Source organism: Fusarium flagelliforme, assembly GCF_020744385.1.
Source record: "Fusarium flagelliforme strain FIESC 12 MPI-CAGE-AA-0113 chromosome Unknown B0J16scaffold_2, whole genome shotgun sequence".
Classification (NCBI taxonomy): domain Eukaryota; kingdom Fungi; phylum Ascomycota; class Sordariomycetes; order Hypocreales; family Nectriaceae; genus Fusarium; species Fusarium flagelliforme.
In genome coordinates, this window is record NW_025763504.1 from 3,819,294 (window position 1) to 4,840,613 (window position 1,021,320).

The following is a 1,021,320-nucleotide window of genomic DNA, read 5'->3' on the forward strand; positions in this document are numbered from 1 at the left end:
GGGAACACGAAAAGAGTGAGTATATAACTATATCTCATAGGTATGCATTGATATAGCATGGCATGAACTATAAAACCAACACCCCCTTGCTCTCTGTGCAACGGTAGCACAGCAAGGTCAGCGAGAACAAGATAAAGGCGCTCCTGTGCCGCGTGTCTGCAAGTGCTTGGCTGGTTTCTCCCCAGCTGGGTTACATGGCATTACATGTACGGAGTCTATATGTATGTATCCATTAATGTGGCTTGGTCTCTATAAGGGGGGTCCAGAGTCAGGCTGGCCCTGTAGACTACAGTATAGGTATTGTCTGTCTTGTTTGTGGTTCGAGGCTGTGAGGCTCTGGGAGGCGGCATGCGAACCATGTGTATTGTATCGACTAAGAATACGCTGAACTGCTTTGTGATGTGATGTGATATACTGATGACCAAGCCATGGCTTGGTACTGATAACCGGATGTTTCGATATGGATGGCCTCAAATACAGAAACCGAACCAAAGTTCAAGGTCGGCTGAGACTGAGTCATAAAGTTAGAAGGGAACATGGGGTCTAGATTCTCAGTCCTTGACTTGGATGCTAGATGGCGTCGTAGTTGTGCAACTAGAAAGCAGCAGCCAATACGCCGTGTTTGTCATTGTTGGTGATAGAATAGACTTGGACTGCCCAGGACGGAATTAAGCCATATCCTACTCAGTCGTCACCCTTGTTTCATTCTTCAAACTCTTCAACAGCCCGTCATTCCAGCCAAAACTAAACAAAGATACCGCTCCAACCTAGATAGGGATCGGGTCCCTTCACAGCCACGTGGTATCTCACCACACGAGGAGAAAGGGTCTGGGTCTAGTCTTCGCCCCCGCCAGCCTCTTTTTTCCCACCCGGGGCGTTGGGTAGTTTGAAAGGGGCAGAGTGCGTATATTTGGCTCGAAGCATGTCACCAAGCATGGGCAGCACGAGGTGCTGAACCATTGCTAGCATTGTTATGGGGAAAAGGGCAGTGGACGTATGCAAGGGAGGAATAGCAGAGGCCTGATTAGGTAGGCCAAGTTGAAAAGACTGGACTGGAGACTAAGCTAAGGATAGTTGGAGACAGGGATCACTCGTCGAGGAATGTGACGGGCTGACGCGGTTAGATGTATTCAAGTGCCTTTTGCTTCTTTCCCTCGTGGTCTTTTTTAACAAGAGACCCTTTCAAGGGCAGCTTTTTTGGCAACTCGGTTACAGATTTCCATTATTTTTAGTCGAAGTTGGTTGAGTTAGAGGTTGTCCCCTTGCATTCTGACGTTGCATGACAGCGGATCTACTCTATTCAAGGGTTCAATACGATCGAAAGAAGAAATTAAGAGCCCATCAACTTTGCTTTTGTTTTGTTTCAAGCATTGACTTTAGAATGATGTGCATTTTTAGACTACAATACAGCCTCTAGTCTGATGATATACCAACAACCAAGGTAGGTAATGTAAAGTAAAGAAACTGCCGAGATGCTTCCACTTGAGACGTCACTGGTAGTTCCAAAAACCCGTTTTGTTCAAAGTAAAAGCCAACAAACCTTTCAAGTCAAGACAACTACAGTAACTAAGCTGAAGCCGTCGCAACGGCGGGGCCACGAATGTGTCGTGTTTACTCAAACCAAACATGACTCTTGGACTAACGTATCACGTAACTTGCTGGAGCATATGTCTGTGCCTGAATCGAGATTGACATTGATGAGTCTACTGTACAGTAGCTAGAATGGCAGTTGCCAACTAAAACATAGACTAGGGCTTATTGGTCCACAACACCAAAGAGATCTCCGGACGACCCATCACCGACGAAAACTGCACATGCAGCACAGCACTTTGCTCCATCGGGTATAAGCCTATGTTTCTTACGGTGGACGACGTTTCTTTTTTTCCATGTAACCCACGAGTCTCGCTTGAGTTTAGTTTTGGTCCTCTTAAGTTCCTCGATCATGCCACCACAAGATCTGTCGAGAGATCGAACCTCCATGTCTGAGTTGACGCCCACTTTGGAATGGGCGGCGTGTGCCTTGCCTCGGCAATTGCACAACAGTTAGATCGAGGGCGTGGATTAGCCTACCTGAGCCTGAGCCAAGAGAAGTAAGTGGGCTTACGGTGTCTTGGTTGTGAGACAGAAGATATTGCTGCGATTGGACAGTATATTCTCCTCGACAGTTCCTAGGGAGGGATTGAGTTATCCGAAGGATGCAGAATATATGTCATTTTACTATAGAGGCGATGCTACATCACATAGCTGGGCGGTTACATCCACATGATCTACCAAGGACATGCAAGTATATCGCCGATTTCTGACGTCTCTCTCTATGTTCAGCCAGCCAACCTCGGGTCTAGAAATGGGCCCATAACGGTAAAACCAATATCATTCCGGCCACCAAAGGTTGTTGGTTACCGTTGATGCTAAATCTACTAGTCACATTGTTAGTTTCGAGACAGGGGGCAGACATTTTCTTGCAGTGAAGATCATCATAATCCCTACAGAGTATCTAATCAATCATTTACATACAGTACAGTACTTTGGGTAGCGTATCGTATATGAAATAAGATGAGATGAGATGTGAAAAGCCCCTTTGGTGGGTGAATGAGTCAGTCAGTACTGGTAACAGGATGCATCCATGTCAGGGTTCATATCTCAGGCTGCCCGCCGTCTCCATCCCGTGCTGTCCATGCCCAGTACCTCCCGGGCTCCGGACCCGGATCCGGTGGTTGAATCTACAGTACATCCTAGCCGCCCTCCCGTCTCGGCCCCGAGATTAGATCAGATCGGCATCGGCGTGGCATAAGCATCGGAGGACCAAGACCAAATGACCGGGGGTTATTCTATGTCTCTCGGCCCTTCTCATCATGTCTGTCTCTGATTTCCTTGCCAAATGTCTCAGTCCCCTTCTAGCGCTTTCACTCACATGATCACATCGCCGTTTTCCACAGGTTCATTTCATTCCCTTTTCTGGTTTCCCTGCTTTTGAAGATCCCTACCGCCTGTAGATGACCCCCTTCAACATGACACAATCTTGCATGCCAAAATAAACGAAAAGGTAACAATGCGTGCGGTACTACTGTATACCATGTTACAGATCATCGTGGGGTCTCGCTTACTCGGGAAAAAGCAAGGTCGCCTACATACAGCCTCAAAAAAACGACTTTTCAATAATGACAAGTCTCTTTTTCTGATAGCCTGTTCCAAGATGTAGGGCGCGCATCTAATCTCACCGGTCTGCACTAAACTCATTTACAATGACCGGTCAGGGGAGACCCTGTTTTTGTATCATATCACGAGGAACTCTTCTCTTCTCTCCTCAGAATCGGTGATGATACTGTACAGTATTCTTATGTATAGGACATGTCAGAATAGTCATGATCTGATTAAAGTTCCCAAGCCCTTTTTTAATCTTTATCAGAATTCCAGCTGAACAAGGAGGGGGAGGGCAGCTACAAAAGCAAAGAAAGCCCTCCCCCCCTTGAGTTAGTACACAAGCCACAACTCAAAGACATGCCATTTTGTAGACCCGATACTAACAAAGAAATGAAACGAACAGAACCTAGAACCATGTATTTCTTTCTAGAAGCGGCTTGAGGATTAGAAGGCGTTATACCTCATGTTCAGGGCGCGGCACGGCTGGGAGTCCTAAGAGTTGACGTACGTTGACAGGGACTCTTTTCTTACATGCAGCAAATAACTGACTACGCTCGGACTGATATTGACTTTGCTTGACTCCTGCATAGAGATCCAGAATTCCTTGCATGGCGATACTATGCCTCAAAATGAGAAAAAGCTCCGAACGCACAGATGTTGACTGACTCTATCGAGATAACTCCTATGCCATCGTGTTGTGCAGACGGGCTTGGTTAGGGCCCTGATGATCACACGGCTGACCATCATGCTTTCTCATAGTGAGATGCTGGTTCAGATTCGACAGTTGTCTAGGGGTTATCGCCATCTCGTCCGAGCTTAACTTTGCCATCAGGTATGTTAGACGAGTCAGACTATCACCATCATGATTGAGACACCATCCTAACGACCAAGGTCTAGAACCATTTATATGTATTCTTTTGGTGTGCTGTAGGCTCGGAAGGAAGATATCCGATGGCCTTTAGCAACAGCAACAGCCGTGCCGTGTCTCAACTGAGTCGGCCAGAACAAAGCCAAGATAGTACAGTACATTATTGGTATATCCTGAAACCACTTGTTTGAACTGCACATAACCTCTGTCTAAGTGCATTCATTACGAGCTAAGAAAGGGCAAAAGAAGGAAAGACAAACAGGACCAAGAACTCCGACCCAAGTACAGTGCTGTGCCGTTTTTGTTTCACGATGCTGTCACCTCCTGGCCATCAATCCACTCGCTCTTCCGCTTAAGGGAGCCGTTGACTTCTTCCGTCTCTGCCGTGTGTGAGTTTCCGTTGGGGGTTTTGCTCGAGTTGCCGTTACCGTTACCGTTGCTGCTGCCACCGCAACCTCCACGGAAACCGTTGAGCAATCGTTCCAGACCGTGGATGCCGAGACCTGCAAAGTCACGACCGGCTGTCTCTCGCTCACCAATGGCAATCACGGCTCCGATAAGGTCGTGGTTGATCTCGTCGCTGACCACGCTGTCGTGCTTGTAGTTGGGGTGTACATCAATAAAGTTGCGGATCCATCGGGCTGTGGTGTCGAGTTCTCCGCTTGCTCGCTTGGAAATCAGGTCGAGATATGTGGACAGGTGGCATCTGGTCGATACGTCGACGTTGACACTATCAAGGTAGCTCTCGACAATGGGAATGAGTCCAGGGAATTCGCCTGATTCTGAGCCGTTGATGATATCGTTGACGGTCATCTCCTCGAACTCGTGCTCTACGGGGCCGCCAGGGGACGCTGGTCGACTAGGGTGAGCTGATCCGGGTCGGCTATCATCACCGAATGTGGTGTTTGCTCTGGAGGGACGGCTAGGGAAAGGGTTGCGTCGGAAGTAAAACTTCTCCTTTAAGACGGCATCCACCTCGTGCGCGCGCTCCATATTCTCATCTACCTTCTTGATAGGGATATAGAAGTTTAGATCAAAGGATAGGATAGCACGGGTGACCAGGACCATGAAAACAGAGAAGGCGGCGTTCTCGAAATCTGTAATCTGAATCTCCATCGAACGAAACTCGACTCGCCAGCCGATGCTGTTGTCAGCAGGTGGGGGCTTAAAACGCATGTGCTGCCAGTTAGTTGACTGGATGTTCTCGAAGTGATCGGTCTTGGTGAGATCCAACTCCTGGAGATCCTCCTCGAAGACGACAATAGGGTCACGGATAAAGAGATGAGCGAAGTGGGTGGCCAAGCGGTCGTCCATGCCGCCCTCGAGGAGTTGCCGCTTGATGTCAGAGTCGTATACCAGATCAGGGTCGAGATACTCGTTTCTCAACCGCGGGTCAATGGCGATATATGTCGAGTTAGATGCATACCGCGACTTTGGTATTCTCCTGACACCTTCTGTAAGAGGCTGTTACGGTGTAAGCAACGTATCTCGATTCGCAAGTGTGAGATCAACACATACCTCTTCTCCCAGCTCTTGTGGTGTTCTACAGTCAACAGCGCGGCTAATCTGATTCCACCGCACATCGGTATTGGCAAGGAACCCCTTATACACAGGTGTCGCAGCGGTCAAAGCCAGCATAATGGGACCAAGTGGGCTCAGCTGGTCGTAAAGCATTCGTCCTTCGGTGATATTCTTGGCCTGGAAAGTGATCTGGAGACAACAGCTGCCCATTCCAAAAGCCATAGCGTCCATGTGGATGAAGTCATCAGGGGCTGCCCCGTTTCGCACATCGTCGTCCTCGGGCCAGTCGTGCTTGTCGAAATTTACAGTGGGATCCTTCCAGGGTTTCGGTGTGTTCTTGTCGTGAAAGATAGGAACATTGACCTGGACCTTGCGGCCTCGTCGTGAGCGAATGTTGGCTGCTAGAGTGGGAAATCTGATGTGAGGGTTGGCGATTTCATCCGGGACAAACTGAGAGCGAAGACGGGATCCTGACGGTGGGAAGTAAGGGTCGGTAAACTGTCCGGGAACACCGATCTGAGGGTAAGTTGTGAGCGTGATGGGATACTCTGTTGAGAGCATGTGCTCCTTGGCAATCTTCCTTCGCAGCTTCATGTCCGGTTCAACATCGAGAAGCTCCTTGAAGCCGATACCCCAGGGCTTACCCGGAGTAGCTTCCAGCATAAAACGCCCGAACTCGGGGTGGAAAACAGGAATAGTCCGTTCCCTGGATGACGGTTAACAAGAGTACAACAAGCGTGGTGTGGTTGACGAACGTCTTCTTTGTGTCGGTTGTGGCGCTCGCCTCTTCAAGTTCTGGAACACAACCGCCTTGCTTCTTGAGGTCTTTATCGGCGGCTAGGGCCTCCAGGATCTGGGCTTGACGGAGAGACAGCAGCACTCGCTGGTTGTCCTCGGAGTACACCACAACAAGATACTCGACCTATCCAAGTTGTCAGTTGAGTGATATTGAGTTCTTGATGGCCAGAACTAACCTCGTCACCCCATAGAAGAGCGTCCCGCTCCTTGCCCTTGGCTTTGTTCCATATCTCCAATAGTTGCTATACACACATAAGGATGTCAGCGATCTATTGGCGCATAGTGTATAAGAGCTGGAAGAGTGAGGGCATTGTGAGTGACTTACCTTGATACCCCATTCTCTTACTTGAGGGGCACGCTTTTTGGCATCGGGCCAGTCGAGGGCCGTTCCCAGAGCTCTAAAGTCTTATCAGCGCATGTATTCTCAGGAACATGGATGTGATGGTAACTTACAAGAGACCCATGGTGAGATAAAAGATGAGCTCTGCAGCGCAGAAAAAGCAATGTGATGCGGGTTGAAGATGGAATTTTCGGGCCTAGAGCCTGGTTGGTCGCTTAAACGCGCCGGCCTTGATTTATCGGTATTCGGAGAGATTTGTTCAAAATGACGAAACCGGGGTAAAAAGGTGAGACGAGAGAGAGAGATTCGGATAGAATGATCAAATCTGAGGTATGAGTTGAGTGCCTTGACTGGACTGGACTATGATGTATGACAATTCAGTCCCGAGGTACGGATAGAATCTCTCTTAAAGCGAAATCGGCAGGTGGACGCTAAAGTAGGTAGGCGTTAATAATAAAGTCCTTTTCTCATCCAAGATGGCTTGGATGTCGGAGTGTCGGCTTTGTCGTTAAGAAGCAACAACTTTTTAGTCTCAAGATAACATGAAGGATATCCTCTTATCAGTTTGTCGCATTCCGAGGATCCTCTTCTTTTGGTCAATGGTTGGTTCCTTGACAAATATCGATGAGCGACGACCCGAAAGGCGTTGACAGAAAAAGAAGAAGGAAAAAAAGAAGAGTAACGGCCCGTGTCGATCAGTTGACAGGTACAGAAAGAGGAAATGGTTGAGGAGTAAGAAAGAAAAGCTTAATACTCTCTCTCTATACTGGACTGGACTATTCCTCTTGTCGCATTTGGCAGCCGAGACTCAAGTCCAATTCCGCGGGGTTGTCCGTTGAGCAGTAAAAAGAAGCGCCGAAAAAAGCAGTTCCAGGCCTATCTTGAACTGATGATTGGGGGTTTTGCCAGTGGAACCTTTTTTTTTCTTTCAGTAGGAACAATTCTTTAGTCTATTACTCCATACTATCTACAGCACATCCAATGCTCTTATCGTTACTCTTCCTCTTCCTGTCGGCTTGTGATGGCTGTTGCATCGCATCATCTCGTTGCCATGCGGAGCGGATTTTCTGCTTAGAAATCGACTGAAAATATCAAATCGGACAAGGGCCAGATGATGCCATCGCACGCTAGCTGTAATAGGGACAACCGACCAGGGGAGTGGAGGGGCAGAGCCGGCAATTTGCGCGGTATAATAGTACAGGGTATGCAACTTCCACAGAGAGAGGACGACATATCTTATTGGGTATTCTATCATGTTGCCATTGTGGCATTGGATGTATCATGTTAAATCAGCTCACTTCAAATATATCTTCAGACTGTGTTATGTTCCTTACATCAATATAAGTCACGAGCCCTACCAATTGTTGCCGACGTCAAACAACTCCGTGTAACCGAGAGCCGTTATGCTTACAATATCATCTCCGAATTGCTAAGCAAACACTTCCTATATGCAGCAGATCGTACGTAAACCCACAGACCGTCAAACAAAGCCGGCGGCAATTCTGCAGCTGCGGAGAGCCAAGACGTTGTACACGCAGCAAAACACGGCAACTGCCCGCAGGAGACGTTGGAGCTACAAGAAGTTTGTTCTTACCGCCGACACTATGCATGCATGGGCATAGACTTGGCCCTTCCATCCGACTTCGATTGTTGTTCCATCACGAATTCCAGAACAGAACAAGAAACACATGAAACAGTCATCTCGTTCCCCAGAGCCGCGGTACTATCTATACCTTACCGCCACAATCCACTCACTCAGCTGATTGGACTCCGGTTTCATGCTGTCATTCATTTTAGAGTAAACATATCCGAGTTATGTCCGTCGTGTTGGATTACCGTACTGCACCGGATCCAATTGGATTCGATTATTCCGAACCCGAAGTGAGCTTGTTTTAATTGACCTAAGATCAACAGTGCAAACAAAGTCGGCTAGACCAGACACGGGAAATCCATGTCCCTCGTGACTATGTAACCGTTCCCCTACTGTACATAGCAAGTCGAGAACTGACTTACCAATGTGGCAGTCATAGGAGCCAACCGGCTGGAGTTGTTTCTCGAGTCACGCGGCAGTGACTAGCTGTGACCAACAAGGTGCAACTGAGCTGGCATGCCCAAGACACCCTGCATCGAGGATGGAGGACATGTTCATGATTGGTACTTTACAGTACGATGATGCAACGTCTGGATAAGCATGCTGGAACGTTGATCTGAATCAAAATGTCGAGTCTCGCGCGAAGCCCTTTTGCTCTACCTCATTTTCATCTGAAGTGGCTTGCTAGTTGGACCCTTGTTGTCGTGATTGTGCGGATTTGACAATGGGAATTCTCAAATCAGGATTTGTTGTACGAATACCCATTTTAAGGAATGGAACACAGTCCTCGAGTATTGCCGGTATCAGTTAGCTCCCATGGTGAAGAGTTAGTCTTCTAAGTCTACCCTTAAACGAGGCGCGAGACTTTCCTATCAGCATTCAGGGTCAAACAGAGATGACCGATCTCTTTCAGTACAAGCATTGCAAAAGGAGCAGGCATGCAGTGATCCAAAGCCGACTGTATCAACTGCCGACGGCCAAAACAGCATATCTTCACCGTCCGAAACTGGGCATTGCCAGTAGCCAAGCCATTCTCTTAACTTTCTCATAACCGAGAAACTTTAACAAGCCACCGCGAGTTTGCTACACTCCAACAGGACTGTACCGCACTTCTGCATTGGCAGCCGCTTCGGCTTGCGGGGTGCATCAAACCCCCGGCTGAGCAACACTGGACTTTGTTGCATACGGCGATCATTAGCAGCACCCCTTCAGGCTCTAGGCTGTAGAGTCCGGGAATCAAGAATGGCGCCGCGTGCCTCATTGATTACTTCTATGATCGAGAGATCGACACCACGGTACTGTCTTGTGGCTAAGCACTTGCCAGGCCAGGGCGACAAAACCCTCTAAAATATATGTCAAGGAAGAGGCGCAGGCAGCGTTGACGATGCCGAACAAAGCATGACGGCATGACCTGATAATCTGGAACCTCGTCTAGGAACGAGAAGTAGAGACGGTGCAGTATCGTAGAGTTGAAGCATGACCGGAGATGGAATGCCGGCGATGGTGTTACAGTGTCGTAGTGTGTGTTGGCTTCCGTTCCTAGCTCAATGGACGGCTGATGGCACTGAGAGGATGCCATGTGAGCGATGTACCCAGCTTAAGCCGCATTTCATGTCCTTATCGAGGTGAACCAAGCCAGCCAACCAACCACACAATCTGCTACAGTAATCTCTCAGCCGCCGTTTCAATGCTAATGGGCAGAATAGAGATAAGCAAAGAGCAAAGAAATGAGATGAGAAGTGTAAAGCTGTGACACTGACAAACGTCAGAATCTCATCAAGCTCACCCAGTTAAGACACACTCTTACCTCAAGCATTGGTGAACTCCGCCATTGCCCTTTGATGTCACCCAAGCTTGTTCGCATTGACATGCTCTGTTTCCATGTAGAGACAGTTCCCTAGGCACAACAACCGCAATTTTGGGTCCAGATGCCCAATTGTGGCTCTCCGAGGTACCCTGGCATTAGAGGACCATGCACTGGGTATCAATGGATGTCAACTTCAATGCAGACCATCCGGGGACAAGCCAGGTAGGCCCCGACGATCCCCGTGAACACTGTATGGAATAGTTTGGCAAAGCACGTAAACAGGGGCCTCTAGTTAGGCCATCTTGGATCTCCAAATACCCTGGGTTGATAGTTCTGCAGTATCTGACAGAAACGTACATTACACATCGGCACATCACCGAGACATGGCATAAACCCATGCGACGAATATGCCTGAATCACAGCAGCAGCTCTCTCGATAAGATATGATGCTTGGCATAGCATAGCATAGTTCAGCGATGGAGCACTGTACCGTGGCAGCATGTCATGCGTCGATACTGGGTGTTGCAACGAGTGACGTTGTGTTTCGGTGCTCCGTAAGACCAGCTCATAATATGCAATGTGCATGTGAAAGCTAGAAGACGAAGTTATCAGTTACAGACCCAGTACAGCATGCTGCCACTTCGAGAACCAAGGTAGATTCGCTGTCATTCAGGAGATATCAACCGAGTTATGGAGATAGATAAACTACCAGCCTGGTCAACACGCCATCCCTGGGATTATCCATGTTTCAGCCCATGCACTTATGACGTGTATTCACCAAAGCGGCTACCCCCGCTATCTTCATAGACTATCCGTACAGCGCACACTCTGAGACTGGACTGCTGGCAGCCGGCAGCTAGCAGCCAGCCATTGTCTGTCAACCAACCAAGCTGGATACTGCAATCCATGTAACCCCACTAGTAGCAGACCTCTCAGGCTCTCAGCTACATCATACCCAACTGCTCCTCAGCCCCCCAATCAGGCACAATCCCGTACCACGACCTGCGACCCTGTGGCTCCTCCAACAAATTCCCCCGCCAGTCTCAGACTTGATCCCTTCAAAACGACGCTTGACCGTACCGCACAGGCACTGCACCCATATTAACAAAGAGAGCTGCACTGCATTTCTTTGTCCTTCAACTCACACGTCACTTGTGATCTCGACCTGAGCGTTTCAGTCCAAACTATCTTCGCCATGAACCCTCACCAGAAGAACAAGGTCGACGTCAAGGTAAGCTGCCCTTAGGAAAGCAACCTCAGACGACTCAAGCTCCCCTCTATTCATGACTCGGTGCCCACGACAGCAAACACTCCAACCCGACAACACCGTTCACTTACCACAACCTTAATACCGATAATGATCCATAAACACTATTTGACCTGTTGCTAACGACATGCCCTCCGTGTTATAGTCACTCACTCCCGAGGAGCAGCGTCTTTTCCGCCTCTACGGCAAGCTGCCCTCCCGATCCGACCACTTCGCCAAGCATCTCAAGGATCGCAAGTACTTCGACTCTGGCGACTATGCCATGTCCAAGGCCGGCAAGGGCGACGGTGTCGACGCTGGTGCCGTCGGATCTCAACACCCCGTCCCCGAGAACATTCCCCACCTCTCCTCCCCGGTGAACGGCTCCGGAGCCAGCGTCCCCAAGCACCACGGCTCCGTCCCTGGCATCCAAGCCGGCAGCCCTATCAAGGAGAGCAGCTTTCTGAAGAGCGAGACTAGCGCCGAGGAGACACAGGGAGATAATGCCGACAAGCCCCAGGATACAGACGCTGTTGCACCCGAGCCTGTTGCCGCCGGCGGCGAGGGCATTCCAATCCGAAGATAGAGTATATCCGTGAGAATAAGCGAAAATATGCGGCTGCAATAGGAACAACGGAATAGTCTTTTTTTCTTTCATTTTCTTTTATCATGTACAGCACGAAATGGTGGTTTGCTTGTACGAAGTCTTGTGCGTGGGCTTGTAGTGGATTGCGCAATCGGTTTTGACGACTTACGAGGATCGCACAGTTGGCGTTTGGGAATTGGCAGACAATCTGGTTCGCACGCACGAAAGGGACATATCTCAATCTGAAAACATCAGATAGGTTGTTTGATAGCGGGAGATGAGAGAAACATCGCCCTCTCCGCGCACAGAGTCATCATGTTCATTGGTATTTTAGCTTCATGCTTCGGTTTCCGAAGCAGCCTTTCTATTTCCCTTTTTATGTTCACATGTAGTATTTCCCCAAAACTCCCTTGTTTATCCATGGCCTTGTAGAAATAATCCATCATCTAAATTGCACTTCGACTGCGAAGCTCGTAGCTTAAGCATCCAGGGTCTGCTGCCGTCATGGCATGGCAAATTTGAGAAACGTACAGCTAATACATACAATCCCAGTTCAAACTTGAAATTAGTCCAAGTTCCTAATTTTCAGTATATTTCTCTTTCTGAGACTCAACTATCTGCTGTTCACCATCTGGATTCTTCCTTCTACTTTCCCCTCTCCAGATGGAGGGGCAAGCTTTCACTTATCTTACCCGGGTATAATATAGTAAATGCTTAACACTTCAAGAACGAGATACATACAGGTTAATCAAGTTTAGCTACAGCTTCTGTTACCGCTGGGCTCAATTATCCTTCTATCTATATCTGCTATTAAGGAATTAATCACTGAAGAAATGTAGACCTTGAAATACTGATTCAAGGCGAACCAACCATTGGGTGTGGATTACAGTCCAGATCCGCCTCTAGATACAGGTGTTTGGTGTAGATAGGTAGATATTCGAGCTGCTATTACTGTAAATATTCTAGCATCAGGACCATTACCAGAACCTAAAGCTAGATATAAAGACTGCTATTTTGCGATCGATTAAGACACACTGCGATTTAAGAACCCCTGGCCCTGTTGAGAAACAGTGATGACCATTCACTCGATGGCTAAGAAATCGATCTGGTATCAACCATTGATACAACTGGCATTATTGGCACATATACTTTAACTGTTATCGTTGACTAATATTTGCGAAATTACTTGACAAGACTCAATAACGCCCTCCGCTATAACGAGCAACCATATGAATGGATAGTCTATAGTCCTGGGATGACACTGACGACCAAAGGCTCTGTAGATCATAGCTTGGCAACAGATCTCAACTCAGCTTGCACTTCTGCATCGGCATTGCTTGTTCAACGATATACTGTATTAATACTCTTCAGCTCAATAAAGTGAGCAATCAACACGATCCATGGTCTCGACTACATGGCCATCCCACCTCATAAGCGAGCGAACGAATCCACTGTCCATCGTCCTGTTTCTCGTACATACCATACAAACATGGCCCGAGCAGCCATGTGGCCGCCAGGCTGAAGCCGTTGTCAAAGCGTTGTTTCTTCAGCGGAAGCGAAGCGAAGCATGGATTATTTGTGCCACTCTGGCCGTCGATAATGTACAGTCATTGTGCCACAATGGTACGGTTGGATCCCGAATGTCCTATTACGGATGCTTCTCTATATACTTACTATACGTAACCAATCCCTCATTGTTTTATATCGTGTCTCATCATGAGCACTAAAAAGGAAAAACCGAAGCCTAGCCACCATTGCCTTTTTTAGCAAGCAATGGAAAACAGCCGAAAAGAAGAAAACAACACCCTGGCGCCTGAGGTATCATGCAATGCAATGCATTAAAAAGATAATTCAACCAGCCGCTCGGCCCTCGTTCCACTTCTGACCCAATGCGCCCTGTGACTTCAGCGAGCATGACTCGTCACCAACTTTTGTACACTGGTACCCGGGGAGATTTGCCGGAGAGCCCAGCTCGATCTACAGGCGACAGCCCAGCCTTACGTTGACAGGGTATTCAAGGGCCTGGAACACATGAATGGTTTGTAGAAAGGTGTACAGAGCGTATAAACATGTCGCCTGCAAGAGGGCCCGAGCCCATAAAAGTCGAAGCAGGTGTATCGCTCGAGAACCGAGGATAAAAAGTTCTGCGCCGACTATGCCGGCCAATCTTCGCCATGATGCACCTGGTATCATGAAGTTGTGTTGAAGTGATCGCTGATATCACCCCGAGATGTCCAAACGCCATACGCCCATTTATATTTTGAGATGTCGAAGAACTTGCACAGATCAACTCGCAATTAGAAAGTTTGAGTTCATTATAAGATAAGTTGCTTGAGGTTTCGCTGGATGATCATGTCCTGAACGGAGGCCATGGTGATTTTGAGCAAGTTAGTATCGGTAGCGTTGGTGAAGTGGCCGTAGATTTCCTTCTCGGTGTTTCTGTTTAGGGCCTTGAATTTGTCCAAGAAGTATTTGCTGGCCGCCTTGTAATCGTCCTTGGGGCCGTGGTAATCTGTAAAGCCGTGATTCGTAATAGGGCTCTTGGGGAGCTTCTCCTTGAACAGATCCATCTTGTTGAGGAAGAGGATCAGTGCAGACCTGGCAAACCAATGAGAATTGGCAATCGACTCCCAGAGCATGAGCGCCTCGTTCATTTGGTTCTGTACAGTTGTTAGATCTGATCCGCAAGTTCGTAAATCGGGAAAATACTGACTCCATCCTTGTCCTCTACCAAACACTGGTCGTAGCCACTAATTGCAACCAGGAACAGCAGACAATTGACATTCTCGAAGCAGTGAATCCACTTCTTTCGCTCTGATCGCTGACCACCAACATCAAACATTCGGTAGGTCAACTGGCCCAGATCGAAAATGGTCTCTGTGATACCGGTCGTACGCAATCGAGATCGGAGAAGATCTTGATCATCTGGAACATAACCCTCTGTCCAAAGTCTATCAATATCCTCAATAAAGCTTCCGAGTACGTTAGCGCATTGTTACGCAAGTTTCAGTTCAGTTGTGGTACAATACATACTAGGTAAGGTTGTCGTGCAGCGCATATTCGTTACCCATTCCAATGGCCGCTCGAACACCGCTGTCGACCCATAGCGCCTTTATGGGCTCGAGGAAATCAGCGGGCATCGGGTCGTGTGGGCTAATCTCGTGGTCGACAAGGATATGGGCCATGTGCTTCTGCAGCGATTGTTAGTCACTGTGGATGTCTCGCGCAACCGACTCATTTCAACTCGTTGGAAGTGATGATATTCCGGTGGTCAAAATCGAATGTTAAGAGAAATTGACCTACCTCATTGTCAGGGCTATCGAATTGGAGATCGTGCTCTCCCATCGCTTCAGCAATAACCTTGAAGGATTGAATGATGTTGTTAAAGATGACAGGCTTCCATTCCAGCTTCTCGTTTTTAGTAAAGCCTTGGGAGTAGATGAGCTTCATCTGCTTGAGAACAGTAGACTTTCCGGATTCTCCAGCACCTGTTGGGCGCGCACAGCGTGTCAGTCTCGATACGTATCAGGGCGCGACGTGACCGTTCCTACCTAGAAGAAGGAGCTTGACCTCCTTCGATAATCTCTTCTCATCCTGGCGGAGTTGTTTCTCGATCTCACGGGACCGCGCGAGGCCGCGATCACCTTTGTCTCGACTTCCAAAGCACATTGTGGGTTGTTGGAGTAAATCCAGGATGACTAGCAAGGCTAGAACAAATGCAGGACAGAAAGATGGCGTCGACAAGACCGACTCAAATCGGCTTCGCAGTCGTGCAAGGTTACGGTGGCCGTATTGAAGATGTTGTGTAAAGATTGACGGTTGATCAGGGCCAATGTTGAAGTTAAGTGTCGAAGGAGTAGAGGACGAGTCGCAAGTTCAAGTCGCGAAAACAACGGGATACTCGGAGTCGAGTCACGTATTCCGATGGAAGGTTCGATTGAGATGGCGTCAGAGACAATATGGTTTCACGGTATCGGCAAAGGCGGTAGGCTGAGTTAGTTAGGTCACGCAAAAGCAGGCCAACGAGCTTCCCATTCCTGTAGAAGAACAAACAATATCAAAAGAAGACGAAGAAGAAGAAGAAGCCCTCCTTGTTGGTTCAAGCAAAATAATAATAAGATGGTGTGGAGGGTGGGAGGAAACCACAAGACAGGGACAGCAACGAACGGGATAGGTTGGGATAGGACAAACCGAGCAAGCGAAGCGAGTTTGAGACAGGGAAGAAGAGACGGGGTCATTTATTAATTATGTATTAACGTTCATCCATCCAACCCTGGATCACATCCTAAACTAGCCCGTTCGAAAATAGGTAGGTAGGTAGAGAGGCACCGTACCCATGGCAAGGCTCATCCCGTCATAAATCTAAGGTAGGTACGACAGGCATGGCAACGGCACAGCAGAAAAGGCAAGTACCTACGGATACCTGTCCAGCTACCGTGCCAGCTTCCCGCCGAGCCTAGGTAGGTGTTAGCGTAACAGCTGCAGCGTTGTTGTCCTAAAACTTTCTGCTCTGCGTTTAGGCAGTACTGTCCATCCTTTCTTTTTTCTTCACTTACAGCGCAGCACGGCCAGCACGGCCAGGGCCCTGTAACCTAAGGTTTATGTTAGTGGAGTTGCCCCCGGAGCGTACAACCCTCCTAGCCTTCAGCACCTTTCATCCAGTCTCCACTGGCGTCCATAAAAGTGGACACCGACAGGCGGAAGGAAGCTACTGCACCAATTGAAGTACCGCGTAGTGTAGCGCTCTTTCCTCAATCCATCATGCCGTTCCCGTCGATGGAAAACCTCTCTATCTTGAGCTTCTCCCATGCCGTATTCAACAGCAGTTTTTCAAACCATAAAACACTGCGCATCTTTAGCCCGCCGCTTCTTATCTTCTTTCCAGGGTTATCCCCGTTGCTAGGAGCCGACTAAGTTGCCCAAAAGCCCCTTAAAACAAAAACCTTCCGGCGGGTCAATTGCGGGCACGTACCTGCTCTTCGGGATTTTGGTCGTTTCTTTTCTTTCCAGGTTCTTTTTGCCTCCATCGTTAGCTGCAATGCGACTCTGGAAGGTCATCCGCGCCTAACAACCTCCACCTAACTACTGCAGAGAAACAATCCCGGCGAACCAGCAGACAATGCTTTGCTTCTCACGTCCCCATCTACCACGAGGTGTGAGTGGATGCTACTCAATGCTATGCTGCGCTGCGCTGCGGATGCCGATGCTGGTAATTGTAGCGTAGCAGTGTACCTAGCTGAAATGCCCGGGTGGTACAGTAAGTACCGTGCATGAGGCATGAGGCATGAGGCGGATGAGGCTCGTCATAAAAAATCATAGCTAATGTCCTCCAAATGCATCCGAGTTGTGTTGGCAGCTATTCCGTCCATTCAATTGTAAATAGACTTTCAAACATCAACAGTCCGTGCTTGAATTGCCATGTGGTTCAAGATCGGGCTTTTGTTCTAGACACTCAGGGCTAGACATTGATAAGCAACTTGGCTGGGCTGAAATTGGCCGCATGGCGCCCGCCTGAGTCAAATCCGTCAACAAGTCAGTCATGGAGCCATTGATCGACATGAGCCCGTCCTGATCATTAATTACAGAGCCAGCTCTTCTTCCACGGCCAAGATCGCAATGTAAGAGGCACGCAGATTTTGGTGACCCCTAATTCCTTCTCCGCTCAAACACACGGACTCTGTAGAAGCTGAGGATGAAGCAGAAACCACAGAAGTTGATGAGTTACCTCCGCAATTCCCGAAGAAATTCTGATAAAACATCCACACTAACTCGACTCGATTAGTTCTCTGGTGGTTACGGCAAACGGTGGGTCCCGTTTATTGAACTGAACAATCAACAAAGACCATTGATTGATTCTACGGCTAGGCCGTATCCGTCGTCTTCTGCTAAAGAAATTTGATTCTTTTAGGTCCCCGATGCGCTACTGCAGAAAGGAGAAAGTCCCCGATGCCCTTAGGGACCTTACGACTGGTATCTGCCCATTTTTACCTGACTCTCAAACAACAAACCGGCAGATAATTTATCTCCATGTAACAAAAAATGTCCGGCCGTACTCTTATTTTCATCTCTCAGTCGCCTAATACGTAGCCATGTTGATCACGACATCCTTCTCTCATTGGCTTTCCCGCTTCCTACAACGTGGAAACCTGGTCAACCCTTGTTCATACTGCAGGAGTTCCTCTCTTCTATCCCAGAGATCCATGCCTCCACTCATTTCCGTTGTCGATTGCAGGGACCTTTCGCCTATGTCACTCAACATCACATCACATAATAATAGGGGAACCGTCTTGTAATAATTCACCTATTCCACGTTGATTGTTCCCACAGCCTCAAACTCAACTGGCAGAATGGTCACTTTGAGCTACATATAATAAGCAATGTTTGCATTATTAGCTTGTGACTTGTCAAGATCACCTGAAAGTGTCCTCAACATTAAGCCTAACTACAGCCACCAAGACACATCATCTCAACCACTACCACCATCACCAACAGCACAATAACCTACACTAGCACCCAGTGCTTTTGCAGAGCACAATCAGATGTTCGAACTAAGTCTTAACGGATGATTCAACGTCGAGCTTTAACGCGCTAAAACAAGGGAATTCGGAAACTGGTGACCAAAGAGGGTTAGAGCATATCTCTGAGTCCGCTACACCTGAGAACAGCTTGGCCGTCCCGTCGGCACACATGTTTTCTTTGGAAAGCGAAAAAGAGACAACCAGAAGAATCAACTCGGTGGTAAAACAGTCGGTTTTTGGTGAAGAGCGGGTCTCAAGATTTCTTGACCCTCAGACCTTCAAGGGGACAGAAGGTCTCACCGTTCCAAAAGCTCTGGCCATGTTGCTTAGGGTCACATAGAAGCTCTCAACTCACACCAAGATCAGCATCTCGTCTGATTACGTTTCATTGATCGATGAAAACGGGTGGATGGCACGAGAGCAGGGGCATGCACAGTTGGCAGATACCCTGTCCTGTAATTAATTAACCAAGTCCTCGTTTGAGTCCCGATAGGAGACAACGTAACGAGTTTTGAGCGCAGCATGACAAGCAAGGATTGCTCTCGGATCCAGTACATCCCGAAAAAGCATAATTTATATGAATCAACCAACCGTTGGACCTGTTCTGATTATGCATGGTGATGTTCCTGTAACAGGAAAAGACGATACGTAGAGGATATCATATAAGATATACGAGTATAGGAAAGGTTGTATTGGTTCTCTTTCTAGATCTGCGTTATTCGATGATACTATGGAAGGACAGCACAGATCTCCCGCTCTTGACGGTACGTAATGCTTAACATGTCTAGCTAAGCTTGATTGACACGGTTATCTATATCGATCGTTGAATCTCAATAACACGGAGGCACCAGACAAGCCTCCTGAAGGCCGGACCTCTCAGCCTGCAAGAACTTGCATTAGTGGGACACTGCCGTGCCACGTCCTGAATTACAGATACTAGATAGGGTTTAAGTGACAGTTGCCATCTTGCCAAAAAGAGGAACACTTGCATATGCGCCGTTGCAAATCGATACAGCTGAGGATTTCGTCGCGCCGTTTCATTGGGCGTTTGAAAAAGATGAAACATAGTTTTTCTTTTTATACCTCAGCTCGAATGTAAAAGGTTCCTCGTGTATGTGATCCGAGTCCAGTGATGGTCGAATATGACTTGCTTTTTCTTCCTTTGCGAGAATTGCTACATAGCCCAAAAAGGGCTATTGAATGCGATTGATCTGGTGTGATGGGTCTTTGTTACCGTGTGACACATCGATTGAGTCGTATATCATATTTCTAAAAGTTAGGATAGTAAATATAACTCTTGGGGAAATTCATTACTGGATTCGCGTCCTGGTGCCATCTCTGCCGTCTCTTCAGGCGGCTAAGATGCATGACTTGGGCGCTTTGGCCAAAATGCAGAAGCGCTTCGTCAAACCATAGCTGCCTCAGTTAGGATCACTGTATCCTCAAACTCGTGACTATGTCCATAAAGAAGCATTTTCTACAATAGCAGTGGTGTAGCTACGTATGCGCGGCACTATTCATGAGACAAGTTGAAACAGAGCTTGTCTTGTTAGCATTATGGCTTAATGACAGGGTCATGATCTTCCGGAACATTGGACCGAGAGTCGTGCATTGACGTTGGTTGGCGGCAACTTCGCGAATTTGGTGGTATGTGCATAGAAACAACCGGATCAATGCTGATAACTGTCTCATTTGTAACAAGCCATGCTCCGAAGCTACGACTGGAGTTTTGTCTAGCTGTGTGAGCATCGGCCATTGCAGTCCTTGTGCGTCGCACTTACCCATGGTTCATGATTATACAAATCGCAAGCACAGTGCCCACGCTATTAGTAACCATCCGGCAGCCTGGGAATTGCAAACGTGAATTCATTGCTCAGAAATCTATACTTCGTGATCATAATAATGAGTCAGGACATGTCCAAGTTGAGGTATACACACGTGGTATCCGGGTATCAAAGCCCATGACGAAACTCTCCAACCAATCTCGTCCTCTAGTCCACCAGCTTGAGTCTTTACACCAAGGCGAAGCAGAAGTCTAACCAAAATGAACACCCAAAAGAATAAACGCCGCAATACCATCCCGATCTATCCTGAGAGTCCCTCTCGCTCGTGAGGGTATAGTTTTTGGACCCATGACAGGGTCCGCCGTTGCGACACATTCGCCGAAATCAATGATATCATCAAGACTTCGAATGAAGCCCTACATCAACGCTAATGAAGCAACGCAAAATCGAGATTGCAGCATCTCATCTAATACCATGTGTTTGTGGGATCAAGGTTGTAAAGAATTCTGCACTTCTGTTTCTGGCACATCTTGGTGCGGTCGAGGGTCTTGAAGACGGGTCCCTCGGGGCCAGTGACGTAGTGGTACTGACCAAAGAAGCGCCACTGACGAGGATCAGCGAGAGAATATACTTCATCACCCCAGTGTCCTTGGTAATGAAACCAAGATGTCGGTGCGTGCGGGTTCGAGGCTGCCGGAACAAGGCTCAAAGGTTCTTCCATATCTTTCGGGTTGTGGTTGTCGTCTTTCGTGTAATCGTAATGGTATGCGTAGTTGTTCAGAGATGGATCCCATAGAGGCCCCTTGTCCGTAACATCTTTAAGAAGTTTGAAAGGCAGGATGTAAGCATGCTTGCCGGGTAGAGCGTACATGGCATGCGATCCAACGGCCGAGTAGATGACGGGTCGTTCCCCGCGCTTCTCGACAGCTTCGAAAGCATATGCTTGCCCGCCCTCGTGTTCTGAGAAGAACACACCTCGTGGAATACCGTGCTCGAACCGCACCATACAATGCTCCCAGTCCCCCACATGGTTACCAAATCGAATTCCCAGGACAGTTTGACCGAGATTGTAAGAGTAAAAGAAGAACCAGAAGGCGTCGACGATGCCAGACCCTTTATCAACAACTACCAGTACAGCTGGAGCGGCTGAATAGCCATTTTCATCTGGCTTGTGACCATAGGATTCTGATCGACGGTGGTTTTGAAATTTACGATTTCGAGGATCCGAAATCTTGTGCACAGGGCGGTTCTTGTCGACATCGTACCAAGTGCTAGGTTCTCGAGACTCTGGTTGTCCTCCAGGGTTTCCTACCGGTGTTTTGGAGTCCTCGCCATTGTGATCGTCCGGGAATGGCTTTGGAATATTGTAGTGACTATGTAGCCAATTGGGTCGTGATTCCACATCGTCGTTGCTTCGAAGAGTAATCTTGCCGTGATGTCTGTTCAACTTGTGCAGATTGTGAAGAGTCCATTCCTCGGTTGAGTTTATGAGCTCTTCGCCGGCATACGCAGTCATATGTTCGACGTGCTGACGAATATCTGAAGGCCAAAACTCTTCCCCAGAATACAAATGAACCAAAGGCGCATGCTTAGTAACGTAATCGGGGATATCGCGAAGGATACGGCGACGCTGGCTGGTGTTTCGCTTGGGATCTTGACGGGGAATCGCCTCGGGTTCCCAAGCGAGAGAACGATGCTTCAAGTCTCCCCACTCAGGCTCACCATCATCATTGTTCCCACGGGTAGCAGGGTCCTTGCGCAAGTGGTGTAGTCCACACAAACTGATCCAGCGACAGGCCTGACGATCCAGAAAGTATGGACTGCTGTTGACCCAACGTCGGTCTCTTGCTCGCCTTTCGGGGCCTTTGTCTGTTGGATCTAATACTCTTGGAAGTAGCCATGCGCCAAACGAGATAAGCAGCATAAAAGCTAGCAATATGGAGAAGCGGCGCAACCATATCATGGCTGCTGTAATGATGAATAGAACAATCCCATATACTGTAGGATGCGTAGCGATTGAACGCAACAGAGGACCGAAGGTTGGGAAGCGAAACGGAAGCGGTCGAAGGGAGGATATACGACAGGATAGACCGGCTATACAAGCATCACGAACGAAGGATACAGAGCAATAAGTTCACACCGCTCGCGGCATGTCGTTGGGGAGGGAGATCAGAACGAGAGGGTCGGGGAGAAGGGAAAGAAGAGAAAAAGAAAAGAATAAAAGTAGACAAAGGCTTCGGCTTAAACTAAATCGATAAGAGACGAAGCGTGCGCCATCGTTTGGTCGTTGATCAGCGGGCAAGGGTATGGATTGGCGGAGTGTGCGGTGACTGGTGAGACCAAGTCGACCAGTGGAGGGGTGGCAATGCAGGTACTTTCCTTTTACCTCCATTTTAGGCAATGGAACTTGTTGCAGCCTGCGGAGTCATTAGGATTGGGGTTCCTGTTCTTTGCTCGGTACTAATTGGCAGTGGCTTACGCAAATGTCGAGTACGAATACGTTGTAGTTGTAATGGATGCCTTTCCATGAATCTGGGGTAAGGACATCCATGGGATGGATGTTCATGCGGCGTTTCCTTGCCCAATTAAAGCATCTTCCAAAAGATGAATGACCAAGACATCGGCCCGTCACAGCTTAACTTCTTCATCAATGTTTCATATGCGTTGCATTCCTACCTTCTCAATTGCAGCCAAAGACAGCAAGCTCCATAGGTACCCATGTGCTTTCTTCCCGTGGAAATGTTCTAGCGTAAAGACCCCTCTTAAAAAGTGGCAGGCTTCCCCTCTCGTCCCTCTCGGAGCCTCTTCCAAAAGCCCCAGCACAACTGTCACCCTGGAATGCGCCGACTGGCTAGAACATCGCGTCAGAAGTACACGCAGGTCCGCCTTGATTCTTATTCACAGGGAGGTACTGGGCACTTGTGGATAGAAATAACGGGACTTTCAGAGGCGCAGCGGGTTGTGTAGAGTCTCGAGTACGAAACTTTTGTCACATTGAAAGATGTAACTATTTCAAGCTAGTTCACCGTCACTTCAGATATTTCCTTCTCAACGTCTGCCCGTTTGGATAAATAGGATGAATGAAAAGGTGGGGGAGCGGCGCTCAGTGACATGATCATTCTGTCTTTGCGAGTCACGGCACATTGTAATGTACTGTAAATGGATGTTACTGGTACCGAGTTGGTTGCAGTTTTATAGAAGACCTAGTGAAAGACACTGGATACATGGATAGGTAGTCACTCACGGGATCCCGCCACGAGCTTATATCACTGGCTACGGCCGTCTGATATTCGGCTAAGTCATGTTGGAATTCTGATGCAACACAAGCTACAAGTAGAGAAAGGCAGACGGCAGACATGGAGACCTTGGTGTTACAAGTACATAATCTTATTTTGGTACACTCCAAAGGTTTATTCAAATCCAAACTAGAACATCATACCGCCGGTGCAATCAGACAGAGTGATTCTAGACCCAGCTAATTCTATCACCGCCTCAACATGGTGCTTATGAGCATGTAGAACATGCCCCGTGTCGATAAAACTCGGATCATTGTGAACCTCGACTATTGATATCGGATGTTGACTGCATAGCATTCGAACAATGGCGGGTTCATCAAGCCTCAACCGTAACTTTACCAAGTGCTCAGAATCCTTGCAGCATTGGTATAAACCACATCATCGCTCATTTCCAAGTCAAAGCCAGGTTGTGTGATGGGGTGTACATATTGATGTTTATTCAGTGTGGACAATATTGCACCACGGGTATCATTATCTCATTCCTTAGGGCATCCTTCATCTTCCACTTCCTGGCTTTGTCAAATCCGACTGCGCCATACGAGGGCGACTCGACATCCCGTAGCATGTATAGCCGTAACTTCCTTCCGATCACTTAGTCTGCCATCGACATGTCTTCATCCTCATCATCCGTTTCGCTTTCGTAATCATCGTGGTCCATTTCATCATACTCCCTTCCATACAACTCATTCCACCGACTTGGGGTTGGGGTCGATAGATTTCCTTCAACGTAGGAACCCTCCAGATCTCTTGTTGTATATTGTCCCAAGTTGGCTGGCCCTGCCTCTGAACCACGACCACGGCCCTGGCCAGCTCTAAGCCTTGGTCGCCCACCCCTTCGTCCACTTGGACGTCGCCTTTCTCGTTTAGGGATAACCTCCTCCCCATCTTCGTTCAGCAATCTTCTCCTCCGCCTGGGTTTATAATCGGGGTCTCTGTTGTCCTTGAAGTTTTGTCCCTCGCCGTCTTTTGCCCATACGGTGACCTGATCTGTCTCGCCCTTCCTCTTCTTGAGCGCCATCAAGTTCTCCAAGAACCGTGTCTGCTGAGCTCGCTCTCCCGATCTATCCTTTCCGACAGGAATTCGAATATTCCATTCCTCTCTGATGGCAGCCAGTGGGTCTTCGCGGATGATGTTGGGCTTGCCAATAGTCTCTTTGGTCGCAATCCTCGATGCACAAGCACCCAGAAAGTCAACGTTCCCTTCCAGATGGCGTAGAGCTGGTAAGGGGTTCTCGCTATCGCGTGATGTGAAGATGGCTTCTGTGCCGACAACCTCTGCCCATGAGCCCTCGAAAGTTCGACCTTTATACGATATTATCGGATGTGCCGAATGTAGTTCCAATATCTGGATATCCTCGGTTTCGTCACGGGCCTTGTTTCCATTCTCTTTTGAATCATCCACTACATCACCCCGATCAACTCCTTTGCCTTTATCATTAGTCAGGGCTGGATCGATCTCGGGTTCGTCGTCGTCGGCCTCTGGCTCTGGTAAAGGCTCGTTGTCGTTGTCATCTTCCATGTCCTCTGCAGCGCGAAGTCCTCTCCAACTGGGGTTATGATCAAGCCATGTTTTGTAATATCCGCCTCTGCTGTGATGCGGTGTCCGTGGTTGTCTGTCCTTGAACTCGGGGTATGATAAATCAAGTGTTATATAATAAGTCTGGCAACAGTTAGATAATTGTGCACAGCAAGGACGTCCCATAGGTCCAATTGTACCTCGGTCTCGGTTGTGGAATATTCGTATTCCCACTCTTCTTGTTCATCTCGTTCTAGCGATTGCTCAACCTCGACAATGCCGGCCACTTCGGCCAACGCTGCCTCGTCTGGCATAGTTATGCTGTATGCGCCAGGTCGTGCCAAAGCGGTGACAGAACGGCGAACAGTATACGCGATAGTTTACCCAATACTGGATCGGTTCAACAAATAGAAATGGCTTCGCGACAGTGATTCCGGGACTTGATAGTGACAGAGTTGGAAAAGTTAACAATCGGTTCGTTGACAAACGACAGAGGTTTGGTCGCGAAACTTTAAGCTTGGCCAAGGTACTTACCAATTGGGGGTTGTCCCTAGGCCTCGAAGTCGGTCAGAGGCGGCACTTTCTAGGAAAAGCCCAGAGCTGCAGGGATCAGGCGGGGCAGCTTCTGTGGCTCACAACTGCCCCGCTATCGCTATCAGGTCGGATTGCAACATTTGATGAGTCTTATTGGATTTTGGACTCTGGTCATATCTTGACATTCACAAATCACCACTTTCTTGAGTTATTCGACGCTTCTGCGTGCTCTTTTCATATCATATTTAACCGCAATCGTTACCCACCTCGGAGACAAGAACGTAAAGCCTCTATTCTTCCATCTTCTTTACATCTGTGCCATCTATTCTAGGACAAAATGCCTACTGTGCACTTGTTAGACTATGTTGCCGGCAACATCAGGAGCCTGGTGAACGCCATTGAAAAGTGTGGATATGAGGTCGAATGGGTTCGATCGCCTGAGGACGTTCCCAAGGCAGAGGTTCGGCGAGACTATCTTCTGTCGTATGTCCATCATGACTGATGCATTCTAGAAACTTATCCTCCCCGGTGTCGGTCACTTCGGCCATTGTATTTCCCAGCTTTCTCAAGCTGGTTACTCGGAGCCTATCAAGAAGCACATTGCTGAAGGAAAGCCCTTTTTCGGTGTTTGCGTCGGCTTGCAAGCTCTCTTCCAAGGTTCCGTCGAGGATCCTGACATCCCCGGTCTCGGAGTTGTACCAGCTACTTTGGATCGCTTTGACGACTCAAGTAAATCAGTACCTCACATCGGCTGGAACAATGCTTTCACAGGCGGCAAGGCCATGTACGACCTCCAACCGGACTCAAAGTATTACTATGTTCACTCTTACAAGTGTCCCTACAAGCAAGGGGAGCTTGAGTCACAAGGTTGGAGTGTTGCGACTGGCACATACGGTACCGAGACTTTTGTCGGTGCCATCGCCAAGGGCAACATCTATGCAACTCAATTCCACCCAGAGAAGTCCGGTGCCGCCGGTCTAAGGACTCTTCGTGCCTTCTTGACAGGGGAGGGTCTGAAGACACTCGGTGATGTAGTTGACGAGGCTGTCGCCAGTGCACCAGTCAAGTTCGAGGACAGCCTCACACGACGAGTCATTGCATGCTTAGACGTACGCACAAATGACCAAGGTGATTTGGTTGTCACAAAGGGTGACCAGTACGATGTCCGCGAGAAGGGTGACGATCGCAACGTGCGTAACCTGGGCAAACCCGTCGAGATGGCTAAGCGATATTACGAGTCTGGTGCGGACGAGGTCACTTTCCTTAATATCACATCCTTCCGGGACTGCCCAGTCGCTGATCTTCCCATGCTCGAGATTGTCCGTCAGACATCCCGTACCGTCTTTGTGCCTCTGACCATTGGTGGTGGTATTCGTGATACCGTGGACACCGATGGCACAAAGGTTTCAGCACTTGAGATCGCTACCATGTACTTCAAGTCCGGCGCTGACAAGGTCTCAATCGGATCTGACGCTGTCCTTGCTGCCGAAGAGTACTACTCTCTTGGTCGAAAGCTCTTTGGCAACACTGCCATTGAGCAGATCTCACGCGCATATGGTAACCAGGCCGTCGTTGTGAGCGTTGATCCCAAGCGCGTCTACGTTCCCAAGCCAGATGCTACCCGACACAACATCGTCAAGACACAGTTCCCCGGTCCCAAGGGTGAGGAGTACTGTTGGTATGCCTGTACGATCAAGGGTGGCCGTGAAACTCGCGACATGGATGTGGTCGAGCTTGTGCAGGCTGTCGAGGCAATGGGCACTGGAGAGATTCTCCTGAACTGCATTGACAAGGACGGCACCAACAGTGGATTTGACTTTGAGCTCATCAACCAGGTCAAGGGAGCCGTTAAGATTCCCGTCATTGCCTCTAGTGGTGCTGGTAACCCTGCTCACTTCGAAGATGTGTTCCAAAAGACTACAACCGATGCTGCTTTGGGTGCTGGCATGTTCCATCGAGGCGAGTACACAGTCAAACAGGTAAAGGACTACCTACAAGAAAAGGGTCTCAAGGTGAGACAGTTTGAAGAAGGATTTTAGGACAAGTTGAAATAGAACAAAGAATAAGCATAGACAACTTCTTGAATTTGATAAATATCGCTTTGGTATAATTTCGACTAACAGGCATGTGCTGATTCATGCAGCCATGACCTTAAGAGTTTCAGTATAACAGAGACACCTATTCACTCCAACACCTTAAAAATCCATCAACAGAAAAGGAGATGCGCCAAAAGCCTTGGGTGTGTTGAATTTTTCTGCGACTCAACGCCCAGTGCTACCAGACCTTCGAGAATAGCAAAGCGAAACGCCGAGCGAGCCTCCAGACTAAATTTTGGAAAAACACCAACGAACGTAAAATGACATAAGAGAGACAAAGGACGTATCCACTCCCAAACTCCATAGAGAAAGAAGCAACTTGGTACCTATAGCTCCATACCCATCATCATCCACTTCTTGCTCGTAATATCAAGATCATGAGCCCAGTGATCGAGGGTAACCATGTCGAAGCCAACCCACTGAAGGCTCTTTGACAGAGAGTGAACGTCGTCCGCGGGGATACGCCTGTCAATGCATGTAACAATGTGGGCACAGTCCAGAGGACCGTCGGCCAGTTCGATAAGTGCCATAAGACTGGAAGATCGTGTTAGCGGCTTGTAACAAGTTCGGAACAGACATAGGAGACGTACGCCTTTTTCAGGTCTCGGCCGAGAACGCCTTCAATATCGAAGAAGACAAAGAGAGATTTCTCCTCTCCGTCGTCAGCAACAAAGGCACGGAAGCTCGCACCGCCGGCATAGTCCCACATCTCCAGCCAAGCGGTTATGTCGTAGGCAGATAGCTTGTCATCAGAAACAGGCTTGAAGTGTTCGGGAAGCCGGTCATCGGACGGCGGCGTTGGTAAATAAGCACCCGACAGGCCGGAGCCATTCATCGACGAATTCCTCTCACCGTGGAAAGTCGCCTTCATGGACTCGCAAAAGAATCTCTCACATTCTTCCCTGATCGAAAGTGCTGCCCCCCCTCGTCGGCCCAGGCGCCGGCCTGGGATCTCGCGCTTCTTGTTCTTAGGCAAGAGGGCGAGCTCGTTGGACGAGGTTAATGCGGCGAGGGGGGGACTTGTCGGAGGGGAGGGTAATCCTGAGGAAGGGACCTCAGGAATACCACTCGGCCCCTGGAGTAGAGTTAGCATCACAACACAGATGTAGTGATTATTAGAGATAACGTACCTGCAACCCCGGTAGTGCAGTAGTGGAGGCCCTTGAGGTTGGCGGCAGAGTCGACGAGGTAGCAAGAGGCAAGGACATTGACCTTCTGGGCAGCGGCCTCGCCGTAATTACTACTGTAATTCAAATTCTGATTATTCATTGGCGCCATTGCTGATGATGTTTCCTGGGTATCGACTAAAGTGGTGATGGTTTGGAAGAGGCGGAGGTTGTTGATCGTCGGGGATTGAGTGATAACGTTGGTTTGTGATGACTCGAGGTAAGAGCAAGTTGAAGTCCCTTTAAAGAATTTGTTTTGTTTGTTTGGAGGCGAAAGTGTTGGAGAACAAGTTGTGGATACGTGCGGCGACGTGTAGCTGATTGTTTTTGGTAACTCGTGGAGAATGTGAAGGTGCAAAGGTTTGGGCAGCGGTGAGGGCGAGGATAAATAAGAATTGACAGGAGTGTGTCAGGCCTTAAGGAGGGAAAGACAGAAGCCCAGAAATCTGACGCTCGGGGCAGTCGGGGCAGGAGCAACAGCGCGTTCTGTGTGGACCCCTCACCTGAGGCTCTGGAATTTTGTGCACCACAGTGGAGGCAGCGCTTGCCACACGCACCTAGACTGGCCGCTGGCAGCCGGGGTAACTGTCCAGTGGATGGATAGACGCACCTAGTACAGTGTGACTTTCTTATCTTGGCAAACGCTGATGTGAGTTCAGCCGAGCAAACAAGAGAAATACTTGGTCGTTTTTAGTTGATCACAGCCAAGAGATATCGTCATCTAGCCACCAACTTGCTGAGCATCTTGTAATTCGTGCTCTATACTGTTGCATCACTATCGTTCGGCGGAATTTCAACTCATCTCTGATCAGGATGAATCATTGCTTAGCTTATTTTACCTGGATAGTCAAGCAGTCTTGTAAACCTAGTGCACGTTTTCGCACTAAAGCGAACGCCTCCGCAGCACATGGTGAGAACTACTGGTTAAGGACTGGCTAATAAATGGATGTTAATCGCCAGCCGGCAATAGAGTAACGATAACCGACTGCCTGCATAATCACGCAAAGACCAAACTGTATTTCATGAATAGCTGGCCACAAACTTATCAGGGTTACATATTTCGTCAGTTCAGTTACCGTATGTACGTCCAGGGTTTTCTGGTTGCATGTCACCGTTGCACACAACGTTTCCAAGATTGTCTCACGCAAATGGGTTAGCCACCTACCCAGTCTAGCCAGTCCGAAGAATCTAGAATTCTCTGCGCACGTCTTTGTCTTTGTAAGACGATGCTTCCCAACGTTTACATGGAAGGATAGCACAAGAAACACCTCGATGGGTGGATGTCACTGTACAGCAATTACTGTATCCAGCTTTTCCTGCCGCTACGCTGTGCCACAGTGCCCCAAATGCATTTTCTGGTGGATGGGGATTTCAAGGGTTCCTCCGGATTTGCATGATACAGAAGTTTCTACAGTGTCAGTGTTAGAGCTCTACAATTATCTGGGGCGACCTCCACAGTGATCAATCACATGATCGATATTTTCATGATCGATAACTGGACCCAATTGTTATTTTCTATGCAATCTTCATGATCCTTCTCCCTCGGAGCATCAGGTAATGCAATACGTATAATAAAGGCGGCATTCTCGGCCAAGTCAACACAATCCATCACAGCCTAAACCAACTCATGTGTTTGTCTATCTCTGGGCTAATAACCCCCGTCATGTAAGTTGATTGGTGGATACGCTACGTTCCCGACATGGTGGTGCCATGCCCAACCCCGCGTTTTGGTTCTGGTTTTGGTTTTGGTTCTATTCGGGAATGCATCCGGACCGAGCCATCGTCAAAATACCCATCCTGGCTGCAGCAGAAATGCAGCCAGCGATAGATGATCAACAACCTAAATACTCATTTCGAACTTGGTCTTTGCACCGTCGCATTCTGTATCTACTAGCCTCACAAGATCAGTCATGTGAGCATCATAATGCCCCGTTACTCAGAACAAGGCACAACAGCCAGAACTGATAACGCCCAAGAGAAAGGATACCTAGCTTTATCGCTAAGGAACCGTGTAACTTATTTAGAATGGCTAACCTCTGTGCATACCGTGCTAAAGTGAACCATCTAGTACCCTAATTGTATTTGATCGGAAGAGTATCTCCGCAACTTCACTCCGTCGCGGAGCTTCTCTATCATTCATTATCTACTACATAATCTAGGCCATGTTCGGCTGTATCATTATTGTCAAACCTATAGCCCTCTATACTCAGTCAAGTCGGGTAGGCCAATACATACAAAGTTCTCGTGTCCAATTACACAAGAATCTGATAGTCTGGTGCAACTTGTACTAAGTTCGTCAAAGCAACTGACAAAAGGCGGCATTAAAATACTATCATACAGTGTTCCCACATCTTCCATGTCACATATGTATTATCCTAGACATCTTTCTACTCCAATTCAGCTTGTACTTCAATACAACCTATTAACCGTGTCGTGCGCTGAGGCTCGCAAATGCATCTGGGCTGTGCCGGCCATTTGTCCATGCAAGATCCATGCCGAGATTCATACTCTCCCTGCTACGTGCAGCAAATGGATCCGAAGCAGTTGTGGCATTAGGGCTCGCAATGGTATTGACAGCGGATGCGTTGTTCATAAATGGATTCGTGCCAGATGACATAGGAGCGACATTATTATGGTTCTGCTGCACAGGAGCCATGGGTGTTTGCATAGCTTGGTTCTCAGGTATGGTTGGCTGTTGCGGTTGGGTGGCATGCGCTGTCTGATACGAAGGCTGTGTCGACTCCACAGCTGGCTGCTGGGCAGTCGTCTGGGGATAGTTGTTAAAGAGAGCCATGATCGAGGCTTTGTCTGGTCTCTGAGGCTGGTAAAACTGCTGCTGCTGCTGCTGTTGCTGTTGCTGTTGCTGTTGTGGCATGTATGGCATCTGCTGCTGTCCGTAGAACTGCTGTCCAGCCTGTTGTTGAGAAAATGGGTTATGGCTCGCTTGAGGCTGGCTCTGCATCTGCTGCATGGGAGGCTGCTGGCCGAATACCTGCTGGCCTGTTTGTGCTACAGACTGGCCAGCATTTGTAAAAAACGGGTTGGTCGTGGTTTCTGGAGGGTTCAAGGGCGCTGGACTCTGGTATACTACAGAGCTCTGGTACACAGATGGGTTCTGGAAAGAGCTCTGGGTTTGCTCTGGGATTTGACCAAGACTAGGAGATGCTATCCGAGTTGGAGATCGGGTGAACGGGTTGTATCCTGCAGGTGCTTGGTTTGTATTGACTTGAGGGAATGGGTTGGTCGACTGTTGCGGTTGAGGTTGCTGCTGAACTGCAGTATTCTGGTTCACGAAGAAAGGATTGTAGCCCGTTGACTGTGCCTGAATTGGCTGGGGATATGTCATGTTGTTACTGAACCCCAAACTCGAGAAACCGCCAGGAGTTGTGGGTGCTGAAGGAGCTACTTGTTGGTATCCTGTCGGCTGCTGCTGTTGCAGCGGCGCCGGTCCTCCAGTATGATGAGGAAACAGAGGTTGTTGTGGAGCGAGTGACATGTTTTGAAATGCCTGGCTGAAGGCATCGGTCGGCTGTTGCTCCTGAGGTGCGGGCATTCCAAATGGGTTTGTCTGGCCATATGGGTTCCTGTTTTGAAGTGTTCCTGTTGATTGAGCTGTCTGCGGTGGGGCTGGGCCTAGGTTATCAAATGGGTTTGTCGAGGCACTCGATGGAGTGGTCGGACGATCCGTAGCTGAACGAGAGGGAACACTGAGGCCTGCGCCGAGTCCCAGCCCGCCAGAACTCGGTGTAAGAGGTGTCAGAGACCTTGATGTACGCAGAGTTTGTTCCCGGGATGAAGGTGTAGGCAGAGGAGAGAGACGGCCGTTTCCCTCGCCCAGTCGCACAAGAGTCTCGATCGCCCTTTCAATATTGCCATTGACGCCTTTCAACACCAATGCATTCCTCTTGGCGTCCTGAAAACCCATGTCTTGTAGCCGAGCCATCTTCTGGTCCAATTCATCTGGCTGATCGAGATCCAGTGTTGCGCCAAAAACTTTGGACGGCTTGTTTGGCGGCCTTGGAGACTCGTTACGGCTAACTTGAGCAGCTGCTATTGTTTTGGCATCCTTCTTTGACTTGGAGGACAAGGGAAAGATGGACGAGGCGGATCGGAATCCGAACTTGGTAGAGTTCTTGGGCGGCAACGGCGGAGGCGTTCCTTCGCCAATATGCGGAGACTTGGACTTCCCGGTTCCATTAACTGTATTATTCATATACTTCTGTCGAATAAATCGTTCCATCGCGGAATCGGCTTCGTCAACGTCAACGGGAACGGGCGGCTTGCTATGTTCGGGATTGTATATGTTATTCGATGTGACATTTCCAACCTTCCTCATGTTCTGTAGATTTTGTAAGCTGAGTACTACTCTCGGGAACGATTCCCGGTTTGTTCTTGTTGCTCACATCGACTTGCTCGTTGGTCCAGCTGTCCATACTAAGAGACTTGACTTTGGAGATATGAGTGCCTAGCTTTCGGTGAATTGCAGCACATCTCATGCATAGGAAAACGCCGAGCTAATCAAAATGTCAGTCGGAATTGGATATGCACGCGGTCTGGTTGCTTACACTCCATGATGCCCATGCTAAATAACAGACAGGGTTAGCAAATCCTATCCATTCTACATGATAGCCTCATGATGAGGCAAATTCCATGTCTGGGGCGTACCTGGGTTACGCGCATGGCAGTCTGCACATATGTTGTTGCCCGGAACATTCTGCACAAGATCCTGAAGGGCCTTTTCATTCCGCGCCTGTTGGCGCTTGCTCATGATGCTCGACATTGGCGAGTGCGCGAACAGACAGAGGTTATTAAAAACCTCTACAATTAACGCAGTATTAAAGCGGCCTGTCTTTCAGTGTAACCGTCTCGAGTCGTTCGTAACAGGGTTGGCGATCGGAAACTGGAATACGTCTGTACGGAGACTGGTGACCGGAACGGAGGTGATCGTCAAACGGGAAGAAGCAAGTCGTCGAGATTGATGTAATGAACGGGAAAAGCAATTATTGGTGATAATGCATGTGAAAGAGAGACAAAGAAGATATAGTGAAACGGAACGGAATGCAAAGCAATGCGATACTATACGATGCGCTATGATGCGATTCAAGATCGTGCAATGCGGATGGGTCTGAAAAGAAGGAGGAAATGGAGGACAGAAGTTGACGAAGGAGGTGCACTCGTTGCGCCGTGCGATTCAGGTCAGAGCGGGTGCGGGTGCGGGAAGCAGCACGGGTTTCTTTAGGCCCTGACACTGCGTTTTTGGCATGGAGATTGGGAGCAGACACCAATCCAATACCAGTCAATCACCGTCCGAACAGAAAAAAAGTGAGATGAGAATGTCCTCCGTCGGTCGCTTTTGCAAGTTTACACATTTAAAAATCAAAAAAGGGTTTTTAAAAAAGAAAAAGGCTTTTACTAAAAATCAGTCAAAATTACTTTTCGTACCAACTCCCAAGGGAAAAAAAGCCCCTGGCCTGGACCTTTAGTACTAAGTTGGAAGGGGATTCTTCGTCCCCTAAAGCCACAGTGGAGTTTTATCTCGCTGGGCCGTCCGCTTACAGTAGATCCACTGGTCACTTAAGGTAAAGTCAAGTTCCGTCTGGCTATCCCAACTTGTTCTAGACAAGGACTCGCCCAGTACATCCACCAGTTGAAAGCATATGGGCGGCCTTGGCTGCTTGAATTTTGACGACGGCGTCAGGGGCAGGTCGCGTGGGCGAGACAGGGTTTAGGTGAAGACCGACGCTCGTTATCACAATCTCATGGAAGCAAGGCTCAAGTGTAACAGCGAGAGTCGCAGATCCATATGGTGCATAGTGCGCGATTGCTTTCTTTCTTAGCAATGGCTCTTGGTCGTCAATAGATAAGATAAAGACTGTGAAGAAGTGCCTAATGTTCACTTTTCGAGGCAGATCGAAATACTGCTTGTGTTGCAAAACTATCGTTAGTGTATCCTCGAGTATGAACTGGATGTTGAACAGCTGCAGACCCAGCCTGGGTGCAGTTTGTGTAATAAGTAATAATAGTTTATACAGGTTTTACGAGTATCGACATTTGCATAGCTGGTAGCAGCACAACATGGATGAGAGACAGCCTGCGAACATTTGGTAGAATCCAATATCAACCACAGGGTAGGTCAATCAAGCCACATACTCATGTTTCCTGCTGCATTTGAAGCCCACATCAAACTCGACGAAACCGGGTTCGTCGGCAACGTACCTATGGATGGAATGAGGACTGCTCTATTTATATTCGTCGGACGATTTGTTGTCGTGGTGAATACAGGTCCCGAGACAATGGATAATAACGTAAGATCAGCCCAGCAACATCTGCTTACCCGCATCTTTGGTGCTATGCTGTGTATACCGTAAAGGAAACTCGTGAAACGAAACCCATTGGAATCGCTCTAGGCAAGTACGGAGTATAGCTCTCTGCGGGAGTGCAAATGATGATAGGTAGGTATCTTCTCAACCCGTTGACGGTTACATCACTTTAAGTGGGAAACAACGTCATATCATACCGCAGTAACCTTGTGCACTCGCATAAAGCTTCAAAGATTGTCAATAATTCGAGAATAGCCTTTAATGATTTTCGTATCAACGTTAGTTGAATTCCACCTCGTACAACATTCCTCCCACCGATATTTGATCGTCCTCCACTACAAAGAAGCTCGTGAATTATTCCGACCTCCAGCCACCTCCATCACCCTTTTGCCAGGGTCTTTATTACCCAGCCTCCGCCCATCCTGGTGGTTCTCCCAACCACTCAACCCTCAAATCGACCACTTGAAACCGATAACATCCTCGCAACAGTTTCGCGTACATCGCCGAATCAGCTCAAAAAGGACTGGTCTTGTGGCTACAAGTGGCGGTGGTGGCTGTAAACCACACGCGTTTCTAACGTCAGCAATAAGGCAGACTTCGCTTTACCGTCAACTACCCCTCCACCAGGGACTAGGACCCCTGTCAGGCCCAATACAGAACCCAGCACCACGACTACACAAACACTAGCTTGGTCGTTAGGTAGCTGCCTCGTGCTCGAGCTGTCCACGTATAGCGCACATATACGGACGGATACTCCTGAGCTCCTCTTGGATTCGAGGCGGAACTCTTGGCTTCTACACCTGCGAGTAGAGTCAGACGTCCATCAAGGAGGAGCTGTCAGCCACCCCCTGCACACACAAAATCCCACATCAACTCTCGAAACTTGTCTTTATCAACAGTACGAGCCGTCTTGCATACTGCCGCAGTTTCCGAAGCTCCGAAAAACCCAAACCCAGTAACAAGAGACACGGTTATGGTCAATTGCTAAAGAACGAAAACCCGTCGCCGAATTGATTCACGGTATCTCCGATCGCTCTCCCGAGTGATTAGTTTAACAACTCTCCCACGCGAAACCCTCCAGAGACACGGTGTTCGATATCATACACAATGGCGGGCATTGAGCAGCTTGAGGTTCACAGCAAGGCATGTCAACAGCCCTTCGTACAACGGACGCCACAACAGGCAGCGGATATAAAAATTGGTCTGGACGTTCAACTAATGCTTACCAGTCATACATCGTTCGCTGGGTGAAAGTCGACGAAGACAACACGCTATCGTGGAGCGTGCAGCCTCATAAAAAGTCCATGTACGCATTCGCTCTCAATACCTCCCCCTTGAGGCTCCATACAGGCACAGCGGTAAAGCTCAGTACTAACGTGGAAATAGCAATTTCGGCCTTGTGAAACATCCCGGCAGCGGTGCCACTACTCTTGCCTCTTCAACAACTGAGGATTTAAACAATGGATCCGAAGAACCCGGCGGCACCTCGGATGGCAAAGCAAGCCGTTTTTCAAAGAGAGATACAAACGCACAAGAACTTCTGAAGAGCAAAGGTTTCATCCCGATAAAATGGATAGGCAAATGCGAAGCGGACAAGGTGTCAATCGGTACATATGATGTCAAACAAGATCAGAGTGGGATGTATGGCCTTGTGTTCGACAACACCTTCTCGAAGCAAACCTCTAAGACGGCGACCTTTGTGGTTATGACTTATCCCACCGGAGCACCACCTCAGACTTCATCACACTTGCCAAATCTCCAGGCACCGAAGGCCGGAGTGAGCCAAACAAGCCTTGGACGCCATGGCAGCCCTAAAGGTGATGGGGTTACATCTGCCTCCTTGGACAGCCTTCACAGTCATGATGCAGCAGGAAACGCTGCGCCTTCAGTATCTGGTCGGAGTGAGGGTAGTTCGAGCAATTACCACACAGGCGTTTTGCACAAGAGACGGCGCAAGAAGGGCCAAGGTTATGCGCGTCGATTCTTTTCTCTCGATTACTCTACCTGCACTTTGTCGTACTATTACAACCCCAAGTCATCTGCTCTTCGGGGCGCTATCCCTCTGAGCTTAGCTGCTGTTGCTGCAGACGAACGCAGACGGGAAATCAGCATTGACTCGGGCGCCGAGGTGTGGCATCTGAGAGCTCCAAATGACAAGGAATTTCAGGACTGGGCGCATGCGCTGGAAAAGGCCAGTCGCATTGCGAGAGGATTGGAAACACAGGATCTCCCCAAGAAGAATGAACTTAAACTTAACACACGTCAATTGCAGCCCATTCACCAATCTTCCCCACAAGAAGACAGAGAATGGGAGCAGGTGGAATCTCTGGTCAGTCGCGTAGTAGGAACTCGCGACGCCCTTCGACGTCTGACTCGCGAGGTCACGGTTCAGTCAAAACCACCGCCAGCGACCACCCCTCAGTATCTTTCACCTGGAGGCAATACCAGTGCTGTCGATGATAACGATACCTACTTTACACCCCCTCCAGACCAAAGACGCTCATTCTGGAGACGAAAGTCGAACACTCCTGCGATATCTCCTGCGACATTGGGGGCGCCAACAGCTATGGCAGTGCCCGCACCTGGCGGTGTCACTACGACTATCTCAGCTACCACGCCAAACCACTCGCGGAGACAATCGAAGAGCACTTTGCGAGAGGAGAACACGCTCCAAGATCACTGCCACTCATTGTTGACAGATTTGGACTCAGTTGTGTCTGAGTTCACAACCCTTATCAATAACAGTAAGCGTCGTCGGCTGCCAGTGCCTTTGTCCGCGGGCGGCGTGTCAAGAAAGAGTATAGACACGGTATCAACTGCCGATGAGTTCTTTGACGCGGAGGATGCCAACTCAGCTGTTCTCAAGATCGACGACAGTGAAGACGAGGCCTCACGCTCAGAACAGGGAGAAGATGAAGAAGCAGAGGAAGATTCTTTCCGAGACAACTCTTCTGTGTCATCCATAGGAGAGAATGACGCTGCTAATCTTGACGATGCGTCTCATTTGTTCCCAGCAAAACCCAAGACCCTCTCACCTCTACCCATTGAGCAAGCTGTGGCGAGAAGAGCGACTATACCGCCTGCAGCGGCAGCGGCGCCAAGTCTGATCGCGTTCTTCCGGAAAAATGTTGGCAAAGATTTTAGTACAATCAGTATGCCTGTCACTTCGAACGAACCCTCGTCAATGTGTCAGAAGGTGGCCGAACAGCTGGAGTATGCGCAGCTGCTAAACCAAGCGGCAAAGCAATCTTCGCCCACTGACAGACTTCTCTTCGTGGCTGCATTCGCTGTGTCACAGTTTAGTAGTGGACGAGCCAAGGAGCGCGCCATTCGCAAGCCGTTTACTCCTCTACTTGGCGAGACTTTTGAGCTTGTACGAAGCGAGAAAGAGGTCCCGGGAGGCTTCAGACTCTTGGTCGAGAAGGTCCAGCATCGGCCTCTTCTTTTGGCAATGCAAGCCGACTCGGCCAACTGGTCGTTCTCGCAATCACCTGCGCCCGGTCAGAAGTTCTGGGGCAAAAGTGCCGAGATCACTACGGATGGCCGTGTGAGAATTGTCCTGCGACTGTCCAATGGCTCCGAGGAGCGATACTCGTGGAACATTGCTACTATGTTCCTGCGTAATGTAGTAATGGGTGAAAAGTATGTGGAACCTGTGGGCACAATGCATGTTGTCAACGATAGCACTGGCCACAAGGCTGCGGTTGAGTTTAAGAGTAAGGGTATGTGGGGTGGACGCACCGAAGATGTCGGTGTAGAGATCTTCAACCCTGAAGGAGCCAATACAGGAAGCGGCCTGGTAGGCACATGGACAAACAGCTTGAAGACAACCGGAAAAGGGGGCGGCCAGGAGATTTGGCGAGTTGGACCCCTGGTGGACAACGCTGCTAACACTTTCGGGTTTACCACTTTTGCTGCGACCTTGAATGAGGTTACCGAGATCGAGAAAGGCAAGCTACCTCCTACAGACTGCCGCCTGCGACCTGATCAGCGCGCATACGAGCAAGGTGCAATCGACGACGCCGAGGACTTGAAGCAAAAGCTTGAAGAAGCGCAGCGTGTCCGACGTCGAGAACTGGAAGAACGTGGTGAAACATACAAGCCACGATGGTTCGTCAAGGCCGAGAACGCCCCAGAGGGCGAGGAGGTGTGGAAACTTAAGACAGGAAAAGACAGTTACTGGGAGGAACGTGCAAAGGGAAGCTGGCAAGGGGTTGAGGAGCTCTTTAAGATTTCTTAACGATTTACGACATACAAATAGAAAGTGCAATTGGATTTGATTTTAACATCATTGCTCAACGAAATGGATGTTTGAAAACGCGAATTAGGGGTGCTTTGTATGTAAGTTAACACAGCGTAGCGTGGGAGATTGGATACAGGAGAAGAGACAGAAGTACAGACACCTGTCTATGCAACAGAAGATTGGTCGAAGTCTCCCTTGTGTTCTAGAAGTGAGCAACGGACAGATTATGACGAAATTCCAACAGCGATCAGGTCGTTCTGCCCACAAGACTTAGATTAACTTACCGGAGGCTCCTAATCAAATTGTCACTTGAAACCTCCTATTGCTCCTCGAACAGGTTTAGAAAGCCAAGAAAAAGCTTGGCTTTGAGATAGAGTACCGACCCGTCAAGTGGTGCATTAGACGGACAGGGGACGTGATGGAACCCCAGTCACTTTCTTGAGATGAAAAGAGGGCCACTACACTGGGCGTTTTGGGAAGCATGAGATGAGAGACGGCAGTGTTTCACAAGGGACTTCATTCTTGTTTAACGCCCAGATCTTGGAGTGAAATTATACATCTGGTCAGGTGAGCAACATTGGCGTTTTTGGTGAGAATGTGAAGGCTGAACTGAGGATTGAGGGCAAGATGATGGATGATGGATGATATGGCGATCGACGTGACGATTGAAATTTGACCGGCAGTCCCAGTTGGGTTTGGAGTCTTGGAGTATCCATTTATTCAGTATCAAATCATCAAGCGAAATCCATGCCAAGCGCTTGTCCATCGTCATCAGGCTTGATCCTCCACTGTCCAAGCTCATGCAATGCGAGAAAGGCCGACTGCTTCACTAAGAAGAAGGAAATACAGTAGCCGGTGCAACGGAAGACTTCCATTCTCTAATAAGGAATTCAATTCTTGACAGGCTCGATGAGGAAGTGAGCTCTCATCACATCAGGTTAGATAACAAATTTCTTGTTGAGCTATTCCAGTTCAAGGCATCATATCGACTTGCGTCAAATGTTGGAAGAAGCATCGAAGGCGAGATCCACTGAGGTGAAGTCTAGCGGCTCGGGAGTGGCAAACCGGTCATCCAACCAAACTTGCAGGCCCCTGAAGATCGAAGCACCGAAATAGATGAAGCGTTGTTTTCGAATGCGAGCAGATATTATTTCAGTTGTGTCCTTGGTGTTCATAACTGGCAACAATAGCCGGGTACCTTTACTTGATCAGACTGAAATCTCCACCATTCAAGCAATTAAAGACATTCAATGCCAAAACCCCAGCCAGTCATGGATATCATGATCAAAGCCGTTTGTGTAATACGTAACTTATGAGGAGACCCAGCGGCCACAGACGAGTTTCAGCGAGACGCCAATCGCTGATCAGATGGCGCTTGACAGCCGAAAAAAGGGGTGCGAAGCTAAGCTGTGGCATGGGCAAGGGGCGTGTACAGTACTCTCCAGTCGGGTACGTACTTGCTTGGCCTGCAGTAATATGCCGCGAAAAAGCATTACGACGACTCTCGAATTTAGTGGGCCACTTCACTTTTAGCATTGAGTGAATTCGAGTCGAGGTTGGGGAACCAAACAGCCAGTTGGAGAAGCATGTTTTGATGCATCATTGGCGTTGAACCTGTCATGGAAACAGAATGATTAAGTTTGTTTGTGGCTGGGTAGTCTTGGACTCTTGGAGATATCTTGTCACGGCACCATGGGCAACACTAGCGAGAACAGGACAAACATAGTTTAGGTATCTGGATGAGGCGGCACGATGGTTGCTGTTTTCGAGGGGCTGAGCTCGTTATAGTAACATTTTCTTGATAGCCCGTCTAGACTGCTCAATGCCTACAGTACTGCACTAACAATCGCCTTGTTTATCTACAACAAGAGGTTGGGTTGTTCTGGTTCATCGACAACCAACAAGGAAGAAGGGACGCATCAGCAAACCACACCATCAATCTACTTGCCATCTGTGATAGGCCGAGTCTATCACAGCATTAAGTGAGTCGTGTGTGTGCCTGTGCCTGGCTCCCGCTTCAAGTACGACACGACATGAGGATCAGCATTGTACAATGGTCTGTTTATATGGCAGATCGTTTTCCAAAAGTCAACTCGACTATAGTTGCTCGTTTCATCTGACAAGATAGTATCACTAGATGCGGGATAATAAGTGCAACAATACACTTTGTGCTCTGCGTCTGTCTGGTCTGGTCGTCAACCGATCATCATGCCTCTTGCTTGGCGTTGAGATTGAGTGTGCTAGACTGATTATGTGGAGACTAAAATTAATGGATCAGATGTGCCCCACCATTAATCCCCAATCCATGGCTCCCTCTGGGATTGCATGGAAGTCAATCCAAGGAAGAAAAACTCAGTGAGTCCACTGTCCACGTACTGTTAGTGCACCTTGGATGCGCTTGCACTAGACGGGCATCTTTCTCTCTTTCTTACTTGCTGCTCGTAAATGTTCCGGGGAAAATGGAGATCAGCCAATGCTTGGAATAGGACGTATCGTATCCGTCCCGTAAAGAGACACAGACAAGATACTGTACCTAAAATTATCGCGACACCCCCTCCCTCCTACTTGACAGAGCAAGATAATGCCGAGTTTTGGAACAAGAAACCCAGCCCAAGTCCAGCTTTTCAGTCTAGGGATCCAATAATCTTCATCCATCCCTTGATACTACCGCCCACGTTGTGCTTCTCCAGTGTCTTTCCAGGTGAAGTGGTTGTTCGGATCCAGATTGTATCTTCGTACCCCCCCATCCGATGGCCCTTTTTTAAAACCCCATTCCAGCCTCTACTTCAAACTCGCCTTCCCTTCCCTCTCTCTCTCTCTTTCCTCCCTCCATTGATTTACTTAATTCTTTCTCCTCCAATTCAACCGGTTGACGCCTTCTGTCGTTATTGTTCCGGTCCTTCTTCTTTCGTTCTCCCCAAACCCAACTCTCTCGCTGTTGGTTTTCTCTAGTTTGACTGTAATTCGACCACTCACCAGATACTCTCATTTACAACACTTCTGATCTTCGATTTTCGACTCTATCCTCTTTACTACGACAATTCTTGAAATCAATTAATCTCGACAACTGCACCAACCAATCAATTCACAATGAAGTCTGTTGCTCTCCTCTCCGCCTTGGCGGCTGTCGCCTCTGCTACTCCCACTCTCAAGGAGCCTCCTAGCAAGCGAGCAGCTCTTCCTACCGTCACTGCTTCCGGCAATGGTCAGTGTTTCTGATTTCCCATGTACGAAAGACTTTCAATATTAATCTGCAGTAGCTTTCTGGACTGGTGATGAGCGCTTTTACCTCCGTGGTATCGACTACCAGCCTGGTGGTGCTTCCGCTAATGAGGATCCTCTGGCCGATCCCAAGGTCTGCAAGCGTGATATCAAGTACTTCAAGGAGCTCGGCGTCAACGTTATTCGCGTTTACGCCGTCGACAACCAGGCCGATCACGATGAGTGCATGAAGGCGCTCGACGACGCTGGCATCTACCTTGTTCTCGATGTCAACAACCCCAAGTACTCCATCAACCGTGCCACCCCCGGCCCTTCGTACAACGCCGCCTACATCCAGAGTGTCTTCGCCACCGTCGAGATGTTCGCCAAGTACGACAACACCCTCGCTTTCTTCTCCGGTAACGAGGTCATGAACGACGAGAAGGACACTGATAAGTCAGCTCCCTACGTCAAGGCCATTACCCGTGACATGCGAAACTACCTCAAGGCCCGCAAGCTTCGCCAGATTCCCGTCGGTTATTCCGCTGCCGATGTTGCCTCCAACCGCATGCAGACTGCTCACTACATGAACTGCGGTTCTGAAGAGGTTCGATCCGACTTCTTCGCTTTCAACGATTACTCTTGGTGCAACAGCAACTTCCAGACTTCTGGCTGGGACGTCAAGGTCAAGAACTTCACCGACTACGGTATCCCTATCTTGTAAGTTGAACCCTTACACTTGTTTTTTCTTTCTATTTCTAACTCCTGCCAGCCTGTCCGAGTATGGTTGCATCGAGAACCGTCCCCGCAAGTTCGACGAGATTAAGCCTATGATGGACTCTGACATGTCCTCTGTCTACTCCGGTGGTCTTATGTACGAGTACTCCCTCGAGGACAACGACTACGGTATCGTCAAGATTAAGGACGGCAAGGTCGATACTATGAAGGAGTTCGATCTGTTCAAGGAGGCCCTGTCCAAGTACCCCATGCCCACTGGTACTGGCGGTGCTCTTAAGGCTTCTCACGGCGTTGCATGCCCCAAGTCTGAGTCTGTCTGGCAGGTCGACCCCAGCTACCTCCCTGAGATGCCTTCTCAGGCTGAGAAGTACATGAAGGACGGTGCTGGTAAGGGTCCTGGTATTGACGGCAAGGGCTCTCACTTCGATACCGACAGCGGCACTGCCACCGCCAGTGTTGCTGTTGGCTCTTCCACATCTAAGTCTGACGGCTCCTCCGCCTCAAACGACGAAGACGATGACAGCGGTGCTGCCAGCATGGGCTACGGTGCTCTGTATGTCACCGGTGCCGCCACTCTCTTCACCCTCTTCGGAACCCTTCTTCTCTAAATGGCATATTCGCCGTTTCTTTATTTGCTTTATTAGTGTGGGGATTGCCGCCAAAGCTATGATATAGGCCTCCCTGTTGGGTTCATGATAAACACAATAAGATGTTGGTGATGAGCGCTTGATTAGCTGCGCCGGGCATGTCGGTTCGTATTTTTTCAACAGGAGCATTGGCGTCAAGCCTTGGAAGGGCAGACGACCCGGAAATGATTATAATGCTATCTGGGCGATTATCGCCTTTGTCATTTCAGTTAAAAGAGTTCGGTGCGAAAACACATATTCAATAGACTTTCATTAAACTTGATCATGAACTGGCGCCACAGCAGATATGGAGTTGAATCGCCACTGAACTCCATAACTTGTGTTCGGGAAGGTTGTTGATTAATAGCACACGTGAGCTGATGTTAGCCGTGGTTAGAGTTGGCATGAGCCTCGGCATCTCCATCTCTAGCCTACCAATTGACATGGTTACGTTGCAGCCAAGCTTCAGTTCCCGTATAGCTGTCTCAATGCTTAGATTCCCTTGAGACTCTTATAACTGTACTTTCACAACAGTATTCATCTTTCTCAAGTCAATTCCATTTCACCAATCCAAAATGTCTACCGCTACGCCTCTTCCCGCTTACGCTTCATACAAGCACATGCTTGTCAGCTCGCCAGGACCCTTCGTCGCCCATGTTGAGATCAACCGTCCCAAGAAGCTCAACGCTTTTTCGCAAGAAGTCTGGCTCGAATTTGGGCATGTGTTTGAGCAACTCAGCGAAGATTCAGACGTACGCGCTATTGTAGTCAGCGGCGCGGGCGATCGCGCATTTACAGCAGGCCTTGACGTACAAGCTGCGTCTGGAGATGGGATCCTCTCTGACGCTGCGGGCGATGTGGCTAAGAAGGCTAAGGTGTTGAGAAATCACATTGAAGAGTTCCAGAACTCCATTAGTGCTATGGAGAAGTGTGAGAAACGTAAGTGTCACTCTTGCGGTTCATCAAAGAATAGTTGCTTATATGGGATTTGAACATCTACAGCTGTCATTTGTGTTCTTCATGGTATTTCTATTGGTCTTGCTATCGATATTGCCTGCTGCGCTGATATCCGCATCTGCGCTTCCACCGTGCGATTTGCTGTGAAGGAAGTTGATATCGGTATGGCCGCCGACATCGGCACGCTCTCTCGACTACCCAAAATCGTTGGCTCGACATCATGGGTCAAGGATATTTGTCTCACAGCGCGAGATTTTACTGCGCAGGAGGCGTTGTCGATGGGCTTTGTGAGCCAAGTCCACCAGGACAAGCAGGCGGCTGTACAGGCCGCATTGGCGCTGGCGGCAACGCTTGCTGACAAGAGTCCCGTGGCAGTCCAAGGAACGAAGGAGCTGCTCAACTATAGCAGAGATCACAGTGTCGACGAGGGTTTGCGGTATACGAAGGTGTGGAACGCGGCGGCTGTGCAGGGCAGGGACTTTGCGGTGGGATTGACGAGCGGGTTGAAGAAGACCAAGCCTCGATTCGAGAAGTTGTAGTTTATTCGAGCATTATACGTGGAGTGTTATTAGATACAGTATGGCAGTATGTATTAAAATGAGAACCGAGTCGATCGAGTGGATTGGGATCTTATTCGGAGCCGGATTCCTCCTCGGGAGGCAGGTTCTCTTTGAGTCGCTATGTTTTGTTAGTTCAACAAGCTATATATATGCAGGCGCAGTATACGCACGTCTTCGAGCTTCGCTTTGAGCATGGAGACCATGTTCTCTTTGACAACTACGCGCTCGTCGTCGAGGTCCTCGATAATGTAGTCATGATTGGCGCTATCGATGCTCACGATGATGGACTTGATGGATGGATCGCATTCGATGAGAACACCTGTGGTGGATGAGTTAGTGGACAATAACGATTAGAAGTGCTTGTTGTAGGGCATACCTCTAATTGCGCGAGGCATTTTGGCTGTGTAAGGCCCCGTGGGATATGCTCAGTTATGATGAAGTTTAAGTCAAGTTATGGATCAAGCTCCCCAGAAAATCTAGTGGAGTTTAGTGGAAGGGAGCCTTGCATGACGCACGGTCCACTTTTGCGGTTAGAGTGACATGCGCTCAGAAGATCCATTCCAAATAATGGTTTATTCATCTTGCGCCTCACCAAAGCCACGGTTTAATGAAGAATTGATTACAATACAGTCAGCGGGAACGTTTCTGGTTGTCAATAGGGAATACATGTGTTGACCAATCTAGAATCCGCTAACCCGAGTGATCTAATTGCTGCGTATTCAAGCGTATTCTCTGTGAATTTCGCTGCATAGCCTCCATCTAGTCCATGGAAAACCCCGAGGCATCTGTGAAGGCTCGATTTACAATTGATAATCACCCCAGCTGAATCTCTTGGCAAGATTAATCCGCTTAACAATAACTGGGCTGTGTCTGATTGATAGACCGTTGGCAAAGCAGGCGACGGGCATTTTATCCCGTCTCCACAGAAGAAACCGTAGTATCCAACCTACCAAATGTCTAGATCTAAGTTAACCAAGCCACCATGATGAAGTCACCTTCCACGGAATGATCGGCTACGCGGCCTGCTTCTGGGGTGAGGCACGCGTACCGAAGGCAAAAAAAGCTAGAACGATAGCGAGGTCAAGGGAGCACAAATACAAAGGGTTACCCTCCCCTTCTTTGCTGGTGGTTGCTTGATGACGCCACCCTATCAAAGTCTCTGACCTCACAACTCTGCAAGTCATTGCTATAATAGTTCTTGATCCCCGACGTTTCACAAGCTGATTCAGTCATCATATCTGGATTGCTAGGAAGTCACTTTTACACATCGGCATCCCTCAGTCTCATACAAGCATCGAGGTCCACGATAACCTCAAAGGTTTATCGCCACTTACATCGACTATCAACTCATAGCTAAAATCTACTTGATCATCACTCTGCAATAGTCGTGATGGCAACAGGAGATACCAACGATGACAACAACAACAATAACGGCGGGTTCACTTTTGGCTCGGAGCCCTTTGCCTGGGCTCTCATCCCCTTATTCGTCATTCTAGTCCTCGGTTTGACCGCGACCGTCATCCAAGTCAGACGTCGACGTCGCCGCCGTGGAAACCAATGGCCTGGCTCGGGTCCTCAAGCACCAGCATTGGGAGGACTTCGTGGTGGTAGAACATCAAATCGACGAACGCCATGGCATAGTTCCAGGTCCGAAGAAGGACTGAACGAACTGGGACAGGCACCACCACCGTATGATGGCAAGAAGGAAACGCAGGACCCATTGGAATTGAGGGACCTTGAAGCCGGTAATAGTCCGCCTGGGTATCCCGATGAGCCACCGCCGGCTGTTGTGTCGGATGGTCGCCGGTCTTGATCGAAGTCTCTTTCCAGTCTCTATAATACGTTTGATATACCTTTACTTGGAGTTCGATGGATTGGCTGGAGTTTACTGGGGCATGGGAAGCGACTGGATGCGCGGAGAGGAAGTTCGGAGTTAGTTCATATTATACCTAAACGTTCATATTCTCTCAACAACTCTTCGATACTGATCTCGAACTCGACATGTAGATACCCGTGACTCTGATTCAGCATGGACGATTGGCGAACTGGGCAAGTGATGTGTAACACAGGGATCATATGTCTCAGACAACACAAATGCCTTGTATCGGTCGGGCATTGCTTTTCACTACGTATACAGTTGAACCACCTTCATCGTCACCAAGCAGCGGCCTTCTATATTTAGCCACAAGTCAAGCTTGCCAGTTACAATCCCTTCCTTTGGAAACCAAAGACTTGCAAAACGTAAGGAATTGTGAAACGGCCGGCCTGAGTGTAAGGGGATATGCATGTTACAAGCCACCGGGAGTCAAGTCCTATACGAGGTCGTTTATAGGTGACACCAAGGGGCCTCAGAATGCTCGGTTGGCTGCATTGATCGAGGACATTGTCACTAGACATGCTGTGACTGTCTTTTACAAGAAACCGTCAAGACTATCGTGATTGATGTGACTTTGTGTAAAGAGCAGTGTGATGGCAACTCAACTTGTTATCCATCAGGCTTGTAGTAAGAACATAGCTAGCCAGGAACCAGATTTAGGCATTCCATATACGATGGCACTTGGTACTTAATTGTGCGTCGAACCAATCGAGATAGATCCAGTCGTTGGCATGTCGTTCTTGGCTTGCTGCAAACATCAAGAGCGACCACGGATATGGGTGCATTTCATCTCTGAGCAAAACAGCCTAACTTAGCCTGAGAGCTGAGAGAACAAGTAAAAATTAAGACATAGACCGATCCAAGTAGTTTAGTTGATTGCCGTCTTGGTAACGAAAATCCAAGGATATCCCATGCATTGTAAGTGTCTTGCATATCAAAAGGGTCTTTACTGACCCACAGATGCAGTTTGTACGCGGACCAACGTCTATACCCAGTTCGCCTTGTCTTGGCTACACATTTGTTTGCGGTAAAATATATCGCACGGGGACAAGCTCGTACCATAATGGAGGTTAAAAAGTGGTTAGGAGCCTGCATATATGGGTCGTTAGTAAGGATGGAATCAGAAGTTTGCTCGGAGGATACGAGAACGGAAGAGGCTGGATTCTAAAAGTCTGAACAGTTGGGACCCTTTTGAAAGAGGTTAGAATGGCTTGTTCAACAGTTCACTAAGAGCTAATTATCGATGCGATTTTCAGGAACATGAAACTTGATTAGGTAGGTTGGTGGTGTTAAGACACTCTAAAAACACCACGTTTATATCCGTAGGTGACGATCATTTGTTCTATGAATTCGTGCCATCCTCTGCTTCTTCAATCTCATGGTCTTCTATTAGGAATGCGATGTTTTACAGTGAGTACAGGGACTGCCAGCTCAATATCTCCAAGACTTCAGCCCTACAACCCACTCATGGGGACCGGATATGAGTGGAGTGGAGAGTAATGAACTCCAGTCCATCTCAAATTTCTTTAAGAAACAATCGAAGGAGTCATCAACAGCGCTTAAGAGTAACCGACACAGCCTCGTCACAAGAGTCTATGCATGATCTTGTCGAATAATGAGGCTCACTCGAATGATTCTTTTGCGCCTCTTGGGTCAGGACAGCAGGACACGGACGCCCCAGCCGCCAGCTCTCGGCCGTGGCGTTGAGCCGAAAATTAATTGGCGGACAGGGGTTTGGGCTTTTAAGTGATGGATTGATTGATTGACGGACATAGTGGATCGGATCAAGCGAGGAAGGGGAAGGATAGAGGCGAGAGGTTGGGGGAGATGGAGCACGATGATGGGTTGATTACTGGGGCCTGATTCGAAAGAGAAACCGAAGATGAATCGAATCGTCTTACCGAACAGGCCAGGACAGGGCTTACCTTGTAGCAGATTATCGTGGCAGCCCAACGGTTCGCATTGTTACCAGCGATTTGATACCGGAGAAGAAGAGAAAGCACATACTGAAAGTGGCTGGTGCTGGTTCGATATGAGGGTCGTGGCAACGCAACATCGAGACCGCTACTTGTGAATCCTGTTTTGATAGTCACGGAAGATGCTTATTCGATACTAATGAAGAGGCCATGGGTGACGAGTGAGTGAGTGAGAGTTATCACACATCACATCACAGGCAGGTCAGGATCTCGACGAACTGGTCGGGCCTCGCTTTTCTCTACCCTTGGACTGAGCCTGCAGTTTTCCTGCATATCCCATTCTCGCTCGTGTCCAGACGAGATCGTCCATTGGCAGAGAAACCACAGGCATAGCGTGTTGAGCTAGGTGTGATCCCGGCGGGCCGGCGCTATTGGACAACCCCCCTCGGCAGAGACAACTCATCACCCCCAAGACACTAGCTTGAAAATCTCAAGGGCCCAGCCGCCGAACTAGGACAGGATAGGGCAGCAGCATGTTTTTGAATGTATCCGTAGGGATGGACATGAACGATTTGGACAGATGTGATTAAATGACAGGCAGAGAGATTCAAGAGGAGGCAAATGGAGTTGATTATGGAGGTCGAGATAGTATCCAAATGTCTAATAGGCCATCTAGATAGACTGCTGTATCCGTCCTTCTGTTCACGAATGTAAACTTCCCCAATACACTACAAATTCATGCATCGTCGAACAATTAAACCTCGAATGCTCAAGATTTAATCTTCTAGTGCATGCAGCGATTGAGTTTGTTCTTTGTCGGTGCTGCTAAAACGGCCAGCCAGCAAGCAAGCCTTCCTTACCTGACCTTACTGTCAACAACCCGTTTTTTCTTCTTTTTCCCAGCCTCCAAATCGCATCCCAGCCTCCTCTGTTCTTCTGCTGCCCCTTGTATCCCCTCGAATACGGTGCACCTAAATTGATTGCCCTGTTCCCCTTTTCCCAATCAGACCTAGATTTCAGTTGAGATTCCTTCCTCTCTCTTTTCTATCCGGTTTTCTGGGATATTCACTCTTTTGTCATTCTGACTCTTGATAGACTATTCCCTGCTCTTACTTCCATTTTGGATCCCTGGTTTTGGCGTTGCTGCGGGCAACTTTGCTAGCCCCGTCTTTTTTCTAGCCCCCCCGCCAGAACCTGACCGGGCTCTCTACCTTACCGGATCCACATCCCCATGAGCCTTGGGAGTTGAGTTGGGAGAGACACCTTCACACCATTACCATTACCATCGACCACGCCGCACGTCGCATCCCAAACCCTTCCCCCAAATCTCTCTCTTCTCGAATTTTCCCCGCGGAAACTAAAGGGCTTCGGAGGCGAGGTCACTTGGAGTCAGCGATAGTGGCTTCAGTTAGTACAGCTTCGTTGTCGAAACTGTTCATCCGTTTGGATAGGGATAGGCTCAGTTGTGTCGGTCAACGTTCCCAACTTTATTTCCTTATTTTTAATCGGGTCGCTTGTGTGTAAGTCTCTCAACTCCATCCTTCTCCGCTCCATGAGTCGATACGACGCTGGTGGCGATTCATAGCCCCATGCCATTGGCCTACACCGTTATTTCTCGCTCCGTCAGAACCTTGGAATAGCTGACACTGACCTCGGTGCCCAGACACTCTTTGCTGCTGCGTCTTGATTTCCGCATGTCTTGCTTGATATCAATACGTTAATCAACCAACCCCCTCCTCTTCCACCGGTGTTTCTCTGCATCCGATCCGGATCGCAGCAGGTAGTCCTGGGAGAAAGGGCCCAAACACCTCCACTTAAGAGCCTCACCAGATTTACGATGGGTGTATCTGACAGAAAATCTCTTCCACTTCCCGCTCCTACCGAAACCGAGACTAATACCACGCCCACCGACCTCACATCAACGGCGGATGGTGTGAATCCAGGCGACGAAAAGTCCTCATACTCCATCCCCGAAGACGGTACTCCCGTCACCATTGCTACCCGTGGTCACAAGGCTAGCAAGTCTCAGACCTCACTGCTCATCGAGTACTTCGAAGGGGGCAAGTCTACCGTCGGCTCAACAGGAGAGCGCCGACCCAGCGTTCGTGTCCGACTGACACCTTCCAAAAGAGGTCGCTCTGATCATCACATTCAAGTCACCGAGAGCGCTCGTAACACCTCTGTGACTCGAAGGATACCACTGGGCGATTCTGAATTCGACGCAGACGACGGCCAAAGCATGGACTCTTACGCCTCCGCCACCGAAGAGTCTAACGTCTCGAGAAATCCAATTGATATTGAGATTGATCGCAGCCACAGACGTAGACGGCCAGCCAGCCCACTGATTCCCTCAGAGACGTACAACGTCAACGCTTCCGATATCTCTGCCATCCCATCCGACAGCTTCCTTGACGGCACTGGCAACAACACCGACGCCAAGGCAGAGAGCCCAACAGGAACAAGGGATATGGCTACAGCTGCTGGTGCTGGTGCACTGGCAACCGCCGCAGCAGAAGAAGTCAGAAATCGCAAGAGCAGAACCAGAGATAGGTCAAAGGTTTCCACAACACACTCGTCGCGAGATAAGTCAACATCGGATAGAAAACGTCGACCAAAGAGCAGGACCAGCAGCGTTTCTGAGAGGACGGAGGAGCCTATTAAAGCCCATCGCCGTCGCTCCAGCAGAAGCCAACAACCGGAATCCAATGTGTCAGGTCTTGACTCGAATGTCTCATCTCACTTGGCTCCTAGCCACCGCCCACACCCAGCACATTCCTCACGATCAGATGTCTCCAAATCATCAATTAACAATCCAAAGCTGCTTGAGACTGTCGAAGACGCTATCCGCCGACTAATATTACCCGAGCTTAATGCTCTGAAGCGAGAAACCAGTAAGAGGGAAGGTCGCCGTGACTCTTTCACTTCATCTGGCACATCAATTTCCAAGGACGAGTTGACACCCGACCGCCGGCGGTCGTCGGGTCAACGACATGAATCTAAGGATAGGCGCAACAGAGAGGCTCGTCATGTCCTCGAGGCCAACTCTGATTTGAGCCAAGATTCTGTTGAAGACGATTACCGCCAATATGAGAACGACTCTGTCGCTCCCAAGCGTGATATGCTCAAGGGTGCGGCAGCTGGTGCCGCTGCTGCTGGTATTGGCTCGTCTATCTTGTCTGATAGCACAACAGGCGACCGAAAGCCAAGAGAGCGACGGCGCCGAAGGGCTGAATCTACCCACAGTCGTGCTATGAGCCGTGATCCTTATGCGGACCAATACGATGATCACGTGGTTCCTCAACCACCGATGCCTCTCATGAGTGAAATCAACCCCTCAGAAATGACCAGGACTTCTATTCGTTCTGCCGATACCGACAGACCTCACTCAGCTAGCGAGGAAATCACTCCTATCAAGAACATCCCTGGTGGATATGTTTCTGGTAACTCAACCCCTACACCTTCAGCAACTCCCTCAAATGTCGACAACAGATTATCTACCTCTCACGCCAACGTATCACAAGGTGACCTGCGAGCTCTACCCCCGTGGTCAGAAAGATTACGTGGAGGAGTATGAGCCAGATGAGTATGGCCAAAAGCACCCTCTCGAACGCCAGGGTCAGTACGAAGAGGATGATATTTCCGACAATGATTATCCTGAAGGTGGATATGACAACTCCTATTTCGCTACTCAGGATGTTCCTCCTCCTCTGAAATACGTACCCTATCAGGCCGGTGCCCGGGGTCTAAGCCCTATTCCCAGCGTTTCTGGTTATACCGAGGGGGGCAGCGAGTATCATCCTCGCAACTCAAGGAGCATGCACTCTACGAGCGATGCTTATCATGAGCAGGCTGGTGATCGCCGCGATAGCCGATCAACTCCCTCTCTGAATTCATTACAACAGCGGGAGCTCGACCAGATGTCGCCTCAAAGCTCTGGCATGGATTATCGCCACAGTAACTACGGTGAAGACAGCGAGTTGGAAAAGGTTGCGTCTGGACAAGCTGTGCGGGGCATTGCTGCCAACCCCAACTTTGTCCACCAACCCATGGGTCCCGAATCAGCAGTCGCTTCTCTAGTAGACGGTTCAATGCTTGACCCCTCTATGCTGAGTGCTGCCTATAGCGATTATCCTGGCCATCGTGACTCGGCACTATCTTACGATGACCAGTCAAGGACTTATAGCAGCCGTGGTGCCAGCCCTGAGAAGCAATACCGGGATGGCAGTGAGCTGGAGCCCGAGAGGCACGCCACACCTGGGGCCAGGTCGAACAAGTCTCAAGATTTCACTGAATACGACATCGATGAACACGGCCGCAAGGTACCTCGAACAAGATCTCCCACTGCCTCAGAAGTGGCTATTGCAACTGGCGCTGTTGCGGCTCTAAAAGCCGCTCAGGGCAAGAAGCAATCGTCCACTGAGGAGCCCGAGGAATACCAAGGCGCTGGCGTCTTCCGAAACAAATCCTTCAAGGAGCGTACTTTGGAGGGTCATGAACCTCGCAACACACCTGCACACAGCATCGACCGTCTTTCCTACGATGATTCACCTAAGATGGCCGCCAGTGGTATGCCTGACTTCAACAACCCTATGCCCGAGTTTGGATACATGGACGATGATGCTCAGACCAACCCTTCAATCGTACAAGATCGTCTTGATGGCGAGCACCGCGATGATGCCTCAGAGGGCCGAGTTACACCTACGCCTCGAAACATCGCTGCACAACGTGCTGAGAGCGCTGCTAGCCAAGATGAAGACGAGTGGCAGCGCACCTCTGATGATCGCAAGCGAGATACCCTCATCACTAACCCGTATGAGGATACCAGCCCTGTTGCTAACCCAGCACTGAACGACAACATTATGGCAGCACGTGGTTTCGGAGCTCCCTATCACACCGGAAGCCCTGGCTACAACCCCAAGTACGACGAAGGCTACATGTCCAACGGCAACAACCGAACTCCCGATCTGCAGCCCAACACCAAGGCTCTGCACATGTCTTTACCTGGATCCCCCAACGCTGCTGGCCAGGACCCCTTCTACGCCCCCAAGGACGCTCGCCATATGAGTGGCATGTCTCAAGGTATGGGCTCGCCCTTCTTCGATGCGGCCACTGGTCAAGGAATCGACCGCATTGAGAACAAGGACATTGTGTCCTTGATGCAGCACCTCATGGTCCGCGACGCTCAACGCTCTGCTCGGGACACTGAGATCGTGGCACTGCTCATGAACTCCGCTCTCGAGATGCGCACTTCAATGAACGAACTTAAGAACCTCGTTCAGGACACCAGTGACGATGTTATCTTTGCTGGCACTGAGAACACTGAGAAGCTCCAGAAGGCCATTAATGGTCCTCGCCCATACCCTGGTGCCCGATCAGTTCAGAGCATTTCCCAAATCGACACTTTCAACGAGGCTGCTGCCAAGAAGAACCTGTTCAAGCGAGCATTCCAAGGTCTCAGCAACAAGGGTACCAGCGACTTCAAGCGCATCGAGGAGATTCTTATGCAAATTCTCGGCGAGGTTGATGATCTGAAGGTACAGGGCACTAACCAAGCCCCCTCTACTAGTGGAGGACGTGGCCCTTCTTTCGACAACTTGCAGCCTGAGGGCCACTTCGAGCAAGACCGAGGCTATGAGCCTGAAGGCAACTCAACAATCACACCCAGCCAATCGGGACACTTCTCTCTCTCTAACTCTCGATCTCGCCTCGCCAACGAGCGCAAGTTCTCTGATAACCGTATCAGCACTGTGGCCGAGCATGAGGACGAATATGAGCATGATCACCCCAGCCCATCCGCTGAGCGCAGCAACCCCAACATGCTGACCCCTGATCGATCGGGTTTCCAGCGCGGCAGCTCTGTTCCTCTTGATACTCCCCCTCAGCCCTCTGGCGTTGCTCAACCAATGAGTAATGAGAACACTCCTCGCACAACAGAGAAGAAGAAGAAGCACAAGTCTGGTCTTTCAGGCTGGTTCCCCAAGATCTCTAGATGGTCTGGAACGACAGCTTCCAGCCAAGGCAAGGGCAAGGAGGAACCCAAGTACGACGACTACCCTCCTTCGCGCTCCGCTTCCAGCTTGGGGTCATACAACGATGGTGATTATAACCATGGCCCTTACGCAGACGACCATCTTGACAGTGCATACCCATCTGAGCTTGCATCAGCACCCAGTGCTGCTGGCGCAATGCCTGCACCCGTTCGTCGTGAAATCTCGCGCACTCCGGGCGATGCTCCCAAGTACAAGGTTCACCGAAACTCATTGAACCTTCAGCATCCCCAGCCCAGACAGGGTCAGACAGAGCGCTTCCGCAACGCTCTGGAGTTCTCCGCTCAAGAGTACAATGTTCCGATGACACCGAGATCCGCGGACTGGGGTGGTTCAGTGTCCAGCTTCAACCAGATGGGCCAGAACACCAACAGATATAGCCAGGCATCGTCTACTGGTGCTCCTCAGGACCCATCTTACTGGACCACCTCCCCAACTGGCCCTCCCCGTCCTCCCAAGGAGCCTATTGAGCCCACGGGTAGCCCTTCGGCTATGTCTCCTATGTCACCACCAAGAGGCAGTCGCATCTCCAAGTTGGCAAAGGGCAGCCCTGCGCCACACCCCAGTGACGAGAGCGGCTATGCCACTATGAGTGGCACCCATTTCAGCAACTACACCAGCAGTCCCAAGCCTGAGAACCGCAACTTGAACGCTGCTTTAGGCGTTCCTACTCGACGACCCAGTGGACCTCGGGCTATGACTCCCAAAAGCGCCGAGGAAGAGTCTCGCCGACGCAAGCGAGGTAAGTTTCAATCTGAACAATGCAACCAGACAATTGACTAACCTGAAAAGCAGATACTTTCGGCAGTGTTGCCTCTCACAACACGGATGATACGGAGACCTTTTAGAAGGGGGCTCGTCGTAGCATCCGTTCGTTACCAGGATACTGATGTTCTTTCAAAGAATGACACGGCGCTTTTGTTTTCGGACATGACTTTGCATCCTACACCTGTAGGCGTTCAATGTGTGTCAACTGTATGAAATTTTATGGACATGAAACGGCCTTCGAACAGATGACTTTTCAAGCGGAAGAAGAAGTTATAGAGTGCAGGCAGGGATGGCTAGCACAACAGCAGCTGGGCAACCCGTCGAAGGGTTTAATGACACAAAGGGAAGAAGTAAGGATCTCGGGTGTTGGAAAATACCAAAAAAAGCAAAGGGAAAAAGGAACACATTTGCATCAAGAGGCTATTGCTTCGATTCTTGACGACGATACGACATGGCTTTCTAATTGCAGAGCGATACGTCAAATGGTTTGATTTGCGGGCAACATTGGTTTATGTTTTGTTTTGGACTGGATATTATGAGCGTAAAGGGGAAGGATAGCCATATGATAACTCGCAAGCACAAGTTGATATGGATGTGCGTGGACATATTTCAAGTTAGATAGGTTTAGTTTATTAGTTTTGCGAGATAGATACCACGATATTGGTTGTACTTGGGGATGAGAAGAATCAACTGATATGAATCCGAGATGGATATCAACTCCAACTACTCTAGTCTTTTATTCTATATCAAGTGAAGTCGGTGACTGGAACCAATTGACTTGCTGCAGATGTCTAGCTCGACACGCATAGGATCGGCCTCCAAGATGGATACTGGTAAGTTGTTCCTGCCGGGGAGGCTAGAGGACTCCGGGCACTGTAATGCACAAGATCTTCAGAGGCGGTTAGAGCCTCCAGGTCCCTGCCTCCGACAACCGGTGTCAAGACCCATATCGTTATAATTTAGTGAGGGACCTTCCCCGGACTCGGCGAATAACGAGCAGTCGATATCCAAAATATTGTAACCGTCAGCACTCAACTTCTGGATCGAGCAGCTTTGAGATCCAATTTCCATTCATTCTTATTCCATCCTGCTGGTCTTGACGGGAAATCTCTCATCATATTATCAATCTAGCCATTGTCGATATTGTGGCAAGGATATTAGACTGATACTCCCTTCCTCTTATTATCGCCAGTGCGATTGTGCGCTGCTGCAAAAGTTAAGTGGTGACGAATAGACTCAAAAGAGTCGCTCAGATACACAATGGCCGCAGATGTGCAAGGGAAGCACAATCTGAAAGAGTCAGAGTCCTTAAAATTACAAGGGAACCAAACAAAGAAAAAGTCGAATGATTACAAAGGCTTCATTGCAGGCGTCTTCAGTGGCATAGCCAAGCTGTCTGGTAAGCATTCTTCCTCATCATGACGTTACTCTGAAAAGAAACTAATCTTTTATAGTCGGCCATCCTTTCGACACCATCAAAGTCCGTCTGCAAACAACAGATCCAAGTCGTTTTAAAGGCCCTCTTCAATGTGTCTCGCAGACTATTCGCAATGAGGGCTTTCGCGGGCTGTACAAGGGTGCTACGCCGCCTTTGGTTGGGTGGATGTTTATGGACTCGGTCATGTTGGGCTCACTAACTGTGTATCGTCGGCTTCTGTCAGAACATGTTTTTAATGTTGAGCCGGTGGGCACTGATGTCACGGCTTCTTCGCCGGGCACAGCACCGAAAGGACATACGGCGCTTCCAAGTTTCGGCCATGGTATCGCGGGTGTAATGGCTGGATCGACAGTGAGCTTCATCGCTGCACCAGTTGAACACATCAAAGCTCGACTTCAGATTCAGTATGCTGCGCAAAAGTCGGACAGGTTATACGCTGGCCCAATTGATTGTCTAAAAAAGATCTACCGACACCATGGCATTCAGGGTGTCTATCATGGCCTCTCGGCGACACTTCTCTTCCGAGCATTCTTTTTCTGCTGGTGGGGCAGTTACGATGTTATTTCACGGCAACTGCGCGAGAAGACGAGCCTCAGCACACCGGCTGTGAATTTCTGGGCAGGCGGTCTCAGTGCGCAAGTCTTCTGGTTGACGAGTTACCCGAGCGATGTGGTCAAGCAACGTATCATGACTGATCCTCTGGGAGGAGGGCTTAATGACGGAGTTCAGAGATTTCCTCGATGGAAGGATGCCGCTATTGCTGTGTATAAGGAGAGAGGTTGGAAGGGCTACTGGAGAGGTTTTGTGCCCTGTTTCTTGAGAGCGTTCCCAGCGAATGCTATGGCTTTGGTTGCCTTCGAAGGCGTTATGAGATCCTTGCCATGAGTGAAGACAGGGACAAGAATGAATATGCATCATACCCAACGGAGGAGTGGCATGTAAAGGCATTGGCCTATCTGGAGAGAAGCGACAGCATGACATATACATATTTCACAATTCTACAATGCACAACAGTCACAAAGATTTTCAGGAGGCAGTAATATGAACACCACAAAGAGTGCCACACAAATGGCTGGGTCTATTGGCCAAGTCCTTAAACTTTTTTTCGATCCCGTATCCCAATTCACCAATCCATTCCTGCGCCGTTGCAATGCATTGCAATTTGTTTCGTTTACTCGTCGTCCTCGTCAGCCTCGTCGTTGACGACGTTGAAGAACTTGAGCTCGTAGACACCGCGAGAGGTAGAGACAATGCGGAGCCAGTCACGGAGCTGCTGCTTCTTGAGGAACTTCTTGGTCCTGTACAGTGTTAGTTTTTCATCTTTGCAAATCTTCAAACTTCGGCGGGCGAAGCGAGGGCCGAAAACGTACAGGTACTTAAGGTAACGACCAGAGAGCTCGTTGTGGGCGGTGATCTCGATCTTGCCCTCACCCTGCTGCTTGACAACAACGTTGTCGCCGAGGTTGTTGGTGCGGCCCTCAACCTTGATGCGGTCCTGGAGGAACTTCTCGAAGGCGGAGACATCGAAGATCTTGTCGCTGGCAGGCTGAGAAGCATCAATGATGTACTGCACGATATTAGTTAGCGAATGCGTTCTTTCGTCGTATCGTTTCGGTATCGGGGATCGCTTCGAATAAACCGTCTCGTATTGTTTTCGTCGGTTTGATTGCGATTTTTCATATCGGAGAGCGTACCTTCTTGGTCTGCTTCTGGGCCTTGCCCGACTTCTTCTGTTGAAATGACTTAGCCTACTGCATTTTTGTCGCGGCCACCTCCTCTACTGAGGAGGCGCCTAACAGCAAAGCGATGTCATGTACGTACTGCCTGAGGAGCCATTGCGAATGGATTGGGATTTGTGGTGTCTGAGGGGGACTTGTGGTGTTTTCGGTCGCAAAGAAGTCTAATCCTGCGCTTGAATCGAGGGAAAGGAATCAAAAAGTTCGAAGATTTCGGAAAAGTGCGGTGATTAGGGCCTGTGGGTGGGGCGTTGATGGTCATGTGACGGGCAGCCAGCCTCCGCGTCAAGCCAGTTGATATAAGGGATTTCTTCGGTATTTATCAAAATTGATCATAGTAAATGAGCCTATGTTCATATGACCAATTAATTCCAGCTCTGTCTGAAACGTGTACTTGGCACAGTGAGCTCGAAGGGTGGATAAAGAGGTTAAGCTGTAAATGGACTTTGTAAGGCTTCTCTTCTTGTAAGTGAATAGCTCCTCAGGCAAGTTATCCATGGATGTTTTCAACATAAATTCTACATAATACAAGGTAGAATACCACAAAGTTAATCTTTAACCACTTCGTATCTTCAAGTGTGAATGCAAGCCTTTATGGGTTGCATGCTACCTTGCTGGCGTGTACTATGTCCCTTGGTATCCTTCGTCTCAAGGTGAATTCACCCATGACAGCAAACTTTCGATTGAGCCTTTTTATATTCGATCAAGATTGCTACTTTCATACTATCGGAGAGAAAAAAAGCGCAATGTCTCAGATTTGATTTATGGATATTTCCCTGGTCCTAAATGCGTAGATATTGTGCTTCACTATCCGTCTTAGACACCTAAGGGGAGCAGCATTTTACAGTTTCCCATACAGGCTCTCAGCCTCCAGAATGATTAGAAAATAAGGTTTATCTCGTCTAGGAATGACAATGGCCTGTAGTCTCTTTCGTAACGAAATCATCAGCACTCATGATGATGTTCAAACTTACAGTTCACCAGTCTCGGGTTACTGATCCTGGGTTTTGGTTGAGACGCCATAAAAGGTGGGATCAGTAAGAGATCTCATGTCACTCTAGACTGGTTCTTGGGCCGTTCCGACTTGAAGTTTAGGAAGCAAGTTTTCAGATCCCATCATAAGGCCCAGCTACCACCACGGCCAGACGTTTCTTTTTTCCAAACTTCGACCTTGAACGATAAACAGATTACCAATACAGCCTGCCAGCTGGAATATAACTTATTTCTTGGTTCGAGTTCTTCTTGAGTGCGTGAGGGCAGTTGAAGATGATCATCGCGTTGATTTATCTACTGGTAACTGAAGATGAGAAGCAGCGTAACAAACGATAGCACCGAGTTACCTTATCCAGCCTCAACGAAGGAGAACGACATTCAGAAGTCCATATTCCTGACCTTTACTATATAGTAATATGCGATAGCTTTGATGTCTTTCAAGTTCAAACAGCAAGGTGTACTGTATTATAGTAAACTACGTTCCTTAACTACAATCCGCATAACCACCTGCCTTGTCGCCAGCATTGCCATAGACCTTGATCACACATTGATGATGTTGGTAGAATAATTTCAAGTTATTGGTTGAAGACAGTAAATGGAAAGAGGCTGATACTGATACTAAGGATATTTGGAGCCAAGTTTTGTTTCTTGTAGTCTCGGGACCCTGGCTCTTGGATAGAAGTAGAGTACGCCTTTAGCAATACGAGCGAACCTTTCATATTCTCTCGCCTATGTTAATGACTAACAAGGTAAAATGATTAACAAACATTTCAGACGCTTGACTAAGAACCTAGCCAAGAAAAGTGGTATTTCGCTTTGATGTCTTGCACAGGCCCGCCGAAGGAAGCCAACCGAGTCCAATCAGTACCTTGACTTCTGCCAATCAATATTTCAACAGAACTAACAGGCGTTCGGTTAACAGAGTCAACAGATAAATCATGCGGCAATCTTCGGATGAAAGCTTCAAGAACGTGAAAAGTGAAGCGTTGACATGGGGTCGTGTCTATCAGCCGTGATTCAATTCGTCTAAAATCCCACTGTCGGGAGACAAGCATCATACGAGATCATCGAAACAACTTTCTTATCCTGGCAGTACGAAAACGATTGAATTGGATACTACGGATATCGCAGAACCATGCTGCGTTCCATGGCCATGTATATCATATCACCCACTTAGCAAGTCTTAGAGAAGCTATCGACCTTGCAGTAAGTACCATCAGGGCCACTGGAGAGCTTGGTAGGCTCGCTGCCATCAGAATTGCCCTCATATAGATCACAATTCTTGCCCTTGTCTTGGCAAGCGTTGGAGATGGTGCGGGTATCGCCGTAGTTAGTGTTGACTGGTAAACATGTCAGTCACAAGTAAAAGAACCACAAGGGATGGGCTTACTGCCGCAAAGTACACCACCGTTGACGGCAGCGATGTTTTCGATGACAACGTTCTGAGGGCCTCCGTTGTCCTTGCAGTTACCGCAAGATCGGACAAGCTTGCCATAGTCCTCGACGTAGAAGTTAGAGATCTCAACAGTGCCGCGGCCGTTGAACTGGACAACCTTGTCGGCAGCGTGAAAAGCACCGCCTCCGCGGATAATAGAGGTACCTGACTTTTGTTTCAGTGTGATGGCATCCTCGCAGACATCCTCAAACCAGACATTCTCAAGAGTACATGAGCCCTTGCAGTGAACACCCTCAGCCTGGCCTGGTCCAATGATGACGTTACGGAGAGTAACTCCGTCCTCGAGGATGAACATGGCATCAGCCTCACCAGTCTCTTCCTGTTCTTTACAGACGGCAGCTGGTTCACGTTAGTTAGGGAGGTGTGACAGTTCTATATCGGTAGACTTACGGGATCGATCGTAATAGGTCATTCCGCCATCGAGCTCACTATAGACAGGAATAGCAGTGGCAACTGCGGTGGCACCACTGGAAGAAGGGATGGTTCGTGTGATACCTCCCAAGCCAGAGCCAGAGCCAGAGGCGCTATCGGCAGGCTCACTAGTAGGAGCTACAGTCAAGCTAGCGGTAACAGTATTGACAGGAACGTCAGAGGGAACATCTGCAGACTCCTCAAGAGCAGGGATAGTGGGTTTATCGACAGGCTCCTCGGGAGCAGGAGAAAAAGTAGGAGGTGGTTGAGTGATGCCGTTATCACCGCCCTTGGCAGGAGCTTGAGGAGGGGCTTGATATCCCAGAAATGCAAAGTCAGGGAGCTCGAAGTCAGTTCTCTAAACTGACGAAGCCTTCTTCGAGGAAGCATCAGGGATACATTGACTGTACCACTTGCTGGCCTTAACACAGGCTGATCCAGAAGGGCATTCCTTATCTCCAGAGTAAGCACTATCACCACACTGGCCGTACATTTGCACGACAGCAAAAGCTGTGCCAAAGTTGGCAATCGTCAGAAAAGCAGAAGTCCGCATGTTGAAGTATATTGGCTAAATGAGAGTCCAGTATGTGATAAACGAATGTTACATAGGGTCCTGCCCGTAACTAGTAGAGGATGGTATGAAAGGAAGTACAAAGCTTGTCGTGAGAAGCCAAAAACAAGATGGTCCTGGATTTCACTCGCCTTATATACAGGCGCCTATTATGCCAATATTCTGTTTCTTCTCAAGACTCAAGCATATTGACCCTGGGCAAGAAGCTGATAGCAGGGACCGAAGAGGCGCTCAACGAAACGGCAACCAGTCTATTACTGAAACCTTTACTGGGGTGATGCCATTCAGCTTTGAATGCTTCTGGCCGCATAAAAAGAAGCCTTGGCTCAAGTCTATTCGAAGGGTCTGATAACCGAGTTGCTCGGATTGGCGGGCGTTGGAAAGGGTAAGAATAATAAATCAGAGGGGTTAGATATCCTAGTTCGCTTCAAGACCAACAGCATAACCGGGTAAGTGCCCACCTGGTCGCTTACCATATGGATGAAGGAGTGGAAGCCAAGCAAAGGAGTTGGTGGTGTCATCGAAAATGGGGAAACGGAAATGAGGACCGATTAATTTCCCTGTTGCACAGTTGGGACCTTTGATATGCAGCCGAGTCAACTTTCTGGTTTCCAAGGTCAGCAGGAGGGTATTATTGATTGGCAGTCTGCGTTAAGAATAATTCCTCTGATTTCCTAATGTTAATCAATACACTATCCATATTTTACCTTACCATGATCGACTAGGATACTCAGAAGCCAACCAATCAACGCTTAAGCATCGTATTGGGAACTCATCATGCTTTTAGGCTAGTTTGATGTAGAGACCAGATCCTAGCTGAACAGGCCCAGGGACTTATAGCCTGAGACGCGAAATGTTTTGAATCCTGGAAATAAGGAAATCGTCAGAAATGTTCTCTGATGTTGAGCATAAGTCAATTGGTAAACCCCGTTCGTTCTCCAGTTTGCCGAGTCGCAGTTGCATCAACAATCGAGTCTGAACTCGTATTCCTGGCTGCGATCCCAAGGGTGCAAGCTACTGGTCCGGGGAAGACTTGGGTCTAAGCTTCGAGATGATGTTCTAGTGCAACGGTGAAGGCGTCCGTCTATAATCAATGCGTGAGCTTTCAAAAAGCTTACTTAGAATAGTCGTTGAGCTTTTATCATTGATATACAGACGTAGTGAACTTGTATCATCTCCATCTTGTGTCCTGAGTGCATCACGTGTTTTGTCATGTGATGTGTAGATCTCTTCCACGGGCTTCTCCTTCCCCTTTTCACAGAAGTCGAACCAGACTGATTAGGGGGCCGCAATGATGACGCCACGGGCTTCAAAAACTGGAGAATATTGACATTTGGAGCAGCAATAGTCTTTGACTTGCGGGTCAGAAAACTAACATTAAGATGCCCAAAATTCATGTTGAGCACAATTAGAGCAGACAAGCATAGGCTGTCACGAGAGCAATTGCCTGTCTCATCTAACTTAACACCTAGTTAATGGGTTACAGTACTAGTATCTCTATACGGTGGCTGCGCTATTAACTTTTTTGAGATTGCTCTCCTTTTTGGACACGAGAGTATTGGACCACTTTTTTAATTTAGATCAAGTCTGTCATTTCAAGGAAGGTTCTTTTGTGGCAGGCACATAATAGGGGGTACAGTATAGAGACAATACAGCTAACCTGCAGCTGTCAAGATGGATGGCTTCAAGACAATTCTTATCTTGCTGATCGAGTGCATTTCGCCGCATTCCTTGTTCCTTGTTTCTGTCCCCTTATCAATCATCATAAGTTGCCTCCGATGACGGTGTCTCCTTCAAGTTGGAGGTCTCCCGTCTAAAACGCTACTGTAAGGCGAGCCAAGTTTTGGGCCCCCCCAGATTTTTGCAAGGATCAAAACATCCCAAACCCAATCAGCTCTGGCAGAAGGTCCAGACCCGAATCCCAGACCCGGTTTTTTTCGCGTCAACGTGGAACTAGGTGCTTCGGTATCCGTAACCGTTTCTCCAGGTTCATAAGTTACAGCAGCGAACTCGACTGATGCTGGTATCTTCCACTTCCCCGTCTTGTTTCCTAGCACCTTACGCACATAACTAAGGACACAATCCAGTCCCGGGCATCCATCAGACACTGGGGCATTGCTTGCTAAAAAGAACCTCTCTCTCCTCCCTCCTCTTTCTCTCCCACAACCCGAACCTACCCCAACCTCAACCTAAGCCGCGTCATTTCCATTTTATCTAGCAGCCATGTCCTCACCATCCGGATCATCTCAAGGCGGGAAGCGCAAGAGAAATTCCCTTCGCGTCGAATCCACCACAGACCTTGACAATGGCATCCAAACGTCTTCGCGCGATGCTTCAGGCGAGGAGGGTGATACTACTGCCGCCGAGTCGGGACGCCTTCACGCTCGCGGTTCAGCACCAATTCCTAAGAGACAACGCTCCAGCTCGAACCGTGATCATGCCGTCGACCCCGGTGAGCCAAGCGACACCACTGAGGCCAGCGTCGACATTGCTGAGCGTGTCGGTCGCAAAGGTCGCCAGCCTTCTCTGAAGGACCTCGACGAGGAGGAGCAACGCCGAATCGAGGCCATGCCCCCTCCTCCCATTGGCAAACTACAAGACCCTGCTGGTGGCTACAAGACGAACCCTCCTCCTGTCGGACGACCTGTCCGTGTCTACGCCGATGGTGTCTTCGATCTCTTCCATCTTGGGTATGTTTTCCGCTTGTTTGTATCCGGCTTCTCTGGCAGTACAGAGTGGGATGGATTGCAATTGCGACCGAATTGTGCTAACAGCTTTCTAGCCACATGCGACAACTCGAGCAGGCCAAAAAGGCTTTCCCCGATACAACACTGGTCGTCGGTGTCACTGGCGACCACGAAACACACAAGCGCAAGGGTTTGACTGTCATGTCTGCCGCTGAGCGTGCCGAGACCCTCCGCCACTGCAAATGGGTTGATGAGGTTATCGAGGACTGCCCATGGGTTGTGACTCCTGAGTTCCTTGACGAGAACAAGCTCGACTACGTTGCTCACGATGATCTTCCCTACGGCGCCGATGAGGGTGACGACATTTACGAGCCCATCAAGGCTGCTGGCAAGTTCCTTGTTACCCAGCGCACAGAGGGTGTCAGCACAACTGGCCTCATTACAAGGTAAGGCGGTATTTCACCTTCGTTTCTACGATTATTCTAACGCCTGTAGAATCGTTCGCGACTACGAGAAGTACATTGCCAGACAGTTCAAGCGTGGTACATCCCGCCAGGAACTCAACGTCAGCTGGCTCAAGAAGAACGAGCTGGACCTCAAGCGCCACGTCCAGGATCTGCGAGAGAACATCACAAACAACTGGTCCACCACTGGCCAAGAACTTGGTCGCGAGCTGAAGCAGTTCTGGCCCGTCAGCCGTCCCCAGAGCCCTGCCCGATTTAACAGTGCAGGCACCGCTGAGGGATTGCGTTCCGAGGGACTTCGCTCGCCTACTACCCCTGGTACTTCTGGTACACCCAAGGAGTTCATCACTGGTTACGCCCTCGGCCTCGTTGGTGGCGTTCGCGGATGGGTGAGTAGAGATCAACAGTGAATCTTTGGCCTGACTAACAACTATATAGATGACCAAGAGCCGAGGAAATGTTACCGATAGCAGCCGACCTCCCAGCGATGACGAGTCCGAAGAGAGCGATGCACACGCTAAGTCGCCAAAGGACTCGTCAAAGGACTCGTCAAACACCCCCACAGCGGCCGCTTCATCTAAGCTATGAACCGAGCCGTGCATCTTTACAAATATGGGAGATTGAATAAAAACATGTCCGAAGGGTAAAGAGGGTAGGACTACCGCAAAAGAGACGGCAGGTGTTTTGTGCAATTGGCTTTGGATTATTATTTTAATCAGTATTCGGCTATACGCTTTAATAAAGGGCCGGCATACAAGGCGTTCCGGCTTTTGTTTATGTATTGAATGCTCTTGCGGCTATGGAAGGATCTTAGTACGCTGCTGGGCCAGATTCCTCTGTTTCGTACCTCTTGTACTGCAGTTGGACGAGATAATTTGAAGAGATTACGTCTTGTTTGAACTCCAGGGTTTCACACGTCATCTACTGTATTTGCCGGTTTCCTCTACTAGTGAACAACTGCACGATAACTCGGATTCGCATAATTCGATCTCGAATTAGATTTAGGTTTCATTGCCCAGCTTACCAAGTTGGCATGCATGAGCCCCTTGTTAAGGCTTGAATATCGGAGCAAGTCAGCCCGAGTCAGATGTCTCCAGGGTATTCAAGCCTCTAAAGGGCGCAGACGCGACTTGCCACGATATGGGGGCGGTTGCGCTTGTTTGGCGTTTAAACCGAGCGGCTATTTCATACGCAGATCATATAGAATCGTCCATATTCAAATGAATGCTTATTTGAGGTAACGTTCCATTATAACGACACCCTCAGACGTTGCGGCATAGTGGTGCGGGATATCAGTATGGACAGGCTGAACTTGCTGATCAAATAGTCAGCATGAGCATGTGACGGTGCGCTGGCAGCAAAATACAGAAATCGCCGAGACGGATGAAAGAGATAGCAGATCCAGATAGTAGATAGTAGAGTATTCCCAGACCTATGTACCTATGTATGGTTAGGTTATGATGTTACTGCTGGCTTGACCATTGCGTAGCATAAAAAACACCTATCATCCAAGGCTTAGGGCGCCAAAATACAACAGTCTTGTTGCTAGTCTAAAATGGCATTGGATATCTGAATTATTTCGTTCCTTTGGTTCTTAGCAACCAGTTCTAATACCCTGATGACTGTAGAACCCAACTGTCGGGGCAGGCATGGAGCAAAAGGCACTACATCATATCCGCATATTCGTCCGAAAAGGAACGGCAAGCTACAGCCGATCTTCTTGAAAAAGGAGAACCGGACAAATTTTGTGCTGTATGATTAGCAGGTCGAGCAGAGTTGCGGTGTATGGAGGAATTGGAATAACAAATGATGAGTGGTACGCAAAGGTAACCAAATTGTAAGCACTTCCCCACGCGCAGATCTGCTTCCTTTCCCAGAAGAACACATGCGAATCAGACCAGACGTGCATCGGCGCTGAAAGTTTAGTCGCAAAAATGGCCATGTTAGTGAAGGGATGCGTTCATGGGACGGGATCTAGGTACGTTAGCGAAGAGCTTGGCAACTCAAAACCAACATGTTGGCTCGACTCGAACAAGATCTACATTGGGCAAAGCCGCTTCTTGTTGATATGGCATTGGTCAACAAGAGCCTTCAACTATAAAAATAGTCGGATCTCAAGCGCCGGGGATCGTCCGCTCTGGCACGCACATGTGGTTACAGTGCTTTCGCAGGTCGCGTGGAGGGCATGAAAGAAGAATATTCTCCGTGCGGGCCGAATCCTACAGCATGTTTGGGCCTCATGAAGTGCAAAAGAAGGATATGACTAGACCCGATGCGATGGGAAACACGCAGCGAAATATGTTGACCTAATTTAGGAAGAGCGCACGCATCTTGCTTGTGTCGTGCGTCTGTTGGCGTTGGTGTTGATGTTGGCATTTCCATTTCCAGCCAAAAGGCGGGGGAGTCGGTGGAACAAGGGAACGGACCGGGCCCCGCTTCTCTCTGGGATCTAAGTCAACAGAGATGGACTTGATAGAAGCACTGCCCGCCGTTTGATAACAGTATCAATCAAAACGAAACGCAAGGCATTGTTTGAGTCGCCTGGTTGATCCGTGAGTAGAAGAATGCCTTGTCTCAAATTAATTAATTCCCGTAAGCTATCGATCATGTAACAAGCATTCATCATGACGCTCATAACTCTCTCATAGCTCATTGCACATGCAAGCGAAAAATAGGTGGCTACTGACAAGGGTTTGACAGGCGCAGCTGCTGTGTCGAGTGTAAAAATAGATCACGTCAGGTCATCATGAAACATCAGCCAATGAACCTTCGCGTGGCTGAGTCTCAGTGTGTCCTCGAAGGAATTTCTACTTGGTCGCCCTAGCGCCCGACAAGGCTGGACTAATAACACCCTTGTACAAACAAGGATTCAAATTGGCGCTACCAGGGGAACGGATCCAGCATGGATTTAATTGACTTTACATCATCCATGATTGACGAGGGGAAAACAAGTGATGTTTGGCTGGCAAGCTAGCTAATCATGCAGCAGATACCATGATTTTTTGCATCACATTTAAGAAACTTCGGGCCAAGAAATCAACACAGACCATTTTAACAGCGGTCTAACGGCGCTCTGGCCCCATCAGGCTATGGGTGGGTTCAATGGATAAGCACTTGTGAGGATTCGACATGGGACCTAGGCTGGGAATAACGTGGTTCAGCAAGCGAGAGAATTTCAAATAATCATGGACAATAAAAAAGATGATACTCCAACTTCAACATTAATAATGTCAAGATCAGTACTGATTACGCTGCAGATTTGTGTTAATAATAGGTTGGCTGTCTGCTTACCAAGTCGGCAAGTTCAGTTTCCTGTCAGCTTGGGAAGGCACAATGGAGAGTACCTACTGCAAGCCGGTACCTGTCAGCGATGCAAGTGCAAGTGCAAGTGGAAGCAGGCAAGGGGAAGCATCCCAGTCGGCCGCCGTTCCTGCACTCTAAAGGAATTTAGTAGTAGTCTACGGGCAGTTACAACTTGATTCGGCTCAGCCTCTTCTTGTATTGGATCCTTTTCCCTTCCACTATCATCGACCCCTGTTAGGTGTGATGTGATTGATGGTCGTTGTCATGATCGCTTCTAAAACAGCCACCAACAGGCGCCTTGACGCCCTACCCGCACACGCTCATGCCCACACTGTCTCAGTGCTTTACTCAAACTCGCTCAAGCTCTTGAACCCCAGTACAGTATCCCTTCAGCACATCCTAGCTCCAAAGTCAAAATGTTTCGACAGCTACGCCTCGCAATTGCTTCTCTGCTTACAAGGCTTGAGCCTTGGTTGCACCTGTGCTATCAATACAAATCATTCTTACTGATCGTCGCCGCCATCGCGTCTCTCCCCACGAGGCATTGGACAGCTGTATAAGCGCGACTTATTCATACGCAGGACATCGGATGGGTCGGGAATGATTAAGCTAACGTTGATTTAGTTCTCAATTCTCATGCGGTAAGTTACTGCGCTGCACCGCACCGCACTACGTCTGAGCGCTAGTCGCTTGATCAGGTACCGTTCCTTGAAGGCTTAGATGGCGCTTGCGGCCCCGTCCCGCCACTTGTTGCATCGAATCTCGACGAACAGGGAGCGGCAAGCATCTGACAAGGGTCAATGTGAAGGGGTGGCACATGGGCAGACGAGACAAGCCAAACCAAACCAAACTGAATGAAACCAAACAACGATGGTACTGGACGACATAACCTTTCTCATGGTCTTGAGGACATTTCATCCATGCCCCCTACAGCATGCCCAGGTCCCCAAAGTGCCTTGCATCATCCACCCCTAACTACCCTACCTACATACTCGGTGACTTCACAGAACATCTAATCTTGTCCATCCATGCATCAAGGCCCTGCGCCCCGTGCTCAGCTCGCAGGGTTGTCCTCAACCTTGGGTCAGTCACCTCGACTCTCCCCTGCAGCTCCATCTTTAACCCTTTCTCGACTATCCAAAACCTTGCCCAGATTCAACTAGCAATGCCTCTCTTGGTCCCTATCTTAGTACCAGAGTAAATATCTCACTTACACTGAGCCCCGTCCGAACATCCACATACATCCCTGTTTATCACCCGAGACTAGCATCGCCTACGCTGTGTCCCCAGCCTTAGCCGTCCATCCCTTTCACACATCTTGATCTTAATGAATCTCTACGTCAACTCCCCCACTATTACTCTCACTTGCTGCTCTATACCCTCATTGCCCACCTTCGTTACATGAGCCTAAAATCTTCCATCTGCCGGGACTTGTTCATCCGTCTCTACTGGGGGGCTGTGTCTTACTCAGTTTGGCCTGACCTTCAACAATTCTCCGGACTCGTTGCCTTTTTTAAATTCGTGTTTCTGTTATCAACTCTGGGCCATGGCTAGTCTCAAGAATATCATGAATACCGAGGACGAGCCAGTCGATCCTCGATCTGAGAGCCGTTCCACCGACCTAACTTCAAGGTCCTCCTCTGTTCAAAGCTATGTTACATCATTAAACCATCAAGCACCCTCTTCTTCTCATAACAACCCGCCTGATCCATCAGAACCATCCAAGTCATCTTCTGTTCTTGATCACTCGTCACCGACCACCACCGAGCTCAACATGAACACTCGACGTCGTAGCAACATGAGTATTGACTCTAATGATATGTCCTATGGCTCTTCGCAGCACGACTCATCTTCAAACACTTCCATGAGACCTTTCACAGCTTCAGGAAGCAGCGAGACGCACGTCAGATGGACTCCAATTACTGGAAAGATTAGCAAAGCCAAGAAAGGCGTCCCAGTCCACAAGTGCCATCAATGCCATAAGGTAATGCTCCTCTTCCTAGCATGCAACTCCCACTTGCTAACACAACCAGACTTTTACTAGGGCAGAACACTTGAGGTTTGTTTCTTCTATCTAATCAATATATGTTGCTAATGTGTTGTGGTCTAGACGACATCAGCTCAGCCACTCACCTCCAGATCTCTGTTGTCCTGTACCCAGTTGTAACAAGACTTTCTATCGCAAGGACCTTCTCGACCGACATGTTCAAAAACAGTATGTTAACGCCCGGTGCTACAATCGCTTCAAAGCTAACAAAGTATAGTAGCCAAGACGGTTCGGGTGCCAAAGAACCAAGACAATCTCCTGGTCCAGAGAGTTCGAGGCCAAATCCTCTACCCCAAGCAGTGACACCACACAAACCGATGCTTAAACCGAACAAAGACTTTGTCGCTTCTCAACCAATAGTTTACCGTAATGTGCCTGGAACTTGGTCTCCAATGGCTCCTACCCCCAGCCCAAAGCGCAATTACAACCAGGGGCCTGAGGCGGACGGACCAGGCACCTGTATATCACGAATAAACTATGGTTTGGGCCCTACGATACCAGTGTCAAGTGGTAGTTTCTCAACAAACCATCACATGTTGCCTGGCAATGTAACGCCAGAATTACAATGGCAAGACAACTCTGCAACCACAAGCGAGTTCTCAACTCCTCCCGAGAATGCAAGACGTCCGCAGTTTTCTGTGATGGAGACCTGGCCGACCCCAGTATCGGCTTATCCGACCACTAACGATATGCTGAACACTATGAATCATGCTACCTATTCTGTTTCTTATCCGTACAGCAACAGCACCCCGCCACAGGTCTACCCATCTGTCTTCCCAGACGTGGAAGTTCCACTACCTGTCTATAACGAAGACCCTTCTTTCGGTACTGTCAATCAGATCCCAACTTCTACAGTTCGTAGTGTGTCCCCTTCATTGGCTGTTGCTCAATCTGAGACTTTAGTAGCTGTTCCATCGCTACCAACTCCAGGCGGGACTTTCAATTTGGCCGGCTGCGGCTCTGGGACTTCAGGAGGAGAAGGCTTGCTGAATACCGAGGATTTGATGCCACTATCTCTTTCCCCTGCTATCAAGGAAGCAATTCCTAGGTATCTGGAGGTCTATTGGGATAAAGTCCACCCGAGGAAGCCTATTGTCCACAAGCATACGTACCAAGATGTCCCTCAAGAAGAAACAGAGCACGTACAAGCACTGCAATGTGCCATGGCCGCGTTGGCAACCCAGTTTATTCCCATCGCAGACGATCGTATGAAGGGAGCACAACTTCATGCTTACGCCTGGCAACAGTCCAAAGTGGTGAGTTGAATAACCACTCGCGTATGAAGCAATCGACCGGTGCTGATACGCTTAGTTTACACATGTTGGAAAGTGGTCAATGCCAGTCCAACAAACAATTGCATTATGCGAGTACTACGCACGCTTCCGTGGCAGAAAGTCACATTCACATCAACCTTCTACCGAATTCACTTCTCTCTACCCTAGGGTTAGTTATTCTTAAGTTTCTTCTTCTTCCCCTTCTCTTATATATCTATTTATATTCCCATTTGATACCACTTTTTCTACTTTTCTTCTTTCATTTATTGAATTGGTCAACTTCATGTTTTCTTTCTCTTTTTTTCCTTTCTTTTTCTTTAAGAACCTCCACTCGAACACTTTGCTCAACTTCCGACAGGTTGTCCGTGATCAACAAACCTTTACTTTTCGGTCTTCCGCCAGAGATGAAGGTCAGGCTTGGAAAGATTGGATTGCCGCAGAATCACTACGACGGTTGTTGGCAGCCTGTTTCCTACTTGACGTGCATAGTTCATGGTATCATGAACGGCAATACATTTCCATGATTGGCTTAGACTACTCTTCCCCCAGTACTCTGCCAATCCCACTCACGGCTACGACGACAAAGGCTTGGGAAGCAGAGGACTATCAATCATGGTCGAAGCTAAGGGCAAGAAAGGACCCCAAAACCATTTCGAACACAAACCTGGGGACGCTGTCCGCTTCAGATATAGCATCAGCCCCGGCTTTTGATGCAGCAGTTCTCCTTGCTGTATATTCACTGTTTCTTCCACGGCGTCAAACCCTAATGCAAGTTGACATCGTGGGAGATGCAACAAATTTTCGACCGAACACATGCCCTATCTTGGGATTGTTCCCTAACTCAGCCATCGCCAACACGTATTTGGCATTACACCACACACCTCTGTATTATTTATTATCTGTGTCTGGCAAGAGTTGGGTTTTCAACAAGAAGTTGACTGACTTGGGTTTATTCACGGAATACCGGAAGCTACTAGATGCATGGCGAAGCTCAGACACAGCTTCAACAGCGACAGTGTTTGCTGCGCGAGCTTTGAAAGCCTTCTTTGGTCTGAAGTCCTCGCCCGATGAGACGGATTGCAATAAAGTGGAAATTTGTCCAAAAGAAACCATGCCCTGGTCCGACATCTCGGACTATTGGGGTATATATGTTTGCACCTTGATCTGTTGGGCCTACGGTCTTGAGGAGAAACAAGAGACATACGATATCGTATTAACGCAAGAAGAAGCCACAAAGAGATGGATCTCGAGGGTGGCATGTCAAGAGCCTTTCGAGGCACAAATGCAGAGTCAACGGAAGGGAGCCCAAGGGGTCGCCAGTCTCGCAAGGGAGATGTTGGCAAATGATTGTTTAGGAGGAGGAAACATTCTTTTTGTGGATGCTGTAAACGCCCTCAAACGACTAGAGGACGACGTCACCAGGAGATGTTAAGCTGCCATACGAGGAACGGTCATTTCTTTGCGGGTGGACTTGGCTATGGTAGGCGCATTAGATTAGAGCATTGACGTGATGCGACGACGGCATAGCGACTGGAGTTTGGGGGTCAAAACAAGAGGGAAACAAGGCATATATACATATTACGGAGTCAAGGCGTTAGTTTAGAGAGCTATTTGTTGCTTCGGGCTAGGACATCAAAGTATACCTAAGGTAGCATAGGATTGCAAGCACGAATACAGTCGTTGGTGTTTATGTTTTCTAAATTTCACATGCTGCACCCACAATTTGATAAGAGCGTATGTGGTGGTAAAATTGTTGAGTGTCTCAGCTCAAGTCGAAATGAGACATCGATATGATGTTGTTGATATCAACTCGCATGATTAATTCAGCGTCAATCCCTTGTCGGGGGCTCGGAAGTCTCGGAGAGTCAGAATGGATCCAACTGGAGATGAATCTCGAGCGAGAGCTATTCTTGTTCGGTTTGGTTACGAAGCGGAGCATAGATCAAGTCCTCCCGAGGGAAAAGAGCTCGGATGGGGAATCAGGGGATGGTGAAAGAGCTAACGTTAAGTGGCTTTTAGGGCGTTGTCTCAGCTTGAGGCAAAGGAAGAGAAGCAGAAAACCAAAATAAGGGTCCAGATGGTTTCAAATGAGGAAAGGGTTTTTGATGCATTCCAGTGACGTTGGGAGCAGTTGTTATGCTTGTATTGGTTAAAGAGTGGAAAGCAGAATACCGGTTGAAAGATTAATTTGACATGGAGAATGGATATACATTATCCATGGCTACTGGGAATGAACAGGTAGAGTCGAAGGAATCACATGCAAGTAGAGATGATATAGCCAGAAGAAGAAGAAGCGGTGACAGAACCACAGCAGAAAATTAGCAACTGGTCTACCATACATAGGATCATACGTATCCTTGTTGCCATTTCCGTGTCTGAGCGGTGATGGAAGATCATGTTTCCATTGTGAGGTTAGTCTCACTTGGAGTCAGAAGTAGTGTACCCGTACAGTACAGTACATGAGCTTTGTATTCACTCTGATTGTTTCGAACCTCAATTTGGATCGACGATTTCAGCGTTGAATACCTCTCGTCAGATAGTCCTATATAGATAAATGATGTATACCAAGAGTTCCGATCTGGCAGGTTCCCGGACAATCGGCACCATGGGAGCCATAAGGCCAAGGCCAAGAGTACAAAGCCAAGGAGGAGTTGCCTGTTATGGAGGGGAAGATCCAATCGAGGGGAACGGATATGATGGCTTTTTGGTTTGTGCCCAATGCGATACGATGGAATTCAACATGAGGCACATGTAGCTCTAGGGCGAGGTACTGGACTAGCCACGAAACCAACAACGACTAGATAATCTAACGTATTGTGAGGCTAAACGAGAACGGACCAAGTAAGTTTGAGCTGTTTGTTTGGTTAGGCTAAAAGTAAAAAGACACGAGAGGCATTTTCCTTCTCAATAGGAACCTACCGAGGAGAAACAAACATGTACCTTTTGTTACTGTGGACGATCGTATAGTCTAGAATATGTGTCCAGTGACAGTCCCCTAGTCAGTCACGGCCAAATCGGCACGGGAAGACGCCCCCAACAAGCTATTCACGGGTTCTAAGTTAGTCTGGCCTGGCCTGGTCTGGCCTGGAGGCTGGAGGCTGTAGCCGAGCTGAATGGAGGCAGATAGGATGAGATTGGGAGTAAGATTATTGTTTGTCCAGGTACAGGTTCCTTGCCTAGAAGAACAGAGTCTACCTCGTAGTACGGATACTGCCACCTGGTCTATACCTAAGCCAAGTCCTATAATAAATAAAGCAAGGGTATTTTCCTTTTTGCTCTTGTCTTACCGTTCTGTCTTGTTTCTCTTTCTGCTAGGTTTTGTCTCTGCCTGTCCGTTATTATGCGAGACATAAGACGAGATTAATAGCCCAATTATTATCTACTGATACTCAAATTAGTATCATGGTTACTCCTGAGTCTGAATCTTGATCCTCCGTTTTTTTTTGTTTAATTCAACGACCCGTCTCGTCTCGTCTCGTCTATATAACCGAGTTGGGTTTTAATTTGAATCGCAATTCTTCTTATATTCTGCCTACTCGTCCAATCCTACTGGGTATACCTCTGATGGTTGATACCTCATACTCGACTTAAACCATCGACGGATATCTTTTTTATACTTTGGTCGACGACTTGTCCGATTTTACCTAGGAACTTTACGCGTTCCTCATCCCACCCTCGGCGCTGACATCGATAACAAGGCTTGGCTGTGGCTTGGCCTTTCGTCACTCGTGAGAAAGTAACCCGGCACCGACGTTACGACGACGCTACGATACGATCCTTTACGGGCAGTGCAATCACAATCATCGAGAAGGAAACAAAATAGACAGACAAGAGTGCGAGCGCGCGTCGCATATTGACCAAGGTGACTTACGACACGGCCACTTATACAGCCGCATTGAAAAGGGGCCGAAAAAAAAAAAAGGAGTTTCATCCATGCAAACAATTTAGAGCTGATGAGCTGAACTGAGCGCATTCCCGAAACGAATAAAACGACGCGAAAGCTAAGCTAAGCTCTGCTACCTACTACCTAAGGTAATCAACGAGAAAGAATACTCGAGTTTGGGTTGAGGGAATATCCTCTCTCTACATCCATAACCTCTGTACCTCAATTAGGTACGATTTGATCTCTGGTTCCTGGCTGTTGGTAGCCCGTCTTGGATTAATTGCTACGTCACTTTTCTGGACCAACCCCTTGACCTTTGGATCTCCGCCCTACCAAGGATCCCCACCAATCCAGTCACTCGACTCCCACCATTATCTTGGCCCTTTCCCCTGGGTTTAGTGGAGGGACGACATTTCTGTAACAGGTTACAGGGCACTTTGGGTGGACGTCATCACCTGGAATTCAGCCTGAGCTGAGGCCGAGCCTGAGACACCACACCCACTACGGGGGTTGCTTTTCAGGACCACCAGTGCAGTAACCCCGCTGTCGATCGATCTATCACCCACCATCCATTAGGTACTGTCCTCACTGGGAGCTCTAGCTGTCCACTGCAGGCCTAGCCAAGGCCTTTTCTTCCGTCATGGTGCGCATTATCCCAACACGACTCAAACCCTCCTCTCGATCTTCCTCCTCCTCCTCCGCAACAATCTCCGTCAGCAACGGCAACGGAACCGTCAAAAAGAATCGCAGCAACAGTCCCCCCATGAGGTCAAAGCATGATAGCGCGAGCCCCTCCAGGGACGCTGGAAACGGTCTGGCTTTGAGAGTTTGGATTATAAGAGTATGTACTTGCTTGTGCTTATCCTCGCGGCCACCTGCGAAACCCAAAACCACGTTCGCTGGTTCTGCTGCATCACCGCTTGTCAGCCAGTCGACTACATCACGGCGACTGGGACAGGGCAACGATACTGCGAATTAAGTTAAACTATAAACAATTGCTAACGGTGCAACAGGGCAAAGACCTCGCAGCCAAAGATCGCAGCGGCACATCCGATCCTGTGAGCTTCCCTCAAACAACATCCTCACAAAATTCTTCTCAAATGCTGACAATCGTTTTCTCAGTACATCATTGTTTCCTCCGGCGAATCTCGAATCGTAACCAACGATGTTCCCAAGACACTGAACCCAGAATGGAATGTTTCCGAAGAAATCCCTCTTACTTCCACCCAAAACCTTGTTCTAGATGTTATTTGCTGGGACAAGGATCGATTCGGAAAAGACTACATGGGTGAATTTGATCTTGCTCTTGAAGAGATCTTCAGCAACGGAAAGGTGGAACAAGAACCGACCTGGTATCGTCTCAAGAGCAAGCGTCCCGGAAAGAAGACGAGCGTTGTCTCCGGAGAGGTTCAGCTGCAGTTCTCCCTCTTCGACTCAACAAACCCGTCAGCTACACCACAGGAAATCTTCGACAAGTTTCAAGCTCTAGTTGGCGCTGCCCCCACCGGCTCTCGCAACGTCACGCCGTCCATGACACCTAATCTGGTTCCCACCACCAACAATCAAGACAGTCCCAGCGACGATGATGATGACGAATTTGATGAAGACGACTCTGACTCGAGCGATTCTGATTCAGGAGATGACCAAGAACAAGACCCGGTCAAGCGTAAGCGCCGACTGCGAATCCGCGGATTGAAGAAGAGGAGACGCAACAAGCCTTACGCATTTGCCAGCGATGGCTTCGATGTCGTCGGCGTTATCTACCTCGAGGTGGTCAAGATCACAGACCTGCCACCCGAGTCTAATTTGACACGCACAAGCTTCGATATGGATCCATTTGTCGTTGCATCTCTCGGCAAGAAGACGTATCGCACCCGTCGCATTCGTCATAACCTTAACCCTGTTTTCAACGAGAAGATGCTGTTCCAAGTTCAAAGTCATGAGCAGAAATACTCATTCTCTTTCACTGTCATCGACCATGACAAGTACTCCGGAAACGACTTCATTGCTTCCTGCAACCTCCCAATCCATCAGATGATCGAGCGTGCCCCCAAGGCCAACCCTGAAAATAGACTGTACGACCTCAGTGTGCCCGCACAAGCCGAGGCGCTTCCTTCCAGGTCGCGCTTTAAGAAGCTCGCTATGTCGCGCTCCAACTCTTCTTCAAGCATCAGCAAGATGATGCGACCCCCATTAAGCAAGCACGCATCAAGCAATAGCACAACAACGGCCACTCAAACAGCAGCTCCTACTTCAGCACCCACTCCAAACATGCTTTCGCCAGCCGACGCCCTTGCCAACACCGGTTCTGATCCTGATGCAGTCGCTCAGGATGCTGGTGATGCCGACTTTCACGACTACACAGTGCCACTCAAATTAAAGGATCTTGAAAAGTGGGAGAAGAAGCATAACCCCGTCTTGTACCTTCGCGCCAAGTACATGCCATACGATGCTCTCCGACAACAGTTCTGGCGGGCCATGCTTCGACAATATGATGCCGATGAGAGTGGCCGAATCAGCAGAATCGAACTTACAACAATGCTTGAGGCTTTGGGTTCGACACTTACCGAGACTACTATTGATACCTTCTTTTCACGATTCCCTCACCGAGATGCTGACGATGAGGAGAACTGGGAGCTTACTATGGATGAGGCTGTCATTTGCTTGGAAGACCAGCTGGAAGGTCGAAGACGATCATCAGCCACTACTGGGGACAAACTAAAGCATCTCGTTCCCGAAATGAAGAACCTCCTTCACCCATCTCGTCATGGCAACAATCATCATGACGGCTCAGAGAACCCCAGCGATCTGGACCTGAATGCATCGGGAACCCAGACTCCGTCTTCCAACGTCCCCACACTGAAGACACCTGCAGACGAAGAGAGTGATCCGCTTGACAAATCTGACAGTGGTGATGATCGCGGTGAAGAGCATGTGGTCGAGATTCGGGAATGTCCCATCTGCCATCAACCACGACTCAACAAGCGCAAGGATGCTGACATCGTCACCCATATCGCGACTTGCGCCAGTCAAGATTGGAGGCAAGTCAACAGCGTCCTGGTTGGTGGATTCGTCACTGCCAGCCAGGCTCAGCGCAAGTGGTACTCAAAGGTCATAACCAAGATCTCATACGGTGGATATAAGCTGGGTGCAAACTCGGCCAATATTCTTGTCCAAGACCGCCTAACAGGACAGATCAACGAGGAAAAGATGAGTGTCTACGTCAGATTGGGAATTCGTCTTCTGTACAAGGGTCTCAAGTCTCGGGATATGGAGAACAAGCGAAGTAAGTATAACGCTGGACGTCACAAGACTACTTCAGAACGATTGCTAATATCCAACCAGTCCGAAAGCTGCTTAAGAACCTCAGTATTAAGCAGGGTAAGAAGTTTGACGATCCCGCGTCCAAGGACGAGATTGAAAAGTTCATCGCTTTCCACGGTCTCGACATGTCTGAGGTTCTGCTGCCACTCGAGGAGTTCAACAACTTCAATGAGTTCTTCTACCGTGCTCTTAAGCCTGATGCTCGTCCTTGCTCAGCACCTCATAATCCTCACATTATTGTGTCACCAGCCGACTGCCGCAGTGTTGTCTTCAACTCCCTCACCACTGCCACCAAGATTTGGGTCAAGGGTCGCGAATTCAATATGAAGAGACTCCTGGGAGACGCCTATCCTGAGGATGTATCGCGATTTGAAGGTGGAGCACTGGGTATCTTCAGACTGGCTCCCCAGGACTACCACCGCTTCCATATTCCCGTCGACGGTGTCATGGGCAAGCCCAAGACGATCGAGGGTGAGTATTATACCGTCAACCCCATGGCCATTCGATCAGCACTGGATGTGTACGGAGAGAACGTGAGAGTTCTTGTGCCTATCGATAGCGAATGTCACGGCCGTGTCATGGTCATCTGTGTGGGTGCTATGATGGTGGGAAGTACTGTCATCACTCGCAATGAAGGCGACAAGGTTCAGCGTGCTGAGGAGCTTGGATACTTCAAATTTGGTGGCAGCACAATCTTGTTGCTATTTGAACCTGGAAGAATGGTGTTTGATGATGATCTTGTGGACAATGGAAATGATGCCCTTGAAACTCTGGTAAGTTGATCACATAGCATGAAGAGAAGTTGCCAGTTGCTAACACACCAAACAGGTCCGAGTAGGAATGTCTGTTGGACACACGCCTAGTGAGCCACAGTGGACTCCCGACATGCGAAAGAACGCAGAGAACATCACAGAGGCAGAGAAGAAGACCGCCAAGCGACGTATCCAGGGCAATGTGGCCCTGCAAGATTCGCCAGATGGCAGTGGAGAGGAAGAACAGGCGTCACGAAAGGCCAAGCCAACCATCGACACTATGGCTGCGTCGGCGATGTAGAGACGCCGGCCTGGCAGACGAGAGCGATGCAAGCTAAATAGCCGGCGTTGGAGGCGGAGGCGGCGGAGAGTATATTCAACATTACGGAGGGCATGTAGAAGGTGGATAAACAGCCTTCAGAGACGAGCGGATATGACCATTGAGTTGGTTCTGGAAGGATTTGCATAAGGACAGAGAACATAGTCGTCGTCATTGGACATAGACAAGGCCAGACCAGGGCCAGGAACGGCATTGGGACTGGGAGGAACATGGGATTTATTTTAACTTGGACTGATGAGAAACGAATCGACGGAAATTAAAAAGCGACAGCGGAAGCGACTGAAGAGTAACATAACAGTGGTTTTGTTTATCTAGCAAATCTGTAGTGAGCAATTCATCACAATACTGACCATAATATCCGATCTTGTGGTTCAACTTGACTTGAGACTGGAGTCAGATGGAGCGCAGATGCGTCGGTGCTATTAATAGATACAGGGCTGAACAGGGAAGCGGATGACATGGCTGAGCTGCACATAAGCTTCAATAGTTCGGTTCGGAAGAGGCTGTGATACGAGTTTGGAAAGCCGATCCGATCCGAGGAGAAGAAACTTTCGCGTCTGAGTTACAACTCAGAGCTGAAATCCGGGGTAAACTGTGTGGATGTGTCGTCTGGGGTAAAACGCCAGCTTTTGTGTCGATTGGTATTGAGTACAATGTCCTCTAAGGCTTAGGCTATCATAATAAAGTAGCCTAGGTACTAGTCTAAGCTATCATAAAGTGACCAAATTATTCCATCTCTTGTGCTTTTGGAGGCTAATTCTTCTGATACCCGAGGGCAGGTTAAGAAGGTTTAGAAACCTTGGAGTGATCACCATAGCAACTTGGAGGGATCTTTGAAGCTTATACTAGCTTGTGTATCGTCTCGAATTTTCGAGAACAGGAAGACCATACGTGTAATAATATCAAATTCACCAGCCACAGTCTCTCTTTGTGGTAAGACTATAAGTCAGTACACCCCGCAAAGCATGGCAGCTAGCGGGGGGTCCCGATTGCAGGGGCATGTGGTGTGGGCAGATGGTCATGCCACTGTTATCCAAGTTGAGTCATGAGTGGTCAGGGGGTTGAAGAATGAGATTGGGAATCTGACTTGTGAGAATACGGATAGATTTGCCTGTTGGTTCAGAATATAGTGTTTCATTTTGGGTATCTATGTAGAGAGAAAGTAGTCGTTGTTTCCAACCACTGCACAATTAAACAAATAAAGAAAAAGAGGAAAGAAACCTTTGCTTCTGAACAAAGACTCGCTCCCCTGTCTGCAGCTGTATGTCTCTTCTGGTGCCTGAAAATCCAAAGAAAGTGACAAACCCGCATATCAAGTTGGGTTTCCTTCTTTCGTTAACCGGATACAAGTCATGTACAGAAGTACTTTGTACTCTTTACAAGTGCCTGGATTATGCCATTATGGCACGAGATGCCGTGATTGACACCTTGTGGTCCCAGAAGGTCGCGAGGAGCCCCACCCTTTCTGGGCTGTTTTTGCTGCATCTCGCCTGAGATGGCCCATTGATGTTATTCTTGTTGGGGGTTTGCCAATTTTCCCCTCCGATTGGAAAGGGTCGTCAGGAAGAGAGTTGCCAGTGTCTCCAAGAAAATTGCAGGATGTGAATGCTGATAAAGGAAAACTCCGTAAACAAATCATGTGCGCCAGATTCCGTGCTCGTGTTCCCAATGCAATAAGTCGACTCGTTTCATAAAACGTAAGTGAGGAAAACAATCAATCTTGAGTCTTCCTTAATGGCGTCTGTTTGGGGCCCAGTCTGAGTCTGAAGCGTTTGATGGGCGTCGCTCAGAGCGTTGAGCGGGAGGTGAAAGGGATCGAGAGGCAGGGCGCATCAGAGACGAGGGAGTCTGGTTTGGCAGAGCCAGTTCGGGAGAAGGTTGTCGGGCTTGGCGCCATGAAGCGTAGATTTGCTTGCAGAGGTGGGCAGTCATGGTGTAAGTCATTTTGACGGTATTGCAAGTCTGAATGCGAAAGACTTGGTTGTGTGTAAGTGGTAGTCGAGGTGATTATAATGATCGAGCAGTTGACAAGAGATCAGCGTGGTTTGTAGGTAGTTGAGTGAGCCAAGTGGTGAGTGCGGAAGGATGGAACGTTATTTGTGTAAAGTCAAGGTCAAAGAAGAGAAAAGAAAGGGTCGAGCGAGAGAGTTTAAGTAGGTACTACCAAGGTCGGTCACTTCAAAAGGAGGTCCTCCTTCTTTGTCTATTGGTACCTGGACTGAACCTGCCTTGTCTACAATGCTCCAACACTGCCGCAAGTACCCTTGCGGGTCTCTCCAGCAAAGGGAGGTACCTCCTAAACCTGGGAGGAAGGCGCCTGCCACGCAAGGTAACCACCGCCAAGTCAAAGTGCTGTCCGAACCGAAGCGAACCAAAAGTAGGCAGGGCAGGCAGGAGATCCCGAAAGGGAAGGAAAATGTGATGTCTGACCAATCATGAGCCTCTTAATTGTAAGAAACGACCGACCTTTGGGCTGATGTGGCACTGAATCGTATGACCAACGCATGGGGACGCATTTTAGTTGGGGCAAGTGTGGCTTATCCTTATAAGATTTACCCCTGTCTAACCGAACCAGCGAACCTACTAGGCAGGCAGCTTCTAGACCTTATCCAACAAGGTCGAGAACAAAAAGTTTCTGTTCTGTGTCAAAAGTCGAGATGAATCTGGAGCGTCTCTATGTTGACGCGCATTGCTTGGCTAAGGGATGAGTAATCTGCTACGCCAGTCAATCCTTACCAATAATTCATAATCAACAAAGCTGCCCAATGCTTACATGATTGATGGTCGATGCAGCGAATGTGGGGGTTTGGTTCAAATCATCTGTTGCCGGCACCATCCTTTTGGACTGGCCTCTGAGTGATTCGTTTCGTTTTCGCTCTTGATCTTTGATGAGCCCATGACCCATTTTTGATTATCTAGGTTGGCGATTATCGTTCCCCAGTCTGGCGATCAGTCACATCTTGTCAGGAGATTCACAGATGTCAATATTTTTGTTGGGTATTTAATCTCGACTTGTCCATGAACATCTTAGGTACGTTACCAGTTACCAACACAGTGAATACATATTCAGTCTCAAATTAATAAAGAACAACAGACAGGAATTCGAATGCTTGACTACCCAAACTTTTCCTCATTATAGCTTAACCAGTAGACGCCAGGTATATCATCCATATAGACATTAATAACCGTACTCAAAGGCTTCCGTATCAAATAAATTTCATGCGTACGCTCTTCCAACCATAATATCTCCCACAGGCCTTCCAGAGAAGGTCGCATGGCCTGCGTTCATCCCCACACCCTCTCTCACAACACCCCATCGAACCTCAAGCGTCTCAACACCACCTTCTCTCGGTACGCGGTGGCATCGTGCGCTCAAGACTGCCGAACATGTTCCGCCTACCAAGGTCAATGGGTTGCCGGCCGGTGCTCCACCCTCCACGGCACCCCGAGGATCCACCTTTCGGAGCGATAGGACAGCAACTCCGGATGCCAGCACCACGAGAAGCACAAGGAGCAGAAGTAAAGGCAGGGGACTGAAGCCGATGCCTGTAGTTGATCCTTGGCTACTGTCCACGGAAACGAGCAGAATACCCTGGCTAAGGAGGTAAGCCATGGCAGTGATCAGGAAAAAGAGCATCCAGGATACAGGTCGAGGCAGGGTAAGGTACAGAGAAGTCGTCTGTGCACCTAGCGGCTGACCAGAAGATACTCGGAAAGGAAGCAACTGGGATGAGAACTGCGAGAATTCATGGGATAGGAAAAATAGTGTCAGCAGCGCATTGCTTGAGAGATACAGAAGGCCCAAAAGAAGCTGAGGCAATGCTGCAACAATGGCCAGGCCGGACCGCGACATTCCTGAAGGTAGCTCATATACCACTGCCGCCTTGCCAAATGTCGAGAATGCCTGCTTTGGGTTCTCCATAGCCCCCAGGGCCAGGGCAGCCGCTGCCAAGCCCACAGGCATAATCCATGTCAAGACCCAAATAGTCCATCGGCCGGGAGAAGGGATGTTGTACCAGCAGCTCGACTGGGAATACCAGTACTTGCCCTCTCGCTCACCCCACTGGCCCTTCTTAACCTCTCCCTTAGTCATCAGGCACGAATCCTGGGTGCTGTAGTCGGGATCCGCGAGGAATGAAGTAAGTGCATCGCCAAGCGTGACCAGCGGATTGAAAGATTGTCGAGTGAGAGCCAGAGCGATAACGATCGTATAGGTGAATATGAGAACAAGGTTGACGAGTGTGATTGCGGCAAGCAGAGGTCCATTAACGTTAAGTGATGCGTTAGACTTGTCAGACTGTTCGATTGAAATAATTACGGCATTATATCTGGAAGCTGTTAGCCATGACTATTGTCGTCAACCAGTACACTGTATCTTGCTTACATCACTTGAGAGACAAGGGCAAACGCCATCATGATTCCAGATAGCGTGGCCCTAGTCGAAGAGATGAGTGACAGGTTTCGCAGCGAAGGAATACCGATATCGAGCCACTCAAAGTTCTGGTGGGCATTGTCCACTTCGGCGCGGGTCGGGCTGTTGAGAATTTGAACTACATAGTTGGCTCCGGCGATAAGAGCGATAGCGAAAATGTTGACGGCAGCCACAATTCCCCGAGAGATACCCTCAACTGTGGTCGTATTGCTCTGCATCAACGTCGACTCCCAGGTTGTCATGTGCCCCTTCGCAGAGGCGAGGGCAAGACAGGTCACAGAAGCTGCGAGAATGAGAAAGGCCACAAACATGTTGAGCCCAACTCCACCTCTCCATCCTGTCATGAGGGACCTGGTTCGTAGTGGTCGTTCCTCAACTAACATCTTTTCATGTTCGGCTCTTGGGGTGCCTGGCCTCGAGTTGTCCGGTGAGATATCGAGATGACCTGTTGGAGTGCGATGAAACTGTCCTGGCTCAGGGCTGTCCGGAATACGGTGCCTTTGGGCGAGAGACTCGGGCGTCTCGCCCCGCATGAAATTGACTACATAATCGGGAATGATGTCGCTACCAAGGATGCTAGAGACAGAACGGCTGATGCTGCCGGCAGCACGACGAGGCAAAGAACCTGAGCTTTGCGGAATGGACCGTGAGTTGGAAGGGCGACGAACGTAACTGATGGAGGATCTCGAGTTGCTGAAACTGTGAAAGGGCCATTTGACGGTTTGTCGTCCTGAAGAAGAAGTGAAGCCTCGAGTGCGGCCAGTCGGGGGTCGTGTAGTCGTCGATGAGCCAGGCTCTTCTGAAATACTAAGCTGAGTTAGTTCACTATCGTGAATAGACATGACTTTTCTTCTGTTGCCTAGTCTACCTTTCAAAGTTCATAACTGAGCCCGGCTTATCCCAAGCCCATGGTCGGCCGGACCGAGTAGAAGGAGGCCCTTCTATCGGACTCATGGCTTATAAGATGACGGAATATGAGGTATGATTTGTTCAAAGGGTTGTCACACAAAGTGGCAAAGTTGATTCAAGACGCAAGCCAAGGATGGAGATGAGTTGCAACACTCGTTCGTTGGTCAATAGTCAGAGGGTATAAGATGCGTTGATCACTAGGAGCATTCGAGTTGAAGATTGGTCAAAAAGAGTGAAAAAGGGCTACGGTGATGAGCGCAGCTCGCCTCGAGAATGTATGTAAAAGATGAGAAGGAAACGACAGACTAAACATAAAGAGTAAATGAATGTAAGAAACGAATCGTCAAAGCCAGTCAACAGACTGCATAAGCTGAAAAGAAGGACAGGACCACAGAGAACGAGAAGAAGAGGGGAGAAATGCAAGCATGGAAGTAAGTCGTGGACCAAAGAGATAAGAGACGACACCCGGATTCTCGTCACCAGATGTCGAGGGATCCTGGCTCGTGAACAAGGGTGCCCCGTCTCCCTAGGGATCCCTGCAGAGACATTGCAAGCATTTGCATGAATGAGATGGACAGGCTGAGGCCAATCAATCCTGCGGGAGGTTAACGGGAAATCCGCTTGCGAGGGACGTGCTTCTGTTTCGACATCAGCTATAATTGCAAAAAAGACCATGCCCGGATAGACTAGGCTGCCCAGGCTGCTAAATAAAATCAGGAGCGTGAGAAATGGAGTGAGCATCAACCCACTCTTTAACTTGTACATGCTCTAGGTCGTTTCGTTGCTTCGACACAGACCATGTGGAAGAAATGCACCAAAATTGATCATCGCAAGGTCTTGGACGGTTCGGGTTCAGAGATTCGGGTACCTAGTCAAAGACCAGAAGGACAGGAATCGATCGAGTTGAGTTCAACTGTTTGCTGTCCTCGCATTGCCAGCTCAGCAACCCTCTTCGCATCAAGGATGGATGGGATATAACTCCTGCATTAAGACGCAGATCAAACAATCCAATGACGATGACAGTTCTGGGCACAATCCAGCCCAACCCAACGGCGAGGTAAGGAGCTAGTTAGTTAGCACCAGATCTTTCAACGCGGCTCATCTCTTCGGCCTGAGCTGAGAGCGCATCATCATGATGATCCCATTCCAATCCTTCTTGTCACTTTCGACCCTGAAAAAGAAGCATCGACTTCAGACGGTGCGTCCGAGACGGTGATAAAAGCGGGCTCTAAGCCTTTTCTGGCGAATGAAATATCGTCATAGACCAACCATGAAACACTTAAAAAGAAAGAAACGCGCACAGAGGTTGAAGATTAATTAATGAAGGTGAGGCCGTAGACGTTGGAAGGTGCCTTGGCTAAAGAAAGAGGTCGTTGACCCCCCTGGTTGCCCAAAGTGGCATAGATCGTGTTTCAGATCACCAAGTATGGGATCGCGCGCGTTGCAGGTCAGATTAAGGGCCGGAAACCACGGACCAACCAAACTTCATGATTTTCGGACCAAATAGGACGACGAACTTCTTTCCATCTTGTCAACTTTCTTCTTTCGTATAATTAAGGATGGAGAAACAAAGTATGAGATAACATCTCGGCTTGGAAGTCGATGGATCAGCTGAAAACTCTCATGCAAGAGATCGTTTCTTTTCCTTCCCCATATCTAACCCATACTCTTCAGTACTCATCCCGGCCATGCCGTATAATCCACCTCAACTAGCCCTGCCCAGCAGCTAGCACAGTCATGATTACCACCTATCCACTCATTAGGTTACATAGGTCGAAAATAAAGAGATTCGAAGGTCTACAAACAATCATTCAATAAACATCGACCCAGATATACGAGATTAAGGCGTCGTCGAGAAACCTCACTGGACAGTTATCGAGCTGCCCAAGCAACGCCCCTTATCCAAAAAGCAACGTCTATTGTCACAGGACACAGAGATGATTGCTTATTTCTTGAAAACATTGCACCTGTTCGAAATCCCATCCACGCATTGGTAATCGGTATAGCCAGTTCTCTCTTGAAAGAGGTGATATTCATAACTCCCCGCTCAAAGCAAAAAAAAGGGACAAAGCAGGAAATGGTACCTAACCAACGCATTGGCTTCGTCCGTCCATCCCCAACACACCATCTAATCTCAGTGACACACCAGCTATGGCCACATATAATTATAATAAGACAAGCTTCATGACTTCCATCCACAATCCACTACTTTAATCAGCAACTGCACTCTCATCCGCCGCCTCTCCCTGCTTTGCCGCAGGAGGGATGCTAATGTTGGCACGGGACTTGTATTGAGCATCGACAAACCGATCCCAGTGTTCTGGGTCGCTTGCCGCCATGCACTTAAGCGCAACATCTCTGTCTTCCTTGAACGCTCTCACAGCACCCTTCTTCTTGACGAGTTCCAAAAGCTCCCCGCCAATATCCTCGGCCATCTCGGTAAGCATCCCCACGTGTTTAGGATCAGAACCGATATCGTCAATTGTGCTGAGCAGGTCGATCTGCTCCTGCTTAATAAACCCGGCACGGAAGCGATGACCAGCACGAAGAATTCGTCCTTCCTCCTCGACCAATATTTTGGCCATAGAGTTAGACCTGGAAAGCGGTTTGCCTGCATGGATCTCGCCCTCGTCTTCGTTGTCTGATAGAGCCATTGCAGAGTCCTCCAGAGGCAGGGTTGTAGGAAATTCCTCGGTTCCCTTGGTTCCAGCACGTGGTCGTCTTGGGGGTGTCGTATCCTCGCGCGTGTCCGGATACTCGTCCTCAAAGCGCTTGATGATGCCTTGCAGGGTGTCATCCAAGAATGTCAACCTGCGCAGGTTATGCTCATCATCAGAATTAGCCCTCGCCTTGATAAGTGCCGGCTGAAGGCGAACCCGAATCTTACGAGCTCCCATCAACAAGTGTTTCGACATGTCCTTGGCCTTTCCTCCTGTTGACAGGTTCGCCGATGGTGTAGCTGTTGGGCTTGTTGCTCCATTCTCAATATCACGGATGAATTCGCCAGATTGTCTCCTTGACTCATCGCCTCGGTTCTTCAAACAGCAAGCAAGTGCCTTGACCACACCAGTACCTCCAATGACATAATCTTCGTCGGGTGCGGAACTGTTGTCGTCGTCGCTTTCATCTTGATTCAGCACGTCATGTCCGACAAGATGTGCGAGGACATCGGGGTATGGTGGCAGCTTCATATCGCCAGCCTCCAGATTGTTTTCGGCAAGTGTCGACGCCATGACCGCGCCAGTGTCGGTATCGGGGAGTCGCTCCATGTTACGCAAGCAGTAGGCAACAACTTGCTTGGCCATGGCTTTGACAATCTCGCCTGAATGTTCACTGGGTACCTCAATATCCACGCAGATGAGGCTCTTAGAGACACGAGCTGCAGCAAGCAGAGAGGCGTAGAGGGCGCAAGCTTCTTCTTGTGCTTCTTCTGTTCTTGCGTCTGCAAGCTTAACAATCTCGGCATTGTTGGTGATGTTAATATGGGCCAACGTTTGCACTTCGGGGAGTACTTCGACGATTGCAATGGCTTGTTCTGGTGTCATGGCAGCATCTTCCAGGTGCATACGTTTTAATACCTTCATCTTGGGCAAATACCTAAGTGCAGTTAGTAAACACGTGTGGTCACATTTGTGGGCGAACCATTTGCGTACCTTCTGAGGAGACCAACAGCACTGGGGGTTGACTGGAACAAAGCTGGGTTCTGTGACAAGTCAAAGAACCGCAGGTTGGGCAACTTGACCATCACAGGCAAGATCTTGCAAAGCGCTGAAGGGGTCAAGTTACAGCCAGCCATGCCCAGACCCCACAAAGTTGTATCGTTCTCGATTGCCGTAGCCAGAGCCTCGGTATGTTGACCGAGATCATTTCCACCCAAGTCCAGACCTTCACAGTGGCCTTCGGTGAGGAACCTGACAACGTGTTTCATGCCATCTGCATCGATCTGATTGTGCGACAAGCCGAGTCGTTTAACACCACACTGTATTAGACCGTCCACGACCGAACCGAGTTGTTCCATGGTCAGGCCTGCCTGACCGAGGTTGACTAACTCGAGTGTAGATCCTCCTAGGCGTTCACCCAAGGCCTTGGAGAATATATTTGATATGCTTCGAGGTACTTGCACTCCATTATTGGGCGATCCATTTTGTGGAGTTTGAGGCTGGCGTGGGAACTGAATCTGCGAGATATCAAGGAATTTGAGCGACCGGCATAGATAGATGAAAAGTGAAAGATACTTCCATCCATCGGGACCAATCTTATTGTTCTTCAAAACAAGTCGCTCCACCACGCCTCCTTGTTCTTCTTCATCGTCGTTTTTGTGTTTCCGTCGTTTTATGGCAGGTCGCTTGGCAGCAAGCAAGCCAGCCAGAATAACTCGTAAACCCTCATCGCCCAGACCACTGTTTTCTAACAATATCTCCCTGACTGGAACAATTGCTAAATAGTCGCCCAGAGTTACAAGATCTGGTAGTTGTAACCAATAATCAGTAAGGTCGAGCTTGTTGACAGTGCCAGTCGAAGCAGTATAGTTGGCCGTATCAGTGAGCTGTTCGGTGATCTTCTTAAGAATCGGTGTTTCGCGTAGCTGGCAACATCTTCGGTATACTCGAACCGGATTCGTCGTCGGTGCTGTCTGGGGCTTGGTAGGCTGGGGAGCACTTGGAGCACTTGGAGCACTAGGAGCACTAGGGGGCGTTTTTGTCTTGTCCGAATCATCGCTGCTATCATAGTAAATTTCCATAGGAATGGATCCGTTGGCCTCTGCAAGTTTTCGTTTCTTTTCCTTCCTGGCTTTGCGTTCTTCCTCGCTCTTCTTCTTTTTCTCTTTCTTCTTAGTACTTTCTTCCTTTTTGTCGGAGAGGGGAGTTGGGCTGCCGTTGACCGTGTCCAAAGTCTGCTGAGGAGCCTCAGACCCCTCCTTTTCGGGTTCCTTTGGCAGTGATTCTCCTGTTTTCTTTACTTCTCCGTTGGTTTCTTTCTGTTCTTCCACAGCCTTTGGGTTCTTAAGAGCCTCCCCCTCGCCTTTTTCCGTCAACTTCTTTTTTTGTGCCTTGTCGGTTGTCTTGGGCAATTGCGAATCACCATCGACGTATCTGGGCTGAGGCGCAATTTCGACGTCTACGCAAAACGCAACTCTTCTTAATTTGGCACAAGAGAGCTCTTGTATAGGACATCTCTCTCTGTGCTGGTCCACATTCAAAACTACCCTGTCGACAAGACCGTGACCGAGTTTTCCGCTTTGTGTAAGAGCGCCACTGTTGGAAGATGAGAGGCGACGGAACATGCCCAAGAATCCGGGCTGGCCACTCTTGGGTGGCGCTGGTATGTAAGGTCCATCACCTTCAGGTTTCGCGGCATGCGGTAGAACGGCGTTCTTCGTATGGGGTAGCTTTGGCGGGACGGGATCTTGCGATGGTGCCGGCGACGATTCTGGTATAGGAGCTGGCGAAGGAGGACCGGGGGCTGGCGGTGTGCTGGAGGAAGAGAATTTGGCCGATATATTGGAGAACCATGAATTGCGACGGTGAGGCGAAGTACCAGGAGGGGTTTGCTTGTCTATAGAATTCGAGCGCGACGGCCTTTTAGAGGCAGTAGAGCCGTTTGGCGTTGTGGCTTGGCCATTGTTTGAGGTGTTGGAGTCTACGGAAGCATTCTCTGTAGGGGCCGAAGCCGGTGACTTCGGTCTCGAGTTTGCGCCGGGGATCTGTCGTGGGAGAGCTGCTGAGGGAGTTTTGGTTGGTGGTGAATTCCTAGTAGTTTTATCTGTTCAACGTGTTAGCTCCAGATCTTGATTGAACCCATCACGACAAACAAGACGACGCGCATCTCGTGGTGAGGCGATTGAGCGCGAGTGGCGATTCAAGAACCTGCCTTTAGAAGCGCCATGGGTCATCCAGCTGACATCAACGCCATGAACCTGCTCCATAGTTGGAGGGGAGCCGCAACGGCAGGTGAAGACTCGAGTAAAATAATGGTGATTCCGATGATATTGTTTTATACAGATTAAGCAATGTTGTAGTCGGTCAAAGGAGAGCGAGGCGAGCGAGGAGAGAGGAGAGAGGTAGAGGCAGAGAGATAATGATTAGTGAGGTGGTGATGGGATGTGGATGGCTAGCGAATCCTGGAGACGAGCTTGGTGGGCTGGATGAGGTATAGTCGGCAGTAAGGTAAAGAGCTAGACAAGGTTAAGGTACCTGGTGGTCGAACAAGTCCAATACCGAGAACGGGTTACGAAGTACAGGTACTTGAAGTGGGCTTGGTCTGGACTATGCGCGAGCGGTCTCGGCCTGGTGGAACAATGACGATGGAAGATGAAAGAGGAGGAGATATGAAATGGAATTGGGAGAGTAGAATCATCTAGGTACTGTACTGAAGGCGATGATTATGACATATCCAATAGCGGGGTAGAGGTTTGTCACGAGCTGTTGATTTAAGGCACAGGCAAGTCCAGGACATTTACGATGCAGAAATCCCAATCGGTAATAAGGCATTAAGCATTTCAATGATTTACACTAATGTACCTCCATATTTGGATGAACAAGAGAAGTCGGGAGGCAAAAGACTAACAGGCTCCTAATTACTGTGCTATACTGCTGACCAAGAAACTAAAAGGACAAACCTTGCCTGCTGATCAAGGATGACAGCCCTGACAAATAAGTCACTGCGAATTCAGGGTCCGACAAGATCTCGAGTGTTACAGTACAGTACTGGAGGTCCTATGATATGCTCCAAACAATGTCTGATTATTCGAGGCGAAACTTAAGTTTAGTTTGTGATGCAATAAAGACGAAACGAGTATTTGTCTTTGAACGGGACGGGTAAAAGAGGCTTTTGAGATGGATCTGAGGGGAAGCAACAGCCGCCCGTCGCGTAGCCGGTCGGATATGTGCCCTGTAGGTACCTGTACTTCAACTTCAACCCGCATGTACCGAACCGACTGGACCTAACCTGACCCCGGTTTTATCGGGGCCCTGGGACCCGGGCACGGAATTTTAGCATCGAAATGAACGTCAGTGCAGAGACGAGATGGCGGATTGTATTAGTGAGTAGGATACCAGAACTACGAGGCGATAACGAAGTGAACATGGTTTAGGTAATCCAGTTAACAAATAAGTTCCCCTATTCTCTTTCTCTGTATGACTTCATGCAACAGTGGTGAACAGGTTCGATATGCATCGCACAAGGTAGAGATTAACCATGGTCGGTGCAACCTCCGATGATGCAAATCCCCTCGGCTCAGCCCATGATGAGCGAAGCACAAACAAACGACGTCACAGCCCTTTTACAAACACACTATATCTTGTGACAGGTACGTTACTCAAGGGGAAGATGACACGCTTTGTTCTCGAGACCTGAGTCCGAAAACTTGCCCTAGGTATCATTACTCAGGCTACCTACTCCATCGTTTTGTGCTGTATTGCAAATCTTAAGAGGGCCCTGAGATGACATAATTCTTGGCAGTAGATGTCATCGCACAATAAATAAATATTCTTAGTACAGTGAGTCTCCATCAATGCCGAGGTTGGCCCTTGTATGCGCCGAGACATTATGCACTGAATCAATGAACCCTTAACCAACGTGGGCCTTTTTTATTTCAGTCTCTCAAAGCAGGGTCCATCTCGTAGGATGCATCCGATCTTCATTTCACTCGATTGCATCATTCGCTCATGGTCAAGAACCCATCGGGTCCATCCGCTTCGGAGCCAACAGTGACGGCCGGTTCGAAAACATTACGTCCGGTCCCCTTTCGCTCTTCGCTTTGCACGCGCCACCGAAATCATCACCGGCCGCGGGATCTAGATACTGTCCGGGGAGGCGAGGCGAGATCACCAATTTTGCTGTCCCCGGAAATGAGCAGGGCATGAGTCGCTCGAAATACTCACCAACCCGCTGTTTAGATGAACTTTCAGCTTTCAGGCTCAACTCAACCCTCTCAGGGTCTTTCTCCATTATACAGTACCCACAGCATTACCAGTCTCCGATAGAAAGGAACATCTCTTCAGTTCCGGATCTTATTGTCCGATTACCATGAAGAGCCAAAACTGTTTCTGCGATCGAGACCCAGTACCTCAAACGCACGTATCTGAAGTGATTCTGTCAGAGGGGATAATATTACGACGAACTCGCAAATATTTGCACCAAAATCCAGTGCATTTTCCCCCCTTCTTCCTGGTCAGTAGTCTGTGAATATGTAATCCGAATCACCCGGAAGAAACCTAACTGCTACTACATGTATACTTCCCGTCACAACTAACACAAACAAATATTGACTTTTGACCGTTTGCAAGATGACGATATCAGCCTCCAATCAATGCCTTCTCGATTCAAACTAGTAACACAATACTAACATGAAACTCAAAAACCTCGATTGATGTGATGAATATACGGGATCTCACTGCTGCTGGATTTCATCCAAGTCATTTTTTTATTGATCCTAAGCCAATGCTACAGAACTTACCCTGTAGCACACAATGAGCCAAGAGTTCAGGCTTTAAAGATTAGATTTTACTTGGTGGTATCCGTACAGTTGCCACACTATACTATAAACAGCATAGTGGGGGTTTTCACACACAAAAATATTTGGCAAGAAACATTAGATGAGATGCCGTTTCACCAAAACTATGGAATTTGGCTGGAAGGTATATTTTTGTTAATTCATTCGTATGATCCTTTTTGTGGATCTTCCCTTTCCTCGAAACTCCAAACCCAATGCAAAGGTTAACAATCCTCAAATGCCCGTGACCCAATGAGATAAAGCAACTTTTTAATCCTGCTGCATGATCTCCTGGATGCGCTCCTGGATGCGCTGCTCCTTCTCCTCCTTTGTGAGCTTCTTGCTCTTGTACTTCTTGGAGATCTCCTTCCACTCCTCCTTGGTCTTCTTGGGGGCGTCGGACTCAGCCTTCTTGAAGGGGTCCTCACGGATGGCGGCGTGGGCCTCAGTGTAGAGGTCCTCAAGACCCTCAGCCTCAACGTCGTCATCGACGTACTTCTGGAACTGAGATCGGAAACGCTCCTCATCGTCATCGGCGAGGGTCTCCATGTACTCAGCGACGTGACCACCGAAGATGTAGTTTCGGAGGGTGTCGGCATCGAGCTCCTTGGTCTCCATGTCGTAACCGGGGAATCGCTTCTCGGAGTGGGGGACGAGGATACCACCGTCGGAGGCACCCTTCATGGCACCGAAGACACGGGCACCGGTGGAGGTTCGCTTCAGACCAACATCGAGGAAGACCTTGAAGGGGCGGCGCTCGCCATCGTCGGTCTCGGCGGCCTCAGTGAGCTTGTACTCACCGTCAGCCTCCTCGACACCAGTGAAGTCCTCGTCGAGGCCGAGCTTCTTGAGAGCACGGCGGGCGATGAGAAGACCGGTAGCGTAGGCAGCGGCCCAGTTGGTGAGACCGTGCTCGATACCGTAGGCCTTGAGCTCGTGGGCGTAGGCAGAGACGAAGACCTTGTCGCCAGAGATCTCAGAGGTCACGATCTGGCAGATGATATCCTTGTTGGTGAAGCGGACGACCAGGCGGTACTTGGGAGCATTGTACTTGTTCTTGGCCTGGGTGATGAGGCGCTTTCGGGCGTAGTAATCGGTCTTGCCCTGCTGGCGGCGCTTGTACTTAGTCTGGTAGCGGCTGGAAAGTTGTCAGCAAATTTCTCAGAAGCAAAAAATTGGAAATAACAAAAACTCACCTGTAGTACGCGCTGTTCTTCACCAACTTGTGGAAAGGCTGTTAAAATCCCCGAGTCAGCAATTTGCGCTTCAGATTTGCTCTTCTTCCGAAGCAACTTGCGGTGACTCTTCCAAGAGCAATTGGCATTTCTGCCGTAAATAGAAAACATCAAGGGGTTTCCTTTGCAAGGGAACTCCCCTGCGATAGGCCTCAACTTACCATCTTGACGGTATTGGCTCAACGACGACTTGAGTGTAGAAGCTTGGTGAGTTGCGAGGAACAAAGAATAAAATTATGGAAGGTGCAACTGGTGAATGTGCTTTAACCCTAACTACCCAAAAACGGACTAGCGCACTCTTTTTCATACTGGGACCTGGGTTGGGGACGAGCTCGAGAAAAAGGTCACGTGAATGCCACGTTATCTTATCTTCCCCAGATGCAAGGTAATGGGGATCTGCCGAGGCTCTTCGGATGCCCCAGGCCTCGGTGGAGTCTTGGGGTGTATATCTCGAGGACATCTTGAATTCATTTGGACAGCTTGATTTATACAATATTTGATCAAAGTCTATCGTTCATCTTCATTATTTCAGTCAACTTTGGTTTCAATCTGTTAAAACGATCATAATGTCAGACAGCAAGCCAAAGGTCCTCTTGTTTGATATTGGTGGTGTTTGTGTAAGTGATTAAGGAGCCTTTGTCTGCTACTCCGTCATTGCCCTTTCAACTTTGTAATCTTTCATTTGTTGAGAATGGATTTGTTGAGAATAGATTTGTTGAGAATAGATTTGCCTTGAATCTCATTTTGTTTGCACCTGCTGACCTCTTCAGGTTGTATCGCCTTTCCAAGCCATCCTCGATTATGAGTTAAGCCTGGGCATTCCTCCAGGATGGGTCAACTACTCGATATCCCGAACCGCCCCTAACGGCTTTTGGCACCGATTGGAGAAAGGTGAAATACCTATGGATAAGTCTTTCTTCGAGGGATTCGGCCGAGACCTTCATGACCCAGTAAGATGGGAAGCTTTTTATAAGAGAGAGCAAAGCAAAACCCCTAGCCTTCCAAAAGAAACACCACCGGTACCAACTATCGACGCAGAATGGCTATTCAATGAAATGATGACCGTATCGACCAGCCCCGACCCCTGGATGTTTCCGGCACTGAAGAAGCTCAGAGAAAACGGACAGTTCATCCTAGCAGCTTTAAGTAACACTGTCATCTTCCCACCTGGCCACAAGCTTCACCTCAATCACTTTTTCGACGAACCTGTTCGACAAATATTCGACGTATTTGTATCGTCAGCTCACGTCGGAATTCGAAAGCCCGATTCAGCTATGTATAAGCTTGCCGTTGCCAAAGTAGACGAATTTGCCAAAGCCAATGCGCAGTCACCTCGCGGAAAAGGTCGAAACTGGGACGCTGGAGTTAAGCCAGAGGAAATTGCCTTTCTTGATGATATTGGGGAGAATCTCAAGGAAGCGCGGAAACAGGGGCTGCGGACGATTAAGGTGAACCTTGGCAGGGCATTTGAAGCTGTTGATGAGCTTGAGCGGGTTACTGGAATGAAGCTAGCTGGCGATCACCCAAGGATACCTGTTGAACCCAAGTATGGGAAGGTTAAGGCCAAGATGTGAGCTAAAATAGCTGTGTTGAGCCTACTTGACATTTGGCAGCATATTGTATTAAGCCTTTCTGGCGACATAGACGTAGACGGTATCAGAAACCTCGACCTTTCCATCTACTGCAGCATTATTCCATTCTTCTTTGAAATAATCTCTTCCCTTGTATCTCAACTCATCCGTAACGATGGAGGCAGTAAGAGGTCCATTGACGACAAACTCAAACTGCTCATCCGCTTGATCCAGACTGAGAAACGTCGAGCCCAGACCAGGAACCTTCTCCAAGCCCTCGGCTTTCTCGACAATGAATCCCTGACTCTTAAGTATATCACTAAATGAATCTTTCGACTTGATCCAGCTTCGATTCGATGGAAACGACAAGCCCAGTCGCCGAGCGACTTTCTCGAGTAAAATTCCCGCACGGAGGTTATACTCGTGGGTAATATCAATAGCTACCTTTCCCCCAGGTTTCAGATATTCACGCCAATGGGAAACAACCTTATCCGGGTCCTCAAAGAGAACAAATACACTCGAGCATAAGATAAGATCGAAGCTGCCCTTGGCTACATGAGGACAGCCAGACAGGTCGGTGACGTTGTGCTGAACAAGCTTGATGCGACGAGCCAAAATCTCATTTTGATCCAGTTTCTTGCGTGCCTCTGCAAGCATTGCTTCGGTGATATCAACGCCAATAACAATTCCCTCATCGCCAACTTGGTTTGCTGCAATGACAGCTTCTAGGCCAGTCCCGCATGCAAGATCGAGAACATGATCGCCGGGATGAACGGGAACAAGTTCCATGAAACGCCTGCTGTAGTCAGGGTGCCATGAGTCTTCATAGTTGTGGGCTCGCTCAGTGTACATGCGCTGAGCGCTGCCGACTTGACTTTCAGCTGAGGACATGGTGGGAAGGCAGTTATAATAGTACTATCACAATGCTATTGAGGGAAGGATATAGGTGACTAGCTATGTAGTGAGGGAGATGAGATAATTATTAACAACGATAATTGACGCTAGTTGATCCCTGCTTTTGATGGATTGAGGTATTTGGCGGTTTGTTCAACCGATCACAGCTGTAGCTGTATTGTTTGATTGGCTGGCTCCTCTCATACTGTACGAAAGTAGTCCAAGCCAAGGCCATTGACTCTTGGTCAATGAAGCTCACCAGGACTCAAGAAAAGTAATGCTCCGATTAAGAGGATTTAAAAACCCCCCATACTGACTCGTTCAGTAACCCTGAAAAAGTGGTGTCATTCAATTACATCCACTGCTCGCGACGGGCCGCGAATGTGGCTGTGATGCTGTGATACCTTTCTAGCGAACTTGCCAAAGACCAACCAATGATGGGAAGTACCTAATGTAGGCTGACTCGAGAGAAAATGTGCCTGGAAGCGCTCTCAGATGCCTCATGATTCGGATGCTGCGACCAAGAGGGGCGCAGAAGTTTCGAGACCAGGGGGTACCAACAACACAGACGGCCAACACGTCTTGGGATACCACACTAACAGCAGTCAAAAGCCCCAACTCAAGATAACGACTCATTCAGTCGAAATAATCAAACTCTTGTTATAAAATTGTATCAAGAAGTCTATCAGAGATACTCTTACTATCTAGATCAAGAGCATTTAGGAACTGGAAGGAAATATTCAGCCATGGACTCATCAGACTATCAGTGATGGAAGGGACTATATAGTCTTGCAATTCCACCGTCGTCTATCTGCTGCAAGAGACCACATCATACCACCTCCTGCTGCGCATACCCACTCCACCAAGCTGAAGTCCTACGACCGTATTCATGACCATAGCCTCCAAGACGGACATGCAGGAGGCCTTCCAGGACGACACTGCCTCTTCCAAGGCGCTTAGCCATGATAACATCTGGCTATATATCGTTTGAGACTACGACTTGAGCAATTTGTTGGCATAGAAACCATTGGCAGTTTCTGTTCCCTACGACCTATCGCAATCTCAGTCCAGACTCTCAAGATGATCCCAACCACTGCCACTGCCACCCCCATGACAACTTGGCCAACTACTGTATGCGATCTCAGGAAGCTGCTTGAGGTTGACGGCGGAGATCAGCTAGTCTGTCATGGTCAGTCTCTAAGTAAGAAGAGACGCTGCGGACAAATCATCAGCAAAAGCAACATTCAGCTTATCACTTCTCTGTTGAATGGTGTCCTTGAGCATGAGAGCTTCTCTTCTTCTGAGTCTATACTTGACCGGTTGGCTCATTTAATCATGTGTCAAAGAAATCACCAAGACCAAGCACCTCGACGGCTATTATCTTGGGAGAAAATCCTCAAGCCTCTTGAAACAGTGGTTGTCAAGAAGGAAGAAGAAGACGACATACCCACCATTGACGAAGAGGACATTAAAGAACCCTCCAAAACCGAGATCGTGGCAGTCAAGCATGAATTTAACCTCAAGACTGAGAAACCTGCCACGAAAACGACACATCGACGCATATCTCAATCGATACCATCCACTCCAACCAAGACATCCATTCCTTCCACTACTCCCACTCCACACAAGAACTCAACAGCCAAAACGTCCCATTTCAAACATGAATTCGAAGACTTTGGAGATCCTTGGACCATCACCGAGATAAACAAGTACATAAAAAAGGCTATCCGTCGTCCCCTCCTAGACAGTGAAAAGAGGTCCGACGGCTACATCTACGCTTACACTTTCCCCGAGACATACCGTGATCCTGATCCTTATATCAAGATTGGCTTCGCTCAGAATGTCGACCAACGCATGAGGGACTGGAAAGCAAAGTGTGGATATGAACCCAAGGTCATTGTCCAGTTCACAGCTGAGCACTACGTCAAGGTCGAGAAGCTTGTGCACTGTCAACTACGGAACCAGAGAAAGCGAGAAAAAGGCTGTCCAACTTGCCATGTTTCGCACCACGAGTGGTTCAAGGTCCATTCTATGACAGCGTCTAGTAACATCATGATGTGGACAAGCTGGATGAGACAGATGCCATACGATGATGAAGGAGAGCTTCAAGAGAAATGGCGCACAAGGGTCGAGAGTCTCGATATGACTGACCCAGATTGCTGGAAGTTGTTCGCTACAGGGGTCTTCGACGAAGATACGGAAGACTCAGAGCTTTTTGAAGAAGGAGACAGTTTCTCCTGGTCGAGTGACGATCAGTCCGAGTTTTCTGGGGATGACAGTTTTGAAGATCCAGACGTTTACGAGTCTGAACCTTGCCTCATTAACGATAAGAAGGCTTCAGGCGGGAATGAGGAACCGTGATGTGACAATGGACGAGATGAAGTTTTTTGGTACGATTGCGCGGCTTATATGACGATGTTTGGCGTTTTCTGGCGTTATCTTGCGGTTCTGTCATTTGTTTCTGATAGTTTATGATACCCTGATTGTATTTGATCGGTTTGCACTACATTGTCCCTTTGAAGTTTTATATCGATGGCATGAAATCTCTAAGGTGAGACAATGTTCCAGGGCATTTCCTCTAAGAGACCGACTGACCACTTCGGTGTAATCTGGTCCTCAGATGCATCTCCTCCTAGTTCAACCAGTGATATAGCCTCCACATGCCGCCCATGAGTCTTGGCTTCAAACCAAGCTTTCAACCACTGGATCTCTTTAGCGATTCTGGCAATGTTGCTAATGCCACCTTGGCGGTCTTCTTCATGTGTGAAAGCAGCAAAAATCCTCATCTCGCTCCTGCGCAGTTCTTCTGCTTCCTCAAAATGTGCTAACATCCGATTCAATATAGCACTGAAATCCAGCGTCTGCCGAGCGGACTGAACATCCCAATCAGGAACGTCAACGAGAAGCAGACGTGACGCTTGCAACATGACAAACAATACTTGGTCAACAGTAACTATCGAACAACGCAAGATCATGTCAACAGGTAAGCCCAGAAAGATATCGAAAAAAGACTGCATAGCCTCAAGGCAATTACGGAGACATATCAGTAAATAAACGAATTGGGACACACCATCTTCTGGATGACATGATACGACAATCGCAGGCTCATATAACCTCACAAGAAGATACAAGCGGTGCATCTCGAATGTCTGACTGTGGTTTGAGAGATTGGGATACGCGATTGATTCCGATAAGCGGCTCAGATCGGAGTGGAAACGTCTTCCAGTGCCTTCGAGGAGGAAAGCATATGGCCTGGATAGTGTACGTTCATGTGGCTCGCCAAAACCTTCTGAAAGTCTCTCGCTCATCTGAATGAGACGGACAATGTGCTCTGCTACAGAATCCGAAGGCGAGGGTTGGGCTTGGGCGATTGTTTTGAGACAATTGTCGATGTATGGTGTCTGTAACGGATTTGCCCGCGATTGTCTTGCGGATTGGCTGTGATGTGTTAAATAGGTATGCATTCTACGAGTGATCGACTCGGATACTTACATCGATAGTACACAGTAGAGACCAAGAAGAGTGCGCTTCTTTTCTGTTGAATACGGATCTTCTTTACGGTTCACCCTTTCAGTGTCAGGGAGTTTGGGGTCACTCTGCTGAGTGGAAGATAGTGAAGTATCTTGAGTAATTCCCAAGTTATGCGCGTATCCCAGTGCAAGGTATGCCAAGTTAACAACCTGACTATTATCAACGTGACACTTATGTGCCCTATATCTTGTCAGCATTGACTCAGTCACATTAAGCTGGTACTCACCAAGCAATAATCACCAGTATACCCTGAAGGATATCCAGAGTCATGTCCTCTTCGACTAACGTTCTGTAACCCAGGTATGCAAGCACATTGCGCTTCATTTTGCAGATTCTAATTTCAGATACTGGTGCCACGACTAGCATGACTGCCCGGAATAAGAACGGGTTGTCTTTATATAGCGATTGGGCTGTTTGATGACTGCTGATGAGCACAAAGGGAAATCGAGGGATGTACTCTTTGCGGAAGAGATCCAGTATCTGGGATACTTGCGGCCATGAAAATCCGAATAAAGGTTGAGAAACAGTTGGCAGATTTGAATTTGTGTTTTGAATATCTTCTGGAATCTTCTCGGGATCCTTTATTTGTTGGATATTACTCAGACCTGGTTTCAACGTTAGTCAAGGCTCATCCTAAAGCATAGGTACATAAGCCATTTACCATCGACATTCTTATTCAAAGCAGATAAAAGTCCTTGAGATTGGGCAGTATCCCTAAGAAAATTCAAAGTCAGTCAAAGATCCTATATGGACGGGTCTGGTCTTACTCTCTACTCTGATCAATTCTACGTGGCTTCCTCAAATTACTTGTTGTCTGCGGTAGACATTCCTTTTCCAAAGCCTCGCACCTTGATCAGGTTACTCTCATACCCATCAAAGAAGGAACTAATTATTTAGTTGAGGTCGAAATACCTATCGCAAATGTGTGTCGTTTGATTCTCCTCTCGGAAATGGCATCTGGCCTTGACTCTTGCGCATGAAGCGCAAGCTCGTAAGCGACGCGGTGGACTGTTAACTCTCCCCGTCATGATGGCGAATCAAATCTTATGTTAATACGACAAACATTTAAAGGTTGTTGTTTGGCAGAGAGGTCCTGGGGTATTTACTCCTTTGTCGCGTGTTGAATGATAATGATGCTACTGACCTACTAGAATAAATTAGCCTGGCATTGCCCCCTGGTGATTTTTGCAGCTCTGCTGACTATGAGGTACTCTCGAACAACAGCCCCCCCCTTACAACGCTTTCCAACCCAACCTGGAAATATAAGAAACCGGGAGTGTATTGTTTTTTTTTTTTTTTTTTAATGAAAATGGAGACCAATTGGCATCTAGAATCAACATAATTTTGTTCTAGATTGAGTTTACAGACGTGATGAGGTCCAAGATATATACAAGTCTGTGGCCTAGGCTTTTCAACGTCTATCTCATCCCCTCCCAAGCCTTTCATTTTTCTTAACCTTTTCCCTCACCACACAAAACAGCAGAACAGTATCTCCTGTGTTCTGCAAATCGTGCCACTCAAGGCACTTCCCCTGAAGCCTTGAAACGCCGGGTGCTGTGTCAAATCAGTGGTATCTAATTGCAAAATGCATTCTTGTCAAGCTCAAGTTAGCACTTCCGTCTCCAAAACGCCTTGCCTAACTATAAAACACCATAAAATCTCCCCCTTCCACGAAAAAATTAAGTAAAGGCTACGCCAGAAATCTGTTAATCGTCGTCCAGGATCTCAATCACTGTTGATGCTGCCGCTATGGATGACGTTCTTGACTGCCTCCCAGCATTACCGTTGACCACATTCCTGTGTTGTAATACAGGCGTGGATTCATCATCTGAGTCATCCACATCCAGAACCGGAGCCCATTTGCCATCAGCAGCCACTGTGATACTCTTTGTTCGCATATCACCACCGCTGAGCAAGGACCGGCGAACCCCTGCGAGATAATCATCCACCCAGAGACTCGTAGGACGTGCATCTAACGAGCATATAGGGCATTTCCAGACATCCACCATTGAAGGTTCACTGCCCTGCTGCTGCGGACCACCTCCGTTCTGTGGCGGTTTCGGAGGTCGAGTCTGGAACCACGTCTCTAAATCGAAACATTCAAGATGTTCGCACTGGCTGCCTCTGACAGGCTCTGCAAATCTTGTCGCGCTGAATGGGTCGGCCAAAGAGATTGTTAAAGTCTCATCCTCAATGATGATATCATCAGAGTCTGATGGTCGCAAGCGGCGCTGTATTTTGGCCTCTGTCTCGTCCTTAGACATGTGCCGCAATGACTGGACCAAATTAAGAACAGCACCATGACTAATCGTTTGTACTATTTCGATAGCCATGAAATACTTATAGCCTCGTATCGTATTCTGATCGACGGCAGGAAAACTGATCTTGAGAACATTCTCGCCCTCGTGCAAATGATCGGTCAGTTCCACCGGTTGGTCTTTGTTGAAGTGCTGTTTACGGCGCAGTTCCAAATGTTGCATGTTCAGGTCAATAAAAATATGACTTGGCCAAGATGTTGCAGCAACCACCCAGTCAGACTCGGTGGGTATCGCTTGCGTCTCGAGCTGTGAGCATATGCGCAAACGATAACGATAAGACCCTTCAGAATAATAGCAGAACGGAAGGCCATTTCCCTCGATTTTCTTGGAGAGGCCTTGAATGTGGCGCTCTGGCACTGTAAAAGACAGGGTCCGTAGACCTGTCTGGGGCTCTAAGGCGGTAGGCTCATATACAAGCGATCGGACAAATTGGTAAAATCGGCCTTTCCCGGGATGTGATGGAACGCGTCGTGGGCTACGTACTTCAACCTGGTGAAGACCAACTTGGAGCGAGTCATGCCCGTAGGGGCCCCGGGGATAATCCGATAGGGGTATTTGCTGTACTGGTAGCCTTTGCCGAATCTGATTACTTGTCACTGCTCCTTGGAATGTCGGAGTTCGAGGGACCGTTGGTTGCGCCGCATAGTTGTGGCTTTGCAGTGCAGATGCGTGGCCTGGCGGATTTGGTTGCGCGTAGACTGGCGGATACTGTGGAGACTGCATTGCCTGGGCATAATGGGGATACATCATCTGCGCCGGACTTCTAACTTGCGGTATTCCCGCCGAATAAACATGTACTGGCGAATTGCTGGCGTTTGCTTCGGCAAGCCCCTGAGATGGAAGAGTAAAGGAGCTGGCACGTCCTTGTGATAGCACGTTATTCGAAGGCAGCACGGGAGTCCGAATTTGGCCATTCGATGGCAATGCACGATTTTGCGACGCTAATGGTGATCCAGCGCCTGATGGCCTCGGCAAGAACTGCTGTTCAAAAGGAGACCGGTTGACCGGAGCTGAGAGAGGCCGAGCTTCTGGATTTGCCGTCTGGATATGGAGCTGGTTCTGTCGTCGCACGTTTTGAAACCCTCGGCTACTATGTTGATAGGCCTCGTTGACAGAAGTCGGACTTGCTGCACCGGAGCCACCAGTAGGGACACTGGCAGCGAGGGCATCAAAATGGGGCAAAGAGAGAGGCGGGGTTGTTGTGTTAGTAGCCGAAGACGAAACGGATGCTGCAAGAGGTGGCCGAACGACTTGTTGTGCATTTTGCCCAACCATAGATGGGGTTTGCCCGACAACAGGAGATGATATTGTATCTATCGAGAGGGTTAGCGGGTCACTTAGATCGGGCAGGCTTTGGTATCATACTGGCTGGGGCTTGCTGTTGTGACAAAACCAACTGTCTATAGTTCACTGCCACCGCCTCTCGGGCACTCTTCACAACCTCAGGGGCCTCGCCGCGCGCCTCATATGCGCGTTCGTTATGCCGGTCCTGTTGAAAAATTCTGTTGATTGCTTTTGCTACAGACCCCTCATCTGGGCAAATGGTTCTGCGGCTCTTCGTAAATAGCATAGACTGCAACTTCCTGGACCGACAACGTAGAATGTGTGACAATTCGTGTACTAGCAATGGGTACTTCCGGGTCTGGACATTCTGCAAGAGCATACCCCAATGTGTCGTCATCAAAACAAGAAATGTAGAAATCTCTCTAGACACATTTGTGCGTGGAAATACCCGGGAGAAAGCTGCCATGCCATAGGGAAAGTTGGCGAACCACTGAAGATGAAACTTTGACATGGACTCATTTTTCCTCAAAATGGTTTGCATTATCTCGAAAGCAACATCAATGACTGTAGGCTCCACTAAGCCTCTGTATAGACGGTGAACGGGTTCTTTGTTCAAAGACCAAGCGCATAGAGTCTGGTGGAGAGCAATGTAGAAGTAATCATCATCCCGACATGCCTCGCTCAAGATAGAATATCTGGGGGATTCGACCTCATTGAGTTGCCCAGCCTGTTCAAACTCCGCTTTGCGACTTTCGATCTTGTCGAGCCATTCCTGACAATCTGGACCTGATTCTTCCTGTACACGAGGGCGCTTGGCCCGGTGTTCGCTAGTACTGGATGGTCTTGAGTGAACTATTGTGCTTCCCATTGAAGATTCATGCGAATTGTGCTGTGTGCTGTTAACCCTGGAAGGCAAGTCTCCTGTTTGACGAGCTTGCCCAGTTGCAGCCGGGTTGGCCACCGTAGCCAGAGTTGCCGCTTCTGCGATACGGGCATGCTGAGGAATAGAATTCCGGACTTGTGTCGAGCTGGCGGCTATTGGGTTCGGTTGGTGGGTGTTGGTCGCGACGTGTATCGAGTCGCCTTGGTTCATGTTACTATTAGAAACTGGCCGTCCGGGCCCTACACTCTTTGCATGAACGCTTGAATCGAGATTGGTGCAATCAACTTGATTCGAGCCATTCGGGCTCGGCACATCGGTCAGCGCCGGCGAGGGTAGGACAGTCGAGGCTCTATATTGCCATTAGCGACGTTGGTAAATGATGAGGAAGACTTGTGGCAATGTTGCTCCAAGCCTGCAACCGAAGGCTACAGCGCGCGCAACCAAGGTTCTGTTACTTGGCCTAAAAGAAAGCGCGTGCTTGTCAAGGAAAGGAGGTTTGAAAAGGATTACCACGTACCTCGCGGTTTCTCTAGCACCTGTTAGTTGTTCTGATGATTGATCAGTAGGGATGTTGTCGCGTTCTATGTCATTATCGTTCTGGGTTGGGGGAGCCGTGTCAGACGCCTTTCTCTTTTTGTTCCGCTTCCGGGAATTACTGGGCGCTACTGGAGCAGGCCTAGGGTTGGTGACTGCGGATGAACCCCCGGTCATCCATGAACGAGTGCGACCACCAAGAAAGGTATTGAGAGTCTCGTTAGAGGAAGCGATCTGGTGAGCATCTGGTGGAAGGACAGTCTGTGACTGATTCGGGTTTTCCCTTTGCGGCATTTCACTGGTCGGTAACGTATTTTGGTAGAGAGTTGGTGATCACGATAATACAAAGTCGCAGTCGAAAGCTCGTTAAGCGCAGACCATTTGTGTCGTATGCTACTTGGAAACCATGCTTAACGTCGCCGTTTTCTGAAGTCAAGAACCGCCAGGTCGGGCATGATTCACTGAAGTAGATACGCAGTGTCAAGGGGCAGAGCGACGTAGGTGACAGCTCAGCTCAAGCAAGTGATGGGGTAAGTGACGCGCTGTTGCGGCGATTCGAAGTATCAGGAAAAGAAAGAACCAATCACACGAGCCAGAGTGAGCAACAATATGTTGGTAAAATGGCAGTTTGACCGAGTGCGAGATCCGAATCGAGACGGGGATTTGAGTGAATCAATATATTATGAGTAAAGGCGAAGAACCCTTTGTTGTTGTTGAAGCCGGGCGGAGAAACTCTGGAACATTCACTTAAATAACGTTTCCCTGATCGGCAGCTATAGCCTACCTACCTAACCCACAGAAGTTGCAATTGTGACCTCGGGCAGTCGAGGCAAGAGGGACACAGTAAACAAAGAAAGAGATAGGAAGAAATAAAAAAGGAAAACACGGCTTCGCGCATCAGCTGGCTACTAGGTACGGAGTAGGTAGCATCAATAAGCTCCCGTTTGCTTTCTCTGCAGTCAGCCGATAGATTAGCGACTGGCCAAGCGGCTGATGTTGGGCCCGTATTGCATTTGAATGTCTCAGATTAGTACCGGTCCTGGTTAGATAGTTGGTACGTATTTTTATTATACCCGAAACCTGACGCCCTATGAAGGATGGGGGAAGCAGGTAAATATTCAACCTCGTTTGTACAAGCTGGTATCCTACCTACTACCTAACCTACCTACCTAGGTAGGTATGGACATAGACATATATCAGATCGTCCCCAGACATCCATGACTATGTGGTTGGATGTCATATATACTACTCTCGAGACGTATGTACCTATATTCTAGTCAGGTAGCCGTTGGGATCGTAAGCGTGATGTGTGGTCTATCTTGTTTGTGGCTTTAGTATTTGGTGATATCGAAGGGCTAAAAGCAGAGTGATCACAGTACCAAAACTAATCCGCCAGAGGAGGATCTTGGTATTGCTCCAATAAACTCATACGTACCAGGTACCTACTAGGCAGTAGATGCTGTAGCATTGGATGTGTGTGAATCACCCTTGTGGCCCAGTTGAGCACTGTTGCGCTGTACTTGGGTATGGATGGATGTTGGGAATTATAAATAGGTATATTTGGATGCAGAGATCCATGATTAAGCAACATCCAGCAGCATTGATACGCATCGGTTTGGTCAAACATTGATAGATTTTAAGTCTTCCACCTTGGTATGCAACAACATTAATACATTCGGAACCCTAACTAATTCAGTTCTACTGATATCGTAAGATACCTACCTATGAAGATGTCTGCCCAAGGTACTTGCGACAGGCTGCCAGACATGTATTCATGGATATTGACAAAATACGACAGTAACCAGGGCCTACTACCCGCTTCCCAGCCTATCCTGATCCATTCCCGTCTGCCGGTCGGGTCTCGCGATCTTTGCACATCATGTCATCCTATCCACGATATTTGCAGATTGCTCAAATCCTTATCCGTACATCAGAATCACCAACCTGACATCGAGCTAGGATTGCTTGTCTTGTACGACATAACCTAGTTAGCCCTGACCTTCGCCCTACCTCAGCACCGGCTTGCTACATCACAACTACGTGGACTGCTTCTCTTGTGGATAAGATCTCACTCGATGAGCCTAGCAATGTCTCGTCTCGTCTCATATTCCATAACCCAAGGAGAAAAGAAACGATTTTTCAAGGTATTCGAAGTTGTGAGTTTTTTTCTTCCTCTTTGTTCCTGTTCTTTTTTTTCTTTTTTTTTTCTTTCTCTCTCTCTCTCAATCCGCCAAACCTGCTGCGTTGGCATAACATCCATCCTAAAATAGCATCTGCAAAGGTTTGGCTGCACTGTCCAATCCCGGAGACCCCTGGACTGGAGGGGCCGATGCACCACTTTGAGAGGAGCATGGTATATCCGTATCTCCATAGGTAGACCTGTACAGTACACACATACAAAGATTTACCCATCAGCAAGCCTTACAATTGCTGATCGTCCTTCATGCTGTTTCACAACTAGCAGCGACAAAACATTCACCTATTGGACTGCGTACCTAGCCCGAGTAGAGCGCCTTTATTATCCAAGCCCCGCCTGGCTTCGAATCAGCCGGCACTGGTACAACCTTGCCAACCCTCGATTAAAGCCATAAATGCCCCCAAGTCACACCAATCACCAATCGCTGTCCTCCACGCTAGGCCTTTCCCTCTGTGCTGTTCAGGAACCACGCACTTCTCCCGCCTCCCCAACCGCAACCGCCGCTCCACCCCAGCAAAGCATTCGTACCTTAGCGCACCACTCGAGCCTACTATCATAGCGCACCACCATAGCCACGGGTCCAGTCTCTTCAAGCTCAGACTGCAGTGCACATTGTACCCAACCTTATACATCATCTCCGGCCCTCTCGCTGCAGAGTGTTGAACCAACCGAGCCCAGCTCTGGCAATACCGCTACAGAGTATTGGTTCGGTGGACGGCAGCTGGATCTGGATCTGAACCTGAATCGAATCACTTTCTGGCTTTCCTCAAGTCTACTGACTGGATTTCTCGCTACCCGCTCGGTCCCGCGCCACCGTTAGGTTCCGCAGACTTTCAACCGCCCTTAAACTGCCACTCCATTCCTCCCTCCACGACCTCAACCATCTGCTATCAACGCAATCGCTCCAACCATCACCAGCGCATCGCTTCATCACGCCATGGCCTCACGAGGCCCCAGTGAAGGGGCACCGAAGCCTGAAGTTGGCGATACCTTGATCGTGATACGTGAGTATGCCCTTGCTTTCGTTGCTCTTTGTCTGTAACATTAGTTGACGCCCAGGCTCTTTTGCCCATCACAGATGATTTCCAAGCCCGAAGCTCCGACGAACTCAGCCTTGCAAAAGGAGACCGAGTTGAACTAATAGAGCGAGACGACGAGTTTGGCGACGGATGGTTTCTCGGTCGTCATTTGGTCAATAATAACAACGGGCTCTTTCCTGAAGGTCTGCTCCCTCAAATCATATGCTCCCTTGTTTGAACCACAGTTGACTTTTTGCAGTTTATACTAGACCGGCCCCAAGGAATGTCCCCACGAGCACTTTCAACAGCTCTAAACCCCAGACTCCTCATCAAGAACAAACTCAAGATTTGAGCGCCGACACAGGCACAAAGGAAGAACCCGAGCCTCAGCCTCAGGCCCGGAGTCCTGTGACGCTACCTCTTAACAGCGTCAAATCAGAGCCCGCCTTAGTAGCGAGCGAGCCTCCTGTTCTTTCTGGACTAAGCCAACTAACTACTCAGAACCAAGACAGTCATGTCTTGCACGAAACGCTTACTGTTATCGACGAGCACATAACCGATTTAAGATCTCCAGCGAGCAATGGCGGGCTTCGAGCGGTAGCGAACGATTCCGGAAGCGAGTACAGCAGCACCCATCCTGGTCAACGAGCATCCTACATTCAGGGCGAAGAAACCGACGAGGAAGAAGGAGAGTTCCATACACGAGAAGAGGTCGAAGCATGGTCCCCTGATGATGTTGCTGAGTACCTCTTTACTGAAGGAGTTGAGAAGCACCATTGTGAAGTTTTCAGAGACCAGGAAATTTCGGGTGAGGTTATTCTCGGCATGGATCAAAGCTCGTTGTTCATCAAAGCGTTCGACCTTGGTTCAGTTGGCCGACGACTGAAAACTTGGCACAAGATCAAAGCCCTTCAGGATGAGGTCAATAACCAGGGTCTGGAAACGCGCCGAACAACGCAAACGTATGGAAACGATGGCTCGGAAGACCTCCGCAGGCCGAGGAGTCGAGCTAACACTCTTACAAACCGGCCTACTTCTATTCAAACGAGGCGGATGTCTTTATCACAAAACACCCCCAAAGCCTCCCCGACATTTGCTGGATCCCATACACAAGACAGCTCCAACCGTGCTAGCCACATCAAGAGGCCTTCCGCGGCATCGATTAGGGAGTTGAACCATTCGCGCCGGCATTCCTCATCGACAGACTTTCGCCAAGCTGGCCCAGCGGCGGCATCTGGACCTGCCCCTGTTCCCAAGATCGCAACACCGGGTACCCTCCCCGTAACCGAGGGAGCTCATAAAAAGCAACCCTCATTTGACCGAAACTGGACCCTTGGCAACGCTTATTCGCAACCCCCGCAAAGACCCCTTTCTTCCACTGGCCTCCAGGACTTACTTAGCCCACCAGGGGCTGAAACTCAAGATCCTACTATTGATGCCGATCGGGGCTATTTCTCCGGAACAGAAGTCGACGGAAGGAAGAGGAACTTGTTACGAAAGCGCGACAGCAATGCCGAATCGAGAAAGTCGAGTTATACAGAAGAGCAAAGGGTCCGAAGCGCTACAGCTATGGCACGACAGTCAAGATTCGGAAGCGTGGGGTCCATTGCAGAAGGAGGCATTTCTTCGGCAGCTCAGAAGTACTATGGTATTCAAGCTGGCGCGCATAGGAGAACTGCGTCAGCTGCTTCAGAGTCAACAATGAACGTGCCGCCATCTAACGATGTTCCTTCACCCACTGTTACCAAACTAGATACCACAGTCGGATCAGGTCGCTCGACAGCATCGCCCGTCTCGACTCGGCACCAAGGCTTTAACTCGGACTGGCTATCGTCAATGGTTAATAAGCCGATTGCATTGGCTGGAGGTAAGGGCATGCGGGCCATTTCTGACAACCTGAGCTTTGACCGATCCAAAGTCTCGACTCCTACGGATCCATCGAGCAAGGATTTCTTAGTAGACTCGCCCGCGCGGACTGGTTCGACGACGCCATCAGGTGGAGCTAGTTTTGACCTAGAATCTCCCGATGCCGCGAAGAGTCCTGGTACCCCTGTGAACCAAGTTAGCAAGAAAGCTGGAAAGAAAGGGAAAAAGGAAACAAGCGCCTACACTCGTGGACTACTCAAGATTTCTCCCAAGGAGGCAAGCAAAGATGCCGATTATAGTGGCTGGATGAGGAAGAAGAGTTCCAATCTTATGACAACATGGAAGCCTCGTTTCTTTGTCCTTAAAGGTCGACGGTTGGCATATTACTATTCTGAAGACGACGAGCAAGAAAAAGGACTCATCGATATTTCATTCCACCGAGTTCTGCCTGCCGACAACGAAAAACTCACAGGTCTTCACGCCACAATTACAAGTCTGGGGGGTCAGTCAATGCCAGGAAACACTGAGGATCTGGAGAAAGGTGACGATTCCATCTTCATTTTCAAGCTGGTTCCTCCCCGAGCTGGTCTCTCAAGGGCCGTGAACTTTACAAAGCCAACTGTTCACTATTTTGCTGTTCCGAATTTGAAGCAAGGACGACTGTGGATGGCTGCTCTCATGAAAGCGACTATTGATCGAGACGATACGAAGCCCATCACCACTACCTACCAGCAAAAGACAATATCTCTCTCCAAGGCCAAGCAGATGCGTTCTCGCCCGCCAGCTTTGATGAACCTTGAGGAAGGGGCTGAAGAGGAAGCCGGCGCAGGCCGAAAAGAAGCCAACGGCTTGGGGATCTCGTATGACGAAGCCGACAGTGGTGTTTCTGGCGTCGACAAGCTAGCTGGCCAAAAAGCTGAAGAAGCCAAGTCAAGTCTCGACTCTGACAAGGAGGCTCCACATGCGTCGTGAAAGGATCCCGTTCACAGCTGCGCCTACAACTCTTCCTTTATTTCAACTGGCGTGAGGCGTTTCTGGCCATTCTCTGACATTAATTTCCTTATTCATCTTTCTACCTTCTTCTCATATAGAAGCTTAATCCTTTTTATTTTGATACCTAGGCGCAGGAAAAAACTGGAAATCTTGAGGACATGGTGATGAAACGGGACTGGGGCAGGCAGTGGAGGATAACATATTAGTCGTTGCCAAGACGCATGGGCTATAATCCTCGAAAAGACGAACAAGAATGTCATGTTACAAGAGACAATGATGATGAAGATGGGTTTCGTTGGGTCTTTCCTCAGTAGGGGCTCTCGAGGTGATTTGCTGGATTTGAGGAAAAAGGGGGGTTCTTCTGAAAGGGTACATAGTAGCGGCTCGAATCTTTCTTTCTTGTGATCATAATACCAAGAAGGTTTTGTTGTCTTGGCGACACAAACCAACTCAAATTGCTGCCAGCTAGTGTTGCTGATAATTCCTGTTGGCCAGAGAACACTTTACTAGATGAAGAGATCGAACAACATGTGGAAGGATCCGAGTTCTGGCAGGCAAAACACAACTTTACGTGGAATGAATATAAAGAAGGATTCATGACAAATATTGAATTGGATAAGACGATCGCTTGCTCTAGAGGTATAGACAAGTTGAAGTGGAAAAGGGATGATGATCCCTACAAGAAACTCCATATCCCTCCCTTTTGATCAAGCTTCTTGGCTTGATGTGTAACCCCCTATCATGATAGATAAAAAACAAAGCCACAAAGACACTGGCTATACCTTCCAACTCGGAACGGTATAACTCTGATATAACAACATGCCCAGCGCCCCCTTGGTCGTGTCCGTCATTAGACCACCCAGAACGCCTTGAAAAGTATCGTACCCTTATTCTACTCGTCCTCTGCCTTTTGAACCTGCTGTTGAACTCGACTGTCACTCATCAAGCGGTCGACAAAGCAAACTGGTAAGCTACTGCGACCAAGCCGCAAAACGCGTGGAACCAAAAACCTGCTCTACACCTGTTGGTTCATTCCCGTCAGAAGTTGTCGTATAGACTTCATCAAATGCTGCTCGATGCCTTCAAAGTTTCCTACTGCTTCGCCTTCTCCGGGAGGTGGGACGATGCTGGCATCTGCTATACCTAGTACTCGGTCGATAGCAGATAATGTGACAGCTTCCGCTTTGGCTTCACCAAGCTTAGGACTGAGGGCTTTAACTGAGACTTCCTTAAAACCATTGAGAGATGATAAAATTTTGGAGTCGAGGAACAGGGATGTCTCAGCAGTCGACGAAGAAGCAGCAGAAGAAGCTGGACCAGGTGTGGGACTTTTGGATTTGGAAAGGAAACCATCGATAACTTGACGAATACCCTTTATACAAATCGCTTCCATCTTGTCGTTCTCCGTTGCCTCTTTTTTAAGACCAATACACCGATTGAGGGCTGACATAACGATTCCTGCGGCCTTTGGGTTTTTGGCTTTCTTGAGGTTTTCAATCAAGCCAGTCTTGAGGTTGACGACTGCATTGAGCAGCTTAGGTTCAATAGCAGGTCGCGCGGGAGCAGGAGCAGCAGGCACTGAGGGAGTACGGTTCACAGGAGTAGCAGGTTGCTGCTGTACTGACGCAGCTCCAGTTCCGGGGACCGTCTTAGCGCCCACCGTTGACGGAGGTGGTGGGGGAAGATGCTGTTGCTGCTGAGCAACGTGTGCATTGGCAGGCGTGGGAGCATTAGCGTGCCCCTCTTCGCTCTTGATCGGAGTATTTGTTGGCGGTGGTGGTCGCGGCGCATATGGTGAACTGTATGTACCTTGTTGAGGTACTCCGAGCTGTGGGCGAGCAGGAGCTGGTGGTGGTCCATAACCTGGGGGCAGTTGTGCTGGCGCGGGCGGCTGAGATGCACTTGTTGCAGGGGCTGGCTGGCCTGGTTGAGCTGGTGCTGGTGGTGACGCAGACGTTCCATACTGCGGCAGAGGTCGGCCTGGCTGGTTTTGTTGTGCTGGGTATGCTGGTAATTGATAACCAGGAGGCGCTTGTCCAGGGGTGTAGCCAGGCGCACCAGCTGTCAAATGTTGTGAATTGTAAGCGTACGGGTATTGGCCATAGGCTTGAGCTGCAGCACGGTCTGGGGATGACGCCTTCCTCTTCTTTCCGGCGTCAAGCTCAACCCCTGGAACGCGAGACCAAAGATTGGTCGTGTCATCCTTTCTGAACGCCTCGTTCCCAATGAGGTTATGGCGTACACTGCTTTCCCATCCTTTGGTCTCTGTGTGGAAATGGAACCACGGATATCTTAAGCAGATCCGCTTGTAAATCTGCTTGAGAGTGAGCCCGTCGGGTCCAGCCGCTGTAAGTGTCTCGTCGATGAGTACTCCGTAATTCTTGTTAGGCTTCTGGAGTTGTTCTTCGGTATAATCTTCGATTTTCAGTTCCAAAGGAGGAGATTTCGGCCGGGCCTTCTTCTCTTTCTTTTCTTTTGCACGCCTCTCTGCATCTGAGCCTTCAGCGCCGTCTTCTCTGGGCTTGCGAGGTTTGTACTTGCGTTTCTCTGGCCGCTCCGACGACCCTTCGGGAAGAGGATGTTTTCTCGGTCGTCCAACCTTGCGTTTGATGGGGGGTTCCACGGGTGGTGCTAGGGGCACAGTTTTCTTGGCTGCCTCTTGTTGTTTCCTCTTCAGAATCCGCTGTTCACGTTTCGACATGAAGCCGTTTTTGGGCGGCCTACCGGGTCCTCGTTTTCTGGGCATCTGAAGCATCAGATGTTCCTGGTTCGGGTCGAGCATGCCTTCCTGTTTGAACTCAGACTCTCCACCTGGCATTGGCATTGCCATATCCACGTCCATATCCATGTCCATATCCATGTCTATGTCCGCTTCGGCTTCAGCGTCGGCATCAGCATCAGCATCAGCGTCGGCATCGGCATCGGCATCTGCGTCCATATCAACCTCTGCTTCAGCTTCAGCCTCAGCCTCTGCCCCTGTCTCTGCCTTGGCCCCTATCTCTGCCCCTGCTCCGTCTGCCTCTGCTTCCACCGTCTCGATGGCTGCCGATTCCTCGGCTTTGATGTCCTCATCGTCACTGAAATCAGGCGACTCAGCAGGACTTGCCACGTCTGATAACTCATCACTTGTGTCTTGTATCTGAGCGTTACCATGGGCAGATTCGAAATCGAAGCTCATTTCCTTTCCACCCTGCGCATGTCGTTTTCTAAGGGCTGCTGTGGGCTCTTCTTCTACATATTCCTCGGCTCCTGTTCGTCCCCGCTCAACGCCATTTATGTGAAATCGAAAATCGATGTCTTTGATCTGCAACCGATCGCCACTTCGCAACACGACCTTGTCGCTCTTGTAATGGACGTCTTCACAAAAGAAACCGTTCTTATGCAGAGGTATAGCTTCGAATACACCCGAGTTTTGATTGTAAGCAATTTTGAGGTGCTCCCTGGATATCGCTTTGGTCTTGGATGCGATATTGGGACCTGGTGAATGAATGCCGATGAAAGGAACGTGATATGGTGATGGACGCAGGGAAGTCAGATCAACCGCTGCAGCACCAGGCGTATGAGAAACATACTGTCGATTAGAAATCATGTTCTCCTGCGCTTGTGCTGCCGCATCGTCGTGATCATGTTGCGAAGACCCTTGAGTGCTGGTCTTTCGTCGCTTTGTCGGGCGAGGGTTTTCTCCAGTATCTGATTCTGGGCCAAGCATTCCTCCCTCTTCACTGACATAAGACTTGCTGAACTTGTTCTGATCTGGCTGGATGGGAGATGGTGGCGGGATGCCCATCTGGGCGTTCTCCTCAGCACGGCGGCGGTACTCTTCAGCGCGCCTCTCATCACGACGGGCTTGTTCCAATGCGCGCTGATCTCGTCCAATAACGACAGCATACGTAGTCATCTGGAAAACACTGTCGGCAAACTCTACACGAGCGAAGGATTCAAGAGCCTTGTGGGTATCGGGTTGGCGCATGGAATCAGGTTGTGCGAGGGCTTGAAACGAATCATCTAGCGGGTTGGGTAAAGTAACCTGGGCTGGTGTGACTGTTGGAGGCGGTGACATGGCTGTGGGAGCCCCCGACATTCTAGCTAGAGCCAAGATCATATAGGCATGCTGGTCCATGGAAGGCATCGTGGCCGTGGTGTATGGGGTGGAAGGCGCGAAAGATTCTCCCATGTTGTCGGTCGGCATCTGCAACTGCAAAGGGGTGGATTTTTGGACCTGATCAGCGCTTAGTGGTGCAGCTGTGTCGCTTGCGGCAGAGACATCAGGCATCGGGTGATCACCAGCTTCAGCATTTGCGGAAGTCGAGGCCTGGTTGCTTAACGGCGCCTCAGATTGCTGTTGCTGTACCGATGCCTTAGTATCAGTGCCTGGCGAACCACCACTTGAGATGGTGTGAGACGGCGGCGGCGTTGATGGCGGAGGTTGAGGGCCCGATACCTTTGTCGGAGAAACTGAAGAGGTTAAATCTGGATGAGAGTTTGCAGATTCTGGCATGGGGGCAGTCGAGGTTGCCTCCTGCGACGGATTGGAAGGTATCGTTGGAGTGGTTGTTGTTGCCTTTTCTAGTGCCGCAGTAACAGGAACTGTAGCTGATGTTGGTATTGACTCTGCCGAATCTGCAGGTGCAGTCGATGAAGTAACATCAACGGTAGCTAGGTTTGAATTTGAATTTGAATTTGAATCTGGCTTTGGAACTGAATCTGAGATCGAATCCGTAGCTGAAGAGGGCGCTGGGGCCGGGGCCGAAACCGAGACCGGGGCAGGGTCAGTAACTTTTTGGTCGCGCTTATCATCGTTGTTCACTGGCGATTTTGGAATCGCGTTTGGTGTTTGAGTCGCCGTCGCAGTCGCAGTTGACGCCGCTGTCGATATCGATGTCGCAGTCGCACTCGATGGTGTCGCAGCTGGGGGAGATGCTGTTGCTTTTGCTGTGGCTGTGGCAGTCGCGGTTCTGTTTGCGACGACCTGGGGCTCCCGGTCGGTTCCCAGGCCATCGGGCAGGCCATTGCGGCCAGCAATTGACGAAGTCATCGCTGTTCGTGCGACCAGCTCCTTCGTCACTCGCCCTCACCTGACGAGGGGTTAGCACAAACGACGAGGGGTCTCGGCGGAAGGCGCGCCGGGGCCAGTTGTGTATTTGAAGGGATCGCCGTTGGCAGTAAAGACGGGGAAAATAAAAGGTTCAAGACGGACGAGGCTTTCGCCTGGGTCCTCAAACAAAGCCGCGATGTCCAAGAGGGTCAGAGGGGGGAAGGCTGCGCGCTTTGATTGGTCAAAGGCGCCGTGTCTCCTCTCACTTGCGTGCTAAATTGGCCGTCGATGGTTCGCGCCGCTAGTACTCTTTGGGCGATAGGGAAGGATCGATCAACCGAAACAGAGATGGATGATCTTTTTTTTTCTTCAATAGAATCACTTACCCGGTAACAGAAAATCGTTGTTAAGTTGGATTGAATCGTGGATGTAAGTTACATAGATCAGGCTACAGTTAACTTTGAGAGAAAAGTTACAGGTAAGCAGAAAGCCGTGGGACCGACTTAGAGGTGGTACTATGAACTCCAGGTCGCGCTTTCCCCGCGCGCTGTCAGCCGTTTGTCTTTGTTTATTCCTTGTTGTTCAGGAATCAATCTTCCACTGCTGAGACATGCATTGCAGTGTCGCAAACAAATCATTGGAGACATAGAATATACTTTGGGTCCTATGACATATAGAGTCAATCACCATTGTTATAGAATAAACTCAACACTGAATATAGTTATGTCCCTACCAATCCGAAGATACTCACAAAATCACTCATTCTTGTTGGTCAATTATGGATATTCCAAGACCGAAAAATGAGTTCTAACTCTAGCCCCGCTAAATATGTAAGTGAGTCACAACTTCGGTGAGGAACATGTGAAGCTCATGAATATGTTCTACGGTCCATACTGCAGCCCTATAACTGATCATCTGAGCATATCGGGCATTGTAGTAATTTTGCGCACTCCCTTTGGCTGTCGTTTGCCCAGAGACCCGCAGAGGATTGTGCCTTGGAGTGGAATACAAAAATCACTAAAACCAACGTTGTGGAACAGGCTTCAAAAAAAGTTATATGCGCGCAATGCATTCCTGCATGCGATTCTGCGTGCATGCAAGATGCGCCCCAGGTTGCTAACCGTTGCAAGCAAATACAAGACGTCGCCAACAATGCATATAAACATAACTCATCAAGAACGCTGACAATGGTGGAAGCTCATCGAAGCAGAGCCTCACGTTCGGCTGAGGAGACGCCATGTGAATACCTCCTCGACAGTCGGTCTGAGAGACGGTATGCTCCGTGGCAAAGCATACCTGCAAAGAAACCTACAGCATCGTTCCTGAAGGCGAGAATACCGGCAGTTGTCATGAGCATAACCGTCCACCTCTCCATGCGCTCATCTTCTGAAAGATCGCGTTGGCGACGGGGTCCTTGTCCAGAAGCTGTATGCCACAAGTCGGAAGCGCCCTGATTGAGACTCTTGCCCACCTTGGCAAGCTCAAGACCAGCTGCTATGACCATGATACCAAGTATACTCTTCGGGTAGTGCATCAGGAGATCCATGAGAGTTTCGCCCAAGACAAGACCTAAGAATAGCTTGAACAGGCCCAATACGATGACGCTGGAGCCGCTACGGGCCCCGAAGCGATACTGTGCAGCCAAGCCGCCAGCGCCGTGGCATACAGGCATACCTCCAAACCAAGTGCCCGTCAGGTTCATCAAAGCTACACTGATCCCAACAGACGTTACCGAGGGAGTAGGCAGCTCAGGCAGGAGATCATGCGATAGTGCAGTGACAGCTATGATAGAGTTGAGTGTTGTAAGAGGCAACTGCCCGATAGCCATCCATAGAGCAGGCGAGTCACTGTGCCCAATCCAGCGAGGCATGGTGAAACGAGGACGCCAAACATAGAACCACGGAAGGCTCTCATGAGAATTGGTGACTTTTACAAAAGCCAGCACCAGAGCGAGAACAAAGAAGTGCAAGGCATATGGAAACCGTGGTAGTTTTTGTGTGCCGATGAGGACTAAGAAAGCCAACAATGCCCATATGCGGTTGTCAAGAACTGGATGGGCCCAGTATAGAGGTTGAAGCAGTGACGAGCCTGCCCCAAGAATCAACGATAGACCAGCTCCCAGTTGAATGCCCTTTACTACTGGAAGAGGCACAATTCGAACGACCCATCTTAAGAGGCCTGTGACACTCATGACGAGTACAGCAGCGCCAACCCACTGGCCAGCAGCTGTGACAACGGCCATGGAAGAGTTGTTCTGAATGGCTGCTGATGCAATAGCCTATAATGAGTGTTCATGTCAGTTTCAATAGTACAATACCGATAGAGAAACTCGTCGGTCAGGGAAACATGAGTACTGCCGTGAACTCTCACTGACCTTCATTGGCTGAACAGGCAGAGGAATACCATAGAATGCACCGGTCAAGATATTGAATATGCCAGTAAAGACAAGTGTGCTTCCTAGATCGATAGATCCCTGTGCTGCGAGAGCAATCATGAGCGGCAGCAAAGTGCCTAAATCACCCAGTGACCCAGAAATTTCAGCCCATGGTGCTGCACGGAGAGTTGCGAAGTTGTTTCGATTGATGCGACGAATATCACTCAACCATGAGGGCGCCATGGCTTGTGTGTCTATGAAGTCTGATTTGACCTCGTTAGTTCGATCAATGAATGATATCTGGTCGTATCTCCAGGCCTCAGCCGTAAGTGAGCGGCAGGAAAGCACAAAAGTGGATGGATTAGACTGTCGTGAAAGCTGTCCGACAATGACGTTTGGGAAAGCGCATCCGGGCTCTGGAGCTTAGAAAGAGTCAGATGAAGCTCTTGACAGAAATTCGATTCGATATAGACCAGAAAATGGGGTCTTATTTCGTCAATGTTGTTTGATCCAGAGATGCCCAGTTTGCATCATGCCCTCATCAAGCCAAGTAATCGATATCTTGTACGTTCTGAGATCCATTGTGGTCAGCTGCTTAGTTGTCGCAGCCATTATTATCCGCAGCTGGACCCATAAGAATAACCGACTCTCGCTACAGTGACTCAATGATCAAAATGTTGAAGGACAGGCTTGGTTTCATTTACTTATTTATTTACCCCGGAAAACAGTCAAGTACTACCAATACAACGATAACGCCAAGCTGGAACCGAGAAAGTGCAATATGATTCAGATCTTGAGGACCGAGGACGCCAACGGTTTGGCGAGGAACCGTGCATTGGTGCTCGGGTATTTGATCGTGGGGCACTAATCGACAGGCTGTTTGTAGAACCTCAGTAGGGAATGGGCTTATTCCCCAGAGCTCTGGTCAGTATCATGAAGTGATTTTTGACGGCCATCTGCATTGCTGGGTAGGGTATTCGATGTCATTGATTGAAGACAAAAATATGTGAGTGATGTAGAATATACCCATGACTTTCATGGCACTGCTCATATCTGGATAAGCGACCCAAGTAAGCTTCATAGTCATATTAAAAGCTACTTCAAGTTATCAAATGTGATGTGTGTGTTGACTATAAATTCCCCCACCGCATGTTTCGAAGAACATCACTTACAGAAGAGTCTATATTGGCGGGAACACTTGGGATTCATGATCCAAGCTGTCAAGCAGACCAACACGGGCACAACACGGTGGTCCTCATGCACGTTCGGTAACAGCTGCCGACCCTACACCAAAAGTAGACCGCCTCCGGGAGATGGTCTGTCACAGAGACCCTTCGTCGTGGAGCCTTCTTTGAGGGTCTTGAATGAAGTCGCATCCTGAGGTTCATCAGCGATAGCTTGTGCCACTAATTACGTACCCCATATTCTGTGATATTTTTCAGAGTTAATCATGGTTTGTATTCTCAGCCTACTGTAGCCTGAGTAGCTTCTGCAAGGCTCTCATAGATCATGGTCACGTCGCTGTGGCTTCCCAGAGAACATCTTCTCAGACCATAGAGGTGTACTTCTCCGGCAGCCGGGAGCCAAGGTCGAACCAGACCGCTAAAAGGAATGCATGATCTGCGTAAAGATTACATGTTGATAAGCAGACAACTTGAAGGTTAGTACAACTCACGGGTTTTCGCTTTCAGATAACCTCTGAGAGGCTGTCGTTGCTAGGCAGAACGAATTGCACCACAAGCGCCATTCTTTCTGGACAAGGCTTGACCTAGAGCCTAGGAGGCTAGCCGCGGGAGCCTCACTAGAGTCTGTACAGTAATTGTCAATGACCTCATAGCGGGCGGTCGCCGTGTTGGGATAGCTACCTATTAACTAACCCCCGGCGATAGCGAGGCGATCCGGCGAGAAGTCGGCAACTGTCCTTAAACTGTCGCCGTTTTATCCCTCGTCTTCCGGTCCTTCCAGGTAGAATTTTCAGGATGGACGGCATCAGGCTTCCGCTCCTAAGTGATTGCCCGTTTAGCAGGGCGGCTACCCTGCGAGATATAGGATCAGGAAACATGGGATAAGAAGCTGATGCTCATGGGGAAGAAGACTTCAAGCCTTGCAGATGCGTCAATGCATAGAATATGGCTTCTCATAGGATACTATTGCCTCTCCACTCCCCGTACCAAGCCGGGAAGTTCGTCCTCGTGCATTCATGGTCCTTAGCCCTGACCTCCATGACTTTCTCATGTTAGGTACTGAGATTTATGTCAGGCGATGAGTAGTTGTGATCGTTATTGTATGAGGAGATAGTACAAAGACCACCTATTTTACCGTAGTAATCTATCATGACAATAGAAGTTAATTGTGGCTTCTAGCATTGGTTTTCTTGTAAATCCTTCGGGACTTGGAGGTAATAACATCGGAAACAAGGGATGCAGGCTTCTTCCTAGCATCGACCTGGGTCGTGAAGGCTTGATTCTGTCTGATCCTTGCAATGTCAGGTCAAGCCTGCACAGTGTCGTATGTAACTGTGGAGATCGGGGAAAACATGTGGAGACCGGCTGCTGAGATCTTCTCTTCGGATGGAACCTAACAACGAATTGGAATAAGAGGTTGAAAGTTGTACATTATTGTACAGCACGGGATCTTCTTCCCCGAAGTGACTATCCGTTCATCAGATTTGATATTGTATCAATAGAACCATTGCTCAGAGAATCACCAGAAGTTGATTCTTATCAAGTTTGGTGATATTGAAGTTGATGGCAATATACGCATGCAGATAATGGTCATGCACCTGCACCTAAGCTTTTGCGGCAGCTATCTGATTGGCGTTTCGAGGGCTGCCGAGACACCAAGGCTGATCCAGGTCAGGTTGATCCAAATCCAAGGACTCATCTCATCTCCCATCACGAATGTAATTAAAGAAAGGTTGAGAATGAAGCCACGGCATAAACAATAGTAGAAGTTAACGAAAGAGAGTAGACGACCGGCTGGATAACAACAGAATTGTAAGACGATGGAGACGTCTTCATTTCGGACCCGTTGGATAATCTCTCTCTTGCATTGTGATTTGTGTCCGTTATCCTACCAAACAAGAGGATACCCGCCGTATCAACTCCGTTGTAGCCGGACCTAATAAGGGTACGGACAAGGGAAATTCGCGCAGCTCATCTTGTCGCGAGGGCGAGCAAACCTGATGAGACGTGAAGCCGCATGTACCGTGCGTGAATGCACTGTAATTCTCTACATCATCATGAGCTTTGTCCTGCTGCATGCTGCCGGCGGGACCATGGATGGAAGTGGCATAGAGCTTTGAAGCTCCCTCCACATGGACAATCTCACCGCACCGCTCTCCAGTTGCCGTGTTCCGAGTTATAGAACGCATGGATCAAGCAAGACCCAGCATGTAGGAGCCTTCTAAGTTTTCGTACAACTTTTTTCCACAGCATGATACTGGCTCTTGTACAGAGACGTAGGTATTTTTCGTGTATCTCCGCTGGTACCTTGCACTGAAGCTAAGGTGATGCTCATGTATAAGCGGCCCGTTCGTAAAGAGTGGAATCGGCCAAGACGTAACAAAAGTAGGTGGTATGGACCTCGAGTTTTTGTAATTTAGTGACATCTAAGCTACTTTGAATTTGAGTATCGTGATGTCTGTGGCATACTGAGTACCTAGGTTCTCAAGATGAATGCATTTTTGGTGAGCGATTATTCCGTTCAATATCTCTCATACAGCACAAAGTGAGATTCATGAATCAGCCTAGAATATCCCTCGTTCTACATTATCAAGTCGAATATGGATATAAGTTGCTGATCTAGACTCTCGTTACCTTCCACGGTAAGGTACAGTACCTGCCTGCACTCGTCATAATGCCGTCCAGTACTTTCTTAGGTACCTCTTTCCCAATGTAAACGAAGCTTTCCTCACGCACTCAATTGGGTTGTCTCAACTGTTTTATTAAAGATACTTGCCCAGGCCTATCTCCCCTCTTCACCACCTTCATCACTCATCAATTTTAGCCTACTTACAGTTTTCCTCGTTCCTAAGCTCCCTTCCTACGACCTCTCAGTCTCAGACAAAGTACATAACCTCCAAATTCCAATCAAACAACAACCCCTGTCAGCAGTGACAATTGCTGTGTCTTTGTTTTGTTCTCGTGAGTTCCACTTTGCATCCCAGGCCTGTCCAGTCTTTTTCTCCCTCGGCCCACGAACTGGGACATCATCATCACTCTAGAAATCCACATCCCCCGGGGCATTCGGGAGTCATGTTTTTTTTTTTCTTGGATGTACAGTGCCCAGAAAAACACCGCAAGATAGGCCTTACCTAGCGTTTGGCCCAGCCTCTATATCGCACCACCCTCGCTTCTCAGTCTCTCGCTTTCCATGATGCCCGGATATGCCCAGCCCATACCCATGCCTGCCCATGCTCACCCCTCCAAAGACCCAAGCAACCACTAAAAGAGACCCTGGCTTGCTCGCCCTGGCCTCTTCTTAGTGACTGTTGCTGGGCTTAAGGACCCATTTTACACTGAGAATCCCAGACCTCGTTTGGCCTAGGACTGTTTGTCATCGGGTTGTGACGATACTTTCCCCACTTTTCGCGCTCTTGGGTGATTCTTGGGGTCGGATGGCTGATCAACAAAACCACAGCAAAGCCCGCCTTCGCGACCAGTTTCACTCGTTGTTTCTTCATCACCCTTCAAGCTCGTAAAGGTAAGCCGTCCTCATACTGTTCCGCTGCTCTTGCCGCTCGTCTCGTCCGCCTCAGAGCCCATTGTGTGTTGCGACAATCACAACGATTCTTCATCAATCACTGTCGTCTCTCAAATCGGCTCCTGTCGCGCACATCGTCGCAATCCTAGCACAACTGCCGGCACCAGCGCCCGGCAGACCCTCAATGGAGTTCGCCAAGGCTACCGCCAAACCAGGCCTTCTCGGGACAAATCCGTTTCATCGATTCGCTTCCAAACGGCTCAATTGAACGACATGATCGTGTTCATGAGTTTTATTGCGACATCAGCACTCAATGGGCGCGGCGGACGAGATAACTGAATGAGCGCGATTTTTCAATCTTATCATAGCGCGAAAGATGCTCAACTGTTTGCTAACACATTGTTTTTTTTTTTTTTTTTAGCAAACTCTCCGCTCTCAACACAATGGCCGCTATCAAGTCTCTCATGACCCGCGACTCTGTCGCTCACCTCGCCAAGCGCCAGAACTGGGCTGCTCGTGAGCCTGGTGTTATTGTTGTCTTCTGTATTGTTGGTGTTGGTATGTCAACCCCTGCCTTTAGTTTCTGCGACGACTTATGCTAATATTGTCAATAGTTGCCTTTGGTCTTCTTGGCCTCTTCCTCTACAAGAAGGCTATTGCTCGCAAGGCCAACAAGGCTTCCGCCGTCTAAGCCGAATACTCGGAGAAGACTGAGGTCAAGGAGAGTGGAGGGTGACCTGAGGCATAGTCATGAGCGTCTTTGGACTATTTGCCTCAGGTAGACGTGGTGTTACTCTAAGGTGCCTTCTGCGACACTTCGGGTGACCGACAGTGACCCCGTGTTCCAGTTCAACTTCGGTTACGTCCCTCATCAATTCCTCGCTTGTCGGATCCTGTCGAATCTTTCACGGTTAGCAGTCTCGGCTCGCATTTCATTGTACATACCTACATACCACCGGATCTCGTGGGACAAATGTGCTGGAGGACGGGTTCTCGTCGAGTGTTCGCAGCCAGGTGGCTGTGTTCTATATTCTAATGCTACTGATACCTACCTGTTTGATGCAAACAATAATGAATCTTTTTACATGACCCTGGATCGTCTAAACCGCGTGTGACCGAAGCAACTGTGTATAACCATTTGACTTATTTGACCCTTCATACATATATCTTACATATCTAGTAGTCTAATGCTAGTGATACAAAAGGTCAGGCAGATAGTTGGAACGCGCCTATCAAAATCCCTCTTTGGCTAACATATCTGCTATGTCAAGGTAAAAGGCAATCGCATTGAAATTCTTTTTGATGCCCATCCACTCTCTTACCGTCCACCCGACTCGATTGGACCAATTGATAAGATCCAAGTGACTTACCCCGACCAATGTGCCTTTATATGTACCCCAGTGACTGCTCTCCACACTCACAAGTCCGTCATTGGGTCCCTCTGCCTGGGTCATAACGGCGTGTGGGTGCCGGAATGGGCTCAACAGCGCCGGCCGCTCCACAGCCGCGCCGTACGAAAAATACCGTACGTCTGCCCGGTCCGGTGTGCTCGGATTGAATTCTTCGGCCATGTACCGTCTGGTCAGCTGCGAGAAAGCCGCTGTGCCAAGACCAGCCCTCTCAAAGGTCTGATACAAGCGGGGCAAGTATCGGTGCAGCGGCGAGACCTCTTCGTCAAGAAGATAGTCTGCAAAGGCGCTCCCTCGGTGTGGAGTAGCAACTGTGACGAGTGCCGCAACACGGACGGGAAGCGGTTCCAGGTGGGAAAGCATATACCGAGCGTCAAGACCGCCCATGCTGTGTGCCACGATGGTGAAAGCCTCAGGGGCTGGAGCGTGTGCTTCAAGAGCAGAGCGAAGAGCAGCGGCGCGATCGGCAATGGAAGAAGATGGAGGAACAGTGGGAGTTATGACGGATGCGCCTTGCGCGGTGAGGGCATCGCGAATTCCATGCCAGTATTCTACTGCTGGGAAGTAGGGAGAGAGGCGTAGTTCAGCGAAGCCAAATAGGCCATGAGCTAAGACAATAGGGTATTTTGGAGTCTCTGGCTGGCTGTTAGGGAAGTTCCAGAACGAGTCGATATAAAACTTACCATATTTCTCGCGTATTATAGCATAATCGTCAGATATCTCCCTTCCCAGGGCTTTTATTCTCGGGTCATGTTCACGGCCAAAACAGTGACTATGAGTGAAGCCTCGACATTGGAGTAAAAAGGGTTGTTTGCGGTATGGGTATTTGATCAGACTCAAAGCAGGCGCTTTGCGCCATATTGTCGATCTGTTCATGGATCTCTGTTTTGCATGAGTGAAAAATGCGATGGAGTTGCGTGAGTATGTATATGGACTTCAAGGGTCGCAACGTGGGACACATGAGCGATTAGTGGGTGACGTCACCGTTTGTCTTCATGCGATTTCGATAGTGGATTTGATAGTGTCGCGTGAGAAGGGACGAAGGAATGTTACCGGCAGAAGCCTCTCAGGATATAGGGATAATTGACAAATAGTCGTAACCTTGGACGAATAAGGTAACTGGTCTATACAAAAGTGACATGTTGCATTAAAAGCTCCCCCTACCCTAGTACCTATGATGAGTACATGTATCATGTAGCCATCTTCAAATCCGAGCAACGGATGATCGCAGGAATTACGTTTGCAGAATTATAAGCGCTCCAGAGCCCATACATATATCATTAGGCAAATGTGCTCTTATGTACAGTGGCGTCAGTTCACGAGTCAAGATTAAATCCATTGACTGTGTATGAACGAACCTATGCATCTAATTGAAGCTGAGCACTCTATCCCAATATACCTACTAACCTAACCTAGGTAATTTTAAAGGCTCATTCCGTCGGAGTCTGGTTCTGCGATGAGATTTGCGTGTTGCGAATATTTCGCAGAACGTTATTGTAATTAGTCTATTAAGCCAGGCCCCATCACAAGTATGTCCCAGCTAGAAATAACACGCGTATCGGTTTGGGTATAAACGAACAAGGTATCTAACTGCAGACTTCCCGCCAATCCCATTCATATCAACGCCAATCAAGACCCTGTGTCGTTATCATCGTCGGCACATTAAACGTTCGTCTGGAGCAAGCCGGACTTTTCACTAGTTCAGCTCTTCTCAGGAGGTAACTGGCTAGGCGCATTCTCGTTGGTTACACCACTGTAAGCCGGTCGGGACTGCATCCCATCGAAGGGACCGGCCAGGTTCTCAGCAACGGCCTCGTCATAGCTAGGAGGAGCATCATCGTACGGAGGTGCTTCTTGCCCTGGGGCCAATTGCGGGGGGTACAGAGGATCATGAGCGGGTTGAGGAGGAGCTTGGCTGACAGTCTGAGAAGGCCGTCGTTGCGGTTGCTGTTGTTGCGGTGACACATTGACTGAATTCTGCCTGGGTGGCAACCGTGGAGGGGTGTTGTTTGTGAAGGTTGCACGTCCAGGTCGCGTCGACCTTGCGGCTTCAACAAGTTCAGCTGGAGGTGTAATACCGGAATAGACCTCTATTTGTGCAAAGTGCAAAGGTAGAAGAATGACTGGTGGGCTTTTAGAAGTAAGCCCCTTCTTGGGCTGACCCCATGCCACTCCCAGCTTGATTTCAAGCTCATACTTCCTCGAAAGATTGCATGTGGCGAATGATGGCGCCACAGTATTGGGCAGGGGCATGCTTTTCCATACATGATCTGGGATTACCAATTCCTTGCCAACCTCATCGTCGGGACCTGTGGTCAACGGGATGTTGATAGTGGGGTTCGAAACAACAACCCATCGGTTGATCTTTTGGTTGTGGAGCTCAAGTGCTCGAACATCAGTGCGCCCAATAAGCTCCATCTGGAATGAGACCAAGTAAACTTGTTCTGGATTGTTGTTGAGCTTCTTAGCGATAAGTCGTAGGGGAATCGGCTTATTGCAAGTCAAGATGCTGGGGTGGGGTAGGCGAGCTGATATCTCGATAGCAGGAGCAGGAGCGGTATCTGCAGAGCGTTCTGAATTAGATGCAGTCTTGGACTCAGAACTGCTTCCAAAGTTGAATAGAGAAGAGCGTTTCTTCTCTGGCTGGGGAGATTGCGGTCGAAATGTAAATGGGCGACGAGCAAAGGCCTCTTGAGACATTGGTTGTGGCCGAGGGGGCTCAATAGGTAAGAATTTCAAACCCATATTATACCTCCAGTTTTCCTTGAGTAGTCCCGGTCGTTGTATGGTCACTTTGATGTAGTAGCGGATCTCTGCTTCTCCAGGATAACCTGTCAATGAGGGAGGTAACGTGCGGGTTACATGGCGAAGATATAGTTGCTTGCTGCCGTCCATGACCCTTACACCACCAATACCAAATATCCCTCCGCCTCCAAAACCTCCCACGTTAGACATACCACCGATTTTGGACATGGCCATTGGGTCGCTGCAGGCATTGTTGATGGGAAGCTTAAAGTTGAAGGGAAACTCGTGCTCGCCTGCCTGGAGTGGGTATGCGCCGTATGGATTCGAAGAGCTGGCATAGTAATCGTCAGGGAAGACCTGTTGCAGCTTGTATAGAATCTTGTGGTTCTCTATTGCCATGCTGCCAGGAGGTCGTTGGGGGCCAGCTTGGAGTCTGTTCATGGACTGTGGGTCAAAAGCGTTGGGAGCTTGCAAGGCGGTCCCGGACTCTCCCTCGAGCTTGACGACAATGCTGCCGATCTGCTCATTGCGATTAATGCCAAGAATGACTCGACCTGAGATGAAATCGAGGTTGGTGTAGAACTCCGGTTGGTTGTTGAGAGCTATTCGGATAGACATGATGGGCGAAGAGGAAGTGTCGACGAACGATGAGATATCCGCTGTGCGACACGACCGTTGGATAGAACTGAGACTTGTCTAGGCCTAACAATCCAATGGTGTTGTGGTGTGAGTTGGTCGTAGATGGCTTTGTATCTGCCAGACAGGATCAAGAAGAGGCTCTTTCGTTCAATTAGCAGCTTGTGAGTTAATGTGTCCTCTCAAAGGGCTCCAAAGAGCTGTCAATATTGCATTGTATGTATTAAAGACGCTCAAACCTTCGATAAGTTAAAGTTGACGGATGCGCGGGATCCAGGACAGTCGTACGTCACCAGAGCTACTCAGCCTGAGCCAAGCCCCGCGATGGACTAGGCCTCACCGCACCTGGAGGGGTGATTGTGGCTGTTGCTTCTGACTGTGGCGTCGAGCTTATGTGGCTAGTATGGACATCGGTGCTCTAAGCGCCGGGTGGCCGATCTAGGCGTTTGACAGATCTTGGAATTTACTGATCACCGATGTGGTGGTTCTTGAACCCGGTTCCTACAGCAGAGGCCTGTTCTATCTGGCAGTCTGTCAAAAGTCCCTCAAGCAGGGGTAGAGACTGTCGACAAATCTTCACGCGACCATGTATCTCGCTGTGCCGCGTTGCAATGAGACTGGTTTGGTGGAGACGACTCGAAGATTCCCAGCACCAGACGGCAGAGAGGAAACAAATCATCTAAGCTCAAGGTGCTTCACGATGCGGAAGTTGCATGAATTTTGTTGGTGATGAGAAATTCCACGAGCATCACCTGCTTGTTCAAGCCCTGGAGCCTGTTGCATTCCCCACTGCACCAGTAGAGAAGATCACCAACACAATTATTTCAGCAAAAATGCATCACAAATCAGTGGCTTCGTTCGACGTGGATGTGAGCTTCATTACCCCAATGCGTGCCGAAAATGACACTGCCAGGGCAGTAGGACCCGCGATCGACGCTCCCAAAACATTCCCCGAGGTGTTTCGATACCCACAATTTGGCATGAAATGTGCTGCATCTCGAACCAACTGCATATTCAGGGTCCTTCTGTTCAGTGCGATTTCACTGAGCTGGCCAAAGTTGCATCAGGATATGGCCGGGGATTCGAAACCAGGGCATGCATTGTTCACAGAGCCCGCGCTTCGCACACAATTTAACAAGCCCTGAAATCCGGAATCTCTCCGCGGTTTTGCAGACTACCAACTCGAAATCTCAGATCATGCCATTCGCGATCCAGAATGTTCATTTCATGGATGTCAGTCAGTCACATATGTATATGTATCTCATCTCGAGATGGATGCCTGTGGTATTGTCAGTGCACAGGCCAATTCCCCGATCACCGCTCGCGTCAGAACAGCTCGCGGAATGATACGATGCGGGCCGTTTGCCGCCCAAAACCATGACATGGCCCATCTCGCGCCCGTCAACCAACCACAGTCCAGGCCGGCCGCTCTTATGGCCTTGCACCGGTCGCCCGCTGCGTCTGTGCCGTGCGGGCTGCCGCCGTTTCCCCGCCTAGTCTCTTGATGATTGGTAGGCTTAGCCCCCATCTCGGCCAGCGCAACGACAAGAGATTGTCTCTTGCAGGCAGAGATTGCCATGATCCTGGATATGCAACCTTGCCAGGCTCCGGATAAGTTACACTTTTACTTCGCCCTTGTCATGTTTTGATTCATCTAGGCAATTGTCTGCAGCTGTCCTAGTCATGTCAACCCATCACACATGCTGAAAAACCACTTTACATACGAACATCATCCTGGCCCAAGACCACGTACCAGGATGCATTGCCCAGTGATCACACGGTCTGGCTACTTTGCAGAACTACTTTGCAAATATCATGATCCCTGGTCTAGGACTACTAGGATGTAACGCCCAACAGCCACATGTGCTTTCTCTGGTGCTTCATGGCCTTCCTTTTGAGTCCTGCACTTTAACGTACAGGTTGGGTGCTATGCAAGTTTGTACCCTTGACTGCCGATCATAACTAAGTTGATTGGTTTCGTTCGCTCACCGGATTGCTATGGTTCGAGCTTACGGCAGTTGTTCGTCCTTGCTATTGGACTGACCAAGAGATATCGGATAAAGGCTGAATACCCGTCTTACCCGTCAAGACCTTGTCTAGCCTGTCTCTCATGTTGCACCGCATTCATGATCCTCCCAACAGCTATCCCCTCTCTGCAGCGCCCCATGGGTACAGAGCCTCACCTGCAGGGCTCCGCCCAGGCCAACAGGCAGACGGTAGAAGTCTGGTTTTTCTATATGTAGGGGGCCAAGCCATCCCGTCTTATTCTCCGAGTCTTTTGCTTCTGACTCGGACGTCAGCCTGTCATGAATAACTAGCCATATTTGTTGGTCGACACTCGACGATGGCAGGCGATTGTGGCTCGACCTGTCCAGCCTCTGATGGCTTCTATACTTATAGCCCGAGTGTAGGCGGCAACGCCGTGCTACTTACCGTATTTGCCCTGCTCGCTCTCGTTGCACTATACTTTGGAGTTCGATCCAAGACCTACCTCTTCTCTCTCGCACTCACAGCCGGGCTCTTCCTCGAAGTGTTGGGATTCATTGGCCGAATCCTGCTGCATTCGAAGCAGGACGATCAGGGACACTTCTTTCTCGCTTTGTTTGGCACGGTTCTGGGCCCGTCCCTGATGAGTGTTGCCATCTTCATCGTCCTTCCGCACATCCTCGGCATCTATGGAAAACCAATCTGTCCATTCAGACCGCTAGTAGCTGGCCTGATTTTCTGGGGACTCGCAGCAGTCACCATCATATTCGAGCTTGTTGGTATCATCTTTACAGCCTACGAGACGAACGGTTTCAGTGTATGTTATTCCAATTATGATCGTCAATGGTGTTCATGTGCTAAGGTTCAACCAGCGAAAGCAAGGAGCAGCGATCACTGCCACAGGCTTAGCGATACAGGCTTTATCATTGATAGCATGCACCGGCCTGCACTTTTGGTTCACACTCAGCTTGAGTACCCGGCGAGGCACTCTCGATGCCCGACATTCGCAGATTTACTCGTCCTCGCAGTTCAAGAAATTCCTTATGGGTAAGGAGACCTAGTCACCGTTGATGTGCCTGACTAACACGCACCTAGCAATGGAGATGGCATCTGCTCTCTTGATCGTTTATTCCTTCTACCGGCTTGTCGAGTTCGCAGATGGCGTTTCAGGAGACGTATTTCAAAACCAAGCTGCGTTTATGGTCATTGGAGGAGTGTTACCCTTCTTGGCCGCGGCTCTTTTGACCATCATCCATCCCGGAAACGCATTTGCTGAGGCGTGGGGTCCAACGTCCCCAAAAGGTCTCAAACGCCAGAACCGACCTGATCCTGTGCAATCTCCTACTCCCAGTGGCCATCCCGTTCACCACTTATATGATCCTGATATTCGCAAGCAAGTCTCGCCGACTACCCCAAAACACCAACGAAACTCGGGACCGCCTGAGCTGCCTGAGGGCTCTATGGGTCTTCCTGCGCGTCCCAAGCCTGCACCGAAACCACCAAGCCCTCGAGAGCCTCGAGAGCCAGGGGCTCCTCGTAAGGGACCACCCTTACCATTGAACCTTTCAGCTGTTCGAGCATCGAGAAATAGTTACCGGGCAGAACAGAGGGGTCAAGCACCCAAGGATATGGTACCTGATGGAGAACTGTGGTAATGAGATATAGTTGATTCAAAGCATCGGTGCGGAGGTCTGCATTTTCTTTATCTGAAGGGAGAGAGTGTGTAGTCGCAGGGAGTGCTGCTGGCTGGCTTACTCGCTGTTATATATTATACCTGGGAAGCTATTCGTTCCTTTACTACGAGGGGGGGGTACAGCACGTGGTGTCTCGGATGCTGTGTATCGGTATGCCATGCGTATCTGCTGGGGCCTCTCAACGGGAACCCCATGTCGGTTATAGAGCTTTTGGACTTGGGTCAATACTAATTGGGGCGGCATTGTCAAATTCTTTACGCATGGCACGTCCTAACCGACAGCTACCCCAGTTCTAGATTAATATGAATCTATCAACTAAGCCATGTCTTGCTCGATCTGTGTCTAAGGCTACATCCTAGGCACCGTACTAGTGATGGGCTCTCAGAAGGTACGCTGAAGGCCTGGGGCACAATCGAACGAGTTTATACAAATTCCGAATAAGTTCGTGCTTTTACTACGAGCCCTTATGTTTCCGGTCTGCCCAACCTATTTCTAATGCTATCATGTGATAACATCCTCCAGACAATGTCGATGGATCTGCCACCAAACCTTAACACACAAGACTACAGCGAATCACAGTCAGGATACCGCTGCTAGAATCCAATTTGTCACGCCAAGATAGTTCTTCAACGGGCGGTTCTCATTGAATGGAATGTGAGGGGCCAAGCTTCGAGACCTGTCATCCAATGCAAGGCACGACAGCATTTCTCCGCCGCTAGCTTAGCGCCTCAACCAGGAACGGGAAGGAAATGCATAACAAAGACTACTGTAGATCGCCCGGATCTGGTCTTGTTAGTCTTGGACCATTCACGAGAGGGTGTCGGATGGCAATGTGAAAGATCATTGCTATTCTCAAAGCCGACTTGAGCCTTCATGAGGCGAATTTCTGCTTTGTCTCGACGTACGAAACTGATGAGCAAACGAGAGCAGAGGCAAGATCCAATCTCACTTTGATTCTTTTCCATCTGGTTAGACTTTTGGAGGAAGAGAGAGAGAGAGTCCTGACTCTTTCCTGTCTAGCCTCATCAAGTTCTTTGTTCCTACGTTGGGGTCTAAGCATGCTGCATTATACCGGAGAAGGCATTCATTTGACAAGGCAACCAACATGTCCAATCAGTAAACACTAAGCCTGCCATCTATTCAGCCAGAGTATTAGTATAGATCAACCACGCTTAGCCAGGTCCGGCCAGATGAGGCTTTCAGTGCTTCCACCAACACGCCTGGCTATAAACTTAGATCTGTTCTTGGCAAATATCTCGATCAAATACAAAGCGGCATTGTATACTGTAATTTTTGCCGCTACAAGAATGACCAGATTCGTCTAGAAGTCTACGCCATGGCTTACCATCTCCCCTAAAGAACGAGTCAAGCCCCCTACTACGACATCCTCGCTTCTTATCTCTGTCGAGTCGCTTTTGCGAATACCCTAATAATCTCCTATGTCAGAAACACCTTAACTATTAGACCCATCACCAATGTCTTGCGCGTTTGCACGGATATCGGATATCATCAACCGTAAGCTCGGGAGAGGTCGTTCTTCCGAGTACGACGACGAGAAGCCCCGACTTATATCCATCACTACTACTATTACCATCACGACGACTGCGACTGAATCGATAGAGTAGAGAAAGAGAGTCGAGAGACGACACTCGAAGACAGAGGATGGTGTCGTGGACGCTTCCTCTGCAGGTCACTTTTGCGAAGAGAGATAATGGCATGAACTACGACCCTGAAAACTTTACCGGCCAAGTTATTTTGAACCTCAACGTTGCACTCGTAGTCATCACGAGTGTGTTTATGCTGGTGCGGTTGTATGTACGAGCTATCATGACCAGAGGCCTTGGGCGAGATGATGTACTTGCTACTATTGCTTGGGTGAGTTGGCAATGCTCCAGTCTACACCTTAAACTGCAGAACCTTGACTAACTAAACTGGCCTCAAGTGTCTAATCACTGCATTATCTTGCATAGAGGTTGTTCTCGTGACGAAGGGCGTAGGAACTCACATGGACAGCTTATCCAGAGAATCGCTGGCTGAGCTCTTCTCAGTAGGTGCTCTAGTATGGCAGTCGTTCACGTCAAATCGCTGACTTTTTGTGTCTAGTTGATGCCTGTCGACAAGATGCTATTCATATCATCGGGTTGTTTTGTTAGGCTTTCCATTCTGTTTTGCCTTCCTCGCATCTACAGAGACAGTAAGGAAGCTCACCACCCAATATTATTACTTAGGTACTGACGAGTATCATCGACAGGGTCTTTTATGACTTGTATCTATGGGGTCTCTTTGGCAACTGTGATTGTCGCTGCGACTTCACTTTTGTTCCTGGTGTTCTCATGCAGTCCCCCATCGTAAGTCTCCTGTGTCTGTACGATGAATGATAGTATTAATACTAATACTTGAATAGTGATGTCTTCAACGCTGCGAATCCAGACAGACAATGTGTCTCCAATTATACTTTGGGTCGCATGAGACAGGCGCATTCCATCTCGGCCTCTATCGTCAATGTTATCATATTGTTCCTCGCAATATGGGCATCATCAACAACAGCGAGAACTCGCGCAAAGACTATCAAGCGGACACTTATTCTTATCGTTGGCGTATTTGCCATCGTTTCGACTTTCGTTCGCATAGGGATTCTACTGACCACTGACTTGAGCGTCGATACGTCAGTTCTTTCATCCATGCGGACTCCAAGAGCGATGCTAACACGTCTACAGAACCTACAGAATGGTCCGTACAGCGCCTTGGTTCCCTATTGAAGTCCACACCGGACTCTGGTGCGGCTGTCTCCTTGCTTTTGAGCCTTTAACCCAGCCGAGCAATGACCCAAGAAACTACAACAATTACAATATGAGAAAACTTTCCCGAAGTAGCGCTTGGGAGCCACAAGACGACCTGTGGCATAGGAACTTGGTGACATCGAATCCTCGTATCTCAATACACGGCATGCCCAGAGATGCTAAAGGAAAGAGGAAAGCATCGAACGCTGAGTCAGAGGCTGATATTGAGATGCTGGAAAACGAGAGAGGCATCAAGTTGACTACTGAATTTTCTGTTCATGTAGAAAATAGTGCTCATGCTGGAGAACGATTGGAAGAAAGGGTCTCAAGAACACCGGCGTGGAATGCTTTTTGATAAGAGAATAGAGTAACTATCTAGTAATTATTAATTTGAAGCTTCAACTGTATTGTATCCCCGGATTTCAGAAACAAGACAAAATGCACCCACACTATCCGATTAAGCTGGCAATATCTGCTATTCAAAGATATGGGTCTTCATGCCAGAGCAAGGTGACTCAAATACGGTAGTCTTTGTCTGAGCAAACAAACAATTTCTTACCAAACTAACGTATGGCTACATATCTTGCTTTTACTATGTATCATTTCTTTGTCCATTTGCTCGAAAGCCAGTGAATGAATAACACAGATACATTACCCTTTGCTTGATTTCTCTATCGAACAAAGAAACCGGTCTTAATTGACTTAGACTGACAAGGATATGGCCAGGGGGGTCATTGCCTACTAACAAAGAAACTTGCAGGAGGCTTTTCAACAATTTGTTGACAAAGAAAAACGAGGTCCAAGCAAACATTAAGAAGTATGGATGACACTTCCTCAGAGCCAACGTATCTTTGTTCGCCAGAATTAATCTTCCAGCATATTGATATAACACCAACACCCCAAGAAGTACACCTTCACATGCCAGAAGTTCGTTGATGGAACATTAAAAAGTTCTTTAACTTTCTACTCTTATCCGTACTTGTCGTCGACACCCAATATTAAGCACGGAGACTTACCTTCACTTCTGACTCTCAACATGGGCCAAGTCAGTGGCGAACAAGCTGGATCTGATCCCCAGCAACAGAACCCACAAGAAATCTCGTCTCAGGACGATGGAACTCGACCCGATGATCAAGCAGCCGAAGTATTCCAGCAAGAAACGAACTCGTCAACTACAGGAAACTATGAGGCTAATCGAGAGGATCGTGTTCAGAAACCCCCTGGATGGTTCAAGGAACAGCACCCTGTACCTCCAGCGGGAGATTCAAACCGCCAACACTTGTATGCTCATAACCCTCCAATCTCTGATGATGAGTTCACCGAAACGTTAGATGCGTTCAATAACTCGATCACAAACGCCGAGACAGGAGAGCGTGATTCCCTAGCAACCCACCAGCGGCCTTGCACTCCTCCCATAGAGAGAGCCCGAAAACAGGTGCAAAGCCTAGAAGAGCAGGGAGTACAATTCACAGAAGATTTGGAGAAGGATATTATCGACAACATGATACACAACATGGGACTTGTCCCTGCTTTGACAGAGTGGTGCGGGAATGAAGCAGACATCCCTGTTGAATACGCCAATGAACTGCTGCAGGAGATAGATCGACTGAAGCTCGAAATGGCCAAGCAGCAGCGCGACTTACACGGGAAACTTTCTTCACAAATGAAGTCTATCGAGGATTACCAGTCACAGAAGAAGGAACTCGTTGAGAAAGCAGATGTCAACAACAAACTGGAGGGTCTCGATGATAGCTCTATCCCATCTTCAGAACCCTCTTTTGAAATTCCAAGAACTCCTCCAGGAACCGAGGGATTAACACCAGCGAGTTCACGTTCAACACTGGCCGAAATGAGAGGGAGCAAGAATCTGCAACAGCAAGTGTCAGATCTCCAACAGAAACTTGATGAAGCAAGAAAAGACAACGAGCGGCTTCAAGAATCCAACGGGTCGGTTTCAGACAAGGACTCCACCAAATCCCGGCCGGAGAAGGATGATAAAATCAATACATTGGAAAAGGAGAATGAGGGTCTGAAGGCCAAGCTCGAGGGTCGGATGAAAGAAATGAACGAACTACGCCAGAAGATTGCGAAGCTTCAGCAGATTGAAGGCCATCAAGACCAATCCGATGAGATGGAAGCTTCAGACACAGATTCTGAAAGCTCTTCATCAGAGGAGATCAACGATCTCAAGGAGAAGCTTGAGGAGAAGATTCAAGATCAGAAGAGAGAAGTCGGCAAGAATGAGGCATTAACCCGCCGAATTGCATATCTCCAGATTAATGCAAGACACTTCGATCGACAGGCTCAACTCCAACGAAACAAACTGGAAGAGTTGGAAGCTTCAAAAACAGAATCTGTAAAGTCTTCTGCAGAGAAGATCAAGGATCTCGAGGAAAAGATCGAAGATCTCAAGAAGAAGAATAAGGATCTTGAGGAGAAGAACGAGGATCTCGAAGAGAAGAGTGAGGATCTCGAGGAGAAGCTTAAGGAAAAGATTCAAGATCAGAAGAGAGGAACCGACAAGAATGAGGCATTGACCCGCCGGATTGCAGAGCTCCAGATCAATGCAAGACACTTCGATCGACAGGCTCAAGCCCAACGAAACCGACTGGAGGAGTTGGAAAGGGTCAATTTCACGACCGCTGACAGGTTGATCGAGGCGCTCAGTAGCGAGAAAGAAGAGTTCAATGGCAAGAATGGTATGAGCCTCGTGGACAGAATCAACTACTTGAACATGGCTACCTTCATCCGCACCTGCAACTACATGCAACTGGCTATCCGAGAAAAATCCCTCCCTATGGCCAATGTTCTCCTGAACGACGCTGAAAAATGGTTCTCCTTCTGCAAGGAGGACTTGACAAAGATGGAACCAAGCGTCAGAATCCAGATGCAAGCCTCGATGCATATCCTCAATGGCGCCAGGAGGGCTATGATTCCCAGGAACCCAGAGATCACTAGAGCTGGTCGAGAGAGCGCTCAACATGGATTGGAGTACCTCAAAAGGTATCCTGAGGGCCCTGCCTTTGGACAACTTAGACGACTTGCCAAAACTGTCATTGAACGCACCAGTGATGAAAAACCCTTCTATAAGAGAGGTCTATTTGACAAAAAAAGAGCTCAGGATAAGATCCGGGATGATCCAAGCATGAAAGCGTCTGAGCTACGTCGTGCTGGCTTGCACTCTCCTTTGTCTCCTAGTAAGTGGGACACCAGCGATCTTGACAAGGACATTTCGATTGGGGAGATTGATCAGGTAAACTGATCTTTGTCTTGGGAAGATGAACAGGTATTACTGAGTCTTGCTTTCCAGTGTTTGATTGAAGTGTCAAGTTTTGATTTACACTCTCTTTTGGTCATTTCTCATGTGATATCTATGTAGAGGTCTAATTGAAAATCTGGTACTATCCTGGAACCAAATAACATTTATCTAATTAAGGAGCACTGTATCCTCCATCAATGACAAAATTAGCACCCGTGGCATATGTAGAAGCGTCAGAGGCCAAAAACAGATATGCTCCTTGAAGTTCATGAGGCTCACCCTCGCGACTGGTTCATTGTTAGTGCTAGTGATTATACAATAGGGACCATAAACTTACCCCATGGGGATCTTGTCCTTCCAGATATCTTTGGTTTCTTGATCCACAAAGTTGGAGATCTCAGTGATGATATAACCAGGAGAGATGGCGTTGGCACGAGCAAATCGAGCCCATTCAACGGCCAAACTCTTGATGAGGTGGATAACTCCCGCCTTGGCGGCATTGTAAGCAGCCTGGAGCTGTGGAATGTTCACGATACCTCCGCTCATGGAAGCAGTGGCGATGAAACTGCCTGACGTGTAGTTGGTCAAGGGCTGACCATTGAGATCAGTACCTTCGACCTTCTGACGACGCCAGTGCTTTGCTGCGGCTTTGGCACAGTAGTAGGTGCCATCGAGGTTTGTTTGAACAACATCACGGTAGTGTTCAATGGGACCATCGACCATAGGGCCCTTGGTCCAAGGAATGCCGGCGTTGGCAACGAAGATATCTAGCCGGCCGTTGAGGTCTTGGACCGATTGGTCTACAGCCTTCTCAACGGCCTCGGCATCTCGCATATCAACTTGATACGCCTTGACTACAAGCTCTGTGGTTAGCAATTGAGCACCGCGTCAGTGTTTCTGGGTATAGCTACCAGTAACATTGTATTTCTTGGAAAGCTCTTCCGCACGTTCCTGGGCCTTGTTACTTGTACGGTACCAAAGAGCGACGTTGGCACCAGTTTCAGCGTATGCCTCAGCAATAGAGAAACCAATACCCGCAGCAGCGCCAGTAATGATAGCAGTCTTGCCTTGGAGAGAGAAACGCTTGAGGATAGAACCACCGTCAACTACGCGGTTGTTATCGTGGACGAAGTTGCCTCCGTTGAGAGGGTGAAGATCAGACATTGCGAAAAGTTGGATGGATTAAGAGAGATAGATGTATGTATAATGGAGAAGAAGTCGCTCTCAAATCAACACGATCTCTAAATGGCTCAGTTCATGACTTTTATACCCAGCATCCACCATAACGTACGTCTCTGGCCAGCTTCTCTCCACTAGCTCCGCCATCAGGACCCTTCCCTCTTAACTGCGTATATATTGATGTTAGTGGAAAGCCCCTGGATGCTACAGTTTATTAACACGGGATCCGTCTTCCACGGTAGGAGACTCCGCTAGCAATGACACGACAATCATGACCGCTTGTTCCGCAAGATGATCTGGCACATCTCCATCGTGAAGTAGTCGGAATTGCCTAAACGGGACAGCGGAAAGCACAGCAGATAAGCGGTCGAAGCTTTGATGGAGATTCAGGGTAACTAAACATGTAAGTCGTATGGAATGAGAAAGGTTTGGTGGAGAACTGGTTCAGCTACCTGGCGAAGAACCTGTTGGACCCATCATATTGAGTCTCTGATTGGTTTAGATCCCTGTCATGGAGTTATAGAAAGCAGGACCCTAGAGCCACTTCATAAGGTTCAACTGGGTACATAGACAGCGACTCCTCAGTTTTTGATACTACCCCGCATCGATTCCCCGAGGGGTAGAGCTTCCCATGGTTTTCTTGTTAATAGAAAGGCTTGTCTGGTGAAACCCTCTATGAAAGCCGGTAGGAACTGTTGGAGCTTGCTTGTCCTTTCTAGGTAGGTAGGTAGGTAACTGCCTCTCAAAGGACGTTGGACCTGGTTCAAAACACCAAGGGGATTTGTCTACCTAACTCAGAGTAGGAGCGTCCCTGGACCTGCATTCGCTGTCATCCAACTTACCTCGTTAGTACCTTCCGGTATCATTGAGCGGTCGACGTCACCTGCCCCCACAATCATGATACGGCTCCAGAGGTAGGCAGTGGGGTGCTTTCCCCTCCAAAGTACTACGTACCTTCCTTCATGGAATCATTATGTCAAGAACTCTTTCGTCGTGATCAATTGAAATCCTTTTGTATCAGTATACTCGTTCGTTCTTAAGAGATCTAATCACCAGCTTAACAAAGTAACTGTGTTGAACTTATACGCCTCAAATTTACCATCATGGCTACTCATCGACCCTACGACTCAAAGCTTGGAATAGTCACCGGAGGCTCAAGGGGTTCGTATCTGTGACCTGCCAAACCCTTCTTATCAGAGTCAACTGACTTAATTCAAGGTATTGGTGCGGCGGTTGCTGAAAGACTGGCTGCTAAGGGCTGCAATCTCCTCCTGGTCTACACTTCCGACTCATCTACAGAACCGACAAAAAAGCTGTGCAGCGAGCTCTCAACCTCACACAAAATTCAATGCTCGTCAGTACAGGCCGACTTGGGCAGCCCTTCCGATGCTGCGCCTAAGATTATCGATGCTGCACGATCATTCCACGCCTCGTATAGCTCAAACAAGCCTTTCCAGATTGACATCCTCATCAACAATGCTGGTGTCTCCTCCAACCAGCACATGAACGATACTAAGCAAGGGGCAATCCAAGAACTCGAGTTCCACCGCGTTTACAACGTCAATGTTTTGGCACCCCTCCTCCTAACTCAAGCAGTTGCCCCGCATCTTCCCGCCAACCGCGGAGGACGTATCGTGAATGTTTCCAGCGTTTCTTCGTCTATCGGATACCAAGGCCAATCGGTCTATGCCGGAAGTAAAGCAGCTCTGGAAGCCATGACGCGGACCTGGAGCCGTGAGTTGGCTACTCGTGCTACCGTCAACGCTGTCAACCCTGGGCCGGCTTGGGGAGATATGTACGCAGCCGCCGGACAAACTTTCTGGGACATCAACCAGCCTTATGTTGATGTAGCCCCGTTGGCTGAGTATAATGGCGAGCCAGAAGTTCTGGCCATGGCAGGGTCAGATGCCGAGCGTTTCGATCGCACAGTACGTGAGTCCATGGGTAATCGAAGACCAGGTTTTACAACTGAAATCGCTGGCACCATCGACATGTTATGTTCAGAGGAGAGTGGCTGGACGACTGGGTCTGTCGTTTGTGCGAATGGTGGGATGAAGATGTCAATCGCTTAGAATTCTGGTCGCATTGTATTCATCAAAGGCATAAATTTGCCGGTTCCTGCAGCATGGCGGCCATGATGATTCGTGGTCGCAAATTATAACCTGGGTATGTCTATGTACGACAGTCTGCATCCTGTACAATGCCGAGTACCTTGAAACCAGAAGCCTCCACGATACCTACTATCTTGACATCGTCAGTGTTCCACACCCAATGCAGTGTTACGCCGTCTACAAATGCGACATATCTGTCAGCTTGACAAAACACGTTTGTGCTACGTGGTGTTATCACATCTGGGGTAGAAGCCGATGGTACACAGCAATCATGTACAAGATCGAATAAGATATTCGATGTCTTTGGTTGGCCCGTAAAGCGACGGGACGAGCGGCAGCATTGGATACATAAACATCAGTCGAGGGACGAGACGGCACGCTTTATCCTCGAGTACCTCGATGTCAGTTTGTGGGACACTGGACTAAGGACGAGCTTAACACCAACTGTTGCCAGTTTCTTGTGATTTCCAATGCCTTACTGAAGTTTGTATGTGTAGTGAAATTGCCTATACCTCAGTGATTGGCTTACTGTTGCTTACGCTCGGTTCTCACTTCGCTTGGGTAACACAGCTTATTGAGCTAGGTCCTTTTTGGTTCGGTCTCACAAACATATGATGACAATCTTGTTGAAGAAATGAACGTCTTAGACTGAGGTTGCTACGTCCAGTTGAGAAAGCATATCAAGATTCCGTGACCTCCCGGGTCCTAGCAGAAATGTTGTCGGGATAACAGGAACAGAAAAGCAGTAACAAATAAGGTTGAAACCTTCGAGTCGTACAGCCCTCACGCGGCTTGTTGGTGCGTATATTCATGCACATATGACCACAGTACCTGCAGCTTTCCTCATGTCTTTGTGACAGTCTGGAACTTTTATTCTGTTCGAGTAGGGAAACACTTCGCTGATATGATCACAAACCTGAAAAATAGCTGCTCGAGAATCAGTTTGGTTCACGGCTATTCTTTCCACTCGAGATACACGGCATCCGACAACTTCTAGTGCAATCATTCATGGTGACCAGAATGATCAACTCCTTCACCTCCAATAGAGCTTTGGACTTGGATTATATCGCACATGTGGCTGCATCATGCCATGAATCAGGCTTTCCTATTTGGTCACTGTCAGGTAAATTTCGTACTCACATATGGGTGGAAGCACGGTGGAAGCACAGTTTCAGCCTCAAACATTTGAACATCTGATATGCTGACAGAGGGAGGGCTGGGCTGTGAATATCTTGACATCGAGAAAGAAGTTGCTTCTCGTCTGGCTTGTCTGCATCGATTCACTTTCGGAAATGCTGTGTTTCTATTCAGACGCCGCCAGCCGGTTTCAAGCCGTTCGCTAAATTACGATTCATGTCAGTCCCCGAATTCCTTGGGCACATGACCTTTCACATCACTCCTCGGCGGTGCTTCCTAGTCCGTGATTCTCGGACCGCAGCGAGTGGATGAAGCATGAAATTATTCCAGTCATATATGCACATATATGCTCCTTCCCTCTTTGTTGTTACCCACCCAATGAGAAGACTCTGTGCTCTTTGCCAACTCCTTCCAGAACTCTTGGAGCCTATTCAAATGTTCTTTCTTCGCAGCAGCTATGGGTTTGGGCCTTATAAATGTTGCGACCCAAAACCGTCGGCCACAAGCAGTGTCAGAGCAGTGTCGGAGCAGTGTTAAATCAACCAAGTGGATAAATAAGAGACCAGATTCCACCTCAATATCTACCACTTTGCACCTGCTTGTTACCGTACCACTTCGGAGGTTGTTTCTCTGATACTCCGATACACACTCATTAACACCCTTCTCTTCACACTCATTTTTATCTTGTCCCACTTTCCACAGGCGACCAAGTCAACGGCAATTCTCTCAACCCAAGCAACTCCCCACCTTCTTTCTTCCCATCGCCAGTCTCTCTTTCAAAGTTCTCCCGCATCGCAATTCCATCATGGCAGGCAACTCATCCCATTCGGATCCGGCATTCTTTGTCAAGCTTGCCCGTCGTCAGCAAATGAACTACGATGCTATGACTTTGTTTGCCGCGGCTATGGCTGGTCTTTACCTTGCAATTTGTATCCTCTCTCTTCTGAGGCGGCTTTGTGTTGAGGTGGGTGCCTCACGCAAACCAAGCATCACCACAGCGATCTTGAGGTAAGAGATTACTCGCTTCTCATGGTGAGATCCAGAGTTTAACAATGTTGCAGGCATGTGAGAGCTTCTACTCTAGGGAATATTCCGGGACTGCCATCAGGAGGGTACACCTTTGTGATTCTCGGTTACCTGATCATCAACATTGTTGTCACTTTCACACACTTGGACAACCAAAACATGCCGCTTCTTTCTAATGTGGCCTCTCGAACTGGATGGTAGGCAATTCAGTTGCATCCTCTCATCAAACACTGACATGCAGAGACAGGATGGCCATTGGCAATCTGCTTATCGTCGTTCTACTTTCTCTCAAGAACACCCCAGTCGTCATTTTATTGAACTCGTCCTATGAGCGCCTGAACATACTCCACCGTCTAGCTGGATATACCACCCTTATCTTTTCGATCGTTCACGCGTGCACTTACGCTGCCGTATTTGGGGCCCAAGACTTTCTAGAGCGCTTGCTTGTGAAGGAAGAAGTCTTCGGCATGGTTGCTCTGGGCTCATTCATCATACTTGCATTTGCGGGCGCTGTCCTTCGAGCATGGTGGTATGAGCTATTCTACTACCTCCATGTAACTTTCTGGATTATCGCTGTCATCATGACTGGTCTTCATCAACCAGAGCCCAGCAAGAAAATTCTGTACGTTGTTTGCGTTTCCGCCGGGATTTGGGCACTCGAGCGCATCGTTCGCCTCGCCCGCTTGATCGCCAACGGCGTCAACAATACTGTCACACTCACACCACTCCCCAACGGCGGAACCCGTGTGACGCTCGCAAAAGCTCCCTTTGGATCTACATCCGGAAAACATGGCTTTCTTTGGATCCCTGCAGTGCGTGCCGCCGAAACTCATCCGTTTACCATGGTTGCCATCAATCCCCTGGAATTCGTCGTGGCAGCATATGATGGGTTTACTCAAACATTGCACAACTGTGCACTCCAAAACCCTGGCATCAAGTTGAAAGCATCAGTCGAGGGTCCTTATGGTACCCTGCCTGATATCAGAGGGTACGACAAAGTTATACTCATAGCAGGAGGCAGCGGCGCTAGCTTTACAGTTGGTGCAGTTCTCGACATGATCAAGAAACTGGGCACGAATGCAGACGTTGCTATCGAATTTATCTGGATGATAAGAAATCAAGGTATTTGCCCCAATCAATGAGTGAGACTTTAGGTGATTCTAACAAATTTGCAGCATTCCTTTGTTGGTTCGTACAGCATCTCGAGACCCTGCACCAGTATCGCCGTGTCTCGATAAAAATCTACGTAACACGAGCTTCAACAGCCGAGACCGTCCCTCAAAGGCAACCTTCCACATCTTCACACACATCTTCTAGCAGTGGGTCCGTGGATCTTGACCCAGAGAAAGAGGTGATGACTCAGGACAACTCCAATACTAGACCATCGCCCGACCTCGGGAGGGATGGCGATCCATTATCTGCAGCACATCTATCCACAGGCAACACCACTATTTATTCCGGAAGGCCGGATATCGCTTCTCTCGTCAAAGAAAGTGTAGAAAGCATGCCGTCTGACAAACGCATGCTAGTTATGGGTTGTGGGCCAAAGACGCTTATGTCGGCCGTCCAGAATGCTACATCTGATGCTATCATGGATAACGGGGCAGGCGTGGAGTTGCATCTCGAGAAATTTGGGTGGTGATGCTTTTGGCGATTGTTCTTATTTACATGGTTACGACGCTTGATGATTGATTTTCACGAATATGATGACAAAACTGCAGTTCTTTTGACCACCAATCCATGGGGGAATACAGCAAGCAGTCTACTGAGTAGCAGAAATGTCATCCCTAGCTCAAGGGCGACAGAAACATACGGTAGATTCTAGTCTATACTGACATAAAGTGGTTAAATCTTTTCGTCTCTCTAGTCTAGTGAGTCAGATTGCTTAATGCCGTGACGGCAGCTCAGTAAAGAGTTCAAAATTTTGCGATAGCAGGCACGTTTCTGCGAAACCTTTGTTGTCATAACAAGAATTGATATACAGTATATCGGTGAGAAACTAAAACTATGTAAAGGTATGTACCAATGTCCCTCCGTACGTAATAAGGACATAATGGGTATATAGCATCCGAAAAACAATTCATTCGTCATTGATCCAACCCGACGCCTCCCTTTTTTCGCTGTTCGAAACCAAGAGTCCCAAAACCTATCAAGTATAAAAACAAACAGGGATGAATATATAAAAGTCATCAACATTAATTAAAGTGGTGCGTTGTCGCGGCTGTCCTCGCATTGCTGTATCGACGGCTGCGAAGAGCGACGACGAGAGCTGAGAAACTTGGCACCTATAACTCTAGTGCCTTGAGACACCTTCCCCAAGAATCCTTGGTTTTTGGCTTTGGCTGTACTGTGCCGACGGGCCCGATCTGCGACCACGGTCTCCATGGGCGAAGGCATCTCTTCGTCCGGCTGGCCGAGAGCATCTCGCACAGCAGGGCAAGGGTCTACCATTCGCTTCACATCGCGAACGGACTGGAGGAAGATCGAGTAGGACATAGCGACGGCTTGAAGGACGATGACGACAATGAAAGCCGTCTTGACAGTTCCTCCGTGCTTGATGATGCCGTACATGACAAATGGGAAGAATCCAGGGCCGGAGCTACCCATGGTGATAAAGGCGGCAGCACGCTTGGTGCGTCGGCCCTGACCGCGAAGGCCAATGGCGAAAACGAGGGGATATATGGGACCCTCGAAGAAGTAGAAGAGGACAATCGGGATAACAAGAAGGTTGGGGTTGGGTGGACGGACAACCACAGGAAGAAGGGCGAAGAGGAAACACCCAGCGATGCAGGCGGTGAGAATGGTGCGAGGCCGGGGGAAGCGGGAGCGGTATACGGAGAGGTATGTGAGGCCTGCTGCCATGAAGCGAGAAACCGCAAAGGCGGTATGCGCAATAAGAAGGTAATCGGGTATCGAGAGACTGATGCCGGACGGTTTGTCGGGATCGGGATTGTCGCTGGCACCTTGCGCGGCATCCTCGCCGCTGGCGGGGTGGTTTGGGAGTATAGAGATCATGAGGCTTCGGAAATAGATGCTGAAACACTCCTGGGCAGCAACGTAGGTGTATTGAGCAAGGACAGCCAGAATCAAGCTCCAGGTACGGAGCTGTAGACCGTTCCTTTTCTTTTGGGGATCCATGGGAAGATGCGTGGCGGATTGTTCTAGCTCACGATCGCTCACTTCTGGAAGAGGCATGTAGTAAAAGAAGAGACCGAGAGCAACGCAAAGAAGCGTAATTCCCAGATACGTCCATTGGACGTTGATAAGTGTCATACTGGTGGCGTTGTTTTGCTCAACGATGCCTTTGAAAAAGACCTTTTGGGCCAAGAGACCGCTGAGGACACTGCCGGTGCCTTGGATGCCCTGGGCCAAGAGCACGCGAGTTTCGCCATATTCAGGAGGCCCGCAGAGTATCAAGAAGGCATTTGCGCCAACCTCAAGAATTGAAAGACCAAATCCAACGACGAAGTTGCTCAGCATGAATCCAGCGTATGATTGGGTGACAGCCGAGGGCCAGAAGATAACAGTTCCAATACCGTAAAAACAAAGACCCACGATAAAAGTAACTTTGAAGCCACCAACGCTGTCGTGACCGTTACCCTTGTGCCGTTTTGATCGGTTGTGTTCGTCGCGCCTCAGAATCCATTCGCCCACTAGCAGGGGTCCAAAAAAGTAACCACCACCAAAGTAAATGGACGTCATGCCAAGTGTTTCAGCAGTAGTCATGTTGTCAACGGTCGCAATGACGTTGTTCAATGTATTCAGCAAACCATATGATATACCCCATAATAGAAACAAGATGGAGACAATCGTGCAATACTTGAAAGACTCCTTCTTGTTGCATTTGAGCATACTCTTAGGTTTCGACATGTTGACAAAACCAAAGTAGACACCCTCAACGGTTCCAGTAGAAGATGTCATGGTCGTCGATGTTTGATACGTCCCATTGCTCTGAGCGGCACGTTGTCCAGGACGAGTTGGGCCTGGTTCATCAAACGGCGTAGTTAGAAATTCCATAGCGCTCATGGGCGCATTGGCATTGAGCGGGGATTGCGCATTAGTTTGCGCATTGGGTTGCGCAACCGGCGGTGGCTGCTGGATGCTGGCACGATGGCCTGTTGACGGTGAATCCGAATCGTTGGGTCCCTTAGGTGTACTGGCTCGAGTTCCGTCGGGATCGTAGAGCATAGCAGGAAGCAGCTTGAGGACCAGAGGCTTCAGCGTCGGTACACAAGCGCACATCATTCCAACGTTGACCTCAACAGCACTCCACATGAGTGATCTCGACGCATTCCACGCAAAATCAGTTTGTCCACCGAAACGCGATTGAGGGTCGGAAGTCGTGCTGGTAGGTGCCGTAATAGCTTGCTGCAGATAGTAGATTCTTACTACATCGACAACCGTAACGAAGATACCGACGGTAAAGGTCAAAACCAGGATTGTCTTTTGTCGAGAGGGTAGGCGCATTCCAGTAAGGACAGGAATAGGCAGAGCGAGAATAGCCAGGTCCGTAACGATATTAACAGGAGAGGAGCAGATAAACTCGGTGAGCAGCGGAATACATTTTGCACTTGGGCGTTCATCGTATTTTACGTCCCAGGCAGCCTGTGTCGGGCGGCATTGAAACACGTTCATAAAAGTGAGAATAATGCCAGCAATGTTGACAACGGCAAGGGTCAACCAAGAAGCAAATCGAAGTACTCTTTGAGTATGCTTGGCCAATCGGAGATAAAATATAAGTATGGATGTCTTGGTGGCCATCAACGCGGGATTGTACAAGATGGAGAAGACGTATTCGCAGCGACGGAGGGCGGGTAATCGTTGAGGATCGATGTTTTCGTCGTGTCGTCCGAGGCCGTTGTGAACGCCAAAGCAAATGGTGAAGGAGAGGAAGAAAGCGAAGAGCCATGCGAGGATCATAACGCGGTCATCCCAGGTGACATTTCGAACGATGAAGGCCCGCGAGACTATTCGTGCGGCGACAAAGACGGTAGCGAGGACAAGAGTGGCCGTCGTGACCGCAAAGACGGCCGGACCACGATCGGGAATGCCTCCATCGTCGGTGGAGGCCGAGTCGGACATGTCGAGGTAGGAGTTTGAAAAGACATGGACCCGTCACTCGTCAGATGGAGAGTGAGGTTTGTTGCTGTTGGTTGGCTTGATAAAGTTGGAGCCGTTGCTACCTGAAGGAGCGTGCCATGTCTTCCGGGAGTTTCGAATGTCGAATTTGGTTGTTGAACGGTTACTCAACGTCGGAAGAAGCAATGCGAACGGAAGATGGGAGGTCGAATCTGGATGGTTAGACTAAGTCTGTCTTGTCTCTCGTCAGATGGTGGATGGTTGTCGGCGTATTGCGGTGGCGTAGTCCTGTCTCTATACGAGAATTGTCTTGTCGATAAGATAGAGGGCGGGTATCCGTAAGAAAAATGGATGCAAGAAAGGGTGAGATTTTGCGAAGTTTGATGTGATGGCAGGATCAGCAGAGCGAAAAAAGCAAAATCGAAGACAAGCAAAAGCCAAGCAAAAGCCAAAAGCCTCCCGACCCGTCAGTGTCAGATTTGTCTTGCAAGAGCAAGATTCGATCCCAACCGTCAACCGTCCGGGTGATTGTGGGAAACCTAGGGAACCTAGGAATGCGGCGCAAAAAACGGGGAGAGGTTTTTTCTTAGCGGATTTAGCGGCAGTTTTTCAGCCACCGACAGTGAGCCCAGCGCAGCCAGCAGCCAGTGCCCCTCCAGGATTGGGGCGGGAGGCTAATTAAGAACGCCTAATCATCCACTAGCGATGTGGATACAATTTGTTACCTTTAAACGGCATTCCTCGATGGCAATTTCAACGGTGAGAGCTGAAGCTGAGCTGAGGTAGAGCTTGTGTAGAGTTTAGACTATTTGCAGCCTGGCTGATGGGAAGTTGATAGAGAGGCAATGGCACTTTTGCTCAACTGTCCTTTGGGTGGTACTGCATGAAAATAAATGATGTGTAGTTACCAGCTCATCGGTTGAGGGTCAGGTGACTCGAATTGAGTCAAGCAGGAATCCTGGGGTTGGAGACTAGGTACCTAGTACTGTAGCTATTGATTCATGGCCCTAAGCTGGACTAGGAATATGGCCAACAAGTCTGTTGCGACAGACTCAGACTGAGAAAACTCTTCAAGCAGACAAGGTACAGTAAGTAGATCTACAGAGCAGGGTCTAGCTGCTTCAAAGATATCAACTCAGCTCCTTGGCTGAGAATTGGGTTCGGTGGCCCAAAGAGGGGAATGATTAGCCAGGTCAATGGATGCAATGTTAAAATGCCGCGCACTGAAATTGAGGGGAAGATGACACTGGCGCGTGATGAATGGTTGATCGTCGACCTCGAGTACGTAGCTTCTATCCATTGATACACCATTAAATCGTCATCGTCATCATCGTCTCCTTCCTTCAAGGACAATTGCTCCTGTTCATCCCCTCAATTGGATGCCATGACATTCTTATTTCTTCTTAACATCATGTCTTGATCTTCATTTCGGGCCTTTGATACCCTCAAGTTTAAACTATTAGTTGTGTACTGACTGTATTGTATGTATGCCCATTCTAGACTAGACCATGCAGTACCACGCAGTAGCAACTGACAACACCATCAATCCTCAGGAATCTCGGTGCCTATTCAATTTCCCCATGTCAATTGCCGCGGCTCCGCTGTCTTCCGATCTCGAATCACCTCATGCAAACAGTACAGTACAGTCATCCCTCTAAATGCCTCCAACCCTTTCACGAGATATTGTTTGATGATTGATGGCTGACAAGTCATCAGAACCAAGCCACTTGATTGATATACCAATCCCCCGCTCCGTCGTGCCGTCGCTCCTTGGTTAGGTATGTATTTCCCCCGCCTTCGGTTCTCTCAATTTATCCTCATTTGAGCATCGTCAATGCTCAAAGAGTTGGACATCATACGTCATGTTTCTTGTCTTGACAGGGATCAATAAGCTTCCACCAAGCTCTAAGTGTCCGCCAGCTCTTGATGAATGTCGCGTGTACGGTGAATTGTGAATTGATCAAATGCAAGTCAACTTTGCTTTTTCTTGGTCCCGATACGGTTCAAGCAAATTTGCATCCCTACTCCATAGCTTTTCACCGCAAAAAAAGACAGCGAATAATTTAGATCACTCAGCATCTGCAGCTAATATGCACGACTGTCACGGGCCTAACCGATAATTCCCGTGTGGCACCGGCCTCGACTGGTCTTTTTTCATCCTCTGGTCTTTATTTTGCTCCGTTGCATGAGTTTTGGCCCTCACTTCGACTGGCGGTATGGTAAAGCTCTGTATAGCCACAGCGGATCCTGTCCATATCTGAGAACCATGCATTAAAAACATCTGGTGCCATGTCAGCAGTCAGAACGCAAATTTCAGCTGCCACGTCAAGTATAGGCAGTCCGTCTATATTATCAACTCTCTGACTATTGTCTCCATCTCCTGCAGTGGCCCGAGGCGCTTGTAACCGAGACAGATGCAGGGTCTTTCCACTAGCATTAAACTACTTTGCCGAGCGAAGGCAGACATAATAAGAAAGAGAAAAAGAGAAAAAGAAAACACTCGCTTAGGATCAGATTCAGCAATCCGCCATACTGCAGGAAAGTCTCATGCGGTGAGCTGCATTTGAGTTTCGTGCACCACAGTACAGCCGCGTTGCTGTGCAAACTGACGATAACTGTATAATAAAATCTGTACTAAACATGCATCTCATCGTTGTGATTCACCGCACTTTCAGGGCATGATAATAATGGAAACAAACATTGGACATATTGGTCACACCGGTAGACAATATCTTGTTCGGAGAGAGTTGTGGCATTAAGCTTTCAATCTCGGCGATGAAGCCACCGAGATCAAACGGGTCCCGATCCAGTTGTCGGCGCGTGTTGCAGTTGAGCCTCCGGAACTTCGGACCTCCGACCTCCGGGGTGTCCTTATCGCGATAACCATCAGTAACGTCATCACAACAACATGGACTCACCCACGTCATTCCCACGACTATAGGCATTCCACAAGCCTCTAGACTGTTGTCATTTGGCAATGACACGAGGTTGACTTTTCAGCCTGCTCACACTCGTTTCCCCTTTGATTGAGCCATGACTTCTCCGGCACATATCTCCACCTCCGGCCCCGGCTCCGGCAGTGCCACGCCCGGTCCATCGTCCAACGTTCGTGATGAAGCGCCGGCCACTACCGAAGAGACTCCGTTGCTCGGCAGGTCCAGCTCCGGCTCATCCCTCGGGTCGATCACACAGAAAGATAGTAATTCGCGTCATGTTGAGGATGCTCAAACCAATGTCCGCATCTCACTCGCTAGAGGAATCGCCATAGGCTTAAGCTTATGGCTTCTCATCTTTCTGACAGGTACAACGCCGTTCACCCCATACTCCAACTAATAGTGCCGACTAAACTAACGCATCTCAGCATGTAATATGTCCGGCATGACCTTGATTCAAGGCGCAATCGCCGCTCAACTCGGCTCGCAAGATTCACCCGCCATGTGGTTCACTAGCGCCTACCTCATCCCGATGTCTTCTCTAGCACCCGTAGCAGGTCGTCTGGCCACTATCTTCCCCCCCAGAACACTCATTCTTCCCATTGCGGCTCTAATCGCAACTGGTAGCTTGGTCTGTGCTGTCTCAACTTCATACGGAGTGTTTGTTGCTGGGAGAGTTATCGCTGGCACGGGTGCTGCTGGTGTTTTGTCACTTGCTATAATTATAGCAATTGAGCTGGCCAGTGAGAAATCTAGGGGTCTTGTTCTTGGTTTGATAAATGCGGGCTTCACTGCTGGTGTTTCTTTTGGAGCGATTGTGTTTGGTGGTTTAATGCCAGTCATTGGATGGGTAAGAAAACGCCCGAAGGTTTCACGAAACGACGAGAACTTCATTGACTGACTTGTCCTACAGCGGCCATTGTTCTGGGGCCAGATACCTTTCGCCTTTGCCACAGGTTTGGGAGTCTTCGTCAGCATACCTGCTGCAGCGGAACCACACGACACCAAGACTCCTCTCAAACAGAAGCTCGCGCGGATAGACTATCTAGGGGCTGGGCTGTTGGTAAGTGCTCGACCCCATCACTTATACAACGTATTGTCGGTTACTAACTCGTACGACAAGACTACATCGATCGTACTCTTCCTGTACGCAATTGCAGACGAGATTCAGCTCATACCTCTTTGTCTTGCACCCCCCATCCTGCTGCTCTTCCTTGCAGTGGAGATCTACGTAGTCACAGACCCCATCATTCCTATCAAGGTTCTTTCCTCGCGAGGTATACTGTTTTCGTGCTTCGCTCAGCTGGGTCTCATGATCGCCCGCTGGAGTGTGCTCTTCTACGCACCCATCTTCATGCTGGCAGTCCGTGGCTCGTCTCCTGCAGCCGCAGGTTCGATCTTGATACCGACAAATATCGGGTTTGGTCTAGGCGGGATCCTCGTTGGGTGGCTCCATGTTCGCCGTAACGGTGCATTTTGGTTACCGTCTATCTCCGCCTTGACCATCTTCACGATCAGCACATATACGCTCTCACTCATCAGCACTACCAGTCTTCCCCTTACTCTGTTTCTCATCGTCGTGCTGATCAACGGCCTCGCAACTGGTGGGGGTGTGAACTACACCCTTGCACATATTCTGCATCTGAGCCATGACGATACTCGCTACATTGCTACCAGTCTGCTGGGCACGTTCCGAGGTTCCGGTTCGAGCTTTGGTACGGCGGTTGCCGGTGGGATATTCTACCGTTTGCTACGGGGAAGCCTACTAGCTGGGTTCCTTCAGCTCGACGGCGGTGAACGGTTGAGCCATGATCGGCAACAGTTGGTTTCCCGACTGGTCAATACTCCAGGGCTAGTGCACGGCGGTGATTTAAGTCGCGCTGAGCAAGAAGTAGCGATTGAAGGTTACGCTGGGGCTACCAGAGGCGTCTGGCAAGCAATGGCGGCGCTGGGTATCGTTGTCGTTGTGTTTCAAGCTTTGACAGGAAAGAAAGCGCCGGCTGACAAGCGGGAGGCTGAGCAGGTCGACGAAGTAGCGGCGACGGCAGTTGTGACAGAAAATGAGGGCGTTGGGGAAGCGTGATGGCTAAGGCGTTGAGTTATCAGTTTAGAGTTTGACGTTTGTGTTTCTAGCGGTTTAAGAATGATCTATTCTTGGTTTTAGGCCTTCCTTTGGACGCCATGACCACGGACATGACTCGGACGTAGACAAGGTGATTGGAATGGCGCAATTGCTTTGATTTTGGCTTGCTTTGCGTTGCAGGTGTGGCTGATGATGATTCAAACATTGTTTGCTGCACAGCACTGGCCATACGATGAAAGAATCTATGTTTATCAAGAAACATGTCTCGAGTGTAGGTAGTAAAACAATTTGTGCCGGAGCTACGGCCAGCACGGGACGATCACCACCGTGCGCGGATTGTACCTACATGTAAGTTGACCGATGAAATATGAACGTATTATGAATATCAGGATCGGCTTATGCTGAGGATTGCCTTGCATACATATATTGATGAATACCTTATGAGAATCACCTCAGGCACTACACCTATTTACCTATGCAAAGTTGCATAGTATTTGCATAGTTATCGTAGATTAAGGTACATAAGCCATTGAAGGGTGGACCTAGGCGAACCAATTGTAGAGCCTCGTTCAGCGATCAATTGGCCGATGTTACTATATCCCTGTCAAATCTCGCTTTCGTTTCTTTTTTCGGGCAAACGCCTGGTTTGCAACGCGGCGGGCCGCCCAGCCCTTATGTGAGCCAATGCCTAAGCTTAACTACCCTCACACATACTAATCTCCATATCTACACCTACCTGAGCTGCCGAATCAAGAATACTACGGTACATATGTACATAATCGTCTTGAGTCTTTGCCCCACATGCAAATCAATCCCGAATCCTGGTAATGCAACGCCGTTAGATAGATCTTGCCGGTCGACACTAGTGAGCAAGCTTCTTTCACATTCGTCACCCTCAACCGCACTAAGGTACTGTACGTGACTCGACTAGGCTAGAGCAGGGCAGGGCGATCTATGTTGTATTGTCTGCTACCACTTGAGATGCTAGCACTACCATACTGTCCAACTTGGGTCATGATCTCCCAAGAGAAGCGCTCCAATCCCCAACCCTGAGCATTTTGCTTAGAGTTTACCATCCATACCAAATCATTATCTGCAACATTGACCGTTTGATTGAGGGATATACACCTTGATTGTCATATGCGACTTGACGAGATGGCATCATCTTCTGTTTCACTTTCTTTTTTATTCGTATCCAGTTGTTTCGAATCTAATATACAATGGCTATGCTTTTCCCAGATGTTTCATCAAATGCTCGTTGTTTTTTGGGGGATCCTGCCCTCGTAACACAATCCTGACTCGGCCGTGAGTATGCGCCTGTAAATGCTGCAAGTGTCCGTTGCGCCCCAATTCCCAAAAAAGTATGCATGGCTCCCAAGCCGTGCTGAATTCAAAACATGACCCCCTAGAATCCTCCCCATCAAGTCTAAGTGATGAAGAAAAAGAAGAGAAGAGAATATCAAGAAGAAGAGGTAGAAGAAGAAGAAGAGAAAGATGAAGAAGTAGAAGTAGAAGAAGTGACTGAGATAGCTTTCATGATAGAGACAAAACATATTCTCTATCGCTCAAACTCGAAGTCAGGCATTCGAACCAGAATTGCCAAGAAAGAAATCGATATCACCCGCATGGCCGTTTTGGGCACGGTTCTCGTTCTCGGCCAGTTGCTCCAGAAGAGCCAGGAATGGATCCTTTTCCTCCCCTTGGCCCGTTCCAGTGCTGCCGTTGTTGCTTCGAGCCCCGGGGCTTCCTGCTGCGGCTCTAGTTTGAGTGAGATGCATCTTGTTGTGACTATCGTCGGTTTGCCAAGCAGCAGGACTACCAAAGGCATTAGTCGGCACTGTCCCAAACATGGCATCGTAGCCCCCATTGGCCTCGTTGATCATGCCCGGGCCCGAGTTAGTTATACTCGATCCAGAACCATAGCTATATGGGGGGCTAAAAGGCGAACCACCCATCGGGTGCATGTTGTGGGATGAAACGGCATGAGACGTAGGTGACATGGTGAAGCCTGCTGCGGCGGCGGCGGCAACTGCGGCGTTGTTTGAGGATGCATCGCTCATGTGCTCATGCATGGTGTACATATCGTGGTTCTCGTGGTGACCTGGTAGTGATGTGGGCGTTGCAAGGAGACCAGGTGATGAATGAGGCATCCCTCCAGATGTGTAGGAAAATGATCGACGAGCGGTACCTGGCGTGGGGAGGCCTGTGGCAGATAGCGCAAGGCCTGAGATAACCTTGACATCAGGCCGTCTGCGGTTAATAGGTCCTGGTGGTGCTGTGTTCTTTCGTTTGAGGTTAGGACGCTGGGGTCCATCGGCACTTCGTACTGTCCCCTCGGCAGCAGGCCCGATACCAATATCGATCATAACGTCTGAGAGACGGAGATTGGCAGCGTCGAAACTGAAAGATGGGCCACCAGGCCCACCAATGTTTGAGTATCGATCAAAGAAATCTTCGCTGTGGAACCCTGGTGTGTAGCGCATTGAGCTGCGCGCTAGCGCCTTCACCAATTCACCATGAGCATGGCTGATGTCCTGCAGAGTTTCGCGTTGGTGCTGTACTGTGGCCCAGGCGTATCGTAGCTCGTTAAGGAACTGCATCTCACTGGAGAGGAACTCTGCTGCGGAGCCGAAGACATTGACCTCGCCTTGACTTCCTTGCTGGCTGTAGTGGGCGCCATGAACGTGAACTGTGCCTGCTGTGCAAATACAGTATCCCACGAATGAAGGCCAGTCAACGATGCCTGACTGTTTTCCAAGTTGAACCAATTCCATGATTGCATTGGCATGAAGAAAACACATGTTGGTAGCTTCAATCTGCCACGATTGATGCTGCCCTGTTTCAGCCAGCTCTGCTAGGTCGATGGGAAGAAATGGCCTGTAGAGCAAGCAGTGAATGAGATGGTAGACGAGCTTGCTGAGCAACAGAATGGTCGAATCAGCTTGCCTGAACAGCGTGCCAAGGTTTGAGAATACGTCTTCGGTTCCAGAAGCCCAAACATCAAGATCTTGACGAATCTTAGATATGGTGGAGAGTGTGTGCCATGGGAAGTGGGAGTCCGCCTTGACACCACCAGCAGCCAAGTATCGATTCGTGTTTCCTAGGACGCGCGTGATGTCGATGAGCATACCCATGCTTCCTTGAGGCTTCTTCTCGCTGCCCTGGAAATACTGCAGATTCGATCCAGTTTGAAAGAACTCTCCTTCCACCGGGAGGGAGACCGAGTTAGGGGACCAGGAGGGAAGGCGAAGCAGTATGGTGTTGTCGCCAATCAGGCTTGGTCGCTTGGAACCAGTCGCTTGGAATCGGTCAAGTAGGTAGCAAGTCCAAAAGAGTCGACGTCTCATTTCTCGTTCGATTGGAGTCATGCGTGCTTGAACATCGGTTTCCTTGTGTATTTCGAGCGCCATTGCCATGCCGATGGCAGTCGCTTAGAATGGTTAGCACGTATGTCACAGCACTAGACTCCGATATTGATGCTTACTCATGAGCATGTACGCCTTTTTGCCTTTGCCGGTTGCTGTGAAGGCACTGACCAACAACAAAAGTGCTTGTAAGCCATCTATTGACGGTTCGTCGGTATTAATCTCCCGTCTAGCCCGCGCTGCGAGGTCTTCACTGAGATTGGCAGCTGCTTGATATCCACTGGCGTCGGCAGTATGTCTAATAATGGTCAGTTGAGGGGTCCGTGCTATTGAGGGGAAACGCACCTCGCCGCCACTGCTGAAATAGCAAAAGACAGGAATCTCGGGAGTTGGTTGAGTTGATGTCTCTGTCGAACTGATGATTCATCGACGATATAATACGGCTTGCCATGGAATCTTGCGAAATAAGTGTCGAGGAGACCCTCGGTCTGGGAGGGAGGGGGTGATGGATCCCTAAAGAATTAGCTATGCGATCAAAGGATAATGCGAATGGGAAACAAACCGAGCTACCGGAGAGAGCGAGTTCCTGTTGACAGGAGAGGTGCGCAGATCGATTGCGGCACGTTTCGCAACCGCTTTTCCAGTCTCGGTAGTTTGAGAGCCAGATTCTGATGTTTCCGCATCACCAACTCCCGGCAGATTTGAGGTCGCAAGCGACACATCGTCCTCGCCCTTTTCTCTCAACTTTGCCTCAAGTCCATCTACCCTTTTCAGAAGGGCTTCCAAGACATCTGTCTTAGGCCCGCGCTTCTTAGGCACAGCATCTGCAACCGAATTAGCATACATTGATTGCCTTCCAACTTGGATGACCTTACCGTAAATGCAGGGACATTGGAAAACCTGGCAGGCCTCGCAGGAAGGTCGAAGTCGATTGCACTTGATCTATTGCAATACCGGTTAGAATCAGAACCATTATAACTTGGTAGTGTGTCTTGCCTTGCGCTTCCGGCACGACTTGCAGTTCATGGATTCTCGTGGTTCATTGCTCATGCGTCGAGTAGGAAGACGTTCGATCCCAACTTGAGGCCGGGAGATGGCCACAGTGTGGACTCCAGGTATATGAGGAACGTTCATTGCGTCGTACATAGAAGTGGTCATGTCTAGGCTGACGAAAAGGAGTGTGGTAGTTGGTGTGCGTTAGGCCTTTGGGCAACTTCGTATTGTGTTAATGAAATTCGTTGTCGTAAATGAAAAGATTCGAACAAAGAGAGAAAGATATGCTAAGATGATGTGTGAAGCAAAACGTCGTCGGTCATTCCAAGCACCGTCAAATACAAGCACTCTCCAGAGGGTGTGTATCAGCAGTGCTAGTTCGTTGATGTAGTTGGCAAGCTGTCAACTATGTGTTGGAGATGGTGTAAACAGAGCGGTAGTGTCCTACCAAAATGTCCAGTAGAATGAACGTAGATGAAGACGGAAATGGAAAGAGGAAATCGAGCCTTGAAGTAAGGTGAGGCGCTGTAGAACATGGGCGCCAGCACGGTAGTATATTGACTTTGGAGACCCAGAATTGAACGACTGACCCGACCAGAACCCCAGTCGCCGGTCTCATTCTGGTTGTTGCCAATGTGGAGGTGGCTAGTGGCAGGACTGGGGTGTGGGCATGAATGATGAGATGGTGGTGTCGATGTTGGGATGGAACAAGGTGGGGAAACGGAGGTCGAGATTAGAATCCCTTTGTGGACGCCGTTCTTGAATGCTAGTTTTAGCCCGACAGGCATGGTTCCGTTCAACTGTAACCAGCACAGCGTTCTTTAAGGAAGAACGCACATACATACCTCCATTATCGATGTCAGCCGTGCCATTGCTGCGTCCCCGACGGAAAGCCGACGATGGATGTAATATAGTCACCCCCAACCGGTACAGCAGGCTAAACCCCCAAAGAATGGTAACCTGTTGTAAAATCCTCCCCCCCAAAGCACCAAACCGGGGAACTGCATGCCCTGAAGCCGTCCATCTCTGATACTCTCATAAATGTAGCATTAGCCCGAGGTATGTGTTGATCATGTCTGTTTTCTCCTGCGCCTATTGTTTGACGCTGAATAGGTCTGGGATACGCCGACCTGATCGAGCCATGGCCTGGAGCAATGACCGAGAAGCCCCGTACTCGGTCCCATTGCTAACGCCCTCTAGTTGTCGCTCCTTTTTACAATACGTAAATGACCCTAGGTTGTGGGCTCCCTGTATGGGTACTGTATTAGACAGCTGCCACCAGGTTGACAGGGACCAGTACAAGACGTACCTAGCTATGTATTCATCTGTGCAAGGGACACGATGGGAGTTCCATGACCAGAAACTCGGGCCTCATTAGCGAAAGTAGCAGGGGTAAGGTTGACAACGATTAGAAGCGATTCATCTTACGGTTTCTAGTAGCAGTAGTACAGTCTGTAGCTTACCTGAATGTCGGATTCTGTAACAGCCAGAGCGGCAAGGTGCCGCTACCTGCATCTGGGACTACGTCAAACTTGATGTAGTGGAGGGCATCTACAGTTCTTGTTTTCTGAGTTGTGACGAACAAGACACCGTATGCAAGGAAGGCATGAGTAATTAATGCTCTGTCGGTCGTGAACAGGATGGTTTGAACGACAGGACAAAGCTGAGGCTAAACGGGGCGGCTCTCTTTTGGTCAAAAGGTTAAGATCAATGCCGGACCCAAGCCCACGGGTCCTCCGTTGAAGGCACGATGCATCGGTAGAGCAGGTACTAGGGGACCGAGTTGAACCATGAAGGTAAGGCCAGACGTGAGAAAGCTTCGCTTCGGTGTTCCAATATGAGCGGGGTCCCAGCGTGGATAATCCTGGATGTCAAGCGTCAGGATGGAAAATGAATGGGCAAGTAGGAGCGATCTAAGCTTCTTGGTTCCTGCTTGTCATTTCGTGGCTTCCGTCCAAGCTTTGCTTCTATCTACACAGCGTGGCTTCCAATGGCACATGGCTGGCTGCTGATCCAAGGAAAGAAGGGCCTGACAGCCGGTAGTCCGGCCCAGCCCAGCAGTCTATAGTGCCTTAAGGTAGTATAGTCTAGGTACTTAGGTAGTGGCGTAAGTGGAAGTGGGTGCCTGAGGGGGGGTTCTGTTCCTGTTCCTGAGTTAGCAGACACCTCGCTTAAGCATAGCGGGAACCGCGTTGTTTGGGGCTTAAATGGGGCGGCAGGGGCATCTCTAACAGCTAGGAAGGAACGGGGCCGAACGGTCGACAAGCTGGAAAGATGCGATAGGTTAGGATGTGTTTGTGCCTTTTCGGTGAGCCTGAAACCTCTCAAGGCAGGATCTAAAGAGAATCTGTCGCAACCCAAACTTGATATCATACGTAGCCGTTCCAACATGTTGAGCCTCGTACCGCGTCACACAGCATTCATCGCATTGAGTCGGGAAGCTTGTACCTGCATACAGCGTTTCAAACATGCACGAGGTGTCAAAATCTCCGCCCAGCTGCGATAAAACAAAACAAAACAAAGAAAAGGCATCATGGCTTGCTTCACCATGGAGAATAAGAATTATCCAGTACTGACTGTACAATGCGGCGTCTTTTCTCGCCTCCGCTTACATACAACAACAGACCGCCCATCGAGATCCTAGCTACGTCTCATCCTGACTTTCGACATCTGACGCTCGGGTCTGTCAGTTGGATGCATCATCCTGGGATCCCTATCAATATCATGGTCTCCTAAGTTGCAGTGCGTTCGTTCCCGTACGGGCTGCTACCTTAACGCTATCAATCCTGGCTTAGGTCACCCATCATTCTAAGCCCTTTCCGCCGACAGTCTGGATTTTTTATCAAGTCCTTACTCAGATATGCAAATCTCAACTACAGTACGTATCCTGGACTCTATCGATGGAGACCAGATCTTCGTTAGCCCCTGACCTTGGATTACCAACAACCCTCTCTTCCACCCCTTGAGGCTGCTCATCTGGCGGGTCTTCATTCACCACACGGGAACTGCCTAGTGTACAGTACAGTATTTCCGGAATTACGGGTAGATGATCCAAGCTTCTATGGAAAATTCCGTTGAACGACTAGCAGGTCGATAAGAATTAGCATTGCCCATCCTAAGCGCCACAGGTTATTCGAAGGCGTAGAAGCTGACCGTTGTAACGGCTGTATGTCAAAATCGCCTCCTATGACATCCATCAGGCTATCGCTTCAGGTTTCGGAGGACCCTTCAACGTTGTTAGCATGGCATGGCTCTAGGCGTGACGTGATAGCTCCAGTATCGCTCCACTAGGGCCGAGATGTCCGTCCGCAGGATTGTTCGCCGGAGCCGAGAGGGGCTACCGGCAGTTTGAACACAATTGAGCCTCTTCCAAAAATGATATATCGAATGGCGCCCGACTTCTTCATACGCATCAGCGGTTTTTTTTTTTTTTTTAGGACGGGACAGTTGAACTTTATATCAACTCACAATCAGCTTCCATTGGTGATATCCTACGAGACTTGTGAGCTGGAGGAAGCAAGATAACTATCTGTACCTGAACTTAGAGAGCAATCGGACCTGCATATGGATGTGGGGATCTCCCGGCAACACCTGCAGAGATCAAGCATCTGGCTTAAAACAGGAACAGGCCGACGATTCTAAGCTTAGACTAGGTCGTCCCATCGACTTTACTACTATCTATCTACAGTATCCGTACCTAGGTATGCTGGTCCTTTTCAGGGACAAGTTGAAAGTCATTATGAGGCTAACACCGTGGTTAGTATCGGCGCTTGGTGCGTGCTTTTTTACAGTCCTCAGTATCGGACTTATTCCCCTTATTCGGCCTCGAGTCCGTTTCGAACCCCTGGAGTTTACCATGAATCTGCTAGGGTCCTTGTCAACCCACGTTCAGTGGCTTTAGCTGTTACACTAGGCCTCGCCTCGATGCCAGGCCATGTCCCTCGTCAAGGTACAGCACATCTGACATTACGACGCTGTGCAAAACAATCTTCAGAATTAAGGCTGGACAATGCATCACAGTGTCGCATCTTCAATGCTGAGCCGACGCTTTACGCATTAAAGATGGAAGAATAGGCTAAACCCAACAAGTTCCCGGCTTGCGAAGTACTCACGGACGGCTGTCAGTTTGGCCAAAGACCAAGCTATCGTCTTCCAGAAGGTCTACCAATGCCGGTTTCGTTACCCTTCTTCGACTCTCCTAGGCGTGGTCCTCCACTTTACCCCAGGTGCCTGGTTTGTACACGGTGCGTATTGTCTCTGTTATCGAGCCATTTTCACTCTGCGACTACCAGAACTGTCTGAATCCGCACTTGTCCAGCCAGCAACTCACGCACTCAAAGGACAAGTCGAGTGATTCACCTAAACATGAAACCAGTCGCCTCTGGCTCATCGGCTGAGATCTAAAGTCATGGCCTATCAGCTACACACAAATTGATGACTACAAGCTGACTATTCATCGTACGATGCATTCTTACTAGGCTATACTCAAGTCTTGATGTTGGATTGCTGGTCGACCCTTATCTGACTCGGCGAGTTAACTCTAATGCTGGTCTGGATATCTGATGATGAAATTCTCTGTTCGTGAAGCAGCGTATCTTGAAGCACCAGATGCAAGATATGGAAGTGCACCACAAGCGCTGACCAGGTAGCCAAAAGCGCTTTCGTCACATGGTACTCCTCTACGTAATTTGTATCAACCATTTCTCGGCGCCAACACTCGTTCAGTTCACATCTTTCTTCACATTTCAACTGTGATTTTATCAAACGCCTAGCTCTCCTGGTCAATATATCCCTGTGTGCCAAGACAAACAAGATGGGATGAAAATTTCGTGGCACATTAGACTTGGGATATTCCACGTCAACAACCGCCCGACGCTTCCAGTTCATATTTGCTTTCCAGTATGGCTGGAGAAACAAATTTCAAAGCTCAAGCTATTATGCTTAGCATCGGTTTGAGTGCATTTTCCAAATTCACGTCAAGCTCATTGCCACTTTCTCTAGCACCTCTTATGCTAGCTACCGACATAGAAGTAGAAGTAGGTATCAACCCCAGGACATATACGGGTCATAAACTCACACTGAGTGGTCTCATTCTCCACCAGCTTGTGGAGGTTCTCCAGCTTACTTCAGACAAAACCCAGGTACCTACCGCTGTCAGGATCTCTTAGCACGGCAGTTAGAGTTACAGTCGCTTGATTCTGGTGAGTGTTGGATTCTGGAGAAGACGTTGGAAACTGACCCAGAAGGCGATTCCACAACCTACCTACTCTCTCAGGACACTCTAGCTTTGCTGGACCAAAGAGAATCGTAGAAACTTTTCGCCATCGCTATTCGGCCGTATCTGACTGAATATATGCGGTACTATGCAACTCGCCAGGATCGAGGCAGATCGATAATGGACCTCTCCGTAGCCTATAGGGCTAGTAAGTGTATTTCTTGGCCCTGACTATGTTTCTGATCCGGATAACCATGTGGATGCGTACATATGTGGCTCATGACCAGTTCGACCCAAAGGACCAAGAGGAGCCGCTGAGAGATCAACAGTTGCGGTTGCATGCATCTCCCATGCTTCCGATGTTTTTTACAAAGGCGCTTACGCTTGTTTTCGTGCCGGAGTACGGTACGGTATGCACCATATCGCTAACATCACATCTCCACTCACCCCTTGAATCACTTAATTTGATCTCAATCTTGACGTATCGATCCGGATACTGGTTTCCGCTACTATACCTTTCTAGCAAAACGGACGGGTCTTTTGCCTTTGAACTTGTCGTGACACACTTCGACATTGGTCCTGTTCTCAGGCGTATCGCCTATGAGCCTAGTTCCATAACGGAGTTGTTTGCTTTTACGAGCCCACATGTGTCCGGCTTTCTTGCCGTGCTGCGTTAGCACGTTCCTTTGTTCGAATAAAGCTGCAGAGTGGCTCATATTGAGAACGCATGCCTTTGCCCACAATCATCGGTGGCAAACAAACCGGTACAGCGACAGTACAGTACTGGCGACGTATGAGGTGTTACGACTTGACTGGCGCCCCTGTCGAGACACCTGCGAGGATCCTCTCGTAATCATCCGAGCTTGCTAAACCCGGGGGAGCATGGTGTTGTTTCGTTCATCCCATCTCTGATCCCCTCTCATCCCTTCGACATACATACATACCTACGTAATACTATTGTACAGACACTCACACAGGGGCATCCACCGAACTTCTTGCACACTATTCTCCTACCTTATTAGGGCCGAATCGTGCTTGAGCTCTTCCGTAGATACCATAACTAACGTTAGGTCTTCTACTCGATGATGCACTATGGGCTTCCAAAATACGTGCAATTTGGTTGTTCTCTTTACACCATGAAGCAGCAAATCTCTCTTTGCAATGCGTCATTTGAGAATTAGAAATCAGCTGGTACATGAAAAAGCGAATTCTTGGCTTAGGTTTTGAGTTCTCCTCAATATCTATAGTTTGCAGGGTCGTTCGAAACGAGCAAAAGTAATTATGCTAACCCTAGCCACCAGGAAACATCCTTTTATCTCTCTAACGTAAGACATCTTGTATGAGCCGCCTAGAGAATCCAACCCTTTATCTCGTCATATTGTCTCATGTGGAAACGTTCAAACTCGGTTACCCTATCCCTAATACCACGATCGATATCCGAGTTTTACCGCCAAAAGTAAAAAGATGATGCAGCTCTAAGACAATCTGGGGAGTCAGAGACAATACAGACAGTTAGTAATGCCGACAACGTTGAAAGCGGTCAAAGTCATGGATCAGGGTACAAAACACCCTGAACAAGCGCCCTGGTCCCTCGCACAGCGTCTAAGCCTATCTCATATGGGGTCTGGACAGTTCTTTGCAGAGGGGTGTGGACAAGGGTTCACGGGAATCTGGCGTAGCTGCAGCTTGGCCTTTTGCTGTGGTTTGGCGGGCGACCTGACAATGGTTATGGCCAGTATGCAACAGTTGGGCGAGCTTGCATTGAACTCCAGTGAGGGGATCACGATGACGGTGGCCCTGTTCTCTGAGGGGATCACCAGAAGTATAATAAAGATCACCAAGTGTCCCAAGAATAGATCATACGAATTACCAGATATCGACTTCGAGATGAAGTCACAGGGAAAAGAGAAAGAGCTTAGGTATTATCATCAATTCAAGCTTCGGTTCTAGTTGCCAGAAGCGTTCAAGTAATATTCAACTGACATATAGGGGACTTCCAACCCACTGGTTCTCGTATACACCCGTCATGATCATAACAATGTAAATCTTACAAGGGCTTGTCTATACTTAGATGCTTATAGCCCACAGTGAAATGGGGACCACAGATCTGGCAGGTCGTTGACGGAAGAAATCAACCTACAAGCTTCTGCCTGTGGAGGCCAACAGGCCTAGGTTGGTGGTGACGAAGCGTCACGCCGTAACCGTTGCAACAAGCCCACTCTGTATCGGCCCTGTGCCTGTTCACCAGGGTCTTCCGCGCACCAGATCGACATACATCTGGATGTCACTGTTGCCTTCGCTCAGAATAATCGCCTAAGCTGGTTGGTCTCAATTTTGCGTCTCCTGTCGCCAGGGCGCAGGCCGCGATAAGTTTAACATCGCCAAGGATTTCGGTGTTGGCAACTGCCACAAGGGCTTTTCGAAGCAGTCTCGATGATAGTCGGCGCTTGGCGCCAGGGACGTTTGCCGCGGGCTTGCCGGGAATTGTTCCCTGTTTCTCTCTACCCGGCTGATTCTGGCGGTTTCTTGGGCATCGTTACCCCCCTTAAACTGGGGGGGCGTGCCGGGTGTCTAGCCTGTTCTCGTAGATGCTCCTATCTTGGATGACATTAACGGCATATGGGCAAGACTTGAGTTTACGACTCTTCCCTGTGGTAGAGAAGGGGTCTAATGCCTTGTCACTGGTCGTTGGGAATGGCTAGGCTGACTCAAGCGCCATATCGATGACTTCCACTTGCCAGTCTAACAAAACTGTAAGGCACGTTTTGCCCAACGAGTAGCCGTAGACTTTCAACCGTTGTGAATGCGGCAACATCGTCCGCGCCATAAGCGGCAAACCCGTTCTTCTCAGCAACTAGGCCCGGATCAGAGCTCCTCCTTCCAGCTCCATCAGCTAGATCAAGAAAGACCTTTTTCGTATTTGTCGTCCCCTTTGGCCCAACACTTCCAAATGCACGCAGCAACATGCCAACCAGATGGCTCTTCTCCGAACCGAGAGCTGACACTATGACGAAAGGCGCACTGTCGTCTCCCACCGATCGAGCACGCTGCAGACTCTCGAGGCTGATAAAGGGTTCGATCGGAGGTGCGTTTCGAGCGAGTGTCGTTGGTGTGCGAAAGCCGACTGTATAGATCTTGGATACCTTCAGTGCTCTCATTGCGAAGAAAACGGGGGCTGCGTCATCCGAAGACGAAGCCATAACGACAGCCGAGCGACCGAAATACGCAGATGGAGCTACATCACGGGTGAGTGTACTGAGGATCCCTTTCCACCCAGCATTGTCGAATACAAGAGAAGTGGTTAATCCAAGGCCAGACTGGCTGCTGAAGTCAACTGAGTCGTTCTGTCGGTGGCGCGGACTTGACGGCATTGAACCTGGTGAAGATGATCTGGACGGCGATCCAGACTGGACCACGATGGTGTCTACAACTCCAGTTACACGAGCAGCCTCTGTCAGGATTGGGCCGTTTCCCCCATTCAAACCAGCGAAAAAGGAGCTGGTCTTGGTTAAAGTATGATGTGGTAGGCCGGGGTTAAGATAGGCGCCTCCGAAGTGTTTCTGGTTGCACCACGCTTCTATACTTCTTGGGTTGTTTGGGTGCCTTTCGACGACCGCGAATTGGTGGGGGAGACCCAGTTCGTTGATGCACTTCTCGTAGAAAGGGGCTTGCGGCGTGGCGCTTCGGGAAGATGTACTGGTGATGCCATATATACGCTTTCGTGGGAGCTGACCTAGAAGAGATAAAGCTGCGTTGATCTCAGCCGCGCTGAGCTGGCCAGGGGCAGCTATGAGAGGAAGAAGTGGATGAGTGATGGGCGTGAAGACAGGGTTGAGAGTTCTCGAGAACTGGCCAACCTCGCCCATATTTACGGCGGAGAAGGGTGGTGCGTTGGGGTGCTCGGCGCGCATTTTGGAGCGGAAATACTCAAGTTCGAAGTTTTCGTTGTGTTCGTTGATGATAGCAATCATCTTGATGATATCGGCGTAGGGTAGAGACCTCTCAAACACCTCCTGAGCGTACGCCGATGGCCATCGAAAGGATCCTGAAAAGTCGTGGAATGCCGACATAATGCGAGAGTTGCCTCGCTGCTCATAAAGCTTCTTTCGTATCTCTTCGGGGAGCCACAGTTCTACGTCGATGTATTCTACCCCCCACTGAATAGCGCGGTAGAGGTACTCGTAGTACAATTCGGGTTTGTCCATGGGAAACCTTCCGTTCTCTTTGGTACATCGGGTTGTGAAAATGATAGGGAGTTCGGTTCGCTGGCGAAGTAGCATAAGCTGCTCACCGACATAGCTTAGGCTGGGGATTTCTGAGTAGCTTCCATCGCTGAGTGGTTCTCTCAGCAAGTCAACTCGGATCTCAACCGCGTCTGCGCCCACCGTCAAGATATCGATATTAGGCAGAGCAGCGCGAACGTCTGGGAATGTGGTGGAGATGAAGTATGTTCTGGGCTTTGCCATGAGAGCTTCATGATAGTCGATTTGGCCCAAGGTAAAAGAGATGAACCTGGCTAGGTCGCGACGCAGGTAGGGTGAATCGGTATAGAGGAATTCGTAGTCGCAATTGGTAGAGAGGTGAATGTTGGGGGGCATCCCTAGATTCACACAGTGAGTATTTATGGCAACGACGAGGTCTTGATTTCTTGCAGCAATGTCTCCTGTTGCCTCGCCTGCTGCGACTCCCACGACGAAACCAGAATCCTCAACCGAGACCTTCTCGAACGCATTCCGTATCCGACATTGTGTTCCAAGAACCTCTGCGAAGACCGATACGATGTTTTCCTGTCCTGGTCCAAACACAATCACCACAATCCTACTGTCTCCTCTTGTTGGTGTGCTTCCAATGTTGCTCTCACTAATCATCGCTGGGCTCGAGCTCGCTTCGTCGATTTGCATGGCGGTAGGATCGGTAGAGCCATTCAAGGCAATTGTGGGTGTTGGTGCGGGAAGCGATTCCGCTAACATCGATTGGACGGCGGCCATCTTGTGTGATTTTCTGTCGGTGCGACACCTGCTTCCACCTCTTAAGCTCTTTCCCTCTTGTCGCAGTTCAAGGCGGGTGCGCTGAATCTATTCCCAGTGCTGATCACCAACTCAATTGCGCTACCATCTAGAGCGGGCGCCTTCGATGCGCTAGCGGATTCGATCTCGATCGTAATGACGGTATCGTCTTGCAGTATATACCAGCTGAGCTGGTCGTTTTCGTTGTCGTTCGGTAGCGCAAGGTTGTATCCCGGCGCAAGTAGTTCCAGCCCGTCGTTGCCGCCAAAAAAGATGTGAGAATCAATTGCGGGTACCGAAGCGAAATGGTTTCCAGATGTATTTCCAGATCCAGAGAATAAGAGCAGGTAATCTTGAGACTGATGTTAGGATTGAAAGTATAACAAAAGATGAGATCCGTAGTCGTTGTTGTAGTCAGTGGCAATGAAGCATGAATTGCGCGCGTGTTGAATGCGGACCCTTGTGGGGATGACTCCAAAGTATGGGGTAAATTTGAAGACGGATAAAGGAAGAGGAAGTGAAAGAGAACAAGGCAAAATCTTGGTTGGGGTTTGTTGGAGAGAGATAAAGTAGTACTGTACTTGCCTATTACAAAAAGAATGCGACAGGTAGGTAGGTAGATGTAACTAGACAAGTACTGTGCCTCGTCTACTAGGGCGCAGCTTTGCAGGAGGAAGGATTCGTAAGGAGAAAAAGACGAATGCAAAGCAAAGCAAAGCAAAACAGAAAAAAGATCAGACCAGTCAGTCAGTCAGTCAGTCAGTCAAATGGCTTTGGCTTAAAAGTGCCAAACGATGAATATTTGACCGGATGGAATATTGTCTGAGCAGATTCAGATTAGGTGCGGCCGGAGCGAAACAAGGGACGAGATCCCTGACGATACTTGATGGGGCTGATGGAGCTGACGAACTGGGAAGGACTGGGATTCCAGGAGGATCAACGAGACTGGCTGCGACCAGGATGTGTATTGGAAGACGATCTTGTCGTTGGTGGAAGGGGGAGAATCAAGGCGGACGGCCCAAGTTGAAGAATAATTCCACCACCAAACGAGCGAGTCTGATAATCCTCTAGGTACTACCTAAGTTAAATACCTACCTAGGTTTACTGTAATGTAGTCTGGGGCATGTGAGCTACTAACACACTGAAGTGTGGTATCTTATCTAGATGTACTATGATATGTTGACCAGATATATCACCATCGCAGTAATTGATAAACAAAAAGAGATTGCACTCAAGAAACTTTTTATTGTGTTATAGCATTTTCTATAATATTGGCTGCAGCTAATGCCAGGATGATGGGCTATCTTTGGGCTACCAGATGTTTATCGTGGGGGTTGTTTGGGGTCAACGTCAACCTTTCAACGGTCAACGACGAGCCGGTAACATCGTTGTTTCGGCTGAGGTAACATCCATACCTCAGTCTAGACTACGGATCAACCTCGACTAAACTGTTTTATCCAGATTCTCATCTCAAGTTACCGTATCATTTCATGCTGTAACAGGTCGTCTTCCGTCATCATCCTCTTCAGCCCCTAAGAAAGCGGCCGCTTCATGGCCCACGCATACTACCATGGATGCCATCCAATACCTACTAGTACCCAAAAAGACACTACTGTCGCAATTAGACCACAGTGGGCGGATAATTTGGGGGTCAAAAACTCCATCAACGAACGATATCCCATCTTTGCTTCCAGGTGATGCTCTAACACGCAAAAATGTTCAACTGCAGTCTGCACTGACAGTCAATATCCAAAGGCTGACTGGGCTGGTGGTTGAATGGGGGTGGGGGGGAAAGATCCTCAAGGGTCGAAGCTCTGGACTTATTATTCTCCACGGCCTCTTATAGACGGAAATATTATAGTCTCGATAATCCGCCAATCATATATTGGCATGATGGTCCCCGTAGCTTGTGTCCTGCATGCATGCTTTAACTTTCTTTGAATTCGGCTGGCGGTTGTTTCGAGTCCTAATTACTCCCCTGTTCTCTTCAGTGCTGTTATGTTTCAAGGCCATGCCCCAAGAAATTCCAGTATGATGCATGCAGCTTACTGTATGTAGTTGTTTGAATCCTGAAGAAAACAGTCTTGGTGGTTACAGTTGCAGTTACAGTTGCAGTCGCATTCAAAGCGTCTAGTCGTATTCAAACTCAACCTTCAGGACCCAATCTTTATCGTACATGAGCGAAATGCAGGGCGAGTTTTGCTTATTAGCCTCGCGTGATATTGCCGTACCTGGTTGAGTGAGGTTCCAGTATCGTGGGATCTCCATCACTTTTCTGATGCGGAGGTATTTCTTGACAGCAAGCAGTCAATGGACGGACAAGATATCCCGTCGGTTCCGGCCATGGATGCTTGCTTCGTTCTCGCTCTCCTCTTGGTGGATAACCTCGTAGCCTCCATCTCAAATCGGTAGATGTCTTGCGAGGTCCCTTCAAAGCCCAACGGGAGATGCCGACGATACAGAACGAACTCGCAGATACTACCTTAAACGCTACTGCACTGATGTATCGTTTTGCTCTGCCGCATGTATTTTTTCCAGAATTCAAATGTCGCTTGGCAACCTGCTCCAAGCGGAAAATCCCCAATGTGGCCTAAGTTCCGTCGTATTGGGACAACCATACGTGTATCACCAAGCGACCAACCACTCAAACAATTGCCGATTCTATCATCCGTGGTCAGCATCTTAATCATGTTAATGCCGTCATCTTTTCAGTAATGAGCGAGATTTGACTTGATATTGCAGTGTATTCTGTTTCTCTCCAGGTTAAGTACTGAATCTAGAGACAAACATTTATGTATCAGGTATCAACATCAACAGTACATTGGAGTATGTATCGGAAGTCAAAGTATCCGGGGCATTCGTTACAGATAAATTACGTGACATGATTTTCCATGCTCCATCGTGTTTCGTCATTCGGCAAGCTTTGCCAACCCCATATCTTTACCTAAGTTAAAGCATGGGTTGTTGAATTGCCTGTCATCCAACTAACCAACTAGTTAGTCCACGAATGAGCTATCGCCAGATTCCTACACGTCTTGGCCCAGTGCCGCAAACCTCGGCGTCTGGTGGATGTGTCGCAAACTTTACATTTATTTGCTAATTAGCCTCTTATACGAGCTTCCTGTCAATCCTTTTTCGACCAATGACTGACGTGGGAGTGACAGACCACGTCTCAAGGCATGGCTTAGGTTGCTTGGCTTTTTCGCTATGTAACACGCTATTGGTCAGCGACAACAGTTTCACCGAAGAAGCAGTTGACATTGTTTTTTTCTGTGGTTATTCCACCGTTCGGACATCTTAAGTAATGTTCCATGTAGCTGTAGCTGTAGCTGTAGCTGTCGCAAAAAAAATGACTCTGAAAGCGTAATTTGACGACCCATAAAGACAATGAATGGCATCATGCCTCGTATCCTCATCACCGTGCGCTGCCTTGAGAGGTTCCAACTCGATCTGATAACAATCATTTGTTGGACCAGAGACCAATCATATTTCCCTCGGGATCGATAACTCGGGCAAAGAAACCCATATCGCCCCCGATTTCCGTCTTGGGACTTGGCACGCCATCAGATCTTGCTCACAATTCTTCTGGGCATTTCTTCTTATCGTGGGACAAGAATGGAGATACTTACATGGCAGTCTTGCCACCAATCACATTGGCCCTATCCAGAGTCTCTTGGCAGTCCAGGACGCAAAGGGTTGGGAGAAGTGGCATGGCACCTGGCCGGGCAGGATCATGGTTGATGACATGATATGCTTCATCGTGCTCGAGAAAGGCTCCATGCAGAGTTTTACCTTTATTAAAAAAGTGCATGCTCTTGACGCAGTTTCCTACAGGCATCTGGGGTTCCGAATTGAATTCCCATTCAAAAAGCTCAGTGTAGAAGTTCTTTGCCCGAGATACATTGTGAACTGGGATTTCGAGCCAGCATATCTGGCCAAGAGCTTCCTTGTAACAGGTCAGCTGAAGCATGCATACAGAGATCAACGGTTCGAAAGTACCTGGACGAGTTCTTCGCACATTGCGTAGGTTGGTCTTGAGTGGATATAGGGTTCTTGTCCTCTTCAGTCTCACAGCTGCCAACCTGTTCCATTTATACTTGATGCTGTCCGTGACCGACATATCGAATGCTCTCTTTTCTTCGTCTCATGTGCCATTTCTTTGAACGATATTTCGTCAGAGGCTGTTGTTGCCTGGACATGGCTTGCTAAGGAACCAATAACAATGCTCAAGATAAGTCAAGGGCACATGACCTCGCGCTCAGCTCGTGCCAGGAAGCCACGATGCAACGCGCCAAGTCAATTAACGTAGACGCGGGGTCAGGTTCCTCAACCTATGATCCAGATCCGAGCTACCTCGCTGTAAGACGGCTCAATTGGTTTCCATAGATCTTGATTCGCTAGTGCTAAGGCGTCTTATAGATTGTGTATCAACATAGCTTCTTCATCTTATCCCGTTTCATTTATGTAAGTAACCACTGATAATAGCAAAGACCGTTGTCATAGCTAAACTAAAGTCGCAAGCAATGGATCAATTGTTGAACTTTTCATCGACACCGAAAGGGGAAAAAAAACGGTAGGTAAAAACAGCTAAGAGAAATTACATTTGTTAGTTTCTGTAAAAACATTGCTCAGGCAGCTTTTATCAATCCGAGATAACAAGTTCCATGTCTGCACAGCTTTTCATATGGTTGTCTACAGGGTAAATCGAGCTGTATCACAAGTGTATTCAGGCTCCGAGCTTGTCTCGCCCCTGCATGAGGTGCCCTGAGCTTGGAGCTTGGAGTTCACTAGGAAGATTCCGCCCACTGAACCGAACTGTCTGACGCCACCAACAACCAATCAAACGCGTCAGCATAACCCCGTCCATCAGCAGCTTGGCGCGTCATACCTCCATAACCCATCCCTAACTATCACCAGGTTGCCGTTGCTGGGTCGCCCGTCTCATCTTTTGACTGTCGCAAACTCTACACCCTGGATCGCATCTTTTTTCCTTACGAAAACCATCAACTTCATCATACATCCAACAATTCCTCAAACTTTCCATCAAAATTCGTCCCCGAATTCTCCCACTTACTCACACTCGTAATTCACTTCAACTGAGTCGCAATGTCCGACGTTACAGAGCAGACTGCGCCTGTTGTGGATGAGGCGGCCAAGGCGCCTGAGCAGCCTGATGCCACCTCCAATGATTCCGTCGTAACTCCTGCTGACGAAGTTGCGAATGTCACGGAGCAAGTAGAGTCTGCTACTATCACACCTGCTGTCGGCACTCCCAACGTTGATACTCCCAACACTGATTTCCTCATTGCGAACGATGAAGACCCCAACAGTAAGAAGGTCACACTTGCCGATCTGTCTGCAAAGGGTGCTGCCTTGTATGCCCACAAGAACTACGAAGAGGCCGCCGAGGTCTTCTCCAGAGCCAGCATCCTTCAAGCTGAGCTCAATGGGGAAACATCACCCGACAATGCCGAAATCCTTTTCCACTATGGCCGCAGCTTGTTCAAGGTTGGCCAGAGCAAGAGCGATGTTCTAGGAGGCACCGCCGCTCCTGAGAAGAAGAAGAAGAACACCGAGACCAAGGTCAAGAAGTCCGCGCAAACAGAGGCCGAGAAGGTGACCCAAGAGGGTGTTGGCATTGTCGCCGAGCAAAAGGAAGGAGAGAAGAAGTCAGAAGACATCAAGGGAGATAAGAAACCCCTGTTCCAGTTCACTGGCGACGAGAACTTCGACGAATCAGATGACGAAGAGGTATGAATTGATGATTAAACGTTGATCTCTACCGGGTATGCTGACTTTTCTTTTAGAACGCTGAGGACGAAGAGGAGGAGGAGGAAGACGACGATTTGGCTACCGCTTTCGAGATTCTTGATCTTGCCCGAGTGTGTTACATGAAGCGACTGGAAACTCTCGAAAAGGAGGAGCAGGAAGAGAGTGGAAAGGGCAAAGAAGCTGCAGAGGGCGACTCTCCTACTCTCCGACATGTGAAGGAGCGCCTTGCTGATACTCACGATGCTCTCTCTGAGATCTCTCTGGAGAATGAACGGTACGAGCAAACCCGATTTGGAAATTGTCCCACCCCTGATTCTAACACGGTATCAGCTATCCTAATGCCATCGAAGATGGTCGAACATCGCTCAAGTACAAGCTCGAGCTATACCCTGAAGAATCTGAGATTATTGCCGAGGCTCATTACAAGCTGTCCCTAGCTCTGGAATTTGCTTCTGTCACCACAGCTGACGACGATGGCGCAAACGCCAAGCGAGAGGAGATGGACCAAAGTCTGCGCGACGAAGCTGTCAAAGAGATGGAACTGGCCATCAAGAGCTTCAAGCTGAAGCTACAGAACAAGGAGGTGGAGCTAGCTACTATGGCATCTCCCGAGGACAACGAGTTGGCACGAAAGTCTATCCAGGAGATGAAGGAAGTCATTAGCGACATGGAGCAACGCGTGAGTACAACTTAACTATCCTGGATTACCAAGAGTCTACCTGCTAACAGAGTAGCTTGTCGACCTGCGTAACGATCCTATCGATGCCAAGGATATCCTGGGCGGCGACGCACCCATCGGTGGTATTCTTGGTGCTGCCATTGGCGAATCCGCTGCCGAGACCAAGGCTAGGGTTGAGGAGGCCACCAAGACCGCCACAGATCTCAGCAATCTGGTCCGCAAGAAGGGCAAGGATGAGACTACTACAGAATCTGCCCCCGCACCTGGGCCAGAAGCTGATGCTAACGGCAAGCGAAAGGCCGAGGAACCGGCTGAAGACGCCGAGGCGAAGAAGGCCAAGGTGGAAGCCTAGACGCAGCCGCGAACTGTACTACCAAGGTGTCTAGTACAAAACAAAAAGAAAATCATGATTGGAGTTTGGGTCAACGTCCCTCTCAGTGGATGAGGGACAGGAAGAATAAGCATGTACGATTAATCAAGAGGGTTGCACTGGGATAATGGTATTACGAAAGATAGGCATTCGCAAGCTGAGCAGAGTGGGATACTCTTTGGGCCACCTGGTCATTAGTTTTGTTTGCATACAAAAAGAGGCAATAATGCTAAACTTTAGTTACGATGCCGTAACGAACCTGTGATCGTGTCTGCATTGAGTGCCAACAAGCCCGACGTCAAGAAGTCTCACGAGAGGAGGCACGGAGCAAAACATCACAGGGTTGTTCATGATGAAAAAGTTGTACATGTGATCTGCTCTCTTGTATAAATATATGGGAGGGTTGTCAGAGTAAGCTCAAGAGTGACGGTTAGACAGCTACGTGATATCATGACTTGATTTGAAGAGTATTGAAGGCCTGAAACTTGTCTCGATTATCACCAAGGAAAATAGCTAAGATATATCGACATGCGTCAAATATGAAAGTGCGTTTCTATTATGAATCGCTCGCAAACCATGCAAACACCCCTTCGTTACTTTTGACACCCTATCCCTTACCCAAACAGAAAAAAAGAACCACTTCTCTCTCTTACAGCTTGTAGTTTCCACTTGAAACAACCTTGGCGTTCTTCGCCTTCTTGCCATCCACGTCGGTAATCTCTCCCTTGCGGTTGATAACCTTGACACCACCCTTCTTGAGGTCGGCGACAGCATCGCGTTGCATCTTGGCACGCTTGCTGACGACCTTGTCGCCATCGACACCACCAGCCTTGCGCACGCGCTCCTTCTCGCGACGGCGGCGGCGGGCCTTGTCTTCTCGTGACATCTCCTGGCGCGCAACAGGCAGACCTGCCTTGGTAACAACTTCGCCGTTGGCGGCATTGTCTGTGGAGCCAGCCTTGTATACTTCCTGGGGAGCCATGCGGCTGCTCTCGCCGGTAACGCCCTGTGCCGTTGTGGGTTGGGCATCCTCCATAGCGATGGTCGCAACGTCGGCAACGACCGATAGTGAGGGAGCCGCGGGCTTGGGCTTGTAGTGCCATGAGCTGAGCGCGTCAAGACGGGCGCAGACATCCTTCCACATTGCCTCAACCTCCTTCTCCTCCTTCTGTAGCTTCTCGTCAGACTGGCTGACATAGCTATCTGGGTTGTTGTTCTTGACATGCTCCTCTTCATAAATTTCGGCCAGACCCTTGGTGGCCTTGCTATCATCAAGCTCGATAAGACCACGGCGTGTGCCTGAAGCCGCGCCCTCTGTATCAGGACGGCGCTTGATGACCTCGTCAAACTCCTGCGCTAGAATGCGGCGCTTGATGAGGTCCTCGATGCTCTCGCTGACCTCAGGGGTGATGACGGGTACAGGCTTGCCGACATGCTCAAAGTCAAGGTCCTCCTCGAGCAGCGAGTTCATGGGACGATCAACGGCAGCGGCTTCACCAGAGAGTGCCCACTCCCGCTTGGCGACAGAGGCAGCCTCAAGCTTGCGAATCTCCTCTGCAAGCTTGGCCTGTCTCCTCTCATGAGCTGACTTTCGTGACTTGGGATCTCCAGCAGAGGCGTCAGAGAGTGCATCTTCAGAGTCCTCTTCTTCTGAATCGTCGTCGAAGAGATCCCTTCGGACATCGGCCATAGCTCTCTCAACGTCGGCATCGTCGGGCTTCTCAGCCTGGAACTTCACCGACTTTCTAGGCTTGCCACCCTTAAACTTCTTGGCTGGTGGTGCAAAGAAATCCTTGTAGTAGACCTCGTTGGCATTGAGATCATTTTCCTCATCGTCCACATCGTCCATGTCCATACCCTCGTCGTCGCTTGCACCTTCTGGCGCATAGAGATCCATATCACCGAACGTGGGCCCACCCTCGTTATCGCTATCTTCGTCATCCTCAACGGGTTTGGCCTTTTTGGACTTTGAGCCAGCCTTGGAGGGGGGAGCCAAAGGATCGGCGTCCCAGTTGATTTCCTCGTCGTCGCTTGCTTGGTCCGTGTATGGATCTCCCTTTGCATCCTGCTCCTCAAAGTATTGTGATTGTCGGTTGAAGTCGTCTAGAGAGAAAAAACCATCGTTGAGGCCATCAGGATCCTCCTCATACTCTTCCACAGGTCCGTCTTCTTGATCCTCCTCCTCATCGTCCTCTTGGTAGTCATCCCTTCCTTCCTCGAACGCCTCTTCCTCATCGTCTTCCCCATCGTTTTCTTGTCCGTCCTCAAGTGCTTCGTCTCCTGATATTTGTTCTTCGTCCTCTTCCCCAGACAAATCTTGGTCGCTCTCGTCCTCGTCCTCGTCATCGGAGCCCACCTCAAAACCGTCCTCTCCAAACTCAAGTGTCTTGGAGTCTGGTGCGTCAGCGCCATTGACGGAAACTTCTTTGCGCTCCTCCAGATCAGCAAGGGCCTCCTCAGAGTACTTCAGGACGCCACCAATGATCCTCTTGGCCTGTTGCCAAACCTGTCCCGTTTCGAATCCATCGATGTAAACCTTGCGCATCTTGAGAACATCTTCGCTTGAAGCAGCGCCTCTCTTGCGCTTGCGATTCTCCTTTAACCTTTCCTGCTGCTCATCGCCGACTTGCGAAGCAAAGCCTTCGAGGGTGTGCTTGACGAGGTTGAGGGAATCGGTCGGGATAGAAGCAGTTGGCTGGAGGAAGTTATGTCGCTTGCCATCGGCGAGGGTTTCGAGAAGCGCCAAAACATGGCTGTTTGTGAGAGAATCGTGAGCAGCCATTGCGGGCGGCGCGGCAGTCAAGGTATGCGAGGTGGAAGTAAGCGATGGCGACGTCTGAGCGGCCATGCTCTAGTGTAAATGGGTTAAGCAGAGCTGACTTGCACTGCTTTAATGTCTGAGCAGTCTATGTCAAAATAGCGCCGTCGTGCGATTATTTTGTGATGACTTCGGTTGAGTCGAAGCTGAGGACGAGACAAGATAATTGATAGCAGGAAAAAATTTGGGAGAGTTGAGCAGGCCCCGCGACCAGTAAAGATCAAGGGCTGTGATTGGCCAATCATTCTGCGCCAAGATTACTGATAAGAGATAAGAAATGAACCCTTTTACGCTTGAGCCATCCATTGTCTGAAACCCTTAAAACTACAACCTGGATAAGAGAATGAATAATCTAGTCAAGTTGACTTCCATAATGCAGGTTCATATATTAATATACCGTCCACTAGGAATGAATTGAGGACTGGAAATGGGTGTTCTTGGGTTACTGATATCCATGTGCTTACTAGGTACCTATGGAATAAGCATCGAGGTAGTCAAACTTCCATCTCTGCATTCACTTTTGAGCCCAAACTACACATTCCATGGCTGGCAATCTCATATAGTTCTTCGTCTGCGGCTAACAGGCCCTGTAGAGAGTCGAGGCCTTGGCTATGAGAGCCCAGAACTGACAGACCCATCTTCAGATTGCGACTATTGATATGTAGCAGCACGTTATGTCATTTTCAGCATAGAATTACATTAACAGCTACCAGCTTGAGATCTTTCAATCTCCCATTACGCTAGACATGCAAAAGAATCATCAAATTGTTATTCTATCGCAAACGATCCCTTGCTAGACCCGTTAGCTGAAGGCTTTAGATGCAAAAGAATAACGCCAGAAGAGACCCATATACTGCTTTGCAGGAGATGGCCTTGGTGCTAGAATTAAAAAGGGACTTGATGCCCCCATAACGATAATGAAGGAACTGAACCTTTTGTGAATATATGCCAGTATGATATCCTCGAAATTGTTTGCCGTTGTGGTGACGGTGTCAACCTTGTGGGTTGTGGATGCTGGGAAGTGCAAGCCGCATCCCAATCCTACGTCGTTCTTAACATTGACATCAGGGGACTCACCTGCTACTTCGTCCTCAGTCAGCGACTTCACATCTTCCGGAGACGATGCTCATATCTTCTCCTCAACTGATCCTCTAAGCTCTAGTCGGCTTACCGAGACTGCGTCCTCTGGTATCAGTGAATCTTCAGCGACGCCTTCGTATCAGATACCGACCTCCAGTCCAACTGCTTCAGACTCTACAACCGGGAGCGTCTCAACAGGTTCTTCCGGTAATTTTATTATTGAGGCCTCAACCTTCTCAAGTAGTTTCACTACTGTTCTTCCAGTTGATATCACAACACTTGGCGATTCAAGCACGACAACTGACACTATCACCACCTCCATTGACGACCTTTCTCCAACCGACGTCTCTTCTTCGACTGAAGTCTCTTCTTCGACTGAGGTCTCTACGTCAACTGAGGTCTCTACGTCAACTGAGGTCTCTACGTCAACTGAGGTCTCTACGTCAACTGAGGTCTCTACGTCAACTGAGGTCTCTACGTCAACTGAGGTCTCTACGTCAACTGAGGTCTCTACGTCAACTGAGGTCTCTACGTCAACTGAGGTCTCTACGTCAACTGAGGTCTCTACGTCAACTGATGCACCTATATCAACCCATAGCACTACTTCTTTCGAAACCACGATATCTACTGATCTTGCCACATCTGCCGAGCAGACTACAACAATCGACACAACAATCGATACAACCATACCAACCCAATCCACTTCCACAAAACTTTCTGATACTACCGAAACAATCGTGACAACTTACATCACAGCCTCGACAGACGTCACTACGACGGCGTCTACAACAGTGTTTACATCTGAAATCACGACTACAACAGAAATTATCTGGACTTCAACAACTGAACCATCGTGCCCTGTCTATTCAATCTCTCTCAATGACCCAAGTTTCGAAGGGGATAATACTGGCCCCGATAGATGGGACTACATGGGGCAATTTGCTGGTGTGGCCGTACCCTTTCAAAAGGAGAGCAGCATGTCTGAGAAAGTACCAAGAGCTCACAGTGGCAATCAATTTGCGTGAGTGAGCCACGTGAACGTCGAACCCAGATCTAGTTCTTAGCTAACGCCTCGTAAGACTCCTCAGTAAGGGACCAGGATCTACACTTGGAAGTGATATGTGGAGGCCCATGTCTCTTGATCCGACCAAGATGTACCAAGTGTGGTTCACATTTGCGGCAGTTTCTGATCCCGACGAAGATTGGAACTTTAACTTCATAATCGCCACACGAATGTACGGCCACGCCTCAAGAGAAAACATCATCGTGCCCAAGGGCTCTCCGTTTGTGTACAGACAACAAAGCGCAATAATTAGAGGTGCACAAGGCGACAACCTGTATGCTTTCATGAGAATAAATGCCGGTTCCAACCCACGTCTGGTTGCTGTTGATGACATCTATGTCGCCGAGTATGCACCATCGTGTTCTGTGCCAACAACGAAATCCGACCTGTCTGGCGGCATTCAAGCGTTATCCACCAACACCCAAGCATATCGAACAGTATTTCTGGATCAAGGAAGTGTCGAGATATGTGCTCAGTTGTGTATAAAGGATGAGAGCTGTGAGACATTCGGCTGGCGGGTTGAACAATTTGGCAGATCCTGTTATCTTTACAAAGCTTCAATGGAGTCATTGGGAATCAAGCCAAGTGATAGAGGAGCACTCTTCTACGACCGGTCTTGTGGGCAATGTACCGGACTTGACTGCTACCCATCTCGATACCACGAAACTAACAGACTGGTCACATATAGACCAAGGTGTGGCGACGTTAAGCAAAACAGAAACTAAATATCAGAGCAATTATCTCAGTCGAACAGGCTCCAAGTTCGTCAGTGCTGATTACACTCCGTGCAGATCTGTTAAAGTCCCCCCTGATATTGGACCCCGACCTCATAACTATCTGATGACAGTGGTATCACGTTGATAATCCAGCCTCACCTGGATGTAGCCATATGTCTTGAAAGTATTATTTTGGCAGCTACCTAGGGCCAAGAATCATCGGGACGCAGGAAACTGAAATCATAAATTTGCATTATCGTGTCAAAGCAAAGACCAGCCTGACTAGCCCATGAAACCCTCTACCAGTCATGTATATCGTCACCGTAAGAGTCGTCCCATCCACATTTGCCATGGTTCAAGTGCCGACCAGACTCTCAACCTTACCAACCGAGATCCTAATCCCAAGAGCCTCATGATACACCGGGGCATAGCCATATTAGGCGGTAGTCCAAACAAAGTAAAGCAGCATGACCAACCCGGCGGAAGAAATATTGATAAACAGGATACGAGAAACGAAACGCCCAATAAAGCAATAATGACGCGTGCCTTCATCACCAGGAAAAAAGCAGGTTGAAATGCGATCCCCGGAAACGCCTCATGTCGCGGATCTTAGCCGCTCTCACCGACCAGAAGCCTACCCGGGCCCCACGCTTTCATACTCGTAAGTGACGTGCTAAAAGAAAATAACTTAATGCCAGAAATCATAAACAGAGAAGTGAAGCAATAGTTGTTTGTTGGGTGCCTCTGTCGTCTCGATTCGCTGTGATCGAGTGCTTGAGTTCGGGGCAGTGTTGAATGTTGAAAAAGTGCACAGAAAGCAGTGTTGAGTGAAAATAATGATGGTTAGCTTTGACGAGAGGGAACGCTTGAGCCAGCCATTTCGCGCTTTAGATCTCCATACGGCCTGCAACATCTTCGCTCATGAATCTATCAGGACTTCTGTCAAGCATGTCCATGTCGTCGATATCATCTTCGAACTCGTCATCCGAGTAGGCAACAAGATCTCCGTTTTCTCCACGGTTCCAGAAGAGGCCATCGTCGTTGAGCTCCTCACCATCTTCATGGAATGGTACCAACTCCGCATTTTGGTCACCAAGCCAGTAGTTGGCGCGTTTTTGTGCACCAGCTGACTCAAGCTGTTGGTTGCTGTGGTTCCTTGCAAGATTTGTGGGCCGGAGAGTTGGGCTGTGAGATGAAATGACTGGTACAACGCGAACATAGAGATAGGCGACTCGCTTCAGTGTACGGTTGAAGAAAAAGTAATGCGATGCCCAGATCGCACTCTCATCTTCCTCAAAAGGGTCGCTGTCAGGGTGATAACTAAAGATAGTACACTCATTAAGGTGCATCTCTTTGTCGATCAACGACCAGCACTGGGGGCCCCAAATTGAAGTTGTCTCGCTACCTAATGATGACCCCAAGGATTTAGGCTCAAAATTCGGCCTCACGTTCTGGAGAATGGAATCGAGGTTGATCATGACGCGACGTAGGTTTCGCTCACGTTTGAAATCGTTGGGTCGGAGTACGTGGGAAAAGTCGTAGTGCGGGTGGCTTGCGTTTAACGTCGCAATGAGGTATGCAAACGTCTTGCGACTTGAGAGTTCGGACAGCGGGCCAAAAGCGCTCGAGTGCGAGAACATTTGCATGCTTGGTGATGTGGCCAGCATGTGAGCGCGTTCAGGTGGTGAGAGGCTGGCGCCTAGTTTTAGGAGAGCTTCATGTTGGGAGTTGAGGTCGTTATCGATGTTTTTGTAAAGTTTCTTGTCGGAACCTGATGCTTTCGTCGTGTAGAGATCGCAACCACCTGTCACATTGCAGTCGGGGGTGTTGAAGTTGAGCGTGCTCGTCACCGCCTCGAAGTCTTGTACTGGTAGATACTGTAATGCGCAGGTGAGTATATGAAGAAAGCATATAGGTATGGCGGGCTCGGAAGTTGCTTACCTTCATCTTGAAGGCTCGAAAGGAACAGGTCTCTAAGTTCGCGATAAAAGGCCGTGGTGTTGATGCGCTGAGACGCAAATGCGTGATGCGACTGACTGATTGAGTCGTCGAGGGAACAGATTGCGTCAGCGTGGAGTCTTGGTGGGCCGTGGTCGAAAGGTGACAGTTGTCGCGACACGGAGAGTAATGCGACAGACGGGCAGCGGTCCGGATAGTGATATACGATATTGAAGTTGGTCGCGACAGCCGGAAAGATAATAATACCAGGAAGCTGATGATTGAGGGAAAGGGGGGATTGAATGAAGGTGGGCGATTGGGTTTGGACGGAAGGAAGTCGGTGATTGATGATCGCCGGAGCCTGGTGCCGTTCCGGAAGGGGCGCGATCAGTAGGTTAAAATGCTTCAGTAATGGCAGTATTGGTTGATATGATGCAGACGTCGGCAAGACCCTGTGAGTTCCGGGAGGCCGAAGACAAAAAGAGATTGGATGGTGATGACGAAAGATATAGGGCAAGGTATTATAGATACGCAGGGACCGATCAAGATTGGGCGGGGGATAGCCGGGTGTACCTGGTCAGTTGGTTTAAGTATTGATGATAGGGGGAAGTTAACGGCTGTTGAGATAAGCAAGTGACCCGACAGTGAAGATGATGATTTCACTTGGATAAGCCATAAACAGAACCAAAGCCAAGGAAACAGAATAGTAATAAAAAGGAACAAAAGGATGACTGATAAGCTGAAGGGGGGTCGAGATCGAATGAATTGATTGACTGATGGATGGATGGAATTGACCGGCTTCGGGATGGAGGGGGATGGAGGGATGGCTGATGGTCAGCGGATAAGCTGCGACTTTCCATACCTATGTCTTGGGCTTGCGTGGCATTGCGCTGTTCTGTATCGCTGCTTGTCCAACAAAACAAACGCTATAACGTGGGAACCCACCCAAACCTGATGTGATTTATGCTGCGGTAGGCCACGGGATCCTGCACTGCAAGCTCATGATCCGAGTTGAGCTGAGCTGAGCTTAACCCGGTCTCGGCCACTGTTGGGACTTGGGAATTCCGGGGGGATTGATTCAATGGATCCAGATCGCGCCAGGTGCGTTTCGGTTTCGGTACTTTCAGGGTCAGGGTCAAGGTCAAGTCGGGCTAGACCAAGCCAAGCCGAGCCAAGGGCCCCTCCCGGGCTGTCATGGATGCTCATGCTTCATCTTTTGGCTCTCATGAGACAAACTGGGCCGTCCCTAATTGTTAGACAGTTTACTTGATGTCAACTTACAATCCAATCGATTTGCCCATGCTCTCCAAGGCAATTTCGTAGCTCTGACGAAGATCCGAAAACCTACTGAGGTAAGTTTGCGGCAGTGCAATAGGGGGCCCCTCTGTAACGCCAACTCCCCACGAGTGACCAATGCTGGCGAATGGGACTCAATCCCGAAACCACGCGCTTCTGTCAAGCATTGTCATCGCATGGTGCATCGTCTTTCAAGCAATGAAACGGACCCATTACTCTCAAGTCATGATCTAGTGTCAGTTCAAAGAATGGCAACGGAAAAACAGGCAAATAATGTCAATCGCTTTCTCTTGATTCTGGGTCTGGGTGGAGGTGTTGCGATGGAACAATACGGCTGAGTTCGGGCTCGTTGCGTGCATGGAAGAAACGAACGTGCCAGTATCGAGCATTCTCAGTGGCATAAAGCATCTGATGACGTCCGCTCAAGCAATTCTTTCGATTTGGCGTTTGAAGACTCAGTCTCCTTCCAATGCCTCATCAGTGCTTGACACGAATGGCCCGAAACCCAAAGGTTGCGCATCCGCGCTGACCGCCGCAAGCTTTCGCAACACCTCCCCCCAGAGGCCTCATCTCTTGATATGAAAGAAGGTGGTTTACCACCGTCAAAGATCTACAAAACAAGGCCTTCTTGGCCTGAGACTCCTAAACACCACCTGCGCCGGTTCCCACGATGTAAACATGCGTGTCCTCTCTTCACATCGAAGAGATGCTCAGCCGCCCGAGCTTTCACATTACAGAACTCCCGTCTCCTTGAGCGCCCCTATTATTTGTTCGTCGACCTGTTGATTTAAAGTCAATCCTCAGCCAGTGATAATGCCGTAGCCCGTATAGAGCTTTTGATATAGAATTGGACGGATCGATGTGGCGTTTCGTAGGCGCGAGGTCGAGCTAGTGCCGGGCAGCAATTACAAGCACCGAGGAGTGTTTACATGATCTTTGTAACTTCGTCCTCGACCTTGTGAAAAGGTTGGCGTCAGCTGGCTTGCGGTGATGTTGGGTGGATGGGTGTAGGTTGCTGGGCTTTCACCAAACTTCACAGTTTATCAAGCTGGTCATTACTCACCTCCATATCTTCAAGAGAATCTTGCTGACCGATGCAGCGAAGAACATTCTTTTTGCTCGTTTCCTGCAGCTCGCCAGCGAGAAGGATTTCGTCGAGAATATAATACGCCTTGGTAAAGGAGAAGATGATATCAAGCTCGCACACGTTGCCGTAGTATTTATCCATCTGTTCGACGTATCGGTGAATGATCTCGAGGGTGATCAGCTCGTTATCTTCGGAAGAACAGCCGGCGATGAAGAAGAGCGAGGCATATCGGCGGTAGACGATCTTAGTATCTGTCCAAAAGTCAGCGCGAGCTCGGCTAAACAAACAACAAAAGGGGGCGGAGAGCTGACCCTTATATTCGAGGAAATTGCACATGCGCGTTCTACGAGCGAGCACAAGCTGAGAGACATCCTTCACAATCTTGGCCTTATCCTTAGGAGAGAGTGTTGAGAACCATTTGGCAAGGCGCTGTCATGACTAGTCAGTGGTGAGGTTAAGCTGTGCATGTGAGCAACTGTACGCACCACTTTGCCTTGGCGGGATAGGAGAATAAGGTAGCTGTCAAGTAACCCTTTGTTAGCGGGCGAGAGAGATGAATCAGCTTTGGAAAAGCATACTGGATTGCCATAGTGAGTAATGAAGCCTGCTTTGAGGCGTGCAGGTCAAAGTCAGGGATAGGTTTCGAGAGATGACGGAGGATACAATTCTGGCTTTGAGGTGGACACGGAAGCAATTCAGGCGGGTTGGTGACGAGCTGGGCAAAGGCCCAATGATGAGGTGGCCCAGGCCCCAGCCAATCCACTACCTAGGTAGGTGTCGAAGGCCTAGACCCTCTAGCACTGCTTGCCTGAGAAGACAACTCAGGCAGCGAAACTATCATCTCAGTGGCTACAGCGACAGAAACCAACTGACTGCTGTAGTACAAACATTCAATCCTTTTTATATGTTGGTATGGATATATCCAATGCATTCTCAATTCAAAATCTTGAACTCATTCTTTGGTTTGGCATAATTCAGGCGAGTGCTATATACTACGTATTCCAGATCCTGTGGCCTAAGAGCGACCTTGACCCGACCTGAAAGAAATGGTATAGTAACAATGCTTCATCATTAATTGGACTGTCAGTCAAGCACGCGACTATGCGCTATTGCTGATGTCAGGTTCGATATTCATGTTGGTGTGCTTGGCATAGCACAGTACATAGGTGTACAATAGGCAGAAGGGAAGCCATTCATTCGCTCAAACAGTCACTTAGGTTCTCATCTTTCATTGTAAGGTACCCGTGGTTCGATACACTGCAGCCATGACAAACATACCTAAATAATAAATACCATATCACCAACGTCAAATATCCCTCGTGATTTCAAATCCTTAATATCTCCAATAAACAGACATTACTAAGCTATCCGCTTTACCCCACGTATTCGATAACTAGCACTGGCACGCCTTGGGATTGACCATTTGGGTCTGCAGCTTGCTGGCGTCTCCGAGTTTACGCCTCGAAGATCCCGACAGCAAAAATTTCCCTCTCACTCGACTAAAACTCTCGACTTGAACTATTCCCACTTCACACTTCTAATTCGAGACATTCAGAGAGTTTGCCATTGCTGTATCCCACGACTTCCATTATGACGAGACTTATCCTATCCACGGCGTAAGTACTAATGTCCGACTTCTGTGCGGTTTTATGCTTACAAAACCCCTCTCGGTAGCAATGTCATGTTGGCAGGCCCCTCCATCATTCGCAAGCCCGGCAACAACAGATCCAATCTTGAACTTGTCAACTCTCTGCGCGATAACATTGCTGAGGCTCAGCGCGACTATGCGATCGATACACCAGGAACCAACGGCTTCACGAACGGCGATGCGACTAACGGCAACCACACAGCTGTCGAGCTCTGGACTGAAAAAGAGGGCGATGCGCTATATGTTCCTCGCATTAATTGGAACGCTGCAGGCCTGCAAGAAGAGCCCAGCCAGTATGAGATCACTGTCAAATTCTTTGTTCTCCCAGGCATGTCCAACAATGCTCGGGAGCAACATGTGAAGGAAGCTTTGGATCTGGTCCGGAGAGAACTCGGCATCACCACAATTGATTTACTGATTGTATCTTTCCCCGGAATTTCATTCGAAGGAAGCTGTGAGTGGGAGGCAGACAAGACAAACGCTCACCAAGGAAACCTGGAGGAGGAGCTCGCAACTTGGAAGGTGTTCGAGAGCCTACACAAGCAGGGCCTCGTGAAGCGCCTTGCAGTGGCCGAGTTCGGCAGCGAGAAGCTCGAGGCTTTTATCAAGCGCACGACTGTCCGACCAGTTATTGACCAGATCAACCTGCGTAACTGCTGCGATGTCCCACCCCCGCTGAAAAAGCTTGCGGAAGAGGAGGGTGTTGAATTGCACGTCCACAACGACTGTACTGATATTCTTCCACATGGTACCCTGCGGGAGCTTCTCAGCCACGGACCGAAGGGTGCAGGGCTGCTTGCCGATTCAAGTCACAACGGTGCTGGCTTGACAGGAGAACTTGTCCCTGAATGGGTCGTGCGATACACAGCCTTCGTTCAAGACCGAGGCGTCATAGAAAACAAGGGTTATTTTGCAGGCGCGGAGCTGATGGGATCATAGTGTGATCTCTGCAACAGTTAAACGCAAAGAAGATTCAACAGCGGTGTTTCTTGGTATGTTTGGATCCGGAACCACATGAGGGAATGTGTTGGCATCATTCGTCCATTTGTTTTTTGCAAAACAGCGAGCATCAGATATACGGAGTTTAGACACTATGGTAGGGAAATTGGCTGCAAGACGGCTTTTCTGTTTTTTTGTTTCATCCGAGCATGCTTCGTTTGCGGCCTCTCATCCGCACGTCTTCCAACTTCTTGAGTACAATCTTTGCTTGCTTAAAAGTTTGACTGTATGCATCAAGCACCTCTGAAAAGACACATTCCGCTCGGGGGTGTGTACTTCCGAAGGCTCTCTCCAAAACATAGAGATCTACTGCACGATCCTCATCTGATATACTTCCACTCGCAAGACCCAGATCAATAATAACCAGCTCCCCATGCAGAGGATTATCATCTTGTGGGTTGGCCAGAGGTTCCAGCATCATATTGCTTGTAGTCAAGTCGCCGTGGACAATGCCAACTTTGTGCATGTTGCCAATAGCGGTACCGATCCTGCGCATAAGGTCTTTCAACTCAGCATCGTTTTCGATACCATCTGTCCTGTTTCCAAGTCTCTCGTTGATGCTCTTGCGGACAGGTCCTCCAGAGATCCATTCCAGCATCAACCACCCAGCAACTTCATCCACGGCGTAGACGGCTGGCACGCGGACACCATCGCGACGGCATTTGGCGAGGATGCGAGCCTCTGAAAGAATGCGGTGTTTCGTGAGTCGCTGGTCAAGGACAGGGTGTCGCCAGGGCTTAGGAGGACGATACTTTAGAGCGCAGGGAATATCCGGTAGGAGATAAGTGCTTTTGTAGAGACGACCTTCGGCACCTTGTGTGATGAGGATTGGCGGGGTCGACGCGGGGTACTCGAGGATCTTTGGGAGGGGAAATTGGTGCACTTGCGCTTGCTCTTGCGCCGCGGGGTCGGCGGTCGCCGTAGCTGTGGCTGTCGTCATGAGTATTGACTAGGTAGGTATTGTTGAGCAAAGATGAGAGGGTTGATACTAGCAAGGGGGGAAATGCGAAGACGATAGCAGTGGAGCTTGTGAGTCTGATGATTCTGACAAGCTGCAAGACTGGCGCAGGTACAGGGAGGTCATCGATGAAGTCAGTGGAATGGATGTGAATGCAAGGAGGGGGGAAAACATGGATGGATAATTGGCACCACCGTCAGGGTGTCAGAAAAATTGCCTGCAGGGAGCTGAAGAAGAAAAAACTTAGACACTCTATGCCAATTTAGACCTGCATTTAGACTACCTTGATTTTGGCTCCCTACCTACCTACCCAAACTTCAGAGTATAATTCTTCTGCAGACCACCTCAGGCGGCTTTCCCTCAACGGCCCGCGAAGTTTTGACTGGGTGCCAACTGACAGCGGCGTTTTTAACCTCCATATTAAGCCTACCTATTTGACGAATCAAGTTTATTCCGACAAATCCTTGGCTTTTTCGACGCCAAAAGCCAGCCAACATCTTTTCTCTTTCCCCCTCCTCTCGATTCTGAGTAAAGTGCTACAAGGTTTATAGGCTCATTTCAGAGGTTTCAAACCTGTCCCTCAACAAAATCAATGTCTAAGACTTCCTTCCTTTCGAGCCCTAGGCTTGCCCTGATCCACTGGCCTTTCTTTCTGATAACCCTAATTCCAGACCTTGAACCCATGCCTCGACGGGTTTTGCAGCCCTGGCACTACTGAAATAAGCCTAGTAATAGCGTGCTGCAAGAGTTGGTCACACCCAACCGATGGCGATACTCAACCTGCAGAAAACCCACCCGGAATGCATGAAGTAACCCGCTGTATGGTTCGGCAGCACAACATTACATTAGTTCTTGGAGACTGCCAATCTTGAGCAGGCTTGCGGTGCATCCTCTTAAACTATGACAGTGACGACTCATGATGGTTACATACGTCAGATCAGAATAGAGACATACTGTGTTCTGTGTAAGTCATTGGTTTGACCACGGGTGAGGCGTTTTTATGTACAAACCACCATCACTCAACATCACCAGATGAATAACTGACCATCCTCCCGGTCTCCTCAACCCGGCACTTCCGCGCTTATAGTCTCTATTACGGCGAATCCGCCGCTTACCCGGTCTAAGGGACCATGCACAGTATGTAGGTACGTACAGTAAGTAACATCAGTCAGTCAACTGGCCATGTGATGACTCCTCTGCCCTGTCTTGTTGTCTTTGATCCGTCATTAGCTACATCTGCACCTGCAGGGGGTCTTTTATCCCCAGCCATCTGCACCAAGTGGCCCAGCACCATCACTCTTCGAGCACGAATCTGGAAGCTCGGCCTGTATGAGCCTAGAAACTAGGTGCTCAATTAGAGCGCACACAAACGCGGGTTGGGGTTGCGTTGGGGTTGTCTTTGTGTCTCTCTGTAAAGGCAAACTGGTTGCGCTTGCGCTTGTAGTTCGTCATCGCTCCTGTCTCCTGTCACTTACCTTGCCTGCATCTTGTGCGCCTCTCTCCCCCATCTCTCCCTTTTCCCTCCCACAAACACTTAGCCTCAAGGACGATGCGTGATAGCTTCACTCACCACCTCGATTTGCCTTCCAGACGCTCTCCACAACCATGGTCGAGTTCAATCTACTCCAGTGGACTATCATCCTCATTTTGATCGCTGTTGTCCTGTCCCTCATCGTCCTTGTCCAGATCGTCTCCTCTTACACAGCCGCGTACCAAGCGGCGCCGCTCGAGATCGCAACCTTTGTTGATACTGCCGACTTCTCTGTCCAGGAGAATGAGAGCTATGATCGCGATGTTGCAAAGGTCCAACGCCTCGATGATAAGATCCGCTTGACACGGCTCCTGAGGGAGATTCAAAAGACGGGTGACGATTTGCGCGAAGACATCAATGGCGTTGTGCTTGAGGAAGATACCACCAAGTTGAAGACTGCCGCCAGGCTATTATGGGCGTCGAAGCGAGCGAGGTTGGAGGATCGGGTCCGTAGGCTTGACATGCTACGCATGCGCTTCCTTGTTGTCTACATGGGCGTTGTCGCATCACACACGAATACCACAAACACCAATATCTATGAGAAACCTTCTCAAAGGCCACCACCGCCGCCGCCCTTACCCACATCACCAGATCTAGAAAAGTCGCCTGTTTTTAAAACTCCCACACGCCTTGCTCATCCTAAAGGCTTGATGGAGGGCATCACCAATCGTCCTCCTTTGCGCAGTCTGACCACCCAAGCTCTCATTAACCATTCCGAGCCTCTTCCTAAACCTAATCGCAAGGGCTGGGCGGGAGTCGTCCAGGAGCTGCAGACGTCGCCAAAGATGCATCAGCGTCATGCCTCGATTGAGCGTGCGATGTCGAAATCTTACTCCAGATCACCATGATTTCAAGCGTGGATATGGTTATAGAATCTGATTTCCTTTACACTTTGGGTCCTGTTACAGCGAAAAGTATAACTACTACAGCTTACTCAGAACGATAACATTGGCATTACACATTACACGGCGTTCGTAGTGTGGCCAGGGAGCCACCAACCGATTTACAATATAGCATAGTCCGGTATGACAACGGATATCTCACCAGCTGCAGGGGCACGGCTGAACGAATGACGATTAACGATGATTGATTTGACGGAAAAAGAGGCTTGGGGGAGTTTGGTTTATTGAGTTTACTTCACTTCTAGATGGGACGATACCCTTTTCTCGTGGTCTTGAGACATGGTGTTTCTTTTGTTCTTTTCTGGTTATTGTACCATTTTGTATGTTCATTTTACAGAGCAGCATCCAATACTACAACCGACTAGCCATGCTGGACTCCAGCGTTGCTCTCGGTAGATACCGAAGTTGCAGTCCCAGATCAATGGCCAGATACAGGCTCGGGACCGGTGCCATTTCTCTCACCAACTGTAGTCGTTAGTTCAGGTAGGGCGAATATGAATGGTGTTGATCAACTTACCATCTAGTGCCACCAGGAAACGGCTTACACAGTTGTAACATGCGACCTATTGCTGGAGTTAGACCGGGTTTGACAACCAATGCTAGGATTTGACTCACTGTCGCCGTAACTTCTACGATCTCCTGCTCGCTGAAGAATTCTCGCAGACGGTCAAACGTCTCATCCTTGACATGGACATTCCTCGTCATCTCATCCGTGTACAGCAGTACAGCCCATTGCTTCTCCGACAGCTCAGCAGGTCGATCGCCGAGGGTGTCCTGCTTAATAGCCTCAAGCCCAGCCTCAGAAACACCTCCCTTCACAGCCAGTGGTGCATGGTGCTTCCACTCATACCACGCCTTGTTGCACACAGCAACTCGGGAAATGGCAAGCTCGCGAATGTCGTCAGTGAGCGTTGTCTTGGTGCGAACAGCGCCGAGGAATGAGTTCCAACCATCAGCGACATGAGGTGAGTGAAGAAGAGCCAAGTCCAAGGACTGAAGAGGTCGAGGAGCACGGCGCTCTTCTATGCGCTTTACAATAGCGGCATGTTCCTCAGTCTTGGTCTCGGGAGGGTTAGAGACGTAAGGGACTCTCATGATGATAGGTGGTTAGCTTGGTGTAAGTGGTATACTCTGAAAGTTGGCTCAGACACTAGCGAGGTAAAGGGAGATCAAGTATAAGGAGTAGAGTAAGTAATGTATAGTATATGTTAAGATCAAATATATACATCAGTATGAGGCATTCGCATTTGGTTATATGTTCACCCGGAATAGCGCGGGGTCGGCTTTCAATCGCAACTCCCGACTCCACTTCCCGAGCATCGGCGCCGAGAGACGGAAGCCAATTCCGGCAATAAGATAAGTACTATATACAGAACGACAGTGAAATAGCTATGATGGGGTGTCTATCTAAGGTTCTGTATACAATTTATATTGGTGAATTGACAAATCGCATTGGCTGTCATAGTTAATGACAGAATCTCCAAATGTATCGACTCGAGAAAGGGGGATAGGCTGCCTGGTGAAGGTTACTATGCCCATGGGAGAGTGAAAGCCCTGAAGCAATTGAGCATGCATGTGTACTAATAAGACCTCTCATGTTTGAACTCGTCCAGAGGCTGCCTGCGCAATGCACAGCTATAAGTGCATGTCGGTTGGTGCTTTCGAAAACTTCTACAGCAAGTCATGACTTGGTTGCTCCACCAACTCCAGTCACTGCTCTGTTCACATACTTTTTCGCCTCCTGAGATAATAATTCTGGCATATGCGCCGAGTCTGCAAACAAGAAAAGAATACGAAAATATTGAACAAGTTTGCACAGAAAGAGACAACAACTAAAAAGGGTGATTCAAGCTTACTGTTCTACATATTATGCTCTCTCATACAACAACTTGATTTGAGCTTGGATCATCACCCAAGAAACGCGCTGCGCAGGATCACGTGACAGGGAGCTTGCACTTGGATCATTAACGCGACCTCACTTTTTCTCGCGTCGTCGCAACCTCCTGTCATCCGCTCTTCGTCACTTTCCTTTCTCCCGTCACTCTAGATCGCGCATCCATCAACCACGATGGCTGAGATCAAGATTGACAGCAAGCTCTTCCAGGAGCGCATTTCGCACTTTGCCACGGCCTGGAAGAATGACCTACGTTCCAAAGATGGACTATTTAACGGCGCCCAGTCTCTGGTGGTGATGATGGGCAAGGTTGAGGAGGTCCCTGAATTTCACAAGAACAATGCGATTCACGTATGCGACCTCGAAAAACGCCCAAAATTGAATACGATCAAAGCTAACATGATAATATAGTTCTGGCTTCTTGGTTACGAGTTCCCAACAACCCTGATGTTGTTTACACTTGATACTCTCTACATCCTTACAACAGCAAAGAAAGGTTTGCCACCCGATATTTCCGACTGCAGTGACTCATACTAACTGCGACTTAGCGAAACATCTCGAACAACTTAAAGGCGGCCGATTCCCGATCGAAGTGCTCGTGCGAGGCAAGGACGCTGCGGAGAACGAGAAGCTTTTCGTCAAGCTCACAGACAAGATCAAGGAGGCAGGAGTAAGTGGTAGCCATTTGCGTGTCTGGGCATATCTAACGATTGCGTTTGTAGAACAAGGTTGGCACAATTGCCAAAGACACCTCCCGAGGGCCCTTCGTCGACGAGTGGAAGAAGGTATTCGCCGAGCATTGTAAGGACGTCTCTCAGGTCGATATCTCTGCAGCTCTTTCCACCTACGCCTTCGCCGTCAAGGATGAGAGTGAACTCCGAGCGATGCGAACTGCCGCCAAGGCCTGCGTGGCCTTGATGACCCCCTACTTCCTCGACGAAATGTCCAACATTCTTGACGCTGAGAAGAAAGTCAAGCATTCCACATTAGCCGATAAGGTCGATAAGAAGTTGGATGACACCCAATTCTGGAAGACCGTACAGCTGCCTAGCAAGGGCAAGCTACCTTCTGATCTCGATCCCGCTCAGCTGGACTGGATTTTGGGACCATCGATCCAGAGTGGTGGAAAATATGATCTACGATTCGCAGGCGAGTCCAACGACGACAACCTTCATGCAGGCATCATCATTGCCGCTATGGGTCTTCGATACAAGTCTTATTGTTCGACCATTGCACGAACTTACCTGGTCGATCCCAACAAGGCTCAAGAGAACAGCTACAAACTCCTCACCCTGATTCACAACACCATCATCAAGGAGATCCGTGATGGCATGGCAGCGAAGGAGGTGTACGGAAGGGCTGTTAGCATTATCAAGAGCAAGAAGCCGGAAATGGAGAAGCATTTCCTCAAGAATGTCGGCTGGGGTGTTGGACTAGAGAACAAGGACCCCACTCTCGTTCTCAACGCCAAAAACCAGAGAGTTCTGAAGGACGGCATGACTCTTATCATCAACACGGGTTTCCAGGATATCGAAAACCCCCAGCCTCAAGACAAGAACAGCAAAGTGTATGCTCTGGTTCTGACTGATACCATAAGAGTTACTTCGGCGGAGCCTGTGGTTTTCACACAAGAGGCGCCCACAAGTGCTGACGCTAATTCTTTCTTCTTCAAAGATGACGAAGAAGCTGAACCTGCCCCCAAAAAGGAGAAGAAGGACTCCCGCGTTGGTGCTGTTGCTACTAAGAACATCACAACCACGAGACTTCGCTCAGAGCGCACTACTCAGGTCGCTAATGACGATATCGAGAAGAAGCGACGTGAGCATCAGAAAGAACTTGCCGCCAAGAAGCAAAGGGAAGGTCTCGCGAGGTTCTCGGAATCAACAAGTGACCAGAACGGAGGTGAGGTCAAGAAGTTCAAGCGCTTCGAGTCCTACAAGAGAGACAACCAGTTTCCCAACAAGATCAAGAACCTCGAGGTTGTTGTTGACAGCAAAAACAGTACAGTTGTGCTGCCTATCATGGGACGTCCCGTCCCTTTCCACATCAACACCATCAAGAACGCCAGTAAGAGTGACGAGGGCGAATGGTCTTTCCTACGTATCAACTTCCTGTCCCCTGGTCAGGGTGTAGGTAGGAAGGATGACCAGCCCTTCGAGGATGCCTCGGCGCACTTTGTCCGCAGTTTAACTTTCCGATCGTCAGATGGTGAGAGATACAATGAAATAGCGACTCAAATCTCTAACATGAAGCGCGATGTGGTAAAGAAGGAGCAGGAAAAGAAGGACATGGAAGATGTCGTTGAGCAGGATAAGCTTGTCGAGATAAGAAGTAAGTCAACTTCGAAATCCTACGGATGACACGATACTAACTAATACCTAGACCGACGTCCGGCTGTGTTGGACAACGTCTACATTCGTCCTGCTATGGAGGGCAAGCGAGTACCAGGAAAGGTCGAGATTCACCAGAACGGTATCCGATATATCTCCCCCCTTAACGCCCAGCACAGAGTAGATGTGCTATTTTCCAACGTCAAGCACATTTTCTTCCAGCCTTGCCAGCATGAGTTGATTGTTATCATTCATATCCACCTCAAGGACCCCATTATCGTCGGTAACAAAAAGAAGACGAAGGATGTGCAATTCTACCGAGAGGCGACAGATATCCAATTCGACGAAACGGGTAACCGCAAGCGCAAGTACCGATACGGTGATGAAGACGAGTTCGAGGCGGAGCAAGAAGAACGACGTCGGAGAGCCGACTTGGACCGACTGTTCCAGGGCTTCGCACAGAAGATTGCTGAGGCCGGTCGAAACGAAGGCATCGAGGTCGACATGCCTATCCGTGAACTTGGATTCCACGGTGTGCCATTCCGAAGCAACGTCTTTGTTCAGCCTACCACCGACTGTCTCATCCAGGTTGTTGAGCCGCCTTTCATGGTTATCACAATTGAGGAGGTTGAAATCGCTCATCTTGAACGTGTCCAGTTCGGTCTGAAGAACTTTGATATGGTCTTTGTCTTCAAGGACTTCACGCGAGCCCCTTACCATGTTAATACTATCCCTGTCGAGTTTCTTGACCAAGTCAAGGAATACCTTGACTCTTCTGATATTGCCTACACTGAAGGTCCCCTTAACCTCAACTGGCCAACCATCATGAAGACTGTCACAGCAGACACCCACCAGTTCTTTGCCGATGGTGGTTGGTCCTTCTTGCAAGCTGATTCAGACGACGATGGTGGCGAGAACCCGTCTGACGAAGAGTCTGCTTTCGAGATGGATGAGGACGAGTTCGACGAGGAGTCCGAATCTAGTGACGAAGGCTCTGATTTCGGCAGCAATGCCAGCGACGATGATGACGAGGATGCCGAACTAGATAGCGAGGATGAGGGTGAAGACTGGGATGAGCTAGAGCGCAAGGCCAAGAAGCGAGACCGCGAGAGCGCTATGGAAGACGAAGACCGTAGTGGTGGTAATAAGAAGAAGCAGCGCAAGCGCTAGATAGCACCGCGGTGTGAACTTGCAACCAAGGGGTACTGGTTGGTTGATTCCTCATTGTACTAAAACATTCAGCTATTTCTTTTTGGTTTTTATTTTTATCAGTGGGCTCCAATGCTTCTTTGATGGGACAATAGGGATAGCAAAACAGCACACCTGAAATAGCTATTTTGGCCAGAGGATGGTGCTCTTCCCAGTATGTTTCGGGATGATCAGGATTGGGCAAGGGCAGATGTATCAGTCGGATTAAGATAAGATAATTTATGATTTTGAGCAACCTTAGACAATATTCTATCGTAAGCTACTTTGCTGGTTGATTGTTACTTGCCATCTGCGTGTATCTGGTTGTGTTCCAGGTTCAAGGGTTGTGGTGATTGTTACGCTGTCAAGAGACCATTTGTAAACAGTTCAATTCATTCTATCCATGATTCCGAGTCGCAGCGCGCCCAAACTCCCTACCCATATAAAGATACGTACGAAGCACACAATCCACGCTCTTTCTCCATCCCATTTTCCCAAACTCTTGAAAGTATAGGAAGGTAAGACACCACTATCTCATGAGTTGAGGGGCTATTGATGGAAATAGGCCTTTGATACTCTTCCAATGCCAAAAACAGAACTGCTGGAGACTGCAATAATGAGTAGTCGCACAGAACAAAAAACAACGCGCCACGTGAGCGACGAAAGCAAATATCGATATCCAAAAACCCAAATGTGATTCAAAGCACTTTCTCTCGACTTCCAACAGCCGAAGCAAATTGCTCAATTCATGCACCCCCCTTCGACGAGGATGCAAGAGGCAGAAACGCATCGCCCGTTGCATCAGGCAGGGATCCGTGAGATGCAGAACCTGGTCTTGAAGGATGCTCGAGAAGAGCGCGAGAGTCGTCGCGAGCTGACTAGGCCTCGCCAGGACGGAGTTCGCGACCCGAAGCCACGGCTGTACTTGGGCCACCGGACTTAGCGCCAGGGGCATTGTTCCACGAAAGATAAGTGTGATCACCCAGTTTTCTGTTGCCAAGTTAGTACAAAGAATGGTTGGCGTAAGATAGGGGACAAACCTGGGTCGGATAAGGTGAGTGACTGTGAAGACAGTACCGAGAAGAATACAAACACCACCAACAACAACGTAAGCGATACCGAGGAAGGGGTTGCGTCCTCCGACAACGGTTCGGGTAGAGATAATGATGGACTTGGTACCCTTGTACTCCCGAGTCGGGAAATCTGATTTGGGGTTAGATAATACACAAAGAACGATATAATGGCTGACTTACGGTCATCGATGACAAGGTCATAAGTTCCTGCCCACATAGCTTGAGTGTTGTTGCGCTGATACAACTTGCTGAAGGTGGGAAGACCAGCAGTTCGCATCCAGACCTGGAAAGCCTCCCAATTCTTCAGGTCTGGAGGGGGAGTGTCCTTGGTGTATCCATCGGGGAAGCGTTTCTGCCAGTTGGGAGGCGGGACGATGTCGTCGTAGCTATACTTAGTCTTTCCATAAAGGTCCTTGTCACTATCCCATGAAATGCCCGAGTTGTTGCTCATAAGGTACTCCCATGTCTCGTTGCCAGTACCGCCCGCGGGGTTTGTGAGCACAGGGCTGGAGAAGGTGTCGTTGAACATGGAGTTGGCGATGAGGCCACAAGGGTAGTAGGGCTTGTTTCCTTCTCCATAAAGAGGAGTGCAGTCGGAATTGCGGATGTCGCTGATAGATCGCTTTTCGCCCTTGAGCTGGTCCGAATCGAAAGAGAGAACGTATCGGCGATGGTTCTGGTAGAAGTTGGTGAGGTGGTAGTAGAAGAGGACTGGGGGGCCCATCTCCTCGGGGATGGTAAACTTCAGATGGCATCGAGGGTTGTAAGTTTTGACGCCGTTGTCGAGCGTGGTGCTGACGTTCGCCTCCCGCGCCCATTGAGCATTCACGGAACTGTTAGAACTCTTGAATGCAGTGCTAACGGCGCTGCTGGGCATTCCTGTAAAGTTACTTCCACCGCGGCTCATATCTGGAGCATCGACAACACAGTTGGTGTAATCAAGTCGAATCTCTTGAACCTGGGTTTGCGCATTAGAATGGAATTGGCAGTGCTGGGTTGGTGTTTCAAGGAAATTGTACCTGAGAGCTCGCGTACAACAACAGGCCGCCGATGGGAGCGAATATGATTCCGATGGCGAAGAAAAGAGGAAGGACGGTCTTTGGTGTGAGAATAGGCCTGTCGCAATTGTATCAGTATCGAGGGGGCGATTGAGCGGATGGAATAAGGGTAGCAATGACATACTGCCAGGCCTTTAAACGCTGTTGTCTAAAGGCAGTATCTAGAAAGCATCAATTAATATGCGTTCTCGTCCCGCGTATTTGCGCATAATCGATGTGTAAAGAGCGCATTCTTTCGAGACAAACTCACTCGCAGGGCGGCGACTCTTCTTCTTGTCCGGCTGCTTCGGGCCATCATTGGAGTCGAGGGAATCAGTGTGGTCGATGCCACGGGGTTGTTCGTCGGCCATTGTATTTTGGTCAAAGTCGATTCGTCTCGTCTCGTCTCGTGCACGGGATGTATGGGTAACGTTGTTGATGAAAAGGGACTCGAGTTTGCGAGGAGGAAAAATATGCGACCCTTTGGTGAAGCTGACGGGGATGAATGGAACGGTCGCGCTGTGGCTCGTGAAGCCTTACGTGTGTATTGAAAGAGTACGTACCATTCTCTCCTTACGGGCTGTATGCACTTCAAAGGCAGGTGGAGAAGGCTGTACAGGCCCATGGAGGAGTGGTTGGCGGGGAGTGACCTGAATTAACCAGCCGCCCCAGTGAAAGGTCCCCTGAAACATGCCCTGCCGTTGAAAGTCCGACTTACATTCCTTAAGCTTTACGAACGGAAACCGATGCAGCACGGTTAGTTTAAGTACATGCTGAGTTTCACCTTGAATTACACATGTTTGATTGAGTTTTTTCACTAGTTGTGAAGCGATGTTGTATCCATTTCTCGCAGCTCAGTCGCATCAACCGATCAGCAAAAAGATACCGAGTTGGACACACCAAAAAAGAAACACCGACGCAGGCCTGATTCGAACAGACGCCTCCGAAGAGAATAGATTTCTAGTCTATCGCATTAGACCACTCTGCCACTGCGCCTTTTTGGATGAAAGCTGCTGTTGTCATGGAATCTATGAAGTTGGAGCGTATGATTCACTTGGCCAGTGATTATTCAAATCGAGAGAAGCTATCGTCCTTCATAGTGTCTACATCTGATCTTGATTATTACTCTTTTTACTTGTGTTTTAACTGACATTCTCATAAGCCTCTTTAGAAAGTCACATGTATGGGGCCAGCCGTGTATTGTCAAGTGACAAGTTTCTGTTCTTCCTTCATCACAGTATTATGCGCATATATATAATTACATGAGTATATAAATACGCCTCTTCTCCTTCTTCCCGTCTTTGGTCTTCTTCTGATTCACCTTCTTTCTACCTCCTCTTTGACTGCTGTAGTCAGGCCGCCCCCCTTCCATGCGGCCAATCTCCAGCAACTCGAAATGCATCATTGATTGGGGGGATAGAAACTAAAAAGATAGGTCAAAACGTGTACGCCTATGTGTATGTACGGGCTCAATGACTGTATGCAGTGGCCAATAAAAATAAAAAATAAAACATCCAAACTAGAGTGGAAAAAGATCACAATAGTTCTAGAAGCACATGATAACAACATCCTGACCTAGAAATATCAGGCGGTTGTTTTCTTCCTGATATGCATCAAATAAACAAAGAAAATGCCAAACTCCGAAAAAGAGATTTCCTCCCGCTAAACTTTTCCGACATGAAACAAATAAAGGGCTATATGTGAGATAAAATGATCTCGAAGGGATATGCGTCCCTCCAGTAAGAGCGTGTTGATAGGTGTGTGTGATAGTTTTGCCGACGTCCCTCATAGGATGCAGCAAGATGTTGTATATCTCGAATAAGGGCATCATCCGTGTTTCTCCTTCGGTGCGCCGTTCTCTGCCTCATGTGGATGAACGGCATGCCCGTTTACTCTCATCTTTGGCTTAAGCGAAGAAGAACGCTTCTCGTTCTCCGGCTCCTCGGGGATCGTGGCAAACTTCTTGAGAACTTGCTTAAGAGCCGGCCGTCGAATGGGTTTAGCAAGAAACTCATCCATACCAGAGTCGATGCATTCCTTGACGTTACTCTCCTCGGAGAAAGCTGTCAATGCGACAATAGGAGAAGTGTATCCCATCTCACGGATAAGTCGGGTACTTTGTAGTCCATCAACATTGGGCATTTGTACGTCCATAAAGATTACGTCGAAAGACTGATTCTTCTCCATCGTCGCTTTGACTAGGTCGTATGCTTCCTGACCATCTTTTGCAATGGTCACATCGTAAACGTCCTCAAGTTTCAGCATGCGGCTGACAACCTCGATATTGGTCGAGTTGTCATCTGCAACCAAAACACGCACTCTCTGGCCGCTCTTGTTCGCCACGGCACGGTCGATTTCAGCTATCTTTTGCTGAGTACTTTTGACGGATGGCGGATCGGCAGCGAAGTACGGCTGGCTTAAACCAACTAATCGAGGCTGGGGGTTGAGAGCTCCAGCCGACTTGGTTTCGGCGGCGGGCTTGGGGGTATTGGGTGCGGTGCGCGGTGGTTCCAAATCACTAGCATCTACGCTTGTTGGCCGGGATTTGACACTGCTTGAAGCAGTGCTGGAAGTCCTGGATCTGACTATTAATAAGGAAATTCACATTGTTGATGAAGAAAACTTACCGGTCTTTCACGTATTTCAGCGGAATCTGCATAGTGAAAGTTGTGCCCACGCCCACAGAACTTCGTAACTTGATATGTCCCCCCATGAGGCCGGCCAACTGGTGACAGATACTCAAACCAAGACCAGTACCACCAAACTTCTTGCTCAGGCCCAGATCTCCTTGTACAAAGGGTTCAAAAACCTTTTGTTGCATGTGGTCAGGGATGCCCGGCCCAGTATCTTGAACCTCAAACTCGAAAAGATACGACTTGGCACCTGGAGGAGGCGGCGTGGGGGATCTTTCGCGAACTTGCACATGAGGTGTCGCTTTCGGGTCCATGGGATTGATCGAGAGTGCCGTTCCTGTACCACTGAATTTCTGTGTCGAGTTCCGTCCTGAATTACCCGAATGTGCTGAGCTGGCGCTTCCACGTTGCCGAGGGCGTCCAGTCCGGGAGTTGTTTCTTGAGTTCTTCGAAATTGACGATGCCCGGCTGTCGTTCTCAATAGCCGTTTCTGCTTCTCCAAGGCACTTGATGCGCACTGAAACACTGCCGTTATGAGGCGTGAATTTCAGGCTGTTACTCACCAAGTTGATAATAACTTGAAGTATTCGGTGCTGGTCACCCCATAAGCACATATCCTTGAGCCTTCCAGTTCCGTAGGGTCCCAACGCTGGTAACCTCGTCTCGCCATTCATTCGGTCTGGACTTCTGCTGGTGGCGACATTCTCAGAGCCGATGAAATCTACTGAGAAATTAATCTTTCCTTCTCGTACTTGTTTGTCGAAAATGGTCAAGATTTGTGATCGGATATCGGCCAAACGGAACTCTCTCAGCTCGAGGTTGAGCTGCTGGCCAATCTGGTTCTTGGAAAAACTCAACAAATCCTCCAAGAGATGCAGTAGCAGGTCGCCTGATTTGTAGAGCGTCTTCAACGACTGCTTAATCCTCACAATGTCGTTCTCCTCCATGCATACAGCGCACATGCCAAGAATACCATTCAGAGGCGTCTTGAGTTCGTGAGAAATATTAGCAATGAACAGAGTCTTGCTTTCGTTGGCTGCCTCGGCCGCCTTCTTGCTTTCCTCCAATTCTCTAGTACGCTCAGCAACCTTGACCTCGAGAGATAGGTACTGCTTCACTAGCTCGTCACTCATGTCGTTGAAAGTTCGTGTCAGTTCAGTAAGTTCGTCTGTGACAAAATGTCTTCGATCGTCGACCTTGGCTGGGATCTTGAACATGCGTCGGGCCACATCTCGGTTCGAGCTGGGTCCGTTCGATTTGCCCTGGAGCCGTCGGATGAATTTGGCTATGGGCCCTTTCTTTCTCGACGTCGCGATATGCCCCCTGAGCTTGGAATATCTTCTCCAAAATCGGAATCCGAATCAATAAATGAGTCTTCATAGCCCGGTGGGTTGATCGACTTCTCCGTGGCAGCCTTGAGTTTTCGAATCGGTAGAACACTGACGTGCGCACAAGGAATGATAATTAAGGCTATCAAACCAACTGTGCCAAAGACAGTTCCTAGAAGAATATTCCGCAAAGTGTTGATCGGTTTATAAGCCTCCCATTTGGCTTTCTCGACGATGACGGTCCAGTTTGCCAGGGGAGTCTGAGTTCGTGCAAAGCCAACAGCAACACGGGCGTCTTGCTCGTTGTGAGTGTTCAATAGGGCACTCGCGTTGTTGACCGTATCGTAATGTTTAGTAAATGAATCAAGCGCGGCTGGGTAGTTCTTCACTGGGAATGCCCTATTACCGTATTCGCTGATAAACTGGTGGACGTCGTGGAGATCCTTTTGTCCTTCTGGGCTCTTCGGTGGGAGAACGAATTTAACCATGACATTGCCAAATTTATCACGGTCGGGAGTGTATGTCGCGTTGCTGGCTGGCTGGGTCTTGTTGAAGCGATTGGATCGATCAGTTGGACCGATAAGCAGAACCGAACCTGTTTCCCCGAGTCCTTCACGAGATTCCTGAACCGCAGTGAGTGATTGAGCAAGAGTAACCACGCTCATGTAACCCAGAATGAAAGTATCGTTGTTGTCTCGAACAGGAATGGTCACAGACAAAAGTGATGCAGACTCGTTGAGGACTAGAGGGCCAAGCAACAAACCGCCATCGCGAGCGATCCTGACGTCGTCAAAGGCTTCAGCAGCATAGGCAGTAGTGTTGTTCCGTAGACTATTGGGTCGCTTAAGATCGACAAATGTAAGATTAGGGAAAAGGCTCGGGGGATAGCCTAGCTCAGAGTTGCCGAGAACAACATCGGTTCCGGAGGAATCCTTATAGGGGAGTGTAATCGTTGGTACGGAAAGAGATGTCACATTGAGCAAAACACCGCCTGGCGCTCCTGTGCCATTTCTCGAATATAGCCTTATCTGCAGTAAGCCCGAGGTTGTGCTGGAAGAAAGTGCGCTTGCGAGATCCTCACGGGCATCTGCCCAGTCAGCAGCGTCAGTACTGTCGTAGTGGTTGGTGAGTGCAGTTTGGACGAGGATTCGAGACGAAATGGTCATGGCAATGGTCTCAACAAGGTCGAGCTCTGCCGAAATTCGGGACGCCTTGAGGGAAGCTGTGAGCTGCAAGCCCTCGCGCTCAATATCGACGACAAAACGGTTGACGTAGATCCATGTTGGAATGGAGACGATGGCGAGAGAAATGAGAACGGCGAGAAGGACGAGGGCCGCAAGCTGCTCACGAATGGCGATGCGCATGATAGGCAGGCTAGAAGAAAGAATGCGATGGTCGAGCGCGACGACGCGGCATCGTCAATTCCGTTGGAAGTGGTCAGTTCAAGACGCAGACGATGAAATCGAAGTAAATCGAGCTCGAAAGGTGGATGCAATTCAGACGGCACTTGATTACGGCCAAGATGAGGCTCGTCTCAGCACCTAGACCTTGAACGAAACTGGATGGATGCTAAGTTCCGATGTCGTCCCCTCTTGTCGTCGCTATCGCCGCTGCCCAGTCGCCAGTATATCTCGAGGTACCCGTCGCGGAGAGACGTTGTGGTTGTGGACCGATGATCGACAGCACAGCCAAAGGAGGCGAAAGTGTTCTGACCGTGGTGTGCTGACTCGGCCTTTCCGGGGATGGCAACCGCCTCAGCAACAACCAACAATGGAAAAGAAACTGAAGGATATTCTGAAAAATGCACCGATGGTTCGCGTATCCTTTATCTCGCTGTGGTTGTGAGTAATCGATCTTGTACGGAGTGAGTCTGAAGGAGCGAGCGAGTCGTGCGAAGTCGCAGCTGCAGCTGACGGGAACACAAAAGAGTGTCCGGGATTTGGGATGTAAGAGCTGGGGAGATGTATGGAGATTGAGAGGAGAGTTGTTTGAAAGGGCAGCGATCAGCGGAGGCTTCTGGGGGTCTGCGTGGGACTGGAGCTGGGCTGTGAGTTGGAGGGTACTGGAACAGTGATAAAGCTTGGCCCTTGAGAGAACCCGACACGGGGAGGGAGAGGTTAGCCCAGGGTGTTGAAGAACGAGGGTAGTGCTTGTAGGTAGGGGAGTTAGTTTCAGTAGTATTGTTCAGTGATTGTTTTTCTTAGTATAGATAACCCTCTCTATTACTTGACAATCTGATGAGTAAAATGGGCAATCGTTTTCAAAATGGAACTGGAGATGGGACAAGTCAGAAATACCGTCCCCGTCGTTACCGGTCCGAGCGGATTGCGCGGAAATGGATATAGCCAATTGAGTCTGGCGCCATGGGGCGGGGAGTTAATGGAAGAGTACAGTAAGCTGCAGGCGGATAGCCTAAGACTACAGTGAGCTGGTAGCCCGATTAGTGGATTGTGGCTTGCATTTCAACGAGAGCCAGTAACCCAGAAGTCCCAGTTGCTCCTAGAGAAGGAGACTGAAGGGAAACACAGATTCATATCATGGATAAGTAATAGGTGTGTTGAGGTCAGTTCATCTGATTCTCAACACCAAGACTGACTCGATACTATCAATGGGTAGGTATGAATGAAAGCAGCAACTATTGACAATCAATAGTGCTTATTCTCATTCGACTTATAACAAAAACAAACTCGAAACTAAATTGAGTTCGGCTACGGGTGATGAACATCGATACAAGGACACAAAAGGCAACGATCGTCAACAGTATGGCCGATCGCGTGCATCGATCAACGGACAGAAAAGAAAAAAAGAACAGAAAAGCACAGACAAGGCACTGGACAGGGACGGTTGAATACGGGTTGAATTATAAGCGAATTCAGTATTATGGACTTTTCTACTTTTATTTATTATTGCGGGATTTTGATGAATGCGACACGATACGCGACGGTTGTTTTCGTTCCATGGAGTAGGTAAGTAGTACAAAGCCAGCTGAAGAACAGATTAGAGCTAATGTCAGGAATAAAGTTTACCTGATCTACTTTAATGCTATCGCCATCAGGAGAAAGTTTATGTTGCGGAGAACACATCTGGGGAATACAGTAGTCTACACTTGGTAGAATGGATTAATGGACGTCTCTCTCTAAAATACAATAATTATTTACTAGGCATGAAGTCATCAAGAGTAATATATTTAAGGATATTAGTTGCGCCTCGTGCTGTAGTCTAAAAACTCTTTGAAACGTCCGTCTGATCCACCCCGTTGCCCAGTGGCAAAGTCGTTGAACTGTCAAATGTCCCTGGACTGATGGTTTACCTTAGTGGTCGAGGACCCTTGTGCCTTAGACTCGTCTTTAGTCAGGGCACTTTTCCATAGACGGTAATAGTTGTTTTACAGGTGAACTCTGATTGAATGAACTGATGAGAATTAGAATTGTCTTGTCGTCTGAACTCTGAACGTTGAAGCATACTGTTGGCCTCGGTATACCAGACCTTTATTATATGACTGCGGACATTACTCCCCGGTAGGTGTCGTGCTCCGTTTATTTAATTTCCAGACCTTCAGAAAGCGTCAAGAACCCCGGGTAAAAACGACAATTAGCGGGGCTTCATCCACGCCAAGCTTTCTCTACTTCTCGATCTGATTTCCATCAACGGATCGACAACAACGAACAGAACTCGCGTCTAGGTACGTACTTTGACTCCACTTGGAAGGCAACCTTTAAATAACATGATACGACCTTGGAGTTCTAGACTCTCGAGCAAAAGGAAGAAGAAAAAGTATCACGACCTATCAGAGCTCAAGTCTCTATTAATCTATTAGACACAATGAATTATTGCAACATTTCTTACTCGGAGAGGCTGACTCTAAAACACATTCCAGCGACACCCAGGGATGGAATGAGGCAACGTGAATTCCTCTCTATTGTCACCAGCTTAAACATCCGATTCCGTCTCTCCATGTTCCATGTTCCATTCCAGCCAAGAAACCCCCTCTCATAAGACAACCACCAACTAAGCAACCAGCTGTCCCATTAGTTCATTAACCAAACATCGACTTCTCATCATGCATCATCCCTGTCATTCTACCGTTATGCCCAGTCTTGCGGATCTCGCGAACACCCTGTCCTTGTAAAGAAAAAAAGAGGTGCTCGTCTCCAGTCACGAGTCACGGTCCTTATGCTGTGTAACTGCAGGCAGCGTTGTTTCAGCCCACAGGGGAGATGTGATTCGCAAATTTTTGATCGAGACGGCAAGTTGTCGTTTCGATTCGGTTCTTGACACTAAATCATCAATCGATTACCGGGTGCTTGGAGAGTAGATAGTTAGATCAATGTCTCCGCTTAGATAGACGAGATCACTCAGTATCGCTCCATAATCCACTGTGCCCGCTCTTCATTGCCCAACTTCTCCAAGATAGCTGTCTCGGCCTGCTTGATCTCGGTATATCTTTTGACCACCTCTGAGCCAATCAGACCAGTCAACTCTTCATCTTGGTGCAGGGCTTCAAATGCCTCTTGTATGCTCCGAGGCAATCTCACGCTCATGTTGAGGTCTTCTCTCTCAGAAGCCGACAGTAATGCGGGATCCTTTGTGCAGTCTCCCAAGGTCAACGTCTCGTTGTCAGCGACTCCTTGGACTCCTGCCAAAATGATGGCCGCGAGTGACAGATAAGAGTTGGCGATTCCGTCAATGCACTTGATCTCCCAATGGCTGCCGTCAACTTTACGTAGTGGTACTTCACGGTTTTGTGTGCCCCATGCAACCCAAGTGCCACCCGCCCAGCATCCATCAACAACTCTGTCGTAACTAACCATGCTGCTGTATGTAAAAGCGGCGATAGCTCGGAGATGTTTCAGGATACCAGCGTAGAATGGTTCATAAACTTCCTTTAATGAACCAATGGGTGATGAGATGGACATGTGCATGTGCGCCGCTGTTCCACACGATGTTGCGTATGGCTTGGGATGGAGCGTCATGCGGAATCCCTTTGCTGTAGCGCAGCTACTGATAACGTCTCTTGTAAAAAGTAAATTGTCCACGGCCTCAAGCGCTGGTGCTTTAGGCATCACAAACTCATACTGTCCCTGAGCACTCTCTGGATGCATCATCTCGATGTATATGCCAGCAGCGTCAAGCTGCTCGATGGCATCTTCAAGGACCTCAATCGCTACTTCATGGTCCAGAGCACGGGTCACTGACCACGCGTGTCCATCGGAATTGAGAGGCTCGTACTTTTTGTCTTGTCCATGGCGGAAGAGGACAAGCTCGATCTCGAACCCAAGCGTAAACTCAAGGCCTTGCTGAGCTGCTTGGTCAAGTGTCCTTTTCAAGAGAGTCCGTGTACAGAAAGATGCAGGAGAACCGTCTTTCTCCTTAAAGTCACCCATCACGGTGATATGCCCCTTTCGAGGACCAAGTCTAAGAGTGCTTAGATCTGGATGCAGTCTATACTCTCCCGTTGGAGTAACACTCGGTACGGGGTGGTCCTTCTGATCAATGCCAAGACCACCTTTGGTAACGCCAAAACTAAAGTCCTCTCCATTTCTTAGTAAAGACCATACTTGACGCATAGGGACCGCTCTCGCCCTCGTCATGGCCGTGAAGTCGGTCCAAGTCACCCTCAAGAACCTGGGCTCTTCCTTGTTTTTCAGGAACCGGGACAGGGTTGCGATGTTATTTTGCTCCGACGATTCAAGCCCATGACCAGAGTTGACGAGCAATGGCTTGAATTCCAACCCAAGGTCGTATAGCTTGTTTGCGTTGTTGAAGAGTATATCCCGAACTAACCGGGCTGCTTGTGTCCAAGAAAAGTCTCCCTTGTTGACATAATCGATGAGGACAGTCTGCAGCACTTCTCGAAGCTGATCCACAGCTATGATGTATGTTTCTGGAAAGAAATGCCCGTCAGTGCTCCAGAGGATCTTTGATGTTGGGCAGAGTTCCAGGATTTGCCGAACGACCCCTTCTTGTCCTTCGCGACTGAGGAAGGGGAACACTTCTCCGATATCAGCATATACGTTTGCATAGACGGTTGCTAGATATCCCAGTTCGCGAGTGAATGGATAACTGGCGTGTAGCAAGACAATAGGGACATCCGGGTACGTCTTGATGAACTCCTGTAGATGGGCAGGTGACGACTTGGATAAAGTAATGTCATTATCTCCGAGGCCAGTATGGAACTGGATAGGCTTCTTGTGTTCGTCCTCACTGTTTTGAATCAAGCCTGCCAGGATGTGAAGAAAGTAGTCATTAAGAGGTTCATGATCAAGTCTCTCGAACATCTGGGCTCCATCCTCCTTTCTGGTATCAAAGATGAGCTGGAACTTTTGCATAATGATGTCAAGATCAGTAACCTGAGTAACGGCAAGGCCCGTTCGATAGCAGATAACTGATTTGAAACCAACAATCTCTGGATCATCGAGAGCATCATAAATGGCGTTCATGAAGTTCTCAACAGCTCCCGAGAACGCCTCAGAAGGGTGCGAGAATTGTCCACAGGCCTTTTCGATACACTCTGCTGCGACCTCTTCAATTCGAAGAATGCGCTTGTTGGGGCTTCTCGTGTAGGCATCAAGCGTATGATAAGGCTCGACATCAGCTGGATCGCCCAGAAGATCATCAACCAATATGTTCTCAATTCCAGTGAGGCATGTCTTTATCCATTCGTCGTAGTTGCCCTTTTGCTTCCTCGTGATGGCAGCCTCGACAGCATCCCAGGTTGGCTCAGTGCCGAGATGGTTTGCAAGGAGTTTCACAGCACGGAGATGTGCCAGGCTGGTCTTTGAGTCCTCGATAGCATCTCCATTGGCCTCTGTGGCTATTGAGAGAAGAGGATGCTTTCTTATGGCGCTGAGTTTGAGAAGGGGATGGGCGTGATGGTCAATTATGGGTGTAGTTTTAATGACCCGACGAAGGGCCTCCTCCGTGTTGATTGTTGGATTTGCCATGTTTTATAACCTCATATAAGATCTTTCAGATCTTCTCGAAAGTTGATTTGTTCGTGAGGTATTATCAATCTCTAAATTGCTGAAAATAGAGAGTGGACTGATTGTGAGAGATTCGGGTATGACGTGATATAAATATTGCTTTTTAAGGCTGAAATTCTCAAACCGGAGAGAGATTGAGACGAACAAGGCAGTCAAACACGTAGAGGAGTTTACCGTACGATGGGGATAGATGCCACGGTAGACAAAGTTGCATCGTGCAGCAAACCCGGGCCAAGATATTTTATACCCTGGCCTCTCCTCGTTTCACTCATCTTTCGATTCGATAAGGGCATCTCAACTGAGACAAACGTGACGAGACCGAATCAATTAGACTTTGAACAACAAATTCACCGCAATGGGTCTTGCATGTACCTCGACAAAAAGATCCCGAGACTTGCGGTTGTTGGAGCCAATTGGCTGCTTTGTTGGTGGTCCATCTTGCAGACGATCACGGCATACTAATGCAGCATGTACTTGGTCTTTACTCTTTGTTGCTGGCAAGGTCTCACAGTAAGCACTCATCTGAATCTAGCCTTTATGAAATACGATGATCTGCAGTTGTTGTTATCCACAAGAGGGTCCAAGGTCAACTACGATCTGATCACGCTTCGAATATCCACAGATCAACATCACCGTGAACCGGCAGAACTAACGCTCTGTGATGGATCCGACGACGTGTACCAACCATCATTTCTTTAAGAAAATGATGTTTCAGGAAAACAAATTCACAAGCAGCTGTCCTAAATCTAGATGTACACGACAAAGTGCGTGTCAGATTTGGAGTGTGAGATGCTCCAGGGTAATCACATGTCTAGTTTGTCCTTCTATCATTACTCTTGAATTGACTTTTATAGATTCATGTAAGCACACGCTACTCGTGTTAGCGACGTATAGTTCACACCGTGCATGCTTGTGCATCATCAGCGGTAAGCAACCTCGTCGGAACCAGCCAGGTCGTGAGGTTTATCAAAAACGCTGCCACTGTTGCCAAACAAAAGGGCATTCCCATCCACGTTCTCAGTCCAACCCCAAACAATGCCCCCATACTTGTCTCACAAGCTAAGAACCCCAGGATCTCTCCCACTGCCAGCATTCCGAATAGAGTCCCGGCACGACCTTCATCAACCATTCCGACTAGCATTGCACGGCATAGCGTTGGTAAACCTGAACCTAAAGCTGCGATGGTCAGACCAGCGAGGACAAAAGCTTTGTCTGTGACCATCATCATGCAAAGACAGCCGGCGAAGAAGAGAAGCGAACTTGAGCGAGCTAGCACGGAATATTGAAAGTGAGCTGACAAGCGGGTAAACTTTGTCCAGGTGTAGGTGATGACAGGTAGTAAGATGCATAAAGTGAGCAGCGTGACAAGGCTTCGTAGCGACACGATAAGGATAGAACGGTCGAGACGCCAGCCGAATTGTATGGGCATCAGCCGGATGATGATATCGGTTTGTATGGTCGCCAGTGGTATCGTCAAGACAGCACCGGGCAGAAGCCAGATCAAAGGTCTGGAAAACATTGTCTTGACCGTCTTGAGTGCTGACGTTTTCCTGGGTAACTCAAAGTTGAAGCCGTCCGACTCGAGACCGTAGGTATACGGGTCAATCCTTGTGACACCATGATCTTGAGGTTGTACTTGCTTCAGCGTTTCCGGTGTCAATGCGATGAGAAGTAGACCACCAGCAAATACCAAGCACAGGGACAAGAAGAGCGGCGTCCATATTGATGACTGAACGAGCTTGCCAGATAGCACAGGTCCTACAAGTTGCGCACCGAGAACAGATGCGACAACCCATTGAAACCACGTTGATCTGATCAAAGCAGTCAGCAAATAGTGTCATTCATTGCGAGAACAAGACTTGCCGCTTGCTTTCGGGTACAATATCCGCGATGATGGCAAACACCATAGCTTCAGCAACACTTCTGCCTCCGCCAAAGAGCAACGGAACACAGATGCCCCATATCGCCTCAAGCGGTATCTCGTCTGATTGCCAGCATATGACCATGGCGTAACCTTGAGAGAGGAGCATGCTGAAGATGCTTGCACCGAGTACAGGAAGACGGCCGATTCGATCTGCGAGAAGCCCTAGAGGAAAGGCGACAAGAGCAGCTGCACAAAGGTCAGCACCAAGCACCGAGGTGAGTCGAAAGTATGTAGTCATACCAGAGGCTGTACCAGCAACTTGCATTCCTATAATGATAAAATTGAGCCTATGCTGTACCAGTCCACCTCGACATGGTTCTTCGGGTAGAAGCGCTGGAGTTTCGATCTGATGAACTTGTTTGCATACGATATCTTGCATGAGCTTGATAGATGGAAGGTCGCTTATCGATAGGCCGAGCTGTATGACAAAGAGACATAATGACAGGAAGGGGAGAAGGTATCTCCGTGGTATAGTGAATGGACGGGACCACATCGTGAAATCAGCAGTGGTCCAACGAAGATATTTGCTTGTATGACGATGGAAAGAGGATCAAAGCAACAAAGGAGATTCGCCGATGGTAAAGTTCTGTGAGAATTGCCCCCTACATTGTTTTATTCAAAGTTTTTGTTTTCAATAGAGACAATTGAGCTGTCTGACAAGCGCAAATAGAGTATCCATTATCTTGCTTGGCACTGGCAGGCAGCTGAGTGATGGAAACTTGACCTGGCGAGTCGTAACATAGAGTATTGCTAAGAAAGAAAACTTAGAGCTCTGTATGAATTCCACCGCCTGGTATGTTTCATCGGCTCACTGAATTGGACGAGCTATCCAGGTAGAATCTTAATGAAGTTAAGACAACCTTACAACTCAGCGATATTTCGATAGTCAATGTAAATGACCACCAAGAAACCCTGAAACCACGTTTTGAGGCTGCTTTGTTTCTAAATTGAGTGTTCGAAGTAGACTAGACAAAACGTGGTGGTTCTCCCGAACAAAGAACTTGACCGGGGATGAATAAAGCAACTCACCAACAGAACAAATACAACTAGTGACTGAAACAGGATCAAAATAGTAACTTGGAACGTTGCAGGCAGAACAAGAAGTACTTCTAAGAGTATAGTAACCTCTGTTCTGCTACACTTGAGTGAAGAACAGACAACTTGTTTTCCTGCTTCAATTCTTCACCGAGCCGGCCTCAGTATAAACATTACTTAGAACACTGGCTGTTCAACAAGTTTATTCCAAGGAACAGTGAACTCATTATACTTCAAGTCACCTCTGGCAGGGGCATTTGTTCAGTTATTCTTTACTCTATTTAATCGCGTTGATCGCATTTCATCTCTTGCCTGGTTGCAAGATCATCTTCTTTTCCCCCAGTAACCACAAATCTTCCACGAATCCAGTTAGTAAACCATCCCTCATGCCTCAATTATATATTGATCAGGCGCTAACTTCATTAACAGATATGTGTCGAGGTGATAACGTTCAATGCAAGGAGTGCTCACGAGTAAGAAAGCGACTCGTCGAGGTCTGCATCCGCGGCGAGCAAGGGGCCTGTTCCGAAGTTATTTTCGAAGGTGTCAGCCTGGAAAGGGAAGAATGCCTTCTGTGTAGATACGGTAATGCCCATGGTAGGGTCATCATGCCTTCGTCGATATTCGTGAATGCTGATAATTATGATAGGGTAGCTTGGAGAGCTTCCAAGGAACAACCCATGCCCAAGCCAGCCCATTGTCGGTCTCCGGGCTTGAGGTATCGAGTCAGTTCTGATTGCTTCCTCAGTAGTAAGAGTGAAGCATCGTATCGGCCAACATCTCCCGAAGAATCTCAGCTGTCTGAGGACTTGTTGACTTCACGGCAGTCAGATCAATGCCAAGAGATGGACCCGGAGAGTGTAATGGATGCCTATGGCTCAATGATTCAACAGAAACAACATGGAAAACAGGTTATAGAAAAGACTCTGGTTTTAGCAGTAAGCTTGTTGAAGGGATGCATCCGTTTCCGACGCAGGCGCGATAGATCAGCCTATTAGCACCACTTGTGAAATAGACATTGGGGTATCATCAGTCACATGGGCACTTGTTAACACTCTGGAGAACTAGAATGTATCTATGAGGGGACTCTCCACTTCTGGACCTCTATCTATCTATCTATACATGCTTCTTGTCAGTGTATAAGCCACGACTGGACGTAGATATCGTGCCCAGCACAATATTAACTGTGTTCTCAACAGATGATACGCATCCTCACTGAAGATGCCAATTATTTATAGTCTTTATTGTGCAGGCCGAGGCAACTTGCATATGAGGCGTCATGCCTTATTACTGTTAATATCATCCAATAATGGGCTGGATGTTGGCAGCAAACATCGACGCCATTGCCTGTCCCGAGCGTAAGGATAGGTTATTAATCAAGACTCCATGAGGAATGACCAATTCAGGATGAGCTAGGTTTACAATGCGATAGTGAGTAAACATGCAAGATGGGGATATCCTTAGGTTATGGGAGCGTTACTGGCAGAATGTGATGTATCAATCCTCATCCCCAGCCTGTACTGTATTTTACCTGCATATGCACGCAATATTCAAGGCACACCAATGAGCAGTCCGAACGGCCATCTCCACCAGCTTGACACTTGAACTACGTCCGCGTTAGACCAGAAATGGTTGGCTGAAGGAGTTGAACTGAGCTGAAGCTGACAAGCTGCAGGGAAGGAGACTAGGCTCTGAGGTAGTGGAGACTGCAGAGTCGAGAGATCCCTTATAGATTTGGTGACCACGATGCAAATATTTGCTAGTAGCTCAAGAAGTGAGACTTCGGGATGATGTCTCAGACAGAGACGGAGACAGTTCCAAGACACGATAGCCACTAAGCTTCTTTGTGGCCTGATCCATGGAACCGGGAATCATCAGGTCAGGTCAGGCCTTGTTCAGCCTCTGATCCGTTCGGCAATTGAAGAAAATGCCCGACTAATGTAAATGCAATTGTCACGCAGGGTTCTCTTTGTCTTTATCACTTAGTGATTTAAGAATCGAAGATGAAGCAGAGTCAAAGAGGAGACTGCTGAGGAGCACAAAGAAAGTAGGTAGTCAACCAACAGATTAGAACATGAGTCGAGTCTAGATGATCCCCAGTTGAGTAGTCCAATTTTTTTTTTTATTTTTTTTTTTTACTTTTTCCTCAACTGCAGCCACTTCTCCTTCCATTGTCTAGGTAGGTATAGACTACGTATTTTGTTTCTGATAATAGGACGGACGTAAGCTCGAGAACTGCAAGTTGCCGCTCGACAGAAGGTGGTGGTGTAACATCATGACGGGTAGCGACCATGATAATCTCCTTCTCAATAGCCATTCGGTTACTCAACGAGATTGGAACCTGGCTGAGTTTACAGTGTAAATCGATATCGATAGAATACACATACATATGTTAGTTACAGTTGGTGGTGGTATATCGTAATTGGGCAGTTAAACGATTTCTTCTCTCCCTTATTTGATGAACCTTGTTGATAACAGACAAACGGGAGTAAAGGCCCGAACAGTAGCTAATGCAGACTGAGATGATTACCGTGCTGTAACTAACGAGTGTTGATCGCTACTCAGCACGTGGAAAGCTCAGACTGCCGATCATGGCACCCCTAAGGTTGGGAAGTGTCTACGTACATAGTTACACGTAGACGGGAGAATTGCCGCAATGGATACCGCTACGTTTTATGTTTTGGGTTCTTTTCTGCTGTCCGCAGTCCTGTACTTAAACTATGTAAAATGGGGATTGGGATTGTCGTTATTTCGCCTCGCTCCAGAAACCTCCTGAGCATGAGTGTCCCCATGTTCCATCGTATCGTGATACTACATAGAACTAGGACTAGGAGCAGCCAGCATTCCAGCGACCCTCGTGGCTTGTGGAGCAGGGCCTAGGCTAAGCATAGCATGGACCAGCTGCAAGTTTGCGGTGGCTTCCAGCTAAAGTGGTCTTGTCTTGTCTAACTTGCAGCTCTAGTAGGAGACAGAGCGTCGATATCTTGGACGATGGAGACCGGAACTCGAGAGCTAATAAGCTCGAGCAGCATTATGAGCTCGGTCTTGTCCGTGCGAGAATTTGTATGGAACGAGAAAAATGGAGGTTAATAACATCAAGTACGGATACTCTGTAGTATTTGATAGCTCGGGCCTCTCTGTAAGGGGAATTCTGGACGACGAATTCTAGAAGATATTTGAAACGAGAAAAAAACTTTAAAGAAAAAAAAGAAACCCCAGTACGTTTCAACAGGCAACTTGGAAAAGGAAACATAATCCGAGATATGATACGATGATCTGACTTGTCTACCCAGGCAAGGTTAGCAGTTAATGCCTAGTGATGGACAAGGAAAATCATCAGAGCTGATCCAAGTGAGCACGATCAGAAACATGCATAGTTGGGTGATCCTCTACGCACAGTTCACTCTTTGTCTCTTGGATATCAAAAACATTAACCAACCACTCCACGGAATTGTAGACCTACGTAAGTTGGCCGGCCAGGCTAGACTCGAGATCAATAAGTGCCATTTGGTGCCGTATAAGACGGACGGTCTTGCCGAGAAACCACAACGAGGCTAGAAAGGTTAGTCAGGAATATCGCGGAGAAGCTATCTGACTTGGGTAATGGAGGCTAGTCCATTAATTTGCATTGATTGCATTGCATTCACTGCAGAATCGAGGCGAGGCTCTAGCCACGCATAGACGGAGGCAAAAGCCATTACCTAGAATAGTATTTACGGCCCTTGCTCCGAACAAGGTACGCCTCCAATGTATACTGTATGTGATATTTCTTACAGAAACTTTTCATCCTTTGACGCAACGTTAATCAATTCAATGCACAACAGTGACACCATAAAAACTCTTGAGTCCCTGAATCCCACCAAAAATCCCCCCCTTATCCCAATTAAAAGCCTAACTCGGCTCCGTTGACCCTCTAAGAGTCCCTGACTCAAACCCTGCGATACAGCCCGGCCCTTGTCCAGGAACGGTGGGCGCCGTGGAGTTGCTTCAGCATCTTATCCAATCGCAGCTCGGGACTTCATCGCATCTCACCCCCAGCTGCCCTTTGGAAACAACCCACCCTCATCATCCCTGTCACAGTCAAGCCAGACTAGACCTCTTTCAGGCCTCGTCGCAAATCCCATTACCTTTGACGCACTGATAGTGCCCGTACAATACCACCTTATGGGCATCTGCTGTCGATTCTGTCCCTTATTAGACCATGTAATTGTACTGGACCGCACTGTACCGCAGGCAGGGACCCCTCCAGAGTCAGAACAAGAAGGCTTCTACTTCTTAGTCTTAGGTCTACTTAGTTTCTCTCTGGCTGGGTCCAGGGGCTTGCATAGGTACTACTTACATACGATCCGCCGGCTGAACGAGACGAGACCCTTAGCACCAGCACCAGCACCAGCCGAACCCGCGACTTGGTCAAACAAGGAGTCCTGATCGACAACACGCTCACGCCTCTTTCTACTCTACTGTACTATTCTTCTTCCACCTCTATCTCAACCTCTTTCTTTTTTTCCCACCTCAAACTCGTCCTTGTCACAGGTCGACTGCTTCTTTTTGGCTATTGATTTTGCTTTTGCGACGCTGCAACAATCTATCTGGCGTCCTCGATCGCCTTTGTTGCTGCAAGGTACGTCTACCATTACATCTCCTTCATTTCCTTTCCCACCAAGCAAACACGGTCAATGTAGGTAAGCAAACTGCTTCTGCTTCTGACCTGCAATCGCATTGGTGGCATCGGCTTGCGACGTTTGGCGCTCCCGTGTCCGTCAGCTATTGTCTTGTCCAATGGCTGAGTCGTCGTACATCTGCGACTTGTGGTTACGCAAAAGCAACTCTCCGTCCCTCCACTCCGTTCAACTTCCGCGCCTCAGTACGTCTTATGCGACTCTGAATTAACAAGAATCAGTATCATCCCGCCGACCCATATCGTTGCCGTTCAGCCATTGCGAATTCTATCCACCCACTCCCCCAAGCATTTCGCAAGCCCGCAGGGTAGGAGCTGGGACCCCAATCCCAATTCTGCGCCTATCCGATCGATCGATTGCGGCTCGCCTCGTACAAAGCAAACGAAGGCATACCCTCAACGACTGGGCCCTGTCCCGACTCTTTCTTTGTTTTTCTTGAGGGTGACCTCTGCAGGTCTGCCCGCCAACAGATATAGATCGCAACCATGGCGAACCCCAATGGCGATTCGGCTGTGTCGCGGCCAACCTCTGGCATCATCTCTCCTCGCGACGTGAGATCTAGGACACAAAGTTTCTCCAGCGACCGACCTTCCACCATTGCTCACAGTCTCATGTCGCCACCACTCTCTGTCTCACCTTCGGCGGCTTTCATTGCTGCTTCGGCCGCTTCCCAGATTATTACAAACGATCATGATAGCCATGCCGACACCTGGTATGATCAGCATGGCATTGAACCTGCCAGTGACCCCGCGCTTGTCACGATAGAGGCTCTTCAGCTTGTCAATAACTTTCTGGATCAATTGCTTTTCAACTTCCTATCCAGATCACACGCTACCACACTTGCCAGCCTACGACCCGCCGTTTCTGATGTATTGAAACCGAAACTCGCAAAAGATGCCGTCAACAATGCCGACGAAGAACTACGTGAATACCTGGGCGAAGGCGATGAGGAGGATTTCGTCCCACCCCAAGGCGATAAGGCGCGCGATTGGGACCTGGAATTGGTCTGGAAGCGCACCCGTCTTCGATGTATGGTGTATTCTTCTCTAGGCGATATGGAGGAAGAAGATGAGGACCTGTACATGGAACAGGAAAACCTTGAGTTTGGCGCCAACGAACAGGCCAGCGAAGTTATCTCACCCGCTGTCGCAATCTTCCTCACCTCTGTTATAGAGTATATGGGCGAGCTCACACTTACTGTTGCGGGTCAGGCCGCATACCACAGATTGCGGGCAAAATTCCAGAAGGAGATCAGTGAAGGAACCCGAAACCCTACCGATGCCGCCGATCGCATTGTTGTGGAAGAGCAAGACATGGAGAGAGTGGCACTCGACCGAACACTGGGGCGATTGTGGAGGGGTTGGAAGAAGCGGATACGATCGCCTGTCATTGACCTGAACGGCCGCCCCTTTTCAAGGGCGTCCGACGGACACCCGAGACAAGACAGTGCGCTCGGTGACTCGCCTGCTCTCAGCAGAGTTGCTACCCGTGATGATGAAGCCGAAACCCAGATTGAAGTCCCTGAGCCTTCCCAGATTGCGCTCCCAATGGGAGACAAGGATGTCGATGAAATCGAAGTTCCTGGTCTGGCATATTATAGTGATGAAAACGACGAAGAGGAGGAGGAGCCAGCAGAAGAAGCTAGTAGACGCCGACCAAAGAGCCTGTTAATTACGCCACTGGGAATTATCCAAGGCCTCCCTACGCCCACTCTGTCGCAGCCCAATACCCCTGACTTCACTGGTCGCAAGCGTTCGAACTCACTTCCAACGCCTGGCGCCTCTCCATATCGCGCTGTTGTGAAACGCTCAAAGGAAGGTGTTTCCATCGGTACGAGCGTTGATGAAAATAAGGACAACCTGTCTGAAGATTCGAAGGTTGAGCAAGACAGTGCCGGTCAGCTAGAGACTGGCGAGGAGAAGCCAAAGAACGAGCTTGTCCCAGAGCCCGCGGCAACCAAAACTCAGCGGTTGTCAAAGCTTATCACAAGTCGTATCCAGTCACGGCAGGAGATGGCAGAGGAGGATTCAACGTACGAGAAGGCAGAGATCTTGACTTCAGCTCGAGTGTCCGTGGCCGGAAGCTCCTCGCCAGCACTTTCTGATACTGGCGGCCCCTTCCCGCTTAAAAGGTCCTCGAGTGTGCACTCGGCTCGTATCATTGACGTCGCAGGCCCTAAGAGCCCCAGTGGATCTCGATCACCTTCGGCCGATGCGGCAGATCGTATCCGCCGTGCGAGCCTGACAATTCATTCTAGCAGTAGTCTTCCTAACAGCGCCAGTGCAACTGATTTGCAGGCTCAGAATGCCTCCACGGCTCCATCCCGTCCCACTGTCACAGTTCCCAAGAGCCGCTCTCCCGTCGATGCTATGCGAGGGTCAATGTCCAGCGCCGCAGCGGTCACCGGCTCAGATGAAGAGGTTGACCGAAATCGAAGTCGGGAACAGAGGCCTCATAAATATTTGGCTTATCACCCGTCTACCCCAACTGTCCCTGAGGCTGCTTCACCAACTGAGAGCAAACGACCTCAAGGTATTATTGGAGCTCAGTCACCGGTCCTTCAGCAATCATCTTCTACTCAGTCAAATCGACATGCTTCACGAAATGAAAAGGTTCCTACATCTCCTACTCACAGCATTGGCATGGTTTCGATAGAACGATCAAAGACAAGGGATTCGGATGAAGAGAGTGGAAGTGCGCAGACCCCACGACCAACTCATACTTCAGGCTCATCAGCCTCTTCCGGCATGAGTCGTCTCAAGGCTGTGAGAACCTCTGAAGATAACGGTAGCCGCTCTAACGTGGCCCGCAATTTTGAGGAACTGATTCAGAGCAATCAAACCATCACTTACACGTTGACACCTGAGAATATGCGTAATATGGATGTAAGTAGACTATTATTGTTCGAGCTGGCAGTAGGCTAACAAGGAACAGCACAATCAACCTCTCGACACCTCGACTTTCAAGGGGCCAAGGAAGAGTGAGGACAGTCGGGCGCACCACCGATCCAGATCTTCGTCAGCGACAGCCGATATCAAGCGATCATCCCCCAACAACCGGCTTGCCGATGACAGGTCAAAGGCTTTCCCGGCGCCCAACACAGGAAGACCTCGTATGTCGGCTGCGCCCAGAGACGCCCGTGTTCCTAGCGAATCTACCGCAGATTTTGCAGAATTTATCAAATCTACTGGTCCTGCGGGAGACAGCCGTCCAACGCAACTTCGAAATGTGAGCAGCCCAAATACCCCTGGCAAATCCAGCCTCGATGGACGCCGAGTTTCGTCGGCAAGCAATCGAAATCGCTATAAGCCTCGTGATGCTGCGTTGGAGTCTCGTAGTGGTAGCTCGGATCTAATCGACTTTATCCGACAGGGACCCCCAGCCGCAAACAGCAACCGAATTCCTCATAACATCGCACCTTGGGATACGACCGGCGCCACAGAACCATCAGGTGGTAAGGCCGTTGACGCTAGCATACCCGATATTCGATACAGTCAAGCATCGACCCACGGCACCGAATCATCAATGCCATCCATTCATTCGTCCATCAACTCTAACACAGCCCTTCTAAAGAACAAAGGTCCATCTGCGCCGGCTAACAAGATGTTTGATGACGATGACATGATGCCCAAACGAAAGACCAGACGTGTCAAGGATCCCTACGCCATCGACTTCAGCGATGAGGAGGACGAGGATGATGAGGTCTTGCTCGCAACACCCAAACCTCCCGTTAAGAAAGAAGAGAGTTTGGCAGAGTTTCTTATGAACTGCGAGCCTCCACCTGAGCCTGTCTCAGTTCCCATTTCGCAGAAGATGCCAAAGAAGAAGGCCAGTGCACCAAGTCTCATCGGAAGGTTCACCCGCAAGGAAAGCCAGTCTAGCAACTCCCCTACATCTCCTCAAGGCAACGACTCCCGATCTCTTAGCAGCCGCGCTGGTCTCAGGAATTATATTCCTATCCAGGTCAATGTCCCGTCAGGCTACGATAAATATGGACAGCCCACGGGCGAGAACCAGAACCAATCTCGACCGCCACCTGTCTCCTCGGCTTCCTCTGGACGTCGTGTGCCCATGAAGAAGTTTGAGCCTCGAGATGCAACCTCCAATGTTTCCCGTACTTCAGATTTGGCAGCATTCCTCCGCACATCCGAGCCACCGCCTGAGCCCGTGATTGCCCCCTCTCCTCCCGTTAAGGAAGAGAGTGGCAGTAGCCTGGCAAAGATGTTCGGCCGCCGAAAAAAGTAATCAGCGGCTCAAACAAAGTTTAGGATCTGATTTGTTTTGTGCACTTTGTCGTTGGAGAAAACCCGTTATAGACGATCATCTTATACGCTCACGAGCTCATGTACTTTTTAATTTCTATTACTGGATGTCAACCCGCGTTTCAGGAGGCTCGGGGCCTGGATTCAAATACATATTGGGTTGTTGATGCCGCATCGAGCGGATTTCTATCATTTGGCTTCTCTGCCCGACAGGATACTGGCAACCATTCTGGATGCCTTTTGGGGTAGGTTCTATCATATGTTGCAAGATGCAACTCTACATAGCGTAGATCATAGGAGCTAAAAATGGCGCCAATTTGAAGAGAATTTGTAAAGACAAGCACACCCAAAATATTGCACTTGTGAATAAATGGTGACTGGCTGGCCGCTCTTTGAACCATGTCAGATGATGTATCATTTTCCCCATCTCGGAAGTTACGGTATTTGAATATCTCGAATGACTGGGCATAGGCAGTCCTTCGAAAGCCCGCCTTATGCTGTGTTACCACTTGTCTCTTGCCTGCTGAGACCACACCAGAACTTGCACTTTTCTGCACTTCCTGTTTTGCATTCAAGTCAGACATGCATGATGTGCTGTTAAATCCGATCCGTAGCTTTAAGCGGGCGTTTCTATATTTGCAGATGGACCATCAAACCTTGTACAGTTAATTGTAATTTGAAGTTACAATGCTCTATTCCTCGGAAAGATAGGGCTGCGTTTCTTGACCTAGTATTTGGAGGCCTCCTAAGTCCTTTGTGTCACTGTAGCTGACATCTTTTGGTCCTCGCCTGCATCTGATCTTCAATGCTGTGCGCAAGGCCGCTCGTCTTGATATCAAATGGATAGTTCTACTGTCATGACCGAAAGGATTCCTTGCATTTATGTAAGGTGATCTACATGTGCCGTAATACAAGACAAGGCTAGATAGAAAACTAATAAACTCTCATCGGTTCTAGTATGAGTATGATGAATTGGTTTATAGTCTCTTGATATATCAGTATGCTAACCCCTTATGGTCATGAGTGAAGCTACAGAAGGCCTCAGTATTATTCAAAATCCGAGCCCAATCACACCACAGATTCCAACGCCGAGGGGACTCCAGATGACATATCAAAGCCATGTGTGTCCCCATTGCCCATACTCATCTGCTGATATAGCGCAGGCTGCACTTTGATGAAGCTAGAAATGGTCTTCTTAACCTCTTCTCCTGCCAATGCACATTCATCAAGTTCCTGGTTTGGCAGCGACAACATTTCTTTTGGCAGGCCGATGATAGCCCCTTCCTGGGGAGGGGGGCTACTGGGCTTGTAGCCTGCCTCCACACTACTACATCGATAGTTTGGAAAGCCTCCAAGAACAAGTCCTGGATCAAATGATATGAGCACAAGAGGCCTCAAGTGCCCAGTGGCCATGTGGGTTGGTGAATAAACAAGTATTCGCTCATCCATACTCCATTGAATTCCTTTGATCGGTTGAACGGGGTTGAGGACGCCGTAAAGTTGTGCCAGTACACCATCATTACGATACGGGTGCTCATCCCGTGGCCAAATATTAGCGGGTGATCCATCTGTCTTGGGTCGTACTCTGAGTTGCAGTGCCGAGTCTGGGCCACAAGCCTCAGTAACAAGATCGACGAATGAGTCGCAAGATGGGTTGTATGAACGGACAAAACACTCTTGAAGGGTGTACATTTTAGTATCTCCCGAGCCATCACCAACGTGAATGTCCTTGCGTAGACGTTCTTCGACATGATCTCCGCTGTTCCAATCCTCTTCAGCAGGGCTTTCTGCCATGGATTCGGGTGGTGTTGGAAGAAGAGGTTCTGATGATTGATTGGCCTGTTGCCGGCCAAACTGAAGCTCCTTTCTATAGCACGTCCTCTGACTGCCCGCGTTTCCAGAACACCACTCTTTTCGTATCTCGACAATGGATAGCTTTCCTGTTGTCTCGCTTTTGCTGAGCTGTAAAGAAGTCCAGCGCTCATCTACCAGGCCCTCCGAATCGTGACGGCGCCATAGGTCACGCATGAGAGGCTTCTCGCTTCTTTCATGTACTGCATCATCTACAGGGAATCGCAGAACCTGGTAGAAGCTGTTGCGTGCGCCAATGCCTGTCTGTGTTTTCAATGTATTCGAAACGCAATAAAGCTGGCCATCAAAGATTTCAAAACAGGCGTCTGAACCTATGTTTGCTCCTTCAAAGTCCCACAAAATGAGTTGCGAATCTGACCATTTGCGTGTATGGATATTGAGGCACTGGAGGCCCCATCTATAGGAGCCGTCGAGTGTTGTGTGTGATCTTGAGCCCCAAAACAGATAGTTCTTGTCGTTACGTACAAAGATTGGATATCTTGAACATGGCCTTTGTACTACAACCCAACTGGGTCTTTCTTTCAGCTCAAATATGATGAGCCAGCTGCATGTGGTCAGATCTTCCAGGACTTGGGTGACGAGACATGACAAGACTCCCTCGGCGTAGTAAAGAGGCTCAACTGTGTGCGGTCTAAGATGATCATAATCTCGAACTGCGAGTTTAAGGAGCAGTGGCACGTCAACCGTTAATTCTGTCGTGGGCGTCTGTTGAAGCGTGTTGAGAATACGCAGATGCTTGTTGCCAATGGTGTAGCACAAGTGGCCATTGGTATAGATGAAGTGATCTGTCATTGCCACTATAGCAGCCATCCACGGCTCAGCAGCACGACCAGACATTCGACGCTTAGCCAGCTTACGAAATGCCCTTGGGAAATCACCATTTGACTGCGCCTGCTGAGCTTCTGCAGAGTATGGGGCTTTCTTATGCTCTCGTCAGCGGACTAGCTCACATAGTAAGATGGGACATGGTGAAAGACATGACAAACCTCGAGTGCAAGTCGACACATTCGTCTATCGTATAGAATGCAGCTGAGGAAGCGGCAGCTTAATGCCATATTGAAGACATCTTCAATGTCAAGTAACTCAACGAGGAGAGAGACAATCTCGACAGGCAATTTTAGAAGACTCATGACGAAGCTGTAGACAAGGAAGGGAGACGTGGTTTGGCAGAGTATCGCGCAATCATATTCACCAAAGAATTAGAGGCTGATCTTTGTCGAGCATGATGCTATTCCGAAAGGCCAAGGGCACTATTAAACCTTCTCCGGGGAGGGAGGGCGAGCAGAGCCTCAAAGCCAAACCGGAGCCTTGTCTCGTAGCGGGACCCCGCGGGAACACGCAATCAAACAAGACCGCCCCATGTCTCTGTTTGGTTTGAACTAGCCAGAAGAGCAATCAGGTTGTTTTGAAAATTGGGCGGCACCAGGTTTTTATGAGGCTCTTCCGTCGATGCATGGAGCTAAGCAGCGTGTGGCCGCGTGAGAATCTGACAGCTGGAGGTATAGAGAGCAATCACCATTCCTACAAAGTCTGTGTTTGGTAGGTACGCAGCATCTTCAAATCATGGGATTATCGAGTTGGTGTAAGAATCAAGAACAGGCTGAGGTTACACATGTTACACCTGCCCATTCCATTGTTCCATATTGAAGCAGCTGTGGGGAGGGTTGGTAGCTTGATAGCTCCTTCCCAGGATTTCGTCCAAGATCCTGTGCTACTGGATGCATTGCTGTTGCCTTGTATGAGATATAGCTCCTTCAGTTGGCTCACATTTCGACCAGGCTGCGGTGCCCTGGTATTCTCTTTGCAGACTTAAGCAAATTGGCCAATTGAATGATGCAGGCTGGGAAATTTCTATGTTACAGTACAGTATTGGAAAATAGTGGTGTGCATGTAAGCTACGCCGTGGGGTTTGTTGAGATCCCCTGATAGATCCCCGCATTTTGAGCCGCATCAAAGTCTGGTTTACACACCTTTCAATGAAATCAGGCTCCGAGCCTGCCCGACCACTCTACTGTACTGGCTTGGTGCTTGGTGGATATTAAGCAAGCATGTTGGGTTGCTCGCATTGGATCGTTTCTCTAAATAGAAATGAAATGGGCACTCATGCCTACTTATGCAGACTGATCAGCTGTTATTGACAAATAAGGCCATCTAGGACTTCACCAAGATAACGTCGGTTAAAATAATAGTACTAATTGTATAATCTGCTTCCGGCAAGCAAAAACCTTATCCATAACGCCAGAAATGCCCCATCTCTTTAGCCACACAGGCTTCTTGTATCTCCAGAACTGAAGGGATCTAGGTTCACCTTTCAGGACCTCGAGCGAACGGGGTGATTTGTCGCCCCGTCTATCCTCCTTGGGCTCCTATGCTTCGCTACACATCATGCGCCATACCCCCCGTCGGGTCCATCCATGCGATGCAGCCCCTTCGAAATTATGAGCGTCTATCGTGAGCGGGTTGTGATGAGATGGTTTGCTTCATGCCATGGTATCGAGGTGGTAAAAATGGTATCGCAGTTTCAGCTGTCGCCATGTTCATTGCAACGAGAGTCCTTTCAACTGTTGAGTTGAACGTAATTGCCTTTCATCCGTTAGTTCAGGGGCCAAAATTGTCGGATATTTAAACACCTACCTGGGAACTGGCCCTCTTTGCCTTGCAGACGTCCAACCCACCACTCGTTGTCGTTCTGAGTTCTTGTAACGATCTCAATAACGTCACCGGTTCGGAAACTTAGATCACCCTCGGCTTGCGCAGCATAATCGTAGAGAGCCGTGACAGTCTCCACTCCCGGGGCCGTCAAGCGCATAGGCTTGGGCTTGGGCTTGGGTGGCGGGGGCTTCTTCTTGCCAGCAGCAATGGCTGCCAAACCTGCATTGGCTCCTGTTGGGGGAGTATAAGGAGGAGGAGCCGCTGAGCCGTTCGCGGTCGAGGCTGGGCGTTGCCAGCCGCCGATTTTGGGACTAGTAACAGTGCTGCTTGAAGGCTTGGAGTCTTCGCCGCCCTGTGTGAGGAGGGCGGGCTGCTTGGGGCCTTCGAGGGCGGGCTTTGCTCCGTACCGTACAGGTCGTGGGCGACCAGTCGTCTTGAAGCGGCAGATGGACAGAGCTTCAGTTTGCTCCTGAATATCACCACGCTTCTCATGGAAAGCGTCCTCGATATCGAGTGTCAGATCAAAGTAACCAATATCGCAGTTTTGCATCTTCTCGTGTAGAGTGTAGAAGATGTTGAGCTGCATGTAGTAAAACGACTGGAACAGAGGCTGGATGAATTCGCGCTCGAGTTGGAAAAGCTTCGGCAGCTCATCCTTAAGGAGATCGTTAAAGTAGTTAAACTCCTGGGTGGCTTGCTCGACATCTCCCTCGGCCTTCCACATTGCCTTTTCGTCCTTGGCAGTGCGTTCTTTCTTGTCCTGTAGCTTCTTGAGGACAGTGCGATGTCGGTCGTAATCCAGTCGCTTATGTTCACGCTTGAGGGCAGTCTTGCGTATAACCTTGATGACGTCGAGCAATTCGTTGGCGGGACGGATAATCCTAGACTCTATCATCTCCAACTCAGGGGCCAACGTTTCTTGCAAGTCCTTGACGACGGCTTCATATTCTTCGCAAGCACGGATACCTTCGGGGTTTCCTTCGAACTTTATTGAGTCGGGATCAGACATGCGACCCGAGATTGGCTTGTAGACTTCAGTCATGGCCTGACTAAACTCAATCTGATGTGTGAGCATGCCATTGATGGACTCGAAGTACTTTTTGGACTCGTCGTGGAGCTTTTTGGTCTCAGTCTCGAGTTCCTGGAAGCGTCGTTCGGCATCGATATAGACAGCATCTTTGGTATGTTCGCCGATGTTGAACTTTTGTTTGAATTGTTGCGGCGCCTGGAAGAGCAAGAGGTGTCAGTACTTTGTTCGGCGTATTTGATGATCCTGACGTGTCTCGGCTATTCAGTCGCGCGCGAGAATGTCGTTTCGTGCGCGCCAGACAAGTTGCAAACCCGACGACAAACAAGTGAGGGGCACGGCTTACCCGGGTGAGGCTCTTTTGAAAGCCTTTGAAGCTCATGGTGAGAGCACGGCAATAGTTATTGTGCTATAGATGTAGTACCAAGAGCGGAGTCGATATGCTGGTGGAAGAGGAGTCGTGATCGCGAAAACCCTCAGTTCGCGAGGCCGCCAAAGTTGGACGAGAAGGTAACTTATCCAGGTCAATTAAAGACAATGACTTGAGTCGTGCAACGGTGACGTCCACTTGTGTGGCTGTGTTTTAGCTCCTAGGTAGGTCGTCTTGTCCGTTTTTTGCTGCCCAGCCTGCTATGCCTTGTTGCCAAGACTGCCGGATACCGATGGAACTGTGGCTATCAGGTGGTTGAACAAATAAACGAGACACCTAATAAGGGAAAGTGGTTTGAGATGTAACAGTAAATATGATTAGATTAGCGTTTCTACTTTTTGAAACTCGTGTCACTAAGTGTGTCTTCTCTCCGAATGCTGATCTATTGGGTTTCAAGATGATTGTGCAAAAGATGGAAGCTTTTGACTGATGCTGCCCATAGGCGACTCTGTGCAGTACTGTGAAGTAATAAGTGCGGTAGCTGCGTCATGATAGTTGCGTCACTGAATAGGTAGCTTCCAGGGATCAATCTCACTCAGGTCGCTCACTGCCACCACAGACATCTTCTCTGGAGCATGACCTTACATATTGTGAGCATAAAGGAACGGGATAGAGAGCAAAGAGGACGATGCACAAAATATCCACGGCCTACGACCGCTGCTTTTATTATACCTAAAGCATAAAGGTTTGAAGCCCCAGAAAGGGCTTTCGAAGGAGGAAACCTAAAGTTAAGAGTACCTAGATCCATGCAGACAAACATTTTTATTATACTTGCAAACTCAACCCCAGGACAACAAAATTCCATCCTTCAAATTGAGCATTTTATAGCTCCTCGCCACGACAAATTGATGACATTTCCATCTCCTTCTCTTCTCCTCACCCAACGGCTCGGTTTGCCGTCCGCCGCAACCTAAGGCCTAAAGAGGGTACCCCCGGCTTTTTAGGCGAATCACCGTATAGAATTCACCGGAGGCTTATCACCGAGTGCCGAGCCGACCATGCTAATGACAAATTCTGGATATGGAGCTCAAAAGTCTCCACCAGATTTCACTTCTTCTTCTTCTCTGCTCCCACTGGCTTCGCTCGACGTTCTTTCATCGTCCTTGCAACTGCCAGGAATTCAGGAATTGATTTCCGTCCATCATGTCTTCTAAAATCGCATCCTGCGCCCTGCGCTCGGCAGGCCGAGTCAGCTTGAGCTCAGGCTCTCGCGTAACTGTAGCCCCTCTGCGAGGCATGGCTCGCGCAGCTGCTGTGGCGAGGCGAACATCACGACGAGGATACGTTTCCGAGACCAAGAGGGATAATGCTCAGGTTGAGACGGCCATTAAGCTTGATAAGAAGGCTTTTGCCGATATTCCCCCTCCTGATACTCCCTCCAATGCCAAGGTTAGCCCAATGGCTGGTAAGTGCATATTTTCAGCTTTCGCGGCATAGCGACATTTTTTTATACAGACACTAACTTCTCCATCTAGAGGTCTTGAAGCAAGCAGCAGTTATGGAAGAGGGCCAGCGCCCTATTTACCTCGATATGCAGGCTACCACACCTGTCGATCCTCGAGTCCTCGATGCTATGATGCCTTTCTATGTCGGCGTCTACGGCAACCCTCATTCGCGGACACATGCCTATGGCTGGGAGAGTGAGAAGGCTGTGGAGGATGCGCGTGAGCACATCGCTAACCTTATCGGCGCTGACTCGAAAGAGATCATCTTCACCAGCGGTGCAACCGAAAGTAACAACATGAGCATCAAGGGAGTCGCTCGTTTCTTTGGCCGTTCTGGCAAGAAGAAGCACATTATCACAACACAGACTGAGCACAAGTGTGTACTCGATAGCTGCCGCCACCTTCAGGACGAGGGTTTCGATGTAACATATCTGCCTGTTCAGAACAATGGTCTTATCAAGATGGAAGACCTCGAGGCTGCCATCCGACCCGATACTGCTCTTGTCAGTGTCATGACTGTCAATAACGAGATTGGTGTTATCCAGCCCATCGAGCAGATCGGCAAGCTGTGTCGATCAAAGAAGATCTTCTTCCACACTGATGCTGCCCAGGCTGTTGGCAAGATCCCCCTCGACGTCAATGCCATGAACATTGACTTGATGTCGATTTCATCGCATAAGATCTACGGTCCCAAGGGTATTGGCGCCTGTTATGTTCGAAGACGTCCCAGAGTTAGACTGGATCCTCTTATTACCGGCGGTGGTCAGGAAAGAGGTCTTCGAAGTGGAACTCTTGCTCCGTCACTCGTTGCTGGCTTTGGCGAAGCTTGTCGCATCGCCAAGGAGGAGATGTCTGTGAGTACTACCTTTTTTCTTTTCTACGTTTCCCTGTTTTATATGATGAGTTGCTCTACACATGCATGGCTTTCTGAATGGCCCGTGACAAGGCCGGCCGTGTTGATCGAAGCTTCTGTCTGATTTATTACATCACTCAAACATTGTCTCTTCTCATGTTTTTAATAAACAAGACGCTGACCAATCTACAGTATGATACAAACCGTATCAAATACCTTTCAGACCGTCTGCTCAACGGCCTCCTGACCATGGAGCATACAACACAGAATGGAGCCCCCGATTCGTTCTATCCTGGTTGCGTTAACGTCTCTTTTGCTTACGTCGAGGGAGAATCGCTCCTGATGGCTCTTAAGGATATCGCTTTGTCCTCGGGCAGTGCTTGTACCTCTGCTTCGTTAGAGCCTAGTTACGTCTTGCGTGCTCTTGGCAACAGTGACGAGAGCGCTCACAGCAGTATCCGATTCGGTATCGGTCGCTTCACAACCGAGGCGGAGATTGATTACGTCCTCAAGGCGGTACAAGAGCGGGTCACCTTCTTGCGAGAGCTGAGCCCTCTATGGGAGCTCGTACAGGAGGGTATTGACCTCGATACCATTCAGTGGAGCCAACATTAGGCCACCCTGTAATGAAGATGATGACTATTACGCTTACCCCACCTTGTTCTGGCCAGTGTCAGACATAGGATGTATATCAAGGACGTTAATGACGATGGCCGGCTGCGACGAGGCTCAGCCGTGTCTGTATAGCATACTGTAATATCAGAGATACCTCTTTCTTTTAAATTTTGAGGATGAACATAAGGAGTCATTGGTCAGAGGAACTTGCAATTTTTGGGTTTCTGGTTCAAAAGGCGGACAAACAGGCGCCTATTTCACATGTCCCAAGCATTGGGAACGTGCTTTGCCTATTGGAAACAAATGATCCGAGTTGAGATCAAAGACTAGTAGCACAAAATAAGACATAACCATTCGATGTGGCACAGATTTGATAATATACATTCCAGGGCAATACGTGACATTTCTGTCTGTCGTGTAACCATCCATCTTTGTTCATCTTTAACACGCGCAGGCAGCGAGCATCACATGCCGCCGAGAACCTCTTTTATAATGGCGATGTGCTTCAGCCCCCATCTCGATCCCGCCGTCAAAGGCCCCATGGTGACGATCCGATACCTATCATTGCGTTGTCTTATCATTCGTTTCTAGATCACAAAGGTGTTGCCCCAACATCCATGGAGTAAACATAGAATCACAAGTGGCCGGCATCACCGCAAATAGCTATTATTTCTAGAAGCTGAAGTGGAATGCAAGCAGACGCCTGTGCTGCCACGATAAGTCCTTACACATTGCGAACAGCAAAACTAGCAACTTCGAAAATCAACGAATAGTTTTCGATACTCGAACGTCGGCAGAGCCGTCAAGGTGTCAGAAGAATTGGCCGTTGAGAGTATAAGAGACGAAATAATTTGGTTACTTTATGCAAGCTTAGACTGGCTTTTAGGCTACTTAATTTTGGTGGTCTAACTTTAAAGACATTTCTTTTGTTACACACCTGAGAGCCAGCACAAATTAGAATCAAATGTAAAGATGTATAGTGTTTTATTAGGACTATCAATCAGTGGGATCTCCTGGGTCCGTCCAGGTCAACCGTGGGGTATCATGTTTCGTCATCTCTCATGTTCCACCTAAACTGCTTTAATCGCGACGCTCAGCCTCGGCCTGCTTCTGAACATCGTGCTCAACACCACGCTGGCGGGTCTTGCCCTCGGCACGGAGCTCGTCGTAGTGTGCCTCCTTCTCCTTGTCGCCAGTGAGGTTGGAGACGGCGCCTCCGACAGTGCCTTGAACACGCTCGCCAATGCCGGATCCCAAGTCGCTGAGCTGACCCTTGGCCTCCTGGTTGCGTCCCTCGAGGTTCTGCTCACGGCCTTGCTGCTTCAGGCTCTATGGTTATGAAACGTTAAAAATGATCAGGATCGATATAGACTTCGTTGACTTACCTCGTTGCCGATAAGACCTCCAATGGTCTCCTTAGCGGATCCAGCAGTCTGGTTCCAAGAACCCTCACTACGCTTGGGGTCATCCTTGGCGGCGGCGCCAGAGCCAGAGATAGTGGCACCAGGAAGCTTAGCGGTAGCGTGAGAAGCATCGTGTTCGGCCTCGGCCTTCTCCTTCTTGAGGTCGCCAGCAGCCTGGTCGCTTGTGTTGCCGGTGAGACTGCCAATAGCGTTCTGGACAGCACCGGTGGTGGAGTCGACGAAGGACTTGAGAGTGGAAGGCTGGGGTTGGTCAGACATGTTGAAAGGTGTTTTTGAGGTTGGTTTATTTGTAGATTGAAAGTGTTGATGGTGTTTTGGTTTGATTCAGGGTGATGTTGATAGATGGAAGACGGAAGTTGGGCAGAAGAGAGGGGAGAGGGAGGCTTTATAATGACTGTAAGGAAGTCCATCGTGACAGGAAGGAAGCATTCACTGACAAGGCAGCCGCAAGCGCAAGGCAATCGCGATGCAAGTGATGTCATAATCTTCAGCGCTCTTCTCTCAGTGACACTGACGCGCGAGTGCGGGCAGCTGCCAGCTGCCAGCTTCGTATGACGTCAACGTCACTCAATAGGTAAGAAGCACCCCTCCACCAACGCCACGAAACAAGCGCCGGAAGCCGCATTCGTCCCAAAGGGGTATCAGTGTATCAGACTGTAACTGGACGATCAAGAACATAAGTCGATAGGTAGACCATTCGTCTTTATTGTTCTGAAGCTCATACGATGGGAAATCAAGTTACGTTTGTGCTATAAAATGGAAGTAACACGATTACGAATATACGTCGAGGCATAATGTTGTCTTTCTATGAGTGTGTAAGTACTAAGTTACGGGTTCGTAGATTGGATGTTATGGATTGCATGCTCTCGTGTAAAGAAAGTATGGCTCCCTACCTGTCGAGAATCTTTAGCCTATGTACATAATGGCAAAAATGTCACCCTTAGGCTTACGAGACGTGGGTATCTAAACAAGTTTATCTTTCATGCTCTTTAGCTAATCTTCCTAATACCCTGACGCCCTCCGGGCACTTCTCGATCTGATCTTGAACCAGGTGTTGGGCAGCTTACTCTCAGCAAATGATGGTAGCGTCTTCTACATAAGCCAGATGTCGAAAGACTGGCTGTATCGTCCAGTGGGTATTGACGATCAGCTTCTCCCGATGATAAAGTCAAGGCATCCTCTTGGCATGAGGGATCGACGTGGTTATCTATCTACCTTCAACTTCATCTTCCGCGTATTGAATGACAGTGCATATTGCAGCTCATGGTCTCTAGTCTATCGGCCTTTGTGATTGGTATCTAGTTCATAAATCTCAGTGGCTGAGGGGTTCCATTCTTACCCAGAGTTGGTAGCTGCGATATCATCACTGGTGTCAGTTGGCGATAAACCTAAGCTTTGTGTACCGCCCCTCCAGTTTCACGGCATCTCACCGCGGCCGTACTCTTACTCTCAGACTGAGCGGCGAGCTGTCACAGCGGTAATGGTCGAATGCCATGTGATCACGTTGATTCACTGTAGTTCCGAGACTGGCACTAAGCCTCTTTGCCGTTGTTATCTGGCAGGGGACGGTGCATCGACTTCGAGGCAGCTTCTTAGACAAGTTCTCCTACCATGGCAATTCTGTCCCCAAGCGGCACATTGGATGAAAGATGTCAGTATTGTGAATAGCCACCGGACCGACGAAGCTCAAACGAAACTCGACCACCCTGGCCGAAACAGCAAAAACACTCTCTTTAGAAGTTGTCCTACTCGTAGACATGTAGCGACGGACCTGGTGGACAGGCTAGCTGTTTCTGCAAATCATCAACACCTCCTAGCATGCGCCAATACGCTCATTGACATCATCTGCGTTGCGTTTATAGGCTTTCGGCCCGAGTAGGTATGTTGAATGAGTTTCCCTAAGCCTCCTTGCGGAGGACAGCTTGCGAATTTGCTCAATATCCTAAATATGAAGATAAACATTGGTCCTGACCCAGCAGCCAGGTAGACGCAAGGTCACTTGAAGCATGAAATCCCAGGGTAGAGATGGTAACCCTATCAACTGCGTTGGTAAGCGAACTCCAAGACCTCTGAGCGGAGTAGCCATCAGCATATTCTTCTCGCAATATCCGTCCTTGAAGGAACTCCACGTTAATGGTGTGGGGGCTCGCAATATGCCAGAGTGGGTCAGATTAGTAGTGAGACTTGTACGTATATATCTAGTAACATTATTGAAACTAAACTTGCTAGGAAAGTGAACGGGTTGTGTACCTGGTAGAATCAAGGTTGCCTTAGCTTTACTTTTGTCACTCGACTAAAGCTAGAGTTGCAAAACAAAACATTGTAAGCTTTTGGTACAATTGGCAGCTAGATATGTAGCTAGATATGTATGAGACAATCACATGTAAAAGCAAAATCATTTGGTCACGCAAGCCAGTGCAATTTTTAATAGAAAATACTTCATTAATATTCATTAAAGAAATGTTGCTATACATATCCGTTAACAGTCATTAATCCCGTTTCCCCCCATTTACAGACCACGGTGATGCTCCTGGTTGACGCTGCTGTGTCGTCGGCTGTGGTCAGACTCAGGGTTGTCGTGAGCAATCTCAGTAGGAACATGCTTCTGCATAATAGAAGGAGGAACCTGAGTGGCGTCGGTAGGATCTCGGCCAGAAAAGTCGCTGTGATGTCGATGGTGAGAAATAGGTTTCATTCGAGGTTGTCGAGGGAGACTTACGAAGTCTCGAAGGTCTTCTCCTTTCCGACAGTCTTGCTGCCGTCAAGGTTAGAGTCGACACGAGGGTCGGCCTTGTTGAGCATGTCAGACTTGTGAGGACCGGCAGTCTTGGGAGCAGGTCCGGGGTTGTTGGTGCCGTAGGCAGTGTTGTCTCCAATGTGGGCACCAGAGTTGGTACCGCTCAGGCCAGAGGAGTGAGTGCCAGTAGGGCCGTGAGCACCGGCGCCGTGGCTGGACAGGCCAGATGTTCCAGTAGTGGTCTGGTTGTAGGTGCTGCCACCAAGACCACCAGCGCGGCGAGAGCTGTCGAGGTCAGAGTCGACACGGGGGTCAGCAGCGTTAGCAACGCGGCTGCTGTGGGGGCCGGCAGTTCCCTCAGGGAGGCCGGAAGAGTGAGTGCCGGTAGAGCCAATGCCACCAGCGGTGGTGTGGCCAGTTGAGCCAAGTCCGGTAGAGTGTCCGGGCATGTTCTCGGAGTGAGTGCCGTGAATGCCGGAAGAGTGAGTACCGGTCATACCAGCAGTGCGTCCGGGCATGTTCTCAGAGTGAGTGCCGGTCATTCCACCGGTGGTGTGGCCGGTTGAGCCAAGACCACCAGTGGTTCCAGTAGCACCAGTGCGTCGGGAGCTGTCGAGGTCAGAGTCGACACGGGGGTCGGCAGCGTTGGCAACGCGGCTGCTGTGAGGTCCGGCAGTTCCCTCAGGAAGGCCAGAAGAGTGAGTGCCGGTAGAGCCAATGCCACCAGCGGTGGTGTGGCCAGTTGAGCCAAGACCTCCAGTGGTTCCGGTAGCACCAGTGCGTCGAGAGCTGTCGAGGTCAGAGTCAACTCGGGGGTCGGCAGCGTTGGCAGCACGGCTGCTGTGGGGGCCGGCGGTACCCTCAGGGACACCGGAAGTGCGAGAGTCGTGGGTGCCAGCGGTGTGAGTGCCAGTGGTGTGAGTGCCAGTGGTGTGAGAGTCGTTGTGCTTATCCTTGTCGGAGTGGATAGCTTCCTTGACCTTGTTGATGAGACCAGACATGATGATAGTTGTTTATGGTGTAGTTATTGTAAGAGTGTTTGGGTATCTTGTAGATGGATGAAGATAGTTGAGCTGAAAGTTCAGATGCTTGTGGGTATCTTGGAAGTAGTTGTTGTTGTTTATGATGAGGAGGAAAAGATTATTTCGAGGTGGGATGTCGTGTATCTTATATAGTTGAGGAGAGGCATCCCGGCAGCTTGCATCTCGATGTCTTCATCAGCAACAAACTGGGCAGAAGGCTTGATTCGCAAACCCCCAAGGCCAAACACAAGCTCTTGCCGTACTCACCTCACCTCTCGTCTCCCAAGGCCAAGAGACACCTCATTTTGCGTCATAGCATATTACCCCGATCGTTGGAGAAGTCTAGGCTCTGGCTTCAAGCTTCTGAGCGTGGACGGCGATTGGTTGTTGGAGATGGCATATCAGCCAGGGACATAGCGTCATGCCACGCGAGAAATGACGTTGACGATTTGTAGGGCAGAAGGTATCAAGTATCCATGCGAAGAGGAACAAGCACTGAGTCCTGCTCTTCCAGCAGCGCCAAGGTTGCTGTTGTGGAGCAGGAGACGGGATTGTAAGAGAGATGACGAGGAGGCTCCGTGGCTGGAAGAGAGATCTACAGAGGGGAGTGATGTGTGGCGAGTGGCCCGTTGCGTATTGTGGCCCAGGTGGCGTCAGCTACCTGGAAGATGACAAAAAATGCAAGATTCAGAGGTTCTCTAGCGCCGATTATAGTGAGAGCTAGGTCCATGTTTTCTGTCACTACAGGGCTGTCCCCCGCTAATTTCCAGTTCCGAAACCAAAGCTACCCCGCGCTTGTAGAGTTCAAAGTTGGCAACCTACTTCCGTACCTCGTCTTTCAGCCATCAATCCATTCTTCCAAGCTCCACCAGCCACTTTTGGACCCGATCCAAACCAAGGCAGGACAGTGTAGTTAAAATGACGCCAAGATAGTGGCCGTTTTTTCCGACCCAGCATCCATGTCCATGCTCTGCCAGGCCAGGCCAGGCCATGCCCGGATAGGAGACAAAGAAGGGAAAGGACATGATAGCGGCTTATGACAGCATTTTCATTACAGCCGGCGGGCCAAGACATGCTGAGGTTGTTCTAGACCTGTGTAGTACAGGCGAGAAAGCAGGGTCACAAGGTCTCACAGAGGCGGAAAATATTGCACTCCCCTGTAAGAGATGCGCAAAGCTACTGTGAGTTACTGTACCTTGGCTACTGTCGATGCGATGCGATGCGATGCGATGTTTGCCGTCGACGCGTAAGACTGCCCCTGCCCCTGCGCCAGCAAACGGGAAGCGGCTTGTTCTGGTCTCAATCGTAGCCGTAGATCTCGATGATCATGGGAACAAGACGGATTTTTTGTATGATAGTCAGGTCAGAAGCTGATCAGACCAAGTTGGGCCAGGTTTGAGAAGCGTGATCAAGTCTCACATGGCAGGCAGGCAGAGTACAGTACAGTACAGACCGCTCAAGTATACCTTAGTAGTTTAGCTACATATCTGTACAGTACTGCACAGTAATTCACTTCATCGTCAGCACAGCATGAATGGGAATCTTGGTTTTTCTGGTTCTAATGAATAGCGTGAATTGATGGACATTTGATAAACCGAATTCGATTCTGGTTCCGTTGTACTTTGCAGATCATGACATTGAGCCCCGTTGTTTCATGTTGGAGATGTGCTTTATTCGTAGGCATGACGTCGTCCTAGACAAGTCAAGAGAGGTTTCAGCATTACATACAAGTTTCCAATCTCATACGTGCCGTGGTTCTGGAGTTGAAAGAAAGGAAATACCCACGGTTGATCGATTGGCGAGATAAATATAGTAAACATTCAAGACACGCATAGCAACAAGTGTACAGTATCCGTAATTATGTAGTTTACTCAACATGTATCCATTAATTTAGGCAAAGACTAAACTAAAACGAGTACAGTATTCATGACAATTATTCGTATCAAACCCTTGGTATCCTTATCCTAACCCTACTCCAGTCCAATCCAATCCGCGTTGCTCAACGCCGAGTTCCGGCTCAAACAGAAATACCTAAGACTAACAAAAGAGAGAGAAAAACAAGGAAATCGTCCATCATATTGTGCATTAGTTCCCACTCAGGCACGGCATTTCGGAATGTTTCACGCAATCCAATCATGTTGCCGAGACCAACAAGTAGCCAACCTAACTCAGATCACTACTAACTTAGTGTTTTAGAAAGTTCTTCAGCGGGCACGAAAAGCTTCAGTCAGACAGACCAGACTACTGCACTGTAGTCAGACTTGGGTGTGTCTTGTCTGGTCAGCTGTCGTGTTTAGTCCAACACTTGAGTAAGACTTAATTTGGTTAGACTTAAACTCTGCTGCGGAACCAAGGACCTCGGCGGCGGTTGTGGTGGGCTTCCTCAGCTCTTCGTGCGGTGCGCTCTCGCTTTCTAACCCAGAAGAAGCCGACAATGGCAGACACGAGCCACAGGAGAGCTGAAAGAAAGCTGAAGGCGATGACAGCCTTAGTCTTTCCACACTGGTCTCCATGCACAGGGTGGACGTTGTCCCAGTCAAAGACACGGCCACAGGATGTTCCAACAAGCTATTGAATGCCGTTAGTGCATGCTCAACTGCCGAAACCGCATAGCACATTATATGCAGAAATCAAGATTGTAACTTACATCGACGAGAAGGCCAAAGACAATCCACCAGTTGATGGACATGAAGATGTCCAGAGGCCAGTGGACAAATGTGCTCGAGAAGGGGATCAGGAGCAGTAAGGAGAACAATATGCCCAGCGCGGCAACGACCTCGGTGTAGATGAAGCGGCCGAGTTGCCATGAGCTTGCGCCACGGGCATTGTGAAGATATTCGCCGTTGACACCAGCGACGATGGCTGCAAAGACCAGCTCTGCTACGCGCAGGATTAAGCTGACAACACGGTCGAGAGCCATGGCTAGCGATGCAGCTTTATTGGTTGTTGATTATTGTGAAGTGATGTGTGGTTCTTGGTCTGATATTATTGAGGATGCTGTCTTTCCATATTCAAACTGCCCAGGAACCATGCTGGTTATTTATCACCAACTCTCAATACAACTTGTGAGCCTCTACGCCACATGACAATGACGACCTTCTTTCAACAGAACCCCCAGATGAAGCCTGTTTGAGACGGTTGTCTTGGCTTTGAAGCTCTTTGACACGTCTACCGTGGCTCATGACAGGTCATCAGTGCAATAAATTGCCAGATGAGGTCATACGGACCAGGTCTCAGTGTAAGGTGTGGTGAGTAGAAACAACTGCCATTCGGCAGATTCACATTGCATTGCCGTCCAAGACAAAGGACCCTTCACTGCGGTCTGAAACATACAAAATCATGTCGCAAGCCAAGGAGTATGATCTAAATGACTGGACAATTAAGTGTCTTTGGTTTGTCTTGGGAGAATCATAGCGGCAGATGCCGAGATGCCGACTTCGATGGCAGTCCTTCATGCCACGCACCTTTGCCAAGTAGACTACCCTTGAGCCTCTTACATCGTCCAAGGCTTTTGACTTACAGCACTGGACATTTCTTGAGCAAAACCAGAATTTTGGCAACTTGACAAAACTTTGATGTTTTCATTTACCTAGTTTCATGGTGATTCTCTAGGCTGACGACGAAGAAACTATCATGGCTATCAGAGAGTTTGCAGTAAATCGGTCAAAGGCAGCAGCGCTCAGGCATACAACGATCAGTAAACTGCGAATGATGCAACAATGTACAAACTTAACGGAAAGCTTGCTTTTTCTTACAAACCTGGATGATTTGTTGTTCATGACGAGGTGACACTGAAGGTAAACTTTCATGCATGTTGTTGTACCATCGAGTGTCAAAGCAACTGTTGGGTGCAGTACCAAATGGAGGGGGAAATGTCTTCTGAGCGTATCGCCTCATGTTGGGTAGGTAGTATTGAAGAGCCTAACCCATTATCTTATTTTCCTAGAAACATCAGCATTTTAATAGTACAAATCATACCTACACTAAACGATCGTCTACCTGTCCTACAAAGCGTTTTTGCTCAGCGTTTGCCTACACTTCGCAAGCTAGGTCCATAACAGAAACTCAACATTTGGCCATGCAACTAAATTTCGAGATATTAAGTCTTGTTAATGAAGCAAATTATCATATTACAGTGTATCATTAACATCATATCGTGAAGAAAAAGTTTATACTATGCATACATCTAAGCATATGCCATACAATGATTATTACCTAATCACATCAACTGATCCTACCCTAAACTTTGGTACCTCAAGATTGCAGCCTTACCAGGTATCACGACATGCCTCACTCAGCCGTCATCTGACAAAACTCATCGGTCAACTCTTAACCTCCATCATGCCCTCGTTGTGATGTCTTCTCCCATTCCACAAGCTCTTTGGAGCGCCCAGATTCCACTGCACATCACTCACCCCGCTTCACCGACCACGCCTTTCATCACCAGCATTCCACGCTTCAGCTACTTGGCTCTATTGATACCCAGGCTATCGACTTTTTTCAACTCGCCCTGTTCAAGCTTCCATTTTGAAGATGTCCAGCTGAGGAACTTGGCCGTGGGGTTGTTGGTTGATCTGTATCAGCCTAGTTTACCATGGAGGTTGACTGTAAATGATGGATTGGGTTGGGACATTGCAGACACATTCCTAAACTGCGTAAAGGAGGTAAGCAGAAACAAATCTTTAAATATCCAAGCAATGGGTTTCCTAGACCCATATCAGCGCGTGGATGTTTTATTCACCACAAGCTGACTCTCTCAGGCGGACTTCATCCGAAATGGCAACGCAAATCAAATTATGAAGATGTCGAAGGAAAACACCACTCAACTGTGGAACGCGGTCATAGATAATGACCACGCTTCTTACAACCGCATCAACAGTCGTCTTCTCAACGCACCAACAGCACTCAAGCATGTCCCTGTCCGCATATATGTCCCTACCAGCGGACCAGAATCATCAGCAACGCATCCAGAGCATGCCACCTTTAAAGTCATCCAATCTCTCGTCACAGCGACTGGCTCAGACCGTCGCCCTAAGCTCCTAGGCCAAGCACTGAAAGAGGTGCTGCCGGGGCTGTTCCCTAGCAGCCGTGATCCTATTCTCGCAAAGGTAGTGATGCATGGAGCTGGTGTGCCGTTTGACGCACCTCTTGAGGAGTTGATGCGCGAAGCTGCCTACCCTGACGGGTGGCTATGTCTAGTCGTTATTGTTTTGTGATGGGAACAGGCTCGTTATCATAGCAGGGCGTACGGATGGCGTTTAGCAGGAGGCTTTGTCCAATTATCAGCAGCATAAAGATCCTAGTCTACGAATTTCTCCTTGTTCTTTATTATATCCTAACTTCGAGGTCACATGGCAATCGATAGTTGACGTTGACATGTCTGACTGTCCAAGAATAAGATTCTATGTTCTGTTCTAAGTAAATGTGATCTTCTTGCCCATGAGACTCTTATACGCGTCGTCGACGGCCTTTCTCTTTCTTTGCTTCACTTCCTCATCTTCTTGTACTTCGTCCTCTTCGGCAACATCCTCAGGACCGGGCACTTGAGGCGCCCAAGCCCGGATCTGCCCGTCCATGTGAGAACTATAGACAGCGCCGATCGAGTTACCACCACCCATGACAGGTCCAACAGGAAATCCAGTCCCGCCAGATGAACGCCAGGCCATACTCGTGATTCTATTTCTCCCCATCTCACTACCTCGTGGCCCTACAGGGTTGGTCACACCCGGACTTCGGAGCCGCGTCACGATATTGCCATCGTGGAGATCAAGGATAAGAATCTCTTGGTCGTTTGGCCAAAACAGAAAGTTGTTTCCTGCCGAGAGATGAGTTGGGGTTACCAGAATGCTTGCCGTCTTTGCGTGCTGGTTCTGGATCAAAGAGCCAAAGCTTGCAAGAGTATTGGCCCCCGTAGCTGCGTCCCAGACGCGAATGCGACGGTCAAGGCCCGCTGATATTATATACTTCCCATCATCTGTCCATTGTAGACCGTTTACGGCGTCATCATGTGCCTGTGCAGAAGCACGAAAGTGTGGGATCTGATTAGAGTCCATGCCTGCTGCACTGAGATGCTTCATTTTGTGAACAATCCCCAGCGAATCTTCTTGGTCCAATAGTGCGACAACGCCTCCAGCCCGTCGTATATCCCAGATACGAGCTTTTCCATCTGCATGTCCACTCACAAGAATGTGCTCATGACGTGGGCTCCATGCCGTTGATAATACAGGACCCCCATGAGCTACAAGAGCTTGTACCGCGGACCCGGACTTCAAATCCACGAGTCGAACTGCTGAGTTCTGCGTGGCGCATGCGACAATTAGATGGTCTGCTACAGGACTTGTGGAATGCGAGTATATCGTTGCGTTGAGATCGAATGTGGCTGAAAGAGCACAGCGCTGTGTAGCCCAAAGCTTCAACTTCTTATCGTAGGAACTCGAGAGGAAAGCGTCAGGGTCAAAAGGGTAGAAGGCAACATGCGTAATACCATGACTATGTCCTTGAGAGTTCTCGTCCCTTGTAGACCTCGCGATGCTGCTCACGGGGCGAAAAGTGTGTAGCTTGTGAGGGTTCCCGCCAGCTTCAAGATTCCATACTTTGATGCCTCCTTCTGCACCACCTGACAGAAGGATACGGCCGTCGAATCTCTCTAAAGCGATGCTATTGACGCCTGCTCCATGAGCTCTGATGTTATGCGCACGCTCATCTACGCCTGCGGGATCGTGTTTTATTGTTCTCTCGCCATTGAAGCGATGTTGAGGCGCTGGCGCAAATGAACGAAGGAGTTCAGAGGTTATAGAGCGACTGAAGTCTCGAGGGGCAAAGTCGCCCAATTCACGAGCAAGAAGATTGGACTGCATTCATTTGGGTTGTACAGCTGCTAGAGATTAAAGGAACAAAAGTCTAGGCACCAACGAGATAGGTACTAAGGTAATGGATGTACTGTAGTTGACACTGGAAGCTGATGATGTCAGCTGGAAGGCACGTTTCTCAAGGGACCACCTGCGCTACCTATAGAACTTTTAGCACTGACCAGACCCCACAGTTGAAAGTCTAAACTTTGCTTCTTCAAAAGCCTTAACTCAACATCATCAGAAAATCGAAGCGATAATTGGCCATACTTACTTATTCGTCAAGTCGACTTTGCTTTCGATTTTACACTAAATTTACTCTTAACAAAGACAATCTGCAAATAACGCTCATCCGTGCACTTAATGAGTGCATAAAAACAGTGACCTCCGAACTCCAGCCTCTATCTTGTCACGATACTATCTTCAATATGGATATTTCCAAGAAAAGCATGGGCATAACACCCACGTATGAAGGAGATTTATCCTCTGAAGCGGACAGTCCAGCCCCTGGACAGGATTCAAACAAGGGAACTAAACGAAGAATTGCAACCGTCTATGATGCCGTAGCAGGTAAAACCTCTATTCATAATAATCCAGCATTGCGCTCACATAAAGCAGGGAAGGTTTCATACGGCTTGGGACCCGGCCCAGAACCAGAGGAAGCTCAGTACACACCTCGTCATCCCAAGTCCATCAGGTACTCCACAAAGGACGTCCCTCTAGCCCCCGATGAGGTTCTCTTCAGACGAAAGAACGCACCCGAGCGTTACCTGGAGCATGATATCTACTACTCCCATGAACGAGACCTTCCCCATGGGGGGCAGGGCGTTTTGCCAGAGAGTGACCTCTTGAAAGCTATCCACGCCTATACCAGCGCATTTTACAGCGCGAGAAATCGCCATAATCAGACCACAGACGCAAAACCTGTCACCGACCGAAGCATGGATGAAACGGCCCTTTTGGCCTTCGGCATCTTGCTTGAGGAGGCTGGGAAGGAGGTCCTTGGACGGCGAGGCGACCTTGTCTTCACCGAGGGTGCAGAAGATGTTCCTGACGATGGACTCAAGCCAACTGGTGATGCTCGGTTCATCGGAAACCATGACATTGCCTTACGGGGACGCTCGAAGCGTAGAAAGCTTGCCGATAGTGATATCGAATGACAGGAAAGCGCTTCAGTCAACGGCTAGAGCACGGCTCTATCGACTTCCGTCATCACAACCACAAACATTCGAACCTCTCACAACGGAAGGTGGTCAGATTTCAACACATGCAGACACCTTGCTTGGTCCGTAAGACAACCTATTACGACGGTGACTTCGCGTATATCGAGGGCTCTATAAGTCGGTGCTTGAAGCTGGGTCTATTCCGAAACTCTGCGGTGTGCAAATGAATTCTTGGAAAAGCACTGACTTGAATTGACCACGCTTAGTGGTGGGATTAAGATGGCGCATTCCTCTATCAGCATAAACACGCCAGCTGTCAGCCCAGGCAGGGTACGAAACATATTGGTTAGATCTGAGATATGGCCTCTTTGGGTTGTTTCTCTGGGTATACGTGCCCTGTGCAGCTTATCAAAACCCCTAAACCTATATCAAGATGGCAAACCAGCGTTGCAGTCAGCTTGGTTACACAAGAATATTGATGGTCTCGCTCAGGTGGGTGAAGGGCCTGGGGTCCCGGGCAACAGGAGCATCAACATCAAATCGCTTGGACGCGCCGGATTGCCGTCTTGTAGCTCGCTTACACAGGCTTTGGCAACGATTCGAGAAAGTACAGAACATCGGAGTTTACACCAGCATGTTGACTCAGTGAAACAAGGTACATTGGGTTTATCTAGTGTTCGAGCATATTCAGAGAAGGGATTGGCTAGGAAACGAAAACTTGGGTGTGTTAACTTCACAACTTCCAATGGTATACGAAAACCCGAGTGATGATCCTGCCTAATCCAGCTTTTGTCAGCGACCAAGAAGGATCATGGACATGGCATCCCCGCCTGGCTGGGCGTGCCAGATTAAACCCGACATTTGGGTAACGCAAGCATGGTCTCCAGGGTTTCTTACCTGTTGCCTATTCTCTGAAGCTACCTCTTTTATCAAAGATCTTCAAGATGCTGGATTCTATCGGCCCATCCTCAGAACACCCAGTTCAGCCTGAAGCCGGCAGAAACCGCTCAGCATCCATCATACTGAGGAAACCCGGCCACTGGAGTTCTGTTTCACAAATGGAAGTCGGTCAATCTCCATTAGAGCATTTTGTCGATCGGTCTGTAAAAATTCAAATCAACTTCAACCGAATATCCCTGTCGTTGAAGTGGGTGATGTCTGTATGGTTACGCACCACATATTGTAACTACCCAAAATTTTTCCATCTCATCTTATCATTCTCCGCCATTTCCTCGCGTCCGGGAACGTCGACACGGATGAGGCGAATGATCAAAGTTTCGACAGTGATTTGTGACGTACCTTGCATCCAACGGCCGCAACGTTCGGCTTAGCACAGGTACACAGCGTTGGTTGAACCAAGAAACATGCCACTCTGACTGATTCTGAGTTTTGAACTGTGTCTCATCTGCTCCAGAGACAATACCTGATTCAGCCAGCAAGGTACAAGGAACCGGTGCCAGCCAACTCTATTTCGATGGCCCACCAAACACATAGTATCAAAGTTGCGCCCCGACAGACTCTGTGTTATTTGCAAACCTTGGGTCCCGGCAGGCTCAGCTCTTGACTCTCACGGCACGGACCTTTCTCCAACAACAATGGCGTAGGATCGACCTCAAGTATCTTGTAGTATCGTAAGGCTGTCGAGTTTGCAGACACATTTCCGCAGTCTTCTGTGAGGCTGCAACGAAACCAGCCCTTGTTGTTTTGTGTTGACCATGTCATCAAGAGCTAACGTTGACTCGTGCACAGAAACTCACGTATCGATTGGCTAGGATGTTCAAGAGCCGTTGCAGAACTTTTGCATCTTTACAGTACATACACACACACACACGTTCCGACCCCTCCAGCTCTTGATTGACAAGTGATTTGCCCTTTTTAGGCATCGAATGCTGCGCTTAACTGCCTTGTCAGCCTCGATCCTACGGTAGGAGCAAGGGAAACACCAATTCTTGACATATGAGCAGTGTAGCGCTCCCTGCACTATACCTTCAGGAAGGACATAGAGTATCTCTTGTCAGATCATTACGGTTGTATTAGTGCCTCACCATGACCAATTTCGGCTTATACTAAAAAGATCAGCAAACTGGAGCCCGTGTATTCAGATGGGGAAAACATCCGCGCTGTGGGTTCTAACCTAGGCGCGTCGCGCGACTTGAACCCCGAGATCCTGGACCTTGCTTGCTATGAATGAAAAGGCTCAGAGCCATGACGCTGTTCGCAATCACAATTGAGGTGTCCGAGGGTCATCGTCATGTTGGTGATGAGATGAATGCAGCAAACAAGATCGTTAAACAAGATCGTGCACTATCTCTCTAGGTCTGGTTTTATGCTGTCGCGTGGCTACTCCGCATTGCATTACATTACATTGCATTGCATTATACCTGGTCTAGGTAGCTGCCGATTAAGTTGGAGAAGCGCAGATTTGTCGAAGACCTGTCGATTAGCATCAAAAATCGAGCCTAGGGGGTTCCATGCGTACGCTCAGGCCTGGAGAGATGGTATGATAACAGCAAGCCATACCATGCCCATGGCGTCTCTAACGCGATAGGATTGCACGTGTTGGACATAGTTTCAAGGTCATGTGGTTGTGCTGATCAATGAGGTATGAAGTTTGTATCGCAAACCCCGCTCATATTGTGATGTTTGGCGACTGGTGCCAACAACATCTCATCTTCCCCGCATCGGTGTGCAAACTGTCTCTCGTGACTCGGTGACGATGCTGATGCTTGTCGGTTTACTGTGGGGTTTTGGAGATTGATATGATCAAGATTTCAAGATTCAAGTTATTTGAGCATCAATAAATTACATAGGTAGATAGACAGATAGGAAACACACTTCCTACTCAGTGGCTTCGGGTACCTGGTGTACTGTACTGTACTAACGGCAAGGTTTGTCTTATTAATGGGAACTGAGACAGGCTGTCGCGTTAGATTTCAGGTTACGAACCAAAGTCCGCCAAGCAGATCAACCAGCGGCACGGAAATTCAGCATGTGCCTTCCCATTATATCCACGATTTGGCGTTTTAGTAGCAGGTAATGTACGGTAGGGATACGGATAGTCACCCCTTGATTTCAACATGAGGTGAGGGGCTATCATATGTCAACAATTCAATTCAACCATAACGGTAGGTGCAATGCAATGCCTGCTATGTTGTCTTGGCCAGGGCATATCTGGTAACTCTATCCATATTATCGAATTCAATAGTAAAGCCCACAACTTGAGAGATTTGGGGTCCCAGCAGGGTTATGTCAGTTGTGGATGAGTTTCAGGAGCCGGGGAGTGTTATAGATATCGTGTCTATACTCGGAATTCTTGGACTTTTGTCCTCCGATATGCGGCGATAAGCCAAAGAGTGAGTACAATTGAGATTTGACCAGATTGGTCAGTTGTAGCATACGGGACTCGAATAAATTGGTTCAGTTCAGATTTCGCATAGCCAGAGCCAACCTTAGTGTAAGGTATGGTAAAGCAATGCAATGCAATGCAATAGTTAGGACGCTTCCTTCTAGAAAGACGCCGCGAACGTGTGGGTGCAAGGCACGAAACAACGTGTGCAACGGTTGGATGAAATTAATGAAATACCAGAGAGTTCATGGGCGACCTGTTAATATCGCATGGGTTGTAATAATAGACCACCCCCAATACGACCCCCAATATGAATGTGTTTGTTTACTTGCTTATTAGAAGAAAGAAAGAGAAGAAGAAAAAAGAGACAGATGTAATTAAAATTCGGACCGCCACGGTCTATAATGCCCATCTTGGGCCTGGCGGCCGAGCAAGGGAAGGCTATGACATGCTGAAGCGACGGCTTGTTGTCACCGACAACATGGAACGGCACCTAGAATGTCTCAGCCTTTAACGGGTCTGGATTGTGAATAGCAAAATATCAACAGACTTCAAGACAAGTTATTCAAGACCAATTCAGTTGTTTTCAGGAATACCGTCTTGGGTGAATGTGTGTAATCAGTACAGTACAGTACATTCGAATTGGTACATATGAACATGTACATGAACATACAAAGAACCTGGATGGTGAGTGTTTTCAGCCGCTCTTCTCCGAGACATTTGCAAAGCCACACAACGTCCGTGGTGACCGTCTCTGACCGTTTCTGCCCCTCACATTGGCCACTTTATCAGCCGGATGCCTAACACGAGACAGTCAGTTTTGTCGTTGAAAGAAAGTTCATTTTCTCTGTCATGATTCTAAACGTGCCTGACATGCGTTCAACATAGAATTCAGTAGGCCGTCTCTAGCGGGGTTCCGTTATGCCGATTAGTCAGGATACGCATAATATTCGCAATTCAATTAGGGACCTTCACCGGTCATTCAGCAACTTCTAACCTCCAGCTTGGAAGATCGTACATACAGTAGCGTACATACGGAACTCGAAGAAGCCGATTCCGGGTTCGCACCGGCCCGCAGACGGCTCCCTTCTGCTGGGTCTCTGGAGGATCCTGAGGGTCTCTCATTCTGACTAACCTCCTAACCTAACCTAACATCATATTAGACTCTCCTCTCCTCTCCTCTCGAGTCTCACATCTCTGGGGGCGCCGACGACCCAGAACTGACTCGTTGCTGTGGTTTTCCTTTTCCCTGCAGTCGTTTCTTCCCCCCTGCTTTTGCTGCGACGCCTGCAAGTCAAGCTCGACTCTGAGAGGTCACTTTGACCCGGTTCCACGTCGTCGGTGCCCCTCGTGTTTCTGTCGGTGTGTGGTGGCTTGCTTTAACAGCTATTGTGTACAACAGTACAGTACTGTAAGGATTCAAACCCCCAACTGAACTCGGCTGGGCATTATCTTTGCTCAGCACTCATTTCTGACATGGGATGTCCCCCCTCCCCTGTCTCGCCTACACATGACGTTGTATTCAACGACGCCAACCTCTCGGACGCCTTCATTAGCGGCGTCCCAGCGATCTGGAAAGCTCAAAAGACAGGTCCTCACCGTTCTTAACCAGGATTCAATACCGGACCTCGTCAGCGAGAACTCGGGTAAAGTAAATTAATAGCAATATTATGACATGTATCCGTATCGCACTGCCGTTCTCGACATTTGTACGCCTCTGACGTGACGAAGCGCTGGCTCGCTCATGGACTGTGATCCTAGTCCATACACGCTAGAAGGAAGACCGAGCCTACAGTAGAAAGAAATATGTCGACCAATGATTTGGGCAGGACTACTAGTGTTTTTATCTGAAAATCTGGCTGTTGTCTGTTTCCAGATGGTAGTAAGTGTGCATCAGCGGACGACAATGCCAAAACAGTACAGTGCAGTACAATATGGCTCCCTTCTCTGCTGGTACTGTAACATACTATGGATTGTAGTCCATACCCTGAAGAGGCAAAAGTTGGGCATAAATGCTAGCTCGTACACAAAACCTTCCATGCAAGGGATTGACCTGCTGTGATAATGCCAGCAGGCGATGAGGCCCTGCGAGTAGGGGACCGATCAAGTGAAAATCTTTCATACCAGGTACAGGTACAAGCTCAGATTCAGGTACAGATACTTGGCTGGGTATGGTTTTCTTCAAGTGGGCGGTGCGTGCACGATCCTCTCGGCCGGTTCGACAACCAAGCTACCAAACTGAGGCTATTAAGTGGCCTGGGAATGCTCGGCGAGTCAGATTGAGCGCGTCTTTGAGCCCCGCGCGACTTTCTGTCCATCAGTATCCGTAGGACCTGACTTTTTCAACGTCTTGAACCAGTTTGCCGAGTATAGTCACGAGAAGTAGTCTATTCCAAAAGAGAGTCCGAATAGATACCCAAACAACAGTTTTATGCACTCCCCATGCAAGAAATACCAGCTGTGACGACGTACTGTACTGACAGTCCCAGTAAACTCAAACGAATGGCATAGTGTCTAACATGACCTTGATCCATAAACCCAAGACAATGACCGGGTCTAGTGGAAGTATATGAGGCCATGCCATGTTCCAGAAGCCTTTCTAAGCAAGGGCACCGTTGTTAGCGACTTGGCAAAGTGATATGAATATTATTACCAGGAACCCCGCCTTCCAGACGCTTGAAAGGAATGTCAAGATCGTTGGAAGATACATATGATACCACCCTAGCATGCAGATGACTCCAAAAAAGACCTGCAAATGGTGCATCCGTATCCTCATTCATGCGGTGAATCGATGAGGTCCACCGACTGAAGACGGGGTTGGATATTCACCGTATCTGCTTGTATCAAGAGTTCAAGGAGCGGTGACGGCCATTGCCTCATCGTGACCAGTTAGTTAGCAGCACTGCGTCCTGAGCAGTCAACTCTTGTTAGTTGCGCATTAGCCACCAACCTAGGTGACTCCGAGTCGGTTATCTCATTTTGTCGGTCAGAGTGAGAACATCGGAGCTAGGAAGTGATATGCCTTCCATTCATGGTTTGGCTTTCTCGATAGCTTTTGTGTACTGTAGGGTGGAAGTTGCCAATTGAGTATGTCATAGTAACTAACGCACACCGGGATAGCTCAAAGTATTGGCATGAATATGATTTCTAAGATAATGCACGTGCCATGTTCCTCTTTAGTTGAACGCTGTTCAATTTTCTCGGGTGAATAAAAAAGCCTTTTACGGTGGTCATCTGGTTCAGTGTTGGAAAAAAGCTATGCAAGACCTTGATGAAAGGCCCAGATCATTGATCAAATGAGAGTGGATCCCCTGCTCTATGGCGTTTTTCTGTTCTTCTCAGTCAATGCGCCGAATATTGGAAGGATGCATGGAAGCATGAAAATGTGAAGCTTAGCCCACCTAACCTAAGCCAGCTCAGCTCATCCAAATTGTATTGTGCTATCCCTACTATCTGCAAATGTGACAGATCGCGAGACAGAAGGTGGGTATTGATGTTATGCCTCTCTGACTCATACCAAGTCGTTAATGTCTGTGTCTGATGATTGTTAACCAATGTACGGCATAATGTGTATGTAGCTACCACGGAATGGCTGATGGTAGGCTGAAATCATAGGTGCAATACCCAATATTCCAGTGATTTTAAAGAACAACATAGCAGAAAGCTCGGAAAGAACTGTACCAAAAGTCACCAGTGCAAACGGCAGAGCCAAGACTTCCAGAGTCCTCTTCATGCGCCATGCTGCCGAGTTAGCAGAGGCCTTGTCCATTGAGCTTTGACCCGAACTTTACTCAAAGCTCAAGCAAGTCAAAGTGTTGGTGCGTAGTAATATCCACTGACCCGTGGGAGCGAGGAGATCGACCAGGTCTTTCCAGGGGTACGTAGTTGCTGGACGGTTGCTGTTGGCCCAGAAGTCCCGTCTGTACGGATACTATGTACCCCAGGGTCCTGTCTGTCCCCGTGCATCGTCCACAGAGACCCAGCAAGTAATTTCTGCATGGCACAGAGTGCCGCAAAATTTTAGATACCTATGGTAGGCTCGTCATTGTCGCAAACATCCCAAGATGATACGGGCTGTTTCTGGAGGGCACCTGGACGCGAGCAGACTCGGAAGATGAATTAGTTATTTGTTCATTACCAAGAGCTTCTCGTGACGTTGAACTGAGCTCGAGAATCATGATGACATGGCTGCCATGACGTCTCTGATCTGCGGGTACCTGAACAACGAAATGAATGCTAAAGTTGAGGTTGGGAAAGCACAGCTCAAGTAATGGCCCTTGCTTGAAACGCATACAATTCATTCGACCTCGAGCTTATTGTCGTTGATAATGATGATGATAATTTCCGGCTGGATATCTGTTACGCACTGAACTTGGTCTATGGTCAAGCAAGGCAGGCGATAGACATCCAATGTAAAGATGAACAGTAGCCGAGTAGGTACAGTACCGTACCTTCCCTAGACACCGATTGCCAAGAGAATTTGCGAAATATCTGAGGTAGGTACGGTCCGCATAGATTAACGTCAAGTGCGGAAGCTGGCCGCATGGAAAGAGCAAGCTACGGCGAGTTTACACCGACGAAGTGATCAAGAAAAAGCAAACACCCAATAATTAGTAGATTGCTTGGCTGGCATCCATGTCGATGCTTACAGTACCTTAGTACCTACAGTACTTCCGTCTCAAGAGTCACCTGCACCTTTGCACGTGAGACCGGAGAAACCGCACCGAAGAGCGCCGCATTGTACCGCACAGGTGCTGCGACTGGACAAGGAATGGCCGAGCCCCGGAGGGGACCTTTTGATGAGAGCGATAATGAATGACTGGATTGTGCACCTATTCTGGTGATCAGTGTCCGTGCTGTGTTTGCCATTGACACATAACAACTTCAGAGCAAATTGAGGCAGTGGGGTAGCTCTACGGACGGATATGCCTGCGGGCACTGAGTCTGAACTGAACGAACTCGAGGGGACCGATCCATGGCTTCGATGGAAGCGATTCTACGAAAAAAAGGTGAGACTTGTCGGATCTAAATGTACCGAGAATATGGATGCACCATGCTCAAGGGTCTTTTTTGGAGCGGTAGATTAGGGGCTCGGACCCCTCATTGTAATACATACAGTATTCTTCTATGTATGGTACATTGAATTGAAGAGGTTTAGGTACAGGGCGTAAGAGTTATTGTGTGCAATACAATGCAGCAGGTAGCTTATGCATTCACTTACACGGCAGCGCCGGTCAACGTTGGGTATCAAGATTCCCGTTATCTTTCACCTCTTTTTCAACGGCCCGTGATGGCTGAGCATGGCCCGGTGAACCTTCTTCTCCATGATCTGCAACTCCAGTATCCGTAGTGGAAATACGAAACTTTAGCCAGGAGAAGAGAGTACAGTACGGATACCGTCAGGACTATCCGTCTCTTTCTCGCGCTCTGGGTTTTACAACTTTCACTAAAGGTTACCCTAGTAGTACAATGTATTCGACATCTTAAACATCAACTGAATTTCAAGCGCATCCGCAAATAGATGGAACTCTGAAATCGCATATGACCTCTGACCTTTGACGTACTGTAACATCAGACATGCTTCTACTGGCTATTGATGCACACTACGTTCAGTGTGGTCTTGTGTACAGTGCAGTCAGCATTGAAAACAGATTCCACTTGAGATTCATGGATGGACAACTGAAGAACAGAAAAATTGTCCTCCAGAGTAGCCCATGTGCTGGTCTAAGCTAGATCAAGGTGACCAAATTATTTCGTCTTTAATGCTCTCCTCTGATCCCCTCTGATCCCCTGACGATGGGTTCGAGTTACGTACAGCATGATTTTGCGCTCAATGCCTCATATAGCGCGCCATGAGCTAAGTCGGTAGTAATGGATAACTCTTCCAAGCTAAAGTGCCTGCGCTACCCACTACAGTTTCAGGAATAAGAAAACTCAGAGGGAAAAAACCAGGCTAGTGGACCTGAGAGACATATCGGCCGCGCGCTACACGACGCCTTCCAGGAGTCGGGCTCCACGCCACGGCCACGAGGCCTCCACTGTAACTCAGCGCACCACCACAATCTCCCTCGTTTACCACTTTACCTTTGCGTACCTCCACCCAGCCATCATCTCCCGTCTGGAGCTTGTACCTTTTGGTTTGGACGGTCCGTCGCATGGCCAGCTCGTGAGCATCCATCCATCCATCCATTTCGAAGTTGCGGTGTTGACCAGTTCCATCGCCTGTCGCGCTTGTTTGCTTTTACATACGTACTATGTAGATACGGTCGAGTGCAGCGGTATCAGATATCCTCGTGAGCTTCTGCTTGCTTACATGCTTATCTGCTTACCTTACTAACTCTAATACTGTACAGTTCTTTGAACTCTTTCCTACCTCGTTTATCCTGTGACCGCGACGTTTCTGCCCGCTTCGTTGACCGTATGCGGCAATCATCGACCGACCTAAACCCCAATTATTCACTCAGCTACAGTACAGTACTGTACAGTACTTGACCAAAGCAAAGAGTCTAGTTTACGCAAGGGCAGCAGAAGAAAACACAGACCACACCAGCGGGTAGCGACGTCAGGTTCGCTTCTCTGGGCTCTACGATCTACCTACCTACCTGCTACCCTACCACAGCAACCAGAAAAGCTGCAGACCACCACTGTGCTGTACCTACGGATACAGCTCGCGGATCCAGGTACAGTGACTTTCATCTCGCTGCTGGAAGCTCTCCCTCCACTTGGTTCGCGGTGCATGGGGTGGCAGAAAAAAAACGGGCAGCAGGGGTCCACCAAAGAAAAAAAAAAAAGAGTCTTCGCCGACATCATCCCCCAGTCACAGCCAAGCATCTAGGTTCCTCGACCCCCTGGTCTTGTTTAGCCTCCTCCGACTGTCAACTCGGCAGGGTCGGTTCATCAACTGGCTCCAAATCTACCTGCACCTGGCCCGCACAAGCCCGCCCACCCCCGGCAGACCGTCTTTTGTGCCTTGAGGTTTGAGGCTGTCGGTCCCAGATTTGCGCTCGACTTGGAGTCGACATCATACTCGCCCAAGAATCGATCCGTCCGCTCGCCAAATTTGCGCCTTTCTTCCCTCAATCCCCAGCTCTTCTACAGTCTTGAGCGCGTACCTTTCTAACGCTCACGCTGACCTCGCCTCTCAGCACAGTACAATTCGTTTCGCTACCAGCGTCGCGTCTGTGCTCCCCCACCGCTGTCCATCTCCCAGGTACCGAGAGAGCTTGTCGAATCTCCATCTCGTCTCTGCCCAACTGCTGATCCTACCGCGTCACCGGGGCCCGGGCTTGCTGGAAGAGTCTACTCGACATCTCGTTTCTCTCTGCCTGTCTCTCTACCTCTCACAAACTTCACTCACTTCTCATTGACGGTACGGTACTTCGTACACATACATGTCATCATACCCAGTCGTTTCAGACACGCCCACCCCCATGCTTTCCAGGTCTCTCAACCTCTCTTGCTGAAGGGCCCAATTATCACCCGCCCCTCCGGCTTCCAAAGCAATTGGAAGCTTCACTTCACTCCCCGGGGCTTTCTTTTTGTTTCGCCTCTGCCATTATCCTCTTGTACCTATCCATGGCCACCGCCTCTACGTGGTCCCTGCTTCCCTCTTCGCCTTGTTCCTGATTATGTGTGCAAGTACTACAATACATATATAGTACTCAAGCATGGATCCATCACCTCCCGATAGTAAACGTCCGCGCCTCTCTTCGTGGCCCGTCGGCACACCTCAACAAGGAGTATCATTACCACATCCTCACGCTCATCAACTTCCACCGCCGCCGCCTCCGCCTCCGCCCGGCGCTTTACATCACCCTCCTCATCCTCCCCCGAGCCCGTATCAGCATTACCCTCCTCGACCTATAGAACACTCTTCAGCTCCACCGACGCCTTCTCACGCTGCGCCCGCGCAACCGCATCACGAACCCGATCGTCGCCATCATGAGCCAGAGCCCTATCCTCCTGTTCAAGAGTACCACCGGCCGCAACACCCACACCAACATCCGCAGCAACACCCGCAACAGCACCCGCAACAGCACCCGCAACAGCACCCGCAACAACACCCACATCAACATTCGCAGCAGCATTCGCAGCAGCATTCGCAGCAGCATCCGCAACAGCACCCGCCTCTGCCTCCGTCGCCGGCGCATCCAGCGCATCACCCATACCCGCCCTACGGTCCAAGAGATCCTCCGATAAAACGAGACCCTGCCGAGGATCAACGCCGACCTAACTCGACGGGCCATGCGCCCGAAGGCATGTCGTCAACACCACATATCCCGCCGACTTCGCTTCCACCACCTCCGCCGCCTCCTGGCGCATACTCGGATAACTCGCGACACATGAATTACGACAGTGCGCCGTCCATGCCCCCGACCCCGGGTGGCTACCGCGCACCTAGCTACCCCCCACCGACTCCTGTACCGCATCAGGCACCGTACGAGCAACATGGAGGCTACCCCTCAGGCCATGAGCCATTCTACAGTGTGTACTCTTCGTCAGTCCCTGCCAAGAAGAAGAACACGCGAGCTTCCCAGGTACGATTGCTTCTGAGCGCCAGTTTGCGACAATACTAAATAGTAAACCAGGCATGTGACAGCTGCCGGCAGCTAAAGGCTAAGTGCGATGAGACCAAGCCATGCAAAACTTGCAAAGAAAAGGGCGTTGAATGCAAATACCGCGACCCTGTTCCCAAGGCGTAGGTTTTGCTCACTATTTCCACGAATCTACTAACTAAAACGTTGAACAGTACGGACAAGGCCCAAGCCGATATTCTAGATAGTCTCAGCAATGTTCAGAGCTCACTTCATAACATCCTCTCGCATATGGGACGGTTTGATCAGAGGATGGTCAAGTTGGAAACGATCTTGCCAAAGCATATTGCGGCGTCGACACTGAAGACCGAACCCTCGATCGAGGAGGAGTATAAGCGAGCGCCGGCATCACCCTATGTAGCCAACGGCGCCTCTACGGACCCTTACTACACCGACCCTCACCGCGATCATCCGTCATCGGAACCTATGCCACTACGCATGATGGCCGAAGACGAGATGGAGGTCGAGCCTGGCCCACCCGTACCCCCTGGAGAGCCAGCCATTCCTATCAATCATACCACTTTGGCGGGTCTGCTTTTGGAATGGCCCTCAGTTCGCGAATTGACAAAACATCACATTGAGCGAGAAGGAATTCGATACATCAGCGAGTATCCTATTAGCCAGGAGCAGAACCGAGGAGTCTTGATTGTTTATGGACGAGGCGAAGATTCTCACCCTTCACGACACGTTCGAGAACCTACCGACCATGGCAACTTGGATATGGCTGATGATTCATCGGACATGGCATCTCCTTCGCCAGCGGCTGATTGGGGACAGCTAGGTGGACTTAGCCCTCCTGATCAAGTAGAATACAAGGGTGGTGTTCTCGCCTTCGATGGGAACCCCGACTTTTCAGAGTCGAAAGTATGGGCTTATGTCGAGAGTTTCAAGGAAAATATCCTTAACATGCACCCGATCATTCAGCCCAAGCTTCTGGATTATTGGGTCAGACACTTTTTGGATAATCTCCCGGCCTCTCATCCGCGCTCCGCAAAACCTCAGACATCCAAGCCTACATTTGCTGTAGGAGGAGGTTCGCAGACGCCAGAAGCTGCAGGTTCAAAAAGGAAGCGATCGCCAGGGCCGGATGGTTCCGAGCCACCCACACCCGCGCCACAACGTGCTGGCCGACCTGATCGGTCTATCCACAGCGCTTTAGTTCTCACCGTTCTAGCTCTGGGAAAGGTCTGCCTGCATCGTGATAACGTACCCGATGTCGTTCATTCTACCGAGCCACTTCCACATGGTAGCCCAGCCATCCGCAATGGAGCCATTCCACCCTCACCCAACCAAGGCTCCCCTCCTGGATACTCATCCCACTCGCACTCCTCAGGCCTACCGTCGCCTAAGGAACAGGAACGAAATATTCATAGTCGCCGGTCTTCAATTCATGGCGTGGGTGGCTTTCGCTCCGGCTACAGCCTAAAGAAGAATTACGAGGTGATCCCTGGCTTGGAGTATTTCGCATATGCCACAGATATTCTTGGAAATCACCTTGGCGCATATAACAACATGAAGAATGTCTATGCCAACATCTTTGCTGGGCTGTATCATGGTCAGCTAGGCAGACCGATGGAAAGTTTTGCTTTTATTCACAAAGCCAGTCATAAACTGCAGGTCATCATGAGACCGTAAGTTCTCAGAAATCTTACGAATGATATCAGTAACTGACATGATTCCAGGAGCTTGGATAAGATGAGAAGAATCAAGCGCAACAGCGAATTTATTCAGGAGACCAAGTACAACCAGCTTGCCCTGACTTTCTGGACCTGCCTGCAGCTTGAGAGTGATCTCATTGCTGAGATGCAGCTTCCACCGTCGGGATTGCTGTCTTATGAGGATGACATGCCCCATCCCAATATGAGCCTTTTGGAGGGCTTCAACCAACGCATTCTGGACAGTTATCCAGGCCAATTGTATCTGCGAACTCACTTGAACAGCATCCATCGAATGTTTTATGCGCCTGAAGACCCCGCCAAGGCAGGCAAGGACAAGTTCAGAAATGTTGGAGTCGTATCTGACGCTGTCTCTGGCATGCACTGGGTTGCACCAAGCTTCGCATTCCGTGAGGACGATCCACCAGCCGACGATATCTTGGCTGCAAGATTGCGGGCCAAGTACTGGGGCGCTCAGGTTATTACCTATCGCCCGTTCATTCAACAGATTCTTCAGTTCTCCCACTCAATCAAGAACCACGCTTCGAGCCCCAACTTCCCCAGCGTCAGCTCGGAATTCCGGCAGGACGTGACTGCGCCGGTCATTCACCCCAAAGCCAGGACAATTGGAGATATCGATCCCCAAGTAGTTGAGTTGGCTAAGAAGGGCATCAAGGCACTTATCGAGAGTACTCGCGCCTTCCATGGTTTAGGAGATAAGAGGCCGATCATCACAAACATTTTTGGTACTGCCCATGCGTAAGTTCCCTTATTTTCACACTACTTACTGAAAACATACTAACCAGCTTCAGTCAATGGGGTAACCTTTTGGTCCTTTCGGCTGCTTTCCGCGACCCTGTGCTCCACAGCTATGTGGATGAGGAACTGCTGCGAACTTTGTTCCATAAGACAATCCAGTTCTTGCGACAGTCAGCAACAGCAACAAGTGCGCTTCGAACGGATATGCACATTCTTGAAGGACTCCAGAGAGACCTCTTCAGCTATGATCCCAGGACTAACTCAAGCTTCTCGAGCGGCACAAGCGCACCTGGTTACCACACCCCAAGACCCGTTGCGATGGCTGCACCGCCACAGATGCCTCATTCACTGAGCGATCAAGGACACCCACGTTCTATGCCTCATCATCTTCAGATGACGTCGCATGGACAGTAATAGGATCAACGGAATACCACATTTAGTCCTGTACTCATGACTTTCATTATCAACTTATCATCATGAAAATGGCGTTTTGGGGACTGATTCAAACGCGCCGCAAGAGACCAAGGAAGCGCGCCATAGCATGGCAGTGCGTTTCAAGACGCCTCGCCAACAAGATATACTTGACGGATTACGCAACAATACCCATTTGCGCATGGATCGCGTACTCTTGGACGTGATCAGGAAGAAAGGTGCTCCGGACTGCACCATTATATCGAGCACCGGTTTTCTGGATTGGTTCTAGCCTGCCCCAGAGCCTTACGACTCATTACATTGTACCATCAGCAGCGACGTACAACAAAAGAATACCCCTTTGGGGTGCGAACTCCAACTCGAACACATATGGTTGTATATACATTGATGGGTGTATAATCTTTTTTTATGGCTTTGCCTGTCATTTAGTTGATTCCGCTTATAGAGAGGCTCATCTGTCGTTTGTGTTTTGATTATTATAAGAATTGCATTGCATGGTTATCTGGTAGGGGAAATGATATTTTTTGAACATCATGGATCTCGATTTTCCAATTTTACATGGAGGGACTCGGAGGAGATACCATTTATGGTTGTTGAGCATTACATATAGTACATACCTACATATTGGATAAGGGAGAGGAGGAAAATTCTTGCAAGCTTACCCATCATTCTGTTTTCTGGATATTTAGAGGCAACTCACCAAAAAGGAGGCCAAAAATATACATAGCCTACAAAGCAATTATTTCAATTAGTTCAACTGAGTGAAAGTCGGGAAATAGACATGCGATACATTTGTTGTTTAAATGACGTCATGGACAACCCCTGGCATCTTTCCTGCATCACATTCATTGCTTGCAGTACAGTATCTCGCTCATGGCCAGCAAACACCAAACAACCTAGACCAGGGAAGGTAGACATGTCCCCTGCCCCTGAAGATGCAGTATGCATACCTACCTAGGCAAGTACCTAGTATCGTACAGTACATGAAATGGCGTGGGGGCAGGCACCATTTGTTGCAGTTGCAGGGTACGTATTACCTGCTGGGCTTGATCTGAGCTTTCCCCCACTAAAAGCAATGGTTTCTAGAAGACCTTGCATACTTCGTCGGCGTTTCCGTTTGTGCTTCTAGAACGTTATGATAGCAAGGTTTAAGAAAAGGGGCTATACACACTGTTGCGCAACTTGACTCAGTCGAAGTGATGAATCGAATTTATCTCTACACACCGACCCTCAAATCCACTCCATTCCATTCCATCTTACTGTATAATCTCGAGTCATTCTGATGACTAGCCCTGAACCTGGAGATCACAGGGATTCGAATTTCGCGCCGACAAGGAAAAAGCAATTATTCTTACCTGTCACAAAGATTTACAGCAGGGGTAGCGAAACACGAGAACCACATGAGCAGGCATTGGCTACGAGTATGATGAGAACCACTCTGTACGTAAGATATCAATTCGTGTATCCTCTATGTCATGTTGATAGGAAGGCGGTCAATGAGCCAGATACCAGGAGTATACAGTAAGTACGAGGGCGACCTTTATCATCAAAGTTGCCTTTCCCCCGAGACGTTTGCGAAATCTGTACAATACCGGTGCAAGATCAGCGGTCGAGACATGATGACCTGTATGTCTAAGGCAATTTCATCAGTCATGAATCAATGGCATGTGTCCCGCCCTGTGATACAGTGTCTATGCACCGATCTTGTAGAACATCTCTCCGAACTCTTCTTCCAACAACTTGAATGCCTTCAGGACGAACATTAACCCACCCTTTCGGTCTGCCTTTGATGGATTTCCTGAAGTGTTGGCAGCAGTTGACCCAATGCTTTCGGTTTCTGACTCTTCACTTTCATCGTCATCCCAACTATCCGCAACTTTGATCTTTGGCTTGCCCTTTGCAGAGAGCTTGGGAGTCTTGTCAACGACCTCAGATGCATTTTGTATCTCGAATTCATCCAGAACCACGCTCGATTCATCCATCTGATTGTCATCCTCGTGGAGAACATCCCAGTCGTAGTCTCCTTCAGCACTCATGACGCCCTTGAGGCTGGTCACAATGGTCTTGAGTGTAAGTAAAAAGTCTTTGAGGTGAAACCAAACATCTCCCTGTTTGATACGGTTGTCGCGCACTAGTACCTGCAAACTGCCATGTTTGAAAAAGTCATAGAGATAAGCGTTGAATTCAGTATGAGTGTCGTGCGGGTAGATGGGAATAAACGGTATAGCGGACTCTTCTAAGAAGACACCGCTTCTCACGTCTGAGCACAACTCCTTGATGGACGTGAAGTTATCACCAAATCCAGACAGAGCTGCAAATGGTGACCGAACGATGGTCCGGTTTCCACCCATGAATGAGGGCTTGCATGCATCCTTAGGCACAAAGGATACCTTAGTCAAAGGTAATTCTCGGTCTGGTTTATCTCTGAGGTGCTGGTTGATGTACGACTCGACGTAGTCTTTAAAGATGGATAATGTATCCTGATTGTGGCGTACGAGGAGCTTCTCTGCAACATCCGGCAGAGGTCTGAGAAAGATCTCCGACGACGACAGGTCTGCTACAGCGACAATCTTTGAAGTTCGCTCTATGGGAATGCGGTTGAAAAGATGACTGAGCACCAGCATCAGCTCCCGAAGGACTCGTTCACGAGCATTTTCGATGTCTTTGCACAATGCATGAAAATACCCACCCCGAAGTAAGGAGTGGAATGCAAAAACAGCATTCTCTGTAAAATACAAGTGACCGACTAGTCCTGCAAAGTTCACAGGTGCTCCTTTGGCCGATATAAGGTTTTGCCGTCGCAAGTACTCGATCGAAAACCGTAGGTGGTGTTTTACAGACATCTCAGCCTCTGGTCCTCCTAGGTACAGCCGAGTTTGCGACAAAAGCGATTGTACTGCATTGACTGCAAAGTCGCAGTTCTTCGTGCCATCGAGAAGACCAAGGAGGCGGAGAATGAGGGTTGTTGAGATGGGAAATTGGCCTTTGAGGGCCGGGAGGCGCGAGGACATAATTTCGTGAACTCGTTCTGGACTAATGCCATTGAAAACAACATTGCCCAGGAGATCAAAGCCTCGCCGTCCGGCACGGCCAGAAGCCTGTCGATAGTTCTGAGGGGATAAGAAAACGGAATCGCCACTGAACACAACGGTTTTGCAGGGCATATTGATACCAAGAGCCAACGTTCCAGTGGCAACAACGACTCTGAGATAACCCTGGCGGAACAACATCTCCACTCTGAACTCTGTTAGCTAGATCCAGGTGATATGGCGGAATATTGGAAAGGGTAGTATGTTCTCAAAGGAGACCACTTACACTTGACGATATCGCCGGTTCATACCAGCATGGTGGACACCCAACCCACGACGAAGAGCATCTACCAACCACGAAGCAACTTTGTCCTTACTCAAACTGCGCACCATGTTGTTGAGCTGGCTTTGCTGTGCCTTTTTTGTGTCTGCAAAGCTGAATTGATCCAACGGCGCCTTTGGATCGAAGCTTTCCCACACGCTGATCTCAATGCTGGCCTCTTCACGAGCCAAGTCCAGTTTGGAAAGGTTTCCTTCTATTGTTTTGGATCGATCAAGAGAAGGACCACTCTCCTTTTGCTTTTTCCATTGCTCAAATCTCTGGACCTTTTGCCGCCATGTCTGGTCTTTTTCTTTGAAGTCATCTTCTGCGGTTGTGAGTTGAGAGAGCATGTGCTGGACGCATTCTTCGCATTCATGGCGGTCATAGTTGAAGACGAGAGCCGGTAGAGCCCCTAGGGTGTCAAGTTCATAAATCAAAGGGAAAAGTTTCTTGAAGTGTCGCTCGGGAGCAACGACGGGCCCATTGGAAGACCTTAGGTTCCCAAGACTCACTTGAAGGGTTGGAAATAACGAGTTCCCCCCCTCCATAGCGCCCTTGAGCATAGATTTAAGACCCTTTTCCCATTCGATAACATGATGCTTTGAAATCAACTCGGGTAAGACTTTCGTAGGGTCTAGTTGATCTAGTTCGGGCAAAAGGTCTGGCGGAAATATCTTGCACATGTGCTTCCATAGCGTGAGACAATCTCGAGCTTCGAAGTTCACGTCGTCCAACGCAAATCTGTTCCTACATAACATTAGTAATTCCCATAAAGGACAGCAAAAAAGGGACATACCTCTCCTTCAGAGCAACCACTGGATGCACAAACTTGAAGTTCAAACTGGTGCTATCGCCCTCATCCAGACCAGGAACAGGAAGCTGCACGGAGCTTTTGGTGCCCTTGAATGCAAAGTTCTTGGGCGGTTCATAGGTGAACTTACGGAGATCCGAATATCTTGCTCCGTGAACAATCATCTTCATCTCATAACCCTTCTCGGCTTGCGAGATTGCTAGCCAATCCTTGAGTTCACCAGGATTGCCTACTGTGGCCGAAAGGGCAATGATAGGACAGGGCGCCAGTAGCAGCAGTTGTTCCCATATAACACCATCGTCCGATTGTCCTATGCAATGAACTTCATCAAAGATTATCCTCTTCACTCGACGAGACCATGCATTAGTACCAACAGCATTTGTGGGAGCCAGTAACATGATTTGCAACATGTGAGGTACCGTGACCAGAATCTGGCACTGGGCAGGGTTGTTGATGCGGTAGTCTCGTGTATGAACTGCCCATATCGATTTGCCGTTTTGCTTTCGGTACGACTTGGAAAATCGTGCTTCTATTTCTGCAGCAACTTGATTGACCAAGGCTTTAGTCGGCGCCACGTAGACCAAAACACCGTCATCACTCTCTTCGAGTATCTTCTTCATTGCGTAGAAAGAGATGAATGTTTTCCCTGCAGATGTAGGCGCTATCACCAAAACGCTTTCATTAGCATCGATTGAATCTAGAACATCCCGTTGCCAAGCATCTGGTTCAAATTGAACTCGAGCATCAGGCTGAGAATTGAACTGCCTGTCCATGTACGGTCCGCCATGCTCTAGTTGCAGAAGTCGAACGTTATTCACAAGTTTGGGAGCATCTTTCAAGAGTACTGGTTTTATGGAGAAAGGGAGTGGTCGCGAAGTCTCGAGAGTGTTGATGGGTAGTGGAGTAGCCGCCAGTACTCTGAGAATCTCCTGAACAGCATCGGCAATGTTCGGTGTGCAGCAAGCTGACTTGTGTATTTCCACAAGCCAGCTCCAAATCATTGAAATCAAATACAATCCTGACAACTTTAGCTAGAATCGATGTTAGGAAGTGACTTCCACTAACCTTTAGGTGAATCTCCGCGAGCCTGCTTCCGTGCTTCGGACCATATTCTCGTCAAAACGTGACACAGATATAGCTGGACCTCTGGCTTCACTGCTTCGTGCCTGGCACTAGATGTCGTAGATTGGAAGTCTAGTGTCTTGAGGTAGCGATCGATTAGGCTGTTGACGTTCTCAAGCTCGATGCATTTATCGCGCCAATGGTTCAAAGTGTCATTCAACTTTTCCCGCGCCTTTTGATCGATGAGTCGTTGAGCTTCTAACCGGGCACTCTGCTTGCCCCCCTTTCCAGGTTTTTGCTTGTTTTGTTTGGGTTGGACAGTCTTATCGGTTCTGCCAAGTTTCTGTTTATCTTGGGAACCGACAACGATGACTTCGCGGTTGAAAGTTTTGCCAGTCGAACCAGTAAGACTTGCCGCGTAGTCAGTAACTTCGGCCATCCTCCACTGCATTCTCTTCTGTCGACGAATTGCCTCCCAAGCTGAAATCTGTTCACGGTCCCTGGTTTGGGTGATGGGTTTGTAGGTGTGCCAGTGCCTAAGATCTTCAAACACGAGCTCTTCAGCAATATCTTTGGTCTCTTCAGTCTCCCCAATCTCGACATCTTTCAAGAAGTTGTCTAGTATCGGGTGACTGAAAGGTAATGCTACCAACTTTCTTGCTGCTTTTTGTGGCGAGGGTAGACCCTCGAGCGATTTCAGAGTAGCAAAAGGGTGTTCCACTTCAAGGTCCCGTCCTTGAACGGTTTCATTGTAGAGGACATGGGCGTGCTCAAGAATCTCAGAGGGGATCCCTCCAGTGTTTCTGATCGCTTGGAGGAGATAGTGAAACACTCGTCCATCGACAATGTCACAAAGATCCCACCCTTCCGGTCCATCTAGTTCAGGTGACATCTCTAGCAAACCCTGAGTTGCTGAGCAAAACAGATGAAGAAATTCTCGGTCTTGGCAGCCCACAAGTTTGTCCTCCTCTGGAGACTCCGCGCAAGTCCTCTCCTGGAGGGAGCAACTTTGGAGGGTTGCGATCTGGAGCAGGAAAGCCCCAACACGCTGCAAGTCAGCCTTGGTGGCTACATTTGCAGGACGATGTTCGATGTAGGCACGGCAAAAGGACACGGCGTGTTTCTCTCTTGCTGAAAGGTTCAGATTTCTGGTCGAATGCTTATCCGTGTTTGGAACCATAGCTTCTGAGAGCGAAGAGGGATTCTTCGCCTCCAATTCAGGCAAGCTGATGGACAATCCAAGCGGTGCATCTTTCGTGCCACTCAACAATGACATGAATACCTAGAGAGTCAATAACACTGTCATCACATTACTGCCAAGGGACTAACCTTTGAGCTTCGCCAAGTAATAGAGTTAATGATTGCTATGTGTATTCCACTGGTTACGACTTTCCTAATCAGATGCTGTAGGTGAATAGCCTGGCCGGCACTGCTGTCTCTGCCGTCGTCGCACAGCACAAAGTGCACCGCGTTGCTGGACAAGTAATTTCTGCATTCATCACTTTCAAACGATTTGAACTCGAGTACCTTGAAATCAAGGTTCGACTTTGTGAAGTGTTGAATTAGAATTCGACGAGTCAACCGGTGCTTGGTACCTCTGGTCGAACCAACTGCCTCCTTGGCAACACAGAGATTTTCGTGGTCTTCGAAGAAGAGCACGTCGAAGTTACAGTCCCTTCGCTTTAGCTCGCTGAGGAACTTCTCCACGGAGTGCACAGCATGCAAGAGTTGAAAACCTTCTGTAAATAGAGGATCAGACACGGGGTTATCTTGAGAGATGACCGGGCGAGAGACTTACCATCAAAATCAACTTTGGCCTCTACCAAACAGTAACGAATCAACGACTCGCCATGAATTGCGAACAACTCGCGGCCAGCGAAGTCCCCTACAATGTCCACTGTGAGTGGTCTCAGCTTTTGATACCATTCGTGAAGTTCCTTAGAACCCATGATAGAAAATGAATTCGCCTCAGTTGTTTTGAAAGAATAGTCTGAGATGCAGCAAGAAATCTTGATGAGTGGGAAATTCTGAGATCAGGCAGAGCTGAGAAGGAGAAAGGGGAGGAGTAAAGCTGCTTTTATTAAGGAAGGTGCATTTGCTTGCCAGTGTTTATCAGTGCTTGCCGGCTGCCACATCACTAAAGTGCCACAGGCAGCAACCCTTTCGCAAATCTGCATGCTACCCTGGTCATCAGGTAGGACGAGATGGCCGGCCACCTTGACGACAGAAAATACAAGTAAAGTGCCTGCTCAAAGCCGAGGCAAATAACAAACATGTCTTTCAAAGAAATCATGGGCACACTCACAGTCATGAGCTGTTGGACCCGATCTAGGATCATGGGTAGTTGAGAGTGATCATCTGGAAAGACATCTTTGCTGTCCACGGGTACTCACAGGCTCTGCATGGGGTTTTCAGCAACCACTGTGTAGAATAACCATATAAGAGACAGAGAATGTAAACAGGACGTCAAATAGCTAAGTAGGCAATCCACCACTATGGCAGCAGCACGGGTATCCGCCTCTGTCTTCCATCCCTCCGACTTTTAGGTGTGTACAAGCTTTATATAAAGTCCATGTTTCAATCAATACTCCCATTTTAGTCCACCTTAACGCCACGCGCAATGCAAATTGAGCTCAAGAACCTCGGGATATATAACCGCGTTTATCGTGCCAGTCTATTAGATGGTCCCAAGCATTATGCTCTCCAGCATACCCTCCATTTGACATGCGTTTTGGGCTCTCTCCGTCTCGGCCTTAACACGACGGTGTAGCCTCCTGAACCCATCATGCAATTCTCCTGAGCCGCTGACAAACTCCGAGTAGAGATCGAAAAGGTGAAGACCAACCTCGACACAGACGCTCAAGTAACGGGGGTCGCAGATATGGCGACAGACCCATCTCAGAATGGGCTGAACTGTATGCTCATCCCGGGACTCCAGAGCATCTCGAAGGGCGCTTCGGTGGCGGAGAGCCAGGAGAAGATTGAGAACGTTAAGTGGAGAATGGTCGGGACTTTGGTCGTCAAGGACCAGGTCTAGAGCACGCGCATAACGAGCATGTCGTAGATCGCTCTGCCAGGGGCGCTCCTTTTTCTTGGCCGTCCGAGGCTCGTTTGCGATAACAACGTCAGCCCCTTCACCAGCCATATCCAGGTTCTTAGCGGAAGTGACCCGACGCTTGCGCTTCTTTCGCTTCGCATCGTGGGCTTCTATTGTGCCAGATACAAGGGCGGCCATTTCCTTTTCGCGCTCGGCTTCTTTCTTCGCCTCAGTACCATTAAGGCGGGTTCGTACACTGAGAACACCAGACTGCATACCAACAGCCAGATGGCGGTCGCTTGCATCGGCATCGTCGCTAGAGGGGATGACCTTGACGGATAGAACAGGAGATTGGTACTTGGTGCTTGAGACGACATTCCATCCCGTCGTCTCAAAGACCTTAACGTGACCCTCGAGACCACCACTAACCAATCGTCGGCCATTGGATGCCAGGCTCAGAGATGTGACAGTCTTTTGGTGGTTGGTGATCATGTGTAAGGGGCGCGCAGCGACCAGGTCAAGAACGCTGATCGATTCACCGGCAGCGGCAAGGACGGTGGTTCCGGTTGGCATCGAGAGGACGTCCTCAATAGGCGCCGCATGCTTGAAAGTCATGACAGCGCTGTTGCTTCCTGTTCGTGGATCCCAAAGCTTGACGGTCGAATCGTAACTTCCAGAGACGACCATGTTGGACATTGTACCTGGCATAAAGTTGGCGCATCGAACATAATCGGAGTGGCCAACAAAGGTAGTAGTGGGATCATTGCTAGGGAGATCCCAAAGTCGCACGGTCTTGTCGTCACTTGTACTCAAAAGAGTAGTCAACTCAGTTGGCGAGAACTTGGTGGTCCATACAGGCTGCTTGTGGTGCGTCCATGTCTTGAGGATGGCTCTGGAGCTAACATCAAAGACCTGGATCTTTCCGGTATCGTCACCTGCCGTCAACACCCTTCCATCTCTTCTGATTTCACCACTGCGCGCAACATCTCCGAAGCGCGTGACTGTCTTGATAAGCTTGCGCGTTCGGTTCGAGAAGATCTGCACGCGTGTGCCTGTCGTAACTGCAAAAGAATCGTTGTTGGACGAGATGTGAACGACTGGAAAGTTCGTAGGCGACGGAATCAGGATCTGGTTCTTGAAGTTTTGCCAGTATCGCTGCTCTGCGGTATGGGGCGTAGGGCCAGAAGGCAGCTTAAGCTGTGGTAGGGGTCCCACCTGAGCTGCCATTGTGTCGTTTCGCGATGACGGACTGTTGTGATGGTGCTAGGAGTTGAGCTGTTGTCTGCGTCTGCTTGCTTCAAAGTCGCCGTGATTTTTTTTCTGCGATAAGGATAAGATATGAAATTTAGATGGCTGAGAAAATACAGTGGGGTGCGTACATATGCTAGCCAATTGAGGTTAGCGCATCTTCTGACTCAAATCTATAAAGCATCAAGTCGACAACACAACTATGAGTGATCTTGGGAATACATTCATGGGATAATAGCTTAAAAAATTGTGATCAGACCCAAGCCATTCATGTTCTAGCATCAATGTAAGTAAGTCTGCTTGATGATAGCTTAAATTCTTTCTCTTAGATCGTGACGGTACACAGCAGTTGCAACTTCTGTCGCACTGCCCAGAAGACTCTAGCGTTGTTGTTCATGTTGTTCATAATATCAATTGCATTTTCTAAAGCCAAGTTGGAGCAATGACGAGTGAAGTATGTTAAATACTACCACAGCTGGGTGTTTATGGTATATGCATATATATGGATATGAATCAAATTCTAATTTTGTCCGTCTCCACCAGCTGGACATCTAAAAGAGAACTCCAACGTTGCCTGCCTTAACTATCCTCCCATCTTGCTTAACTCAAACGCCAAAATCATTACTAGTGACTTATGATTATAATAGTGTACATCTCTTCTAGGTCTCGTTACTTCTGTTGAGCTAATAGCCTCCCCTTCTTCTGGACCTGCCTGTCCCAATATCAATACGCTGCATCTCTTGCATTAGTGCCAGTTCCTGGCCAGTGCCATTTGCACCGCTCATCACCGGCATAGGGATCTTGGCCGGAATTGGTGGGCCTCCGTAAACCCCACGATTCTCGTCTTCAAAATCCCATGTGCCCGCACGAGGCAATCCTCGAAGCGAAGCGTTGCCATATGGTGCCCTCTCCTGGTAATTGTCCTTAGAAATTGGAGCCAGTGGGCTTGAGGCTGCTGGAGAGTTGTCCGCCGATACTCGGTTGGTTCGCTTTTGGAGGCGAGTACGACCAGCTTGGGGAGGCGCACGAGACTCCTCACCGAAGGAATAAGACGTGTTCACGGCAGACATCGAATGACGTCCGCTACGTGGGGCTCGTCGGTTGCTGGGAGGCATTGGCTTGACCCCTGAAAGTTGAGGTCTTGAACGAGTTTCGGTGCCAGGCTCTGGCTTCTTCTTCTCTGGTTCAGGTGCCCATGTCTCCATCGGAAGATGGTCAGATGGGTCGATCTCGCGCCCGTCATATGTGATGATCTTCTTTGGCTCTTCGTCCATAAAGTCAGGTGAGGGGCTTGTTCCGTTTTTAGACGAAACAAGACTGGGGTTGAGGGCATCGTATGAATCAGGTCCAAATGGAATATCCGACTTCCTCCTTTGGTCTTCGATAGGAGGGGCGGGACTCACTGACTTGCGCTTGATTCTGTGATGAGGGTTCGGGCTAGTACGCGGGTCAGGAGAGACGCCGCGATGCCTTACGACTTGTTGTTCAGGTGGGTTGTAAGTAATAGCCCGTCGGTTATAAGGCTGAACCGCGTACGCATGCTCTGGTGGTGGCTGGCCGTACCCTTGATCAGGTGGTGGCTGATTGTATCCTTGGAAGGATTCGTTCCTAGGGCGTCCTCGAGTAGATGTAGGCATGCTGGACATGCTCTGCGAATGTTGTCTTCGGTCTTGCCGGCGATCTTCATAGATAAGGTTTGTCAATTCCTGAGATTGGTTTGCATCCAGTCCTGGTACAAGGGTCGCTGGTAAAGCTGGGGGCGCTTGGTTGTGTGGGGATTGCATGTGAGAGAGACTCATATCAGCCGGGTGGCCTGTATAATTGCCTTGACCATTGTGATGGTAATACGCGTTGTCTGTGGGACTTCTGGAATAGCTCCGACCATGAGACGGTGACAAGGCGACTTGCCAGTCCTCGGGATTTTTGTAGCCCCGAGGAGAATGTGATGGCGAGTAGTCTTCTCTGAATGGAGCTGGGGCAGGAGATCGCCGAAGAACCAGAGGCGCAGGGCTTGGGTTGTCATCAAAACAAAGTTCGTCAGAACGCTGGAACTGTGAGCCATTCTGTGGGTTGTTTTGTGCCGGTGCGCCAGACATTTCAGGCACATCCTCAACCGTGGGCTGCATAGATCGATAATGAGGATCATAACTCGCGTCGTATGAGCTGTGTCTCGGCATGCCATCATAAGCATTTGAGTTGGGAGAAGGGGCTTGATTAGTAGCGGGGGCTGAATCATAATTCCGGAAAGCCGGTCGACCTGGGTAGGGCACCATCGACTGTCTCTGGGCCTCATGTCTCAAAACATCATGTCTCATCTGCGGGAGCTTGTTTGGCGACGTCTCCATGCTTCTTCTCGGCACAAGCTCTTGACCAGAACTGTTACCTCTGCTACGGTGTGCAGGCGGAGGTGGGGGATGCTCATTCTCCACTGGTGAGTACTGTCTGGGGTCATCTAAAAGTGCTTGTGGTCGCTCATAAAAGTCTTGCTGAGGGGAGTAATGACCACGAGGGTCCATCTGTTCGTGTTGAGGGGCATATCTGGGGCTGTACTCGCGATCGTCGTATTGTCGAGGCTCATCATAAGCGATCATTGACCTTCGAGATGGGCGAGACGCGTCTCCGCGGGTCGGAGTTGTATATTCCTGGGGTACATGCCCATGTGGGGATGTAGAATATTGTTCCGTCTGACGGCGGGATGAGTGTGAAGGTGGCGTGTTGTACTCGACAACTTGCAAAGGAGACTGAGTTGGCACAAAGTTGCCTGAGTGTGAAATCTGTTTGGCATGTGCTCGTGGAGGTGTGCGATGATCAGGACCAGCAGGCGGTTCAGAAGGTGCCGGGGCTGGGGCCGCTGCTGGGACTGGCGCGGGAGCCGGTGCTATTGTCGGAGCTGAAGCTGGTGGTGACACAGCTGGAGCTTCGCCAGTGACAGGGTCCGATGGCAAAGGCCGTCTTTTTACGGGTGTTCTCTGCTTGACAGATCCCTGGTCTGGTTCAGCTGGAGCAATCTGCTTTGGCTTCGCTGCCGGCTTGTCGGGCTTTGGTCGAGTGTCGTAGAATGTGATTTCAACTCTGATTTCACCGGCGTATTTGCCTTTGCAGGTCAACGTTTGCCAAAAGTCGTTTTGTCCGCCACCAGGAACAATGATAGCTCGCAAGTCAATCCATGACTCTCCGATCAGGTCTGTTCGCTTATCGTCTGTAAAGATGGAGAGCTTGAGTTGGTAATAATCTGGGCAATCATGAACTGTAAATCGTAGCTCTTGATCCCTAATTTTTGAGTCAGTATGAATTGATCCTCGATAGAACTCGACATTTAGAATCTTACCATTTCGGTGTTTGCCCGCCACGGACATCAGTCGTTGTCTTCCTGGCTTCCTTTCCCAATCTGGCCGCACAGTAGGGATCTTGCTTTCCGATTGTCTTGCGGTTCGGCAGGTTTTTGGCTCGATCGACGATAGCGACCAGGGTTCCGATTTCTGGGCCGTCTACCGCAATATCGGCAAAGATGCCTGCAGTGTGCGCCGCACTCATGAGGTTCTTGACCTTGGCTGCCATTGCAGCTATGCGCACAAAGGCGGGAGTGGCAGTGGAGTGAAGAAGGTCGAATTGAATGAAGGGATCTCGATAATCAGCGCGGTGGGTTTGTTTACATAGACAGTGGTTGCTGTTGACTAGAAATAGCTCGGTTTTGGTAGTTCCAAAGTTGGACTGGTGTCAGGAACGATAAATTGACTAGCGCAGAAGCAAGACGACGCCTGAGAGAAAGAAGTCGAAGCCAGAGCAATGGAAATAGCCGAGTAGAGATAGACCAGAAAGCGAAGAGTTGACAAGGTAAAGTTTGAAACGAACCAGGTGGGCGTTGATTGACAGTACCGGACTAGGAGGAATTTGGGTATCAAGTGGAATTAAGCTTTGGTAGAGCCAGCGTTCCGGAGTGCTTGTGTTGAAGAACAGGAAATAACCGATCGAATTGGGGCGCGAAAGAGAAGAGAATATAGAGAGAGAGAACAGGCTGAGTGAGTTGGATAGAGCGATGACGGAATGACTGGCGCTGCTTGCAAAACCTAGGCGAAGCGAAGCGGATGTGATGGACAAGATAGTGATATAGAGCTGAGGAGCTATCGAGTTAGTAGACCAGCCGCGAAGGATAAACGCTTTGAAGATGTTGAATAAAAGAGGGTAGAGTTTCTCAGATGGAAGAGAGCATTCGTTCGCTCTCTGTTAGAAATGAAGACCATGGAGCAGGATATCGAAGCGTTGTATACGGCTGGCTTGCGTGTGGTTGGGGGCCGAAAGCGGTAATCGAGCGGGTCACAGTGGAACAGTAGCAGTGGAGCCTCTGACGGGAGGCTGGGCTTTGGGCTGGAAACAAGGAGGCTGGTGCACCTACTGCAGGGGCTGAAGCAGCCCCTAGAGCCGCCTATTCGTCAAAGAGTTCTGGGGGATTTACAGGGAATCTATACCCAGATTTAACAGGGGAGTTCTAAAGTTTGTGCGTCCAGGGGATTGGAACCTTGGCAGCATTGAATGGGCAGTTGAAAAGTCGCGTCACCAATGGACAGATTAGATTCCATCAATATGGACATGAAAACCAAGGCCTTGTTTCTTCCGACCTCCCGCTCTCATCCGAATCGAATCGAATCAGGGGACCATTTCAGGGACTGAGTCGTTAGGTAGGTTCAATGGAATCCACCTCAGCCTGGTCCGGCATTTCAGGGACGAAGACAGACCCATTCAATGGTTTCATCCGGATCATCGCTTTAATGCTGTGAGGCATGAGAAGGCGATTATTCCAGCTGAACAGGTACTAAGCTACCTACTGTATTGTATAAGCTATCCCACCAGTCAGGGCTCTTCTTTACCCGCACTGCCATACACCACACCATGTTCGGGAATAGAAGACATACAGTAGTTTCTGATGTACGCGCGTGTTTGGCGAAGTCATGTTCACAGCCACACAGATATTGCGTATATGTTTGAAAGCACCTCGGACTCGCTCGCTATTGCCAAGCTCCTGGCTGACGTTGACAGTTCCACTTGCCATTCATCATTCTCACACATTAACTCGAAATTCTGTATCCGTATTCTGTCTTGAATCGTATCAGCTCATTCATTCACAGTTCACGAGATCAGTTGTGGTCAGTGCTGTCCATACCATGTCCAAAGTCTCTTTACCGCCTTGGATGGCTGGAATTATATTCAAGTTGGGCTAATGGCGGGAAGCGGACAAACACCAGCTTTCAAGCCTAACTATGGGCATCTATTGATCGTGCACCCAGGCAGGGCCCATCTTGACTGTGGGACTCACTCCAACAAAGGTAAATCAAATCGCTGAGGCGCGCCACAAACCCAAAAGCAGAGCCAGGATAACGGGCCCTGGACGTTGAAAAGACCCCTGCTTTTGCATGTCACTTGTACTGTCGGTAGGTCTGTGAAATAAACGGCCCTGAACCTTTCCGAGTCTAATTGGGAGATGCCATGTCCTTTGGCAAGATCCCCGATTCCATGACCCACCGATTGGATCGTTCTCGCCAGAAACAACCTCACCAGAACATTCATCGTCATCATCATCGTGATACTGAATCCGGTTTGATGTCACAGTATCCAATGTTTTCGGCGGTTAAGGGCACTCGGTTGCCATGGGAGACGACAGAATTCTTAGTGTCAAGCCCCTCATTGTAGACTTTAGAGCATGAATTCTCGAGCTATTGACTACTCCTCTCGGCTTACGTTGAATCCATTACCCACCAGTTTCACAAGACGACATATGCTAGCAGGTGCGGGTTTCACCACCAAAAAGTCCGTTTCTGATATAAGTGGGTGGAGGTGAGGCGAGGGAGAGAATCCTGAGAACCAAAGTCAACAAGGGACGTGCGATATTGTTCGATGTCAACAAGATCCAATATTTTCCCACATCTCGAATGCATCGAGACCATGACGGCATAGTCATGATGGATGTCAACACAGACTGTTTAATTTCACATGCATTGAGAGAACATGCAAGAAAAGGTTTGCTCAAAGGAATGCCGGCGATCGTTGTTGGTCATATTGTGTCATTGCATATGTTTTGCAACTAGTTACCAATCACAACTCGTGGCGAGCAGAGCCGCAAGCTGCTCAAGATGCTTCTTGTCGACCTCATCAAAGCCATTGAGCTCAGCACAGTCGATGTCAATGATAGCCACTAGCTTCTTAGAACCGTCGTCCTGAGCAACGAGGATAGGCACAACGATCTCGCTCTTGCTGTCTCCATCACAAGCAATGTGTCCAGGGAATTCCTCCACATCTCGGACCAGCTGTGTCTCTTGGGTTGCGGCCGCTGTACCACAAACTCCCTTGCCGAACTTGATGGTCTGGCAAGCGACCTTACCCTGAAATGGGCCGAGGATGAGTTGGGAGTCTTTGGAGGACTTGTCGAGGACGTAAAATCCTGTAATTGAGGGCATGTCATTATTGGGTGCCATTAGAGCTCAGAAGGGTTATGACCTACCGGCCCAGTTGACGTCTTTGCTTGGTGAGTCCAAAGACTTGTATGCATGCCATAGCAAAGAGGCGGCGTTGGAAAGATTGCTACAGAATTGTCAGCCATATAAATGAAAGGAGCCCTGATTTACTCACCAAACCTATTAGTGGTAATGAGTTAGAAGGTGAGTCAAGCACATCCAATACTCAAGGCAATTTGACGAACCCAGTTGCGCTGGTCAGTAACTAGACCTTCGGCTTGCCAGAGGACTTGCTCGTAGGCATCGTCTTTGGTGACGCCCTCAGCAAAGTTTGACGCATCAGCATGAACCTGAAATGAGTCAAGTCAAGTCAGTCAGTTAAATCTTATAAATTTATGGATACAGCATGTGTATAACAGAAGCAAACTGGGCATACCATCTTGATTATATCGGTAGTCTATAAATCTTTCGGGGGATGACCAAAGTAGCAGTGACAAAATTAGCGATATGCTTTAATCTGTTCTAGAAGAAATTTCGAAGTCGGTAACAAGAAACCTGGTGGAGTTGACGGGACTTGATCGTCGGTATGAATTTGTTACTCCCCGCAAAAATGTGCGCCTGTTATGTCATTTTAGCGGCAGTGAGAACTTACAATGACTGGCTGTACAAAGAAACACAATACTTGACGATGTCTTGACTGCAGCCTCTTACGTACATGCCGATGTATTCCATAGGACTTTGTCTACATAGGTAGGTACTCATAGCTAGGTATCGTCTTCCTATTCTGTAAGTATTCCAACACGAGCTGCATATCAGCAATGGCCCACCCTAGGGTTTGATGTCGCAGATAACTGAGATGAGATCCATTGGAAAGACGATTGACGACCCCATAGTCTATCCGGAGAGTTGACCGCTACTGTAACTACCTAGGTAACTAACACGTAGATCTCGGCTGATGGACGTCTCCATTCAGAGCCTAACTCTCTGATGTTTGGAGGCTGGTCAAGAGCGAGGCTGTATTTGGCGATCCAATGGCAAGTGAAGAAGTTCCCGAGATACCTTAATGCAAGGCACTCGCCGATCTTTTCTTTCACCGTGAATTGACCCCCTGAAGCCATGCCTGACTTGTACCGGGGCCATGCTCGCCAAGTGCAGATACTCTGCATATGGTTTTGATAACCTTGTCATCCGCTCTTTTGCGGTCCTTGTTGATTTCGGTCTACTTAGGGTAGGTCAAACATACAGCAATGAGAGATATATCTTAAGTTAAATCATTAATATTGTGCTGTAGTAAAAAAAAAATGCTAATGTATCGATTTATGTGGTTATCTATCGCGGTATCAAGCTCTGGTATCGTGTAACACGTGTCTCGATAAAGGCACGCATAAGAAAAGTACAGTAATGAATATTCAGAGTTTTTATGGTAATAGCCATTTCTAGATTTGTGTCCAATAGCATATCATGGCTGGAAAAAATACATAGATAACTTGACGTTTTTGTGACGGTTCCTGAAGATCTGCGCCTTTCAGAATTCGCCGACGTCAACGAACAATCTGGCCAATGACGCATCACGTTTCTGGATTTTGAACTCTTGGCCTCCAAAATCCACCTCCAAAACTTACACATATCCTCTTCTATAGCTCACCTAATAGCCATGAGCTCTCGAATGCCATGGCGACTCTGCCAGAGTAGTCGACCTTTACGCCAATGGCCACTTGTTACAGTCAGTCCATTGCCACAGTCATCAATTGCGCTGCGGATAGCATCCCGTTCCATCCATAATGATGGTCCAAAGAACTTGAACCCGCTCATCAACCCTCCCGACGTCACGCGACCACCGCCGCTCACTCTTCCTCGACGCAGAGACTTTGACTCGGCACCCAAATATTATTTTGAGCTGGGAAAAGGATACCTCAAGTTCTACAAACAGGGTCTCAAGAATGTATGGACGAGCCGACGTCTCCTTCGCGAAAAGCTTCAGCGAACGCCCGCCGACGATCGACCATCGATTTTCCGACCTCATTATGTTCCCAAGACATTCTCCAGAGCGGACTGGGTCCTTCTCTGGCGAGTGCGACACGATATGATACGGCTGCCTCTGTTTGGACTAATGTTGATTGTCATTGGGGAATTCACGGTTCTGGTCGTTGCCTACGTTGACAGCGTCGTACCATACCCATGCAGAATACCTACCCAAATATTCTCAGCTCTGGAGAAGGGAGAGCAGCGTCGAAAGGCCTCCTTTGATGAGCTGGAAGCAAAGTACCCTCACGGCGTCCTTAGCCCACGTGTTACACAAGCCGTCGCCCGCGCGCATGTCCTCAAGAGTCTACACCTCAGTGGTACCATCTGGGATCGTCTAGGCTTTATGCCGCCTGGCATGTGGCGAGCCAAAGGACGGTATCGCATGGCTTATCTGGAGGGCGATGACAAGAACATTCTGGAGGATGGTGGACCTATGGGACTGCACTACGAAGAGCTACGGATTGCGTGCGCAGAACGAGGTATCGATACGCTTGGTAAGAGTGAGACGGAGTTGAGAGGATGGCTCGGTGACTGGCTACGCTTGACGGCCTCTGAGGATATCGATGAGAGGAGACGACGCATGGCCGTCTTGTTTCTAACCAGGTATGTGCTTCAAATATGTGCTTTGGTTGATAATGCTAACTCTAAGTGAACCAGACCAGAATACTGGCCTCAACATCGGGATTTCGCTGTGCCTGAATGGCAGTTGTAAGGTGTTCTGTACGGCGCATGAGAGGCCAGATACCCATGCAAAATAGAAAAGATAATGATCAGCAAGGTCGGCACTCTCACGTGTAAATCATGATCTACAAACCAAGGAATTGATGTGATGGAGATGAAACACTATTTGGTCGTGGAGAAATTAAGAGAACTGAATGAACTGTAAGCTGACCAGAACTTTGAAGCGATAAAGGGAATGAAAAGCCGGTTCTAGACTATATTCACCAAATAAGAGACAAAGAATAATATTGACTCTACCTTTATGGCTTGAAGATGGCAAAAAGCACGTGGCCACCATACCTACAATACTAACCGTGTCCGAGTCATGGCGTCTTTATAGAATCTTCCCCCGCGTGGTCTTGGTCTTTACCCGGTTGAGAGTGATAGTGATCATTTTGTGGGGGAGGAAACATGTGGATGATCTCATCCCCAGATCCGCCGAGGTTCGCATCACATGTAATCATTAAAAAAGACCCCCGGATTCTTTTGAAACTTCAACTCAACGACCTTCTGTCACATTTATAAACCTCGGCCGATCCCCCACGTTTTCTTCAACTTTTTCTGTAACTACATACATATCCTTCTCATTAATCTCACCTCCTATACCTCTTAGTAGCCATGTCTCTCAAGAACGGTACGTTGCTGATCCCATGATATACCGTCTCTGCCGCTCCAAGACCAATCTGAGACTGATTCTTTTAATAGAAAAGTTCCCTTCCTCGGCCGCCTTCGACGCCATCCAAGCAGCCATCAACGCAAGCGACGCCGATCGCAAGGACGCTATCAAGCAAGGTAACGGCATCTACGCCTTTACTCTCAAGAATGCGAGCGGCGATGAGGCCAGCTGGCATATCGACCTCAAGGAGTCTGGCAAGGTAGCAACCGGCACCGGTGAAAAGCCCGACGGTAAGTTGCGACCCCGACGCGCGCGCGTCTCTTTGCTTGGCGCAGTCCTCACTAACATCCACGTTTTATAGTCACACTAGTTCTTTCAGAAGAGAACTTTGGCAAGCTCGTCGCTGGCAAGGCTAATGCTCAGCGCCTTTTCATGGGCGGCAAACTCAAGATCAAGGGCAACGTTATGAAGGCGACCAAGCTTGACCCCGTGCTGAAGAAGGCCCAGACCAACTCCAAGCTGTAGATTAAGCGTGTCTTTTGTGCCTTTGGGTTAGCATTGTGCATTGTTATTTGTTTACATTTGTATGATATCAACTTGCTGTATGTCAATCGCTCCATACTACCTGGATGCGGATGTATATAGGAGTGCGAGTACACACGTCAATACCAATTTTGATACCTTTTCAAACGCAATAAATGAGAAAGAGCAAATGTGTCCATTGATCATGACAGGGTTTACTGTGTCTCGATCAAAGCCTGTCTCGAGCCTCTGCGTCCCTGTGTTGTGTAACTACAAGTGTACTGCTTGCGAACCTCCTGAATCCAGCGAACAATTCCGGGTATAGGACTGAAGCTTTCTCTTTGAAACAGGCTTCATGTTTATAGCATCCAACGTGACAGGCATTAATTTTCTTATTCTATTTCCTGTCTTAGACCCAGCTAGCTGCCCTTTGTAGCTCACGCTTCGCCTCTTCGCGAACCTCACGAACAATTTCCCCCGTCGGCTGCACCTTGTTGATAAGTCCAACACCAGTTCCACTATCCATATCGTTAGAGTTATAGACACGGGAAAGGATAAATGCACTTACGCCCAGGTATTAACAATATAGCGAGCATGTTCTTCGGGATAGTCTTCTTTCAAACTTCGCTGACACTCCTCCAGACTCGTTCCAGCCATAAACTTCTCATGGATAGGACCGACAATGGCACGTCCGTCGTAGAGAGGCCCCCATAGAGGGCTGTTTGTTATCCTGTCGTTAAAGGTAGATCTGTGTCGTGTGAGCATTGAGCGCTCAGGATGAAGGGTATATGACATACTTGAGCGTAGACACGCCGCCATCTACAGCCTCAAGAACTTTCTGCTTTCGGATATCCGGATATTTAGACTCGGGCGTGATAGTAAACTAGAATTCATATGTCAGTGAGTTTTCATAAATTTGATGCTGTAGATCACTTGCCTTTGTGCCCATTACGACTCCATCAGCGCCTATGCATTGTTAGCCTCCCATGTAACAACCACCTCTATTTTATATACTTACCTAGAGCCAAGGCCCCGGCGACGCCTCGTCCATCTGCAATTCCTCCTGCAGCCACGATACTTATACCTCTATCCGAAAACTCCCTATCAAGCATATCTCTCACTTCTGGGACCAAGCTTACGATACCCGAGCCTTGGCGAAACTGATGGCCGCCAGCGTCAACACCCTGTGTCACCAGCACATCTGCACCATCTTGCACTGCCTCTCGGGCTGCAGCCACATTTCCTACCTGTACAAATACAACAGGAGGGTGTTCCAAGCTCTTAAGGCTGGGGATGATCTTGCTGTGCGGCTTGAGATCACCGTCCGGGGCAAAGAGCCATATCGCTGCGGGGCGGTTCTTGGCAATAAGCGGCAGTGCCGTCTCTTGAAAGTAGCTCATGGAGCTGTGACTGGTGATGAAGCTTGCTCCAACTGGAAGTGTGCCATCAGATGTTTGATCAGCCCCAAGAAGTGACCGGACCTCATCAAAGTGAGCTGCAAGCCTGTTGACGTGCTCTGAGTCGGGTTCGATATAAGCCGAACAGGGGAGGAAACCTATTCTTGAATGTCAGATAACCCAGAAATGCCCTGCAACGGCTTTCAAGTAGGTCTTACCGAGACCGCCGGCCTTGGTGACTTCAGCAGTCATAAGAGGCGTAGCTATTCCGAGCATCGGTGCATTGCTAACGAGGGGGCTTGTCGCCCAAGGAAACCGACCGACCAACTTGGAGGGACTCATTATAGTAGAAAGATGCTCTTATGTCACAAAGAATGCTAAAGTATTAATGTCTCAAGGTTGCGTTTATTCGATATATAGTATTTACTGGACACGGTGAAAGTGGATATAAAGTGTAAGCTGACCTCGTCGAGATTTGTCATGTCCTCGGAATTGATGCAGTAGCGGGATATATATTGCACCGTGATCATGGACTCTCCTCCGTGCTTGTATCAGCAGTCCCACTCTCAAATTTATGGACAACTACTACTAGCAACCTTTGACATTGATGTGTTGGTAGCCACAGCATTGTCAGCTGGGTTTGAACGTCGAATATTGTGTTTTGTGACTTGACGTGCTTGTAACAAGACCTAAAGACTTATAAGAAGAGTACAGCGACTTGTGATAGAGTACACAAGACAAACAGAGAATCAAATAGTAGGTCTGTATTTTGAATGATATACTTTTCTAAACCTGTATCGGTTCTTGCTTGTTCCTGTGCGTAACTATTTGACAAGATCTAGGGCAGCACGTCCGAACTTTGAATGTGACTACCCTACATGCCCAGCAGTATGGTTGATACTTATTAACTTTAGCGATCCGATGAGTCTCTGATTCGTTTCTCGTCTAAACACGACAGGGAAAGTCCAAGTCGCTCATCAAATCTTATTGTCGAAGCGAAATACTTTATGTTAGTATTTCCATGGACTCTCGTTCGGATATCCGATATTCTAAATGTGATTTATTACTGAACCTGTGCGAAACCAGGGGATCTGCCATGCTAGTCGCCTGCAAGCCTCATGACATGAAACCCTGCTCATACACAACGACATAAGTGTTCGAGACCATAACCGTTGTATCCCCCGCGAATATCAAACAGCAGGAAACGGAAGACAGTTAGCATAGATTAGGAGTTTGCATCATATTTCACCCCGTGCCATAGGTTAAGCCGGCAAAGGTTTGTACCGAGTCTGACCCTGTCAGGATGCCATAGCAATGGTAAACAATCAACAGAGGGTCCAAGTTCAGATGAAAAAGCTTTGGATGACGAGGAAGCACGTAATTGTTTAGACGACCAATATATTAGATACTGGGCTGTATAATTTTCCAACGTCTCAACGTCGATTATAAGCGATCGATCGTAATTGCAATTGGTCGATCCCAAGTTGTAGTAACTTCCTAGACTAAAATGAGCTTTGACAAGTGAAATTTAATTGGCCTACGTATTACGATTTCATGCAATGACTGTCTGTTTGTCTGGCTGAGGACGAGGACGAGGACGAGCGAGCGCTAGATTAGATTAACTTAACTTAGCTTTTTCGGAAATTTCAACAGGGAAAAAGAAAGCCAAATCTCCGAAGGTGACGTGCAGCCAACAGCCTTCACTTCGTATGTAAATGGAAACAGGGAAATTGGAAAAATAAGGAATCGAACATGACGAGGTTTTTCAATTGAGTGCAATGAACAGGACTGGGATCTTGCTAGATGGCTGTGGGTACTTGGTGCAATGTAACCCTGGCAGGGCAACGGCTGAGGACTGGCATTCAATTTCGAGCAAGTAACACAATGTATGAGCCTGTTTATGCGAATGGAGAGCGTCGTCAATATGTCTGTGGGAATAGCAAAGTCAAGAGGCTTGGATGAATGAGATGTAGGATCCTACACGGTCATAGCATGGGAGTAAGATGAAACATGACGAAAAAGAGGCTCGGCGAGAGTGAGGCTCATCATGACAAGTTCTAAAAACAGTGAGTACAGTACTTTGCGTAAGCTTGAGCCGCAAAACCGCCGTTGATGAACAGGATTGACCGATGGATGTGGCGAGTATGTGCGTGTACAGTACAGAGGCTGTGTTGACAACTCAACTGTGGCGAGTGACTGACATGACAGAACAGACAAGAAAGCAATTGTTTGCTGGACGAGTGACCTGAACCTGCATTGGCTGCAGGGTCCAGGCATCTTATTATTAGGTACAGCACAGCACAGCACAGACTGGATCACTGGTAGGAAGGTTAATTAGGAGACACGCGATACAAAAAAAGGGAGGTGGAAGTCGATGTGATGAGTGAGAGTGAGAATCGACAAGAGCCAGCCGAGACTGAGAGCCGCCTCAGGCGGGGGACCCCTGGTCGAGATATCTCTTCTAGGCTTGTTGCTGTTGTTGAGACCGGGGTAGCTTCAGCAAAAAGGTCAGAGGCGCATTGTTCTGTGATGAACTATTGGATAATTTCACGATCAAGACCCTGTTCGATGGAGAGGAGAGACATGACAGATGATGAGAAGCGGAGACACGAATCGCAGTCATCGAGAAGAGTTTTTCCCCTTAAGCTGTTACATAGAGGAGATCGATTCCGTGATCTTGATCCTCATACGATGAACGAGGGAGAGTAGATACAGTAGGAATTTGAATCGGAGTAATGGGCAACGGAAAGGTTCCATGCCTATCGTGGATCAACTCCAACTCAATTCGACAGCGGATTGGACGTCTAAAGCCAAGACCCCCAAGTGTGATAGACGGGCGCTAGTAACGTCTTGACTCTTTTGGTGTGGTGCTGTACAGTTATTTTAGCTTTTGTGGTTGCATGCTTTTCATCAATATGCAAACTAAAGAGTCTGCTTTCGTAGAATAACCATTGACGTTCCAGGAAATGCTTGAATGAATCGCTAGACCCAACGGTAATAGTAGGAGAAAAGAACCTCGAAACAAACGTTCAAAATAGTGCCTGCTCATCCATTCGTTAATGCATGTTGCGGTCAAGACAGGATCACGACCAGAAGCGCGGCATTTTAGTGAAGCGAGGTAGATCGTCTGCTTCCCCATCTGTTCCAGTTCAGTTCAGGTCAGGTCAGGTCAGTCCGGTCTAGCCTAGGTACAAGTGAATGTTGTACAGTACGGAGTACATACACGAGAGATATGCACAAGCTCAAGCTCGGAGCTCCCCATGCACGCACAACACGAGACAACATGAGTAGATCCATTCTCCTCAGATCAACTCAACTCAATTCAATGGGATGGGATGGGGTCATTCTCGAAATTGCTCCATGAACGTTCTGACCGGCTGCAGGTCCAGGCAGGGTCCTTTTCTTCCGTGCAGAATGAGTGAACCAGAAGCAGATTCTCGCCGACAAGAACCTTGAATCTCAACCATTTGACCCATGTCGATAGCATCACAGACCAGATGATAGACGGTGAATGTTAAGGGACGGACGGGCCCAGTACCGGTACCTGACGAGAGGCTGGGAAATTGCGCGTTGGTCCAGGTAGAGTTTTGTACCCCGGCTCTGCCGTTGGGGTACGGTACGGTACGGATCCATCCAGAGATACCTCCATACCTGGATAGGACATGCATGTACCTACCTTAGGGCGCTCCACAGCTTTAGCGGACAGCGCCGAGTCAAGTCGTTCATTCAATTCATTGGGGAAATCCTGCGAGGGCACAGACGGAGTTTGTCGAATGTCTGCACTGCAGTATCCGTAGGATGGGCAGTCTAGAGGGGATAACATCGTCAAAGCGGATCAGTAAGCGACCACCAGACGAGAAGCAAAACACTGTCAAGACAAATACATATCTCTCATGCGAGTTTCTGTCAGAGAAGCCGCAAGACTTGGCTCACCGATAAATCTACGTCAATGGCTAGGTATGTGTCAAGTGTTGGCCGCATTGTGCAGGTGATAGCACCGAGGCGACAAGCTTTCTTATACAATCATGTCTTTTGACCTGCGACCCGAGGTAGGATTGTCGTTGCTTTTTCATAAAAAGAGAGAGAATGCATACATAGAATATCTGACACTCAAAGGGGCTCAAGGGGGGATTGACTCAAGGTAGGGGAGCTGGAGTAGGTTACGAGAAAGATTCATGGGATGAATGATACTCGTCGCTCAAGTAGACATGAACTACCTAAAGTCTAACTCGGCACAGTGTATCGAGAGACTTGGCATGTGTTGTCACTGTTGATAAATGACAGAACCTCCCATATCATACAGTATGTAGCTCGGAAAGTGGCTGCTCATGCTCTGAGAATCCTCAACTCTGAGCCTTGTAGACGAATACTCCTTTTCGAGGTACCCTGTTAGCCTCAAAATGCGTGTACCCAATCCAGGTCCGGCTGGTGCTGAGCTGGTCATCTCCTTAGGCGGCCTGGCCTGGACCCTCTGAAAGCCCATGTTGGACGTCGGTTGCTGGTTGGCGTACGGGCGCTGTTAGTGCTAGGCCCTGACCCCTTGAGCACCTAGGGTAGGCTCGCTTGTTCCATTCTGTAGCGCTCTTATCCATGTCCGCTCCCATTAGGTTGCCCGCCCTGTGGCCGGGGACCGGGGGTGTTCCCTAGCAGTCCCAGTGGAGTTGTACCGCTGATTTGATTTCTGAGGTGCCTGGCCTGGGCTTTTTTTTCCTGCTCCATGAGGTTGCTGTGCTGAGAACTGAGGTAAGACGCAGGCGCAGGTGCAGACCAGGCAGGTACCTAGCCTGGTAGCCCAGGCGGACAAGTAATAGTAAGGTGAGGTGGGCTCCTCTCCCGTGCCGGTTCGGGTCCAGTCTCGTCTGTCTCTTCCACTGCTTCTCTTTCCCCTTTCCCAAACTTGATCTCCCCATCAACGTTACCGACCATCCTCTTGCTCGCTCTCGCTCTCTCTTGGGGCGTTCCCCTTCGATCGACTCTCCCTCCGAATCGACTCGACTTTAATCGATAGCCTTATGAGCTGCCTTTTCTCTATTGTTTTTTGGCATCTCTTCTGTTAATTCTGGTGAGTTGATTTGACTTTTCTGCGTTTATACTGGGCCTGGCAGCCCGTCTCGTCTCGTCTCGTCTGCCTAGTCTAGATGGTGGTGGTCTGTTCAGCTGTGTTGTGGTTCGGTCGTCTCTCCCCGACAAAAGGGAGCTCCCGAGCCGTGGATATCCAACCGTCTTGCTCTTGTCTGCTTTGGATTACCGCACTCGATCATTCTCTTCAGGCCTCCCCAACCCGACGAATCCTACCGGCGAAAATACAGCATTTGGACCTTTACAAGACGCGTCAAAACGACCATTTCGGCTTCGCCATCAGGGGGCTTTCACATTGAAGCTGCGGCTGGCGGCTGCGTCCCCGGGCTAGAAGTGTCTTTTTTGCCGCGCCTCCAATCAACACCCCAGCACCTGGCAAAGCAACCCAACTTGGCCAATCTAACCGTCGCCTCATCTTCTTGAGTTGTCCAACCGCGACCAGCGCCACTACTTTTTGTTTCTCATCCGCTTGCTTTCCTGCGTTTGGTGCACACTGCACCCAGCATTTCATCAGATTTTGTCAATACTGACCATCATTTGTGCTTTTTGATTGCAGGCATCGATTTGCTGAGCCCGTTTCGATCCCAAGAACGATTTACGCCTCATCGCGACGACCGAATTTCCCGTATCTGTTCAAAAACAGCATAACGGTGGTCTCTAGACCGCCTCCGCCGCCGAAATGGCTTCGTCATCATCCAACGTCGTCGGTGTTCACTACCGAGTAGGCAAGAAGATCGGAGAGGGTTCTTTTGGTGTCATTTTCGAGGGTACCAACCTCCTAAACAACCAGCAAGTTGCTATCAAATTTGTAAGTCTCCGAATTGCCGAGTGCTTCCTTCTCGCTGTTGAGCTAGCAGTACTGACATGACCATAGGAACCTCGCAAGAGTGATGCCCCTCAGTTGCGCGACGAGTACCGAACGTACAAGATCCTTGTTGGCTGCCGTGAGGAAACCCAATTTAGATTGAATATGCCCTTGTGTGCTAACACGAAACTTAGCTGGTATTCCCAACGTTTACTATTTTGGCCAGGAAGGACTTCACAACATTCTGGTGATTGATCTGCTTGGCCCTTCGCTCGAGGATCTTTTCGATCACTGTGGCAGAAGGTTTTCTATCAAGACGGTCGTCATGGTCGCTAAGCAGATGCTCTCAAGGGTGCAGACTATCCACGAGAAGAATCTGATCTACCGCGATATCAAGCCCGATAACTTTTTGATTGGCCGTCCCGGCACCAAGGCGTCTAGTGTAATTCATGTTGTCGATTTCGGCATGGCCAAGCAATACCGTGACCCAAAGACGAAGCAACATATTCCTTACCGCGAGCGAAAATCTCTTTCTGGAACTGCCCGATACATGAGTATCAACACTCACCTGGGCCGCGAGCAGTCCCGCCGAGACGATCTTGAAGCTCTTGGTCACGTTTTCCTGTACTTCCTCCGCGGTGGCCTTCCCTGGCAAGGCCTGAAGGCTGCTACGAACAAGCAGAAGTACGAGAAGATTGGCGAGAAGAAGCAGACTACTGCGATTAAGGATCTTTGCGAGGGCTTTCCCGAGGAGTTCTCCAAATATTTGACTTACGTCCGCAACCTTGGATTCGAGGACACCCCCGACTACGACTACCTTCGCGAACTTTTCACACAGGCGCTCAAGAACACCGGCGAGGTTGAGGATGGCGAGTACGACTGGATGAAGATCTCTAAGGATTCGGGAAAGGGATGGGACTCCAAGAACCACAGCAATGCCTACCTCCACAACCCCAATGTTCGCCCTGGGCCTTCCCAGATGGAGCTGCACAGCGGCCATCGTCCCGGGAATACCACCTCTCACCAACAAGCACAAAACCTTACTGTCGGCCGTTTAAACGCCGCGCAACCCCCTCCTCCCTCTCCGATCAAGCAGATGGGCAAGCAGAGAGATCGGCCAAGCGCCCCCGGCGCATTATCAGCACAGAGGGGGAGCGGGGTTTCGGGTCTTCGGGACATGGCCACGCCCACTGGCTCGACTCAGGCCCAGTTCCAGAACAGTGCCCAGAACCTGCCCCAGCAGCCGAGGACCTCCCAGCAAGGCCCGGCGACCCAGCCCACCCAAGCTAGCGGTCAACAGGCTAACCCTCAGCCTAGTGGCTTCCAGAAGCTTATGAAGACCCTATGCTGTGGTTAATGCCTCTCGAATAATAGCTAAGACTTTTCTTTGTTTCTTCATTGCTGCGGCGTTGTGCTTCAGGATCTGTATACGACGACAGACCGAGTTTGAAGAGGATCGCCACTATTTGTTCCAACACGGGAGATGACCATTGACTGAAACACTCGGCAAAGCTTGAGCTACCTTGCAGATAAAGGTGTCTGTAGACGCTGGATGCAGTATCCTTGACGGGACTGGTTTGGGCATGTACCTCTTCCTGAGCCAATCGTTCAAGTGTTATTACTCGCCCAGAGAAGTCACCGTATTTGAACTCGATCCCTATCATCCCGGTACCTTAGAACCCTTCCGTCATCTGTTGGTTCCTACTATCAGTCAAAAATTCTCTTCAAATCGTCCTAGAGGGAAGCAGACGTGGCTAGGAATCGCGGCAAAGGGCTCTCCTTTCTCATGTCTGACAACCATTACGAAATTATACTAAAGCCTCGTTTAATCTTCAGCGCAGCGCAGCACGGCGCAGGGAGACGGTGTAGGGCAGCATTTTTGGGTCTGGTTGGGTGTTTCTCTTATTTCTTATGACGCTGTCCATAATATCTGTGTAATCACCGCGCGAGACGAGAGGGACCATGGGGTGGCCTGACGGTGCCCAGTCTTGCCTGGTGTAGATGGAGCGAGCAGTTAGCGTGGGGATGAAGTTTGCAAGTTTGGTGATTTGTTGTGAATGAAGATAGAGCACTATAGGGAGTTCTCGTTTTGGCAATTTTTAATGGGAAAAGAAAAAGGCGTCGCCATCTTTATCACGGTTCCCCTGTTCCAACTCTGCACGTATACGAGTAATCGATATGTAATAAACATCATCATGTATTTGTAACATTACACGGCTGTTAATCAACGGCAGAATAACTGCCAGTCGTAAATCTACTGCCTATCAAATCCCTTTTTACCCTTTTCTGACACGCAATCCCATCAACAACTCGGCTCAATGGACAACTTCATGGCTGTACTTGAATCGTCAAAGCTAAACATCCAATTCGCAAACAAACGATTTATTTGTGGACAATTTAGGTAAGCTTCTGCTTGATGAAGAAAGATCGGAGATGCGAGAGCTGCCAGGTGCAAGTAATGCCAAGGACAATAAGCTGAATAACAATCCATCGGATAACGCGAGCATTTGTAGACTCGGACTGGTCTCGGAACTCAGCCTCTCGCTCCTATATATCTGGTCAGTTCAAAATCACTATAGCAATGCCGAAAAGCAGATAACACTTACACGCTGGAAAACCTGTTCTCTTCGAATATCAGCAAGACGAGCGTTAAGGTCCTTAACACGCGATGTGATGTCCTGGATCTTGCCCTTGTCGCTGCTCTCAATCTGGTTGGTCTCGCCAATTACAAGGTCGAGGTTAAGCTTGATACCGCCGTTGGGGTTCTTGGCAGAGAGCCATGAGGTGCGGCCAGAGCTGGATGACGGGGTGAAGCAGATCTTGTGGTCGCCAGCATCGGCAGCAGAGAAGGTGAAGCGACCGGAAGACAGGCCACGTTGGGAGACAACACGGTGATCATTGTCGAAGATTTCCTGCTATTTGTTAGCGAAGGGTTTATATGAACAGCTGTTCAAGATGAACATACGTCGACATTGATGTAGATGCTGATTCCGTCATGCTTAACCCAGGCCGATACTCGCTCGTCCCATTCCTCGGCGGTGTAGTGTCCGACAACAAGTGTGTCCTTTGGAAGCTCCTCGTAGAAACACTTGGGGGTTGTGCCATCGATGAAGAAGTGTAGCGCATTGACAGCGGCGCTGAGCGACAGAACGGGAAGCAGGAACTTCATGATGGCGACTTTTGCACAAATGGATTCGGCGCAATCGAAAAGCTCGGTTTATATTCGGGGGCGAGACTTTTGTTGATGTGCAATAACGAAGTCGTATCGTTGAAGGTCAATGGTTGGAAAGTATTGTAGCTGTCCCCCTTTGGCTCTGGCTTTAGCACTGGCGCCCGCGAAGCTGCCACGTTCAAAGATCGGCTTTGAGTCAGGGGTGTTAAGCAGTGTCACGTGGAGATAACGATTCCCGATCCTGGAGAGAATGGAAGCGGCGCATCTTTAGTTACTTCACTCAACCCATCCCCAAATTTCAACGCGTCCAACGAAAAGACCGGTTCGAACCCGACGAGAAAGTTGAGAAAAAAACTTAATAATATCGAGTACGACTATATAAACGGGTAGCCAGTTTTGATAATTTTGGTGATGAAAAGTCGAATCTAGAGGTTCTTGGACCAAGCAACTTTATATTTGTTTACCCGCCTCGCCGACGATATACGTCAACCATGACTTCTTCCGACGTACGCGATGTTCTCAACTTGGGGGATGGAGCTGCTGGTTCCCGACCGAGTAAGAAGCAAAAGATTGCTGCGCCCAGACCAAACTTGAAGGGTTTGGCGCGTGAAGTACACAATCTCGGCGGCGACAATCCTATCGCCATCGTCCCCGAAGTCACACATTTTAAAAAGCGACGCTTTGCCAACCGGAAACCTGCTGCTAGATGGGAAATGCGTCCATTCAAAAACTCGGCGCGTGGCGATTCCGATTTCATTTTGCGACATTGGAGGCGGAAGGATGAGAAGCAAGAGGAGAACGATGCATCGCAAGAACAGACCAGCCAAGGAGAGCAGTCGCAACCGCCCAAAGAAGGGCTCGAGGATTCTGCTTTTGCAAAATACAATGTGCAGGTCTCGGTACCACAGTACAGCGAGGGGCAGTATCAACAGTCACTACAACATGTTGATTGGACCAAGGAGGAAACGGATTATTTGTTGGAGCTAGCACAAGACTTTGACCTTCGATGGCCCTTGATTTGGGATCGATACGAATGGAATCCTCCAGCTACTAACGGAGAGGCCGATGCTGACGGTGACGAGAGCAAAGCTATTGTGCCGGCAACAAGGTCCCGGACACTGGAAGACCTCAAAGCGCGGTATTACGAGGTTGCTTCGAAGATGATGGCAGCGCAGAAGCCCGTGCAGTACATGACGCAACCCGAATTTTCCCTCCATGAACTTATGGCACACTTCAACCCTCAGCAGGAAAGGTTGAGAAAGGAGTTTGCGCTGAACGCCTTGACACGGTCACGCGAGGAAGCCCGCGAAGAAGAGTCTCTCTTGCTGGAGATTAAGCGTATACTGGCCCGCAGTGAACGATTCAACGACGAGCGGCGTGAGCTGTACAACCGTCTCGACTATCCCAGATCGGACACAGATATCAATGCCTTCAAGTCGTCTGCTGGTTTACAAAATCTTTTGCAAAATCTGATGACCGCCGACAAGACCAAGAAGCGCAAGTCGCTCATGCCAGGCGACGGCACCAGTCCTTCTGGTACCGCACCCCCACAAACAGCTGCTGCTGCCTCTGCTGCTGCCACGGCTGCCGCGGCAGCACAAGAGGCAGGGCGACGCGAAAGCACAGTTGCATCTACAGGACCTCGTGAATCAACCGGCCCAGCTGCCACGCCGACAGCTGCAAACAATAAGAAAGGTCAGCAACAGCAACAAGAGCGACGTAAACTTACAACTCAAGAAGAGCTATTATATGGTGTCACTCATCACGACCGACTGGGATCTGGGCCAACTTTCCGTACCGAAAAGATCAACAAGTTATTCTCGCACAAGTCCAATCAGCAGCAAATGCGCATCACAAACGTGCTCAACGAACTGGACGTGCCTAGCAAGCTTATTATGCCTACCGCAGCGACTACTCACCAGTATGAACAGCTGCTTGCTGCAGTCAACAGCCTGCTTGATGCTCGCAAGGTCTCGGATAAGCTTGACCATGAGATCAAGACTGAGCAGGCAAAGAAGGCGGAGCGCGAGAAAGCTATGGCACCCGAGTCCACCACAGGTAACGACGCTACCGAACAGGAGAAGAAGGATGGTGAGGATTCAGAAGCCCCTGCCGCTACCTCCGCAACGGAAACAAGTAAAGGAGAAACGAATGGTAACGCCACATCTGCACCCGAAGATGAGAACAAGGATGCCTCAGAAATAGCAGCCCTTACTGCCGAGACCCCGGTCGCTTCAAACAAGGGAACGGAACAGAATACTGAAACCGACAAGAACGAACGCCCTGGCAGTAGTGGTGGAAGACAGAAACGAAGTGCTAGTGTTCTTAGCAGCGTCAGTGACAAGAGCAACAAGCGGCAGAAGAAGTAAGATACTGGAATGTACCGTCTAAGTACCACAGTACATCGTTCTACGCGCCAGTGACTTGCTGCACGTAACCAACTCCAGCAACGTTCCTGCAGGGACACAGGGATCTCTGAGCCGGCATGGCGGCGAGATCTACCAGGTTCGGCAGTCGTTGGTTTGGGATCTGTTATACGCATGAACCGGGCTTTGGCGAGACAGGGGATCACATGAGCTTGATGTGTGGGCAAGATACATATATGGCTGTTGAGACTAGAAGTCATACAGGGCTTGTCTTCTGAAACATATCATACCGTGTTGAAGCGCCCTGAGTGGGGACTCCTGTGTGACTGTTCAAAGTCTTGCATTAGCAGTAGCTTACGCCCCTCAGGGGCGAAGTTGAGTGAGGGTGTTGATGTCAACACATGGGCGTCCTGACCGCGTGGGGCAGACAGAAGATGCCATCCTCACCTTTGAGCTTGCATCAGAGTGCTCGTTCAGCGAGTGCAGTTGGTACAGTCAGAGATCTTGGCGAATGAAGGACACCGTGAGGGATGCAATGGGCGCTAGGAAGCGTGCTGGATACCAGGGATGACGTTGCGTTAAAGAATCTGCAGTTCATCAGCGGCTGCAGTGAGGCTATCTCTTAATATAGCAACATGTTTCTAAAATAATCAACGCATCGCCCCTGAAGGTCATCTATCCCCCTGGTTCAGTAAGACCCCTGGAGAAGAACGTGGCTAGGAGTGAGCGTAGGGAGGGCATCCGGCATTTTGAGCCTGTTCGACTTACATCCAACGTCCTTGCTGTCATTCCTCTACTTGCCTAAACAGGCCTCGAAGCGCCAATCGAGTGGTTCAGATCGACTTGGATAGCGCTGCCGTTCCTTCGGAACCTGCATCTTTGGCGCCTTGGAGACTCAGGATGGGGCGTGGCTCCTATAATAGAGAGAGTGTGCATGGTGTATAGATCACAGGAGCCAGCAAGGGCCATCACTTGGGCGGATGAAGTCATCTTGAAATCTATTTTGAGCGAGACGCCCAATGCCTTTACTGCACGATGACAAGCGAACGCCATGGGTCGGCGTCTATAGCCTAACAATAGAACAGATTGATTCACTGCTTCTCAGCATGCAAGAACGATGATGTGCATCAGGATATCTGATCTAAGATAAGATTCACCCTTGCTAAGCGCCAAGATCATGATCATTCCTAAGAACTGCGCGACGAAAATAAACTATGCAGATGCAGGGCCGGCGCTTAGCTGGCGGTTAGCTGTAAACTCGTGAAGCATCATTGGATATAGGACCTGTAAGGCTAGGGTCAACGCCGTTGATGTATTTTTAGACGAAACGACGGCGATATATTTAGAAACCCATCTCTGAAATATATTATATCGTAGTCCTGAACGATAAATATCCTTGTGGTGTTGAGGCTCTTTGATGTGACGTCTATTGCATCTAGTAAAACGCCTTGTGATTGGCTGACAGCTTTGTCAACCCACGACTTCGCGAATCGATCAAACCGATACTCATGAGCCGACATGTTTTAATAATGGCATCTCCATTGAATATCAAGAGTCCTCCGACTACGGACTAATAGCTGGCGTTTATTATAGGGTTGATATCGTATGGTCGCTCACACTGGTGATCATACCCATGCATGCTCGGATATGAAGTCAAGATCCGACATATACACCGGAAAGACATCTTCAATCTGATATTATTCAGCTGACGAGTACGAAGTGGCGAGGCTAGATTCGGCATTATCTTAACAGGTGTCTCTTCTCTCTGCTCGAGTTCCAGCAAGGGATAAATCGCTGCCGTTCGGAAATGAGGTGACAACAAAAGTGTGCACCCTCGATACGCAAGCAACCAACACAATGCATATTATTTCACATGCGCCACCGCGGCGTACGGTAGAAGAACGGTACTGGCGATGGTATCTGATGCACGATTCGAAGGGGGTGGGGGGAGCAAGAGCAGCAAGCAAGGAGTTAATACGAAGAAGCATAACCTGACCAACACCAAATAGCCACCAACAACCTATTTGAGGCTGTTTACAACCATGTCATTGATTGCAATGCTACTTGCCGGACCCAAACTCGAACGTGAGAGTATGGCTCAAGCTGCCAGCGACCGTCATGCCACACTTGGCATTTGGCCTGTCTCTCAATGTCTTTGTTTTCGCAGATAATGGCGGCATCTTGGGCTTCTTCGTCCCAAAGTAACGAATTGAATCCAAATTCTTGACCTCACGGATTTATCGAGGAAAGGCGGCTTGCTGCAGCCAACAGGGTCAAGATGTGTGAAAGTTGAGCCGGAAGAACCTTTGGACACGCTAGATCTTGGCAAACCAGGATGCAACTCGGCAGTCTCGTGCCTCCAGTAGGTATTCTAACTGTCATAACAAGCACAAACTTACAGTCCGTCATGTTCCCTGCCTGGCAGCGTCAAGAACGTGACTACATACCGTACGTGCAATGATCGCCAGTGATGTTATCTTTGTAGTCACAGGTTGAGTGTTTTACCCACAGCGGTAGTATCCAGACCCACAGCACGGAATAATTCTTCCAATCCAAAATTCGTCTCGACTTTATCGTGCTGATCAATCATTGGATCGCTCAACAGGAGTGACTCGACCGTTTACAGTACGACCAGGTTTGGATTCTGCAGGCTCGCGGGCTCGTTCTCTCGTTGGCGTCACTCATGAAGAATATTCGCACAATACGACATAGAATGGACACCCTTGTAATTGTCTGAAGTTTGACCAATGCCCCTGGTCAGTGGAATGAGGTGAGGATATCCACCGTTCGAATTGACTCTCCGCTTCCCCGCGCTCTCGCGTGCATCAGGAGCTGCAGAGTCATTATCGCGAGGTCGTAGCCAACACAGCGGTGTGCATTTGGAAACAAGAAGTGCAGTAATATAGACCTGACTATTACCTGCGCGGCCATGGATTCGCAATCAGAGGCGCTAAAACCACAGCAGCATTGTCTTTAGACCCTCAACTATCTGATGTGACAGCTTTGGATCACGGAGAACAAAGCCCCCTGTTCAACAAATAGCCAATCACAGCTGCTAAATGGGCTGTGTTCATCACAACATGATGAAGACAGACGGCGGCGTCCTTCGAGGTCTCGGAAAAGCTGACTATTCGCATCATAGACAAAATACCTTGATCAGTTCAAGCCTGATCAGGCTGTCTTCCAAGCTATACCATTCTGGCACCCTAAGCTTTTGTCTAGTTGTCTTTCTGCCGTCCCCTCCCGCAGATAGCAGTCCCTTTGAAGGGTGGTGGTACTGCAGTTTACCCACCAAGGTACTTGAGACCCTCGACGGCCTGACGAATGTGAAAGAAGAAGAGAAGGATTTGACTTGAAAGCGATGAGCTTATAGCAGAGAGAGGCAGGGGAGAGGAATATTTTGCATAGGATGGTTGGCCATGAGCTCAGTGATGATCTGCTAGCATAGGTAGTGGACGAAAATAGGAACATCGGCATTCGTCGAGCCAATCATTCCTGTTGATACATAGTACTTCAACGTTATGCCGTTTGCCGTTTGCCGTCCATTAAGTAGTCGAAGCTTGTTAGGTGGACTAACAGCACGGCGACGTGACAACAAGATGAGTTTGGGGTTTCCCATTTCATCAGACCGATTAGGGACCTTGCCAGGAGTAGTTTATCTCAACAAATCTGTAGATGTTTCATGCTTGGATGCATATTATAGCCTTGAAATCGGTCCTCTGCGCTGAATATGTTTTTCTTCTCTCTCTTTTTTTTCTTTTTTTCTTTTCTTTTTGGCAAGTTGCAAGCAAGGCGTGGTAGACCAAACCGAGCAACTCCAAGTGACCCTCATGTTGATCAAGCCCCTGTATTGAGCAAGGCGACAGTGGTCTCAGGGTTTGGTGAGGCCGCCAATTCATGGTTATTTCGGGCCTCCGCATACATCCGCCACAGAGAGGATTCGAGCGAGACGCGCGCCAGCCTCAACTCTTATGCCAGTATTCGTAATGAGCAGGGGTATATCAAGTTCACTAAGTCCCGTCGTACATGTGTATGCTCAACAGATGCTATCGCATGTCTCGCTAAGTAAGTTCTGTAAGTCCTGGTATTTGCTCAAGCGCTATGATGTTCCAAACGCTCTAAGCGGACCGAAGGTATCTGAGCTCGGGCCAATAGTCCAATATTGGGTTCTGAGCTATGGCACAGCCGCGGACGGCGGGCGAGTGACACGAGACAATGGTCTTAGCGTGTTAGACGCGGCGTCAATGGATTCTGTCTCGTCTAAGGTGTCTGAACAACCACACCCTGGTAAGAGCCCTGATCCGGCTCCTGAGTACCGTTTCTGATTGGTTGCTGGGGCGAGAAGGCGCATGTACAGTCCCGACACCCATCCGCCGATATGCGGTGGACGGTAGGTTAACGGCCTGGTTGGGCAACGTTCGCTTTTTGGAGCCGGTGTCGCTCAGAAGTACCGTAGCTTTAGGGTATTCCAGACATTTGACATACAATACACCTGAACAAACGAGCTTTGAACAATCCAATGTGAGACTCAGAAGTTAAATAGTGTTGATGGAGCGTTGTGGAAAAATTGGATCGATGCAACAGGCTCTTGATTTGTGCCTTCCTCCATCTCCGTTAGGGAAAGGTAGGTGCACTACACTACTGGTCCAGTGCCGCGGCAAGAGCGAGTGGGACGCTGATGGCTCTCCACCCAACCGTACCGCAGGGAAGGGGCCGGCGAAGGCTCGAAGCTAACTGCAAATACACTAGTGCAGCTTCCAATTTAGGTTGGCAGTTCGTCGTTATTTAAGACAGCACCAGGACTAAGGAAAGCAGGTGCGAACACTCTCAACCTATTGTCGCTTGTTGAAGAGCCGGAAAGGATGAGAGTTTGAGATAAATGCATCAACTGATTAGAAACAAGCCTTGAGCTGTTGGTCTCGGCGAGGAACCAACATAGCTACCTACCTACCTAGGTAGGTAGAGAAGACCTATTACGGATATCACAGCACTTGTACCTTGGGCAGGTACTTCTTCTACCTAACATTTCTAGGTACTAGGTATGCATGGTGCGGTTGCGAAAGTGACAATGATATTAATAGTTCACTTTGCCACCTCCAATTGGAGAAGGTAGTAATCGACTTGGAGACGTCTCTTGTTGACCTAAAGACATTGTTTCAGAACAGCAATGGTGGTCGATTCCAGTAAATTTTGACAGCTGGCCAGGTACTAATGTATTCGTAAGTTGTCGCCAATACCTAGCGAGATTGCACCCCTCAAGAAGAAATGAGAAGCGCTAGACTGGCTGGCTGGTAGGTATTGATTGTGTCATATGAAGGATTCTTCGGCTAAAAAGGTTTAGAGTCGCGCGACTACGTCTCGGCAGGCGTCAGTTACAGGCGTCCGACAGGGAGACGGAGGTTTGCATGTCGCCGCTCTCTCTATTCTGACAGTGACACTGATCCCTCTGAGGACAGGCAAGGATCGCTTATTGGATCCGGTATCATTACCCCAATGGCGATCGTGGTACGGGTACTGTACACGTTGGAGGTCGCGGGTTATTACCGCTCCAGGTTGAGGACAAGACTTTGTCTGCTCATGTCTCATGAATCGTATGTGCAGTCAAGTGAAGTGGTATCAGCGACCGACCGGCTGCGCCTGGAGTTTCTTGATTAGAACACAACGTGAAAGAGTTGGCAAAGACGCCGACAGTGGCGGTTGGTGGATGGTAGGTAGGCATGTAGGTAGGTAGTGTTGATGACGATGAAGCTAGCATAAAGCAATGAGAAAAGCTTGTGAAAGGCGCATCTCTAACCCCGGGTGGAGAGTTTTTGCCAAGATCAGTAGATTCACATATCGTCAGTGATTGATATGCAGCGGATGGATGTTCGCGGCACAGTTTTCCGAGGGTCACTGTCGCGCGTGAGATAGACGAGATGACTCAGATAATTGAAACGACCAACAACTACCTGACTATTCAAGGCCGACAGGGTATCTAAATTAGTTTTCCTCAGATCAGAACATTGCTGTCAATTGATGAAACCTTGAATTCGAGCTTTCTCTCTTTGCCATCTGACCGCGCTTGGGTATCGTCGCCTAAGACGACCTCAACAATCGACATTGATTGTTCTCATATTAACACTTACATCGTATACACATGCCATGCCATGCTGTGCTATTCTATGCCATACTCTTGCTTAACTTCTAGCCTGAAGACCGCGGTAGAGCAGTGTAGCACGGTCCGTGATCCGCACTTGAGGCGGGCTGGCTAAAGAGACGCCCCGTGTTCTCAGCAAAGCTCCCCCTGTCAGTTCTCGACTCGAGAGACTCTCGCATTCTGGGCGGTCGAGGGAGCCCCGTCGTCAAACTACCACTACCTACCTAGGGACCGCTGAGCCATGGGCCGCGCGACTGGCCACAGGTAGAGGCGCCCAGTGAGGGTTGGCCGCGCCAGAGCGACCAAGAATGTGGGAGAGCGCAAGGTAGCGCCAGAGCAGAGTCTTTCAATGAGGGGGAGACTCACAAGCGACACGCCAGCGTCAGCACCAGAACCAGTTACAGTAAGGAGCGAGAGGGAGCATACATGGAGCACGTATGTATCCGTAGAAATACCTAGTGACGGACAGATTCCGCCCTTTTCAATAGGTACCAATGCTTAACTGGGCCTTCTCCAGCACTGGAAACACTCTGATATCCATCGATGGGATCCGTTATAGAAACTCCATCTTGACCGCTAATGACCGACTGTCTATGCGATTTATTCCCTTGAACGTGCGTCGGAAAATGACGTGATATAACCGATCACAGCTGGTGATAGTCATCTAGTGCTACGGATGTGGCAAAGCCTTCAGTCAGGCATTGCGGTGCAGTAGGTACGGATACAGACAGTTCAGTAAGTATTGGGCTGAGGTTGTGGTTGATAACTTGATGAGATGCTGCTCAGACCCTTGAGGGGAGCAGGGCGAGGCAGGGTCATGCTTTGCAGCCTTGGGTACGCACTTTACTTTAGACTGCAATTCAAGCAGGTACCCTGGGGTTGCGTGAAGGTACATGTCGACTCGGAGGTACCGCACCTCGTAGCCGAGTGACGCCGTGTGAAGCGCCACGCCGCCGCGACTTCGGAGGCTTGAATTGACGTGAGTTGCGACCTCGAAGGCATTGCTTTTAGGTAGAAAATTCTCGGAGCTGTTGTTGCAAGGCATCTATTGTTCGTTCATCCGTTCGTTGTCTGATGCTGTCACAATAATACTACAACAACTAATCTTTAGCTCAACCGCCCGCTCTTTGCTAACTGCGTTGTAGCTCTTATAGGACATACCTATGGTTTGGAGCACGACACTAGCTCGCCCCGTCAACTCACGCGCATAGCAATGAAGAGCTAGCTTAGCTTCAATTCAAGGGCACTGTTGGCACTTGAAGTATGGCTATGACCGACCACCACGTCTATCATTACAAGTTGCCTTGCAAGGACCAGAAACAGAAACGGAACCAACAACACCAACCGCGCGCCCCGTCCGCTTGCCTGCAGCACCCTGCCCACCTTTCTTTGTGTCCATTTCCAAATTCAAGGGTCCCCTGGCCCCCAAGCTCTTGATCTATAGACTCACCCCTCCCTTGTTGACCAAGCCGAGGGTGAGAATTACAAGTCAGTACGACGCTATTCTATTTCGAAGTCTCTCAAACTCACATCGAAATCCGTACCTCACATCAGTTCACTGATGACTGGATGCTCTGCTTCGTCGTTGAACTGACTTGGATGGTCGTCAAGCTGAAACAACTTGAGCGCTTCTGGTGTTACTCGAACATATTGTCCGTCTACCTAATCGGTAGACTAGATAGTAAGTAGAGCAATGCTTGTTAATCTGTATTCGTAGTACCGTTCTCTGCTTGTCTCCAGCTGTGATGTCGTTCATTCACTGCCGCTGTGTCTCTCTCTCTCTCGCTCTCTTAGCTTTGCCTTAGCTTGTTGACCCGATCTCACTCGGGTCTTGAGTCTTCCTTCCTCGTACCTGCTTGCCCTCGGGACCCTTGCTGGGGCTCTCTCATATCCATTCTCTCCTTCTTCGGGCTCTTCTGTCCCGTCCCTCTCCTGCCTTGCGTTTGTTCGTCTGTTCGTTCGCTGGTCCCTTCCTTCCCAACACGCCCTCATCATCTTGCATCTCACTCTAAATCTCGATCCTTCGTCTTCTTTCTTCTTCCCCTTCATCATCTTCCTTCCTCCTACCCTCCACCAGAAAGGACCCCCCCCCCCCCCCCCCCCCCCCCCCCTCCCTCTCCCCGTCCCGCCAGCCCAGAGTTGATCTGAGCTCCCCGCCGCGAACACCCCCAGCCAATTTTTTTTCGCCGATTATTACAGACGCAGTTTGACTTAATCGCGCGTCAAAACCTTTCGACGCCCCAAGCGCGGCGACTCTCGTCATTTCCAAACTACAACCACCCGTTTTTTCGTTACTCAACGGGCAATTGTGCTCTCAACCCGACTACCTCACCTTGGCCTTTTGTATGCGAGCGCGCATCTTTGCCAGGCTTTCAGGCTATTTGTTCAGTTGACTTACATTCGTTCTTTACCTCGGCCTTAAGTGCCAAGTGAAATCCCTATCTCAGTCTAGTTCTACGGAACAAATCGCGAGACATCAGTCTGGTTACTGTCTTGTATCCTGAGATCGAGCATCACAACGCCTCTTCTCATCTCCTCTCTTATATCATATCATCTTATTGGCAAAGGGTATTTGACTCTGCCTCTTTGTCATCACTCATTGTTTAAACAGAATCTCGGCCAATAACGCTCTGGATTTAAACCTTTGATTGTATTATAAGACGACGGGACCGACTTTCGTTAAATCTATCATCATCGACTGCAGTTCAGCTGGGCTCAACTCATCTCACAGTGCCGCCACCTCCTCTTGGCTTGGATAAGGCTTGATATTTTTTGCGAACCAATTTGGCCGAGAGCATCTTCGAGTCAGTCGTACGCCTTTACCCAGTCGTAGATCTATAGCCACGCATCACAGCTACCATCGGATCTACCGGAGTGAGTTTGCCAGCCTCAGGGCCTAATCGCGTTTCCCTGACGCCTCTCGCCTCACTCAGTCTCTCATATACACGCACGCCACTGTTCGTCATACTCAGCGGCTCACCATGGCATCTTTTACAGCCCTCAATGGGGGCTCGCCACGGACTTCAGATCCGCCTGCTGTGACCATCGAAAAGACCTCGTCTATAGAGGAACGCGCACACAACGCAACCGCGTCTCAGCCTCCACCCACACCGGAATTGTCATCAACCCAGGCCCCAGTCCAAAGTGCGGAAAGGCCATCTTTCCAATCACCTGGCTATCCCGACGTAGAAGGCTCTCATAAGAGAAAGCGGTCTGATTCTGTCGAAATACGGCGAGAACAGGTTGTGCATGCAAATACGCCGGATTCCGCCCACCCGCATCACGAATCCCGTGAGGTTTACGAGACACCGTCAAGGGATTACCGTCCATATGGCGACGAGCATCGAGACAGAGATTCTTGGTATTCGCATCAAGCACGCGATGAGCGTAGCTATGATTCTCAACAAAATTCTGCCACCACCCCGCATGGTCAAACAGAAGAGCAAATTGGTGATGCACTTCGCAGAGCTACTGGGCAGTTCGACCATGGCGACTACTCCAATGCCAGCCCAGATGCCGACGATCATTCCATTATATATGGAGGCCAGTACACATCTGATCAGAGACGTGATGGACTTCTGCAGCACGACCCTAAGAAACGAAAGAGGAATTTCAGCAACCGCACCAAGACAGGGTGCCTTACTTGCCGCAAGCGCAAGAAGAAATGCGATGAGCAGAAGCCTGAGTGTAAGCTGCCTTGAGTTATGTCTGTTGTCAATTCGTTTTACTAACACTTGCCTAGGTGGAAATTGTCTTCGTGGTAGTTTTGTCTGTGCGGGCTATCCTCCTCAACGTGGACCAGGATGGCAGAAGCCCGATAACAAATCCGCAGCAGTTCCTCTCGAATCCAAGGACCCGACATATGTTCCACCAGGAGCATACGGAATGCCTCAGCAAAGTCCGTATGGAAACCAGCCCGTGAAGCGTGAATCCCTGCCACCCTACCGAGGCCAGGCCCTTCGAATAGACCCCCCACAAGGCCGCCCTCTGGTGACCGATGACGATCGGCCAACAGCATCAACATTGCCCAGCGCGTCTGTTGCGAGCCCAGAAAATAAACTCTCTGCCTTGCCTTATACTCCCGCCAACGTATTCCCAACTCCCGTCAGCGCAAATCCTCAACCACCACCACCACCATTTGGAGAAAGAATGGCTAAAGAATATCAACGCGTGCCTCCGTTGCATGACCTTAGCAGAACAGAACCTGACTCTACTCATCTCGGGAATCAGCTTCCACAGATAAACATTCTACACCCAACACGGACCAACAGCCCTGCTCCCCCTCCACCTGCGCCGACATCCAACGCCCAAGTAGCTGCTCAATTGGCACTGTCCCATTCGCAGTTTCCGAGAAGGACCCAAAAGGAGGAGATGCTGTCAGGGCGCCATTTCTACCCTTTCGACAAGGAGCTCTGTCTGGAACGTGAGCGTTGCTCCGCCGCTTGCTGGAGATTTAACAACCTCAACGGTATATCCCCCGAGGAGCGTGCCCGTTTGTTTCTTGAGATTTTGCAGCCCCGCGACCCTGTTCGAGTTTCCCCTACTGAAGCCTCTCCAATCACCAACGTGGGCCGTGTGGGAAGAAATGTCGCAGTTGAGACACCTTTTGTTTGCGATTATGGCTACAATATCACCATTGGTCATCATGTTGCCATTGGGCGCAACTGTACAATCAACGACGTGTGTGAAGTAAAGGTCGGCGATAACTGTGTGATTGGACCAAACGTCAGCATCTTCACGGCAGGACTACCTGTCGATCCTAAGAAACGCCAGGGAAGTCAAGGTCCCCAGGTAGGCAAACCGATCACCATTGAACAGGATTGCTGGATTGGTGGAGGTGCCATAATCCTTCCCGGAAGGACAATTGGCAAGGGTAGCACTGTCGGTGCTGGATCAATTGTCACCAAGGTATGGCTTGCAAAACTCTGTCCGGACATTATACTAACATATGGTCTAGGATGTCCCCCCTTTTACGATTGTAGCTGGAAACCCCGCAAGAGTCCTACGTGGCATTGCCTCTTAATGTTGATATATTGCGTTGTCGTTTTCCTTCTCATCTTCGTAACACAATACCTTGTTGTGTTTATGTTGACTTTTCTCGGCCCGAGGAGTTCACATAAGTTCACATAAATGCTTGACAACAATGGTCAGATTCAAGCGTTGGGAACCCACAGCGACGGGTCTTTTTGCTGGGTCTCTATTTTGTCTGGTTTTGTTTATTTTGGCTTTGTGGTTTTTGTTAATTTCAGCGAACTTCCGCTGACTGGCATGGGTTATGAAGGTGGCGAAAAGCAATTCTTAATGGAGGCGGTACGAGATTTACTGTGTTGGATTATTGGAGGTAGAATGCCTCATGTGATGAGATAAAGGGATGGATGAATGTGATGAATCAGGATGGTGGCATATTTGTTTGCTGTATTGTGTTACATGTGCTACGACTTATGAGCGATAAACAAAGCGGGGCGGAAACCTGCAGGAAGATATCCATTAACGTTATTAATTATTAGCCTGGCTGACACGTTTTATTCAACTTGTGTACTTTTCTGATACTTGTTTACTTGATATGGAACCTGACATGCGGTAAACAACCACATTTCAAGGGGCTTTAGCTGATTGTGGCTATGGGCGATGCGGCCTGTTTTTGACCACTCGCGATGACAACAAATACACCGCCTGGGAGTCTCTTCACTTAGACTCGTTGCTAGAGTAATGGAATTGCATGGAAGGATGAAAGTCTGCATCTGCGGCCTTGTATGCAGCCCTAGAGTTGGCTGATTGACGCCTTACTGCGTGTTAGTGGGTGGCTCAAGGAAAGGTCTGCACCGATAAACTGACCCAGTCGAAGCCCTCGGTAGGCCCGAAGATGGTATTCAGAGGAAGGAACTGTTCGTAATCACCAGAAAAGTTCATATCTGGCATAGTAAAGTCTGGAATCTCACTGCATACAGTCGATTCGGTGTAGGGATATGTTATGTTGACCAGACCCTGAGCTCCTAAACCGGACATCGTGCCTAGCGGCATGGCAACTCGATCCAAAGTCGAGCGAATAACCTTGGATCCATATAGCGCATCCCTGGAGTGCACGCCGCGCTGCTGCCAGGCCGTGTGAGCACGCTCCAGTATCTGTACATGTTGCAACTTGACTTGTTGGCTGCCTGTTTGTTAGCAATGCTCACAGACAAATACAATAATGGCCCTACGCTATATCGGTCGACTCCAGAAGATCTAGACAAAGGATCATGGCCGCAACCAAAAAGTCATGCAATGTGAGGCTTGAGAGCAAAAATCGATCCTTGTACATGCGTCCCCCATCTTGAATCTCATGCTCAAACTCGAGGTGAAGCTCAGCGACTCGAACAGCCGCGGCGCGGCAGAGTTCGCGGGACCTTCGATAACGTTCCTGGTTCCTATTGGCGCAAAGATATGGGCGATGAAGTATGCAAATGGTTTTGAGGTATGATACTTCTATGATGAGTCGGTGCATGATGGTGTAGCCGGGCACATCCCACGGAGTGGAGGCAATAGGGCGTATACAGAAGCATTCAGGCACGGTATTGTGATATGCTTCCAGCTCAGCCTGAAGTGCCACGGTCTCCTCATACGGCGGTGACTCAACACGGAGGACATGCCGGAGGACACGTCTTAAGAGGCGGCAGAGGTGGGATTTGATCTGCCATGCGAGCATTGGAGTAGGTTCAGTCGGAGGTCGAGATTCAGGCACGTCAGTGTCTTCATCAAAGTCGTTGTCTGATAGATTCCTAGGATGCCCAGCATCGCATACTTCCTGATATACCATAGGAGGCATTCCGAGCTGAAACGAGAAGAGTAAATCAGAAGTCTGGACCATGAACCATGTCCGTCGACGCATTTCAGCCTCGAAGGGGGTGATAGTAGTTGACACTCTGGCGGCGTCAAGATGATAGCCCCTACGTTGCGCCAAGCGAACCGCAAGTGAGTAGAGAGACCATATAGTAGCATCTGAGTCCTCCTTGGTCACATTGCGCGAATGAGCATACATCATGAGCGCCTCGACAGAATATGCCTTGGCTTTGAGGTATTCTCCTGTGACGAGACATTGAGCCGAGCGTTGTATATAGAACTTAGGACCCTGTACAGATTCGAGATGACGGTTTTGGACCCTCGAAATCATGGCACCGAGACCGAGCACCGAGAACATTATACCCAACCATAGTAAGTTAGGCTCATGAGAGGCACTCCATAGAAGCTCATAGCGCCTCCAAAAATGCCGCTCGTGGATGAACGGAATGGCGAGGAACTTTGAGTTGAAGTAAGTCCTGACAAGGATATCTGCATCTTGACGAGAGGGCAAGCTACTGCGAATATCGATGATTGTGATAGGACATATTCCTCCGATTGCAATGTCCGGTGGAATAGGTTGAAACTCAGACTCGTCATAGTGGTCAGGCTCATACGGAGTATGAAGAACACTTTGAATATCATTGATGCTCTTGAATACAGCCTCCCACGATGTCTCTCCATGGTACGCAGCATCAGAGTCTTCTTCCATTCCCAGAGGGGAGTGTTCACTTAGACTCGTTCTTGTACTTATACTGGTAGGCACACTTGAGGTTTTTGATGCCGCTGCGAGACGCATCACGATTTCTTCAAGCTTGGCCACTTTGAGCTGCATATCTTGCTTTCCTCCCGGAAAACCCGCATCTCCGTAGATACAAACATTCGGATCGCCTCGCTTGTGGCAAGCGCCGCACGAGGGCTTTGCTCGGTCGCACTTGGATTTGCGCTTCTGACATGCGGTGCAGGAGACAGGCTTTCGATTGCGTGTAACTTTGTGAGTGTCAGTGGCTCTGAAAACGCCAGTAAGACAATTCATGTTGGACTCGGTCATGATTCATTCATTGATTGGCCCGGTGATTATCTCAAGAATCACGAGCCTGAACGAATTTTTTGGAATCGTCAATAATCGATGGCAGTGGCAACGTGAACTCGGCTGTTCAGTCATAACAAAGTTTGCTCGCAGTGGTGTATAACTTTTGTTCAATATGAGAGAACAAGATTGGAAGATATGCGTGTATTGGACCTTTATGGGCTTTATCCGGTGATGATCGAGTGAGCGTTCTTTGTGAGGTTTCTTAGTTGAGCGGAGATAACCTAAAGCGACCACACAACTCCACTCAATGAAAGCTGGCATGGAATCCAGGCGAGCTTCATCGGATACGGGCAGTTCAGGGCCGAGAGAAGCTGGGCAATAAGGGAGAAGGTCATGAGCCTTATGATTAGTAGAAAACATCCCAAAAGCCCGTCGTCGAGGAGAAATCGGGTCATTAAATCCTTTAAAGTCGGTCTATTCGATGACTCGGCCATGGAAACTCCTTAGACCACCTGCATATAGACACATATTTGTGATGTGAATTAGTCAAATGATATATAACAGATATGCAATCCAAACTCCTCATTCGCTGTCGTGCGTGGTCTCCTCATGTTTATATCCGAAATTCCAGACATCATATGTCAACTCTATGATACATCATTGATGATATATCGCAGCGATCGCCGTTCTGCTGCTTAATCCCATGCCCGTAACCATAACTATCTCATCCATTCCTGTCATGTTATACATTTATTGTAACTGGTGCTCTTCCAGCCTCTTCCTGTTCTCATCAATAATCTTTTCCATCATTTCCAGTGCCCGAGTTTGATCTTTTAACTTGGCAAAGGCTTTAAATGTATGCATATCTGGTTTGTATCCAGCAGCCTCAAGGTCTTGTAGTGCGTCAACCGTTCGGGACAGGTCCTGCATCGCAGCGTAGCCCTTGACAATCGTGTTCCAAGTAATGGCATTGGGTTCCAAATTGTTCTCACGCAACGCCTGTCGGACTTGCTCTGCCAGCATTACCTCTCTTCGCATGAGAAGCCCATGAAGGAGAATACTGAAAGTGAACAAATTTGGTGCCGGGTGAACAGGAAAGTTTTCACCCAGAATTCCTTGCTTGCCCTCCTCTGGAGGCTGAGCGATTAATGAGTCGCGAAGCATATCGCCAAATACTTGTAGTGCTGGCCGAAGGAGAACTTTTCGCTCCAGCATGACCAGAATCAGTGTGTCATGGATGATGCTTCCCTGTTCCTTGACTAGCTGTTGGGCTAAGTTCAGCTCAGTACCACGCTCTTCTAGACGGGATTTGAACCAGGTATAGAAAGACATTAAGTCGTAAGGCCGGTGGAGTGTCTTGATGTATCCTCGCATCATAATTGCCAGCGTCTGGGTATTTGGTTTCCGTAAGGGGCCATCGTTGCTATCAAAGAACTCATTCACGACAGGAACGATGGTGCTCCTGAAATTCCAATGTCTTTGCGGACCCCACCTGAACTTTTCAGTGCCGTCCATGTTGTCTTGACTGAGAAGCAAGGGCAAAGTGTCGGGCAAAAGCCATTGTAAAGGTTCCAGATCAAATCTTTTGGCGTAGACACGAAGCATAGGCCCAAACATGGGTACCACATATGGTGCTGGATATCTCTTATCGCGGCTTTCCATCTCCGCAAAGTAAAAGATGGAATGGAGCGTATTGTTGAGTACATCGACATGTGGTACCTTTGCTGCTCGAGCAACATCAATGGCACGCTGTATGTTGGACGCTTTGAGGCTGTTTTTGGCACCCCTGAATACAGTGGTGTAGCACCGGCGGTCAAGCTTAGCGCCGTTCTCCGCCAGCAATAGCGGAAGCCGAACAGCTTCATCGATGTCACCTTGCAAACATAGAGACTCGATCAAAGCCGTGAAGCTGACCAGGTTCGGAGAAAAGCCGCGTTCAAGAAAATACTCCATGGCACGCTGAGGTGAAAACGAGTCCTCCGACTCGGACCATGTGTGGTGTGGTCTTGGTTGAGTATGTAATAGCGTAGTGATAACACTCGCAATGGATGGCGAGTTCAGGTCGTGATTTTCATCCGCAATACTGCGCAGGATCTGGAAAGCCTGTTCTTTGTGCGTATGGCTACGTCCAAGTTTACTGGCGAACTTGAGGAGTGTATTTCGATGCAGCTTGATTTCTGACCGTTGCAGAATCTGGAAAACCTCTGCTGTTTGCTCGACTGGCAACTTTGTAGCAACAAGACCTAACGTGCTCTGACGTAGTGGCACATGGCCAGAGGGTACGTCCTCTATCATCTTGGCGAAGAGTTCGAGCACCTCATCGGCCTTCGTGACACGGTCACGCATGACTTTGGTGTCCTTGAGATTCAAGGTCGAGATACAAAACTCAGCTACACCGGCCATCGCGTAACCGGGCGGAAGAGGATCTAAGGTAGCCTCGAGGACTTGGATAGCCTTTTCCGGACGTGCATAGAGAGTTGACAGCATAGCACCTGGCCATTTTTCCTTTCGCACTTCAACGTCCAGTCGATTCCAGGTCTTCTCCATCTCGGAGACATTTTCCAGTTCGAACAGGAACTTTCCATCGTCTCGCCAGGAAAATGAGTTTGATTTAGTCTGAGCCGTAATTGCATCCAAGTTTGCATGCCAGGAGTTGAATTGCTTTTTCACAGTGGCCAACTCATCGCCTGAGTATTGGTGACGCAGATAGCCCCATTGATCGTACTTTTCCCTTCGCTTCTTTTCTCTTTCTTTTGCCTTTTGACGATATTCGGCAGCTTTTCGAATAGATTCCGGGTCCCGAGCCTGTCTTTGCTGATAAAAATGTGCGTCCGGCGAAGTCTTTGAGGGGCCTTTGCTTCTCGTCTTTGATATTCGTTTATCTCTATGTTCCCGAAAGCTGCGCTGATCCTGGTTACTCCTCCATTGTGAACCAGAACTCATCCGAGAGCCCTGCGTATCTTCGGTTGTACTGGTATCGGGCAGATTCGCAGCTGTTTTACGAAGCCGTAGTTGTGATAATATTTGAGTACCCTCTTCCGGAAATGTTGAACGTGCTTCGGTATGGTATGGTCGATTCAGTATTGAGCGGTTCCTCGTTGTGTTCTGTCGTAAAGCGAGAGTTGCAGCTCTTCGTGTCCATGTCTGCGCTTTCACAGAGGACTCGAGCCTTGTGCAGGCACGGAGCATGAGAGCCGCTGGCATATCCTCCGGGTCGGCGTTAATTTCAGGTCAGACGCCTGCATAATGATCGCTAAGTGAATAGCGGTCTCGTCGCCGTCTCTCGTTGGGGCTGGAAGTTGAGGTGGGTTAATGCTCTTGGTTGTAGAAAATCCAAATCTCTGCCCGCCCATATGAACTACCTCTATAATTTTAGCTCAATTCTCAGGTGCGCTTAAGATGGACCCGACACTACCTAGGTAGAGTACAGTACCTACGTACCTCTAAAGCATGACCCCTGCCGACTGTTTTTTAGTGGCGCTTGCCTGTCCGCGCCCAGGTTAGTACCTTCTCAGCTCCAACTACGTTCATTGACGCGCTAGCTTCAGGAAGGAAATGCATAGATCTTGAATTTCCATTTTACACCCCTCCAACCTCGAAGCTTCACCACATCGCGGTCAATTCAGCCCTGTACTGACCTCACGCTCTTTACGCGCTTGTGTAATTATCTCGAATAATCTCTCACCATGTCCTCATCACACGCCAGCCTTAGCGCTGCCTCAGACGACCGAAAAGCCAGACTCGCAAAGCTCAAGAACCTCAAACGTAAACAACCAGCGGACGAAATTGTTGCGCCCGAATCAGAGCGAGCTGTTTCTCCTCCCACAGAACCAGATGTATCACGGCTACATGTGTCTGGTCGCAATTACGATCCCGAAACAAGAGGCCCTAAGCTTGGCTTCGAGCAAGATCCAACCCTCAGCCTTGAAAAACCGACCCTTGAAGAGCAAGCCGCTGAAGTCGAAGCCGAGATAAAGCAAAAAGCAGCAGAGGAGGCTCAGGATGAGAAGGGCGTCGACCTATTCAAACTACAACCGAAGAAGCCAAATTGGGATCTGAAGAGGGAACTTGACAAGAAGATGGAAGTTCTCAACGTCCGGACAGACAACGCAATCGCGCGCCTGGTACGCGATCGCATTACCGGCGCACAAAAGGCCGCCAAAAAGGACAAGGCGGTCGATGATGCTGAGGGCACCGGTGAAGCGACTGGTATGGATGGTGTGGCGCTGGTTGAAGGCCTAAGACTCAGGGAACAAGAGGAAGAGGAAGAGGAGCGTCGCGAAAAGGAGGAGGAAGCTGCACTGGGCGCATAGAGGTTCGGCCTTTTCGTTGTACGTTAAAATGTTGTTTCGTTGTATTGTGTATTACATCTTGGGGGGTCCGGCGCCTTGTGCTGTCATGATAACACTATGTTTACAATTATACCCATAATCATCTTCCACCCTGCTTCATGGCCTTCGTCATGGCTAATCGTTGACTAAAAGGGCTCAGACTTCGCTCTCGTGCATTCTCTTGATGGCGACCACCGCGACCATTCCTCCTTCCATCAAATCCTCCACGAGGTGCAGGTCTCTCACGCTCATGTCGAGTACCAGACCGATCGGGTCGCTCATCACGTCCCCCCCTAGACTGGGGCGACCTTGAACCCTCATCACGTCGACCTCGGTCGCCAACTGGACTTCGAGACCCCGATGAGCCCCTCCTCAATTGTTTCATATGTGCGCCTCCCCTATCAGAAGGTAGTGGATCGCGAGATCGATACTGATTATGGCGTTCATGAGTTCCTAGAGAACGATCATCGCCAGACATAGATCGCTTGCGTTGGGGCTCAACACGAGGGCTCCGGCTGCGGTTCGAGCTGAAACTGCGACTTCGACTTCGAGTGCCTTCTCGATCGCGGCCTCGTGAGCTGTCAGAGTAAGGACTTCGTCCTCGAACTTTAGGTGACGCAGCTGTATCTTTGCCAGGGGAAGGAGATCTCGAAGCACCGGTAGAGATAGTAGATACTGAATGAGAGGATACAGATCTGTGACGCTTCGTAGATGATTCAATAAACTCATCGTCTCTCTCCTCGCGCTCGCGCTTGCGTGCGCGTTCAGCATCTGCTTTAGCTAACTCTGCATCAGCAACACCTTCCCTGAAAGAATATTAGTAAATGAGAAGAATTAGCTAGCCAGATCAACATACTTCTTTTCCAGAGGATTTAATGTTTCATTTGTCAACTTGGGCACAAGCTTAGGGTTTCGCAACTGCTGAGATCGTGATGGACGCGACACATACGGACGCTCCTGGGTAGTTGCTTTACATTCGTAAGAGTAGTGACGTTCTAAGAAAGTCAGTACGGGCACAAGTATGAGAGCACAAGAAACATATCTCTCTTCAGGCATTTCTGGCACTGAACATTGGCAGGTGTTGATCGCGATGGGCCGCCGCGACCTCTGTAACTAAACATTATGGGGTTGTAAGAGCCTCTTTGGTCAAGTGTAACTCTGTATCTTGTTAAAAAACCAAGTCAACTATTCGGTATGCCCTGATAGTTGCGGGATGCCTGGACAAGTTTATTGTGAAGATCACTCAATGGATACTTTAGAGGCACCCTCGACTTGATGACCGCAAGGATGATTCTTGAGTGATGGCGTCTGTCCACGTGACCAAGTTTTTGATACCTACCTACCCAGTGAAGCACGTACCACATCATCAAGTTCGTGTTGATTGATCTATCTAGCGGGTATCAGAAAAGTTGATGGAGTTGAAGGGTCTAAATCCTGGTCTCAGCTGGCATAAAGTGAACGAAATATTTGGCTCTTAAGTTCTTGGTGTTCGGGGTTTCTATTGCCATGACGGGCCATACACATTAAGTAGCTGAAACCTTACAGTGAGTGTACTGAAGGCAATGATCTAGGTTTGTCTAATCGCAATGATGGGGGTGACTGTACTTTGACTCTTATGACAGGCCTCTAAATATGCTAAAGCTTTATGGTGAGCCTTATCACACCCAGTGCTGGGCATGAAGTATATCTCAGCGTGAATTTACTGCAAGATGAAGAAAGGCACACAACTGACAACTGTCGTGTGACAGCAATTCTGCTTGACAGATATGAATCGTTTGGCCTAGGTACGCAACTGAGGAGCAAGGGTAGCGAAGACCAAATCTCGCCTACGCTTTAATAGTGAAATAAAGCCTAAAGGAAAGGGGGACGCAAATACCAGATTCCATCTAGGTACAGCAGTTGAGGTTGAAATTGAGGTACGTATTGCATTTACACGAGATATCTATGAGATTGGCTCTATAATGTCTTCTCTTGTTTCAACCTGGTCCCTGGCAAGAAACGGGGCGCCACACAGTATGTATCCAATACCTTAGTACCAGACAGCAAGACCAGGAAGTGGCTGTGATTCGAATCACAAACCAAGATCCATACATGTAGGTACCTCTTTAGTACTCATAGGTAGATCACCAGAAGAGATTCTTCAACCGATTCTTCAACCACACTTGCGTTTTAGTGACACTTTCATCTTGCACCTTTGACATTCAGCTGTTCGCCCGCGTATTCAGCAATCCATGCTGACTCGCTACCTAATATCAAGAAGTACAAATTTTGTAAACCTGACGGATACTGGGGAAGGGTTGAGGTCTGATTCGATTTCCCCTTCACTGGCCCGTGTCTCTTCATCTCCTGGGGCTTGATCTTGACAGCTTGGTCGCCAGCCGCCTACCTACAATTTTAGTGGCTCAGGCAACTCCTTCCACTGTGCCCTGCCGTGCCGCTCGCTCCACAGGTCCTGAGCAGCAAACTAAAATACCGGACAGTTATGTGAGCAGGCGGGTAACAGAAGGACTGGCCGCTACCTAAAAGCATAAGAGACAAAATAATTTAGTCGCTTTATGCTTGCTTAGACTAGTAATTAGTCTGCTTTATTATGATAACTTAAGCCTTGGAGGACAATTCTGATATCCTGAAGGTAGCCCAGCCCAGCCCAAGTAAAGTGACATGGAACCCAGTATGAAAGCCAGGGCAGGCGGGTAGGCAAAGTGACAGTGCACGTCCTTGTGACAACCTCCTCCTGGTTCCCCCTCCAAATCCTCGACTAACCAACTACATCCAATTGATCCCGCCCATCAGCAACATCACATCGCATCGCCTCGTTCTTTGCTGTACTGTGCGCTTTGGGCTGCCTTTTTGTCAGGAATCGGCCACTATCGATTCTTTTCCCCTACTCTCCTCAAATAAGCCCAACTTCAGACTTGGGTTTCTTGAGGTTCACTCTCGACTACCACCCCGATTTCGACTCGTCTCACTTCGAAAAAGAGGCCGTATCTCAGTGTTGGAGATTGGGTAGCAACAAAACCTTGGACAATTCGATCAAAATCAACTGGCGAACAATGCATCTTACGACACGACGATGAGCACCGAGACTCCGTTTTCCTTCTGCTGGTCCGCTCCCATCGAATTCGCTTCTTGATTTTTCTCGATACTGTCCTTTCTGTTCCCGTCATCACAGCTGCAGTCTCAGCCGCAGCCTCAACTCTAGCTTGGAGCCGCAGCCTCATATTGTGTGGACAACCGTCGCTTTTACTATTCTGTCTCGAGCACCATAAAAATACCCATAGCCTGCGGTAGTGTACTGGCTCTATAGCCTTTGTCAAAATCCATCATGGCTCCCACTCAAGTGTCTCCTGATATTCCCAAACCCTCTTTTGCCAAGGTAAAGTTTACCCCGTGTTGATCCCCTCTTTAAGTGGTTCTCCCTCGAAGGAACCTTATCCGTTTTTTGACTGACTAACTCATATTGCTCGACAGGTCGCTGCCTCCGTTTCGAAGGATTCTGCATCGCCCACGAGTCGACGGATAGCCACACCGTCCAAAGAAGCTACCATGAGCTCGACGACACCACCTATATCCACTACGCCTGTAATTGTGAATGGGCGATCTACTAAGGCACCAGCCGTGAAAACACACTCGCCGCAACATGGGACTACCGTCATCAGTTCAGCCGAACGCAGAAGCGGTGTGGACGATTTTGTCGGATCCCTGAATGATTTAAGCCTCAGAGAGAAGGCACCTAGCCTCGTCGTCAATGGCAGCGGACCCCTGGCGCCTGAACGACCTGCGGTTATTGTTGGTAGAGATAGCGGGTCCGACGATTCTCAGCGAGCCGATTCAAGCTCCGAACTCGGCACAAAGCCTCCCAGTTTGGATGGAAAGAGTATTACTTCAGGCACAACATTTGCCTTGGACGAGAAGGAATCACTAAGGCCTGACGACAGCGCGAGCGTTAAAGCCGCTGCAGAAGATGATGATGCGTTCTCAATTCGCGGCTCACTTGTTGCTGGCTCTCGTATGGGGTCTGAGGTAGCCGCTCGTGCCCGAGGCATTCCTCTGGGCGATATTCCCGAGCGCAGATTACCACAGCAAGCTCCCGGTGTTACGCCTCAGGGAGTTCTCACTCCGCAAAGTTCTTCATCGGAGCAACCTCCCGGCGCCCCTCTGGGTGCGGCTGGCTCCTCGGATGCGCTTGGTGTCATCTATCGCCAAGCGCCGGATGAAAAGCTTCTCGAAGCTATGGGCTCTTCCAAGGACAGGCTGTTCCTTCTCAGATTGGAGAAACAAGTCATTGATTTTGTGCAGGACTCCAAGTATGTTTACCTGCTTCGTTAGTTACCAGTCGTGCTAATCATTGTTCAGGGAGCCATATATGGACCTTCCACCGTCCAATTCATTCTGCAGGATGCTCACGCACAAATTGGCCGATTACTATCATATGACACACTCGTTCGAGCCTCATGTGGGATCTGTACGCATCTTCAGAACACCTTTCTGTCGGGTTCCTACTTCACTGGCACTCATCAACCCAAGCCCAAGCGTCCCGAGCAGCAGCACACCTCCCCCGGTCGTTCTACCCAAGAAGATCATGCGACGTGGCCAAGATAGTGAGGGTGGCCCAAGTGCAAGCCCTTCTAAACCAGCTTCTGAGACTGGGAGTGATGCCAAAGACAAGCCCGCAGCCAACCAGAAGTATGTGTAGTCCCACAAGCTGTTGACAATATGATGTACTGACGATTATAAGGTTAACCAGGGAAGAGCGAGAAGAGCTTTACAAGCTCGCTCGTGAGCGCATTTTCGGCAGCTCAGAGGAAAACGTCGCAGGTATGTGATGACAATATTCCAGTATTCGAAGCTAGCTGACAGGGATGACAGAAGATGGTGATAACGGAATTTCGAGAGCTAGTTCAGTATCCGCTAAGGATAAGTCGAATGTTGGAAAGAGAGGCAAAACTGGCAAGCAGCGACGTGACGATTCCGATAGCTTCGATTCACGACACCATTACACCCCATACTGGGGACCTCAGCAGCAGACGTGGGTATCTCAGCCACAGTATATGCCACCTCAGAACCCCCAGTATGGCGCTCAAGCGCCATCAGGCGCAGCGTATCAAAGCCAGTTGGGCCCAGTCTATGCCCAGCAAGGCCCTGGATATCCCGCGATGCCTGGCATGCCGCCGAACCAACCGTACCCTCAGTACTCCGTGCCTCCGGTAGGTTTCCCTTGAGCGGTAGATCGTTGACCATTACTGATTCGTAACCCCAGTTCGCAGCTCCTCCTCAAGCCAATCAACAGAGATACCCGCCTGGAGGAAGTCCTATGACAAATTATGGTGCCCCCGTGCCTCCAGCCGGGTCGCAACAAGCGGGATGGCAACCAGGCTTTGCCCCTCCCACCCAGTTCCCGCCGAGAGGGGGTACACCAACCGGCCCTCAGGGGCACATGGGTATCCCTTACGCTTTTGGTCAACTGCCAGCTAATCTCAATCCCCACGACCCTAAGAGCCAACATCCAATTCCCGGGAGCTATAACCGAAACCATGCCTTCAACCCTAAGACGCAGTCGTTTGTGCCTGGTGGTGGTATGGCTCCTGTGCCGCCGCCCCAGCCGCCATTCACCGCCCCTGGATCTCATCACGGCAGCCCTCAGGTTGGATCACCGCATCTAGCTTACCCTGGCGCGTACCAACAGCCGATGCCTCAGCCTTATGGGGGCGGATACGGCATGGTAAGGCAAGCATCTAGCAGTTCTATGCCTGCCTACCATTCTCCTCGCGTGGCTCATGTCGCGCCACCGCCCCCTTCGATGCCACCAAACCCCCAACACATGGCTCCTCAAGCTCACCCTCATAATCCCCAAGCTTACAATATTCCCAATCGACCCAACATACCACAAGGGCCTAGCCAACCCTTCTCGCATCTGCCAACATACGGCAACCCGGCATCTCTACCCCAGAAGCCGTCTACTGGAATTTAACATTAAACAAAAGGGGGAAGCATGGTATGGTGTTCACAGATTGGGAGACCCATTAAGGCGTACACGGTATATTTAGCATCTTGGCGTTATCGGTGGATCAGGATGGACGGCATGAATTTGTAGGCCACGGCCCAATTTACTAGACGAGTTCAATACCACTTTGATATACTTCTTGGTAGGTGCACATCAAGCCCAGGTTTGATAAAAAAAAAAGGAGGATAGATTTTTATGACGATTGAATTCAATTCTATGGCCAGGAGTGCCGGAATTTTCATGCCTACCACAACGCCATGATTTTTATTGAAACAATAACCCATGCTTCATCTCACATGCATGCCAGGGGGAATATCCTAGACTTTCTTGTCGGGACGTGACCTTCTTGTAACCTGGACTCCAATATCTAGTTCTCAGTTCTTCTTTTCACCAATTTCCTTTACTCAGCAGGCTCGCGAGGTTCCCGGGGTTCCCGGGGCTCACGCTGTTGACCACCGCCTCGGCCGCCACCTCGGCCACCTCGCTTGCCTCCCTGTCGGCCACCCTTCTCCTCTGACTTGCCCTCGCCTTCCTTCTCGTTGCCGGCCAGGTTGGCTGTCGCCAATCGCTGGGACAGATCGATCTGGGTACGGATAGTGTTGGCCAAGTAGCTGACCATAAGAACGTCCTGAATGTGGTTGTTGAAGTCGTGCTCAATCTGCGAGGGGTCGACCTTGGGAGCCAGAGACAGAGCATTGAGGAGGTATTGGCCGACAACGTTGTTGGGCTCCTCATCCTCATCCAGGACACCGTTGATCCACTCGCTTGCTCGGTCAAGAAGGCTGATAGTCTGCTCGATCGATCGTCCGAGACCCTCGATATCAGAAACGAGAGGGGCCGTTCGGGATTCGGCATCCTTTGCGCTGGCGATGGCCTCGAGAGCACTTCGGTCGGCGTCACCGTAGAGAATCTTGTGAGGAACTTGGATGAAGAGACAGCTGTCGGCAGCACGCTCAGCGTTGACGGCAACAGGGGCGCTGATATAGCATCGAGACTGGATATCCTCGCCAGGCTCGGTAGAGATGGTCATGTGGATGGCAGGGTGGGGGAATGTGCCGGTATCCTGGTTGCCGAAGAAGTTCTGGATGAGAGCGCTGAAGCTGTTGAGTTCGTGGGAGGTGGTGTACCAGCCAAGGAGGGACTCGCCGCGGTTGGCCTTGAGAGTCAAAGCAAGCATGTTCTTCTGGTACTCGACATCGACCTCGACCTGGTCCTCCTCCTCGGTGTGGGGAATAGCAAAGCATGAGCGAACCTCGACTTCGGTGCCATCTTCAGATCGGGTGCCAACGAGGGCGCCGATGACTCGGGTGGACTGGGTATCTCGGATGTCTCGTCGGACAGCGTGGTCGAGGATGGAGAGGACAGCCTACAGATGAGAAAGAACGAATGTTAGTCGGGAGAGTTTCTTTGACAGAAGCCTCGAATATCGAAACACCATGATAGTCGAGGCGAGAGGGGTCATCGCAATCGAACCGTACCTGAGGCTGGATATTGACAGTGAGCGGGGCAAGGTTAGTCTGGAGGCCGACAGTATTGGGCGCCAAAGGCCTCGCCAGGTGGATGAAGCTCTCAGAAGCAGCAGCAGCCATACTGGGCAACTTGGAGCTGGATATATTAGAAGATGTAGATGTATGCGGAGAAATGGGTGAGGCCGGGCCGGGTCTTCTCTGATCTCTCTCGCGAAGCCGTCCTAAATTTCGCCGATTTTGAAGAATTGCAGGTTTGGCGGGAAAGGCTGGGGTTGTGCGCGCTAAGATTAGGGAGATAAGACAGCGTTTAGTGGCGCAGATGGAAGAACCCCCACCATCATGTGGCTTGACCGCGCAAGGCTGAAGGTAGCCTTATAACTTTTTTTTACACCTTTGTTTAACATCAAGAATTTTTCAAAACAACGTTACCACATACCCATTGTGAACAAATTCTACGATATTCCTCTCCTTTACACCCAACATAATGCCACCACGCGGAAGAGGAGGAAATTTCAGAGGCCGCGGCGGTCGTGGTAGAGGAAGAGGTGGTCGAGGAGGTAAAGCGACAAGCCGATTTGGACCTAATCGTCGATTTGACGGAACTCGACTGGCAGACAACGATGGGTAAGTAAAAATCCTAAAGCCTTCGAAATCGATTGGGACATTCACTGAAGTTTTCTATTAGCTCAGAAAGCTCCGGATCGGAATCGGAATCTGCGCCTGAAGATACAGTAATGGATGACATTGAATCCGAGGACGATGATGAAGAACAAACCACATCTTCGAAACCTTACATGGCCCTCCTACAAAGCTTCAACAACGAGAGCAGCGCCCCAAATGCTAAGCGACGGAAGCTAGACCATCAGGAATCTACCCAGTCTCGACAGGACGAAGACTCCTCCGATGAGGAAGGAGATGAAGACGAAGAAGACGCTGAGAAAGACATCGACCGTGCCGAAGATGAGCCCGAAGATCAAGTTGAGGAACAAATAGACGAAGAAGATGAGGATTCAGAAGATGAGGAAAACCCCAGCGATCCCTTCGATGTTCACTTTGCGCATCCCGATGATGATGCTGTCGCAAAAAGAGTCAACTCAGTACAGAAGGGCGATTGGGCAACAAAACGAGCGCTATTACAAAAGTCAAGGGCGACAATCATGTACCCATCATCTGATGCAGGGGCGGAAGTACCTAAGCCCGTTGACGGACTCGATGGCCTGCAACTCAAGCAGAAGCTCAAGGAAACTTCATCTCGCAAAATTGGCGAGTTCGACGCTGTTCAGCGCAATCTGAGCCCATTGCTCTTCAACTACAACGATGTCTTGTTTTGCGATCGCACAGTACGAAACTCGGACTCGCTGCGAGAGTTGACATGCCTTCATGCACTCAACCATGTCTTCAAGTGAGTTCACATGGCTTTCTTCTATCATTTGAATACCGCTAACGGCAAAAGAACGCGAGATCGAGTCATCAAGAACAACTACAAGCTGGCTAAAGAGGGCCAAGATACCGATTTGGAACTTCGAGATCAAGGCTTCACTCGGCCCAAGGTCCTCTTCCTTCTACCCACACGCAACTCTTGTCTTCGTATGGTAAATATGATTCGTGATCTTTGTCAGCCGGACCAGCAAGAAAACCGAAAGCGATTTGACGACGGCTACGTGGATAAGGAGACCAAGTTTGGTGCAGACAGACCAGCTGATTTCAAGGATCTCTTCGAGGGAAGCGACGACGATATGTTCCGCTTGGGCATGAAGTTTACTCGCAAGACTATCAAATATTTTGCGCAATTCTATAACTCGGATATTCTTTTCGCCAGTCCATTGGGCCTGCGAATGGCTATTGGCTCCGAGGAGGATAAGAAACTTGACTTCGATTTCCTGAGCTCGGTCGAGATGGTCGTTGTTGACCAAGCTGATGCCCTTCTCATGCAAAACTGGGAGCACGTCGAGTTCATCTTTGAGCACTTGAACCTTCAACCCAAGGATGCCCATGGCTGTGACTTTAGTCGTGTACGAAACTGGTACTTGGAGGATTGGGCGAAGTATTTCAGACAGACAGTTATTTTGTCTGCTTTCAACACGCCCGAGTTGTCCGAATTGCTTCGCTTGCATTGCCACAATTGGGCTGGAAAGGTTCGGCTGCAGCCTGAATATCCCGGCATGCTATCACAGCTTGGTATCAAGGCAAAGCAGACCTTCTCAAGGTTTCAGTCTAGCTCGGTCGACAAAGACCCTGATGCTAGGTTTGAGTACTTTACTTCTGCCATTGTTCCCTCACTCGCCAAGCGGGCAAAGGATGCTACTGGTACCCTCATCTTCATCCCCTCCTATCTTGACTTTGTTCGCGTGCGCAACTACTTTGCTACATCAAGCGCCGTAGAGAATATCACATTTGGCGCGATCTCCGAGTACGCGGACGTCCCAGAAGCATCCCGAGCGCGCTCGCACTTCCTCAACGGTCGTCACCGCGTGTTGCTATACACCGAACGAGCGCATCACTTTCGACGATACCAATTCCGCGGTGTGCAGCGAGTTATCTTTTACGGTTTACCTGACAACCCCATCTTCTATAGTGAGATTGCGGGTGGATATCTTAGCAAGAGTGAGCAGGATCTACGGCTTGAGCCTGGCCAGGGAACCGTCAAGGTCGTGTTCTCCAAGTACGATGTGATGAAGTTGGAGCGAATTGTGGGATCCAAGAGAGTTGGTAAGATGATTCAGGACCGCGGCGATACCTTTGAATTTATTTAGATGTGTCTTACTTCAGGAGTATATTGGAAAAGTTGGTATATAATTTGGGCAGAGGTTCAACATTTAATTCAAAATTCAAATTAGATGAAAACCGTCATGTCATGATACAATAATTGATACAGTTCTTTTGCGCAGAGCCTCGCCCTCCTCATGATATGGTACACCTCGCTTCGATGGCGATTTCTTTTATTGTGATGTCTTCTTCACTGACTCAGGCACGATTCCTGCGGCCATCTCTTTTGCCCGCTCAGCATTCTTGTCAGCCATCTTTGCAGACTCAACCTCAGCCAAGCTGCTCTCGTCTCTTTGTGGTACAGTCTCGTCATTGGCCTTGAGAACCATAAACCTTCGCACCATCTCCTCGAAAGGCTCCTCGCCGCGAAACTGTGTGACCTTCTTCATGTTCGTCCTTGTAACTGGTGTGTGCTTCATCCCAAGCATACGGTCGCGGGCGACTGTCTTGGCCGTCATCATAAAACGCGAGTCCTTGGGACCGTCGACAAATTCGAGGATGGCGCTCTCGCCCTGATCGTAGGTGTTCTTAGACTCAGTGCGGACCACACGAGTGTAGCCGCCCTCTCGATCCAAATATCGTGTTCTTAGCTCGCCTAGTAGTTTGGGTAGAAGTGTGTGCGGTGTCTGCGAGAATCTTTTAGCATAGTGGCCCCATGAAATGATTGATTCGACATACGTATAGGATACCCTGGGCTGATCTTCGTGCGGGCTCGTTGTCCCTCTTTGCCAATGTGATAAGCTTCTCTGCCATGCGCTGGGCCTCCTTTGCCTTGGCGTATGTTGTGTGGATTTGTTCATGTTGGACGAGTTGAGATACAAGACCGCGCAGCAGCGCCATACGAGCTGCTGAGTTGCGGCTCAGATGCCGATATTTGACGGTACCACCAGCCATTGTAGCGAAATTCTAGGGTGTCTGATCAATTGGGAGGGCGATATTCGGTTCGGAGAAAACGAATTCGATTGCGTTTTCTTATTGTCGTTGTCCTGTACGTGGGCACCACCTCTCCGATCCGCAAATCTGCCTCTTGATCGGACAGTTTTTGGTGGAGGGAAATTTTTGGCTGGGACTTTTCGGAGCCGGCTTGTCTTGTCTGCCGAGAGCCTCTGCGCTACGTCAACCCACCACCAACAGAACCTCTTCAACAGCTTCCTAAAGGGAGAATTGCACGCGATACGGGGGCAATTGAGCTCGCGCACGCTATGATACGTTGATTTTGAGCTTTTATCGACCGTCGTCTTCAATTTGGTCATCTATCGATACGTCAAGAACCCGACAAATTACCGCATCCATATCAGCCTACTGGGCAAAGCTCTAACAACATAAATCATGGGCTTCACCACCGGCTTTGTGCGTGACTTTATGAGCAAAAATGCTCTACTTTGCATGGATTAAAGTACTGACTTAATTGTTAGACCGGCGGTGTTACACTGACCCTCTCCCTCGCCTACCTTTCAGTGCTCGCTCACCAACGTACTCGTGAGCAACAAGGCTCAGCACTTCGCGCCCAAGCTCTTGCTCTTCAGGGCTTGATCGATCCTTTGCCACCGCTGCCACCACCCACGCGGTCCGAAGTTGCCGCTGCTCAGAGGGCCAAGACTGTCGAGATTGCAAAGGACCGATGGAACACTGAAGTCGAAAACGCAGCGCGATGGGTACAGCACACCGATTGGGTTCAAGTGCGCGAAGGCCTTGAGGAGACTGCATCACGACTTTGGGCTCGAGCTGTCGGCGCTAGCCCTTCAGAAGTTGTCGAGGAGGCTGGACAAAAAGCAAAGGCGGCCGAACAACGGGCCAAGCCCTTTGTGAAAGAGGAGGCTGCTAAGCTCGGCGACGCCAGTGGAAAGGTTGCTGCGGCAGCCAAGAGCGCTTATAAGAAGGCAAAGGCTGAAAGCAAGGAGTTTGCTAGCGTTGCTCTGGATCACAGCAAGGATAAGGAAAACGTCGACATTGCTCAAGAGGATGGAGCTCTTTCCGTGCTGACTCCTGTGGAGCGAGCCCTCCAGCAGCGATTTAACAAGCCCGAGGACAAGGTGAACAAAACGGTGGAGGATGCACTGAACGAGCGATACAAGCCTATGGACTCCAGGGACAACACACAACTGAGGGGAGTCTAAGGCGTTGAACAAAAAGATCGGATGATTGGCGATGCATGAATGGGGAATGTGATTTATTCGTTGTACACTGCTACTGTACCACTAGTTCTTTGAGTCACTCAAATAGAAACCGAGCTTGGGAATGCTTGGTATGATCAACAGAACTGCTGCAATAAGTGAGTTCATATGATAATGGATGCTGATAATCACTCTTCAGTATGAGTATATATATACGGCGGTTGAACTCTACCAAAGAATTGCCCCTTCCTCGTTATACTCTTTTTCCGGTCCAGAATACCTTCAATCATTTACCAAGCGACTATATTAGAGAACCCCCGTCCATCATGTCTGGTGAAGGGTCTAAGTCGAGGAGCAACACGCATCACAAAAGTGAGCATAGCAAAAGTCACCACGGCGGAAGCCATGGTAGCAGAAGCCATGGTAGCAGAAGCAGGAGGAGCGGCCACAGTATTAGCAGACACCATGGCAGGCCGCCGTTTATGGCTATGTTGCTTTGCTGCACCGACTCTTGGGGTCCCTACAACGCCCCCCCTATGAGGAGGTCTACTGGGAAGTCAAGATCACACGGACATAAGCACAATCATAAACATAAACATCCAAAGAAGAGTTCTTATATAGCAACTGAGTCTCGTGTGGGACATTGGGTTGACGAGGTATCAAGTGAAGCACCACCGGCTGAAGCATCGCCAGCAGAAGAACCAGCTGAGAAACCACCGGCTGAGGAGCCGCCAGCTGAAGAACCACCGGCTGAAGCATCGCCAGCAGAAGAACCAGCTGAGAAACCACCGGCTGAGGAGCCCCCAACTGAAGAAGCTTCGGCTAAGAAGCCGTCAATTGAGAAGCCGCCAGCTCAATCTACAGCAAAAGCATCACCATCCACTGCTGGATCGGCTTCAACTAAATCCCACATAAGTGATTGAAGCTCCTGCACTCCAAACATAGTATATATAGACAAGAATAATAGTTTATGACTGAAGCTCAAAGCCATTGGAAGTATATATGGTGATGTCTGTGGATAGCGTCGGTAAAGCAACAATTCCAGCATGATTTCACGTGAAATAAAAGTCAGCTTCGAAATTTCCGTTAGGTCATTAACAATCAACCGATCAACTACAACAGTTCAAAATGAATGACACCTAAAGCTCGTAGTTTACTTCGTTTTATTGGCTGTGATGATAGAGTTCCACGAGTGTCTTTACAGGTGACCACGTATGCTCAAAAACTGCAACTTCACGAGCTGCTTTGTTTTCCTTTCCTCAACTACACCGAATTCCCCCTCACATATCAACTATCTCATTATGTTTTCCATTAAGCAGCAAACAGGACTCGACTCTCTACTTGATCGCCGTCGTCAACGCCCATCGAGATGGGAAAGGTTTTGGTCTACGCCGTGCGCTTTTCTAGCACAATGCATCTACACGCATCGGCGCATCACTCAGAAATCCCCAACAAGCCCTGTGAGAATAGTATGCATTTCAGACACGCATAACTCCCTGCCAGACTTGCCTTCCGGGGATGTCCTCATTCATGCGGGGGATCTTACGCAGTCAGGCTCGTTGAAAGAACTCAAGGCCGTCATCACTTGGCTCAACTCCCAGCCGCATCCACACAAAATAAGTTCCCTCCCGTTGCCGAGGTAGTTCTTGCATTGATATATGACTGACCATTACCAAATTGTCGTAGCAGGTAACCATGACATTTCACTTCAGAGAACCCGCGATTGCACCAAGATATCCGAGGCCGCAAAAGAAGTGCCTGACTGGGGAGACTGCATCTATCTCGAGAACGGGGCCAAAACCATCACCTGCGCCAACGGTCGACAGTTGAAAATATACGGAAGTCCGCTCTCACCTCGTAATGGAAATTGGCCTTTCCAGTACCCTCGGACCGAAGATGTATGGTCAGAAACGGTTCCAGACGACACAGATATTGTCATTACTCACGGCCCACCATTTGGCCATCTCGACTTGAACTTCGGTTGCCATCATCTTCTACAAGAAATTTGGCGTGTCCGCCCCCTGTTGCATGTTTTTGGGCATGTACATGAAGGATATGGGCACGAATGGATTGTCTTTGATGGACTACAAAAGGCATATGAACGGGTATTAGCGAAAGGTGGGGTCTTGAATTTATTGGTGGTTCTGAAAGAGATGCTAGTCTCGTTCTGTAGGGCTGAGAGAGTGGCGGCTTGTCAACTTGTCAATTCTGCATTCATGGGAGGGCTACGGGACGATGAGAGAAGGCAGCCTGTAACCGTGATTATCTAATATCGTTCACCACGTTCACGCATCTTTTTTGAGTCTCTGATGGTTGGGAAACGTGCACCAAAGTAGCACAAAACTTTGACGCTAGCACTGTGGAAGATAGAAGATGTAGGTATCAATCGGGCAGGTCTTCTGCCGTCCGTCCCAAGCGGAGTGTTTCACCAGTGAAATGTTCAAGGCTGAGACTTGTTGGGCTGAGAGATGATTTGGATCAGCTTATCTGCATAGCTCCGATGTTTTGTATCCGAATACGGTGGGAGAGGAAGCCCCGACTGAATATCCGAATCTGACTCCTTATTTTGATTGAGGGGATAGATCATCCCGAGGAGATGTTAAGTGTCAAGAACAGTCACGCGATATTTTTACCGTTGCTCTGGTTCTCCGGAGACTATTGCCCCCACTCGGTCCGTCCTCCGGGGACAGGGACCGGTAGCGGCCGGAAGGGCAGAAGTATGGAAGGCCTAACATGGAGACGGAGGTGAAGAAGTAATTAGCAAAGCTGGGGTCATCATTGGCTTGCGGGGGCCGGCAGTTTTCAGCGGCTTCTGCATTGCACAGCCAGTTTCTATGATGACAATTGTGAAGAGAATAAGATCAGATAGGAAAGGCTCAATGACATTTTCTCAATTTATTGATGTAGGTGTTCAGTCCCTGAATAATATTTTTGTTCCGAGGTTCTTTCTTCAGGGTCGCCTAGATCTGGTTCGATGCGATTGCGAGACCGGTAGTCGCCGGCGCAGGGCAAGTACGACTAAGACTATTGAGGAAATTTTCCAGTGGCAAGTGAAAGCGATTGGCAGTTTCGATGGAGTCGGTGGGCGATTGGTTCTTCTGATTGGCCAAGCCACGGACTTTCCGAACATGACCGATTATGCCGTTTTGCACATGAGCGAAAAGGAAGTCGCTGACGGGCTGAAGTGAAATATAGCGGCACTCTCATTGGCAATTGCCATTACTATTGATCCAACACCAAATCCCTTTTATCATCCTTCGCCCTCCCCCATCTTCTTGACTTACAATTTCACTCTTCCTTCTTCATCCTCCAAGTCTTCCGATACCCCCTTCATTGTTTGTGTTTTTGTGTTGTGTTGTTTCATCTTCTCATCTCGAAACACTCGTCATCCTCTCCCCGACCTATTCCGCCTATCGCAAGGACCCCCAGTTGAGTTTTTGGCCACCTAGATGCCCGCCGTCTCCGTCGCGCTCTGAAACTTTCGCTTTCCGACTTGAACAAAACACACATCTCAATTCACGAAACAATCTCAATCACCTCATCCACCATGTCTTTCTCCAGCCTCGTTCAAGACTTGAGCCTCCGCGATGCCAATGGCGCTCGCCGTCCTCAAATTCCTGGCCCCCGCTCATCCGCTTCCACCATCGACGATAGAGCCTCGCACGTCTCGAGGGCCATGTCCTACGCCAGCACCGCTGCCACCAGCGTCAGCATCTCGGGCGATATTTCAAGCCAGCTCCATGGCGGATACTTCCACCCTCTCGCCCGCTCATGGCAGGCTGAGCGTCAGCTCACCAAGGTATGCAATGCAAAATGCGCACAAAAACCATGTCTGACAACAGAAATAGTCCATGCTTATTTACCCCATTTTCGTCACCGACGGCGAGGGCGATATGATTCTCGTTCCTTCTCTCCCTGGTCAGCACCAGCTTAGCTGTGACAAGCTGATCCCTTTCCTCGAGCCTCTAGTGCACAAGGGTCTTCGCTCTGTTATGCTATTTGGTGTTCCCATGCAACCCGGTACCAAGGATGCTCTTGGCACGGCCGCAGACGATCCCGAAGGTCCCGTTATCCGAGCCATTCAAATCATCCGCCGTCGTTTCCCTCAACTTTTTATCTGCTGTGACGTCTGTCTTTGCGAGTATACCTCTCACGGCCACTGTGGTATTCTTCGTGATGATGGCAGCCTCAACAACCAGCTATCAGTCGACCGTATCTCGGATGTTGCCATTGCTTACGCCAAGGCCGGTGCTCAATGTGTTGCTCCTTCCGATATGAACGATGGTCGTATTCGCGCTATCAAGCTAAAGCTGATCGAGGAAGGAATCGCCCACAAGACGGTTCTCATGTCTTACTCTGCTAAGTTCTCTGGCTGTTTGTACGGCCCTTTCCGAGATGCTGCTGGCTCAGCGCCTTCATTTGGTGATCGAAAGTGCTACCAGCTTCCTCCTGGTGGTCGCGGTCTTGCTCGACGTGCTATTGTTCGGGACATCAATGAGGGAGCCGATATCATTATGGTCAAGCCAGCTAGTCAGTATCTCGACATTATCAGTGACGCTAAGGACTTGGGCAAGGATCTTCCCGTGGCCGCATACCAGGTCAGCGGTGAATACGCCATGATCCACGCTGGAGCCAAGGCCGGTGTCTTTGACCTCAAGGCCATGGCCTTCGAGTCGACGGAGGGCATTCTTCGAGCTGGTGCCACCATCGTGGTTAGCTACTTCACCCCCGACTTCCTCGACTGGCTCGAGAACTAGCGACGACTATACACGATAAAAGGGTTGTTTTTAGGGAGTTAAAGGTGTTCGAGTCAAAAATGGGGCGTTTCTATTTAGCCATGAGCCAGGCTTTTATTGCATTTATATTGATTTATCAAACAGCCATCCTACGAATAGTATGTGATGTTGCTCGCTTACTATGGAGATTATGTAAAATATACGATACGATAAATTTTCTTCTAGTCCCTGATATTTGGAAGATGAATGTTTGTGCTAGGTGCGAGTAATTTTACTTATCTGTTACTGGTGGAAACCCAAGAACCAAAAGCAATGCCAGCCATAATATGATGCTAAAAATGCCGTAGGTACCTATGCTTGAAGAAATCTCATGGCAGATACGAATCATAAGACTGGCATATTTTCCAGAGCGATGTGCACCCATAATAGTAAGAGTTACGCATACCAAGGCGGTTAGACGGAAACGAGTCCGTTTCCCGACTTGCTTTGTTATAGAGCAGATGGTGCAAGGTACAGTCAGTAAAAGTCATGGTGGTGGCGATGGCCATGCTGATCAAGGAACAAATTGCACCCATCCATACTGAAAGCGGTGAAGACGCAAGTGTCATGATACGAGATGAGGCCAGGGCAATTTATATATGTATCAAGGTACGGTAGTTTTAGACATTCCTTGGACTGTATTGAGACGGTATAGTAACACTGTATATCGGTCAGCCCCATGATTCTGTTGTCGTCAGCCATGAACTCAAGACGCGCCGTGTTGTTGACACCCTGCGCCCATGTGGAGAGGGACGTGCTTGCGAAGAATACATATGAACATGTGGTTGGGGCATGCGGATGACAGCAGAAAGCTTTGCTAGTTGTTTCGCGTTGATGAAGAGACAGATGCATCTAGATAGACGGGCAGATCGGGCCTAGAGATCGGGCTTTGGATGACGAACCAACAGATGCCAAGCCTTGATTAACTACTGTGCTGTATGTATATTATTTGCTGGATTACACAATGTGCGCTCAGGATTTGGATTGAGTTTCAATCTACCATATCGCAATATAGGTAGTTATGGCTGATAGGAATGGGAGTGATTTACGGCATCTTGTTTGCTGCGTTACGCTTCACCGGGATTTTTGTCGAGTTTGTAACGTCGGGACTACTACCTTAATCGTCCTGCCGAGTAGCCGTGTGCTACAATGGACTTTGCTTTGTTTTTGTTGTGATGGACGCTTGAGTTGCGATCATCAGGGCGGGTTTCCCGTCCTGTGCCACCGAGGCTGTTTCTCAATGGCGCCGTCGTAAAGATAATAGCCGCTTAGCAGATCCAAACAGATCCAGTGGCTGTCAAACGTAAAGCTTGACTGACTGTCCTGACGCTTCTGTTTTGTGCTTGACGGGTAAAGGTGAAACCCAGTGAAATATCTACTACAGTATGCACGGTGGAAAGACTGAGTACGCGCGTTTCCAAGCTATCATCCTAGCATTGGACACCCCATGGTTTGGAATAATCGGGTCTGGTGGGTGGGTCAATGTGAATGTTCGACGTCAGGAGTCAGGACGAAACGATGAGCATGAGTGTCATTGATTTAGGTGAGGGGAACATCTATTTCACATGCGCTTTAAATTGTCAAGCCTGGAGATGGAAGGATTTGATAAAGACAATACCGTTGTTGGTAGGTAGTCTATTTAAAGTGTGTACTGTTAGTAGATAGTCAGATGGAAATAACAAATACGTGAACCAACAACCTATGGAAGTTACCCAATCTGTTCAGATGGACAGGGGTAGGCACCTTAGTTTTTCTTGGCCAAGGCTTGTTCTTGCTCAACCCCTGGTACCTGAGACCCCCCAGTTTTAGGTTAGTTAGAGGTCTTGCTTGGTCTTAGTGTGCACGAACAAAGTATGTCATGGATTGTTTATTAAGACGCCGACTATATATAGCCAAGCACTTATAGTATGTTGTGCAAGTGCCGCTTTACCGGCTCTATCTCTTCATGCTTCATGCTTGGCGTTTTGAATTTCGTATTCTAAACATCTTCATTGATTGGGTACCTAGGTTATTGATTGAATCGACAGCTGCATCTGTGATCATCATCTCAAGCTTCGCCAAGTGACGATTACGTTCTGTTCTTTGACGAGAAAATCTGCAGATCTCTATCCACTATCCTAGACTAGCTAATTCAACTACGACTGAAATGACAGAAGATCAGTACAATAGTTAGGTGGGTAACCTGAGGTGGTGTTCGTATCTGCTGAAACGGGGCGTCTTGAAGCAAACCAAATCAAGCCATCGGCTGCATTGAAACGCAACATGTCCCCAGTGATTGTCGTTTTGGTTTACGAGGCGGTGCGAACTGGTAGGTCGCTTACGACCACTCATTTATGCCATTGGATCCCAGGAGGTATCTTTGTTGTAGGTACCTATGTAATCGGAAGCCCGTCGGGAAGCTTGCTGTCACTCCCATAGCAGCGAGTGACACTGTGAGATAGGCACATACTGTATAACCTTGAGTGTCGTCAATCCTATGTATACTAAAGTTTCCCTCCTTGTTTCCTGCTTCCCATTTCTTTCGTCCCGTCAGGATCGACGTTTGTGTTTCCCAACTGTTAAAAGCAGCAGAGATTCCCTGGTGGTTATCTCTCTTGGCATCTCGGCGTTTCTCTTCCTCCTCCACAAACCATCTCCCCATCTTTCCGTCCATCTCTCTCCGCAACGATCTTCTAGATCTCTGACCAGAATTTTCTCTGTTAAACTCTTGATTATTGTCTTTTTTTTTCTTCTTCTCTTTCTTCGTTGATGCATTGGATACCCTAACATACCTATTAACGATTGCTGCCTTCCAGTTGTTTCCTTAACAAGGCCATTTTTGGTTTGCTCCTTCCACAGTCGTCCTCGTCGGGCTCTTTCCTATCTTACAAAACCTACCACCACAACCACTCTTTCCTATTCGGCCTCCCAACTCTCTTACTCATCCTATTTCCACCACGCCTTCTCTGGCCTCGCTCGCCCAAGAATGGCCCGTCACTCTCCTAGTATACACTCTCTCTCGGACGAAGAGAAGATGGGCTTGCTTGACAACAGGTCCGTCTCTGACGTTGACAGCGACAGCGGTCGGGACGACCACGATCACCGACCTCACTACGAGAAATGGGCCGGCCCCATTCTCGCTCCCGTTGACTACGTCCGCTCGACTCCTTGGAGGGTCTACCTCGTTCGTTTCGCCTGGTTCTTCGTTCCTAGCTATCTTCAAGGACGACATGCCCGGGACCAGATCCGACCAGCTAGGCTCTCGCCCACTGCCTATCTTGACGGCATGCGAGGTGTTGCCGCCTTGGTTGTCTTGTTCTGCCATTTCTTTTACCAGGCTTTTATCATTGCCAAAGGTTGGGGATGCGATGATGCTCACTACAATATTCTGAAACTACCAATCCTTCGACTATGGTACCAGGGTCCTCCTGCTGTCTGTCTTTTCTTTGTTATTTCCGGATATGCCCTCTCCTATCGACCCCTTAAACTCATCCGAAGCCGAAATTCTCAGGACTTCTCTACCACTATGAGTTCTCTTGTATTTCGACGAGGCATTCGTCTCTACCTTCCTACTGCCATCTCGACCCTGATGATCGTTACCTTCATCCGCCTCGGGGTCTACGAAAAGACTCGAGAGTTTGCTATGGACCGCACTTACATGAGGAATGTCAGGGAGCCTCACCCACCACGCCTCGCAACAAACTATGCTCAATTTGCAGACTGGGCTAGGGACATGTTCAAGTTTTTTCATGTCTTCGGCTGGAAGACTCATGGCGGAAGTACTAGTAAGTCAGCCCGGCCATACAGGTGAACTTGACTAACGGCATATCAAGACTATGACCAACACCTATGGACTATCCCCGTTGAGTTTCGATGTTCGCTGTACCTGTTCCTTACCCTGATCGCAACTGCTCGACTTCGAACCCAGTACAGGTTGATTACTGTCTTCAGTATCATGGTTTTCACCTACAGAAACTCGCGTTGGGAGTTCCTTATGTTCCTGTGTGGTATGGTTCTTGCCGAGGTCGATCTTATTCGCGGCGCTCATGTTTCACCCCCTGCCCTCCCAATGGAAGAGAAGACCTCATCCGCTCGTCCCAGATGGCACCAGCGCATCTTCTGGGCTATGGTTAGCATCGTGGGTCTCTATCTTATGAGCCAACCTGATCAGGGTGGCGAAAGAACACCTGGGTGGATTTATCTCACCTCGTTAATACCTAAGTGGTGGGACGCCGAGAAATACAGATACTGGCAATGTGCTGGAGCTGTTGTTTTCACCCTCGCAGTAAGTCGCTCGGCTAACTGGCAACGTGTCTTCAACTCGGCTTCCGTGCAATACCTAGGCAAAATCTCATATGCCCTTTATCTTATGCATGGACCCGCCATCCACGCGGTCGGATACCACTTTGAGAAATGGGCGTACAGCGTGACGGGTACTGAAGGACACCGTTTCACTGCTGGATTCATTTTGAGCTCATTCTTCGTGATTCCAACTATCTTCTGGTGGGCCGATATCTTCTGGCGAGCTGTAGATATCCCCACGGTTAAGTTCGCCAAGTGGTGGGAGAACAAGCTCACGGCCAAGGTGGACTAGAGTTCACAGAGCAAGGGAGGGGAAGAAAAAAGAAAAAGAAAAAAGAAAACGGGTTCATGATATTCGGCGTTCTTCGATTCGAGTCTTACAGGGTTGGGCCTATGGAGGCTGGTCTTCACAATCAAGACCCATTGCGTGGCGTTCAGGCGGTTGATTTTTGTCATACAGGACGCGATAAAGTAGACGAAGTAGCGACTTCATCTTGTTCCTGAGAGTCCCATGAGGTTTCGAATCTGCATTGTCAGTTCCGACTCTGATGCTGAATTATCGAACAGTTACTATCAAAAGAAATGTTATATCGTCTAGGAGCTCAATCTGTAGTTGCAACTAGTTAGCTTGTCAACCGGGCTTAGATTCCCATGTCCTGGTCGATAGTACCATCATGGGCACGTAAATTGATCAATCATATCTCTTTTGTCTAGAAATCGCTTGTATACATGTCTAGATGGTACTCTTCAGTCGTTATTGTTGGCCAGTCTGCTGTATATACCAAAAGTTACAACGTTAGGTCTTGTGGTACCACTGCTCAACTGTTGTAGGGTATAGACTACCTCGCTTCTTCATCGCGAGGCCGTGTGTACACCCTTTTCCCCGCCACCCAAGTCTCTTTCACTTTCAATGTCCGGAACTCTTCGACGTTATAAGACTCGATAGGTTTATCAAGGACAACCCAATCAGCCAGTGCACCCTCGCGAATGACACCGGCACGGCCATCAAGAAAGGCGCCATAAGCAGGAGCGCCAGTGAAACCCCACATCGCCTCATCCAGACTCAACGCTTCATCCGTATGCCAACCATCAGGGCTTTCTTCAGTTCCGCGACCAGTGTGAGGACTGCGGCGGGCCACAGCGGCATAGATGCCTTGGAACGGGTTGGGGGGTTCGACCGGGAAATCACTACCAAGAATAGGACTGGCCGGAAGAAGGGAACGCATGCGGTAGGCAGAAGATGAAGTACGATCTTTGCCCAGACGAGATTGAGCATACTTCATATCCGATGTTGCGTGCGTGGGCTGGATAGAGGGGATGATTCCAAGTGAGAGGATACGCTTTTGGTCGTCTGGGTGAATGATTTGTGCGTGCTCGATGCGGAAGCGATGGCGGGATTGGCAGGCTGCACGAGCTTCAATTGAACTCTGGGATTCTTGTGAGGGTTGGCCGGGTGTTGACGGGGAAGCACCCTGGGCAGTGGCCTCATTGAGGCACTCTTGCACAAGAGCCGCCTCGAGCGCGTCAATGGCATTGCGGTTTGCAAGGTCGCCAATGGCGTGGATGTTGACCTGGTAGCCATCGGCAGCCCAGCGTTGTGTTACATCAGTGAGAGCAGAGGCGTTGATAAGGAGTGAACCTGATGTCCAGGGGTGATCTGAGTATGGTTCGAGAAGAGCGCTTCCCCAGCTTCCAAGAGCCCCGTCTTCTATAGTTAGTCATTGTATAGACCTTGTCGTGAGCGTTACATACCTGCGAATAATTTGATGCTTTGAACAGTAAAACGATCATCGTCCCGGGCGAACTTGACGGCTTCCTCTGGACAGTAGGAGTTACGCTGAGGGCACTCCATCATGGCATAGACACGAAGAGTCCAGTCATCACTCGAAGATAGCTCGTTGTACATAGTCAGAGTTTCGGGAGTTGATCCAGCATCGTGCATACCGACAAGACCAAATTCGTTGAGCTTCTTCATGGCAGTTTTGACTGTACGAGCCTTGAAATCGCGGCCCGGCTGGGGCCAGATGGAAATCACCAAGTCCATAGCATTGTCGCAGAAGACACCAAGGCTAGGGTCTCGGATGATTTCACCTCCTGGGATTACCTCGGGGAGGTCTGCCGGAAGGAGGTCGAGTACGGGCTGCGAAACCCAAGTGCAGTGGACGTCGATACGGTCAAGCATGATATAGATATTGCTAAGCTCTGGGTCCTGGGCGATATCGGCCTGTATGGACCAGTCAGTAAGAATGTATCAAGCCCCATGTATCACTTACAGCAGTGGGCATGCGGCCAAAGAATTCCTGATCCCATCCAACACCACGAACCCAACTATCCTTGGAACCAGCTCCTGGGTTCTCAGAAATATAGTTCTTGATCCTAGTCCGCACTTCCTCCAACGACTGAGCACCAAACAAGTCAACAGAGTGCAAGAACTCTCCATACTGAAGTAAGTGGCCATGTCCATCCCAAAGTCCTGGAATAACATAACCGTCTATCGTTGTCTGATCAGCGCTACTTGAGCCAACAGCGGTGAAGACTCCATCGACAACAGTGAAGCATTGAGCCTCACCCTGGTCAGGATCATGAGTTCGAATGGAATTGTAGCAGTATGTAACCGAATTCCCGTTTTCTGAAGCTGTAAGTGGCCGCTGAAGGCGATATGCGACTGCAAAGGCGACAACTAGGAGGGGCAGGATGAGACCCCATTTTGTGAAGGGGCCCGCCGCAGTCATTGTTGATAGCTCTACCCTTCAATTGGCGTCAAGACTTGGGATTGGCTCTGAGCCAGATGCGTTTAGTGTTTCGAATCACGGAGAAATTGAAAGAGAGATACAGTAATGAAGTTGAAAAGTGTCGAGTGACGACCATTGATGCAGTGGTGATGATGTGCATGTTATCGATAAGAATTTGACATTGGTGGGGAAGTCACATAACAGCCGCCATCAACTTACACCTACCTACTGCCTTGGTACTCTAGGTAGGTATGAACGAAAAGAAATTAATAAAAAGTCTCATAGTTCCCTATAACACAGACTGATGGTCCTAGGGGCATAATTGACGGAAATTGTATTTCTTCCGCATGTACAAGTGTTGCCCAGACAAAACTTATTCACGACAGACTTTGATTAGAGCATTTCCTTTACATAGAAAGTAAGATACTGTTAGCTATCTCAGCTTACCATTTCTGTGCAAAGAAGAGCCAATAACTATCAATTAACTGTTGACTACTAAGCTCCATCATAAATTGCTTCCAAAACATAGGAGATTCCACAATACCTTACAGCTAACAAGACTAATTTGCCTAATCAGAGTAACTGTAGTACCTATTTTTCTGTAATTCAGGCGTTAGTTTAAGTTTATAATGTAGAAATGTCCCGTGCCTGTCTGGCACTGCCGCCACAACTGGCAGTGTCAATGTCAATGCCAATGTTAATCTCAGTGTCAGTGTCAGTGTCAGTGTCAGTGTCAGCTTAGTCTGAACATTTATATTCCCATCCATCCCAGTCAACAACTAGCATATCAAACTCAGACAACACAATACCCAGAAGACAAAGACAAGAACAATGTCACTTTCTCGTGCTGAGCTCGAGGCCGTTGCGGCCATTCACGCCCGAGAGCCTATCCACCTTATGTCTCTCAACTCGGCTCTCAGCAGCAAACCCTTCGTTCCCACTCGTTCTCTGATCAACATTCGCGATCTCGGCGCCGTTCCTGGAAGTGCTATTCGTCCTGGACTCATCTTCCGCTCTGGCATGCTCGATGCGGCAGCTGTTGACCCAGAAGCCATCTCTTGGCTCGCCTCCAACGTCAAGACCGTCTTTGACCTCCGCAGCGAGGAGGAACGTGCGGCGTATCCTAGCCCAAAGGTCCCCGGTGTCGAGTCCATCTTCTTTGAGCGTGTCACTACCTATCCTCAACCCATTCCCGCTGACTTCACTGCGGACGATGGCAGGGCTGCTTGGAGAGTACAGTTGATGGCTGTTGTAGCGGCATACAAGCCTACTATCCGAGCAATCCTCGCCCACATTCGAGACAACCCTAACGATCCCTTCCTATTTCACTGCACTGGTAAGGATACCTGTCAAGCTACGCTGTTTTAGGATTTATGCTAAATGCTCGTTTCATTCATAGCTGGCCGTGACCGCACAGGCGTCGTGGCGGGTCTTCTTCAAACCCTTGCGGGCACAAAGCAGAAGGACGTCATTCTCGACTACATGCTATCACGTATCGGAATCGAACCAGCACGTGAGAAGCTGATCCAGTTTGTCAAGGAGACCGTTGGCGTGGATGACACTGAGGTGCCTGGCTTTTGGAACATGGTCAGCCTGCGCCCTACCTTTTGGAAGGCCTTTGTCGAGGGTGTTGATGCGCAGTACCGAGGATTTGATGGCTACGTAAACAGTCTTGGATTTTCGGCCAAGGATCTGGAGACCATCAAGAAGAATCTTCGAGGGTAATTTTGGACATTCGGAACGGCTAATGTGTTGGAGACAGCATTTGGCTATCTCACTTTGTATGGATGTCATCACAATCAATGTCCTCTTTTGGGGCCCTAGGATATTCAATCCTTGAGTAAGAGAACCTTGTCAACTTTGAAGGATTCTTCAAGAGTCAACGCTCTATGTTACGTAGTGTCTGGTTCTGATCCCGGTTCGTTCTTCCATCTCGATCCATCGCTTCGTCATTTCATCTCTGCATCTGTGAAAGCTATTCTTGGTAACAAAGATCACCATAAGAATGTCCACTCTGAAAGGAAGGAACAATCCATCTTGAAGTTTCAGACCGTTGTCATGACTCCAGCCCTATTAAACTATGACATCACCCAAAGATCCCCTGTTTTTAGACCCTGCATCTCGACAAGGATCCACCACCAATCAAGCCTCTTTCCATACCACCTAGTGACGTTTAAGTGCACCTCCAAAATCCCCATTCATCTACATTTTCCAAGTTTTTCTTGTCTTCATTTTCTTTCAGGGTCCTGCAGTAGAGTCCTGTGATGCTTAATTTCTCAAGGGTCCAGTTCCAACAGGGGTTCTCTTGATCGGATCTGCACGACATTCAAACTGCTGATCAGGTTTCCCTGTGGTCTTATTTCATCAGCAATCGTAATAGGTGATGCAATAATGTCCTTAGCTAATAATCTGTTTATGATCAGGATCTCCAAGTTTACAATTATGGAAACGTGTATATAATGTGCTGTTGAGGCCGCTCCAAGTTGCAATATCCGAATCAGTATCAATATACACCAAGACACAAACACAATACATCCTTGCAGATAAACACAACAACTTTTTACTCTTAAACGAACACTTAGTTACTACTACCTACCACACAAACAAAACCACCCAACATGCCTCTTACACGAACTCACCATCAATCTGCCCCCCGTCGCTCCATGTTCAGCTCTCGCCGACGTACCCCAGCCCGTACTCACAATCACACCACAACCAGAACCACCACCACTACCACTACCAGAAAGCCTCGCCGAGGCATGTTTGGCGGCGGTTCTGCTGGACGACGTACCCATGGTGCCGGTGCTGCCCCTGTTCACCATCACCAGCGCCGACCTTCTATGAAGGACAAGGTCAGCGGTGCTCTTCTCAAGCTCAAGGGCAGCTTGACTCGCCGTCCTGGCGTCAAGGTAACACTCGCTTTTCATCTTTCTCAATGAAATACAGTCGCTAATTTCACTACAGGCTGCTGGAACCCGACGTATGCACGGTACCGATGGCCGCGGTGCTCGTCACCACCGCTACTAGACATCTTCAACAACTTGATAATGCAGGACATTCTGGACTTACAACATGTACAACATACACATACACATGTACGATTATGATAGCGATGATACCCTCTATTGAGAGTTGAAAGAAGAATTGTATAATTTGCTCTATCACTGCAACTATCTTGCCCCGTGCCTTGTCAATCGCCAGCGACTTATCTAGTACAATCTCGTGATCGTGGCTGAACACATAGCCCGTGATCCTGTGGATGTTCGTCTCGCTTCAGTACAAAAAAAGAGAAAGAAAGAAAGAAATTTCCCTTGACCATTATTGCAGTTGACCACGCATGGAATTCCTGTATCTCCCCGGGAAAGAACTTGATATCGAATCGGCGCATCCGATCTGCCAATGGTTTCCAGACGTCACTTAACAATGCAACTCGTCCACGTCATGTGGAGAAGACCCTGCCGGACGGTAAGCTGCTGCTAGCCGTATGTCCTTGTGTAGCCTGACTTTCCCCTGAGATGTAAACTTGAGCATCGACGCTGAAGAACCTCGCCGGTGGCGCGCTCCATCGTAAACTGGATGCACTAGCTCGTCGAGATTGGTAAGCGTAAGATGAGTCAAACTCAACCTCTTCCTCTCTTGCGGCCTTAAAGGGCTCTCGTCAAGATAGCCTACATTTAACTCGTTAAGCTCGTGTCTACCAGCTCCGGAGGCTTGTTCATGAGCGTATTGTCGCAATTCCCTTTCTAAGTCTTCCAGGACCTCCTTGCTAGGTGATGGATGCTTCTTGGTCCTCTTAGTACCGAAAGAAGCGAAACCCCCGGTTGATCGCTCCCAAGCCCGCCGAGCCTGGCTAACAGAGTCGATCAAAGCTGCTTCGCCTGGGTCAACGATAGGGCGTCTGTCAAGGTTGTTTAGGGATGAATTTCCTCTGTCAGACTGTAACGGAGTTTGGCTCAACTTTACGTCAAGCCGCCTCTGGGAAGGACTCATGCTATCAATCGTAGAGCTGTACCCGTCACTGGATGCAGAAGCCCGCTTGACGATGATGCGAGGCGTCGAAGATCCAACTGGTGTACTGTTCAAGAATCTATCTTCAATGTTGCTGTCGAATTCCTTCTCAGAGTCGAATGGGCTGCGGGGAAGGGCGAGACGTTGTGTTTCCTCCTCGTCTGGACCTGCCTTCAACCTGTGCTCGAAACTCGTTGGGGTATGCCAACCATCCTGCTCAGAGAACGGATCCTCAGTAGGTTTGCCAATCCTGAGAGACTTTCCATCATCAGCCAAGGGCTTTCTGTTCACCCGACCCCCTACAATTCGCTGAACTTTGCGTTTGTTGAGGTTATCTCCTTCATTCAGACGAATTTCGATGTTACTAATCGGGGACATATTATCAGGCGATTCAGGGGCAGGATAAGCTTTATGTTTATCCATTCCTGTGCCTTCTCCATCGTCGCCGACGAGCTTGTATAGCGGCCCTTTTTCTTGAGACGAAGTCTTCGGGTGGAACCGATCCCAAGCATTCGAAACTTTGGCGAGCACTTTGGATGGCACCATACGGGTAAGCCTCGAGCTTGAAGAGTTGGTCCGTTGTGGAATTGGCTTCAGGGCATCAGTCGCGGCTAGCATGGCAATGAGCTTTCCACTGATAGCTTCGCCACTGGCACAGTCTTCTCCTGTAGGCGTAGTGTTTGATCCTTCTGTAGCACAGCTTCTGACTTTTCTATCCACAGCAGCTAGCGGTACAGATGTTGGGACCTTGAAATTGTTTGTCGGATGGAACTTCAATGGGTCAAGAGACAGTTGCCGCTTCAGGTTTGTGCTTGCACGTCTTTGGGATCGATCCTTCCGGACTCGAGTAGTGGCAGCCCGCTTGGGGACCTTTCCTGGGCTCTTGGATGAGAGTCTAGCCACTCGCGACTGCTGGGGGTATTTCAAAGGTCGGTTAGACGGCGTTTCCAACGGCGAAGGTAGATTTAGGGGTGAGATTGCTGGCCCATCCTCGCGAACACTCGAGATATCGGGTGTATTGGCTCGGCGCTTCTTGGAGGGGGAATCTTCATCGCCATTGTCTAGGCACTCGGGGGTGGAGTCGTCCAATAACCAGCTTGCCATTTCTTCTACTGTTTGCGGACCGGGCATAGCTCTTTTTCGTGGAGTTCGTTTTGTACTATCATCAAGGCTTAGATTTAATGCTATGGAATGGTTAGAGAAAATAGTGGCTACCGTGGAATTGGTGTTAGAAGTACGCACATAGGTGTTTGGACAGTGATGTGCTCGCTGTGTTCTTCTGTGGCCGTGAACCTAGCGTCCTCGAGATATACCTGTTTCTCCTTTTTCCATAAGTGATAGTTATAGGCATCCTCGGCGCCTGTGGGTAATGAATGAAAGTGTTTAAGATGAAGTGATCGTGTGGACCGACTCGAAGGCGGGTTTTAAATGAGTGACTGTGTTCGATTCAGTGCACCCTCTAAGGGTGACGCAAAATTGAGAAACTCGTCCGTAGACGGCCAAGAAAGAAATTGATCGGAATACTGGTGACAAATCGAGGTTCATAGTCAGTATTCGGTCACCAGTGTACCTTCATTTTCCAGCCAAAAGAGACCGTTGGGTCTAAGTATAGGAAAACGTGATGCGAGATTGCGACGGTTGATTGTTAAAGAGTTAGAGACCAAGCTGAGAAGGGGAAATAGAACCAGATGATTTGCACTTGGTTATTGTTGGGCTTATTGAGCGGGAAGGAAGAGCAGTGAATGGCGGTGATTGTTTGAGGAAGGAACCTCGAATGTGTTTGAGATACAATGCGATATCGGACAACGTCCAGTTGGATCAGTGCCTACCACTGCTAGGTACCTAGCAACAATGCCATTGACAGAACTCACCAGCAGTCTTCATAGGTCCATGGTGAATTGGAATTAATCCAGAAAAGTAGATCAAGTGACAAGCATCACCTGTCAAGACAAAAAGAAACTGGAAAGTGTCTCTTGTTAACAGCAAACTCCTTGGTTTTGTTAACAGACATAAGCAACACAATCACACAATTGCCGTCCTCCACAGATTTATAACACAAAGACGCCATTTCGCTCTTCTGTGAATCTTATTCCAATATGGAGTTCACCCAAAGGTTTCACTGCAGGATATGTTCCAAATGCGATTCGTTATTACAGTCACTCCAGTGGCCACTATTTTCTTGATTTATGCTGAAGCGACTGGGCTGGAACTTCAACGGTTAGTAGCAGTGAGCTCTACTTCAAGTAAATTGTTTATCGCAAATTCTTTTGTGGTATATTGTATTTGGGCATTTCGGTTTGTCTGTCTGCCACCATGAAACGTAATCAACCTTAGGAGATACAAGGACTGGCAGTTGCCATCACGGCATTTCAAAGGCAAAATTTACCCAGCCTGAACCCTGCACTATCACATCCAACTGGGACTCTCAATCCATGATATTGATCTTCTATGAAAGCTGTATCAGGATAACCTCAATTGCCTGAAGGCCATCCTTACCCTAGGGCCAGTAGTTCCTTGCCGCAGGCAACGAATTAACCTACCTGCGGCCTCAAACATGCCAATACCCAACAATGAATCCAGCTTCGGAATTAGGAAATTGTAGCTTGAGACAATTCGCATCTCGATGCTCGTACTACCCGGTAACCTTGGCTTTTAACACTCGACCTCAGACTAACAAGGAGAACTCTTAGACAGCAAGGTCTTCCCGACACAGCTTTTCAAACTTCGCCAAATTGTAACAGCGATCCGAAACAATGTCTCGAATTGTACTACTTGCACTGAGATTGATTGTTTTTAGAATGATCCCAATTGCTTTGCGTAGTTGGTAGTCAACTGTTAAAGACGTCTGATACACACGTGATAGATAGCACAGCCACACATCATAGGTGCGTCATAACATCCTACATTGTGGCGCTGTTTTACATCATGGGCTTGCCGACCATCCAAAAATTTCCCCGTTCAAACGAAACCACAAATTCTTCCTGCCGAACGGGACCGAGGAACTACGAGGGGACACAATTACAGTGTGCAAAGTCAAGAAAAAGAGACACGATGCTTTGATTATGAATCTGAACGGTTTCTTGCATTCTGACCATCACTCGAACCCGATATATTAAGTCCGAAAGCTCCGATTAGTTGCGAGTTATTATCGCCTCTTACCCGCTTCAAACCGATCACGAGGTTTTCCAACAACGTCCTCCTTGATCGCAACACGAGGCATTGGCACTTTGCGTGAGGAAGAAAAAAAAAACGAAACTTTCTCTAGTTGAAGCCATGTTAAGACAATCAGTCCGCGGCGTTAACGCGCCACTACGAGCTTTTGGCCAGCCAGCTCAACAAGCAGCCTGGAATGGCGCATGGAGAAGGCTCTTCACGTCACAATCGGGGAACAAAACTGGCCGTCAGCTTTTAAGATGGAGGATTGGCTCTGTCCCGTGGGAGGGCATGATGGGCCGGCTCAGGAACGCCCGCTTCGCATCAAGAACCACAACACCAAACATGCTCCAGGGTGTGTTGAGGCGTGGATTTCGCTTCAGTACGAAGCGCAAGACGAACAAGGGTCCAGCCGTTGGTAAAACCGATGAAGCCACTGGCCTCACCGCCAGGCTCAAGAAACTCACCAGGGAGTATGGCTGGGTGACGGTTGGCGTTTACCTTGGGCTGTCTGTTCTGGACTTTCCTTTCTGCTTCCTATTCGTTCGAATGGTAGGGGCTGAGAAGATCGGTAAGATACCGCCGCGGCTTCATCCATATCCGTCGATGAGGCTTTGCGGGCCTATGCTGTCAAACCGATTGCTAACGTGTGCTGCTCGTGGGGTTAGGTGAGGTCGAGCATCGTGTGATGTCGGCAATCAAGCAGATGATTCCCGATTCTCTTCGGGAGACCTGGCAGACTTACTGGCAGTCTTTCCGGAAGGCTGAGGCCAGGGCACTTGGCGATGATGACATCAGTGACAAGATGGAGATGGCCACCTGGGGTGTTGAGAAGGCCCAAGAGCGGAATCGCGTCGATGCTAGTGAGTACCATCCAACTGGTTTGCCCCTGGGCGCATGGAGAAGATGCTCCTGTTGATTCATGATGTGGGAAGGAGGAGGGGCCGCTTGTTCAGTTGGAGAGAAAGGCTAACGACTCAATCTTCTGTGACAGGCTTAGCAACCCAGCTGGCGCTCGCGTACGCCATCCACAAGAGCTTCATCTTTATTCGAGTACCATTAACGGCCGCCGTAACGCCCAAGGCTGTCAAGGTGCTCCGATCATGGGGCTGGAATATCGGAAAGAAGAAGGCGTAGTTGCTGTGAAATAGCATCATGACGGTTCCAGACTGAGAACCGATCAAGCCTCAAAAGACAGAAACGTTCCATTTATGAGACGTCTCGATTCTAGTCCAAGCCACTCACTCACTCATCCATCTGTATAATAGAATCACGCATAGTAGTTGGTACTGGAGTTGGCTTCATGATAGACTTTGCTGTATAGTATAGTGGTTACAATCTACCTACCTGACATATGCAGTCATTCATTTCCCCGTGACTGGATCGCAGTATTTGAAATCTTGGGCGTTCGGATAGATCGAGTGAGTTCGGGTGTTCCGAGCCAGAGATCAGCCAGCAGAATTGCCATTGCTGGATGGGCGTTCAGGTACTGGCAAGCCATCAAACTCAAAAACAATGGCGGCAAATGGGAGTGCACCAAGTCGTGCAAGACAGTACAGTACAGTACAATGGGAAAAGAAACAGGAAAATTAGGCGTAGTCAAGCCGCAATTCAGTAATGGTCATGGCGAAAAGCTTGGCAGATTCATCTTTCATCCGTAGAGGGATAGTGCGCCGAGAGATCTACGGCTGCAACGCTGCAAGCCCGCAACGTTCTGAGGGACGCCATATTCTCGCGTAGAGTTCACGACCCCTTGAGGCTTGTTTGAAGTTCTCTTGGAGGTCGTATGGCTTGATCTGGCGGCTGAGACTCCAGAACGACCTAGCCTCGAAACGCCAAGAGGTCCTAGAACAGGGGAAACGGACGAGCGATAGTACAGTATAGTCTAATTTAGTAGTTAGATTAGGTTGGGTTAGTAAGCAAAGCGGAAGAGAAAGAGAAAGAGGCTAGAACTTCTAGAAGAGGCGGTTGTGGATTGTTGCGAGTCGTCTCACCCATGTTTGACCCACGATATCATATCTAAGGCAGGCAAAATACGATTCAGTCCAGGAATAGCAATAGCCGGAGGGGAGTGAAGTAAAGTTTCGTCTTTGAAGCCGTGCCTCGTCATGGCCGGCCGTTGAATAAGGGATAAGCTGGCGCAGGAACAAAGAGCGAAGAGGCGAGACAGATGATTTCGGAGCTCTAGAAAAGACTGGAAAGAAATCCGCTCGAAGGAAGTGGAGATGTTGATGGCGCCGAAGTAAAAAGATCCTAGCTGAAGCCTAGCTTCGGAGCTCATGTTTCCGTTGATCACTGAGCGGTCCATGCAAATCCGTACTCCCGTACATACAGTCGAGATAACGTGAGAACCCCTTGCAGTAGGCCCGAGTAAAGTGGCAGCGCGGGCATTAGCTAGCGGGAATAAGAGTAGGAATCATCATTTGTTTCGAGTTTTGGCACTTCCAGTGGAGAAGAGCCCCTAGATTCGTACTTTGGATACATATACGGGTCACATTGATTTCCTACAACACACCCACTTGTTGATGCCGCTTGGCGGATTCGAGGGCAGTTTATTAAGTGTATGTAGTAGTCATGTGGATATCCATATTGGAGGCACACGAGTCGTTACTTCACCGTTCAGGATCTAAACTCTAATATTTACATTCTGATGGGTTTCTTTTCTTTATTTTCTTTTCTTTTCTGTCTGTAACCTTGAGGTCAAACATCAGATGATATGAGATGAGATGAGATTGACGGTGCGGAACCAAGAGTGGTAATCAGTTCGCCAACAAACGGCAGAGAAATAGGTACATAAAGTCAAAGCAAGAAGCTACAATAGGAAAGATAAAAGGCAAATAATGACATTTATGGATACGTGACAATGGGTTGTGATTGCCCGCGCAGGGGATCCTTGAAATGATCGGCTTACGGTTCATAATCGCTTAGCAAGAAAACATGGGTTCAACAAGTATCAACAACAAGGCAGGGAGAATAATTGGTGCTCAAAGATTAGAGTTTGGTGATGAAGCAACGGTGGATACGCCTAAGACAGTAGCCGACGGGTTATGAGATTACATCCAATGTCATGGACATCAGGAACTGAACTGAACTGAAAAGAGCGTCAGGACAAGAACCTAGCAGTTAATCCAGTGGTCCAGGCTCAATACAAACCTCGACCACCAACAACTACGTTACAATATCCGTACGTACAACGCATAAGGCGGTTGACCATGTGGGAAAAAGTGGTCCCCCTCCAGCGGTTCCTGAGCCAAGACTAAGCCACGTCCAAGGGCGCCATTCTAACATCGATTCCATTGTGATGCAAACGAAGCTGGGGAACTGAGACCTCAGAGTTTTGCCATATCATATCATCTGGTATTAGCCCACCATGAATCTAACACATGGCATAGATCTAGATCTAGTACTGACCGTTAAGCCTCATAAATCAACATTCAACTTCTGCACCGTTTATAGCGCCTCACAAACAGTACTGCACTTGGCATCGAGCACAGGTACAAAGGTGGAGCAGACTCAAGATTCAGGTCAGGGTTGGCATCGACAATAAAACATGGGTCATGCATGATCCCCCACACATTCTGTCTCTGTCTCCGGAACAAAGATCTAAAGGATGTACAGTACATACATGCATGGCCATATTGTGGACCTCAGCGGAACACTACCGGGCAAACATTCGCATCCATCCAAGACTGGACATGTTGACAATACGACTTGTAACAAAGCATTGATGCTGTGACCAGACCGGTGAGAACTTTCAAGGCCAAACAACGCTAGATAATACCTACTGCTGTCGATCAGCCTAGGTGTCACAGGACACACGACACACGCTTATGACGACTGGTGCAACATCGGGGAGCCATGGATGGAAATGAGACTGGAAATAATCTGTCGCTTGTCACTTTTTACTGCCCTTTCTCGGCTTGGCATTGATACCGTATTGGGCGTCCTGCCGCGGACCATTTTTCTCTGTGTAACGTAACCAAACCAAAGTGCAGAGATACAGGACAGTAAAGGGGAAATGTGGGAAACTTGAATTCTGGTTAGACTTTCACTTTGGTAAATTTATTCTGGTAAACGGTTCAAACTTTGACATCGACGTGAATCTTTATTGGTGTCTCACTCAAATGGAGTCATGTGTGATCAAAGTCAAAAATGTGCCCAATCAACAAGTCCAAACAGCCTCGGCGTTGAGTTTATCGAGCAAACGGATGAACAAACAAACAGGCGGTAAATTTCTCAGAGTCATAGAAGAGAAAAAACTTAATTAAACTTGTATAGGAGACCGTTGACGAAACGCTCAACTCTCTAGTCTATTAACTAGGGTACCTAGGTAACGGTATGCACTGTAATGAGTCGTCCGAAACACCTCGGCTGAACGGATACCGCGTCTAATATTTGGACAGGTAGATATGACGATGTGAGGCTGACTCAATAGATAGGCAGTAAGATCCATTATCCAAATTGCGACCACAAAATATAGTTCAGGACAGTACCAGACTAGACGAACAAGCGCCCATACCATAGACCTACTGTGCATCAGGTGACAGGCAGAGGCGCGAGGTAAAGGGTACTGCCGTGAATGACAGAACAGTCGGTGAACCAGATCACAATGGAAACGCTTGTTGAGTACGGCAGGCAACTGAAATCCTAAGGAGATACGGATACATAGGTCACTGCCGAGATACAGTAGCCCGATGTAAGGTAGGCCACACAATTAGACTTTTAGGCGAAGCTTGGGCATCACCATGTACGTATGATTGAGAAATAAACCACAATCATGAAATCACAGGATGGAGCAAAATGCTGTTCGATGCACGGTCAGGATCAGACATGTCACAGAGTCAGAGCCGGTGACTGGAACAAAAGAAACGAGTTAAGTTTGCCCAATACGAAGGGGTCTAACAAAGCAAGTGAAAGAAAGCGTAGAGTTTATGCCGTGCTTGCTTTGCTAGGTAGGTATCAGTCACTGCAACCCACCCGCTGGCCTCAACGCTAATTGCTGCTGTCCATCGTGTTTGATGAGTTGTACGAACCCTATTCAAGACGGGTACTTTGTTGGTTGTCTTCTGCCTGCAGCATGTATGTAATCAGATATGCTGCCTTGGGTTTGCAGCCGATGGCGTAACAAGTGTTGCATTGCATTTCCGGTGCATGACCGTCAATCGTCCATCCAGTAATACAGTGGTGTGTACTGTACCGTCTACCGTCTGATCTGATCTGATCTGATTTGATATAATTAAATTTGCCTGACTTGACATGTGATGTCATGACCTCTTCGTGAGAACCCTGAAATATTTGGCAGCGCACAAACGCTAAACGAGGTCGACCAAAGTCAATATACCGCTTTTTACATTGCAGTAGAACAGGTAAACTCTTTACCTTCGTGCTACCTACCTCTCATTGGCCTCGCAGTCCACTTGAACTTTCGAGGTCCTGAGGAATGGAATCGACAGGGACAAAAGCTTAAAGAACAGACCATAGCTCGATTTAGGAGCATGAGGAAGGCCGATGCCGGTACTAGAAAGAATCCAGAAGCCTTGTGGGTATCAGGGTCGTCCTCAGTGACGCCAGCTCGATTAGATAGCGTCGTTTGACCAATATCATACGCCAAGGGCTTGAAAGAACTCTAATGTAACACATAGGGCTGCCTGACCTGACCTGACCTGAGCCAAGCTGAGAGACAGCAGATGGACAATCAATAGATAGATCTAGATAGAACTCATTCATAAATAGGCTGTTGCTAGTACTGATTCCACCAGCACGGGCTGTCCTGGAGTCATGAGGGCATCATGAGATCAATCTGCTTATTGTGTGCAAAGACAAAACCCTAACGACTGCCTTTCTTGACCGCAATTTCAATGAATGACACCAACGACGTAGTTAATTCCTCCTGCACAAAGAACTTTAATAAATAAAAAAAAATAAAAAACATTATGGGGAGGGATGAAGGTGAGTGATCCAACACCCCCATTTCAAGTCACAACTAAGGATCTGGTTAACCTTATAGGGAGCCCTGTACTAAACTCAATCGCGCTTACCAGCGCAACTGCAGGTGCTATGGTTTTGCTTCTTTGGGCCATGAGCTGTCGCCATGTACTTGCAGATTCCGCGGTCCTTGGTGCTGAAAGTATGTATCCCCTGCCATGTTCGCGCCTGCCGATTCGGTAAGCGCCATTGACCTTACTGGGGCCGGGGCAGCTACCTCCTGGGGGGAGAGCAGTCCATCACCCCCCACAGGACCTACCTACCCAGTACAGTACACTAACCTTTCTCTTTTGGGCATCCTCAAAACGTCGTAGACTACTAACATCAAGGAGCAACCAAAAGAAGCAAAGTAGAGCGAACCGGCACCGGGCGACGCAGCGAAACGGAAACCCAAACGAGCGACAGACACCAAAATCAGCTTCTACAACACGGACCCAACAATACAGTACAGTACGGTAGATGGACGTCTCGGCGACATCTTCACCATGACATAGAACTGACTAAGATTCCAGGGCCCACGGATGATGCTTCACAGCATTCAAATGGTCTCCACCGTCATGCCGCATGGTCGTCTCCAGAACAAGATGCCGAGTTAACATCAACAAGGCTGCACCGTTCTTGAAACATTATTTCCGAGACAGGACAGGACGGCACGGGCAATGGACAATTAGGGCAACATCCATCAAGTCGAAACTCCGCCCCGCCACAACTGACAACTGTCACTCACGTCAACGTCAGGTCAGGTCAGGCCAGGCCAGGTCGGCCTCGGTCCATCAATTCTGGTGATCCTCTGCCAACTCTGCATTGGTGTCGCCTAAAGAGGGAACCGCGTTATCGAGATTATCCAAGACGGTCCGGCCCAAGACGCACAGCGTATTGCTTCACGCCACCGTTCATCCATCGATCTGAAGATCTGCAACGGCGGTAGCAGCACTGAACGGTCAGTACTCAATTATTCCTTCCCATCAGTCAGGGACTCAACTCCTACTCAGGTGGCTCCAGTTGTACTTGCAATGCCGAGTCACGCCGGACCAGGTCTTATGAGGGTCTGAATCCTGAAGTCTGAAGTCAAAAGTTCATCCTGTTGACCTACCCTACCCTGTCCTGCTGGTGTAAATAGACTTTGGGTCCGGCGCACTTCACTACGCTTCTCATTATGGCGTAGCCGCCTTTTTGCCTTTCCTCACATACCCCTTCCTTGGTTGGTCAATACCCTTCCTTTATTGTACCTTACCGATCCAGGACCCACGGCTTATCGTGACACTCCCTTGTCTACGCCCGAAGGGAAGCAAAACTTTAAAAAGAAACCAAAAATTGTCCACCATACACCCAGTCAGTTCCCTTGGCCAAGTACTGAGTACTGCAGATGTGCAAGTTTAACTTTTCTCGCACCCCTGCTTTGATTTGTGGTCCCTTTTTTCCCTCTCTCAATTCCTTTCTTGCTCTTTCCCTCGCATAATGTAATGTCCATTTGAATAGATATCGGCGCTCCAACACACACCCCTGTGGTGAACCTGGCGCCCCGGGGCGATCATGGCTACATCTTATGGCGGCGCCTGGGCCTGGGCATACAACAAAAAGAAAAGTGGGAAGGTAAAGGGATACGCCCACGAAGCCAACCTACGTAACGCGTGGTCAATGGCAAAAACCACATTCTGAGAATGAACATAGTCGTTATTGTATCGGCACTCCAAGCGGCGGTTGTGAGCTTGTCGTTGATGGAGCCGAGACCCCGTTCCGTCACGCTGGTTCTCAGGTTAGTCTTTGGCATATCTTTCTTGAGTATAAAGGAAAGCCGTTTGCTCCGAACTCCTGGGTCAGGACTTCTTTTTTGCCTGTACTATCATCCTTCCAACATCATCAATCTTCTTATATCATCAATTTTGTTGTTGCTCAGCGTTGATCGACGTTTTTAGAGTTGCATTGCCAATTAGCATTCAGTCTTACTACCCACTCGTATCAATTACCTGTCATCGAGAAACATACTGTACAAAGCACCCTTGTTACTTTCGGTCACCAGTCACACAGACAAAACGAGAAAGGGAAAAAGAAAAGGACCAGGACAGGCCTCTGCCGGGGTTAAACTGACAAGGACCATCACCACCAAGACCAGGTCAAGGACCCTTTTCCTTTCCACGCCCCGACACTTCTCGGATTCTGTTTGGACATAGCAGCAACCATCTCTGTCCGTGTAAGACATAGGCCAACTCAAAATCCCCGAGACGGACGGATTGAGCCCGTGCCATACCTACCACCTGTCTACATTAATACGTACAACAGTATTGTACTGTACTACCATCTACAGTTTGGCTGGAGCAAACCTACCTTCTCACCCCTGTCGTACTCCGATCCACTTGAGACGTTGTTCCAGATCTTGGACAGGCATTAACATCATCACCACCAGCCTGTCAACCCACACAAGCCACTCGCCCCCCTCCCTACCCCATCCTGTCTCTCCACTTGTCTAAGTTACCTACTTTCCACAAGGGCAGCTCTATTTCCAGCTACTAGCCTGGAAATCTCTCTCTGATACATGCGCGACTCGCCTGCGTCAAGCCCATCCACTTCACCGGCTTATATTACACATACAAGTACTACCATGATGTCCATCGCTCCCCAAGAATTTCAGTCCCAGTCCTACTACTATCTTCCCTACCGTTCTTCTGTCTCTTCCCATCGACAACCACAACATCAAGAGATCTCCTACTTCAACTTTACCAACCTCAACCATTCGCCAACTCTCGATTCCGCAACTACTGCCGCAATGGCCGCTGCCGCCGCCGCCAACGCACGATCTCAACAAGATGCGAGTGTCGCACAGGCTCTCGAGATCGCTCGTGAAAGTCCTGATGGTTCATCGGATCCTACCATCAGCAAAATCCTAGAAGCGGCCCTGGCACGAATCTGGAGCAAAGTCACAGAAAATCCTGACTCATATGTCATGACAAAAGACGAGTTTGCCGTCTTCAACTTCTTCCAGCACCGGTTCACCGGCAACAAAATGGCCATTGGCGCTCGCAAGCGATACTGGGACAACACCCACGCTTGATCGTTCCCTGAGATCACACTCATACAAGGCGGCGTCCTGATGGATACATCAAACGCTCCGCATGAGCAGTCAGATGAACATATATTGTCCATCGCTCATGAATCAACTAATTTTTTCCTCTTTCCTCATCCTCATCAGCAACAATAGGATACTCGGCCACAAGTACCCATACATGCTCATACCCATATCCATATCAATATCCACAAAGGCGAATCAGGCTTTGCCCAAACCCGATCCCATTATCCGAGTTTCCGACAGCTTGTCGTTATCCACCGCCCAGCTCGGCGAATATCAGGAAGCGAGAGCTGAAACCTGAGGGCTCGTGCAAGAGATAGGCAAGAAATGGGAGCAGACACCCCTGTGCTTCGACATCGACTGGAGCAAGTCGCCCGCCGGGATGCATGACTTGGTACATGACGCTATCGTGGCAGGGCTTTACAAGTCATGGCAGTCCGGGAGATGTACATACATCAGGTTATACCCACTATAGCGCGGAAGCCGAGGAGAAGAACATAAGAAGGAAAAGAGAAACATCAAAATCAATTTCGAATCCACTCAGTGGGGAGAAACCCCGGTGATCCGCCACAAAGCCCCGGTTCCTGAGTCCGAGCCTGTTAGCTCGGTGGGTCATTGAGCCTGCCATCCAGCATTGTTTGCATGGCGCCCCGCTATTTGGTACTGAAGGCACCAATCTCCGACAATACCGGTCTGCACGTACAGAGCCATCCATTCTGCAGACATGGATGAAGATTCGTGTGGTATCCTATGCAACCTATCCCGTCATCTTTCGCAGGGCTGCAGAACACAATGGCGTGGCGTTTTCACAGGGATGGCGTAGCTTTCATCTACGGCTTCCAGCCTCAAGTCTCTTGATTGTCTTTGTTTGCATCTTCCCTTCATCATCTTCTCGACTAAGTCTTGACTCATGCGAGCAGACCAACGTCGTATCGTCTCAAACCTTTGACGACGAGGCGGGTCACCAAGGCCCTCGGACTGTGTCTACCCAATTGCCTGTTGGGTCCTTCGAAGTTTGTTCTTGACTCACTACCATCACATAGTGGACATCGGTGGTACGCTTGCTCTTCTCATTTTTTCCACTTTTCCACTTTTGCAATGACTCTTGCTACTTCTGCTTCAACGGATTTTCTCCGGCTGCTGGCAGTCGCCTGCTTCAAGCCGCTTCTTGTAATTCCTTTTATTTTCGAGTCCATACTTCATGGACAACTTTGGGGTTTAGTTCAGCCCCGCGCTGTCTCCTCTGCACATTTTCTTTTTCTTTTTTCTAACTTTACTCTTTCACTTACTTCGCTACTATGTCTTATCAAAGAAATTTTGTACTATAGAAATACCACAGAGCGTATTACTGCAGTTTGTGTTTTTGAAGCATTAGGCATATAGACTCCCTTATGAAATCATGTTCAATCAAGCAAACAATATCTCAAGCTTAGCCGTTTGACATTCGTGAATACTCAGCTAGAACCGTTGGCCTTCTTACACTTGGTCGCATACATATGTTTGGCTTATCGCACCAGTTAGTGACCATGTTAGACTGAGGATTATATGTATCATGATTTATCTTTGGCCTCTTTGACTTCGATTCCTGCGTCAGTCAAGCCGAGTGTCCCATTTTAGTAAGACACTGCCACATCAACAAGACATATTGGTACTTAAGCGTGAATAACATCATCCTGCATCGAGTCAGCGGGACCCTTCATCAACGGATTACCATGATTTCATGACCTGTTACTGTTGAGTGCTGGACCTTTAAGTTTACCCTAACACCGCTGGCCATGTATGCACAGTTATGCACTTGTGGATATGATGTTGTTCGCCAAGAAATGATGATCCTTTTCCTGGGCAGCAGGAGGTCTGGCCTCTAGGTTAAGATGCCAAAATAGAGTGGACCAAATGCCTGCCTAAAGCAGCATCAAGTGTCTAAACTATTTCGTCTTGTACGTTTTTGGCCGTCAAGTTTTCTTGTACCCTAATACCCTTCCAGCAAAGGCTATCCAACGCTCCAGTGCAGATCTTTGATCTACAGTCATTTGATGGTAAATCTCCCAGCGTATACTGTACCATACCCGGCCGAGCACGGAGCTTCGGTAGCTGCAGCCCTGCCGTTGTACCGCCCCGAGATCCCGATCCCGAGGCCGGTGCTTACCCCCACATCGACCGGCGTCTAGAACATCCACAATCTTGAGTAGGCAACACCTCGCGAAGCAGTGGTCAGCTCTAACGCCAAATACCAATACTTCCCGCCGCACGTACGATCTAGCGGTCGAGATTTTGTAGATCTGCATCGTTACCAGTCCAGTGGTTGGGACATGTGTATGAGCGTAGCGTAACGACTTGAGCTTCAAAGTGCACGGGTATTTCTGCCTCACCGGCCGCGGGATCTTTAAAGATCGACATTGTTTGAAGGAATGCAACGCCTTTAGAACCGTGGAACCGGGTACTGTTGAGGCGTTCTGCTTTACCGGTACCTCAAACCAGTATAGCGGCGTTCAGCCATCACCTGAGCATGGCATCTTGATGTCGCAAAAGGCACTCTAACTCTAAATTTTGCAAGGTGACCGTTGGTAAGCTCACTGTCAAGACTAGCCTCGATGATGCAGTGAAGCATCACATCTTGGTCCGTAAGACGCATTGGCTCGTCGTACTATGTATGTAGTCGATGATTGAACACACCGCCATTTTCAATAACGTTGCGCCACAATATTGCCTTTCCCAGAACCTGAGTGACACAAAAGAGTTACAGCCTATGGAAAATAAGTCTTTGAGGTAGCTCTTTGAGGCAACGCCGTCAAGGAACGGACCCAGATCAGGGAATTGTGCTTCCGTCAGCACCCATCTTGGTATCCCAACTGGGTTGAGGGGAACAAATAGAGTTTAGATATGAGCCACTGATGCTCCTTGATGCATAACATCGCTCAATAAATGGAGAGCGGCCGCTTGAGTACCGTAGCTATCTCAGGGCCGGAGAAGAACGTTGCAGGCGCCCGAGGGGAAAGTTTATCCTTGACTACCATCATACCGACACGAAGCCAGGCTTTAGTCCGACAACTTTCATCATCGTGATGTTCAATTTGGCGAAGTATTTGTAGGAAACTGATGATGGATTTCTTTGGCTCTTGGCCTCAGACGTTGTGCATTGATGCTCCTGGAAACCCACGGCAAGTGGATGCCCCAACTTTACAGGTGCTTGATGGCGATGATCTCGAGGCTCATCTGTTGAATTGTACTTGCTAATAAGCATGTCAGTACGAGGTGATTGAAGATGATCTGATCTGTAGACTCGGAACGTAATTGTTCCATTATCTACTTAACAAGCCCTCCTTGCTTCTTTACAGCACAATCTGGAACAAAACTGTTGTAGGCTGACATCCTGGCTTGAAAGCTACCAGTATTGAGGCTTGCAGAGGACCCTTGACGTGAACGTTGGGTTTTAAACGTCATTAATGAAAGTCTGGACCCAATAGCTACATTTGGCCAGATATCGTGAGCGTGACGCCCAATGTGTCTTGTAGGGTGCGTAATATTGCCTCGGCTTCAAGCCCCTGTGCCAGTTTCGTTGGCAATGGCCCTTTTGGGTAATCCAGAAAGTCGGTAAGTTGAGTTTTTGAAACTCTAATACGTGGGGAGGTGTGTAAAAGCATAAGATGTTGGTCAGTTGTATAGAAGCCTGACGAAATTCCAGAAGACTGCCGGAAGGGGTAACGTGTGAAGCTTCATGAGGAAAGGCTGGAACAGGTCTATTGCCAAAAAAGGTGCAGAAGATAGGTTGGTGGAAGCGAGTAGGTCGATAGTCTCGCACCAGGTAAACGTTATTTGTCTCACACCCAGCACAAAGGGCGTTTCTCGCAAGAATGCAGGTATGTATTGGGTACATCACGACGAGAAAGACGCCAGAAGCCCAAGAGGTTTAGAGAAAGGGGTAACTCCAAATTTGTGTCGTTGCTCTCATATCATAGAGTTAAGCCAAACCTGGTAGTGATGGACATGAGATATACCGAGGCTCTGGAAGCAAGGACCCGGAGGACGGGAATCACCTACTATGTTAATATGGGCGGCAGCTATTAACTTTCTGGTAAAGGCATTTCCAACAGAGTTTGTGGACGAGCCGGTGGCTCGGTACGTGGAACAGTAGGAGCATTGCCGCCCAGTGATTACAAGCGGTGAAGAGTGACGTATCGCCTGACGCAGCATATTGTCGAGACATGAAAAATGATAGAGCATTCCCTACAATGTTGGCTGTTGAAGTTGATGAGGCTCTGAACTGCAGTCACTGACAGCGGATCTACCCAACGATCCCGGGGCCGAGATGAGATTGACAGCTGCTACAAGGGCTGGTGCCGTCCAATAGTCAGTCGGCAGCGGTGAGAGTGATACAAGGGCTGCAGTCTGTTCGTGAGCAGGACTTGAGGGTATACGAGGCTCTCCGGGTGGGTTAGGTGATATGTGCTAATTTTGCCAAGTCGACCAGTTACTGTTAGTTGCCCACCAGTGAGTGATGAGAGATGCATATTGGAGTCCCGTAAAATGTCGGTACCAGAATTAGGTGGATATGGCGACTCTCGTAGATCTGTGAGCCGCGTTCCGGCCGAAGCGTACAGATACTTGATTGCCGTGATGTAGATCTTGCGGCATCTCTTTCCGAGCTAAGCGCAAGTCTTTAGGGCGTGATCAGGAACAGAATGTCGGGTTAGCATAATGAGGATCTAACAATAAATGATTACTCAACAAATATGACTGCTGAGTATTGATAGAGTGGCAAAAAGGATGAACCACTTTGCCGAGAAGCAGACTCTGACTAAACAACTTGCAGTGTGTTGCGAAATCGAGTCTCTTCACGCCTGACTTCTGGAATGAGTTTAAGAGAGGGTCAAGCGTGCGGCAATACCAGGAGAGTTTTGGTAATGCCGGTGCTGTGTAGAACTGCACACCGCTATATCCATTTCATCTCGTTCCACTCCATTCCAAAGGTATTCTCGAAGCGGCTGGAGGAAGAAGTAAAGGCGCCACCGACACCCTGATAACGAAGCATCTCACGAAAAAGGATAAATGGTTGGCCGATGGCGTACGGCAGTTGAACATGACAGGTGCCTCTTCCGCGAAGATGCAAAATTAATTCGAGGCGTCAAGATGGCTGGCTGAAGGCGGATGAACAATTGGCTGAAAGCTTGTTTAAGCTCTTGTTAGGAGCTTAAGTTGATGGTAGAACGGCGACTTGTTGGAGAAGTGTTGAGTTGAGCTGAGTTGAGTAGTGCGCCCAATAAAAGGCTAGATCAGTGGCCGGGAGGGGCGGAAGGACCCTTACTTGCAGCTGTCGCCCGAGTGGCTGCATGGGATATCTAGCAACGAATTGGAGCGGAGGGATCTGTAGGTGCTGTGGCCACTGAAGCCGCTGTCATTTCCGGGCAGGGAACACCTGCCTACCTAGGTCTCTACCACCAACAAGTCGTTCAACTCAATTCAAGTCCGATCTCATGACTTGCAGGTCAGAAAGAAAGCCCCTAGGTTAAGTCACATAAGTCTGTAGTAAAACTAGCGATACCTACTATATCACTACGTAGTAGATACTTTTTCCTTTTCGTTTTTGATATGTACCTAGGTATGCTTAGGTAGGTGCTAGGTAAGTCAAGTCATCCAAATGGCCAATCAAAATTCATCTCTGTCCAAGCCAATTAAAAACCCGGCTGGCATTAAGTGCCTACCAGTAATGGCCGGTCCACCTGCCAACCGCTAGAATGGCACAACAGTTAAACAAATCGTTCTTGATTGCCGCTGAGCACGCGGTTAATGAAACGAATGCCAAAAAGCAAACGTCAAGATATTCTGTATCGAACATTCTTAGCCTATTGCCTTGCATTAACCTGCACACTCTTTATTCTGTAGCAGTAATGGAATGTAAATATCTTGATAGCAGCTCTGAGAGACTGTGGTTGGCCATCAACTCTTGGTCACTCCTGGTGATGTTGAAGCCAGTTTCAGGCCAAGAGTTCATTATGAAGCATGATGAGAGATTGGCGGGACGGATTAGGAACATGTTTCCTTTCCCGGCGTATTCGTATGTTACATCAGTCCAATATTAGGGAAGGAAGCCGCGCAGGTGTTGCAGAAATGGTCAAGAGCAGGCAGGCAGGGATCGACCTTCCCTGATTAAAGTAAAGTCGTTGGCCGTTGCTTGGGCAATGCGCAAAGAGAGTTAACCAACCACGACCCCATCATCAACGTCTCATTTAGATCCCATCCCATCACGTCAATTTACTGCTCAGCTTAACTCAACTCAACTCCACATGCATCCTCCATCAAAATTCGCAGCCTTACTGAGGTAGCTGAACATCATCATCCCCGCATTGATCCAGCTTAGCTGTCGATCAACAACAGCTCTATCACCACTCACGATACGAATCAATTTATTGAGCCGCTCTCTACTCGCACAGTCCGGCCTATACCATACGCTCACGGTGTAGCGACTTGATCCTACCGCCGACAGTACCACAACTATTGTACCGTGTAACCGCCACGGCACTTTTTATCTACACCATTCTAGACCGCATATTCAGCATCAGTTGCCCATCATGCGTTACAACCTAATTCAGATGATATTGCGAGGCACCGGGCTGCTGATGACCCTCCTTCTTACGGCTCTTACCGGCAGCGTTATCTCGTCAAACATCGATGCTGCAGGCTCCGCAACTGCTGCTGTCAACTTTATCATGTTTGTTGCAATCGTTTGTTGGATCGTCTGTATCATCGGTCTCCTCGGTTTCTTCGTCTCCGCTCTCGACAAACCGCTTATGCAGCTTCCACTTGATGGCATCGCTGTTCTCTTCACTTTCATCGGAGCTATCGTTCTTGCCGCCAAACTGCGCGTCGTCAACTGTGGGGAGATCAATCCTAAAGCTCTGCCATCAGACTGGATTGCATGGGGCTCAGCAAGTGACGAGGGTCGTTGTCGTCGACTGCAAGCAAGCACAACATTCATATGGTTCCTGTTTGCTTGTGTGTCTGGAAGTCTATTCTTGACTATCCGAACTGCTCGCAACACGTTTGGTTCTCTCCGAAGTGCCGCTTCAAGGCCATCCATGTCTCAGATCTCGTCCAGTGTCTGATAAAACATGATGCAGCTAAAGGCTATATCACGACGCAATATTGATGGCATGAGAAGCCTTACTCACAGCCATAGTGTCTAGTGGTAGAACCGATGAAACTACATCAAGGTTGCGAAACACTGTCACTTATTCGTGGCACTATATCGCACGAAGAACTGGAGGGGCATTGTCGGCTCTGCGTGACAGGAAGCAAGTCACAGTAGCTTCCAAAGGGAGGGTCTTGTGTTTGAGGTTTTTTGATACCAGGAATGTTTGAATATGTTGATTTATTTGTATGGGAAAAGAGACAGGAGCATGACCAGCACAGGAGTTGGACGACGGGTAATGATTATGTAGTAATTAGTTTGAATGCAAACATGATTTGTTTCATGAATCCACCCACCCTTCTGAGTTGGTAGCCATCAGCGAGTGATTGTTTTCGAGAACATTCCCGGTAGTGGACATCGTTGAAGCGTGATTGTGGTCGTAGTATGGATAGGTATAGTCATCTATTTAAAATATGCGATCACGAACACCCCAACACCGTATTAAAGCCATGCATGCCTCCAAAGGCCCAGTATTCGTATTTATCTTTAGAATGGTCCACGTCCTGAAGAATGCATGCCATCTATAATGTTGCCGCAGTCTCGACAACACCTGCTGCCTTGAATTTTTTCTTATCTGTTAATCGAATGTCGACGTTATGTGCCCACTCCATATACCGTGACCAACCTAGATCGAATCCTGTCAGCGAATCTGTCGAGATTTAGACCGTTGCTCTGTAAAACTTACTCCAATAAGCAAACTTTCGACCAAAGTATTTACCCATCCAGGGGACGATCATCATTGTCAGTATCAATTGCAGCTGCTCGAGACTGCGCTCCCACTCGGCCTGTGCGTCTGAGTCTGATACATCGGAGTAAATGTCGTCCGTGGATATGGACGGGAGAGAGTCAAGATCGTCCTTGTCAATGTCGGACGCATCATGGAGGTCGACGAGAGAAGAGTCGGCGGCCATGTTTGTGTTCGAGTAAAGGGAATCCGAGTATCGAGAGAGTATCGAGTCAGCACTAGAGTTAGGCCAGACTGTGGTGTTATTTAATCGAGTGGTAGAAGGACTAAGTCGATATGGAAGGTTGGGGGGTGGACGATGGATGATGGTTCGCTTCGGTCAAGGTAGTTCAACTACAGCAACTGACAGTTCCTCTTCTAAAGATATCGATCGCGATGAACGTGAGAACGAAACAAGATTAGGAGTATCCAACGAATTTGAGTGTGGAAATCAAGCTCCTCTAAACCACGATGATCGAAACCAAGCGATGGCCGAGGTGATGTTCGTCACAGTTGTCAGGCCTGTAGTCACTGCGGCGCCCGGAGCGGGATTCCGAGTAGAGCTGGGGAAGCTACAGCCTACGCCTTCCCTGATTGGTTGGAACGTGATATCCGCAGCGTGCACGTGATCCAACGCGTGACTCGCTATCGTGAAGCTGAGGGTCCGCTTGCGCTGTGGTTGACTCAAGGTATCGCATCCGCCCATGACGTTGGATTTACTTCCCTCTCTACTTTGTTAACCCGCAACAGAATCCGTCAGAAGGAACAGATCAACGGAGCGCGACAAGAACTCTGCGACTCGAAAACACCTGCCATCGTTGCGCGAGAAACGTGAAAGGGAAAAGAAGCTTTACCTTATACGAAAGTCGACACCCACATCCCAAAAAAACTTCCAGTACAACTGCGCGCGGTAGCAGCAGCCCGATTAAAAAAGAAGCCTTCAAGCACACACAACTACAAACGCAATCATGGAGGGCGAGGTGAGTCAATGCACATATGTTCACTGTCGACTTTTTTTCTTCAGTCAAACTGCGACCCACTCGACACCTACATTACATTACAACCACAATATGTAAATCCTGGGCTGGCTTGTGAATCACGGACAGATACTTAGGTATCCCAGGCCGGGCTCTCTGTCTCTCATGCCGCTGGCGCACAGGCCCAATCTTTTACCCCTCCAAAACCCTCCAACGCCCTATCAATGAGCCTATCACTGCTTCTCCTTGTCGGTTTTTTACCCCACCATCATCCTCAGATGTCCAAGTACCTATGTACTGTCCTACACCACTTTTGGGGGGGGACAACAGCCGATTTGACATCAATTTATTTTAACACCTGGGTCTTTGACTCACATTTTCCCAACCGCCACCTTTACCATCATCATTCATTATCGACAACCACCGACAGCGCCGTCCCCTCAATCGAATTCTTTACTAACGCATTCATCTTTTTTGCTCAATTTACAGGCACCGACCGAACGCAAATCCCGCAAATCCGTTGCTTTTGACGACGAACAAGTCGTAGTCGACGCTGACGGTTCCGTCACCATGGTTAACGCTACCGAAGAACCCAAGGATTCGGCTCAGTCCCACACGCCTCGTACGCCGCCGCTCTCTGCCGCCCTTGAGTCCTTTACTGATTCGCAAACGACAGCCGCTGAGGATGCTCCTCCAGCTGAGGATGGTGGTCTTGATCTTTCCCTCATGAAGAAGAAGAAGAAGAAGTCCAAGAAGGTTGACGACGATGCCGAAGCCGCCCCCGCTGACGATGCTGCCCCCGCCGAGGATGGAGGTCTCGATCTCACCCTCAAGAAGAAGAAGAAGAAGCCCAAGGCTCCCAAGGACGACGACTTCACCAAGCAGCTCGAGAAGCTTGAGTTGCAGGAGGGCGCTGAGGAGACCGAAGAGGCTCCCCAAGAGCAGGAGGGTGACATGAACGAAGGAACTGGTATCTGGGCCCACGATGAGACTAAGACCATCGGCTACACCATGCTCCTTTCTCGATTCTTCAGCGAGCTCACCCAGAGGAACCCCGACCACGTTATGACTGGAACAAAGAGCTACAAGATTCCCCCTCCTCAGTGTATGCGAGAAGGCAACCGAAAAACTGTTTTCGCCAACATTGCCGATATCTGCAAGCGCATGAAGAGAACCGAGGAGCACGTCACCGCCTATCTGTTTGCTGAGTTGGGTACCAGCGGTTCCGTTGATGGTAGCCGAAGACTGGTTATCAAGGGTCGTTTCCAACAGAAGCAGATTGAGAACGTCGTGCGAAAATACATCAGTAAGTGTTTGCAAATGTATTACACGACAACCATGATTACTGACCATATCCCCTCTAGTCGAGTATGTCACCTGCAAGACCTGCAAATCTCCCGATACCGAGCTTAACAAGGGTGAGAACCGTCTATACTTCATCACTTGCAACAACTGTGGTTCTCGACGAAGTGTTACTGCTATCAAGACCGGTTTCTCCGCCCAAGTCGGCAAGCGAAGAAAGATGCAGGGTTAAGCAACCACACGTCGTTCCTTCTCTCTTGATCCTGCCCCTGATCAATGCCAACAAGGCCGTTGGCTTTTGGTTCCTGGGTGGTTACGTTTATCTTGGAAGTGTTCTATCTAAGGTTACGCAGCTGACTCTTCTGAAAACGAACAAATGGTTTTCTCTTCGAGCAGCGTAGCCTGGATATGGATGCGGATCTCGCACTTTTGGATGAGGCACTGCTGACAGTTGCCTTCTCCCCACGATCTGGTCTTTAGGGTCAAAAGGAGTGATGTCGGTCTCGATGAATTTTGAAATCGAGTGCCGGGGTTATGATGTTGGCGTATGGATTATGTACATGATGCCGGAATGAAATAAGACTCCAGCCAAGAAGCTTTATGCCAGTGACAATGTCCGCCTATTAACTTTTGGATGAAGATGATGTTTGAAGCCGATGATCAAAGGCCATAAACGTGTAAAATTGAACGGTATGCAAATGTTTTGCATCCTTGAAAATCTTTATTACTACACGACGACAATTTGATCCAGTCGTGCCCTCAGGTAGTCGTCAACCCAGAACTGACCCTAACTCCCATCTCTGATGAATGGCTCCCATTTACAAGACTCAAACATGAGAGACCAAAAAGAAAAGTTAAAAATAAGAGCACACGAACCAAAACGACATGTCTACCCCTAAACGCAGAAGGCCGTAGCCAAATAACTCTCCCGAACCAGCCCGATATAGCCTCCCGTTTTCTTTTTGCCGTGCATGCATGCGTGTTTCCTTTGTTCCATGTACGTTTAAGTATGCCCTGACTATGGCATTGGCAGTAACTCCCATTTCATGTAGAACATTGTATTATACAAATTGATCAATGTTGCGGACGAATCAATGATCCAGCCACCACATGTGGACAATTCAGCTAAAATTGTACACCGGGACTCATGTCCACTGACATGTCCGTGTCGAAAATCGAGCCAGCCATAACATTGTCTGTGTCAACAACGGTGGCATTCTTGGTCGCAGTGTCTAGGTTGCTATCCAGCTCTGTCCGTGCGGCATCAAAGGTACTGCGGACCCATGAGCCAAGACGGTTCTTCTCGAGAAACTGATGAAGGATCTTGTCCTCGTGCTTCATGATATCAAGCAATTTGGTGCGGAATGATGTCTCGAAGTCGCGGAACCGGCGGTCAAGGTTCTCGGTAAAGGCACCCAGCGTCTCCTTGGGGGACAAAGGCCGGAAAGGCTCTCGTGGGTTTTCTGTATCAAAGTTAGCAAAGATCTAAGTATCTAGGTAAAAAGTCAACTTACGAAAGCTAATACAGTCTGTCATCATAGAGTAGAGTTCTGTTTCTGCCAACCTTTCAACTACCTCGCGGTCGTCTTTGAGCTGGGTATCGTTAATGCGTGACCAATCATCGCGAATAAACAGCCTCCTCCAAATCATCCTCTTGGCTTCCTTAACTTCGTCGCTATGGCAGCTGCTCTCAGCAACGAGAAGAGCCAGCCAAAACGGATTGGGAATCTCGGCCCGAGATTCGGGCTTTAGATAAATCAAGGTAAGAAGGTCGATGAGCGTCATAGCATCCAAAGCCTCATGTTGCAAGAGACGTTTCATGCCATCTTCAAAGATCTGGTGCTGGGCCTTTTGGCGGCGAGGGATGTTCATGCTGTGGACCTCCATGGCAAAGTTGAGCGCGGCCGCATCATCCACCGCATCGTATGTGCTGGGGAGGACTTGGTGGTACAGTTGATCTTGGATCCTGATCGCGACCAACTCTCTGTCAACCTTCTTCAACTGTTCCTCTGTACGAACTTCATCGGCGTTGACCTTGAGACCGCTAGGTTTGGTTTCCTTGCCCTTCTCTTCAAGCTCGGCCAAGAGAGCCAGTTTGCCGAGACTCAACTCGATCTTCTTGTTCCAGACTTGCTGTTCCTTGGTGAGTGCCAAATTGATAAGCGTATCGGCACTGTGGCCCACATCATTCTCCTGCTGCACGTCGTTGATCCACGAGATGCGCGCTAGCTCAGGTTTACTACGCAGGAACTGCGTTTTATACCCTTGGTTATCGAGGTCGAATTCCAGTACGTCCTCAACTCCATGTTTTTGAAGGAGGAACTCGTAGGCAGGGAACGCGAAGGCCTGGCCATAAGTAGAGAAGCTGTTCTGCAGCTTGTTCTTCTTACTGTCTCTAAGCCGCTTAAGATTTTGTGTTTCCACTAAGGACAGTCCGGGCTCGCCAAGGCGATCTTCGAGAATTTGAATGTGATCAAGCAGGATGACAGAAAGGGCACGGAGACATTCATGCTTCTCAGCAATCGAAGCACCTTCTTCCCATTTACCAGAGCGCGCCAGGGCAAGAGGCTTCTCGAAACGATCGGTTGCGTAAACCTTTGCAAATTGCTGAGAAATGACCTTTTGATCAGGCTGTACTTGCGACCAGCGAGCGCACTCCAGAACCGAAGTAAGCATACCATCAATGAGACTGGGGAGCTCCTCAAAAATCTTGGAGACGATCTTGGGATCTGGGTGATTTGCTCCCTTGGTCGACTCTCCAGCGTCATGGTTCTTGAGTACCCACTGGTCTGAGAGGTCGACAAGACGTTTGGCGTTGTTGGCGACATACTGAGAGCCAGTCCAGGGCTCGGGGAGATCTTCATATCCATCACGTAGAATACCCAAACGCAGTTCCTCGAACCCGAGGCCGTAAGTACTGAGGCTGTTCTTTCGGAAATCATGAGCTGCTGTAAAGGTGCAATTGTAGACCTGAATGGCTTCGTATATCATGACATTGACCTTGGCGTCATCAAGGAGATGGTCTTTATACAAGGTTTTGATGACCTCGTAGGCCCAGGCAACAAAAAGCTCCAGGCGGAAGACATCGTTGATAAACCAATGACGAACTCGATCAACCTCGCCAATCTTAGCGACGGGGTTGTGCTTCTGATCTTGATGAATGAACTCGACAATCGTGCCGATAAGACTCTTTTTATCATTTGCTGGCCGCGCAGCAGTGAAAGCTTCGTGTCTTTTCCAGAGCAGAGTAGCCACATGCATTTTCTCAGCGTTGTAAAGCAGATTCCAGCGTGTCTTGCGATCGAGGTCTGCTCCCATAATTCTGAGCTGTGTGATCAATCTCTCTAATGCGTTTGATCGAGCTCGCAAGTTATCTTCCAGCGAGGCCGGGAGTGTCGAAATAAAGGGTGTACTAGAGCTCAAAATTTCGTGACTGACTTCGAGCGCAGCTTCGGCGATTTCGTCGTTGGCAAACTTGATGTCTTGTCGACCATCGAAGATCAAAGGGTTGTCTTGCTTCACACCGAAGAAGACAGCCTGCTCAATTTTGCTCTTCGCTGAAACCTTCGGTGGTTGTTCACTAGCAAACTTATCCACATCGGTTGTCACGATTCGCACTGCGCCGGCTCCTCGAACCATGAGGACGACAGCAGGGTTCTTTGTCTTGGGTCGATGAAGTCGATGTTCTTCGTGGCTAGAAACTGATGCCATTTCTTCAAATCCAGAACCAATAATCTCGTGCAGGTCATCTTCTCGGAAGTCGACTACATCTTCAAAGGCGGCAGGGAGGATGTGACTGTCGGTTTGAAGTTGCGACTCAGGAGACTGGGGTGGGAGGGCGATAGAAGCAATGACAGTTGCACGGTCAAAGACCACGAAGGCAACCAGAGCGGGTCGAGGAAGATATAGACGTGGTCGTGAGGTTTCGGATATTTGTGATGAGAATGGGGTACTATATGATGTTATGGGACGGATCATGCCAATCTGGCAATCTCTGGGGGTCAGGATAGCCTCGACCAGGGCGTAGCGAGAAGTGCTTCGTTGGGTCAAGCTGACGAGAACGAGGAGGTGCTGCACTGACGAATCGTCGGTAGCCATAGCATCACTCAGCCTGCTCAGCTCCAGGTATTTGGACTCCAAGCCCTTAGGAACGTAGGTAAAGTCGATTGCTTCAAAGGAATCTTCGGGGTAGTCTTGAGACACAGGGTCGGCCTCCTGTAGCGCAGCAACAATTTCCTCTCGTACGTCTGCATCGCCGATGATTTCGTTATGACCTCCGCGATGAACCCTCCAGGCATTAAGTCGTCCCTTGCTGGTAAGAGCCACGATGTTCCTCTCGCCTGTCCGTGCAGACCGATCTGCTCGGACAGCTGCAACATCCCCTTTGAGAGACAGATGTTGGAAGGCGTGTCGAATGCTGCCAAATATACCACCGGTGGCAGGCGACAGGTTGTTGCGCAAGAACTGAACGGAGATGGCAGGACGGCCTTGGCTGTCGCGCACGTTCATGTACGCAAGGCGTCCGGAGTTGAAGGTCAAGATAAAGCCAGCAGATTCAGCGTTGGTGATAGCCACAACTTTCTCGCCTGAGTGCATTCCTGGGATCGTATACTCCACACCTGTGCGGTCCTTCTTCATAAAGACAAACGTGGCAGCACTCGCAATCGATTCCCAGTACACAACTTTCCCACTACCTCCCATTACAACAACCAAGCCGGGCTCTGCCGATGACGCGGATGGTGAGACGAGGCATCCTACGGGAAGGGGTTCGTTCGGTCTGGTAGTCGATGGAAGGCTAAAAGAAAAGGTTTCGGGGGATTGCGATGTGGATGTGTAGGGCCAGACAAGGGCGTGTGTTTGAGTTAGGGAGAGGGCATAGCCTGTAGAGAAGATGTCGGCGGTTTGGTAGGCTGAGAAGAAAGTGAGCAAGGCATCGAAAAGTCAAAAGGGATTATGCGCATCAACTTACCTGACCAATCGGCGCGAATTCTGTCGGGCAAAGCTGGTAGCTTGCTAACTGTGTAGGCGTTCGTGCTTGTCTGTAAAGGACAATCAGTATACGAAATCGACGTGGAAGAAACAAATTCCGTCTTCTTACCAACACAAGGCTTCCGTCGCCTTTATTAGCGGCACGGTCGCCATGCTTTGCCTTTTTTGTACGAACGTTCAATTCCTTGCGCAAAACTGGGCTAACAGGCTCTGGGGGCTCGATGTTGATGGTTTTGTTTTTGGCGGGTAGAGTCGCGACCTTGGTATCAGCCTTGACCTCGATCATCTCCTGTCCAGCTTCAGGATTCACAAAAGTTTGCTCCGTCAGAGGCAGTCTCTGTCTCTTTGCCTTCGGCTGCTGAGTTGTACGTTCAGAGCTCACAGGACGCTGGCGACGGCGTGAACGAGTCGCGGTCGCAGGGCCGCCTTGAGCGGAGGACGGGGAAAACATTTTGGGTGGATCGCAAAGTTAATGTCGATGGATAGATAGTTGTATCAAGAAAAGATGTCGCGAAATAGGGCGTGTCGTGTTAAAATGGCGATAGAATCAGCCGCGGGATCATAGAGGCATTTTGCGGCGTAAACGTGACGATGATCGTGATGGATCGTTGACGTGAATGTGAGAATGTGAGCGGTGACTTTTTGTAATGATGGATGGGAGAGAAAACTGGGCTTTGGAAGTCTGCTGCACCTGTAGTGTACTAATGGAGGTATCCTGTAGAGCGAGCAGTGACGAAGCGTGCATCAGGAGCCAATCGAACAACAAAGTTGGTTGTCCGTCTCCCAGCTACGGCCCTGTCTGGCGCGTTGTGATTGGTTGGTGACTTTTTTTTTTCTTGAGGTCCAGCGTGCTAGAGCTGCTGTGCTGAGCTGGCATTGCCTTGAAGCCCCTTGAGAGCTTCCGTCAATTGTGTTCGTGGGCCAACCAAAGCTCTGCATCTGCTCCACATCAGATCGCATGCAGACAGTTCGTGGCAGAGCCTCTGTCTGAGGTATCTTGGGGCTCGTGGTACCTTGCCTTAGTCTGAGCTGAGGTTGAGACAGCTCCTTGTGCTCAGGTACCGTCGGCCATTCAATACCTTCTTTGACATTGGATGAATTCGAGTCCAAGACAACATCCAATTAATGCCCATATCATTACATCATTGTAGAAAAGGATCAAAAAGGATTGGACAAACTGACTTGTGCCTTTTATTGATATTATAAATATTTTATTAACTCTTTTTAATGCATTTATTTGACCAACATGATATAAAATTATGATTCCTATTTGTTCATAAGTCGATGATGCGTATGCCACCCACGATCTGATAACGGTCGGGTCAAATAGCGGATCGCGAAGTTGACCAATCGCCACCGAAATGCAACACGGGTTTCCAGACTAATAACTCACCTACATTATGAAATATATCTCCAATCTCTATGTCTTTGGCGTCTTTGCCCAACCTGACTTTCCAATTGTACAGTGTCCTAGATCGAGTCTGCAGCCAAAACAATTGGTCGGGCAAGACCCCAATCAACGGCTACCCTATCCCTAGCACTAACTTCACATATGTCGATATTAACTCAAACCTGCACACCGTGACGATCCAACAGCGGACTCATCATCATGAGACGATTCTCAACAGCGGTCATTATCACGGATCCTCTGGTCAAGTATCAAACTCATGTAGCTGCTGGTCTGTATGCGCCAGATCCATCCCAACACCGACTTGCCAGGCACTTACAAAAGATATATCTCCGCATCAAGGACTATTCCCCCCAAACAGAATATCGTCAACGCCTGAAACAAGTTGCTCGTTTGACAGAGGCAAAGCCAAAAGAGAATCTGGAAGAAGAAGAAGGGAATATTCTTGCGTTACGCAATCACTCAATATGGCGGAACCCGCTCTTCAAGCATCTCCTCGCAACACCCGAAGGGAAAGAGAGTCTCGCCATGACACGAGTACTTGCGAATCACGAGTCTGCAATCGAGATAGACTCACCCAAGGGGCTGTTTCTTTCAGGTGAAGTGGGCACTGGAAAGTCGATGTTGCTTGATCTCCTTGCAAATGGTTTACCAACTGAGCGGAAGCGAAGGTGGCATTTCAATACCTTTATGCTATACACCATCTCTCAGCTCGAGCATCATCGAAAAACCAACCCTGGAGTCGAGGAGGGAGAAACAGACTATTCTATCTTATGGATGGCCAAAAAGTTGGTCGATGAATCTCCGATCTTGTTTCTCGACGAGTTCCAGTTACCCGATAAAGCGGCCAGCAAGATCCTCAGCCACCTATTCATTGCATTTTTTCAACTTGGCGGTGTTCTCATTGCATCTTCCAACCGTATGCCTGAAGAGCTTCAGAATGCAATTGGTGTCGATTATACACCCGCGCCAACAAGGGGCTTGATTCGCAAGTTCTTTGGCGGCGCAGTACGTGCTCGAGGCGAGCTGTACGGGTCAACCAGCGATTTTGCAAACTTTCTCGAAGTGTTGAAGGCTAGGTGCGACTTTTGGCAGATGGAAGGAGCTAAAGATTGGAGGAGAAAAGAAGAGACCGACGGCCCTCTTGTTGTGGCTGGGAGTGCTGCTGAAGGTGAACCTGCCGTGGAGGAGTCCGTCACTCAAGACAAACCAGAAAGAACTACTAAGAAGCCAGTCAACTATTACCTGTCAACGGATGAGCAGGATGCATGGCGAGAGCGAGTAATGACTGCTATTACATGGGCGGACTCTGAATCACTACCATGGAAACCCTCAACGGTCGTGGTATACGGACGAAAAGTTCACACACCTCGACACTACAACGGCTATGTGTTCTGGGACTTTGGAGATCTGGTTGAGACCTTTGGACCAGCTGATTACATTACAATGGCCTCTACTTACCACACATTTATCATTGATAACATTCCAATCCTAACACACGCAACAAAGAACGAGGCGAGACGATTTATTACCCTATTAGATGCTCTATATGAAGCTCGTTGTAAACTCATTATTCGGGCGCAGAACCCTCCGGATACACTGTTCTTCCCCAAAAAGAAAGGCCTTGCAACTGGAAAGCCAAAAAACACAAACGAGCCGGATGATCTCATCTCTGAAACCATTGCCGAGGTATATCAAGATCAGATGTCTCCATTTCGACCCAATGTGGCATACTACGATACAAAGTCAAACACCGCATCGTACGATCCAGACCAGGACTCGGACTTTGGCATACAGACCAAGCCCATCGACTTTGCGAACAGAAGCGCCTTCACCGGAGAAGATGAGCGGTTCGCCTACAAGAGAGCTATCTCTCGATTATGGGAACTATGTAGCGCACAGTGGCATGCTAGGACAGGAGATTGGTGGCAACCGCTGCCCCTCGAGGCACGGCACTGGGAAGGAGGCGCAGTCACGCAGCGAGTCGAACATCAGATCGGTGCAAGCCGACTGAGTACAGAAGAAGGGATGGGTCAGAGTTTGGAGGTTGATGAGATGGCTGGATTGTCAAAGTGGAGAGTTGAAGATCTGAAGAATAACTCGGAAAAGAGTGTCTGATCCAAATACTCTGATGTAATTGGGTAAAAAGCAAGCATGTGTGCATACATATCAGCATCGAGTATTTAGAAACGAATAGATTTAAGTTATTCGTGAATCAACCAGTTGCCCGTGTGAGGGCAGGATCTAGATAGTCTATGACCGGATATCCCGTTATGCCATGCTCCAAAACGCCATGCACCTGTGTCTTGCTTTACTACTTATACATTGCCCCAGCCCAGCTCAAAGGCTCGTCACACCTGGCGTCCAGCCTTCGCCTATTCTCTTCATATCTTCAGTGAATTTACGACTTGTAATCTTTTTGCCCCCTCTTCCCCCTAACGGCGCATGCTCATCCGGGTCATAAAATGGGTTCTGTAACAACTTGACATATGCATGTTGCATAGCGCGGAAGACGGGTTTGAGCTCAGCATCGCGCAGGCCCGTAGCAGAACCCCTACTCGAAGCTACAGGAGCGTTGCCATCAACGCGACGGCCGCGCATATCAACGACGCAAACCATGCGAACGCCCGTATTGGTCTCGAAGCCGTAGGCGGCGAGGCGGTCGTCGACGGCGTGTAGCAGACCAAAGTCGCCCGAGAGACCTACGCCCGAGACCGCATTGTTTCTTGCGCGAAGGTCGAAGACATCGATGGTGGAAGAGAGAAGGAGCGAAAATTGGAGAGGCGTGCGGATCGGGGCGAATGTGTTTGTCGCTGGATCGAGCGAGGGGAAGATGGAGATGTGGAGGGGGTTGTTCTATTAGGACGATGAATTAGTAACTTATCACATGAAACGACGGAGTAGAAATGGATATACTCACGTTTCTACCGATAACGCCTAGACAGGCGATTGAGGGTATCGCGGTGGACATGGTTATAACAGCTTGTTGGCGAAGATGGAGGTTGAAAGAGGAAGCTCGGCTTAGTGGGAGCCTCCATGCTCGCTTTGTGCCAGTGGGCAACCTTAACTTGTAATCCCCACCTCCTACATCTAAATCCAAGGACATCATGATGGGCAACTTGCAGCGAAAAAAAAGTGACCTCGTTAAATGGGAATAAATTAAGAAAGGACGACGAATCTCAAGACTGGGAATATTGAATTCATTTATCATTTCAGATTCGGAATATGATGCTAGCGGCTGGAGGCTGGAATGTCTCTCTTTAGCTTGTCTGTCTGAAACCGGCCATTAACTCAGAAACCATTACAAGTCCATCATCACCTCTCATCACGAATTCAACCATTACCAAGTAGGTACGTATACTTAGTCTTTTGATGATCGATGCTATAAAGTTGTTCAATTCGTAAAACCCACAATTCGCTTGCCTTGTAGCGTACCCCCTATTAAAGTGCACGCCGAATAACATGATGTATATATGCAGTGACTGAGTGGGCAGTTCTCACTCTGAGTATTCGTCGTCTTCCATGAGACCTGCGGTATCTTCAAGTCCTCTCAGAACCTCCTCAACCTCTGATGGATCTGTAATGGCCCACACCCCTCCACCCTTTACTAGATCTTTGCCGCGCATACCGACTTCTTTGCCTACAAGGTTGCGACCGACCTTGCCCGGTCCAACACCCACCCATCGCCGTATACGGGCCTCTTGGTCCAAGTACCTGATGCTGTCCCACCAGCGTACTGTGTCGAGGCAGCCGCGGGCCAGTAAATCCTTGAGTTCTTTCTTGCAGCAAACTGGTCGCGCAGACACATTGCTGATGATCGGCAACTGCCCGGGAAATTTTACAATGTCCTCGTTTTCGCGGCCCTTCACCTTACTGGGTTCTTCGAGGAGCTGGCGCATCACGGCGACAGCGGGTTTCATGATGGGGCTGTGGAAAGGACTATCGGCCTTGAGACGCACAGCGCGAGGGTCGTAGCCGAGGAACTGACGAACGTGAGCCACGAGCATCTTTATCCGCTCGATATTTCCACTCAGCACGATCTGGTTCTTGCTGTTTATGTTGGCTATCAACACCTGCTCGATAGGCGGTAGATCTGCCAGGTCTTCAGCGGAAATGCCGACAAACTCCCGGATGGCTTCGACCAGTTTGTCCATGTGCTCTGGGTGGGAGATGACCGCTACCATGCCATATTCTCCGCCGTACTTTTCGATCGCATGTTTCGTAGCTTCCGACATGGCCTCTGCTCGTTTGCGCACCAGGTTTAAACTGTCCTGGAAGGAGATGTACCCGCCAGCTACGACAGCAGCGAACTCGCCGAGTGAGTGGCCTAGTGTAACATCGAAATGATCGGTGATTTTGAAGTTGAATTCACGTTCGAGAATGCGCAAGATGAAAATGGATGTTGCCATGATGGCGGGCTGCGCATTGGGTGTCTCAGTAAGCAGCTTCGAAGGCCCATTCTGGATGATGTCGGAGAGCTTGTAGCCCATATACTCGTCAATCTCGTCTCGTAGTTGTGATGCCGTGGAAGGGAAGGCCTCGAGCCATGGAGTCAACATGCCCACTCGCTGGACGCCTTGGCCTGGGAAGAAGAGTGCCGTTCTTGTACCTCCTCGATGTGTAGATCGCCATCTTTGTTGTAGTTGTAATAATGGTCGATTGTGGGTGGTAGCTGGCGTCAAAGAGGAAGAAGCAGGGGAATGAATGTGAGTAGTAGCTAGAGTATAAGTGCGACGGCACCGCATCGTGAACGTTGCCATTGCCGTCTGAGCGGCGGGGCAGAGAATAGACGTCAATATGACCGAAGTGAACGGTTCATTCTGTGGCGATCCTGCTTAAGAAGACAAGAGAAGGAAGAGGTACAAACAATCCACTTTCCTGCTGAACTTGAGAAAACAAAATGTTCAATGTCCAAGCCCAAACCCACGAGATTGATCACCCTTGGGGGTCTGGGTCTGGGTCTAGGTACCTAGTAAGTTATGGAGGTAGGTCTGGGGTTCGGGAGTTTGCGTGACGTCGGGGTCATGTTAGTGCTAAGGTACGTACCGAATTCCTCGGAATTGGGGGGAGTTCTCTCCAATTCTCATGAAAATCATCGGAATCGCTGCAGACAGAGTCATGTGTCGTCCAATCATATTACGATCGCATGCCGAACCGTCGCTATTCCAGGCGCCCTTGGACCTTAAACTTGGGGCTCCGGGTCTGCCCCCACACTTAGAGCCGATGCCCCGACCTGAAGCGGCTTCGGAGCTCCGTTGCTATTTGGGCGCATCCTCCGAGGCTCTCTCGAATTACGGAGTACATGTTGTCGGATTGGCTCTCTGAGCAGCTCTTCCTAATTGTTCCTTTACCTCCCGCGGGAACACACTCCGAGCATGCACCGGCTGTGCGTTACATTAAATAGGCTCATTCATTACGTTTGTGCGTCGCTTCTAAGAGGCATTGGATATCTGTTGGATTTGACCATTCTGCATTTGCTTTTGTTTCTGTTTCTGTCATGACCTCTAGCTTCCCTTGATTGGCTCGCAAATACGGCATGTACTACTGTTAACGCTTCACTCACCACAACATCATGACCCCATCCCATCGTATGCCGTTCCATGTCTCCGGTTGTTGTAGCGTCTAATTTATTTAATTAACATCGTATCTCCACACCTCCCTTGCTGACTGTCAGGTACTTGACTCCTTTGTAAGGCTTGACACTCTCTCCCAGACCCCTACTCTTGCGCGTGTCGAGCTGTATGCTCTCTACTTTCAATCCACTTGCCAACCAACCCTTGACCGAGAAACTCACTGATGCCGATGTTGGCATCAAGATCTTGTTCTGTGCGATTTTCTTGGTGTCCTTGTCATCACCTGTGCTTTCGGTATTCTGTGCCGCCTTGGCCACAGGCACACTTTGATAAGGCCCATCAAATGTGTAGTCGGTTCCGAATCCAAACCCGTTAGGATCGAATCCCTCATCGTCCTCACCTGCCAGTGGTCCCACAACGGTACACCTAAGACCGAAGTAGCTTGTACCGCCTGACAACTCCTTTGCGGGGATATACCACTCCAGAAACTTCTCGCCGGGGTTGAAGCTGGCATCGCCTTTGCTCGGTCGAATCTCAGATAGGTTTCTAACATCGGTTGGCAGCGGAATCGTCACGGTCAAGTCATCCATCAAAGGAGCTCCCGGAGATCCAGGATGAGGTCCGCCGAGTCGGCCTCCACTACCGCCTCTCCCTATACCCGATGATGCTGGCGAAGGTGCCCCGAGAATCTTGTTAACCTGCAGCCGAACCTCAAAGTCTGATCCCGTTGCCCCTAAACCTGTCTTGACCTCCATGTTAATGGGGAGCTTCAGATTGTTAGAGCTGAGGCTCCCGCTCTTTCCACTCGTAAAGGGCAGCAGGTCTACTTCGTATCCAGCCAGAATGAATCTCCCGTCAGGTGGAATAAAGCTCAGCTCGCCTGGTCTCTCCTTCCACCGGTTCAGTCGCACACATGGGTGAAAGACCGGCAGTTCCATGATACTACCAAGATTGTGTTTTCCGGATGGACTTGTGATGTTCAAAGTAATGTCCGGAACGCCTGATACTTTACAAGTGAATGCGATAGTGCCATTGGCGAAAGCTGCCAGTGGCCTTCCTGAAGGGGCGAGTGTAACAGATAAGGTCTCCACGATATCCGCGTACATTTCGTTGGACGTGTGCCTCACGTTGGCTCTCCTCCATGGTAAAGCAGTCGAGTTCGATGGCAAAATGGAAGACGTGTTCGAATTTGAAAAGTTGGCGCTCAAAGGTGCTTTCCTGATCATGCATTAGCTCAAAAGTCTTTTGCAGGAGAAGCTCAATGGTCCACAAACCCAGGCAGATTGATGCTTCCCAACAATTTCCCAACCCAGCCTTCCTGTTCCACCACCTCGCGCAGAGCATTGGGTTCCGTCGTACTTATTATGCCGGCGTCGCACATCTCTGTCAGTAGTTGCGCAACAATATCATAGTTATTCTCGATCTTGACGGCCAGGAGCGGCGCACCAAGGAAGTCTTCGAAAGCATCTATTATGCGGTGTAGAAACTCAAAGACAAGCAGCGGTTCGATCTCGGTTGAGGACGTAGCAAGGAATAAGAGGTTCGCGTGTGTTAAGCTGAAGACAAGCGTCGGAGGACTCGTATTGGGGAGGTAGATGAGGTTCGGTCGCGGTGCGGGATGTTCTAGGTAGAGGGGTAGAAGATGGGTTGCCGACAAGGGCCGCCCTGCATAGGTATGCGAGAGAATAGGATTTCTAGACGTAGATGCATGGTTAGAAGAAGTCTATTCGAGTGATCCAATGGGCCATACCGGTTATCATCGTAAATGTGAAGCGCCTCAATAACGCCGTTCATTGTAAAGACCAACACCTCCCTCTAGTGTTGACAGGCGAGAGCTCAGGTAGGTACTCTAATGGCGCTCTAAACTAAACGGTGGGACAGCAGCATAAGCAATGACGATTGCAGGTGCAGACCCCTGGAATGTATGACTCAGCGATCAGCAGCTGGTTTGTCCAATCAACATCAGCCTTACTGCGATTCTATGGTTGAAGCTCGTGATACTTGAATGGATAGTTCGAATTCTTTTTATTCGAGATACCAATTTTCCCACCTAAGCAGCAAATTCACAATGGCAGGAGACAAGATTCCGACAGTCCAATCTCTGGAGAAGCCAGAAAAGCTCGAGGACATTTTGCGCCAGGATCGAGGCGAAGACTGTCTGCCTTGCAAAGTCGTCGGTCAGTTCCAACACATGGTCCTCATACTCACTTAATCTTGGGGTGGACTAACAATGTGATTAGGTAGCGGGGCATTCTTTGGCCTAGGAGCCTACAGTTACTTCTCTGGCATGTCACAGCTTGAGAAACAGAAGGCTTTGATCATCAAGAGCAAATCTCCCTTTGGAATGCGAAGTCGCAAGTTCGGCATTACCTCTATATCGTTGGCTCTTGCATGGATGGGACTCTGGAGGGCATTTAAATAGTCAAACGACGTTTCACCAGCCGTTCAACTACTTCCTCTCACTATCAGATCACTGTATAACACCACTTCATGCGACATCTTGCAGCTTTATCTCTCGCAAGTACGCCTACATTTTGAGATGTCAGAATACCCGGGGTGTCTCTAAAGATCCAAGTGGAATCCTCTCATGTATCTATAGCAATTCCCTTATAAAATAACGGAAGGTGTTGGGAGTTTGTCTATGGCTCATGTAGAACTACCGTACTGTAATGTAAAAACAATGAATGTCTGATAAGATTAGTATTTGATGGCCTAAGTGTTTTAAGATATCGGGACTTTCCTGTCTGATATATGACTTTGATAAAAATATAATGATCTTCTTTTTCTTCTTCTTTTTTATTTATTTAAAAGTACAAATTATATTGAATCGCCACCTAGTTTATAAAATGGCTGATACTGGGATTCTATATCGGTTCCAGGTACTCACTCTCTCATTAAGCCACCCTCCTTGCTACCATACACTAAAATCTCAACCTCAGGGACCCACATTGAATCTTTAACCAAACTCATCCATCAACCAGAAAAAACGACAACAAGTTAGTCCAGCTCAACTTCTTATCCTGCAAACACCCTCTCATTGTATTTAATTTAATACTACCAAAGTCATACTTGGAACAGTTCAACGTTTATCTGGCCTCAACAACTGGCTGCTTTCTCGCATCGCCATCGTCCTCTCATCTCATCATGCCCATCACAATTCTTAGTCCTCAACCTCCCACGCCCAGGAGACCACAAGCAGTCCCTGTCGCAAATAACGACTCCGACTCCGACTCTGAAGGCGGTGCTGAGGTAGAGGGTGACGACATCTTCACACCAGGAACCGTGATAACGTCGAACCCTCAATGGATGCGGTAAGTCTGAGCAGCTTAGACGTCACGACTTTTCAATTTTGATACTGATATTTTTACTAGTGGACACGGCACATATGTTCCCGCAGGATCATCTAACATCACATCATCTCTTGCTGGTACTCTCACAAAGACAAACAAGCTCCTCTCTGTGCGCCCTCTTCGCGCTCGATACACCCCAGAGATTGGTGACCTTGTCGTCGGTCGCATTGTCGAAGTACAGGCAAAGCGATGGCGCGTCGACGTAGCTGCCTCGCAACTTGCTATTCTCCAGATTTCAGCCATTAACTTGCCTGGTGGTATCCTCCGTAAGCGTACCGAGACCGATGAGCTGCAGATTCGCAGCTTCTTCGCTGAAGGTGACCTTGTTGTGGCAGAGGTTCAGCAGCTGCACCAGGACGGAGCCGCGAGTCTTCACACCCGTAGTTTGAAGTACGGAAAGTTGCGAAATGGTGTCTTTGTTGCCGTTACTGGCACCGGCGGTGGTGGTGGCGTTGTCCGCTCCAAGCGACAAGTCTGGACAATGGACGTGGCCAACGCTGGTGGCAAGGTCGATGTCATTCTGGGAGTGAATGGGTATATCTGGATCAGTAAGCACATCGAGAGTGAGACCGCCGCCGAGGCTGCGGGCATCAACCGCATGGAGGAGACCGTCAGCAACAAGGTTTACTCGAGCCAAAACGACCCCATGGAGGTGACAACTATGCGCGAGATTGCGAGAATTCGCAGTGTCATTCTGGCTCTTGTTGAAAACGGGCTGAAGGTTGATGAAGGTACAGTGAATAGAGGGTACAGCGAGGCTGTTGATATCGCCAGAGATTCGACTGATGATGATCTGTATCTGGGAGGGGAGAAGGGACGTCGCCTGGCAGCCGCCTTGACTGGTTACTGATATATCTTGGATTTCAAAAGTCATGTTCAGACAGCTATAGTCATGATGCAAGATACCACTACTTTATGAATCGGAATTATTGGCCTTGTGATTTTATTTCAATTATTAACATTGGCTAACTTAATTGACACTCGGATTTTAAAGGTCGAAATATGACTATTATACAGCACAAAGATGGAGGGAAATGCTAGGGAAGACAGTCGCCTTCTTGTATGGCAATCCACAGATGGTGTCCGTGTATCGCCATCTTGACTGTTGTTTCCATCGCGTGAAATGAGAGTATTAGCTATATTAAATCATCATTGTGTGAGCAACTGGCTTATAACACCTTTCTTCGCTTCAAGAATAGCAGCAGCGACCACAAGGAATGCCCACCTGAGAAGAGCACCCTTAGACTTCTTAGATCCGAGGCCGAAGATCAGAGCCAGGAAGTACCCGAAACCCTTGGTCTTATTGCCGTTACGGTCAAAATTGGGCTTTGGTTGGGCAATGGATTTGAGACGATTCATGTTTGGCCACTGGTACGGCATGTAGCGTACGCGGAACAGGGCATCAGCCCAGTAGGGGACTTCAGCGATGGTGCGCTGGTGACTGAAGGTCCTGATAGAGTAGATGCCGTGATAGTTACCCATTCCAGATTGGCCTACACCTCCGAGTGGAGATTGGGGAATTTGAGAGTGGAAGAAGGCGTCGTTGCATGTGGCACCACCTGAGGTAACATTATCCAGAACTATACTCTGTTAGAAATTTTGCCAATAAACAGATGAAATTGCACTTACCCTTCTGGTTTTCAGCCTTGCTTCCAAAGGTGCTGAGTGAAAGCGGTGTAGGGTCAACCGAGTTGGCAATGTCGATAGCCTGGTCAAGAGAATCGATAGCCATAATTGCAAAGATGGGACCGAATGCTTCGTCGACCATCATGCTGTCCTCAACATCATCAACAAGGACCGCTGTTGGCTCCATGAACAAGGTAGACTCATCCATGGATCCTCCAAGAACGATCTTTCCCTTACTCCCGTCCAGCATCTTCTTGAGACGGTTAAATTGGCTCACGTTGACGATATGGGCGAGATCGGTACTATTCTTGGCGCCCTTGGGGAAGAAGGTACGCAACTGATTGTTGAGCTCCCCAAGAAATGGAGAGAGGACGCTCCGCTCAACAAGGATGTAGTTGTGTGACATGCAAACCTGGCCTGCGTTCAATGTCTTTTGCCAGAGCAGTCGTCGAGCGGCCAGCTTGAGGTTGGCATTCTTGGTGACAAAGGCCGGGTTCTGGCCACCAAGTTCAAGAAGCACAGGAGTCAAGGTCTCAGCCGCCTTCTTGGCAATGATCTTACCAACAACCTTGCCACCAGTGAAACAAATCTTATCAAACTTTTGTTCGAGTAAACGCTGTGTCTCGGACAGAGCACCGTTGACGTAGGTGAAGCACTCGGGGTCAAGAGACTCATCGAAGATCTTCTTGAGCACCATGGCGCAGTTTGGAGACGACTCAGATGGCTTGAGGACAACACAGTTACCGCAAGCGATGGCACCAACAACAACAGGAAGAGTTAGCTGGAAGGGAAAGTTGAAGGCTCCGATGTTGAGAATGACACCGAGGGGCTCGAAGCGGGTGCGATGCTTCATAAGACGGAACTGAAGCGGAACATTGGGAACAGGCTCGTCGCGCAGCCACTTCTCCATGTTGTTGGTCATGTCGATACATTCTTGCTTACACCAATCGATCTCGGCCAGAACAGCCTCGTATTTGCACTTGCCAAGATCCTTGAGGAGAGCATCTTGCATGAGCTCAGTGTTGTCGACGATGGCCCAGTAGAGCTTGCGAATCTGACGGAGACGGAACTCGATATCTTTGGTGCGTCCAGATCTGAAAGTCTTCCTCGCGAGATCAACTTTGGCATCGATCTCATCAAGGGGCGTGTGCTCCAGGGGCCCGATAGTATAAGATGGAGTGCCGTCAGCCATTTTGATAAGCGATGCGAAACGTGGTTGGCTAGCGAAATGATTGAGTGCTGACGAGTCCGATCTGGATGAATGCGCAAAGCCTTTGATTGGAAGGAAACGCGATCGCAAGAGTAACGACCCTTGAGATTAGGGAAAGTTGAATGAGGTGAGTCGAGATGAGATGGAAGGCAATATTCTCAGCGGAGGTATTGCCTGTGCCTGGACCTGGACCTGTCTGCACCTGCCTTAGGTACGGGGCTTTCTCCTGATTAATTGGGTATTTTTAGTTAAGTAGGCCGGTTGCCCCAGAGGAAGGAAGGTGGTGGACTATGGATGTCGGAATAGGTGGGTTCAGAAAGCAGGTTCGACCAATACTTTGTCGTGCTCCTTCACGATATAACAGTCATAGACTGGTAACAAAACACAAGCAGTTGCTGAAATGTCCAATGTTCTAAATAATTGACAATTAAATTCTGTAGAGGATAAAAATGTCTGGATTGGATCTGGACATTCCTTAAAGGGATACAAATGAGGGGCTACAGTATCATCCCCCGGATCAATTCTATCTCCCCGGTGTCCTCGGCACCCTTGAAATCCACGTGTATTCGAATCCTGCCGAGGCACTGTCTCTTTGTGGGCATGAGGTCTGCTTCAAATGGAATAAGAGGCGATGTATATTTCCATGGATATCACATCGATTGTTGAATGAGGACATTACTATTTCCCACATAAGTGATTCGTTGCCAGCATAAAGCAAGCTTACCTACGGATATGGATATGCCTTATTAGCCTACCTAGTTCGCGTGAAACAGAAGCCCAGATTGTTCACAACGTCAGACATTCATATGATACATACTCTACTGAGCCAGTAGTTGCGCCAATCAAAGCAATATACATTGTCGAAGCAAAAAACATCATGATTTATACTCGAGTAGGTCTCTGGCTTTTTGCGAACGCTTAGACCGTGTTGAAAGGATCTGACAGTTAACATTTTTGGCTGCTGTATTACTTGAAGTGTAGGTACCTAGTCAATTGGTGTCTTGTGTAACGTTGGGGTTACCTGCATATTCCATATCCTGTAGCTTCTTCTCTAAGGCCCAGTCGATGCATAGTATAGTTGTCTTGCTAATTCCCTTCCTCCAAGACCCGGCTCTTGAGTGCAGCTATCTGGAGCACCTTTTATACTAGAATACTCTAACTTGGACCCAATATCACGACCCTGCACCCATTAAAGTTTCCTTATCAACACCCTGCTTCTCTAATACCCTTGCAGCCAACTCTTCGACCACATCCTTAACCCCATCCCCCCAAAGAGCCGATACAACCCCAAACTTTGCCCCCAGCTGCACTGCGATTTCACTGCCCTCTTCTATTCCCTGCTCCCACGCTTGTCCCGCGGCCCCCGCGCAGTCCGCCTTGCCCGCAACCACGGCCATGGGAGGTGCTGCTCCTTCAAGATGCGAACCCAGCACTTGGAGCCTCATGCGCTGAGCCTCCTCCAGGCTCTCTACTGATGAGCCTTCATATATCAGGATGAGCGCATCTGCTTCGGCTGCTAAGCGACAAGACTCAGGGTCAGAACTGATGAATGTTGATGGAATGCGCTTCAGATTGATGAGGGTGGGAATGCCCGAGATATTGGCTAGGCGAGAGTCCCCCGATGTTTCGGTGATGGGTTCGTATTCATCTGTAAAAACTTCCTCGCAATACTAAAATTGGACCATGAATGTCAACGATATGCTTTATCGGTGTGTTTGAATAGGTCTTCCATTCAAACCCATTATAGTTTCCTCGTACTAACTCACCCTTCGTATAAAACTCTTCTTCCCAGAAACCGGAGCTCCCAGGACGACGATATTAACCACGTATTCGCTCTTCATTTTTCACCGGCTTTTTGGCTTCAGCTGCGCTCGTGTGAGATACCAGTATGATCAATGTTTAAACACAAGTTGGAAACAATCGTGAAGTGATCATATGTCTGCTCACGGTTGCTCTTGGCAGTCATGATGCTCTTAGTCAGCAGATCCAACATCATGAGAACATGGACTGAACCCGCCAATGTAAGGTTTGATGGACGTGTCTGTTATTTATTGGTTGAGGATTGGTAGAGGCCAACGTTGATCCATTAACCAAGCCAGGACCCATCAATCGGCCAATTGATATATATGAAGGCACTCAAGTTGTGGCAGAATTGAAGGCAAGTCATGAGAACTCGCTTCATCTTCAACAGCGACCTCCCCAAGCCCATACCCAAGCAATCGCGAGTGTAGTTAGCATAGACATTCGAGTAGCCTACAGCGGCCCATTTTACATGTTCTTGTAAATACCATCTTAAACATACATCGTACAATTGTACATGCCCCGCCAAATCTAGCGTATAATACATATCATCCCACATCACACGTTTCAGGGGAATTTCTTTTTATGTCATTTTACCTCCTCGCGCGGTTACCGCCTGAACTCTTTGCGGGCGCAACAGTAACGAGCTCCTCAACCTTGGCCTTCTTATTGTCCTCTGTAGACTTTTTCGTCAAATATTGGTCAATGGCCTGGGTACCATCGATCAATTGGCCGCTCTCGGCCATCTTCACATCCTCAATAGCCAGTCGCGAACGGTGCTCATCGAGCTGCTGTCTACGCTCTGCGGTCATGCGCCACTCCTTGGGAAATTGCGGCTTGGGCTTAGTCACATGATGTCGGGTGTCGAGAGGGATGTCCTCAAAGGTATCCTTGGGGTCCTTGGCCGCGGCGATGAGTTCGTCGATTAGGTTGGAAAGGTAACGCTTGTTTTGTGCTTGGTGTTCGAAGCTGTCGCTGCCCATCTTGATGATCTCTGTCTCAGGGTTGTAGCGAGGGCCGGCGAGCTTCTTGAGCTTCTCGGTTTGAACAGGAGTAAGCTTCAGATCGTCGGGAGCGAACTGCACCACCACCTTCTTTTCTGCGGGGTGGAATTCACCCATGTAGGATGTGTATCGCCATCGGAGGACCTGTTGGTCGGATGGAGGCTCGAACGGCTTTGCGTACTCTGTTTAGGCTATTAGTATGTATTCGTATGTTTAAATCCTTTGCTGAGCTCACTTGAAAGAAGAGGTAGCTCCCAAACAGCCATTCGAGCGTACTTTCGCATCTCTCGGATTTCGTCAAGTTTGCCGTGTGCCATTGATGTGATATCGTCCTCGTCAAATTCCTCAAGTTCCTCGGTGTTGGTCTCGGGATCCTCCTCGTCGAACCAAAACGACTGCTTGTTGGGCTTTTCTCCCTTATCATCCTTCATAATATCTTCCAACGTTGATCGGTCCTCGGACGCCCAGCCGGGATGGTAGTCTAACTGATTTTGCAGGTATTGGTCGATGGAGTTGAAGCCGTTCGCCTTGGCCAGCTGATCCAATTGCTTTAGTCCCTCCGGAGTGGACGCCTCAGCCAGCGCAGCCTCGAGTTTCTTCAATTCCACAGGGCCAAAATCTTCCTCCTCTACATCGTCCTGTCGCTGATCCTCCTCTCGAGCCCATCTTATCGTCGATGTGGTAAATGCCCGCTGAGCAAGAGGCTTTTGTCGGATCATCTGCCGAGACCGGGGAATTTGCTGGATTCGAGGCGCCCTGCGGCAGGCAACAGCGCATAGCCTTGCGGCTGCCGATACTGAAGCCATTGCGAATCGGTCAAGGGGGCAATGGCTGCGTCGAACTGTCGTTCGTTTAGAAAATGCTTTGGCGGCGTTCAAAAATTTGGTTGTAGCACCAAGCACATCTGCGTTGCCGGAGCTCCGATATTTAACCGGTGTGACCTCTTACACGAATATCCTACCCTATTGGTAGTACATGTTTAACTTCAACATTGACAACAAAACCTTTTTACCCTTTTTATTCATTATTTATTTTTGTCCTGTGAATTATTTCACCGAGGATGGTCGCTTCCAGCCTTAACCGCGTTTGTCTGGTCACAGTTGGTGCTACAGCTGGGTTCAAGGCACTTATCGACTCAGTACTTTCGCCTGAGTTCTGGCAACATATCGCTTCCGAAGGGTTCACTGAGTTGCATGTCCAGTGCGGACCAGATGTCGTTTCGGCAAGGAAACAGCTCGCTCTATCTAAAGATCAAGTTCCATCGGGCCTCACTATTGATGTTTTTGACGTGAAGAAAAATCTCATGAAAGAGGAGATGATTCTGTGCAAGAGGTTGGAAGGGAAACGAGAGCTAGGACTTGTGATATCTCATGCTGGTATGTAAGACGAACGTTTTTCTGGAATATTCATTCACAAATTCCAGGTACTGGAACAATATTGGATGCTTGGAAAATGGGGTTGCCCATAGTTGTAGTACCGAACACGCAACTGCTGGATGATCACCAAACAGAGATGGCGAAGCATCTCTCTAAGGAGGGGTACGCTATCATGAGCTCTGGGAGGTATGCCAACCCAGGACATGTTGATCAGTACATATTCTTACACGAAATAGCACCGACGACCTCAAAGGAGCCATGCATAAGGTGGAGCTCCTATGGGAAGAGAACAAAACTCGATGGCCCGCCAACAAAATCCTCTCGCAAGAGTCTGACAAACTCCGCCTGTGGGATCTTGCCCCTGTAGAGGTGTCCAAAGAAGAGAATGCCACAATGGTTCACGATTAGTAATCTGAAGCCCGTTAAGCGCGCTGTCTGCGATCTGAGAACGTACGATGTACGGCTGAAGGGGATATGCTTTCACTCTCGATCTGGACGGTATATGCTTTGGAGTCTTGGCGTTGGAATGCGCATCTATGTTGTGTATCTGTTTTCGGTCATCCCTTCGCGATGATCAATTGAGTCTACTTTAGGAAGTCATATAGTTCAGGGCAGGTTCTGAACGCTCCAGATTTTTACGTTAGCATCGCCTCCCGCACTGGCGACCTTGCCGCCTTCAATCCAGGCCACGCCATTAACACCATCTTTGTGAGCATTGGCAGCCTTGATACGCTTGCCTTGATTCTTCTTCTCCAAGCACCAGACGAAAACGTTGGTGTCGAGACTGCCACTGGCAGCATAAGCGCCCGTGTCGTCCCAGGCAATCGAGGTAACTCGGGCAGTGTGAGCCGACCAGCGGTCTGCCACCAGTTCCCAGTTCCCAACGCTATAGACATAAATCTTTCCGACACTGTTTCCAGCAGCCAAGTGGGAGCCGTCCTTGGAGAACGCAAGCGCTGAGATAGTACCGGTTGGGTTGCTAAGTGCCTTCGTCTCCTGGAGCTTGCCATCAGAGCCAGCATTGTAAATGCGTACCGAGTTCTCATCAGCCCCAACAGCAACGAAAGAACCGGATGCAGCAATGGCCCCGGGAGCGTAGTTCAAGGACTGCTCGCTAACCAGTTTCTCACCAGAGTAAACGGACACACCCGAGTAGGTTGCGACATAAACAAGTCCATTGGCCGCGCTCACACCCTTGGGCTGAGCTTGTAGCTTAATGGAAGAACCTAGGAAGGTCTTGGCTGACTCGTCAACGATTCGGAGATTATCGTCCCAGCCCGCACTGAAAGCCTTGCCATCGGCAGTGGTGAACTGAGCCACCTGATTTGTGTGTGCCTGACCGTCGACAACCGAAGCAATGCCTGTCTTGACATCCCAGTGGCACACTCGGCCATCAAAGCTGCCAGACCAGAGGTCAGCGCCCTTACCGTTCGATGCAGTTGATAGGGCGGTAATGCCTCTGTTGTGGCCGTAGACAACGCGGATAGGCTCCTCCTTGTCCTCGGTCAAGTATGTGAGACGACCATCCAGGCTAAGACTAATGATGAGGCCGTCGCTACGACCAGGAACGAAAACGACACCGACTTGCTGATCACCAACGCTAGCATCTGATCCGAACTTCCAGGTCTGGATAACGCTGCCGGCATCGACATCCCAGAGCTTGACGGTTTGGTCAGCACTGGCTGTGACGAACTTCTTACCATCTTGCGACCACGATACAGCAAAGATACTTCCGGTGTGCTCGCCTTGCCCAATATCCTTGGTAGGTTCACCAGTCTTTCCATCGTAAAGCTGTATTCTCTTGTCGGCGCCAACAGTAACTAGAGTGTTTCCATCAGGGGAGTAAGCAGCACCAAGAACAAAGCCAGTGTGCTGAGCGCTTTTGTTGTTAAACTTATAGGGAGCTCCATGGTAAAAGACCATGTTGCCATCATCACCAACGGTAGCAGCCCGGAAAGGACGCTGAGGCTTCATGGCAACGGCGTTGACTGATTTGGAGTGGCCAATGATCTCGCCAACAGAGTTTCCGCTGTCAGCCGTAATGCAGCGGCCGAACTGCTCGCGACCATCGCCTACAGCAATAACACGCTGCGACTCGCCGTCCCAGGCGATGTCGTTTAGACGGCCAGAAATGATACCATACTCTCCTCTTGTGCTCTCGATAGATTCGGGCTCCCATACCTTGAGCATACCGCTCGAGTCACCACTGGCGACCTTGAAGCCATTAGGAGCGAAGCGCGCAACAGTCGTAGGAGCGGTGTGGCCGGTGTATTCCTTTGCGTCGGAGGGATTATCGATGGAACGAACAAAGATGGATTTTCCACACTGCGTGGGTCAGCGATCCCGTTTGTATTAGATACTGTGCTCACAGAAGCTGCGTCGTACAGGATAAGCTATTCGTTGACCCTTGGAGTCGACTGAGATTTGAGTTGGTTGACCACGGTTTGTAACTGGGACTGCCGCTAGGACACGATCGAGAGAGATGGAGGGAGAAGCCATGGTGGCGATAGGGGGATATGTTTGCTGGAGAAAGATATGCAGATTCAAGGAGATCAGTTCAAGAGCCTGGGACTTGGGCTTGAACTTGGAAGTTGAGATGTCGTCAGCTTCTGGTAGGAGGTGTTGTTGTGAAACGTGGGGGATACGATTCTTGGATGGAGGGGCATAGAGGGGTACTGCGCTTGTTACCTACGAAGGTATTAAGCTGGTGTGGGGCAATGGCGTAGGTAGACATAGAGCTAAAGCTGCCCGTTGCATAGGTTGTAAGCGGTTTCATACTATAGCTTCCATCCATATGAATGAAACGCATCTTGGTATTGGATAGAATAGATGGCTTGTATCTGTCGGATATTTCTGCCCGATTTAAATGCCACTGCCTGTCTAGTGGCTGGCTGATGTTTATCGCAACAACACCATAGAAGTCATCTATAGCTGAACCACTTTTCCAAAGTCCAGAAAGGATGAGGCTAGGAAATCGACAAACATCATATGTAGGAGATGTTCTTCCTCAATACAATACGACTTTCTGAGTCAGGGTTGTACAAAGAGGGCAAAGTCAAGGGCTGAGCCAATACAGATGTAAGTAAGAGTTGAGAAGATAACGTACGTGTATTGCTAGATGGAGTACCTACTGTACTTTATTTGGATACGATTGTGTGCGTGTGATCCGTCACGTTGTTGTTATGATGACCTGTTCTTAGGCCTCCATCTTTTCCCCAACATGAGGAATAACATATGGATCACAGGGAATACGAGACTGCTGAGGCATCCCACGTAGGTAGCAATCGATGCACGACATGTTTGTTCCAACACTGATTGCATCAAGTATTGCTGGTCATTCTTCAAGGTCGTCCAGTGGGTCAGGCCACTAAAATCAATAGATGCCGGAGCAAAAACCCGACCTCAAGTTTACGTCTATCCACTATCCGTACGAAAGGCTCCATCATGATACACATACACATACCAGTTTGGGTATCTAGGCGAGGTGAGTTGTTGAGTTGAACGGAGTTGGTTAGGGACTTTTGGCGGCGTCTCCAGGTAGGTACTAGGTATGTATCTGTCCACACACCGATGGATCTGGCTGGGCAACCGAGCGCACGGTACAGCACGAGAAGGGACAAGAAAGACGATGATCAGGACATGGCGTATCAATACGATCAATCTTACAATTACATACACCTTCAAGCATGAAGCACTCTGAGCACTGATGACTCACTGCATAATATTTATAGCACGACAAAGCAAGACAGCTGAGTTACAATGTCACATATCACAGGAACTGCGCATTGCTATCGCGGTTCAGCCTCCTCGTTCCCCCTAATGGAGCACCAGAGGACCAGACCACCTAGAGCGCACTAGCCGGCCACCAACTTCTCCATGCAGGGACGTTTGTCAAGGATTAACAACTGCTAGAGCTTCCCGTTGGAGGACCACAAGAGAACGACACAGGGACATGGGTCACTTAATCTCCACTTGCTGACGGACCATCGTCAACAGTATGCACGTCGTGTCTTTGCAGGCTGGTCTCATCTTTCCAACTGGCGGTCGATAGAATCTTGTCTTATCTGTATTGCAGATAGAGATGCAATGGAACGCCATGGATGCATATGCCAAGCAAGTAGGTAAGTAGTAAGAGTACCTAGATATGGGAGAATGTTTTCTCTCAGCAAAGCTAAGTAGGAGTAAATAATAAACAGACCAAAACAAAACAAACAAACATGATCGACACAGCACAAAAGGCGCCAGAGCTCAAGCCACAAACCACTAAACCAACGGCAACTCGCATGTCCTCCTTTTACCCCCAGGACTCAAAAGACTCAACTTTTCAAGACAAGAACGGTCAGTCAATCCCTGTAATTATTGTACATGTCTAGTCCTGTACTTGTCATGGGCCCTAGTCTCAATGGCTGGTCTGGTAATGGTTGGGGGTGGGACGGCAGACCAGACCAGACCAGACCTGACCTGGAGCAAAAAAAGGCACGATGCTAACTAAAACTAGGCCCTGTTGCTAATATCCCCCGTACTCTCGCCTGTATGATTAAAAAACGCCTCCTACTCCTCAATCTATATATCAACTTGATTCCTCCCTTCCTCTTTTACAGTGTGTCTACTTCAGTCTCCATTTCTTCCATCCTTCCACTACTATCCTCCTAACCTAATCCTCAATCCTCCCAATCCACTTCCACAACCGCCATCATGAAGTTCCTCTGGTCTCTCGCCCTCTTTGCCGCTGCTTCTGCTTCTGCTCAGTCCACTACCGACTCAGGTGCTGCTGCCCCCTCCGCCTCTGGCGAGTGTGACGCCGACTACATCGTCAAGCGATGTCTCGAGACCGAGAACGCCAAGGTTGAGGACTGCAAGGCCAATGACTGGGACTGCCTTTGCCCTGCCTACGAGGCTGTTGCTACGTAAGTTTAATTCAAGTCAGCAAATAATACACAACTCTTGTCTAACATCGTTATAGCTGCTTCAACAACTGCCCCGATGACCCTCGTGCCAGCTCCGCCAAGACCCAGGTCCAAATCAACTGCCAGAACCAGTCTCTCTACGGAACTGCCACAAAGGCCACAAAGACCAACTCTGCCACAGCTACTGCCTCGGACGCCTCTGCTACCGAGTCCGATGATGCTGAAGAGACCGGCACAGCGACTGAGTCTGCCGCCGCCGCCGAGAACACCAACAATGCTGCTGACAAGGCGCGCAACACTGCTGGTGTCCTCCTCGCCGTCGCTGGTGTTGTTGCTGCTATTCTATAAGTCGAGTTGCAAAAAAAGGGGTCACGATAAACATTTGGACGGATTATGTATGGAATTGATATGAATATTATGGTAAAAGTTATGCATTGACGGAATATTAAACGATTAATCTTTTAATTCATTAATTAATAAACTATGGACCGAACTTCGGTCCAGTTTACATTTATCAAGCATCGCGCCCATTCATGCAAATCGTGTTCACGTAGTTTACCTAGTCTATCCGTAGATGTACAGTGATTTGCTGCTTCAAGTTCTGGACTACCTAAATGAGCGATTGTGCTTCGACCCTACAACTTTAATTAAGACTACTAATCTAATGGAAGCTAACAATATGTATGTACCCCAAACCGGGCGGCGCCACTGGCGATCTTCCTAACTGTACTTGTTTGCGGATAGGTAGACAAATCACATGCAAATTTCAATACTCGGCCAGTCGGGAGCAGATGCAGATAAATCAACATATTCACGAACCAACGAGGGATGTAAAATACAGGGGTGGGTTGTCAACTTTTCTTCTTTGCTTATTCTATACCAACAGTAACAGATGGGCGAGCAGCTCCAAGTCTCCCCGATATAATGGCAATGGTGTAGGATGCCCCTTCTCCAGGACTTATCGCCCAACAAAGCAATAGCGAAACAAGAAGGTTTAACAACACCGAACCAGGCATGTTCCCGGTTTGAATACGCTGTCCTAAAGCGCCCTAAAAAAGATATACATGCTTGTCTATGTAACACAAAACAGCATAAAAACAATGTTTCCCAAACTTTGTAATCCACCAAGACGCCCCCAATACCCCGGGTTTTCATATGTAAGAGGCTGTGACCATGCAGCCGTCGTTTCTCAATCGTAGCCTGTTCCCAGGCAGTATTCATAAAAGGTTGACTAAAAGTGATAATGGTGAAAAGTGAGGTTTCAAGAAGAAAGAGAAATCCAACAGTTTATGGCTATGAGAACCCATCCTGATCGAGTGACTGGCACATGTAAGAAGGAAAGCCTCAAACGTTTTAGACCTTGCGTGGTCGTCGTTCTCTGGCGCTATTCTTGACGGGTGTCATCAAGGTAATATGCTTGGGATCATCCTTACGGAGCCTCACAGCACCCGATACACCGCTTGATTCTCGACGGAGGGAACGTGGATCTTGATCGTCGTCTAGTGTTATCTCTGCCACGTCTGATACTGACTCGGTGTCGAGGGCATCACTGGCGCCAGATACCGAGGAGCCATCATCCGTGTCGTCGTACTCTCCGTCGTCACTAACCAGAGAGGGTGCATTATTGCTGACCATTGTGTTGGGACTCATGTCAGCATCCTCCATGTCCAGGTCTTCATCCGAAAGCACGGCAGTGGTGCCATGCGGTCTGGAGCTTGAAGGAGTCTTGAAAGCAACAGCAGGAGGAGCACGCCCCTTGCTACTGGCTGAGCGGGTTGTGTCCATGACGGAAGTAGAATTAGTGGCCTTTGCAGGCACGCGCATAACAACAGGCGTTCGCACAACGGAAGAGCCCTTTGTGTCGTTGACGTCGGAGGGTGTTTCAACAAGTTCGGACTCTTCTCCAGAAGTCATGTCTTCCATAGGCGTCTTCGTCGTAGCATCCGCAACGAGTTCATGCAGATTTCCGTCGAACTTCCGACTTTGCAGCAGACGTGATAGATGAGGCACGCCCAGGGTTTCGTCCGCCGAGGCAGCCTTCCCAGCTTCACGCTGTTGGGATTTGTCGGGTAGTGAAGGGATGTGTGTTACACCAGGCAGCTTGCCTTCGTGATATAGCTTCAAAGAATCAGAGATTCTTGATCTTAGAGCAACATACGCCTGTTGCTCCGTGATATCAGGACGGGCAAACGGATGCACGAATGCAGCAGAAGGGATTGGTGCGGAGGGCGCAGCAACCTTCTCTTCACCAACGGCCCCCCCTGCATCAGCAACCTCGATAGGGTGACCGCTATGCACTGCTGCTTCTTCATGACTCTTGAAGTCACGCTTATGAGCAATCCGGCAATGGTTGATGAATCCCTGGGTACTTGAGAAGTTCTCACGATGGCAATCAATACAAACCAGCTTGACTGTCTGCCCATCAGCACGCTTCAATATACATGGACCAGCCTTGTCTTTCGGTTGAGGGTAGCCGCTCGACAAAGAATGTAGCTTCTGGCTGCCAGCTCCACGAGCCGAACGACCTTTGAGTGCGGTGACAGGTTCAGCAAAGCTGTTTCTAGTCGTTCGTCCCTCGTTTTGAGAAGTCCTTGCGCGCGAAGCCTCTGGAGTAATTTGCCACTCAGGCTGTTGTCCATCGAACGAAGGGTCAGGGATGAGCCACTTGGCATAATGTCTTGCATAGGGGCCGTCAACAACACCGAACGGAGGCGCCCATCTAGGTATAGACTCTCCTGGACGTGATTGCACAGCCGGACCCTTGCCAGCACTGACATTCATCATTTGTTCAGGAGTTGGACAATTCACGGGGTAAGGAATGAGGTGACACCGTCGTAACTGCTCTAGGGCAACCTGGCATTTAGCGAGTTCCTGGTTAATAAGCCGGAGCTCATCATGCTTTAGCAATATCTCGAGACCAAACTGATGGCGAATCTCATCACGAGCACTGTCCATGCCAGGGATCGTAGAGCTTTCTGGCATCATTACGTCGGATACTTCAAGAGTGTCGGCGACAGAATGCTGGTCAGGTTTTATGCGCTTGACCGGCGCATTTACATTCGAAGACTCATCAGAGTCGTCGATGCTCAGTCGCCTCCGCTTGGGAGGCTGTGTGCTAGGCGATGCTATTGTCGTGTTTGGCGACGGGCGTGGCTGCAATGGCTTTATTAATTCTGAGATCGGTTGTGGCGTCTGCGGCGTCTTGTCGCTTCCCCTTGATTCAGATGTGAAGAATCGAAACATGAGGAGTCCTTGACTGGATGTCAAGAAACACAACGATTTACGACAAAGAGCCGTGGTCAGCGTTTGAAGCAATGCGACAGGCAGAAATGCACCGTTGCAGATGCAGGTAGGTGCGAAGTTTGGTGTGAATTTGTTGAGCTGATTGATCTCCAAGGCGTAGCTCGAATGTGGCGCAGGTGTGGCTGACGTAATCGAAAGTCGGACAATCGGAATTTGGCGCAAAGGGGTGATGATGTGGCCCCTCAAAAACAGGCCAGAACCGGAGAGGAGATCGGGTCAGCCAGCGACGGCAGCGACCAGGGGCTCAAAGCGACAAAAAACGAGCCTGAGAAGAGAAGAAAGTAATCGAGCACTAGCGAAAGCCTCGACTTGCTCTGAGAAAAGGGTAACAAAGAGATGTCTCTTTGAGTGTCAGAATATGTATGAGGGAGGGAGATTGGGATGAGATGGACGGAGAGAGCGTGTAAGAGGCAAGATTAGGTTGTGGTGGTGAGGCAGCAATAGAAAAGGCAGGAACACGGGGGTACAGGCAAAGGAAGGTGCGAAAGGGAAATCAATAACGGGGGAAGAGGGAAAGTGGAATGGAAGGGAAGTGGAATTGTTGTTGCGGGAGTCTGACGCCGCGTCCAGGGAAAATGGGGATAAAGTCAAAACCTCAGGACAGGACAGGACAGGAAAGAAGGGGGAAGCAGGTGGCACTTGCGTGATGAGATGAGACCTCAGGATTTGGGCTGGTTGATTCGGTCGACTTTCAGTCAGTGCAGCAGAACAGCGCAAAGCAAAGCAACCTACGCAGTAACAGCGAGGGTGACGACTGGACGCTTGGGTCTCGTCTTGTTTTGGTGATGCTTGTGTGCTGGGTTTCCTCCCTGATTGACTGAGAGATCGACGAAGGACGTCTTCTGATTGAATGAAAGGTAAGCTGTTTACCCACAAAACGCAGACTTGAGGCGAAGCCTGTTGGGAGCCGTCGAGTAGACTAAACAAGCCCGAACCTAGGGGGACCTGGGGACCAGCGGTCCATTGGCAGGTTGTTGGCGGGCGCCCCGGGGCGATATTGGTTTTTGGGTGAGTGGAACAGTGGACAGCCAAGCAGCAGGGGCAGAGAACGAGGACGACGCTAGGCAATAGGAGCTACCCACTAAACGAGCCACACCACCACTCCGTCTCTCTGAAGCAGGGCAACAGTCGTAAACACCATCATTCCCGAGGCATTGTACAGTAATGGATGCGAGTATTGAATATCTATGTCCCACCGAAGCTTGCAGATGTACGTAGATGCCTAGGAAAAAAAATACACAGGGCATGTTCAGGTGCTATATATTCAAGGTTTACTTGAAATCTCCACAGCGCGATCAGTGTTTGTTTACTGCTTCAGACGTGTTTCGCAGGCAGGCAGGCTGTCAACTTACAGCTATCTACTAGGTTACCTCCACTTAGACCAAGATTAATGCCCCGGTCTCGCTTCCCTGCTTGGTTACGAGACGATAACAAACGAGTCCTAGATCGAATAAGCTCCACGATAGGACAGGAAGAGATCCGTAGAGTTGATGGATCCATGTTATCGGTGACTCTCTAAGCTTCTTTATTTTGCTTATTACAGAACTGTCATGTATCAAGATCGACGCTGAACAAGAATACAGTTGGACGAGAGTCAGTGCATGCCGGGGACGCTATCGCCGCTATCCCTTTTGGTAAATGATATTCACTCATCAACACTTTTGGATGACAGTCCCAGATTCAGCAATTCAAAACAAAGCATCTTTGACTTTAGACAGTGACTCGAAAGTATAATGGAATAGTTTGTGCGGGTCCCCAATGCAGTACAGTGCAGCCCATTCCATCACTTCTGCTTGGCATTTAAGCTATCTCGTTGTATTGCCTGCTCTGAAAAGCCTTACCAAGAGCATCTACCTGTTCTCGTGGCTCTGTTGTTTTACAGTACCTACCTATACAGATCTCGCTTGGATGTCTCGCACTTTTGTCTTCCTGTCACATGTTGTTGCTTCCCAGCAGGCAATCATTCCTGCACTCGGCTTCGGGACGAGACTTGGGTGTCTGACAGTGCAACCATATACGAGACACGTTTGGTTAGAGCAAGACACATTGGTGTGTAGGACATTACTAGCCTTAGGTAGTAGCTTGGGGCTCCCTTTCTAAGTTCCTGCAGCCACTTCCATCCAGCTCGCTTATTCTCCACTTGGCTTGGGAGCCAGACTGAATTTGTTAATGCGATGCCGGAACCTTAACCTGCGACAGCATGCGACTCAATCCAAGGTCTTTTTAACGTTGTTATTTGCGGTAGTGCAAGGAGCCCTGGGCCCAAGCTCCTTGGTTTTCAACTGTGAGGGTTGATGAAGCTGAGGGAGAGGCAACGTAGTTTGGGAAGAGCGCGCCGAGAAATTTTAGTAAGCGGAATGGTGATTCTCTTCGAGTTTCTACATGCTACGGAACCATTCCCCGCCCCACTGACAATCATCACAATCGTCATCCATGACATCGCCAGATGGCACCGCTCATGGAGTCCCAATTTAGATTTTACATAGGCCTCAGAAGAAACCAATAAGGCGACAAGAAGAGGCGAGGGGAGCCAGAAATATGTCAGCTTCAAGCTAAAGAGGGTATGTAAAGAGTTGATGATTCGGTAACCTTCAACCAGGTATTTCAGACCTTGAGGCATTACTTTATTCTATGGCGTGAATCTCTCAGCCACACTTACCAGGTACCAATTTCTAGAACTTTCACGTGAATATCAACCACGTGCGTTAGAGATGAGGCTTAAGTTGTAGTGCAGAGATCTATTGGCAACTTCAATCAAAAGCCGGCGGACTGGTATTGGATACCTATCTCCTGCAAGAATCTAATAGGCACTCTTAAGTCCAAGGCCCCTTCAAAGTTAACTACATTCACATGATGTTATGTAAGATTGAGAAGCATGCGGGTTTATACTAGCCCTGTCTGCTCATACTTAATTTATTTCTAAATAATGTAACAAACTCGTCGGCAGTGTCTTGATACCTCAAGAATGGATTTGGACATTCAGAAAGCTCTCTCGTTTATTAGAATCTACATTGGTACCTACCTGCCTCTAGAAATCTCAGACAGGTAGCGCCGCCTAGGCGCCTAAACGAAATACTACTTGCATGCTCAGACCCCGCCAAACTCGACCAGCCCCAGAACCACACTTTTCTGCCTGTCACATCAACATCAACCTCATCTTCTCAACATTGGCGCGCAATGATGCCCGCGACAAATCTGGAACAGGGCTCTGGAAAGAGAAAACCTCACACGAGCCTATTGAGCGATGCGCAACCGATAAAACGATCCCGAGGCCACGAAGTCCCGACTCAGACATTTACACTTGCAGCTCCTCACGAATCCATCATTGCCGAGCTCAAACCCAGATACGATGTCCTTCCTGCTTCGGTTATATCATCAACACCAATCAAGAAGCGTATTACATATGTCGTCAATCACTTACTAACCCAGGGCGACCGTCCACGGGTAGCTTTGCTATATGCACGCACAGATGATGTTTGCAAACTTATCACGGTGGTGGAAAAATGCAAACGTGTTTTGAGCGAGGAGGGAAAACCGTATTATCAGTATAACCAGCTTTTCGACCAACCAGAAAGGCCAAGGCGGAAGGACATTGTTGAGGAGACAATACTCGAGGACGGCGCAATGGACAATGGCGACGATTCCGACAGCGACGAATTTGAAGTCATGCACAGCCGATTCGAAGACGCCGTGTTGCCTCGCCCTTCTCCTCGGACCATCAAGTCAATGAGGGTTTTCCTCTCGATCACACCCATACCGGAACTGAAGTTGAAGAAGGGTGTCACTGTTCAGTCAGGGTCAACAAACTAAATTTGGTTGAACCCACGAGTATGCTTTTAGTCCCATACTCGATACTCGTGGATGGACCATTCGGCGTCTTGGAACAGCAATCATCATGGTTATGAAAAACTCATCTAGCACATCATTCAAGATACCCGGCGCAAGGAATAAAAACCACTCTGCTTTCGCTTGTGCCTATTTAAACTAAAATACTGCATGGAGAAAACATACAGAAAAAAAAAACCCGGCTCGAACGCCAACAGCCCAATGCACCTTGATACCCATCCACCCACTTATTTTGATCTCATCTCTTCGTTCACCCCATTCGCACGCTGCTTCACGTACCGCCCAGTTGCTGCATCTGCGACTTTTGTGATTGCCAAGCTAGTTGACTAGTTGGAGTGGTTCTTGGACTTGTCGGTAATTCGGAGGACGAAGTTGACAATGACGGCCAAAAGAAGGATGATGGCCAGAACAGTAGGGCCGAAACGGTCATCGAAACCGGCCTGTCCCTTCATTCGTATAGACTTGGCTCGCCAGTGGTAGGTTATGAGTGCGTACACCATGGTACACATAGCGACGCCGGTGAAGAGAAACGCCGAGATAAAGGCGACTCTGTCACCGAAGTTGAGCATACCAATGGCAAGGGCGCCCAGGATGACGGTGAAGTTGAGCCATGACAGGAAAGTTCGTTCGTTGGCGAAGAAGACCTTGGGCTCAACACGAGTTGGCAGGGCGATGCGCTTACCTAGATTTTCCGTTAGAATACACAGTTTTTTGACAAATTAACGGCATAGATTGATGGTGCCTTGTGGTGACGTACCAGGGGTGGTCTGGAGAAGTGGTTGAGAAGACATTATGAAGTCGGTTGTTGTTGGTAGTACTTGATAGCTGGAGTAGCAAGTGATGTTGAAGAAACAAATGAGATTCTGCCGATTGTACGGTTATACTGCTACTGGAAGTTGAATTGACCGATCAATCGATAACAAAAAACGGAAGCAATTGGCGAATGAGCGCTTCACTTGGCAAGAAAATGTTGGAAGAAAAAGGTTGACGTGAAGTCGTCTGTTATGTAGGTACGATAATAGTGACGGGAGGAGCAGATGCGACAGCCCCACTTCTCGGTCTGTTTCTGCAAGCTTGATCCTGCTTGGACAGGCACGTGGTTCATTGGTTGGATAAAACGGCAGCACGCAACTGCCCTGTCCAGGTTGCGAGAATAGCTGCAGGTACAGGTCTACTTTTATTTCTTCTCACGACCCAATGTAATAAAAATGTGAATGTTGGTTTCTTCCTCTTTTTTATATTTGCTGAATATACATCTCGCACTAGAACTTATGGCAAGCAGCAATTAGACTGTGATCTTGATCTAAGACACTAGAGGTGCTGTTGAGACATCAGTGCGCGTCTCCATGGTGTCCAATAGGAAGTTGAAGGAGCCAAGCCATTTATACCTAACCTGAAACTGCCAACGTATCTAATTATTTAAAAAGTTAAGAAGAGAGAGGTGCTTTATGCAGCTTCATCTTCATCATGGCAAAAGCTTCAAAACAGCTCCAAAGAAGACTTGAATTTCAACGAACTGGATCCGACCAATGGAAGCTCAACGCCCGAGGGATCACGTGCGTAGCTCTATCTCAAGTTACCTACGCCGAAAGAGGAAGGAGTTTCTGGTATTGGTAAATCAAAACAAAGACCAGCAAGACAATATTATTTGTTTATCATGTGAGACTATATGCATTTAAGTGCGTTGCCAAACGCATGATGTTGAAGAAATTAGAATTGACGCTGAAGAAATACAACATGGGTTGTGCAAGAAGATTTTGCCTATCAATCTAAGGCAAAGCAAGCATGTAGATAACAAAGTGACCGCTGGGCTCTGACGCTTGTTTGTTTACTGACCGACCATTTTCTTCTACTTGTACCTGGACTATCCATCTGATCCTCCACCACGCCATCCACCAACCCCGGTTTCTAAACTCTGATCACTCAACTACATACTCACGTCTACCTTCAAAATGGCCACTCCTGTGCGTGCAGCAACTGTTGAACCGCCATATAGAAGCTAACCTTTTCCCAGCCGATTCCCGCCAACCGTCTCAAGCAGATCGCCACCGATGTATGCTACCCCCCCCGTCGTTGCTTACCGCCGACGTCAAAAACAACCGTATTTTCCAACGCGCCCGTACTGATATCAATAACTGTAGGCCTGCAACAGTGCCATCGGCAGTGCTGAGTTTTACGACCACGCTAAGACCGAGCAATGGAACTCAACAATCATTGTAGGCTGAAAAGAAACCACTGCGACAAGCTCTTATCTCGGATACTAACCGTGCATGTAGAGCTCCGTACTGAAGGCTGTCATCTCCGAGTCGACCCCTGATGGTGCTTCTGCTCCTTCGTTCAAGTTCGCCTGCAACAGCACCATCGTGCAGCACCTCGTCCCTACTTCCGCCCTGAACAAGCCCCGTGGCGGCACCGAGACCCAAGCTCAGGAGCCTCACATCTCCACCAGCTCCGAAGCTACTGCCACCGACGGCAAGCCTCACGTTGGCCGACGAGGAATGCACAGCGCTACCGGTGCCTACTGGGACGAGAAGAAGGACGGCATGTGGACCTTCAAGTACGATGGCGGCGAGGGAAAGGGTCTTGACGTTGTCGTCATGCTCATCTGGGTTGCCATTTGAGCCGCAAGCAACAAGATAGGCAGTGAGGGGTATTCTCCCTGCTCTGGACCGACTTTGCTTGCTGCCAACGTGCGTGACACCCTGTTTCAGCTATGGCGTTGAGGAACTTGGGAAGCGTGACATTAGGACTACGAAGGGTACGATCGAGCTTCCGGTTAAGCTATCTGCCGACGACTTTGGTGTTCTTGCAGACCTCGGATGTACAAAATGCACTGGAATTGATAATATCCAAATGATAGGCGGCTGAGGCTAGCCACAATTATTCTGTTCATGGTATCTTTCAGCTTTCATTTCAATGTCTAGGCCGAAGTAACATACGTATCCCTAGAAGAACATGGAGCTTATGTTAAAACTCTCTGAGTTCATCCTCTACACGGGCTTTGGAGCAGAACGAATGAACGACGAGATGCTTCCCATTAACCTGTGGTAAGGCTGCTGGAGACGTATAATATGTGTCAAAAGAAGTCTTTGTCTACTTTAAACACTGAGCACTGGGTCTCTGCATTGTTGAGTAAGAGAAAGTGAGTTCTATCAGTCACATGCGGCCCTGTTTGTAGTTCAGCTGTACACCTGAAGTGGTAAGCGTGAGTTGACCAGATGCACGTCGTCCGTATGTACCTCTATCGATCGACCAGATAAACTGTGACTGCCGATGTACCTTGCCTGGGCCATCGCGGATACCGTATTAGTTGCACTGAATATTCGGTTACAGCCGGTTCTCGGGAACCATGTGTTTTGCAAAGCGCCTCTGTATAAGATGAACGACAGTTATCCGTACCTACAGTAAACTTGATACCAAGATAACGAACCATGCCAAAACATGTCGCAACACCTGCGCAGGCATCATCTGTCATGATCTGATGTAAGAGTTGGGGTCATAGTCGATTGATATTGGCCATTGCTGCAGCCTGGCATCCATTACTATCTACATCATCTTAAGGTACCTAGACGAGGGACAGGATCTGATAGTTGGTGAACGTTCCCGTTCATCATTCTACATGCAGGCATCAGGAACTGATAAATCGCATGATACTCTTGATACGTACCTAAGTAGATACCTAGGTAGTAGATTAGCAGCTAAAGTCAAATCCTACGCGTTCCATTCGAAACAAGATGCAGATCATGTTTATAGTAAGCTACTGAAGAATAACAGTGTAGATATGCCATTCTTTTAACATTCAAAACCACTTTCGATTGCGCAAATCAAGTATGATTATGGTTTGGGGAAGTACAGCACAGCTTTATGGGTTTATCGTGTCCTTCTGAAGTACTACTATGTAGCTACAAGTCCTGGTATCATCAAGCAGGTACTTGCCTGTCATTCTACGAGGGGCACTTGCCTAGGTACCTACCTACTATGTACCTGCCTCGAACAAGAATCAGAAGATCTTGTACACGTGATAGCTTTTATCATGGCATGAATAATTCAACACGGATCCCTCAGCAATATCATGACGCCAGCGAGTACCCGTCAGATCATACCCGTCTGGTGTGTGGCATTCGATTTTATCCGTGCATTGCCGCAACACCACTTAGACTGTCAACGATCCACGCATGCATACTGACTAGGTACACAGAGGCAACCTACATACAGTACATTAGCCAGCAAAGTTTGATGAATCGACAAGAGATTTGTCAAGCTTTCTAGAATCCTTCTATGGCAGACACGTTCATAAGAAGCATCACAGACACCTTCTCTCCTTGGATTTTGTTCGACACGGTAATGACAATGTTGCAACTGATAGTTCGGATTGGAAGCAAAGATCACATATACAGAAATATATCGACAACTAATTACCTTCCTCAGTACACCACCTCGCTGCACGTACACGTGGGTGGGGGTTCTGTTACATCAGAACCGGATTACAACCTCAGCAACGCACGATCACGACTTGACTCATTTTAACCAGTTGCGCCGCATTGGACGACAGACGAAGAGAAACCACTCTGCTGTATTTATGGAGGAAAATGAACATGCAGCCACCATCAATCCACTGCCATGAGGTCGGAGGACCCGAAGACTGAACCAACTAGCGGCAGTGTTTTCATTAAAGGTAATACATAAGATTGGTTGGTTGGTTGAACGACATTTACTCATTGGGATTTTTCTAATCTTTACTGTACTCTTAATTCAAGCCGAGACTCCAGATTCCGAGGACGCTTGCTGTCATACAGAACAGTCTCGACACGCTGGTCCAGACATTGAACGACCCTGAATGACGATCGGTTCCGCTCCGCAATCAGCGGGTCTCTTTATGCGCTTGAATTGAGGGGACTGACGGGGACTTTCTGCTAGACTAGTTAGTACCCATAATGACGTCGAGACTGGGGTCAACAACGCTTTCTTGAACGGCTTCGACATGGACGTTCCGAAGGGAAGACGCAGATGTAACACTTGTGAGAACGTTGCACAGTTTACTGCAAGATTAGTTGTCAGCCAGTCTATCACACCAATACAATAAAGCCTCTTCGTTTTCTTCGCGAAGCTTGGAACATCTGAAGAAAGGTGCCTGTCAGGCTGGATTTGGATATGATTTTCCCCCACATGACACACTCTGCGACATCACAATCGTCTGGGGAAAGACTTTTCTCGCTTCTTCCCGTCGTACGATGACAAGCTGAGGACTGATACTGTGCTGGACTGTACTGTACTGTACACTTCCATGTGTTCAGACGGGTCAGGCCTGCATGCAATTGGCGTTTGATCACCAGGCCCAATTGCTGAACATGGATACGCCCCAGATTGGTTTTTTTCTTTTTTTTACTGTATGTACCGCCTTGCCACAAGCCTCGAATCAGAGTCCCCGGTATCGCGGGCTTCGGCATCACCATCGACTATCATGTCAGATGGCCAGTAAAAAAGGCTGATATAAAAGAAAGAGAGGAAAAGAAGTGGGAGACACACAGCTCGTCTGTGCCTCGCCCTCAGACAAACTAGTCATGGTAGCATTAGCTTATCATGGCTTTTTTCGGAATTCCCAAGTCCTCTGGGGGGCCCAGACAGTCAGTCCCTGGGCCTGGTAGGACAAATAGAGATGTCGAATTGGCTCATTATGGCCCCGGGACCCATCACACCACCCACCAAAGAGTAAACGGCGTCGACCGACAATCGGTTTCCGACCGGCTCTTAGACAACTGCCCGGTGTCTCTCCGTCGTCAGTTGTCTTTATAACCGAATTGGGTCGCCACTCATCAAATCCTGCCCTGCTTTGTCTTGGATTTTCAACTAACAACCTTCAATTTATACCTCTTCACCTGCTCATGAACTTGCTATTGAGGCTCCAACCTCATCAACATTCATACAGCCGACATAAGTATAATATCGTCAACGCAACATAACACGAACCCAACAAGTGGATCACCACTCCCCTCTCAACTCACCGCGTTCTCAAATCACATTACATCACATCACATCACATCGCAGCAGCTGTGAATACCTTCACACACGTCAATCAAAATATCTACATACACACATTGAACCAAACAAGACAAGCAATCATGGTTCAAGTATTGGCTGATCCCACATTCTCTCCCGCCGGGACACCAACTCACGAGGCCACTGATGGCCCTCTCATGATGCGTCCTGGCTTTGGCAGGACCGACTCGTCAACATCAATGACCCGAGAGGAACACGCGAGGCGTATGCAGGAACTTAACAAGAAGAGAGGTCTGATGAGGGCACCCCGACGAGGCTGGTCAATGACCGACTATCAAGGCGACCATGTTGCTGCATCGCACTCTGGTGCAGCTCACGTCAACCGACAAGCGCCGATTCCTGAGAATGACTCGCCTTCTCCAACCGAGCGTCAAGAGCCTGTGATGCCCGAGGCTCCAGCTGAGGACAAAACAACTCAGCTTCCTCGCCGACCCAAGCTGCCCCCTCCCCGCCGTTCATACTCGGTTATGGACTATGAGCCTATCCCACAAACTCAACCCCAGCCCCCCAAGGACCACACCTTGCTTGATCTTCCTTCTGAGCTTCATTACACTATTTTCGACCACCTCGACCCCATCGACAGCGTTTGCTTTGGCCTTACCAACTCCAACTTTTACGAAATTCACCGAAGATTGCACGGTACAGTGCCCCTTTCCAGCCGTTACTCAGGGCCAAACGACATGGAGTGGGCTTGGCGAGGAGCCGGCCCTCTTGTTCACCGACAAGAGCGAGCACATGAGAGGGAGGGCCCCATGGACCAGATGCGCGTCAAGGGACAGGTTTACTGTAGGAAGTGTGGAATCTCTCGGTGCGAGCTGCACCGTCACCTCAAGGATTGGATGCCCGAGGGCTACGAGTACTGCTCTATCAAGGAGGTATTCGGCAAACCCGCCGGAGAGGACGCAAAGCCATACTGCTACATGAAATCACCTAAGAACCCACACAGATGCGGGCGCCACGGAGGAAAGCAAGGCACATCTCATCAAACATCCTAGACAAATATAAACTAAGACGGCAGCGACAAGCGCAACGATAGAACGAAACGAACCCAGAAAGGGTATGACGACATGAAAGCAAAGAAGTCGGTCAGACAACCGACATTTATTGAGTTATTATTTTTGTACGGTTTTATGGTTTTATATAAAGACTTTTCCGTTGTTAGCCTGTATAAGCAATTCATTTCTATTTCTTCAAGACGAGGGCTTGTAATGAGATATGTTCATTGTGAGAAGCACATAGTATCTAGATCAAAAAAGTATTGTAAGTTGAACCTGTTCGTGTTATAACATGACGCCTTTGGAACATCCTCTGGAGCCATAAATAGGTTTATCGTTGCCTAAAGGCGCGGCAAAGGCGATGCTTCTAAATAGGATACCGTACTCGAATTGGTTCATGATGGAAAACAATAGAGCTAGCTCTATGATGCAATTCCGGCCATGGAGATGGATCGACAAACATGGGTCAAATTCCACACGCGCTAAGAAACAGAATAGGTAGACGTCATAACTCTTATCAGGACGGCATCGTCATTGAAATATCAAAGCTTATCAGAAGTTCCCGATACTGTCTAGACGCTAATGGTGGAATTGATTTCGCGAACCATCTGTGATATTTCTTACGATCCCAAGTTACATGTAGTCAATATCCGAGGTCCCTCGTGTCGAATAGGAAAACCAACCATAATATTGACAGATCTTATGCAGAACTAATCATAGAAACACTCATCAGTCAGGTGCAGTCACATAACGAACAGATTCTTATCTAGACTTTCTGTTGCGCCTGTAATCCTTCATATAAAAGTCTACCCATGCTGTTGTGTATAACGCGCATAAACTCATAGACCACCCGCCCGATTCTATGTCTAACCGTAGAAAAAGAGTGGTACTGCTCTCCGATCCGCTCTACTCTAACTAACAGATCATGCAAATGTGCGCCGAAATAAAGCCTAGCCAAAGAAGAGAAGAAAATGCTCATCTGTAATCCCACGATGTGTCCCTTTAACATGGTGAAGATTACCCAAATCCTTAAACGCCTTTCCCAATGAGGAAATAACGACAAACACCACTCATAACCATATTTTGCCCTGTTCGGTAATGACAAGAAATAAAAATGAAAAACACACGCCGCGGTGCCATGGTGTTTTACCTAGGATCCTTCCAATTCGGTGTGCAGTCTCCCTTGGCATCGATCCAATCATTAATGCCTTGAACAAACCAGCCGCTTGTCCATTTCTCCTCTGGCTTTTGTTCCTTGCGAGGCTTTCCTCTCTTGAAGCTTTTAGCAACACAGCAAACGTTGTTGTGGTAGCGCCACTGGAAACAACGACGACTAGCATTCCAGTTTTTGTCGCCCCTCTTCTGGTTATAACGCCTCTTTATCATCTCGTTCCGCTGGTTGTCATCCTTGAGGCCGTAATAATCATTTTCCGAGATGTTGAGACCTTCGCTCTCGCAAACTTTAGCACAATGCTCCTTGGAACGGTGCGCATGTTGCTCTACAGCATTCTTCTCATTCTCTTTCCTCTGACGACTCTTTTGGTGGTCGGAGGCCTTGGCTTGGGCTTCAGGGCCAAACCCGATATAACACACGTCGTCAGATAGGTTATCCCATTCGTCGTGCTGGGACTCCAGCTTAGGAGCCCAGAACTCATGGTACATCTCCCTAATCTGAACAGGTCCCTATTGCTTGCGTCAATTGCCGATCTCCTTATCACAAATGTTCATAAGACATACCTTTTTCCCTCGGGTCTGCTCAAAGTGCCAAGCATCACTGACCTCCTCGGGGTTCATGTGGTGCATAGTCAAGAGGGGTTCGCACCAGTGGTTGTTGCCGAAAGGCAACGTAACAGGCTTCTCGCCGTTGAACATTGGGTGCGCCTGCTTAACCTTCTTGCCTGTCTCCATAACGGCCAGGGACATGAGGTAATCACCACAGCACTCATGAGTTGCCATCATATCATACTTGTGCGCCAAGTCCGGGATGGCGACCATCTTCTTCATGGTATCACCATGAATAACATAGCCACTACCACCATGGGCAAAAGGCTTGCCCTTGAGCATTGCAACACTCCCGACATAAGGAGTCTCTGTCCCATTGACCCTGTTGCGAAGGTACCATACCAAGTTCGACCAGAAAACATAAGTATCGGCCTCGGCAAACACATACCACTCCTTGTCGGGGCGCATTTCCCAAGCCTTCTCTACCATGTGGAGGAATTTGTACTTATCAAGGTTCCAGCCATCCTTGCCGTTCATATCGGCGGTACAATACTGCTGGGGGATTGGACAATCATTCTGCGCTTTGTATAGATCAAACTCTTTCCGGCCTTTTCTGACGTCCTCCTTGACGTCTTTGAGGACATCGTATATTTGGTACTTGTCAATTTGCTGGTCCTATCCGGCTTGGTTAGCTGCATCACTCCTGGAATTGTGGCTTGATATGGAGTTCCGTAAGTGGCGCAAAGGGTCCCCCCCTGCGTCCTTACCCCTTAAACCAAAAGGTTGTTTACTTACCAAGTCGGAAAATAGGAGATAGTCATCCAGACACTGTAGACTTGTCAAGAGATGGGCCGGGAGTTTGGTGAAGGCTTCAGTGGCACCAGTCTTCATGACAAGCATGATACCATCTGTGTTGGGAAACCCGTCGCAGACACCCGTCCAATTCGATAGAGGCCCTGAGGGAACATCGAGTTCTGCCGTCTGTGATGGAGTAAATACGCCTGCGATGCTGGTCGTCGTGCTCACTTCAGGAGTTTTAGTTTCGGTTCCACCAATGCCATTTTCGTCTTTTTGGCCGTTTTGATTCTGCGACAGGTCTGGAATCTTGATTCCATCGGGTCGATTATCATTGCCATTAGGAGATATGTTCTCGACTTGTGGTTTATCCTCTTGGCTTTGGGGCTTTTGCGGATCGCCATGGGACTGAGGTTGGCCTGCGCCTTGTTGCGACTTGTTCTCGCCGACTTGGTCGCCCTGAGGTTTGATGTCGATACCCTCGGGCTTGCTGGCTTCCGTGGGTGCCTCGCTGTGAATTTTCTCGTTATGGGCAACTTCGTTCTCGATACTATGATCGACTTCAAGGACTATTCGATCGTCCTGGACACTCGGCTTCTGTTCGCCTTCCGGCTGCTGGGCTCCCTCTGGCATCTCGGGGTTTTTGGGAGCTTCATTCTCCTCCTCGCCAGTGTATTGGGGTGTATCCGTATCATAAGAGATCCTCTCGACGGTTGTCTGGCGGTCCGACTCCTCATCTTTTAATATTTGCTCGTTGGTGGTTTCGTTGAGGTTGGCGATAAAGCCTTCTTCGACATCGTAGGCGGCGCCCTCATGACTTAGATATTTTGTCAGATGACCGTAAACGCCCGGGGAATCGTCGCTGAGTCGATGGAGGGGTATAACAAGCAGCAAGGTCAGCGCGATGAGTGTGACAGTGATCAACCTCCAGCCCCTAGGAGTGCTCCAGGCGGAGCTTAAGTGAAGACCCATTGCCAAAAGCTGATGGATGATGCGAACAAGACTGAACCTAACGAATTACATGTAGGTAAAAAAGGATGGAGTGTAGAGGAGAAACAGAAATGAGAGTGGTGCTGAGAGAGGCTGGCTATAAGCTGCAGGCAGGCTGTAAGAAAGAATGAAGAGCGGGACGGGGGACAGGGAACAAGATAAAGTGACGACAGCCTACAAAACTGGAATCACGTTTTGTGCAGCTCCTGTAGTTATCCGTTCGTGGAAGGGACGGGAGGGGAGACGTGTCGATAGATACTGTAGAGTACAGTACTATCGTCTCCACATCAGCTTATTCAGACCTTGGCTTTTGGTCTCGTATCTCTGTTTGTCTGCCCTGCCTGACCTGCGAACTTCAACAAGTCACTTCATTGAGCGAAGCAAAACCAAACTCCAGTTGAACCAGGGCTCTCCCTAGTCTCTGATCGCTAGTCAGGCCCAGGCTTGACGCGGCGTCCCGCAAGCTGCTCACCCTACCACGATTCTGATAGGACAATCATCCACATGCGATTCAGGGGTGTCCACTGCCACCCGCAGCCACCGTGACAGGTCTTAGCCGCCTTGGAATGGTATTTTATTTGGCGAGGGATGTTCTTCATACGAGACCAAACCAAACGCCCGTAAGTTCATAGAGTTTGACTTTGATGTAATGCCGCAATCCATGATCCATTCCTAGAACGTTGTATCTGGAACGCAATCTGCAACGTACTGGCTTGCTGTCCAAACTCTGCTTCCAGCGAGCGATCAGATGTGCAATTTTCGCAGATTGCTCATGGCGCTGGGCGTCACCCCAATACCAATAGTCGAATATGTGGCTGGAAATCACAGTTTCCGAGTATCCCGAAACGAACATTTCAACGTCGGCCCCTTTTTGACAGAAGAATGCTTCGGTGGATATACTATTGAATGGCTTTCAAAAAAGAAAGCAGGAGATGAAAAATTGAACCCTGGATTCAACCCAGCATCGATAGTTCCTCCTAAGATTGTTTCGTTTGTCACTAATATCCGTCAATAGCGTCAGGTAGTGCTTCTCTAGGTGAGCTTTAGAACACGCCAGGCACGCCAAACCATGCCGAAGTGGGGTTCTTTTCCTATTTTGCCTTTACAGCTTTTGACGGTTTCCAGCAAAAGGCCATATAATTTTCCTGCCCCTGAGGCTTGCAGCGTGCCTGGACCGGCGCAAGTCGAGCTGAAAACCGCAATGCTGGACTAGTTCGAGGAGCCGCTGAAGGGACGTGAGGGCTGGTCGTAATCATTATCAAACTTCCCTTGTCACCATCCCTTGCGCCAAGATAGCGATGTGCGCCATAGTTTTCCTGATGGAGTACTGCGCAGCGAACCCACGTTTCAGAACCATCTGAAACTCAAATCTGAATCCGTCGCAGACTCCCGACTCCGTCCGCGCACGAATAACGGTTTCCATTGTTGTAGAAGAAACGCGGGCACACTGTCTGTCATCCATGATCTAGAGCTTTCTGTGTAATGATATTGTGCTTAAAAATACACGCTATGCAATCCGATCGACTTGCCGAGATCGCCCTAGTTGTAGTGGAATTTTGAGATGTAATAATCATTCCTTGTTTATCGATTTCATGTCAGAGCTGGTCAGGGTACAGCGCGCCGATTCCTGATCACATCCAACGTGTCGTGTATATGACTTGATCCTAAGATTGTGAGATCAGTATCGAAAGATAATCATCAACTGTGATGTAGTTATCCTTCTGCCGATAACCTGTCCTTGTTTCACGTGCACCAAGGTGCGATATGGTTGGAGACTCTGTGCAGGCCAAGGCCACACATGATTGGAGGCGGAAGCGGATGTTTGATGCAAGACGCTCAGCGGGATCGAGGTCTCACAGAATGGGATCATCTGCATAAGATCGCGCTGCAAACATGACGGCTGAGGTTTTTCCTTGTGCCGTTAAGGGAGCCCGCATGGTGAGTTTGCGTACGCAATGATGAAGTTGTACAGAGTTTCAGATATTGATTGAGTCGTGCAGTGGAGTCGAAACTGTTTCGGCCTTTCTGATGATGTTTTCTCTTGAGCATATACCTTGGTAGGTACTGCCTAAGGTATGCGCTTTCCATAGGTCAGTACCTGGGCTACCTGGGTTGGTAGGTTGCACTTGCCAGTTCTTGCCTACAGTACTGCCAAGTAAGGTAGGTAGGTACCTTAGTACCTACCTCGGTATAGGACAGGCAGGTGTCTGATTGATAAGATGATAAGCAACTGCCACCTGAGGAAGAACCTGAAGGGTCTCGATCTCGATCCACCAGAGTTGCAAGAGCAGTAAAGATCAACCATTGGGGAAACGCGCCAAAGGTCTAATCGCACGTGCATAACAAACAGCACGTTAGGAACGAGAGGCAGGTACAAGCCATTAAGGTAGGGTGTGTCACTTCGCAAGTCACCAATGGATGGGTCTTCATCTTGTTCCTTGAGTTTATCTTCTCCTTTGACGTCGTCCAGCATTAGGGTTCATCAATATTTTCCGTCAAAAGACATATCCAGTTGTACCAGGTTCTCAGACATTACTGTGCCTATGATTCGGCGGATTCGGCTCGATTTGCGCGACTTGGATCGAGGCATCATATCTCAAACGTGCGGTGCGTACCGGGGCCAAGCAATTGCGGTAAACGGCTTTACTCAGCACGGCATTTAATCGTACCGCTTGCGCCATTCCTTCCAAAGTGGTTCCGAACCGAGCGCTGGTTCGTCGATTGCTTTTCTTCATGGAATCATAGACTTTTTTGTTTACTACCTTGACAGGGTCTTGAGACCCCGCCCCGCTGAAGAACGATCCGAACAAAGACAGTCTGGATCGAGAAGCTAAACGTTGGCATTTCAATTTTGTGCCCTGATTGGACCCTTCTTTCAAACCCGTCTGCGCGAATCTATGATGCGGGATTCGTCAACGAGCACCGGTTTTTCCAAACATCTCGAGATGGCATTACCCGTTTTCCTGCTTCTTGTTCATACTTGTACTCGATCTGAAGTCTATAAAGAAACCACGATAGTAATAGCTCGGCCTTCCGGATAGAGCCGGACTCCTATCGCATCCACTCATCTTGGAGACTATGTCTAGATCGGGGCTGCTAAAGGTTCTCGCAATCGAAACCACATCCAATTGGACAAGGACAGGCTCCCATCCTCCCCGGATCTCGCTTTCATAAACGTAAGCTATCCATGACTCTGGCCAGGGATCGAGCAATTCCTTAAAAAAACGCAGTCTGCCGTCTTGATTCTTTTCAAAGGCCACATCTTCTCCTGTTTCTTGTCTTGCCTTGTCTCATCTAGGCTGTGAGCCTCGCTACTAGATAGTGCTCCACCAGGCCGTTTTGTGATCTTGGGTCAATATCAGATTTTGGACCCGAACCACTCCCCTTGAAGATAAGGGTTTTGTGGGCTTCCGATTCGCAACAAACACTTTGAAGCAACTACGCAATCATATCATATAGACACATACAGTCAACTACATTCAGTCGGTACTACGAAAAGACAGTCTATTCACTACACATTCGCTTTCAGGATTTGTATGCGAGCGGTCAACTCAGTCTCCAGGTCCCAGCAAGATGACAAACCTATCACAGCCTGCCCATGGGCCAGTTCAGACAAGCGCAGTTGTGGTGCTCGGAGCTTCTTCTTGTCCTGCCATGCCTCCTCCCTCTCCTCCCACACCCTCCTCGTCGCCTCCGGGGGATGCTTTCTGTGAACCCATTGACCCGTTGACTTTGGACCGAGAGCTTCGAGGGGAGTCGCAGGCAAAGGATCAACGTCTTCGAGATGGGATTCATGTGCTCAACACAGAAGCAATAGCTCTAAGAAATCTTTCGCGTCTCTATGAAACAGATGCTGTGGCCCGTGATGGCTTCAACCAGACGGTGCAAGCTATAATACGACAGCAGTCGACAAACGGAAAACTTGTTGTCATTGGCGTGGGAAAATCTGGACACATTGGGCAGAAACTCGTGGCTACATTCAAGAGCCTTGCTATTCATGCCGTCTTTCTTCATCCTACAGAAGCCTTGCATGGTGATCTAGGCATCGTTGGGTCTAACGACACCCTCATGTTCATCACATATTCGGGCAAGACACAGGAACTACTTCTCATGCTGCCTCATCTTGATGAGTCTCTCCCAACTATACTTCTTACATCACACACATCGCCTGGTACCTGCGAGTTTATCAAGCACCGACCTAATACCATTCTACTTCCTGCTCCGATCCCAGAGCCTGAGAAGACATCGTTTGGTGTTTCTGCCCCCACTACATCAACAACGGTTGCACTGGCCATCGGCGATGCAATTGCAATTACGGCTGCCAAAGAAATCAACGCAAGCATTGCATCTGTTTTTGCAAAAAATCACCCGGGCGGTGCTATCGGTGCTGCAGCTCGACAACCCCGAACTATCAAGGATATAGCCATCAGCTGGTACGATATTCCAGCAGAAGAGACAGCAGAAACCATTTTAGGGTTTGACCTGCTTCGTGCAGGTCTGGACTCGACGACAGGCTGGGTTAGAGTGCAAGACCAAATTGCGTCTCCCAGCACGATACGTGGGATTGGCAGACATGAGTTGAACAAAGGTTTAGAAGAAATTCCAGGCTCTCTGATATCCAGAAGCACTATGATTTCGCTCTCTTCGGACACTACGATTCATCAAGCGCAGGATATCTTGAACAATATGCAGTTGTCGCCGGACGACGAAGATTTAAGATGCGGGCGGGAGGCTGTTGTGGCTGTACTGGAAAAGGGGGACCTAGTAGGCGTTCTGGAAGTCGGCAACATTCTGGATTTCAGAACTGAGGGGCCTATATCGAGGTAATGATACAGGCTCTTTACTCAGAAGATCGGGCGAGGCGTCCGTCTGGCAGGACGGGTATTTATGTTTTACGATAGCGTTGACGATTATGGCTGGGATTCACCACGGATGCTCTTGGGCACAGGCACCCGACAGGTTTTGGCGTTTCATAGACAGGCGCATATCTATTAGAAAGGCAGAGAACACATTGTGTACAATTTTATCGACAAGATTCTGGAAACTGATACTTACAGTATGTTTGGGACGCGTTCGACAATTTGGTCTCATCGTATCATTTGAGCCGGTGTCACTCTTTACATGATCCATCAAAAGCAATCATTCAACCGCTGTGGCTTCTCAACTTTCACATTCGCAATGAATGGAATCTCACAATCAGGTTCCAATTGAGACTACAATCTCATTTGAATTACCTACATGCCTTTACAAATGTGCATCTACCTGTCTTTGACAGTACAAAAGTCAGTTCGTAAATCAAACGGGCTACCCTATAGACCCGGCCTTATCGGTCTTTGCTCCAACAAGTATCGAGTATGGGAAGCCTGACACCATTTATGGACCTTTCCACGTGCTTTATAGATGAGCCGAGATTTCTGTAAGCCAGCGGCGTAGTGCAGAGGTTCATTTGGTACTATCAATGTTGTGAGCATCCTTTTTCCAGTGATATCATCAGAAATTTTGGTCTGTTGTACTAGAGTTGATGAAATTACGAGAGGAATCAACTGAATGGTGAGTGGAAATGGATGAGATCTTCAAAATATAGGGCGTGCTATACAGGGTGTGTATTGACATTGCCTCCGTGGCATCGTCCTGCAGCCTATCCATCCTCTTTTTTGACGAGTAGAAGAGTTCCGTCGAAGCTCGTGATAGAATCTTGACTGTAGGTATGGGGAGCTAGACAGTCTACCTTTACACGACGTATTAGTGCAATACTTTCTGTTAGCTGGGCCCATGTTTGTGTTGTCGCCTAGTCTGACCAGAGTCCCCAAACCATACTCATCAAGAGGATAAAGGAGTACACCCTCTTTCAGTCATATCGACTTACCAAAAGACATTCTTACGACAGAACCACATGTCTCCCATTAATAAGACATAGGCCCTAACCTTGGGTCTCTACTAGATCCACATGCCCTCTTATATCGGTGACAGACCCATTTCGCTGTCAAGTTGGCCGATGGATGAGAAGCTTGTTGAGTAGGCAGCCCTACCCCGTGGGTGAGATTATGAGATTCTCATTCGGACCATTTCGGTACTGTAATGTTGTGGTCACTCGACATGTTTCCTTTTATGGGAGACAGACCCGGACTTGAAGCACGCACATATGCAATACCACGTCGCATAGTGTGAGCCCTTGAGGATGTTGTACCTATTCTGACACATGTAATAAATTTTAGGCTCGAGTCAGAGACTGGGCTGGTGATGAAAAGGCCGAGTCAGATTGTTCGGAGCCTCACAAGGATCAGAACTGGGGATCTAGAACGCAGCCATTTTCATGGAACAGATTCAGTGCCGTTCTAACCGATAACAACGGGCGTCAAGAGCTGATTAGGTAGAGGAGGGCGTGACTTATTTCCGTTTATGGACTACAAATCGTATCCTCCTCGTAACTTCAGCAATAGACTTCTGTATGGATTGTATGGATGCACGGCCCATAGCTAAGGCGGCAGTGCGGGTAGTGGATACAAGACCCCTGAAGGCTAATTCAATTCAATTCACTAGGGACCTTTGTCGAGAGGCAACTTCACTTCACTTTTGAGCTGCCTACTCTGTGTCTGAATCCGCACCTACATACGGCAAGGACTGGAGCAGGGGCTAACCTGGGTATTTGATGGACTCATCAGCATCAGATCAGGCTGGAGACAAGACGGGGATGAGATGGAACTGGATTGTCCACAAACGATAATACATAACCATAAGTTGAAGGATGAGGTAGTGTACTGTAGTGGCGGGGACAAGTAAATGCATTTTGCCAGACCGAGATCCCAATCTGGTATATATATATCAAGATTTACGTACAGGCCGTTAGCCATCAGATATCGATTGACCAATAAGCGTTTTCTCTTTAAACACCAACCAACTTAGTAATATCCATCTAAAGCTGTGTAAAAGCAAAACTTTGGTACCTGTTGAGACTATTACGCCGAGGAACGTTTATTGGGTGAAATTTCTTCAATAAGTCGTCCAACGTTTGGGTATGCACCACGAGGAGAGGACTAAGCGCTTATCAATTGAGCCGCAAAAGATGAGGAACCATCATTTACCAGGATCGACCATTAAATCCGTTGCTAGTTATTTGCGCGGCTAAACACCAGGATCCAGACCAAGGCTTTTGAGTCTAGAGATGGTTGCAGATCACCTGGTAGAGTAGAGTCTCACTTCAACCTCAGACATTGTGATCCACTCTGCAACTTCAAGCCTGTAGTCTACGAGTTGGCCGAGATCAGTTGGTGTATCAAAAATAGACAAGACCCAAATCGCGTATTAGTTTCCGTGGTCGTCGTCAACAGGGTTTCCCGCTCTTTGGTGGTCTTGGTTTGGTCATGGAGGTGGAGATAACCTAGAAGCGGCTCAAAAAGAAAGCCAAGTCTTTTAAGGCGAGAGAGACTTCTCACAGTGAAGTGACCCGACTGCTCTGGAAAAACTCCATCACTACCTAGGCCTAGGTCTGTTTTTTATGCCAGGGTTCCTGTCATCCCCGACGAGTTAGAGGTATCTTGTCATTGGGCGGGGCCCTGCCAAGCTTTGTTTGTCGACAACACAGGACCAGTCAAACCTGCACATGGTCAATGCAAGCATGGAGAATGGAGGACTAAAATTCCTGGAGAAGCATGATGACGGAGTCTTAAATGGATACTCTTTGAGCCTCCCAGGGCTGAACTGAACTGGACTGAACAACAGGTTGAAGAATTATCTAGACCGTTACCTTTTCCCACGTCCCACAATGAAAGCACAAAAGGCCTGGGGTTATGTACGATGATGGTCAAGACTCACTTTAGCCGGGGGAGTACGAATATCCGTACTGTTAACCAGAAAACGCCACTATTCATATGACAGAGACAGGGGCCCGTATATGCGCAATAATAATCATCATGCATGGATTCTGTCTAGACCTGGCGTTGAAGAAATCGCAGAGCCTGCAGAAGACCAAGTAGGTAGATTTAGACAAAGAATAAAAAGGATCCAAGCTGAACGACTAACTTAGGTAGTCAAGAATAAGATTTTGTTGTTGAATTGGCTTTTTACATAATAAACTTAAGCATGGATCCAGGACCAAACACTGGTATCAACCTCGAAACGAGCGGGCCCAACCGTTTCCTTTGTACAGTATGTAGAAAGTTCTCGCGTGACCCTTCACCATCACTCGGAGATGTCTCGCATAAACACGACAACCAACCCAGTACCGTAGCATTGACAGCACGTTAGTACAATACATGATACGTATCGGTTGGGACCGTTGACCATCGGGTGCCTGATCACGGCTGTGCCGTGTCATGTCGTGTCGCTGCTCTGCACAAACTGCACTGCTGTACTACAGAGTACATTGGATACCTAGGTACATTATGAGCCACGGAATAAAGTGTGTTGCACCACAACACCGCAGGTACTAAGGAACTGCTTGCTTTCCTCGTAGTCGTTGCCCCCTCTGTGCCGCAGCCACATCCGCGGCTGCGGCTGTCAATGAGTCGGATTCAATAACAGGTACAAATATGCTTGGGACGGCAGATATCTGTTATCTGCAATCTAATCACAATGAGCAATAATGGATGAAAGGAAAGTCCACCTACCTCTGACGCATAGGTACCTAGTAGGTAGTCAAGGTAGTTACGTAGATAGGCAGGTCCCTACTTGCATAGGTACTTACCTTACTATGACACTTCCTTCCTTGAGGAAAAGATCGCGCTTGCCATATCATGTACGGTGTTGCAGATATTAGCTGCGCACTGTAATAGATAACCTTGAAAAAACGAGATCTCGAAGTCTGGATAGCTTCAAACATACAGCGTCATGCTGCAACCTGTCCGGATAACTGTCTCCGCTCCAAGGAGGCAACGCATGCATGCGCCTGCTGGATTGGGCATGCTCGGCACTGCAACTCGATTGTCGGGTGCGACACTTCCAATCTCCTTCTAGCAACACATTTCTGTATATGCCGAGCGATAGCAGCCGAGACATACATGCCTTTGATACCACACGACACAACAGTGCTGTACATTATCTTTGTGCTTGATCCGCTATCGAGAATTTACGGCACCTTACGACACAAGTAACTTTCTAGGTTGGCCGTTGACGCCAGCAGCTCCATCTTGGTGTGCCTTTCTCTAACGTTACCCCTCACTGGGTATCGTCAATCGTATCTCGACACTCCCTGAGACCCTTCAACCGAGGTATAACTGCTTCCTGACAAATTATTGAACTGACAAACGGTCCAGATCATCGCTGCGTTTCGTCGACTCTCACACGGCACCTCAAGCCATTATTCCGCTGCTAGGTACGGACGCCGAAACGAGGACCCTTGATCCTCCACCCTACTCCACTCACTCTCCAGAGCCCGGGATTCCGCCGCCCCGTCCTTCAGGTTGACAGGGGTGAGTTGTGCTCTGGATCTTGACACCAGATGGAGTACGTATAGTACTAGACTACGACGCATCCACTTATCAGTGTTGGTTTTGGTGGTACGCAGCACTGCTACAGTACAGGATCCAGTGCGTTAGCTTGCGTGCGTTGCGCTGCGCTACGATGGATGGGTCTTGCCAAGTCTAGGATCTTATTCGGGTGGGCGTTACCGATGCATGCAAAGCACGCGGTGAGTGGATGGACTTGACAAGAGTGGTAACAAGCGGTACAAGGGTGTATGACCGAATGGCTGAACGATAACTGCAGAAAGATATAAACTTGAAAAGTTTCCCACGCATTGTTCCTGCTTTTGTGAGACGAATTCTCCTCGCATGAGCTCATTCGTTTATTCGTTGCGCTCCTTATAAGCACCATCGCCGACTCGCCTTGTCTCTCACATTAAGAAAAGAATTTGACATTCAACGGCCCATCTGGAATTCCAAATCTCTCATCGCCTGCGTGCCGCTCACTGTTGGTGCTACTACCGTCTTGACCTCAGGCCGTATTCGTCCGAGACAATCTTCCAGCAAAAACACAGCTGTCTGTTTTGGGTCATTCCTTGTGATTGACGCATCTGTCGTTCATAGACAGTGGTGCACTTGACTCATCTACTTACATTGTTGAGACTCTTATCTCAATACGTGGAACCAATCCCTGTTGGAGAATTGAGTTCACAACTAAGTTGGCTCCGTCTTGATAAGAGGTCCGATATTATACGGCTGAATCTTGGAATTGATTAAGCCTTTTGTCTTAGTCTTTCTACACAAGACCAATTCGCTGTTGCTGTTGCAGGATCACGCATTTTGCAACTTAACTTTAGCTCTCTACCGTCACAACGCCAACGCCCGCAGAAACGGTTCAGGTCAATTCGAAGTGACTCTCCGGTCTCCACAGCCAGCTACTAGAACAACCTGGTCCCCTGCTAGGCTCGCCAACAAGAGCCCCAGACGTTGCCATTTGGGCGTTGATGACCCATTGCCTGTCCTACGCAACAGGCCTTAATTCTCTAATTTAGATCTCGAAGCGGGCTGTGTCTCAAGCCAAGCAAGGTGTGCCTCATATCTTGGGTACGTCATTCCCACCTTAAACTTTCTGACTGATGCCTCCGTTCCTTACATCCTACCCTGTCACTGTCGCAAACCGCCCAATTACTACCTCTGTACTCTGTTTTGTTTTTCCTTCACCTGCAACCGTTATCGTGATCGATTGTCTTGGTTTGCTCGATTGACTTACAAGCGGTTTCGGCTTCTAGGTATAAGAGACGAGTATTCGCAATTTGACTCTTTAGTTTGACTGTGAGCAGCGTTTTTCGCTCGCTTATTCCGTCATTCGCTTCGCTTCGATTGTCCTCCCAATTCGTGTTCGAGATCATTATAGCAGTCGGGCCCTCCTCTCGCGAACGAGCCTGAGGGAAGCGATTCCAATTTTTCGCCCATTATCTTCGTTTTTTTTCTTTTTTCTCTTTCATTTATTTTTGTTGAAATCAATTGCGAAGGTCAATATGAAGTTCGGGGAGCATCTTGAGCGGGAATCCGTCCCAGAATGGAACCTCCGTATGTGACCCTTTTGACCCATTGTCCAATTGCAGTTTATTTAACTGATGATCTCTTGTGCAGACAACCTCGATTACAACTCCATCAAACATGAGATCAAGATGCATACAACACGCGACCAGGCCACGGCCATGGCTATTCCGGGTCAGAAAGACGAAGCTTTGAGTCGATTCGAGGATGGCTTATACATGGAACTTGGTCGTCAGCATGAGAGATTACAGTTGTTTGTCTCAAGTAAAGCAGACGAGATTTCGCGCCGATTAGGTAGGTTTCTTTTTGGCTTGGAGCCCTGCGCCACGACTTGATGGCACGCGACCACATACCTAAACTGACACCCCTACTAGAATATCTCGCCAAGAATATCAATCGATGGGCTTCAAAGAATCGAGACGAACTCGCCCATGACTCAGCAATAAAACACCAAAGAAGGTTCACCAAATACGAGCGCGAGCTGGTTCGTTGCGGTAGTGATATTCATGCCCTTGAACGCTTCGTCAATGCCCAAGCAATCGCCTTTCGAAAAATCACTAAAAAATATAAGGTGCGTGCGTTATCATGGTTGCTAGGTGCAAACATACACCACGGAAACATGTGCTGATTATCCCTTTGTCTACAGAAGTGGACTGGTTCTACGACCCTCGGCACTCGCCTCTACGAGAACATCCTCTCCGACCCCAAAAGCTTTACTCGTCGCGACTTCTCCTCCCTCCAACAGCGATATGACGACATTACTTGCACTCTAAACGCTGCCGCTCCCGCATTGAGTGAGCCTAGCTCGCCCGAGTCCCCGGCTCAATCTTATCGACGTCAGTCCCTGACGGGCTCTATCAACTCGGCGAACCGCCACCCTACTGGCCGTTCTCAACCCAACTTCGAGTTCTTGCCCCCGCCACAGATGGAGGGCCCGACCAAATACTGGAATGAGTACGACAATGGAAGCGAGTGCGCAGACGACGATGGTGGATACGCCATCTACATAAACCCAGATGAAAACACCAGTTTTCCTGGCCTTGACTATCTACAAAATATTTTCTCAACCCCCTTGAACAAGGCAAAGGGCTGGTTTAGGCATAAGAAAACTGGAGAGCGGCAGAGTCTCCTTGGTGCCAACCATTCGCCGTATCAATACTCCAGCACAACTTTCAACGGCAGTGAGTCTGATGAGGAGGCAGGATACGCCAGCTCAGACGGTTTCCCTACAACCGGATATGCCACCCATTACGCCCTCCCCAGCCTCAGCCAACAACAAGCGCACTTATATCGTGAGAAGACGCTATTCTGGGGTTCTGTCGGCTCCTTTGCCGTATCATTCCTGCTTCTCCTTATTGCCGGCACGCTCATCTCTACCGGCCGGCATAAACTCCGTGCCGAAGTTGATGCTGGCGTCACTGTTGGTGTTGTTGCAAGTTTGTTTACCGCGTGTAGTGCTCTTGGCATGACACTGTACCGACAGGACCAACTATCTTTACCACACCTATTTGCTGTGTGGACTACCTTTATCGCTTCTTGTATCCTCAACGGCATGCTACTAATCCTTGTCGTTGGGAACTCTCCTTGATATCCCATATCAGCTTTCTTTTAATCGGGTAGGCATCGTTTCAATAAACTGTACCCCGATCTAGACGTTTTTTTATTCATATAGTTTCCTCGATTGGGTGTTGGGCGTTGAGTGCATATCATGAGCAAGCATTGATACTTGGGCGTTTTGTTTCCGCGGCGGTAAACCAAAGATTGACCGTGTGCTTGGATATGGCGAGCATTGTGTTTGTATATGGCTTCTCATATACACGTGTACAAGCTCGACGGCAAACATTTGTAAACAGTCGAAATCATTCGGTGGTTGAAAGCTAATAAAGCAACAACGGGCATTAAGAGCCGTGTAGCAGTAGCTTAGAAATATTTCAAGATCGCTAAATCGGCCTTCAAAACTGTCCCAGTGAACCCTCCTTTCTTAACCCGTCCCTTCCATGTAATAAGTATTGAGTACTGGCGGGGCCCGCTGGTCGCAGAGTGCAGACCAAAAGGCCCCGTGTCACTTTCCTTAGTCGTCCATGAAGCACCATTGCGTCTCGTCGGAATCCGCTAGAAACAGTTCAACCTTGTTGACAAGTTGTCCTGCATAGAGTCAGAAGTTGATTCGCTAAAGTGTTTTATGCTCCATGGCTTGATTCCTTGACGGTGCATTTTGCCAGTAGCCTAAGAACTTACCGGCAACTCCCCATCTCTTTGCAAAGAAGTGCAACGACGCAAATATGTTGTGGAATCTTGTATCAGCTTCGGGGATCAAATGTTCCAGGTGACTCAAAACCATGAGACAGTGATAAGCCGAATAGGGTGTGACGGGGGAGCAAGGAGCAAGGAGGTGAGGGCGGTGGGCGAGCTGGTCGTTGAGGTCGGTGGTGGTATCAGCGATGATACGGATGGTAAAGTTCAGACCGGCGATGGCCTTCGGTGCTATATCATCAGATGTTGGGGAAAAAGGACCGACGGCGGTTATCGTGCTGGCCGCGCGGAGTTGACGACAGTAGAGGAAGAGAAGAAGACTAAAGTACTCGTTAACCCAGCACAAATATGAGTACCACAACATTTTTGTCAAAGCTCAATAGTCAGTTAAGCTTACCATGTGCATGTAGCAAAACATTCATAAAAGTCACCCCAACGAGAAGTCTGCATAATCATGGCCTCTACCAAGGCCCTGGTTGCAATATCAAGTTCAACATATTCCTCCAGCAGAGCATTTGGATTCCCCTGAGGCTTGGGAGAATAGGCTCTCGTGTAAAGCATTGCACACTGGCAGTTTCTTTGGAACGGTCCGAGAGGCACCGAAGGCGCAATATTTGCAGGATGCCGCTGGACGGAACGTGTAGGCGACTGGTTTTGATCATGCCAGATCAAATTGCTCGTCGGTAGCAAGTCATCTACAGCAGGCGAGGGCACCTGAAGTGGCATATGGATAAGAGAACAATCAACATGGATAAGACGATCCAGTACAAAAAGACTCCAGTAGACGCAGCGACGCTCTTCTTCCTCGTAAGGTATATTAGCCTCCCGTTCGGCCTCAACATATTTCCCAGGGCGAATGCGTAGCACCAACGCCATAGTATTGGCATCTCCGATACTAACGTAGGCCCGCATGACATCACCATGACCGAACTCAAAGAGCGCGAGCAAGATAGAGCATTGAACAAGCTCAATGCTGGGAGCAGAAAGGCCACGAAGGACACTCAGAGCGCGCTTGGCCGCTCGGTAAGCAGGCATCTCGATCATGTCTTTGCCCTCATTAACATTTGTGCTTGCAGCGGCAGCCTCGTCATCGTATTGAGAGACGAGCTGCATGCAGACGATTAAGAGGGCAACGGCGGGATCGTGAGGACCTTGATTGGCACCGAAGCTGGGGCCAGGGCCAGAGCCAGAGCCAATACTGTCTGTGCGAATGGCGAAAAGTTCAGGGTGAACGACAGAGAACCAGGGATTCATAGTCTCAAAGTAGCGTTCGGTGGCCTCGCGCCAAGGGATGTTGCGCGAAGACAGAAGAGCCATAATCATCGAGCTCGAGACCTCAAAAGCAGGATCAAATATACCCTGGCCGTAAGCTTCCTTGGGCGTAGATCCTGCAAGATATCCTGGTTCCACAACAGCGGTAGTTGGGGCCGTGTAGATGAAATCGTAGGAGCATGTGGTTGCAAGCCTAAAGAGTCAGTCGACATCAAGGAAGAGAAAGATCAATGTCTTGGAGGGAGAGCGAAGGGATAACTACGCACCTCGTACAGCGAGAACAAGCAGGCAATGCTTTGTCACATTTCTTTTTAGTGCGAGTACACTTTTCACAGGCTCTGTGAGCACGTTCAGGCTCCATGGGAGATTCAGAGCCCCGTGAAGATGATACGGAGCGAGACATGATGGTTCTTCTTCGTGGATCCGTGGTGGCTGATATGTAGCCCGTAAGATGGGCTTAAACTTGAAGTAGTATTTGGTGAATGTAAGTAGCAGAGAGGGTCAAGGCGACTACGCTTTTATCGTGTCAGACAACAAAAAAGCAATGGGAGAGTATGATATACCTAGGTAGACAGACAACTGTTCTGGTTGTATACTTTGATCGGATGAAAAGATGTAGATATACTGGAGGTGACCCTTTAATGCAATGTAGATAAGTAGATGGAGTCTGGAGTTATAAGTAAAGCTGGAATCAAGAACGGCGGTTGGTAGTTATAATAACTGGTACTTGTATCGAGAAGACAAATAGGTAGGTAGAGAGAGAGAGAGAGAGAGAGAGACAGAGACTCGAGTCATTGAAGCCGGGGATGAGGGCTATTTGACGTCGAGTCTCTATAGGAACAGAAGATGATGCCCCCCCGGGCCACAACGATGTATAGATGTCGATGGGGCTCTTGACGCTTCCAGGCCTGGGACCAGAATAGGGTTAGGGGTGGTTGTAGATACCGTCCCGTGCCGTATGGTATAGTACGGTGTGATACGGGATAGTATGGTCTGCAGGCAGACCTATGCGAAGAAGGATATCGCCTCAGCGACGCGCTGTGTAGTACTGGGCTACGCTGCTGTACTGTACGGCACTGTTGCGGAACGGCAGTTGGCAGACCCGGGAGACGGGATACAGGTGCCTGCCAGCCTGCCAGGTTCCCGGCCTGGCAAGATTGACAGGGACCAAATCCAGAGGATGACGTCTAATCGGTTAGTAAGCTGCTGACCGGGGGCGATGGTAAGTCTCAAGGCTGTAAGGCTGAAGATGTTGATTTGAAAGGATGGGTAAAATATTGGAAATTGGGACCTGACACGAATAGAGTCGAGTCCCTGCACAAATAGTAGACAAGGCAGGTACCAAGCATGGAAAGAGCGGGGGTCAACTGCTGCTACCTCACATTCAAGGTCGGTACCTACCTGTTGAGTTAGCTCCGTAGGGCGAGGCAGGGGACGGAATGATTTCAAATAAAAATGTAAGGAAGGTTTGGGTCCATACTGGCCTCCATAGTGAGGTAGTAGGTACTTACCTAACCAGGCAATACCAGAAGAGGAAAGAAGACAGTTGACAAAGAATACATTGCTGCAATGCAACACAAGAATGGAAGGAACACCTTGTGGTAAAGCAATACCTGTTGTCAACCCAGAACAGCAAGAATGAATAAATTGAGCAAGTACAGCCCTAACTACCTACCTAGTACCGCGATGGCTGTAGAGGGGTAGTGGAAGGTGCCCTTAGAACCTGGTTACTGTAGTCGGTGCTATACTATACAGGGTCTAGACCAACTGTGCAACCCAATACAGTTCCAAATTCATGGAATTGATTGATTTGACTTCTGTCTCCGAGATACCGGGTCACCCTTTGTCATACAGTGCCTGTAGTACATGTCTATCTATGTCTCAAGGCAGGTACTTAGCTGACCACGTCGAGTGTCTGCCTGTGTCACGTACCTGATTACTATCATACCTACCTACCTAGGTAGGTACCTAGGTAGTACTGTATAAGAGTACCCATGGATGGTGGGAGCGGAACGGGGAGACCGTTCAAATCTTCAGCCCAGCGAGGCCATGTCATGTCATGTCATGTCAGCTTGCAGCTCAGTCAGTGGATGCATCCAAAATCTACAGCGATTAACCGTCCCGGAACGGTTGTTAGCGCTTGGCTTAATTAGCGGGAGCTGAGCTGAAGGTTGACTTAATCATGTCCACATAAGCAACTTGATGATATGATAGTCAAGCGAGATCTCGATCGTGCCCGACACAACTTTTGCGACATGTCAAATTACTTATAAAGCATTTTCAAACTAGAAGCCTCATACTCTTTCTAGAAGCGGCTTACTGTTGATTACCTAGGTAGGTAATCAGATATATGTAACACCGGCCTCATCTGACTTGCCTACCTAGGTATCAACGCCAATATTCAACTCCAGCAACATGACATCAACAGGGTGTCATTTACTAGGTACGTAGCACAACAAAGCAGACAGACACTAACGTAGGTACCTATGGTAGTCGGAGCATGCAACCTCTGCTTTTTCGTACAAAACACGATAACCCCATGTCAAGTTATCTAATTAAAGAAACAGTCATATCTCAGTTGCTTCTTCTTCTTCTTCTTCTTCTTCTCCACCAAGTCCAATCCATGTCGACTGGTTAATTCTCAAGCGTCCTCTTCCTCCTCCTACTCTTCTTCTGGAGTCATCTCCATCCGAACAGAAAAACAAGTTGGAAATGACTCCCTGGAAGAAGAATACGAGAAACTAGTCTCTGCTCAGCCATGCTGCTGCTTCCTTCGTTCTTCCTGCATTGCCTTATCTCCAGTACACTACTCAATCGGGCAATTTCAAGAGTTGACGTTGGTATCTGCACGGTCGTTGCAACGCTTGTCGTTTATGGCAAGACCACAAAAACAAAACAGTGATGCTATTCAGACTTTGTGAGAGCTGATTAGATGATCTAAAAAGAAAAAAAGAAAAAGAAAAAAAAAAGAAGAAGAAAAAGGTATGCTTTAAAGGAGGATGATATACCCTGTCTTATACCCAGACGATGATGATAATCTAAGCGGTTTTGGGACAACTGACTCACCCGGCGTAAACCCCGATGCGACCTAACAAGGCTGGGAAACTCGTTGGATATTTAAACAACTCGCAAATGCAATCGTGTAAAAACTGCGTAGAAGATGTAAAATAAGATTCCGATTGACTTTTTGATCAATTGGACGTTGACTGACTCTCAACTATTGTGATTGATCGTGTCGACTCAAATCAAATGAGACCAAATCAACTCAACTCCAAAAGAGCATTGATCACACCTATCCAGAGATTTCAACTTACGAGCTGAGCTCACTTCACTCATTCGGTCAATCCACCGACACCGCCACAAGTTTCTTCACCATGACCACAAAGCAGGTTCTCCATCGTATCCGCCCTGGCGGATTATCCGATGTCAGTGTCGCTACAAGGCTTTATCTCCAGAGCTTCGACAAGGAGGCCCTGCTCGACTACATGTTTCCTGACCGTCGCATCGATCCAGCTCCCTTTCAGAAATGGGTAGACCGACGTTTCTGGATACGCTACTGGACGCCAGGCTATGTTCTTACTATGCTCGATGATGCTAAGGGTAAACCTGTAGCCTTCACCTGGTGGCATATTCCGGACGAGTCCTTGTCTTTTGCAGATCGATGGCTCTCACTTCGTATGTTTCCATGCTATCCACTTGCCTACCAATCTGCTTAGTTAGCTCTGTACCAAACCTCAGCTGTTTTACTTACTCGCCTTAGATGCCTGGGTTGCTCCGATCATGCGGGTGGTGTTAAAGTTACACCATTACCTCTTCCCCCTTCGTACTTTTGATGCTCATCGTCTTGGCATCTACGACCGTGTCTTCAGTACTATCGAGCCAGATATCCTCAACTCTCAACGTCGTCGGTCTGCTTGGTACCTTTCTAGCCTTGGCGTCTCTCCCGATGTTCAGGGCAGTGGCTACGGCTCTCTGCTGCTCCAGAACGGTTTGGAGGCGGCCGATCGTGCAGGTGTTCCCACTTGGCTGGTGGGATTGCGTGGGCTTGACAATTTTTACAAGCGTTATGGCTTCGTCGAAGTGGCTAGGGCCAATGTTGGAGAGTTAAAGGATTGGGATGGTGGTGTGGTCATGTTCAGGGGGGAATGAAGCAACAGCTGATACCCATCACCAGCTTTCAGACTGTTCGCTGCTTAACATGTACATGGTTTCCGATGATAAAATCATCATCGTGAGGCATCACCAGCTAGCAGTACTGTTTCTTCATTCAATTTATTGCTTCTTCAATCTATCTGATCAGTGCCAGACGTCTTCAACCAACAAAATCCGTGATCGTTTCGTAATCATAGCATAGCAAATATCGGCAACGGAGCAAGTCGTGACCTCCGCAAAACTAACTGGGATTCCGCCCGTATCGACTAATATCGCATATTGCCCCAGTCCTTTCGCCGCAGTGGTCCCTGACGTGCAACTATAGGCGGCAATATGCAAGTACAAACAGCGGGCGTCGAAAACAAATCTAAAAAGAAACCAGACATCGAGCCAGCGTCATCTATGAAGCAATAACGAGAACTCCACCGTACAGAAACAAATGCAGATCAAATAATACTGCAGTCACCACGGAGCCAACACCCTTTGAAATCGTAAGCAAGTAGCTACGCATGCAGCATATACGAGCAAGTGTCAACGTCTTGTTTTGTTCGCCATCATTCAGGGATCCTGTCCCTCTCCTGTAAGTCATTCCTAGAGCCTTGAGCACCGTGCTGATCATCACCAGCTTCATTGGTCGACCATCTGTACTGATGTGCTTGCAGATTGTCGTCGGCGTAGTTGACGTCTAACCCACCCAGGGAAGCATATCCGGTTTGATGCTTTGAGCGATAGGCTGCTGTTGAGTACGTGGTGGAAACCACTTCGCCATTTACTAGATCAGCACCGGACGGCTCTGGAATCTCCTCTTTATGGTACTGGTGCGAAGAATGGAGGCTGGTTTCGTCGGTGCCGGCCAATGTGTGCTGCTGGTATTGGTTCATAGAGCGGCCGATCCCAGCGTTCCACCCAGTTTCGGAAGAATACCAAGAAGGCTGGTGGATTTGCGGGCGCTGAACGTTGGCGTAGGGGCCCTCATCGAGCATTACTGGGTATGTAGAGGTATTTGCGCCGTTTGGCATGCCATGGTAATGACGCTGTGCCTGACTTTGATACGAGGATATGCCAGCTTGGCCTTGTGCGGACCCAGATCCGTAGACGTGATGATTGACAGAGATGGAAGTGGGCTGCGTTCTGGCTGTAGGGGATTGGAACTCGCGACTGTCCCGGCCGCTGTGAGTAAGAGACCTTGTCGTGCATGCCGCAGTGTTTTCGCTGGCAATCTCTGGGAAAGCAGCCATATGGCTCGAAGGGGTTCTATCCGTCAGTACAAACTCACTCGGCCTATAGTGGTAATCACCACCGTAGGCCGCCTGAGAACGAACAACACTATCGTATGAACCTCGGTGATCGGTCGTTGGCGCCTGCATCTGACGATTAATACTGAAATAGCTCATTGAAGGTGGTATTGGGTTCTGACTGTCATGGTAGGCAAGACTGGCTCGTCGATCGGTATCTGGTCCTAGGCCAGAATCCGCGAAAGGAGACCGAGTGCCAAATGCATAAGAAGTACGTCGATTGGGCACATTGTCGATGTGCGATTGAGGCTGATAAACGGATCGAGTTCCATTGTAAGCAGCGGGAGGGTTAGGTGAAGATGTTGATTTGGCGCTGCTGCGCTCGCTCATGTACCCTTCCTCCTGCACTGGTTCGAGGGGCGATGATTCTTTGACAAATGAGACAGGGGACCCAGTTGCATCCCCCGTGTCCAGAGAACGTCCAGGATGGGTGGCAAAAGAAACTTCACCTCCAGTTGAAAATTGAGTCTGAAGTTGAGCAGGTGCGTTTGTGAAAGCATCAACAACCTCCGGAAGAAATTCAACGGGCGGGACGTCCTTGAGCGTTCCTTGTTGAATCTCATGATTAAGACGTTCAACAACGTCCAAAATCTCGTCATGTGTCTTACCTTCTCCAAGGCTCTGCATAATCCAACGAGGAATGAGGTCGCGGCCGTTCGTATCTGCCATGCGCTTTACCTCACGCCTGCGAATCGAGAATGTCCATGATCGAATAGCGATGCCCTCTTGGTTGGTTCTGTTGGGGTTCTCCAGTCCGCGGCTCCAGAAAATCATTCTAACAATCTGTTCGTATACCATACCGATTTGAGTTACGCTGAAATCGGCTCCCGTGCGATAACGAATCCTCTGGTAGTGCTTGCGACACATGCATACCCAGACACGCTCAGGTATTCGGCGGGTGCAAACCTTGTTGCGACCGAATAGGTGTGAGATAACCTTACGCGGGACGGATCCGGTTGTGCAGTTTTCGACTGCCATACAGATGTCGCCCCCTTCAAGAGCTGTGTTGACATCAACCTTCCTGAAGCGACGACATGCTGCGATGACACGATCGTTTGAGTTGACATAGTTTGCTGCTGGTAAAGACAAGTGTGTCAGTGTAAAGATGCTTATTGACGCTGCCGCACACGTACCTGGTAAACTTCTGTCAGGCAAAACCTGACCACTCTCCTGAGGATCAAAGGGGGATTTGGTCGTCATTCTTGGGGCTGGTGAACGTTCTTCCGATTGTGCCCAAGGGTACTGCTCGAGGCCTGGACGCTCATAGACAGTATTTATCTGTGGCGAAGGGAGCGCTGCGGTCTCAAAATGTCTGGCTGTAAGCGGCGGCAGAGTTGCTGGGGCCCGGTTAAACGACTGTACAGAGCCTGCGGCAGGGTTTGGCGCCGAAATGGTGCGCTTGTGAACACGGTCCAGTGGCTTCAACAAGTGATCCTTTGACTTCAAGTAACTGGAAAGAGGAGAAGTGTCAGTGTCTTTTCGACGAGAATTTAGCTTGAAAGTGAGAAGAGATAGGAGTGGAAGGCTGGCAGGACACAAGACGTTGAGACCGGGTAGGGAGGTGCAGGAGAAAGAGCGTCTCCCTGACGCTGGCCGAGTCAATAGACAGGTGATCAAACCATGCAGCGTGATTCACAGTTTCTGGAGCGAGTTTGCGATACGACGAGGATGCCTTTAGCGAGACGGGTTTTTTGTAGCGCCATGAGTCTAGCCATGCCTAAACATCATCTGTCTTAGGGCCCTCTACATCAGGCAGGCATTGATCCAGTGACAATAGAAATATCGGCTGTGATTCACCCACAACAAACGTGCCAGGATCTGCTGCGCCAGGCAGAAAGATGGCCGGAGTTTCTTGTACCAGCAGACGAAGTAGATAAAGCATTACATGGGGAGGATGTTTTCGATAATTAAAAGTGAATCAACATACCTTTGGTCTCCTGACAGTTGGCTGTGTTTCCTCCTTACCATCCTTGCCTCTAGAATCGAGTCGGAAGGGCTGCCCGAGGACCATGGGCCAGCAGAACTGGCTGTATGAGGTAAACGCAGTTCCTGTTTGACGGGCGGTGCAGTAATGACGGGTGGCAGTGGTGCTGAAAGTCTTGGTAGACGCTCCAGTTTGGCCTCCAAGTCGGCAATTCCAGAGCCCATAACGTGACTTCCATTGATGGTGGATACGGATGAGATTCTAGAGTGATTGGCAGAAAACGTCGACGAACAGCAAGATGAGAAACTACTGCGACTATCTGACATCTTGTGACTTCTTGAAGCAGGCGATGTATTATATTCGGTCCAGAGGCTTGACCTTGCAACATGTTAGCACATTTGATATACTTGTGTCGCAATATATGGCACTATGGCTGTGCTGAGCCGCGAACTTACCTCCGTATATGCTGTGAAGGGCGACCTTCGCCGTGGTGACTGATACTGTTAGCCTTTGACGCTCAATTGATAGCGAATTATACAGAAGCACGGAGTAATGCACCTTCTTGGGGTCCAGCCATCTTGATGCACATCTGGGGTAGAAGCCATTCTTCTGAAAGCACCGTTAGCCACAATGCCAACTCATGTATACTGGACAGTTTTCTCGAGTCTGCTTACCGAACGGGTAGTGTGTAGGGAGCTGAGGCACCTTGAGGGTTCATGCTTGCTGATGCGTCCATTGACACTTTTCTCATGGGGTTGCTGGGTGCACTCTGTAACCTCGAGGTCTCCTGCTGGTCTCCCCAAGAGATCGTCGAGAAGGGTGATCGTGAAGAGGGTGTCGAAACATTGTCTCTAGGCAAAGAGTAACCTCCAGCGTCCCAAGGCGTACGAGTTCGGCTATCAGATCGCACACTTGAAGCTCTAGATTGAGCGCTCTCCGGAGATGGAGTCGACGACGGGAATGATGAACCTCTTCGTTCCCATTGTGCACTATTCTGCTGTGTGCTCTCTCGGCTGGTTCTCGCTTCCGCTTCTAGTTCGTTGAACTGGTTGAGGATCGACTCGATCTTCATGGCTAAGAAGGATTTGAGGTGTTCCAAAGACAAGATATTAAGAAGGTATTTTGAGTAATTCTGGGAATGTAAGATTTCGAGTAACGACGATTGCCTTGGGAGGGCACTAACAATGGGGTTTTATCTAGAGGTTATGGAATCGAAACGTGAAGCCGTGTTTCTGGTCGTGATAGGTAATACAGACTATTACAGTTGCATAGTAACTTTTGTTGAAGAATGCTAGAAACGGGATCAACCACGTTCCGGGGTAATTAACGATTAGGGCGGGAAAACACTCCACAGAGTCGGGGGATGAGGTAGGAAAACGACGAAAACGAAGTGATTGGAGAAGTAATTCGTTTGTCCGCCAGGGGGATGTCTGTTTCTTGTACGTGTTCCAGAAGACCAGGGTGCTATTAGGGTGCTGAACGATATGAAACTTGGCAGATGGATGCTCTTTCGTGTTTCGATGCGGAGTGGGAGGGTGTCAAGAGAGGCTGGAGTATCGAATAGATCGAAGTCTGACCCGCTGAACCGAAGACTTCAGGTTGCAGATCTCGCTCAGGGTCAGGGATATTGTTTTCTTCTTGTTCGACGGGGCCCTCCAAGCTTCATATCACCGGAGCCGCTTTGTTTGGTTGTCTGATCTTTTAACTAGTGACGGAGAGAACAAGGAAGAGGCTTGAAGGCGAGTACCAGATTCAGACACAGCTGGTATGTCAATGCGTGGTACATGCGATCAGGTAAGGGGAAAGGAAGGAGATGAGACGAATCCACTACAACAGAAAAGTAGGTCCCTAAAAGCTTTGACTAGGTGGACAACGCATGAAGTAGTCGGTAGGGTTCTGAAGACGGTAGTCGTTTGGGGTTGGGACTGGGGTTTGGGGTGTCAGGAACAGAGGGCTGAAAGGGTGTGCACCAAAGAAACGAGGACCGGGGACCAGGGGCTTCCATAAGATGTACAGTATTAGTGGACTGGATTAGTCTGGATCGGTGTTCTGAGCAAAGGGGAAAGCCGTGATGGTAATCCGGGAGATGGTAGAGTCAAGAAACCCAAAACGAAGGCTTGCAGCGGAAACCAGCAGCATCATCATTGCTAACATGCTGGACCTTTGACTGCGGCAGTCGGTCCTTGCCCGGTGGCACAGGCACGGTGCCGCATGCATTAGGCGATGATGATGACCCGACAGCAGGATGTGTCCTTGCATTTCTTGTCGAGGTGTGCCATATTCACCAAGTTGCTGGACAGCTTTTGAGCCACAAGTCAGTTCACTGATGGAGGCACGTAGATTATCGAGGGTTGACAGAACAGCCCTAGCAGGGTGGCGCCAGGGAAGGCTGCACTGAAAAGTTCGAGAAGCAGCAGAGCCAAGCATCTTCTTCGTTTTTGCCGGCACTTTAGAGCAACGGCTCGCCCTTGCTGGTTAGCATGACGGGTTGGTGTAGATCATGGCGTTGAGAGCCCCGTCCGAACCATGATCTCCACAAGGGGATAAATTGTCCGTACCGGGGTTCAAAGGAGTCCAAAAAGGTGAGAGGATCAACTCGACTAGGGGTGCTCCAGGATAGGCGGACTAGCGGGCCAGTTTTTGAACTAAACATATCGTCAGTAAACAGATGAATATCTATCCCACAGCAGCCATTGTGCCCCTTTCCAAAACTGCTACACTTGGTGGGGGCTGCCGAGAGGCGCAGCCATATGTTACCATTAGATTGACACATATCCCAATGCAGGAAAGCTTTCTTCAGGGGAGCTTGTCGCCTAATAAGCTTCCCAGAGACGGTTGTGTCACAAACCGGAGAGTCTGGGGTGTTACCCATGTCACCAGAAAAAGAAAGGACTGACACATGAAAAGCCGTTACGGCTTATTAACTAAGTCTGGTATACTTGCGAGCATATGGTAAATCGATGAATCAAGCGACAGCTAGTCGGCAGCTACCGAGGTCAGGCCCTATCATAGGAGAAGTGAATGGGCGAAAATGAGGAAGGTGGCTTTTGTGACCTGAAGGCTTATCGGCTTAACGAAGATGAGATGACGAGGAGCTAAAGAGGTGCACCGCAGGGCCATGTCGATTGCCCCATACAGCCGTCACTACGGGCATTTGGCTATTTTGTCAATCTCACGCCGTCGGCTATCGCGCCATTCGACATGCTCTGACGAGTTCGTACTTCTGAGCAAGATGCGGCTTGCCTGGACGAGAAGCCGGGGCTGGCTTATAACTACCCAGATAGGTTTTGCCCGCGGAGTTCTGATTACACGGCCATTGCGTCAGCTGCAACTTATTAGTGAAAGACGTTGCGGTGAACAGTCAGTTTGCTCGAAGAGGCACAGCTCTCAAGAGTGGCCTACCATAGGCCGGTTGTCAAAGAGCTGGAGCCAAGATAGGGCGAAATGGGATGATGCCGGTGACTCTGAGCCGATCGTGTTACATTGAGCACCAGATGGCCAGCTTTCTTCTGGATGGTCGAAGCTTCTGCTTGTGGACAACTGGGTCGCGGTTGTAATTATGCTACATTTTCCACGCTGGCAGACGAGTGATTCGTTGAGAAGGTCAAGGAGGTTAAGGCGAGAAACAACAAGGCGGCACGGTACTGGTCCATGTGGACCCCAGATATTGAACATCAAAACCCTGAAGTTTTAGCCTCAATCCGGCCAGGATTGCGCACTGCCAGCGGTGACGAAGGTTAAGGATAGCCAGGGATGTCGCAAGCTGTTCCAAGTCAGGATAGCAGGCTCCACGCTATCTGCTCATAGTGCGGTTTTGTAAAGATGCGGATGTAACTCGACCCAGATTATCGCCGATAGAGAACGGCAGCAAAGCTGGTTCGATTTGAGAAAGAGGCTTAATGGTTAAGGCTTAAGCTACTGTCCCTGCTAAGTTTAGCAGCTAAGAGCAAGGCTAAGAAGTTTCAGCTCTCATCCGAGTCAGTTGCAGCTGGGTTGAGCTGCACCAACAGGGATCTGTCATACACAGACTTGGAGTTGCTTTAGCCGCTGGGTAGAAAGACAGTCGGCAAACAGGGTAAATGGCTCAAGCTGGTGTGTCGTATCGTCTCTTCGGTCCGGTCTTGTGTCTATTGTTAGATATGCTGGTGCGGTATCCGTAAGATCTTGGGTTTTGAGCAGAGCCAAATGGAGCTGAATATTGTTGGTTCCGGTATCGATATGGTCTTGGACTCTAACGTCTAACCTTGGTGAATTGTTGAGATTGTACGCCTGAAGAGGTAATTGACACGATGATTGTCTTGACCAAAAAAAAAAACCGACCGTCGTCTTCACTTGGCTAAAATTGAAACTTGCTTACTTCAGTTTGGAATCCAGTTCTTGCATAGGTACCCATTGTACTTGCCTCGGGGTAACAGGGAGGTGGTTTGGTGCTTGCCTCTCGTCATTACCTTATACAAAAGCGAAGGTTGCAACTACCTTCTTGGGACAAGTTCATCGTCAACATTCATTAGGTAGGAAGGTACCTAGCATCAGCATTGACGCTGCCTACCACTTTACCTGCCTGCCGAACATTGACCTAATTACTCACGAGCCAGATGCCATCCATGTTAAATTGGTTGATCTTCAACAAACCTCCATCTTTAATCTCTCCCACCCACAGCGTCGCCCTCCTGGCCTACCACACACGAACCAGTTCCCCAGATGTTCCCCTCTATTCCCCTCTTGTACTGGCGTAGCCGCGTCAATCACTAGTGTGTGTGGGTCACCGTTGAGTGGATTGGATTGTACGCTCAGTTATTCTGCACGGATGGTCGCTGACACACGCTTCGACACATTATAGATCCGGGCGCTGGTTCAGCTCACAATTTTCGTCTCATATCAAGTCGAATCTCGGTGTTTTCGCTTTCGGACCCAGGGGTTGGCTGCTTCATCTACAATTAGACTACGGCACGATGCATTGAATCACCAACTTCTAAAACACGGGCGACCCTCCCTGGTGCTCGTCCCATAGCGGAGGAGAAGCCGGATATAGAATATCCTGGCAAATCTCTACACCCGGGACGAAGAGACGAAACGCCGCCAGAAGCGCGGCAGACCATGTCCAGAAACGCATGGTCTTAGCGTTGATTCGATCATCTTTCATTCCGTCCCATCCCATCCTGTGCAACACATCGCGGCTACGCTGCCCGCAAAGCCAAGGTTGCTTTCAAGTCCTGATGAGAAATTCTTTGCTTTTTTTTTTTTTTTATCGTGTCGAGTTGGAAACGATCCTGACACTTCTCGGAAAGCCGATCCGACGAGGAATCCTACGTGCAAAAAGAAGAGACAGGGATAATCAGCCAAGATCCTAAGTAGATATCCAGCCACTCATTATCCTTGGTTCAGGCCTGCATCTGGATAACCGTCCCGGCAAAGCATGTCATGACGCTCAACTTCGTTAGCTGCATGGTCTAGCCTACAAAGCAGCCATTCGTCCCAGCTTTAGTATCTGCCGCACAGCATGGCTGAGCGGGAGCCTATCTGACAGCAAGCATCGCTGCTGCTGTTTTTTCCTCATCTCCTGTTCCCATCTTGATGTTTCTTTTTGTTTCCTCTTTTCTGACCAACAGTCGCGGATCCTATGCTCACTTCACGTCGAATGACATTCTGTCTCTGTTTTTAGAAGCACCCCGGTATACCCACCGTTCTGATGCAGCACATCCTTGGATTCTGAATTTTCTTAGATTTCTGCTTCGACGGACCGAAGATTACCTGTTGTACATCTCGTTTCCCAGCAGCTTTCACGATGATAGACAAGGGAGATACCCGGAATTAATAGCCTAGTCTTCACGACAAGCAATATTTGAGTACTCCAGCCCAATATTTTTGACAAATGAAGCCTTTTTTTTTTTGTCCCTAAAATCGTTTGCCACCGAAAGAGTTGGTTCATTTTTCAAGGGCTTTTTCTTACCCGCAAATAGATGCCCTGTTTCCTAATATGTGATTGATGAATGACATTCTAGCATCCATAACAATCCACTTGCCATCGTAACTTGGCCTGCCACTAATGCAGGTCCTGCCTTCCACCCTCTTGGGCGTCCCGGCTCTTTGCCCCGGAGGCCCAGGTGCAACAAATTGACGCGGAATGGAACATAATGTTAGAATTTCTGTCTTTTAACACCGATCGTTGAACCAGGCCGCTTGGTCACAGCGCTAGAGGTAGGTTAGCATTTGCGGACAAGCCTACCTGGGTAGCTAACCAAGAGATTGTTTCAGGTCAGTCAATGGGAGCAACAGTGCCGATGCTTGCGAGGCACATGTCCTCCAACAAAAGAGCCCGGGCTGTGCCACTCTTGAGCATGTGAGCTTTGAGACACGGCATGAACCACTCCTTGCGTCTGGTCTTTATATTTTTACCTTCAACTTCTATCAATGCACAGAAGACGTTGCGTCTCACCTGACGACCTGGTGTTGAAGCTTTAGGGTACGCAAACATTCAAATCTTTTGGATACATATCCTTGCCTTATCGCTTCGGGGCTTATTGGCCAGTCTGGGTATTCGTAGGTTCTTCGCATCTCAATTGTCTTTTAGGTTTAGTACAAGGACATGGATTACAGAATCCCTGACCCCGGAGACCTGTTTCATGCGGGGACTACTCAGAGTGTTGCTGGATACGGTTTTACACAACTTTGTCTACCTATGCAACAAAGACCCGAGAGACCACCGAATAGTGTTGAGCCAGCACACTTTAGGGTAAAGCAACCCTTCAACAACAGTGGGTTTTGGATGCAACATAGACTGTATACCTGCCAATATGGTTTCCAGAAGATGTATTCTGAGTTCCAAGACCACAGCATGGCGTGCTTCTCTGAAGTCCAAACGAAAATCTAGTGTTGTTAAGCAGAGCAAACTGATTGATAGCTCTTCACACTCAAATATAGCCTGATTCATAGTAGACATGATGAGACACTGGCAGTCGAGGGAGGTCTTCTCGGAGGTCACGAGAGCATTGTCGATGCTACAAAAGCTCAGCCGCTCACGGACTGGGCTTGTTTGATGTTCACTGCCAAGGATGAGGAAAGTTGAAATCCACTAATTGACCTGTGATGTTGATCTTTTTATTAGACAGTCAAAAAGATCGCCAGTTAAATGAGATCCTCCTTAGTCGTTATACGTCCGGGCAACTTGAACTCTTCTTTGTAGCTACCAGCAGCTAGGGCTTGTACGACAGAGAGAAGTTTACTCGGATCACTCCCGGTTGAAAACTAACTGGGTCCAAGGACCAGCCGTAGACTCCCCAAGAAGCGATAGACTCGCAGTTCAAAGCCCAGAGAAACGCAACCACTGGGCCTTCTCCTGCCGTGTGCTATGACGTTGTATCACGGATCCTGTTGGCACAGAGAATAGAGTAGTCAAAACTGATATTTAACATCCTGCCTCCTCTTATGGATAAAAGCCGGCTGATCGGGTTTCGATCTCAGTTGGGGCTCACCTCATCGCCATCGTCCCTCAACTGGACAACCTCTCCCCACTCCCGTGAAGTATGGGGATGCATTTGACCAACCATCTTCTCCAAGCCTCCTGGAGCAAAGTCTTGAATGGGGGTGAGCCTGGTGGAAATGCGAATGCAACTTACGTACTGACTACTATGTAGTGGGCTTGTTGCGGTTACAATGCTACGTCTTGTCGTCCCAATTACTCCCCGAGACCTTGATAACGATATCCATTGGGCCCTGATGTACGGATACCACTTCTCATATACATATCGTCTTGGCAAGGGATATCAGGAACAGACGGAGAATTTCTTGGGACGACAAGAATAACTCCAGGCTTCACAAAAGCAAGAAACCCATTATTCTGCTGCGTCTGAGTATCGATTCATCTTTACTTTGTTTCAAGTAAGCATGCACCATTGCTTATCTAGCAGGGCGTAAAATTTGTACCTAATCGGTCCTGGTCGTTAACGCATAAGTCATATAGGTACTCTTGATCGCTCGATATGGCGATCGAAACAATATCCTTGGACTCTATTATGTATCTGCTGTAACCATCCATCCAGATATCTATCTTTAACTTTGTAGATCCATGTCTAGCGAGATTTCCTCGATCACTAGCGAAGGAGAAATCAGACCATTCCCTGAGTGACATCGTTGAGTAAGGGATTTTGAACCCATTGGATGGCATACGGAAACTTGATACAGATTCAGTCGCAGAGTATTATCGTCGAGCTTGGCGAGCTCCAACTCAGCCTCAATGAGGACAATAATTCCGCTAATCGGGAAAATCTCTTCTGCAGCTACTCTAAATATCCTCGAATAGTTAATTGAAGTTTTCTGATAATCAAGTCTAGACAATTCATATGCTCAGGATGGAACCAAATAGCTTACCCTACACCGTATTTGACTGCATAAGATTTATATGCAAGATAAGCACATCTTAATCACAACACCAAAGATCTTGTGAAGGAATAGGGCAAAGAAGTCACCAAAAAAGAAAGAAAAAAACATACAACAGCGGGGATTCGCTGGTCGTCACCGACCCAACTACTAATCCGCCCCTTGCGGGCTTGACGATGGGAGAGCGGACGGGATCCCGTATTTTCCTGCAGGTGTGGTCGTATGTGATAGAGAGAGCAACACAATGTGTTTATCAATGGTGTCACAATTCCACAGAGCAGAGAGAAAACAAAGCCAAATTACATTATCTTGATATTCTCCTTCGTACTAAGCCACCCTATCTATACTCCCTGGATAGAAATCCTTATTAGACACCACCATTATATATTCTATGAAGAAGCTGCCTGGTTCTCAGAATGACAAAGCTCTTCATGCCAGTCCCCAGTCGCATGCCACTGTCCAAACTTCTCCATCTAACTCAATATCCCACACCGGCTGTTCCACCTTAACAATACTTCCTACACTCAAGGGCATCCTCTGCCCTAGGCCCGTCAACCTACCCTCGCCTGCAAGTAAGAACTTCTTGCTTCCAGATATATCAGTAGAGCCCTTGACTAGATACATGCGCCGACCTGGCCGGACCTCCTCAACAGTTACGTCGATCGTTGATGAAGGGGCTGGCGTCGAACCTTCCCAGCCTTTTACCTCAGACAGCCACCCTTGGAGTTCAGCGGCGAGCCCGCCAGCTATATACTTTGCTCCTCGACGCTGTGGGGAAAAAACTGCTGGAATGCCATCCGTTGTGGTATCGAGTTCGACTTGTTTGAAGCGCGGTGGTGCGCGGAATGTGGGTTGCTGAAGTGCCTTTGACTCATCATAGGGAAGAATAGCGTCTTGGATACTCTGCGTAGACTCCTGGCTTGGGGTTTGGTCTTCCTCGTGTGTATCCTTTGGGTCATTGTCGACCATGTAGTGCTCTTCCTCTATTGGGCTAGAATCTCGCATGGGAGATATCGATACCCTTCGCCGTTTCGGCTCCCGCTCTTCCAACGGGGAGGCTTCGTGCGTTACACTTGGCGTGTTGGAAGCTTGCTGATAAATAAAACCCGACCTTTGAGCATCTATCTCGTTATCCGAAATAGCTGGGCTGGCATCATGCGAAGCCGTCTCATTGTCGGATTCGACTTCAATGGAGTCGTTGAGCGGCTCATACTTCCTAGATGCGAGGTGATCATCTTCGCTGTCCGGATAACTGCCTTGGGTGCGATCTTCAACTTCTTCAACGTCCTCGATGTCGATGCCAGTCCTCGCCTGTGTCGGCCTAGGAACAGAAGAGGAGGCGAAACGAGGGGTTGACTGAAACCGTGGAAGTGCAGTAGGGGTTTGGGAGGATTGTGTACCCCTCTTCGGGAGAAGAAATCTTCTTGGCGTAGGAGTCTGCGGTACTATGTCAGGGTGAAGTATGGAGGATGAGATTAGAATAGACAAGAGCTCACACTTGGAGGGGGGCTCATGGTATAGGGTGAATGCGCATGGCCGCTAAATTATTCAGTAGAAAGTCCATGTAGCTAGCGGTTTTTGTATCAGTTGTTCATCGGCTAGCAGAATTAGACTCAGACGCAATTCCGTTTTAGAAAGATGCGTTCAGGTCGTCGGTCAATGAGTTGTTTAAGGAGGGACAAGTGACGTTTACAATAGAGTTGTCGTCAGGCAACGGTAAAAGCTCGGACCAAGGCGACTGACTACACGCAAGCATCAACGTTGTGTCCATATCTCGGTATTGAATGATCAAAGAGTAGCGCCATCTCACTTCGATCACATTTTGCGAGATTGTGTAGTGGACGGCATGGTGGACCAAAGCTATGCTTGTTGTTCATCTTATAATCTACAAATAAAGACACTCCAAACTCCTAAAAATACCCTTTGTGTGAATATCTCACACCTGCCTCTATCAAATACGCAATGTTATTATGATGATGATATCTCCTATCAGCGTACGCTGTACTCTTCCCACAGTGTTCATTAAAAGGACCCGCAGAATCCATCAACAAAGAATACCGACATCAAGTCATACAATGGTGTCAGAGAGACGAGTACCAAGCTTACTCCACGACTGAACATTAACCATAGGCTAATTCAAAGGTGGTTTCGTGGCCTTTCTTGGTTGGCTCAGTGTTCTTGACTTGATGCAGCATGACGGGAGGTAAGCAAGGGCGTCCATGCTTCTCCTCCCATTGAGAGCCACCAATGCCTGTATCTGGCCAGCCCATCCAGTTGTTGTATAATCGGTTAGGGGGTATGGCACGGTAGTACCAGGTTGAACCGATGTATCTTCGCTCTCGACCCCAGCCCATGGGGCTACCACGGCCACCGCAATCGCCCTTTTCACCAGGGTTGAACCATTTATTCAGGAATTTTCCGTCCCAGTCACGGTCCATGAAGACAGGATGAGGAGCATAGACTGCCTTGAGGCCATGCAGAAGGGCCACTGTCTGCGGCGTCATTTCTGAAGCAACATGGTTTCCACGTAAGTTTTCAACGTGCATGATGTTTAGTAGCCTCTTTGATACGCGAGACTGCGTAACAATGGTGGTTCGTCGAGGTATATCTTGAGACTTGTGGGTCGAATCGTTGTAGCCCCAAACCTGGTTGGCGATGACCCAGTTGCTGTTGATGGGATTGAACATGGGAGACACAGTGATCACATCAGCATCTTCGCCAACTCCCCATTCGTAGTTGTCCTGACTGGGGCTTGCAACAGGAGGCTTGGGACCGATGGGGTTGATGAAAGGAAATTCAGGAGCACCCCAAATAACATCGTCGCCGTATCGCTTCTCGACATCCTTGCGGAACTCATCGTCATAGTTGCCGTGGTAAGTAGGAATATACCATCTCTCGTTTCGCTCCCACATGCCCTTTCGAGGTTGCTTCTTGGCAAATTCACTGAGCTTGTCCAAAAGATGGTAGTGGTGGCCGGTAAAGCGGAAATCCATCTCCCAGTTCCAGACAAAATCGAATTGGGGAAACTCTTGGCTGAATTTCTGCACTGAAAGCCACTGGGCAGTGTGGACGTTCTTTGATTCAGGATCGGTCAGTTTTGGGTAGAGCTGCCAAACGATGTCGTCGTTCCAGAGGATCGTCATGCTGCGGAATTCAGGCGGTACACTCTGCGAGAGAACCTTTTGGTAAACATCCTCGTTGTCAAAGATGCGCAGGTTGTTATCTTTGACCTGGACCAGCAGGAATACTTCATATTGACCACCAGTCTTGAGAGACAACTCGGAAACCAGCGCCCTGATTGTTTGCTTATCATTTTCGGTGTAGTCCTTTCCAGTGTAAGACCGGAGAAGAATTGCAGTCCGGGGCTCGGAAACGTAATCCTTTGTAGGAGCTCTAGGATGCTTCACATGTTCCGAAGATTCAACCTCTGGCTGAGGACTAGCCACTGGGGGTGCGGTGTCAGCGTTGATCGGGACAGCGGAACTATCGCCTTCTGTCTCCGCTGGGACATCTCGTTTCGACCCTTGTGCTTGGACAGGCTCCTGAGGATTCTCAGGCTCATGAGGCCCAATGACAGTCTCGGAGTAGTTGTTGAGGTACTCATTGACTCGCTCTCGGTTCATTTCGAAACGCTGTGCATTCTTGTTGACACACATTCGCTGGAGGTCACCCCAGTTGACGGTATCAAAGTTAAGTGGTTGTGGTTCCCCACCAACCTTCTTGAACTGGCGATGCAAGCCATAGGGACCAAGTCGGGTCTCTCGCTCCCAGCAAAGGTTAGGGTCCATGTTGAGAGCATCATAGCTGCCAAAACGTGGCAGAGGCCATTCGCGGGGCCTGCCCTTGAAGACAAGCAGATCTTCGACAGGCTCCCCAGTGGCGCCTTTACATGGGAAGTACTGGGCGTGCCCAGCCTTCTTCCAATCGTCGCTGTTGTACTTGGGATAAGGATCGTAGCGGACAGGCTTTTCCGAGCTATACTCCACGTCGGCATCAGGATCGAATTTAAGATCAGTGCTGAACTCCTCGGGCCGAGCTTCATGGTTCTCCAAATTGGCCAAAGTCTTTCCATAGATGTGGTTCGAGCTAGGGAAGCTGATGCGATGTTAGCAAGTATATTGATTCTGGAGGACGTTAATACTCACTTCGATGTAACGGAGTAGGCATGTCTCCATTCCTTCCTCATATCCTTCTCATGCTGGAGTTTACCGAGATCTCCAAAGCCTCTCTCTTTTCCATCGGTCTCAAAACCGGGCTCAATATCATTAGGGTCCTCGCCATCGGTGGGGTCTCGCCAGTCCTTAAGATCTTGAGCTGTGAGCTCCCAAAGCTGTCTGTGGATGGCGCCATATTCATCCTCATCTCCCTCCTCCTTTGGCTGGGAGTTGCCACCTTGTTCAATGATGGAAGGCGGCGGTGCTTGAGCTGCGCCTTGGGAGTTGGAAGGGACTGGCATAGCTGCCGGCGAAAAGAGAAGGTAGTAGGCGGCCAACATAGCGAAGACGATAATAATCATGGACCTTGGCCGCAGCTTGGCGCCAAACAAGCGCCGGCTTTGGGGATGCCATTTCTTCATGATGGGCGACAAGTTTGCGAGTCGGTTGATCTGAAGAGCAACCGAGTTGTGTAGCAAACGAGAATCGAAAGCTGGTGTCGCAACTGAAAATGCGGTAGTCAACGAAGCCGACTGAGATCAGGGGTGCATGGCTTGTTGAATAGTTGAGACGCAGGTATTCGGCCGCAGGGACGCAAGGGATGTTGGTCGCAGGGAGGTATCGCCTAATATTAGCTATTTCGGTATCAAATAGCCTCGATCGGTCGGTCGGTCGGTCGCAAAACTGAACTGGATGCTTCTCTGTCGATTGAAGGAGTGTAATGGCTTCTATCAAAGACAGCCAAAGAAATGCAAAGAATGCAAAACTATAATTCAAGTCACACGCTGCGTTTTGGAAGGACGATGCGAACTGTATGTATATCAAGAAGAAAAAAGGGAAAGAAAAAGGGTCCTCAAGAAGGGAGAGTTGATGGAATGGGTGTGGATGATGAGGCGTTGTACAGTATTGGACATGGTACCTAGGAGCGTCTGGGCCAATAATGGCAATTGAACGTGTAACTAAGGTTTCAATTTAAGGGGGGATCTACTGTAGCTTGTGGCGCAACGTTGGCGCTCATGGAGGGGCTAGAGAGGGGAGCTGACGACGAATCAGTCAGTTCACAAACCGTTTTATAGGAGATTACAAGCGAGATCGACATATAATACATTGGAATGAGTACTTTGACTTGTTATTATACATTTTCATCATCGAATTCTTTGAACTGAGCCATGTTAACTCGTTCCTAGATTAACTGGATTCTATACACGTGGCTTCGCGAAATGGATGTCTACAGACCACCAATGCTCAGTTTCAATGAAACAAACTGGTTCCTGTATTCATCATCTTCTTAATTGGAGCGGGATTCTTGTTCCTGCTCTCCTTTGCCTACTCAACTACCTACTTGGTAGTTTGAGATAAGAATCTCTTGTTGTCTAGATACTGTACTGGATCCTTGAACGTTCCCCACTGCTGTTGATAAAGAACCCTGCTATCAGATCTTGAAGTTCTTTACGTATCAACAAGCACGGACCGGAGACTTGTAGAAGGTGATATCTCACTGCCTGTTGTGTTCTTGCAACTGTTTCAAATGTACTTCGATTTCGAGCAACTTGAATCGAGTCTCTCACTAATACACTATACTGCAGAGGCGCATACTACCATATCATACAGCTAATGCCCAATCCATGATCCAAACGTCTTCCTATAGTGGCACTCGGGACACTACCAAGACGTCGTCCAAAAAGAGACTGCACAATACTTGATGTACAAACCACAGCGGGGCCTAAAAAACAAGGGGGTATAATAACAAAACAAAGATGCTAGCCAACGCCAAGCGTGATAACAGCAAAACCAGGGGTGCTAAATGCATTGCGTTCTAGACGCATATAGGTGATATTACAAGATATAGATAGTCCATATAGCGTCATGGAGATTCAGATAAAATATTCAGGTCGTTACATCATGCCAAGTCGAGTGTTTCGTTTGTTCATTCGTGGTCGAGGACCAGGAGGCCCAGGAGGGCCCGGAGCCAGCCGGTTTCCGGGCGGCGGCATGCCGTATGGAGGTCGTGGGAGTCCCATACCGGGGCCCATTCGCTGTGCCGGGTGGCCAGGGAGACCCATCATGGGAGGTCGAGAACCTGACGGCGATCGGCCCGGAGGTGCTTTCATAGGATGGTATGGTTGCTGCACTCGGCGCCAAGCGTCTCGCTCGCAGTACGACTTGCCTTCCACCTCAAAGTAGCCTTCCGAAAGGGACCGACCACAATCGAGACATCGGAAACAACCAACGTGGTACTTGATTGAGAATTCGTCTTCTAGGTATTGGCCCTCAATGCCCTTCTCACAGCTTCCGCAGAGACTGCCGTTAAGTTTGTGGTAATGGTGTTCACAATAAGGCTTGTCGTTCAAGACGTAGAACTCGGCTGATGTGAAGGGTTCGGAGCATGTTGTGCAAACGAAGCAGGCCTTGTGGTATTTTCCTGTCAACCTTCCGTCCGCAGAGGAGATGCTCTTCCCTGTGATAGCGAGGCCGCAGGCTTTGCAGTTGCCTCGGGATCGCACAGGGTCCTGTGATGCTTTTCGAATCGGGGGTGCTAACGCTGGAGGGAGCGTTTGCGGTGAAGCTGTTTGCGGGGCTGGAGTAAGGTGGTGTTCTTGAGGTGACGCGGTGTAAGGTAGCTTCGATTGTGAAATCTGTCGCTGGTGAGGAATCTCTCGAGACCCATATCGGTTAGGAGAGTCAGTTCGTTCGCGAGGCATATCTTGTGGCGACTCTGCAAGAGGGGAACGAGCACGTGGAGGTCGTACGGGGGCCTCCGCTTGAGTGTTCTTAGATCCCAAAGCTTCCATCGAGCTTTCCAGATCTTCCATCAGTCCATCCATAGCCGAGAGGTCAGAGGGATCGCGTCGAGGTTGAGATCTTGTCTGGCTAGTCCGAGAGCTGCCGTTGCTCTGGCGGCTGAACGTAGAAAATCCAGAAGATGTAGAGTCGGAAGGTGTGTGGTAAGGGTTGTTGACACCGAATTCAGCGGCAAGATCGACAGATCCCGAGTATTTGCTGGACTTTGACGGACGCAATAGACTCTTGCGTGGCGGGGGTGCTCTCGAGGTGTCTGGTCCTAGCGATGGCTTGGAGGCATGCCCAAACCCACTGGAAGCCTTGCGTTCGGGCTTGATGCCAGGTGCAGAAGTAGTTCTTAGTGGTGCTTCTGATCGAACAGCGAGTGTGGGGAATGTGTCAGAGCGGTTCATTGTTCCCAGAGGCTGAGGCTGGAGTACCTCATCGACCTCGGACGGGCGCCCAAAACCTTCGTAGCCATCTCGTGTTGGTCGTTGAGGGGGGGCAGACACTTCGTAATCATTGTTGCTGGCACTTCCTGTGGGAGACGGCGACCTTTCATTTCTTTGGGTGGTAAAATAGTCCCTTGGTGATGCACTCAGGAAGCTTTCTGACTTATCACGGGGTTCTGCTATCTCCTTAGGAAAGGATGATGCTGAAGGACTGCGAATGGGATCAAAGGGACCTGGAGCGATCGTGTCCACTCTCCTGAATAGGGACGAGTTGACTCCTCCATTAGGGCTCACCGAGCGAGGCTGAAAGTCTGGGCCATGCTTCTTTTCGCCGAAGCCTCCGTAAGCTCCAGGGCGGTCGATAGGGCGCGGTGATGGCATGATAAGATCGTCTTCGTGTGGCGTTGGAACGTCGTCAAAGAAACAGTTCATGTCATTGATTGGCGATGTGCTGCGCGGTTCACTGTTTGGTGTCAATTGCCCTTTTCGCATAAACGGATGGTCTGTGGTATTGTTAGAGATCTCTTTTTTTGGTTGTTATATACCTTGGCAGGTAGTCACTTACTGGCAGCGTTGACATCTAGTGAGGGTGGTATGTGACCTGGTTTCTCAGGAGACGCTGGGCTGTAGAGTCCTGGACTGAAAGGTGCTGGGCTGTATGGAGTGTATGCCTCATATCTTTCTGGCGGAGGGGAAACTATAGGGCGATTAATTAGTTCACCGGGTTAATGAGACAAGCTGTGGCATTTTCTTCTCTTACGTTCAGGCGCTGGTGGAGCACAAACATGATCGCCCATCATGGAAATCTCAACCTCCCGACTACATGACGAGCACTTGATAGTCGGGAGAAACATTGATTCTCGTGGCAGAGCCATGGTGGCGGTGTGAGTTGTGTTGTTGGAGAGGAATAGGAGGAGTCCAGTTTATCAATGCCAGGCCGAGAGAAGAGCAATTGATTTGTCACTTTAGATTTCTTTAAAAGACCTTGGACAATGTGACGTATGAAAGGCCTTGTTGCAGTTGTTTCAAAAGATGACGCTTGATGTAAGACCTTTTACATTCGTACCCCAGGCCCGTTCTGCGACCGGTGTCCCTGGGGTTGGTGACGTGAATTGAGGATGCCAAAAGTCTGTGCAATAGCACTTTTTTTCGATCGCATGGAGAGAGTCGTGATGCTGCAGCGCTGGTTGTTCTATTGGTTGTGGCGTGAATAGAATTGTCGAGAGGATTTATCGTCAAGTCGTGTTCCAGTCGAACTAGGTCCAGGTCGCTTGCTTGGGTTGCTGTGCTGCCGGAGGAGAAGAAAGGCCCGGCCAATCTGCGATTGATGAATTGATTGTGCGCGTTACAAGTGAAGGATTTCTCGTTGAAATCCTAACAGGAGCAAGAAAGAAAGAGAATGAAGAGGTCAAAGAGTCGAAACACGAGACTAAAACGTCTGCGACGTGAGAGGAATAGAAAGAAGATCAGGTGTCGACTTGAAGAAAGGGACGATGCGATGCATATGGTGTCTCGAATGTGGAGGGAGAAGTGGGCGACTTAGGTTGAGTGCTCTGGTGCTGTAGGAAAAGGGACCGGGACCCTTGACTTTAGGTACTGCAGGTAGGCACCTCCACTGTACCTAGACTCCACTAATAGCCCGGCTCCTTAGGTAGGCTAGGCTTGACTTGAGTTGCAGGCTGACCCTTGTGCTTGTGCTTGTGCTTTTGCGCTTCTGCCCTTGTTGGCTAATAAGTTAATAAGTCCGTAGTGTGCAGCCTAATGAAGACACAGAGAGACCCCTGGCTTGGTGCAGTACAGTAGATACACACACTAATAAGAGAGAGGTGCAGAAATAAGATGGACGGCTCGCAAAGTGACGGGTTTACGGTGGGTGCGGTGTGGAATAAGTAATCGAACACAATCACCAACCGGAGCAATGTAAGCGTCTTTTTTTCTTCTTCTTTTCGAATTTCAAAGGCCCTTTGTCTGCCTTTGACAGCTTCTTTCAGCTGTCTTGTCTAGTCAATAACGCAGATATGACATACAGATTTCCGTCTATAGCTAAACCACTCCTCTCTCACTCCCTCCCTGTCTTGCCTTGTCTGTCCGGACTCCGTTGTCTCCAGCTACGCGGTAACCGACGTTCCAGTAAACTTTGTGGAACCGATCAACTACACGGCAATACCTCTTCTCTGGAGCTTCTGGGCTGAAATGGCGTCCAGCCAGAAGGAGGGCAGTGAGACATGACTTGCAGGCGATAATTCGATTGTCAAGAGGGAGACAGGAAACGGGGACTAAGATCTACTGCATTCCTTATCTGACCGTGTCTCGCTTGTTGAACAGTTTATTCCCATGCCGTGCACGTCTCGTGTCTTCGTAGAAGGGCTAGAGGGCAACAATGTCTTTGTTCGGATTGTCCATCCACCAAACAAGTTAGCCTGCATTAAGATAGTCAGATGCGGGAGATTTCTTCATGTCTGGAAGTTGACAGATGACAGTCTATGACTGGCTCTTGGCTGACGCTTTGTATAATTGCATTCATTGTTTGCAGCTTGTCAGTCTCCTGGACGCGTTCTCGAGTGGCCGAGAGCTTGCTGCTCAAGGTCAAGCTCATAAAACAGTTCCCGCAACGGCTGAGCCAAAGAAAGAAGCCAAATCGAGTCCGGCCTCTTCCGAGCCGGTCATGAGAAGACGCCACAGAATGTTGGAATATTCTCTGGCTGGTTGATGCCAACCATGCTCATAGGTCGTCAACTTATGGAGGTAGAAATAAAATAAAATACCTAGGAATGATCCACTGAAAACCGTGGACAACCTACCCTACTCGGGTACCTTGCAGCAGCCTATGGCCAATCATAGAGCTGATATGCAAGCACTAATCTAGGTAGGGGTGGCCCGTTCACCGAAAGGAGATCTGCTTCATTTAACTCTGCTTCTTATGGTGTCGAGATCCGCCTGTCAACGACTGGAACCTACCTTTGGTTGTTGTACGGATAACGAAAGGGACATTAATCAATTGATTATCCGATCTGCAACTCAACTGGATGTCTCGGAATTCCTTCAATGCTACCAGGACCGAGACATTGGCCCGATTAGGCCATGTTGAACCCAGCTGGGAATAAGGATATAAATCCGCAAGCAGAAGACGCTTCATGCGATCACTGTGACTGAACCACCTATTGGATAAAGTATTGGTAAGTGATAAAGACCCCCCGGCCTCTGGGTCCTATATCATACCTGCCTGTCCTCATTCGGGTGATGCGCCGTGGGGGGGCCATGGTAGATCTTCGTAGAATGGCCCAAATGAAGCAGGTTCCATCTCCTGGTTGAGCTGCAATTCAGCATCCTTAATGCAAGGCATCCATTACTTTGATGACAACGATGCCTTATCTGCACGCTTTCCCCTGTTCAACAGTTAAAATGTGTCTTGTCTTGTTGGCCGTTTTCGTTGCTAAGAAAAGATCTGCGAGGCCAAGTTCGCCAAGCGATAACTGGAGCCGGATCCAATGCTCCACTGTCTCAGGTCTCTGATCGGGAGATCAAGAGTCCGTAAAGGTCAGGTCCAATATGGAAGTTAATATGTCAAGTGAAGGCGAGGACTCGACCGAAACTCAATTGCAATCAGAATCAGTCTGACTGACTGGCGCCACGGATCGGCTTTAATACCTGTATATTCATTAGACTGATAGGCAGTAACGCCACGATTTGACGTATTGGCTTTAACTACCCCTGGCGATCGCTGTTGATGGGAGAGTAGTCTAACCTTTCCTTGAGTTTCTCTACATTCTACTGTCGCCATGTCTCTGATACGATGCCTTTGTATAGAGTTACAGATGTACATACCTACCTAGGTAGCTGCTATGTATCTTGATATTGAATCACGAGATAATCGAAATGGGTCGATGATCGTTTTATCGTTTAATTGGCATTAATCAACCATTTCAAGTTTCCCCTCGTCTCGTGATAAGCAGTGACACTGGCGCGTTTACACTTCAAAACTAACGCCAGAAGTCAATACGAGCCTTTGAAGCTACCGTGTCAGTTTGTTGGTAATCGACCGTTTGAACTCCTTGTCATGATACTAAATATACGGTTCATTGTTAGTGCTCGTACTAGCTAGTCATGAAGGAGAGCTTGGGTTCTCCTCTGCCCTGGCGCTGAGGGCACGTCATTTATTGCATGGCTCTTGCGCATTCTGAACAGTCCAATGATTTACATGATTTACAGCATCTCTGCTCATGGTAGTGGCTACCTAGCTAGAGTTATTTGTTACTGCATATTGTAAAAAGGTGACTAGATTCAAGTCTTCGAGACATGATCGACGGTCGGCTATCTGATATACGTGACCATTGCCGGATACATGGACCGCAGAAAGAGATTCCGTTGACAATCATTATCAACCGATATGGCCGCGGCAATGCCGAATGCTGCTGAGACTGAACACCAGGTTTGAGGTGTTTCTCCAGCAATTGCTCTAAGTCTCAAACAATAAATGGTGAAAGCACCGGCATGGAAGATTTGCCTTGACCCAGAACGCCAAAAATGCTCCTGGCAACTGCATCTAGGACCATGTCTCGCTCAGGCTTAGACTTCAGATTTGGAACCCTTTCAGCTGTCAAAGCTGAGGAGGTGAAGAGGCACCTGTCGACCATCTGAATGCCAGACAACCAATGTACATTGTGAATGACATGGAATATGTCTATTCACATTGTCTGGGTAATGTTTCTAATGTCGCTTTCAGTTCCGAAGCCTGAAGCCGATCATTGCAAGAAAAGTTGAATCAAATGAAGTCATGAGGCCTCCATTGGGTGATCCTTATGAAAGACGTTGGCTTTTGACTTTTGGACCAGAACCTCTTACATTAGACGTTCGACAGTTAGACGGTGAGAGCGGATGTCGTGGAGGGGCGATCTCAACACCACACAGAATCGCTCGCTGTAGGTGTGGATCTTCGGCTGAGCATAGTCACTTGCCTGTGACACTTCCGTGTTACATGTGAACGGGGCAGTTTCTTAACAGAATAGAAAAGACATCAATTATAGAATTTGGACTTTGGACACAGAAGGTCTGTTCTCATGAAGAGAAACAGCACATCTTGACGGTTGAACTGGACTGAACTTGCTCAAAATCTACCTACAGAGCACCTGCGCGATATCAAGGTGCTCGGCTAGCGTTGGCTACGGTTGATCGGCCGAGGACAAACTGCATATCAAACCAGACCGAAGGAATCCCAGACGCAGATGACCTCGGCAAGCTGCAGCGACAGGATGAATGGCCAGTTGTTTTGAAGTCTCTGAAAACCTGGTCAATGCAAGTATACGTGTTTGATAGGAGTTTGTCCATTGAATTGCTATCAACCGTGAAGATCTTTTGCTGCATCCATCAGTATGGGTCTGACGACGCGGAAACAATTGATCTCAAACGCTGTTTATTACTCGAGGTTTCATTGTCGAAACACTCTGTGGAAACAAAACAAAACAAAACCTGAACTGTATGATGTCCAGGTCCCGTCGTTGACAGGGCGGCTTATTCATAACCTAGAATGTTCTCCAGTCAATATTCCCCTGTGACAGTTTTTCTTTACTGCCCAGGTACATACCAGATGAGTGGCAGTCCCGTAGTAATGATACATGTCATCCACGGCTAAAGCCTTGATCGGTATCATCCACAAGACTCTTTACCCGTCTAGGCTCTTTCTTGGCTTGCTGCCGAATATCCCAACAAACACAGGGATGGAGATTTATATCATCACCAAAGGTTCCGGGTAGAGCCAAGCCAATCAGTGAGGTTGGTACCGGCAGTGCAGGACAAATCCATTGGTTGCGCTTTTACAGGCGATGCCTATTGTGTAATGCCCTGCACGAGCTAATCTAGGGTTTTTCTCTGGTGGAAGCGACCAGTCGAGAGAGTATTACAGTAATTAGTACAGATACAGACACCGTAGATAAACAGTCGGATGTTTTGATGATGCCAGGGGCTTAGGCCAATGGTTCTTCGATAGTACTGACCGTACATAAGTTACTGCAGCTACATGACAGGGACAAGGTGCATGAGAATGCGGTGATATCCCGAAAGTGCCTCTTGGATTGACCAACCCTAGTAGGATCTACATATCCAATGTCAACAAACTTTTGTTCTTTTGTTCACTTGTTTCTTGGTCAAGGGTAGGTATCATAATATAGACCCTCAAAATTGAAGCTGCTCAGTCAAGTCCCCGCATCAGAGGAGCCACTCATCAAGTTGGAAATGCGGGAGAAAACTACATAAAAAGAGGGAATAAAAACCTGGAGGATGCGGATGAGCTCGCTTGTTCATCTCCATGGATATCAGGTGTCCACAAACTTACAGTAGCTCACTCTTGATGCTTCCGAGCTCTCCGCCTCCCCAGCCGCTAGAATTATACAAACCCCACTATCAACGCGTTGTGGTCCTCACCGCCCGAATGTCCACGACAACCAGCCAAGTAGAGGCTACAGTAGCGGCTCAGGTACCTGAAGCCAGGCCCAGAACCCTACCAGGGACCAAGTACACGTACCCTGAGGTAGGGTACGTCTCTCAGGTACCTTTGATGAGATGGGATGGATGGACTCTTCCATATTTGAACCCTCCCCAGCCCCGAGCAACTCTCCCTCTTCTCTCTTCTTTTGCTTCACCAACAAACTTTGTCAACTTACAATCAGTTAAAAAAACAAAACTCACCGAACCCTCCTTCTTCTCTACCAAAACCTCTCCAACTTTGACATCTGTCTGCCCCCCGCTACCCCGCCAAACCCAAAAAACACCCCTCTATACCTCTATCAATCTTATAATAACGACCGAGGCATTGACCCTTGGTCACTACAGTCGTCAAGACGTTTTCCAATCTCCTTAACTCGTATGTTATCTCACAAAGAAAGAGACAAAAAAACAAACATCAAGATGCTAACTCATCCCAGGACGCACCACCCGTTCGCAGGAGCCCGCTGCTCAGCCGATTCCGGAGGCTCAGCGGACTCGACCTTTGAACAGTAAAGGTCTAATCACAAAAAGAAACCCGTCCAATCTCAATTAAACCGCAAACTTCCACGTCAAAGCCACTTCAAGCACCATGGCTCCTCACGCGGAAGTCGGCACGGGCTCCTCGAACGGGCCGGTATTCAGCGGCCGAGGTTCCTCTGCTACTCAGGACCTCTTCACCGTCAACTCACCCAACGTCACCTACACGGATGCGGAGATCCGTTCTCGATACACCTACCGCACCACAAAGGTTGAAGTTGATTCCAACGGCAAGTATGTTGCCACTCCTAACGAGACTCTCTACGACTTCAAGGTCGACCGCAAGGTTCCCAAGGTCGGTATGATGTTGGTTGGTCTTGGAGGCAACAACGGCACCACCGTTACCGCTGGTATCCTCGCCAACCGCCGTCAGCTCGCCTGGGACACCAAGGAAGGCCCCCGCGAGTCCAACTACTACGGCTCCGTTGTCATGGGCTCAACCCTCAAGCTCGGCCATGACGCCAAGACTCACCAGGAGGTCAACATCCCCTTCCACAACATCCTTCCCATGGTCCACCCCAATGACCTGGTCATCGGAGGTTGGGACATCAGCAAGATGAACCTGGCTCAAGCCATGGACCGCGCTCAGGTCCTCGAGCCCACCCTCAAGGCCCAGGTCAAGAAGGAGATGGCTGAGGTGGTTCCCCTTCCTTCCATCTACTACCCTGACTTCATTGCTGCCAACCAAGAGGACCGTGCCGACAACGTCCTCGAGGGTACCAAGGCCTGCTGGGAGCATGTTGAGAAGATCCGTCAGGATATCCGCGACTTCAAGGCCAAGAACGGCCTCGACAAGGTCATCATCATGTGGACTGCCAACACTGAGCGATACGCCGACCTGATCGAGGGTGTCAACGACACTGCCGATAACCTTCTCAAGGCTATTGAGCAGGGACATGAGGAGGTTTCCCCTTCTACCGTCTTTGCTGTCGCTTGTATCCTCGAACAAGCCCCTTTCATCAACGGCTCTCCTCAAAACACCTTCGTCCCTGGTGCCATTGAGCTTGCTGAGAAGCACAACGCCTTCATTGGTGGCGACGACTTCAAGTCTGGCCAAACCAAGATGAAATCTGCCCTTGTTGACTTCCTCATCAACGCCGGCATCAAGTTGACCTCCATTGCCAGCTATAACCATCTTGGAAACAACGACGGCAAGAACTTGAGCTCCCAGAAGCAGTTCCGCTCCAAGGAGATCTCCAAGTCCAACGTCGTTGATGACATGGTTGAAGCCAACCACGTCCTCTACAAGAAGGGTGAGCACCCTGACCACTGTGTTGTCATCAAGTACATGCCTGCTGTCGCCGACAACAAGCGTGCTCTCGATGAGTACTACGCCGAGATTTTCATGGGTGGCCACCAGACCATTTCGTAAGTTGATGAGATACCACGAGACATGAACGATAACTGACAGCATACAGACTCTTCAACATTTGCGAGGACTCTCTCCTTGCTTCTCCCCTGATCATCGACTTGGTCATCATTGCTGAGATGATGTCTCGTATCCAGTGGAAGGCCGTGTCCTCCGATGGCACTGCTACCACTGAATATAAGAGCTTCCATAGTGTCCTGAGTGTCCTCAGCTACATGCTCAAGGCTCCTCTGACCCCTCCTGGCACCCCCGTTGTCAACGCTCTTGCTAAGCAGCGCGCTGCCCTGACCAACATCTTCCGTGCTTGTGTTGGTCTCGAGCCCGAGTCCGACATGACTCTTGAGCACAAGCTTTTCTAGGCGCCAATGCCTGTTCTTGATGCTGTTGGAGTCGGTTACTTGGAATGAGAAGGATACTGTGGACAGTCTTTACCGGATGCTGCTCGATTTGATTTGAAAATTATAAAATCAAAAAAGTAAAAAAAGGGAGGAGAGATGAAATAATTTCACAGTCATAGCTATCGAATTGAATGTGCCATTCTCCTCAAGATTGATTTCCATAATAATACGTGATGGTGATGGCTTTCTTTGTACTATGTCTGGTATTGAAATCGGTTGACAGGCCAATCAATGATGTAAATTTGGAGAGTTTAATTGACCAAGATCGTCACTTTAGACAGGGGTGTTAATTGAATTTTACGTGGTTGGAAGCGACTTTACGCGGGATTGATGCGCTGTAACGCGTCTCTCCACGCCAACGCCTTTGATGGCCCGCGCGTCGCGTATTGAAAGCTCCCCACTACCACTTAGACATCCATCCATTCATTCTATGGATGCTCTCTCTTAGCCTTTCCACATTAACATCCTCTCACCAAATCTTGAATTTCTGAAGCACGTATCAACTTGTTATTATTCTATGTTTTCGTTGATTCTTCTGACCATACAACTCATATAAAACCATTGCAAAGGCAAAAGCAATGGCTACCGCCTCTCGCGCTTCTACCCCCGTATCTTCGGGCGGGTCTCCCGAGCAACTCTCACCAGCGTCCAGATTCAAGGCTCAAAGGGATGCTATCGAAAACAGCGACAATGAAGAATCACCTTTGAGAAAGGCCAGCAAGGATATCTTTACAAAACACTTCGACCTACCACTACACACACAACAAGAAGACGCGTCTTATGAGTCGGAAGAGGAGGATGTCGCCAGACCCCGAGGCCCACTTGCGGCTAGGATGCAAGGCATCACCCGACCAGTGCAATCAGGAGATACCGATAAACAGAACGAAACTGCTCGAGATCGTGTAAAGAAGAAGCTCGAGCAGGAGGAGAAGGAGGCTAAAAAAGCCGAGGAAGAGCATAATGCAGATATGCCCGATGCGTCATCAGAAGACGAAACTCCCGTGGTACGCCGAAGACGGATCCGCAAGGCTCCCTCATCACCGGCCGCCAGAAATACATCACGCGAACCCAGCCCAGGACTCTTTGTATCGCCAGCAAAGTCGACACAAAACAACTCGGATTCCGATGGGGATCTCCCTGCAGTCGAGTCGGATAAAATGACAGCGCAAGTCAGGCGCCTAACAGAGAAGAAGAAAGCCGAGGAAGCCACCAAAGAGGCCAAGCGTGCGAAGCAACAGGAAATCGAACACATGGCATCAGACGGTGATGATTCCGGCATTACTGATGACGAAGGTGGGCGCCGCCTGACACAAACCGAGCGACCGAGTGCCCGAAAAGCAAGCAAGAAGGCAATTGAGGAAATGAACCGAGAAACTCAAAGAATGTCAAGAAACATGCAATTGAAGCATGAAGCGAAGACACGAAAGAAGATCTCCAAAAATAGCTTGTTTGAGCGATTCAACTTCAGACCAGCAGGTGAACCAGAACCCAAGGTTGCTAGCTCGAGTAGGGGACCGACGCCTCACAGCGATGTTGAAATGCAGGATGCAGATACACCTCCCAGTTCGCCACCTGTGTCCAAAGAAACTGCCGATGCAACTGAGCCAGTTCCTGAGACCAACGAATGTGACTTGTCAACAATAGATAGCCTCGCTGAGACAACCAGACTCAAGTTGGACAAGGGTAAAGGCAAGGCCGTTGAACCACCAAACGAACAAAAGCAACCAGCCCAAAAACCCAAACGCCAATTCCGAGTCAAACTCCCGCCAGTTAAAGCCAATGTTACCATGGTGGACTCGGATGACGAGTTGGAAATCACGACAACCACCAAAGACAAAATCCGAGCTGTGTTCGACATGGTCCCAGTCAAGAAGGCTCAAGAGCACAACTCTGCTCAGGCCCTGCGCGCTCTTGCACAAGTCAAGTCTCCCGGTAAAGAGATCCGTCGAAAGAACGATAATCATGGTATGACGCACGGTGAGCTACAGATGTACCTTCAGCAAAAGGCTCGACAACAAGCCAAGCTGGAGCGTGACCGCAGACTGGACATGCTGAAAGCACAAGGTGTGGTTATCCAAACCGCCGAAGAGCGCGAGCGCCAGATGCAGGAGGTTGATGACATCGTTGCCAAGGCCAGGGAGGAGGCTCGAAGAATTATGCAAAACGAGCAAGCTGCCGCCAAGAAGGAAAAGAAGGAAAATGGCGAAGTTGATCCCCTGGCTTGGGATGATAGCGATGATGAAGAGTATCAGGCGTCCGCTGATGAAGCCGATGGAGAAGTGTCGGCAATCGAATTGTCCGGATCAGAAGATGAAGGGGATGACGAGGATGAGGAAGCAGACGGTAACCCTATGGTCGAGGGGGAAGCTGAAGATGGAGAATCTGAGGCTTCTGCTGGCGAAGAGGACAATACAACTCCTATTGCCAGTCAAGATGTTCATGATGACGTTGATGAGCTCCCAGTGGCAAGTAAACGACGAATTCGCAAGCCCATTGTTCTCTCTGATGATGAAGAGGAGGACTCGGTTGAGATGACGCCAAAGACCAAGCCCCAAGCTGCTGTACACACATCGCCTACAGTACCCAATACCCAATCTCCTACGGCACCAAGATCGGTGCTACGTTCAGCCAAGAAAAATTTCATTCCTGGTCTTCCTGTACAAGGAGCAGCTGGCCTTGGTCTTACTCAAATCTTTGCTGGCACCATGGATGACAGCCAAGTAGACGTCGCTAACGGCCCAACCCAGTCCATGATGCCAGACTTCGACCATTTTCCCGACTCCAACTTTTCTGCGACGATGGATGAGCCTATGGAAGACATGATCATGGACAGTCAGAAGGGCGAGACACAAAAGATGACTCAAGCTGTGAACCTTGACTTCTCTCAATCTCAGTTGCGCAGTCTTGACAGCCTGCTACGAGAGGATAGCACACAGATCTCCGATGCGATCGATTTCACTCAGGATGAGGGTCTCCAACTCCAAACACCCCTGAAGGACAGATTTATTGAGGCGCCGGCTTCTACCGTTGAAACAACGGTAGTCGACCAAGAGGACCCAACACAAGCTTCACCACTAGTCCGCCGTGGCCGCCTTCGTCGCAGGATGGATACATCTGAGCGCATTGAAGAAACTCCTGAGCCAACAGCTGCAGAAAAGGCAAACAGCGTTTTCGATGTGCTCAAGGAAGGAGCTAAGCAAGACAAGCAGAAACGAATTCGGGCAGAATTCGACCACAAGAACAGTAAGGCCAAGGAGATGATCCAGGAACAGGCCGAGGAATCCGAGGATGAGTACGCTGGTCTAGGGGGTGCAGATGGCGAAGACAGTGACAACGAATCCATCGCCTCGCTCAAGGAAATCATCGACGATGCTGCCGGCAACGATGTTGATGAAGCCAAACTCGCCGCTTTCTATGCGTAAGTGCTGCCCATTCGTCACTTTTAACAGAAGCCTAACATCTTATAGTGATCGAGAACGTATTGAGGATGAGAAGCAGGTCGAAAAGCTTTTCAAAGACATCACAACTGGTATGCTTCGTCGCAAGCGTGGCGCGGGTTATGATCTCGACGACTCAGATGACGATGGCGAGGCCCGTCGAAAGATGAAGCGTCGGCAGTTCGCCAAGATGCAAAAGGCTCTGTTTGCCGATGAGCGTGTCAAGAAGATTGCCGAGAACCCTGGTAATCAAGCTTTCCTAAAAACCATCGAGGATAGAGGCAGTGATGACGAGATGGACTTTCTGGATGCTCCAGAAGAAACCAATGATTCCTCGCAATCTCAGTCACAGGATGAAGATGGCAGCAAGGCCCAGGATATCCCCAACAGTCAACCCCAAAAGACTCTTGGCCCTGCGGATAACAGGGCCCCTGCCCATTTGCGTAGAACCAAGGATGGCAAGAAGCCTTCCAACCTTGGTGAAGTACGCGAGACTCTATCTGAGTTGCTTGAAGAACCCCACGGTTCTGTCATTCCTGCTACAGAGGCTGGATCTGACAGTGAAGGCGAGGCGGAGGCTCCCACACAAGCTTGCAGTGACAAGGAGAGCAATGGATCCAACCCTCGTCGTGGTCGTGTTGCAGTTGTTGATCGTATTACCCTGAAACGCAACAGCTCTTCCAATGTCAGCACTGGCCGACTTGCATTTGCAACAACACCGAGCTCTTCTTTCAAGGTACCAGCCCTTCTGCGCCGTGCAACAACCAACTCATTTGTTTCTGGCACAACTTCTACCACCAGCCCCAGTCCTTCAACCCCAGCAAGTGGGTTCGGAGAAGGAGCCAAGATCAAGAAGGGAGCCAGTAAGAAGAGTGGCGTGCATGCTTTTGCGCGTGACAGCGAGAGACGAGCAAAGCTCGAACAGAATGAGCGAAGGAGAGAGGAGAGGAAAGTTAAGGGGGCGGAAAGGCGAATTGGAGTCGTGGGTGGTTTGCTGGCAAAGGGATCATTTGAGTAAGGCTGGCACGGAATGGAGTTTAGGTTTATGTGAACGGGGTATTCTGGGGGGTAAATATGCATGGCGTTTGGGTAGGCATCGATACGGAAGCTACCATGACATTGGTATCTTGTAGTTAAACATATTTATTCATCGAAGTATTTTCTAGGCAATTGTTATCCGCTTATCTGTCCACTGTGTAGGAAACCAAGCTTATATGCCATTTATCCAATCCTTTGGATTACGTAGGAGTATGAAAGCCACAGTAAGGATCTCTGATGCGTTTTATTGTTTTGCTATAGCACGCTGAGGCGGACGATACCATCTATGCCAGCCAGTATCCATGACATATGACACATAAATGCAAAGGCACCAAGAGAGAAATGCTTCTGAATCGATCATGTCCCAAGTCTGGACCTTTGAAAAGCCTGCAGTGACGACTAGAAGCTGCCGGTTAAGGCAGAATCCGAGCTACTATTAATCGCAGTATGTCGAGTGCATCACGGCAAGTAGATGGACTGTAACTCCTTCACATCTAGATCGAGAACAAATACTATCTAAGGAGGCATGGCGGGGTGGTTCTGCTCCTTTTACCAACTACTCATCCGGTCCCAACACCTGGATTTGCAAATCTTACCTACCTATGTATGCTGTAAAGATAATGAGAGAGAAACCCCAGACGCACCATATAAGAATTCTGCCTCTATTGATGATCGACCGCCTAGCTCGGTAGATTATGTATGCTCTATGTTAATATGTCTTCTAATTCATTACTATCACCTTTGGAACGCCGCCCCCGAGAACTCTCCGCTTCCCAGACCCAACGTCCTTTTCGTAAACAGCCACAGCTCGAAGGCCTCCAGCTTAATCTCAATACGCATTAAACCAACCCACGCGGCAACTACTCGTACCATGTTAAGAGGCCAGAAGAGCGACCCGTTGTGGCTGATCTCTTCGAGCTTCTCGTGGAATACAGTCTTTGTGCAGTATCTTGCCAGAATCATAAAGGAACGAATAGGACCTTGACGAGTTTGAAGGTTCTCGTCTAGGCTGCGAGTTAAGTCGTTTGTCTTGAGGATCAAAAGGATGATCCGAGGGACACGGCTGAGGAGCTGGACGAGATCGACGATCAAGCCTTCCTGCAGAGCGCCACTCATTGTCTTTTGTTCGTCGGCAGTCCTATTCTCGAGAATAGATCCAGACTTGCTAACAATGCTGTAATCGCGACCGGTGATCGCTGAGGCGAAGAGAGGAAAGTCCTTGTCCTCAATACCAGCAACTTCGTGTGCGTACTTCTTCATGCGATCCATGTCACCATCAATGACCGCAAGCCACATCTTAGCATATGACCTTCGCATGGGAAGTTCAATATCGCGATACAGACCATGATCGTACAATATGACATCAAAGTTTGGCCCACGTCCAAGACCTCGTCGACTGTTGTTCTTGCGGATAGCAATGTTGCCGCCATGAGGATCACAGTGCAGTGGTGCCCCATCACCGAAGATCATTTCGTTAAATATGCGGGCCAAGGTAGCCGAGACCTCATCACGATCAATTCCGTTCTTGTCGAGGTACTCGAGATCGTCAAGCCGACTTCCGGCTTCACAAGCCATAACAATGATACGCTTCTTGGCCCAAATGACCTCGGGAATAATCAGTGGTAACTGCGGTATCTTTGCAAAGTGCTCCTTCATTCGACGGGCATTGTCAGCTTCCTCCTGGAAGTCCAACTCCTTGGGAAGGGAAACATCCATCTCGGATGAGAGCCACTCGAGGTCATACTCTGGGAAGAATCGCTTCAATGTCGAGAACGTATACCGGGTCAAAGCAAGATCCAGAGGTGCCCAACCTTCTAGCTCAGGATGCTGAACCTTGACCGCAACCTTTTGGTCTAATCCCTTGATGGTTGCCAGATGCACCTGTGCAAGGGAAGCGGCCCCAATTGGCTCAGAAGCGAAATCGGAAAAGTAATCCCAAAGTTCCTCTCCAGTATCCTTGCGAAACATGTCCTCAATTGATTCAAGAGACGACACGGGGCACTTATCCTGTAGTGGAATAAAAGTGTTTGTCCACTCAGAAGGTAGGAGATAGTTCATGGCGCTCTATATAGTTGTCAGCGTGGCTACTTCAAGTCTTTTGAGTCAAGGTATGATCCGTACGAGATGTTGACCAAGTTTGATGAAGATGCCTCCATTCTTTTCCAACACAACCAGGGTTCGTTCGGCGCATCGTTTGTGACATGCTTTCAACATGTTCTCCTGTTCGTCATGGTCCTCGGTCGTTTCTCTTGCATTTAGCGTCGTTCGATAACTATCCAGAAAGTCAGCTCCAGCTCCATCTCCTCCGGTGGCAAGTGGCAACATACTCGTTGATACACACAGCGAGCGCAACCGCAACTCTGCCTGTGCGCTCCGCTGCTTCATAACTGCTCTTTATATCGTCTGTGAACGCAAGAGCGGTAGCCCCTATTGTTCCAACACCGGCCGAGGCATACAATAGAGGCCGTCTGGGGCCCGATCTGTGGCCATTGCTCCCCCGCGAGCCTTTCTTCGAAGCAAATCCCCTTGAGGCAATGTGCTTTAGAGGTTTGCTTCGAAGCAATTGGCCTCTACAAGTCGAACACGTCCATGGTCGAGCAGCGATACGGGTCGCAAAAGAAACAGAAAGGGTGTTCATCTGGCCGCTGAGGGGCTTTAACAGGTTAAGGTATTAAGGAGTAAAATGTAGGTACTCATTCTATAACAGAAGCCAAGTATCCGGCGGGAAAGGAGTGAACATGTGTCTCCACTGTTACAGAACTCAGAGTAAGTCAAGTCAGTCCAATGTCGTCAACTAAAACCAAGGCAAGTCAACAGTTTTTTTGCTTGGATGTGCCGATTCCGATAAACCTCCGTCCGCCCAGGCCCATCGCTCGGTTTGGCCCGGGTGCGATATTCGGGGGGCGAATTGGCCACCCGCCCCGATAAGATAAGGTGAGCAGCGGCTGTTGCCTTCACGTGATCGCGCGACCGCGACTCCCGTCCCTTCGCGTCTACAGTAAACCTCTTTACACGAACACGCCTCTCGTCATCAACGCACCAAGCTCTTACACCATTCAAGATCCCCCCCACTCGACATTGTCTTAACGTTGTATATTCCTCGATCCTATGCAACAGGAGATTCACAACAACACAGCGGAGAATATGCTGTCTTTTGCTCCTACCCCCATCTTCTCTGGCACTTGGGACCATCGTCCTGTCGTCTCATCGCCGCTCTCTTCGTCACCAGTTCGCGCGTCATCGCCACTTTCCCCCATTGACCGGAACGCGAATTCTCAACGACAGGTTCAATCTTCTCCCATTAAACCCCCCAAATTCAAGTTCGCTTCGCGCCCCACGCGGCCCAATCCCCTCAATCGCAAACGAGAGGAGGTACAAGACGGCAGGCGAAAGCAGTATCTTCAGAATGTCAAGCAAAACCGTGAAGAAAAGGCATGGCAACGACGAGATATTGAGGGACAAGTAAGATGGGAGCCTCCGCTTCCTATATCGCTTTTACTGACAGTAGCTGCAGTTCTTGAAAACAAATTACCTAGCCGACAGAGGACAGCTGTCGCATGATGCCCCCGAGATCACCGAAGCAGACATAGAAGAAGCCATGACTTTTCACCAGGAACATCCTTCGATCCCCGAAGAGGATGAGATGGTGATGGATGAAGAAGAGCAGCTCGAAGCCATGCTGGCATCTTATGAAGAACAGCATATGACTCCTTTGCAGCGAGTACCATCGCCTGCGCTCTCAGACGAAGACTATGACGACGTCTTTGCTGAACTTATCGCGCAAGAACAAGCATGGCAGAGCACAGAATTACAACCACAAGACCAAATGGACACTTCTGGTGATATTGAGATGCAATAGCGAGCTTGGGGTATATGTCGTCTTTTCAGTGCTTTAACATTTACTACGCTTGGTGTTGGGGTTAATCGGGTCACGGGGAAAGGGATACGGCGTTTGGGAAAATCCAGTCACATATCATCGGACGTGTACGGCTATCATTTTGGTAAAGGGTATATAGATGGCTCGGAGGGCATCCGGGCTTGGTATCTACTGAGGGTTGCAGGCTTCATCTCCTGGGTTGAGAGCGTCTTGAGCTGATTGCATGTCGCCAACTAGATCAGAGGGTGGCGATCCTGCTGCTTGCATCTGGGTGGGTGGTCAGTGGCTACAAACTAGTCGGAGAAAACGCAAAATGAACATACCTTCTGCATCTTGTCCACAATAAACTCGCGATCCCTCGCATTAGAATCCGAGTAAGTCTTTTCTTCGAATTTGGCCACAATCTCACGCACAATGGACTGCTGTTCCTCATAACGCTTCAAATCGTCCTTGGGTGTAGAGTCACGGTTTTTAATCAGCCACTCGGGGAACTTTTCATCAAGCTCTTTCATCGGCTCATAAAGGATTTCCTTATTGGTAAGTTGCTCCATCATGCCCATGAGCATTTTGGAAAATTCCTCTTCACTGCCCTCGCCTCCTAGATCGCCAAGATCACCCGAGGACAGCTGCTTGAGCATCTCAGACATGAAGTCATCGGCGGACCCTGAGGCAGCGGCGGCTGTAGCTTGATCCCCCGACGCTTGCATTCTTTCCATCGTCCGCTTGATGGTATCTTGGAATGAAGCATCTTCGGGCGGTGCTTGGGATGCTGGCTCCTTTGACGAGCTTGGAAGTGGCACATCGCCAGCCCCTTCTGCCGCGGCGATATGCTTAAAGATATCTTCGAACTGAGCTTGCATGTCGGGCTGAAAAGGGTCAACACTTATTTTGGGTCAGTTGTTTGTGGTGCGATAAAGCTTACAGACTGCTCAAGTTCGCCTAGAAGATCAGCCATACCGGCTTGTAATTGCTTTGCAAACTCTTCTTCTGAAAAGGCATCCTCAACTTCGGGCTGCTTGTCAGAGGGTACTGGGGTTTTTGGAACTTCCGGTTTACTGGAAGCAGCAGTTTCGGCAGGCTTAGGTTGGTCAATCTTGACGGTAGAGAACTCGTCCAGCATATCTAAGACGAATTAGCAAGCAAGCATATATCGCCATTTTCTAAACCTACCATCCAGGTCGTCCAGATCATCTTCGTCTGGGTCTGGGACATCCTCAAAATCGTCAACAGGCTTTGTAGTTTCAGCTGTAGGCGCCGGAAGAGTCTCAGCCTTTTCCACAACGGCCTCCGTAGCAGCTGCCGCAGTCACCACTGCCGCGGCAGTGAGAACAGCGGCAGCTTCTTGAGGAGCATTATCTCCGGTAGTTGCTTCTTTCTTAGTATCTTCATCAGGAACAGACTCCTTGATAGTGGCGTCTGGAGGAGCGGTCACTTCAGATATGGTCTTTTTGGAGGCGATCTCTTCGGCAGTGGTGGCCGGTGCCGTACTCTCTTTGTGAGAGGCTCCCGCAGAGGCGGAGTCGTGTGCAGCTGCCGTAGGTATTTCTTGAACAACTACACCCTGATGAGAAACTTCCTGAGAAACCACCTTGGCTGGCTCTTCCACCGAAGCAGGAGTGACTGATGAGGGAACAAGCACCGGAGGATCAGCGGCTAGGACATCAGGCATGTGAGTGTCAGCCGAAGCGGGAGCAGCAACATTCTCGGCCTTGATATTCTTGATGCCCTCAGGCTTGTCCTCCTTCAACTCATCTTTGACATCAGCCTGAGCAGCTTCCGTAAGCTCTCCTTTGATCTCTTCCTTCAAAGCGACTTCTGCGTCCTTTTCCGTACTCATGATGCTCTACCTTGTCTGTTTGCCCAACACAACTCACTCACTCACCCCCACTTATGCCAACGGACGTGGGTGAAGTGAGACTGCTAAGCCGGCAGGTTTTAGTTGTTGTCGTTTTTGTAGAAGTGCGCTAGGTAGAAGACTTCGTAGCCAAACGAAGCTCTGTTGTGTAGAAACCAAGTGAAGTGGTAGGTGATGTAGAATGATAGTCTACCGCTTGACGATACGTGGGCAAGTGAACGGATAGATGCCCGCTTCCAGCTCAACTGTGCCGAGGTGACCTATGATTATGTCCCGACTGGCGTTAGGTCCCAGGTGACTGCCATCCATGGCATGGATGCCCGGACGGGCGATCCATCTTTAGGTACACATCATAAGCCCTGTAGAGCTGAATTAAATAAATAAGCAATATGTTGGTCATCGTGCGCCCAAGCCGACTTCTTATTTTGTTCCTCTCCTTCGTTCGTGCTTAAAAACGGGCGCTCATAGAAGCCCCTCGCTAGAGGCTTAGGGGCTCACCCCGCCACGCCAGCGCTGTTTCTGCTCCTGAAGAAGCCTAACAACCGCCTGGCGGGTTCTCCGAACGGAACCTAAGGTACCTACTAACCTAGGCATAGGTCACCTAGAGGTAGGTAGTATCCATACTTCTCAACCAACGAGCAATGAGCATTGCCTGTGCCTGTGCATCGAAGCATCAACAAAGACGTCGTTCTGTGAATTACACATCCGCGCAAACACTATCAGGCTTCGGCTGCCTCCTCTCTCCCCATCAGCCTCTCCTCACGGATTTCTTTTCTCTCTTTTCCAACAACCCACCTACCTGGCCATTTATATCGCCTCGTGCTCAGCAACGTGACCTTTCGTCTGTGTCATAATTTAATTGCTGCGATTCAACTTTTCGATCGCGCGACCCTCGACTCTCGATTATCTCCTCTTCAACTTCAACAGCCCCTTTCCATCCCGTCGCGACCGATCTCTCTACAGGACGAACTATGGCGCTGTGTCAAAACAGACTGCAAGAGGAAAGGTGAGACTGTCTGCAGCCTGTGTTGACATTGGATCATACTGAGACCAGACAGGAAGCAGTGGCGACGAGACCATCCTTTCGGGTTCTACGCCAAGCCTCTGCGCACCAAGGAAGGTGTTCTCGATGTCAAGAACTGGGAATGTGGAATACCTGGAAAGGACAATACTATCTGGGCTGGTGGTCTTTTTAAGTTGACTATAGCTTTTCCTGACGGTGAGAACCAACAGACACAACCAAGTTATGATATTGACCTGTGCTAACTTTTTCTAGAGTACCCCACGAAGCCTCCCAAGTGTAAGAAGACACGACGATGTACGATCGATCAAGAGCCTTTCACTAATCTATGATCAGGCAAATTTGTCCCCCCGCTATTCCACCCGAATGTTTACCCTTCAGGCACCGTCTGCTTGTCCATTCTCAACGAAGAGGAGGCATGGAAGCCTGCCATTACTGTCAAGCAAATTTTACTTGGTATTCAAGACCTCTTGAACGACCCAAATCCCGAGTCTCCGGCTCAGGCGGATGCGTACAATCTGTTCAAGAGAGATCGCGCCGAGTACGAGAAACGTGTCCGTCGTACAGTCCGCGAAAATCCTACTCCTTGAGCATCTGCTGCAAGCTCTTGGCATAGAGGCTATATAGACGAAATCTTTCTTTGTGCGGAAGCTCAGGTTATGGCGTTAATGGATATACCAAGGGGAAAGTCACCTGGAACTCATGGGAGGGGGCGCAGAAACCCCGGGAGCATGGATATGTGACACGGCATGATATGAGGCGTGCGAGGATTTGACGAGGAATCGGTTGTTAAGAAGAGGGTTTATACTGCACGTCGAACAGGGACCAAACCCGAGCCACTACAGGAGCATGTTCCATTGAGATTAAACAGAGTCTTTGCCCTTTCACTAGATGTTACATTATACCGGCACTTGTCGGTTCATGCTTGACATGGGCTCCGCGATCTTTGTCGGCGAGTGATTCATTCTGCGGCTGCGTTGTCGGAACGCCCCACTGATCCAGTCTTGATCTTCCAGAATGGGAAGTAAGACAGTACTGTAACTTGAATGTTATTCATTTTGATCAGTTAGGACAGAAGAGCGTCTGGGTTTGTGACGCAACCGTCAGGGTGTCAGAAGAACTGGCCGCTGAGAGCATGAGGGACGAAATAATTCGATCACCTTATGCGAGCTTAGGCCAGTAGTTAGGCTACTTTATTTATGTAGCCCAACTTAGAGGACCATTCTTCTGACACCCACCTGGTAACGGAAGCAGCAGCAGCAGTAAAGCGCATACCCGTTGTATTCCCCTTATCAAAGTCCTTAATCCAAAGTTTATTCAAGTTATGTAATTTGCCCAAACTTATGGGCTTGTCATACGGGCCGCCAATGAAGTCTGCCGAATTGCAAGCCGAAGTCGGCCGTTTGATTTGCTCACACCTCTAGAAAAAAAAAGAAAAAGTTTTTGGCTTGGCCTGGTTCGATGGCCTGTTATCTATCAACGGACAGCTTCTTCCGTGGATATAAAGTCAAGTACCAATGGTTCTTGAGGCGAGACATGATGGAGTGAATAGAATCAGGAAGACCGTGGCAATTTGCAGTACTGCCTAGTCAACTTAGCATCTTACTCAATGGATGGATGTCAGTCACTATGACAGTGGAGAGAGATGCTCATCGCGTCCGCAGCGGAGCCTCCTGTGGATAGACTTAACGAGCCAGAAGGCGTCCCTGAGAGGACTGGCTCAGTGGCTCTGACCATAACCGCTAATAACCTTGCGCCCTCCGGGCAGATAGAGGTACCTACCTGTGGAAAGCAGATGGTAGGTATGACCTACCTACCTAGTCACTTATCGCCTGTGCCGGCGGAAAGAGGGAGGGTGGAGTTTTGCTATGACTCCTCTTTTTTTCCTCTTGGATTGTTGCTGCTAAATATTAATCTTGCTTGTCCCGTTCCTTTCCCCCCCTCATACCATCCTCTACCAAACATTTTTTCTAATACACACTTCTGCAACCGCAAACATGTGTGGAATCTTCGCCTGTCACCGGTACGCTCTTACCCCTTGCGAACATGAACATGGATCTCTATCTGGCGTCTTTGGAGGGGCAAGGCATGGGGGGCTTCAGAACCCCGCCATGAAATGAATTGGAATTGGGACTGCGATCACCCCGCGGTCGGAGGGGAAAAGTTGTTACTGGATCATGGCGCGACTAACATTCTGCGATCTCTCAGTCATCCCGACGTGGAAAAGTTCAAGCCCACGGCTTTGAAGCTTGCAAAGCAGTATGTATGCCAATTGCCAATCTAGACTTTCTTGAAACTGACTTATCGGCGCAGAATTCGTCACCGTGGCCCCGACTGGAGTAAGTGAAAACAACGGCCGGATCGTCGCCCTCACGGGACCTCGAGTACTAAAGTCGCAATTCCAGGTGGAAGCGTTATTTCCAACCATACCAGTATGTCAATGGACCTCCGAGAATCACATACTCCCATCTCTGACTCTCAAACTAGTTCTGTGCCATGAGCGCCTTAGCATTGTCGGCGTTGGTAAGTTGCAAGCTCTTGCACCTATTCGGAATCTCGCGACTGACAAATCTTCCAGAGTCCGGCGCCCAGCCCCTGACCAACGCCGACGACAGCATCATTCTCGCTGTCAACGGTGAGATCTACAACCATCGTCACATTAGAAAGCACCTCAAGGAGCGATACCACTTCAAGACTACCTCTGATTGCGAGGTCATCATCCCCTTGGTAAGAGGAGCACTTGGTTCATGACTAGAAGAGCACAGATCTGACAACGGATACCTCGCAGTACACCGAGTTTGACACCGATGCCCCCAACCACCTCGACGGCATGTTCTCTTTTGTTCTTTACGACAAGAACCAAGACCGTACAATTGCTGCCCGCGACCCTATCGGCATTACCACCTTCTACCAGGGTTGGTCTTCCACTGAGCCCGGAACCGTCTACTTCGCCTCCGAATTGAAGTGCCTGCACAGCGTCTGTGACAAGATTGTTGCTTTCCCCCCTGGCCACGTCTATGACTCCAAGACTGGTGAGACCACTCGCTACTTCAACCCCTCTTGGTGGGACCCCAAGAAGGTTCCCAGCACCCCCGTCGACTACAAGGTCCTCCGCCAAGCCCTTGAGAAGTCCGTCCGAAAGCGACTCATGGCTGAGGTGCCTTTCGGTGTTCTGCTTTCTGGCGGTCTTGACTCTAGCTTGACGGCTTCTATCGCTCAACGTGAGGTGACGCGACTTCGAAAACAGGCTCTTGAGGCCAACGGCAACGTTCTCCCCGTTGAGGACCCTGATACTGGCGAGGGTCTTGTTGGTGTTGACGATGACGATCACCTCGACACTCTGACCTACCTTCCCCAGCTCAACTCCTTCTCCATTGGTCTGCCCGGCTCTCCCGACAACAAGGCTGCTCTCGAAGTCGCTAAGTTCCTCGGAACCAAGCACCACGTTATGACCTTTACCATTGAGGATGGTCTTAACGCCCTCTCCGACGTCATCTTCCACCTCGAGACTTACGACGTCACTACCATCCGAGCCTCTACCCCTATGTACCTGCTGTCAAGAAAGATCAAGGCTATGGGCATTAAGATGGTTCTGAGTGGAGAGGGCAGCGATGAGATCTTTGGCGGTTACTTGTACTTCCACGCTGCTCCTGACAAGGAGTCCTTCCACGAGGAAACCGTGCGTCGTGTCAAGAACCTGCACCTGTCTGACTGTCTGCGAGCCAACAAGTCAACATCTGCCTGGGGTCTCGAGGCTCGTGTTCCTTTCCTTGACAAGGAGGTAAGTTGATCTTCCCTGAACCTCAGCTCAGCAGAGTGCTCGATGCTAATGAATCAAACAGTTCCTTGAGTACTCTATGAACATTGACCCTCAGGACAAGATGATCACCAAGGAGAAGCTCGAGAAGTACATCGTCCGCAAGGCTTTCGACACTTCGGATGAGCCTGGTGAGGAGCCTTACCTTCCCGACAACATCCTTTGGCGTCAGAAGGAACAATTCTCCGATGGTGTTGGCTATGGTTGGATCGATGCCCTCAAGGACACAGCTGAGAAGCAGGTCACGGATGAGATGATGAAGAACCCCAAGCCCGAGTGGGGTAACGACATCCCTGATACCAAGGAGGCGTACTGGTACCGATGCATGTTTGACGAGCATTTCCCCCCTCACTGCGCGTCAACCGTCATGCGCTGGACTCCCACTTGGTCCAAGCAGACTGACCCTAGTGGCCGGTAAGTGACATCCATGCAAAGAAAGAAAGAGCGTTTATTGATATCTTTACAGAGCCATCTCCACCCACAACGCTAAGTACGACAGCGCGGCTTAATGACATATCGAATCGAGTAAAACACCAAGCAGAGAAGACTTGTTTGACTCATTGTAACTTACACTATCTGAGGTATTTGCCATGAACCCGGTCTGAAGAGCAACTATATGTGTCGTTTCTTGGAAATAGAGAAAAAGGCGTCTGGGATTATTGCTTACATACCTCGGAATGATGATAACTGTAAAAAAAGACGGATGATTTGGACATGGATATGGGAATGACGAATAAGACAAGAGACAAAAGTTCTAAAAAGGAAGAAAGAATTGCATTATGTGCATGTCAATGCGAGTGCTGGTGAAAGCTAAGCATATAGTCAATGTTTGACTTTATGTCGTGAGTTGGTTATGCATGAAGGGTCCTCATGATGAAGCAGTCGGATAGAGATAGATGTGTATGAACTGACCAATAGGCGAGCGATGCTCTTGGACGTGGTTGTCGATCAAGTTTGTCAATGCCGCGACGTTTCAATCAACATGAATAGCAGTTACATTAGTACCTTGGTAGCTATAGGCTAGTTAGAGGAGACACGTTTGGCCTATGGGGTCACATGAGTTGTTAGTGTCTGAGCTGTTCATGCGTCGATGAAATGCAAGCTAGAAGTGGAATAATCAAAGTACTGTACTTTGATTTATGGGCATAATGGCACTCGTTGGGCAGCGAGTTGTGTGAATATTGGACCTGTTTGAATGGGACAGGGCCCATATAACTTAAGTCGAGAGAGGATTAGGTACAGTGGAATCATGATAATGGTACAGAGTAGATGGATGAGCTGTCATCCAATTGTCTTGTTACCATTTTGGTTGACCATCTCTTGGTACTAAGCAGATGCTGTCTATCCTCCACGTGGACCCTGATCCTGGGAGCCGTTAAATTACTAAATTAGATTGATCAATTACATGACCTTCAAGCCGTAGTCCAGGTACTCTACAGCAAATAGTTGCTTGCAAGGTACAGAGTATTTTGGTCACCCGCGGCTGGCCAAGCGACAAAGTGACACAGCACCGTCCCGACATCAACCGACTTGGGTGATGCATGTGCCAATCTCTTACTTGGAGGGGCCGGTCTGTCCAAATCTTCGAGCTTGGGCCCTTGTGGAGCTTGCCTATCGTGCCTGGGCCATCCTGGCTACAGCGGGGTGCCCCAACAATTAAACCCTGTGTAGAAGGATGCCCTGTGTAAATCCCCAAGGAAAGGAACCGTCAGGTCCATTATTTTCTGTCGGGCTCTTTCCATCATCTCCCGCTTTCCTCCCCCATTTCTCTCGTTCACCTCCATCTCCATCTTCATCACATCCTTTCTTTGAGACTCATAATCTTCAAGATACCAAATACCGCAATCATGTCTGTCCCTGCCTTCTCCGACATTGCCAAGCCGGCCAACGATGTATGCTTATTCTAACCTCCCCCGCGTCGTCTTTACCTGCATTCTGTCTTGGTTCCTCTGGTCGTAACCACACCACGACTTTGGGCGGTTTGTTTTTTGCTCTTTTGGATCTCGGATCAAGGAGTAGGATGCAATATAGCTCTGAGATTCCAATGGCTTCAATTCTTGAAGCTAAGATGATTGCTGTACCAGTAGCATTACTATTTTTGAGCTTTGCTGACTTTTGCGCCTTGTTTGCGCCGTTTTATAGCTCCTCAACAAGGATTTCTACCACCTCTCTGCCACCACCTTCGAGTTCAAGGACACCGCCCCTAACGGCGTTGCCTTCAAGGTCACTGGCAAGTCCAGCCACGAGAAGGCCACCTCTGCTGCCGTGAGTATTTCCTCGCCTCGCCAGCAAATTCAATGGCGGACCCTAGTATTGTTTTCTTTCGGGGGTTCGGAAGCTAGTGCTCGGTCGACCGCGGCTTTCGGCGCATAAGATCTGTACAGCTTCGAGTAGAATCGACCCATATCGAAAAACAACACAGTCTCTCGCTTTGCAACAAGTTGCTGACCCGATTATCACAGATTGAGGGAAAATACACCGATAAGCCTACCGGTACGACATCACCATCTCTCTTTTCAACACCGTCACCCTCACAATATTCATCTCCATCTCCACCATCCATACCTAAACCCCGCCGCAAACAAAATCTCCCCTCCCTTAGCGTCTCGCGAATCCTTGGGCCCAAGTCAGGATGGCCGATCGGATTTGCGACGCTTCTTCAACCTGGCTATGCTCAGTTGCTAATGTTCTACTCCCGTACAGGCCTGACCCTCACCCAGACCTGGAACACCGCCAACGCCCTCGACACCAAGATTGAGGTCGCCGACTCTCTTGCCAAGGGCCTCAAGCTTGAGGGTCTCTTCAACTTCCTCCCTGCCACCGCCGCTAAGGGTGCCAAGTTCAACCTCCACTTCAAGCAGCCCGGTTTCCACGGCCGTGCCTTCTTCGATCTCCTCAAGGGCCCCGTCGCCAATGTCGATGCTGTTGTCGGCCACGAGGGTTTCCTCGCTGGTGCTTCCGCCGGCTACGATGCCAACAAGGCTGCTCTGACCGCCTACAGCGCCGCTGTCGGCTACGCCGCTCCTCAGTACAGCGCTGCCATCACCGCTTCTGACAACCTCAGCGTTTTCGCTGCTTCTTACTACCACAAGGTCAACTCTCAGGTTGAGGCCGGTGCCAAGGCTACCTGGAACTCCAAGACCGGTAACGCTGTCGGTCTTGAGGTTGCCAGCAAGTACCGCATCGACCCCGTCTCTTTCACCAAGGTTCGTGGAATTGAATTTGCAACAAAAAAGGGCTTGCGACTGACCAATGTTCCGAAATATAGGTCAAGATCAACGACCGTGGTATTGCTGCCCTCGCCTACAACGTTCTCCTCCGCGAGGGCGTCACCCTGGGTCTCGGTGGTTCTTTCGACACCCAAAAGCTCGACCAGGCTACCCACAAGCTCGGTGCCAGCTTCACCTTCGAGGGTTAAGCTGCCTCTAGAAAAAAATACCTCTATTGAGATTCCAGCAAGAGGCTCGCTGGAACACTCTGCTCTGGGGCTGTCTCATACCGAGCAGCTCTTATACCTTACAGGCTTGCATTGCGGTGGTCTCGAAGGATGTAGACTATCTCAAATAAAAAATCTTGAAGTTCTTAGCATGTCTTATTGTATCCCTTGGCTGCAGAACTTCTGTGTATATGTATGCACTGTTTGACCCCGTTTCTCGACACCTTCCAATTTATCCATATTTGTAAAATTTCGGCAATGCGATGTAGCATGTCTTTCATGCTGTCCGTCCTTTATACTTCTTTGAAGATAGAAGGCTTGGTCTCACTCTGTCTTCCTATCCCATTAACTCTTCTCCTTCTTTTGCCGTCCAATGCTCATGAACTGGATGTATATGAGAGGCGCCAATATCGTCGTCGCTAGAATGCCTGATATTATGATAAAATGTCCAGTAATACTCGTCTGTGGCTCGAATTCGATGTCGTCATCTCCCATCGCCCTCTTCTGCCTTCGACCCTTGCGCCGCTCATCCTCTCGTCTATGTGTTCGTGTATGCCCTTCCCTATCAAAGTGCGGAACGTCGTTCTGATGGCCGAAAGGGTCGTCGCCGGGTCCCATTCCTCCATGAGCAGATGGATCGTGCTTGAAAGGGTCCCCCCAGGGGTTCTGGTGACGATTGTGCGATGCCCCTTGGTCGTGCGACGATGCGCCGCCTCCGCCAGTACTCTCCTCATGCGCCTTGCGACGCTTGTCTGCTTGCTCTCCCCATCCTCCGCTTCTATAAAAGCTCGGCGGTGGACCGCGGAAGGTACCTCTCCTGCGGCTTAAGCCTGAAGGCGCACGCCCACCCGCCTGGTGAGAGTGGTAGGAGCCGCGTTGAGCGGTTGTTTGTGGGGGATGGTGGTGTAGGCGTAGGACATCGCGGTCGTAAGCTGCACGGCGAGATTTATCAGACAAGACTGTATATGACTCGGAGATGAGAGAGAAGGTGGATGATGCGTTTGGGTCGGAGCGGTTGGCGTCGGGATGGTGCGTTTTCGAGAGCGAATAGAAGGATCTAGGAATTGTCAGATATTTGTCGTTGTAAGAGTTGTGAGCCACTTGGTCGTACTTTTTTATTTCGGCCGGTGTTGCGTCATGCCTCACGTTCAGCCGTTCGTAATGGTTCTTCTTGGCAACCTCATCATGCCGGCCTCTTCGCTGCTGAGCTTGCAGTCCATGTACGATAATAACTGGTGTCCGACACCGGAGCAGTCTGGCGCCGCGAGCTTGGGGAATTGGCGCAGGGCGCAAGCTACAGAGAAAAGAAGGACGCAGCGGCATGCCGCATTACGGCCGTGGTTAGAGGGATTGAAGAGGTGAACTGGTTGATCTCAAGCTAAGGCCGCTTGACAATGGTGTTGTAGGTAGGTGTAAGTGGATTAGACTCATGGGTTATGATACATTATTTTTGGTGGTGATGTAATCTATGATCTCGAGCGAATCTACATGCGCGAGGCGGGGTGATGCGATTAGCGAGATGCAAGCTAACACCTTGGTGAGTGGGTATGTAGAATGACATCAATGCCTACCTGTATGATTCCTGTATGATTCATGTATGATTTGACTTGAGGTGGGCAGCTTCGAGAGTATCAATGATATATCCTGTATCATTAGTTCGGCTTTGTTGTGTGATGAAACCTGACTTTACGGCTTATCTGTGTATTTGGGCAAGAGCAATACTATGATCTGAATCGTATTCACAGATCCAAACCCACCACTATAGATAGCGAATTTAAATGACTGAAACATGCTTCCATTTTCTTAACCCATTGAAACACCAATATGAAATAGAAAAAGAAAAGAAATAAATTGATCATTAGAAAAGTCATAGCTTAATGGCCGAACTTCCACCAAGACGTCTTCTTCTTAGGAGTCTCAGGCTCCTCACCCTTGGGACGTCTGAGAGGATGCGCCTCAGTGTTTAACACCCACTCGTCAAGATTGATAACGTTAGGGTCCTCAAAGGTGAGATAGAAGTACTTGATAGTTTCGGACATCCAAAATGTCTGGTGATGTCAGTTCTGATCCGAGAATGAGGAATGGGAAACTTACTTCCATGTTGTCACGCTTATCACTTCCCTTCCTGTTGACATCACTGATCGTAGCAAATGCCTCCTGAGTTTCGGTCTGCTTGACAATGTTGTCCCACATGCGCCAAGCAGCGGCGCGCCAGGCGTCGTCGCCTGTGATGCGCCACATGTAGAAGACACTCTCAATAGCCTCAGGGCGCAATCGGTATTCCGAATTGCGGACGCGGACAAAGCCCTCAGGCAGTTTGTCCTTCTTCTCCACGGGCTTGTCACTCCAGCGGCATTTGCTAGTGATAGAGTCGCAGGGTGAAAGCTCAGCAATCTCGGGCATAATATTGGTTGGGAAAGCATCGTATGCCCAGACACAACCAGCTGTCAGACGAGAGCCGAGGTCGACCAGGTCAGTCCGTGAAAGCAGCTTACCAGCCAGAGCATACGTGCCACCGACAAAGCATGTCAAGTGCTGCATTTCGGCGGTAAGTTTGGGCTCGGCGCCATCATCGCCTGGCACTGCATTGCCCGACATCAATACATTCAAGTCATTAGGGTTGCGAGGCTTAAAGAGCAGGTGCTTGGTGGCGGTGTCAAGAGCCTTGGTGGTCATCTCGACATATTGAGGATCCAGGCCGCCTAACAAAGCGTGCATTTTGGGAAGATACTCGTAGAGTGAGTCTGCGCCGGCCCCGAGGGTAAAGCGCTCGTCATCAGCTGTCTCATCGCGGTAGTTCATGACATGTGGCCACAAGCCAGGAATCTTGGTGTTATCCTGGTTGCGGTAGAAGAACTGCTTGATGCGCTCAGTGGCATCGTAGTACTTCGGATTGCCGGTAATCTGGGATAGGCGAGTAAACTCGAGACACATCGAGCCACCTGCAGCGCCAGACATTTGTTCATCGGCTTGTTGCCCTCCAGTCTTGGCAGACTTGAAGTTGAACCAGTGAGATGGCAGCCGATTAGGGGTATCGAATGCGGCATAAAGCATGTCACCTAACTCGATGGCTTTGCCAAGTAAGACAGCTTCATCGGAGAGCTCATAGGCGGAGAGGAGGCCACCAAGATGACGAATAACCACCTCGAACAGATTGAGGTAGCTATCGCCAGTGCGGGCCCAATCGATCATGGCGACAACCTGAACAGCTTCCTTGAACTCATCCTTCATATCGAGAATCCAGAGAGTGTCAAGTGCATCAACGATCTGGGCAGCCCAGCCAGAAAAGGTGGTCTTGCCCTGGAGGGAAACTGGCGCAAGCTCGTCCCAGCCCCATGCATGCTTCTTGTAAGCTTCCCAGCTTTTTGTAAAGGCCTGCTTGATGGCTGCTTTCCTGGCAGTGGTCTCGCTGTCCTCGGTGTAACCGTCGCTGCGGTCTTTCTGAATGGTTGGCAGCAGCTTGAAGGTTCCGTTCGGGAGGGATTTGATATCCTGGACGGGGTGGAAGACTTGTTGTTTGCTCCAATCATAGCTGCTGGGAAGGTAGTTGTAGGTGCCGATTCTCACGGTACGGTAACGTTCGTAGGGACGAAAGTTGTGGACAAGAAACCATGTTATAGCAATGAAAAGAAAAAGGGTGATGTAGCGGCGACCTGGTCGCCCTTGGAAAGTGGCCAACATTATGATTATTGTATGCGCATCGCGGGAGGAAAATATAAAGAGTTGGAGTCAAGTGATGATATCACCGACGTAGAGCAGAGGGAAGTATCAAATGATTGATTGGGTCTAAGGAGCGACGTGAAGAGCGAAGCAAGAGAATGAGATGCGAGAATGAAAGGTCAGGTACAACCTCAAAAGTTGTAGGTAAGGAAGTAAGTTACTGCTGTATTTGAGGAAGGAAGGGTATTAATGTACTGTACTGTACCGTACAGTAGGTATTGTGATACAATGCCACATGCAGTAGCCGTTCCTGCCTTAGACTAGTACCTGGATTTGCGGCGTGAAGTGGAGATGAGAGACAAGAAACAGGGAGAGACACGCTCAGTGACCCAATAGTAGAAGCCAACCTTGAATACCAATTCCAAGGGAGGGATTGATATGCAACTTCCAGGGGGAGGCTTGCGTACTTACAGTTACAGCAAGATATAGAGTACCCAGCAGTAACAGGTAATTTGTACCAACAGGTGGACACGGTACATCAGTGTTGGAGAACCCTTGATATTCATGTTTCAACTTGAAGATTCCTTAATTTTTATCAAGGGAACAATTTAACTTACATGTCGATACCCAGTTCCAGCCAGCCTTATTAGTTGGACGATAAATATATCCGTTAACATGACGCCTCAACCCCCTGGCCTGTCCTGCCCTCCCCTGTAAAGTGGCGCTAAGTAATATTCATCATCCATACATCCAATCACCACTAGCCGCTGCAGGTACCTGCAGTACTACACTGCGATAACAGATCTCCGAGCTCCCTTGTAAACTAGGTAGGTCTTGTTGGCTCGAATACTCCCGGGCAGTCTCACGGTCTCGCCCAAAAGCTCCGGAGCAAGGGGCTAGTAAGTCGACGCAAAACCAATATGTCGCTTTGCAAGTAAGCACCTATCCGCAGGCAGTGAAAAGTCATATGGAATTATGGATGCTTTCTAACATTCCGCCAATTACCCTTGCTTGGTCCGAAGCCCACCCTACTCACATACAAGGCACACCATGTAAAAGAACGACTTAAGCTTGCTTTTTATCTCTGTAGTAATGACTGAATATGGACGACTCTAAAACTCAATGTTGGGTGTCAAAGCACCAAACGAATTGGTGGCCCGGGAGTTTTCGAACGTGGTTTGAACCATCGTATCATAATAACACTTTCCCATCTTCTCCTCTCAAACGACTGTGCGAATGAGCTTGTCAGTCGTTGCTGTTCACTCCCCACCATTGCCGTTCCTTTTGACCCCATTCCTCATACCTTGACCCCCCGCTATCGTAATGTTTTCTTTTCAAAGATCAAGACAATCTGCACCTGCCGGGCCTGCTACGACCCTGCATATGGCCGTTGTAGGTCGAGCCGCTGGCAACGCAGCTCCCATGTCTCTTTCCTGGCTTGCATTCTCGCCAGATGTCGTCCAAGATTCGGACACGGCACGGTTTCCGCAAAGAGGGGCGGGGTTGACCGCGTGAGCCTTGCTGAGAGGCTTCCGAAGGAGACGGCGATTTGCTCCCCCGCCCTCGGTGATCCGGCAGTGGCGGCAAATCGTGCAGCAGAGCCCGTGGGATGCAAAATTGGAATCATCTACCCATAGCGCTCACGCAGTCCTTCAGTCGTAGCCTCCCCCAATCTGGCTATGAAATGCTGTGCTGACACTCTTCTCGTCGTCGTCAAAGCGTCGTCCATAGCCGTTACCGGGATTCATGCGACCACTACTTTCGACATACTGCTTGAGTCGGTCACTTTGGCTGTAGGATACGGGTCGCATGCCTGTGACAGCATCATGAAGCCCTGCCCCCAGACTAACGCCGCCCTGTCCTACTCCTTTGCCACCAATCACGCTCGAAGACGCATCCGTGTACTCAGAGTTGGCCACGCTCTCACCTGCAACACTTTCGGTGGCACGACCCCGACTCTTACTTCCTCGGCCGGGAGCAGCTACGCCGGGCAAACCAGGCCACTGATCGGGAGTGAAGCTCGAGAACATAGGGGGGAAAGCGCTGTTGAGGGAGGCACCGCCAAATGCAGAGCCATGAACAGAGGATACGTCATCAGGGATGTATGATACCATAGAGCCCAAATCGAAATCTCGGCCGGAGGGGGGCGGGTTGAATCGGCCTCCGTTGGAGTAGCTGCCAGCTCCGAACTGCGGCTGCTGGTTCTTCTGGCGATAACTGACCTTGGGTCGGCTGAACTGGAGAAGGCATGCCTGAAGATTGGTCAAAGGACCTTCCACAAAGCACTTGCGATCCTTGAAGTGAACAAGCAAATTGTGCCAGAGCTCGTGCTTGGATAGAACCTTGGGGTTTCCAAGAATGACAAGACCGTACTTGGCTCGTGTCAAGGCCACGTTCAGACGACGCGGGTCAGACAAGAAACCGATGCCCTGGTTGTCATTGGATCGAACACAAGAGAGAACAATGAAATCCTTTTCACGACCCTGGAAAGCATCAACCGAAGCGACCTCGACCTCCTTGTAGTACTCCTTCTTATAAGTTCCTGAGTTTTGCATAGTAGTCACAATGTAGCTTCGCTGGCCTTCGTACGGGGTAATGACACCAATGTCAGCAGGCTTCACACCGGCCTTGAAGAACCGAGTGACTGCCTTCTCGACATTGGAAGCTTCTGTGCGGTTGAGATACGACGTTCCTGAGGCGGAAATTTCTTCATGGCCCAAATTAGACCAGAACATCATAGGCATCTCACCGACTGGCCAAGGGAAGTCAACGTCTTTTCGTAAGCGGTTCTCATGAGTAACACCGTTCTGCAGACTACCATCGTAGAACATGTTGGAAGGAAACTCGGAGAGACAAGGGTGCATTCGGTATTGAATGTTCAGTCGAATAGGCGAAAGCTTCAAGTTTACCAAGCGTTCAAAAAGCGATTGGTTCAAACCGGCCTTGGCAGCCTTCTTGTTCATGATTACAGGGCCAAGTTGCTTGTGATCACCAACAAGGACGACTTGTTTGCAACCAAGAACAAGCGGGATCATGCACTCGGGTTCCGCCGATTGAGTTGACTCATCGATCAAGACGTTTCGGAACTTCATCTTAGACAGGCGTGGATCACCAGCACCTACGCAAGTACAACAGACAACGTCGGCGTTGTTAAGAATATCGCGTTCGGCAATCTTTGTGAGCTGCTTGTATTTCTTCTCATCCTGACTTGACAGCTCGCCTAGCTCGTTCTTGAGCTGTGAAAGCTTAACGAGCTCGCTGTTGTGCTCCGACATGCGGACCTGTTCATGAAGAGCCAAGAAGCTGACAGACGATTCGACATCCTCGCGAGACTTGGCTGTGAGGCGGACCACTTTGAGTCCAGTGCGGTGAACGCGCTCGCAAAGCTGATCCACGGCGACGTTGGAAGGTGCACAGACGAGAACTTGGTTGCCACTCATCTTGGCCAGGTGGTAAATGATGGTAGCAGAGGTTACAGTTTTCCCGGTTCCGGGAGGTCCTTGAATCAGACTAAGAGGCTTCTGGAGAACTGCCTTGATCGCTCCCACTTGGCTAGGATTGAGATCAGGAAGGCCAGGGGCAGACCACTTCTTAGGCAGGTTTGTCTTCATAACCTGCAACTGAACCTCGTGACCCAGCAGAGTGTGGAAGATGTAACCAGAGACACTCATATCATCAACGGCAAAGGTTTTCATGGCCAGTTGCATACGGTCATAGGATGTCGCTTTCCAGACATAGTCGGCCGAAAAGTTGTGAGACAGGTCAGTCGGAACCAGTTTCTCGTTTCCAGTCTTGCGCAATTCGAGCGTAACTTCGTCAGACTGGTTGTTCGGGATTTTGATAACATAGCCGACGCCCTCCCAAGGGGATCGTAGCTCTCCCTTGTAGCGTAGTCGCATCTCGTCGCCGACAGCAAGCTTAACGTCACCAGATTCAATCTTGTGCAGGTTGAAACTGACAAGGTGCTTGTTGTTCAAACCATAGTCCCACCGGACCAAGAGTCCATCCTCAGATTGCGCTTCCTTCAACTTCTTGTCGTAGTCGGATTCCATCTTAACCAAGGGGCCAAAAATGTTCTGGTAGTGGTAAGGATCATCGTAGTTTAGTAGGACAGGCTGAGGGTCATCGTCGATACTGGCTGCCTTTTCAAGGTCAACTACTGTGGCCTTGGGTTCAATTTTCCACATCTCCTCCAGTTTTGCAATCATGTTGGGTGTGAGGTGGCGGGCCCGAAGTTGCTCAGAGTCGGATGGCGTCCCCACTAGCCAAGGCAGAAAGGCTCGCTCTTCGATCAGAGGCTGCCATCGTGATGTATCCCAGTTCATGTCCTTGTTCGAGGTGTTGGCGGCACATGGCTGTCGGCAGAGAAGGACAACCACAGTGTCGGACTTTGCTGGAATAAACCCCAAGAGGAACGCATTCTTTGTTCCACAGTTGTAACATTCCAAAACGGTATCGCCAAGTGTAGACTCTGGGTGAAGCTGGACTTCCTTGTGGCGGGCTCGAACGAGGTGATTTACGATGTGGGTCGAAGTGCCGTTGCCTCTCGCACTACAAAACCATTTGTTGCATGTGAGGCACTTCACAACGCATCCTGGAGAATGAATACCGCAGTACCTAATCAGATTTTAGCGAATGTCGAGCAACAAGGAGGGCAGTCAACCTACGCGCAGGCGTGGGCTGGAAGCTCCTTCTCCTCGTCCTGACCCTTGAGCTTGAGTCCATTCAGTCCATCGATCGGAACGCTGTTCAGACTGTCGTTATCGTCTTCTTCGAATGCTTCGGTTTGGTTGTCATCGTCGTCGGCTCGGCGGCGGCCATTTCGATCACCATATTTGCCATAGAGTAAGCTCTCGTCGGGGTCGATCGTAGAAAGGTCATCAGCTCCGGCCTTGATAGCAGCAGCAGAATCAGATATCAAATGATTCCCAACATGGGTGAAAGCGCCTTCCATGTTGGTGTTATGTAAAGTTTGGTGGTGGCTCGTAGGATTTTGCTGCAGGAAGACTTATCAACGCTTGAATCCCCGCGTTGAACAAGGCAGGGTGGCGGTGGTGTAGTAGATGAGGGCAAGGTCTGAAACGTTTATGAATGACACCAAAAGTGAGCGCGACTCACCTACGGCTGTTGTTCTTTCGAAAAGGATCCGTGTAGGAGGCTCAAGAGCGACTCGGGTCGAATTGTGAAAGTGATTGGGAGTTGTAAGTCGCTGGTGTGGCTCACATCATCGCGGGAACGAATGCGCCGGAACAGGAATATGCCAGGCTGCGAGAAATATCCTCGTAGTCAAGCGGTATAACGAGTAATACAGAGTCTCACGGAAAGCACGTCACTGAAATTGGCTTCAGGAAATTGTGGCTTTGGTGAACCAGGAATTATATCCAGTTGAACAGCTGGACCCTCTTTGCTGGGTACAGGTTGGTGGGACATTTTGCGCCCACGTGATAGGCGGTTTTGTTATCAGGTCCGACTGATAAGGAACTTTTTCTATCCAGACTTTCGTAGCGGCAGCTAGGAAATTTTGTATCTACTGCTAATCTCTGGAGAAGTATTCTACTTTCAGAACAGGCTGATACTATCATAAACCATGATTGTAAGCTCAGTCGAAGGCCTTCTTCGTCTCATATTCGAATGCTGACATTCTTTTGTAGCGCAAACAAGCGCGCCAAAGGCGCGACTATCTCTATCGACGAGCTCTTCTTCTGCGAGATGCCGAGATCAGTGAGAAGCGAGCCAAGTTGAAGTCGTCACTTGCCTCTGGCAAGCCTTTGGATCCCACGATCGCCAACGATAAGTCCCTGCGCAAGGACTACCAGTACGATGAATCCCGACCTGACCTCACGACCAACGAACAACTCGACCTCGACGACGAGTATGCCCAGCTTTCTGGAATTGTTGACCCACGCGTGCTTGTGACAACTTCTCGCGACCCCTCCGCTAGACTGGCGGCTTTTGCCAAGGAGATCCGACTTCTTCTTCCGACCGCCGTTCGCCTGAACCGTGGAAACCTCATTTTGGATGACCTTGTGCGCTCTGCCCAGTCAGCGGGTCTATCCGACGTTGTCCTTCTTCATGAACACCGAGGTACACCGACTGCCTTGACATTATCTCACTTTCCTCATGGACCGACGGTTTCTTTCTCTTTGCACAACGTTGTGCTCCGTCATGACATTCCTGGAAGCGTGCGCGGAACAGTGAGCGAGTCCTATCCTCACCTCATCTTTGACGGCTTCACGAGCCGCCTGGGTGAGCGTGTGGTTAAGGTATTGAAACATATTTTCCCCCCTCGAGAGGCCATTACGAGCAAGAACAAGGTCGGCAACCGAGTCGTCACATTCAAGAACATCGAAGATAGCATCGAAGTCAGGCACCACGTTTTCGTCAGGACAGGATATGACAGTGTTGAATTGGCTGAGGTTGGACCGCGCATGACAATGCGACCATTCGAAATCCGAAGTGGCACTCTCGAAAACAAGAACGGCGATGTCGAGTGGCATCTCACGCAGTATACACGAACCGCCAAGAAGAAGAATTATCTGTAAGACTGTTACAGATTGCGAACCAGATGTTCACTTTTTTCAGCACCGCTGTTTTATTATTAGTCATGGTAATTGAACAATGAAGAACAAAACGAGCCACATGTCGATGTGGCAGCCTTAATTCTGGTTCTTGACAACCTCTTGGGCGAGTTGGCGCGTCATGGAGGTAGTCAAAATGCACGATGATGCAGAAAAGGACTAGAGCGGAATACCGGCGTTTGGAGTTATACAATGCAAAAATATCAACCCAGGAGGCGATGGCTTTGAGCAACTGTGGAACATTCCATGGTAGAAAGATTGAATAGACTCGCAGGAGCAGATGATTGCCATTGGCTGGTGATGGCGAACATCAGCACTTGGACAGGAAACTACAAAGAGGATTCAGGCAGACGCAATTACAACTTGCTCTTGTCGAATTGTCTCCAAGGAACATCTGACAATTCGACCTTTTGATTCAATTGATGTCCCTGCGCCAGCGCTCTACTGTAAATGCGATCATAGCTGCCTGGGTTAGTAACCAAGTCATATTCAACGTTAATTGAGACTCCGTATCAGAACCAAACCCTTGTCTTGGCAGTGTTTTATTTTTGGTTGAACTTTTAACGGCTCAGCCACAAGAACATGTCCGGCGGACAAGGAGGTACCTAGGCACCTAGGTATGTATGCATGTACTAATAAATAAAGAGTTACTACATAGCTCGCATACGCATCCATACACATGCTTTTGCCGATCCGGTCACAAAGCCGTGAACTTGGTCTTGAAAGAAGTCCAGCACAGCCTCTATTTGAGTTGGGGATCGGAACTTCGCATTTGCAGGAAGACAGCCATGTCGCAACCAGCTCCCAATTGCTCGACTAATCATTGGATGGCATCCATTATGGTAGAGACCCTTGACGTTGGTTTAGTTCTGGACTTCATGGCTACCTACCTAGGTAGTATCTCTGACCTATCTGGCAGTCAGCTACAATATGGACAAGAGCCCAGATGTATCCAATAGATGTACTAACATCCATCCAATCCACATTGGTTTGCAGCAGTAACCCGCCACTTGCGTACGTAGTGCTCCCGATGTTGCCGGGGTAAGGTAAAAACAATTGGATCATACATAAGCCGCGCATATTCTCACTCAGTCAGCATTTGACTAACAGAGAACTTCAATCTGCTCTTCTATCCAATCTTTCCCTTTTCAAAAAGGCCTCATCAAATCGCCAACGTACATACTGTACATGATATAATTGACGATCTTAATAAGCGAGTGTTTTGTTTCCTCGTTTACAGGACTCCTTGTTTTGTTTCCATCCCTGTCCGTTCAACATCAAGCTTTTTTTCAATCGAAGAACCTGGCTTCCCTACGTCACGCTTCAGCGGTTATTTCTAGCATTCTTCCACTGAAAGACCCGTGCACCTTCCACTAAAAGCCAAGGGTAAAAGCGCCACTGGGCTCTGGCGTTCGGTTTCGACCAGACATCGTCCAATCCAGATCCATACCTATTGGCTTTAGCCAAGACAAATCAAAGCTCAGCCTGGGTAGCTTCATCTCGTCACTTCCGCCAGCCTTTTATTAGTCTCTTTTTGTTTCTCTCATCATCACATCCCTTCCCCGCCATTGCTTTCTCCTCCGAGCATAGGTGTTCATCATGTCTTACGATCAGTACAACCAGAACCCTTATCAGCAGGGCCCAGCTCAGGGAGGCTCTCACGGTTACGGCCAGGTACGCGCATTCCCGGTTACTTAAAGAACTGACCACAATCGTGCTGACTCGGATGTTGCGCTTCAGGCCAATCCATATGCGCAAGATGCGCCAGCCCATGGCAACAACCAGTATGAGATGCAAGACTATTCGCAGCAGGCTCCCGCTGGCAGCTCAAGTCTTTCCCAACAGGAATTCCTTCACCGCGTGCAGAAGCTTCGCGATGAGATTAAGGGACTGACCAACGACGTCGATTACATCGGCCAGCTCCACCAGCGAACTCTTAGCAGCACTGATGGCTCCGCAAACCACGATCTCGAGCAGTATGTCTCTCAGACTCAGATTCGCAACACCGCCATCAAGGATGGAATCAAGGGACTGGAGCGTGATCTTGCAAAGACGAATGACAGCTCTCGTACCACCAAGGAAACCCAGCTGCAATCGCTCAGGACCTTCTTCAAGTCCGAGCTCGACAAGTACCAGAGTATCGAGCGCGATTACAGGCAACGTTACCGCGACCAGATTGCTCGCCAGTATCGTATTGTCAATCCCGATGCATCCGAAGAGGAGGTCCAAGAAGCCGCCAACACCGATTGGGGTAACGAAGGTGTCTTCCAGACTGCTGTGAGTGATATTCTAAGAGAAGCAGTAAATTCCTTTTCACCAACTTCATGACTAACAACATCTCAGCTGCGAACAAACCGCACTGGACATGCCAGCTCTGTGCTTGGTAACGTCCGTGCCCGTCACAGCGAGCTTCAGCGCATCGAGCAGACACTCTCCGAGCTTGCCATCCTCTACCAGGAGCTTGCCACTATTGTCGAGCAGCAAGACCCTGTCGTCCAGGCCGCCGAGACAAATGCGATCAACACTGAGGAGAACATGGTTAAGGGCAACGAGCAAGTCGAAGTCGCCAAAAAGCACGCCCGTAACCGTCGCAAGCTCAAGTGGTGGTGCGCCCTTGTCGTCCTACTTATTATCATTGCCATTGCTGTCGGCGTCGGTGTCGGTGTCACTGTAGCCAACAACAATAGCAAGTAGAGGACTGATTCGTCGTCTTTGGCGCTCTCATTGTTTTCACTACGATGCTGATGTTATTATTGTTATGTCTTTTCCCTCATAGATGTTTCGACGACGTTTGGGCCTTGATTTTTCTCTTTTTTTTTTTTTTTTTGCTCGAAAGATCGAGTATGTATACGACACCATTTTTCCACCGTATACCGTATTCTGTACCTAATTATTATTCTCTCCTCGAAGCGCCCAAGCGCTGGGGCTCTTTTGGTGGATGCGTGGAGGAAGAGTCTAGGTCTTGCCTTGCAGACACGACTTGGTGATTGCTGATGTTGAAAATAGTATTCGTGGTCTCCGGGTGGTTTTATCCTGGTCTTGTGGTGTTTCTTTGTTTTATGTTTCTTGGTAGGGGTTCCAGTTTGGCTCATTGCAGCAGAATTGGGCAGACGAGTGGAGGAGTATCGCCAGTACTGTACGTATCATTGTACGTATTCACATGGAAATATGATCCAGCAACAGTTTTGGGATGAACGGGTGGGAAAACCCCCCCAGGATTTAATGTCAAGCTTTTGAGCATACAAGCATAGTTAGCTTGAGCATGAGTTATCTGCGAGCATTACAGGTTCCAGGTTGACGAAATGAATGATTTAAGTTTCTTTTTATTTTCTTTTCCTCCAGTACACCAGAATATGACCAAGCCTGCTGAGTACCTGCCCTGCGCCCGTCCTCACAGATCCCCAGGCTTAAGAAAGAGATGAGAGAAGTGCTATTATATACAGGTACAGTAGGGTTCAGATGTGTGCATTATAGTTCCCAGCTGCAAAGCGTTGCGTTAGACTTCACTTGCTGGTGAGGTGAGACAGCTTCGTAGCCAAGTGGCCTCCCTCAAAGGACAGAGTGTGGTGTGATTGTGTCCCGCATCCCATCCCATCCTAATTCAACGCCTTCCTTTTTTCCCTCGTCTGCTCCAAATTCGTACACTTTACACGCCGTTCTGGCCGTTGATCTTTTGTCTCATACACATTTATTGGGGGCCCATGCGAAGGCCACCGGGTCCGGCACCACCAGCCAATTTGGCTGCCAACTTGGGGTACTTCTCTGTGACTTGCACTTGTGTTCGAGTGGCCTCGGCATAGGACAAGGCATTCACGATCTCGCCTTCGGTTCGGGCGAGCTCGGCGGCACGCTCGAAATACTTGAGAGCAGCAGGGACATTGTTCTGCTGGAGGAGGAGCTGAGCCATAGTAGCAACAGCGATATCGCACTCGGGGTCGACTGTTTCGTTGTTAGCACAATGTCACACTGGGTTGGCGTTACAACACTCACTAATAAGGGCCTTCTTGCAGAGTGCCTCGGCCTCCTTAAAGTCTTGCTTCCACTGGAAGAGAGCCAGGGCCTTGTTGATGAGCGGCAGGACGTTCATAGACATAGGCTTAGTCTGCTTCTCCATCTCCATAGCGGTATCAAACTTCTCAACGGCTTCGGAGAAGTTGCCTTGGTCGAGAAGCAACTCTCCGTAGTAGTTGTAAACATCGGGTACCTGAGGGAAGTTCTTGATGCATCGTCGGAAAGTAGCCATTGACGAGGCGATCGAGCCCATCTTGTACTGTGTAACACCGAGTTGGATGTGGGAGAAGATGAAGTCCTTGTCGAGGTCGATAGACTTCTGGTAATCCTTCTGAGCATCGGCAAGATCGCCCTTGATGAAATGGGCTTGGGCGCGGTGGTAGTAAACATCAGGGTCGTTCTTATCCTGCTCAAGAGCCTTGGCGAACTCGGCCTCGGCCTTGTCTGGCTCACCAAGCTCCAGGCTGATGCTGGCGCGCTTAATGTAGCTTTGCGTCATTGAGGGGTCAAGCTCAATACTCTTGTCGAAGTCCTGTGTGGCTTCGGCGTGGTTGCCCAGAAGAGTGCGGAAAGTACCCCTCATGTTATAAGCAAGTGCTTCATACTCGCCAAGATCGCCGAGCTCCAGGGCCTTTTCGAAAGCTTGTCGAGCCTCCTCGTATCCGTCACCAGTCTTCTTCTCCAAAGCTTGAAGACCAATCTGCACCTGTCCCTTGCCGGTATCGGGATCCAACTCTTCTGAGTCTTCAAGGCCTTCGGGACGAGGCTTGGGACGGAAGCTCTGGAGGTAGTTGCCAACGAAAATGGGGCTAGGCAGCTTGGGTGGTCGGGAAGCCATCATTTCCTTGGCCTTTTGCTCGGCAAAGGTCTTGAGAAGGCGCTCGACAGCCTGGGCGGTAGACTCGCTCTTGAAGTTGTCGATGATACATGAAGCTGTGAAATCGAGGAGGGCCTCGGAGTACTTCTTCTGGTGCTCGTAGGCAGTAGCGCGGCGGTTGATGGCCTTGACATACTCAGGATCCATGTTGATGGCGGCGGTGGTGTCCTCGATAACTTGATCCCATTCGCTCATGGCGCTGTGGCAGGCAGCTCGGTTGGAGTAGAAAACAGGGTCGGCCTTGCACAGGATGGCCTTGGAATAAAGCTCAATGGCTTTGTTATACGACTTATCGCCGTACGCTTTGTTACCAGCCTGCTTCAGTTTGGCGGCATAGTCTTCACGCTGTTCTTGAGTAAGGCTAGAAACGGACTCCTCGTCGACGTCGGGCAGCTCCGGCTCTGTCTCAGCAGAAGCAGGTTTGGGTTGGGAGGGGCCGGATGAGGGTGCTTCCTTATCGGCTTTGCGATCGGCTTCCTTTCGCTTTCTCCTCTCCTTCTTGCTGATTTTTGGTGTTGTGTCCTTGGCGTTCTAAAGTTTTGAACAGAAAAGTTAGCCAACGGTAATTTGAACTACTGTGTGGTTCGATACAGAACCGCATCGTTCGGGCGACAATAACAAGAAGGCAATCATCAGGCTGACAGCAGCGGGACATACGTTGTCATTGAGGTAGTAAATCACACCAGCACCTGTAACAGCAATACCGACACCAGCAATAGTGTAGACAACGGTCTTGTTCTCTGAAGCCCAGTGCGTTAACCGCTCCCAGAGGCCAGAGGAAGGGTCGACGGGAACGACGGTTGGCTGGCCCGGGGCCATTGACGGAATTGGACCTGACATTGCGAAGCCTATGAATTAATGAAATGGACCGGCGAGAGGACGAGGGTGGAAGTGAGGCCGTCGAAGCGGAATTGAAGGAGCTGAGAGGGAGGAGCCGATGATGTAGAGGCGCAGTATCAATCAAGCAAAACCAAAAACCAGTACCAGTGTAGTGTAGTGGTTGTATGGAGGTAGGTAGGTAGCTTCGGCGGCGGGTTGGGCGGGCTGGGCTCGACTCAACTTAGTACGCGCAGAAAAAGCTGAACCTGAACCTACTGGACGGCTATGGTTCGAAATTTGGCGCGCCAGTAGTGGGGGTTCGCGGGCCGGGTCCACTGAAAGTTTTTCCGATCAGCACCACCTGCAACTTTTAGTCTGTAGATAGCAGGTTGAATTACACTGGATTGACCTTGATGATGACCCGGAGGTTCGCAGTGACGCTATAGATTGGATCAGTTCCATCCATGTCGATGTCCTTCTGGTCTGGTCTAATGTTATAGGCAGGTAGGCAGGTAAAAGATTCCATCCATGCTTGGGTCTGCATATGACGTCTATGCCTGAGGCACTCGGACAGTTTTGTTCAATGACGAAGAGGGGCCAGCGAGTAAGTAAATAGCCCGATCGATGCCCATAATAATAATTATCTACCTACCGACCTATGTAGGCACTATTTCCTCTGGGCAGCTCATATAATTACCTACATAGATCCATCCATCCAATCCCGACAGGAGTTAAGACGGGTTCATGATCCTTGAATGATCGCTCCAACTGCACTGCTTTGTCCTCTCTGCGGTCCCTGCCACTCATGTCTAGCGGTCTGTCGATTTCTGCGAATAATGAGGTGACATCTATTGGTCATTGCGGGGGGTTCTATCATGATTCGGCACTGACCTACATAGCAATCAGACCCAGCGCAATGTAGTATGTAGACTAGGTATGTCTGGGTACTTTATACCAGATCGATCTGAAGAATCCATTCATTCATGATAGAAAATATGGAGAGACGCATCAAGCGAATGCAGGTTTAGCAAGCTGTCTTAAGCACTTACTCTAATCTTTCAAGGGTCCCATATAGTAAAGTAAGACTTGGCAAATGTTGGTCAACATTGGATGCATATAATACGCCAGTCTTCAGCAGGATTTTACTGTACATCACTCAAAAACTGATATGATGTCTCATTTATACAAGTCGCTGAGTTGGTTTCTAAATCTCCTCAGCTTCACTCAATGCGGAGGCACTGTTTGAACTTTATGACTAATTATGCTCCATCCATATAATAGTCCTCCCGTACCTGATTCCTATTTGTTCTCGCTACTTACTTTCACCGTCCCAAAACCAAAGCAAGAGCTCGCCGTAGCTCCTTGTAACAATTTAACCGAAAAGATGACTGACGATTTTTCTCTATTTACCTCCATGAGGTATGATCCGCAACTTGAACAAGTAGGGGGAACCTATGGACTGAGTGGCAAAGGCTGGAACTTCGAAAACGAATCACCTCTATACATGCTCGACTTTCATCGTGACCGGCTTCTCAAAGCAGCCTCACATTGGAGATGGCAGCCCGCAATCGATAGATTATCGGGTGAAGATGGTCTTTCGTCCCTAGCCCAACTCCTATTAGACAATGTCGAGACATCTCAGCGAATGCCGTTGAAGATTAAATTAGTCATGTCTCGGCATGGTGATATCGAGGTTGAGCAGGTCAAGACATCCGAAGTACCTCTGCAGAATCTATTTCCAGCTCGGCTTCCAGAACCCTCTCGTCCTTCACATGATGACGAACCCCAGAGAACTACCACATTCAATCTGCTGGTTGATCAGGCTGCAACCAAGAGATCTGAGTATACTCATTTCAAGACTACAAAAAGACCTATGTACGACGCTGCCCGACAACGCGCTGGTATAACCTACGCAGATCCTGCAGAAGTATTGATCGTCAACCAAGACGACGGGTCTGTTATGGAAGGCACATTTACTACACCTTATTTCTGGAGGGATGGCCGCTGGGTTACACCACCCGTTGCTGCCCATTTCAGCTGGGACCAAGGGAGTGGTGGCCAGGATGGAACTTCTAGGCGTTGGGCACTAGAACGGTATGTGTTGCTGTTGACCAACAACCAATGAGAGGCTGAATACTGATGCGAAACTAGGGGGCTTGTTTCTGAGCAAGAGATTAATGTCGATTCCTTGACTCATGGCGAAGAGTGCTGGATAAGTAATGGCGTTAGGGGTTTCATTGCGGCCACAGTTCGTCTGCTTGGATGACAGGCATATATGCCACCAAGGTCATAATACCTGATTGTCCCATGTTGTGACTGTAAGCACTTTTCTTATGGTGGCGGATTGGGCATGGACACAGCTCACTTGAGATAGTCCGGATTGTCAAGTCTCCTTTTTCAGCCTGTGCAACCTTGCGAATTCTATCGACACTGGAGCTTTTATTTATCGACCTGTCACCTTAATAACCATGTCTACACCAAATCATTGTCTCACATTGCCTGGCTTGCAGTCAGTTGTGGCGAAGGTAGTTCACCAACCGTCAGGCTTTTTCGACAATATGTCTCTTGTTCGTTCCTCAGAAAAGGTCCTTGGAGCGAGTTTATTGGGTGATACTGGCCATATAAAACAAGCACTGTTTGGCTTAGAATCGAGTGGCAATGTAGATGTCGATACCTCGCTTGATAAGGTGTGAGGTTATATCAGCACGAAAGCATATTGATGCGCGGCGATAGTTTGTCAAGCCTGAAACACCGACAGGGACATCTTCAGCCACAATAAATACCTAATACGCCAGAAATCTGTTAATATGTTCGAAGTTGGTTACTTTCAAGGTGGAAGATATGATGCAGTTGCGATCAATGGTGGTTATTCAGCTGAAGTTGCCAGGTTAACTTGTCGGGTATAGGGTAGCCTAATGCAGAGTGCACTGGACAAATAAACGCGTCTCCTGGAAACTTCACAACAATGCAATTCACCTGAGCAACGTAACAATAAAAAGCACACCATAATACGTATACAGCGATACTAATGATTACATAGCCACCGGCGCAAATATCCAAAGTGCTGGTCTCGACCACGTTTGGCCCTGGCTGCATGAATTGGCCATAGGTGGCGCGCAAAGTACTGTACATACACACATACAACCGGCATCACATACATATATATCGTGCAGGTGAGACAGATTCAGTTGCTTCCAATCGCAATAGCTCAAACCGAAATCCGGGAATATCATCTTAAGGATCTCTTTCAGCCTGACCTTGCCACTCGGGCCACATTCACAATGAGCAGTCCACACTATATTGATGCCGTACAAATGCTAACCGGCAACCAGGTGCTGCCTTTGGTAAATATAACGAAAACACTCGGGTCACTCTCCACACTTTTGTTACTGGATGACCTCTTGAAACCATTCTCACAGACAAACCGCCTGCTCTTCGTTCCACAGTCATGACCTCCGAGACCCAAGAGGAAGCGATTGCTGAGGGGCGACGCCTATATGGTGCCAAACAATTTAAGCCTGCCCTTAAGTACTTCACCAGAGTATGTGTTGAGTACATGCGGAATTGGTATCAATTCAACTACTGACGTTCTACAGGCGATGCAGTCATGTCCATGTACTCGACAGGGTAAACGCCCACGTTGCAGTTGCAAGAACTTTGAAAAAATAGCCTCCGAGGGTGGTTCTATCTTCAATGAGGCTATGTATACATGCGAGTGCGAGGTTCGCAAGACTTTCAACAAGTGCGACAACAAACTGCACATACAGGCCCTTGATCATCGTGCCGCAACCTTTGAAGATATTAAAGAACTTGAACGAGCCCAAAAGGACGCTGAATGGATGCTAGAGCTTGCCCCAAGACTGCCAGATGTAAGTCGCCCCCTAAATTATACTATCGCAGTCTGTTTACCATTGCAGGGTTACTTGCGACTCGGCAAGATATTGCGTCTCCAGAAAAAGCACGAGTTCGCATGGAAAGTATATACTGCAGGGATAGAGACAGGAAATAAACATCATCAGGTCGACTTGCCCAAGTTCAAGGTAGGGAATGGAGTCTAGGGCGCTCAGAGAAGCAAAAAACGATTGTACTGACCAGTCTACAGAAACTCCAGAATGCCAGACAATCTTTGCATGCTCGATTTTACCGGCGAGATCCATTGAATAACCCCCCCGAGATTATCCAGCGTATATTCAATTACCTAGACTTTGCCTCTCTTGCGAGATGCACTGGCGTTTCCAAACAATGGAGGCGATATCTCTCTGGTCATGGTAATGAGCGCCTTTGGCGGACTCTTCTCTTCACCAGCAAAATCCCCCTTAATCGCCCGCCTGGCATAAAGTCAATCAAGAAACTGATAGCCTACTCGGGGAAGGATGTTCGTCAGATCATCATCGACGATATTTCACGCTTTAGACTCACGCAGCAAAAACTCCTTATCCTTTTAGGGTCAAAGAACCTCGAGCGTCTTGAGCTCCGAGGCAGGGTTGAAGAAGATCTAACAATTCCGAACGCCTCTGGCATCCTAAAGAAGCTGAGCCATATTACCCTCCAGGATATTCTAACTAGGAAACCACAAATACTGAGTCCCCTACTGCACCATGCCAGTGAGAGTCTACAGATCCTACATATCATCGGCTTGCCACAGACAGGCTCGTCTGGCGCCCATTTCCCCCATCTACCCAACCTCCAGTACCTGCGCCTTGAAGAATACTCAAGACCAAGTCCGTTCAGGATGAGCACAGTGAGTTCGGATCTCTGTGGCATAAAGCATCCGTGACTAATTTGACATAGTGGCAACTAGCTCATAAGACACCATGCCTGCAGCAACTCTATCTTCAAGACGTGCAGCTTTCAGCGGAAATTCCTGTAGATACTCGACTTGATGAGTGTTGGCCGAGACTTAGAGCAGTTACAGTACACGGACCTAATGATTCTGACCTGGACACTGCGCATACCATACAGCAACTTACATCGCTGCGAGGCGGGCGTGCACTGCAATATATCGACTTCGACTTTCGATGGAAACCCGATGATGAGGGCCCACTAGGTTTAATAGTCTTGTTAGAGAGATTGAACCAAGAGCCCGAAACGCTAACAACAGACGGATACAACAAACACTGCCAGTACACAGACCTGCGCTCTCTACGTCTTCGCCGGGCCATGATACCCCCTCTGAAACTCCAGAAGGTGCTCGGCGATAGCCTTGGAGCACACAAGCTGCACACCTTGGATCTTGCGTTTCCCCTTGATCATCAAGGTGCCCTTGAAGGGTCTGCCAGTACTCGACATATCCAAGATCATGACTGGCTTCGTGGAGAACATGGCATCAGATGCATCGGACTTTCAGAGTTTAGATTTCGAGCGTATCCTAAAACCGACGACGAAATGTATTTGCCGGGTTTTCTTGCTAGCTTTCCTAACCTTGAGGTGCTTGAGATCAACTCGTCGCATTACGATCAGCGCGAATTCTGCATCATGATTGAGGCTATCCTCAAGGTTACTCACTTGCAGAAAATCTATCAGAAGACCGTTCTTGGTGATTGGGGAGATAAGCTTAGAGAGGCGACCGGGAAACAAGGTGTTGAACTGATTTGGGGAGATAGGCCGCGTCAGTGGCCGCTCATTATTGAGGATGACTCTTAATCCTTGAATAAGTATTAATATTTGCAAACTTGTCTTTCTGAGATATCCTAGAATGAATATAGGCTGGATTTGATCCCCAGGTCGTTACTGGAAACCTGAAAGGGTGCCCACCATCCTCACATAGACGTCGCATCAGTTTTACAGATAGCAATTTATCGTTCAGTAGTGTTCATTGGCGAACAGCCAGTATTCTCTGCCATAACCACACCACCAGTAAACACTTTTCCCGTCTAGACTCCGCCAATCTCTGTAAATTCAGGTGTTTAATACCCAAGTCTAGGTACAATGATACTGAAGCCTCTTTCATGTTGCCAATACCAAGCCACATAACTCAAAGCTCAGATCTCACGAGGAGCGGAATTTCTGTTAACTTAAGCCCTTCCGACCTTGAAAGATAAAACCTGTGCATGCTTCATTAGTGAAAGAATTAAAAGGCTAAGTGTTTGACCTACATCATTCTTGCCTACTGCAACAAGATCGTCTTCAGATACTCGGATGTTCCCAGCACCCTCGACAAATGCGATAGGTGCATCGCCCATAACTTTACGGGCCACATCTCCAACCGTGCTGCCTTTCTTGACAAGAACACAATCTCGGAAGACAAACTTGGACTCTGAGGCACCAGAGCTGAATGTGGATGTGTTTCGAACAGGGAAGACAGGGACGAGACCAAGCAACTCGGCGGCTTTTGAAAGGACCTGTACAACGCCTGTAGATCCAAAGCGATACAGTACCATGTCCTTAAGATTCTCAATCCGTGTACGGTTCTTCTCGTCCAGATCTTTGAGACCGCCACCGGTAGGGTCACCTTGCTCTATCAAGTCCTCCTTGGTGTCGACGAATTCGCTGCCTTCGACATACTTGATATAACCTTGCTTGGCCATTTTTCGCAGGAAGATCTCCGAGACAGCAGAGCACAGTACAATAGTGTTGGGATCTTGCTGTTTGGCGATTTTAGCGATGTTCTTATCGGCATCGGGATGGTCAATCTTGTTGAGTGCGATAACTGTAGGAAATTTCTCATCGATGAAGGCATTGACAACCATCTCGACGGTTTCGTTCGACCAATCCTCGAGAGGCTCCTTGATACCACAACGATCCAAAGCACGGTTCACAGTAGTGGTTGTTGACCCGTACCCAGAGAACTGTGCTTGCAAAGTTTCGGTAGCCGTTGCCTTGATAGCCTGGTGTCTTCGTCGGATAGATCCCCATCTTTGCATGAGATTGCCCAGGACCCAGGCGACGATCTCGCTGCGTAACCAGGCAATATCCACGGATGGGTCATAGCCTCTTGTTTCCTTACCTTCTGCGTCAACGGTACCAGAAACATCGACAACATGGATGAGAGCATCTGCATGACGCAAGTCGTCAAGGAATTTGTTACCCAAACCACGGCCCTCGTGAGCACCAGGAACAAGACCAGCAACATCAAGAAGCTCAATAGGCACAGAACGGCGACCCTCTACGCAGGCACCATAGTTAGGCCTGCATCGATCTGATACATTGAACCTGGTACAAGCACACTCGATTTGGAGGTAGCCAATAGCTCGCTGAGGATCAATCGTAGTGAATCTATATACACATGTCAGCTCACACCACATACACCAGCTTACAAGAGCGCTCATGCTCACGAAGAGCACTGGAAAGTATGGAACAAGGGCGAAGCATACGGGAAGTTGCCTAAGTAACTTGCGATCAGCGCCAAGTTGCGGCAGCTTTGGCCAGGGTCTTTCTACCAACCAACTTTGGACGTAGCGTCAGTCAAGCTGTTGAGTGTTGAACTCTTACCAGCCGAGGGCTTTCCCACAAGGCCAATGAGCGGATCGCGAGGCATTGCGGAGGTGTGGTGGTGTGCTGAGCAAGGGGCTTGATATGAGGCTCAAGCAGCGATTGAGCAACTAAATCAATGTGTAAGACCGGGGTTTTGCTTCAATGAAAGCCGACGGCAATGCCAAGAGCAGAGCAGAGCGATACCGGTAATCGGCCAGTGGCTTCGGGTATGTCGCTAATATTCCGTACTTTGTCTAGGTCCTTGTGGGAATAAACAGCGCAAAAGTTCATAATAGTGAAGAGGTAAACTTAGGTGACTCCATAGCATGGAATGGAAGCCTCACGGCGCAAAATTGGTTCTCGGCCTAAAGAGGCTGAAGTGGGCCGAGAATTTATACGTTACAGAATCCTGTGCTGGAATGGCTTTAGCCCGGCTTTACCGGTTCGTCTTCGCACCTGCCCATTCGTTCTAACGTAGAGCTTGATTTTTGGGGCAAGAGCGAAGAAGCAGCGTGCATTCTTTACCTTTGTCCAAAAGCTTTATTTCCTACCTGGCATCATTCTACTCTCTCTTTTCATATCATGCCATCAACATCACCCCTCCCCATTGATGCCTTTCCCACTTGGGCACGTTTCAATGACGTGGATTTCGTCAATGCCAACTTGCAAGAAACAGACGGAAAGGGAATCGGCCTAGTAGCCGTGAAAAGTATCGTGAACAGAAGCGTGGCAACAGAGGATGAAGCCCATGCGAAAGACCCACAGCATAGAAAAAGCGAAGTTAGCGAGAAAGAGACTGCTGGCAGAGCAGTCGGAGTCGGCACTCAACGGCACGATCAAGACTCTAACCCCCTCATACGAATTCCCTATGAGCTGGTGCTCTCAGCTGCCGCAGTTGAGGAATACACCAAGGTTGATCAGAACTTCCGCCAACTCATCGACTCTGCAGGACATCAGGTAAGACTGTGGCTGGAGTACCTCAACCCCCCGTCTCACAAGACGCACAAGCATACCCAGGAGTCTAAACAGAAACTAATATCGGCATAGTCGACCCGAGGTGATATCCTGATATATCTTTTAGCGCACCTTAGTCTATCCAAGCGAGATGCATCGAGCCCGAAAGGCCCTGCGTCAACGCCATGGACAGAATATCTGAAATTCTTGCCTCGTAATGTTCCTGTCCCAACAATGTGGTCGGAAGTTGAGCGAGCTCTCCTCCAGGGCACTTCTTTAGAGGTAAGTGCTTCTACAAGAGCGTGGTCATGTAAACAGACTCGGTAGTTGCGGAACCGCAGCAAGTTTTGATCAATGCGGTGATGGATTAGTTAAGCCCCCGCAACAGGACACAATGGTCCTAACAGTGTTATAGGCTGCATTGGAAGCCAAGCTCTCATCTCTCACCAAGGAGTTTGACGAACTAAAAGAGAAATCTTCAGAGTTGGCATTCTGGAATACCCTGTTCTGGGAGAAGAACACAGTGACTATTCAAGACTGGACCCTAGTTGATGCATGGTACCGATCGCGCTGTCTAGAACTACCCCGAGCAGGACACGCCATGGTCCCTGGACTTGATATGGCCAACCACTCGCGCCGTCCCATCGCTTACTACGACCAAGATCAGAAGGATGATGTTGTGCTTTTAGTGCGACCCGGGACGGAGGTGTTGGTGGGGGAAGAAGTGAATATCTCCTATGGAGAGAAGCCCCCCGCAGAAATGCTCTTTAGTTACGGGTTCATTGACAGCGAGTCCCCTGTTGAGGGACTAAATCTGCCCGTGAGAGTACTGCCCGATGACCCGCTGGGTAAAGCCAAACTTCACATCTTTGGTGGGCCGCCAACGCTCAACTTGTCTCGGTCAGATGGGGAAATAAGTTGGCAATGCCCCTTTGCATATCTGGTGTGTCTGAATGAGGAAGATGGGCTGGAGTTCAAAGTCCTCCAAGGAGAAGACGGCGAGCGGGAGCTAAGACTTTTCTGGCAAGAAGAAGATGTGACAGCGCAGGCACGCCGCTTTGAAGATCTCATCAAGAACCACCCCCTCTGTCAAATCTTCAGGCTTCGGGTGGTTTCCATCTTGCATGAGGTTGTGTCTGACCATCTCGAGGAGCTCTCCTCCGAGATTTCCCATGATCAGCTTGAGCCATTACGCCGTGCTGGGCACGTTAAGGATGGTAATCTCCGGGCAGCAATCAAACTCAGGGAGATTGAAGCCTCTATGCTGGAAAGTGCTGCTTCAACTCTGGATGAACAGGTATGTACCGCTCAAAGCTATCGGTTCCAGTACCACAAGTCTGCGAGATGTGCTTCAAAAGATGTCGACAAGCCAAGTGGTATTGGCGACTAGTATGATGGTCCGTATGGCTGGACCCTCCATATGACCATGTTCGTGGATAAGGACGATCACCAGGCATTCCGACCAGAATGTCTAGCGCTCTTCCCCAGATTCTTCTCCGAACCCCAGATTCTTCCCAACACAAGAACGTCCCCTCCGCATCTTGGCTTGCTAGTCCATTGATGCCGAAGCCCAGACATGGGCGCTCGGTCACACACCGAGCCTCTCCACAGTCTACTGTCTTCTGTTGTGCATCCAAAAAGGAATAAGACGGCTAACAAGGTGCGTCATCGGGACGATACAGAGGACCCATCTTTTTGCGGACGACCACGTGGTAGCTTATCTCGGATCGATGGAAGCTTCTCAAAGCGGACAAGCGTTTGAAGCAAAAGCCAATGAGGATGACGATTTTAGCTGACTAAAGCACCCTTCGTCGGCTACTGCTGAGCACTGCCGCTTTGAATTTGCGGGGAATCGGCAATTGTTTAAACTACCAGACTGAATGGAGAGCTGCTCGCATGTCAATCGCTTTTTAGAGACAGCCGATGATGCAAATGCTTTTGCGAGACCATTTCTGTTTTTAAGAGCCAATTGACTCTAAACCCGTTCATACACCGCATTTCTAAGGATGAACCGAGTTGTAGTTACCGTCAAAATCAGAGCGAAGTGCCAAATTCTTGACAGTTGCATTACAGGCTTTCAGCTCTTGCATCTCATTTCACGAGGTCTGAAGATTGTCCCACTTTCCAAGCCCACCAGCAGTGGAAAGACTTGCTATGCCAGCCAGCTCGGTAGGTGTCTGTCACATCGGAGTCCAACTAGCTGAACCACCAGCAACTTGTGCACCAAACCTTGGAAAGGATAAATGTGCCCCCGGCTTGTGAATCTGCGAGAGTTGAACGAGCTACAAGGCAGTGTTGGTTGTAGTTGATGATTCTGAGGTGAAACCCAACCGAATGACTGTTGAGACACATGACCTGTCCACAGTGAAACCATATCAAACGATTGCCGTGATCATTAAGTAGAACCGTCGAGTGTGCCAGAACCTGTTGAGTAGTTAGTCGCGAACCCACTTGATACAGCACAAGTGCAGTTTCATGGATCAGGGGATACCCTGAGCAGGCGCACCGGGTATTCTGGAAACTCAACCCCAGGTTTTCGTTATGAATATGGATTCTAACTACGATCTATCTTTCCGGGCTGTTCTCGTGGGGAAGTGCAGCAGAAACGATATCAGGGTTATGTACTAGATTCACACCCTTCGTAATATTTGACACACACCTCTTTCCCAAAGTTCGGGACAGCTTCAGCTGCACTCTTGAGTTGAAGAAACTAGATAAATAAATCCCAGAACGATTAATGGATATGACGATAGATCATTTCAGTTTAAAACTAACGATTAGTTTTCTGGTTATGAGTCATTACTCTGGCTATTGATTGCCCTTCGAGGTATACCTACCATTCAGGGACCACGGTCTACTGCCTTACAAGTTCCATCTGTTTTCATTTACAGGGTCAAAGTCCTAGTTGCACATCACGTAAGCCCCCCTGGTAAAGACATTGGCATATGTTTTACGACATTATTGCAACGGATAGGGAGCAGTATGAACGGTGCAGTTTGTAGGATGCGATTCATGAAGCCTGCAACCTCAAAGGCTGCATAAATGAGGGCGTTCCTATTCGCATTTGAAATGTGAGACTGATGGCACCAGCCCCTTTCGACCACTACCGAAACAAAAGAAAAGAGTGACAACAATCTGGCTAGATCTACTACTACCTGGGCTTTGATGAGAATTCCAGGGCCCAACTGTAAGGAACTAATTAGAGATTAGCTGCGGATCACCCTGTGATCTGCGTCAGGTCCGCACCTAGTAAACGATTGCGGCTCCGATGTGGGTCCCTGTTGCGGTTCCCCCAGCGGCCCCCAGCCCTGGGACATGATAGACTACACCGAGGCTTGAAACTAAGCTGGGGCTGCTCTGCTCAGTACCCGGTTCCATTGGTTAACTAATAGTCAGACAGTGTTTGACGTGCAAGTTCCATGAGATGTGGGTGGCCGATCTCGAAGCTTTTTTTAGTTTTTACTGAGTCTACTCGAAGTTTGGACCTGGTCTCGAGGCCCGTGGACAATACTTGACTTGCATGAACGAACCGGAACACAGCAAGTCATTTCTTCACCTTCACCTTGATGCCCTCGATTCACAGGCTTCCACCGCGGTGAGCATACCAGTGCCGTTCTTCCTTTATTTATTAGTGGCAATCTTGGGCTGCCCAGCCCTGCGGAACCAGGTACCGGACTGTACCGCACCGTAAACTAGGTACGTTGGGAATTAGATCAGTCCATTCGTTCAAGCCATTATTCTCTTGACCTTCCCTACCTTCACCTGTGCCGCAATTACACAGTTTCACCGTTCACATTACGACGGCAGCTCAGCTCAATCATCAGGATCTGCAAAGACGGCAGCACAACGGGCGAGTCAGGAGCTTAGTGCATAAGAGTGTGAAGCTTGGTTAAGTCACTTTAAGTGTCAATGTGGCAGCTTCGTGGCTAGCAATGTTACCTTTTGGTCCATAAAACCGTGTTTAGTTTCTGGGTCTATTGGAACATGAAGACAACTGGTGAAGAAGCGATGCCAATATGTACGGCATCATGTTTAGTTTATAACATGATCGAAGCTGGGGTAATGATGAATATCAGATAAAGCTAAGGGTCCGTTACAATTATGGCGAGCCCAACCCACGGTGACGCTGTGTCCCGTGAGATATGCAGGGTGTTGCGGCTTGCCTAGGGGATCGTCTTGAGGTTGTACAATATGTACGTACTTTGCGGCTCCGTTTGCAAATCAGGCTGGGGCCGTTAGGGCAGAGATTTAAGACGAATCAACTCAGGACCGTTAGTGAGCAAACGCTCCGCCAACACCAAACCCAAGTTAGAACCCCATGGCTAGGGCGGCACGGGAAAAGGAGGGCAATGACGGCTGTTAGCCATGTGTTTTCAGAGACTAAGGTACTAGAAAATGCATTAAGTTACAAGGTCAAGATCTCGCCTGTTCTCAATCAAGTTTAGCAACTTATCAAATTCATATAAGTCCTCCTTAGAGGATTCGTTATGCGTTGATGAAACCGTGGTTATGGCTAGTTGAATCTGATATGCTTTCTTGTGGTGGCGCATGTTGATGGCGCTTACTATTATTCAGCTTGTGGTTGGGCTACCATAGTATACGCGGTTGAGGATGGAGTTGGGTGTTATACATAACTCAAAACAAAGTGATGCCACAACGTATCTTCCCCGCACTATGAAGGCTTACCAGGTGCATGGATCAAAAGCACATAACAATAGCATTCTTGAATAATCCGGGGTAGCGAAACCCTATCCTGGAGAGTGTTTGCCTGTGAAGAGACAATATGGAAAGAGACGGACAAGGCCGGGAGGGTGTGAAGCAATGGGCTGTTGTTCACGTCTCATAGTGTTCTAGAGTCGTGCAAGTGGTGCCATTCCCGACATTGGGGTCAAGGGTTGCTGTGGGCTGACGACCTGCGAGGAACAGCTGAAAGGATGGATATAAATAACGATCCTTTACTTGATACTGCCTTTGTCTTGTATCTGTTCTGTAAACCACCTACGTGCTTGATCTTTTCCGGAGCCCGACGATGGTATAAGAGCTATGAAGTTATGCCGTAGCCGCAACGATCTTGACTGATGGGAAATAGCTGGGAGTTATACAACCATTGATAAGGTACTCCCAAATGCCAATGATTGGCGTATTTGTGCATTGTAGGAAACAATTCTGAGCCCAATTTGCAGTCGATCCTTGATGGACAAAGCATACGCAGGTCTGATACTAGTAACAAACTCAACCAACACGTGTATATACAAGTAGACTGGCATCCAGAACGTAGCCTATCCGTTTACACAACTTCCCGGACTTGTTGAGAGCTTAACTGAAGTGTCTGACCTCGGTAGGATTAGCCCAGGGCCAGCACGGGCTGGCGACCAAGCATATGTGACTCTTGTGGATGTCCAAGACATCTGCCTCTCCCTACAAGGTAAGGACGAGCGTGACAAAGATACTGGGGGTCCGCTTGGGTCGAAGTTGAATCACAACGAGTTGAGTTACAACCCGTGGACAGAGTCGAATAACCCGAGGCTTCAGCGGTTATGGATCGTTGTAGACACGTTTTTACTAGTACCACTCCCCGACTAACAAGGATCTCGTCAAACACGCCCCAGGCAGCGCTAAGACAATCTCGAACGGCAGCTGCGGCTGTAAGTACCGCATGTACCTGTTCACGAAAATAGGACCCTCAGAGCACATATCGGTACCTATCGAAACTGCCCTCTTACGTTCTTTCGTTCCCTCATCTTTGGGGGGGTGCTTCTACTTCACATGAAATTCGAGCGAGCGCGTGGAAAGACCCAGTGAGAACCGCTCTTCTATTCACACTGTAATGGGACCGGCAACTGAGGTGAGAGCGATTGTATGGATGGATTGGCATTGGCATCAGCATCCGCATCATCACGATGCTCGGCATCTGCAATGGCAGAACGAATACTGTACAGTAACTCTTCTAATAAGTCTCCTACTTCCTGGAACAGACTGTCAAGGTGTCAACCATGTGCTCTGCAACGCCGTGCACACACTGTACCTCATCGTCATGATCCACGCCTGCCCAAGCTGCCCAGAACTCTGCAGAGACTGGTATTGGGACGCCAAGAATACGCCCCCGTCCGTCCCTTAGATTGTATCCGCATTTTGTACAATGGGAATGGCTGTCTCTCTTTCTCTTTCCCTCTCTTCCACTTCACCTCAACTCAGTAAAGCATGGATGGATCCTGCCTGGGTCTAGTTAGTTAGTGGCAGGCATGGCACTGACCCTCCACTTCGTCCCTGCCCTGGTCTTCCCCCAGGATTTCTAGTACGTCTTTCTCCACACCTCAAGGACAAGACTCAACCCATTCCCATTTCCTCATTTCTACTAAATCTTGCTCTTTCCCACCCCAGTGATCCCGAATCTTATCTTCTTTCCAATTTACCTTTATCTTCTACCATTACCATTGTTCCTTGGTGTTCATGTTCTTTTACCCCTATCGATCCTTTTCATATATCTTACATTTAAATATTCCTCCTTATATCCTCATCGTCTCTCTCCAAGATACCCAATCGTCTTATCCACCTACTCACTCAACTTTATATCACCGCGTTTTTGCCCAACCCCACCAATCAAATCATCCGCTCACAATACACACTTAATTAGTCTGGTTACCTTTCAAGTACCAACTGGAGACCTCGGCTATTCATACCTTGGTAGGAACCATTCGAGAATTCGGACTTTGACCGTTCGATCGTGGACCATCTTGTTGGCGACAGAGCAAACACCATACAACATAATATAATATCTAAGGAGTAGCCCGGTGCAGCACACAGCAATCCTGGCAATTCGATCACCGGCCAGCGGCTTTTTCGGCGATTTAGCCGCCCTTGTTACATAACTCTTTATACGATACGGCCCTTCACATACAATCACCAAAATGCCCGGAATTCTACCTATGAAGGTCATCAAGGTGGGCACTAGCTCTCAGAGCCGAATTGCCCAAGCCTGTGATCGTTGCAGAAGCAAAAAGATTCGTTGCGACGGAATTCGCCCTACATGTTCTCAGTGCGCCAATGTCGGTTTTGAATGTCGGACAAGTGACAAGCTCAGCCGCCGTGCGTTCCCTCGTGGATACACAGAGTCGTTGGAGGAACGCGTACGACAACTGGAAAGCGAAGTTCGAGAGCTCAAGGATTTATTAGACGAGAAGGACGAAAAGATCGATATGCTTTCCAAGATTCACGGCAACCGACCAAGTCCTTCAATGCCCGTGAGCAGCCCTACTGTCCCAGAATCTCGGAATGAAACACAGGTTACAAAAGAGGATACCTTCCGTGTACAAGCTGCGCCTTTATTACTTGGAGTTGAGAACTCTGATTCTTACTTCATGGGCGCATCCAGTGGCCACACCTTTATCGGTAATTCCCCTTGCCAGCTTTCTGTTGACCCTGACTGACACATGCAACTAGACGCCTTCAAGCGCAAAATTCAAGAAGCCGGAAAACCTAGCACTGATTTCCATACAGAAGCGTTCTTGCATATCCAGGGCTGTAAGTCTCTTGGCCCCAAGACCTCTGAACAACCCTACGCAGCCCCTCCTCGCCTCTTCTCCGATCGCTGCGTCAATGTTTATTTCCAAGAGTGGGCACCTCTCTTTCCTATCCTGCATAAACCAACATTCCTCCACGTCTACGAGGAGTTCGTGGCCGACCCAGAGAAAGTCAAGAGTAATCACAAGCTTGCGCAGCTTAACCTTGTCTTTAGCATCGCCGGCCTTTCATCAGATAACCCTGATCTCCCTCAACTTGCCGCATGTGAGGAGCAATGGCGGGCCGCGCTTGACGCTGTTCTGATGGAGAACACCATGTGCACTCTCCAATGCCTTTCCCTTGCTGTTCTTTATTGTACAATGCGCGCCGACTATAAGCGACTCCAACATTACAAAGGCATCGCCATTGGTCTTTCTCATCGCCTAGGCTTGCATCAGAGCCAGAAGAGATTCTCCTTTGGTGCTCTTACAATCGAGACCCGTAAGAAGGTCTTCTGGACTCTTTACACCCTCGACTGCTTCTCCGCCGCTACTCTTGGCCTTCCCAAGCTCCTCAAGGAGGAGGATATCCAGACTGAATACCCATGCGATACTGACGATGAGTATGTCACTGAGAAGGGTTTCCAGCCCACCCTTCCTGGAGAATACACTCGTTTGTCGAATGCACTGGCCCTGTTTCGTGCAACGCGCATTCTTGCCAAGGTGCTAGAGAAAAATTACCCCGCCTCAAGCTCCTATGAGATCTCTCTCCAACAGATGGCTTCTCTAGAGAGTGAGCTGGATGCCTGGTACCACCAGCTACCTTCTCATCTGCGACTCACCTTCGTCCAAGATAAGCCATCCACGGATGTGACTGGTAGCCGCTCGCCTCTACTGGCTCTGGCTTACTACTACATCCGCACCCTCATTTACCGTCCCGCAGTTGGCTCCAACTTGGGCCTAAAGGCAGCTTCAGCTCTAGTATCTATTGGTTCATCGAGCAAGCATATCGTTCAGATTATCCAACTCCTTGAAGAGCGTGGCATGACTTTCTCCTTCTGTCTGAACAGGACTGATCTCTTGGTCGTTTGTGGAATGACGCTTCTCTATCACTCAATCGATCTCAAACAAGACAGCAAGATCATGCGCGATGACGAACGCTTGGTAAATGCCGTGATTCGCATCCTGGATAAGACGGATGCTTCTGGGTCGTTCGATTTCAAGCGTGTGGCTAGCATGCTTGTCACAGTTGACGAATCCGCTGGCTCGCCAATGCACACTTCACGTGAGATGTCGATGGCCCCCGCGCCAGTTTCTAACCGAGGATCGCCGCCAACCGGGGGAGTATCTAAGTCCAAGAAGAAGAGAAGCACAGCCTATCCCTTCGGTCAGCTCGCCGCGGCTGCATCCAGTGAGAGTAATCTTATCGATCATCAAGAGAGGTTGCGCCGCATGACAATGCCATGCGAAGCCGATTCTCGATCTGATATTTACCGTGCTCGGGCTCGTCAGTCATTTGATAATCTCCATGCCGAGGCCCCTGCGGCCCAACGAGGTCATCGTATGTCTACATCGCCTAGACCTGAGCGCAAGGCTTCCCCTCTGTCCCGCAATCTTGACTTTATGCCCTTCGCCCATAGCTCACAGTCGCCACAACCGCTTTCACCCCATCAGGCTCGTGCACACTCTCATTCAGGAGCGACACCCCAGGCCAACCACCTGATGATGAATTCTCCCATGGCTGCCGCTAAAATGAACGGGGTTTCGACTACTGAATGGGAGACTCTTCTGGGGTCATTGGATGGTGGCATGAACAATGTCTACGACGCCATATACGGTGGACAGGGACTTGTGAACGAGAGTGCGATTGCTGTAAGCAACTGCGGCGACTGGCCCCCAGACAACTGGGACCTTACTGGCTTTAGTATCACCGAATTTGGAAGCAACCCACAGCCTCCTCAGAGTGTTCTTAGCATGAGCGATGAGAGCCTTAGCTCGGGCGAAGAAGTCGGACCTTCAGAACTCGGATTAAGTGTCGACAGCGTCGACTACCGCAACCACATGGTGTCACAGCAGCACAACCACGAGGCGTATGTGATTTCCGATCGGATGGAGACATTTCCTATTTTGTAACAGTGGAAGAAAATATGATACCTTGGGCAGCTGTTGTTGAGAAATTGGGCGTTCAGGCAAGCGTTTCTTTTCCATGGCGTTGGGTTATGTTTCATAAATGTTGAAACGATTTGATGATTTTGGGAGACGGCCAGGGCTTGCCTGGGGGTCACTCTCGTTATTTCTTGATATGAGCGTTTCCGTTTTGGATTTACCGCGCTATGATACTTGGAGCATAATTCGACAGATAACTTATTGACACTGATAGCGGTTCTCTACTTGTTCTCAGGAAGAGACTCGTGTCAGTCCAAAATGATGGCCAGAGTCCGAAGACCAGCCTCGCAATGCAGTGAAGCCTAGATGATCTAGTTTTCAGCTTGTGTATTGCAAAAGAATAAGAAAAAAGCCAATTCATCCATAAGTCTCCAAGCATCTCAGTGACATGACACCAATCATCATACTCAGTAATTGCTTCGGCGCCCTCCGATGCAGAGCGGGTTTCCACAGCAGGGTTACATTTTATATTGCATAGCATGTGCATTCAAAGGTAGAGAGAGGTAGTGACCGCATCTCTTGGCCGGCCGCCCCGGTTTCCAAACGGGACATGAAAAGGTGGGAAACGGGAAGGGGCAGTCTTGGCCGGATCTGACAGGATGAGTTGCCGGTGTCAAAAAGCCAAGGGACTGGACCGCAGTAGTAGGAAGAAGGGGTATGAAGGAGAAGGTGTGCGAGGGTCAACCTTACCTACCTAGGTTGACCACTTACAACAAGTTGTTGAACGTGTGCCTCGGCAGCGATCCCGGGTTTGCAGTTATACATACTACTTATGCTGTGTAATTGACCTGTGAGATCCTTGGAGACCATCAAAATAAATCCTGTGCAGCCAATTCGAGAACCGCCTTCCGGTGCTCTGATCTGCTTGTCTAACCAGCAATAGCGTGTGTCTATCAACTTTACATATGACTGTCAACTACCTACGGAGTAGCTTATAGTACTGTTGATGGCATGGATTACACTACAGATGTGAAGCCGAGGTTGAAGAAGGCATGACCAGTGTATAACTAGTAGGAATAACTCACCTGACAAGATCTTGCGCGATTACATGTTAAGAGAGAAGAAGAATGAAGAAGAAAAAAGTTTCTAGTTCCATTGCATGTAACTCAAAGGGAAGTGGTGACAAAATGAGGCTGGTGGCAGTGAAATGTGGCCGTGCATGTATTCGCTTGGAATGACGTTTCCAAGTAACTCGCACCAGCCTGTCGCGCCTTCCCGGATCCTGGGCGACTAATGTACGTCCAGGTAGACTCCCACGTTCCTTTCTGGCGGTGGACCTGATTAATGGGGAAAGATCCATTAACCATGACACATCAGGCAAGAGTGTCTATGTCTAGGCCTTGCGATCTCCAGAATCGATGAAGACGAGGTTCCTCACTAACAAAAGGTGTTTGCATCGGTTCGCTTCATCATTTCATTGCCAGGTGGGCTATCACAGGGAATCAGTTAGGACAGTTCTTTCAATCCTCTCGCCGAAGCACCCTCATCAATCTACGCAGAAAGCAACTGAGATGCCGGCGGAAAGACAACCTTCCATTGGCAAGGATGCTCAATCAGCGGCTGTCCCCAAAGGTGAGAGGGGCAAAATAAGCTTCTACAGCATGGCTGCTAAATTCGATCTATATTACAGCACAATGGGCCGTTGCGCGCTCGTCTCTAAGGGATCCCACTCGTCGACTTCCGCAGGCGATTGCACATCGCGGCGCGAAGGTCGACTGGCCTGAAAATACAATGGCTGCCTTCCGAGGTGCAGTCACTGCCGGAGCTCACGCTATAGAGACCGATGTACATCTTTCTTCTGATGGGATCGCTGTTATATCACATGTGAGTCAAAGTCCAACGTCGACTAGCCGTTGTGAAATGCCAATGCTCATTATTACTCGATTGGCTATACTGGACTCGTCTGACTTCTGAACAGGACCCTTCGCTCAAGCGCTGCTTCGGGGTGGACGCTCGTATTGCAGAATGCTCGTGGGAGTATCTCAGCACCCTGCGCACGGTAGCCGAGCCACATGAGCCTATGCCGCGGCTCAGGGACTTCCTCGAATGGTTAACCCAGCCTGAACTTGAAAAGATCTGGGTTGTTTTGGATATCAAGGTATTATACCAGCATATATTGTGACATGGAAGCTAATGCATGTTTTCACAGCTTAATGACAACCCTGCAGACTTGATGTGTGCAATTGAGAGAGCACTAGATAGCGTCAATGGACCAGTCCCATGGGACCAGCGTATAGTGCTTGGATGCTGGAACGTGAGTTACTTCTCAACACTCACACCCACACGTTATGAAACCTGGTTCCAACTCACAGCTGACATGACACAACAGGCGTCATTCCTACAGGCCGCACGTAGTCAGCTGCCGACCTATCCTCTGGCTCATATTAGCGCCTCTCTTTTGTACTCGCATCACTTCCTGAAAGTGCCGGATCTCGGCTTCAATCTCAACCAGAATACTCTGGTTGGCCCTTCGGGAAAGCTCTTTTCACGAGAACTTCAACGAACAGACAAGCTCCTCATGACATGGACTGTCAACCAGCCTCGCCGTATGGAATGGTGTATTCGTCAAAACCTAGGTCACCCACGGCGTACCAATAGTAAAGTGCAAGGGCTACCGCTCATCGACGGTGTAATTACTGACAATCCACGTTTGTATCTCGAGGTATGCCAGAGATTCGAGGACGAGATGGATGGCAAGCTTGTCAGATCAGACCCGGCACTAGCTCAGAAGGTGAGAAACAAGGCCGAGACGGTAGCATTCGTCCTCGTCACCCAGGTACTGATGATTGTCTATCATGTTGTGAGGAGAATGCAAGGCAAATTCGATTTCCTCAGAGATCGTCGGACATTAGACAAGCGATAGATAAGGGACACATACACGTGCGACTCAACGGATGCCTGCAAGATGAACATACCGGGGGGTGCCTGGTTGTTAGATTTGGATTGACTGACGAATTGTAAAAGATTTGCGCCAAGTGTGTAAGGGGACGCACTGTAACATGTAACTTGGTGAAGCGAGGTCCATCAGACTGGGCTCTGGCAGTGCCAAATCTTTGCCGTCAGTATTCGAGCGTCTCAGGGTATAGCCGTAGAGGAACTGAAATAGATAACAGGTACAAAGCGGCGCTCTGACTGGCCTCGGTAGTCCCTCGACATAGTGTCACATAGAGGTGCTTTTGCGCGACGTTCTACTTGTGGTCAGATTAAAGACGGTTAATTCATTTAGTAACGCAGATCTAGTTATCAGCTTTTGCTCTAACCCATGAAGCAAATTATAAATATACAATGTACAGCCAAAACCTCGCTTCTCGTGATGTTTCTGTTCCGAATTCCCTGTTTTCTTAAATTTCGACATCAATGTCCAGGTCCAGTGACCCGATAACATCGTCATCCATTAGGGGTTTATGAATCGTTGGGATGCCCTTTTCCTTATGCTTCTCTTCTTGCAATTTTACCAGATGAGGTAATAACTGAGACTTGGCAGCCTGCTTTGGTGTGCCGTTTCCAGGGGTACCAGTTGCACTGCCGTTGGCTGCTGGCTTTTGTTCCGCCTTATCATTATCGTCGTGAACAAACTTGGCCTTTGTCCTTAAGCGTCTCGACATGTCGCCCTGGTATGTCTCGCCACGTTTGAGAGCCGCCTCGATTTCCTTGGATTTGGCTTTCTCCTTCAATTGGGCCTTCCGTACGGCTTCCGCATTCAAACGTCGGTTCTCGCGGTTACGCTCAGCCAATCGATCTTGTTCAGTTTGTGCCTTGGGTGCTTCGGAATGTTTGGAAGGCCCCAAGCTCGTCCTGAACGCCAAACGCTGCGAGCCGAGGTTGTCAAGTTCCTCTTGTAACTCTTCAGCCTTGTCGTCGTCGCCACGCTGTCTTGCTTCGTCGAGTAATCTGGCAATACGTTCCCGTTCCGCCGGATCAAATCGGCGTTTCAGCTCATTGATTCGCGCGAGACGAGCTTTGATCTCTTCGGTAGTCCATGAATGGTTGATGAGTCTGTTGATGTCATCAACCTTATCCGTTAAGAAGGATTTAGTTGGAAGAGTGACGCCCTCATTGTGGCACGTAACTTTGTAACGATTGAGTTCGCCCTGTCGAACGAGTTAGTATAGCCCTGGCAGCGCGCTCATGACAAACATACATCTGTGAACTTTCCGCTCGAGGCGGCGATGAAAGGAAACTCTTTGATCGCTTTGCCATGCGCTGCCTTTACGTACTGATCGGTAACGAGCACACCCTGAGGCCCCTGGATAGCATACGGTCGGCCGGTCGAAAATCCTAACTATGTCAGTACTATTTACATCATGGACGCTTCAACTGTTGCTTACCTTTGATCACTGCCATACGATATTGCTCTATGCCAGATTCGGGATGCGGCCCCAGAGCGATGCGAATATAGCATCCAGCAATGCCTTGCTCGAACCCGGGGTGAAAGCAGACCTGAGCAAACTCATTCCGCCCTAATCGAACACGATCGTAGTCACGCAGCTCAGCTGGTGGCTGATCGCGAACATCGTCAACATCGGGTGTAGGCGAACGTCCACGGTTGTAGTCGTCATCGCTGTCGTCAGCCCCGGAGTCACCCCGGCGCGGAGAGTAATTGTCTTTCCGTTTCTCGAGATCCTCTCGCCGGCGTGCCTTTTCTGCCTTGGCTTGACGTAGCGAGTCCATTGCAGTTCCCCTCTTGCTCTCCGTGCGTGGCCGGGATGCCTTTCGATCGCCATCTTCCAACTCGGCAGTTCCGGCACTGCGCTTCTTCTTAACCTGTTTGCGCTCTTCATTCTCCATGTTACTGACCATTTGACGAAGCAGGCGGTTTTGACGCTGGCGCTCAATCTCCGTCATTCGATCGGCAATGATTTGCTCGCGCTCGAGTTCCGGTAGAGCCATAATCTCTGCTTTTTCCTTCTGACTCCTGTATCGACCGTCGACTGGGTAGTTCTCGTCATCATCGTCCGCAGCGACAGCTCGTCCTCGAGATGGCTCCGCGTCCGAGTCGGATTCATCCATGGGAGCAGATTCAAGTGAATTTGGCGTTCCAGGAGCAGAAGACCTACGTTAAGATAGGTCAGCAAGGGATGAGAAAATGGCAAGCTGAATAGTCGGCAAGCACGAGACAAGGCAAGCTCTCCAGCATACCGATCAGCATGCCCCTCCAGCAAAGGAGTCTACTTACGCCTCGCCCTCCTCCTCGGAATCATCACCGCCTCCTCTCCGCGCCTTGCTCCCTGTCTCCCTCTTTAAGCCACTCCTCTTGGCTGGCGGCGGCGACACCGATCCACGCCTGCTTCCATTATCAGAACCCTCATCGTCTGAGGATCTACCCGCAAGATCGAGAAGGTCGTCTTCAACGTCAGACATAATGAATACTGTCGCAGGTCGAAGGTGACCCGAAGCGCAATAGTTCAGGGGATAGCAATCGTGCAACTTGACGCAGTCGCGTAATACGCGTTTCTGGATGAAAAGACGGGGAGTTTGGAGATGAACGAGGTCCAAAAAGATGCGCAAACGTGCGCGCGGGTGGTCGAAGCGATGAAAAAGGCGATTGTTGATGGGAGAATAAGAGAAACTGTTTGTGCCAAAAGTGAAGGAGCTGAATAGCTTGTTCTTTCTCAACCTGTTCTAAATTCGAGTTCCCAGGCAGTACCTCATTGGCCAGAGGCTACATCATGCCGCTGCACGTGTGTGGCTGATGCGTGCCACGGGGAAGCTTTAATCCGTCTCGGTGAGATTTTGGTCCAAGGTGTGCTCACCGAGATAATCGGCGCCGTCATAGTTATCGTCCGATTCAGGGTCCGCTATTAATTGGTAACAAGAAGCATTCGAAGACTTTGTAGCAATCATAATCATGGCTTCATCTAGGGCTCTGATGAGACCTGTGCGCTCATTTGGAGTACGATCAACACCAATCTTGTGCAGACCATGCCTTCGCACCATTGCAACGACATCAAATGCTCAAGCTGCTGTATCAAACGGTTCTTCCGAGACTCCTAAAAAGCTTAAGCCTCTCACACAAGAGCAACGTGACTACCTCGACTCTGCTGTAGGATTTCCAAATTCAATTCTTACTGTTTGACAGCTAACGTGCTGCTAGCTTCGTGTCAACCAGGCTGGTGAGCTTGCTGCTGTTCTCATCTATGCCGCCCAGTCGCCTATCCTTGTCCGATCAAAGCCACATCTCCGCAAGCTGATGGCGCACATGTATGATCAAGAAGATGGCCACTTCAAGACGTTTAACAGTCTCATACACAAGCACCGCATCCGACCTACTGCCATGTACCCTCTATGGTCCGTCATGGCGACTGGTCTGGGTTGGTCCACCGCCATGATGGGTTATGAAGCTGCCATGGCTTGCACGGAGGCCGTCGAAACCGAGATTGGGGGGCATTACAACGAACAGATTCGAACTCTGTTGGAAATGGTTACGCAGTGGGAGGTTGAAGGCTACGAAGTTGGTCAGGAGTTGTCGAACCTTGTGAAGACCCTTAGGGTGATTCGAGATGAGGAGCTGGAACATCTAGATCATGCTGTTGAGCATGATGCGCAAAGAGCAGAGCCTCATTGGCTCCTTACTGGCGTCATTCGTGCAGGCTGTCGTGGCGCTATCTGGGTCAGCGAGAGGGTGTAAGTTAAAGCTAGTTGTATTATAACTGTAATATAGACATAGGGTTGGCTCTTGCGGTGTATATAGGACCAGCATACTGAAGGAAAGCTCGTGGGGTGGAGATGATCGCGCCCATCGAATGCCTCCCTTGGGATAATAAACAAAACACCTAATCAACTCCATGCAATGCTTTAGTGCCCAATCATGAAACACACCACTCAAACAATGCGATCAAGGACAGTGACGCTTAGTTGCTGTGTTCTGTTAGTACGTTGTGTTATGAAAGTGAAGGGGGACGACTTACTAGATAGCCAGGGGGGCAACGCCATCTACCTGGTAGCCCCAATTTCCGTTCTGCTCTTCAGTAAGGAGCCAGTCGTACGGAAACTGGACGATGTTTCCCTGTACCATGTTCAGAAGCTCTTCAGCCTGCCCTCGACTTGGCATATCGTCTATGCTGAAACCGCGTCGACTGTTCTTAGTGGTTGCGCGGCGCCTGCGCTTCACTGAGCCAATTTGTCCCGGTGGGGGGGCGTTGGTGTCCCTTGAAGATGGTTTCTCGAGAGTGGAGAAAGTAGTCCGCCTTTCTCGATCCTTGGTGCCTGCTTGAGGCTCTAAAAACCTTCCACTATTCCCTCCATCAAAAGCTGGGAAGGGGGTATCACCAGGTGCATAAACAGGAGACGGTGCCTCGGCTGGATGCTGGGTGTCGACGGCGCTCTCAGTATCCAATCCAGTGTTCGGTCGCGATGAGACAGCCTCGCCATCCTTCATTACCTTTTTCTCGTCAAGGCCACCATCCCCCTCATCAGGGATGACAATCTTGATTCTATCTTCGTCATGGTGTCTGCCAATGGGCATCTTCTCTGTCATTTTCCCTAAAGCCTTCTCCGCCTCTGTCTCGGCAGCCTTGGCCATCACCTGGGGGCCTGGTGCACTAACACCTGCACCACCAGCTGTTGAGTTACGGTGTCTCGAAGAAGGGGGGAACTCGGAATCTTCGCCCCTAGATTGGCCGGGTTCCATGCTCTTACGGAATCTCTCACTATACGATGTGTACGCGTTATACTCGGCCCAGGTGCTGACTTCCGAGTCAGGCATGCAGCGGAACACCCGGCGATAAAGCTTGGTATTGTTTTGAGCAGCACGGTTCCAAATTTCGTCAAAGAAATTGGGGTTAACCGGATCGATCATGCAGTTCTTATCGATGTGAGCCAGTTGGATATCTGCGGCCATAGGGTGGAAAACACCATTCACTGGCTTGCCCGTTTCAGGGTCGATGTGCAATGGAGGGCCACCGATATCAGTATCATCACTTATCGGCAAAGACGGCAGTTGTGCAGGACGAGGGAGGCCAAGCTGATCTGTGGTACGGCGATTCAAGGCAGGCATGGGCGGGAGGCCGTCGTTATGGTTTCCAGGGTCGATATATCTGTTATCGGGTTGGGGAACATGTGGCTGGGCTTCCATAGGCGATTTCAATGTTCCTTTGCCTTCGTTGCTGATGTTGTTAACAAGAACTTCCCTGCCATTGATGATCACAGAGTCACGGCCTGCGTCAAGGCCGGACTTCTCGGCACTCTTCCAGCGATCGGGACCATAGCCCGTCACGTCCAGCTCATGCTTCACTTTGTTCTCTGGCCCATGAATGACTGTGCCTTCTGCTTCTGCAGGGCTGCCATGGCTGCTGCTACTGCTGCTGCTGCTACTCTCTTCAACTTCAACGGCAGCGTCAAGGTCATGGTTGATGCTGGGAATGCGAGGGGGTTCAGGACGGTTGGCAGATAGCTTTGAGGGGTCAGAGGGGCCATTGTTTTCCTCTTCGTAGATCGCCTCCATCTCTTTCTCAAAATCTTGACGGTCGAGTTCTTCCTGTCGTTCTTCCTCCAGGATTTCGTCAACATCCAGACCCAAGTGTTCTCGCATCAGTCGAAGACGCAGTGTATGGGCAAAGCGGCCGACCTTGTAGGGTTTCCCAGCCATTGTCGAGTTGATCATGTCAGTGTCTCGAACAATCGCAGCACACTCAGAATCGCGACTACCCAGCATTGATCGCTCGTTGATATTGGCCGAACCGATAAGAGCAACTCGATCATCGACAATAATCGTCTTGGCGTGGATATAAAGCTGCTCAGTGGCAAGAACATCGTTGCTCATGATGCCCCATTGACGGAGCGAGTAGAAGCTGATGTAGTCCTCTGGCTCAATATCAGCAGCCTTGAGCCGGCCAAAGATAGACTGCTCGCCTCGGCAGATACTTGCATACTGGCACATGAGAATCAGGCGAACACTTGTGCCCTCCTGTTCATCGACCGTGTTCTGGAAGCCAGGCATCAGAGGGATAACAATGGCACAGCGCCAGTCTTCATCGTTCTCATGGGCCCGGATGATACGTTCAACCAGGGCGTCACCAATACGGTTGACGATTCGTGTGTTGTAGGCTTCAGTACTCGTGATGAAGAATTGGTTCTCCATGTAGACAAAGTGATCCGACTCCTCGATCATCTTGATGTACGCATTCTGGATGCTGTGCTCCGTCTGCTCAATACCTAGTGACCATGTGGTGGCGGATCGGAGAATTTGAACTTCGCATGTTCCAGTGAGCCCAAGCTCTTTCAGCTCATCTATGTTGGCATCCGGGGGAGGAAGCAGAAAGGGCAGGGGTCGAGTAGGCTTGCGCCCTCGACGTAAGTAATTCCAACGCTGAACAAAGTGGCGCGTCAGGTCTCTTGCAGGCTGGCCAACGACTTGCATGGCTACATCATGCCAAGGCATTCGCGGTACCTTGGTTCGATCATACATCTCTTCATATGGCTCATTGAGCCTGAAAAAGTCCTGTACACGAGGGTTTGAGTAATCTTTACCAGGGAATAGCTGGCAGTGCTCTGCATCCTTTGGCGTCTCCGACATCTCGAAACCTGTTGGCTTATCGTCAACGATAGGGTGTTGAGGGCAGTCCCAACGTCCAAAGCAGAGATCAATGCCTCCAACAAAGGCTACATCATGGTCTACAATACAAATCTTCTCGTGATGAGCAAAGAAGAATTGGTTTTTCTTGAACTGGTTAGGAGATCTTTGAACGAAGATATTGGGATGAAGATTCAACAGGGAGAATTTAGTGTATTCCGAGTCGATTGGAATGGCGGCCTCGACGTTTCGGTAAACGATGATAAAGACCTTGACGCCTTCTCTGGCCTTCTTCTGAAGAAGTCTGTCCAGTCGCCATTTTTGGCTGATAGCTGCTGGTCGTCGCATATACAGCTCAGGACTTAGCCACCAATCATGAATGTAGATGACATCGCGGGCCATGTTGATGGCCCTGGAGACGTTCCACATGTAGTCGCGACCGTCGACAAGCCATTGAGCAAACACGTTGGTTCGCACCGGAGCAAAACTGTCGAAGCGCTTTTCCTGATACCAGGGGGTCTGCTTAAGCATCTGATTAATCGAGTCTTCGAACTGCTTCATGACAGACTGGTTGCGAGAGAAGAGGCGGATCTTGCGTTCGGACGAACGCAGGGTCATGGTGTGATGCTTGTCAGGGGGTGCCTCCACAGTCAAGTCGATTTCGGCTTTCTTCTCTTGGGAACTGATTGCTTGGACCTTGCCTCTCTTTGAAGAGATGCTGAACTTGGCATCGACCAGGTATACATCAAAAATGTTCATGTTCTCAGGAGACTCTACGCACACAATGTAGCTTTGTCGTACGAGGAACCATTTTCGGCTCCGGCGAGACACAACCTTGGCAGGCGTTAGTGCGCGACGGAAATCGAGGCCCTTCGAAGGTTGAATGTGGAGATAACACTCCTTCCCATGATAACTGCCTTCGGCTGCAAGTCGAACACCGAGAGCAGACAGTTCGAGGAAGCGGCAAAGTCGATTACTGTCAGCCCTAAACATGAGCCATCTGATCATCTCGGAGAGATACTTCTCCAAAATGCGTCGTTGCTTTTCCACGTAACGCTGTCTCCTGGTTGCCATATCCATAGCAGGCATTCCTGGGCCCTCAGTATTTGACATTTCACCAGGGTCGGTAATGCCTGTTGATCTGCGTCTAGGGCCCATGCCCAAGAAGTTGCGGGATTTCCTTCGCGGTAGGCCATTGAGCGTTTCGGGATCGCTGAAGACGCCGTTGCCTCCCCCTTCAGCGGCTGTACCTTCACCGGCGGTCTCCTCCCCACGAATACTGGCTTGATCTTCGTCGTCGCTCTCTTCGCCCTTCTTCCGAGCACCACGGAGATAAGGAAAGGCTGAATAGGGAAACTTAGGCTGTTTTGGTCTACCGCCCAAGTCCATACGTCCAGGCATGTACTTCTCGTTGTTGATAGCAAACTTGTACCGCAGATGTAGATTGTAGATATCTCTCAGAGTTCGACTAACGGTCCAGCTCATTCTGCTAGGTCCGCTTCCATACTCAAGCTCTATGGTGAACAGCCAGTGTCGATCTCTATCGTCATCCTCCATAGGGGAGCTGTCAGTGATACGGAGCTTGAGCTGTTCGAGGAGGACTGGAATTCTCTTGTTCCCATGTTCATCCCTTTGGATCATGCTGGCGAGCATCAGAACAGCAGGAGCACCAGCTCTCAGCTCGGCCATCAGTTCGGCCGATTTGAAGTAGTCGAAGCGATCTTCTTTTTTCTGCCTTAACAGTTTGAGTGTATTTTTTACCTGCTTCCACTTTTGAGCGCCAAAGGTAGACGCTCGCTCAGATGTGAAGAAGGGACGCCGGGGAGTCATGGCATCACCGTCAGAAACACCGCCGCCACCGAATACAGTGATTCGACGAACATGCCCTGTTCGACGTCCAACAGCTCCGGGACTTTCGACCTCATCAGGTTCTTCGCCAGGAGTCCGCATGGCGGACGTCATCCAAGAGTTTCCTCGGCGGAAGGACATCCCCAAGCGATCCCGACCTTCGCCTTCAGAGACACCGTATTCAGGGGCTGCATCGGGCATGCTTGCACGTCGTTTAACCAGCTGGTCGAAGGTATCCAGCACGTCTGTGTCGGCTGCAAATCGTCTTGGAGTTCCGGGTGTCGAAGCGTTCGCCTTCTTCGTGCGGCGCATCATTCTCTTTTGTTTTTTCTTTTTTGTTTTGCCATCCTCAGGGTTCCCTTCATCAGCGGTCTCCTCCGCATCAGCATCAGCGTCCGTGTCCTCCTCTGTCAAAGTTCCTGGAATACCGCGATTGGGCCGCGTCGGAGAATTGACGTTTGACTGAATGCCTTGACTTGAAGGGCCAGCAACTGTCGGCGATTTGGGAGTTGGTAGGCCACTGTTGTTGGTAAGCGCCTTGAGTTTGGACATCAGAGAGGCGCCACGGGATTTGCCTGGGGTGTCTGGCTCTTCCCACGAGTTACCTCGAATGAATGCAGGGGGGGTTTCGACGGGAGTGTCGACGCCATCAGCAGTGGTGAGCTGTATGCTTGGTCTAGGAGGGGTCTGGCTGTGATCTTGTCCTTCATGGCCGAAGTCTCGATCATTTATGCCATGGTCTTTGAGCGACTTGGTTGAAGCTGGGGTAGACTTCGGTATAGCCGATGAAGACCCAGGGTCTCGGCCTTGTGGCAAGATACTTGAGGTTTGTTGTATCTCTGAAGTGGAATCGAAGGCTCCGGGGGAGTTTGTGTCTTTCGCATCGACAGGAGGCAGAAGAGCATCGGCTTTTCCTTTGGACGGTGGAGCAGGAGCGAGTTGAAAGTTTGAATTCGACGGAGATACTGTGCGAGGACTAACATCCATAGGAGAGACGTCCCCGTCCTGTCGATGTTGTGTCATGATGGTCTTGCGGCGGCTGATTCGAATAATTTGGTAGTAACGATGGGTATGTAGGTAGTCAGCTAGACTAGTTGAGAAGAGCAAGCAAAGTGAAAGAATATATTATTTGATCGATTGCCGCGGCCAATGCAAACATGCTGAAAGTACGAGCAGAGGTGATTCGTTGCTGTAAAATATAGGTTCGATTTGTGGTTTTGTTGTATTTGATAGAAGCGGGCGGCTGGTAAAAGGGGGCTCGTTGTTCCAAGCGTCGCACGTCGGTAGGTAGTAGGTCAGTCGCGCTGAGAAAGGTGGTGACGAACTAAAACAACCTGTCGGTCGTTGGATGTAAAGGGTGATTGATGAATGGCGGGCCAAGATTGTTTTAGAGTACCTACTAGAAGGTAGTCTACCTACGGTCGACCGTTTCGAAAAACAAGTTTACAACGACTTTGTCGTCGTCACGAGACCTGTTGTAAGCAGATATATTGGAATCCCTTATTTCCCAGTCAGGGTCGAGATGAGGTCCCGAAATTTTGGAATAATTAGAGCCAAAAGAGGTATCCGTACTATCGCACTCTACCTAGGCACCCTTGTCACGTCAGTCGTGGTATTGGACGATCTTACCGGGTTACCTCTTTATCAAATTTGGAAATGGAGAAGAACAGGATCCATCCATGATCTTGAGTCGAAGCAGAACGTGCTGACTGGCTGGAACCTAGTGACCTGGCGGGGGCTGTAGGGGGCCTACCATCAACGCTACAGTTGAAAGCTCTCTGGAAATCCTCCTTAAAATCCACAGCGCCCCCTAGACTGGCTAGACCGAGGGATCATGAAACGGGTTGGTCCAACGCCCGCAACGCCTCCCGCGCATCTCGACGTTGCTTAATTCCGTTCCATTTCGGACAGACGCGTTTCAGTAAGAAATAGGAATCGACGTTGTTCGAGATGATTACTATGTAAGGTAGGCAGCTACTGTATTGTAGAGTCAGCAATCTATTGTGCTGATTTGGCTACAGCCTATTCCGTACAGTATCTGGAATTGCGCTTCGCCTAACAACTGTTGACCATACCGGGTAACTAGATTACATCGTTTCTCCGCTTGCGCTTGCTCGTAAAAGCTCTGGATGCTTCATTTTGGTTCAGGAGATAGGAAATTACGTGCGGAGGCTGAAATACCTAGGCCTGACAGTTGCGGCGTATCCGAGCCCCTCACCACTCAACATAGGAGTACGGATAAGCCAATTCTTGGATTCGAATTTTGCTGTAACTCTTTTCCTTATACATAATTCTGTGTAAGTCATAACATGCATATCTTCATGTTGGTTTCTACACCATTCAATTAGCTTTACATGGTGAGTCTTTAAGATACCTACCTAGTCACTCTCGAGTACCTATAGTACCTATAGGTAGCCTGAGTAATACACCTGAATGGCTGAACTGTATGGTTGATTACTTTATCGAAAGACATCCACAGTTTATTGATTATTCTTACAACACTCTGCTAACTCAAGCCAGTTACAGTAGTTGGTTAGTAAAACTTGCGGCATCCTTAACCTCGCCCAGTGATGAGCTAATGTCCACAAGCTAAAGATACCTAGTCCATTGCCCACACTATCACATATGACATGTTAGATATTGCAAGACCTGGGCTGTACTGTACAGCATAGGACAAGAGCAACGTATGACAAAATTCAAGTTCCGTTCACGCATGGACACTGCATTGAGAGGTACAGCCAACGCTCAATGAATGCACTATCTAGACATCTACCTACCTATAACGGGAACATAGACGTGGAAGCAAGCTGCAACTCATGCGCATAATGGATGTCTGCAGTTAATGCTCCGAACTTATACGGAGACGTGCCCATCGTTGTTCTCATTGACGCTGTCATATCATCATATATATATAGCATTAGTAGGTGCAGAAACCTGCCAGTCGATCTGATCTGAGGCGTTGTCTGTAACAGCCCAAACCCCGTTTGTTTGACCAAGCGCAAGCGCCAATATAAAGTGGGAATACATAAAAACAAGTCGGCTTCTTCCCCATCGTAATCGATACCAGATCGCCAATCTACTGCTGTCATTCTTTTAACTTTGTTATCGTTCCTGTATCCGCACTCTACTCAAAACTTGAGGGGATTCTCTTTACTCGAGATCTTGAGCTTGATACACTACCCCTGTCATTGCAGTTAAGCCACCCTAGACCCCGAGGATTTTACAGGCAATTGTCAAGAGAATGCAAGCAATTCTTACACTCTTCGGCGCGATTATCTCGTACGCCGTGTATGAGTATGTTTCTGGCCTGTGGAGGAATATCAAAGCGGCAAAGAGGAGTGGCTTGCCCTACATCATTGCTCGTATGTACCCCCCATCTTGACTGCATTGTTCAACGCTTACACGAATCCTAATAGCATGCTCCCCTATCTTCCTCCCATGGGCATTGACGCATAAAGCACTGATTCCAATAATCAAGCTGTTCCCTGAACCACTATGGGAAGAATGGCTAGAGTATGTATAGCCGTTTTTAGATTGAGCCCGTTGCTGACTTTGGGGCACCAGAGTTTTGACGCCTGGTTTCTCGTATCGTACGCGCCATGACGCCTTTGCGCGCCATGGAGATGTCTTCATCGTTGTTTCTCCAAAAATGCTGTTCATGATGACCTGCAATGCCGAGGCCATTCGCCAAATCACTTCCAGGAGAGAGCACTTCCCTAAATACGTTGAAACTTACGAGATCTTGAGACTGTTTGGCGACAATGTTCTGACCTCAGAGGGTGCTATCTGGCGGAACCACAGAAAGGTGACTTCGGCATCATTCAACGAAAGGAATGCTGCTCTTGTCTTCAAGGAAGCCATTCACCAGGCGCAGGGGTTGACCAGGACTTGGATGGAGTCAAGTGTACAAGACAGCGGTACTATCAACACACTCGATCAGGACACGATGAGGCTAGCTCTGAACATTATTGCTTATGTTGGATTTGGCCTCAAACTGCTGTGGCCTGGGGAGTCTTTGCCGGCAAAATCCAATCCCAAGATGGCCAAGTACGCCTCGCCCGAGGCCACCGCAGGCCACAAGATGAGCTTTGTGGTTGCAATCGCAACTGCCCTGGAGTATATTCTGCTGGTGCTGCTTGTTCCCAGGTGGTTATTGAGTAAGTTTGAGCTGGACGGAGGACGATGAATTGTCAGGCTAACAACGCTGCAGGAATGATACCACTCAAGAAGACTCAACTTGCGGCAGAGTCCCATGGGGAGTTCAGCAAGTATATGCACGAGTTAATGGATGAGAAGATCGAAGAAGCTCGAAAGGGTGAGCATGTCGATGGTATGGACCTAATGGGTCAATTGGTCAGATTCAGCTACGAGACTCGCACAGGCCCCAACCAGCAGAGCATGCAGTCCAAGAAGGGCGCGTTATCACGGGATGAGATCCAGGGAAATGCCTTCATCATGCTCGTTGCTGGGCATGAGACCACAGCCGGGGCGTTGCATTTCATCCTGCTAGAGCTGGCAAATAACCCAATGTCGCAGAGAAGACTGCAAAAGGATATCGACGAGATCTTTGGAGAGGAGGACCCAAGCTCGTGGGACTATGACACCTTGATCAACCCGATGATGGCCAGTATGCTGGGGGCTTGTATGAACGAGACCCTCAGGATGACGCCCGCAGTTGTTGAGATACCAAAGAAAGTGCCTCGGGATCAAGAGCAGGTTATCACTATCGATGACAGCAGCTATCTCATTCCCGGGAGCACAATCGTTTCCTTGGTAGCTGTCTCGGTGCACCGCAACCCACGATACTGGCCTGGGAGACCGAGCCAGATCCATGATGGCAAGGACGACATCAACGACTGGGTACCTGAGAGATGGTATCGAACCAACCAAGACACAGGGAAGTCGGCAGAGTCGGAAGATAATGCTCATGATAATGACGATTTCGGCGGTTTCAAAGGCCCTGATACAAGCTCGCAGCTCTTTCGACCGGAGCGAGGCTCATATATCCCTTTCAGCGATGGACCTAGGTCATGTCTTGGCCGCCGGATCGCTCAAGTGGAAATCATTGCCGCAGTTGCCGTCATCTTCCGAGACTACAGCATTGAACTCGCGGTAGATGAATGGGCGAGCGATGAGAAGATTGAGAGGATGGATGAAGAAGGAAGACGCGACGTATATGCCAAAGCTCAATCTGTAAGCCGAGCCAAGATATTGGGCGCAACCTCGTTGTTGACCCTCAAGATGAACGACGATTACGTGCCAGTAAGGATGGTTAAGAGGGGAAAAGAGAGGTTTGTAAGTTGGGTGTAGGTATGTCTACCTTTTAGTCTATAGTTTACCCAATACCTTAGTAGAACCAAAGCGTCTTCTGTCATCTGCACGTACAGTACATAAATTCATGAGGTATATACCAAAGGGTGTTGATTCCTGCTGTTTAGCCTTACCTAAGTATTCAGTATAGTCATCCATGTATCTTGTAAGACTTTGTCCCAAAAAGAACCAAGTTATGGTTAAAAGGTAACATCGGCGCTTAAAATAATAATAAAGTATTTGCGTGTCGCGTTGTGCAGTGTATTAGTACGCGGGTGTTTGCTCTTGTCTCGACAGGTACTAAGTACCTTGCAGCTCCAAATGTTGTTCTCCAGGCCTGTGGGTAGAATGAATGGGAGCAGGTGGGGTAAGGTAAGGTCATGTCATGCAGTATCTGCAGTGAATCAGTACCTTCAACTTCTAGTGCTCAAGCTCCAGGTTCATGCATACTGATTGGTGCAGGGTCACGGTCATCCCCCCTAAAGTGATCTGCGGGGAGCATTACATCGAAGGAACCGAAGGCGCGGGAGAAAAAAACATAAACAAGGGAAGAGACGAGACCCGCTGCTAAGTTAAGTTTAGTAGGTTTCCTTCAGCACTCCCGTCATCCCGTCATCACCCTTCCAACTGGAACTGGAACTGGAACCCCCCCAAACACCACATCCGAGTTACTCTTGCCATCATCATCTTCAGCTTCATTTTGTGCATTTTCTCTTATCCAACTGCGACGCGTACGTCTACATATTTTGCGCCAAAATATTCGTTTTGGAACACTTAAACCCCCACACTCTACGCGACAAACGCATACTCAACATGTCTACCCATAGATACAACTCATGGTTGAAGACCAAGAAGAAGGGCGAACTAGAGACCCTTGCCGAGACTGTCGGTCTACTTGAGTGAGTCGAGCCGTCATCCGTCAACCTGTATACACCATATGCGCGCGCAACAATCGTCGGCAACAATCAACTCGTCGCATTGTCTCCTTGTCCCTATTGTTTGCGCTTGGACGCATCCAGGCGCAGCGCGACGCGCCCACTTTAGCATCATCACGACCCCTCCATGCGCTTAGCCGCCTGTGCCAGTCGCGCTGACATGATTTGATGTAGGTTCGACGGTTTCAAGAAGGACGACCTCGGCGTAGCTCTTGACAACTACCTTACCGAGAACTCGTCGCGTTTTCTCGCCAACCCAGACCTCGCTGGCTACTTCAACAGTCGCTCCAAGGCTCAAGGATCACCCGTCAAGAAGGAAATCTTTCGTGAAGATGGCCTGAAGGTAGTACGGCGACGGCCCTCCAAGGCCGTGGAGGAAGAATCGATTGAGTGAGTCGCCCTTCATCAATAGTCACGCCAGCGCCTCTTGTACTCGCGAGAGTCGAGGCGAGCCGAGGTGGCCTTGCGCGCTGTCATTAGAATATTCCAGCTAACAATCCTATCGTCTGAGCGACAGGAGCGACGATGCTTCTTCTCCCATAGCTACATCTACCGCACTCGTTGAAACTCCTGGCCGTGCTTTCGCTCAAGTCGCGTCGAGCATTGCACTACCTGCAACCCCCGCTGACGTAGCTCTGGCTGTTGATCGCTCAACCAGCATCGTGCGCCAGCGCGTCTCGTCAATGTACGAGGAAAGTGGCATCACTGAAGTTAGCCATGCGACGCGCGACACGCTCAGTACCGTCACAAGCATCCTCTTCTGCGTCGCAGGCTGGGAACTGTGGAACGTCCGTCGCGAAATTCTGAGCAATGTTTACGCCTTCACGATTCCCGCCATTGGCGCTCTTGGCACACCCGACTACCCTGTCTACGTTCCTGACATGTTCCTGCTTCTCACCTCCAGCTTCTGGTCGCCTGCCTTGACCTGGCTTCTGACCAGCGTTGTCATCCCGTCATTTGCTGGCTACTTTTTCAATCTCAGCGCCACGAGCCCTCCCCCCTCGCGTGGTCGCCCTCGTCCAAGCCATGCCGACTATGTCGTGGACCCTCTGACTTTCAGCATTGTCAAGGCCCTTGTCTCATTCGTTGTTTACGGTCAGAACGTTAACTTTGGCGGCCTTCTCAATGACCTTTCCATTGAGCGTCTCGACAGGGCCGTTTACGGTGGCTACAAAGGCATCTTGACCGGAACTGCCATCACTGGCTTAGTGAGCATTTACGATGCCGTTCTGAGGAAGTGAGATACTATAGACGGGAGCTGACCGATCATGTGTTAAACATGCTTATCGAGCATCTACCTCTCGGTATACTCTCTGAGATAACGTCGCAGCGATGAGGAGTGAGAACCTCGAAGCGTCACGTTATTATTGGCGATCTTGTACCGACTCGCCCGGCCTTTGAGCCAAACTCACATTTTCGCATCATTTGGGCGTGACGGCGTTGTAGGCTTTGAGTGTTGACGGCGTCAGAGGCGTTTGATACCTGGGGAATGGATTTTTATCTCTCATGCTTCGCCTACTGTGCCTGGTTTCTTTGCCTGGCGACTTTTGCGCCATTTGGACATCCGTGACGCCCCTTTAGTTCCGTCTGATCAGCATAGCTCATGACTGGATAGGAGGATGGGATGGGTCTAGAGGTAGTTGATCATGGCGCGGTATGATTCTACACGATACGCATATCAAATTATATATCGTTTATCCAAGGATTAGTTTTTCTTTTTGAGTTATATATTCTGTTATTCCGAATTGCTACAATTACGTAAACCCGAGAAACTTGACCTCAAAGGCTGATATGGATGATAGGATGGATGACAGGTAGGCGAAGGGGTTCTCGACCAAATCAATCACAACGTTTAAGCATTTCTTTATTGATGGCCAGTAGTAACATGCTTATTAACTCGTAGTATGCACTATGCACATTCTGGCTGGGTGCCTAGGTACAAATTCGCCTGTTACATTAGGAGACTCACTCCAACCAAAGGCAACTCTGTCTTGTAGCTATTTGCAATTAAAATTGTGCTATATGGGAAATGCTTTCGTGGCTTATCTAGAATAATTGGCAGCAAATACTATGCGTCCTTCCAACCGTTTGCAACTGTCAATTTTTATCCTGTTTTTGAGATCAAGGACGTTGGCCGACCGTATGGCTGCTTTATAGGCAATCCTAATTTGACGAGAATTGTTGCCAGTTTGGCTGAAGCAACTCTAACCTTAAAAGAGAGCAATATTTATTCTAGCAACAGGCATCACAAAGGGCACTGGTACAAACATGACTCGGAACCGGCTTCGAAATTGGTTTCAAACCCAAGATGAAATCTCACTCCAAACTGCCGCCTCTAATACTAGATCGAATCTATACAAGTCGCACCATGTTCACATGTGTCTTCCCAAAATCCCCCAGTCCAAAACGCCCCGTAGCATGGGCGGAGAACCCTTCCGCGCCTGGTCCTGGATGCCTCATACCCAGAAACAACATGCTACACTGATTGATAAAACGAGAACAGAGAATAAACAGACGAGTTAAAACAGAGGTTTTTTGTTTTGAATGATGCAGACAACCTTGTATGATTCCCAGTTGGGGATGAGAGGAATTGATTAGGACGACGTTGTGGAAACCCTTAGCTGGAGAGAATACCCAAACGGTGAAAGAGAAATAATAGGTAAGGTTCAAATAATAAAGTGTCTAGGTAGGTCTAGGACAAGTTCGCTAGGTCCGTAAACGGAATGCAAGCCGGGCGAAGGAAGTAACTGGTAAAAATAGATGCATAGAATTCGCGTCATCACCCTTCTCATCATAGTTCTGGGAATCGGATGTCTTGCCATTCAGTAATAGTCGTGGGTATATTTGTACAAATGCTCCTGCAAATGCATATGTGCGTGGTGATGTCTGTCGTGTGCGCTGGTCGAGGATGGACAAATAGCGTCGCCTTGCTCATGACGGCGACAGGATTGAAGGAATATTTCTGCGTCCCAGTCTAAGGCTTCTCTGAAGGATGCTCAAACTTGATGGGATGCACCAGCATACCACGCAGACATAGCCGGCCGCTGCTGGTGTCCTTCAGCTCTTCCGTCTTGCCACCTCGCTCATGTCCCTCGTTCGCACGGCCACCATGCTTGCCACGACCGTCAAGCTGAGCATAGCCCAACCACCTGCGCCACAAAAGACCTGCAAACTCGCTGTTAAAGTACCAACTGGTGCCCTTGTGATTGTGTTCGTTGAGCTGGTCGAAGGGACTGCCAGGGCCAGATGTTGAGTGGTCACGGCCAGCGTTGAAGGCAGCATCGATTTCGCTAAAAGGATACCAGGCTCGGTCGAGGAAGATGGGATGCGGGGCGTACACTCCCTTCATACCATGATGAAAAGCAACGGTAGGCGGGAACATCTCCGAGAACATGGTGTGGTGGTATCGCCAGACTTCCTCGTGCATTGACATCAGCAGACGACGGCTAAGACGAGATGCTGTGATGATGGCGCATCGTCGAGGAGGAGGAGCTTTGTAGCCTGTAGCATCGTCTGAGAAAACCCATCCTGATTGCTCGGTATCGAACAGTGGGTTGAGGGTGATGATATCGGCCTCTTCGCCAACACCGCACTTGGAACGATCGGGGGAATCAGAACTACACGAGGGAGGCATCATAGATTGGCCCCATTCGTCGTGTCGTAGCTGCTCCTTACCCTCGAAGGACAGGGGACCAAAGATGGGAGCGCGACCAGAAGCCAGGGTGTCATGTTGAACAGTCTGAGAAAAGTTCTCCCATGTTCCGTGGTAGGGAGGAATGTAGTAGCGAGCGCTGCGCTCCCAGAGAAGGGTTCGAGGTTGCTCCTTCGCCCACTTGCCAAGGCGGTCAAAGAACTCGTAGTAACTGCCGAGGTATCTCATATCCATCTCCCAGTTCCAGTAGTGCTCATATTCGGGGTGCTGCATGGCGAAAACCTGGAGAGGGAAATGGGCGCTTCGGTAAATGCCGTGAATGTCAGCGCCACTGGGGTTCTCGATCGTCTCTCCGAACCGGCCGGGATACATCAATCTCATTTGGGGCTCGCTCCAAAGCGAAACCAGACCTCGAAACTCGGCGGGAACGTTGTCGTTGATGATACGCTGCACAGTCCACTTGTCTGACCAAATGGGTTCGTCGATGTTTCGCACTTGCATCAGGAAATGGACTTGGTATTCACCACCCGATCGTAGCGAAAGCTCACTAATAAGGGCTCGGAAGTTCAGGACAGCAAGCTCAGTCCACTTAAAGCCAGTGTAAGTACGGACGACGACAGCGATACGACCCTTCTTGCTGCTGGTCTCCGAAAGCTCGCCAGTGTCGGCGTTGACCTGCTTGAAGCGGTGCTTGTTGACCTTGTAGCAATCTTCCTGTGCGTCGGCCCAGTTCACATCAATATAGTTGATTTTGCCGGTTTCTGCCCACACGGCCTCATTGTGAGCGGCTTCGGTATCCAGACCAGTATCCAGACCACCTTGAGCTCTGCTATAGCCCAGGCCGTAAGGCCCGTAACGACTGAAACGGTCGAAGCAGATATCATCCCTAATACCGAGAAGCTTGTAGGAGCCGATTGCGGGGTCAGGCATATGCTGGGGAACACCGTTATAAGCATACAGATCTGGGGCGGGGACGGTCTTCTTGGCATCGAGGTAGCAAGTCTTGACGTCGCTGCCATGATCGTATGGAATGTACTTCTGAGGCTTAGGTACGTGGTCGCTCATGGCAGGAGAAGGCAAAGGCGCCTTGTCAGTAATGTTGGGATACTCAGGAATCAAGTTAGCCTTGCTAACGATAGTTCGGAGACCATGAAAGTAACCATCAAGGCTGGAGGTGAGGTTAGTCATGCAGGGGAAACCGGAGTGTGTCAACGTACTGAGGGAATCTCAACCAGGGCATCTTCTCAAGCTGCGCAGCAACTTCCTTCTTTTCATCGGCAGTAACGTACTCGCTCTCAGGCACGGTCTCGAGCTTTCCATCACCATCCATATCACCAGTAAGCATGACAACAGTCTCGCCTTGTGTGTTCACAACGGTAGCTGTCGCAATGGGCTGTTGCGTCTTGGTACCACTCATCTTGCCGACACTGTAGCCGGAACTCCTTGACTTTACAAAAATCAAAGTGATAAGGAAGGCCACACCAAGAAGCCAGGTGAAAACTCGTCTGGCATGGCATGGCCCCAAGAGTGACCGCATCCTAAGTCTAGGCTTTTTGGTCTTTTCAGAGATGATGGAGTAGGGGAGAAGAGGATCAATTTTCCTGCCCGAGGGGCCTCGCGAATTATTGTTATTGTTGCGGGCGGCCATGGTGACTGAATGGCGCCGCTGCATACTAGGCTTAAGAGTCTGGCACGCTTAGGCCGAGGGCTGGTCGAGTCGCGGGGTTTTGTGCGGCGGATACGTGTGATGTATAGATGTAGGCGAGCAGGTGGTTACGAAAATTATCTTAGATACGGAGCGAAAGTTGAGTGGAGCCGGCCGACATCGAAGGGTTCGTTGAGCAAGTTGCAGGTACAGGCGGATCTGACCGGAGAATCAATTGAAAGTAACGACTGGCAGTCGTCGAGATATCCTGCAAGGGAGGTCGACGAAAGATGCTGTCCGGTTAGGAGCGTAAATTAGGCGGCCGACGATGCTACCTCGTCATGAGACGGAGGCAATTAGATGAAAAAGGAGGCGAGGCGGCGGAATAGCACAATCGCACGGCGCGACACGCAAACGCTTGAAGCAACACGGGGAGGACCGGTGCTTGCCGAGTTTGCGATAAGAAGCGAAACAGAGGGCGTCGTCAAGAAAAGCGATGAACAGACCGAGCGAAGAGCGAAAGGCGTTGACGAGGGGGAAGAGAAAGGAGGGGGGAAATAAGAGAAAAGAAGTTGAATCAAGAAGAGATAGATAGGAGGGAGAAAAAAAAGCGAAGACAGACCTAACCGGACCAGGAGAGGAGAGGCAGCGCAGGGATTGGATTATGGACACGGGAGGGACAAGGGGTTGCTATCCTTGGGCCAGGACCTTGCAGACTTGTAGAGGCCAGAGGGCGATAGGGGGACAAGGGAGGAAAGAACAGTGCAGCAGAGGACAAATGTACTTAGGGGAAAGGGCCCGCTACGGAGTCCACTAAGCAACCAGGAGCGGAAGGGGTACAATTATGGAACTTGTTGAGGTACCCATACAGTGACTGTAAGTAGGGGTAGACTCCATGGCTGGGATCTGCTCTGTAGCTGGCCCGACAATTCAGAGAGGATATTCATCCAATAAACCAACAAGATTTCAGGGAAAAGTTGTACTGTGTTATTCCAGAGGTTCAACAACTTGATACTGTACTGTTCTCTTGCTTCATTTTCTACCTAGGTGCATTAAGTACTAACGTACATCAGGTAGTAGGCAATTTAGGTCCCCGTCTGCATTTGGTGGCGGCTTATCACCTAGACAGCCAGTACAGTACATAAGTAACCTCACCTCACCTATGCTACGGAGGGCCCGGGACCTAAGGTATAGTACCTGATTATTTAAAGCATCCGACCCGACCGCACAGCACGGCGCAGAGTGTGCTACAGTATCCGATATCTTTAGAGATCTAGGTAGACCAGTCCGTGGCTGTGTTGCTCTGCAAGGTACGGATACTAGAGGTATTATGCGCAGTACAGGACGAGTCTTGTGGCAGAACCCGCTGATAATGGATCTGATCTGGGTGGTCACCGACACCTGGTCTGCCTGTATCGAGTTTTCTTTTTTGGTGCAAGGTGTCCTTCATTCTGCTGTCCGAGACCAAGCCAAAGCCTGCAGGGAAGGGAAGCTTGTGCATCCAAAGCCAAGTCTTTCGCTGACAAGGGTCTCTCCTCTGCTCTGGTTCAAGGTCAGGCATTTGGAGAACATCAAAGAATTCATACTGGAACAGGGACCCGTTCAAGCTTTAGAAAATGGGTCCCGGGTCTTCCAAATCAGGCAAAAAGCAGTTTCTTAGCACCACCCTCGCCATCTCTTTCGCACCAGAAATTGCCGAGCGAACTCAACGACTGGCCTTGCCTTTCTCATTTTCCCCGGGGTAGGATTGGAAAGGCGGAGGTACTATGTGCATAGTAAATTTCCAATCAGAAGCGCCATTCGCATCTAACATCCAACCAACGTTCAAACGTGAGAAGCCATCGGGGCTTTTCTCGGTTTCAATTGGTTACGACTTCGAACCTGACTGAGTATCCGTACCCGCTGATCTGACATTTCAATCAACCGATCAATCAATCAATCAATCAATCAACCCGCTGCAGCTCCAAGGACAGTACCGCTGTAGCTGCCCGTCAATACTATCACTACTACTGCCGTGTTGCTTTTTTGGCGTTTCCAATCAGCTACCATGATGCAAACGATACTTCACCAACCGTTACCGTCCGGAAGGTTTGACGAGAAGAATCGCCTTTCCGATACTGTATGTGCAGTACGTATGTGCTAGCTAAGCCTTGACGCAAGCCTTGCCTCCCTCGTCGTTGCGCCATAATCTGGTAAGCGGTTTTGTCGCTCATAGCCCAATCAAACAGCCAGAAAGCGCACTGGGGGCCTCCGCGTCGTGGGTCTACGAGCGAGGGCCAGTCCGCCCCTATTGTTAGAGAAGGGAGAGGCTTTGCTGGCCGTAGCTCAAGTTTGGTACGCTTCATGATGGAGCTCGAAGCTTCAAACATTACCATGCCTGCCCGTGGTTGCGCGTCCTGCAACTCCTGATCGACAACTCTCATGGGTTGAATCCGCATGTCAATCGCCACGGCACCCAAAGACCAGAGCAGTACAGTCCGGTTGCGGCTCTTTTCTGTAACATGATCCCATGGTGTCGGGTATGAAATTCGTAAGTGTTTTGTGGTTGCCGCCGTTTCTACAGATACCACAACCCGCTATCACCGGTCAATGTTACTATTTGTTCGAACAATGATGGAAGCACATGGCCCTGGAACTTAATCGACTTGGAGCATGTGTGATTGGCAAATCAGCTTTCAAAGTGGCCCTCCTCTTTTATGCTTGTTCTCATCTCATCTCGTCTCGACGTTTCCGAGAAGGACGAGCTGCTTATCTATAGTTGGCCTGAAGATGACAAAATTATCAGCAAGAGGCACAGGGAAACAAGCGGCTGAAGTAGTCATTCAAACTAGCATGTCATCTCGAAATCGTCTACAGTCTCCAGAGTCGAGTCCGTCTATCTTGGCCAAGCGAAGCGAAAAAGCAAAGCAAAGCAAAGCAGACCCTGGTCTGCATCCGGCCACGCCCCCCCTTCTGTTGGAGGACGAGGTTGAATGAAGGGTGAGGGTCCTCCCGCCACGCGTCCCCTTGATTCTACTCCAATTATCTTACTGATGGTTCACGAATGCGGGCAATGATGAGGGAGAATTGGTTGGAGATAGAGGCTGATGCTTCATTCTGTAACTATGGCTGTAGAAGCTTTACACCCTGGTCCTACGTGATCCAATGCGAACGAGGCAGGATGCTGCATCATGAAGCCTGTCAACTTATCATCAAGAATAGGTAGTGACATTGACCCCCACTATCATCGGCCTTGCCTAGGTAGAGACCACAGTGAATCAAGCAATTGACCTAGCTAACTAGTACCTAGGTAGGTACTGTACTATATTTGTTCAAGTCTCTAGCAATACAACGTGGTAGCATATATGGCGGCTCCATTCAATTTTGGCACTGCATTTGTCCTCATCCAAAGATCCCGTCTTGTCTTGAAGCCAAGCTTTCGGCCTCGCATCGCGAAAGGGACACCAACCTCAACGCCACAGGTGGCACGGCACAGGAACACGAACAAGGCACTGGATGTTGACAATAATAGACAACACAACACCTCACCTCACCTTACCTCTGCCCTTGGAACCAGGAGATGCCCAGGCCCATATTTAACGGCAGGATTGCCAAGGGCTAACTACTGGGTCGCCGACACGAACTTGGTCGTTTTAGTACAAGCAAGCCAAGTTAGCCAAGGAAGAAAGCGAGCCAATTCTGCAGCCAGCCCTGACAGCTCGGGGGTTTTTTATTTTCTCTCTGCTTCTGCGTCAAATGGCTGATTTCTGAGTTGATTAGATCGCTCATCGGTCATTATATCCTGTCGTCCAACTGATTGATCTCTGGTGATAGACTCTCCAGGAACAACCGTGACTCGGGCATGAACTAAGCTTATACTATTGTTGGAGATATAGTTTATGCTCCACGGCAGGACCCTTTTATTGAGGATGTGATGGGTCCCTTTGTTCGTGTTTCGACCGTGTAGCGTAGCGTAGGGACCTAGGGTACAGAAACACGCTGACGGCAGAACAAACATCCATGATGATGCCCTTGACCATGGATGTCTATTTGGGGGTACGGACACTGTAATTTACTGTACAGTATTATATAATATCGATAATAGTTGATGGCAACCACCATGTTTCTTAAAAATACCTACCCGTTGGTGAGGCTTGGGTGTTTCTGTATCCCTCATGGGTCATACTCATTTCCTTGATTCTTACTGCTATACTCTACCTATGCTGCACTGCAGTACGGATACAGAGTCAAGTATGGAACTTAGCCAAGCCCAATTGATACTAGGAGAGCAGACTAAACTAATAATCTCGAGGTCATTTCAACGGTGAAGCGGGTCTCGCGGCAATCCAATCAATTCAGGTCAATTGGATCCATTGAGTGCTTCTGAAATACCTGACCCCCCTACCGAGTACTGTACTGTACTGTACTGTACTGACCCAGCCCTGCCTGTGTTTGCATCCAATCTACAGGTGCATGCTTCTAATAAACAACTTCATCTTAATTTCGGGGCCTTTTTCTTTCTCATCCCATCCCAATTTAATTACACAGGTTGAGATTGATTAATCGGTTGTTTGATCTCCGGCTCGGAGTCTTGATCTTTTGCATTGCGTTACACGCGATATCTCGACACGAGTATTCGTAGATCCGAGACTCGTTCTGCTCTTTATCGTACCGTACCGTATTGTATGGATCGTATCGTCGGCCAACAAACAGCCCGACGTTGGAGCTAAAGTAGTACCACCGTGTACAGTAACTTTGCTATGCCTAATTCTAATTCTAATCGATCCTAGAGTATCCGTAAGCATATCCAACGCGTTGTGTCATCTCTTAACTAGATGTACCATTCCCTTTTTGAAGACGCCACGACAACAACAACAACAACAGTAGTTCGTAGTCTCACGATCCATTGATCGCATCTGATCTGTCAATGGTGTTAGTGATGATATAAGGCTGGACCGGGCTTGCCTTGTCACATGATTTTCTTTTTCTCGTCCGATTCTGGGGGTTGCCGAGTTTATGCTTTGTATGCTATGAAGCAATTCAATGATAAATGTATTCAATCGACTATCTAGGTACCCAGGTACTATTCGATATTACTGGCGGATTCACTTGGTATGGGCTGGAACGGCACTGGCAAAGCACGAAATACCGTCAACGGTTAATTGAATATTTCTACATTCCAAAATCCTCGCTATAAGTTGGTTATTTTCTCTTGTTCCACATCGTAATGTAGCCAACTATATCTATATAGTTCGTTACCGATACTCACAAGCCAAATACCTCGTTTCAAAACAGTCTCGGGGCTAATGTCTCGGCTCCTTGTTCCACGCAACTCTACTGGAAAGGCTGGCGCCCTTGTACTTCTTCCATGTTCCACTTGAAACTCTCCAGGACTCTGACTATTTCTCCCTTAGGCCCTCGAGTCTTGCTTGGGTTCTTTCTCGCCAGACCTTCCCCCATCGAATTGCAGCCATGGTCGCCAGAGCTGAGACTATCAAGTATGCTGCTGAAATAGTAGAGAACCATCCGATGCCGACTGCCTCGACTGCTGGTAGAACCACGGCGGATGCTGCGCAGCCGACCAAGTATCTGGCAAAGAAGTTTGTCGCAGCTACTTCAGCCCCTTGGCCTGGCATCACGTCAAGACAGTACGTGTTGTACGACGGGAAACAAAACAACTGCGCAACGCCCTGTACAAACATGGCGATGACTGGAAGCGGGATGCCGCCAACCTCTTGATCTACAGCCCAGCCATAGATCAACATACTGCCCGGTATAATTGCACCCATAAAAGGCAGCGTAGACCGAAGTCGGTCTTCAGGAACACGAGCACCACGCTTCTTTATCCACCGCTTTACAGTATAGTCCGCCCAATGACCCCCTACAAATGTCCCAGCTAAATAACCGAAGCCCGGTGACAAATAAAAGAGACCCGAAAGCAACGGAGTCTCGAGGTGGAAACGGGGGTTCAAAACGTATCGAATGGGCGTCAGGAGGCTGTACATGTTCCAAGTCAAGGATGCGCTGCCACCAGCCACCAGGGCAATATTGGGGTATTGAAACAGCCGCAGTACTCGCATTGGACTGATCATGCTCAGAATTGTGAGTGCCCTCTTCTTGCCTGAAAGCGTCTTCAGGTCGTCGATCTTGAGTTGATGGGCCGTTTCGGATACAATGAGATAGACACCCAAAACCCCAGCAGCAGCTAGTCCTGTTTGTAGCCAGAAAATGCTCCTCCAGGACGAATACGTTACGATGATACCACCCAGAAAGGGTCCAAAGGCAGGTCCGACGAGAGTTCCAGTTAAGAACCAGCCCATGGCAGCACCGCGCTCCGTCGGGCGGTAGATATCACTGTCCTGTCTCAGTACTGTTCCTCGAATATGGTCACTTCTCTTTGCCAGTTCTGTTTATAGTAGCCGCGTCCACAACAATAGCAGTTATCCCATCACAGGATGTACTAGTTACAAGTCGCGATAACGCCAAACCTGTTCACAAGACGCTTTGCGAGCAGCTACTGGCAAAAGTGCAAAGAAGTCAGAATATTAATTACTTACCCAATACATGCGGGACCAATAAGAATAAAAGCTGTTCCTCCGAAGGCGGAAGCAGCCCGGAAAACGATGAACGAGGCGAGGTTGGGCGCCAATGCGGTTGCCAAACTCAGTACAAAGAACATGGCTGATGAAGATAAAGCCACCTGAAGTTTATGTTAGCTCGAGTACGTACGTAGACACTTATATAGCCTCTCTCATGAGCATAGCACCCAAGGTTAACTGACTAACCAACGACCACATATTTCATATAACACGGGCAATGGTTACTCACAACACGTCTTCCATACACTTGACTCATTGGCCCCCAGAACAAGGGTGATAAAGCCATGACAATCATATACACCGCATTGCTCAGGTTGATGATACTTCCAGTCGTGTTGTAAGTCGCTGCAACCTCTGGTGTCGCCGCCAACACAGATGTGCTCGATATAGGCGATAAGAATGCCCCAAACGACAAGACTGTCACTATCGCCCTCTTTCGTCCCTGAGATACCTTATCGAAGATCTCGTCGCCAGCTTCTCGATAAAGTGCGTCACCCTCCGGAGTGGTGGTTGTAGCAGCTGGCTCGAAAGCATCGTGGCCCGATATACATGATGTTGTGCGATTGATGGTTTCTGGACTTGGGATTGGGTCTGAGGCCACAATCCGCGATGAGACTTCTGTGTCGCCCATGGTAGATGACAACGACGACGCTTCGTCAGGCGAGTCTTGCGAGGCCTTCATTGTGGTTGCATTGGTGTTTCCCAAGTTTGTTTTGGCGTTCCGGAGCGGTGCCGACCTTGGTCTGTCTCCAATGGCATGGAGAATACTGGAGATCAAAAGGCCGAGTTGACCTCTTGAGCAGAGCACCCAGAGAAAGAAAGAGTACGGGCAGCTCGCCTATGAAATTTCTGATCACACCCTAGCAAAGAAAGGTATTACCGAGCTTCGGAATCCTCTCCCCTATTCCTTGACCACATCCCAACTTAAACTGATCAATCACCCCTCAGGTATTTGGTCCGTAAGTGTGCCTCCAATATCCACTTGTTCTCTCATTATTCCCGATCACCAATAACCGGTAATCAACATCCGTTTCCTGACGGGTACACCCATTATTCTGACTTCTCAAACCACCACTTCTCGGAAAGCTTGGTGCATACGATCCAATCCTGCTCTGTTATGTGTTGGGAATAACCCGGATGTGGTCATGGTCGCAGGGTGCCATCTACCGAGTCGGAACGGTGCTTCCGTCGCCGGTATCCACTCTTTTCGGACCACCGGCCGAACATTCGGGACATCAGGGGCCGACTAGTCTGACTGATAACCATCCATCAGTTGTTACGAATATCATCATCACAAGACACGAAAGAATCTCGAGAGGTGTGTTTTTACTTTGTTCTAATTATATTTTGTTTCTATGTACAAATATGATTGTTCAGCGCCTTGTTGGCGGTTTCGATCCTGCAACGCCAACTCCTTCTAATGCTTGTGCAAATGCATATCCTTCCTTGACTCTAACAAGAAAACAAGTGTTTTCTACACGGGGTATTCCCAGAACCTAAAAATAATACATGATTCGTCTCCTTACTCTTCCTTCTCAGCCCAGCAGCTTCTGTACACGATCCTGTAATATCCGGTCAACAGGTTGGTTGTTGCGTTGAACGACCACATTTTCCCTGCCTCCAATAGTAACGATACGTAGCCACTCTGGGGCAACGTCACTCGCAATCAAGCGCACACAAGCTGCGCCCTCCTCCTTCGATACTGGCATACGAAGAGAATCCTTGAGCTTCTCGAGGATGACTGCCATCGTGAAGGCTTGTCGTGGTAGGGACATGGGATTCGACAGAGTTAACATGGAAATAGTTGCTGCAATATCGCCCACACGGTTGAGAGCTGCGCGACGCTGAAGCTCGGGACCTGAGGGAGGGAGTGGCTCATTGGCTTTGGCCAGTTGTTTGAGTCGGAGCCGGTCCAGAAGGCTCATCTTGGTTCCATCGGGGTTGAGGAGAGGGTTGTTGGAGATGACGTTTTGCTTGACCTCTTTGTCATGCTGCTTGTTCGCGATGCCACTCTTGAGCTCCGAGAGCGCGCGTTGTCCTTTGCTGAGGATGGGGTTTGCTTTGATCCCGTTGCCCATATTCTTGATGTCAACCTTGGGGAGCTCATTCAATGAAAGATTATCAAGTGGGAGGTCAACGTCCATATCGTCAGCAGAGCGTTCAGTGCCCAACGATCGCAAGTTGATCTCAAACTCCTTTAGTAACCGCTCTTCGTTGATTGGCGCCATCCCGGCGGAAGAACGTTCGATACAAATCTTTCCTCGGCCATAATCTGCAATCATGAATGGTGAGCGAGTGTTGTGCTTGGTCGAGCTTTCAATCGCAATACATCGACGAATATCCTCGATGGTGACCTGGCGTTTCCCCCAGGACTGTGAGATATGAGGAGCAAGGGTGCGTATGTCGATCGGAGAATTGTTTCCGTTGTGGGCAAGTTGAATCATAATTGTCTTGACGAATGCTCTGTGTATATCGACGAGCTCAGCGAGATGGGCAGGTAGAGCATCCCTGTCCGTCGTGGGTTTGTTTAGCTTCCTGAATACGCCATCAAGCTTAGTCTGCACCGTCTTTCCTTGTCGTTTGTTTTCAGATAGAGGTGTCGAGACAACGGGCTTATGGGCAGTTTTGGTCCTTGAGGGAGTTGTCTTGGCTGCTCGCTTGCCCTTTGACACTGGCGTTGCTTTTATGGATGGGGCGATGACTGGCTCCTGGCGTCGGAGAGAGCGCTTGACTGAGGTAGAAAGCTCATCTTCGCTACTAGGAGCGAATGAAGCAGTTCGAGGTTTCGTCCTCGGGTGCGCATCTTGTTCGTCTGTGGCTGCTTTACGTTTTCTGGTGGTTGATGATTGGGTTTCAACGATGGCTTTCTTGGTAGTATCGGTAGGAGTATGGATTTTTGATACACGAGCAAAGCTCGCGATAGACTGGCCGGTAGCAGGCGCAGCCTGTGTGCGCCGGGTCGCTCGAGGCATCTTAAATGACTGCCCTTTTCTATTGAGAGCAGGAGCGTGGGAAGATGAAAAATGGAAGGCACAAGTAAGGAAAGTAAGACCGTGGGAATGGTGTTATAAAAAGTGAGGAAGTCGCGAAGTGATTGAATGAGAAAGGAACAAGACGGAAGTTGCAATGAAGAACTATCGAAACCGAATCACCAGGATAGTGCCAAAGATGAGAAGGAGAGAGTTATCCCCGTAAAAAAAAGAAGGCATGTGCTCCGTCGTCAAGGGGAACGCGAGGATGCACGACGCGATCTGGCGCGTACCAGCGCGTTATCTCCGCGTAAAGTGGCACCCGCGCCTGGGGCTCAAGTTAAAGTGGTGCACGAGCCTACCACCGCAGCAACCTAGCGACCACTTCTCTCATTTCGGCCATGATGCTATATCCCAAGTTCCCTTGACGTCACTTCCGTGTTGCCAAATTCAGCAACGTCGTAATGTGGCTTGTTTCCATCCCCCAAAGCCCTTTCTGTGATATCTTTTAGCTTCCCCGGATATACCCAAGGACTTCCAACACGCAAGGCTGTCAACAATGAAGACTTGATCGTACAATCTCCTCGATGGAGTGGACTAGGCCCTCAGCGGAGTGGTCTTTTTTTTCTTCCTAAAGTAGATATGCTGTCTTTACCATCGACTCACGAGCTGCTTCGCTCCAAGATGTGCTGTTTTATTCAAATCCCGAATTTAGAGTGCTAATAGGCTGTAACTGGCATACAATTTACTTGCTGTGATGCTCGGTTTCCATGGAATCACGGTTGTTTTCGGCCAAGTTACACAGAGCTTCGCGCCTCGGCTCCCGTTGCTTCAACGTCGTGGATCTCTTATCTGAATTGCGATGTATCGATGAATTAGGAAACACACAGCCAGCCAATCTTCTTTGGAACAAGGATACCCATTCTCGTGCTGGTGCCCTACTGAGCCCTCCAGGCTCGGATGTTGACCTTCCTCAAGCCTCTTAGGACATGGAATGGCGGTCTGGCTGCCTACCTACTGCTTATGTGCATCCAGCTTGGATGTGCACTCAGCAGCAAGCTCTCCGAATCACAACCACCTGCATTCGATGTCACGAAAAGGGTTCCATACTTGTCTCCGGATATACATACTTAGGGCTAGGTAGTGTATACAAATCGTAATCCCAGTACGGACTTTACCGCGCAGCAAAAACGTTGGCCTTCATGGCTTAGGGCGCCAGAATAAAGTGGCCTGAAAGCCAGTTTAACGAGGGATAAAGTGACTGTGTTATTTTGTCTCTTAGGCTCATAGCGGCCAATTTAACCTGACGCGAGCTGGCAAATCAGTTGGGTACGATCAAATGCATTAAGAATGTGGTGGGAGTTGGTAACAACGAAGTCTGACTATTAGCCTGCAGCAGAGTATGAAACTTGAAGCCACCGTTAGGTACTTGGTCACGCAATCGCCATGTTCGACAAAACTTAGGCATATCGGCATTGAATCAAATCGGCTTGCACTCTTGTTCAGGTTGTCGTATTAATAGGTCAAGTACCCAGGTATACATGTCTACAGAAAACAAGTGAGTATTTCGGATCATAACATATCTTAACCAGGCCAAATCTCGGAAGAGGTATCGAATGGCAGACACCATTGTACAGGTAATCGGTAGTATTTATCACATGACTACAGCAAAAGGAACACACCAAAAGCAGAACAACTTGTTTCCTAATAGAAACACAAACCAAACCTAACCGTAAAACTTTTGTTGTCCTTGTGTTAAACCCGTACGCCCTTGCCCGAAGTTCCACACCTTCATTATGGCTTGCACCACAAGCCAAAACATCCCATTCACCCATTATTCGATTGCCCTCCTAATAACCCGGACTCCAGAGCGCTTCAATATGAGATCGCAACAATAACGCCGAAAGAGAAAAAGGTCAAAGCGTGTCTCAGATCAAGTTGGCGTCTCGTCTAGCCCGTTTGCTTGATCTGCAAGGACATAGTTGACGAGTTATCGCCGGTGCCGTGTAACAGCTTTGTCACGGGGACTCGCAGTTCAGCGACGACTTGGAGCGGCCCAATGTTCAGGCCTGAAGCTGACAGGGCTGGGCGGGGGAGGTGCTGGAACGGTATAATCATCTTCCTGAATATGATGCACCGGGGTTGATGGGCGGTTCGTCTTTGTAGAGAGAGTTGCGTTGATGCTGGTGTAGAGGAGCTCTTGTGAAGTAGCCAGTCTCATGTTACGAGGCGAGGCTTCGATCGATGAGGTGTGAGAAGCAGGCATTTTTGCTAGAGGATTTGAAGATCTGTGAATGAATTGTTAGAGAGAAAAAGACATACTGACTGAGAAAGCGGATATAAGTACTAAGATATTCAACACATACAAGAATAGAAACAGAGCGGCTTGCGTGTAAAGTGTGGGGACAGATGGAGACAAGGTGAATCGTTGATGAATGTTTGCCTAAGTCGTAGATCCGAAGACGCGGCAGTGGAGAGAAGGACTTATTTATGTTCTTCGGGCCGAGTTGATAATGTGAGTTAGATACGGAAAGGATAGCTCGACGGTCAGGAATCTGAGGTTGACTTTCTGACGGGGCAGTGGAGAAGAAGTTATAAACGTTCAAAACTGCAGACAGAGATAAGGCAACCTAGAGGTAGGTCAGGCAGCTGCCTAATGTAGTAGAGACGATGAATGGAAGGAAGGTGCAAATGCAAGCTAACGTCCAGGGAAGGGGAAGGAAGGGGGATCCTGATAAAGGGTGAAGGATATCCTGTTAAATAGGTAGGTAGGTATTTAAAGGGAAGGGGCAAGCAAGTATATGGAAAGGAGGGAGATGAGTTGAGTCCCCTCCCATCCATTCTTCCCAACTACGCCTCGGCCCAGCCCAACCTGAACCTGAATTGGCCTGATCTGAACTGAATGAACAACTCAGTTCTCCCAAAACCAGCCCGGACAGGGCAAACAAGGGCGTTGCAGACCGCGATATAATACGGTGGTGCCAAACAGCATTGACAGGGCGAGCCTGCTCAAGCGGGGCCCTGTGAGACCACACAAGATAGGGAAAACCTGGGGAACAGGGCGGGAGGCATGTCTTGGCTTTGGTACTAGTGAAGCAGGTACAGTACTTCACCTTCAGTACCTTTTACTACCGTATTTGTCTTCCGTGCCCCAACAGCGAGACCCTTGGTCTTGGAAAAGAAAGAGACAAGACATCCCTGACCCAAGCACATTCCCATACCAAGACTACAGTACAGTACAGTCACTCATCCCCGGAAATGCCGCGATCCATGTTGATGAGGTCCTAGGTTGTTTTGGCGTCTATCTCCTATCATCGGGGGACTATACGGGGATGACCCGCAGTTCCTCCCATCATCATGAATCTTGGTGCACATCGTCGTCGAACCTCTCGGTAGGCGTTACGGCAATACCGCGAAAGACATGCACGTCCTCGTTTCCCTCCTGAGGCCATCTGCACGCTACTAGTGGTTTCTATACCTGCAGTAATTTACGGGTGAATCCAGCAAAACCCCAACGAAATGAAGCATAGATGTGTGACTGTGACTGTGATTATCCATCCGACTACAGTACCACCAATAATTTCTTCAACTGCAAATGTACTGCAGGACTTCAGCATGATTGGAAGGAAACTAGCCATTGAATTTGAGTGCATACGTACATGCTGCTAAGTCCTCCCTGCAAGGTTCATATCTTTCTGACACGTCGCCATTCAGACCGATAAAGAAAGAAGCATAGGAGGTACTCTGTACAGGGGAGAGGATAGGGGAAGAAAGCATAAGCAAGAAAACTCAGTGGAGGAGCTAAGCAAGTGCTAAAACAGAAAATCATCTTGCGGCCTACGGAAAACATATCAAGCTAGAGCCTACATAAGGTCCGGGGAACCTGGTCAAAGAGATGTAATGGCTAGAGCCACCACTGTGAGCGAGTTATCTTGGTTGCCGCTGCGTACAACTACAACTGTGTGCTCTTGCGCAATCTCTTAAGAAAGAGATACTGCACTGTACATAGAGTAGTATGTAGTCTACTTGTGGGGACGATACAGCTCCCTTGTCATAACAGCTTCTAGAAGTTCGCTCGTTTCGTGGAGACTCGCCTACAAATCCATGCTCCTCATGCAATAAATCTTGGGTCCTTGGGTTTGAGCCAGATGCAACCATGAAGCGAAAGTTTATTTCCTGTACAAGGAATTTCTGGTCTCCATACCAACATGAGACAATTACCTTGTGCGATAATCGAGCTCATGTTCTTTTCCCTGTCTAGATACGATAGCATCCTTGACGTGGAATGTCTCGCGGTAAATGACTGGCGTTGGGGAATGCTTGTTCAATACCTTAGTACCTAGATGTAATAACAAGAACCACCTACGGAGTACGTACTATACCTATCGAGCCATTTCTGAGTCAATGGATTAATGATACTGACAAGCGCCCCTGGCGGTTAAATACTGACCAAGAAATGGCGAAACAGAATGCACATATTGTATTGTTATCTTTGAGCCCCTGGCAGGTAAGAGAATAGAGAAGGTATTCTCATTTGCACAGGCCTACAGTACGTTTTACCCCAAGCCCATGCGTGTTAGCACAATCGTATCATTGCTTCTATTTTCCCCGATCAGGGTGGCTTGATCGTTCTGGATGTAGTTCCCTTGTTTCTGACGCAGGCGCTGCCCTCATTCCCTTGAGCATCAAACAAACACAGCCTAGATTCTGGATTATCATCATGCTGCTGCCAGGTTTCATACCTCCGGCAGTCTGAAACACATGTCTTAGTTCTTATCTCTTCTGAACTCGTAACAAAGACGTTTTCTCCCTGATGGGTCTATATATCTCGCTTTCAATATGAGTGTTCAATGACTATGATGGCGGGAGACATGCCCGCGTGGGGGTTTAACATCAATGAAGAGATAGTATAGATAGTATAGATAGTATGGAAATAGGTCATACTTTATGCACAGTTCTGCTTCCTCCTGAAAACATATATAGCAGTGGCCTCGGCTTTTTCCTGTATGTGTTATTGCGGTAATTGTAAATGGAATTAACAGGCTGGTGCTGTCGTATAATATTGTGTCATGATTAAGACTTGCATTCGTTTGATATTGGAGCTGACACGTTGCACAGTGTGGCAGCCTTGCATGACCCGGCCCTGTCGATCTTTGAGTCTGAGGCTGATCACCGAGGGGCTTGCGAATACAAATGCATATTGTTGGGAGTGGCCATAGCATGTCACGAGAGGGACACCAAAGTTCAAAAGGTGAATGCGATTGCCTTTGAATTGCATACCACGCACTAACTAGTAAATGCACCTCAAGTTCTTTTATCGCCGTATTAGTCTGGGAGGGTTCCCTTTCTGTTGAGATCATCACATGTTCCAGATGAAGCCCTACTGAAACGGGCTTTCCAGGGTAGGCATCACAGCAGAATACAGGTCCAGTCCTGTGGATCAACGCACGTACTATACCATTCGTGCATATTACTTAATATGACTCAGTTCATGTCATGTATCGTTATCATTGAAGTATCGAATGGGAGCCACACATAGTAGAATGACGCTGTTGCTCCAGACGCATACAGAGGCCCGCAAGCTAAACAAGAAAGTGTACATGTGTGGCCAAATAAACATTTCGATTGAACTCCGCCCCCTACCGACAAACATGGCTCGTTACGCTATGCACAGTATCTCCTTCAGCTTCTATGCCACGCCCCACGTTGACTAATACACTTCTCAGCCACCCCTGTTCGTCGAAACACTTCTTGCTGTTGCTGTACCCGGGGCCGCTTTCGTTTTCCGCCGTGTTGGCTGATAAACATCGTTGAAGTTCATCGCCACACCCAGGAAACGCATGTCAACGTCAGGTTGATATGCCAGGTCACCTAAGAGTATCTGGACACGAGTTCGGAACGATGCACCTAGATGCCGCAGGCGCTCTTGAAGAACTGGAAATTCGGATGCGACAGCACCAGAGCCAACCGTTGGTGTGTCAAGGCCATCGTGGTCGTCAGTATGCCGTGTAGTGCTCCGTACATCAGCCTCCTGGCGTCGCGTGAAATCCGAAACGCTCCAGCTGTAAAGTCCGTCAACTGAGTCTCGGTAATTGAGCATGAACCGAAGAATCTCGCCAAGCTGCATCATGTATGTTGTACGATCATCCTCGTCGGAGCTATGCGTGCGTCGTTTCGCTCCAAGCAGACCTTTATGTGTAATGTCATTAAGGTATCGTGTGTGTGCCTTGATGAGGTCGTCCAGAGTACAGTCTTCCTTGTGGATCCGCTTCTGGAGTTCACCCCACGAGGACTCGATGACTTCAAACAGAATGTAATACTGTAGTTGACCCACAAAATGAATCATCTCAGCGAGGACACCCCGCGTAGATTTCCATGTCTGAGAAACTGCAGGATCCGAATTCTGTAGGACGCCACGAGCGCCAGTCATGCACTTCCGCCAGGTTGATAGCACTGCAAATTCAACTCGCTTGATACGCCAGAGGAAGTTGAACACTTTGAGGTATTGTCGGTTCCCCCATTCTGTCACGACGACATCAACTGGTGCATCAATCTTGTACTCAAGCGTGAAACAATCCCAGCCAATGTCACCATGGGATAATTGCAGCATACGAGCATCTAGTCGTCGTAGAACTTCAGGGGAGTCGTATTGGGCGTTTGATCCTCGGATGGCATGTTCTAGTTGCGCAGTAAGGGTATGTCTGTACTGTGCGCCAGCAGGACGATCAAGGTTAGCAGCGAGAGATTCCATCAAGAGGGCAATGAAGTCTCCCTGGCCTAGAAGGATATAGTTCTTGAGCGCTTGGAGATGCTTGAATAAGTGAAACTTGTTGGCCATCAGGTCAATTAGACGCTTCATGGTGGTCTTGTGTGCCTCATCGATCCATGCTTCTAGGGTGGCAGTATCACCATACCTCAGCTCCTTGGAAGCAGCCTTGGAGTAGTCCTCCACCCACATAGCATCGCCGCAGCTATGCCTGATGAAGTTAAGGGACTTTCCAATCAAGAAAACCTTCTGGGCAAAGTCCTGGGTGATGATGCTGGGGATCATGTCCGTATCAATCTCATACTTGTCTTCCCAAACATTACCCGCGCCCTTAGCCTTGGATATGTCCTTGTTGGGAGACTGCTCTCTGACGAAGAATTCCTGAAAAGGATCTGATAATTCACCATCATATATCCAGTGTCGTAGGATGTCGTAGAATGGTCGCGTAAAACTTGCCAGTAGCCTCTCGGCAAAAGCAGCAACAACAGGATCGCCGTGAGAAGATGAGAAACTGTGAATAAGGGACACAAGCTGCCCTCCCCTCTTCTTCTCAGATTCTTCAGCTATTAAGCTCATGAGTCTGAGACCCATTGTTGCCTCGCGAGTCCATACTACACATCTCTTGAGTGTGACTCCAGCTTTTCCGATGCCCTCTCTTGGGGCCTCCTCATCAAGTGATGCAAGAGCTCTTCGAATCTGACTTTCGAGAGTGGCAATCAGACTCAAATAAGATTTGAGCTCACCGTGAATGGCCGCCCTTAGACTTTGACCAAGAAGCCCCTTGGCTGGAGTCTTGCAAAAACCGTCGAGACCACGATACAGCAATGACGGCTCTGCTAGAGTATGAAGCAAGGAGACAATGGGTAGCGGGAGTGTTGACGGTAATTTGATGATATCTGATTTTGTGAAGGGTAGTGTAGTGGAGGAAAGTCCTTGCAAAGTGAATGGCAAATCTCTAAGAATGACGGACTCAGGAGGTTCTATCTCTGAATAATTATTCGCCAATAACGTTGATTTCAAGGAGACGTCTCTTTTTGGTGGCTCGGGCCGCGGTTCCCCTTCTTTACTCGGTTGCTTGCTCTCTTTTGCTGGAAGCTTCTTGAGCCCATCTGGCTGGAAAGCCTCTTTGAACTGCTCCTCCTCGAACCTGGACGTCCTGGTAGCGCGTTCTCGACCCTGCCGCTTTATAGCGTCACGACTGATGGCATCTCGGTAGTTGGGCGCCGATGGCTTTACAGGGCTCAGCGGGAGGGGTTCGCTGGGATCCGGGGAATCGGCAAGCTGGTAGAGAAGGTAGAGTATCGCCCACTTGTGCTCCAGCACAGGTAGTGACAGTAGTCGTGTATAGAGGTTCGAGAAGCGGAGAGCTTGAGTAGGGTTGCTCTGGATGAGCTTTCGTTTTATAAGATCGGACGCATGGTTGACATCGGAAGAAATAGCGGGGGAGGCTGGACTGAGCCGTGAATAGTTAATTTTGGTGCATTGGTAGAAGTCAGACGGACTCGGATGCATACCTGTCTATTATAGACTTGACAATCTCAAAACATGTATCATGGCGCTCTTGCGCAACTTCATCGGGATCATTGGGATCACTGGGCACGATGTGTGTTATCAAACTGTCGATAGCGTTGGTGATACGGTCGGGGGCCATGACGGCATCGCAAATGGTTTGCGACTCCAGGAGTAGGAAATAATTGGGTATCGGGGCAGTGCAATGACCTCAACGAGCTTGTAGATGCGACCTCTGAGTAAAGAATAAGTTCTGAGTCGGGTTGATTAGATGGATACAATAGACTCAAACGCGCCAGACGCGACTGTACCTAGAAGTTGGTGGTGGTGGTGCTGCTGCAGGGCGGATTGCTTTAGTGCGCTTCAGAGGATGGCAGGTAGCGGGTACTCATGGCAGCCCTGAATCTGGCACTAATCCTAGGTAGACAGTACTTTGAGTTTGCGCTGATGTCCTTCATGGCTGGGCATGCTTCGCGGCAAAAACCAACTACACTCGAAACCCTTAATTCATTTCGAACCTCACGTCAACAGCGGCGCAAGTCTGCCATCAATTTAAACGCCGAAATATGCTTTTTTCATCTATCTAACCCCTACACCGCGATCGCATTCAATCACTTACTCGCTTTATATAACTCATGCGTCTTTCCTTCGTGTCGCGCCGCGCTAATCTGCCGCACGCGACGTCGTCGCCGATTCGACTCCTATCAAGATGCCAGACATCGACCCCGCGGCTTTGAGCCGTCCAGCTGTCGGCCTTACGACTCCTATCTTACCCAACAAGACTCTTGCAGGCTCTGTTCCTGGTGCGCCAAAGATTGCAAAGTCCAGCCAGATCATCCCAGCCCGAATTGATTTAGAACCGTTGTATACTGCACTCAAAGCCGCTATAGGCAACGAGAAATGGGCGATATACAAGGAATCAACCAGCGAGTTCTTAATAGGTAGATATCATCACACGCTATCTGTTTGTTTGCGCATGCTTATCCATCACCAGGACGTTTGAATCAGGCCGAATACTCGGAGAGAATAGATCCCATCCTCGCAGGCCCAGGTGATAAAGAGCACTTACATAATAATCTCATCGCTGCTATCTATGGCAACGTCACTCGAGAAATGCCCGACCAAGGGCTGGCGCCCTGGGTCAGTGCCAACGATAAGCCTGCGGCGACGACAGGAACCAAGCCAGTATCAGGCGATGCTGCTGAGCGGAGGTTGAAGGGAGATGTTATGCAATTGCCAACCCGAGACCGAAGGCGCATCAAGGACTTAGTACAGAATGATGTTGGTTTTCCTATACTACCTCTGTTTCAACCGCTGACAGCTATCAAGTGGGATCCGCACGAGAGCATATCGAACGTCTTCGCAGACACACATCGCAAACCTTCCACAGTTGCAGTTACAGATGCTACACCCACAGTAGGGGGCATCAACAATATGAGTACGTATTCTGGTGGAGTGTATGTGTATTACGGAGGACCTGACGTTAGTGCTAGATTTCGACTTGGAGATTCGAAAACGATATGCGCAACCACTAGCGATAGAATCTGGCGAATTCCCCGACATCAACATGATCTCTGGCCGAATGCTTCCCTCTTGCTACGAAGCAGGGCTTGTTAACGGCCACACTTCCGATGCCCCCCAATTCATGTCAGTAGCCGTGGAAACTTTCATCAAAGAAGTCCTTACCCAGGTCTTCAGCCGTACGAGGAGCAATGGTCCTGGCGAATCGGGTAGCGCTGGGTTTGGCGTAGGAACAACTTGGATCCAGACGCACAAGTACAAGCAACAGTTGGAATATGAAGAAGAAGCTGCGGCGCGAGGTGAAATCGGTCGAGATAAGGGAGGGCTTTTACCGATAGAGTCTCGGGCGGCCAGTGAGAGAGGTCCTCTCGGCATGTCTGATCTTCGCCTATCTTTGGAGATGGCCGACTCAGGGATGGCACAGTTCCCAGTGTTAATGACTCAAGTTATCTACGGATATCGAGAAGGCGAGCTGGAGAATTGGGAAGACTACACTTGGGTTGATGACCAACCACCTCAATATTATGCCCACGAGAGGCATGGATTGGACGTGAATGGAGGACAGATTTATGAACTTCAAAACGGAAATCCTGATGCTATGGATATCGATACAGAGACCTGGTGGGAAGGCGCAGAGAGCCATGATGCTGACATGTTGGACGGCGTCTTGGATTCATGTCTCGCCGCGGGATCTTAGCCCTTGTCCTTCGGAGTTGTGAACAACGAGGCACACTGCGTCAAAGTCACGCACAGCCAGATTAATTGTCACAGAACAGATTTGGATTGCCCCAAGACTGGCTCGACAGAGGCGGTTTGTTACTTACTCAGGAGGTCAAAAGCAGCTAACAGTCTGCAAAAACACCGCGTTGAAAGGAGCGAAGACGATAGACGTATTAACAGACAAGTACGATTAGGACAAGCAAGGCGTGCAAGGAGCTGGCGTTGGACAACAGTCATGATACAAAGCAGTACTTCGATCGACGGCATGCAAAATTCGAGGACCCGGACGAATACATTTCAAATCGGATGACTTTATCTTTGGCGCAAGGGTTCTTGGGTTTGTTTTGATTTTTTACCCTGCTTTACTTTTGGGTCGTGGCTTTGTCGAATGGGCTCTATTGCCTTTTATCTGTATTTCTATTGCTGTTTAAGGGTAAGCATTGTCTTTTCTCGGATGCTTGGAACGAGGAAAGAACCCTTTGCTGTGGACTGGGGGGAATGGAATGGGGAGGACTTTTATTGTACTTTGTCATTGCAGGAACGATACCCGCGCAGCTAGATGAGGGCAGAAGCTGTTCAGTACCAGTGATGAGGTGGCGGATGGTCTTGTGGGGCCAATATATATGTAGTTGCTCAAAAGAATTGAACTTCAATAATGGTTATTGCGTTATTACTTCGTAAATCTGGTGACGGCTTCCTCAAGCTGGGCTTGACATGGACCTCAACATCTTCCAGAGCACGGATGCAGCAACATGCGCGTGCATCGAGTGTTGTTGCCTAGGTATCTATCATCGAACAATGTTCATGCTGGGCGTAGGGAGTTAAAACATCGGAATGGGTTTGGAGTGCCAACTAACAAACCATCCGCAAGCCTCCTCCAAGGACGACATAACTCAGAGGCACATAGGTACCTCGTAAGTTAGTGGCCGTCTTTCAAAGTCGACGCTTTGATCAGAAGATCAGCCACGCACGCTTTAGTTTGCATGAGGTTCAGTTAAAAGAAACGGCAACGTCCAAGCCTTTTATTGTAGATGAAACTAACTGCCTGCCTCACTTTCTCCGATGGATGGATACCATCTGATGGCAGCACTAATATAGAGACGACATAAAAATGATGTATCAGCCCGTGAGCGTCAGGCTGCACAGAAGCACCTGCGAAGTAATAGTAATTGCATACCAAAGATATCCACACAGAGTAATGGGATGAACAAGGTGGAGTTCCGTTCCTATTCTCATTGCTGTTGCTTTGGGTGATTCTGCTTCCGGGAATTAGAGGCGCTCACTAGTTGCTTGAGAGTCCTGACTAACGTTAGCCAAGGAACCAGCTTTTAAGTTGGTATTAATCAATTTGCAGGTGAATTGCAGCCCATTAGTCTAATTAAGACTACCGTACTGATATGATGAAGCCGTGAGAGAAATGCTGATCTGCATCAAGAAGAGGGATTCTCACCGATGTCATGCTGCATCACAGCTCTAGCATAATACAGTATCATCGACACGGTACTTACTCTGTTTATACAGCTTCCCTTCCTAGTCCGGGAGCTGCACCGAAGAGCAGCAGAAGTGTCTGTGGAACAAGCGCCCGAACAGCCCGAGCCCTTGGCTGGCCCGTGCGCGTCTTTCTAGAAAGCTTCGCTGACGGCAACCATCTCCCAGCTCCCCTTGCCCCCACTTCTCCCCATTCCGTTGGTTGTGTCGTCCATTAGGAAAGCACAGAGAAAGAGAGAAGGAGACACACACAGAGCTACTCCCCTCTGCCTGCCCTACCTCAGAGACGCCGCCTGGCAAGAACCATCGTCTTCTCTTCCATCCCATCTTCTTTCTTCACCCGCATTTGCTTCCCTCCCGCCGCTGTGTACCTATCTCTGGAAACCCATCAACGACATATATCACACATCTTCAACTTACCTATCCATCAAGCCTTTCTTCGTCGCATTGTCCTTCTTCTCTTTGACTAGGAGGCGGGGATCAGAGCACCATAACCCCACTCGCCTGGTTACTCCTCTCTTTTTGTTCCTTCATTTCTTTCAGCATTACGACAAGTCGAGCCTTTCAAGCTGTTTGGAATCAGCCGCCGTCTATCATATTCTCATCATCCTTGATACGCCCTGGTTCCTCGACTCAACCCTGCGTTGGACCCCTCATCACGCTCCAGGCCCCTTGATCTGAGGAGCCTTACAGGATATCGTCACCCTGCCTGATCACATCTCAGGTTGTAGGGTCCAGTTTACCAGGATTCAGTGTGAGTTAACCTGTTTTCTCTCTGTTCTGCATCCTTCCGCCTACACTGGAAGCTCCATCACCTGAAATGCTTAGCTCTCCAGCCTTGTGAGCCCTTGTTGTTGCACAAGCAGACTTCAATAGAGGGCATGCTTATGCGCCAATAACAGAATTGGGCTGTCCATATTTCTCTGCAAGACTCAATTTCCCAGAAGTTTCGCATTTTCCCCTTTATCTTGTCCAGGCAACTTTTGTTCCTTCGAACTATGCATGGGCTACGTACCAGGGTCTTGATCTAGGCCCCGCCACAACACGTCACTTTCAAGCGTGGATTGCAGCCCACGTCCAGCTTCATCTTTAGTGCACGCCCCGGAACTTTTCCTGCACGCAACATCCCTTGTCGTTTCAATGCTCATTGATGTTGTTTGTTCCTAGCTTCAGCTGCAGCTTTGATTGACATACCTCAAAGACAATTCGCTCTGCGATCATCTATAAGAGCGCCGCAGTAGCTGTAAGTGAAGCTCCCTCATTCGTGTGACGGCATCACGTTGCCACTCCCTGCAACATTTCTATTTGGCGCCTGCCTCTTGCCAATTCCATGTTCCCGAGACATTCACAGTCGCTACTTCACGTCAGTCGCAACTTGCTTGCCACATGGAAGCTTACCAGAAGGGTATATAGATAACTGACAACGAACAAGCGCTCTCCACTCGCCCCGCGATACCCCTCATCCACAACGAACTCGACTGGCATCGGTTTTGTGCCCGTTTGACGATATAATATTAGATTTCTCAAGCTACCTCAACAGCATCCAATCCTCACATTATGTCCGGCCCATTCTCCAGCCCCTTTGGGGAGAACAGTAACCCCTTCGGAACAGATAGGGGCAAGAGGACAAACAATGCAATTCACCGTGTTGCTGAGGAGGAGGATGAGAACGACACCATCACATCTCCCACGAACGCTCGATTTGGAGCATCACCGAATTCTGCCTCTATGTTTTCCGGCCCATTTGGTGGAGGTTTTGGCGGCGACTCTTCAACCGAAGCACCTCCCACTTCGTCGCGAAATATTCCAAACCCCGATAGCTATCCGGCACAGTACAACTTCGGTCGTCGAACTTCCGTATCTGCCGAATCTTTGAAACCAAGTGCAGATTCTTATGATAACTGGTCACCCCCTTTTCATGAGAAGACTCCAGACCAGATCGAGCGTCTCCAGCGTGCCATTGAAGGCAATTTCCTTTTCAGCCACCTGGAGGATGAGCAGAGCGCTCAGATACTGGGAGCCCTTGTTGAGAAGCCGATACCGGCTAAGGGTATTAAGGTAAGCTTCTTTAGAATCGATCCAGGATATTTGACTAAAAGGTGTCAATAGGTGATCAGTCAGGGAGATGCTGGTGACTACTTCTATGTGGTTGAAAAGGGATCTTTCGATGTTTATGTCAACCCTAGCGGCTCATTGCAACCAGGCCCTGACGGTATGGGCAATCAAGTCGGTAACATCCAGGCTGGTGGCTCATTTGGAGAATTGGCATTGATGTACAATGCCCCTCGAGCTGCAACTGTAGTTTCCGCTGAGTCTGGATGTACCGTATGGGCACTCGATCGTGTTACTTTCCGTCGCATCTTGATGGAGTCGACATTCGCTCGGAGACGTATGTACGAGAGCTTCCTTGAAGAAGTGCCCCTTCTGTCAAGCCTGAACCCGTACGAGCGCTCCAAGATTGCGGATGCTCTGGAAACCAAGAAGTTTGCTCCAGGAGAGATCATCATCAACGAAGGAGACCCAGGCCACGCATTCTTTCTGCTCGAAAGTGGTGAGGCGGATGCATACATTGGTCAGCCTGATAATAAGGTCCGCCATTACCAGAAGGGCGACTACTTTGGCGAGCTTGCCTTGCTCAACGACGCTCCGCGAGCAGCTAGTATCGTTGCTACGTCAGCAGTCAAGGTTGGAAGTTTGGGAAAGAACGCTTTCCAACGCCTGCTAGGCCCTGTTGAAGGTATTCTCCGACGGACCAAGTACCAAGGCGTTGCAACTGGTGTCGAGGAGATGGATCCACTTCACACCAGCTAGACCAAGTGAGTGTTCTGAGGCATGACTGGTTGAAACCTGTTAGGCAGAGAAGCAGAAACGCTTATTAGGTGGTGGGATTGAGTGGTGTTCAGGTTGCCTCGTGCTGTTTGGGTGTACGTATATGGAACGCAGTTGGGCCCGTTGGATTCAGGAACGAGTGGCAGAGGTTTTCACTTATGATCGGCGTTTTGAGAGGTTGTCTCCCACCTTCGCTTTCCTGAGAAACATGACTAGTGATCAGATACCTTGGTTCATATCATTATTATCACAACGCAACTCCCCACTCCATGCTATGAAGATATTTTGCGATATTCGAGGCAGATATCTACCGAGTGACAAGAGCAGATTCCATAGCTCGATCAAATTGTAGTCTATATTTATTCTCTCCGTTGCAAACCAAACTTAGAATCCGTTGATATCAAGACGCCAGATATAAAGAACCTCATATGTACATTGATTAGTCATTTGCCCACGCTGTCGCATTGCATCCAGGCGTATTATTGCCCCTAACCCTGAGCAGCCCGTTTTGTCAACTCCTCTCGGATTTTTCTCCTAAGTTCCTCGACGGCAACTTCGGTTTCGAGCACGCGACCAACGCCTGCGCGCCAGGTTTCATCCAGTGTCTTGATCTCGGCACCTACAGCAGTCTGTCTCTTCTGCCTCTCTAGATTCACGATGTCGACTTCGCGCTTGATAGCCGCTAACTCTCGTTCAAGTGCCTGAAGCTCCGCCTCGAGACTGTGGTTTCCCAATAGCCAAGCATTCTTTCCCCACTTCTCAAGAAGCTCCAAGTTTGTGAGGCGTGAGGAGAGGTAGCTATGTGCGACGGCGGCAGCGGGCAGGGCGGTGGCAGGAGGGGCGCTAGGGGATGGAGCCTCGTATCGGCTCAGATCAATGGGCGCGAGTGGTTCAGACTTGGAAACACGTTCGATTTCGGCTGTTATCGCGGGAGAGAAGGATGGTTCTGGATTGGACGAGGGTTGGGGCGCTTGAGAGGATGCTTCGGCGGTGATGAGGGCGCGCGCAGCAGCGAGGGCTTCCGCGGTTGGCTCTTGGTCAACGTCTGTGGAGTGTCAGTATATGAATGCCGAGAATCTTGCGATGAGAGCATGTTAGCTTACAAGGAAGAGACTCGTGGTAAGCTGGAGCGACGGGCATGATAGTTGGTTCTGGAGCTGTGACGCGCGCAATTGAATTAGAGCAGCATTAGCTCAAAAGTTTGGTCTAACCGATATCGTGGTCCGCGTGTGATTGACTGGTATAGATGGCGCGTTCGTAAGTAATCTAGTACCGCAGAAGTTATTGTGGTGCAAGTGAATTCAACATGTAGGTCTCATAATCGCAGCCTTGCAACCACGAAATTTCGGAGGGAACAACGACGGACACGCACGGACCACAGTTCAGCCTCACACCACCCGTTCAGCCTTCAGCCTTGGTGGCTTGACTGGTAGAACGAATGCGGGGGTTCGCAGCTCAGCGATCAGGAATTGCGAAGACCACAACTCTTGTAATTGGCTAAGACGGATGGGCTCATTGCGAGTTTATGCCCCTATGTATTTGTATACTATGGTACTTCAGCCTAATAAAAACGGATATTCCGTACCCTTCCACGATTTCTTGATGAACCTCAAACGCATTTTGGAGAAGAGAAGCTCAGTCAAAACTGTTTTTGGGGCAGCTGCAAGTGAGTTAACCCCTGCACTTTTAGCGGTACTATAGCGGGTTATATGCACGGCGATGGGGCTGTGCTCCACTAAAGAGCCTGGCCGATAGAGGTGATAAAGTTGATAGCGATAAGAGCAACGACATCGGCTACATATTGGGCTGCTTCACGTTGAATATCGAATCTCATCAGGTATTCTCTTGGGATATCCGGTCAAGATTCCCAAGTCACATAGTGCTTAGGGAGGTTTTGGAAAATTCTCACTTCGACATCAACCACCATTGTCTCCACATGCATAGGCAGTGAGATTCGAAGTCGTGATCGTGGTACTGAGTAATGGCACTGCGTCAACCTGAACACAGTGAAGATAAAAGGGGCCCCTCAAGGCGTCCCCACCATTAGAATGTTGCATGGCACTGGGTGCTTATCCTCCGCGGTAATTGCAGCCGTGTTGAGCACCTGGGAGATCGGCATTGCGCTATTAGGCAAAGGATAGCTGCCGGTTCAAAACATTGAAAGAGCGGGATATGTAGATGGAAGAAATGTAGGATTGTAAGCGATGAAATCATGACATGAGGGATTTCGTAACAAGATTAAGTTCGTCTCATCACATCAGTTGTTAAGCTGGGGTGTCTTTGTTTTGGTAAAGCTAATTAAGATAGTGATACATTGATACATCGTGCCGCTGGGACAACAATTCCGCAGTCGGTCATAAAGCCATGATCCGCGTAGAGATCTGTCAGTCATGAGGGTCCCTCAACTCCGTCCAAAGCCCCTACCATACCCCCTGAACTGTCTGTTTCGTTGCTACCGCCGAAGGCGATTGATTTCTGGTTTCCATTCATTTCGTCTCATATCATTTCATAGTTGTAAAGGAAAGATCGAATTCCCAGCGCATTTCAATACATGTGAACCCTCAGGTGTGCTGCTGTCATTGTATAGAGCAACAAGCAGATACTACTGATCTCTCAATTAAGAAGTAGTGGTTCGATTAAGACGAGGATCGACCGCTCTCGGAAGAGTCGGTCTTGGTGAGGTCTTCATGGTCTTCTTCTTCAGGACCGTGGAGTGCCTCTTCGAACACGGGCTCGGGCTCGTTGACCTCAAACTTAGTCTTGAAGTCGGTGATATGAGAGAAACTGCTGCTGTTGGAGCGGCGTCGGGTGTTGGTAAAAGTGAACTGTTCGCCTGCGATATCATCGTTGACGGTTCCCCTGCAGATCGTGTAAGTGCACTGTGGGGCTGGCTGACATGGGTGTTTTTGAGTGAACATACCAGTTACCTCGGCCAGAGCCGTCCTTCTTTACCTTCTTGGGGTCCACATCGGCAAAGCCGTTCTTACCAAAGAAGCGAGGAACAGTTTCCGTGGGAGAGATAGTCCCCTCGGCAATGCCCTTGTGGTCACGGTCGTTGGCCTTGTGAGATCGGGTCACTGTGAGAAGCTTGTCAGTACATTCGCGGTCTTTAGTTGGGTGAGCGGCATCAAGCTAACTCGTGAGGACTTGTAAGAGGCGGCAATATCAAGCAAAAGTTGAGAAATGATGTTGTTGTGATGATAAAATAATGGCAATAGATGAAAGATGATGAATGATAGAAAGAGGGGTCAAGACATGCGAGGATTCAAGGGGGAGCTCGATGGCTTTTTAAGGAGATCAGATGCCGCGCCAAACGTCACCAAAAAGCAACCGACCATGAACAAGAGCAGAGCATCACTCCGGGTGAAGAGAGTCTAGGAAAGTGCGGGGTGCTGAAGTACTCCGTGTACAAAGATTGATATACGGAGGAAGGGGAAAACAAGCAGGCAGGGCAGATGAGACGCCCGAAATTGTAAGAGAAACTTACTTTTGCAGGATTAAAAAGGTGCAATGATTAGCGCAAGGCGATTTGTGAGTGTTCCAATCGAAGCTACTAATGTATTGGGTGCGTGAGACGAGGTGCCGCTGTCTTTAGCTTGATCAAGTTGCTTGATTTCCGTTGCGGTGAAAAGATAATGAACAGCGGGACGATTGCTGAAGCTGGACTTGTATTGACAGAATAGAGCAATCAACTACAGAAGGGTCGTCAGGCAAGGCGGATAGTGGGTGGTCAACGGTTGGTTGAGTTGTGTGGAGGAAAGGTCGCGAATAATCCGTGAAGTGATGAGGAGTGCGAACGTAGAGAGACAATTGATGATTCAGAAGAGATGAATGAGATGAGGGGGAGCAAGTTGATTTATTTGTACGTAGACCTACAGTATATCCAATTCAGGGGATCTTCTTGGAAGGAGTACTTGCCTTTATTATATCCCGAGAGTCACGCGAGGGACGATGCGTGATGGCATCACCATGTATCCAATCAGGTCATCGCAGACCGATGTCTCTTCCCGTCTACTACCTATGTACAGTTCGACCCAGGCTTTTCCCTTCCGCACACGCAGCAAGCTCATTCTTACGGCTAAAGCTAAGGAAGCTAGGAAACTCGGGCCCCAACAAGATTGAGCATTGCAATTGGGCAATTGAGAATTATGGAAGGGAAAGGCGGAAGGAGTCAGCTCATGGATGTTCCATCATGGTGGCTTCTCTCCAGTACAAGGCAAGTGCGACGGCGTCGAAGACCCACTTCTTGAGCTAGTGACCCCAGTTAAGGCGGGTCTCGCATGTCCCATCCCGTCCGTCTATCGCGTGACCTGGCGCAAGCAGCCGGTGGCCGAAGTCAGTGGTCCAACTTAACTTAGTGAGCCAACGATAGGTACATGGACGTTACAAGTGCGGGGAAGCAGTAGCATTCCAGCAAGTAATGTGCTGAGCATCAGGTTGCTTAGACATCCAGATGAGGTAGGCAGTTTGAACCTATGCAAAAGTGACCACATTCGTGATGTGAATTGTGCAATTTGAGCCTCATACCAATGCATCTACCGTGGCCACTGGGCCCTTGACATTGATGTCCATTCCATGCTCCATCGAATATCGAGCAGATTGACCCAGCCTCTGGACTCTGGGGCATGGAGGGGTACACTGAGAGGTACGGTATCATCATGGGCCCCATGGTGCCCCAATGTTTAATCTTCCATCCATCCATCCATCTCAAGGACTCTCACCAAGCTTCAGTACTGCCTTACAAGACAGTTGGTAGCCAGCGGTCCGTCGTTGAACAATGCAGGGTCCTGCACCTAGAAATTGGTCGTTTTGGTGATACCGCTGTGTTGTTTGTACAACAATCAATTCAATACCAGGTGACTGATCTTGAGTAGAACAAACACTGACGTCGATAATGGATGCTTCTCAACAAGGGTCTGTCTTAGTGTGTGGCTTGGCTGGAGCTGTTTTAGGTGGGCGGACGACACGACCCCCGCTTAGATTTACGGGGATCTGGGGTAAAAGTCCAGGTACCGGCATCCCACCATTAGGTATGGTACCTTAGTAGGTTTGTCTTGGATGCCGCTGATAGCGATAACACGAAACGGGCAAATTCAAAGACTGATACAAGCAGTTTTGTCAACGTGAAGGAACTCCAATTGATTTGTTTACGTGATTAGAGTAATTTTATCCAATATATGTACAGGCCACCCCATGATGCTTGATACTGTTACATCTGCCGACCTTGACTCCACCCATGAGACAAAACTACACGCCTTCAGACTACGAAGTGGATTGATATTCAAGCTTGTTCTCCAGAAAGAGGCAATTGCCAAGTTTTTTCGCATCTTCTCCAGCTTGAGTATGGCTTCATAGTGAGTCCGATACCGCTCCATTAGGTACTCAATCGCTGGTGGGCCTCAGCGAAACTGACTCAGCGCCCAGAAGGTGCACATGACCCTTTATCCATCGACCCATATTGCACATCATCGGGAACTCACCAATTGCAAGCATCAATTCGAGTCGGAGCTCGAAGCTCAGTTGCTCAGTTGCCCTCAATGGGTTCTCGGGTCTTCTGCAATCTACCTCTAGACGTGAGCCCCCATATGGTAGGTAGATTTACACGTCACGGCTTGCCACTCATAGCACGCCTTTCTTCGTCACCCCAACAGAAATGGAATCCGCTTCGTTCTCGAAACACCGAAAGGAAGTCATTCAGAGGTCTCATGATCATTGTTATTACTCCGTTATAGGACCGAACTCATGAATAATTCTGACGGTCGGTTTCCTAAATGACAACTATCCGTAACTCCATAGGATTACGCAACACCATGCATGCCCTGCCCCAGAGTCGGAGCTTTGTAAATATTCGATTTAGTAGATGTTACCACAAAATAGAACACGTACACCGCGCAGCTTCCTTCTTTTCTGTGAGGGTCAAGACTGATATCTAGCCAGAGATGTCTTGTTCTTCACACCGTCCAAGACCTCCATGGAACTTTCGAGATCCTCCTCACGAGTGCTTGGGCTCTACAATGGCCTACACAGAGCACGATAATCAAAGTGTGCTCAAATAGTTTCCAATCTTTCCATGTTGACATCAAGGCGAGAGCTATCCTTGCCTTCTCCATCACCGCTGCGACCTTCGATATGCCTGTTTTAAACATTTGAACAACAGATAGGTATCATGTAAGAACTCTAGAGCTCTTGGCCTATTCATCCACTCAACTACAAGGGACTTACAACCGACCGCAAATTGTCAAACTCTTGTCAAATTAATATATGTTGGTTGCCTTTCTTTTTCTCCCCTTGTCGTTATACGACGTCTAATGCACCTCTTTGCTCATCGTAGGAAAAAAATAAAAAAGATATAAGAAAACTCGTCGGTCTGCGCCTGGATAATACAATTGCAGTTTCATCTTTGTCCCTAAGAAAATACCCACTCTGCGTAATCAAACATTTGTCGGTTTCCTCTCGAATCCTCATACCACCTGTGTAAATCGTGATGTCAAATGCCCAGCTCCCTAACGATGGCCCATTTTCGAGAATTCGTTCTGGTAACGCAGCTTAAAGCCGTTGCACAGCGCTCGCATGTCAGGGTATTGATAACCCTTAAGCTCGAAGCCTTGTGGGATAGCGCGCACCGGCAGCGCAATGACCTTGGCTGCTCTACTGGCCTTAAAACACAACCAGAAATACCCAGGATGTTTCGTGTCGATGCAGAAAGCGTACGCAGATCGATTGGGGTTGGCATCGATGTAAGTCGTTAGCCATTTTTCTACGAGCTCAGTTAGTATCATGCAGATGTACTTCCATACGGTGTGAGGACTTACCTGTCTCTCCCCGAGATCGGTTCTGGTACTTGTCGTGACGCATCAACTCCTCCACCTTGCGCGCCATAGCCTTGACGTGCTCGACGATCAATTCGTCCAGGTCGGTGTACGTATACTTGCCGCCAACACGTAGCAGTTTACCCACCGAGAACTCGGTCTCTTTTTGCATCTCAAGGACGTCGATGTGTTGGTACACACCGTCTGCAACCTTCCAAGTAACCGCCAGGTGATCGTTGCCCTTGGACGAAGGTCGAATTATGACCTCGCCGTTTGGCTGAGATCCGAGGAATTCTTCGGCTTGGAGACCGTTGAAGGGCTTGAAATTAGGGTGCTTGACGACACGCTGGGTGCGTCCGGTTGTCTTGTCCTTCTCCCGCAGCTCTTCCTTATCAGCGGCTTCCAGAGCATAATCCCATCCATCCCGGCCGAGGTTGATGGGCCGTTTGTAAGGAACACGCAGAGCATCCTCACGCATGGACAACTTCGCCATGAAGTCCTTGTAGTTGATGTCCAGAATCTTAGCTTGCGCTGTCTGTCCAGAGCTCAGGACCTCCTTGATCGATGATCGGTGGCTAACCTCATGGCCCTCAATTCGGCCCTCGATACCACAGTCAAGTTTGACGATGGCGAAGTCCTCCTTGACAACCCGCACGTTGACGGGAACAATCATGCCCTCGCAAAGGGTATGTTTGGTCTCACCAGTGAACATGGTGAATATTTCTGACGGTGACAAGAGAGCAAAGTTTCTTCGAAGTTCTTCGTAAGGGGCCTGGAGTTCGGCACGGATCGTCTCCAAAGTAGCTCGCTTGCGTTGGCTGTAGTTGCTCTCCAATTGCTCTGCATACTCCTCCAGTACTAGCTCGTTGACCTTGTCCTGTTCATCCTGCTTGAAAAGCTTGCGGACAATAGCTCCAGGTCCGTTCTCGTCCGTTTCAGCCTTGACATCTTCCTCATCAAGTTCTAAGGCATCGGCAGCCATCTTTCGGCCCAGTTCGTAATCCTCGGGATGAACTCGTGTGTTGTCCAGTGGATCAGACGATGGGTTGGTAGCCTCGTACTCGATGAAGAGGAAACTTGCACAGTTGTTCCAAACTCTGGGGCCCACAACGGGCAATTTTCCACTATCCGGATCACCGACGAGTTCATCTCTTGTGCCCACAGCGCCGCCGTTGGCGTTGATGGCTTTGATAACGCTTGTAGCCTTTCGAGGTCCCAATCCAGAAACATAAGGCAGGAGGTTGGCAGTGTACGTATCGTTCATAGCCTCGTTGATGTCCACACCGCAGAGGTTGACCATGTCTACCATGGCTGAGTCCAGATATTTAGCCAGCTTGTCCGCAGGGAGGAGGTTCTGACATGGGTGGTAAGAAAGCGAGGCAACGTCCTTGCCGAGAGCTGCGTATTCCTTCATAGGGTTCTGCATGTATCGCGCCAGGGCGACGCAGTACCTCGTGATGGGATTCAGGCTTGGGTGCTCGGCCAGGGCACGAGGGCTGTCCTTGTACAAGCGAGCAACCTCGTCATTCACTACGACAACCTCCAAAGGCTCCGTTCTATAGTCATTGGTGTCGGGGTCCTCGAACTCGGGTCCCATAAGACCCTTCTCGTTGACCAGGCTTTCCAAGTCACGCACCAGCTTGGTCGATTCAGCAGACCAACCGCTAACACCAATCACATCAGGTCGACGGCGCTTCACGAGTTCTTCAAACTCTTCTCGCTGGCGTTCATCTCGAGCGAGGTTTCCTAGCTTGCCTTGTTCAATCACTCGTCCATCTTCTTCTACCCACGCCCAGCAAATTGGATCGCGAGCGGGATCAGCCATGCCATTGGAAAGAACCAGGACGCGGGGGGTAGTGCCCAGGATCATGCCCTTGGGCTTGTAGGGTGCTTGGTCAAGTCGCTTAGCGTATTCCTCTCGGCACATCTTGAGGACCTCATCTTGGCAGAAAGTGCGGATGACCTCCTTGACATTCTTTGCAATAATTTTCTCCAATTTAGGATAAGCAAGGTCCAGTACCTTCTTGCGTTCTTCTCGCCACTGCTCAGCTCGATCACTGAAGTTCTCGGATTCGAACTCCTGGTAAAGCTGTCGTCGGAAACCATATCGATCAGGCATATCGAGCTTGATAGTAACAAGTCCTTCCTCTTCAGCCTTCATCATCTTCAAGAAGAGCTCTGGTTGATGAACTAGATCGGCGATAGCTTGGTTTTGAAGATACTTGATCTCATAGTAGGGATGAGAGTCATCAATCCTGCGCAGCCCCTTTTCAGTTCGGCGGCAGCTGATCTCGGCGGCCTGATAGTATGAGTTGCGGAAATGTTTGCGCATCCTTGGGCTGGAAAACAGCTCCTCCGAGTACATCTGTCGAGCTGCACTGATGACCTGATCGCCTGTGCTAAAAACATCATCGATCAGACTATCCGCCAAGTCCATGGGATATTGTGCGTCATCATCAGGCGTAATCTTCTTTCCGTGTCGAAGGGCATTCTTGGCGAGTTGGTCTGCTGAGATGCCGTAGGCGCGGACAAAGCTGTACGCCTTACCTTGGCGAACTCTCTCCAGTAGGTTGGATTTAGAACCTGGCCGCTTAGTCAACGACAGATTACCAGCCATGGCAGCGAGATCCTTTAACTGGGGGCCATATTGGAAATGTAGGTAATCCTGCAAATCTTGGAGTTCCTCCATGGTCGTCGCCTCAGGAATCATCTCGTCCACCATTGCATCGTTGATTTGCATCCCCTTCAGGTTCTCGACCGTCTTCTCGAGGGCATTCCTCTTATCCACGAAAGATCGAAATTTGATATCCAATTCCAAGATTTTCCACAAATCATCCTGGTTAAGCAATTTGTCTGCGCTAATAACGTATTCTGGCGCATCAGGATCATCGCGATTCGGGTTCCGTGTCTTGCGGGTATGAAGCAGATAATCTTTGCGGTGCTGGAACACATATGGTACCTCGACCTCGTCGACGATAAAGAACTCGAGGACTTTGCCCACAGCCTTGCCAAAAGGGCTCTGCAGATCGGGGGCAAGACCCTTCTTCGGCCACAGCTGGTTGGTGATCCAGCGTGCTTCCTCCCTGAACTGTTCTGCCGTGAGCTGCAGGCTCTTAAAGGTCTTTCGGTCGATTTGGAATCGCTCGGGCTCGTCAGTGAACCGAATTTCGTTGTCTTCGTCGGTCAGAAGCTTCTCCTTCAGTTGGGAAGGCTCGAACACATCCTTCAATTCAATCGTTTGTTCTTCTCTCTCTCGATCCTCCTCCTCTTCTTCCATCTGCAGTGCCCAGTCGTATTCTTCACCGTTGCCGAAGATGGCCTCCATATCATCCAAGGCATCCTTATCCAGGTTGGCAGTGTCGGCGATGTTTCCAATGACGCGGTCTCTGGGTCGGGCAACCTCGGCATCTTCCCGTTGTTGTTCCAACTCTTCAGGATCATCGGGAAAGTCCTCCTCGATGAAATCGTCAAACTCGTCCGCTTGGCGGTAGGACGATCTGTTATTATACGCTCGTTGTTCGCCTGCATCGTCTTCTTCATCGGAAAAGATGTCATCTAAGCCACGGCGCTGATTGCCTCGATCTTCATCGCGGGTACCACGCTTGAGGCGCTTGAACTTGGACTAAATTTGGAAAAGTCAGGGGCACTGTCGGGTTAGGTAGCTCTGCTGGCTTCGAAGAGGACTTACCTGTGTCTGAGGTTTAGGCCGCTCGCCAAACTGTTCACCGATCAAATCGAGATCGTCTTCGTCTAGCTGTGCTTCCGTTTCGCGGTCGCGATGCTCTCGTTTTCGTTTGTGGATGGGTCGCACGTCGGCATCGGACTCGCCGCCTTCGTCCTCGTCATCTTCGTCAACGATAAATCCTTCGCGAATCTAGAAAGAAATATTAAAAGCTATCCAATTGGCAATGATCCATAAGCTGACCTTGCGAGCTTCCTCTTCATCGTCGTCATCTTCTTCCTCTTCACTAGAGTCTTCAACCGCATTCTTCTGTCTGCGCTGTCCGCCACCCTCATCGAATGACTCATCATCTTCCTCATCATCTAGCTCGGCTTCGCCAGAGATCAAGTCGCGCATGCTATTGCTCATCTCGGCGATTTGCGATGCTGCCGCGCAGGCAACAAAGCTTTCTTTATATGCTTTAGTTGTAAATAATCGGGGTGTGGCGGCCAAGTGAATAGAGAAGCGGTCTGTTGGCTCTCAATGTTGATGTTTGGAAGAGAGAGAAAAGAATGAAGGAAGTGACTTTTAGAATTATAAAAATCTAAAGTCTAAAACTTTAGATTGCTTTCCTTGAAAGCTGATTGTCTTTGGGAATTTTTGGCGATGCGCTGCAGAGCGAGCTACACGTGCAGCCTTGTCGCGCCCGACAGGGATGACGGAGCGGTAGGAGAATATTCCGGTTCCGCTTCCGAGTTACATAATCATAATTTGCGAGCGCAGGCCGATGGATACTTTTTATTCTTGACAAGACTGCATGAATACAGTATTAATCGCTACCAACACGCGAGTCATGTCTTTGTATGCATTCACCTCTATGTACGTATAGTATTTACTAATGTAGTCATCTTGCCTATCTTATGTTTCACATCATGCTGTTTGCATTACGAGCTTCAAAGTTTGGCTAAGATACAACTTCTATTTAAGTCATTATATCACTACAATTACCACGGACTTCAAAACCTAACATGATGTCGTCAAAACATCATGTTTCCCCCTAGCTTAAAACACCTTGGTGTAAAGTTGGTTGGTTATCTGATCGTTTTACACGCTGTCTGGCTCTCTCGGAGCTCAGCTTCCTTGAGTTGGTGGTCCAAGTGCCAACTCGCAGTTGTCTGAATCGTTCAGTGTCTGATCTATCGTCCGTTTTTATGCTGTCTTTACCTCTTGCTCCATAGAGCCATGCCCCCAATTCCAACCAAGCATTTGTCGTTTCTCACGCGTTCTATATAGCGATTGTTGTGACAACGACAATTGGTGGGACTCAAGTACGGGTTTCGACATGTCGTATTAGGCACTGGACTAATGAACTATTACCCTACCATGGATGCTTCCCTCTCTATCTTATCAAAGCTTTGAGTTGATAGTTGTGTGGAGATCGAAGCGTGGATCGTCTCAAGTATCTAGCATATAGCCAGTCAACGCATCGTCTCCTGGCTTGGGTTTGGCTTCTCCTGAGCTTGATCGTCTCTTTAAGTACGGTACGGCAGGTACCTAGGAAGGTATAATTACTCCCTGTTATGGATGATGAGTGAATGTTTGCCTCCACGACCTCCCCAGGCCTCCCCTTGGCGAATGAGTGGCCCACTAGATTTCAGGTACGGATACATCCATAATTTCAAAATCCGCCGGGCGAGCAGTTGTTTCGTTACAACTCCTGATCTCTCCAGGGTTATAAAAAGGTCTTGTTTCCATCGTCAGATTCTCCTCTTCTTCGCCCCCCCTTTTCTCTCTCTCCAGGTTTGCCGCCCAGTGTAGTGTCGTCGTCCTTTGATGCCCGTTTGATTTGCGCCTCCAACTCCCTGGCAGCGCAAGTCCAGCCACTCCCGTCACGTTGTCGCTGGCTAGACCCCGCCCTCCACTGTCCACTGTCCGCGCCTAACCAGCCAAAAGTTGTGAAAGAGACAGGGACAACTCCCCCATTCATCATCTTCAGCGGCTCTTTTTGCCTTGACACATACGACCCGATCATATCTGGTAGAAAGGAACATTTCGGATTCTTTCCACTTCATCCCATCGATCGCCCCTGGGATCTTCATCTCTTGGCGACCGAGTCTAGGCCTCCTATTCCCACTACGGCCCGAGAACGACCCATCTCAACATCGGACGGGTCAAGATAGCGATCGACTCCTTTTCTGATCCGCTCAGTCACGACGATAACTTTGTGCGACGCGACCTGAGCATCATTCAGCTTAAGCCCCAGAAACATTCTTCCGTCCTGAATTTTTCCCCACGAACGACATCTTTAGCGCCCGGCTCGCCCAAGCCTAATCAACCTTTCGGTCTCATTACCTGACGTCCGACCTTGCTCCAACAGTTCCTCTCACTCCTCGAACGAGCGCTGCCCCTCGTTCTCTTCTCAAAATGTCCGATCCTTTTGCCCCGCGCTCTATGAAGCGCAAGAACGTCAAAGGTCTCGCCCTGAAAGCAGCTGCCCCTCGACCCCCGCCTACCGCCGAGACCAGCAACCATGAATACAGTGGAAGCCAGGATGCTGGTAGAGATGAGCAACTAGAAATTGGTATTGAATACAAACTGGACTTGCGACCTGAGGATCTCGAAATCCTCAAGGAACTAGGGTCTGGTAATGGTGGTACCGTCAGCAAAGTCAAGCACATTACAACCGGGACTGTTATGGCTCGCAAGGTATGGCTCCTTTTTTGCAGATATCGAGATCCTACTAACAAGTTACTAGGTAATTCATGTTGAAGCCAAGCGAGAGATACGGAAGCGAATCGTCCGAGAGCTTCAAATTATGCATGGATGTCATTCAGACTATATCGTGACATTCTACGGCGCCTTTCTAACTCCGAACAACGATGTGATCATGTGTATGGAGTATATGGACGTTGGGTGAGTACAAACAAAGAATGCTGAAATTGATATGGTGGTTAATGAGAAACTAGTGCTCTCGACCGAGTCTCCAGGGTCTTTGGTCCCGTACGAGTTGATGTTTTGGGCAAGATTGCTGAAGCCACTTTGGGTGGCTTGACATACCTTTACACAAAGCACCATATCATGCATCGTGATATCAAACCTTCCAATATTCTGGTCAATTCGAGGGGTGGAATCAAGCTTTGTGACTTTGGAGTCTCCGGTGAGCTTGTCAATTCTATCGCTGATACTTTTGTTGGAACTTCCACCTACATGGCCCCTGAAAGAATTCAGGGTGAAAAGTATACGGTCAAGTCCGATGTCTGGAGTTTCGGCCTCAGCATTATGGAACTCGCTATTGGCAAGTTTCCTTTTGCGGCTAGTGAGCAGGTATCGGACGGTGACTTCGCTCCTGCGGGCATCCTGGACTTGTTGCAGCAGATTGTTCACGAGCCAGCTCCGAAGCTACCTAAGAGCGATGCTTTCCCTAGTATCCTTGATGATATGATTCAGAAATGTCTTTATAAGGAGCCTGAGCGTCGACCGACTCCCCAAGAGCTCTTCGTAAGACGCCTCTCATCATTAACTCTGAGCTCTGTGCTAATCTATTCAGGACCGCGATCATTTTGTACAAGCCGCCAAGCGTACGCCGGTTGATCTTAGGGAGTGGGCTGTTGGTATGATGGAACGTGACAACAGGAAATCGCATCTGGCCCCCCAGCTCTCTCCTTCGACCCAAGACCTCCTTCGCTCGAGCGATTCTCCTACCCAATCTCAGCAGGCTCAGGCTCAAGCTCAAGCTCAACCTGAAGAGCGCTCTCATACTCCCACTTCTGGCGAGATCCCTATTGGCGGTGCTGGTATTACCTCTCCTCGCGATCAATATGGCTCCAGCCAAAGCCGATCACCACCTCGAAACGGATACGGCTCTTCCCGAACACCAGCTCCCGCACATCCTGGACTGGGATCCAGAGTTGTTACGACAAATTCCATCCCTAAGGTTCCGGGTTACCCTGAAAATGTCGGTCCCGCGAGCGCAAACGCGACAACTTTTAGTCTACCTGTCCGGCCAGCTCCCCCAGGTGGCCCTCTGCCGCCAGCTCCACCTCGAAAAGAAACTCCTGATGAGTTGCGAAGAGAGAACAGGAGACAGGCAACTTTCGGTTTGCCGCCCAACCCAGGCTACGGCATACAGTAGTCAGTCTGCATTTCTGTTGTTCACAGAGGCCTGACTGAATCCCTGACAATTACCTTGACGAACATATTTGGGACAACAGCCCATCCTTGAAAGTCATTTAGCATATTACATCGGCGCACTGTTTTGAAACCTTTGTCGTGGTCTCTGGCCAGATCACTGTACTTGAATCGTCACATATTCTGTATTGAACTCAGGGCACTGTCTATTTCATCTGCAGAGAAGACCACTCTTGTTGATCCCGGTTCTAGAATTTGTCTGCTGTCTGGCACTGGGTGGGTGGTGATGTAGAGCAGGAATTGGGCTCGTGTAAGAAATCTAAATAAAATGAAAACTCATTTGAGCAGCTACTATCCGAGTCGCTTTACTTGCTAAGAGATACTATAAATATTCCACACTAAACAAGCTTGTGGAAGGTCACAGTCATGGTTTTTTACCCGGAACTGACTTCTCTGCCCACGAAACCATCCTCGAGGATGCCAACGAGCTCATCCAACGTAGTAATGACCAAGTCGGTATGTGCATGCTCCGCAAGGGGCCGGTTCACATCATTCACGAGCAGTACAGTAGCTGCGCCCGCCCTTCTGCCCGCTGTCATGTCGTCGATGGAGTCGCCTACCATGATGAGTCCACTGGCATCTCCTTCACCAGCCTCATCCTTCAGACCCCAGTCTTTGGCGATGTGTAGAATGCCAGCAGGGTCAGGCTTGGGAGGGCGAAAGTCTCGTGTAACAATGGGATGGAAACGGGAGCCCTCAAGAAACTTCTCCATGAGATTTTGAACAGGAACGTCAAAGTTGCGGGTGCATATTGCCTTGGGAATGGCGTTGGCGTCGAGGTAAGCCATAAGAGTCATGAGACCGGGCTGAGGAGTTTGAGTCTCCATGGCTTGTCGTTCAATGTTGCGGATAGACTCGAGAGCACCTGTCTGCTCAGATTTTGGGAGAGTATCGATATGTTCAAGGATGTCTGTCGTTTTGTTGATTCCTAGCACATCTCTCATTTCCTTGAACATGTAGGTCTGAGGCTCGCTGCGAGAATGTTAGTGATAAGTTTGGCACACTGACTTGTTGATTTCTGAATGGATTCCATCCTTTCAATCAAGTAGGAGGGACTCTCTGTCTTAATAATTCATATTGATCAGAATAGACGACTTGGAAATCAAGATGTCTTTGAGCCTTATGCAGGGTAGGTAGGGGAGTGTAGATCTTACCAGAGTGTGCCATCCATATCAAATACCACGCCTCGAAGACTTGGAGTGCCATTAGGAAGTTTATGGCTTCCCTTCCTGAGTGGTATGAAACGCTTCGGGGATGACGATGTCATGATGGAAACGACACGGCGTAGCATAGGGCTGAGTTGGGGAAGTGTGAAGATACTGTAGAATCTAGTGGGGAATGAATAGCGTGGGTTTGACGTTTTCTGAGGATCTGAGGAGTATTACTCGAATATGAAGAATTTCCTGATTCTATTATTTTGAATCTTGAGATTGGAAGCAGTTGATAAGGACAATGAGTGAGTGCTTTGATTCAGAGATGACGCTCTCACTTTGGGAGTGGAGACGAGTAGAATCCGGGGCTAAGAGTAGGTACAGTAGCATTTATCCAGCCACGATCTGTCTTCCATATTACGTGCATCGTGATTGATACCTAGCATTTACCCTGTAAATAAACAAATTTCATGGATTGACCAAGAAGTCGAGAGACCTGGATCATATCTGGTTCAGTCCTGTTATCAATATATTTTTAACGCGACCTCTAACTGAGTGCCTAGGTAGCCTAGTTGCTTGATTTCCTCACCAAAGCCATCATTTCGTATTCATCGAGCCCGGCTTCGGTTCCTTGCCTTTTCTCAACAACTGCAAATTGCCCATCGAAGCAAGACTCGAAAACCTCCCAGTCAGCCATTGGGCCTAGCCAGACGATGACTTGCACGTTCAGTCCTTCACGCGCAATAGCCTTCATGTAATCAAGAATCAAGGCTGGCTGGCGTGGATAGACAAACATTAGCGATGTCACATCGGGATCCTGCAATCTCGACACAACGTCCCAACTACCACGGACGGTGTAAATGGCTTGTTCTGGAAGATATTTGTTGACAGCGTCTTTACCAGCCTGTTGAACTTCCACACCCTCCACGTTACAAGAAGCAATGCCAGTGTCGGAGTTATCTTGTTGATGTAGCAGAAGAGCTTCGAGCAAACCGGACCCGCTTCCAATGGAAAGCACAGTTGGCTTATCTTTGTGTTTTGAAATAGTAGTTCTGGAGAATATGTCTGATAAAATATCGAGCAGTTTTGTCGACAGTGCAAGACAGCAGTCTGGAAATCGCACCGGTGCTGCGTTTGGGTTGAGTTTAGGATGATCCATCGTCAGATTTTAAGTGTAAAGGAACTTTTGTGGCTGTTTGTATATGGCTTCTCTTCAGATCAAGCTTCTTATTGAGTGAGGTGATAGAATTTCTTCAGGCTAGAGATCTAAGGCTACCTAGTGGGTACTGTACTCCAGCCGTGGAAGTTTAATCAGGACGATATGTTTATCTCGCCTAGCCCAAAAGCTTTATTATATCCTGATCAGGACGAAAGAATAAGATATTTCTTCATTAATACAGAGGTTGTACCATGAAAACAACGAATTTGACCAAGATCGACCACCAATAGGAGAGAGATGACTGTCAGTATTAGATATCTTAGTAAGTGCATTGCCTTCTCTTGATTAACCGAGTTCTGCTTTATAAGAGAACTCAGTACTGTTCGCGTTCGAGATTTGCTTTCAATATCCATGTGTAGAGTAGATCATCTTTCAGTTTCACCTGACCAGTGACTTGGACGCTTCGGATCACACGATGAAGATGGTGATAAGTGAATCAATAAAATCCGTTCTATTGAAATATCAACCTGGTTGGATGATATTCTTTCTTGTCCCTGTTGATCTCATGACTAGCCACGAGCTAAATCGGTTGGACAACTAGAGCTAGGTACCTATCCCAGGTGTTGTCACTGCATCTTGAATCCTGAGACCCAGCTCAGGAACGTTCCAACGGGCGCAACCGTCAAGGTGCATGTATGGAGCTCACTAGAACTTGCCTTAAAACTGGACTCGTAAAGAGCTCTTTGGCCAATGACAGAACATTTAGCGACCTGATAGCTACCTACCTTAGTAGCTTCATGATCCACTCTAGCTGGGGTGCATGCTCGGCGTCATCCTGATCCTTGCAGTAAATTGTTTCCGTCCATTTGTTCCATCTCCATCCTACCATCCACGTCCAACGACATCCTTCCATTCAATCTCTCTCTGTTTTGTACAACCAGAAACAGCGTATACATCAAGAACCGCCCGCCCGCCTCTCTTACAACCACCGCTGCCTTATTGAACCTCTGTTACACACCCACCACCGTCTTTCGTTATGGAGCTCTGAAATTCAAGAGAATGAAGCGCGCCAGAATACCAAGACACGACTCTCGAGACGAGTACTATCCGAAAATACAGCCATGAGTTCCGCTACAAGCTCTTCAAATATGGCATGGCCACCTAAGAGACGCCCATCCCAGCGAACGGTATGAACCCTTTGTGTATAAAGGTCATGGTGGCGCCCATGGTTAATATTTGATACGTTGGGCAGAAATTGAGAAACGGAACCTTTATCATACCCAGCACTGGCGAGCGATCGAGACAAGAGTTCTCGTTACGTACTTCCACCAATACAACCTCTGCTAGTGATAACGATAACAAACCGAAATTCCATACTTTTGACGAGGCCGAGTCGATTACAGACCGCCTACAGATCATCACACAAAACATTAAAACCGCCTTTGTCCTAGTTTGGCTATGGCTACACACCGAAGAGGGACACGGAGTCCTCAAATGCGTCCTTGCCTATGTCCTCGGTAGTCTGGGCACCTTCTTCCCGCCTATGACATCTTTTCTTGGCAACAGAGATGGAAAACATGTTTCAGCTACTATTACTGTATATTTTCACCCAGCACGAACCGTTGGTTCCATGCTTGAGGCGTCCGTGATAGCATTTGTTGCTGTGTTCTACGCCGAAACCGTGTCATTACTTTCAATGGGTATAGCTGTTACTATGCGAACTCAGTTTGGGCTGACTGCTGCCGCCCATGCTCTTATCCTTATTGTTTGCATTGGTGGAGGCCTGGGTTTCGTCGGTTGGGTCAAGCAGAGGCTTAACAGCCCTCTCGTCAACGTTGGCTCTACCTTGGCTTCTATTGCAATCATTTCCGTGATTACAAAAGAAGAGAGCGTCCAAGGAGGTTACTTTGACGACGACAAGATTGTTCAGGTTTTGAAGCTGCTTCTTGTTGGTATCACTTGCACTTTTGCTGTCAACTTACTGCTTTGGAGGGTTTCAGCCAGACGAGTCCTCCGAAATTCCATAATGACCGCCAATAGCTCTCTTGGCGATAAGCTGTCGTCTATCACAAAGGGTTTCCTCAGTGGTACCGAAGATGAATTCTGGACGAACGAGTACAGTCGTGTTTCTGCCCGGTACAACGCTGCATATGCAACTATGAACTCAACTCTCCGCGAAGCTAAATTCGAGTATTACTTTCTTGGCCGAGAATTATTTTATCCACTTGACAAGCGTCTGTCCAGATCCGTTGAGACACTCTCCCAGGCTCTGGGAGGACTGCGCAGTGCTCTGGAAACCCAATTCACTCTCCTCAGAGAGGTCCCTAATTTTGAAGATTCTTTCCCTTCACCCAGGAGCGCCGGACTTACACCGACTTTCACGAGGGCTATCACTGCCTACTTAGAGGATGGGGGCCAAAGACTGTCTGACATTGATGAGTCTGGCGAGAGTGAAGAAGAACGGCAAGCCACGAGGAACAAGTCAGACTCTGCGTTGATGGCGGCCCCTGCTTTCCAAGAGCCCTCAGACATATTCGCTCTCTTCATTGACATGCTTGGCCCCTCGATCAAGTCACTTGCTCATACACTCTCGGAGATTCTGCGTGAACCGGCTTTTGGCAAAGATCCAAATCGAGATGTTACCGTGAACGAACAGTTGAGGGAGAGTCTTCGCGACGCTCTCAATCTCTACAATAATGCGAGATCAGAATCTTTGGAGGAGCTTTACCGTACCATAGAATTTGGGCGAGCTCGTTCCGAAAAGATCCAAGCAGACATTGAAGAAGTTGCTGCTGCCTGTGGACACTTTTCTTTCAGTCTACAGGCTGTTGCTGATGAAACCGATGCATATCTGGACGTGTTGGAAGATGTTAAGTACACCACCGAGACCGCATCGCGTTCTTGGGGCTGGCTCAAGTTTTGGCGGCGCTTCAACCGTTCTAAATCTTCGAACAAGGATGCGATTGAGGATCCGGAGCGCGAGACTTTGATTCAAAAGCCACCCGTACCCAGACTACGAAAATCACAAATGCCCAAGGGCATTCCCGACACGATGGTAGTGCGACGAGACACCTTCAATTGGGATGCTGCTCCCCAAGCCAGTAAGATCAAGAGGAGATTCGCCCAGAAGATGCTCCAGACTTCTCGGTTCATTGTCCGGGAGGATATTCTCTTTGGTATCAAGGTTGGTATTGGTGCCCTTCTTTGGGCGATGCTTGCGTTCATACCAGGGACAAGACCTATTTACCAGAAATGGAGAGGTGAATGGGGTCTTCTATCCTTTATGATTGTCGCTGCAATGACAACAGGTTCGGCAAATACTACCGGAACCGCCAGATTTAAAGGTACTATTATCGGTGCAACCTTTGCTGTGGTTTGCTGGACAGTCAGCCAGGGCAATGCCATTGCCCTTGTGTGCTTGGGAGGCCTTGTGGCTTTGTTCAACTTCTATGTGATTTTGGTCATCAAAAAGGCACCCTTGGGTAGAATTGCTCTCCTTGCATACAACGTGAGCACCCTGTATGCGTACAGTATCTCGCAGGATGTTGACGATGATGATGACGACGAAGGAGGTGCCAACCCCCTGATCTTTGACATTGTCTGGCATCGAGTGATTGCCGTGACCTTAGGCATCATCTGGGGCATAGTTGTTTGCCGATTACTCTGGCCGATTTCTGGTCGAAAGAAATTTCGTGAGGGACTATCAGTCCTGTATCTTCAGATGGGTCTCATCTGGAAGCGTGGCCCCCTTACGGTGTCGCTTCAGAAGGACAGCACGCACAACACCCTTGACTATATGCGAGAGGGTGAGCAGGCGGCTCTTCAACGATATGGTAAGTCTATACACACGCTGTCATAATGCACGTGCTAACTTTGCTGCAGCATTTAAGCTTGCGAGCCTTCGGACTGCGGCGAAGTCGGAGTTTGAACTTCGAGGTCCCTTCCCAGATGCAGCGTATGGGCGTATTATGCGCTCTACTAAAAACATGCTTAACGGATTTTATGCTATGCGTCTTATTGCATCGAAACGAAATGGATTGACCGAGGGTGAGCGAGCCCTATTAGAGTATACGAGTACAGAAAGAGCTCTTCTTTGCCAGCGCATCTGCCATGTTTTCCAGGTAATTGCGTCATGCGTCATGCTGGAATACCCTTTGACAGATGCTATCCCTACGGTTGAGAACAACAAGGATCGACTTCTGGGCAAGATTTACCAATTTCGAAAGGAGCATATGAGTGCAGATCTTCTAGGCGACGAGTCCCCTCTTGCTATCCAGGAGAGCGACTACGCGCTGCTATACGCATACACGCTTGTGACATTACAGGTTGCGGCGGAGTTGAACAAGGTGAGAGCGGAGATTGAGAGCCTTTATGGAGTATTGCACGAGGAGGCGTTACTGTTGCAGTGAGTAAAGAATGGCCGCTGAAAAGAGTTGTCGGTCGTTTCTTGAGCCATAATTTAACTCTATGATTACTGGAGTGACGGACTGTGCGATCATGTCTTACATCTCAGTAGATAGATCAACAATACGAACGGCGTTCTTGATTAGGAACTTGAATTTTGTTATTGGTGCGTCGTGACGGCAAATCTTACCCATGGTAATGGACAATCTATCTTATCTATCGTCGTGAACCCAGTAAACCGCCAACTCCTTAACGCCCTCAGCCTTTATAGTAGCCACCAATCTGCTTAAATGGTACATTCTCTTAATTTGCCTTGACGGCCAACTTCATATTCTGCCCATCGAGCGACACCTTTACGCCCTGGTACAAGGACACTGCCGGGGTTCATGACATGGCACCCTTCGTAGGTGATACAAAATGGGGGGGCGGTTGTATCAAGCAACACCATGGCTGTGGGCAGCGGATATATGTGCAAAGATGAGGCAAAGTCCCAGTGAACAGGGCGGATGGCATGTCGGAAAGGCGCTAGGTAACCTTGGTCAAGGATAGTTTTGACCAACTTTTGGGCAGCATGAATATCGTGAGGAACAAGGGGAGTAACGGGAGAGCCGGCATCCGTCGCGGTGGGATCATCGTGGTGAGCAGCGTCAATGTCCATTGGTTGGACATCGTCAGGAGGATTAGGATTCGAGCTCTGCGTTTCGTCCATATTACCATCGTTGGCCTTAGGCTTGAGACGGACTGAGGTTCGACGCAAACGAGCAGATACATCGTCTCTGAAGAGAAGAAGTTCGTGATTGGGGCCGAAGAGACTAATTCGGCTTGGGTTGGAGGTCCAGATAGCTGCACCATCCGTCTTCCCTCCTGCCTCAGCATTGGCTGTAGCAAAAGCACGTCGGATTCTAGATGTGAACATATCTGGTACTTGTTTCCGCGGCAAGGGCACAGAAGCACCTGCTGTGAAGGAGGAAACCCAGCCGTCGTTGTCGCCCGGGACGAAGACAAAGGTAGACGACTGAAGTAATGTTGGGAAGTCGCTCAGAGTCGAAGCCAGGGAATCAAAGTATTCCTTGTATTCAATACTTCCGCCACTACCTCCCCGTGCCATTACAGCATACTGAGTAAAATTTCCCATCAGCACAAATGTCAAGGGTGCTGATCCTGTAGGTTCGGCGGCATATGTCGAGAGAATCTTTCGCAAAGCCTGAAGAGTTCGGGGCTGATCGAGGTTCAGCTCGCCTATAATGACCGCGCGCCCACGAGACGGCGCATCGTCTTCGGCTCTGGATCGAAGGAGGCGATTTTCTAGCCTGCGCATTTTAGTACCCAAGGCTCGTTCGCTGCCGACGCCCAGGAAATCGATCCAACCGAAACCTCCCCCAATGGTCTGCTCCTGGCCGCCATCGGGCCCGCTGATACCAAGAGTAGCCTTGCGTCGTTCGCATGGGGGTTGACCGATGAAGAAGCCCTGGAAACGTCCACCTAGAATACCTCCGACGCCACTGCTACCATTGAGGCCCTTTCCTACGGATTCATCTTCCTCTTCGTAGACACCATCTACTAGCACGATCATCCCGGGACAAAACCATGCCGAGTCCTCGGGTATAGCAACAGCCTGAGAGAGATCCAGGGCGATGGTGCCAGTCAAATCGCTAATGGCAAGATCACCAGTGGGAAGGACGCCGAGCAGTCCCAACAGCATGTGACTGCTGCCGTGGCGACCTAGCAGATTTGCAATCGGTGTAAGTTTGAGTGATTTCTGGTTTGACAAGGAACGTTCGAGCGTGCGTTTTCGAGAGGAGGAGACAGCTGACGATTGGAAAGATTCGTTGCGTAGTAGTCGTTGGTGGATAACATTGTAGCGGTTACGGAACAATGCCGTTTTATGTGATGCTGGTGGAAGTAACGAAGGGGCTGAAGGGTCCCTGAATAAGTTAGCTGGGTACTGGCTTGATGATCCGAGAAATGACTGACTTTTCAAAGTGCTTCTTGGCAACATTATACAAGAATCTGGGCTGCTCATAGGCGTTTATAATTTTGAGCCATGCTCTAGGATCGTTTGTCTCCGTCTCTTCCTGCTCCTCATCAACGCCCAAACCTGACATTCCAAAACTTGAGTTGCTATCTTCTCTCCTCACTTCCGCCGGCCGCAGTCCTAAGCGTGTGCTCAAGGCGTCGTTATCTTTGAGATCGAGCATACTGTCTCCTCGTGGTAGTCCCCTCACTGGTCCTGTAATTCTGCCACCGCTCATATTGCCCTCTAAGGTCTTGAGGATTTCCTGCATCTCTTTACTCGATCCTTCCACCATAACACCTCCATTTCGGTTCTTCCAGCTTCGTGCAACATCCTCGAGTACCCTTTCTGCCAAACCCTCTTCGCGCCATCCCGAACCACAATGTCTGCCAATGAAGGCAGCAAGTTCTTGAAGAGCGGAAGATGTGAGTGTGAGAGAATGCTTTTTTGTGAATGTGCGGAAAGCAAGAGGTCTTAGTGTCGCCGGAGGAAGGATTATTGGTAATATCGCGGCTTTGGGGGCGTTGACAGCGAATGGCTTAAGAGGATGAACGGGAGTGCCAAAGGCGGGAGAAGAAGAAGGTATCGCCGAGGACGGCGGCGCAGGGTCTCGCTTTCGAAATATGGGGGCCGGTGTTTTATCCATGATTCAGGTCGATGTTCTTGTGCTATCGATTGGGCATGATAGGTATGTATGGAAGGCTCAAATGCTGTTGTCAGTGCTCCGTAACTCGACGCAAGGTAGGCAGGAGGGTTGTCGTGACAATTCGATATGCGCCTGCCATTAATTTGTCTGGGTCCTCGAGGGGTCGTGCAGACCGCGTCGACGCGTCGGGTTTAATTGATTTCGTATTGCTGCATAGACCTTGTAGATGCATACTTCACGTTGACCTACCGGTGACCTCATCCACATTGTCTATGATTGAAGCTCTCTATACTTGAACTCGAGTGCGGTTATATTCTCAACTTGAGTCTTCAATTAATTCCAAAATGCTAGGCACAACATTTCGCTTCGTTACTCGCCGGAAGGCTGTGCCTTTTCGGGTAATCTCTAGTCTCTCGAGTAACCCAAGTATTGTTAGTTTATACAAATGTCGACAGACCAGAGTCGCTGACCATGTTCAAGAAAGTTGTGAAAAATTCCAAGACACCATTTACAAATTATTTGAGTTACCTTGACAAGGAACCACCCAACGAGCGTCTAGTAATCGGAACAACTAGCGAGCTCCCTCCAACACCCCAGTCTTTCAGTGAGAACCATGAGTTTGTCAAGATCCTCAACGAGGTTGTGTCTGAATATGGCCACGAAGATGAAGACCTCATTAACCAAGCTCGAGCATTTGCTAGCCCTGGAGGGTTCAATCTGGGGTCAGGAGGAGTCTTCTTTTCTCAGAAACGACCTGATAGAGGCCGATCTCGCAAGCAGGGAGCTGGAGGTGGCGCTGGAGGGGACGGGGCAGGCGGCGCAAGCGCGCAGGGAGGAGCGGGTGGTGGTGGACGAGGAGGATACGTTCATCTCAGCGACAGAAGAAACCCACCAGACTTTGGACGGATAGCATGGCCTGAGGATATCCTGGGCAGCGTCGAAGTAGACGATGCAGGAACAATCATTGGCAAGGTACAACCGAGTGGGACATATCGCATTCTCACCAACGAGGGAATGTAAGTTTTGAGAGACCAAGTTAAAAGTGATTGCATTGCTAACAAGTCGCAGTCTGGGACTCGGCCCATTTCTACAAAGAAAGCTGGTTGAACGGTTGAAGCAAGAAGAAGCCAAACAAAAGTGAGCAGAATGAGAAACATAAAGTGCATACCCCAAGGAGCACAGATGAAGGTATTAGAAAAGAGAAAAATGCACTCCTGTATCATAAATGTAGTTTGTAGTGTAACAAGAATGCCTGTTAATTGTGTCATGTTTTGAAACCAAGACCATATATGCAGCTGTGCATGCCAGTTGTACAAGCAGTACTGCTGGTTGCTAAACTATTTATTTAATTATATCGTCTCGAGTAACATGGTATCATATTGAGAGTTGTTTAGATCATATGAGAGTGATTGCTCGTGCGACTTTTGCGATATCATGAGAGTCCCCCTATGGATGAGTTGTTGGGAATCCAACATTGGAAGAGCATGTGAAAATGTTGGTATCCGTGGATATACCACTAATTTTGATTACGAGGCCATGGTCTGATTGAGACGGTTATCGGCAAGACAGCAGCATACAACAATAAGAATCTCCTAGGAAATGAGTACTTGAGTAGAGACAAAGAGACTCAGTCGAGGGTTTTATTTGAGATTGCTTTATTGTATTAGTTTTATAAACTATAGGTATACATAGGTACCTAGGTAGGTACTTTAAAGCTGGTCGCATGTATGAATGTCACTGCAACCTACCGATATAGAAGAGCTCCAGTTTTTATTATAGATACCAGCCAGATCAGATGTTTTTTTAAAGTCATCCATTAACACTCAAAAGTTCACGAAGGTTAGTTGGGTGCGTTGGCTATGGCTGAATTCTGAACTGCCCGGGCTGGCTCTACTTGACCCCTCACTAGAGGTAGGTGCCTAGGTAGGTAGCCTAGCAGCCTCCCAGGCCCATACCTCCATAGGTACAGTTCATTGCAGATCCACCTATGGACGGAAGGTTAGAGGGACAGTTACGGGCATCCACAGGTATTGAAAGTTGGGCGTTATGATACCTACTAGTCTAGATAATACACTACCTACCACTATTCACCTCCATACTACCCACCACCTTTCGTTGATCTTCGTCTCATTTTCACCCATTCTTCTCCTCTCCCTCACAATAAATTATTCGACTCTTCCGCCCATTTTGAAGTGTCGTAGTTCCTCTTGTGGCATACTTTCAATATCAGCTTTCAGTATTTGATCACCGACCGAACCCAAAAGCTCTTGTTCAACTACCAGGACCCCGCCGCTCGATCTCTTTTCGAACCGACCCGCTTGTCTCGCCTTGGCCTTCGGTCAAGGCATCATACGTATCGCCATGGCTCCCCGAGGCTTCGAGGATGAAGAGCTCACCATTTCTCTGTCCTCGTCTCACGTTCGACGTCCGCAACAACCGCAGTCCCAGTCCCAGTCGCAGCAACAAGACGATTCCCACGATGCCCCTCAAGCTACTTCCCGCCCCGCCGATGCGCCGCTCAAGGAAAAGATCAAGACGGAACAGCGCATCGGCGCCTACAAGGTCCTTCGAACTCTGGGCGAGGGCTCCTTTGGCAAGGTCAAGCTTGCTATTCACAATGGCACCGGCCAGCAAGTAGCTCTTAAGATTATTGCCCGGAAGAAGCTTATCAGCCGTGATATGGCTGGTCGCGTTGAGCGCGAAATCGAATATCTCCAACTGCTACGACACCCTCACATTATTAAGCTGTATGATCCCATGGAACATTGATTATTTTCTCGGAGTCATCGAGGGCTGACATCAATACTCTAGCTTCACGGTTATCAAGACGCCCAATGAAATCATTATGGTTCTCGAGTACGCGGGCGGCGAACTCTTCGATTATATTGTTCAGCATGGTCGAATGAAGGAGCCCGAGGCTCGTCGTTTCTTCCAGCAGATGTTATGTGCTGTCGAATACTGTCATCGCCACAAGATTGTTCATCGTGACTTGAAACCCGAAAACTTGCTGCTTGACGAGAACCTCAACGTCAAGATCGCCGATTTCGGCCTGAGCAATATTATGACGGATGGCAATTTCCTCAAGACAAGCTGTGGCAGTCCAAACTACGCCGCCCCTGAAGTCATCGGCGGGAAGCTGTATGCTGGCCCCGAAGTGGACGTGTGGAGTTGCGGCGTTATTCTTTATGTTCTTTTGGTCGGTCGACTTCCTTTTGATGACGAACACATTCCCAGTCTGTTTGCCAAGATCGCAAAGGGTACATACAGTATACCCCAGTGGATGCCCACAGGGGCCGCCAATCTGATTAAAAAGATGCTGGTGGTCAATCCTGTACATCGTGCTACAATTGAGGATATCCGGGCTGATCCTTGGTTCACAACCGACCTTCCCGTCTACCTTCAACTTCCCGTCGAAGAGTTCTTCAACACTGGCGTGGACCCTAACAAGGCGATCAAAAAGAATGACATCGCCCCCAACGCCTCAGAAAAGGTTCAAGAAAGACTGCACAACGAGGTCACAGAGAAGATCAGCAAGACTATGGGATACGGCAAGAGTGATGTCGAGGAGGCGCTGCAGGCTGCCGAGCCGTCCGCCATCAAGGATGCCTACATGATTGTGAGAGAAAACAAAATGATGCAAGTGAACCGTGAGTTTCCTCGTTTCTTTGTCAGTGATTCTTTGGCGTATTGAAACTGATTTAGATAACCCTGAAGCCCTGTTAGCAGAGCCAGAGGGATCAAGTCCCATGCTTAGCATGTCTTCAGCACGTTCAACGACATCGCAGGCCACCACTACCCCTCGCCCCTATGTGAGCAAGGTTGGTATTCTGCCTTCCAGTTTACCGGCCTATCACAAGGACTACATGGAACGCGAGAAAGCCGGTAGTGTCGAAAACTCGCCGCCCAAAGTACTTATCAACGATGAGCCCCTGCTCAACAGAACAGATGCCGAGAAAGAAGAGACAGCGCGTCGCCTTCGACCTCACTCAAGGAGTCAGCTGCGCATGGACGAAGCCAACACCAGGCCCCAAGGCATGACACCTATTAACCCTCCAAAGAAGTCTAAGCCAGTACGTTGGCAGTTCGGTATCCGATCCCGTAACTCTCCCTGGGAAGCACTCCTTTGTATCCACAAGGCACTGTACAAGTTGGGGGCAACATATATTCCTGATGAAGATTATGAGGCCAGGACGGCAGAAGAGAGAGCTGAAGCCTCGGGCGAAGGCAGTTTCGCGGATTCTCAAGACAATTACCGGGGTTCCACCTCAAGTATCGACCCTAAGAAGCGCTACAATCTTCCCGCCGACCCTTGGCACATTAATGTGCGTTGGGATACTTCTGGTACGTTCTTGAAAAAGTCTTTGCTTTAACGATCGCTGCTAACGAGTTTCAAGCTATCAAAAAGAAGGCTGGCAGTGCGCCTAGTGCACCTAGTACGCCCAGCTCGCCCAGCACACCAGACGGTCATCATACTACTTCCAAGGAACCTTTCGTTGCACTGCATCTGGATATACAAATCTACGAAATGGAGCACGGCGTTTATCTCGTCGATTTTAAGTGCTCAGGATATGAGACAGCCCACGGCCGGTTGCTTGAGGAGAAGGACGTTACGAGCCCCTTCCCTTTCCTGGACATGGCTGCTAAGTTGATCATGCAGCTTGCAGAGGCCGATTAAGACAGACTTCTGTTGGCGGAGCAGCATGCAATACATGACGTGTCGAATTTACTATTACTGGTTGACTGACCCCAACAGGGGACCAAGGAATGCATGTGCAGCCAAGGCTATTTGTAAAACAGTGCAGGCATACCGGGATTTCGGTTTAGCAGGTCCGGCAACCAAAGGTGTCGGGCGAAGTGTCGTTTAGCGAAGTGTTCAGGGTAAAGTTGACAGGAGCTAAGGAGCTATAGAAAAAGGGGGAATTGGTATTTTTAACTTGTTCCGTCTTCAAAATCTATTTTTAAACAAAGCGCTTCTTGTTATATTGTCAAGTAATATGACTTACCACGCTGTTACGAATTCTGATGCATGTAGTAAAGTTTATCTGGGCACATATTGATACGAGTGCCAGAGGAGTCGGTTGAAAATGGTAAATTGGAGACGTGAAGACATGTTAAGCTTGAATGTGATATTCTCATAATCGAACAGCAATAAACAGCCAGATATTTTGTGTCATAAAATATAAAGAAAATGCTAAACCCAAACTGCAATATGATATCAAATACCCAAAAGATGACCAAGATCTCGCTACTCCGCCTTTTTGTTCTGAGACACCCCTATGTCCTTTCCTGTTTCAAACGCAATATTATGTGCCGTTCAATCAGTTTCCTAATCACACTCTCAGTCACTTGGCGAAATTTTATTTGAACTGGTCCTCAGTAACACCGGCGCCCATAGCAGCTGTGGAACTGATGCCGCCTGTGACCATCTTTTGCAACTCGTCGACATATGTAGCACCGCTCCATTTCTGGTGCTTGACGACGTCGACCTTCTGGTCCATCTCAGGCTCTTGCACAAGCTCACCGTAGGCACGCATGCCGACGGTGCTGTAGGCCTTTGCAAACTGGTCGCTGATCAGAGCTGTTGTGTGCAGACCTGCAAGAGTGATGAACTGCCAGCAGTAACCGAGCGTGGCCAGGCGACGAATGTAAGTCTCCTGCTCATCGCGAGGCATAGCTGTCTTCCAGTTGAAGGATGGAGAAAGGTTGTAAGCAAGCCTAGTAAGGCAACCGTTAGTCCATTGGTATTTCGACTATCACATGAAAACTTACTTCTTCTCTGGCCAAACAGCGTGGACGCCTTCGGCAAACTCTTTGGCTTGAGCAAAATCGGGCAGCTTGGACTCCATCCAAATGGCGTCACAGTAAGGAGCATAGGCGATGGCGCGGTTCACTGCACAATCGCATCCACCTTTGAGGCGGAAGTAACCTTCGCGTGTTCGGGGGGCGTCCCAGTCGAAGAAGATATCCTGACCGAGAATCTGGCGGGCGATAGCACGGGCCTCGAGGTTACTCTTTCCCTTTGCCTTGGTGATATAGTCCTTCTTGAGACCAGCCTTATCAGAAAAGGAACCGGCGTCAATGGCAGCAGCGACAGCATCGTCAAAGCGGCTCAGGTTGGCCTTGGCAAGCCACTCGTCCTCAATGCGCTGCAGCTCAGCACCACTCTTACCTGTAGCTTCAGCGGCGATCATGAGATCGTTGAGAGGCTTGAGTGTAGGGTTTGTGGAGCCGAGGATAAAAGCATGGTCGCGGGGGTCAATGTTAGTGGAAATAAGTGTGGCAGCCTCAGCATCAGTGCGAGCAATAGCGAGGAGGTCGGAGCCTTTCACATGTTAGTCTTGCTTCTTGGAGTTGTGCTACCACTACTGCACATGTGACAATTGGAGAAATCTGGGGAAAGGCTAAACTTACCCATGATGTCAGCCTGCGCTCGAATCGCAACGAGGCGGTTGATATGTTCCTGAATGGGAACAAGGACCTTTCCGGCCATATGGCCACACTTCTTTGTGCCAGGGGCTTGGTCTTCAATGTGGATTCCTGCCGCACCCTTCTCAATGAACAGCTTGGTAAGCTTCATGACCGCGGTGAGACCACCATGTCCAGTATCCGCGTCGGCAATAATGGGGCGGAGATAGTCAATGTTGAGAAGGTTTGCGCGCTGCTCCTTGGGGATGCTGAGACGCTCCTGTCGTTGCTTTCGGTCGTGGAAGAGCTGGGCCATGAAGAGATGGGCGACCTTGTTGGGAACGGTGGTCTAGATGCTTGTCAGACAAATTGACATCAAAGTTAAAATATGCTCTGTACTTACATAAGGGTAGTCAGCCAGATCAGGGCCAGGCTCATCGGAGGCGGAAGCCGTTGATGATGATTGCCAGCCAGAAACATAGACAGTGTCGAGGTACTTGGCCATCTGAGTGACCATTGTGGGTTCTAAGCAGCCATAGGTGTAGCTAGCATCTCGGTTCTGTTAAAACAGTTAACATCTGGTATTCCGCTCTTCGCAGATAACCACGGTGACTCACCTCAAAGCGGTGCTCAAGAATCTTCCACAACTTCTTAGCCTGAGCATTGCTGGCATAATCGACAGGGAGGTATCCGCGCTTAGAAACGATCTGCTCAGCGGTAAAGGGTCGCTTGGTGTGTCGCCATCTGGAGTCGGACCACCATGTCTTGACAGCCTCGACTTCTTTCTGGAAGAGCTCGTCTTCGATGTCAGGGCTGACAGCAGGGTTTGCCATATTTTGTGACGCCATTGTGATTGTTTTGTGTGGTTTTCCTCAAAGTGAAGGTGAGTGTTGAGCAGGTTGGTGGCGTGTAAGTGAGAGGGTGAGGTCGGAGAGAAGGATAACAAAGATGAATTGAATCTTTGGAATCGAAAAGTAGGAGGGGAGAGCAGAGAATAAGTATCATCTCAACCGGGAGTTGTCCAGTAGGTCATCTTGAGCCACTCTTGGTCTCCCGTACCCCGACGGTCCATTGCCCAAGGCTGGGCGGGACGGGGATGACTTTTGCTCATACTCAAGAGCTCGCTAACTCTCCGTGCCCGGCAAGAACGTTGACGACTTTTTGGTGGAGATCCTGACTCTTGGGCTGTCTGAGCCAATTGTATCTCGGCTTTGAAGGACGGAGAGTAAAGCTGGGGGAGTGAGGTTCGGCTGTAAGTGGACGGGACGAGACCAAGAGTTGAGGCAAGACTGAGGGGTGGTCTTAGAAGGGAAGTTAGCGGACCCGCTTCTCCACGAGGCGTCAGACCTCGTTCCTTCCATTGTTAGAGAGGCATGCGAGTATGTGTTAAGTTAAGGATTTGTATGATTGAATCCAAGGGTAAACAATAGCATCTATACGGGCTTTAGCAACACAGAAGCATTTTATATACAGAATTGTTATCCAGTTACTGGCATTCCGAACAGTAACAGTTGAGTTTCTTGAAAGCAACTATCACCGTATAATACAGTACTCTACTCTAGCTCGGCCTTCCACCGAGCACAAGCCAAACCCAGACCCAGAACTATCTCTTTTGTCTTGTTTCACCTCGGCCATGATCATGGTTGTGTCAGATCAGCCTCTCCCATCTACCGTCACGAGCCGCAAAGGAAACAGGTGCATGGGTACGTACCTCCGGACAGTCACCGAGAACCTCAATCCGGTTACCTACAGCCGCCAGAATAAGAAAGCATTAATCAATATCTGTTGCTCGGTATCTACCCTTCAAACAAAAATCAAAGCTCTATCGAATCAAGAGATGCAGCGTGATCGCGATGGGTAATCTACCCTGCAGAACGGCACTGTTCCAGCAGTGCTGTAATGCGACCTCGCTAATATGACGTCTTTACTCAACCGCTTCGGCTTAAAGGGTACATGTTAGAAAAGCAGGGCCCCTTGTATGAGACCAAGATACCGAATGCCGTGAATGACTAAGTAAAGTTCATCTCGCATTCACATCTTTCTAGGAACAAGCAGATAGACTCATAGATACCTAGATAGATAGATGTATTATGTCCACCAGACAGAATAACCTTCGATATATACACTTTGACACAACAATCAAAACAGTGAACCTCAAATAAATCAAGCAATTTTAACATGTGCCTAAGTAGATAATGAGGTGCTGTTTCCCTTCTCGTTTAATCGAAACAGGACTTACCCCCGATTCAAAACCTGGGGAAAGTGTTATTCCTTACACGTTGATTCATCAACCGGCAAGACTGAGATCATCTCTTCTTTTTAACAACCTAGAAGAAATGGTCCTTTCATCAAAGACCAGATACCTAGAAAACAATAATACAAAGCAAAACGCCTACTATCTTGAGCCAGCTCTCTTGCAAGCCTGCAGTCATATCTACCTATACAACTCGGCCTTCCTCCGCCTACCGGACCCACTCGCCCCGGAACGACGGAACTTGGCCGAAATATGGGTCTCCTTCCAGCTCCGGGGCAGCGGAGGTTTCTGGCATGTGAAGCCGCGCCCCCAAGAAGCGATCTCGGTACCGATTTGACAGTTCTGACCTCACCTTTGTAACAAGGCGTACACATTGGCCCGGCATTCATTGTCCTTACTGTAGTTTATGGAGTTCAATCTCCAACCATTCGTCTCACCCCACCTCTGACCCGACGCTTTCAAAAGCTTAGAATAATTGTTTTACCTCGGCCGCCTCTTTACCGAGATCCCTCATGATCCTCAGCTCGTCACAATTCTTCACCTCCTCACGTGCCCTATAGTTCGATTGACTTTCATCATTTTCGGCTACTTCCCGAGTCAGTGAGCTGTTTTATGCTTCCCACATATTCAACTCATCTTGCCCTTGAGCTTATACTGTACAGGCAAATTGCCCTTCCAAATATGAGGCAAACCATTCATTTGTTCCAGAAATGCTTGTGATACCCGGATGACTACAGCTATTCGAAGACACATCAACAGCAAGGACTGGACCAGAAGCACAGCGAGCAGGTATAGTAACATTCTTGTCCTACTGATATCGATAGCTACAACAACATTTTCCTTTTGCTGAGCGCTTCTAAGTCTGCAATAACATTACCCTATGAACTAAGCAGGCCAGCGAGCGTTTTTTCTTCGTTCTGTTCGATAGCTTTCATCAGTGTATCGTAAGGTGTCAGGGCCCCTAGTGCTCTGCGCATGTGAGCATTGATGATTTGCAAGCCATAGATATAGCTGGCGTTGACCCATGCAAATCTATGTCAATGTCAGTTATCGTTCTCGTGAATATAATGAAGCTATAACATACCCTTCCTTGTTGACACCTCTGAAACCAAGGCCTTGGTTGCCGTACTCTGCATCTACGCGATGGGGGTCGGCTGGTCGTGTCACATCGTACTTCTCAACGACAACGCCATGGAAATCAACAAAGGCCTTTGTGACCATGAAAAGCCACTTGTAGGCAATTCGCTCTGCCTCTTCAGTGAAGCTGTAGCGAATCAAACCGGTCCACGCCAGCATTTGCTGTGGAGGCCAGCCATATGGGTAATCCCACTGTCTGTTAGGTCGATCAAGGCCGACGGCTCCACGCGATTCTTCCGTTCCTGAAACTAGACCGCCGTATGCCTCGAACTTGGGGAGAGCCTTGCGGACCATCTCAGCCGCCTGCTTCGGCGTGGCAATGCCAGCCCAGAGAGCCCAGAAGGTTGTGCAACTCTCATATGTGCATCGTTGGCGCTTCGCGGTGTCATAATCAAAGAACATGCCCTCCTTCTCATCCCACATCAGCTTGTCTACAGTAAGCTTACGGCGCTTGGCTCGGCGATCCCAGGCCGCCGACGAGAGGACCTCGCCAGGCTCATAAGGTGTGCCGGCGCAAAATTCCTCGGGCATGGTCAGCTTATCATTGAAGACACTGCGGATAGTCCGGGCAATGTCGGTCTCGTATTTGAACAGAAGACTGTTGAGGTCGATCGTGGCCAGGTCGGCACACACGCCCTCGAGACGGTATGAAGTATCGTGACCCGACTCGCGCACAGCACGGTCATGCATGAAGTATTCGTCGAGTTCGGGCTCCACAATCTCGCCGTGGTTGTACTTTCGCACAAAGTCTTCAAAGTTCGTGTTGTGTTTCTTGATGTAAGGATCAAGGATGTGGACGAAGTGAGTAGCCTCTGTCTCAGGAGGCACTCCACGACCTTCTGGACGGTATCTCGACAGTCCTGTGGTAGGGTCTAATCGAGGCTCCGAGACCCAAACGCTGTGATACTCCTTGATGGCGGCCAGGATGGATCGTCGAAGGAACTCCTTGGCATCAGGTTCGTGCTTGATCTTTTCATAGACACGAAGCGCCATGTCGGTCAAGAACGGAGGCTGTGATCGACAGAGATAATAAGATCGAGTTGCATTTAGGATCTTGCCGTAGTGTTCGATACAGAAGCAAAAGTTGATGACCATTGACTTGGCCAGATCGACTCGGTCATTGACAAGAAGACCCAAGGAAGCCATGTAGCTATCCCAGCCGTAAAGCTCGTTGAATCGACCACCAGGGACCACAAAGGGCATACCCTTGAGAGTCCATCCTGAGGGGTGCTCCGGCTCCGGCACTTCTTGCGCATCGACGGCCAGGAGACCGGGTGCATCGTTCATGTCACGGACGTGGTCTGGGGTGATCTTCTCAGGCAACATCTGAACATCCAGGCGCATCTCAGGTCTCTCTTCGGCAACTCTCTTGTAGAACTCGTATTGTTTAGGGCATCGATACGGAATGTAGATGCGCGGGCGTGGGTCGGCTGTCCAGTCTTTGGGATCTCTAGCCGCAATATCGACTGTCGACGCATCAATGCGTCTCGTCAAGTTGTCCCAGAAATGGTCACGAATCATGCGAGACAAACGATCGACTGGGTTTTCATTGAGACGACCTTCGTCCAGAACAATCTGCTTTCGTCCGTACTCTTTGGCCAGGGTCAACTCCTGCAATAGGTTGGACAGCATATAAGTTCCTCGCACGTCGAAACGGTTGTGACCAGCGGAAGCGGCGGTACGCAGAGAAATGACTTTGGGTCCATTGTCCTCGATCGTGATTTGCATGTTTCCATTGGGGTCTTCTTGGAGTGACAGACTTTCCAACGTCGAATCGACTTGAATAAGAAAGCGTCGGTTCTGTTGAGAGGCCTCGTCTGGTAAGGTAAAAGTGTTAACACGGTGGGCAAATGCCTTGATGATACTTGAGTTACTCACCATGACTGCCACGTCGAAAGGGTTCCCGAAGGTTAACACGCTCGAAACGGGACATCAAACTGTTCTATCTCCGTGTCAATTCGAGCCACAGCATGACAGGCAGTAGCACAAACCTGGGAATAAGTTCGGGTGCGGGGACCGGCACGGTTTTGGTGACGCTCTTCCGTATAGTAGCTTTTGGCGTCGTCGTAGACACCCAGATCATCAGAACCGCGAGTGCGGTGACCAGAAGGCGCGGCCATGATGATTGAATTGGATTATCAGGCCTGCTGTCAGGAGACGAAGCGGGGTTAGAAGGATGAAGCCAGACTCGGAGAATGAAAGCTCGTTAAGATTTGTGACACTGTCCAGCTACGTCGACTAGTGATAGTACGAAGGTCGCAAGACAAGACTGGATGGAAGAACAGAAAGAGGAAGATGGCAAGGACACGGAATTGAATCACTCTCGCGTAGGAATACAGTAATGGCAATAGGTAGAAGGAGTAAAAGTTTGTGAAGATGAGGGCGAGCAACAAGGTGAGTAGGTAGGTAGGTAGTAGAGAGGTAGGTATGACGGCAGAATAGTATGGGGGCCCGTTGTAAGAGCGAGAGAGAGGAGACAAGAACAAGGTAGAAGTGGAGAGGAGAGATAAAAAGTGGCGGATAGAAAGCTTGGGTGGAGGAATGGGCCCCGTAGTCCTGGGGTGACGACAGTGACAACTGAAGAAGTGGTCCTCTCTTACCTGATTGTAGCTTCCCGCCCTTTTTTGGTGGTTTCTTCTCTGAACGAGAAAGGGAAGACAAAATATTCACTCCGGTTTCGCTCACTTCTCCAGAAAGCTGTAGGAGTATACCGTACAGAAAATTGAACAAATAGAGCGGTGAGGAGAGCGTGGGGGTTTGTCACACCTCAGACGATTGAAATGCGAGATCAATGCAGGATTATTCGGTGAGGGAAGCACCCGACAATACTATCAATTGCTGTACCTGACGAGAGGTTACCACCTCCCGGCTTCAGGTGAGCTGCAGCCCAGGCAACGTAGCCCTGGAGGGAAGTACCTAGGTAGGTTTGGAAATTCATGGATGGATGGCTGCCCCTCACATCACCCCTCCTCAAAGCTCCTGTACTGTAGTTGTCCACAGGCTGTGACGATATCGTGCCGCAGGGGTACTCCACTATCAGGGGGATCTGCCCCACGTGTTGCCGTTGACTTACACCACTAACCTCACTGAACGCTCCTCTAACCTGATGCTGTGCAACCCTTCAAGGGAGGCTTCTGATCTGGTTTCAATCCATCCATACCTTGCGTATGTTATTGAAGGTTACTGCTGAGTGATAGATTCCGTCTGTATCTGAGTCCAGTCTTGTATAGGTACGGAATATCATCTACTTGGATCAAATATCCTTCAATTTAGTATCATCCCCCACTACCAACCCCACCCTGGTCATCCCACCTCTCTTTAAACCTTCCTCTCAATTTATAAGGGCTAAAGCTTTCGGCCGATACTATCACACATTCTTCTTGATTACTAGATTGCCGATTCTAGTTTGAGCACCGTTCTGCTCTAGGCGCGGGTTCATCAAGCTGATTAATTGTGGGACACATGCGAGGTGAATCCCGGGGTTGTTAGGATGCGTGTCTACCTAACATGGCCCGAAGGGACTGAGACATAGAGATTTGGTTTGCATAGCTTTATCCGGTCTATAGAACACAGTTTTTGACATGGCTGTAACCTTAACTTTATGTTTATCTAGTCATCTTGATCTCCTACTATCAGATGACCTTCCTCCTGCGCATATATCGATCTCGTGATCGTCCGCAAATTCAAAATTGGCTTCTTGGTATGATCTGCCCGAGAAAGGCACCAGGAGTTACGGTCAAGTGATGATTTTCCTCATCAACAAATACACCTCATTTATCCAGCAATGCATGCTGGTTACTAGAGCATCCCATAACGTTGCACCGAGGTACATGAATTAGACGCCAGGTCTAAGAATATATAGCCACGTACGCCACCACGACAACGGTTTTGTTATTCACATACCAAGTAAACGTAGTTCTAGTTCATAACAGCTTCTATTGAAAAATAAAATAAAAATAAAAGGTCAAATCAATCTATCGATATACTGGCGCATATTGCTCTTGCACCCGACTTTCTCTTGGGTATTTGTCGTATCCATCGCCATATTCAGTATCCGTCCCTTGACGCCTTCCAAATGCATAACTCAAGTCCAATCCGTTATTCCGAGACAAGGCTACAGCAATGATGACTACTCGTCACTCTCGGCTTGACTCCGACGTGCCATCATCCTCCTTCGCCTTTCTTCTACGACCTCGGGGTCCCAGGTCCCTGCAAAGATATCCTCACACTCATCGTCGTCGTCAGAATCGAACTCGACCTCCTCTTCCTCGCCTTTCTTAGATGACATGATAGTCTCCTCATCGTGCTCATCAATGGCGTCTTCCCAGCTCCGATATGTAACGACTCGTTCCATTTCTAAAATGAACTTGCCGACTTTGTACTTTTGGCCCTGCTCCTTGGCATCCACGTATTTCCAACCAAGTTTGCTCGAGCACGCCCCACAGTTGATATCAGCAACGACATGCCACCCTGTTACGAGTTGCCGATTCTCACTTTTTCCCACCCGTATGTTGCTCAGCGTCTGAGAAGCAGGGAGAGCAGGCGGTGCGACAAGAAACGCCCGTCCGTATCGGCCGGTGAAGCCCTTCGAGATGACCTGGGAGGCAAAGGCGATATCCGCAGAGCATGTCGAGCAGCGCAACGTATTTGGCGAGGTACGGGATAGTCGGCCTCGTCCAGACTTGGACAAAAGACCATCGTTCGGAGGTGAGCTTGCTGGAGTTGTCACCGCTGACGATGCGGCAGATTCTGCAGAGCTCGAGGAGGTCGAGTGGCGACGTCCGGAGAAAGGAAGCTTGATGCTAGGCAACAGGAAATTAGGGAAGACAGGCTTTGTAGCCGAGATGCCACTCTCGCGAACCATCTCGGCGGTTGTGATGTTGACAATCCCGGGGACTCCTCAGGGTTGTTGTCTTTTGGAAGAAGTATGTAGACAGGCTCGCTCTTCCGACGGGGACTTTTTGGAACTTTCTATGGAAGGGTTAGGGGTCTGATAAGGTGTGGGGGAAACGTTCCACTGCAAGCGCCAAAGCTCCACAAGTGGCGTACAACAAAGTTGTTGCAGACGGAAGCTGGTGCTGTTCTAAGTTTGTTTTATGTCGGAAGCAGTGCCTAGGCGTCCAATTTGCAGACAGCTGTACTGTAGTCGGTGAACAAGGCGATCTGGCAGTTTCATGCATCGTCGGGGGTATGGAGAAAATTAATACCAATAATCTGATCAGTTGGTCATTCTGCCCGACTCAGCCGAGCAGCGATCACCAGACTCACAACCAGTGATGGGTGAGGAACCTCCACTAAGTCTGAAAGGGGCGAAAACAGCTCCAGGTCTTCCTCCTATCAATGGCGACTGACGTGGGGAAGACCAACGCAGGAGGGCGAAAAAGAGGGGTCCAGCCACGGACAGCGATCAGATGGTACGTACCTACATTATCAGGCATGCAGGGTTCAGCAATTAAGATCCGCTGAGGTTGGTACTGTAGATTGATTATCATGAACTGAGCCAATCCAAGTACTCATGATGTGAAGCAGTCCGTGAATAGCAGAAACGTTCAGGTTGTTCTTGTTCCAAAGGGTATTTTGTCCCGATTATTTCTTCATATGGTACATTAAACTGATATTATTTCGTCACAGCCCCTTAAGACTGAGGCTCCTCAGCAACGTAGTGCAAATAAGCTCCCAGCAGCTTAATACCCTCAATGTAGTTGCGCTTATCGAGCTTCTCGTTAATAGAGTGAGCACCATCCGTAGAGCTACCCATAGGTAGCAGGAGCACATTCTTGCCCGTAGCCTCCTCGAAAGTAAGAGTAACAGGGATGCTGGTAATTGTGTTAGCGATGACACATCAAGTTCAGACTCAATGATTGACTTACCTTCCACCCTCACGAGTGTAATCAGGCTCGACACCCCATACACGCTCAACAGCCTTGGCGGCGGCTGAGAAGTTCCAGTGCTTTGGCGAGGCAACCCACCACTTACCGGTATGCTGAGCATACACCTTCATGGTGTTCTTGCTGCCAAGCTTGGCAAACTGGTCTTCAACATACTTGTATACAGCTTCGTTGGTCTTATCAATATCCATATCGGGAACGGTTCGGATAGAAAACTTTCCAATGACCTTGGCAGGAATGACAGTCTTGGCTCCTGGAGCAGAGAAAGCACCCTCCACACCGTGAATGGACAGTGACGGGTATCGCCAGCGGCCCATAAGAGTACGCTTCTTGTCATCAAAGATAGTTGTCTTACTACCCAAAGATTCATGAATGTTGTCCATGGTGAAAGAAATACCATCGTATAGACCCTCCTCGTCAGCGGTGATAGGAGCAACCTGCTCCTTGATACCTGGAATCTGAATCTCGCCACCAGTGTTGACAAGCGACCCAAGTACTCTAACGAGATCGGTCATGGGCTCTTGAGCGGTGCCACCGAAGACACCACTGTGAAGATCAGCACCGGGACCAGAGATCTCGACAGAATAGTAGTTGCAACCGCGAAGACCGTAGGTCAAGCAGGGCTTCTCGGTACCGAGCCAGTAGTTATCCGAGATACAAACGGCCTCAGCATCGGCAAAGTACTTCTTGGCCTCCTCCTTGATGAGGTCGTCGAGGCCTTCAGAGCCGTATTCCTCCATTCCTTCGAAACACATGAGCAAGTTGACAGGGAAATCGACGCCCGCCTTCTGATGGGCCTCGATGGCATTCAACCAGCCCAAGACGGGACCCTTGTCATCTGTAGATCCACGTCCAAACATACGGCCCTTGTCGTCGACGGTGAGGTCGAAGGGCTCAGTAGCCCAGCCGTCGCTCTTCTCAGCAGGTTGAACATCATAGTGGCCATACACGAGGATGGTACGCTTGTTCTTGTCGCTTCCATATCGTGCAAGGACAACAGGAGGAAGGTCGAGATACTCCTTGTGAGGCTGCTTTCCAAGAGGTCGAAGCTCTACAGAAGCTCCGAGAGCCTTGAGCTCGTCGCCGAGCCACTCTCCCATGCGAACAACATCAGGTCGGCGCGCATCCTCGGCAGAAATGGAAGGAATGGCAACAGCCTTGCGTAGCCGCTCAATGAAGTGGTCGGCGGAGCTGTCAACCTGCTTGAAGAAACCGTCGAGCTGAGGAGCCATTTTCTTTGCTTGGTGAGCACGAATAGAGTCTGTGAGATAGGTACGAGAAATGAGGTTGTGTTTTTGAGAAAAACTTTGCGAGATGGGTACTCGTAATGATAAAAAGGGCCTTTTGGGGAGCGCAGTCACCACTTGAGCGCAACACACAGCTGCCCTATTGAGGCGGAAGGTGCGGGGCATTACACCAGACTTGATCTCGGACCTGCTCTATCGGGCGGGCAGCGATATAACAGCTCCGTTCTCACCTTATGGCGGGGCAATTGACAGTTCGCAGATGGTCCGGTTACTTACGGCAACCAATGGCAAACCACTGCACTCCCTGAGCAATGATTAGTCACTTGGAATAAAGAGACTTTGGTTTGAGCTCTCACTGCACTACAATTTCCATGTGAGCGGGGTGCTGAGTCATCCGGAGTAACTTATATGCGGGCATCCACCACCTGCTCGATTAGTCACCCTCAAGGGGCGGATCGCCTTTCCTCTCTTCCCGCTGCCCTGTTGTTAGAAGACTCTTTCTCTCCCCACACTCTCCATCGCTCACCCATTCCTCCATCGTCGACGTCCTCTTTCGCCATCGATAACTCGACGTACGGAATTAACGCAGTCGCCAGACCACGCTCGTCTTGTTCTTTTGCCACTTTTTTTTTTCTTATCTTCGCTCGACGCCTTGAAGTCCGTATCTCGCGTGACCGACGATCTTCCGGCTTATTGACACGATCTCATCACTTTCACGCGATCCTCGACGAACCGTTATCTGCCCGTCGCTCGAGATTCTCTCGTATAACGTTTCGCTGGTCTGCTCCTGCTAGGGCGTAAGCGCTGGGACGTTTGGCTAACTTAAAAGGTTGCTGGTTGAGTGGTTTAACAAGCGTTGGTGATCTGGAAAGTGAGGTGGAGTTTGAGGGCTGTTTCTCTTCTGGCTTATTTTGCCAGCTGTACTCCTTATTCATTGCACCCATTTCTTTTTTGACCCTATTGCCACTATTGTTCCCTCAAAGTACAATCAAAATTGATTATTTCCATTCACCTTGAGAGCTGAAAGAGGCACGGCAGTGCAAGAAAGAAGACGAACAAACAAAACAAGCTGCCTTGTTTTGCAAACGCAAACAATCAATCAATACTTACATAGTGCTTTGTGCGACCCGCCCGACCTGACCTTTGGACTTTTGCCGACTTACGGTATTTGAATCTCAACAAACTTCTGTTCTCTACTGTGTTGTGCTTTTTTTTTTGTTCCTGTAGGAAACATCTAGCACATCTCAACCAAAATGACGTCTTCCGTCTTTTTCAAATTCAAATCCCAAAAGGAACCTACTAGAGTCGAGTTTGATGGTACTGGAATCTCAGTTTTCGAGCTGAAGCGTGAGATTATTACCAAGAGTGGCCTCGGAGACGGTACCGACTTCGATCTCCATATCTACACCGATGATAATAGCGAAGGTGAGTTCGCACAGTTATTTATGTAGCCAAGAAGATTACTAACAAGCACTCAGAATATGACGATGATACGACTATCATTCCCAGGTCAACGACCGTCATCGCCAGGCGTCAGCCTGCACTTAAGCCTGGCGCAGGACGTGCTGCTCGTTATGTATCCGGCAAAATGCCTGTGACAGCCAAGAATGCCGGTCGCAAAGAGCAAGCGGCGAAGGCATCGGTTTCCAAACCAAGCTCTGATGCAATCAGTCAGATGAACAATGCCATGACTGAAGAGGAGAAGATGGCGGCCATGTTTGCTGCCCAAACCGAGCAGTGGTCCGCTCAGCAGGAAGAAATGTCCCAGTAAGTTGTAATCATGCTTGAGGTGTCTCGTTCAAAACTAATGCCACAATAGCCAAACACCGGTCTTCAAAGCTGGTGCTAAAAGACCCGCAAACGTCCCTGACCATGATCCCCCGAATGGTTACATCTGTTACCGATGTGGTAACAAGGGTCATTGGATTCAGTTATGCCCGACTAACGACGACCCTGAGTTTGACAATCGCCCACGAGTCAAGCGGACCACAGGTATTCCTCGTTCGTTCCTTCAAAAGGTTGACAAGTCCGTTGTCCTTGCGCAAACTGATGGGGACGAGTCTAAGCGTCCTTCGGGTATCATGGTCAATGCTGAAGGAGATTTTGTTATTGCTGAGCCTGACAAGGCGTCATGGGAACAGTTCCAGGCCAAGGCCAAGTCTTCAGCCACGACGAATGCACCTTTGGCCGAGGATAAGGAGATTCAGGAACAGGGCTTGGAGTGTTCGATTGACAAGAAGATGTTCATAGAGCCAATGAAGACTCCTTGCTGCCAGAAGACCTTTTGTAATGATTGCATAACCAATGCTCTCATCGAAAGCGACTTCGTTTGCCCCGCATGTCAATCAGAAGGTGTATTGATTGATGACCTTCAGCCAGATGAAGAGGCCTCGAAGAAGATTCAAGAGTACCTGAAGGAGAAAGAAACAGCAAAAAGCCCCCCTCCCCAGTCACCCAAAGCTCCGGAAGATGTCAAGACAGATGGTGAAACTCAGGACAAGCCTCAGGATGAGACTGCTAGCACCACGGAGCAGAAGACTGAGAATGAATCCAATAACAAGTCCGAGGATTCGTTAGCCAAGGAAACTTCAAAATCACCCGTGTCACAGCCAGCGACAGCCAAGTCTCCCCCTACAGGCCCTAAGAGTCTTGTATCTGCCTCACACGATGCGCACAAACAAGTAGATGGTGCAAAAACCACAGATGTCAACTCCAGGAAGCGACCTGCCGACGATATTCTTGACAACCCTAGGATTCCCAAGGGCCCTAAGGCCATGCAAAATCAACAAAATCAACAGAACATGATGAACGGCATGGGCATGAACGGTATGGGCATGAACGGCATGGGCATGAACAACATGATGTTCAACGGAATGCCCATGATGCCTAACATGATGGGTATGCCCAACATGGGAAACATGAACATGGGAATGCCTAACATGAACATGATGGGAATGCCAGGGATGATGGGTATGCCCGGATTTCCTGGCATGAATGGTGGATTCGGCGGTATGAATGGCTGGGATATGGGAATGAATGGTATGAACGGCAACATGGGCAACATGAACGGAGGCATGAATGGCTTCCAAAACGGCAACTTTGGACAAGGTGCTGGTCCTGACGAAGATGCCTACTTCCGCAAGCCGGTCAACCCCCATCGACATCAGAACAAGCAGCGAAGAGTACGGCCCAGCGACTACCGAGAGCTTTAAACCACGACTCGACATACAGGACCCGATTACATCCTTGCTAGCGATTGCTTTTGTCTATTTTCACTATTATATTTGCCTATGGGTAACTTGCATTATACGCATACATAACTGAGTGTCACCTGCGGGGTTGGCTTACCTTGGATTGAGGATCACAGGTCACGGTTTGCTTTTTAATCGGCATTGCTTACCGTCACATTGTGCGGAATGGCGTTGGGGAGAATAACGGTTTTATTTTTATGAGAGGTTTTCATGTCTACGTATGCTTGGGTTATAAGGGACAATGCGTTACACCGCTCCAACAAACTTTGAATTAGTCAAAGTCAAACAACGCATAATCAAAATCTTTTTGACAATAACTGGGTATTTCTGTTCTGTGACTCGATTCATCTTGAAAGCGCATGATCTCGTGAACCATCGATCAAGCCGTAGCAACTCCTTTATGCCGTCAGGCTCCTGTATGCACTACGTGACCTTTTGTTGTTTTGTTCAACACTGTTCCAGATTTCTTTCTATCTCCAGCACTTCGCGTATTTTATAATATGTCTGTTGTATCTGCTTACTCAGGAGGAACATAGGGAGTGACAAGCATTTCACTGAACTTCTCGAGCTTCTCCTTGCCCCGGACCTCCTCGACAAGAAGGGGCATCTTGACGACATTGAAGTCCTCGGCATAAAGCTCCTCGTATTGGTCGAGGTACTTGCGCTGCATCTTACGACGAGCGTTGCACTGGTCACAGTCGCTGGCCTTCTTGGGGAAAAGCAGCTGGTTGACAACGATGGAGTGTGTGTCAATGCCATATCCAGCAAGCTCCTGGATCATACGCTCAGTCTCGTAAAGACTGAGGAACTCTGCGATGCAGACGCAAACAAAGGTAGTGAGCTCAGCATCTTGGAACTGAGTGTTGACCTCGCCAATTGTCTCGCGCAGAGACTCAAGTTTCGCGATCATGTCGTTGAGGTTCTGGCCGTTGGGGAGCTGGCCTCCGGAGCCAAGGAAACCGTTTAGGAGAGGACCATATTGAGTCGAAAGCTGAGAGACCTTGGCGAGGGCCTTCTCGAGGACGGTGGGGAACTGGAGGAAGCGCAGGGTGTGACCCGTAGGAGCCGTGTCGAAGACAATGGTCTCGTAAGAGAGGGACTTGACTTGCTTGAGAACCTCGGCAAATGACATGGCCTCATCAATACCAGGGATCTACCTGTTATTAGTATGCGCGGTGTGATGTAAGCATTGGATTGACATACGGCAAAAGCGAGGTCCTGCATCATGCCTCCCAGAGGGCCACCAGCAGCAGCGTTAACGTCATCAGCTTCACCCTGACCAGCTAGCATATCCTGTATGCTGCCGTTGGGGTCGATCTCCATAGCACTCAGGTTGTCGAATCCATTGACGAGGCGGGCCTCCTTGCCGAACTTCTGAGAGAAGGCATCTGACAGGTTGTGGGCGGGATCGGTCGAGATGAGAAGTACAGATCGGCGGACCTTTGCGAGCTGAATGGCGAGGGAGCAAGAAGTGGTGGTCTTTCCGACACCACCCTTTCCACCAACAAAGATCCAGCGGAGGCTGCGCTGGTCGAGGAGGGACTGGAGAGAGGGCTCGAGGGCATCCTCGGCGGAGATGAGGGCGGTGGACATTTCGGTGGTGATAATTGGACTATAGAGATTTCCTGGAGTTCTGGTCAGGTAAAGAGAAGAGGAGTGGCGTGAAGTTGTCAACTTACTGTGAGGCAGGAGGCTTGTCCGGGGTAGAATCAGGATTTGGGTAACTTCTAGAAGCTCTTGGATGGTGGAGTTGACGACATTGGGGGATTTGGAGGGGTATCGAGCGACATAAAGCCTCTTCAGATAGTGGGCATGAAACTGGAAGTCATGACTGCACTATTCTGTCAAGTGTGCGCCACATGATCTCAGCCCACTAGCCACAACTTGAGCGACAACTCACATCTTGGACAGAAAGATAACTCGATACTTGAGGGTATTTGTCGCCAATGGCTAGGACTATAAGATTACGCAGGGCTGAATAGTCCTATCGCAATATCAGTAGTTTCTCGTTAAGCGACCCTCAGTTCTTGTCGGGCCGGCGCCGACCATAAAGATAGGACCTCTCAAGTACCGGCGAACGGCGTTAAGCGTCCGGAGCTGCGCGTAGATAGATACAAGTAACTCAGTTTCATCTTAATATCATTTCTTCATTTTATCTTCGTGGATTTCACCGCTCATCTATATAGAAACGGCTTCTGGACACTGTGTTACAGCTGTGCCTTGCTTACTGGCTGCTACTGAGGCGGAAACAATTCCTAAGTCAAAAACTCACTGATTATCTGCTGCTATAAGCACTGCCTCAGCTCACCTCACTTCAGCCCGAACCCCTCTTCCTGGCAATTCTCTCCTCCTTTCTTGTTTACTCGACAGTGATCAAACAACATCTGAGACCAAATACTTGAAGATACTTCAGATACTGCTGAATCTATCTTGCCTGCGTCTCATCAACCGATCTCACTCATTCCAGGCACATTTCAGCTTACAGTGAAGGCCTCCCCCACCTTGACGTCAACCTCACCGAGTATCAACCGCATCCATACCACCACCACACCACATTCAACCACCTCGTACACCAAATACTACTTTCACGATGGCTTCACACACTAAAGACCCCATTACCTGCCATGTCCTTGACACTCAGGCTGGTCGCCCCGCTCGCGGCATCCGTGTCCGCCTTGAAGGTCCCATTCCTCCTTCTGTCAACCCGCACTCATCCGCTCAGCCCCGGGCCAACACCTTTGAGTCTATCACTGACGAGGACGGTCGCGTTACTTCCTGGTTGCCCTTTCTCTCCGAGGACTCTGCCGGGGAGCCTCCCCTCCAAACTCTTGTTGAAGTCCTTGAGGATCGCAAGGGAAAGGGTTCATCTCGCTGGACGTTGCGCTTCGACACCGGAGCTTACTTTGGCGAGGACAAGACCTTTTTCCCAGAAGTGACGGTTACCTTCCGCATGGAGGAGAGGCAGACGTACCATGTTCCTCTACTGCTGAGCCCCTACAGCTATACCAGCTACCGTGGAAGCTGAATCGACAGCACCAACTTTTCAATAGAGGTGAAATAGGCCAAGATGGTTATCTCGTGACCTCGTGATATGAACACCGATACGATTAGCGGAGCGATGGGAAGGATGGCACAAGATGTTTCACAGATAGGAGCATCATGCAGAATGATGAGCATTTTAAGAATAGCGACCAAGCTACCAAAGTATTAATTCTTAATGAGTGTCTGTGTCGGTCACTTCCTGGTGAACCGACTACTGTATGTGAGTGACATTGCTGTCCCTGCCCTGCCAGAGGGACTATAATATCCAAGCTTTTGCCTGTGTTGCAGACAAAACTCCGTCCCTGTCCTGAAATCTGATCCGTGATCCCAGATAAACGCCACGCTATCCACACACAAATGGAAAAGGAAAAAAAAAAAACAAAGAAACAAAAGAGTGATTTTTTTGGAAAGAAATGCATCCTGGAGATGCGGTCGTTGCAGGTCATAAAGATTCGGCCGTATACGTCGTTGCAGCAGTCATGGTCGTGTCGAAGCCAGGTGGTGGTTGTGCACACCGTAGTGAGGCCAGACTTTCAGTCAAAGCACACCTAGTTTCTTCGCCATTTGCTCAGAAATCCTTTCTTAGAACGGTGGGACGGGACGTCAGGCGAAGTGGGTGGTGTATCTTCGTCTTCCCTCCTCGTGGTCCTTGATGCGAGACTATCGGTTTCATCCCTGGAAATTCGAATGCTGGGCGTGGTTGGGCGAACGCTGACAAGAGATGGGTTGGTGGCGATTCTGAGACTATCGTGGTCTCCTCCGTCGGATTGAACAAGAGAATATGCGCTGTAGAGTGCCTCCGAGGCGGGAGTAATGCGGCCATGGTTGAGAGTCCTTCGTTTCTTCCTCAGGAATGATCGACGGGTTCGCATAAGAGTCCAGTCGGGGTCAATGTCCTCTTGGCTGAGACAGGCGTTTGGTGAGAGATCCGCATCAGGATGTGGTAGAGTTGTGTTACGGACTGAGAGGAGTTAGTTGGGAAATTCTTTTGTTGGTAAGGAAACACTGACGATTGTTCAAGGGCTCAGGAAACCCTGTGTCTCTGGGTTCTCTTCGAGTCTTGACGGAGCCAGTGGTGGTGATGGAGCTCGCCATTGTGTCGGTGTGATGAGTAGGGTTGGAGTGTGAAGTCATCAAAGGGTTGATTGAGAGTTGAGTGTTTATTCGATGACAGTAGTTGGATTTAATAAAAATGAACAAAGTTTCGAGGCGTTGCTGAGTCTTGAACTACATCGACTCTTGCTCAAAAGGTTGATTGCCGAATGGGGTAATGTGAGCGTGTAAGCGCGATGCCGTTTTCGTCTCCCGCAAGAGCAAAGCCTCAGCGGTTGCACGCAATCTGTCACTCTCTAGGGTGCGAAAGAGAATGCGAGCGAGTGCAAGAGACTTTTTGTATAAGTCAAAAGTCGAGTGAGCGAGTATCGGTTGAGAAGAGAAAAGGAGATTCCACTTTCGCTTCAGTGAGTAGAGAGCCGGAAGATTTGTGGTCAAATTAAACCAATGCTTTGGAGTTGCTGGGGTAGATAGGTAGGTAGGATGAGAGAATGAGCGATGAGAGGGGGTTCGACAGGGTTATATTTGGTACAAGCAGTAGTACTGTTGCAGTAGAATGATGAGCAACATGCATGCACGATTGGACTGGTTTTGGTTTTTTGTTTTCTTGGTCTTTGCTTGGCTTATCCGTATGTCTGTTTGATCGGATCTTCGGCACCTCCAATGTCAAGTCCAAGTCTGTGGCTTGGCTCTCGCTATTCGGCACCTGGCCAAGAGCTACAGCGCCCAAGAGATCACTGCACTGCACTGGAGATCCAATGGCAAAGTGGCCTGTCTGCGCCCCGGAAAAAGGGAACAACTGCCCGAACAAGGGTTCACTAAGGCCAAAGAAGAAAAGGTGCGTAATTGACAGGGGGGGCCGATGAAAGTGGTTCCGATAACCAGTGAGTCTTTGTCTCGTTCAATTCAGAGACTGAGACAGAGACAAGACAGGACCGATCCTTTCCCAAGATGTACCGTGATGAGCAGTACTATACCAGCCATCAATAAAAATTAAACAAACAGTGAAACTTTGACGGGGCTAAGGATCTGCGTTGTACAGTACTGTAACTCGTAAGATGGCAATTTAAACCTGACAGCCCGAATAAGAGTGACGACAAGATGGACCCTTCCTTCCCTGGATGGACCTCTTCAGGTGGCTCTTTCTCTCGGCTCTGGAGCTTGAGCTTCGGATAGAGAGTTTTCCAGAGCGTCTGGGGTGTAGTGCTTCTTTTGAGGCTCGGCCCAGCCCATGGAGCGCTTCGCTCAGTGGAGTCGGTTGTTCGTCAGCCTAGAACGGTTAGCGCCGCGGCGCTGTCTTGGCGAATGATTTGTTGAGGTGGGCGCCAAAAAGTCTCTTGTAGTGGAGGCTCTCACTGGAAGTTCTGCAATACCTACTAAGATACCTAGCCTCCAAGCTGCTGATGACTGTCCGTCAGATTCCAACGTAATCCAGTGGCTGAAACGACACATATAGATTGAATTCAGCGTTGACTTTGCTCGAATGCCGTCTCGTTCCGGCCGGGCTTTGCTGTGTTATTTATAACCACCTGCTCTTCGTCAGCGTCACAAGACGATGCTACGACACCAACTCGATTCGACCCAATGTCTCTAATACCGCATCTCCATTCATTAGTTCTGTGCCGAACAAGCGCTTCAGTTCAGTTCACTTCCCTCCCCAACGACCCAGGCAGGCCAGGATACACCCAGTCCAATCCCTCCCCCGGTCCCATGACGACAAAGCCGGACCGTGCAGCTGGTAGTCAATTCAGCCGGTGTCTTGCAGGCCAGAGTGTTAGTGGTTCGCCAAGAAGCTCTACTGTCATGACAGATTCACCATTGTCCAAACGTGCGCTTTTCCTATTGTTCAGGTTTTGGATGATTCGTAAGTCTATGCCACTTCAACGCGGGGTCACCGACCTTTTCCTTCTCGGCGCATCATCACGTGCATTCTTGATTCTCTTGGCCTTTTTTACCATCTCAATTCGAGTCTCCGGTCCATTCACCCCATATCCATGCCCTCCGTTGTTGGGCCACCTACATACAATGCTCTTTAATCTCATTTAAATCCAACTCCTCGGCCGCTAATTCATTAGTGCTAGCTCTTGATGCCCCGCTAATTCCCGCAGATTCACTGTACTCTCTCCTGTAACTTAGGTATGAACTCATAAACAGACATCCATAAGAGTTGGCTCCCTCCCAATTTAATTCCAGCCCCTGATGGTCTATAGGGGCGGGCACTTACCAACTTCAATCCACTGAAGCTCAAAAGATCTACAACAGGAAAAAAAAAAATCTCATCGTGTTGTCATGACAAACAAATATTGGGCCTTATTAAGTTGATCATGTACCCAAGTACCCGACTGTATCCATGGGCCCATAAAGTGTATCCGATAGCCGCCTACAGTATGTGTTCGATACGGTTGAAAGGCCATGGGAGGTCGAAGCTCAGTTCTTGGCTGTGCATGACAAGAACTCCGCTATCGAAGCGGCGTGCCTATTCCAGAAGGTCAAGTAAATACCTGCATCTTGTTTATCCGTGGGCAGTCATGTTGGTTGGCCCTTTGATCTCTGGATTTGAAACCAAGATTTTGCCAATGGCTTGGTACTCGTGTGCACGTCTCAAAGTTTCAGTATTTCTCAACACCACACATATTCTGCTTCGTCCTGACGGCAGAGCTCCGTGCAGCGTCAAAGTTAGTACATAGAGGGCGCCCTCTGATAGGCCAGCCCGTAATTGTCTTTGCCCCTCCAGGCTCCCTACTTGTCGACTTATACTTCGAGCCGCACCTGCGTACCTAACTTTACGAGTTACGTCCAATCGTCCAAGCCATTACAAGCGCCTAAAAGGCATTTTACCATCACTATATTAATCACCGAGGTAAGTTCTTAAAATAAAAACCAACGTGGCGTTTAAGCGGTTTTCATGTATGCTCCCATCGAAAATACGTACCGGCGCCTCCAGATAATGGCTTTTGGGTTTATCGACATCGGCATTCCCGCCTCTAGTGGCCTCTATGTGGGGAACTGCCCCAGTGACTATGACGATGTTATTGTATCTACGCTACTGGGTTGTAGAAGAATTGCTGTGTATCCTTTGGCTTAGGGCGCCACAAATAATTGACCCAAAGACCTATTCGAGCTCACATAAAGTAACTACTAGTATATTATTCTGTTTCCTATGCTGTTGGTCGTCAATGTTTTGATACTTTATTCTGCTCTACTCTGCCGATCAAGCCCTATCAGGTTTTGCTGAGTTTCATATTGCATTCGAAGTTTTGATCGGCATTGAAAGTAGATCTTGCGGTTCTCATAGCTGATGGGCCACCGTATTGCCTAACATAGATTACACACGCGGTTAGTTAATGGAGACGCGAAAGCATAATTCGAATGTACCGCGTAGTGGCCCGAATCTGGATTCTCTTGTTGGATACAAATTAACATTGAGCCTTGAGTAAGGTGTCCCTGTCATGATATGTCGCAAAGCAACAAACAGACGGGACAAAATAGGACAACCAACGCACATATTTCTCAGTAGTCAGTGACCGAAACCCCAGCTCTGATACATCCGCCTCGCAGCAAGCAAAGTTCATCTCCGAGGCTGCCATAACCGAAATGTTAAGAGACAAGACGAGTCGCGTACATGTCAAATCTGCGAGGCACGACAGTGACTGGCGATCAAGATTGACTTGCATGGGCAGTAAACAAAAGCATTCTCAGTATTTCATTAAACATGGATCAAATAATCTCCAGGTTATCAGCGTCGCCGGACTGAAAATTCTATGTATGCTGGTATTGATACCCTGTTCCGTCTCTTATGAAGAATATCTGCCTAGGAAAGGTAGTTTGAATCAACTGTGCTACGCCGGAATAAAACCCCAAGAAATTCATACTTTCTCAATCTGACAGCAAGGAAGATAGATTTAGTTACCTCTCCGACCCCCTGTGCTCATAAGTGTGATTTTCTGTTTCTTTTTCTTCTTACCACCCCCGCTTCCACCATTGCCGCCGCCACCACTGCTGCTTGGCCCTGCTCCGCCGATATCATCCGGGCGAAAGCTACTTTCCGCTGCTTCAATGGCCTGTATTTGCATAGCAATATCCGCCGTATCGAACAGGTCCTCGTCTCTGAGCCACCCGTCGTTAACATCTGAAAGGTGCGCAGCTGCCATCTCAGGCGATCCATTGATCACCCTCGTGCCCCAGACCGTCTTCTGGTTTGATGGGCTGGTTGACATATCAGCCAATGTCTCAAATCCTGGGCGAGGATCCGGGGGCGTGGTTCCAGAATGACCGCTCAATGGTTGAAATTCTTCAAGGTCCATCCGAGGGGCACTATCCTCCTCCAACGGCTCAGGGAGTCTCTGGTAACCCGTAGTTTTGCGCAGGTTGGCTGCTTCGACACGTTCGGCTTGGATGCGTTCACGTTCCTCTTGTGTCTCTTTGTCGCGGTTCCGTCTTCGTCTCCGCTCAATCTCGTCCGAGAACGACGCCAGCGTTTCTTCTGGCACAATATCGGTCCAGTCGCACTCCAGAAAATTGACAACGCATCCACGAGGAAGATGGCCCAGGTATTTTGCCCGTCGTCGCATAGCATCATCAACCACATGACCAGTGGAGATGTGTTCGACACGAGGAAGAAGCGTAGAAGGGAATGACGAGAAAGACCCATACTTTGTTTTCAGAATGCGAATATCCAGCGGCGATAGGTACAAGTGTGGCGGAGAGCTATAAAAATAAAAATCGGCGTCCGTACAAGGCTTTGCTGATGTTGATGGACTCTCCACGACCTGAAGCTCGGTCAGCTTCTCCTTGGCGACTGTGATCGCCCGAATCGCCTTCTGGGACCCTTCGTCGTTCTGCCCAAACAATGTCTCATCTTCCTTTGCTTGCTGGTCCAATGCAGTGATCTCCTCGTCGTATTGAGCGGACATGTAATCGGTAGTACCTTTCATCATTCGGGCATAATCCAAAACATTGGCAGCAAAGTGCCAAGGAATATCGTCCACAGAGTACAAAGCGTCAGAGCCGCTCTCTCGCGGAAGCGCCATTGTAGAGTTTGCGTTGCGTGTCATCAATCGAAGGACAACGTCGTCACCAATTCGAGGGAAAGGGCTTTCTTGGCCCGCGTAGAACCTGACAGGCCTCACATCTTGCATATAGATGGAATCTTCGCAGATAGGACACTTCTTCCATCTTGGACCTCGACCCTTTGCGTCATCCTCGCTCGACACTGAATTCATGAAACGGATAAGACAGGGCAAGCAGAAGATGTGGCCGCATTTCGCCATTCGTGGCGCCACAGGCTCGGAAAGACAAATTGGGCAAGATGAGCCCTGTGATTCAGTTGAGGCGATAATCTGCATCACAAGAGACCAGTCAAGATGGGTATCGGCATCTGTGGCTTGTTTGTTGTATGTGCCCTCTGGAGAGAGGATGAAGCGATAATTGGCATGGACATATCTAGCCTTGTCGCTGGCATGGTATCCTGACCCGGGTCCCCATGTTGGCGTTCTTCTATAAGACCTTGAATGCGAATGATGATCCTGTACTGGGCGTGCCACAGAGTAATTCAGCAGGTGGGTGATGGAAGTCTGTCCGCGCCTGCTATTGGGATTTCTGAACGCTCTTAGTTCAGCCATGGCGTCTTCGTCGTCGGGACCGGTATTTGCCCTGTCACCGAGTCCAGGTCGACGCTGGCTCCGGTGCTGCTTGCGAGAGCCTTGAATCTTTCGAGGCATCGATTGCGTATATGAGGAACCGGCCTGTGATGGCCGACGAGATGATTCGAAGCTTGCGGTCGCTGGGCCAGCTTGGATGGCTGGTGAATTCGACGGCGCAGGGACGGACTTTCCCACGTTTGATGCAGAGGAGCTCATTTTTTTCGTAACAGAGTGATAGGAATCAATCGTGTTGAGGTAAAAGATGGGCTCAATCGTTCGATGGCTTGCGCTTTGTCTCGGTGGCGGGGACGATGGTAAAGGTCTGAAGGCAGGTATCTAGGATAGATTGCCGCCTCTGCGGATGATCCGAAAGAGGTGGAAGATGAAGTCTCCAGCCAGTTTAAAAGATAAGAGAGTCAGGTTGAGATTCACGAAGGGGTCCAGCTGGGACGGACCCCGTTGATGGATGGAAGACGGAGGTGGATCGAGCGAGTCACTGGCGGGGCAAATCGTGACGGAGTTGACGGGCTCGGCGGCGCAGGGCAATGGCGTTACTGGCTTCTGTTTGATACTCGGCACGGCTTACATAAGGATTGCAACTTAGTCATTTTCAATTGAGGCGAATTGACACCATTTCTATCACATGATTAAAGGGAGCAGATTAGACAGCATAGCTCTTCAAATATGTATCCAAAGTTTTTCTTTTGACCTAATAACAGGATCGATCATACTTGAAGTCCGGTTTCAATCAAAAGTATGCGCGTAAAAACTGACTATGAATTAGGTATATGACGGAGATCCACGTCCTCAGTGATCTCAACCACCCTCCTCTTCCTCATGGATCCAGGGGAATCATTGATAAACGAAGACACCAATTGCAATAAAACAAAAAAAAGAAAACCCATGAGACGTCTCTGATACCACATCGTTGCGACATTAGCTTAGTTGCCTCCTTTTCTCATCTATTTGTCAGAAAACTTGTGCTTGATCTTGCTGAACATCGAGCTTAGTCGGTTCTTCTTCTTCTCCTTGCCGCTGGCCGCAGAAGCGCTGCCGTTGCGTGAGGTATCGGCAGCCTTAGTTTCTGTTGTTGAAGCACCGTTGCCAGTTGCTGTTGTGCCGTTGCCAGCTGTTGAGCTGCCGTTACCGACCGCAAAGGTTTCCGTCTTAGCAGTAGACTCTTCCGTCTTGGGCTCCTCCGTCTTAGCCGCAGGCTCAGCAGGCTTGGTCTCCTCGGTCTTGGTCTCAGCAGGTACGACAACAGCAGGCACGACAGGCGCGGATTCCTCAGCCTTGCTCTCGACCGCTGAATCTGGCTTGGTCTCAACTACAGGCTTGGTATCGTCGACAGCAGGAACGGGCTCGGCCTCCTTAAGAAGCTGAGCTTCAACCTCCTTCTTGTTCTCGACAGCTTCGGTGCTGGCGGCAGCCTCAGGACGCTCACCTGCCTCAACAATGGAGTCCTTGACTTCGGTAGGAACCTCAGGGGCGACCTGAGGGGTCTCATCAATTGTAGCAGCGGGCTTAACTTCTTTGAGGAGCTCGGCCTCAACGAGTTTCTTGTCCTCAACAGCCTCGGTGTTACCAGCAGCCTCGGGGGCCTTGCCAGCCTCAAGGATAGAGTCCTTGACCTCAGTAGGAACCTCAGGAGAGACCTGCTTGGGCTCCTCCTTAGGCTTCTCTGGCTCAACGACTGAATCGTAGATGCCGGTAATAGGCTTGACCTCCTTGAGAAGTTCTTTCTCGACCTCCTTCTTGTCCTCAACGGCAGCAGTGTTGGCAGCAGCTTCAGGAGACTTACCAGCCTCGACCAGGGACTCCTTGACTTCAGCAGGAACCTCGGGAGAAACTTCCTCTCGAATCTGCTCCTCGTTCTTGGCAGCAAGTGTCTCCTGAGCGGCAATAGGAAGCTGTTCCTTGACAGAATCAGGCAGGTTCTTGTTGGCGGTGTCAGTGATGGCGTCAGCAGCGTTGTTGAGAGCTGGAACGGCCTTCTCCTCCACTGTCTCCTTAGCCGCGAGACCAGCTGCAATAACAGCGCCTCCAGCAGTGGCGGCCAGGGCGGCGAGGGTAGTGTCGGGGGTGTTCTCCGACTTCTCAGTACCAACACCGGCTGTGCCTACTGAGGTAGCAGGGGCCTCGGGAACGGTGCCCTTGAGCTCTTCCTCAACCATAGTCTTCTCCTTGACCTCGGCAGGATCTGTGCTAGCCTCTGTAACAGCATTGGCCTTCTCCTGGCTTTCCCTCACGACCTCGGGAACGAAAGCGCCATTAGTCTCAAGGGGAACATCGGCAGCAAGACCAGCGGTAGTGGCAGTGGGAGCAGCAGAGTTAATAGTGGCAACATCGGCACCGATGATGGGAAGGCTGGACTCGGGAATAGTGGTGGCAGTCACAGGAGGAGGAAGCTCGGTCTCAATGCCAGGATAAGCATCGCTCTTCTCATAAGACTCCTTGTCAAGCTTCACATAGGCATCGGTGCTCTGAGCTGTAATAGACTCAGGAATCTTCTCGCCAGGTGCGAGCGTGACAGGGTTTCCTGGACCCTCGGAGGCGGGGAGGGGGTTGATGCCAATGGTCTTGTCGAGTTCGTTCGCGGGGGTAGCGGGGAAACCACCGGGAATGTCAGAGGGTGTCTCAAGAGGCAGCTTCTCGTCTTGGGTAGACTGCTCAAAAGTCAGCGCACTGAGGGTCTTGTCTTGGCGATCCTCTCTTCAATTACCTTTTCATCCAGAGCGGCGGGCTTGTTCTCCAAAGGTTGTTCGCCAGCCATGGCTGCAGTTGTAGACGTAGGTGTTACGGTGTTGAGGATAGCGGCGGCGGGCGTTTCGGGGCCAAGCTGGTCGGGAGTAACGAAGTTATTCACGTTACCCTCAAGATCAGCCTCGTTAGGTGCTGATTGATTGATGATCCAGTTACCGTCGACGATGAACTAATATCGAATGGTGAGCGATAGTCTTTTCAGTAGTGCGACGAGTGTGTAAGAGTGCAAGAAGAACAATTGGGTTCGAAAGAGGGGACAAAGTGAGTTTAATGAGCTGGTGCGATGACGAAGAGGAGGACGGAGCTGAGAGCAAGAGCGGGTCGAGTATGCAGGCACACTAGCGCGCAAGCAAATCAAGCACCGGTTTGAGGACGCCTTGGCAGCACCAAGGGACTTTGGCTCTGCGCAATCTGCGCAACGCAATATCGTCGGCTGGCGCCGCAGAGTTCTGCCGGCGTGACCAGGAAAAGACTTGATATGGGTTGGTAATAGCGCTCTCCGCTCACTAACGCATTCCAGAACTGTCGCGATCGTGGTCGCCTTGCGTCATACCGAACCGTGGGGGATTTTGGTTGGGGATGGTGCGAGATGCTAATGGGTCGCAGAGAACCCATGACATGACAGCCAGGGAAATGAACCAGGGGCTCAATCCCCGATCCTGGCACAGCCGCAAACTTGCAAGAAAAAAAATCCTTGGGCAGGGGCCTAAGATTACGGCAGCCACCGCCATTGCGCCTCCAAGTTGTTTAGGCTTAAAAGAGCCCTGCGGATAGTGATGACCGTAAAGCACAGGTTCCCGAGTGGCACGGCCATCATTGCTATCCTTCTCTCTTGTCCCAGCACCAACTGCGCAAAGGTTTGGCTGGTGATAGTAATGACATGACATATCCATTGTCTTTGTAGGAGCAAGAGCCTTGGTTTGGCGCTGGTGAGGATCGCGACAAGACATAGGGTTTTCAAAGAGGGTCAAATGCAAAGTGAATATCGGGAGGGAAAAGAGGGCAGTTTGTTGGCATTGCGGGTCGTTGCTCGCAGACGCTGACGCACCTTGTAGTAAATCTTGCCCTCGGGCTCCTTGAGGTCGACGGTCTTGGAGAAGACATCGTCTTGCTTCTCGAGCTTCACGCTCTTAGTCCAATTGTCGAAAGTGCCGGTCACGTAGACCTCGTCGGCGGGATGCTCCCTACACAAAATTTGGGGTCAGTCTTGGGTGTCTCAGACATGGACGAATTGTCGCAAAATGTAACTGCAACGTGAAGCAACATTGTAAGGCACAGGTATTGGAGCAAGCAGGTTCCCGTACAAAGGTCAATGGCGTTGTTGCGCGTGGAGGTAGACAAAGTGCGACTCGGGGGGCTGGATGAAGCTGCGTAAAGCGGCGCTGTATAGTGAAGTGAAGCGAAGCGCAGCGCAACGCAGCATAGGTAGATTGCGACTTACCACTTGAAAGTGAAGCTGCCCATGGCTGAAATAAGATTTTTGCGGAGCGACGAAGGCTTCGGTTTGGATTCGAGAGAACGCAAAAATGGTTTAAGGTAGGGTGACTGTGACGGTGACTGGCGTTTGCTGCGTCTCGAGGTTGAGTGAGATTTTGTTTTGTTTGTGGGAGAGATGTTGGGTTGGGCCTGGGAGAAGAAGAGCCAGTTCGTTGACGAGCCGGGGAGACACCAAGACAAGACCGGTTTGGCGTTGGTCAACAAGGCTGGGGGGGACTGGAGCGAAATTAAAGATTGTCGGCGGCGGCGGCTACGGGTACGGGGCAGTAACAGCGACACGAGAAAAAGGTACAGTCGGTACAAATCAAGGGTGCTGCGACCGCATCGACCGGAACGATTGAGACAAGGATTGATTCTAGGCCGTTTGAGAAGATAGTTTTGCCTTCGCCGGATGCAGAACAGGGTGATAATTGCAGCGATACGTATAGTTGATACGGTGAAGAGATAGGTTTTGGTTTGAGGAACTTGAGAGAAGGTCATAGAAGGTGTCTTTTTTTCTCTCTCTCGAAAGCGGAAAGTAGTAGGTAGGTAGGTAGGTAGATATGGAGATACGTAGTAGGGAGGTAGATGGATGGATTGGGAGAGAGATAAGGTAAGGTCTCAAGTAAAAAGGTACAGGACGGATAAAGATGATGCAGTGGTGGTGATAATGGAGGTATGGAAGGAAGAAGCAATTGAACAAGAGCACGTGGGGTTGTTTGATTTGGATTGTTTGCAGAATCAGTGATGATGTGCAGCGACGGCAGGAGCTGAAGCAGAAGCAGAAGCAACAAGAAGAAGAAGGTGAGTCGCAATTCAGATCAAGCCCGATGAATGAGGTTGTTATCAGGTATCAAAAAGTTAAACCTTGTGATGCAGCGGCAGCAGCAGGCGAACGAGGCCGGGCCAGGCCATGCCATGCCGTGCATACAGATGGATTCGCTGCGATGCAATGCAATGGATGCTTTTGCCCGCCCTGGACTCGAACAGGCGAGCATCTCTCTATGGATCAAGCCAAGGATGTTGTACTGTACAACGCATCTGAGAGAGAGAAAAGTACCTCGTTTGTTTGTTCTCGTTACTCCCAACCTCCAATTTCGATACACCGAATTCATCCAATGTTTTCATCACCGCCGTATCAGTATTGATTGCTGATGATACTCCATCCATAGCACTTTATCGCAACCCTCTTGATCTGACTCCCCATCAGGTACAACGCTCAACTCTCTAGGAAGACCCATGATGGAGTGCATCCATCTGCAATGTCGAATCTGTAGTGGACTCGCAGATGCAGTTCGAGAGCTGTGGAACCTCTCTGACGACATGGCAGTCATGGCGTTTACTCGTTGGCGGTCGGTTTAGCTGGCGTCGTCTGTGGGTAACTTTGTCTTTTCTTTACTGTACTGTCGGGTACCATTCAGCTCCTCTGCAATAGACCGCATCCGGGACATTTATAAGCTGCTGGTGGTGGCTGACGACGGCATTTCTGTTCTGAATGTTTTCAACCAGACAAATCCTGAAGTTTCTCTTCCTCTTCCTCTTCCATCACCATCATAGTGAATCGCATCCCATCTGAAGATAAGCGCAATCTGGCGAATTGCACGGACGCGGTTCTGATCTAAACCAGAGCTCCATCATCACCGGAAGCTATTGGATGTGATACTGGGGTTGTTTTAGTAGCGTTGCATTGCCACGAGTGCCTGGGCTAAACCTTGTCAGGCCTGGGTCACCTAACGGTAGACTAGGCTAAGCTCCATTAGTGGTGTACCTCAGTTGATGGGTTTCTCTTTCCTTTCCTTCATGTGAAGAGGTTGGGTTGGTCGGTGAATTGGGTTTGATTTTAATGCATATTGATGAAGCCTCGGATTCCAATGGCTGGTCACTGTTGAACCTAAGCAAGCAATCGAGAAAGCCTTGCTGTCTTTGAGCCCAACACTATGGATATTTTCACATGTGTTATCGTCCCTCATCATACGATGTCCACCGCATCTTGCTTGGTGCACTAGTATAGTACAGTAAATGACTCTTCATGACACCCAGACCCATATCATGACAACTCAAACCTGCATCGTGAAGCTTGCGTCGATCGATGGACCATACCCAAAGGCGGTGTGTGCGCAAGTATCGTGCAGTAGGTATACAGTAGTGTAGATGCCCAGTCTAACGAACTGTACCAGGATCTTTTTTGGCCCTGCATAGGTAGTCTACCTAAGTTATGAGTCGAAATCTGGAACAGCGGTCAAAGACTGGAGGGTGAGATGTTTATATTCAAGACTGATCCGAGAGGTCGGCAAAGGATCCGAGGTTATTTTAGATCGCGATCAACGATACCATCACTCACTCACATTGAATAAAGTCACTTTTCGAGTACCTACAACTTCCTAAAGCAGGAACAGACGAACCTTGACGCCAACCGCCCAACATTGCATTTCAACCAATCCATCTAGGGAAAGTGCAAGTGCAAGTGCAAGACCCTTTGTGCGTCCCTGGTCAGGTACTCGAGGCAGGTGGCAGATCATAAAACTTCTGTTATCATATCATAACAAAATGAATTCAAACGCTACTTGGGTGGCCAATCGATACAACAAATCTGACTTTACAACTCTTCCCTCGTCGCTGTCTTCGCCTCACCTTGCTCTTGACCGCTCTGGACTGTCTTTTCCTTGAATGACTGGACTCTGATGTCCAGCTTTGTCTTGTGGTTGTCCTGTCGCTCAGAGTTGATAACCCAAGCGACAACTCCGCCATCTGCGGGCTTTGGACTATACTTGGACAAGTCGACAAGTTGATCTACAATTCAATAGTAAGTTACTGACTGCACACGAAACAGGATGTCGAATCGGGTATATCATCTTACCTTTGCATTCACTTGCTTCTGCTACCCACAAGGGAAGGATGCCATATAGGGCACCAGGCGCAAAAACAGCAACCTTGTCTTTGTCGCTGGCGCGATCGATCTTGTCAGCCTTCGGGAACTCGACGACCTTCTCGATCTCGTCATCGTCGTTCTTGGGCTTCTCGAGCACGGCAAAAAGTGCCTTGCCCTCTCCGTCGGTCCTCTCCTGTTGTTCGATCCACTCACGGACCAGGAGAGGAATCTCATCATAATTCATCAAAAGTACGCTGCGACCACCAGCGTGGTGATCTAAGCCAAGCCATGCTCCGGGATATTCTCTGTTGGCAAAGACTGCCTTGAGGCCCGTAGCCCAGGGCTTCAGTCCTTTTGGGGGAGGTTCCATCAACTCTGCGAGGGTATACTCGAAAACCTCAAACTGTTTCTTGTCATCGCATCTTGATTTGAAAGCAGCCATGGCACCGGGCGCGAAGGGGTTTGCCCACTCGAACCCCTCGACAAGCTCGACTGGCGGAGGTCGCCTCATCTGGAATGCCTGAGAGAGCCCTGCCAGCATCGCCGAAGTGGCAAGTAGTTGGGTTGAGAAAGCTTTCATGATGGGTAAGATGGTATGATACTGATATCGGTCCTTGGCAGACAGCAGTGCGGGATATCAGCAAATGAACTGGTTGTTTTTCACCGGGACGCTTTCACCTGTCTTGGAGCATGTTATTTATGTTGGATATCATCTCATATGGATTTCAATGTGTTGCTGTCCTTTTCGGAGTCTTGATCGCCGAGTTTCCTTTTAAGGGTTCCATTTCGGCCAACATCAACCTGAAATGGTTATAGGGTGACTAGAAGAGGTTCTTAGGCTAAAATAAAGCCTCGAGAGTCTGGCAACATGTTAAGTCATCTGCCCTCACATTCCGCGAATCTAGTATATTGCTACTGCGCTTTGTAAGCTCAGATGATGGACTGCATGTGCCTGTTAACCGCTCATTCGCTGCCTACAACTTGCCACTGGGTTGTTCTTTTCGATGTGGATGTGTGTATAAGTTCCAGTGCGAGCTCGTTCTTCAGGCATGTCCGAGTCTATGGAATCAGTATGTTGTTGGAATGTGATGAGTGAAATCATATCCATTACATTACAAGACGTTCTACTCCAAACAAATTGTGCTTATAATGTCAGGGAGCTGCGATATCGTCAATCATTATCTTATCAATGCCAAATAAAGATTGCAATCAAGTTTAAGTATTGTCTGACCCTTACCCGTCCGTGATATAGATCTATTCGACGTGCGACGCATTAATGTTCATTTAAAGGTCTATGTACAGGGTAGGGCGAATGGTGAGATGATTTATGTTACTACCTACGCAAGCGACGTGGCTGATGTTATTACTATGTGGCCCATAAGCCTCACTCAGGCTGAAACAGACTCAGATAAATAGACCTATTATCAATTAATACTCCGAAATGGTGTTCAAGTGCTTCATTGTATTGCCATTGTCATTAGCCGTGGCTTGGTGTTGTCTAAGCCTCCCGACACATCACGAAGGAATGCCACGCTAACCGGGGTGTTCTAAGACAGACTGAATAAAATCTGCTCATGGAAAGGTTGAAGGAGCGTATACCTTGAACAATTGATCCATGTTAAAAGCTTGGATACTGCGTAGTGGCGAGTTGGCTCTGCACTTGACAGTCTCGGCGGAAGCACGAAGTGAGGGAATGTCAAGACAGTGATATTGATCTACAGTCAATCAATTCGGATGCTCTCGAAACCCTGAGAATCGCGATTCTTCAGAACCCGGAATGGTGTAGATGGACTTTAACCATGCCTGATCCTCAGCTCGTTCTAGATCTCAGGCTAGTGGCCTGGTGCTGACAGTTTGCCCATCGAATCCATGTAAGAATGCTCAGCCCTGCATTTTGAAATCCTTTTGGCTTGCTGACGGGCCGGATGAGGATTAGAGCTCGAGTGCCTGGCATGTTCCTGTAATTCCTTTTCTTTATGGATTTTTATATTAAAAGCCCGTTGGGAGCCTCGCACACCTAGTTGACTGCCACGCTCATCATCACTGACTTATACCATAATTACAACCATGGCGACAAAATCAACAGAGGTCGTTACCACAGAGAAGAAGGAGGTAGCAAATACAAAGCAACATTGGCCACTATGGAAGAAGCTGACTACTATTGGCGTGACCCTTGCCGTGATCATCGCCCTATCAGTTGGTCTAGGCGTTGGCCTCACTCGAGGAAAGGGAGGAAACAACAACGATGAAACATCTAACGCAGAGACCGACGACTCAGCAGAACCTTATCTCAAGGCCCGCAGCAGTCTCTGGCAACCAAAAGTCGGCGCAACCTGGCAAATCATCCTTCTAAAGCCACTCAAGCTCAACAAAGACGGCACGGCCAAGAACCTCAAGCCCAACGTCGGCATCTACGATCTCGACCTCTACGACAACGACGCCGAGACTTTTAAGGCGCTGCACAAGGCTGGAAAGAAGGTCATATGCTACTTCAGCGCTGGATCTTGGGAGGATTGGCGCGATGACAAGAAACAGTTCAAGAAGGCCGATCTGGGCAAGACGATGGATGGATGGCCCGACGAGAAGTGGATCAACCTCCGAAGCAGCAATGTCCGCAACATCATGAAGAAGCGCATTAAGTATGCTGCTCAGAAGGGCTGTGATGCTATAGATCCCGATAATGTCGACGGTTATGTGAGTCAAACACACATGGTTGACCCAAGCATGAAATCTAACATGACTACAGCAAAACGACAATGGCCTTGGCTTGACTAAGAAGGATTCCGTCGACTATGTGAAGTTCCTCGCCGCTGAAGCTGCAAAGTACAACATGTCAACCGGACTTAAGAACGCTGGCGACATTATCAAGTCTGTTCTGCCCTACGTTCAATTCTCCGTCAACGAGCAGTGTGTCGAGTACTCAGAGTGTGAGACCTTTGCCGCCTTCATCAAGGCAAAGAAGCCTGTCTTCAACATCGAATACCCCAAAGGTGCACCAAAGGTCAAAGAGGCCGACCGCAAGGTTATTTGCTCTAAGAAGGGTAAGGCCAAGGGCACCGACAACTTCAGCACCGTCATCAAAAAGCTGAACCTCGACGGCTGGGTTCAATATTGCACCGGCAACATTTACAATACTCCTGTAGAGGATTAATCTACCCAGGCAGGGCTCTGTTTTTTCAAACATGAAAAGTAATTCTGCGTATGCTATCAATCAGTCGTTCGCGCTTCACAGCGATTCTGGGAATGTTACAGCAACAAGTTTCCTGCATGCTGTCCAGTCTAATCAGCCTTTAATTTTGATACCCTTATGTTTTCTTCGCATGCTATGCCGAATTCAGATCCAATCTTGCCTCTTTATCAACCAATCGTGAATATGTAAAATCAGGGGTATCGATACTTAAACATCATCCATAACTTAAAACCAACTTTCAATATACAACAATAACCCGCCGTATCCATATCTTACGTAGCTGCCATGTATTTAGGGCCACCTTCTTGTTTGAAAAGCCAATCACTGTTAGCGTCGACCATGAAATTGGTGATATTGAACTCGTTTGACGCTCCCAAACCCGTGCCATTATCGTTGGATGCGTCCATATTAGTTGGCGGCGCTGGAGTACCATTGACGCCGGAGATGTTTTCACCACCCAAAGGCAGACGTGGTACGTTGAAAAAGTCGAATACATCAAGATACTCAAGCTCATTGGGTGCAGGGGTTCTTGCTGGTGTTACGCTCGGTAGTCTACTGAGAGCTGAACCACCTGGCTGCTTCGGCTGACGCGAAATGAGAAAATCCAGATCGAACGCAGTACGTCGCATGTCAGACAGGATCTTGACCGAACTAGGGGTAACACCGTCTCCCTGTCGTTCACTGTCATGATGCTCATCCAAGACCCGTTGTAACAGCTGGGAATATCGGGCTGCAACGGGCCAATAATGTCCCATCTCACGCAGACTATCGACAAAGAACGGAAGCTGAGGCGATAGCTTGTGCTCAACCGTCGAGCCATGGACAAGAAGCAGGCGCGCTGAAACCCAGAGAGTGAAAGCAAAGGGCGGCCCCAACTTTGCTAGCATCCCATTGTTCACGACGAACTCTCCAAGAGCGGCGACGTTCTCGACCGCACCATGGCACCGTTGTGAAGCGCTATAAGACGGGGTGAAGATCGGAGATCTTGTTGTAGGATACGCCGCGGACGAGTGAAGACGAATAACAGCGGTGTGATATGTAGCATGAAGCATTACCCATGCACAATTGATGTTCTTGCTCCCCGGGTGAAACAATTTAGCCATGTTGCCAAACTCCCCTGGAAGGCTAAATTTCCAAGACGTGAGCATACTGTCCAGCTCCTTGTACCGCATCTGCCACTGCTCCACATCACTCAGAGCACTAATGTCGACGGGCTGCTTGAGGAATTTGTGTATCTTCGAGAGAATGCCGAGGATCTCGATGTAGTAAGCAAAAGCCCCCAGATTCTCAGGCTGATCGATGTCGTGGCCCGGGGAGCCTGAGTGCAGGTCAGTGCTGAACCACCGAGTGTCAACCTTCTGATTTTTTATCCATAGATCATCGCGGCATGGTAACGTTCTATCGATCTCTTTGTCGTCCAGAGCAAACTCGAAAGCAGTTGCAAGAGTTGCATATCTATCTAGCAGATAGATCATCCAGAACAAACGGCGCCTTGCTTCCTCCTCTATGAAATCCTTTGGCTCCGAGAGAGTCATGGCTCGAAGCGTATATATGGACAGGTAGTGAGGTGATACAGTTGATGAGGTAATTTCAACAGCTAGACCAAGCTGCACCACAGAACGGGTAATGAGAGCCATAATGTTCCAGCCCGGTGGTCCATTGCTGCTTCCACAAAGATCGAGTGCCAGTATGACGAGTGCCTGCAATGCCTTGACCGAAGAATTCTCCATACCATAAAGCAGGACTCGTTCTTTGGAAACTCGGTGATAGTGTTCTCGCCGTTCCTCTGTCAGTCTTGCATCTGTTGAGAAACGCATAGTTGTTGCCACAATTGCATGTAACAGAACACGATCCGTTTCATCGAGCGCAGACGGTCCAAAAAGACTATCTAAAGTCGTTTTACGATGAAGAATCGGGCACCAGGTGTTGATGTGCTTAAAGTAAAGGTCGACTAATGCGTAGAGAAGATCGTATGGCGGCATGTCACGATCGGGAGTCGAAGTTCCTGGTGCAGTGGATAATGGGGCTGTGGGCGAATGGATATTTTGTTGCACCGAAGAGTAATACTCTTGAGTGGCGTTGTTGTGTTGTATCGGAGACAACTGAGATGGTGCTGCTACGCCTGAAAACGATGTCCTGTTCTGACCATGGTACCCGTCATTCATCCTAGGCGTATGGGCAACGCTGAAATCAAGGCTTGGTGCGCTTGGTGCAAAGTTTGAACCAGGCGCTTTCTGTCCGAATGAGGCTGGATCAGTTTGAGGTGTACGAACTGGCTCAGATGGTCTGAAAAGGCTGTGATGAGTATCTCGTGGTGTGCCTTGGTCACTGGGAAGGCTTGGGTTGCTTTGTCGAATACTGGCGGCAAAGCCTGGGTTTGTATTAGATGCCAAAGACCCGTGAAGAATCTCAGCATGTGAGCGTAGAATTTCCTCGAGTTTATCCAAACGCTGCTCGAGTTCGCGTCCATAACCTGCCCTCAGACCAGGCTTCTTACGCTCTTTGTATTCACATACAGCGCCATTGCGGCTGCACCACCCACACGATGGTTGGCCACGATCGCACTTGACCTGGGAGGCAGATTCGGTTAGTATTTATCTAAATAGGAAAATAAGAGATGAGATCGTGCATACCTTTCTTTGCTTGCACAGCTCACATCTGGGTACGGCATTGTTAGCTTCGGCGTCGTCGACGTGCTGTACAGTTGAAGACAAAGCAGATTGAATTTGTAATGTCGTATAGTAGTTGAGATTTGAAGGGTGCGGGGAGGGCAAAGGATGAGTCGATGAAGTGGCCTCAGATGGCATGGTGTTGATAAGAGAATATAGAAAATGCAGATAAGACTCCAACATGATTATCAAATCGGAGATCCGCCAAGAGGACGAAAGAAATCCTTAGTTTGAGACATGGACTCGACCGAAGTCTGAGGTAGTAGATTGTAGGTTGGGAAAGGTGTGTAGAAGCAACAAGTAGAGGCAACAGCTGGACTTACGAGACTGAGACAGGACGTTTCCTCTTCCCATTACGACAGAGAGTTTCGTGGTCGCCATGGTCTTCATCCTCGCTGTGGAATTGGTTGGCTTCATCACTGTCTGCCTCTGTGGAAGGCGGGCGATTCTCTACCGAACCGTCGCCCGACATTTTGCTGGCCCCGTTCTGCATGGCTAAATGTGATATTGCTGTTGGGCGGCAGGGTGGTTTTCCCAGAGCCCTTGTAGCTGGTCTCGTGTGTCGGCACGATGTAAGAACGAGTTCTCAACGGTCTTGTGAGCGTTGTGAACGGAGACCAAGAACAAGGCGCAAGCCAGGGCAGATCAGCAATGCGACAAAATGGTGAATAGCATATACGCGCGCGAAAGACCGTTCGTGTTTGACCTCGCGATCCGGGATAATGACAAGCGGGATTAGGAGAATGATCGCCCGAGGATAAATAGGCCTGTACGGTACTAAATAGTAAAAGGATGGATGGGTGACCTATTGTCGTCAGGGTAATGTAAAAAATTCGACCAATACCGTGAATTGCCGATACGCATGAATGTCCTCTCGTAAATCTTATTTATGAGCTGATCTCTCCCCTTCTTCTGGCACCTGTCTTCTCACTATCCTCTTCGCTTTCTGCTGGCTTTGTGCCTCGGACGGATGGGAAGTGGCGCCGTGATGACCGGGCCAGTTTGGGGTGGGCCGAGGTGGACTCGGAGGGCTACTGCACCTAGACAAACTGCCAGAGCTCGGTCTCGTCGGTCGGTTAACCGGAGCCACAGCTGAAAAGGAAGAAGACTTTGATCAGTTGCTGTGAAACTGTAGAGAAAATATGCTGATGCGATGAAAGGGAAAGAGAAGAAGCATATGACTTCACATGCAATGGAAAGCACTTTCCCGGGTGGCTCAGTTCAGCTAGAACGGATCTATAATGCGGAGAGAAAGAGTGATCCTCGCAACGCACGCGTACCTGCCCAAACCTTCTTACCTCGACTTCGACCTCACTTTCCTCAAGGGGAGATGAAGCGGGGAAATGGGTGAAGCGGTATAATCTGATTCGTGGAAAGTGACAAATCAGTGGACCTGGCTGCCCCGGACGTGGTGTAGCTGGTAGCGCTCCTCCAACGATTGGATATTAGCCTTGGGTTAAATGATTGGGTGCGTTCAGTTCAGCCTCAGGAGCTGGATCTGTTTTCAACCGACGCAAGTATAACAAGGGCTGAATGGCCTTGCCAAAGTCGAACTTTCAGATAGAGAAATGAGGGTACGCGAATACAGCGATAAAACTGTCCACTTGTAATTCATCACGAGCTTCGTCCCCAAAGCTTAGACTACCCTATGTACTTCGTACATATGTCGGATCTCTCCACACGGGCTACCAGTTGTCCTCCCCTCCCCTGTCACCCCGCAATTGCAGACCAAGAGCTCGGCCTTGGATATTTGTGGCAGAAACAAGACATGGCTGAATGCATAGCGATGTTGAACAGCAGCAATTGGCAGGCAGGCATATAGAGAGACGGGGTATTGTGACTGTCCAAGATGGACATAGAAGACGAAACAGAACCAGGAAAGCAATTTACTCCATTTTCTTTGTTCCAAGACAAGAAAATTTCACAAGGCAAAAGAGAAGGGAAAAAATGGAACTCATGAGCCGCCGCTAAGCTGAAGCTCCTCCGATCATGGCTTGCTCTAAAAACTCTACTGGAACCCCGACGGGGACCGAGAAATTGTGGAGATGGTCTTGCAATTGGAGATGGCTCCATTCTTCAACACCAACTTCGGTGCATCTCTTCCCGATATCTGCCTTCGTCAGAGGGGAATCCGAGGCAATGCACAACCCCCACGGGACATTACTTTGCCGGAACGTATCATCACGAGACTCACTGGCCAGTCAGTTATGAGCTTAGCAGCCATATTGCTGTTATCTATAATACGTGATCCGCGCATCCTTTTGTAAAGGGAGGCTCATCCCCAGCTTGCAGCACTTTTTTCTTTCCCTGTTCTACCATCATAACATTTCTTACTTTCTGCGACTTGTAAGCTTCAGTCCATTTCTCTGTGTGAAGTCTGCATAGATCAATTGGCCCATCTGTTTCCTCGAAATGTCGTCTGTCAAGGACTTTCCCAAGATCAAGGCCATTAGGTCATTCATCATTGGTGGTGTTGGATCAGGTATGTCATGCTGGTTTCTTTCGTCGAGGAAGGAGGGGGGACCTCTCCTTCCTTTTATGTAAAATATCGCTAGCGAATAGACACTGACTCGGAAAAAAACAGGTGGTGATTATCACAACGTTAAAGGTGGCCATTGGTATGCTCGCCGGTTCTCATCCTGCCCGATGCCGAAGACAATGCTCACATTCGACTTATAGGCTCATCGACAGCGATATCTCGACACCAGCTTCAAAATGGGAGCAATACAAGAAGTCTCGAACTAGCTGGGGCATCAACGTTCTGGGTTCATTCCTAGTCGAGATTGAAGCCACTGATGGAACAGTCGGCTTTGCTACTGGCTTTGGTGGTGAGTTTATTCAATCAGCGATGATGAAATATCAGATTGCGCATTTAACCATAGGCCAGTTGCATCTTGCTAACAGAATCGATAGGCCCTCCGGCCTGCTGGCTCGTTCACCAGCACTTCGAGCGTTTCCTCATCGGCGCCGACCCTCGCAATACCAACCTTCTCTTCGAGCAAATGTACCGAGCGTCCATGTTCTACGGTCGCAAAGGCCTACCCATCGCTGTTATCTCAGTTATTGACCTTGCCCTCTGGGATCTTCTCGGAAAGGTCCGCAACGAACCTGTCTACCGTCTTATTGGCGGCGCTACCAAGGAGCGTCTCGATTTCTACTGCACTGGTCCCGAGCCCACAGCTGCTAAGGCTATGGGATTCTGGGGAGGCAAGGTCCCTCTGCCATTCTGCCCCGATGATGGACATGAGGGTCTACGCAAGAACGTCGAGTTTCTGCGAAAGCACCGTGAGGCTGTTGGTCCCGATTTCCCCATCATGGTCGATTGCTACATGAGTTTGAACGTCAGCTACACTATCGAACTTGTCAAGGCTTGTCTCGACCTCAACATCAACTGGTGGGAGGAGTGCTTGTCACCCGATGACACCGATGGCTTCGAGCTCATCAAGCGCGCACATCCTACTGTCAAGTTCACCACAGGCGAGCACGAATACTCCCGATATGGGTTCCGCAAACTTGTCGAGGGCCGAAATCTCGATATCATCCAGCCCGACGTCATGTGGCTTGGTGGTTTGACCGAGCTTCTCAAGGTCGCCGCATTGGCTGCTGCATACGACATCCCAGTCGTTCCTCACGCCAGTGGTCCTTACAGCTACCACTTCCAAATCTCTCAGCCCAACACTCCCTTCCAGGAGTACTTGGCCAACTCTCCCGATGGAAAGAGCGTGCTGCCGGTGTTTGGAGACCTCTTCATTGATGAGCCAATTCCTACCAAGGGCTACCTCACTACCGCCGACCTGGACAAGCCTGGGTTCGGGTTGACCATCAACCCCGCTGCACGAGCCAAGCTCATCCCTAGCGATTACCTGTTCAAGGTCCCTGAGATACCTCAAAGCCTTCCGGCTGGTAGCGAAAACAACTCGAACGAGCAGTCTAGCAAGCCCAATGGAACTCTTGACTCTCTGGCCGCTAAAGTGGAGAGTCTTACAACGTCAACAAGTTCTTAAAATGCGAGCATCTTATAAAGGGACTTGTCATGGCTGGTTGCAGAGGTATTTCGTATTAGGTCTGTGGTTCTGTTACTACTTTTGCGACCACGGTATGGGATCTAGCGAAGAAAAATGTGGGTTGCATTTGTAGGTGTTGATTGATATTGTAAATAGATAGGGCCCGTATTGAGGGTATTGCATGACACCTTGGTTACAAATTATGAGAAATTGAACCAAAATGTGTTTGTTCTTAAGATCTATGATCGAGATGACGAAGAGCGCGTGAGGGTTATGCATGCACATGAACAGAGCTGGTCGTTGTTCGTTCGATGCTGTATTCTTTATCTTCGGATAAGCGTGTTGTGCCTTTAGGTATATCCTTGATGCCCCAGCTGTGGACATCCTATACCTTCAGTTCCTCAGCTAAATTGAAGCTTAGGAGATGGAAAGGGATAGTTTCTTCTATCTCAAGATTTTACTAATATGTAAGTACTTATGATTACCTGGATTGCCTGGATAGAGGTACAAGTTGCGTACAGACAGATTGGGTATCAAAGAGATTAAGCCGCATTTGTTAAACTAAGAATATCACACGATCCTGATAATGCAGCCCAAAAGGTTGTGGTGTGCACACACCCTGCAGAGCGGATAGATGCGAAGTTGACAAGTGACCAGGGATATGTACATCGTGAGTGCCTTTTTCTGGGGTCAAACGGTGACCGTCTTGAGCTTGAGCCACTACAAGACGGTGGCCGTTCAGAACGCCAGTGGCAAACTCTCACGATCTACTCTGTAATACTGGGCCGACCCAGTAAAGAGCCGTTGGCTTGAGCGTCTAGGTTCCAAACTCTAGGGTTTTGTGGGAACCGATCGTGTTTATGTTGCAGGGGATTATCGAGATTTGATGCATCTTAAAGAGGTTCACGATCATTTTTGCATATTTATCTGGTGTTTCTTTCGAGGTTACAGAAGGTGAATCAAATTATTGTCTAGGTAGGTATTGGTGAGAATTTCTCCACAATGGATAGTCACTCCAAATTTCTGGCCCAAAAAGTTCTCAGCCAGAACTCTCCATTCCATTTCTAACAAGCGCTTCCCCGCCGGTGTCTCGCGTTAAAACATACCGAGACAGCAACCAAGACCCCATCATGAGCAGTAAATCTGATTTGACCCATGATTTTTCGCCAACTGCTGCACCGAAATCCTCCATCGCAATCGTCACAGAAAGGTCCAGAACTATGTCATGAGTTGGGGGCTTCGGCGTAAAAGAGGCACATTTCTCTTGTCCCACCATTTGCGCGGGTCACGATGGATGCTCACCATCAAAGAGGAGGGTCAATTCGGTACTATTAAGTGCCGTTTCCCGGGAATGAGGGGAAAGCCATACAAATAATCAATCGAGAGTTCTTCGACTCTTTCTCATCACAAACCATAGCAATAAGGAAACCGTTTCAAAAGTCTCAGTAGCTTGAACCATTGTCTGCGAAGCTCAGCTCTCCAATCCACGAAACGACCCCTCACTTTCGGCAACGAAACAACGAGTCAGCTAGAGCAAGAGAAAGCGACCAGAAGTCGAATCGAAAGTCGCGGACCCCATTGAATCTTATCAACAAGAAACAAGAAATCGCAGCTGTTGGCGAATTCACATAAACCATTCATCATGTTGATGCCAGCGGGTCTTCTCGCCAACAAGACCGCCATCATCACCGGCGGTACCACTGGAATTGGCCGTGCTATCTGTCTCGAGTTTCTGCGACAAGGTGCCAATGTTGTGGTCAATCATCTAGGTCTTGAAAAAGACCAAGTGCATCTCGACTCGCTTATCGCCGAGGCCGACGAAATCCGAAAAGCATCACCCACTGCTGGACACCTCGAGCACCAAGAAGGCGACGTTCGCGACCCAGCGACAGCAACAAATTTGGTCAAGAAGGCTGTAGAACATTCCACAAAGAAGCGGCTTGACGTGTGCGTATCGAACGCTGGTATCTGCACTTTCGCTGACTTTCTGACGCTCGAGCCGGACCTGCTTCACTCAACGGTGCGAACGAACCTGGATGGTGCCTTCTACGTGACCCAAGCTGCTGCAAGACAGATGGCGCTTCATCAAGAGCCCAAGGGAGGAAGCATTATCGGTGTCTCGTCCATCTCAGCGCTTGTTGGCGGTGGTCAACAGACACATTATACACCCACCAAGGCGGGCGTTCTGAGCTTGATGCAGAGCACGGCGTGTGCCCTAGGACAACACGGCATCCGGTGCAACGCTCTTCTTCCCGGCACAATCCGCACGCAACTTAATGACGCAGATCTGGCTGACGACACAAAGAGAGCTTACATGGAAGGCCGTATCCCTCTGGGCCGTACAGGTTCGCCCTCTGATATGGCTGGCCCGGCCGTCTTCCTGGCGTGTCCAGAGCTTAGCGGATACGTGACGGGTGCACAGCTTCTCGTTGACGGTGGTCTGTTCGTCAATCTTCAGTGAAGGAGAGAAGATTAAGCTCGTGGGGAGAAATGGGGATATGGAGAAGTGGATACGTGGAGGCGAAGCGCTATGGAAACCGAAGCGAGACCAAAACCTGGAGAATTATGGAAACGAGATAACCACAATCAACATGTTGTTCCTTGCTTGTGGAGAAGAGTCATTTCTAGTTGCGCGGGGGATTGCCTACTTGAGTCGTGAAGTTTCTGACTCGTGGAGCCTGACGGCTTTGTCACGAATGAATGTATTGGATGTCAGAAATGCCCTAGCCTGGATGTCCATTTGTGTGTGCAACGGGCAACTTTCTCTGTACAGTACTGTACAGTACTCGGAGACCCGGTGCGGCGCTATCGTGTCCGGGGTCGCGGAGCCGGGCTTGGACGGCCAGACGGCGTCGGCCGGCTGCTTCAGTTTTCGTTCTCCTGCGCATGAAATGTGGATCGATGCCTAATCCGGGATTACCCTGTGAACTTGTACAAGTTTGAGAGGAGAAGGGATGTGACAAGAGGCATATCCAAGCATGTTTGTTAGTTTGTATCAAGACTATGAGCAATCCGCATATCGCGGCCTTTTCGTCCCATAAGACAACAGGAGCTTGATGTAGAGTGCTGCGAATTGAACAGCAGCGTGCAACTGCAGATCTCTGCGCAACCTGCCTCTATCACACCCTTTTTTCCTTGTATCGTTTTGAGGCTGCCATACCGTTGTCTTGACCCTCCATCACAGACCAAGGAAAACGTAAATAATATCCCGTCCGATTCAGAAGGGTGTTGAACGGCAGCGGGAGGATTTGATCGTAACGAGTAAATGATAAGCAGGAGGTGGCTAGGATATTGGGCGGGAGTCGACCGAGGCTGTACACTATACTTTGGCCAAGACAACGCCTTGCATGGATTTGCTGGTTACTGTTACTTACCAATCTCTTGGAATTTTTCTTGGTGAAGAGGCGAGATATCTCTTGTCACGGCAAAGTCTGAACTCTGTTTGCTGAAGGTCTTGTTTTCTAGAACTTCTTTACAGGGGATGTAGTGACATCACGCATTGCTGTCAACGTCAAAGAAAACAGTCACCAAAAAGAAGTTATTCCCATGGCTCTTAGACGAGGACAAAGAACCCATCGTACCGTATCCGTCTTACCCACCGTAATGTGATACATACCTAGGTAACTTCATACAACAAGCAGATACGGCAATCATTCCTCACTGTTTTCTCCAGTATTTTGCCGTATTTTCCCCTCATTATTAACTTCGTCCGACCACTGTGCTCCATCAAATACAGGGATAATGCAAGGAATAGTGGTATTAATCGCGCGCATACCCCGCGAAGACGAGAACGTTTAATCGAGACATATCGAGACTGCCAAGCGTGTTGAACCATGATCCCAGCATTAGCAGAGGTTCCTCGCGGTCGACTCAAAAGGCCGTCGTCGCCAAGATAGAGAAATACAGTAGTCCAACGAATAGATGTTCTTGGACAACGTAAACAGACGACCAGACAGATAACAGGGCATGACAAGGGAAGCGCATGCATGCTTAGCTCATCGATGGTACCCTCATGTAAGACGGGAAAACGGTACGGTGACCATGACGATGATGACTACCGTATCAAGACGACCTTGACAAGCAAAAGCGCCAAAAGGTTGAGCTGAGCCGAGCCAAGACCAGCCAAGCCAAGCTCGGCTGGACTGAAGTGGCAGGCCGGTCGTGGTTCAGTGACATGCAAGCAGCCCACACAGCCTGACTGCTCATGAACGAACCCTTCTGGCGTACAAGGACCCTGTGTGCTTGTACTGGGCTGGGTGCACTATGCAGATCTGGGCCCGATCCAGGTGATAACGGCTATCTCTTGACCGCGTTTCACATGCTTTCAGGGACAGATCTCTTTGAGTTGTAGTTTGTGTTGCAGCAAGTCATGTTGTGCAACCATGATTTTTCTTCTTATTTCCCCCTTTCCGTCACAAGAATCATGAGTTCGTCATCCATTGCGAGTGCGTAATGTCGTATTTCTTGCTCACGTCAAGATCACACAGGGAATTGGCGATTCCTGTGCAATGTAACACTTTTCTGGTATGAATAATCTTTTGCTGATAGCGCCAGCCGAAAGTGCCCGTCAAAGACCGTAAGGTGGATGACCGAGCCCACCGGTGGGGCCGTTCCGCGTGGCTGATAGGGCTTCGGAACGGACTGGAGGGGCATTAGCGGACCCTGAGCGGATCCAACTTGACGTCACTCAAACAACGGACCGAAACTGTGCGCGCGAAATAAAGAGTAAAAAGTACGAAACGGGTACCAGATTGGCGCAGAATAACGAACCGAGTCTTGATTCCGCGGGAGATAGTGGAGGCAGGAAACTGCTTGCATGCATTTCTACCGTCAACAATGCCTCTTCCTCTGACGGTGACCGTATTGGCGCCATGGATGCGGTGCTTGACGGTGGATACTTTTTTGATACAGTCGAGTACTGAATCCGGTTTCCTTCACGCATCGCGCGCTTGATGTCGTCGGCCTTGCATTAATTCTCACGCCGAGAGTCAAGTAGCAGTACAGCACTTACTGTATGTAGGTAGCCCCTGAAAGCAGCCACCTCGTAGGTGAAGCTCAGGGGCTGCTGCTTTGACTGGCTGTAAATTGCCGATATAGAGACCCTGATTGGCGATACGTACATAATAGCACTCGTCGAGGAGCCTCAGGGTCCACACCACAAGAATATTTCTCTCGACGGTACGGTATAGGTAGCCATGATACGGTAGAGGTACTGTACAGTACAGCATATCTTTGCCGTTCAGAGACGCCACAGTTCTACACCGTTTTTTGCGGTGTCTGATACGATTCAAGAAGCTCTGATAGCCAGATTAGAAGACGACAATCAATTGGCGATCAAAGCATGTCCAACGTCTCACAGACAAAAATAATGACTGAAAGAACATGACAATGTGATACATTACAGTACAGCATGTACAGCTCCAGTTGCGTTATTTACAAGCCGTTGATTGACAAATAACAACAGGGCAGGCATGAAGTGTTTCGTATCTGGTCTGGTCGGTCATGACGTTCAATCTGTGCGAAGTGAAGTTGAGAATGGGGTTGTCCCTAGTGCAGAACCCAGTGCACAGGTACGCCAGAACAAAAACATGATAGCCCGCCCCAGCCGCGAGGGGGGACAGCAGGTTGCCAGAAGCTAGCGTAGCTAATACGCTGGGTCAAGGCGCATCACAGCAGGGAACAGCAGGTACCCAGTACCCACCCGGCTGGCTCTGACAGGTACCTTTGTTGCCCAGAACTAGAAAATGGAAGGAACCAACGCCGTCATCAACATCCCTTACCTCATACTGTAAAGTTTTTTTCTCCTGTTACTACACTACAACCAAAACACCACCATCACCAAGCTGTGGAACCCTTATTGTGGGTAAAGGAGAATTATCCATGTGCTTGCCACGGTTTCAATAGACGTGAAATGACTCGGTTATTGGACCCCGAGCTACGTATCGACGGGCGTCTACCGAAGATGCCAGCCATGCCGTGCCTTGTCTTGACATGGATACCTACCTAACGTACCTGTTGTTGTCGATTCGATATCGATCAGAGGCCACAGCCAAGATGACGCCCTGCTCGATGACTGTTTCCTCAGAAATCTTACGTACCTGCCAGTTGCTCTCCGCTTGACAGCTAAATCTATAAAGCCCCGGATTTCTCCCACCGTTCTTGACGGTAGATATCATCATTCTCCATCATTCCCCAGATTCCATATCCACTATCACCATCTACACAAATAGCTCGACACTTCCGAGTAATTCATCGACTATCTCAAGCATCTTTGTTCGACCTTCCAACAACTTCTCAACTTCACGCGGCTTCATCGATACGCGTGCGCCTGAACAGGACCATCTTCGTTCTTACACAACAACCACAACAACCACCACCAAAATGTCTTCACAACAGACCGAGTTCTTCAAGGACAACCTCCCTGCCCAGCGCGAGGTCACCACTCCCGATTCTGTCCCTAGCTCTCCTGAGCTCGGAAGCTCCAGCTCCAGTGACAGCATTGCCAGTCTCGGATCTCCCGTCTCTCCCCTTTCCCCTCCTGTTTCCCAGCCTGTGGCAGACTCTTTTGTCTTTGCCTTCGACATCGATGGTGTCCTTGTCCGCGGTGGACGAGCCATTCCTGAGGCCCTCCAGGCCATGAAGGTCCTCAATGGCGATAATGAATACGGAATTCAAGTGTAAGTCGAATCATCCACCATATGCAGTCACGATCCACTATCCCCGGATTTATTCTGGGGAGGTCCACATAATAACGGGCATCGTGATCTCTGCCTGGGTGTCAAAACATGATACTAACACACCTCGTAATAGGCCTCACATCTTCCTCACCAACGGTGGTGGTAAGACTGAAGAGGAGCGATGCAATGATCTCTCTGGCCAGCTCCAGTGCGATATCAAGCCTGGTCAGTTCATCTGTGGCCACACTCCCATGAGAGAGATGGCTGAGAAGTACGGAACCGTACTTGTTGTTGGAGGTGAGGGTGAGAAGTGCCGACATGTTGCTGAGGGCTACGGCTTCAAGGATGTCGTGACCCCTGGCGACATTATCAAGCACAACGCTGCCACCACTCCTTTCCGCAAGCTCACTGATGAGGAGCACCGCAACTCCCGAGAGCGCGATTTCACAGACGTTGTCATTGACGCTGTCTTCGTCTTCGCCGACTCTCGCGACTGGGCTGGTGATATTCAGATCATGCTCGATGTTGCCATGTCCAAGGGTGGCCGCCTCGGCACCCGTAGCGAGACCAACGACGAGGGTCCTCCCTTCTACTTCTCCCACAACGATGTTGTCTGGTCCGCTGCCCATGAGCACGTCCGTCTTGGAATGGGTGCCCTCCGTCGTATGTTTGAGGTTACCTTCAAGGACCTCACTGGTGGCAATGGTGTCCTGCATACCCACGCTTTCGGCAAGCCTCAGGTGTCTACTTTTGAGTTTGCTTCCCGTTTGATGGGTCAATGGCGACAGACTGAGCACGGCCTTGTTGCTCCTCCCGATACTGTTTACTTTGTTGGCGACACTCCCGAGAGTGACATCCGAGGTACCAACGCTGTCAACAAGGTTGCCGACAATGACTGGTACAGCATTCTGGTCAAGACCGGTGTTTACCAGGAGGGCACTGAACCCGCCTACAAGCCTCGCGTCACCGTTGAGAACGTACTCGACGCTGTCAACCACGGCATCAAGCGCGAGATGGACAAGAAGGCTGCTAAGGGTCAGATGACCAAGCCTGCCCTTGTCCCTGAGTCCGGCATCACTGAGATTGCTGTCGATATGGACGGCATCACCATTTAAGCTGCCCACCTACTTTCTTTTCTTCACATACATTACTTTGGGATAACACCTTTTTTTTTCTCTGGGAATTTGACGGAGTTTTGGGATTTCTTTTGTTACAGCACAGCCATGCGATATGAACTTTCCTTTATACGCATCTGCATTACGGCTCTTTGCAGGTGCCATGAGCACACTACACCTACAAGTCTTGGAGATCTGATAGAACATACAACATCTGGATAGACGGATGAGTTCTAGATTCGAGGCTTTTCATCTTATCTAGCTAGCTTCTTACCTACCTATGATGCACCACCCACCTATACCCTGATGAGCATCACATCAGCCCTATAGAATAGCATAAAGATAGAAAAATTCAAGACTCTTACAATATTTACACAACTATCATTTGGCAATGTGATTGGAAAGTTATAATCTCCACAACAAGTAACGCAACTCTATTTCGAACAAGTTAGCAAGTACCTATATTAAGTGATAAAGTAAACTACAAATGTGCAACTATGAAAGCTATGGTCACTGAGTAATGTAACGGTTAAGCTTACACCTTCTGCGGTACTTGGTTGACACAGCTACATGGCATGTTCAAATTCTCGATCCTCTCGATCATTATATCGATATCGAGATCAAAAAGATTCCCCATTCTTAACCCCACCAAGCTGTTTCGCAACTCGGTCTCGGCAGAAGCCCACTTGTACCCATCTTTCACGACCGAGGCTGATGAGGCTCAAACTTGATGCCAAATCCTGCTCAAAAAGTGGCTCAGTTGGCGTCACAGCTCGTTTTGATGGAGATCCTACAATGTAAACGGCCCAATGTTTCTTCACGAGGCCCTTGCTGAGGCTGTGCCTGCCCATGGAGATCAACACCAAATACTGGGGGATGTGAGTGAGGCTCACGATGACGAATATGCGGAACAGGTCTGTGATGCAAATCGCATGATACAGTCTGGAAAGTCTGGACAGTCCACACATGTTCATCAATATCCCTGCACAGGGTGACTTATCCATAGGTAGGTTGCTAATCTTCATCGCGATTGCGTTTTCCCCGGATGAGCTTTATACGTCAGTCTGGAGTAGACCCATATTGACTGAGAAGAACATTTTGGGTAATCCGAATTGTGTGGATTCATTCTCGACTACACTCACTGCTGGGTCGTAGAAGAATTGTTTTCCAAGCCTTGGAGCATCAGAAACAACCGGTCTAAGGACCGATCTAGCTCGTATACATTTATTTCGTTCTTTATGCTCTCAGTGGTCAATTTACCTGATGCCGTGACGTCTCATCTTTCTCCATATCGTTGGTGTATCCAACCTCTCCTTCATCCCTACCAGGCGTATCATCATCACCTTCTTTGAAGGTATATCCTCCCCACTGCGAGGTGGCTGCCCATCCAGCCGCATCCACAACATCCTGTCTCTGTTTCTGCTGATCCAGTGCTTCCTCTGCGCTGATGCCCATCGCGAAGCCGCGCACATTTTCACGATCAACCCGTAGCCATCCTTTCCAGCCTGCCGAAATATCACCAGCCCCTGGGCCACCTACAACGATAGTCCCCCACCATTCACGACCAGCGCTTGCCTGTGCTACATCGCCATAGAGAAGAACTCCCTCTGCCTCGGCGATAAGAGCCCGGGTATGTTCTGGGTCGCTTCGAGCTGGTCGTTGAACATAAACATGCTGCATATGAGATAGTGAACAGGTCAAGCGTGTAGCGTCGAAACGACCTTCGATGTCGATGATGAGAATAGCATAGGAATGAGGAGGGCTGACGAGATTTGATACAAGTTTATACAGAAGCGGGAGGTAACGGCCAGAGATCCCGATGCCTGCAGCTTTGGTAGTGTGGAAATGAGCAGCTGTAATTTCGTCGAGCGGTGATATATGTGTGAGTTTTGTTGGTTGAATTTGAGGTTGTTGAACCTGAGTTCTGGTGTCCAGCACATTCAGCAACGGTGAAATTGATGAGCGAAAGCTTCGAAGCATCTGTTATTATAATTTAGTATCACATTCGAACAAGTATATGTATGAATATAGAGCGAGTTCCATCTCTCGTGTTGCTTGTTTTCATGGTAATCTTCAAGCATGGTCGATAATGGGGTGGTGATGTGTGATGAGCAAGGCCTAAAACGGCAAAAAGCTCAACCTGAACTGACTGAATATTGAACTCACCTCTTCCAGACTCATCTCCTCAATCTCTCCCAGCAACCGACTCCCAGTCACCGCCTCCATTGTGAAAAAACACTGAAGTCGATCTTCTACCCGAGAAACCCCAATATCAAATGATATTTGCAAGTCACGATCACTATCGCCCTTGAAAATGGGCTACCCGTGTCAAGTTTTCCACGCTTCAGAGCTTCCCGAGCGTGTCCAGACCAACCTGAGTGGCCGCAAACGCAAGCTAGATCAAGGCGCCAAGGATGTCGATCTAAATGGTTGCGAGCTCCTTGAGATGCTGCAGTATAAATGCGAGATCAAAGAGCCTGTCAAATGGGATAGCCCTGTGCAATGCTTTGCCGTTGAACGACTATTTCGAAAGTGAGTGTTCCCTCTGCGACTTTCTCTGTTCTGTCCTGGAAAGATAGGGCAAATAAATGAAATTTTCTGACTTTTTGCTCGTACAGATGTCAAGACAAGAAGGGTTCGTTTATGATTGAGACAACAGCATGGGAGGGCAAAGATTATCCTGCCGAGGGACGGAAAGGCGATGATGGGAAAGATGGCAAAAATAAGGCGCCTCCTCAGCACTACCACTGGTCTTCGAGTTGGCACTCACCCGACACAGCAAGATGAACTTGGTGAAAATAAACATTGTTTATTTGTTCTACGACTTTTGTTGCTGCAATATAAGACAGTATCTGCGGCTGGCTCTTGACGATATGTATTGCTCCATCTTGAACACGCGCGAACCATCAAAGCAAAGCCGCTATCGATTTAGTTATCTAGGCCAGACTAATTATGCTACTTTATCTATAGGTCAAGCGAATTGATCAAATATTCCGGGGTATGTATGCGTGCTTGTACGGAGGAGCATTGAATCATCTGCGAGACTGTCACAGCTTGATGACGGCATTGCCGGAATGGGCCGAGGCCGTTCTCCAATTGGCATATCAGACCTTGAATTTTGCGATAACTGCTGCTTTGTCAATAACAAAACATACCTAGCTTATGAGTCGTCTCTGTAACAGAGTCACGGTGCTGGTATAACGACGGGGACTACATCCTGGTGACTCATCCTCGCAATCTCGACAGCTCGTCAATCTCAACTCAGCACGAATCGCATTCCCATCACACGTCACTCTGTAAACCCTCTCAAAATTGATCAAAGCACATTACGACTCGGTTGCCCTTGTCTATGGTATAATTTGTCCAGCGATGGGTTTGGATGAAGCCTCGGTGGTATTTTGCTTTCTACCCGCCTACACGACAAACGAAACATTGGCTAGCCGCCTCTATGTGCAGTTCCCATCTTCCCCTATGCCCTAGCTTTAAGTGACGCGATTTCGACTTGGCATGTCTTTGGTTTACTCGTTCTTCTGGGCAGCTCGCTCCTCCTCCAGCTTGATGTAGTAGTTGTCGCGGGCGTTGGTTCGAGGCATGTGGAAGCCGTACCTGTGTCGGAATGGTGAGTCTCGTAATCTTGCTATCGTGTCGCTTCATCGATGATTTCCCTTACCAGAAGAAGTTGGCCATGACGAAACCGGAACCTGCGACGTTGCTGGTCAGCTTGTTGCTCTGATCCTCTCCAACCAACCACATCACACGAATTGTCAGCTGCCCAAAGAATCCTCCTCTTCATAGATAAATTGCCAATTGATGCAGTTCGACTTAATTCGTAGTAGGGATCGACGTACCGAGGGCGATGCTAAGGTCCAGGACGAGGTTTCGTCGGAGCATCTAGCGCAAGTGTCAGTCCATGAAAAGCTCTAGTAGCAGGAGGAATTGGGGCTCCTCTCGCCCGGGCGACTGCGAAAACCGAGCCATTGAGTCGGGGAAAACGTACACCGTTGATGGGCTTGACGGGCATTGTGACTGATTTATTGGTGCGAAGCTGTTCGGGAGAAGGATCGGAGCTCTCGAGGGTGGCAGAGGTGCTTGGGATTTCGATGTGGTCAATCAGTTCCAAGATGATTCCGAAGATGGGCTGATGTTAATCGCGCTAGAGCACCCGAGTCACGTGCACCCGTCTGCTAACAGTTCTGTTCCGATACCCATTACCATCTCACTAAACCCCACGGCTGAACAGCGGTAAAATACACTACGGAAAAGAATCTCGTCCGTTGAAACGACGCCCAGCTGCACGACACATCCAGCGAGAGCGACTTTAGAGAGACCAATTGGTTTGCAGAGCCCGACGATATCTGCAACCATGAGTCTCCGACTGGCCGCCCAGAGGCTGGCAGTGTCAGGTACGACAATACCGCTCAATTGGCGATGAAAGTTGTATAACTAAAACAGAGTCCCTTTCTATAGCAAGAACTGCGCATCCGGTATCCAGCACACCAATTCCCGTCCTCTCCGCAACTTTCGGACCTACAGTTCAGCGACGACATAAATGGGCCTCCAACCTCTTCAAAGGATGGGGCAAACCACGAAATAAGGGTGCCGAGACCGTGGCTTCCCTGGATCCTACATCTCAACTTGACAACCCCAAGAGCCGCGAGGAGTATCTTCAAAAGAGCATGTACAGTGGCGTGGAAGACAACATTTTCCAAGATGAAATCGAGACAGGGACTCCGGAAACCGGCGCCCCTGGCACCCCCGAGGTCGAACAAAAAACGAAGGAGAGCATGGCCATGGTTGTGGACCCCGATCCTCGAAGCCGAGTTCGCTGGCAGCGAAAGAAGGTCATCCAGATGGTCCGTCGTAATGGTCGCTTGACCAAGGAAGAGCGTATCCAGATGACAGAGCGACAGCTCCTGCACAAGAGCGAGTTCATGCCCACAAGTGTCAAGAAGCTCGTCATGCTGGCCCGTCAGATCGCTGGCAAGACCGTCGATGATGCTATTCTGCAGATGAAGTGGTCAAAGAAGAAGATGGCGGCTGAAATGGGATACTATCTCGAGGAAGCCCGTGATTTGGCTGTTGCTCAGCGGGGAATGGGGCTTGGAAAGTTCAACGACGAAATTTTGAAAACTCCCAAGAAGATCCAAACTATCGACGGAAAGTGGCTCGAGATTGAGGATCCTACACGCATGTACATCGCTCAATCGTGGGTTGGAAGAGGACCCTGGCGCGGAAAGAAAATTGACTACAAGGGTCGAGGACGCATGGGTATCATTAGACATCCCAGCACAAGTACGTTCCATGCCATTTTCAGTATATGTTTGAATTCAGAGACACTGACTCAACTATTTAGGTCTAACTGTCTTGCTCAAAGAGGAGAAGACAAGAATACGAGAGCATGAGGAGCGTGTGGCCAAGAAGAATAAGAAGGGGCCCTGGGTGCATCTGCCCAACCGACCTGTGTATGGACAAAGACCATACTACTCGTGGTAAACAAGATGTTTGTCATATATATCACTGAAGCTCGAAAAAGGGACGGGGAATTCAAGGGTGGAAAAAGACCACTGTATAATTTCTCTTAGAAACTTGTAAGATATGTACAATGAACAGGATGTACACTTGATGAAAGTTAAACATGGAGGCTCAAATGCCCCAACTCAAAAGATGATGGCTTCATTTTGTTCAAATATGGCTGCGGCCCTTCCGAAGGTGATTTTGTGGTATCTTGACCGTTGAGCAACCGTATAACGCCGTTCAAATCAAAACTTGGCTCGATATAAATGTCATTTCCACTCGTAATTCGCAGAACCTGCAAACGCACTGTCATTATTAGGACCGTTACGATTGTCGATGGCCATGAGTGCTCGTAGGCTGGCCGGCTGGTCTGGTGTCACGAGGCATTGGTGTGCAATCGATAGGTTGAATGGAATCGTTTGCAATATATTGGTTCTGCTTGTGCCCCTGTTTTAAAACGCCGGAATTTCTTAAAAAGTGAACTCAAACCATATGTCGCGGTTCCTCTCGAGGAAGCATATCCTCGTATCGATGGGACATAAGTTCAAGGTCATATCCGTGCTTCTCGCCAATAGAGCCTTGGTCAGGTGCAGGATAACTGCGGTCTCTGACAGCCATATGGGGTGACATGTCGTCCATGTGTCCACGTGGAAGGTTCTGCTGGTTCTGACGCTTCTTCCAGAAGAAGAAACCAGCCGTACCGAGAAGAGCGAGGACACCGATAGTAACACCGATACCGACACCAGCCTTGGCACCGCCAGACATTCCACCCGCAGCAGATTCCTCCTTTTTATCTTCATCATCTGCCGAGTCAGATGTAGCGGCAGCACCTGCGGCTTCAGAGGTTGCAGATGAGTTATCGGCCTCAGTGGCAGAAGCAGAAGGTTCAGCAGAGGCTTCATCAGAAGCTTCAGCAGTAGCCTGCTAAGCATGTCAATAAATACACATCTCGAATCAAGTGGTGTTGCTGTCAGTTCTTACACTAGGTTCAACCGCATCAGATACAGCGGTTGGAGTAGCCTCGGGTACCTCAGGTGCCTCTGTCGCAGGGGCTGCTGAGGACTCTGGAAGGGCTGCAGGAGTCGTTTCAGCGTTGGTGGGTTCAGGTGCAGCAACACTTTCGGATGTCGCTGCCGCTGCATCAGATGTTGCTGCGCCCTCAGTAGGGGTCGCGTCAGCGGCTGGGAAAGCAGGCACTTGTTGACCTTGGGTACGTTAGTTTTGTCTTTTGGAAGGTAGATGGAGCGCTCTCTTTACGAGAAACATACCAACACAGAATCCATTGCTTATGCCATTGGTGATGGCATCATCTGCAGCGGCGCACTCAGGTGCTCTTGCGCATTCGGCAACACCCTTCACAAAGTCGACTGAGACACAAACACAGCTGGCATTAGAGGGATCTGCACAGCCAACAGTGGGCTTGACGTTCTCGACACAGGCGTTCTTGAGGTTATCAGTATCTGTATGTAACCTAAACAAATGGCTCGCTGGATGCTAATACTTACAATACAATCCTGAGCGTAGACACCAAACGTCTGGAGGGCGCCCAGCGCCACAACGGTTGAAAGAGAAAAGCGCATTTTGAAAGGGTCTCGTCACGAGGATTAATCCCGTTGCTTGGGTGAAAAGTTGAAGTACCAGATCCGAAGTAAATAAAAGGCCTTCGTTGGTAGATAGTTGGAATCGAAAGCGAGCCGACTGAATCGATAAGTACTTAGGCAGGTGGTTGAGCGCGTGAATCGACGGAAGGTGCTATCGTATCGAAGCCAATAAATGCCTCAGCATGACCCAAGTATAGTTGAATGTCCAGAGACGTCGGAAAAGAAAGCCTCAAGCAGAAAGGAAAAACGAGAGTCAGACAATCAGGTTGAGTGTAATGTCATGTAACAGCAGTGGCTTGGTCTAACGTGGCACTCGATGCAGCAGCGGATGCAAGCCTCCGTGATAAATACGAATGGTTGAGTGAGTAGTCGAGCGAATGAGGTTTATTGTCGTCTGCCAAGGCCAATAGAGAATTCGAAAAGACAGGTACGGAAAAGAAACAAGGAATTTGAAGAGAAATCGACCACAAGGAATGACTGGGTTGGGACACTTGAAAGAGTGAAAGAGCCCGACGGAAGAAGGTGGTCGTGAGAGAGCGAAGTCGGTCGGTGTAAAGACAAAATACAAAAGTAGAAGAGAAGCCGTTTGGGAACGTAACGGGATAGTGAAAAAGAGAGAAAAGGTGGGTTAGGTCAGGTAGAGAGAGAAAGAGAGACAGCCAAGGGAGAAATGAAATGAAATGAAATGAGATGAGATGAGATGAGATGAGATGAGATCAAAGTGAGTGAGATACCCCAGTGTAGCTAACTAACAGTAGGTAGTGGCAGTACCGTAACTGTAACTGTAATTGTGAGGGAGGATGGAATGGATTGAAAACAAACTGGGGGACCTGGTAAATTGCACTGAGGTCAGAAAGAATGCAGACCCTGGGGCTTGTCTGAGAGTTTGAGTCTGAGAGTCTGAGAGTAGGTAGGCAGGACAGTTAATTATGAACAAATATGAATCTGATACGGTTACATATTGCACTTATGTATGAGCAAGGGCCACCCAGCTTGATGGGTATCAGGTTCTTTCCAGGGGATGGGCATCGTGTTCTATTGGACGAGATGAATTTTCTCTTGATGCTTGGGGCTCTATTTCTGCTCCTTCTCGTTCTCTTCTTTGTCCAAAAATGGGGTGCTCTGCAGTATTCTTGTGCCCCTGGTGGCTTGGCTATGCGTCTTTTGCAACACCATCAATGCAATGCATCCATAAAACCAGGTCCGATCCAACGTCAGGTCGCGAAACGGCTCTCAAGCACCCGCCGCCATCAACGTCAATCCGTCCCGACCCCAATAAAGGGGGCCAATCACGCCTTACAGGGGGCAAGCTGTCACCCATTCAGGGTCGTGATAGCGCTGCTAGCGGCGGGGATTTACTGGAGGTCCTGCTGGCGCCAGGTACTAGCGTTCGCTATTCTCGTTCGGGCTATCTACCGCCCAATAACAATCCCCTCTCTTGTTTCATCTACCAACGCTGTTTTGTACCTGCAGACACCATCAAAGATCGTCTTTTTTCTAGATCTTTTCGACTAAACGGTTGTGATAACTGCCTCTCTTATTTTTCCCCTTTGTCTCCCTTCTTGCCCATCACCAAGTCCCCAAGTGATACAAATCGAACAGACATCCAGAATCTTAATCTTTAACCATGGTTGCTCATCTATCTCAAACTATTATGCGCCCTGACACGCGCCAGTTACAGATTATTGGCAATGGTTCTTCTCTAACGTAGATGATACCGACACAAGGACCAACAGACGCCCTGGTCAAACCGACAATTGTACACTACGGATAGAACAAGATAAAGAGTGCACCTCCGTTGCTAAAAGGAGCTTGAGTTAGAAACACAAAACAGTCAACAAAGAATGTGCGAGCGCCATTTTATGCAACTTATCCACCTAAAAGCCTTTGTGACTTTTATTGGGATGTGCAAGCTGCATCCCGGCAAGCCCATGTCACCATGTCACAGGTCTTGGCCAGAGTTGAGCGCCAACGAGCCTTTGTCTGAAAGCGAGGGAGGCAGTGCTGAGTGTACCATTACACCCTGTCGCAAGCCTAGAACTTATGTGCAGTCTGCAGACCTTGGAAGGATGGGCGAGCTGAGAGAGAGGGAAGTAATAATCAATTGATTCTTCAGTAGACGCCAGCCGCAGTGGAGCTCAAATCTCAATGCTTCGTAAAAATGGCCTGATTGATTGCTGGAGTACTCTGTACGTACTTGGTTATGATTATTCTCAAAACAAGACCTGCAAATAAACATGCAGTGCATGTGGCGGTCAACGATTGAAACTGCGACTTCATGACGATGGCACTTAGAACACAATACGCGCTGATGCATCGCCAAATGTTTGTTATCTTGTGCCCCAAAAGCGGGATGGACTCAGCTGCTCTTTTGCCCCAGCCCTAGAAAACACTGAGGGTGTGCGACAGATACCTTGCATGTGGAGGGACCCAGATCAGTCCCAGGGATTCACCAGCATCAGCTCGTGTTTCCCAGACCCAACATAATTATTGATTGATTAAGTAGTCTGGTGTCGCCCCTCTTCGGCACAATGAGGCTGACATATTTGATTACTGCTTCCCAGTGATATGATAGATGCTAGGTATGTTAGTACTTTTATCTAGTTGTACAGACAGACAGGATATACTACCTATAGATCTTGTCGATGTCTTTGTTTCATCTGACAGTCGGTGTATGGTGGGCACATTCTCTCAGCCCAGTCGGATATGTACTGTAATTATTAATTACCTTACTCTAGATTGCCCTCAAGGTGTCAGAAGAAATGACCGCTAGAAGCATAAAAGACGAAATGGTTTAGTTATTTTATGCCAGTTTAGACCCGCTCTTAGGTTACTTTGTTTTAACAACCTAAGCCTTACAGGACAATTCTTCTGTTACCTGATTGCGTGTTATAGGTAGAACAGGCAATGTCAGGAGCTGGACCGATCACCTTAGTGCGAAACATTAGTACTACACCGAACCAAGAGACGTCCATACTGGATAGGTACTGCTCAGCCCATTCAGCTTCCTCGGCAGGCCCAAATGATGCTGGAGCGCAGTCAACGAAAAGCCAAGCTGAAACAATTCATCTGTTCGCAAAGATCAAAGAGCCTCCCACACCTGGACTATGTACCGGTGAGCGCCTATTTGCCTTTAATGATCTACAAGAGGCCTCAAAGTTATGGCTTAGTACTTTAGCGGCTGATGTGTTTCTTTGTCCAATAGTGTCCTTTCCCACCATTTCGTCGGTAGTTGTGCAAGCCCTACCGCAGCATCTGAAATGCGACCTTTACGTCTGGCGGTTAACCAGCAGTTAAGATGTTCAAAACCCTGTCGTCATGCCACAAATATTGTGTGTGAAGATGATGCTTTCGATTTGATAAGCACCTCAGGCTGCTCAAATACTGAGATTTGAGAGAGATAGACAATGGAGAGTGTCATCCTGATCCGTGCATGAAACAAAACTCTAAGAGCTTAAAATGACTAAAGGCACAGCGATGTATTGAGTTGAACCGGTGAGTGGTCAGTGATCAGTCAGCCAACAGCCATCGTCATTATTCTTTCATGTCCACGAGTCGGCTGTCAGCGATGCAGTACAATCGGGCATGAATATCAGTGCGGTAAGCTTTCAGGATAGGTGGACAAGTACTCCAAGTTTTCTGGCTGCATTGCACTGTACATACCTCACATACATTACTCTATTGAAGCACGAGCTGAACTGAACAGTAGTTGGGTAGCTCCCCACCAAAGCGAGCAAGTGGCTGACTACGTTACCTACTTGGCCATCGTGAAGTGCCGGCAATAAGTATTCGGGATCATGTAACCGAAATCATGACGAGTGATTGAAGAATATCAAGTCTAGATCAGATGTACATGGCCGTGATGCCTTTAGTGAACCACTCGTTGTTGGAGGACTGCCCACCTCGGAAAGGGAGGTTTGTGAGGTTTGTGCTGCACCGTTCTTGTATTTTATGGATTCAAGTTGAGATAGAGACACGACGATCAATTCCTGCTTTGGTTGAAATGTTCTTTCGGCCCTTGGATTGAAACAGTCGGGGAATTTTTGGCGGCCGACAACAACCTACTTTGACTTTGACCGTGCGCCGGGAATAAGAAATCGGGCTCAAAAAGGACACGACTGGCCAAGAGCCCGTTACAATGGACTGAGTCGAGGCACGGTCTAGACTCTTTGTCCGCTTGTGCGTTTTGGGTAATAGATCGACTGGAAGCCAACGGGTTCCTTGCGCAGTTGTATCGAGTACCGAGACGTTGATCATTAAGGGAGTCAGTTCTGTCCAGGGGGATTGTCGTTGTTTTGTTTTGCAGAGCGCGATAGACGAGGACTGAAATCTCTCAACGTGCTGTTAAAAGAAAAATAAAACTCCAGATCGGGTAGGTGCAGATCTGAGGATTCAGATCTCGTCAATATGATATTATCTTCAACCCAAAATAGCCTGTTTTAACAGGCAGCCATCAAATAGGTAGGTAAGGGTTGCATCAAAAGTACCTCTACCGCGCTCTTGCCATTACATCATTTGAACGACCCTCCAACTCGCTTCCCGTTCTTCTGGGAAAGTACCTACGTAAAATCCCTGCACTGCGCCTGCCTCGCCGGTCCTGTGCTAACTCAACCTTACCTAGCTGGCTCCCATCCCCGGCTCAAGCTGTCGAATTATTGGAAGCAGCTTTTTTTCCTACTCCACGCGCAATCTTCCTAGAGAGTTTAGACATCAATCACTCACGCAACACAGCAATCACAGTCGCTGGCTGATCAATCCAATCTCGGGCAGCCAGGTCAAAGAGGTCGACAAGCGTTGAAAATAAACTCGAAATCAACTCAATCTTTATCAGGCTTTCTGCTGACTCACATTCATTCATTCATTTACATTTACTTACTCGCTCTTCCTCGGATTCTTCCCTTGGACCCGAGCAACTCCTGCGAAAGCGTCGACACGTACACGTTTTTTCGACCTCTCGCTTTACTGTCTCGTGGTCCAGCAACTACCGCCCATTCGTGTTACCTGCCGTCCGACCGACGTCTCATGCGCTGCCTGCTACTGAAAGGCTATCCCAACCTCCGTGTGATGCACTCTCTGTTCTAATCCACCGACCGCGCGATAACCATGGCGAACCCAATAGGCGAAGAGAACTGGCTGGCCTACCTCGAAGAGATCGTCCGCAATGCCTCCGACCTCGAGCAGCGAGTCAACGCTGTCGAGCACTACAAACACGCTGTCAGCTCTGAGCCCGGCAGCCTGCGCATTTGGCTGGCCTACTGCAACTACTTTTGGTCCTTGTGGGAAGCTACCCAGATCTCTACAGGAGATGGGTGGTCTGATGAGGAACGCATGCTCGGTCGTGAGCTCTTCACATTCAACGCTGCTCTCGACCTGTGGCAGCAAGGATATGTAGCTATTCGCTACCGTCTCGGCGATAGCCACTTGCTCTGGGATCGTTGGATATCACTTGAAATGGAGTTACTGGCCAAGACCAAAACACCAGAGGGCATCAAGCGCATCACTCATCTGTACCGTGATCGATTGCTAACACCGCACCTCACCTGGGAAGAGACTTCGCAGAACTTTTCGCATTTCCTCACAGAATACAACTATGCTGCCTACGAGGACTCCATGAAGGATGTTACCACTAACGCTCAGGAGACGAAACGACTGATTGCCGCGCGTGACCCATACGAAACTGCCTTGAAGAAAGCTGTAGACGCCGGTGACATTGAAGCTCAAAAGGCTGCCTTCAAAACTTATCTCGAATGGGAAATGCTTCAGAGCAAGCGCAGTAACGACAATCCCGAAATTGGAATCGATCTATGCCGTGGACTATATGCTCGTGCTCTCACCGGTGCTCTCGCTACGGACCAAAACACTTGGTACGAGTATGTCGTCTTTCTTTCTTCGTCCAACACCGAGCTGCAAGCGCCAAGCAGCCTCCACGACGTGCTGCAAAGAGCTGTTCAACATTGCCCCTGGTCTGGTCTTCTTTGGAATCGATACATTATGTGCGCTGAGGAGGCCAAACGTCCCTTCAGTGAGGTCGAATCTATCAAACATGCCGCAACAAGTGAAGATCAGCTGCTCAAGGATGGCATGGAGGGCATGATCGAAATGTACGTAGCTTGGTGTGGTTTCTTGAAACGCAATGCTATGGACGCTACTGCATCTGACGAAGCTGTCGATGTCGCTGATGTTGGCCTGGGCGCGGCCCTTGAGGATGTGTCGGTCGTCGGACAGCGACTTTACGGCAAAGATTTTCAGGGTGATCCTAAATTTCGACTCGAGCGCATTTATATCCAGTACCTTACGGAGAAGAAGGGCGCCGTAGATGAGGCAAGAGCACAGTGGAACAAGTTGGCTTCCCTGCAAATCCATGCCGACAATCATGATTTTTGGTTTCGGTATTACATGTGGGAAATGCTCATTTTCTCCTCCGCCAGCGGACAGGACAACAGAAGTCCTACACCTTCGTCTGGCGGTGGCACTTATCGGATACCGACTCTTGCAACTGCAGTTCTGGCTCGTGCTGTTGCTCGCAGAACCATTGATTGGCCTGAGAAGGTCCTGGAGGTCTATATGCAACACTGCAACGACTACGAAATGCCACTGCCTTTACGAAAGGCTGCTGACCGGATACACAAGACCGGGAAAGAAGTAAAAAAGCGCAGGGAGCGCGAGGATCAAGAGAAAGCAGCGGCCTATGCTGCTTATTACACCGCTCCAGAGCCCGACGGGCTGGAAGCCAAGTCACCAGGTGGCTCAAAGCGGAAAAGGGGCACTGAAGCGGATCCTACGGACGGGCCTGAAAGCAACAACAAACGTCAAAAGAACGAACCTAATGGAGCAGGACCTAAAGAAACCACTCCAGTACAGCCTCCAAAGAGGGACAGAGAGAACGCCACGATAATTGTCTCAAATCTCCCTGGAGACGTTACACAGACCAAGATTCGACAATACTTCAAGGATTACGGTCACATCAACAATGTCACAGCATTGGTGCGTGACGAGAAAACTGGTTCTTCAACAGCACTTATCGAGTTTAGCTCATTCGAAGAGGCTCAGTCCGCCTTGCTGAAAGATGGCAGGTACATGAACCAGTCGCAGCTGTCTGTCAAATCAGGACATGATTTGACCGTTTATGTCACAAATTACCCTCCTGCAGCGGACCAAAGCTACATCCGAGATCTCTTCAAAGATTGCGGTGAGATCCTCAGCATACGCTGGCCAAGTCTGAAGGTCAACACTCACCGGCGATTCTGCTACGTTTCGTTCCAAGATCAAGAGGCATCAGCAAAGGCCGTCAAATACGATGGAACTGTGCTTGAAAAGACTTTTAAACTCGTTGTCAAGTATTCCGACCCTGGACACAAGAAAGCTCGAGAGGGTGCTCTTGCAGAAGGTCGTGAGATTCACATCAACAATTTAGATCGATCGACAAACGAGACAGAGTTGAAAGATGTTTTCTCCAAGTATGGCAAGATCACACGAGTCAACATACCTTTAACTTTGGCTGGAAAGAACAAGGGCTTTGCTTTTATGGATTTTGAAACCAAGGAGGAGGCCGCGAAAGCTGTGGCAGAGATGAACAACACCAATCTCAAGGGTCACGTCCTTGCAGTCGCTCTCTCCAAAGAGTCTAAGATCAAGCCGGCAGCCAGAACCGTTGTTGCTGATCATGCAAGGGGCTCCCCAGCACCTTCATCCCATGATGCCGAAGGCGATCAAGCCATGCAGGATGCGCCCAATGAAGCACAGCACAGACCAACTGCGGCTGAGATCTCGGCGAGGACGATTGCATTAATGGGTCTTCCTGACACCGTGAACGATGCGCGAATCCGAGCACTTGTCGAGCCTCTGGGCTCTATCATTCAAATGACTGTGAAGCCAGGGAATGGTGGGGCTGAGATCGAGTTTGCCGATGCAGCCACCGCGGGCAAAGCTAGTCTACAACTGAATAGCATGGAGTTTGATGGACACAAGATTCGTACTGGCACACCGGACGAACTTCGAAAAGCGAAGGCTGAACACGCTCCCGACCGTATCACCTCAGGCAAGAAGAACAAGGATCAGGAGCAGAAGGCCAAGGGGTCTGGGGCCTCGTCTACAATGTTCATCCCCCCTACAACCGCCGTCCGTCGCCCAGTGCTGGGGAAGCCTGGCCCACGACGTGGTCTTGGCTTCAAGCCCAGTGGTGCCAAGCCCGCCCAAAACGGCGATTCGGACACATCAGTGAAGAAGAGCAATGCCGACTTCAAGGCTATGTTCCTTGCCAGTGGAAAGACTGAAGAGAAAAAGGAAGCCGAAGGAGAGGCCAAGAAGACTGAATCATGAGCAAGGAGTTCAACGCTGATTTTGAGTGCTAGCTACGTCGTGTAGCATAATGTAATTTTATACAGTATTGATGATATCCAGAGATCTAAGGAGAGGAAGGGGAAGGAAAAGGAATGATAGAAGTAACTGTAGAGTATAGCTATCAACTGCAAACAATCAAGTCACCAAAAAGAAGCAAAAAGCTCGTCTATTCAGTATTGTCCAGTGGCCTGTCTCATGACGGCTTTAATATTGAATGCCCCGTGTGAGCATGAATCAACTATATATACAGATCAAGTGGTGTGTTTTTGAAGTTTAATGATCAAATGCCACCTCTGGCTGCAGTCATAAATGGCAGATCTCATTTGCATACATCCTTACTCATGCCTTGATTGCCATTCCTGTAGCAGATCTATCCTGTCCAAAATCTTGGGTAAAGATTCTCTGCCAAACATCAAGCCATTTCTCTTGCTGAGCAGTAGGCAACTTGCCTGGCTGTTTGAATGACCGCGTCAAAAGTTCACGAAGGCGCGTCCGAAGGACCTTGATGACCAACATAGTCTTCCAATCTGGAACAGAAAAACGTCCTCGATTTCCATCGAGAATAATTACTCCGGAATACATCTGCAGTTTCTAGGTCAGCACTTTGTCCATTATGACACGAAAAATAAACATACATCACATCGTACATCGCCGCACAAAAGAGCGATGGCAAATGCTTCCACAGCTGTGGCCTCGTGGGCGTGGTATACCCTGAAGTATATGTTAGTTGATTGAAGAGACACGCTGCCATTGAAGAACTCACGCTCTGGATTGCATGATATGATAGTAAGACAGCCATCGAAGATCAAGACGACCTCGATTGACGGAAGATGGATGGAGGCTGATCGATTGGTTTGTACCAATATTTCTTAGACCCTTGGACCCTGGCGCATCTCTCACCAGGATCTTGGGGTAGAAACTCCAAGCTATGACCGACGCGGAAACAACGTCGTTATCACTGTTAAGGTTAACTCTGCGGGGAATGTCAAAGAATTGCTGCTGCCTTCTTCCTCGTCCACCAGAAAATCGGGCACGGGATAGCGCTCGCCTCTCCTCTTCGGTAAGAGAAAGAAATCCAGAATCGGCCAAAGAAGTCAGGAGTTGCCCCTTGAGGTCTTCGATATTGGCTAAAGTTTGCTGACTCAAGAAATTCTTGCGGCAAAATTGGAACTCCTTTCCACCACCACCTGTCGACTGGCACACCCTCTTCCAAGCCAGATAGGCGTTATATATCGTAAGAAGGTCAGAGTCACCGCGACGAAAAGCCATGCGCGCGTTATCTGCCTGTGTGCGCTGACCGAAGGGTGCAGAGAATGGCGACTTGGAAGATAGAATGGCGGCCACGGTGATAGCCATATCCAAACATTTGAAAATGACGCCATACAAAATCAGCTTACCCAGAAAAACGTCCAAAGGTAACCTGGCCAATTGGTTTCCAAGTGGTGTCAATTCCTCGGCCTGGGTAAGGGCGCGAACATCGACGAGCGCGTCAACTGCTCGGCGAATATTCTTTGCTGAGGGCGGATCGAGGGCGTCGCCCAGGGTCTCTTCGATACCTCCAATTTTGCAGATTTTGACTCGAATAGCCAAATCTTGCAGTGAAAGACGGAGCATCTCAGGCGTCTGTTGATCGCTCATCAGCTGGTCGTGGCGGAACTTGGTGAACATATGAAAGCATAGGCCTTCTTGCACACGACCAGCGCGACCTCGCCTTTGCTTTGCATTCGCTCGAGAGATGAACGTGTCAATCAGTCTCGAAAGCTGACGCCTCTCATCGAACCGCATCTCGCGGTGCTTGCCTGTGTCAATAACACAAGTAACATCAGGGATGGTGATTCCCGTCTCGGCGATGTTGGTAGCAAGGACGATCTTGCGGATGCCAGGTGGTGGAACAAGGAAAGCCGACTCTTGATCCTCTGTTGCAATGGTAGAATGCAAAGGATAGACAAGCCAGTCCTTGGCGAACCTCGGATCACCGAGCAGCATGTCATTCAGTGTGCGAATTTCGGCAATACCTGGCAGGAAGACCAGAATGGCCTTGCTGTAATTTTGGAGTTGGTCATTGACAGCGATCTGGGCAATCAATTGAAGAATCAGGTCGAACTCGATCCGATACTCATCAATTTGAGCCAGCGTGGATCTAGTCCTTGATGAATAGTTCACCAAACTTTTGGAGATATCACTCTTGATGTTCTCCCCCTCGTTCTCAGCAGGGTCATCATCCAGATCCACCATTTTATCAGGTTCAGAATCCGCAGGCGTATATCCAGTAAGTTCAATGGCATCCTCGATGTATTTAACTTGGACAGGAAATGTTCGCCCAGGAACGTTGAGCACTGGTGCACCCCCAAGGTAAGCTGAGAAACGATCTGCATCGACTGTAGCAGACATGAGAACGACTTTCAAGTCTTTGCGCCTAACGAGTAGCTTTTTCAGAACGATTAAAAGAAAGTCGCTGTCAATTGTCCGTTCGTGTACTTCATCAAGTACCAAATGTGTTACCTCCTGTAGGTCGTTGGAGCCTTCGAGCATTCGCATGACAATACCAGTGGTTGCATACACTAGCCTCGTCTCGCGTGAAGTGTTGGCTTCTAGTCGGATAGAGTAACCCACCAAAGATCTGCTGGTCCCCAAGTCATTTCTGTTCTCGCCCAGCTCTTCGCTCACACGACGAGCAAGAGAGATGGCGGAGATTCGTCGGGGTTCTGTGCAGTACACCTTGCAGGGTTTCCCCTGAGAAAGCTGATGCTCGAGTAGGAAGGATGGGACTTGTGTGCTCTTGCCACTACGCGATAGTTAGTCAAGGATTCGAAGCATAGAGGCGCTAGACACTGTACCATCCAGTTTCACCACAGACAATCACAACCTGATTCTCATCGACAGCATTCAACACTTGCTCTCTAAAGTTCCACATCGGGAGCTGCATTCGAGATTGCTGCCTTGTGTCAGTTTTCACGTAGATTGTTTATATAAGTATTTCTTACCAGCATTGTTTGAAATTTTCGGGTGCTAGATTTGTCTGCCCAAATCTTCTGGTAGTACTCGCCATTCGTGGTGTTTTGTCTCGAACCGTGATTTCCATCATCGCCTGAGTCGATTACATGCTTGTTGCCTCGTCCTCGGAATGCCCCTTGAATGATGACACCATCTTCAAGCTCTTGGTCATGACGTTCGCGAACCAAGGCTCTCAGCCCCCTCACCACTTCTCTGTCTTGTTCGTCGACGTGAGCTTTCCGAGCTTCCGCGAGCTCTGCCCAAACATCTTTCCAAACGTGGGGAAGTCTTATAGCAACTTTTTCGTCCTTAGTATTGCCACTAAATGTGTAAAACAAAGCGGCTGTAGAGATGTAAGATTCTGACTGCTTCGAATCCGGTGTGGCGATGCCAGTCATGGTAAACGTGAATCGAAAATGATCTGCTACAACCTCAACGTCTGATGAAGCTGCTGACGGTGGCAAATCTTGGGGTTTGGTCCAAACAATATCTAAAGAATGGCGGTTTGCAAACGAGGCATCTGACACGATGGTATATGAGACTTTCGCCGATGAATCCCTGGAGTTTTCGATCAGTAAAGTTATCCTGCAACGGCGACAACATCTTGATTTACCTTGAGCGACAGGCTTCTTCGAGAGCTCTCCGAGGGCTGATACCTGTTGTTTTACCAAAGTCACGAATCACAATTTGACTGCCGTCGCTTGAGTTAACAACAGTGCGACTTTCGCCAGTGCTTGCGTCGACCTCATTCTGCGGCAGAGATGCGAATAACCCTCCAATATCGTCCTCGTCATCATCGTTCACTTCAGCCAATATCTCAGCAGCGATACGTTCAGCTTCATTGTTAACGTCACCGTCGTCCGTCTTTTCAGATGCGGGTTCCTCTTCCGTGGTCGGTTTGTCCACAGCCTGGTCTTGCCTCTCCTGTTTTGCGGCAGCTAGTTGCCTCTCCAGGTCAACTCTTTGGATCTTCCATTGCTGTTCAGCCTCGTATCTGTCAAAAAGCACATCCGACTCGATCTTCCTGATCTTGGCCTCAAGCTTCGCAACAGCAAGCTCCTCGTCGTGTTGGATAGTTGGCAAGTTCTCGGCATGACCACGCTCATACTCTAATAGCTTCGCTTTACTATCCAGATATTTTGCAACAAGTTCATCGGGTTCTATATCGCTGTCACAGGCCACAACCAGCTTTTTGGTGGGTGAAAGGTTTTTTGCTGGTCGACCCTTGGCCCCAGAAGATTTGTTCTTGCGGCCATTTCGCGAATCAGCATGGCGAGGGGTACTTGAGCGGCTTGGTACTGGACTATCCTGGGGAGTATCTGAAGTTAAAACTTGGTCAGCGTGAAGGATACCTTCAGAGGGCAAGAAACAAACGAACCATTTGTGCTTTTAGGCATGGGCTTGAACTTTGGTTCATAGGAGGGTAATTCTTCGATTTTGCATTCACGGGCCAGCCAGTCGAGGGCTTCTTCAAGTCCCCAGATAGATTCTCTGCTTGTTGTCGAGACATTTGGGGCTATATCCAGAATGTAGCGTATCACAGCAGCAACACGCTCGATGGGAAACTCGGCTGCAGTTAATGTTTGCTGTAGGGTCCAGAGACGAAGGATCATGTCTTCTTCTGGGGGCATCTTGCCAGCGCCAGCATTGTCCGACGACGACAAACTCGAAGCTGCGAACCGATTCTCTGCTTGTATCAGATCAAGAATATGATTCATCAAGTCCTGTGGTAGCCATTTGAAACTATTGACAGAGTCGGCTTGACCACGAAACAGACGACGGTCGGTATCGAGCCGAGTTCGTTGACGCACGGCATCCTTTTTCGTTTTTGCGGCATATTTTTCGACCAGAAGCTGTAGCTCAGATTCCTCCAACTGTTTTTCAAACTCCTCAGGACTCAGAGTCGCCTCTTGAGTGTTGGTGTTGGTAGTCGCATCGCCATTCGTAGACGATGATGGAGGGGCATCTTTCTGTGTCGATGGAGGGGCATTTTGGCCTTTGGCGACAGCAGGTTTCGACTCGGGCTCAGCAACTTCTGGCCTAGGTTTAGAAGCGACGGAAGTAGTAGCAAAGCCTCGGGCTGGGTTAGCAGCAGGCTTCTTTTTCTTTTTCGCGCCGCCAGCCATGATGGTCAACGACCAGAGAACGAAAAAGACGTGGCAGCGGTAAGTCTAGGAAAGAGGAAGAACGCCCAGGGAAATGGGGTTTAGGTCGAAGGAATCATGAGGTAGCGATTGGTAGGCGTGGAAATGTCTGTCCTCTGTGGAAATATGAGATAGCGGGATCTGGATCCAGATCGATGAAAGTCCTGATCGACAAGAAGATTGCAGGAGTGAAGTGATTGCGGGTGGAGGTTGTGACGCAAACCTAAGGCCTTTGGCCCATTTGTGGATCATAGATTATACCCAGGTACTACTCATTAGCGATGATAAAACGGCGATGCAAGTGGCAGTTCAGTGCCAATAGTTCAGGTATGGGGCTGTTAGGATTCATGGAAAGAATCTAGAAATACTGACTGCACAATCGGGTACGAGGTTATCGAAATCTTGTTCTTTGTTGCTTGGGATCTGCAAGGGACTTACAGTACCTTAGTTACAGGTGCATTGTTGAACGTTTCCAGCCATGCTCTCGGCTCGTGGCATATTTGACTTTATTGGATCCAATAGATGCAACCAATTCTACCTACCCGAGTCAATCTAAGCCTAGACAAGCCGTTTGGGCGCCTGTAAAACCCCCCAGGCCTTGTCAACATAAGGGGGCCCGTCCCGGATGCGTCATACCGGGATGGATCCATTCCATGCGACGGATGGAAGCCCAGTTCCAATGGCAGAGTCGCGGCTTTCAGGGCTCTTAACCCCACCAAATTGGCACCATCAAGCTGTAAGTGCTCGTTCAGGTGGGCGGGCAGGGCAGCCTCAAACAGCTCCACGGGAAAAAAAACAGTGTTATGTAAGTTAGGTTACCTATTGCTTCGACGTGGGGTCAAAGTCCATACCTACCTAGTCTACCTCTTGATAGATATTTCCATTCTCACTTAACGGATTTGGTGCCCGAAAAATCCAAAACACCACCAACCACTCATCACCAAACTTTCTGGATTTACCTTTCTCTCCGCCCCGACCGCGGATACGCCTCAGATCCGGCGTTTGCGAGCTCTGGTAGCCCCAGATGAGTTCATCAAGCCAAACGCAAACCTATATATCCGAACTCCAGAATGTCTAACGGCGACTCATCCCAAACTGGCGACCAGGCCAACCTCGACATTACGGCCGTGAAACAGGCTCTGGCCTCCTCTTCGACCAATGTTCGAATCACTCAGCTACGCTCCATCGAGGAAAAGCTTACCCAAAAATGTGCGCAAGTCCCTGCAGCTCACCAAGGCCTATCAGCCAACTGACCTTTGTCCCGCAGCCCTCGACAATGCCTCAATTGCACGCCTCACTCAACTACTTTTCGGTACATACGCTTTCTACGCTGATAGACAGTCCCGACTATCCGTTCAGAAGTGTCTGGTTGCCTTAATCTCAGCTGGCGTCGACTCCAAGACCATTGCCCCGCTCATCACCGCCCTGCGCAAGGAAAGCCAGAAACATGGCATTGCTCCTACCAACGCCTTTGTACTCGTCGAATGGTGTAGCTTGTTCATGCAACATCTCGATGCCTCATTGTGGGACCAATTTGCTTCTGATATTATCTTGACGGACGCCGATGCGTTGGACAAATGCCACCAGCCCACCTCCAGGAAGTCTGTAGCCCACTCTGCTATCATTGTTACAAGGAGAGGCTTTCGAAAGCTTCTCTCGTCACCAGAATCTAGCGAGAAGAGACTCTCCTCTTCTGTCGATATCCTAGCTACGAAGGGCGCCCAGTCCACCCCCAGAAATGCTGTTCTTCTTGGTGTTATCGCTGGCGTATCTGCTAGGAAGGATCACTTGCGACCTGTTCTTGATACTCTCAAACCCAAGTACTATGACTTCTTTACGAGAGAGATAATTGGCTCCCGTGTCGCTGTTCCGGAGCATGTAGTGCTAGGGCTTGGTGATTTCTTTGCTTCATTCGCAACTCCTGAAGAATTTTCCAAGGAGCTGGTCCCTGCTCTCGAGAAAGGCCTTCTTCGTGCGCCCGAGGTCACTCTTGGTGGCGTTGTCACGCCTCTTGTCCGGGCTCTACCAGACAGTTTCGATCTCTCAAGGGTTCTTGAGCAAAATCTTCTCAAACCATTGTTGTCAAACGCCAAGTCTACCAATGCAGCGATTCGTGCTGGTGCTTTGGATGCTTTCCGTGCTTTGGTACAAAGATCGAATGATACCGCCTCGTTGGAGAAGGTTGTAAATGAGATCGCAAGCCCTCTCAAAGCAGGAAAGCTTGCATCTCCAGATCATCGAACTCTGCATGCACAGATGCTCGAATCCACCCCTCTTTCGACGTCAAGCGCCGAACAGATTGCCACTGCGGTGGCCACTATAGCTGCCAAGGAAGGCAACGAGGGCGCTTTAGCTTCAGAGACATCAGCCCTGGCGAATGCCGTAGCTTTTCTGCTGGCTCAAGACAGCGAGGTGCCCAAATCTGTCCTGGAGTCGGTTACCAAGGGGCTTTCTGAAAAGAAGATACCCTCTCGCAAGTACTGGTTGCTCCGCGTGGGTTCCATTTTACAATCCCTTGCCGGAGCACAATCGGTATCCCCGGGTATGGTTGCTTTTGTGGAGGCCGTTGTACCAAAGCTCGTCACAACCTTTACGGAAGTGACAGCTAATGCCGCCTCTGCTGCCCAGAGTGGTCTTGTTGTTGGTGCCTACATTTTGACAGCTGTGAGCCCGCACATACATCGACTACTGCCCGGTTCTACAGCGGAATCTTATTTGACTAAATCATCGGTTACGAAGCAATCATTGTCCCTGGATCCCAAGTCATCGTTCCTCCTCAGTCATCGAATCTACTCTAAAGTAACAGCCAACGAAGACCTTGGATGGTTTGCGCGTGCTTTGAGTTCTGTTTTCCAGAGCCTCGAACAGAATGTGGACAAACAGGTGGCTCTTGCTTGGTCGGAAGCATTCATCCATCTGATCATTGCCCACAGCGTGCCCGCTACGGTCCAGCAGGAAACATCCAAACTGCTCTCTGATCTCTATGTCCATAACCCACGATCGGTGTCCAACTGCATCGTCAATGGCCTGTGGGATTATCTCGAGCGTGTCGGATCCGGCGAGAAGGAACAGTCATCAAACGCGCACAACTTGATCCAAGTGGTAAAGTCTATTTGTTTAACTCCCACTGACATAGAAAAGTCTGGTCAATCTGTTGCCAAGGAAGACCTTGAATCTCAGGCAAACAGCCTTCTTGTTCTAGCACGGCCAGAACTGATACCAAGAGCGAGCTGGATTGATTTGTGTCTTAGGATGGAATTGGATCCTGGCAATCTTGTAACAAAATATCAAGACGAGCTTATGAACGAGATCGAAGCCAGAACATCTTTTGATCAGAAGGTTTGCAGGCCCATTACCACCTGTATTCGGAAACTGGACAATTTTACTAACAAAGTGCTAGAATGAGGTCGTCAAGAAGGCCGCGTACAACGCAGCCGCCGATCTGGCTTTCGTTGCTCCTGAGACTGTTATCCCACGCCTGCTGGATACACTGCGCCGAGACCTCAACGTGGAACAATTACAAGACGTCGGTCCTGTCGAAGCCGCCATCTATAGAACCGCCGAGGGCACTGCGTTCATTGACGTGCTCGCAAAGAAGTCTCAGCAAGTTCTGGATAAGAATAACAAGGACTATGATATTCTTAAATGGGAGGAAGAGCTCAGGGGGCAGCTTGAAAAGAAGAAAGGTCAACAAAAGAAGCTTACCCCCGAAGAGAACGCGAAAGTCAACGCCCAACTCAAGAAAGAAAGTCAAATTAGACAATCAATAACTCAGACTGTGGCAAGGCTTTTGCGAGGCATTGGCATCATCCGTAGCCTGGCCACTGGTCCCCCAACCGATGCCACACAGTGGCTCGGCACTGCAGTGTCTCTCCTGGTGGGTATCATGGACGCTGGCGCCACGCTGATTACAGGCGACGCGGCACCCTTGGCTTATATCACTTGCGCCGAAAAGGTGACAGAGCGTCTGGGTTCGATGAGGCCTTTCGTGGGAATTGCAGCTCTAAGATTGCGTGACGTGTCTTTGTCGGAAAACTATCAAGAGGAAGCTGTAGAGGATTTGATTACAAGAGTCCTCTACCGATTGCGTTTTGCGGGCGAGCAGCGACCTTTCGATTCTGTCTCACTTATTTATGCCCTGCCGCTCGTACTGGACCTTCTACGCAAGGGCGGAGTTGGCAGTTCGGCAGACGATGCCGATGCTCAATTAGTGTTGGCTATCGAGTTCCTTTCGTACCATACAGATGTTTGTGCAGATGAGGCTGTACCCCGAGCGGAACTTCTCTCGGTCCTCATCAGTTCGATGCAGGCATATGCTCAACATTACAAGCTCCTCAAGGACTGTTTTGCTGACATGTGCCGCTGCATCGCTCCAAACATGGATACCGAGGAGATGATGGTTTTGGCAAAGGGTACTTTGGTGCCCGAAACACGAGTCAGATCTACGGTGTTGCAATCGATCAGTGCCGAAGTCGATATGAGCGAACTAGGTCATTCCGACGAGATATGGATTGCTGCTCACGACGACGAGGAAGAGAACCAGGATTTGGGTCGAGAAATCTTGGAGGAAAGTGGCTTCGAAATCACAGAGGGAGTGCCATTGAGATTACTTCCTTTTCTTGAGAGCAAGGACGGTCAGCTGCGTCGTAGCACTGCTCGCGCCCTTGCTGAAGCAGTCAGTCTTCACCAGGGGACTTTGGAAGCTGTGCTCGAGCAACTTAAGTCTACGTACGCCGAGCTAGCGAAACCCCGCGTTCAACAATTAGATGAATTCGGAATGCCAAAGAAGATGGATCTATCTGATCCTTGGGAGGGCCGGCAGGGTATCGCAACGGCTTTCAAAGAGCTCGCTTCAGTTATTGATGCCAATCAGCTGGATCCGTTGTTTGGCTTCCTTATTAGCGCCGGTCCTCTTGGTGATAAGAACGGAGCAGTACGCAGTGAGATGCTGGATGCTTCAATCAAGGCAATTGAGATCCATGGCAAGACTATTCTCGACCAGCTCATGTCGAAGTTCGAGCAGACTTTGGAGCAGCCAGACACAAATAGCGATGCGGCTGATCGTGTAAACGAAGCTGTCATCATCATGTATGGTGCTTTAGCTCGTCACCTAAGCCCTGGTGACCCCAAGATCCCTATTGTCATCGATCGCCTGGTGGCAACTCTGAGTACGCCTTCTGAAACAGTACAATACGCTATTGCCGAATGTTTGCCTCCCCTCATTCAAGCCTGCCCAGACCAGTCTTCCAAGTATTTCGGTCAGATTATGGAGCAGCTTCTTAGCTCAAAGAAGTACGCCGTCCAACGAGGTTCGGCATATGGTCTGGCCGGACTTGTCATGGGTCGTGGCATTGCATCATTACGGGAATACAGAATTATCTCAACTCTAACTGATGCTATGGAGAACAAGAAGGAGGCAAACCAACGTGAGGCTGCTTTGCTTGCGTACGAGCTTCTTTCCACTATGCTCGGACGTGTCTTCGAGCCTTATGTGATCCAAATCGTGCCTCAGTTGCTTACAGGCTTTGGTGATGCCAATGCCAATGTTCGAGATGCCTGCTTAGCAGCGGCCAAGGCATGTTTTGCCAAACTGAGCTCTTACGGTGTCAAGAAGATCATGCCAACGCTTCTTTACGGTCTAGACGAACAGCAATGGAGGAGTAAGAAGGGTGCATGTGATCTTCTTGGTGCTATGGCATATCTAGACCCTCAACAGCTTGCCAACAGTTTGCCCGACATTATTCCTCCTCTCACCGGCGTGCTCAACGACAGTCACAAGGAAGTCAGAGCCGCAGCTAATCGAAGCTTGAAGAGATTTGGTGAAGTCATCAACAACCCCGAGATCAAGTCCCTGGTTGATATCATTCTCAAGGCTCTCAGCGACCCTACGAAGTACACAGACGAGGCTTTGGACTCACTCATCAAGGTTCAGTTCGTCCATTATCTCGATGCCCCCTCCCTGGCACTGGTCACTCGCATTCTGCAACGCGGTTTGGCGGATCGTTCCAACACCAAGCGCAAAGCAGCGCAAGTCATTGGCAGCTTGGCTCACTTGACGGAAAAGAAGGACGTCGTCATGCACTTGCCTGTGCTTGTGGCTGGCCTCAAGGTCGCTGTTGTTGACCCGGTACCAACCACTCGAGCTACAGCTTCCAGGGCTCTTGGTTCTTTGGTGGAGAAACTTGGAGAAGACACGCTTCCCGATCTTATTCCCGGTCTCATGCAGACCCTCAAGTCAGACACTGGTGCCGGCGACCGGTTGGGATCTGCCCAGGCTCTCAGCGAGGTTCTTGCTGGACTGGGAACGACGAGACTGGAGGAGACCCTCCCAACCATTCTCCAGAACGTCGAGTCCTCCAAACCTGCAGTCCGCGAGGGCTTCATGTCCCTTTTCATCTTCCTTCCCGTATGCTTCGGCAACAGCTTTTCCAACTACTTGGGCCGCATTGTACCACCTATCCTTGCTGGTCTGGCTGACGACATTGAATCCATTCGTGAAACTGCACTGCGTGCGGGTCGCTTGTTAGTAAAGAACTTCGCTGCTCGAGCTGTCGATCTCCTGCTGCCAGAGCTCGAGCGCGGTCTCGCCGATGACAGCTACAGAATCCGACTCAGCTCTGTCGAACTCGTCGGAGATCTTTTGTTCAACCTTACAGGTATCAAGGCCGGTACCGATGCTGAAGATATCGAAGACGACGAGAACATTAAGGAGGCAGGTGCATCTCTCAAGGAAACCCTCGGTGAAGAAAAGCGCAACAAGATCCTATCAGCCCTTTACGTATGCCGATGCGATACAGCTGGTGCGGTTCGATCAGCCGCCATCGCTGTCTGGAAGGTCCTCGTTCACAGCCCCAGGACCCTCAAGGAGCTTGTGCCAACCCTCACCCAACTCCTCATCCGACGTTTGGGAAGCTCCAACATGGAGCACAAGGTCATCGCCAGCAATGCCCTCGGAGAGCTTATCCGAAAAGCTGGAGATGGTGTTCTATCAAGTCTTCTTCCCACTTTGGAGGAAGGTCTGCAGACGTCTGTTGACGTCGATGCCAAGCAGGGTATCTGTCTCGCGTTGAGAGAACTTATTTCTTCCGCTTCCCCTGAGGCTCTGGAGGACCACGAGAAGACCCTTATTTCAGTCGTCCGTACAGCACTTACCGACTCCGATGAAGATGTTCGAGAAGCCGCAGCAGAGGCCTTTGATTCGCTTCAACAAATCTTTGGCAAGCGAGCAGTCGATCAGGTTCTTCCCTTCCTTCTCAACCTCTTGCGTTCCGAGGGTGAAGCGGACAACGCTCTGCAAGCTCTTCTTACGCTGCTTACCGAGACAACCCGATCAAACATCATCTTGCCGAACCTTATACCAACACTCACGACTCCTCCCATTTCGTCATTCGATGCCAAGGCTCTGGCCTCTTTATCCAAGGTTGCTGGTCCTGCAATGAACCGTCGCCTGCCGAACATTATCAACTCACTTATGGATAACGAGATCAATTGCAAGGAGGATGGCCTCCGCGAAGAACTGGCCACGTCTTTCGACACTGTCATTCAGTCCATTGACGAATATGACGGCCTAAATACTGTCATGAACGTTCTATTGCAGCTTCTCAAACACGAGGATCACCGTCGCCGAGCAGCTACTGCACACCACATGGGTAACTTCTTCGCGGCTGCTAGCGTTGATTATTCACGATACAACCAGGATATCATCCGGTCTCTCCTCAATTCGTTTGACGATAGAGACGCTGATGTTGTCAAGGCCGCCTGGGCAGCTCTCGGTGCCTTCACTAAGAAGCTGCGGAAGGAGGAGATGGAATCACTTGTTATCTCAACACGACAAACCCTTCAGCGCATTGGTGTCGCAGGGGCGAACCTGCGCGGTTTCGAGCTACCGAAGGGCATCAATGCCATCCTGCCCATCTTCTTGCAGGGTCTCATGAACGGTACCGCCGATCAGCGAGTCCAGGCTGCCTTGGGTATTTCCGATATCATTGACAGGACAAGTGAGGCCTCTCTCAAGCCATTCGTGACCCAGATTACTGGTCCCCTGATCCGAGTCGTTTCAGAGCGTGCTACTGAAGTCAAGTCGGCAATTCTTCTGACCCTCAACAACCTACTGGATAAGATGCCTGCCGCCTTGAAGCCTTTCCTTCCTCAGCTCCAGCGCACATTCGCCAAATCCCTTGCGGACCCATCCAGTGAGACATTGAGAACACGAGCTGCCAAGGCGCTTGGAACCTTGATCAAGTATACACCACGTATTGATCCCCTCATTGCTGAACTTGTCACTGGATCCAAGACAGCAGATCCCGGCGTCAAAACTGCTATGCTCAAGGCGCTGTACGAGGTCATCAGCAAAGCAGGTGCCAATATGGGCGAGGCCTCTCGAGCTTCTGTTTTGTCACTCATCGACATGGATACAGACGAAAGAGATGAGACAATGACAATCACTAACGCTAAGCTGCTGGGCGCACTCATCAAGAACGTTCCTGAAGAAGCCGCTCTGGGCTTGCTGAAGAACCGTGTGGCCACTACACACTTTACACATTCCTCTGTGCTCGCGTTGAACTCGGTTCTGGCCGAGTCCCCGGATGCCCTGCTTCAAAGCTCCTTGGCCGACGATTTGCCCGACCTGCTATGCCAGGGTATCACCAACAAGAATGTGAGTAGCAAGCTGGCCTCTTGTTTGTTTTGTTCCAGTAAACTAATTCTTTTCAATAGGTTTTTGTCGCCGACAACTGCATTCTTGCTACTGGAAAGTATCTGCTCTCGGATTCCGCTAAAACCTTTGAGACAACAAAGGGTATTTTCGAGGCCCTGGCTTCCGTTATTCAGCCTGGTAATGCAACCGACTCCCGTCGACTTGCCCTTGTCGTGGTTCGTACTGTCAGCCGGAAAGACATGGAGATGGTGCGACCCCATGTTGCTCTGCTCGCACAACCCATATTTGCCAGCGTTCGAGACCCCGTTATTCCTGTCAAACTTGCTGCAGAAGCGGCATTTGTGGAGCTGTTCAATGTGGCAGATGAGGAGAGCCGCATCTTTGATAAGTTTATGGCTGGTCCCGGTGCAGACCTTGCTCCCAACACCAAGAGAAGCATGGGTGACTACTTCAAACGTGTTGCGATGAGGCTAGGTTCTCAAGCCCGCGAGAGGCGCGAAGCCGAGGGTGGACAAGGAGGGCTCGGCCTATCGAACGATGAAGCAGAGGATGAGAAGGAAATCTGGAGTGTGGGTAAGGTCGATGTGGGCAGCGAAGCATTCTCGTAAATTTATACTCCATAGAGAGTTGTCGTCTGTCGTGTTACATACATCAAACCAATACATAAGATTTAATCATGATGTCCGGAGGCATATAAAAAGTGAATAGTCCTTGTCTGCCAACTCTGTAGCTAAACTATCACACAGATATCGTTCCATAGGTAGCTAGTCTCAGCGATTGGCATATTACCGTGGGAAGCACTTCTCGCCCAAGAATGTTACTTTTACCCTTGAAACCTCAAACAAAGTAAAACGATCTCGTGCTGATAAACCGATTGATGGGATGGAGCATATTTCGTGTGGGGCCATAGTTTGTTCAGCAGAGAAGCTAATTGCAAGAACCGTTCCAGACATATTTGTCGAGTCCAATCCCAGTAATAAATTTCCTAACGTGAGTCATACCGAACTATATGTTGAAAACCATAGGCGTGGTTGTCAAACTGTTCTACGTCAGATAGCTACTTATCTTCATGATGCATCACTCGCAAGCCAAATCGAATTGGTCTAACTACCTGAACATAAGATTCGCGAAATACGGCAGGGACTACACACCATTTCAATATGTAACCGTCACCACATCGGAGGAGACACTCCGAATGCCGACGTCAAGACCAAAATAAGTGAATAATTTAGCTTTTTTTTTTTTCCAATTGGAACGAAAAAGACAATGGACTACCTAGACTAGAATATGTACTGTATGCTGGAATTCACGTGACCTATGGTCACGTGCACGTGACAAGATTAGAGCCCTCGCCTCTTAGCGCACCCACACCGTTCGAATCCAGAACAGAAATTCTTGACTGCCTTGCAACCAACCCCTCAGCTTCATCCAACATTATCGAGGACCCGGCCGTCACCACTAACGACAATCAAGATGTAAGTCTCACCGAACGATCAGAAGGACGGGAATGCGATGCAGAAGGGGTTTTGGAAATAGTACACGAGCCGGGAACAAATGCTTTTGATGGCTTCGTTCACGGGCTCGGTGCTTGGGAAAATCTTCAACACCAATCATCATCATCATCATATTATATCAGAGGGGACTGGTGGCTAATCGATAATTTTCTTTACGACTACAGGGTCAACCTGCGAACTCAGAAGCGCCTGGCCTCATCGGTCATCGGCTGTGGCAAGCGCAAGATCTGGCTCGACCCCAACGAGCAGAGCGAGATCTCCAACGCCAACTCTCGTCAGACCATCCGAAAGCTCATCTCCGATGGCCTTATCATCCGAAAGCCCGTCACCCAGCACTCGCGATCGCGCGCCCGCGAGCTGAACCTCGCCCGACGAGAGGGCCGACACCGTGGTTACGGTAAGCGTAAGGGTACCGCCGATGCCCGTATGCCCAGCCAGGTCCTCTGGATGCGCCGCCTCCGAGTCCTCCGCCGTCTTTTGGTCAAGTACCGTGCCAGCGGAAAGATCGACAAGCACCTCTACCACGAGCTGTACCACAGCAGCAAGGGTAACGCCTTCAAGCACAAGCGTGCCCTCGTTGAGCACGTACGTCTTAGTCCTATCCATCAAGATACCCCATCACCGGGGTCACGACGAGGGATGCCTGCTGACATGGAGATTTACAGATTCACCGTGCCAAGGCTGAGAAGGCCCGCGAGACTGCCCTTCAGGAGGAGATGGATGCCAAGCGTGCGAAGAACAAGGCTGCCCGCGAGCGCAAGCAGGAGCGTGCGGTGGCGAAGCGAAATGCTCTCCTTGCCGAGGAGTAAATGTAAGCCTAGTGGACAACGACAACATTTCGGTCTTGAGAGGAGGCTGTATACGGAGTCTGCGGGTTGGGTCTTTTTTTATGCCCTTCTGGTTTCTACACTTGTACCGGCGGGGTTCAGGCACGTAGCATTTAAAAATGGAATCGATGATGCTCGGATGCTTGGATGTTTTCCCATTTACGACCTTGTCTTGAGAGCAATTGATTTGCTCATCACCGCAACAGTACTGCCAGTGTTGAAAATAATGTGTGCGTTGGACTTGCATATGAAGTCCCATATGTGACGTTTGGTTTGCATTGTCAAATCGATTGGCGAATGTGATCGAGACCCACCTCGCGGGCCACAACTTTGTAATCCTCCATTTTTGCTCGCAACATCGTGAAACATCTTCCCCTCACTTCACAGATGGCGGTTTCAGTAGCATAAAATCACGTCTGGGAGCCCAGGTCACAAAGTCATAGAAGCAATCACGAATTGAGAACAGCATATGTTCTCCGATAGGCGGGGGTTGCCGGTAGGAGACAAATCAACTACGTAAGAGAATGCTAACTACCTAACTAGAATGAGGGTGAAAAAGATAGTGATAGAAGACAAGGTTAAGATCAACTAAAGTTGGATCAGATTCCTTCATATTGGCCCCTCATTAGTGGTGAGTTTGTGCCAGGGCATCTCAGCATGCTCCCGCCGAAGCGGATGAACCAATTTGCTGTCTTAGCGGTCACATCACGCCCAATTTAGTTGATAAAGAAGGGAAAAGGGAAGGGAATAAGAGGAGGATCGTTTCATTCTTTTTATATCTGAATCACCGCCACAGCAATATTTGTGGCTAAGACTTGATGGTAACCACAAGGGTTGGATTTAGGTTGGGTTCATCTGATGGATGGATGCCGTTATCGAGATGTACAGTACTTGGTTCGATAGTACTGTGTTTCCATGCGTATCCCAGGCCCACTGGAGCTGTTGCGTAAACAGCAGGTGCTCTGGACATATCAAGCGCTGAGCACAGCAGCAACAGGGGAGCCCAGCAGGTAGGTACATTCTACACAGGTACTGGCTGTTGGCCTGAAGGGAACCTAGGTAGGCATGGAGCCCATGCCCGGGCATCATTCGAGTCTCGGCCCTGCCCGGACTTCCTCCACCTCCATCTCCGCTACCTCGTCGGCACTAAATAAGCCCATACCATCGCATCGTATCAATGACGTCCTGAGCGAACGCGCCGTTGGACAGTCACAATTACATCGACAATTCGTGTTTAGTCTTTGGTGAATACTTCAACAGCCACTCTTCTTCTTCTTCCTCCTCCGCCGTTATTGTCGATTTGCCTTCCATCCGCCAGCTACACTCCGCCATGTCTCTCACAGGCGTGAGAGGCACCTCGCGTGTCTTGCGCAGCATTGCGAAGCCAGTCGTTGTATCCGCAACATGTACTCGTCGGGCTTCATCTTTAACCCTGGAGGATCAACAACAGGTTCGTTTTGTTCAATTGGATTTACACAATAAGTCTGCGGTCTAACGAATTGCGTCTTCTCTCACAGGCTCTCTCAGCCCACCTGAACAAAGCTGACCCCGCCGTCTTCGACATTATCGAGAAGGTTAGTTACCTTGATAATGGGATTTCGTCGCAGGACTCTTTTATTGATCAACTGGGCAGGAGAAAAACCGACAGAAACACTTCATAAACCTGATTCCTTCCGAGAACTTTACCTCCCAGGCTGTGCTCGATGCACTTGGTAGTGTGATGCAAAGTGAGCTTTAACGGTCAAGGCAGATGCATCTACAGCAACTCGGAATGCTAACAAGCTTCACAGACAAATACTCGGAAGGATATCCAGGCGCTCGGTACTATGGTGGAAACGAATTCATTGATCAATCCGAAAGACTTTGCCAACATCGCGCTTTGGAATCGTTCGGCCTTGACCCAAAGCAATGGGGGGTCAATGTTCAAGGTTGGTAAATAAAAACAGAGTCCGCACTTTCTAGGTCACACAATGATGCTGATTGTCTTCCTCAGCTTTGTCTGGTGCACCCGCCAATCTCTACGTTTATTCCGCTTTACTCAACACACATGATCGTTTGATGGGCCTAGACCTACCACATGGTGGTCACCTATCTCATGGTTACCAAACACCGACCAAAAAGATTTCAGCCATCTCAAAGTACTTCGAAACTCTACCATACCGATTAAACGAAACTACTGGATACATCGATTATGATAAGCTGGAGGAGATGGCAAGCATATACAGACCCAAGATTATCGTTGCTGGCGCAAGTGCATATAGCCGTCTTATTGACTATCAGCGCATGCGAGAGATCTGTGACAAGGTTAACGCCTACCTTCTTGCCGATATTGCTCATATCTCGGGCTTAGTTGCAGCTAAGGTTATACCTGGACCTTTTGCACATGCAGATATTGTAACCACGACTAGCCACAAGAGCTTACGAGGACCTCGGGGTGCCATGATCTTCTACAGGAAAGGCGTTCGAAAACAGCATCCCAAAACAAAAGAGGATATCTTATACGACCTCGAAGGCCCGATTAACAACTCCGTCTTCCCTGGTCACCAAGGCGGTCCCCACAACCATACCATCACAGCTCTCGCCGTGGCTCTCAAGCAGGCCCAAACTCCCGAGTTCCAAGCATATCAGACTCAAGTACTAAAGAATGCCAAAGCGTTTGCGAAACGATTGAGTGAGCCCAAAGGAAAGGGGGGCTTAGGTTATAAGCTTGTTAGTGGAGGAACAGACAACCACTTGGTCCTAGCCGACCTGAAACCTCAAGGCATTGACGGTGGCCGAGTAGAGCGCGTACTGGAATTAGTTGGTGTTGCCGCCAACAAGAATACGGTCCCTGGAGACCGTTCAGCACTGGTTCCTGGTGGCCTTCGTATGGGTACACCTGCCATGACCACTCGCGGCTTTAATGAGGACGACTTTGTTCGTGTTGCCGACGTTGTTGATCGCGCCGTCACTATCGCTGCCCGTATTGATAAGGCTGCCCGAAAGGTGGCTGAGGAGAAGGGCGACAAGAGCCCCGGTAAAATCAAGGTATTCCTAGAGCACCTCGGCGACGGGGAGACACAATCCGAAATCGTTCAGCTGCGAAGTGAGGTTGAGGATTGGGTAGGCACATACCCTCTGCCATGGAGCACGTCGCAATAACGCTCAGCTGGTAATCAGTTGGTTCAAAGGCGTTTGGGTCAATACACCGAATCGAACCATCCGGCCCATGGCGGGGGAACAGCACAAACAATGCTTTAGCTGGATCTACCTATGATACGTCGCTCGGGGAGAGTTGCGTATAGCACATATCATTGTACATACCCATCTTATTCCCCACTTCATCGCATCCCTCGCCATGGCTCATTTGTATTCTACTGTTTCCTAATATGACATTTGTGACTGTGGAAGCTCTCAGTTCATGGAAATTGAATAATTGACACGAAATAGATATTGGTCGCCAGCATAGCAATACCACTACATTGCTGGAAATAAAAGAATTATATCTCATACCCTAATACATCCGAAGGTCTATTATGAGCTATCAAGAATCGTCTTCTACTCCTTGCCAAGGACTTTCTTTGTGCTTGGCCTTTCCCCTATCATTTTGTAATACTCTCGGAGATTCTTCAATCCATCCAAAGCATCAAGGCCTGTTTCTTCTACCATGCTGTGGAGGACTGGCCAAATTGCAAAGTCAGGCAGCGTCATCTCTACACCGGCCATAAAAAGGTGTCCATCTTCTTCCGCGAAACCATCCCAAGCTTCAAGTTCCTGTCTAAGAGACTTGAGATCCCGCTTGCCACTGTCCTCGATCTTGGGCAGGTTGCGCCAGGTATCTAACAAGGTCATGGCACGCTGGAAGCGAGTGAGTCGGATAGCAAGATCTCTAGAAGCTTGTGGAGTACTGCCTGGCTTGCCAATGCCGTAGCGGGCATCCAGATACACCATGAGAGCAAAATCACCTTGAACGATAGATTTGTCCTTGTCTGAAAACTTGACCACGAGGTTGTCGGAGTTCAGCGACTCAGATCCTGTCGTTATACTGCCTCTTGCGTAATTTACGCCGAATTCGGCCAACATTAAAGCTATACGCATGTTGACAATTGGGTCGCGGCAGGCAAAGAAACGAGGTGCGTTGCTCATATGCAGCACATCGAAGCCCTTGCCATAGTACGCATCCCAGTCGAACTCTGTAGCATGATTTTCTGTTCCGAAAGCTTTCAGCATCTCGATGGCTTCGGGAGATTCGCCGTTAATGACCGGGTGAGCATCTTCTCTGATCTTGGCTTTGGCTCCTTGGCCCCAGATAAGAGTCTCCTCGCGGTTCAGGAATGTTCCAATATGTCGGAACGTTAGAGATATGCGGCCTCCCTCATAGGCCAGTTCAGCCTCGGATTTTTCTTTCTTTAATCGTTTATCTTGGCGAATAGCGTGCAGCCACTTCATGTTGCTGCGTAAGCCTAGTCGACATAAAGAATTGTGCGGGAGTTTGGCGCGCTGGATCGTTCTCTTTGAGTCTGCTGGCGACGCAGCTCCTTCTTGAGCCGGGTCTTTGTCCTTCCTCTTTGTCCTGAAAGTGAAGGTCCGTTCGGCGCCTAGACTCACATTGGCGATATAAGATCCCTTGACGATATCCAGGGTCTTGTCACTATGCTCGGAAATGTAATCGTTGCCATCCCGGTAATACTGAATCAGCACATGGTTCAGGGGATGACCTAAGTGTTTCTCCGTCTCAGTCCTGATGACCTGAACGGTCGGGGAAAATGGCAGCAGTGGTGGGGATTCATCGGATGGATGACGGTAGACTGGGATGCTATCGTCTGGACTAATCTCGCCCTGTACGGCGACGAGTCGTGGGACCTGCCCTCCTTGGTGGGACATGCGCTGCCATTGAACCTCGTCACGCAGCTTGTTGAAGATGCCGTCGAGTAAAGAATCAGGCAGGACATTCTCGATAATGTCGGTATCTCCCTCACAAAGACCTTTCTGTTGGAAGCTATTGTCATGGCTCGTCATTGGCTTCTTGACCTTTTTAGTTGCTTGCAATTCATCTGTTGGTGCCACTGTCTCATCGGTGTGTTCTTCTTGCTTGGTGTCGTTCTGGGCCGCCGTTGAATCTGGCTTCGACTCGCTTGGTCTTTTATCTGCTGAAGCTTTTGCGTCAACAGCTTGAACATTGTCTATGCTAGAGCTCTTTGAAGGCTGCAGATTGCTGATAGATGCTTCTTCGGTCCTCTGCTGCGGGATCTCTTGATCTGTTTTGCCTTCGGCTACATTCTTGGTTTTGACTTCAGCTGTAGATGAATCTTTGGCCAGTGTCCCATCAGCTGTCTCGCCAGTTGTAGCCTGATTTATGCCATCAGGCTCTGTGATTTTTGCTTTTTTGTTGTCTTTTGCGTCACGATCTTCAGTTGTGCTTTTCGGCAGCCCCTTTACCTCAGATTGGGTTGATGAGTTCGCGGGACTTGGTGAATCCGAAGCCAGCCGCAGACCTGTCATATTTTTAACAAAATCCGGCGTGGTGCTCTTCTTGCGATCATTCGCTTTGTTGGAATCTGACTTGGCAGCTCGTGGTTTTTCCAAACCTGATGATGAGGCGGGCGGTTGGGCACCTCGAGACTTTGTTGGTTTCGATTTCGATTTCGGTTTCGGTTTCGGTTGGATGACCTCCATAACCTCATCGTATGAAGCAATTTCACATCCGGTGAGTTCTATTATGGATGCTATCGCCGCACTCTTCCTAGACTCGGTACGATAGCCGCAGCAGTCGTCGACGATGGTTATAGCCATGCCATGTCCTGCAGCATCCAGAGCTGTAGCATATACGCCAACATTGGTCAAGGATCCACAGATGAAAAGCTCCATGACCATTTTGGCTCTCAAGACACGCAGTAGATGGGTTGACTGGAAGGCCGAGTAGTGAGACTTGAACAGCTTTGCGTCTGTCTTTTGTATCGAGTCTTGAACAGCCGATGCTATCTGACAGCCCGGGGTGTCAGCTTTGACGCATACAGCATCTTGATGACTGAGGAAAGCCTCCTTGTCTGGCGGGCCAACAACTTCAACGACCTTGTCTGGAACAGTTGACCGGCCTCGTGAAGAACTTTGTGATGATTTGGGCGCTTTGTCGCTGATAACAATATCTTCCTCTGGTGAATGCCGAGTTTCGCTGAATTGGGACTGAACCCAAACGACGTCGCCTACACTTCGGAATGCCTCTGATAGTTTGACAGTTCGCTCAACAAATCCTTCCGGTTCATTGACATGCAGGGCACCGTCTTGGGAGATGAAATCGTGTTGGAAATCCACTGCAATGAGTGCTTTGCGTGTTGTGATCTGCGGCAATGCAGCTTGGTCGAAAGCGAACATGATGAAGAACAATGCGTGAAAGTATAGTGTGACAATCGAGTAATATAGGATAGATATAGAAAGGTAAATAGATAGACTGGCAGACAGGTAAGTGGGTGCTTTGAGAAGATGAACCGTGAAAGTCCAGCTTTCAATCTACTAAGTTATGTATAGCAGAGCAGAACAGATCAAATCAGATCAAAGCAAAGCAAAGCATCAAACAGCCCGCCCTTCTTTGCGACGGGTGGGACTAACTTTGATATTGAGGGTTTTAGGTACCTCAGTTAGGGCAGGGGGGTAAGACGATCAGGGTCTTGTCTCAAGGTTGTCTAAGTCCGGTACTGTACGGATACGTCAACCCCATTCTGATGCCGCTGGAGTTGAATTCCGATCTGCAGGGTAGGCCAAGTTTTGGAATGATTGATGTAGATGGATAAGCGTGAAGGAAACATCCGTTGCCTGCTAGAATAACTGGTTTTAAATGACCCGTGTTGCTGTCTGTGATAATGCAGTATGCGGAAGTGATATTTTGGATGTTTACATCTGAAGGTACCTACAGTATCTGACACTAGGTAATAAATGTACACGCCGAGTGAGTTAGGGCAACATGACAGAACAGATCAAGATCATCAGGCAGCAGAAGCTACGCCTGCTGGACATGGATGCTCGAGTGATATTGACCAAGTACAGTACCTAAGTAACCTAGAGCTGGAAACCCTGCAACCAGACGATACAGTAACTGAAGGTACCTAATCATCAACAGTATCCGTAATGTTGAATCCGGATTTTACCGACCTGCTTCAAACTGTCGGTCAAAGTGGTCGTCCTGATATGTACGTAAACCTTAGTACCTAGTGCCTACACATGCAGCGACATGCATAAAGAAAAGTACTGTACAATACAGTACGTGATTGAAACCCATCATGACTTACTGGGAATGGGTCTGTTGGGTGAGGAACTAAGCGGTATAAGCAAGTACTTGGGCTAGCATGGAGGCCAGGCCTCTGCCGATCTATCGGTCTAGAACCTTCTTGATTGCCTGCACTGGCAATAATGTTGCACGGCACATAATATAGCAGAAGTTTGGTGACGCAGTTTGAAAGTTTCAGTACATTAATATATCGTAGGTAATTTCTCTTAAAATAAGATAAAAACACCATGTCAAGATGACGTGTCAGAATTTGTTGATTGTAACTCTAAACACAACCGTTGGTTCACCTAGGTACTAAGGTATCTTGTTCGTTTATTGTCAGTACCTACCTGCCATCCATTGTTAATCCTTCTTACGTACCTGTGTTCTATGTCGATACTAGGAATGCTTTTGGACCCTTGATCACAAGATATCAAAATGATATACCGGCCTAGATGATTTCCATGACGTGAGTATAAACCCAAGACAGTAAGACTATGAAACATAAAGCAGTAGCACAATCAATTTAAGACAAAAAAGGCTATCTTCTAAATGCGTCATCTTGGTTAGTGAAGAGTATACAACCTAATATGAAACTCATAAGTGCACATGATTCGGTAGTTCAATAAACAATGAACAATTAACAATCCACGTTCCTTCAGTAATGACTGGTATATAATCCTCTCGATTCAAGATTTCACTTCAGCTCCGTTATTATATCCAACATACCTACATATCATGATAATTCCTTGATTATAATAGAAACAGGGAGGTATCTGGGGTGGGTAACAGAAGGATTGTCCTCTAAGATTCAGGGCGTCAAAATAAAGTAGTCTAAGCGCTTTGCTAAACTCACTTAAGGTGACCAAGTTATTTCATCTCTTACGCTCTTAGCGGCGGGTGGACCTCATTGAATATTGACGAATAAGCCGGAGTTTCTCCAGGCGCTACCAGCGAAGCTTAGCACCTTGCTACAGCTCTTAGCGACAACATGCGCGAACGTGCCTTCAGCCTCACTAATTCATTCATAACAAATTTACTCTCCCTAAGCACTTATACCTATCGCATGCATTGCCGATTACCACTACGATACAATTGCTAGGCGCCTTGAACACACAGCTATCGATGGGAAATCAGCGGGTTTTGTCTTGATTCTTTCGCCTGCATCGCGTCGCGAAGCACACGCTTGCGAACCTCTTCACAATGACGCCCAAGCGAAGTTTATCGCCCGTCGATGAGCAACAGCCCGACCTGAAGCGCCCCCGGCTAGAAGAATCTGAAAATGAGTTGATACGACTGGAGGACGACGAGATCAGTTCGATCGCTTCTCTGGTACCGAATCCGCACTATCAAGCCAGAACAGGTCTTCAACGCTCGATCGCGATGGTCCTCAATCACGACGGGTTTCAGGGAGCAAGCCCCGAGGCGATGGAAAGTTTCACAGGGATGGTGGAGACATGTGAGTTACGCCTCGATTCTGCATAAGCAGCGCTTGATTACTTACCTATATCAGACTTGGAAGGTATGATTGAAGCTGCCAAAACTCTCGCTTTGGCCGCTCGACGTGAGCACCCTATACCTACCGACTTCGAACATGCGTTACGACGGCACAACGTTAGTGTCTCATCACTGAAACCACACTTGAACCCACCTGTTCCCAAAGCACAAGCGTTTCCCGGTTACGTTGATGTGTTGCCCGAAGACCTCGACGCATACACGACGTTACCGCTTCTGGGCGAGGAACTAAGTGGGCAGCCTGACAAAGACGAGAAAGATTACGTCCCGTCTTCTTTCCCTGAGTTCCCCAGCAAACATACGTACAAATTCACTCCCCAAGAGGATACCAGCATCCGGGATTCAAAGAAGATACGCGAAGAGGCAGCCAGAACAGCTCAGCAGGGCGAGGACGCTCTCAGGCGGCTAGTACGAGCATCCAAGATGCGAAAACAGAAAGAAGTAAAAAACTTGGTGGAACGTGATACACATGGAAAAGAGAGATTTCGGCTTTGGGAATCCACAATGAAACGGTTCATGGCAACTGAAGGCAGAGGGGAGAACACGGATCAGATGGAGATCGCGGACCACAGCATGATTGTCAATGGAGAAGCGCTCTTCTCACGAAAGGAAGTCCCAAGAGCTGGCAAGCGCTCAGCTGCTTTGGCAAGCAAAAAGGCGTCATGAGGAAGGAGAAGATGGCCAACATGATACCCCAATACTCGCATAATGGTACTGATCGGATGGCGTAAGGCGTTACTGGACTGTTTTTCTTTCTGATTGGTCTTCTTCCTGAGGTTTGGAATGAGGATAGAACAAATACTGATGTAGAATAAGCGACCGAGAGCGAATCGAGCACAATGGGAATATCATCCCAAACCCACATGCATGTACGGCTTTGTTCTGAGTTAAGAATGCATGCAATGCGACTGAACGTGCGTATACCCCTATGATGTCTTGGGAAAATTACTGACTTGAATGGTTGACAGTTCAGGTTGATTGGCAGACTGATCTTGCTTGTGCATATAGATCATCTTGACCTGTAAACACCGTTCTATCCATGACGATCAATCTAATTCCATGCATCTTATAATTGTACTGAAATATCGACGACATTGACTCCAAAAGGTTATACCGTACTGACAACTCCCTACAGACGGTGACTGGCTCATCGCATTTGCAAATACATATCACAGACAATGTTCAACACCCCGAAGCCCACCAGCCACATCTCTACGCCACGATCGATCAAACGCCACGCGACCGAAAAATCACACCCGAACCTGAAAATTGATACGTACCTCGCCGGCCGCTCGCACCCCGCTAATTCCAAAGCGGAGTTCATTCAAGGCCCTAATCCCACAGAAAAAAAAGAAAAAGAGGCAGGTACGATTCGCAACCGCCTTCCCATCCGACTCGGCCTAGGTTTTGCTGAACAGCCTTTGATTTCTCTCTTTCTTCCCCTTCACGCACCTTGATCCTCTGCATCGCCTCGTCACCGCAAGCATGGCCGAACAATTGATCTTGAAGGGAACCCTCGAGGGCCACGTACGTCGAACCCCATCAACCCTGTTTTCATCGATGTCGACTGTTGTGTCGCGACTGTGTCGTCGGCCATGACCCGCTTCATAACGAGATGCTGAGTCGGCATCGTCAAAGGAAATGGGATCTTGGACATCTAGGATTGAAGGCTGACTGTTAACAGAATGGCTGGGTCACCAGCCTGGCTACCTCCATGGAGAAGTACGTCAAAGATTGCAAAACCGCAGCTCCTCAAGGTCATGCAACTAACAGTTCACCAGCCCCAACATGCTCCTGTCTGCTTCCCGAGACAAGACCCTGATCATCTGGAACCTCACCCGCGATGAGACCCAGTACGGTTACCCCAAGCGATCTCTTCACGGCCACTCCCACATCGTCTCGGACTGTGTACGTTCACCCAGTGCCCCGCCTTGAAACGACAACGCTCCGGCGGGCAGAAGGAATCAAGAATTCGGCTGATTGTTGGAAACAGGTTATCTCCTCCGACGGTGCCTACGCTCTGTCTGCCTCTTGGGACAAGACTCTGCGTCTCTGGGAGCTTGCTACCGGTACCACCACTCGACGATTCGTCGGCCACACCAACGACGTCCTCTCCGTCAGCTTCTCCGCCGACAACCGCCAGATCGTTTCCGGTTCTCGCGACCGAACCATCAAGCTCTGGAACACCCTCGGTGACTGCAAGTACACCATCACCGACAAGGGCCACACCGAGTGGGCTTCTTGCGTCCGCTTCAGCCCTAACCCCCAGAACCCCGTCATCGTCTCCGCTGGCTGGGACAAGCTTGTCAAGGTCAGTACATACTACCATTCTCTCCTTGCCAATTTTTACATGATGTTTGCAACCCAAGTATTTGCTACTTCAGAGCCTGTTTACGCAGGCCATGAGACCACTATTCACCATTGCCCTGATTTTTCAATTTACCACAGCCTTTTTATGTCTACAGAAATGCATGCATTTGACAAGATTCTAACATCCTGTTTAGGTTTGGGAGCTCTCCACCTGCAAGCTCCAGACTGACCACATTGGTCACACCGGCTACATCAACACCGTCACCATCTCCCCCGACGGCTCCCTCTGCGCCTCCGGTGGTAAGGACGGTACCACCATGCTCTGGGATCTTAACGAGTCCAAGCACCTCTACTCCCTCAACGCCAACGACGAGATCCACGCTCTTGTCTTCTCCCCTAACCGATACTGGCTGTGCGCTGCTACTGCCAGCAGCATCATCATCTTCGATCTCGAGAAGAAGAGCAAGGTTGATGAGCTCAAGCCTGAGTTCCCCGCTGTCGGCAAGAAGAGCCGAGAGCCCGAGTGTGTCAGCTTGGCTTGGTCTGCTGATGGCCAGACTCTGTTCGCTGGTTACACTGACAACATCATCCGTGCCTGGGGTGTCATGTCGAGGGCATAGTTTGCCCATCCTTAAAAAAGAGGCGTGGTGACGAAGGCGAGCGGAAGAAGGTAGATCATTGGTGGGGCGTCAATAGGTTGGCTTCCTCGTTTGGTCTTTATTGATGCAAAGGAAGGGGGGCGACTACAAATCTGACGAGGGCATAACGCATTTGCTGGTTATAGGCAGCCCCTGAAATTACCGGGATTCATCCTTTTGTTCTCCAATAAAGAACTCGAGTTTTCAAATTATGTTATAACTTCCAGTGATGTCTCAACGTTTGCCTGATCTAATGCCGCTGCCCAGTCCCAAACGTGCTTGTGATGAATCTGAGTTCCAGTAGCATATGCATCTGAATGATACGATATAGCATAGGCAAGTCATGTTTTACGAGGTTGAACATCACTATATTGTAATCTACGATCATGACCCAACAGAAAGTTGGACAATCCTTTCACAATTCGGGATATCAGACACACTTCACTGGAGATCTGGTATTGTATGACTCGACCAGGGCCCTATTCGATGCATGGCATTTGTGATTGGACAGAGCATTATGAGGGCGACTATTTGGTGCCGATACTTGAGCCGTTGATTGGCAATGGACAACTGGTTATTCTATTTTCCCAATTGTCTCTACATAACCTGAAATGCTTTTGTTTTCCCTCCTGGCTCAATTGTGGAAATTTCACCTAAAGATGGCGACACTCATTACGGCACGGCGAGCCATGTGCGTGCCCATAACAGTCGCTGCTCCCTTAATTTTGAGTCCTTTACATGAAAGGCGGCAGGGAAAATGGATATCCGCCGTTCTTGACACGGAATACGCTCAACAAGAAGCTGTAGACAAGGAACAGAATGCCACCGAAAGCGATAACAGCGACTTGTTGGGTCTTAGCATCAGCAATTCGTGGGACCTTGATAGCGAGAGTGATGACACAGAATGACAATGTACCGTCTAGAAAGGCTGGTTAGCATAGTACGCAATTTGAGAGAACGGTAACACATACAAAGGGCCGCCACAATTTGAGTCTCAAGACCGAGTTGCTGCTGGAAGCCAGGGACGATATAGTTGATTCCACCTCGTCCATCACCAGTGACATAGGGGACCTTGCGGATGTGATTAAACATGTGACCACTGATGAACAAGAGGATAACCATAAGGGAGATGGCAGCCCAGAGGTTGCGGCTCTGAAGGACGGGAGACACGTAGGGCCAAGCAACAACAGCTGCGGTAAGAACTCCAAGCACAGCGGTGATGGAGACTATCCAGCCTACGTAGTTGACAGGCCGCTTGACGCTGGGATGAGGTCGGTCAGGAAGGGAGCGAGCGAGCCAGGACTGAACTCGTTCGGCGGATGCGGGTCTGGGTGTGTCAGTCCATTGCTGTTCTCATCACGTTCACATACCACTCACCCAGTGTTAAAGTCATAGCGATCAGGCTCCTTCTTGGTCGAAGCATGAGGACCGACGGTAGGATGGAACAGGAGCAAAACAGGAGCAGTTGAGAGACCAAGCTGTTACTTCAAGTCAGCGACCAAGCCACATTTCGGGATCTCTCGTATTAACATACCGACATGAAGGTATCTCTGCCGTCAACGAAATCAAGCGTGCCAAAAATCAATCGGGACTCAGCAGCCTTGTCGCCTTTATTCCAACTCTTGCCCAGCAGGTCCCATTCGGGCTGAAACTCGCGGCATAATTGACAGGAAAATCGTGCATCGGCAGCAGTGAGGAGAACAGCGACACTGTAGTCTCGAGGGGTGGATGTCAAAGACTTGTACGTGGAGTCCTTGAGCTTGACAGGCGTCGAGGTTTGTTTGGCGTGGAATTCGTTGAATCGCTCGGCCGAGGACTTCTTAGCGGCCACGACACCTGTCGCAAGCAGGGCGAAGGAGAGGAGCGAATGGAGGAAGCGCATTGTGACAGAAGAACAATTCGCAGATTGTCGATCAGAGAGATAAAAAGAGGCCAATTGGCCAAGAAATTCGGTTGCAAAAGAAGTGCGAGGTGGCTGTCGAAGCTACCTTTACTTGCTACCTACACCTTTTACTGTACACAGGAAGCTGGAGCTATCGAACTGAAGCTGAGGTGGCCTCTGATCCAAAAAGCCTTAGTCAGCTATTCAACTGCTACATCCTGGTGGGGGGTGGCAGCGTCATTGGGTGAGACCTATGGCTATCTTATCACGTGGAAGAGCTAACGGCAGTTCTGACGCTAGTCCCAATACAGCATATTGTTTACTGCTACTGCCTGGGAGTACCCGGCGGTAGCAAAACACAGACTTCGGCTGGTTTCCCAATATCCGTTAATTCATCCCACTTTGTTATCAACCCGTTCATATGAGGGACGTTTTGCATATATCAAAACCTCAGTTCTGTTTTTAGTCCCCTTATTTTTGATTCGATCAAGCACTTTTACATCCGCCATGAAGAAGGCCAGGTCCAGCGAGGTAGCTATGCGCGTTATGACATGGTTGACATTAGCACGATACTGACTGTAACCTCACAGCGCACAGCTAGAATTAGCGAGCTTGAAATGAAGCACCAAAGTGATGTGCATCAGATGGATCTGACAGGCCGCGACGAGGAAGCTCGTTTACTGAAACTCCGATTGTTGACGCTGCGCGATGAGAACGCTTCGCTCAAAGACAGACTAGTCCAGAGGGATGCTCTTGTCAAGCAGCTCTCCAAACAGAGTAACGACACTCAGTCTGAGCTCAAAACAGCCAAGTCAAAGCTCAAGACTCAGGATACACAACTTAAAAAACAGGGCAATGCATTAGAGGATCTCAAAGTAAGTGGACGTGATCGCAGATGTTTAACAAACACTGGTCTGACAAATACAAGACCGAAATCGACTCATTAAACGAATTCAGACAAGACTCAAACAAAGTCTTGCAAGAGAAACTGGCTCTCAGTCGTAAACTTGATCAGATCCAACCCGAGCTTGAGCATCTTCAATCGCAGCTCGAAAATCATCGCGCCGTTGTTGCCCAGAAGCAGGATCTTGAACGCCAACTCAGCTCAGTCGAAGTCGAGCTAGAAAACGAGAAGAAATCAAAACAGCGCATTCAGTCAAAGAGTCAAGACAACGACGAGTGGAAGGAAAAGTTTGAAGAAGCCAAGAGAGAATTGGAGAGGCTCAAGAAAGAACACAACAGGGAGCTACGGGAAGTCCGTGGAGAAAAAGAACAGGCAGAGGAGCGTGTTGAAGATATAAGAAGCAAGTTGAAGAAGACACAGACCGATCTGAAGGACACACGAGCAGAGCTTGAGTCTTGCCGTGCCGAATTGGAGGAAGCCCACAAAATCGTGGCGAACAACAAATCGAATAAGAAGCATGCCCTCTCCAAGGAACAGCCGATAGGAAAAAGACGAGCTCAGGATATAAGCCTGGAAGATATTAGCATCGGAACTCCTGGACCAGACGAAGCCACTCTTCGGCGCCCATTGAAGAAACGAGGCGCCGAACGAGCCTTGATGGAGAAGTCCACGTTCTCCATCACGCCATTTTTGAACCGTTCTAAGAATCTATCAGACAACCTTTCGGACGAGCCGAGTGAGCTTCATTCACCAACCGGCAAATCCACCAAATCACCGGAGCCTGCAGCACTTGAAGAGGAGGAAGTCGCAGAGACTGGAGACTCACTGTCCATTGAGCCAGTAGAGGAAGCTTCGGCATCAGATGGGCAGGCCGATGATCATGTCAGCGCTGAAGAGGTGGAAGAACCGAAGGCTCAAAAGGCACGAGGTAGGCCAAGAAAGGTTCTGGATGATGCGCCCACAACCAAGAAGAACATGCCTGTACAGGCGAAGAGGAAGGCCAAGGCAACAAAGGCTTCTGGCAAACTTGCTATGGTGAGCGAGGAAGCTGACGCTGGCGAGACGGTGGAGGAGCCTTCTGAGAAGCCTAAGAAGATGCCCGGGCTTTTGAAGTCTAACCCTGTTCCCGCATTGTTGAAGCATGGCGCTGATGACACGGATGGGCGAAAGAAGAAGCGAAAGGTGCTTGGTGGTGGTAACAAGACTCTATTCGACGACGATGAAGAAGAACCAGCGCCAAAACCATTGAAGGTGCAGATGGGTGGTGGCCGTAGGCTGAAAACCCAGCTGGGCGGTGCTCGCAGTGCATTTGGCGGATCTACCTTCTCTCCGTTGAAGAAGGAAAGGCGAGGAGTCGGTGCCAGTTTCTTGCATTGAGAGGGACTATGCACTTGTAACATTAGTCTGGACGGACGGACATAGCATGGGATGGCGTGGTATACGGCATTGACATAATCGATTTCATAGCGGTGCTATTGGGATAGGAGTTAGGCATTGGCGCAATGGTTTTTGTTTAAATTGGAATTACAATGACATTGGGTCTTTACAGACCTCAAAACATAATCTACATCCAGAGTTTTCTGATACATCCGATGTGTTTTGAGATTGCGCTGCCACTTATCAGCCAGTCCAGGTATAGGTTAGCACAATTGTTGCGAGAAGATCCAACACCTTCAACTCGTCTTTAACCTTGAACAACTTTTGCACTCTCCGGCCTAAAATCACTGAAAATTTATTTACCAAGATACACTTCTGTTTTATCAATCGGGTTCTCTACCTATCTTCAATAGCTGATGTCACTTTCGTGCTTCTCGATGACTTGGCCAAGTTGGTGAAAAGTTTTGACGGTACCCGAAACGTCACTCTGCACTTTCAACTTCACAATGAATACTCGACTCGCATTACACATTACAGGCCGTGAGGTCTGCTCAGTTTTCTCGGTGCAACGACCGGTAGCATCTTCCATTCGATGGTCGTCATCTGGCTCTCGCTGGAAACAGCGACAGGGTCGTGATTTCTACGCACGCGGTGCAAAAGTTCAAGGGCTCAAAAGCCGGGCAGCCTTTAAGCTCCTCGAGGTCCGTTTTCTAATGTTTTTCAAAGAAGATGCTTTCTTCATAGGAAGGCTAATTCTTCCAGTAGATGGACTCTAAATACAAGCTATTCAAAGGAAATGGACAGACAGTGGTTGACCTTGTGAGTATTGGGCTATGCTGAATTCTTAGGCAAGACCATGCAAGAATTCCTTCACTCATTCCATCAACAGGGATACGCACCAGGTAGCTGGTCACAGGTAAACCCTCGATATCTCTCTATATCTCGATTCGATTAACAATGTCAGGTTGCCGTGGAGAAAACCAGACCCAACGGCAGGGTTATAGGTATCGACCTCATCCCAGCCCAGCCGCCACGCGGTGTAGCAACTTTTCAAGGCGACTTTCTTTCACCAGATGTGCAAGAAATGGTCAAGAACTTTATTCTCGAGAGTCATCGGCGACCGCCTCCGTTGCAAAATAGCGAAGAGAGCGACGGTTCTGATCCAGATGAGATCGCTGCGATTGATCGGCCGAGTTATCTCGACATGGAATTCCATACTAGCCAAGACGAGGCAGCGCTCCCCGAACCAGAAACCGCAAAGAAGCGTCTTGTAGATGTTTGTTAAGCCATCCATCAATGTGCTTCCTGCGCTAATGCTCATCCAGGTTGTTCTAAGTGATATGTCAGCACCCTGGGAGCAAACCACCGGCTTTAACGTGAACACGTTGAGTAATCCATATCATAGGTTGATGAACACGAGTGGGAACGCCTTTCGCGACCACGCTGGAAGTATGGTGAGATATGGCTTGCTCTACGATTATGGAAAACATGCATAACTTATGTACTAGGACCTATGTGCTGCTGCCCTACAGTTTGCCAGTGATACTCTCAAAACTGGGGGGCACTTTGTCTGCAAGTTTTACCAGGGGTCTGAGGACAAGGACTTTGAAAAGAAGTTGAAGACCCTATTCAGCAAAGTGTTCAGAGAAAAGCCCGATTCTTCGAGAAAGGTCCGTCTTTCCAATTGGGTATAATGGCTCTAAAATGCGCAGCTTGCTAAATTTTCATATAGGAGAGCCGAGAGGCATACTTTATCGGCTTACGGAGGAAGTCCAATATCACGATAGAGCCACCAACAGATGTAAAAGACTAGGTGGATGAGAGCGGGTATATAGCAGTTGCATCAATAGACACCAGAGCAGTGGAGATTTGCATTGGTCTTTGTAAGATACATGATGTTTTGGAACGGCCGTTTTCAGTCACTTGGGAGATAGTACCATCATGACGGCAGCAATGCGCGAGAAGTTCATTGTAGAATTTTGTGATACCTAGGCACGCCAATTCCATGCAAGACCCATTTGCAAGCCGAAGTTCGGCATCAATTGCCCCATAAACTGGCCCAAACTCCACCCAAGGCCAATAATTTTCACCAACAAACCGCTTAGACCTTGAAACCGCGAGAGCGTCTTCGGCCACGGGCACGCTCGAACTTGCGGCCCTTGGACTCGACGTAAGGCTTCTGTAATGGGGGTTAGACACTGTTGCTTCAGTAAGACTGGCATTTAATCGTACCTTGTGGCTGTGGGGACCGAAGCCGAAGTGCTTGACAGCCTCACGGGCGTTCTTGGGGCCTCGGAGGATCAGGGTGTTGCTTCCGGTGGGAGCACGGAGAGCAAGCTGGTCCAGAGTGATGGCCTCACCGCCGGCAGCGATGATGCGGGCACGGGCGGTGGCGGTGAATCGCAGAGCAGCGACGGTCACCTTGGGGCACTCGAGCAGACGGTTGTCATCGGTGATGGTACCGACAACAACGACGGTTCGCTTCTCACCCTCCTTGTTGATGTTGGCGACAATGCGGGACAAGGAGACGGGAGGTCGGTTGATCTTGGACGTAAACAGACGTCGGAGAACAACCTTGTTGAAAGAGGAATCGGTTCGGCCTGTAAAATTGGGATTCGGGTTAGTTGGCTGCGCTCGTTCGACTATACGGAATCGTTGGCGGAGGGTTGGACGTACGAGCCAGGAAGCGGTAAAGCTTCACCAAGAGCTTGAGGTAGACATTGTCGCTCTTGGGGGCAGTGCGGTGAGTGCCCTTGACGTGGTGGCGGTCGAGATCGATACCTGTGAGTTGAAGCCATCGTCAGCCTTTTTGTTCAAGCATGCTCAAAAAATAGCAACTCTGTCTTGCGCTTTCGCGAACAAGATGGTGCCATGGTCGCAGAGAAGGAGGCACAGAAGCACACTCCTTCTCTACTCGCATACAGAGGCTGAACTTCAATATCTTCACGTACCCATGGCGGCGGTTGTCGCTGTGAAATTTGGCGTTGCTGGGTATGAGGTGGATGCAGACAACACTTTTCTCAAACCATGGACTCGAAGATTCAGTTGCGAAGTGGGGCCCCACTAGGGTTCACTGACCTAATCAAAAAAAAAGTTGTGAGCTCGGTAGATCCTCGGCGCCAGTACGCTTCTGAGAGAAATGCTATTGGCAGCACTAGGAATTATCCATGCGGACAGGCAACAATCTCATCCTTGATTACATATACTAAACAATTGTACGAATAATTAGAATTAAAGCAAATTATCAAAGTGCTCTAAACCCATCCAAGGATCAATTCGGAAGACATTCACTTAGTTGCGCAGATTTTAAGGAGAGATAGGTAACAGAAGATTTGTCCTCTACGGCTTGACTGCCAAAATAAAGTAGCCTAAGTGCTAGTCCAGGCCAGCGAAAGATAACCAAACTATTTTGTCCCTTGCTTACGGCGGTCAATTCTTCTCACATCCTGACAAGAAATCACAGAGGGACAACAAGGGCGAGAACAATTTGTCTTTCATTCTGTGCCCCCAGGGACGGCCCGTCCGTATGCTAATATAATAAAAAAATGCCACCGAAACAACCGGCCGGGCGGGTGGATCATTATCTATCAGAATGTTCCCCCACCGTAGTGGGGGCTCGGGGTTGGTGCCGCCGCCGCCCGGCTCGTCCAATGGCCCACCCGGCAGTCCGGAGGCCCTTCTTGGCCTGCCTCCGGGTCTATATAATGTTATATTAATATATTGCAAAGCCACATCATGAACTTACCAGCGGCTTCGACCATCACCATCCACACCGTTTACCCCCAACATACACCATCCCTCTGTTGATGTTGAATGTATTGTTCATCTATATAAATGTTAGCCTATGATACACTGCAAAAGCCATTACTGCAAGTAGGAGAAGGGGACGGATACAGTAAATACGCTGCCATGAGGAAGCTGCAGTCTTGTAGGCCTCGAATACCTCAAAAGGGGTTCGGCCATGGTTGAAGGTAGCTGCTGTCCATGGTCCCTAGTTGTATTACAGCTTCTCATCCAGGATTCTTCTAGACTGCACTTGCAGTCATCCTGAGAGAAATCGAAATAAGATATGGGCAGTAATAAGCAGATGCGAACAAGCATAACCAGAGGTAGCGTCGAGCAAGACAGTAGTAGGAAAACGCAGGGTCTTACTTTGTTGATGTTGAGGAGACTTGGAGAAGAGAGAAAGAAGAATGGGGATTGGGGTCATGATGCTTCAAAGTGCGCATTCGTTGACGAATACCTGGTATCGGCATGAAGACGGGAGAATCCTAAGGGCGGGAGGGGAGAAACAAGGAAGTACCTGGGGTTGTGGCCGCTTCTTAGGCAGGTAGGTCAAGCTTCTATGGAATCTATCTAGATCCTCCTCATGGTATTGAGCTCCCATCATTTCCGAGTTGAAGACACTCATCGCATAAGCAGCGAGATATTTATACCCTGAGGATGTTACAGATTGCCGGAGCTAGCTTCGCATAAGGACGCACTGGATAAATGTATTCAATGCACATAGAATCATGATGCAATTTATCTTCTTGATCTGCGAAATATAAGTGTGTACTTGATGTGTTTCCTACGTATACATACTCATGAAATCTGGCACTGCATTATTACGGTTCTGTTGGTATGCTTGATGGCACGAGGATCCGGCGTCATTCAAGGTTCTGTTTCATCCTTATTGCAGTTCCATGTCTTCTCCGAAAGGAGCAGTCTGCGGTTCGTATGATGGAGAGAAGCGCAGGCGTAGGTAACGAGATGAAGAGATACAGCTTGATTATGAAATAACAGAGTTCGACGTCGAATGTGTTATAGGTGGATATCTTGTAGAGGTGCAGCAAGACAAAGATCCTGTTGCAGTAAGGGGTGGATAAATCGAAAGACTACCTCAACAAGGTGGTCATGACACTCGGTACGCCAATCCTAGTATGATGGATGATAGTAGAACGGGAGACCGTTCGAGGAAGTTCATGTATACAATTGGTGATACGAGAATGAATTTGCATCCGTGAACGAGCGCGCGTATGTCATAGCATTTGCCGACAGGGCGACAGTGACGGTATGGTATGTGGTCTCGTAGTATATTGAGCCTGGGTTGAACGGCACGAAGGCGTTTGATTTTATGCTCATAGAGATCCATTGGCAAGCGGTACGTCCCTCATTCTTGGCCGACCTGCACATCAGTGGAAAGGTGGTTCAAGGGATTTACTGGCGGCAAGTAGACAGCTGCTCGTCCAAAATATTCAACAACCCAGGGGAACTTTCAGTACAGCAAATTAGCTTATGTGCCTTAGATCGTATAAGATAGCTGGGCTAAAGAGGTCTATACTTACTGGGAAGGTAACTATCTACCCAGTATTAGGGAGTTCCTAAAGACCAGTTCCAACATACTAGAGATCACCAGGGGTATGCGATAGATCTCCGAGGAGAACTAGCCCCATCATCCTGTACGTTGCCAAGTCAATGCCCTTGTTAATGAGACGGATCCGGTGTAGTGGTGTTTGGTTCAAGGCTTGCGCCCGAGGTGAGAGGTCCTTGAGATTCCGCAGTTGATTTGGTTTGAAGTTGGTGTCGTTGAGTAGAGCCTATCCAGTCTGACGGCAGCAGTAGGACAGTTTTAAATTGTCGAGGCCCTTTGAACGTGTAAGCATCCATATCTCTACAAGTCTTTATCAATCGAGTGATGTATAACACGCGTGTTTGTGTTGGGAGTCTGAGGGACCCGTTACTCGTTGAGTATTAAATGCTGTATGGAAGCTTTTTCTTTGTCTATTCGTTCAAACGTCCTCCTAGTATCCTACTAGGTGCTGAATCTTTCCTATAATACCTATTCCTCTATGCATCCCCACCGATTACATATGGCAGACCCTGCCTGCCCATGTACGTTTTGCCGTCGTTCCAGTTATCTCATGAATGTACAAATCTACCTCATGTCTCCCATAATCGCGCCATTTCCATGTTCCTTTATCTCCTTTCCTGCTATCACGCAAACTATGCTTCAGAAAACCGTATACCGTACAGACTATCTTGACAACAACCTTATATGAAATCACAATTGTTGGGGCTCAGGGTTAGGTCTGAGTTCAACAAGGAAATCACGAGTCATCTCGAAGCTCAGCCAGCTTGACGCCATACTAGGAGCGACCTTCAGGAGGTTGGGCACAATGCCCTTGTATAGACCCTTGATTCCCTCTTGCATCACGATAACCCGAATCGCATCTGTGATGCCCTTGTACTGGTAGCCCATACCTGACATGGTGTTGATCTGGAATCGTCGCCGCAAAACGTCGCTATGCACTAGGTCAGTCACGATCATGAAACATGGCGAAGATCGAGTCCACTTACAAGGGGTATGTGCAAGTTTGTGCTACGGCCCCTGAGATGGCACCAGCAAGCAGCTTGCGAGACGCGCTGGGGTTCTGCTCTCCTTCTGGCGTCAGGTATTTCCGGACAGATTCATAGACCATAAAGTTCAGGCCGACCTGATGGTTTTTTTGTTAGTCATCATACAAAGAGTGCGCGCTGATGAGAAATGACTTACATATGGTGCTACTCCAGCAACAGTAGGGACGATGCCTCGATATAATGCAGACATGCCACCCTCGGTCTTATACATTTGTGTCAGAGTAGTCCACATACCAGGCAATTTTTCTGGTCTGTCTCCTAGCTCTGCAAAACTTGCAGACTGGATGGATAGCCTTGTGCGAACAATATCGAGGGGGTATGTGAGAAACACAGATGTTATGCCAGCTATACCGCCACAGATAAGGCGAGTGAAGGGCGATAGATCAGCGCCTGGATGACTCTCGAAGATGTTCTGCGGCTCTGTTAGTCTCTGGCACACGGTTTTGAGCCTGCTCTGGAACTACTACGCACCCGTTTGTAGAAGTTGTAACTACTGAATTGGACAGCAGAGTAGGGAACGATGCGGATGCAGTTGGTGCCGTTGCCTCGCATGAACCCTCTCCAGCCTTCTTCCTTCCACATCTTTATCAGAGCCTTTCCAACGGATAACTTATATGCATCTCGTCCAACGCTTTGGACCTGCATGAGAATCTTGAGTCGTTCTAAGGGGGACACAACGGTTCGGGACACTGCGCCGGCGACGCCTCCAGCGCAGAATGCAGCGACAACTGGCTGGGAAATTGATTCTCGAAACTGTATGGACCGATTAGAGGGCACGGCAGTTGCCGAATTGACCAAGTCAGGCTGTGACTAAACTACATGATTAGCAACGCCTTTACGGAGCAGAAACAATGTGCAGAATCCCCTTGATGGAACCAATGGCACATGCTGCACGTACAGTAGACATCGTGGTATGTGCTATTATTGCGCCGTGTGGGATAATATGGCAATTGGCCCCAAGTCAGAGCGTTATCTTTGTCCAGGATGCAGTGTCGTGGTGGTCGCTATGCTTTGGTGGGCAATTGCGACAGGGGTGGGCAGCGAGAACAGGACCCGTCGAATATCTAACGGGTATGATATCTCCAATTGTTACTGTCGCTTTAGGGATAGCAATGGCATGCTGGGAGGTCGAATCAAGGATGGACTGTCGGTAACCATCGGAGAAGAAGGAAGAAATGTATGCGCCGAGACCAACACACGACAAGGCGTGCGGTCAAGTTGTTGGCGAGTCGGACAAAGGTCGACAGCTCGACAGTTTTCGTGTCTGTCTTGGCTGTTTACTTATTTATATAGAATAGGTTGAGTGATGGTGAAGAGACGGGATACGGTATCGGTGCCGTCAAGGAGTGGATGGGGGCGCGTGAGCCGGCGATGCGGATGACTTCGGGGGCGCGCGCGTGGTGTCCCCGGTAGCCGTTCGGGAGAAGCAATAGCAGGATCTGGAAGGTTAAAATTGTGGGGTCTGATGGGAATACTTCCAGCTACAGGGTAAACTGGAGGCATATGACATTGAGCAAATGCTCCAACCACATGTGCCCTATATACAGGATTTGGTCTTATGAAGAAGAATTACATGGCTTTATGATAGCTCTGTTTCATGGATATTGCGGCTAAAAACAGCATCAATCAGATATCGAATGCGTACATGAAAGTCTTGGGAAATTAATTGGCATGCAGGTTACTGAAATACCTAACCAAATGCGAAGGGGAAAATAAATAAATAAGGGAACTCCTACAAATGCGGAGTTGCTCCTACGTTATTTAATTTAATTTAATTTATTAAATTCTTTCTTTTTGTATTTAAGCCTGGGGACTCAAGTGTTGAACTCAAGGGGCATCCATGTGTGTCCATGAAGGAACACTGATGTGCTTCAGCTGTAGCATTGCTGTACGGCGATCATTACTCCTTTTGGCTAAGCTTAGGCGCTGGGCTTGATCACTCGCTGTAGCGCAGCCGCATGAATGGAAAGTCACAGCTTCAAGTTACACAACATCATTGTGGCTATACATATATATATTCAGCTGACAACGACAACTTGAGAAGCCAGGAAAACAGATCATTGACCCGTTGCGCCGAATCATGGTACTGGACAGTCTAAACTAACTACGAAATGAGAAGCCTCCAAACAAAACGCGCCATGGCTAAAAGCCTTCAGTCTCTGAAAACGAGATTACCGACCCAGCTCAACATGGCTTCAGTCGTTCCTAACGTTGCCATTTTAATCAGGCCATTCAAACAATATTACACATTGCACCTGTCAAGTACCAGGGAATGAAGCTAGCCTCAGCCAGAAAGTAGAAACTTTTGCTTGAGCTTGACAAGCCCAGGAAGTCTTGCGAGTGCTAAAAGCACAGCAGAAGGGACGCCTACTCGGCGACATCGAGGTCCTCATGAGCGGGAGGAGGACTGTCGAGAGCTATGGCTATTGTCAGCAAAGAACGCTCCAAGTAGAATTAGAATTAGAACACATACGCTTTCGGTCATCCCCGTTAGTGCCGTTCTCCCGGCGGTCGCGGTCCTCACGATCATCCTTAGAATCACGCTCGCGATCACTGTGGTGACCATGTTAGTACAAGTAACTAAGAAGTGTCCAAGATGAACCTACCGATGGTCAGGGCTACGGGAACGGTCCCTGTCACGTCGACCCTCGCGGTCATAGTCTCGGTCACGATCCCTGCGTTCGTCCTTGCGAGGAGAATAATCGCGAGTGCTGCGACGAGGAGAAGGAGAACGTCCCCGTCTGGGAGAGCGAGCAGCACCACCACGTCGATCACGATCACGGCCAGACTCAAATCGCCAAGAGGCAGAGGGAGGTGTGCGAGCCCACTGGAAGATAAATCAGCAAGTGTCACTGTGCGCCAAGCGCTATCCTTGGACAGAACCAAAAAGACGTACCTCAATCTTTAGAATATCATCACGGCCAATACGCTTGTTATGCATCTCGTGATAAGCATCATCAGCATCACGTCGGTCCTCATACTCAACAAAGGCGAAGCTATTATTCATGTCAGCTCAATCGCATGCAACCAGAGCTGGTTACACTCACAGACGGCTGGACGTAGACCTGGGTGCAGGAATGTCGCAGCGAACCAGTCGGCCATAGCTATTGAAGAAATGGTCAGTATACTATGGAGCATGTTGTAACGCAGCAAAACGCCGACAGAAGCCCCCTTTTGGATATGAATGCGCATGACATTCACGCGCCGGCTCGATTGTAGAGCGACTGCGCAATAGACGAGCAGTCCCATCGACGAAATTGGGAAGACAGGGGAGGAAGGAGTGCTGGGGCGTGGGCGCGAGCGAAAACGAGACGGGAGGACGAGGACGTAAGGACGACGATGGACGGCGAGGAATCATAGCCCGACAAGAGATCTTTGCTTCGCATTGGATTTGATCGGCAAGGCAAGATCTCGAGCTCATGGCACAGACATAGACGAAGGCGCGCGCGGAAACGGAAGGACGCGGACGAGGGCGTGGGCGTGAGCGTGAGCGAGGTTGACATACCGTTCGAACTCGTAGGCGAGGTCGCGAGCGCGGGTGCCGTGGCTGAAGCCGGTCACGTAGAGAGTGGTGCCGCCGCGAGACATTGTCGTGTTGCGAAAACTGTGCTTCTAGAAGTGATCAAAGTAAGGGAAACTGATGCAGCAGTTCCAAGAGTGTGTTGGGAAGGGGAGGAATTGATGGAAAATAGTTGGTGATGGTGTAACCTGGACTGCCTTTCGAGGTTGTACGATACGGTCACGAGTGTTTGGTAGGTACGGAAAATTTAGCGGCATTGCTGACCTAATACAAGGTGCTTGCGCAACCAATCAAAAGGGCGTTGCAGTGAAGAAGGTGCTCCAGCTCTCCAGCTCTTTTTTTTTTTGCATGGGGGTACCTGACGTACTATACAGCCTTGTTTTGTCAGGTCAACGGTCCACCCGCTGCAAGGTACTGTACTGTACGGTACATTCCTCTACTTGGGTATCATGACTCTTGTTCAACTTGAAAGTTCCAACACATGTCGGACTTTCTGTGCCCTTTCGGACCTTGAAATCGGCCGCGCGGAGTTAAACAAGGCCGACTTGCGACCGCAGAACCCGTTTTATGAAGAACCCATGTAATTTATACCTAGGTACTTAAGCATATGCTTAGTGCAATGAGCATAGGTATGAGGTCATAACTGATAGTAGTACTCTGTATCGAGGTTGTTAAAACGGCTCTCTCGATAATGTACTAGACTAAGCTTATAGTAATACCGTATGAAGGGTTTCTGACCAGCCTCTGTCTATATTCAATGAATCGAGAGTAATTATAAATTCTTCAAGTACCTACTAACATACAATTTGTCTATCTCGGAAACATGTCAAATGCCCGATTGATGAGTGCACAGTCCGCTCCGAGCCTCCCGACTGTGTCCCATGTGCTGTAAGTCTTTCACATCCATTTATGTTGCATTTCTGTACTAGAGAGTGGAGGGTCTGTCCAAAGACCGAGGCTTTCTTTTTCTCATAGAAATGACGTTTGATTCAAAGATCCATATAAAACCGTCAAGAATGAAATAAGCATAAATCTCGTCCAATGTCTCTTATCGCACGGCAGTCTCGGACTTGTAAGCACATACACTACAGTACATTATAGTACAGAGTACGTGCAGCTGTCAGGTATTGTTTGTTTGATCGTCAGCCGTTGCATCCGTTCGGACCTCGAGTTGATATCCATGTCAACTTTCTTTGCTGATTGTTTTTAAACAAGGTCTTGCCGCTTTCTGTAGTAACTCTTCCTATGCCTCCAGACTACCCGTTCTTACTATCCTTCCTCCAAGAAAGCTATCTATTTCCTTACTCTTTCAACCATTTCAGCGACTGTCACTGAAGCATGGTTTCCTCAGTTGTCGAGGAGGACTCTCCACCTTCCGGACGGAGCCCGGGACATGCGGCGCCGGAAACTCAACGGCCAATGCCGAAATCACTCGGCGAAGCTCTACGTGCTGTCGGCATGACACTCGATAGACCTGGCTCTGAAACTCCAAGCGAAGAGGATTACGAGGAGAATATTCGACCAACTTTGACAGAGCCATCTACTGTCCGGCATCGTTATCGATATGCTCGTCGTGGTGGTTTACAGAAAGAAACACACTCTCCCTCTCCATCCTTTGTGGAATCCGAGTCACGACTCAGGCGTCGTGACTCTGGTGTTCATATAGTATCGGACGAGGACAAGAGCCTTCAGCAATTACTCAAAACCAGCCCTCAGTGGCCCCAAGAACCGTCTAGTCCGAATGTACGACGACGCAAGTTTGCTGACCTCGTCTTCACTCGTCAATTCTCTGCCTTTGACCGCCATAACCCATTAGCATCCAATAGCCCCTTCCATGGCTTCTATACACTCTTTTGGCTCGCTGTGGCTCTCTTTGTCCTAAAGATTTCTGTTCGAAACTGGCAAGTTTATGGAAATCCTTTAGGGACCAGCGATATCATGAGGACAATGTTTCATCGAGATGGTACGTAATTACTATTACTGAGTGTTGGAGTTGACGAGACTAACAGAGCCACAGTGATTGTTCTGCTGCTCTCAGATGGCATCATGTGTGCTCTCACAGCAGTGACCTGGTTGATTCAACGGTTGGTATCTGCCAACTATCTCAACTGGGACGGAGCAGGATGGGTCATCCAGAATGTAGGTGACTGAAGACTTCCAACCTGTCAGGCTCTGAGCTAAACAACTGTCTTTTAGATTTGGCAAACCACCTTTCTGGCAGGAGTCATAGGCCTGACTCTATTACGTGACTGGCCCTGGACTCATACTGTCTTTTTCGTATTACATGGCATCGTGATGCTGATGAAACAGCACTCTTATGCTTTCTATAATGGCTATCTCTCTTCAGTCTACAAGCATCGTGCTGCCATTACCAAGAAGCTTAAACAGCTAGACCTTGTTGACCCGACCAAGACCCCTTCACAGACCGAGCCCCCTGCATCCGCCATCTCAACGCACCACCTCAGCATTGCTCCCTCAGCTGAAGAGCGTCGAAAGTCCATCTCGGCCCAGCCAGAACAGGAGGAGAGCGACATAGAAAAGATTTCACGTGCGATTGCTTCGCATGAGCCTTTGGATGACCAACAGATTGGTCTCTTCGAACGCATTATGAAATGGGAGATTGATGCCATGTCAGACGAACTCAAGGGTACCGCTCTCACTGCAGACAAGGCATACCCAAACAATCTGTCTCTCATGGAACATTACAAATGGATCCCACTACCAACATTGGTTTATGAGATTGAGTATCCACGATCAGACTCCATCGATTGGTCATACGTATTGGAGAAATTCATAGCCATGATCGGGATCTTATTTGTCATGGTACAAGTCTCGCAATATTCCATATGTGAGTGTTTGGCAGTAAAAAGCTATCACCCTGTACAAGCTAACATCACTATACAGATCCTGTAGTTATGAAGACCGTTGAAATGAAGAATAATGGTGACACTCTTGCCCAGAGACTTCAGGAGTTCCCGGGATTGCTTCTCGATCTCATCTTCCCATTCATGATGGAATACCTGGTAAGTGAGACCAAAGTTCCACTCTATCTAAGGACACATACTAAGCGTTCAGCTTGTCTGGTATCTGATATGGGAGACCATCCTAAATATCTTGGCCGAGCTGACATACTTTGCCGACCGGAGCTTTTATGATGCATGGTGGAATAGTGGTAAGTCAGAGAGCAGCTATGACAAAGATGTATGAACTGATATATCTAATTTTTAGTCTCGTGGGACCAATTCGCCCGCGACTGGAATAGACCAGTCCATGTCTTCTTATTACGACATGTCTACCATAGCTCTATCTCGTCTCTCAAGGTCAACAAACATACAGCCACCCTCATCACATTCTTTCTCTCGGCCTGTGTTCATGAGTTAGTTATGTGGTGCTTATTCAAGAAGTTGAGAGGCTATCTGCTATTCCTTCAAATGTGTCAACTGCCGGTATGTTTACAAATCATGCTCTTGACTTGATAAATATTGACTCATCGTTCGCTTTGAAGCTAGTTAGGCTGAGTCGCACTAAATGGCTACGAGGGCGCAAAACATTAGGAAATCTCATCTTCTGGTTGGGAATCTTCACAGGGCCAAGCCTTTTATGCAGTCTTTATTTGATCCTGTAATGCAATGTTCGGCGGGTCGAGTTGGAATGGTATTATTCTTGAGCCGAGCAGGTTGTGAGGATCTTACCAATGTCAGTCATGAACTGACGAGAGTCTGGATGTTCTCTACAGGCTACTAAACAGAAAGCATCAGGCCAACGACACACCCCTTGTGACTATATCCAAAGATGGACTTGGGTTCATGACTTATTGAGAAGACAACACCGCAGCTGGAATTCTTCCAGGTTTTGAAATAAGGTTGGCTCAGAATGATAACAATTGCATCGATAGAATATAATCTTTTTTAAACATATCAAGCATTCCAGCATGAATGACAGCATCTCCGGAACGCGCCATCGCCAAACAAGTCCCAAACTAGATCTACATTCGCTCGTGAGTAGCCATAAGAGAACCTGTACGTTAAGTCAGCAAGATTTTAGTAAATGGAAAAGGAAGGAAGTGCTTACCAATAAACGTGGTGATGAGGCGGCTGCGTACTTGGCAGATATCCTCGGGAACCAGCCAGATGGTTGCACCGAGCTTTCGAGCAATGCTGATGCTCAGCTTGGCATTCAAGTAGGCGTCCTCGTCGGTTTGACCAGGCGTCACAAGGTCGTAATCGACATAGCTGCTCTTCATTCCGTTCAAAACATCCAGAAGGAAAACACCTGAGGCGATTGAAGGGTCCTTGAAAGAGCGAATGGCAGAGTTCCTGCCACCCTTCTGCGACATGTCGTTCGCCCATCGCACCATCTCGGAGTCGGTGATTTCTCGCTTACCCAGCTTCTGAGCCAGTGAAGAAAGAGTAACGGTGATGTTCTTGCGCATGAGCTGCCAGACGAGACCCAGAGTCAGGGTTCTTTGTCCATCAGTAATGTCGGCTCCCTGAATACCCACAAGCGAGAAGCCGTTCTGTTTGCCTAGCTCAATCGCGTAGTTGGTATTCTCAACTGCCTTGAATCTCGAGATCTCTCCTCCGTGAGCAGGACGCTTGTTCACGTGTCGAGGGTTGACGGAGTTAGGAATGACCTTCTCATAAGCCTGAAGCAGTACGGCACCATCGCGGAGATCATCGAAGAAAGAAACAACGGCAGGCTGGACGTCCAGACTGTTAAGCCACAAGGTAAAGACTCGGGCTTCACGCTCTCCCTCTGCATCGAAGTCCTCGACTTCAAGTTTCTCCTCCTCGGTAATAGGGTCAAGAGCAGGGTGGTTGTTGAAGAGGTTAGCCACGAAAGCCAAGTTAAGCTTTGGGTTTCCTGCAACGAGAGACTTGGGTGTCAGGAATTTGCGGCAGCCAAGCTTGTCAGCTTCTTGAAGAACTGCCTCAGCTCGGTCATGTAAGTCTTGCTTTTGCAGAGGCGCGCGAGTGACGCCATATTCAGGACCAATCTGGGCAAGCAGAACCGCATAGTTCTCGCCGTCCTTGACGTCGGAGGAGAAGTTGTTAACACTGGGATGGTTAGCTTGGAAAAACACAAGAGACGACATGAACTTACGTGCGAGACCAGTTAGCAGCTTTCAAATGGTAATTGAACCATCGGAGGAGAATCTGCTCTGGGGGCAGTCGGAGGAACTGCTCGAGAGTCTCGTCTTCCTCAAGCAATCGATACAGCTCAGGGTGGAGCTTAATATCGATCTTGCCCAAAAGTCCTCGTCGAATAATCTGCCAAATCAGACCCAAGATGAGATGCTCTCTAACCTCGATGATGTCGCCAGCACCAATATTGACAACAGAGCAGCCGATACCCTTGGCAGACTCGATAACGATGTTGTTGTTCTCGCTCATGTGGAAGGCATTGAGGTTCTTGATCTTTCTCCCAGGGATATTGAGAACACGTTCGTCGATAGTGTCGGGAACGCTGTCGTTGATGAGCTTTGCCAGGACCAAACCATCCTTGCATTCGTCGAACATTTCGAAGGTATCTGTAGGAAAAGGCAGACGGCTGTCGATATCGGCGTCCCCAGCCAGCACAGCATTGATGTGCCGGGTGAATTCAGTGCGTTCATCCTCGTTGATGGTGTGAGTGATATTGGCATTGGAGCCTTGAACTTGGATCTTGCCGCTGACGCTGCCTTTGGAAGAATGGCCACCAGTGCGCTGTGCAACAACACCTCCCCCACCTCCTGGGGAAGCAGTAGGCCCTGTGGACATGCGTTTTTGAGCGGGTGAGGAATCGCGAAGCTTGGCGACGAGCTGGTTAAATGACAGTTAGTGCTGTCCACTGGGATTTGGATATGGAGATGCCAATACGTACGCTGACATAATCTTCCAACTCGACACGTCGTGAAGAGTCAAGCTCGACTTCCTTTAAAGCCTGGCGCACAACATCGTAGGGCTGGTTTTCGCTCTGTTGCGTGGCCTTGATAGCTGTAGCTTCGTCAAGGTATCCCTTGTCGTCAACATCAAGCCGTTGGAAAGCATCAGACAAGCCGAAGATCTCGTTTTGCTGGAATTGAGGAAATTTCCTATACCCTCATCGTTAGTTGAACATTGTAGTCCGCGAGATCCGGCGCAACCGACCTCTGAAGCTTCAAAACGTTCATGGCGGGGGAATGAGGGGCGCTCGAATAGGGCGCTTTCACAGAAGGAGGGTGCCGAGCAGAGAGAAGCTTTAGCGATTCTTTGTGACCGCAAATCAACAAAAGAAAGAGAGAAACGTTGTGAGTTGAAGGGGATGACGATGCGAGAATTGGGCACCTGAAAGGAGACGAACAGTCGGTCTTCAGGCGGCACCGGTAGCATGAGTATGAGTGGGGGAAGCCTAGCACCTTTTCCAGATTGAGGAGTACCTGAACAATGCTGTCGATCAAGTACCTTCTAACAGCGACTCATGTACTTTAGGCGAAGCTCACTGTGGCGAGTGTACCTATCCACTTGCGCCACAGTACTTGCTTGCCACGTCACTGCGGGGAGCTTTCCAGCCAAGAGCCTGATGCATGTCTGCAGAAGCGGTGATGTAATGAGCATGGCAGTGTAGCTCTTTTTTTATCCATCCTACCAAGTTCCTCTAGGCATCCGTAATAGTTCCTTTCTTAGGTACGACACAGACCCTTGATGCTGTATGTATGTCTTGCTAGGCCCTTATGCTTTAGTTGTCTTAACATGGAGGGATTGCGCTAGTATTTTCCCGCAACAGATGCCGCAGACTGATTCAATGCTTGATTCCTAAGATCGAGTTCCAGGAACTCGGTATTCCTCCGCTCTCTCATGAGTACCTTGCCGCTGCCATGTACTTATCTTTGTTGACCATATTTCATCCCTAACTTTGCGCTTGCGTAATAAACTCAATCCCATTTCTGCCCGGCCGTTATAGAAATATGCTCGATCTGATTCTGTTAGACGGGCGTGATGGACTTCTTACAGTAAGTGAACTGCGCCCCACTTGGTTGCGTCAGGGGTTTTTTGTCACTACCTCACTCTCTAGTACTGAAGAATGGTGGGGAGGCAAAAAAAGAGCACAGCAAAAAGTTGTCGACGTCCCTAATACACAATTCCGTTCATTTATATCTGCCTCAGCCACCTTATTACGCATCTTGTAGGGTTAAAATCCTGATAATTACCATTTCAACTCACTCTCAACATGTCGATTTGCAAAGTTTGCGAGGAAGCGCTGGTGTTGCGCCTGGATGCAGACGACGATGAGATTGAGGCGGCTGGTGCTGCTGGTTCCAGTTCCGCCTCAAATTCAACAGTTCCCGATGATCTTGAATTATCCTGCGGCTGTCATTTCCATTGGTAAGTCCATTTGGTATTACTTGACCTGCTGGACTTTGAACTAAATGATGCTAGGCAATGTTTGTTGGACCAATCTTCTGAGATGGCCCTGTCTCTCAAGTGTCCCAGCTGCAGCGCCCACCTCCCTGTCAACAATGCTGGGCCTTCTGTGACCAACCCATTTCTATCTACACCAGCAGGCACAGCAATCCTCACAACTTATACAAACGAGGGCGGTGTTCAAGAAAATCTTGACATTTTGCCTTCGATTACAGAAGAAGCATACCTTGAGAGCCACCCTGAAGCACGCCCGGCTCGTGCCCTGCATGTCATGTGTGCGGAGGGCGACGTTGGTGGTATTGTTGAGCTCCTTCGCGATGCTAGCGATGACATTGAAGATATGGCATCCTTTGTTACATACCAGGATCCTCTCGCAGACATGAAGAGTGGGCTTCACCTGGCCATTGAAAATAAGCAAGAGGAGTCGCTCTGGCTTCTCCTTTGGCTATGTTCAACAATCCCGGACTCTTCCTTTCCTGAAAACGCTCGCTCTGTAGCTGAAGCTCTAGGCGTTGGTCGATTGTCAGTAAATAGCGAAAAGGATATTCGCGGTTTGCGAGACAGCCACGGCAAGACAGCTGCAGACATCGCTCAACAGCAGCAGGGCCAGTGGGACCGAATCCTCCAGACAGGTCTACTATCGCAGTAAGTCCTAACGATGAAATTTCTTACTTCGGTAGCTTGTCAGGTTAGGATGATGGATGACCTCTAGGGCAGAAAGGTCGTGAAAGGGGCGTATGGCAATTGTACGGCGTTTGTGGAACAAAAATGAAGCAAGAGAGGAAACTTGTGAGAATAGAAGCTATGCTGCAGTATAATTCCTAGACATTCGTCTACTGTATTGAGTCTCTCCCATGGACAATCCTGCATTTGGATGGTAATGGGATTTTGCAGGCGAGTTAATGGATGTAGCTAAAGTGCATACCGTAGTTCAGTATCCGTATCCGTAGATAGTCCTTTAACCGTGTGGGTGGGTACCTGCCTCCCTACAATAGGTAAGTCTAGTAGCATCACTAGTAGCACAGTATGGATGCTAGGCAGGCCATGGGATAAATGCTGTGAATGCGCTAACTAAAGGTACCTGCGCTGGGACGTCATCTGGACTTTCACATGAAACGTGTGCAACAACCATCCCTATCAACTTCTCAATGCCCATGGATGTTTGGTACTTCTTCTATATTATTTCGTGCTAAGCTTTGACTCTCCGTTGTGCTTTCGCTCTCAACACCCCTGCCTGAAGGAAATTTTATACCTTTGCCAGGACCCAAAACGCCAAGTACTAACTGTCCTGATCCTATCGCGATATCGGTGAGACTAGAGCTGGCGTCGTTACATATAGCAAAACGGAAGGCCAAGGTCTCTATCTTTGGCAGAACCAGCCGAAGTACTTGGTCGCGAACGTTCAGTAGAACGATGGCGCCAGGGACGACCGACAAGAAGACTGAGAAGTCGTATTTAAGCTCCGCCGTTGATTCTATTAATCCTTGGGCCGCCAGTCGCAGTACAACTCCAACCCAGAAACTCAAGCCAGAGCCAGACAGCCTTTTGGCCGCTGCTCCTGCAAACCCTGATGACCACAGTACAACTCATTTATATGGTCAAAGTTTCCGAACCTATCCTTCAGGATGCCCTCCTCTAAAGGTTCAGTGGTTTCATGCCGTGGATGTTCCCAAGCGGAAACCTAAATTGAGCCGTTCGGCAAAGCCTGAACAAATCACGGCCTCACCCAAGAAGTATAATGCCTTCTCGCCTTCGGACTCGAAGGCTTTAGAAGCTGAATACCAGAAGCTCCTTGAGCAAACGGAAAGCACCCGAAGTCAAGTTCCTGGAAGCATACACCCGGCGACAAGAAAGCGTAAAGCAGACGCAACAGGCAGAAACACGGATGGTACTGCAGAGGACACTGCTGGAAACCCAGACTCACCGCCGATCGGTACTCGAGTCGCGGTCAACGAGGACTTTTTGTTTGACGTTGATATTGAATCTCGTGAACTAGCCCCCGTCTACTGGCTTGGCCCTGTATACGATGGTATGTCGCAACACAGGTTTCCTTTTCTCGTCTCTAACCAAAACTAGTTCGACGTGGAACATGGTTCTATCAAGAAGGCTCAAACCTGCGCCCCTGTGAGGAAAATCTTGCTGCCCAGCTCGAGGAGGTCAGTACTGAGAGACAACTATTAGACGTCTTACTTAACTTAACTCATTCTCCAGGGTTATCTTAAGATGAAGCCATGGTTATATCCCAGTAAGTGAAAAGAGCTCTTACGTTAAGACCATTCGACTAAATCACCATATAGCAAGGGATCGTAGTCCATCAGGCACAAGACGAAACTTGACACCAAAAGCCTCACAGGAGAATCTCAGATCAACATCTAAGGGGCCAGTAGAGAACAGCAGTGCCCCACAAGTTGGTGATACTTTGCCAACGGAACCACCTTCTCGCGGTCAAAACCAGCCTCAGTCGTATCGTTTGTTTGGGACACACATGAACAGCATGGCAACTTACCACGATACGACCACGGCTTACTTGAATACAGAAGGCATGCTATCGTGGGTGGCTTCTTCTATGTATCAAAGGTTCTCAGGTGGGAGTTACATGAGCGGAGTTAAACTGGTTCGCGGTTACTCAGAGCCTTCCAAAAACAAAGAGAAGGATGTCGAGAGAGACAAAAATGACGAAAACAAGCCTGGCATTGATGAAGATGCGTTGTCACTAGACGAGAAACAACAAAAGTTGTTGAAGCGAAGATCTGCCCCGCCTTCGACCCGAGCCTCACATGAAGAGCCTGTTCAAGAAGCCACGAACAGTAGCCCTAGCCGAGACCCTCGACAATCAACTCTCCAGCGACAGTTGTCTTCCCTCCTCGAGGGTGAAGGTAAGACCAAGGCTGAAAAGGAAGAAGAAATACGGCGACGGGAAGAACAAGAGATTCAAGATGACTACAACGCGCAGGTCGGCGAGACCCAAGGACGTGAAATCGAGCATTTGGTACTTGTCACGCATGGTATAGGCCAGCTCCTCAGCTTGCGGTAAGCTTCGGACCGTAGCAGCCCAACATTCACCGCTAACGGATGCAGAATGGAGAGTGTCAACTTTGTTCACGATGTTAACGTTCTCCGCAAGACAATCAAATCTGTCTATACCAACTCAGCAGACCTAAAGGCGTTGAATTCGGAGCTAGGAGCAGGACCAGGGAACTGTAGAGTACAGGTGCTTCCAGTCTGCTGGCGACACTTGCTCGATTTCCCTCAGAAGCGTGAGAAGAAAGGCGAACGTGACCTTGGAGACCTCGACGGTGATGAGGATGAGTGTAAGTGCATGCTCCTATACTCCATGGCAAAGATGCCACTGACTTGTGCGATTTGCAGACCCATCCCTGGAGGATATCACCGTTGAAGGTGTGGCTTTCGCTCGTTCTCTGATTTCAGACCTTGCCTTGGATGTTTTGCTATATCAAAGTTCATATAGAGCTCAGATCTCGAAGATCGTTCTCGATGAATGCAACAGAATCTTCAAACTGTTCAGAAAACGGAACCCAGAGTTCAAGGGGAAAGTGCACCTGATGGGCCATTCTTTGGGTTCTGCTATTCTTTTCGACCTGCTTTGCCAACAGAAACGGGACCGGGCTCCAGAGTCAAAACCCCTACTGAGGTTGTGGCCAGCTCAGGATATTTCTGAGACGCCCAGTAAAGACTCCGATCTCAGTCTAGAATTCAAGGTCGAGGACTTCTTCTGCATAGGTTCACCAATAGGCCTCTTTCAGATGCTTAAGGGGCAGTATGTCTCACCGGACTCCGTATAAGAAAAGACCTCACAATGCTGATATGCCTTAGGACGATAGCAGCCAGACATCGTAAACCAACAGGGAACATCAAGAGCGCCTCAGGAGCCACTACTCCAGAAGACATTCTGCGCACAGCTCAGCTTCCTTCAGGTACAGAGCAAATCTCCTCAATAACTGGACATCCCACGTCAGTTGCGTCGCCGAAAGTTCAACAGCTCTTCAACATTTTCCACCCGTCAGACCCGATTAGCTATCGACTAGAGCCGTTGATATCACCGTCCATGTCGACACTGAAGCCCCAGCTGCTACCTTACACGAAGAGAGGAATCTTTGGCAATGTTGCACCTCAGGGATTAACAGGAATCGGGGCTAAAGTCGGCCAGAGCGTCAGTGGGCTATGGTCAAGCCTAAGTGCCGGCATCGCCAGTAATCTACTCAATCGTTCGCTCGGCTTGAGTAATGAAGAGGTGGCACGGCTCACAGCTAACGCAAACCAAGCAGAGGTCACCGGCACTGAAACCACGGGGACCAAGGGGACGACAAACCGGGAGGTTTCCAGTGCTGCTGAAAAGCTAGAGGCTACTGATGCACGAATGAAAAAGCTCGCAGATTCTGCAACTGGCAACGCTGGGCTTGACTCGGAGACAGGAGACCGTAACCCAACCCTAATCGATGATGAGATCGAGACTTTGTATTCCAATTTCCAGAAAAACCGCACACGATCGACGAAGGATGAAGAGACATCGACGACGACCGCGGACGAAGACAAGAAGGCGCGCAAGATGCGCAACGAGGAGGCCAAAGTTCGAGCTCTCAATCGTAACGGCAGAGTTGACTATAGTATCCAAGAGTGAGTACACCTGCAATGTTCATTTTAATGAAGACACTGGACGCTGACAGCGATTATAGAAGTGTCCTTGACTTCAACCCGATTAATACGATTGCATCTCATATGGCATACTGGGCCGATGAAGACGTGAACCATTTTGTTCTGTCGCAACTGTTGTCGAACCGATCAAGCAGCAGAAGCAATCCTGAGGTCTCATCAAAGAAAGAATCAGCATAAATAGAATATAACTAGAGGTAGAAATGTCAATGGAGAAACTCTACGAATTCTGAATGGAGTGAGACTGTAAATTGTGCAATTGAAATATCTTGTAACTGTTGTCGACAAACATGTAGCCAAACCTCAATGCGCATGTTATTAATGACTGGCACCGAAGTAGTCAACCTAAACTGTCGCATAATCTTTTATAATAGACGATTGGTGTCTTACAATCCAATTGTTACCGAGCTATTATTTAGCTCGAACGGACAGTATAGGATCCCAACTCTTAATCTCCCATCGCTTGTTTCCATACTGGGTACCTACTAGCCTACGAAACTGTAAGGCATAACCTGCTGTTTGAAGGACATGGTGAATCTCACCGAATGAATCATTTTGTAGAAGGAACTTTTTGTTATATGTACCTACTTCCTATGGTTGGCCCCGCGTGTCGGCAGTGTGGTGGGGCACGAGACACTAAGACTAAGAGCGCCGAGTCCCTCTTCGCAGGCGATGGAAATTTTGCGACCAAACCCACGTCCTTCGTTCTACATTCAATTTGATAGACTATCCGCAGTCTGCGTCGCGACCTCGAGCTTCTGGTCATGTACGTCGCATGCGAAACTCCAAAACTGCAAGCAGCTTTTAATCTAAGCTTGTTGTGATCGCCATTCCGAATTCCACGATCCTTGTCGCCCGCAGACCTTCCCTCGTCAAGTCAAGACTAGAGCAACTACCACCCACGAGCTTGCGCCTTCCTACTTCCTACCGACGTCTACCGGTGCTTAAGCCTGCAACCCTTTCGCATCGATCATCATCACTTGAGTCTTCATAATGGCCATATCTGGTTCTGCGGATAGTCCTGTCAAGCAGCAGCTTGTGGATAAGCTGCCAAAGCGGTTCAAAGGCATCAAGTTTGGTATCCAGTCAGTCTTTCGATCGCCATGTCATATTGCCGCAAAACACTGACTCCCTTGGTATAGGTCCAACCAGGACATTGCCAATCAAGCTGTCCTCGAGGTTTCCGATCGCCTACTATATGATATTGAGAACAACCGCGCCCCATACCGCCATGGTCCTCTCGACTCTCGACTGGTGAGTGACTCACCCTGGGCACAAATATTTCGTCAACAAGCTCACATCTTCTCAGGGAACTTCCAGTAAGCAGGGGAGGTGCTCGACATGCCTAGAATCTCTCAAAGACTGCAACGGGCATTTTGGCCATGTTCGTCTACCATTGCCTGCGTTCCACGTTGGTTATCTCCGTTTCATCATGTCGATTCTTCAAGAAATCTGCAAGGTATGGCCATAACTGAAATTTCCAATCTCAGACCCCAAATATCTAATTCCGATTCAGGACTGCGGCCGAGTTTTGCTCGAGGAACCAGAAAGACAGCAGTTTCTTAAAGAACTAAGACGACCATTCCTCGACAATCTGCGACGAACGCAAATATGCAAAAGGATAAACGAACAATGCCGAAAAATTAAGACATGTCCTTATTGCGGATCTCTCAATGGCCAAATTCGAAAGATCGGCGTTCTCAAGCTGGCTCACGACAAGTTTGTTGCTTACAACAAGTCAACTTCTGCCAAGAAAACTCCTCCAGAGAGTAAGATCAAGTTTGACAAGTCTTTCAATGACGCGAAACGCGAGAATCCCGAGCTCGATAAGCATCTTCGTAAAGCCATGGAGGATCTGAATCCACTCAGAGTTCTCAATCTTTTTAAGATGATTAGCCCTACAGATTGTGAACTTCTGGGGCTTGATCCTGCTGAGGGACGACCCGAGATGTTTATCTGGCAGTTCCTTCCTGCCCCCCCTGTTTGTATCAGACCATCTGTCGCCCAGGATAATGCCAGTAACGAGGACGACATCACCACCAAGTTAGCCGATATTGTTTGGGTCAGCGGAATGATTCGATCCGCCTTGCAAAAAGGCTCTCCAGTTCAGACTATCATGGAGCAGTGGGAATATTTACAGACTCAAATCGCCATGTACGTTAACAGTGACGTTCCTGGGCTCCAGCAACCCGGATTTGGCAAAACCACAAGGGGTTTCTGTCAGCGTTTGAAAGGCAAGCAGGGTCGTTTCCGTGGCAATCTCTCCGGAAAGCGTGTCGACTTTTCTGGAAGAACAGTCATTTCCCCGGATCCAAACCTTGGTATCGACCAGGTCGCTGTGCCTGAGTTAGTTGCGAAGAATTTGACCTACCCTGAAAGGGTACAGCGGCAGAACATCGAAAAGCTGCGTCAATGTGTCAAAAATGGACCTGACATTTGGCCAGGAGCTCAGCGTGTCATCAAGTCGGACGAAGGTGGCTATCTACAGTCTCTGAAGTTCGGTAACAGAGAATATATAGCCAGGGATCTCAAGTTTGGGGATATCGTTGAGCGACATCTCGAGGATAACGATATCGTCCTTTTCAATCGCCAACCGTCCCTGCACAAACTGAGTATCATGAGCCATCTTGCTAAAGTCCGACCTTGGAGAACCTTCAGGCTAAACGAATGTGTCTGTGGTCCCTATAATGCTGATTTTGACGGAGACGAAATGAATCTTCATGTTCCACAAACCGAGGAAGCTCGTGCTGAGGCCATCAACTTGATGGGCATCAAACACAACCTCGCAACTCCCAAGAACGGTGAACCTGTCATTGCCGCTACGCAAGATTTCATCACTGCAGCATATCTTCTGAGCGGTAAAGATCGATTCTTTGACAGAAAGACGTTCACTTATCTTTGCATGCACATGATGGATGGCAAGACGCACCTAGACTTACCACCCCCTGCTATCATTGCGCCACAGTCACTTTGGACCGGAAAACAGCTGTTCAGTATGTTGATGCGGCCCAACAAGGACTCACCAGTCAAGGTGAATCTGGACGCCAAATGCAGAACATACAAGGCCCGGCCTGGTCAATGCCCCGATATGGACCCTAACGATGGCTGGCTAGTGGTTCGTAACTCAGAGGTAATGTGTGGTCGCATGGATAAGTCCACCGTGGGAGATGGTAAAAAAGATTCGATCTTCTATATCATTCTACGTGATTTCGGACCAGACGAGGCTGTGACGGCCATGAACAGGCTGGCTAAACTTTGTGCGCGACAACTCACAAATCATGGGTTCTCTATTGGCATCGGAGATGTGTTCCCCCCTCAATCGCTCATCCAGGAGAAAGAAAGGCTTGCTGCTGCCGCTTACAAGCAGTGTGATGACTTGATTGAAACCTTCAAGGCAGGAAAGCTTGAGAAGGCGGCCGGCTGCAATCAAGAAGAGTCACTGGAGAACTTCATGTCTGGTATTCTAAGTAAAGTCCGACAGCAAGCAGGATCTTATTGTGTCGAGACCTTGAGCCGCAACAACGCCCCGCTTGTCATGGCTAAATCTGGATCGAAGGGATCAGAGCTCAACGTCGCCCAGATGGTAGCGCTTGTTGGACAACAAATTATCGGTGGTGCTCGAGTGGCGGACGGGTTCCAGGATCGAACGCTTCCCCATTTCCACAAGAACGCTCGGCAGCCTCCTTCTAAAGGTTTCGTCAAGAACAGTTTCTACAGTGGTCTTTCCCCGACGGAGTTTATATTCCACGCTATGTCAGGCCGTGAAGGTCTAGTCGATACAGCTGTCAAGACTGCTGAGACTGGGTACATGTCTCGACGACTCATGAAATCACTTGAGGACTTGTCAACCCAATACGACGACACAGTTCGAACGTCAGGAGGTGGCATCGTCCAGTTCCAGTTTGGCGCGGATAAACTCGATCCTGTCGACATGGAAGGCTCAGCGGCACCAGTCCATTTCGAACGTACCTGGACCCATGCACAAAGCTTGACGGTCGACAACAGCGAGGCCTCTATGACACCGGACGAAATCAGATCTTTCTGCGACTCGAAACTGGAACACGAGCGAAAACGTTATGTCCGAAAGGCATTGGTTGATGGCAAGGTACTGGACTACGAAGATACCAGTGATTATGGTATTGATGAGCATGAGGGCGCGAGAGGATTTCTCAGAGCCATTGAGAATCACGTCGAAGAGAGGGCATCAAAGTTGGAAACAGTAAGAAAGCTCGCTGGGTTTGAGGGCGATAAAGTGATTAAGCCGACCGCCCAAGACCACGCCGACCGAACCGCCAAAGTCACCCTATCAACTCTTCAACTCTTTATCAAATTGTGCTTGGAAAAGTACAAGAAGGCTCATGTTGAACCTGGACACGCTGTCGGAGCGGTTGGTGCTCAATCTATCGGCGAACCAGGTACTCAAATGACGCTTAAGACTTTCCATTTCGCTGGCGTTGCTGGTATGAGTATCACAGGTGGTGTTCCCAGAATCAAGGAGATCATCAATGCATCCAAAACCATTAGTACGCCGGTCATTACATGTCCTTTGGAGAACAACGAGCAGATTGAAGCCGCGAGAGTTGTTAAAGGGCGAATCGAGAAAACGTACATCTCCGATATCTTGCGTTTTGTTGAAGACGAATGGCGCACGACAGAAGGAAATGTTGTTTTACAAATTGATCCAACTGCACTTTCGGACATGCATCTCGGTATCGGTCCCTATGATATTGCTGAGGCCATCTGCAAACAGCGCAAGCTCAAGGTGCAGAGAGATGATCTGTCAATTGACGGAGACCGAATTGTCGTACGAATTCGCGACGTTAGCGACCCAGCAGTGAAGAAGACAACTGCCCGAAGCAAAGCTGCCGACAGCGGAGACATGTTACTCAGAGCCAATTTTCTTCGTCGGGCGCTGCCTAATGTGCCTATATCCGGTTATTCTGAAACTACTCGTGCGATTATCCAGACCGCAGAAAACGGCACGCATGAAGTCCTTGTCGAGGGTTACGGACTTCGAGAATGTATGACTACAGAGGGTGTCATCGGAACTAAGGCGAGCACAAACAACGTTATGGAATGTCGAGACGTACTGGGCATTGAAGCTGCGAGAACCACTATCGCCGTCGAGATTGGCGAAGTCATGAAGGATATGAACATCGATCCCCGTCACATGCAACTTCTTGCCGATGTCATGACTTATAAGGGCGAAGTTCTCGGCATCACGCGTTTCGGTTTGTCCAAGATGCGTGACAGCGTACTGCAGCTCGCTTCGTTCGAAAAGACTCCAGATCATCTTTTTGAAGCTGCAGCTGGCATGAAGACAGACCAGATCGAGGGTGTCAGTGAGTGTATCATTATGGGCCAGACCATGTCAGTCGGCACTGGAGCGTTCCAGGTTGTTCGCCGCTTAGGTATTCGAGACAGCGATGTCAAGCAGAAGCCGACGCTGTTCGAGGATGCCTGGAAAAAGGAGACCGCGCTGAAGCAAAAGTCTCGTCGGAAGGTATAAGACAAGTCCTGAATTGTCTGGGAGTATGGATCAAGATAGAACTCGGAATTAATGTCAACATAGCGATACCACAAGTGTCTTTATCTTTATCCCTTCCTCAATTGACATGATCACGTGTTTGATTATAGCAAAGCAATCCCGTCCGCCATACTTCCCTTCTTTGTCATACGTCATCGTTTTTGGTTTATGTTATGACGAGTGAACGATGCCGCAAATCGAAAGGCCAACTCTTGCAGTAACCAAAATAATTCTAACTCGTGAAGTATGTGTGGAAGATACGCGCTAGCATTGGTGAGTGCGCATTTGTTGTGGCTGTGGCATGCTGGCTAATTCAACGTATAGCGGCCGTCTGAAATCCGCCAAATGCTCCAGGACGACGGCCTGGAGGTTGATGATGCTCCGGAAGATGCTGGAGATGGCGCCCCTCGAAGCAGCTACAATTTTGCCCCTGGCTACCATGGCGTAGTCTATCGTGCCGATACTCCAGATCGAGGTGCTGGGTCTCAACCTGGTGACCGTGAATCTCAGGAAACTTCGACCATGACTTCTGTAAAACTCGGCGACTCTACTGTGTATAAACTACAGTCAATGAAATGGGGCCTTATCCCATCATGGACTAAGCGAAATCCCGACTCTGGCTCGATGCTCAAGACGATCAATTGCCGAGACGACTCACTCAGCTCACCGGGAGGCCTATGGGCCAGCATGAAAGCTCGCAAAAGGTGTATCGTTGTCGCGCAGGGGTTCTACGAATGGCTCAAAAGCGGCAAAGAGAAACTTCCGCATTATGTGAAGCGGAAGGATGGGCGGCTGATGTGCTTTGCTGGCCTTTGGGACTGTGTACAGTACGAAGGTAATGCATTAATTAGAACCCTACAAAAACACGTCAACGCTAACGAACGGCAGGTTCAGAGGAGAAGTTGTACACGTACACAATAATCACTACGGCCTCGAACCCGCAGTTGAAGTTTCTTCACACTCGCATGCCCGTCATACTGGAGCCACAGTCACCTGAAATCACAAGCTGGCTCAACCCATCTCAATACGAGTGGTCTGACCAGCTACAGTCGCTCTTGAGGCCTTTCGAGGGAGCCTTAGAGATATACCCTGTTAGTAAGGATGTGGGAAAGGTGGGAAATAACTCTCCTGCTTTTATAGTTCCCTTAGACAGTAAGGAGAACAAATCAAATATCAAGAACTTCTTCAACGTTGCGAGAGGGCAAAAGCCAACTACGACGAGGAAACAAGAGGAGCAACATCGAGGCATTCCAAAAGAGGAACAGAACCATGCAACGCCGGCTCTTGAGATCAAGAAAGAGCCGGATCAGTCCCATAAATCACCTGCAGCAAAGCGCAAAGTCCCTGAAGGTTTTGATACAGAAAGGAACGACAGTGATGATGACACAAAGCAAGCACAGAGTGGGGTGAGTGCAGTAAGTAATAAGAAGAAAACCAAACAGGATAACAAGAAGAGGAAAGGCGAGAAGATTACTAGATACTTTAATATTATATAATACGAGAATGAGCTATAAGAAACCACACACTATTTCTACGTGAGATTGGATTTGAGACATATGGGAATATGAACGATATCTTAATAGTTTTTTCTTTATAGCTACTATAAACTATATCTATTGCTGCGCTAAACTTGCAATTGAATCAAAGTAATCACACCGATTCTGCATAGTCTGTGTCATATTCTGCAAGCTAGTTCTGGCTCCTGTGTCGACTACCAGGCGTTGCCTTTGAGTCTTTGAGTAAGCCTGCCAAACCGAAGTGTTTGCATAGCGATACTTATTGGGATCATATGAACGAATGAAGCTTGCCCAATATCCCTGCATGACGGCGGTGATGTTCGCGTTGACGCCCCCAGCTAAGTAGCTGTTTGGTAGCGAGCCTCGACCGGTCCCCCATATGGCATTCACCTGGGCGCCATGGGTCACGCCTCCACCTGGACTATTCTGGACGTTGTACCAATAATTCCATGTCTTTTTGGGCATCCAGTAGGACATTGCGCTCGTGAAAGAAACTCCCGAGCACATGAAGCGCATATCGCCGTATGAATCCTTCAACTGTTGGCTGAAGCAAGTAGGAGTCGAGCACTTGGTTGTCTCGTCGGAATACAAGGCGCTGATGTTGGCCGTGTGAGATGAGTTCATCATGGGATATTCGGCTTGCCAGAAACTATCAGACTGTGCTTGAGAAGATGTAGCGGGAGCAAATCCGATACCCTCATTTGTTGTTGCGCCAATGATGGTAGGCACTTTGACAAAGTTGCCTTTACTGAAAGAGTCCCACAGAGCGTTTCTGACCAAGTCTCCATCGACAACAGGCATCCACATGCTAAGCGGAGCATTGGTACCTCCAGGAGCTGGAAATGTCTTTCGGGCTGCCGATAGCTCGAAGGATGTCTTATTCCGCATACATGCCATTGCATCCCCCTCAGTGCAACCGAGTTGGAACATGACGCCTTGAGCCCTGTAGGCGGCCTGTTCTAGAGTCACGATAGGCGACGAAGAGATGGATTCGGCTGCGGCGGCATGGAATAACTTGTCATCTCTGCCTCCATAGGCAGTCAGATGGAAGGCAACACTCGCACCCCCAGAGGAGCTACCCCCTAGGACGACGTGGTTAGGGTTGCCTCCGAATCTTGAGATGTACTTCTGAACCCATTGCAATGCCTTTCTCTGATCGAGGAGGCCGTTGTTTGGTTGTAATTTGTCACCATGTGACAAGAAGCCGAAGATTGACACTCGATAGTTCAGAGTCACAACGATCATGTTCATGCCGGAAGCTTGGATAAGCTCAGTACCATCCATACTGGGATGGGCGTTGCTGTTAAAGCCGCCTCCCTGGATAAAGATATAGACAGGAAGCTTCGCCTTTCTGGTGGCATTCGTAGGTGCAAAGACATTGATAAACAGGCAATCTTCCGATTGTGTCTTACCGATTAGACGGGCTGATACCCCCGAACTAAGACACTTGTATTTGAACTGACAAACTTCGTTAGCTACGACTTCCCATGGAAGGAATAGAATATGCTTACTTTGCTTGCATCCTTTACTTTCCGCGACCTGGAGGGATCTTGAGGAGGCATGAATCTCAAAGCACCAACAGGCGGTGCTGCGTATCTCATACCGAGCCACTGAGTGACCCCATTCCCGACATCCTTTCCTTTGTACTTGCTGTAGGAAAGATCGACGGCAGGAGCGACGGCACTGACTAGTGTCAGTAGTAATGCTAACGTCGCTAATAAAGTGAAGGGGTGATTAGGAGCCATGCTGAGGACTGATTGGTTCAAACACATGAAGACAATGAAAGGTACCGACGAGGACGTGATGGGCTTTATAGATTTTCTATCTATTACAGCCTGCCTTTCTTGTTCGAACGAGTCAAGAGCCGTTGCCAAGATCATGGCTATAGATGTTCGGCATGCCCGACTTCTTCTTGACGAACCTTAGCAAAGTAGACTTTGAGACTCTAGAAAATATACATTGTGATTAGAAACTGTTTTCTCCGAATACCAGTGCCATGGCCCAACCAAACTAAAAGCTCAATGCAGGAACCAGACCAGTCTGTCGGAATAGAACTGGATCTAGACTTTATCACCAGCTTATACACACTGACTGGCCGCCTCTGGTCTTGATAAGGCAAGCCACAAAACATTACGTTGGTCTCTAAGTCTGGAACTGGACAATAGGCAATGCTATTGTCGTTCAGCTAACACTTACAAGCCACAACACCTAAACCGGGTTATTGAATGTTTGTTCCTGCTTGCCTAGTCTAGGTTCGAGATCTTCGGATCTGCCATGGGAATGCCAGTATTAACAGACCTTTGATACATTCCAGGTGGCCCTTATTTGAAACATAGTTTCAACTTTCAGACAGAGATATCTTGACGCTAATCCAATAGCATCGTGTTACATGACAAGCTCACCTACTTCTTCATTCACATGTTTTCGAACCTTTTGTTCAGTCTGATCTTTTTCGACAGTAAAGAATTCGTTTTGACGCCACTTATAGTCCTAGACAAAAGCGTCTGTGTCAAGTCGTTGCGTTGGGAGGACTAAGCTTAAAATGCTACTAGAACTATTCTTGGCAATTCCAGGGACCAACAACTTTTTAAAGTGCGTCTGATTCTGTTCTGTAAGAGTAAGTTATAACATTTTGTTTTCTATAATTTTGCAAGGGACCTTTCATAACTCAGTTTCTCAACTGTCGGCCCTTGATCTCTTGACTAGTAACTGTAGTTGAAGTGAGTTAACTTACTGAAGTGGATAAATCAACTTGCTCTACCGTGTACATACCTTAATTATTGGCAAGTGCTATCATAATCGAAATATTGGATAATTGTTTGGCAACGAATAGACTTATAGCAGGTCAACATTCAATATTGAAGGTACTATCTGTAAGTCAGATACGGATACCTTAAGAGCAATGGAGGCCCCACATTGATACTGTCCCACACAGACCCAGTTTTCCTCCAACTTCCCTTATCTTATCTGTCGCAAAAAAAAAAAGATCAACTCTAGTCTTTTGTCGTAGGTACAGACTTACCTTTGGCAAATATCTGATTGACCCTCAGCATAACTTCCAATGGCGCCAACATTGGTTTCTCGTAAGCGCAAAGTCATCGCGGAGCCTGCTCCTGTCGATGATGAGCTTGCCGGTGTAGAATTTGACGGTGTTCTGTCTCAAAGCGAGGACGGCTCAGACTTTGAAGAAAGCGACGTTGAAGGAGAACTGAACGGCGAATTTTCCGATGATAACGAAGACGACGAAGACGAAGACGACAACGATGATGACGATGATGCGCACAGCGATGATGCCTCTTCCGATGCCGATCACAGCTTCGGAGCACCACCTGCTCTCGATGCCGATAACTCTGAACCCAACTATCGTGTCGTAAAGGATGCCAATGGAGGCGAGCGTTACGAATATGCAGAGGTCGATCCTGTTTATGACAGTGATGACTCTGATGCCCAAGGCCCTGTCAACACCATCGGAGACATTCCTCTCTCTTTCTACGATTCCTACCCTCACATCGGCTACGACATCAATGGCAAGAAGATTATGCGTCCGGCCACTGGCGAGGCCCTTGATGCCCTTCTTGACAGCATTGAGATCCCCAAGGGCTGGACTGGCTTGACAGATCCTGAAACTGGAAAGCCCCTGGACCTTACCCAGGATCAACTCGAGCTTCTCAAGCGACTGCAGATGAACGAGGTCCCCAACGAGGATTACGACCCTTATCCCGTATGCCTATCCCTTGCTCTTGCCTGGTATTTGTTCGTTGCTAACTTATGTAGGACATGGTCCCGTACTTCACAAGCATTGAAGAAAAGATGCCTCTCAGCGCCGCTCCAGAGCCGAAACGGCGATTCATTCCCTCAAAGCACGAGGCAAAGCGAGTCGCCAAGCTTGTCCGTGCTATCAAGGAGGGACGTATTCTGCCCTACAAGCCCCCGGAGGAACGCCAACGAGAGGAGGAGGAGAAGGAGGAGTCTTATTATGACGTGTGGGCGAACGAGGAGCCACAGGATCCTCATGTCATGAACATCCCAGCCCCCAAACTTGCTCCTCCTGGATACGATCTCAGTTATAACCCTCCACCTGAATATCTCCCTACCGAAGAAGAGAAGGAAGCCTGGAAGAACCAAGACCCTGAAGAGAGAGAAAAGGAGTATCTGCCCGCCAAGTTCGACTCGCTCCGAAAGGTTCCCGGTTACGGCGAGTTTGTCAAGGAACGTTTTGACCGCTGTTTGGACCTTTATCTTGCACCCCGAATCAGGAAGAACAGGCTCAACATCGACCCCAACTCTCTGCTGCCGAAGCTCCCACGACCGGAAGATCTCAAGCCTTTCCCCACCCTTAACCAGACCATCTTCCGTGGCCACGACGGACGGGTTCGTTCTGTTTCTTTCAGTCCTGATGGAGAGTTTGTGGCCTCTGGTGGTGATGATGGTACAGTCCGTGTGTGGACTTTGAACGGTCATCAGGAATGGATGGCCAAGCTCAGCAGCGAGGAGCCTGTCAGCATGGTTCGATGGCGACCCAACAAGGAGACTCTTGTTTTGGCAGCTGCCGCCGGAGAAGATCTATTCTTCATGATCCCATCAGTTGCTAGTGATGCCGTGGAGAAGGCGAGTCGCGAAGTTCTCGATGCTGGCTTTGGCTATGCCACCAATGGCGCGCAATCTAGCACAGCCAACGGCGTTAAGAAAGAACCCCCTGCCAAGTGGTCGCGACCCGGCGCTAAACTGGAGGCCGCAGGAGTTCTCCTCATGGCCACCGTTAGGTCGACAATCAAGGTCATTAACTGGCACAGAAGAGGTGAATATCTCCTCACGGTCTCTCCAACCGGACAACGAAGCTCAGTCGCCATGCACACTCTTTCCAAGCACCTTACTCAGATCCCCTTCCGAAAGCTCCCTGGTCTCGCCCAAACAGCTCAATTCCATCCTTCAAGGCCACTGCTATTCGTTGCTACTCAGCGCATGATCAGATGCTACGATCTTCAGCGCGAAGAGCTTGTCAAGGTCATCCAACCTGGTGCCCGCTGGATTTCCTCCTTTGATGTGCACCCTGGTGGCGATAACCTTATTGTTGGTTCATATGACCGAAGACTCCTTTGGCATGATCTTGATCTATCAGCTCGCCCTTACAAGACGATGCGATTTCACCCTGAGGCCATTCGAGCTGTCAAGTATCATCGCAGCCTTCCTCTCTTCGCTGATGCCAGCGATGATGGAACCCTTCAGATCTTCCATGGTAAGGTTGTGAGCGACCTCATGGAAAACGCTACAATCGTGCCCGTCAAGATGCTCAGAGGCCACAAAGTCGTCAACAAGCTTGGTGTTCTTGATGTAGACTGGCACCCCAAGCACCCGTGGTGTCTCAGTGCTGGTGCAGATGGAACATGCAGACTGTGGGCATGATCATATATCTGAACAATAATTCATCATTAGAACTGGTGAACTGGTCGCGGTAGGCTTTCTTCCAGCGATGGCGTTAGGACACAAAAGAATATCTCTTAGTCACAGTTAATTAGCACATACACAGAATCCGAATGCATTGTCTATGTAGAAGCAACTCTGATCTTCTTAAGCCCATCCCACTCACTGCTTGACATATTCAATCAACGTGATCATCAAATATCATGAGTTGTCTGCTTTTATTACAGGGATTTAGTACAAGTTTAAAGAAACACTCTAGCTATCGGATACTATATAATTGTGGTAAGATATCTCGAAAAGAATGTTCTAAGAATTTCTATAGTGTAGCATATGTTTTCACTTCTGGGGCTGTTATATATCAGAAGTGAACGTAGCTGGGGATGGGGGTCACCACTGTACCAAGGTTCAGAGTGTATTGTAAATGTCTTTAAGCCAAGCCTAATTCAAGATGCTCATAAACAGACATCAAGAGCTACGCCACTCACTTGTTGTTTTAACACAACTTAACAACTACAATTTGAGGGAGCCCGACGAGCATCATACCAAGACAGAATGTAGGAAATTAGTAAAGTAGGATTCGTAATACATAACTACCTGCTACAAACAAACAACCCGAAGTACCAGGAATTGCACTAATGTTGTGACTGACCGACCTATTGCCACTCATGGCCACATCTCCCCATCGTATCACCGGGCGGCCAACCATGTGAACATCGCCTTTTCAAAAACTGCATATGCCCGACCGTCGTCGTAATGACTTCGTTTCCTTTACGCATAAGCTTTAAAGTTCCTCACGGATCTTGGCATGGGCCTGGGCCTCGGCCTCAGCAGCCTTCTGCTTGGCGGCTTGACCACCAAGCTGAAGCTGGCTTGCAACCCAGTTGTAAGTATCGCGAGCAGTATCTCCGAGCTTAGCGAAGAGGGTTCCGGATGGCGAGCTGGTACCATACTTAAAGTAGGTGGATTGCTTTCGGGCCTCGGCCTTGAGATCCTCGAGCTTCGATCCCTGTGGGACTGGGACACCATAGCTGTCGAGGTAGGCCTTAAGGTCGGTCTCAGACCACTCATCAAAGGCGGACTGCTTAGCAGAGTTGGTGGCGGATGTAAGGTAGCTAGTGGCAGAGGCCCAGTTTGATCCGCCGGCCGATGAAGCAGAAGAGTAGGCGGACTGAGCAGCGTCGTAAAGCTCATCACGGGTAGCGTCCTTCTTCTCAGAAGCTTGCTTGGCAGCAGCATTTCCGCTGCGCTCTAGGTACTTCTTCAAGTTGGCGTAGCTGAAGTCGTCAAAGGTCCAGGCATTTCCGCCGTGCGCAGCAACGTGAGCGTTCTTGCGAACCAAAGCCTCAAGCTCGTTCTTCTTGGAGCCTTGGGGAACGGGAACACCGCGAGCGTCGAGGTAGGACTTAAGACGGGTGTCAGACCAAGTGCCTACGGCCTTGTTGAACGCATCCTTCGCAGCGAGTGATGCACTGTCAGTGGCCTTGGCGTACTGGTTCTGAGCGTTGGAAGTAGCAGCGCCGTAGGCAGAGGCGGCGCTTCCAGAGATGTTATCGCCAAGAATGTCAGCTCTGTTCTTGCGAACAAGAGCGCGGAGTTCGTTGGCCTTGGTACCCTGGGGAACAGCAATACCGTTCTTATCACAAAACTCCTTGAGCTGCGACTCACTCCAGGCATCAATGATCATGTCGGTTAGGGTAGCGTATGCACCTTGAGCACTGGCGGTAGCACTGGCAGCTTGGTCCTGGGCCTTAAGGTAGGCAAGACGGGAGTTGCGACGAACAGAGGCAATGAGCTTGTCACGAGTCATAGGTTGAGGGGCAGGGAAGCCGTGGGTGTCAAGCCACTCCTTGAGGTCCGATTCAGACCATGTCTCGTAGAGCCAGTTTCCAGGGTAAGATGAAGCCTGGTTAGCCTTCTTGGCAACAGTCTCGTAGTTAGAGCGAGCCTTCTGAAGAAGAGTGTCACGCTGGCGGGGCTGAGGGGCTGCATATCATGGTTAGCGATGTGCGACCAAAGGGGTGGACAATATCGCTTGGAGCACACTTACCGGGAATTCCGTGCTTGTCGGCGAATGCCTTTAGCTGACTTTCAGTCCAGGTGTCAAGGATCCAGTCCTTGACGTTGAGCCAAGCAGAGTGGGCATTGTTCTCAGTCTCGTACCAGTTGGCCTTCACCTGTGACAATAGGCTGTCCTTAGAAGCGGCGGCTTCATTCTTGGTTTCCTTGCCCTTAGACTGCAAGTAAGCACTCAGCTGGTTGGTATCCCAGCTGTTGTAGGGCGACACCACGTAAGAATCCCAGTTCTTTTCAATCAAGGACTCGAGATCCTTTCGGTCGGCTGGGGAGGGGTATGGAACATCATGATCAGAGAGCCATCGTTCCAACTCGGTCTCATGCCACTTGTTGTAAACTATGTTGATGTCAGTCCAAAGATTCTCCAAGAGCGAGATCGTAGCTTACCTGGCTTCGATCCAGGAAACCAGGTGCTGGCAGCAACACCGTTGATGGCCACTGCGGCCAGGACGGCGTTCACAAATCTCATTTCGGCTTTGGTGAGGCGTTGCCTTGAAAAACGAGTCAAGGAGTTGATCAGGAGGATTAGGTAGGTAGGAAGGGTATCACGATAGCAATCAATATCAATCACCTCAGCCGATGTTGACTGGTTTGAGTATGAAGGAGGAATGAAAGCAGTTGTGAAATGAAGTAAAGCTCAAGCGCGGTGAAGGTGGGAAAAGGCAGCAGAGAGGGCAAGCCACCAAAAAGGAAATCTATCACGTCACCGTGCGGTCGTCGTGGGTGGCTGGAATCTGGCAGTTTCAATTGCAACTCAGGTAGACAGGTTATAGGCACGGAAAGGTACAGGATACTTAGACAAGAGCTCAACAAAGCTTGGGATTTGAGAGGCAGGCACACCAAAGAGTTCCACAACAATATGTAACACAATACTTGATGGCCCGTTAACAAAGGGGCATCAGCGTCACCGTCACCATTTAGCATCATCATCATCACTTATCCTTCATCATTTCGATGAGATTTACGCAAACAAGCCTTGGATGAGTGCCCTCCTCAAGCGCCACCATGACGTACTTACTATGACTGGCCCCGCACAAGCTTCAGGCTCAAACGGGCATGATGCGGGATGACTAAGATCGACCTGCCAATCGGCACGTTCCGCTGCCAGATGTCGTTTTTAGCTGGTGCTGAATTGCCCATTCAACAGAAGCACATGCTTGCTTTCAGCAGTGATTCTAACAACAGAGATGAAGGACGATCTCGATTCACCGGTGGAACAAAAGCTCCGGCAGGGTTGATTGATGCTAGCTGCAGCCTGCCGGTTGCACGACATTACAGTCAGTATATACAACATACATACAACTTGTTGATTGTTCGGCCACGTCGAAATTACAACACAGCTATTAGAATATCCCAAATATTCTCCGGTAAGAAAGAAGTTCCTGATATCTTGTCCTCAGGATATCAGAAGAATTACCCTCAAAAGCATAAGAGATGAAATAAGTTGGACATCTTGTGCCAGCTTAGAAGAGCTCCTCAACTACTTTATTTTGGCAGCCTAAGCTCTAGAGGACATTTCTTCTGTTACCCACTTGCTTGTGCACAACCTTCAACTTATACAAACATAGGACACGTCAAAGGATAGACCCGATTACTTTTTTTTTGAAGCGTAAATGTTTTGCCTCCAAAAAGCAGAGGCGGGCATACGCCGAGATAATGTTACATTGATCTATGAATGCCCTCATCACGTCTAAACCCCAGCGCCCAGGCTCGTGTAACCTGTAACCCGTCCCGTGATATTTACCGTGATCACAATTAAGCGTAGAAGTTGACCGTCTGTTTGAATCTGTCAGCAGGGCTCTTCGGCGAAAGACATTGAAATGTCGTATACTTACGTCCTTCTTCTTGGCCTGCACCTCGGCAATAGCATCAACATAGTGCTCGTGGCCAATCTTGTTCTTGCCTGATCGCAACGCAATCATACCAGCCTCTACACACACAGCCTTCAACATCGCACCTCCAAATTCGTCCGTGCTTCGTGCCAGTTCACCCCAGTTCACCCCGGGGTCAACTCTCATTTTGCGTGAATGAATCTTCATGATCTGAGCACGAGCCTCCTCATTGGGCAGAGGAAATTCAATTTTGCGATCGAGTCGACCAGAACGGAGCAAGGCCGGGTCGAGAACATCCACACGGTTTGTCGCAGCCAGCACCTTGATTCGGTCGTCAGAAGCGAATCCATCGAGCTGGTTCAATAGTTCCAGCATGGTTCGCTGTACCTCACGATCACCGCTCTTCTCGCTGTCGAAACGTTTGGTACCAACGGCATCTAACTCATCAATGAAGATGATAGCGGGTGCCTTTTCTTTAGCCAACGCAAAGCAATCTCGGACAAGCTTGGCACCGTCACCAATAAACATCTGGACTAGTTGGGGGCCTGCAAGCTTCAGGAAAGTAGCATCAGTCTGGGCAGCACATGCTCGTGCTAGGAGTGTCTTGCCAGTACCAGGTGGGCCATACATGAGTGCACCTGAATTGAGTTAGCTGCATGTCCCCTTTTCTGTATCGCAGCGATAAACTCTACCTTTGGGGGCTTTGATGCCAATCTTCTTGAACCTATCGGCCTCCTTCATTGGCCATACGATAGCTTCCACCAACTCTTCAATCTGTTTGTCCAGTCCACCAACATCAGTGTATTGTTCTGTAGGCTTCTCATCAACTTCCATGGCCTTGACACGGCTGTCATATTCAGCTGGAAGTGTATCGAGAATAAGATATGAGTCCTTGTTGACTCCAATGAGGTCACCGGGCTTTAGCTTGTCGGCGTCCACGAGACCGATCAAAGGGAGGAAGATCGTTTGACGTGTAGATGTCTTGATAACGGCTGACTTTCCAACTCGAGTCGCATCCAGGTCAATGTTCGCACCCTCCTCGGAGGATTCGGCAGTTGGGTCGAGGTCGAGCAGTTCGACAACATTTCCGACGAGGTATGGGAGTTGTCTACCAGCTGCCATTAGCGATGACGCCGACAATTGATTATCTTTAGAGAACTCACCGGTTGTTGGCAATCTTATCTAGGTTTTCTTTGATTTTTTCGCCCATGGCAGCCTTCTCGTGTGATAACCGAGAGAGCTCGCTCTTCATAATCCGAGAGTCATTCTCAAGAAGACGCTTGCGGGTTTGGATGTCTTGTGTGCTGAGTCCAAGGATCTCTTCGTCAAGAATGTCATCGTCCTCTTCCTCGGCGTCTTTCATGTCGGCATCGCCATCAGTGGGCTTCTTCTGGTTCTTGTCGTCGCCATCTCTCTTCTTATCCTCCTTGTCTCGGCGGTCGAGATCATCGAGCTCCTCGAGAGTCGACATGATGGAAAATGACGTGGATTAATTTATCGACAAATGAAGAGCAAAGTAGCGGGTCGAGTCAAGAGCGCAAATATTATGATGTGCTTGTTATATCGTACGGTGAGTTAGCAAATTGAAGAGGAAAGCTATCGATGCTTAAACAACATCAAAAGACGAAGCCGTGGTAGGTAGGCAGTCAGGTCGCGCGTAATCAGCCTAGTCCACCAGCAGCAACCTAACAGATCGGTATTGGCTTCAGTGGCCTTGTACCCTGCAGTCCCCGGGATCGGGTGTGGGTTGATCCGGTGCACGGGCCAAGATTGTGAGTGGACGATTGTTTGATATCAATCAGGCTAGCTACGAGCGCTGGTGGAATTTTTGATACGGCGGCAGAGCCAGCAACAGAACTTCATGTACGCACAGCATTGGGACCTCATTCTGGTTAATTGTCACTAATTGTTTTATGATATAGCCAAAGATCATGGCTTCCCGGTTATCACGGGCTGTATCGCCCTGTCTGCGTCAATTGCGCAGAGAATCTCGGCTTCCCCACACATCATGGATCACGGCTCGTAGCATTTCGACATCGCCCAGTTGCTCTGCTGCCGTGAGCGATATCCGAAAACCGATCGATCAAGCCCCTGCGACCAAACCCCCAAGCGCTCGTCCTGTTGAAACAAGGAAGAGCCAATTGATCCGAACCTATACCTCGTTACTTCGAACGACTCCTCTGATCTTGTTCTTCCAGCACAGTAACTTGACGGCTGTGGAATGGGCGGCTGTGCGGCGAGAGTTAAAGAAGGCTCTTTCTGCGGTTCCTCAGCCCAACGCAGTCCCCGGAAGCGAACCTGTCGATATTACTCCGTTAGTTCAATTACAGGTGGTACGAACCAACATGCTGCGCGTAGCCCTTAAACTTGTTGAATTCTACGACCCTGAGGCTGCCGCTGCCTCTGATAAGACGACGCGAACAGCACGAGGCCCTCTTGTCCACGATTTGTCTGCAGCCGCCTACGAAGCTATCAAGAATGCCGAAGTCCCTGAAGATTCCAATTACGCCCAAATCGAGCCAGTGATGGTTGGTCCTTTGGCGGCTCTAGTTCTTCCCGCTGTATCTCCAGCACACGTTGCTGCAGCCTTGAGCGTCCTAGCCCCTGTTCCCGGCAAATTCCCTGCTCCCTCAAGGAAAAAGAACCCTGGGTATCACGATGCTACCTGCCAAAGCGGCCTTGCGAAACTGCTTCTTGTTGGTGGCCGTGTCGAAGGTAAGATCTTCGATCAGTCTGGCATCAACTGGGTTGGCGGCATTGAGGGTGGCTTGGACGGACTGCGCGCCCAATTGGTCGCGATGCTCCAAGGCGCGGGCTTGGGCATCACCAGCACACTGGAAGGTGGAAGCCGAAGCTTGTGGCTAGCTCTGGAGGGTCGAAAAGGTCAGTTGGAAGACGAGGCCAAGGGCGACCAAAAGAATGGGGAATAAGACCAGGGTTGGGAATCGACAATGATGATGTACAAACAAGGGGCCTAGCAAAGGCTGTGTATGTGTAGATGTACCAACAGCATATTGGATCGTTTAAAAATTCGACATGGTTAAATAACAGAACCAGCCATCAGAAAGTAAATGGTGTCCTCTTTCATGTCTCTGTGATAGAGATGTTATTTCCCACATGATACCATAGAGAATAGTGTACATTTAGGATTTGGTGGTTTCACGTTGATCCAACATATGGTCAGTCATGGGAAGGACGATCGATTGATTCTCCTTCAAACTCGGGGTGGTACAACTAATTACAACATGTATTTGCACCTTACCTTAGTCTCATCTTCATATATTGTAAGGAGATGTGTTTAATCATGGATAAACTATACATTCGAGTAATCTCGAATTATCACTTCAATATGTAACAAGTGTGGCTGAGCCATGTGGCTGGAACCTATTAAAGACGCAGGCACTAAGGCAGTAGTGTACCTGCCTTCAACTAGGTACCCTGACGTCGAGGTCTACAGTGGAGGATTTGTGAAGCTCAAGCAACGACCCTTGACCTCCTACTACCACCCCGCCTCTAACTAGCTCCATCAACAGCTTCTCGCATCACAGCTGCATATAGAAGTTCAGATCGTACTTTTCAAGAGCAGATCAAATCCTGAGCCCCAGCTTTCATAGTGAAAAGGAGGTGCGAGTGCTCGAATACATCGTGCACTATTCACCGACCCAGCACCGTTCGTTCAGTAGCGCATACAGAGCTCGTTACCCTGGCTGGCGCAATATTTGCCCAAGCTTTCTGAACAATCACAACTCCATCGAGACTACTACTTCAAGCCATGGACTTCGCTCCTTATCAATCCTCTCCGCCGGAGCGTTCACGTGTTACCTCGCCCGACTATGCCTCCCCACGACCTTCGTACGATGCTCGTCGATCTTTCTCCCCCGTTGCTTCTCCTCCCCCGCTCCAACATCCGCAACCGCAGCGAGGATGGGGCGGTTTCGATGGCCAGTCAGCTGGCTGGGCGGCGATTAGTCCCGACAGTCGGGCTTTTGGAGCGTCAAGTACAATGCCTGGTGCTTTACCTGTGGCAGAAGTTAGCGAGTTTGATACAAGTCTAGGGATGCGCTTAGATTATGAGGCATGTCTGGCATACGTCGCTTTCCCGCCTATAGGAGCCATTATACTTCTCATCCTGGAGCGAAATAGTGACTATGTGAGGTAGGACTGACTCCCTCTGGCCTCCTCTGAAGCCCATCACACAACGTTTTTCCAGCATTTAACTTTGTCTAACACGTACATCAGGTTTCATGCATGGCAATCGGCATTGCTATTTACGGCGATCATGGTCTTTCACCTCCTATTCTCATGGTCAACGTTTTTTAGTTGGTTGTTCTTTCTGTGTGATGTTGCTCTAATTGCTGTGCTCACACTACGCGCTTATAAGGACGCCGAAATTCTTGACAGGTATGGACCGGTTAATCTCTGTCTTATTTAGGTTTGGTTGTTGATATCTCTCTAGATTCGAGGTACCCTTTTTTGGTGCTTTGGCCAGTCGCTTTCTCGACGATGAATGAACAACAACTCTGGACATCGTGGCCTACATCGCACTCTTTTGCTTTTACACATTGACTCTCGTCGTACCTATAATACCCCTTACCAGCTGCCGGACATTCACTTTACTTGTCCATCTTGGGGCCATCTCTGTGGCTCACCACGCCACACTGTATGTGCTTATATTGAATCAGTATATTTAGTGCACCCAGTATCGTTCTTATCTTGAAGTAAGAGCCTTCATATCGAGTTGCCAGTGCGCAGAAATGAATCATATTGCCTTCTCTTTTCTACAACATGATATTTTGGTTGTTGAGGGATGCCCCCATAGCCCTAGGCGTCTTATGTCTGAGGTGCAAGCACTGGTACCCCAAGGATATTACCGCGAGCCTGAAATACCATGCCACAGTCTCCATTTCTAAAATCTGCTCAGAACGGGCATCACTGTTCCCTTTACAGTTGGCTTCCCCGCAAATACAACCTCGCCAATCTTGGTCTCAGGGGAGCTACCCACTTCCAACCATCTGGCTAGAAGATCATTGCTCTCTTTAGGCTTCACTGAATCATCTCGAGTTCCGACTGTAATATGCGCGACACGGTTCACACACTGCCACTGATCGTCCTGATCAGCAAGGCGAACAACGATGGCCATGATCCGGTCGTCGAATACAACCTGTAAAACGTCAGCTGTGTTAAACAATACGGGTCAAGGTCGCCAAATATCTTACTCTTTCAAGAATCACATCACATTCGCCAACCTTTCCTTCGGGGTTACCGGCAGCCTCTACTTCTTTATGAAGGGTTGTGTACTTTTCCCAAAGCTCGGGGTGAGCACTACTAACAGCCTTGTGAAGCAGGGTGACGTGGAATTTTGGCTGTATACGTCTTGTTTGCTTCAGTTGTGTATGCAGTCGAGAGGTTTCCTTAGGTGTGCCTTTGAAGGCTTGTTCAAGGGCATTGTTCACCTCGCGGGCAGGAACACTAACAGACATGTACTCTAGTTTCCTTGGCTTTTGCGCCTTGGGTTGTTGTTTTTGCTGTTGGTTGTTCTTCTTACCCCGATCAGGGATATCATGTCGAAATTCTGGCTTGTACCCGAGAGCAAAATCAATGGCAGCATCAAATGCCTCCGAAGATGGAACCTCCTTGACAAGATTGGGGAAAACCTTATGCAATTGTGTTACAACAACCTCGAGGTTTTGTCGGCTGCCGGCTGTCGGGTCAAGGTCAATGAACGCATCGAAGCCATCGTCAGGTCGGCCGTGGGGGTTGCAAGCTTCGAATCGGTTAATAAAACCTTCCATTACACCAATAAACTTTTCCTTATCGCTTGCTGCATGGATTGTCTGGTGGTTGTCTCCGCGCTCAATGATTCTTTGCTGAGTTACTCGTCGAATTTCGTCGATCGTTTCTTCATCATGCTTAAAGTTCAAACACACAAGCTTGGCTGTAGTGTGCTGGAGTTTCACATCCGTGATGATTTGCTTTCGTTCGTGTCTCTGTGCATTATTTCGGTCCGCAATGACGGCAGGGTGGTCCTTCAGCTCGTCCAACACCATCTTGGTAAACCGTGGAGGGCGGCCCTTGCCAGAGATGTTATCGTTCTGAACATGTCCCCAGCCAAAAAGATGCGAGAGTCCCATGGCGATTGTCGTCTTGCCACAGCCAATGGTAGCAATAGGACACAGAATCACGTCTTGTGTCACCTCCGTCATGGCTGGAGTGTCGAGGTCTCCAAGATTAGCTGCATCTGCTCCCTTCATATTCTTGAAATTCAGGAAATCGTCACGGAGGGAAATGATGCCATGGTTGTTGTTGTACTCCTTTCCAAGCTTTGGGTCTGCGGCAAGTCGTTTCCGGGCATAAAGAAGATACTCTTCCGTGATCTTGGTGTGTTTCTTGAATTTAGGCTGTTTGCCAGCAATGAGAGCCTTGGTGCATTCCCGCCACTGGCGATACATCAGATATGGTTCCTCAAACTTGTACTTGAAGAACCAGTCCTGGAACGGCTGTGTGGCTGGATCATGCGACATCTTGCAACGAATGACGAAACCCTCGACATCTCGGCCATCGTGGGCCCCAGTCTCAGCTACTTCCTCGAGAAAACTCTTGACCTGTTCGATGTCGTCCATAACAATAAGACCGGTTTTTCGGAAGGCCCATTCATCAGCAAACTCCTGAACAAATCGACTTGGATATGTGGCAAACTCTGGCAGGTTGAGGTTGATGCCGTGGAGATATAGTCCTGCCTTGTCGGGTCCGTACGCTAAAATGTGCTCCTCGAATTGATCATCGCAGAGCTCGGCAACGGCCGTAACATTTCTCTTGCGAAGTTCTCGCGCTAGGTCTGCTTTTGTTTTCCCAACAGCAGCCAGCTGCTGTTCAAGGCGTTGCTCTCCGGCACTTGCATGACTGACCTGTATGTCGTCTCGGTCACCTGTTGAATGCTTACTGCAAACAACCAAAGTGTCGTCTTCCAGTCCAGCAATAAAAATGATGCAACCATTCTCTTTGAGGGTGAGCTCGTAAGGGCCTTGTGTCCGCGTGAAAATGTTCTTCCACTTGGTCTCGGGAACCTCATCAACGTTGAAAAACTTGTCATAGCCTCTCACGGCAATTTCTGGCTCGTTCCTCCGTGTCTTTGTCGTGAAGAGACCACGGGCGTAAGTTGGCAGATTAGGTCGTTTGTAGTCCCAATCCTGCATGCGCCATGAATCGACCTGGATACCATCCGCTGATCCCTTTACATCGAAAGTGGTCTTTTTGACTGAGAATCCGTGCTTTCTCTTGTCCTTTCGAGCATTGTCCAAAGCGCGTACGACAGCTGACACGGCTTGGATATCCTGGGGTGTGTATGGAGCAGACATCTTGTCTGATCTTGTGCGGGTAATTTGGAACGAACGTTGGTTCGTAGCTATTCTACGGAGGGGTGTGAGAAAAGAGTGAACAGAACAGCGATAAGCGTGCATGAGGTTAAGGACGATGTTACCTCATACAAGAGTGCAGGAGCTCTGCAGTTCTACCCCGACTTTTATTTTTGAATCTGCACCTTTTGTTGCTATCTGGAGAATACCATTAATGTCAAGTAATTGGGGAGGAGCGAATTCAAGAACTCACCTTTCCCTTTGACTGAAGGAAGGTCAAATGAACAGACACAAGGCAAGATACTAAGGTTCCTAGGTAGGTAGGTATGGCGTAGGTTTTCCGGATGTGTGCACCACAGCGTCCGAAGGGTATCTGAATGGACAGGGGAATTGCGGCCAAATTCTGAAGATCACACTCCCAGCCTTTATACAGACTCAGCTGGCAATGAGGCTGTGGCGATTGGTGCGGGCCAGGAACGAGGAGAAAACTGCCTTGGCGCACCGCCTCAGTAATGGCTTCAGGTCTTCAAAATGAGTCAGACCGCAAATAAATAAGGGGTGGTCACAAGAAGAGTTATGTTTGTTTTTGTTATTAGGTATGCTCATGAAGTCGTACCTGCCTAGTAACCAGCAAGAGTTTCCTGAGTCACTGCCCACTATCAGGCAGGAACATTGTGGAGGGCAAACTGCCGCCTTACCCTGCAGAGTTTATAAGTGGCTAGTATCCATGCGTCACGCCGACTACAGATTCATGTCATCGGATTCACTACCAGCAGCACAGGCAGCAATTGGCTATTAAGATTATTTTGGTAATACTAATATGGATACTAAGGCGTCAGCGGCCGTATGAATTATTAAGAAAAAAGATGCCGGGTGCTTACAGGCAGTGTGAACCAGTCTCTGAAGGTTCATCAGGCACCATGATGGTGGGCGCAAATCCAGGGTTCCACATGAAGCTACCCCGCCAAAAATCTTCTGTCATAGCGACGCATAATCTGCGTTTGATCAATTTCGACAATTGCAATAGCAAACCAAGGAACTTATATATAAATACATCAAATTCGCGCATTGGTACCAACCATTATCCGGATACTAAGCTATTACAACTGCTATCATGGCAACCCCCAACCCATTCCTCCTCGCAGCCGACAATAACCCCACGTTGCTGCCCCTCCTCAGGGAGAAACCAGCATTGGCGTCATCGCAAGATGAACACGGCTATTCTCTCGTCCATGCCGCTGCCAGCTACAACCATCTCGACCTTCTACGGACCCTTATTCGAGAATTTAACGTGGATGTCGACCTGAAAGACGAAGACAACGAGACGGCCTTGTTTGTTGTCGAAACCCAGGACGCTGCTCAAGTTCTGGTCGAAGAGCTGGGCGCAAACATTAGCCACCGAGGACTTGAAGGATTGACAGCTAGAGAAAAGATCGAAGCAGAAGGGGATTTCCCTGCGGTTGCCGAGTATCTATCAACGGTCGAAGTAAAGCAAGCTGATGACCCTGCTTCGACTGCAGCAGCTGTTATGCCTGAAGTTATTCCCCCACCTCCGGAGGGTATGAAAGTCACAGTTGGTACGATGGACGAGGCCACAGATATCCCTGAGGAGATCGATCCGGAGTTCCGAAGAAGAATCGAGGAATTGGCCCAACGCGAAGATTTCGACACACCCCAGGGCCAAGCTGAGCTACGGAAACTGATTGAAGACGCCGTCCTGGGCGAGGGTGGCGTCGGCGAAGAGCGCAACGTACGATCAAAGCAGGACTAGAAGACACCTAAGTCGATGCCTTTATCTCCCACATGAGATACTTGCCGGCTGCATTAGGTGGTCTGAGGATAGTGAGTTCATCACTTGTTCCTGGTACACTCTTTGAGAAACATGTGGCGCCAAGAGAAAACCATGTTCCTGAAGGGCAAACTGCCAATACACCCATGAGTAGACCATGGAGCCACTGCGTCGACATGAAGCCTTCCCAACTTATTTTGCAGATCCTGGACTCTTGGGTCTTATCACCGGGCACACAATACCGTGATAGGTAGGGATCAATACTGTCCCGAGGCTTTACACGTGGACTGGTCAGGCGAATGAGCGAGAGCCATTCGTAACTCTCTGTAGCAAAGTACTCGAGGGCTTCACGGTCGTTCTCAGCAAGAACTTCTGGGTCAACATCAAGATTCGGTTGGAGAACGGCAAGATCTTGAGACGCGATGGGTGTTGAGGTGAAGGCTGTGGGAAAGAACTGTTGTATCGGGTCTGGATTGGGGGCTTGAGAGAGTTAGCACAAAACTACAACATGATTCGGCAGTGAAGCTCCGGCCAGTGGTACCTACTTTGGGTTGTGTTGTCGCAAAATAGCCATGTCATAGGTCGAGTGAAGACGGTCTTACAGGCATAGATCAATCTATCAAACCCCTTCTTTCCCCGCAACATCGATGGATCTCTGAGATTGTATGTTATAACTTGATCGTCAGGTCAGCGAATATTTGAGAGACTCGCCGTTGGTACTTACTCCATCGAGGCTTGGTTCCTCTTCCTCCCTTTGGGCCAAATGGCTTTCCGGGAAGGCCTGCACGCTCATACGTTTCTTTATCCACAAACATTGCAAGAACACCTGGAACAGTGTAAGTTTTTGACTAGACTTGAACTGTGGCAGCTTTTGTACCTTCCCGCAAAGTGAATAAAGTGCCAACAGTCGTTTGTCCTTCTGAGAGCATGAGGATATCACCTAACCAGATACAGATCATGTTAGCAAACATCAATAGTGTTAATAGTTGCACTGACCTCTCTTGATGTACTCTGTAAAGAATTCTCCCTGCAAGACATCTCCCAAAGACATTACCACTCTTGAATAGCGTGGGGGCTTGCTAGTTTTGGCAAGTTGCTCACTAACTGCATCATGTACTTCTGCAGGTAGTATTAGGTCGACCTGGAATCGGTAAATATTAATCCAATATCAATTATATCTGAACATTACTGACCTTATGAATAAAATCTAAAGACGTAATTGCAGCCCAAGGCTTGCCTTTACGAGGAGCTTGGTTAGTATCAACATGGCCCATAGTACCGTATGTGACAAAACATTTCGACGATTGATAGATCGACGGCGCAGCAGCGGGAAACATGTCGGAAGGGTAGAGAGTTAAGACAAAAGACGATGCCTTGACGGTAAAATGTTGGTGAGTTGAGCCGCTGAATGGTGTAAGTCACGAATGGAGGGTAACACAAAACCAAAGGTTTGGATTTTAGCCGGGTCTTTTTCGGTGAATCTTTTACGCAACCTCACAATAGGACTAAAGAGAAACTTTTGCACTTTGCTATTTCTTAAAAAATATTTTGTTAGAGGTCCTGAGACATTTCGATTCATTGGAAAATCTGTTCCAAAAAATTATATCTGGGTGGTAGCTTTGCTGTAGAAAGCGATTTCTTGACGAGGAAGTAGTCTATCAGCCTCAGTGTGCCCTTTCCTCCCCCACTCTCAACTTTACCACAAAGTTGGTGAACTCGACTTTTTTCAAACCACGAGACCTGAAACCCATTCCACCATGGAGTTCTTGATAAAATTTGCCCAGGCGCATGAGACCTTTCGGGTTCCCGAGATCGAAGCCCTGGCTCTGGTTGAAGGCCTGGAAATGAAAATAGTCGACTATAGTCAAGATGTTCGTTATCCCACTGAATACATGACTTCCCCAGAGACTTACTGTGAATAGTCCCCCTTTTGTATCGTTCAACTGAATTCAGTAGAAGCTGCTCAACGCCTGGCCAAGAGATCCATTCTCATTCAATCCATTCATGAGCTCTGGGGTAAAGGAAGTACTCTGGATGAGCTTCACGAATCAGTCAAGACAAATACATCGCACATCTGGGATAGCTACCTGGGCAAGTCGTTTAAGTTTGATGTCGATCCTTACCAAGGGACTCGCTCTGCCAAGAAGCGAATCGAACTCATCAACTCGTTTCGATTCCTGGGCTGGACCGGGCCTGTCAAGATGACCAACCCCGATAACTTGTTTACAATCTTCGAAATGTGGCCTTACGACAGCGTACCCCTGAATCTTCCAGACCCTACGATGATGTATCTTGCTCGCCATGTCGGAAACTCGTCACGGGATATTCTGGTCCGTTTCGACTTGAAGAAGAGAGGATATATCTCTACGACAAGTATGGATTCCGAGCTTGCACTGGTTACGGCAAACATCGCCCTTGCTGCTCCCGGCAAGCTGTTCTACGACCCGTTCGTCGGGACTGGGTCCTTTCCCATTGCATGTGCTCACTTTGGCGCTCTCGCTTTTGGGAGCGATATCGATGGCCGTAGCATACGTGGCGAGGGTGGAAAGAAGAGTCTTAAAGGGAACTTTGACCAATATGGCATTGGATCTTGCTTGGGAGATGTATTTTCTGCAGACTTAACCAACACCCCCATCAGGAGACACCGCAGGACATGGGATGGAATTGTTTGTGATCCGCCCTATGGTGTCCGAGAAGGATTGAGGGTGCTTGGCCTTCGCGATCCTGAGAAGACGCCTTGGCTGATAGAACAAGGGAAGCAACACGGAATGTTCGTAGTACCTCAGCCGATTCTGCTAACTCTCACGCTGACCATAACAGGAAACCAACCTACGTACCGCCCAAGAAGCCATATAGCTTCATGGTGATGCTCGATGATATTCTTAACTTTGCAGCCAACACTCTTGTCGACGATGGACGGTTGTCGTTCTGGATGCCAACCGCCAACGATGAAGACCAGGAGATCCCTGTCCCTACACATCCTTACATGGAAGTGGTAGTGGTTTGTACCCAACCCTTCAACAAGTGTAAGTCGTTTGTAGTATTGCTTGCACATTGTGCCCATACTGACACCTGCTAGGGTCGAGGAGACTCATTACTTACCGTCGACTTCCTGATTCACAAGTGCCGCAATCGGCCCTCGAGACTTATGCAAATCGACAAAAGCTCACATTGGATGGGACATCGGCAGACGAACTCAACCCGTTTCGACGTGGATATTTCAAGAAGTTCGAGACAGAGGAATAGAATAGAAGAAACGAAAAGAAACCATCGCAAAACCTCGCTCTACTCCCATCAGAAATTTCCTATGCTCCACATTCATATATGATAAACCACCCCAGAAAAGAAATACCCAAACATTGCTGACTCACAAGGGAACGCATGCATGTTCATCAAGTTGTCATAATAACCCGTCCACGGTCCTTCCCGTGTTGCCATCTATGCGTTGTAACAGTACCAAACACGCCTTAACCGTCACGCGAACGGTCATGATAGATAATCGTCAATATACACGTGACAGCGTCACGCTTCAAGTTTGTGCAGTATGTTGTAATTTGGAAGTCGTAGGCCTAACGGAACTCCGTTGCGGCGAAGCATCCTCGATCGGGCACATGCTTTAATTCCAGTTGTTGGAACCTTTGAGAAGTTAGTGACAAGTTCACAATGCATTCAGCGTTGAAGACCAACTTTTCGCTTTTAGAGTGAAAATAGATACCGCTCACTTCACCTTTGACCTGGTTAAAGCAAATATAATAGAACCCTTCGAAGCTGGCGCCTGTTATCGTACGGACGCGGTGGTCTGGCACCAGAAAGTGCTCTTTCCAGCGCATGAAGATAGTTTCTCGCTGAGCAGCATCGCGAATGGTAACGGGGCCCTTACGAGCTTGCTTTTGGAAGGGACGAAAAGCAGTGAATTTGGCCCAGTGGCTCAGATCGACCTTGCTATTTGCGCCCCAGTTCTCGTGCTGGGTATAGAAGCTGTACTTGGATCCAATAATTTCTCCCTCAAAATACGTTGTGAGGGTAGGATGATCTTCGGTCAAACCTTCAACAGTAGTCAGTTTGCCGTTAATAAGTCTTAACGGGTGCCTAGTACCAACCTTGAATCCGAAGATAACCACAAAGGAAAGACTCGCGCATGTCGACATGTTTGATCTCGACTTGCACGTCGTAGACTTGCCGTTCTGACTGCTGTGTGCCATGGAACTTGCTACCCGGACGTAGGTAAGAAGATGGCGTTGAAGGTATAGTCTTTGTTTGTCAGAAGATTGCATCATACTGGTTGGGTATTCGAAAGTTGGCTCACCCGCATGCAGGAGTAATCCGGACCCATGGATGGGGACCAGAGCTCATCTTCTTGCGCATCAAAATCAGTCCACTCATAGTCTTGATTAGGAGACCTTCTCCGCCTGGATGATTCGCAAAGAGCTGATTCGGATTCGGTAGCTTGTTGTGTATGATGGGAAGGCTCTCGGCTCAGTTGATCACCGATTTCGGTCTCCCTTCCCTTGGTTTCGGATTCAGATCCGTCGTGCATAGGGGTTGTTATGGTAGTGGTAGCGGTTTGCGGGCGTGGCGACATGGTGGTAGATCTTGAAGATGAATCATTGGATGGACGTCCATCATACATGATGGTATCGTCGTTTGGACGCTCGGGTGCAGGCGGCGCGTCAACGGTGAGTGGCGAGCCACCATCTACAGAAAGATCGGGGCTGGGCTGGACACCGATGCTGTCGACACGAGTTTCGTCGTCGCCGCGCGATTGCCAAGCAGGATGTGGCTGATGTTGAACGTCGTCAGGACATGTCGAGAAACTATAGGAGCGCGGCGACGCAGCCTCAACAGGCGGATTCGATGATGGTGTTGGCATTGTATGTGACGTGTGAGACGATACGATACAATTGAGCAGCGGGTATCTCGACGGAGTGCAGGTAGTGAGTTAAGACGCGAACAAAGTATAATCGAGGGTATTAAGTCGGCTGATAGACGATGCAAGTTTGAAAGGACAGGCCTGACGTCGAGCGCTATTCGATGCCAGAGGAGAGAACCAAGTTAGTGTTAATCACCAAGCGAGTGGCGATCTCGGGGACTAGACTAGAGTCTGGTTGCAGCAGAAAGCCTTTTCAGAAAGTAGTATGCGTGCCCATGACAAGAGGACGGGGAAACAAGCAATATAATAAAAATGGTACAATGAAAGCTCAGGTCATGAGATAAAAAGGCTGGAGCAAACAATCGGGAAACAAGTGAGTAATGGTAGATTGTAAATGAATGGGCCGATGGCAAAAGAAAGGGTCAGTCAATCAGTCAAGGTCAAGGTCGAGTCGGTCGGTGATGCTGGGCTGCCCTGCCGTGCCTGTCTCTGTCTCTGGGGTTCTGTAGCGGATATGTGGGGGCCATGGGTCTAACTGGACCTCCACTCGGCAAGACGGAAAGTCTTCCAGGTCTTGGTCTAGGGAGGGATCTTAGAGCATACCACGCTACCTACCGGACCTAGTTGGTGAAGTTGGGCTCATGGCTCATGCCGTGTAACATTGACTCGAGGAGCATTGAGGTGCGGCATCTTTTTTTTTGCACCCAAAATTCTGCAGGACGGCTTGAAAGAATTTTGTTAGTGACAACGGTTGAAGCACCCGGTAGGATCCAATGGAAGGACGGACTCTCAAATGAAGGACCTAAAAGATCAGCACATGTTTGGCGTGTCCCCTCAATTATGATGTTGCAAGCAAGCAGGTATTCTCAGAAGATGCTCAAGTGCCTGGGTACCTACACCTTTAATATGAAAATATATCGATCGAGTTCTGCTCCTGTCATGTTTTCCTCTCATTCAGCTGAGATCCAATATATGCTAAGATTCGAACACTGCGGCTGGACTAGGGTCCAGTTCCATCTCTGCGGGCCAGGCTGAACCTTAACAAGACTACCATCCAATGGCTTGACCTTCACCATCATGGAAGGAAGCGAAACTGTGATAAAACAATTTGCCGATAATGATATTCTACAAGTATCAATCTTTCACTTCACAAGTCGTGGCTAGTTTTTGGTAACTATGATTCTCAAATCCGAGTCAGTGTCGCTGCCAAAATCAGATGCTTTCTGTTTTCTCCCTCCTTCTTGTTACATCAGGAATTGGGCTGATTAGGTTCCGCGCCGTGCCCCAGATACAAAAGCGGCATCGGGCAGCCCCAGCATCCCCCACTGTGTTCCCGCCTGCATCTCTTATGGGGTGATGGGCCCTCGTCAGGAAGAGGAAGACATCCATCCATGATGCACTATACGCTCCGAGGGTACCTAATATATGATAGAAATCAGACAATTTCCATCGCACTGCCCGGTAAAACGTTTTTCTCATGACGGCTCTACCCGGCCGGCTCGATGATCCCGACTATGTGGCTGCCAGGAAAGTAATTTCGGAGCTTCAAACTTGTTTGCGCAATTGCATATCACAGCCAGGCGTGTAGCACAGAACTATCATTTCTTTTGCTATTCGATGCAATTGGGAGCCATACAATCACTTATTATCGTATCATTGTCCAGCCTCTCAAGGTCTTTGAAACGACTATTCGACAATCATGTACGACTGCATGATTCCACACATTAAAGAAGGAAGGGTTAGTAACGCTCAAATGATTGGTCTCCTGGATTGTTCGTTGTTGCAATGGGGCTTCTTTCTTTTCAGGTATGCTTTCTAATTTCGTAATGCGTAGCGTGAATGTCTCTTCTTCACGATAACCTCCCACGTCTTTGACATCTGGGTATCGTCCATCATTCATGACTGCCATGCGCCAATTTCAATTATTGCCATTATCAACACTGCTGCCATATGTTTGAATATTTCGAGTAGGTGATGCTGCAGTTCATTCTTCGTTGTGTGGCTTATTATTCAGATAGGCTTGATCTTAAAGTGCAAAGCAATCAAGCTGAAAACTAGCGCCTTGAGATCTTGAACGAGATAGTAAAACACTCGCAGGCCTTCAGGGTCGGCGGATTCTGTGACGTCCACTAGAGATCCAATCTTTGCTGTCTGCTTGCCGTTAGTCGCGTCTTCCAAACGACTGGTTCCTTAAACCAACCTCGAAGGCGATGTGATCGTTTCCAATTCGGATTTCCAATTCCTGACGTCCGTCTTTGTTCTTCTGTGGCCATTTTGAATCATCTTCTCTGTTTATTGTCAGAATCGCGTCAAGGAAGGCTGCGGCGCAAAGGTATCAGCGTACTTCGTGATTTCGCTTGTCTTGATGATGCGCTTGATTTCGTCGACTACAACGGAGCTGACACACACTAGAATCTTGTCAGACAAAACAGTACTGTAAAAACATCAAGAGTGATACTGACTCTCTTTTCGGATCAAGCTATCGTTTCGGTAATTGGAGTTGTTGGCATATCGGGCAACCGCGCTGCGACCATCGCCGACAACCCGGAAGTCGAATTCTGATCGCGTTTCTGTTAGAAGGAAGTTCCTGAGAAGTTCAAGGAGTTGTAGCCATTCGTACCTAGAAATTCGTGACCAAAACGGCCCATATGGCCAGAGCTGTTTGCAGAGACGTCATTAGTATTGATTGCAAAAGCCCTTCTTTAAGCCAGCACTGGCCAAGGTACTGAACTTACTAGTAGCGTAGGTAGAAAGGCTCGTTTGACGATGACATGGCTGCGTATGTAGGAGATCTGATTGAAAGTATTGGTTTTTGGGGTCAAGAAATAATAAATCAAACCCTCAGAATCGCAAGGCTGAGAAAGAATCGCGGGACGGACCTGTTGTGTACATATGCACGGACCATCTTTTGGCGGGGCAGATGGACGGACAGCTCTACCTGCCACCTACACCACCCTGATATTAGTGGATGGAAGGCCTTCACCGTCAGTACTAAATCAACAGACAGTGGAGGTATGTACATGGCCTTCAACCTGGGCTATTATCGTCTTCCATGTATTTACGCTCTCAAAACATGAAATCGAATTTTTCATGAGATCTAACGAATAATTATCACTTGTTTAATACTCTACAAACCGACCAGATCTCCATCTTCAGCCAAATATTGACCAATTGGCACAAACTTGAACATTAGGAGGTTGGATACTGACTGTACTTGGAGGTTACGAATCGCAGTACATGACCCCCTTGTCAAATCACGTGATACCATCCCTCTCATCAAGCCGCTTAGTGCCACCTGTTCGACATCGCTGGCAGGACAGATCTTCTTGAAGTTGAAGCTGTCCAGAGTTGGTTAATTTTACTTCTAGAAAACGACTTACAGCGATTGCGCGCTGGAATAACTTAACGAATGGCCCAGGCGCATTTTGCTATTTGTCCCGACAATTGAACCTTTCAAGCAGCTTGAACCCCTGAGCTGAGCCTCCCCACCGCCGAAGTCAATACCACCTATACCAGTACCTCCAATCCACCTCCAACGTTCCCCTTAAGAGCCACGTCCCATCTACAACAAACACATTCACCAACTTTCTCGGCCAGCCGCTGGCGACACCCTTCAAGATGTCTGGCTTTCTTGAGAATGCGTACAGTCTCGTTCATCAGGACAATGCGGCCGATGTCCCCACCGTTTCCGATCTGCGCATGCAGTTGGAGAAGGGCACCGATGAGAGCAAGGTCGAGACTATGAAGCGCATCTTGACCATCATGCTTAACGGTGACCCCATGCCCAGCTTGCTAATGCATATCATTCGCTTCGTTATGCCTTCCAAGTACAAGCCTCTCAAGAAGCTTCTCTATTTCTACTATGAAATCTGCCCCAAGCTTGACAGCACAGGCAAGCTCAAGCAAGAAATGATTCTGGTTTGGTACGACCGCAGTTCCCTATGCCTCCATGCCTCTATGTCGAGGTTTGACATTGGTCGCCGCCGTGCAAGGCTAACTATAGCTACGTAGTAACGGTATCCGAAACGATCTTCAACACCCCAACGAATACATTCGAGGAAACACCCTTCGCTTCCTTTGCAAGCTGAGGGAAGCTGAGCTCATCGAGCCTCTTCTTTCTTCAGCCCGATCTTGTCTCGAACACCGACATGCCTACGTCCGAAAGAACGCCGTTTTCGCCATCTCCTCCATTTACACACACTCACCTTCTCTGATCCCTGATGCCTCAGAACTTATTTCGACATTCCTTGAAGGAGAGAGCGATGGGGTTTGCCGAAGAAATGGTTTCGCCGCTCTCGCTAGCATTGATCACGATGCTGCCCTGCTCTACCTTAGTTCTGTGTTCGAAGGCATCCCTAACGCAGAAGAGTTGCTTCAGCTTGTCGAGCTCGAATTTATCCGAAAGGATGCTGTCCAAAACTCTCAGAACAAGGTTTGTTGGCTATTTGCCTACAGGAAAGACTAGGCAGACCACTGACTGTCACAATAGGCTCGGTACTTGAGATTGATATTCGACTTGCTGGAAGCCGGCGCCTCGACCGTCGTATACGAAGCCGCCTCCTCCCTAACTGCCCTCACAAACAACCCGGTCGCTGTGAAGGCCGCTGCCGCCAAGTTCATCGAATTGAGCATCAAGGAGGCAGACAACAACGTTAAGCTTATCGTTCTCGATCGAGTTGACCAATTGCGCAAGAAGAACGAAGGTGTCCTTGACGATTTGACCATGGAGATCCTCCGAGTTCTGTCCAGTACTGATATCGATGTTCGAAGAAAGGCACTCGGACTTGCTCTTGAGATGGTGTCTAGCAAGAATGTTGAAGAGGTCGTGCTCCTGCTCAAGAAGGAGCTGTCCAAAACCGTCGATCAAGAATACGAGAAGAACACCGAATACCGATCCCTCCTCATCCACTCAATTCATCAATGCGCCATCAAGTTCTCCGAGGTTGCCGCAAGTGTTGTGGAGCTTCTCATGGACTTCATCGCCGACTTCAACAATGTTTCAGCCGTCGATGTGATCAACTTCGTCAAGGAGGTTGTAGAGAAATTCCCTAACCTGCGAACTACTATCATTGAGCGACTTGTCTCTACCCTGGGCGAGGTCCGAGCTGGCAAGGTATACCGTGGCATCATGTGGATCATTGGTGAATACTCCCTTGAAGAGAAGGATATCCGAGAGGCCTGGAAGAGGATACGTGCCAGCTTAGGAGAGATGCCGATTCTTGCCTCCGAGCAACGACTACTCGATTCTCATGACGGCGAAGAGAAGACCGAGGACCACATCAACGGAACATCAAAGCCAGCTGCGCCATCTGGTTCGCGCAAGGTTCTTGCCGATGGCACTTATGCCACTGAGACTGCCCTGACCAGCCAGTCCTCAGCTGCTGCCAGGTTGGAGGCTGTCAAAACTGCTCAGAAGCCCCCTCTGCGCCAACTTATCCTCGACGGAGACTACTATCTGGCGACTGTCCTGTCATCAACCCTCGTCAAGCTTGTTATGCGACACCATGAGATTTCTTCCGACAAGGCTCGCACCAACGCCCTCCGAGCTGAGGCTATGCTCATCATGATTTCAATCATCCGCGTGGGTCAGTCTCAATTTGTTAAGGCTCCTATCGACGAAGACTCTGTGGACCGAATTATGTCTTGCGTGCGCTCCCTGGCCGAGTTCGAGGAGAAGAAGGAACTCGAAACTGTCTGGTTGGATGACACTCGCAAGGCTTTCCGTGCTATGGTCCAGGTCGAGGAGAAGAAGCGCGCCGCCAAGGAAGCTTTCGAGAAGGCCAAGACAGCTGTGCAAGTTGACGATGTTGTCCCCATTCGACAGCTCGCCAAGAAGAACACTACTGACGGTCTTGATGAGATCGAAGTGGACTTGGAGAGGGCAACTGGTGGTGAGGGCACTGCTGAGGATCTTTCTTCCAAGCTTAGCCGTGTAGTCCAGTTGACCGGTTTCTCCGACCCCGTCTATGCTGAGGCATATGTCAAGGTCCACCAGTTCGACATTGTTCTTGATGTTCTTCTGGTTAACCAAACTACCGAGACTCTTCAGAACCTTTCAGTTGAGTTTGCTACCCTTGGTGACTTGAAGGTTGTAGAGCGGCCTACTACACAGAACTTGGGTCCTCATGACTTCCACAACGTGCAATGCACGATCAAGGTCTCCTCAACGGATACTGGCGTCATCTTTGGTAACGTTGTGTATGATGGTGCTCACTCTACCGACACCAACGTTGTCATTCTTAACGACCTGCATGTCGACATTATGGACTACATTCAGCCTGCTACATGCACTGAGACTCAATTCCGCACCATGTGGACTGAGTTCGAATGGGAGAACAAAGTCAACATCAACTCCAAGGCCAAGACGCTTCGCGATTTCCTTGACCAGCTCATGGCCTGCACAAATATGAACTGTCTGACACCAGAGGCTAGTCTCAAGGGTGACTGTCAGTTCCTGAGCGCTAACTTGTACGCAAGAAGCGTATTCGGTAAGTTCATCTACTTTCTCATGCATTGGACTCTGCTAACAAATGACCTAGGTGAGGATGCTCTCGCTAACCTAAGCATTGAGAAGGAGGGTGAGGACGGACCCATTACTGGTTTCGTAAGAATAAGGAGTCGATCACAAGGCCTGGCCCTGAGCCTAGGCTCGCTGAAGGGTCTCAATAAGATCGGCTCAACGGCTTAGACCAACTGATGATACGTACAGGTACCTGGATCGTATTATACGAGAACGGGCTACTTAAGCATTCCAAGATTCATGACGATAGTTGGAGCGGAGTCAGGGGCGGAGCATGTTAATGGGTGTTTTCCCACCAAAAGGCTTTGCGATGGGTCCCTGGTAGAGTTCATTGTAAGCAGGTTTAGGTAGATGTTGATTACAAAGGCACATGGTTTCAAAAAGGAAAGAATCACTGTTCAAGATACAAGTTGTCACAAAGTTGATGAGGTCGGTCACCGTTTTGAGGAGATAATGAGTGGTATTAAGACGGACACTGCCATGTCTGCCAGGTGCCGGCCGCATTGGGTTCGCCAATGATGTTCATACATGCTTACTGGGATGACGACTATCTTGTCCAAAATCGATCTCGACACATGAGATATGAGAGTAATATAGGGTGTAAACAAATCATCGCTAGACCATCATCCTCCAACTCCAATAGAAACAGATGCAGTAGACCGGGTAAATAAGATGGGGTATTGTCCAAGGGTGGTTGATGGTGACAAAACAATTAAAGCAGAACGACAATTAAGATGTACGTAGGCGTGCGTATGAGGGTGACTGTAAAATCAGATCAGTTGCGAAGTGTCCACGACGGGTGCCAAGCTTTCGAATCGAATTTCCAAGCTGGACACTGGAGAACGATTGGGTCCGATTAAGCGTCGAAAACAAAAGCATTCACGACATGTCCCGTCGTCCAATTTTGCGCCGATAGGGACAAGTTATCCTTAAGGATTTTGCCCATATAAGCGATTCTGATCTTCTTTGTAGAAGCAAGCTGAGAGCCATGTTAGCATTCGACTCTTTCCTCGCTCAGTTTATTCAAAAGAAAAGTTGATCAGGGTAAAGGTACTCACACCAGCCTCAAGGGCAATCTTTTTTGCTACACTTCGGATCGTTTCCGACTCTGAGATGTTGATGTTAATGTCCTGGCCATTTTCACTAAGTCTAGCCCGTAACTTGACCAGCTCTTTCGGCTCGTCCACTTCTTTTCCCTTCTCTTGCTTTTTGCCATCAATCTCGTCGTCACTCAATTCTTCATCGGCTGCTGTATCGTCACCTGCGGTGGAGACGTCACCTTTCGCCCCGGGTGCCTGATCTTCTTGGACATTCTGCGGGTCGGAAACAGCCCATTCCGGCAATTGATAATAATTTCCAAGAGAATCGTAGACGCCGTTAGAGAGGTTGCCGGTGGGTAAGGAAATCTCGGCGGCAGAGAGGATCATTTGGGCTGTCGCAAGACCGTTGGATCCATCATCCTGGGCGTCTTGACTCGCAGGATCCCATAGAACTTGCAAGGCTGCATGAATAGTCTGCCATATCTCGGGTCTTCCAGTGACTCGGGTATCGAAGAAGGCTGCTCGTTCTTTTGCCAGTTCGCTCTTGGTCCAGCTGCGGTCGCGGGAAGTCCATTCGTGGCGTCGCAAGGGCTTGTCAATGTGCTGATCCAAGGGACGGTCATTGCGACGACGCTGGCGACGTCTTTCGGCAGGGATTTGTGGTTGAGCGGCCTCAGGGAGTGACAGCGGGGGAGGATTAATGGCACGCGACGAAGCGTTGGGTGCGCCACCTGGGTAGGGTGAATTGGGGCCCGAGGAACGAGAAAGACAGCAACCCTAGCAGCATATGTTAGAGATGGTGAGGTGAGCTGGAAAAGTGCTGTACCATTTTGGCTACAGTTTAGTGCAGTCTACAAGGGCGGCGGCGATCAACGTTGAACTTGTGGGTTGAAGGTTGAGCAAAGGAATGGTGATCCCAACTTTAGCGACTAGCCATCGTTGACAGGCTTGGCCAGAGTCACAAGCTGATAAGAGGGGGATGAAATGGAATTCTGGTTGATAAAAGGAACAAAAGAGGAGGCTTTCAGCAAAAGAAGGGCGCGGCGCACGCAGGCAAGAGGCGCAGAGCAATAGAAAAGAAGAAGAGATGGAGTAGTAGGTAAAGACGGGAGCCGAGTGTCGGTTTGGTAGGTCTGGTCTCGTCTGGTCTGGTCTCGTCTTGGTCTTCTGGAGACGCCGAACCTAATAAGCTATCGACTCTTTTGGTTTTGGGGGCAGGGGAATGCGGCGCAATAGCGGGACTCGGTTACTTAGGTGCTTTGCGTTAGCCTAAAAATAAGGAACAAGATCAAGAAGGGTCCCGTCCTAAATTAAGTTAATTATAGCTGGAGCTTTAATGGGTTTAGCAGAAGCTGAGCGTTGACTTACATCCATATAACGATGATGATAAATAGTAGGAGCAGTTGAATAAAGCACAACCATACAATTGATCACTCAAAAGATGAATGGTAGATCATCGACTGATCATATGGCTTGAGAATGATCATACCAAGATTGAGTTCAAGAAGGATGGCAGTTAAGTAGGGAGGAAACGCGGCCTTTCATGTGTGATGATGCAGACACTGAGTTTATGTAGGATTGTTGATGTAATGACGATCCTACAATTTTTTCTATCCTGTTGGCCAAGAAAGTAAAGTTAAAATAACTTCAAGGTACAGGGACTCCCATCATTTCCTAGAGGTGCGGAGTACTACCTAGGGGTATCATTCATCAATTGAATGTTGGCTGTTGTTAGTGGGGTATTGCATGGTCAGGCCTTGACAGGGATCTATCACGATCCTATACAGAACCTAACCTTGACTTTCTAGTTGAACCTGAAGGTGAACTCTTGCAACATGAGTATTATAGGGTTGAAAAGTTGATTGGCCATTGTGGGAGATTCTATTGGCCCCAATCACTGAATTATTCAACATCTCGAACCCTATTATTGCAAGGGGTTATACTCATTCGACATTGTGACTGACAGTGAATGGATGGCTTACCCGGGAGTGCAGAAGAGATACTTGGGCTTTGTATTACACAAAGCAGACAATAAGCTTGATCACTTCGAGAGAAGAAATCCTCACTCAAACCTACCAACGAACTGAATTTGTAATGTTCCACGGCAGTAGAAAGCAGACAAGTATGGGCTCTCACCGAAGGGAGCTCTGACCAATCAGCAGCCTGCATATTACTATCCGACACCCACCAAAGCCAGTGCTGTCAGTGCTTCATCGTGGACTCAACTTCCACTATCGAGTCCCCTTTGCTTTACGCTATGGCATCGCGTGGATAGGTAATTTTCATTCACTCATTAACGCATCCACTCATTACTTCGTTCATTTCAGCTCAACTTGGCCTACATCGCCATGCAAAGAAGGAGTATTTTCTTTTCTGTCTTGTTTTAGTGCATGAGCATTCGCCCCCATTCAGTGTCACTCCAAACCCGTAAACATTCACGACCAACATGTCTAAAATGCAAAAGGCGACAGCACGCCATTTCTATTATCACGGGAAAGAGGTAACATACCAACTGTCTCTGCCATATGATCCATAAGTTGACACGAAATACAGGGCTACGAAGCAGAGCGCAATAATTGTCACTGGTGTCAAATACGCTCTTTACCAACTCATTCTACTCTGCCAGTCACGGTAATCAATGAACAAGACTCCGAGGTTCTACCAGATGATTTCCGCTTCATAAAAAATGTGGTGCTCGGCGAAGGAGTTGAACGAGCTGGGGATAGTTTCCGCAGTGGCTGCTCCTGTGCCCATGACGACGAGTGTCAGTTCACAAGCTGCCATTGTCTGGCTGATCTAGACGACGAGGACTCTAGCGATGAAGACGATGACCCCTTTGGAGATCGTATCAACGAAATGAATATAGACAAGCCTCGCAAGAAAACCTACGCCTATCACGCACACGGAGCCAAAGCTGGTCTTCTGCGATCCAGATTCCATACCTCCAAGATGCCCATATATGAATGCCACCAGAGCTGTTCTTGCTCCATAAACTGCCCCAACCGTGTCGTCGAGCGTGGTCGAACGATCCCCTTGGAGATCTTCCGGACCGAAGACCGGGGATGGGGTAAGCCTATCTCCTCTCATCAGTATGTCGCCTGTGATTCACTAACTTCGTTCCTACAGGCGTGAGATCACCTGTGCCCATTAAAAAAGGACAATTCGTCGACAGATATCTGGGCGAGATAATCACGTCAACAGAAGCAGACCGTCGACGCAGCGAATCCGCCATCTCGCAGCGCAAGGACGTTTATCTATTCGCTCTCGATAAATTCACCGACCCAGACTCACTCGACACGCGACTCAAGGGCCCATCACTTGAAGTTGATGGAGAATTCATGTCTGGACCAACGCGCTTTGTCAACCATTCTTGCGAACCTAACATGCGTATCTTTGCGCGTGTTGGCGATCATGCCGATAAGCATATCCATGATCTTGCCCTGTTTGCAATCAAGGAAATCCCGAGGGGTGAAGAGCTCACCTTTGACTACGTCGATGGGGTTTCGTACGAGAGCGAGGAACCAGGGGAAAAATCACACATGACCCCTTGTTTATGTGGGAGCAAGAAATGCAGGAAGTTCCTATGGTAAAAAGGATCTACAAGGGTCATGTCAAAGAAATTGTGTTTTTTGTTTTGCCAAAGATATCCAGCAAACATGAGTTTCATATTCACTAGCTAACATGCTCAAAGAAGGCGCTTTGTTACCACCTTGAACTATATCTACAGAAAATACATATCACATTTACTACCACTGTCAAAGTAGTATCCGTCCCTTCAGTATTGACCTGTTCTCAGGCCTCGAATGCTTTGAGCAAAAATCTAGCTGTTTCCCACGGTGTTCTTTGTTCGCAGTCAACGGCACACCTCATGCTAGAACAATGCCACTGCGGCCCTTCTGCCTTGTTTCAAGCCACCTACTGAACATGAGTGTATTCGTATCTTGCACAAGAACACTGCAAGAGCTTGCGCCTCTATAAATAATATCGTGCCTCTCGAGAGGATAGGGGTTTCCTCATCACCATCAACAATACCTTCACTCTCTACTTTCTTTTCCAACAATCTAAATCATGGGTGAAACCGATAACAGTTCGACCTCAGATCACTCTGAGTCTTCTCTTCTGTCCAGCGATCGCTCTGATGCTGTTTCTTCATCTGGAACAGCCGCTTCGTCGAATGGCCATAGTCTGGACACTGGCCATTACGACCAAAAGAACAAGAAAGATATCAAGAAGAATGCATACAGGTATACAGCTTCCACTTCAATTTATGAGGACGGCTTCACCCCACAAAGCTACCGCACACTGCGTCGCTCTCGACTCACCCGCAGAGCCGCCATCCACCGCCAAATTTTCCAGGGGAGAGCAAACCCGGCCAAAGTCTGGTGCAATGACAAAGACTGTGAGGAGGAATTGCGAGTCTTTTCTAACCCCTATTTATACCTTGTCGACAATGAGGAAAGTAGCAAGGGACTGCCTGCCGCAGTTTACTTCCAAGACTTTGCTGATGCAACGGTCGACAAGCTCTTCGATATCCAGGACGTTGCAGCCAGGAAACACAAATCCAGAGGTCTCTTGTCTTTTGTAGACTCTCCACCTGTGCGAGCTGCGGTTTGGAAATTCATGGGGAACTACGAAAGCCGAGAATACGGACTCTCCGACAAGGACTTTGAGAAAGCTCTTGTAAAAGCTCGACCAGTCTTCCTCAACCTCATGTTTGGTGTCAAGACGCCGGAAAGCGTACGGCTAGTCCACACTTACATCAGTCCTGACGAAGAAATTCACGAAACCTGGGATCTTCAGCAATTCATTCTGCGCTTTCTCGTGTGCTGCGAGGTCTGGCGCCAGCAAAAGACGCCTCGCTCAGAGAGTTGGAAGATTGGTTCCCGCGAAGGAGTGGGACAATTCATGACAGCCATGCTATTCAACTACAAGCTGATGTGGGATCAGAAATGTTTCGATTACGACATGCTGCACACGACCCATGTGTGGGATCGGGTATGGGAGATGTGGCTTCGCAAGTATCCCCTGGAGAGCCCAGACGAAGTTGTGGATGATGAAGTCTTTCAGATGCGGGACCATCTAGACAAAACAGAGCAGGAGGTTTTCGATGAGGTGGGATATCTAGGAGGAATAGGGCAGAATGATGAAACCTACAACCCCGTTCAGTGGTATCTGGGGAATGGAGAGCGTTTGGTCATGAGCACCTTATAATCAGCCGCTGCTAGAGAGATTGCGTTGAAGCTACACAGAAGATGATATCCAGGCGTTCTTTTAGCTAAAGTTGATACTGTTTCATGGGTTTCTTAGGAAGTAGTGGCAAATATAAAGCTAACTTTCTCAACTTCTATATACACATGACTTCTTGAACTGATATTGCAACGCACATGTTATGTCTGACGAGGACACCATGGACGCCCGTGAGGATAAACTATTGCTTACAAGAGATATCAAAGTCTCACTAAAGAATTGTTATGTGGCTATTAAAAAAACATAAAATAAACATTGGGACATCTTTGAAGCAGCATACAGAGCAACCTGGGCAAAGACAGGTACAGGTATTACAGCACCTTCAAGGATATACTGAAAGCTGGTGTAAGAAGATCAAAATAGAGAAAGGCAAAAAAACGGCTTGAATACTTTTTTATGACGATAGCATGTAATGAGCAAAGAGGAATAGATTATATTTGCAAAAAAGTAAAAAACATACAACAGCGGGGATTCGCTGGTCGTCACCGACCCAACTACTAATCCGCCGGTTAGTGGCTTGACTATGGGAGAGCGGACGGGATCCCGTATTCTCCACTACCTTTGGTCGTATGTACTAGATATACTTGCAAGAAAGACTATAACCTTGACATCAATCAAGATATTTTGCATACCTACTTTAATTACCTGCTTAGACCGTTTACTACCACTTGATGATGTTATCGTGGAAGACATCGTGTGTTTATTGGAGCCTAGCTCTGGCCTCCACAGTAAGCATTTTATTGTTCCCTCCCTCTTTCTAGCTGGGGTTTGTTTCAACTACTCTGCCTCCTCTGCCTGACGTATCTGATAGCTGTTCCTGTAAACTGCCCATTTCTAAGCTGGCTGTGATGCATTGTCGAAATCAATAATAGTTGCTTGACCTGTGTGGACGAGAAAGTTGTGTTTGCTCACATTTCCGTGCTTGCTTCCCAGACTGTGTATCTTTGGCAGAGCTTGGCAACATGTAGCAAAGTTGTCCGGCGTAGCATGGCGGCAATCTTGGATGTGGGACATAATGATTCTAATTACTTGACCTTTGTCTGTGAAGTGACCAAGATAGAGGGGACCGATCTGTTGGCCTTCTATCCACTGGTACGTTCCAACTGAGGCACCTCCCACTCGAAACGGGCAAATTTTGCAACTGACAACCTGAGTGAGAGCACATAGCCTCATAGACGTTGATACAAAGTTTGCGACCCAAGTGAATATCTACTACACATTCTCAACCCACGACTGTTTCTTCATTACGAAATCGAATGAGTTGCCAATGGAATTAGTTATATCGCCCGTCACTGGCTTAACTGTAGTTGTGCATATCCATAGAGAACCATAGAGTTGCGGAGCAGAACTCTTGCCAACGAACAAATGTTGGCATGGGTGAACAAGGAAAAAAAGACTCTCGGCGTTATTAGCAGACTTCGAAACATGCAAATTCTCGCTTCGGGATACGACACCTGAAATCACTGCACAGCAACCGGGCCGTCTTTGCCTCATTGTTATTTGGAATAGTCAGTGGATTCAATGTATGCAGGTCAACTAACGGTCCGGATCCGCGCCCGCAGCATCCTGGCTTCGAAGAATTTGGTAATCTTCACACATCTTGAGATGGGCCACTGGTTCCTTTGTGCTGTACTTTATGATGAGCAACTGCCAAAATGATGCCAGTAGGGGGTAAGTTGCGGGTTAGACAATCCAATGCTGAAGACTGAGACATAGATGTAACATCATGACCACTAGCAATTGATCAACCTCGTGGGGGATTGGCGATTGTTACCTACCGGCTACTGGCCGGCAGATCCGTGATTCGATGTGACGTATAGAATATGTTTATACTCTAGTCATGCTGTATTTATGCTGCCATATGCTGTTGAAGCCGGAAGAACTCCACTGGGTCGAGATCCCGAGAAATACGCAGTGGATCTCGGTATTTGGCTGGACCGTGGAGCTTAGACCCTTGAATTCTCCATAATTGCTGCAGAACCGAGTGAGGCTCAAAGAAATAGCCGTTGAACAAAGACCCTGTTTTGCTGTAATATCAGAAATGGGCGACGGCACGGCACAGCACGTAGCAGAATATTGTGCTCTTCGCTTAATGCATCTTTTGTGACGAGTTTTCTTCCATTGGCTTTGTGCTATAGCGGTCAAAGAAATGAGAAGCAAGACAAGAAGATAATTGAGGGGTCCAACTTCAATGATTGGCGGGCTGATCGTCTTCATTTTAGGAAACCAGTCAAGTGTTGAATCGCGTGCAGAACGCGGGGAAACAGAACTTTACTCAAAAGGTTTGAATTTGTGTACCTGGAAGCTTTTCAGCCAACATCAGTGAGACACGAGTGTAACAAGAGGTTTCGACTGTCAGACTGTTAGACTGTCTAGCCTGGATAGTAGTATCACGGAGAAAGCGGAAAGTGACCGAAAGGGTGCAATGCAGAAAGCGATATCCGTATTGAAAACAAATAATCGAAAATTTGCATGCTGTAACTGGTTTCGTTGTCTTTTGATGGTGTGAGAATGAAGGGCTTCTGAGACAAGACATGGGACCAGAGGCACATGCATAAGAGATGTCGTGGTGGCGCCACAATAGTCGGAGCTTTCCTACACAATTATAGTGGTCCAGTAACGGAGCATCAGAAAATAAACAAAAGCCCCATGGCATTATCGTGAGGTGTTGGTAAAGATGGATCTTGGACAGGCCACGGTGAGGTCATGGTGGTGAGACTAGAACGGATGCCCCCACTGTTGGCCGCCAATGGATTTTGCCTTGGTCGAATGTTTGCGGGTTCCTGCGACTGACGAAATAAGAGATCTGATTCTGGGGCAGATTCATGAGGGACCCGACTCCAGCCGAAATGGGTTCCATGACACTGAAGTTATTGCGAATTTTCTCTCTGAGCATTGTCTTTCTGAGGCCTTCAATGTTGCTCAGATATTGCCTAGAACACATCAATGCTCATTCTGGACTAACTTGATTGACTTCGAACTGCAAGTACGTAGACTCGAATATCCAATCCGAACCTTCCCAACCCCGCCATTTCAAGCTCATCCCGCATGTCGTACCACACCCTACCTACACTCCCGCGCCATCCACAGCTTTCCCCACTTCACCCTCTGAACCTAACTTCCATACTCCGTACTTACAGGGCTTTGATCTGCTGTAGATTGTTGCTACAGAGGCAACTCTTACCGGTCACTAGACGCCAGACACCTGATCGCAGGTGATCGGCTTCAGTGCCGCTCCAGGCCTTGGCTCTTCGGGTTAGGGTCACCTAACAGATGGATCAGAATCTGGGGCGCACTCACACCCCCGCCCCACTGTAGAATCGGCCATCCCCATGCCCCAGAGACATGTTTGTCGTTCGACCTTGGGCATCTACCAGACTAGGTCACCCCTACTATATGCACCATTCCATTCTTATCCGGGTCCTTTGGTCGGATATGAACTTGACTTACGTTTGCTGTTACATATAAAACAGAAATCAGGAGAGACTTATATCAACGGTCTTCCCCTCCTTCTCTCCCCCAACGGTTTTACTTGCCTGAGTTTCCTCCTCCCATCAATAGACTAGTTCAAGTACGGATTATTATTGCCGAGTTGCATTTGCTTTACTACCTCGACAGTACCTGCCTGCCATACCTGTCTTACAGTACCACCCTTGCCAAGTCAAGTCCTAAAGAGAAACCCTTCGTACCTTCCCTCTCTTCTCCTCTCTTCTTCTTTCCTTCCTCACGATGATGCGTGTTCCTCGACAAGCATTTTCCACTGCCGCCCGTATCCACCCCAATATTGTTCCTCACCTTCGTCCCCAGAGAAGAATGTCTTTTGGTAGATGGTAAGTATCTGGCACACGGCATCTGCTGTACTACGCACAATTCACTTCACATGCTGACCACTCCAAAGGGTCAAGCCTGTCGCGGCTGTTGTAGCCGTTGGCTATGGAGCAAAGCTCTCTCTAGAGATGGTCGCAACAAGACGTATCGCTCAGATGGAAGCCACAGAGCGCGAGAATGCCGCCTACCGAGAGCGAAACGAGGCCCTCATGAACATGTACGGCGACAGATCAAGTCTCGAAGAACTCGAAAAGGCTGTGCAATTTTACGAGAAACGATAAATGAATTTCACGCAAAACCCGAGACAAAGAAAAGAAAGAACCAACACAAGCTGAGCCGGGCCGTTAATGGCCATGCTCTTCCTTCGTTATATCTGTTTGAAGCGACGGCGATCACCTACTCTCACGGAGATGTGTCGGAGTTTATATTGGCACGGCTGCCATAACGATCTCAACCCTCGAAGCATTGCATGGAACGGCGTTAAAAGGAATACCATTTGTTTGGGATCATTGCTTGGAAAGACAAATCATCCATTTGATTAGCCACACGATCCCGATTTTCATTTGAAAGGGGCCTTCATCGATACTAGACAATCAATGTGTCGACGAAAGCAATCCACCACTTTGGATGTTACCCGACCTGGTCATCTTGACGATAGACTTTGGTGTATGGAAGATTGCAACAATACAATACACAATACACTGGGCTTAGAAACACCCAATTTACAACAGGTCACATTCGCTCATTCATCCAATCCTTCTGTCACTCATTCATTCTTGTGTTGTCTGCTCTTCATCTTACAACTATTCATTCCCTGTTTTGCATACCTGACACAGTCCCACATATCCGTCCCCCATGATGATCTAGACTTGGACCCTTACCTGAATTTTCTTTGCCTTGAAACTTCACCTTCGAACGTCATGAGCCTCGCTGGAACACAGGCCGAGGTTTCCCGCCGGCTAACCTACCTCAATGTGTCCGAGCGGAAGGCCCCACTCCCGATAACTCAACTTAGCCGGCTCCAGACCCGAAGAGCCCCTATCAAATCGTTCCAACCACTTGCATCTGACGTTACCGCGCCGCGGTGATTGATGTCCATTACGTCCTGGCTTGTGCCGGTGGTCATATTCCGCGATTTTATACGACAACGATAGCAAAGCTTTACCAAAGTTTTTGTCGTCTGGGCAAGGTTGTTGAGTTTAAGCCGAGAAATTCCTGGATGTAATTGAGTAAGAGAATCGGAGTGTTGGCGTGGAGATAGATCTTGGTCAATCAGCTAGAGGTGATTTCGAAGACATGAATATGAAGCAGTCAGAAATATACAAAAAAACGAACGGGATATTGCTACTGTGCTACATTAGATCTGGTGACGTTTGTGAAGATCAAGGCACACCAATCATCTGGCTTGCCTATTCGGCAATCTATGTCGCCGTAGCTCTAAAGTCAATCTCTTTCATGTGCTCAGGGACGCCTCGCTGTCACGGAAAGCTTGACTCTCAGCATAGAAGACGAGACAATACAGTCGTTCCATATAGGCCTGTGTTAGTTCTCAATCGAAGTTTCCCCCAAGCTCACCTTTTAAAACCTCTGCTACTCTCAAGCACGATACATGGCTAAGATCTATCATCTTGATGCCCCGGCTGTGCACATCTCGCACCTCCACTGGCTTGGCTAAACAGGACCCTGAGAGATGAAAATAGATAACTTCTTCTACCATAAGATTTCCTGATATATGTAAGTACTTATGATAGTCCGACGATGGAGGTGCGAGATATTTATAGCTGAAGAGTTGTACCTGAACAATGAACTTACGGATATCGATTCAGATCGGAGTCATCCGCGTGAGAAAGGTATGTCTCAGTGATAGACAACTTGCATAGCATTGGATGTTCAATTCGGCGGAAATGATCCTATAACTACTAATAAGAGCATAGATGTTACGCACAAACTTCGCAGGCATTAGGGCCAGAAGAACTGGTCGCCGAGAACATAAGAGACGAAATAATTTGGTTACCTTATGTAACCTTAGACTAGCACTTAGGCTACTTTATATTGGCGCCCTAAGCCTTAGACGACGGTTCTTCTCAGTATAGGTAGGCATCAAATGTGAGTGTTGTTATTCCATTCCGACAACTATTTGCTATCATTTCCCCCGAAGCTTGTTCATCATGTGCTTCGCAAACGCCTCCTAAGTAGCGTAATCATCCTTTGGGTATCTCGACCTGTCATAAAATCCCCCCACCTGTTCGTAACTTTCCTTCCAAAAAAGAGAAAACCGCCCACCGGCTTCAACTTAGGCAGCTTCCGGGCCCGAAAATTCCTTGCGCTTGGTGCTCTTGTATCGGACCTCTAGCTCTCGAAGCTTCATAGCAAATCCGCTAGAAACAGCAGCGACGAATTTTGGCCGGTCCATCAGCTGTCCAACGTTATCTATCCAAGCTTTGAAGCTGACACCTCCGCAGAAGAAATAAACCATCTTCTCACCCATCTCGGTCTGTCTGTGCTGCTTCATATCTAGGACCTCGTACCCGTCGGCAAAATCTCTCATCAGAAGCCTCTGCATCCCCTCGTCGCTTTCGGTGCGGTACAAGGCGCGGTGCCCATCGCCCATCGCGACGTCGAGACAGCGTACCATGAAATCACCCATCGCCTCGCTCATGAAGCGATTGCAAAGCTTGTAGACTTCGATATAGTCACGCATAGGAGTCCTGGCGGCCATAGTTTCGGGGCTTTGGGCAGGACGAGGAGGCGTGTGAGGAGCGATCGACGAGTGACTGTATGCAAGCCCGATGTACAGGCCGAGGTATCTCGACTCAATTTCTGAGTCGTCGTTGAAGTCAACTATCCCTTTCTTGGCCTCGATGAAGCTTCCAGCAAGGCATTTTTCAAAGTAATCTGAGTTCTTGGTAAGGACGCTTTTGGCGACGTGAAAAACCTCTGATTTCACTCTAAGCTCAACCATCTGCTCGTCGCTTCTACACATGGAAATAAGTCAGTAAAGGTAGGCAATACGGAAGCGAAGCGAATGCACTCACTTAATGAGCCAAGAGGTGCGATAGTCCGTCAAAACGGTAGAGTGCTGCTCCTTCTCATCGTCCTTGGGGGTTGCCTTGGTTCGAGGCTTCTTGCGAGCGGGTTGTGGCATTATATGTAGCTACAATCGGCATAGGTCGGGTGGTGTTTTGGGGAGGTTGAGAGGTACAAAAGAAGGCATCAGGGTCGTAGAAGTGTTGGTCGCGAAGAGCCTAAAAAGCCTAAGAGATGAAGAGATTTAGACGCTTTATGTGAGCTTAGAGCAGCAGTTAGGCTATTTTATTTTAGATCCCTAAGCCTTAGGGGATCATTCTTCTGTCACCTACCTAGTCAGGTAGCAGGCGCCTATCTAATAAAGCCCCAGATTCTGCTCAAAGGGTTGAACCAGGAAAGGCAAACACTGTACCCGAATAAGTGATGATACCTCGGAAGCAATGTCAACGACGGTCTCTTAAGCAGCCGAAGCCTGTCTGTTGTTCCCTGACAAAGATCAAAGCACTAGCAAACGAGGTTCACTTGGCTCTCACTCGTTTGATAGTTACCTTCTCGTCTTCAAGCTCCCACCCGACATTATCTTTCTCTTTTAACTCATTCCATTTTCGACCCGTTGAGAACTCCAAAAACGACAAGTCCACGTTAAGATACGATCTCCCAAAGCATTTCAAAGTGTGAAGCCTTATATCATCATCCGCCCACTCCATCAGCTTAAGGCAGTGCCGATTAACCTGTCTCTTTGCAACCTGCCATGAGACATAGTTGTCGTGTGCCAGCGCCTTGAGTATAAGATCCAACTTTTTGTTCCGAATGTTGAAGTCTTGTCTGATGAAATACGCCTCTGTCAAGTCCCTACGTCGACACGCAGCGTCCAGCATGAAATAACCGGCAATTTCCTCAATCTCACTTTGGACCATGGGAGTCCACACGGCCATGTACCGGAGGAGATGCAGAATTGCTGGATGATAGGATTCAGGGTGCTTGGCGAGAATGGATAGGCGTATGGAGAATATATAGGCTTGGATGGAAAAGAGATCAGCCCTCTTCGTAGCCACCAACCCTTCTCGGAGCTTTCTCAGTGCCATTAGAACATCTTGCAAGGATTTCGTGTTATCAGGGTCTTCAATGGCCGCCAGCATTGAAGTAGTCGGACCACTGGAAGGAATTATCGCTCGGAGGGCCTTCAGAGAGCCTGCCAAAGCAGATGGAGAAGAAGCTGAAGTATCGTCTGATGGTGAGCCGGCAGCCTTAGAGGTTCCCGTGGTATCTGTAACCGATGGAGAAGTCGCTGTTGCCGCCGTTGGAACGTATCCAGGTGGAGGCTTTGTGTACCGTGTAGCAGGAGTCGTATCGACTGATCTGATGTCGAGGGCTTCAAAGCTCCGTATGATTGAGTCCTTGTCACCTGCTTCCGTGCAAAATGCAAGGAAACGTGAGATGATCTGGTTGTAGTACCATTCCTGTGTTTTGTGGTTGAGTAACCTATTATGATCAGCTTGCCATTGCACGCCAATGAGCACGTCACAATGAATACCTATCGTCTCCTTTAGAGGGAAGACCCATATCCTGCAATGGGTCCAGCTCGACGGGCTTCAACCTTCCCCAGGGTCCTGAGGGCATCCTGCCGCCTCGGCCTCGACGGGGCATATCGTGCTGGGTTTTGGAGCGCGTTTGGTGTCAAGAATGGTCAGGGATGAAGACAGAAGTCTTTTGATATGTAACGAAAGAGATAGCGTATAATGAGCCGCGCGTCACTCTAGTTTATCTTCTGAGGTTGCGAAGCAACATCTAAGTTGTATGAATCAAGTTGATGTGAGAGTGAGAGCGAAGTCGATAGTGGGGTAACTTTTCAGAACCCCACGATCCACCGTTGGCTCCTGCGTCCATCATGACAACTCTACCTACCCTTCACTCTGACTTGATAGAAAGGGCGTGCTTCTTAATATGCCCAGGTGTACCAATGCGGTCATTAAGTCTGGACAGAGAGCCCTGTCCTTGCGATTGACGCGGCATGCAATAATCAACTCATGAGGGATAATACTCCATAAGTATTTATAACAGAAGTGCATTGATTACCGAATTATTAAACCTGCTTTCATCTAGGCCACTGCCATTTAAAATTCTTCTCATGGGTATCATTATCGTCAAGAAGCTTCTTCTCAACCTACCTCTCCAATTGCGACCACCAAAAACATCGTCTCCCAAAAAGTCAAGATCAAGGACGCTTGCTTTAGCTGTGGATACGATCGGCCAATGTTACCTTGTCCCAGCCCTTTGGTCCAGACGCCTCATACTTGCCAGCCTTCGAGATGACTCTTCCGAGACCCTGATGAATCTCAGCCTGGAGCGGCCCAAACGGACACTTCTCGCCGTCGATGCTGATGTAGCCGTCGTCCTGATCACGGGGGATGATTCGATATGCCGAAATCTTCTTGTAAGTGACGTGAGGGTTGTCGAACAGCCGCTCGGCTTCAACGTCAAGAAGGACCTTGATTGCGGTGAGGAAGGGCAAGTTGCCATCAATGGTGACCAGATCCATCAAACCATCAGAAATCAGTGAGGCAGCAAAAAAGGGAGCATCGGGAGACATGTATGCCATCTGCAGCTGTCAGTACTAAATCCAAACCAAGTTCCTGCCAATCTACTCACATTGCCGGCATAGAAAGTGCCCACTTTGTCGTAAGGGATCATCTCCCAGCCTTCAGGAAGCTCGTCCTGGATGGTACCGTACTTCAGTTCTGGCAGGCCAGCATCGTCGGACACAGATTGCGGCTCAGCGCTCTTAGCCAGCTGAGCGAGGCTTGTGGTGCTCGCATGATGCTTGTAGTGTGCCTTGACACCCTCCTTCTCCTCAATCTCAACCTTGACCGCCAGGTCGAAAGGATAGCATTTCTTCTTATACATGCGTTGCACAACACCAACTTCGAATCGCGCACTGCCCATCCAACGCATGTTCTCTGTGCCAAGATCACATTCTGCGATGAGGCCCAGGCTCTGGGAAAGGAATGATATGATGCGGTTGTTACCAGAGGTAACTGATACCAGATCTAACGGAGTCACGATACCTTTGATGATAGCCAGGGCGGCAAAGGAGGGATGATTGGAGCCGTATAGGTTGCATGAGAATGCATTACCTGAACCGCAAGGGATGTGACTGACTGCCATTGTAGACAGCGCTTTCGCAGCATCGGGTCGCTTGGCAAGTCCGTTGAAAACTTCGTGTGGCGTGCCATCTCCGGAACACGCCATGATGGTATCATACCTCGACAAATCGGCATTTTGTGCCAGCTCAACAGCCTCACCGCCACGCTTAAGAATGACAACATCGAGTTGCATTTTAGCAGCGTCGAGAAGTGGCTTCACCTCATTCTCCCATTGCTTGACAGCCTTTCCTGGTCCAGAGTTCGGGTTGACCAATACATAGGCGCGTTTACGAGGCGGCGCATCACCGTAGGCGCGCGACAATAGTGTCTTGACAAAAGTCTCGGTCGGAGTTGCGCTGTTTTCCTCGTCCTCATCGTCGGCAGCGAGTTCGAATTCCCATTTTCCGGGCTTGATCAGCTTTTTCGAAGCATGGATAGCGTAGTCGATCGTAATGTGGTTGTCGACGACTTCGGCCCAGAGCACGTTGTAGAAAGGGACTGTATCTTTGGAAGCTCCAGCTGAAAAACAAAGCGCAAACGATTAGCAACTCGTTCTGTGCTATTCAAACTCGTCATGTGTATCCTTACTGCTAGTGAGAGGAGCGCAAGAAGAGCGACCAGCTTTCTTGGCAACAGGGTCTGGTCATGGTCAGTCAAGATGCTTGCTCGGCTTTAATGTTTGGTAAGTTCGCACCATTAAGCTCTAAGCTGTCGATACCGATAGTCAGTCTTTTCTTGCCCTCCAATAGGAGCTGCATTCCAACACCTCCATCCATCTTTGTAACAATGTCTGTAGCCATTGCAAGGAGGAAAGTTCAATAAGTTTATCGCTAGGATGATAAATATTGAACGTCTTGAACGGTCTTCCAAACTGGAAACGGGCGTACAGCGTGATTTAGAGGAGGGAAAATAGCTGGAGTAAAGAGCGACCACTGATAGTAACCAGGATAAAGGAAAGAACGAGAGTATGTGAAATGTGGTAAGGAACGAACGCTCGCAAGTTAATCGACCGGCTTACGCGGAAGCCGTCTCAACTTCCAAGCTGGGTGTGATGGTGTAGGATTCGCGATCCGCGGGGCATGGATCCGAGATTAACTAGAGGCCCCCCTGGTCTGTCCCTGAATTGCCCTGCACTAACCCCCAGGCTCGGAGCTGACAGCTGCTGACAGCTGGAGCCAGCTGGAGCCAGCCCACTCGCCAAATACTGGATACCTACCTACTACTTAGTAGGTACCTAGTAAATGGTAAATGAGAGTGTTAAAGTCTTGCAGCTGCAAAGACACTGCCGTGATGGAGAATATGTCGAACTACCTGGGATAGGCTGACGAACAACCTAAGTACCTAGGTAACTCAGTCACCCTCATCTGAAATGTGGTTTCACTGAACGAGTGTCTTAAGGGCTTATCTAAGACTGACGGCCACAACCCTCCAATCGCGTATCTGCGATGAGACTCAAGGCTTCTTTCTGGACAATAATGTATTTCACCAAGACCAATAGCGCATGCTTATTGTACAAGATGCTTTGCTCCGACTTTTCCGCATGTTCCCAAAACTCCTTATCCCATCATCCTCTGAGCTATACCTTGCGCCAGTCTGCCTATCATCATCGACATCCTCCTCCTGTACCCTATCTAAACTAAAACAGAGGCATCTCGAGAAGACAATCGTTGGTCCATGCGTCTATATGTCCTGATAAAGCTAATATCTTTCACTAACATGCATCCTATATACATGTTGCACTCCCCTTAGGGTTTTGAGCATCATGAAGTGAGAATCGCTTATGCAAGTCTTGTCGCGTTAGGAAACTTCTGTTGAGCAGCCTTTTTGTACGACTCCTGGGAGCTCTTCCAGCTCCTGAGCACCTCAAGGCCCTCGATGGCGTCCTCGTAAGTGACACCAGGGATATCCAAGATGTTGGCGACAGCCTCCTCGCTCTTGGCCTTGTCTTGGCCCAATAGCTTCTGTACCTTGATGGCAGAGAGAACATGTCTAGGGCTTTCCTTGTTGGCTGCCAAGAATTCATCGTTGTACTTAACCAAATCCGCGGAAGGGTCTACGGCGTTGAACTCGGCCTTCAGCACCTCAAGAACCTTAGGTTCAATGTCGGTTGCTGTTTTAAGCAGCTGAGCAAAGGCCACGGTCTGTTCGTGCACTCGGGGTGATTTGGAGTCAAGTGCCGATGCAGCTGTAAGGCAGCGGAGAGCAAGAACGTACTTCTCTGCAATCCCAGTGTGTCAGTAATTGGGGCATCGAAGCCAGTGGCGAAGAACTTACTGCGGCGCATGTAAACCTCAAAACCAGCGAATTGGGCGTTAATGTTCTTGGGGCTAAATTGAAGCAGAGGATTGATGTACTTCATAGCATCACCAAGAGGGTCAGTAGTATCAGCCAACTTCAATCCAAAAGGATCGTCGTCTTGTTTCTTTACCTCTCCCTCCTTGCTAGCCTTGTTAGGATCCTGCTTGGCTTGTTGCTCAGCAGCCTCTTTCTCCAGACGTTGCTGCTCCTTCCTTGCCTTCTTAGCAGCCTTCTTCTTGGCTAAAGCATCCTCGGCGTCATCACCGTCGGCACCATTGACGCCGTTTGCTGAAGGCTTATCAGCGAGCTTGAGATAGATCTCAACTGCATCCAGGGCAGCCCGGGAAAAGAACGGATGGTCGCGAATGTGATCTTCCCATCGCATCATGTCAATGTAGGCGCGAATCTGTCCCTTGCGAAGAGAGAAGCTGTGGAAGTCGAACTGGTCTTCTTGCCACACCTCAAAGATGGTAAAAATTTGCTGGAATCGCTTGAGAGCCAATGCAATGTTGCCTTGACGCGCGTATGCTTCGCCATCTTCTGTCAAGAACCAAATACTCTGCATTTCCAGGAGATCGGCTAGAGGGCCACCGACAGTCTCTGCGCGAGTAAAAAGCCCAACTGTCTTGAGACCCTTCTCGTTCTCGTCGTTGCGGAGTTGGTATTTGGCTGCCTTTGTGTTGATGTATCTGTCCTTGAGGTCGAGCTTTCTGGCTTGGTCCATCGCCTTAGAGGCTTCTTGAAGATCACCACCATGCTTGATGATTCGTGCTTTGGTCATGGCGTAATCAACACTCTTAGGGTCTTTCTCGATTGTCTTATCGACGTACTCCATGGCTTTTATCAAGTCACGGCTGAGATAGTAGTTATAGTGCTGCGCAAGGTAGTAGAGCGCGGCCGCCTCTCCCTTATCCTTACTTTCCGAATCAGCATCCTGAGAGTTCAAGTAGTTCTCGGCTAATTCGCGAAGGGTGTCTTTCTTGAAAGAGTCGGAATACAGGTGCTTCAGGTTAGCAAAAGTGGATGGAACTCCCTTGTTAAGCATCAATGTCAGATAAGCCTCGGCGGCTTGTTTAAAGTCATCGCCTGTTTTGGATCAGTATGTGTAACTGGCTAGCATTTGCGTTGTGCTTACCAGAGAGAAAGTCCAACGGTAGCCGGCGCGCAGCATCGCACCTAGGCGACTTCTCAGCATACTCATCGTAGACAGCCTTGCGAGCTTTGGTGTCGTCCTCTGGAACCTCCATAACCTCAAGAAGCTTTTCGTAGTAAATAGGATGCTCCGAGTTACGATCTAGCAAAGCGCGGTAGGCTGCCACGGCCTCCTCCTTCCTGCCTAGTTTATGAAGATACTCGGCACGAGCCTCCATGACAGCCAATCGGTCGAGGTTTTGCTTAGCAGCAGTGTTCAAGTGCTCAAGCGCTCGTTCGTAGTCCCCTTGTTCAGCAATCAATGAATTCTTGTACATGATTGCTTCCGAATGTTCGTTGTCGAATTTCGAAGGCTTCGTCTTCAGTGTTTCCTCGTAAGTGTTCATGACCTTCTCAGCTTCGGCGGGGTTGCCGGAGAGATGGTGGGCGATAGCGAGCGCAGTCCAGCTTTGACGCGCTTGAGGTCGGGCCTGGAGCATAGCAGTTCGACTTTGGATATAGCCTTGGTAATCGCGACATTGAATTTGCAGAATGGCCAGGTCACGCTGGATTTGTGCTGACTCGGGCTCTAATCGGAGAGCGAATTTGTACGCCTTGATAGCCTCCTCGAAGTTCTTGTTGGCCCGATGCAACAGACCGTAGACGTGCCAACAGATGTGCGACTTCATGTCCATAGTCAGAGCCTCCTTCCCTAAAGCGAAAGCCTCTTCCGTCTTGCCCTGCGAATTCAAGATCAAAGCCTTCATGGCAGTGGTGTCTCCATGCTTAGGGTGCTTCTTCAGAATAAGGTCGGCAGACTTGAGTCCACGCTTGTACTGCTTGTCTTCATAGTATCGGATGACGGAACGGAACAGCGAAGCCTCCTTCGAGGCAAGAGGTTGCGGCATCGTGTAGTCGGAGCGTGGTTCGGCAGCCTAGTACCTAGTTGTGAAAGTGAAAGTTGGAGTTGGTTAGTTCAACTTCCGCTGTCGGCAATCCGACCTCTAGGGCTGGATGAGGGGTGTGTGGGCGAAGGTGACGGGAGGTTCAAGGAAGCTTTGGCGGGGTATGGTGACGATACCTCACCAATGGAGGATAGATGATAGAGGCGAGAAGAGATAGTTAAAGGGCAAAGAGGCGGCTTCCCTGACCGGCAAGTGTGGCTAGGTATAATTTACAGCTGAAGATACTGTAACATGCGACCTTGCCTACCTATGAAATGATGTGGACAGGAATTGCTACGGTAGGTCGGTAATTTCTCGGAGCTCTGGTGGGCTGCATGAGATGGTTTTTGGCGGGGCAGTAGAATCCATGACAGCACACGCCTCATGAGTTAAGTTGCAAAAAGAAAGCAGTGACCATGCTAACCAATAACAATGCGACCACAAAGCTTTGGAATTGATCAATTGAGGGTCGATTGTCCTAAGGTGTAATAAACAACATTTAAAACATATCCATGATTCCGTGGGTATGAGAGACTCCCAAAGATGTATAAGTGGCAGAAACCGTCATTCTGAACTTGAATCCCTCTTCAGTAGCTCGCTGGTGGGTTACAAAATACACATAAAGGCATGTCCGAGTGTATACAAAGTGGTTTATATTATATTATTGTTTTGGTTTTAGCGCTTGTTAGCATAAGGGGTGATGGTGTTGTACACATATCGTACCTAATCATACAGTCTGCCTCTCATCATGGGACGAACTCATGCGACGCCGTGGCTACCTATACAGATAGATTGGAATTTTGGGCCTTCCTCCATTTGCTGATGGTATTTTCCCAGCTTTCAAAAGGGTCGCCCCCACATCTTTGCTGCACCACCTCCCATGTTCTATGTCGCACGATACCCTCTACGCCTCTTTCTTGTCTGACAAGCGAAGCCAAACGCTCGGTACGGGCTTCGCGGGGGAAGAATCTGCCGGAATATGGATCTAATCGTTCGTCTACAACTCGGTCGCGATCTTGTTCCTTTTCAAGTTCTCTTATCGTACGGTCCGGATCATCTGGGTCCGGACTTGCCGCCACCAAAGCGCAATAATTCAGGACTTGCGTCCGAGCTTCCCATGAAGGAAACAAAACCTTCTCTTTAAATTCCGAGCATGACTGAGGGTCGATCTGCTTCGAAGCTGGTCTAGAGGTACGTTGCGAGGTAGAAGAAGGATCGAACCCAGACCGTGACGGCGTCAACAGTGCATTGAGATTCTGGGTGATAGAATCATCTATCGACGATCTCGAGAGCCTCAGAAAGTCTTAGTCATAAGTCAGCAAGTTGTACATATGATCCGGCTGTACACCTGAATTTTTCCTACCTCGTAATGTGCCATATGAAAAGCAAAACTGTGGCGTGAGCTGGGGTTGCGTTGATGGTTGAGTCATGATATAACTTGGTCGCAAGGACGTCTCGTTCTGAGTGTCCGGCGAGCCCTTCCAGAGTATTCCAGCCAGAGTGGGCAGGTTTCTAGATCCACGATATTAAATGAATTCGATATTGCCGCTGCTAGCGTGCTACAAAACGTGGTTCGCAAGGAAGCTGAAACAAAGCCTTGTCTTGTTGACCGTTGACTGTCGATGATAATAGTAAGAGTCCCTTACGTCGACCAGTAGCTGTTGGTTCTGTGACCGTCTGGACTTCTGTGACGCAACTAAAAGGCTTAGCCGGAACTAAGTCGCGGCTGCTTGAACCCGGGCACTGCGGATAAACCTTGGCTCCGCTGACCCCTTGATCCATGCACAGATCCCCCAGCTTGATCCTGGTAGCCCCGATCAATCACTGCACGACAGAAACCCTGGACGTCCAGCTATTTTTCTTCTGGTGCTAATTAAAGTGCAAAACGTGCAACGACATAACTAGACGTCAAATCATGATGATCGATCACCAGAAGCCGCACGTCTAGAAGCCATGCCGAAAGCAAAGCCGGGCCAGGAACCGGTGCAGCGCCAAGGGGCATGCAAAGTGAGGCGCTGGTTCTTTCCTTTTTTTTTTTTTTTTTTTTTTTGCTTCTGAGTTTCAGGGTCCGCATCTTGAATCGCCGCAGCACCCTAGAAATCCGGCATCGATTTTGGCCGTTGAACCAAATGGGCCACGATCGATTCGTAGAGATACGCTATTGTTGCTGTCGCCCCAGGCGGAGGGGACGTAAGCTGGGAGCATACCGCCCTGCCGCTGGGGCGTCATTTAAGCATTGATACTTTAATCCCATTGACGCCTCACCGTTTGAAAGCTCGGTACAAGCTTCTGCCAGGGTCTCCCTGGCCAAGCTGCTTCAGCATGATCATGATCAAGATCAACCGACAGAATCTCAACAACTGCTATCCAGTAAAGATGGAGAGTCAGTAATATTCTAGCAAGTGGACTCTCCTTCAGGCTAAAATCGCTTGAGACTCCGAAACTGCCACTTTGGATAAAAGACGCAACAGGAGCGACTCGCGGATATGCAGGTGTAGACGCCACCGTTGAGACCCGTCTGTCGGCGCAGCCCCCAGGCCAGTCATTCGCAGTCCGTTCCAGGTGGTGATCGGCAATATCCCAAGCAGTTGGACACAATGATTGCTTCTGGTGGCTTATCCTTGGCCGGTTACGCTAAGTTCAACGCCCGGGATCCCATCTGCCACGAACCAACGCTAAAGAACTTGACGCTAGGAAACTCCAAGATTGTTGGCTGACAATCCAGTACAGCACAGTCTGATGCCGGGCCAGAAGCCGACTCGCTATTTAACTCAGCTCTTTGTGGTCTGCGGATTACCTGACCCTCATATGTGACGACGATACGCAGCAAATAGAGCGTGGGCCATCGTTAATCTGTCTGTAACTCTGCGTTACGTCGAGCCTTCATCCGTTTTCTGTGGACGAATTTGGACACGGGGAAAGCGAAAGCACGGGCTAGATCCGCTCATGCTGCAGGTTCTTGGGAGTAGCATGCCTGCAGCCGCCGAATCGTACATTACCCCCCCAAGCCTCCTACGCGAGTCCAGTCCTGTACGGCCGTTACGACTTTGGCTTTTTCTAGCAAATTTGACTTCCTTCGACTTTTCCTTCCCCAAGGATGGATCTCCAAAATCGAGTCGAGAAGGCCAACGTCCAAGACCTTATCGACATATGCGAACAACTTTCCGAGGAATGCAGGGGTTTCTCAAACTGTCTCAATACTAGCCCAGTCGTATTGGCTGCGCTCGCCAAGGAGTGTCGTGCAATTACAGATGCGCTTGACAGGTTACACGAACTCAGCCGGACAATTGAAGGTGGCACAGAAAGCGTGCGAGCATCGAACAACGAATTCGTCTATTCTGTTTCAAAAGACGTGCATGAGCTTAGGGCTGCATTGAAACGGATCAAGGGACCAGACAGAGATAGTGGCATTCATCTTAATGAACCACAGCTCATCATTGTCTGGAACGAAGCAGCTTTGAAGGAATATCTTGGACGACTACGCACTCATCAAGCGTCACTCCACACTCTTCTTAACACTGCAACTCGGTGAGCAGTCTTTTCACGTTTTCCAACTTATCGCTAACTCTTTTTTGTCAGGGCTGGCTATAGTTTCGGAAAAAGTGACCTAAATAGGCGTCGCGTGATCGAACCTGACATTGAGGTAGATGAGGCCCTGCGAAGTCTCGGACGAAAGTTCACAACACCAAGTCAATGCTCTATCGTCCTGCCTCGAGTCAGCGATTCTACCGAGATACAAATACTTCTAGATACTCTGGTTCCACCTCCCGGGGTCACTTATGTGCAAACTAAAGATGTCGCACACGAATTACACCATGCCATCGAACAGACCGATGAATCCGCCGTATTTAACATCCTGCTCGAGCGTGCAGACCCCAATATAACGCTGGCGGGATCAATGTTGTCTCCCCTGCACCGCGCTTTTGACAAGAAGCACATGTTGATCGCTGCATTCCTAATCGTTGCTGGCGCAGATGTTGACGAGCCGACTACGGATGGCGATACGGCCTTGATGAGAGGTATCAAATGTGGCTTCTCGGAACAATTTGCGAGACTTGTTATTCATATGAAGGCACGCATTAACTCAATCGATAACGATGGGCGCTCCGCGCTTCACCTCTCCGCCGCCTCGGACGTTCTTGAGGACGAGACACTTCCAGCTCTTATCAATGCTGGCGCAGACATCAACCTGGTCGACTATGAGGGTCACACACCGCTACATATAGCGATACAACACGCCCACTGGTCTGCAGCGACGAAATTAGTACAGGCTGGAGCAGATCTCGAGGTCCGATTGCCGGATGGGAAAACAGCACTCCACCTGACGATAGCGATGCGCAACCAAGAGTTCACTCAAGTGTTAATATCTCGCGGGGCGAACGTCGATCGTAAGCTTCGTGAGCATACACCTCTGACAATGGCCATCAGTACTCGCTGTACTCCCATCACAGCTGCGCTCCTGGACATGGGTGCAAATCCAAACTTGCCGAGCAGAAACGGAAACACACCTCTTCTCGCAGCAGCAGCCACTGGACATGACGAGACGGTGAGATATCTCATCGCTCATGGTGCAGATCCAACAGAAACTCATGGGCAGTCTGGTTACACGCCCATGCATATGGCGGCGCACAAAGACAAACCTCATATACTCCGACTCCTGGCTGAATCGGAGGCGCCCATCGACGTTTTGGACAGAAATGGTGAGACTCCTCTCTTGATAGCTGCCAAACTCGGCAACACCCAGAGTGTTCTTCGCCTGATCAACCTGGGTGCCGATATCGAACGAGTTGGGCCGGATGGCATGAGCGTCCTTTCCCATGCAGTTAAGATGGGGGACGTTGGCCTCGTTACTGTACTCCTAGAGCTAGGAGCTGGGATGCATTTGACATCCATGTTTCTTTCTAGGGGTAGCAGGGAGTATCTCGTCCCCGAACCGCAAACCACGCCGATTCATGTGGCCGCTCAGCATGCACGAGACGAAATCCTACTGCGGCTTGTATCGTATGGGGCGTCTCTTGAGAGCACTATATTTCCTGGCCGGACTCCGTTATCAGTTGCAGCGTCCCATGGTCATGTCTCGACGGTTCGGCTTCTTCTCCGATTAGGTGCGAACACACGCGCTTTAACCACGCATGGTGATACACTTCTTTTTGAAGCGTCAGCGAACCTAGCGACTCTCAAGATTCTATTACAACAGGGGATCAATGTCAATCATCAAAACGACCGAGGCGCGACAGCTCTTCATTATGCGGCTCTGCGCGGACACATAGGGGGTGTCCGAATGCTGCTTGAAAAGGGAGCTCGACAGTACCACGCAAATGCTGTGTGGGATGCTTGGGAAGATAGGGATGGCGCAGGAGGCTATCGACAAGGGACGCCTGCTGGCATGGCTATGCAAAGAGGTTTGGACAATATCGCGGAGTTAATTGAGGGATGGAAATACAACTGACTATCTGGTGGGCGTGATTTTTGGCGACCAGGTTGTTTTGATGGGCAGGCGGAGTAATGACTGGATGATAAACTGCAATATCCTTCCTACATGGGCTTGTATTTATTGAGATACCACATATGTTTTTTCTTTTGGCAATCATATCTTTCTGGCTCGGGCAATGCCGATGTGCTCACTCTGCATTATCTTATATCCGGGATCTTGCTATCATGGATGCCAAAGAGGCAACCGGAACAATGTTGTGGATACGAATGGGAAGATGCGATGCACGATAGCTTTCTACATTAGAAGAGCTGCATGGGAACGATTTATGAAGCACAGGCGAGGCCGCTAATGTGATGCGATTTTAAGATTAGTTCATTAATCACTACCAGCAATTGCAAGATCTCTCATCCCAACTCACCATAGACCATCTCCTTGAGCCCCCGGCTGTACACATCCCGCACCTCCAATTGTCTAGTTAATCAGAAGCCTAATAGACGAAAACAGATACTTGATTTCCTAAGATTTTACTAAGAAATCTAAGTATTTATGATTACATGACGATAGAGGTGCGGCATGTGCACAGCCGGGGGCTCAAGGAGATTATTATGAGTTACGAATACGAGACGTCATGACGGCGTCTAAGTGTTGACGTAATGGGCTCGAGCGATGATGGGGGTGCTTCAGGATGTCAGAAGAGTTGGTCCCCGAAAGCATAAGAGACAAAATGATTTGGTCACTTTATGCTAGCTCAAACTAGCACTTAGGCTACTTTATTATGATAGCTGAAGCCTTAGAAGACAATTCTTCTGTCACCTACCTGGAGCGGCAGCCCGAGTGCTCTCAGAACTGTCCATGATGGGCGTATTCGATTTCTCTAGGTAAGGGTCGCTACGCACGCTTGCGACGTGTCTTGGGCAGGTATTCTGTTGAATTAGGATAAGTTCTTAGCAAGTAGTCTCGTGATTGAGGAGCTAGAGAATATACCTAGTAGGTAAATGCCTAATAAGTCGAATTCCTTTTTCCTGGTTCCGGTGTTTAATCCTTCTCCATCATCATCGCTCCTCTTCGCCTTTTCTTTAGATCCTACCTATTGTTGCAATCGACCATTTGTTTTCCCGCTCTGCTGAAACGCACCAACTGCCCGCTAATACCTACAGTGGTGATTATCCATATAGATTAGACTGTTTTCCAACGTTTGTCTCCTCGATAGGTACCTCCATCATCTACGGCATCAACCGACCGAACCCTTAAACTGCCCTACGACTAGTCACCTACAGTGAAGCAGTGGAGGTTGTACCAGCCCCGCGTACTCTCCCCTATAGCTGTCCTGAACAGCTGAGATTCTCCCCCTGCTTCTACAACCCCGCAATCCGCAATCGGGCCCCTCCTCGTTACTGTAACTACCGTACGTACCTGGCTCGATACTGTACACGAGACCGCTTCTCGAAATCTCCTGTCGCGAAAGCTACAACTCCATCTCCCGACTTTTTTTCTACGCCCGGTGCAAATTCATAATCATGTCGTCCGCAACCACCCCGGCCGCTCAGGCGAACAGCAGCAGCTGGACCGCCTTCCTAAAGGTAAATATTTGACCTCATGCTTTACCTGGTTCAAGTTTGAGCGACTCGTGAGTGATCGCGGTAGCTAACCCCCGTCTTTTCGACGTGCTCTATAGTCCATTGCTTCCTTCAATGGCGACCTCTCTTCGCTCACGGCGCCTCCATTCATCCTTTCTTCTCAGTCTCTTACCGAGTTCTCTGCCTACTGGGCCACGCACCCTCCTGTCCTGACCGCCCCTGCTGCCGAGTCTGATCCCGCCAAGCGTGCTATGCTCGTCCTCAAGTGGTTCCTTTCGACCCTCAAGCATCAATACGCCAGCAGAAGTGAGCAGTTTGGAAACGAAAAGAAGCCTCTGAACCCCTTCCTTGGTGAACTTTTCCTCGGTACCTGGACCGACGAAGCTGGCGAGACCACCCTCATCTCAGAGCAAGTCAGTCACCATCCTCCTGCTACCGCATATTGCATTCGCAACAACAAGACTGGCGTCGAGCTCGAGGGTTACAATGCCCAGAAGGCCACCTTCAAGAGCACCATCATCGTCAAGCAAATTGGTCATGCCGTTCTTCGCGTTCCTCTTGCCTCGGGCGAGATTGAATCCTACCTCATCACCCTCCCTGGCCTGCATATCGAGGGTTTGATTTTCGGTGCGCCCTTCGTCGAGCTTGATGGCTCAAGTCATATTACTAGCTCCAGCGGCTTCACTTCCAAGATCGACTACAGCGGTAAGGGATGGTTGTCTGGCAAGAAGAACACCATTGTTGCTACCGTCTATCCTACAGGCAAGGAGAAGGAGGTTCTCTACAATGTCACCGGCCAGTGGAACAAGTCATTTGAGGTTTATTCAGGACCCGCCAAGTCTAACTCCAAGTCTACACTTGTGAGCACATACGACGCTGTCAACACCGCCCAGACTGAGCTCCGCGTTGCTCCTACCGATCAGCAACATCCCCTCGAGTCTCGTCGTGCCTGGTCTCGTGTCGCCGAAGCCATCCAGAAGGGCGATATGGACACCACCGGTTCTGAGAAGGGCAAGATCGAGAATGCCCAGCGCAACATGCGCACCAAGGAGCGCTCGGAGGGTCGCGCATGGGATCGCCAATACTTCACCGCTGTCGAGGGACAAGACCCCGTCCTTCAGCAACTCGGCAAGGTCGTCGGTGTGCCTGTGGATGGCGAGGCTGATAAGACTGGCGGCCTCTGGCGATTTGATAAGGTCAAGGCCGACGCCCGCGCTGCTAAGCAGCTCACCCAGGATGACATTGCTCAGATGGAGAAGGAGCTTCTTGGATGGTAGTCACACTCAAGAGGGTCTTCAAGCAACAGTATTAATGCCAGGTGAAGCTAATTCTGGTTATAATACATGATAACAGAAGATGGATAGTGAAAGGGACAAAGCAGAATCACAAGAGGTGGTCATGGGTTAGAATAAACGGCGCTCGGCACATGTTCTCTGGTACAGGAGACGATTCGTAGGGAACCAATAGGCCGGAATGGTTTGGTTTGTATGATATTCAACAGTTTATGTACTTTCTACGGTTAATGACATGGTTTTCATGTACCCCAATTCGCGATGACCTATTGATACAAGAGCATTGAAGCTTGCGAAGTCTCCACGCATTTGACTATGTTGTAATGAAGTGCATGTAAATTTCAGTAATCGAAACATTTTCCAATGACCTCACAACAGTAAAGAATACATTTATGCTTCATCAATTTTTTTTTTCATTAATTTGCTACTTTCGTCACCTCATAACGTCCCTTGCAACTTTCAACATCAATGTTGTGCTTGAACCAAGGGGAGGGGGTTTTTTTTTAGTCCCTCGTTTTTTTCCAAACGGTATTTCATGAACTCTGTCGCGCTAGTGGGATATCATTAAAGCCAGTGTCTTAGAAGACATTTATAGCTGGTTGGCGGTGTTGAAGTCTTCAAGGGCCTCAGTAACACGCTTGGCCATGGTCTTCTCACCCTCACGGACCCAGACACGGGGCTAGACAAAGTGTTAGTATACAATTCCAGGTCAATGTCAGTAGGGTGTAAACTTACGTCGAAGTACTTCTTGTTGGGCTTGTCCTCGCCATCGGGGTTGCCAACGGTGGTGTTGACATACTCGCGCTTGTTGACCATGTAGTCTCGGATACCAGAGCAGTAAGCGAACTGCATGTCAGTGTCGACGTTAACCTTGACAACACCGTAGCCAATGGCATCGAGGTACTCCTTCTTGGAGGAGCCGGAGCCACCGTGGAAGACAAAGAAGACAGGCTTGTCGTTGTCGGACTTGAGGGCCTCCTTGACGTGAGCCTGGTGCTTGCCGAGAAGCTCGGGGTGGAGCTTGACGTTGCCGGGCTTGTAAACACCGTGGACGTTACCGAAGCCAGCGGCGATGGAGAAGTAGGGAGAGATGGGGGAGAGGGTGTTGTAGATGTTGAGGATATCCTCGGGCTGGGTGTAGAGGGAGTTGTTGTCAACATCCTCGTTGTTGACACCATCCTCCTCACCACCGGTGATACCAATCTCCATCTCGAGCCACTGCTTCATGGGGGCAGCGCGCTTGAGGTACTTGGCGGTGGTCTCGATGTTCCACTCGACGGGCTCCTCAGAAAGATCGATCATGTGAGAAGAGAAGAGAGGCTCGCCCTTCTCCTTGAAGTAAGCCTCATCGGCATCGAGCATACCATCGAGCCAAGGGAGGAGCTTCTTGGCGCAGTGGTCGGTGTGGAGGACGACAGGGATGCCGTATGTGGGAGCAAGAGAGCGAACGTAGTGGGCAGCAGCGACGGAGCCGGCAATGGAAGCGCTCTGGTCACCGTTGCTAACACCCTTTCAAGTTGTCAGTCTGATGTCAATGGCGAGAAATTTTGTTGGGGAACACACCTTTCCGGCGAAGTAGGCAGCACCACCCTGGGAGAACTGAAGGATGACGGGAGCCTTAGCATCGCGGGCAGCCTCGAGGGCAGCGACGACAGTGGAAGAAGAGGTGACGTTCTATAGTTCCTGGTCTTAGCAGAGTTTTTCGAGTGCTTTTCTGAGATGGTTGACTTACAATGGCGGGGATAGCGAACTTGTGCTCGCGAGCGTACTCGAAGAGACGGAGGACATCGTCACCGACGATGACACCGGACTTTCGGCTGAGGACTTCTTGGACACCCATGATTGCGGTTTGTGAGGTTTAGGATTGATGAATTGTAGGTTGAGATGAAAAGATGAAGAAGAGAGAAAAAGTCTAATGAGCAAGAAAGCTGTTAGTTATGAATGAAACGAGCAATGACGAAGAGGAGGGGCGTGGCGGGGTTTTGAATCCAATTTAGTTTGGGTCTTATCGATAATGCAAGCTGTTGCGTAGTGATGCTCTCAGGGAAGGGGCAGATTTTTGGAGGGGCAGAGTGGCAGACAGGGCAGAGCTGGCAGGGAAGGAGGGGCACTTCTGACGCTCTTGCCGAGAGATGCTCTGTGCGGGTCAAGATGAGTTCATAGGTTTGAGGCCATGAGCTGTTTACAACATCCAACATTGTCATGTCGGTGAGGCATAAACCGACAATATGATAAGACAGCGGAGTTTTTCATTTCGTCAGGAATGCGCGTCTAATCCATCTCGCAGCATTCTGCGCCTCGATTGGCGAGAGCCGACGTGCGTCGCGAATCGTCTGAGACTCCCGGCCCGTATACTGAGTTTCACGGGCCTTCCAGGGCTGTTGAATGGGCTGAGACTGTTGAACGATACGCCGCACCACCCAGTGAGACGATAGGGATCACCTCACCAGAAACGGGCATTCACCGTACACCTCAACCCGATTCAGTCTTTCAGGTCCCCGGGAGCTCCGTTGCCCGGTGCCTCTCCGGTGGCTCCGCGGCCGATATGTCTTCTCTGACCTTCTCTCGGGCTCTGCGCTACTCTCTCTTCCTCTCACAACTCTGCTCTCTATCATGTTGCCCACCTTGTCTCCGCTATAGGACAGCCTGGCTCAGGTATCCTCGTCGGACCAAGACTTTGTCCAGAAAATCGCTCCCCCAGCAATCTCACTCGAGGTAGCTAGTGAGAGCTCACTGACGTTGTTGAGCAAATCCTCGGTGGTAAAGTGGAGTCGCCAACACAGCGGCGCCGTTGCAGAACAAATGCAGTGGATGGGATTGGACTCGGTATGTAACAGTGGAGAGCGATGCGACTTACACACTTTTTGGCAGTTTAATAGGAGACCCAGCTATGATGTCGGCAATGACGATAAGTGGATGAATTGTCAAGATCTGAAATTGAAAACATCACCATGGGGGGGGGCACCCGACTTATATGATGCCCTCCTCTGCGCTGTGCCGAGAGCTTTTCCTACCACAGCCGACAGTTTGGGGTAGTCGACGGAAACATGCGGGACAAATTGGTCATCGAGACCATTCATCGGATTCGTCACTCGTTGTTGTTAGCAAAACATTGACTATGATTCTCGTGTGACCCCATTTCCCCGCATAGTTAAACATCGTGAGCATCACGGTTGGCTGGAACACCGCCATGGCTGTGGGCACTCCCGGGCTGGATTACGCTGATACCTCCTGCTATATCACGATTGCGAAGCCAATGGAAGAGCTCACTGCATGGGTGTAGTCGCATTACCAGCAGCAATCGTTCTCGACGATTCTCGCAAAAACGCAAGACTTGCATGGCGGAAGCGTGTTTCGCCATCAGGATCATTCAGATTGAACTTAATTTCCCAATTCGAGGTTGAAAATCATGATCGCAGTTCAATTGGTGGAGCTTCGACATCATCCTTGTGGGGGGTATTCTTTAGTTGCCGTGGAATATCATCTCGGTCATCTAATACCGGCCAGCAGCATCATGGCAATGACGAGATAAACTCGGATCAGCAACTTGGTCGATTCTATTTATGTTTGTTCGACTATTAGCCCGGTTGATGCCGAACACTGATCGAAGATACCGCATATGTACATCTGCAAAGAAATTTCTCAGCCTGCACCAGGGTTCTATCAACGCGAGTCGTGGACGGTGGTCGATTTTGTTGATCACTGCGTTCCTCAGCTTGCAATGCGACCTACTGAGGCTCTGAGGCAGCCTGGGCAGCTCAATCGCATTCACGGGCATTCTGCTTGATATTTGGATCCAATCTTAACCCCTTCAGCGCGAGGATATGTTCAATTGAGACGTTGAACCCCCAAGCAAGCATGTCGTAATTTTGAGATCAACCCCCACCGGTCCCTCAGTTCGTCCCTCAACCCCGCCGTCCGCCTCGTCCATGGAGTTCCGGGTCTCCTCGAGCAGTCCCACCAGTTGACCGGCAAGGAATAGAAATTAGTCCCTGCAATTGTATTAGACTCAAGTAAACAGCCCATGAATTCCATTTGGTATTGCCTTGTCAACAACAGCTGATTGGCTTCCGTAGCTCAGTTGGTTAGAGCGTCGTACTAATACTTCAATCTGAATATTCAGTAATGCGAAGGTCTCAGGTTCAAGCCCTGGCGGGAGCAAAGTCTCTCAGTGCCCATTAGCTGTTTCTTTTTGCATTTTTTGTTGATTTTCCTGATGCTGTTTTAATCCAGAGATTTGATGTTGATTTGTTGGTGGGAGACCGACTCGCAAATGGCATTCCAGGCAGCTATCCGCACTGCAGATGACATTGAGTTTATGTATGCGTTGGGAAATAAGAGGTCGAATGGTTTAGTAACTTATGCCAGTTCAGACCGGGATTTAGATCATTCTCCTCTAGCTGTCGAGTATCGAAAAGTTGCCCTTGAACATTAGGACGACAGACAGACACTACTGGCCTGCCTACCCTGAAGGAGCATTGAGTTTTGAAGGGCATCAGGATTCTTGCCCATGAGAGCATACAAGATGAAATCAGTACAATGGCTTGTAACTCATAATGAGAGTTTTACTTACTGCTTGAGTATTGTGAATAGTTAAAGATGCCATGCTAACACCGGCGAAGTGAATATGTCTTCACACCAAAACTATGTCAACCAACCATTACACGTCTCTAAATCAGATCAGATTAAAGTTGGCGATAGCACCACGAAACGCATTTCATTCCAGTGGCTAGTTTTATTCCGCAAGTAATACTGCTATTCCAGCATGATATCAGTCTACTTCATGGTTGTACGGCATGTATTGATATGAGAAGATTTCACGTGCATGACGTCTGGGTTAAAAAAAGAGGGCCTTAGAAACCCTAGTCAATGTATCGTTTCCCAAACTTGAACATCGCATTGTTCAGCCCTTCAAGCCAATGCTTTCCCTTATGTTATGTCGGCCCGAGCCAATGTGAAAGCATAGGGAACCCTCTGTTCGAACACTTACTTATCCATTAGGCCGTCTGATCTGCCGACTATGGACGAAGAAACATTGAAGGAAGCTCTTACAAGCTTCCCGAACGCCGAAAAGTCGACAGCTCCAGCGGTAGCATCAGGACTTAATATCAATGCGCTCTTCGACAACCCTCTCTTTGCAGGCGGAATAGGTCTCGCATCTTTGGGAGCAGTTGCGGCCTTCGCGCGTAAAGGTGCAGTATCCGCACTTGGAGCAGCCCGCCGTCGCTTGCTCGTCAATCTCGAAATCAGCAAGCAAGATCCAGCATACCCGTGGATTCTAGCATGGCTGTCTCAACCTCGCGAAACACCGGGTTTTATCGCTTCTCGACTTACACGAATACATAATGTCTCTATCACTACGACCAACGCATCTCGGACCGCGGGGTCTAGCGGACCTCAGAACGCGCAATTCTTCGTACAGCCCGGCTACGGACGACATATAGTCAAGACCGGCAATGTCTACATTGCTGTGAACCGAGAGAAGCACAACACAGCGAATATGAACACGGGTGAACCGCACGAGATTGTGCAGTTAACGACGCTTTGGGCGCATCGACATGTATTCGAAGAAGTGTTCAAGGAGGCGCGTGAACTGGCAGCAAAAGCAAATGAAGGAAAGACAATAGTATACTCGGCTAGAGGAATGGATTGGCTGCCGCTCGGCGATCCTCGCAAGAAGCGTCCATTGGATTCGGTGATACTGGATGAGGGTGTCAAGGAAAACGTCGTTAACGACGTGCAAGACTTTTTGAATCGACAACAATGGTATGTGGACAGAGGCATCCCGTACCGAAGAGGATATCTGCTCTTTGGGCCTCCAGGCAGTGGGAAAACTTCCTTTATTCAGGCACTTGCAGGGGAGCTGGACTTCAGTGTGGCCATGATAAACCTTAGCGAGATGGGCATGACAGACGATAAGTTGGCTTATCTCCTTACGAAATTACCCAAGAGGAGTCTACTGTTACTCGAGGATGCTGATGCAGCCTTTGTCAATCGACGACAGCGGGATGCCGATGGCTACAATGGCGCAACAGTGACCTTTTCCGGCCTTCTCAATGCCCTCGATGGCGTCGCAGCAGGTGAAGAGCGTATTGCATTCCTGACGACCAACCACGTTGACCGGCTTGATCCCGCGCTGATCCGACCTGGCCGGGTGGACTTGATGCTTCGCATTGGTGAAGCGACACGCTACCAGGCTGAGAAGATGTGGGATCGATTTTACGGCGACGTTGACAAGGATCACTCCGGGCGAGAACGATTCCTCAACCGATTGGAAAAGTTGGGTTTGTTCGGAGTTGGACCTGACGGGGAACCATCGAATCGACACACAAGCACTGCTGCAATCCAAGGACTGTTCTTGTTCAACAAGAACGACATGCAGGGCGCTATTGATATGGCTGAAGGCCTCATCCCAAGGAAGTTTGAGGCTTCAGATGAGTTCTCAGAGGGAGCGATTAAGACACCTGCTTGATCGACTTGTGTATTTTTTTCCAGATTGTACGAATATGTACCATATGACCAGCCACCTTTGATACCCGTGTTGGAAGTAGAACGAAAAGGATTGTATATTAGAGACCGTGGTGCATACTATATATGACAAGAGAACAGATGACTCTCACATTGTGTCGTACACAATCATTGCTACAGTCTTGGGCCGTGTCCAGCGATAGAGTACAATACTTTTACTATGCCTAGAGTAGGTAATTTGTTTCGCTGTGACAAGTTGCGCAGTTTCTTGAGCGATTCTATAATCCAGTGAAATGGACAATCGCCTAAAACTTCCAATCACAGAAAATCTCCATCCAGATATTTTTCTTTTTCATTGTTTGGAGGGTTTTGTGATTCATTTCATTAGAGCTGTGAGCTGTGAGCCGCTGTTGCCTAGCTTGGTACTCCATAGGCATTGTGAACTGTGCTCACGTCGTTGAATACAAACATGGAGCCAACAATCACGAGCGGAATAATTCATATTCGTTCAACAACGTGTACCCTACCTAGCCTTGCGAAACCACCCCCATACAAAACAATAAATTGAGCGAAAGCATCTCATCATCGTGAACTCAAACCCCAATATTTACATGCCAACTCGCCAACTCCACAATGCCACCCGATTCGAACTTCCGTCAGTGGACCCTGGACTCATGGATATCTAGAAGATCTCCCTCCAGGCCCGTTGCTTCGGCATCTGGTCAGGCATCTACAGCAGGACAGAGGCCCCCAAGGCAGCTTCCGTCAAGTCATTACTCCCCTTATGCTACCGACAGACGAACAGATCCCTACAGACGGGGTACGGCGCTTGCAGCAGTAGCCCAGGAAACGCTGGCAGCCCTCCCCAATATCCTAGCCCAGTTGCCTCATATCGATGCCACAAGATCTGAGCGCCATTACTATACAAGTCTAGCCCCTCTCAATGCAGTTTACTGTCCCAGAAGATCGCCCGCAAGGATCAGAGTTGTCAACGACGATACTTTCAATGCTGCCATCAACCTGGCAGCTGCCAAAGGACCCGGCTCAAGTCGGGTCGCCGTGTTGAATATGGCCAGCCATGTCAGTCCAGGTGGAGGGTGGCTCAAGGGAGCGCGTGCTCAGGAGGAGGCTTTATGCTATCGAAGCTCGCTGGCACTCTCACTCCATCGACGATACTTTCCCTGGAAGCAGCGTATGGGACTTTACACCCGCGATGTTGTCATTATTCGCTCCGATCAAGATTCCGGACATCATCTTCTGACGCCTCATACACCACCTGCAAACCTCCCTGTCGTCAGTGTTCTCAGCATCGCCGCATTGAAATTACCTCCTCTCGCCGACATTGTCAAGACCGTACGAGGACATTCTGTTACCAGGACAGTTTTTGCGAAAGATTCTGATCGCGAGCTCACCAAGCTCAAAATGAGATTGTGCCTCAGGATGGCGGCACATCGAAGGCATAGATTGCTAGTACTCGGTGCATTGGGATGTGGTGCTTTCCAGAACCCACCGAGAGAGATAGCTCGTTGCTGGTTGGAGGTGTTGAAGGAGCCTGAGTTCCAAGGTGGCTGGTGGGAGGAGATCTGGTTTGCTGTGTTTGATAAAAGAGGTGAAGGTAACCTGGAGATCTTTGAGGAGATACTTGATGGTGTTAGTGTTTGAGACTGCACGTAGGAATATGCGGAGGGCTGCGAGATAGTAGTGTCACTACTCGATATAATTATACGATTCCTTGCTAGATCTATATGCTACATGCCATAAGTTGACATGCTTACAACCGGAGCTTGCCAAAGACATGATTATATACGTGCAGTAGTCTTTGGAGAACAAGCTGGATCCCCATTGATAACAAGACAGGTTTAATCGAACCTGCTATTATAAGTCTCCATCGCACAATCCCACTAAAGTGCTGTATACAGAATGATGTTAGAACGGCCCCGCCCAAAGAATCTGAGATAAAGTCGGCGATGTGGAGCAGACCCGGTACCGATGGTCCGGGCCAGACCGGCCCTGCATGAACGGCCAAGTGTGGTCCAAGGGCGACTTCAGCTAAATAGCTGGGCACTCGGGATATACTACAGTAGTGGTGTCTTGGAAAAGCTTGCCATCTCAACGGTCGAGTTGAGACACGAAGAGGATATGATTGGATGCTGAATACCAGAGATGGTGACTACTGTACTGTGCTATTGTCTTCAACCCAGTCTCGTCATGATGAGCCAATATGGCACAATCGATGTCAAGCTGTCCATTGGATCCAAGAGAATTCACTAACAAAACTGGTGCCCTACAAGTTTTAAGCTCGAGAGGTCAAACTTCTCATCTCCCCGACTCAAGTATCAACCATCATGGATACTTACAAGATTAAGACGCTAGCCAACTCCACTGCTGCACCACTTTTTATGTCCTTCTCGGTCGTTTGCAAACTCTTCAATGTCTTGTTGCGCGGTATTTTTTCATGCTATGTCGTGATCGGCGATACTTATGGCGTTTTGGGACAACCCCGGGATTTCAACGCCACAATGTACCGTTCAATTCAAAAGAGACCAGAAACAGAGGCAGCATTCAATGCACGATAAGCTGCCTGCATACATCACTATATACCTAAAGTCAGCCTATTGCGTGGGGGCTTCCATACAAGACAGATGGTGATACTATCTATCAATAATTGAACGAGGGAAGAAACTGAACAAGACTGCTTTGTCTACAGAGCCTGCATGACTAGTTTCGGACTTTGACGTTGAACTAACAATATTAGACTACAGCTACATATGCAGCTATATTGTTCCTTCCTTCAGGGCTATATCCGAGTACCCAGCCTTGCAGGGTACCTGAACCTCCATGACCACCAGACAGGATCCGAGGACCTAATGAGGATAGCTTCTCGAGAAACCCATCAACAAGCGGGTCGATCCCTACTCTGAATGCAGAACCCTATGCTCGCCTGCGTTAGCCCAGCGGGCCCTTTGATGATGGCATAATGGTAAGTCCGTAGTAAAGTACTGCAGTCGCCTCACAACTCTATATCGACTTTTCTCTGCATGCCCTTTGCACGTGGTAGTAGAAGTTCTGTTTATACATACATCAGTCGGGGGCCCGTCTCATTTTTAAACTCTGCATCTCAACGGCTTTATCTCTTGGTGCTGCCTCTCAACCCAGGCGATCAGTTCTGTTTCAAGATCCCTTTTTAGTACTGAAGAGGCTGTGATAGCCAATTCCAACGTTATGGCCTACCGCCACAACAAGGATGAAGATGTCGTCGCCGGCGATGACCCTTCTGCGTACAACAACTATGACTCTACGCGCCTGAACGGTGCATCCGAATCCGACTCCATAGACCCGGATTCTGGCGTCAAGCGCGGGTTGAAGAACCGACATCTGTCTATGATGGCTCTGGCTGGTATTATCGGACCTGGACTTCTTGTTGGCGCAGGTGGCGCATTGAACGTTGGAGGACCAGCTGCTTTGCTAATTGGATTCGGCGTTGTCGGTAAGTTGCCCATGTTTGATTCTGTGCGGCGATATTGGGAGGGTTTTGTTGCGCAGCGAGCCTCTTCAGATCCCACATATGCACTAATATTCTTGATAATACCATGCTAACTCTCACAGGTATCATCGCCTTCTGTATTATGCAGTCTCTTGGTGAAGTGACCACATTGTATCCCGGCGGAGGCTCCTTCATCTCCCTCGCTGAGCGTATGGTAGACAAGTCCTTTTCTGTCGCTGTAGGCTGGAATTACTTTGTTATCTGGGCTGCTGTCCTCGCCAATGAGTACAATGTTATCTGCAGTATTCTCACTTACTGGGGACCTCAAATTCCTCTCTGGGGCTACTTCCTTATCTTCTGGACTGTATTCATGGGATTCCAACTGCTCGGTGTTGAAGCCTTTGGTGAGGCCGAGTTCTGGCTTGCGCTTATGAAGCTACTTGGCTTGACAGCATACTTTATCTTCGCCATCATCTATGCAGCGGGCGGCTTAGTCGGCCAGGACGAGCCTTTGGGTTTCAGATACTGGAGTGATCCTGGAGCTTTCAACGGAAATGGCTTCCGCGGCGTTGCTGCAGTCTTTGTGTTTTGCGCCACATTCTACTCTGGTGTTGAGTCTATTGCTGTAGCTGCGACTGAGACCAGAAACCCTGGTGTGGCTGTTCCCCAGGCCATTCGACAGGTCTTTTGGCGTATCATCTTTGTCTACATGGGATCCGCTCTCTTCTTTGGCATCACTTGTCCCGCTAACGCGACTGGACTGGTAAATGGAGGTTCCAAGGCTCTTCAAAGCCCTATGACTATTGCCATTGAGAATGCTGGCTGGGAAGGAGGTTAGTAAATTGTCATTGTATGCTTATTTACTGATGCTAACATATCGCAGGTGTCCACCTTATCAACGCCTTCATTCTTCTGACTTGCTTGTCCGCCATCAACTCATCCATTTACTTCGGCTCTCGTACTGTTTTCTACATGGCCCAGTCTGGCAAAGCCCCCAAAGTATTTGCTTGGACTAACAAACGTGGTGTTCCTGTCTGGGCTATTCTGATTACCAATGCTGTCGGCGCCATCTCCATGATGAATGTCTCTACTGGTGCATCCAAAGCCTACAGCTACATCGTCAACCTGTCCGGTGTTAGTGCTTTCCTTGTTTGGGGCAGCATCTGCTTCATCCATATTCGCTTCCGTCGAGCCTGGGTTGCTCAGGGACGAAGCCTCAACGACCTCCCCTACAAGGCATTGGGCTTTCCCTATCTTGCTTGGTTTGGTCTGGCGGCCTGCATCTTCCTGGCCTTGGTACAGGGCTGGACTACGCTGTCTCCGTTCAATGCTGGTAACTTTGTGGATGCTTATATCCTGATACCCTTGTTCGGCATCATCTATGTCTTCTGCAAGATCTTGTGGCGCGGAAGTGATCCGCTGAAGCGAAGCTGGAGCATCGATCTTGACAGTGGAAGAAGGACAGATTTGGATTACAACAGTGGCCCAACATCAAAAGATGTGCCAGGTCAGATGGCTTGGTGGAGGAGGATATGGGCTTGGTTTTAAGCATGTGCTCACGGTTATAGTTTAGTTTGGATTATGATACCACGCAATCTGCACGACGGTTGTATACGACATATTGGTTCTCGTATAATATTCTGCGTATAGATATAACACGCAAATCTGCCAAGATGTGATTTCTCATTTACTTCGTCCCCTGGTTGTTGTGTGTGACATCTCTCAGGGGAACGACAGTAACGAGCTCTTTCGGTGAGTGACTGAATGTCACAGCCATCTGATTCCATTCGATCATTGCGACCTCGGTGAGTTCACCGCCGGGATTCGCAGGCGTCGACGGAATCTCGCTTTTCCGATTGCAACTGCATACGGATGCCTTCCTTCACATTCAAGCGGCATATCGTTGGCGATGTGTGGTGGACAGTACTGCAAAGGTATATTGACCATGACCACCTCAATGCGGTACTGAGGGACTCTGGGCCATGTCACCTCCCTGTCAGTGAGGACATTCATTGCCGCGCTGACGAGATCGTCAGTGATGTAGAGAGGGTATGAGTCAGGGTGAGCAGGGCCAAAGAACTTGGGTTTGCTTCCAAGGAAGGAGCGAAGCTTCATGGAGAACGGAGAGGCCAGTATCTTGGTTGCACTATATTACAGAATGAGGTCTGTAGATTGTCAACAAGCGAACGAAAGTGGCGAAGGGAGTTGATCTGGATCAGAAGATTTGAACAGTCATATAGAATAGAAACCCAAATTTAGATTTTGAGGAACCTTGCATTTTCGAATGTTCACAGAGCGATTGGCTATTCATAGGTGGGAAGCAAAACTCTTTACTTTAAGCTTTGCTCTCATAGAGCAGAATCATGTTTATAAGGATGGGCTTTTGCTGGTTAATCGTCAACGATGAAATTGTTTAAGTCCATGAAGCGTGTGAAGTCTAAAGGAAATGGAGTGCATTTTGTGACTCTAAGTAAAATAAGTACATATATTCTGTTTCAAACTGAAGCACAGAGCTATGATACTTGTAGTAGAACTGATAAAGATAATCGCTTAAGAAATTCGCTTTGTTTCTTTGCTCCTCGTTTGAGGTTCTAGATCCATCAACATGGATGGTAGTTGTTATATTGGATGTTTCGAAACATCGCTAGACGCGCTAATTGGATTTGCCTCTATACTCTTTCGCCCTTCGGCTATACTCTGAAACCGTCAGTAACAGGTAACAATCGCTATGTCTCAATCACACTGATGTCTCCTAAATAATGAAGCTATTCACAGTGAGTGACATGTGATAATACCCTACTAACTCAAGCCGGACTTATTGATTCCCCGGCTTTCAGGGGCATTGCAGGGGCCCGTGCGGAAAGCTATCGGGAGCGGGTTGGTAAATCGGTTCCTGTACATGCCGCTGAAGGTTTATGCACAATGACAGCAGTACGAATGCGTTCATTTCAAGTACCGGTACTTTGAGGCCTCTGACGATCTTATGGAAGTGATCGCAACGTGCCCTGTGGTCTAGACTAGACTACTAACTGTACCTATTGCGTGCGTCCTCTTTGAAGCTTCTCAACAATTATCGACTCTACCAATCTCGACTAGGTACATCACGATCGACGTTTGATTTATTAGCCAAGCCCCTCGCTACAATATCCTGGTGATTACCGACCGACCGCCCAGGATAAGACATCATTCATCTTTCCTTCTCAACCTCACACACGTCATACGCTCTTACCAGGTCCCTCCCCCCAATAACTCAACTTTATCTATCTACCTCCAAAAGCTCCTTTACGCCAATCGCTTGACTGTCGTTATCGCTATCGTTATCGCTGTCGAATACCTCAACCTGTATCATGAAAATTACTCCAACTACTGCGCCATAAGCATTCTCTATCCGATCAATAACTACATCTATCATTTCGCATGCGTCAGCGATCCGTTCGGTCCGATCACGATTTATACCCTCGCAGCCACCCAATCTCAACTCACGATATCATCTCCAACGTTGCGACCTCGGGAGGTCGAGTGAGCTTCGACGCGGCCGGTCGCAAGTCGAATGAATGCAACCTCTAAACCCCTTCCTGGCCGCCTTCTTCAAGAGCTCTCTCCCCAGCCAGTGCACGCCTGTTCACCACCATATCTTACTGGTCCCCTCAACGGATGTCCTCCTTACGTTCCGCGAGACCGAGAGCGGGACTGCTCCTGCTGAGGTCATCGCCTCCGAGGACTTCCTTGCTAGCCACGTCCTTCGTGTGCCAGCGCCAAATGGTGCTGCGGGAAGCAAGGATGGGAGCCAGAACCTGCGAGAGGTGAGGGGCAAGGCAAAACAGTTTACAACTTTGAACGGGAAGAGCGTGGTTATTAAAGATGCTTTCATTTATAGCAACAAAGGTGCGCAACTTGATGTGCCTAAAGAGCTATAGTGCTGACCTGGAATAGGCTTTAAAACGCTCGCGCAAGCACAACTACTTAACGATATCGTTTTCTACCCCGATGTCTTTGAACCGCGGCAATGGCTTCTCTACTATATTTCAAGACCCCTCGTGGGTATTTGGGAAGAAAACAAGATCGCCCCAGCGATTCTAGTACCTGGCGTACGGAAGCGTAGGATTCCCGATCAGAAACAGACACCAAATGCCGAGTCGACCGAAGCTGCTGCGCCTCGGAAGAAGGATATCAAGAGCTTCCACGACCTTTTGAATAACTTCCCCATGATCGCGCGCCAAATGCAACCTGGTCTTGAGAAACTTTTTATTGAATTCAACAATGTCTTCCGACTACCTCTTCCTCCCTCTTCGGTCGAGGACATTCCCGACCCACTGAACGGGCCCATCACCAATGCTGTAAGACGAGTCCGGTCAAATAGTGCATCGGCGAGTATGCGCGACGAAAGTAGATTGCCAGTGACAGAGAACTTTTACGCTGAGGACGATGAAGACATCATGAGAGCGTCTCTTGAAACTGCAGTCACAACTGCCATTGATCTCTTTCAAGGAGTGGATAAGCAGCAGTTGTCTCTTCTAGGCGCTACAACCGACCTTACAGGGCCTCTTGTGGAAAAGTTGATCGAGCGTTATGTTACAGAAAATGTCCATAATCAGCTGTGGCCAAGGCTCAATGCTCTGAAGAGACCTTACGATTTAGAACTAGAGGCCAAGATCAGAAAGATGCAGTTCATCGATATCTCTCAGCTGGGCATTGCTATTGATGGTGGTTCCAAGGCGAAACACGACCTCATCATCCAGTTGGGTCCAGCTGTTGAGGAGTTCAAGAAGATCTCCTCTGCAGGTTGCCCGCAAGTCATGTTGGATCTTTTGCTGTCAACAATCAAGATTGTATCCCAGCTAACTGACACATCAAAAGCGCAAGCTGCTTCTTCTGACGCTTCGTCAGAGAAACCCATCATGACCGTCAACGCGGACACCTTGGTTTCATTCTTACTTTATGTCGTAATCCGGTCGCAAGTCAAGCATTTGCAGGCCCGCTTGATCTATGTCAGAAACTTCATATTCATTGACGATGTAGACAGCGGCGAGCTTGGTTATGCGTTGAGTACCTTCGAAGCCGTGTTGGCGTACCTCGTTCTTGACTCAGCTGGGTTGCGACGGGCTAGCAGGAGAAACAAAGCTCTGTGGGATGCGGCAAAAACAGGCACTCTTGATGACCTCAGAAAGATTATGGAACCTGGTTCCGGCGCTGCTGATGACGACGAGTCATCGGAGTCCCCTTCATCTAGTCGCCGGCCGTCGACAATATTGAGTCTCCAAAACGATACGAGATCGAGATCAGCAGGTCCTTCGAGGTCCAGGAGATCTTCACTGCGTCTTTCTTTTCACGACCAATCGCCATACGAGCATTACTCTCGTGGCTCTGGCCTAGGTCATGTATTCCCTTTCCAGGCTGAGGATGAGATTGAAACACATTCACACGACTTTACGATACCTGTCCGAAGAGTGAAGAAGGTCTCGATGGACACACGAAGTATATCAGGCGATTCTGAGATCTCATTCCACTCACGCACTGGAAGTGTTGGAACTATCGGCAGTGCTTTGGAAGGGGATATCTCAGTGGCTCGGTTGTCACAAACGAATAACTCGTTTGGAGAGTCGGTTTTGATGATGGCTATCCAATCCGAACGAGGAGAGACACTCAAGTACCTGCTCTCTCTGACAGACTATTTCTCTCCAGGCTTTGTTCTCGATGACATGAATAACGAAGACACCACATTGTTGAGTGCCGCTATTCAAGTAGGTAATGCTCAAATCATCGATCAGATCCTTGACTTTGTCATAGCCGCAACAACTCCTGAGCAATTGGTTTCATACCTGGCACAGCAAGATATTTGGGGACGCAGCGGTGCTCACTATCTCTTCAACGCCCCTGCACTAATAAGTCGCATCGGACACTTGATACCTTGGCGACAACGAGACAAGAACGGACAGACACCGTTGTTCGCTCTTTGTCGCTCTTACGACCACAAAAACTATCTAGGCATGGTTGAAGCCGGGCTTGACGCAGCCGCCGCCGCTCAACATGATGGGCTGCCTCTGCACGTCGACGAACATGTCGATAACAAAGGAAATACATTGCTGCACATTGTCAGCAACGCCAGCCTCGCCATGACCATACTGCAATATTGTGATGTCGATGTCAATGCAACGAACGATAAGAGGTTCACGGCGTTGATGGTAGCCAGCAAGTATGGCAGATATGACATGGTCCGCTCGCTGTTTGCCGACCCCAGAGTAGATGTAGGAGCGAAAGAGATCAGAGGCCTCACTGCGGTTGAACTGGCCAAGGACGACGATGTACGAAACAAGATTGATGATCTTGCCTTATTCAGTATGCCCGCCGGGCCAGATGCTCGCATCACTGGCGTGGTCAGAGCATTCTTTGTGGAAGACGCGACTGTGCGGTTGGTGTTGAAGTCAGCAGCCCCAACGGATCATGACAGCTATACAGTGACTACAAGCCGGCGTTCACTCTCGGATTTTGAGCATCTGCCGAATCTTCTCGCGCTCGAAAACCCTGCTTCATGGATACCATCTCTCACCGATGTACGATCCCCGTTCCAAATACCATCAAAACCATCTCGTGCTATTCTTCGAGACATGCAGGCTCGCGCAGACTGGTTCCTGAAGATAATGTTGATGCACCCGACATTTGCTACTCACGAAATGTTGTGGGAGTTTTTCTTGGTGCCAGAACTGCAACTGGACATGATGGAGCAAAGGACGCTTCTTAAAACAGAGACGCGGGCAGAGAAAGTACGGGACGAGTACGAGCCTGTGGAGGACGTGAGGGAAGTGGAACAGTTTGTCAACCATGCGCGAGAAATGATTAGGAGCGTGAATTACTCGATTAAGAGTGCGACGAGACGCGCCAATAACCTTGGACTCGTCGCAGCAGGTACGTATACTGGACGAACGACGTGACCCAATGAATATTGGTGAACTAACAATTTTGCAGACATGTACGATTCGTCAGTGCTTCTTCATCGAGCTGTCTCGACTCTTCACTTCCTCCCTCCCAGGCACATAGAGGCGTTTGAGACTTATGTGCGATCTATCATTCCTACCCAGTCAAATCCTCAGGCGAACCTCCACTCGTCGTTCCTGGCTTTACAATCTACTGTTCAGGCACTGCTGGCGTCCTTGTCTCGGCCACCATCCATCATTTCTCAGATGAGGGCGGCCAAGCGTGAGGCCGACAGAAACTTTAATTCTCTTAACAAATCTAGGTGGCCACTTGGCCTCCTGGATGACACAAGACAGCGACTTTACGATGAGAAGGAAGAACGGGCGCGGAAGTCAAGAGAAGAGGCCGCAAACCTTGCAAGGGAACTTCGATACACACAGCAGACGGTGGCTGGAGAGCTGGCAGGGTGGCAAGACCTGCATGAGAAGATGGGTCGTCAGGCTATCCGGGACTTTGTCCGTGGGATGGTGGTGCAAGAGAGAATGAAGTTGGATGGCATGTTGAGGGCGCTCCGGAAGGTGAGATCCGATGGCCAGGATCCAGAGTTGACTAGAATGAGTAACGGGACAAGGCCACCAGCCCCTCCGCAGATGACGGAGCCTGAGGCTATCGAGATGGATGAGACTGGAGGCCGTGGCGACGCTTCATAATGAGAGTAGCGTCAATTGTGGATATCGAACATGTTCAGTTCATGGGATCAGAACCAAGTATACAACTCTATAGAGACGCGTGATATTAAGCTAGAAAAGACGCGTCGAGCATTGGCAGGCATAGTTTGCTGGGTGCCAAGCTAAAGCTGATCTGCATGAGGGGTCTTTTGTGTACAGGGAATAGGGAGGCAATAGCTTTACAGTAGTCGAGAGGCACGGACGGAAGAGATGGATGGACGAATACCCAGCAGGTGAAAAGAATTACAATGAGGTTTCCTGTCTGCCTGCCTGACACCTATTGATGAACCACCTGCATAGCATATAAGCAAGCGATCCTGAAACCCATCTGCAGAGAGTCAAAGTTGGTTGGAGTTGAGATTGAGAATTACAGACATATATATGAACTTCAAAGAGATCAAAAACATTATTCATCTGGAAACTACCAGTGTAATAGCATTGGACCGTTCATCACACTCTAGGGTATCAATATCGACTCGAGTATCTATGCGACTGTGAAGCAGCAGGTACTTAAGGACAAGTGACCCGCCTCAATGGACAAAGTATACTACGGAGAGGCACAGAGCGCAATACCACACGTAACTCTAGACTTTATGAAGAGTCAGAGAGAGAGCGACAGGGGTGCACGTGTTAAGAGTCTAGAGAGTCAAAGCTTGGCGAAAAGCCAAGACAAGGATTGGAGATGGAGAATTGTAAAATGAAACATGAAACACTAAACGGGAAGCGACAGAGAGAAGGCTACTCCACGTCCACGTTGAGATGCTGCAACACTGCATAAGCTTCTCCATACTCTAGAGCCAGTCATTCTTTCTTAGAAGTTGGAATTTCGCGATCGTGAGTGGACGCGATGCCGATTGGCTCAAGGCGCGTGGGATCCTGGCGCGTGCCTCACAGCGAATGAGAAGAGAGAGCCAGGATCGCGAGATATCTAAGTTGAAGTCTTGATTCTTGGGAGTTGAGGCTGTGTAAGTTGATTTCAACATGAAGAGCAAGTAATTTGGTGGACCGAATAACAAATTTCCGTAGCCGCGGAGGAATGGTGCGACGGTGGGCTTTTTAATACGAAGGAGAGACTATCTATTGTATGGTATTTTATTGTTAAGCGCCCGTTGTGTGTAGGTAGGCATATTAATATTAGACGCCGGGCGGTTATCGCTTGGCCGAGGCCACTGAAACCCGGTAAGAGAATCTGCTTCTATTCTGAGACTGAGACCGAGACTGAGGCTCATTCCATGCTATGACATCCATGCCATGCCATGTCATCTCATCTAATGTCATCTCACTATCCATGCCATGTATGTGGGCTGTTGTACGGGAACGTTTGAGGTTTAGAAGATGGGGGGACTGGTCTTGACCCTGTAAGACGTTCAACTTTGGAGTATGGTTGTCCCTGGAGACGATAAGCTGGTATAAAACGCGGTAGTAAATAAAAGAGTCTTTGGAACACGGTCTCTATAAGAGAATCGCGTACTGCTGAATCTATCGCGTTGTGGTGTTTCCCGTGCTAAAATATGCCGAGTCCAGGATCTAAAAATGAGTCACAAGCGCTGGGCCATTCAGCGGTCGGGCTTGTGCAGCTACGGGACCAAGCCGAGAAGCACTATCCTTGGCGTGGATCATGTCCTCCAGGGGATTGAGACTGGGGTAGTACAGTTTGCAGACTTTCTCGCACTTATACATCTGCGTTGTTACAGTAGAGCGCTTACAGTGTCGATACGATTTGACCAATCAAATACTCTACAACTTACACCTCAACCTCAAGCGCGTTCTCTTTCTCCTCAACTCTCTATTTACCGTGTTTCAGAATCTTCTCTTGCGTGTTCCCAATGAAAATGTTTCTTGTTTCGTGCGTGGCAATCCGTGGATCGGATGGGTCCTATGCCGGGGAGCCCAAGCTAAGGCTACGCTCAGCCGCCCATCGCCAACCATTCCTCTCCATGGTTCATCAACAACATAAGAAGACGGCCTCTCCCTGGGTCTCTGGTCTACTTTTCACTTCATCACCAGCCTGTCTTTTACCAATCATTCTCCTCGACCTCGCATAATTATCCTCTCCTCCTCCTCTCTTTATCTGTTGTTGTTCGTGGTCTGGCATCACTTACCATCAACCCGTAATTATCAGATCAAAAAGCTTCACAGCACTATTTGCACAAAGTCTCGCTGGTTTGAGACCTTGCTGCTCTAACGAGATTCATACTCTCTGTTTCGGCATAAATCCCAAGGAGCTGGTCTCCCTGACCCCTGTTGCATCGATTATAGACATACAACACTAATACACATCCAACATCATGTCTTCGTAAGTCAACCAACCAAAAAGACTATTATGCAATGTCTCTAACATACTCTCAAGTCTGTCAGTCGACATGCCTTTTGACTTCACATTCCCTTCGGCCTCTATTGAGCGCCCAAGTCCTCCTCCTGCCATGTCATCTCTGCCCTTTGACCAGGCTTTCCTTGACATGGCATATGCTTCAGCTTCAGCCTCCGCTTCTGGGCATATCTCTGGCCACTCTCGCTCTTCATCAAAAGCTTCCATCTACTCTGCTGTCTCTATAGACTCAGACCACGACTCTCTCTGCTCTCGTTTGACAACGCCTCCTCGAGCCTCTCCTGCTGTTCGTCAGCATGGACCTCTTCTCCTCCCCAAAATCCGCTCTCAGGACCAGGATATTGATGCTACTCCCACGCCTACTCCTTGTGGCAACTACCGCATGGTGACACCTCCTGCTCCCAACCCTTCTCGCCACTCGCGTAGCTACACGAACCCAGAGTCTCTTAGCATCACCTTTGATACTCCTGGCTCTATTGCCTCTGTCAACACATCTTTCTCTAGCCAACCGGATGACTCCCTGTCTGCATCACTCCTTGCCTCTCCAGCCAACTTTGCCACTCACATCTCTGGCTCTTCTCACTCACGACGTGCTTCCAGCCTTGATGCCACAACGATCGACCGCTATGGCTACCCAACTTACCGCCAGATGCCTTCGTTCGCTCCCATTGTTCCCCAGCAGCAAAATGACTTCGGCTTCGCTCCCTACGACTACAGTTCTCGAGCTCAATCTCCTTTGAGCCTCGCTGCTACTCCGGACCCTACTCCCAACACCAACATTCTGAGCTTCCTTACCTCAACAAACCCAGCTGCCTCTCTTGTCCGCCACATCTCATTTCCCATGCGAGATGCCTCCACCAAGCACTTCTGGTGGGATGTTCGCAACATTCGCTCTTGGTCATCCTTCAACGCTTCTGCCATTCTTTCTCTTCCTGGTGCCTCGGTTCTTCTTACCAACCCTGTCCCTGCGCCTCTGCTTCCTCAGCCCACCTTCACTTCTCGTCACCCTGAGACAGAGGCTCAACTTCACTCCATCTATGCCTCATACTACCTCCCCAAGTTGAACTCAGCCCTGGCTATGTCTTCCACTCGTCCACTGCACCTTTCAGTGGCCCCTAAGACAGCCGGCATGAACGACCTTCTCTTCGTTGCCAACGCAACTGGTGAGTCTACCACTGCAGCTGCTATGTTCGGTGGCAAGCCCACTGCCCGGGTTGTCGGTCTTGTTCGCAGTTTCGATCGCTTCAACACTGGTATGCGCGTCGAGGGCAACATCAAGCGTGTTGAGTACCTCCGTGGCCTCGCAGCTATCCACCATGCCATGCGCGAGCACGGGTGCCGCTACGGTTTCATCCTCACTGAGATCGAACTTGTCCTTGTTCGCAATGGCACCGCCAACACTCCCTTCTTCGGAGATCTCGAGGTTACATCTGTCCAACTTGCCGCTTCTGCCCCCGAAGGTGACGCCTCAACCTTACCACATGAGACTCCTCTCACTGCATGCCTCGCCCTCTGGGGTCTCTGCCAGCTTGCATCCGATGATACTCCTGCTGGTAACGCCCACTGGCGAGCTGAGATCGGCGCACCAGCCGAAGGAACCCGCCGCAAGGCCCAGCCCCGAGACTCCTGGATGCCTCAGCCGCAACTGGCTGAGAAGCGTGAGGCTAAGCGAAGCCGCGGATGGGTATGGCCCGAAGATGCCATTGGTCGTAAGGAGCTTGGAAAGCGAGGAGTTCGTTATGGTGGTGTCTAAGGGCCTGGTGCCTCTTAGCAGCATGATAATGATTATGATGACGCGAGATGAACGGACGATTGGATGATTGGAAAAGAAAAGACTTGATGATAATGAAACACCCTTCTTGACTTGGTAACTTGCTTAGTATCTAATAAGAAAAACACTTGAAAATTACTATAACTGAGTACGAAATTGTAACAAGATTTTGATCTACCGAAGTTGTCATTTTGTCCTGTGCATGATGCCAAAGAAGCCCAATGGTCCATTTCCGCATAATAACGTAAGAATAACTACCAATGGCTTCGAAAAGCAAGGTCAGATTGATTTACATTCTTTATTAAGCCACACAATGGGTATATGCAAAGGTGGGACACGATGGAAACATTATGCCTTAACCTTGGCAGACGACTAGGGTATATAGACTAAATTGCGAAGAAAGTTTTCAACAATCATAAAGGCCGTCATCGTATAGGGGTCAGTACATCAGTTTGTGGCTCTTCGAAGCACTGAAAACGCAAGTTCGAGTCTTGCTGACGGCAAAACGTCAAGTTTGATTTTCAGGCGGATCATCTCTTTTTGCAAATCTTAGAACATCTGTTTTTGTTTTTGGACATTTTATCTTTTGCTGAAGTGTATCTTTTTGTCATTATTGGTTGGTTGGCTTTTCTGTTTTTCGGATCGAGTTCCTTCTTTTTGTGCAGGGTTTGGATACCCCACAACCCCGCCATGATGAAAGGTGAAAAGCGATGATCATAATGGAAGGATGTGAAGTTGACTATATATCTTTTGTGAACATGATTATTTCCTGAGATTAGTGGCTGGGGTTATGTTGAACAATAGCATTGCTGCTACATAAGGCAATTGTCATTAAATATAGAATACATACATAATCAATTGCTCTACAGTTCGTTGCAGCATCCTCAGGATACTAATGTGGATCTTTAGGGTAGGTAATGAATCAACTGGCTGGTTGGCAATGATGCCAGCGCCAACCAAGTATGGATTTCCGACAGTCCAACTATTCATAACGCACAAGAGCCGGCAACGAAGACGTGGCAGCACGCACCTGATGACTATTTACTTCCACATCAGGACAGTTCATGATTAGAAGCAGTTTAAATCACAAAAAGACTTTACACGAGCACGGGAAATATGAAAATGTCTTCGTCACATCGTTGCATTTAACTTTTTTCTATGTAATTAAATACCAGAAGTGATATTGCAGGCTTAGCCCTTGGCAGCACCAGCCTTGAAGTGGACAATATCACCATCCTCCATGACGTACTCCTTACCCTTGGTCATGATCTTGCCCTTGGCCTTGACCTCGGACTCATCACCAAGTTCCTTGAGCGTGTTGTAGTTGAAGACGAGAGCCTGAATGAAGGTCTTCTCGAAATCGTTGTGAATAACACCGGCGGCCTGAGGGGCCTTGGTGCCAGTGCGGATGGTCCACTGTCGAACCTCATCAGGTCCAACAGTGAAGAAACTGCCAAGCTGCAGGGTCTTGCGCATCTGGAGAATAACCTTGGGCAGAACAGACTCGGCACCAACGGTCTTCTGCTCCTCCTTAGCCTCAGCCTCGGTCTCGAACTGAGTAAGACGAGACTCGTAAGAGACGGAGACGGGGATAAGAGGGTCACCCTTGGCATTCTCGTTGATCCACTCGACAATCTTGGGAAGATGCTTGTTCTTCTTGCGGATGAAGTCCTTTTCAGACAGGTTGACGAGGTAGACAACGGGCTTGGCAGTCAGGAGGAAGAGAGGGTTGATGACCTCAATCTAGATGAGCTAGTCAGCAAAGGCTCAATCAAAGCTTTTCAACAGAAGATGAATGTGAAGGTTTGCAATCAGAGTAAAGTTTATCTCACTATGCCTCTAAGCGTTAATTAGGTGAGGCATTCGACGAGCTGGGATTAGATCAGGCCTTATGGCCTTTTGTCATCAGGAAAGCAGGGTGTGGTGTAATCAGAGAAAAAAAAAAGTTTTTCTTACCTCCTTGGGGCCCCAGGTGCCCTTGCGGACGTCCTTGCCATCGTTGAGCCAGGCCAAAACCTTTTCAAGTGTGGCCTGGTCTTGAACGGCCTTCTTCTGCTCCAGACTCTGACCACCCATACGGGTCTTCTTCTTCTGGTTCTCGAGAGCCTTTTCAGTGAACTCGATATCCTTGAGTCGGAGTTCCTCGCTGATGATGTCAAGATCACGGGTGGGGTTCACGTCACCCTCAATGTGAATGATCTCGGCGTCATCGAAGCAACGGACGACCTGGAAGATGGCATCGACAGCGCGAATGTGGGACAAGAAAGCGTTTCCAAGACCGGCACCGGTGGATGAACCGCGAGTCAGACCGGCAATATCGTAGACGGTCAAGTTGGCGGGAACAACCGACTTGGGCTTGTACTTCTCGACGAGCCAGTCGAACCGGTCATCGGGAACGACGACACGGGCTTCCTCAGGGTCGATTGTGGCATAGGGGAAGTTCTTGATGCTGTCAGCACCCCGATTCTAAAGACGGCGGATGGCGAGGGGGCTTCATACAGCTGGGTTACCGAGGTTTGACTTGGTAATGGCCTGGAAGAGGGTAGATTTGCCGACGTTTGCCAGACCGACCTGGAGGTACGGTTAGTACATGGCTGGCATGTCATGGCATAACCCTCAGGGCTAGCCAGAGAGGTGGTGACGCACAATACCACTCTTCAAGTTGTTTCCAGGCCTGCCCAGAGGGATCTTCTCCTCAACGACTTGCTTCTTGGGAGGCATCTTTCTTGACTTGGCGTAGTTCCGATGTTGAACAAAGAATACTAGGCCGGAGCGCGTGAATGGAGCGGATCCAAGAGCTGCAGAGCTGGCTGCGCGGGGTGCAAGAGGAGAACAAGAAGCGAAGAAGAGAGATGATGTGAATGACTTCGTGGTGAAGAATTGAGGTTGGCAGCTAGCCAACCTGGACGGCTTTCGAGTGCGAGAGCGGCGACGAAGGAAAAGGGAAGAGAAAAGAGTTTGAGGAAGAGAGAAAATATTTCTCTTTTTATTTTGCGACGGAGCTTGGGAAAATGAGATGAGAATTTGTTCGTGACCCCACCTTGCTGGGTTTAGAGAGGTTGGGCCGTGCCAAGATTTCGGCTCACCGGCAAATCTATTAGTCCGACTTGAATTCCAGCATAACGTCATTGGCTGACGAAAACAGCTTGGCAGGCAGGTACAGCCCACTGATCCCGACCGCCCGTGCGCCTGCGCAGCGAGACCCTGATCCAGTGGACAGGCACAGTAACGGTATCGGCATGTCACAGAACGAACGCATGTCGTTTTAGGCGGCCGTCTTTGGAAATGCATGAGCCCAGAGGATTGATTTTGAACCTTCGCCGAGACCGCGGCTTCTGATCTTTAAGGAACAGACCTACCTTAGTAACTAATACGGCCCGAACTCTCCGCTTCCTTTCTATATTTCCTTTACCTTTTGTTCTATTCATCAACCTTTGGAGTTAGAACAATCCATCACTTCTTTGTTCCCAGGATTGTTTGCTGTGACCAGACCCTCGCCTACGTTTACCTGAGACCTACCTGAAATAGCATATCAAGGATAGGATATTAGCCTACCATTTCCCCAGCCCCGCTCCAACCCATCAGCTGCGAACCCCAAAGCTTCGAGCGACTTTTGACGTCGCATTTCGCCATATTGTAACGGTCAGAATGCCTCGTCCCAAGAAGAGCTCTTCGGTGAGCAGATCTCACCGTTCGACACTGTCTCTGTCCAAGACTGAGATCACCATTCATGTTTATGATCTCCTGCCGGTAAGTAAGCCCCGTCATATTCTCTCATATTAGCTTCCCTTCCCTTCCATGATGAAGATGCTGATTTGCGCGCTGGGCAGCCTGGCCGGTTATCATCAGTACTATGGACAGTAGGCGCTTCACTTCTACATTCGGGCGTCGTAATCAACGGAAAGGAATACGCATATGGTGGACATGACAAGCGGGGCCTCACTGGTGTGTACTGGACAAAACCTAGGACCGAACCGCCTGGAGGCACATTCCGATGCGAGATCCTCCACGGATTCACTCTTGCGACCGAGCAAGAAATTGAAACAACTCTCCGAGCTGCTTCTGACGAATTTCTTGGCACATCGTACAACCTCCTCACCAAGAACTGCAACCATTTCACCTCATACCTATGCAAGCGGCTTACAGGACAATCAGGCCCAGGGTGGTTGAATCGTGCTGCTAGTATTGGTGTCGCGCTGCCCTGTGTCGTTCCTCGAGAGTGGATTGAACCACCCGAGTATGATACAAGCGAAGGCGCGCTGCTGGATGACTATGACAATTCGAACGAGAACACGGGCATGCTCAAAGCATCCAACCCTCATTTGCTGACCGATAGCAATGACGACAGTGGGGATGACGATTGGAATTCCGAGGATGAGAGGAGACGCGGCGGCAGTGGTAAGGGCAAGCAAGCGCTCCGCGATACCGCCGGACGACGTCTACCTCCTGCTGAGAGGGCCCTGCGATGATAGATTGTAAACCAAGGTGCATATTCTTTTTAACGGAGTTTGGAGTTAGCCGGCAGGTCGATCAGGTTAGTACGATACCAGTGATTTGAAACTTCAGAGCAGATCGTTCTTTTGGGAACTTGCAAATCAAAGCAAGCTGTCTTTTTGTTCATTTGTATAGTACATGTCGTACAGAGTATAGTACATTCACTTTCGTAACCTCTGTGGTGAAGTGATATTCTGGCATGAACATATCCCCAAAAAGTGTCCAAATTCCAACGCAATCCCAACCTTCCATGTGGCTTACAGACGTCTGGGCTTCTCACTCCTGGTACCACCGAACTTGATTCTTGTTGAATCGGCCACACGCACAATCTTGTCTCGCAAGACCTTGCCCTCGGGGCTCATCAAGACCTTGAGAGCAGCTTCTCGTCCCTGACCAAAACCTCGCATGACAACCTCCAATCGGTTCATTTTGATGGGCCAGCCGGTATGGATTAATCGCTCCAGGACATACTTGGTAAGAGAGTAGGCAGCATCGAAAGTACCACGACGAGACTTGCGGAATCCAATGTTGCCAGCTGAAAGGGAAATGATAGGACCTCGGTCGGGCTTGGTGCAAGTAATGTGAGTGTTGTGCTTGTGGGAGTAGATGTGAAAGTGGTAAGGCTCAAGGTCGTCCTCTTTTGTCTGTGCCTTGCGGTTCGATCTTCTGTTCAAGGCGCTCGTATCAATGTTGGTCTGGTCGAGTGTCTTGAAGACAAGACTCTGGGATAGGTTGGCCATGGCACTATTGCTCGGAGTAGACTCCGTCTTGGTTGTCTCTTGTGGGCCATAGATGCTCTCCAGGATCGAAGCGGTGCTGGGTCGGCTCTTAGGCTTGTCATCGCGGAGGGGAGTCGTTTGCGAGATCGATCGGATAGATTGGAGGGTGACTCGAGGACATTGGAAAAGCGACTTTGCCGCGAGGCGACTCGACAATGTGCGACTCATCTTGTGCGCATTGCCTGTCGTGGACTTGCAATTGAATTGGATTGGATCTCAAATGATCTGCCTCTGGCAATTTTTACTCGCGGTCGGTAGCTCCCCCACGAACGGGGACCCGATTGAAATTTCTACCGAGGCTTTGCCGTCTCGGTGCTTGCCTTCCTTGACTTTCCGCCCCCGGACCGAGATCGCAAACCAAAATTTCGTCCGGGAATTCCACCACCTTCCACCGTCCATCCATATTCCATATCCACACTCCGTTCTTCTCTGGAGGGTTTCTTTGTCTGCTTGTGTTGTTGCAATAATGAATTCCCTCGCAAGAAAGACGGCCTCCTCGGAGCTTGCCCTGTCGCGGGCTTCTGCTCATGTCTCATCTGCGGGTAGATCTCCCGCATATCGCAGATTAGCATCCCAGCTCTCTCAGAATGCCTCCCGCAATGGCGCTACGACACAGAGCTCAATGCTTTCCGGATTAGTTCGATCTCCTTTGAGGTCTTCCTTTGTGCCCGCCGAGCTTCGCTACACCCCCACTTACACAGCGCAATCCCGCCTCTTCCACCTCTCTAGCCGCTTACACCAAGAGAAGCCTCAATCCGAGCAGAAGGCTTCAACTACTCCCCCCGCCGACGCAAAGGAACAAAAGCCCACAGACGCCGAGTCTGAGGCCAAGACCGAGAAGCCTGAGGAGGAGCAGTCCAAGAAGACCGAGGAGGGCGAGAACGGCGAAAAAGAAGGAAAGGAAAAGGAAGATGGCGAGGGCGAAGGTGAGGGCAAGGACAAAAAGAAGGAGGATGCCCCTCCCCCACCTCCCCACGGTGACAAGACCCCTTGGCAGGTATTCATGGAGACCATGAACACTGAGTTTCAAAAGTCCCAGGAGTGGAATGAGTCTACGAAGCAGATTGCAGCATCCGCTAACCAATTCGCCGAGAGCGAGGGTGTGCGACGTGCTCGTGAAGCTTACGAGAAGTCTACCGGTGCTGTGTCCTCAACCCTCGGAAAGGGTGCCAAAGCAACTGCAGGTGCCATTGGCAAGGGTGCTTCTTGGACTTGGGATACTTCAGTTGTTAAGGGTGTCCGAAAAGCCGCCAATGTCACTGGGGATGCGGTGGACAAGGCTACACAGCCTATCCGAAACACAGAGGCCTACAAGAACGTCAAGGATGTCATTGACGATGGCAGCTCTTCCCGATATGGTGGCTGGGTCGAGAAAGAGGAGCGACGGAAGCGCCGAGAGGCCCTTGACAAGCAGCGGGGTTACAAGGCCCCTGAAGCCATGGAAGAGGACATCAAGTAAGTATATTTCGTCTCTACTATTCGTCTTGTTCTAACAGAAATTAGCGCTGGCACTAGCGTGACCCTTCACAAAGATGCTGCTTGGAAGGAGGCCTGGAGAGATTTCCGCGACCAGAACAAATACGTTCAAGGACTTTTCAGCTTGAGGGGCAAGTATGAGGAGTCTGAGAACCCTCTGGTCTCGACCGCTCGCAGCATTACCGACCGTATTGGAGGCTTCTTCGCCGAGAACGAGACTGCCATGGTTATCAAGAAGTTCCGATCTATGGACCCCAACTTCCAGACGGAACCTTTCCTTCAGGAACTTCGCGAGTACATTCTGCCCGAGGTTCTGGATGCCTATGTCAAGGGTGAGACCGAGACCCTGAAGCTGTGGCTCTCCGCCGCCCAGTACTCGGTGTACGAGGCCTTGACCAAGCAATACCTCCAGGCTGGCATGAAGTCTGACGGAAAGATCTTGGATATCCGAAACGTCGACATTCTGCGAGCGCGTATGCTTGACCCCGGTGAGGTTCCCGTCTTCATCGTCACCTGTCGTACGCAGGAAGTCCACGTCTACCGTAACGCCAAGACAAGCGAGCTTGCTGCCGGTATGGAAGACAAGGTTCAGCTCGTTACTTATGCCATTGGTATCACACGAGTACCTGAGGACGTCAACAACCCTGAGACACGGGGCTGGCGTCTGATTGAGATGCAGAAGAGCGGACGAGACTGGTACTAAAAAACACGATCATTACAACGCGGCGTCAGGGGTTGGAATCTGCATTTGTTGGATACCTGAAAGATAGGAGGACGGGCGAGCAAGGGAACATCGCCTAATGTGTTTTAATAACTGTACAATATGTTCTATCATGTGAAAATATCAGGGCGGACTCTCGACACGAAGACAACATCAATACCACAACACAACACAACACCACAAAACCAGCATTTTTGGAGAATGGATCTGGGGCTGTTTATCAGCAAAAACAAAATGACTACCACGCCGCTCTGCTTGCCTCTAAACGAGGCTTTTGTATGTATGATTACCGAAGGGAAAAGGGGCATTGGGCCGGGCATTATCAGCGGTGGGAGGAACATGGACTATAGACAGGTTCAAAAGTTGCCTTTGTATTTGAGGCCATTCCAATCTATTAGAGCGATAGGCAAATCGCCTGAAAGCATGCTTGAATCAGTCCCGAGCGAAGTGTTTCGACTTGCCGTGAAAGACAGAACGATCTATATCTATTCTTGAGCTCCCTTGTTTTGCAAGCGGCTTCTCACCTCCATCAACTCCTTCCCTAACAAATTTTGCCCCCAAGATCCTCGTGCACCTTCTGCGTCGGCGGCTTTGAACCCAATACCCCAAATGGGATCAAACGGACTCGCCTCGACAAGTTCTCTGTCACCTGTACTAAGCAATGTACCAAGCAATGATCCTTGAAGAGGATTTCCATCCGGTGTGCCCTTCTTGTACCCTTCTTCCGTGACAGCACGGGTGAATTTGAGAATGTTACCTCGTCGCACAATCTCGCAACGATGCTTAAGCCACATAGCTTCATCAAAATTCTTGACTCGGCGGCCTAGAGACTTGACTTTTCGCGGGTGACCTGCTTTGAGGACCTCGAGAGCTGTGTCATGGTCGTTGAAAAGAATCGCCTTCTGATACATCATATAACTTGACACTATTAGTTCATATCTCAAAATGCATTCAGAGGACTTACTGCTCAGCAGTTTTGTACGTTATTTTTTCGTCTCCGTCATCGCGGAAAGGGCAGTAGTACCATTGTGATAGGTAACCGACTTCTGGATCAGACTCTCTCCAGAAGTACACTGGACCAGGATCAGAAGAGGACGCCATTGTTGTTGACAGCTTTCTAGAAAGATGGTGAGGATATGTGGAAGTGGAGAATGGATTACGAAGAAAGCCGATAGTGCAGCAATGTCGTGCCATGCTATATTTATAAGTGAATAACATTCAAACCTTGGGGAAGGTGTGACAGTGAATCGGTTGAAGTGGAGGTTGCGGCTGAGGATGAGTCTTCGCCGTTGACTCACGGGACGACCATAAGGCTGAATAGAGAGAAGTTGAGCCTGGCACGAAAGAGTCGAGGCAACCCTGAACAATGAATGGTCTTGAAACTACTTTGCAAGTGCCATTTTAAGCTTACAGGTGCAATGCACCGCCCCTGGGGCTTTTCTGACTTGACTTACACGAAGCGTCGTAGTGAATGAACGGGTCCTTTTGCGTTTATGCTCTCGCGTTAAGCTTTGTACACCACAACAACAGAAACAGTCTTTTGTTATATGAGTCTTAATTCAATTTTTTGTATTAGCCCCTGACTCTTGGGATCGTCTCGTCAAGCTTACTTGAAGAAGTCATCGACCTTATTGATATTTCAACTACGTAAGTACCTAGGTATTCGTGATAGACGTCCGTATCGTGTCCAGCATAGAGGTAAACCAAAACCATTGACTGGGCAACTTCAAGACAGACCAAGCAATTCAATTAAACACCGTTTCAAGAATCTTTCTTCCACAAAACTAATTGAACACCCGAGGAACTCGTAAGGTCCTGGAACCTAGTGTTTGCAAGCTCAATGCTAAAGCTATGTATACAATGCTTTGACGCTCGAACAACAACGAAACGGGGGCTTGGTGTAGGGGTATCACGTTCGCTTTGCATTGTTCCAAATGCTTGCGAAAGGCCGGGGGTTCAAATCCCTCAGCCTCCAGTTCCTTTTGCATTTTTGCCCTTCGACTTCTTTTTTCTCTCGGGAATGTCATAATGATAACATGACGATAGTTGTGCAAAGTCGGTGGCCCATCGGCCATAGACATGAAGTTTACATAACAAACCCTGCTTATAACCTTGGACCGATGCTGAACCCCTACCAAAAGTGACCGAGGCACCAAGAAAAGAATCCACCGAACTTATGCATCTCAACTTCGGTGCTTTCGGTCTTTTCCTAGACAAATATAGAGGAGCACGGATTGCATGCCTAGTTACTGGTTGATCAATGCAACTCATCCAAGTGTATAGTAAACCCAGTGAATCAAGGAGCACGGGCTGTGAGTGGGAACCTGGCAGGCGGTTCGCAAAGAAATAGGGATTTGGAGGAGGCTGAATGAAAGAAATAGTGCATTCGTACACCGGACCTATAAAGAAGGTGTTTCATTTTCTCTATGAATTATTCAATCAGTGTTGGTTCTATGCATCTCGGCTACTCCCTAACTCCCGAGACACACTTCAATTGCCGCCGAAGCTGAGACGGGGCCGGAGCATAAAGTGGGGGAGAAGCTCAGAGAAGCCCCGGAAGCTCGGAACTCTACTGGGCCTCGCTTTTGACAATCTTCAACCAACCAACATCTACAAATTACCATCGCAGAGATAACCCGACACTTCCATTACTTGATAACACCGCACACCTTCTTTATTCTGGAGATCAATCACTGCCTCACACCATGGATCACGTCGAGAGTCATATGGCTCAGCAAGCCAGCCAAGAAACGTACGTTGTCCATCAATTCATCGCGACCGAACCTCACTAACTCTCCCAGTGCTTCATTCTTCACTCCTCTCAACATAGTCCTCCTCTCCGCCGTCCTCTACACAACCTACGCCCTACTGCGCTCCTCGCCACCACCCTCGCTTCCTCGAGACACTCCATCAACTGTCTTCCGAACCTACACTCCCCATACTCTCTTCCCCTTCAACGGCGAGGAGAACCGGCCTGTCTATCTTGCCGTGCGCGGCCGTGTTTTCGATGTCACGCCTGGTCGCAACTTCTACGGTCCCGGTGGTCCGTACAGCAACTTTGCCGGCCGGGATGCGAGCCGAGGCCTTGCGTGTGGGAGCTTCGATGAGGATATGCTGACCAAGGATCTCGATGGACCCCTTGATAAGCTTGAGGGATTGGATGCGGAGCAGATGGATGCGCTTCAGGGTTGGGAGGAGAGATTCCTGGAGAAGTACAATGTCGTTGGAAAGCTGGTTTCTGTGCAGGACTATGAGGCGCAAAAGGCTTAGGCGGTGGAATGAAGTCATCGCAAGCTCAGGGTGTGAGATATACAGCAATCATGGAGCGAACACTCCCGTCACTGTGAGATTATGCAACATATGATGGATCATAATAGGGCACATGAGTGACTCGCATTCCTTCATTACTATAAACTATAACAAAGAAGAAATATTCCATCTACCGGTATAGATGCCAGGCAGACCATCACTCTATTCCGACGAGTTGTCTTGAGAAGTCCTGACCCTACCCAAGAAAACAATATATGAAAAGCAGGGTCCACGTAACCAAACTCCGTGCAATGCCTCCTGTACATTTTTGTGCGTGAAGAGTTGTCACGCAGTTCCCGAATGAGAAACCACTATGTATATCCTGTAAAAAGAAAAGAACAACGGCGAACTCGCCAAGACTCAAATGGAGGAAGTGAGAAACAATGAAAAAGAAAAGAGAAACAAATCGAGGATTCTTGCTCAGTTGAAATCATACACGTGCTTTATTGCTGCATCTCTAAAATCGACGCTGCTTTGCGCAGAAGTGCTGCCGTCTTGGCAACGATGGGCTTGGCGGTTTTCCAATCTCCCCCTTCTATGCTGTCTCGAATTGAAGGGAAGACAGCTCCGTCGTTGGACCATGCTTCTGGCCCAAAGACGACGCTCTTGAACTGTGTGCGGTTGGGGATCTATAAATGGTCAGCTTGATATCCGTGATCAGGTGAAGATGAATGTGACTTACTCCGCCACCGATTTCAAGGTCCAGCATCGCCGTCTCAAAGTATGCCATCTTGTTGTTGTATGCTAATCGAGTTGCGCCAATGTCGTTGGCCTCCCAGCCTCCATTGCCCAAGACGTCACGGTCCCAATCCATTTCCCACTTTTCAAATGTGGCGACGTTGTGCTGAATGAGCTGTACAGCTTCCTTTAGCTCCTTGAAAGCGTCTGTTTCACCCTTAGGTTGACCTCCTAAGCGCTTGATAGCCCACTTCTCGAGCTCTTTCGCCCATTGACCTAATCTTTGCGCATACCAGCCCATGTCAAAAGGCATGATAGGTCGGTCTGCCATGTCAAGAATGAGAAGAGCCATCACTTGTCCCATGGCACCATGATACTTGAAGTCGGGATCGATCAAGTTGTCCACCAAGCCAATCTTGTCGTAGCTTGAATGATGAGGGACCTGGCTTCCCCTGAACGCCAGGTCGAGTGAGCTAGTTCCTGAAATATCCTGGAATGGGAGATGGTTGCCCCTTCCTTCGGGCTGTTTAAGTTCGGCGTGACTCTGGTCCCAGAGCTCCTTCAAAGTAGCATTAGTACTAGGGTCGATAACTCTGCCTAGAGCGTGCAAAAGAGCCTTTTGGAAGACGGGTGATCCGGAGGCGTGCAATTCGTTGCCAACAACGGCTGCATCAAGATTGATGTAGGCAAAAGCGTTGTCGCGCAGGGCATCAGAGTTATGCTCAACATACTCCGTTGAACCGATCAGGTTGTAAGCAGAAGCATCCCATGACATGAACTCGATGGTTCTCAGGGGTCTCCAGCCTCGCTGGACGAGGTCTCCAAAGATTCTGGCCATCTCGATCATAACGGCGGTGCCTGAATGGGGGTCGGTCGCACCAAAAGCCCACGAATCACGCTGGTTGCCGATGATAATAGACTTGGATGTTTGCTCCATGCCATTAATCCGACCATAGACGTTCCAGATGGTGTGCATAGGATCCTCATCTTGCTCGTTCTTCAATCGCACAATTGGAGATTTGTTGTCGCCAGTCCACCACTCGATATCTGGAACACCACCTTCCCATTTGTTTGGTACCCTTTTGCCATAACCCTTGAGGTGTTGAAGCAGAATCTTGGCGTCTCTCCATGCCAATGGAAGACTAGGAATACCAACGAGCCCATTGGCCTTGTCGAGAGTAATTCGCTGATCTCCTTTGCTACCATAACCAGGGGACAAAGGATCACCGATGGCCCAGTTTGTGAGACCTACGGAACCTCTTTGAACGCCGTCTGCGGGCATGTACAGTCCTTCAGGCGCAACAGCACCCTTTTTGAATCCGTCATCAGCCGGGTCGGAGTAAGTCAGACAGCCAGCGAAACCTGCAAGCTCCGCAGCCTTGACCTTGAGACCCTGGTTATCTAGGGAACCACCATTTCGCACCAGCGCAATAGCTCCCGTAACATTAACTCCCTTACTCACGAGATACTCGAAATCCTCTCGTGAACCGTAGTTGGCGTAAATGAGTGGCCCCTTGACGTCACCCGACTTGGAGTATCCGTGAAAGGCATATGTTTGTCGACCTGCTGTCTCGCCACCAACTTCCTCCTCCTCTAGCTTGGCTGTCCATATGGCCTTCTTCAGATCCTTTTCGTCCATTATTTGCACCGTACGGCCGTCCTTGCGGGGGTAGTTGATATAAACCTTGTACTCGTCCATCATCACCTCATCCAGCATAGCTCGACCAAACATGGCCTGGACATCCAGAGCAGTCGCGTAGTCGCCTTCGGTACCAGCAATATGGGCATAGTTCGAGAAGTGTTGAACGGAGGCGCGCATTCTCATGGGGTCGACGGTACGCAGCAGGTGGGCTTTGAGGTCCTCAGGATTAAATCGGAAACCGCCTCCGAGACGATCTGATAGACCACCGAACATATCGCTGGCGAAAAGCAGATAGAAAAATCCCAGTATGATCGTGAGCGCCAGAATGCGCACGCAAAACAGGATAACGACTGTCTTGTCGAACTTGGGTATACTCCACCTCCTCGTTGTCTGGCTTGGCGTCTCCTCATTCTCACCCGTAGCAGTCTCGGCGTTTTCGGACGCTGGCGCATCAGCTCGTTGAGGTAGACGTATGCGCAATCGCGGTAATCTTGGGCGCCAGGACCATTTCCAAGCCGGTAGAGTTAGATATGAGCCTATTCGTTTCCCCCACTGGGAGCCTCGGGATCGGTCGGGTTCTTCGATCTCCATCTCCTGCATCTCACGTCGGACCTGCGCGGCTTCGTCATCGCTATCACTGTCGCTGGCCCACAAACTGTCCTCATCGTCGGTTTCTACTGTTGGTGGTCGATAACCGTCAGGTCTGCGTGAAGAGCTGGCAGCACTGGAGTGCTGTAGGAGACCTTGGGATTCGGCTTCGGTTGCATTTCGCTCGTTAGTCGGAGATCTTGGAGCAGGGGACCAGTCGTCGGGGTCATAGCGACTACCGCTGGCCACGGCCTGGTCGTATGTGGGAGGTATAGGATCATAGAAAGGAGCCTTTTCCGAAGGCATGTTGATAATGTATGAGCGCTAACCGCGCCCTCGGTTGTCGTATATTCAATCCGATTGAAGCTTTGTCTTGGAAAGGTTATAATGGAATCGGCATAAACAGGGCCATTCGATGTTGCTGTGAGGTCGGAATAAAGGAGTGGATTGAAAGTCGATCGATCGATACGATATGAAGCAATTAGGATGGATCAGGTCCAGTACGAAAGGAGCGTCAAGAAAGAGAGACAAGAGCAAGAGCCGGACGCCAGAAGCGCATCGCCAAACAAGAGCTCAGAAGACAAACGCCCCGGTTCAACGGGTTGGTCGATGGAGTTGATTGGCAAGAAAGGAAAAATAGGACAGTATAGGTTGAGATGATTAGTTAAAGTCAAAGGACGATTACTATACCAGACGATCGCGACGGGGGATGATGGCGAACGGAGTGTCCACGTAAGGGACCGGAGCCCACTATAACCCGCCGGTTAGTACGGACTTGACCTGAGCGTGAGCCTGAGACTGAGGGCGTTCCTCTACGGGTTGGTCGAGTCTTAAAGTGGCTGAGTTAAGACGGCCATACTTGGCAAGCCTTGGCTTCTATTAATTTTTGTTGAGAGCATGAGATCTTTCGTTTTCAACACCATCATATTTGACTTGATCAATCTCTATGATCTTTATTGTCTGGTCAAATTTTGATACGAAACATGTTCTGACACTTGACACTCGGTTTGAGAGGCATCCAAAGAAGCTCAAAGTCTCCTGAATCCGCCCATGCACGCCACCAGGATTACCCCACAAAAGCTGGGATAAAGGAGACAGTCTAACTGGGAGAGGGAGGTGATGAGCGTATCTGGACCTTGAACAAGCTGTAGAGTTGCAGCCAGGTCATCTCATTTTCATCGTACATTAAATTTGGACTCTACGATAAATGAAGTGCAATCCAAGAATAGCCAGAGCCTCATCTCATATTTCAATATGGAGACCGATCCAGACTACGGAGTACTGTACCAATAACTAGTAGGCAACCCTCTCCGGATTGGCTGCTTCGTACCCCTGAACTCAACCTGTCACAAAGACTCACGAACCTATGTAAGTAACTTCACCGCGGCTATGATCAATCTTGGGGGCAAAAGTTACATATATACAACTACCTGCTCCTTCGTCAATACGTGCAGGCTAAACATTATCTATCGCTATGCTACTCATTCGTCTTCTCTTGACTTCTTTCGCTGCTAACCAGACCTCAGTTCGGGGTCAACACAACACCCTCGTACTGTCGACTGCGAATGTTCTCCAAGGTCTGGTTGAAGTGTCGGCGGCTGTTTTCAACTGACGCAGAGTCCTGTTGGTTGCCCGCCAGGTTGGAATGAATGAGCTCAATAAGTCCATTAAGATACTTGGTTGTAACCTGCACGAGTTAGCAAGTGCTTTTAGGATTCGTTCACTAAAACCCACTGATTCGTTCTGCTGATCAAAGTAATAAACGTAACGGTCCAGGATCTCAACAAAGAGCTCAATCGATGTGGCCGTCTCCATGCAAGAATCCGCCACCCGAAGAGCTCGCTGAAGACATTCGAGCACTCGCTTACCGTCGCGGTAAAGCTGTTCATGTTAGTTAAGCTCTTGAGTGTGTGGCACAAACATACCTCTGTCTCTTCGGATTCACCATTGGCCACAATGGGAGTTGCCCACCACAGGTGACTAGCCAGGTACACAGCGCGACATTGATCAGGCTTGCGCAGCAACTTACTTCCGTGCTGTGCACATTTGGTAATAAGTGTATCGTAGTTCTCCTTGCCGAAGTTGCGGGTCTGGTGAAGAGCAGTCGCAATTACACAGACTGCCTGGAATTGAGCTTTGGAGTCTGTGACTGCCTCCTCATACACTGTAAAAGCCTGCGCAAAGAATTCGTACGCAACTTCTTCAAAACCTACCAGATCGGCTGTTTGACCGGCCGATGTAAATAGACGGAGCGCCATCTCGGCAGCACCAGAGCTATTTACACGCGTGTATAGCGTACTCACTGCAGAGTGCATGAACTTGAACAGGGCGTTGCTCTGCGTCTCCCAGTTGTCGTCGAAGTGCTCTCGCTTCTTGAACTTCCTTGCCAACTTCATACATGCCGTCAGAAGAGGAGGTGTAGTCGTACGGATACGCTCGTTTCCTTCCGAGTACGCTTTCCTCGTCATTTGAAGTAGCTTAAACTGAGTGTCGTTATCCTCAGCCTGCAGCAGGTGTACCATCCTTGCGAGCCATCCCTGCTCTTCCATCGTCTCATCCGTCTCCACAGGGCGCCTTTGGCTAACACCGGGGTAGCCTTGAGGTGCTTGAGATCCCTCCTTAATGAGAACTTTCAGCACTTCCAACACATTCTCAAGCTGTTCCGTAGTTGAGATTGTGGTTTGGTTTTTGAGAAGAGTGCGAGCAACGCCACCGGCAACGGCGCGGCGAGTGGGGTATGATTGCGACTGGAAAAGAGGAACGTAGGTAGGAAGAGACAAAGCAGTGAATGTAGAAACATAATGGTCAAGGGGTGCTTGCAACAGGGCAAGCAGGCTCTGCTGAGCGGGGGGTGAGTGTAAGTCGGCGTTGTTCATGTTCTCCCGAACCTTGGTATTGGCGTAAGCCAGAATCTGGTCGACATAGTCAAGTCTATCGGGATAAATGTTGAGAGCAAGATTGCAAAGTGACACCAGAAGAGCAATGATGTCAGGAACAGGGAGATGCTGGGCTTCAACTAGGTTCTTAACCTGAGCAAAGAACACCTCATAGAGCTGGACCTTGTCTGTGATGGAACCTTGACCATTGACAGCCGTTGCTTCTGTATCGGCCACTGAAGGGGTAGACTCGGCGAGTGTGCTGGAATCGTCGGCACTACTCTCACCAGTGGTTTCGCCATCATTCCCTTCGGCCTTGGCTGCTGTTTCATCCTCGCTTTCGGAAGTCTTAGTGTCCTCGGAAGACTCGCTAGACTCAGAAGGATCGGCTGGTTTGCTATCCTCAGGGGATTTAGAATCTGAAGGTGTGGCCGCAGGTGTATCCTTCTGAAGATTGACCTTCTCCAGCAGCTTCGCCAGAGCATCGGCCTCCATTTGAGCCCTGTCATCTGACTTGTTCTCAGGTCCATCGCGTTCAGCGTACTCGGATAATCGGTCCATCAAGCCAATCACAATAGCCTTGACGTTGACGTGAGGGTTGAGGCGCGAGACTGCCCCAAGGAACTGGTCCAATGTGTGCAGGTGAAATTCGTCTGGGAAAACTTGCGTAATCACCTCAAGGAGATACTCTTGGGCGAGAACGTCCCGACATTGGACCACCTGCTCTAGCAAAGGTGCTAGAATACTGGACTTGTAGGTTTCGAGGTCAACAAGCTGACTTAGGCGAACAATGTTGCTGCCGACAAGCAGTTGCAGCTCCTTTCGCTCTCGAATTCTTTGCTCGCGCTCCCTCGAATGACCTTGGTGCTGTAGTCGAACCCATAGCTTGTTCATCTCAACAAAATTCGTGAGCACAAAGTTGATGGAATCGCTGATGTTGCCCTCGGGACCGTCGCTCTCGGTTGTCGGCAAGTAGTCTCTCGCTTGACCTGACAGATAATAACGAAGGAAGAGTCCACGAATAGGATGCTGAACACCTCGGCTCATGTCCATCATGTCTTTCATGAGCTCCTTGACGGGCGCATCCTCAATGGCCATGTAAGCGGTTCCCACGGTGATCATGAGATATAATCGTGGAACGATATTACCGGCATATTGAACAAGCTCGTAGAGGTCGGCTAGGTGGTTGACAGGGTGGTTTTCGCGAAGGTGGACGGACAAGTATCGCAATGCGTCGAATACAGACATGTACAGCTCGTAGTATTGTTTGGGACCAAGACTGCTGGTGCGAAGCTCAGAAACAAGAGTAGAGCTATCAAGAGTCAGTGATACTGTTCAGGGGATTGGACCATCATGCCGCGCATCGTTGTTGTGACGTACCAGCACTTGAGCGCATCCATTAGCTTGCCCGGTGTATCGAGACATTTGCGCATCAGCGAAGTCTGCTGACGCACGGCAACCAGGGCATCTTCAAGCAGACGAGCTTGGTCCTCGGGGGGAGCTGGCGTGGCCATCTTGTCGGTAACTGCGGCCGCGGGGTAGCTTGGAGTAGGTCGAACGAAGCCAAACTCCTAGCAATTCACAAGAATGCGACGATTATAGACGCAGTCGCGGAGGAGATGGCAGCGAGATTAAAGGCTGGGCGGAGGTTCCGGGTTGTCGTGAGGTTGCGCCGCATACAAGGCGCAGAACGGGTATGGGAGCGATGACGATACGGGGGAGGCTGAGATAATGGATGGGTTGAGGTGGGCCCTTTGCTGTATCCGTAAGGTAGACACCTGCTGTAGCTTGCTTGAAGACAGCGGATAATGGCGCTGTACCTGCACTTCTTTTGGGCTGCAGGGGCTCCAATGTCCCAGCCACCCATAACCCAGAGCTCCATTTCGAGCTGTCCGTCCTTGCGGCGCAGGGATTTATCACGTGAGGCATCTATCCGTGCTCTAAGTCAATATCAAAGAAAGGGAAGGTAAGGACCATGTCGCTATCCATGATGTTCATGTTCATGTTCACTTATTCTCAAATCTGCTTAAATGTTGTGAGTAGCATTATAAACACCAAAAAGTTTCATATTATTAAATCATATCAATCATCACGATTGTAATGCGCCAATCTCAGCAACGTGCATCGCATAAAACAACCAAACTCCTCGCATTCTATCATATTGCGCTGGCCAGCTTGTACCTCACTTAACGCCTTTTCTTTGGAACCTATAATCCATCTTTCCAATTCTTCAACTTGGTAGACACCCATTGCGTTGGCATTTCTTGGATCGACCAAAAACACCTACACCGCAATATTGTGGTTGTCCCATACGGGCTGGAATACCCAAATCATCGCGGAGGAAGTCCACCAACGATGTTTCGATCGACGAAGAGAATGCGGCAAGGACCAGCATCATATTCGACTCGGGATTCGGCAGGTTGTGAATGTCTGCAACGATCACCACCTCTCTGATTGTCCCAATTGAGGCCAGCTCCCGCGCCCATCCCAAACTCTCATGACGAGTTGAATATAATAGCCGAAAGTCTGACACCGTCAAGCTCTGCGGGCCGTCCCATGGTCCTCGTGGCCGAGCGCCTTCAATAACAAGCGTCAATTTGTCCAAGCTCTGCAAATTTCGCAGCGAACGACAAACTGAAGACCAGTCGCAAGAATCTGGCTCGATGGCATTTGTTGGACTGCGCTTGTAAAGGCTGATCTCGCGAACTAGGTCTCTAGTGCGTGGCGTCTTATCTGCGAGGAACGGCACTACAGCCTCAAGATCATCTCCAAAATGAAAGGCATGTCTTGTGTACAAGAAATGAGACGCTTCCTCTCGAATCTTGCGATTGATATGCATGATAGCTGTGTGCATCGCTCGGCGTGGTTCGGGCTCGGCGCAATACGTGGTTTCGTACGACTTCTTTGCGATACTTCGCTCCATTATGTTGTACACTGAACGTTTCGTTTTCGAACGGAGCGCTTCATACTCGGACCTCGACTGGTTACGGATTGAAATGTCCTTTGTCCCGCCATTGTCAAGAAGATAGTCGTATATCAACATGCGAATCTCTGGGGGAATCCGCATGAGTGCTGGTTCTTCAGCCATGGTGATTGAGATTGCAGATAATATTCGGGATCAGAGTGAGGGAATCGAGGACACCCAAAGACCAAAGAAAGAAATCTCTGCTTGAAAGGCACTCGTTTTGGGCAGATGACTCGGTGATGTCAGGCTCTAGTGAGTGGTTGGACTAGTTGGTGGTGTCGACAACTCACTAACACAATGATGGACAATGACGAGCAATGCGAGGGATCTCACGTCAGAGGCAGCTGTTCTCAATTCCAATGCACTGAACAAAGACGATTCAACACGATGCTATCAGACAGCGGCGACGTGACAGACATTTATATTATTTCAGTCCACAAACTGATCAGCGAGTCGCAGGGTCCGTCCATCAAGGTGCCCACTCCCCGGACCTTGACGACCCTAACACAGGCTCGTCTCTCTCGAATCAGTACAGGTGCAGGTTGATTAAGTGAGTCCCAGCACATATTTTAACCGACTCATGTTTTCCCCCCTTATGTTTCCGGTAGTAGCCCCGTCTATCATCCATCATTGGGCCAACTACTACCACTATTACACTTATCATTGGCCTCGTTTTCGTGGGGTAGCTATCTCTATGCGCCACGTCGAAACCTTGAACAAATGGACTACTTTATCTTTTGGATTCACCTTGAGCGTATTCTTTTCTGCATTCGCTTCTTTCTCTGCTTCAAACCTTCCCTGACCGCCAAGGTATTGCAGAGTTTTTGTTGCGCTTGCAGCGACTCGGTTGTTTACTAACATCGGGAGTGGAGATACAAAAAAGAGTGGTTGTCCGTCCGTATCTTTGCGGATTGCGACCCACGATCTTGCGATTGCATCAGGAACCCACCACTAACACGCCTCCCAAACCAAAAACCCCGAACGGCGAGCTTGGATTAGGACGCCGTTCCTTTCTTTTACGGCGGACTGATCACCGCTTATACCGTGGTGCGCACTAATAAAGAAATGGGCACCAGAAAAATTCTAGTTGATCAACCGTAGTCTCAGAACCAAACTCCCACGATGTGGTTGGGTGACGTTTCTTTGTCTATGAGTTTACAGTATCCGAGCGATTGTTGGACTAAAAGTAGGCATGGGTTAGTCTCAAGATCACCCGGAAAGATGAACGATAGTCCTTGCTGTTGTGTTGGACTTTGTATGGTCATGTGCATATCGTTCGCAACCAATTCTCTGGACGATGGCTTATCCAGGTTCTTTCTGAAGGTCTGTTGGAAATGATGTCCGACTTCAAATTCCTTTCAGGATGCTTAATCGACTTCCCGAAACTGCGAAGTGTGATCGTCTCCGGCTTCCAAATCACTTGCTACAACCAACCCCCACTGTTTTCGCATCGTGACATGATAGCTTAGGTATCCTGTAGTATGCGTCGAGTCATGTTGCCGGCCCTAAATATACCAGTACTTGCGCTCCCCGGCGCGGCATCAACTTGTGGACCTGGCAGCGAGAAAGCCGAGAAATCTATCATTGCCGTTCAATATCTGTGGTGGAAACATAGATCCGTAAGAGACATACACAGATTACAAGATCCATCTCTGAACGAACAGAGAGCTCGTATATGCCTGTCTTCCTGACCACGTCAGTCGATGGAAGACATCAAACAGGTCAATCTTGTTCGTAGGCCCCGAACAAGCCCTGCACTTACTGCCAAGTGACATGGAAAGCTGGCAAATATAGTAGGGATTCCCTTTCTTGTGGGAGGTGGGTATCTCGCCATGAACTTGGAAAGTAAAGAAACGTTACTTCAGCATACATTTCAAATTATCTGTAGCGAATCTGCAAATGCAGATCTTGCCTCAAAACTTAATCTTGGAATCTCCACGCTAAATACAGCGGCTACTATCTGTTGAAGTTCTGAGTCGTACGATACTTGCAGGTTCCTGGGGAAATAAAGGTCTTCAGATTCTTGGTCAAACTAACAAAAGCTATCTAGGGTCGACGTTCTTTTCTTCTGGAAACCAGCATGGAACATTCGAGGATAATAAACCCTGCTAGCGCAATCGGTTGTGGTCCTTGAAGCATTGCTGACATATTCTAAAACTGCAAACTCAACGATCTACACTCTTGTGCCTATTGCTCGGAGTTACTCACAATTGCCCCGTTTCGCCCCTCTATTCAACGCTTGAAAACCAACAAGGACATCATCGAGATCATGTCGAAACCGTTCTCTATTAGGGACGCTGATGCGTCTTTGAACGATGCTCAGTTCATTATTGACGCATTCGACTCAACAATACCTCATCTGGTGGCTACCGGAAACTCTGAACAATGGGGAACAGAACCTCTTTCGAAGAAAGAAGGTGTTGTACAACGTACTCATGATGCAGTCGCAAAGTCAGATACTTTCCGCAAGACGGGAACAGGTGAACCCATTAGAGTGTTCATTGCTGAGGTTGAGGATGACCAAGTCAGTTCAGGGTCCACTGCGGACAACAATCTTGCTCGACGTGTCGATGAGAATGGAAAGACTCTCCTGTCTGTTGGGCTTGTCTGGATCCTGGATGAACAATTCGTGGATTACCTGAAGGAAGCAGATAGCTTGAAAGACCATGTCGGACCAGCGTCGGAGAAGGGCAACTTTGTCTTCTTGAAGTATCTTGTCGCTGATCACCGAGTTGGTGACAGACGTCGAGGTGTTGGCGCTGCGCTTCTTGAAAAGGTGAAGGAGTATGCTCTTGAGAAGGGCTGGAAGACAATCTGGATCGACTGTTGGGATGGAGGCAATGGACAATTGGCACAGTATGTTACCCTAATCACCCCTCGGTGGATGGAGATTCACGGATTCGGGACATCGCTAACTAGTGACAGATATTATGTCGACAGGGGCTTTCAGATCGTGGCCAGCTTTCAAGATAGTGACGACAAAGATGGGACCACTTGGAAGGGCAAGCTTCTACGTCTAGACTTGTCATGAAGGCCTGATAAAATATAACAAAGTGCCATCAGCTCTAAAGGTTTTTGAATACTATCTCAACTGGTCATTTCTCCAGAGGAGGGGTGTCCATATAATTACCGAAGAAGGGATCTCGTCCGCCTGCAACTTGAGCTTCCTCAACCACTTTCCTGAGCTCCCGCTCCTCCTCTTTGCTCAAGGTCACCTTTGCTGCTCCCACGTTCTCTTCCAAGTACTTTACCTTCTTAGTGCCTGGAATCACAAAGACATTCGGGCTTTGCTCCAGGACCCATGCCAGCGCCAGCTGCGAGGTGGTGTATCCCTTGCTCTTAGCCAACTCGTCAAACTTATCCACAATCTGGAGGTTCTTCTTAAAGTTATCACCCTGAAAGCGACTCATGTCTTTTCGGACATCGCCTTCTTCAAAATCGTCCGCAGAGCGATAACGACCGGTAAGGATGCCGCGACCAAGAGGAGAGTAGGCGAACACAGCGATGTCCAGCTCTTGGCATGTCTTGAGAAGGTGTGTTCCTGAGGGACCTTCAATGTCGAGTGTCCAGGGGTTGTACTCGACTTGCACTGCTGCGATTGGATGGACAGCATAGGCGCGACGAACGGTTGTAGAAGAGATCTCTGACAGACCCAAGTACTTGACTTTTCCTTCGCTATACCGTTGTTAGGCTTCTTCCTCGATCTGATCATATGAGAGTGAACTTACTCAACGAGCTGCTTCATAGCCTCGACGGTTTTCTCAATAGGCACACCCTCCCCGACACGGTGCATATAATACAGATCAATCTGCTCGACACCAAGTCTCTTCAAACTCTTTTCAATACTCGCCTTCACATGCTCAGGACTCGAATCAGTAACCATGCCCTTCTCAGTTGCCTTCAGCCCAAACTTGGTAGCGAGAAAGATATCCTGGCGACGCTCGGGATGTAGCTTGAACCACTTGCCAACAAGGTCTTCACTATCGCCGTAAATATCAGCTGTATCCCAATTGGTACAGCCGAGCTCCCATGCGCGGTCTAGGACCTTGAGGCGTTCTTCATCAGAGCTAGGGGTGTTAGTCTCGGGGCGATTCGAAGGAATAAGGGATTGTGCATACTCGGCTGGTCCATATCCAATGCTTATACCCATGAGACCGAAGCCAATGGCTGGGATCTTAGGACCATCCTTTGTGAGTTGGCGAAGGGGAAGTTGAGCGGGAGGAGCCATGATGTATGACGAATGCGTGTAAGTGCAGTATCAGAACAAACGGAGGAAGATTGGCAATGTTTGAATAGCAAAGAAAGCTTAATACTATACTAGAATATGTTACTAAATAGCTGGAAGCATCATGACCTTATATACTTGATTTAGACTTTACATTCCTTGCCATTGAACTCCTCATACAATAGCATTTGATACATCGTTACAGCACAATAGGTTTAGCGCTACACTAATACTCTGCAGAACCCCCCACAAGCGGACGGAAGTTGTGCTTGTCTCCGAGAGATCGCCATCGTGCATGAATGACTAAGCTCATTGTCAAAGAACGCATGGACGCTACGATGCAGTGTTCACGGTAACTTCGGCAACTTCGAGGGTCTAAGGGCCGATTATTGAATCATAGATAACAAACTGGCTGCTGGCGAGAACGTCAGATGCCGAGATATATGGCTGCGTGTAAGTCAAAGACGAGTAGTCATTATAAGCAGCAAAAGATGGTCTTGAACTAAGATCAAGGTATCGAAAAATAAAAACCAGAATCGCTATATTACTCTACTCAGTCCGTCTATTTTGTCTTGCGCCTCGCCTTGAAGGTCTTAAGGGGATCCCGCTTCCTTGAGCCGACCTTGAATCCTCGTCCCTTTTTACCCTTGCCCTTCTTATCTTTTCGCATCGCCACGAAGCCAATGTCTCCTGTCAGAGCCTGCTTGCCATCCTTGGGCAGGAGGTACTCGGGAATATGTTTCAAGTGGGCCTGTTGTCTGGCAGTTCGGAGTTCACCGTCGTGACGAAGGTGAGTAAGTTCAGTAGGGTTCTCTTCGAAGTATCTGGTAGGTTTGTCAGTATGCTTCATCGTACAGTTGCATTGTGGTTTATCCTTACCGCTTGAGCTTCTCACTCTTCAACAGTTCTTGTCTCAGTTCTCGTGTTCGGGCTTCTCGGATGGCAACCTTGGTGACGGCACGCAGGGCATCGTTCATACGGTATCGGAAGGGATCCACCTGCTTCATGTTGAAGTTGTATGGCTTCACCTCCTTACCGCGCTTAGCCTGCTGCCTGACGATTCTGGCCATGACCTTCTCATCATTCTCGCAAGCGGGGGTAGATGTGGGCATGTGCTTTCGGTATAGATCCTTGGGAACCACAAACGACAGAGCCATACCAGTCTGGCCAGCTCGTGCTGTTCGTCCTATTCTATGTGTGTAGGCAGATGCTGTGGTGGGAAGATCGAAGTTGATAACTGCGGAAACCTTCTTGAAGTCGACACCTGTTGAGGTCAGTCAGTATTGGTTCGTGAGGCGTAGCCCTATACCAGCGCTAAGTCCAACGTACCTCTTGATACTCCATACTCCTTATCACCACCCTTGGACTTCTTGGCCTTCTTCTTTGGTCGCTTTGCTTCCATCTCCTCATCTTCGCCCTCGTTGCTCTGCTTCTTAGTGTCGTCCTCGGCATCACCAGTCTCAGCAGGCTCCTCGTCGTCTCCGAGCATCTCGTTCTTCTCGTCAGCGGCAATAATGATATCGTACACATGGCGATTGAACTCCTCGACGACGTGAACTCGCGAGTTCAGGGGAAGCTCCGAGTTCAGAATACAACTTCGGATACCAAACTGCTCGAAGAAGAGCTTGAGACGGTAGCATCGGTCGATGTCGCTAACGAAGATAATACACTTGCCCTTGATCAACTTTAGCTTGAAGATGACGTAGGCAAGCAGGAACTTCTCATCTTCGCCACACCTAATAGTTTGTCAGTGACTGTCTTTACGACCCGTGATTTGTGTAGCTTACTTGGCGACAAATTGGGTGATACCCTCGCCTTCGGCCTCCTTCTCCTTCAGATCCAACAAGGTAGGGTCACGGCGAAAGATTCCCTTGAGCGTATCGACCTCGTCGGTAAGAGTTGCACTCATCATCATAACCTGAACACCCTTGGGAACCGATCGCGACAAGTTCTCCAGGTCTTCGCTGTAGCCGTAAGAGAGAACAAGATCCGCCTCGTCGAGGATTAGGTGTGTGAGTTTGTCAATTGAGAGAGCGGAGGAGTTGACATTGTGCCAGGCAGTCGCAGGGGTCGAGATGACGATGTCGGGGGAGTTAGAGAGAAGGGCGCGCTGGACGGCATTGGAGACCTTGTCGGTTAACTTTACGGTGCTTATGTCCTTTGCGCAGAACGAAGCAAATTGTTCGATGGCCTTGGAGACCTGGTCGGCAAGCTCGCGGGTCGGAACGAGGATAAGGCCAGTAGTGAAAGCTGTAGAGTCAGTCTAAAGGCATGAGTTAGCAAGATATTCGTATCTCGGATATCAGGTAAACCGTACAGCTTTGCGCTTCAGGATGCTTGAAAGCAAAGGAAGAACATATGCGGCAGTCTTTCCAGAGCCACAGTCTGCCTTTGCAAGAACATCCTGCCCATTAAGAGCCAAAGGAATCGCCTTGCGCTGCACAAGAGTTGGCTTCGCGAATTTCTGCTGGGCGATGGCTTGTAGCAGCCTGGGGTCGAGGCCGAGATCGACGAAGGAAGTCTCTTCCTCTTGTTTTTGCGCAGGCTCTGTAGACTGTTCAACCTCGGTTGTCGCAGGCTTTTCGGCAGGAACCGACTCTTCGGCTTGATCGCGCTTTCTCTTCGACGAGGATCCCATTTTGAAAGCTGGGTGTGGTGTCGTGATGGGCTGTTGGTGTATGTCGAAGAAAGATGGCGATTTCTTGACGACCTGAGATAATCTTTCTGCAGTTCAGTGCTTTCCTCCAAATTTCTAGCGGGCCTGAGGGGCAGCTCGGTGGTATCCATGATCTTCATTGGCTACAGCAGTGCGGCGCTAGTATGCTTCGGCTTAGCTTGTCATGGAAAGTTCAAAATCGTTCAGAACTTTTTTTTCTTCTTATCGTGCTTATCAATTCACTAGGTACGTTAAATCCATCCACGCGCTGGCGACTGCTTCCACCCTTTTTCTGGGCCGGGAATAGCTTCAACATTTTTCTATCATGGCTTTCAATATGTCTAGAGCGAAAAGTCAGCCTCTATTAAATCGATAATATGCCACGGGATCTACCATGAACATCATATTCCTGTCAGTCTTTCAACAACTTGGATCTCATGCTTCAATTGGCAGAGGTATTGATCAATTCTATCAGATACGTACTATCCTTACGACGGTGGTTTCCAAGTGAACAGACTCTGTCACATGTGCAATTCATGAATTAGAACATGATATATGTCGGTAAAAAGTCCATTTTGATCATAATAAGAAATGTATTAATCCGTTCGCCTAATCCCATTGTATCCCATATCGAGTCCCAGTCATTAAACCTTGCTAATAAAACCCACAAACTAAGCCATTGCTCTATACCTTCATGTCTATCATTCCTTTACTTTTGTTTTCTTCTTCTTTGTTCTCATCCCTTTACCACTTGATGACAGGGTTGGGGAAGTACTCAGCAATGAGCTCCATGTAGTAAGGCTTAAGCTTCTCAGCATCAGGGACACCGTCGCTCTTGGAGTACAAGTCATATGGGTTGAAGGCGTTGACAGCCTTGAGCATCTCCCAATCCTTGTCGCACATGAGGTGCTGGTAAGCACCCTCTCGGTGCCAGGGGTAGAATGAGTGGTAGCGGATCATGGCAAGAGCCTCGTCGGGAAGAGTGGACTGATCCTTAACGACATGGTAGAGGTACTCGTCATGACCCCAAGAGAGCATGATGTTGTCGAGACCGCAGTTGGGAGAGTAGATGCCGAACTTGGTGTTGAAGTCAGGGTTGGTAGCATCAGGATTTCCCTCGGCGAAGGTGTCGGGGTAGATGATCTTGTCGGAGAATGCACAGCCGACGGGGAATGTGTCACCAACAACGTCCCACTGACCCTGAGTCTCAAGCTCGGGGAAGAAGAGCATCAGCTTTCCAAGGTCGTGGATGAGACCAGTGAGCTGCATCCATCGAGGCTTGCCGTCACGGCGAATGGCCTCAGCAGACTGAAGAAGATGCTGGATCTGAGAGAGAGAAGTATCGGGGTCGGACTCGTCGACAAGAGTGTTAAGCTTCTCCATGGCCTCCCAGATGGTCATCTCAGCGCGAGGACGAGAGGCGTTGTAGAAGCGGTTGCGGGCAGCAAGGTTGTAAGCGACGGTCTGCTTGTGGTGTTGCTCACGGTAGAAGTTCTTGACGCGGTCGGTTGCGTCGGCGTATTGGCGGAAGGTGTTCTTGTCCTTCTCCTTATCAAACTTGGAGAACTCGTCGTACTTGATCACGTTGACATCGTCGATCTGGTCGGAGAGAGCCTCGAGAGCCTGGCCATCGTGGCTGGAGAAGTCGTCGACGACAGCGCCGGGGGCCATTGTGAAATATGTGAAGCGTGTAAGTGGAAGTGGAAGTGGAAGTGACAAAGATGGAATTTCTTGTGTAAATGAAGTTAAGGATCTTTGGTGTTGTTGCAATTGGTTATGTGATAAGAAGAGAGAGGAAGAGGATGATGAGCTTAGGGAAATGGATCTGGAGGTTGTGAAAACGTTGTTCTTATGTAGTTGATCAAATATCAAGAAGATTTATTTGCCCACACACCATCGCTACTTCCCGCTCTCATTTCCTTCTTTTCTTCTTTCCCTTCTCCTCTTCCCCGCATTGTTGAAGGTACAAAGTCTGGGTCATGACCAATCTGCGTCACCTGAGTGGGTGTTTTGCTTTGCAACTCTCGTCGACTTGGTCTCAATATGGTTGAGACTTGGTCGAGATCTGGAGAACGGTGGATCTCTACGGGCAGAGTTTCTAAGTCGAGAGGCCTGTATCGGGTTAGATCCGCCGGCTAATCGCCACTAACGACCCTGATTTCTCCAGTTCTCTATTTCTTATAGTTAGATCCGCCGGATGTAACCATCTGTGGAAAACAACGATACCCTGGAATAGCATCATGGCTCAAGCAGTGGAGATGTCACAGATATTTACCTCAAAGATCCCACGTTTACTCCATGTTGCTAATTTCTTTCTACGTCACGCGGGGAATTGGCCGGTAACTTTGCCGGCTCTCAATGCCCTGGGAGATTTCGGCGATAGTTTCTTATGAGGCCCTGGATAGGATATTCGCATAGATCTTTGAAGACCCTGAACAGAACAAAAGCGGAAATACCCTGACCCTGGCGACGATAGTATCACCTGACAGACATCAGCTGTCTTCAAAGGGCCCCAGCTTAAACAGGGGAAGATGAGGCTGAGCGGTCTAGAAGCTCTCTTCTACTGCAGTCACAATGTTCGAAAAGCTGTCTTGGTCGAATTTGCTCTCATCATGATTCTGAACTATGCTGTGGCTAGGTAGTAAAGCATATGTATCCTCGCCAATCAGGGCCACTTCAACCAAGATGTCAGCTTGATTTCCTGCATCCTTCCCCAAACGTGCGTCATGCTCTAGAACTGGTCAGCATCGCCAAACGATGATGATCTGGGGAAGTCCAACTGTCAAAGTATCTATACTCTTAACTCGTCCCAAAACTACCAAAACTCTTAGAAGCTACAATAAAGTTATCGCCAGGAACGGAAATCTTCACTGTCGCCCCTCGCTAAGATTTTAGCCTCAGCGTCAATAATTCGTCTCGCTACTAAAACTTCGCTCTCGTGGTAATTCTGCCCGAGTGGAGGTTGGCGCTGGAAAAGTTTCGTTACGCCAAGACGCCAGCTCTTGAGTCTATCTGGTTAGTCCCGGAGAGGCTCGATGTTGGCGAATTGCTGTTTTTGGCAAGGCTCACCGATTATTTGATCATTGTGCAGCGTGCATACAAGGTCTTTTATCGAATTTATTCTTTACTCTTGCGCAGCCTGATAATCACCAGGCTTGGGATTCTCGTAATAGATATTTATGGTTGCTTGAGTCTATAGTAACTTAATCGTATGATTCTCTGAGGGCGTTGTATCTTGGTGATACTATGTAAGGACGGCACCCTGACGACATGCTCATAAAGACCTTGACGGGCAAACCGTTTTCCGGTTCCATGAGACAGGTACTACCAGTAACCAACGAAAGCATATTATGGGACACAATATACTTAGTATTTCAGAAATGTGAATGTAAGAAGAACTCATTCTAATACCCCAATTATTAACCGAGTTCCATACCAACCTAACCTATACCAGCCCATTTCGGACTCTTCTTGTGATAGTATTAACTAGCATGTCTTGTATTAACTCAGTAATAGTCTGGAATCTTAATACCGCCTAAATTAAAAGATAAAGAATAAGTTCTCTATCATAAAAAGTCCTATCAAGCATTGTACTCCAACACCTTCAATTGAACTCATGAAACAGGGGTTGGTGGAAGTCCAGATGAAGCATCATAGCAACACTTGGTAAAGAAACTGGCAATAAACAAGGAAAAATCCACATGCTGTTAGCATAGTTCATTTTATAGAACAAGTCCTCGTGAATGCTTATTTAATATTTCGTAGCTTCACAAATTAACACTGGAACTAGGGCGGACCAGCTGTCCGTCTTGACGTCCAAATAGACTGTCGCTCAGGTTTTGACCACGAATAACATAACTGTCGGATACACCCTCTCGAGAATATAAGTGTTGTGTATGATAGAGGAGATGTTTGTGTTATAATGAGGAATCATAGTAGTGATGTTCGTTTCAGGAGCCTCCATATCTTGTTATAGACGGAACATTCCCGGCGACACAAGGAAGACACTGCAATATCGCTCTTCCCTAACAGGGCTATGCTGTAAGAGAATATATAGGGCAAAATACGCAACATGATATCGGTGTCGTGTAAGTGTTAAAAGCAACGAGACAGTGATTACGTGAGGGGAGTCTTGTTACCATCGCCATTACCTTGCTCTCGATGAGAATGTTCTGAGCATATTAAATATTCTAATACCTAACACCAGATTCAAAACTGAACCGTGTACATGTTTTACTACTGGCATCTCCAGAATCAATCAATCTATGGCCGTGAATATGGAGTGACAAGTAAGCAGCAGCAGGCGCTTGAGCAAAGAGATTTTGATAATGGTCGCTTAAAGGTCAATGCAACTCGCCTTAATCAAGATTCAGCGAACAGGTATTGAGAGTGCCCGCTTACTGAAAGTATTGTATTATCCCTAAAGCCTGTTTCTAATATCTGAGTGCTATTTTTGTATCACCGTCGTCCTAGCACAGGCAGGGCTGAGAAACTATTTACGGCTTTTGAAATTAAGATTCAATAGATCAGCGAAGGAAAAGTCTAGAGGATTATTCCCTGGCAAGGAATGTAAGAGGGGTATCATGTCATAAGTGAGGAAATCGTCGCTTGTTCATCTCATCCAAGTTTAACGTGCTAACCCTGCTAGCTGATCAACCAACATGTCAAAGCGGGAAGCAGATTTTCGTACGAGATTTTCACAACGCTCAGATGCACATGCTTGAGAGTATCTCCATTAGCATATCCGGTCGAAACGTGGCGCGCTGGACATGGCTGATTAGGCAAGTGTTATGACCAACATCCGGAGATGGTCGGGCTAGATACTGCATCGGATACACCGGATCCTCGAGACGGCATCGAAGCAATGAGATACTGGGACTTAGATCCTGTCTGAGGGTGAAAGTCTATCGAGTACGACCGAAAGGAGGATAGAGTATCAAGCTTGAGATTGACCTAAACATACATACGTAGCAACAGCTACCAAGTCTCCTTAACTATGATGAAAAGGCACTAATCAATAGAAGAAGCCTCAGCATTTCTTGTGATACATATATTATGTTATGTAGGCAATCTTTTAGAAGCATGATAGACCTCAATTGAAGCTCTCTTGGTAGCAGTCTTATGCTTAGTGGTTTATTTCTCCCTTTGAGATTTGCAAGATCAGCTTGTGATGAAGTCTGAAGCAGGGATCTGATCCACCAAGCAAGCAAGTCATAGCCAGATAAGAGAGGGAGTCGTTCAATGCCTGGAGTAGATTAGTTCTGGGCAGAGATCATGGCTATATCTGACAAGTCAGGCATCGACCGATGTACAAAGTTTAGGAGGCCTCTGCATGCGTCAAAACACCAGCATACAGCAGGGAACTGTAGTGATCGGTTTCTGGGCACAACCCTTGCAATTTTGCAGCCATGAACAAAGCGTTTCCGCGGGCGTACAGCATTGACATAGAGAGCCGAGAAGTGTTCAGATCCCGTCATCTCTGGGGCATTTGAAACACGTTTAATTAATATCCAAGCATGAGAGACAAACCGTTTCATAACCAAAGTCAATTGAGCGTCACAAATAGAAACTAGAGTCAGTAGGTTCGTCCAAGGAGCGCTTGCACTTGTCGTTCGCCGGCACGTCCAAGCCACCCCTGTCGCGGATCACGGCACTACAGTACCCCTGTCAATGATAACTACATCATCCGTACATCCAACGATTGCTGGTGTATCTGGAATTTGCTCGTGCTGTACAAATAGATCATCCAAGCTAAGCTTCTTGCATTGGGGAGATCTGTTGATCTTCAGTCAAAAGGACATGTCAATACGCAAGGGTACGTCAAGCATATTTCCCTTGTTGACATCCTGCATCCCATCGGGTACTGATCCCGTCGGAATCCATAATCGTAAGTCCGGGATATATGATTGGCGGAATTCATCCGTGATCGTCAAACTGTTCCACCTCTTGACCTCCTACTGTACTTGATCAACTCGGTGAAATGAACAGCTCTATCGATCCAGACGAGAATCGTTACAACGACTGCTTGATTAACGCCTTTGAATCTTGTACACTTTTTGGTGGTGATTTACATGTCACTCCGCTCAACATCGGCCGCCAGCCAGCCACAAGAGGCCTGGACTTGGCGCCACAGACAATCCCGACTCTGTGCAGCTAGTATATTAAGCGAACAGATATAACGCATACTGTACTCTGTACATTGCAGAAATCTCTCTCATCTTCTAATAGGCCCGGTCGTGGGTCCTTGTCTGCGTGGATATATAGTTCCGGACAACCCATGCCCATATGTCGATGCGTGCCTTATACCCGCGTATACCCCCTCGTAGGCTCGTTAGTTTAAGATGGAAAATAAGCTGTTCGTTAGTGCAACTGCCGAACTAAACGGGCGTTCTTTCAATGTCGGAATCAGACCATTTTTGATATGAAGCGACGCTCAGACGCGATCTGATGCGGAGCTACGGATACTCCATGTCTATAATACCCCTTTGATCTTGTAAAATGCATGCGATAATCCTGGCGCCTGTATCTTAGCCATCCTAGCCATCAGACCTAGCAGCCAGATGAACGGCCACAGATCTAGTGCCGCCTGCACTGCCTCCTGTCTGTCTTGCATGCCATGAAATGGTCTAGGTCTGAACGTGGTTGTCTCTTCAGATTGCCCAATCAGGTAAAACCTGCCACAAGGCCGGTTAAACAACACAACCCATGCGAAGACGACTCAAAAATGATGGCCAAGAACTGCGTGGTCGGGGATTAGAAATTGTGATGTTGAGTGCAGTAGTGCTGAGGGGAAACATGTTCGTGATGATGTGGGCCAGGATAGGATGACATTGAAACAGTCGCTAGAGCACAGTGATGAAGCATCGCATGGATGTTGAATTGCGCGTAAGTCACGGCCACAGGCCGGTCATTTTCATAACGAAATATTAATCCAGTGAACACAACAAGGGACAGGCGGATAGCGTAGATCAACGGGCTAGCCCTAAAGAGGTATCGTCTATGCTGTTGTTGACGCTCTTCTGACTGCACCAGAGCAATTTCCTTACGTTCACGCATTGCCATTGCAAGAGACGCTTCTGTTTCACTGATCGTGCAGTTTGAAGACCGATTCGTCCGTATACGGTGTCGCACAAGGATAAGTTGACCTTATCAGAGTAGCATTGAGGCTGAGAACAGGGTTGACGATCAGATCAAACCGTCGCCGATTGCTTAGCCGATTTCTTCGACTTGTGACACGAGCTGCATGTGCATCTTGCAGTTCATCCTCTCGCCCCAGGAAACGGTCTCACGAGGGTGTGGTGTCAAAGGCATCGAGTCCACGAGAGGTGACAGGTGCCATCACATGAATGAGAATGGATGTTGACACAGCACTTGTCAGCCCGTCAAACCTTGTTATAAAGAGGGGTTATTCACACACCAATCCCACTTTGACAGAGACGAAGAGGAGCCACCCTGTTCATGATTTCAGGAACGACTTGAACTGTGGATGGCGCACCGTTAGGGATTTGCAAGGACCAAAACTAATCTTCCTCGGGGACGCGGTCCGTGCGCTTGAGGTGCATTTCACCTTGAATCTCTTTATCTGGCTAACCCCTCTTAGCCTCGGATATTTCTTACAGTCGGCAGTAGCGCAAAGCTTCCTTTCTCAGTAAGATAGGGTCTCGATGTGAGTCCATAAGGCTTGTCCTGGGAAAAGAGGACACAAGGGGACCCCCTCATGCAAGTAGTGAAATCGACAGCGGGCAGCACCGTAGCAAGTTGCTTCTTGTCTCCAGAACAGACAGCAGTGGGAATAGACGTAGCTGTTGGCTCATTGACGATCGCAGTCCTAGATAGTTGTCTTAGGCGTTCATGCCCCCCGCTTCGTCTTTGTCCATTTGATATTGTGATTCGGTCGGGAAATTGGGCCGCATCTAATAATGTGTGCCTGCCCTACGGAGAATATCAACGTGATGGACGATCTTAGATGAGTATAATACAAAAAGTGGTAAAAAGGATCATGGCTTTCGACCCAGTTTCAATCTAGTCCCTTGGAGTACAGTAGTAATTGAGGCGTAATTCAGGGTCGGGCATGGTAGAGTCACGGGCGTTGGGGACATGTGTGTCAACCTTGCTTTTCTGAATCGAAACTAGGTACCGAGTAGTCTTAGACCGTTATCGATTCTTCTCCGATCCTTTGCGGAGTTTTTCTTGACGTTGCATCCTGGAGAGGGGTTCGGCGTGCTTACGCTAGACAATGGTTGAAGTTGCTGGTGGTGGTGCTGGAGGCGGGATCACTGGAACGGCATCGCGAAGCCGTGCGCGGAGATGTCGGGTTTTCTGGGTAGCCATTCCCTGTTGAGCATAATCTGTAAGTGGTTGGATGGATGTTCTTGGTCTAGGTACTGTAGCTTCTGTTGCTAAGCTGCACCTAGCGACTTCTGGACATAGAGTTTTGTCGGAGCTCTCCGCCCGTTGTTTGTTATGCTCCGGGAACAATTCCTCTCCAAATTGCAAGCAAATCAAAATCTCCAATTTCGTGACTCTATTCCTCAACAGGCATAGATATTGATGTTGGCACCAGGAAATCCGGAAACATGAAGTGGGCTTGGATCCAAGAGTCTGGCTAACCGGTTAGACTAAGTGCTGTCAACCTGGGAGCCAAGTCACTAATGTCTGTATACAGGTAGGGTAGGGTAAGAATCGTGGTAGCTGGAACTGCAGACAGAAGTTCACATGTAGAAGGAAGCTCTGTTGCTTCAATAAGGCAAATCCTGAGAGTTGCATCACAGAGATGGCTGCAGGCTGACCACCGAAGTGTGGCTACCTGAAATGCAAGAGCCAAAGGCCACTGCGAGAGTAAAGACCAATTGGACAGTCCTCGCCCTGAGGGTTTCTTTATTGCTGAGCGCTCTTTAATCAACATTTATTCGACATTGGTATCGTCAGGTGAAGGACTGTGTGGTACAGGCGAAAACCCTACAAGCCCGGCATTCGCTTGTCTGTGAACTGGACATGCCTCGGAAAACCACTTGAGGGAAGGATCGGGGCTTCGGACTCAAGGGTTGAGGTTTCAGATGCACGTTGTGGATGAAAACGGCCGCCCAGCCCCAGCTCCCAGGAACCTGGCTACATAGCAGACATCGTTTGCTTCTCTGGCTGAGCAAGGAAGCAAGGTCTCGACCAATGGCGCGCGAGGCGTCATCACCAACGTCCAACCTTAATCCCTCGTATGCACGCAGGCGCACCTCGTTAACGGTGGCGCCAGTGCCGTACTGTAGGTACCGTATTGAAATGGCCAGGCACATTTATCAAGATCAACTTGGTAAGTCGGTTCGCCTTTTCATCCCTGTCCAAATTGCTAACCAGCATCGGAGTCCGTGTTGTGAGGCTCCAATCCGCCCAACGTCGGCTTGTGCTATGACCTCGTCGGATACTCCACCTGCAATGTTATGTCGACAACATGTACAGTAATCCAAGGATTTGACGAGTGTCAAGCACGATCGCCAATTGTACCCAATTGTGTTTCTTCCTTCCAGTCATAAGTTGACCGTCGTCGTGACTGAGCCACAGAGTTGCCTGCACTATGCCACACAAAGGCTCGCTACACCTCAAGTTGGTTCTTTAGCGTATCTTTGCCGTCAGTAGGCTTGCTGGTCCACTAGCTCATCACTTTCCAGTTCGTCCAGACAGTCAATCTAGACAGTTCCAGCTAAGAAAAGCGTTGATGTTTTGCTAGCTCTTGACCCGGATTCGAGGTTTGAAGTTCCTGGTCGACTAGGTCCGAGCTTAGTCCCCGGTCTAATTCCAATACCCATCCATCTCGGATGCAGGAAGAGATGAGCCGGACCTGGGGTCCTTGCGATATCCTGTCAAGGGTCAATATTTGTTTAGGTTGTGTACTTGCTCACTAACGTCGTTTCCTCGGCCGAGAAGTGACCAACTTCAAAATCGCTTGAGCTCGGCCGCCGCCGGCTTGTTACGCATACCCAACGCAACGCAACGCAACCCCCGCTGCGTGTTGCCGTGGAAGAAGTGACCTTTGCCCCGGCCAACTTGCAGAATAGGTCAAAATCCGTATCTGCACTCGTACCAATGCTCCCCAATAATGCTAGGTTTACGGTGCCGATGCCGACGCTTCCAATAGAGGTTTGGCGGAACCAACCGTTCCCTGCCCAGCTTGAGCTGTGCCACATCAGCTACAACGAAGAGGCGCTGTTACGCCATGTCGAGAGCGCAAATGCAAAGAATTGATGCAGACATATTGTAAGCTTGCCAGGCCTAGGATATGCAGATTCATGCAGTCTTTCTTCGTGGCCGAAACTATTGGGATCTGGTCGGGTCTCGCCTTGGTAATGATTAGATGATATACATCGGTTCGCTAGGAGTTAGATAATTCAAACGCCACCGTTACTGCTTTTAGGTCCCACGTTCAGTAGAAGTCCATCTAGACATGGAACGTACTCGATTGCAAGTTAGAAAGCATGGGAATGTCAAGGACCTCGAACATCCCCTTGTTCGCTTTGTGTTGATAGACATGCTAAGCGAAGGTGTGTAAAAGCCACTGGATGGAACTGCTGCAAAGCTCTCGGTATCTCTATGGAGATATGGGTCGAGAGCAATATCGGGAAAGAGTCCGGGCCAATAAAACCAACGGTGTCTCATGGTCCAGTAATTTGAGGGGCTTTGTGCTGACCCTGGTGTTTTGCAGAAGCAATGGTGGGCAATTGCTTAAGTGCTTCCACTCTGATCGAAAGTTTATTTCCCCCTCACGGTCTGGCCAGGATTACGCCGTCTCCGCTTATCGAGCCTAGCCCTGATCTACTGATCCCGATGCCTCGTTACTGTGGCTGACTGGGATAAAGACTGCCGTGTGTAGTTGGGACTCGTTCCTCTTCGTTGCAGTGGGCTAGATCAGTCTGTTTCGAACTAGTAACCCAACAGTCCAAAGCAGGACTGTCTTATATTCCGTGAAAGCCCCCGCCTCGAGTCGTCAGTCTCATCAAAACTCTGTCATCCTCCTTCTGCCTCTCTGTACCGATACTCAATAGCGATCTTGCTCTTCGTTCTCGCCGTGTCTGTAGCTATCTGTCCCAACCACACTTCCCAACAGACTAAGGCTCGATAACACTCGTCCAATACAACCTTGGCACGACCTTGTGAGACAATCTGATAGAAGTATCAGCTTCAGTCTGTCTGACCAAACAGACAGTTCTTGCGATGGCTGCCTTTGTACACCCTTATCCTCACACAATGGATCTTCCATTTGGCAACCCGATGAACATTGTGACGACAACTCCATCACCAGGATATATCATGACACCCTCTCCATATTTCACTAGAACACCATCGCCAACGAGTCGAGGCAATGTCGGATACCAGCCATTTTTCGGTCAGGTCCAGGGCCCTTCCTTTTTCGAAGAAGCCATAGGAGGCTCTCCCCTCCCTCAAGACATGGCATTTGGCATTATGCAAGCACCACCCCACTACAATACAGCACCAATTGTATCCAATGACTTTCCACCTTCATTAGCTGTGGTACCCGGTAATGAGGCTGAACACAAGCCTGCTCGTCGGCCCCGATCTCGAAAACAGTCCCAGCTGAGTATAAGCACTTCGGACGAAACAAATGGCCTAGCCGCTGTGCCAGGATCACCAAAGCAGAAGAAACGTGGTCGCAAGCCTAAAGGAGCCCCCAAGGAATCAGGCAAAGCTCGTCAGCAAATAGAGCTCGACGAAGAGGATCTCCCCAAGGACCCACGACGTCGACGCATTCTAGAGCGCAACAGAATAGCTGCCACCAAATGTCGCCTTAGAAAACGAGACGAAGCTTCTGCTCTTGCTTCTCAGGAACAAGCCATGGAAGATCAAAACAGATATCTTTCCTCGTGTTTCGACTCACTCACTGCTGAAATCTATCACCTCAAGACGCAGCTTTTGCAACACACGGACTGCAACTGCGTCCTTATTCAGAAATATATCTCCAACGAAGCTAAGAAGACGGTTGACGGCCTTGTCGCCTGCCCTTCCACGCTCCAGCCTGATAATGACTCCATGAGTCCATATCGGCGAGGCTCATGCCATAGTGGCGCCAGTCCTACAGATTCACTGGGTGTGCCTACCCCAGAATTTGAAGGAGTATCCCCAGCCTGGCCTCAACCCTTCCAGTCTGGTCATGCTTCGCCGCCAGAGGTGGCAGAGGACATGTTTGATATGTCAGGGGATCTTTATAGCAAGGCATCGATCCATATGCATGGCCAGTCACTTGCCGGCATGCCACCGCTTCATCATCATGAACCCGAGGTATTTGCAGGCATGGGGCCCCAGCCTCAGCGCTTTGACGGAGTTAACTGGAACCCTTCCTGGGGATTCTGAAAATGATATCGTGACGTTCTGGTATTGGGAATTGGTATCACCAGCCCAGCTACTTCGCGAGGGACTAGTTGAAGACGTCGAGAAATCAACGGTTTCCTGGAGGGAAAAAAAGGATGATAGATCTTGGCGTTATTTGGGAGGTTGCGAGCGTTCTCTAAATCATTTAGCCAGTGTTATTATTTTCTGTCAAACAACTCAAAAGCGCAGAGCAATAAGCTCGGTTTCGAATACAAGGGTCATCTTATCGACTCTCATGAGTTTGCCATTACTTGGTCGTCCCTTATGCAGCAAACGACTTCTGTGACTTGACAACACCGTTCAAAAGTCAAACACCCTGGCATTCAGTGCAAAGTGGGCATGGTGATTCTCTGCCACCGGACATGGTATTACTTTCAAGTTGAGAATTGATGCCCCCCACCCCATGACGCAGTAGCTCAGGTCTTGAAACGTGATTGTTGACAGGAGATGATTAGAACTCGCAGGCCATATCAATTGCCCATACTCAAGGTGGATCGCTGGACCTGTCACCTAAGATCGTAGTGTGGGGTGATCCCAGATCTCATGTTGCCCCTGCAGCTAATCGAAGCTGCATGACAATGGAACATACCCAATATGGTGATGGTATAAGAGTGACCCACTGGGGTGACTGGCCAGATCACCCGTTGTCACGGTCAACCTACAAGTCATGGCCTCGTAAGAAGAGGCAATCTAGAGTATGGTTGTCCTTGACACAATCGGGTTGCATAGCTATATGTGGATAATGGACTCGTGAACGTAGTAAGGCCGTGGCCTACAAGTAGGTGAGCCATGGCTTCAGAATGGACACTCGGACGGTTCATGTTGACGTGAGATGAATGGACCTGGAACTTGAAATTTGCCAACCAAAGGTATTGGCCGAAAGCGTGATATTTGTGTCTGTTGACCTTGAGTCGAGGCAGCAATAAATCTATCGCTGAGTAAAATTGTAAACCATGATGATCATGGCCTGTTCTCTTTGGAAGGATTGCAGTCAACATCTGCCATGCTCACTTGACGCATCTTCTGCGTTTCTTTAAAGCAGCAAGGGGTGAGCCAAGTCTAAGGCATGGGGTTGATATGGATTTGAAGCGGTAAGAGGTGAAGAGAATTTGTTGGACATGAGACCGAAGGATCCATTGGAACTAGGTTGAGCCTCAGCTGGGGCTAGGATTAAAGCTAGCTGCAGGGAATTAGCGATCTCCCCATCAGTCGGTTATTCAGCGGTGACGGCATGACATTGCCCTGCAACGTCTTCTCCCGACCACAATTCCAGGGGGTTCGGTTTTGCGAGGCGATCCAATGCATCGGAAGCCGGCTATGCACCAATCAATTATTGCAAGGCGCGTGAGCTGGCGAGTATTACCAGGTGGACATAGCCAGTCCGGATGGCTTCGTATGTACCGACTCAGTACCCCTGTCGCGGGTTGGAGAAGTCTCCCCCTTTGGGAAGTATAGGCACTAGAAAGTTTGTCCTGGATTTGCAACTGGTTCTGAGTGGTTCTTCCAACTTCAACCTTCAACCTTCAAGTTTCTCATCTTTGCACTTGAAGTATTCGTTGAAAGAAGTTCGTTGTCTTGGCTATTCTAAAGTTAGCGGGGCGTTGTGAACAAGTATCACCCTATTTCGCTGGCCTCACGTACCTACCTAACAAATCCCCAACGCCGCCCGTACAGCAACGACCACTGCCAAATTGTCACCCAAGTATCCGTATTGAGGCACAAGTTTCTTTGCTCTATCTTTCCCTCAGAGCGATCTCTTGTTCTCCCACCCGACACGAAGTGGAAACCGCCTAGAAATAAATCGGGTATCTGCGACAGTTGAGGTGAGGCTGGCGCCTACCAAACGAGTCCATATCGGTTTGGTCTTGTGGCTCGATTCGTGGCGAGCGAGTATTGAGATGAGAATCTTGCTGCACACTGTTCGAAGGAATTGAATAAAAACTACCTGAGCTTCAGCAACAACAAAGCGCGTGAGGGAACGGACTTTGTCATTGCTGACGACTATCTCACCTAAAAGTAGAAAGTGCGTTGGGTGAAGAGCCTGGACACGAATCAACATCACATCAGACCGCACCTTCCCGCATACCAACCAACCCAAGACAATCTTGCAGCCGCAAGCAGGAGCCGAGCTGAATTACCTTCCTCCTTCCCAAAGACACACAGCAACAGCATTTCTTTAATTGAGGAAAGAGGCATCACAAAAGCAAATACCGCCGCGCAGAACAGGCAAGACCCTGTTAGTCACGTTCCACCGCATTTTTGTGATCGTCAGGTCTCGACCTGGGACTGGACCTTTGGACTTTTTCATCTTCGCTCTATTCACCTTCAGCGTCCGCTCTCGCCATCGCAATCACACATCGGGTAACGACCGGTGAGTAGAGTCTTTGCTACAGCAGATTGAGAGGACGGTTTTCTTTCTTTCGTTCTTTGCTGCTCTCTTTCGTTTCAAGGCAGAGCACGCACTCTTTTTGACCTTTTGACTACTTTTGGTCTTTTACATTCCTCCATCACCACTGTTCGACTAGGATCCCATCCCACCAGCCTCGTGGTCAACACCAGCCATCCTACAACTCCCAAATCGAAATAGATGATCGATCCAAACTTGGGGATCATGGTGACTGCCTCGCCGGTAGAAACCACCTGGGTGATCCTGTACTACTTGTATCCAGCTCTTGTTTTCACTTACTTTTTCTTCGCCTCCCTTGTCTCGGCCTGTACAGCCCACTCCTCTGAAAAGAATGATCGCAAAAAGAAATCCCCCAACGGGAATTTCATAATTTTTCTCTACCTCTTATGTATTCTGACATACGTTGCCCAACTGTCGCTGCTTGGCATACAGGCCGCTCTTTCCCGAGAATGGCCAACTGAAGATCACATCATCATTGGGCACCTGGCATGTATCCTCGCTTTTGGGATCCAGCTCAGCTGTTGTCTTGACGTTGAATACGGACCCTTCTACCCCTTTGTCGGTTCATGGATAATTGGGTTATCTCTTGACATTATGGTCACGGCATTGTCTGCAACCATGGGACTGTTCTCCCCACTTAACATCTTCAGCATTCTCAACATGATAAGCGTTGTTGTCCGATGTCTTTCTTTTCTGTCTCTTATAAGTCTGTTCACTATCGGTACATCAGTACCAACAGAATCAGATGAAGAACGAGAACCACTGTTGCCCAAAGTCACAATCACTTCACCTAGTACTCCAACTAGTCAGGAGTCTGGGTATGGTTCAGCGCTTCAGGCCGAGGAAGAAGACGAGGAAACTCCGGAATACAGCTGGGAACGCCGCGAGAGAGAGGCCAAAGAGGCCATGAAAAAAAGGCTCGAAGAAGGCGGTGGTAACTGGTTTGAGTACGCGAAGGGTTTTAAGGTACGAAATTGGCGTTTGCACAACTTCCCGCACCAGCCCTCTCCTTCAGGAAACAATTACCGATCTCCTTCAAAGCACCTTACTAACATTTATCAAGGTTCTCTTCCCATATGTCTGGCCTGTTGGTAATGTTGGCTTACAGCTACGTGCTGCAGCTGTATGCCTTTGCCTGTTCGCATCCAACGCCCTTCACCTTCTGATCCCCCGTCAGACTGGTATCATTATGGACAGTCTGAATGGATCCAGTACTAGCAATCCTTGGATCGCAGTCATCATATTTGCAGCGCTTCGTCTGGCCGCGTCAGAATCGGGCATTGAGCTTGTTCGCCAGTGGCTATGGGTTCCTGTCAAATACTACTCCCATGATGCATTGACACGAGCGGCTTACTCTCACATGATGCACCTCTCCGCGGATTTCCACGATTCAAAGAGCTCTTCAGATATGATGATGGCAATTTACGGAGGCAGTGCAGTTTCCAACGTCGTTGAGAATGTTTTGCTTTATGCTGTTCCCATGCTTATCGACATGGGCGTGGCAATTGTCTATCTTTCCATCACCTTTGGCCCATACGAAGGTCTTATTACGGTGGCTACCGGTGTATTCTTTCTTCTTATTGCCAGTAGACTTGTGGCCAATTCGAAGGTGGCCAGTCGAAATCGTGTCAATGCACTATATGAGGAACACTATGTACGACAATCAGGCTTTCTCGGATGGCAGACCGTCAGTGCCTTCAACCAGATTGGCTATGAGGATAACCGACACGCCAATGCAGTCACCAATCGTTGGCTTAGAGAGCAGCAATATGTGCTCGGGTGGTATATCTCTATTGGGTTTCAGACTCTGGTCCTTACATCTGGCCTTCTCGCAAGTGCGTTCTTGGCTGTCTACCGCATCAAAACCGGCCATGCAACCCCTGGGCAATTTGCAATGCTCCTGATGTATTGGGCACAGTTGACATCGCCACTTCAATTCTTCGCAAAGTTGGGGAAGAACGTTAGCGACGACTTCATCGATGCTGAACGCCTGTTGGACATCATGAGAACCCAGCCATCGGTTGAGAACCAAAAGGGGGCTAGGCCACTGAAATTTGTTGCTGGTGAAGTCGATTTTGAGAAGGTTTCTTTCAGTTATGACAAGAAGAAGGGCATCATCAAGGATGTCAGCTTCCATGTTCCTGCCGGGCAAACTGTTGCGTTTGTTGGGGCCACAGGAGCTGGAAAATCAACTCTTATCAAATTGTTAGATCGGTTTTACGACGTGTGTGATGGTCGAATCTGCATCGATGGCCAGGACATAAGAGACGTTGATTTGTTCAGGTAAGATATTACCCGATATCAACTACTACTTCCGGCTGACATCTTAGTCTTCGCGATCGTATTGGAGTTGTTCCTCAAAACCCGATCTTGTTTGATGACACAATCATGAACAATGTACGATATGGGAGAATCACCGCAAGCGACGAAGAAGTGTATGACGCCTGCAAAGCGGCATGCATTCATGATAAGATCAAAGGTTTCACCCATGGTAAGACAGCCTTCAGAATCCACCAATCGAATGAAAACTAACTCTCAGCAGGATACAGGACGCGTGTTGGAGAACGTGGCGTGTGAGTCAAGGCTGACCCAGGAAGTGAATCGTGCACTGACTTGTTAGAAAACTGTCTGGTGGCGAGCTTCAGCGAATTGCGATAGCTCGAGCGATGCTCAAGAAACCGGACATTGTTCTTCTTGACGAAGCTACCAGCGCGGTAGACACGGACACAGAGCAGCAAATCCAGGTGTCTTTCAAGCGACTATGCGAGGGTCGAACTACTTTTATCGTTGCGTAAGCTTTTGCCACATATTTCTTTTTTAATCGTATGCTGACAAAGGAAGTCACCGTCTCTCTACAATCATGAACGCGGACCGGATCATTGTGGTCGAGAATGGAGAAATTCTTGAGCAGGGTAACCATGACGAACTCATCGTGGCTGGAGGAAGATATGCGGATCTTTGGTCAAAGCAAGTCTTTGTGCGATCCAAGGATGAAGACAAGGATGCCTCATCTGGTCAGGCAGGATTCGTTAACGACCTATCCTCGGAACAGACCAGGACCGAACTGTCAAAGGTCAACAAGCCCGCAACAGCCGCCAGCGAACAAGGAACATCTTCTGCGGCCCATGACAATGGAGATCAAGCCATCGGTACCCCAACGCAAAAGCGAGAGGTAGTTTCAGCCGAAGAAAATTAGTCTTTGGTGATCCTAACCTCTTATTTGCAGGGAAACCGTTTGAATCCTGTCGCCGCTACATTTACTCCCAGAACACTAGCTAAGGCCAAGCTGATGGCGACCGAGACTTCCGATGCATCGACCAGGTCTACTGCTGAAGACGAGGCGATGAACGTAAGTTCGCAAACTAGCCGACAGTGGTCTGACGAGGTTGCCGAACAGGAGGAACAGGCCAAGCAGAAGCCAGTAATCGCTAGCCGACCATAGGGCAGTCGGATTGCTTACGGCAGCAATCATGTGGTACCACGAGGTGCCGCTTCTGACGAAAAGAAGGAGGCCTTTATTGCAGCAGTTGATCGTGCCCTGAAGAATAAACGTACACGTCGTGGTGATGCTGGTGAAAATACGGAGTGTGAGTTCACAAGTTCAGTTTCTGGAGCTTTGCTGATCTTTCGAGCCCCCGCCACAGTTGCAAATGCATCTCAAGTCAGTACAGCTGAGCAAGATGCTGTAGAGAATCAACGTGTCGAGTACAAGCGTCCATACTATTCTCGGCGTAATCAATCGAAGAGCGAGCCTTCGCACGGCTCAGACGAGCCTGACGCAGACAACGCAATCTTAAAATCCGCGATTGAAAGTCCAACATCACCAGTGAGCTCACGACACAATGCTTTGTCTTGACTTGTTTAGCTAATGCTGTTAGATGCGACGTCGTGTTACACTGCCTCCTATTAAGGTTGCTACGGGGTCACAGATTCCTGTTCCCACCGAGGTCAAACAAGAGAGGCCCATGGCTACCCAAGAGTTGACCGACCACCGCAATTCCCTACCCCGAGAGTCACAGGCACAGAACCTGAGTCAAGCAACACAGCATAATTCACGAGCCACCAGTGCATCCGCACTGGCGATGCCAAAGGCTTCGCAAAAGAAAAACGAGATACTCATCCAAAATGAAATCAACAACAGTACTAAGTCCGACAATGAGTCACCCGAACATGACAGGATTACAGGCGCTTCTGGACAGCGCGGGCGTGGACGCGGCGGTCGGCGAGGGCGTGCTCCGTGGTTCCGTGGCCGACGTGGCCGAGGAAGCTATCGGGGAGGCTCATCTATTGGACAAGGTACCTGAACTGAGGTGCTTTTACTTTCCTATCACAGGTACTCATAATATCGAATCAGCACATAGTACAAACGGCTGTGTAAGAATATTAAGTGGAGGCGACTAATGTATTAGTATCAAAAAGTTATGATTATTCACCTATCGAGTTTAGAGGTAACAACCTATGGAGGGGCCATATCGTATGAACAGATTATGGGCCACACAGCAATAACAAATAGACAAAACTCTTAGACTATTCTTAGACTATTCCTAGACTATCTTCAGACTGAAATCAATGGAGAAATAATAATACTGAAGAATCCTGAGCCCATAGTGATGAAGATCGAAACGAAAATGGGGATGATATTATGTCTGGATGCCTGCGGCGGCTCGGGTGACTTCAAAACATGAGCACAAATGATGGTACAAAACAATCACCACTAATAGCATCCTTTGACTCGAGAGCAATGTATAGATAAATATTCAAGGTCGCATGATGGGATTCTGTCTAAAATTTGCTTTGAAATGTATCACCCTCTGACAAAACAAATGTTTACCTGTCTCACCACAGCTCGCAAACAGGCTCCTTCTTGGAACATTTGAAGGCCTTGTTGAACTCGGCTGAGTTTCTCAGGGGCAGCAAAGCCCTCGCGGCGCTGGGTGCGTGTACATCCGAGGTGAGCAGCCGTAGAGAAAGCTCAGGCTGCATCTTGGAACACCAAGTTTGACCCCATTTGAGGAAGAACAGTTGCTCATGTGAGAACTCTTCCAAGCCGGGTAGATTCTTAGCCTTTCCCTTATCCTTGACTTGTTTCTTCCAGGCTGCAAAACCTGACACGACACCTCCGGCATCGGCGATGTTCTCGGGCAGAGTCAGGCTTCCGTTCACGGGGAGATTTGTTCCATCAGGCCCTGTGATGTTGAAATTGCTGTACTGCTCGATGAAGCACTTTGTCTGGTTCATGAAGGCTTCTTCTGACTCTTGGTCCCACCAGGAGGTCTTGTTCCCAGTCTTGTCGTACATGTACCCTTGACTATCGAAACCGTGTGTGATCTCATGACCAACTATGCTACCTGCACCTCCGTAGTTGATATAATCGGGGTATCCGGGGTCGAAGAGGGGTGCTTGGAGGTACCCAGCCAACAGACCAACTTCATTGCGGGTAGGGGCGTAGTACGCATTTGCTTTAAGGGTGGTCATGATGAGTTGACCTCTGCTGTATGGCTCCGAGAGACTCTTCCAGTGTTTGGCGATCCTAGACCTTGCGAATGCTAGGGCATTTAGAACCAGAGAAGGCCTGATTTCAATGTCGGAGTAGTACTTCTCAATGGCAATAGGGTCCATAGGGTTAGGGTCGGTAGGAAGTGCGATCATCTTTTGCATAGCCTCGACTTTCTCGAGGGCTGCCTTCTTGACTTTTTCAGTCGCCCATTCACGCGTCTTGATTCGATCTGAGAAAGTCTCTTTGATATAGTCGACCATGTCTGAGGCTGTTTTGATCTTATCGGGGCCAAAGTTCTTATCCACGAAGAAGCGGGTGAGAATCCAGGTTAGACCATGAGGGCCGGTGGTAGATTCAGCAAGAGCATTACCAATGATCCAGTCAACCCCCTGGTCCAACAGGGCAACACAGTTTCTCCAGCGAGGCTTTGGGCTTTCGGGGTCTTTGCCTTGAAGTTTGGCTTGAAAGTTGTTGTAGGCGTTGGTCAAGTCATGTTCGATATAGGATGACACTGAAGATATCATCTGCCATACAAAGAACGCCTGCACTGTTTGCGATGATGCCTGAGAGACAATTTCAGACATGTTGGTGAAGTATAAAGGCTGAACAGTGGTGATAGTTCCTTTCCAGTTCTCAGGGGCAAGCTGCTCAATCACGCTCTCGTAGTCAAGACTCGGAGCCAACTTCTTGAGATTTCCTGCAGGGACGATATCATCGGGTTCGTTACTCACACTCCACGCCCAAGCACTCACAAGCTTCACTTGGAAGGCGTAAACGAACTTTGCGAGGGCCATGGCAGTTGTATTGCTGAGCTTGGAAGGGTGCGTGGCCATGAGCAGAGCAGAAATCAGCTCGACCATCTCTGCCTCGCCTTCGTTTGTAGTCGGCAACGACATTCCGCTGAACAAAGGCGGAGAGATCCCAGCCACGACTTCCTTTGGGTCATACTCATTCTGGAGGATAAACATCTGTTGGAAAGTTCCGATTCCGAACCTCTCAAAGAATGCCAGCGTCTCCGTCAAAGCAGAGGAGTTCTTAGTTGCGTTCGAAGCAGTAGCAGGATATAGATCCACGATTGTTTCGACGAGTTGAGACAGGACATCGAGACCTTCTTCCTCAATAGCAGTGTAGTTCTGACAAACTTGATACGCCTCCTGAATCTTGGCAAGATTTCTCTTGTCAGCTTTGGTCTGCTCCTTTGTCAAGTTGACAGTGATATAACCGGCATCGTCGCCAGTAGGGTAGGGATCCTCGAGGATTCTTCTTGCGAGGATGTATGTTTGTTCTTGAGAGACCGTGATGCCGTAGATGCCCTCTTCACCTTGGGGGATATCGTGGTATGTACCCCAGTTGCCACAAGCATCTATCGTTGTTAGGAGTAGCTGCATGTCTAGATTGGATTCACCTACATTGCTCGAAGTCTTCACATGGGTTAATATCTGTGTAGTTCAAAGCCATGCTTTGTTTCATGTCTGCGGCAAGTTGAAGACATGCTGTCGATGTGCAGAGGTTGCCAACTGCACTGGGTGCCATGATGTCTGACAGGTAGATAGAATCCTAACCCCAGATATATCAATGCAAAAGCCTGAATTTATGTATATCCAAGTTGTAGCAGACAAGAAATGTTGTAAAAGATCGTGATAATGTCTGATAGTCTAGTCTCAAGCAACTGTCTATACAACGTGAAGAATGGCTATCTACTCCTATATACCCAACTTTAGCTATATGGCAAAACACGATGGCTATGCTGTAAGCACTAGGTCTTAAGGCTGTAGTGTGGCCTTCAATATCCATGTATGCATATGTGTAGGCAGACCCATAACACCGCCCGCAGCAAACCTATCGTGGATCCATGATACCCCAGCAGTGAGAATTGTCCAGCGGAAGTTCCGTTCAACCGCCTAACAGATTCAATATCAGGTACACTATCAGATGTAAGGTAGAATGCTTCTCTGTTTACAGTGCTGCCATATGAGGCAAATCTATAATACGGATACGCCAAGGTTGAAAGATCGTCGGTGCAAGTCCAACGGAGTTGATCAACGTTTCTAAGCCATAGCTGAGCCTTGTTTGACAGCACCAGTGTCAGATTATAGTTATTTTCCGATTGGATGCCTCAACCGCTCTAGAATGTCTTAACCGCCCGGTTGTTTGAAACATGATTGCTATAATTAAGATGCGTATGTAAGACCTTTCAAAATACCGCTAACTTTAAACCTTTAATATATGTCAATTCCAACTGTTCAAAAGCAGTGGCATGGCCGTTACCGTGAACTACGAGTAATACTAAAGAGAACTTTGGTATAAAAGTTCTGACAAGAGAACGACTCATTCTGGGATGCGCAGCACATTGCATGGCCCCCAACTTCTTGGCAAAGAGCAAAGGTCCTACCATGAGGATGTTAAACACAGTTCTCCATGGTGATTCGTCGTAGTATCTAAAGTTAGCAGAGCAATCTAAGTCCTGTAGAATCTCCCATTTGGGTATGCAGTACGCTTATCAGGCGGTGCCTAAGTAAGCAGCCTGTTGCATCGCGTCAGCAGTCCTGGACCCATTAACAAGGATGCTTCTCTTCGCTAGATGGGTTGAGGATGTAAGGCTTTTTAATCAGCAGTAGGCTAGGGCGCGAATTGATATGTCCGGATCCAGTTCTGCTTGGTAATATAAATCACTTGACATTGACAGTATGCAGGCATAAAATCCTGGTCTCAAACAACACCATGTCTACGATAATGACTGTTTCGTTTTAATAGTTCCCCATAGATACATGTAAATATATGGGACTCGTTCGTTCGATTCATTTCGCTATTATACCTTTTGTTGCCCCAATATCCCAATAACCAAGTGTGCTGATCGCTTGCAAAATTAAATACAAAGTAAAGCTCAAAGATTCAAAGTTATACCATCACTGGCTCGATAGATGACATAGGCATGTGCGACAAGGTCGTTGGTATCATGTAAGGTCCAAGTGCTGAGGATAGAATGCTGGCAATGTTGCGAGCCATATCTGACTTCTTGCCCAAGCACCAGAGTGCCTTCGTGCAGTCCTCGCACCTGCGCACTAAATGCATGACACTGGGCGTCTCGAGAGGTGTGTGTTCATGTCGGACCTTTTCCTCAGCCTCGGTAAGAAGTAGAATGGCCGCCTTGGTAAACGCCCTGATGAGGATCATCGTCCATGGCTCCGTCAAAATGGAACCCTCGACAACTGCAAAGTGGAGGTCCGAGACACCGGTTCCAGGTACGTCGCCAGCTCGAGGGCGGGTCGAGACTCGGGCAAGATCTGAAAGGATATTTGCACTGTCTCTTCGAAGGCTGACCACGACATTGGCTGCTTGCCGGACCTGGGTCGAATACTCCAAGCCCAACTTGTTCTCATCGACAAGCTCAATAAGGTCTGCCAGTAGGAGAGCAGCACAGTGGAAATGAGCCACCACACATACAAACCAGCTTTGGATGAGTGTTGGAACCGAGTCGTACTGCTCTACCAAATCCCGGAAGAACGCACCGTAACTGACATTCCAGTGCTTATAAACAGCCATAGCATTGGAAATGACCTTCTCGACAGGCTCGCCACGGTATCGACTTCGAATGGTATTTTGAAGGTACGAAACGTGACGGAACAGAATGACCTTGATAGGGGCAGCGGTAACAACACCCTTAGAGGCGGCATCATATGAACAAGGCCAGCGGAGAACTCCCTCCTTGTTCTCGCGGACGAAAAGCTCTGCCCACCACCTGGCGTCCTGCGGTCGGTATTCGATGTTGTAAGATTCATGTTCCGGGTGGTCAGGATAGGTCGGGTCATGGTGGCACTCCTCGTCCGACACAACTACAGGCCGGCCGTTCATGGATGAGGACACAGTATCAAACATAACCGTCATCCAGTAGACGAGACCGATGGTACCCTTATCCTCCTCGCTCAGAGCATCCGCAGCAGTCGCCTTCTCCAGTCCAAGAGAACTTCCAGACACGTCGAGAACGCCCGTTTCCCGCGCCTCATATTGGAACTTGAGGGCATGCATCTTTCTCGCAGCTCGTTCCATGAAAACAGGCGGGCCTTCCGCAGCGATGATCTCACTAAGCTGAGAAGCAATTGACCCCTCTCCTGACGCAATCGGGCTTTCGCCATCAAAGTTACTCATGCTGTAGGGTCCATCGTTGTTGTCTTCATCGTCCCTTGGTTTCTGCGCCAATCCCATTATCAGATCCGCACAAACCACGCGGAAGCACTCCATATCAGAACAATCCTGTAACGCTCGCTTGGCCTGAGCCCAGAAAGTCTTTTGAAGTGTTCGGTCGAAATCCTCGTTGATATCATCAAACTCCGATCGCATGCTATCCATTTGGTTCAAGCTTTGTGGGAACCTGTCGCGCTCACGCTGGCTGCCTTGAGCCCACTGTGTCGCAAAAGCCATGATAGCCAAATGCAATGCTTTCGAAGCAGCTCTGTCATCTGATTTACTCAATCGAATTAACCTTGTTGCTTGTGCCTGCTTATCAAGTTGAATGACTCGTCGATATATCCTATTGTCTTGCTGTTTAGGTTGGCCAACGCTAAGCCCCTCAAAGTGAGATGCTAGCCAACTAACGCCATTGTTGGAAGGCCGAGTTATGGTATTTGGCTTGTAAGGGCATGTCTCTTCCGATAACCAACAAGACAGTGCATGTTCCAAAACATCGTGGTATATTCTCATCAAATTGTCTGAAATCATATTGTTGTTCGTCTTGGTCATCATGTTATGTGTTACTGAGAAAGGTGAGATGGAAGTGCTGTAACTTCTTGCTAAGCTTTCTGGATATTGTCGCACGCTTAATGACCTGGACGATATGTCGCTTTCGTATGAGTTCGATCCTGAGGGGGAAGGTTGGAAGGGAATGTCACTGCCGACAGACTGGGTCTGAAACAGAGGCCACCCATTTTCAGCATTTTCCTCCTCAGTCGTTTGGTGCCGTGAGTGCAGAGCTTGGCTGGTGAGCTCCGTGGGAGGCGTAAGGTCTATGTGATGCGGGTGCCCAGGCGTTGGTTGAGGCTCGAAGCTCTGGAAGACACTGTTATGAAGGCTGGCATCAAATGCTGTCGGATCGAAGACACCATTGGCGGGCATGGCATCAAAGCTGGTATGAGGAAATGCGGGAAAATTGGCGAAGCCAGTCGTATCCATTGGCCCCCAGCAACTCAAGTCGTGTGTCGTCGGAGGTGCTTGCAACATGTCTAGTAAAGCAGTGGCGTTCACATCGAGCGACTGGGTCGGGAGAGGAGCCTGAGCCGGCGCAGGTCCTGGTTGCTGTTGAGGGCGCGGCCGTTGTCGTTTGGCCTTTGTGCGCGACTGATCGGGTACTCGACGAGGGTTGGCGCCATTATGAGAGGCAGTATCGGGGTTGACATTGGTATTGGAGTTGGAGTTGGAGTTGGCGGCCGCAGGGCCAGTCTGTAGTTGAGCGCGAACCCAATTAAATGTACATTGTTTGCGAGTGCGAAGGCAGTATGAACATCGTAAAGCTCTAGAGTCAATCTCATCTATCAAGTTTCATTGGCCCTCCGGTTAGCGTCGTCGACATCGGAAAAAGACGCGAAGAGGGGAAGGGGAAAGGAAGCAGATGTTGGAGAAGCCTGTAATAGACAAACACAACTCACCTAGATGCTCTTCAGCTAGAGAAGCCCCGCTGGCGCTGTCTGCACCGTTACGAACTCTCTCTGGGTTACGCTGGATGTCCCATAGTGAGGGCGCATCGCATGCCCGCTTAGCCTTGCGACATTGGTCGCACGAACGGTTTTGGCGTCTCATTGTGAAGGTGAATTGAAATGCGATGAACGGCAGCGGGGAGCCGGGGTGAGTAATCGGGTTCGTTACGCTGTGTAGCGTCGCGTCGAGGGCAGGGCGACAGCGGTGATGCCCAGATGAAATGGAGATGGAACGTATAAATCAAAAGTGCAGGTCGTATATATGAATATATGTTAGGGTGAGATTGAGATTGAGATGAGACTGAGAAGGAAGCGAGCGAAAACGAAGCTTGAGGAAGGGGCCCAAAAATGAATGGATGAATGAGATTGGATTTGCCGCACCTTGAACCTCAGCCCCGCGCTGGTAAAGTCCGAAGCCAGCCAATGGAATAGGAATGAGCAAGCAGTGAATGGAATTTTAGGACCTTTTACAGTGGACTAGATGCACCCTCTGGAGCCACTAAAGTGCGACCCAGCAGCACATCCTCCGGACACCTAGTACCCGGGCAGCGGCCAGCGAGCGGCCAGCCCTGCCGTTCTTCTTCTGTGCTGTAGCCTGTAGCCTGTAATTAGCAGGGAGGGTCCGCTTTTCCGAACCTACCAACGGAGCTTGACTCTCCCCCGCACCGGGCTAATCTGTTCAGGTACTAGAAGGAACCTATTGGAAATGGGCTTACAACCCAACCTAGACTCTACCCTTCTAGGATCACCATCGGATGGGTGCGAAAATGACACGGCACCTGCATCGTACCTCATCGCATCACATTACTTGGAAGTTTCCAAGAGCCAGGGACGTTCAAGGCTCCCTGGGGAAGATCATCTTGGACACGTCAAGTAAGAACGAACGTGCAATGCAGCATCAATCAAGAGACGTGGGACTTTGTTCTGCAACGGAAACTAACATTAGGTGCCCCCAACTATTCTGTAGCTGCAGATATATTCACATCGGCTGGACTTGCTAACGCAATTCCTTGTATGATACAGATCACATACCACGAATGCCCCGGAACAGTCGGGATAGGACCCGTCCTCAAGCCCTCAACACCTCGATGCCGTACCGTACTGCACTCTTCTGTCGACTTCGCCCAGCGATCTTCCAACCCATGGAGATGATTTATACCCCATTAGGCCCTAGTTGATGCTCTTTGTTACAGTGGCCAAGTCCTTCTGGGCCCACTGGGCTCAGCTAGGCTCGTAAAAGGGGGGGTAGTCCAGGCTTTCGATGAGTTGCGCCAATGACAAACGACAATCTTCAAGATCCAGCCGAAAGAATAAAAACGTACGGATAGTTGGAGATTGATTAGGAAAAGGTCGACTTTGAAAGAGTTAACCATCAAATCTACAAATGCCTATGCCGACAATAGCAGCTCGGCAACTCGATAGGGATGAGCCTATTTCTGTCCTGGATATGATGCAGAATTTGAGTGACTTTTTTTTTTTCCTTACCAGGATTCCCAGCAAAAGGAACGAGACAAGAAAAAGAAACGACTCCAAGGTTCCCTAGCATAATTCCCTCCACAAAGGGATTTGCGCTGCATGTCGCGTGCACATACACAACCAATCGCAAAACACGTTAACAACCCCCATGTCGTGGCCTGAACATTCGATAAGCCCCAACCAAACAGGGATCAGGCTCTTCTTGCAGTCCCAGCAAAGTCTGCCATTGCGACCTTTACGCTTTTCGTTGCAACCAGCTCCTCAACGCCATAGCATGCTGATTATCATAAACTCCGTCCGAGGCCGAAGGTGCTGTATCATCAAGTTTCGATCGAGCCTCGACCCACCGACTGGGTACGTGGTGTCCACGTAGAGCTCGCCTATCTTGCAACCCAGTTTCATCATCGATCTTAGGTCTTCTGACCTTTGCTGAAACCTGTCCAAGTTTGTGTCGTTTGAGTCTCAGCCGTGAGTTTCCGCTGAGGTGCTTAAATTAGCGCGTTCGCTCCACAGACCGTGTCAGCGCCATTGAGCCTCACCAAGACTTAGCCCCGACCAGCATAAGGTGACTAGATTATTATGTCTCTTATGCTGGCAGCGGTCAATCCTTCTGACACCCTGGCGACAAACTATCCAAGCGGTGGAATGGCAACAGCATTGCTACTCACAGACATTACATTAAGGGGGCGGGAAGAGTGCTGTGTATTCAAGTGAGTCTATATGAAAGCCAAGATGGACACCAGTCATTACGAGGGCTCGCATCCATGAGTGGTGGCACAAGGTGCAAGAAAGAGCTTCATAGCATTCTCTTATTGTCTACTCCCTCATACCTCCATATTTGAAGTCCAAGCTTCGGGGTAAGTAGTGTCAAGTGCTCTCAAGCTCAATACTCAGTGTTAGTATCTAAACGGTTTGATGTTCGCAGCCAAAGCCTCGTCTAGTTCCAGATGAGTCAAGGACTAGAATCATTTTATCGACACGGTTATGCCGCTAGCCAGCGATACTGACTATCGATCTCTATGTTCGAGGCCTGTTTGCTTGATCTCATTTGAACATTCGTCTCTCATCTTGATGAGATTAGAGATTAGGAACCTCTCTTTCGCATAAACCTAGAGGGTAGATGAAAGCCGCAACCACCTCAATATCAGATGCAGTGTAAGTCTGACCGACTACCTGTGGTCTCAATCCACAATCACCAATCAATCGCCCATATATCTTTAGAGGCTTGATATAGCTCTCAGCCAACTTTCTAATAACAACGCACCACGTAATTCCATATCTATAAATCACAGCTAACGTCAGTTGACAAGCCATATATCGGAACGACTCTTCCACAGGTTGACTCCACACTCCACCGCCAATGCGGGGCATGAAAATCCGGGGTGCATATTCATTAATTTCCATACCTAGCGCACGTCAACAATGATTGCAATACGACAGATGATGTGTTATAAACAATTGACGCGCATTTCAAGATCTTTATTCCAAAAGAAAATAACGATACGTCGTCAGAAAAACACAAATCTCTCACTGACGGAAATGACTGCCTCTCGTAGACCCCGTCAGGAACGTTAAGCCAGAGTCTTTATTCAGGGTCCAGACTCCTAGCCGACATCCTGGAGAGGGTAAAGGCGCTTATTGAGTTTGCGATCTAGACAAGCCTCACCGATGCCTACGCGTACAGCTTTCTTCTAGACTGCCCTCCCTCTCTGCAAACCTTACTGTGGCTTTTCGAGTGAAACGCCCAAGGCTACGAATTTACTTTTATGGCATCTCTTGAGACATACAGTGTGCTTTGACGGGACCGACATTGATATTACCTTTTGGGGATGGGAATCGTGATCGAGGTTGACGCGCCGAGGCAGCTCAATCTTCATGTAGCTGCGCTGTTGCAGATCAATCATGGACAGGTCTCAGCTCCAGCCTTGATAAATTTCCATACAATTAAGAGCACGTTGCCAATTGAGGTGGTTTTCAGTACGTAAAGCTGCATCGATTATTGAAACATGAGACTACTCAGCCCAGGACTCCCAGCGATAGCCTCACCCATCAAAAACCAGCCCAGTCTCCCAGTACCGATATTTCCTTTACAATTTATCTTCAGCTGCTATCATCTCGTTTTCGCGGAAACACTACCCCATTGGATGTGACAGCTTGGAACGCTGAACTCGAATCACCCGCCGGGATGCATGTCGATATTGTAGAATTGTAGCATGATTTCTATGACCGCATTCTCGATTTCTGACCAACAATGTGACAAAGTTACATATGCATGCATGAGTTGAGTGTCATTTGAGGAGATAACAATCAACACAATCTTCCAGCCGTAGGGGCAGCGTAGTATTAGCTGTCGCATCTGGTTGACAAAGCGATTACATAGCTCGATGGGCCAAGATGAAATATCTCTTCCGTTGTCTAGGATATGTTTATCCTGTGTACAGTTGACAGGTCAGCTCAGCTTGTAAATACCGAGTTATCAAGAGTTACGATCACAGCTGCTTCCAACAACAGGTGTACCATCACAAGTATGCACAGCAAAATTCAAATAACAAACAGAGGCGTGCAAGTGTTTATTGGTTCATAACTGTCTCCCAAAAGTAGACACCAAGATATATGGTCGGGCCAAGTCTTGTCCTCCGCGCAGTTCAACCCGTCATCTGCGACGTGGGCGAACTCTTTTCATACTCAAAAGATACTGAGCGCCATGACTGCCTCATTAGCCATTAATCGGCCTAGGCGGTTTTGGGTATTCCTTCTTGCTTCCACTTCACTCCGATTGCCTGTCTATTTCCCAAATCCACCCAATCGGTTCCGTTGCCACCTCTTCAGCTTGCGGTGCTCTGGATCAGCGACACGTTGTCTCCCTTCAACAGGATTTGGCCTTGGCGATGTTAGTGAACAGCAGAGGGAAATAAGGGGTTGCGTTGGAACGTACCAAGGGGCCTCCGAGACTCCTTGTCATTGGTCTTGGTGATTTGCTTAACCTCCACGGCTTCGTCGATGACCAGGTTCATGAACTCATCAAAACCCTGGCAACAGTTAGCGGTTGTTACTTGAGAGTGATTCAATATGTACTGACTCTGATCTTGCCCTCAATGCGGATAGAGAGCTGCTCGTACAGCCAAACGCTGACTGTAGCGTGCTGCGACAGTTAGCCAGGATGCTTCTTATCAGCCACCACCGTTCGCCTTCTGCTCGTGAACCTCTAAAACATAACATGATCCCTCTTCGCGCCATACAAAGGTGATGTAGTATCGGTCTCATTTGGTATGGTAGAACAGGTTGCAGGGCGGTCGTTCAATCCCAGTCCAGCCAAATCAGTCCCCAAGCTCGAACGGTATTGAACCACCGCCCTCGTACTGCCAATCTAGCAACCAACTCTACCTCCAATACCAAAAGCGCAGAATTCGGGAGAATATTGTGTTTTCGAGATCCATCGGCGGTCAAGCGATTCGGTGATCGACGGTATGCCCAAAGAACGGTAAAAACTCACTGATTGGAGAAGCTTGAAAATGAAGTTGCTAATGAAACTGTCAGCACATTGCTCTAAAGATCTAGCAAGAAACAATCGCGTCGCGAAGTCTCATGAGGGAGGAAAGCTTACATAGGAGGAACCAGAACACGGCGACCACCGCCACCACCGCGACCAGTCATTTTGTTAGAAGTAGGCGCAAAAAACCGTGGATCTGGGAAGAAAGAAGGATGATTTCGCTGCGCTGAGAAATCGAGATCGGGATCGAGGGAGTAGCGAGGTTTCGTTGGACTGTTTGATCACCGCGATTCTGGCTGTCGCAAGATTCCGACGTGGGAGCTCTGAACGCCAACCCAAAATCTTGGCGGAGGTGGGGCAATGTTTATCCGAGCAACCTCAAACCACTCACGGGTAGGTAGATTGGCGGACGTCAATTAACTTGGATTGTTCTTCTATATGGTTTCTCATGGTTTGGCAAATTGTCATCTTGGGGAAAAGATAACGCAAGATGAGTTTCTTGATTCCATATCGCTACAATTATATACCCGAGCTCATACAAAGAAAACGCTGGGGCTCCGGCACCAAACCTCCCGCTTTCCTTTTTGTGCCACCATTTCCTTTCCAGCTCGATAACTCAACAAGTTGTGTAACCACCCTTGGAAGGCGCTGCTGCAAAACAATACCAGCTTGAAATCTCTACCCTGCTTGCGAATATCCCAATTTGCTGAATAAGCCATGGATTCTTTTAGGAATCGCCACGACGAATCACTGTGGCTTGAGAGCTCGATGCAGAGCTCGATGCATAGAGGTACGATGTATCATGTAATTTGCAGAAACCGTTATAATTTGGGTGGAGTAATGGCCTTAAATCTGGACCAGTTTCCTGGGCGTTGTTGCTTTTGTTCAAGTAACGGGGGGCTGCTTCTGGACTTGACGAACCGTAGCATGCATCAGGCGTATTTCTTGATAGGCGCTTGTGGCGTGCTGTAGCATACCGTTCCACGAATATCAATTTCAATTTTAAGATGCGAATTGATCCGAAAGTGTGATAATCACCGTCTTCATCAGTAGGGACGATGTGTATCTTGGATTTGAGGAGTTTCCACACTTTATCGTCAATCTCGTATGGAAAGCCAACAAATTCGCCTTCCTGTATTCGGGAGTGATTCATGGCAAGGTCATGGAATAATCCAATTTGAGTCGTGTGTTGCCAATCCTGATTCATTTCATCCGGAAAGCAGTCTGTGGGTTCCTCGTTGATAATCGGGTGAAATCTCACGCATGCGACCTTCAAAGCTTCCAAGTCGGTGAATAGCGACCAGCGTGCTGCAAGAATGTCCTGATGATAGGAATGGTCACGGTGAACATCAATATCGAGGAAAGTCAGTTGTTTGGTGGCGGAGCCGTAGAACGTGAAGGGAGGAGATACGAGTCTGCTCGACACATGCTATGTAATAGTCGGGCCCTCAGGACAGGCTCTGTGGTGTAGGCCCAGACGTTCGCTCCGGTATAAGCCAACGCGCATGAGTACACCTGACTTTAAGATAGAGAACGTCCCTCCTAGTCGTAGATTGCCTGTAAGGGTAGCTTTGACCGACCGTTCTAGGAGCCAGTTTAGAAGTGTAGGGAAGACAATAATAAACTGTCCCATCTTATTCGATTGAAGACAATGCTGCTATGGTGTCAAACGTGAAGATACAGGACAGAGAGTGATATTGTAGTAAGAGAATGACAAGTAGTGGCCGAACTTCTAGAAGCACTGAAATGGGATAGTCTGAATTGAATATTGAGATGAAGTTAGTTGCAAGTTGACATCCATGTTCATGTGAAGGGGTAACTCACCATGAACACCCAAACAGCGGCGTACCTTCCTTCTGCGTCCTTCGCTGAAACATTCATCAAAGAAGAAGTTGCACCTGACTATTCCAGAAATCCATCACAGTTGTGCCTCAAGCCCGACTCACTCATGCTTCTATTGCCAATGGAATCTCTTCTGCCGTTGTATCATATCTAACTGGCTCCCTGCTCTCTGACTCATGCAATCGTAGGTAGATTTGCAATGCTACGCAACTATCAGGAAGGAAATCTACGGGATACTCGGCAGGTCAGCGCATCAATATAGAGAACATCATGGTTTCTCTGCTAGATTGGCCATAATGGATTTGGTAACGAGACTGAACATCAATCCCTTGACGACAGAGGATCACAAACATCTGTTCCACCAACGTTGTTCCCTCATAAGCTGTTGATTTAGACGAGGCAAAAGCCCACTCTGAAAGCACCATGAGCAGAGCTTTTGCGGTAGTGTCTTATGCCTCAAGGTGATTCACATGCATGATACGATTGTATCTACTATACGATATATACAGGAGGGATGACTCGCTGAATACTAGGCAGTGTAATAAGCGTGCAAGAAAATAACAAAGGTGGTATATAAAAGGCCGTGACACGTATAAGCGATCTATAGTATATACAAAGAAACCGTAGAAACATATCCAACGTAGCTCATGTCCAGCATGAATACCATCATCCATCATATATCCCAAGCGCCCATCCAATACCCGTCATAAACACCCTCTATAAAAAGACAACAATGTACCCAAGGAACACAAACAGCGCCAATCCAACACCAGGTTTCGTAGTAAACGCACCACCCTCCTCCTTGACAACCTCATCTTCGAACTGACCCTGCACATTACCCCTTGGCCAGTACTCGCAAACAAGATACCATCCTTTCTCACCACACAACTTTCTCCCACATCCCACAGTGGTGGTGTCCTTCCAGACAAGCTGGGTGAAGTGGCCAGTCTCTTCATCAAACTCAGCTTCGTCAAAGTCGTACTTCTCACGCTCATCACCCCAAGCCTCAATGCTAGCAGTGACGTTGGGATAACCTATAGCGAGGTTCTCGCCATAGGGACCACCAGAATGCTCGAACTTGCAGTCGTCGAGGTCATCGAGATAGTCTGATGCAAACTCCTCGAGTGTCTTGTTCCATTTTAGAGCTGTGGCGTTGTGCTCTTCGCGGTAGAAATTTGTGCTGTTAAGAACAGCTGATGTGAAAGTGTCTTTCTCCTTCCATTCTGGCTCGTTGGAGGGTATGGATGCTGGTGCTGTAATTGTAACGACATCTGCAGCAAGGCTGGAGCCCAGGAGGAGAAAGATAAGAGGAAGCAAAGTATGCTTCATGGTGGTAAATATGAGTTTTGGTAGTACCAATCGGTGGTGTAAGTGGCTTCACAACGTGTGTAGCCGCTGTTATTGTAGCTATATAAACACGAGGCAAGACACCAATTGAAGCGAAATCACAGTTGATGTTCCTACGAAGACTTTTCTCACCATCAGACATAAAGCGCTCAACAAAATATAACTAACAACTCTTTGTCTTCTCAGCCTGGTTTTCCTCCATCTTGGCCTTGGAATGGGCCTCTATGACGTATGCTCTTTTCAGCCAATAGCTGTAAAGCACATTGCTCAGCTAACCTGGACTGGGTTGGTGACGAAGGACAAGGCTGGGCATTTGTTATCTATCACCGAATACCTGCATCATTGAGTATCTCGAGTCGAGACTGATTGAAGTTGACGATGTGAACAAGGTGAAACTTTTAGTGGAGGGTTGTCTATTCCAGCCTTATGCACGCTTTACCTTAGAGCTGCTCAGTTGACTACCACTACCTAATGGAACTGAGACGGCATCGAACTGGAGGGGTGGTGGGCCACGACCTACCACCGCCCATTATTAACGATGCTATTATTGTGGCTCGATAATGGCAACAATTGTCATTTCATCGGTTGATGCCTCGAACAATTAATTGTAGGCCAATGCATCACAGCACAGTTCACAAAACCCCCACGCGATTGACGCACAACATACCCTGGCCATTGACGATATGTACGGTGATATTATGATATCAAGTCAAGTCCAAGCAAGTCCATGTCCATGTCCGATAATAGGCAGCCTGAGTAAAGTGTGAGTCACCGGTTGATTAGCCCGAGGCCTCTACAGTACAGTACTACCTGCTTTGTTTCTAATTCTGTTTGTTCTCTCACTCTCCCAGTCCCACCTGTGCGCGTAACACACCAGTTAACTAATCACGCACCCATGCGGATTCTAGTGGTCCCTCTATGATCGCAGCCGAGTTCTAGACTAACCAAGAGATCCGATTCCTACCAAATAGCTCTCCTCAAAGCGTGTATGGCCGAATACCGGTGATTAAATTGAGCGATTATTCGGCAGCCACCTATCCTGAGCTGTTTGTGTAACCGTGAGTGGCTGAACAAGAGATTGCTGAAACAGAAAAAGAAGATGCTCCGATCTAAACATAAGCATGCTGTAAGCATTCTATCAGTCAGAATGTCTCACGGTTAAACTACCAAGTGCCGGTCTTCTTCCCGTGTCCAAGCAGTCAGTCTACTTGGATTGCAACCCACAGCACACTTTGTCGCTTGTACTATACGTCAAGTCGCATCGCATATCGCAGATCTTTAACTTTTGAGTATAATAAAGCAAGAAAACTGCAACTACAGAGGCGAAAAAGCTCCGACGCCGCGGCACTTGCTTGTTGAGTTTAACGTCAAGTCAAGTTACAGTACAGTGTCCTTCAACACTGCCATAAGGCAGCCGCAATGCCATCCATATGTTTGTAAGTAAACTGTCATCACACCAACCTACAGTCGAGGATCTTCAACGCCCCAGAAAACCACAGAAGCGCAACAGAAATAATTTAAAGAGATGATCGCAACAACACTCGTTGGTGATTCGCTCAGAGTCCTCAGGACCCTGCTGATCATCTCAACATAGGTGGCAGATCTCTTGGGCTCCAGCTTTAAAGCGCGACACCCAAAAGGACTTTGCCCGAGTTTGGCATCCCTTTGGTCTTTTCTTGATCTGGTTTGCACGCTTATAACCAAGTTTTCTCTCTTGTTGTCTTCTAGTCGCCTTTTTCGAGAGCGCCACTCTCTCACACTCTCGCCACTTTGGAAACAGCTCAGACCGTTGTCAGTCGATATGTGCTGCACTGTAACTAGGCGTGAATAAATATGTATATGGTTACAGTACTTGCAGTGGAACCACCCTTTGACTGAAGAAGAAAGCCGAAGCTCCCCTTGTTTTGCTCTACTGCAGAGCATCGAGGCACTTCCAAAGAGAGAAAGAAAGAGGCATCCCGTTGACATTACATTACGTACCTGGTTTCGAAACATTGCCGAATGTGATAAGCTTCGTTTCTGCACGATTGTCTCTCCCCGGCCCGAAGTTTAACCATGTAATTCGAATTACCGGGGTAATCATTGGTTTGTTTGGTTGGGCTCTACTCTTTCGGTTCGGCCTCGATTACCTCCAACGGCCGATTGTAGCCACGCCGGAATATTTTCCGCTTGTTCGCTAACGATTTGAAGTTCTTCAGCACAGACAGGTGGACAGCAATCAATTATCGACATCAAGAACCAACTATCATAACCGTCCTAACTATCCCACCATCATCGACCCAGCCTCGTGGCGCAAAAGCAAAAAAGTGCCCTGGAAGCAGACAAGGATGCCGAGTCCTGTAATAAATTACAGCACTGTAAATAACTCAACTCACATGCTACAGGGAAGCCAAGGACCACTCGATCACCATTCAACTTCCTGGTCTGGAAAACGCCACAAGGCCCGCCGTTCGTGGGCAAACTCAAAATATCTCGTGTGTGTGACAGCCCCTGCAGGATCCCGAGGGTCCTGTAGCGAACGAAATATCCCATTGCGCTGCTCAACTTCTGCTTCATGACTTGGCAATGCTTCAATAGCGCAACGAGATTGAATCAAGACAATCCCCTCTACTCCACAAAACTTGGCAGTTTGCAGCCCTTGCTACAGCACTGCTTATTTCGTCTCTGTTATGTTTGTAAGAAATAGTGCAACAAAAGTCATTAGAATGCCTCCACTGTTAGCTTACCGGCACCATGGCTCTCGTTAGTTGAAATCTCTAGCGTAGGCTTCGTCTGCTCGGCTTGCTAGACCACCTCATGATAGTTCGCCACGGCATCAAAGATCCAAACAAACAGCAAGTTTGTTATTCTAGACCTCGAGAACAACATCTTGATATTTGTCAAGGCTTAGATTATCGGACAAGTACGGACGCCCTGGCTGGAAGTACCCACCGAGTAATCCTCGGCTCGTCGACAAAGCGTCCTCCCTCCAACGCACGCAATTCTGCTTTTCGTTTAGTCAAAAGACTAGCCCCATCCCTGATGGTCTGGGGAATGGGGCTTACCAGAGAGCCTCAATTACGGCAATAGAGAGCAAAATGGGTTTATCCGCCAGCTCTTCTAATTTGTTGGCTCTACACGCAAGCCGGCGGACTCCTATTAGTTCGTGATCCGTACGGGGACGTCACATCTTCCTCCGAGTTCTAGACCGAGCCACCAATGAAGATTCGCCTGCGCAATCCTCTGGAGCTAACGGTTCGTGGCCACGAAGCTTACTCGTAAGTCCCAGGGAACAGGCAATGAAACTGAGATGAGAAGAAACTTAGAAAGAAAGTACCGCAGCATCCGGGACGCGTCGAGGCGGGCGTAGTAGAGCGCTGATCAGAGTACTTGCTGGGTTGGTTAGCCTCTGTCGAGATCAGCTGTATACTATACCAGTACTCCGTAGACGCTCGGGTCTTCATTTCCACAGCTCCTGTCAAGTTCCATTCAGTACGACGCCGCAAACAGCAAAATCTGGGGAAGTCAGGGATGGGCTGCTGGTGGATGGTGTGTGCGCCGTCAACAGCCAGGGGCCCTGCTAACGCAACGTCCGCTCCCCAGACCGGGGTTACAGCAGCTAAGCTTGCTAAGTTCGTAGCCAGCGCCCCCCAGATTCTTGTGCTTGCTTGGAGCCAGGCAGGCCAGGTCTTGCTCCGCTGATTCTCGTAGAAGGGATCCCAGACTCCAGACTCCACTAAACAGAATTTGGGGTAGTTGAGAGCACGGTGACTGGGGAAAAAAGACAACATAAGACAAGTCAGGATAGGGCCACCGATGTACAGTTGTGTCTTGTCCCAGACCGTAGTTCTCTGGTACAGTGCGAAGGTCAGGTCAGCCAATTGTCCCACTGGTCAAGAGTTGACGACAAGTGGCGTACAGGGGTTGAGATAGACGAGGATTGGAGGAAAGGGCGCAACTTAGAGAAGGGAAGGGAGGGAAAACGTGGAGGAAATGATCGAAACTCCTCGTTGGTCAATCCCGATAGCTGGTCTCACACGCATAAGCGCGTGGTGTGGCAGACCTTTCCTTTTCTTTTTTTCGTTGCCAATTCCTGATGATGAAAGAAAGAACCCAAATTTGAACCACTGCCTTGCAAAAAGAATGAATTAATCACCGGTACTAAGCGTACGGCTCGACCGTCGGCATAGGCCATAGGATATCAAAAAGTGTGAGATCCCTTTATAGCGTCATGGTGATTCAATGCTATTTTGATCATGAACGGCCGACATCGCTCGTTCATGTCCAAAATGTAGCGAATCGCAAATTGTCAAATGAACAAGCATCAATCCCAAAGGGGTTGCAGAAGCCTCGAGCTGTGGGCCGATGCTGCACCTGACCTCTTTCATTCTTGGTCAATGGAGATATGCCTCTTTCTGGACCTAGGAGTCTGGGGTTGAAGGATCACTCGATGAGTACTTGGCCTTTACAGTATTGTATATAATACAGACAGATACCAATGTATCATCCAACAGAGTGCTGTGTGGTGACGACAAATGCTTCCTAGCGAGAGAATAGCACGGCACAGCACAGACTCGATATCAGACCTGGCCTCTTCTCCAAATCCCGACGTAGGGCTGATACTCACTCAGTCCAGTTTCAAGAAAGTAAAAAAGTCTCCGACCACCACAGGTGGATTGGGTTGGAGATTCCCTGGATAGAACTCTTTCAGGGACCAACATACTCCAAGCCCAGTCTAGTAATGGGGTGTTGTATCATCCATCAAAGGTTCCGTTATTCCCAGTGCTCTCCAATATGTTCCTCAAATTTTCAATCCCTGCCGGCAAAGGGTTGCATATTGGAATAGGAAGTCCTTAAGGAGTCCCTATATTGGATGGCCTTGGCTCTCTCTCTCTCTCTGAGATGGTGGAGCGCATCTCTAATGCATTGACATTTGTTCCGATTAGTCGACTTCACTCCCAAGATGCTTGGCTAGCTAGTAGTCGGGCTGTCGACAGGAGAGAAGAAACAACTGAGACATCAACAAGAGAAGGGATCCCAGGATCGTTAATAGCAAAGAAGACTTGTCATAATAGATGTGGGACATTAGGCGGAGCAGTGGGCACATCAGACGTCTTCAGTGCGTTGCATTCTGTATCGACTTGCAGTGCATGTTGGGGATTTCAGGATCACGTCCCACTATATGATGCTTGGCACATCTCGGGGCTGTGCAGCGGGTAGACAGGGGCAAGGATCGCTCAGACGTCCATGCGTTAACTAAAGCACAGAGAGATGAGATAGCGATTTGGGGAAGCTTCATAGCGTGAATGACGTTCGACTATCTCACCATCGAGATAGAGCTTCTAAGACGCCGCCAACCGTTGTTGACACCTCAAGTGCTTATGGCGCAAAGCCGCTTATTGCAGCGATTGATGTGCAATTTCATGGCTGTCAGGGTCAAGTCGTCCATGTGAGAAAACCGCATGCTTCAGAGACCTGTTCGGATCAGCATTGATTTATTCATCGTAGGGGAATCAGAAGCTGAGAAACTGTTTCTAAACTGCATGATTTATCATACCTTCAGCCACTGTGTTTGTGCACTGTGCTCTCGAGACAATCGGTGGTGCGGACATAGTGTTCCCAAAGCTGTAGTATCTGAGGACTGCAGGCAACATTGGTCGTGTTCCTGGATTCTCGGTGAACTAGCTACTCAATTGGAGTAAAGAAAAACTTGAGAGTGAGAGCTCCGCTCCGTGTGGTATCGCATCGCATCGCATCGTTCAACATGGAACAGGGGACTAGGCCACACATTTCTTGTGTTCGGCGTGGCAAGAAGGTCCTGTGACTGCAGTAGCGAACATGGCATGGCTTCCATGGGCTGGCTTGTGGTGTGTTGAACAGGGATCAAGGGCCATTCCGCAATTGAAACCCCATTCGTGCTCGCATTAGAAGCCCATGCTATGCTATGCTATGCTAGCAAGAAACCATGTCAAGTTAAATCAAGTCAAGTCGCGGCCACAGACAGCCGCGGCGGCGGGCGTTTGATGTTCATCAATTTCACCTGTCAATGTCAATCTGGCGGTGAGCAACTAAATAGTATAGTACTGTATAGTACAAAGACTCGATTAGTTTGGGACCGATCGAAGGGTCCGTCGACGGCAGCGGATACAAGGTCAGCCATCAGTAAGGAGTAGAAAACCAAGCGAGCACTAATTCATTGTTAGTGACGGATAGAGTCAGGTCCAGGAAGTAGCTTACAGCAGAGGATATGGGATATGGATATGGGTGTTGGGTTGGCCATGATCCTGGCTACAGTACAGCATAACTCGACCCCTGAGCTGACGCCGCAATTGGATTCGTCGATTCTCTGGATGTAGAGCCAAGACCTGGTCCCTTTGGCTTGCTTGCAGGTGGATCGGGGGCGTAGCTTTCGCAAGCATCGAGTATTGGTCCATTCTGGCGCTCTTCCTCAATTCCTGACGTCGCATCTGATGGGACTAGGCAAAGTTATCCCGCGGCAGTTTTGGAGAGAAAGAGACAACGAAAACGAGTCGAGCCTAGGCCAGGCCCAAGTTTGATCCTGTGTGGCATCCTTTTCGAAAGATTTGCTGGCAATAATATGTCAATATCGACACCGATGAGACTTGGGCCGAGACTGAGACTGGACTGAGGATGTCTTATCCATGTGTGACACAACAACGTGCGGCCCCATTGCCCTAACAAAGCAAAGACAGTGAGAGTCAAGGGTCTGCGCACGGTCCTTTTCCTTCCCGATGTACTGTACGGATACAATACATTCAGTTGGCAGGTGCGGTGCCATTGACGATTTCTGATTCTGGTCCTGCCTGATCTGAATCCAACTCAACCTGAGGCGGTTTCGAGTCTCGAACATTACTAATTCTCCATCATCCAACGTAAGGGACGAATGGCTACGGTGAATGAGGAATTGCATTGCTGTGATGGGCTTTTTTGAAACAGACTAGAAGGTGGGTTCGTGGATCACGGTAACTTCCTCTCGGTGATAATCAACCCTTCCCTCCCTCTGTCTCTTGTCTCTCTATCTCTTATCGTTTTCACTGAAGGCATGCATGTAGGTACCACCAAACTATCAGTTACACAGATGAATACCGGTACTGTGCTGCGCTGCACTTGGCTGCAAGTTCCACTCGAAGGTGGCAAATAAATTGTTCTGGACGGAATGAAGAACACTTGATGAGGCTGAACGAGGTCGATCCGTCACCGCCTGGTTTCCACAAAGAAAGTTCCGTAGAAGCGACAATCATCAAGCAAGAAAGGGTCCTTGCAGTGGTTATCTGATACCGATAGGCAGAAGAACAGCCTAGGGCTTGGCCACGAACACGGCTCGAGCTAGGTGAAACGCACGTTGGTCCTGCACTGCAATTGGCTCTGGCAAATGCGGATTTTCTTGTCACTCTCATGATAGGACGCCTGAGCTCGAGATTAGCTGTTCGCTTTCAATTATTATTACTCAATCTTTCTCTGTTTCTGGAGAACAGCACCTCATCAGCACCTCATCCAATAAGCCGATTCAAACCAAGAAACACAAGTCTCACTCGCAATCGACATTAACACTCGTAAGCCATGCTATGCCGTTGCTATACATACATACCCATGTTGGCCGAGCCGTGAGCGATGTTCATCTCCGCACAGTAGCAGGTCCAAGCCCAGTGCCCAAGTCCAAGTTCAAGTCCAAATGGAACCAAGCCAACGTAACGCCCAAAGCACCAGCCGAGGACCCTATCGACGCTAAAAACGAGGACAAATCAAATGGGATGGACCCGCTCAGTACGACAGACTTGAGGCAATCAGCTGGCAGATTCACAGCAGAGGCAATTGATCGACTGATTATGGCCAAATACCTTCCAACCTGATGTTATCCTGCGGGTCCAGATCCAGCAATTCACTCCCCAAAACTATTACCGACGTTGAATCGAATAGTGCCTACAGCACACAAAAACAAGAAATCGTATCGAGTTGCGAGGCTGCAAGATTGGATCATAGTTTCACAACTTGACCAAAGAAGCTCTAGTCACAAAGGTCCGTAGGAAAAGCCAAGACAAGGGTCAAATGAGCAGAGCCGCTGGGCGATCATTCCATCTCGTCTGTAAAAGCAGACGAGTTGTACGTATTGTTCTGACAAGCTGGCTACTGACAGGACCGGACTGAGAGAGACGCCATGCCATCATTCTCAGACATAACGCGGTCTCGGGTTAATAATTGCCGCAGACCCAGAACTAATCAGACGGGATGCATGCTTGAGACATGAGAGAGAAAGAGAAAAAGAGTAGCGGGCGCTTGATATTGACATGGAACAGCTGCACGTCATCCGTCGATAAGTTGTGAACGTAACGGCAAGTGGAAGTTCCATATTTGAGTGATTCACTTGTATAATTGCGCGTCACATCCCTATCTTTGACGCAGTCCCTGTGGGCATTCTCCTGTCGATGGATTACGGCCTGGTAGAATGGATTCCCAATTGGGATCTGTGCAGACCGGCGACTAACGACTCCGTAATAGCTGTCGAACCAATCCTACATTGTTATTCTGGGGCAGGATTAAGCGCCTGAGCAGGTACGGTATGAGAAGAAGGATACGAAGAGTCCAATCGACCGGAAACGATCCTTGATAGATATCATTTGTTTTTTTGTGGTTTCGAATCTGAGTTAGACCGTGCCCAAGATGGAGGCTAAACGTGCCTACCTTACTGTGCTGAACGCTAAGCTACTGGAAGCTACGTCCACCTAAGCTACTGTAGCAGCTAATTGTCCAAGCGAGCTACTGTGCTGTACCGATCTAAGCCTCGACCACTCGTATCTTAGACTCCAGAAACACCCCGAGAGACCGTTCAAGGGTCCTTCTCCCTTGAGCTACTGTACCGTGGATATCTGCTTCACAACTCGTGCATTCCGTAAACTGGATTCAAACACATGTTACATGCAGACGTTGTTCTGCATCTCGGGACGCTGCGATTCAGTCGTCATTCATCCCACCCCCGTAGCTATTTAGAGGTGCCAATTTGCTGTTCCTCCCTACGGAAACTTGCACAGTGCATACTCGGTCAGTTCAACTTCAGCCCCAGTCAAGCCATCGGCCGAGCACACTTGTGCCGTACTGGACATTGTTAGGATGTCAAATGCCGTGGTAAAAGGCGGTTGCGCGGAGCGTCTACAGGAGTTCATACCCAATAGGCTCTGTGATGAGGATGCACAAGCAAAGAACTTTGAGATTCTAGCCGGAGATGTTCGTGACACGATGCTGGCTGGAGATGGTTGACGTGCTGTGAGCCAAGCCCAAGTACAGCCAACGGTGATAGCCTCTCCAAAGGACCCTGTAATATCTGACACCGAAAAGCCCCCCTGTAAATCATGATAATCACACACAGCAAGCTAATTTTCAAATCCAGCCATGCCTCGGAAAGTAGCAAATGCGTTCGCCGCGTGATGTAATCATAAATTTAGTTGAGTTGCTGTGCCGTATTGCTGTGCAGGCTCACTCCCAGAAGCCTTTTAGCTTTTGCGGCAGAAAGTTGCTGGGATGGATCGGCCTTTTTGTTAATCAAGGGTATCCATTGCCAGGTCTAGGCGTGATCCATCCCACCACCACAACCCAACTTAAGACGCACGAAGGGTTAAGGATCAAAAAGTAACGTCGTACTCCCGACCGCTCAGTATCCACCCATCCATTATGGGGGAGGGATCTGTGCTGTGAGCCGTGAGCCTCAACCAGGCAGGTAGGTGACAGAAGAATTGTCCTCTGAGGCTTAGGTTGCCAAAATAAGATAACCTAAGAGCAGATATGAACTGCCCCGAAGTAACTAAACTATTTCGTCTATTATGCTTTTAACGGTCATTTCTTCTGACACTCTGAGGCCAGGCCAAGCCCGAGTAAAAAAGCCCACGGTGAGGTGAGGGAGCATAACATGCTTTTTGACGACTTGATAAGATGACGCAGGTGAGGCAACTGACGAAAGCCTTCGGGGGCAGCGAGCCCGAATCGAATTCAATTGATGGATTCATCAAGTTGAAATGACGAATGTGGACCGAGGCACTGCTTGTAGATGCGATATATACTATTCTACAACGAATAACACAAATCACATTCGCAGCCTGATCTAGCCCAGCCTCATCGATTCAACTTGATCATAATTTCCTTGTGAGACTCTGCGGCCATATTAGGAGCCTGTAACTGCAAATCGAAAAAGGCCAGAAGCAGAGAATTGACTTTTCTTTGATTTCATCCCAGAATAAATGGAAGTGAACAGCTGCCATCACCCTTCCATCTTCACCTACCTTCCTCCGAGCGAACCACGGGAAGTCGATGCGCCCTAGAAAGAGAAAACGGCAACTGGAACCACACCCCCAAAGTCCCTAGGTCGAATTGGAGTCGGCGTACAGTGCCACGCACCGTACACTCTAGCTCCTTCCCTTGCCATCCTTGCCTTTACCTGGGCCCCCGTTCGGCGCCAACCTAACCTAACCTACCTTCTTCCTTCTGCTGCACCTGCCACCACTGCCTCAAACTCTCTTTCTCTTCCACTTTCTCCAAGCAGCTACTGCTTCACTTCTCAACGACGATCTGAATCTGAATTGCTTCATACTATTTTCCACCTATATTTCTCTCTACGTCTGGAGGAACATGATAGCGTCGCTTCAACAATACGTTTTCTTTTCACGTTGATAGCCTTGTTACGTTTATACGCCTAAAGTACCATACCTACCTCCCCTCCCCCCCACCAAAAGTGACGAACCGCGCCCGCCGCCCGCCAAAAGACTCCCCGCCATTCTATCGCTGCTTCTCAGTCGCCCAATCTTGTGCCCCACGACGAACCGTTGCGAGCACGACAGCGAAAACCTCACTTTTTTGACCCTCGCGAATGCGAATTTGAACCAGCCGACCTGCGATGGTAATTAACGACTCTGGCGTAAGAGTCTCGCATCCCAACCTCGCCATGTCCGCTACCGCTCCTACAAACGCCGCCGCTGGCACTGCACCCTCCACCACCGACGACTCTGGTGAGCTATCCCGCCTTCGCCGGCACTGCCCTCGTACTTCTGAGTTCGACTTGATCCGCGCGCCGCTGCCGACCAGACTTTCCGATTTTACATGCTGACATTTATAGCCTCAACCATCACCGTCAACACAAAGACGCCAAACTTCCCTCCCCCAAAGACGGACAAGCCCCGTCCTCACGTTTGCACCACCTGCTCCCGTTCGTTCGCCCGATTGGAACATCTCAAGCGACACGAACGCTCTCACACAAAGGAGAAGCCTTTTGAGTGCCCCGAGTGTTCAAGATGCTTTGCTCGCCGTGACCTGTTGCTGCGTCACCAGCAGAAGCTGCACCAGACTTCGACACCGGCTTCCCGCCCTCGTAATCGTCGTGAGTCCACAACCGGCGTCGCTCCTGGCCAGAGCCGTGCTCGCAAAAACAGTGTCGCTGGCAATGTAGCAGCAGTTGCTGCTGGCGCGGCTGCTCCAGCTTCAAATGCCGCACCCAACACAATGCGGCCCCGAGCCAACACCATTAGTCACATTGATGTTTCGGCTATACAGATGAACTCTGCTAATGCTGCTGTGGCTCGCGGTGCGCCTCACGGTCACACTCACAGCAGACATCCCAGTCTTGCCGGTTTGCCGATTCACAATATGGATCATTTCTATGGTGGCATGTCCGCTGCTATGGGCCAGCGTTCGATGCAACCTGGCCTCCCTAAGCTTGATGCTGGAGCTTTCAATAGCCTGGATTTTGTTAACCCTCTCAGGACGGCGCCTTCATTGTCCGCCTACAGCACCGAGTTCGAATTTGACAACATGCTCTTCGGTGGAACGACAGTCAACCCCAACAACCTCCATTATAACGATTCACCGCAGGCGATGAATTTGGAACAGGCTTCGCCTTTCGGAAACGGGATCGATGGGATGCACACAGGTCAAAACTTTGACGATAGCATTGACTGGTTGACTGGTTTTGAGCACCAGATGTCATTCGCGAACGAGAATGTGATTGATGGATCTAGTCCGTCCGCAATCAGCACGACTAGTCAGAGTGGGATTAGCGATGTTATGTTGGATGGGTCGAATCATCCCGCACCGGCTGGGACAAGTGCTATGTGGCAACAACCTGTGATGCCGCCTCCACAGATGCCCACGAACCCCTTTGCGATGGATCTGAATGGTTCAGTCTTTCCGGATCTCCTCAACGGAGCACCGTTATCACCTCAGCCAGCTACTCAAAAGATCAATGACCCTTACTTCTCTACGCCTCCACCCTCGCTGAGCTCGTTGAGTCCCTCTGTCGTGACGGGGCTCAACACCCAGAACATTAACCAGACCCTTGGCTTTAACGCCGGCCCGGAGACGCCATCCTCCCTAAATGGCGGCAACCACGGCGCTTCGCCCGTGACCACCATTACAGATGCCACCCGGCATGCCATCGTGAACATCCTGTCCCAGTGCCTGCCCTTTGGGGGTCGTAAATATTCCTTTACTTCTCAAGGCTCACCTCAATCTCCTCTCTCCCAGACTGCCGGCAATGCCGCCTCTCCTCAAGCAGCCAATTTGCCCAGTACTCAGGACCTCCAGCGATATGTCGGTGCCTATCTAGCTTATTTCCACCCTCATCTGCCTTTCCTGCATCTTCCAACATTGTCCTTCGATATGCCTCTTTCCAATAGTCGTCCAGGTGTAGGTGGTAGTGGTTGCCTTATCTTGTCCATGGCCGCCATCGGTGCGCTCTACGAGATGGAAGTCGCCATATCTCGAGAGCTGTTCGAAATGGCCAAGAAAATGATTTTCTTCTATCTTGAAGAGCGTCGAAAAGCAGATGTTCGAAAAGCCGACATTCGTCGAAGTACCCCAACTGACCACAGCAATGATGGTGGAGTCCATACTCCAGTATGGCTTGTTCAGGCGATGCTTCTGAACGTCGTCTATGGTCATAACTGCGGCGACAAGACTGCCAGTGATATTGCTTCAACCCACTGCGCTGCTCTGGTCAGTCTAGCTCAAGCAGCTGATCTCCTTCGGCCCGGTCGTTCCAACGCATCTGACGGTCAAGACATCCAGATGGCTGAAGATGGGAGCTGGAATCCCAATATGGAACCCGACCAAACGGAGTGGTTGCGATGGAAGTCAGGAGAAGAGCGGAAACGAACCCTATACGCAGTCTTTATACTTTCCAGCCTTCTGGTTTCTGCGTACAACCATACGCCTGCGCTAACTAACTCGGAAATCTTCCTGGACCTTCCATGCGACGAGGAGTTCTTCTCGGCCGAATCGAGCGCTGTATTCCACGCCAGAGGTGGAGCAGATGCTGCGGACCATAATAGAATGACGTTCCACGAGGCTTTGGGCGACCTTCTTCACGCCAACGACAAGACACATCAATTCTCCGCGAACGGTCAATTCGATCCCTCGACAGATGGTAGAGATCTGATGGCATCGCCACTTCGCACTAGTACATTCGGCTCACTGGTCCTTATTAACGCACTCCACAACTATATCTGGGAGACACGACAGAGACACCACAACAAAGTTTGGACAAACGAAGAGACGGAGAAAATGCATAGACATATCGAGCCTGCTCTCAAGGCATGGCAGGCAGCTTGGGCAAGCAACCCTCATCACAGTGTTGAGCGCCCAAATCCCTTTGGTCAAGGTCCTCTGTCAGCTGATGCAATTCCTCTGCTCGATTTGGCGTACATTCGGCTCTTTGTAAACCTTGGACGCTCAAAGGAGAAGTTCTGGCAGCGGGATTGGGACGGTATGGCCGAGGAACTTTCCCGTGGTAATGAGATCATTCAGCACGCAGAGCAATCACCAATCTCAAACTCTGAATCTGGCAGCACCGAGCCTTCAGACAACTCCAACAGCTCCGGATTCGCAGAATCACCTGCAACTCAGACGTCATCAATGGACTTTTCAAACACCAAGTATCCTCTTCAGCCAGGATCCTCCAACATGTCGGGTAACGCCACTTCTCGTCGGGAGAAGCATTTGCGAAAGGCTGCCTTCTATGCTGCGGATTCGCTCGCCATGTCGGATAAGCTCGGTGTCACCTTTGCCGACTTTACAAGCAGGGAGCTTCCACTACAATCTGCCCTCTGCGCCTTTGATTGCGCTCAGGTTCTTGCTGAATGGATCGCTACGCTACAGGACCGGGTTGGCTGCTACCTTGGTATTCTCGGTAAAGATACAGTCGACCTTACTGAAGTTCACGCGATCATGCTCCTAGAGGAGGAAGATGTTAAGCTGCTTGGTAAGGTCCAGGAGGTTTTGTCCTCGGCAGAGATCAAGATGAATATGCTGGGTGGGCAAGAAGTCACCGCGGACATGGATGGCCACAATGGCTATGCTGCGAAGCTGCTTCGAATTACTGCTCTGATGCTAGACAAGGCAGCAGTTTGGCCAGTAACACGTCTCAAGGCTCGTTGCCTGGAAGCTCACGCAAACTTCATGCGAACTCGTGCTGAAAGATCCATCATTCCTCAACACGAGTCACGAGTGTAATCATGGATTGTTTGAAGTAGCAACGTTATGAGTTTATGGCTCCACCCGAGGAACAATTACGAATAGCAAGCGTTATACCGAGATATGTACACGGTTGGGGAGGGTTGTTTCTTCTGCGTCAACACATCGTCACCGGCTTGACGCATCGCAAAAGTTCACATGAACATCTTACACAAAAGTCTATGGCTTTTATTTGCAAATTATTGGTTTAGGGCATGGTTCGGCTTGCCCATGTGTATGTTTAGCGTTTGGGCGTTTGGCGGTTGCTTTATCAACAGCTCTGTTGTCGGCACAACGGCATTGGAATCTTATCACGCCATTGTTTTTGCCGGTATTTATCATGGTTGTAACATGGAAGCATGACGAAGTCGCATGGATCGGATATTTTTGGAACAACCGATGGGCAAAGAAACACTCGAACTGGTCACGTCATGTACAAACTCCTGCAGTTGAGCTTCGTCAGTGTTGCCCCCGAAGCACAGTATAGTAGTCTATGTATAGCGATATTACTAGAACACGTCGGAGAGAGCAAAAAAGGATTTATGTCAACAAATCTGGACACCATGTTACACGTATGTACAAGGTATCTCATCTTTTATGTGCCCGAATATGTAGTTTTGCACACGTTCTCTAGAGACGGGTGCCACTCATCGATTACGAGAGAAATCATACAATCAAAGGGGTTTACAGATTACGAGAAACAGACTGGTCGAGAGGAGTCGTCGGTTAATGTAGAAATATAGTCGTTAACAAATACCTGTAGATACCCACCATGAGAGGTCTCATGAGGGCAAGTACCTTGGTAGCAATTGAAGCAAGCGATCACAATCGAACAATGCGATTTTACAGGCTGACGCTCACATTGCTTACTTATTGTTTAGGCAGAAGTTGAAACATCTAACTAGGGGACGTTCGGTGGGTTAAAAGTGGCCTCTATGCACATGCAGGCAGTATCGCTTTTAGCGTAACCTCAGCTGGAGCGATTCTCACAGCATCTCCTCTTGAACTTGAAAAGCCAATACCAACATGACAGAACAAGACTCGTCAGAAAAGGCTCTTCCAGAGTTCAAATTTACCTTTGACGACTCCGTCTCAGAGTGGAACGTCAACCATCGCGAATGGCTTAAGACGCACGACAAGACATGGGACTCCCTCGCAACAGGTGCTCTCATCTTTGACCCTTCCAACCGCATTTTGCTGCTACAACGCGCTCCAGACGACAGCATGCCCAACAGATGGGAAATCCCCGGCGGAGCCTGCGATGATGAGGATGAGAGCGTCCTGCACGGCTGTGCGCGCGAGCTCTGGGAAGAAGCAGGTCTAGAAGCCACGCACATCCGTCACGTTATACCCGACGGCGCAGGTGGAAAGCCTGGTCAGGTGTTTACGAATAGAACAGGGAAGAGATTCTTCTGCAAGTTTAGCTTTGAAGTTGACGTTGTGGATACACGAGATGTGAAGTTGGATGCGAAGGAGCATCAGGATTATGTGTGGGCAACGGAGGAGGAGATCAAAGTGCAAAGGATGAGGGAGGGAGACAGGGAGATTCCTTTGACGAATGCTATTATGGTGAGGGTTGTTGAGATGGGGTTTGCCTTGAGGAAGGCTAGACAGGATGCTTGAGGCATTTGAAGAAACTCATGTTAAGACTAGACTTGTTCTGTTGCTAAAAGACAATATGTAACTCCTATGCCCGTATGTAATTTCATTATGAGTCGTGCGAGGTATCATTTTCCACCACCCTTAGTCCAAACTTTTCCGTATATCATGTATCTAATCATCACCGCTTTCTCCAAGGCACTTCATTAAAGTTCAACATGTTTTTCAAGATCATACGATAGTCTTGGGAGATAGCCACTTCCCAATAAGGAGAGCTCGAGCAGCGACGTTGCAAGCTCCTCCCACGGCAGTCAAGGCAGTGAATAGACCAGCTAGAGCCTGAGGGCCCATGTTTTCAAGCATGGCACCACTGCTGGGAAGAGCGATGAGGAGTGCGAAAGCAGTGACAAAGTTCATCATGCCTTTGTGATAGTTAGTCGAAGCTTTATTTCTTAGGGTTGTGCAGTCCTTACCATAGTAACGTCCATAGTCTTTGGCCTCGCATGTTTTACCCATACACACTGGCATATGTCAATCACAATGTTGAGAAGGGGCTCCAGTCAGAACTTACCAGGTGTAATAGAAAGGAATGAGCCAGATCCAAACCCCCAGAGGGCAGACCAAGCATATAGAGCCGCAGCCGACTTCGTACCAAAAGGAACAAGCAGCGCACCCATGAAGATAATGGTAAAGACAGCCATAATAAGAAGAATATTGAAATGCCCGTACTTGTCACCAATAATCCCCGGAATGATTCTACCAAGCGTAGACGTCGATCCGATGATAGCAAGTAAAGTGAAGCCATTCTCGGGAGTGAAGCCGACGCGAGTAGAAATAGACGGCAAAAGACCCGAAATACTGAAGATGACAAACTCAAACATGAAAATGCCACCCGTGACGAAACAGAACGCAGGAGATTTAAAGGCTGTGAAGTTGAGTGTCGAGCTCTTGGGGCTTGCCTGACCTCCCGCGACTGTAGAGTTCTTGTAGAGCTTGTTAAAGGGGATGAAGCAGATCATGCTGGGGAGGAGTAAACCAGCTGATATGAACGCCATGATTCGCATAGACCACTGCCATCCAAGATTGGGATAGGTAGAGCGTAGGATAAGAGGGAATATGACAGCTCCGACGGATGATCCTGCGAGTGTAATACCCATAGCCAGGCCACGTTTGCGGACAAAGAGTTTTCCCACAACAGCTATCGCGACGACCATTGTCATTGCAGCGCCGATACTACCGAACACTCCTAGACAGAGCATAAAGTGCCAGTATTCACTACATTCGGCCATGAGGAGGAACATCGCGACGTATAGAACCGCTCCTACTGGGCCGATGATGTTGGGGCCATGGACATCAACCATGGGACCAACTTGGACGTTGAAGATTAGAGAGAGAAATAGAAACACGCCACTGATCCAACCGACTTCTCCTTCGCTGTAGTTTTGAAGTTGGTTTATGCTGAGATATGACTGGACTGTACCGAGGGAGTTCATGAAGCCTTGAGATGTTGTTAGGAGAGTATGCTCATGATATGATCACTATATGCTTACCAAATGTAGGAACGAGTGCCAAAAATGATCCAAGAACGCAAAGCCACGCACTGAACGACTTTTCGACATCTTGACCTGGGGCATCTTCTGTGTTTGTTTGTGCTTCGGCGTCTGGGTTGACATTGGACATGGTAGCCATTATAGGATCAAGCCCGTAAGCTGCCCAATTGGCATTTTCCTGGAAACTCGGCCGCTGAACATTTTCCTCATCAGGCGTCGAACGGATCATGTTTCAAGTTCGTACTGCAATACAAAGTGTAGAGATTATAGAATAGGATAGAATTGTATGGTGTTGAGCCTAGTATATATGCATAGACGGGATGTATTCCCGCGCCCACCGTTTCCTTAAATCCTTTCACTTTTTTTCTCCGGTCTAGTCTATTAGTTCACCAATCATATAACTCAATCTGACAGAAAAGGGCTGATTCTGGACTCTAGACTCGCAGATTCTAGCGTCGTCAAAAGCACGCCCTACGACTTCTCTCATTCTCCTTGACCGGATCGGAAACGGAGACCGATGGTGTGAAGACCTAGTCTACCTAGTCACACAAGTCGGTGTAAGCGAAGAATACTACTGTACAGTTCAAGACTTCGTTTACCGAGAGGTGAAAAAACGAATCGGGATATTATAATGAGAGCATGATAAGGTGAGTGGCGTTGCGGGGACCGGAGAGTCCATTTTTGAGTCATGGGTCAAGCAAAGTATTGCCAAGGATGAAAGCTTTTTTGCATTTGCGTATGGGTATGTTTCTGGAATGAGTTATCGGTGAATGAGTTGATAAGGTGGTCCTATTACGTTTCAAGCAAGGAATAGTTTTGGGCGAGGGTTCAATAAAAGACTTCTTGGGTTGTGACACACGCCTAAGCTGATATCCAATTCGAGGTTTAAATACACAACTATGAGAACCCTTAACTCAATGATGAGCCAGCCTCCTGGTTATATATATATAAGAGTAGCCGACTTTCTCTATTTCACATACCTATGAGCTATGAGGGTTTTGAGCGAAACAGCAACATATGCTTAACAGTAAATAGAACCCCAATCAATGAGTCCATCAATTCTCGTCACTATTCACATCACAGACCAAATCACTCGGTATTTCGTTATACTCCTTAACATCACTCTTTTCAACTCTCATCATCACACTTGCTGACCGCGGTCAACGATCATGGCTCATCAAACATACCGAGTCCTCAAATCACCATCAACCTCAGGAAGATGGTCACACAAACGGTAACACCATGGGAAACCTTTCTCGCCCTATCTTGATGTGAATGAGAAAAGTCTCGAGGATCGTGACAAAGGCACTCTATTTCTCATGTCTATATAAACGCTCCAGGCGGGCTGTCTTCTCCTTACCTACTATCGCAATTCCTAGTATCAATCTTACAACCATGACCCGCGACACGTACTCTCCTGATATATATACATTATTTTCACAATGTATTACACACATAGACACTATACTCCGCGATATAAACTATCAGTCAGCCAGTTTCAAGAGAGATTTTCCCCTCGAAGACGATGTACGAGATATTCGCCAGGATTTTAACCAATGGGGTATACGCTACGGAGCAGACCGCAGTGTATCTTCTACATTATCACTCGACTACAAATTTCGAAAACAAGACTATACTAGATCTACAATACAGTCACAGCTTGGACACTTGGCGGAGGATCTAGAGGGTCGTAAGTTAAGTTGTTCCTGAGGAACATTGAGAATATTGACACTTTCTGGGTAGTTGAGAAGCTATGTAAAGGAGAAAGTTACCAAGGTGATGCAAAGGTGATGTTTAGCAGGGTTGAGAGTGTGGTGAATGAGCTGATACGTTTCTTGGGATATCTTCCTAAGGAGCTATGGCTTGATCAGGATAAGTGAGACCAGGCTGTAGATAGATTCAGTTCCATAGATTGATATATAGAACATTTACTTGAGGTTATCACTCCAGGCATACCTCTTCTTGGTAGAGAAAATATGGCGATAGAAGCTTGTATAGACCTGGCTATGCCTATAAAGAAGCAGTGAAGAGGATCAAGTAATCTACGTTGAGTAAATTCCATAATTACAAGTGACGCTGCAGGTATGGACACCACTCCTGTACTAGAAGCGTGTGTACAGCAATGATATGTCGTTCAACTAGACTCCTCCAGTGAAGAGACAATTGTAAACAGTGCTCTGACTAGACATTAGCTCGTGTTTACCTTTCCCGGAGTTCATTCGTCTTTGGTTCGCGAAGTTATGTTACTGCGTCACGAGGGAAACTACTCTCTGGAACTTGATCAGGGCTGCAGCTCTTATCATGTACACGTACTAACGATTCAACAGTCAGCAAATGTATTTGACAAGTCCATCACGTACGATAGTATTGTGCACTTATCCATTGCATTCAGCATGTCAAGTCATTACCCGTGACTAGCTACCACTTAGAGCCTCTGATTGTGATGTAGAAGTCAGTCTGACGCACCTCAGTTGTTGGACTTTACGATAGTCAATAACTGCCTAGTCATCCGTCTGTCATGAGTCAAATAGGCATATAGACATGTGCTACATCTCCTGACATTGAGCATGCAAGCACACGCTTTCGGCGCATTTGCAACCTTTTCGATAAATAAGAAGTACTAACAATGACATCTGACGGAGCAAGCTATTCTGACTCTAGCGTCGCTACAATAGTCGCAAAAGCCTCGTCAAGCTTGAGACGCCTTGTCGAAGTGGCAGACGAACGATGCGACAACTCGAGATGGCCACTGACCTCCCAAACACGGGGTCTAGAGACCAGATTCTACATATGGGTAAAGGAAACTAAAGCTGATACTGAACCGTCATCTCCAGGATCATTCGAGATCAGGTTCGACAAAAAGTCTGAGCTTTCAGATATCAAGCTTGCTATTGTCAATCTCGGCCTTGCAGTCGACCGTTGTATGTATGATACAGTTCTAGTATTGTTCCTGGTATTAACAAGAATAGTGATAACCCTAATTGGCGATTTGTGTGATGGAGATGAACTGTTGAGGACTGCCGCGGTTTTTGAGAGACAATTGAGGAGTCTTAAATATATGATGAACAACGAGATGAGAAGCTGAAGGATGGTCAGGTCGGGATAGATTTTGAGGGGTGGCTCTCATAGAGTAGGTGGTTTATTGTTGGTAATGCAAAGGCACTGCTGTCTTGACAAAACCTTCTTTCATATCTCACATTACACTTACGGTTATAATCGATCGCAGGTGAAACTGCAAATGACTGAGTAGATGTGTATTATGGCCACTTGAAAGTGAAAGTCGCCAATGGATCTAGTTTGGATGCTCATTTACTCTCATTGTCAGGTCGTACAACTCCCCGGTATGCGCTTATAGTCCAGCTTCGGGGAATGGGATGGGGCTGCCGACTTAGGAGTATGTGATGCGTTGGAGTCTGATCTGTTTAACGGGAGGATCTTGTAATGGTTCTTTATATTATCTGGTTGGTTACTGATATGTATCTCCCTGCTGCTGAGCTACGTTCTCTATTGTTTGTAGCATATAACGTGGTTATCGTGGGTGGTAATTTGGAAGAACTGATGGCTTTGTCTCCTTTTATCTGTTCCGACTTCAATTAGACTCTCTGGAGCTAATCGTGAGCATTACGGTTCCCTGCTGGCGGCCAAAGGGACGTCTTGGGCCTGTCTCAGGCCTACATTTGTTGTCACTGAAAGCGTATGGGGTTGTTAAAGCCATCATATTGAGTCTGGTCGTGCTGCGAAGTGCAAGTATACTCTACGGATAACTAATCATAAATTAGACAGGCTTTCGGTACAGCTCTGCCCAGATGTATCAATCTGTCGATATTCTTGGTAGATAACTGCGATAGTTTCGTTCTGGGCTACCATTTTACATCGTTATCAGCTGAGTTGAGAAACGTGTATCTTGAGTCAACATTTCTACATCTTCCCCTGCTGATACAATACTCAATCAATGATATGATACTCTTGCGGGCTTTTTATCTGTCCAAGCATCAATAAATGAAGAGATATGAGATATTCAACGGGGTACTAGCTCCGTCCACTTGACTGAGTGATATAGGGTAAGCACCCATCAATGCATGGCAGACATCAAGCAGATGGCAAATGTTGTAATTGATGATGAGTATATCTGTGGCGATACAATAGGAAGTTCAACCGCAGTCTTGGCTATGCAAATACGAAGAACACAGCCTCTTGTCGTTTCGGGAGTCACTTCACAATCATCTTGGCAATTGCGCTGAGCCACCATGGCAGTACGCAAGGTCGTCGTGAGACTACACCGCATTGAATTCATAATCAGGCAATTCCAAAGTAAAGTCACAAGTCTTGATATGTCACTGTAATCCACCCAAGAAAAGCTTGACCACGACTTGCACGCCATGGCTTCCACTAAGATGAACGCTTCAGTGCTTTAGCCGACAGGGACAGCCCTCAGAGAGTTCACTTTGGTATTTCCGAGGGAACGGGATGCAACCAAGAAGCCTTCTTGGCGTTAGATACCACCCTAAATCAGATTCTGACCAACATCCCCCGCGTTTTGCACAAGACGTGGGGAGGTCATACGCAATGATCATGTAAACAACTGATTCATGTTGTATATCACCTACTGTCTTTGTTACCGCTACCGTTTCTCAAAAATTCTTCAAGAGGCTTGCTAATCATGAGATCGAAAGGGACGATCAACTATTCCACTGGAAGGCAAACGAACCGGTCAGGGTCTTGCGATCAGCACAGCATGACTTCATCGAGAGTATAAGAGGCGAGTCAACCAATGACAACTCAGGACCTCGTCACTCAGGGCATTGAAGTTTAGTGAACAAAAGTCAGACATGGGAATAGCGGTCGGTTATGACGGTTAATTCGGTTGTTCGGTCAAGCTGACACTGCAGTATAGTACAGTACAATAAGCTGACATGACATTTTGAGATCTGACATCTGTTACCAAGACATGATCTTCACGAGGACATGCTTTTTGTTGAGTCAACAGTGATACCCTTAATCGGGTTGGGGCATGGTTTATTCTTCGGCAGTTGATCTGATAGTCCAATACGACTCCAAATTTGGACATCTTTATCTGTTACAGGTGGATCAGAAAAACCCGGATTATAAGTGAAGATCTATACTTTTGTTTGCTTTGTCTTGAGTCGTTCGAGTCAGCATCAATCTCAAATACCCACGCTCTAGTCAGACCAAAAGAGAAACAGTCACCAGACAGATCCAGGAAATGATACGACTTTAACCAGAAACTGGGAGAAGTTCAAACTTTAAAATGAAGATAACAAACTTAAAAGAAAAAGACAATGACCTCACAAGATTGCTGATCGCTCTACAGCCCCTGTTAGTACCAGCAACCGGGGATCCCGGTCGTGACAGTTAAGGCTGGGCTCAAATACGGTACATAATCACGGGCTTGCCCGAAATAACGAGATTAGAAGAATGAATGGCGCTAGAAGCCCGTTTTCCTTCTGCCTGACCTTCTATTTTGGCATGCATGCGCTCGCAATCAAGGCCCTTTGATTTGATTGTTGTACAAGGGTATGCTTACAGCTGAAAAAGAACAACTCATTGCTGCTGGGACAACCTGTTGTTGATGTTTACTTGTGATGCAGCATTCAAGCAAGTTTAAAGTTGGTGATCAGCGATGAGTTGGCAACTCTATGGTACCCAGTCTGTAGGATTCACTTGAGGCCTTGAGTCGCAAGAGCATCTAGCTTTGGTTTAACTTGCAAGGATCAATTTGGACCTGGAACCAACAGCTTCCAGTCTCACCATGTTGAGCACGAGCCTCATGGGGCCAGGGGTCCTTTATATCATTTCACCTATTCTGTAAGAGGTTATTTAAGCCAGGAATTTTAAAATTTGACATGAAACGAAAACAGAACCAACAGCTAGCCAACAGCTAGCTAATGCTTCAAACTACCTAGAGCTAAATCCTTCAAAGCGCTGAAACGAGGGACCGCGCGGCGACGGCGCTTGATGCAAGTCATTCAACATAAATAGACATTAATTCATTCTTGTTATGTGGAGTAGTGCTGTTCATGTTCGGGTATATAATGGAGATAAGAAACTCCTGTAATTTGTGAATTATAGCATAAATCCCAAGGTGAGACATACATAGTAAGGCGAGTCACGAGAGCCTCACTTTGTACATACATACGATAAACATGGACTAACTTCGGCATCTTCAACAGCCGAAGAAATAACAACAAAAAAAAAAAAAAAGTTAAAGACCCTGGTAATGACGGCCGAAGTTGTGCATCTCCACTTGTCCAGATCCAGTGATCATCACGAAAAGATGGATGCATGACCCTGGCTCTTTGGGAATACCCTGAAAAAGAAGCAAAAGTGAGTCTTTTTTCTGAATTTTTAACAAGTACGGATATGTAATTTGCCATAGCGATTCTCATCTCCTCGGGATAAGCATCACCAAGCTCTAGAGATCGAGCATTGTTGGATATATCAAAGTCTTGGAACACAAGAGTTTGTTGCCGTTAGATCCGAGGGATTACGACTGCCAGATGTCAATGTGAATGCATAATTATAGAACTGAGAGAAGAAAAGTCGTTAGGTAGTAAAGAGCGCAATGCGATACGCTGGACCTTGCCCGTTCTTTCGTCATTCCGTCCCCATCCCCCGGAGATGGATGGACCCTAGGTGAGATCTTGAATTATTTTTTTTCTCTTGTGGAGTTTGGATGCTACTTCGGCACCGAAACGGTCAAGTTCTGGTGTCATTAGTGGTGGAATTCTTTGAGGTATTGCTTTTCTTATCAAAAAAGCCTCGTCTGAAGTTGAACCTGACAGAGGCAGTTGTTGTTAGTAGCCTTACATTACGTAGCCTGTTCAAGGACCCCTACTGCACTGAATTTGAGTATATCAACTGAAAAGAGTAAAGGTTGATTACTAGGGACTGAGAATGCTTTACTGTAGTTGGCTGTGCCGCGTCACCAAAAAGAAGCGAGCCCCATCAATCGTACGGGGACGCTCCGCAGCCTCCGGGGTTCGGTCCTCTCGCCTCTGTATCTCTAGGCTATGCTATGCTATGCTATGGTATCAGAGGTATTGGTGATCGGGAACGACGGATAGAAAACCTCGGGGCGGATTCTGGCTTCTCTCGTCTTTCCTTCGGAGAGTGAGATTCAACCATGTCATAGTCATAGTCAGTCATAGTATTGGATGACTTCAAATTCCTGGGGAACACATTTAACCCCAGACCATCCCATTTCTCTGTCTGACTCTCTTCCTTGTTCGTTCTCTACTATGACAGCATCACCTTGGGGATACTAGGTCCAGAGCGCTACAAAAAACCCTGTTAGGTCAACACTGACTTACCTTGCCAACGTTACATACTTGATCTTGATCTTGTCTTGTCTTGTCTTGTCCTGTCTCGTGTCGACTTGAACTTTTATTCCTTGGATTCCTGCTTTTTTCCCGTTCATTTTATCCTATCCCCGTTACTCTCTCAACGTCGCTTTCATTTCCCAGCAGAGAAAGAAGCTCCAACCTATTGCAGAACAGGAACAGCCCAGTCCAGCCTTGTTTGGGTATTCGTACTGATACCTAATTATCGTCTCGTCTGGTTCCCGTCGCTTTCGCTCTGCCCGGTCTCAAACTTCAGCCCAGAAGCAGTGAACCGTGCTTAATTGGACTGCCCGTTGGCACCTAACATCCATTTGAACAACTTTTATTTTATATATATTACTTTTTTTATCCTTTGGGGCCCGCTGGATTTATCCATCCAACACAAATTTACTTTTCATCCGCTCCAACCGCCTGCAATTTTACTCACCGTTTAAGTCGAGAACTCCATCGATCAAACAATCAATCTCACGCAACCAAACGGGAGAGCGACCGATTGAATCGACAAGGGTTGCTAGGGCCTCACTTTCATTTTCACTTACTTTCAGTTTTTGTCTTCAGTGAACTGGGTATTCGTCGCGTCAGAGGCTACAATTGCACTAGCCACAAGCGAATCCCTTGAATCTGATGTTTCGGATTTCCATGTTTTAGTGAAAAGGTACGTATTCTTTTTATTCTTTGGTCTCGCGAATATTCGCATTCAGTTGAGGATAATTCTTGTTTCTTTGTTCACACCCGCTTTGAGTGAGTGAGTGGTTGGATCATGCATTGTCCAAGTGGAATGCTATGCATGAAATGAAAGTCTATGGTTACCGATCTTTTCAAGACGATATTGCTTCTTGATCAAGGGCCTTGTTGTCCATCGCTCCACCTGAGCTCTATTCATTCCTCATCACCGCTATTCATCTTGTATCCATTCATAATTCACAATAGAGGAAACACCCCTGTTCTTCGGCCCCGGGTCCGTAATACTCTCTAGACTCTCTGCCCTGTTTCTCCACTGCCTGCCCGCAATCATCCCCACTACCAACCAGTCTCTATTACTATTATCGGCCACCAAAACGAACAAGGCGTGACCCCTACTAGCTCCCTGCCCATTCAGTCTTGTTTGTTTTACAGAGACTGGACCTGGACTCACCTATCAGCCCCAACCTCGAAGGATGAAATGTCATGGATGCCAGCGCATAATTTAGGGAAGTGATGGGCACTGCCGTTCTGTTGTCCTGTGCCCTGCAAGCCCAGACCAGACCCATACCGCAACCTACACTGCAACACACCGTCTCGTTTTTATTTACTCGTGCTTTTTTACTATATGCTAGCCCCTCCCTTAACTGCGTCTCCAATATAACGCCTTTTTGGTGGTCCCACTCACTTTCACTTTCACGCTCACGCGGTCAAGAAGCAAGTCAACATAGTCAACCTCCAGATCTTCTCTTCTCTTCCTCTATAACCTCCTCCTTCTCCATCGCAACGCGTGTGGGAAAGTTCCTCTTTTACTTCTTTCATTCAGTCAGTGTATGAACTGTCTGTCCGCTGTTTGTTTTGAGAGCATTCCAGCACTTGGACTTACATCATCTTCTACACCCACTCTCTACTTCTTTTACGTTGCATTCTAATACTCGCTCCCCCGGCTGGACTGGACCACCCGCGCTTTCTTTCCTTGGCTTTATTGGCCTCGTCATCGCTCTCGTTCTTGTTCTTGTTCACGCTCGAGTTCGAAATCAGTCACAGTTGTTAACCCGTCATGGCAACAGAACAAGAGTCCACCCAGCGTCGTCCTGCTTGGGTTCCTACTCACGACAACATTTACTACCGTCCTCGACTCAGCAAGAAGAAGTCTGTGTCTGGACGTTTTCCTGCACCGTTGATCGGACCTCGAAGATCTCGCCCGCAAGCGATCCACATTGTTAGCTACCCATCTGGCTACATTCCCAAAGAGCTACGGCCAGAATACGAAAACAGAAGCAGACCTCAATCTCCCACACTTGTTGACGAGCCTCGACCTGCACCTGCACCTGCACCTTCGCCGCAGCCCTCGACTACTGACAGAAGACAAAGCTTCAAGCCTCGTCCAGCAACTCGCCGAAGAGACAAGTTCCTGAGCTCGTTTACTTTATCCAACACAACTGAATCCGATTCTATTTCGGGTCTTACACCTGCCGAAGCGCTATCCAATACTGACCGCTCAATTCGGCCAAGCGCTGGTGCCAATACCAATCCAACTCAGGCAATTGGCCAGTCTTGCCTGTCGGAATCGGACTTGGCCTGCGAAGCTCCTTCCACCATTGGCTCAAGACCTAGATTTACTGGAGCAGGTGCATCCGCATCCCCGCCAGCATATGACGACATAACTTCCCGCCCTGTCTCCGGTTCCAGTTCCACTGCGCCTGATTCTGATTTAGGCTTTGTCGCTACATCCACTTCAACGCCTTTGATCAACTCCAATTCTGCCGATTGCAACAGCAGTAGCAACTCCAATTCCTCCCAAACAGCCGCGAATATGGCGACTGCTCGAACTTCGCATCCTTCGCTGCCTCTTTCCAACTCAAACCGAAATAGCTTCATGTCGGCTCGTTCATCAAAATCTGCCGTCACTTCAGTCTCAGAGGTACCAAAACCCGTCGCTTCCGGCAGTGGCGTGTCTTGCTCCATTCTACTCGCCGAGCCAAACATTTTCCTCTCAGGTTTCGATCACGATGGTCATGGTAACCGTGAAGGCCAGAGTGGTACTGCTTTGTTGAGAGGCAAGCTTCAATTGCGCGTTACAAAAAATGTAAAAATCAAGGCCGTTCAACTCAAACTTCTTGGTCGCGCCCGCACAGAGTGGCCTGAAGGCATTCCTCCCCTTAAGCAAGATGTATTTGAAGAGGAGAGTCTGCGCACCCAGGTACTGACCTTTTTTAATGCCATGAATGACGGCTGGGAATCCGAATATGGCAACCAGTGCACCTACCGTCTCAAGGGTGGCTCTCCCAATGGCAGCTCTACAAACCTCGTTCGCCCCAATGCCTCATCATCTCTGACCCCGCAGCAAAATAGCCTTTCTGCCAAAGATATGAAGCGTTTGTCTCTCCAGAGTGTTCAGTCGCGAAGTTTCCAGAAGGGCGACAGCCCAATTGCTTCAGCGACACAGGCCAAGGGCTACAAGGTCTTTTACCCTGGTACATATGATTACACCTTTGAACTACCAATCGATCACCACCAGCTGGAAACAACTAAGTTGCAGTATGGATCTGTTAAGTGGGAGTTGCAAGCGACCGTTGACCGAGCCGGAGCCTTTAAGCCTAATCTGCACGGTACCAAGGAGGTCTCTATTGTTCGTGTACCCGACCAACTGTCTCTTGAGATGACAGAGCCTATCTCCATCAGCCGCCAATGGGAGGACCAATTGCACTACGACATTGTCATTTCTGGCAAGAGTTTCCCCATTGGAAGCAAGATTCCCATCGCCTTTAAACTTACACCACTTGCCAAGGTTCAGGTGCACAAGCTCAAGGTTTATGTAACAGAATCCATCGAGTACTGGACAAACGATAAGCGTGTGACCCGCAAGGACCCAGGCCGCAAGATCCTGCTTCTCGAAAAGTCGGCTGGCAAGCCCCTCGATTCGTCCTACTCTTCATCCGATATCCGAACACTCCGTGGTGGTGAGCTCGACGCTGAGCAGCGACGACAGGCCCGTGAGGCTGCTGCCCGACGACGAGCACAGGATGCTGCCAGGCGACATGCTACTGCCGAGCCACTGCCCGAGCCTTCTGCCAACCTTCTCGGCGACTTGGATTTGGGACTCGAGACTATCTGGGGCTCGACAGAAATCGAAGCCAATGTGCAGATCCCTACCTGTGAAATGATGGCCAAGAACAAGGAGCTACGACTCAACCCCGACTGCAGCTGGAAGAACGTCAATGTGTTCCACTGGATCAAGGTACGACCCTTTCGAGTAATTCGTGTGAAACAATAGCTAACATTTCCCAGGTCGTCATGCGAATTAGCCGAATTGACCCTGAGGATCCTAGTGGCACAAAGCGCCGGCACTTCGAGATCAGCATTGATTCACCCTTCACTGTGCTCAACTGCCGTGCTACCCACGCCAATACCAACCTTCCCGCTTACTCAGGCGCCAACTGCAATGGAACCACATACCAGTCCTCTTGCGGATGTCCTGACGCTTTCACCGTCCCTACCGATGCTTCTCCTAGCTCTTCAGAGGGTACACTACCCGGTGTTAACCCCAGTACCGACAACCTCCCAGCGCCACCACAGGCTGCCCATCTGGCCAACGCTGTTAGCGGACAACAGGAACCTCGACCAATCCATCTCCTTCGAGTCCCGAGCTTCAACCCCCCTGCGTTCGAAGACGATATTGCTCCACCTCCTGCTGCCGAACTTGTTCGCGACATACCCGAGCCTGTGATGACGCCTCCGCCACAGTACGATGTCGTAGTCGGAACTCCCAGTGTAGACGGTATGGCAGACTACTTTGCACGACTGGCCGACGCCGGTTATGAGGGACAGGATGACTCAGAGTCGGATCCTGATGACTCCCCACCTAGAATTCTGGACAGATCTGGACGCGTCAATGTTGCCAACCCTCGAACTCCTGGTGGTCGAAGGATGCCAAGTCGAAGTCTGGAAATCTCTAGACCCAATATTCAACTGGATATGAATGCCCTCCGCAACCGAGCCGGACGAGCTGTGTGAAGAGCACTGGTTGTCTGCGTTTGGATATGATGGGAGAGCATATACCACACATAAAGACATGCTCGATTGAGCTTGTCAGCGCATACATTGACGTCTACGCTGTTTACGATGTTTACGTCTATTTTTATTTTTATTATTATTTCATTTGTCAAAGGGTTGTAACAATCAAGCATATGGGCTGCATCTGGCATGGCTGCAATGGACGAGGTCTTGACGGCGTTATATGTTGCTATTCGATTTCTCAATAATGGCTAGGCGTTTACAAAGAGGAAAAGGATGGCAAAGCAGGTCATTTACTTGGGTTCCATTTGGAAGAAGGAAGGGAGGATATACCTTGATTTTGGGGTAGCATATAACTCATGCGCTGGAAGAACGCATACTCACGTATCGATACCACATCGTTTTCTTATCACTACCTGCAATATACATGCTACCCATTATGGGTATTTTTCAACTTGGTCTGGCCGCATTTAGAGAGTATCAAATATCCATGATAAAAATAGACACGATAGAATAAGTGTAATCGTTTCCATCAAGCAAGGGTCCGCCCGATCTTTTCAGGGTCTTGCCGAAGATCTTCAGTGACGACACCAAAATCCGGGGCTGTAAGCACTAGTTTCATGATGCTAACTAATCAGGCGGTATAGGTAGTCATCGTCTTAGCAATCCAAATAGGTAGTTTCTACCAATCTATGTGTATTAGTTGTCTGTTTCAGATCTTCTCAAACATTGAAGTTGATTAATTGCTCACCAAGGTATGCAGTGTCCTTTTCCGGGCATTCCGGTGAAATATAGCCAACGGCAACTAAACAGCTCACAAGACAGGAACCCCAATGGCTGCTAAAGAAGGCAACAATGAAGACAGTGAAGCGCCAGCCAGACAGCGCAAAGCTCACAAGAAGTCCCGTCTTGGCTGTAAGAACTGTAAGCTTCGGAGTGTAAAGGTGAGTGAGTAGCTTACACGTTGTTCACTGAACAGTCTCATATACTACAACCATGCATCAACGATGCCCTTACTCAACAAATGCTTACTGACTTAATAATCGCAGTGTGATGAATCAAAACCATCTTGCAAACGATGCAAAACATCAGGCTTCGTCTGCTCATTCACACAAACCTCTCCATCATCCTTTCAGCTCGCCCATCTTAACGCCGGACCTGTGTTCTCGGTTGTAGACAAGTCGTTGGGGCCTATCAATCCTGGCTTTAGGGCTCCTGTTGTGCAGCCCATCAAGGGAGGCATAGGAGAGATCGTGCTTGACGATTTTGCTCTCAGGGCGTTGGAGAGGTTTCGAAAAAGAACGGTCTTTACGGTGGGGACGAAGAGGACGAGGACGGTTTATAGCGAGGGGGCGTTTCTGCTTGGATTGAAGGTGATATAACATCTCCAGAGTGAACTCAGTAGGAACTAACTCGAATAGCACCCTTTTCTTATGCACGTCTTCATCGCTCTATCCCATCTCCACGACCAGCATCTCGACCCCAGCCTCATAGCATCTCACCGCACACCTCTCGCTTTCCATTGGTATCAGGCTACTGCTATTTTCCACCGTCGTCTTGCAACCACAAGCTCAGTCACCGACCCGACTACACTTCCCAGCTCTGAGCGCGACTCCCTCTGGACAGCGGGCGCACTACTTGGCGCTGCTTCTTTCGCTCTGATTGATGTCCAGAGCGTTGATAATGTCTGGCCGCTTAAGGAGTCGGATCCTCTGGACTTGGACTGGTTGAAGATGAGTGATGGGAAGAAGGTTGTATGGCATCTAGCTGATCCAACGAGGAAGGACAGTATCTTTCATGAATTACTCAGGGAAAGGGAGGGATTGCCTGATGGAACAAAACCAATCCCCCCAGATGCCCTACCAGCCGTATTCTACACTACTTTCAACCTCAGCGCCTCAACCGTCGAGACAAACCCCTACCACATATCATGCTCGCTCCTAGCCCAACTCCTCCCCCGTGAAATAACCGACAACACAGTAGTCCAATTCCTCTCTTTCCTAACCCAACTCGATCCCCGCTATCGAAAACTCCTCGAGGAAAAAGACCCTCGGGCTATGCTCCTGCTGGCGTGGTGGTACACAAAAGCCGCGGTGCATAGCTCATGGTGGATGCAAAGAAGGTCGTTGGTGGAGGGGCAGGCAATTTGTATTTACCTGGAGAGGTACTGCTTGCATGTGGAGGGGATCAAGGAGTTGGTTGAATTTCCAAAGAGCGTTTTTGAGATTTGTAAGAGGAATGTGGGGAAGGTTGTGGAAGATAGGGGGCCTTTGGTGATGAGCAACTGGGTATACTAGAAGGCCGATGATATCAATCGTCGCTGCCATTCTTTGAAGTGTATGTACGTAATAATTTTGTTATCGTGTTATGATAGGAGTTAAGAATGCTCGTGTTTGATGATCTTGTGAGCCAGTGTTATACATTATCATCACATAGTAACGCGCTCCAAGATTGAAACATAAATACTATCCATTATGCAACGCTACAAACCTAACGAGAGACCTCTGAACACACCAAGAATAAGAAACTGGACTAATCAATAGTCGTGAGTGGAAAATAAAACGCCCCTTGGTCCTTTGAAACACAGCGCAACATCCAGCCTGCGACGCAATACAGCCCGCAGGGTATCAGAAGAATTGGCTGTCATTAGCGTAAGAGATGAAATAGCTTTGTCATCTTACGCTTAGTTTAGAAAAGCATTTAGGCTACTTTATTTAGGTGGCCTAAACCTTAGGGGACAATTTTATGCCCCAACGCTGACCTCGGAGTTAACAGGCTGCTTTTCTTTTTCTTTGTCCCCATCCTTGCCGGGCATCAGAGGGTGCTCGGGGTCGTAACCGACGGACTTGACTATGCCGAGACCTTTGGTACGCCCCTCACGAAAGAGAAGCCTATCACCGGGAGCAAGATACTCAGGACGCTGGACGAAGCGGAACGCTACAGTTGCGCGATCTCCTGTACGGATGAGCTCGCGGTCGATGTCGATGATAGCACAGGTCTGTGAGACAGGGCCAACGTGAAGCATGGCCTGGTATTTGGTCTTGATGGTAGTGGCATGAGAAAGAATAAGGACTGAAAGAGAGTTAGCATTGATGGCTCGTTGTATGCTCGGGCGATCATATCATCATGTTACTTACCCTCTGCAATGAATTCCCGATGCACCTTGGGCATTATCTGGCCTTCGATCCTGGGAAGTACCACCATGCCCTTTCTCACATCCTTACGCTTGACTTTCTTCAGAGCAAAGGAGGCAGACTGGCCTGCTGACGCAGCAGGGACTCTTATCCTCTTACGCTCTATCGACTTAACGCCGGTAGGGATGAACTGCCCTAATGAGTCGGGTCCAATGAGAACGTTGTCGCCTTCGTGGATCACCCCAGACTTGATGATACCAGAAACGACGGTTCCAGTGAAAGGCACCGAGAAAGTGTCATTGACGTGGAACTCGAACGGGGCGTCTGAGTTGTAACGTCCATGGTGGGGCAGGATATTCAAGAATGTCCTGACCAGGTCGAGGTTTTCTCCTGTAACATTGGAAACAAGGAATACTGGACATATTCTTTGACTGACGAATTGGGTAGCTGTGTTAATACATTCCTCGCGCGTCTTGATGAAAGTTGGGATCTTGCGGGCTCCAGGACTCTTCATAATCTTGGTGATTTGTGTCAAAGTCTGCTCCAGGATGTTAGGTGGGCAGATGTCAATCTTGGTAACGACAACCATGACAGGTACGTTGAGAGCTAGGGCGATACCCAGATGCTCCTTGCTCATGCCGATAAGGCCGTTGTTCGCTGCGACCATGAGGAGGCAGTAATTGGGGCTACTCGAGAGCAGACCGAAAACTGTCGTTCTTAGGTACTTCTCGTGGCCCGCCAAGTCAGTGAACGTGATGACCTTGGCGCTTCGTTTGCCAATTTCCTCCCAAGAAAGCTTGCCTAGAGAATGTCAGTAAATCGATACTTCCAAAGTGTGGTCCAACTTACGCCCTGGAGTGTCTGAGGTGATGACATGGCCCTTTGTGTCGAATCCCATGATCTCCATACCGACGGAACTGGTTCGGCCAGTCTCGATTTCATGTTTATGTCGGAAGAGATTCACTCGCGCCCTTCCTCGTCCATCGTCAAGGTCGCCCTTGACGAGAACGCCTAGCATAGAACTCTTACCAGCATCAACTGTAGTGCCGTTAGTAAGAGTGCCTCTAGGTAATATAAAACTTACCATTTCCCACTACCGCTATTCTTGTCTCGATGACATTCTCTATTGTAGAAGGGTTTTGTCGTATGAGGACTTTACCACTGCAACTCTTATCCTTCGTTGAACCCGTGCTGGTGCTCGCAGCTTCGACGTCGCCACCGACATTCTTGGTCAACAAGAGATCGCAATCAGCGCGCGCTCTCTTGGCTGCTCTCTGCAATGTCTTGTACGCTTGATTCCATTGATTAAGCGTCAGGTTCATTGAGTCGCCATGGTTCTCGTATCCTATCTCGAAGACGCATTCACCAAACCCTTCGTCTAACCGGTCAGATACGATATTCTCTAATTGCTTCAAGTTTTCATCGTCGTCGTCTTCGCTCGACTCTAGAAGGAGTTGCTTGAGAGGTACTCGGGGCGCTGAGTCTGCGAGATCGAGATTATCAAACAATTCGTCGAGCTCCTCGTGTTGTTCGGTATTTAAGTCGGTGGTTTCGGCAGTCGTGTCAGTCGCTGTTTTTGCGGTGGGATACCGTAAGTTCTGCTGCTGCTCTACATATTCGGCGAAGTCGCTTAGAGCCTAATCATCTGCAATGAGCTTCCATCTCTCATGATACCATTGCGCCGAAGGTTTACTGACAGATTCGCCCTTGCGCTTCTCATGCGCTAACGGCTTCGTCGTTGACATGTCGAAAGCTATGAAGTCATGCGATTACCTGTACGGATATCTGTCAAAGTCGCAAGTATCAGCTTGACGGTCGGAGGATATTAATATAGTGGTAAGTTAACAGTCATACGGCGAGAAGTGGCGCAGCTTTAAGTTGGATGTCAATTTTACGAGGAAGAGTCATAGACAAAAGTCATAATTGGTAGTATGATTCGTCGGGGTGGTTACTCACGACTCCAGGACAAGCAGGCAAGCACCCCCCACACACGGCAAGGTTCCTTATCGATAAAAGCTCCAGCGCTGTGCACGGATCTCTTCAACTAAAGAAAGTGGCAACAGCACCAATTCAAACCTGCCTGGTGCCAGGGTATTAGAAAAGTTGACTGTCGGGTATAAGAAATTAAAATGGTATTGATCAACTTGTGAGCTTATTCTTGCCTCAAATCAATACAGTCTTCATCTTGTTGGAATAAGACACATTACGAATGCGCAGCCTTGCAGAAACAGGAAGTGTTGTGCCGCATTTCGGCGGGGTGACTGCATCTGGGCGTCTCAAGCCGCATTCATTTATCGGGGTCATCCCAACCCATTTAGAATCAGAGTTTCACCAGGTTATACTATACCTACATCGGTTTCAATTCGCTGGTCTATTCTTGTCGATTATAATCATGGGCACAGTCTATGTTGGCATCAATATTCTTTTGTGTCATTAATGGCCTATCTAACCCTTGAATTGGGTCCGTCAAAGTGAGCTTTCCAACGACCGAAACCGCTTGTCCAGCTCTTGACCTATCTTGCTGCTGAACGATATAGCTGTGGACTTGTAATAAGACATCTCAAAACCTGATCCTGGCCTTGATGCGGTCTCGGTTGCTCTCGGAGTGACGTGTGCAGCTTGCTCTGGCTGCGGTACGGTGCAACATCATCCGTTATCGCACATGTAGAGCCAGGCTGTGCACGTGTTGGTGTGTGCAGTGCATCATGGTTTCTGGTCAGCTGTTTTAAAAAGGAACTCCGGGTGAGATGAGGACAACACTATCGCCTACTTCACGGTTAATATTTGCTTATGGGTTGTCATAAATTGAAACTCACCTCTCACAAAGAGCATCTCAGATTTCCGGCTGATAGTCTGTGTTTCGGTTAGATGTGATGAATTGAGATGGTGAACTTTGACTCACCTTGAGCTCGTCGTCATCGTCATCTTCGTCCACAGTATAGATGGTCTCCTCAACCTCTCCTAGCACCAGATTGCAATGGCTGTCATAAGCCTATCCCATCGTTAGCACCAGTTTTCCCCCATAGACCAAGTTTCAACGACTAACATGTAGCTTTCCCTTGAGCTCTCGGTCTCCTCGAAGCTTGACAAAGACAACCTCGTTGAGAAGAAGTCGGACAAGGTCGAGAGGCTCCGACACGTGGTGAGGTTCTTCGCCGGCGTCAGCCATCTTTGTGTTCAATAGTAATCGTCTAAGCGAATTTGGACTCGGTGAGTGAATGAGTGCGGTGGTGAGCTGGATGCCGGATATGAGCCCCAAGTTTCAGTGGGAAAACGCGGACTGGCAAGGTTGGCAAATCTTCGGAGAAATTGTTGATATTATGCAACAAGCCGTATGAGACCGTAATGCACTTATCCCAATCTTTACCCCATACTTTCATGCACTTATCCGTAGCGGCACTGGTTGAACCTTCCCGAATTGGTGTGACGCAGCAGCCAAACGCCCCTCGCGTGAGTGAGGAGGTGCTGAGTTGCATCCGAGGTCTTTATTCTCGTGCCATCCTTCACACACTCTCTCCTAGTCTCTCCTTCATGCTACGACGTTTTCTGCTTCCGAATACTGTTTCGGTGCCATGCTTTGGCGACAATCCCTTCTAAGAGGGCCCTGTCTCGATCGCCCATCGCTAACTCCACTCGCTACCGCGCTACGGATCTATGGCCCACCGCTAAGAGCTCTACGACCCGCTGTGGTGGGTCGTCGACGATGGTTAGCATCAGTATCGTCTACGAATATACCTTCGATATTTGCGCAACAGCAACAAGCGAACAACATTGATCATCTAAATCAGTCGAAAAGGCGCTTGGAGGAGCTTCTACGAGTTATACGTTGTAAGGAAACCGGACATGTCGTTCCAGCATTTCACGCATGGGTCATGCTGTTGGTCAGCGATGACCCTCAAACCGCCTGGAACGCTCATCAACAGATGCAAAAGCTCCCTGTGAACGTCCTTTCTGCGGTAATTCGAGCTCTAGACCCCATCGAAAACCCGAAACTCGATATCGCTCACGGTCTGAATATTTCGCTGGGCGAAATTCAGTTTACCAGTGCATGTGCCCTGGTAGACGAATTCGGCATGCGGCGGCATCACGGCTTTGTCCTCGATGCCATGAGGCTCCTGCTTGAAGCTCGTCGGAAAGCTAGGCGTGAGCTTGTGATTGCCGACTACGAAACCTTCATGCGCTGTGCGGGGGCGGCTGGCGATATCCAAGCTGCCATGTTCTTTTTCGGTGCCATCAGAGAGCATGGCCTGGCTGCAAAGCGCACCACTACAACCTGGAACGAGTTCCTCAAAGCTCGCTATCATATGCATCCCACATACTATCAGTACGACCGCCAAAGAGTTCTTCTTGAACCTCGCCACGGATATAGAACCAGCTTCAGGACACCTATAGCAAACGTGTGGCGTGTCGAGGCTCTACGACACGCCATGAATGCCCTTCAAAAATTACCCTTCAATCGCCAAAGAAACCGTCCTGCAGCGAGCAACTACCTGTGGATGAGGCAAAAGATGGGTTTCCAAAGCTACTTTGCTCATTGGCGTCGCACCAGAGGTTATGGTGTTTTGTTAAATGAGGAGTTGCTGTGCAATACTCTTATTGGACTTAGTCGAAGTGGTTCATTAAGCCTTATACGGAGTATGGTCCTAAAGAAGGGACTCGGGATTGGCCTTCTTCAGGACAAAGAAACCGGAATCTTCGACGTCGCCGGTTATAGACGAAGGCGCCCTGGTAGTCCGAAAGCACCTACTGTACGTTTCCTGAACGCAATAGTCGAGGCATTCGGATGCATGTCACGCATTCGTCTCTGTCTTGATTTGGTTATTCATGTTTCGAAGGTGTACAATATCCCAATACCGCCCGAAACGTGGAACAACCTCTTCAATTGGGCATATGTTTGCTCAACCAAGTCAAACCAAGATCAGCGCAAATATCTGGAGAGCTTTCCCATTTGTGCAGTGGTAGATGCTGACCTTGTTACGAGAGTCTGGAACACAATGACCTCGGAGCCTTACAATATTGAGCCTACCTTCGAAAGTTACATCGCTCGTATCAAGACTCTCATAGTCCAGAGTAAATTCAGCAAGGCGAGGGACATGCTTCGCGAACATGCTGTCAAGCATTATCGTCGCCTTGAAAAGGAACACAAGCAGATCGTGGTTGACGAAGTCCTTCAAGGAGTCACAGAGATCAGCCATCGGCGACTTACAATCGAAACACAAAAGGAACACGCATGGTACATGATTGAACAATGTCTTTACAAGTTTCTCAACCGCGTCAGTGGCACCAGCCGGCGGGAAAGCAGTTACCCTAACACTGTCATACCTAATCTCGTGTTAGAATTCGGTGAGTTCATGACCGAAGGTATTAGGTACCGTACCGTACATGGATACGTGCTCCTCAAGCGCGAAGTAGAGCCGCGTCGCTACGAATGGAAGAAGAGGATGCGCACGACACTGCCACAGGTCAAAGGCGGGTTGGAAGTTCAGGCGATGGCGGCACGAGGCGAGTTTACTGAAGAGAAATCGCCCAAGGGTGTCGTATTGAACTGGCCCACGGACACGCCCATGAGAGTGTTAGGGTGGAAACGTGAACCAATACCCAGAACGCGTGCCAAGGGTGCGCCACCTGAGTCGACGGATGTGAATGCAAACCAGTGGTGGATGACTTTGGCGGATGAATTAATGAGGTAGAGGTTAACACTACATTAGATCTCGACGGTGATCTAGATATGGATGTCATTTCACGTACTTATAGCACAGCGAATCAAACACTTAATTTTATAGAACCAATAGTTCATCCTAACCAAATTCATATAATGAGTCTAGTCTACTCATCTTAACGTATAGACATTGCCTACATAACGCCTTTCAAGCTGTCGTTTCATCATGGGTATCTAAGTCTCGCCATGTCCGTCTGCTCAGCTATCATCCAGCCGTGGTATAACTAAAATACATAAAGGTCAATACAAGATATCCAAAACCAACCCGGTCCTGCCTTTGGCTTTTCGTGTTCCCATTGTTCTGTAATCCATTCCACTTTACTGATTGTTTTGTTACATATTTCAAACAAAATACCCAAACAAATAATTTAGTAAAGAAACAACAAAGAGAAGGTATAGGTGATGTGACGGAACCGGTCCGATTGAATCATGATGCAGCCTCAGCGAGAACACTTAAAAGACTCACTGCTGCACCTCCAATTCCAACAGCGCCGAGGGCTTCTCCCCATTTCTTTCTCCCTTGAGGGCGATCTTCCCTCCTTGTACTTCTTCTATCACGATCACGATCGCGGTCTCGGTCTCGCTCGCGGTCTCGGTCTCGCTCGCGGTCTCTATCTCTGTCTCTATCGCGATCATGATCACGATCTCTCTCACGGTGATAGCGCTTGCCACCATCGTAGTAGTAATCACCATGTCTGTCACTGCGCGAGTGACGGTCTCCGCTATCAGAATATCTTCGTGAGCGTCGGGACGACCTAGGAGGACTCAGTCGTCGACGGTCGCGATGATCATCACGATAGTCGCGATCACGGTACCGGTCATCTCTATAAGAACGAGAACTTCGGGCCTCTACCTCGTAAGGCTCGGGATCGAAGCGAACGTGGTTCTCGTTCTTGTTCTTTAGAATTGGTTTTGGGAGCGAAGTGCTCGACGGGGATGTCTTGTTCTTCGAAGGGGGATTGACGATAACCGGGTAGCTCTTCGTCCCTTTCTCTGAGGACTTGTCATCTTCATCATCTGTGACATCGCTTTCTTCAAACACTCCGCTATCATCGTCGTCATCGTCCCGGCTGCTCTTTGAGTCTCTTCGTTCGGAATAGTGACCGTGCCTGCGAGGTGGCGGACCACGTCTTGAGCGCGCAGCGCGGCATGCCGCACTTTGACGAGCATACTCTTCAATCTGTTCTCGAGTCAAGATGCCCAAGACAGCAACAAAGTCAGGACGGGCTTCATAGCGCACGCCAGCCCGTTCAAGTACTTCGGGGCTGACGCGCTCTCGCTTGATTCTGGTCCACTGCGCATCAGGTGGGATTTCATTACCCCATCGATCTGGAGCTAGTTTAGAAGCACTACTCCTTGGACTGCTACCATAGGAGGGCGGACCACTGTTCAAATTATAAGGCATAGGAGGCATGGAGCGTGGCGATGCCCCATAGTGATGAGCAGTGGGAGAACTGGACATTTCTGGAGCCGCTGGTAAACTGTTGGGTGGGATATGCCTCGGTCCAGGAGCCAGATTGTACTGGTCGTTGGCCTGGACATTCAAACTTTCCATTCGAGAGTTGAGTTTATCCATAGTTAGGAGGTCTTGGGTTGAGACAAGGGCCATGGAGTAGTCGGATTCACTGTCGCCGTCCTTGGGTGATGATGAGATAGCGTCCCTATGAGAATCGCTATTTGATCTTCGTCTACTACCACCAGTAACGATAACAGGCGGATACTTGTCGTAAGGACTATCTTCGTCTCCTCTTGGCGAAGAGGGCTGAGATCGGGCTTCTTGCTCTAGAAGACCTCGAACAGTAGGGTAGTTCCCACCATTATGATTCTGAACAGACTCGAGCTCGCGAATGTATGCTCGTAGAACATCCTAACGTTGTGTTAACCGTAACGATCTACAAAACAGTTATTAATCATACCTTGTGCTTGCGTAGCACTTGGGGGGAAAACCCTCGGTCCTCGAGCTCAATCTTGAATTCGCGCCACAACCCATCTTCGTCTTCAGTAAAGCTACCTTCGTTGCGATCTCGGAACAGTTTAGTGGCGATTTCGTCAACCACATCCTTGATTCTTTCAAGGCCCTCTTGGCCTTCGACAACTCTAGTGGGTCTGTTCTTGTCATGCAGCTGTACGGCTCTCAGAAACACGTCAACGCTGTATTCGTCATTGTCAAGTTTTTGCTTCATGGTGAGCAGCTTTTTGTCGCGCACACGCTCGTCTTCAGCCATGGTAGCGCGACCATCTCCATATCTGTTCAGAAGTGTCTCGAGTTCAGTAAGTGTGAAATCGCAGTCTTCGACGAGGGGAGAGAGTTTTCGAGTGTAAACCGACGTTGATGGGCTGTTGTTCAAAAGTGAGTCCTGGTCGGCAGCTTCTATGCTCAGATATCGTAGGGCTCGATGAAGGTTGCGAACGGCATCAGCGACAGCAGTAAATGGAAGGCCTGACTGTTTGGCGCGGAGGTAAAGATTTCGAGCAAGGGCACCGACAGCGTCGATGTGTTGGACGGTTGAGCCGCCGCTCATGGCTCGTGATTTTGGCTCAGAAGAGCTTCAATACCGGTGTTAAGCTTGATATACAAGTTGTTCTGGTATAGTCTGCAAGAGGCTGATATATGCAAGCGGTCGTTCCCATATAAATCTTCGATTATACCAAGGTCGGTTATAGTGGTATACAGTTGTTCGCTAGAAAATGGACTTTGGGGTATAAGCTGGAAATTATAAATATTGGTTGCCAAGTGGAGAGGCAGTAGATAAATATTGAAGGTTGAGATATGATATAAGGAGAGAGTGGCAGGAAAAGTGGAAGGGTTGGGCGGGTAGTCTAGAAGGGAGCGCTCACATTATCAGGTCCAGTCAAAGGTTGGTATGGAAGGCACGCGGAAGAGGCAGAGGAAAGAGCACCCCGTGAGTTGGCCCGGTCTATGGATGGGGATAGGATATGGAATGAGATGGATGGAAGGAAGTGGGTGTGTAAATTTTAGTACAACATGTTTGGTAAAAAGGCAGGTACTGGAGGTACTGTACTTCCTCCATGTGCAGGGCATGTGGTTGAACTGTTCCGGGCAATAGATGGAGGGTGACCATCCTCCATCGCTCACGCTTATATCAGAGTGTACAAGTACAGAGTTACAATACATGACATTTGGCGGACGACTCCTTGCTTCAGTATGTCACTCGACACATCTACTCGTGCGATGATGATTTCACTTTCATTGCTTCAGAGTCACCCCTGCCTTTAGGAGAAATTAATCAATGAACATCACATTGAAAAGTCCAGGGTTCCATCTTCTTTCTTCTGTATCTGTACTGTACCGAACCTATTTCCGGGGACTCATTAGGTAGTGGGGAAACGTTCCATCCCTGTCTTTGTCTTGGGTCCTGGGTCTAGTGACGTAGGTAGCCGCTGTCCACTAGCAGCCTTACATCATCGCTTGTGCCTCTACAAGGCTGGCCATGCCTGGGTCAGGGAGATCTTTCAGGGTTCACAACTGGAATTTGATACTTGCTGCAATAGCTTATGATCACCCTCTTTGACTTTACCTCTCCCTTCTCCTAAATTCCTGTCGTTTGGTCTGTATTAATTGGTACCCTCGTAAAGTGATACGAAAGAAACCGTTGCCTTCTGGCATATTCCAATTTTGCCTCTAAGTGTCTCGCTGCGCCACCCGCTCGGCAACGGGGCGTTGCGTGGGGCATTCTCTAATTTAGCGGCATCAAGAGAGAGAGAAAAAGTCAAGATGACGCCTTTAGTTTAATCCAGGGACAAACGGTTCCAGGGTCCTTTATCCGGAGAGAAAGTAAGTCAAAGTGTTTCAGCTTTTGTCGACTCCTGTCTATCATTTCATCACTATCTGCCAGATTAAGGCACAGGTACAGACAGTACTTAATAACATCATGACTTGATTGCGTTGCTCATTCACAGATCGAGAGAACCAGCCTCTTGGGAAAGGACATCATCGTTTGTCTTGTCTCCTCTTCTCTCCCCTCGTACTCGGCCTCGGGCTCTCTTAGGCAGTCTTAGCTTGGCTCGGCTCGCTTCCATTGCTGGTGCTCCATTTGTCATCCTCTCTCCGCCTTCTAGAACACCAGTAAACTTTCGCAATGCACTCCCCATTCGCTTTTAGTCTCGTCCTTGTGAGAACTTCGTCTTTTTACTAAAAGCATAGACAGTACCTCTTCGCTCTGAAATGTACTGTACACCTCCATCCATACCTACCGAGCAACCCGAAACCGATCTGCAATGCAGGGCTTCTGCGCTGTCACTGTCACTTTTCTGTCTCCATTCTTGTTCTATGTCATGTACAGCATACTTGCTTGCATTGCTTACAGTATGCCTTTCCTCTTCTTCCCCACTGCACTTGAACCCATCCTCGGCTCACTGCAGCCTTCATCTCTCCCAAAGGAACCAAGCCTCGTTGTTTGTTTGGAAGCTCGGCTCTGTGCATTAGCCACCACGACTTGCATGCCGGCAAGTCTTCCGCGACAGCTTTGACCACCAAACAGGCTGTGCTCGTAAAATGGTCTTGAAGAAACGATCTCGACTTCGTAGCGTGCTGTTGCCTATGAGACTCCCCATCAACTCTGACGCTGATCCAATGTCATACTTTTTATTCTTCTATTGAGGCTCTGCCATCGACTGTCATGTACTTTTGACATTTGATAAGACGCAGTGACTCACCATGCAAGATCAATACGTCACTCTCCGATGAGCCTAAAAACATGCAACTCTTGATCAACTACCACGTCTGTATTGTGCTTAGTACTGTGCAGTGCGCATTCATATGCTGCACGTAACCGCAGTACAGACCTGATCAGTGGGCTTGTTGCCTTCTCATCACGGCATCTTGACCTCTCGGTGTACCATGATAGGCCGTCTCATTGCGTGGCCCGTCGCAATGTTCCGAGACCATCAAATGTTTTCAATTGTCGGTGTTCAGAATCTGCCGATGCCTTATGGAAAAGCGAATTATCATCGCATTATATGTCACGCAGTAACCGATTGCTTGCAGTATTGGTTGCACACCTATCTGTGAAGCCGACATTGGATCCTCCAATCTTTTAAAACGCCTCTTTTTATTTTCTTCTAACTCTGACATAACATTGATGAATTGACAAATGCAGCTAACAACTCCTCCATACTGAGCTGGCATTATCGCTGTAAATAAGAGACATCCTATACTAAATGCTCATCAACATGTGATTCTAATTAACACTCCCACACACACCCTCTGCTCTCACTCTGACATGCGCCGTGTGTAGCCGATCTCTATCGCCTTTGATACCGCCCCGCGTCCTTTGAAGCTTTACCACAGTCGCTGGGCGTAAATTCGCCTCGCATCTTCCAATCCCCATCGGATGCCAAGCCCAACGGCTAGTCTCGTTGGTGTCGGATTGAATACCACGACTTTCAGCCGCATGGCGTGTGGTATCGCAGGCCGGCAACGTGCTTACAGGTGAAAGCCTGAGTAGCGTAAATCTTTTGGTTGCCTTTTGGGAAAACTCCCTGTTCTTCGAGCTTTAGATTGCTAGCTTCTCTAGCGAGTATTCTTCCACCTTCTGACTGATCAGATGGCCTGTCTCTCGCGTGCTGCGCTGCACCACCTCTCCACCTGACACCACCTTGCTCTTGCTAGGGAGTTGCTTCGTCTTGAAACCGAGAGGAAGCAGTCGAGACTCCTTGCCCTCCAGCTTCATGGAAACTGGCGCGTTTGTGTTCCGTACTGGCCGTCCAGCACCGCTCTTCTGCACAGCTTGTCCGTATCGGAGTGTCTCGCTAACCCAGCTGTTAAGAATTACAGCCTCCTCGAGACCTTCGAGGGCGACCCTCACTTCGTTTCTCAGCCCTGTCAGTAGGTCGCCGGTCTCGGACTTGTCACTCAAGATCGCATCGTTCAACAACCATCCTCCGGCGCCAATAGCGTCGACGCACCGACTGATAAGGTCTGTAAGTAGAGCGATCACACCGTCCGGAGGCGGATCGCCGCCTTCAGTATCAAAGGTTGTCGTGTCGAGATACTTGGTTACCCATGCTCCACGGCAAAGCTCAATTCGGAGTGTGTGGATTAAAGAGAGGATCTCCTCTGTCTTGAGTGTAGCTCGCATTGCCTTGACTGTATTCACTGCCGGCAAACGCCAGAGTTTAGCGAAGGCCAACGTGAGTCCTCGCCCACGGCTACTGCTGTCGTCTCCAAGGTAGTACTCAGTGATGGCAAGATCCCGCTCAAGATCGTCGAGGTCCATGTCGTAATTTTCAGCCCCGTCATGTGCCTCATTTTGTAAAAGCTTGGTAGTAGCCGCCTTCTTGGAATCAGGAATGGCGCCAAGGTTGAGCATCAGAGCTCGGATGGCAAGGAGCAGCTCCAACTCGCCGAGTGGTGTAGCCTGGAGATAGTTCAACACCAACGTCATTGATGGATCAGCATCGGTCAAGCTTGTTAGGAGGTCCTCGACAATGGCTTTGCTGTCAAGAGCTCCTACGTCGAACTCGTCTTTGAAAGCAGCCTTCAAGTTGGAGAGGGTCAGGTGTCCAGCAACAACGAGGTAAGACGTAACGTTTGTGTCGGGTAGGATGAGCTGCAGCTTGGGTCGTGCTTCCGCAGCTTCAGTCATTGACATGGAAAAGGTCCGCCCAATAGCATACAAAACCCAACGCCGGTCAACAACGGCATATGACGATCCTCCTGTCAACCAGTCCCACTCGGGAAGTTCTTGGGAGTCCTTGTCGTCGTTGCTTTCGGCGGCGCGTCGCAGGCCCACATGGAAACGGCTACGCAACAACTGTTCCCATTCACCAAGATCGCCCTTGGAAAGATGTTCGTCGGCTACCTCAAGCTCTTTGCGGAGCTTGGCCATATACTTCTCTGTCATCGAGCCAGGAACGTACTTGGAGAATTCTGCTGCAAGCTTATCTGATTTAATCCTCTTAGCAGGAATCTCAGTGGCAGCTCCGCGACCAATAGAGTCGATCAGAAGACCCTGCTTGCGTCGCTTGCCGTGGCTCCTAGGAGGTTCGATCTGGATTGATACAAGAACGTTATCTACCAGAGCAACAACCAATTCCTGGCTTCTCAAATAACTGATCAAGTGGCATGATTGGGGCTTCTCTCCTTCAGAGAAAACCTCCGACAGATCAAGGGGTGCATTGGCATGAACCGAGCGATACTGGTGATTGTAAAGGCCGATAGACTCGAGTGAGCATGATAGGACGAATGGTCGGGACAGGCGAGCGAAAGAGGTTGCATTGTCCATTTGGACGACCGACTTAAGCTTCGGGACTGGTGTAGTCAGGTCGTAAATGCTGAGAGACCCTTCCTGCAGCTGCAAGAGCAATGCGGCTTGTACGTCGACCTGGTAGGTGGATTTGTCAGTGCCACGAGGGGATGGGGCACCGACAGGAGCAATCTCGAGAGGCGACAGCTTCTGAATGTCCGAGGGAGTTGAACAAGCGCTCGAGGCTACAGCGACAATGACTGAGTGCCGGCTCTCCTGTCCTTGGCTCAGGGTTTTCGACACAAGAGCAACCAGCTCTGGCTCGAAATTGGGGGTCTTGGGCAGCGCACTGAAAATCTCGGGCTTGTCCTTGAAGATTCCTTCGCGGAACTCGGCGAGTGTACCTGAGGTGATATAGTCCACTTCGAAGTTTTCGATCTGGGTCGCGACAGCGTCCTGCACGGCTGTTTTCGATGACGAAGTCCACTGGATCGCAAGGGTCTCGGAGGAGAGTGAAACGAACTCTCCATTCTGGCAAACGGCGATCACGTCGCCGACACTTGCAGTCTCGGATACACTAGAAGCGCAAGTGATGTACTGAACAGATGAAGTCTTGAGAGTGGGAGAGGCAGTCGTGGTAGAGATTGTCTTGCCATCGTGTTGCACAACGTCCTTGAAGAGTGTGATCTTTTGGCCGGTAGAGTCGCGGGTTGAGATGTATGTGTATCGAGAAACATCGTTGTTGCCTGATCGTCGGATTCTAACAGAGTAAGGAGCGCAAGTAAATGATTCTTGAGGTGGGATAGGATACGAGGTGATCAAGTTGGAAGCTGGAACCTGTACATTGTTAGTGATATTTGAGATGACTCCCAATAGTAGAACATACGTCGTAAATACTGGCAGTCTCTCCGTCTACACCAACAACCAATTCTGTCCTCTTCTCTTCTTCTGACCATCGCGCAAACCGTAGACTTCTCGAGCAACGATGCGACCTTCAGTATGGTCCAAAGGACGAGGAAGAGTCGCCAGCACAAAAGGCTTATGTATTCTGTACTCGGAGGCCATGGCGACTGCGGTACTGTGTTTCTGGGATATAACACAGACTCCAAAGGAAACGGTTCTGTAAGTCGAATATTTCGACCTGCAATTTTCCTTTGGCGATCGATAAGTAAAGCTTCACAAAAAAAAAAGTTGGAGCGGACCGAAACAAATTCCGGTGGTGGGGCGAGGAGTTGTCTTGGACCCACCAGGACCTGCCCCCCGAACAGATGCACTGAACCTAATCCCTGACGTAGAGCAAAGGCACGTACTTTAGCGCGTGAAGACGCGTTCAGTGGTCACCACTTTAACGCGAACCCATGGTCAACCTCTTTAAACGTCTAATATCCACGGGCAACGCTTTCGGTTCCCTTTTACCAAGACAAGTACACTTCATATTGGAGTCTTTCGTTTTCTGTTTCTATAATTCCCTTGTCACATCCTTGTTCTCCTCTTTTTAACCAACTCTCGCTTTTAAAATTGTATTCGTGAAATGGTGGTTGGACTCTCAACTTAAGGTACATAAACCCTTAACGTTCCATGACCGTTAGCTTTTCATGCTTACAGATACGCCTGCAGTCTTTCGCGCATCAATGGGATCCATCTTGGTCGAAAGGATGGCCCAAGAAGGCATTAGGGAGCCAGAGGTAAAGAAAGTTCATCCTTTCTTTACTAAAGGCCCTGCCTCCGAAATAGTTATCTCCGATTCCTCTACGAGCAATGGAACTCCTCACGACGACATCCAGCTAGAATCGGAAGGACAGAACGGAAGGAAACGAAGGAAGACCGAAACACCTCTCCCCCAGGATGAGTCTGAACCGAAGAAACAACGGCGAACACGCCAGACCCAAGGGCACGCAACTTCTGGCAACGCGACAATCGAGCAGAGCCTTGGCCTGAAGCCTGTTGGCTCCGTTGCTGGTGGTACTTCGACTCCCTCGACAAACAACTCCCTTGCCAACTCTATCGAGAGTGATACGAATTCGATTACCGCCAAACCTTCGAGCCTCCCCAATACCGATACCAACGCCAACACAGCAAAGATTATGAAATTGAACTTGAGGACTGGGACATTGAGGTCTCCACCTAGGACCAGACCAAAATATGCCCCTTCCCGAATAGTGTGCTTGAAATACGGACATGACGATTCCAGTCGCAAAGAGCTGGGCGACAAGATCTCCCAAATCATGGATGGCAAGATCTTATTCCCTCCAACCCCGCCGAAGAAACGAGGAAAGAAGTCGAAGGAAACCCCTACCACCCAGGATGCTTCAAAGACTAAGACCACACATCCGCTCTTTATGGGGAAGGCAAAGCAGGTTATGAAGGTGGAGGAAGCTGCTGTCGAGAAACGCTCGCCTTCGACGCGTCAAGTAGTCTCAATGTCCACGCCAATGTCTCCGAAAAAGGCACGAAATCCCTTCGCAGTGAACAAACAGGCGCCGCGGTTTGGAGCCAGAACAGGCGTCATGAAAGTCCCTGGTGCTATGCAGCCTCTTTGGCCTGCTAAGGGGATGGCTCACGTTCGAGGCTTTGACGTTGAACTTGAGCCGACAGCATCGCTCTCTGACGAGCACATGAGTAAGAAGTCCAAGGGCTCTACTGTAACGGTAAATCCTGAAGAGTCTGTCTTGGATCGATTTCGCTCCAGCATGGATTTTACGGCTATTTATGATTTGCTTCCCAGGAATGATGACCGTTTTGAACCGGTGCCCGAGGAGCTGCGTAAACCTTCCCGGCACTTCGAAAGTGGTCGAAAACTCCAGCAACGCATCCGCTCAGAATTACGAACATTACGACATGCTGCTGTCCAGGACGACGACGACTTAGCTGACAATATCACTGTGCATACAAGAAACACACATCCTGCAATTCACCGTCTACATCAATCACTTGAGACAAATCTCTCCGCATACGACCGATCAACATGCGAATCATTAGCTTGGACACACAAATACGCTCCAACCACGGCGTCGGAAATTCTACAGGGTGGCAAGGAAGCTCTCCTACTCAAAGAGTGGCTGCAAACACTCCAAGTCCAATCTGTAATTTCGGCAGGCCAAGATAATCTTACAGCCAAGAAGAAGGCGAAGCCCAAGGCAGCCCCGAAAAAGAAGAGGAAGAAAGATGACTTGGATGACTTTATCGTCAGCAGCGAAGAGGAGGCAAATGAAATGGGAGAGGTTTCTGAAAATGAGGATGACTGGGCACCTACTGGCTCAGGCCTGCTGAGGAAGACAGTTGTTCGAAATGGTGACATGGCAAAGGGAGCCAAGGACCAAGAACGCCTGACAAATGCCGTCGTTATCAGTGGCCCCCATGGGTGTGGTAAGACAGCAACTGTCTACGCTATAGCCAAAGAATTGGGCTTCGAGATCTTCGAAATCCATCCTGGAAGCCGGCGAAGCGGTAAAGATATCCTAGAGAAGGTTGGCGATATGACGCGCAATCATCTCGTTCAGCAACATCGCACACAGGACGACTCTAAAATCACAGAACAGGATGAGGTGGCGCGCGACGTAAAGGCTGGAAAACAGGGCACAATGACCAGCTTCTTCCAGAAGAAGACAGCCTCCAAACCAACGATCAAGAAGTCTATTGAAGAAAAGCAGGCAGAGACGACAAAGGCCAGTTCGACTAAGAGTCAGAAACAGTCATTGATTCTACTGGAGGAGGTGGATATTCTATACGAAGAAGATAAGCAGTTCTGGGCGACATTGACGAGCATGATGGCGCAATCGAAACGACCGTTTATCCTGACTTGCAACGACGAAAAGTTGGTGCCGCTTCAGACTCTCAACCTTCATGGCATTTTCCGTTTCTCGCCCCCGCCTACCGATCTTGCTGTCGACCTTTGCCTTCTAACAGCAGCTAACGAGGGTCACATTTTACGACGCACAGCGGTCGAAGCATTGTACAAGTCTCGCAAACACGATCTCAGGGCTTCGCTAACAGAGCTCAACTACTGGTGCCAAATTGGAGTTGGGGATCGCAAGGGAGGAAACGATTGGTTCTACCTGCGATGGCCTAAGGGATCTGATTTAGATGAGAACGGGGACGTGGTACGAGTGTTGAGCGAAGAGACTTATTGCAAGGGTTTGGGCTGGATCGGTCGAGATCTGATAGCTACTTGTCCCGACCCAATGAAGTCTGAGGAAGAAGCATTGAAGCAGTCATGGGACTCTTGGGCACTTGACATGGGTGACTGGGATAACTCGTTGAACTTGCATTCATGGGCGGATGGTATATCTCATACCGTCTCAAAACAAAGCAAGAGGCTCGAGGCGCTGACGATTATGGATGAGTTCTACACTTCAATGGGCGATGCAGATTTGCTATCAAGCGGCACGTTGGGCATCAATCTTCAGGAAACGATAGATCCAGAACTGCCTGAAATTCCAGTCAAGATGCGGGATGATTTCATACTCGGGCGTCGACTTCTTGAGGCAGACCCTAAGACCTTGTATTCATCGCCTAGCGTTGACCTTTCCTTCACTGTCAAATCCCTGGCCAGACAGACACTTTTCGATATTTCACTGGAACTCGATACGACCGCCACCCCTCTTCTCGAGCCGTTAACGGAGGAGCGAGTCGTCCAGTCTCTTGATCACTCGTTTGAGCCTCAGATCCGGCCCATGGATCGCATGGACCTAGCTCATGCATTCGACCCTATTGCTATAAACGAAAAGACAACCTACGCCAGTTATCTTGACCCATCAGTGTTCGACCGGACCACAGCACTCATTGTTTTAGATGTGGCGCCATGGGTCCGCGGGATCGTGGAGTTTGACAACACCCTGATGCAAGAGCGGCTCAAGTTGAGTAACCTACTAAGCGAAGGCGGCACACGAAAGAGGATGCGCACCACACGCAGTGCATACTCGGCCATGGAAGGAGGCGAGAGGAGGACAACCCGCCGTGAGAGGTATTTTGGAGATACTCTCAACGCAGTCTTTGTAAGACACACCGCTGGTGAAGGCTGGAGGGAGGCTGTACAGAGTGCAGCACCACAAGAGGTGACGGGGGAATCGCCTGGCAGTGCTCCGTCATCTCCGGGGACAAGCGATATATGATGGGTTATGTGGTATATACGGAATGCGTAGTGATTTAGGAGGTTCTCATGATGAGCAGGTATACAGGACGGCAACTGTGGTTTTCGAGCGGAGTTTGGGTATGATAGCATAACATAGAACCACCATGAACGAGTATTACAATACACTCAAGATATATATTAAAAATTCGCTTGTGCATGTGCTTATCGAAATGCCAGTGTGTTTGTAAAGAAATGATTAACGCAATCGCCAGTCCGCCCAGATCCTATGCCAGTTCGCCGCCAGTAGGTCAAAATAAACCACCCCATTTCCCACTTAACATAAATAAAGATCATATCAACGTAAATACATCGTAAGTTTCTCATCTCCATCAGTGTATCACCACTGAGGAGGATAAGGAGCAGGCTGAGCAACAGTCCTTCTGCGTTCGGCAGGATAGAAAGACTGCTCCTGAACATAATAGTCATCAGGAGGATAAGGTATCCGTTCAGCATGATGACGTATCCTTACGTGCTCCTGCGGCATCCTCTCATAGCCTTGAGGCCGTCTACGGCTGACCTCTTCTTGGTAGACAACATCACCATGCCGTCTTGTAGTGCGTTCATACACACGCTCAGCATTCTCAGGTGAGCGACGACGGCGTGTTGGTTTCCTGTGATGCTTGGCAGAAGAATGCTCCCAGTCTTCATGGTCGCCGTGCAGAACGCCCTTTGGCCAGACCTTATGGGCTATCACGGTAGCAACGCCAATTCCTGCTAGCAGACCAGCAGTGGTTTTGAAAAGACCATGATGATGGTGGTGGTCATCGCTACGCTTCTTGCGGCGAGATGGCGATTGTGAACTTGAGCGTGAAGAGGACCGTCCCCGAGATTTCGAACGTGAGACTGGTCGTGAAGAAGGAGGTTTGCTACCTCGAGGTCGACCACGAGAAGGAGAAGGTGTTCGAGTTCTAGATGATGGCGTAGGAATTGGTGAAGGACTTGGCGATGGTCTCCGGTTGATAGAACTGCGCCTCTCGAACGAGCCAGAGCGCTGCATCTTGGCCAAGACTCGCTAGTGTATCGAAAGAAGTGCAGTTACAACTCTGCTGAAGTTTCGAAGGTTTGATTATATGGGATTCAATTTGTGGCCCAATTCCTTCTGTTTTTAATGCCCGATTGGGTTTCGTTTTCAGGTCTTCGGCAATCTGAGGCTAAAGTGGAGGGAAAATATTTTGTTGAACAAGGACCAGGACTGTAAAGAATCAGTCCTCGGCCAGGGCGATTTCTCACGAGGAATTCGAATGGCCAGACCCACGAATTAGTTGAAAAACCAATTATCTGTTCTGGCAGACAGGATAATGAGCTTGACTAAGAACAGGGATGTCCTAGTTGAAGGTATGACGTAGGAAATAAACGGGAACACCGCGGAGATATCACAATGAGGAAGATTTGGTGTTGAGAACAGATTATGAATTCACTCAGACTCGACGTCTAAGGAACCGCGGTTGGGAGGAATATGTTGGGAACAACGAGCGGTTTATGAATACGGGTTTCAGTCAGTGGCTTGGACAAGTCTGTGTATGTAGATCTCTCAGACTCAACGTTGCTCCTAACTTAGAAACCGCTTAACTTAGCTAACTTATGCGGGGAGAATACGGGGAGCCAAATCAAGTCCTGATTGTCCCTCTGATGGAATACGCATGTAACCTTTAGACTTCCGGAACTCATCTCCTCAGTTCCAACAGGGCGAGAAGGATTTCATACGGTTAATTCGGAATCAAAGAGGCCTCTTCTCTGTATCTATCCGTCCAAGCCTCGACATCAACGTACCAATCTATGTAAAAAAGACCCTGGTAGGCCCAGACCCAGTACAGTACCAGAACCCTTACCCTGGCCTGTATCAAGACGTCACACACCAGGTTTCCACTTAATGGAGTTCATGCCGAAGACCCGACCTTGAGGGGAAAAATACAGGAACGTGAAACTGGATACTCTGTACCCCCAATCGCATCGTCTTGAAGACCAACAAATCACAAGATGGGACGAATGTCACAGACACAAGTACAGGGACAAGGACAAGCAACTAATTAGGCGGTAATATGCAGATTGATGAGCTGGCAGTAATAAACACAATACAATACACTTACTCTGCCTTATTACAATTGTCTTGTAGTATATATCATTTCAGTATGTCTCTGTGTGAGCCTGTTGCAAGGCGGACATGTAACACGTGCTACGGGTTCCTACATCTCATCAAGGCATGCATCGCCCAGTTTCTCTGTCTCTGTCTCTTAAATGTCGTTGGAGATGGTTATATAGAGCACCGGAACAAACCACCCTGGGTTTTGATTTACTTGATCACCTCCTGCGAGACAGCCATGTTGAGACTTGTGCCACTAACAGATAACTTGACACGATTTCAGTCACACTCATCCAGGCACCAATGCCAAATTCAGGTCTGCGATCATTTGGACAAATGGTACGAAATAGGACATCCTACTTGTATCTCAATACATCGCAGGGCTATCTTCGCTCGTCTTCCGAGACACTGACATTCGACCACCAACAACTAAGGTTGTCTTTTGAAGACCAAGCCAGATCGTACGAACACATAGAGCTATCTGAGTGGTACCTGGCTAGAAAAAGGCTGGACTCATTACCTTTGCTATATCACTCATCGATAAATCAGGCCATCTTATTACTCGAGTTGCGAACAAATACCGTTTTGGTTAACCGTGCCAGTCATCTTTCTTAAAAGCTCCCGACTGGCTCCCGACTCGAAAGTTGCCGACGAGCTGGCTTCCAAGGTTTTCCTTGTGTAGAAACGACTCAAAAGACATTATTGTCTTGCTTTGGGCACGGCCAATCGACATCATGTTTGGCCATGTGTTCATGTTCCTATCCGGTAGGGCTTTCCTCTTTTCGCAGGAGATACTCGTAGGATAGCTTCAACATATCCAGTTCTCGCTTGTACGCAACACTTATCGCCTCGGGGAAATATGATATGCTTCTTGGGGGGTCGGGTCACGGCTGGGGGGTTCTTCATCCTATGACAGCTGGTGAAGATATTCCCCCTGTCAACTTCAGAAGCCCAGCCTCGGGGCGCTTGTATAAGCTGTTCGTGATGTTCGTTTTGTTATTCTTCGAATATGGTTTGGTATTGAAGACAGTAAACAATATGAAGCGACGCAGCTCGCCATTGGCTTCAAATGCTCGGCTATGGATATAGCTTCTTGAGCGGGTTTATGGTATCGTATCTGGGTCGAAGCGATAGATTGCAGTGTCGTCCGGGTGATAACGCTTGCTGCGATGTGAGTAGATAGATTGACAGGCGTTTGGGATGAATGCAACATTGGTACTTTTCAGCTCAAACCACTAAACAGACGGTCAATATGCAAATATACGCAGGTTACCTCACATATAAAATCATAGGTGTCTGGCTCTTCATGGAATACTCATGCAGCCTGCGTCCACTTCATATCCATCCGTGAATATCTGCACCAAAATTCCGTCTGGGCATGTAGACATAGGTGCACTATGATGTGGAAGTCGTCAACAAGAGGCAGCCGGCGAGATTTTTACACGATGGCAACCCCAGGCTGCAGCAGCCGGGTGACGGTTCTCCCATTCGCTATGCCCTTGCAGCCAGGCTTCAGGGTATACATTTGTTAGTACCTTTGTGCTGACAGAATTATCCAATGGTCACCCCAAGGATTTCGATCTGGAATGAAGAAGACATCCTTTCTCCTTTCGTCGCATACATATGCATGAGGGGCATACGCAATCCGGCGTCTATTGAAGTCAAAAGCTATCAAAGCCTCAACACCGCCATCCTCTCGGCAAGCCACTTGGCTTAGTCAAGGACTACTATGTATATGCAGTCAGATAATCCCATGATCCGAGCCAAGGCGAACCGAAACAAGTACACAAAGCAAAAGAAGATAATGAAACACAACCGTATCGGTTGCGTGGCTCCCAAAGGCATGAAATAAGTTGAAGATCGGTCGCTGACTTGATGTTGTAAATTCTCAGACACGGATATGCACTCATCCAGCACGAGACTTGAGAGGAGGAGGAGTCCTGCACAACGAGCGGCAATCTCTTCGATGACGAGGTCTCATGATGAGGGGGCGGCCTGAAATGAGCACGTTCCGATATTGCGAGTCGTGCGTTGCATGCATATGTTGTTTTAGAAACATACGCACGCGAGACAACAAAGATAATCCTGCATCCGCATCAGCATTAACCCTGACCTGACCTGACCTGGCTAAGTTAAGCAAGCCCAAGCTCAAGCCTGATCTCAGTTCAGCTCGGGACGAGACAGTACTACTGAATGTGAAGGCAGGGTGCGCCCCACAGACAGAGCAAATCAAAAGTTCAGGGCTCATAGAGAAAAGAACAGAGTGAATTCTGCCACCGTCTGCCACCCAACAAAACATGATTCAAGGGGGGGCGTAAAACCTAGACGTGATCAGATCAGAATAGATCAGCGACAAAGGGAGGTAAAAGGAAGAGAAAGGGCCCCGGATCATGGCGTCAGTCTCCCCGTCTAACGCCGGCTAAACGCGCCGCGCGTTAAGTGCTTGCATGGGCCTCCCTCCCTCCTCAGACTTCTTCTTGACTTGAATGCAGAGTGCAGACTGACTCCCTTGGGAACCACGGAGACTTGCCTCAACTCCCTTTGTATGGGTAGAGTTAGCCAAGGCAACAGTTGCGGCCAACTGTAGAAGTCTGCCAATCTCAAGTTTTGAAGAGGGGTCGACATGGCTTTAAACGCCCTTGTTCATCTAGCCAAGGGTGGCTTGGACAAGGATGACCACATGTTGGTATTAGCACGAGTTGTGTCGATTCTATCTATCACTACTCCGTATCAGGCTGATGACTTCGCTGATCGTCACTTCGTTATTCCATCGTTGAACAAAACATGGGCCTGAAACTCAAGATGCAAAGTCATATCGAGGGCGAGGGGGAGGGGCATCATGACCAGTTGAACCTCCAAGACTTTGTGTCTTCCGATTGGGTCACTGATGAAATGGCCAGGGTTATCCGACAACCATGTTACCTACCCTGTGGTAGCGAGCATGATATTCGTCGGTTCTTAACCGCCAAAGCTGATACTGATGCATGTTTCTACATCGTTCCAGCTACGATGGAGCTGCCAGTTCACACTTTTCAGTAATCCCCCCCTATAATATGGTTTAAACCAACCCCCATTGTCAAAATCATGCAAAGGGCGAGCCTAAGCTGCGAGGCTGATGATGTTTCAATGCCAATGTGAAAGATTAAATCGCCATATCACGATGGACACCGTGCCGATTGAAATGAGTGTCAACATGAAGAGGCCATGGGCCACCAACAGGCTTCCGATATCGCCACCCGGCGATTGTAAATGTGTTGTTGTAAATTTGCTATTTCGTCCCATACATAGTAACAAGTCAAACCCGTGCACCAGTGATCTGAGTATTCAAGCGGACAACGCCAAGACGGCGCAAAAGGTAGCGTCCGAGCCAGATCAGTGCCGTTTTTGACCACCAAGAGATTGATGTCAATCAATAGTGAAGCAGGGACGAGCCACCCTGGAAATTTTATCTCGGTCATGTACGTAGGACGGCACGACGACTTACAGCCCATCAGAAGACAACTGATGGGGGCTGTAAGCGTGGGATTTCGCCCAGGCCTGGACATCCCTGCATCACAAATTCCTCACACTTGAATCAGTATCGCGCATGTCCAAGGGCGTGGGCGCCGAGTGGGTGAGTGATATAGGCTACATGGCCTGAGAGCATGTGGATTGCTATCAAAGGTAAAGTGTCAAGTGGATCAGACTTGTCTCTCCACGCTGAACCAAAAGCTCGCATCACGGAACACGATGCTGGTATTAGCTTGGCCTCGTTATTCGGCTGAACAAGGGGTCAAGAGAAACCCTGTTCTTACGAATTCCGAGTCACTTGTTGATCCATTGGAAGAGCCATCTTTATTTCGTTACGAGGTGTGATTATCCCTCCATGCCATGCTACCTATTGATATAGGCAAACCTCCGGACTGGTGTCCATCCAAGAATTGGGTGTTTTGTGAAATGCTTCTCCGCCCCAAACAGCTGCAATCTGCCTCGAGTGGCTTCGATCGACCAACCGTGCATCATCACTCATCGACATTTGGCCTTTATTAGGCCCATCATTAATGGGGTTGGGCCGCAGATAAAGATGGCGGAACTAGCCCAGCCAGATTAAAAGACTCTCATTTGAGGCCCAGTGGTTGGTTCTGATAGCAGCGAGGATTAAGCACTACAGTATGTATACCTTGGGACCGTGAAAGTTGTGTCGGTAAACTTAAGGGGAGTAAATGAACCAATGGAAGCTCAACATGCGACGCTACCAACCGGTTGGTGCACCATGAAACGACCTGTTTTGTACATACATTTGATGAGTGATCTCTGAAGCGGACAACGAGACCAAGGTATCGGGATATGGGGAGGCATTTATGTTAATAACCGCACAAAGGCTGGCCCCATTTGCGTACTGGCGAGCCACCAAGAGCTGCGCGTGCGACCTGCGGGTGTGATCATTCAATCAGTGCCCGACAAGTTGAAATGCCGTATCGTAGCAATGGTGTGATTGAATGCCGTAGACGTGTGGATGCATATTCGGGGCGAATTTTGTAGCCGTGGGCGGACGGATTACATGCCTAATGAAGTGATTTGCTTTGGGACATTCTTTGTCTGCAATAAAGCTTATGGTGTCACACGGCTTCGCGGCCCATATGGAATTCGCAAGGTAGTCAACTTTTCGACTGTGGAAGCGCCAGGACGGCACCCGGACCAGCGATGTCTAGTGGTGAGAAGTTGTGGCAGTCGTTAAATAGTGCCCAGGTCGCTAATATCGTCAGGTTAGACGGCGCCTTAATCCGGTGTTTGATGGTAAATATGTGGCTGGCGGGAATAGAACATTAGCCTTTGAAGTCGATTAACGCCTCTTTGGGTTGGTCCAAAGACGTGAAGCTTACCTAGGAAGTTCTCAGGTCCAAATAATGGTATCTGTTGACGATTGGGTAATACAAAGACAAGTGTAATTAGTTGGCAAAAGCCCTTGGTTGCTGTCTCAAAGCATGATCTTTTGTGACAGTTAGATTACCTTGTGAGACTCAGCAGAAGGACCGCATAACCAAGCCTTCAGCATCCACATCAAGCTCCTTGCCAACTGTTTGCACCGCTGATGGCGGAGCACATGAGGCTGGCGTATATCAAAATGTGTATCCGAAGATGCTGGTCGCTCAATTGTAGTTGTAGTTGGGGTTTGGCTAGAATGGCATGTCTTCAACCCCACCCCTCCAATACGAACAAATGCTCACCAGCAGCCAACAGCAGCAAGGCCGGGGAACCGACATTATTAGCATATGTCATCGAGGCCTGCGGTCGACGACGACGATGGCGGATGCAGCGGAGAGGAAGGAGCAGCGGACCAGCCAAGCCTGGTATAGACATCAGGGATCGAGCGCCCTTGTCTGTCGCTTGCCTTCTGTTGAGTACAGGTGAAGCAAGCAAAGCAAATGCACAGTAACAAAGCAAAACAGGCCAAACCCAAGTCAGAACCACTGCCCGGGACCCCACCATATTTGCATTGGCGGTGCGTCTGTGTTCTGGGTTTGCCACAAGCTCTGCAAGCTTTCCAAAGTTGATATAACTGTGGCATGTGATTGGCTTCCATGTTCAACACGAACTAGGAGGCTCTCTTTGAAATTCGGTCCAATTCTTGGATGTAACAGGCTTGGCCGAGAGCCTCTCTGTGCGGGTGACAATCAAATTGTTTCACACCGCAGGATTTGATGCAAGAATGGACCTAAAGATGACGATGTCTGGACTATCATCCCAAGAGCATTTGTAATGAGTTCCAAGTGGGCTTGAGATACCTAGTCATGGTGGGCCACCTTGGGGTAATGATTCGAGAGTGAGAAAAAGAAGACCGACTGGGGGTTAACAAACAGATGGGGGTTTGATGGAGGATGGAATGTCCAGGTACCTTAGTAGGTTTAGTGGACTACGGTACAGTACAGCGGGCTGCTAGGGATGGTTAGACGGAAACCAACGACACAAGTGGGAAAGTGCCGGTGTCTTGGATTTGATGTTTCCTTCCATGTTCACATTGAGAATTGCAACTGCAAATGCGTTGACCAATTACAGCAACTTCAGTTCAGATGAGATGAGCCCCCGTTCCTTCCAGTTTCCATACTTACCCAGCCAGGGATTCCAGACTCTCCAGGGAAGGTAGCAACACCGTCTGCTTGCCTTCCTCATCGGCCTGACATGGGTTCTCAATGTCGATCTCTAAAGGGTTGACGCATACCAAAATCCAATAGTTCTTCTTACACCGACTGCCAACGATTCCTCTGTTTATTATATGCTTGCTTGCCCACGCTAGGCCGAAGGTACCTGCGGATAGTTATGCATCAAATGTCGCTGCAGAATTGAACTCGAGGGGCAGGATCGACCAATTCTCAACTCCGGTCCCTACTACCTTCTCTAGTTGCTTGGCTTAGCGGTCTCATGGTCGCCTTCCCTCGGGTCCTAGAGTTCAAGGAGACGACCTGGACTTGAGAGAGATTTGTGATATAATACATTATTTCTTTCTTGTGGGCGAACACGATTGACTGATTCGTGTATCCCCTTTATTAAGAATGGGACTGGGAAACGGGTGCTGGGTTATAATCACCCATACCTATCAAAACCTGCATCTATTTTTGTAGAATAAATACAGAACGTTTATCGAGCGAGTCCCTGAGCTTATTCAGGTAGGGTGCTTCTAAGGGAACGGGGGGTCGTTCCTGTGAATTGTGATATTCTCTCTTTTCTCTTGCCTTGCCTTGCCTTGCCTTGCCTATCTAGGTAGCTGCCTGACGTTAGATTACACATTCAGCTGCTCTGGCATAGGCAAAGCAATTGCCTTTCATCCTGCCTACATGCTTTCTCTCTGCCTGTCTCATGATGTATGTATCCATCACATTACACCCACATGGATCAATTCACTCCTTTAAACAAATAACCAATCATCCCTGCGCTCAAGTCTGTCCTGTGCGCCAAAGCGAGAAAATTGGAAAGCAAGGGTCAGTCACCTCCAAGGTTAGGTTATGCTCCCTGCCATCAAGACCTCGCCGTGATTGGCTGAATGGCTTGTCACAGCGTCTCGTACCGTGCTGATTCGTTCACATTTTCTAGATTGATTACCCGTACTCGAGTGGTCATCAATGCACCCACTTCCCCATCCTTTTTGTGAGTTTTACGCCCACGCACATACGAGGAAAGCAGGCTGCGGCGGCATGGTTTGGCTGTACATACGAGACGGCCAAAGGAGAAAGGTACAGGAGACATCCAACTTTCTGTACCAAGCCTAAATGCGTACGTATTCGATTTCGCCAATGACTGCTGATCACAGCCCAGCCAGCTCGCTACAGGCTTTGTACATACCGTACTTGGGCAAGTTGTCCGAGCAGCCGGAGATGTCGTCTGGACACTATGGGCGAGGAAAAAGAAAAGACAAGACAAGACAAGACAAACGAGTCGTTCCCTTATCATATACCGGGGCTCTCATTGGCGGTGAGCGCATGGAAGGCTCCTTCCCTGCGAGTAAGTGGCATACTGACATACTGTTCTGCGCTTGTCTCTTGCTTGCATCTGAACTCATTTGCTAGATCCGTGCCTGAGTCCAAGAATACGATGTAATTATTGAACGCCATCATAGCGTTGCTGAAGGCTCTTGGACTAATGTCAACACGCAAAACAATGAATCAAAAAGTCCATCCAACGCATCAGTCGATACATCATATTCTCTGGTCGGCAAGAGTGTAAGACAGCAGCTCGAGAGTCTCGGACACAGCGCAACGAAGAACAAAACTCTTCGGTTTCATTGCGGATTACGGATACACACCAAACATTGTTGAGTTCAGATGCAAGTACCCCCGCAGAGATTAATCAGGCTGGTTACCTTGGTAGATGTCTTTCTTGGCCTCTGTACGAAATTGCAATAGACACGCCAATTTTGTCTACCAGCCTGTATGTAACCAAGGTTTGTCCATGTCCTTTTGGTCCCTGTTGGGCACGCCGGATGGTTTTGGCTAAACAAGGTTACAGCCAACGGAATGCAGTGACAGGCTTTGTGCACGACTGACTTGCTTTCTAACGGCAACAAGCCTCTTGCCCATCACGACATCACAAGTCTTGAAGGGCTTTCCCCCCCGTCTTCCTCTCTCTCGCAAAGGTACCTCTGGTCTCGGCGAAACCAACACATTTCACATTACAGGATGCCATATGAGGCTCGAAATATGTATAGTACTTGCACTAACTTAACAAGGGCTTTGTCGAAAGGCAACCAACCCGTCTTGGACCATGTGTTAATTCCTGAGTGCTACGACTTGAGGCTCGACTACTTTACTTGGCGCGGACGTACCGGTATTGTCTTGGGCTGGCTGACACAGCTTGTGGTTGCGAGATGCAGATTTGCTGTCATCAACTGGCTAGACCCTGGGTTGCCCCGGTTAAGTTTTTAGATCATCGTCCCTAGCCTCTTTGCTGGAAGTGTGATGACGGGCTGGGCTCCTGGCTCCGTACCATGGGTGCATGGCGCTGCACCTCAGGGCGAGGGGAGATGCCCGTAGCGGCAGGGATTCCCACCGTTCACTGCCAGGTTATCGGATGGGGCCAGACGGTGGCTTCAAACTACGTACTATTTTCTTTGATGGTTGATAAGGCGAATTGCGCGCCCTTGTTCCACTTGGAAAAGATTTTGATTTAGCGGGCAGGCACTGTAAGAAACGAATTACGACTCAACACTATGGATACCAAGGATCCGGAAGAGCTAACAAGCGTGCCGAAGAGACGCTGGTTCCCAGTGATCTCCGCTGGTTGCGTGAGTGTACAGTAGAAGGCCCAGTGCTACACTATCAGATGCGTACGCCAAAGGTCCTCATGCTCATCGCCTTGTCTCAGAAATGTCATGAGGACTCGAGAATGAAGTAAAAAAGGAAGGGCATTGAAAACACGGTGCTTGCATACCGGGTGACAAAGTTGATGAGAGTCGCTTTAGCCGTTAATAGTTCAAGGCGCGGCACGGATTTGCAGCGCCTCTCGGCGAATGGATGCTGCTTCCAGTGGGAGGGCCCTTGGAGTAGCAGAAAAGTTGACTTCAATAGTATAAAGAACGATATTGTTCTGCCAACTCTGGCTGTCTCATATCGGGTATCTGCTCATTTGTTTTCTGCACTTCAAATCTGGATCTCAAGTTTTCTGCCACCCTGTGAGTGGAACGGACGGCTTGTCGGGGACATGACAGCTTTGCTTGATTCAGTCGCCCAACGTTATTCGTTCATTCATTCATTGCGACCTATTCAAGCTGGGGCCTTGTTTCGCTCGTTCCATCCTCATGCCGGACATTCTGGTGCGTTTCTCCTCTTCATTGTCCTGAACGGTAATAACTAATTTTGTTTAGTAGCGTACTGATGGTTGGCGCCTCATCTATTAGGAACATGGCCTAGGCCAGCCCGGAAAACATAGCATAGGCTGCACAGCATAGCACAAGGATGCAAAGCAAAGACAGTACTGTACAGTATATGTATCAACAGGGCAGAAGGAATAACCTGGTGATTTCTTACACGCGGCCGACAATTACACTTACGCTTTCTCGTTCCTAGCAGGGAAAGACAAAGTGGAGTAAGCACCGCGGCATGGCTCATCTCATGGCTCCTCATGGGTTGAGGTTCAGACTCATGATTGATGGGTGGCTCATGAGAAGATAATCCAAAGTGGCCGTAGAGTTGCACCGCTTGTACAGGTATGGTAAGTATTTGAAGGTTCCAGCACACCACCAAAAGTTGTTGGACAAGCGAAGATGCGACACGGCGGAGATAGATAGGCTGTGTTGAATTCAGTTCGAGTTTGACAGCTTCAAGGCTTTACGCCTTGATCAGACAAATAATCGCAGCACTGTAACTTACTGTATCCGTCCACAACCGATGAATGGGAAGTTTTGTGCCAATCCTGAACCGATGTGACCAATGAACTCTTATTGATGGTTAGTACTCCACAACGAATGTGTTTGTGAAAACCTCCTCTTACACTGTACCGAACGACACCTTCAGGGATCTTTCATACAAGCCCCAGCTTCGTGGATGGCTTGGAAGGAATCCAATCGTGCATAAGGGTGTGCAAGTCGAATTCGGATGCACTCTCAGGGACAGATCGCTCATCAGCCGCCTCGTTGGTATCCCGCAATAAATTCGCCATCATTTCGATTTTCATATCTCCATCTCACTATCCATGTATGAATTCAATACCGCAACGTAGTCTGGGTATCCCTTCGCAAGTCCCGCCGCCCTCGGTCCTTCGAGCCCCGTCAAGCCCGCTCAGAGCCCGGCGTCAAGCACGGCACCGACCGGGCGACCCCTAGGGCGTTCCAGGGGCGACTTTGCTCAAAATCGATGCTCCATCAAGTTGCCTGGGGGCTTAAACTGCAGTGGGTGAATGGTAGGTTCCAGCACCCAAGACTCCGCCGTCTAGCGGGCTTGGTCCCCATTGAAGCTTGCTTGGGGATGAGTGGAGGAAACTTGAGAGTTTTAGCGGCAATGGAAGTGAAGTGAGAGAGGGGTGGGCGAAAGCGATGAGATCCTGGCCTGGCTGGGGGTGTACGGTAATCATAATAATAGCAGCTAACACAGGGCAGAGAAAGGCAAAGCACCTCACCTCACCTCACTTCACGGAAACCGGGGGTTGTCGCTGGGTGCGGTGTCAGCTGGAGAGCGCCACGATGGCCCTGGTCTAGTCCGTAAGAGCAGGTCTAGCAAAGGCTCGCGACATGACGGGCTGACAATTGCCATGCCCGTGGTACCAGGCTTTGTATGGAATTGTCTGGGAAATAATAGGTATCGCAATACATGTTCGGCTAGTACCACACGGCGCGCAGCCTGGCCTACCCAGGGACGGCCGGGCGGGTGTGCGTGTGCAATGTCTTGTCTGAGACTGAAAGTGAGTGCGTGAGTGAGAGAGGGACTCTGTCTGCCATGGCTCCATTAAGCCATTGGCAGTCCAGCCAGCAGCCCATCCATGGAGTCTGATCCAGGGCATCACTCCAGGGAAGGAGACGTCCTAGTCCACTAAAAAGTACCTGCGGATAGTGGGCGCTCAGGTGCTGCAACTAAGTACCTTTGGGAATGGACGGGGCTACCAGGTATTTGTGGGACTAGACCCGACGGACACCCCTACTCTTCCTACCTTACCCTTACTCCCTACGCTACGCTACGCTATGCTATGCTGCGTCTAGGAGAGAACCACACTTGACGAACAACCAGACTACCAAGTTCAAGTGAATGAAAGAAAGTAAACCACCTACCTTACCTTCCAGGACTTTGTACATACACACACAACCACCAGCCATGGACTGAGTGACTGAACCCATTCGTGGTTGCTTCTTTTTACTCTTTCCTTTTCCCTCCTCTTCCTTTCTTTCCTGTCCAAACTTCCTCTCTTAGACATCCATCCTCAACCATCCTCAACCACCATCCTCAACCACCATCCTCCCAGCGAATACAATTGATCTCCAGCCTTGACGAATTTACACTTAGCTCTGGGATATACCTCTACTCCTCCTCCGGTATCCTCGTTGAACACCCGGTCTGTCGCCGAGAAAGTCGAAACGGTCATCCTCGAAGTCGCTTGCAGCCGGTCTACTGCGAATTCTTTGCACTGCCTGTCAGTGTTGCTCGATAATGGCACTTGCGCTCCTTGAGGTCCTTTAAACTCTACGCCCTCTCGAACAAACGAACCTATTGAATAATACGAACGAATTCAAGCTCAAGCCTTGGTGGGGTATACTTGTATTGTTACTTCACTCGTACAATACATCAGTCGTCATTTACTTGACATAACGTTCTGGCTTAATTGCCTTTTGTGCCTGCCGTCTGCAGTGGGGCTTTTGCACATCAAAGTGAAGCCTCATAACCTCAATCTCCCGGTTTTGGTGCTTCACCAAACCTTTGACGATTCACCTCGGCAATACGCATAAGTCTCCATGGTCGGTTCTTCGCTTGCGATCTCGAACTTTCCTCCCTCACCTCCCCACGGCTCTGGCAGTCGGGAATCAAGCTTTCCCTCAAGTATTAAGCTGCCAAAGCTACCCTCTCGATTTCACGATACACTAGCGCTGGGAGACGGACTTAGGACTCCTCCTACCGACGACATGAGCACCGTATTCCAGCCTCCCGTGGCTTCTTGGGATAGTCATGCTATTCACAACTACACTTCTACTGTGCCTCAAACTGCTCGAGCTCCAGCTACGGTAAACGACACGGGGAAATCACAGTACTACCGATATCCTGTGCAACAACCCGAACAACAGCATCAACCACAACCGCAGAACACATATAATCACTACTATCAACAGGAGCAATCCACACATCCGACCCATGAGCTACACTCCACCTCTCAAGTTTCTCAGCACCGCAATGGATCAATCTCGACAGCCTCCCACACGGTCCCAGTCGTTGGACAAACTGCCCAGCCTTCAACGCCTCCTGATTCGACATCCACTGCGACAAGAGATGATGCCGAGTCTCTTGTTTATCACAGCCTTGTGATCCCCAAGTGCATCAGCCCTGCGGGTGGAAACCTGGCCGATTTCGCTGCCCAAGTGCGTATTTCTTAAGAAGTGGTGGAGAGGTCAAAACTAACATATTTTAGATGACTTGCTTGTTCTGGTTTGAGTCTATCGATGAACTCAAGCAGGCTGGGTCAATTCGTGCAATGGGCCCCAATGCACTCGTTCCCCGGTTACCACCTCTTGCCAAACCTCTAGACCAATTTCGAAAATGGGTGTACAGCGTTCTTTCGACGACACAAGTGACCCAGAATGTCATTCTGTTGGCTTTACTTTTCATCTACCGACTGAAGATGTCAACACCTCAAATCAACGGTCGCGCTGGTAGCGAGTATAGGTTGCTGACGGTGGCACTAATGCTCGGGAACAAATGTAAGTGAAGAGCACCCGTATCGCTGGGCGTCAACTGACCATCTGACAGTCTTGGATGATAACACCTACACGAACAAGACTTGGGCCGAGGTGTCATGCTTCAACGTGCAAGAGATTCATGTCATGGAAGTGGAGTTTCTGTCTAACATGCGATACAACTTGGTGGCGACAAAGGACCAGTGGAATGACTGGTTGGACAAGCTCTCTTGCTTTCACGAGTACTACGAACGAGCTGTACGATTGCCAGCATCACCGGTTCACGTCCCTTCGTCAGCAACCAAGGGCCAACACTCACCTGTCGCTTCACCGACAGCTGCTATGCAGCCCACCGTCAACCTGCTCCCTACCCCGGCTGTTACAACAAACTACTCGCCCACGTCGAGTCACTCACAGAACTGGTCTGCATACCAAACTAACATCATCTCCCCACTCTCTACCAAGCCAAACCTCCAGTTCCCTCCTGTGTCACGGAAGCGAAGTCCCGAGGGAGAGATCATGGAACACCCCGCCAAGCGACTTGCCCCTCAGCGAGGTGCTGCTCCGGCTATGCCTCAGGTACCGCGATCCAATGGAATTGTCGAGCCGGCGAGACTGCCTGTTCCTCACCTTCCTGTCATGACTGGACATTCTCAGGCCCAGCCTCAGGCTCTACCTCAACCTGCGTTGACTACCTTCGACAATCACAACATCAATGTCAGCGGGTACCCTCAGCCTACACAGCAGGTAGCTCAGCCTGTTCACGTCTCGCTTCCCCCGTTGCAAACTGGTATGCGCGCTATGTCTACAGTCTATCCTACTGTCCCCGCGGCTATGGTGCCGAAGCAATCGCTTCCCCCAACGACGGGTGTCACCATGGCGCAAACTGGTTTCCCTACCCAGGCGCCTGTCAGCTACAGTACCCCGAACAAACAACTTAGCCCTGGACGTCTGGGACCATTCAACTCGTCTCCTTTGGCTGAGGCGTACGGCCAATCCTCGGTTGTCCATACACCTATGGCTCACACTCCCATCTCCAACTCGCCGAGCGTCTATCTACAGCAGCGACCCAGCCCGTACAAGCCCGTGCGCCACGTTAACACGCTCTTACACCCCCCACCTTCGGCATCTTTGGAGCAGTACCATCTCTCTGTACCTGTTCCCCCAGCCCAGATGCACTATCAGCCCATCGGGCGACGGAACGATCTTAGAACCGGTATTGTGCCTGATTTTGTCGTTTATGACCGTGTTCACCCTCAACATCAGCCACTCGCCCACGGGCTCTCTCAGGGACACTACCCGTCTTAGGAATGGCAGGGTTATCCAATCAACTATGGTTTTCACTATTCCGAACCCCACGAGCTTTATTTTTGATGGCATTCATCGCATTTACAACTCTATTCGCAAGTTTTTCTTCTCGCAACGTTACTTGTTTGTTTTTATGAATTAGATTCTTTTGGCGTCGGATATACATCCAAGGTATCGCATGGCACAGGCGTTTGGACGGAAAGAAATAGGCCAGGGTTCAACAGTCTCCCGGACAGGACTACATAGGGAAGGGTATTGGGACAAAGGCCACGGTGTGCATTCGGCTTGGAGTTACTTAGGCTTCTTTTCAGCGACGGTCGCTACGAAGCCCTGCAGGGGCTACGATGAAGCATATTTCACGATGCATTGAGCCTTTTATACAAGAGGACTCGGGATTCAGCAGTGTCCATAGTGCGTCGGAATATCACCTGCGTGATATCTGCATTAGCACCAGCTCTATATAAAGATGCGCCATGACGCCATTCATGACTTAGAATAGATCGCAATCAACAGCGGGATTCTGCCTGCAGCGTCAACTTCTTTGAAAATGCTTGTCTTGTTGTTTGAGAAAAGAGTGTATCGCCAGACACGACAAGTGGTGTTGTCATAGAATATTCGTCTGAAATTTAACTCCCAACATGAACCCATGTCTTGTTACGTGGCCGAGAGATGATACTGTGAAGGAGGTTACATGGAATCTTGATCATCATAACAATTATATCACAGTATATTGCTTCAGTGATTATGTTGCAAACCTTGCTGACTGTACCTATGGTTACAGGGTATGCTGGCCAGCACTGACTGCAGTTGATGAGTCAACGGAAGTGAACTTGAATTTTATTACAAATATTACTGTGAATGGGCTTTGAGATGGCTCAAATTATCTTTTAACGGTTTTTATAATATTTGTAATGAAATCATTCACATGCCGAGTTACTTCGTCACAGTGAGAACGTTTGTAGCCAAAATTCAGTAGTGTAAGTGGCACAAAGACTCACAATCTCAGGAGACAACTCTAACAGAACACTTATGTAAATGAGCAACATGCTCAGAAATCATTTCTCTTATTGTACCGAAATGTTAGTAGGAATAATGTTTATTTTCCTTTTTACTTCCTCTCAATTAATAGACTTGGTCATCGTCATGTTACACGATCTTATTGTTACAAGGATTAACTACCCCCAAACAGGGTCGTTTGCGCTTTCCACGGCAACCAATTAAAAGTAGCCAATCACATCTCCCATTAGCCACTTTCCGACGCCTTACCTCTCCACACTCTGCCACTTTGCCCTGCACCTGCCCATAACGACGGCACAGCAACCAGATCCCTCCGCTCCACTTTGTCTCTCTCTTTCACTCATCTCGTTGAGCCCAAGCCCCAGAGCGCAGCAGAGGCTTGCAAGACATTCGCTTTTTTGTTGCACCTGGAATTAATCATCGCCTTTTCCGAGCGACAGTTATTAGTTGCTGGTTGTTTTTCTCATTCAGTTTGGGCCATTGTCATCTGTGTCGTTTGGACTCTTAGCCGCTGGGCTGAAGAAAGGGGCGTCGCTGAGCCATCGGTCAAGAACGAGACATTTGACACCGACCGATCGATATACTCCCTTTTTACGCATCTAGGGGACGAGATTGCATTCCGACCAAAATCTAACCCCTTGTAATTGGCGACTTGTCCTAAGTTCGCCCTTTCAAGTGGTACCAACATTGAAAGGTCGAGTTGGCGGTTTAAACTCGCGACGACGCCTGGACGATTCGACGACATCAGCGACGGCAATCGGTCAATCGCTCGCTGTCGACCTTTCGATTTGTCGTTCGCTGTACGCTCGCTTCATAGATAAGCGATTTCACTTGAGTTTTTCGACGATAATCGAGCCGTGATCCCAATCCGCCATCATGTCTGGCTTCGGCGACTTCACCACGATCTGCGAGACCGCACCTCTGCCACTATGCGCTGCCGTTGGGCCCGTTCTGAAGGCCTCCGGCCGTACTGGTATTGAGCCAGAATGCTATGCTCGTAATATCGAACTCGCCAATACTATCATTTTCGAGGGTGCTGCGGCTGTTATGCACATTGTTGCTCTCGTCATGACTGTCATTATGATTCTGCACGTCCGCAGCAAGTTCACTGCTGTTGGTCGCAAAGAGATCCTGAGCTTCTTCTATTTGTACATGCTGCTTTCTGCTATGTCTCTCGTTGTTGATGCTGGTGTGGCACCTCCCGGAAGCGATCCGTATCCGTATCTCGTCAGTGTGCAAAACGGTCTTAGCAGCGCGGTCATCACATGCCTTCTTATTAATGGCTTTGTCGGGTTCCAACTGTACGAGGATGGAACACCTCTTTCAGTCTGGATGCTGCGAATCAGTTCTTTGGCTGCTTTCACCATCAGCTTCCTCGTCTCGCTTGCCACCTTCAAGAGCTGGGCTGGACTTGGCCCTACCAACACTGTCGGATTATTCGTCGTTCTCTACCTTTTGAACGCAATCCAGCTTTTTATATATGTTGCCATGCAAATTCTGCTCGTCACACGAACGCTGCAGGACCGCTGGCCTCTTGGTGATATCGCCTTCGGCATCTTCTTCTTTGTGGCTGGCCAAGTTTTTCTTTACGCCTTCAGCGCAAAGATCTGTGTCGCTATCAGCCACTACCTCGATGGCCTTTTCCTTGCAACCGTCTGCAACTTGCTGGGCGTGATGATGGTTTACAAGGTATGTCCAGTTTCCCTAACTACTATATCTTGATCATTGCTAATGTTTACTAGTATTGGGACTCAATTACCAAGGAAGATCTCGAATTCTCTGTCGGCACCAGGATGAACAACTGGGAGGTCAAGGAGCTGCTGCCAGAAGAGGAGCGAAGGGCCACCGTCTTTTCAGAAGACCCCTATGGCCAATCCAGCTCATATGATATGCCTTACTCGCCAGGCGCAGCGCGATACTCTTCCAAGTACTAAACCCTCCGGCCTACGGTCAACTTTGACGCCATTCACGAGATTTGCTTTTCTTCTGCTTTAATACTGCACCCCGGCGTATGCGACCCCGAAACGGTGATAGGGAACGAGGGGCTCTTTTGCTTTGGATTGTTTACATTGCGAGGCGTTTTCAACGGGTTATATCTAGGCTACTTGTCTAGATGCGAGGCAACTGGCTATCATGAAAAACGACGGGCAAAGGGAAGACATAGGAGAAGGAGAAGATGCATGTTAATACGTGGACCTTGTTGGTCGCCACGATGTAGGATGAATAATGGCGATATGTCGTTGTTATTTGCTTTTGCATATACATATATTTGCATAGGGTAGTTATATATTATTCCTGGTATATTCGAGTATATTATAGACATGGTGCATCTTGTGTAACAGTCCGAGTTTGCGGCAGGCAACCGGCATGTCCAAGCTATCTAGACGATCGAATCAGCTGATAACTAGTAACAACTGATTTAGCGAACTGCGTCAGGATTGGTAAGATGGAGTCTCGTGTTGGTAAGAGACTTTTGGGTTGATAGCTTGGCAAAAGATGTCAGTGGATAGACTGTCACTGGACGAACTGGTACTATCAGCCCCACTATGCACTTCGGCCGTCGCCGAAGTATATCGGCGATATTGCGATAATAAAAGCCAAAAAGGTGATATTAAGCGTAGGTCACATACAGTATCAATTGCTGCGAGCATGACAGGACGACACGTCTTACTGGGCATTATGCGCCGCACGCGGGATAGGCAGCCATAACGATAGAGTGGTATCGACAAGGAGCTACACTACCTTCGTACTGTGTACATGCATAGACAAACCATCAAGTTACCATAGACTGAGGGTCCCCTTGAAATACTGCCTTGACATGACTACCTACTATCTACTATCGTGTCAGCATGGCAGCCGACGCCACGGTGCAGGGGGGCGTGGGATTGATACTGCGCTCTGCGCGAGAAGCTACCTAATATTAATTTATGGTGTCACCGTGAATGTCATCTCTGCGTAAAGCAGACTCGACAAAGATGCGAGGGATACCTAGATGGTCGACCGAGCAGAAAGGGTGAAGGGTGGATGATTGGAATTGGAGGAAACCAAGTTTGTAGGCTTGTAGCTAGCCAACCAGGGCCTGTTTGTTTAGTTGTTGCGAGGGTCTCTGCTCGTATATCGTCCATTCCTTAAGTGCAATGTCATACACTATGGTCTAAGTCGCAGGGAATAAATAAGCCTAGTCCGCGTATTATTACCGTACCCATATATCTGTCTTGGGCCCAACACTACAGTATGTGTAATTTGGCGTAGTGATGACACGAGGGTTAGATAGCATTAGTACAGTACAGTACAATTACAACTACCTTAGTAGTACAAGGTACATTGGTGTGTACTAGGTACCGTACTGTACTACCTACTATGTAGTAGTATAAGTTTCTGTTCCATAGTGCTAAGACTGCGGGTAAAACACCCAGGGAACTTTGACAGGGTCGCGTATGCGTGTTGCTGAGAACGGATGCCCTCTTTTGTCCTCATCAATCTCGGATCTGCTCAGGGGGGACCACAAAAAAAGCGAGAGGGAGCAAGCAAGACTCGAGAAAGCGATGGATCATGGGTGGAAGCATGGAAGGATGGATGTTGGTTGATAAAGCCTCGGACAGCTCGCCTATGATTGCGATCTCTTGACATTGACATTCTCCTTCCTCGTTTGCACAAGCTAATGTTTTGTCGTTTCCTCGCACGTGATTAACCGCTAGAGCTAAATAGGATGCCCGGAACAAGGGTAACCCTGTCGGCTTTTACGTTTTGCTCGCTTCTTGCATGATTCGGTACCGGACGCTGGGTAGGGTATGGGTAAGGTACCTTTTATGATGGAGCATCAGGACGGTGGAGAATGTGAACAAGTCCTAGGACTTTGCGTCGCAGCATAATCCAATTGATGGAAGTGAACTGGTCAGGTCGGATCAGATCAGACGATGCGCGTACTTGGTATGAGTAATGAGTTGGATATGCAGGGTTACTGCTGATAGGTAGAGCAACCTAGTACTCATCTGGGCTGTCAGGATCTACGGCACTGTGTATTTAAACGCAGTGGCTTTGGCGAAACTCAATTCTTATTTCCTCTGATAGTCAATGTACAGTACTTGTACACTTTTACGGAACATGGAAGACAAGCTATTGCTAGGCACTTGTCCGACCACTCTCAGTGGTCGATCGGAGCAAGGGTCCACGAGGATCTAGCGGAAACAAAGCGCGCAAACGCAGCTGAGGAGACCAGGAGAATAAATTACGTAGCGAAAGAAAACAAAAAAGACGGCAGAAGGAGAGGAGACGAGAAGGGTGGGAAAAAAACCTAACTGGTATCCATCACTGCTTTCAACCATCCGGTTGATAGTCGACGCACGTCCGTAGCCGACCTGTACGGAACTACATGATGTTACTCATACCAGAACCAGCCAGACTTTTAGTACTACCTAGTAGCTTTAATGCTTTCTGTATCCGCATCCGCATTCACACCTTATTCGTCCTCTTTCTTTCATTTGCCCCGGTCGTGGTTTCGGTTGGTTGTTAGTTTTAGCACCGCAGCCGTCCGTACCTAGTGCTCCTTCCTAGGAGAAGACCACCTCCTTCCTCCTCGTGGATGCCATGCCATGCGATAGTCTGGTTGGTACGTACGGTAGGTAAGGTAGGTACAGTACAGTAGCACTTTCCCATCATCCCCATCAGAGGAAAATAACAAACTCACCTAAACTTTCTTTCCTGCCCACCCCTTCCTTCTATAGGTTCTCATTTCCCGTTCCCATTATTCCATTCATTCCCTTCCTTTATTTCCTCCCACATTGGAATCCATATTTCATGTCACGTCACTGTGAGTTACCTTCCTCCATTGACTTTTCCCTAGTAGGTATCTGATGTGATCCGAGCTTACTCTACCTTTTGTTCTCTCACATACTTCTGTTACTTATATCCTACCTACGCCTTTTCCGCATTGACACTTCGCCCTTGTCCCCCCAACTTAAAAAAATTATTCCCCCAAATTCCTACCTGGTCTGGCCTATCGCCGAGAAATTTCTATCTTTCACTCCTACATATACCCACCCAAGTACGTGCTACGCCTTGTGCAACGTAGGTACTTATCCCTTGATCTTTATTTCAGCATACCTAAGACACAGACGTATGTATCCTACCTGATCGCGTCCTCTTACTCCTCATTGATCCTATATGAGCTAGCTTTATTAATGAGGTTGTACTGTTAGCAGGGATATTGGTCAACAGCGCAAACTCTTGGGCTCATTTGCGCGACTACCACTGCAACTACGACTGTGACTGTGACTGCGACTGCGACTAGGGTGGTGGAAGGAAATTCGAAGCAACTCTTTCAAACCCGCTTCTTTTTTTTCGAGACGATTATTTACAGCGTCGCGAAAAACAGAAAGCAATTTCGACCATCAACGGTTACCTTGAGTAACAGGGCCTGGCACTTTCATGACATGTGTTAGGGGAAACTCCCTATTACATCCCCAATCATTATCACCTTGACCAATACACGCCGGTCACAACACGCTCATCCTGAGCTTCGAGACAATTTTTTTTGCCTTACGCGTTTTCCGCCTACGTACTCATTTCCCCTTCTCAGTCTATTACCTCAGATTGTCTCTTGGGGTGTTTTAGTCCGATTCCAACCCGTTTTCAGCACGCGCCCCACGACTTTATTTCGGCCCTCGGACCATCGGATTCGAGCCACTGGGACCTAACAGTTCCTCATTCGATTTGGTCATTACTATTATATTCTGCAATTGGTAGTGAAACGCGATCACTCATTACCCGTTCGATGCTCATTTCCTTTAAACAGACACCGTCACTTGCAACCTTGTAGTGAGGTTCATGCATCCTATCATCTAGTTTCTTGCAACTAAACTTCTATTTGACTTGGAACAGTCATTGTTTCTGAGGTCCTTTTGTTATTACCCACTCGTGTTAAGCAGTTGCTCGACCGACGTGGCCCATGATGGCCACAGGGGAAGAAGTCTGGGATGCTCTCCCAGAAGGGGAAGCAAAGTCTGTTTGGGATGAGACAGAACACAATTTCTGGGCGAACCTTCGCAAAACTAAGGAGGCAGAGAACAGCAAGGTGGAAAAGGATTTTCAGCATTCACTGAACGAAGTACGATTAAAGCTTAGTGATCTCAAAGGACAGCGAAGCCAATTGAAGGAATCTCAAAGTCGTTTGGCTAGGGAGCTTGCCAAAGTCGAAGCCGAGTTGGCTCGCACTACGGATGAGTGTGACGAAAAGGCAGAGCGATTGGTCCGTATCGAACAAGATTACCACGAGTCGCGCAGAAAGCGAACAGAAGCGCAACATGAGATCTGGGTCAAAATGCGTCGCTTTTTCCGGGACAAGAGAGGAGAGGATCCGAATACACCCGACACCAGGAGACCTGAATCAGAGGGACTTGTTCTGCCTGATGCCTTGCCAGAGCTTTCGTCAGCTTCCAACGGGCTGGTGCCGGAAAGGGAACCCATCAACGGTTCTGTAGCGGAAGAAGCGAATCACGTAAACCACGAAGACCGTATGGAGGGCGTTGAACAACATGATCACGGAAACGCCGAGACCCTTGTTAATGTTGTCGATGCCGATGGCAATGTGATTGGACCCGTGGAACATATCGAACCATGGAATCAGTGGGTGGAGGGCATCCAAGAGCTAGAGATTCGACGGCCAGTCAAGATACGCCGAGGACGACGGTTCAACACAACGCATCTCTCAACTATTTACGAACGAAGCGAAGCAAAGGGAGTCAAGTGGCTGTCATGCATGATCCAAGCCACAGGTGAGATACAGTCCAAACGATGCCAGTCCTGCGACAAGAACCAAGGTGCTTTCGATGATTGCATTATTGTAGGGGGAGATTTGTATCAGAAGTGCGGCAACTGCGAATGGAATCGTCAAGGATGTCACGGTGCTTCTGGGGACACAATCGACATAATAGCCTCGAGAGAAAGGGCACGACAAAAGAAGGAACGTGAAGAGGGATCAGACGAAACACCCGCAGAAGCTCCCAGAGAGCAAGAACCCCAAACAGTTGAAATTCAGACAAGACCTGTGTCCATAAACCAGCCTGATCATCACACTCCTCACCGAGTTGAGGAACAAGTATCTGTTAATGCTCGACCCCATTCGCCGCCCTCTGTTCTGCAACGCCCGCCCGAGCGATTTGCCGGACAACAACCAGGGAGACAGCCCGAAACATCGTCTGAACAAGTCATCGTTCGTCACCCTAACCGAACGACCGAGCCTCAGCCCAACCGAACAATTGAGATCCAGCCAGAACGACGATTCGAGCGAGTTCCCGATCGCGTCCCAGAGAAGCTCCATGATGTGATCTCTGCCAGGGGTCCAGAACGAACGGTCGAGGTAGCACCTATGGCGCCAATGCAAATTAACGAACATCCTCATGGGAGAACCAACAAGCCGATCTACGACCCTTCCCCCGTGCCTCATAGTCGCCCTAGCACTGCCCCTAGATCGGACTATGCTCCGGAACGTATGATAGATCCCGTGGATCCGCCTCTCCCTAGACCAATTCAATACCAAATCAGGCCTCTTCAGGACGCAACGCGAGCTGCACTTCCACCAAATGCACCGCAACACACGCCTCACGATATCATTCGCCCATCAGCCGAACGCGATACCCCCATCAAGGACCCTCGTGGCTCTGAAACCATTCAAACACCACGCGAGTCGGACCATGTGCCTACTCCAAAAGAGTATCGAGTAACTTCAGGGTTCACACCCGCCAATGTGAGAAGCCGCCCTCCTTCAAGTGAACGAGGACGACCAACCCCGCCTTTGTTACCACCAGATCCTGCTTCTCAACCCCCAGAGTCCCCTCCTGCAGCCGTTGAGGAAGAGATAACACGCGAAAATATGGTTCTTAAGAATGACGGAGTAGTTTACACCTATCCTGAGTGTGTGGAAGGTGTACCTTTGGCAAAGATCAACGAGAACCACCCTTATTGGGAGCCTAACTGGCAAAATGTGAGGACGCTCATCGAGCCTCAACTTGCGCGATGGCGTGAAAAGCACCAGGCTGCCATCGACGCTGGCACCAAGCAGGAGAAGGGAGGTTCTTCTAAGTACCAAATTGGTAGACAGGTTAATCGTGGTATCAAGATCCTCGAATTCCATGAAACCGGCCCCATCAGTCCCTATCAGTTGCTCGGCAAGAAGTACATCCAGTCTGGTAAGGGTGGCATCACCTCGTATGACACCCTGTTCCGTCTTTCAGAGACGATATCAGAACTTGAAAAGTTCAATCTTGATATCTCGCCAGTCGACTGGATGCGGCAGCGTCTCCACGAGCTTATGCAAGCCCGGGGCGCCAATTTCAACCTGCCAAAGATAATTCATGACTTTTATCATGATTCAAAGCTGACGGCCCTCCGTTATAAACATGGTTTTAAGAACATTGGCCGTCCTTCTGGAGTTATGAAATCGCGTATGAGCCATGGAAGTCCCAGCGCTACACCGAAACCTCTTCAGAAGCGAAAATCCATGCACTCGGGTCCCACTACTCCTCGCGAAGATTCCTTCATCGAACAATCTCCATTGCCTAGCCAGCTACCCCCAGCCCTCCCAGGAATAGTCGCAAGTCCTCAGCCAGTCTTCAGTACCCATCTGAACAAGCGGCCCAAATATCTGCCACCTGCACCGGGTCAGGTCCATGATGAATTCCACTTTGACGCCTGGTCCGATACAGATTCATGCAGCGGCGGCCAAATCAGCAAGTATGACTGGCGCCTTGCGAAAGTCAAGACTCGTCTATATACAAGCCACAGCAGCGTGACACAGTACTGGACCTGGATAGACCAGCAACAATGCTTTCAACACCAGGTGCTCAGAGACTTGCACCCCGCCAAGTGGGGATATTTCAAGGACGAGATTGATTTCCATGTCTACCTGGACGAGATCCAGGAGATCTCATGGAATATCGAGCAGTGCTATGTTTACATCACCGTGAAGGGTGAGGCCGGTGTTAAAGCACCAGATGGCAAGCCTCGAGGAGATGTGATGGCGGTCTTCGCACGAAAACGAACCATGCGTCGATTCTTGTTCTTCTGCAGAGAAAAGGGAGTCCATATGAACAAACGCTCTGGGTAAGTGAACTCTTATTATTGATATAGGATCCGACGCTAATATGATATTGATAGTACCGAACTGGACAATCTTTGGCAAACAATGATTTCCGAACAATTACCAGGTCGTGGCGATTCAAATCAAAGACTTGTGGAATCCGTTTAGGCAACGCGAGAGGAATAGTCAAAAGACGTTCACGGCAATACCCCTTTTTTAATCATAATATCTACCAACTTTTGTGTTTTTCGTTTCTAGTATAGAGGGAATCGTTGCATGCAAGCCAACACTGGAACTTGCGTGCTTACATGGGAAAAATGCTTCGTTGACTTACACTTTCTTCTTGCTTGGGACTTGGGATGGAGAAGCGCCGTTGATGGATTGGAGGGAAAAGCGGTACAGGAGAGGAGTTCTCTCGTTATATATCGGCTCACTTGTATTATCAAGCGTTGAAAAGATCGTCACCAGATTTGACAGTCTTGGCTTCCTAGAGAGCGAATGCTTCACCTTGAAACAAGTATGTCCTAATAGAAGAAACCCAATCACAACAGCGAAAAAGCCCATTATACAAGGTTTCATTAGACCGTCCCAGATTAGAGACCATATTATCATCTATGTGTACACCGTTTTCCTATCCGTAGAGCCAAACTCGCTTTTCAAACCACCTCAGCAAGTTATATCGCTGTATATAAATTACACAATTCCAAACACGTATTCGCACTTATCGCTTTCTCAGCGTTCGGGTCGCTCCAGCAATCATACTCAGCGTCGGGGCTGCAGGAGTAGGCGCAGGCTTGACCTCGCCACTGCCGCCCATCATGCGACTCATCAATGCAGCTCGACACTCTTTTGCTTTGTCATCGCGGTACTCTAGCTGCGTTGCGGGTGGTTCAGATTGGTTATCTGCTTCCTTCTCCTCGTCTCCAAATACGTCGTGGAGCTCAGCAGCAGAGCGTGAGGCGACACTGCTGGCGTTGGAGGCGTTACTGATAGCGCGCCCGAAGAGCTGACGTTTACGAGGACGAGGGGGGGCCTGGTCTGTGTCGTCGGAAGCAAACGAGGGGAGGTTCGGTGTTGTTGTCTCGATGAGGGATGTTAGTTTCGAGGAGAGAGCCTGCCGTTCGGCAGCCTTAGCGCGTAGACGAGCTTGCTCAGCATTGTGTTGCTTCGCCTGCTGGGAATCGTCTTGTGGATCCGAAGGAAAACTTTCCGTTTCTTCAGTATGAGATTTTGTAGTGATGGGGTCGGATCGAGTGCGAGATAATGCAGATTGTTTGACAGGCGACGGAGACCCATTCCTACGTGCCTGAGGGACCTTGGAAGGGGGCACTTCGCCAAGAGGAGCATCGAAGTCTTTGTCTTTAGGCAGACTATTTGTAGTCACCGGGTGCGTACGAGCTGTGACGAACTCTGCTGATATGACAGAGTCCGGCGCCGCAGCAGATTTCGTAGTGGATCTTCGAGCAGATTTCACCTTTTCTGGTGAATCATGAGCAAATGCCGAAGTATCAACGCCAGCGGCCGGTGGGGGTTTGTGCGTATTGGTCTTTGTTGGCTTGCAAGCAGGTTCTGAGAGAGTGCGTTGTATCGGTTTGCTCTGTGTTCTGGCTTCAGGGACACTTTTTGCTGCTGCTTTTGACGCTGGTTGAGATGTTTCTGAATACCTGCTCTTTATCTCGGGGAAGATGTAGTCGTCGATAGGCACTTTGAATCCAGTTGATATACACTCCCAAAACCAGTCTGCTGATACCACAGGCACACCCCATCTTAAAGCCATGCGGAGCTTCTCCTTACGCATTGAAGCAAGGTCCTTGCATATTAGAACACTTGTAGTCTTGCGGAACTCTCCTTCATACCTGGCCCCCAGCTGGGCAGCAGCACGTGCGACCTGGTTAAGCTCTATGCCGGTGAAAGCGGCACTGCATATAACTAGGTCGGCAAAGGCCGGTATGGGAAAGAAGGGGAATGGTCGACCCAGGACGTGGTTTGTAGGATCAAAGTATTGCTTGTTGTGTAGACATTTCTCAATGTAGTATTCGGTGACGACATAGAGGTTATCGTAAGATTCTTGAGGGTGAGTATCTGGTTGGGAGTTTTGAGGGACGATCAGAAAACGGCTACGAGGCGGCTGCGGGGTTTGCCCAAGAGCAGCTTCGTGTAGTGATTTGCATATAGTAGCGCCAAGGGTAACGAGTGTTTGTTGGAGAACCGAAGTTCTTTGCGCGTTGAATCCGTGTATATAAAAATGGCAATTAGCAAAGATGCCCCGATTCTCTGGGACTAGAGGAGCAGGTGGTGGAGGCCGAGCTTCTTCCTGTTGAGGTTCTGGCTGTTGATTTGCATCTTCTGTCTTATTTTCTTGCGCAAATGAATACTCTCTTGACGTTGATCGTCCGAGAATATCACCCCACATACTATTGCGCTGTGAGCTCAGCTTCATGCTGGCAGTCTTCCTGAACTTCCTGGGGCCCTCTTCAGCACCGATTCCCATAGCAGATTTCGACCGTTTGCTCAACGAACGTTTGAGTTCTCTTGTAACCCAAGCGCCTTTTCCTTGCTCTTCCGGAGGCAACATAGGGTCAAATTTGCTTTCCTCCAAGATCATTCTTCGCGCGATGGACTGATCGAGCCATGCAAGTGTGACGGGATGAATGCCCCATGCCTTGGCTGCAGCATATTTCTTGCCCTCGGGTTTGTTGACGATGAGATGAGTGCATCGCCTTGTCAGGTCACCGGTATATAAACCTCCGTTTGATATGATCTTGTTTGCGATTTCGTCCCTCTGGTCGCCGAATCCGGTTAAACAAATGAGTAACGAATCTCGTGCTGCCTCTCCTTGTATTGGTTGAACTGTCGGGTCGATACCTCGCTTCTCTAAAGGTTTGAGCTGATATTTGTTCTCTAGTTCTCGGTAATCGATCTCATCATCGTTCTTCCATATCTCGCTAAGGGCTTCGATCCAGGCGGCGTCCATAGCCTTAATATCGGGGCGTTCACGGGCGACATGGCGATATTTAGGTGTGTCGTAGTCACCGACGATAAGGTGAGTAACATCGGGCGTGAGATCGTATTTGTGAACACCGCCTAGCTCGGAGACTTTGGCTGCGATGCTAGTCTGGACACCAACCATGATACATTAGTAAATAGAACACATGATGAGGACAGGACAGACTTGAACGGTTACTAACACGATGCTCGGCAGGAATACTTGTACAGCAGACAACGATACCCTTAAGAGGTTCTGCTGGATCAAATTGTATATCTTCATCTTCTTTTGCGTGTAATGAGGCCATCTTCAATCCCTCGTCTTTGTTGGTTGCTGTGGAATTGCAACTTGGACGCTGAGGCTTGTGATTTTAATTGACATCAACTTTTTTGGAAGCGCGTCGTGAACCGCGTCAAGTGCCTAAGCTTAGACGTCATGACACTGGCGGAGCTGCTGTGGGCTGCGCACTGTACATGCTCCCTAAGCTGAGATCCGAATGGCGGGGCGCTAATCCATGCTACAACACAGTGAGTGTTCAGCAGTACTGTAGGCAGTCATGCCCGAATTCCATCCGCATAAACTGTTGACAGGAGTGGACGCATAATGCTGAAGATACATAGATGATCTATTCATCTCCTGTCATCATACCTTAATAGGTAAATAGGAATTGAGAATCTCATAGCTCTCTACACAGTTTGCGTCAAACATCACGTGCGAAATCACCTCTTTGAGATCAGCTAAGAAGCCCCCATTCCCAGCTGGAGGCTTCATTTGCATCACTCGAGGGGATAGTAGGGGACGTATCAGATGGAGAGTATAAGAGATGAAATAATCTACACACTTCATGCCAGCGTAGACTGAAATTCAATTGCTTTATTTTAACACTCTAAATATCAAGAGAACCGTTTCCCTATTACCCAGTAGCAGTACCTACCAGTGGGACAGTCGTTTCTCATACCAGGAGAGTTGAGTTTGCTGCGACTCTAAGACTTACCTTTGAGCTCCAGCAGCAAGAGAAATATCCTCAGGCGCCAGATGAATCGCCCAAGAGTCGATTTAGAGTTACATTGGACAAATTATTTCGTTCCTTATGCTCTCACCAATTAATCCTTTTAACACTTTGACGGCATGACGGTAGACGGTAGTATGGATATTGAGGCTGCCTACAGTGATTAAGGCATTCACGAATAAGCCCCGCTCATCACCTAACGTTACCTACAAAATCCAACCCCACCATCAGCTAAGTTCGTAGCCTTGTCGCATCCGAACCTAGGGAAAGCTCAACCCCTCCATCTGCACTTGCTTCGTCTTGAACCTGAACTTCTACCTCTCCGTTCCCTATATTTAAGCTTGCTACGCAGGCTCAACTCTGGCGATCTACGCGATCTTAACTGGCCAGCCATCAAGATACATACCGCCCCAGCAGTGACAGATTTGTCAGAACAAGAATAGTCATCACCGTCCGATTCACGGCTGGCTAGATACTAAGCCGTATTGCATTTCCATCATCCCGACCGACGGACGTTTGACTACTCGAAGAACCAAAGCCCACGACCCGACTCGATATACGTTTCAGAACCCCAGCGATCCCTCTCGGGCCAAGATTGTTCAAGATGCCTCCGCCATCTGCAAACCAGCAGAAGGTGCTCATCGCCCAGTTCGTATCTCTGACTGGCCAAACCGAGCGACAAGCCACCCGCGTACGTCTTCCTCATGATCGCTTCTATTCTTCCTTGGGATCCAGTAGTCGTCAGTCCTGGATACGCATGAAACTTATGACAATATGACGCTCTGCACAATCCGACTGGGGCCACAAAGCGTAGCGGTTCGGGTTTCGGTGGTGACACCGCTTGGACCAGAAATAGCTGGATCATGATGCAGTATGAGGATGACTGTGCTAACTTTAGTTCAATAGTATCTTAAAAATGCGGGGTTTAAGCTTAACGAAGCAGTTGATGCGTAAGTTCTCTCTATTCAATTACTCTCTATACTTGTCATGATATGCATATGACCCCCGACTACTGCCATCCGACTTCCGCTATGGCCCAATACGGAAATTTCTGTATCGAGCATCCTCCGGCCGTTGTTTGCCAGTATCCCGTCATGGTGGCCTGGTCCACTACTGCCAGGCTCAGTTTGGATACACTGCAGAGTATGACCGACAGAGACACCGATAGCTTGAGACAAGGTTACTTGGAGTAGCTGGTGTTAGTGAGGGGTTCTGAAGACATTACCTCGAAGACATCTCGTTCCCATGCCTATATGGAATTCCCGACTATTTCCATGGGCCATTGGATAGCTGGCATCTATGGCCAAGCCTGTACAAGCATTCTTTGTTCATCATCCTCATAACACAATACTCGACCCTGCCATCCTGACGGGGACTCTCATCCACCTGACACCTTGAGCCCATACAAGTCTTACACCATCGCAAGCCTGAGAATGGGGTGGAGAGGTGTGAAGAACCGTATTTCGACACATATCCCTATCTGGTCTGCATCCAAGAATAGCAATGGCAGCACTGACGGGCCTGCATCATTCTATCGAGAAACACCCACAAAGCCATCTAGGAATTCATCGTTCCGGTACATTGCCTCTATTCATGGAGCAGATAATTCATGCTGTATAGCGGCCGAGTTGGCCATTGCTGATGGGTTCACTATCAAGCCATGGCCGATACATTGCTTGACTTTCTTTGCGAATTTGGCCTGTCATCAATGAACGACACTAATATATGTGGTATAGATACTTTGCGTCCAACGGAGATAGCAAAGGACCGTCACCATTGGAGACAAAGTTGGATTCTTTGTTTGACCAACTGCAAGGTATGTATCTTCTCAACTGTACGTCAGGCCTTTAGGCTTACACCTTCAATTAGATACCAAGGATGAAAAGGACAAACTCGAGATTGATTCCACAATGTCCTATCTCGACGATAAGTTGAAGGTCAACATGGAAAATGCAGAGTTGCTTGTTGCCCTTGAACTTGTTCAAGCTCCCGCGGTTGGAGTCATCACCAGAAAAGGCTACGTTGACGGCTGGAAGGTGGCCGGGTAAGTGCTGACACTTGAACTGCGAGCATCTCATAGAGATGGCTTAGCTTCCTTAGTGAGATTCATTGCTAAGTCTGAAACAGAGCTGGGACAACACACCAGGAGCATGCTGCCCACATCCGGAGACTTATCAAGTCCCTTTCTTCTGATCAGGCCCTTTTCAAGAAGGTCTACAGACATACTTTCGTTGCTGGACGAGAGACTGACCAAAAAGCTCTCAGTCTTGAGACGGCTGTCGTATATTGGGACATACTGTTCAAATCCCCAGGCATGGAATGGAAGACGGCAAACCACAACTGGCTTCAACTATGGAAGGATTTCCTGACGGCAAAGTGGACCCGTTCAGTCAACAAGGACATGTGGAACATGGCCCTTGAATTTGCTGTCAAATCACTCTCTGATGAGTCATTGTCATTCTGGAACGAGGATGGTGCCTGGCCTAGTGTTATTGACGATTTCGTGGAATGGTGTCGCGAAAAGGGCATCGGTAAGGCCGATGGAATGGACGTCGACAACTAGAAGACCGATAGTCCAGTGGAAAACCAGTTGGGAGAACCACACCGGCTTCGCTCCGAATCTCCTTGATTCCAATACGGAATAAGCGCACATAGAAGGCGTAGATTGCGACTCTGGTTTGATTCTTACATACGATCTCAGAGGGCACATCGTTCAGACGCCAACCAGAGATACAGATAGCGGGCTGCGTTTCTAGATAGGACAGCGTTGACCAAGGGCACTCGGGCCATTGGTGTGGCCGCGATTGATGACTTATGATAGACATGTAGCAATAACAGAAAGCGTATCCAACTGCTGCGTATCCTTGGTCTTGGTGTTCTTTTTTATCTCGAGTTCATCTCCAATAACATGAGGCAATATCATCAAATGCAAGTTTTGAACTTCTATAAATTTCATTTAACCGTGATTGCTGCTATCTTTTAGGCGCAGCATGCCTTTTATACACGGCATTGAGTGATGCCTGAGCCGAGGACTAGACTCTCTTCCAAATCATATAGTCCTTGTTCCTCATTGAGTTCCCCCTCATATCATACAACATGCCATTTCTCTCTCCTTCACTGTTGCCATTAGACTTGATTCCGTTCCGTTCTGATGCCTAAAACCCTTCTCTTCTTTATGCCTCGCTGCCTGTCGTCTTCCACTTGGGTGGACCGAATCTGGCGAGGGACTCAAGCTTTCCGTCTCCCAACTTGACATGTGCGGCACGAATCATACGGGGTTCGAGACGCAGTGTGTTGCGAACATCGTGGTGAACCTTTGCGGCGGCGTCGTATCGCATGACGAAGTAGTGGCCGTGGGTGTGCTTCATTTGATGGACTGAGATGGGCTTGGGTAGCGAGAAAACACCCCAGTTGGCGAGACCGCGGACGACACCGCCGTTCTTGAGGACGAGGGAACCGACAGTTTGGGCGATTCTGTAATAATTAGTTTAAGGCTCGGTATCGGTAGATGGCTCGATGTTGAAAACGTACTCCTTCACCTCTAAGAGGCTGCCCGGTCGAACCTGTTCGCAGTTAGTTCGTGCTCGATTATTAGGGAGGCATTGGGTTGCGGACAATGGCAATTAGTTCGTAGAGCATCTTGGTGATGGCATCTACGATTAAGATAGTAATGTCGCGGATTCGAGATTGAATTCGCCGTCGCTGGAGACCCGATGAATTTCTGGCGGATCTCGAATTTTGTATCCCGAGGATTAGCCACTCCGTCTCGGCGGCGGGAGCTTCATGACAAGTGGGGCATAGTTTATGCATGATCACTCAAGTCCTACAAGGCTAAGGGTGTCAGAATAAAGTAGTCTAAATACTCCTCTGAACTGGCATAAGATAACCAGGTTATTTCGTCATCTGCTCTTAGCGATCAGTTCGTCTGAGATCTTGATGTGACTATCATACATTTTGAGGATCTCCATAATTGAATTATTAATGATCATATTCTATGCATTGTTTTTCTATAGTACAAGGTTTTATACACCGAGAATAAATCTCAGATAAGTCGTAATTGGAAAAGCTTAGATCCGCTCCTTGGACAAAGCCTGCCAGATGCTCCAGGGCAATTTCCAACCTGATGTCTTCACAGCAAATGGGTTGAAATCGGCTTGCTCAAGGCGCTGCAAGTATTGAGCTGAGGGAATGGCTTCTAGTAGCACACCGAAACCTTGGCGGATTTCGTTTATTGTGTCGCTTCCCTCACCATAGAAATGTTCGCCTTCACCCTGGTGCTCAAACTCATGACCGGGGTCTTCACCAGCTTTGAGTCTCTTGAGCATTTCTCGGGCTGTGATAAGATGATCGTTGGCTCGAGTTGCAACCTGGAACACAGCATCTTGTAGACCAGGCGCATTAGGCCCTTGTCTGAAGACTTCCTCCTCCTTAACTCCAGCCTCAGCCATAGCGTCTAGCGGAAGAAGAATTGCAGGCTCCCGCACGGGAGGAACCTGCCCAGAAGGTGTGTTGACAGGAGGAGGCGGTGCTGCTAAGACTGGGATTCCACGTAGGATTGCGGCAATGCCGCAGGCTTTTCCGATATGGCTGGCGAGATGATCGACGTGCATCGATCTGAGTGGTAGAGACGCTAGTGTCGCATACATAAGAGTCGAATATGTATTCTCAGCATACTCTTCCAAACTCGCCAAGTTGGCAAAAGGTCGATTGGACATGTGCTTTTCTCTTGTTTTTATTAATCTGGAGATCCAGAATTTAATCGACTTCTTGGTTGAGCTGCCATCGCGGGCCTCAAGATCCTGCAGACTCTTGTGTAAGAGAATGCAGATGGGCTCGCGAGGGGGACGACCCGCGAAAGTGTTGTCAATGGACTCTTGCCAGAACTTCATCCGGAAGGATCCAATTGTAGGGTTAGAGACGAGCTCAGGGAGACGGACGAGTTCAAGGTTGAGGGTGCGTAGAGCGGCATAGGTATCTTGAACCGGAGAGGGAACGAAGCGGCGGATGAGATGAGCATCATAGTCGCTATTTCTAAAAAGGTATTAGAGCTTGTTCGAGTTTAGGTGCGCCATTGACTCACTGTAATTGTGTAAGGCAGTATCGTCGTGCGGATTCAACATCAGCATCAGTGATATAGGTTCGCCGACATGTTCGGGCATAGGCAAAGCCTCGAAGGCCTTGGCCTAAAACTCTGGGACGATACATAAACATGCCAAGTCCTCAAAACCTATAGATTATTTATAGATTCTGGGAAACTGTTTTCGCTTGAAACTGATGGAATTGACCTTTGTATAACGAACATTGAGGTCTGGCGACTTATACAGGGCCACCCACATGTATCGGATTTCCAATCGCCATGGGGAAATTTTTCATGACGTCGAGCGTTCGTTCGCCACAGCATCAGCCACATCAATTAACACGAAATGACGAGATGGAGAGATGGAGAGATAGAGAGAACCACTTAAACACGGGATCAGGTGACCCTTCAACGCGCTGGTCGCGCTTGCAGGGGTTTTGTCGCGTCTCCCAGAAAGTCCATTACATTTCAGGAAGGGCCATTACTTGGGAACACCAGATTCTGGACCAAATCTTCCATGAGTGATCTTCTCAAAAATGACTTTGACTTTCGAAAATGACCATCCAGATGATCATGTAGATCTACAACCTCCTACCAAAAGACGGAGGTTTTCTGCCAATCCTGAAGAAGCTTCCTCAGATCCAGTTGCGCATGATAGCTCCCCACTACCGCCACCAAGACGATTCTTTAAGGATGAAGACGAAATCAAGCAAGAAAACGAACAATTAGAAACAATAGTCGAAAACCCGAACGATGAACCAGCGGGGTTATCTCCTACAGAGGCTCCGGCACTCCAACAAGAGTCATCCGTATCTTTTGACCAGGAAACATTTGAGGCCTTCATTGGCGACAAAATCTCGGCCGACATTCTTTCTGCGATAAGAAGCAATTGCGGGAATGACCTCGAGCGAGCTGTAAATATGTACTTTGATGGAACATATAAACAGTTTATGAAGAAACCGTCAAGGTCAGCACCGTTGAGACCCGCTGCCAACTCAATTCGCTCCCCAAGTACCTCCAATGAACGAAAACTCCCCATACAAACCTCTAAAAGAATGCCAAACGAACGATATATAGGCGCTTTTGGAGTTGAGGGGTGGGCAACACGAAGTGGGACGAATTTGCTAAAGCATGCCGACGTTGTCAAGATCGAACGACAAAAACGAGCACCTCAACCTGCAAAAGGCAAAGGAAAAGCTGGACCCGTCACCCCTTCGAGAGGTTTCGGAGCTGCTGCAAAACGACAGGATGTTATCGTGCGCTTTACGACCCAGGACGGAACAGAAGTTGGGCGACTGTCGAGAGAAGCGGCGAGCTGGGTTTCAGCATTGATTGACGAAAAGATATGCAAATTCGAGGGAACTGTCGTCTACGCTCCCGAACGACTTCGAACAAACGATACGGTCTACCTCCAGTTGCGATGCTCACTTCTCAACTCTGCTTTCTTTAGCCGAGCGTTCCAGCTAGCTGACGATAGATCAACTGCCTTCTTTGAACAAAGCGAGACAAACGACGAGAAGACACTTCGTCTGAGACAAGTGGCTTTAGTTAAGCTATTCCAGGAAATTAATCTACACCCTACGCTGACGAATTCCGCTACGAAAGATGGCCGCAAAGGATTGCTCCAGGCTGCCGAACAAGACGAGGAGAAACAAAAGGACGCCGCCAAGAAAACGAATGGGAATGGAAACGGCAATACTAAGGAAGCGAACTCGTCCCAATCCTCTGACACTGAAGAGGGAGAAGAATTGGAGCAGGATCAGCTTGATGCGTTGTACAAAAAAGCCCAGTCTTTTGACTTTGACACCCCTGAAGCGGAACCAGCAGATTCCTTTGCCATGACACTTCGAAAATACCAAAAGCAAGCGCTCCATTGGATGATGTCGAAAGAGAAGGACGAGAAGGGTCATCGGGAGCTATCGATGCACCCGCTTTGGGAACAGTACGATTGGCCATTGAAGGATGTTGACGAGAACGAGTTGCCCCAAGTTGAGGGGCAGTCGAAGTTCTACGTCAACCCTTATTCTGGCGACCTGTCACTTGACTTCCCAGTACAAGAACAACACTGTCTGGGTGGTATCCTTGCCGATGAAATGGGTCTCGGCAAGACAATCCAGATGCTGAGTTTAGTTCATTCGCATAGGTCCGAGGTTGCTCTTGAAGCTCGCCAATCAGCTGCTGCACTTTCAAATGTGAACCAACTTACAAGACTGGGCAAGAACTCAGAGTCGGTTCTTGATGCGCCATGTACAACACTGGTGGTCGCGCCCATGTCGCTGCTGTCCCAATGGCAGAGTGAGGCCAAAAAGGCTTCCAAGGATGGAACGATGAAGGTCGAGCTATACTATGGCAACGAAAAGTCGAGTAACCTACAAGCACTTTGTTGTGCGTCCAACGCAGTCAATGCACCCGATATTGTCATCACTAGTTACGGTGTTGTGCTATCCGAGTTTAGCAGCTTAGCTGCTAGAAATGGGGACAAGAGTTTCCATAATGGACTCTTTTCGCTAAAGTTCTTCCGCATTATCATCGATGAAGCTCATCATATCAAGAACAGATCTTCCAAAACGGCGAAAGCATGCTATGAGATCTCAGCCACTCATCGCTGGGCACTGACCGGAACTCCCATTGTGAACAAGTTGGAAGATTTGTTCAGTCTTGTCAGATTCCTAGGTGTAGAACCCTGGAACAACTTCTCATTCTGGCGGACATTCATCACTGTACCTTTCGAGTCTGGAGACTTTATGCGAGCTCTGGATGTCGTGCAAACCGTTTTAGAGCCTCTTGTGCTCCGGCGTACAAAGGACATGAAAACGCCCGATGGCGAACCGCTTGTGCTCCTGCCGCCTAAACAAATTGAGATTGTTGATGTCGAACTGTCTGAGACAGAGCGAGACGTCTATAATTATATCTTCAACAAGGCTAAAAGAACTTTCTCACAAAATGTCGAGGCGGGTACTGTCATGAAGGCCTTCACTACAATCTTTGCTCAGATTTTACGTCTTCGGCAGTCATGCTGTCATCCTGTTCTTGTCCGCAACCGTGACATCGTGGCAGATGAAGTTGAGGCTGGAGCGGCTGCTGATGCAGTTGCCGGGCTTGCAGATGACATGGACCTTGAGTCGCTCATCACCTCATTCACAGCAGTGACAGACGAAGCGTCAAAGGAGTCTAATCAAACCTTTGGAGCCCATGCACTGGAACAGATCCGTGATGAGGCTGAGAATGAGTGCCCTTTATGTTTTGAAGAGCCAATGAATGATCAGACAGTGACTGGCTGTTGGCACTCGGCGTGCAAAAAGTGCTTACTTGATTATATCAATCATCAAATTTCCAAGGCAGAGGTGCCTAGATGTTTCAGCTGTCGCGAGCCGATCAACAAACGAGACTTATTCGAGGTTGTTCGCCACGATGATGATCCTGATTTGATGTCGAAGAAGCCCAAGATCAGCCTACAGCGGGTTGGCGTCAACGCTTCCTCGGCAAAGGTAGTTGCGCTAATGTCTGAATTGCGAGCTTTGAGACGAGAACATCCCAAGATGAAGTCTGTGGTGTTCTCCCAGTTTACCTCTTTTCTGAGCCTTATCGAGCCTGCTCTCACACGTGCGAACATCAAATTTCTTCGACTGGACGGATCAATGGCCCAGAAAGCTCGAGCAGCGGTACTTCATGAGTTCACTGAGCGGAAAGGGTTCACGATACTTTTGCTTAGTTTACGGGCCGGTGGTGTCGGTCTGAACTTGACGACAGCTGGGCGGGTGTTCATGATGGATCCCTGGTGGAGTTTCGCGGTTGAGGCTCAGGCCATCGACCGAGTGCACAGAATGGGTCAAGAGTCTGAAGTACAGGTTAAAAGATTTGTGGTCAAGGAAAGCGTAGAGGAGCGGATGCTCAAGGTCCAGGAGCGGAAGAAGTTTATGTGAGTTCTATCTGTGACAAAACGAAGGGCCCGGCTAACAAGAAAACAGTGCTACCTCTTTGGGTATGATGAATGATGAAGAGAAGAAGGTTCAACGCATCGAAGACATCAGGGAGCTGCTGAGCTAAGTGAGCTATTGCTGAATTTGCTATGACGAGTTTGTTGCTGCATTTTGCATAGCGGACATGATGACAGCAGTAGGGATGCATTCAGAAAGGCGTTTACAGACATAGACGGGACACGAAAATAGCATATACGGTTTGCTACGAGGCAGCCTGGTCGCAATAATAGACAAGCATGGTATGCCATATTATGATGGCGTGTGGTTGGCCATGTTTTGATATGGGATCAGAGAGTATCAGCATCTGATGAGCAAGCCTGACGAAATGCCAATCACGACAGTAGGGAAATTCTAAAATATAATAAAATTCAATCATACTGACTAGTCAGACCTTTATATGATGAGAAACAAGGCGATCATTAGGTACAAATTCTTGGTCATCACTATGTCTCAGCGCGGTCATGTTCCTGCATTGCCGCCTTTGGCGCGTGACCCTGAGCCTAATAAAAGTATCATCTACGGTCTCAACCATCACGAACCTGACACGACTCACCTGACTTGGTACCTCATGAGTTGAGTAGGACTCTTTTACCAAGTCAAACAATCTTGGCGTATTTAAATAGAAGAAGGGCCGTCGGGTGGCTGCTGTCACTATGTTGGTCTTGTGTCACAGAGTATACATAGACAGAAAACTGCATTATTTGCAACACCAGCTTGTTTGCCCGACTGACTAGCACATTCATTATTTTTGTTTTCCCTTCTTTCCATTAAAGCAATCCTGCTGTATTTACATCCTGGATCATCTTTCGTTCAAGTCTGGCGAAGTCGAGGGATCAGGCAACAACGTTGCTGCAGCTCACGACTCGATTTCTCAAAAGGACACAGCTATTGAACAAGAACCTCAAGAAGAGCTCGAAGAAACTCAGGTCGGCGAGATAGAAGAGGAAGTAAAGTCCTTAGCCAGAGACAAGTTCGAAGACGAGTACGACAGCGACGACGAACATCATCTTTGCTCCATACTCCTGTACTTTATCTCTAAGACTCTTCTGAACCATCTAAGAGACGAACCGGAAGAACCACCTATGGATCGCTTCGCCGAGCAGTTCTTCGGAAAGCAGGATCAGTCTTCTCGCGGTCGACTAGCACAGGAACCCAGTTTCATGGAAACATTCGCCAAAAACCTGGCCAAATCTGCTGCAAAGTCCGCTGCCAAACGAGCCATGGGCCAGACCTCCTCTGAGAAGCGAACCCGCGATTGGGCTCGGGGTACTAGCAGCAACCAGATCAACCCTGAGGACTTTCGAGGTGTAGCAGAGTTTGTGATTGGTATGCTGAGTAGCAACAAGAGTGAACGAGCCAAGGGTGAGGATGATCGGAAGAGGGATAAGAAGAGGAAGAGAGATAAAGAGAAGGATAGAAGTAGAGAAGCTCCGAGGAGTAGGGATGTTGGAGACGAAGGAGAGAGATATGGGTCGGATAAGGAGAGGAGAAAGAGGAGGAGACAACGTGTTACTTTTGCAGAGCCGTACTATGATACTCGTCAAGAAGAGGCTTACTATCCACCACCCTACGAGCCACGCCGTCGCCACGATCGCGGTCGGGAACGAGAGAAAGAACAAGATCCAAGCCAAAGACAAGGTTACAGAGAAGAACAAGATCAAAGACCGAGCCGAGGCGAAGAAGACCGCGAAGACCGCAGACGTCGTCGCCGCCAACGTCGCTACAAGCGAGATCTGGATCTCAAAACGCTCAAGACAGAGCTCGAAGCCATGTCCAGCACCATCATCTCCCTGAACGCGCGTGGTGCTCAACATCGCGACTGTGAATTCTATGATCGGTTTGTCAGAAAGGGCGGGAGGCTGCAGGATGTTATTGGAAGCACGTTGGGTCAGATCAGGGGGTTGCAGGAGGGTGATACTGAGGCTGATGAGCGGAGACGGAGGAGGGATGATCGAAGGAGGGAGAAGAGGTGATTTCCTTGAGTACGTATAGATTAGACGGTTTGTTTGGTTGTTTGTATATGGCAATCTTCTAGAATGTATTTTGTGTTACAATACGCTTGGCTCTTATATACCGACGGATTGGTATTGTGCAGATGTTTGACCAAACACCCGCTCGTAGCGAACATGGGAGCAAAGGCGATATACGGGTGTTTGTGATGATTGACAAAGGTGTTATGCGAAGTTGATTGCTGAGTGTATCATGTATGAGGAGTGATACCTCATGGAAGGCTCTCGTGGTTGGTATATATATATTTCTTCACAGCGCCATTCTTTTTCCTCGTTATTTTAATGAAGTCAAGCTCTTGCAATAAGCTGGAATACAGTCAGTATGCCTCTCATCAACTTCATTCGAAATAAACAACTATCCTGTGCTTCATGCTTAGCTACTGCCAGCATGACTCAAATATCAAGCAAGTTGCTATCATATAAGGCTATCAACAGCACCGACCCCGTTCTACCAAGAAATCTTCACCAACTACACCGTCGAGGTACGAGTCCCGGAATAGTGGGAATAGTAGTCGGGTTGACGATACTGGTCACCATAATAGTAGCTGTTATGTTCATATGGAACTGGAAACACTTCAAGCAGTCCAAAGCCCGACAGGACGAAAGACAACAAAGAGAGCAACACCAAGCCCATATTGAAACACATACTCATACCCGTCCTCATCACCATCGTCACTCCCGCCGACGCCATCGCACAGTGACTCATCTCAACACCGATCTCGAAGAGAACCAAGAAAGCCTCGACTCGGAGCAGGAACAAGAGAATCAACATCAACATTTCCGACATCATCCAAACTGTCGACACCAACGACTATACCATAGTCGAGATTCCCCGAGTTGGGGTCCACGACGACCTGAGCCTGTGCTTCATCGCTGGGCTTCACATCGAGGGGGGATTCCCGTACCGAACGAGATGGACGCGCCTCAGATATATGGTGATGGAGGATGGGAGAGGCCTGGTTTATTTGGACAGAGGGAGAGAGCTGCTTGTGTTTGAGGTACATTTGAGAGGCGCACGTTGGAGTTCAAGAATATGGGTCAAGATGGAATGAACTTTTGATGGATTCTAGGAACGATAGACTGTAGAATACATATGACACTATAGAGCATCACGCCAGTAACACGGCTGCCAGTTGCTAAAGAAAAGAAAAGACGCTATTACACTCAACAGAGTATGTATGAAACTGGATGATCTGAAAAAAGAATTAGCATTCTATTCAACGTCAACAAGCAAAGCAAAGGCATAGAATGGCTTACCAAAAGGCAGCAAATCCATCTACCCTCCTTTGCTATCCATCCGCCGGTTTATCTTTAGGCGGAGCATCATCAGCAGGAGGAGGAGCAGCACTCGTATCTGAATGTCTCGAGCCTCCGCTACTAAGTGACTTGTGCCCAGTATGCCTCCTTTGAGTTTGGTGGTGATGATGATGATGATGCCGATGATGTTTCTTTCTCTTCGGGAAAGTGAATCTGGCAGATTTATAGTAATAGTACAAGAACGTGAAAACAATGGCCAGGAAGGCAGCAAGAGTGAAGCCTACAATGAGACCGATCTTGATGTTATTATTCTTGGATGGATTATCAGAGAATTGCCTCTTTGCATGGCTTGTTGAGACCTGAGTGCATGAACTGTAAAGAAGCTTCATGAGTGGTTGAATAGTGAAAACGTTGGGTTGAAGGGATCCATGGTCTTGGGTATCAGCCACGGAGACGTGCAGATGGCGCGAAGATAGTGGGATATACATCCTTGAGCCAGCAATTCAATATAAGCAATTAAAGAATAGAATATGATAGAATAGAATAGGTATTTCTGAAACATTAAAGTGCAAAAAGGCGTCGGCGACACCAGTAAACAATCATTGTGCAAAACAAAAGATGCTCATCCACTTGGATGAGGCCTCAAGATAGATAAATAGGTATTCACCACTAAGTCGGATATCAGGCAGAAATCTCAAGCCATATCAGTAAAGGGTAAAAGGAAGAGAGCGTTCTTGAGTAACCGCTGAGGATGGTAGTAATGCATATGCCGCTGCAGCCCGACGAGATGTAGTGGCTCGAGGGTCAGGGTAAGACGTGCAGACATGTTCCAATCATTGCGGTTTGAGGCGAGGATTTGTGTATGGGTGAGAATGTTGTGTAATGTGAGTTTTGAGGTGAGATAGCGAAAGGGGAGATATGGATATCATTTAGAGCAGTATAGAGGTTGGTAGTTGTACAGAATGAACATGTATTTGACGATAGTCACGGGAAACAATTGTACAAGTTACTGGATAGTATTAACCAGATATATATTAATGAATCAGTGTATCCAGCTCATAAAGTGAATACATGAGCTGAACATCTGCTGTGGTTAGTTGAGTTGGCAACGCATCAATCAGCCATTGAGGCATTTGAGCAACATCCGGTTACCAATCGTACGACACCATTGAAAAGTACGTGCATCTCTGAATAACACATGATTGGGTGCTCTATCAAGTGCAGCCCGTGGGGAAATGTAACCTGGTGATATACAGTACAGTATTATACCTAGGTATACCATGTAGAAGCTAAGCCCAGCAATGAAGATCACATTGCTTTTTCTAAGCCTCAACTCAATGACATACAGTCCATAAATTAATAAACTTACTCACCTCACTCACCTCACCCTGACTAAACAAACCCCTGCCAGAGAGAACAGGACAGAACAGAACAGTCAGGGGACGGAGCAAGCGAACCGCCTCACTTTCACTTACACAAACACGACAGGGCCATGACTCGGACTAAGTTCATCGCTAAAAGGTACCGACAGTTGCATCATTACGGATACTTGAGTGAGGTTCCCACTCGGAAGCTGGGGAGGTTCGTTCCGCCTATAGTCTGTGATAGCACCGACTAGCTATGGTGCAATGGATCCGCCCTATCTTTAGTGTAGGCGATCACCGAACGACTGACTAACTAATACTACTGACAGTGACAGTAAGTACCTACATATCTTGAGGATCAGTTGTAGGGCGGCATACTAAATACGCGGATATAATATGTATACAAATTCCCTATAAATAATCACGAGAAACATCACTTCAACTGGTGATAATCACCAGACTATTGGCCTCGGTTATATCGTAGACTAATCCACTGCTGTTAGTAGCTATCGGGGCCACTTCATCCATGTCCCGTCCAGTCTTTACGAGTCAAAGCGCAATTACATACAGATTACCGAGACCTGCCATTGCCCATTGCTACAGTACGGTACATACAGTACAGCAAACCCCCTCACTCATAGACCCAGACCAAGACCCAGACTCAGACCCAGACCCAGAGAAGACCCAGAACCCAGGGGCCTCATCGACATTTTAAAGACTGGCCTTTCTCTTCTTCTTTTCTCTCAATTACTTACTCTCTCTAATCAATCACTCAATTATATGTCTTTAATCTCCATTGCTCCACTCATTCTGAGGTTACCCCACGTTTCTCTACCACCACCACGATACAGTATATCACAACCCTGGGACTCAACTCCTACTGAGTCCCTTACTCACCAAAATGAAACACAACAACAACGTCAGATTACTCGCCGTCCTCACGGACTCAGAAACGGACGAAAAAAGTGAATATCGCTTCCTCGTCGATGACACCCACGTAAGATACGTTACTCTGGACGGCGGTCTCATCCCCCCTAAAGACCGCACCTACGAACCTATCCTCCTCCCACAGCTCCCCGTCTTTCCACCCGGAGACTGGAACGAAGGTCGGGTGGGTAAAGATGGACACACGGGGAAACCGTTCTTTTGCGAGACAAGAAGGAGTAGCTTGCCGGGGATTGGGAATGTTTGGCATGATACCATGATCGATCATCTCGAGCTGAGGCAGATTGAGCGTGTAAGGCAGACGGTTTCGAGGGTGATGCATCCTAAATTTAAGAAACCAGTGTTGGCCAAGTTTGCGCAGTTTCCTTGGGAGATTCCTTACTTTGCTGCCGAGACGACTTCCTATGAGTGGATTCACGGCCGAGGCATCGGACCCGAGTTTCTGGGGCATGTCCATGAGAATGGAAGAGTTATCGGCTTTCTAGTCGAGGAAGTGCGAGGTGCGAGGACCGCTGAGCCTGAAGACTTGGCTGCTTGCCAACATAGTCTGCGCAAGCTGCACGATTTGGGAATCTTGCACGGAGATATCAACAAACACAATTTCCTCATCGGAGCCGATGGTGAAGCTGTCCTAGTGGATTTTGAGACAGCGCACAAGTGCTCAGATCCAGAACTACTCGACGAAGAGTACAGGCATGTGAAGGAAAGATTGGAAGACACGTCAGGGCGTGGCGGAGCAGGAATGTCAAGTGATTCAAGTTTCTCGGATTGAACTTGATGAAAGAAAGAAAGAGGAACAAAGGATCACAGTATTACATGTCTCTCATTTACGAATTGTTTCACATAGCGGTTGCTTATTTTTTGATACCAGGCTTTCGGAAGAATTGAATTGAATTGTCAATTGACAAATGCTATAAAGAAAATGCTTTGCAAAAACTATCATGCCCTTTAATTTTCCTAGGGCAGAGCTGGATATATCCTACAAGCCCAAGAAACACCAAAAGCGCCATTGAAAAAGAAGAGAATACATTCACAGATCAACTTATTTATGCGATCTGCTGGACGAACTGAGGTCCGAACTGAGGCTCGCCAAACACAGAGCCAGGGAGGCTACCGACAGGCTTCTCGACAAGCTTGCCATCGGTGCCTCGCTTCAGAGCGACGAGGCCGTTGGTGCCGTCCTGGTTACCGACGAAGATGTGCTTGGCAGCCAAGCTGAAGCTCATCATGCGGGGAAGAAGACCGCCAGAGGAGACAGTATCAGCGTAGGTGAGGGTGCCACACTCGGCGATGGTGAAGCGAGCGATAGAGTCGGTCTTTTGTCCGGAGAGACGGTTGGAGATGTAGATGTCCTTGTTGTTAGGGGCAAGGAGGATCTCGCCAACAGCAGCTTTCTTGATGTCCTTGGCAGGAGCATCCTTGCCATAGGTAGAGATAGATTGTTGCTTCTTGAAGGACAGGGTGTTGGCCTTGTAGGTCACAGAGTAGACGATGGCCTGGTTGCTCAGCTCACAGGCGACGATGTAGTGAGTAGCCTTGCCCTTGCCACGAGGGTAGAAAACACCATGGCGAGGACCACAACCGGCATCGACGGGGATGTTCGTATCCTTGAAAGCATCGCCCTTGGAGTCAATGAGAACAATTGAGTCAGTGCCGAGATCATTGACGGCGAAGTAGCGGCCTGAAGGGTCAAGATTGGCCTGGTGAGGGTGAGGAGAAGCCTGACGCTCCTTGTCAGGACCAAGCTTGCCAGGAGAATCGATAGTCTTGATGAGCTCGAGTCCGCCCTTCTCAACGTTCCAAACATCAATGGTACCGTTACCATAAGCAGCACCAACCATACGAGTCTTATCAGAGTTGAACTCAAGGTGCACTACACCAGTGCTACCAGTCTTCTTGGTCTCCATCGTAAGGGAGTTTTTCTTGAGATCAATCTTGAAGAGGCGCAGCTCGTTTGAGTTCTCATCGACGGCGTAGACCAAGTTGGGCTTGGCAAAGGCCATCCACGAGTTTCCGCCCTCAATTGTCTCATTGATCGAGATGTCAAACTTGCCCGTTTTGGGGGTAAAGTCGGCGACGTAGATGTGACCAGAGTTTCCGAGGAGGATGCGAGCAGGAGAAGAAGAGGCCGAGGCCGAAGGGGCGGGGTATGAGCTGCGAGCAAACTGGGGAAGGGCAGAAGCTGAAGCAGCGAGAGAGGCCATGAGGCCAGCAGAAGTAAACTTCATAGTGTCGTTGGGTATCGTTTTGGTTTTGTTCGTTTCAGGTCGTGATCTTTTCGTAGATAGTATGATATACAATATCAATCGGCAGTCAATGTCGAGTTGGGTATCAAGTGAAAGTTTAGAACAGATGAAAAGATGAGGAACCAGTCCAATCTTTTAAGTAAGAGATAAGAAATAAAATTGATGAAGGGAGGCTGAATGCGGTTCAAAGGATTTTGTCTCTGTTGAGGCTGTGAGGAAAAGGGAAACCCAGTAGGGATGATTGACGGGATATATATAAACCTCTGAACAAAGTAAGCATCAGCCTCAAGAAGGGGAACAAGGAATGAAGGACTCTAATCCATGTCAGAACATAGAGAGAATCCTCCATTCACTTTGTCAAGCACATCCTTGAACAGACAGATTCAGTGGAGGCGCAGCGTCATGATTGGAACAGAACCAACGGCAAACGCCTGGAATAGATTGCTTTTTGGCTGATCCTTTGGATGATCCAGGGGTAAAAAGTTAAAAAGCCCGCTGTAGCTGCCCGAACAAGGGGCTGTGCAACACAAGCATTGCATCCGTATGGATAGCTGCAGTGACTAGAGCGAACAATCAGAGCATCCATAGGTCACTTGTAGGGCTGTTCACCACTGGAATGACAGCCACAGAGCAACTGACTATAGTGGCCCGGGCTGTAACATGAAACGAAACAAAACGCAGTACTGCAAGCCAACGGCAATCCATCCTCCAATCAAATACCTCAGGTTTCACCAACGCTCCTCAAGGGGGCGTTTAAGTGACAAGGCTTCGCAGCGCTTAGATGCTTCGCGTTTACAGAAATCTGCCAAGGAGCGGAAGGATTGGTTTAGAAGCACTTTCAACCATATCCATGAGGCTTTTTTATTCCGAGACCTTAACGATGGTATGTTCTAGGTAGGGCTGAAATGATTGACCGCTGCGATTAAACTCGAGCAGTCCAGTCCAGTCCAGTCCAGTTCTTGTTGACCATAGCTTCTCATGAGTCAGGACAAAGAATGAAGGGAAAGACAAGGACAGGCATTCATGTTAAAAAAGAATCCTTCGGGTCCTACCACATGACAATTGTCAGATTTTAGTAGTATGTCATCTTAACACGGATCTTCTCATCATGCCATGACGCCCAACAGTGTCACCGAGTTGTCAGCCACAAACTTAGATATCCATAGATAAATCCATCAGTATGTAAGACCAGGTGATCCGTGATTTATAATAAATCCATCCTGCCACCACTGCATAAAAAACCACATATTTTAAAGAGATCAATTGCCATGCAAAACCCATTTACCATTATCATCCCTCTACTATCGAAATGTACACTCGAGAAAGAAGAAGAGAAAGATTACGTACAAAGTCTCAAAGCCAACGAAAATGCTAGAGGAAAGGCGCAGTGAGATGCTATATAAAATAAAGGGCGGTGAGAGAGAGGATTCAATGGGGGCAGGAATCGCAAGGACGGACAATCAGACAAACACCGAATGCTGATGACTACAACCAGAACAGGGCTCCGCCTGCAATGATGATGGCCAAGGCACTCGCGCCATTCCTTGAGCCGGCGCTGGAACCGCCCTCCTGGGAAGCGCTCTTAGAGCCTGACTTGCCGCCGCATTCTTGGTTGAAGCTGCTGGTATCACAGTTGGTGGTGTCAGCGGGCTCAGTATCATCGTCACCCTCAGGGTTACCCTTGGGGGCGCTGCCAGAGCCTGAGCTACTGTCCGTTCCGTCGCTGTGGTCGTTAGCCGGGGCGCCGTTAGAGCCACCGGGGATAGTAGCAGGCTCATCGTCCTCGTCGTCATCATCATCCTTCTTTTTGTCCTTGTCCTTGTCATCGTCCTTGTCTTCCTTCTTCTTCTCTTCCTTCTTCTTTCCCTTATCCATATCCTCACCGGAAGCCATCAGAGAAGCAATGGTATGACGCTTGTCACCGTCAACAATGGTGTCGTTGGTACCAGCCTCGTTGTTGTACCAGTAACTTTTTCCGTTATTGGTGCCAGGAGCAGACTTGGCGTTGTAGCATTCAATCTCAACATCAGAAAAAGCAGAATAGTAGTAACCGCTCTTCTGAATATCAGGATGGTCCCAGTCGATAGGGCCTCCTGCCCAGGAGACAGTGCCCTCAGCGTTACCCTCCTTACCGCCAGGCCATAGCGAAAGCTGAACTCGGGAGGGAGTCTGGGGGAACATGAAGTTCTTGGAGGTGTCGTTCCAGGTATCCTTCTTGTTCAAGGATCGACCCATCTTGCCATCAACCCACCACTCGATCTTGTCAGGAGTCCATCGGATTTCGTAGTCGTGGAAGTTAGCAAAGGTATCAGAGAGAGTGATGTTTTCCGAGTTCTCGTCTAGCGAAATTGTTAGCCATCCATTGTCAAGTATCACATATTGATCACGTGAGTATTCCACGCTGTGTCACAAACAAGGGGCTACCTTGTTGTACGACCTGGGAACAACTTACAGTTGGTGATTCCCTGGAAATAATAATTTGTCTGCGCATCGCCGAGTTCAGTGCCAACAAACTCGTAATCGATCTCATCCTTGACATCAGAGAAGAGAATGAAGGCAGTGATAACACCGGCGCCACGACTAGTCTTGAAACGAGCCTTGACATTACCATACCACATGTAGACGGTGGAAGACAGAAGAGTACCGACACTGTCCTTGGGCATGGTAAGAAGAACGTTGTCATTGAAGACAACAGGCTCACCCTGCGCAACCCAGTCGGCCTTATCAGAGTCACCCAGGTACTTGCCGATGTCGACAATCTTGTCAAGAGAGTTCATCTTCATTTTGCGATCCTGGCAGACGGGAGCAGGAACACAAGATTTGAGAGAGAAGGACATTGTAGGATCGCAACCACCAAGGCAGTAAGCGCCGACACCACACTCGCCATAGGCTAGAACACGTTAGATTTGATAAATCCGTGAGTGTGCGGAGGATACATACTAGAGCAACAAGGAGAGTCCTCGGGACAATGGCTGCTGCGCGTACACTTGACAGCAGCGACAGAGCTGACGCCCATAAGGGCAGCGAGAACAAGAGATCGCAGCATTATGAATAAGAAATGGTCGAATAAAAGATGTACTGATGCGATTCGGTTCGGATTAAGAGGCGTTGATACGAAAGCGCCTCCGAATTAACGGTTCGGTATTAAGTGTTGTGAGGTAGCGACGGCTGTTTTGATCCAGTAAAACGACAATCAAATAAGAACAGACCCAGCAAGCGAGCGACTTGGGTTGTTGTTTTTTTCGTTGATTAAGATGAATGCTTTGATAGCGATCGTATTGGTAATAGAGCTCGGATCTTCTGCGAGTCTATGATCGAGTAACCCGGAAAAAAGGGTGCTGGAATGCGGTCCGAGCAGTTTTGCGCGTCCTCGATCCCCGAAAGATAACCCTTTTTCTCCCTTGACTTGAAATCTTTCTCAAAGAACGTCCTTCTAAACGAGAGCAGAAGAAGCGAGCGCTGTCGAGAGAAATTATCGCGCAGGTTTTTTTTCTCGTGCTTCTCTCGGATCGGTGATCGGTCGATTGGGACTCGTTTTGTGTGACAGCGAATGGAGTTGAGTAAACGATTGATAAGTTCCACCGATACTATCTTCCTTTATTAACGAAGAAGGAAGACGGTAAATGATGGAATTAGGCGGACAGCAAACAAGGAAAAAAGACGAGTATCTACACACGCACACGGACGGAGACGCAAGAGAGAGAAATCCGGGGAAGGAGGAGGAGGGATTAAAGATGGATGGAAAGAACTGTACCAGACTCGGACTCAGGCACTGACCAGCGTCGACTGACTGATTGCTTGCTCGCCCCTCTTGCTGCGTGCCGAGACTCCAGACCCAAAGAGACACAGACCAGACACAGCAACACCATTTTCGTTTAGATGCACTGACACACTAAACCACTCTGGAGATAAGACACTTCATCCACCCAATCACGTCTCTCTGTTACCCAAATTTGGTGATCGGTTCGTCTGCGATCACGCGCCTCAGACCCCCCGGCTACTACTACTAACACTAACAACAGCTAGCCTGACCCCTGATTATCCATCAACAGGCGATGTTACCTTCTGGTTGATCTCTAGAAGCACCTTCGTATAGCGACAACGGCTTAAATTGATGCAGATTTATGTAATTGAGGCTATGCCCTAAGTTCTTTGTTCAAGACGATTGCGCAGCGTTCTCCCTTGCTTTCTGCGGGTTTTAAAGAATGTAAATCATGTCTTGGTATCCGTATTCCCGTTGGGACCTGAATCTCCTCGCCCATTAACAGAGTTCAAGCCAACGATTGAGTTTGTCTTGATCGTCAATACCCGTCGTCGTATTCCATAGTTGCAGTAACCATCAAATTGTCACTTGCAAAGCACTGTTTTCTTATATCAAATTTTCTAAACAGTAGTTTTCTTATCAGACCATGACCAAAGACCGTGCATGAACACAATATCACCCCAGATTTCAGGTCAGAGATTCATTATCCCTGCTCATGACAATACGTACCGCCCCCTTCATTCCGGTCCAGTTTTCCTCTTCCTACCGAATATGTACAGCACTGCTTTGTACCCATGTATACTCTGTACATACAGTATCCGTACACATTGCTGGTACTTCACTCGACCTCATGTACATGCATACTGCAACTAGCAAAACTGTAATAAATCGACGTTTTATAACCTTCTAGCGTCCTTCGACGCCATCATGCATCGCCGTTGTCACTTCTACCTCTCACATCTCATTCTTCTGTCGCACAACACTCTCCCGCCGCCACAAATCCCGCCGCCACAAATCCCGCCGCCTGACAGGTACCCAGTAAGTTAGCCATTCCCATGTAACACCCTGTCAGGGAACACTCAAAACATGCCATATCATTGATCCTGGTCAGTCTGTAGGCCTATCAAACACCTATCGCCATGACCCAACAGCTATTAGACCTACCTGCTGGACTGCCCATGTTCGAACGAGTCGATTAAGAATCGTAAACGACCAGTCCAACTGTCAAGTCTTGAGTCACATATCCTAATGTCCACACCAGTGCCAGATTCTCACCCATCTATAAGTATTCACAATATATACATAAACACATCACTCCTTCAAAGGATCATTGTTTTACGTGCGCAAGGGTTCAACTCCAGGCATTGGGGTATAAGTAATCAAACCTAAAACGAACAGTCTCCTCCTCTCACCAAGGCAAGAAGGGAAAAGAGAAGAGAAAACAAGCAGAAAGTAGCCGTCGTCTTCACCACTCCCCGTCTCAAAACGGCTTCATCTTCCTCTCGAACATCCTTCATCCATCAATATTACACCAATACCTTTCTGCACCTGTTCTTCCATGTTTTTCCTCCTTTCCGCGCCGTATCCATTTCCCAACCATAACCAGTCCAAAAGAGTGGTAACAAAGCTGTCTGCCATGTCTCATCAAAGGCTGAGAAAGAAGTCCATAATTAACAAACATTAAACAGTTTCCCGGATGTATCCTATGCAGACGCCACTGCTGATTTTTATGATAGTTTTGTTGTTTTCGCCTTTTCCCTTTGCTGTAGATGTCGCATTGGGTCACCGCAGTTGTAGCGTTTCGGGGTCGCTGAACTGTGCTCGGGTAAGACTTAGATGGAGTCCGCTGCGTCTGCTGCTCCTATCTTTTGGAACTGGCAAACAGGTCTGTTTATGTTAGTTAAGTGAGTTCTTCTTGTCAAAGACGAAGCTTCGTAGTCTTACCGGGGAAATGCTCCTTGGCATACTGCTCACAAGCCTATTTGAGAATATTAGCATTTCATGTTCCATGTTACTTCTAAGGTGAGTGTTTTACCTTGGCAGGCTTTCCGACCTTCGTCCCAATGGACTTCCACTTGTTGTTCTCGTACTCCTTAATTGCATTCAATAACGCTTGACTCTGATGAGGGGGAGGTCAGCTTGGTTGCTTAACGGTCGGTGCGAACAGTGATTACCTCGTCCTCAGCAAATTCGGCATAGTGCATGTCCTTGTACCAATGCTTCTTGACAGATCCTTCTGTACGAGTGGGGAAAGTCTAAATATCTTAGCATACAAGTCATGTAAGTCAATACACAGTACTCACTTTGGCAATTTCTGCCCAGCTGTTGCCAGCATCTCGCATCTGCTTCAGACGAAGCTCTTCTTGCGGTGTCCATGGAGTGTTAGTTCGGCTCTTCTTGGCCGGTGGAGGCGCAATTGGTTGTGCATTCGCATCATCTGTTGGGGCTTGAGCCGGAGGTTGGGGGACTACTGCTTGTGGTGCAGGCGGAGCTGTTGCGGGTGGTTGAACTTGAGAGGATGTGACAGGGGCTGGGGGAGCAACTGTAGCTGGAGGAGGAGCGGCAGAAGGTGCTGGGCGCTTTCGCTGCCGACCCGCGGGAGCCGGCGTAGGAGTGGGCGTTTGCTGGGGCGGGGCGGGACCATTAGGGGGCTGCTGGGGAACATTCATAGGAGGTTGAACAGGCGCCGGATGATGTTGCTGCTGAGGAGGTTGCTGCTGCTGCGGTGCCATGTTAGGCTGAGGAGCGCCGTACTGAAATTGCTCCATTCGATCATTGCGACGGTTCAAGTCGTTCTGGTATTGTTGGTGAGGGTTGCTATCGTGGCATCTTGATTAGCGATTTTGTCTTGTGGTAGGACCTTTATGAATGGGTAGTGATCAATGTCCACAACTGTAAGCGTTCAATCAATTCCGAGTGAGCAGCAATCTGGCTGCGTAGTTGTGCTTTGATGGATGAACAGCTATGAGGTGGGCGGAGAAGCAGTGAGTCAGGTCATGAGACACGATCAAAGGCAATGAACGTGGACCGTAACAGGGCAATGATGATCGAGCGATGTATGGCAGTGAAATACTTGGCCATGTAGCAGGCAAAAGGTTCCCAAAAGACAATAGGTACAAAGCGGACAATTCAAGGACAATACTCACTGCATCTCATTTGGTTGATGGGTTGAGTTGGAGTAAACATACTCCGGGACAGGCCCGACTTGCCACTGCTGCATGATCTAATGAGATACAAGTATTAGTGCTGAAGACTTTTAATAAATGACAACAAGCAAGCAACATCATGTCCAAGTCGTGAGACGCTGACGCGACAGTATTGCGATACAAGACGACTTATGATGACTCTGACTGGTACGTATACAGTACCAAGGTGGGTCTGCAACACGCGCAAGCTGAGAGTGACGCGACCAGGGTCTGAGCTGAACTGAACTGAGTTGCACCATTGCCGACATCATGACCTCGATGATAAGAGGATATAGCTCCAGCGTCGCTTAAATGATGCGACATATCATGGTCAGATCTACTCGTACGGCATTGACGTTCTAGTCGTGTTGCGATACGGTAGTGGCTCATGGGCACTAAAATGTCCGACAAGACGCGACGGCGCAGGACGCGAGAGGCCCTCCAGAAAATTGAAGCTTGGACTTGAAAATCCAACAATGACGCAGGAATGAAAAGACATTTACTCACAGGCAAAAAAGAAAATCGACAATGACTGTATAGTCAAAATATGTCGATGGTAGGTATGTCGGACAGCAAGAGGTACAGGTATCGCGCAACGATTCGTTACAAAGCTGATACAAACAAGAGGTGCGAGTTTCTGAAAGTATTCGAGATGTTCTTTGCTGGTGAGTGAGCTAGGGCGTAGGGGAAACCCAACCTCGTGTTCTGGTTGGTAAGAATCAGGATAAGATAGGGTGAGATGCTGTCTTTTTTCCTGTCTCCACGCAAGTACCGACTAGTCGCTGTTTCTGTTTCCTTATTTTTGTCTTGTTGTTCACTTCTGTGTGATAGCTGGAAAAATAATATTGTGGTCAGTAGAGGCTTCAAAACAAATTTAATTAAATCCAAAGTTTAATGAGGGCTTGCTTTCAAAGTCTTTGTAACCGAGTGCAAGTCATATGCCTTACAGCAACGGTACAATGGGTGGCCGAGGCAAGTATAGTGAGTTTGGACGCCCCGTTATTTTTGGGGTGGTTGGAAAGACTCGGACGTGGAAAGAGATTGGTGCTGGGGCTATGACAGGTACGGCAAGGCAGCTCTAAGCCAGACAAAAATGTGTACGCGTAACGTACTGTACATGTGCGATGAGGCGCGAATGTGCGAAAGAGGTAGCAAATAGATGGGATCAGAGATAATGTGTCCAAGAGTGACAGGTGAAGGGGTACATGGATGAGTGGATGAGGTATTGATCAAGTTCATTGAAACTTAGACAATTGCCGTATCTCAACTCGGCAACGGCGGAAGATACAAAACGCGCAACCAAAAACATGTACAAAGCTCATGCCAGAAAAGTGAAGAGAGAATTATGAGTGAATGCGAGATGCGGGTGATGATATTTGCTCTGTATATGAAAGTATAGAATGAGATACTTACTTCAGTAGATAAGATAGACCGCAGGGAAGTATGCAAATGCGCGTCTCGTTTGGTAGGCGACAGTGACGACACAAGCAGACGAAGCTCTTGCTCACTGTGGTTTTTCTGCTTGTCGCAGTTGATCGTAGTTGAACAAGGTCAGATCCAGGTGTGATGCAGATACAGTGGATCCACAGCTAGACAGCTTTTTTGATGGGTGTATTTGGTTTGGTATAGAATTGTAGAGGTAGTAGCCTTGTAAGAGGGATGTACAATCGATACCTCAGATCCGTTCCGTCAGATCGAAGGGGTTTGAAGGTGGATTGACAAGAGTAAGGGAAAGGTCTGGTCTGGTCTGGTCTGGGGAAGGGCGACGATGGATGGTACTTCGAGACAAAGTAACTCGGGCAGGACCTTGGAAGTCGCTGGGACCTGGGGAGAGGGGAAGGTGGTCGTGGTTACCCTTTTTTTTTTCTGTGGTGGAAAGGGGAGAATGGAATGGGCGAGAGGAGATGGGCAGGCGCGACTGAAAGCTACCGACCCATGTTCTTAAAAGCGGGCAGCTGCAAGTCCGTGATGATAGAAGGTTCTTCTTGACAAGCCACTTCGTACTGTAAGCATCGGCCTCTTCAGGCTGATTGCTTACAGTGTGTATAATCATTTCTGATGTACAGATTTGGCGAGGAAACAACGAGAAAACAAGTACTAAGGAGGTACGTGCTCAAGGTCCCCGCTCGCTAATGCCAAGGTCGGCTTTTGTTTGGTCAACGAGTTGGTTGCCAAGCCACCGATTCTGATCAAGCCTCAAGCCTCGTCAATCAAGGTTGGTTATCAGTCATTCAAACCAAGGATTGAATTGCGATATCTCATTGATATCATGAAATCTCGATTCCTTCTCATCTTCTCAGCTCATCTCTCATCTCCCAGCTCAGCCACCTTAATCAGCCAGCCAGCAAGCCCCCATGTCCTCTTTTGAGTCATCTTTGTCGACTCGACCTTGACAAACAATGTCGCTTATGTGCTTATCCATTAGTCAATTACTCGAGTGACACAATCTCACGATGCTATTTGAAGCGATCAGACAATGCATGAATCCCTGTCCGGTTGATCGGATTTCACTCTTGTCCATCTAATATCAAGTAGTCGTGGCCCGGTATTATTTTATGCATGCTCTTGATAATTCATGATGGCTTGACAATACGTGTTATGTTGCGCAGGTGTATCCGTCCGTACCTTAAGATAGCTGTCACGGCAATTCATTTGATATGGCAGGTCTATCTTAAGCCTTCACTGGGACTTTTGGGTCTTCCAACCTTTATATATAACTTTATTTCCCCTCAATCATTCCATGTGTTTCGTTTGCTGTCGCAAGACGAGGTTGTCCCCGCCTCCACTTGAGATATTCTATCACAAACTCCAACGGCCCGCCTCGTGGGAAGGACGGACGGGAGCGACGGCGATAACCTAATAACAAAGTTGACATATAAGGTTCCTAGAACATGGCACCATTGTAGTTGCGACGCTGTCCTTTTGTCTTGCGGTACGTGCCTTTTTCAACAAGGCTGGCCTCAGAGCCGCATCACTCATTGTGATGGATCTGCCCCAATTCTCCACTCTAAGTTACCAGCGTGAAGTACTGTTCTGTACACAATGGGGTACACCCGGCAATCTGGTCGCGTCTCGAGCTAAGATCGTGACATTTGACCGGTGTACCTCTCAAGTCCCTCCCTCGTCGGATCCGGGCCTCGGACGATCTATTTCTCGTACGGATGGCAAATATTTTGAACGGATATGATCTGGTGCGATCTTTGCAGTGTTTCTCGGACGTAGTACGAAGCTTTTGGCTTGTTTGCGTGTCAAGTCCTGCGATGCCACATTGTACGGTTTTGTCTGCACATAACAAGCTTCTCAAGGCAACGCACAGTTTGTCCTGCCACGACCACGCTCTTAAAGATAGTAGGTAGAATTTACTTTTTCTAGTGGGATATTCTCGAAAGTTCTACAGCTACCTAGCAGACCAAGTGAAGCTTTTTTTTGGCGAGAGAGCGTGCGCAATTGCACTGGCAGTCATTTTGTCATTGGAAGTATAGGGTAATCTGCTTTCCACTAGACTTGTCCTGTTCCACGGCTAAATTCAACTCAACGCTGAAGATGGGACGAACCAAGAAACTCTATCTTGATAATCGCTTGAAGGATTCCCGCGGATAAACCTGATAAGCAAGGCGGGGATGTAACCAAATTCTGATCATGTCAGTGGCGATCCGGCACAGTCCAAGATTATCTTGACTACAGTACAGTACTAGTACTATGCTGTAGACTTCACTACAGAAAGTCTATCACATCTGAGTTGCATTGCCGATCCCCACTTCGAAACACGCTTGTCATCCGCATGGCCTGACGGCCCACGTCAATAAGCACAAGAAGCACGGAGCATCTCCCCCATCGGAACGAAACATGACAAGCCCACAGGCCTTAATATGCCGGGGAAATAGATTCCGAAGCTCCAGAGCATCAGGTTGAAATTGTCAGTCACTCGAGATACGAGCTTCTTGCGGTGAGGCATCATCAGAATACTGTTCGTCCGGACTTGTTCTTTAGAAACTGCATCTTGCATATGTCCGCCGGTGCTTTAACCATTTCTAACATACTACAACGTTTCGAAACCTCAACCTAACCCCCAGTAGGCCGTTCATGAAACCACCCCGGTTGCAAGAACGCTGACTGAAGATTCGGACATCTGTCGAGCCGTAGGGCCAAGCGATGATACCCTTGTGAATACGACAGCGTGATGGATGACGGATGGGTAGGGGAACTTTGGGAAACTTGCTGATGGGAAGATCCCAAACATTACGGTCACGTTTCAAGCTACAACCATATAGAACGGTGAATATTGAAACACCAGCCCTGTAGGTCATGAGCTGTAAACACACCGAGGCATTAATCAAGGTTATCACAAGATGGGACGAAGATGATATGTCGGTGTGAACCACTTACTCACTTACATCACCTTCACTGACATCTATCGGACTCGCCAAAATGCTCGGGGCGTTAAACTTTTCTTAGCATCCACGTTTAATGAAAGTAAAACCCCGACGAGGTTTATCATTAACAAGGAACCCTGTAGAAGGCTGCGTACGCATTTGCACTACACGTGTTGTGGCGGAACTTATATCCCCGTCTTGACTGTGTCCTCTGAAAAAACTGGACAGCCTGGCTCACGATAGCTACACTTTTTACCTTCGCACACCCCCTGCAAGAAGAGTAATGTTCGAGAACATCTTTCCTTCACCTGAAGCCCTAATCCCACAAGGGTCATTCAACAAACAGCTTGGACCAGCTGGATGCACAGACTCCTGAAACGATGCCGAGGTTAGTTCTATGTTGGCAAAATGTTGCGACTGGATAAAACATTTGACGCTTGGACAATGCATATACAAAAGACAACCAGAGAGATATAAACTAGACAAAGTAGAGCAGGTAATAACGAATAAACTATAGTGTATTAATGCCGTCCGTATAAGTGTCAAGTGTTATAGTCAGCAAGTTTTGAAACTGAGGTTATCTAAAACATATCTTAAGCTTCGCATCTGAGATCTTGGAGTTTCGGATCTGTACATTGTTTGATCGCTGCCTCAGACACCACCTCACACAGGAACCGCCACCATCCGGCGTCACAGGGTCTCCTGTCAGGTCGGCAGAGTGTCATAAGGGACACCCGGTTTCCGGGAATGTTTCAATCCGAGCTATCGAAAGTGTTTCTCTTGACGCTGTTCTGTTAGACGTGTGCATCAGAAAAGGCAAAACACCTGAAGGAAGGCATTCAGAATTGAGAACCAGAGGCTGTTTTGCTTCTTCCTAGCGCGCCACACGTACTGTAACATACATGTTCAGACGAATCTGACCAAATAAGATATGCGTACGTGTCAGATCTTTACCACTACTACCCTACCCGAGTTTAACGCATTGTGCAGCGGACACTAGTGAGTGGTGCATTTTCTTGTTCATTAATTAGGTAGGATTGTCATTGCATGGGGTGATGAAGGCGAAAGATCTTGGGATTGGCAAGGGAAGATCGACTGCTACAACAACGCCTCGCTCGCTTGTCGCTACGAAGGGCCGGCTCACCGTTGAACATGGTGATCATCTCCCCATGCCCACTGTGATAGGTAGTAATTCGTCCTGGATGGGGCTCCGAGGGACCAAGAATAGGTACGTACGGATAGATGAAGAATAATGAGATCCGGCAGTAGTAGCCAAGGTAGTATTGCAACTGTAAAATTCCCGCAGTTGATGAGGAGAAGGCAAAGACGATCCGAGAAGATGTACGTAAAAGAAAATCGTCTCTTCCGGCCGAGTGTTTCCATCCTCGTCCCTGACCTTGCCTTGCCTTGCCTGGGGAATAAAATGTTTCCGTTATGAGGCAAAACTCAGCTCGTTTCCTCTCCCTGGACTGGGGGAACCAGCATGAACACGGCAGATATTGTCATAACCTTGTTGATGTTTGAAGAGTTTGTTGTACGGAGCACAGAGTATGTAGGCTAGAAAAACATCTTGTGTCAAAAGCCGTGTTTTGGATAGTTGAGGTTGATTTACCTGGCCAATCATGAGACGAGGCTCCACGGGTTTCGCAAATGTCTATCACTTTTGGACTAAAGTCCCTGATACCGAGTCTTGGAGTCCAGGTTAAAATTACGCCAGTGCGCTAGTAGGTTTCAAGGGGGAATCCCTGAACCCTGGCCCTGACCCTGGCCTTGCTTGACCTTGACTTTGAACTCGACTTCATTGTGGCTAGGCTAGGCTAGGCCTGGGGCTCTGGGGCGGCGGCAGCTAACCTACCTATTGAACCACGGATAGTTAGTTGGAGTTTTGAAACTGACGGATAGGTAATAAGAGGGCTTTGGTATAGCTATGGTTGTATAAGTTGTCTTGTTTTGGAGTAAACAACAAGACACGCATTACGTAGAGTTGAAATCCAAAACAGTTTCAGGGTGATCAGCATCAGTATGCACCTCTCGTATGTATGTATGTATGTATGTAGTGTCTAAGGCAAGGCAAGGCAAGGCAAGGTAAGATGAAGTGAACACACACATAGACTGTGATTACAAAGTCGAACTAACTAATTAACAAAAGTACAAACAAGCACTGCATATCGAAATTAGACAGGCACTTGTTGTCCCGCAAATTTATAAATCGAGGCGTCCATGGTATGTGCGCATCGCCTAATGGACGGCATATCTTGCACCCACCTATCACGAAACGATAGACGACAGGGTTTCCACCCGTCAACGATATCCCCTGTCCTCCACCAAACACCGTGCAAGCCGAGAACAGACAGTATGTACCTCTTGCACTGATCAAAGATCTTCAAGAGCTACACAGCCTGTTTCAATATGTAGGTAGGGGACGAAACTCTCTTTCAGCTGTTGAACAAAACATTTGAATTTGGTTGGGTCTTGGTGTTTAACGCCGTAAAGCATAATCCTTCGGTTCCCTACTGCTTACTACAGATCCATCGTCGTCCGAGAGCACGTACGTACATCATAAATGACCTACATTCGTTAGCTTAGAAGGCAGTGATCCGATCGCCGTGACCTGCCCTGCCTCCAACGCCCGGGCCAGATTTGGCTCTCAGACTTGAGTGAAGCCAACAGCTTGGGACCTAATCACGGTCCACGAGAAGATCATGTACACGGCACGATGGCCATCTACCCATTCTAGGTCTTAGTCTAGAAGCTACTCTAGTATGATGGGAGTGTCAGATGCGGTAATAATTAAACACCACGACAACAAGCATTTTCGCAAATCAAAAGCAGGGACCCTTCCAAGAACAAGTCATCGAGCCAATGTGATATTTACCCCTTGCTACGTATTATTCACCGGGGACATAAAGTGCTCTGCATACAGCACAGCACCTACAGTACAACAAGGCTATGAGCCAAGGATAAGAGATGCAAGTATGGATGGTACTTTAACTTATTACGTGCAGCATCGCACCTGAAGCTGAGGTCAATGTAACGCAACAAGACCCCGCTGTCAAGAGGAAGAAGAAACGGTTGCAAGCTGCCAGGAACACGAACATGGACAGGAACACGAACCGAAAAAGGCACAGCTGCCACAACGGGAATCATGTACAGGGACAAGGCCACAACAGCAATAGAACCGCGTACGTAAAACTGAGGCTTGTGATGCTCTCCATTTTGCTCTTCAACAGACGGCCGGCCATTTTCCCCTTGAGTGATTCAAAAGATCGGATGCCAAGACTCGCAAAGGCTAAAAAACTTCGCACAGGCCTTGCCAATGTCCGTTGTACGGGGTTCGATGGATGTTTGAATCCCTTCTCTGAACACGCTACCTACGGTGGCGACCGTTTTACCAGGCATGGGTGAGTTGAGCCACAGAACGGACGAGGTACGTATCCCATCTACTGTACCGCAATCATGTGGGTGATCGTTTTGAGCCTCCTGTCCCTGTTCCTGTCCTGTCCTGTCGTCTTCGGCTGCCATGTCAGTCAAAGGCGGGCGTACTGTATTCCTGGCGGAAGCCCTCGCTCCATATTCCTGTTTTGTCAGTTTCCATCTTGTTTAGACCCAGCCTAGATCTCACCGAGATGGGGCTCTGAATTGAACTAATAGTGCCGTAAAGGTCCAGTGGCGTTTCTCGTAATAATTAGAGTCAGACACAAGAATTAATCAATCAATCGGCAGTAGATTGTTGATCTTGATGTTGTTTTCTGTTTCTCTTCCTGTCTCATTTGCTGTCTTGTGTTAGTCTCGTCTTGCGCCCAGCGTATGGTTAAGCTATTGCCTCTAAGGGTTAGTTCACTGGAGCTCTATAGTCGGTCTAGCGTACACAGTAGCATTTGTTTTGATTCCGAAACAACAAATGCTGGATGAATCATCTTCTACGACCGGCTCCGTCTGCGATGTTCTGAAGAGAGGAGTTTATTGTTTTGTTCCTGTTGCAACATTCACCCAGCCAAGACATCTGCCAGACTCTTGAGCCCCCCTGTCATGGCCTGGAACGCCTCCTCTCAGGCTCAAGTCAAACCCCCCGTGGAAAGGATGTTAGATGCGACATGGGTACGCCCTGGTCCCCTGCTCACTGACAGTGGGAGAAAGTAAGGTACGGCAAGCTAAGGCAAGGCAACCCTGCCCTGTTCATCCCCGACCCCATGCATGGCCCGAACCATCACCACCGTCGTGGCCGTTGTAATCTGCCCCGTAACGCGGGTGCTGTACCGTCCAGGTTCAGTGCAGTACCTTACTCTACGTAGTCGGTTTTGCGACTGCCCTGTCTCGTAGTCTACCTATCTCGCTGTACAGTAGGTAGGTAGGGCAGGTACCTGCCTCTAAACCGCTGTTACTCTGTAGTGGAGGGAAGGAAGGATATCTACTGCCCCTCCCCTTCCAAAACTACTTCTTTCCCTCCTTCCCTCTTCCATCTTTTGGATTCACCATCCTCAAACCCATCGTCTTATCTTTTCTTTTCTTTTTCTTCTTCTCCAACTGCAAGAAACGCTGTTGCGTCTTGTATTGTCTTCGCTTCTCGAGCTACTCTTTCTCATCACAGCTAGCTCCATCACACTCATTACAGTACCAACTTGGACCAACTGGTTTGGCTACTGACACTCTTTGACCATCTTATTCACCACCAAACCGACACTCGGTTTTCACTTCTTTCTTGGATCCAATTCAATATCCTATCCCGTTTCAACTTACGAGGATTTGACTTTCTCTTCCGGTGTCTGTATTTCGAGTTAAATTATCTCGCTGGCTTAAACTGCACACTCGGCATCTCTCCAACAATCTCGATCGCTTCACTCTACTCTACGACGACTTTCGATTTATCGAAATACACGAATCTCTTTTTCGGATCTGACTTTACGACTCTCCATTGCGGAATATTCAGGAACGAGATTACTCATGACTACCTTGACAATGAGCTCAACCATTCCTTCTCATCAGATGGCTCAGGTCGCTGCGCCTTATATCCCATCCCGGGATTCTATGGACCGTCACGATTATGGTATCACCAAGAACCGCAAGGCTTCATCAACTGGTGGTGGACGTGCTTGGAGTGACGAGGAGGTTAGTCAACATTATACGGCTCAGTTGTTGAACACATTACTAACCCTAAACGCAGGAGTCATATCTCATCCAGACTCGACTCCAGAAGATGCCATACAAGTACATTGCTGCCCACCTCAAGAAGACTGAGTTGGCGTGCCGCCTTCACTACCACCAGCTCTCTCACGGCAGCAACCGTCGCAACAAGCGTGCTGCTTCCGTCTCTTCGGGTGCTTCCATGGAAATCTCTCAGACTCACAACGTGAACATCCCCAGCCCAGCACGCGAGACTGTCTCTCGCTCAGCCTCTCCTGGTGGAAGCGTACGAAGCTACAGCCCTCCTCCCTACAACACAAGCAACAACTCCAGCCACATCCAACTTCCCAGCATCGTTGGCCCCAGCGAAGTCCCCAGATTACCATCAATTCTCCCCAAGCCTACTGGCATGCCTCTCCCTCCTCCTGCTTCCCACCAGTCGTATAACACGCCTGCCGTCGACGTTCCAGTTCAGATGCCCCATGCTTCTTTCCACCGAGCTGCATCTTATCCCCGAACAACACCTCCTCTACGCCTTGACTGCTCAGTTGCTCCCGCGCCTACTGTTGTGCCTTCACCCCCCGCTCACAATGCTTCGCATGTCGATCTTTCTCGCCTTCATTCCATCTACTCATCCCACCGCTCATCGTTCTGGTCCACCATCGCCAACGAGTATGGACCTTCAGCATCTCCCACCGTGCTGGAGCAGGCTTGGAAGACTGGCACTTGCTGCAGTCCCTCATCTCTTACACCCATCACTCCTACCTCTAGCCCAGGACAAGCTGAGAAGGATGTGCAGAACCAAACCTACCATAAGGGACAGGACAAGACACGGATTTCATCAATCCTCGGCATTGATGCTGACCCTCGAACCGCTCGCGATCGGGATATCGTGAGACGGCTGGAAGAGGAGCGCTTCGGTATGATGCAGACCGCTCACTGAACATGGACTCCTCGGGTAATCCAATCCTGTCTTGTTCCTCACCCCGAGGCCAGATAATTGGGGGTTGAGGATGAGGCGAGACTACAGCATGATCTTGCCTCATTGTACAATACGCCTCTTGCTTTCTGCAATTCGCTTCACTAAACGGCCTTGGTGCTCCCCTGCTCTGCAGGCACACGACATGGCATCTTTGCCACTTGGGCTTTATACTTGCGCCCACACTCGTTTTCAAGATACATACATATCACTTCCATTCACTTCAGTTCGCGCGATTACCGTTCTAGCTTCACCTATTACGAACCAAGTATTGTCTAGTGGGTAGGATTCACCATCCTGTGTGGAGGAAAAAAGGAGGTAGATGCACGGCATTTGCTACACGACATGAAGAGCACTTGTCGCAGATGGAGAAAGACACTTTACTATACTATAGGGCGATTTTTGTCTTTTGCTTGGGGTTACAGACCGGCTCAGTGTATCGAGCTCAGAGTCTTTTTTCGGGGGTATTTTGTTTGCTTTGTTTTTGCCATCTTTTTATCATTCAACGTTTTTTCTTACTTGTTTTTGGCTTGCTCCGGCAGTTTTCCTTACATTGTACAGTCCGACTTGTTTCACATTAAGGGCTGATGAAATTACGGTGATGAAAAAAGAGAGCCAAAGCTCAGGACGCTCGGCCGCATCCACTGGTTGCGTGGATGGAGGTTGCGGGGAGGAGGATAATCCCTATTGGATATAGGCTGTCGGCGGTAAAAGCTGGCAGGTATCAATTGATAATCTTCTTTACCTTGAATCGTTTACTGTTTCGATAAATCAATGCAATGTGACATGAGAAGTTGATCAGCGAAGGTTGGTGGATAGGAATACGTTTGAGGTTGCTTGAGATGGTAGTACATGCGGATTCTGTCTGTGCGAGGGACGATGAAGATCATTTCGCAGCAAAAGCCCGAATTGTATTGGTATAGGATGGCAAAAGCATAGACATAGTGTAGGAAGAGTACGTGTAACATGTCTTGGCTTTGTGTTGCGTTTCCAAGCGTTTCCGAGTCTCTGTTTCACAATGATGAGTATGTCTGTGGGTATCATAGCCACAGTATTATTATTACTGCGAAAGCATAGACCGTTTATCATGACTTGCATGGAAAACGAGATGAAATGGTAACTGGATATCCGAACCTCTACTCTATCGTTGTAGTAGGTTCGGCATGACTAGGAGTCTTGCCAAGAAACTCCAGTATCTGAATCATGCATTGTATGGGTCACAGGAGCGCATGGATATGCTTTAATTAGGGGTGTTCCAATTAACAAAACGAAACATTGTCAAAATTTTGCGGTCTTTAGTCGGTGGGATATGGAGAACGGGATGGACGGGGGACCTTTTTCCCTGGGCTTCGGATCGGGGAGAACCGAAGCCCGTAATGGTATCCGATCCGAGGTTCGGGGCGTGGTGGGGAAAGGGAAACGGGGAGGGGTCCTGGACGGAGACTGGGAGAGAGAGAGGGAGATCCATTATAAATGGATAATGGGGCTGCGGAGCTTGCTTGACTCAAAATGCTGATAGAGATGGATAAATTGTTATTTTTGGGGAGAGGGGCTTTAGCCGGTTGGTAAGTCAAGAGAATTGGGGGTTATAAATAAGGGTGACAGTTGACCCGGTGGTTAAGAACGAGGTTATCGTGAGAATTAAACTTTGAGTGATCATTATCGGACATGAAGATGGTATCTGTTATGATGGTCAATACTGATGAGAATGAACATGTCTGAATCTGAACGCTATCATCTTTTCCCTTATTATCTGTCCGGTATGATACGGATACAGAGGATGATATACTGCACTACGTAATGTCTCCCATTGGCCACTTCAGGATCCGTAATTGCTAAAGCAAGAGCTGGTATTCGACGAAGCTTGAATGTGCGGGGTATTAGTTTAGTTAACTTGCCTTAGCTGTTCTAACCGGGAAGTGGACTGTAACTAACTACCCGTAATGTTATGATCAACCTGATGAGGGGTCATTGAACGACAATACCTAGAAAAAAGAGAGGCAGTTCTCGTGACATTGTAACCGAAGCTGGTTTGCTCGGTCCGGAAAAGATTGGAGCGAAGAATTGGGGTGATCAAGGCAACGCAAGTAGCATTTAAAAGGAAGGACTCTCGGTTCGTAGTTAGAATTGATTGTTGTTCCTCGTCTATTGTTCTTGTTATAAACTTGAAGTTGTATTGTGTAGCGATCACGCAGGTCCATTGTCAGTTGCTATCACTCTGCCAGAGCCATCATCATCATCAGCATTGAATCCAAGCCTCATCGTCTCCCTCTCTTCTCTCATAGTCTACATCCTCTTTCATCCTCTTTCATCCTCTTTCTTGATAACTTTCTAGGCAAAAACAGAGAAACAGGTAATAAATGCCACTCACTTCGAATCACGCTACAGGAACCTCCGCTTACACTTACCGTGCAGCACTAAAGCTTCTCCGCTCTTCGGCAGACGTTGTAACTGCAACTCGCACCACAATTCTTGTCTAATCCGACGCTTGTCTTTGGTCAATTTAAGTTTTGGTTTCTGGGCTGACTCTCACCTTGAGAGCTTCTTTTTTCCACCCTCAAAGGTAAGTGTCCCGTGGGGTAGAAGTGCGTGCTTGGCAGAACTTCAACTCCTCTTCTTCCTCTTTCCCCAACATCGCCTTTCTGCGATTGTGCTCAACTAACTCTGATCCTTAGTTTACTGGATAACTAGCTGAGAGCTTCTTCATACAATTGCCTCTAGAGAGTAGAGATACACTCTCCTAATCAACCATCATCATGGCGGACCAAGTCACTCACGACCCCAAGCAGTCAAGCGACTACATTCCCTTCCCTTGCCTTCCTCCCGGTGGAGCTCTTAACCGCTGGTCTACAAAGATCACTCGCGAGCATGACTACCCCGGAGCTCAGGTGAGAAGCTTAAACCCATTGTTCGCTCAGCAGCTCGTTGACACTCGATGCACAGGCTATGCTCTACGGAGCTGGTGTCAAGAACCAGGAGCAAATGAAGAACTCCCCCCAGGTTGGTGTTGCTACTGTCTGGTGGCAGGGAAACCCTTGCAAGTGAGTCTAAAGTGAAGCTCTATTCAGATGAGATGCTAATGAGTTCGCAGTACCCATCGTGAGTGAGATAAATATTATCCGAGGAAATGCATACTCACAAACTTTTAGTCCTTGATCTCGGTCAGATCGTCAAGAACTCTCTCGAGAAGGAAGGCATGATCGGATGGCAGTTCAACACCGTTGGTGTGTCTGACGCCATCACCATGGGTGGCGAGGGTAAGTAAAGCTCATGGTATCTCGTATTGGAACATACTCACTCAGCACCATAGGCATGCGCTTCTCTCTTCAGACTCGAGAGATCATCGCTGATTCCATCGAGTCCGTTACCTGTGCCCAGCACCACGATGCCAATATCTCCATCCCAGGTTGTGACAAGAACATGCCCGGCACCGTCATGGCCGCTGCTCGTCATAACCGCCCCTTCATCATGATCTACGGCGGCACCATCCGCAAGGGTCACTCTAACCTCCTAGAGAAGCCTATCAATATCAGCACATGTTACGAGGCCTCGGGTGCGTATAACTACGGCCGTCTGCATGCCAAGTCGAACCCTGGTGAGCCTGGTCGTGAGAGCTCTGATGTCATGGACGATATTGAGAAGCATGCTTGTCCCGGCGCTGGAGCATGTGGTGGTATGTACACGGCTAACACCATGGCCACTGCTATCGAGGCCATGGGTCTGTCTCTGCCTGGCTCATCTTCTTATCCTGCCGAGTCTCCCGAGAAGCGTCGTGAGTGTGAGCGTGCTGCTCAGGTCATCCGAACTACCATGGCGAAGGACCTTCGTCCTCGCGACATCATGACCCGTGCTTCTTTTGAGAATGCTCTTGTTCTGACCATGATCCTCGGCGGTTCAACAAACGGTGTTCTTCACTTCCTTGCTATGGCCAACACTGCCGATGTCCCCCTGACCATCGATGACATCCAGCGCGCCAGTGATCGAACCCCTTTCCTCGCCGATCTCGCTCCCAGTGGACAGTACTACATGGAGGATCTTTACAAGGTCGGCGGTACCCCCTCCGTTATCAAGATGCTCGTCGCCCGCGGTCTCCTTGATGGTAGCATCATGACAGTTACCGGCAAGACTCTCGCCGAGAACGTTGAGGACTGGCCCAGCCTGGACCCCGGCCAGAACATTATCCGACCTCTCGAGGACCCCATCAAGGACTCTGGTCATATCCGTATCCTGAAGGGCAATTTCGCCCCCGGCGGTGCCGTCGCCAAGATCACCGGAAAGGAGGGTCTCTCTTTCACCGGCAAGGCCCGCGTTTTCAATACCGAGAAGGAACTTAACGCCGCCCTAAACCGCAGTGAGATCAAGCAGTCTGACGGCAACCTTGTAATCATCGTCCGTTACGAAGGACCCAAGGGTGGACCTGGTATGCCCGAACAACTAAAGGCATCCGCCGCCATCATGGGCGCTGGTCTCTCCAACCTTGCCCTCGTCACCGACGGACGATACAGTGGTGCTTCCCACGGATTTATCGTAGGCCACGTTGTGCCCGAAGCTATGGTCGGCGGTCCCATCGCTCTGGTCAAGGATGGAGACGAGATCACTATTGATGCGATTAAGAACCGAATTGACGTCGATATCACTGATGAGGAGATGGAGAAGCGACGAAGTGAGTGGAAGGCCCCTGAGCCTCGTGTCAAGAGAGGTGTGTTGGCCAAGTATGCACGATTGGTCGGCGATGCTTCTCATGGTGCTGTGACGGATCAGTGGTAGATGGCAGACGACGGGCATTTTGGATACCTGTAGACGATAGGATAAGACAAAAATTGGAACGATAATAGAAGATTGATGACAAGCCAATATCTTGGCCATTTCATGATGCTTCACGGTGTATTAAGCGTGCTGTACTGTAACTGCCTGACCCGTGGAGAAAAGGCATTATATACATAACAGCCATGATATATCTATTATGAAGCAGCATTCGAAACTAAAAAGAATGAAGGGTATCGGCACACATCCTCATGCTTCTTTCTCCTTACCACCAACTTCCTGTTCCAACTCAGGCACAACCTCCGATCTTGATACAAAAACCATCTTTAAAATGCAAGCAATAATTCCAACACAAACCACAACCATCGCTTCTCCGTTTTCTCTCTGAATATATATGCAATTACCAGCGAACGTCTCCCCATAGCACTTCGTGCTGCGCATCAAGTGCATCAACCGCTGTTACAAATGAACTTTGGTGGCTCTCTGGCACACTCTAGTCGCCCAACGGCATGCCCTCGAGTTCATCGAGCAATCGTCGCCAGTTGTCTGCGAGCATTTCTGCATACTTGACTCGTTCGCCAGCCCAATCCTGGTTCCATCGGCTGACGTGGTACTGTGTTGATTGGAATGTGCTGAGTTCGTCGCGGATACACTCTTTGACAAAGATGGAACGATTATGTTGCTGGACAATAGATTCCTTGTCCTGCTTGTTGTTAGTATCCTGTCATGCATCGCTGAAATGAGTAACTTGCCTTAATAATGTTCTCCGCTATACGGTCGATTTCACCAGCCTTGACCACACCTTCTGGTTTGGCTCTCAAGCTGGCAAGCTTGCTCTCGTTGGTCTGGATTCTTCGCTCCAGATAAGGAATGTTATCCTTGTCCAGTCTTTCCCGTCGCTCGAACAGCTCACGCACGCTCACAAGAGCATCTCGTTGGCGCTTGAGATCCTCCAGCACACCCTCGTCCCAACCGCGGCTCTCGTCCTCCATCAGAGCTTGGGTTGTTCTGAGGTGCTTGCTCATGGCAACAAGGCCGTCGTTAAGTAGCGGAACCTCGTTGGTGTCCGTTGCGTATGTATCCTCGGATGTTTCTGTGAGCGAAGCCAAAGAAAGAGCGATACGAGCATGATCCGCAGCCACACCCTCGGTTCGCTTGACAAGACGGTCCATGATATTGCAGACGTTAATGTAAAGCTCAGCAGAACGCTTGACGCCACTGCGTGTTCGAGAGAAGAGCTCCTCAAGCTCAGCGGGCAAAGAATCCTCCAGACCAGGGGGTAGCGCTCGATCGGTAAATTCATCCTGAACAGAAATAGTAGCTTGCTTGCGCCACACAGACAGTTCCTGATGCTGATATTAGCTTCAGCAGTTGATTTGTACGCCAAGATATGGAAGACTTACAGTGGGAACGGTCAAGAACATAACAACGAGCTGTTCTTGGTTAAGGACCGGATGTCTAACAAGAGCGTTCAGGAATCGTGACAGACCCCTTCTTCGCTTCTCGATGAAAGCGCCGTCATTTGACAGATGACTGCCATTTACGCCTACACGCTTGGGTGGAAGTAGCGGTAAGATACGGAAAGGATATCTCTTGTGCAGACAATCCAACAACCAAACGAAGTCGCTGTACCTGCGAATCACCTTACTGCCGCGCCTCACGCTTGAGATTTCGTAGTTATGATGCTGGAACATGAAGACACCTTCCTTCTCCGGCATAAGTGTGACAAGAACATTCTCTTCGGCGCCGCGGCTGACTCTAGTGCTGCTAGCATGATGTTGAAGACCTGGAGGAGGCTGTGTGTTGGGAGTCGCTGCAGGAGCGGTCGCGAAGGGATTCTGGACAGCAGCAGTTGGAGATTCGCCGAAACCGCCAATGGTGGGATTGCTTCCATCAAAGTATCCCCATCCACCAGGTCCTGTCACCGAGTTGCTGCTGGGCTGTCTGCGACTATTCGGCGAAGTCGTAGGAGGCGACGCGACATGGGTCAGAGGAGGAGCATCGATGACTGTTGTCGGAGGTGTTTGGCTGAAGCTTGCATGTCCATTTGTGTTATGACGCTGGGCACCATTGGATTTGGCTGCGTGATCGTGGGTCTTGTGCATATCGGGGCTACCCCATGGGTCATCTTCAGGGTCGTCCATAGCTGGTCGAAATTGCTTAGGCTGCTGCTGCGCAGGCGGAGTTTGCTGTTGTTGAGGTTGAGGAGGATTATCTTTGGGAGGCGTTTGAGGAGGTTTCGCAGAAAGTTCAGCAACTGGAGGCAGGATGGGCTCTGCAGTGAGACCTGCGAGCTTGGGTTGCGGAAGGCCTGTGATGGAAATGAGTTATTAGCTGCATCGAGTAGTAGTGTCCCCACCAAGCACTGGGGGGATATGCCAGCACTGATATGACATGGTATCGCATGGACCAGATGATAACGCAACTTGTAAGCCTTGGCAAACAAAGTCATTTACATGACGCGAATTCCTTCATGCGACATACGAATTGAAGAAATTTCAATACTCACGTTTTCGTCTCTCATCAACACCATCGAGACTTATAATTTCGCCCTCTTGTGCCAGACCGACCAGGGCCAGTAGGACATTGAACTCGTTTCGACCTAGCTTGATATCCCCGCCGCTTGGGGCTACCAAGGACATGATGCGAGCTTGGGCGTCGGCTCCGAGCCTGGCTGTAGCGAAGAGCTTTGCGATACCTCCGGAGGTGACCTGACCCCCGCTCCCATCTTCGCGTACTACTGTATCGAAGGTCTCGATATAGTTATCGGGCACGTCGCTACCGGAGAGGAGGCTGCGGATTAGATCAGCGCGACTCTGCTGCTTGCGCGGCGTGGGCATATCCCAAGGCGAATCGTGGGAGTCGTCATCGTCCGCGAAGAGACTGTTGGATGGCTTGGATGCAGACTCGTTATCAAAGAGTCCAGCACCACCACGTCGAGCAGGGCCAGGCGAACTCGCAGCTGGGCTATCCTCAGTTGGCGATGAACCAAATAGCGACATTGTGACTTTATGTGCTGTGTATTTGTTGTAAAGCTATCTTGTGGCGCGTGCCAGTCTTGTCGATGTCGATCAGCTGAGTCGCGATAACTCGTGGAGCGATTGAGTGTAGATCCGTCGGCTCGTCTAACGTACAGTACGTAGTAGCGACTCGTGATTGAGGCCGTTAAAAGAGAGGCTATTCAGCGCAATGGGCTTGGGTGCGCGATAGCGAGCCTGCGATGTAACAAACAGCGACTACAAGAGTTGGAGCAAAGCCAATAAGCAATACAAACAGCTCTAGCGACGAAATGCACGCGATTGAGAGGCAACCGGGAGGTTGGTGAAGTCATTCCAAGTGGAGAAGACCTGGGTCTGCGACATCACCTTAACCCGGCGTCCGGACAGAGCTGTTGTGGAGCATCATGGGTACGTACCTGTTTCTCCATGCGAGGGTCATGTCCTGTAACGGCTAAAGAGGATGTTCCTGGCAGCGCCACAAACTGTCAGTCAATCTGTGGCTGATCTCGAACATGATGCATTCATAAAGTTGATTGCCTTCAGTTTTAGAGATTCAATTGATTGTACATTGCTTGTTTTCACATCCAAGTGTCTATACTCGGTCATTATAATACAATTCATCAAACATGCCATACCCCAGCTCTTAGAAGAGAGTCTCCTCGGTGGCTGCCTTCTCCTTCTTAACCTCGCTCTTAATCTTGTGCACACCAGGCACCCTGAAGTACAAACTGGGCGACTCTCCTGGCGCAAGCTGGTGGCTCAGGTATCCTCGGTGGGCGGGATCACGGTAATATTCGATATCCTCACGGCTGGTAGGGTCGGGTAACCGGTATCGGAAGGGGGCCGCGCGGGCTGTGGCCAGCACAGTATCGACATGCTCGGCACCTTGAGGCAGAGGCTTATCTGTGTTGACGGACTCGCCAGTCAAAAGTCGTTTGATGGCGAGCTTGGTGTAGTATCGGGTAAGGACCTTGCCGCCGGCGTCTTCAATAGCGGCAATCGCTGAGGCAGAAATACGGGAGACCATGACGTCGATAGGTTGCTTGAGAGTGTCTGCACCACGAGAGAGAATCTTGACACCGTCCTTGAGTGTTCCAATGATGCCGCACTCAATCAATTCCTTAGGGGTAATTTGTTTCGTGGGGTCGAGTCGTCCTTGATCGATCCAAGCCTGGATTTGGTCGATGTTGACTTCCGACATCTGAGGAGCCCGGCTGCAGACTGTTAGTCAATTGAACCCTTCATCTTCCCAAAATCTTTGATTTCGTTTCGGGAATGTTCGTGGGCGCCTCACAAGTTGCTGAAACCCTTTCGACCGTGCTTGACGATCAAAGGTGTCTGACCACCCTGGAACCACGGCTTGACCTTTCCATGCTGCTTCTGACCCTTGTGACCACGACCAGATGTCTTTCCATGTCCGGACGAAGGACCACGACCAACTCGCTTCTTCTGGTGAATGGCGCCTGGGTTGTTGGCGAGGCTACCGAGGATGGACGCATTTCGGGTCTGGAGCGAGAGGCCGGCGAGGTAGGCAGTCAGCGACGAGATAGGAGCCTTGGCTGTCGTCCTGCAGCACAGCGGCGTGCTGAAGGGGGAAATTCGAGGAGGCATCGTCGTAGGAAGGGCGCCGTGGCCGTGAGTCTGAGGTTGATGCTGGCGATCTCCAAATCGACAGTGACCAATTTTTTGGAGGTCTTAGCGCAATAATGTCAATCCGGGGCAGTTGGTGCCTCAGGCCACAACTTAATTGGCATCAACTGTTACGATGAATACTAAGGCAAGACATTGAAGAAGTACAAAAAAAGTCGATTGGAATATAAAGAGAAACTCAAGTAAACTGTAAATCTTAAAGCGAAATATAGTAAGCTCAGTGGTCGTGGATACGTTGAGAGTCCAGTACACTTATATGACTTATACGACTAAAATTGTTAAGATCAAGGCACTATTTTCGAGCAGTATTAAATGAATTAATATTAACAATCAGTAAATAATCACCAAAAGAATGGACTAGCTTTTTTAATCAACCTTCTCACGTTTCCCGACCTGTGCGAGAGTAACTTCGCAGCTATTTCAGTACGTTGAGCTTCCAATCCTCTAATTCTTATTTCTTGATACCGAGCCCAATGAAGAACAACGAAATATGGGGGAGTCCAAGTAAGGAGCCGAAAGCCCAGATTAGGGCAAATGAAATACCAATTGCAACTCCGAGTACCATGAACCTAAGAACATCGTCAGCAAACTCTACAGGGCCCTCCACTCTACTGTATGGGGTAAGTTGCGTGGCCAAGTATTCACTTTCATCCGTTGAAGATATCATAGAAGGTTCTTGATTATACAAAAAGTCTTCGAAAAAGCCTCAGGAAACTTAAGAGGACTTCAAATGCTCGGAAATCGTTACTTAGCATCAAGCCTTCAACCATCTATGTAGAAATAACCCCATCACTAAAACTCCGAACTCCATAACCATCCAAACTGATGAGACGATCTATATCACAGCTCAACAACTCTCTCGTCATCAAATCCCCTGGTATTCTCCAAAGTCGGTCCCTTATAACCCAAAACATACCCCCTCTGATTAGCAACAACCCTGACACCCCCCTTCTTGAACTCTGTCGTAAAATGTGTATGCCCAAACATCCACACTGCAACACCCCTAACAAACTCTCGCGCCTGGATAACATCTGTTGAAAACGCACTCTTGAACGGCGCATTCGCATGTTCGGGCTTCGAAGAACCGGCAATGCAAGGTGCGTGGTGCGTTACTACCAAAACGGTTCGCTGGGATTCGGTGTTGTTCAGGGCTGTTATAGTTTTGCTGAGATACGCGAGATCGCGGGCGTGACATTCGTTGTGCTTGGCAACGGTCCAGCCCGAGATCTTCTTGTAGTCCGAGACACGGAGGGTGACCATTTCGGCTGCCGAGGGAGGGATCTTGGACCATAATGTTGCGCCGACGATAGTGAGTTCTGAATCAGGATCGTCCCAGCGATTACGATCTAGAAGCACGAGCTTTTCCTCCAGAACCTCTTCTTTCTCCAACTCTCTGGCTTTCGTTATACCTTCTTCATAGGACATCTCGTAGAACTCATGATTACCGAGGACTAGAAAGACCTTCTCGAAACGGGCTGTTTGGCGAGCGAGGAAGGGGAGAAACATGTCATAGTCCACCATCCGGCCGATATCACCTCCCAAAATGAGGAAAGGTGCTTTCGCGGGGAAGTCGAAAGTTGCGTATTGTCGATTAAGCTCAAGATGAAGGTCTGACATGATCTGCACTTTTCGACCACACGGTTCCCTGGGAGGGATCGTAGGACCGAACAGATACTCGGAGACACGATTTAGTGTATCCATTATGAAGCCGGATGGTTGGGATACTCTTCAAAGAGAGAGTTCGTTGGGTGGAAAATCTGTATGTTGCTGGTGTTGAAGACGTGTTTTTCAAGACGATATTCAGGACTCTTATATAGGACTTTTAGGTAGATCATGAACAGTGGGTCTGGTGTTGCAACAGCTGAAGGCAGTGCTGTTAGTCAAGGGCCTCCGACGCCACGATCAGCCCTGCTAATCTGCCTAGGCTATCATGGAACTTAATGTTAGTCGATGGATGGCTGCATGAGGCGTCGGGCTTGTAAGCCAGCAATATCCTGAATGAACAAGGCATATTGAGGTCGTGGTATTTCAGTCTGTAGTTGACATGGAAGCGAGACACAGTTCAAGCAGCCGTAAAGTATAGGAATGAGCGATCTCCCATCCTATGTATCATTAATACCAGCAGATACTCTTGGAATCTCTCGAGTACATAAACACATCGTCTATCCGAACATTTTAACAAAGACCTCCAAGTCATAATGAAGCAAATCCCCCACAATGCGCGTGCCCTGTCCTGTAATACAATGACGAACGAGTGTGGAACAAAGCGTGTAGGCAAAAGCCATGCAAGAGCAATGCCCAGCTACTCATGGTAAAACAAAACGCCGCACCCTTTCTTTTTTTATCCTTTCCCCAAATGTATAACAATCCCTGTGACCTAGTCGAATCAAAGTTGCTCATGCCCCTGAAGCGCCGCGGATAATCGAAATGCTCGAATATAGTGTTGTCTATCAGCTCATGGTATAAAAATACTCAAGCTCGCTTAAGTACTTGGCCACTTTAGTATGGATGAGCCCAGCCGCCAGCAACGTCGACCCATTCAGCCAGACAAGACCCTTCCTTGCCCTCAACATCGACAACGTCTGTATCACATCGGCAACGGCAGCCGATACCACCCTCTTGCACGTCGTCCCAGTGCTCCCAGTAGTCGTCCTCCTCGAATCGCTTGTATTCGGGGAAAGTGGTCTTCTCAAGGAAAGGCTCGCGGGCGAGCTGCTTGCCTGGTGCATTAGCAGGACAATGCTGGATTGTCGTGTGTCGGTAGCCAAAGTCTCGGAAGTAATGAATGTCCTGGGGACCGAGAAGGGCGCCAGCGGCAAGGGAGTGGATAGGAGCATCGCCCCACTAAGGAATGTTAGCATTGTTACAAAAGGGAGGTTTTTGGCTTGCATACTCGTTCCATCCAAAAGCCACCGCTCCGGTCCATCATTTCAAAGAAATCTTGATACTCCTTGCTGCGGAACCAGCTGAGCTTCGCAATCTCGAAATTAGACCAGAAATGGCACATGTTGTACGCCTCGCCCTCCATTGATTCGGGGTCGATGGTATTCTTCTTCTTTCCTGTGAGAGTATCCCAGAAGCTGTTGTCATTGGGAGACGTATCGCTGTCTTTGGTAGAGTCCTCATCGTCCTCCTCCGGTGGCTCGACAAACATTTCCCATAAACCCTTGGATGTGATGTTGTTAAGTCGCTTGTAGGCGGAGGCGTATCGAAAGATGTTGGGAACGGTCTCGCGAAGTTCTTTGACAGCAATTGTGAAGCCGTATGTTTTGTTGTGTTCGATCATCTTTTGGAAAGGGTCACTGTTACTTGTTAGCACTGCATGAGTTTCCTTGAAGGTTAGACGTACTATGTGATGTCGCAGAAATAGCTGATTTCGGGCTCGACTCGCCAGTACCACTCATACTTGAGTAGTAGGGGATGGTTAAAGAAGAAGCTGCATACGCCGTTAGTTACGTCCTCAATCCGCGCATTTGGACCAATTTACCCAGAATAAAACCTGCACATCTTGTGGTAGCTCTCCAAGCCTCCGTACATCACAGCAGCATCACCCTGTTTGGCAATGCCTTCTGCAGCAACCTTGGGGTCGATCCAATCGGGGAACCCCCACATATCCGGTCCAACCTTTCCAAACTCCACCTCGCCCGAAGTATGGTTTCGAACGGCCTCTTTGAAGTTGTCGTCGAAATCGCCATCGTTGAGGAACACATAGGGGTAGTGGTACCATCTGTTGAAATGTCTCTCGACAGATTTGATGGATTGCAAGACACCATCAATCTCCTTGTTTCTCGCTAATATTACAAAGGCAGCGTTGGCTCGAGGTTTGTCGGTGTCGGGCTGGGCGCAGCCCTCGACGAACACCTTGTCGTACTTTTCGCTGATTTTCCTGTTCCGCCAGTTAATTTAGGCCAGGCCGACACCGGCGATACCAAACATACCGCATCTTTGGGGCAGCGCCTCCTGGAATCAGAAATCCCCTTCCTGGAGAACTGGGATGGCTAACGAAGAGAATAAAAATAAGGATTAAAACAAGCATAGGAAAAAAGATGACCACGCCCAGAGGTACAGAGATCGTAGAGTTCCCCTTTAGCCGTAACGGCCGACGGAAGAAGGCCATGCGATTGTCGACAGCCTTGTTGTGTTTCGAGTCTCTCTTCTCATTGAGAGGAAGTTGTAGAGGAGGTTTGCTAGGTGCCACCTTGGTGGCCCTTCTGATCAGGTCCATGGCGAGAAAGAGCCTACCGGAGCGGCAGGTTGTGTGATCGATAGTAGTCGTGGTCGGGAGGACATGAATTGCGCCGTATCGTGGCGCCTGCGACGACCGTCGAGGACGAGGAAATAGGAGAGCGAGCGAGACCAAGGAGGTTGATCGGTGTTGGTGGATGGGGCTACCGCACGTATGTATTCGTAGTTCGATCGATCTTGGGGCAGAGTGGGACCAAGACGTTAGAATTAGGTACAGTAACGCAATTCAATTCAGTTCAATTCAGTCGCTGGAGGAATAAACGGTCGTTGATATCGTCTGTCGTGTCTCGTCGTTCCGATCGTGAGCCGAAGCAGGTGGCATCACCTTGACTTAGATGGAGGGTTCAAGATCTTGAAGGATTCTGGTTCTAAAAAAGATGTACAGTGCAGATGGACATGGGAATGGAATTAAGTAATGAGCGGCAGGGACCGACCACGTTCCCACGCCAGAGCCAGAGCTAGAGAGCAAAGACCAAATCTTGGACCCAGTACAGTAAGAACCTAACTTACTGACGCGTCGACCGGCAGACAAGAGATGGGACAGTGGGGCACAGAAGACACCTTGGCGGTTGATAACGACAAACAACCTTGAATCTGGATGGATACTGTATTTGAATCACCAATGAAGAAGGGGGTGTTTGACTGGGCGGCCAGAATAAGAAGAACACAACCGAGCAAGGGCGAATAGTTCTAGGGAACAGTAGCGACTGGACAGAGACTGACTCTGATAAAATAAGCTAATGGCTTGGCCTCGAAAGGGATGTGAGAGAAGAGGCAAAAGTTAAAAAAGGGAGAGCAGTACACAGCCATAGCATCAAAGCATAAAGTGGTGGGAAGTGGGAGACAACATGATGGATGGGGCCGCCATGATGAGCCAGGGCTCTACCTCCCATGAAGAGATTGGAGAAAGTCAGGAGTCGACCGAAGAAGTAAAATTCAGTACGTAGTTTGCAGCACAATGACTGATATTGGCAGTCTATTCATGCACCTATCCCCAGTTGCATTCAAGATCCCAGGTGCCCTGGCCCAGTAAGTGCAGGCCAAGGTTACAGGGGGTTCCGGGCTCGTCCGTACGGACTGTCCAATAGACCGCCCTGCTTTTTTGGCTCAATCCAATCAAACATCGCAACTTCATCTAAAATGAAAAGGGCGGAACGTCCATCTGATCTTCCGGTCCGCATCTACCTACAGTATGCACTGTACAGTATCAATAAATTCACCTAGAAATCCCCTGTCAGGAGAAGAAGAAGTAATAGAAGAAGAAAAAGAAGGAGTGGATTACTTAGGTTTATATTTAGGTTCTAACACTTGTTCATCATTTACCGCAAGTCTAACTTTTTCAGTGGACCTGATTGATGTTCTGGACAACAAGCTGACTAGCGAAAAGCAAGAAATTCGATTCTCATCTCGACTCAAATCTTGTCTTTTCCTGGAAGAATGGGTTCCAGCGTAGTAGCCCCACGTATGCTGTGCTTGTATGCAGCCAGACTATTGCTTAGAACAGTTTAGACTAATAATTGCTGCTTCCAAGTCCTGCCAGTGTTTTTAGATCCAGATTTGACGGGAGGATCAAAGACACTGCCCAGAAAAAGCTGACAAAGAGCCGCAAACCAATCGCTGACAGCTGTGAGCTGAACCAACCATATCAAACCTCCAACTCACTTCATCCAACGTTCAAACATGGCTCCTACACCAAAAATCAACTCAAAAAATCTGTCTTACGACAACTCAGCACCGCCATTCCTCGCGGCTCTGCGCGCTCAAGCTGCTGGCGCAACTGGTCCCGATCCACTACTCGCTGCGCAAAGGCGATCAGCTAAAAAACGGTCTAGCAGCGAGGAAGCTGAAGATGTACCGCTTGTCGTAGACGAAGACGGCAATGTCGTGAGACTTGAAGTCGACAAGGATGGCGTTGTGAAAGATACGGGGGATTATGACCTGGAGCCAGCAACGACAAAAGATGAACCTGTCAAAGAATCAGAAAGCAAAGCTGCTATTGGAGGAAGAAAACGTAAGGTTGGAAAGGTCGTCGGTAGTGACGCTGATGAGGCCAAGGCTCAGGGCGATGAGAAGGAGGATAAGAAGAAGAAGGACACTTCTGAAAAGGAGTCCGTCAAGGACCGCAAGCCAAAGAAGAAGGCCAAGAAGATCAAGCTGAGCTTTGATGAAGACGAGGGTTGAACGATGTTAGTAACCGAAAAGCATCATCTTTGTCGTCTACCATACGTCATCTGTTCTCATAAGACAGATGGATCTCATGTTCTATCTCACTCATTGCTGAGAAGACATGATCACAGCACTTTGATACCCAGATATGATCGAAGCCGAATTCTACGCAACTCCAAAGCCTCGACGACACGAAACCTGCGAGTGGGAGGGAGTACAGCATGCAAATATGCTGATTTCTCGTTTGTCTGAAAAGTCGATACATATCTCATGTTGCATCGATGAATTCCCATTCATAGATCATGTTTCACTTTCAGCCAACGAAATGACATCACAACCCGGGCTATATCCAGTATCTTAAAGCTCCGGAAAATGTCACTCAAGCACAAGCTCAATTGAAACATTAAATTAATCTCACGTCTTGGATTCCGTTATATAGTAGTCAACATCAACTTCTGGAAGCTAACTTAGTAAATTGACACAGGGAACAAGGCACCCTAATCTACACAAAACGGCTCCTCTCCCCAGGGCAGCATCACACTCGTCTAATTTTCAGTGGATGCTATAGCCCAATCTCCTCAATGTCTCTCGGCGCAATGCATTTATTTGTATCGGTACTCGGGCTTGATGTAATCGGCGAAGGTCTTGGGCTCCTCAAACTCAGGAGGGTGGTGGTGGTGGTGGTCGTCCTGGGGACCAACGTAGTCCATCTTGTAGACGCTGCCGCACTCGGGGCATCGCTCGATAGGGCGCTCGCGGGTAAGCTGGAGTCAGAATGTCAGCACTTCACTTCCGTCCGTCCGGGGTCCAAAATGTCAAGACTCACGCCGAGCCAGTTAACACCGTGAGAGTCGGCAGGGAAACCAGTGCAACCAGCGAACTGCTCCTCGCCAGCAGATCGGACCATGATGGGGTCCTTCATCGTTCCAAGGCGGGTGGCATCAAGAGGGCGCATGTCGAAGATGTCGACACCCTCCATCTTACCGAGAATCTCCAGACGCTCGAGACCGGTGGACTGCTCGAGATCGGTGGGGACGGTACCGGGGGCGGCACCAGGACCGAAGAGATCCTCCTCAGTCTGGACCTCTGTATGTGAGGAAGCTTCGTCAGCGAATGTTGCACGTTCACGTCACGGTGCATCGACCGAGGTTACGGGGCGCCATTGAGGCTCGTCGACGGCGGCATTGTCGAATTGGACGTACCCTTCAGGACCTTGTAAGAGCCAACCTTCTTCTCGGCGGTGCCAGCGAGAGCAGCGGCCTGCTCGTTGGGGGTGGCAGGGCGGTTGGCGGCATCACCTGTAGTCAGAGCAAAAACACTAGTCAGCCATCATACGACGAACGCCATTGGCTGTGGGGTCCGGAAAGCAAAATAGAAATGCGTACGGCGAGCGATGGAGGTAGCAAAGGTGCGAGCGACAGCAGGTCGGGCGGCGACGCGGCGAGCCGCGGTGATGGCGGAGCGTTGCAGGAACATTGTTGTTTATCGGGTCAGGTTTGCGCCTGGCAATGAGGATGACTCGGGGATGGGCTGAGAGAGAGGTAGAGGTGTTGTCGAGGGATTTGTGAGGAATGGGCTGATTTGGGTCGAAGTTGGATCTTGGACCCATCCGGGCAAGTGAATTGACCAATTGAAGTTGCTGTAATCTCAACCACGTGATCTTCCAAAGCTCCGGCTCTAGACCTTGGCTCTTGGACCATCACCAAAGGCGAATCTCGGAATCGTCATCAATAGCTTCAAGAGCTCCAAACTCGTCGCAATCACCCTCTAAAAGAGACATTATAGCTTGGATGGAATGAGAAACGCGCAATTGATCATTCTTAAGCCTCTGAATATATTCCTAGCATGTATCATCAATTGTTTAGTCATACAACAATGCCGTCTTCATCCGTCCTAACTTACCCAGGTTCAATTCAGTGAACACTTATTGATGGCATATATTTTCAAGTTAACGGCTGACATGCTCAAATTAAGGTGAATTTTGGAAGTGAATGATTGGTAATAATGGGCCTAATATCACCATGCATCGGCTCCGTCCATGCCCATGTCGCTTGAGTGTTGTGTAAGTCGTAGAACGAATTACTCTCAGCATAGCAAAGACCGTCATTATTTCAGGTTCATGTATATACCTCTTAAGATAGACTACCCATGGTCATGTTTACTCAATATCTGTAATGATGATTGGCTTGGGTAGACGAGTAAAATTCAAAATACAGCGCTCTCTAGATTTTGCATGTTAGAAGAGAAGGTGTATTTTGATTCTAGAAGACATGTATTCTTCTTTCGCGATCAATCTAGGTACGATCTAAGAAGTCTTAGACAATTACCAGTCTGTATAATTCGATGGCTTAAGGTGTGCGGATCAAGCATATGCCGAGACTGTAGAGGGATAATGACTACGTACAACAATTCCTTCATCAACCTGGCTTTCCATCCAATCATTTGAGAGATACTGTAAGTTTTAGAACCATATATCCCATTTGTGCATGTGAATGTGTAAAGAAATGCTACGGAAGAGTATATGTATGATCTCAGACGGCATGGCATAAATGAACAGACCTTTCTTGTCTTTTACACTGCTTCTTCATTTGCTTCACCTACACGAATACTTCTGAAAATAAGCAAAGAAGTTTCAGCGACTACATAGAGTTTCTCGCAAGATCCGCTATAATCTCTTTGGCCTCATCCTGCACTCCCCTTACAATATCCCCAGCATCACGCACGTCATGCACAAGCCCAACCGCCGCACCCGCATACGTCGCCAACCTTCCCTCCGGTCCCCATCCCTCATCTCCAGACTTCACAGCCTCATCATGCCTCCTTTTAAGCTCCTCAAAACCAACTCCTGCCTGATGATCATGAAAACTCTGGTTAACGATTCCACGAGGACTGTACTGCTCCGGCCAACCCATCGTGCCGCGAAGGTGGTTATAAAGCATGGTCCTTGTAGTACACTTTGCTCCGTCTGTGGCGCGCACGACTTCTTGTTGGTAGCCTTTACTGATGCGGGCTTCGGTGGCGGCTAGGAATCGTGTGCCCATTACTACGCCTGTTGCGCCGAGGGAGAGGGCTGCTGTGACGCCACGACCGTCTGCGATGCCTCCTGCTGCGAAAAGAGATATGTCGCAGTCTTGGACTTGGTCTGCAATTTCGGGGAATAAGGCCATTATGCCTAGGCCGTCTATCGCTCGACCGTGACCACCTGCTTCTGCGCCTTGAATCACGAGGGCATCAGGGTGATGTCCGCTCATAGCAATTTCAACACTTTCTTGGACAGTACCAACTTGGATCCAGACTTGGATGTCAGGGTAGGCTTCCCGTATCTGAAAAGTCCACTCGTCCAACTCCTCTTGACCCCGACGAGGCGCAAATAGCCACGCCGCGCAAGGTTTATGTTCTCTGACAGCTTGGACAGCTGAAGGTAAATCCCCGTTCCATAGCTGGAAGCCAACGCCGACAGGGAGAAAGTCTGATGGAAATGTGGATGGTAGTGCTGTGGGAGGTGAACTGCGTAGTAACTCACGCACCGTAGCGAGGTCTCTAGATGTATCTTCAGGCTTTGCTCCAGGACCAATGAACCCCAGACCCCCAGCTTTTGAGATCTCGAAAGCGAGATGTGGTCCTGACATAACGCGCATCGGTGCACCAATGATGAATGGTGAAGTCACCCATGGGAACTGACTCGCAAAGCGAGCTCGACTAGCCTTGACAGCTACTTGGCGTAGACTCATATCTACCTTCAATTTAGTAGTTGTTGTAGATTTTGTGTAGTGGGTGAAGCTCTACCTGACCCGTTTGTTTGATGATGGATGTAAGTTTATAGTCGACGGCTGCTAGTACAAATGAACGACGTGGACTAAAGAAACCGCAGTTGCACGTGCCTGGATAGAGAATGTTTGTCCTTAAATACAGAGCAAACATTTGATCAAATAGTTTCCAGCAGGAGTTGAAGACTTATTCTCGGCGAAAATCCGAGATCGTTTAAGTATATCACACACGTATCATAAGACCTCACGGCTTTGTTCCGATGTACCCGATACAGCCAGAATACCCGGTCGTAATCTTAGTAGGTATATGATGGCACTGGCAGCAAGAATATCAGACCCAAATGAAGTTGCACAAGTTCTACATTAACAATTCTATGTTTAGTATATTTCAATTTTCATGAAATCAATTCATGGACTATAAGTTCACGATTGTTCGATGGGGAGCGTAAAATCGTTTACTTGTGACGTATAAACGAAATGCATCGGAACATCACAGCCCTCGACATAGGTCATGTTAAAGACACATGTATCTGACTTAAAAAGAGAAAATCCCATCCCATTGAAAGCTAAATCAACACTATTTGCTACGCCATTCCTGCGCCATAAGCCCATACTTGCCAATGTATGTACGTTTACCGCAGGCGCAGTAAAATGACAGGAGGGAATAGTCGCTGCACATAGTCTGCCAAAAGTGTATAAAGTCCAATAGATGCACGAACTTGCTTCGTGTGCCATGAGCCATGTATCGATATACTGGCTGTTATTCTTCCTTCCTGAACCGTAATCTATGTATATCCTGCAGCTGAACGGCAGGATTTGTGAGCTGGCCAGTTCGTCGAGCCCCGTCCATGCAAAATATGAGTGTGACGAAAGAAAGGTCTAGAAAGAAAAGTTAGCTGACGAGAAAGTCGATTGTTTGAAAGTTACTCACATCCGATCGCTTCGTGATGGATATTACACTCAGTTCTTCTAGTCATCGTTCTCAGAGGCTTGCCGGGCTCTCTGCTGAGCGCGGAAGCCATTAACACCTTGGTAGGTGCTGGGCTGAGCAGGTCTCTTTCGCGTCTTCTCAACCCGAGAGGAAACGGCAACTTTGTTGCGAACGACTTTGCTGTCGATTCCCTTGCTTCCAGCAACAGCCTTTGTGCCTCTGTCGATGCCTTTGCCTTTGTTGGCAACAGTGCCGTAGCTGTTTAGGCGGTTCTGGTAACCGGCCGACCTGATAATAGCTGCGCGAAGCAGTGGATCCTTGTATGGGCGTGACATAGCCGTTTCACAGTCCTCAAAGATTTGTGATAGGATTGGTTTTACGTAGTCTCGACCGCTCTGTGCGGCGAAGTTGAGTTGGGAGCGAAGTTGCAGCCAGACTCTCCATCGAATAAAATCGAACGGATCCATGATGAGTTCTCCTTTGTCGCGAAGGATCTGACAGTCAGAGATTTTGCACGCGAGTTTGTACATGATCTCTTTGCTGCAAAGTCCCTCTGCGGGCAGATGGTGCTTGCTAACGAGCTGGTTCGGATGATAAGATGAGTTTTTCCCGAAAATCTCCCTGATCTTGCGATGTTTGGACACGTTGTCTGTATGGATCTTATGCATCTTTTTGGCATTCTTGTTTGAGGGGTCCCGAATGAGTTGTCCGTGGGCTTCAGCTTTAGCCTTTTCTTCGTTCTTTTCTTGAGCTAGGAACGTTTCCAGTGAAAGCCATCCCGACTTCCAATAGTCTTCAGTCTCTGTGATCTTTCGTACCGGGGTGCCGATGAGACACTTGGGCGCGGTGTAGGTCTCACCATCAGAACTGAACGCAAAGACTTCATCACATGGTGTCTTTAGCATCTGGTTCAGAGCTTCGGATGTGACAGGTCCATGTTGAGCCCGAGGCTCCGAAGAGTCTGACATTTCGAGAGAGACACTAGGTAGTAGGGCAATGGTGCAGTAACCGCGTATCTCGCAATGTAGGAAAGGGGGGCAGGGCTAAGGTGCTTGAGGTGCCTTTTAGGGAGTAACTATCAGTATAGTTCAATAGATGCACCACAGTAAAAACATAGAGATAAAGTGGTAGAAAGAATGGAGTCAACTTACCAAAAGCTTTAGTCGTTAGCTATCAGGGGTAGGCCACTCGCGGCGAGCAGTATGGTGATAATCTAATAGAGGGCTATGAAGTACCGCACGGAGTGGAAGAGGTTGATAGTGAAGATGTATGAGAATGGATAAATCTTGGGAAAGAGATGTGAAGATTGTTTTGAGGTGGAAAGTGGAAAACGTTAGAAAGCTTTAGCGGTGCACCTGGTAAATATTAGATTTCGGTGGTGAAAATTGGCAGTGCAAGGCAGCTAGCTTCTGGGACAGGCAGATCGAACACTTACCGCCAGTGATTCAGTATGAGTTACTGAAACATATAGAGAGATTACTGGAATAAAAGCAGTATATTCTAATGGTTGCCTAGCCTGCCACTGTTCGACTGGTTAGTAGGAAAGGGGGAGGATGTAGTAAATATGTACCTTTTCTTGCTGACGGCGTATTTGTAGAAGGATACGTTCGGTGAGTAAAAAGTGTGATGCCTTGCTATTTGAAGATTACACAACAAAGGTTTGAAGATATGAAGTATGTGTGAGTTCGCGCTCGAGCGATAGTGACACCCGTCCAGGGACGTCACTAGCTACGAACAAACGGCGCGCGGACGGCACAATAGCTTCGTGCACGAATTAAAGCGCCTAAGTCGGTAGGTATGCTCTGAGTTGGGAAACTTGAGACTTGTATCCGAACCCGTTTTTGAACTGATGTTGCTTGTTGTTGTTGGGGAGTTTGTTGAAGAGAAGACTTGTGTGAACGCATATAGCATCACAGAAATTCAGTATTCTGAAACCTGAACAAAGAACATCAGAATAGCTCCAAGTTACATTCTTAACTCCCAGAATATGAATATGCCTTGCCTTTCTCGGTTCCTTCCCCTATTGCGAGGAGTAAGAGCAATTGTCCTGTTGTGGATTTTGATGAGACGATCTTTCAGCCAGGGCCTGAATGAAGGATCAAATTTGTTCAATGAATTTTCGAAGCTAGGTGGGCTCAGATGATGTTAAACTCGATTCGAAGAAGATGATTGCGACGATTAATGGATGATGTGAAGGGGACTGAGACTTGGAAAGCAGGCAGCTTCGAGGCGGGTCCTTCCCACTTTGTCTTTTGTGAATCACAGACGATCCTTTCTGGAAGGCTCGGTTAAAGGAGAATGTATGGGGTAATATTAGCATTTCAATCAGGTACTGATTCTGGATAGAGGAACCCCAAGCATTGTCAAATGTATGGCCATGTATCGTCTATGAGACAGCAACTTTGTCTACCTATTATAGAAGAACTCAAGTCTTCTTCTTGAGGATGGTCCGAAATTGATCAACCGCCACCTCGCCGGCTCTACAACTTCGTGTCTCTACCTGGTTTCGTTGTCATCGGCAGTATAATGCCATCCTGGTAGCCAGTCGCGACATGCTTACCCCTTGGGCTCCATATCAAACTCTCCATTGCGCCTCTACCAGCGCTGAAGCGCGGCCAGGAGACTTCTTGTATCCACCACCCATCACCTTCCATAACAGCGTCTTCAGCGTTGACATGTACATAGAACGAGTAGCTTAGACTTGCAGCAATACCTAGATCGTGGCCGTAGCCAAGATGATTGCCGAGCATGAATAGACTGTTACGATCCGCTTCGAATGCGTGGCATAGAATATGTGCGTTAGCGTCTTCTTTAGGAAGAGGCTTTAGTAAGCGATAGTATATCAGTTCTCTCCGCTCTGGTATTGTTTTATCGGCGTTGAAGGTGGACATATCAACTTTGTACATGTCCAGAATAGGGAATGCTCCGTGGCCTTCATTCGGAAACTTGGCTTTCAAGGCGTCAACGTCTGCTTGAGGACATGGGTCCCATTCATCAGGCCTTCTTGACGAAAGAATCGCTCCGAATCGCTCGTGAGGCGGAATTCCTTGGACTTCGTTGATACTCGGGACTGATCGTTTGAAAGTGATGATGCTCGTTAAGCAAGGGCTAGCCAGAGGCGCTTCGGAATCTGATACAGGGAATGGTCCCAATGAATTGGTTGAGGAATGCGTTGACTGCCGAGCATGAACCATGCGGGTAGAAAATGAACGGCTTGAATGGATCTCTGATACATCGAGGATGAAAGGGCGATCTGAAAGCCCAGGGTTGGTGAACACTGCATGGATGGACTAAAGAGCGTAAGTTCTTGATCGTTCTGAGCGCGGGTTTAACGCACATGAATGCCCCTTCTATTCTCCTCGTTCTCAATTTCATCTTCTTGTTCGACTATACGAGTCGCTGCGAGAGCCGCTTGTGTGTATACGACAGCTCCATAAGCCCCTCTGGTGATTTTGGGCTTTGGAATGCCGGCAGCGTCCCATGGAAGCTCCTGGCCAGGAGTCCAAGCCGGCTGGCGGCTCATAAACCTCTGAGTGGCTTGTATCGTTGAAGTTGGGTCTGGAAGTCGGTGTAGTTCCAAAGCTTCTTGGAAGGATAGCCGCTTCCATTCTTTTGGCACGGCCATTGATGGTTATATCCGGAGCAAGGAGCTAGTAGATACTGCTTGAGAGATTTTCACAATGAACATGTATTGTGTTCTCTTAATCATTCATGACACTCTTTGCACTTTGCTATAGTTCGTGTTTCATTGATATTGGCATTGTAATTGTGAAAGTCGTACAACTGGACGTTGAATGCTAACAACTCCGTGCCGGCTGACGATGCCGAGGTCCACCGACCATAGTCCGTAACCGCGGACTATTCTGATGATAGCTCGTCGCCGACAACATCTGATACATATTTTCGTTGAATAGAAATGCTAAAATCAAAGTCAATTGCAATTATCAATAATACGATGGAAAGAATATTTTGACTCCTTCTGCATCGCCTCATCTACAGATGATCTGTTGGCTCTTAAAGTCAGCGTTCCTAGCAAATGGAATGGATAGCATAAACTTGACGGACTGAGTATCGTGAGATGCGGTGGCAATTCATCAGCTATTTATTCACAGATCAACAATCTTCTCAAGTATGCATTCCATTGTCAAGCATGCTTCATGATGTTATCTGAACGCATTTTTGCTGCAGGCACATTCCCATAGTCAAGCCCGCTCATCATCGATGCGTCTACAAAAGCATCATGATCGCGAAATACCGAGTAGCTTTGACCAATCACCAGGCTCGAAGTTGTTATCTTCCGTGTTTTACAGGGGGTTGTGGTTGCCTCAAGCCCAAGTTAGAGGTGCCTGCCTCACCTAGCACTAGCCTAGGACCAGAATCTCCGGCGGAGTCATGACGTCGTTATGGCTTATACAGCCATCACCATTATTTTCAGAAGATATGAACCTCTTCTTTATCATGCCAGCAACCACCTCAAGAAGAATTCCACTGAAAAACAACATCCAGAACTCGTTCACAGGCAATTAAAGCCTGCAGCTTTCAAAATGCTGTCATGTTTTGGCATTTGTAAAGACTCCGAAGAAGCAGAGCGCCAGCCTCTGCTGCCGCGTTACAATGACGACACTAGCTTGCAGACGCGACTGCATGAGAAGCTCCATACATATCAAATGCTACGCGCTATAGCTAAGGGTTACATGCCGAGCAACGAGCAACTCATTATCCATCTGCGAGCTCTTCTCTCCGCCCAAATTTTGAACCCAGAAAGACAGGAATTGAGCCCTTCGGGACGAGCTCTTGTCAGAAGCATCAAGCTATGGATCACCCAGTTCATCGAGGTGTTGCAGCACAAGAACAGCAAGGATCAAATTCAGGACTTTATCTGGTACCTCACCAAGGCACGTCTGGATGTTGATGTCGCACACATCGAGCAGCGGGCTGCCAGAGCCAAGGTCCGAGCAGATGCTGTGGCTACCTACAAGAGCCTGCAGACTATCGGCTCTCTTCTCCTGACCAACGCCGATTTTCGAGTCTTTCTGTCTGATCTCAGTACTGTGGGAAGAGAGGTACTACGAGATACCGCCTTCACCTTGTCCGATGTCTCCAAGCAAGCAGGAGAGGCTATCAAACCTTCAAAAGAGGAGGAAGAGGCCCTCAAGCATACAAATGGCAATGAGAAATCACCTGCTGCTCCTTCCGACCAAGAGCTTAAGAATGAAATTGCAGATGTTGGTGAAACTGTCAAAGATAGTGCTATTGAGGTAGCCGATGGAGCAGCACAGAGCATCAAGGAGCACGTCAAAGGAGATGAAGGTGATGCACTTGTCAAGCGTCTCAAGAACACCGTCTTGAACCTTCGAAAGCGAACAGACTATAAGGAGTCTGTTTCGACCATTTCACTGCTTATCCGACGTTATCTTCTTGCCTACTCACATGCCGCTACCGCGACAGTTGAAGCAATTGAGGAGGACACCCAACCCAATGCCGAAGCTGACAAGGCCGTCCACAACTTTTGGCTGTTCGTCACTTCTCTCGGCAAGCGTGAACATTGGGATAATGTCAAGAAGTCCTTCGAAGCTGTCGTCGATGATGGAAAGACCGACCCAAACTTTGACGAGCTCGTGAAGCAGATCGGCAACATGGTGCAAGACATGCTTAGCGATCCTGACTTTTTCGATAACATCGAGGAGAGATTCCAAACATTGCGCAAGAAGTCCAACGAACTGACTGCCAAGTCATCCATTCGTGATGATCTCGATGCCTTGTTGTCCAACCTTTATGCTGCTTTTCGATCAGTCCTGGATGACCAGGACATCAAGAAGCTCATCCACACGACCGAGAGAATTGCGCTTCTCCTGTCCCCTGCTGGGGAGTACGCTAACAGTGATCTGGTCACCGACACCATCAATATTTTTGTTCCTCTCCTAATCCAAGCTATCCAGTACATACCCATCCCCCGTGTCGAAGTGTCGGCCCCTGCTATTGATCTTTTGCTCGAGAATCTTATCCTTGAGCCTGGTCGAACAGTCAATGCCAGCTCATTCTTGCCTTTCCAGCTCAACGTCTCAAGCTACAACGATGTCCAAGTAAAGAAAGCACGTTTTGGAACCCAATCTACCATGACATCAATGATGAAGGTCACTGTGTCTGGTCTCTCCATCGCGGCTGACGACTTGGGATACTGGTTCCGTCTGCACTCTGGTCTTCTTCGAATGGTCGACGAAGGTATCGCCGGCTTTCACCTCGACAAACGTGGTGTTGATATCACTCTTGACCTGGAAATTGGTAAAGATCGCATGGAACAAATCGTATCTCTGCGCGATGTTAAGGTGCGCATCCACCATCTCAACTACACACTCAGCAAGTCCAAGTTTGCGTGCCTGGCTTGGATCTTGAAGCCATTCGTTCGACCCATAGTTCGCAAGGCTCTTGAAGTCAAAATTGCTGCAGCCATTGCAGAGGGTCTGCATTTCCTGAACAGAGAAATGCTCTATGCACGGGAACGCCTTCGGGCCACCCGCATTGCGGACCCTAAGGACCTCTTGACATTCATCCGAGCTGTTGCGGCACGTCTCGTTCCAGCGCCTGATCCTGATATCGACGCCCGTGTCGGTGTCAAGCCAGGTTCAGGCGTATTCCAAGGGCGCTACGCTCCTGGAAGTTTGGTCCAGCTGTGGGAGGAGGAAGGCAGGGATGCGGAACAGAGGCTCTTCGAATATGAGCAGGGAGGCTGGAAGAATGATATTTTTGACCTTAAAACAAGGCCCGTTTGAGACGAATTTACGATACGTGTGTACAAGAGTATGGCATGATACGTTCATTAGCTGGTTTACGCAGGCGAGGCATGTTGGAGTTACTGGGGTTTGACTTAAGGATGCAACGGGGCCCAAGCAAAAGGCAGAGGTTCGGATGGCGTCGGGTGAAACAAATCGTTTATTACCAGTGGATAGTTCAGGTGACTTTGAATTGATGTTTGTATTTCCAGTTTTGGAATGTAGCGCTTGACACCATACAATGGGTGATTGCTTCAAGTATCGGTGGCGGAATCGGGCAACGTAGCATCTGAGATTAACATGTTTGCTCTCAGCATGAAGTTGGGAATACACACATAAACGAATGCTACGGCACAAGTACAGTACAGTATGTACGCGCGTGCATTAGGTCTTTGAGATGTGATCACTCATCTTGACCCCAGCAACAGCGACCGCCATTTGCTAAGCCCTACAGCTGATCCCCCAGATTTACAGAGTCGGAGACCGAGCAAATGCTGGCCGAGGAAATGATAGTCTTGGATCTGCAGATTTACCAATGGAGTGGTTTCAGCAAGACATGAGGCGCACAGTCTAGACTCTGTGTCTGATCATTACTATTACGACGACGGACCATCCAATGTCATACAAATTGCACGGTAGTGGAGGATACGATGAGTTGTTTGGTGGCTGGGCTTGTCACGAGGGTTGAATTAGTCACGAGATAGTCTTCCACTGAAGTAATACACGGGGAAAAGGTAACAATTACTTTACCTATCAATTCTCTCCAAGAGCTTACTCAACTGCTTTAAGCAGGTCCTAAGACTGACAGAAGATGATCTGACCAAGGGTTGTCAAAGCTCTTCGCTAGGTTCGCTTCATTGAGGATTCCATGCATCACGACTAACAAGTTCGAATTTGTATGACACCTCACGTTTACATATACATATCCGTACATCAAATCTCTCGGCTTTCCTCCCTTGGACACCCCTGGCCCCCCCTTTCTGCTGGGTCTCAGCCAAAGAAAAAGCAATTCACCCCCTGTACCTAATCCTTGAACGCTTGATTCAACCGCCTGACTGACCCCAGGGCGGGGATCCCCGGCCTATGCTTTGTGGCCTATGAAAACATGCTGTGCAACCTCTGGAAGCTCCCCGGGTGGCTTACCCCGGATGTTCATGGATCTTGCTTGTCTTGGTTCTTCTCTGTATGATGGATGATGATGGTGTTTCTCGTGAAAGCCTGGATGACAGGCTATGAAAGTGCAGATCTAGCTGATGCCGCGTCTTTTGTGCTCGGTCTACGGATAGGTATGGCTTGTACAGCAGAAATGAAGTCTTGTCACCACCAAAAGTCTGGGGTGCCCGAGTACAAGGTACATGTTGTTTCGCCCCGGATTTTCCATCGAATTGGTTCAGCGTGATCCTTGCTGCAGGAGACTACTGAAATGTAATGATTTACGCACTACGCTATTTGGTTACTCTTGCTTGGCCTGGCCTGAAGAATCTCCCGACTAAGACGACCACCTCTTCTTCCCCTCTTCGACTACGACTACGACTCCTCCTCTTTCTTATTTTGGGTTTTCTTACTTCTTATCTTTTATCTCTTCCTTCTAGATTGTGTTCTATACCGAGCATATTTGCCTAAAGAACCGGCTTGCTCATCTCATCTCATCTTACTTCCCGGGCATCTCGCCTAGCTTCGGTCGCGGCTTAGGCTCCCCACTTTCGCTTGCTGAGCATCACGCCAGTTACTCCCAGCCCCAGCTTTGAAGCTCTGATATATTGAGGAGGGAAGAAGACGGACTTGGGAGGATTGGCTTAGACGAATGGCATTGGTCTGGTGAAGTTGCTGCGAATTTGTTGTAGGGCGAGTTGCTGGTCAGGTTGAACTCTTGAGATCAGGTCCTATACACATTGTGGACCATCACCTCCGACCCGGGATACAACAACCAACTCGAATTATTACTGATCAACTTTTTCGACATCGCAAACTTGGATTCGCCATAGGTTTTATCTTCTCCTTTCCTACACAGAGACCTTCTTCCATCGACGTGGATCTTCACGTAAAGTTGTTAAAGCGGATGGATCGAACGAGGCAGCTTTGACAGCACGCGGAGCTTCTTCCTCCCCTCCTACAAAGCGAAAGCTGTGGTTATGGAGGTAGAGGCTAATACCAAGAGCTCAATCAATTTGCTTGAGCAGTGGCGTCGCCATACAACGGGCGGTTGTCACGATGATCTAGCTATATCCCCGCTCGACCTTAGCTCGGATGACTTGAATCAAGTACCACGATGTCCTAGCCCGGACCCCTTGTTCGAGGCATTGATGGGACATTCGAGGTGCCTAACTGTTAAGAAGTCAGAAAATAACGATAGCACACAGCAGAGACCGGCGGCGGTGAAAGATTGGACACCACAACCGAGACCTGAAGCCTCGCCACGCTTCTCTTTCCCTTCGTTGGACGAAGCCAAGAGGAAGTCCAGTCCATTGAATCTCCAGTTTCAACAAAAACCACCCCCTCCTCAAGGGGTCAAACGACGACGCTGTATCTCCGACGTCGAAGGCTTCAATACGGGTGATCTAAGTGTCAAGAAGCGCCGACTGCGAGCCGATCTCATCACAAGCCGTCTTTCACAACCCTACTCACAGCCTGCAACACACATTCTCAACAGGGAGGGCCAGGAGGCTGGTGACAAACGGTTCTTGAAGATGGCTACGTCTGTGGACATGACTCGAAGGATTGCACACCTTCATGCAACATCCTTTCTGCGGTTCTCAATCATGAATTGTATAAGAAAGAGACTGAGTCAGGAACAGCCTGCACGGAATCATGAGCAGGAAATGGCGGCTATCACATCGAAAGCTACCAGCAAGCCCAATTGGAAACCTCCAATGCTGCAAGATTCGGCAACGAGTCGATCCCTTAGAATCTCACCAACAGGTACTGGGCTGGCTGGGCCTCAAGGCGTCATCTCATCAACAAAACCACAACCAAACCAACAGGCTCACAAGCCATTCCAACACTCCAAGCCTACATCCTGTCGGTTATCCAAACCAGCAGCACTTCCCCTCCCAGTTGGCGACGTAGCCGCAACAAAGAAGCGCACATCCCCGCGACTATTTCCCATACGATCCCCAGAGCTACGGCCAACAGTATCGTTACCTCCTCTAGATGATCTAGAAGAGGATAGTTTCGCATACATGCACCCAGCAGACGACGATTGGAACGACATCGGTGACGATCAGGATAGTGTATACTCTGACTTCAGCGTTGTGTTTGGGCAGAATGGCGAAAGCACCAGCGAGGAGGACGATAGATCGTATGAGGAATATCTGGATGAACTTGATGGTATATGTTGGATGTCAAGATAGTGATGCACCTATTCAGTGTCACTTCTTTGGGACCATATCACAAAACATGTAAATTATACAAGTATGGCATGGGGCAGCGAGTTGCCATTGTTCATGTTTATATATAGCGACATAGTAAGCACTCTTGCTCTGGGCTTGGGTATCATAAAAGATCATATAGCTTATTCTATTGTAGTCAACCACCAGACCTCTTGGTATCACATACATAAGAGATGCGAAGTCTGTTGTCTCTGATAATACTCGTCTCATTTACAGCTTTGCGCCTAGTTTGGAAGCTCTATCTTTTGCGATATCGCACATTGCCTGCATTTCAAGTTAGTAGCAGAAACTCAAGGACATGAACAACCCGTACCTGTAACGCCTCATCGACTTCCTTGGCATAGTCTCCTCTCAAGATTCTAGCTCTCATGTTCTCCATGATTTCGGGTCTTCCTCGCCCATTCACAAAGACGACATAGCGTAGCCCCGGGAATTTCGCTTCATACTCCTGATTCAACTTGGCCAACTCCTCGCCCTGTCCTTGCAAGTTGGCTTGTTCAGCTGCTGACTGTGCAGACTCGACTTTCTTAGCCCCCAGACGGGGGTGAGACCCGAGAATGGAAAGAAGAGTCTCATCTGGATTGGTCGTGGAGCTGGAGGATGCGAGTGAAACAAGACGGGCCTTACAGGCATCGATCAGCTCTGGATATGATCTGTATTCTGAGTCTTTTACGACTGGGATGAGAGTTGAGTGAATTGCTGGACTTGGTTCGAATAAGAGGTCCAAAGTCTTAATCTGTTCAGATTCATCTGCTGTACAAAGCTCTTTTGGTGTAGGGAGAGCCATGATAGGTGTTGAAGTTGGTGGTTTGATAGCCAATTATCACGAAGTACTTGATGTTCACTTGTAAGTATATAAACCAAATCAAGAAGAATTAGGAGATCACTATCGACACTGCATCGCTCTATTATCGGACTACGGAGACATGCGAAACTGCTATTACCGGTGCTCCCCGCGTCAAGACATGCATGAAGACGATGGCTGATAAGATACCGATATGACGGAACCTTATCTTATCACCCCGTGATTCCAAGCTCTGGTCAGTGCACCGGCAAAATCTCGACTAGGCGATTGTCGTCGCAACAGAGCTTCGAGACGACGAATTGCGCTTTACCTGACGACAAGCAATTGAAAGCTCCACGAGCTCAAAATCGCAGTCGCCATGCTTTGTGGAAGTAAGTTGCCCAAGCTTGCTATCTCTCAATAACAGTGCGCTAATCTCTTGACAGTTTCTGGAGAGGCTCCTCAAGAGCCCGTCGTGTCTAAGAAGTCCGGTATGTTGTATCATCAATAACATCAACGCGCAACTAACTCGTCTCAGGTGTTGTCTACGAGAAGCGCCTTATCGAACAATATATCAACGAACATGCCACCGAGCCTGATTCTGGCGAGGCTCTGACCACAGATGATCTCCTCCCTATCCACTCGTCGCGTATCGTCCGACCGCGTCCTCCTACCCTCACATCTATCCCAGCCCTCCTCGCGACCTTCCAGAACGAATGGGACGCGCTGGCCCTCGAGACATATAACATCAAGGAGCAGCTCGCGCGCACCAGGGAAGAACTTGCCACAGCGCTGTACCAGCACGATGCTGCTGTCCGAGTTATTGCACGACTCACGAGGGAGCGAGACGAGGCTAGAGATGCTTTGAGCAAGGTCACTGTTACTGGAGGTGCTGTCGATGGCGATCAGATGCAAGTTGATAGCGTGGAGAAGCTGCCACAGGAGCTTACTGAGAAGGTGGACGAGACTCATCAGACGTATGTGATCAATCTACGACTACGAAACCATGGCGGTCAACTAACTCTGGATTTAGACTATCAAAGGGTCGCAAGAAGCGTCCCGTCCCCGAAGGCTGGGCCACCGGCGAAGAGATCTCAGCTTTCGAAAGCGCGACTACGCACTCCCTACCTGTTCCTGATGCCACCGCTCTTAGCGTTGGAGGCGCCAACGCAGCTATCGGAGGTCTTAAGGGTCAAGCCGTTATCTACTCCACTACCGAGGATAAGGTCGAGGTGTCTATCTCCGTGGAGGAGCCTGTTACAGATGCTGCCTGGGCTGAGAACCGCGTTGTCTTTGCGACTGGACAGGGAAGCGTTAAGATCTTCGAGGATGGTAACCAGGTTGCTTCCTTGAGCGAGCATGCTGGTGCTGCTACAGCACTGAGCCTGCACCCCAGCGGCGAGATCCTGGCCTCTGTCGGTACTGATAAGAGCATTGTGTTCTACGACTTGGTTGGACAGAAGTGCGCTGCTCGTGCTTACACCGATGCTGGTAAGTTCTTTCTAGCTCATTCTGAATTCATGGTTTGCTAACATCATCTCAGCTCTCACCTCTTGCGCTTTCCACCCTGACGGTCACCTCTTCGCCGCCGGCACCACCTCTGGCGAAATTAAGCTTTTCATGACCAACACCCTCGAGCAAGCTGCTTCTTTTAGCCTCGGTGCCCCTATTCAGGCCCTCAGCTTCTCCGAGAACGGCTACTGGTTCGCTGCCACAGCCAAGGGACAGACCATGGTTACCATCTTCGACCTACGAAAGGAGGGAGATGCTGCTGTCGCCAAGATTCTCGAGACCGGTGGACCTGTGCAATCTCTGGCTTGGGACTACAGTGGCCAGTTCCTCGCCACTGGTGGTGCAGCTGGCGTGACAGTGCAACAATTCACGAAGTCCACCAAGAAGTGGAGCGAGCCCTTGAAGAGCTCCACGCCTTCGGTCTCGGTTCGATGGGGAGAGTCTGCTAAGCAGCTCGTGACAATTAACGGTGAGGGTGTGGTCAGCATACTTGGTTCAAAGGAATAGACATTGGTGGATTTAGACGAAACTACGTATTGAAAGGAGATGGCTGGATGATTCCCTGGTATTCCTGTATTTATAAAGGCCTGCGAACTGGGTCAAAGCAAAGCACAGAAGGTGTTTGAAAATTGATAATTAAGGGTTTTGTTTATTTGGATAGCATGATTCACTGTTTACTGTCGGACTCGTACTGGAAGTCAACAAACGAATGCAGTTCGCCGTCAGAGCCTCCAGTCCCGTCAAAACATGAATGGCCCAAAGTGGAGCCTAGGCGTCATTGCCCCCCTGTACAGAAGCCTTAACGCCTGCAGTTAGTTGTCCTTAGTGGGGTAATCGCCCCCAGTGCAGGGTCGCTGCGCGCTAAGTCCGGTCGTCACATGGGTAGGTGGCAGCGTCGAATCAATTCCATATCGAACGGCAGACATTCAATTTCAACTTCCTTTTTACCAGCAACAGGGACCTAACTTTAATGCTTACCAACACAGCACCCTGACCACTTTGACGCCTCTCGCGACGCGGTACAGATGATTACGATTACTATACACAGAAGTATATATCACAAATGATAGATTCTGCGTCTGCTGGAAAAGGGCACCTGGATAACTCAACCCTCGAGCTCATCGCCACCACTCCTTGAATTCGCATTTCGCGCCGCTCTTCACTTGCGATACACCGTGCTCTGCACCTGTTGCCTCGTGGATGCTTCGTGAACGGCATATAGCAGGCCATTCACTGCATTTAACAAATACCGCCGTACATACCTCGATATTTCCGATACGAAACCCTCCATTTCCACCAACATGGCTACCAGCAGTGACGACTTGTTCGAACTCGGGGATCAGGAGTTGATAGAATTAGACATCACCCCAAGCAGACCTCACAATGCTGCCGAGCCGTCTTTGTTCCTCCCGAACCCTTCGGCACCTCCAGCGTTTCCTCCTCCCCGTCCCCGATCGCGCCAAACCGCTCGCCCTAATGCGGGACGCCCGATAAGATCTCGCCGAAGCAGAGCGCCTCAACCGCATTCCGATCATCATCTACGCAATATACTGGCACCGGAACTGCCCCAGCCAGCACCCGTCATCGATCTTACAGAGGAACCGGATTCGCCAGTACAATCACGAGCGAGAGCCCCATCGGTACAAACGTCACAAAATACGAGAAACCCCCGAAGAACGAACTCGCAACGTATATCGCCGCCTCAGCTGGCGCGAACGGATGGGACATTTGTTGGTCGATCGGAAAACGTCATTGACCTTACTTTGGACTCTCCCGAAGAAGAGCGACCTTCACGGCATTATCCCCATGCTGGGCGTATGTTTGCTAGATCCGACGAGCTTATTGAGCTGGAATTCCTAAGCCAACAACCAGCTATTGGACCAATTCAGGGTTTTACATTTGGCCCGTTAAGGAGACTGGCCGGTATCCTGGGTGTGGGTGGTGCTGGATTCAACCCGCCTAACCTTGACATTTCACGCAATGCTTTCGCTCGCCCACCTAGCCCCAAGCCACGCATGGATACGCCTCCGCCGGCCCGAGAAGGCTTCACCCGCAACACCTGTACTGAACCCGAGAAGGAATCTGAAAGCGTGGTTATCTGCCCGGCTTGTAACGAGGAACTTGCCTACGACCCCACGGGGACTGTAACACAGAGCTCGGTTGGTACTGCGAAAGGGAAGCGCAAACGAGCACCTGGAGAGCATCACTTCTGGGCTCTAAAGAAGTGCGGACATGTAAGTTTTCAGACCTATCTATATCCCTAACAGAAACTAACGAGATACAGGTCTACTGTGCCGATTGCTTTGAAAATAGAAAACCCACCAAAACGAATCGTGACGGTGTAGGCTTCCGATCTCCAGACGGAAGGCCGCCGCATGTTGCAGCTAACGACCTCCGGTGTGCTGTTGACGATTGTGACTCCAAAGTGTCTGCTAAAACGGAGTGGGTCGGAATTTTCCTCTAAATCAACTGGCTGATCAATACCTTGCTTGTGCGTTGGAGACTTGGGGCTACGAATCCATGAATAATGAAAAGGAATTCTGCGAGCATAGCATCGGCGTTTAGGACTGTATACCACAAGGCATATTCTTTTTGGAGGTCTAGTTGTGGCGAACTTGGGGCTACTGGGACTTCGCTTTTTAAACCGGTGGCGAAATTTCGTGCTTGACCGTGAAATAGACAGCGAATTGGTCATGAATAGAAATTCTAATTCTCCGGCTAAGGTATGACATGTTTGATAAGGAAGTTGTATTCTAAACGCCGTCGCTATGTGATGTATCAAAAACATGTTCTGCCACCCACACCCGAAAAGGGGGTGATATGCCAACAATCCAGTGTTTGCCTCTGGTAAGTTTCCTAAACGCCAAAATCTCATGGAGCATCTTACACCACGACCATTATTCTGTATCATGCATGCTATTTCCCATTGTCGTTATTCTTCTCCATCAGTAGTAATCATCCAAACCGTTCTTCTCGTCAAATCATGAGTTCTAGTGCAATATCGTCTACCCAATCTCCGCCATATGACTCTTGCGAAGCACTAAGCGCAAAAGACTCCAGTGGTGGTGGCTTCTGATTCTCCTTGTTTTCCTGTAGTGGAGGTGCTGGTGGTGTTTGTTTTGGTGGTTCTGCATGCTTTGTGGTGTGCATGTTGTTGTGTGATGTATGTGTTGTTTCAGAAGGTGGCTGTTGAGGTTGTTTTGGTGTTTCTATACGCTTTGGCGGAGGGGGTGTGTTAGTGTGAGGTTTCTCGTGCAACACGTGTGATTTCTGAATCGGGGGTTTTGGAGGTCGACTGTGTAGGCCAGATTGTGTGGGAGGTTTGGAAATCACAGGTGGTATTCTGGTCGCTTCAGGCGGTTTGACGACTTTGCGACTCTCGGCTTGAGCACGCTGCGCCATACCAGCCTGTATTCTCGATCTTTCACGTTGTTGAATCTGTTCTAGCGCTGCTGTGCGCCGACTTCTCTGAAGAGCGAGACACATTCGTTCATGCGAGCCCGACGAAGTAAAGAAGCGTCTAGGTGGCGGTGGAGGTGAATCAGAGGCAGGATCGAGTACTGGTAGCCGTGGTTGTTCAGGGGACTTTTCAAGTCCCGCATCCTCAAATTTTTCCTCCTCATCTTCCGCAATCGGTTCAAGGTTTAAGGCTACAGACGGCATCAAGTCATCATCATCTAGATCTTCCTCAAGCTCGCGTGCTTGCTGGGAGGAAGAGGGGAAGAAGTCGTCCAAGTTGTACAGGATGGTCTGCGTGCTCATGGGTGGTTCCTGATGCGGTGGGGAAGAAGATCGTGCTTCTTGGTGCCGTGGATAATCCTTTGGAAGAGGTGGTTTGACAAACGTTGGTGAAGCCGGGCGATGTAGGCCTAGATCCTCTGCGTACCGATTTGGCGCTGACGTTTTGATGTTATCAACTGGCGGTGCTGGTACTGCAGAGTCTGGTTTGAATGAGGGTTCAGGGGCTGGTCCAGGAGCATAGCTTGTATTGGGTTTTGGCGTTTCCATAGCTGCCTCGATGTCTTCCAATATACCGAGCGCAAGGTCCTCTTCGAAATCCTCGTCCAATTCGTCGTCCATCCCTTCCAGTTCGATTTCTGGTATCAAGTGTCTTGGTGGTGGTGGTTGAGGCTCAACAACTGCTGTGACTTCCTTCGTAATTCCTGCCATATTGTCTTCTTTTGGTCCTTCTTGTGGTACCGCCTCGATTCTCGGTGATTCTGGGGAAGTCGGTGGTTGAATTTGAGGTCTTGCTTCCATTCCAACATCTCCGAAATCGAATTCTTCCTCATCCTCATATTCTTGTATAACATCCAATTTCTGTAGCTTCGTAGCAGGTTGTTCCATTTCATGATCGTTTGCGCTTGTGGTTTCGTCCATTCTGTCGTTATCCTCGTTGGTCGTCGCATCGGCCTTCTCGACTTCTTTTCCTTGCGCATCCCTCTTTTTCGTAGATCCATTACCTCTCACGAACCAAGAAATTGTCTCTTGACTCGGTCGAACGTTAACAATTGGCAATCTCTTCTTTTGCTTCTCTTTCTTCTCTGCCAATTCCTTCTCCTTCTTCTTATCCCGCGCAACCTTGGCCTTAGCCGCTGCCTTTTCCCGCTCAAACTCCTTCTTTATCCGTTCCTGTTCTGCTTTTTCCAATTTCCATTGCTCCGCTCTCGTGAGTTTCGGCCCCTTATTTGCGGCTTTGTATGCGTTCCGGACCTGTTTCGACGTCATAGGCCGTGGAGGCGGCTTGTCTGTTGACTCATCCCGGCCCGGGAATTTCGGGATGAGCGTAAAGGTTCTTTGGGCCATTCCGGTGTTGGGAACGACATCTGGCCCAGTTTGCGCGATGGGCTGAGGGATTGGTGATAGTGATTGAGGCTCCATAGTGAAAGGAACGCGCGGGGATGAGGGACTGACGCGAAGTGGAAACGTGATCACGTGGGTCCGTCAACAATAACATCGAGACAACCACTTCTTCTTATATAGCTCCAAATTCATTTTAAGGTTCAGTTAAGATTTCGACATAGCAATTGGTTGAGAACTCTATCTGGTTTTAGGTGTCGTTTGTGCTGTACTAATTGATGTTTACTTCTCAAGAGGCTCAACGGTCGGGTCCCAAGCACAAGGGCTGTACTCATCGGTGGCCAAATCCTTCACTTCCTCCTCCGTAAGCTCAAAATCATACAGTTGAGTATTCTCCAAGATTCTAGAGGGTGTAACACTCTTCACAAGAGGTACACAGCCTCTCTGCAAGCTCCATCGAAGCAGAATCTGTGCAGGCGTCTTGCCATACTTGTCTGCAAGTGCTTTGACTTTAGGGTCGTCAAATCGCTGACCACGCACGATGGGGCAGTAAGCTTCGACTGCAATGTTACGTTCTTGACACCATTTGACGATGTCGGGTCGGGTCATCCAAGGATGCACTTCCCACTGGCCGACAGAGATGACTCCTCCCTTGCCCGCTCCTCCGCGCTCCTTCTCAAGCTCCTTGATGTATGCCTCCAATTCGTCTAGATGATGAACACCGTAGTTGGAAACCCCCAGTGAGCGCACCTTTCCGGCTTCAACGCACTCGACGAGGGCTTTCCAGGCACCCTTTCGGGCATCGGATCCACCGTATGGGGCGTGAATGAGAACAAGATCAATATAATCGAGCTTGGTCTCGTCGAGAGCGATGTCTACCTGCTTGTGGGCATTTTCGTAGTTGAGAGGGAATTGCCTGGTGAAGATCTTGGTGGTGAAGAAGACTTCTTCGCGAGGAAGACCAGATGCCTGGATACTCGCTGCGCTAGGGCCCTGGTTGTGATATCCTGACGCAGAGTCGATCTAGAAGTATCAGCTGTGAACCACATTGAGCTTGGGCTGCTTACATGACGGTATCCTATCTCAAGTGCTTTCTTGCAAACTTCAGTTGCTTGATCCTTCTGGCTGAATTACGTGGTCAGTGCATCATGTTTCCGAGGCATTACGCAGACTTACATCTGGTAGACCTAGGCACCAGTGTTAGTACGGGAGCCTACAATGGAGGATTGAGTGGACAACTTACTCCATAACCGAGAAGAGGAATCTCGTAGCCGGAATTGAGCTTCTTGGTAGAGCTGAGAGCGAGTTTGGAAGCCATTCTGAAAGACATGCGGTTTTTGTATGATGTTGTTGATGTTGAAAGCAGTGAGGGGCAGATGCCGCAATGATGATTCACTTATACGCAGTTGGCCCAAGACGTCAACGGTGTTTTATTTACGATCTCTTTTTGAGCATGCTCGGAGTTCCGAAACCAGACGCGAATTCCGTATCCCTGTAATTGATGTAGATTGATAAACTATGTCTAAACTGTGAGTTTATTGCGATGATCTTGTGTTGGCTTCATTGATTGATTCGGACTTCGGGTTTAAATGCGAAATTGTGGGGGCTGTATGGGCGATTCGGCACCGACGAAATTGTCTTTGAACAACAACTCTACGGTTATATCGGCAGGATAAATATTCATAAACAGTTTCAAGAAACCAAGGTAAAGGCAAATGATCAATTCGTAGTACATATGATAACAAGTCTATGGTATCGGAAGGTAGGTATCTAAAACAACGTTATCCAACTCCAAATGTACAGGGTAACGTCACCTGAACAGACATGATATGAATCAATTCATATCTCATTTCTATATAACTTTTTGCATCATCATTCCCTTATATAACATTATCCGCCATGCTGGGAAGTTGAAGTTCTTTCTCCTCCTCTTCCTCGCTGTCTTCTTCGTCTTCGTCAAGGCCTAGCATAGGATAGTTGAGGATGGCCGCGATATCACCTAGCATGCTCAAGCGTTGACCACTCTCATGATCACTGCTCAGAACTCTCGCCTCGCCGCCATCGTTCTGTACCTTTTCGACCAAAGCGACGTACTTCTTTCGAAGGGCAAGATCCTCACTTCGGAACAATGAGTTGTTGATCAGCAGGACACCGCCGCCTGGCCCTACGGCACCTTCCTTGACAGCCTTCTCGACGACAGAGGTACCGTACCACGCACGTCCGTCGTCCAACTTGAGCCTATCGAATAACTGATCGACGTATTGTGTCTCACGGGCGAACTTCATGTCTTTCATTTTGGAAAGGACTTCTGGGCTCTTAAGGACTTCGTTCAAACTGTGGACATGACCAGAGTTGGAGTGAATCACTGTGGCCTGCTTTGCCAGAGCTGTAAGTAACTTGTCTGCTTTATCGCGCCCCTTGTTGGTGATATACTGCTTGAAATCCCCGGCGACAAAGCCCGGACTGGCGATCAGCAGTGGTCGTGGCTCTGTAAAGTCCATTGTTCGGAGAAGAGTTGATAATGTCTTTTCGTAGAAGCGACGCATGCCTGCATCTTGATCTGATGCAAGATCGCGCTTCTTGGGGATCACACTCTCAACCCGAACCTTGAGGACGGTTCGGAACGGTGTGATTAGACAGATGTTGGCAAGTCCTTCTTGCATAACCACAGCTGCCATGGCACCACCCTTGTCATCGGACAGAGTCTCCTGGAGAGCAGCTCTTGAGACAGAGTCCCATCCTTCTGGCTTGATAATGGTAAATGGGCGGTTGACCTCGAGGTCAAGTGTATGATGAGAGCCTAGGGTAACATAGGGATTCTCCGCAACGACAGTGCCAGAGACGCGGAGTGATGAGATAATGGGGTCAAAGAAGGTGGATTTGACCTTGATAGCCAATTCCGTGTGAACACGCTCAGAGGCCGTACTTCCCGTGTTTGAAGTTGTGGTTACTTTGCGGATGGCATGAGCGTGGATGATATCGCTTGGTAGGATGAGGTTGTATGCATGCCACTATCAATAATGTTAGCGTCTTGTCTCAAAGTCACAAGCGGTGAAGATCGGTGGGATCCGGAACAGATAACGGCTCAAGGGAAGAAAGACATGTGGGATAAGGTGAGTGCTGTAGATGCAGCATCCTGTAAATTGAGATGGGATGAGACGAGGGTGTGACAACGATGGTGGGGGAGGGGTAACGATAGAGAGAGGAACAGGGTCTAAGGTTCAGCTTCGCCAGAAGCCAAAGTTTGAGAGTCGCAAGGAACAAGGGGGACGGTTTGCTTACCATATCTTCGGGATCCTCGGGAAGAAGAGAGACGGTCTCATCTTCGAGGGTCTTTGGGACCTTGCGCGAGACTAATTTCATCTTTGCTTGTGCTTCTGTGGCTTGGAAGCTGAAATGTGAAAATGGATCTCAAGCCTCGGACCTCGGTGAGTCTAAGACTGCGATAAACAAGAGTTGGCCCGTTCTGTCTGCTTCTGAAGCTGTCTCCCTCGATGATGACAAAGGATGGTAGTTGAGTTGATGATGACTATGATAGCGATACACTGATAGGTACCCAAAACCCAAATCTAAAGTCGGCCTAAGACGATGTTGTGCGGCTAAGAGCTAAGACCAGTAAGGCTGGACTGGCGCTGACTTTGGCTGACCACTTCGAATAGAAAAAGCCAAGACGGGCAGAGCTTGAGGCTCAACGGTAGGTTTGACAGTAAAATCGCAAATACCAGGTGTGTCCCGGCAGTGTACTGTGTATGTACCTTGGCGGTAGTTGTCTGATAGGCCGGTAGTTGCTCTGAATATCGTGACTAGATCTTGTCGTTGTCGTTGTCTTTGAGTCAGTCTACAAGGATAAATCGACGATGATGTCGTTGTTCGGGGTCGGTGGTTGAGTATGACCGACCCGACGGGGTTTTGGGAGCAGTCCGTTTGAATAAAGAGGCACGGGATTGGTTTGAGTTTGTGGGTGGATATTCAGACTTTAGACGATGCTCCACAGATGTCCGATGCATTAAATCCATGGATGTTCGAGAACTCTGTCTGGAAGTGCAGAATGTGGAGTAATCAGACATTTATTGATTGAACTATAAAAAAAGACCGCAGTACAGTAAAATCCGCGGACGGCGGAGGTTTAATGTAACCCATGTAACCCAACTCGGTGTCTCTTTAACTTACACCCAAACTTTTGCGGAGTTTGGTTTTTGAGGTGTTTGTTTTAATTATATGGACACAAAATGGAACGATTTCTTGACTCGACACCATTCATTTAGTAGGCCTAGGTACAGCGGTCTTGGCAATACCCTCACTTTCACCACTGGAAGACCGGCACCAGATGATCCACGGACGTACGTACAACAGGTACATCATCTTCTTGGCGAAATTTACGCACACGTACTGTCCATGTAACATCGGGTTCCATAGCAAAATCCTTACCTTGAACGAGGGAATTATGGAATAATTACCTGCATGCATGCATCTAAAGTGAGACAAATGCGCGAGAGACTCACTGGTACATTTCATATGCTCGGCATACGTAGTTGACTTTCCGGTACTGACCAGGGTCTCGCTGTTTTTTGTTTTCTCTCAAAGCCGTACGAGAATTCGGGTGCCTTGCACTATCGAGATGTACGACGTCAGATCAGCAGGTGTCAAGGATGCGTTTTCTTTTAAATGATGTTCTTGATTTTATTAGGTAGATGACCAGCGACATATGGCATGATGACGCAGGTGCTCTTACAGCACAGTGTAGTGAGTTTCCCTCTCCATTGCTTGAGGCCGACCATGACAGGACGTTAAAAGATGACAAGTGAATTAGGTCTTGACCGAAATTTAGTTCAATATGCCAAAAGTTAGAATGCCCATTTACCCGCCCGTAACACGTGTTGGTGTAAGTGTAAGTGCATATTCTCTGTTCCGAATACGCGGATGCACCTCAAGACGGTTCCTCATGACTTGCTTTTGCCATTTATTGGATCTCATGATGAGAATAGCATTCCAAGATATCACCAATTCGTTTAAATCCGAGACATTGTCATGATAAGCTTCTGAAACACGCCACAATTATTTACTTGTTATCTCCCAGTTCTTGCGGTCTGGATATCATTGTCTCATTCGCAGGTCTCTACTACACCTTGCATCTCATGTACTCCATACTGTACTGTACCCTGTGTTCATGCCAAGATGGGTTTGTGCGGTGAGCCACTCCAGTACAGCACCAAGCCGCGGACTCACATTCGACTGGAGAGTCAACTGTGGCAGAGGCCATCCCACCTAAAGCTTGCCCGTTGATCATTCAGCCTTAGCACTGTAGTCTGCGATTAATTGCCATTACCACTTTGTTACGTAGAAACACTGCCATCAATGCAATCGCTGCTTGACATAGCCCAGTCCAGAATTACGCTAGAGAGTTGTCCTGGTGAAAGCCACCACCTGCCAAATCGGCTCTCTGCCCTATGAACAGCCTACCTACCTAGAGAGGATCCTGATTTGATGCTCTCACTTCCCAGATCTTCGCGCTTGAGTCTTGTCTTACCTCATTTGGGTCCCATCCAATGCCCTTGCCATAACCCCAGACCAGACAAACAAAGCCGGCAGCCGGGAAAGGTGTGATACAATTACAGTACAAGACAAAGTGGTCTCTCTTCTCTCAGTGGTCTTGTTCTTGTTTCGCTCAATTCTCTCGATTCACATTGGCAGTAACGGCGCAGTCCAGACCAAATTCGGTGCTTACCTGTTTCTTCTATACCCGAGCTTGGGTGAGGTAGCTGCTGACATCCATCTCTCCATTGGATCCTTTCTCTCATACAACGCATCAGCTGCTCATCCATCCACAGGAGTCTCATCTTTTTTTGCCATCCTATTCTCAGCTCTAGCATAAGGCTCTTTCCCCTTTCTTATTCGTAGCCTCTTTCTTTGGATGCCCCTTTCCACTCCTTTCCCCCTTACCTACCTATTCTTATATCACGCGCCACAAAGAGAAATATCCAACACTATTACCGTCCTGGTCAAGCCTACAGCTCCTGTCGGCCCACTACGCTGTAAGTTCCATCCGTCCTTAGGGGACTCCGGTTGCTGTGCAGCGCCCCGGGGGCTGTCCCCCAGCGCACTACAGCGCCAGTCGCATCCACCATCCCACCAGACCCGACCACCAACCCCGCCAGTGCCTTCGTTTTCGCTTAAGCTGGTTTCAAGAAAGCCAATGCAAAGAATAATTTCTGGTTGCCCTGCTACACTTTGCACCTGGTTCTTTTCTTGAAATTGTTGAGTTATTTTATCTTCGACATCCAAAAGTAAAAAAGGACACACAACATCCTAAAACTCACATTCCTTCGCAAAGCATTGCCTCTCTTTTTGTCGTTGTCTCCCTTGAACCACTGTCCTGTCATAATCCACCACTACTTACTTGTCTGACACGCCTGGAATTGGACCCTCACTCAGCTGGATACAAACTAACATCATTTGCATATTAGTCCTGTCCTTCTCATGCGAATAGGAGACAGGAGACAAATATCCACCAAGGGCCTCATTAACAACACACCAAGTCAAGTTTGGTATCTTTGCTGTACTTTTCAGTACCTCTTTTAAAGTACAAGAACGAGATCTGCCTTGAAGCAAGCCTCATCACTCGCTCCCTCCTCTCGTACCTCGCTCTCGGACCTTTCGGATTCGATCTGGGAGCTCGTGAACCCCGGTCTCCGCCACGCCCACCTCGTTCACACCCCCACGAGTCTCCATCTCTCAAGTCCGTCAGTCAGCCAAGACCACCCAGTCCAGACTTGCATTTTGCTCGGAGTCGGGGACGGACTGGACTCCTCCCACAACTTGCGCGTGGCCGACCGCCCGCGCAATCCGGTCTATCTTTTGCAAAAAGAGCGAAAAAAATCTCTAGGGACTGGTTGCCCACGCATTATGGAAGATGTCGGCCTTCAAGTCATTTTCTACTGTCCGGGGTGAGGGTGGTCTGTCTAGACGACGCGACTCTTCAGCCCTTTCCACCCTTCCCGAATCTGAGCCTCAAGTGCGCCGCCAGAGCCTCGCTGCTCGTTCCGATTCACAAGGTACGTCTTTTATATATATTTCTTCTTACCCATGCCCCTCCATCTGGTCCTATGGCCAAGTCACAGTACCCTACTATAAGAATACCGAGGCGCATGTCTGCTCTAGTCCGGCTTATGCAGGGACTTATTGCAATAGGAGCTTCATATGCACCTCAGGTTCTAGTCTACTGGCCAATATCAAGCTGCCTATACATGCTACTATATTACTCTGTAAGCTTACGATTAGTCAAAGGTGCTGGTACTTCACTAGACCTCCCATCGAGCAGGCTCTCGACTACACAACCATCTCTGTCCGGCTCACAGAATGCAAAAGAAACAAAAGACAAGAGACCATCGTTTAAATCGATTCAGCCAAGCCCTCCTCCTAATGCTGGGCTTGACCCCTTAAGCACGGTTAGTATTTGCGACCATTGAATATGTGGTTGGGGTGTGGCTAGGTCACGACTAACACGGATGGCCAGCAAATATACCTGCGAACTAACAGCAACACTGGAGAGCCTACTATTGCGCAAAGACTAAGAAGCCAAGGCCGATCGGAAAGTGACAACAATCAGAGGCAAAGCTCTGAACTCGGCAATCTTCCCGGTACTCCTCAAGATTCTAGCAAGGATCGAAGGAAAGGTGTATCTTTCCTTAGCCGACTGGGAATGCGTGGAAGTTGGAGGAAAGATGACGACGTGCACGACTCCGACTCCGAGTTGGGTGAATTACGAACCGATGGAACTTATGCCCGGGCTCTCACTTCCGTCGTTGGTGCAGGCGGCGGATACATCCCACTACACAAGGAGCCTCCCCGATACATTCGAGTCAAGGCGCACAACAAGAAAGAAAGAGAATACAACCATTTGTTCCTCGCACAAGAACTTACAGCCTCCGAACACAAGCACCAAAACACGCACGGCCGAGCGGTAGCGACAGCAGTTGGAAGCAAGATACTCAGAGGTGGTGATGCAATTTGGGCGGCAGAGTTTAGCTTGGATGGACGATACTTGGCCGTTGCTGGGAAGGACCAGATCGTGCGAGTTTTTGCCGTTATTTCGACCCCCGAGGAACGCAAGGCACATGAGGAAGAAGAAGCACAGAACGGTGCTGATGGCGAGAAGCTCAGTGCTCCAGTCTTCCGTACCAAACCTGTACGGGAGTTCAAGGAACATACGGGCGAGGTGCTCGCCTTGAGCTGGAGCAAGAACAACTTCCTACTTTCGTCTTCGATGGACAAAACAGTCAAGTTGTGGCATATGAGCAGAAATGACTGCTTATGCACTTTTGTCCACAAGGATCTGGTTACTTCGATCGCCTTTCACCCTACAGATGATCGATTCTTTCTTGCAGGATCGCTGGATGCGCAACTACGGTTATGGAGTATTCCAGATAAGAACGTGGCTTTCCAGACGTCAGTAGGCGAGTTCATCACTGCTGTAGCATTCTCTCCCGATGGCACCATAGCTATTTGTGGCGTGCTCAGCGGCTTGTGCACTTTTTACACAACCGAGGGATTGAAGCTCAAGTATCAAATTCATGTTCGATCCTCGAGGGGTAAGAATGCCAAAGGAAGCAAGATCACAGGCATCCGAACTATGACCATACCCGAAGGGCCTGACGCTGGACAAGTCAAAGTTCTCGTCACCTCTAACGATTCGCGAGTTCGAATCTACAATCTGAATGACAAGGTGATTCAGGTCAAGTATAAGGGACTGGAGAACCAGTCAAGTCAGATCAATGCACGCTTCAGTGACGACGCCAACTACATCATCTGTGGAAGTGAGGATCGCAAAGCTTACATCTGGAAACTTGGTTCCCAGGATGAGATAAAGGATAAACAACCCTATGAATCATTCGACGCCCACCCCGAAGTCGTCACCACGGCTTTGATGGCACCTGCGAAGAGTCGACAGCTACTAAGCGCGTCGGGTGATCCTATTTACGACCTATGCAACCCACCACCCGTGACTTTGCGAAGTTTGGAGGAGAGCACAGCAAGTCAGTCAGCCCCTTCCGAGGAGGAACACGGTGACTCGCTACACAGCAGCAAACGCCCAGAGGAAACGCCTGCATATGTCGAGCGGGCCAGGCATGTTGACGGAAACATCATTATTACAACTGACAGAACCGGCAAGATCAAGGTGTTCCGGCAGGACTGCGCCCATAAGAAGAGGCAGCAGGGACTGTGGGAGTCAGGTTCTAGGTTGTCGAATCGTTTGTCTGGCGTCGGAAGAAGCGGAAGTGTTATGACCAGAACGAGTGCAAGCAGTCGTGTGCAATCAAGACGTGGTTCTCTTACCATTCCAGGTCCTAATCCTATTCAACTCCAGCACGCTTCCGACAGAATTAACAGTTGGCGGCAAGATATCGATGGTGGCCGACCCAGTCTAAACACACCAGCACGAAGCGAACGGTCTATGTCCCCCAATAAGCCGACTCAATCACCTGTCAATTCAGCTGCGAATCTGGCTGCAGAATCTCGAAAACAACCTTACGCAGCGAGTCCGATCACTCGTCCAACCCCGACAAGTCCTGCTGGCAGTGGCATGTCGCACCGTACCACAATCAGGGCATCGCAAGACCGGGATAGAAACAGTATCACGAGTCCGCCAACGCCAAGCTTCAGTCTCATCAGCGCATCAGACTCCGATGGCCTGAACGATCGGGAGGGCAGCTTTTGGAATTTAAGCCGATGGAGAAGTTCCCGTCAGAGTCTCCGACACTCCTCTGCGTTGTCAAGCCCCAATGCATCTCCAAACCCGGGTCATACTCGCTCAGGCAGCGACTTTCTCAGCGTCAGGGATCGATCGTCCCCAAGAATGAGCATGGGCGTCAATGACTCGAAGCCAACTCGCGAAGAAATAGCTAACCGACGCAAGTCAGCCGGCCCCAGGCTGACATCGAGGTTATCGGTGCAAAGCGATAACAAAACTGGATTTGAGGAGGAAGTCGACACGCATGACCAGGTCACCCCGACTAAGAAACGGGTGGACTCTGGCGTCGGCCGTATTAGCGATGAATCGACGAACTCTGTTGTTTAGTCGCAATATTAGAAGGTGATTCGGAGCTGATCTCTCTCAGCAGCATACGAAGGAGTTGGAGTTTTTTTTTTTCTTTCTTTTTTTTGGCTGTTTTTTTTTTTTCCACGCCTCGGCCGTATACCATTTGGAAAGGCGTCTGATGGAGTATTTGCGTTTACAACATGTACCATAACACACTTGGCTTTTCTTTATCTTGAAGATGAATAACAGGAATCTGACAGGAGGAGGATCGAAAAAGGTGGTTGATGGGAGGATTCTTGAGAAGCAGGAGTATGATGAAGGCATGAGATCCGAGATCATAGCAAAGCGAGAGTTGAGTTCTCGCATTACACGGCGTTCAGCAAGCCACAGCGAACATTTACTTGTCGGAACCCTTTTATACAATGTGAAAATATCAGTCAGAAGGACAAAAACACGAAGAGCACCTTTTCATAGTGACATGCGCAATGAAGTAATGAGATCTATTTGTAGCTAACCGTGCAGGCCATCCCGCTCAAATCGTATGCCCATGCAGACCCATAGCCATTATCCGAGGCCATGATGATTCGTGCAATTGCGATGATGTTTGTTGCCCGTCTGACGTGCCTCGTTTCTAGGGGTATCCTTGCGAACCTGCGCTTTCTAACGCCGTTGCTTGTAATGTTTTCGTTCTTTGGAGTGGAAATTCTGATTTAGAAGTTCTCGTCGGTCTTAAGAGTGTTCTCATCGGCAGGCTTCTCCTCAGCGCCGCCCTTGGCCTTCGCGGCGTAGCCGCCGATGGCGGCGGTCAGCTTGGGAGGAACGGCACCCAGCAGGTCGCTGTCCTTGTCGCCGTTCTCGAAGAAGAAGAAGGCGGGAATGGAGCGGATGCCGAGCTCAAAGGCAAGGTCGGGAACATCGTCGGTGTCGAACTTGGCAAAAGCGAACTTGTCGGACTTGTGCTCGACGGCCTGCTTGTTGAAGATGGGGGAGATGGCCTTGCAGGGACCGCACCACGAGGCGTGGGCCTGGAGAGCGACGTAAGGGGTGGTCTTGACGAGCTCGTCGAACTGAGCCTTGGAGGTGATGTTGTGAACGGGGGAGTCTGCGGGAGAGGCCATTGTGAAGGTTTGTTAAGTTGAAATTTTGTTTGGTGTTGATGAGAAGTTGAGGGGTTTTGGTGGGGGATTCGGTTTATATAACTATTTCGATGGAGGGGTAGAAAACAATGCGAGTTTGGATCTACTGTCACGGTGGAGGAGTGGATACGTTTATATATAAGTGGACAATGGATGATTAGAATTTCTAGAAGCTCCAGCCAAGTTGGCGATTAATTGATTACTGTGCCCGGAAGCGGGAGTCGGTAGGTGATGAACGAGCCAGGCTGTATGGCACAATCAGTCAAATTGAGAAATTTCGGAGGGCGTGGGTGACGTGCGTGGGGTCGTTTCCCCGAGTGCCGGTGCAGTGAGTGAATGGAATCTCAATTAGATGCTTACAAAAGCAGTGTCAAGATGCCACCTGAGTCAAAATGGAGTTAAAGCCGAGGCAAGGGGATGATGCATGTATTCAATGCGTGTCAAACCATTTGGAATCAATAGTTCCGGATCTGCGAATACGACCGAATTGGTGGATGGGGCGGCGCATGAATTTATCAGCAGTCCGATAGTCTACAGGGTATCACGTTGAAACTTGACATTAAATCAAGGCTGACTGGCTTTAGACACACAAGATCTTAGGGGGTTTGGAACGAAACAACAAATACACCAAGTTGCTACCAATACCAGAACTTGAATTATGTTCATGAAAAAATAATCATCAGGATATAACTGTCTTGTCAATCAGTTCAATCCATCGCACACCAGCCATGCTTAAACTCTGCGCCGGTAAATCATCGGCTACAGCCCCGCGTCATGGCGGGGTCCCTTGGTCTCCAATTTATTTTTTTCCTGGTGCCATGGAGGGGCACCAAATAAAGACGGCGATAGCAAAAATTCAGTCTTTTCGTGGTTTCAAAGTGTGTAGATCACCACAAGTAATAATTCAACAACCAACCCGAAATCATGTCGAAGCGAACAGCCGAAGCCGATCACGGCGATGCGCTCAAGGGCGGAGATCGCCCTGAGAAGATGGACATTGACGAGAACACCAAGGAGATGGGCGAGTTCGAAGATGAGTTCGAGGACGAGTTTGAGAGTGAAGATGAGATTCTTGAGGCTGGTGTTGATGGACGACCTGATGCTGAGCGCGAGGCCGAGGAGAAGGGTGAGTTATATACTGACTCTGAATTTAAGGATATGGTCTAATGAGGAATTGCAGACGCTATGGAAGTTGATCAAGATCAAGGAACCTTCATCGTCGGACGAAGCAAACTCGAGCCCGGCCAGACCCTCGCTCCCGATCTGTCTACATACGAGATGCTGCACAACCTTAGCACACCCTGGCCATGCCTGTCCTTCGACATTGTTCGCGACAGTCTTGGCGACAACCGAAAGGCCTACCCTGCCACTATGTACACTGTTTCTGGTACCCAGGCCGAGAATGCCAAGGCCTCCGATAACCAGATCATGGTTATGAAGTTCAGTGGTCTGAGCAAGATGGACCGCGGCGACGAGGGTTCCGACTCTGAGGACGACGACGATGAGGATTCTGATCCTATCCTGGAGAGCAAGTCCATCCCTCTCAACTCTACTACCAACCGTATCCGCGCCCACCAGATGCCCAGCCAGGAGGCTGGACGACCTGGAACAACTCTCACTGCTACTATGACCGAGTCCAGCGACGTCTTCATCCACGACATTACTCCTCACCTTGCTTCTTTTGACAACCCTGGTACCACCATCTCCGCCCAGCAGAACAAGCCCGTCTCTACTATCCGCGCACACAAGAGTGAGGGTTATGCTCTGGACTGGTCTCCCCTTAACCCCAACGGCAAGCTCATCACTGGTGACAACGATGGTCTTATCTACGTGACAACACGCACCGACGGAGGCGGCTGGGTCACTGACAACCGAGCCCTTCAGGGCCACACAAACAGTGTCGAGGAGTTGCAATGGTCACCATCTGAGGCCAATGTCTTTGCCTCTGCTTCCAGTGACGGCACTGTCCGAGTCTGGGACGTCCGAACCAAGTCCCGCAAGCCTGCTCTCACCATGCAGGTCTCCCCCGTTGACGTCAACGTCATGTCCTGGTCGCGCCAGCAAAACCACCTCCTCGCCTCCGGTGACGACAACGGTACATGGGCCGTCTGGGATCTCCGACAGTGGAAGGCCAGCTCAGATAGCCCTCAGCCCATTGCCAGCTTCAACTTCCACAAGGAGCAAATCACCAGTATCGAGTGGCATCCCACCGACGACTCCATCGTTGCCGTTGCCGCTGGCGATAACACCGTCACCCTGTGGGATCTGGCTGTCGAGCTGGACGACGAGGAGAGCAAGGACACAGCCGGCGTCAAGGATGTGCCGCCCCAGCTGCTCTTCGTGCACTACCTCAAGGACGCCAAGGAGGTGCACTGGCACCCCCAGATCACCGGAAGCTTGGTCGCCACAGGAGAGGAGTTCAGTGTCTTCAGGACGATCAGCGTATAGATTGCGTCCTTGCACGCGGGAGTTTATTCTCTGGGAGAAACGACTAGGATGGAAAAGTTTAGACAGGTTCCAAGGAGGAATCTGCTATTGATTGAACGGCATTTGGCACGGCGTATAATGAAATCTACGTTATTGATTTGATAGATAAAATGAGAACGTTTTGGAATTGGACCTTACACATCCTGTTGAAATTTGTGAACCCGACTAATTGTCTCCCCTTTTTGTGAACTCGAGATCTCATAACCTTCATGCCAAGTCTACTAGATGAAAGCACATTTTAGACCCCTTCCCCAGAGCGCCTCCCGGTTCTTTACTCGGGGGCTCTGCGCCGAGACGTCATTGTGTATCGGGGATGAATGAGAAATAAGAAGAGGCTTGCTTTCCCCGATGAGAATCCTGGATAGCGCTCCCCTAGCTTGCTTCACCATCTCAACTGAAGTCCCATTCTAGCCACTACATTAGCCTACCGGTGTACCGCGAGGCTATGCGATAAGTGAAGAAACTGCGGATACCAGTTATACTTGATAAGAACACATCGAAATTGCATCTTTACCTAGAGCTGAGACTAATTCTCATCTCAGGGTCCAACCGCTAAACAACTGACTCAGGAACTCGCACCAAACCGACCCATCGGTAGCGGGTAAACCCTCCTTGCTATTTCCGCTTTCCGGTTCAAAACGGAGTTTTGTTTTTTGCTTCCTACGAGTGGTGGCGCCATATTGGCTGTGCGTTTTGGAAAGGGGGTGTGATTTGTGAAGCCTCTAGAAATGCGCCTTCACAGCTGGAATGTCAGCTTTGCATCCAAGAATGTTGTGTGACTATCGATATTCTTAAAACGGGGCTGAGAGTGAGAAGCTTGCGGCTGAATGGAAGTTGAACCGCAGGGCTTTGTATACGAGATATATGCGATTGTTCTGGAAGACGAGATAAAGGTTCGGTGCATACCTTGAGTCACAGGCTTTATCACTCTCGTAAATGGATTGTTACTGATGAGTTGACAACCAGAGACTTGGGATTGTTTACGGGATCGGAGTACACGAGTGTTAGCAAAGAAACTCTATGCATGGGATGTAACGTTGGACTTATGCAGCTTTCTTTTGTGCAACATGCCATGCCATGTGAGATCTAGGCCCAGAACACGCCGCCGAACGTTAACCAATGGCCCTTGTAAACTAAACGACAGGGCTGATACTATGTTCGATTGATAGCAGACGTCATGGAGTTGAGCTTGCTTATTGTTCAATTCCCATCATTCGTCATGATGGCCGAGTTACAGATCACAAGTTATGAAGATATTTTCAAGATTAACTTTGTATTGAATCAGGTCTATAAACGCTTTTAAATGACACCTTAAAACCCCATCAAAATTGCGAGCTGCTGCTCTCGACGTTATACAAAAAATGTCTACATTACGTTTGTCGTTCAAGCGCCATGGAAAGGCACATAATTGTCGTTTTCTGGTCCTGCAAGACCAGAATGAAAGATTGGCCAAGATTATGGCAGAATAGCTAAATTGCTTTTTGGCATGCGTAGGAAGTAAACTCCAATTGGCCGCTACGTCCAATATCAAGTTTACTTTGAGTTCTCGGCCGTGGGAAGAGCATTCTTCTTGGCCTCGTTCTCCTTGACCTTGGCCCAGGCGTACACAATACCGGAAACAAAACCGATGAAGATGGCAGAGACGGATCCGACGGTGACAGGGGCGGCGAAGAAGATGAGACCGGAGACGGCGATAGGCAGCTTGTTGAGAGCACCGACCATGGAATAGGTGGTGGAGGAGGTGACGCGGATGCACCAAGCGGAACAGTAAGAGATGAAGATGGCGGCAAGACCAGAGTAGATAATACCGACCATCATGCGGTTGCGAGTATCCTCAGGGAAGTTCTTAGCCAAGTTGGCGCTGGACCAGTCCTCAGTCACGAGCGAGAAGAAGACAAGGACAGGGATGGTGAGAAGGTTGTTGTAGTACATGGCTGTTAACATGTTAGCGAATGTCTCATGAGAAAAGGCTTCTCTAGCTGGAGTTGCCATGACATGTATACATACTGTCCCAATCCTTGAAGTTCATCTTGTGAATGACCTTGCGCATGCCCAGGACGTAAGAGGCAGAGCAAATGACGTTCATGGCCATCCAGAAGTAACCGGCATTCAAGGTCGCAAGCGCATCCTCATCACCAGTGGTGGCACTATAATCACCGGAAATAGCAGCACGGATATCAGCCCAAGCAGCAACAACGGAGCTGAGTACCATGAGACCGAAAGAGCTAAGAGCAATAGGGGTGACGGAGCCACCGAACCAGAGAACCTCACCATAAGCAATGGCAATGATAGTCAAGTTCTTGAAGATGGTGTAGACAGGCACCGAGAGATACTGCAGGGCCTTGGTACTTGTGTAAATCATACCAACAAGGACGAGCGAAATGGGGTACCCTGACGATGTCGTATTAGCCATTGCCCCTCCATTACGGGCAGGAATTGGAACCTACACTTCTTGATGCGGTCCATCTCCAGAGGAGCGAGGGACTTGATCAAACCGAACTGCTTGCATGCTGTGATGGCGGCGATACAGACAATTGACTAAAGTTAGGACACGAAATTAGACCCTATTCCTGAAACGCGGGGCACAGTGAAAACTTACCTGGACCGCAAGATAGAAGAAAGTCAAGTTCCATGAAGTGCCAGAAACGACATACTTGTTGACGACGGTCATGGAAATGGAGGAGAGACAGTAGGCAAGAATAGAGAAAGGACCGCTGTTCTCAACCTTGGCCATGAAGCCTCCAGGCTGCGCGGGGAGCGCATTGGTGCCAGGGCCGCGTCCAACAAGGGAGTCGTTCTCCTTCTCACCGTCGCCAATGTTGTTCTCGTTGGCACCTTCAGACATGTTGGTCATTACGAAGTCGTCATTCTTCTTGTTCTGGTTGGCCATGGCTACGTCGTGGAATCGGTCGCAAACGGAGAGATCGTAAAGAGTGGACGAACGGCAGCGAGTCGTTCAACGTTATTCAAGTCGTGACAAGAAAGTGACGAATTTCAAGAAGGGAATACAATGATAAGCGATTGCGCAGGACAAGAAATGAAAGCCCGGTTACCAGATTAAATCGATCCGGTCAATTGCCAGAGGGCCAGCGTGGATATGCCAAGTCAAGTGGATAGGATAAAGCAGAGGATAAAAAAGAAAAAGACAGAGAAGGGTGTACAACTGCGACGGTACTGTGCGGTGCAAGCCAAGGCAATCAATCGATGCAATGGGAGTGAGGAAAAAGGGGGCTTCTGTCAATTCTTGGCTCACTTGGCCATATTCAATTCGACTAAGCAAATATCCCAGTAAGGGAAGGGACCTACCCACTGTTTTCCTGGCGCCGCGTAAGAGCCATTAAGTGAATGTGATGCTTATGTGCATATCCCCGCTACCGGAGGGTGGTCGGGGATAGTGGGTTGGCGAAGGGTGTCTACATACGTCAAAGCTCACCCACCGAAGATTCCAAGGTGGAAGGTGTGGATAAGTACATGAATAGAATGAAAGGGGCTACAGCGATTGGCAGTTCAAGCTCTGGCTCAGGCACAGAGTGTCGATATCCAATCCTTGCCAAGACACTTTCATGGGTGCGGCGGACGCGCGTGGCGTACTTTGAGCGCATCCATCGAATCGCCCGAGTGGAGGACTCTACCTAGGGACGACGGCAGTACTGTGTTGTCACTGTACTGTGCTGTAGCGTACCTAAGAAGATGTACTAAGCCAGGAGATTGACTAGGATTGTGATGGGGGGTCACATCCAGTCCATTCTTTTTTATCTGAGGCCGAAGGACGTTTCGAGATGCTGTCTTTAACTTGACCTTCTCTCTCTCTTCTCTTCCATTTCATCATTGTTTTACCCTCCCTCCATCTTCCCTTGTTTCTGCTCTTTCCCTACCATCCCGTGATAGAGATATCCGGGTGTTACGCTCATTAACCTAACTTTAACCTTAACTCTACTACATTCTATGAGTTCATCATGCTTCCAGCTATGAACCGCCTCGCACGCATCGCGCTAGCCGTGGTTGCTGTACTCTTTGTCTTTGCTATATTGGTCTCGTACCAAGGTCCCGAGAGCTTCAAGGACCATCTACCAAGCACAGACTGGCATTGGCCTTCGAAAGGCGAGAATGCCACTATTGACGAACCCTCAAAGCCTACAGACGCTGCTGGCGCCGTCGGAGCCGGCGAGGAGGACGCCGAGGATGCGAAGGACCCTAACACCGACGTCTCCTACGATTTGACCAGAGCCCCTACACCTGGCTGCGAGAATCTCGTCAACGACCTTCAGCAGCGCCTCATCCACGCCTACCAGAAGAGACTAAAGGGAATTCGCTACGCCAACATCTGGGGTTACCTCGAGACGGAAAACAAGGGTGATGCTGCCATTTGGTCTGCACAGCAGATTCTGCTGAGCATCCTTGGTATCGAGACTATGGAAGCCTGCCGGTAAGATCTGCCTGTCTCACGTTGAACAACATCAATGATACTAACGTGATACAGCTTCATGTACAAGGATTGTGACATCGAAAAGTTCCGCAGAAAGCTTGAGGAGCACCGCCCTCACTCTGGTATCATCATGGCTGGTGGTGGTAACTTCAACGATTATTACTGGGAGGATCAACCTTCGCGAATGAACATGATTAAGAACTTCAAGAACATCTCTATCCGAGCTTTCCCCCAGAGTATCTTCATGACCAAGCCCGACAAGATCAACCAGACTCGCGAGGCTTTCACCCAACACCACGACTTGCAATTGGCTGCTCGTGACAAGCCCAGCTACGACTGGCTCATGGACAACTTTGGTGAGACTGAGGGTATCCAAAGCGACCTTGTTCCCGATATTGCTTTCATGTGGGGTAACCGCTCTGACTTCCGACACAACACCAAGAAGACGTAAGTTTATCTTTATCCAAACTTTAGATATAAGCTAATTTTATTTAGCCACGACATTCTCATTCTAGCCCGAAAGGACGCCGAGATTTCCGAGGGTGACTCTGGCAACATCGAGTTTGGCGAGGGCAAGATCGACCTCGGTGGCAGCATCGGCAACGTGACATACAACAAAGTGGATTGGAAGTTCACCACGACACCTGAAATCGACGACGATGGCGACCGCGAGGAGGGCAAGAACCAGCGTGCTTGGGCCAAATCGGTTGCCGGCTTTGAACTCCTCGGATCGGCCCATTTCGTTATCACTGATCGTCTTCACGGTCACATTCTCTCTACTGTTATCGGCGTCCCTCACGTGTTGATGGATAGTAAGTTGGGCAAGAACCTCAACTTCCACAACACTTGGACGCGCGACTGCGAATGCACCAAGATCACCAAGAGCATTGACTCTGCCTTTGACGTAGCCCGCATGTACTTCGAGCAGGAGGTCAAGGACGGTCTCAGGGCTGTTGAGGATAGAGCTGTTGATTCTGCTGCAACACCCGTGCCTACTCCCAAAGTTGAGGCTGGCGCCGACAGCTCATCATGACGAGCTGGTTTCTGAAACCAGATTTATGTTTTACTAGCTGGCATTGGCGTGTTTTTACTATTATTACCATTGGTGTTTTGTTTTGCATTAAACGGTCGTCCCAACCTAAGTCGAGGGCATAGACTGTTATCTCGAGGCCACATGTTGCCTCATCTTTTCTTGTCATGATAGGACATGGCTATTGCATGGTTCGACTCATTACATGGGTATATGGAGCACTGAACGGGGAAAGGGACAGGGGATACCTTGCATGGCGCTACCATCTATTGTTAATTTCGTCACCGCATCTTAGATTTTTCGTCTCTATTACCGTCATGTCTACCTGCCAGGGGAAAAAAGCTTGATGACAG

The 1,021,320-nt window shown here is 49.0% G+C and overlaps 321 protein-coding genes and 4 non-coding genes across 325 annotated transcripts; 156 read left to right on the plus strand and 169 right to left on the minus strand.

Moving 5' to 3' along the window:
* Positions 1 to 4,315: 4,315 nt before the first annotated feature.
* Positions 4,316 to 6,792, minus strand: B0J16DRAFT_380883 (glutamate-cysteine ligase-domain-containing protein; the record flags this gene model as incomplete). The annotated part of the gene is made up of 6 exons (XM_046131109.1): positions 4,316 to 5,473; positions 5,528 to 6,236; positions 6,286 to 6,452; positions 6,505 to 6,570; positions 6,654 to 6,726; positions 6,782 to 6,792. The coding sequence occupies 6 exons, from the start codon at positions 6,790 to 6,792 to the stop codon at positions 4,316 to 4,318; spliced, it is 2,184 nt and encodes a 727-aa protein (XP_045986895.1).
* A 3,984-nt stretch (positions 6,793 to 10,776) lies between these two features.
* On the plus strand, positions 10,777 to 12,141 carry B0J16DRAFT_68723 (camp-regulated phosphoprotein/endosulfine conserved region-domain-containing protein). The gene is made up of 2 exons (XM_046134295.1): positions 10,777 to 11,297; positions 11,479 to 12,141. Exons 1-2 carry the CDS (start codon positions 11,262 to 11,264, stop codon positions 11,896 to 11,898), a joined length of 456 nt encoding a protein of 151 aa, XP_045986896.1. The 5' UTR covers positions 10,777 to 11,261; the 3' UTR covers positions 11,899 to 12,141.
* Positions 12,142 to 14,013: 1,872 nt separating this feature from the next.
* B0J16DRAFT_68816 (guanine nucleotide binding protein, alpha subunit) lies at positions 14,014 to 15,732 on the minus strand. The gene is made up of 5 exons (XM_046134296.1): positions 15,450 to 15,732; positions 15,202 to 15,386; positions 14,932 to 15,089; positions 14,612 to 14,870; positions 14,014 to 14,558 (listed from the first exon to the last, which is right to left on the minus strand). The coding sequence occupies exons 1-5, from the start codon at positions 15,565 to 15,567 to the stop codon at positions 14,214 to 14,216; spliced, it is 1,065 nt and encodes a 354-aa protein (XP_045986897.1). The 5' UTR covers positions 15,568 to 15,732; the 3' UTR covers positions 14,014 to 14,213.
* Positions 15,733 to 20,666: 4,934 nt separating this feature from the next.
* On the minus strand, positions 20,667 to 22,728 carry B0J16DRAFT_354079 (uncharacterized protein; the record flags this gene model as incomplete). The annotated part of the gene is made up of 2 exons (XM_046129351.1): positions 20,667 to 22,129; positions 22,608 to 22,728. The coding sequence occupies 2 exons, from the start codon at positions 22,726 to 22,728 to the stop codon at positions 20,667 to 20,669; spliced, it is 1,584 nt and encodes a 527-aa protein (XP_045986898.1).
* Positions 22,729 to 23,823: 1,095 nt separating this feature from the next.
* B0J16DRAFT_68851 (uncharacterized protein) lies at positions 23,824 to 25,538 on the minus strand. The gene is made up of 2 exons (XM_046134297.1): positions 25,213 to 25,538; positions 23,824 to 25,156 (listed from the first exon to the last, which is right to left on the minus strand). The coding sequence occupies exons 1-2, from the start codon at positions 25,324 to 25,326 to the stop codon at positions 24,089 to 24,091; spliced, it is 1,182 nt and encodes a 393-aa protein (XP_045986899.1). The 5' UTR covers positions 25,327 to 25,538; the 3' UTR covers positions 23,824 to 24,088.
* Positions 25,539 to 25,657: 119 nt separating this feature from the next.
* B0J16DRAFT_334150 (uncharacterized protein) lies at positions 25,658 to 27,623 on the plus strand. Its single transcript, XM_046126926.1, has 2 exons — positions 25,658 to 26,006; positions 26,059 to 27,623. The coding sequence occupies exons 1-2, from the start codon at positions 25,884 to 25,886 to the stop codon at positions 27,583 to 27,585; spliced, it is 1,650 nt and encodes a 549-aa protein (XP_045986900.1). The 5' UTR covers positions 25,658 to 25,883; the 3' UTR covers positions 27,586 to 27,623.
* Positions 27,624 to 29,274, minus strand: B0J16DRAFT_334153 (ornithine decarboxylase antizyme-domain-containing protein). Its single transcript, XM_046126927.1, has 3 exons — positions 28,773 to 29,274; positions 28,233 to 28,717; positions 27,624 to 28,176 (listed from the first exon to the last, which is right to left on the minus strand). Exons 1-3 carry the CDS (start codon positions 28,848 to 28,850, stop codon positions 27,969 to 27,971), a joined length of 771 nt encoding a protein of 256 aa, XP_045986901.1. The 5' UTR covers positions 28,851 to 29,274; the 3' UTR covers positions 27,624 to 27,968.
* Positions 29,275 to 31,001: 1,727 nt separating this feature from the next.
* Positions 31,002 to 33,828, minus strand: B0J16DRAFT_68881 (uncharacterized protein). Its single transcript, XM_046134298.1, has 4 exons — positions 33,474 to 33,828; positions 33,374 to 33,390; positions 33,212 to 33,322; positions 31,002 to 33,147 (listed from the first exon to the last, which is right to left on the minus strand). The coding sequence occupies exons 1-4, from the start codon at positions 33,586 to 33,588 to the stop codon at positions 31,231 to 31,233; spliced, it is 2,160 nt and encodes a 719-aa protein (XP_045986902.1). The 5' UTR covers positions 33,589 to 33,828; the 3' UTR covers positions 31,002 to 31,230.
* A 2,407-nt stretch (positions 33,829 to 36,235) lies between these two features.
* Positions 36,236 to 39,633, plus strand: B0J16DRAFT_395040 (Oxysterol-binding protein-domain-containing protein; the record flags this gene model as incomplete). The annotated part of the gene is made up of 3 exons (XM_046132173.1): positions 36,236 to 36,289; positions 36,358 to 36,434; positions 36,515 to 39,633. 3 exons carry the CDS (start codon positions 36,236 to 36,238, stop codon positions 39,366 to 39,368), a joined length of 2,985 nt encoding a protein of 994 aa, XP_045986903.1. The 3' UTR covers positions 39,369 to 39,633.
* A 2,611-nt stretch (positions 39,634 to 42,244) lies between these two features.
* Positions 42,245 to 44,069, plus strand: B0J16DRAFT_68916 (Glucanosyltransferase-domain-containing protein). The gene is made up of 3 exons (XM_046134299.1): positions 42,245 to 42,576; positions 42,632 to 43,292; positions 43,345 to 44,069. The coding sequence occupies exons 1-3, from the start codon at positions 42,462 to 42,464 to the stop codon at positions 43,916 to 43,918; spliced, it is 1,350 nt and encodes a 449-aa protein (XP_045986904.1). The 5' UTR covers positions 42,245 to 42,461; the 3' UTR covers positions 43,919 to 44,069.
* Positions 44,070 to 44,372: 303 nt separating this feature from the next.
* B0J16DRAFT_334161 (ClpP/crotonase-like domain-containing protein) lies at positions 44,373 to 45,893 on the plus strand. The gene is made up of 4 exons (XM_046126928.1): positions 44,373 to 44,875; positions 44,939 to 45,571; positions 45,624 to 45,770; positions 45,828 to 45,893. The coding sequence occupies exons 1-2, from the start codon at positions 44,512 to 44,514 to the stop codon at positions 45,430 to 45,432; spliced, it is 858 nt and encodes a 285-aa protein (XP_045986905.1). The 5' UTR covers positions 44,373 to 44,511; the 3' UTR covers positions 45,433 to 45,571; positions 45,624 to 45,770; positions 45,828 to 45,893.
* B0J16DRAFT_380894 (TFIIH subunit TTDA/Tfb5) lies at positions 45,524 to 45,848 on the minus strand (the record flags this gene model as incomplete). Its single annotated transcript, XM_046131110.1, has 3 exons — positions 45,524 to 45,571; positions 45,624 to 45,772; positions 45,830 to 45,848. 3 exons carry the CDS (start codon positions 45,846 to 45,848, stop codon positions 45,524 to 45,526), a joined length of 216 nt encoding a protein of 71 aa, XP_045986906.1.
* A 526-nt stretch (positions 45,894 to 46,419) lies between the features above and the next one.
* B0J16DRAFT_334162 (uncharacterized protein) lies at positions 46,420 to 47,443 on the plus strand. Its single transcript, XM_046126929.1, has one exon. The coding sequence runs from the start codon at positions 46,844 to 46,846 to the stop codon at positions 47,264 to 47,266; it is 423 nt and encodes a 140-aa protein (XP_045986907.1). The 5' UTR covers positions 46,420 to 46,843; the 3' UTR covers positions 47,267 to 47,443.
* Positions 47,444 to 51,082: 3,639 nt separating this feature from the next.
* On the plus strand, positions 51,083 to 56,140 carry B0J16DRAFT_380896 (uncharacterized protein; the record flags this gene model as incomplete). The annotated part of the gene is made up of 3 exons (XM_046131111.1): positions 51,083 to 52,685; positions 52,735 to 56,034; positions 56,088 to 56,140. The coding sequence occupies 3 exons, from the start codon at positions 51,083 to 51,085 to the stop codon at positions 56,138 to 56,140; spliced, it is 4,956 nt and encodes a 1,651-aa protein (XP_045986908.1).
* A 1,086-nt stretch (positions 56,141 to 57,226) lies between these two features.
* On the plus strand, positions 57,227 to 58,516 carry B0J16DRAFT_69043 (mitochondrial carrier domain-containing protein). Its single transcript, XM_046134303.1, has 2 exons — positions 57,227 to 57,459; positions 57,515 to 58,516. Exons 1-2 carry the CDS (start codon positions 57,321 to 57,323, stop codon positions 58,381 to 58,383), a joined length of 1,008 nt encoding a protein of 335 aa, XP_045986909.1. The 5' UTR covers positions 57,227 to 57,320; the 3' UTR covers positions 58,384 to 58,516.
* A 24-nt stretch (positions 58,517 to 58,540) lies between these two features.
* Positions 58,541 to 59,605, minus strand: B0J16DRAFT_334169 (ribosomal L22e protein family-domain-containing protein). Its single transcript, XM_046126930.1, has 4 exons — positions 59,320 to 59,605; positions 59,193 to 59,228; positions 58,869 to 59,065; positions 58,541 to 58,796 (listed from the first exon to the last, which is right to left on the minus strand). The coding sequence occupies exons 1-4, from the start codon at positions 59,494 to 59,496 to the stop codon at positions 58,670 to 58,672; spliced, it is 537 nt and encodes a 178-aa protein (XP_045986910.1). The 5' UTR covers positions 59,497 to 59,605; the 3' UTR covers positions 58,541 to 58,669.
* A 1,795-nt stretch (positions 59,606 to 61,400) lies between these two features.
* B0J16DRAFT_380899 (putative pectate lyase) lies at positions 61,401 to 62,647 on the minus strand (the record flags this gene model as incomplete). Its single annotated transcript, XM_046131112.1, has 4 exons — positions 61,401 to 61,567; positions 61,618 to 62,022; positions 62,074 to 62,437; positions 62,459 to 62,647. 4 exons carry the CDS (start codon positions 62,645 to 62,647, stop codon positions 61,401 to 61,403), a joined length of 1,125 nt encoding a protein of 374 aa, XP_045986911.1.
* A 1,926-nt stretch (positions 62,648 to 64,573) lies between these two features.
* On the plus strand, positions 64,574 to 66,771 carry B0J16DRAFT_69059 (uncharacterized protein). The gene is made up of 4 exons (XM_046134304.1): positions 64,574 to 65,355; positions 65,448 to 65,798; positions 65,848 to 66,205; positions 66,255 to 66,771. The coding sequence occupies exons 1-4, from the start codon at positions 64,889 to 64,891 to the stop codon at positions 66,402 to 66,404; spliced, it is 1,326 nt and encodes a 441-aa protein (XP_045986912.1). The 5' UTR covers positions 64,574 to 64,888; the 3' UTR covers positions 66,405 to 66,771.
* A 3,682-nt stretch (positions 66,772 to 70,453) lies between these two features.
* On the plus strand, positions 70,454 to 74,051 carry B0J16DRAFT_69081 (uncharacterized protein). The gene is made up of 6 exons (XM_046134305.1): positions 70,454 to 71,103; positions 71,153 to 71,178; positions 71,230 to 71,334; positions 71,384 to 72,422; positions 72,478 to 72,609; positions 72,799 to 74,051. The coding sequence occupies exons 1-6, from the start codon at positions 70,666 to 70,668 to the stop codon at positions 73,870 to 73,872; spliced, it is 2,814 nt and encodes a 937-aa protein (XP_045986913.1). The 5' UTR covers positions 70,454 to 70,665; the 3' UTR covers positions 73,873 to 74,051.
* Positions 74,052 to 76,963: 2,912 nt separating this feature from the next.
* On the plus strand, positions 76,964 to 80,700 carry B0J16DRAFT_264240 (phosphatidylserine decarboxylase-domain-containing protein; the record flags this gene model as incomplete). The annotated part of the gene is made up of 5 exons (XM_046123348.1): positions 76,964 to 77,164; positions 77,337 to 77,381; positions 77,446 to 79,609; positions 79,669 to 80,420; positions 80,476 to 80,700. 5 exons carry the CDS (start codon positions 76,964 to 76,966, stop codon positions 80,698 to 80,700), a joined length of 3,387 nt encoding a protein of 1,128 aa, XP_045986914.1.
* Positions 80,701 to 83,800: 3,100 nt separating this feature from the next.
* Positions 83,801 to 86,263, minus strand: B0J16DRAFT_69169 (uncharacterized protein). The gene is made up of 3 exons (XM_046134306.1): positions 86,040 to 86,263; positions 85,124 to 85,978; positions 83,801 to 85,067 (listed from the first exon to the last, which is right to left on the minus strand). The coding sequence occupies exons 1-3, from the start codon at positions 86,123 to 86,125 to the stop codon at positions 83,957 to 83,959; spliced, it is 2,052 nt and encodes a 683-aa protein (XP_045986915.1). The 5' UTR covers positions 86,126 to 86,263; the 3' UTR covers positions 83,801 to 83,956.
* Positions 86,264 to 88,290: 2,027 nt separating this feature from the next.
* On the minus strand, positions 88,291 to 92,006 carry B0J16DRAFT_380904 (uncharacterized protein; the record flags this gene model as incomplete). The annotated part of the gene is made up of 3 exons (XM_046131114.1): positions 88,291 to 89,677; positions 89,734 to 91,843; positions 91,898 to 92,006. 3 exons carry the CDS (start codon positions 92,004 to 92,006, stop codon positions 88,291 to 88,293), a joined length of 3,606 nt encoding a protein of 1,201 aa, XP_045986916.1.
* Positions 92,007 to 94,555: 2,549 nt separating this feature from the next.
* Positions 94,556 to 96,083, minus strand: B0J16DRAFT_69187 (uncharacterized protein). Its single transcript, XM_046134307.1, has 3 exons — positions 95,872 to 96,083; positions 95,771 to 95,808; positions 94,556 to 95,712 (listed from the first exon to the last, which is right to left on the minus strand). The coding sequence occupies exons 1-3, from the start codon at positions 95,896 to 95,898 to the stop codon at positions 94,845 to 94,847; spliced, it is 933 nt and encodes a 310-aa protein (XP_045986917.1). The 5' UTR covers positions 95,899 to 96,083; the 3' UTR covers positions 94,556 to 94,844.
* A 129-nt stretch (positions 96,084 to 96,212) lies between these two features.
* B0J16DRAFT_69251 (HAD-like domain-containing protein) lies at positions 96,213 to 97,407 on the plus strand. The gene is made up of 2 exons (XM_046134308.1): positions 96,213 to 96,426; positions 96,580 to 97,407. The coding sequence occupies exons 1-2, from the start codon at positions 96,376 to 96,378 to the stop codon at positions 97,381 to 97,383; spliced, it is 855 nt and encodes a 284-aa protein (XP_045986918.1). The 5' UTR covers positions 96,213 to 96,375; the 3' UTR covers positions 97,384 to 97,407.
* B0J16DRAFT_69252 (S-adenosyl-L-methionine-dependent methyltransferase) lies at positions 97,408 to 98,445 on the minus strand. Its single transcript, XM_046134309.1, has one exon. The coding sequence runs from the start codon at positions 98,269 to 98,271 to the stop codon at positions 97,432 to 97,434; it is 840 nt and encodes a 279-aa protein (XP_045986919.1). The 5' UTR covers positions 98,272 to 98,445; the 3' UTR covers positions 97,408 to 97,431.
* A 702-nt stretch (positions 98,446 to 99,147) lies between these two features.
* On the plus strand, positions 99,148 to 100,728 carry B0J16DRAFT_69257 (meiotically up-regulated gene 113-domain-containing protein). The gene has a single exon (XM_046134310.1). The coding sequence runs from the start codon at positions 99,355 to 99,357 to the stop codon at positions 100,633 to 100,635; it is 1,281 nt and encodes a 426-aa protein (XP_045986920.1). The 5' UTR covers positions 99,148 to 99,354; the 3' UTR covers positions 100,636 to 100,728.
* Positions 100,728 to 102,931, minus strand: B0J16DRAFT_69261 (uncharacterized protein). Its single transcript, XM_046134311.1, has 6 exons — positions 102,718 to 102,931; positions 102,573 to 102,653; positions 102,467 to 102,519; positions 102,032 to 102,410; positions 101,767 to 101,985; positions 100,728 to 101,712 (listed from the first exon to the last, which is right to left on the minus strand). Exons 1-6 carry the CDS (start codon positions 102,831 to 102,833, stop codon positions 100,821 to 100,823), a joined length of 1,740 nt encoding a protein of 579 aa, XP_045986921.1. The 5' UTR covers positions 102,834 to 102,931; the 3' UTR covers positions 100,728 to 100,820.
* Positions 102,932 to 103,381: 450 nt separating this feature from the next.
* Positions 103,382 to 107,363, minus strand: B0J16DRAFT_69289 (uncharacterized protein). Its single transcript, XM_046134312.1, has 3 exons — positions 106,808 to 107,363; positions 105,489 to 106,639; positions 103,382 to 105,436 (listed from the first exon to the last, which is right to left on the minus strand). The coding sequence occupies exons 1-3, from the start codon at positions 107,116 to 107,118 to the stop codon at positions 103,512 to 103,514; spliced, it is 3,387 nt and encodes a 1,128-aa protein (XP_045986922.1). The 5' UTR covers positions 107,119 to 107,363; the 3' UTR covers positions 103,382 to 103,511.
* B0J16DRAFT_69292 (uncharacterized protein) lies at positions 107,263 to 107,811 on the minus strand. Its single transcript, XM_046134313.1, has 2 exons — positions 107,613 to 107,811; positions 107,263 to 107,558 (listed from the first exon to the last, which is right to left on the minus strand). Exons 1-2 carry the CDS (start codon positions 107,720 to 107,722, stop codon positions 107,408 to 107,410), a joined length of 261 nt encoding a protein of 86 aa, XP_045986923.1. The 5' UTR covers positions 107,723 to 107,811; the 3' UTR covers positions 107,263 to 107,407.
* A 2,147-nt stretch (positions 107,812 to 109,958) lies between these two features.
* On the plus strand, positions 109,959 to 112,878 carry B0J16DRAFT_380911 (uncharacterized protein; the record flags this gene model as incomplete). The annotated part of the gene is made up of 3 exons (XM_046131115.1): positions 109,959 to 110,025; positions 110,070 to 110,243; positions 110,300 to 112,878. 3 exons carry the CDS (start codon positions 109,959 to 109,961, stop codon positions 112,876 to 112,878), a joined length of 2,820 nt encoding a protein of 939 aa, XP_045986924.1.
* Positions 112,879 to 113,496: 618 nt separating this feature from the next.
* Positions 113,497 to 118,342, minus strand: B0J16DRAFT_334209 (uncharacterized protein). Its single transcript, XM_046126931.1, has one exon. It carries the CDS (start codon positions 117,932 to 117,934, stop codon positions 113,915 to 113,917), a length of 4,020 nt encoding a protein of 1,339 aa, XP_045986925.1. The 5' UTR covers positions 117,935 to 118,342; the 3' UTR covers positions 113,497 to 113,914.
* Positions 118,343 to 119,125: 783 nt separating this feature from the next.
* Positions 119,126 to 120,973, minus strand: B0J16DRAFT_69308 (uncharacterized protein). The gene is made up of 2 exons (XM_046134314.1): positions 120,309 to 120,973; positions 119,126 to 120,212 (listed from the first exon to the last, which is right to left on the minus strand). Exons 1-2 carry the CDS (start codon positions 120,549 to 120,551, stop codon positions 119,133 to 119,135), a joined length of 1,323 nt encoding a protein of 440 aa, XP_045986926.1. The 5' UTR covers positions 120,552 to 120,973; the 3' UTR covers positions 119,126 to 119,132.
* A 3,047-nt stretch (positions 120,974 to 124,020) lies between these two features.
* On the plus strand, positions 124,021 to 125,308 carry B0J16DRAFT_69392 (uncharacterized protein). Its single transcript, XM_046134315.1, has 3 exons — positions 124,021 to 124,204; positions 124,317 to 124,453; positions 124,950 to 125,308. The coding sequence occupies exons 1-3, from the start codon at positions 124,167 to 124,169 to the stop codon at positions 125,159 to 125,161; spliced, it is 387 nt and encodes a 128-aa protein (XP_045986927.1). The 5' UTR covers positions 124,021 to 124,166; the 3' UTR covers positions 125,162 to 125,308.
* Positions 124,990 to 126,103, plus strand: B0J16DRAFT_334216 (uncharacterized protein). Its single transcript, XM_046126932.1, has 2 exons — positions 124,990 to 125,570; positions 125,627 to 126,103. The coding sequence occupies exons 1-2, from the start codon at positions 125,456 to 125,458 to the stop codon at positions 125,701 to 125,703; spliced, it is 192 nt and encodes a 63-aa protein (XP_045986928.1). The 5' UTR covers positions 124,990 to 125,455; the 3' UTR covers positions 125,704 to 126,103.
* A 12-nt stretch (positions 126,104 to 126,115) lies between these two features.
* On the minus strand, positions 126,116 to 127,339 carry B0J16DRAFT_69420 (Alpha/Beta hydrolase protein). Its single transcript, XM_046134316.1, has 2 exons — positions 127,105 to 127,339; positions 126,116 to 127,056 (listed from the first exon to the last, which is right to left on the minus strand). The coding sequence occupies exons 1-2, from the start codon at positions 127,295 to 127,297 to the stop codon at positions 126,245 to 126,247; spliced, it is 1,005 nt and encodes a 334-aa protein (XP_045986929.1). The 5' UTR covers positions 127,298 to 127,339; the 3' UTR covers positions 126,116 to 126,244.
* A 309-nt stretch (positions 127,340 to 127,648) lies between these two features.
* B0J16DRAFT_334218 (uncharacterized protein) lies at positions 127,649 to 130,157 on the minus strand. The gene has a single exon (XM_046126933.1). The coding sequence runs from the start codon at positions 129,782 to 129,784 to the stop codon at positions 128,123 to 128,125; it is 1,662 nt and encodes a 553-aa protein (XP_045986930.1). The 5' UTR covers positions 129,785 to 130,157; the 3' UTR covers positions 127,649 to 128,122.
* A 1,607-nt stretch (positions 130,158 to 131,764) lies between these two features.
* On the plus strand, positions 131,765 to 133,531 carry B0J16DRAFT_69457 (RTA1 like protein-domain-containing protein). Its single transcript, XM_046134317.1, has 3 exons — positions 131,765 to 132,605; positions 132,661 to 132,835; positions 132,884 to 133,531. The coding sequence occupies exons 1-3, from the start codon at positions 132,147 to 132,149 to the stop codon at positions 133,441 to 133,443; spliced, it is 1,194 nt and encodes a 397-aa protein (XP_045986931.1). The 5' UTR covers positions 131,765 to 132,146; the 3' UTR covers positions 133,444 to 133,531.
* A 1,613-nt stretch (positions 133,532 to 135,144) lies between these two features.
* Positions 135,145 to 136,617, plus strand: B0J16DRAFT_316704 (uncharacterized protein; the record flags this gene model as incomplete). Its single annotated transcript, XM_046125319.1, has 6 exons — positions 135,145 to 135,357; positions 135,425 to 135,529; positions 135,586 to 135,676; positions 135,734 to 135,830; positions 135,887 to 136,147; positions 136,200 to 136,617. The coding sequence occupies 6 exons, from the start codon at positions 135,145 to 135,147 to the stop codon at positions 136,615 to 136,617; spliced, it is 1,185 nt and encodes a 394-aa protein (XP_045986932.1).
* Positions 136,618 to 137,298: 681 nt separating this feature from the next.
* Positions 137,299 to 139,524, plus strand: B0J16DRAFT_395084 (uncharacterized protein; the record flags this gene model as incomplete). The annotated part of the gene is made up of 1 exon (XM_046132174.1): positions 137,299 to 139,524. The coding sequence occupies one exon, from the start codon at positions 137,299 to 137,301 to the stop codon at positions 139,522 to 139,524; it is 2,226 nt and encodes a 741-aa protein (XP_045986933.1).
* Positions 139,525 to 139,586: 62 nt separating this feature from the next.
* On the minus strand, positions 139,587 to 140,736 carry B0J16DRAFT_361279 (uncharacterized protein). Its single transcript, XM_046129742.1, has 3 exons — positions 140,433 to 140,736; positions 139,859 to 140,375; positions 139,587 to 139,808 (listed from the first exon to the last, which is right to left on the minus strand). The coding sequence occupies exons 1-3, from the start codon at positions 140,683 to 140,685 to the stop codon at positions 139,694 to 139,696; spliced, it is 885 nt and encodes a 294-aa protein (XP_045986934.1). The 5' UTR covers positions 140,686 to 140,736; the 3' UTR covers positions 139,587 to 139,693.
* A 1,067-nt stretch (positions 140,737 to 141,803) lies between these two features.
* B0J16DRAFT_354094 (uncharacterized protein) lies at positions 141,804 to 142,772 on the plus strand (the record flags this gene model as incomplete). Its single annotated transcript, XM_046129352.1, has 2 exons — positions 141,804 to 141,861; positions 141,919 to 142,772. The coding sequence occupies 2 exons, from the start codon at positions 141,804 to 141,806 to the stop codon at positions 142,770 to 142,772; spliced, it is 912 nt and encodes a 303-aa protein (XP_045986935.1).
* Positions 142,773 to 144,584: 1,812 nt separating this feature from the next.
* On the plus strand, positions 144,585 to 146,818 carry B0J16DRAFT_369189 (ferric reductase NAD binding domain-containing protein). Its single transcript, XM_046130260.1, has 4 exons — positions 144,585 to 144,956; positions 145,010 to 145,171; positions 145,222 to 146,096; positions 146,150 to 146,818. The coding sequence occupies exons 1-4, from the start codon at positions 144,754 to 144,756 to the stop codon at positions 146,614 to 146,616; spliced, it is 1,707 nt and encodes a 568-aa protein (XP_045986936.1). The 5' UTR covers positions 144,585 to 144,753; the 3' UTR covers positions 146,617 to 146,818.
* A 288-nt stretch (positions 146,819 to 147,106) lies between these two features.
* On the minus strand, positions 147,107 to 150,248 carry B0J16DRAFT_69501 (major facilitator superfamily domain-containing protein). Its single transcript, XM_046134318.1, has one exon. The coding sequence runs from the start codon at positions 150,054 to 150,056 to the stop codon at positions 147,174 to 147,176; it is 2,883 nt and encodes a 960-aa protein (XP_045986937.1). The 5' UTR covers positions 150,057 to 150,248; the 3' UTR covers positions 147,107 to 147,173.
* A 2,495-nt stretch (positions 150,249 to 152,743) lies between these two features.
* B0J16DRAFT_334230 (major facilitator superfamily domain-containing protein) lies at positions 152,744 to 155,339 on the plus strand. The gene is made up of 4 exons (XM_046126934.1): positions 152,744 to 153,354; positions 153,415 to 153,836; positions 153,900 to 154,049; positions 154,110 to 155,339. The coding sequence occupies exons 1-4, from the start codon at positions 153,087 to 153,089 to the stop codon at positions 155,067 to 155,069; spliced, it is 1,800 nt and encodes a 599-aa protein (XP_045986938.1). The 5' UTR covers positions 152,744 to 153,086; the 3' UTR covers positions 155,070 to 155,339.
* Positions 155,340 to 156,237: 898 nt separating this feature from the next.
* B0J16DRAFT_334234 (fungal-specific transcription factor domain-containing protein) lies at positions 156,238 to 160,009 on the minus strand. The gene is made up of 6 exons (XM_046126935.1): positions 159,431 to 160,009; positions 159,310 to 159,376; positions 158,997 to 159,258; positions 158,780 to 158,947; positions 158,554 to 158,732; positions 156,238 to 158,499 (listed from the first exon to the last, which is right to left on the minus strand). The coding sequence occupies exons 1-6, from the start codon at positions 159,590 to 159,592 to the stop codon at positions 156,647 to 156,649; spliced, it is 2,691 nt and encodes an 896-aa protein (XP_045986939.1). The 5' UTR covers positions 159,593 to 160,009; the 3' UTR covers positions 156,238 to 156,646.
* A 7,290-nt stretch (positions 160,010 to 167,299) lies between these two features.
* On the minus strand, positions 167,300 to 169,821 carry B0J16DRAFT_69556 (type I 3-dehydroquinase-domain-containing protein). The gene has a single exon (XM_046134319.1). It carries the CDS (start codon positions 169,628 to 169,630, stop codon positions 167,351 to 167,353), a length of 2,280 nt encoding a protein of 759 aa, XP_045986940.1. The 5' UTR covers positions 169,631 to 169,821; the 3' UTR covers positions 167,300 to 167,350.
* Positions 169,822 to 172,708: 2,887 nt separating this feature from the next.
* Positions 172,709 to 173,865, minus strand: B0J16DRAFT_334239 (Glyoxalase/Bleomycin resistance protein/Dihydroxybiphenyl dioxygenase). Its single transcript, XM_046126936.1, has 3 exons — positions 173,648 to 173,865; positions 173,278 to 173,594; positions 172,709 to 173,199 (listed from the first exon to the last, which is right to left on the minus strand). The coding sequence occupies exons 1-3, from the start codon at positions 173,666 to 173,668 to the stop codon at positions 173,109 to 173,111; spliced, it is 429 nt and encodes a 142-aa protein (XP_045986941.1). The 5' UTR covers positions 173,669 to 173,865; the 3' UTR covers positions 172,709 to 173,108.
* Positions 173,866 to 174,545: 680 nt separating this feature from the next.
* Positions 174,546 to 176,728, plus strand: B0J16DRAFT_369195 (uncharacterized protein). The gene is made up of 4 exons (XM_046130261.1): positions 174,546 to 175,399; positions 175,456 to 175,694; positions 175,751 to 176,099; positions 176,155 to 176,728. Exons 1-4 carry the CDS (start codon positions 174,755 to 174,757, stop codon positions 176,449 to 176,451), a joined length of 1,530 nt encoding a protein of 509 aa, XP_045986942.1. The 5' UTR covers positions 174,546 to 174,754; the 3' UTR covers positions 176,452 to 176,728.
* Positions 176,729 to 176,850: 122 nt separating this feature from the next.
* Positions 176,851 to 179,442, minus strand: B0J16DRAFT_334241 (U3 small nucleolar ribonucleoprotein complex, subunit Mpp10). The gene has a single exon (XM_046126937.1). The coding sequence runs from the start codon at positions 179,315 to 179,317 to the stop codon at positions 177,119 to 177,121; it is 2,199 nt and encodes a 732-aa protein (XP_045986943.1). The 5' UTR covers positions 179,318 to 179,442; the 3' UTR covers positions 176,851 to 177,118.
* Positions 179,443 to 179,627: 185 nt separating this feature from the next.
* B0J16DRAFT_334242 (uncharacterized protein) lies at positions 179,628 to 180,085 on the plus strand. The gene has a single exon (XM_046126938.1). It carries the CDS (start codon positions 179,715 to 179,717, stop codon positions 179,943 to 179,945), a length of 231 nt encoding a protein of 76 aa, XP_045986944.1. The 5' UTR covers positions 179,628 to 179,714; the 3' UTR covers positions 179,946 to 180,085.
* A 155-nt stretch (positions 180,086 to 180,240) lies between these two features.
* Positions 180,241 to 182,155, plus strand: B0J16DRAFT_369197 (uncharacterized protein; the record flags this gene model as incomplete). Its single annotated transcript, XM_046130262.1, has 2 exons — positions 180,241 to 181,388; positions 181,447 to 182,155. The coding sequence occupies 2 exons, from the start codon at positions 180,241 to 180,243 to the stop codon at positions 182,153 to 182,155; spliced, it is 1,857 nt and encodes a 618-aa protein (XP_045986945.1).
* Positions 182,156 to 182,876: 721 nt separating this feature from the next.
* Positions 182,877 to 184,294, minus strand: B0J16DRAFT_69664 (Maf1 regulator-domain-containing protein). The gene is made up of 2 exons (XM_046134323.1): positions 184,088 to 184,294; positions 182,877 to 184,023 (listed from the first exon to the last, which is right to left on the minus strand). The coding sequence occupies exons 1-2, from the start codon at positions 184,091 to 184,093 to the stop codon at positions 183,034 to 183,036; spliced, it is 996 nt and encodes a 331-aa protein (XP_045986946.1). The 5' UTR covers positions 184,094 to 184,294; the 3' UTR covers positions 182,877 to 183,033.
* A 1,991-nt stretch (positions 184,295 to 186,285) lies between these two features.
* B0J16DRAFT_316718 (clathrin adaptor complex small chain-domain-containing protein) lies at positions 186,286 to 187,056 on the minus strand (the record flags this gene model as incomplete). Its single annotated transcript, XM_046125320.1, has 5 exons — positions 186,286 to 186,411; positions 186,444 to 186,718; positions 186,779 to 186,896; positions 186,953 to 186,986; positions 187,046 to 187,056. 5 exons carry the CDS (start codon positions 187,054 to 187,056, stop codon positions 186,286 to 186,288), a joined length of 564 nt encoding a protein of 187 aa, XP_045986947.1.
* Positions 187,057 to 187,773: 717 nt separating this feature from the next.
* On the plus strand, positions 187,774 to 189,154 carry B0J16DRAFT_69627 (uncharacterized protein). Its single transcript, XM_046134321.1, has 2 exons — positions 187,774 to 188,083; positions 188,142 to 189,154. Exons 1-2 carry the CDS (start codon positions 188,058 to 188,060, stop codon positions 189,052 to 189,054), a joined length of 939 nt encoding a protein of 312 aa, XP_045986948.1. The 5' UTR covers positions 187,774 to 188,057; the 3' UTR covers positions 189,055 to 189,154.
* Positions 189,154 to 190,221, minus strand: B0J16DRAFT_69610 (Serine/threonine-protein kinase BUD32). Its single transcript, XM_046134320.1, has one exon. It carries the CDS (start codon positions 190,052 to 190,054, stop codon positions 189,254 to 189,256), a length of 801 nt encoding a protein of 266 aa, XP_045986949.1. The 5' UTR covers positions 190,055 to 190,221; the 3' UTR covers positions 189,154 to 189,253.
* Positions 190,222 to 191,548: 1,327 nt separating this feature from the next.
* B0J16DRAFT_69746 (uncharacterized protein) lies at positions 191,549 to 192,735 on the plus strand. Its single transcript, XM_046134324.1, has one exon. The coding sequence runs from the start codon at positions 191,678 to 191,680 to the stop codon at positions 192,449 to 192,451; it is 774 nt and encodes a 257-aa protein (XP_045986950.1). The 5' UTR covers positions 191,549 to 191,677; the 3' UTR covers positions 192,452 to 192,735.
* Positions 192,688 to 193,756, minus strand: B0J16DRAFT_69638 (AhpD-like protein). The gene is made up of 3 exons (XM_046134322.1): positions 193,121 to 193,756; positions 193,023 to 193,068; positions 192,688 to 192,970 (listed from the first exon to the last, which is right to left on the minus strand). Exons 1-3 carry the CDS (start codon positions 193,598 to 193,600, stop codon positions 192,924 to 192,926), a joined length of 573 nt encoding a protein of 190 aa, XP_045986951.1. The 5' UTR covers positions 193,601 to 193,756; the 3' UTR covers positions 192,688 to 192,923.
* A 749-nt stretch (positions 193,757 to 194,505) lies between these two features.
* B0J16DRAFT_334262 (FACT complex subunit SPT16) lies at positions 194,506 to 198,208 on the plus strand. Its single transcript, XM_046126939.1, has 5 exons — positions 194,506 to 194,750; positions 194,811 to 194,895; positions 194,948 to 195,069; positions 195,122 to 196,730; positions 196,782 to 198,208. The coding sequence occupies exons 1-5, from the start codon at positions 194,574 to 194,576 to the stop codon at positions 197,897 to 197,899; spliced, it is 3,111 nt and encodes a 1,036-aa protein (XP_045986952.1). The 5' UTR covers positions 194,506 to 194,573; the 3' UTR covers positions 197,900 to 198,208.
* A 587-nt stretch (positions 198,209 to 198,795) lies between these two features.
* On the minus strand, positions 198,796 to 200,398 carry B0J16DRAFT_380936 (ligand-effect modulator 3 family; the record flags this gene model as incomplete). The annotated part of the gene is made up of 6 exons (XM_046131116.1): positions 198,796 to 198,907; positions 198,958 to 199,120; positions 199,171 to 199,948; positions 200,010 to 200,106; positions 200,173 to 200,209; positions 200,299 to 200,398. 6 exons carry the CDS (start codon positions 200,396 to 200,398, stop codon positions 198,796 to 198,798), a joined length of 1,287 nt encoding a protein of 428 aa, XP_045986953.1.
* A 543-nt stretch (positions 200,399 to 200,941) lies between these two features.
* On the minus strand, positions 200,942 to 201,023 carry B0J16DRAFT_t83. Its single transcript has one exon. It is a non-coding gene; the product is annotated as a tRNA-Ser (tRNA).
* An 831-nt stretch (positions 201,024 to 201,854) lies between these two features.
* Positions 201,855 to 205,352, minus strand: B0J16DRAFT_316725 (uncharacterized protein; the record flags this gene model as incomplete). The annotated part of the gene is made up of 3 exons (XM_046125321.1): positions 201,855 to 202,602; positions 202,655 to 203,988; positions 204,105 to 205,352. The coding sequence occupies 3 exons, from the start codon at positions 205,350 to 205,352 to the stop codon at positions 201,855 to 201,857; spliced, it is 3,330 nt and encodes a 1,109-aa protein (XP_045986954.1).
* Positions 205,353 to 208,163: 2,811 nt separating this feature from the next.
* On the minus strand, positions 208,164 to 211,162 carry B0J16DRAFT_69892 (uncharacterized protein). The gene has a single exon (XM_046134325.1). The coding sequence runs from the start codon at positions 210,930 to 210,932 to the stop codon at positions 208,344 to 208,346; it is 2,589 nt and encodes an 862-aa protein (XP_045986955.1). The 5' UTR covers positions 210,933 to 211,162; the 3' UTR covers positions 208,164 to 208,343.
* A 5-nt stretch (positions 211,163 to 211,167) lies between these two features.
* Positions 211,168 to 211,692, plus strand: B0J16DRAFT_334268 (uncharacterized protein). Its single transcript, XM_046126940.1, has one exon. It carries the CDS (start codon positions 211,440 to 211,442, stop codon positions 211,668 to 211,670), a length of 231 nt encoding a protein of 76 aa, XP_045986956.1. The 5' UTR covers positions 211,168 to 211,439; the 3' UTR covers positions 211,671 to 211,692.
* A 174-nt stretch (positions 211,693 to 211,866) lies between these two features.
* On the minus strand, positions 211,867 to 213,388 carry B0J16DRAFT_411684 (major facilitator superfamily domain-containing protein; the record flags this gene model as incomplete). Its single annotated transcript, XM_046133258.1, has 3 exons — positions 211,867 to 212,782; positions 212,826 to 213,081; positions 213,136 to 213,388. The coding sequence occupies 3 exons, from the start codon at positions 213,386 to 213,388 to the stop codon at positions 211,867 to 211,869; spliced, it is 1,425 nt and encodes a 474-aa protein (XP_045986957.1).
* A 10,404-nt stretch (positions 213,389 to 223,792) lies between these two features.
* On the minus strand, positions 223,793 to 226,109 carry B0J16DRAFT_300646 (uncharacterized protein). The gene is made up of 2 exons (XM_046124570.1): positions 225,730 to 226,109; positions 223,793 to 225,664 (listed from the first exon to the last, which is right to left on the minus strand). The coding sequence occupies exons 1-2, from the start codon at positions 225,871 to 225,873 to the stop codon at positions 223,940 to 223,942; spliced, it is 1,869 nt and encodes a 622-aa protein (XP_045986958.1). The 5' UTR covers positions 225,874 to 226,109; the 3' UTR covers positions 223,793 to 223,939.
* A 1,191-nt stretch (positions 226,110 to 227,300) lies between these two features.
* On the minus strand, positions 227,301 to 228,804 carry B0J16DRAFT_380943 (BAR domain-containing protein; the record flags this gene model as incomplete). The annotated part of the gene is made up of 3 exons (XM_046131117.1): positions 227,301 to 227,326; positions 227,378 to 228,620; positions 228,769 to 228,804. 3 exons carry the CDS (start codon positions 228,802 to 228,804, stop codon positions 227,301 to 227,303), a joined length of 1,305 nt encoding a protein of 434 aa, XP_045986959.1.
* A 1,019-nt stretch (positions 228,805 to 229,823) lies between these two features.
* Positions 229,824 to 232,135, plus strand: B0J16DRAFT_334277 (pyridoxal phosphate-dependent transferase). The gene is made up of 3 exons (XM_046126941.1): positions 229,824 to 230,257; positions 230,328 to 231,151; positions 231,343 to 232,135. The coding sequence occupies exons 1-3, from the start codon at positions 229,996 to 229,998 to the stop codon at positions 231,763 to 231,765; spliced, it is 1,509 nt and encodes a 502-aa protein (XP_045986960.1). The 5' UTR covers positions 229,824 to 229,995; the 3' UTR covers positions 231,766 to 232,135.
* A 550-nt stretch (positions 232,136 to 232,685) lies between these two features.
* On the minus strand, positions 232,686 to 233,715 carry B0J16DRAFT_334278 (uncharacterized protein). Its single transcript, XM_046126942.1, has 2 exons — positions 233,151 to 233,715; positions 232,686 to 233,094 (listed from the first exon to the last, which is right to left on the minus strand). Exons 1-2 carry the CDS (start codon positions 233,445 to 233,447, stop codon positions 232,846 to 232,848), a joined length of 546 nt encoding a protein of 181 aa, XP_045986961.1. The 5' UTR covers positions 233,448 to 233,715; the 3' UTR covers positions 232,686 to 232,845.
* A 1,975-nt stretch (positions 233,716 to 235,690) lies between these two features.
* Positions 235,691 to 237,155, minus strand: B0J16DRAFT_70057 (uncharacterized protein). The gene is made up of 2 exons (XM_046134328.1): positions 235,909 to 237,155; positions 235,691 to 235,852 (listed from the first exon to the last, which is right to left on the minus strand). The coding sequence occupies exons 1-2, from the start codon at positions 236,925 to 236,927 to the stop codon at positions 235,699 to 235,701; spliced, it is 1,173 nt and encodes a 390-aa protein (XP_045986962.1). The 5' UTR covers positions 236,928 to 237,155; the 3' UTR covers positions 235,691 to 235,698.
* A 531-nt stretch (positions 237,156 to 237,686) lies between these two features.
* On the minus strand, positions 237,687 to 238,172 carry B0J16DRAFT_70049 (uncharacterized protein). Its single transcript, XM_046134327.1, has one exon. It carries the CDS (start codon positions 238,020 to 238,022, stop codon positions 237,753 to 237,755), a length of 270 nt encoding a protein of 89 aa, XP_045986963.1. The 5' UTR covers positions 238,023 to 238,172; the 3' UTR covers positions 237,687 to 237,752.
* A 622-nt stretch (positions 238,173 to 238,794) lies between these two features.
* Positions 238,795 to 239,963, minus strand: B0J16DRAFT_334287 (uncharacterized protein). The gene is made up of 2 exons (XM_046126943.1): positions 239,596 to 239,963; positions 238,795 to 239,516 (listed from the first exon to the last, which is right to left on the minus strand). Exons 1-2 carry the CDS (start codon positions 239,866 to 239,868, stop codon positions 239,280 to 239,282), a joined length of 510 nt encoding a protein of 169 aa, XP_045986964.1. The 5' UTR covers positions 239,869 to 239,963; the 3' UTR covers positions 238,795 to 239,279.
* Positions 239,964 to 240,970: 1,007 nt separating this feature from the next.
* Positions 240,971 to 242,263, plus strand: B0J16DRAFT_70104 (autophagy protein Apg5-domain-containing protein). The gene is made up of 2 exons (XM_046134329.1): positions 240,971 to 241,612; positions 241,709 to 242,263. Exons 1-2 carry the CDS (start codon positions 241,304 to 241,306, stop codon positions 242,162 to 242,164), a joined length of 765 nt encoding a protein of 254 aa, XP_045986965.1. The 5' UTR covers positions 240,971 to 241,303; the 3' UTR covers positions 242,165 to 242,263.
* A 57-nt stretch (positions 242,264 to 242,320) lies between these two features.
* B0J16DRAFT_334290 (WD40-repeat-containing domain protein) lies at positions 242,321 to 243,903 on the minus strand. Its single transcript, XM_046126944.1, has one exon. The coding sequence runs from the start codon at positions 243,803 to 243,805 to the stop codon at positions 242,363 to 242,365; it is 1,443 nt and encodes a 480-aa protein (XP_045986966.1). The 5' UTR covers positions 243,806 to 243,903; the 3' UTR covers positions 242,321 to 242,362.
* Positions 243,904 to 244,224: 321 nt separating this feature from the next.
* B0J16DRAFT_316739 (uncharacterized protein) lies at positions 244,225 to 244,956 on the plus strand (the record flags this gene model as incomplete). The annotated part of the gene is made up of 2 exons (XM_046125322.1): positions 244,225 to 244,366; positions 244,415 to 244,956. 2 exons carry the CDS (start codon positions 244,225 to 244,227, stop codon positions 244,954 to 244,956), a joined length of 684 nt encoding a protein of 227 aa, XP_045986967.1.
* A 6,860-nt stretch (positions 244,957 to 251,816) lies between these two features.
* On the minus strand, positions 251,817 to 252,074 carry B0J16DRAFT_380951 (uncharacterized protein; the record flags this gene model as incomplete). Its single annotated transcript, XM_046131118.1, has 2 exons — positions 251,817 to 251,842; positions 251,888 to 252,074. 2 exons carry the CDS (start codon positions 252,072 to 252,074, stop codon positions 251,817 to 251,819), a joined length of 213 nt encoding a protein of 70 aa, XP_045986968.1.
* Positions 252,075 to 255,972: 3,898 nt separating this feature from the next.
* Positions 255,973 to 259,727, plus strand: B0J16DRAFT_316740 (uncharacterized protein; the record flags this gene model as incomplete). Its single annotated transcript, XM_046125323.1, has 5 exons — positions 255,973 to 256,842; positions 256,894 to 257,003; positions 257,055 to 258,530; positions 258,582 to 259,313; positions 259,367 to 259,727. 5 exons carry the CDS (start codon positions 255,973 to 255,975, stop codon positions 259,725 to 259,727), a joined length of 3,549 nt encoding a protein of 1,182 aa, XP_045986969.1.
* Positions 259,728 to 260,948: 1,221 nt separating this feature from the next.
* On the minus strand, positions 260,949 to 265,325 carry B0J16DRAFT_300657 (uncharacterized protein). The gene is made up of 4 exons (XM_046124571.1): positions 264,973 to 265,325; positions 263,893 to 264,925; positions 263,061 to 263,843; positions 260,949 to 262,982 (listed from the first exon to the last, which is right to left on the minus strand). The coding sequence occupies exons 2-4, from the start codon at positions 264,906 to 264,908 to the stop codon at positions 261,437 to 261,439; spliced, it is 3,345 nt and encodes a 1,114-aa protein (XP_045986970.1). The 5' UTR covers positions 264,909 to 264,925; positions 264,973 to 265,325; the 3' UTR covers positions 260,949 to 261,436.
* Positions 265,326 to 267,406: 2,081 nt separating this feature from the next.
* On the minus strand, positions 267,407 to 269,324 carry B0J16DRAFT_334324 (WD40-repeat-containing domain protein). The gene has a single exon (XM_046126945.1). It carries the CDS (start codon positions 269,231 to 269,233, stop codon positions 267,647 to 267,649), a length of 1,587 nt encoding a protein of 528 aa, XP_045986971.1. The 5' UTR covers positions 269,234 to 269,324; the 3' UTR covers positions 267,407 to 267,646.
* A 613-nt stretch (positions 269,325 to 269,937) lies between these two features.
* B0J16DRAFT_261885 (uncharacterized protein) lies at positions 269,938 to 272,812 on the minus strand (the record flags this gene model as incomplete). The annotated part of the gene is made up of 2 exons (XM_046123286.1): positions 269,938 to 272,524; positions 272,583 to 272,812. The coding sequence occupies 2 exons, from the start codon at positions 272,810 to 272,812 to the stop codon at positions 269,938 to 269,940; spliced, it is 2,817 nt and encodes a 938-aa protein (XP_045986972.1).
* A 2,269-nt stretch (positions 272,813 to 275,081) lies between these two features.
* B0J16DRAFT_70277 (GAF domain-like protein) lies at positions 275,082 to 276,288 on the minus strand. The gene is made up of 5 exons (XM_046134330.1): positions 276,137 to 276,288; positions 275,946 to 276,050; positions 275,876 to 275,880; positions 275,748 to 275,827; positions 275,082 to 275,687 (listed from the first exon to the last, which is right to left on the minus strand). The coding sequence occupies exons 1-5, from the start codon at positions 276,137 to 276,139 to the stop codon at positions 275,335 to 275,337; spliced, it is 546 nt and encodes a 181-aa protein (XP_045986973.1). The 5' UTR covers positions 276,140 to 276,288; the 3' UTR covers positions 275,082 to 275,334.
* Positions 276,289 to 277,153: 865 nt separating this feature from the next.
* On the plus strand, positions 277,154 to 278,703 carry B0J16DRAFT_411702 (uncharacterized protein). Its single transcript, XM_046133259.1, has 2 exons — positions 277,154 to 278,328; positions 278,383 to 278,703. Exons 1-2 carry the CDS (start codon positions 277,355 to 277,357, stop codon positions 278,435 to 278,437), a joined length of 1,029 nt encoding a protein of 342 aa, XP_045986974.1. The 5' UTR covers positions 277,154 to 277,354; the 3' UTR covers positions 278,438 to 278,703.
* Positions 278,693 to 279,748, plus strand: B0J16DRAFT_411703 (SCP2 sterol-binding domain-containing protein). The gene is made up of 3 exons (XM_046133260.1): positions 278,693 to 279,079; positions 279,151 to 279,351; positions 279,423 to 279,748. The coding sequence occupies exons 1-3, from the start codon at positions 279,064 to 279,066 to the stop codon at positions 279,584 to 279,586; spliced, it is 381 nt and encodes a 126-aa protein (XP_045986975.1). The 5' UTR covers positions 278,693 to 279,063; the 3' UTR covers positions 279,587 to 279,748.
* A 29-nt stretch (positions 279,749 to 279,777) lies between these two features.
* On the minus strand, positions 279,778 to 281,735 carry B0J16DRAFT_334333 (2-nitropropane dioxygenase). The gene is made up of 6 exons (XM_046126946.1): positions 281,199 to 281,735; positions 280,602 to 281,138; positions 280,521 to 280,549; positions 280,381 to 280,466; positions 280,152 to 280,331; positions 279,778 to 280,101 (listed from the first exon to the last, which is right to left on the minus strand). Exons 1-6 carry the CDS (start codon positions 281,320 to 281,322, stop codon positions 279,993 to 279,995), a joined length of 1,065 nt encoding a protein of 354 aa, XP_045986976.1. The 5' UTR covers positions 281,323 to 281,735; the 3' UTR covers positions 279,778 to 279,992.
* A 4,813-nt stretch (positions 281,736 to 286,548) lies between these two features.
* B0J16DRAFT_70350 (kinase-like domain-containing protein) lies at positions 286,549 to 288,334 on the plus strand. The gene is made up of 3 exons (XM_046134332.1): positions 286,549 to 286,867; positions 286,934 to 287,003; positions 287,059 to 288,334. The coding sequence occupies exons 1-3, from the start codon at positions 286,739 to 286,741 to the stop codon at positions 288,219 to 288,221; spliced, it is 1,362 nt and encodes a 453-aa protein (XP_045986977.1). The 5' UTR covers positions 286,549 to 286,738; the 3' UTR covers positions 288,222 to 288,334.
* Positions 288,335 to 289,021: 687 nt separating this feature from the next.
* B0J16DRAFT_369228 (emp24/gp25L/p24 family/GOLD-domain-containing protein) lies at positions 289,022 to 290,193 on the minus strand. The gene is made up of 3 exons (XM_046130263.1): positions 289,830 to 290,193; positions 289,471 to 289,776; positions 289,022 to 289,411 (listed from the first exon to the last, which is right to left on the minus strand). Exons 1-3 carry the CDS (start codon positions 290,031 to 290,033, stop codon positions 289,262 to 289,264), a joined length of 660 nt encoding a protein of 219 aa, XP_045986978.1. The 5' UTR covers positions 290,034 to 290,193; the 3' UTR covers positions 289,022 to 289,261.
* Positions 290,194 to 290,208: 15 nt separating this feature from the next.
* On the plus strand, positions 290,209 to 292,804 carry B0J16DRAFT_70344 (uncharacterized protein). The gene has a single exon (XM_046134331.1). The coding sequence runs from the start codon at positions 290,528 to 290,530 to the stop codon at positions 292,403 to 292,405; it is 1,878 nt and encodes a 625-aa protein (XP_045986979.1). The 5' UTR covers positions 290,209 to 290,527; the 3' UTR covers positions 292,406 to 292,804.
* Positions 292,805 to 301,131: 8,327 nt separating this feature from the next.
* Positions 301,132 to 303,864, plus strand: B0J16DRAFT_70417 (uncharacterized protein). Its single transcript, XM_046134333.1, has 3 exons — positions 301,132 to 301,412; positions 301,472 to 302,225; positions 302,281 to 303,864. The coding sequence occupies exons 2-3, from the start codon at positions 301,520 to 301,522 to the stop codon at positions 303,666 to 303,668; spliced, it is 2,094 nt and encodes a 697-aa protein (XP_045986980.1). The 5' UTR covers positions 301,132 to 301,412; positions 301,472 to 301,519; the 3' UTR covers positions 303,669 to 303,864.
* Positions 303,865 to 304,070: 206 nt separating this feature from the next.
* On the minus strand, positions 304,071 to 306,771 carry B0J16DRAFT_334349 (fungal-specific transcription factor domain-containing protein). Its single transcript, XM_046126947.1, has 2 exons — positions 304,739 to 306,771; positions 304,071 to 304,689 (listed from the first exon to the last, which is right to left on the minus strand). The coding sequence occupies exons 1-2, from the start codon at positions 306,403 to 306,405 to the stop codon at positions 304,344 to 304,346; spliced, it is 2,013 nt and encodes a 670-aa protein (XP_045986981.1). The 5' UTR covers positions 306,406 to 306,771; the 3' UTR covers positions 304,071 to 304,343.
* Positions 306,772 to 306,886: 115 nt separating this feature from the next.
* B0J16DRAFT_334352 (uncharacterized protein) lies at positions 306,887 to 309,715 on the minus strand. The gene has a single exon (XM_046126948.1). The coding sequence runs from the start codon at positions 309,589 to 309,591 to the stop codon at positions 307,138 to 307,140; it is 2,454 nt and encodes an 817-aa protein (XP_045986982.1). The 5' UTR covers positions 309,592 to 309,715; the 3' UTR covers positions 306,887 to 307,137.
* Positions 309,716 to 309,819: 104 nt separating this feature from the next.
* On the plus strand, positions 309,820 to 310,811 carry B0J16DRAFT_334353 (cwf18 pre-mRNA splicing factor-domain-containing protein). The gene has a single exon (XM_046126949.1). It carries the CDS (start codon positions 310,074 to 310,076, stop codon positions 310,698 to 310,700), a length of 627 nt encoding a protein of 208 aa, XP_045986983.1. The 5' UTR covers positions 309,820 to 310,073; the 3' UTR covers positions 310,701 to 310,811.
* On the minus strand, positions 310,812 to 312,130 carry B0J16DRAFT_369234 (zinc knuckle-domain-containing protein). Its single transcript, XM_046130264.1, has 3 exons — positions 311,761 to 312,130; positions 311,575 to 311,710; positions 310,812 to 311,524 (listed from the first exon to the last, which is right to left on the minus strand). Exons 1-3 carry the CDS (start codon positions 311,837 to 311,839, stop codon positions 310,819 to 310,821), a joined length of 921 nt encoding a protein of 306 aa, XP_045986984.1. The 5' UTR covers positions 311,840 to 312,130; the 3' UTR covers positions 310,812 to 310,818.
* A 1,422-nt stretch (positions 312,131 to 313,552) lies between these two features.
* On the plus strand, positions 313,553 to 316,906 carry B0J16DRAFT_70500 (uncharacterized protein). Its single transcript, XM_046134334.1, has 6 exons — positions 313,553 to 314,094; positions 314,190 to 315,025; positions 315,075 to 315,404; positions 315,457 to 315,536; positions 315,588 to 315,925; positions 315,979 to 316,906. The coding sequence occupies exons 1-6, from the start codon at positions 314,044 to 314,046 to the stop codon at positions 316,687 to 316,689; spliced, it is 2,346 nt and encodes a 781-aa protein (XP_045986985.1). The 5' UTR covers positions 313,553 to 314,043; the 3' UTR covers positions 316,690 to 316,906.
* B0J16DRAFT_70535 (JAB1/Mov34/MPN/PAD-1 ubiquitin protease-domain-containing protein) lies at positions 316,906 to 318,554 on the minus strand. Its single transcript, XM_046134335.1, has 2 exons — positions 318,201 to 318,554; positions 316,906 to 318,088 (listed from the first exon to the last, which is right to left on the minus strand). The coding sequence occupies exons 1-2, from the start codon at positions 318,309 to 318,311 to the stop codon at positions 317,123 to 317,125; spliced, it is 1,077 nt and encodes a 358-aa protein (XP_045986986.1). The 5' UTR covers positions 318,312 to 318,554; the 3' UTR covers positions 316,906 to 317,122.
* Positions 318,555 to 318,595: 41 nt separating this feature from the next.
* On the plus strand, positions 318,596 to 321,037 carry B0J16DRAFT_70547 (uncharacterized protein). The gene is made up of 3 exons (XM_046134336.1): positions 318,596 to 318,815; positions 318,877 to 319,593; positions 319,645 to 321,037. Exons 1-3 carry the CDS (start codon positions 318,676 to 318,678, stop codon positions 320,942 to 320,944), a joined length of 2,157 nt encoding a protein of 718 aa, XP_045986987.1. The 5' UTR covers positions 318,596 to 318,675; the 3' UTR covers positions 320,945 to 321,037.
* Positions 321,038 to 322,040, minus strand: B0J16DRAFT_70554 (ribosomal protein L17). Its single transcript, XM_046134337.1, has 2 exons — positions 321,636 to 322,040; positions 321,038 to 321,583 (listed from the first exon to the last, which is right to left on the minus strand). Exons 1-2 carry the CDS (start codon positions 321,849 to 321,851, stop codon positions 321,131 to 321,133), a joined length of 669 nt encoding a protein of 222 aa, XP_045986988.1. The 5' UTR covers positions 321,852 to 322,040; the 3' UTR covers positions 321,038 to 321,130.
* Positions 322,041 to 322,056: 16 nt separating this feature from the next.
* B0J16DRAFT_334363 (uncharacterized protein) lies at positions 322,057 to 323,464 on the plus strand. Its single transcript, XM_046126950.1, has 2 exons — positions 322,057 to 322,307; positions 322,373 to 323,464. Exons 1-2 carry the CDS (start codon positions 322,287 to 322,289, stop codon positions 323,072 to 323,074), a joined length of 723 nt encoding a protein of 240 aa, XP_045986989.1. The 5' UTR covers positions 322,057 to 322,286; the 3' UTR covers positions 323,075 to 323,464.
* Positions 323,398 to 323,994, plus strand: B0J16DRAFT_316761 (uncharacterized protein; the record flags this gene model as incomplete). The annotated part of the gene is made up of 1 exon (XM_046125324.1): positions 323,398 to 323,994. The coding sequence occupies one exon, from the start codon at positions 323,398 to 323,400 to the stop codon at positions 323,992 to 323,994; it is 597 nt and encodes a 198-aa protein (XP_045986990.1).
* Positions 323,995 to 324,196: 202 nt separating this feature from the next.
* B0J16DRAFT_70567 (Metallo-dependent phosphatase-like protein) lies at positions 324,197 to 325,647 on the plus strand. The gene is made up of 2 exons (XM_046134338.1): positions 324,197 to 324,687; positions 324,745 to 325,647. The coding sequence occupies exons 1-2, from the start codon at positions 324,286 to 324,288 to the stop codon at positions 325,339 to 325,341; spliced, it is 999 nt and encodes a 332-aa protein (XP_045986991.1). The 5' UTR covers positions 324,197 to 324,285; the 3' UTR covers positions 325,342 to 325,647.
* Positions 325,648 to 326,261: 614 nt separating this feature from the next.
* B0J16DRAFT_70574 (uncharacterized protein) lies at positions 326,262 to 328,076 on the plus strand. Its single transcript, XM_046134339.1, has 2 exons — positions 326,262 to 326,870; positions 326,920 to 328,076. Exons 1-2 carry the CDS (start codon positions 326,619 to 326,621, stop codon positions 327,826 to 327,828), a joined length of 1,161 nt encoding a protein of 386 aa, XP_045986992.1. The 5' UTR covers positions 326,262 to 326,618; the 3' UTR covers positions 327,829 to 328,076.
* Positions 328,077 to 330,811: 2,735 nt separating this feature from the next.
* On the plus strand, positions 330,812 to 332,564 carry B0J16DRAFT_282922 (acyltransferase family-domain-containing protein; the record flags this gene model as incomplete). Its single annotated transcript, XM_046123978.1, has 2 exons — positions 330,812 to 331,610; positions 331,659 to 332,564. 2 exons carry the CDS (start codon positions 330,812 to 330,814, stop codon positions 332,417 to 332,419), a joined length of 1,560 nt encoding a protein of 519 aa, XP_045986993.1. The 3' UTR covers positions 332,420 to 332,564.
* Positions 332,565 to 332,783: 219 nt separating this feature from the next.
* Positions 332,784 to 334,985, minus strand: B0J16DRAFT_70588 (amidohydrolase family-domain-containing protein). Its single transcript, XM_046134340.1, has 3 exons — positions 334,401 to 334,985; positions 333,880 to 334,351; positions 332,784 to 333,832 (listed from the first exon to the last, which is right to left on the minus strand). The coding sequence occupies exons 1-3, from the start codon at positions 334,857 to 334,859 to the stop codon at positions 332,967 to 332,969; spliced, it is 1,797 nt and encodes a 598-aa protein (XP_045986994.1). The 5' UTR covers positions 334,860 to 334,985; the 3' UTR covers positions 332,784 to 332,966.
* A 705-nt stretch (positions 334,986 to 335,690) lies between these two features.
* Positions 335,691 to 336,584, plus strand: B0J16DRAFT_316765 (protein-tyrosine phosphatase-like protein; the record flags this gene model as incomplete). Its single annotated transcript, XM_046125325.1, has 2 exons — positions 335,691 to 336,195; positions 336,259 to 336,584. The coding sequence occupies 2 exons, from the start codon at positions 335,691 to 335,693 to the stop codon at positions 336,582 to 336,584; spliced, it is 831 nt and encodes a 276-aa protein (XP_045986995.1).
* Positions 336,585 to 337,090: 506 nt separating this feature from the next.
* Positions 337,091 to 338,023, plus strand: B0J16DRAFT_369244 (uncharacterized protein). The gene is made up of 2 exons (XM_046130265.1): positions 337,091 to 337,768; positions 337,824 to 338,023. Exons 1-2 carry the CDS (start codon positions 337,478 to 337,480, stop codon positions 337,884 to 337,886), a joined length of 354 nt encoding a protein of 117 aa, XP_045986996.1. The 5' UTR covers positions 337,091 to 337,477; the 3' UTR covers positions 337,887 to 338,023.
* On the minus strand, positions 337,926 to 340,199 carry B0J16DRAFT_395137 (uncharacterized protein; the record flags this gene model as incomplete). The annotated part of the gene is made up of 2 exons (XM_046132175.1): positions 337,926 to 340,051; positions 340,181 to 340,199. The coding sequence occupies 2 exons, from the start codon at positions 340,197 to 340,199 to the stop codon at positions 338,277 to 338,279; spliced, it is 1,794 nt and encodes a 597-aa protein (XP_045986997.1). The 3' UTR covers positions 337,926 to 338,276.
* A 1,632-nt stretch (positions 340,200 to 341,831) lies between these two features.
* B0J16DRAFT_334377 (uncharacterized protein) lies at positions 341,832 to 343,401 on the plus strand. The gene is made up of 3 exons (XM_046126951.1): positions 341,832 to 342,591; positions 342,689 to 342,883; positions 343,015 to 343,401. Exons 1-3 carry the CDS (start codon positions 342,141 to 342,143, stop codon positions 343,155 to 343,157), a joined length of 789 nt encoding a protein of 262 aa, XP_045986998.1. The 5' UTR covers positions 341,832 to 342,140; the 3' UTR covers positions 343,158 to 343,401.
* Positions 343,402 to 346,105: 2,704 nt separating this feature from the next.
* B0J16DRAFT_334382 (uncharacterized protein) lies at positions 346,106 to 347,147 on the minus strand. Its single transcript, XM_046126952.1, has one exon. It carries the CDS (start codon positions 346,555 to 346,557, stop codon positions 346,318 to 346,320), a length of 240 nt encoding a protein of 79 aa, XP_045986999.1. The 5' UTR covers positions 346,558 to 347,147; the 3' UTR covers positions 346,106 to 346,317.
* Positions 347,148 to 350,607: 3,460 nt separating this feature from the next.
* B0J16DRAFT_316769 (uncharacterized protein) lies at positions 350,608 to 351,054 on the plus strand (the record flags this gene model as incomplete). The annotated part of the gene is made up of 1 exon (XM_046125326.1): positions 350,608 to 351,054. The coding sequence occupies one exon, from the start codon at positions 350,608 to 350,610 to the stop codon at positions 351,052 to 351,054; it is 447 nt and encodes a 148-aa protein (XP_045987000.1).
* Positions 351,055 to 357,635: 6,581 nt separating this feature from the next.
* On the plus strand, positions 357,636 to 358,169 carry B0J16DRAFT_316771 (marvel domain-containing protein; the record flags this gene model as incomplete). Its single annotated transcript, XM_046125327.1, has 1 exon — positions 357,636 to 358,169. The coding sequence occupies one exon, from the start codon at positions 357,636 to 357,638 to the stop codon at positions 358,167 to 358,169; it is 534 nt and encodes a 177-aa protein (XP_045987001.1).
* Positions 358,170 to 358,472: 303 nt separating this feature from the next.
* On the minus strand, positions 358,473 to 359,298 carry B0J16DRAFT_70728 (uncharacterized protein). The gene is made up of 2 exons (XM_046134342.1): positions 358,941 to 359,298; positions 358,473 to 358,880 (listed from the first exon to the last, which is right to left on the minus strand). Exons 1-2 carry the CDS (start codon positions 359,164 to 359,166, stop codon positions 358,777 to 358,779), a joined length of 330 nt encoding a protein of 109 aa, XP_045987002.1. The 5' UTR covers positions 359,167 to 359,298; the 3' UTR covers positions 358,473 to 358,776.
* Positions 359,299 to 359,947: 649 nt separating this feature from the next.
* B0J16DRAFT_316773 (domain found in IF2B/IF5-domain-containing protein) lies at positions 359,948 to 361,490 on the plus strand (the record flags this gene model as incomplete). Its single annotated transcript, XM_046125328.1, has 3 exons — positions 359,948 to 359,959; positions 360,446 to 361,262; positions 361,321 to 361,490. The coding sequence occupies 3 exons, from the start codon at positions 359,948 to 359,950 to the stop codon at positions 361,488 to 361,490; spliced, it is 999 nt and encodes a 332-aa protein (XP_045987003.1).
* A 399-nt stretch (positions 361,491 to 361,889) lies between these two features.
* B0J16DRAFT_70725 (Nup133 N terminal like-domain-containing protein) lies at positions 361,890 to 366,892 on the minus strand. Its single transcript, XM_046134341.1, has 4 exons — positions 366,357 to 366,892; positions 366,228 to 366,297; positions 362,773 to 366,168; positions 361,890 to 362,721 (listed from the first exon to the last, which is right to left on the minus strand). The coding sequence occupies exons 1-4, from the start codon at positions 366,696 to 366,698 to the stop codon at positions 362,384 to 362,386; spliced, it is 4,146 nt and encodes a 1,381-aa protein (XP_045987004.1). The 5' UTR covers positions 366,699 to 366,892; the 3' UTR covers positions 361,890 to 362,383.
* Positions 366,893 to 367,641: 749 nt separating this feature from the next.
* On the plus strand, positions 367,642 to 369,848 carry B0J16DRAFT_334399 (AFG1-like ATPase-domain-containing protein). The gene has a single exon (XM_046126953.1). It carries the CDS (start codon positions 367,857 to 367,859, stop codon positions 369,771 to 369,773), a length of 1,917 nt encoding a protein of 638 aa, XP_045987005.1. The 5' UTR covers positions 367,642 to 367,856; the 3' UTR covers positions 369,774 to 369,848.
* On the minus strand, positions 369,849 to 370,668 carry B0J16DRAFT_334401 (Longin-like domain-containing protein). Its single transcript, XM_046126954.1, has 2 exons — positions 370,576 to 370,668; positions 369,849 to 370,511 (listed from the first exon to the last, which is right to left on the minus strand). The coding sequence occupies exons 1-2, from the start codon at positions 370,624 to 370,626 to the stop codon at positions 369,996 to 369,998; spliced, it is 567 nt and encodes a 188-aa protein (XP_045987006.1). The 5' UTR covers positions 370,627 to 370,668; the 3' UTR covers positions 369,849 to 369,995.
* On the minus strand, positions 370,669 to 372,638 carry B0J16DRAFT_334402 (malonyl CoA-acyl carrier protein-like protein transacylase). Its single transcript, XM_046126955.1, has one exon. It carries the CDS (start codon positions 372,413 to 372,415, stop codon positions 371,153 to 371,155), a length of 1,263 nt encoding a protein of 420 aa, XP_045987007.1. The 5' UTR covers positions 372,416 to 372,638; the 3' UTR covers positions 370,669 to 371,152.
* Positions 372,639 to 373,290: 652 nt separating this feature from the next.
* B0J16DRAFT_380990 (adaptor complexes medium subunit family protein) lies at positions 373,291 to 375,022 on the minus strand (the record flags this gene model as incomplete). Its single annotated transcript, XM_046131119.1, has 3 exons — positions 373,291 to 374,446; positions 374,503 to 374,922; positions 374,979 to 375,022. The coding sequence occupies 3 exons, from the start codon at positions 375,020 to 375,022 to the stop codon at positions 373,291 to 373,293; spliced, it is 1,620 nt and encodes a 539-aa protein (XP_045987008.1).
* Positions 375,023 to 375,296: 274 nt separating this feature from the next.
* B0J16DRAFT_380991 (uncharacterized protein) lies at positions 375,297 to 375,650 on the plus strand (the record flags this gene model as incomplete). Its single annotated transcript, XM_046131120.1, has 2 exons — positions 375,297 to 375,405; positions 375,469 to 375,650. The coding sequence occupies 2 exons, from the start codon at positions 375,297 to 375,299 to the stop codon at positions 375,648 to 375,650; spliced, it is 291 nt and encodes a 96-aa protein (XP_045987009.1).
* Positions 375,651 to 376,162: 512 nt separating this feature from the next.
* On the plus strand, positions 376,163 to 377,565 carry B0J16DRAFT_70815 (uncharacterized protein). Its single transcript, XM_046134343.1, has 2 exons — positions 376,163 to 376,539; positions 376,600 to 377,565. The coding sequence occupies exons 1-2, from the start codon at positions 376,373 to 376,375 to the stop codon at positions 377,426 to 377,428; spliced, it is 996 nt and encodes a 331-aa protein (XP_045987010.1). The 5' UTR covers positions 376,163 to 376,372; the 3' UTR covers positions 377,429 to 377,565.
* On the minus strand, positions 377,514 to 379,895 carry B0J16DRAFT_334408 (Aldehyde/histidinol dehydrogenase). Its single transcript, XM_046126956.1, has 2 exons — positions 378,208 to 379,895; positions 377,514 to 378,158 (listed from the first exon to the last, which is right to left on the minus strand). Exons 1-2 carry the CDS (start codon positions 379,394 to 379,396, stop codon positions 377,728 to 377,730), a joined length of 1,620 nt encoding a protein of 539 aa, XP_045987011.1. The 5' UTR covers positions 379,397 to 379,895; the 3' UTR covers positions 377,514 to 377,727.
* A 402-nt stretch (positions 379,896 to 380,297) lies between these two features.
* B0J16DRAFT_70920 (P-loop containing nucleoside triphosphate hydrolase protein) lies at positions 380,298 to 381,531 on the minus strand. The gene is made up of 2 exons (XM_046134347.1): positions 381,181 to 381,531; positions 380,298 to 381,084 (listed from the first exon to the last, which is right to left on the minus strand). Exons 1-2 carry the CDS (start codon positions 381,253 to 381,255, stop codon positions 380,587 to 380,589), a joined length of 573 nt encoding a protein of 190 aa, XP_045987012.1. The 5' UTR covers positions 381,256 to 381,531; the 3' UTR covers positions 380,298 to 380,586.
* On the minus strand, positions 381,459 to 383,151 carry B0J16DRAFT_70908 (mitochondrial ribosomal subunit protein-domain-containing protein). Its single transcript, XM_046134346.1, has 2 exons — positions 382,454 to 383,151; positions 381,459 to 382,400 (listed from the first exon to the last, which is right to left on the minus strand). Exons 1-2 carry the CDS (start codon positions 383,022 to 383,024, stop codon positions 381,808 to 381,810), a joined length of 1,164 nt encoding a protein of 387 aa, XP_045987013.1. The 5' UTR covers positions 383,025 to 383,151; the 3' UTR covers positions 381,459 to 381,807.
* On the plus strand, positions 383,152 to 384,116 carry B0J16DRAFT_70927 (glycosyltransferase family 28 C-terminal domain-containing protein). Its single transcript, XM_046134348.1, has 3 exons — positions 383,152 to 383,594; positions 383,642 to 383,780; positions 383,831 to 384,116. Exons 1-3 carry the CDS (start codon positions 383,279 to 383,281, stop codon positions 384,000 to 384,002), a joined length of 627 nt encoding a protein of 208 aa, XP_045987014.1. The 5' UTR covers positions 383,152 to 383,278; the 3' UTR covers positions 384,003 to 384,116.
* Positions 384,117 to 384,184: 68 nt separating this feature from the next.
* On the minus strand, positions 384,185 to 386,402 carry B0J16DRAFT_70893 (WD40-repeat-containing domain protein). Its single transcript, XM_046134345.1, has 2 exons — positions 385,980 to 386,402; positions 384,185 to 385,919 (listed from the first exon to the last, which is right to left on the minus strand). Exons 1-2 carry the CDS (start codon positions 386,091 to 386,093, stop codon positions 384,201 to 384,203), a joined length of 1,833 nt encoding a protein of 610 aa, XP_045987015.1. The 5' UTR covers positions 386,094 to 386,402; the 3' UTR covers positions 384,185 to 384,200.
* A 1,762-nt stretch (positions 386,403 to 388,164) lies between these two features.
* Positions 388,165 to 388,912, plus strand: B0J16DRAFT_70833 (uncharacterized protein). Its single transcript, XM_046134344.1, has 2 exons — positions 388,165 to 388,501; positions 388,558 to 388,912. Exons 1-2 carry the CDS (start codon positions 388,290 to 388,292, stop codon positions 388,847 to 388,849), a joined length of 504 nt encoding a protein of 167 aa, XP_045987016.1. The 5' UTR covers positions 388,165 to 388,289; the 3' UTR covers positions 388,850 to 388,912.
* Positions 388,913 to 389,854: 942 nt separating this feature from the next.
* B0J16DRAFT_380999 (uncharacterized protein) lies at positions 389,855 to 391,744 on the minus strand (the record flags this gene model as incomplete). The annotated part of the gene is made up of 1 exon (XM_046131121.1): positions 389,855 to 391,744. One exon carries the CDS (start codon positions 391,742 to 391,744, stop codon positions 389,855 to 389,857), a length of 1,890 nt encoding a protein of 629 aa, XP_045987017.1.
* A 1,689-nt stretch (positions 391,745 to 393,433) lies between these two features.
* On the plus strand, positions 393,434 to 394,001 carry B0J16DRAFT_70958 (uncharacterized protein). The gene has a single exon (XM_046134350.1). It carries the CDS (start codon positions 393,563 to 393,565, stop codon positions 393,902 to 393,904), a length of 342 nt encoding a protein of 113 aa, XP_045987018.1. The 5' UTR covers positions 393,434 to 393,562; the 3' UTR covers positions 393,905 to 394,001.
* Positions 394,002 to 394,636: 635 nt separating this feature from the next.
* On the plus strand, positions 394,637 to 395,874 carry B0J16DRAFT_70960 (uncharacterized protein). Its single transcript, XM_046134351.1, has one exon. The coding sequence runs from the start codon at positions 394,982 to 394,984 to the stop codon at positions 395,612 to 395,614; it is 633 nt and encodes a 210-aa protein (XP_045987019.1). The 5' UTR covers positions 394,637 to 394,981; the 3' UTR covers positions 395,615 to 395,874.
* On the minus strand, positions 395,728 to 396,658 carry B0J16DRAFT_334422 (uncharacterized protein). Its single transcript, XM_046126957.1, has 2 exons — positions 396,408 to 396,658; positions 395,728 to 396,332 (listed from the first exon to the last, which is right to left on the minus strand). The coding sequence occupies exons 1-2, from the start codon at positions 396,439 to 396,441 to the stop codon at positions 395,977 to 395,979; spliced, it is 390 nt and encodes a 129-aa protein (XP_045987020.1). The 5' UTR covers positions 396,442 to 396,658; the 3' UTR covers positions 395,728 to 395,976.
* A 944-nt stretch (positions 396,659 to 397,602) lies between these two features.
* Positions 397,603 to 398,271, plus strand: B0J16DRAFT_381002 (Tctex-1; the record flags this gene model as incomplete). The annotated part of the gene is made up of 4 exons (XM_046131122.1): positions 397,603 to 397,614; positions 397,665 to 397,703; positions 397,792 to 397,866; positions 397,927 to 398,271. The coding sequence occupies 4 exons, from the start codon at positions 397,603 to 397,605 to the stop codon at positions 398,269 to 398,271; spliced, it is 471 nt and encodes a 156-aa protein (XP_045987021.1).
* Positions 398,272 to 401,769: 3,498 nt separating this feature from the next.
* On the plus strand, positions 401,770 to 402,702 carry B0J16DRAFT_381003 (uncharacterized protein; the record flags this gene model as incomplete). Its single annotated transcript, XM_046131123.1, has 1 exon — positions 401,770 to 402,702. The coding sequence occupies one exon, from the start codon at positions 401,770 to 401,772 to the stop codon at positions 402,700 to 402,702; it is 933 nt and encodes a 310-aa protein (XP_045987022.1).
* Positions 402,703 to 403,416: 714 nt separating this feature from the next.
* Positions 403,417 to 406,650, minus strand: B0J16DRAFT_71010 (uncharacterized protein). Its single transcript, XM_046134352.1, has 3 exons — positions 405,220 to 406,650; positions 404,440 to 405,099; positions 403,417 to 404,385 (listed from the first exon to the last, which is right to left on the minus strand). Exons 1-3 carry the CDS (start codon positions 406,189 to 406,191, stop codon positions 403,849 to 403,851), a joined length of 2,169 nt encoding a protein of 722 aa, XP_045987023.1. The 5' UTR covers positions 406,192 to 406,650; the 3' UTR covers positions 403,417 to 403,848.
* A 3,132-nt stretch (positions 406,651 to 409,782) lies between these two features.
* On the plus strand, positions 409,783 to 411,036 carry B0J16DRAFT_381005 (uncharacterized protein; the record flags this gene model as incomplete). The annotated part of the gene is made up of 1 exon (XM_046131124.1): positions 409,783 to 411,036. The coding sequence occupies one exon, from the start codon at positions 409,783 to 409,785 to the stop codon at positions 411,034 to 411,036; it is 1,254 nt and encodes a 417-aa protein (XP_045987024.1).
* A 6,005-nt stretch (positions 411,037 to 417,041) lies between these two features.
* Positions 417,042 to 418,791, plus strand: B0J16DRAFT_71410 (uncharacterized protein). The gene is made up of 4 exons (XM_046134355.1): positions 417,042 to 417,197; positions 417,261 to 417,461; positions 417,542 to 417,738; positions 417,814 to 418,791. Exons 1-4 carry the CDS (start codon positions 417,146 to 417,148, stop codon positions 418,753 to 418,755), a joined length of 1,392 nt encoding a protein of 463 aa, XP_045987025.1. The 5' UTR covers positions 417,042 to 417,145; the 3' UTR covers positions 418,756 to 418,791.
* Positions 418,792 to 419,124: 333 nt separating this feature from the next.
* On the minus strand, positions 419,125 to 421,444 carry B0J16DRAFT_71405 (uncharacterized protein). Its single transcript, XM_046134354.1, has 5 exons — positions 421,256 to 421,444; positions 420,959 to 421,207; positions 419,818 to 420,885; positions 419,406 to 419,740; positions 419,125 to 419,312 (listed from the first exon to the last, which is right to left on the minus strand). Exons 2-5 carry the CDS (start codon positions 421,093 to 421,095, stop codon positions 419,239 to 419,241), a joined length of 1,614 nt encoding a protein of 537 aa, XP_045987026.1. The 5' UTR covers positions 421,096 to 421,207; positions 421,256 to 421,444; the 3' UTR covers positions 419,125 to 419,238.
* Positions 421,445 to 423,842: 2,398 nt separating this feature from the next.
* On the plus strand, positions 423,843 to 424,974 carry B0J16DRAFT_334450 (acyl-CoA N-acyltransferase). The gene is made up of 2 exons (XM_046126958.1): positions 423,843 to 424,367; positions 424,453 to 424,974. The coding sequence occupies exons 1-2, from the start codon at positions 424,067 to 424,069 to the stop codon at positions 424,839 to 424,841; spliced, it is 690 nt and encodes a 229-aa protein (XP_045987027.1). The 5' UTR covers positions 423,843 to 424,066; the 3' UTR covers positions 424,842 to 424,974.
* A 424-nt stretch (positions 424,975 to 425,398) lies between these two features.
* B0J16DRAFT_316795 (uncharacterized protein) lies at positions 425,399 to 429,135 on the minus strand (the record flags this gene model as incomplete). The annotated part of the gene is made up of 6 exons (XM_046125329.1): positions 425,399 to 427,215; positions 427,273 to 427,589; positions 428,067 to 428,441; positions 428,519 to 428,557; positions 428,622 to 428,672; positions 428,738 to 429,135. 6 exons carry the CDS (start codon positions 429,133 to 429,135, stop codon positions 425,399 to 425,401), a joined length of 2,997 nt encoding a protein of 998 aa, XP_045987028.1.
* Positions 429,136 to 436,734: 7,599 nt separating this feature from the next.
* Positions 436,735 to 438,097, minus strand: B0J16DRAFT_334456 (uncharacterized protein). Its single transcript, XM_046126959.1, has 2 exons — positions 437,936 to 438,097; positions 436,735 to 437,876 (listed from the first exon to the last, which is right to left on the minus strand). Exons 1-2 carry the CDS (start codon positions 437,951 to 437,953, stop codon positions 436,869 to 436,871), a joined length of 1,026 nt encoding a protein of 341 aa, XP_045987029.1. The 5' UTR covers positions 437,954 to 438,097; the 3' UTR covers positions 436,735 to 436,868.
* A 147-nt stretch (positions 438,098 to 438,244) lies between these two features.
* Positions 438,245 to 441,150, minus strand: B0J16DRAFT_71486 (uncharacterized protein). The gene is made up of 2 exons (XM_046134357.1): positions 440,585 to 441,150; positions 438,245 to 440,534 (listed from the first exon to the last, which is right to left on the minus strand). The coding sequence occupies exons 1-2, from the start codon at positions 441,013 to 441,015 to the stop codon at positions 438,560 to 438,562; spliced, it is 2,406 nt and encodes an 801-aa protein (XP_045987030.1). The 5' UTR covers positions 441,016 to 441,150; the 3' UTR covers positions 438,245 to 438,559.
* A 1,070-nt stretch (positions 441,151 to 442,220) lies between these two features.
* On the minus strand, positions 442,221 to 444,978 carry B0J16DRAFT_71493 (uncharacterized protein). The gene is made up of 3 exons (XM_046134358.1): positions 444,587 to 444,978; positions 444,392 to 444,523; positions 442,221 to 444,329 (listed from the first exon to the last, which is right to left on the minus strand). The coding sequence occupies exons 1-3, from the start codon at positions 444,699 to 444,701 to the stop codon at positions 442,489 to 442,491; spliced, it is 2,088 nt and encodes a 695-aa protein (XP_045987031.1). The 5' UTR covers positions 444,702 to 444,978; the 3' UTR covers positions 442,221 to 442,488.
* Positions 444,979 to 450,463: 5,485 nt separating this feature from the next.
* B0J16DRAFT_334465 (uncharacterized protein) lies at positions 450,464 to 453,026 on the plus strand. The gene is made up of 3 exons (XM_046126960.1): positions 450,464 to 450,682; positions 450,744 to 452,211; positions 452,262 to 453,026. Exons 2-3 carry the CDS (start codon positions 450,896 to 450,898, stop codon positions 452,569 to 452,571), a joined length of 1,626 nt encoding a protein of 541 aa, XP_045987032.1. The 5' UTR covers positions 450,464 to 450,682; positions 450,744 to 450,895; the 3' UTR covers positions 452,572 to 453,026.
* On the plus strand, positions 452,969 to 457,216 carry B0J16DRAFT_334467 (MRC1-like domain-containing protein). The gene is made up of 2 exons (XM_046126961.1): positions 452,969 to 456,028; positions 456,078 to 457,216. The coding sequence occupies exons 1-2, from the start codon at positions 453,189 to 453,191 to the stop codon at positions 457,063 to 457,065; spliced, it is 3,828 nt and encodes a 1,275-aa protein (XP_045987033.1). The 5' UTR covers positions 452,969 to 453,188; the 3' UTR covers positions 457,066 to 457,216.
* Positions 457,217 to 457,662: 446 nt separating this feature from the next.
* B0J16DRAFT_282960 (ABC1 family-domain-containing protein) lies at positions 457,663 to 459,968 on the minus strand. Its single transcript, XM_046123979.1, has 3 exons — positions 459,413 to 459,968; positions 459,207 to 459,357; positions 457,663 to 459,149 (listed from the first exon to the last, which is right to left on the minus strand). The coding sequence occupies exons 1-3, from the start codon at positions 459,721 to 459,723 to the stop codon at positions 457,821 to 457,823; spliced, it is 1,791 nt and encodes a 596-aa protein (XP_045987034.1). The 5' UTR covers positions 459,724 to 459,968; the 3' UTR covers positions 457,663 to 457,820.
* A 67-nt stretch (positions 459,969 to 460,035) lies between these two features.
* Positions 460,036 to 461,100, plus strand: B0J16DRAFT_71566 (uncharacterized protein). Its single transcript, XM_046134360.1, has 2 exons — positions 460,036 to 460,547; positions 460,600 to 461,100. Exons 1-2 carry the CDS (start codon positions 460,194 to 460,196, stop codon positions 460,942 to 460,944), a joined length of 699 nt encoding a protein of 232 aa, XP_045987035.1. The 5' UTR covers positions 460,036 to 460,193; the 3' UTR covers positions 460,945 to 461,100.
* Positions 460,972 to 463,128, minus strand: B0J16DRAFT_71727 (Pex19 protein family-domain-containing protein). Its single transcript, XM_046134363.1, has 4 exons — positions 462,133 to 463,128; positions 461,885 to 462,084; positions 461,286 to 461,828; positions 460,972 to 461,229 (listed from the first exon to the last, which is right to left on the minus strand). Exons 1-4 carry the CDS (start codon positions 462,797 to 462,799, stop codon positions 461,131 to 461,133), a joined length of 1,509 nt encoding a protein of 502 aa, XP_045987036.1. The 5' UTR covers positions 462,800 to 463,128; the 3' UTR covers positions 460,972 to 461,130.
* Positions 463,129 to 463,788: 660 nt separating this feature from the next.
* On the plus strand, positions 463,789 to 464,428 carry B0J16DRAFT_354133 (ubiquitin-conjugating enzyme/RWD-like protein; the record flags this gene model as incomplete). Its single annotated transcript, XM_046129353.1, has 4 exons — positions 463,789 to 463,823; positions 463,876 to 464,036; positions 464,094 to 464,117; positions 464,175 to 464,428. The coding sequence occupies 4 exons, from the start codon at positions 463,789 to 463,791 to the stop codon at positions 464,426 to 464,428; spliced, it is 474 nt and encodes a 157-aa protein (XP_045987037.1).
* Positions 464,429 to 465,835: 1,407 nt separating this feature from the next.
* B0J16DRAFT_354134 (uncharacterized protein) lies at positions 465,836 to 468,875 on the plus strand (the record flags this gene model as incomplete). The annotated part of the gene is made up of 9 exons (XM_046129354.1): positions 465,836 to 465,861; positions 466,047 to 466,097; positions 466,152 to 466,177; positions 466,244 to 466,270; positions 466,326 to 466,361; positions 466,417 to 466,565; positions 466,627 to 467,619; positions 467,681 to 468,069; positions 468,860 to 468,875. The coding sequence occupies 9 exons, from the start codon at positions 465,836 to 465,838 to the stop codon at positions 468,873 to 468,875; spliced, it is 1,713 nt and encodes a 570-aa protein (XP_045987038.1).
* A 475-nt stretch (positions 468,876 to 469,350) lies between these two features.
* Positions 469,351 to 471,255, plus strand: B0J16DRAFT_71738 (eukaryotic porin/Tom40). Its single transcript, XM_046134364.1, has 4 exons — positions 469,351 to 469,547; positions 469,798 to 469,920; positions 470,118 to 470,861; positions 470,924 to 471,255. The coding sequence occupies exons 1-4, from the start codon at positions 469,503 to 469,505 to the stop codon at positions 471,071 to 471,073; spliced, it is 1,062 nt and encodes a 353-aa protein (XP_045987039.1). The 5' UTR covers positions 469,351 to 469,502; the 3' UTR covers positions 471,074 to 471,255.
* B0J16DRAFT_334487 (uncharacterized protein) lies at positions 471,001 to 472,557 on the minus strand. Its single transcript, XM_046126962.1, has 2 exons — positions 472,203 to 472,557; positions 471,001 to 472,148 (listed from the first exon to the last, which is right to left on the minus strand). Exons 1-2 carry the CDS (start codon positions 472,412 to 472,414, stop codon positions 471,437 to 471,439), a joined length of 924 nt encoding a protein of 307 aa, XP_045987040.1. The 5' UTR covers positions 472,415 to 472,557; the 3' UTR covers positions 471,001 to 471,436.
* An 81-nt stretch (positions 472,558 to 472,638) lies between these two features.
* B0J16DRAFT_369283 (glycoside hydrolase) lies at positions 472,639 to 474,972 on the minus strand. The gene is made up of 2 exons (XM_046130266.1): positions 473,186 to 474,972; positions 472,639 to 473,139 (listed from the first exon to the last, which is right to left on the minus strand). The coding sequence occupies exons 1-2, from the start codon at positions 474,770 to 474,772 to the stop codon at positions 472,966 to 472,968; spliced, it is 1,761 nt and encodes a 586-aa protein (XP_045987041.1). The 5' UTR covers positions 474,773 to 474,972; the 3' UTR covers positions 472,639 to 472,965.
* Positions 474,973 to 480,338: 5,366 nt separating this feature from the next.
* B0J16DRAFT_381024 (anticodon-binding protein) lies at positions 480,339 to 481,293 on the plus strand (the record flags this gene model as incomplete). Its single annotated transcript, XM_046131125.1, has 2 exons — positions 480,339 to 480,344; positions 480,403 to 481,293. The coding sequence occupies 2 exons, from the start codon at positions 480,339 to 480,341 to the stop codon at positions 481,291 to 481,293; spliced, it is 897 nt and encodes a 298-aa protein (XP_045987042.1).
* Positions 481,294 to 482,928: 1,635 nt separating this feature from the next.
* B0J16DRAFT_316810 (t-SNARE) lies at positions 482,929 to 484,023 on the plus strand (the record flags this gene model as incomplete). The annotated part of the gene is made up of 3 exons (XM_046125330.1): positions 482,929 to 483,003; positions 483,070 to 483,606; positions 483,673 to 484,023. 3 exons carry the CDS (start codon positions 482,929 to 482,931, stop codon positions 484,021 to 484,023), a joined length of 963 nt encoding a protein of 320 aa, XP_045987043.1.
* Positions 484,024 to 484,643: 620 nt separating this feature from the next.
* Positions 484,644 to 487,282, minus strand: B0J16DRAFT_334495 (uncharacterized protein). The gene is made up of 3 exons (XM_046126963.1): positions 486,875 to 487,282; positions 485,320 to 486,748; positions 484,644 to 485,268 (listed from the first exon to the last, which is right to left on the minus strand). Exons 1-3 carry the CDS (start codon positions 487,055 to 487,057, stop codon positions 485,018 to 485,020), a joined length of 1,863 nt encoding a protein of 620 aa, XP_045987044.1. The 5' UTR covers positions 487,058 to 487,282; the 3' UTR covers positions 484,644 to 485,017.
* A 1,138-nt stretch (positions 487,283 to 488,420) lies between these two features.
* B0J16DRAFT_381027 (aminotransferase) lies at positions 488,421 to 489,302 on the plus strand (the record flags this gene model as incomplete). The annotated part of the gene is made up of 2 exons (XM_046131126.1): positions 488,421 to 489,130; positions 489,188 to 489,302. The coding sequence occupies 2 exons, from the start codon at positions 488,421 to 488,423 to the stop codon at positions 489,300 to 489,302; spliced, it is 825 nt and encodes a 274-aa protein (XP_045987045.1).
* Positions 489,303 to 490,349: 1,047 nt separating this feature from the next.
* B0J16DRAFT_72008 (uncharacterized protein) lies at positions 490,350 to 492,865 on the plus strand. Its single transcript, XM_046134366.1, has 5 exons — positions 490,350 to 490,577; positions 490,633 to 490,905; positions 490,954 to 491,076; positions 491,139 to 491,777; positions 491,828 to 492,865. The coding sequence occupies exons 1-5, from the start codon at positions 490,485 to 490,487 to the stop codon at positions 492,677 to 492,679; spliced, it is 1,980 nt and encodes a 659-aa protein (XP_045987046.1). The 5' UTR covers positions 490,350 to 490,484; the 3' UTR covers positions 492,680 to 492,865.
* On the minus strand, positions 492,865 to 494,680 carry B0J16DRAFT_71901 (P-loop containing nucleoside triphosphate hydrolase protein). Its single transcript, XM_046134365.1, has 4 exons — positions 494,420 to 494,680; positions 494,350 to 494,359; positions 493,132 to 494,251; positions 492,865 to 493,080 (listed from the first exon to the last, which is right to left on the minus strand). The coding sequence occupies exons 1-4, from the start codon at positions 494,511 to 494,513 to the stop codon at positions 493,051 to 493,053; spliced, it is 1,254 nt and encodes a 417-aa protein (XP_045987047.1). The 5' UTR covers positions 494,514 to 494,680; the 3' UTR covers positions 492,865 to 493,050.
* A 293-nt stretch (positions 494,681 to 494,973) lies between these two features.
* On the plus strand, positions 494,974 to 497,377 carry B0J16DRAFT_72021 (uncharacterized protein). The gene is made up of 4 exons (XM_046134367.1): positions 494,974 to 495,406; positions 495,497 to 495,685; positions 495,819 to 496,700; positions 497,086 to 497,377. The coding sequence occupies exons 1-4, from the start codon at positions 495,032 to 495,034 to the stop codon at positions 497,197 to 497,199; spliced, it is 1,560 nt and encodes a 519-aa protein (XP_045987048.1). The 5' UTR covers positions 494,974 to 495,031; the 3' UTR covers positions 497,200 to 497,377.
* Positions 497,378 to 502,133: 4,756 nt separating this feature from the next.
* On the plus strand, positions 502,134 to 505,130 carry B0J16DRAFT_72057 (fungal-specific transcription factor domain-containing protein). Its single transcript, XM_046134368.1, has 2 exons — positions 502,134 to 502,792; positions 502,844 to 505,130. Exons 1-2 carry the CDS (start codon positions 502,312 to 502,314, stop codon positions 505,033 to 505,035), a joined length of 2,673 nt encoding a protein of 890 aa, XP_045987049.1. The 5' UTR covers positions 502,134 to 502,311; the 3' UTR covers positions 505,036 to 505,130.
* Positions 505,131 to 506,276: 1,146 nt separating this feature from the next.
* Positions 506,277 to 508,274, plus strand: B0J16DRAFT_334524 (PLC-like phosphodiesterase). Its single transcript, XM_046126964.1, has 4 exons — positions 506,277 to 506,640; positions 506,699 to 506,892; positions 506,987 to 507,166; positions 507,218 to 508,274. The coding sequence occupies exons 1-4, from the start codon at positions 506,427 to 506,429 to the stop codon at positions 507,929 to 507,931; spliced, it is 1,302 nt and encodes a 433-aa protein (XP_045987050.1). The 5' UTR covers positions 506,277 to 506,426; the 3' UTR covers positions 507,932 to 508,274.
* B0J16DRAFT_334526 (uncharacterized protein) lies at positions 508,275 to 510,870 on the minus strand. Its single transcript, XM_046126965.1, has 4 exons — positions 510,245 to 510,870; positions 509,397 to 510,121; positions 509,210 to 509,346; positions 508,275 to 509,159 (listed from the first exon to the last, which is right to left on the minus strand). Exons 1-4 carry the CDS (start codon positions 510,427 to 510,429, stop codon positions 508,410 to 508,412), a joined length of 1,797 nt encoding a protein of 598 aa, XP_045987051.1. The 5' UTR covers positions 510,430 to 510,870; the 3' UTR covers positions 508,275 to 508,409.
* Positions 510,871 to 510,916: 46 nt separating this feature from the next.
* Positions 510,917 to 511,696, plus strand: B0J16DRAFT_381034 (ubiquinone biosynthesis protein COQ7-domain-containing protein; the record flags this gene model as incomplete). Its single annotated transcript, XM_046131127.1, has 2 exons — positions 510,917 to 511,111; positions 511,163 to 511,696. 2 exons carry the CDS (start codon positions 510,917 to 510,919, stop codon positions 511,694 to 511,696), a joined length of 729 nt encoding a protein of 242 aa, XP_045987052.1.
* A 111-nt stretch (positions 511,697 to 511,807) lies between these two features.
* Positions 511,808 to 517,699, minus strand: B0J16DRAFT_72068 (uncharacterized protein). Its single transcript, XM_046134369.1, has 2 exons — positions 511,977 to 517,699; positions 511,808 to 511,926 (listed from the first exon to the last, which is right to left on the minus strand). The coding sequence occupies exons 1-2, from the start codon at positions 517,448 to 517,450 to the stop codon at positions 511,920 to 511,922; spliced, it is 5,481 nt and encodes a 1,826-aa protein (XP_045987053.1). The 5' UTR covers positions 517,451 to 517,699; the 3' UTR covers positions 511,808 to 511,919.
* A 1,908-nt stretch (positions 517,700 to 519,607) lies between these two features.
* On the plus strand, positions 519,608 to 521,737 carry B0J16DRAFT_411777 (cytochrome P450; the record flags this gene model as incomplete). The annotated part of the gene is made up of 4 exons (XM_046133261.1): positions 519,608 to 519,789; positions 519,844 to 519,940; positions 519,992 to 520,584; positions 520,638 to 521,737. Exons 1-4 carry the CDS (start codon positions 519,669 to 519,671, stop codon positions 521,735 to 521,737), a joined length of 1,911 nt encoding a protein of 636 aa, XP_045987054.1. The 5' UTR covers positions 519,608 to 519,668.
* An 813-nt stretch (positions 521,738 to 522,550) lies between these two features.
* On the plus strand, positions 522,551 to 523,913 carry B0J16DRAFT_381037 (uncharacterized protein; the record flags this gene model as incomplete). Its single annotated transcript, XM_046131128.1, has 3 exons — positions 522,551 to 522,636; positions 522,847 to 523,062; positions 523,190 to 523,913. 3 exons carry the CDS (start codon positions 522,551 to 522,553, stop codon positions 523,911 to 523,913), a joined length of 1,026 nt encoding a protein of 341 aa, XP_045987055.1.
* A 1,733-nt stretch (positions 523,914 to 525,646) lies between these two features.
* On the minus strand, positions 525,647 to 527,972 carry B0J16DRAFT_381038 (uncharacterized protein; the record flags this gene model as incomplete). Its single annotated transcript, XM_046131129.1, has 2 exons — positions 525,647 to 527,492; positions 527,542 to 527,972. The coding sequence occupies 2 exons, from the start codon at positions 527,970 to 527,972 to the stop codon at positions 525,647 to 525,649; spliced, it is 2,277 nt and encodes a 758-aa protein (XP_045987056.1).
* A 5,375-nt stretch (positions 527,973 to 533,347) lies between these two features.
* B0J16DRAFT_316824 (major facilitator superfamily domain-containing protein) lies at positions 533,348 to 535,229 on the minus strand (the record flags this gene model as incomplete). The annotated part of the gene is made up of 3 exons (XM_046125331.1): positions 533,348 to 534,302; positions 534,506 to 534,648; positions 534,777 to 535,229. The coding sequence occupies 3 exons, from the start codon at positions 535,227 to 535,229 to the stop codon at positions 533,348 to 533,350; spliced, it is 1,551 nt and encodes a 516-aa protein (XP_045987057.1).
* A 554-nt stretch (positions 535,230 to 535,783) lies between these two features.
* B0J16DRAFT_334546 (uncharacterized protein) lies at positions 535,784 to 537,714 on the minus strand. Its single transcript, XM_046126966.1, has one exon. It carries the CDS (start codon positions 537,517 to 537,519, stop codon positions 536,083 to 536,085), a length of 1,437 nt encoding a protein of 478 aa, XP_045987058.1. The 5' UTR covers positions 537,520 to 537,714; the 3' UTR covers positions 535,784 to 536,082.
* Positions 537,715 to 539,451: 1,737 nt separating this feature from the next.
* Positions 539,452 to 539,984, minus strand: B0J16DRAFT_72222 (uncharacterized protein). Its single transcript, XM_046134370.1, has 2 exons — positions 539,883 to 539,984; positions 539,452 to 539,804 (listed from the first exon to the last, which is right to left on the minus strand). Exon 2 carries the CDS (start codon positions 539,780 to 539,782, stop codon positions 539,552 to 539,554), a length of 231 nt encoding a protein of 76 aa, XP_045987059.1. The 5' UTR covers positions 539,783 to 539,804; positions 539,883 to 539,984; the 3' UTR covers positions 539,452 to 539,551.
* A 3,021-nt stretch (positions 539,985 to 543,005) lies between these two features.
* B0J16DRAFT_282996 (Spc98 family-domain-containing protein) lies at positions 543,006 to 546,049 on the minus strand. The gene is made up of 2 exons (XM_046123980.1): positions 545,797 to 546,049; positions 543,006 to 545,735 (listed from the first exon to the last, which is right to left on the minus strand). The coding sequence occupies exons 1-2, from the start codon at positions 545,931 to 545,933 to the stop codon at positions 543,239 to 543,241; spliced, it is 2,634 nt and encodes an 877-aa protein (XP_045987060.1). The 5' UTR covers positions 545,934 to 546,049; the 3' UTR covers positions 543,006 to 543,238.
* Positions 546,050 to 546,292: 243 nt separating this feature from the next.
* B0J16DRAFT_72250 (transcriptional regulator of RNA polII, SAGA, subunit-domain-containing protein) lies at positions 546,293 to 548,218 on the plus strand. The gene is made up of 4 exons (XM_046134371.1): positions 546,293 to 546,732; positions 546,786 to 547,072; positions 547,121 to 547,229; positions 547,285 to 548,218. The coding sequence occupies exons 1-4, from the start codon at positions 546,501 to 546,503 to the stop codon at positions 548,007 to 548,009; spliced, it is 1,353 nt and encodes a 450-aa protein (XP_045987061.1). The 5' UTR covers positions 546,293 to 546,500; the 3' UTR covers positions 548,010 to 548,218.
* Positions 548,219 to 550,846: 2,628 nt separating this feature from the next.
* On the plus strand, positions 550,847 to 552,740 carry B0J16DRAFT_72313 (cyclic nucleotide-binding-like protein). The gene is made up of 2 exons (XM_046134372.1): positions 550,847 to 551,578; positions 551,630 to 552,740. The coding sequence occupies exons 1-2, from the start codon at positions 551,078 to 551,080 to the stop codon at positions 552,329 to 552,331; spliced, it is 1,203 nt and encodes a 400-aa protein (XP_045987062.1). The 5' UTR covers positions 550,847 to 551,077; the 3' UTR covers positions 552,332 to 552,740.
* A 97-nt stretch (positions 552,741 to 552,837) lies between these two features.
* On the minus strand, positions 552,838 to 553,489 carry B0J16DRAFT_381044 (Pre-mRNA-splicing factor SPF27; the record flags this gene model as incomplete). The annotated part of the gene is made up of 2 exons (XM_046131130.1): positions 552,838 to 553,394; positions 553,453 to 553,489. The coding sequence occupies 2 exons, from the start codon at positions 553,487 to 553,489 to the stop codon at positions 552,838 to 552,840; spliced, it is 594 nt and encodes a 197-aa protein (XP_045987063.1).
* A 1,496-nt stretch (positions 553,490 to 554,985) lies between these two features.
* B0J16DRAFT_381045 (uncharacterized protein) lies at positions 554,986 to 557,018 on the minus strand (the record flags this gene model as incomplete). Its single annotated transcript, XM_046131131.1, has 3 exons — positions 554,986 to 555,208; positions 555,270 to 555,426; positions 556,877 to 557,018. 3 exons carry the CDS (start codon positions 557,016 to 557,018, stop codon positions 554,986 to 554,988), a joined length of 522 nt encoding a protein of 173 aa, XP_045987064.1.
* Positions 557,019 to 558,673: 1,655 nt separating this feature from the next.
* B0J16DRAFT_72406 (transcription elongation factor SPT6) lies at positions 558,674 to 563,452 on the minus strand. Its single transcript, XM_046134373.1, has 4 exons — positions 563,084 to 563,452; positions 562,847 to 563,032; positions 559,162 to 562,780; positions 558,674 to 559,106 (listed from the first exon to the last, which is right to left on the minus strand). Exons 1-4 carry the CDS (start codon positions 563,246 to 563,248, stop codon positions 558,853 to 558,855), a joined length of 4,224 nt encoding a protein of 1,407 aa, XP_045987065.1. The 5' UTR covers positions 563,249 to 563,452; the 3' UTR covers positions 558,674 to 558,852.
* Positions 563,453 to 565,047: 1,595 nt separating this feature from the next.
* B0J16DRAFT_72419 (kinase-like domain-containing protein) lies at positions 565,048 to 567,166 on the plus strand. The gene is made up of 4 exons (XM_046134374.1): positions 565,048 to 565,525; positions 565,575 to 565,732; positions 565,786 to 566,317; positions 566,367 to 567,166. The coding sequence occupies exons 1-4, from the start codon at positions 565,244 to 565,246 to the stop codon at positions 566,949 to 566,951; spliced, it is 1,557 nt and encodes a 518-aa protein (XP_045987066.1). The 5' UTR covers positions 565,048 to 565,243; the 3' UTR covers positions 566,952 to 567,166.
* A 215-nt stretch (positions 567,167 to 567,381) lies between these two features.
* Positions 567,382 to 568,274, minus strand: B0J16DRAFT_316833 (HAD-like domain-containing protein; the record flags this gene model as incomplete). Its single annotated transcript, XM_046125332.1, has 2 exons — positions 567,382 to 567,979; positions 568,162 to 568,274. The coding sequence occupies 2 exons, from the start codon at positions 568,272 to 568,274 to the stop codon at positions 567,382 to 567,384; spliced, it is 711 nt and encodes a 236-aa protein (XP_045987067.1).
* Positions 568,275 to 568,597: 323 nt separating this feature from the next.
* Positions 568,598 to 569,798, minus strand: B0J16DRAFT_334578 (uncharacterized protein). Its single transcript, XM_046126967.1, has one exon. The coding sequence runs from the start codon at positions 569,315 to 569,317 to the stop codon at positions 568,727 to 568,729; it is 591 nt and encodes a 196-aa protein (XP_045987068.1). The 5' UTR covers positions 569,318 to 569,798; the 3' UTR covers positions 568,598 to 568,726.
* Positions 569,799 to 570,115: 317 nt separating this feature from the next.
* Positions 570,116 to 573,863, plus strand: B0J16DRAFT_334579 (Fusaric acid resistance protein-like-domain-containing protein). The gene is made up of 3 exons (XM_046126968.1): positions 570,116 to 570,504; positions 570,570 to 573,150; positions 573,200 to 573,863. Exons 1-3 carry the CDS (start codon positions 570,439 to 570,441, stop codon positions 573,724 to 573,726), a joined length of 3,174 nt encoding a protein of 1,057 aa, XP_045987069.1. The 5' UTR covers positions 570,116 to 570,438; the 3' UTR covers positions 573,727 to 573,863.
* A 15-nt stretch (positions 573,864 to 573,878) lies between these two features.
* On the minus strand, positions 573,879 to 576,616 carry B0J16DRAFT_72460 (DNA polymerase alpha/epsilon subunit B-domain-containing protein). Its single transcript, XM_046134376.1, has 2 exons — positions 575,696 to 576,616; positions 573,879 to 575,646 (listed from the first exon to the last, which is right to left on the minus strand). Exons 1-2 carry the CDS (start codon positions 576,379 to 576,381, stop codon positions 574,008 to 574,010), a joined length of 2,325 nt encoding a protein of 774 aa, XP_045987070.1. The 5' UTR covers positions 576,382 to 576,616; the 3' UTR covers positions 573,879 to 574,007.
* Positions 576,617 to 576,624: 8 nt separating this feature from the next.
* Positions 576,625 to 577,710, plus strand: B0J16DRAFT_72450 (uncharacterized protein). Its single transcript, XM_046134375.1, has 3 exons — positions 576,625 to 576,812; positions 576,862 to 577,397; positions 577,450 to 577,710. The coding sequence occupies exons 1-3, from the start codon at positions 576,726 to 576,728 to the stop codon at positions 577,520 to 577,522; spliced, it is 696 nt and encodes a 231-aa protein (XP_045987071.1). The 5' UTR covers positions 576,625 to 576,725; the 3' UTR covers positions 577,523 to 577,710.
* A 1,032-nt stretch (positions 577,711 to 578,742) lies between these two features.
* Positions 578,743 to 581,056, plus strand: B0J16DRAFT_316838 (kinase-like domain-containing protein; the record flags this gene model as incomplete). The annotated part of the gene is made up of 4 exons (XM_046125333.1): positions 578,743 to 579,128; positions 579,193 to 580,028; positions 580,084 to 580,722; positions 580,776 to 581,056. The coding sequence occupies 4 exons, from the start codon at positions 578,743 to 578,745 to the stop codon at positions 581,054 to 581,056; spliced, it is 2,142 nt and encodes a 713-aa protein (XP_045987072.1).
* Positions 581,057 to 581,738: 682 nt separating this feature from the next.
* On the minus strand, positions 581,739 to 583,634 carry B0J16DRAFT_316839 (isocitrate lyase; the record flags this gene model as incomplete). Its single annotated transcript, XM_046125334.1, has 5 exons — positions 581,739 to 582,096; positions 582,151 to 582,703; positions 582,793 to 583,135; positions 583,190 to 583,345; positions 583,404 to 583,634. 5 exons carry the CDS (start codon positions 583,632 to 583,634, stop codon positions 581,739 to 581,741), a joined length of 1,641 nt encoding a protein of 546 aa, XP_045987073.1.
* A 2,013-nt stretch (positions 583,635 to 585,647) lies between these two features.
* Positions 585,648 to 588,545, minus strand: B0J16DRAFT_72644 (glycoside hydrolase). The gene is made up of 2 exons (XM_046134377.1): positions 586,125 to 588,545; positions 585,648 to 586,072 (listed from the first exon to the last, which is right to left on the minus strand). The coding sequence occupies exons 1-2, from the start codon at positions 588,056 to 588,058 to the stop codon at positions 585,919 to 585,921; spliced, it is 2,088 nt and encodes a 695-aa protein (XP_045987074.1). The 5' UTR covers positions 588,059 to 588,545; the 3' UTR covers positions 585,648 to 585,918.
* A 1,761-nt stretch (positions 588,546 to 590,306) lies between these two features.
* B0J16DRAFT_316841 (yippee zinc-binding/DNA-binding /Mis18, centromere assembly-domain-containing protein) lies at positions 590,307 to 591,041 on the minus strand (the record flags this gene model as incomplete). The annotated part of the gene is made up of 1 exon (XM_046125335.1): positions 590,307 to 591,041. One exon carries the CDS (start codon positions 591,039 to 591,041, stop codon positions 590,307 to 590,309), a length of 735 nt encoding a protein of 244 aa, XP_045987075.1.
* A 771-nt stretch (positions 591,042 to 591,812) lies between these two features.
* On the minus strand, positions 591,813 to 593,297 carry B0J16DRAFT_262971 (uncharacterized protein; the record flags this gene model as incomplete). The annotated part of the gene is made up of 2 exons (XM_046123324.1): positions 591,813 to 591,993; positions 592,048 to 593,297. The coding sequence occupies 2 exons, from the start codon at positions 593,295 to 593,297 to the stop codon at positions 591,813 to 591,815; spliced, it is 1,431 nt and encodes a 476-aa protein (XP_045987076.1).
* Positions 593,298 to 594,339: 1,042 nt separating this feature from the next.
* Positions 594,340 to 596,664, plus strand: B0J16DRAFT_72704 (MPE1 protein). The gene is made up of 3 exons (XM_046134378.1): positions 594,340 to 594,737; positions 594,791 to 595,079; positions 595,132 to 596,664. Exons 1-3 carry the CDS (start codon positions 594,566 to 594,568, stop codon positions 596,522 to 596,524), a joined length of 1,854 nt encoding a protein of 617 aa, XP_045987077.1. The 5' UTR covers positions 594,340 to 594,565; the 3' UTR covers positions 596,525 to 596,664.
* Positions 596,665 to 597,080: 416 nt separating this feature from the next.
* On the minus strand, positions 597,081 to 598,156 carry B0J16DRAFT_381059 (anion-transporting ATPase-like domain-containing protein; the record flags this gene model as incomplete). Its single annotated transcript, XM_046131132.1, has 2 exons — positions 597,081 to 597,716; positions 597,767 to 598,156. 2 exons carry the CDS (start codon positions 598,154 to 598,156, stop codon positions 597,081 to 597,083), a joined length of 1,026 nt encoding a protein of 341 aa, XP_045987078.1.
* Positions 598,157 to 598,684: 528 nt separating this feature from the next.
* Positions 598,685 to 599,728, plus strand: B0J16DRAFT_334598 (uncharacterized protein). Its single transcript, XM_046126969.1, has one exon. It carries the CDS (start codon positions 599,154 to 599,156, stop codon positions 599,586 to 599,588), a length of 435 nt encoding a protein of 144 aa, XP_045987079.1. The 5' UTR covers positions 598,685 to 599,153; the 3' UTR covers positions 599,589 to 599,728.
* Positions 599,729 to 600,153: 425 nt separating this feature from the next.
* Positions 600,154 to 600,700, minus strand: B0J16DRAFT_316846 (uncharacterized protein; the record flags this gene model as incomplete). The annotated part of the gene is made up of 2 exons (XM_046125336.1): positions 600,154 to 600,566; positions 600,616 to 600,700. The coding sequence occupies 2 exons, from the start codon at positions 600,698 to 600,700 to the stop codon at positions 600,154 to 600,156; spliced, it is 498 nt and encodes a 165-aa protein (XP_045987080.1).
* Positions 600,701 to 604,446: 3,746 nt separating this feature from the next.
* On the minus strand, positions 604,447 to 606,943 carry B0J16DRAFT_72849 (uncharacterized protein). Its single transcript, XM_046134380.1, has one exon. It carries the CDS (start codon positions 606,514 to 606,516, stop codon positions 604,561 to 604,563), a length of 1,956 nt encoding a protein of 651 aa, XP_045987081.1. The 5' UTR covers positions 606,517 to 606,943; the 3' UTR covers positions 604,447 to 604,560.
* Positions 606,944 to 607,262: 319 nt separating this feature from the next.
* Positions 607,263 to 610,527, minus strand: B0J16DRAFT_381063 (uncharacterized protein; the record flags this gene model as incomplete). Its single annotated transcript, XM_046131133.1, has 4 exons — positions 607,263 to 608,966; positions 609,023 to 609,232; positions 610,112 to 610,247; positions 610,505 to 610,527. The coding sequence occupies 4 exons, from the start codon at positions 610,525 to 610,527 to the stop codon at positions 607,263 to 607,265; spliced, it is 2,073 nt and encodes a 690-aa protein (XP_045987082.1).
* A 2,296-nt stretch (positions 610,528 to 612,823) lies between these two features.
* B0J16DRAFT_72884 (uncharacterized protein) lies at positions 612,824 to 614,222 on the minus strand. The gene is made up of 2 exons (XM_046134381.1): positions 613,397 to 614,222; positions 612,824 to 613,329 (listed from the first exon to the last, which is right to left on the minus strand). Exons 1-2 carry the CDS (start codon positions 613,986 to 613,988, stop codon positions 613,136 to 613,138), a joined length of 786 nt encoding a protein of 261 aa, XP_045987083.1. The 5' UTR covers positions 613,989 to 614,222; the 3' UTR covers positions 612,824 to 613,135.
* A 1,253-nt stretch (positions 614,223 to 615,475) lies between these two features.
* Positions 615,476 to 616,559, plus strand: B0J16DRAFT_316850 (glycoside hydrolase superfamily; the record flags this gene model as incomplete). The annotated part of the gene is made up of 2 exons (XM_046125337.1): positions 615,476 to 616,102; positions 616,155 to 616,559. The coding sequence occupies 2 exons, from the start codon at positions 615,476 to 615,478 to the stop codon at positions 616,557 to 616,559; spliced, it is 1,032 nt and encodes a 343-aa protein (XP_045987084.1).
* A 172-nt stretch (positions 616,560 to 616,731) lies between these two features.
* B0J16DRAFT_73003 (fungal-specific transcription factor domain-containing protein) lies at positions 616,732 to 619,604 on the minus strand. Its single transcript, XM_046134383.1, has 2 exons — positions 619,232 to 619,604; positions 616,732 to 619,168 (listed from the first exon to the last, which is right to left on the minus strand). The coding sequence occupies exons 1-2, from the start codon at positions 619,448 to 619,450 to the stop codon at positions 616,871 to 616,873; spliced, it is 2,517 nt and encodes an 838-aa protein (XP_045987085.1). The 5' UTR covers positions 619,451 to 619,604; the 3' UTR covers positions 616,732 to 616,870.
* Positions 619,605 to 621,479: 1,875 nt separating this feature from the next.
* B0J16DRAFT_283038 (enolase C-terminal domain-like protein) lies at positions 621,480 to 623,536 on the plus strand. The gene is made up of 4 exons (XM_046123981.1): positions 621,480 to 621,749; positions 621,852 to 621,885; positions 621,947 to 622,095; positions 622,181 to 623,536. Exons 1-4 carry the CDS (start codon positions 621,680 to 621,682, stop codon positions 623,269 to 623,271), a joined length of 1,344 nt encoding a protein of 447 aa, XP_045987086.1. The 5' UTR covers positions 621,480 to 621,679; the 3' UTR covers positions 623,272 to 623,536.
* A 1,194-nt stretch (positions 623,537 to 624,730) lies between these two features.
* On the plus strand, positions 624,731 to 625,994 carry B0J16DRAFT_73033 (uncharacterized protein). Its single transcript, XM_046134384.1, has one exon. It carries the CDS (start codon positions 624,914 to 624,916, stop codon positions 625,730 to 625,732), a length of 819 nt encoding a protein of 272 aa, XP_045987087.1. The 5' UTR covers positions 624,731 to 624,913; the 3' UTR covers positions 625,733 to 625,994.
* A 668-nt stretch (positions 625,995 to 626,662) lies between these two features.
* On the minus strand, positions 626,663 to 627,958 carry B0J16DRAFT_334615 (uncharacterized protein). Its single transcript, XM_046126970.1, has one exon. It carries the CDS (start codon positions 627,257 to 627,259, stop codon positions 626,888 to 626,890), a length of 372 nt encoding a protein of 123 aa, XP_045987088.1. The 5' UTR covers positions 627,260 to 627,958; the 3' UTR covers positions 626,663 to 626,887.
* Positions 627,959 to 629,465: 1,507 nt separating this feature from the next.
* On the plus strand, positions 629,466 to 631,424 carry B0J16DRAFT_73042 (HAD-like domain-containing protein). The gene is made up of 2 exons (XM_046134385.1): positions 629,466 to 629,948; positions 630,082 to 631,424. The coding sequence occupies exons 1-2, from the start codon at positions 629,653 to 629,655 to the stop codon at positions 631,061 to 631,063; spliced, it is 1,278 nt and encodes a 425-aa protein (XP_045987089.1). The 5' UTR covers positions 629,466 to 629,652; the 3' UTR covers positions 631,064 to 631,424.
* Positions 631,425 to 632,048: 624 nt separating this feature from the next.
* Positions 632,049 to 633,218, minus strand: B0J16DRAFT_73182 (uncharacterized protein). Its single transcript, XM_046134389.1, has one exon. It carries the CDS (start codon positions 633,041 to 633,043, stop codon positions 632,315 to 632,317), a length of 729 nt encoding a protein of 242 aa, XP_045987090.1. The 5' UTR covers positions 633,044 to 633,218; the 3' UTR covers positions 632,049 to 632,314.
* A 159-nt stretch (positions 633,219 to 633,377) lies between these two features.
* B0J16DRAFT_381071 (uncharacterized protein) lies at positions 633,378 to 633,850 on the plus strand (the record flags this gene model as incomplete). The annotated part of the gene is made up of 2 exons (XM_046131134.1): positions 633,378 to 633,595; positions 633,682 to 633,850. 2 exons carry the CDS (start codon positions 633,378 to 633,380, stop codon positions 633,848 to 633,850), a joined length of 387 nt encoding a protein of 128 aa, XP_045987091.1.
* Positions 633,851 to 634,350: 500 nt separating this feature from the next.
* On the minus strand, positions 634,351 to 635,217 carry B0J16DRAFT_73051 (uncharacterized protein). The gene is made up of 4 exons (XM_046134386.1): positions 635,061 to 635,217; positions 634,912 to 634,954; positions 634,734 to 634,764; positions 634,351 to 634,669 (listed from the first exon to the last, which is right to left on the minus strand). Exons 1-4 carry the CDS (start codon positions 635,082 to 635,084, stop codon positions 634,582 to 634,584), a joined length of 186 nt encoding a protein of 61 aa, XP_045987092.1. The 5' UTR covers positions 635,085 to 635,217; the 3' UTR covers positions 634,351 to 634,581.
* B0J16DRAFT_334627 (ribosomal protein L22/L17) lies at positions 635,163 to 636,621 on the plus strand. The gene is made up of 3 exons (XM_046126971.1): positions 635,163 to 635,466; positions 635,531 to 636,355; positions 636,417 to 636,621. The coding sequence occupies exons 1-3, from the start codon at positions 635,427 to 635,429 to the stop codon at positions 636,554 to 636,556; spliced, it is 1,005 nt and encodes a 334-aa protein (XP_045987093.1). The 5' UTR covers positions 635,163 to 635,426; the 3' UTR covers positions 636,557 to 636,621.
* Positions 636,622 to 636,726: 105 nt separating this feature from the next.
* On the minus strand, positions 636,727 to 638,629 carry B0J16DRAFT_73113 (uncharacterized protein). The gene is made up of 5 exons (XM_046134387.1): positions 638,083 to 638,629; positions 637,846 to 638,020; positions 637,559 to 637,782; positions 636,928 to 637,501; positions 636,727 to 636,855 (listed from the first exon to the last, which is right to left on the minus strand). The coding sequence occupies exons 1-4, from the start codon at positions 638,155 to 638,157 to the stop codon at positions 637,061 to 637,063; spliced, it is 915 nt and encodes a 304-aa protein (XP_045987094.1). The 5' UTR covers positions 638,158 to 638,629; the 3' UTR covers positions 636,727 to 636,855; positions 636,928 to 637,060.
* Positions 638,630 to 642,808: 4,179 nt separating this feature from the next.
* B0J16DRAFT_334636 (uncharacterized protein) lies at positions 642,809 to 646,685 on the plus strand. Its single transcript, XM_046126972.1, has one exon. The coding sequence runs from the start codon at positions 643,282 to 643,284 to the stop codon at positions 646,495 to 646,497; it is 3,216 nt and encodes a 1,071-aa protein (XP_045987095.1). The 5' UTR covers positions 642,809 to 643,281; the 3' UTR covers positions 646,498 to 646,685.
* Positions 646,678 to 652,108, minus strand: B0J16DRAFT_300809 (P-loop containing nucleoside triphosphate hydrolase protein). The gene is made up of 7 exons (XM_046124572.1): positions 650,891 to 652,108; positions 650,126 to 650,831; positions 649,503 to 650,070; positions 649,356 to 649,453; positions 647,282 to 649,303; positions 647,154 to 647,229; positions 646,678 to 647,100 (listed from the first exon to the last, which is right to left on the minus strand). Exons 1-7 carry the CDS (start codon positions 651,636 to 651,638, stop codon positions 646,858 to 646,860), a joined length of 4,461 nt encoding a protein of 1,486 aa, XP_045987096.1. The 5' UTR covers positions 651,639 to 652,108; the 3' UTR covers positions 646,678 to 646,857.
* Positions 652,109 to 652,564: 456 nt separating this feature from the next.
* On the plus strand, positions 652,565 to 660,991 carry B0J16DRAFT_369332 (armadillo-type protein). The gene is made up of 4 exons (XM_046130267.1): positions 652,565 to 652,865; positions 652,924 to 654,995; positions 655,057 to 660,312; positions 660,372 to 660,991. The coding sequence occupies exons 1-4, from the start codon at positions 652,727 to 652,729 to the stop codon at positions 660,918 to 660,920; spliced, it is 8,016 nt and encodes a 2,671-aa protein (XP_045987097.1). The 5' UTR covers positions 652,565 to 652,726; the 3' UTR covers positions 660,921 to 660,991.
* A 719-nt stretch (positions 660,992 to 661,710) lies between these two features.
* B0J16DRAFT_334641 (ribosomal protein L19/L19e domain-containing protein) lies at positions 661,711 to 662,899 on the plus strand. The gene is made up of 3 exons (XM_046126973.1): positions 661,711 to 661,787; positions 661,991 to 662,411; positions 662,492 to 662,899. Coding segments are annotated over exons 1-3 (567 nt in total). The 5' UTR covers positions 661,711 to 661,785; the 3' UTR covers positions 662,636 to 662,899.
* A 757-nt stretch (positions 662,900 to 663,656) lies between these two features.
* B0J16DRAFT_283053 (serine hydroxymethyltransferase-domain-containing protein) lies at positions 663,657 to 666,137 on the plus strand. Its single transcript, XM_046123982.1, has 5 exons — positions 663,657 to 664,103; positions 664,171 to 664,227; positions 664,287 to 664,380; positions 664,444 to 664,581; positions 664,647 to 666,137. The coding sequence occupies exons 1-5, from the start codon at positions 663,984 to 663,986 to the stop codon at positions 665,792 to 665,794; spliced, it is 1,557 nt and encodes a 518-aa protein (XP_045987099.1). The 5' UTR covers positions 663,657 to 663,983; the 3' UTR covers positions 665,795 to 666,137.
* B0J16DRAFT_334646 (uncharacterized protein) lies at positions 666,138 to 669,202 on the minus strand. The gene has a single exon (XM_046126974.1). It carries the CDS (start codon positions 669,002 to 669,004, stop codon positions 666,191 to 666,193), a length of 2,814 nt encoding a protein of 937 aa, XP_045987100.1. The 5' UTR covers positions 669,005 to 669,202; the 3' UTR covers positions 666,138 to 666,190.
* Positions 669,203 to 670,893: 1,691 nt separating this feature from the next.
* B0J16DRAFT_73265 (transcription factor TFIID complex subunit 8 C-term-domain-containing protein) lies at positions 670,894 to 672,480 on the plus strand. Its single transcript, XM_046134391.1, has 3 exons — positions 670,894 to 671,352; positions 671,407 to 672,322; positions 672,377 to 672,480. Exons 1-2 carry the CDS (start codon positions 671,097 to 671,099, stop codon positions 672,072 to 672,074), a joined length of 924 nt encoding a protein of 307 aa, XP_045987101.1. The 5' UTR covers positions 670,894 to 671,096; the 3' UTR covers positions 672,075 to 672,322; positions 672,377 to 672,480.
* B0J16DRAFT_73249 (guanine nucleotide-binding protein beta subunit-like protein) lies at positions 672,405 to 674,678 on the plus strand. The gene is made up of 6 exons (XM_046134390.1): positions 672,405 to 672,482; positions 672,544 to 672,935; positions 673,093 to 673,130; positions 673,190 to 673,316; positions 673,402 to 673,719; positions 673,913 to 674,678. The coding sequence occupies exons 2-6, from the start codon at positions 672,894 to 672,896 to the stop codon at positions 674,336 to 674,338; spliced, it is 951 nt and encodes a 316-aa protein (XP_045987102.1). The 5' UTR covers positions 672,405 to 672,482; positions 672,544 to 672,893; the 3' UTR covers positions 674,339 to 674,678.
* B0J16DRAFT_369338 (uncharacterized protein) lies at positions 674,634 to 676,430 on the minus strand. The gene is made up of 4 exons (XM_046130268.1): positions 675,891 to 676,430; positions 675,734 to 675,834; positions 675,328 to 675,683; positions 674,634 to 675,275 (listed from the first exon to the last, which is right to left on the minus strand). The coding sequence occupies exons 1-4, from the start codon at positions 676,236 to 676,238 to the stop codon at positions 675,091 to 675,093; spliced, it is 990 nt and encodes a 329-aa protein (XP_045987103.1). The 5' UTR covers positions 676,239 to 676,430; the 3' UTR covers positions 674,634 to 675,090.
* A 193-nt stretch (positions 676,431 to 676,623) lies between these two features.
* B0J16DRAFT_369339 (uncharacterized protein) lies at positions 676,624 to 678,776 on the plus strand. Its single transcript, XM_046130269.1, has 3 exons — positions 676,624 to 676,769; positions 676,829 to 677,113; positions 677,167 to 678,776. Exons 1-3 carry the CDS (start codon positions 676,746 to 676,748, stop codon positions 678,517 to 678,519), a joined length of 1,662 nt encoding a protein of 553 aa, XP_045987104.1. The 5' UTR covers positions 676,624 to 676,745; the 3' UTR covers positions 678,520 to 678,776.
* Positions 678,777 to 679,025: 249 nt separating this feature from the next.
* Positions 679,026 to 680,332, plus strand: B0J16DRAFT_316868 (FtsJ-like methyltransferase-domain-containing protein; the record flags this gene model as incomplete). Its single annotated transcript, XM_046125338.1, has 7 exons — positions 679,026 to 679,220; positions 679,285 to 679,338; positions 679,373 to 679,435; positions 679,484 to 679,795; positions 679,845 to 679,973; positions 680,028 to 680,189; positions 680,252 to 680,332. 7 exons carry the CDS (start codon positions 679,026 to 679,028, stop codon positions 680,330 to 680,332), a joined length of 996 nt encoding a protein of 331 aa, XP_045987105.1.
* Positions 680,333 to 680,620: 288 nt separating this feature from the next.
* Positions 680,621 to 681,523, minus strand: B0J16DRAFT_300824 (ribosomal protein L18e/L15P; the record flags this gene model as incomplete). The annotated part of the gene is made up of 4 exons (XM_046124573.1): positions 681,471 to 681,523; positions 681,196 to 681,300; positions 680,752 to 681,119; positions 680,621 to 680,698 (listed from the first exon to the last, which is right to left on the minus strand). The coding sequence occupies exons 1-4, from the start codon at positions 681,472 to 681,474 to the stop codon at positions 680,621 to 680,623; spliced, it is 555 nt and encodes a 184-aa protein (XP_045987106.1). The 5' UTR covers positions 681,475 to 681,523.
* A 2,616-nt stretch (positions 681,524 to 684,139) lies between these two features.
* On the minus strand, positions 684,140 to 686,319 carry B0J16DRAFT_334673 (mitochondrial carrier domain-containing protein). Its single transcript, XM_046126975.1, has 5 exons — positions 685,817 to 686,319; positions 685,390 to 685,728; positions 685,055 to 685,330; positions 684,859 to 684,995; positions 684,140 to 684,803 (listed from the first exon to the last, which is right to left on the minus strand). The coding sequence occupies exons 1-5, from the start codon at positions 685,823 to 685,825 to the stop codon at positions 684,563 to 684,565; spliced, it is 1,002 nt and encodes a 333-aa protein (XP_045987107.1). The 5' UTR covers positions 685,826 to 686,319; the 3' UTR covers positions 684,140 to 684,562.
* Positions 686,320 to 687,069: 750 nt separating this feature from the next.
* B0J16DRAFT_73375 (uncharacterized protein) lies at positions 687,070 to 688,759 on the minus strand. Its single transcript, XM_046134393.1, has 6 exons — positions 688,424 to 688,759; positions 687,966 to 688,022; positions 687,815 to 687,914; positions 687,525 to 687,745; positions 687,392 to 687,471; positions 687,070 to 687,335 (listed from the first exon to the last, which is right to left on the minus strand). The coding sequence occupies exons 1-6, from the start codon at positions 688,504 to 688,506 to the stop codon at positions 687,286 to 687,288; spliced, it is 591 nt and encodes a 196-aa protein (XP_045987108.1). The 5' UTR covers positions 688,507 to 688,759; the 3' UTR covers positions 687,070 to 687,285.
* A 537-nt stretch (positions 688,760 to 689,296) lies between these two features.
* Positions 689,297 to 692,263, plus strand: B0J16DRAFT_73460 (MBOAT, membrane-bound O-acyltransferase family-domain-containing protein). Its single transcript, XM_046134394.1, has 8 exons — positions 689,297 to 689,562; positions 689,654 to 690,401; positions 690,456 to 690,577; positions 690,635 to 691,286; positions 691,343 to 691,461; positions 691,514 to 691,610; positions 691,667 to 691,884; positions 691,944 to 692,263. The coding sequence occupies exons 2-8, from the start codon at positions 689,777 to 689,779 to the stop codon at positions 692,061 to 692,063; spliced, it is 1,953 nt and encodes a 650-aa protein (XP_045987109.1). The 5' UTR covers positions 689,297 to 689,562; positions 689,654 to 689,776; the 3' UTR covers positions 692,064 to 692,263.
* A 160-nt stretch (positions 692,264 to 692,423) lies between these two features.
* Positions 692,424 to 694,807, minus strand: B0J16DRAFT_411828 (calponin homology domain-containing protein; the record flags this gene model as incomplete). The annotated part of the gene is made up of 5 exons (XM_046133262.1): positions 694,567 to 694,807; positions 694,301 to 694,511; positions 693,542 to 694,239; positions 692,510 to 693,495; positions 692,424 to 692,455 (listed from the first exon to the last, which is right to left on the minus strand). The coding sequence occupies exons 1-5, from the start codon at positions 694,587 to 694,589 to the stop codon at positions 692,424 to 692,426; spliced, it is 1,950 nt and encodes a 649-aa protein (XP_045987110.1). The 5' UTR covers positions 694,590 to 694,807.
* A 952-nt stretch (positions 694,808 to 695,759) lies between these two features.
* On the plus strand, positions 695,760 to 696,784 carry B0J16DRAFT_334681 (uncharacterized protein). The gene has a single exon (XM_046126976.1). The coding sequence runs from the start codon at positions 695,864 to 695,866 to the stop codon at positions 696,467 to 696,469; it is 606 nt and encodes a 201-aa protein (XP_045987111.1). The 5' UTR covers positions 695,760 to 695,863; the 3' UTR covers positions 696,470 to 696,784.
* A 132-nt stretch (positions 696,785 to 696,916) lies between these two features.
* B0J16DRAFT_334682 (DDHD domain-containing protein) lies at positions 696,917 to 700,723 on the plus strand. The gene is made up of 8 exons (XM_046126977.1): positions 696,917 to 697,849; positions 697,897 to 697,976; positions 698,032 to 698,065; positions 698,118 to 698,850; positions 698,899 to 699,131; positions 699,190 to 699,598; positions 699,655 to 700,455; positions 700,515 to 700,723. Exons 1-8 carry the CDS (start codon positions 697,234 to 697,236, stop codon positions 700,669 to 700,671), a joined length of 3,063 nt encoding a protein of 1,020 aa, XP_045987112.1. The 5' UTR covers positions 696,917 to 697,233; the 3' UTR covers positions 700,672 to 700,723.
* Positions 700,724 to 701,184: 461 nt separating this feature from the next.
* Positions 701,185 to 706,137, plus strand: B0J16DRAFT_300830 (uncharacterized protein). Its single transcript, XM_046124574.1, has 4 exons — positions 701,185 to 701,576; positions 701,634 to 701,745; positions 701,801 to 701,950; positions 702,008 to 706,137. Exons 1-4 carry the CDS (start codon positions 701,485 to 701,487, stop codon positions 705,998 to 706,000), a joined length of 4,347 nt encoding a protein of 1,448 aa, XP_045987113.1. The 5' UTR covers positions 701,185 to 701,484; the 3' UTR covers positions 706,001 to 706,137.
* B0J16DRAFT_334687 (uncharacterized protein) lies at positions 706,138 to 707,588 on the plus strand. Its single transcript, XM_046126978.1, has 3 exons — positions 706,138 to 706,291; positions 706,343 to 706,853; positions 706,907 to 707,588. Exons 1-3 carry the CDS (start codon positions 706,265 to 706,267, stop codon positions 707,512 to 707,514), a joined length of 1,146 nt encoding a protein of 381 aa, XP_045987114.1. The 5' UTR covers positions 706,138 to 706,264; the 3' UTR covers positions 707,515 to 707,588.
* A 43-nt stretch (positions 707,589 to 707,631) lies between these two features.
* On the minus strand, positions 707,632 to 709,280 carry B0J16DRAFT_395205 (Alpha/Beta hydrolase protein; the record flags this gene model as incomplete). The annotated part of the gene is made up of 2 exons (XM_046132177.1): positions 707,632 to 708,993; positions 709,047 to 709,280. 2 exons carry the CDS (start codon positions 709,278 to 709,280, stop codon positions 707,632 to 707,634), a joined length of 1,596 nt encoding a protein of 531 aa, XP_045987115.1.
* A 1,272-nt stretch (positions 709,281 to 710,552) lies between these two features.
* On the plus strand, positions 710,553 to 713,107 carry B0J16DRAFT_300833 (NUC169 domain-containing protein). Its single transcript, XM_046124575.1, has 2 exons — positions 710,553 to 711,256; positions 711,310 to 713,107. The coding sequence occupies exons 1-2, from the start codon at positions 710,597 to 710,599 to the stop codon at positions 712,936 to 712,938; spliced, it is 2,289 nt and encodes a 762-aa protein (XP_045987116.1). The 5' UTR covers positions 710,553 to 710,596; the 3' UTR covers positions 712,939 to 713,107.
* A 630-nt stretch (positions 713,108 to 713,737) lies between these two features.
* On the minus strand, positions 713,738 to 715,498 carry B0J16DRAFT_316878 (uncharacterized protein; the record flags this gene model as incomplete). The annotated part of the gene is made up of 3 exons (XM_046125339.1): positions 713,738 to 714,939; positions 715,004 to 715,366; positions 715,417 to 715,498. The coding sequence occupies 3 exons, from the start codon at positions 715,496 to 715,498 to the stop codon at positions 713,738 to 713,740; spliced, it is 1,647 nt and encodes a 548-aa protein (XP_045987117.1).
* Positions 715,499 to 716,625: 1,127 nt separating this feature from the next.
* On the minus strand, positions 716,626 to 718,528 carry B0J16DRAFT_73582 (P-loop containing nucleoside triphosphate hydrolase protein). The gene is made up of 4 exons (XM_046134395.1): positions 718,025 to 718,528; positions 717,554 to 717,969; positions 716,865 to 717,499; positions 716,626 to 716,805 (listed from the first exon to the last, which is right to left on the minus strand). The coding sequence occupies exons 1-4, from the start codon at positions 718,330 to 718,332 to the stop codon at positions 716,785 to 716,787; spliced, it is 1,380 nt and encodes a 459-aa protein (XP_045987118.1). The 5' UTR covers positions 718,333 to 718,528; the 3' UTR covers positions 716,626 to 716,784.
* Positions 718,529 to 718,683: 155 nt separating this feature from the next.
* On the plus strand, positions 718,684 to 720,110 carry B0J16DRAFT_334695 (uncharacterized protein). The gene has a single exon (XM_046126979.1). It carries the CDS (start codon positions 718,793 to 718,795, stop codon positions 719,789 to 719,791), a length of 999 nt encoding a protein of 332 aa, XP_045987119.1. The 5' UTR covers positions 718,684 to 718,792; the 3' UTR covers positions 719,792 to 720,110.
* Positions 720,111 to 720,320: 210 nt separating this feature from the next.
* Positions 720,321 to 721,509, plus strand: B0J16DRAFT_73610 (uncharacterized protein). Its single transcript, XM_046134396.1, has 3 exons — positions 720,321 to 721,016; positions 721,101 to 721,262; positions 721,318 to 721,509. Exons 1-3 carry the CDS (start codon positions 720,634 to 720,636, stop codon positions 721,370 to 721,372), a joined length of 600 nt encoding a protein of 199 aa, XP_045987120.1. The 5' UTR covers positions 720,321 to 720,633; the 3' UTR covers positions 721,373 to 721,509.
* Positions 721,510 to 721,672: 163 nt separating this feature from the next.
* B0J16DRAFT_73643 (RNA ligase-domain-containing protein) lies at positions 721,673 to 724,592 on the minus strand. Its single transcript, XM_046134397.1, has 3 exons — positions 724,467 to 724,592; positions 722,078 to 724,411; positions 721,673 to 722,022 (listed from the first exon to the last, which is right to left on the minus strand). Exons 2-3 carry the CDS (start codon positions 724,316 to 724,318, stop codon positions 721,768 to 721,770), a joined length of 2,496 nt encoding a protein of 831 aa, XP_045987121.1. The 5' UTR covers positions 724,319 to 724,411; positions 724,467 to 724,592; the 3' UTR covers positions 721,673 to 721,767.
* A 741-nt stretch (positions 724,593 to 725,333) lies between these two features.
* Positions 725,334 to 725,687, plus strand: B0J16DRAFT_246826 (uncharacterized protein; the record flags this gene model as incomplete). The annotated part of the gene is made up of 1 exon (XM_046123079.1): positions 725,334 to 725,687. A coding segment is annotated over one exon (354 nt), but the record flags the coding sequence as incomplete, so codon positions are not given.
* A 57-nt stretch (positions 725,688 to 725,744) lies between these two features.
* Positions 725,745 to 727,405, minus strand: B0J16DRAFT_73664 (ribonuclease P 40kDa subunit). Its single transcript, XM_046134398.1, has 7 exons — positions 727,196 to 727,405; positions 726,999 to 727,143; positions 726,880 to 726,942; positions 726,727 to 726,828; positions 726,548 to 726,676; positions 726,030 to 726,482; positions 725,745 to 725,980 (listed from the first exon to the last, which is right to left on the minus strand). Exons 1-7 carry the CDS (start codon positions 727,337 to 727,339, stop codon positions 725,970 to 725,972), a joined length of 1,047 nt encoding a protein of 348 aa, XP_045987123.1. The 5' UTR covers positions 727,340 to 727,405; the 3' UTR covers positions 725,745 to 725,969.
* Positions 727,406 to 727,495: 90 nt separating this feature from the next.
* B0J16DRAFT_334706 (S-adenosyl-L-methionine-dependent methyltransferase) lies at positions 727,496 to 729,272 on the plus strand. The gene is made up of 4 exons (XM_046126980.1): positions 727,496 to 727,873; positions 727,925 to 728,772; positions 728,823 to 729,028; positions 729,082 to 729,272. Exons 1-4 carry the CDS (start codon positions 727,760 to 727,762, stop codon positions 729,246 to 729,248), a joined length of 1,335 nt encoding a protein of 444 aa, XP_045987124.1. The 5' UTR covers positions 727,496 to 727,759; the 3' UTR covers positions 729,249 to 729,272.
* On the minus strand, positions 729,264 to 731,333 carry B0J16DRAFT_73674 (vacuolar import and degradation protein-domain-containing protein). The gene is made up of 4 exons (XM_046134399.1): positions 730,309 to 731,333; positions 730,103 to 730,253; positions 729,690 to 730,047; positions 729,264 to 729,638 (listed from the first exon to the last, which is right to left on the minus strand). The coding sequence occupies exons 1-4, from the start codon at positions 730,870 to 730,872 to the stop codon at positions 729,572 to 729,574; spliced, it is 1,140 nt and encodes a 379-aa protein (XP_045987125.1). The 5' UTR covers positions 730,873 to 731,333; the 3' UTR covers positions 729,264 to 729,571.
* Positions 731,334 to 732,524: 1,191 nt separating this feature from the next.
* On the minus strand, positions 732,525 to 733,742 carry B0J16DRAFT_73703 (Mago nashi protein). The gene is made up of 6 exons (XM_046134400.1): positions 733,608 to 733,742; positions 733,493 to 733,530; positions 733,335 to 733,430; positions 733,217 to 733,280; positions 733,073 to 733,160; positions 732,525 to 733,023 (listed from the first exon to the last, which is right to left on the minus strand). Exons 1-6 carry the CDS (start codon positions 733,643 to 733,645, stop codon positions 732,883 to 732,885), a joined length of 465 nt encoding a protein of 154 aa, XP_045987126.1. The 5' UTR covers positions 733,646 to 733,742; the 3' UTR covers positions 732,525 to 732,882.
* A 456-nt stretch (positions 733,743 to 734,198) lies between these two features.
* Positions 734,199 to 737,607, plus strand: B0J16DRAFT_73734 (adaptin N terminal region-domain-containing protein). The gene is made up of 4 exons (XM_046134401.1): positions 734,199 to 734,795; positions 734,884 to 735,304; positions 735,362 to 737,360; positions 737,412 to 737,607. Exons 1-4 carry the CDS (start codon positions 734,491 to 734,493, stop codon positions 737,558 to 737,560), a joined length of 2,874 nt encoding a protein of 957 aa, XP_045987127.1. The 5' UTR covers positions 734,199 to 734,490; the 3' UTR covers positions 737,561 to 737,607.
* A 465-nt stretch (positions 737,608 to 738,072) lies between these two features.
* Positions 738,073 to 739,605, minus strand: B0J16DRAFT_73740 (uncharacterized protein). The gene is made up of 3 exons (XM_046134402.1): positions 739,259 to 739,605; positions 738,451 to 739,209; positions 738,073 to 738,371 (listed from the first exon to the last, which is right to left on the minus strand). Exons 1-3 carry the CDS (start codon positions 739,259 to 739,261, stop codon positions 738,249 to 738,251), a joined length of 885 nt encoding a protein of 294 aa, XP_045987128.1. The 5' UTR covers positions 739,262 to 739,605; the 3' UTR covers positions 738,073 to 738,248.
* A 965-nt stretch (positions 739,606 to 740,570) lies between these two features.
* B0J16DRAFT_283089 (uncharacterized protein) lies at positions 740,571 to 742,179 on the plus strand. The gene is made up of 3 exons (XM_046123983.1): positions 740,571 to 740,932; positions 740,986 to 741,499; positions 741,559 to 742,179. The coding sequence occupies exons 1-3, from the start codon at positions 740,879 to 740,881 to the stop codon at positions 742,020 to 742,022; spliced, it is 1,032 nt and encodes a 343-aa protein (XP_045987129.1). The 5' UTR covers positions 740,571 to 740,878; the 3' UTR covers positions 742,023 to 742,179.
* A 321-nt stretch (positions 742,180 to 742,500) lies between these two features.
* On the plus strand, positions 742,501 to 743,643 carry B0J16DRAFT_369359 (uncharacterized protein; the record flags this gene model as incomplete). Its single annotated transcript, XM_046130270.1, has 1 exon — positions 742,501 to 743,643. The coding sequence occupies one exon, from the start codon at positions 742,501 to 742,503 to the stop codon at positions 743,641 to 743,643; it is 1,143 nt and encodes a 380-aa protein (XP_045987130.1).
* A 3,684-nt stretch (positions 743,644 to 747,327) lies between these two features.
* B0J16DRAFT_73777 (uncharacterized protein) lies at positions 747,328 to 747,946 on the plus strand. Its single transcript, XM_046134403.1, has 2 exons — positions 747,328 to 747,509; positions 747,578 to 747,946. Exons 1-2 carry the CDS (start codon positions 747,409 to 747,411, stop codon positions 747,786 to 747,788), a joined length of 312 nt encoding a protein of 103 aa, XP_045987131.1. The 5' UTR covers positions 747,328 to 747,408; the 3' UTR covers positions 747,789 to 747,946.
* B0J16DRAFT_73786 (uncharacterized protein) lies at positions 747,758 to 748,699 on the plus strand. The gene has a single exon (XM_046134404.1). The coding sequence runs from the start codon at positions 748,104 to 748,106 to the stop codon at positions 748,593 to 748,595; it is 492 nt and encodes a 163-aa protein (XP_045987132.1). The 5' UTR covers positions 747,758 to 748,103; the 3' UTR covers positions 748,596 to 748,699.
* Positions 748,700 to 749,751: 1,052 nt separating this feature from the next.
* On the minus strand, positions 749,752 to 750,852 carry B0J16DRAFT_73835 (uncharacterized protein). The gene is made up of 2 exons (XM_046134405.1): positions 750,543 to 750,852; positions 749,752 to 750,482 (listed from the first exon to the last, which is right to left on the minus strand). The coding sequence occupies exons 1-2, from the start codon at positions 750,650 to 750,652 to the stop codon at positions 749,801 to 749,803; spliced, it is 792 nt and encodes a 263-aa protein (XP_045987133.1). The 5' UTR covers positions 750,653 to 750,852; the 3' UTR covers positions 749,752 to 749,800.
* On the minus strand, positions 750,772 to 752,308 carry B0J16DRAFT_73900 (uncharacterized protein). The gene is made up of 2 exons (XM_046134407.1): positions 752,069 to 752,308; positions 750,772 to 752,016 (listed from the first exon to the last, which is right to left on the minus strand). The coding sequence occupies exons 1-2, from the start codon at positions 752,179 to 752,181 to the stop codon at positions 751,053 to 751,055; spliced, it is 1,077 nt and encodes a 358-aa protein (XP_045987134.1). The 5' UTR covers positions 752,182 to 752,308; the 3' UTR covers positions 750,772 to 751,052.
* Positions 752,309 to 752,683: 375 nt separating this feature from the next.
* B0J16DRAFT_73840 (ATP-NAD kinase-like domain-containing protein) lies at positions 752,684 to 754,731 on the minus strand. Its single transcript, XM_046134406.1, has 4 exons — positions 754,372 to 754,731; positions 754,266 to 754,316; positions 753,184 to 754,196; positions 752,684 to 753,133 (listed from the first exon to the last, which is right to left on the minus strand). Exons 1-4 carry the CDS (start codon positions 754,475 to 754,477, stop codon positions 752,765 to 752,767), a joined length of 1,539 nt encoding a protein of 512 aa, XP_045987135.1. The 5' UTR covers positions 754,478 to 754,731; the 3' UTR covers positions 752,684 to 752,764.
* A 341-nt stretch (positions 754,732 to 755,072) lies between these two features.
* B0J16DRAFT_361358 (NMDA receptor-regulated protein 1-domain-containing protein) lies at positions 755,073 to 758,331 on the minus strand. The gene is made up of 3 exons (XM_046129744.1): positions 757,111 to 758,331; positions 755,952 to 757,061; positions 755,073 to 755,895 (listed from the first exon to the last, which is right to left on the minus strand). The coding sequence occupies exons 1-3, from the start codon at positions 758,012 to 758,014 to the stop codon at positions 755,456 to 755,458; spliced, it is 2,454 nt and encodes an 817-aa protein (XP_045987136.1). The 5' UTR covers positions 758,015 to 758,331; the 3' UTR covers positions 755,073 to 755,455.
* Positions 758,332 to 758,386: 55 nt separating this feature from the next.
* B0J16DRAFT_334726 (caffeine-induced death protein 2) lies at positions 758,387 to 759,733 on the minus strand. Its single transcript, XM_046126981.1, has 2 exons — positions 759,414 to 759,733; positions 758,387 to 759,353 (listed from the first exon to the last, which is right to left on the minus strand). The coding sequence occupies exons 1-2, from the start codon at positions 759,478 to 759,480 to the stop codon at positions 758,830 to 758,832; spliced, it is 591 nt and encodes a 196-aa protein (XP_045987137.1). The 5' UTR covers positions 759,481 to 759,733; the 3' UTR covers positions 758,387 to 758,829.
* Positions 759,734 to 761,147: 1,414 nt separating this feature from the next.
* Positions 761,148 to 763,499, plus strand: B0J16DRAFT_354175 (ankyrin repeat-containing domain protein; the record flags this gene model as incomplete). Its single annotated transcript, XM_046129355.1, has 2 exons — positions 761,148 to 761,578; positions 761,630 to 763,499. 2 exons carry the CDS (start codon positions 761,148 to 761,150, stop codon positions 763,497 to 763,499), a joined length of 2,301 nt encoding a protein of 766 aa, XP_045987138.1.
* A 1,117-nt stretch (positions 763,500 to 764,616) lies between these two features.
* On the plus strand, positions 764,617 to 766,651 carry B0J16DRAFT_73991 (uncharacterized protein). Its single transcript, XM_046134410.1, has 2 exons — positions 764,617 to 765,064; positions 765,160 to 766,651. Exons 1-2 carry the CDS (start codon positions 765,002 to 765,004, stop codon positions 766,336 to 766,338), a joined length of 1,242 nt encoding a protein of 413 aa, XP_045987139.1. The 5' UTR covers positions 764,617 to 765,001; the 3' UTR covers positions 766,339 to 766,651.
* Position 766,652: 1 nt separating this feature from the next.
* On the minus strand, positions 766,653 to 768,492 carry B0J16DRAFT_73944 (uncharacterized protein). The gene is made up of 4 exons (XM_046134408.1): positions 768,086 to 768,492; positions 767,917 to 768,027; positions 767,089 to 767,862; positions 766,653 to 767,032 (listed from the first exon to the last, which is right to left on the minus strand). Exons 1-4 carry the CDS (start codon positions 768,191 to 768,193, stop codon positions 766,943 to 766,945), a joined length of 1,083 nt encoding a protein of 360 aa, XP_045987140.1. The 5' UTR covers positions 768,194 to 768,492; the 3' UTR covers positions 766,653 to 766,942.
* Positions 768,493 to 770,419: 1,927 nt separating this feature from the next.
* On the plus strand, positions 770,420 to 770,514 carry B0J16DRAFT_t66. Its single transcript has one exon. It is a non-coding gene; the product is annotated as a tRNA-Ile (tRNA).
* A 592-nt stretch (positions 770,515 to 771,106) lies between these two features.
* Positions 771,107 to 773,041, plus strand: B0J16DRAFT_334736 (BCS1 N terminal-domain-containing protein). Its single transcript, XM_046126983.1, has one exon. The coding sequence runs from the start codon at positions 771,374 to 771,376 to the stop codon at positions 772,823 to 772,825; it is 1,452 nt and encodes a 483-aa protein (XP_045987141.1). The 5' UTR covers positions 771,107 to 771,373; the 3' UTR covers positions 772,826 to 773,041.
* A 256-nt stretch (positions 773,042 to 773,297) lies between these two features.
* On the plus strand, positions 773,298 to 774,590 carry B0J16DRAFT_334737 (uncharacterized protein). Its single transcript, XM_046126984.1, has one exon. It carries the CDS (start codon positions 773,455 to 773,457, stop codon positions 774,481 to 774,483), a length of 1,029 nt encoding a protein of 342 aa, XP_045987142.1. The 5' UTR covers positions 773,298 to 773,454; the 3' UTR covers positions 774,484 to 774,590.
* A 1,085-nt stretch (positions 774,591 to 775,675) lies between these two features.
* Positions 775,676 to 777,905, plus strand: B0J16DRAFT_334740 (amino acid permease/ SLC12A domain-containing protein). Its single transcript, XM_046126985.1, has 3 exons — positions 775,676 to 776,308; positions 776,428 to 777,138; positions 777,189 to 777,905. Exons 1-3 carry the CDS (start codon positions 776,044 to 776,046, stop codon positions 777,851 to 777,853), a joined length of 1,641 nt encoding a protein of 546 aa, XP_045987143.1. The 5' UTR covers positions 775,676 to 776,043; the 3' UTR covers positions 777,854 to 777,905.
* Positions 777,906 to 778,015: 110 nt separating this feature from the next.
* Positions 778,016 to 778,333, minus strand: B0J16DRAFT_334741 (uncharacterized protein). Its single transcript, XM_046126986.1, has one exon. It carries the CDS (start codon positions 778,316 to 778,318, stop codon positions 778,097 to 778,099), a length of 222 nt encoding a protein of 73 aa, XP_045987144.1. The 5' UTR covers positions 778,319 to 778,333; the 3' UTR covers positions 778,016 to 778,096.
* Positions 778,334 to 779,387: 1,054 nt separating this feature from the next.
* B0J16DRAFT_283104 (uncharacterized protein) lies at positions 779,388 to 784,365 on the plus strand. The gene is made up of 3 exons (XM_046123984.1): positions 779,388 to 780,190; positions 780,239 to 783,208; positions 783,269 to 784,365. The coding sequence occupies exons 1-3, from the start codon at positions 779,860 to 779,862 to the stop codon at positions 783,925 to 783,927; spliced, it is 3,960 nt and encodes a 1,319-aa protein (XP_045987145.1). The 5' UTR covers positions 779,388 to 779,859; the 3' UTR covers positions 783,928 to 784,365.
* Positions 784,366 to 785,750: 1,385 nt separating this feature from the next.
* On the plus strand, positions 785,751 to 788,199 carry B0J16DRAFT_369370 (uncharacterized protein). Its single transcript, XM_046130271.1, has 2 exons — positions 785,751 to 786,241; positions 786,296 to 788,199. The coding sequence occupies exons 1-2, from the start codon at positions 786,234 to 786,236 to the stop codon at positions 788,025 to 788,027; spliced, it is 1,740 nt and encodes a 579-aa protein (XP_045987146.1). The 5' UTR covers positions 785,751 to 786,233; the 3' UTR covers positions 788,028 to 788,199.
* Positions 788,200 to 788,466: 267 nt separating this feature from the next.
* On the plus strand, positions 788,467 to 788,548 carry B0J16DRAFT_t67. Its single transcript has one exon. It is a non-coding gene; the product is annotated as a tRNA-His (tRNA).
* A 499-nt stretch (positions 788,549 to 789,047) lies between these two features.
* On the minus strand, positions 789,048 to 791,076 carry B0J16DRAFT_334748 (P-loop containing nucleoside triphosphate hydrolase protein). The gene is made up of 4 exons (XM_046126987.1): positions 790,692 to 791,076; positions 790,545 to 790,616; positions 790,002 to 790,487; positions 789,048 to 789,788 (listed from the first exon to the last, which is right to left on the minus strand). Exons 1-4 carry the CDS (start codon positions 790,764 to 790,766, stop codon positions 789,237 to 789,239), a joined length of 1,185 nt encoding a protein of 394 aa, XP_045987147.1. The 5' UTR covers positions 790,767 to 791,076; the 3' UTR covers positions 789,048 to 789,236.
* A 155-nt stretch (positions 791,077 to 791,231) lies between these two features.
* B0J16DRAFT_411858 (PPPDE putative peptidase domain-containing protein) lies at positions 791,232 to 792,648 on the plus strand. Its single transcript, XM_046133263.1, has 2 exons — positions 791,232 to 791,795; positions 791,876 to 792,648. The coding sequence occupies exons 1-2, from the start codon at positions 791,694 to 791,696 to the stop codon at positions 792,512 to 792,514; spliced, it is 741 nt and encodes a 246-aa protein (XP_045987148.1). The 5' UTR covers positions 791,232 to 791,693; the 3' UTR covers positions 792,515 to 792,648.
* Positions 792,649 to 793,629, minus strand: B0J16DRAFT_334753 (uncharacterized protein). Its single transcript, XM_046126988.1, has one exon. The coding sequence runs from the start codon at positions 793,484 to 793,486 to the stop codon at positions 792,797 to 792,799; it is 690 nt and encodes a 229-aa protein (XP_045987149.1). The 5' UTR covers positions 793,487 to 793,629; the 3' UTR covers positions 792,649 to 792,796.
* Positions 793,630 to 793,940: 311 nt separating this feature from the next.
* Positions 793,941 to 795,497, plus strand: B0J16DRAFT_262075 (uncharacterized protein; the record flags this gene model as incomplete). Its single annotated transcript, XM_046123295.1, has 2 exons — positions 793,941 to 794,773; positions 794,822 to 795,497. The coding sequence occupies 2 exons, from the start codon at positions 793,941 to 793,943 to the stop codon at positions 795,495 to 795,497; spliced, it is 1,509 nt and encodes a 502-aa protein (XP_045987150.1).
* Positions 795,498 to 796,000: 503 nt separating this feature from the next.
* Positions 796,001 to 796,616, minus strand: B0J16DRAFT_316908 (uncharacterized protein; the record flags this gene model as incomplete). The annotated part of the gene is made up of 2 exons (XM_046125340.1): positions 796,001 to 796,433; positions 796,480 to 796,616. 2 exons carry the CDS (start codon positions 796,614 to 796,616, stop codon positions 796,001 to 796,003), a joined length of 570 nt encoding a protein of 189 aa, XP_045987151.1.
* Positions 796,617 to 797,404: 788 nt separating this feature from the next.
* Positions 797,405 to 797,490, plus strand: B0J16DRAFT_t68. The gene has a single exon. It is a non-coding gene; the product is annotated as a tRNA-Ala (tRNA).
* Positions 797,491 to 798,220: 730 nt separating this feature from the next.
* On the plus strand, positions 798,221 to 798,785 carry B0J16DRAFT_316909 (cytochrome b5-like heme/steroid binding domain-containing protein; the record flags this gene model as incomplete). The annotated part of the gene is made up of 2 exons (XM_046125341.1): positions 798,221 to 798,267; positions 798,317 to 798,785. The coding sequence occupies 2 exons, from the start codon at positions 798,221 to 798,223 to the stop codon at positions 798,783 to 798,785; spliced, it is 516 nt and encodes a 171-aa protein (XP_045987152.1).
* A 250-nt stretch (positions 798,786 to 799,035) lies between these two features.
* On the minus strand, positions 799,036 to 802,128 carry B0J16DRAFT_74130 (uncharacterized protein). The gene is made up of 2 exons (XM_046134411.1): positions 799,507 to 802,128; positions 799,036 to 799,453 (listed from the first exon to the last, which is right to left on the minus strand). Exons 1-2 carry the CDS (start codon positions 802,036 to 802,038, stop codon positions 799,268 to 799,270), a joined length of 2,718 nt encoding a protein of 905 aa, XP_045987153.1. The 5' UTR covers positions 802,039 to 802,128; the 3' UTR covers positions 799,036 to 799,267.
* Positions 802,129 to 802,916: 788 nt separating this feature from the next.
* Positions 802,917 to 806,367, minus strand: B0J16DRAFT_334758 (vacuolar protein sorting-associated protein 35). Its single transcript, XM_046126989.1, has 4 exons — positions 805,989 to 806,367; positions 803,658 to 805,920; positions 803,467 to 803,613; positions 802,917 to 803,419 (listed from the first exon to the last, which is right to left on the minus strand). The coding sequence occupies exons 1-4, from the start codon at positions 806,120 to 806,122 to the stop codon at positions 803,255 to 803,257; spliced, it is 2,709 nt and encodes a 902-aa protein (XP_045987154.1). The 5' UTR covers positions 806,123 to 806,367; the 3' UTR covers positions 802,917 to 803,254.
* Positions 806,368 to 806,773: 406 nt separating this feature from the next.
* On the minus strand, positions 806,774 to 808,001 carry B0J16DRAFT_74165 (uncharacterized protein). The gene has a single exon (XM_046134412.1). It carries the CDS (start codon positions 807,694 to 807,696, stop codon positions 806,839 to 806,841), a length of 858 nt encoding a protein of 285 aa, XP_045987155.1. The 5' UTR covers positions 807,697 to 808,001; the 3' UTR covers positions 806,774 to 806,838.
* Positions 808,002 to 809,691: 1,690 nt separating this feature from the next.
* Positions 809,692 to 810,636, plus strand: B0J16DRAFT_74184 (uncharacterized protein). The gene is made up of 2 exons (XM_046134413.1): positions 809,692 to 810,429; positions 810,499 to 810,636. The coding sequence occupies exons 1-2, from the start codon at positions 809,843 to 809,845 to the stop codon at positions 810,602 to 810,604; spliced, it is 693 nt and encodes a 230-aa protein (XP_045987156.1). The 5' UTR covers positions 809,692 to 809,842; the 3' UTR covers positions 810,605 to 810,636.
* On the minus strand, positions 810,499 to 811,947 carry B0J16DRAFT_74188 (NADP-dependent oxidoreductase domain-containing protein). Its single transcript, XM_046134414.1, has 3 exons — positions 811,692 to 811,947; positions 811,302 to 811,640; positions 810,499 to 811,248 (listed from the first exon to the last, which is right to left on the minus strand). The coding sequence occupies exons 1-3, from the start codon at positions 811,799 to 811,801 to the stop codon at positions 810,669 to 810,671; spliced, it is 1,029 nt and encodes a 342-aa protein (XP_045987157.1). The 5' UTR covers positions 811,802 to 811,947; the 3' UTR covers positions 810,499 to 810,668.
* Positions 811,948 to 812,170: 223 nt separating this feature from the next.
* Positions 812,171 to 814,495, minus strand: B0J16DRAFT_334765 (ATP-dependent RNA helicase DBP9). The gene is made up of 5 exons (XM_046126990.1): positions 814,116 to 814,495; positions 813,586 to 814,061; positions 813,128 to 813,534; positions 812,678 to 813,062; positions 812,171 to 812,622 (listed from the first exon to the last, which is right to left on the minus strand). Exons 1-5 carry the CDS (start codon positions 814,434 to 814,436, stop codon positions 812,361 to 812,363), a joined length of 1,851 nt encoding a protein of 616 aa, XP_045987158.1. The 5' UTR covers positions 814,437 to 814,495; the 3' UTR covers positions 812,171 to 812,360.
* A 209-nt stretch (positions 814,496 to 814,704) lies between these two features.
* Positions 814,705 to 816,367, minus strand: B0J16DRAFT_74202 (inositol oxygenase). The gene has a single exon (XM_046134415.1). The coding sequence runs from the start codon at positions 816,123 to 816,125 to the stop codon at positions 815,199 to 815,201; it is 927 nt and encodes a 308-aa protein (XP_045987159.1). The 5' UTR covers positions 816,126 to 816,367; the 3' UTR covers positions 814,705 to 815,198.
* Positions 816,368 to 825,375: 9,008 nt separating this feature from the next.
* On the plus strand, positions 825,376 to 827,149 carry B0J16DRAFT_74246 (uncharacterized protein). Its single transcript, XM_046134416.1, has one exon. The coding sequence runs from the start codon at positions 825,654 to 825,656 to the stop codon at positions 826,806 to 826,808; it is 1,155 nt and encodes a 384-aa protein (XP_045987160.1). The 5' UTR covers positions 825,376 to 825,653; the 3' UTR covers positions 826,809 to 827,149.
* A 2,288-nt stretch (positions 827,150 to 829,437) lies between these two features.
* Positions 829,438 to 833,722, plus strand: B0J16DRAFT_395225 (uncharacterized protein; the record flags this gene model as incomplete). Its single annotated transcript, XM_046132178.1, has 11 exons — positions 829,438 to 829,811; positions 829,941 to 830,199; positions 830,297 to 831,516; positions 831,564 to 831,724; positions 831,776 to 831,806; positions 831,854 to 832,002; positions 832,071 to 832,405; positions 832,460 to 832,582; positions 832,676 to 832,820; positions 832,866 to 833,059; positions 833,112 to 833,722. The coding sequence occupies 11 exons, from the start codon at positions 829,438 to 829,440 to the stop codon at positions 833,535 to 833,537; spliced, it is 3,417 nt and encodes a 1,138-aa protein (XP_045987161.1). The 3' UTR covers positions 833,538 to 833,722.
* A 320-nt stretch (positions 833,723 to 834,042) lies between these two features.
* B0J16DRAFT_361375 (uncharacterized protein) lies at positions 834,043 to 836,326 on the minus strand. Its single transcript, XM_046129746.1, has 2 exons — positions 836,140 to 836,326; positions 834,043 to 836,093 (listed from the first exon to the last, which is right to left on the minus strand). Exons 1-2 carry the CDS (start codon positions 836,261 to 836,263, stop codon positions 834,070 to 834,072), a joined length of 2,148 nt encoding a protein of 715 aa, XP_045987162.1. The 5' UTR covers positions 836,264 to 836,326; the 3' UTR covers positions 834,043 to 834,069.
* Positions 836,327 to 837,420: 1,094 nt separating this feature from the next.
* B0J16DRAFT_334777 (uncharacterized protein) lies at positions 837,421 to 840,830 on the minus strand. Its single transcript, XM_046126991.1, has 2 exons — positions 840,370 to 840,830; positions 837,421 to 840,252 (listed from the first exon to the last, which is right to left on the minus strand). Exons 1-2 carry the CDS (start codon positions 840,518 to 840,520, stop codon positions 837,629 to 837,631), a joined length of 2,775 nt encoding a protein of 924 aa, XP_045987163.1. The 5' UTR covers positions 840,521 to 840,830; the 3' UTR covers positions 837,421 to 837,628.
* A 3,617-nt stretch (positions 840,831 to 844,447) lies between these two features.
* Positions 844,448 to 845,672, minus strand: B0J16DRAFT_334779 (uncharacterized protein). The gene is made up of 5 exons (XM_046126992.1): positions 845,498 to 845,672; positions 845,387 to 845,414; positions 844,973 to 845,035; positions 844,829 to 844,922; positions 844,448 to 844,774 (listed from the first exon to the last, which is right to left on the minus strand). The coding sequence occupies exons 1-5, from the start codon at positions 845,545 to 845,547 to the stop codon at positions 844,719 to 844,721; spliced, it is 291 nt and encodes a 96-aa protein (XP_045987164.1). The 5' UTR covers positions 845,548 to 845,672; the 3' UTR covers positions 844,448 to 844,718.
* Positions 845,673 to 847,761: 2,089 nt separating this feature from the next.
* Positions 847,762 to 848,683, minus strand: B0J16DRAFT_334782 (CAP domain-containing protein). The gene has a single exon (XM_046126993.1). The coding sequence runs from the start codon at positions 848,552 to 848,554 to the stop codon at positions 847,943 to 847,945; it is 612 nt and encodes a 203-aa protein (XP_045987165.1). The 5' UTR covers positions 848,555 to 848,683; the 3' UTR covers positions 847,762 to 847,942.
* Positions 848,684 to 859,499: 10,816 nt separating this feature from the next.
* Positions 859,500 to 863,059, plus strand: B0J16DRAFT_381142 (uncharacterized protein; the record flags this gene model as incomplete). Its single annotated transcript, XM_046131135.1, has 2 exons — positions 859,500 to 859,563; positions 859,671 to 863,059. The coding sequence occupies 2 exons, from the start codon at positions 859,500 to 859,502 to the stop codon at positions 863,057 to 863,059; spliced, it is 3,453 nt and encodes a 1,150-aa protein (XP_045987166.1).
* Positions 863,060 to 864,011: 952 nt separating this feature from the next.
* B0J16DRAFT_74450 (NUDIX hydrolase domain-like protein) lies at positions 864,012 to 864,789 on the plus strand. The gene has a single exon (XM_046134417.1). It carries the CDS (start codon positions 864,086 to 864,088, stop codon positions 864,680 to 864,682), a length of 597 nt encoding a protein of 198 aa, XP_045987167.1. The 5' UTR covers positions 864,012 to 864,085; the 3' UTR covers positions 864,683 to 864,789.
* A 1-nt stretch (position 864,790) lies between these two features.
* Positions 864,791 to 866,437, minus strand: B0J16DRAFT_395235 (major facilitator superfamily domain-containing protein; the record flags this gene model as incomplete). The annotated part of the gene is made up of 4 exons (XM_046132180.1): positions 864,791 to 865,080; positions 865,132 to 865,179; positions 865,230 to 866,156; positions 866,209 to 866,437. The coding sequence occupies 4 exons, from the start codon at positions 866,435 to 866,437 to the stop codon at positions 864,890 to 864,892; spliced, it is 1,395 nt and encodes a 464-aa protein (XP_045987168.1). The 3' UTR covers positions 864,791 to 864,889.
* A 1,166-nt stretch (positions 866,438 to 867,603) lies between these two features.
* Positions 867,604 to 868,088, plus strand: B0J16DRAFT_316926 (uncharacterized protein; the record flags this gene model as incomplete). Its single annotated transcript, XM_046125342.1, has 2 exons — positions 867,604 to 867,898; positions 867,952 to 868,088. The coding sequence occupies 2 exons, from the start codon at positions 867,604 to 867,606 to the stop codon at positions 868,086 to 868,088; spliced, it is 432 nt and encodes a 143-aa protein (XP_045987169.1).
* A 7,222-nt stretch (positions 868,089 to 875,310) lies between these two features.
* Positions 875,311 to 878,267, plus strand: B0J16DRAFT_316928 (uncharacterized protein; the record flags this gene model as incomplete). Its single annotated transcript, XM_046125343.1, has 2 exons — positions 875,311 to 877,491; positions 877,542 to 878,267. The coding sequence occupies 2 exons, from the start codon at positions 875,311 to 875,313 to the stop codon at positions 878,265 to 878,267; spliced, it is 2,907 nt and encodes a 968-aa protein (XP_045987170.1).
* An 833-nt stretch (positions 878,268 to 879,100) lies between these two features.
* B0J16DRAFT_316929 (uncharacterized protein) lies at positions 879,101 to 880,564 on the plus strand (the record flags this gene model as incomplete). The annotated part of the gene is made up of 3 exons (XM_046125344.1): positions 879,101 to 879,211; positions 879,317 to 879,640; positions 879,689 to 880,564. The coding sequence occupies 3 exons, from the start codon at positions 879,101 to 879,103 to the stop codon at positions 880,562 to 880,564; spliced, it is 1,311 nt and encodes a 436-aa protein (XP_045987171.1).
* Positions 880,565 to 880,787: 223 nt separating this feature from the next.
* B0J16DRAFT_74501 (P-loop containing nucleoside triphosphate hydrolase protein) lies at positions 880,788 to 883,601 on the minus strand. Its single transcript, XM_046134418.1, has 5 exons — positions 883,099 to 883,601; positions 882,486 to 883,038; positions 882,251 to 882,439; positions 881,405 to 882,202; positions 880,788 to 881,339 (listed from the first exon to the last, which is right to left on the minus strand). The coding sequence occupies exons 1-5, from the start codon at positions 883,144 to 883,146 to the stop codon at positions 881,011 to 881,013; spliced, it is 1,917 nt and encodes a 638-aa protein (XP_045987172.1). The 5' UTR covers positions 883,147 to 883,601; the 3' UTR covers positions 880,788 to 881,010.
* Positions 883,602 to 883,732: 131 nt separating this feature from the next.
* Positions 883,733 to 884,677, minus strand: B0J16DRAFT_334810 (uncharacterized protein). Its single transcript, XM_046126995.1, has 4 exons — positions 884,448 to 884,677; positions 884,304 to 884,393; positions 884,218 to 884,254; positions 883,733 to 884,167 (listed from the first exon to the last, which is right to left on the minus strand). The coding sequence occupies exons 1-4, from the start codon at positions 884,568 to 884,570 to the stop codon at positions 884,127 to 884,129; spliced, it is 291 nt and encodes a 96-aa protein (XP_045987173.1). The 5' UTR covers positions 884,571 to 884,677; the 3' UTR covers positions 883,733 to 884,126.
* Positions 884,678 to 884,890: 213 nt separating this feature from the next.
* B0J16DRAFT_334812 (uncharacterized protein) lies at positions 884,891 to 887,195 on the plus strand. The gene has a single exon (XM_046126996.1). The coding sequence runs from the start codon at positions 884,974 to 884,976 to the stop codon at positions 887,089 to 887,091; it is 2,118 nt and encodes a 705-aa protein (XP_045987174.1). The 5' UTR covers positions 884,891 to 884,973; the 3' UTR covers positions 887,092 to 887,195.
* B0J16DRAFT_74630 (uncharacterized protein) lies at positions 887,186 to 889,736 on the minus strand. Its single transcript, XM_046134419.1, has 2 exons — positions 889,037 to 889,736; positions 887,186 to 888,987 (listed from the first exon to the last, which is right to left on the minus strand). Exons 1-2 carry the CDS (start codon positions 889,640 to 889,642, stop codon positions 887,548 to 887,550), a joined length of 2,046 nt encoding a protein of 681 aa, XP_045987175.1. The 5' UTR covers positions 889,643 to 889,736; the 3' UTR covers positions 887,186 to 887,547.
* Positions 889,737 to 892,394: 2,658 nt separating this feature from the next.
* Positions 892,395 to 895,393, minus strand: B0J16DRAFT_395249 (uncharacterized protein; the record flags this gene model as incomplete). The annotated part of the gene is made up of 2 exons (XM_046132181.1): positions 892,395 to 895,165; positions 895,247 to 895,393. The coding sequence occupies 2 exons, from the start codon at positions 895,391 to 895,393 to the stop codon at positions 892,637 to 892,639; spliced, it is 2,676 nt and encodes an 891-aa protein (XP_045987176.1). The 3' UTR covers positions 892,395 to 892,636.
* A 314-nt stretch (positions 895,394 to 895,707) lies between these two features.
* Positions 895,708 to 899,576, plus strand: B0J16DRAFT_74660 (uncharacterized protein). Its single transcript, XM_046134420.1, has 2 exons — positions 895,708 to 895,884; positions 895,946 to 899,576. The coding sequence occupies exon 2, from the start codon at positions 895,960 to 895,962 to the stop codon at positions 899,437 to 899,439; it is 3,480 nt and encodes a 1,159-aa protein (XP_045987177.1). The 5' UTR covers positions 895,708 to 895,884; positions 895,946 to 895,959; the 3' UTR covers positions 899,440 to 899,576.
* Positions 899,577 to 899,796: 220 nt separating this feature from the next.
* B0J16DRAFT_316935 (uncharacterized protein) lies at positions 899,797 to 900,456 on the minus strand (the record flags this gene model as incomplete). Its single annotated transcript, XM_046125345.1, has 1 exon — positions 899,797 to 900,456. One exon carries the CDS (start codon positions 900,454 to 900,456, stop codon positions 899,797 to 899,799), a length of 660 nt encoding a protein of 219 aa, XP_045987178.1.
* Positions 900,457 to 913,141: 12,685 nt separating this feature from the next.
* Positions 913,142 to 915,777, plus strand: B0J16DRAFT_74910 (uncharacterized protein). Its single transcript, XM_046134422.1, has 3 exons — positions 913,142 to 914,065; positions 914,116 to 914,404; positions 914,454 to 915,777. The coding sequence occupies exons 1-3, from the start codon at positions 913,448 to 913,450 to the stop codon at positions 915,686 to 915,688; spliced, it is 2,142 nt and encodes a 713-aa protein (XP_045987179.1). The 5' UTR covers positions 913,142 to 913,447; the 3' UTR covers positions 915,689 to 915,777.
* A 1,688-nt stretch (positions 915,778 to 917,465) lies between these two features.
* B0J16DRAFT_74928 (chitin synthase export chaperone) lies at positions 917,466 to 918,738 on the plus strand. Its single transcript, XM_046134423.1, has 2 exons — positions 917,466 to 918,394; positions 918,448 to 918,738. The coding sequence occupies exons 1-2, from the start codon at positions 917,582 to 917,584 to the stop codon at positions 918,637 to 918,639; spliced, it is 1,005 nt and encodes a 334-aa protein (XP_045987180.1). The 5' UTR covers positions 917,466 to 917,581; the 3' UTR covers positions 918,640 to 918,738.
* A 3,917-nt stretch (positions 918,739 to 922,655) lies between these two features.
* B0J16DRAFT_354202 (uncharacterized protein) lies at positions 922,656 to 925,949 on the plus strand (the record flags this gene model as incomplete). Its single annotated transcript, XM_046129356.1, has 2 exons — positions 922,656 to 925,804; positions 925,859 to 925,949. The coding sequence occupies 2 exons, from the start codon at positions 922,656 to 922,658 to the stop codon at positions 925,947 to 925,949; spliced, it is 3,240 nt and encodes a 1,079-aa protein (XP_045987181.1).
* Positions 925,950 to 926,368: 419 nt separating this feature from the next.
* Positions 926,369 to 929,147, minus strand: B0J16DRAFT_74957 (BRCT domain-containing protein). The gene is made up of 2 exons (XM_046134424.1): positions 928,970 to 929,147; positions 926,369 to 928,896 (listed from the first exon to the last, which is right to left on the minus strand). The coding sequence occupies exons 1-2, from the start codon at positions 929,072 to 929,074 to the stop codon at positions 926,503 to 926,505; spliced, it is 2,499 nt and encodes an 832-aa protein (XP_045987182.1). The 5' UTR covers positions 929,075 to 929,147; the 3' UTR covers positions 926,369 to 926,502.
* An 871-nt stretch (positions 929,148 to 930,018) lies between these two features.
* Positions 930,019 to 932,627, plus strand: B0J16DRAFT_334856 (Cullin binding-domain-containing protein). The gene is made up of 5 exons (XM_046126997.1): positions 930,019 to 930,467; positions 930,683 to 930,726; positions 931,513 to 931,592; positions 931,646 to 931,820; positions 931,904 to 932,627. The coding sequence occupies exons 1-5, from the start codon at positions 930,381 to 930,383 to the stop codon at positions 932,337 to 932,339; spliced, it is 822 nt and encodes a 273-aa protein (XP_045987183.1). The 5' UTR covers positions 930,019 to 930,380; the 3' UTR covers positions 932,340 to 932,627.
* An 18-nt stretch (positions 932,628 to 932,645) lies between these two features.
* Positions 932,646 to 933,513, minus strand: B0J16DRAFT_334860 (37S ribosomal protein Mrp17). Its single transcript, XM_046126998.1, has 3 exons — positions 933,392 to 933,513; positions 933,308 to 933,339; positions 932,646 to 933,250 (listed from the first exon to the last, which is right to left on the minus strand). The coding sequence occupies exons 1-3, from the start codon at positions 933,413 to 933,415 to the stop codon at positions 932,950 to 932,952; spliced, it is 357 nt and encodes a 118-aa protein (XP_045987184.1). The 5' UTR covers positions 933,416 to 933,513; the 3' UTR covers positions 932,646 to 932,949.
* A 102-nt stretch (positions 933,514 to 933,615) lies between these two features.
* On the minus strand, positions 933,616 to 935,173 carry B0J16DRAFT_334863 (squalene/phytoene synthase). The gene is made up of 2 exons (XM_046126999.1): positions 934,857 to 935,173; positions 933,616 to 934,807 (listed from the first exon to the last, which is right to left on the minus strand). Exons 1-2 carry the CDS (start codon positions 934,985 to 934,987, stop codon positions 933,844 to 933,846), a joined length of 1,095 nt encoding a protein of 364 aa, XP_045987185.1. The 5' UTR covers positions 934,988 to 935,173; the 3' UTR covers positions 933,616 to 933,843.
* Positions 935,174 to 935,347: 174 nt separating this feature from the next.
* Positions 935,348 to 941,878, plus strand: B0J16DRAFT_300928 (SNF2 family N-terminal domain-containing protein). Its single transcript, XM_046124576.1, has 5 exons — positions 935,348 to 938,772; positions 938,822 to 938,861; positions 939,607 to 940,414; positions 940,508 to 940,670; positions 941,164 to 941,878. Exons 1-5 carry the CDS (start codon positions 935,390 to 935,392, stop codon positions 941,837 to 941,839), a joined length of 5,070 nt encoding a protein of 1,689 aa, XP_045987186.1. The 5' UTR covers positions 935,348 to 935,389; the 3' UTR covers positions 941,840 to 941,878.
* A 1,338-nt stretch (positions 941,879 to 943,216) lies between these two features.
* Positions 943,217 to 944,173, minus strand: B0J16DRAFT_316945 (uncharacterized protein; the record flags this gene model as incomplete). The annotated part of the gene is made up of 5 exons (XM_046125346.1): positions 943,217 to 943,341; positions 943,469 to 943,503; positions 943,575 to 943,691; positions 943,810 to 943,840; positions 944,113 to 944,173. 5 exons carry the CDS (start codon positions 944,171 to 944,173, stop codon positions 943,217 to 943,219), a joined length of 369 nt encoding a protein of 122 aa, XP_045987187.1.
* On the plus strand, positions 943,867 to 945,297 carry B0J16DRAFT_334872 (uncharacterized protein). The gene has a single exon (XM_046127000.1). The coding sequence runs from the start codon at positions 944,365 to 944,367 to the stop codon at positions 945,178 to 945,180; it is 816 nt and encodes a 271-aa protein (XP_045987188.1). The 5' UTR covers positions 943,867 to 944,364; the 3' UTR covers positions 945,181 to 945,297.
* B0J16DRAFT_334873 (Lactonase, 7-bladed beta-propeller-domain-containing protein) lies at positions 945,298 to 946,945 on the minus strand. Its single transcript, XM_046127001.1, has one exon. The coding sequence runs from the start codon at positions 946,634 to 946,636 to the stop codon at positions 945,455 to 945,457; it is 1,182 nt and encodes a 393-aa protein (XP_045987189.1). The 5' UTR covers positions 946,637 to 946,945; the 3' UTR covers positions 945,298 to 945,454.
* Positions 946,946 to 947,843: 898 nt separating this feature from the next.
* On the minus strand, positions 947,844 to 949,913 carry B0J16DRAFT_75059 (concanavalin A-like lectin/glucanase domain-containing protein). The gene is made up of 3 exons (XM_046134425.1): positions 949,595 to 949,913; positions 949,107 to 949,544; positions 947,844 to 948,993 (listed from the first exon to the last, which is right to left on the minus strand). The coding sequence occupies exons 1-3, from the start codon at positions 949,698 to 949,700 to the stop codon at positions 948,140 to 948,142; spliced, it is 1,398 nt and encodes a 465-aa protein (XP_045987190.1). The 5' UTR covers positions 949,701 to 949,913; the 3' UTR covers positions 947,844 to 948,139.
* Positions 949,914 to 952,188: 2,275 nt separating this feature from the next.
* Positions 952,189 to 953,738, minus strand: B0J16DRAFT_75105 (MYB DNA-binding domain protein). Its single transcript, XM_046134426.1, has 6 exons — positions 953,564 to 953,738; positions 952,721 to 953,234; positions 952,592 to 952,672; positions 952,453 to 952,536; positions 952,362 to 952,395; positions 952,189 to 952,304 (listed from the first exon to the last, which is right to left on the minus strand). Exons 1-6 carry the CDS (start codon positions 953,635 to 953,637, stop codon positions 952,279 to 952,281), a joined length of 813 nt encoding a protein of 270 aa, XP_045987191.1. The 5' UTR covers positions 953,638 to 953,738; the 3' UTR covers positions 952,189 to 952,278.
* Positions 953,739 to 962,773: 9,035 nt separating this feature from the next.
* B0J16DRAFT_75202 (uncharacterized protein) lies at positions 962,774 to 964,230 on the plus strand. The gene is made up of 2 exons (XM_046134427.1): positions 962,774 to 963,081; positions 963,137 to 964,230. The coding sequence occupies exons 1-2, from the start codon at positions 962,917 to 962,919 to the stop codon at positions 964,037 to 964,039; spliced, it is 1,068 nt and encodes a 355-aa protein (XP_045987192.1). The 5' UTR covers positions 962,774 to 962,916; the 3' UTR covers positions 964,040 to 964,230.
* Positions 964,231 to 966,637: 2,407 nt separating this feature from the next.
* B0J16DRAFT_334883 (dihydroxy-acid/6-phosphogluconate dehydratase) lies at positions 966,638 to 968,933 on the plus strand. Its single transcript, XM_046127002.1, has 5 exons — positions 966,638 to 966,963; positions 967,019 to 967,116; positions 967,167 to 967,174; positions 967,225 to 967,332; positions 967,386 to 968,933. The coding sequence occupies exons 1-5, from the start codon at positions 966,832 to 966,834 to the stop codon at positions 968,840 to 968,842; spliced, it is 1,803 nt and encodes a 600-aa protein (XP_045987193.1). The 5' UTR covers positions 966,638 to 966,831; the 3' UTR covers positions 968,843 to 968,933.
* B0J16DRAFT_334885 (uncharacterized protein) lies at positions 968,934 to 972,166 on the minus strand. The gene is made up of 4 exons (XM_046127003.1): positions 971,349 to 972,166; positions 970,243 to 971,150; positions 969,592 to 970,185; positions 968,934 to 969,542 (listed from the first exon to the last, which is right to left on the minus strand). Exons 1-4 carry the CDS (start codon positions 971,839 to 971,841, stop codon positions 969,333 to 969,335), a joined length of 2,205 nt encoding a protein of 734 aa, XP_045987194.1. The 5' UTR covers positions 971,842 to 972,166; the 3' UTR covers positions 968,934 to 969,332.
* Positions 972,167 to 972,169: 3 nt separating this feature from the next.
* On the minus strand, positions 972,170 to 973,496 carry B0J16DRAFT_334887 (ribosomal protein L18e/L15P). Its single transcript, XM_046127004.1, has 3 exons — positions 973,133 to 973,496; positions 972,255 to 973,052; positions 972,170 to 972,192 (listed from the first exon to the last, which is right to left on the minus strand). The coding sequence occupies exons 1-2, from the start codon at positions 973,447 to 973,449 to the stop codon at positions 972,482 to 972,484; spliced, it is 888 nt and encodes a 295-aa protein (XP_045987195.1). The 5' UTR covers positions 973,450 to 973,496; the 3' UTR covers positions 972,170 to 972,192; positions 972,255 to 972,481.
* A 379-nt stretch (positions 973,497 to 973,875) lies between these two features.
* Positions 973,876 to 975,327, minus strand: B0J16DRAFT_334888 (Metallo-dependent phosphatase-like protein). Its single transcript, XM_046127005.1, has one exon. The coding sequence runs from the start codon at positions 975,187 to 975,189 to the stop codon at positions 974,329 to 974,331; it is 861 nt and encodes a 286-aa protein (XP_045987196.1). The 5' UTR covers positions 975,190 to 975,327; the 3' UTR covers positions 973,876 to 974,328.
* A 207-nt stretch (positions 975,328 to 975,534) lies between these two features.
* Positions 975,535 to 978,091, minus strand: B0J16DRAFT_75269 (nucleotide-diphospho-sugar transferase). The gene is made up of 5 exons (XM_046134428.1): positions 977,427 to 978,091; positions 976,976 to 977,374; positions 976,838 to 976,924; positions 976,382 to 976,790; positions 975,535 to 976,332 (listed from the first exon to the last, which is right to left on the minus strand). The coding sequence occupies exons 1-5, from the start codon at positions 977,711 to 977,713 to the stop codon at positions 975,988 to 975,990; spliced, it is 1,527 nt and encodes a 508-aa protein (XP_045987197.1). The 5' UTR covers positions 977,714 to 978,091; the 3' UTR covers positions 975,535 to 975,987.
* A 1,212-nt stretch (positions 978,092 to 979,303) lies between these two features.
* Positions 979,304 to 980,303, plus strand: B0J16DRAFT_334890 (uncharacterized protein). The gene has a single exon (XM_046127006.1). The coding sequence runs from the start codon at positions 979,414 to 979,416 to the stop codon at positions 979,912 to 979,914; it is 501 nt and encodes a 166-aa protein (XP_045987198.1). The 5' UTR covers positions 979,304 to 979,413; the 3' UTR covers positions 979,915 to 980,303.
* Positions 980,304 to 981,478, minus strand: B0J16DRAFT_334892 (cytochrome c oxidase subunit VB-domain-containing protein). The gene is made up of 4 exons (XM_046127007.1): positions 981,285 to 981,478; positions 981,102 to 981,197; positions 980,726 to 980,985; positions 980,304 to 980,663 (listed from the first exon to the last, which is right to left on the minus strand). Exons 1-4 carry the CDS (start codon positions 981,373 to 981,375, stop codon positions 980,502 to 980,504), a joined length of 609 nt encoding a protein of 202 aa, XP_045987199.1. The 5' UTR covers positions 981,376 to 981,478; the 3' UTR covers positions 980,304 to 980,501.
* A 909-nt stretch (positions 981,479 to 982,387) lies between these two features.
* On the minus strand, positions 982,388 to 983,853 carry B0J16DRAFT_334895 (uncharacterized protein). The gene is made up of 2 exons (XM_046127008.1): positions 983,686 to 983,853; positions 982,388 to 983,632 (listed from the first exon to the last, which is right to left on the minus strand). The coding sequence occupies exon 2, from the start codon at positions 983,628 to 983,630 to the stop codon at positions 982,539 to 982,541; it is 1,092 nt and encodes a 363-aa protein (XP_045987200.1). The 5' UTR covers positions 983,631 to 983,632; positions 983,686 to 983,853; the 3' UTR covers positions 982,388 to 982,538.
* Positions 983,854 to 984,245: 392 nt separating this feature from the next.
* Positions 984,246 to 985,565, minus strand: B0J16DRAFT_369420 (uncharacterized protein; the record flags this gene model as incomplete). The annotated part of the gene is made up of 2 exons (XM_046130272.1): positions 984,246 to 984,545; positions 984,598 to 985,565. One exon carries the CDS (start codon positions 985,563 to 985,565, stop codon positions 984,636 to 984,638), a length of 930 nt encoding a protein of 309 aa, XP_045987201.1. The 3' UTR covers positions 984,246 to 984,545; positions 984,598 to 984,635.
* A 1,330-nt stretch (positions 985,566 to 986,895) lies between these two features.
* Positions 986,896 to 988,364, minus strand: B0J16DRAFT_334898 (thioesterase-like superfamily-domain-containing protein). Its single transcript, XM_046127009.1, has 2 exons — positions 987,935 to 988,364; positions 986,896 to 987,887 (listed from the first exon to the last, which is right to left on the minus strand). The coding sequence occupies exons 1-2, from the start codon at positions 988,220 to 988,222 to the stop codon at positions 987,078 to 987,080; spliced, it is 1,098 nt and encodes a 365-aa protein (XP_045987202.1). The 5' UTR covers positions 988,223 to 988,364; the 3' UTR covers positions 986,896 to 987,077.
* A 777-nt stretch (positions 988,365 to 989,141) lies between these two features.
* Positions 989,142 to 991,367, plus strand: B0J16DRAFT_263300 (bactericidal permeability-increasing protein; the record flags this gene model as incomplete). Its single annotated transcript, XM_046123328.1, has 1 exon — positions 989,142 to 991,367. The coding sequence occupies one exon, from the start codon at positions 989,142 to 989,144 to the stop codon at positions 991,365 to 991,367; it is 2,226 nt and encodes a 741-aa protein (XP_045987203.1).
* A 1,766-nt stretch (positions 991,368 to 993,133) lies between these two features.
* On the plus strand, positions 993,134 to 994,872 carry B0J16DRAFT_75348 (uncharacterized protein). Its single transcript, XM_046134430.1, has one exon. It carries the CDS (start codon positions 993,500 to 993,502, stop codon positions 994,715 to 994,717), a length of 1,218 nt encoding a protein of 405 aa, XP_045987204.1. The 5' UTR covers positions 993,134 to 993,499; the 3' UTR covers positions 994,718 to 994,872.
* B0J16DRAFT_75397 (Oxo-4-hydroxy-4-carboxy-5-ureidoimidazoline decarboxylase) lies at positions 994,842 to 995,679 on the minus strand. Its single transcript, XM_046134431.1, has 2 exons — positions 995,070 to 995,679; positions 994,842 to 995,020 (listed from the first exon to the last, which is right to left on the minus strand). The coding sequence occupies exons 1-2, from the start codon at positions 995,541 to 995,543 to the stop codon at positions 994,967 to 994,969; spliced, it is 528 nt and encodes a 175-aa protein (XP_045987205.1). The 5' UTR covers positions 995,544 to 995,679; the 3' UTR covers positions 994,842 to 994,966.
* A 7-nt stretch (positions 995,680 to 995,686) lies between these two features.
* B0J16DRAFT_334903 (WD40-repeat-containing domain protein) lies at positions 995,687 to 997,694 on the plus strand. Its single transcript, XM_046127010.1, has 5 exons — positions 995,687 to 995,932; positions 995,987 to 996,031; positions 996,079 to 996,517; positions 996,574 to 997,031; positions 997,084 to 997,694. The coding sequence occupies exons 1-5, from the start codon at positions 995,920 to 995,922 to the stop codon at positions 997,557 to 997,559; spliced, it is 1,431 nt and encodes a 476-aa protein (XP_045987206.1). The 5' UTR covers positions 995,687 to 995,919; the 3' UTR covers positions 997,560 to 997,694.
* A 659-nt stretch (positions 997,695 to 998,353) lies between these two features.
* Positions 998,354 to 999,516, plus strand: B0J16DRAFT_316965 (uncharacterized protein; the record flags this gene model as incomplete). The annotated part of the gene is made up of 2 exons (XM_046125347.1): positions 998,354 to 999,286; positions 999,337 to 999,516. 2 exons carry the CDS (start codon positions 998,354 to 998,356, stop codon positions 999,514 to 999,516), a joined length of 1,113 nt encoding a protein of 370 aa, XP_045987207.1.
* A 512-nt stretch (positions 999,517 to 1,000,028) lies between these two features.
* Positions 1,000,029 to 1,001,933, minus strand: B0J16DRAFT_316966 (uncharacterized protein; the record flags this gene model as incomplete). The annotated part of the gene is made up of 1 exon (XM_046125348.1): positions 1,000,029 to 1,001,933. The coding sequence occupies one exon, from the start codon at positions 1,001,931 to 1,001,933 to the stop codon at positions 1,000,029 to 1,000,031; it is 1,905 nt and encodes a 634-aa protein (XP_045987208.1).
* A 43-nt stretch (positions 1,001,934 to 1,001,976) lies between these two features.
* B0J16DRAFT_75496 (NADP-dependent oxidoreductase domain-containing protein) lies at positions 1,001,977 to 1,003,457 on the minus strand. The gene is made up of 4 exons (XM_046134434.1): positions 1,003,096 to 1,003,457; positions 1,003,029 to 1,003,039; positions 1,002,920 to 1,002,977; positions 1,001,977 to 1,002,875 (listed from the first exon to the last, which is right to left on the minus strand). The coding sequence occupies exons 1-4, from the start codon at positions 1,003,180 to 1,003,182 to the stop codon at positions 1,002,135 to 1,002,137; spliced, it is 897 nt and encodes a 298-aa protein (XP_045987209.1). The 5' UTR covers positions 1,003,183 to 1,003,457; the 3' UTR covers positions 1,001,977 to 1,002,134.
* Positions 1,003,458 to 1,005,450, minus strand: B0J16DRAFT_75520 (uncharacterized protein). Its single transcript, XM_046134435.1, has 2 exons — positions 1,005,135 to 1,005,450; positions 1,003,458 to 1,004,863 (listed from the first exon to the last, which is right to left on the minus strand). The coding sequence occupies exons 1-2, from the start codon at positions 1,005,213 to 1,005,215 to the stop codon at positions 1,003,733 to 1,003,735; spliced, it is 1,212 nt and encodes a 403-aa protein (XP_045987210.1). The 5' UTR covers positions 1,005,216 to 1,005,450; the 3' UTR covers positions 1,003,458 to 1,003,732.
* Positions 1,005,451 to 1,008,304: 2,854 nt separating this feature from the next.
* B0J16DRAFT_75563 (WD40-repeat-containing domain protein) lies at positions 1,008,305 to 1,011,945 on the plus strand. The gene is made up of 3 exons (XM_046134436.1): positions 1,008,305 to 1,008,904; positions 1,009,137 to 1,009,297; positions 1,009,366 to 1,011,945. The coding sequence occupies exons 1-3, from the start codon at positions 1,008,763 to 1,008,765 to the stop codon at positions 1,011,925 to 1,011,927; spliced, it is 2,865 nt and encodes a 954-aa protein (XP_045987211.1). The 5' UTR covers positions 1,008,305 to 1,008,762; the 3' UTR covers positions 1,011,928 to 1,011,945.
* Positions 1,011,946 to 1,012,598: 653 nt separating this feature from the next.
* On the minus strand, positions 1,012,599 to 1,013,006 carry B0J16DRAFT_316971 (thioredoxin-like protein; the record flags this gene model as incomplete). Its single annotated transcript, XM_046125349.1, has 1 exon — positions 1,012,599 to 1,013,006. One exon carries the CDS (start codon positions 1,013,004 to 1,013,006, stop codon positions 1,012,599 to 1,012,601), a length of 408 nt encoding a protein of 135 aa, XP_045987212.1.
* A 625-nt stretch (positions 1,013,007 to 1,013,631) lies between these two features.
* B0J16DRAFT_369431 (WD40-repeat-containing domain protein) lies at positions 1,013,632 to 1,015,647 on the plus strand. The gene is made up of 2 exons (XM_046130273.1): positions 1,013,632 to 1,014,150; positions 1,014,205 to 1,015,647. Exons 1-2 carry the CDS (start codon positions 1,013,949 to 1,013,951, stop codon positions 1,015,470 to 1,015,472), a joined length of 1,470 nt encoding a protein of 489 aa, XP_045987213.1. The 5' UTR covers positions 1,013,632 to 1,013,948; the 3' UTR covers positions 1,015,473 to 1,015,647.
* A 1,120-nt stretch (positions 1,015,648 to 1,016,767) lies between these two features.
* Positions 1,016,768 to 1,018,812, minus strand: B0J16DRAFT_334929 (uncharacterized protein). The gene is made up of 4 exons (XM_046127012.1): positions 1,018,111 to 1,018,812; positions 1,017,959 to 1,018,049; positions 1,017,519 to 1,017,902; positions 1,016,768 to 1,017,445 (listed from the first exon to the last, which is right to left on the minus strand). Exons 1-4 carry the CDS (start codon positions 1,018,399 to 1,018,401, stop codon positions 1,017,045 to 1,017,047), a joined length of 1,167 nt encoding a protein of 388 aa, XP_045987214.1. The 5' UTR covers positions 1,018,402 to 1,018,812; the 3' UTR covers positions 1,016,768 to 1,017,044.
* A 495-nt stretch (positions 1,018,813 to 1,019,307) lies between these two features.
* B0J16DRAFT_75751 (polysaccharide pyruvyl transferase-domain-containing protein) lies at positions 1,019,308 to 1,021,052 on the plus strand. Its single transcript, XM_046134437.1, has 3 exons — positions 1,019,308 to 1,019,937; positions 1,019,992 to 1,020,384; positions 1,020,433 to 1,021,052. Exons 1-3 carry the CDS (start codon positions 1,019,468 to 1,019,470, stop codon positions 1,020,968 to 1,020,970), a joined length of 1,401 nt encoding a protein of 466 aa, XP_045987215.1. The 5' UTR covers positions 1,019,308 to 1,019,467; the 3' UTR covers positions 1,020,971 to 1,021,052.
* The last annotated feature ends 268 nt before the right edge of the window (positions 1,021,053 to 1,021,320 follow it).

Coding starts and splice junctions, on each gene's coding strand:
- B0J16DRAFT_283038 (XM_046123981.1), top strand. CDS start 621,680: ATGTCGTCTGTCAAGGACTTTCCCAAGATCAAGGCCATTAGGTCATTC. Junction 621,750..621,851: donor CATTGGTGGTGTTGGATCAG/GTATGTCATGCT, acceptor GGAAAAAAACAG/GTGGTGATTATCACAACGTT. Junction 621,886..621,946: donor AACGTTAAAGGTGGCCATTG/GTATGCTCGCCG, acceptor TTCGACTTATAG/GCTCATCGACAGCGATATCT.
- B0J16DRAFT_334872 (XM_046127000.1), top strand. CDS start 944,365: ATGAAACACAACAACAACGTCAGATTACTCGCCGTCCTCACGGACTCA.
- B0J16DRAFT_73643 (XM_046134397.1), bottom strand. CDS start 724,318: ATGCACGCTTATCGCTGTTCTGTTCACTCTTTTCTCACACCCCTCCGT. Junction 722,023..722,077: donor GTGATGTGATTCTTGAAAGA/GTAAGATATTTG, acceptor GACGTTTTACAG/GTTGTATTCGACGACCGGAT.
- B0J16DRAFT_334546 (XM_046126966.1), bottom strand. CDS start 537,519: ATGCCTCGAGCGACCCGGCGCACACAGGCTGCGCCTGCTACCGGCCAG.
- B0J16DRAFT_69261 (XM_046134311.1), bottom strand. CDS start 102,833: ATGACGGGGAGAGTTAACAGTCCACCGCGTCGCTTACGAGCTTGCGCT. Junction 102,411..102,466: donor TTTGAATAAGAATGTCGATG/GTAAATGGCTTA, acceptor CGTTGAAACCAG/GTCTGAGTAATATCCAACAA. Junction 101,713..101,766: donor CTCTACTGTGTACTATCGAT/GTAAGTATCCGA, acceptor AACACATCACAG/CCAATCCGCAAGACAATCGC.
- B0J16DRAFT_361358 (XM_046129744.1), bottom strand. CDS start 758,014: ATGCCGCAACCTCTTGCCTCGAAGGAGGCTTCGCTGTTCCGTTCCGTC. Junction 757,062..757,110: donor ACCGTTGGACTTTCTCTCTG/GTAAGCACAACG, acceptor GATCCAAAACAG/GCGATGACTTTAAACAAGCC. Junction 755,896..755,951: donor TGAGGTTTACATGCGCCGCA/GTAAGTTCTTCG, acceptor CTGGGATTGCAG/AGAAGTACGTTCTTGCTCTC.
- B0J16DRAFT_334230 (XM_046126934.1), top strand. CDS start 153,087: ATGACTTCTCCGGCACATATCTCCACCTCCGGCCCCGGCTCCGGCAGT. Junction 153,837..153,899: donor TAATGCCAGTCATTGGATGG/GTAAGAAAACGC, acceptor CTTGTCCTACAG/CGGCCATTGTTCTGGGGCCA. Junction 154,050..154,109: donor ATCTAGGGGCTGGGCTGTTG/GTAAGTGCTCGA, acceptor TCGTACGACAAG/ACTACATCGATCGTACTCTT.
- B0J16DRAFT_75751 (XM_046134437.1), top strand. CDS start 1,019,468: ATGCTTCCAGCTATGAACCGCCTCGCACGCATCGCGCTAGCCGTGGTT. Junction 1,019,938..1,019,991: donor GAGACTATGGAAGCCTGCCG/GTAAGATCTGCC, acceptor AACGTGATACAG/CTTCATGTACAAGGATTGTG. Junction 1,020,385..1,020,432: donor CGACACAACACCAAGAAGAC/GTAAGTTTATCT, acceptor AATTTTATTTAG/CCACGACATTCTCATTCTAG.
- B0J16DRAFT_73003 (XM_046134383.1), bottom strand. CDS start 619,450: ATGTTGGAGTCTTATCTGCATTTTCTATATTCTCTTATCAACACCATG. Junction 619,169..619,231: donor AGCTGTGCAAGCAAAGAAAG/GTATGCACGATC, acceptor TCTGCCTCCCAG/GTCAAGTGCGATCGTGGCCA.
- B0J16DRAFT_334349 (XM_046126947.1), bottom strand. CDS start 306,405: ATGACCGAGTCCAACATGAATTGTCTTACTGGCGTTTTCAGAGCCACT. Junction 304,690..304,738: donor CTGGAGTCGACCGATATAGC/GTAGGGCCATTA, acceptor ACAAACAGGCAG/CCAACAAGTCAAGTTGCAAC.
- B0J16DRAFT_411858 (XM_046133263.1), top strand. CDS start 791,694: ATGCCTCGTCCCAAGAAGAGCTCTTCGGTGAGCAGATCTCACCGTTCG. Junction 791,796..791,875: donor ATGTTTATGATCTCCTGCCG/GTAAGTAAGCCC, acceptor CGCGCTGGGCAG/CCTGGCCGGTTATCATCAGT.
- B0J16DRAFT_69308 (XM_046134314.1), bottom strand. CDS start 120,551: ATGGCGCCCTCATGGTTGAGTGATATTCGTCGCATCAATCGAAACAAC. Junction 120,213..120,308: donor TGCCTGTTCAGCCAATGAAG/GTCAGTGAGAGT, acceptor CACTCATTATAG/GCTATTGCATCAGCAGCCAT.
- B0J16DRAFT_70049 (XM_046134327.1), bottom strand. CDS start 238,022: ATGTCTTGGCCCGCCGGCTGTAATGAAAATGCTGTCATAAGCCGCTAT.
- B0J16DRAFT_70927 (XM_046134348.1), top strand. CDS start 383,279: ATGGTCGCTTCCAGCCTTAACCGCGTTTGTCTGGTCACAGTTGGTGCT. Junction 383,595..383,641: donor ACTTGTGATATCTCATGCTG/GTATGTAAGACG, acceptor CACAAATTCCAG/GTACTGGAACAATATTGGAT. Junction 383,781..383,830: donor GCTATCATGAGCTCTGGGAG/GTATGCCAACCC, acceptor TACACGAAATAG/CACCGACGACCTCAAAGGAG.
- B0J16DRAFT_73703 (XM_046134400.1), bottom strand. CDS start 733,645: ATGTCATCGTCAAACGAGCCTTTCTACCTACGCTACTA. Junction 733,281..733,334: donor TAGCTTGATCCGAAAAGAGA/GTCAGTATCACT, acceptor ACAAGATTCTAG/TGTGTGTCAGCTCCGTTGTA. Junction 733,024..733,072: donor ACGATCACATCGCCTTCGAG/GTTGGTTTAAGG, acceptor AACGGCAAGCAG/ACAGCAAAGATTGGATCTCT.
- B0J16DRAFT_334242 (XM_046126938.1), top strand. CDS start 179,715: ATGGGTGTTCTTGGGTTACTGATATCCATGTGCTTACTAGGTACCTAT.
- B0J16DRAFT_73051 (XM_046134386.1), bottom strand. CDS start 635,084: ATGCCCGTCAAGCCCATCAACGGT. Junction 634,765..634,911: donor GGACCTTAGCATCGCCCTCG/GTACGTCGATCC, acceptor GCAACGTCGCAG/GTTCCGGTTTCGTCATGGCC. Junction 634,670..634,733: donor GTCATGGCCAACTTCTTCTG/GTAAGGGAAATC, acceptor ATTCCGACACAG/GTACGGCTTCCACATGCCTC.
- B0J16DRAFT_334150 (XM_046126926.1), top strand. CDS start 25,884: ATGCCTACTGTGCACTTGTTAGACTATGTTGCCGGCAACATCAGGAGC. Junction 26,007..26,058: donor AGGACGTTCCCAAGGCAGAG/GTTCGGCGAGAC, acceptor GATGCATTCTAG/AAACTTATCCTCCCCGGTGT.
- B0J16DRAFT_70344 (XM_046134331.1), top strand. CDS start 290,528: ATGACTTCTTCCGACGTACGCGATGTTCTCAACTTGGGGGATGGAGCT.
- B0J16DRAFT_72419 (XM_046134374.1), top strand. CDS start 565,244: ATGTCCGATCCTTTTGCCCCGCGCTCTATGAAGCGCAAGAACGTCAAA. Junction 565,526..565,574: donor GGACTGTTATGGCTCGCAAG/GTATGGCTCCTT, acceptor ACAAGTTACTAG/GTAATTCATGTTGAAGCCAA. Junction 565,733..565,785: donor ATGGAGTATATGGACGTTGG/GTGAGTACAAAC, acceptor ATGAGAAACTAG/TGCTCTCGACCGAGTCTCCA.
- B0J16DRAFT_334578 (XM_046126967.1), bottom strand. CDS start 569,317: ATGGATCATCCTAAACTCAACCCAAACGCAGCACCGGTGCGATTTCCA.
- B0J16DRAFT_300657 (XM_046124571.1), bottom strand. CDS start 264,908: ATGATTTGGAGCTGGCTTGTGGAAATACACAAGTCAGCTTGCTGCACA. Junction 263,844..263,892: donor GTGGTTGCTCTGAAGGAGAG/GTATGTCCCTTT, acceptor AATGTTATGTAG/GAACAGATTTGCGTTGGACG. Junction 262,983..263,060: donor AACCGGCGATATCGTCAAGT/GTAAGTGGTCTC, acceptor AACAGAGTTCAG/AGTGGAGATGTTGTTCCGCC.
- B0J16DRAFT_334903 (XM_046127010.1), top strand. Junction 996,518..996,573: donor GTGGACGAGACTCATCAGAC/GTATGTGATCAA, acceptor CTCTGGATTTAG/ACTATCAAAGGGTCGCAAGA. Junction 997,032..997,083: donor TCGTGCTTACACCGATGCTG/GTAAGTTCTTTC, acceptor ACATCATCTCAG/CTCTCACCTCTTGCGCTTTC.
- B0J16DRAFT_334209 (XM_046126931.1), bottom strand. CDS start 117,934: ATGACTTCGTCAATTGCTGGCCGCAATGGCCTGCCCGATGGCCTGGGA.
- B0J16DRAFT_334216 (XM_046126932.1), top strand. CDS start 125,456: ATGGCCGCTATCAAGTCTCTCATGACCCGCGACTCTGTCGCTCACCTC. Junction 125,571..125,626: donor CTTCTGTATTGTTGGTGTTG/GTATGTCAACCC, acceptor TATTGTCAATAG/TTGCCTTTGGTCTTCTTGGC.
- B0J16DRAFT_334741 (XM_046126986.1), bottom strand. CDS start 778,318: ATGAATGTCCTCACTGACAGGGAGGTGACATGGCCCAGAGTCCCTCAG.
- B0J16DRAFT_369338 (XM_046130268.1), bottom strand. CDS start 676,238: ATGCGCTTCCTCCATTCGCTCCTCTCCTTCGCCCTGCTTGCGACAGGT. Junction 675,835..675,890: donor GCAGAGATACCTTCATGTCG/GTATGTTAATAC, acceptor TTGAAGTAACAG/CTTGGTCTCTCAACTGCTCC. Junction 675,684..675,733: donor CGCTATGACTTTAACACTGG/GTGAGTGGTATG, acceptor TGACACACCCAG/ACCCGCATCCGCCGAACGAG.
- B0J16DRAFT_334753 (XM_046126988.1), bottom strand. CDS start 793,486: ATGAGTCGCACATTGTCGAGTCGCCTCGCGGCAAAGTCGCTTTTCCAA.
- B0J16DRAFT_369195 (XM_046130261.1), top strand. CDS start 174,755: ATGTCCGACGTTACAGAGCAGACTGCGCCTGTTGTGGATGAGGCGGCC. Junction 175,695..175,750: donor ATCTCTCTGGAGAATGAACG/GTACGAGCAAAC, acceptor ACACGGTATCAG/CTATCCTAATGCCATCGAAG. Junction 176,100..176,154: donor TTAGCGACATGGAGCAACGC/GTGAGTACAACT, acceptor CTAACAGAGTAG/CTTGTCGACCTGCGTAACGA.
- B0J16DRAFT_334465 (XM_046126960.1), top strand. CDS start 450,896: ATGGCTCCTCACGCGGAAGTCGGCACGGGCTCCTCGAACGGGCCGGTA. Junction 452,212..452,261: donor GGTGGCCACCAGACCATTTC/GTAAGTTGATGA, acceptor GACAGCATACAG/ACTCTTCAACATTTGCGAGG.
- B0J16DRAFT_300809 (XM_046124572.1), bottom strand. CDS start 651,638: ATGGCTGGCGGCGCGAAAAAGAAAAAGAAGCCTGCTGCTAACCCAGCC. Junction 650,832..650,890: donor CATGCCTAAAAGCACAAATG/GTTCGTTTGTTT, acceptor TTTTAACTTCAG/ATACTCCCCAGGATAGTCCA. Junction 649,454..649,502: donor GAAAATTTCAAACAATGCTG/GTAAGAAATACT, acceptor GACACAAGGCAG/CAATCTCGAATGCAGCTCCC.
- B0J16DRAFT_75059 (XM_046134425.1), bottom strand. CDS start 949,700: ATGCTGCGATCTCTTGTTCTCGCTGCCCTTATGGGCGTCAGCTCTGTC. Junction 949,545..949,594: donor GGACTCTCCTTGTTGCTCTA/GTATGTATCCTC, acceptor AACGTGTTCTAG/CCTATGGCGAGTGTGGTGTC. Junction 948,994..949,106: donor TTTCCAGGGAATCACCAACT/GTAAGTTGTTCC, acceptor CAATTTCGCTAG/ACGAGAACTCGGAAAACATC.
- B0J16DRAFT_300646 (XM_046124570.1), bottom strand. CDS start 225,873: ATGAGTCTTCTAAAATTGCCTGTCGAGATTGTCTCTCTCCTCGTTGAG. Junction 225,665..225,729: donor TGTGTCGACTTGCACTCGAG/GTTTGTCATGTC, acceptor CGAGAGCATAAG/AAAGCCCCATACTCTGCAGA.
- B0J16DRAFT_334641 (XM_046126973.1), top strand. Junction 662,412..662,491: donor AGCGTGCCCTCGTTGAGCAC/GTACGTCTTAGT, acceptor GGAGATTTACAG/ATTCACCGTGCCAAGGCTGA.
- B0J16DRAFT_334706 (XM_046126980.1), top strand. CDS start 727,760: ATGGAGTTCTTGATAAAATTTGCCCAGGCGCATGAGACCTTTCGGGTT. Junction 727,874..727,924: donor TAGTCGACTATAGTCAAGAT/GTTCGTTATCCC, acceptor TACTGTGAATAG/TCCCCCTTTTGTATCGTTCA. Junction 729,029..729,081: donor TACCCAACCCTTCAACAAGT/GTAAGTCGTTTG, acceptor GACACCTGCTAG/GGTCGAGGAGACTCATTACT.
- B0J16DRAFT_72313 (XM_046134372.1), top strand. CDS start 551,078: ATGTCCGGCCCATTCTCCAGCCCCTTTGGGGAGAACAGTAACCCCTTC. Junction 551,579..551,629: donor TACCGGCTAAGGGTATTAAG/GTAAGCTTCTTT, acceptor AGGTGTCAATAG/GTGATCAGTCAGGGAGATGC.
- B0J16DRAFT_75202 (XM_046134427.1), top strand. CDS start 962,917: ATGACTACCTTGACAATGAGCTCAACCATTCCTTCTCATCAGATGGCT. Junction 963,082..963,136: donor GTGCTTGGAGTGACGAGGAG/GTTAGTCAACAT, acceptor CCCTAAACGCAG/GAGTCATATCTCATCCAGAC.
- B0J16DRAFT_73610 (XM_046134396.1), top strand. CDS start 720,634: ATGGACTTCGCTCCTTATCAATCCTCTCCGCCGGAGCGTTCACGTGTT. Junction 721,017..721,100: donor CGAAATAGTGACTATGTGAG/GTAGGACTGACT, acceptor CACGTACATCAG/GTTTCATGCATGGCAATCGG. Junction 721,263..721,317: donor GACGCCGAAATTCTTGACAG/GTATGGACCGGT, acceptor ATATCTCTCTAG/ATTCGAGGTACCCTTTTTTG.
- B0J16DRAFT_73777 (XM_046134403.1), top strand. CDS start 747,409: ATGATGCGTGTTCCTCGACAAGCATTTTCCACTGCCGCCCGTATCCAC. Junction 747,510..747,577: donor AGAATGTCTTTTGGTAGATG/GTAAGTATCTGG, acceptor ACCACTCCAAAG/GGTCAAGCCTGTCGCGGCTG.
- B0J16DRAFT_69081 (XM_046134305.1), top strand. CDS start 70,666: ATGGCTAGTCTCAAGAATATCATGAATACCGAGGACGAGCCAGTCGAT. Junction 71,104..71,152: donor AGTGCCATCAATGCCATAAG/GTAATGCTCCTC, acceptor TAACACAACCAG/ACTTTTACTAGGGCAGAACA. Junction 71,179..71,229: donor ACTAGGGCAGAACACTTGAG/GTTTGTTTCTTC, acceptor GTTGTGGTCTAG/ACGACATCAGCTCAGCCACT.
- B0J16DRAFT_283104 (XM_046123984.1), top strand. CDS start 779,860: ATGCAACCTCTAAACCCCTTCCTGGCCGCCTTCTTCAAGAGCTCTCTC. Junction 780,191..780,238: donor TTTCATTTATAGCAACAAAG/GTGCGCAACTTG, acceptor GACCTGGAATAG/GCTTTAAAACGCTCGCGCAA. Junction 783,209..783,268: donor CCTTGGACTCGTCGCAGCAG/GTACGTATACTG, acceptor ACAATTTTGCAG/ACATGTACGATTCGTCAGTG.
- B0J16DRAFT_334278 (XM_046126942.1), bottom strand. CDS start 233,447: ATGTCTGACCAACCCCAGCCTTCCACTCTCAAGTCCTTCGTCGACTCC. Junction 233,095..233,150: donor GAGGTCTTATCGGCAACGAG/GTAAGTCAACGA, acceptor TCATAACCATAG/AGCCTGAAGCAGCAAGGCCG.
- B0J16DRAFT_71738 (XM_046134364.1), top strand. CDS start 469,503: ATGTCTGTCCCTGCCTTCTCCGACATTGCCAAGCCGGCCAACGAT. Junction 469,548..469,797: donor TTGCCAAGCCGGCCAACGAT/GTATGCTTATTC, acceptor GCCGTTTTATAG/CTCCTCAACAAGGATTTCTA. Junction 470,862..470,923: donor ACCCCGTCTCTTTCACCAAG/GTTCGTGGAATT, acceptor TCCGAAATATAG/GTCAAGATCAACGACCGTGG.
- B0J16DRAFT_334873 (XM_046127001.1), bottom strand. CDS start 946,636: ATGAAGTTTACTTCTGCTGGCCTCATGGCCTCTCTCGCTGCTTCAGCT.
- B0J16DRAFT_69292 (XM_046134313.1), bottom strand. CDS start 107,722: ATGCGCGAAGCCGTGTTTTCCTTTTTTATTTCTTCCTATCTCTTTCTT. Junction 107,559..107,612: donor TTGCAACTTCTGTGGGTTAG/GTAGGTAGGCTA, acceptor TGAATGTTCCAG/AGTTTCTCCGCCCGGCTTCA.
- B0J16DRAFT_334929 (XM_046127012.1), bottom strand. CDS start 1,018,401: ATGGCCAACCAGAACAAGAAGAATGACGACTTCGTAATGACCAACATG. Junction 1,018,050..1,018,110: donor TCTTCTATCTTGCGGTCCAG/GTAAGTTTTCAC, acceptor TCCTAACTTTAG/TCAATTGTCTGTATCGCCGC. Junction 1,017,446..1,017,518: donor GAACTTCAAGGATTGGGACA/GTATGTATACAT, acceptor ACATGTTAACAG/CCATGTACTACAACAACCTT.
- B0J16DRAFT_70350 (XM_046134332.1), top strand. CDS start 286,739: ATGGCTTCGTCATCATCCAACGTCGTCGGTGTTCACTACCGAGTAGGC. Junction 286,868..286,933: donor AGCAAGTTGCTATCAAATTT/GTAAGTCTCCGA, acceptor ACATGACCATAG/GAACCTCGCAAGAGTGATGC. Junction 287,004..287,058: donor CAAGATCCTTGTTGGCTGCC/GTGAGGAAACCC, acceptor CACGAAACTTAG/CTGGTATTCCCAACGTTTAC.
- B0J16DRAFT_334726 (XM_046126981.1), bottom strand. CDS start 759,480: ATGACTCAACCATCAACGCAACCCCAGCTCACGCCACAGTTTTGCTTT. Junction 759,354..759,413: donor TTCATATGGCACATTACGAG/GTAGGAAAAATT, acceptor CTTATGACTAAG/ACTTTCTGAGGCTCTCGAGA.
- B0J16DRAFT_300928 (XM_046124576.1), top strand. CDS start 935,390: ATGACTTTGACTTTCGAAAATGACCATCCAGATGATCATGTAGATCTA. Junction 938,773..938,821: donor CAGGAGCGGAAGAAGTTTAT/GTGAGTTCTATC, acceptor ACAAGAAAACAG/TGCTACCTCTTTGGGTATGA. Junction 938,862..939,606: donor TGAATGATGAAGAGAAGAAG/GTTCAACGCATC, acceptor TTTCCATTAAAG/CAATCCTGCTGTATTTACAT.
- B0J16DRAFT_72008 (XM_046134366.1), top strand. CDS start 490,485: ATGACCTCCGAGACCCAAGAGGAAGCGATTGCTGAGGGGCGACGCCTA. Junction 490,578..490,632: donor CCCTTAAGTACTTCACCAGA/GTATGTGTTGAG, acceptor GACGTTCTACAG/GCGATGCAGTCATGTCCATG. Junction 491,778..491,827: donor GTCCGTTCAGGATGAGCACA/GTGAGTTCGGAT, acceptor AATTTGACATAG/TGGCAACTAGCTCATAAGAC.
- B0J16DRAFT_369332 (XM_046130267.1), top strand. CDS start 652,727: ATGTCTAACGGCGACTCATCCCAAACTGGCGACCAGGCCAACCTCGAC. Junction 652,866..652,923: donor GGAAAAGCTTACCCAAAAAT/GTGCGCAAGTCC, acceptor TTTGTCCCGCAG/CCCTCGACAATGCCTCAATT. Junction 654,996..655,056: donor GAACATCTTTTGATCAGAAG/GTTTGCAGGCCC, acceptor ACAAAGTGCTAG/AATGAGGTCGTCAAGAAGGC.
- B0J16DRAFT_70920 (XM_046134347.1), bottom strand. CDS start 381,255: ATGAAGAGCGAATACGTGGTTAATATCGTCGTCCTGGGAGCTCCGGTT. Junction 381,085..381,180: donor AGAAGAGTTTTATACGAAGG/GTGAGTTAGTAC, acceptor GTCCAATTTTAG/TATTGCGAGGAAGTTTTTAC.
- B0J16DRAFT_334495 (XM_046126963.1), bottom strand. CDS start 487,057: ATGTCAGGTCCAATTCCGTCAATGGCCCCGGGCCAGCCAACCGTCGTT. Junction 486,749..486,874: donor TTTACTACCTCAATGACAAC/GTATGTCCCGCT, acceptor TCAAAACTTTAG/AACGCCAAGGACACAACACC. Junction 485,269..485,319: donor CTGCAAGAAGGCCCTTATTA/GTGAGTGTTGTA, acceptor ACAACGAAACAG/TCGACCCCGAGTGCGATATC.
- B0J16DRAFT_72460 (XM_046134376.1), bottom strand. CDS start 576,381: ATGGATAAAACACCGGCCCCCATATTTCGAAAGCGAGACCCTGCGCCG. Junction 575,647..575,695: donor GCCAAGAAGCACTTTGAAAA/GTCAGTCATTTC, acceptor TAACTTATTCAG/GGACCCTTCAGCCCCTTCGT.
- B0J16DRAFT_72057 (XM_046134368.1), top strand. CDS start 502,312: ATGCCCGGAATTCTACCTATGAAGGTCATCAAGGTGGGCACTAGCTCT. Junction 502,793..502,843: donor CAGTGGCCACACCTTTATCG/GTAATTCCCCTT, acceptor ACATGCAACTAG/ACGCCTTCAAGCGCAAAATT.
- B0J16DRAFT_334887 (XM_046127004.1), bottom strand. CDS start 973,449: ATGCCTCCTCGAATTTCCCCCTTCAGCACGCCGCTGTGCTGCAGGACG. Junction 973,053..973,132: donor CGAAAGGGTTTCAGCAACTT/GTGAGGCGCCCA, acceptor AACAGTCTGCAG/CCGGGCTCCTCAGATGTCGG.
- B0J16DRAFT_73786 (XM_046134404.1), top strand. CDS start 748,104: ATGTGTCGACGAAAGCAATCCACCACTTTGGATGTTACCCGACCTGGT.
- B0J16DRAFT_75105 (XM_046134426.1), bottom strand. CDS start 953,637: ATGCAGCAGTGGCAAGTCGGGCCTGTCCCGGAGTATGTTTACTCCAAC. Junction 952,537..952,591: donor CCGAATTTGCTGAGGACGAG/GTAATCACTGTT, acceptor CCCCCTCATCAG/AGTCAAGCGTTATTGAATGC. Junction 952,396..952,452: donor AGGTCGGAAAGCCTGCCAAG/GTAAAACACTCA, acceptor ATTCTCAAATAG/GCTTGTGAGCAGTATGCCAA.
- B0J16DRAFT_75397 (XM_046134431.1), bottom strand. CDS start 995,543: ATGGCTCTCCCTACACCAAAAGAGCTTTGTACAGCAGATGAATCTGAA. Junction 995,021..995,069: donor AAGTCGATGAGGCGTTACAG/GTACGGGTTGTT, acceptor CTTGAAATGCAG/GCAATGTGCGATATCGCAAA.
- B0J16DRAFT_71901 (XM_046134365.1), bottom strand. CDS start 494,513: ATGCCTCGCGATCCGCTCATTGGCCTTGTGGGAAAGCCCTCGGCTGGT. Junction 493,081..493,131: donor TTGCAGTAGGCAAGAATGAT/GTAGGTCAAACA, acceptor AAGCATGCACAG/GTTTTATCTTTCAAGGTCGG.
- B0J16DRAFT_411702 (XM_046133259.1), top strand. CDS start 277,355: ATGAGCTCTCGAATGCCATGGCGACTCTGCCAGAGTAGTCGACCTTTA. Junction 278,329..278,382: donor GCCGTCTTGTTTCTAACCAG/GTATGTGCTTCA, acceptor TAAGTGAACCAG/ACCAGAATACTGGCCTCAAC.
- B0J16DRAFT_74630 (XM_046134419.1), bottom strand. CDS start 889,642: ATGAGCGGCGGCTCAACCGTCCAACACATCGACGCTGTCGGTGCCCTT. Junction 888,988..889,036: donor AAGTGCTACGCAAGCACAAG/GTATGATTAATA, acceptor ACACAACGTTAG/GATGTTCTACGAGCATACAT.
- B0J16DRAFT_72021 (XM_046134367.1), top strand. CDS start 495,032: ATGCCATCAACATCACCCCTCCCCATTGATGCCTTTCCCACTTGGGCA. Junction 495,686..495,818: donor TCCAGGGCACTTCTTTAGAG/GTAAGTGCTTCT, acceptor ACAGTGTTATAG/GCTGCATTGGAAGCCAAGCT. Junction 496,701..497,085: donor CTTCAACTCTGGATGAACAG/GTATGTACCGCT, acceptor GGGACGATACAG/AGGACCCATCTTTTTGCGGA.
- B0J16DRAFT_68723 (XM_046134295.1), top strand. CDS start 11,262: ATGAACCCTCACCAGAAGAACAAGGTCGACGTCAAG. Junction 11,298..11,478: donor AGAACAAGGTCGACGTCAAG/GTAAGCTGCCCT, acceptor TCCGTGTTATAG/TCACTCACTCCCGAGGAGCA.
- B0J16DRAFT_334779 (XM_046126992.1), bottom strand. CDS start 845,547: ATGACTGGTCGCGGTGGTGGCGGTGGTCGCCGTGTTCTGGTTCCTCCT. Junction 845,415..845,497: donor CGTGTTCTGGTTCCTCCTAT/GTAAGCTTTCCT, acceptor CAGTTTCATTAG/CAACTTCATTTTCAAGCTTC. Junction 844,775..844,828: donor GGAGTCTCGGAGGCCCCTTG/GTACGTTCCAAC, acceptor AACATCGCCAAG/GCCAAATCCTGTTGAAGGGA.
- B0J16DRAFT_283053 (XM_046123982.1), top strand. CDS start 663,984: ATGTCTCTCACAGGCGTGAGAGGCACCTCGCGTGTCTTGCGCAGCATT. Junction 664,381..664,443: donor ACTTGGTAGTGTGATGCAAA/GTGAGCTTTAAC, acceptor CAAGCTTCACAG/ACAAATACTCGGAAGGATAT. Junction 664,582..664,646: donor ATGGGGGGTCAATGTTCAAG/GTTGGTAAATAA, acceptor TGTCTTCCTCAG/CTTTGTCTGGTGCACCCGCC.
- B0J16DRAFT_70057 (XM_046134328.1), bottom strand. CDS start 236,927: ATGTCTGGTCTCATCAACAAGGTCAAGGAAGCTATCCACTCCGACAAG. Junction 235,853..235,908: donor GAGAAGACCTTCGAGACTTC/GTAAGTCTCCCT, acceptor TCGACATCACAG/CGACTTTTCTGGCCGAGATC.
- B0J16DRAFT_69457 (XM_046134317.1), top strand. CDS start 132,147: ATGGCAGGCGATTGTGGCTCGACCTGTCCAGCCTCTGATGGCTTCTAT. Junction 132,606..132,660: donor ACGAGACGAACGGTTTCAGT/GTATGTTATTCC, acceptor AGGTTCAACCAG/CGAAAGCAAGGAGCAGCGAT. Junction 132,836..132,883: donor GTTCAAGAAATTCCTTATGG/GTAAGGAGACCT, acceptor ACACGCACCTAG/CAATGGAGATGGCATCTGCT.
- B0J16DRAFT_334262 (XM_046126939.1), top strand. CDS start 194,574: ATGGCTGAGATCAAGATTGACAGCAAGCTCTTCCAGGAGCGCATTTCG. Junction 194,751..194,810: donor ACAAGAACAATGCGATTCAC/GTATGCGACCTC, acceptor ATGATAATATAG/TTCTGGCTTCTTGGTTACGA. Junction 194,896..194,947: donor CCTTACAACAGCAAAGAAAG/GTTTGCCACCCG, acceptor ACTGCGACTTAG/CGAAACATCTCGAACAACTT.
- B0J16DRAFT_334324 (XM_046126945.1), bottom strand. CDS start 269,233: ATGGCAGCTCAGGTGGGACCCCTACCACAGCTTAAGCTGCCTTCTGGC.
- B0J16DRAFT_69556 (XM_046134319.1), bottom strand. CDS start 169,630: ATGGCCGCCGTCCAATCGATGTTAGCGGAATCGCTTCCCGCACCAACA.
- B0J16DRAFT_70960 (XM_046134351.1), top strand. CDS start 394,982: ATGATGCCCGCGACAAATCTGGAACAGGGCTCTGGAAAGAGAAAACCT.
- B0J16DRAFT_73113 (XM_046134387.1), bottom strand. CDS start 638,157: ATGCGCTTTTCTCTTTCAACCGTTGTGGCGCTGGGCGCCCTCCAGACG. Junction 638,021..638,082: donor TCTACGCTCAGGATTGTATT/GTAAGTATTAGC, acceptor GATAACCTCAAG/AACGCCTGTGTCGAGAACGT. Junction 637,783..637,845: donor AAGCAATGGATTCTGTGTTG/GTATGTTTCTCG, acceptor AACGTACCCAAG/GTCAACAAGTGCCTGCTTTC.
- B0J16DRAFT_70725 (XM_046134341.1), bottom strand. CDS start 366,698: ATGTTTTCCCCGTCCTCCGCTCAAGGCGGCCCTGCGACCGCGACTCGT. Junction 366,169..366,227: donor AATTCGCGCCGATTGGTCAG/GTAAGTTGATGC, acceptor CTTTCTTCTCAG/CCTACCAAACCGCCGACATC. Junction 362,722..362,772: donor GACAGACTGTATTAGCTTTC/GTAAGTTGACTT, acceptor ACTTTGATACAG/AAAACCCACGAGAGCCTTTC.
- B0J16DRAFT_70815 (XM_046134343.1), top strand. CDS start 376,373: ATGCCCATCACAATTCTTAGTCCTCAACCTCCCACGCCCAGGAGACCA. Junction 376,540..376,599: donor TCGAACCCTCAATGGATGCG/GTAAGTCTGAGC, acceptor TATTTTTACTAG/TGGACACGGCACATATGTTC.
- B0J16DRAFT_74130 (XM_046134411.1), bottom strand. CDS start 802,038: ATGCCTTCGGAAAAGGCTCCTTTCTATGATCCTATACCTCCCACATAC. Junction 799,454..799,506: donor ACCTTGAAATCGGTGGCGGA/GTAAGTCACATT, acceptor GACCATTTATAG/ATCCCCAACCGCACACAGTT.
- B0J16DRAFT_334401 (XM_046126954.1), bottom strand. CDS start 370,626: ATGTCCACCGCGATACCCTCAATCGCCTGTCTAGGCGTTATCGGTAGA. Junction 370,512..370,575: donor TAGGCGTTATCGGTAGAAAC/GTGAGTATATCC, acceptor TCGTCCTAATAG/AACAACCCCCTCCACATCTC.
- B0J16DRAFT_72884 (XM_046134381.1), bottom strand. CDS start 613,988: ATGAAAGCTTTCTCAACCCAACTACTTGCCACTTCGGCGATGCTGGCA. Junction 613,330..613,396: donor AGAAGCAAGTGAATGCAAAG/GTAAGATGATAT, acceptor ATTGAATTGTAG/ATCAACTTGTCGACTTGTCC.
- B0J16DRAFT_283089 (XM_046123983.1), top strand. CDS start 740,879: ATGTCTAAAATGCAAAAGGCGACAGCACGCCATTTCTATTATCACGGG. Junction 740,933..740,985: donor TCTATTATCACGGGAAAGAG/GTAACATACCAA, acceptor CACGAAATACAG/GGCTACGAAGCAGAGCGCAA. Junction 741,500..741,558: donor GACCGAAGACCGGGGATGGG/GTAAGCCTATCT, acceptor TCGTTCCTACAG/GCGTGAGATCACCTGTGCCC.
- B0J16DRAFT_369283 (XM_046130266.1), bottom strand. CDS start 474,772: ATGTTGGCCACTTTCCAAGGGCGACCAGGTCGCCGCTACATCACCCTT. Junction 473,140..473,185: donor ATAAGCGTGACAACATGGAA/GTAAGTTTCCCA, acceptor TGACATCACCAG/ACATTTTGGATGTCCGAAAC.
- B0J16DRAFT_70535 (XM_046134335.1), bottom strand. CDS start 318,311: ATGGCTGCTGCTGCTTCTGAGAGCTTCATCCACCTGGCGAGGCCTTTG. Junction 318,089..318,200: donor CTGTCAATATCCAGCCTCAG/GTACGGTTCGAT, acceptor TCTCATCTGTAG/GCTGTCCTCTCCATCCTCGA.
- B0J16DRAFT_72068 (XM_046134369.1), bottom strand. CDS start 517,450: ATGACACAACATCGACAGGACGGGGACGTCTCTCCTATGGATGTTAGT.
- B0J16DRAFT_334333 (XM_046126946.1), bottom strand. CDS start 281,322: ATGAGTCCCTCCAAGTTGGTCGGTCGGTTTCCTTGGGCGACAAGCCCC. Junction 280,467..280,520: donor GAGTCGTAATGGGCACAAAG/GCAAGTGATCTA, acceptor TATGAATTCTAG/TTTACTATCACGCCCGAGTC. Junction 280,332..280,380: donor GGCGGCGTGTCTACGCTCAA/GTATGTCATATA, acceptor CACACGACACAG/ATCTACCTTTAACGACAGGA.
- B0J16DRAFT_334402 (XM_046126955.1), bottom strand. CDS start 372,415: ATGGCAACGTTCACGATGCGGTGCCGTCGCACTTATACTCTAGCTACT.
- B0J16DRAFT_334777 (XM_046126991.1), bottom strand. CDS start 840,520: ATGAGACGCCAAAACCGTTCGTGCGACCAATGTCGCAAGGCTAAGCGG. Junction 840,253..840,369: donor TCTAGCTGAAGAGCATCTAG/GTGAGTTGTGTT, acceptor GAAACTTGATAG/ATGAGATTGACTCTAGAGCT.
- B0J16DRAFT_73734 (XM_046134401.1), top strand. CDS start 734,491: ATGTCTGGCTTTCTTGAGAATGCGTACAGTCTCGTTCATCAGGACAAT. Junction 735,305..735,361: donor TCCAAAACTCTCAGAACAAG/GTTTGTTGGCTA, acceptor CTGTCACAATAG/GCTCGGTACTTGAGATTGAT. Junction 737,361..737,411: donor GTACGCAAGAAGCGTATTCG/GTAAGTTCATCT, acceptor CAAATGACCTAG/GTGAGGATGCTCTCGCTAAC.
- B0J16DRAFT_69610 (XM_046134320.1), bottom strand. CDS start 190,054: ATGACGACAGCCACAGCTACGGCGACCGCCGACCCCGCGGCGCAAGAG.
- B0J16DRAFT_74450 (XM_046134417.1), top strand. CDS start 864,086: ATGACAGAACAAGACTCGTCAGAAAAGGCTCTTCCAGAGTTCAAATTT.
- B0J16DRAFT_334681 (XM_046126976.1), top strand. CDS start 695,864: ATGGCCCTGTCTCTCAAGTGTCCCAGCTGCAGCGCCCACCTCCCTGTC.
- B0J16DRAFT_334682 (XM_046126977.1), top strand. CDS start 697,234: ATGGCGCCAGGGACGACCGACAAGAAGACTGAGAAGTCGTATTTAAGC. Junction 697,850..697,896: donor GCTTGGCCCTGTATACGATG/GTATGTCGCAAC, acceptor AACCAAAACTAG/TTCGACGTGGAACATGGTTC. Junction 699,599..699,654: donor TTTCAGATGCTTAAGGGGCA/GTATGTCTCACC, acceptor GATATGCCTTAG/GACGATAGCAGCCAGACATC.
- B0J16DRAFT_73033 (XM_046134384.1), top strand. CDS start 624,914: ATGTTGATGCCAGCGGGTCTTCTCGCCAACAAGACCGCCATCATCACC.
- B0J16DRAFT_70958 (XM_046134350.1), top strand. CDS start 393,563: ATGCAGTACAGTGCAGCCCATTCCATCACTTCTGCTTGGCATTTAAGC.
- B0J16DRAFT_334736 (XM_046126983.1), top strand. CDS start 771,374: ATGGACGAAGAAACATTGAAGGAAGCTCTTACAAGCTTCCCGAACGCC.
- B0J16DRAFT_334860 (XM_046126998.1), bottom strand. CDS start 933,415: ATGCTCTACGAACTAATTGCCATT. Junction 933,340..933,391: donor TCTACGAACTAATTGCCATT/GTCCGCAACCCA, acceptor AACTGCGAACAG/GTTCGACCGGGCAGCCTCTT. Junction 933,251..933,307: donor AGCCTCTTAGAGGTGAAGGA/GTACGTTTTCAA, acceptor TAATTATTACAG/AATCGCCCAAACTGTCGGTT.
- B0J16DRAFT_334740 (XM_046126985.1), top strand. CDS start 776,044: ATGGCCTACCGCCACAACAAGGATGAAGATGTCGTCGCCGGCGATGAC. Junction 776,309..776,427: donor AATTGGATTCGGCGTTGTCG/GTAAGTTGCCCA, acceptor TAACTCTCACAG/GTATCATCGCCTTCTGTATT. Junction 777,139..777,188: donor GAATGCTGGCTGGGAAGGAG/GTTAGTAAATTG, acceptor AACATATCGCAG/GTGTCCACCTTATCAACGCC.
- B0J16DRAFT_73835 (XM_046134405.1), bottom strand. CDS start 750,652: ATGCCACAACCCGCTCGCAAGAAGCCTCGAACCAAGGCAACCCCCAAG. Junction 750,483..750,542: donor CGCACCTCTTGGCTCATTAA/GTGAGTGCATTC, acceptor TTCCATGTGTAG/AAGCGACGAGCAGATGGTTG.
- B0J16DRAFT_68881 (XM_046134298.1), bottom strand. CDS start 33,588: ATGTCGAGCATCATGAGCAAGCGCCAACAGGCGCGGAATGAAAAGGCC. Junction 33,148..33,211: donor GGACCAACGAGCAAGTCGAT/GTGAGCAACAAG, acceptor CAAAATCTACAG/AACATGAGGAAGGTTGGAAA.
- B0J16DRAFT_334241 (XM_046126937.1), bottom strand. CDS start 179,317: ATGGCCGCTCAGACGTCGCCATCGCTTACTTCCACCTCGCATACCTTG.
- B0J16DRAFT_70554 (XM_046134337.1), bottom strand. CDS start 321,851: ATGGCTGGTGGTACCGTCAAATATCGGCATCTGAGCCGCAACTCAGCA. Junction 321,584..321,635: donor CAGCCCAGGGTATCCTATAC/GTATGTCGAATC, acceptor AGATTCTCGCAG/ACACCGCACACACTTCTACC.
- B0J16DRAFT_334169 (XM_046126930.1), bottom strand. CDS start 59,496: ATGACCATCAACGCCCCACCCACAGGCCCTAATCACCGCACTTTTCCG. Junction 59,229..59,319: donor TCGCAATGGCTCCTCAGGCA/GTACGTACATGA, acceptor TCATTTCAACAG/AAGAAGTCGGGCAAGGCCCA. Junction 59,066..59,192: donor CCCAGAAGCAGACCAAGAAG/GTACGCTCTCCG, acceptor AATATCGTGCAG/TACATCATTGATGCTTCTCA.
- B0J16DRAFT_73900 (XM_046134407.1), bottom strand. CDS start 752,181: ATGCCCCGTCGAGGCCGAGGCGGCAGGATGCCCTCAGGACCCTGGGGA. Junction 752,017..752,068: donor CCCTCTAAAGGAGACGATAG/GTATTCATTGTG, acceptor TGATCATAATAG/GTTACTCAACCACAAAACAC.
- B0J16DRAFT_71410 (XM_046134355.1), top strand. CDS start 417,146: ATGAAGTTCGGGGAGCATCTTGAGCGGGAATCCGTCCCAGAATGGAAC. Junction 417,198..417,260: donor CGTCCCAGAATGGAACCTCC/GTATGTGACCCT, acceptor TCTCTTGTGCAG/ACAACCTCGATTACAACTCC. Junction 417,462..417,541: donor CGAGATTTCGCGCCGATTAG/GTAGGTTTCTTT, acceptor CACCCCTACTAG/AATATCTCGCCAAGAATATC.
- B0J16DRAFT_74184 (XM_046134413.1), top strand. CDS start 809,843: ATGTCGAAACCGTTCTCTATTAGGGACGCTGATGCGTCTTTGAACGAT. Junction 810,430..810,498: donor GGCAATGGACAATTGGCACA/GTATGTTACCCT, acceptor AACTAGTGACAG/ATATTATGTCGACAGGGGCT.
- B0J16DRAFT_70104 (XM_046134329.1), top strand. CDS start 241,304: ATGTCTTCTCCCATTCCACAAGCTCTTTGGAGCGCCCAGATTCCACTG. Junction 241,613..241,708: donor TCCTAAACTGCGTAAAGGAG/GTAAGCAGAAAC, acceptor TGACTCTCTCAG/GCGGACTTCATCCGAAATGG.
- B0J16DRAFT_73375 (XM_046134393.1), bottom strand. CDS start 688,506: ATGTCTCGCGGCGGCACCACTCTCTACGTGACCGGCTTCAGCCACGGC. Junction 687,915..687,965: donor AGGTCTACGTCCAGCCGTCT/GTGAGTGTAACC, acceptor CATGAATAATAG/CTTCGCCTTTGTTGAGTATG. Junction 687,336..687,391: donor TAACGGGGATGACCGAAAGC/GTATGTGTTCTA, acceptor CAATAGCCATAG/CTCTCGACAGTCCTCCTCCC.
- B0J16DRAFT_72704 (XM_046134378.1), top strand. CDS start 594,566: ATGACGTCTTCCGTCTTTTTCAAATTCAAATCCCAAAAGGAACCTACT. Junction 594,738..594,790: donor CACCGATGATAATAGCGAAG/GTGAGTTCGCAC, acceptor ACAAGCACTCAG/AATATGACGATGATACGACT. Junction 595,080..595,131: donor CAGCAGGAAGAAATGTCCCA/GTAAGTTGTAAT, acceptor ATGCCACAATAG/CCAAACACCGGTCTTCAAAG.
- B0J16DRAFT_334450 (XM_046126958.1), top strand. CDS start 424,067: ATGACCACAAAGCAGGTTCTCCATCGTATCCGCCCTGGCGGATTATCC. Junction 424,368..424,452: donor AGATCGATGGCTCTCACTTC/GTATGTTTCCAT, acceptor TACTCGCCTTAG/ATGCCTGGGTTGCTCCGATC.
- B0J16DRAFT_334218 (XM_046126933.1), bottom strand. CDS start 129,784: ATGTCTATCCGAATAGCTCTCAACAACCAACCGGAGTTCTACACCAAC.
- B0J16DRAFT_70417 (XM_046134333.1), top strand. CDS start 301,520: ATGGCATCTTTTACAGCCCTCAATGGGGGCTCGCCACGGACTTCAGAT. Junction 302,226..302,280: donor CGATGAGCAGAAGCCTGAGT/GTAAGCTGCCTT, acceptor ACACTTGCCTAG/GTGGAAATTGTCTTCGTGGT.
- B0J16DRAFT_334695 (XM_046126979.1), top strand. CDS start 718,793: ATGGCTTCCCGGTTATCACGGGCTGTATCGCCCTGTCTGCGTCAATTG.
- B0J16DRAFT_69638 (XM_046134322.1), bottom strand. CDS start 193,600: ATGAGAGTCCCTTACGTCTCTAACCCTCCCGAGACCAAGACTGAGGAA. Junction 193,069..193,120: donor TCGTAGAAGTTACGGCGACA/GTGAGTCAAATC, acceptor CTCCAGCAATAG/GTCGCATGTTACAACTGTGT. Junction 192,971..193,022: donor TTTCCTGGTGGCACTAGATG/GTAAGTTGATCA, acceptor TAACGACTACAG/TTGGTGAGAGAAATGGCACC.
- B0J16DRAFT_75563 (XM_046134436.1), top strand. CDS start 1,008,763: ATGTCGGCCTTCAAGTCATTTTCTACTGTCCGGGGTGAGGGTGGTCTG. Junction 1,008,905..1,009,136: donor TGCTCGTTCCGATTCACAAG/GTACGTCTTTTA, acceptor GATTAGTCAAAG/GTGCTGGTACTTCACTAGAC. Junction 1,009,298..1,009,365: donor GGCTTGACCCCTTAAGCACG/GTTAGTATTTGC, acceptor ACGGATGGCCAG/CAAATATACCTGCGAACTAA.
- B0J16DRAFT_334856 (XM_046126997.1), top strand. CDS start 930,381: ATGCCTCCGCCATCTGCAAACCAGCAGAAGGTGCTCATCGCCCAGTTC. Junction 930,727..931,512: donor CTTAACGAAGCAGTTGATGC/GTAAGTTCTCTC, acceptor TATGTGGTATAG/ATACTTTGCGTCCAACGGAG. Junction 931,821..931,903: donor GACGGCTGGAAGGTGGCCGG/GTAAGTGCTGAC, acceptor AGTCTGAAACAG/AGCTGGGACAACACACCAGG.
- B0J16DRAFT_334277 (XM_046126941.1), top strand. CDS start 229,996: ATGTCTTCTAAAATCGCATCCTGCGCCCTGCGCTCGGCAGGCCGAGTC. Junction 230,258..230,327: donor CAAGGTTAGCCCAATGGCTG/GTAAGTGCATAT, acceptor TTCTCCATCTAG/AGGTCTTGAAGCAAGCAGCA. Junction 231,152..231,342: donor TCGCCAAGGAGGAGATGTCT/GTGAGTACTACC, acceptor ACCAATCTACAG/TATGATACAAACCGTATCAA.
- B0J16DRAFT_334885 (XM_046127003.1), bottom strand. CDS start 971,841: ATGTCGCTATTTGGTTCATCGCCAACTGAGGATAGCCCAGCTGCGAGT. Junction 971,151..971,348: donor TGTTGATGAGAGACGAAAAC/GTGAGTATTGAA, acceptor TTTCCATCACAG/GCCTTCCGCAACCCAAGCTC. Junction 969,543..969,591: donor TAGCGGAGAACATTATTAAG/GCAAGTTACTCA, acceptor AACAACAAGCAG/GACAAGGAATCTATTGTCCA.
- B0J16DRAFT_75496 (XM_046134434.1), bottom strand. CDS start 1,003,182: ATGTCTTTCAGAATGGCTTCCAAACTCGCTCTCAGCTCTACCAAGAAG. Junction 1,002,876..1,002,919: donor TTGAGATAGGATACCGTCAT/GTAAGCAGCCCA, acceptor TGATACTTCTAG/ATCGACTCTGCGTCAGGATA.
- B0J16DRAFT_72644 (XM_046134377.1), bottom strand. CDS start 588,058: ATGGTGAGTAACTCAAGTATCATCAAGGCATTTGCCCACCGTGTTAAC. Junction 586,073..586,124: donor AGAGGTGTCAACAAGGAAGG/GTATGTTATAGC, acceptor ACATTGACATAG/ATTTGCATGGGTCAACGCCA.
- B0J16DRAFT_334162 (XM_046126929.1), top strand. CDS start 46,844: ATGGCAACAGGAGATACCAACGATGACAACAACAACAATAACGGCGGG.
- B0J16DRAFT_70277 (XM_046134330.1), bottom strand. Junction 275,688..275,747: donor CAAAGACGTCAACTGGGCCG/GTAGGTCATAAC, acceptor CCTCAATTACAG/GATTTTACGTCCTCGACAAG.
- B0J16DRAFT_334636 (XM_046126972.1), top strand. CDS start 643,282: ATGGCGAACCCAATAGGCGAAGAGAACTGGCTGGCCTACCTCGAAGAG.
- B0J16DRAFT_74202 (XM_046134415.1), bottom strand. CDS start 816,125: ATGGCCCCCGGCGCTGTCGTCGACGACTTCTCCAGCCACGATGGCCAG.
- B0J16DRAFT_282996 (XM_046123980.1), bottom strand. CDS start 545,933: ATGGCCCCCGACCGTATCACCAACGCTATCGACAGTTTGATAACACAC. Junction 545,736..545,796: donor GTCAAGTCTATAATAGACAG/GTATGCATCCGA, acceptor TTCACGGCTCAG/TCCAGCCTCCCCCGCTATTT.
- B0J16DRAFT_69501 (XM_046134318.1), bottom strand. CDS start 150,056: ATGTCCGACTCGGCCTCCACCGACGATGGAGGCATTCCCGATCGTGGT.
- B0J16DRAFT_300833 (XM_046124575.1), top strand. CDS start 710,597: ATGGCGCCAACATTGGTTTCTCGTAAGCGCAAAGTCATCGCGGAGCCT. Junction 711,257..711,309: donor AGGATTACGACCCTTATCCC/GTATGCCTATCC, acceptor TAACTTATGTAG/GACATGGTCCCGTACTTCAC.
- B0J16DRAFT_334863 (XM_046126999.1), bottom strand. CDS start 934,987: ATGTTTATGTATCGTCCCAGAGTTTTAGGCCAAGGCCTTCGAGGCTTT. Junction 934,808..934,856: donor TACTGCCTTACACAATTACA/GTGAGTCAATGG, acceptor ATACCTTTTTAG/AAATAGCGACTATGATGCTC.
- B0J16DRAFT_73265 (XM_046134391.1), top strand. CDS start 671,097: ATGACGCCCAAGCGAAGTTTATCGCCCGTCGATGAGCAACAGCCCGAC. Junction 671,353..671,406: donor CACAGGGATGGTGGAGACAT/GTGAGTTACGCC, acceptor TACCTATATCAG/ACTTGGAAGGTATGATTGAA.
- B0J16DRAFT_334161 (XM_046126928.1), top strand. CDS start 44,512: ATGTCTACCGCTACGCCTCTTCCCGCTTACGCTTCATACAAGCACATG. Junction 44,876..44,938: donor TATGGAGAAGTGTGAGAAAC/GTAAGTGTCACT, acceptor GAACATCTACAG/CTGTCATTTGTGTTCTTCAT.
- B0J16DRAFT_70588 (XM_046134340.1), bottom strand. CDS start 334,859: ATGACTGCGGCGGGCCCCTTCACAAAATGGGGTCTCATCCTGCCCCTC. Junction 334,352..334,400: donor TTGGCCGCATGCCCACTGCT/GTAAGTGATACA, acceptor TGGTCCATACAG/GCCGATATCGCCCAGGACCC. Junction 333,833..333,879: donor AAGCATCAAATTATTCGCAG/GTATGTAACGCT, acceptor TAACTATAGAAG/ACGGGGCTCTTGGAAGCTGG.
- B0J16DRAFT_69251 (XM_046134308.1), top strand. CDS start 96,376: ATGTCAGACAGCAAGCCAAAGGTCCTCTTGTTTGATATTGGTGGTGTT. Junction 96,427..96,579: donor TTGATATTGGTGGTGTTTGT/GTAAGTGATTAA, acceptor TGACCTCTTCAG/GTTGTATCGCCTTTCCAAGC.
- B0J16DRAFT_70908 (XM_046134346.1), bottom strand. CDS start 383,024: ATGGCTTCAGTATCGGCAGCCGCAAGGCTATGCGCTGTTGCCTGCCGC. Junction 382,401..382,453: donor GGAGCTACCTCTTCTTTCAA/GTGAGCTCAGCA, acceptor TAGCCTAAACAG/AGTACGCAAAGCCGTTCGAG.
- B0J16DRAFT_361375 (XM_046129746.1), bottom strand. CDS start 836,263: ATGGCACCCAGTGCAGTTGGCAACCTCTGCACATCGACAGCATGTCTT. Junction 836,094..836,139: donor ATGTGAAGACTTCGAGCAAT/GTAGGTGAATCC, acceptor TAACAACGATAG/ATGCTTGTGGCAACTGGGGT.
- B0J16DRAFT_334627 (XM_046126971.1), top strand. CDS start 635,427: ATGAGTCTCCGACTGGCCGCCCAGAGGCTGGCAGTGTCAG. Junction 635,467..635,530: donor CCAGAGGCTGGCAGTGTCAG/GTACGACAATAC, acceptor CCCTTTCTATAG/CAAGAACTGCGCATCCGGTA. Junction 636,356..636,416: donor CATTAGACATCCCAGCACAA/GTACGTTCCATG, acceptor TCAACTATTTAG/GTCTAACTGTCTTGCTCAAA.
- B0J16DRAFT_72222 (XM_046134370.1), bottom strand. CDS start 539,782: ATGCCTGCTTCTCACACCTCATCGATCGAAGCCTCGCCTCGTAACATG.
- B0J16DRAFT_71010 (XM_046134352.1), bottom strand. CDS start 406,191: ATGGGTCTTCACTTAAGCTCCGCCTGGAGCACTCCTAGGGGCTGGAGG. Junction 405,100..405,219: donor ATCTCCTATTTTCCGACTTG/GTAAGTAAACAA, acceptor CAAGCCGGATAG/GACCAGCAAATTGACAAGTA. Junction 404,386..404,439: donor AGCAGACCCGAGGGAAAAAG/GTATGTCTTATG, acceptor CGCAAGCAATAG/GGACCTGTTCAGATTAGGGA.
- B0J16DRAFT_334687 (XM_046126978.1), top strand. CDS start 706,265: ATGTGTGGAAGATACGCGCTAGCATTG. Junction 706,292..706,342: donor GAAGATACGCGCTAGCATTG/GTGAGTGCGCAT, acceptor TTCAACGTATAG/CGGCCGTCTGAAATCCGCCA. Junction 706,854..706,906: donor GGACTGTGTACAGTACGAAG/GTAATGCATTAA, acceptor AACGAACGGCAG/GTTCAGAGGAGAAGTTGTAC.
- B0J16DRAFT_73460 (XM_046134394.1), top strand. CDS start 689,777: ATGGTTTCCTCAGTTGTCGAGGAGGACTCTCCACCTTCCGGACGGAGC. Junction 690,402..690,455: donor GACAATGTTTCATCGAGATG/GTACGTAATTAC, acceptor ACAGAGCCACAG/TGATTGTTCTGCTGCTCTCA. Junction 690,578..690,634: donor CAGGATGGGTCATCCAGAAT/GTAGGTGACTGA, acceptor ACTGTCTTTTAG/ATTTGGCAAACCACCTTTCT.
- B0J16DRAFT_70574 (XM_046134339.1), top strand. CDS start 326,619: ATGTCTTTCTCCAGCCTCGTTCAAGACTTGAGCCTCCGCGATGCCAAT. Junction 326,871..326,919: donor CTGAGCGTCAGCTCACCAAG/GTATGCAATGCA, acceptor CAACAGAAATAG/TCCATGCTTATTTACCCCAT.
- B0J16DRAFT_69289 (XM_046134312.1), bottom strand. CDS start 107,118: ATGCCGCAAAGGGAAAACCCGAATCAGTCACAGACTGTCCTTCCACCA. Junction 106,640..106,807: donor GGTGCTAGAGAAACCGCGAG/GTACGTGGTAAT, acceptor ATGGCAATATAG/AGCCTCGACTGTCCTACCCT. Junction 105,437..105,488: donor ACAACAGCAAGCCCCAGCCA/GTATGATACCAA, acceptor CCCTCTCGATAG/ATACAATATCATCTCCTGTT.
- B0J16DRAFT_70833 (XM_046134344.1), top strand. CDS start 388,290: ATGAAGTTCCTCTGGTCTCTCGCCCTCTTTGCCGCTGCTTCTGCTTCT. Junction 388,502..388,557: donor GCCTACGAGGCTGTTGCTAC/GTAAGTTTAATT, acceptor ACATCGTTATAG/CTGCTTCAACAACTGCCCCG.
- B0J16DRAFT_69169 (XM_046134306.1), bottom strand. CDS start 86,125: ATGAGTCCGATAGAAGGGCCTCCTTCTACTCGGTCCGGCCGACCATGG. Junction 85,979..86,039: donor TCAGTTATGAACTTTGAAAG/GTAGACTAGGCA, acceptor AACTCAGCTTAG/TATTTCAGAAGAGCCTGGCT. Junction 85,068..85,123: donor GCCCTTGTCTCTCAAGTGAT/GTAAGCAAGATA, acceptor AACAGCTTCCAG/ATATAATGCCGTAATTATTT.
- B0J16DRAFT_334467 (XM_046126961.1), top strand. CDS start 453,189: ATGGCTACCGCCTCTCGCGCTTCTACCCCCGTATCTTCGGGCGGGTCT. Junction 456,029..456,077: donor AAACTCGCCGCTTTCTATGC/GTAAGTGCTGCC, acceptor AACATCTTATAG/TGATCGAGAACGTATTGAGG.
- B0J16DRAFT_334758 (XM_046126989.1), bottom strand. CDS start 806,122: ATGGCCACGCCAGCTCCCCCCGAGGACCAAGCTCGTCTGCTTGAAGAT. Junction 805,921..805,988: donor ATGGATGCGCTCAAGTGCTG/GTACGTCACAAC, acceptor GACTCTTGATAG/CTCTACTCTTGTTTCTGAGC. Junction 803,420..803,466: donor TTGATCAGCAGAACGAATCA/GTGGGTTTTAGT, acceptor TAACTCGTGCAG/GTTACAACCAAGTATCTTAA.
- B0J16DRAFT_334363 (XM_046126950.1), top strand. CDS start 322,287: ATGGGCTTCACCACCGGCTTT. Junction 322,308..322,372: donor TGGGCTTCACCACCGGCTTT/GTGCGTGACTTT, acceptor CTTAATTGTTAG/ACCGGCGGTGTTACACTGAC.
- B0J16DRAFT_334598 (XM_046126969.1), top strand. CDS start 599,154: ATGGCTTCACACACTAAAGACCCCATTACCTGCCATGTCCTTGACACT.
- B0J16DRAFT_334524 (XM_046126964.1), top strand. CDS start 506,427: ATGAAGACGAGGTTCCTCACTAACAAAAGGTGTTTGCATCGGTTCGCT. Junction 506,893..506,986: donor GGATCGCTGTTATATCACAT/GTGAGTCAAAGT, acceptor ACTTCTGAACAG/GACCCTTCGCTCAAGCGCTG. Junction 507,167..507,217: donor GGGTTGTTTTGGATATCAAG/GTATTATACCAG, acceptor ATGTTTTCACAG/CTTAATGACAACCCTGCAGA.
- B0J16DRAFT_74957 (XM_046134424.1), bottom strand. CDS start 929,074: ATGGCCTCATTACACGCAAAAGAAGATGAAGATATACAATTTGATCCA. Junction 928,897..928,969: donor GTATTCCTGCCGAGCATCGT/GTTAGTAACCGT, acceptor GTTGGTGTCCAG/ACTAGCATCGCAGCCAAAGT.
- B0J16DRAFT_334782 (XM_046126993.1), bottom strand. CDS start 848,554: ATGAAGCATACTTTGCTTCCTCTTATCTTTCTCCTCCTGGGCTCCAGC.
- B0J16DRAFT_73674 (XM_046134399.1), bottom strand. CDS start 730,872: ATGCCAACACCATCATCGAATCCGCCTGTTGAGGCTGCGTCGCCGCGC. Junction 730,254..730,308: donor CGGATTACTCCTGCATGCGG/GTGAGCCAACTT, acceptor TGACAAACAAAG/ACTATACCTTCAACGCCATC. Junction 730,048..730,102: donor TGGTTATCTTCGGATTCAAG/GTTGGTACTAGG, acceptor CTACTGTTGAAG/GTTTGACCGAAGATCATCCT.
- B0J16DRAFT_71566 (XM_046134360.1), top strand. CDS start 460,194: ATGCAACAGGAGATTCACAACAACACAGCGGAGAATATGCTGTCTTTT. Junction 460,548..460,599: donor GACGAGATATTGAGGGACAA/GTAAGATGGGAG, acceptor CAGTAGCTGCAG/TTCTTGAAAACAAATTACCT.
- B0J16DRAFT_300830 (XM_046124574.1), top strand. CDS start 701,485: ATGGCCATATCTGGTTCTGCGGATAGTCCTGTCAAGCAGCAGCTTGTG. Junction 701,577..701,633: donor GGCATCAAGTTTGGTATCCA/GTCAGTCTTTCG, acceptor CCCTTGGTATAG/GTCCAACCAGGACATTGCCA. Junction 701,951..702,007: donor TTCTTCAAGAAATCTGCAAG/GTATGGCCATAA, acceptor ATTCCGATTCAG/GACTGCGGCCGAGTTTTGCT.
- B0J16DRAFT_334673 (XM_046126975.1), bottom strand. Junction 684,996..685,054: donor TTGCTGGAGTAGCACCATAT/GTAAGTCATTTC, acceptor AAAAACCATCAG/GTCGGCCTGAACTTTATGGT. Junction 684,804..684,858: donor CAAACTTGCACATACCCCTT/GTAAGTGGACTC, acceptor CCTAGTGCATAG/CGACGTTTTGCGGCGACGAT.
- B0J16DRAFT_69043 (XM_046134303.1), top strand. CDS start 57,321: ATGGCCGCAGATGTGCAAGGGAAGCACAATCTGAAAGAGTCAGAGTCC. Junction 57,460..57,514: donor TGGCATAGCCAAGCTGTCTG/GTAAGCATTCTT, acceptor AATCTTTTATAG/TCGGCCATCCTTTCGACACC.
- B0J16DRAFT_69252 (XM_046134309.1), bottom strand. CDS start 98,271: ATGTCCTCAGCTGAAAGTCAAGTCGGCAGCGCTCAGCGCATGTACACT.
- B0J16DRAFT_369244 (XM_046130265.1), top strand. CDS start 337,478: ATGCCTCTTACACGAACTCACCATCAATCTGCCCCCCGTCGCTCCATG. Junction 337,769..337,823: donor CTCGCCGTCCTGGCGTCAAG/GTAACACTCGCT, acceptor ATTTCACTACAG/GCTGCTGGAACCCGACGTAT.
- B0J16DRAFT_69059 (XM_046134304.1), top strand. CDS start 64,889: ATGTCCTCACCATCCGGATCATCTCAAGGCGGGAAGCGCAAGAGAAAT. Junction 65,356..65,447: donor TTCGATCTCTTCCATCTTGG/GTATGTTTTCCG, acceptor ACAGCTTTCTAG/CCACATGCGACAACTCGAGC. Junction 66,206..66,254: donor TTGGTGGCGTTCGCGGATGG/GTGAGTAGAGAT, acceptor ACAACTATATAG/ATGACCAAGAGCCGAGGAAA.
- B0J16DRAFT_73182 (XM_046134389.1), bottom strand. CDS start 633,043: ATGCTTCGAAGCTTTCGCTCATCAATTTCACCGTTGCTGAATGTGCTG.
- B0J16DRAFT_369234 (XM_046130264.1), bottom strand. CDS start 311,839: ATGTTTAGTTACAGAGGTCGCGGCGGCCCATCGCGATCAACACCTGCC. Junction 311,711..311,760: donor CCAGAAATGCCTGAAGAGAG/ATATGTTTCTTG, acceptor CTTTCTTAGAAC/GTCACTACTCTTACGAATGT. Junction 311,525..311,574: donor TTAAATCCTCTGGAAAAGAA/GTATGTTGATCT, acceptor ATATTCTTTCAG/GGAAGGTGTTGCTGATGCAG.
- B0J16DRAFT_72450 (XM_046134375.1), top strand. CDS start 576,726: ATGCTAGGCACAACATTTCGCTTCGTTACTCGCCGGAAGGCTGTGCCT. Junction 576,813..576,861: donor TCTCGAGTAACCCAAGTATT/GTTAGTTTATAC, acceptor ACCATGTTCAAG/AAAGTTGTGAAAAATTCCAA. Junction 577,398..577,449: donor ATTCTCACCAACGAGGGAAT/GTAAGTTTTGAG, acceptor AACAAGTCGCAG/TCTGGGACTCGGCCCATTTC.
- B0J16DRAFT_334646 (XM_046126974.1), bottom strand. CDS start 669,004: ATGTTCGCTTTCGACCAAGCTGCATTGCCGCAGATCACAACACGCAAA.
- B0J16DRAFT_334268 (XM_046126940.1), top strand. CDS start 211,440: ATGTACTTGGTCTTTACTCTTTGTTGCTGGCAAGGTCTCACAGTAAGC.
- B0J16DRAFT_73664 (XM_046134398.1), bottom strand. CDS start 727,339: ATGTTTCCCGCTGCTGCGCCGTCGATCTATCAATCGTCGAAATGTTTT. Junction 727,144..727,195: donor CTTTAGATTTTATTCATAAG/GTCAGTAATGTT, acceptor TACCGATTCCAG/GTCGACCTAATACTACCTGC. Junction 726,943..726,998: donor TACAGAGTACATCAAGAGAG/GTCAGTGCAACT, acceptor GTATCTGGTTAG/GTGATATCCTCATGCTCTCA.
- B0J16DRAFT_334765 (XM_046126990.1), bottom strand. CDS start 814,436: ATGGGATCCTCGTCGAAGAGAAAGCGCGATCAAGCCGAAGAGTCGGTT. Junction 813,535..813,585: donor ATCACCCAATTTGTCGCCAA/GTAAGCTACACA, acceptor ACAAACTATTAG/GTGTGGCGAAGATGAGAAGT. Junction 812,623..812,677: donor AAGAGTGAGAAGCTCAAGCG/GTAAGGATAAAC, acceptor CAAACCTACCAG/ATACTTCGAAGAGAACCCTA.
- B0J16DRAFT_72406 (XM_046134373.1), bottom strand. CDS start 563,248: ATGAGCAATAGCATGCGCGACTTGATCTCTGGCGAAGCCGAGCTAGAT. Junction 562,781..562,846: donor GGCCTAAACCTCAGACACAG/GTAAGTCCTCTT, acceptor TTCCAAATTTAG/TCCAAGTTCAAGCGCCTCAA. Junction 559,107..559,161: donor CCGATCTCGGGGAGAGACAG/GTAAGTCCTCAC, acceptor CTGAGCTCGTAG/AAAAATGGCTAACGACTTAC.
- B0J16DRAFT_69187 (XM_046134307.1), bottom strand. CDS start 95,898: ATGCCAATTGCTCTTGGAAGAGTCACC. Junction 95,809..95,871: donor TTGCTCTTGGAAGAGTCACC/GCAAGTTGCTTC, acceptor GGATTTTAACAG/CCTTTCCACAAGTTGGTGAA. Junction 95,713..95,770: donor AAGAACAGCGCGTACTACAG/GTGAGTTTTTGT, acceptor ACAACTTTCCAG/CCGCTACCAGACTAAGTACA.
- B0J16DRAFT_70500 (XM_046134334.1), top strand. CDS start 314,044: ATGGCTCCCACTCAAGTGTCTCCTGATATTCCCAAACCCTCTTTTGCC. Junction 314,095..314,189: donor CCAAACCCTCTTTTGCCAAG/GTAAAGTTTACC, acceptor ATTGCTCGACAG/GTCGCTGCCTCCGTTTCGAA. Junction 315,926..315,978: donor CTCAGTACTCCGTGCCTCCG/GTAGGTTTCCCT, acceptor TCGTAACCCCAG/TTCGCAGCTCCTCCTCAAGC.
- B0J16DRAFT_74246 (XM_046134416.1), top strand. CDS start 825,654: ATGGCTGCCTTTGTACACCCTTATCCTCACACAATGGATCTTCCATTT.
- B0J16DRAFT_71727 (XM_046134363.1), bottom strand. CDS start 462,799: ATGAGTACGGAAAAGGACGCAGAAGTCGCTTTGAAGGAAGAGATCAAA. Junction 461,829..461,884: donor TAGGCGAACTTGAGCAGTCT/GTAAGCTTTATC, acceptor GACCCTTTTCAG/CCCGACATGCAAGCTCAGTT. Junction 461,230..461,285: donor TTGTGGACAAGATGCAGAAG/GTATGTTCATTT, acceptor CCACCCACCCAG/ATGCAAGCAGCAGGATCGCC.
- B0J16DRAFT_334892 (XM_046127007.1), bottom strand. CDS start 981,375: ATGTTCCTGCAACGCTCCGCCATCACCGCGGCTCGCCGCGTCGCCGCC. Junction 981,198..981,284: donor TGCTACCTCCATCGCTCGCC/GTACGCATTTCT, acceptor CTCTGACTACAG/GTGATGCCGCCAACCGCCCT. Junction 980,986..981,101: donor CTCTTACAAGGTCCTGAAGG/GTACGTCCAATT, acceptor CCTCACATACAG/AGGTCCAGACTGAGGAGGAT.
- B0J16DRAFT_334352 (XM_046126948.1), bottom strand. CDS start 309,591: ATGCCAGCGGCTCTCATGCTCCGTGCCTGCACAAGGCTCGAGTCCTCT.
- B0J16DRAFT_334153 (XM_046126927.1), bottom strand. CDS start 28,850: ATGTCCTTGCCTCTTGCTACCTCGTCGACTCTGCCGCCAACCTCAAGG. Junction 28,718..28,772: donor CTGCACTACCGGGGTTGCAG/GTACGTTATCTC, acceptor ACTCTACTCCAG/GGGCCGAGTGGTATTCCTGA. Junction 28,177..28,232: donor GGCCGAGACCTGAAAAAGGC/GTACGTCTCCTA, acceptor ACGATCTTCCAG/TCTTATGGCACTTATCGAAC.
- B0J16DRAFT_72250 (XM_046134371.1), top strand. CDS start 546,501: ATGCCAGACATCGACCCCGCGGCTTTGAGCCGTCCAGCTGTCGGCCTT. Junction 546,733..546,785: donor AACCAGCGAGTTCTTAATAG/GTAGATATCATC, acceptor ATCCATCACCAG/GACGTTTGAATCAGGCCGAA. Junction 547,073..547,120: donor AGGACTTAGTACAGAATGAT/GTTGGTTTTCCT, acceptor ACAGCTATCAAG/TGGGATCCGCACGAGAGCAT.
- B0J16DRAFT_69746 (XM_046134324.1), top strand. CDS start 191,678: ATGGTCGAGTTCAATCTACTCCAGTGGACTATCATCCTCATTTTGATC.
- B0J16DRAFT_68851 (XM_046134297.1), bottom strand. CDS start 25,326: ATGCCAGACGAGGCAGCGTTGGCCGAAGTGGCCGGCATTGTCGAGGTT. Junction 25,157..25,212: donor ATTCCACAACCGAGACCGAG/GTACAATTGGAC, acceptor AACTGTTGCCAG/ACTTATTATATAACACTTGA.
- B0J16DRAFT_70893 (XM_046134345.1), bottom strand. CDS start 386,093: ATGGCTTCTCCCTCCATCTCTCTCGATCGTGTCCTAGCGGCAGTCCCA. Junction 385,920..385,979: donor GTCAACGAATAGCTTATCCT/GTACGACGCAGC, acceptor TGACCCACGCAG/TGTGGAAAATCCATCTTTGT.
- B0J16DRAFT_334812 (XM_046126996.1), top strand. CDS start 884,974: ATGCTTTGGCGACAATCCCTTCTAAGAGGGCCCTGTCTCGATCGCCCA.
- B0J16DRAFT_71493 (XM_046134358.1), bottom strand. CDS start 444,701: ATGGCTCTGCCACGAGAATCAATGTTTCTCCCGACTATCAAGTGCTCG. Junction 444,524..444,586: donor TGCTCCACCAGCGCCTGAAC/GTAAGAGAAGAA, acceptor ATCGCCCTATAG/TTTCCCCTCCGCCAGAAAGA. Junction 444,330..444,391: donor ACTAGATGTCAACGCTGCCA/GTAAGTGACTAC, acceptor ACAATACCACAG/ACCATCCGTTTATGCGAAAA.
- B0J16DRAFT_334895 (XM_046127008.1), bottom strand. CDS start 983,630: ATGAGTCTACGCCAAGTAGCTGTCAAGGCTAGTCGAGCTCGCTTTGCG.
- B0J16DRAFT_71486 (XM_046134357.1), bottom strand. CDS start 441,015: ATGAAGAAATGGCATCCCCAAAGCCGGCGCTTGTTTGGCGCCAAGCTG. Junction 440,535..440,584: donor GCCTACTCCGTTACATCGAA/GTGAGTATTAAC, acceptor ACATCGCATCAG/CTTCCCTAGCTCGAACCACA.
- B0J16DRAFT_361279 (XM_046129742.1), bottom strand. CDS start 140,685: ATGTCTGATCTTCACCCTCTCAACGGAGGCAACTTCGTCCACGATAAC. Junction 140,376..140,432: donor CAAGAAATACAATGTTACTG/GTAGCTATACCC, acceptor CAGAGCTTGTAG/TCAAGGCGTATCAAGTTGAT. Junction 139,809..139,858: donor AAGGACAAGATCCCCATGGG/GTAAGTTTATGG, acceptor ACAATGAACCAG/TCGCGAGGGTGAGCCTCATG.
- B0J16DRAFT_74928 (XM_046134423.1), top strand. CDS start 917,582: ATGTCTGGCTTCGGCGACTTCACCACGATCTGCGAGACCGCACCTCTG. Junction 918,395..918,447: donor GCGTGATGATGGTTTACAAG/GTATGTCCAGTT, acceptor AATGTTTACTAG/TATTGGGACTCAATTACCAA.
- B0J16DRAFT_70728 (XM_046134342.1), bottom strand. CDS start 359,166: ATGGCCGCCGACTCTTCTCTCGTCGACCTCCATGATGCGTCCGACATT. Junction 358,881..358,940: donor TCGAAAGTTTGCTTATTGGA/GTAAGTTTTACA, acceptor GATTCGATCTAG/GTTGGTCACGGTATATGGAG.
- B0J16DRAFT_334234 (XM_046126935.1), bottom strand. CDS start 159,592: ATGACCACTTCTATGTACGACGCAATGAACGTTCCTCATATACCTGGA. Junction 159,259..159,309: donor CCAATGTCCCTGCATTTACG/GTAAGGTCATCC, acceptor ATTCGGTTGCAG/ATGCTGTGCCTAAGAAGCGC. Junction 158,733..158,779: donor ATTTCAGCAGTGGCGGCGAG/GTGCGTTTCCCC, acceptor GACCATTATTAG/ACATACTGCCGACGCCAGTG.
- B0J16DRAFT_74501 (XM_046134418.1), bottom strand. CDS start 883,146: ATGTCAACGACGAAGCCGTTAGCGCATGAGAAGCGCAAGGGCGAATCT. Junction 883,039..883,098: donor AGAAGCGCAAGGGCGAATCT/GTCAGTAAACCT, acceptor GCAGATGATTAG/GCTCTAAGCGACTTCGCCGA. Junction 882,440..882,485: donor AATAGCGGTAGTGGGAAATG/GTAAGTTTTATA, acceptor ACGGCACTACAG/TTGATGCTGGTAAGAGTTCT.
- B0J16DRAFT_334888 (XM_046127005.1), bottom strand. CDS start 975,189: ATGGATACACTAAATCGTGTCTCCGAGTATCTGTTCGGTCCTACGATC.
- B0J16DRAFT_71405 (XM_046134354.1), bottom strand. CDS start 421,095: ATGTCTCGCTCCGTATCATCTTCACGGGGCTCTGAATCTCCCATGGAG. Junction 420,886..420,958: donor GCTTGTTCTCGCTGTACGAG/GTGCGTAGTTAT, acceptor CTGACTCTTTAG/GCTTGCAACCACATGCTCCT. Junction 419,741..419,817: donor TGTTTTGCTACATGCACATG/GTAAGCTTAACT, acceptor CGAGTACTTTAG/TCTTCTTCTCTTCCTCTACT.
- B0J16DRAFT_74188 (XM_046134414.1), bottom strand. CDS start 811,801: ATGGCTCCTCCCGCTCAACTTCCCCTTCGCCAACTCACAAAGGATGGT. Junction 811,641..811,691: donor ATTGGATATGGACCAGCCGA/GTATGCACAATC, acceptor TAACACCCCTAG/CTCTGATGAAGAACGCCTCA. Junction 811,249..811,301: donor GCTATGAAGCAGCTCGTTGA/GTAAGTTCACTC, acceptor ACAACGGTATAG/CGAAGGAAAAGTCAAGTACT.
- B0J16DRAFT_334890 (XM_046127006.1), top strand. CDS start 979,414: ATGGCTCCTACACCAAAAATCAACTCAAAAAATCTGTCTTACGACAAC.
- B0J16DRAFT_74660 (XM_046134420.1), top strand. CDS start 895,960: ATGGGATCCATCTTGGTCGAAAGGATGGCCCAAGAAGGCATTAGGGAG.
- B0J16DRAFT_74910 (XM_046134422.1), top strand. CDS start 913,448: ATGGTCGGTTCTTCGCTTGCGATCTCGAACTTTCCTCCCTCACCTCCC. Junction 914,066..914,115: donor TGGCCGATTTCGCTGCCCAA/GTGCGTATTTCT, acceptor AACATATTTTAG/ATGACTTGCTTGTTCTGGTT. Junction 914,405..914,453: donor ACTAATGCTCGGGAACAAAT/GTAAGTGAAGAG, acceptor ACCATCTGACAG/TCTTGGATGATAACACCTAC.
- B0J16DRAFT_69892 (XM_046134325.1), bottom strand. CDS start 210,932: ATGGCAAATCCAACAATCAACACGGAGGAGGCCCTTCGTCGGGTCATT.
- B0J16DRAFT_68816 (XM_046134296.1), bottom strand. CDS start 15,567: ATGTGCTTTGGAAGTCGAGACAAAGGTGATCGCGGCCTCGCGCGGTCC. Junction 15,387..15,449: donor GGTCAAGCTCCTTCTTCTAG/GTAGGAACGGTC, acceptor CGCGCCCAACAG/GTGCTGGAGAATCCGGAAAG. Junction 15,090..15,201: donor TCGATAGCCCTGACAATGAG/GTAGGTCAATTT, acceptor CAATCGCTGCAG/AAGCACATGGCCCATATCCT.
- B0J16DRAFT_334408 (XM_046126956.1), bottom strand. CDS start 379,396: ATGGCTGACGGCACTCCATCTTATACTATCGGGCCCCTGGAGCACACG. Junction 378,159..378,207: donor CAAGGCTGAAAACCAGAAGG/GTAAGTGCAATT, acceptor AACAGAGTATAG/TTCTGGATAATGTTACCTCA.
- B0J16DRAFT_73042 (XM_046134385.1), top strand. CDS start 629,653: ATGTCTTCACAACAGACCGAGTTCTTCAAGGACAACCTCCCTGCCCAG. Junction 629,949..630,081: donor AATGAATACGGAATTCAAGT/GTAAGTCGAATC, acceptor ACCTCGTAATAG/GCCTCACATCTTCCTCACCA.
- B0J16DRAFT_334287 (XM_046126943.1), bottom strand. CDS start 239,868: ATGGCTCTCGACCGTGTTGTCAGCTTAATCCTGCGCGTAGCAGAGCTG. Junction 239,517..239,595: donor TCTTTGGCCTTCTCGTCGAT/GTAAGTTACAAT, acceptor GGCATTCAATAG/CTTGTTGGAACATCCTGTGG.
- B0J16DRAFT_334898 (XM_046127009.1), bottom strand. CDS start 988,222: ATGGCCGTGCCAAAAGAATGGAAGCGGCTATCCTTCCAAGAAGCTTTG. Junction 987,888..987,934: donor AGAATAGAAGGGGCATTCAT/GTGCGTTAAACC, acceptor TACGCTCTTTAG/TCCATCCATGCAGTGTTCAC.
- B0J16DRAFT_334810 (XM_046126995.1), bottom strand. CDS start 884,570: ATGGCTGACGCCGGCGAAGAACCTCACCACGTGTCGGAGCCTCTCGAC. Junction 884,394..884,447: donor AGCTCAAGGGAAAGCTACAT/GTTAGTCGTTGA, acceptor ACGATGGGATAG/GCTTATGACAGCCATTGCAA. Junction 884,255..884,303: donor ACGATGACGACGAGCTCAAG/GTGAGTCAAAGT, acceptor ACCGAAACACAG/ACTATCAGCCGGAAATCTGA.
- B0J16DRAFT_369339 (XM_046130269.1), top strand. CDS start 676,746: ATGAAGAAGGCCAGGTCCAGCGAG. Junction 676,770..676,828: donor AGAAGGCCAGGTCCAGCGAG/GTAGCTATGCGC, acceptor GTAACCTCACAG/CGCACAGCTAGAATTAGCGA. Junction 677,114..677,166: donor ATGCATTAGAGGATCTCAAA/GTAAGTGGACGT, acceptor GACAAATACAAG/ACCGAAATCGACTCATTAAA.
- B0J16DRAFT_70547 (XM_046134336.1), top strand. CDS start 318,676: ATGCCACCACGCGGAAGAGGAGGAAATTTCAGAGGCCGCGGCGGTCGT. Junction 318,816..318,876: donor CGACTGGCAGACAACGATGG/GTAAGTAAAAAT, acceptor GTTTTCTATTAG/CTCAGAAAGCTCCGGATCGG. Junction 319,594..319,644: donor GCACTCAACCATGTCTTCAA/GTGAGTTCACAT, acceptor TAACGGCAAAAG/AACGCGAGATCGAGTCATCA.
- B0J16DRAFT_334382 (XM_046126952.1), bottom strand. CDS start 346,557: ATGCACAGTAGGTCTATGGTATGGGCGCTTGTTCGTCTAGTCTGGTAC.
- B0J16DRAFT_334422 (XM_046126957.1), bottom strand. CDS start 396,441: ATGTCTTCTCAACCACTTCTCCAGACCACCCCTG. Junction 396,333..396,407: donor ACTTCTCCAGACCACCCCTG/GTACGTCACCAC, acceptor CGGAAAATCTAG/GTAAGCGCATCGCCCTGCCA.
- B0J16DRAFT_334487 (XM_046126962.1), bottom strand. CDS start 472,414: ATGCCGCTGCGTCCTTCTTTTCTCTGTAGCTTGCGCCCTGCGCCAATT. Junction 472,149..472,202: donor ACACCGGCCGAAATAAAAAA/GTACGACCAAGT, acceptor GACAATTCCTAG/ATCCTTCTATTCGCTCTCGA.
- B0J16DRAFT_334579 (XM_046126968.1), top strand. CDS start 570,439: ATGAGTTCCGCTACAAGCTCTTCAAATATGGCATGGCCACCTAAGAGA. Junction 570,505..570,569: donor GACGCCCATCCCAGCGAACG/GTATGAACCCTT, acceptor TACGTTGGGCAG/AAATTGAGAAACGGAACCTT. Junction 573,151..573,199: donor GGCGGCTCTTCAACGATATG/GTAAGTCTATAC, acceptor ACTTTGCTGCAG/CATTTAAGCTTGCGAGCCTT.
- B0J16DRAFT_334737 (XM_046126984.1), top strand. CDS start 773,455: ATGCCACCCGATTCGAACTTCCGTCAGTGGACCCTGGACTCATGGATA.
- B0J16DRAFT_73740 (XM_046134402.1), bottom strand. Junction 738,372..738,450: donor AGATTGCCCTTGAGGCTGGT/GTGAGTACCTTT, acceptor CATGGCTCTCAG/CTTGCTTCTACAAAGAAGAT.
- B0J16DRAFT_411703 (XM_046133260.1), top strand. Junction 279,352..279,422: donor CACCGGTGAAAAGCCCGACG/GTAAGTTGCGAC, acceptor CACGTTTTATAG/TCACACTAGTTCTTTCAGAA.
- B0J16DRAFT_369228 (XM_046130263.1), bottom strand. CDS start 290,033: ATGAAGTTCCTGCTTCCCGTTCTGTCGCTCAGCGCCGCTGTCAATGCG. Junction 289,777..289,829: donor GCATCTACATCAATGTCGAC/GTATGTTCATCT, acceptor AACAAATAGCAG/GAAATCTTCGACAATGATCA. Junction 289,412..289,470: donor GAGAACAGGTTTTCCAGCGT/GTAAGTGTTATC, acceptor CCAGATATATAG/GAGCGAGAGGCTGAGTTCCG.
- B0J16DRAFT_334399 (XM_046126953.1), top strand. CDS start 367,857: ATGAGACGATTCTCAACAGCGGTCATTATCACGGATCCTCTGGTCAAG.
- B0J16DRAFT_73991 (XM_046134410.1), top strand. CDS start 765,002: ATGTCGTCCGCAACCACCCCGGCCGCTCAGGCGAACAGCAGCAGCTGG. Junction 765,065..765,159: donor GCTGGACCGCCTTCCTAAAG/GTAAATATTTGA, acceptor CGTGCTCTATAG/TCCATTGCTTCCTTCAATGG.
- B0J16DRAFT_334526 (XM_046126965.1), bottom strand. CDS start 510,429: ATGTCTGACGTTGAAGACGACCTTCTCGATCTTGCGGGTAGATCCTCA. Junction 509,347..509,396: donor TCGTATGGCAGTGATCAAAG/GTAAGCAACAGT, acceptor TGACATAGTTAG/GATTTTCGACCGGCCGACCG. Junction 509,160..509,209: donor CGAGCGGAAAGTTCACAGAT/GTATGTTTGTCA, acceptor CTCGTTCGACAG/GGCGAACTCAATCGTTACAA.
- B0J16DRAFT_334377 (XM_046126951.1), top strand. CDS start 342,141: ATGTTAAGACAATCAGTCCGCGGCGTTAACGCGCCACTACGAGCTTTT. Junction 342,592..342,688: donor GGTAGGGGCTGAGAAGATCG/GTAAGATACCGC, acceptor TCGTGGGGTTAG/GTGAGGTCGAGCATCGTGTG. Junction 342,884..343,014: donor GCGGAATCGCGTCGATGCTA/GTGAGTACCATC, acceptor CTTCTGTGACAG/GCTTAGCAACCCAGCTGGCG.
- B0J16DRAFT_334615 (XM_046126970.1), bottom strand. CDS start 627,259: ATGCATGCGCTTCCCTTGTCATGCCCTGTTATCTGTCTGGTCGTCTGT.
- B0J16DRAFT_75520 (XM_046134435.1), bottom strand. CDS start 1,005,215: ATGAAATTAGTCTCGCGCAAGGTCCCAAAGACCCTCGAAGATGAGACC. Junction 1,004,864..1,005,134: donor CCGAGGATCCCGAAGATATG/GTAAGCAAACCG, acceptor CATTATTGATAG/TGGCATGCATACAACCTCAT.
- B0J16DRAFT_334883 (XM_046127002.1), top strand. CDS start 966,832: ATGGCGGACCAAGTCACTCACGACCCCAAGCAGTCAAGCGACTACATT. Junction 966,964..967,018: donor ATGACTACCCCGGAGCTCAG/GTGAGAAGCTTA, acceptor CTCGATGCACAG/GCTATGCTCTACGGAGCTGG. Junction 967,333..967,385: donor CATCACCATGGGTGGCGAGG/GTAAGTAAAGCT, acceptor TCAGCACCATAG/GCATGCGCTTCTCTCTTCAG.
- B0J16DRAFT_69420 (XM_046134316.1), bottom strand. CDS start 127,297: ATGAACAGATCGACAATATGGCGCAAAGCGCCTGCTTTGAGTCTGATC. Junction 127,057..127,104: donor TATAATACGCGAGAAATATG/GTAAGTTTTATA, acceptor ACAGCCAGCCAG/AGACTCCAAAATACCCTATT.
- B0J16DRAFT_72849 (XM_046134380.1), bottom strand. CDS start 606,516: ATGAGCTCCTCTGCATCAAACGTGGGAAAGTCCGTCCCTGCGCCGTCG.
- B0J16DRAFT_334353 (XM_046126949.1), top strand. CDS start 310,074: ATGTCCTCATCACACGCCAGCCTTAGCGCTGCCTCAGACGACCGAAAA.
- B0J16DRAFT_69392 (XM_046134315.1), top strand. CDS start 124,167: ATGCCGTCCAGTACTTTCTTAGGTACCTCTTTCCCAAT. Junction 124,205..124,316: donor TTAGGTACCTCTTTCCCAAT/GTAAACGAAGCT, acceptor CATCAATTTTAG/CCTACTTACAGTTTTCCTCG. Junction 124,454..124,949: donor TGTGTCTTTGTTTTGTTCTC/GTGAGTTCCACT, acceptor ACAAAACCACAG/CAAAGCCCGCCTTCGCGACC.
- B0J16DRAFT_73944 (XM_046134408.1), bottom strand. CDS start 768,193: ATGGGTGTCCAAGAAGTCCTCAGCCGAAAGTCCGGTGTCATCGTCGGT. Junction 768,028..768,085: donor AGTTCGCTATCCCCGCCATT/GTAAGTCAACCA, acceptor CAGGAACTATAG/AACGTCACCTCTTCTTCCAC. Junction 767,033..767,088: donor CCAACAAGAAGTACTTCGAC/GTAAGTTTACAC, acceptor CACTTTGTCTAG/CCCCGTGTCTGGGTCCGTGA.
- B0J16DRAFT_68916 (XM_046134299.1), top strand. CDS start 42,462: ATGAAGTCTGTTGCTCTCCTCTCCGCCTTGGCGGCTGTCGCCTCTGCT. Junction 42,577..42,631: donor CGTCACTGCTTCCGGCAATG/GTCAGTGTTTCT, acceptor AATCTGCAGTAG/CTTTCTGGACTGGTGATGAG. Junction 43,293..43,344: donor GACTACGGTATCCCTATCTT/GTAAGTTGAACC, acceptor AACTCCTGCCAG/CCTGTCCGAGTATGGTTGCA.
- B0J16DRAFT_369431 (XM_046130273.1), top strand. CDS start 1,013,949: ATGTCGAAGCGAACAGCCGAAGCCGATCACGGCGATGCGCTCAAGGGC. Junction 1,014,151..1,014,204: donor GCGCGAGGCCGAGGAGAAGG/GTGAGTTATATA, acceptor GAGGAATTGCAG/ACGCTATGGAAGTTGATCAA.
- B0J16DRAFT_282960 (XM_046123979.1), bottom strand. CDS start 459,723: ATGAACACCCTTTCTGTTTCTTTTGCGACCCGTATCGCTGCTCGACCA. Junction 459,358..459,412: donor CTCGCTGTGTGTATCAACGA/GTATGTTGCCAC, acceptor CTTTCTGGATAG/TTATCGAACGACGCTAAATG. Junction 459,150..459,206: donor TCAAACTTGGTCAACATCTC/GTACGGATCATA, acceptor ACAACTATATAG/AGCGCCATGAACTATCTCCT.
- B0J16DRAFT_69627 (XM_046134321.1), top strand. CDS start 188,058: ATGACGAGACTTATCCTATCCACGGC. Junction 188,084..188,141: donor AGACTTATCCTATCCACGGC/GTAAGTACTAAT, acceptor CCCTCTCGGTAG/CAATGTCATGTTGGCAGGCC.
- B0J16DRAFT_73249 (XM_046134390.1), top strand. CDS start 672,894: ATGGCCGAACAATTGATCTTGAAGGGAACCCTCGAGGGCCAC. Junction 672,936..673,092: donor AGGGAACCCTCGAGGGCCAC/GTACGTCGAACC, acceptor GACTGTTAACAG/AATGGCTGGGTCACCAGCCT. Junction 673,317..673,401: donor CCCACATCGTCTCGGACTGT/GTACGTTCACCC, acceptor TGTTGGAAACAG/GTTATCTCCTCCGACGGTGC.
- B0J16DRAFT_334748 (XM_046126987.1), bottom strand. CDS start 790,766: ATGCCTCCCAAGAAGCAAGTCGTTGAGGAGAAGATCCCTCTGGGCAGG. Junction 790,488..790,544: donor CAAACCTCGGTAACCCAGCT/GTATGAAGCCCC, acceptor GACAGCATCAAG/AACTTCCCCTATGCCACAAT. Junction 789,789..790,001: donor GCACCTGGGGCCCCAAGGAG/GTAAGAAAAACT, acceptor TAGCTCATCTAG/ATTGAGGTCATCAACCCTCT.
- B0J16DRAFT_334239 (XM_046126936.1), bottom strand. CDS start 173,668: ATGTGCGAAGAACTCGTCCAG. Junction 173,595..173,647: donor TGTGCGAAGAACTCGTCCAG/GTACTTTCGAAC, acceptor ACCTGTTACAAG/GAAGCTCTTGGCCAGATATG. Junction 173,200..173,277: donor ATTGGTGGCAAGACTGCCAT/GTAAGTATCTCC, acceptor TGGCGTGCCAAG/TCCCAAGACGGAAATCGGGG.
- B0J16DRAFT_75348 (XM_046134430.1), top strand. CDS start 993,500: ATGGAGGTAGAGGCTAATACCAAGAGCTCAATCAATTTGCTTGAGCAG.
- B0J16DRAFT_74165 (XM_046134412.1), bottom strand. CDS start 807,696: ATGGCTGAAGAACCAGCACTCATGCGGATTCCCCCAGAGATTCGCATG.
- B0J16DRAFT_369189 (XM_046130260.1), top strand. CDS start 144,754: ATGGCAGGCAACTCATCCCATTCGGATCCGGCATTCTTTGTCAAGCTT. Junction 145,172..145,221: donor GTGGCCTCTCGAACTGGATG/GTAGGCAATTCA, acceptor ATGCAGAGACAG/GATGGCCATTGGCAATCTGC. Junction 146,097..146,149: donor CTGGATGATAAGAAATCAAG/GTATTTGCCCCA, acceptor ACAAATTTGCAG/CATTCCTTTGTTGGTTCGTA.
- B0J16DRAFT_334290 (XM_046126944.1), bottom strand. CDS start 243,805: ATGCAGTCCAATCTTCTTGCTCGTGAATTGGGCGACTTTGCCCCTCGA.
- B0J16DRAFT_69257 (XM_046134310.1), top strand. CDS start 99,355: ATGATCCCAACCACTGCCACTGCCACCCCCATGACAACTTGGCCAACT.
- B0J16DRAFT_73840 (XM_046134406.1), bottom strand. CDS start 754,477: ATGGCTACAGACATTGTTACAAAGATGGATGGAGGTGTTGGAATGCAG. Junction 754,317..754,371: donor CGACAGCTTAGAGCTTAATG/GTGCGAACTTAC, acceptor GACCATGACCAG/ACCCTGTTGCCAAGAAAGCT. Junction 754,197..754,265: donor TTGCGCTCCTCTCACTAGCA/GTAAGGATACAC, acceptor TTTGTTTTTCAG/CTGGAGCTTCCAAAGATACA.
- B0J16DRAFT_75269 (XM_046134428.1), bottom strand. CDS start 977,713: ATGGACCTGATCAGAAGGGCCACCAAGGTGGCACCTAGCAAACCTCCT. Junction 976,791..976,837: donor TATTTCTGCGACATCACATA/GTACGTCTAACC, acceptor AACAAGTAACAG/TGACCCTTTCCAAAAGATGA. Junction 976,333..976,381: donor GTGGCTTTTGGATGGAACGA/GTATGCAAGCCA, acceptor AACATTCCTTAG/TGGGGCGATGCTCCTATCCA.
- B0J16DRAFT_73582 (XM_046134395.1), bottom strand. CDS start 718,332: ATGTCGACTCTCGAGGAGCTCGATGATCTCGACCGCCGAGACAAGGAG. Junction 717,970..718,024: donor GATAAGATTGCCAACAACCG/GTGAGTTCTCTA, acceptor GGCAGCTGGTAG/ACAACTCCCATACCTCGTCG. Junction 716,806..716,864: donor TGCAGGCCAAGAAGAAGGAC/GTAAGTATACGA, acceptor AGATTCAAACAG/ACGGTCAACTTCTACGCTTA.
- B0J16DRAFT_70567 (XM_046134338.1), top strand. CDS start 324,286: ATGCTCAAAAACTGCAACTTCACGAGCTGCTTTGTTTTCCTTTCCTCA. Junction 324,688..324,744: donor CCCAGCCGCATCCACACAAA/ATAAGTTCCCTC, acceptor ACTGACCATTAC/CAAATTGTCGTAGCAGGTAA.